Genomic DNA, 1153433 nt, shown 5'->3' with positions numbered 1-1153433 from the left:
TTATGTTATTATAGACTACATCACCATAATCAAATATTGGTAGTATTAGTCCTTGAATGAGCAGTTTCCTGGTTTTGACAGGTAGAAAATCTCTCAGTTTGTATAGTGAGTGTAATGAACCGAATACACGTTGACAAATTTTTGTTACGTGCTCTGACCAACTTAAATACTTATCAAAAATTATTCCAAGGTTCTTAATGGAGTCTTTCAGTGCTATAGGTGTTTCATTGATCTTGACAACCGGTACGTTGATGCTTTCTAACTTGGCATGCGCTTTTCTAGATCCTATTATGATGGCTTGCGATTTTAATGGGTTTACTTTCAGGCAGTGGCTACTAGTCCATTCGTTAATGTTAAATAAGTCTTTGTTTAATTTCATGGTTGCTTCTTGTATGTCATTCGGCTTGGTATGAATAAACAATTGGATATCGTCAGCGTATAAGTGATATTTACAGTTCGTCAGTTGTTCTGATAGGTCATTCATGTATAGGGAGAACAGAAGTGGTGATAACACCCCACCCTGTGCTACCCCCATCTCAGTATTTCGCCACCTAGACACATTGTCTCCCACTGACACACATTGTTTACGTCCACTGAGATAGGAACGTACCCAGCATAATACATTATTAGAAAATTTCATCATTTCTAATTTAGCTAGTAAAATGTCTTTATCTACGCAATCAAATGCCTTTGTAAGGTCGAGAAGAGTAAGAATTGTCATTTGTCCGTTATCCATTGCTAGCTGAATGTCGTTAGTTACTTTTACTAATGCTGTGCTGGTACTGTAGTTCGATCTAAACCCTGATTGATATCTGTCGAGTAAGTTATGATGTAAGAGATAGGCTGTCATTTGTTTGTGTACTAGTTTCTCCAGTACTTTTCCTAGTACAGGGAGAATACTAATAGGGCGGTAATCGTCAAGGGTTGTGGGGGTACTGTTTTTCTGCAAGGGTCGGATGATGGCATTTTTCCAGTTCCCAGGAAAGATTCCAGTCATAAGAGAGGTGTTAATAATATGCGTTATTGTAGGAAGAATGATGTCTAGAATTCTTCTTAAAAGGGACAGGTTTATTCCATCGTGCCCAGTAGACTTTGATTTTATGTCATTAAGGGCGCTCTTTACATCACCTGGAGTCACGTGAGAGAAGTAGAATGTTTCACCACCATGCTTTCCCTTTGAAAATATTCTGTCAATAGTGGCTCTCATGGTATTTCCGTTCGTCTGGACGTTTCTTGAGCTAAAATACTCATTCAGATCATCCAAAGGTACATTACAGTTACTGTCCTTTGTCTTCGTTTTACTTAGACCCATATCTCGGAGAGTCTTCCGTGCAACAGCAGAGTCATGTGTATTTAAAATTTCGCACGAGTAGCGTATTTTAGCGTTTCTTATCATCTGCGTGGTTTTATTTCGAAGTTTTTTATAATTCTCAAAATTTTCCTGCGCTGGATGTTTCACGTAGTAGCTATAGGCTGAGTCCCTATCTTTCATTTTATCACAAATTTCTTGATTGAGCTACGGGTTAGAGGGTCGCTTTACTCGAGCAGTACGTAATGGGGCATGTCTGTCGTATAAAGTTAAGAGAAGTTCGTTAAAATGAGATACTTTGTCGTCAATGTCCTTTATATACTGAATTGTGTGCCATGGTGTGCTCAGAGCGTCCTCAATGAGAGCTTCGTCGTTCAAATTTTTGAAATCCCTGTATTTGATTATCTTAGGCCTGTATTTTGGACATTTTAAAGAGTATGCAGCGTAAATCATGTCATGGCGGGAAAGGCCTGGTACAGGCATCTGTCCATGTGTCAATATACGGTCATTATTGTTTGCAATGATTAGGTCGAGGAGTGTGTGCGAGGTTGCAACATGGTGTGTGGGTTGTAAGGGCAGAATTGTCATATTAATTGATTCAAACATGCATGTCAGTCGCCTAGTCTCAGTGGTTTCATTTTTCAGGTCAGTGTTGAAGTCTCCCATTAAAATCATATGTTCATACCTGAATATTAAATCCTGTAGCGCTTCTTCTAAATCTGTGATGTTTCCAGTCTTCGGTGGGCGGTACACTACACCGAGTAAACACTTCGTACCACGAATTTCAATTTCTACAAACAAGAACTCCGCTCTGTGAGAGTATTCACTTGGCGATTTAAATATTACCTTGTATTTCAAATCATCGCGTATAAATATTCCGACTCCGCCTCCAGGCTTTCCCTCTCTGTCGTTCCTAATTAAAGTGTATCCACTCATTTTAACCAGCGCTGAAGGTATAGATTGACGCAGCCATGACTCTGAAATCATTATAGCATGGAGATTACAGGTTGAAAATATTTCGGAGAATTCTGAGAAATGTGGGACAATGCTCTGTGTATTGACATGTGCTATTTGTAGAGAAGTAGGGTAGGGCGCAAGAATGTCTTTGAGACGGTTAGCGGTATTCTGCGAGGGGGCTGGCACGACGGGGTAATGACCTGCCTGGGACAGTGGTGAAAGGAGGCTGAAATTAGAGACATTTGTTTCCTGGTTGCTAAATGTTGCTAACTTGAAAGTTAAATGATGACAACTGATAGTAAGAAGTACCTACTACAACTATAAGATTATCACCTAATCAAAACTACAACTATGTGGAAAATTAACTTAAGTGAACTAAAATAACTATGGCGGTCCTTATATTACACAGAGTCTGCTCGTGACTAGCGAATACTGTTCAAATCTGAACGATTAGTTATGGCTATTTTACGGTTCCCTTGTTTTGTGTATACGATCCCATCTCTAGACCATACGTTTTGGACGGTAAATTTTGCGACAGCGTCCTGAAGAAGTCAGAGTCTTGCTGGAGTTAGGTCCTCGCGGATGGTTTTATTCGTGCCCTTAAGTTTCTTTTTGTTCGTGAACATAGCGTTCCTCTTACGGTATGACACAAACTTGACGATTATAGGTCGCGGACGCCCATTCTGGTTTTTCCCAACCCTGTGAGACCTATCAATGTCATCCACAGAAAGACTGACCCCGATTTCTTTCGCAATGTCAAGAACTAAATTGTCAGTGTTCTCATCCGCAGGTTCCGGTATACCGAACACACGTAGGCACTGCCTTCTCTGATACTGTTCTAAACAGTCAGTTTTATCCTGCAGTTCAGTTTTTAAATCACTGATTGGTTTGTCCCGCTCCTCTAGAGCCCTCCTAAGTTCTTCAATTACACTCGTATTAAAATTGATAGTTTCTTTTAATTGGTCAACAACTGACTTTGTTACCTGGTCCTGGATAAGGTTGGCAAGCGTGCCAAGTGTCTCCTTGCTGCTCAGCGCTTCCTGTACGGCCTGCTTGACTATGGCTTCCATTGGCACTTGCTTCACCTTGCGTGGCATTTTTAATTTATTGGATTTCTTGCCTTTTACTTTCACCAATCACTTCACTAACACTCACTCAGAACCACTGCACTAGTAGAGATAATGTTATACACTCTGAGCTGCCACACTACGAATATTCACCTGCTAAATCCACGTTCGCCACGAGCCTCGTATTCTGCGTCTATGCACTGTCCGCCATTTGCATTCGGACACCTGGCTGAACATGACGTACAAGTTTGTTGCGCCCTCCATCGGTAATGCTGGAATTCAATATGGTGTTGCCCCACCCTTAACCTTGATGACAGCTTCCACTCTCGCAGGCATACGTTCAATCAGGTGCTGGAAGGTTGCTTGGGGAATGGCAGCCCTTTCTTCACGGAGCGCTGCACTGAGGAGAGGTAGCAATGTTGGTCGGTGAGGCCTGGCACAAAGTCGGTGTTCCAAAACATCCCAAAGGGGTTCTATAGGATTCAGGTCGGGACACTGTGCAGGCCAGTCCATGACAGGGATGTTATTGTCGTGTAACCACTTGGCCACAGGCCGTGCATTATGAACAGGTACTCGACCGTGTTGAAAGATGCAATCGCCATCCCCTAAGTGCTCTTCAAGAGTGGGAAGCAAGAATGTGCTTAAAACATCAATGTAGGCCTGTGCTGTGACAGGGCCATGCAAAACAACAAGGGGTGCAAGCCCTCTCCATGAAAAGCACGGCCACACCATAACACCACCGCCTGCGAATTTTACTGTTAGCACTACACATGCTGGCAGATGACGTTCACCGGGCATTTGCCATACCCATACCCTGCCATCGGATCGCCACATTGTGCACCATGATTCGTCACTCCACACAACGCATTTTCACTGTTCAATTGTCCAATGTTTACGCTCCTTACACCAAGCGAGGCGTTGTTTGGCACTGACCTGCGCAATGTGTGGCTTATGGGCAGCCGCTCGACCATGAAATCCAAGTTTTCTCACCTCCCGCCTAACTGTCATAGTACTAGGAGTGGATCCTGATGCAGTTTGGAATTCCTTCGTGATGGTCTGGATAGATGCCTGCCTATTACACTTTACTACCCTCTTCAACTGTCGGCGGTCTCTGTCAGTCAACAGACGAGGTCAGCCTGTACGCTTTTGTGCTGTACGTGTCCCTTCACGTTTCCACTTCACTATCACATCAGAAACAGTGGACCTAGGGATGTTTAGAAGTGTGGAAATCTCGTGTACAGACTTCTGACACAATTGACACCCAATAGCCTGACCACGTTCGAAGTCCATGAGTTCCGCGGAGCACCCCATTCTCTTCTCTCACAATGTCTAATGACTACTGAGGTCTCTGCTATGGAGTACCTGGCAGCACACTGCACCTAAGATGAAGAACGTATGTTTTTGGGGGTGTCCAGATACTTTTGATCACATAGTGTATCATCTTGAAAGGTTAAGGAGACAAGGTACTAGAAAATGTCCTGACTTAAAAGCTTCGTCAGTCAGTCAGTCAGTCAGTCAGTCAGTCAGTCAGTCAGTCAGTCAGTCAGTCAGTAACAAGCACGCAAGATGGTCATGACTTCTCATTTCAAAAATCCCATATGCATCAGTCACAGTCAGGATTCAAACTATGACCACCTTGATGAGAATCCAGTGACTATATGCCACTCTGTTAACATGCCCTCATTTCAACAAAATAATGAACATTCATTAAGTAGCAACCTTTGCCTGATGCTTCGAACACAAAGGTTTGTCTTGTACTGACTCTTACTACAGTCTGGAATTCTCTTGTAACAACTTCCAATTACATGTTGCACACCCAAAATCAAAGACTTTCTCAATACTGTAGTTATCTACACACAACAAGTATATACTATGTGTGTTCAAATAACAATAAATATATTTCTGTGGCTATTGCTAACCTAGTGCAACACTTGGAAGACAGATCCCTTGGTGATGGTGAACGATATCTGCCGTGTACGAGAAATTGCGTATTATTGTAGTGGAGGATAGTGAGCTGCAGGAATGTTGGGGACAACATGTGTGTGATATTTTTTTTCTGCGATCTGCTTTACGTTGCACCGACACAGGTATGTCTTATGGCGACGATGGGATAAGAGAGGCCTAGGAAGTGGAAGGAAGCGGCCGTGGCCTTAATTAAGGTACAGTCCCGGCACTTCCCTGGTGTGAAAATGGGAAATCACGGAAAACCATCTTCAGGGCTGCCGACAGTGGGGCTCGAACCCACTATCTCCCGATTACTGGATACTAGCCACACTTAAGTGACTGCAGCTATCGAGCTCGGTACATGTGTGTGATATATGAGCTGCAGGAACGTAGGAGACTGCACAAAAACCCAGTCCCCAAATTATGGGAATTAACCATTTAAGATTCCCTCAAGCATGCCACAAACTGAAACCAGGGCCCTAAGGAACGAAGATCAACATTCTGACCACTCAACCATGAAACTAGTCTGTGGGATCAAGTGACAACATGCTAAGAGTCAAATTTCCTTTTAATGAAAAAAAAAAAAAAAGTGTGTATAAGGAGGATAATAATAATAATACTTTATTAACGGTAATACAGTCAAACCTGTCCTAACGGACACCCTTATTCAGCGGACACCTGCCTATACGGACAATTTCCCTCGGAACCGATTTTATTTTACATAAGACAAGTGTTAAATTGGCCTCATTTAAGTGGACACCTCGAACTCCGGACAGCGGACATCGCCATTTGTCCCGTCCACTTGACTTAAGCGCACACTTTACACGTTGCACGACAATTTATTACGCCGGACCACATGTCATCCTTTCTTTCATAACCATTCTTCAGACATAAGGAAATCCCTTTTGAATGTTTGTACTATTTCGAGTGCGAGGGGAGAGAGTGTACATCGGAATGCAGTTCTACCTAGTGGTGTATAGGCCTATTCCGAGAATTCTAATTGCCCATAAATGCTTCCAGAGACTGTTGACTCACAAGTTACCTGGGGATTTTCGTCCCTTCTTGCATCATGCTATTCATAACTCGGATTGTCGCTGATAAGGTCGAGCTCAGGTAGTCAACTTGAGAAGGAAAAGACAGTACAGTACAGGCGCTAATTAGTGATACAGAAATACCGTAGCAGTTCAGTAGTTGTCTGTTAAACATGAGAAACAAGGGACGATCGTGTTTAGATCTAGAGGCAAGAAGAAATGTAATTATAGGAAAGTGGCAAGGGACTTTCAGTGAAAAAGCTTGCCGAAAAATTCAAATAAACACTATTGTGAAGAATAGAACTGAATATCGCAGTTAAGAAAACGTGTGCTAAATTTACACAGACGAAGCTTCACGATTACTTCACGAAGCTGTAATGGTTGTAAATGATGTAAAATCACTTATAATAACTCTCTATGAAATAAACACAGAAATGACTTAGAATAATAAAATTAAAGATATGTATGCTTATATTTAAGGTGGACGTTCTTTGCCGTTAAAATGTTCGATTATTTTTATAAACTTATTTTAGCGGACACCTCTCGTAACAGACATTTTTCCTCGGAACCGACGGTGTCCACCGAAGGGAGGTTCGACTGTACCATTTTACACAACAGTAGAGAAGAATAAACAAAACAAAACACACTAAAAAGAAAGTTCAATGGAGTATAAATAGAAAAATATGTACAGATATATACACAGGTTATATTACAAGTAATCACAGGAAAGTAATAGTCAATTCTGGAGATTATGTAAGTGATTTCTAAATTTTGACAATGAGCAGTTAAATATATCAATATCCACTTTGTTTAGAGATCTTAACATTCGTTCAATTGGCCCATTTAATGCGTAGTTAGTTCTATGCCAATTTGTAGACAATGTATTCTTGAACCTTGTGCATCTGTCTGGTACATGTACGTTAATTTTTGCAAGGAGTTGTGGACAATTCACCAAGGAATGAAGCAATTTAAAAATGAAGAGTGTATCCAATAATTCACGACGTTGTGATAGGCTATGCAGATTTAAGGACTGTTGTAGGGATATATAATCAACATTATCATATGAGAATCCTGCTCTAAATGAATATAAACGAAGAAATTTATATTGTACTGAATCTAATCTATGGATAGAGGTCTGATGGGAAGGGTTCCAAACAGGTGTACAGTATTCTAGTATAGGGCGTACCATAGACACATACGTCAATCGATAGGTAGCTAAGTTTGAAAATTCTCCAGAATATCCAGTAATGCAACCCAATCTTTGAAATGCTTTCTTACAAATATTTTCAATATGTTCATTAAACGATAGGTTATAACTGAATAAAACACCAAAGTCATTAACTTGTGAAACAGGAGTTAGATTGTTATTACTAAATTTGCACTGAAATGATATTTTCTTCTTGTTTTTAAAAAACGATATTATTTTACATTTCTCATGATTAAGTTTCAACCCATTTCGAATACAGTACTTTTCCAGATGATGTAAATCTTCTTGAAGTTTTAAACAATCAAGTGGACAATTAATTTGCATAAAAATGTTTGCATCGTCGACAAACTATTCTTAAGTATATTTTTAATGTCATTTATGTAGAGAGTAAAAAGTAAGGGTGCAAGGTGAGACCCTTGAGGACCTCCACTGGTAACAATAATAGGCGCAGTAAAATGATTCCTTATTATAACAATCTGCAGGCGATTTTTAAGATACGATTCAAACCATGAGAGGAGAGCCCCATTAATTCCGTAGCCTGTTAGTTTTTGCAGCAAGATATCGTGGTCGACAGTGTCAAAAGCTTTTTAGAAGTCTGTATAAATGCAGTCCACTTTGGAGTGGTTCTCTATTGCATCCAAGAGGAACTGATAGAATAAAAGAATATTGCTACAGGTTGACCGCCCTGAAAAGAATCCATGTTGCTCATCAATGATGATGTTTCTAAAGAGAGGTGTGATTTTGTCAAGAATTACTGAGTCAAAAATTTTGGAAATATGAGAAGAAATTATAACTGGTCTATATTGTTCTATGTCAGTTTTATCACAATTTTTGAAAACTGGACTAACAAATCCTTTCTTCCATTCCACTCGAAAAACGCCTTGGTTTAATGATAAGTTGAACAGATAAAAGAGTGCTTAACATAAAATAAATGAGCAGTACTTGAACAGGTAAGTTAAAACACCATCAGGTCCTACAGTTTTCTTTAATTCCAGAGATATCAGTTTGTTGTAAATTTCTGCCTTACTAATGTTTATAACTGATAGATTGACAGAGAAAGGATAATCATAGGACATACTACTACTATTCTGTTAAGAAGAATAAACAGATGAAAAGTGGTTAGCAAAAAGATTGGCAATATTTTCTCCAGTGTCTGTTATAACTTCATTAAGATGCATTGTTGAAGGAATATTATTACATGACATTTTAGAACTTAGATATTGCCAGAATTTCTGTGGATTGGAAATAATACTTCGTTCACAGTTGGAGACATACATTGTATAGCAAGATTTAGATTAAGACTTGCATTCATTTCTTAATTTCGAGAAATGCTGATAATCACTATTGAGACCTGTATCACTTGTGTGCTTTCTTCTTTTCAATAATCAGGGACTTCAATTTATGATTAAACCACTTTGGGAATTTGGGAGTCTTAAAATTTCGTATAGGGATGTAAAGTTCCATGCCATAATGTAGTACTGAATAGAAGGTTTCTACTGTTTTATCAATTCATACATTTTGAAACATCACCTTCCAGCTGAACTGTGACATAATAATTTATTCCATTATAGTCACCATTTAAAAAGTCAAAATAAAAACTATCAGCAGACAAGGAATTGTATAGCTCATCTATAGATAAAGAAATCTCTTATGATGGGTGGTGTCTATCGAAGGGGACAATGCTTTCATTACTAGATTTTACTTCAATGGAACTGGAGTTACTGAAAACCAAATCAAGAAAGTGATTCAGAAAATTTGGCATAGCATTAAACTGATTTAAACAGAGATAAGAAAAGTGTCTATAACTAAACTGGACTGCATAGTGTGGTTACCTACTAACATACGGCCAGAAGATGTTTCTTCATTTATTATCCAATTAAGATGTGGTAGATTGTAGTCACCAACAATGAGCAATAAATGGTTGTCAAGATTTGACATTATTTTTTCAACAGATATGTAGCAGATAAGTAGCAAATGATAGAAAGAGTACAACAAGCCTTATGTGTGGACTGAAAATGTTCAATTTTATTTTACAATGGCGATTTCTACTGAAACTTTTAATTATACAAATTATCAGAAAAGATCTGACATTTCCTTTTACGAGTAAAAATATATCTCTCCCAAAACTACTTTCATTTTAATTTAGGTTCAACCATAAGGTTGTGAATGAATGAATGAATGAACGAACGAACGAACGAAAACGAATGACCATGGTATTTTTTAATATGAGGAGCACAATAATGGTTAATAATGTGACAATGAAGACCCTGCTTGCAGAAAGGGATGACAAAAGGCAACAATACTGGTCGAGCAGCAATAATATGGGATAGCCATCAACGACCAAAAGAACAGTACTAGCGAATTGTTCAGGCTCATGACAAGAAAGTCCCTAGAAACAGCTGGTTAACAATGAAGAATGCATCCAGAATGCAGAATGATCTGGAAGTAAAACCACAAGAATCTTGTAAGAGAATACATAAAAAACAAATCCGACAAGAATGGGTCGATTTTGAATGAGTCAGTTTTGCCTCAATCAAGACTGAGTGACAAGTGGGTCCTGATTATGCAGCACATGATGAATTGTGAAGTGAACTGTTCAAGAACCATACTGCACTGCGAGAAACCGGATTGAAAATAATGAGTTCAGTGCGCTAGAGTGCAGTGTGATCGCCCAAGTATGTAAGAGAGTAAGTGATGTTAATAGGAAAACTCAATGTGAGTGAACTTGTAAATAATAGTTTAATAAACTTCATGGATTAGTAACACACACTGGCTCTCTGTGTAGTGATCTGCAGTTTTGAGGATCCTGATAATCAGCCACAATAATAAAACAATTGTTTTAGAAAAATATTTGCTGGTACTGTACCATACTACACACAGTTATTCTCCACACTAATCATTCAAAAAAAATTATGTCTGATAGGCCAAAATATGACTATCTGAAGTCATTGAAAAATATCTAAAATGATTTTTAATTTGTATATTCTAGTTTTCCATTTTCCTACAATATGCACTGTGATTTAAAAATAAAACAGTAGAATTCAATATAATTCTTTTACTTCCTTTTTGAGCAATAAAACACTAATAAAAATGACGCTGTGCAGTTAGGAGCGTGCAGCTGTGAGCTCGCATCCGGGAGATGGTAGATTCGAACCCCACTGTCAGCAGCCCTGAAGATGGTTTTCCGTGGTTTCCCATTTTCACACCAGGCAAATGCTGGGGCTGTACCTTAATTAAGGCAACGACCACTATTTCCCGATTACTGGATACTGGCCGCACTTAAGCGACTGCATCTATCGAGCTCGGTGTGTTCGATTATTTATTTGACGACATTGTATATCTACTTGTTAGTTGAGTCTGTAGTTGACTGTTGAAGGGAACAGACGTGTTTGTGCAGCAATGGGTATTTCCATATCAGCTTGGCGAGCAGCAATCGGGACATGGGTAAGTAGGCAGGGTGTTGCGGAGCGAGTACCGAAATGTGGATCTGCAGCATGCAATTACCTGGGAAGTGTCATATCATTGGCACTCATTACCACTTTACTTATAGGAGGCTTGGAGTTAAACTCAGCCCCTGTTCAAGCAGCTGCAGCTTCAGAAGAAGGCGGTGAATGTGAAGTGTATAGGATGTAAGAGGAACTTAAGATCTGGTGCTAAGTGTGATACGTGTGGAATGTGGTATCATTTCAAGTGTGGTAAGCTGCAAGCCCTGGACGGTGATAAGGAAAGGATGGCATGTAGCAAGTGTTTCATTAATGGGAATGTGACAAGCGACAAAGCAAAAATTGAAGAACTTCAGCGCAAACTAAATGAAGCAAATCTCGTAATTGTGGTGCTACAAAGGAAGTAGCAGGAAGTGTATTTGACAAATGTAGACAGTCATTCACCTGTGGAGAATATTAAACCAGTTAATTGTGTGGTAATAGGCGATTCTATTGTATGGCATATAGGACAGGAAAACAGGTCACTGAAAGTGATGTGCCAGCCAGGAATTTGAACGGAACAGTTGAACAGGAAAATAGAGGATGAATGCGTCGGAAATGAGGAAGCAGTAATTATCCACATAGGAACTAATGATTTTAAAAGGCAACGGACTGAATATATAATGGGGGACATTCATGATCTAGTGATCTCGGCTAAGAAAAAGTTCCAGAAGGTGAATGTTGTAATTAGTGGTATACTAAGGAGATCAGACGTATCATGGAAGAAGATTGGCAGGTTGAACAACTAGATTCAGTGGGTGGCAGAAAGTTCCGGATCACTCTTTATAGACGGCAATAGTTGGATCGACGACAGAGACTTCAGCAGAGATGGTCTTCATCTGAACCAGCAAGGAGTGGTGAGACTAGGTAAAAACTTTTCGAGGGCTACCGAGTCCTTTTCCACCCCACCAGATGATGGTGCCGAATGGGCAGTCGAATGACGAACAATGATGGGAGCAGATTCGATACAGCTACAGCGACAACGGGGCCACCAACAGGATGTAGTGAGAGACAGTGATACCGGATCGGGTATCTTAGATTGCTGCAAGCAAACTGTGGAAGCATTGGTAATAAAATCGCAAAATTCAAAAACTTCGTTGATGCGAGTGACCCTGATATAATTGTGGGAATGGAATGTTGGTTATCGGATAATATATATACTGATATAGATGTTGATTTCCTTAGGGAACTTAATATTTGTCCTGAATGAGTAAATTTATAAGACGAAACATTATAAATTTTCCAGCTAACTCATTCCTGGTTGCCAGCGTTTCGGCCCCTGTGTGCTAAGTTGGGCTCATCAGTTGGTAGATAGCACACCCACCAAGACACATGGCTAGTGCATACCGTGGAGGCCCCTGCGTAGGCTACTTGGAGCCACTGGCAGTGCCAATGCACTACTAGTCATGCATCTTGGTGGGTGAGCTATGTACCAACTGTTGAGCCCATCTTAGCACACGGGGGCGAAACCCTGGCAACCAGGAATGAGTTAGCTGGAAAACTTATAATGTCCAATAACGGACCATTTACAATGGTATCAATATGTATAATTCAGAAATACAGTGGTGGTCAAAATAATAGAGCCACCTGGCAAAGGTTTAGAATAAAGTGCAAATTTGTTACTAGACATGTGTGTACTATGATGGAAACAAAATTTTACGTTGTACAGGAACCATTACAACAGAGTCACATTGTACCACAGTCAGTTATATAGATAACACAACTGAAACTAATCAATAATATTCAAAATAATACCAGACCACAGGGTCAAAAAAATAGAGCCAATTGACACAAATATTTTGTACTTGATCTAAGTCTTATGAAATTTACAGGAACAGTCGTTTTTGCATAGGAGTGCATTAGTACGTCATGGTGTAACCCTTATTTTTGAGGATTTCCCTGCACCTCTTACCCATAGAGTCGACTAAACGCCTGCATTCGTCGCTGCTGATCGCATACAAGGCTCTCTGGATTTCTTCCCAAAGTTTATCTAAAGACGTAGCTTTTGAGCGGTCAATTCTCTTGTCTACGATGGATGATGTGTCAGGGGATTGAGGTGACCACTCTAATACTTCGATATGGTGATATTGAAAAAACTGCCTTATGATCCTTGCAGTATGCTTTGGATCGTTATCGTGCTGAAATTTCCATTTCAGCGGCATTTCCTCTTCAGCATAAGGCAGCATCACATTTGCTAAGATGTCGTTGTACATTTCTGCGTTCATTATGCTGTTGATACGGTGTATTGGACCAAGGCCATACCATGAAAAACATCCCCATACCGTAACACTTCCACCACATTCACAGTTTTTAAAGTGTACTTGGGATTAAATTCCTGATTTGGTGGGCGGCGCACAGACTTTTCCGTCTGAGGCAAACCTATTATACTTGGAATCATCGGACCAAAGGATGTTCCTCCATCAAATATTGGGTTTGTGTTCATTTCTCCGGGCGAAGGCCAACCTTTTCCGAACATCAGCTTTTGAAACATGTGGCTCCTGTCTCGCAATGCGCCCATTCAATTTTGCGGATCTCAGTCGTCTTTGAATCGTTGAAGTTGATGGTTGAACATCATTTTTGTCGCTAAACAAAATGGCTTTCAGTCGTGGTGGTGACAAAAATGGGTTTCTTTACTTCCCTAGTGATGAGTCTGTCTACGCGAGGAGTAGTTACACGAGGTCGCCCCCTGTTCCCCACCTGCGGCTTTGTTTGTTTTGCCAGTCTAATGGCGTTCTGGACTCGATTTCGCAAAACGTGTAAATCTTTGGCTATTTGATTCATGGATATCCCACTTTTGAACATCCGGAACATTACTATATGACCATCATCACTTGTATGCTCTGCTCTGCCCATCTAGAAGAATGTAAACAAAACCAAACGTCAGTTTACATACAAAATAATATTGAGTGGAGGTTTGTTGACAAATAATATCACTAGCCCCCAAAACAACTGCAAAAAATCAATTTGAACGGGACTTCTGTAAAACGGCTCGATTATTTTGACCCATAAGATTCTTACCTTTATGCCTCTTTTCGAACGTCTAGCTCAAACACTTCCTTTCGCACGACTACAGACAGCAGCGACGTCTTCCCTGATATTGTCTAAAAGGGACTGACAACACGGCACTCGTGGAGATTTTGCGAACTAATAGATATCCTAGTTCTTAATCTCGTCAATAGAGGTGGCTCTATTATTTTGACCGCCACTGTATTTAGTTCAAAATTTCTAACGTTTAGATGGGATAGATGGTCGAAAGGAGGGGGAATTTTCATTTGTGTTAGGTCAGAGCTAAGCGGTACGTTAAAATGGATTCTCGATGACTGCGAAATAATTGGAGTGGAGGTAAATAATGCACCCAATAAACAAAATATAGTCATTATTGGAGCTTATTGCCTGCCAAAATCAGGTTTAAACACGATCACTCGCCTTTCAGAATTGATGTGTGCTAATGTAAGCTAAGGGAAAAGAAATATAATTGCCAAGGATCTTAATCTGCCATCAGTAAACTGGATTGGGTCAACTACGGGGGGCCTATCGCAGGAAGCAGGTAGCTTATTAGTGCGGAATAATGGCTTTTCGCAAGTCGTTACAAAAAAACACACATAAACGAACACTTTTAGAGGTTATTCTGGTCAGACAGGATGACATTGTTATATCTTGTGATGTAATTCATGGGATTAGTGACCACAGTGCAGTGGTACTCGATCTCTCTTGGCGAACTTGTAATACGAGGCATGTGGGAATTTCAAAGACTATCTGGTGCTATGCAAGGGGAGAATCCATAGGTCTTCAAAACTATTTGAGGTTGTGCTATACTAATTGGTTAAAGGAGGGCAAGGGGATGGACGACATTTGGGAGAATTTCAAAACCATTTTAAATAAGGTACTGAATAAATTTGTTCCCAAAAAGATAATTAGGGAATATTCAGATCTACAGTAATACACCGCGACTATTAGGAAGCTTATACGTAAGACTAGGAGAGTGTTCAACAAGAGAAACAATGATGTGTGTAAGGCGGAGTATAGAAGTTTGGTGAAGCATTTGCTAGCAGAAAAGAAAGTGGCTGAAGAGAAATATCTTGACAATATCCTAAATGAAAATAGAAATCCCTGGAGCCCTTAATATATATATATATACGAAGATTGAAGGGAGAGAACACGTCAATTCCTTCTCTTTATATAAGAGGGGATTTACTGGCGACAACAGATATAAACCGGAAGCATTAAATAAGCACTATGGAAAAGTTTTTAATCCAGCGGCACAGTTATTCAGGGACAATTTTCCGAAAACGAATAATGATTTCCAAATTGAAGCTTCATTATTGCATAAAGATCTTTACAAACTTTAAAAAAAAAATCTTGTGGGCCAGATTCTCTTTCCGGAGAGGCACTTAAACTCGGGGGTGAAGCGATCCTACTGTACTTAATAATAATAATAATAATAATAATAATAATAATAATAATAATAATAATAATAATAATAATAATAATGAAGATTCACCCAATAGGCATAGGAGTACATTACAACTTATTCTAAACAGAATTATGTCAGTGATGCTGTTCTGTTGGTACATTTCACGACGTAATATTTTTCACACTTTTTCCCGCACAAACCGCAAATACACTCGTCCCTTGCCTCGTGAACGACTTTTCAGACTGCAAACTCGGTGGTGGAAACCATGCATTGCCAAACGTGTCACTAAGTGCCTCAGCTCGTATTCTGCTTCCATCCAGTTTTTGGTTTGCATAGTCGTGGTGATGTAGAATTCTTCATCTATGTTATTCTTTTTCGTATCACAGGTTATGAATTTCATTATGGTCTGTACTGACAATTGATCACTATCTAAGGGTAGAGAAGGGACCACCTATTCAATACCATTAGCTTGTATAGTGTCCTATATAAATGGGACTAGTTTCGACCACATATACACTGGGTCATCTTCAGCAACGATCCAATAAGGAAAACATATGCTCGCATACAACCAATAATAAAATAAACAGTCTGGATTGTCTCAATTTACAATCCAAATTTAAAACATTGATGAAGTCCAAACAACACATCCAACATTGAAATCAAATGACACCTCAAAACTCCTGCGGCTGGTGCCGAACTATGTCGTCGCTCCTACAGCAACTAATGAATCTGGTGCTGGTGTCCGTACCAAGTGCACACAATTTACGAGGAACATAGAGACATTCATTTCAAACCAAATGAAACAATAGATCACTACATCTGATGAAAAGGAATACTTGTTCAAGTTATGAATGTTCCCCTTCAAGAAACCATTACCCATATTACTATTGTACAAAACACAATTTATAAACCAAGTGGCTTGTCTATACAGATGGGGAATGCCAACTCCCAGATCAACTCAGGAAAGTTTGGTTGCTGTAGGAGTGACGACATTGTTTGGCACCAACCGCAGCAGTATTGAGGAGTCATTTGATTTCAATTTTGGATGTGATGTTTGGACGTCGCTAATGTTTTAAATTTTGATTGTAAATTGAGACAATCCAGACTGTTTACTTTACTATTGGTTGTACGTGAGCATATGTTATTCCAATTGGATCGTGGCTGAAGATAACCCAGTGTATGGGGTCGAAACAATTATATAGGACACTAAACAAGCTAATGGTATCGAATACGTGAACCCTTCTCTACCCTTTGATAGTATTCCTTTTCGTATGCAACTTTTCGTATGCAACTCTTGTAGGAGTCTGTATATGCAGCTGTATCTGACAAGAGCAATTGTAGCCTCAGGTCCTCTACTAGAAATGTTTGACTCGCCAGTACATAAGTGTAGCGAGACCGCATGTATTTTGAGAGATCTAGAACCTTTTTTAAGTATCTCGCTTTTAGGTTTTCAACCTCCCGTAATTGCTTCTTCGGTAGGTGTTCCCATATTTAATTCCAGTCCATAGCAATCTTGTTACTTTCATTGATCTGTCTCAGCTTTATCCTTGGCTTTGACAAAATGAAAGTGACTGAGGTATGAGTGATGCTAGTAATGCCATTCCTTCTGCAGCCAGTCCCTGCTATGAATGCTGTGAAAATATTGCTCACAGGGTCGGTTGGTGCATGCATTTCAGTGGGCTTGGCAGACATATGTAATAGCAACTTCTGGCTCGGTGAGGAAAGCAACGGAAAGCTACCTCACTCCTCATTTCCCTAGTACGCCTCTTCAGTGATGCCTAAGGCCATCTAAGACAGCTGATAGCAGAGCTGTTGAGGATCCAACCAGCCTTCGGGCTGAGGACTAAACATACATACACAAGCAAGCACTGGAATCACTTTCATTTCCAATAATTTTGTTGCCGTGGCTACGGACATTCTCGATATATATCTGATGTCGCTTATGGTTTTTATAGCAGCAGCTAGTCTTTCCCTTAAATAGATTGTGAAGGCTGATGCGGTTACTTGGATGGTGGTGCCCAGGTACCTAAAGTGATTCCTTGGAGTCAGCACTTGTCCTTTGCATGTTACAGCCTCTTTTCTGCGTAGCCTACCTCCTTTTCTAAAAGCTACAAATTCTGTCTTCCTTTCATTTATCACCAAGTCATTCTCTTCTGTCCACTTTGCAACGAGGTCCATCGCTTTCTGTAGATCTATGTTTTCTGAGGCAAGAGCCATATCATCTGCATAAATGTAGATGCTTGTGTTTGGTGCGCCTTCCTTGACTCTGGTGACTACTTTGCTCATGTAGATGTTGTTGAAGATGATGCTTGTTGTTTTTTAAGGGGCCTAACATCTAGGTCATCGGCCCCTAATGGTACGAAATGAGACTAATTGTCATGATAAATTAAAAATCCATAATCCTCCACTGACCAGAATTCGAAAACGTGAGGATGAAGAATGAATGGATGGATTTGAAGTTAAAACAATCAGTGGATCTGACCCGCAATGCTGCACATTCCCAGAAACTAGCGTTAAACAATAGTATTACTAACCAAGGGACTGCTTCTAAAGCACAATACTGATTCGATGATGCTTGCAGCCAAAAACTGGTCCAAAATCCAGGTCATCGGCCAATCATAATGGTACTTATTTGTCATGTTGTGGTACTTATCAAAAGTAGCGTAGACTCACGGTATTCCACACATTATGGTACAACTCGCACGTAATGAAATTCATACATGTAACACATACCTACGGTGTTCCGCACACTGCGGCACTCTGCGCTATTTACAGGCAACGCAAACCTATGGTGTTCCTCACATAAGTGGACTAACCACAGAGACCCGCACTATCCCGTGGTGTTCCTCACATAGTGGGTACTAAGCACAGGCAAGTCAGAATCATGGTGTCGCTCATCCCATGGTGTTGCTCATATAAGGGTACGAATCACAGGTACTGTAAAATGCATCTTGAGCCACACACTGTCGCTACTAATCACAAACCTATATTGTACCTAAAAGCAACCCATGGTGTTCCCTGCGTGATGGTACTAATTACAAGTAGTCTCATGGTTCTAATTTGATCATCCCTTTGTCGTCCCTTTTAGTTGCCACTTACGACTGGCACGGGATACCCGTGTAGATGTTAAACAATACTGGACTAAGTGGACCTCCCTGTAGCACACCAACCGGTTAACTTATCCAATTTGATTTTGATAGCCCATCGCACACATGTATTTGATTTTCAGCCAGTATATTTGTAATTAGTTTTGTCAGCTTGGATTGCCCTACTAGGTTCTCCATGTTTTTCCTTAAGCACACTCGTATTCACTGTGTCAAACGCTCTGTTGAGATTGAACATGGCGAACATCTTCTTATGGTGAGATGAGACACATGAAATTGTAGGTGTAAGGCTCATTTCTAAAGATAATAGGCAACTTGATATATTTGCAGTGTACAGATCGGGAAAGGGTAGCACTGATGCGGATTCGGAATTATTTGATAGGATAGTCAGCTATGTGGGAAACGACATGGAAAGAAATGTGATTGTAGCGGGAGATCTGAATTTGCCAGATGTCAATTGGGAAGGAAATGTGAACGACAGGAAGCATGACCAACAAATGGCAAATAAGTTAATATGGGAAGGACAGCTGATTCAGAAAGTGATGGAACCAACCAGAGGGAAAAATATCCTGGATGTGGTGCTGATAAAACCAGATGAGCTCTATAGAGAAACTGAAGTAACAGATGGTATTAGTGATCATGAAGCTGTTTTTGTGGTAGTTATAAATAAATGTGATAGAAAGGAAGGTCTTAAAAGTAGGACTGTTAGGCAGTACCATATGGCTGATAAAGCAGGTATGAGGCAGTTTCTAAAAAGTAACTATGATCGGTGGAAAACGCTAAATAAAAATGTAAACAGACTCTGGGATGGATTTAAAGAAATTGTTGAGAAATGCGAAAACAGGTTTGTACCTTTAAGGATGGTAAGGAATGGTAAAGACCCACCTTATTATAATAGAGAAATAAAGAGACTAAGAAGGAGGTGCAGACTGGAAAGAAATAGAGTTAGAAATGGCTGTGGAAGTAAGGAGAAATTGAAGGAACTTACTAGAAAATTGAATCTAGCAAAGAAGGCAGCTAAGGATAACATGATGGCAAGCATAATTGGCAGTCATACAAATTTTAGTGAAAAATGGAAGGGTATGTATAGGTATTTTAAGGCAGAAACAGGTTCCAAGAAGGACATTCCAGGAATAATTAATGAACAAGGGGAGTGTGTATGTGAGGATCTTCAAAAGGCAGAAGTCTTCAGTCAGCAGTATGTAAAGATTGTTGGTTACAAGGATAATGTCGAGATAGAGGAAGAGACTAAGGCCAAAGAAGTAATAAAATTTACGTATGATAACAATGACATTTACAATAAGATACAAAAGTTGAAAACTAGAAAAGCGGCTGGAATTGATCAGATTTCTGGGGATATACTAAAGACAATGGGTTGGGATATAGTACCATATCTGAAGTACTTATTTGATTATTGTTTGGCCGAAGGAGCTATACCAGATGAATGGAGAGTTGCTATAGTAGCCCCTGTGTATAAAGGAAAGGGTGATAGACATAAAGCTGAAAATTACAGGCCAGTAAGTTTGACATGCATTGTATGTAAGCTTTGGGAAGGCATTCTTTCTGATTATATTAGACATGTTTGTGAAATTAATAACTGGTTCGATAGAAGGCAGTTCGGTTTTAGGAAAGGTTATTCTACTGAAGCTCAACTTGTAGGATTCCAGCAAGATATAGCAGATATCTTGGATTCTGGAGGTCAAATGGACTGTATCGCGATTGACATGTCTAAAGCATTTGATAGGGTGGATCATGGGAGACTACTGGCAAAAATGAGTGCAATTGGACTAGACAAAAGAGTGACTGAATGGGTTGCTATATTTCTAGAAAATAGATCTCAGAGAGTTAGAGTAGGTGAAGCTTTGTCTGACCCTGTAATAGTTGAGAGGGGAGTTCCTCAGGGCAGTGTTATCGGACCTTTATGTTTTCTTATATATATAAATGATATGAGTAAAGGAGTGGAATCGGAGGTAAGGCTTTTTGCCGATGATGTTATTCTCTATAGAGTGATAAATAAGTTACAAGATTGTGAGCAACTGCAACGTGACCTCGAAAATATTGTGAGATGGACAGCAGGCAATGGTATGTTGATAAACGGGGCTAAAAGTCAGGTTGTGAGTTTCACAAATAGGAAAAGTCCTCTCAGTTTTAATTACTGCGTTGATGGGGTGAAAGTTCCTTTTGGGGATCATTGTAAGTATCTAGGTGTTAATATAAGGAAAGATCTTCACTGGGGTAATCACATAAATGGGATTGTAAATAAAGGGTACCGATCTCTGCACATGGTTATGAGGGTGTTTAGGGGTTGCAGTAAGGATGTAAAGGAGAGTGTATATAAGTCTCTGGTAAGACCCCAACTAGAGTATGGTTCCAGTGTATGGGACCCTCACCAGGATTACCTGATTCAAGAACTGGAAAAAATCCAAAGAAAAGCAGCTCGATTTGTTCTGGGTGATTTCCGACAAAAGAGTAGCGTTACAAAAATGTTGCAATGTTTGGGTTGGGAAGAATTGAGAGAAAGAAAAGAGCTGCTCGACTAAGTGGTATGTTCCGAGCTGTCAGCGGAGAGATGGCGTGGAATGACATTAGTAGACGAATAGGTTTGAATGGCGTCTATAAAAGTAGGAAAGATCACAATATGAAGATAAAGTTGGAATTCAAGAGGACAAACTGGTGCAAATATTCATTTATAGGAAGGGGAGTTAGGGATTGGAATAACTTACCAAGGGAGATGTTCAATAAATTTCCAATTTCTTTGAAATCATTTCGGAAAAGGCTAGGAAAGCAACAGATAGGGAATCTGCCACCTGGGCGACTGCCCTAAATGCAGATCAGTATTGATTGAACATGTTTAATCTTCTCCTGAATACCTGCAAGTAGGTTTCCAACGGCTATCAAGGTGGATCGACCATGTCTAAAACCAAATTGTTGTTCTGGTAGAAGCGGGTCCACTATGGTACTCAGCCTCTGAGTCGGCAGTCTTGTTAGCAGTTTAAAGGGCTCTGATTCTAGTACTATTCCTGTCTAGGAGCCCGGTTTGCTTGTGTTGCCTTTCCCTCTGTACAATAACTTGATGATCGATTTGCGCCAGTCAAGTGGCATGTGAACTCTTTTAACCTTTTCCAGCCTATGCCCGAGTTAACTCGGATGTCAACATGTCTCCCGCTGTCCCAAACACGAGTTAACTCGGGTTTCAAACAAAGCGCTGTTCATCACACGTTCTCTTCACACCACGGACGATTTATCAATCGTCTTACTGTATTTTGAAGAATATTTTTTTGAAAGATGATATTTGTTCGTGGCATTGACCTCTGTAGATCTTTTGCCGCTACTTGCACCATATGATATGAACCTGAGTGTAATTGTAATTGCGGAAGTGTAGAGTGTTGAATGTGAGGAAAGGAACGTTAAGGACGACACAAACACCCAGTCCCCAGGCCAGGGATATATTTTGACAATAGTTATGTGCCTTGTGTTTTTGTTTGACAGCTGTCTTCTGTCTAATGAAGGTAAGTTTGTATAAAGCTGTAGACATTCATCACAACATTGACAAGTTCTCGTGAAAGAAAAATGGAAATCCACAGCCTGTTTCCAGTCACTCGACCCGGTCAGGAATGAAATGAATGAAGCCCCCATCTTGCGGCGAGGACAGGAATTGCGCCAGCTGCCGAAGCCTGTCGCACTCCTCTCGGGCAATGATTAATGACTGACAGATGAAATGAAATTAATTGGAGAGTGTTGTTGGAATGGAAAATGACAGGGAAAACCTGATTACCCGGAGAAAAATCTGTCCTGCCTCCACAATGTCCAGCACAAATCTCACAAGGAGTCAGCGGGAATTGAACTGTGGAACCCAGCAGTGAGAGGCCGGTGCGCTGCCGTCTGAGCCACGGAGGTTACACCTGGCAAAAGAGCCAAGAGAAAACTATTTCTAATGTAGTCTCTCCATGACTGTGCAAATATAAGCTGTCTTTAGCCTCTTTCAGCCACTGTCGAAACTTCCAGAAAAATCTGGCATGGAATGTGCATAAGGCTGAAAAGAACTTGGGAGTGAAAAGGTTAACACACTCATTAAAGAGTTCTGTCCAGATGTTTTCCAGATAGGGCAATGATAGCTTTAAGGGTTCATTGCGGATCCCGTTTAGACCTGGTACCCTGCGCGGTTTACTTGCAGATGTTACCTTCCTTACTTCCACTGGTGTAAAGCGCGTGTCATCTTCCATTATAGGGGTATCATTGTCTCGTCTCCTTGGCGGTTAGGGCTCGCTTCACGTGCTCTTCCCATGTTGCCATCAGGATGTCTATTGGGAAGTGTGAATTTTCTTTTTGTCTAGGTGCTCAATATGGGTCGTCTTCTGCCTTAGCATGGTCTTGTACTTTCTTCTGGCTGCCTGGTATTTTAGCGGATCATCTTTGTCCATAGTTTGCCTTACTTGCTGCAGACATAACACTGTGGCTTTCCTCTGCTCATAGCATTCTCGGTCAAACCATTTCGGTGCTCAGCAAGAGTTTTGGGCTTCCACGATTGCACTAGTGATGAATTCCTCAATGCCTCTTATTGCTTCATCTAGTTTTCTGTCCTTGATGGTCTGGGGGATGTTTGCAGTCCTTTGCATGTTCTCCTGTAGCATCTTTGGGTTGAGTTTTCTCATCAATCTCTGATGTATCTACTGGTCTTTCATAATTTTACTTAAGTTCAATTCTGTTAGAACCTGGATAAGCTTTCTCAACATAGCCCCATCAATGTCCAGAAGGAGACCACGTTTGTGTACCTGAAATTCTCTTATAAAGGTAAGGGCGATTCCTGTGCCTCCATTGTGACAGATGTAGGTGAGTACAGTTTTGTTGTTCACTAAGGTCTTGCCTTCTTCCGCTATATATTCCAAGACTAAATCTGTTTTTGTGCTAGTTTTATCAATCAGGCCTTTGAATTCTCCAGATAAAATAATCCTTTCATTGTCTTGGCACAACGCTTACTGTTCTCTGTATACTATTACATCCATAGGGCTATAATCTGGTTTGAAGTAGACACTGATGATGGTCCCTATTCATATTTTCACTACCAGTTGGTCTTCTCTTAACAGAATTTTGAATGGAGACAGTTCTGATTTCATGAGGCATGTTACCCTTCCTGGCAGCCTTCCTCTAAAGCCTTTCTTAACTAACACATGAAAATTGTAGAATCCTTCAATGTCAATTCTTGAATCTGCAGTTATAAAAGTCTCTGTCAGCACACGTTACATCCCTTAACCCGTCGACATCCCAGTTCATTATTCTACTTCGAAGCTGTAGGGTTCCTCTTACAAGCTCAGTGTATGAAAAAACTGATACTGTATTTAATATGAATCAAGAATCTTAAATATACCATTGAACAATACGAAGGTTCCAGACGATTGGAAATAGATGATTGTAGTTCCTATTCACAAAGGGGGTTACAAGAGCGACTTGAATAACAACAGACCGGTATTAGCTTCATTATCCGTATTGATGATTCTAATAACCACAAATATAAAGATAGGAACTTTTGATCTAATCAAGACATTTATTCCTAATCTAAAAAATTATAGCAGCCTAAGCATTCTAGAAATAGAAGAATTGGCAGTCATACAAATTTTAGTGAAAAATGGAAGGCTATGTATAGGTACATTAAGGCAGAAATAGGTTCCAAGAAGGACATTCCAGGAATAATTAATGAACAAGGTGAGTGTGTATGTGAGGATTGTCAAAAGGCAGAAGTATTCAGTCAGCAGTATGTAAAGATTGTTGGTTACAAGGATAATGTCCAGATAGAGGAAGAGACTGATGCTAAAGATGTATTAAAATCTACATATGATAATAATGGCATTTACAATAAGATACAAAAGTTGAAAACTAGAAAAAAGGCCAGAATTGATAAGATTTCTGGGGATATACTAAAGACAATGGGTTGGGATATAGTACCATACCTGAAGTACTTATTTGATTATTGTTTGGTTGAAGGAGCTATACCAAATGAATGGAAAGTTGCTATAGTAGCCCCTGTGTATAAAGGAAAGGGTGATAGACATAAAGCTGATAATTATAGGTCAGTAAGTTTGACATGCATTGCATGTAAGCTTTGGGAAGGCATTCCTTCTGATTATATTAAACATGTTTACGAAATCAATAACTAGTTCGATAGAAGGCAGTTTGGTTTTAGGAAAGGTTATTCTACTGAAACTCAACTTGTGGGATTCCAGCAAGATATAGCAGATATCTTGGATTCAGGAGATCAAACAGACTGTATCGCGATTGACCTGCCTAAAACATTTGATAGGGTGGATCATGGGAGACTACCAGCAAAAATGAGTGCAATTGGACTTGACGAAAGAGTGACTGTATGGGTTGCTATATTTCTAGAAAATACATCTCGGAAAATTAGAGTAGGCGAAGCTTTATCTGACCCTGTAATAATTAAGAGGGGAATTCCTCAAGGCAGTATTATTGGACCTTTATGTTTTCTTATATATATAAATGATGTGAGTAAACAAGTGGAATCAGAGGTAAGGCTTTTTGTGGATGACATTATTCTGTATAGAGTAATAAATAAGTTACAAGATTGTGAGCAACTGCAACGCGGCCTCGATAATGTTGTGAGATGGACAGCAGGCAATGGTATGTTGATAAATGGGGTTAAAAGTCAGGTTGTGAGTTTCAAATAGGAAAAAGTCCTCTCAGTTTTAATTACTGCGTTGATGGGGTGAAAGTTCCTTTTGGGGATCATTGTTGGTATCTAGGTGTTAATATAAGGAAAGATCTTCATTGGGGTAATCACATAAATGGAATTGTAAATAAAGGGTAGAGATCTCTTCACATGGTTATGAGTGTGTTAAGGGGTTGTAGTAAGGATGTAAAGGAGAGGGGATATAAGTCTCTGGTAAGACCGCAACTAGAGTATGGTTCCAGTGTATGGGACCCTCACCAGGATTACCTGATTCAAGAACTGGAAATAATCCACAGAAAAGCAGCTAGATTTGTTCTGGGTGATTTCCGACAAAAGATTAGCGTTACAAAAAATGTTGCAAAGTTTGGGATGGAAAGAATTGGGAGAAAGAAGAAGAGTTGCTCGACTAGATGGTATGTTACATGTTACAAAAGTATTGAATAGGTGGATTATAAAACACCTTTATTGTTTTATGAACGATAAGTGGTATGTTCCGAGCTGTTAGCGGAGAGATGGCGTGGAATGACATTAGTAGATGTATAAGTTTGAGTGGCGTCTTTAAAAGTAGGAAAGACCACAATATGAAGATAAAGTTGGAATTCAATAGGACAAATTGGGGCAAATATTCATTTATAGGAAGGGGAGTTAGGGAGTGGAATAACTTAAGAAGGGAGATGTTCAATAAATTTCCAATTTCTTTGAAATCATTTAAGAAAAATCTAGGAAAACAACAGATAGGGAATCTGCTACCTGGGTGATTGCTCTAAATGCATATCAGTATTGATTGATTGATTGATTGATTGATTGATTGATAAATCTGCTAGAATTTGTCCTCAATAATAATTATTTCAGATTCCACGACACTATCTATAAACAACAGGTCTCACTATGGGGTCACCGGCCTCGGGAATATTAGGTGAGATTTATATAGTCCATCTAGAACATTCCGAGATGAGTAAATAGAGAATATTTTTGTTTTTAGACCATAGATCTACAGATGAGAATAACATACCAGAATAGATAATCAGACTGGACCCACACATAAAATTTACAATGGAAACCGAAAGAGATCACACTTTAAATTACCTAGACATATCTGTCACAAAGCATGAAGATAACCTAACGTATAAATACACAACAAACCTACTCATACATCTAATACAATAAAGCAATGCTGCACTCATCATAACACCCACAAAAAAAGCAGCCTGCTATAGCATGATATATAGAGCATTTAACATAACCTTCTCACGAAATAGCTAAGCATAACGGATATAAAAAAGATACGATCAATAAAATCATCCAAAAGAATAAAACATCAGCCGAAATCAAAAGTAATCAAGGAAAACAAATCAAAGAAAGACTATGATGATGATGCTTGTTGTTTAAAGGGGCCTAACATCGAGGTCATCGGCCACTAATGGTACGAAATGAAATAACAAAAAATTGAAATTCATCCACTGACTAAAATAAAATAAAAAATGTCATGAAGAATGAATGGATGGACATGAACCCTACAAAAAAACAAAAACAAACAAAAACAGTGGATCAGACTCAAAAAGAAGGTAGTTAATTAGATTATTACTGACCAAGGGAGCATTTATAAAGCACAATGATGCTTGATGTCTGAAGGGGTGCTAAATTCACATCTAAGGCCCCACAGAATGGTACATGTCGCGAGTAAAGTAGAACCATGGTATTTGTCATTTTGGGGTACTGATCAAAAGCAGCGAAGACCCACGGTGGTCCACACAAGATGGTACTACTCAGAAGTACTGCAATTCGTACAGGGAACGCAGACCTATGGTGTTTCTCACACAATGGTGCCACTCATAGCCAACGCAAACCGGTAAGGTTCCTCACCTAGGTGTACTAGTCACGGGCGCCGGTATTCCCATGGTGTTCCTCACATAGTGGGGTACCAATCACAGGCAACGCTGACCCACGGTGCCGCTCATATAGTGGTACAACTCACAGGCTACGCCCAGACCCGCGGTGTTGCTCACATGGGTACAACGCACGGGTACTGGAATCCACCAGGCCAGGCTTTTTACTGCAACTAATCACAAACCTATTTCGTACCAATTTAGTGATACTACTCACAAGTACATGCAACCCATGGTGTTCCCCGCATGATGGTACGAATCAAGAGTAGTTTCATGGTTCTAAGTCAATCAATCCTTGGTCACCCCTTGTAGTCGCCTCTTACGACAGGCAGGGGATACTGCGGGTGTATTCTACATGTGCGTCCCCCACCTGCAGGGGGTAGTGTGTTTGGTCCGCGAGAGGTATTTTATTTCCCTCAAGTCCGCCGCCAAGCCGGTTAGGAACCCCTATCCGCCACCTGGGACGCACCACGTGGGAGCATCACCTCTCCCCCTGCTACGCCAGCGTAGCAGGTTCGTGGGAAAGACTATGTGATCTTCACTTTTAATAAGGCCTATATGCACCCTATAACTAACATCTTTAAAAGACGCAATTTCAGAATAACCTATAAAACCTCGCGCAATAATGTTACTATCCTGCACAACACTAAATTTGTCAACAAAAGTAAGTACAGTCACTCAGGAGTATACCGAATGAAATGCAATAATTACGGGGCCAGTTGTCGGGCACACTGCCAGGAGCTTTTTTATCCGGTATAATATAACACGTCAACGCTATAAAACATGACCATTTTTCATTTTTCAGGACAACATATAGCAGATTATAAACATAAATTTTCTAATATTGAAAACGACATGGAAATTTTAAGTATAAATTCCAAGGGCTCCTTGCTCAATATATTGGAAGAATTCTATATCAATATGGATCAGTACGCCAATCCAAATTTTAATCTGAACAAGATCACGGAAAAAGCAAACTTCATATGAATGCCGCCATCCCTCCCTTAAAATACATTTATTTAAAGCGAGTTAACCAGTAAAAGCAAAAACGCACAACTGCACCTCCGAAAAACACGCCCCGACCTACACCAACCCCTCCCCAAGCTGTCTTCTTTGCCCCACCACCTCTATCCTCCAATGCTGCAATAGCCAATCCCTGGCATACACAAAGCAGTGTATGGCGTGCTCCCAACTAGCACACAAATGACAGGCTAAGACAGCAAGTAACACATATATTAAACTTTAAAACACATTCCACAGACATTCTCTAAAAGTAAAATTCTTTTCTTTTTCCACCTAAATCATCTGGCAAAGTCCAACAGAACGTAATTAAGAAGAGGGGAACATTCACACCTTAGTTAATGGAACATCAAACCCTACAACTTGACCCTGAGCTAAGCTTAAGAAGATCTTAAATTCACTGTTAAAAACACGCGACTCGCGCATATCACATCGCACATTATTATCCATTATCAAATCTCCTACTGATGCGGATTTTATAAAATACAGTACCATCTAACTCAACACTAAGACATTTTTAATTTAAAATAGGTATGTCAACATTATAATAATGGATTGACTGAATGAATGAGTATACATGTAAACATCAAGAACAGTGTCGTAACAAGCTGGTGAACATACTGGACTTTCACGCCTACTCTTTCAAGCACATTTTATTATCACAACACATCATTGTATTTTAGCATTAGTCATTCACTATTAGGATAAGTAATGTTTTATTAACTCAACATTAAGACGTTTTTAAATTAAAATAAGTGTGTCAACATTGCATAGTTATCAAGATCAGTGTCGTAACGAACTGGTGAACATTTTAGACTTTCGAAATTAAGATAGGTTAATAATAATTTTGTGTGGCTATTTCTGGCCGAGTGCAGCCCTTGTAAAGCAGACCCTCCGATGAGGGTGGGCGGCATCTGCCATGTGTAGGTAACTGCGTGTTATTGTGGTGGTGGAGGATAGTGTTATGTGTGGTGTGTGAGTTGCAGGGATGTTGGGGACAGCACAAATACCCAGCCCCCGGGCCATTGGAATTAACCAATGAAGGTTAAAATCCCCAACCCGGCCAGGAATCCAACCCGGGACCCTCTGAACCAAAGGCCAGTACGCTGACCATTCAGCCAACAAGTCGGACATTAAGATAGGTAATGTTTTAGTAATGTATGTTGTTATTATTAAGACAATAGATTCTTCAGCAGCTGAAGATGACCCACAAATAGGGTCAAAACCCGTACTGTTATACTAGAATGTCTTAAGTGCCTTATAAGGAATAAATGTATTGATTAGGTGGAAAGTTCCTACCTTTATATTTGCACTTAAGTTTGATGTTAATCGTATGCAAACAAATGGAGCAATTAATAGTGGATTATTTGAAGTTAAAATGGGACTCTTCTGGAATGATATTTAAGGGGCGGCATGGTTTTAGGGAAGGCTTCTCCTGCGAAAGCCAGCTCTGTTCTGTATGTCAAGATATATCGGATAAGCTCGACAATCGGTCAAGGATTGATGAAATAGTAATTCGATCTTGTGCCACATGACATCCTCCTTAACAAATTAGCATGAATGGACATCGACATCAGAGCGGTGAAATGGATACGAGAACACCTCAATGGAAGATCTCACAGGGTGCACGTGGGAGAAACACTATCTTCTCCAGTAAAAGTTACGTCTAGTGTAGCTCAGGGTAGCGTTATTGGGCCAATTCTTTTCATACTTTTAATGAACAATATGCATGATTTAATAAAACTGGAAGTGCACCCCTTTGTTGATGATTGTGACATATACCAGGAGATAAAGACAGAGGACGGAGAACTATTGCTTCAGCAGGATTTAGATACAATTGAAAAATGGATGCGTGAAAATCGAATGAACATCCACAGCAGAAGAAGCAAGAAATTGTGTTTCAGTAAAAGGAAAATGACAGGAAAGAAGGATTACGAACTTTGGGGGAGGGAATGTTGTTGAAGTTGATAGTTGTAAGTACTTAGGTGTTACTATTAGAAAAGACAAACTGGTCAGAGCAAGTGGAAAATATAGTTAAGAAATCCTGGAGATCGTTACATCTTTATTATGCAGAATCTCAAGAAAGCTCATTCTGGTGCCAAAAGTCAAGTTTATACAGTCAATGTTTGGTAAAACCGATTCTTGAATATGGGTCTGCGTGCTGGAATCCATACAGGGTAGGTTTAATAAATTCTGTAGAAAAAGTTCAAAGAAGAGCGATGCGTTTCGAAATGGGAATAGGAGAAATATCATTAATTGGGGAAGTCTTGAATCTAGAAGAACTAGAGCACGCCTGTGTGGTCTTTATAAGAGCTAGACGGGAGGGGCTGCCTGGAGTAGTATTAGGAATAGGTTGGAACCTCCCTCGAAAAATGATCACAACCATAAAATTAGGGCCAGAAACCAGCATACTGATGTGGGCAAGTTTTCCTTCGTAAACAGGATTATAAGGGATTGGTATAAATTACCTGCATCAGTCTTTGATAGATTCCCTTCCGGTATCAAATCGTTTAAGAAGGTGATTGGTGCTAGCGTAAAGTGAAAAGTAAAATCTATAAACGACAGACACTGAATTTGTGATTTTCTGCTTGATAGAAAGTTAAACTAGTAGTATTTCTTGAAATATTTTTCCTTCCATGGAATTGCTTGCTGTACTCTTGTTGCTGTAGTTGTAATGAATACTTTAGTTCGACTGAAAACATTCAACTATTCAGTCGATAGTTAGAAGGGACTATCACCCGTTTAGTCGATGGTGCTTTTCAGTCGATAGTGCCCATCTATAGTAGTTATGTTTTAACTTTAATATCACTTGTAGTGTTATGTTAATAGTAAGTTCAACCTATATTATTGTAAGCCGTAGTGTTAAGTACTGGAAATACTTGAGTTGTGTGTGAATTTGTATGTAACAATGCTGGATTTAGAAAATTAAACTATAGTATTTCTTGTAATATTTTCTGTCCATGGAATTGGTTGTTGTGCCCTTGTTGTTGATGTTGTCAGGTAATTACTTTAACTTTATTATTACATTACTGTTAGTGACCATTATCACCGAGATATTTCCCCTTTGTGATGTATTTGTTAATAATAATTATTTTACCGGAGGTATACCTTCTCTGTGCATTTGAAGTGGGCGCCTTTTAGAAGGCCATCTGTGATGTAAACCCTGAACTGTGTATTGGAGGTGGTTTGGAACTTTAATCTTCAGATGTCTCTACTGTCGACTTACGTGCCCCCTCTGGCGGGAGGATGGACAATTAATTTAAGGAAAAATTATATACAATGTGTTTCTTAACTTGAATTGTTCATACTTTTTTTTTATATGTGCTGAAGTGGTCAGCAAAGCAATACATGGCCTGCTCCTTCCTGAAGCCATTCAGAAATTTTGTACATATATTTGATAACCAATCAAAATTGTGGGTGTGTACAGGCCATCGGCCTAGGAGTTCTGGAACTTGCCCCTCTACTATAAAAGCTGGAAACTTTTGGGCCATGTTGTCTTCTTTGTCGCTCCAGTCTAGACAGCATACGTTAGTGGAAGCCGTGGAGTGCCTTGCCCGCCATCGGAAGGCCCAACAGCTCAAGGTAATGGCAGACATCTTTTAAGTATCTGATAGCTTCTGAAAGCTAACTTGAGGGAAGGTTTCAAAAAATTCTTTCTCAATGTAAATTTCTAAAGTTTAACATCATCTCATAAATGTAATTTTCAGGAAAGTCTACAGACTTTATTGAAATCCCTGCTGGAAAAGATGTAACTTAGTGAATAAGGAGTGTTCACCCTCTTTTAATTCCCATTCAACTTGGTATTGGGGTGACTACAATTTTCTAAAACTTTAACTCTATTTTTGGAACTTAATATTTGTTACCATCTAGTCACCCGCTGTAGTATAAGCTTAACCTCTGTAACTTCAGGCAATAAGCCCACATAGGGTTTTAAGTGTTCTCAAGTGTATTTCAAAAGGAGTGCAAGGGTTTCACCGCCTAGCATTTTGTGTACGACCGATTTCTTAAACCTTTTCTTTCTGACCACTAAGGCCATTTAAAATGAGCACTTATTGCCTGTGTAAAGTGTCATAAATTATAAACAATTGTGAATCAGGCTGTCGAGCAGAAAATACAGTAAAAACTGTTTCCAAAGTGATCTCATGTAAAATTTGGATTAGAAAGTTGTCTTTTGAGAGGCTGGAATATTGTAAATTTTGGAGCTCAGTCTCCTAGAGTGTAATTGAGTGGAGCAAAAGTGCTCTTTGAAATAGTGTAACTTTTGAGCTACAAAACTCATCTCTTTGAATTCATTGTGTTAAGAATTTTCTCTATGGTACCTGATTGTTTAAGGACTTCAAATCGTTATTGTTATAAGAGCTGATACCTCACTGTAATCCCATGTAACTGTCATTTGTGATTTATTAAGTCTAAAGTGAGAAAAAAAGGAAAGAAATAAAATTTCAAATTTTAATGTTTTAAATTATGCTCTCATCTTTTCTCTGTCCACCCATTCAAGCCTGCACCTTCTTACACTTCTGAGATCCACAGAAATTCTGTAACAATAATAGTTAACAGTTAACTGCATTTACAGTGTTGTTCTTGGACAGTAAACATCTGTGCCTTCACTAGTGACAAAACTCGCTCATTATTTATAGGCCACCTATTATCATGGGATGTCTGATGATAAACTTTAAATACTATTTTCAGAAACTCAATTAACAGGGAAAGTCAAATAGCATTACAACACTGCAAAATGAAATGTTTAACTTGTTGAAGTATGTAAATATAATACAAATGTATAATGCTTTACTGCATGAATATTAGGAATTTTACTATTCTTACTGGAAATTCTGTCATTCCTACCCAGGAAATTGTAAATTGTAGCCTGCATGCTTCAACAGCATATACCTGTACATTGTAAAATAAATCTTGTAATGTGTCAGTTTTCTTGAAATACTTAAATACAGAGAAATAAAACCATATATTGAGAGCAGTATAATCAAACCCAAATATTTTGAAAGGTCCCTTATTTTTTGCTATTATAGTCTCTTTTTAAATACTGCACTCCAATGAACATCTCACTGAATGGTGCTAAGAGAGCTCTGCAGTCACAATTGAACATCAATCCTGTAATAATTTTTATTCAAAATAATTTTTGAAGATGTCCACCTTTTTAATACAATTTATTTTTCTTTACAAGTAGAATCTTTACATTAACATCGATTCAGTTGTTAGGACATGTTTCGTTAACATAGTTTCGTATTGGTGTGCAGGGGACTGGCTAAGTAAATTAACATTTTCTCACATTGCTTCATTCTTGTGTGATTTTATCCTCTCTGCCGTTTATTAATCGAAATATTTTGTGTTGTTTACAAACTAAAGTCTTTGCTGATTGGAATTTAGATATATTCTTTCCTTGGCAATGCTTTTGGCACAGGAAGTGTGGTTTCATAACACTCAGTATCGCGTAACCGAGTGTATTGTTAGGTGTCAGCATGGCGCGCCGTAGCAAAGACAGCTTGAACAATGATGAAATATTTGGAGAACTGCATGCTGATAGAGTATCTGATGTCCCTAGTGATTGGAAAAGTGTAAGTATTAGTGATTGTGAAGATGTGTGTCCGTCAACATAAAAATATACGTGCGGAAGTGCAAGTGCGACATTCAGATGCCAGGGATAGTAGTGTCAGTGAGGTTGATCGATGGACAAATAAGGATGAAAAAAAGAGTCCTAGAACCATTTACAGGTTTTACAGGCCTCACTTATAGGCCAGTAATTCCACGAGTATCCCAGAGGTAGTAGATCAAATCTCTATTACAAACAAAATTCCGGGAGGTATAAAACCTCCCCCAAATCCCTGAAATGGCTTTAATAATTTCAATGGGCCAAGTTATAAAGGACACTACAAAGGACTACTGGAGAACAAATAAACTGACACGAACGCCTGGTTTTTCTAAAGTTATGAGCCGAAATCGTGTTGAACAGATCTGGAATTTTTTGCATTTCAGTGATAACTTGACTGGTGACCACGATTCGGACCGACTCTACAAAATTACTGTAGGCCTATTTTGGACTATTTACTGACTAAGTTTCAATCTATATATATATATATATATATAAAATAAAAGTTTTGTCTGTACATCGCTCAGATTTTAAAAAGGGTGGTATTTCTGTATCAGTCATATCCACAGCAACAAGGAAATGCACTTTTTAATTTTCCGTAATGTCTGTCTGTCTGTATGTATGTATACGCATCACGAGAAAACGGCTGAAGAGAATTTAATGAAAAACGCATGCATCTAGGCCATAAGTAATTGTATTCACGCTGAGTGAAATGGTAGTTTGGGGGAAGGACTAAAATTTAATTCTCAAATATTTATGTTATTAGTGGTCGTATTGGTAATACTACATAACAAGTTATATAGTATTAAATTTCCAATCATTTATGTCTTATATATTGTTACCGTACTGGCTATGATCACAGAGATATTCATGAAGTTGTATATTTGTTACAAAGTCCATATCAGCGCAGAGTCATGAGAAAATGGGTAAACAGAATTTCATGAAAATCGGTTTGTAAAGTCGGAGAATAAGAACTACAGTCTATACTATAAATAATTGTATAAGGCGCCCTAATATCACAGTCGAAAGAAAACTAAATGTAAAGGTCTACAATATAGAAAGTTCTTAAAATGGATCAACAATAACATTGCATTGACCATTGTTTGTTGTGATGTGCTTTGTGTCTTCTGTTGCCACTCATCTCCAACAGATAAGATTACTGCTGCATACCGAGTATTATTTTTTTTATTTGCTTCATGTCGCACCGACACAGATAGGTCTTATAGCGACGATGAGATAGAAAAGGGCTAGGAGTGTGAAGGAAGCAGCCTTGGCCTTAATTGAGGTACAGCCCCAGCATTTTCCTGGTGTAAAAATGGGGAACCACGGAATACCATCTTCAGGGCTGCCGATAGTCGGGTTCGAATCCACTATCCCCCGGATGTAAGCTTACAGCTGCGCGCCCCTAACAACACGGCCAACTCGCCCGGTCGTACCGAGTGTAACAGCCTGCCTGAATATTGGCGGGAAGTAGCTGAAGAGTTAGATAACTTTCTTCTTTAGCATGCTATTCCTCTGGTTCATAAATTTTCTGATACTGCTGGTACGTAACACACTGGTTCATCATAGCAATCCAGCTATTCAATCCCTACTCTGTGGCACCGATTGGAATGAGCAGTGTGCATATTTAACGGAACAATGGCAGAGGAGTGTTCACAGCTGTCTGCGGCCTGGTCATTCTAGCTCTGGAACTTTGGACTGTTAGATCGGCACCGTTGTACTGTTCGTTAAAAGTGAGAAAATGTGCGGTTTTTCATTTGATTGAGTATTTTATATGATAACATTGCTTTTTATCGCTACATTCCTACTGACGATTTTGTAGTGACCTATGTTGACTTCAGTTAGAAAAACTACAAAGTTAGTAATTCTGAGAATCCCGTTGCGAAGCATGGGTACATCAGCCAGTCTATCTATAAACCTATGCAGCAACTTTCTCTTGATGAATCCGTGATCCCATGGTGTGGCAGGCTTAGATTTAGGACCTACAATCCTGGAAAACTCACCAGATACGGTATATTAGTGAGGATGGTATGTGATGCCACGACTGGACACATTTGCAACATGGAAATTTATGCTGAAGAAGGGAAGAGATTAGAGAAAACCATATTTTCAGTTTTGGAACCTTACCTTGACTTATGGCACCATGTATACCAGGATAACTATTACAACAGCGTAGAAATTGCAGAAAACCTTCTTCAAAGGAAAATGAGATTGTGGGACTATTCAGGTGAATAGAGAATTCCCCAAGTATTGAAATCTTCCTCGAAAATACTGAAGAGAGGTGAAAATGTGTTTCGTCGAAAATGTGAAATTCTTCTACATGTATGGAAGAACAAGAGGGAAGTTCGAATGATAAGTACAATCCATAATGGCACAACATAGGAGGTTGTAAACAGATTTCGTGAAAAAATAGAAGTCAAAATCCATTCTTGAATACAATACATTCATGAAGCGGGTTGACAGGGCTGATCAGTATTTGGCCTACCATACATTTCTCAGGAAGGCAGTGAAATGGAGCAAGAAAGTCTTTCTTTGGCTCATAGATTGTGCACTTTTCAATGCTTTCTGGCTATATCAATTGCAGAATCCAGGATTGGCATAATATATAAGAAATTCTGGGAGGAGGTTGCAGATTACTGGGTAGAACAAGAGGAACATGGAGAAGAAAGAGAAGCAGAAGATGAGGATATGATGGAAGAAGTATCAAGACAAACTCCACATACTCCCAGAAGGGATCCTGCTGGAAGAATGTCTGAAGATCTGAAGCTTCATAAAATTGAAGCTATCATACATAGAAGGCAAAAGTATTCTCAGAAGCCCTGCAGAGTATGCACTGCACACAAGAAACGCAAGGACACAAGGTATATCTGCTCGGGTTGTCAAGTTCCTTTGTAAAAGGGCAGCTGCTCCATGCAATACCACACTAAAAGCAAGTACTAGAATCACTGGTAAGTGCTCTCACCAAGTTTCAATAATTTATTTCATGTCATGTAAAAGTTACATGTATTTATATTTCATGCTACTCCTCACGCTAGGTGTGCTTCTGTTGCTGGTGCACAGGAAAGAATGGAGTAGCGTGCACCCGGACAACAATGTGTTAAAGCAAATGAAATCAAGAGTAAGGAATTAAGTCCTTCTGTATAATGTATAATAGGACAAAGAATATGTCACGAGTATGCCGAGAGCAAAGAAGACTACAGTGAGAGGGAGAAAAGGAATGGCTCCTTCCAAGGTTGCGCTTGCACGTGCATAGGTGAAACCTCACGACCTGCGTCAGTCCACCTGTCCAGACCACATTTTCAAATAGTATGCACTCCTATGTGGCTGGAGTATGGTATAGACAGGTCGGCGTATGGCAATGTTGATATAGATGTTGATTCCCATAGGGAACCTGAAATATTTGTCCCGAATGAGTAAATTTATAATGCCAATATAAATGGTCCGTAATTGGACATTATAAATTTTCCAGCTAACTCATTCCTGGTTGCCAGCGAATTGCCCCAATGCGCAAAGTTGGGCTCGTCAGTTGGTAAATAGCACACCTACGAAGATGCATTGCTAGTGCATGCACTAGGAATGAGTTAGATGAAAAATTTATAATGTCCAATAACGGACCATTTATTTAGGTATTAGTACGGCAATGTGTCACAGCTCATCCTGCATGCCAATTAATACTGAAAATACTGAAATTTTTGAAATAATATACTATTTTCCAAATCATCATAATTTATTTTCATGCTGAAAAGCTATGGAATGATACAATCAGGGCAGATTGTAAAAAAAAAAAAAAATTCTTCAAAACTGCTCCAAACAAATCTTTTTCTTCTTTAGTCGTTTAATAATGCACTAGATCTCTGGCAATGATGGGAAGGGAAAGGGATAGGAATGGGAAGGAAACGGTCGTGGGTTTAACTGAGGTCAAACCCAGAACTTGCCTGGTGTGAAAATAGAAACCAAAACTATCTTTCAGGACTTAGATGGTGGGGTTCACACCTAAGAAAAGAACTGATATAAATCCGGAAGCATATGTAGAGAAATAAAGCCAAACAAATAGTTGTACAATTCAAAGAGAAATCCTGAGAGAATTTTAGGAATAGCTGGAGAGGATAGGTCAAGCAACAGGGAAATCTCTCCAGAGTGTAACAAAGAATCTTACAAGGGAACATCCACAATGGTGAAGTCGCCGATCGCGATGAAACTTAGCAAACACATTGAGGTACATGTAAAAACAATGCCAGCATCAATTTTAGGCGCCAACATTCATTAGCGCGTTAACTAAGGGGCCTAAAAGTTACGACATTTCAAGTTCCATGCGATCAGCGATGAATACCTGCTGGCCAACGCTAAGCCGGCACACACACTTCCCGTCTGGAGACACACCCTCTGCACCACCTTTTACCCTCCAAGTGGTTCTCCCCGGCACATTCCCCTCCCTTCTCCTCGCGCATGCGAGGAAAAATAAAACAAATAACTAAATGAAATGTTGTTATGTGTATATGTATTGACAGGAACAACGGAGAACACAACTGTTCGTTTAAAAACAACGAGTGTGTTATCGGTAATGAAATGAAATGCGGTATGGCTTTTAGTGCCGGGATATCCCAGGACGGGTTCGGCTCGTCAAGTGCAGGTCTTTCTATTTGACACCTGTAGGCGACCTGCGCGTCATGATGAGGATGAAATGATGATGAAGACAACACATACACCGAGCCCCCGTGCCGTAGGAATCAACCAATTAAGGTTACAATCTCTGACCCGGCCGGGAATCGAACCCGGGACCCTCTGAACCGAAGGCCAGTACGCTGACTGTTCAGCCAGCGAGTCGGACAGAGTTATCGGTATCAACATATCATAAACCTACAATTTCACATGCAGCGCAAAAGACCACGCTTCAATCTACGTTATTACGGCCTATGTCCGCAGTGTGACATCTCCCCGTGAGCGTCAAAACCTATTTGACAATAGTTGACTGCTTAACACTCACCCTCAATCGCGTCATAAAGCTGCAGCTCCCGAAAGTTCAGCGGACCTTCTTCACCGTGACTTCCGTGCTTTGCTTGAAGATGAAAAATAATTTCTGACACGCTCAGTGACATTGCCCTTAAGGACTCGTCGCAAACGTTTTCATAAATATTTCATAAAATGTAAACTGCCTATACAATGTGGAAATTCCAAGGGAGAGCTATGAGGAAAGCTGATAACATACGCAGTGTAACACAGGTTCTGTTCGACAGCTAAGCAGACGGCAGCGCGGAGAGAGGGAAACGAGTGGTGCTGAACCAGGCGGGGCGGAGGAGCAGAGGTGTGGCACAAAGGAGTGTTCCGGCTAAGCATTGGTCAGGAGGAATTCATCGCTGTTCGTGCGGAACTTGAAATGTCGTAACTTTTAGGCCCCTTAGTTAACGCGCTAATGAATGTTGGCGCCTAAAATTGATGCTGGCATTGTTTTTACATGTACCTTAATGTGTTTGCTAAGTTTCATCGCGATCGGCGACTTCACCATTGTGGATGTTCCCTTGTTAGAGAGGGAGAGACAAGTGAAATTAATATTTTAAGTAACTCGGGTGAACACATTCTGGATCCAAGGGAATCACTAAGACAGATGGAAGGAATATTTCGATAATCGTCTGAATGTAGAAGGAAAGCTTTTGAGTAAAGATACGTGAGGGGGAAGTTTATTTGGAGGACAACAAAGGTTGCAACGAAATCCCCTGGAGCTGATGATAAATAAAATATGGTGTAGTAAAACAGCAGTTACAGGTGAAATTTAATCTGAAATGGTGAAATACATGGGAAGACAGGGAAGAAATAACTTCATAGAGTAATAGGATTAGCAAGGAATTTGAGAGAGTTACCTTCTGAATGAACGAAAGCCATATTTGCACCAGTCTATAAGCAAGGCAACAGGAAGAACTGTAATACAACCTGTGACAAAGTTTGGTGAATGAAGCCAGAACGGTCAATCCGGCAACACTGGCAACACATAACGCTGCACCTGCGTAGCAGCAGGTTTTGACTACCTGCTCCCAACGTTGTTCAGTTGAGCATTGTGTGTGTGCCATGTAACACCTGTTTGACACAGTGCATGTTTAGTGCGTTGGTTCTGAACTGTGAACAGGAACATGAACGGCCAAAAGATCAATGTACAGTTTTGTTTTAAGCTTAGCAAGACAGCGAAAGAAACGCATGTGATGCTGGAACGTGTTTATGAAGATCAAGCACTGTCCCTGAAGTGTGTGTACGAGTGGTTCGCCTGTTTTCAAGGAGGCCGGGAAAGTGTTTCTGACAACCCCCGTAGTGGAATACCGGCGACCGCCGTCACTGACGAAAACATTGAGGTGAGGACATTAATCAAGAATGATCAGCGATTAATTGTGCGCATGATAGCAGATGAACTGCATATTAACCGTGAATCCGTGCGACAAATCGTTACCCAGAAGTTAGGGAAGAGGAAAACGTGTTCTCGTCTTATGCCACATCACTTGACTGACGATCAGAAGTAGGTACGTTTACAGGCTTCACAGGATTTTGTCGAAACGGCGGATGCGACACAAAATTTTTTGAACTGTATTGTCACCAAGGATGAAACCTGGTGTCTCAGATACGACCCTGAAACGAAGCTGCAAAGCATGGAATGACGTTCTCCAGGAACCCTCGTCGGAAAAATGTCAGAGCCGAAAAAGACTTCTTCCTATTCCTACGACTCAAACTCGCTTTGAAAGGAGAGAGATTTGACGATATTTCTGACACCCAACAAAACGTGACAAGGCTTTTGAACACCATCCCAAAGGAAGCCTTCTTACAAAGATTTCCAGGACATGTATCACCGATCTCAGCAGTGCATAGTTATGGGAGGGGACTATTTCGAAGAAAAGTAAGGTCACTGTCGTGCATTGTTCATCTATGTTGATAATACAGGACTATTCACTGAACTTTGTTGTCACATGCTGTAGAATTTAGGGATTTCTTTAATCAGTATGCCAAAAGTATTCACAGGCCTTTTAGAGAAGAGGGTGCAATCAATGGTGAGGAATACATTGAAAGAATACCAGTGCAGTTTCAGACCAAACAGTACAGTTTCACAAGACAAATGTGCTTATAGATCTAGAGAACACATATGACAGGGAATCAAGGGAAAAGATGCTGGCCATACTGTGGACTTGTTGAATCAGGGATAGGTTATCACAGAGAGTCAAGGATATTTATGCAGAAAATCAGGCTCCAGTGATAATTCATTGGAGTTCTGGTTAACACGGGTTAGACAAGGGTGTAATCTTTCACTATTTATTGTTCATAGTTTACAGAGACCATTTGAGGGATTCAGATGAAAAACATGATGACATCTTAGTGCTTTGGAGTTACCAGGAAGGCAAACATTCACAAAAATATAACTACACATTTAGAACAGTCAGCAATTTAATATTAGTCTTACTGTTTAATTGAACTTTGCATAAGGCAATGCAACTAATATCATACACAAAGTACTTTCTTATTTCACTCTTTGAAAAACACCAATATCAACCAGTACAAAACACTGAAAATGGTAAATACCATATTATACAGGCTTGTGGTATATACTTATCAGAACTACTATTTGCTTGCATCTACGGTACTGAGTTTCTTGCATAGAACTGGAAGTGTACACCCGAAGCCATTGAGGAACAGCACTTGTTGAATTCGTTGTTTTAATTATATAGGAGCCATTTCCACACTGTATGATTCTGATACATGCATTACTCCTGGATCTGAAGTTAAAAATTAAAGATTTCTGACTTGAAACTTCACTCCGGAAGATGTTGATGGAGTCTGATTAAAATTTCACCTGCATATGTGAAATCTTTAAGAACTCATCTATGGCCATTCAGTGCACAATCATTGGATTCCTTTTCTGACACTTGCCCAAAACATGTTCCCATTCTGTGGGTGAAAATACATATTCACAGGGACTTCGTACAGACTTTTCTTGGTGTCTAGTACTTGTATGCTACCATAAAGATAGACATTCTGAAAATCATAATTTCCCATATGCAAAAAGTTCTGAAAGAAGTCCCTTCTGTCGTCTTCACTAAATATCTGAAAGCATGCTTTCTTACAGTTACAGCCAGGACCCGGTTGATGACTTTCCGTCTCTTGCCTGTTTCCTCGTTTCTGCACGTAAGTTAGACCTTTGTGGCGATCTTCTCAACTTTAGTTGTTGCTGATTCAAACCCCCATTTCTTTTTCTGCCACATCTTTCTCCCCGAGTGTCCATGTCATCAGTGACAGGATCATCCATTAACCCAAGAACTGCAGACCATCTGTCTGACAGACGGTTGGGAAAATCGTCGTAGTTCATAAGAATCTCAAGAGATGGCAGAAGTGGTATGTTTGCCGGCTAGTTGGAAGGTTCATCTTTCTTTTGAAACTATATGTGAGTTGCAAATATCATTTGTTTGGAAGGCAGACACTATTTTATCTCTACACTTGAAGTTATCGATTAAGCAAAATGCCGTCTATTTATGTTGACGATAATAAAATTGAAAGACTTATTTATGATGATACGGAGAGTGGTGATGATGATTATTGTGTGGAGGATAATGTGGAGAGTTCATCAGATGACGAAATTGAACATGAAATTGTGAGTGCAGTGGGTAGATCTTCACAGGGCGTCCCAAAATCCAGTGACGTGTATGTTGATGAGCTTTCAGGTTCTACAAAGGTTTTCAGGCGACTGGTAATGTAAGTATTGAAGGCGTCAGTGTGAATTGGTGTGATGTGGAAACTCCAGAAAGTGAATTCCCCGGAAAAAGTGTCTCATTTACTGTTCACCACCCAGGACACAGAAATATGCCTCCCTGTTATGCAGCCCCAATCTTGTACTTCTTTCTGCTCTTTAACCTTGGGTTCTGGAGATTATTAGTGCAAGAGACTAATCGTTATGCCAGACAATACATTCATAAGTTAGGTGTCTCCAGAAGCACAGTCGATTTCGTCTATGGCCAGATGGTGGTATCGGGATGGCAGATATAAAACGTTTTATTGGCCTGGTCATAAATATGGGTCTTGAGAAGAAAAAGAACCCGTCAAGTTATTGGTCAACTCAGCACCCTAGTCAAGACACACCCTTCTTTAGAAAAGCGATGGCAAGGGATACCTTCTTACTGATAAACAGATTTTTCCATATCATGGACAACACATGCAGCAAGAAACCAGGTGACCCGGACTATGATCCCCTCTTCAAGGTTAGGCCAGCCATTGACCACTTCAATTCTTGTTTTAAAAATCACTATGTTCCAGGGAAAACACTCAGTATTGATGAGACATTAGTTGGTACAAAAAACTGAACACATCTGATTCAGTATCTGCCAAACAAGCATCTCCACCAGTAGGGAACTAAACTTTTCAAGGAGTGTGAACCAGTTTCCTCATATACAATGCAGTTCAGTATTTATTAACCTGTGAAGTCTGGAGGGTCTGCACCAAGTTGTAAAGGATCTGGGTATGATGTAGTTTTCAGTTTACTGAACAGTATTGGAAATATATTTGGGAAGGGGTACCATATTGTTGTAGACAACTGGTATACTTCTGTTGACATGGCATTACCTCTTTGGGAAAAGAACACTCCTTTTACTGGTACTGTTCGCAGTAATAGAAAAAATCTTCCTCCAGGAATAAACTCTTTAAAATTACAGCCTGAACAAACTGCATACAAAAGAAGTGGCCCTTTGCTGTTCACTGCATGGAGAGAGAAAAAAAAAATCACAGAAAAAAAATGTCAGTTCTCTCTACTGCATGCCCAGCTATCAACCACAAGGTGAAACGTAGCTCTTCGAAGGGGAGGGAAATTGTTATGCCAGTTGTAGTGACAGAATATATGAAGGGGATGAGGGACATTGATGTGTCTGATCAGAAAATTGATCAAGTTTCTGCTGAATAAGCTAGCCATAGGAATTGGTACAAACTTATTTTTCATACTGTTGACATGGCCATCCTCAATGCCTATATTCTATATACACAGAATACAGATGAAGATAAACTAATATCAAGGTATGAATTTATTGTGAACATTGTGGAATCTCTCTGTGGTGCTGAAGAAGTTCAAAACATGCCAGCTTCCGGCAACACCTCTCACACTATAGAGAAACTTCCCAATTATCGTCAACGCAGGTGTGTTGTATGCAATTCTCCCGGAAATAAAAAAGTGAAAAGGTCCAACTATGGCTGCTTTGGATGTGATGTTGGTGTATGTGTGAACTGTTACAAGGACTTGGATCACAACACCAAAAAGAGTAGGGTGTGAAGACTTTAGTCCACCATGATGGTATTTCTGAAAAATGTTGAGGTAAATCTTTTAATTTTTCAAAAGGGAAATAATGGCTTAATATTAATGTTATGGATCTCCATCATAAGCTTATAGTGCACAAATTACATAAATAATATTTTCATTCACATCAACCAATTATTTCAGTCACTTCTAGGCCAGGATTTTTAAACAATTTTGTAATTGGTAAAACTTTTTTATATATGTTTCACAGTATTACCCATTATTATTAATTTAATCTTTTTGTCTCTTGCACCAACATTTAGTGCTACTTCTAAGCTTTAAAATGGTATACAATACATTTGATGTATGTTATGACTTATTTGTGGCTACAAATATATTTTTTTTTAAATGTCTGTAATGCAGTAACTTTACCATCAGCATTTGAGGTAAAATCCTGCAGCAGTACTAGGGTTAAAAATAAATGAAACATTTATACACAACAAATTTATAATTAAAATATGTTTATTCAGAATTAAAACCTTAATTTCAAACCAGCACAAAATTTTATGCAATCTATCCTTTTTAGGAATGTAATATGGTCACACTGTGCAAGAATAACATGGTATCTACATAAGATATCCCCATATACTTACAAACTGGAAAAGTGAGGTTATAAAATCTTCTTACCTCATTTTGGATATGAACAGTTTTGTGTTCATTTCCATTTTCCTCTGTTTGATAGGCTAGGTCTTTATCAGAAACATCACAGTCTTAATCACTAACTAGCAGCTGTTCAAACATTGCAGCATTGCAGACTTCCTTTTCCCTATCAAACTCCAACTTCCTGCTAGCAGCCATTTCGTCTCACATACTATGTTTTACATGTACTGGTTTGGAGTTACCAGGAAAAATGAGTCTGTATACTGCTACCATCTGTTGAGATACCAAAAAACCTAACTGCTCCTTTCAAACCAGAAGGACAGTACCATGTTTTATGCTCAACATCTATATACTGCCGAAACTGTCACCACGTTTTACACACAAACCCCTCATTTACTGAAAGATATAAAATGGCAGGGAAGGTTTTGGGAATAAACTCTCTGAGCACTTCTCTAATGCTTCAACTGCGTTCTTCGACCTGTCACTGCTTGTCTTTCTTTTCCCACTTTCTTCAATTTCTCAAATTCATCCTTTACAACAATTTCTGAACTTGAGAGATCACTACTATATGAATAAACAGTTGACTGTGTATCAGAGAATTTTTTGTACGCCTTGTTAGGTTTCGAACTGTCTGTTATAAGCTCAAATTTGATGCTGTCGGGGATATTTAACTCTTCAACTTACATGTTTCAGTTTTAAATTGAAATTTATTGGCTACTAGCAAGATACCCGTGCTTCGCTACGGTATTATACTGAAATTTATAATTGAATGCTTATTGTTTTAGATATATAATCAGCCGAAATTCGCGATCTGACACGTTTTCAGCGAGAATCCACCAAAATTCCCGATCTGACTTGTTTTCTATTAGATTACGGCAAGTTTCCTCCCATTTTTCAATCTTCCTTACCAGCAATCGATTTCGTACTTCCCTGGCTAGGCTCAGGTATTCTTCCCGGTCAGTTGGGTCCGTAAATTTTTGCCATACCGTATTTTCCTATAATCATTTTTAATCTGGATAAAATCCTTCAGGAGATCCAGCGTGGTGTCATACTGGGTGCCTTGGCGGCACTGAACCCGCGGCCGGACTACATTCTTAGTCATTACCCGTCCAGGAGCCGTTTCCAGCGCGGTCCGCACATTTGACGACGGTCCGGAACATTATTATTATTATTATTATTATTATTATTACTATTATGTGTTGCTGGGATGAATGATGACAGGGAAAACCGGAGTATCCGGAGAAAAACCTGACCCGCCTCCGTTTTGTCCAGCACGAATGTCACATGGAGTGACCGGGATTTGAACCACGGAACCCAGCTGTGAGAGGCCGGCGCGCTGCCGCCTGACCAACGGAGGATCCTTATAAGTACATTAAGAACAGTAAAATCAATTGGTCTCACCTCCTTTTACACCCCACCGCTGTTAGTTTTTACTGCCAACCACCCCCCCAAAAAAAAATAAAAAGAAGGCGTGTTTCTTTATGTTTAAGGGAGATTTCCAACACCAATGTTCACGTCTATTACCTTCAGTTTTGAGATATAAGTATCCCCATAAATATAATTTACTTTTGTCACTTCATTTCAAACTACTCCCCCCCCCCCTAAGTGAATTTTCCCGCAAAAAATACTTGTTTCTTTAATAGTGAAGGATCTTCTAAATACCAATTATCACGACTCTAACTTCTTCACTTTTTGATTTATATGTCCTCATGAAAGGAATTCAACTCCTTTACACTCCCGCCCCCCAAGATGGTTTCCCCCCCAAAACGCGTTTTTCTTTGTTTTTAAAGGAGATCCGAATACGAATTTTCACGTCTGTAACAACTTTAGTTTTTATTAGATGTATATATTCTCATACAATTAAAGTCAATTAATTTTTCAGTTCTTTCACCCCCCTCCCCCCGCTTCATTGGATTTTCCGAGAATATGCGTTTCTTTACTTTTAAAGCAGATTGCAAATATCAAATTTCACGTCTGTAACATCTTCATTTTTAAAATATCAGTAGCCTAATTAAAAGAATTCAACACCATTTTCAGTCACTTTCACCCCCCGTCCACCCAAGTGGTATTTCCGAAAATTAAAAATACACGTTTCTTTATGTTTAATAGAGATAAAAATACCATTTTTCACTTCTGTAACATGTTAAGTTTTTTAGATATACTGTAAAAATTCTCATTTTAAAATTTCACCCCTTTTGGGTTCCCCTTAAGTGGAGTTTCCAAAAACAAATCACCTATGTTTCTTTACATTTACAGGAGATTCCAAACACCCACTTTCTACGTCTGTAACATTATACGTTTCCAAGATAATCTTTCAAAATTTCACCCCAATTTGTCACTTCTGTTTAACCGCCATTAATAGGATTTTCCAAAAACTAAAAAAAATACGTGTTTCTTTATTTTTAAAGGAAATCCCATATACAAATTTTCAGTTCTGTAATATCTTCCGTTTCTGAGATATATGTATCCTCATTAAAGGCATTCAACCCATTTTTCACCCTTTTACACCCCTCCTATTGGGATTTACAGGAAACAAAAAAATATGTGTTCCTTTATTTTTAGAGGAGATTCTAACTACCAATTTTTACATCTGTAAATTTTAAAGTTGTAAGATGTAGACACATTCATTTTAAAAAAATTCACCCCCCTTTTCACCCCTCAATATTTGGATTTTCCAAAAACGAAAAAATACGTGTTTCTTTACATTTAAAGTAGATCCCAGATACCAATTTTCAGGTCTGTAATATCTTCAGGTTCTGAAATATAAGTAGCCTCATTAAAGGCATTCAACCCATTATTCACCCTTTTACACCCTTCCTATTGGGATTTACGAAAACAAAAGAATACGTGTTTCTTTATTTTTAAAGGAGATTCTAAATACCAATTTTTACATCTATGAACTGTAACAGTTTTGAGATATAGATACACTCATTTTAAACCATCACCCCCTTTTCACCCACCCATTAATTGGATTTTCCAAAAATAAAAAAATACGTGTTTATTTTTATTTTTAAAGGAGATCCCAAACACCAATTTTCAGGTCTGTAATATCTTCAGTTTCTGAAATATATGTAGCCTCATCAAAGGTATTCAACCCCTTTTTCACCCCTCCTATTGCGATTTTCCGAAAACAAAAGATACATGTTTCTTTATGTTTAATGAAGATTCTAAATACCAATTTTTACATCTGCAAACTTTAAAAGTTTGGAGATATAGACACACTCATTTTAAAATTTCACCCCACTTTTCACCCCCTTAGCGAAGGAATATCCAAAAATCCTCTCTTAGCGAGCACCTACATCTTAATATGAATATATCCCCAAAATTTCATTTCTTTACGTCCAGTAGTTTTGGCTCTGCGATGATGAATCAGTCAGTCAGTCAGTCAGTCAGTCAGTCAGTCAGTCAGTCAGTCAGTCAGTCAGTCAGTCAGGACAAGTTATTTTATATATATAGATGTCATGAAATAGAACATTCATACTTATGATATCTGGTATAGAATTATATATTTGTTACTGTAAATAGAATTAACCATATCTGAAGGAAGCTTGCAAGTTCCTTACTTTATTTTCCGAAAGTCCCATGTACCGTACCAACATGTTTTGAAGTCTTTCTAGGTATCAACTAACTTAAAAGAAGAACACTAAATGGAATGGATTCAGGAGGCCAAATGGACTGTATTGCGATTGACCTATCTAAGGCATTTGATAGGACAGATCATGGAAGACTACTGGCAAAAAAGAGGGCTATTGGATTAGAAAAATGAGTGACTGAATGGGTGGCTATATTTCTAGAAAACAGAACTCAGAGAATTAGAGTAGGCGAAACTTTATCTGACCCTGTAATAATTAAGAGGGGAATTCCTCAAGGCAGTATTATTGGACCTTTATGTTTTTTTATATATATATCAATGATATCTGCAAAGAAGGGGAATCAGAGATAAGGCTGTTTGCAGATGTTATTTTGTACAGAGTAATAAATAAGTTACAAGATTGTGAGTGACTGCAGGGTGACCTCGATAATGTTGTGAGATGGACGGTGGGCAATGGTATGATGATAAACGGGGTTAAAAGTCAGGTTGTGAGTTTCACAAATAGGAAAAGTCCTCTCAGTTTTAATTACTGTGTTGATGGGGGTGACAGTTCCTTTTGGGTATCATTGTAAGTACCTAGGTGTTAATATAAGAAAAGACCTTCATTGGGGTAATCACATAAATATGATTGTTAATAAAGGGTACAGATCTCAGCACATGGTTATGAAGGTATTTAGGGATTGTAGTAAGGATGTAAAGGAGAGGACATAAGTCTCTGGTAAGACCCCAACTAGAGTATGGTTCCAGTGTATGGGACCCTCGCCAGGATTACTTGATTAAAGAACTGGGAAAAATCCAAAGAAAAGCAGCTCAATTTGTTCTGGGTGATTTCCAACAAAAGAGTAGCTTTACAAAAATGTTGCAAAGTTTGGGCTGGGAAGACTTGGGAGAAAGGAGATGAGCTGCTCGATTAAGTGGTATGTATGTCTCAAATATTATTACAATATTTATAAGTCCACCTGTTCAATACAATACAATACAATACAATACAATATAATCCACTATTTCATATGGTTAAAAATTTATACATAATACATAAAACATACATAAAATACATTTAAAAAATCTGCCACGTGGGCGACTGCCCTAAATGCAGATCAATAGTGATTGATAAGCTGGGTGGAAATGTAATAAGCAGTTTGACCTGAGCTGAAAACTTGGTCTTGATGGTTGTTTAGTTGAAAACTTGCAATTTAATATATGTAGCTAGAATTAAGGTGCAGTTAAGTTTAATAGCTGCCTCGTAATTGCGATCAACAGCATTCTATTCGAAAGAATACATCACTCAATATCCATACCAACACCGCTGTATGGGAGTAAATAATTATGTTTTTAAATCCATTTTATGTGAAAAGGTTTATTTTATTTTATTTTTTTGCCATTTGCTTTACGTCGCACCAACACAGATAGGTCTTATGGCGACGATGGGTTAGGAAAGGCCTAGGAATGAGAAGGAAGCGGCCGTGGCCTTAATTACGGTACAGCCCCAGCATTTGCCTGGTGTGAAAATGGGGAAAAAACAGAAAACCATCTTCAGGGCTGCCGACAGTGGGGTTCGTAAAATCACAATGGACGAATTAGAAACTGCTGTCAAACGAATGGAAGTGGAAAAGGCAGCAGCACTGGATGAATTGTGAGTGGGAATGATAAAGGAAGCAGGACGTGTTGGTCTACAATGGCTGTACAGGCTATTTAGATCTATCTGGAAAGAAAAATCAGTGCCAAATGACGGGAGTAAGAAAAAAATAATACATATATTTAAGAAGGGGAACAAGAAGATACGCGAAAATCATCATCAAGGAATCACACTCATATCTTGGGGAGGAGAAAATATTTGAAACTATACTAGAAAGGAAAATGAGAAGACAGGTGGAAGGACAAGTCCAAAAAGAGCGACATGGCTTTCAAAATGGAAGTTCAACACTAAACCCCAACTTCAGTATGAGGCAGTTAATCGTAAAACATTAGGAATATAGAAGGAATATGGTGATGACTGATAACTAAGGGACCGATAATGATAACCTAAAAAATCACTCAAAATGATCAATAAAATGCCTGTAAATTTATGATAAAATGCTGTAAAACAAGGAAAAAATGACTAAGATATTCGACCAAACTGAATTCCTACTCAGCAAGCTGGCCACGCGGTTAAGGAAGAGTAGCAACGAGCTTGCATTCGGGAGATGGTGGGTTTGAGTCCTGCTGTCGGCAGCCCCGGAAATTGTTTTCCCTAGTTTCTCATGTTCACACCAGGCAAAGGCTGGGGCTGTACCTTAATTACTCCCCTACGAACCACGTGGCCTTGCCACAGTGAGAAGCCTTGCGTGTCCCAATGAAGCAGATAGCCGAGCCGCAGGTGCAACCATATCGGATGGGTATCTTGTCGAGACCAGACTAACGAATGGTTCATCGAAAGGAGGGTAGCAGCCTTTCGGAAGTTGTAAGGGCGGCAGTCTAGATATGGCCTTGTAATAATACTCAACATGGCTTCGCTGTAATAACACTACTAAATGGCTGAAAGCAATGGGAAACTACAGCCGAAACTAACTCCCGAGGACATGCAGCTCTCTCTGTAGGAATGATGTAATGATGACGGTTTCCTCTCGAGTAAAATATTCCGGAGATAAACCAGTCCCCCATTCCGATCTATAGGGGGGGACAACACGAGAGGGGGCGATCATCAGGATGATGGATACTGACATTTTGCGAGTCGGAGGGTGGAATGTTAGAAGTTTGAATTGTTGTGGTAGGTTAGAGAATCTGAAAAGGGAGATGGATAGACTAAATTTAGATGTAGTTGGTACAAGTGAATTACATTGGCAGGAAGAACAGGATTTTTGGTCAGGCGGCTACAGAATTATCAACACAAAATCAAACAGGGGAAATGCAGGAGTTGGTTTAATAATGAATAAGAAAATAGGGCAGCGGGTAAGGTACTATGACCAGCAATGTGAAAGAATTATTGTTGTCAAGATAGACACCAAACCAATGCCCACCACAATAGTGCAGGTCTATATGCCTACTAGTTCAGCAGATGAGAAAATCAAAAGAATATATGAAGAGATAGAAGACTTGATACAATATTTAAAAGGTGACGAGAATCTAACTGTGATAGGAGATTGGAATGCAGTGGTAGGCCAAGGAAGATAAGGTAATACAGTAGGAGAATTCGGATTGGGACAAAGGAATGAAAGAGGAAGTCGGCTGGTTTAATTCTGCACCGATCATAATTTAGTACTTGCTAATACTTGGTTCAAACACCACAAACGACGGCTGTATACATGGGCGAGACCTGGAAATACTGGAAGGTATCAAATAGATTTTTCATTATGATTAGGCGGAGATTCAGAAACCAGGTGTTGGATTGCAAAACTTTCTCAGGAACAGATGTGGACTCTGACCACAACTTGTTGGTCATGAAATGCCATCTGAAGTTGAAGAAATTGAAGAAAGGAAGGAATGCAAGGAGATGGGATCTAGACAAGTTAGAAGAAAAAAGTGTGAGGGATTGTTTCAAAGAACATGTGGCACAAGGACTAAATGAAAAGGCCGAAGGAAACACAATAGAGGAAAAGTGAATAGTCATGAAAAATTAAGTCAGTATGGCTGCTGAAGAAATGTTAGGAAGGAAGAAGAGATCAGCTAAGAATTAGTGGACAACTCAGGAGATACTAGAACTGATTGATGAACGACGAAAATACAAGAATGCTAGAAATGAAGAGGACAGAAAAGAATACAGGCGATTAAAGAATGAAGTGGATAGAAAGTGCAAGGTAGCTAAGGAAGAATGGCTGAAGGAGAAGTGCAAGAATGTTGAAGGTTGTATGGTCCTGGGAAAGGTAGATGCTGCATACAAGAAAATCAAGGAAACCTTTGGAGAAAGGAAATCTAGGTGTATGAATATTAAGAGCCCAGATGGAAAGCCACTTCTAGGGAAAGAAGACAAAGCAGAAAGATGGCAAGAGCATATCCAACAGTTGTATCAAGGCAAAGGTGTAGATAATTCGGTTCTGGAACATGAAGAGGCTGTTGATGCTGATGAAATGGGAGACCCAATTTTGAGGTCAGAGTTTGACGGAGCTGTGAGTGACCTAAATAGGAACAAGGCACCTGGAATTAATGACATTCCCTCTGAATTACTGCCCGCCTTAGGAGAAACCAGCATGGCAAGGTTATTCCATTTAGTGTGTAGGATGTATCAGACAGGAGAAGTCCCATCCGATTTTAGGCAGAATATTGTTATACCTATTCCCAACAAAACCGGTGCTGACAAGTGTGAAAATTACCGCACCATTAGTTTAGTATCTAATGCCTACAAAATTTTAACACATATTATTTACACAAGAATGGAAAGACAATTTGAAGCTGAGTTGGGAGAAGATCAATTTGGTTTCAGAAGAAATGTAGGAACACATGAAGCAATACTGACTTTACGTCTGATCTTACAGGATCGAATTAAGCAGGACAAGCCCATGTACATGGCATTCGTAGATCTAGAAAAGGCATTCGATAATGTTGATTGGACCAAGCTATTTAAGATTCTGAAGGTGACTGGGATCAGATACAGAGAACGAAGAATTATCTACAATCTGTATAAAAATTAGTCTGCAGTCATAAGAATCGAGGGCTTTCAAAAAGAAGCAGCAATCCAGAAAGGAGTGAGGCAAGGCTGCAGTTTGTTCCCCCTCCCCCCTCCTTTTACAATGTTTACATATAACAGGCAGTAAAGGAGATCAAAGAGGAATTTGGAAAGGGAATCACAATCCACGGAGAGGATATCAAAACCTTGAGATATGCCGATGATATTATTTTATCTGCTATTTTTTTTTTTTTTTTTTTTTTTTGCTAGGGGCTTTATGTCGCACCGACACAGATAGGTCTGATGGCGACGATGGGATGGGAAAGGCCTAGGAGTTGGAAGGAAGTGGCCATGGCCTTAATTAAGGTACAGCCCCAGCATTTGCCTGGTGTGAAAATGGGAAACCACGGAAAACTATCTTCAGGGCTGCCGATAGTGGGATTCGAACCTACTATCTCCCGGATGCAAGCTCACAGCCGCGCGCCTCTACGCGCACGGCCAACTCGCCCGGTATTATTTTATCTGAGACTGCAGAAAATCTCGAGAAGTTGCTGAACGGTATGGACGAATTCTTGGGTAAGGAGTATATGATGAAAAAAAGTAAGTCGAAAAAAAAGGTAATGGAGTGCAGTCGAACGAAGGCATGTGATTCAGGAAATATTAGATTAGGAAATGAAGTCTTAAAGGAAGTAGATGAATATTGTTACCTGGGTAGTAAAATAACTAACGATGGCAGAAGTAAGGAGGACATAAAATGCAGACTAGCACAAGCAAGGAAGAGCTTTCTTAAGATTGGCATTGTTGGCTACAGTCTGTGAACAAAGGGTGTAGTGTATCAAGAAAATATAAATAAAAATCAGCCGATTCTTGTATTCCGATCATTTGTAGTTCTGAATAGGCAGTTAAAGTATCCGTAATTTATATTTCACACCCTCAATATTTCAGTATTTTATGACCGGTTAGCTAATAATCAAGTTCCTAATTCCAAATTGCAATTCAAGTCCCTGGCGTAGTTTAGACAGAAATACTTTTGAGAAATTATTGTAAACCACCTCGTATTCTTCAGCATTTAAGGACGCTTTTATTCTCCGTCCCGCGGAGTAGGGAAAATAATAGTAATCCACTATCTGTAAAGATCACATAACCGCATTTCAGTTGAGAATTGTAGTGTAGATACGGTATATTATATAGTATCTTGCCTGTTGTATTCGTGTGTATTTTTGTGCAAATGGCAGGGTTCATTTCTATTACAGCATAGTAGGACAAAGTAGTACTATTATTAATCTGTATACGTGTTTAACTTAGTTGGTAATCTTTGAGTACCTACCCGGTAGTTCTTGCGGATATCTAAATTTAGGCCTAATTGGAATTTATTTTCTATTTGTGCTTAGTAAGAAGCTAGGATACGTCAGAACGTAGTAGTTTTAACATTATTGTAGTGTAGTATAGTAACTTATTAGAAATCAGAGTGCCTATTCTATAATTTTGAGTAGTTTTGTGAATTTCGAACTTTAATGATAATTTTCTTTTCTGTTTTTGCTTGTTAATAACCTGTTGTAATTAGAATACGTCTGAACGTAGTTTAAAATTATTGTAGTGTATTATAACATCTTATTAGAAAGTAATGTGTTTATTACTGTGAAATATTTGTATAGTATAGTATAGTATAGTATAGTACAGTTTCTGTGGTACCTGTAGTAACTCGCTTACTAAAAATTCTGTTGTTGTAATTAGGGTAGACTTAAATGCAGTTAATAGTGCAATTCTTGTGTATTATTCTCTGTTTCCAGTAATTAACAGCAATTTTCATTGTGTTGGTGTATTGTAGGAATAAAAATAGTACAATTAAGTAGTGTTGTAGTGTAGTAGTAGCCTATAATAAATAACTTGCTGTCATGTGATCTTTGTGAAGTAACCTAGACAATATTTCTTTCCTTTCATTTTTATTTTGCACAGAATAAGTTATCTTACTTTTCCTTTCCTTTTCATTATTTAGTAAAAAATGACTAAGCAGTGCGAGTGTAGGAACTGTGGGTGTGGCCAGGCATTAAGGAGTAAGAGGGAGGAGTTGGAGAGCTTGAGAGAGATAATTAGGATTCTCTCGGAGGACAGGAAGGAAAGTAGGCCTCCAAACAATGTACAGAATACAGTAGGTGTAATAGAGGGATTGGAAGGAAAGGGCGGAACTGTGGAAGACAGGTGGTCTAATGTTTTAATGGGAAGAAGATTGCAGGCTAAGGGCTCCATTCAGGATCAAAATTCAGGACAGGTGTCAGTGAGAAATCGGTACGAGTCACTGCAGATAGAACAACCGAGGGAAGATGAGGAACAGGGAATTGTTGCCGAGAAGTTTGGAAGTAGGAGAAAGGGAAGAGGTAGGAAAGGGAAATGTAGAGTAGTGGATAAGAAAAGACAGATGGAACAGGGTCATGGGATGGAGAAAAGGGAGGAGGAAGTAGCTTCTGCAGCTGTCGGGGAAGACAGGACTGACCAGGAAGGGGAGGGGATCAAATAAGGTGGGTAGGGTTGAGCCTCTGGTCATGGGGGATTCTATCGTTAGACATGTTGGGAAAGTGTGTGGAGGAAAGGGTACCAGAGTAGAGTGTTATCCAGGAATTAGGTTAAGGCAGATGTTGAGGAAAGTAGAAGAGAAGGAGGAGGGAAAGGAGAAGGTGGTAGTGTTTCACGTTGGTACTAACAACGTAAGACAAGCAGGTATAAGTACCAACATAGTTGGGATGTGTGGGATCTGGTAAATGCAGTACGGGTGAAATTTAAGGAAACAGAGATTGTAATCAGTGGAATACTGTGTAGGAGGGATACTGACTGAAAGGTGATTGGGGATTTAAATGAGACTATGGAGTGGGTATGTGGGAAATTGGGAGTGAAATTTCTAGATCCTAATGGGTGGATAGGAGATACGGATCTGCACTCAGATGGCCTTCACTTAAACTGCAGTGGTACATTTAAGTTAGGAAATTTGTTTAGAAGGGTTATAGGGAGGTACATTCAGGGAAACAGGGTGGCCTAGGGAGCGGTGTTAAGGGAACAGGGAACTGGAAATCAAGTAGGGATGATATAAAACTGTTAGTGCTCAACTGTAGAAGTATTGTAAAGAAAGGAATAGAATTAAGTAATTTAATAGATATATACTTACCAGATATTGTAATAGGAGTTGGATCATGGCTGAGAAATTATATAATGGATGCAGAAATTTTCTCACGGAACTGGAGGGTGTATTGTAGAGATAGGATAGGAATGGTAAGAGGGGGAGTATTCATTCTGGTGAAAGAAGAATTTGTAAGCTACGAAAAAGTTAAAGATGACAAGCACGAAATTCTAGGGGAAAGGCTCATTTCTAAAGATAATAGGCAACTTGATGTCTTTGGAGTGTACAGACCAGGAAAGGGTAGCGCAGATGCTGATTCAGAATTATTTGATAAGATAATCAGCTATGTGGGAAACTATAATGAAAGGAACGTGATCGTAGCGGGTGATCTCAATTTACCAAATGTCAATTGGGAAGGTAATGCAAACGACAAGAAGCATGACCAACAAATGGCAAATAAGTTAATATGGGAAGGGCACCTGATTCAGAAAGTGATGGAACCAACTAGTGGGAAGAATATTCTGGATGTGGTGCTAGTAAAACCAGATGAGCTCTATACAGAAACTGAAGTAATAGATGGTATTATTGATCACGAAGCTGTTTTTGTGGTAATTAAAAATAAATGTGAAAGAAAGGAAGAGATTAAAATTAGGACTGTTAGGCAGTACCATATGGCTGATAAAACAGGCATGAGGGAGGTTTTGATAATTAACTATGATCGGTGAAAAACGGTAAACACAAATGTAAACAGACTCTGGGATGGGTTTAAAGCAATTGTTAAGGAATGTGAAAATAGGTTTGTACCTTTAAAGGTGGTAAGGAATGGTAAAGATCCACAATATTATAACAGAGAAGTAAGGAGACTAAGGAGGTGGTGCAGTCTGGAAAGAAAGAGTTAGAAATGGCTGTGGAAGTAAGGAGAAATTGAAGGAACTTACTAGGAAATTGAATCTAGCAAAGAAGTCAGCTAAGGATAACATGATGGCAAGCATAATTGGTGGCCACACTAATTTTAGTGAAAAATGGAAGAGTATGTACTGGTACTTTAAGGTAAAAACAGGTTCCAAGAAGGACATTCCAGGAATCATTGATGAACAAGGGGAGTGTGTATGCGAGGATCTTCAAAAGGCAGAAGTATTCAGTCAGCAGTATGTAAAGATTGTTGGTTACACGGATAATATCCAGATAGAGGAAGTGACTAATACTAAAGAAGTATTAAAATTTACCTATGACAGCAATGATATTCACAGTAAGATACAGAAGTTGAAAACTAGAAAAGCAGCTGGAATTGATAAGGTTTCGGGGGATATACTAAAGACAATGGGTTGGGTTATAGTACCATATCTGAAGTACTTGTCTGATTATTGTTTGCATGAAGGAACTTTACCAAATGAATGGAGAGTTGCTATAGTAGCCCCTGTATATAAAGGAAAGGGTGATAAACATAAAGCTGAAAATTACAGCCAGTCAGTTTGACATGCATTGTATGTAAGCTTTGGGAAAGCATTCTTTCTGATTACTTATGACATGTTTGCAAAATTAATAACTGGTTTGATAGAAGGCAGTTCGGGTTTAGGACAGGTTATGTCACTGAAGCCCAACTTGTAGGATTCCAGCAAGATATAGCAGATATCCTAGATTCAGGAGATCAACTGGACAGTATCGCGATTGACCTGTCTAAGGCATTTGATAGGGTAGATGATGGGAGACTACTGGCAAAAATGAGTGCAATTGGACGAAACAAAAGAGTGACTAAATGGGTTGGTATATATTTCTAGAAATTAGATCTCAGAGAATTACAGTAGGTGAAGCTTTATCTGACCCTGTAATAATTAAGAAGGGAATTCCTCAAGGCAGTATTATTGGACCTTTATGTTTTCTTATATATATCAATGATATGTGTAAAGAAGTGGAATCAGAGATAAGGCTTTTAGCAGATGATGTTATTCTGTACAGAGTAATAAATAAGTTAGAAGATTGTGAGCAACTGCAAAATGACCTCAATAATGTTGTGAGATGGAGAGTAGGCAATGGTACGATGATAAACGGGGATAAAAGTCAGGTTGTGAGTTTCACTAATAGGAAAAGTCCTCTCAGTATTAATTACTGTGTTGATGGGGTGAAAGTTCCCTTTGAGGATCATTGTAAATACCTAGGTATTAATATAAGGAAAGATCTTCATTGGGGTAATCACATAAATATGATTGTAAATAAAGGCTACAGATCTCTGCAGATGGTTATGAGAGTATTTAGGGGTTGTAGTAAGGATGTAAATGAGAGAGCATATTTGTCTCTGGTGAGACCCCAACTAGAGTACGGTTCCAGTGTATGGGACCCTTACCAGGATTACTTGATTCAGGAACTGGAAAAAATCCAAAGAAAAGCAGCTCAATTTGTTCTGGGCGATTTCTGACAAAAGAGTAGCGTTACAAAAATGTTGCAAGGTTTGGGCTGGGAAGACATGGGAGAAAGGAGACGAGCTGCTCGACTAAGCTCGACATACGTCAACTTCAATACGGAACCAAAATGAGAATAGTTACTTGTAAGTGGTATGTTCCGAGCTGTCAGTGGAGAGATGGCGTGGGAGGACATCAATAGATAAATAAGTTTGGATAGTGTCTTTAAAAGTAGGAAAGATCACAAAATGAAGATAAAGTTGGAATTCAAGAGGACAATTTGGGGCAAATATTCGTTTATAGGAAGGGGAGTTAGGGATTGGAACAACTTACCAAGGGAGATGTTCAATAAATTTCCAATTTCTTTGCAATCATTTAAGAAAAGGCTAGGAAAACAACAGATAGGGAATCTGCCACCTGGGCAACTGCCCTAAATGCAGATCAGTAGTGATTGTTTGAAGAAAAGAAATTTGCTCACTTCAAACAATGATATAAAATTAGAAAGATGTTTCTGAAGACTTGTCTGGAGCGTAGCATTGTATGGAAGTGAAATATGGATGATATCTAGCTCAGAAAGAAAGAGAATAGAAGCTTTTGAAATGTGGTGTTACAGAAGAATGCTGAAGGTGAGATGGATAGATCGAATCACGAATGAAGAGATACTGAATCGAATTGGTAAGAGGAGATCGATTTGGATGAATTTGACAAGAAGAAGAAATAGAATGATATAATGCAGTTCTCCATGCCACCCTATTCCGTGCGAACCTTTTCATTTCTATGTAACTGTTGCATCCTACATCTGCTCTAATCTGCTTCTAAGCCACCCAGGATTTGTTCAGTTGGTTTTTGAAGGAAGTGTAAGCAGTAGGAATGGTAGGGGTAGACCATGGTATGGATATGACAAGCAGATTAGAGCAGTTGTAGGATGCAACAGTTATATAGAAATGAAGAGGTTAGCACAGAATAGGGTGGCATGGAGTTCTGCACCAAAGCAGTCTCTGGACTGGTGTATCTTATTTATTTATTTATTTATTTATTTATTTATTTATTTATTTATTCACGAAGCACAAGATACAGCTACACTGAGCAAATTTCTACTTGCACTGTCAACAGACTATTTAACAAACGTAAACTTTCATAATAAAATATAACAAACATAACAAAATATAACAAGATCAGGTACACATCCTACTAATAACTGTCCAAATCGAAAACCATGAGAATGTCCATGTTCATAGCCAAGGCGTCGTGGGTCAAGATGGCGGTGTAATCCCTTCACATCAACTTATCTTTAAGATACTATTTACACACCTCTCAAATACACTTTTATTTGATGCTATATCAAGCTCTTGTCTCCTATTAATATTGTTAAAGAGTGTTGGGAGGCGGATTAGGAAAGATCGTTGAAGTATTAAATGCTGAGTGTGGGGAATGTGGAGAAGGTCTTTGGTTCTGGTGGAGCGGGAAGGAACGCGGAGAGAGAAGAGTGAGACAAGATGTTCCGAGCGGTAGTGTCCATTTAAGATCCCGTGGAGGAAACTCAGGTCAGCTATCTGTCGCCTGATATGGAGCGGTGACACATCAATTGCCATTAATACCTGCTGCGTAGACAGATTTCTGAGCTTGGGATTTCTGTTCCTTACAACTGCAGCAAAGAAGGACACTGCTCTGTCGAACTGCTTAGTATTGGAGGGGGCGGCTGTTGTCCAAATCGGACAGCAGTAGTTTAAGAGAGGTTGAATGATCGTGAAGAAGTGACGAAGAGCAATGGGGTCAGAAATTTCTGTGAAGCGATAGAGAATGCCTAGTAATTTCATAGCCTTGGTTGTATATGTTTCTACATGGGTCTTAAATTGTAATTTTGTATCGAATATTACACCTAGGTCACGCTGTTGCGTAACCACGGTGATGGGCTTGTCGAGTAGGTAATATGATGTCGGTAGAGGAGATTTACGTAGTGTTATGGTCATGTGGCTGCATTTTTGTGGATTGGGGATGTTGTATGTCCGGCGCTCCCTTCTCGCTCCGCCAGCCAGCTACACGCGCGCCAAGTGTCATTCTTCTAGCCTTGACGCGCAGCCCTCAGTGCACGTGCCTGAACCATCGTGTGTGTACTATAAAGAGGAACTCCCAGCCTGTCCAGATGCCCACTTGCCCCGGTGTCCAGCTCCAGAATACACCCTACGTCGAGCACGGAGGCTACTCCTCTTGAAAATGTGCTTCGGCCAGGTGGACTGAATTTCTGGCAGTACGAGGTCTCACCTCTGGTCACCGCTCCTCTAATTCCGCTACCCATATCCAGTCATACTATTACATACCGTCATATTTCCTTAATTAATGCAAGCTCCCTTAGTTTCGCTAAGTAAGAATTCTTCCAACATTGAACTTGCTTTTATGAACTCAGCAAGGAAGGACTTTCCAAAACATTTATGTCAGTACTTCGGATAGTTTTCGACTATCGACTTTCATATCAAGGACTATCTTTTCGAGATAGTAGTGGATGTAAATACTGCAAACTTGTATATAGTGTACAAAAGATAGACTCTTTCTCAAGATTCCTAATTCATTTTGCTTCAAGTTAAATTTCAGTTTTATTTGTGTAAATAGTGTATTTTGCATTTGAAGCGAATAATAAAGTTGTGTTTTGTAAATCTCAACCTTGGTTACAACAGGGGATAAGTTTCCAAGTACGGCACCAGTTCGAGAGGGCATTAAGTGAGAACTGTAGCAGAGCTGCTTCTGCTGGATTCCTGATCTCCCTAAATATCTTGCAGTCGTCAGCGAAGAGTAGGGTATTCGCTGTTTCATTGAGTTCGGACGGCAGATCGTCCATAAACAAAGAAAACAGCAAGGGGCCAAGAGTACTGCCTTGTGGGACACTGGAGGTGACTGGTAACCATGAGGATGAAGTGCCTGATATTACCACTCTCTGCCAACGGTTATGTAGGAAGCCAGCAAGAAGGGTCAGAAGACTGCCATGTATATTAAATCGTTCGGAGAGTTTATGGAACAGCCACCACCTTCCCAATCCTAACCCTTTCACGTCCTTGCATCGCCAAAAACCTTCTGTGTGTTAGTGCGACAGTAGCAATGGTCTTACAAGAAATAAATCCCTGTTCCATTCAATGCACAGCCCTTGTTTTTACAGAAATAATTATCTCCTAATTTAGGCCTACCTGGAAGTGTATGCAACATGGGCATCACTACAAATTCTTACATTTTATCCAAAACCGTATTTATAAGAAACACACCTTCCTAGCACAAAAGATAGGACTGGAACATTAAAAACTAAATAGAATAATGTATTTTAATTAAAGTAATTGTTAAGAAAATGAGAACTGAAACTGTGTAACACACTTTGCATATAAATACATTACTTGCCATAAAGGAACACCCCCCACAAAAGGCTTCAAGGTACTTGATCAAACTGAATTCTGGTGATGTCTTAATTTACCTGGAAGTGTATGTAACATGGGCATAACTAAAAACATTAGCTAAATTTTAAATTTTATCCAAAACCACATTCATATGAAGAACACTTTCCTACCACAAAAGATAGGATTGAAACCTAAATCACTAAATACAATAATGCCCATTTTAATTAATTTAATTGTTATTAAATTAGAACTGAAACTGTATAGCACTCTTTTACATATTAAATATTACTTGCCAGAATCTTCATGATGTTCATGCATGACTGGCTGACAGTAATCTTATTTTGCATTGGAGTAAACAACCATAATCATACGTAGACTATCCATCGTGAATAGTCAGCGGTTATGTGTCAGAACATGCCTGTACCTAGAGAAACTTCTCTCTACAGCTACAGATGTGAGAGGTGCAATTTTTAGGTTCACAAGGTCACTTGGGGAGAATTCTTCTTCAAAAACTCTAGTATCAAATTCTCCACCTTGTAAAATCTTGGAAAGCTTGCACATAGTATGGAATCCTTCATTTTCATCCAGGATTGATTTCATTTTGTAACTCACCACTTTACTTTTGTCCTTCAAAGTTCAGATCCTCCTCTGTCTTATGGATTTTCTTGATGACCCTCGTTGTTTTTCCATATAATTAATCATATGAGGAAGTGTAGCAAAACTGTATTTGAGATGTGCCTTAGATCCTGTGGTAAGTCAGGTTGTAGTGCAAGGGCAGGTCAGGAGCTTCTTGATGAAAACTCTGAACTCTCAATAGAGTAACCCTTTCAGACCTGGTGTGCAATATATTGGACACTAACTTTTATCCTATTTCAACCGCAGTGAACTGTCTCAACTCCCTTTCAAACCTCGTGACCATTATTCTGGACGTCTGGCTAGTGCAAGGCATCGAATATCTCCGCCCTCTGTTGATAGAGTTATGAAGTAAACATCAAAACAAGCAAGATGGCAGACTCATTGCTAGGACCATCCGGTAAGTCAGATTTCTGTATTAATTACTTGTGCAATATGCTTCATGTGACTTCAGAAAATCATGTGTGCGAAGGAGAGTAACATAAGTATCACTTTTATAATATAACTGAATAAACAAGTTTACTTGAGCTAACTAAGCGATCGAATTCAATGTCCAAAATTTTGGACGTCAGGTCACAATGGTTGTCCTTGCACCACAATCTCTGAACAACTTGTGAAGTACATGACATGGATGCTGATGAGAGTTCGCAACTTGTGAATCTTTTGCAAGGTATTACAGGCTTAAATTAGGCAATAATTCTTCCAAAATATATAATAATTAGGTTTTGCCCTTAAACATTAAAAATTTGAGGTTATTTTTTGTACAAATGTGATATTTTTGTTTTCTAGCATGCAGAAGAAAAAAAAAAATCAGTGTTCTGAATGAAACTCATGCCAAGGAGTTCCTGGACATGCTCGAAGCTGGAGATCTGTTTGATATTTTTATTTCAGATGAAAAGGATAATTCTGAAGATATTCCAGCTGCTGTTCGCCAAGGCGTCAGGATAAGACGTACAAAGTTTACCGTCAAGGAAGACATGAAAACCAAATGGGATTCACAGGACTGGCGGATGATAATTGGATGTGAACGTGTTGTGACAGATCAACTAATGGCAGAATGTTTACTTGTAAAGTTAGGAAGTAGTGAGACAGCTGTAACAAACAATGGCCACCTGTAGGATTATCTCGCTGAAAAAAAAAAAAAAGACACACAAAAAGCCTGAAATTCAATACAAGGATTGCTCTTTCTCTTCTTCCTTAATTCGTTTCCAACATGATTTCAGTGATGTTCAAGGTTCTGAAGAGAATCCTTTTGATTTCTTCATCAAGTATATCACAGATGATGATGATTTTGAAAATTTTTCAAAATACGCAAATATTTATGCCCTGCAGTCTGGTAAAACAAATTTCAACAGTGCCAATGCCGGTAAAATAAAAACATTGATCGGCCTACACATAACTGTAGGAAATAAGCCATTGATCTCCATAAAGGGAGCTGCAAAGTCCCTAGATCTGTAGGTCATGGCCATCCATCAGTACTTCACATCACAGCCTGCACAGTTGGTAGGTAACATCGCAATACACATTTTATTGAAAGACATATTTATCATCACTTGATTTTCCCAAAGAGAAATACCGGTAGCTCTTTTTTACAGTTGTACCTGCTGACAACTGGTTTAATTTCTAGGAAGAAATGTAAAAATGAGAAGTCAACCACATCATTTTGTTTCTTGGGAGTGTTTCTTTTGAAGTAGAAAGTCAGTCTAAATTATTTTATGATTTATTTATACAGATCATTGACATTAACACTGTATTACTCATATCCTGCAATAAAAACTATTTTTAAACCTGCATTTTAGTCACGTAAGATTTCATGGTCTTACAACCTCCCAGACCCAGTGTCCAATATATTGGACAAGAGAATATTTTTTGAAGCAATGGCAACAAAAATGTTTTTAAATCTAATACGACTTAAGAGAATCCCAAGGGGTCTGCTAAGCAGCAAAAAAATTTTTCGACGCCGGAAGATAATTCGGGACTGAAAGGGTTAAGGAAAAGTTTCGTTGTGTTGGCCACAAGCTTATCCACATCAGGAAAGTGTATTTTGACTTCTTCTGACACTCTATGGAAGACAGAGCAAGACACATTATATGCACCATTTTGGTAGTAAAATGCCTTGATGCTTTTTGCAACCTTCACCATATAAGGTGAACAAAAAGAAGAATTTTCTCATGTTTGACAACTTGGGAATAATTTACAAATTGTTGTGTAGTTAGTTTTCTCCAAGAAGTCTGTCGTTAAAAGGAATATCTTGCCAGGACCATCCGTTTCAAGTACACCCACAATAACATTAGCAACATAGTGTCACTCGGCATCGCTCGTTTTCATCAATGGACACAAATACAGGCTTATCTCCTGTTGATTTTTGACATCGTGTCTTCGTAACATTGAGTTAAATAGTTCTTGAGTAGGATAGATTCCTCTGGAATATTATGGCCAGTATGGTGGCCCAGTAAATCTCTTAACTTTTGTATTATATAACTTCTTCAGTTGAATATTCACACTAATCATCACCTCACATAGTTCCTCGAAAAACGCAGATGATTTGCTGGATTCAGTGTTAGCACTTTGTTACAGAAGAACCTGGGAATGCTTGTTGTTCTTCGCATTCGTTACAGCTTTATGATGTTTTTCCCATTTAATGTATTGCAGTACAACAAACTTCCTTTCTACACTCACTTTAACACTGCATAATTTACAAAGCAAAACATGCCCATCAGGCCAGTCAACATAAAAGCGCTAAAGCTTTTCAACGAAGATATAGTGTGGCATGACAAAGTCAAATACCTAGGAGTAGTCCTAGACAGAAAGCTCACCATGCTACACCACATCAATGATATTCAAAGAAAAGCACACATACGACTTAACCAGCTATATCCTATACTGAACAAAAAGTCCAGTATTAAAACGGAAGTAGCCATAAACATGTATAAGGCCTTAATCAGACCAATAATCATGTACGCAGCCCCAGCGTGGGGGTTCACTGCAATGACGAACCTGGATAAGCTGGAATTAATACAAAATAAATGCCTATGAGCAGCGGCCAGACTCCCTTTCGACACGCCAATACGCCAACTACGCAGTATTGCGAAAGTCAGCTCAATAAGGCACCAAATACGTAAACAGACACTAAACATGTACAGAAAGTCATGGAGTAATAAGATCAACCCGTTAATAAGCGGGATCGGACGCTACGACGTTGATCTGTACAAAAAGTATCCTACACCGAAGCACATTCTGTTCAGCCACAGGGTTGGGTGGGCGAGGGGCCGATAGCCAACCCACTCCCGCCAAGCTGACACCTATATACCACATACACCCACACACTGCAGACACCTATGTAAATATGTAAATATGTTTCAGCTGTCCTAGACCCAGGGACCAGGCGAGGAAGATTGACAAAAAGTACAACTTAAGAAGACGACGGCAACGCAGCCAGACGGCCAAGGACGTGTCAATCCACCCCCGCCCCCTACAGAGACATGGGAGCGGAACACCAGCCCGCGCCCTATAAACAGCACTAATATCTATCTGTTATCTCTTTCCTATCTAGGTTGTAAGCTGGACATGAGAGCAGGCAAACAGCCGGCACTCCAGTGAGAACTTGTATATACATATGTTATTAATAATCTTAGTTTTAGATCTGCAGTGACAAGTGTGTTCAAACAACACCGCATAGAGGGACATCGACAGGAGGAAGAAGATAGCCCCTTGCATGCAAGGCTTGGCTCTAATTCCCCCCTCTCCAAAAGGAGACTTGGCACCAGGGACTGCTGGCTGCTGGACAATGGGACGAACCTGTGGCCCAAAGCCCAGACGCTAGCAGACCCGAGCCGACCCGGCAGTGACAAGAAGGACTGATCCCCATAATAACAAAAATTGCAAGGAATTGGTTTATGTTTGTGCATGTTACCTGTTCCTAACTAACATAACCTCTGGTCTTTTTCCAGCCCACATCCTTGCATGTGCTATCAAAAGATGTCAGGTTTTACATGTAGGCTCTTTCTTCTTTCTGCCTACGTGGTTTTTCCCTGACCCTTCAATACCATACCTTAACACTATCCAACCAATACAAACTTTGCCGTGGTAGCGAGTCTGACTCGGAAACCGGCAGATACTCCTTGTATCACTTCCCACTCTTCCCTGCTATCTCTTTCTTCTTCTTAGAAATAATAGCATGTTGGAGGCCATGTAGATTGAGTCGTTGGTCACGCGGGGGGAGCGGGCTTCGGCCCCCCCCCCCCCCCGAAAAAAAAAAAAAATTACCAAATTAATTTACTAGCTCATTTAAGAATACACTTTGAGTCGATTTCATTTTTGGCATCTATCTTCCACGGGAGCTACAGTACACTCTTGGGAGGATAATTCTATACTAAAGCTATGACGAATAGACTAACAAGTGTGATGACTCAGCCGTTATAGCATGGTAGTTTGTGGACGCGCCACTGCAAGCGACGGTATCCAAACACGTGCTCCAGTAGTACCGGCAAGCCATGTGTATGAAAGTGCGGGAGACATTATTGTGCCAGAAATTTCAAGTCAATAAGTTGAATTTTCTTTGCTTTCAGTTCCTAAACTCAGTTCACTGCGTGTTGTGCACTTAAAGCGCGTGTGTTATGTGGCTTCGTTAAATTAATAGTTCAACGTGCCGTATGTTTCCAAGGAGTCCCTCGCCTGTCAAATGGGAGTGGGACCCTGTTACTCCCATAGGTCCGAGGCTTGCTTAAAATGTTCTGAGTTGGGTCGATTAATGAAGCAGGATGCTACCCTACTTGCAAAGAGTCCAAGTGAGGATCTCTCCTCTAACGGGTTATGGACCACCGGTAGATTGTATAGTCCTAGCCGCCTGAGCACAATGAGGGCCAGGACTCAGAATATGTCCGAGATGCCCACTCCTATTCCATAGCAACTGGTATCCCGACTCTCAGGACTACTTACTAGGCCACTCAGCCGTTGCCCATGGTTCACGAACTAAGACGTGACTACAGTAACCCACTTGCTGGACTTCTGTGCTAGTATGGGTTTAGCTGTTACGAATACATTCTTCAAGCATAAGGCTATTCACCGCGACACATGGCAGGCTAGGGGTACCAGATCCATAATAGACTATATCTTAACAGACTTCGAATTCAGGAAATCAGTTAGGAATGTACGAGTTTTCTGGCAATTTTTCGATGATACAGACCACTAACTGATCTGAAGTGAACTAAGTATCTCTAGGCCTAAGGTTGAGAAAGTGAAATCTGTCTGCAAACGAATAAGGGTAGAATATCTCCAGGACGAGGAAATTAGACAGAAGTACATGGATATGATTAGTGAGAAGTTTCGAACAGTAGACAGTAAGCAGGTTCAGGATATAGAAAGTGAATGGGTGGCATACAGGGATTCTGTAGTAGAAACAGCAAGGGAATGCCTAGGAACAACTGTGTGTAAAGATGGGAAAAGGCGAACATCTTGGTGGAATGATGAAGTTAGAGCAGCTTGTAAACGTAAAAAGAAGGCTTATCAGAAATGGCTCCAAACAAGGGCCGAGGCAGACAGGGAGTTGTATGTAGATGAAAGAAACAGAGCGAAACAAATAGTTGTTAAATCCAAAAAGAAGTCATGGGAAGATTTTGGTAATAACCTGGAAAGGCTAGGTCAAGCAGCAGGGAAACCTTTCTGGACAGTAATAAAGAATCTTAGGAAGGGAGGGAAAAAGGAAATGAACAGTGTTTTGAGTAATTCAGGTGAACTCGTAATAGATCCCAGGGAATCACTGGAGAGGTTGGAAGCGAATACTTTATATAGAAGGAAGAAGTGCTTGTTTATTTATGGAGTGCCTGAGGAGACGAGTGAAGTCAAAGTAATTACAACTTATAAAGTAGTGGACCTAATACAGGGAAAAATGAAAATAAATTTTAGTGAAGTGGATATTGACGATGTGCAGAGAGTGGGGAGAACTAGGGGCAATAGGCCTATAAAGGTTCAATTGTTTTCAACATTGATGGCGGATATTGTGTTAGCAAATGCGGGAAATGTCCAGAGGGATAAAATATGGATAAAGAGAGACGTGGGAAGTGACGCGATCAGAAATGAGAGGCTACTCAGAAAACACAAGATACTGGCTGTAAAACAGGGGCTGAGGGCAACTATCAGAGGTCAAAATCTAGTGGTGTCAGACAGAAACTGGAAGAGAATCTGGTCTGTGGATAGACTGATGGATTTAGAATCGAAGTTAAAACAAGAGGGAGAAAAGGAGAGTAGTGCAATAAACTGTAGGCAAGTGAGGCGAAATACAAATAACAGTGTGCTGAGGATGGACTTAGAGATGAAGTCAAAGCGGGCTGAAGAAAAAGGGAGTAGTGCAGCGATTAGTGGAGAGGATAGGCAAAATACAAGAAGTAACAGTGTACCGTGTGAAGAGAGGCATGGAGAGGTGTCAAGTGATAAAGTGACCAATAGCAGTGTTCAGAGTGAAGAAGTGCTGGCAGAGAGGCCAAGTGAGAATGTGACTATTTGCAGGGAAGAGAGAAGTAAGGGAAGTGTATGCAGTGAAGTAAAGGAAGAGCAGGGTAAAAAGGTAACGGCAAGGTTAAACTTGAGGAGTCTCAACCAGAGTTTGGCCGGATTCAGGAACAGAGATCTGACAGAAATGTGGGGTACAAGTGGACATGAGAGGGGGGGTAGTTACTAGAAGTAAAAAACAGTAGTAGGTGGTTCGGTTACGGAAAGTAGAGTTGAGAAGCAAGAATGGTATTTATTTGTGGAGGTTGAAATGTTGTGATGGAGAAGTGGTATATAAGTTATGATATGTTATAGGGTTGAAATGTGGTGTTGGAGAAGTGGTGGTATAAGTAGAGGTGGTATATGATGTGGAGTTGGTGTTGTATAGCTGAAATGTGGTGTTGGAAGTATCGAAGGCTTAGTATTTATGATTATGTGTTATGATTAATTTATGAGGTGTTATGTGGTGTGGGAGAAGTGGTGATATAAGATAGTGGAAGGCAGAAGGTGAGTGTAATTGTCGGAGAAGTAGAAGTGGTATATATAGAAATGAGGTGTTGGAAATGTGGATATGAGGTGACGTATGGTTTGGTATTGAGATGGTTTATTTACGGCTGGATTCGTGGGAGTTGGGAGGTGGTATTATTGTATTGGTGTCTGGTATGAGTATTGAATTTTTGGAGTTGGAGAGAGGTGATTTTATTATCAGTTTGTAAATTTTGGTTTGTTTGTATGGAGAGGACGAAGAAATGTGATGTTGGAGAGGTGTTGGTATATGCGTGATTGGTATTTGCTATTCATTGCCGAAATTTTTGGAGATGGAGAGGTAATTTTATTATGGAGTGTTATGACGGAATGAAATGAAATGAAGCAATGTTAACGCGGATTGGTAAAAGTTGTGGTATGGTGGATTGGAATGCAATGACGGAATATTGTTGTTATTATTTAGCCTTCTACTATAGGAGGTGGAATCTGAAAGACGGCTGGTTTGGTATGCAATCGTGTAATGTTGCTGTTGTAGCTTATTTTGGAGTAGGTCAGGGAACAATAAAGGTGATGAAAATGCTGAAGCAAGAAGGTTGCGTGATGAGTGGGTACGTGTGAGTGATAACAAGCAGAAAGTTGCCAACACCAGCAGTAGAATGTAAATACAGACCCGGCTGAGGAGGTAAGATGGAGTTGGTTTTGGTCTATAACTGTGGCGTTAGGTCTTTTTGTTTTATTGTTCATTTTATTTTGTATATGGTGGAGAGGTGTGGCTTAGGTTGGACTACGTTTATTAATTTTATTAGTTATTGATGTTTTAAGTGTGAATTTAGAATTAGACAGGGGAGTAGCTGGACGTGGCATGAAGAGACGGAGGATGACTACCGTGGTGACCTAACTTTTGAGGTCACGTTTCCGGAGTATCTGACAGGCTTCATGGCACGGCCAAGGTGTACAGTAGCAGTAGTTAGTATTTATTTATTTATTTATTTATTATTATTGTGAACATGTATTCGGGGCTGAACGCCTGTTATGTTCATTAATAAATACCTATTTGATACCTACCTATCACTGGAGAGGTGGAGGGAATATTTTGAACATCTTCTCAATGTAAAAGGAAATCATCCTGGTGGTGTTGTGAACAGCCAAGCTCATGGGGAGGAGGAAAATGATGTTGGTGAAATTATGCTTGAGGAAGTGGAAAGGATGGTAAATAAACTCCATTGTCATAAGGCAGCAGGAATAGATGAAATTAGACCTGAAATGGTGAAGTATAGTGGGAAGGCAGGGATGAAATGGCTTCACAGAGTAGTAAAATTAGCATGGTGTGTTGGTAAGGTACCTTCAGATTGGACGAAAGCAGTAATTGCACCTATCTATAAGCAAGGGAACAAGAAGGATTGCAACAACTATCGAGGTATCTCACTGATTAGTATACCAGGCAAAGTATTCACTTGCATCTTGGAAGGGAGGGTGCGATCAGTAGTTGAGAGGAAGCTGGATGAAAACCAGTATGGTTTCAGACCACAGAGAGGCTGTCAGGATCAGATTTTCAGTATGCGCCAGGTAATTGAAAAATGCTACGAGAGGAATAGGCAGCTGTGTTTACGTTTCGTAGATCTAGAGAAAGCATATGACAGGGTACCGAGGGAAAAGATGTTCGCCATACTGGGGGACTATGGAATTAAAGGCAGATTATTAAAAGCAATCAAAGGCATTTATGTTGACAATTGGGCTTCAGTGAGAATTGATGGTAGAATGAGTTCTTGGTTCAGGGTACTTACAGGGGTTAGACAAGGCTGTAATCTTTCACCTTTGCTGTTTGTAGTTTACATGGATCATCTGCTGGAAGGTATAAAATGGCAGGGAGGGATTCAGTTAGGTGGAAATGTAGTAAGCAGTCTGGCCTATGCTGACGACTTGGTCTTAATGGCAGATTGTGCCAGAAGCCTACAGTCTAATATCGTGGAACTTGAAAATAGGTGCAATGAGTATGGTATGAAAATTAGTCTCTCGAAGACTAAATTGATGTCAGTAGGTAAGAAATTCAACAGAATTGAATGTCAGATTGGTGATACAATGCTAGAACAGGTCGATAATTTCAAGTATTTAGGTTGTGTGTTCTCCCAGGATGGTAATATAGTAAGTGAGATTGAATCAAGGTGTCGTAAAGCTAAAGCAGTGAGCTTGCAGCTGCGATCAACAGTATTCTGTAAGAAGGAAGTCAGCTCCCAGACGAAACTATCTTTACATCGGTCTGTTTTCAGACAAACTTTGCTTTACGGGAGCGAAATGTGGGTGGATTCAGGACATCTTATTTATAAGTTAGAAGTAACAGACATGAAAGTAGCAAGAATGATTGCTGGTACAAACAGGTGGGAACAATAGCAGGAGGGTACTCGGAATGAGGAGATAAAGGCTAATTTAGGAATGAACTCGATGGATGAAGCTGTACGCATAAACCGGCTTCGGTGGTGGGGTTATGCGAGACGAATGGAGGAGGATAGGTTACCTAAGAGAATAATGGACTCTGCTATGGAGGGTAAGAGAAGTAGAGGTAGACCAAGACGAAGATGGTTAGACTCGGTTTCTAACGATTTAAAGATAAGAGGTATAGAACTAAACGAGGCCACAACACTAGTTGCAAATCGAGGATTGTGGCGACGTTTAGTAAATTCACAGAGGCTTGCAGACTGAACGCTGAAAGGCATAACAGTCTATAATGATAATGTATGTATGTATGTATGTATGTAACATGCCGTACTTTTTCGTGCCTGGCTGTAAGCCAGGCTATGGTAGAGTAGTTAATGGTATTAAGATTCTTTTCACCACCAAAGGATATAAATAAATTGGAAAAATGGGCCAGAGCTATTCCACGAAAGGATACTGTGTTAACGCGTAATAGTAGAATTTGTGAAGTTCACTTCTCTGATGATTTGATAGTAAAATCATATAATTTTATAGTGAATGGTGAAAAAGTGGTTATGTCTCGTGCGAGATGGAAATTACGTCCAGGAGCAGTGTCTCACATTTTCCGTAATTTGCTGAAATACCTTTCCAATGAGATTAAGTCCTGTGAAACTCCCAACAGGAAAATGAATCTAGACACCACTAGGAAAAGAAGAAAGAAGATTAAGACGGAAGTGCAGCAGCGAATGGAGAATTAAAAGGTCAGTCTAATGTTGATCAAAATTTGGGTTATTATTCTAGTGTGCTTTCTGATGCCGAAAAGACCTTTTCATCACCACTCGTTTTAGATTCTAGTCGATACTTTTTGAAGTTTTAATTTTAATTTGCATTTCGTTGCACCTCGTGCCATTAGGGGCCAATGACCTAGCTGTTAGCCCCTTTAAACAACAATCATCATCTTTCTAACATCTATATCAGTGTTTGAAGTGAGTAAATTTCTTTTCGTAAGAAAGCTCTTCCTTGCTCGTGCTAGTCTGCATGTTATTTTGTCCTTACTTCTGCCATCGTTAGTTATTATTTTACTACCCAAGTAACAATATTCATCTACTTCCTTTAAGGCTTCATTTCCTAATCAAATATTACCCACATCACCTGACTAGGTATGACTGCACTCCATTACTTTTGTTTTGGACTTTTTAAAAATCTTGTACTCCTTATCCAAAACTCCGTCCATACCATTCAGCAATTTATTAAGTGTTCGCCCTGTGCCCATTCTCTACGTAACAATAATCACAGTACATTTTCCGTTTTCTCCGAAATAACAGACCACGGTTCAAGCAATAATGAAGTGTTTTTAACACGCCCTTCGAAAAGTATATGTGACATTCTTTTCCAGGCCGAGAAAGTAATTCGTGAAAAACTGAACTCAAAATCGATGTGGGGCGAAATTCTTTTTGATTGTGTCGATTCTATAGACAAAATTTCAGTTGATCCTTCAGGAGCTGGCTGTTTGTCTTCAACATGTTATGGATATAATCCCCAGATTTGTTCATCATTATATGAAGGGCCGATTTTTCTTACGAATGAAAGAAATCCGGCGAGATTTACAATCTTGAACTTCCGCCAAATCTTCACGTAAGCTTTCGAAAGTCCAGTAACCAACAAATTGAGTTGGTAAGTAGTGCATTACCTTTAAAGTGTTCATTGGTGTTTGTTTTAATATGCTGGGAGTTACGTGTTATTTATGTATATGTACACTTGAGTAACTTGTGCTTTTCGCAACATGTGATGAAGGTCATAGCTCTTATTTCCGTGTATGATAATTTTCCATTGTTTTCTGCCGCGGTATTTTAATTGTAATCTCTCATTTTTTTAAAAAAGACAGTGTTTATACTTATCAGTTACGGAGTAATACGTTTCCTGTGTCACCATTCATAAGACCAGCTGATTGGTACTGTGGACCTACCACACTCTAGTGCTGCCTGGCGGAACGCACTTGAATTCGATGAGTCATCACACTTGGTTCTTCTATTCGTCACGCTAAAGCGGAAAGTTAAATCCCTTCTCCTTTACATTTGTTCTTGGTCTTGAGGTACGCAGGGGAAGGACCGGCTGTCGGGGCAGGTGTGAAGGCCGATGCATTCCCTGTGCTTGCGACATGTTAGGAAATACTTTCTCCTAATTATCAGAGTCCTATATTGTGTTCCTGCATTTATGTCGGTAACACAAGACTCACAGGTATAAATCCTTTTACTTACCCTTTATTAGTCATGAGCAACTGCTGGTAAGTTTGCTTGGCCATGGAAATTATAAAGATAAACTTCAAAATTATGGAGAGCTTCAAGTACTAGGGAAGCAAACTGATGCAGGTTTGGACATGGAGATCAGTAAAAGGATACAACGGGGAAAAGCATTCTACCAGTGTTAAAATGTTGGTGCGGAGGAAGCAAGTACCAATGAAGTGTAAAGAGGTGATATATAAGATGTACCACTGCCCAATATTGACATACGCTGCGTAGACCTGGACACTGACAAGAAGACAGAAAAATAAAATCAGAGCCAGAGTAAGAAATGAGAACACACGGAAGGAAATCAGAGTGAAAAAGCTTTACGACAGAATTAAGAGGGTAAACTTAATTTTATTCTTTTATTTTTTACATACCATAACACTGATGTAGCATGCTTGTGGTGCGTAAGATACAAAATTTGCAGGATATATAGGTACTTTAGTTGCCTTTTCAGCAAAGGAGACATAGAATTCCAGAGAAACCATTGACTCTGAACTTTCTCTGTGCCTCTGGATAAGAAAGTTTGTCCTCGGTCTTAACACTTGAATCATACTTTCCTGCTTAAATGTAGGGCCCTCCTTCCAGCGAGGGGTGTGCTCACCAAAGAAGGTAACACACACGGGGGAGATGTGCATTCCACACTGGCATACTCCCCTTTTCCATATGCTGCACATGTTCTCGTAATGTTCGTAAGACAGTCCAATGGGACACACCATTGTTGTGATTTTGCGAGTACGTCTGATGGGGGTCCTCTGCAGTAAGTTTTAAGATACGGTCCTCAGTGTGAAGACCACATCTAGGCCCACAAGCTTCACGCCTGGGCATGACATTTCCAGTGTCAGCTACTCTCTGTATAGCTGCTACAATACAACCTCTCACTAGAAGAGTCAACAATGAAGTGAAGCTACTGACCTAGAGGGGTCAGACTATGGACTAGGACAGACAACCTCTCACAAGAAGAGAGGAGAATGAAGCGAAGCGAAGCTTTTGACCTAAAGAGGTCAGACTATGGAGTAGGATAGAGATCCTCTCACTGGAAGTAACAAATGAAAGGCTGATAAAAAGTGGGCAAACAACGCCACTTTATTTCCTCTTTCAGTACTCCTTAGAACTAAACTATGTATGAAAGGTGAGAACATTCAGCCTGAGCAATTGTTGGGTAACATGGATGTCATTTACAGCCAGTCTGTCTGTCCTTTCAGTCCTACGTACACTTCCTATACCCTTCTGAAAAAAAGATTTTAAGATTAGCAGGAGGGCTGCAATGGAGGGGAGTGCCTAGAAATGGCTGCAAACTTTGGGTTGGGAAGACATAAGAATAAGGGAACGAGCTGCTCGAATAGGTGGTATGTTCTGAGCTGTTATTAGAGAGATGGCATGGAATAACGATAGTAAATGAATATGCTTGAATGGAATTTTTTAAGAAAGAAAATTCATAATAAAATAAAGTTGGAATTCAAAAGAGGACAGATTGGGGCAAATTTTTGTTTATGGGAAGAGGAATTTGGGATTGGAATAATTTACCAGGCGAGATATTCAATAAATTTTGAACTTCTTTGACAGCATTTAAGAAAAGTGTAGGTAAACAACTGAAGGGCAACCTGCCACCATGGCAACAGCCCTAAATGCAGAACTGTGGAAATCAATTGAATGATTGATATTAATGTAGGGAAGATCATAAAATGAAGATAAAGTTGGAATTCAAAAAAACAAATTGAGGCAAATACTCATTTTTAGGAAGAGGAATTAGGGACTGAAATAATTTATCAAGGGCGATGTTCGATAAATTCCCGCATCATTGAAATCAATTCAGAAGAGTACGTAAACAAATGATAGGAAATATGCCACCTGGGTGACAGCACGAAATGCAGATCAATGGTAACCGACTGACTGATTCGTGAGAGGACATGCCAACTTTATTTGCCATTGCCAGGACCTTTTTTCAAAAGGCTTCATGGTTGTCACCCGATTTGGTAATGCAGGGAACTTGCCAATACATAAGCTGGAAAGAATGTGAAGGTAAATACTGCCTACTGTCAAGCATCCAGTATGACCCCTATGTACCATACAGGCATCTCTTGTTTGTACGGAGAGGACACTCCACGGGTGTGCGCACGCACGCGCACACACGCACACACACACACACACACACACACACAAAACATTCTGCTTTTATCAGGAAAAAGGGATAAAAGTCATCCCATATTAGGACATCCCGATGTAAAGTCCTGATGCCAGTCCTATGGTTTCTGGGCGTTTGGTCTCTAGAAACGAAGCCTGAAACACTGCCATGCATGCACCCTCAGTGGTATTTAGAAAGCCTGCTATGAGGAATGGGATAGGACTCCCATGCCCATTGTCCAATGCAATTAACTACAATGGAAACTACAATGTAGGGTGATAGTCCATAATGCTGGTTAGTTAGAACACAATTAGTGGTAGCAGAATGCCATTTCATGAGATAAGAACTCTTAAAAAATCCTTTAGATATATCCTGAATAACCTTTTGCATAACCTGTTTAATCCATGTAGTTTGCGAGGTGAAAACATTCTAAACTTGCATGTAATCACATTTTTGTTGAGTACTTTAGAAAGAAAACTAATTTGAGTAATTGTATTACTAGCTCCAACAAATTCATCTACAAACTGCAATTTATTTCCAATTCAGTCCTAGAATTTGAAGATATGTTTATGCTGATGGAAGATAATTCAATTGCCAATTAAAGTAAAACCCTTTCATCACAAATGTCTGAATGCTAATCTTTTCAGTCACTTCTTATACAATTGAGTAACAAACCTTTTTAAACAAAAGAATTGACACACATACTGTGCGATTTGTTAAGAAGGAAGCCATGCGTCCTGTCTCGACTCAGTTAAATGTAACTTGAAAGCTTTCCAGTCTGTCGAACACACAAGTTAAATATATATATAACACTATAACATACCTTAAAAAAAAAAAAAAAAAAAAAAAAAAAAAAAAACACACATTATTAAACAAGGAATAAAAATACCCACTATTAAACAAAGAATGACATGTTTTGTTCTCGAAAGAACATCATCAGTTTCTATCAAGTCACACTCAAATATTTAGAATATTTATGTTACTTCCTGGAGCATGGAGAAGAGACAAGTGAGGTCATCATTAAGGTAAGTTCCAGATTTCAAGTTCCGAAGTATTAAACAGACAAACATAAATATCATAAATATTTGAGTGTGACTTGACAGAATGTTCCTTCAAGAACGAAACATGTCATTCCATGTTTAATAGTGTGCATTTTTACTCCTTGTTTAATTATGGTTGTTTTTTTTTTTTTTTTTTTTTACAGTTATGTTATAGTGTAATATTTATATTTAACTTGTGTGTTCTACAGACTGGAAAGCTTATAGGAGACATAATGTGGGAGAAACAAACTCCTTTCAATGTCAACAACCCAGTGCTATAATGAACATATATGCACTCTATACAACTAACATTACTTTGATTCACTGCCCAGGGCAGCAACTCACCATGTTTTAGGAGCTCCAAAATGGAGGAGATTTATGCTATACAAATCCATATCTTCAGTATGCCACGCAAATGTGGTCTTCCACATCCCAAAATAGAGATAGGCTGTATTCACCCCTTCAATCTTTATTCCATAATCATCATATACCAGGTCAAGGATGGTTCCCAATTTGTTTATATTCCACACCTGAAACAATGAACAGAAAATTAAAATAATAATGCAGAATTTAAGGTACTTTTAATTCCTATACATTTGAAAGACAACAGAGTGCTAGAATCACGCTAATGAACAAGAGTTCTTTAATGTGGATATAAACCCGATGATTCAAACCTGCAACCTGAAGTCCCCAACAGAAAGGGAGTGAGGAACAAACTAAGCTGGCCAAACAGAAGTAATGTGTATGAAAAATTCACTTCTATTTTGCAATTCAGACATTACAATAATGATGAGGATGATGATGCCTTTGTTGATAATCTATAGACTTGTTTGATGTAGCCCTTCATGCCACTTAGTCTCCTTTTAATGCCTTCATGCCTGCTATCTTGTGTTAACCTTTTCATGTCTATGTACGAATGCGGATCAAATATAAACGGGAATTTGAATGTACCGCTGCTGTTACTAATAATTCTGAGGTGGGGCTTTGCCAGGATTTTGGTGGCAGTGCCTGGAGAAAGGGTTTGCACGCGCAAACGACGGTGGAGAGCTGGGCTGCTTCAGTATGCTGTGAGTGAGCAAGAGGTGCACACGTCTGTTCTGCAACGCTTCATATTAAATTTCTAGCAAAGGAGGGCACAAAACCTACCAAAATTTTTAGGCGGCTCTGCACACAGTTTGGTGAAGAAGCACTTTCGCAGGCTCGAGTGTATAAGTGGGCTAAAAAATTTGTGACAGGAAGAGAAACCATGGAAAATGAACCTCAGGAAAGTAGACCGCGGACAAAAATCACTGCAGACAACATTGCTGCCATTCGTGACATTATTGGTGAAGATCAGTGAATAAAAATTCTGCAAATTGTTTTAGCCATAGGAATGTTACGCAAGTGTTAAACCATCATCCGAGATGAACTCCATTTCAGAAAATTGTCTGCAAGGTGGGTTCCTCGTCTCCTCAACCATGAACAGAAAACTTGACGCCAGGAAGTTTGTCAGAGACTCCTGCATCGCTACGAGGAGGAAGGAGAGGATTTTTTGCATTGTATTGTGACTTGTGATGAAACTTGGCTGCATCATTACACCCAAGAGTCAAAGCAAGCACGCATCAAGTGGCAGTGAAGAGATGAAGCAGGTCCGGTCAGGGCCAAAACACGCCCATCTGTTGGAAAGGTGCTTGCAACAGTTTTCTGGGAATCCACGGATATTTTGCTGGTGGATTTTCTTCACGAACAGAGGATAATTAATGCAGCCTATCACTGTCACCTTTTGGATGAAGCAAAAGCTGCATATCGCAACAACCGACACCGGCAACCGATCCGAAATGCCATTCCTTTCCATGACAGTGCAAGGCCGCATACTGCCGCTTTAATGCGAGAAAAACTGGCGGAAATTCACTGGACACATCTGGAACACCACCCTCCGTAGAGTCCAGATTTATCGCCCTGAGACTACCATGTGTTTGGACCATTTAAACAAGACCTAGGAGGACAGCTGTTCAGGATGATGCAAGTGTGCAAGAGTTCGTGCACAACTGGCTCCACACAAGTCCCTCTTCTTTCTATCAGGATACTATGTAGAAAAGTGATCTCTATAAATGTATTTTTTTTTGGTTGAAGCAATAAATTAAAGAAACTAGTTCCCATTTATATTTGATTCGCCCTCGTAACTATAGCATGCTATGCTACTCCGTACAATACGCGCAAATATTATTTCATATAGGGACGCATAATTAAATGAGTTCAACATCAAGTTTACATAACATGTGCAAAACAACAAGCATTTCAATCACTGTGTAGCAGGAAACTAAATAATTATTTTAAAGGCTATAAGCAATAAAGATGGTTCATGTTTGTGGGTTACTGTAGTCACGTCCTAGTTCGTGAACCATGGGCAATGGCTGAGTGGCCTAGTAAGTGGTCCTGAGAGTCGGGATACCAGTTGCTATGGAATGGGAGTGGGCATATCGGACATATTCCGAGTCATGGCCCTCCTTGCGCTCAGGCGGCTAGGGCTATAAAATTCACCGGTGGTATATAACCCGTTAGAGGAGATCCTGACTTGGACTACATGCAAGTAGGGTAGCATCCTGCTTCATGAATTTACCGAGCTCAGAACATTTTAAGCAAGCCCCGCACCTATGGGAGTAATGGAGTCCCACTCCCATTTGGCAGGCAAAATGGAATTCGATGGGGAGCTATCAATATTAGTGGGGCTTATGGAAGAAAGAAGGTAGAACTGGCTGAGTCAGCAAAGAGGATGCATCTGGATGTGCTAGGAGTAAGTGATATTCGGGTAAGGGGATATAACGAGGAAGAGATAGGAGATTATAAAGTGTACTCGACAGGTGTTAGAAAGGGAAGGGCAGAGTCTGGGATAGGGCTCTTTATCAGGAATACCACTGCACCCAACATAGTTTCTGTTAGGCACTTAAATGAGCAAATGATGTGGGTAGATTTGTCAGTTGGAGGAATTAGGACTAGAATTGTGTCCGTGTATTCACCATGTGAGGGTGCAGATGAGGATGAAGTTGACAAGTTTTATGAAGCATTGAGTGACATCGTGGTCAGGGTCAACAGCAAGGATAGAACAGTGCTAATGGGGGATTTCAATGCGAGAGTTGGGAATAGAACTTAAGGATACGAAAGGGTGACTGGTAAATGTGGGGAAGATATGGAAGCTAATGGGAATGGGAAGCGTTTGCTGGACTTCTGTGCTAGTATGGGTTTAGCTGTTATGAATACAGTCTTCAAGCATAAGGCTATTCACCGCGACACATGGCAGGCTAGGGGTACCAGATCCATAATAGACTATATCTTAACAGACTTCGAATTCAGGAAATCTGTTAGGAATGCAAGAGTTTTCGCGGATTTTTCGATGATACAGACCACTATCTGATCTGTAGTGAACTAAGTATCTCTAGGCCTAGCATAGAGAAAGTGAAATCTGTCTGCAAACGAATAAGGGTAGAAAATCTCCAGGATGAGGAAATTAGACAGAAGTACATGGATATGATTACAGAGAAGTTTCGAACAGTAGACAGTAAGCAGGTTCAGGATATAGAAAGTCAATGGATGGCATACAGAAATGCTGCAGAAGAAACAGCAAGGGAATGCCTAGGAACAACTGTGTGTAAAGATGGGAAAAGGTGAACATCTTGGTGGAATGATGAAGTGAGAGCAGCCTGTAAACGTAAAAAGAACGCTTATCAGAAATGGCTCCTGCTTGTTTTAGGGGGCCTAACATCGAAGGTCATCGGCCCAGAAATGGCTCCAAACAAGGGCCGAGGCAGACAGGGATTTGTATGTAGATGAAAGAAACAGAGCGAAACAAATGGTTGTTGAATCCAAAAAGAAGTCATGGGAAGATTTTGGTAATAACCTGGAAAGGCTAGGTCAAGCAGCAGGGAAACCTTTCTGGACAGTAATAAAGAATCTTAGGAAGGGAGGGAAAAAGGAAATGAACAGTGTTTTGAGTAATTCAGGTGAACTCATAATAGATCCCCAGGAATAACTGGAGAGGTGGTGGGAATATTTTGAACATCATCTCAATGTAAGAGGAAATCATCCTGGTGGTGTTGCGAACAGCCAAGCTCATGGGGAGGAGGAAAATGATGTTGGTGAAATTATGCTTGAGGAAGTGGAAAGGATGGTAAATAAATTCCATTGTCATAAGGCAGAAGGAATAGACGAAATTAGACCTGAAATGGTGAAATATAGTAGGAAGGCAGGGATGAAATGGCTTCATAGAGTAGTAAAATTAGCGTGGAGTGTTGGTAAGGTACCTTCAGATTGGACAAAAGCAGTAAATGCACCTATCTATAAGCAAGGGAACAGGAAGGATTGCAACAACTATTGAGGTATCTCATTGATTGATATACCAGGCAAAGTATTCACTGGCATCTTGAAAGGGAGGGTGCGATCAGTAGTTGAGAGGAAGTTGGATGAAAACCAGTGAGGTTTCAGACCACAGAGAGGCTGTCAGGATCAGATTTTCAGTATGTGCCAGGTAACTGAAAAATGCTACGAGAGGAATAGGCAGTTGTGTTTATGTTTCGTAGATCTAGAGAAAGCATATGACAGGGTATCGAGGGAAAAGATGTACACTATACTGGGGGACTATGGAATTAAAGGTAGATTATTCAAATCAATCAAAAGCATTTATATTGACAATTGGGCTTCAGTGAGAATTGATGTTAGAATGAGTTTTTGGTTCAGGGTACTTACAGGGGTTAGACAAGGCTGTAATTTTTCACCTTTGCTGTTCGTAGTTTACGTGGATCATCTGCTGAAAGGTATAAAATGGCAGGGAGGGATTCAAGTAGGTGGAAATGTAGTAAGCCGTTTGGCCTATGCTGACGACTTGGTCTTAATGGCTGACTGTGCTGAAAGCCTGCAGTCTAATATCTTGGAACTTGAAAATAGGTGCAATGAGTATGGTATGAAAATTAGCCTCTCGAAGACTAAATTGATGTCAGTAGGTAAGAAATTTAACAGAACTTAATGCCAGATTGATGATACAAAGCTAGAACAGGTTGATAATTTCAAGTATTTAGGTTGTGTGTTCTACCAGGATGGTAATATAGTAAGTGAGATTGAATCAAGGTGTAGTAAAGCTAATGCAGTGAGCTCACAGTTGCGATCAGAAGTATTCTGTAAGAAGGAAGTCAGCTCCCAGACGAAACTATCTTTACATCGCTCTGTTTTCAGACAAACTTTGCTTTACGGGAGCGAAAGCTGGGTGGACTCAGGATATCTTATTCATAAGTTAAAAGTAACAGACATGAAAGTAGCAAGAATGATTGCTGGTACAAACAGGTGGGAACGATGGCAGGACGTACTCGGAATGAGGAGATAAAGCCTAATTTAGGAATGAACTCGATGGATGAAGCTGTACGCATAAACCGGCTTCGGTGGTGGGGTCATGTGAGGTGAATGGAGGAGGATAGGTTACCTAGGAGAATAATGGACTCTGCTATGGAGGGTAAGAGAAGTAGAGGGAGACCAAGAAGACGATGGTTAGACTCGGTTTCTAACGATTTAAAGATAAGAAAGAGGTATAGAACTAAATGAGGCCACAACACTAGTTGCAAATCGAGGATTGTGGCGACGTTTAGTAAATTCACAGAGGCTTGCAGATTGAACGCTGAAAGGTATAACAGTCTATAATGATAATGTATGTATGGGATGTATGTATGTATGTATGTATGTATGTATGTATGCATGCAATAAAGAACAATGGCATTCTTTTAGGGACTAACACTATGCCGCTATGCTTCTGTAGCAAATCAACATGTTAAAAAATATAAAACAAAAGAAAATAGGCTACATTAAAAGCACCATCTCTTCAAGCAACCATGCCGACACAAAAGTACACAAATACAAAAAAAAAACCACCAATTACTGTGTCAATCCTTATGCCATAGCCTACGCGGCTGTATGATTTCACATGACACAACCATTACAACTTACCTCCTTTTAGCAATTATTGGCGTACTGTATGGTTGGACTCTTACAGCAGCCAAGTCTCGTAACTGATGTAGGTGGGAGTCTCATAATCGGGATCAGAACCTAGTCTTGTTCATTTGTGAAAAAACTTGCTCACACCTGTAAGTGCTTCCGAATATTACTATTATTTCTCCTACAAACATTTGGACTTTCGGAAAATGAGACGGGTCCAATTGTTAATAAAACTCGAGAAGCACCTGTTTTCGTATTGCTCCTTGAGCCATATGTCGCAGTGAAGATTTATGAGTTCTAGCTGTAAGCTGTGTGGTGCATCCTCTGACTGTACCTGAAATGTTACACTGAACAGTTGCATCTTCTGTCGAATACCATCAAGGTCTTTAAATCTATTATGAAACTCGCCTTGAAGCTAATCTACAAGATGAACTTATTTCTCTGGTTCAATATCAAAGTTAAAATATCCTAAACACTCATAATGGTAGAAATCCCCTTTACTAAATTGGTTGTTCCATACTGTTATTATATTGTAATTCCCTTGCAGCTGTAGATTTCGTTCATTTAAAATATCTGCCAGAAATGTCAAGTCACGGTCATGGATCTGAAGAATGTCTTTGCCCTTTTCAATCAAGAAATCAGAGATCTTGCCATTGATGCTTTCACGGCCCGTACTTATAGACATGATATAGACTTTTGGGCTTATGCCGTGTCAAGAGAATAAGGTGAAATTCTTTACGTTTCGCAGAGAACTTTGCTCTGCGTCATCAGAAGCAAATCTCGACTGTTCATGATAAAGGCTTCTCAAGGATTGAGGTTTGAATTTAGACGTTATAATAGAAGTGGCAGTGGTACGTTCATTCGTCACCAGATGGCTCACCAGATGCGATACAGTGCTAACGTTCAAAGCAGAAGCTGGCGGAACTATCAGAATCAGTCTGAGAGGGAGCCACATAACAACAGGAGTACACACATATGCAAGTGTGACATATATACAAGACTGGAATGAAATATCTGACAATGAGGAATGTATGAATTTGAAAATACTAAAACGAAATAACAATAGTGAAGCGACAGGGGAGGGGAACTACCTAAGTAAATCCCTAACGGCCAGTGTCCCTGTTGGAATCGTTAGGATTTCTATGTATTTCCACAGCTTCCCGTATACTCCTGGACCTGTAGTGTCTAATGTCGGTAAGAGCTCGAATATCTTGGAACATGACATCATGACCCGACAATAGAGCGTGCTCGGCAATTGCTGATATATCTGGCTGGTTGAGATGAATATTCTGTTCATGTTCCTTGATACAAGTACCAATGGACCGGCATGTTTGGCCAATGTCTACCTTGCCACAAGTACAGGGAATTTCGTATACCCTGGGATGAAAAAGTGGCGAAAATTTGTCCTTGGTTTTACCCAGACTGTGAGGAAGGACAAATCGTTCATGTAAGGACTTTTTATTTTGAATTTGTCATTTTTTTCCTTATTGAAATGCTGGTCTAGATGGATATATATATTTTCTAATTCTCTAGATGGATATAGATATTTTCTAATTCTGTCATTAATTTTCCCTTTTCTATCTTTTTGATGATTTTTAAGTCTTTCTCTATAGTTGTAAAATGGTGGCCGGATTCTCTCATGTGAACACTCATAGCAGAATGTTGGTGTTTTGCAGCATTAACATGTTCAAGGTATCTTGTGAAAAAGTTACGGCCAGTTTGGCCAACGTATGACAGTTTACATTCTACACGTTAGTGTATAGATACCAGAACTCAGATAAAGAGTTACTGCTTGAATTTATGCTATTGTGGTTGAAAAAAAATGTTTCGGTTTGTGTTTTGTGTCTAGAATGCTACATTAACACCTTATTTCTTAATAGAATTGGTATTCTTTGATAAATGGTTGGATCTGAAAGCTCTATAAATTAAAACTAACAAAACCCACCTGTTTATGTGATTTTGGGTGGAGTGAATCGTTTTTTTATTGTTCAAGGGTCAATACAACTACAAAATGCAAATTTGCACCCTAAATGGAGAATCAATAGAGAAAAAAACTGTTCCTCTTTTAGATTTAAATAATCCAAACATATATCAAGTTGCCAGTATTTTCAAAAAGTATAATGAATGAATAGCTTTTAAAAATAATAATAATAATAGGTTTTCTACTTTTTACAATACACCTACAATCAATCAAAGCGACAAATTTTCTCAATCAGGCATCTACAAACTACGATGTCAAGACTGCAAGACCTTATATGTAGGACAAACAGGTTGCAGTTTCTCAATAAGATAAATGTAACATGTTAATTCCGTTAGGTATAATCGGTTTTCGGCAATAGGACAACATATGGCAGATTCCAAGCATCTATCAACCAAGATCTAACCATTCTAAAAACAGAAAACAAAGGTCCAATGCTTAACATTTTGGGAAACCTTTACATTCATATTGAACAGTACCTCAATACTAATTACAATATTAATGAGAAACTTAATATTCTCTTTGATATAATTCTACTATTTATGTTAAACGAAAATGTAACAGAAGTACAACACTATGCCCTCCAATTCATATACCCCTCCCCTCTCCCCACCAACAAAAGCCATTCCTCTAATCCCACTGGCAGGTCATTTTTTTTTTTTTTTTTCCAAGTTGCTTTATGTCACACTGACACAGATAGGACTTAAGGTGGCGATGAGACAGGAAAGGGCTAGGACTGGGAAGGAAGTGGCCATAGCCTTAATTAACAATATAATAAATATAATCATAACAACTAAAAGATGGTGTGAAAATGGGAAACCATGGAAAACTATCTTCAGGGCTGGCGACAGTGGGGTTTGAACCCACTATCTCCCGAATACTGGATAATGGTGCCTGTTGCCATTTCTTGATGGATGCAGTGTTTTTGCATCCGTCTCTTGGCACAGGCCAGAGCAAAGTATAGCTTCCACCGAAGTCCCAGTCTCATCCATGGCTGTGACAATATGGAAGCTGCTGGGGTATGAGTGGTGCTGAGTAATGACATTTGGAGCACAAATAGTGTCCGAGTGTTATGAAAGGTGTTGCTCATAGGATCAGTCGTGATGCAGTGTCACCTTCTGGTCCAGTGAGGAAAGCAATGGCAAACTACCTCACTCCTCGTCTTGCCTAGCACACCTCATTTGGGCTCTGCCATTGGTTTTTGTGGTTTTCCTGTAACTGCGTAGCCTTTGGTGGTTGCTATCTGAGGATCCTACCAGCCTCTGGGCTGATGACCTAACAGACAGACACTGGATAATGGGCGCACTAAAGCGAGTGCAGCTATTGAGCTTGGTGCCGGTCAGTCTAGTGTTGGTTTAGTGAGTCCATAGACTGGTATATGAGGCACCTGGAGGTAGATCTCATACAATTTCATACTTCTCTTCTCCTTATTATTCAATTTCCCAATTAACAGTCCTTCACTTTCCGTTTCCCATAGTATACAAAATTGTAGATTGCTCGTGCTTATCAATAATTGCAACTTGAGAACCAAAGTTGTCCATCACATACAGTGTCACATAAAGGTCAAATTTTTAATACCAATGTTAATGCAAGATTAGAACCACAACAACAGAAATCATTACAAATATGTATATCAGAGGAACATTTTTATGTGTTATTTTTTAATTATTTTTTTTTGCTAGGGGCTTTACGTCGCGCCGACACAGATAGGTCTTATGGCGACGATGGGATAGGAAAGGCCTAGGAGTTGGAAGGAAGCGGTCATGGCCTTAATTAAGGTACAGCCCCAGCATTTGCCTGGTGTGAAAATGGGAAACCACAGAAAACCATTTTCAGGGCTGCTGATAGTGGGATTCGAACCTACTATCTCCCGGATGCAAGCTCACAGCCGTGCGCCTCTACGCGCACGGCCAACTCACCCGGTAATGTGTTATTTTAACCTCCCCCATTTTAACTGTGCAGTGTGTACATTATAACGTAATCTTTTAAATAAAGATGACATTTTTTTCTTACAAGGAAAAGTGATCCCAATAAATTTTAGATGCATGTGCAGGCAACATCAGAATAAACTGATATGCAACTACAAATATATGTCAATAAATAAGACATACCAACTGTACTATGTTAATGGTGATTGTAATTTGCATGTAATGTCTTTTCCATTTATGAATTAAGGCTGAAGATGACCCAATGCAATAGGGTCGAAACTACTCCCGATATGTAATAAATAATATCAACATAACGGCATAGCTGTCAACTTTACAAAACCAAAAATCAGGAGATTTGGATATGAAAATCAGGAAAAATAGGGAGGATACAATTGATCAAAAATGCTTATTCTACATGTCTTGGACGTTTTCTAGTCATTGTAAAATAAAATAATTTATTTGCTTCCTTGTTCACAAATTCTGTCTTAGTTAATGTACATGTTGTAAACTATGTAAATTTCACCTAAAAGACAACTTTGTAAGAAGCATACGACCATTGTATTTAGTATTAATTTAAGTTTAGTATTAAGTTCCAATGTTAATAGATTTAAGACTTGACCTTAAGATTAGTATTAGGCTAAAGATGCCCAAAACTAGGGCGAAACATGTCCCTAACTAGTGTTTATAATTCATGGAGAATTTAATCACTACAAAATATAAAATCATTGAATAGGTAGACACAGAAATTTTATTCAAGAAAGAATTTTACTTAGACTGATGTGAACGAACACGAACATAGTACGCGAGAACGATAGATTGACTATCGATATACGCGTCACGACATACAGGTTTCAATAAACATCACACATTTGCGCGCATTTCTCGTATTAATAAACGTCGATATTTCATTTGAAGCAGCAGTGAGTGAAAGACTTCTGGCCACTTGCGTACAAAGCTGAAATGGCAGCATTTGAAAACTAATTTTTAAAGTTCACCAAAAAAAAAAAGAGCTAAAATCGGGAGACATAATAGAACAATTGGGAGGCGGGAAAAACTGTCGAAAATCGGGAAAGTTGGTAGGTATGTAACGGTATTGAATAGGTATTGATTTCTTGTTGGTAGTGGCACAACAAATGTAGTCTGTTTTCATGCAATTTATCTAGGATTCACATAAAGCTAAACCAATTTTTCTGTCTGCATACAAAACACAATCCAACTTAGTGACGCCAGCTGAACATCTTTCTTTTCCATGATGTTTAGTTGAATTTCAGCCTCATTTGTAGTCTGACAACATTTTGTACCATTGAGTGCGACAGGATGGAAAATCTTTAATATGAAGTGGTCTACCATCTAGCGACCAGAGGGGACCATCGTTGTTCGCCAGTTTATATTACTTTGTGTGTGCACCTCTTCTATAGGTAGGTCCTCATTAGGAATCATAGATCGAAGATACGTAAACTGCATCAGTCGCGGTAGGTCCTTATTTTTAACTTTGAAAACAGAAGATATGACATCCGATTTTACAAAATAATGTTATTCCTGCAGCTATGAAAGAACATGCTGAAAGTGTTAAAACTACCACATAATTTGTTCAGCATCCCATGCAAACATAAAATTTTAACAAGGAATATGTACAGAAGAATTGGAAGATGAGTTAAAAGTGAATTGGAAGATAAACAGTTTGACTTCCTATGAAATGTAGGAACATGCAAAGCAATACCCATTCTTCATCTGATCGCAGAGGACCAAATAAAAAAGCGCAGGCCAACATAAATGTCATTTTTAGTTTGGGAGAAATTATTTAGTAAATTGGATTGGTCCAAGCTCTTCCAGAATCTCAAGGCAATTTGAATTAAGGACAAAGAAAGAAGGGTTTTCTATAACCAGTACAAAACTCAAACTGGAGTGAAAAAAATAGTAAAAATAGTAAATAAATCAAAAAGCACAGTAATTTGGGAAAGCTACAACATTTCAATGAAAGGAAATCAAAACTCTTTAAATGTACCACATTTTGGTTATTTCCTTTTTCAAATGAATAGTTCCTACCTAAATATGAGAGAGAGAGAGAGAGAGATAGAGATAGAGAGAGAGAGAGAGTGTGTGTGTGTGTGTGTGTGTGTGTGTGTGCGTGCAAAATACACCCCAAAACTACACAGGAAGTCACTATGAACATAAGCCGTGCAGTAAATTGATGATTTTGGAGGGAATTGTATGGGATAAGAATGACAGGGGAGTCCAAAAAACTAGTACATCATCAGATTGAGGATACAATAGTTAAGCAGAAATAAGTACAGAATAAGGCAGCAGCCAATACAAGAATGCTTACCGTTAAGTCTGGATCCGTGAGGGTACCGGATACATCAGCTCCATATATGGGTGATATGTACATTATTTTTTTCCAGTACATCCTCTCAAGATCATCAAAATCGAAGTGTTCTGGTGTCTTGTACCTAAATTCACAACAAAATATGAAAATACTAAATATTAGAATGTTTGCTACAGGAAGAACACCTACAAGTACTTTAGTTGACAACTTCTACATGACAAGCAATATAAACAACAATGGAATCAATTTTCATCAAATGACGAATCGAAGTAAAAGCACAAGTATATGTCACTAATTAGTTATTTTTGGCTATTGTTAAGATGGAAGCCATTATTTCCAGCAATGACTAACTCTTGAGGTTTTCAGTCTGTCGGACACAAAATACAAATTTATGAAAACTCTAGAACATACCTAGAAAAGAAAACATTTTATTAATAACAGAATGTGTGGTGTGAAAATGGAAAACCACACAACACCATGATCATGCACCACCATCAGCAGCCCTGAAGTATAATAAATCCCCAAGAGGAAAAATATCTCTTACTGTGAGGCAACAAACCGATCTTCCTTGCTTGTGAGCCAGGTAGACAAGCTGCTTACGCTGATTCTCAAGAAAGGATGTAGGCTCGGTGATGCAAGAGGGGATGCACAAGAAGGCTTATGTAATCACAAGGCATCACTCCGCCAAGCATAGACAGGGTGCTTCAAAGCACTTACACCGATAAGCTGAGACTCTCGCAAAGGGTACAGGCCTTTATTGACCTTTATAGCAGCTCTCAGATAGGGGGGAGGAGACTGTCTACCAGAGGCCAGAGGATCTCCAGGAGCATGGCAGATAATTCTTCTTGCAGCACTATACTGTTATTCTTATTATCAAAATCAAACAGTTGTATCATCACACAAGCATTCAGTTCAACCTGTTATTGGACACTAAGGTACATCTCATCAGTGATTAAAAAATTATTTTAAAAATATACCAACCCACATGGGTGTGTTGTGAAGAACAGCCCAGATGAAATAAACTGTAAAAAATAAAGAGGAAATGAATTTCGAATTTTTAGTGTTTATTTCATCCTAGGCCCATTTCATTCTTTCCTTTTCCCACTTAGATGTTCTATGTTTAAGCCACATCATTTAGACAGGCAGCACATCGCTCGGTGCCTTACGCTTACATACATATTCTGACATGTTAAGTTTATAATAACATCGTAGAATCGTCTTTCTTATCATTTTTATGGACTTCATTAATAGTCCATGGGTTTTACATTGTAGATGACCTGAGGCTGGCATAAAAGTGAACTTCTTTTGCTTAACCAACATTGGTACCATAGCAAGGAGGGCTCCACATTATGAATAGAAACGTAGTCATTTTTAACTTGACCTGAGAACTACACTGATCAGCCAGAACATTATGACCACCTACCCAATATAGATAAGAAATGTGTTTTTCCACCAATCAATACACAATTTATTTTAAATAGATTAAACTAGTACCGGTTTCGGCTCTTTAACGGCCATCATCAGCTAGTACATGATTTGTTTCCAGCCACTTGTTAAAATTTTTAGTTCATGTTACATAGATTCCATTCTTCTATCTTCTGTGTAGTTCCTTTGCTTCTATGTTATGTTGATTTTAGATGTGTGAGGTAATCTTCGAAAATGTTCTGAAGCTGGTATGCGTCATATTGATATGGACCTTTGTCATGAAGAAATATTATTGTGTTATATATTCCAACTTGTGATGTACTCTGGTAAGTTTTAATATAGTGAACATCAGGTCTTGAGTTTGAATTTAGAAGTAGTTGGTGGCAACACCTCTCTCGTCTACGTTTGTGGTTGTAGTTGTAGTTGTTGTGGAAGTCTTGTGCCGATGTGTTTGAAGTCTACCTATACATACCAAATTTTAATGTGTTAAAACTTTTTAAGTGTTTTATATTGTGGCCCATATGTTTTAGTATGTTCTACATACTCATGTTCTAACTTATTGTAACTTTTTACCTTGACTACTGATATTTTAATTTCATGCTACTGTATACATTTCCATCCCCCATTAGACATCCAGATGTCTAATACAATAACAACTTGTGAATTGTCTAATGGCTGGCAACAAATCATGTACTAGCTGATGATGGCCGTTAAAGAGCCGAAACCGGTACTAGTTTAATCTATTTAAAGTAAATTGTGTATTGATTGGTGGAAAAACACATTTCTTGTCTATACTTTGAATCTGTCAATACGGAAAATGAAATTTATAAATAATAACACCTACCCAATAGCCGGTATGTCAACCTGTGGCGCGGATAACAGCGGTGACGCCCCTTGGCGTGGAAGCAATAAGGCCTTGGTAGGTCGCTGGAGGGAGTTGGCACCACATCTGCACACACAAGTCGCCTAATTCCCGTAAATTCTGGGGAGGGGGGCGATGAGCTCCGACGCCATGTTCAATCACATCCCAGATATGTTTGATCGGTTTAAGATCTGGTAAGTTGGGTGGCCAGCACATCAATTGCAACTCGCCACTGTGTTCCTCAAACCACTCCATCACACTCCTGGCCTTGTGACAGTGCATTATCTAGCTGAAAAATGCCACTGCCATTGGGAAACATGATTGTCCTGAAGGGGTGTACATGATCTGCAACCAGTGTATGATACTTCTTGGCCATCATGGTGCCTTGCAAAATCTCCACTGGATCCATGGATGCCCACGTGAATGTTTCCCAGAGTATAATTGAGCCGCAGCCAGCCTGTCTCCATCCCGCAGTACAGGTGTCACGGACCTGTTCCACTGGAAGACGACGGACTCACACCCTCCCATCGGCATGATGAAGAAGGTATCAGGATTCATCAGACCATGCAACGCTCTGCCACTGTGACAACGTCCAGTGACGATGGTAACATGCCCATTTCAGTCGTAGTTGCCGATGTTGTGGTGTTAAGATCGGCACATGCATGCGTCGTCGGCTGCAGAAGTTCATCCTTAGGAGTGTTCGGTGCACTGTGTGTTCAGACATAATGTACTCTGCCCAGCATTACAGTCTGATGTTAGTTCCGCCACAGTTCGCCGCCTCTCCTGTTTTACCAGTCTGCCCAGCCTACGATGTCAGACATCTATTTCTTCTTCTTCTATTAGGCCTACGATGGACCACGTGGTTCTTAACTTTGGTGAGCTTTTTCCTTCCTCTTAGCCCAGTATTCCTTCATTCTAGCACTATGGACATCTTTTCTTTCTCGAGTCCATTTCACTCCTACTCCCGGACGCAGTGATTTAGCTGTTAGTGACTGGAGAGTCAGATGTCTTGATTAACTTTATGAACTTACCTCGGTTGTAAATGTCAATGTAATCAATGTTTAGATATTGTAGGTCTTTCCAAACTAAGTTCGTCATTTGGCTTTTATTGCTTTCCCTCCAGATACAGTGTTGAAGATTCTTGAAGTGAGTCTCTGGCTGTCCATCCCGGCTATATGACCTTCTCATCCTCATAGCTGTTGTAATGCTCTCTATTTTACTGTACAGTTCCTTGTTGTGCCTGATTCTGTATCCACCTCCTTCTTTAATGGGACTCATAATCCTTCTGAGGATCTTTCGCTCTTTCAGTTCTAGTTTTCTGAGTTGTCCTTTCCGGGTCATGTTTAGGCATACTGAGGCATACAGTACAGATGGTCTTACTACGGTGTTGTAGTGTCTAAGATTCAAGGAGAGGAATTTAGACTTGTATATGTTCTTACAAAGATGATAAGCTCTTTCTAATTTAGTGCACCTACTCTTCATTGCAAGGTCCTCACTGACATTTGGGGGTTATCCATTCTCCAAGATATTTGAATGAGTTGGCCTTGTGTATTATTTTGTCCCCCAAAGAAATGAAATTGGGTGCTTCTCTGATGTTGGTCAGAAATTCTGTTTTGTTGACAGCGATCTTCAACCCTATGCGTTTGAGGGAGGATAGCTGGTATGTAGCTTCTTCCATACTTGAAGCTGAGAGTGTGAGGTCATCTGCGAAGGCTAAGCAAGTGACCGTTAACTTGTCCTTTTTGTAGAAAATTTTTAATCCAGAGTTGCCAGCTAGTGTGATCGTCCATTCCCGAATGACCCTCTCCAGCAGACAGTTAAACAGGATGGGGGACAAACCATCTCCTTGTCTAACACCTGTTTTGATCTTTTTGATAATACCCCTCTGAATTTGACTTTGGACATTGTGTTCGTTAGAGCAGCCTTCACAAGATTCAGAGTCTTCTTATCCTGTCCCATTTCAGTTAACGTCTCACAGAGGGACTGTGTCTACCGAGTCGTAGGCCTTCTGGAATTCAACAAAAATTACTACATAGGGTGAGGTGCTGAGGTTTTTGTAGGTAAAGACAGTTTTGAGGTTCAGAATCTGCTCTGTGTATGACCTTGACTTCCTAAATCCAGCTTGGTACTCTCCTATGCAGGAGTCTAATTGTGCCTCCACTTTTTTAAGCAATGCTCTGGAGAAGATTTTGTAAGTCACTGATAGGAGAGAGATCTCTCTATAGTTGTTAGGGTCTAACTTGTCTCCTTTCTTGTGCAGTGGGTGGATGATAGTGTTTCCGTTGTCCAGATGTCAGTTATGATTCTGTGGATACTGTCAATTGACTCTTCATCTGCATGTTTCCATAATTCTGCAATGATGCCATGTTCGCCTGCTGCTCTGTTAGATTTCAGTTCAGAGATGATCTGTTTGATTTCTTCTTTAGTAGGAGGAAGGGAGTCAGGGTTAATAACATTCTTGGGTTGAATTTGTAGTTTTTCCTCGAGTTCTTCTGCATTAAGGAGGTCATTAAATATTTTGCAAGGGCTGTAGTACAATCTTCATTGTTCATTTTCAGTTCTCCGCCTGGTCCTCGAAGATAAAGTGCAGGGGCTGAGTAAGCGTTTGTCTGAGATTTTAGAATTTTGTATAAGTTACTGGTGTTGTTCCTTTGAAAGTCTTTCTCTGCCTGATCCATGATGTCATATTGCCTCTTAGCATTTCTGATGGTTTTGGCCGTGTTCTTTCTAACTGTTAGGAAGGCTGTAAGATTTTCCGTGTTTCTGTTGCAGTTCCATTTCACCCATGCCTGTCTTCTCTCCTCTGTTGCCTCATCACATGTTGGTGTCCACCATGGGTGCTTACTCCTTCTGGTTGCAAGGATGGTTTCTGGTGCTGCATCTATCAGTGCCTTCTGTTGGTTAGGCCAATCCATTTTATTCTGATTATTGCTTAGGACCTCAGTAAAGTACTTGTTGTCTTTTAACTGGGCTGGATTAAATTTCGAGATTCTGGACCTGGTGTAATTGTTACCTCTGCACTCCGTGAGTGGAATGAAATTTGCTTTGACCAAGATAGGTAGTGGTCTGAATCAATATTGGCACCTCTCATTACCTTAACGTTCATTATTTCCTTGCTATTCCTTCTATAGATGGCAACGTGAGCTAGCAGGTACTCTCCTAGCAAGGGATTGGGACACCTCCAGGTCTTGGCTTTTCGTACTGAATACTGTAGATTTAAAAACAAGGTTGTGATTCTTACACAGACTGATCAGCCTCTCACCATTACAATAGGTTCTCTTGTGGGCTGGGTATTCTCCGACTATGTTCTTGTACCTGCACTCCTTACCAGTCTGGGCGTTAAAGTCTCCCATCAAGATGATCACGTCATGTTCTGGAATCTTATCGATTGTCTGTTCCAGTTCTTCCCAATAAGTATTCAACACTTTCAATATCACTCTTATTAGTATCATTGGTAGGTGCATGGAAGTTAACAATCGTGTAGGCTTTGTTGAGACTTCTGAAGGCTATGGTGGACGTTCTCCCATTTGGTGATGAGAAGGAGATAATGGAGTTGATCATTTTGTTGTTGACTAGGAAGCCTGTACTCAGGCGAGGCATATTCTTCATCACTCTCTGACCTGGCTGTCCCTTGTAGATCCTGAAGCCTTGTGACTCAAAAGGTTCTTCGTCCGTAAATCTTGTCTCCAGTAAAGCCGGTATAAGGATGTTTTGTGTTTTGTTAGGACGTCCAACGTATGTTTCAGTTTTCCCGTTTGTAGGAGGGAATTAATGTTTATTGTTGCCAGATAGTTGATGTGTTTCTTCCTCTTACATGAAGAAGCAGGCTCCCCAGAATCCGATGGCCTGCTTGCCCCAATGTGAGAAGGGGTAGATTTCCAATTAGTCGTTTGCTCCATGTTTCCAGGGTTACGAAAAAGTTTAGTGGGGTTCACCAAAGGTAACATGGTGTTTAACCATCAAGATTGTAAGGCTTGAAGCCCCAGTACTGATCGGTTCACTGACCCAGCTTCCCGCTGGGATATCAGATATCTAATAAAATAAAGAGTCTTGTCTGTACATTGCTCAGAATTTAAAAACGATGGTACTTCTGTATCAGTCATGTCCACAATAACAAGGAAATGCACTTTTACATTTTCCATTATTTCTGTCTGTCTGCATGTATGTATCTACACGCATCACGAGAACGCAGCTGAAGAGAATTTAATGAAAATCGGTATACAAAGTCAGGGAATAAGTCTCTATTATCTAGGCTATAAACAATTGTATTCACGCTGAGTAAAATGGTATTTTAGGCAAAGGCCTAAAATTTAATTCTCAAATATATATGTTATTAGTGGACGTATTGATAAATAACAAAGTTATATTGTATTAAATTTAGAATCATTTATGTCTTATACATTGTTACCGTACCAGCTATCACAGAGATATTCATGAATTTGAATTTTTGTTACTAAGTCCATATCAGCGCCGAGTCACGACAAAATGGGTAACACTATTTAATAAAAATCGGTATGTAAATTTGGAGAATAAGGAACTTACAGTCTATGCTATAAATAATTTTATAAGACGCCCTAATATCACAGAGTCAAAAGAAAATTAAATGTGAAGGCCTACAATACAGAAAGCTCATAAAATTAACCAACAATAACATCACATTGACCAATGTTTGTTGTGATGTGCTTTGTGTCTTCTGTTGCCACTCATCTCCAACAGATAGGATCACTGCTGCGTACCGAGTATTTTTTTTAATTTGCTGTACGTTGCACCGACACAGATAGGTCTTATGACGACGATGGGATAGGAAAGCGCTAGGAGTGTGAAGGGAGCAGCCTTAGCCTTAATTAAGGTACAGCCCCAGCATGTGCCTGGTGTGAAAATGGGAAACCACGGAATACCATATTCAGGGTTGCCGACAGTGAGTTTGAATCCACTATCTCAAGGCTGCAAGCTCACAGCTGCACGCCCTAACCACATGGCAAACTCGCCTGGTCATAATGAGTGCAACAACCTGCCTGAATATTTGTGAGAAGTAGCTGGGGATAACTTTCTTCTTTAGCATGCCATTTCTCTGGTACATGAATTTTCTGATACTACTGGTACGTAACACACTGGCTCATCATAGCATTCGAGCTATTTAATCCCTACTCTGAGGCACTGATTGGAATGAGCAGTGTGCATATTTAATGGATTAAGGGCAGAGGAGTGTTCACAGCTGTCTGCGGCCTGCTCATTCCAGCTCTGGAATTTTGGACTGTTAGATCGGCACTGTAGTACTGTTTGTTAAAATTGAGAAAATGTACGGTTTTTCATTTGATCGAGTATTTTATACGATAACATTGCTTTTAGTCGCTACATTCCTACCGACGTTTTTGAATGACCTGTGTTGACTTCAGTTAGGAAAACCATAAAGTTAGTCTTTCTGAGAATCCTGTAAGCAAAGCACGGGTACATCAGCTAGTCTGTAAAGAGGGGTGGCCGCCCAACCTCTTGACGTCTGGACTGGTTTCACCTTGAATTTTGCCACTTGTTGAAGACACTCACCACAGCACTTCTCGAACACCTGACAAGTCATGCAGGTTCCGAAATCCTCGTGCTGAGCTTCCGGGTCATCACAATCTACCCTCGGTCCAACTCAGACAGTGAATCAATAGAAATTTACTGTTACTGATTCATTATTAATAGGATATGATACAGGAAATGAAGCTGCAAACTCAGATCGTGCGCCTTCCCCATTCTACACATGGACAACACGCTCACTGATACTAAATGCACCGTGCGTGCGTGACTAGCAGTCATTCCTCATTTGGTGACGTGGCTATCACCTGGGCGGGTTTATATTGATAGTACGTACGTGGTCATGATGGATCCTTAGACAAAGGATCTTCATGTCCCATTTAATCATACTGTAAACCGTAGTCCTTGTTGTCCTGGATGATTCAAGCTATTTTTAAATATTTTATCCATTTGAGTTGGTGGTTCGTGGTGTGGGCCCTAGTTCGTGAAACATGGGCAATGGCTGAGAGGCCTAGTAAGTAGTCCCGAGAGTCGGGATACAAGTTGCTATGGAATGAGAGTGGGCATCTCGGACATATTCAGAATCACAGCCCTCCTTGTGCTCAGGCGGCTAGGACTATACAATTTCCCGGTGGTCCATAACCCGTTAGAGGGGAGATCCTCACTTGGACTATGTGTAAGTAGGGTAGCATCCTGCTTCATGAATTTACCGAGCTCAGAACATTTTAAGCAAGTATCAGACCTATGGGAGTAACGGAGTCCCACTCCCATTTGACAGGCGAGGGACTCCTTGGAAACAAATTGGCGGACGAAATGGAATTCAATGGGGAGCTATCAATATTAGTGGGGCTTATGGAAAAAAGAAAGTAGAACTGGCTGAGTCAGCAAAGAGGATGCATCTGGATGTGCTTGGAGTAAGTGATATTCAGGTAAAGCAAGATAACGAGAAAGATAGGAGATTACAAAGTGTACTTGAAGGGTGCTAGAAAGGGAAGGGCAGAGTATGGAGTAGGGCTGTTTATCAGGAATACCAATGCACGCAACATAGTTAGGCACGTAAATGAGCGAATGATGTGGGTAGATTTAGCAGTTGGAGGAATTAGGACGAGAACTGTCTCAGTGTATTCACCATATGAGGTTGCAGATGAGGATGAAGTTGACAAGTTTTATGAAGCAGTGAGTGACATCGTTGTCAGGGACAACAGCAAGGACAGAATAGTTCTACTGGGTGATTTCAATGCGAGAGCTGGATATAGAAATGAAGGATACGAAAGGGTGATTGGTAAACGTGGGGAAGATATGGAAGCTAATGGGATTGGGAAGAGTTTGCAGGACTTCTATGCTAGTATGGATTTAGCAGTTACGAATTCGTTCTTCAAGCATAAAGCTATTGACTGTTACACATAGGAGGCTAGGGGTACCAGATCCATAATAAACTATATCTTAATCGACTTCAAATTCAGGAAATCTGTTAGGAATGTACAATTTTCCAGGGATTTCTCGATGATACAAACCACTATCTGATCTGTAGTAGGCCTAGGGTAGAGAAAGTGAAAGCTGTCTGCAAACGAATAAGGGTAGAAAATCTCCAGGACGAGGAAATTAGACAGAAGTACATGGATATGATTAGTGAGAAGTTTCATACAGTAGACAGTAAGCAGGTTCAGGATATAGAAAGAGAATGGGTGGCATACAGGGACACTGTAGTAGAAACAGCAAGGGAATACCTAGGAACAACTGTGTGTAAAGATGGGAAAAAGCAAACATCTTGGTGGAATGATGAAGTGAGAGCACCATGTAAACGTAAAGAGAAGGCTTATCATAAATGGCTCCAAACAAGGGCCGAGGCAGGCAGGGATTTGTACGTGGATGAAAGAAACAGAGCGAAACAAATAGTTGTTGAATCCAAAAAGAAGTCGTGGGAAGATTTCGGTAATAACCTGGAAGGGCTAGGTCAAGCAGCAGGGAAACCTTTCTGGACAGTAATAAAGAATCTTAGGAAGGGAGGGAAATAAATAAACAGTGTTTCAAGTAATTCGGGTGATTCATAATAGATCCCAGGGAATCACTGCAGAGGTGGAGGGAATATTTTGAAAAAATTCTCAACATAAAAGGAAATCTTCCTGGCGGTGTTGCAAACAGCCAAGCTCATGGGAGGAGGAAAATGATGTTGGTGAAATTACACTTAAGGAAGTGGAAAGGATGGTAAATAAACTCCATTGTCATAAAGCAGCAGGAATAGATGAAATTAGAACTGAAATGCTGAAGTACAGTGGGAAGGCAGGGATGAAATGGCTTCATAGAGTAGTAAAATTAGCATGGTGTGTTGGTAAGGTACCTTCAGATTGGATGAAAGCAGTAATTGCACCTATCTATAAGCAAGGGAACAGGAAGGATTGCAACAACTATCGAAGTATCTCACTGATTAGTATACCAGGCAAAGTATTCACTGGCATCTTGGAAGGGAGGGTGCGATCAGTAGTTGAGAGGAAGTTGGATGAAAGCCAGTCTGGTATCAGACCACAGAGAGGCTGTCAGGTTCAGATTTTCAGTATGCATCAGGTAATTGAAAAATGTTACGAGAGGAATAGGCAGTTGTGTTTGTTTCATAGATCTAGAGAAATCATTTGACAGGGTACCTTGGGAAAAGATGTTCGCCATACTGGGGGACTAAGGAATAAGAGATTGATTATTAAAATCAATCAAAGGCATTTATGTTGACAATTGGGCTTCAGTGAGAATTGATGGTAGAATGAGTTCTTGGTTCAGGGTACTTACAGGGGTTAGAAAAGGCTGTAATCTTTCACCTTTGCTTAATGGCAGACTGTGCTGAAAGCCTGCAGTCTAATATCTGGGAACTTGAAAATACATGCAATGAGTATGGTATGAAAATTAGCCTTTCGAAGACTAAATTGATGTCTGTAGGTAAGATATTCAACAGAATTGAATGTCAGATTGGCGATACAAAGCTAGAACAGGTCGATAATTTCAAGTATTTAGGTTGTGTGTTCTCCCAGGATAGTAATATAGTAAGTGAGATTGAATCAAGGTGTAGTGAAGCTAATGCAGTGAGCTCACAGTTGCGATCAGCAGTATTCTGAAAGAAGAAAGTCAGCTCCCAGGCGAAACTATCTTTACATCGCTTTGTTCTCAGACCAACTTTGCTTTACGGGAGCGAAAGCTGGGTGGACTCAGGATATCTTATTCATAAGTTAGAAGTAACAGACATGAAAGTAGCAAGAATGATTGCTGGTACAAACAGGTGGGAACGATGGCAGGACGTACTCGGAATGAGGAGATAAAGGCTAATTTAGGAATGAACTCGATGGATGAAACTGTACGCATAAACCAGCTTCGGTTGTGGGGTCATGTGAGGCGAATGGAGGAGGATAGGTTACCTAGGAGAACAATGGACTCTGTAGATGGTAAGAGAAGTAGAGGGAGACCAAGACGACGATGGTTTGACTCAGTTTCTAACGATTTAAAGATAAGAGGTATAGAACTAAAATGAGGCCACAGCACTAGTTGCAAACAGAGGATTGTGGGGACATTTAGTAAATTCACAGAGGCTTGCAGACTGAATGCTGATAGGCATAACAGTCTTTAATGATAATGTATGTATGTATGTATGTATGTATGTATGTATGTATGTATGTATGTATGTATGAATGAATGAGGTGGATACAAAAACAAGAATTTGTAACCATTATAAGTGGTGTGTTCCGAGCTGTCTGCAGAGAGATGGCGTGGAATGACATTAGTAGACGAATAAGTTTGAGTGGCGTCTTTAAAAGTAGGAAAGAATACAATATGAAGATAAAGTTGGAATTGAAGAGGACAAATTGGGGCAAATATTCATTTATAGGAAGGGGAGTTAGGGATTGGAATAACTTACAAAGGGAGATGTTCAATAAATTTCCAATTTGTTTGAAATCATTTAAGAAAAGGCTAGGAAAACAACAGATAGGGAATCTGCCACCAGGGCGACTGTCCTAAATGCAGATCAGTATTGATTGTTTGACGATGGGATAGGAAAGGCCTAGGAATGGGAAGGAAGCAGCCATGGCCTTAATTAAGGTACAGCCCCAGCATTTTCCTGGTGTGAAAATGGGAAACCACGAAAACCATCTTCAGGGCTGCTGACAGTGGGGTTCCAACCCGCTATCTCCCAAATGCAAGTTCACAGCTGCGTGCCCCTAACTGCACAGCCAACTCGCCCCGTGGGTGAGGTGGTTTGATACTTGTCATCCACTTGTCTATATCAATCGTTTCTTATATGTTCTACATTAACACGAAATTTAAAAATTGACTTTGCTTGTGATAACACCTTAGACTCAAACCATCCCATATTTTTCACTTAGAAGTAGCTGGGATTGAGATCATTATTGAATGCATGTTTTCAATTATACTACAAAATGAAATTTTCCAACTATTAATAAAATTATAAAATTTAATGTACGGTACCAGAAACCAGTAATGGCACACATGAATTGTTGAAGTCCCAGATAGTACCCACTGTGAATGTGCAAGTCCCAGAAGCACTGTTTACACATTGGTACAGACTGAGGGACTGGTATTTGATGAAAGTCGAACATTATGGTTTCTCAATATAACGTCCATAAATCAACGTGTAAAATACAAAGATCTGTCGTCGCAATGAATGTTACAACTTGTCGACAGTAGTCAAAGTAACATCCAGTTTGAGGTGGAGACAATGACACTAGTAATACATGTAAACTTCACGATAAGTGGCCAGATGGCTCAGTGAAATTGTGTTCAATCCAGAAACCTGAGGCCAAAATTCCGAACCTCATCATAGTTAACAATTTTTCCACAGTTCACTTCACTTACAATCATTCAATTGTACTATGAGTGACACTAGAAATAACACTTTTGTTCCTCTTTCGATGTGCATTCGCCGGCCCCGTGGTGTAAGGGAAGCGTGCCTGCCTCTTACCCGGAGGCCCTGGGTTCGACTCCTGGCCAGGTCAGGGATTTTTACCTGGATCTGAGGACTGGTTCTAAGTCCACTCATCCTACATGATTACAATTGATGAGTTATCTGACGGTGAGATGGCGACCCCAATCTAGAAAACTAAGAATAACGGCCGAGAGGATTCGTCGTGCTGACCAGATATCTCGTCATCTGAGCAGCGGTCGCTTGGTAGGCCATGGCTCTTCGAGGCTGTTGGGCCAAAGATTTTTTTTTTTTGGGAGAGGGTTTCCATATGCATTTGCACAAGTCATGATGATGGTGATGATACTGGTGTATTGTTGTTGGATGCGCTAGCGAGTGGTCGGCTGTTCCAAGTGCTTAGCATTATCCCGGCAGAGTCGGGAATTTTAACCATCATTGGTTAATTTACCTGGTACGGGGGTTGCGAGTATGTGTTGTCTTCATCATCATTTCATCCTCATCATGATGTGCAAGGCACCTACCGGCGTCAAATCAAAGGACCTGCACAAGGCGAGCCAAACCCGTACTGGGATCTCCCGGCACTAAAAGCCACAGGCCAGTTCAGTAGTACTGACTGAAATTCAGTCACAACAACATGAAAGTGCCCTAATATGCAGTATCCATAATGACGAAATTTTCAGGCAATAAACCTAAAGATTTTGATCATGACCACTTGATAGGGTTGTGCCAATATCCAGCGCATAATAGCCGCAATTTAAAGCAATGAGTTTGCAAAATTTATTCGTGTAATTTTACATAACTTATCTGGTTACGACTTACATTTTATCATTAGAGAATCTGGAGTTTCAGATGAACAAATAGATTTAATTCCTCAAAACAAAGAGCACTGTATTTACTTCACAAAATTTGCCAAAGTAGATGAGAAGTATACTTTATAATTGTGATTTCTTGACTCGTTTTGCTTCATGGTGAGAATGTCTTGAAGAATGTTCTGTACCATTAAAAGTCTTTTTACAGCGCACTCATTTAAGCTTAAATTAGTGATGAAGACTATTTACATGTGCAACATATTTGGAAGCAGTTTCACATTTAAACGCTAGGAGAATACTCTGACTTATATTTGAAAACAGATGAACTCTTGCTAGCAGATGTGTCTGAAAATTTTTGCTCTCTTTGCAAGAAAACATATAGCCTTCATAAGTGTGTCAGTATTATACAGCACCTGGGTTAATTTGGGATGCCATATTAAGGTACATTCGAGTGAATTTGGAACTGCTAACAGATACTGACATGGTGCACTTCATAAAATCATCATCCCAAAGTGGATAAATTACATCAATCTAGTGGTCAGTATTCTGAGACGAATAATAGTCCGGCCCCACGGTGTAGGGGGCAACGTGTCCACCTGTCACCCGGCGGCCCCGGGTTTGATTCTCGGCCAGGTCAGGGGTTTTTAATTGTAAATAATTAATATCCCTGACCTGGGGACTGGGTTTTGTGTCGTCCTTAGCATTCCTTTCCTCACATTCAACACTTTAGACTTCCGCCATTTACATAATACACGCAGGTTCCTCACATATTGTGTAAGTAGGAGCAAAAGATCTTCACAGGTCGACGCCCCGAAAAAATAGCATTTAAAAAAAAAAAGGCAAATAATAAGTACACGCCAAACGATGACCCTAGTCAACTGTCTCGATATATTGTTAACTTGACACTAACAACTAATATGTGTGGGCTGTGAGTCAGACGTAAGTTACACTTCCAAGTTATGGCCATTTATGAAACCATCTACACATACAGAGGATGGCCAAATTAATACAATCAAGGTGAAAAAAGTTAATAAGTACAGTTCCTCAATAAAATACTCTTCATTAAACATAATTAATGCTAATATTATTCACTTAACAATATCTTGGGTATATTTGGAAGGAATTTTTCTGTTATTTGGTTTGTTGTGGTAGCACTGCAGTCAGCTGGTGCTTCATCTTGTGGATTATGAAAATCAGCCTCTTTAGCGTGAAGCATTTTACTGTAAATATTAAATGAATTAGTGTGGTTTTTTTGGAAGTTAAATGCATCTAATAAATTAGAGAATTATTCTCTTCTGAGTTTTATATAAAGGAAACATTAAACAGACATTGTATTTTCAGATTTTAGTGTGAAGTTGTGTCACAAACCAAAAGTGAGGTTATGGGTAAGGCAAGCGATTTATCTCCTTGGAAAATAGCACAAGAAAAGACATGCTCGCAGAGGGCCATACCACAAACACTGACTATACCCCAAAAAAAATTTTTTTTTTTGCTTCATGTCGCACCGACACAAATACGTCTTATGGCGAGGATGGGATAGGGAAGGCCTACGAGTGGGAAGGAAGCGCCCGTGGCCTTACTTAAGGTACAGCCCCAGCATTTGCCTGGTGTGAAAATGGGAAACCACAAAAACCATCTCCAGGGCTGCCGACAGTGGTATTCCAACCCGCTATCTCCCGGATGCAAAGCTCACAGATGCACGAGACTAAATGCATGGCCAACTTGCCCAGTCAAAAATATGTTGGCAGAATAATGCCGCAGTGGAGAGGCTTGCAGATAGCTGAGCCGCAGGTGCAATCTTATTGGATGGGTATCTGTTGAGAGACCAGACTAAGGAATGGTTGCAGCCTTTCGGTAGTTCCAAGGGCGGCAGTCTATATGATTGACTGAAAGCAACGAGAAACTACAGCCGTAACTACCTCCCGAGGACATGCAGCTCTCTCTGTATGAACGATGTACTGATGTTGGCTTCCTCCCAAGTAAAATATTCTGGAGGTAAACTAGTCCCCCATTCGGATCTCCAGGTGGGGATTACACGAGAGGGGGCAATCATCAGGAAGATGGATACTGACATTCTGCGAGTCAGAGCGTGGAATGTTAGAAGTTTGAATCGTTGTGGTAGGTTACAGAATCTGAAAAGGGAGATGGATATACTAAAGTTAGATATAGTTGGTATAAGTGAAGTATGTTGGCAGGAAGAACAGGATTTTTGGTCAGGCGACTACCGAATTATCAACACAAAATCAAACAGGGGAAATGCAAGAGTTGGTTTCATAATAAGAAAATAGGGCAGCGGGTAAGCTACTATGACCAGCATAGTGAAAGAATTATTGTCGTCAAGACAGACAACAAACCAATGCCCACCACAATAGTGCACGTCTATATGCCTACTAGTTCAGCGGATGATGAGGAAATCGAAAAAAATATATGAAGAGATAGATAGAAGATGTAATACAATATGTAAAAGGTGACGAGAATCTAATTGTGATGGGAGACTGGAATGCAGTGGTAGGCCAAGGAAGAGAAGGTAATACTGTACGAGAATTTGGACTGGGTCAAAGGATCGGTAGAGGAAGTCAGCTGGTTGAATTATGCACTGATCATAATTTAGTCCTTGCCAATACTTGGTTCAAACACCACAAACGATGGCTGTATATGTGGATGAGACCTGGAGACACTAGAAGGTATCAAATAGACATCATTATGATTAGTCAGAGATTCAGAAATCAGGTGTTAGATTGCAAAACTTTCTCAGGAGCAGACATGGACTCTGACCACAATTTGTTGGTCATGAAATGCCATCTGAAGCTGAAGAAATTGAAGAAAGGAAAGAATGCAAAAAGATGGTATCTAGACAAGTTGAAAGAATAGAGTGTGAGGGATTGTTTTAAGGAACATGCTGCACAAGGGCTAAATGAAAAGGCTGAAGGAAACACAATAGAGGAAGAGTGAATAGTCATGAAAAGTGAAGTCAGTGGGGCTGCAGAAGAAATGTTAGGAAGGAAGAAAAGATCTACTAAGAATTAGCAGATAACTCAGGAGATACTAGACCTCATTGATGAACGACGAAAATACAAGAATGCTAGAAATGAAGAGGGCAGAAAAGAATACAGGCGATTAAAGAATGAAGTGGATAGAAAGTGCAAGGTAGCTAAGGAAGAATGGCTGAAGGAGAAGTGCAAGAATGTTGAAGGTTGTATGGTCCTGGGAAAGGTAGATGCTGCATACAAGAAAATCAAGGAAACCTTTGGAGAAAGGAAATCTAGGTGTATGAATATTAAGAGCTCAGATGGAAAGCCACTTCTAGGGAAAGAAGACAAAGCAGAAAGATGGCAAGAGCATATCCAACAGTTGTATCAAGGCAAAGGTGTAGATAATTCAGTTCTGGAACATGAAGAGGCTGTTGATGCTGATGAAATGGGAGACCCAATTTTGAGGTCAGAGTTTGACGGAGCTGTGAGTGACCTAAATAGGAACAAGGCACCTGGAATTAATGACATTCCCTCTGAATTACTGCCCGCCTTAGGAGAAACCAGCATGGCAAGGTTATTCCATTTAGTGTGTAAGATGTATGAGACAGGAGAAGTCCCATCCGATTTTAGGCAGAATATTGTTATACATATTCCCAAGAAAGCTGGTGCTGACAAGTGTGAAAATTTTTTTTTTTTTGCTAGGGGCTTTACGTCGCACCGACACAGATAGGTCTTATGGCGACGATGGGATGGGAAAGGCCTAGGAGTTGGAAGGAAGCGGCCGTGGCCTTAATTAAGGTACAGCCCCAGCATTTGCCTGGTGTGAAAATGGGAAACCACGGAAAACCATTTTCAGGGCTGCCGATAGTGGGATTCGAACCTACTATCTCCCGGATGCAAGCTCACAGCCGCGCGCCTCTACGCGCACGGCCAACTCGCCCGGTAGTGTGAAAATTACTGCACTATTAGTTTAGTATCTCATGCCTGCAAAATTTTAACACTTATTATTTACAGAAGAATGGAAAAACAAGTTGAAGCTGAGTTGGGAGATCAATTTGGCTTCAGAAGAAATGTAGGAACATGTGAAGCAATCCTGACTTTACGTCTGATCTTAGAGGATCGAATCAAGAAGGACAGGCCCACGTATATGGCAATCATAGATCTAGAAAAAGCATTCGATAATGTTGATTGGTTGTTTGTTTGTTTGTTGTTTAAAGGGGCCTAACAAATGTTGATTGGACCAAGCTATTTAGGATTCTGAAGGTGACTGGGATCAGATACAGAGAACGAAGAATTATCTACAATCTGTATAAAAATCAGTCTGCAGTGATAAGAATCGAGGGCTTTGAAAGAGAAGCAGCAATCCAGAGAGGAGTAAGGCAAGGCTGCGGTTTGTCCCACCTCCTTTTCAATGTTTACATAGAACAGGCAGTAAAGGAAATCAAAGAGGAATTTGGAAAGGGAATCACAATCCAAGGAGAGGAAATCAAAACCTTGAGATTTGCCAATGATATTGTTATTTTATCTGAGACTGCAGAAGATCTCTCGGTTGTTGTTTTAAGGGCCCTAACATTGAAGGTCATCGGCCTGCATAAGATCTCGAGAAGCAGCTGAATGGTACGGACGAAGTCTTGGGTAAGGAGTGTAAGATGAAAATAAATAAGTCCAAAACAAAAGTAATGGAGTGTAGTCGAACGAAGGCAGGTGATGCAGTAAATATTAGATTAGGAAATGAAGTCTTAAAGGAAGTAGATGAATATTGTTACTTATGTAGTAAAATTACTAACGATGGCAGAAGTAAGGAAGACATAGAATGCAGACTGGTACAAGCAAGGAAGAGCTTTCTTAAGAAAAGAAATTTGCTTACTTCAAACATTGATAAAGGAATTAGAAAGATGTTTTTGAAGTCTTTCGTGTGGAGCATGGCATTGTATGGAAGTGAAACATGGACGATAACTAGCTCCGAAAAAAAGAGAATGGAAGCTTTTGAAATGTGGTGTTACAGAAGAATGCTGAAGGTGAGATGGATAGATCGAATCATGAATGAAGAGATGCTGAATCGAACTGGGGGGAGGAGATCGATTTGGCTAAATTTGACGAGAAGAAGAGAGAGAATGATAGGACACATCTTAAGACATCCAGGACTTCTTCAGTTGGTTTTTGAAGGAAGTGTAGTAGGTAAGAACGGTAGGGGTAGGCCAAGGTATGAATATGACAAGCAGATTAGAGCAGATGTAGGATGCAATAGTTACGTAGAAATGAAAAGGTTAGCACAGGATAAGGTGGCATGGAGAGCTGCATCAAACCAGTCTATGGACTGATGACTCAAACAGCAGCACAAAACAAGTAAAAATCCCTAAAATTGTATTGAAGAAGAAATCAAAGTTCAGGATTTGGGAATTGGAGGAGGATAAAAGAATGGCATTCCAAGATTGTATAACAAGGAAGTTGCCTAACATGGAAATACGAAGTGGAGAAGAAGAGTGGGACAATTTAAGACAGTCATTTGTGGAAGCAGCGTTTGAGGTATGCTGGAAAACAAAAGCAAAGTTTAAGGAAAAGGAGACACGGTGGTGGACAGACAAAATAATGAGAAATGAGAATAAGATAGAAAGGTTACATGTGGAATACAAAAGATTGAAACTACATGTTAAAGAGGAGTATCAAGGAAGAAAAGGAGAAATGTTGGGGAGAGTTTACCAACAAAACTGAGCAAGATAGTCGAGGAAATCAGAATCTATCATACAGAGTAATAAAATCAAAAGGAATAAATCAAGAAAAAATCAAGGCATTAGGGAGAGAAGATGGATCCCTAGTATATTACATGTTATAAATGACGAAAATGGTCTTCAGAAGGTGATGGCAAAATATTTTGAAAAACTTTATAATGGGGATGACCACTCGGAGGAAGAAGGAGATAAGAAAATGGAAATAATAGATGGAGAAAAAGAAGACAACCCAATAACATTGTTGGAACTTGAAAGGGCAGAGAAAACAATGACCAAAGGTAAAGCAAGTGGAAAAGACGAATTCAATGCTGATATGATTAAGGCAGCAGGAAGCATTGGACTACAGTTGTTATACAGAGCCCTCAATGCCATATGGAAGGATAAAAGGATACCTGAAGATTGGCAACAAGGAAGCATTGTACCACTGTTCATAAAAGGAAATGGAAAAAAAATGTGAAAATTATAGAGATACAACCCTATTATCACATGGGCTAAAAATAATGGAGAAAGTCATAGACAAAAAACTGAGGGATATAATAGAAACAGAGAGGAAGAACAATATGGCTTTAGACTGAATAGATCAACAACAGACTTGATATTTACAGTGCGAACGATAATGGAAGAACATCTGGAAAGGAACAAGGAAATCATATTCGTATTTTTGGATTTGGAAAAAGCTTACGATGCAGTTAAGAGAAAACATGTAAGGGAATGCCTACTGAAAAGGAATGTACCAAAATCATTAATTACGAAGATAAAAATGTTGTATCACGAGAGTAAAAGCAGTGTACAAGTTGGGAGTGGTGACTCTGAAACATTTTATACAAAAAAAGGTCTCAAGCAGAGAAGTGCACTGTCGCCATTATTGTTCATAATATTGATTGATGAAATAATCATAAAACGTGTAAAACAGAGTATCAGTCGTGATGAAGTGAAATCCTTGGTATTTGCAGATGATGTGGTGATTTGGGGAAAGAGAGAAAAGGAAGTACAAAGGAGACTGGACATTTGGAATGAAAATCTGAAGCAATTTGGAATGGTTATTAGTAAAAAGAAAACTGAACACATGCACTGTGGAAAAGAGAAAAAGAGAAGCCAAATGAACATTGACGGAAACGGTTAGAGAATGTAGAACAGTTTTTTTTTTTTGTTCTTTTGCTATTGGCTTTATGTCGCACCGACACAGATATGTCTTATGGCGACGATGAGACAGGAAAGGGCTAGGATTGGGAAGGAGGCGGCCGTGGCCTTAATTAAGGTACAGCCCCAGCATTTGCCTGGTGTGAAAATGGGAAACCACGGAAAACCATCTTCAGGGCTGCCGACAGTGGGATTCGAACCTACTATCTCCCGAATACTGGATACTGGCCGCACTTCAGCGACTGCAGCTATTGAGCTCGGTGTAGAACAGTTTACACATCTGGGTAGCATTATTAATGGAAGTAATGAAATCAACCCTGAAATTAATAACAGACTAAGTAAAGGTACAACATTTCATCATCAAGTCAGAGAGCTTTTATGGGATGACAAAGTATCCAAGAGAATGAAATTAACATTATATAAACAGTATTTCATACCAATTGTAACATACGGACTAGAAACGCTGGTAACTAATAAGAGACAAGATAGTAAGATCCAAGCAGTAGAAATGAAATTTTTAAGAACATCGGTTAAAAAGACAAGAGATAGAATTCAAAATATAAAAATCAGAGAAGAGTTAAATATAGAATCGTTAGTACAGAAGATACAGAAAGCGAGACTGAGATGGTTCGGACATGTAAAAGGATTGGGAAAGGAATGGGTAGCAAGAAGGCAATTGGAAAGGGAGTTAAGGGAAAGAGACCAGTTGGATGACTGAGAAGAAGGTGGATGGAACAGATTTGGAAGGACATTAGAGAAGCTGGATTGCATGTCGCAGAAGTAATGGAACAGGAGAAGTGGATGGACAGAAAGGAGTGGAGGAAGCTTGTTAACCACACCCGGGTGGCTGGAGTGGGACATTGATGATGATGATGATGATAATGATGATGTGTTCAACGAAGTGTCAAAACACCCAACCTGTGTGATGGTTTAGGGAATGATGTCAGTGTGGGGCCCTGGAGATAATTATATTGTAGAGGGAACTATGAATCAGTTTCAGTACCTTAGGGTACTGAAAGAAGTACTACTGCTAAAAACAAATAGCTTGTTTCCAAATGTGGAATTTGTCATGATGCAGGATAGAGCTCCCTGTCACACGGCAAACGGCAAAGTCAGTGTTGAATTATTTGGCTTAGAAGGAGGTCAATGTTCTCCCCTGGCCAGGGAACTCACCGGATCTTAACCCTATTGAAAATCTCTGGGCTATAATTAAGATGAAACTGAAGAAGAGCAACATCACTACCAAGCAAGCCTTAATGGAGCGACTTACCGAGATCTGGCATCACGACCCAGAAATAAGAACAAATTTTGTAAATTTGGTAAATAGTATGCCTCAAAGACTCCAGCCTGTTATTAAACACAAAGGAATGCATATCAAGTACTGATATTTGTGTAGGATTAATTAATTATGTCATTTTATGCAAATAAGGACTGATGAGTTGCAAAACTGACTTCTAACAATTCGGCCACCCTCTGTAGGCAACACAGCTATGACAGCAGACAATGTAAGTTCACTTTTCCACGTAGTCCCCAAGACACTGTAAACATTTCTCGGAACATCAACCAATTTTCTATTCCGGATGCGTAGAAATCACCTATAGCACTATTAACCACCTGGGGACAGCAGCATTCACCTCCACATCGTTTCGGAATCGTCGCCCGACATCCTTTTTCAGTTCACAGATTACTTGACAATTCTATGGCGCTAAGTCTGAACTGTATGGAGGATGTTGCCATACCTCCCAGTTCAATTACTGCAGCAGTTCGGACTTTGGCGAGCCATGTGAGATGTTGTGTTATCGTGCGACAAAATCACACCGGCACTCAATTTCCCACGCCGCTTTTCTTTAATTGCCTCATGCAACCGGTAAGTTTGACAATACGAAGCAGAGTCGATTGTCACACCTTTCAGCATAAATTCCACGTGCATCACACCCTCCATGTCAGAGAACAATGCTACCATTACCTTTCCTGCAGAAGGTTGAACCTTGGCCATCTTTTATGGTGATGATGTACTGTGCACCCGTTCCATCGATGTTCTCTTTGCTTCGGAGTGAAATGGTGGACCCACGTTTCATCCCCTGTGATAATTCACTGGAGAAACTCATTGCCCTCCACAGAATACCGTTGCAAAAATGCCAGTGACGATTGGAAAAGCTGTCCCTTGTGAACATTAGTGAGCAGACATGGGACCCATCTTTGACATAGTTTACGAAATCGAAGGTGCTGGTCGAACAATGGAAAACACACTGCTGTATGGAATGTTCAGTATGCTGGCAATTTCCTGCAGTGTTGTGGGCCGATTCTCTATAATGGTCCCATCTTCACAGTCAACAATTGCAACGGTACTGGACGTTGCGGGCCTGCCTTCGCGACATTCATCTGTGGGAACCTTGCGTCTGGCCTCAAATTTCTTACACCACTTTACAATACCTGGGAGAGAAATTGCACGCTCACGATACACAGCAGTGATTTAACGATGAATATCCGTGCAACTGAGCCGCTTAGCCCATAGAAATCTGATCGTTGCACGCACCTTCAATTTGGAATGAACATCCAGTTGACTCGCCATTGAGCGTAGCCCGCTCTGAACACACAACACGACGGGACACCACACCAACCTTAATACTGAATGAATGTGTTACTGTAGCTTGCTCCACATTGGCCACAACACACAGCGTGCTCTCGTGGCGAACTAATGTAACTATTTGATTCGCCCTCGTAGCTTCTGCTGGCTGTCTTACTGTGAGATTAAAATTTAACAGCTGAACACCCTCAGCGATGAAGTTGTTAAAGGGTACATTTTTGAAGTCGACTTACATTATCCTAAACATTCACACACTTCTCATAACGACTTACCTTTTTGTCTTGAAAACATGAAGTTTACATCTACAACAAACATGCTCATTGCTAATGTGTATGATAAATTTAAGTATGTGATTCATCATCGAAATTTAAAACAGTGCTTGCAGAATGGTCTGGGGTTCATCGTGTACAAAAATTCCACCACTCACCGTGGCTAAAACCATACACTGACCTCAATAATAATTTAAGGATGCATGATGCTAACGACTTTGAGAAAGATTTTTATAAGCTCATGAATAACAGTGTGTTTGGTACAACAATGGAATATCTTGACAAACGGGTTGATGAAAAATTAATTATGAACTGGAAGAATATTGGAAATACATATGGTGCTATTAATTTAATAAGCAAGCCTGATTTCCATAACTGTACAATACTATATGAAAATTTAGTAATTATACACATGCATCATGTGATGACAGTGATAACATTTATTGACATTGAGAAGGCTTATGACTGTGTGCCCAGACAGTTGGTATGGGACACATTAAGGAAAAGACAAGTTAATAGACTGGAAGTGCAAATGATAAAAGCTATGTACAAAAAATTGTGTTAGTAGTGTGAAGACTAGTATAGGAAAAACAAAATGGTCTCTAACAGGGAAGTATACTATCCTCCATACTATTCATCATAGTCATGGATGAAATTCATAAGAACATTAAACAGAGATTGGAAAGACAGGCAATAAAAGCCATGTTGTTTGCAGATGTTATAGTGATATGGGGTGAGGATGAAACAGAAGTACAAGAACAAGTAGATGCAAGGAATCAAGAGATAGAAAAATTTGGGATGAAAGCAAGCACAGAGAAAAGTAAAACAATAGTGGTGACAAGGGGAAGGAAGGAAGGAAGGAAGGAAGGAAGGAAGGAAGGAAGGAAGAGGAAAGGTAAAACTGAATGGTAAAATTCTGGAAGTGGTTATAAGTTTCAAGTACTTGGGAAGTGTGATCACAGAAGATGGAAAGATGACCAAGGAAATTGGAAAACGAATACAACAAGCAAACAGCTTCTACCAGAGTGTAAGGGGTATTTTGTGGAACCACGATGCCCTGAAGAAATGTAAGAAAGTAGTATGTTCAACCTATTATGAACCTATGCTAACCTATGCAGCCGGATCGTGGACTACAACAAAACGAGAGGAGAGTAGAATACAGGTAGCAGAGATGAAATTCCTAAGAGATATCAAGGGCAAGACCAGAAAGGATAGAATTAGAAATGAAGAGATAAGGAAAAGGACAGGGATCTTGAAACTTCAAGACAGGATAGAAACAACAAAGGTAAAGTGGTATGGACATATGATGGGAATGGGAGAAGAGAGTGTGCCAACGAAGCTTTTTCAGAGAAGTTAACAGGAAAGAGACCACGAGGAAGACCCTGAAAAAGGTGGACAGATTCAGTGTGGGAGTGCATAGAGAAGAGGGGGGGAAAACCACAAGATGTATTTAAAAAAGGAGGAGAGTGGTGGAGAGACAGGCAGCAATGGAGGTCCTTGATTCACAACCCTACCCGGGAAGCTGGAAACGAGAAATGAAGATGAAGACACATGCATCATGTTAAAGTCAAGTACGACAAACCTAACTGTGTTGACTTTGTAGTACTTGAACTGGCTAAAATACTCATGTATGAATCCCACTACGAATTTATGCTAAAGTATTACGCTGATAATATTAAATTATTATATACCTATACTGATTCTTTTAATTACCAGATGAAGACTTATGACTATTATGATATTACACCTGACTAAGATTGGTTTGATACTAGTAACTATGCAGGAAACAATGCTTATAATCTTCCATTAGGTTACAAAAAAGTTATAACCAAAACGAAAAATGAATGAACTGGTAATATTATGGATACATTTGTAAGCAGTAAATCTGAAACTTATTGCATTCTAACTCTAAATGATCTAGACATAAAAAAATTGAAAGGTATTTTTTTTAAAGTTGTTATGAATGAATTAAGTGTAGAAAATTATGAAAACTGTATACATAATCATCCACAAATTTTACATAAGCAAATGGCTGTCATTAAAAGTAAAAAGCATCCATTGCATTAACAATTGATTAATAAAATAGCTATCAATCAGTCACTACCATACTGATCTGCATTTAGGACAGTCACCCAGGTAGCAGATTCCCTATCTAGTGTTTTCCTAGCCTTTTCTTAAATGATTGTACAGAAATTGGAAATTTATTGAACATCTCCCTTGGTAAATTATTCCAATTCCTAACTCCCCTTCCTATAACTGAATATTTTCCTCAATTTGTCCTCTTGAATTTCAACTTTATCTTCATACTGCAATCTTTCCTACTTTTATTTTTAATTTTTTTTTTTTTTTTTTTTGCTATTTGCTTTACGTCGCACCGACACATATGTCTTATGGCGACAACAGTGGGGTTCGAACCCACTATCTCCCGATTACTGGGTACTGGCCGCACTTAAGCGACTGCAGCTATCAAGCTCAGTTTTCCTACTTTCAAAGAAACCACTCAAACTTATTCGTCTACTGATGTCATTCCACGCCTTCTCTCCAATGACAGCTTGGAACATACCACTCATTACATGTAACTATTCTCATGTTTAGACCCGTATTGAAATTTGCTATATTTTGCATAGAAATATTTGCATACAAATTTTGTATTCAATTGTATTGAATAGGTGGAATAGAAAAATAAAAAATAAAAATTTGTATGCAAAACATACCACTTAGGGCCGGTTCTACCACCTACTGGTAAAGTAGCGCGTAATTTGCCCTCCGCGTAAAAGGATGTTTCCGTCCGACCACTCCCAGGTAGCGCTATCGGCAGCATAAATCGTCGTTACCCGGCGCGTAATTTCTCGGCCACTTCGAGGGCCCGATAAGACTTTACCTGCCGGGCAAGTTCTGAGAGCTGAACATTATTAGCTGTATTTCTGGTGATATGCAACTCAAATTAGCTTAGTATACTGAAAAAAGCAGTATACTGTAACAGTGATCGATATTGTATTGCAGGATTTTGAACATTAATGCTTCCCTTTAGTTGCAACGGTCACACCAGCCTCTCGCATCGGTAGAGCAGGGAACACATTTTATACGTCAAGCTTTCGTAAAGAAACTCTAAAAGGATGTAAAATCAAAATCTATTTGGAAATCATTTCAAATGGGCTTTAATTTTCTACTTTTTCAGTTTTCGGACACGAGATATATATTACTGTATGTATCCTACCTAACCCAAGCGTTTTCGTAGCGTAGTGGTCAACACGTACGCTTCGTAATACGAAGTGTGGAGTTTCGAGTCTCTATTATGACGAATCTTTTTTATTTCCATTATTAGCGTTGTGTTAATCTGTATGCCTATTTTCATACGTTCTTATCACAATATTATGTCTACTAGGAAAATTGCTTTATATGTATGCTACCTATAGCAAGTGATGTTATGATTAATAGCATATAGGACTGTCGCCCAGGTAGCAGATTCCCTATTAGTTGTTTACATAGGCTTGTAAATTATTTCGAAGAAATTGGAAACTATTCCATTCCCGAATTCCTCTTCCTATGAATGGATATTTATCCCGATTAGTTCTTTACATTTACAGTACCTTCCAACTTTATCTTCATAAAGTTAAAAATTAAAATGAAATGCTTTATCAATAAATGGAAGCATGTGGAACTAACGAGGTCACAGAACTAGTTGCAAATAGAGCATCGCGGAGATACTTAATCAATTCACAGAAGCCTGCAGATAGAATGCTCAAAGGTAATAAGTCCGTAAAGAAGATGTGTGTATATACGTATATGGAAGCGCGTAAAAGAGAGTTAAGAACAACGGCAGGGAACGAAAATACACTTTAAAATGTAAATTAGAAATACGATGAAAACCTGCGTACCTTCTATTACGGAGCGAGCGACTTGACCAGTCTACTACGAGAATACCTTTCAAAAACGCTGCCTTGCATGGCAGGTTATAACTGGCGTAAGAAAATGCAATCTCGAGATTTTAATCCCAATTAGGTATTGATATTGAAGATCATAGATTAAAATCACGAAAGCCTGACATGAATCGTTGTCCATAACTCTTAAGACTCCCCTTATTAGGCTTTTTGGTGATAATCAGCAGACGCAAGCGCAGGGAAATAAGACAATCGAAATGGGTTTCATGCATCTGACGATAGATAGCACCACACTCGAAAGCGAGAAATCGCTGAAAATCAGTCTAGCCAACTTCGTATATCGGTGTCTAGCTCCGGGTAGCTACCTAGCGCTTACGCGGAGGTGGTTGGACGCAAGCCAAAGTACCAGCCGATTTACACCTCCAGGTAGTTTACCTCCCGGGCAGCTGCCAGCCACTTTACCAGCAGATGGTAGAACCGGCCCTTAGTCGAGCAGCTCGTCTCCTTTCTCCCAAGTCTTCCCAGCCCAATATTTGCAACATTTTTGTAACGCTACTCATTTGTCGGAAATCACCCAGAACAAATTGAGCTGCTTTTCTTTGGATTTTTTCCAGTTCTTGAATCAAGTAATCCTGGTGAGGGTCCCATACACTGGAACCATACTATATTTGGGGTCTTACCAGAGACTTATATGCCCTCTCCTTTACATCCTTACTACAACCCCTAAATACCCTCATAACCATGTGCAGAGATCTGTACCCTTAAGTTGAACATACAAGTGACAATGTTAACATGACCTTAGTTATTACAAGATATTAGGATCATTCCATATTGAAGGTTTTCACTTTACAAAAGTAAAATTAAGTGTATCCTCCCAATTAAATAAAACGTCGTATTCACATGGACTCACACACAAAATGCTGTCAACTGTATACACTGTTTTATTTACAAATATATACACACTGATAGTTGCACATCAAATGAAACACCATCTTGAACTCAATCGACAACGGAATACTTGACAAGATCACATGTGGTACCAGCACAACATAACCACTTCAACGGTAAAACCACAACGCGAGTTCACATACCTAACTCGACTACCGAATCTCATTCAGAACTCAACTTGCAACCAAGACTGTACTTTTATATACCTTGCCCGGTGTGAAAATGGGAAACCACGGAAAACCATCTTCAGGGCTGCCGACAGTGGGGTTCAAACCCAATATCTATGCCAATAAGGACAATTATCTATCCATCCATCTATCTATCTCCCAAATACAAGCTGAAAGCTGTGCACCCCTAACTGCACGGGCAACACGCTCGGTAAGAAAACAAGTGTAATTCTACAAATTGAATTGGAATATTTCTTTTGTTAAAATATTATGAACTACAACTTGAAGAATATACTCTAATGTCATCTTAAGATCACATGTCCTTCAGTTATACATTCAAAAACATAGTCAAAAAATTACTAGTTGCACTCACCGTTCACTGTTAGCTAAATCCCGAAAGTCTTGCACTGTCATTGATTTCTTCTGTACGTTGATCTGAGTATATAACCCAGGCTTGCCATCCACAACTTGGCAAATGGGGTTGGGGATGGACATGTTAATTTCGTCTATGTTATAGCCCTCTTTTCGAGGTTTCCACTCCGGTGGGGGTATAACCTGAAAAATTACCACAAAAAAAGTTAAGCATGTTATTTTATATGTCACTTGAATAATGGATAGAAATACAAACAATAAAAAACAAACTGAATAACTGATTATGAATAATCACAAATATTAAAAGGAGAAACTATGGTGATTAAATATTTAAGGAAAGAAAAAGCCAATTAGAACTCCAACAACAAGACATCAAATTGTAGAGGTACTACACTAAAAGTTAAGGTAGCTAAAAAAGTTCATCAGAAATTTGCAATGATTTCAGGGATGAAAGGAAGAAAGAAGTGCAAGGGGAAGTGCAAAATGACTCCTGGTGGTGCCCTTCCGTCAATTCCTTTAAGTTTCAGCTTTGCAACCATACTTCCCCCTGAACCCAAAAGCTTTGGTTTCCCGGGAGCTGCCCGCCGAGTCATCGGAGGAACTTCGGCGGATCGCTAGCTGGCATCGTTTATGGTTAGAACTAGGGCGGTATCTGATCGCCTTCGAACCTCTAACTTTCGTTCTTGATTAATGAAAACATACTTGGCAAATGCTTTCACTTCGGTCCGTCTTGCGACGATCCAAGAATTTCACCTCTAACGTCGCAATACGAATGCCCCCGCCTGTCCCTATTAATCATTACCTCGGGTTCCGAAAACCAACAAAATAGAACCGAGGTCCTATTCCATTATTCCATGCACACAGTATTCAGGCGCAGCCAGCCTGCTTTAAGCACTTTAATTTGTTCAAAGTAAACGTGCCGGCCCACCTCGACACTCAATGAAGAGCACCGCGGTAGGATATCATCGGGGTCCGCCTACGGCGCTGTTTCAAGATATTATTATTATTATTATTATTATCATAATCATACAAGTAGTATTAGAAAAAAACGTAGTCAGTTTAATGTTGAAGTTTTATCTTAGCTTCAATTTCTGCCATCACAAAAAAAATGAATATAGGCATTTTCAGAGTATAATCTGGTTTTATCAGTTCCCTTCAAGCAGTACAGCCAGGCTGGGATAAATATAGCCCGCCTACAGTTTACTTTATTTTTCCACCTCTGACCACGATCCTGTTGCAGTCCAGGTACATCCACCAGCATCTGTGTAAAGTAAGCAAACTCGTGTCCTCACCCCGATGTGATGCAGCTCTTTTCAGGCACACCCCCAATGGAGGTGAGCTGCATGTACCATTTCAACCGCATACCAGCCCTCCTACCATTCTTAAATTTCTGGCAGTACCGGAAATCGAACCCGAGCCCCCTAGAACGGCAGCTAATAACACTAACAGTTATGCTACAGATACTCCTTGACATATATTCTGTTTCTTTTACACTTCCAAAATTTGTTATGGCTCTCTTTCATGATTCATCCATTTAATTTTTTGCTAGGGGCTTTACGTCGCACCAACACAGATAGGTCTTATGGCGACGATGGGATAGGAAAGGCCTAGGAGTTGGAAGGAAGCGGCCGTGGCCTTAATTAAGGTACAGCCCCAGCATTTGCCTGGTGTGAAAATGGGAAACCACGGAAAACCATTTTCAGGGCTGCCGATAGTGGGATTCGAACCTACTATCTCCCGGATGCAAGCTCACAGCCACGCGCCTCTACGCGCACTGCCAACTCGCCCGGTAATTCATCCATTTAAAAGACTGCAACTATATCAGTCTTATTTTCTTGTAACACTCAACTTTTCTACCTTTATTCTATACTGTTTCTCGTCATTGTTTACTTTCACTGTGCTTTGTGTCATATGCCACAGAATTTCTCTTTCTACAGCCAGTATTTAATTTGTATTCTTCCTCGTTATTTCCCGTGCCTAAGTTGCATACATCACAACAGACAGGTAGCCTTTATACACTATTTTTGTCTATACTGGTACATCAATGCTCAAAACTGTTCTTGAACCACCTCCTAATTCTTTCTCCAAAACACAGTATCAGTAACAGCTGCTTTTGCTTGCCCTCCAATCAGTCATTGCAATTCTCTCTCTCTCTCTCTCTCTCTCTGTTTTGCTCATGATTGAATATCGTGACCTCATACATGTTGTGTGTCAATCTGTTCTGGACATGAACTGCTGCTTACACTGTCGTCAAATTTCCTACCTCCCGCATGATCTTCCTCAATGGCATCTGGGTGACCTCCACCTGATCTACCAATCTGTTTGGTGCTCGTCCTCCCAACTATAAATAGTTAAAAGTGACAGTACGGTACCTTTCCTATCTAATTTTATACAGCATATAAATGTCTATTTAGCAGTGCATTGTATGTAATTTGATCACATATTAGTCTTACTTCTATTTATGGTCATGTACTTCAGCAATATTTTACGCGCAATAATTATCATGTAATTCCAACTGAATTTAAGTGTTTGAGATTTTTAAAAATACATTTTTCAGAATTTTCTAGATTGTAAATTTAGGGTCCATGAATATTGTCATTAGCCCAAATTTAACATTAATGTGAGAAAGGTCTCCATCTTGCTAACCATTTGGCACCCAACGCTGCACAATAAAAGTAACTTCCAATCAGTATGCTCTTACTAGGATAAGCTGTAGCTTTAAAGGGATGGATGTGGTTTGACAGTAATATAACTGAATTCAAAAGAACTCAAATAATTTAAAACCAGGATTAAGATGACTGTACCAGGACTTCCAGTATTAGCCCAACAATAACCAACCCAGACTGAGAAAAATCTAAAGGAAAACCACTATGAAGTTGGCCAATGTCATCACCAACATGGGAACCACAAAATCCTTGCAGTTCAAACTTACCAAATTGTCTGCTGGAGCAAATACAGTCTGCTTGATATTTACTTTACAACAGTTACAATAATATTAAGTTTTATGTCCCATTAACTTACTAATACAATTTTTGAGAGACAGCAAGGTACTGACATTTTGTCCTGCAGGAGTACATTTATGCACCAGTAAATCTACAGACACAAGGCTGGTGTATTTCTAACACCTTCAAGTACCACAAGACTAAGCTTGGGACAAACTTGGGATCAGAAGGCTTGAACAATTCTGTCAGAACAACTCAACCTGGCACTTACTTTACAGAAAGAATTTGGGGACTGATAATACAACTATTTCTCCCCTTCAAACAAATATCACCACTACTATTTGAGATATTTCAGCTGAATGTACATGGAATGTGGTCAAAAATTGTATCATGAACTTTTAAGGAAAGATTGATTGAACCATTTATCATATAGTGGACAAAGCACCCATTCCATCAAGGAATCATTCAGTTGTTGTTGTAAGACATCTACATTGTAATATACCAAATAAGAAAGTAGGTAATCTTACACTCTTTAACTTTCTTGCAATGACCTATGCAAGATATTGTTGCCTCCCATATGGGAATGGAGTGGGTCGAGTGAAAATGCAACTTTTTCCCCCACAATTTATTGCGGCCTATATTAACAACAGCTACCTATTACCTCATTTAGGAATTCTGTAAAATTTCATCATTAGTTTTTTTCTCTTGCAAGTGCTTTACATTGCACCGACACAGATAGGTCTTATGGCGATGATGGGACAGGGAAGGGATGGGAGTGGGAAGGAAGCAGCCCACTACCTCCCGAATACTAGCCCCACTTAAGCAGCTATCGAGATCGGTACTAGTCATCTTCAGGTAGTGCATCTCTCTAGAGAGAAAAACTGTTGGGTATTTTTGTCTTGAACTCAGGTAAGTCACGTCTCGATTTCAGACAATTTCTACTAAAGCCTTGCCTTTTCCCCAGAAAGTCATAGAAGCTTCCGTTACCAATCTTACATGTCATTCCACTGACTACAAATGACAAGGAAACTCAGCGATGTCCACCGTAACTCCTGTTTTAATAGTTTCTATCAGTTTTGTTCATAGCAATGTTTCTTACATGATAGTGCATGCACATAAATTTCTGTGAACTTAATTAAATTGAAATATTCTCCAGCATTAAAATCTACCCCTGGAACCTTAAACTTTTGTATCTTTGCAGGATAAGCATTTTTCTTAACTTCCAAAATTCAGAGTAAAGCCAGTTATCCGTTAACAAACAAGATGGTTTCATAACGTGAGAAGTAAAACAGTTTTTCTGAATCGTCTCCTCAGAAAGATAAAATGACGAAAGGAGTTGCCTTAGTTTCGAACTATGTTGGAGCGTATACTTTCCATCACATTTTCCACCAAAATTATAAATAATTCTGAGGATTTGTAGATGATTAATACAATATGATAAGGTTAGCCATCTAGTGTTCTGTTTTCCCCAGTTCTCAATTTACCAGATCTACTGGTAAATTACTTTCAGAAACAGCACAGCAAATTTTATATGGGTATTTCCGATCAGAGCTCAAGTCACTGTGAATGGAATAGAACAGAATATATTTGTCACCTACAGGATGTCCAAATTACAGATGATGTCATAGCAAACTAAATAATAATTTAAACAATATACCTAGTCTAGTCATAAATACTGTTACAACTTAAAAAGTTAAAAATGTAAATATTATGAGAAGTATTTTAATTTGTTGTATGTTGTTCCTACAGGCACTCTTTACACAAATCACCAATCACTTTTCGAAATGGTCACCTTTGGCACTTATACAGGCTCTGAGTCTTTGTGGCCACTCGTCTATGGCAGAACGGAGGACATCCAGGGGGAAATCCGCCACTGCTGACAAGAAACAACACTTTAAACTTCCAATGGTGGGGTGTCTCTTCTTGCAGACGATGCCCTCAAGCACTGACCACAGTCGGTAGTCCAAAGGGTTCAGGTCCGGACTGCTACTGGCCCAATCCTCAGTTGAAATGAAGTTGGGGGCATGGCGCTGAAGCAACCCTTGAGTTGACCTAGCCTTGTGGGCTGCAGCAGAATCCTGCTGGAAAGTCCAGGGTTGGTTTTGAAACAATGTGCCACTTATGTTCTTCATGAGACCAGTGGAATACAGGTAAACCCCATTATACGCAAATTCGTTATCCGCGATTTCGCATATACGCGATTTTGGTTTTAAGATTAGTGCAGTCGTCTGTTCACAGTGCGTGGAAGCTGATATAAAGGCGGATACAGAAATGCGTGACGAACTCTCTAACCTACAATACGCGCGCGCTAAAGTTAAACGGGGCAAGCGCATCTCTACGCGCATCTTCTGTCGTATTTGTCGAGTGAATCGTCAGTTCCGGTCAGTAGAGCTCAAGTTTCACTTGAGAGGTCTCGTATTTAAAATGCCGGGTAAAGGGAAAGAAAGTGTCAAAGGAAAGAAGAAACAAAGAAACAAAATTGGTTTTCGATCGCTATGAGAAAGGTGAGCGTATTGTTGACATTCAGCGTGCTTTGGGGCTCAGTGAATCCACTATGAGAAGTATTCAAGACAATGCAGAATCAATTCGAAAACTGCTCAATCTTCAACTAACTTAAGTGCGATTAGAGTGACGAAAACTCGCTCGGAAGGGATGGAAAGAATGGATTGGATTGAGCATTACAACCAACAAAACATGTCTCTCTCTGGAGCTGCCCTGCAGATTTTAATTTAATATTGTGTGTTTCAGTGTTAAATTTGTAAGTCTATAAAGTTTGCATTTTAATGCGTTTCAGAAACACGACAATGGTTATTTTTTTGTAAAAATACTAATAATCTCTCCTATTTTTAACTTCACGTGTGTGTAAACGGAAACCTAATCCTAAATTTTACATATGAAATGACTCTCGATTTACGCGAATTCGGTATGCGCGGCAATTTCGCGGAACGTAAGTATCGCGTATAACGAGATCTAGCTGTATGTCTCTTTCAAAGAAACATTTACAAGGTTGTGTAAAATATCATCTTGGATATGACCTGTGGAATATGTCCCTTTCAACGAAATGTTTACGCTATGGTGTAAAATATTACTGTAGAATATTTTATTCATATTCCTTTTATCTATCTAAATTTGGAAATGTAACTACTAAATTGTAAATTATTATTATTATTATTATTATTATCATCGACTGATATTTTGTAATGTTCTGGCAAGTTTCGTGACGCGGACTTTCGGAACAGGGTGTGTCTGCCGCTATCGATTCTAGAAGCATGGTTTTACTAATTTTGGAAGATGGAATGTTCGCGATTAGGGTTAGGTGATATTCTAGAATATTGTGAAAACATCGCAACTTGTTAAGGGTTTTTGATTGGAGGATCCGGGTGGCGGGAAGAGAACTTCTGTGGCCTGATTGGTTACTCTACGACTGCAACGGAGCCAGCCTTGCCTTCTTAAGAGAGCGAGGCAAGATTTCGTGGTCTTTTTCGTTTCTCGTCAGTCCTGCGATCAGACACGCGTTGACTATCCTCCTTCCCAGGATGAGTTGCCTTGGGGTAAGTGCTGTTGATTTCATTTCCAACTTAATTTATATTTAATGTATGCTTGTACTTTCACATAGGAGTTTACCCCTACTCGCATACATTCGCCACTCTATTACTCAAATGCTTAGCTTTTCAGCTGGGCCTGCCTGTTTGATTTTGGAAGCATTCCCCCTTTTCTTTTGACTTAGTAACGCTCATAATTAGTGGATTATTTTTATTTTCCCTCCAGTAAAGTTTAAGTATTTCTGCCTTCCCCTTGTTTCCGTTATGTGGCGCGATTGTCTGAAAGCGCCGTTAGCTTTCACTTAATGTGGTATTACCAATATCATGTGTTTCTTATTACCTTTAATCGTTGTATTATGGAAGTTGCATTACGTTGAAGTATCTCTGTACTTTAGTCTCTTGACTCAAAGGAATAGTTCTTGGTAAATTACACTAGGGCCCGGTTTCATCAACACATGTTAGTACTTAACAAGGTGTTAAATCATTTTAACATACGATTTACGAAAATTTACGTTTCATCAACAACTGTTAACATTAACAAATGTTAAACTGCGTATTAAAGTTAACATCAGCCATTTCCAATGTTAAATGGCTAACATTAGCATTTAGCAACCTGTTCCAAAATGGCTGCTGTGAATCTCGTTTTCGATGCGGAATTGCTCTATTTAGATCTTTTACAAAACAATCCTGATCGAAGAAGAGTTCAGCGACGTAATGACTTTTGAAAATTTGACGGATGCGGAATTTCTTCATAGATACAGGTTATCGAAAATAGTCGTTGCTAAGGTTGTTGACGAAATTCGATTGAGGTTAGAATATCCTACGAAGAGAAACTTAACCTCTTTCTCCAATGTTGCAGGTACTGATAATATTACGATTTTTTGCTACTGGTTATTTTCACATAATGGTCGGAGACAATGCTGGAATTTCTAAAGCCACTGTTAGTAGAGTTGTTTGACGAGTGTCTGCAGCAATAGCATCCATGAGGAGGAGGCATATAACATTACATTCCCTTCAGTAGAAGAGCGTCAGCAAATTATCCGCGACTTCTATGAAATAAGCCGTTTTCCTAGTGTTTGTTCTAGGTGCAATAGATTACACACATGTAAGAATCCAATCACCAGGAGGCAACTGGGCCGAAATATATCGTAATCGGAAGGGATATTTCTCTGTTAATGTTCAGGTGATTAATGAACCTCCAAATCAGGGATATACTTGCTAGGTGGTCTGCTTCTGCACACGACAATACAATATTTAATAACTCCCATATCGGAGCACAGTTTGAAGTTGGACAATTAACGAAGTGATTTTGTTAGGTGACAGTGGATACCCGCTAAAAAAAGTATGTGTTAACCCCATTGAAACCATCGCGGACTTTCTCCCACGCCTCGTCCTTTTCTTTTATCGTCAAGCCATCCGTGCGCTTGCACTCAATAACTTATATACATTTACTAACTAATTCAATTAACAACTCTCTTTCGAAGGAGGAAAAATTAGAACTACGATTCCGTTCCACTTCTCGCGCCATATTTTACAGCTGTACGCAAACAAAAGCGCATCGGAGCGCGCTGTAAAACAGCATGTTCGTACCACTGCCTCCTTGATTCGCACCAGTTCGCAATATTGCGAGAGTTAACAGTCGATTAGTTAACATTTCACAAGAAAAGTTTGAAGAAACGCAAGAAACCTAGCAAGATGTTAAAATTTTAACTCCGTATTAACTAACTACTTGTTAGTATATATTTAACATGTGTTGATAAAACCGGGCCTAAGTCTTGTTGATAAGTGTTATTTTGTAACGTTTTATTTTGGAATATAATATATCGCAGAACAAGGGATCACCGTTGATTTTTCTGAAACCCGCAACCTACATATCCCAATGCCCCTGGTAGGGTTTCCATGACCGCTCCACATCCTTTATTATAGTTGTCACGTTGGCCAACCTGATTGTTTAGACTTGATGCAGGATGTTGGGTTTGGTGCTACGGATGTTAAAGTGCCGTGTAATTTAATTTTTCTCTGCTATGTATTGTATAACCACTGAAACCCGGTTACATATTGGTAGCAGAGTGTGGTTGATTGCGGACGAAATAAAAGTGAACGGTGAACGTCATAACTAACCTAAAAAAGCTTAGTGTCTAAAATTCGTAAATCGCCTTGAAATTTGGTTTCGGCCTGTCCGGATGGCTCGTGCTGTTCCTAATCCTTTCCATTTGAGAAAGTTAGAATTATTTATGAACTTCGTAATCGTAAACTGAATTCCACACGCAATGTCAGAGATGACACGAGCCTGTTGAAACAGTCCCTTAATTGACTGGTAACCAACCCAGCGTTAAATGCACACAAATTGCGTGAGTCTTTGGCGGTGGTTAAAGACAAATTGGCAGAATTTAATGCCATTCATGTGTCTTTCTGTTCTTCGGAGCCCTCGCATGGCCAATTAGCATGGGTTAAAACCGTTGCCTACGTTATAATACAGGCCTGGAAATAGAGCCCGTAAAACGCTATGGAAGTGGTTACACTTAAGTTCAATGCCGGGCCGCTAGGATCGCTATCTTGCCCCCTGTCTACCAGGCTCGCGCCTTTAACACATTGGAGACCGTGTCTTAAGGTGGCATGTGGGCAGGCAGACCGCCATATTTTGAAGGTTTTTAAAAAATTGTAGAAAATAGTAGGTAGGTTGCAATTGTAACGCGTATATATCACGAAAAAATTAAAAGTGTCTATTCTGCAGATTAAAAAGTTGCATTAAGATCTACTGAGTACTTTTCACATTACACATTTTCCAACGGTATGCCTTTTGCAACAACAACAAAAAGTCTGACAACAAAGTCTTACAAATGATGAGCTTGAGTGCGGAATAGTTTGAAGCATTCAGGGACACAAAGTGCTAAAGAACACATTTGATACCGCCAGTATGTCTCTTTCCTCGTTACTTTCCAATTTTCCGCTTTTCCTTTATCTGCACGGGCGTTGCAAGTGCATCCATATCACCAAAAGTATCCGGCGAATGTGAATCACTCCCTGCCTCTGAATTATCATCGCTTGCGTCACTTCGTTCTAAATGAAAATCCAGTCGTATGAAGATCGTGAAACATTAGCTAAATAAACTACAAAGTGCAAAATCACACCTGGGTAGAATACGATAGAATAGGTTATATAAATAGCTTCATCACTAACATGAAGTTTGATATCAGGGTCTATATCTGAATCATCTACCTCTTCTTCTGAACCACTGTCATCAAAAATCTCTTCTAAAATCTCTACAATTCCACCTTCATTCAATGATCCAATAATTATAGCAGAAACAAAACGCAGTTTAAACACTTCGCACGATGTAAACAAAACTCTGAAAGTGCGCGCCTTGAGCAGCTGGAAGCATGGAGTGTAGAGGCGAACTCGAGCAAAAATAAGCTGCTATAAGTTCGAGAAAACAACGACAGGGGACACGAACGCACGGTATAGCTGTCATAAAAGTACTTTAAAGTGGTATGTATACTTTCCGAGCGAATCTCGTCCTGGCTGTGTTGACAATGTAACAAATACGCAGGCCCGAGTTAGCCTCGGGCGCGGTCAGTCTGAGCTGTTACCCGACCCCGATACACACTCGGGCTCGGTCTCCAATGTGTTAAACGTGTTCATTAACTGAGTTGGTTGTGAATGTATTATGTATTCGTCTGATGTTGAGCATTCGCAGTTCCAGTCATGGTTTATTCACGAGAAATTAAATGTAGTGGAATTTCGTTTCACAAGTCTCCAGTGAATGTTCGAAACATTATACAGAGGAAGTATTACGCATGAGATACGACTTCAAGCTGATCGAAGTAGGCCTCTGTTCCTAAGTTTTGATCCGAGTTACGTCATAAGAATCGGGCGATCCCAAAATTAGTCACTGGACTTTTTTTAAACTATGCTACCGTGACCGGCAATCATTTAAGAGGCATCTTCAAACTCAGAAATCTTAAATTAGGAAACCAACGAGGAAAATAATTTGCCCAACAAATTTCACGAAAATGAATGTAGCAAGAGCTGAAAATATTGTATTTTACCCTGAAACTATCTCTGGTTTGTAAAGTATGGAGGTGGTTTTGTCCCGAGAGCATAAAATACAGTTTAAAATAAGCCATTTGTTTTATGGAGCATTTTATAAAATTGTTCAATGCGCATAACGTCTGCAACACCTCACATGGGACATATTCAGGAACGAGAACAAACGAGCATCTTTTAACCGGGCGAGTTGGTCGTACGATTAGGGGCGCACGGCTGTGAGCTTGCATCTGGGAGATAGTGGGTTCGAATCCCACTGTCGGCAGCCCTGAAGGTGGTTTTCCGTGGTTTCCCATTTTGACACCAGGCAAATGCTGGGGCTGTACCTTAATTAAGGCCACGGCCGCTTTCTTCCAACTCCTAGGCCTTTCCTATCCCATCGTCGCCATAATACCTATCTGTGCCGGTGCGATGTAAAGTCACTAGCAAAAAAAAAAGCATCTTTTAGTACTGAAGATGAACTCCTCAGTTGGTTAATTAATAATTTCCTGTCATATATTAAGAAACTTAAAATGCATTCAGAGAAAGTAAAAAAGAATCATGAGAGAAATGTATCAGGCATAGATCTTGACTACCCAGTCCACTGTGGCCTGCGTAAAATACCTCATACGTATACATTTGCATGATGCATTGATGAGGAACCTAACGAAATATGACATCGAGCTCTTCTTCAGTTACCTAAGACGCCAAGGGGAGTTAGGGATTGGAATAACTTACCAAGGGATATGTTCAATAAATTTCCAATTTCTTTGCGATCATTTAAGAAAAGGCTAGGAAAACAACAGATAGGGAATCTGCAACCTGGGCGACTGCCCTAAATGCAGATCAGTACCAATTGTAATTGTAATTGTTTTCTGGCATTCTTGCTCTCTCTATTTGGTTTACAAGATAAATTTATATAATTATTGATCAGTCGATGTTCTGTTGCCGTGAAGATGACTTCAAAGAAAGACGCATGTACAACAGGAAAAGCACAGTAATAGCGAAATTCAAAGTTTGCCTGATGTTTCAGGTTCTGATTTCAGCAGTGATAGTGAGGGGGAAGTTCCATGTGACCCTGTGCACGTATTATCACACGATTTATCCAATAGTGAAAGCTATGTTAGCAAAGAGGATGAACAGCACAGAGTGGAACAGGATACATGAACAGAATATTCCAGTTATTAATACCTTTTCAGGAACTAGTAAAGTGTGCCCTACGAGTGAAATCTGTGAAAGTGTAAGTAAGAAATTCACAGGTATGCGAGTACTGATCTAGATTTTTTACTAACTTGCATGGAATATGTGATTATATTGCTGTTTGCATTCTAATGGGCTTAGTACGGAAGCCTACAATTCACAGTTACTGGTGCAAAGACATAACAGGTGTGTGTGTAAGTCTCTTCCATTTTCAATGAGAGATAGCGCCAGCGAACAGTACGCAGAGTATGAATTTATGATACAAGTCAGTTTGTTCGTCTGATATTAACCCACCAACACACACAAGTTGAGTCCGCCAAACACTAGCGTCTGTGTTGTATCCTTCAGTGATCATGTCGACATTTGTGCCTGAAAAAGAAATTTTACGGCATGCATTGCTTTTCTTGTTTAATCAAATGAAAAAGGCTGTGCAAAATCATAATTTGCTGGTAGAAACACATGGTGAACACACTCCATTGATTAGAACATGTGAGACATGGTTTTGGCAATTTAAACGTGGTGATTACGATGTGAAAGACAGTGCGCGCTTTGGTAGACCACAAGCGCAGAATTGTGTATTATGAACTCTTGAAGCCCAGCGAAACCGTTAATGCACAACACTATCGCCGACAAATGATAAATTTAAATCGCGCATTGCTCGAAAGACGGCCGGAATGGGCCAGAAGACATGATCTTGTTACACGACAACGTGCCGTCTCACACAGCAGAACCAGTGCAAGAAACCTTGAAATCGCTTGGATGGGACATCCTTCTGCACCTGCCATACTCCCCCAGCCTGTTGCCATCTATCACCTCTTCGCATCAATGGGACACGCACTCTCAGAGCAGCACTTCAGTAATTTAGAGGAAGTTGGAAAATGGGTCAACGAATGGTTTGCCACAAAAGACAAGAAGTTTTTCTGGCATGGTATTCATAACTTACCTGAAAGATAGGTGAAGTGTGTAGAAGCCGATGGCCAATATTTTGAATAAATAAAAGGTGAATTTCCCTTAAGTGTTGACACGTTGTATTTTAGAACTGTTATGCCTCATGCTAGGTTCCTCAAACTCATTAAATATTTACTTTATGGAAAATTTAAAATTTTATACGACTTGCTTCAACTTTTAATTCTACTTTTTGTTCAGTCAGTGTACTGGGATGAACCGTGGGGCATTTCTGAATATAAAACAGATCCTGAGATATCTGCAGTGGATTACCCACAGTACTGTTTCAAATGAAAACATGCAACACCAAGGCAGCATCTTGAAATATGGCAGATTCCTAACAATGTCCGTGTAGATGGCAGCTAGGTGTATATGGGTTAAGAAAATCTCGTAAATTCTTTTGAATTTTTGTGGTTGGATCATTCTAAATGATCTTAAAACTTTCTTCTTAAAAAAAAAATGCTTGTGTTTTACTAACATAGACCTTTCTGTCCATTAGTACTATTGCATTGCCCATATTGGTTATTCGATATTATAAGGGTATTGGTTTTAGTTTTATCCTTCAATTTCGAAATCTGTAGGTAGTACTTTTACTCCTGTTTTTTTTAGAACATTGATTATTGAGAATTTTTTTTGACCTGGAATTTGTAACATTAGATACTTTCAATATGAGTTTTTAAATCAGAGACACTTTGATAAATGTAAATAACAGGGCACTGAGGAATAATTTTCCAGAACCTTTGACTGTTACATAGCATATGATATTTTATTATAACTTTTTATCTGTATGTAACTGTATAATGATATCTTTTGCGTGTATAAAGTTTTCACCAAAGATCTCTCGGTGAATAATTTCTTAGAGTAATGTATTCCCCTCACTATAGTGTCCTACATTCAGGACATTCATGTTACTTGCCCACTTTATTTTCACCAGACAAAACCAGGGGGGATGGGACTTTGATGTCCGGATTTGATTCTCCAAAATTCTTCATCCATAAGATCTCCATCTGTGACATATTTGTGAAGCAGAATTTTATACTTAGTACTCTGTCGATGCTTGTGACAGGTAAAATATATCTTTCAGCTATGTCTGATTTATGTATTTATTTCCCATTTTGTGGAATTATCCAATTATTCTTGAAGTTTCAGTGTTGTTTATTTAATTTAGGCCCGGTTTCATCAACACATGTTAGTACTTAACAAGGTGTTAAATCATTTTAACATACGATTTAAGAAAATTTGCGTTTCATCAACAAATGTTAACATTAACAAATGTTAAACTGCGTATTAAAGTTAACATCAGCCTTTTCCAATGTTAAATGGCTAACATTAGCATTTAGCAACCTGTTCAAAAATGGCTGCTGTGAATCTCGCTTTCGAGGCGGAATTGCTCTATTTAGATCTTTTACAAAACAGTCCTGATCGAAGAAGAGTTCAGCGACGTAATGGCTTTGAAAATTTGACGGATCCGACATTTCTTCATAGATACAGGTTATCGAAAACAGTCGTTGCTAAGGTTGTTGACGAAATTCAAGTGAGGTTAGAATATCCTACGAAGAGAAACTTACCTCTTTCTCCAATGTTGCAGGTACTGATAATATTACGAGTTTTTGCTACTGGTTATTTTCACATAATGGCCGGAGACAATGCTGGAATTTCTAAAGCCACTGTTAACAGAGTTGTTTGTCGTGTGTCTGCAGCCATAGCATCCATGAGAAGGAGGTATATAACATTCCCTTCAGTAGAAGAGCGTCTGTAAATTATCCGCGACTTCTATGAAATAAGCCGTTTTACTGGTGTTTGTTCTACGTGCAATAGATTGCACACATGTAAGAATCCAATCACCTGGAGGCAATTGGGCCGAAATATATCGTAATCGAAAGGGATATTTCTCTGTTAATGTTCAGGTGATTAGTGAGCCTAACCTCCAAATCAGGGATATACTTGCTAGGTAGTCTGGTTCTGCACACGACAATACAATATTTAATAACTCCCATATCGGAGCACAGTTTGAAGTGGGACAATTAACGAAGTGATTTTGTTAGGTGACAGCGGATACCCGCTAAAAAAAAGTATCTGTTTGCCCCATTGAAAACCTCGCGGACTTTTCCCCCGCCTCGTCCTTTTCTTTTATCGTCAAGCCATCTGTGCGCTTGCACTCAATAACTTATATATATATTTACTAACTAATTCAATTAACAACTCTTCTTCGAAGGAGGAAAAATTAGAACTACGATTACGTTTCACTTCACGCGCCATATTTTACAGCTGTGCTCAAACAAAAGCGCATCGGAGCGCGCTGTAAAACAGCATGTTCGTACCACTGCCTCCTTGATTCGCACCAGTTCGCAATACTGGGAGAGTTAACAGTAGATTAGTTAACATTTCACAAGAAAAGTTTGATGAAACGCAAGAAACCTAACAAGATGTTAAATTTCTAACTCCGTATTAACTAACTACTTGTTAGTATATATTTAACATGTGTTGATGAAACCGGGCCTTAGTCTTCTAGAGAGAGCTAGATATTTTTTAAGTTTTCATTAAATTTAATGAATGAATTAATTAATTAATTGAGTAATTGTTTATGAACAGATACACAGTTCATATGTCAAGTTAATTTTAGTTAAATCTAAAAAGCAAAATGAAGGATAAAATAAAATGTTAAAATTTATGTCAGAATTGTTATTGTTGACGATGCATTTCAATCAGATTTTGTGGCAAGATTTAACTTCAATAATTATTTTCTCTGTTCATTTCAACTGAATTTAATATTAAACTTTGAATATTCTATCTTTTTCCAGATCCGTACACAAGTATTTGACCTCTACACACAAGCCTTCCTCAAATTGTTAAATTAATATAATAGAATTCAAAAAGAATGTTAATGCTTTTCTGTTAGAATGGGTAGGTTATATTTTATATGTACCACCCCTTTTGCTTGCGTTATTTCTACGTGACCTCAAGAGCAAGATTTAATTAAATGTTTACGTAACAATCATTTCCATCATCATAGCTAGGATGGTATCTCTTACTTTGAATAAATTACAAAGGGCACTAGGAAAGTTTTGCAATGTGAGTGAACGCTTTAGACTTTTTCAAAATAATTTCCACCACACTCAATACACTTCTCCATACGTCAAAACCAGTCACTGAACCAACTCTGCCACTTCTCTTCGGTTACATTTTCACACTCTTGATTCCACGCTCATCGGATGCAAAACGCCGCCCTTTCAGCTCCATCTTCACTTCTGGGTAGAGTATGAAGTCACATGGGGCAGGATCAGGACTGTAGAGAGGGTGATCAAGCACAGTCAATCCTGATCTGGCAAGAAAATCCATTGTTACATTAGCACGATGTGCTGGAGCTTTGTTGTGATGCAAGAGCCAAGTGGACGGAGCTGCTCGAGAGCCTGGATGACCCGAGGCAGACAAGTCTCACTGTACCACTTCACAGTAACTGTCTTTTGTGTTTCTAGCACAACCCGAGTCAGGATGCCCCGTTTAGTGAAGAATACTGCAATCATCCTTTTCTTCACTGACCTTGACTTTCACACAGTCACAGGAATACCCCCATCTTCAAACAGCCATACCTTGTTCTAAGATTTTGTTGGGACATCGTAATAATTAAGCCAAGTTTCGTCACCTGTAACGATGCTATTGACGTTACACTAAGTCCCATTTTCGAACTGTTTTAGCATTTTTCAGCACCATTTCACTCGATGTGCCCTTTGTTCCTCTGAAAGTGAATGGGGCACCCAAAGGGAACAAACCTTTCTAACATGCAGATGGTCATGTACAATTGAATGATTAGCTGCTGCAGGGATGAGGAGGGTCTTTCTACCTGCTGATATGTCAACCGCCTCTCTTGCTGCAACATTTTCCTCAGTCACTGTTTCAGACGGTCACCCAGAACGAGGATCGTCTTCAACCCCAAAATGTCCTCTCTGGAACTCTTTGTACCAGCGGAAAATTGTTGTCCGATGTGGACAGTCTTTCCCCAACACAGGAGTCATTTTCTCCAGGCACTGGTCAACAGTTAATCCACGAGCAAAATTGTAGCGGGTAATTGCGTGATATTCACCTTCAGACCACACTGACATCTTAACTTGCTTTCAATCCCACTGCTTGGTAACAACTGGTGTGACGGTCATGCCATGCTGTCTTCTAGACTGGTTTTCACCCCTCTTTTCATCCCTCACCATAACAGGGGTGTTCAGCCAACCGTGTTTGCATATTGCAAAACTATCCTAGTGCCCTTTGTATGTGGATATGTTGAAATTTATTACGCCCTTTTATTCGCCAAATCCTTTATTCTTCCCCAAGATTCACGTTAATTTAACCTTACGGTCAATCCTTACCGAGGACCCCTGGGGTGTCTCGTTGCTAGCCACTGACCTCTTTTTTTTTTTTTTTTGTTGCTATTTGCTTTACGTCGCACCGACACATAGGCTATGTCTTATGGCGACGATAGAATAGGAAAGGCCTAGGAAGTGGATGGAAGGAAGCGGCCGTGGCCTTAATTAAGGTACAGCCCCGGCATTTGCCTGGTGTGAAAATGGAAAACCACGGAAAACCATCTTCAGAGCTGCCGACAGTGGGGCTCGAACCCACTCTCCCAATTACTGGATACTGGCTGCACTTAAGCGTCTGCAGCTATTGAGCTCGGAGCCACTGACCTCGTCACGGGGACAATACTATCTCCTAAACCATCCATCAAATTAAGAAAAAGTTTGTGAATATTAGAAAGGGTTCTCTCAATTCAAATCTTTATAAAAAGAGGATCACCAGCTGAAAAAGTCTGAACCACTGGCTTACACAATAAAAAGAAAAGGCCATTCTTCAAAGTTTATGTTCCAATCAAACTTAGTTTCAGAAAAAAGCAAATAATGGGATCAAATGGAGAAATGAAAATGAAAGTGTTAACACTCACCTTTGCCAATCCCGCCTTATGAGCACCCACAGACTCCATGTAAGAAATATATTCTGTGAAATTTTTAAATTCATCATAAGATGGCCTGAAGACCATGATCTTAGGTGCACCTCGAGAGGTTTTATTATCTTCCATACTGGGATTGCCTAAAACCAACAGAGAAAAGTTTTCATTTTACTGTCATACAACATTTATTCAGCTTCCATAGACCTGCACAATTACATATTATAAAATATGCAAATAGCGTACGAATTGTCCAGTGATTTCTTAAAATTAACAATAATCTATGCATAATGATGAACACTTTCTAAATAAACAAATATGTTGACATTAGAAGAGCACATATTAATTAATAATAATAATAATGAATAATACGAATTATTGAAATAAACATCTATGAAGGAGGTATTAGCAGTAAGAACAGAACCAATGAGACACTACTGCCCTTTCTAAATCTATTTAGGCCTACAAGTTTTTCAGAATGTTTAAAATTTAATAATAGCACAATTATCAGTATTTACAGGAGATAAAATAGAAATTTATAAAGGAGGTATTAACAAGTACATAAATAGTGAGACATCAAGACATTTTTTAAAGCAATTTACAACATATTAAGGTTTACAAGATAATAACAGCATCATTACCAACATTTCTTCATGTATTCTTTAGTACTACAGAAACAGTTCCTCAATGGGTGACAACTGAAGAGACTAATATCCTTTACCTTATTTGGAAGCTTATTATATAATCCGATTCCAACTGAGTCTGCATGTCTCAAGGCAACTGTTTTACTCTTGTGGTCGATAAAGATATTATTCCTTGTTCACATCTGGTAATTGTGTTTGTCACAGTTCTTTCTGAAGCAATAAAAATTTTGTTTCACACTTAGAATGCTCTGCATGATGTATTCGCTTGGTGCAGCAAGTATCCATAGTCTCATAACCTTCATCCGCTTGCGCGGACGGCAGATTGGCTGTTTATAGTTATAAATTTCATTGGGTTTCGTACTGAAGTGGGATTACAGTGGGATATAGGTTGGCTGTATTTTTTCATTATGTCGCACATGTCCCGCTAGAGAGCTGAGAGAGGCCCGGGATGTCAAGGTATTCCTTAGTCTTTTTGCCACTAGCTGACATTAGATTTCTGCCTGTCCATCAATTCATTCCTCCCTGCAATCTCAGTTTAGTTCACATGGTGACAATGATGGCCAGGCTGCCGTCATGCGAGCGGAAGCGATAATTATTGCTTCATCTCTCAACAGAAGACATAAGTAAATATATACCTATTTCTGCTAGTACTTCTGAGCTACATTCATCTTTCTGTACACTCGTGTGCCATAAAAAATATTTCATGTTAACTCCTCCTTTGTTCAGGACTCAACGATACAGCGATCCTGAAGTCATTCCTTGAATTCTGGAGGAACTGCAGAGCAAAGAAAAGGAATGAGTAGTTCTTGATTCACACGATGAATGCATGGAAGGTGCCGATTCAGACGATCCGGACTTCGATCAAGAAGAAATTAAAGTGGAAAATTTCGAGAGTGATACAGATATTGACCTGGAATGTGGCGAAGAAGAGGGATTGACCGATTTGAGTTTCTACATAGGTAAGGATGAAGAGACAATTTGGGCAAGCAAACCAGTTACAGTGTTTTCGAAAATTAGGTCCAAAAATATAATAAAAATTCTTCCTGGCCCTAGGGGGCAAGCTCGTCACTGTACAACTCCAGTGGAATGTTTTTCGCAAATAATCACACCTGAAATGGTTGAAAATACTGTAAAGTATACAAACATATTTATTCAAATGAGAATGTTGGAATGAGAAGTCATTTCAGGAGGTGAGGTCCGAGCAAAAGACTATAGGCCGACAACAAAGGCAGAAATTTTATCTTTATTTGGTGCTTTGTTTCTCATTGGTATGAAAAGAGAAAATTATGCAGATATCAACAGCAGCCAGAGATCATTCAGTTTGGGAGAGTACACAACAAATGATGAAATGCTAGTTGCCTTTAGAGGACGCTGCTCTTTCATCCAGTACATGGCCCACAAACCTGCTAAATATGGGGTGAAAATCTATGCATTGTGCGATGCTTGTATCTTTTATATTTACGATTTGGAAGTATATTGCAGAAAACAAAAACTAGAGCCAAATTTGCTCTCACAAACTGTATGACGTTGTGGTGCGCTTGGTTGAGAGTATAAAAGGAACTGATTGAAATGTTACAACAGACAATTATTTCATAAGTTATCCATTGGCTGAATACTTACTCAGGAAGCGTATTACACTGTTGGGGGACTCTGAGAAAAAAATAAGAAGGAAACCCCCCTCCAAAATTGTGACCGTAAAGAAGAATGTTGTGGCAGGGAGTTAGATGTTCGGATGCCAAGACGACAAAACTTGGCTATCACTGATTACCAAAAAGAAGAAAGCTGTTGTAGTACCGTCAACCCTGCACAATACTGACATAGTTGATGATGTTACCAAGAAACTGATACAAGTCATAGATTATATTTCTACGAAGGGTAGGGTCAATATGGTCATCCTCATGTGTTCAAGAATTAGTACCTCAAGGAGACCACAAAGGTGGCCCCTGACTATATTCTTCCAATTAGTTGTCTGGGCAGGAATAAATTCATTTAGGATATTCCAATGCAACACTGCTCACGTCAAGGATATCAGGAGGAGAATGTACACAAACCAATTGGCATTGGATTTAATGAATGAAAACTTGAAATAACGAGGTCAACTGATACATCTTCCAAGAGATTTGACTATGTTCTTGGAAACATATAAGGAAGAGCAAGCAAACAGCAGTTCAGCTTATCAGCCAGTCCTAGCAACAGCCCAATCAGAGGAAGTATATGCTACATCTGTGGAGAAAGGAAGAACAATAGAATCCCAATGGAATGTAGGGAAAATGAATGCAAACAGCATTCAAGTGTTTCTGTTACATACATGTCAACAAACTCAAGGCAAAGACAGTGATATGCATGCAGACTGAATGGCGTAAAAGATCTCTAAAGAACGATTTTTGTTATTTAATTTGTACCTTCCCTCCAAAGTGTCCTTTTTTCACAAAAGTTCCCTTTTTGTGAGCTATTTTTTTCTACTTTTGTTCTAACCAGCCTTATTTGTTTTATTATTTTATATCATATAAATCTCCATTTCATTTTTGAGTGAAATTTTGAAGATGATAAAATAAACTAAATAGGCCTATGTGTTACAATATCAGCTACCATAAGATAAGAAGAAAATCTATTTTTAGGCTTTCTGTGATTTACAGACTGTAATCAATATTTTTGTGAATTATTTAACAAAGATTTTGGACAAAAATGAGCTTGTGAAGATTTGTCAGAGTTACAGTCCTAATTATTCTGAAAAGTTGTGGATGAAGTAGAGAAAAAGTAATGAAAATGATGATAAGTTATGGACGGCCAAATTGCGAGCGCGAACGTGACGCCAGGCCAGGTTAAATAATGGTCTGCAATGATCTAACGTGTTATGTCTTGATATCATTCTGACTGACCATTTCTGTATTCGAAATATGTCTGCATTTGCAACAACCCCAGAGACCAATAGTATAAGAGATGACTGAATGGTCATATCCAAAATTTGCTATTCTAACATATCCTTCACTACACCTATTAGATAGAATCCTTAAAGCAAAGCAAACAGAACTCAGAGATTTCCTTTTTTTTTTTTAAATGTAACAATCCCATCTAAATTTTTCATCTACATGGACACCTAAAAACGTTGTAGTCACTGTCTTTTCAAGTGCATTTGGATTTAATATAAGGTGGTAATTTTTAGCAGTTTTTCTGATAACTTAAAAGAAACAATGAATGCACCCATGGCAACTTTATGTGTAATGCGTCGGATGTGTATCACGCCACAGTTCTTTTTGGTGGGGATTTCGCCTTTAGTGGTCGCACTTAAGCAACTGATTGGCTTGAACTGCTGTGGGAGTCTTTAAAGGCAAACTACAGTTGCGCATTTTCTTGAGAACCTCAAGTTCACCGTAACCACCTTCAAAGTGTCTACTAAAACCGATCGATTTAAAATCATGCCCATCGGTTCTGGTAGCAACCAAGAACCTAGGGAAGCTGAATCCCTTACTAACATGCTGCATCTGTTCCCGGGGGGGTTGTCCCCCTGAGGAAATCGAAAGTTAAAGACTTCAGTGGCGGGCAGGCTGAAGACGTTTCAAAGCCACGCCCGAAATCATCCTCCCCGAATGCCACCCACTCCAATCAAGGACCTCTGTAGCCGAACCAAGCAGCCAAGGCAATGCCCATCTGGTCATAGAAGGTATTGCCCAGGGTCCAATGTTAGATGATGCCTAATATGGGATGACTGAGGCAGTGAGCATGAGGACTCCCTTTCTTAAATCACTTGCAATGGAAATTAATACAGATGTTGGCTATCATTGTAGCCGAGTTCGCAGTTACCCGAGTAGGTGTAAAAATTTAATGTTTTAAATTACAGCTTTGAAGAATATGCAACAGTTGTAATGTTGGCAGAAGGTTTTCTTCAGTGAAGTCTGTGCTGCTATTCCTACTGAAAATTATATTAAGAACTTCATCTAATTTTCTTAAGGAAGCCTCAACATCAGCATCCACTGAACGATACAAGCTTAGCAGAATTACTTTTTTTTTTTTACCACAAGGAAGCTTAAATTCTACACAAGTTAGTTCAAATTCTAATGCAGAATTACCCACTTCAAGATCCTTCCCTTGTTTGCAATCAATTCCGGGCCTAGCAGAAATACAAACACTCCCATGCTCTTTATTAACCAGACTGTTTGCCCGATAATATACCTTCGATATTAATCAGTTCAAGTTCATCATTATTACACCAAATGTTCAGCTAAACAGATAAACATAACATCCTGTATCAAATTTAAAATAACTTGCAATTGTAAGATTTTTATTTTTAAGTGCCTATTTCCACCCTCCAAGTCAAATCAATAAAAAATCAGCATCAAATGTGTAGTAATGAAAAAGCAAAGTCAGTCGATTATAGACAGCCTTTCTGTACAAATAAATGTATGTAAACTAATGATTTAGATACATCAGGGTAACAAAGAAAATTCTGACCATGCTGACAGTGCTGCCTCTAGGAATTTAACAAGAAACTTATGATAGCCACAACTGGAATGAAGGCTGTGTCATGAATGGAAGATGCCAAAGGATACCTAGAGAACATGAAAGACAAACTGCTGTGGCATTATTTTAAGAACAACAGCCATCACATGTCAGGAGTCCTTGGAAACAACTTGGTAAATGAACTAGAATTCGATAGGGCACTATGAATATCAATGGAACTTGTGGAAGAAAGAATGTGGAGTTATACGAGTTGTGTAACGGTATGTAACAAGATCTGTTAGACATTTGGAGATGAGGGGAAAAGGAAGAAGGTTTAAGAGAGGATAAGGTGTTTGTAACTGGTGTTGATAATTTTAAACATGACAGTCATATGCTCAGTTAAAATGCAAGATATAATTAGATAAGCTGAACAGCATTCCCTTCTCCAAGATATGACAATTTTTTCTTTTTCTCATAAGCCCCTCAAAAAAGCAGATCATTTTTATAGGGTCCCAAATGTAACTCAGTTGTTCTCATTATAATGCAAAACTGCAGTTACATTCCCCACAGTAATGTGGTAAGAAACCTAGGTGTGATTATGACAAACTTGATCGATCTGACCATATGACAAGTTTCTGTAAAAATACATTTGCAACCTTTAAAAAATGTAGGAAAGTTCTTCCCTATTGATGTGAAGACTGGACTTGAACAGTCACTGGCACTTCCAATCTTGAACTATTGTGACTATCACTGCTGAGGCAAAGGACAAACTTCAATGACCACTCAACTCTTGTATCAGATTCATTTATAACCTCCAATCGCACCATATCCTCTCTACTATCATGCTCTCATCTACATAAAGAAAGAAAAGAAAAAAAAAAACATCAAATGAGTTGGCCCACTTTGGGCTGTGTAGCTGATAGTTTGTAATTGGGAGATGGTGGCCTCAAAACCCACTATTGCGAGCCCTGAAGACAGTTCCTGGTTTTCTGAATTTCACACCAAGCAAATGCCAATTAAGGTCATGATTGCTTCTTTCCAAATTCTAGCTCTGCCCTATACCACCATGCTGTAAGACCTGTCTGAGTCGATGCTACATAAAACCAATAGAAAAAAGCTAAAATATACCACAGTTATCATATTTTTATATTGATGCATATTGATTACCTGAAGAAATGGTCTTTTGTTAACATAAGACGACACGGCAACTGATCATCTGCTAGCATACAATAATTCATCTCTTGATTTGGCATATCCAGTGCCAATGCCACAAACACCGCCAAACATTGGTCTGACACATAGTAAATACACTGCCGGAAAAAAAAAGAAAAAATTTAACATCCTCAAGGACTGTGTTCAGTGGCACCAGGTTGTGCATACCAAGGGGTTGTTGTGTTAGTGGTTCACTTGTCACGGACATCGGCAATCAGATGGCGCTCAGGAAGCACTCTGTTTCGACTCTGCAGGCAGTAATTTTGCTGACGCTAGAGGTGAACAGTGTTTGCAACATTCATTCCAGGGTAAAACCAAGTCTCAGCCATGAGCACATGGTCCTGTTGAACAACTACAGCCATTTGAAAGGGATCGCATTGTGGGCCTGCGGGTAGCTGGATGGATGTATCGATGAATTGCTGCACATGTTGGGCACAATGTATCGTTTGGGTGCGGCTGCTTTCAGCAGTGATCTGTGGAACATTCCCACACCCGCAGAACAGGCTCCGGACGTCCGCGTAGTACAGACGCAGGTCAAGATCAACGCACTGTGTGAGCAGCGGTGGCGAATGTGGCGGTCACATGTTGCACCTGCTGTGTCACCAGGGACCATTGGGAACAGTCTGCTTCCAGCAGGATTACGATCACATGTGCCTCTAGCCAGGCTACCAATGACATCACGACACCGTCAAGCACAGCTACTCTGGTGTCGTGGAGTAGAATAGAGAGGGGTACGGCACTCCGTTGTCTTCACCGACGAGAGTAGATTCCGTCTGCATGCAAGTGATGGACATACGCGTGTATGTGAGCGGCCTATTCCAGAGTGCATTCGCCCATGACACACAGGTCCCACCCCAGGTTTCATGGTGTGGTGGGCCATCAGTTACAACTCGCAGTCACAGTTGGTGTTTCTGCAGGGTAACGTAACCAGTGACCGTTACAGTGTACAGGTTGTTGTCCCTGTGATACTGCCATTTCTTCAACAGGAAGGTAATGTGTTTTTTCAGCAGGACAATCCACGTCCACATACAGCTAATGTGACGCAACGTGCTTTACAACAACTGCTCTGGCCAGCAAGATCACCACATCTTTTGCCAATTGAACAGACATGGAACATGATGAAGCGGAAACTTACACGTTGATATACAATAATAAAGTTTTATTATGAATCCACCTGTTCAATACATTATAATGTTGTCACATTTAAAATAACTTCATTAGTTAAAAAGTTATATATGGGACATGTTTCGCTCCCTTATAGAGCATCATCAGCCAAATCTGAATCTCGAATAATTGTTATTTACGTAAATAATGACTTAAGAACTATTAGAACATTTTTGACAAACTTAAAACTTACTCTATTAGAATATCATAAAATATAAAATCTTTGTATACATGGCTTAATTACATGTGCTTAATAGGAAGATACATTAAAATTATGGAAGAGAGAGTACTAAAATATTAAATAAAATAAAAATATATCACGTCCAAAATCTTAGAAGGACGTAAAAATCAATCTTAGGAGCTAAATTTGAGGATTTTCTTGGCAATGAGATCTGGTAAAAAAGTTATTTATCCCTTGTGGATAAGAGTCTATAAAGATTCAAATTTATTGTCAATTTGATGATTGAACTTGTAACAGGATAAATGTTGGTCTTCAAGAAATTTAAATGCTTGTTGTCACATGACCTCGGCGAATGCTGTTGAAAAGATATGTTCTGATAGATGTCAATGACCGTTCATTGAACTAATGGATTTGATAAGGATGATTGAAAGGGACGTAAATCAACGTTCGTATTTAAAAGCTGCTGCTTGGTTTATCTTGTTGAATGTCTGTAACAAGAAAAGGAATCTTGTAAGTAATCGGAATTTGTGTTGCTAGTTAAGAGTGTGCTTCTAGAAACTTCACTTACCCCTCCAATTGCTGTTTGTCGGTTTGGTGTTGTCCGAGGTTATGTGGTGACTGTCTGTTCTGTGTCTACTCCTTGTGTTGTAAGAGTGAGGTGGTTGGGGGTTGAGGGGAGGGAGTAGGGGTAGGAGGAGAAATGTTTGTGGGTGTGGTTTTGGAAGGGGAATGTCTAGTAGGAGCACAGGGAGGGGTTGAGTTCTTTAATCTTGGATGATTATTAGTTGTTTTGGGAATGAAAACTTTGGCAAAATTACTTTTTTCTAGATTAAGTGTCTTTAATAGTTTCGGTAATTGTTCGTGTAATGGATTTCTTATTTCAATTTAGTCATTTAAATTTTTTTCCTTATTGAAATACTGGTCTAAGTGGATATAAATATTTTCTAATTCTGTCATTAGTTTACCTTTTTCTATCTTCTTTATAATTTTTAGGTCTTTCTCTATGGTTGTAAATTGGTGGCCTGACTCTCTCATGTGAGCACTCATCGCAGAATGTTTGTTGTGCTTTGTAGCATTAACGTGTTCTAAGTATCTTGTGAGAATGTTACGGCCAGTTACGACATTTACATTCTACACATGTTAATCTATAGATGCCAGAACTTAGATAAGGGTTATTGTTAGAATTTATACCATTGTGGTTGAAAAAAATGTTTCTGTTTGTATTTTGAATGCTATATTCACATCTCGTTTTTTGATAGGATTAGTTATTTGAAAAATGGCTGGATTGGTGAATGTAAATGTTGCGAATTTGGACTGCTTAGTTTTTTCGGGAGTAAGATTAGTTACTAACTTTTGTTTTACTTTATTGATGATCCGATTGACTATATTTATTTTATATCCATTAATTGAGGCCAGATCTTTTATAAAATTGAGTTCCTTTTTAAAGTTACTCACTGAAAGCTCTATAAACTAAACTGTAAAAAGCTGCCTGTATGTGATTTTGGGTGAAGAGAATCATTTTTTATCGTTAGAGGAGCATATGATGGTTTTCTTAATATTTGAAATTCAAATCTATCTCTTATTCGCGTTACATTAATATCCAGGAAGTTTAATGAGTTGTTAGTTTCATCTTCTTTCGTGAATTTTATATTTGGGTCAATATTATTTAAGAAATTTAGGATTTTTTCACTATCATTTTTTTTGGCTATACCTGATCCAAAGGCAAAGTCCATTTATTTTTGTGTTTATTTTGTTTTGCTCCAAATGATCCATATATATGTCTGCCAGTATGCCCGACGTGGGGTCTCCCATTGCTAGGCATGTTTGATGGTAAATCTTTTTATTAAATGTGAAGTAATTATTGTTTAATACAAATTTCAGTAGGTTTACGAATTCATCTATTTCACATCTACTTAATTTACTGTATGTAAGGAGATTGTGTTTGATGATATTGATGGTTTCTTTAACCGGTATATTTGGATACATGTTGGTTACGTCGAATGAAACCATTTTATGTTGTGGTTGTAAATTGAATTTTCCTAGTTTATTACAAAATTCTATTGAATTTTTTTTTTTGATTGTCGATTCGTTATTAAATTTGTAATGTCTTTTGAGGAAATAGTGTATAAATTTGGATGTTTTATACGTGGGACTATTTCTACTGTTTATTATAGGACGTATGGGTACGTTGGGTTTATGTAATTTGGGCAATGCCCTAGCTGTTGGTAACTTTGGATTCATATTTATCATTTTTTGGTGTTCTTGTTCATTAAATAAAAAAGTAGAGTTCTTAAGGATAATTTTTAGATTCCGTTGAATCTTATTTATGGGGTCCTGGTTTACAACAGGAGCCGGCCCCGCGGTGTAGGGGTAGCGTGCCTGCCTCTTACCCGGAGGCCCCGGGTTCGATTCCCGGCCAGGTCAGGGATTTTTACCTGGACCTGAGGGCTGGTTCGAGGTTCACTCAGCCTACGTGATTAGAATTGAGGAGCTATCTGACGGTGAGATAGCGGCCCCGGTCTCGAAAGCCAAGAATAACGGCCGAGAGGATTCGTCGTGCTGACCACACGACACCTCGTAATCTGCAGGCCTTCGGGCTGAGCAGCGGTCGCTTGGTAGGCCAAGGCCCTTCAAGGGCTGTAGTGCCATGGGGGGGGGGGGGGTTTACAACAGTGAAGGTTTTGTCTGAAAAGAATTCTTCTGTTTTTTCAATATAGTCATTTTTATTTAAGAGGACTGTGGTTTCACCTTTGTCTGGAGTTCAAAATACTAAGTTATGTCTTGTTTGTGATAATAACACTAAAATAGAAGTCTTCCTCGTGAAATGTTGAGATATTCTTCTGAAGATGAGAAGCAAAGGTCTCTGCGAAACTTAAAGAATTTCACCTTGTTTTCTTGACACAACATAAGCCCAAATGCCTGTATCATGTCTACACTACAACAGTCAATTTTGCAGTTAATGTTTATCTGTCTGGTATTATTGGTAATGCCCTTAGGGGAATAAGTTGAAATTATATTATTCATCTTTTACATTGTATTCCCCGCCCAGTTACTCATTCTTGCCACCCGCCTGACGAACATTTCTTGGGAGAACAATGAACAACACGTTGTTATGGTTTAATCTTGCTGTTTTTTCTCATCAATCAAAATCAATCAATCACTATTGATCTGCATTTAGGGCAGTCGCCCACGTGCCAGATTCCCTATCTGTTGTTTTCCTAGCCTTTTCTTAAATGATCGCAAAGAAATCGGAAAATTATTGAACATTCCCTTGGTAAGTTACTCCAATCCCTAACACCCCTTCCTATAAACAAATATTTGCCCCAATTTGTCCTCATAAATTCCAACTTTATCTTCATATTGTGATCTTTACTACTTCTAAAGACACCACTCAAACTTATTCGTCTACTGATGTCCTCCCACGCCATCTCTCCACTGACAGCTCGGAACATACCACTTACAAGTTACAAGTAACTATTCTCATTTTTGTTCCGTATTGAAGTTGACGTATGTCTCAAATATTATTACAATATTTATAAGTCCACCTGTTGAATACCATATGAAATAGTGGATTATATTGTATTGTATTGAACAGGTGGACTTATAAATATTGTAATAATATTTGAGACATACATACCACTTAATCGAGCAGCTCATCTCCTTTCTCCCAAGTCTTCCCAGTCCAAACTTTGCAACATTTTTGTAAAGCTACTCTTTTGTTGGAAATCACCCAGAACAAATTGAGCTGCTTTTCTTTGGATTTTTTCCAGTTCTTTAATCAAGTAATCCTGGTGAGGGTCCCATACACTGGAACCATACTCTAGTTGGGGTCTTACCAGAGACTTACATGTCCTCTCCTTTACATCCTTACTACAATCCCTAAATACCCTCATAACCATGTGCTGAGATCTGTACCCTTTATTAACAATCATATTTATGTGATTACCCCAATGAAGGTCTTTTCTTATATTAACACCTAGGTACTTACAATGATACCCAAAAGGAACTTTCACCCCCATCAACACAGTAATTGAAACTGAGAGGACTTTTCCTATTTGTGAAACTCACAACCTGACTTTTAACCCCGTTTATCATCATACCATTGCCCACCGTCCATCTCACAACATTATCGAGGTCACCCTATAGTCACTCACAATCTTGTAACTTATTTATTACTCTGTACAAAATAACATCTGCAAACAGCCTTATCTCTGATTCCCCTTCTTTGCAGATATCATTGATATATATAAGAAAACATAAAGGTCCAATAATACTGCCTTGAGGAATTCCCCTCTTAATTATTACAGGGTCAGATAAAGTTTCGCCTACTCTAATTCTCTGAGTTCTACTATTTTCTAGAAATACAGCCACCCATTCAGTCACTCATTTTTCTAATCCAATAGCCCTCATTTTTGCCAGTAGTCTTCCATGATCTATCCTATCAAATGCCTTAGATAGGTCAATCGCAATACAGTCCATTTGGCCTCCTGAATCCATTCCATTTAGTGTTCTTCTTTTAAGTTAGTTGATACCTAGAAAGACTTCAAAACATGTTGGTACGGTACATGGCACTTTCGGAAAATAAAGTAAGGAACTTGCAAGCTTCCTTCAAATATGGTTAATTCTATTTACAGTAACAAATATATAATTCTATACCAGATATCATAAGTATGAATGTTCTATTTCATGACATAGCCAATAAATTACAATTTAAAACTGAAACATGTAAGTTGAAGAGTAAAATATCCTCGACAGCATCAAATTTGAGCTTATAACAGACAGTTCGAAACCTAACAAGGCGTACAAAAAATTCTCTGATACACAGTCAACTGTTTATTCATATAGTAGTGATCTCTCAAGTTCAGAAATTGTTGTAAAGGATGAATTTGAGAAACTGAAGAAAGTGGGAAAAGAAAGACAAGCAGTGACAGGTCGAAGAACGCAGTTGAAGCATTAGAGAAGTGCTCAGAGAGTTTATTCCCAAACATTCGAACACCGCTTCAAATATTAGGTGTCCTTCCCATAACAACTTGCAATTTTGTGCAAAGTTTTAGCTGTCTGCATTGACTGAAAACTTACTTGCACTGGACAATGAAAGAAGAGAGCTTGAATGTCCTGGAACATCTAGCTATTAACAGACATGATAATGTGAACCCTTACTCCATAATCAATTTTTTTGCAAGTTTACTAATGGCACTTGGAATCTTTCATGTTTCCACTCTTCACATGTGGACCTAATATGTTCATGGACATTATTAAAAATGAACCAAGTTTCTATAGACCAAGAAATGTAGCCAAATGCCTGTTCATCAAATGAAGATAGACCCTATGGTTGTGGATAAAATAAAGTGGACAACCTGACCTGGAAGGCCTTTCCTGCATTACCATGTACTTTGACCATCAGGCCTGTTTCATTATACATTTATGTTAAGTATTTTTATTATTTATATAACAACTTGACAATCAAACAGGTATGGTTTGTGGTGTGGGTTACTGCACTCACGTCCTAGTTCGTGAACCATAGGCAATGGCTGAGCGGCCTATAAAGTGGTTGAGAGTGTTGGGATACAAGTTACTATGGAAAGGGAGTGGGCATCTTGGACATACTGGTATTCTGAGTCATGGTCCTCCTTGTGCTCTGGAGGCTAGGACTATACAATCAACCCATCAGAGGAGAGATCCTCACCAGACTATGTGTAAGTAGGGTAGCATCCTGCTTCACAGAATTTTCACCAAACACTCTCAAAACATTTTAAGCAAGCCACAGACCCAAGGGAGTAATGAAGTCCCACTCCCATTTGACAATGAGGGACTCCTAGCAAAACCCTCGGCAAACAAAATGTAATTTGATGGGGAGCTATTAATATTAATATTAATGGGGCTTATGGAGGAAAGAAAGTAGCACTGGCTAACCCAGCAAACAGGATGCGTTTGGATGTGTTAGGAGTTAATGATATTCGGATCAGAGGAGATAACAAGGAAGAGATAGGAGATTATAAAGTGTTCTTGATGGGTGTTAAATAGGGAAGGGCAGAGTGTGGGGTAGGGCTGTTCATCAGGAATACTATTGCACGCAACATAGTTTCTATTAGGCACGTAAAATGAACGATGTGGGTAGATTTGGCAGCTGGAGGAATTAGGATGAGACTGTCTCAGTGTATTCACCATGCGAGCATGCAGATGAGGATGACGTTGACAAGTTTTATGACATCGTAGCCAGGGTCAACAGCAAGGATAGGATAGTGCTAACGGGTGATTTCAGTGCGGGAGTTTGAAATAGAACTGAGTGATACAACAGGGTGATTGGTAAATGCGGGGAAAATACGGAAGCTAATAGGAATGGGAAGCATTTGCTAGACTTCAGTGCTAGTACGGGTTTAGCAGCTACGAATACATTCTTCAAGAATATGGCTATTCACCGCTACACATGGGAGGACAGGGGCACCAGATCTAAAGTAGAATATAACATATATTATTATTATATAACAGATTTTTGTTTTACAATTTGTTTTACGTCGCACCGCCACAGATAGGTCTTATGGTGACGACCGACATTATGAACTTTGGACTTTCTTCTTTGCATGCGCATGGCTGGATCCAATTATTTTGAGTGCATTTTACACACTGCATATAGGACTGATACTTGAAAATGGTAGGCAAGGAGAGCTGAAGAAAAAGCAATGTTTGCAGAGCAAAAGCCCATAATTTATGGTTTTACATGCCTCCTTCTATCCACAAAATTCTAATTCATGGAGCAAGAGTAATACAAGCCACTATCTTGCCGAATGGAATGCTATCAGAAAAAGCTCTAGAAGCAAGATAGAAGCACTTACGAAAGTACAGTGAAAGCCATGAAAGAAAGTTCTTGCGAAAGTCTACCATACAGAATATTTTAAATCTCTTACTAGTAAGTTCTGACCCTCGAATTTTTCAGCTAATTGCAGTATCAAAGAGCAAGAAGAAGGAATCATTACCACTGGACGTCCGTTGTTTGCTGAAGGAACCTAGATGCCGCATCTGAGCAGGAACGTGACGTGCACAGTTATGACGAATGTGACGACAATGATGATGAACAACATGACCAGGTCAGGATGAGTAAGTTTATCATCTTACAAATGACTAGTGTCACAGATGTCTACCACAATTCCAATAGGTAAGTTTGGTTGCTTCAAAAATGTAACTTTCGTTTTATGGCTGACCACTGTGCTCAGGGGAATTGGTTGCTTTCCTTTCTCTTTCTATGAGTGATTTTAATGTTAATTTGTCTTATTTAATCACACCATACAATATTACGAAGGCGTGTTGTTTTTTTTTCAACCTCCAATCGCGCAGGTAAAGAGCCACACAAGCTGTGGGAACTGTTCGTGCATGGAAGGTGACTGCACAAGTCCTCCCCTCTACCTGTGGTCACAGCCAACTTCCTCACACCAGTGTGAGCCGAGATATTGCCACGGAAACATGGCCGCTACTACTGATGGTCCCGCCAAATGTGAGGGGTGTAGTGTGATACGTTTCCTTCAAGTAGAAGGGAATAGTGCAGCTGACATTCATCGACGAATGAGTCGAGTATACGGTCCAAACGTTATAAGTGATGGTGTTGTGCGTGAATGGTGCAGGAAATTCAAAGAAGGCCGGACTGATGTTCACGATGAATGGGGGGGCAAGGACGCAAGTCTGTCGCTACAGATGACATTGTTCGCGAAATTGACCAACAGGTTCGCAAGAACCGAAGGTTTACTGTAAGCGAGTTGTGTGAGAAATTTCCTGCAGTTTCAAGGTCATCTGTTTACAAGATCCTAACAGAACACCAGCGCTACAGGAAATTGTGCGCCCGATGGGTTCCGAAGATGTTGTCTGATGACCACAAAAGTCGCCAGATGGCAGCAGCGTTTATGTTTCTTACCTGTTATGAGGCTGAAGGTGGCGATTTGTTGAAGAAAATTGTGACTGGCGATGAGACTTGGGTTTCGTACATCACCACCGAAACAAAACAACAATCACGTCAATGGATGCACACGCACTCACCAAACAAACCGAAGAAGTTTAAGCAAACCTTCAATGACAGGAAGATGATGGCTACAGTCTTTTGGGACCAAAAAGTTGTGTTTCTTGTTGAGTTCATGGAACGGGGGTCTATGATCAATGCAGCTATTTATTGCCAGGCTTTACGACTGCGGAGGGCCATACAGAACAAATGACGAGGCATGCTGACATCTGGAACCCTCTTCATTCATGACAACGCATGCCCTCACAGTGCTCGTGTCACCCAACAACTTCTGCAGGAGGAATTTTGGTGGGACGTTTTTGACCACCCTCCGTACAGTCCCGATTTAGCGCCGAGTGACTTCCACCCCTTCCCGGGACCGAAAAAGTGGCTGGGAGGGCAGAGGTTCCAGGAGGATGAAGATCTTCAAACCAACATTCGAGCCTATCTGAACTCATTGGCGGCAACATACTGTGCAGAGGGGATCGAAAAGCTTGTCCACAGGTATGACAAATGCCTCAACCTTCATGGTGATTATGTTGAAAAGTAACAACATTTTTACTTAACATTTGGTAATAAAATAATTTACGTACACTTGTCTTTCATTTATAACCCTCCAGAGGTTGAAAAAAATAATACCGCCCTCGTAGATCATCATAGTGCATATTCAAACTGTATTTCATGCTAAGTAATTTAATCCTGCTAGAATCGCATTCTCAGCCACAGTGCAATAGTCTTGTCACTAGCCAGACATTTCTCATATTCTGTCACATTCTCGTCACTAGCCAATGGTCTTGTCGCTAACCTGACCTAAGATGGCAACCTTGTGTGGCATGCCATTACGTCACCATGCCATGTTGTATTCTTAACCTCTCTAATACATTGTTTCATAGCTACAAATAGCCCTGGATTCTCAACATAATGTTCATTTAATCGCATTACATAAAATTTGAACATAAAGCAAATTATATGAATATTGATTGATATAAATTTCAATGTCAGTTCTCACATACGATGATTTTCACACTGCTAACACCGTCCACTGATAAAGTGTGATAAACAGAGGCAATACTCCTTTGTATACAGGTCAACCGGAAATTGCATTGAAATAGTATTTAATCTTGGACCCCTACTCTTTGCTCTCTATATCAATAAAATAATTATTTGCGCTCAAAACAGTCAGCGTTTCCTCCTCCTATACGCCAATGGCCTGAAAATCCCAAGGCAAGAGACTATGGCTGATGATTGTCATGAATTACACAGAGTTCTTAACTTGTGTAGTGACTGGTTTAAGAAATGGAATCTTTCTCCCAATGTTAAGAAGTGTAACAAAATATCTTTTACCAGGCGAGTTGGCCATGCGGTTAGGGGCGCACAGCTGTGAGCTCGCATCCGGGATATAGTGGGTTCGAACCCCAATGTCGGCAGCCCCGAAGATGGTTTTCCGTGGTTTCCCTTTTTCACACCAGGCAAATGCTGGGGCTGTACCTTAATTAAGGCCACTGCCGTTTCCTTCCCATTCCTAGGCCTTTCCTGTCCTATCGCCATCATAAGACCTATCTGTGTCGGTGCGACGTAAAACAAATAACAAAAAAATATCTTTTTCATTGCTAAAACATGGAATGAACACTGTCCATACCATCCAGGGAAATACACTACAATCTGTTTCTCAGGAAGAGACCTAGGTGTTATAACTGACTGTTAACCAACCTTCTCTGCTCATATCGACTCAATAAAATCCCAAGCTATGCATAGCCTAGGCATTCTTTACAGGTTCATTGAAATGAATGACATCAACCCCTTAAAACTATACTTCATCTCCTATGTCCTCACCATTATTGACTTTTATTCCTTGGTCCTCATCTACTATCACAAACATATCTCAACAGAGGGCCGGTTCAACCATCGGCTGGTAAACTAGAGAGCAGCTATGCGGGAGGTATACTACCCAGGGGTGTAAATCAGCTGGTACTTTGGCTTGTGTGCTACCACATCCGCGTACGTGCTAGGTAGCTACCCGGAGCTAGATACCGATATACGGGGTTGGCTAGACTGATTTCCGGCGAATTCTTGCTTTCAAGTGAGGTGATATCTATTTGTTAGATGTATGAAGCTCATTATGATTGTCTTATTTTCCTGTGCTTGAATCTGCCTATTATCATCAAAAAGCCTTAATAAGCGGAGTCAGTAGAATTATGGATAGTGATTTTTGTCAAGTTTTTGTGAGGTTAATCTATGAGGTCCAAAATCAATACTTAATTGAGCTTAAAATCTCAAGATTTTAATGTTTGCATATTCTTATGCCAGTTATAAGTCATCATGTAAGGCAGAATTTCAGAAAACATTCCCGTAGTAGGTGCTCACTCCAAAATAGAAGGTACGCAGGTTCTCTTTGTCTTTTTTAAATTTAAATTTATTTTCGTTCCCTACCGTTTTTCTTGACTCTTTTACGTACTTCCATATACGTATATAACCACATCTTCGTTATGCACCTATTGCTTTTCAGCATTCTATCTGCAGGCTTCTGCATTTTGTAAGTATCTCCACGATCTTCTTTAGTTCCACATGCTTCCATTTACTGATAATATTTTTCATTCTAATGATTAACTTTATAAAGACAAAATTGGAAGATAAAGAACAATTTGGAGTACATATCAATTTGCAGGAAGAGGAATTCGAGAATGGAATAGTTTATGAAGGGAAATGTTCGACAAATTTCCAAGTTCTTTGAAATTTTTTACGAGAAGACTAGGTAAACATCTGATAGGGAATCTGCCACCTGGGTGACAGTCCTAAATGCGGATCAATGATGACTGGAATTAATCATAACATTTTCCGTAAGTAGCACACACACAACGCATTTTCCTAATAGATATAATACTGTGATTAAACATTTCAATGAAATATATTATCCAAAAAAAAGTATGAACACAGGCATGCAGTTGAATAAACATCTAATTATGAAAATTAAATACCTATTGGGCATAATGAGGACTTGAACCTTTGTACCTCATATTACGAAGCGAGCGCCTTAACCATTACGCTATGAAAACGCTTAGGGTTCATAAAAGCATGATACCGTAACATTGATCAATATTGTATTGCAGGATTTTGAAAATGAATGCTTCTCTTGAGTTCCAATGGTCACACCAACCTGTCGTATCTACAGCGTCGGAGACACATACCACATGTCAAGCTTTCGCAAAGAACCTCCACGATACAAATCAAAACCTATTTGGAAATCATCTTGAATGAGTTTTAATTTATACCAACGTTCATTTTTCAGTTTCCAGACACCACGTACTAGTATGTCGCCAAAAATACAGCTAATAATGCTCAGCTTTCAAAACTTGCCTGGCGGGTAAAGTCCTTTTTAATTACAACAAACAATGTTTGATTATAAACCACCTTTACAATACATCAAAATGTTATTACATTTAGAGTTTCCTCATTAATATGAAGTTATAAGCAGGACATGTTTCGCTCCTTTATAGAGCATCATCAGCCAATCTAGAATTTCAAAGGTTGGTTCATGTTCTTAACTAATGACGAAAACTATTTGTACATTTTACAATCTTAAACTTATTTTACTAAAATTATCACAGAAGGCAGAATCATTGGTAGCGTGCCTTATTAACAAGGATTTAATAGTGGAAAAGTTGATAAAAAACATTCATTTAAAATTCAGGTAGAATAAGTTTGCTCTCAAATATTTACAAACAATTAGTATGTCTAAAATCTTGAAGAATGACTTGTAATTCAATCTTAAGAACTAATAAATAGGTTATAGTCATTTGTAATTTGAAAATGAGATCGAGCTAAAAGTTTGTTATCCTTTGAGGACAAGGTAAGGTAAGGGTGTATTCTGCCCAAAGGCAGGTCCGAACCTCCGCAGAGGTGTGCCTGAGCCGGGGTTTACGTACGGTAGAGTGGCCAGTTCCTTTCCACTCCTCCATTCCCTTAGCCCCCACCAACAACGCGTGGCAACCCATCCACTTCTTGACCACGCCCAATGTTGCTTAACTTCGGAGATCTCATAGGATCTGGTGTGTCAACAAGGCTATGGCCATTGGCCTTTGAGGATAAGAATCTATAAAAATTCTAAGATCTCGTCATCTTGATAATTGGAACATGTGACAGGATAACCCTTAGTCTTCACTAAGTTTAAACTCTTGTTGTCATTTGACATTGGCAATGTTGTTGAATAAGTATGTACTTGTTGACATCAATGACCAAAGATTTGAAGCAATGAATTAAAATGAAGCGTAGTTGAAAGGGACGTAATTCGACGAACTGTGTAACTAAAAGTCGTAAAATAGGCTATCGCTTGTTGGCATGTCCCTCCAATTACTGCTTGTCTGTCTGGTGTTACCTAAGCTGCATCGTGAGATTATTATTGTTATTGTAGATGAGGTTAGTTACTTGCCGGTAAGTCCTATCGGGCCCTTGAAGTGGCCGATAAATTACATACCAGGCAGCTACGATGTATGCGGCCGATAGTGCTATGCGAGAGTGGTCGAACGGCAATATTCTTTTACGCAGAGGGCAAGTTATGCGCTACTTTACACGTGGGTGGTAGAACCGGTCCTAAATGGTATTTTTAACTTTTTCACTTTCATCGTAGACTCACAATCCTATTTTTAAGAACACAAATAAATACATCTTGAACTATGTGGGTATACTTCGTTACCAACATACATGGGAGCCCGCAGGACCTTTTTTCCGGAAGGGGGCACATTAACAATTTTCTTGAATATAAGAACCAATATAATGTCAGCAACATTAAATTGTTTACAGAAATTTCCGGTTATAACAGATGCTAGATGACCGTCAGTAAGTTCAGTTTATGAAATAATCTGGTATGATATTAAACAACTGAACATCAACCTTTTTTAGAATTCCAGGGGGGGGGAATCACATAATATAATCAATGACTATAACAAATGCAATACTCTTCCAATGTACTTCTCTATACATGTTCCCAACACGCAACTGCCATATTAATCACATGACCCATCCACATCTAACCTTACAACAATGCTCTATATTCCTCAGTCTCCCTACTCCTGGTAACTCACTACCAGATATTCATACCCTTTGCATCCTTCAAACACAAAATTAAAACACTTCTTTGAAGTCCTCTCCAGGTTTGCATTTTCTTCCGTCCATCCAACCCATGACCTTTCTTCTTCCTAGCTCTGTAACTAACCCATGGCAGTTATTGTTTCCATTCTTGTTACATTGCTATTGTTGTTAACTTACTGCTGATACTTTATATTATTGTATATCCCCTTTGTTATATTATTATAGTTATTTGAATTTGTTATACAAAGTGTAAAATGGCCTTCCATAGGCTGTATTTAATAAAATTAATAAAATAAATAAATGCCTATATGTATTAATGTTTAGCAGAATGGTGTAGGCTATCTCCCATGTTTTAGTTGCCTTGTGAACTTAATGTAGGCTTATTTTGCTTTTAATTTAATTAATAGCACAACTTGCTGTTGCACACGTACAATAGCCTATCAGGCGAACAAAACTACTCTTAAACGAAAGATTTTCACTTCAGTGGGACCTCATGCAATGTTTACCAACAAGCTAACTATCAAAATGCACACCAAAGGCCATCAACAAAACTCTACAAAAGTTCAATTACTGACGGAATAAACACAAAACATGAAATTAAATTAAGAAAAAATATACATATGTTTTTAAATGAACGGGATACTGATAGTCCAGGAAATAATCAACTGTCAAATACCTTGCATAGAATCACAATCACTCAATGTAGGTAGGGTGCATTTTCACCACGTAACTGATAATAAACAGAAACGTTTGCATTCTTCACTCAAATTACACCTTTGGCTTCAAATTCACCATAAAACCAGGGTTTAGAAGCATCATATGACGCTTGAATAATGGATCGATTAACACACAAACTCGAGAAAACGACAGTTTCACATTATCAACCAAAATAGAAGGAAAATATTTCATTAATAACGGCCACAGGTCCATATTATACCACTTTCAGATACAGCAACACAATTGCTTTCGTACGCACACTCTGTAACATACTCCAAAGTTAACAGACCGCACTCGATACACATTATTTGCTTCTTACTCCGACAATCAGCAAACCTGCAGCAAACCAACAGCGTTCTGCTCAAAGAGCACAAGTTCTGCCCTCTCTCTCCCTGTCTTCGTCAAAGAGTCTTACGCGAAGCGCGTCTGTGCGTTCCGTACAAGAACGGTATATTCCTTTGACACTTTGGCCGATTGCAGAAACGGTATTTAGACTATGTCTACGGTTAAACAATGCCTGAGTATGACTGCCGCATTTGCAGAGACGTTATTTATCACCTAGACACTGTCTAAAACCGATGTACAACTAGTCATCACAATCAAAGGTTATGTACCATGAAACATGTCATTTGTATTATCATATTGAGAATATTCCGAGAAGAAAGGTTAGTCCGACGGCCTCTCTGTGGTTCGCCCGCTGCTAAATCGCAAAAATTCGTTTCAGATGTACGGGGAGATAGATCTTAAAATAAGGTTTCGCTTTTCGAGACTTGTTTCTTGAGACTGACAAATGGATAGTCCGGTAATTGTCAACTTGAATACAATTATTGGCAACCGATATATTTTATTATATACATGGGGTAATTTCCATGGAATTATAGGTCACTTCGACTACATAATATCAAAATTATGTGTCCCGATCGTCAGAGGGCTGTCACATGCATCGACCGGGAGGGATTCACTAATATTTTTACTGCCAAGTAACCGCACATCATAGTGAAAACTAAAAAGTATGTTATATCGGTTATATATATATATACGTATACGTTTTCGGCAATTATCAGGTAGGAAAAGGCAAGTGGTGGTGATGATGGTGATATTTGTTTAAAGAGGACTGGGGAAGAAGAGCCGTGGCCATAATAACGGCCGTAGTATTTGCCTGGTGTAAAAATAGGGAAGCTACGGAAACAAATATTTAGGGCTGCCGATGATGCGTTTTGAACCTACGATCTCCAGAATTCAAGCTACATCTATATGGCCCGTACAACACACTCGGTTACACATCACTATTGCTTCATCTTCCCTTCGTCGAAGCTACCGTATTTAGGAGTAGATTACACTCACTGTAACAACGCTATAATCAAATCTACACTTCCCCGTACGGTAATGTGTCGCTTTATTGTCGATAGTATTATGAGATTTAATTTCTACCGAAAGCGATACTCCTATCTGTGGGCAAGTCATGCTCATGCTTAGCCATAGTAATGTGTAGCAAGACAAACAGCTGACTGGTGGTCGGCGCGCGCATCGACGAATTTCATTGGTTGCGACAAGCAAAGAGTTACATCAAAGATAATTCTATCTCCATTTTCTAACAAATATTGAAACATTAAGCGATGTCTGGTTAAACATCGACTGAACATTGTTTATGCAATGAAAAAACCGCTTGATGAATAACGACTAGCTAGTGGATGATAGACAGATTTGATAATTAATGAATGGTAGGTGTATAATTTTTGTAAAATGACCTAGAATGTAGGAGGTAGGCCTTTCGCAGCGAGTTTTTTTTCCATAGGAAATGTAAAGGGACAGAGTCATAGGCACTTTTTATATCCAGAAATATTGCAATTGTACTACTGTATGTTTAATATGCTTGGCGAGGAGAAGGTCTATAGTCAAAATATTGATTGAGTCGTGTGTACTTCGTCCTTTTAGGAATGCGTATTGGTATTTGGAAAGTAAATTGCAGTACTCCAGTGACCACATGTACGATTCCACGACCGTTCTCAGGTTCCGTTGGGAGTTTTTGTGGTATGAGAACAGGAATTAGGAAGAAGTCGTTTCACTGGATAGGTATATGGGTATTAATTAGGATATTGTTGTAGAGTAGAAGTAGAACTAATTGTGCGCGCGAAGGTAATAATCGGAGCATGTGATATGTGATGTAATCCGGACCGGAGGAAGATCTGGTTGTAGAACGGAGGGCAGATTGTACTTCACATAATTAGATGGGTTGTAGAAGGGTCGAATAGTGTGAGTGCGGAGTGTAGTTGGGAAGATCAAACATCGGCAACGCATAAACCGGGGTTAGTGAATTAAAAAAGGAAGTGAGGGTATCGCGTGGTATTACCTGTTGTGGTTTGTGTTGGGAGACATGCGACAACATCCGGATGGCGTTCCACAAATAAATTGGGGGGATATGAGAATTGAGTAAGGATAGAAACAATCTCCATGCTGCACGTCGTTTCTGATTGAAAATTTGTTTGGTCATGGCAATGTGGTGTTTCAGCCGTAAATAATTTGTGCGGGTTAAGGATTAACGATACGTGCGGAATAACAGTTTACGTGTCAGTATAAGTTGGGGGCACTCACTTTCCCACCAATGGATAAGTTGGAAAGGACGGGGGGCGGAAGTAACAAAGGGTTTGCGGGGATGGAAATTATCAATATATTGGTTTACAAGTGTTATAAGAGACTTATACGGGAAAGTGGGAGCCGATAATCGTCGAAGGTGATGCTGGAGATAGGAGTTACATGTCTGTTCATCAAAATGCCTTAGGGATCTAATATTACTTGCGGGCATAGGAGTATGGGGAGAGTGCAGGGGCTTGCTGACGCCATATGTTATCCAGATAGGATAATGGTCACTGGTGTATGTGTCCGATAACGTTCATCACATGATAATAGGAGTCAGAGCAGAACGGCCAAAGGTTAGATCCACAGCACTCGGTGGGGATCGAGGTAAAGAGAGTCTCGTAGGGGAGCCATCATTGAGGAGAAGGGTTAAATCGTGATGCTGGGAAGATAAGAGAAGGTGTTGCCACAATATGCTGTATGATGAAGGTTAAATCGCCTAAGAATAAGATATTCGACAAATGATCGAATTGATGGAAAAATTAGACCATTGCATGTTTGTGATATAAACATCGTACGGGAGGCAGTAAATATTAATAAGATGTAGATGATTATAGGTAATGCCGACAATGAAAGTACACTGACTGACAGAGCAAATACAACACCAAGAAGGAGTGGTCAGAACTTTATGCCAATTGCAGGGTAGACTGACGTCACTGAGGTATGCTCATGATATGAAATGCGCCGCTGTGCTGCGCACGTAGCGAACGATAAATGGGACACGGCGTTGGCGAATGGCCCACTTCGTACCGTGATTTCTCAGCCGACAGTCATTGTAGAACGTGTTGTCGTGTGCCACAGGACACGTGTATAGCTAAGAATGCCAGGCCGCCGTCAACGGAGGCATTTCCAGCAGACAGACGACTTTACGAGGGGTATGGTGATCGGGCTGAGAAGGGCAGGTTGGTCGCTTCGTCAAATCGCAGCCGATACCCATAGCGATGTGTCCACGGTGCAGCGCCTGTGGCGAAGATGGTTGGCGCAGGGACATGTGCCACGTGCGAGGGGTCCAGGCGCAGCCCGAGTGACGTCAGCAAGCGAGGATCGGCGCATCCGCCGCCAAGCGGTGGCAGCCCCGCACGCCACGTCAACCGCCATTCTTCAGCATGTGCAAGACACCCTGGCTATTCCAATATCGACCAGAACAATTTCCCGTCGATTGGTTGAAGGAGGCCTGCACTCCCGGCGTCCGCTCAGAAGACTACCATTGACTCCACGGCATAGACGTGCACGCCTGGCATGGTGCCGGGCTAGAGCGACTTGCATGAGGGAATGGCGGAACGTCGTGTTCTCCGATGAGTCACGCTTCTGTTCTGTCAGTGATAGTCACCGCAGACGAGTGTGGGGTCGGCGTGGAGAAAGGTCAAATCCGGCAGTAACTGTGGAGCGCCCTACCGCTAGATAACGCGGCATCATGGTTTGGGGCGCTATTGCGTATGATTCCACGTCACCTCTAGTGCGTATTCAAGGCACGTTAAATGCCCACCGCTACGTGCAGCATGTGCTGCGGCCGGTGGCACTCCCGTACCTTCAGGGGCTTCCCAATGCTCTGTTTCAGCAGGATAATGCCCGTCCACACACTGCTCGCATCTACCAACAGGCTCTACGAGGTGTACAGATGCTTCCGTGGCCAGCGTACTCTCCGGATCTCTCACCAATCGAACACGTGTGGGATCTCATTGGACGCCGTTTGCAAACTCTGCCCCAGCCTCGTACGGACGGCCAACTGTGGCAAATGGTTGACAGAGAATGGAGAACCATCCCTCAGGACACCATCCGCACTCTTATTGACTCTGTACCTCGACGTGTTTCTGCGTGCATCGCCGCTCGCGGTGGTCCTACATCCTACTGAGTCGATGCCGTGCGCATTGTGTAACCTGCATATCGGTTTAAAATAAACATCAATTATTCTTCCGTGACGACTCTGTTTTTTCCCCAACTTTCATCCCTTTCGAACCACTCCTCCTTGGTGTTGCATTTGCTCTGTCAGTCAGTGTATTTGGGATATAATAAGGAATGGGAAAGGTTTGGTAAATTATTGAGTGATGAATAAAAAGGGCAGCCCCACCATATCCTAGGCCGTCGTGACGATCATAAGTATATCCTGGTATAGAAAATTCGGTTTGGGCCATGAGCCATGTTTCCTACAAAGTAAGAATATGTGCAAAGGTTGCATTTATAATTAATTGGAGTTCGTATTTTTATTAAGTACGTTCCTGGCATTCCATTGACTATATTTACCATAAAAGTTTAAAATGCCACATAGACGGTCTCGTAATTGATATACAACGTGAGTTATTGATGGATTCTCTCCTAATGGAGTAGAAGTATGGTTTGTATTACTTTTTGAAGGTGCACCTTTTGACGGTGAACCGGGTGCTCGTTGTGTGATATCGGATCTCTATGACGAATAGCGACGGCAGTAGATGTAGATGGGTGCGGTTGTGGAGGAGGTGGAGCTGGAACTGCTATAGGCACAGGCGTTTTATGTGGAATATGTTGATCTCTGATAAGGGCCGCATAACCAGCTCTACCGAAACCAGGAGGGGGTGTTGGTCTAGGCGATTGCATAACGACTTGGTTTTTCAATGGGTGGGGAATATGATTCCCTGGGAGGGGAGGAAATTGCTGTGGATGTTTTTCAGGCAAAATATACCGTGGGGTGGGGGGAAACTTTTGATTTGGCTTCTGGAAAGGAAATGTGTTCGGTACTCATCATTTTTTGACTAATTGCTGGTGCTTATGTTCCGGGCATGTAAAGTGTCCCGTTGGATGTTCCCCTTTGCAGTGTGCACATTTCCGTATCTCTTCCGTGCACTGGTCTGAAGCATGCTGTACTGAACAGTTACCGTATCTATAGGCTTGCGCTTCACACTGTCATGCGGTATGTCCGTACCGCTGGCATTTCTTACAGATAATTGGGGTAAAGATGAATGGTTCCACGTCTAAATGGACGCTATAGAGTGATACATGTCTTGGTAGGTTTCGAGAGCGAAAAACCATCTTAATAGATCCTGTTGGTGTGTACTCAGTGGTTTCATTTTGGACAGCGCTACGGTGTAGCCTATGAACAGATTTAAAATTTTCAGTTGATTTAAGGTGCTTGAGAATGACCTCATCTGTCAGATGCTTATCCACTCCACGTATAATGCCAACACGAAATATATTGGAACTTGGTATGTAAGCTTTTGCGTTGATGGTTTCGAGTACGCTATTTCGTAAAAATTCGTTTGCCTGAACGGCATAGTTGAATTCAACCTGCAAGCGGTTCCTCCCTTTGCGAATGATTGACTTTACAGGAATGTCCTTATCATAAAAATCCGGCCTAAATCCATTGGATGCAGTTGTCCTACATTGATATACGGTAATTTAAGGATTCCACAAATATGATATTTGGCGCATGGTGTTCCCGGGTATAAAATTACTGTGTAGCGGGAGGTGGAGGCATTTGTCCAAGGTGAACATTTTGGTTATCAGTTGCTTGCTTCTGAGGTGACTGGTCGGCAGACTGGCTATCCAAAGTCTCATCGTCCATGTGCACTATGACCTCACTACCTACAGTCAACTGCGAATTATCTAATAGCACATCACGCCATCATTCGTATTGCACACTGCGGAAAGTATGAGATAAGTTAGACGCACTGGCTGTCAGAGCAAGACACACACTGATAAAACTACCCACACACGACACGACCTGATCGGTTCGCTGCGCTGTAGTAAACTTGAAGTTGTCCACATGAAATACCTTCTGATCAGTTAAAGGTATTACATAGTATCTTGCCTGTTATATTCGTGTGTATCTTTGTGTAAGGTAACTCCTTCTATACTTTAGCATTTAACTAAACGGCAGGTTTCATTTCTATTACAGCATAGTAGGATAAAGTAATATTAATAATAATCTGTCTACGGGTTTAACTTTGATCGTAATCCTGGAGTAGTACTTGCGAATTTCAAACTTTATGCCTAATTGCAATTTTCATTTCAATTTGTGCTTAGTAAAACTATTGTAATTAAGATTCGTCTGCCCGCAGTTTAAAAGCTATTGTAGTGTGTTGTAGTAACGTATTAGAAATTAGAGTGCACTTTCTACTATTTTTAGTAGTGTTGCGAATTTCAAACTTTAATTGTAATTTCCATTTCTGTTTGTGCTTTGTAATAACCTGTTGTAATTAGGTTACGTCCGAACGTAGTTTAAAATTATTCTGGTGTATTTTCGTATCTGAACGTGGTCTGAACGTAGTATAAAATTATTGTAGTGTACAGTAGCGTAGCCAGAATTTCAGTTTGGTGGGGGGCATTCATCCAGAATTTTATTTTGACAGGTGTCCAAAATTCCAGAATGTAGATGGTGTAGAATACCTAAAAAGGAAATGAGTGTCCTTGGATCCAAATAATAGTGGTGGATTCGTGCGGATCCCGGAAGCTAATAGTAATCTTCTTCTTCTTCTTCTTCTTCTTCTTCTTCTTCTTCTTCTTCTTCTTCTTCTTCCCCCACTTTTACATATCTGTGGGGTCGCGGGTGCGAACTGTGTCGCACATGTGGATTGGGCCCTGTTTTACGGCCGGATGTCTTCCCGACCAAATCAAACCCCATGGCACTACAGCCCTTGAAAGGCCTTGGCCTACCAAGCGACCGCCGCTGAGCCCAGAGGCCTGCAGATTACGAGGTGTTGTGTGGTCAGCACGACGAATCCTCTCGGCCGTTATTCTTGGCTTTTTAGACCGGGGCCGCTATCTCACCGTCAGATAGCTCCTCAATTCTAATCACGTAGGCTGAGTGGACCTCGAACCAGCCCTCAGGTCCAGGAAAAAATCCCTGACCTGGCCGGGAATCGAACCCGGGACCTCCGGGTAAGAAGCAGGCACGCTACCCCTACACCACGGGGCCGGCGCCGACGCCAACCCTATATGGAGGGATGTAATCACTGTTGTGTCTTTCTTTGGTGGTTGGTAGTGTAGTATGTTGTCTGAATATGAAGAGGAAAGTGTTGGGACAAACACCCAGTTCCAGAGACAGAAGAATTAATCAGACGCGATTAAAATCCTCGACTCGGCCGGGAATCGAACCCGGGACCCTCAGAACCGAAGGCCTCAACACTGATCATTCAGCCAATGAGTCGGATTCCGGAAGCTAATATTATTATACATTATATATAAAATACTTAATAAAAGGTCATTCGTTAAAAGTCTGGACTCCTTGGACGACAACTTCCCCCCCCCCCCGACTACCTCTGTTACTACCGTCCCAACATAAGTGCACCTTTTCATATATTCCGAGTACAAGTGAAATGAATGTAAGAATAAACAGTTGTTTGTGTAAAGATGCAATATTCTGGTTTAGAATAAATACGGTAATGTTATTATAATCATGGTCATGTGATAAGCAATAAAAAGTGACATTTTATACAAATAATGCCGCAAAGGAATACACACACACACACACACACACACACACACACACACACACATACACACACGTCGAATACGGGTTTCTCGCCTTTCTTGTCCATGGCTAGATGATGAAGCTAAAAGAATGATGGCCCACCGTGACTCGTTATTTCGACATTATAAACAAACCCTAGATGACACGGACTTCGAATCCTACCGCATCTTAAGAAATCGCACAAATCAGTTAATTAGAAATAAAAAAATGTATATATTTCCAGAATTTAGCTAAAATTACATTCTAATCGCGCATGGGACCACTTAGAGTTCTGGGAATAGGATACCGTCAACAGACACAGACAACTCCTGACATTCCACTTGACGAACTGAACGATTACTTTAGTAGAATAAATATTCAACCTACCCTAATTAACTGCACCGACTCACCACCCTCCCCTCCAGCAAATCCACAATTCACATGTCACAGTGTCACAGAAAATCAGGTTAAAAAGGCTTTGTACTCGATTAAATCAAAGACTACAGGTGTAGATGATATTCCTATTACTTTTATTCATAACATTATGGGTGCTGCCCTGCCTATACTGACGCATATACTGAAATACTGTTTGCTAAACGGAACTTTCCCTCCTGTCTGGAAAACAGCCAATATTATACCGGTACCTGAGTGTTTAGACCCACAATCACTTTTTGAACGTTCAGTATACGAGTAAGTTCTGGAATATCTAAATAAAAATGCTCTTTTTGACTCTTTGCTATCTGGATTTAAGAAGGGTCACAGTACCTCGACAGCACTTTTGAAGGTTACTGAAGACTTTAGGAACGCTATGGACAACCGACTGCCCACTATACTTATTCTTCTTGACTTCAGTAGCGCCTTTGACACTATACTAATTCCGACTATGATAAAGAAAATGGAACTGCTAAATTTCGACCTGGTTGCGCTTAAGGCTTTTAGTTCTTATTTGAGTAACCGTCAACAGCGTGTAACAGTAAACGACAAGGCCTCTAAATGGAAAATAAAACTTAGTGTTGCCCCAAAGGGCAGTATTCCAGGGGCCCTAATTTTCTGTATTTATATCAATGACATACCTTCTGTGACAAGAAATAACACACACCATCTCTATGCTGACGATCTTCAAATATTTCGACACTGTAAGATAAGATATTAACAATGACCACCGACGACTCAGTGTATAGCACAACGAAACTCTCTTATACTAAGCTGCACAAAATCTCAGGCAATCATAATTGGATCACGAAAATTACTGAGTTGCTCAATGTCGCAATCCCGCCAATCCTACTGAATGGTAACATTATTCCCAACAGTAAAACGGTCAAAAATCTCGGCGTAATGATGAATGAAACAGTTGATTGGTCTGATCACACGAAAGAAATATGTAAAAAGATTTTTGGAGTTCTTCCCCCTCTTAAACGGCAGAGGTATGTATTTCCATTTGAGATACGGGCCAAACAAATACAGACACTCATTCTCCCTATTCTTGATTATTGTGACGTCGTTTTAGTTCACATGTCGAAAGAAGAAACACTTAAACTTCAACGAGCACTGAATTCCTGCCTGCGATTTATTTGCAAGATAGGGTACGATGTTCATATCACCCCATACTATCAGGCTGTCTCATGGTGATGTCTGATAAACGTCGGCAGCTACACACTTTAACGATGGTGTATAGAGTGGTAGCTGAAAGTCAGCCAATGTATATTTCTTCTAAATTCATCTCTTTATCACTTACTTCACAACTTAAATACACGTTCAAGATTCATTCTTTCTATTCCGCTGCGCCGCACAAATAAAATTAATAGACCATTTGTGGTGACTGTCGCCAGATGATGGAATACCCTGCCAGCTCAGGTCACAGAAAATACTGTAGCTTTTTAAAAATCACGATTTAAGGTCACCTGCCGTGACTACCTGCTGAGGACAGCTGACTGAATGGTTGGAGTAAGAATGTGTGCGTGCATGAGGATTAGTCATTTTTAAGAGCTTTTAATATTAATTAGTTTTAATATTTAGTTAATAATTTATTTAAATTTATTTTCAATTATATTAATTTATGTAGTTTTTACTACTTTAGGTATCTCAGTATTTTATTTAAGATTCTGATTAGTATGTGCTTAAGTGTACGAGGGGCCTGGAGCCCTAACTTGGTCACTGTACAGATGGCACTAATAAATAAATAAATAAACTAATAAATAAATAAAGTATAGAATGTAAAGCGTATGGGTATAGATATTTTGTTAGTTGGTAAAGAAAAATACACATCACAACATATGCTAGGTAGGGTTTACCTTGCCCTATTAGTTTATCTCGCAGCTGTGAGCTTGCATCTGGGAGATAGTGGATTCGAACTCCACTGTCGGCAGCCCTGAAAATGGTTTCCCATGGTTTCCCATTTTCACACCAAGCAAATGCTGGGGCTGTACCTTAATTATTAAGGCCACGGCCGCTTCCTTCCCACCCCTAGGCATTTCCTATCCCACCGTCGCCATAAGACCTATCTGTGTCGGTGTGACTTAAAGCAAACTGTTAATTACTTTCCCTCGCAATCCTGGGATACACAATACAGTACCGTAGTATAAAGTTACAGTTTTTTGATGCTAATATTCGTATGTATAATTTTTATTAACGTGTCAGAAACCAAGGACACGGAGCGGTTGCCATTTCAACACCGTTTTAAGGGCCACCGACCCAAGACGGGATTTGAACCTGTGAACTCTGACTCAGAAAGACAGTGACTCAACCAACTGAGCCACATGAAAAGGAGGCGTTTGTGATTATTGTTATAAATAGATGCAGTTAGTATTTTAACAAGGGTTTTATGAGGAGCATTTATTAAGGCGTACGGTTTCCAACTGTCCTAAATGCACGAGGCTGGACAGAAGAACTAGCTGGAAGCTAAAGAGCTTTGCAAATGTGTCGCTTCCTTCTCTGTTCACTTTTCCAAACCGAACTCTATGGCGTAACAGCCCCGAAAGGCCATCACCTACCAAGCGACCGCTGTTCAGCCCGGAGGCCTGCAGATTACGAGGTGTCGTGTGGTCAGCACGACGAATCCTCTCTAATGTTATTCTTGGCTTTCTAGACCGGGGCCGCCATCTCGGCGTCAGATAGCTCCTCAATTATAAACACATGGGCTGAGTCTACCTCGAACCAGTCCTTTAGATCCAGGTAAAAATTCCTGACCTGGCCGGGAATCGAACCCGGGGCCTCCGGTAAGAGGCAGGTACGCCACCCCTACACCGCGGAGCCATCTGGTTACTTTTAGGTTTCCTTGTTTTAGAATTTGACTTAAGGCATCCTGCATTGGATTCCTGGCACTGACAATCACGAAAAACATGGGATGGGGAAGATACAACCTTTTTTTGGGTGCTGTAGAGTTGGCCTTGGGTCTCTCGTAATCGAAATATCTACGACCTGGAAGGTAGTCACCTTCACGGCGTGTAGTAACAAAGTTTTTCCTTTTTATAAGAAGACAAATTAAATAAGGATTCTATTTCCTCAAAAACGAAGAACGATATTACCATTTTTACGATCATTTTCAATAATGCAGCCGGTTTATGTTAAGAGTACAGAAGCTATGATTGTACATGGTAACAATCAAAACCATCATCAATATCTACTGAAGATCCGTCACCGCACTCGGTAGGACCGGCTTTCTTTTCATATCCACCGGGCGAGTTGGCCGTGCAGTTAGGGGCGCAGAGCTGTGTGCTTGCATCCGGGAGATAGTGTGTTCAAACCCCACTGTCGGCAGCCCTAAAGATGGTTTTCCGTGGTTTCCAATTTTCACACAAGGCAAATGCAGGGCTGTACCTTAATTAAGGCCACGGCCGCTTCCTTCCCGCTCTTAGCCCTTTCCTTTCCCATCGTCGCCATAAGACCTACGGTGTGACGTAAAGCAAATTCTAAATCAAAATTTAAACATCGTTTCACAACCCCTTTCAATGAAGTTGTATCCACGCTACCGACCTGGACTGAAATTATTTTGTGGGTACGCCACTGCATCCACTCACCATTTAAGGTACAAGGTAAGCCCGAGGAATGGTTGGATACTCAAAATACACCACCATAAATGAAAGGGTTATGACTCAAACGTATAAAGAAAGGTAAGGGACGGGATCTAATGCTTTAAGTAGAATCCGTTTTAATAGAACGTGACTTCCCATTTTAAAAATGTTTCATGCATCGACTGCGATTCAAGCCTGGGCCGTCCTGATGAGAAGATAGAACCACTGGAACTGAGTTATCACGCCCGCAAAATGCAAAGTAGTTTTGATGATAAAATTTGAGGTTCCAACCAGTTCCCGGGCATTTGACAAAATATATAGGCCTACCTATCGAACTTAGGCACGCATCCGCGATTGTCTTGCTACTGTTAGAATTTGAAAAAAAAAAAACTTTTTCATAACTTACCGAGGATGCACATAGTTTTGGCTTCTCAGTGACAAAACGGTCCCTCTTCAAAAAAAGTTACTTATATGGCACAAAATGAGGAACTAAATGCAGCTCATAATCCTGTCACAGTCTTCCCAACTCTGCAACTTAAACATAGCACATCTCTCAACCGTGGTACAATCCGAGAATCCCTAGGACATTGTTGTCTCCGGGAACTGATGTGCAAAAGCTGACACGATGTTGTAAGCTTGCAACTGTGTCTGGTCGTGGTCCCCGTTAACTCGATGATTACGTTCCGGCCCCCTACTGAGTAATCCGTTGCTAATTGTCCCTTTCCTCATGTCTTGACATTTGTCAACACCCTGTTACATCCCCAATACTGAAGCCTCTACAGGGAAATGTTCCCGCGCATCACAATCCTAAGTGTTTTCCTTTCATTCAAGCAGTACAAATATGAAGAATTATGTATGGCCCTATTGGGCCTTGCTACTAGATTCTTTGTCGCTACGTTAATGTAACATTTCGGCGTAAAATTTTTAGTTGTTCGTTCCGTACGTAAAACAACGGCTGATCCTCGCTCTAGTTTGGGGAAACATTTGGGGGGGGCGGCCCCCCTGGGCCCCCCTTGGCTACGCCAGTGGTAGTGTATTACACAAAGGGCACTAGGAAAGTTATGCAATACGCAAGAAAAATTGGCTGGACCCCCCTGTTATGGTGAGGGATAAAAAGAGAGGTTAAAACCGGTCTAGAAGATAGCAAGGCGCGTCCTTCACACCAGTTGTTACGAAGCAGTGGGATTGAAAGCAGGTTAAGATGTCAGTGTGGTCTAAAATTGAATATCGCGCAATTATGCGCTACAATTTTGCTCGTGGATTAACTGTTGACCAGTGCCTGGAGGAAATGACTCCTGCGCTGGGGAAAGACTGTCCACATCGGACAACAATTTTCCGCTATTACAGAGAGTTCGAGAGGGGAAATTTAGGGGTTGAAGACGATCCTCGTTCTGAGCGACCGTCTGAATCAGTGACTGAGCAAAACATTGAAGCTGTGAAGAAAATGTTGCAGCAAGAGAGGCGGTTGACATATCGGCAGGTATAAGAGACCCTCCGCATCCCTGCACCAGCTATTAATTCAATTTTACACGACCATCTCCATGTTAGAAAGGTTTGTTCCCTTTGGGTGCCCCATTCATATTCAGAGGAACGAAAGGCACATCGAGTGAAATGGTGCTGAAAAATGCTATAACCGTTTGAAAATGGGACTTAGGGTAACGTCAATAGCATCGTTACAGGTGACGAAACTTGGCTTTATTATTACGATATCCCAACAAAATCCCAGAACAAGGTGTGGCTGTTTGAAGATGAGGGTTACTCCTGTGACTGTACGAAAGTCAAGGTCAGTGAAGAAAAGGATGGTTGCAGTATTCTTCACTAAACGGGGCATCCTGACTCGGGTTGTGCTAGAAACACAAAGGACAGTTACTATGAAGTGGTACAGTGAGACTTGTCTGCCTCAGGTCATCCAGGCTCTCAAGCAGCTCCATCCAATGTCACGGCTCAACACTTGGCTCTTGTATCAAGAGAATGCTCCTGCACATTGTGCTAATGAAACAATGGATTTTCTTGCCAGATCAGGGTTGACTGTGCCTGACCACCCTCCATACAGTCCTGATCTTGCCCCATGTGACTTCGCACGGTTTCCAGAAGTGAAAATGAAACTGAAAGGGCGGCGTCTTGCATCCGACGAGGAGCGTCTGGCAACATGTTATCAAGAGTGTGAAAATGTAACCGAAGAAAAGTGGCAGAGTTGGTTCAATGACTGGTTTCGACGTATAGAATATTGTACTGAGTGTGGTGGAAATTATTTTGAAAAAGTCTAAAGCGTTCACTCATGTTGCAAAACTTTCCTAGTGCCCTTTGTAGTATCCCATTAGAAATCAGTGTGTTTATTCTATTACTGTGAAATATGTGTGTAGTATAGTATCGGTAGTAACTCTCTCACTAGAATTATGCTGTAGTATTTAGGGTAGAAGTAACTGCAGTTTAGAGTTGCGTAATTCTTCTGTATTACTTTCGGTTTTCAATAAGTCACAGCAATTTTCATTCTGTTATGGTGTTGTAGGAAAAAATGTCGTACAAGTAAGTAGTGTTGTAGAGTATTAGTAGCCTATATTAATTACCTTATTGTCGTATGATCTTTGTGAACTATCCTAGACAATATTTCTTTCGTTTCATTTTTATTTTGCACAGAATAACTTATTTTATTCTCCTTTCTTTTTCATTATTCCTTAAAGAATGGCCGAGGAGTGCAGGTATAGGAACTGTGGGTGTGGCCAGGCATTGAGGATTATGAGGGGGGAGTTGGGGAGTTTGAGCGAGAAGACTAGGATTCTCTCAGAAGACAGGAAGGAATGTAGGCCTCCGTCAAAAAATTAACAGCGTACAGTAGGTGTAAAAGAGGGATGGGAAGAAAAGGGGGAATTGTAGAAGAAAGGTGGTCTAATGTTTTATGGGGAAGGAGATTGCAGGCTAAGGGATCTATTCAGGATCAGAATTCAGGACAGGTATCTGAGAGAAATCGGTACGAGTCACTGCAGGTAGAACAACCGAGGGAAGATGATTAACAAGGAACTGTTGCTGAGAAGTGTGGAAGTAGGAGGAAGAGAAAAGGTAGGAAAGGGAAATGTGGAGAAGTGGATAAGAAAAGACAGGTGGAACTGGGTCATGGGAGGTAGAAAAGGGAGGAAGAAGCAGCTTCTGCAGCTGTCAGGAAAGATTGGGCTGACCAGGAGGAGAGGCCCTCAAATGAGGTGGGTAGGGTTGAGGCTCTGGTCATGGGATATTCTATTGTTAGACATGTGGGGAAAGTGTGTGGAGGAGAGGAGACCTGGGTAGAGTGTTATCCAGGAATTAGGTTGAGGCAGATATCGAGGAATGTAGAAGAGAAGGTGGAGGGAAAGGAGAAGGTGGTAGTGTTTCACGTTGGTACTAACAACGTAAGACAAGCAGGTATAAGTACCTACATAATTGGGGATGTGTGAGATCTGGTAATTGCAGCATGGGTGAGGTTTAAGGAAGCGGAGATTGTTATCAGTGGGATACTGTGTAGGAGGAATACTGACTGCATGGTGGTTGGGTATTTAAATTTGACTATGGAGTGGGTATGTGGGAAACTGGGAATGTGATTTCTAGTCCTAATGTGTGGGTAGGAGATATCGATCTGCACTCAGATGCCTTCACTTAAGCCGCAGTGGTGCATATAAATTAGGAAATGTGTTTAGAAGGGTTATAGGGAAACGGAGTGACCTAAGGAGCGGTGATAAGGGTACAAGAAACAGGAAGTCAACTAGGGATGACATAATATTTTGTTAGTGCTGAACTGCAGAAGTATTGTACAAGGAGGAAAAGTATTTAGTAATTTATTAAATATATACTTGCAAGATATTGTATGGCTGAGAAATGATATAATGGATGCAGAAATTTTCTCACGGAACTGGAGTGTGTATCGTAGAGATAATATAGGAATGGTAGGGGGAGGAGTAATAATTCTGGTGAAAGAAGAAATTGTAAGCTACGAAGAAGTTAAAGGTGACAAACATGAAATTGTAGGTGTTAAGGCTCATCTCTTAAGATAATAGGCAACTTGATATCTTTGAAGTGTACAGACCGGGAAAGGGTAGCGCTGACGCTGATTCAGAGTTATTTGATAAAATAATCATCTATGTGGGAAACGATATGGAAAGAAATGAGGTAGTAGCGGGTGATCTCAATTTTCCAAATGTCACTTGGAAAGGTAATGCGAACGACAGGAAACATGACCAACAAATGCAAATAAGTTATTATGATAAGGACAGCTGATTCATATAAGTGATGGAATCAAGAAGAGTGAAGAATATTCTGGATATGGTGCTGGTAAAACCAGATTATCTCTATAGAGAAACCGATGTAGTAGATGGTATTAGTGATCACGTTGTTTTTTGTTGTTGTTAAAAATAAATGTGATGGAAAATTAGGATAATTAGGCAGTATCATATGGCTGATAAAACAGGCGTGAGGGAGTTTTTAAATGTAACTATGATCGGTGGAAAAATATATAAAAAGTATAAGCGGACTCTGGGATGGTGTTACGATTGTGGGAGTATATTGAACCAAGCATGTACCTATATGCAGCAAAGTGCAGTGATTATTTAAAGAAACATTGACAAGCTACCCAATCAAAATCAGGCTGGGATTGATGAGAGGTCCGTAGAGGGAACAAGAAGAATAATAATAAAATTTAACCAAGACAATATATTTTTCCACTCGAATAATAACCAGAATAAAACTCAGCATTTCACGATATCGCAAAGTACAAGAACAATGTTTGAATAGAAATAACGTATTTACAAGAAAGCCCTAGACCATTTACAATTAGAATTTAATAGATATACATTTACAAGATATTGTAATAGGAGTTGAATCATGGCTCAGAAATGATATAATTGATGCAGAAATTTTCTCACGGAACTGGAGTGTGTATCGTAGAGGTAGGATAGGAATGGAGGGAGGGGAAGTATTCATTCTGGTGAAAGTAGAATTTGTGAGCTACGAAGAAGTTAAAGACGAGAAACATGAAATTCTAGGTGTAAGGCTCATCTCTAAAGATAATAGGCAATTTGATATCTTTGGAGTGTACAGACCGATAAAGGGTAGCGCTGACACGGATTCAGAATTATTTGATTAGATAATCAGCTACGTGGGCAACGACATGGAAAGGAATGTGATTGTAGCGGGAGATCCGATTTTACCAGAGGTCAATTGGGAACGAAATGCGAACGACAGGAGGCATGGCCAACAAATGGCAAATAAATTAATATGGGAAGGACATTTGATTCAGAAAGTGATGGAACCGACTAGAGGGGAAAATATCCTGGATGTGGTGCTCTAAAACCAGACGAGCTCTGTAGAGAAACCGAAGTAATCGATGGTATTAGTGATCATGAAGCTGTTTTTGTCGTAGTTAAAAATAAATGTGATAAAAAGGAAGGTCTTAAAAGTAGGACTATTAGACAGTACCATGTGGCAGATAAAGCAAGCATGAGGCAGTTTCTAAAAAGTAAATATGATCCGTTGAAACCCGTAAATAAAAATGTAAACAGACTCTGGGACGGGCTTAAAGCAATTCTTGAGGAATGTGAAAACAGGTTTGTATCTTTAAAGGTGGTAAGGAATGGTAAAGACCCACCTTATTATAATAGAGAAATAAAGAGACTAATAAGGAGGTGCAGATTGGAAAAAAACAGAGTTAGAAATGGCTGTGGAAGTACGGAGAAATTAAAGGAAATTTCTAGGAAATTGAATCTAGCAAAGAAGGCAGCGAAGGATAACATGATGGCAAGCATAATTGGCAGTCATACAAATTTTAGTGAAAATGGAAGGGTATGTATAGGCCTAGGTATTTTAAGGCAGAAACAGGTTCCAAGAAGGACATTCCAGGAATAACTAATGAACAAGGGGACTGTGTATGTGAGGATCTTCAAAAGGCAGAAGTATTCAGTCAGCAGTATGTAAAGATCGTTGGTTGCAAGGATAATGTCCAGATAGAGGAAGAGACTAATGCTAATTATGTATTAAAATTTGCATGTGATACCAATGATATTTACAATATGATACAAAAGTTGAAAACTAGAAAAGCGGCTGGAATTGATAAGATTTCTGGCGATATACTAAAGAAAATGGGTTGGGATATAGTACCATATCTGAAGTACAATTTGATTATTTCTTGGTTGAAGGAGCTGCACCTAGTGAATGGGGAGTGGCTATAGTAGCACCTGTGTATAAAGGAAAGGGTGATAGACATAAAGCTGAAAATTACAGGCCAGTAAGTTTGACATGCGTTGCATGTAAGCTTTTGGAAGCCATTCTTTCTGATTATATTGGATAGGTTGCGAAATTAATCACTGGTTCGATAGAAGGCAGTTCGTTTTTAGGAAATGATATTCCACCGAAGCTCAACTTGTAGGATTCCAGCAAGCTATAGCAGATGCCTTGGATGCAGGATGTTAAATTGACTGTATCGCGATTGACCTGTCTAAAGCTTTTGATGGCGTAGATCATGGGAGACTACTGGCAAAAATGAATGCAATTTGATTAGGCAGAAGAGTGACTGAATGGGTTTTGTTATATATATAAATGATAAGAGTAAACAAGTGGAATAGGAGGTAAGGCTTTTTGTGGATGATGTTATTCTGTATAGAGTAATAAATAAGTTACAAGATTGTGAACACCTTCAACGTGACCTCGATAATGTTGTGAGATGGACAGCAGGTAATGGTATGTTGATAAATGCCGTTAAATGTTAGTTGTGGGTTTCACAAATTGGAAAAGTCCTCTCGGTTTTTATTACTGTGTTGATGGGGTGAACGTTCCTTCTGCGGATCATTGTAGGTATCTAGGTGATAATATAAGGAAAGATCTTCTTTGGAGTAATCACATAAATGGGATTGTAAATAAAGGTTACAGATCACTGCGCATGGTTGTGAGGGTGTTTAAGGGTTGTAGTAAGGGTGTAAAGGAGAGGGCATATAAGTCTCTGGTAAGACCCCAACTAGAGTATGGTTTCAGTGTATGGGATCCTCAACAGGATTACCTGATTCAAGAAATGAAAATAATCCAAAGAAAACAGCTCGATTTCTTCTGGGTGATTTCCGACAAAAGAGTAGCGTTAAAAAATTGTTGCAAAGTTTGGGCTGGGGAGACTTAGGAGAAAGAAGACGAGCTGCTCGGCTAAGTGGTATGTTCCGAGCTATCAGCGGAGAGATGGCGTGGACTGACTGTAGTAGGCGAATAAGTTTGTGTGGCGTCTATAAAAGTAGGAAAGATCACAATATGAAGATAAAGTTGGAATTCAAGAGGACAAATTGGGGCACATATTCATTTATAGGAAGGGGAGTTAGGGATTGAATAACTTACCAAGGGATATGTGCAATAAATTTCCAATTTCTTTGAAATCATTTAAGAAAAGGCTAGGAAAACAACAGACAGGGAATCTGGCACCTGGGCGACTGTCCTAAATGCAGATCAGTGTTGATTGATTGATTTAATTTTTTTTGTTGAGGCAATTCGGAAGGATGTAGTGAACTTCAAGCCTCAGGCGAACGAGATTAATGAAAACAGTTTTAAAACTGAGAGAAGGAAAAGGAGGGCCAGAGGGAGGGAGCAGGACGGTATCACAACAGTGGGAGTCGCCCAAACACGTGAAGCTGTAGAGTACAACGTTATTTCATAGTATGCTTGCTAAGTCAAGGCCCCATATTCAATCATTCAAGCCTCTTGAGTCTATTTATTATCTTGTTGCCATTATTTTGTTAAAACACCCATGTAAACTGAAGTTTAAATTTAGGCCCTGATTGCCAAAATCCACTGGGCAAATAATAATAATAATAATAATAATAATAATAATAATAATAATAATAATAATAATAATAATAATAATAATAATAATAATAATAATAATAATAATAATAATACCCTCTTCTGTTCACCCAATCTGCAAGAAAATAAATATAGAGTTTCAAGCAAAATACTGGGGACTCTTTGGACCACCCTCCAACCTCACTCGGTGTCAGAACTGGACTCAAGACCGAGGGTTCGGGGGACGAATTTATAGGGCGGAAGAAAGTTCGTGAAGCGCACGTGGCTTCGATAAACAGCAGATAGTGACGTAGCGAGAGTCGTAACACAGTGGTAGTTCAGTACTCAGTGAGATGTCCAGCAGGTCGTGTGATACGAGAGGCAGCAGCGAGAGTACAAGGCCAAATACATGAGTGCTTATAGCGAGGTGTTGAGCAAGTCAAGCGGTGTGCGAGAGAACAGCGGCCGTACGGAGTCAAGTAGGTGAGTGGCCGTTACAATGTGTTTACAGCACTTGTTGAGGAATGTGAAAAATAGTTTTGTACTTTTAAAGGTGGTAAGGAATGGTAACGATCCACTATATTTTAACAGTGAAGTAAATGGACTAAGAAAGATGTGCAGGTTGGAAAGAAACAGAGATATAATTGGTTGTGGAAGTAATGAGAAATTGAAGGAGCTTACTAGGAAATTGCCAACGGCCGTAGCTGTGTTGAAACACCGGATCCCGTGAGATCTCCGAAGTTAAGCAACTTTGGGCGTGGTCAGGATTTGGATGGGTTGCCACGCGCTGTTGGTGGGGTTAACGGAATGGAGGAGCGGAAAGGAACTGGCCACCCTACCGCACGTAAACTCCGGCTCAGGAAAACCTCTGCGGAGGTTCGGACCTGCCTTCGGGCAGAACAACCCTTACCTACTAGGAAATTGAATCTAGCAAAGAAGTCAGCTAATGATAACATGATGGCAAGCATAATGGGCCGTCATACAAATTTTAGTGAAAAATGGAAGAGTATGTATAGGTACTTTAAAGGAACCGGGTAGTGTGGGATGACCTAAATCAGCAATTTTTTGTTTTGTCGTTCAAAAAATTCGCCATTCTTTCCCGATTACAACAATATATAACACATGGGTATATAAACCATATTTGAGGTCATTATTGATATTCTAATGTAACCATGCATACGTCAGTTACGTGTAACGATACGCCTTCTTTTCGTTTTCTGGGAATATTTCTTGATCTACATCGTGTAACTGGAATTGGGAAAGTTTGTTATCTTGGGAAATTTTTCTGTTCATCACATTGGCTAGCCTGAGCACGCATTAACGATTGTCAGTCGTTTTACCGCCTTTTAAATGTTTATATTAACCTGATGTTTACATTTTTATTGTTCTCGTATTCAAACTTCAACTTCATTTTTCTCAGAACACAATTGTTGATCAGTTATGTACACTTTCCTCGCGAACTAAAAACTACAATCCTGAAATTTCTACCATACACTGTGCAAGTACCAGTACATAGCCTGTAGCAGAATTCGTTTGAAACCATTAGTAGTTACTGAGATAATTTATGAAATATAACAAAAGAATGCTGTTACAAAATGCTCAAAAAGTTTGCTCGATTAGATTTTTGTTTAAAAATCAACCTTCAAACCCATCAATATAAATCAACTACAGGCTATTAACCACACATTTGCAAGTACATACTCCAGTACTCAAGGTATGAGTCTTCTAGATCACAAAAAATGGTACAAAAACAAAGCGGCCCCTTTTTCAAAACTTAACCTTACGCCACTGCTCATAGTTTTTTCAATCATCACAAAACTCAACTGATGTATACCCTTAAGCAAGTAAAGTAGAGACAATACGCGACACGGATTTAGCCTTGTTAAAATGGGAGACAATTGACGGTGGCGCTCCTAGTGACTTGACCTGAAAAGTCGCGCTAAATTCAAATATCAATGGAAATGTATATAAGAAAATGGATGAATAAATTACGTCTAGAAAGAAAGTAATATTGAGATATTAACTTCGAAGTCGCTAATGCAATTCTGAATAAATGAATGAAGAATTATTTAAAAGGTTATTATTTAAAGACTGAAATTAGACATATAAACAAGATGTGAAATGGACTGGTGTGAAATAGGTTGATCTTTCATTTATGCATTACTTTTTTGCTTTAGCAATTCCTGCCTGAACGTTTACGGTTAGATTTGTATTTTTTTCTCGTTTAAAAAACATTGTATCATCACATTAAGACACTTGTCAATAAAAATATCGGCACATTCCTTACACACATGATGCAATAAATTACATTTAAAAGCTGGACAATTTTCCTCTTAACATGAAGCCTACTAACAGAAAGAAAATCTATAAAATCCCGGCTTTAATCTGAGAAGAGGGATAAAAGAAAGAAAAGTATGAAAATGTTGTCGATGGTGACGATTTGAGGAATATTTACGCACAATTAGAGTAAAAATGTAACATACCCTTGGCGGTATAGTCGAGGATTTTTAAAGTCGCTGGCCTGGAAATGATCTGAACAGATCTTATATCTCTTATATAAGCTTAACGTCCCTTCTTTCTTGTACACATTATCCAGATCACTTCTGTGACATTTCAAAACCCACAAATCACACCTACAACAACACCTAGGTATTGAAGGTTAACTGCTGCACTATACAATAAAATATGCGTATTATACTTTAAGCCAGTTTAAATATGGGTCGAGCAGGTCAGAAGATTAGGAAGTAATATAAAAATCTCTTTGTCACTGGAAGAATATATATACAAACACAATATTACTTACATTTTCCTGTCACGAGGGTAGCGAAAGAAAGACCGCGCATTCTTCTCTACTTCGTAGTTACTGCAGCCAAACATAGCACATACCTTTCCCCTCATGTTGAGAGGAGATATCAAGGAATGACACACGCTACTATTTAATTATGTCAACTCACTGAAAACGCATAAATAACACCGAAACCTTCACACACAAATACACGTGCTCTTATGACAGAATCAGTAGTTCTCAGGTCTACCTGCTAGAGAGAGCTGAGTTTCGCGTATTGTCTCTACTGCATTTGCCTTAAGTTATTGTAACAATTATTCAAAACATCTCATAAATTAACTTTAGTAGTTTCGGAGGTATTCAAGATTCATTGGGAACTAACATTTACACTACCCGGTTCCCTTAAAGGCAGAAACAGGTTCCAAGAAGTACATTCCAGGAATCATTAATGAACAAGGGGAGTGTGTATGGGAGAATCTTCAAAAGGCGGAAGTATTCAGTCAGCAGTATGTAAAGATTGTTGGTTACAAGGATAATGTTCAGACAGAGGAGGTGACTAATACTAAAGAAGTATTAAAATGTACCTATGCTAACAATGACATTTACAGTAAGATACAAAAGTTGAAAAATAGAAAATTGGCTGTAATTGTTAAGATTTCTGGGGAGATACTAAAGATAATGGGTTGGTATATAGTACCATATCTGAAGTACTTATTTGATTTGATTATTGTTTGCATGAAGGAGCTATACGAAATGAATGGAGAGTTGCTATAGTAGCTGCTGTGTATAAAGGATAGGGTGACAGACATAAAGCTGAAAATTACAGGCCACTCAGTTTGACTTGCATTGTATGTAAGCTTTGGGAAACCATTATTTCTGATTATATTGGACATGTTTGCGAAATTAAAAACTGATTTGATAGAAGGCAGTTTAGGTTTAGGAAAGGTTATTCTACCGAAGCACAACTTGTAGGATTCCAGCAAGTTAGAGCATATATCCTGGATTTAGGATGTCAAATGGACTCTGTCGCAATTGACCTATCTAAGGCATTTGATAGGGTGAATTATGGGAGACTACTGGCAAAAATGGGTGCAATTGGATTAGAAAAAAGAGTGACTGAATGGGTGGCTGTATTTCTAGGAATTAGAACTCAGAGTATTAGAGTAGGCGAAGCTTTATCTGCCCCTGTAATAATTAAGAGTGGAATACCTCAAGGCAGTATTATTGGATATTTGTGTTTTCTTATATATATATGTATGATGCGTGAATGTAAGGGGAATCAGAGATAAGTCTTTTTGCAGACGATGTTATTCTGTACAGAGTAATAAATAAGTTACAATATTACAAGGCAGAGGGGTTAAAAGTTAGGTTGTGTGTTTCACAAATTGGAAAAGTCCTCTCAATTTTAATCACTGCGTTTATGCGGTGAAAGTCTCCTTTGGAGAGCATTTTAAGTACCTAGGTCTTAATATAAGGACATATCTTCATTGGGGTAATTACATAAATAAATAAATGGCACAGATCTCTGCAAGTGGTTATGATGGTATTTAGGGGTTGTAGTAAGGATGTAAAGGAGAGGGCATATAAGTTCTTGGTAAGACCACATTAAAGTATGATTCCAGTGTATGGGACCCTCACCAGGATTACTTGATTCAAGAACTGGAAGAAATCCAATGAAAAGCATCTTGATATGTTCTGGGCGATTGCCGACAAAAGACTAGCGTTACAAAAATGTTGCAAAATTTGGGCTGGGAAGACTTGAAAGAAAGGAGACGAGCTGCTCGAATAAGTGCTATGTTCCGAGCTGACAGCGGAGAGATGGCGTGGAATGACATCAGTAGACAAATAAGTTTGAGTCGCAGTTCAGCTTTAGCCACGGTCGAGAGCGGACGTATTGCGTGGAGGGTCCCGGGAGTGGGGAGAGAGAGTGTGGAGTGCTGGAAGGTTGTGTGGAGTTGTAACGACAATGATTGGAGTTGAACAATACAGAGCAACTAAAGGGAGATGGCAGGGGAGAAAGAAGAAAGAAGAAGCGAAATCAGGTGTGTGTAAAATGGATATGGAGATTAAAGGAGAATCATTGCTTGCAGCGGCGGTGGTTATGATGTTGCTATGGATTGGGGGGGGGGGGGTCGAGCTGAACCCAGGTCCGACATCTAGTAGAAATGAGGAATGGGCAGACTTTGAAGAATTCAGAAGCCTTGTAAAAGAAGTGGTTGAAGAAGCCTGCCCCTTTAGGCAACTGAAAAATTTGATACAAGAACAAACCAGGGAGTTCGAGAAAATGAAGGCATGGTTACGGGAAAGGACTGACGATATAACATCTCAAGTGAGGAGTAGCGCAGAAGAGGTGGCAACATTGAAAAAATAGGACGATTAGAAGAGGAGACGCAGAAACTGAAAGCAGAAGTGGAGGCTAACACTTTAAATCGAAGGAAGAAGTGCCTATTTATATATGGCGAGCCGGATGAGCGGAGAGAAGACAGAGTGCTTACAACCTATAAAGTAGTGGACTTAATACAGGGGAAAATGAAAGTTAATTTTAGTGAAGTGGACATTGACGATGTGCAGAGAGTGGGAAGAATTAGGGGCAACAGGCCTATCAAAGTTCAACTGTTTTCTACGCTGATGGCTGATGCTGTGATAGGCAATGCGGGTAATGTGCAGAGGGGAAAAATATGGATTAAGAGAGACGTGGGAAGAGAGGCAATTAGAAATGAAAAAAATACTTAGAAAGCACAGGATTCTAGCTATAAATCAGGGGAGAGCAACTATCAAAGGCCAAGAACTAGTGGTGTCAGGCAGCAACTGGAAGAGAATATGGACTGTGAATAGTTTGATGGGCTTAGAAAGAAAGATAAAACAAGACGAAGAAAAAGAGAGAAGTGCTGCGATCAGTGGGGAAGATAGGCAAAATATTAAAAGTAACAGTGTACTGTGGGATCACAAGCAGGGAGAGGTACCAAGTGAAAATGTGACCAGAAACAATGAAGAGGAAAGACAGCAAAGTAAGGGAAGAGCAGGGGAAAAAGGCAAGGTCAGAGGCAACCTGGGGGAGTCTTCATCTGAGTAGGAGCAGAGGGAGGAGCAGAAGCTTAAAGGACCTGAAGGGAGCTGAAGTTGGTGGCAAAGGAAGTCAACAGAGTGAAGATAGCGATGAAACGGCGGCCAAGAGAGGTGGTAAAGAAGCCGGAAGGAATAAAAAATCGACAGACATGAGGGGTACAGTCGGAAATGAAGGGGGTGTGATTACTCGAAGTAAAAAAACATTAGAGTATTGAATAGTGATGACAGAAGTTCTAATTGGATGTATAAAGTGTAGTTGGTGGAGGGTTATTTATTGATGAAATATGTGAGTGTTGAGAGGGAGTAGAGTTAGGATGGTGGAGGTTGAAATGTGGTGATGGAGAAGTGATGTTGTTATTGGATGTATAATGAGAAGTTGGTGGAGAGTTATTTATTGATGAAATATGTGAGTGTTGAGAGGGAGCAGAGTTATGAGTGTGGAGGTTGAAATGTGGTGATGGAGAAGTGATGGTATAGGGTTGTAGTATTAGAGATTGTTGAATGTTAGGTATCGAAGTATTATTCATTAGAGGCTGGACGTGGCATGAAGGCAGTGGGGATGGATACTGGGTGACCCTGTGGGGGTCATATATCCGGAGTATCCGATGAACTTCATGGCATGTCCAAGGAGTATAAATATGTGTGGGTATTGAATGGAGGATCGAGGAAGTGGCAAGTGAAGTTGGCTGGATGTTGAAAAGTGGTGTGGGAGAGGAAGTGTGTGTGCTATGAGAAAATGGGGTGTTAGAGAAGTAGGGTGAAGTGATGTTGTATGTATTGTTGTAATATGTAAACCTATCTATGATGGAATTGTGGAGATGGAGTGGTGTGTGGTGTATTCATTGCTATAATGAAATGTGTGAATGTGGAGAGGGAGTAGAGTTATGATTGTGGAGGTTGAAATGTGGTGATGGAGAAGTGATGGTATAGGGTTGTAGTATAGGATATTGATGAATATTAGGTATCTATGTATTATTCATTAGAGGCTGGGCGTGGGATGAAGGCAGTGGGGATGGCTACTGGGTGACCCTGTGGGGGTCATATATCCGGAGTATCCGATGAACTTCATGGCATGTCCAAGGAGTATGAATATGTGTGGGTATTGAATGAAGGATCGAGGAAGTGGCAAGTGAAGTTGGCTGGATGTTGAAAAGTGGTGTGGGAGATGAAGTGTGTGTGGTATGAGGAAATGGGGTGTTAGAGAAGAACGGTGAAGTGATGGTGTATGTATTGTTGTAATATGTAAATCTATCTGTGATGGAATTGTGGAGATGGAGGAGTGTGTGGTGTATTCATTGCTATAATGTGGAGTTGGTGAAATGATGGTAGAGGTATGTCTTTTAACTATATTGTATTTTACAGAAGTAGTACATAGGGGTCTATATGTATTTGTGAGAGTTGACAAATTGTGGTTTGGTGGACGAGATGGCAAATTTAATGTAGAGTCTGGCTTGGTACCGTATTGAATTAGATCAAGCATGGTTAAGCAAGGATGAAGCAAGAATGAAGTTTCAACAGGAGAAGAATAATGTAAACACAGACAAGGCTGGTGAGGTAAGGTTGTCCGGACTCAGCAATCCGGAGTATTTCAAGCAGAAAAACAATGGCGGTGATGGAATGTGCCGTGTCGGCAAGGACAGTTAGGTAGAAGGCGTAGTCTTGCTCCGGGATTGCATATGTGGTATTCTATGTTTACTTTTAAGTGGTAAGTGAAGTTGGCTGGGAATTTTATGCTGGAAGGTGGTGCAGGAGAAGTTTAGAGAAATGATGGTGTAGATGAAAAGAAAGAGGGACAAGGGTGAGGAGGACTCACCCGTAAGAAGTCGGGGTGGGGACGGGCCCGAGACAAATATACTTAGGCGGGACATGACATGAAAATACTGAGGATGACTACTGGGTGACCCTATCAGAGGGAGTCACATATCCGGAGTATCCGACGGACTTCATGGCATGTCCAAGGGGTACGTTTAGAAATGGAATGGTGAGAGGGAAAACATTGTCATCTGGTTAGATCTTGGGCCTTCAGGAGGTCTCTACGGGCAGGGCCGGTCTAGTCATCATCGGGAGGGCGGCCTTCTTCTCACCAGGGGTGGTGACTCGGCCGGACAGTAGGTTTTTATGTGGTGTTCTTTTCTTTTTGTCTTTGCCTATAATCTGTGGTGTTCTTTTCTTTCTTTGTATGTATATTAACTATGTCTGTTTGTTTTAAAGTTAGTAGAAGTTTGTGTGTGTGGCTAAAGTTGAACGCTGTTATTTTTCTCATTCAACGGATCAATTTGGTATTTGTTTACTGTGATCTAGAGAAAAATAATAATAAAGAATACAGAATATAATAAAGAATACAGAAATAAGTTTGAGTGGTGTCTTTAAAAGTATGAGAGATCACAATATGAAGATAAAGTTTGAATTCAAGAGGAAAAATTGGAGCAAATATTCGTTTATAGGAAGGGGAGTTAGGGATTGGAATAACTTACCATGGGAGATGTTCAGTACATTTTCAATTTCTTTGAAATCATTTAAGAAAAGGCTAGGAAAACAACAGATAGGGATTCTGCCACCTGGGCGACTGCCCTAAATGCAGATCAGTAGTGCCTGATGTGACCTGCGCGTCTGTAGAGATTGGGCCCTACCTAGGATGATGTCTAGTGCTTAAGACAACACACACACCCAGCTCATGAGCCATCAGAATTAACCAATTAAGTTTAAATTCGGTGACCGAAGTCCAGAATGCTGATCATTTAGCCATGGAGCCGGACGGTCAACAAACTCATGTACTTAGTGTGAATGAAATGAAGACAACCTCATCAGAAAAGTTAATGCTTTGAAATTAATTACGAGATATTTCATAGCAGGAAGGGAGAGGGTGGAATCCGATGCCGGCATAGCTTCAGCGTACTCCTGACGAATAGCAACAAGAGGGGTCCATTGAAGTCTCTTAACGTCTCCATCCGCAGGACGAATCACCATCAACAGCATCATATGCCTTCACTCCATATCATAGCCATTAGACGGACTAGTATTTTAATAAATAATAATAATATTATTAATAATAATAACAATAATAATAATAATAATAATAATAATAATAATAATAATAATAATATGATTGGGAAAGAAATGGTCGTTGTCATTATGATAGGTATACCCCATTCACAAGACGAGAACGCGTCTTGGTTGCTGGTTGAAGATATATATTATTTAATCCAGACCTCAAATAATGCTTCTAACTGAAAAATATCTTAAAATGCAGTGTCTATTTGGCTGTTATCATTAATTTTTAAAAGTTGACAACAATTTCTCGAGTTATTTGTAAAAATTAAACTGTCGTACCCACGTTCCCTGGTTTGCTCAAAGTGAAATCACAGTTTGATAAGGAGAATATCGCACATTTCTTTAAACATACGCCTGTAAGTAGTTCATTAGAGTTACCTCATAGAACTACAGGTGCGGGAAAGGACTAACTAACTAACCCCATGGTACTAAAGCCCTGAAGGGCCTTGGCCTAAAAAGCAACCGCTGCTCATCCCGAAGGCCTGCAGATTACGTGTCGTGTGGTCAGTACGGTGAATCTTCTCGGACGTTATTCTTGGCTTTCTAGACCGGGACCGCTATCTCACCGTCAATAGCTACTCAATTCTAATCACGTGGGCACAGTGGACCTCGAACCAGCCCACAGGTCCAGGCAAAAATCCCTGAGCTGGCCGGGAATCGAACCCGAGGCCTCCGGGTAAGAGGCAGGCACGCTACTTCTACACCACGGGGCCGGCTCGCAGGAAAGGACTACTTTACAATATTTGATCTCTACAAATTTACTTATTTAATTTATTAATCCCATTTCTTCGCCTCCACGAGTGTAGTGATTCATAAGTAGGAGGAAGTATAATAATAATAATAATAATAATAATAATAATAATAATAATAATAATAATAATAATAATAATAATAATAATAATAATAATAATAATAATAATAATAATAATAATAATAATAATAATCGTCATTATCATAAGTTAATGTTTATACAAAAACGTGTAATACAATATTCTTAGAAGTGCATACAAGTGTCTCCAATTATATTTAAAGAAGATTTGGTTACCAATTAAATAATTCATTTTATTTTCTATTTCTTTTTCTTTCTAGGGGTGGGGGGATGGGAATATTGGAAGGGATAGACAAGGAAGAGGGAAGGAAGCGGCCGTGGCCTTAAGTTAGGTGCGATTCCGGCATTTGCCCGGAGTAGAAGTGGGAAACCACGGAAAAACACTTCGAGGATGGCTGAGGTAAGAAAAGAACGCACCTCTACTCAGTTGACCTCCCGAGGCTGAGTGGACCCCGTTCCAGCCCTCGTGCCACTTTTCAAATTTCGCAACAGAGCCGTTAATCGAACCCGGGCCTCGAGGGTTGGCAACTAATCACACTAACCACTACACCACAGAGGCGGACCATTTTCTATCTCTATTAATATAAATAAATAAATAAATAAATAAATAAATAAATAAATAAATAAATAAATAAATAAATAAATAAATAAATAAATAAAAGAGAGATTAAAATTATAACCCTTACTTACTGCATGAGAAGTTACATTTTTCTTCTTCTTCTTCTTCTTCACATGTTTACCCTCCAGGGTTGGTTTTTCCTTCGGACTCAGCGAGGGATCCCACCTCTACCGCCTTAAGGACAGTGTCCTGGAACTTCAGATTTGGAGTCGGTTATACAACTGGGGAGAATGACCCAGTACCTCGCCCAGGCGGCCTCACCTGCTATGCTGAACAGGGGCCTTGTGGAGGGATGGGAAGATTGGATGGGGCAGGCAAGGAAGAGGGAAAGAAGCGGTAGTGGCCTTAAGTTAGGTACCATCCCGGCATTTGCCTGGAGAAGTGGGAAACCACGGAAAAACACTTCAAGGATGGCTGAGGTGGGATTCAAACCCACCTCTACTCAGTTGACCTCCCGAGGCTGAGTGGACCCCGTTCCAGCCCTCGTACCACTTTCCAAATTTCGTGGCAGAGACGGGAATCGAACCTGACCCTCCGGGGGTGGCAGCTAATCACGCTAACCACTACACCACAGAGGTGGACAGTTAACATTAACGAACTAAAATCAATAAGTCTATTTTGACCTAGCTAATTGCCGGTGGCCATATTGAAAATGTGGTATACTTGTATATTTTGTGCCTGCCCTTTCGTGTTATCATGAGTGCCTTCTCATTCAGAAGTTTCCTTTGCCCATGCCAGAACTCGGCCTTTAAACGATATCCATCTCTGTTTCGTGCACTATACTGTATATTTTGAGATGTTCTGGAACAATTGAGTTACTTTTATCAATCAATCTCGATCTGACAACTGACTCCGACAATATGAAAGTGACTTAGGTATGAGCAATTATACAGCAGTAACAACATTCCTTATCCAATATATCCCTATGAATTGGCGCGGATGTGTGGCTCCTATGATCAGGTGATGAATACATTCCAGTGGATTTGACAAACTGTTGTGTGATAGGTCTTTCTGGCTAAGTGAGTAATGCAATAAAAAATCCCTCACTCCTCATAGTATTTCAACAATTCGTGTTGAGGGTGCAAATAACCATCTAGTTGAGGATTCAACTTACACCCTGCCTTAATGTTTCTTGTTAATGCTACCAAGAACTGAGGAAAAGGCACGAACTGTTCCTGTGTTTGCGAGGATACAGACGTATGATGCAGGTTTTATGGGAAGGTCGCTGGTGGTCAAGCCCATGAACATTACTCAATATTGCTCTCGTTCATTAGTAACTCGGAGCCTGATTGCTGAAACACACCCACTAATATATATGTCCATATAAACAAGAGAAGAGTCTAGACATTTAACTCGCTGGGCTCACACTGCTGCCAACATCGCAAGTGTTGTGTTAGCAACAACACTGTCCCCGGTGCATAATCAGGAGATACACCCGCCTTTGTATACGTACAATTTGCTCCACAACAAAAGTGGGAAGCCATTCTCTCTTCGGCTATCCGTCTTGATAGGAGTAGGTTTTAGCCATTTAGAAAGGTTTTCAAGTAACTCTTCCGGTAGAATAGCCAATGGGAGATGTTGTGGAATAGCTGAGTCAATTAACAACTATCTGCGAAATGGGAGACATTTCTAAAATACAGTAACAATCACTCTTGTAGATCGTACCTTCATCTTTCAGTATGAAGCCATGTCTTACCCTTTGAGTTGCCGCTGTTCTTGGGTAAGCGTAAGCTAACGGTTCTGTAAGTACCAAGGAATGTGTCCTAATTTAGGGACAGGTTTCAAAAAGTGCATAAGACTCCACTTAAAAAGCTAATAGATAATAGGTCCTGACAATAAACAAGAATGACAAGAATTCTGTTTTCAAATATGTAAATTGTACTAAGGGGCTAATAAAATACTGTTCTAGTCCTTTCGATCACATTCGTAAATATAATCAATCGATCCTGTTAAGGGATTCTCTAGCAGCGAGTGCGTAGTGAGTAGGTCACCAATCATGTTGGAAGCCCATGCACGTACGTATGTCGAGTGCAACAACTTCGAGTAGAACAGGTAGTACCGGTACGTCCTCAAGATTGTCTGCGTATCTGTGACCTGTTAGTGTACCTTCCATGAAGAATGAACCGATCACAACGTCTCGCCTTATCCCACACACCACACTGACATTCCACTGCTTGTGGTGGTCCACCAGCCTCAGCCAGCGCGAGATCTCCGTAGCCTAGAAGTTCATGTTCCTCAAGTTTACGTAGCCATGCTTGTCGAACGTGGCTTCGTCGGTGAAAAGAACTCGCTGGAGAAATTATCTATTGTCTCGGTACTTGCAAACGAAAAGACCGACGTAATTCCACCCTCCTTTCATAATCACGATCATGCAGTACCATGTGGTACGGAGGGTACTTGTGCCGCTTCAAAGTATGAACGACACTTGGCTGGTTTATTCCTGCGCCTCTCGAAATGACCCCTTGTGCTCATCTTTAGATTGTGCACAACTATCGCAAGAACACTAAATTGTCGTTGCTTCGCCTGTTGCTTGTTTGTTTTTGCTTCATCGAGTTTCTATAAGATAACAATTCCCTACTCAATCTCCGAAGGATAACTTTAAAAACATATTTTAAATATCTGTAGGTTCGTTGGTATAATTACTTACAAGGGCAGATTTTCATAAGGAATTGTAACTCATTGTAACTCCCACCACAACTTTTCCTGTATTTCGTATAGATCTCTTTGGTATAGATATCCGTTCAAACAATCACGAATTTATTAAATTAACTAACACATGCCTATAAACTTCGATTTAAAAAGAAGTTAAAGAGAATACACTGTAATTTCACTGGATAATTACGGCACTTAACAGTTGTTGGAGATTGTTGACGATTGTCGCTACATGCACACGGTAGTTGTGTAAACAAATACAAAATCAGCCGATTACTTTATTCCGATAAATTGTAGTCTAAGTTCCCTGCATACCTTCCACCCTCGTTTATTCATCGAGTAAAGTTAATAATCAAATTCATATACCCCAATCATATTGCAGTTCAAGCCCCCGGCGTAGTTTTGACAGAAATTATTGTAGACAGACAACCTCTTATTTTTCAGAATTTAAGGACACTTTTATTCTCCATCTCGCGTAGTAGGGAAAATAATAGTAATCCACCAGCCGTGAAAATTCATATAACCACATTTCAGCTGAGAATTGTAGTGTAGATACGGTATATTTAGATAATACCGTATCTTGCCTGCTATATTCGTGTGTATCTTTGGAGCATAATCTTTGAGTATACTAGTTCTTGCAAATTTCAAACTTGCAATTTTCATTTATGTTTGTGCTTAGTAGTGACATACTGTAACAGTAAATGTGGTACTTCAGTGAGCAAGAGAAACGCAGGGCGTGTACCAATCTGTTGAATTGCATACAGAGGGAGAGGGTGTGTTTAGAAGAAAATCTTTCAAATTTTTTTCTGATTTTATTAATAAGTTCAAAACCATGTCACCTCTGTACAGCAGATATAGTAGAAGTATTCCCCGTCCTTGGGCTGGCGACGTCCTTGCATTCCGGCAGCTCCTCTCCCTTCCATACCAGTGGACCACCATTTGTCCCTCGATGGAAGTTCTAGAAGATCCATTCGACGACTAGAAGATCCATACGGTGCTGATCAAGGGCGTTGAGACAGACCACGTAAATGACGAACGTGAATGAACACCGTTAAGCCTTGGGGCGAGTTAATGCAAAAAACTGCTTCTGCACCGATGAGAGAAAGGTTTATCACTGGTTTTAACAAGGTTCATGACACGTGAGAATGTATGTTTGAAGGTCTATCACACGGCAGAAATATATCCCGTGTTAAATCCTCAGTTATTTGAAATGAAAAAGAAGGTCATTAAACTTGAATGAGTATATAAGTTTAACATTCATAAAATGAAAGTCCACTCGAAACTTATCGAATTTCAAAATAGTCGCTTAAAGTTTGTAGCACTTGGCATAATGTGAAGTTACGCCACACGACTTAGTTCTTAGTTTGAAGCATTGTTCAATGTAATCACTTGGATTGGGAAAAATAAGGGTGTTTCATTCGTGAATTCAGACTTGTTCACGCATTGGTAATGACATACAAAATTTAAACCAAATTAATCATGCATCAATAGTCCTCGGTTCGACTGTTCATAGAATCGAAACGCACAGCTGAATGTGCGTAGAATTGAAATGTACAGTTCTTAGTAGAATTGAAATGCGCAGTCTACAGTTCATTACCTACAAATATTTACACAGTTCATGAAATGGTAAATTAGTGACGTAGTCATGCTTGCAATTTGAGTAATTCTGAATTAAAGCACAGTCTCGTTAACTTGAAGTATTCAGTACTTTGTAAGGAGCAAACTGTTCCAAATCCTGTCCACAACATTAAACTTTAAATTAGGAGTACTTGAAAAATATTCACAAGTCTTAGACACTCGTGTAGAATAAACAGTCACTTGCTGATGTTCAGATGAAGCACAATTTATATTACGCCCCGTTGGAGCAGAAGTTTATCACTCACAGTTGAAAGAAACTCGTACAAGTTCATACTCGTCGCGATTGAGTTCAAGTCCACGGATTCGAAGTATGACGGCCGCTTCACGCTATATCGCGGTCCTCGCGAACCGACTGCACGAATTCCACTGCCATGTGTGCACATACACACGCTGGTCACACACTGCTCTGCTAAGCTTTTTGTTTTTGTCGGGGGGGCCCCGAAGTCCGCTCCCCCCGCGTGACCATCGACTCAATCTACATGGCCTCCGACATGCTATTATTTCTAAGAAGAAGAAAGAGATAGCAGGGAGGAGTGGGAGGTGATACAAGGAGTATCTGCCGGTTTCCGAGTGAGACTCGCTACCACGGCAAGAGTTTGTGTTAGGTATATGGTGTTGAAGTATGGTATTGAAGGGTCAGGGAAAAACCACATAGGCAGAAAGAAGAAAGAGCCTACATGTAAAACCTGACATCTTGTGATAGCACATGCAAGGATGTGGGCTGGATAAAGTCCAGAGGTTGTGTTAGTTAGGGATAGGTGTCATGCAATCATAACCATTTCCTTGCAATTTTTGTTATTATGGGGATCAGTCCTTCTTGTCACTGCCGGGTCGGCTCGGGTCTGCTAGCGTCTGGGCTTTGGGCCACAGGTTCGTCCCATTGTCCAGCAGCCAGCAGTCCCTGGTGCCAAGTCTCCTTTTGGAGAGGGGGGAATTGGAGCCAAGCCTTGGATGCAAGGGGCTATCTTCTCCCTCCTGTCGATGTCCCTCTATGCGGTGTTGTTGGAACACACTTGTCACTGCAGATCTAAAACTAAGGTTATTAATAACATATGTATATACAAGTTCTCATTGGAGTGCCGGCTGTTTGCCTGCTCTCGTGTCCAGCGTTCAACCTAGATAGGAGTGAGATAACTTATTAAACATATAGATATTAGTGCTGTTTATAGGGCGCGGGCTGGTGTTCCGCTCCCATGTCTCTGTCGGGAGGCGGGGGTGGATTGATACGTCTTTGGCCGTCTGGCTGCGTTGCCGTCGTCTTCTTAGGTTGTACTTTTTGTCAATCTTCCTCGCCTGGTCCCTGTGTCTAGGACAGCTGAAACATATTTACATATTTACATAGGTGTCTGCAGTGTGTGTGTTTATGTGGTATATAGGTGTCAGCTTGGCGGGAGGGGGTTGGCTATCGGCCCCTCGCCCACCCAACCCTGTGGCTGAACAGAATGTGCTTCGGTGTAGGATACTTTTTGTACAGATCGAAGTCGTAGCGTCCGATCCCGCTTATTAACGGGTTGATCTTATTACTCCATGACTTTCTGTACATGTTTAGTGTCTGTTTACGTATTTGGTGCCTTATTGAGCTGACTTTTGCAATACTGCGTAGTTGGCGTATTGGTGTGTCGTAAGGGAGTCTGGTCGCTGCTCGTAGGCATTTATTTTGTATTAATTCCAGCTTATCCAGGTTCGTCATTGCAGTGAACCCGCACGCTGGGGCTGCGTACATGATTATTGGTCTGATTAGGGCCTTATACATGTTTATGGCTACTTCCGTGTTAATACTGGACTTTTTGTTCAGTATAGGATATAGCTGGCTAAGTCGTATGTGTGCTTTTCTTTGGAAATCATTGATGTGGTGTAGCATGGTGAGTTTTCTGTCTAGGACTACTCCTAGGTATTTGACTTTGTCATGCCACACTATATCTTCGTTGAAAAGCTTTAGCGCTTTTATGTTGACTGGCCTGCGTGTGAGTCTGTTCTTCTTAGTGAACAGCACTGCTTGGCACTTGTCAACATTTACTTTGATGCGCCATTTCGTTAGCCAAGGCTCGAGAGTTCTTAGTGCTACTTGTAGCCTCTTTCGAGCGCACGCTAGCTGTGGATGTTGAACTGAGATAGCGGTGTCATCAGCGTAGAGGTGTGTGGTAGTGAGTTCTGTAGTAGGCATGTCGTTTGTATACAGGACGAAGAGGATTGGGCCGATAAGGGACCCTTGGGCTACACCCGCTCTAATCCTGCGTGTACTTGACATCTCTGCTAAGCGAAACAGTACTGTATTTATATCCGATCCGTGCCTTCACATCTCGTTCTATAACTTCGTTGTCTCATGTCGAATTTACGTGAAACTTTGCAGGAACGTAGATAAAGGATCTGGCTGCACGATGATATGGTTAAATTTGTCTAATTATTATTATGGAGAAAGGTATTATCCATAGAAGCTCGAGGAACATTCCACACCAGTCTAGGCTCTGTGTTGTGGTGAGGCATGCTGTGACGTCACCCGCTCTACGTCACACGCATACAGCTGTTGCTCGCCGTTCAATCAGTCTTTCGCTGCCGGTCTGGAGCGTAACGCGTACGTTTTTAAATTTTCATTACGGGGACTTAGTTTCCTACCGCCGTTACCGGTACAATACAGTACCGGTATTGTAATTAGGGTACGTCTGAACGTAGTTTAAAATTATTGTATTGTACTGTACAGTACTGTACGAGTATTATATTATTAGAATTTAGCGTGCTTATTTTATTGTTGTAAAACATTTGTGTGGTATAGTAGAGGTATCCGTATAAACCCTCTTACTAAAATTCTATTGTTGTAACTGTAGTGTAATTGTAATTAGGATAGGTTTAACTGCAGTTTAGAATTGTGTAATTCTTGTGTATTAATTTCGGTATTCAGTAATTAACAGCAGTTTTTATCCTGTTAGAGTGTTGTAGGATAAAAATAGAGTACGACTAAGTAGTATTGTAGTGTAGTCGTATAATTATTACCTTACTGTCGTGTGATCTTTGAGTACTATCCCAGACAATATTTCCCTCCGTTCATTTTTTGCACATAAGTTATTTTTATTTTCATTTTTTTCGTAAAGAATGGCTAAGGAGTACAAGTGAAGGGACTGCGGGTGTGGCGAGCCATTGAGGTGTGTGAGGGAGGATTTGGAGAGTTTGAGAGAGATAATTAGGATTCTCACAGAAGACAGGAAGGAAGATAGGTCTCCCTCATACAATGTACAGGTTACAGTAGGTGTAAAAGAGGGAGGGGAAGGAAAGTGGGAATGGTAGAAGACAGGTGGTCTAATGTTCTAAGGTGAAGCAGATTGCCGGCTAAGGGCTCCATTCAGGATCACAATTTAGGAGAGGTATCTGTGAGAAATCAGTACGAGTCACACCAGGAAGATGAGGAACAGGGAACTGTTGCTGAGATGTGTGGGAGTAGGAGGAAGGGAATGGTAGGAAAGGGAAATGAAGTGTAGAGGTTAGGAAAAGACAGGGGGAACAGGGACATGGGAAGGAGGAAAGGAAGGAGGAAGTAGCTTCTGCAGCTATGAGGAAAGATAGGGCTGACCAGGAGGGGAGGGGATCAAATGAGGTGGGTTGGGTTGAAGCTCTGGTCTTGGGGGATTCCATCGATAGGCATGTGGGGAAAGTGTGTGGAGGAAAAGGAACCGGGATAGAGTGTTATCCAGGAATTATATTGAGGCAGATGTTGAGGAGAGTAGAAGAGACGGAGGAGGGGAAGGAGATTGTGGTAGTGTTTCACGTTGGTACGAGCGACGTAGGGAAAGCTGGTATAAGTATCAACATAGTCGGAGATGTGTGGGATCTGGTAAATACAGCACGGGTGAAGTTTAAGGAAGCGGAGATTGTTATCAGTGGAATGCTGTGTAGGAGGGATACTGACTGGAGGGTGATTGGGGATTTAAATGAGACTATGGAGTGGGTATGTGGGAAACTAGGAGTGAAATTTCTAGATCCTAATGGGTGGGTAGGAGATAGCGATCTGCGCTCAGATGGCCTTCACTTATACCGCAGTGGTACATATAAGTTAGGAAATTTGTTTAGAAGGGTTATAGGGAGGTACATTCAGGGAAACAGGGTGGCCTAGGGAGCGGTGATTAGGGAACAGGGAACTGGAAATCAAGTAGGGATGACATAATAATGTTAGTGTTGAACTGTAGAAGTATTGTAAAGAAAGGAATAGAATAAAGTAATTTAATAGATACATATTTTCCAGATATTGTAATAGGAGTTGAATCATTACTGAGAAATGATATAATGGATGCAGAAATTTTCTCACGGAACTGGAGTATTTATCGTAGAGATAGGATAGGAATGGTGGTAGGGGGAGTATTCATTCTGGTGAAAGAAAAATTTGTATGCTACGAAAAAGTTAAAGGTTGACAAACATGAAATTCTAGGTGTAAGGCTCATTTCTAAAGAAATAGGCAACTTGGTATCTTTGGAGTGTACAGACATGGAAAGGGTAGTGCTGACACGGATTGAGAATTATTTGATAGGATAATCAGCTATGTGGGAAACGACATGAAAAGGAATATGATTGTATCCGGAGATCTGAATTTACCAGATAACAATTGGGAAGGAAATGCGAACGACAGGAAGCATGACCAACAAATGGCAAATAAGGTATTACGAGAAGGACAGCTGAGTCACAAGGTGATGTAACCAACTAGAGGGAATATATCCTGGATGTGGTGCTGGTAAAACCAGATGAGCTCTATAGAGAAACCGAAGTAATCGATGGTATTAGTGATCATGAAGCTGTTTTTGTTGTAGTTAAAAATAAGTATAAGAGAAAGGAAAGTCTTAAAAGTATGATTATTAGGCAGTACCATATGGCTGATAAAGCAGTCATGAGGCAGTTTTTAAAAAGTAACTATGATCGGTGGAAAACGATAAATAAAAATGTAAACAGAATCTGGGATGGGTTTAAAACAATTGTTGAGGAATGCGAAAACAGGTTTGTACACTTAAAGGTGGCAACCAATGGTAAAGACCCACTTTACTAAAATAGAGAAGTAAAGATGCTAAGAAGGAGGTGCCGATTGGAAAGAAATAGATTTAGAAATGGCTGTGGAAATAAGGATAAATTGAAGGAACTTACTAGGAAATTGAATTTAGCAAAGAAGTCAGTTAAGGATAACATGATGTCAAGCATAATTGGCGGTCATACAAATTTTAGTGAAAATGGAAGTGTATGTATACATATTTTAAGGGAGAAACTGGTTCCAAGAAGGACATTCCAGGAATAACTAATGAAAAAGGCGAATGTGTATGTGAGGATCTTCAAAAGGCAGAAGTATTCAGTCAGCAGTATGTAAAGATTGTTGGTTAAGAGGATGATGTCCAGATAGAGGAAGAGACTAATGCTAAAGATGTATTAAACTTTACTTATGATAACAATGACATTTAAAATAAGAGACAAAAGTTGAAAACTAGAAAAGCGGCTGGAATTGATAAGATTTCTGGGGAAATACTGAAGACGATGGGTTGGGATATTGTACCATATCTGAAGTACTTATTTCATTATTGTTTTGTTGAAGGAGCTGTACCAAATGAATTGAGAGTTGCTATAGTGGCCCCTGTGTATCTGAAAATTACAGGCCAGTAAGTTTGACATGCATTGTATGCTAGTTTTGGGAATTCATTCTTTCCGATTTTATTAGACATGTTTGCGAAATTAATAACTGGTTCGATAGAAGGCAATTCGGTTTTAGGAAAGGTTATTCCACTGAAGCTCAACTTGTAGGATTCCAGCAAGTTATAGCAGATGTCTTGGATTCAGGAGGTCAAACGGTCTGTATCGCGATTGTCCTGTCTAAAGCATTTGATAGGATAGATCACGGGAGACTACCGGCAAGAATGTGTGCAATTGGACTAGACAAAAGAGTGACTGAATGGGTTGCTATATTTCTAGAAAATAGATCTCAGAGAATCAGAGTAGGCGAAGCTTTATCTGACCTTGTATAATGAAGAGGGGAATTCCTCAAGGCAGTATTATTGACCCTATGGAGTCTTGGTTGTAAGCGGCTCCACATCGTTTCCGTAAATAAATCAGCCCTAATGGATAACAGGTTTATTTACACAGACATCACGTACAGTTTTACACTTTTGCGTATAAAATACATTGATTATACTGAGACACATAGAGACTTGATGCTCATGCTCATACGCAATCAACGCCGCCGAATGACGCTAGTTCAAGAAGCTACACCCTGATGAAATGTTGCGTCGTGCACAAGGGTGCGTTCTACCTACGGAGAGGGAAAGTTCACAAATCGTATGGGCGGGGAAAGCGAACTCTTCGTCCTGATCGTGCTGTGTACTTTCTGTGTGGTGATGACACATCAATTGAGTCAGGTGTAAAAGAAGTGCTAGGTAGATGTGTCAGTTGTGTTGGTGCGGGTAGGAACAGCAAGGTTTGTTTCTAGGTATGCAGGTTTCACCCGGTCTATACTCACTACTATTTCCTTGTTTCAAATCGTAAGTGTCAAAGTCTTCTCGTTATGTCTAACTCAGGGTAAGGGTCAGAGTATGGTGGCTGCTAAGGAGGCTTCGCATGGTCAGCTCTCAGGAAAACATGGGAGGCAGTTGCCAAGTCTTTGAAAACGAATTCTTTCTCTTGACTATGGCTGGAGGCAGGAACAGGTCTGAGTCGTCTCTACATCGTTTGAGTGGCGTCTTTAAAAGTAGGAAAGATCACTATACGAAGATAAAGTTGGAATTCAAGAGGACAAATTGGGGCAAATATTCATTTATTGGGAGGGGAGTTAGGGATTGGAATAACTTACCAAGGGAGATGTCCAATAAATTTCCAATTTCTTTGAAATCATTTAAGAAAAGGCTAGGAAGTTAAGAGATAGGGAATCTGCTACCTGGGTGACTGCCCTAAATGCAGATCAGTATTGATTGATTGACTGAATGATTGATTGATTGATTGATTGATTGAATCGTTGCTAACGGATGCTAACTGATGGACGCTGCCGCAACGGATGCCTCTCCGCGTACAGCGTTGCAACTGACGTCGCATTTCCTTTTGCCATAAATAAGTAGCATGTCCAATTCTTCTCTTTGCTCTGGTATATTTCCCTCCCCCCCGCTTCAGCAGTAGCGTACTTGGAACGTAACCGTACAATGGCGGCATATGTGGAATGCCATCCCTTATTTCTGCAATCGTTTCTTCCAATCCACCTCACCATGTATCCTAGTGGAAATATCTGAAACCAACTTACTGCATAGGATAAATATTAACTGCACTGTTTCAGTACTGTTGTACCTAAGAGAATTGAATTAATTTACGTATTAAAATTTAAAAATGAAAACAAAGTTCGCCCATTTAGTTTCTTGCGTATGTCTCTTCTAATTTTATTCTTGCGTGTTTGGCTGACAATGCGCAATTCAATCACAAAATGCTGTATATGGGTTAGGTTTGGTATGTTTGCTTATCAAGAGAGCGTGAATTGTGCAGGAGGACAATACACTGGACATCACAGCGAGGGGCACCTTTTTTTCTGTCTAATACCCACAAATACTAACCCCTTTAATATCTCCAAAAGTACTCGTGTGATTTGGAAAACAAGCGCACCAATGAATTTGTCGCTTGTTTCTTAATTGTTCTATTCTGTGAAATTAGTGTAGTCCCTCTGAAAAAACGAAGTTACTATCGGTTTCTCGGTAATTACGTATGTGATGGAGAGAAATAGGAGAGTAATTTATGAGCCCCTTAATACAAATTAAGAATTTGAAAATAATATCTATATCTTGAAAGGATCAGAAGACATTTTTGGTGGAGAACTTATCTGAGTCATCCTATATATTTGGATTCTACAGTGATTGCGATAGAAGCCTGAACCCCACATCCCTTCCTTTTACATTGTTACGAAGTAATACAAACAGATTGTTGGAGGCCAAGTGTGAAAAAATTACCTGCAGACTGCCACATTCAATGATGTGTCTCTCAACCTACTTGCATGGTTAGCAAACTTTGCTCTTGGTAGGTACTGGATTATCAGTTGGTTTATTAGTAGGGCTGCGAATTTCCTCTTTGATTATCGTATTCCTGTGTACAGGGACGAGGCTTTAAAGATATAAATCCGGTTTAGCCTATTTTTATCAAGAATTCATTGGTTTTAATGTGCCTATATATACCTAATTCAGAATTGCATACCAATTTGGAGTACCAATTGCCAATTTAATGCCTTTTGACAGTCTTTTAAAGACTACACTTTCTTCCAGTGCATTATTTTCCAGCTGGTGTCGTCAACAGAATTATTATCTCGTTTCTGTTAATATGTTTACCCCATTAACGACAAGGAGAATTCTCGGAAGTCTCTTGTTCATTTCCTCTTTTATCATTTATTGATAAATAGGCTAACTACGATCGCATTTCTTTAAAGCATTTATAGGCCTATTAATTTATGTGCAGTTCTATTTGAGCAAGCAACCAGAGTAGACGTGGCGAATGGTGAGTGCGGAGAAACATGGTAGGGATTGAGCAATACCGGGCGGCGATTGGGAGCTGGAAGCGAAGGCAGAAGGAGACGGCATGATATGCGGCGAACAAGGGAGTGCAGGGGAAGACGGGCGAGGCTATCATGGTAGCGGTGGTGATAACCATGCTACTAATTATAGGAGGACAGGGCGAGTTGGCGGTGCGGTTAAGGGCACGGAGCTGTGAGCTCGCACCCGCGAGATAGTGGGTTCGAATCCCACTGTCGGCAGCCCTGAAGATGGTTTTCCGTGGTTTCCCATTTTCACACCAGGCAAATTCTGGGGCTGTACCTTAATTAAGGCCACAGCCGCTTCCTTCCCATTTCTAAGCCTTTCCTGTCACATCGTCGCCATAAAACCTATCTGTGTCGGTGAGACGTATAGCAAATAGCAAAAAATTTATAGAATTATAGAAGGTGTGGAGATGAACCCGGGCCCAAACATGAGCTGGGAGGACTGGGAGAAGATTAAGGAGCTGATAGGGGATGCTGTTAAAGTAAATGAGGGAGACGGACTGGTAAAGGAAATGAGAAAGGAACAAGCTAAGGGATTTGAAGATATGAAGGTATGGTTCAAGGAACAGTGGGGAGCCACGGTAAAAAGTAGAAAGTAATGAAAGGCAACTGGAGTGCTAAGGGAGCAGGTAAAAAATGTGGAAAAGTAGGTGGTTTTTGAAGAAGGAGATAGACAACTTTAACCAAGAAAGGATGAAGAAATATATATATATATATATGGGTTGCAGGAAGAACGGAGTGAAAACAAAGTGAACCTTATATATAAAGTGGTGGACCTCATCCAAAATAAAATGAAAATTAATTTCAGTGAAGTTGACATTGACGATGTTGAAAGAGTAGGAAATGTGAAATGTCGAAAACCAATTAAAGTGAAGCTAATATCAAAAAATGATGGTGGAAATAGTGTTAGAAGCGCAAGGAACTTGTAAGGTGAAAGGATGTGGGTAAACAGAGACATGGGAAGAGAAGGGATCGAGAACATGAAAATCCTGAAGAAATATCTAGGTAGAGCTAGGCACCAGGGTCTTAGAGTGGCGAGTTTGGTCTGTGATAAAATTAAATGGCATGGAGGAAGAGGAACTAACGAAGCGGCTAAAAGGCAGGCAGGAGGATGAACAAGAGGAGAGAGGAAACGTGGTAACGTTGGCAGAAGTGTCGAGTCAAGAAATCAGTGTAGTGCAATGTAGTGAAAGTGAAAAATCAAGTCCGCAGGTTCAGGAAGTTCTGTCAGATAATGTTCTTAAAGAAAAATCGGATACAGTGAGCGTTGATCTGAGGGATGATAAGAAAGTGAGAGACTCTATGTTTAAGGGGAGAAGCAAGAGTCTGAAGGACCTGTGGGGGGAAAAATAAAGACTTAGAAAATAATGAAAGGAAAGATGGTAATAAAACGTCGAAGTATGATGGAATGGAGGCAGAAAAAGAGAGGGAGATAGTGACGAGAAACAAGATCAAGGATGGTAGTTGGAAAGGTAGGGGAAAAGGTTGTAACTAAACTGGAAGATAGGCTTTGTTAATATTGAAGGTTTATTGGGTAAAATAGGTAATAGAGAAGTGAAAATTTTAATAGAAAGTTTTGAGATAGTAGCACTTTTGGAAACATGGCTAGAGATAAGCAGGGAGATAACTTGGAGGGATTTACGGTAAGGCACAAGTCAAGAAAAAGATTAAATAAAAAAGGACCGATCGCACGGAAGAATAGCTGTGCTAGTTAAATCGAGTCGAATGAATTAATAGAGTATATTGAGAGAGACATTAAAGGGGTTATGTGGATAAGATTTAACATGGGTAGAGAGACAGGGAGAGTGAAGCACGTGTGCTTGGCTTTTACCTACTGTCACCCCAAAGGATCTCCATATGCAAACGATAAGTTCTTTGAGGGACTACTAGTAGAAACCAGTATCGTTAGAGGGAGGTATGAGGAGGACGGAGTATTATTACTTGGGTATTGGAATGCCAGAATAGGCGAGCGAAGTCCGAGCTTTAGGAAAGCAGACGAGTTGACAGTAGGGTTAGGAAGAAGAAGTAATGATAAGGTAAATAATAGCTACGGTGGAAAACTTCTAGAATTCTGTGAAGTTGGGAATTTTTTCATCTTGAACGGTTACTGGGAGGGGGACAGAGAAGGCGAAATGACCTATATTACTGAACAAGGGGAGTTTTATTGACATAGTAATGAGTTCGGAAGACATGTTAGAGGACATCAAATGTATAGGTGTGGAGGACTGTATTGAATCGCACCAAGCTCCGGTATGGGTTATATTAGTGAGAAGGAGAGAGGAATTTAAGGAGGAAGGCAGAGAAAGGTTTGTAGAGTGGGGTAGTGGCTATACTAAATATATATATGAACAGAGAACATAAAACGGAACTAGACCCACTTATGGATAATGAGATACAACTAATTAGAATTGGTTGGGAAAGGGCTCTGGAGAAAAATGATATAGACAGAGACTTGGAGTTAATAGAATATCCCATAAGGAGAGTGGCACGGGCAGCCCAAGGTAGTAGAAGGAAAAAAAAGAAAGGTGAAGGGTGGTATAGCAAGGAAAGTGAGGCTCGCAGAAAGCCAATGAAAAGAGCGTTAAAAGAATATGGAGTAAAAAGAGGGAGCAAATAACTAGAAGTATTTTGCAGGTTGAGGAAAGAGCACAAGAGTAAAATTGCGGAGAGGAAGAAGCAGTGGATGAAGGACCAATCACAGCTAATAAATAGGGAATGTAGGACGAATCAAATTGAGAGAATATGGGAGAGAATAAATATTATTAATAAAGGAGGGAACTGACTTAAAAAAATTAATACCGATTACGTTCAGTGGGTGAAATATTTTAGTGAGCTGTTAGGAGGAAGAGACGAATGGGAGTATAAGGAAAGGAAGCAGGTCATGTGGACTAATATGGACGTAAGTATACATGAACTGGATAAGGAATTCCAGAAGAAGTCCAGGGGATGATTGGTAAACTTAAAGATGAGATCGGTGGGGGGAGGAATGGTATCAGCAATGTATTTTGGAAATAAGTAAATACAGCCTGATGGGGGTGGGAATTGTAGAATTTTAACTGGATTTTAATGGAGTAATTTACCAAAGGAATGGGAATATGGGATTATTTTCCCAATATATAAAAAGAAAGGGAATAAAAACCTCCCTACCAACTACCGAGGAATAATTCTCTTAGATCAATTGAGTAAAATTGATATATGAGTCTTGGCAAATACACTAAGGGGTTGATCTGAAGAGAATGGTATAATATCCTAATTCAAAGGAGGATTCAGGAAAGGGAGGCAAACAATAGATAACATCATGATAGTGAAGTTCATAACAAAAATGCATGGCTCGGGAGAGAGGTAGCGTATTTCTTGCAGCGATCGATTTTGAGAAAGCTTTTGACACTGTGAGTAGAAGAGCGTTAATAGAAAAATTAGGGAGGTTGGGAGTTTCTAGGTAGATGATCCAAGCGATAGGTGCGTTGTATCAGAAGGTATATAGTAGTGCCAAACTAGAGGATAATTTAATTAGCAAGCCGATAGAATGCAAGCTGGGTCTATTACAAGGATGCAAATTATCTCCCATATTATTCTTATTATTTATAAATGATATACTGGATGGGCACGGAGGGGAAAATTGGGCTGTTCCGACGGTGAACAACATAGAAATACCAGACTTGATATTAGCAGACGAAATATTGTGAATGACTCTAACAAGGTGGGGGTGGGGGTGTTGCAGAAAAGTATGGATAAATTAGCGGAATATGCAAAGAAGTGGTCGTTAAAAATTAATTGTAACAAATTGAAGGTGATGATTATGAGTAAGAGGAAGAGGACAAAAATGTAAGGAAATGGATGATTGAGGGGTAAGAATAAAGGAAGTAGAGAGATTAGAATATCTAGGAGTGCTGCTAAATAGCAGAGGAGGGTGGGATGATCACATCAAGTTGTGTAAACTGAGAGTGCTTTCTGCTCTCGCTGCAATAAAAATTCTAGTTGCTAAATGCCCAGGGATAAGCTATAAAATAATGAGATTAGTACTAAAAACATTAGTTCTAAGCAGAGCTCTATATGGGATAGGATTATGGGGATTAGAAAAGAAAAGGGTTAGTTTGAACCAAATAATACACAAATTTAGTAAGACAGTTATGGTATTACCGCAATTTACAGCTAATGTGGGTGCATTAATAATATGCGGAGAGTTTATAGAGGTAGATTGCGTTAAAATAGTACTGAATAATTGGTCGAGACTTAGAAGGGGCGAAGGCGGTATTTTTCTGCAGGAAGCTTTTAAACAAGATTTGGAAGGAATGTATGATGATTGTTGGCTAGCAAAAATGAAAACCTATGTTGAAGATCTGGGTGTGGGATATATCTGTGGCTTGGTTCTAAAAGGGCCAATGCCATTTTTTAATTGAAATTGAGATATTAACTGATACAAACGCGTTTAATTCTGGCTTGCAACATGTTAAAAGGGCCAATGTCTCTCTTAAGTACTAAACGCACAGTTAAGGTTTAATTAAATAAGCCCTTGCCAATAATGTTAGATTACCAATAAAGATTAGAGATCTGGAAAATTTTAAAGAATACGATAGAAAAAATTAGCGTTTAATAAGGTGACTTCCACAAAGAAAGTATAAAGTTATTTAAAGTTAGTTGTTGAAAACAATAATTGGAAAACTATAAGCAAAACTTCAAATGCTCATAGGTCAAGAACACGTTTTTTGACATTGGCCCTTTTAGAACCAAGCCACAGATATTTGGTGGGAGAGATGGAAGGGAAAAGACAGCAGAACACAGAGGGCCGTGATAACGAGAATTAAGGATAAACAAATGCAAAAATGGTTAGAAAAAGGTAGGGAATGGCCTTCGCTCAGTCTATTTTATAAGATCTTCCAAATCTCTAAGTTAAACGTAAGATTCGGGGTAAGAATATTGAAAGGCGGGATAGTATCTTGGCTGATGGGGTTGTACAGAAATAAGGGATGGATTATAAGTGAAGAGAGCTCACAATGTATCCTATGTGAGGAAAGGACTGATGATTTGCACTTACTTTGTTCTCGTACAGAGACAGAAAAAAGCTGTGGGCAATGAATGTGCAGGCAAATTGATGAACGAAACTTTTAGTGTGGATAGCGAACAATTGAAAAATGAAGGTAGCTTGAATAAGTTTCTAAGTGCAGTAAGAAAGATATGCTTAAGGAGAGTGAGAGGTATTGTATGATGTAATTAAGCAAACACATAGGTGACCTGGAATGTAAGCAGTGGATTAGCCAGCATAAGTAAGTTAGCAGTTGATTGGTACTCAGCAAATTAAAATGTTATGATAACGTCAGCGTGTAGTGGTAAAAAGTAAACTTTGAGTCAGCATGGAGTGCGGATGAGCTGAGTTGAGCGCGGAGCAATGGGCAACACGTTGTCCCAATACAGGATAGCGATTGGTAGCTGTAAATGTGGAATGGAAAGTAGAAAGGAGAGAAGAGTGAAGCTAAATGGTGAAAAAATGGATGTTGGCTACTCTACTGGTGCGGCGGTGGTGGCGGTGCTGTTGATAATAGGAGGAGTGGAAGTTAATCCTGGTCCATGTCCAGTGGGTTCCATTGGATGGGAAGAGTTCGAAGCTATAAGAGAGATGATAAGAGAGGCATGTCAGACGGAGCAAATAAGAAAAATGTTTCGAGAGTTGTCTAAGGAGTTTAAGGACCTAAAGTTGAGTATTAAGGAAGATGTGAGGAAGATAATGGAGGAGGAGCGGTTTAATAAAGATGAGCTGGATCTGTTGAAGCAGAAGGTAAGAAGTTTAGAGCAGGACCTGAGAGAAACGAAGAGATTAGTAGAGAGGGGTGAGCAAGAAGGTGAGAGGAAGAATATTTTCATATATAATGTGCAAGAAGAGGGAAAAGGGACTAAAGTGGAACTAGTGTATAAAGTGGAGGAAATGGTTCAGAACTGGATGAAGAACAACTTTACTGAAGTTGATATAGACAATGTGCACCGTGTGGGGAAATTTAAGGGAAGTAGGCCCATCAGAGTGAAATTAATATCTACATTGATGGCGGACATTGTGATATGGAATGCGAGTAATTTAAAAGGCGAGAAAGTGTGGATAAGAAGGGAGATGAGCAGGGAAGCCATCGAGGAGAACAGAATCCTGAACAGGCATTTAAGGGGGTACGGAATGCCCTATGCTCCCAATGATAAAATTGACTGTTTATATTGTACCTTTTCTCTGAAACCACTGGAGGTAGACACTTCAAATTTTTGCAGCTTATAGTTGAATATCTTGGTCTTCTACTGAAACAAGCACAGTTTTTATAACGATCTACTTAAGGAGGATATTATTTTTTATTTTGAAACTAGATATTTTTAGTATTTTTAGAATATATTTTTGCTAATAAAATTTGTAATATTCAGACAAATTAAAAACTGTTGTTTCAGCAATTGAAAGAGGTATTTGTAAGTACGTCCTACAAATTTCAAGTTCATATATTCAAAACTGGCTGAGAAAATGCACCTCAAGTATTAAAAAAGTAAACTTACGGGAAACGGGCTTCAAAGTTAACACATCAATGCATGCCAGGTCCATAGCTTGGATTATCTTTGTCTTCTTCAAATTCCTCTTGTAGTCTCTTCTTGGCACCTCTCCTGTCCTTTTTGCCTTGAAAAGCTTTTCCTTTAAAGGGCATTTTCATCAGACCTTAGCCTTACCAGGTCTTTATGCAACATTGCATCAACAGTACGACACCCAACATTCAACCCTAACACCTTCAGAACTTTGCAACTTATGATGTTTCCTTCGTTAAAACTTGAAACAGCATCATATACACCAAAATGAAGAGTGCTGATACCCTCAAACACTGTTTTGGATAGGCGATTCCAGATGACACTATTGACACATTCCTTTGGCTTTTGTGTCCTGCCGTGCAGGCATTTTTTCAGGAGATTTTTGTCAAAAAGATCCCTGAAAATTGGTTTGATTTCATCCATAATAGCTGGTGGCAAACTATGAGGATGGTTATATTTCTCCCCTGTTACTTTGCTCCTGTTATATTTGCACCAGCTGTCTGCCGCAGAAAGACACAAGCCATGTACAGGATTTTCATTACTGGAATAAATGTTGAAATATGATACCCAGACAGCTTTCCTCATTGCTTCCACATTATCGGTATTTTTCCTGATGGTCAGATCACAGTAGTTATGGAGAGTATCAATGACTGAATCAGTCAATCTGTTCTTACCCTCTAATATTCTACCATCACTAAGTTTCTGTCCCTTTATGCTTGATTTTAGTCTTCTCAATCTTGTCCCCATACGTTTCTGAACGTGACCAACACATTCCAGTTTGGTTATATTTACATAATTTCCATAGGGCTCAGAATCCTGAATAACTTTGAAAGCCTTAGAGTCACCATCCCGTAAGTAATACAAATACCTATCATTGTACCACTGAATAGAACGTTGGTCAAGTGACTTGCAAGAGACCGTCATGTCTACTCACAGCAGAAATCTAGCGTGCATCATCATATAAATTATTTTAAAAAGCACACTTGTAGTTATCATATCATCATAATTCATACACCATTTTAAAGAGGGCGTTTGACATATTAAGAAATAACAATAATATAAAAATGACAAATTTTTGGCAAAATACCCATTCCGTATCCCCTTAAGGGAGGCAAAAAAACGAGGCCTAAGCATATATTAGAGGGCAGCAGCTGGTTGTTGGGGACGGCAGATGGACATGTATATTGGTGGTGGGCCGGCTAAAGAAATTAGAAGAAGAGCAGCAGAAGGAGACCCTGACGGCAGAGGGAGAAACGAGGAAGGGCACAAGGAGAAGTAGCAGTGACGTAGAGGAGAGTGATATTACAGAATTGAGCGAAGTCCACAGCACACCAAGAGCGGGAAGTAGAGAACTGCTGAATAGCAATGTCAGCAACCAGATGGATGGAATGCAGAGACCTTGAAGAGCCAGTACAACGCAGAGGTGGATGAAGCAAGCAATATGTCACGAGTGGTGCAGAGTGAGTGAGAGGGATGAGTGAAGGTAATAGGAGACAGGGTAATGATTCATCCTCACCGAGAAAAAGGAACACAGAAAGTAAAATGGAGAGGAGACAGGCGCTAAAGAAATTAAGGGAATAACAGGTAGAATGGTGAGAGCGAAAAGGGGGCAATAAAATAGGTGAAAGACAAGACAGGGATAAGAGGAAGGGAAGAAAGAAGGAGAAGAGAGGGCTGGAGTTATGTTTAGAAAAGGGATAGGAGAGGAGAGAAGCAGGCGGAGATGTGAGGAAGATAGGAGATAGACGAAATGGGGAGCCGAATAAGGAAATGAAGTAATCAGAGAAATGGGAAGTAAGATTTAGACGAAAGTGTTAGATTATATATAATGTAAATACAATAAGAAGAGATGTGTATATATTGGTAAAAGAATGTGTTATATTACAGATAATGTAGTTACAATAAGGAGAGGTTTGAAGATATTGGTAAAAGATGTATTAAGAGACGAGTAGGTAATTGCTAGATAGGGGTGAGGAAGGAAAACCTTGTTATAAAGAAATTATATAGGAGAAAGTAAGTTGATAGAGGAACTGTTAAGAGTTGGTATAAACATTGAGTTGGTACTGTTTAAAGAAACGTGCAATTAGTGAGTGGTTTTTAGACTAAGAGACGTAAATAAGGTGGAAGAACTGTATGATGATGCTGTATTAGTAGATAAGTAAGGAAACTGGAATTGTTTGCAAGTTCGGTGTTGTAAAAAGGTGTATAAATATTAACTGTATGACATAGTGGAAGAATATGAGCAATCAGTGTGTAAATTTTTGAGGATAAGATGTAAATAAGGTAGAGAAAAGGTAGGGTGTAAGTGAGAAAGAGCAGACGGAAAGATATGGGATAGGGAGTGGGAGGTATAGGAGGTGGAATGGTGGGGGTGGGACTGACCCACCCCAAGGTGAAAAGAATAAGCATGTCCGCACGTGGTGAAACAGGATAAGCAAGGATATGTGCTGGCAATGTGTAAGAAAGGCGACTCGTATACATCAGGCTGGACAGTAGATAAGAACGTGACGGGTCACTTGATGGACTGGCTTCCGCCTCATGTGATTCGCCACGCAAAGAATGGGAGGGAAACACATTGCCAACTAGGTGTCGGTGGGGAAAGGCATCTGACACTCGAGGCGTGGCTGGGAGTGGTATCACGGGCTGGACGGGCAGTTTTCCTTACCTAGGAGATGCCACGACCAGGCAGTTCTTTTAAATTAGATGTAGGCAGTAGAATAACTAGTTAGGACGTTAGAGTAGATGCAGGGGGTGCCCTAACATGCGGTTCGGTTATCCGCCCACGTTAGAGGCAGCTTAGTAGATTTAGTTAGGGGTTGTGCCGTGCATGGTGTCTGGTATCCCGCCCGTGCGGAGCGCAACCACGTTAGCTAGAGTGTAATTTAGGCATTGAAGATTTAGATTAAATTAGTTATAGATTTAGTTATAGTTTAGTAGTTAGTCCAGCCTTGTAATATTCCTTTTTACCGATGGTTTGTAACTATGGTGGGGTAATAAAGATGTTAAGATGATAAGATGTTAAGTGTAGTGGTAAATGTTACCAGACACGCTGACGGGGTAGGATGAATGTGCAGAAGTAGGTCTACACATGGTTGCACAATCTTTCCTACTTCACTATCTTTCGTCTTTGTAATTTGCCGTTTACCTTAGTTCAGATTTATCATTTATGTTACGTAACCTCAGCAGGATACATAACATTTCCTAGTCATCTGGTCAGCACCAGACCCTGATGAATAATCAGTAAGCACTACTGGTAGAAGGGGTTATTAATTTATTATCATTCTTATTACTTCATAATTATTATAGTCCCGTGAGCAGCCTCACGTTTGCCGGCAATTACCCCTGTTAGTTCAAAATCCATATTGTCTCGTGAGTAGCCTCACGTCTCTTGGCAAATATAGTACACCTGGTAATCACGGGACTCCTACGGACGATGATCATTGCGGGGCGGACCGACTATTATTGTTGTGAGTAGCCTCGCGACATTAAGCTCCACCGGGCAGTGATCACTGCGTGGCGGTCCAATACATTTGTCATAGCTTGTTTATTACTAATAACTATAGTTTAGTTCCTTTTTTCACAGGCCTAGCGGCTCTCCGGTAGCGAGTTGACCGTAAGCCATTTTGCTTGCAATTACTAATTGAACTATTATTGTCATTGTGCTTAATATTTGGTTCTTGCTTGGTTGTTATGGATTTGAATACTAATGGGCGAAGGCCTGTAAGGTTCAATAAATCCTGTATTAATCCTGTAATCCTATTAATTTAAGTATTGTGGCAAGTTGTTTCGTTGCAACGCTGTACATAGTGTAAAAATAAGGTACAGTCAAACTTTCAGGACACATACCCCATAAGTAGAAGAAAATAAGTTACATTAACATGGGCCGTTTTCTACAACTCTACATAGTACATTAATCTTGGGAAACACCCACGAACAGAAGGTACTAGCAGTGGCGTAGTCAGGGGTGGGCTCAGGGGGGCCGTACCCCCATAGATTTCCTGAAAATAGAGCAAGGATCAGCCGTTGTTTTACGTGCACTACGAACAAATTAAGAACTTACGCCGAAATATTAAATTAACGTAACGACAACGGATCTACTAGCAAGGTTCAGTAGGTCCGTACATAATTCTCCATATCTGTACTGCTTGAAAGAGCTTGAATTGAAGGAAAGCACCTAGCATTGTGATGCGCGACGATATTCTCCTGTAGAAGTCTCAGTATAGGAAGTATAACCGCGTGTTAACAAATGTCAAAAGATGAGAAGGGCAATTAGGAGGAGATTACACTGTAAGGGGCCGGAACGTGACCACCGAGATAACGAGGCGCCGCGGCCAGAAACTGTTGCAAGCTTAGAACCTCGTGCTTTTGTATAAACTCGGTTCCTGGAAACAACAATGTCACGTGGTCGCCATTGTCGTGTTGTACCGTGCATGCTGTATTTAACCTGCAGTGTTGGGAAGACTATGACGGGATCGTGAGCAGCACGTTAGTTCAGTTTGTGACATATTAGTGACATTTTTGAAGATGGACCGTTTTGTCATAAAGGAGCCAAACTATGGACATCCTCGTTAAGTGATTAAAAACTAATGTATTCTAACTGCAGCACTAACATGTAGTAGCAAGACATGATCGAGGATGTTTGCCTAAGTTCTATAGGTAGGCCTGTCTGTTTTGTCAGATGCCCGGGGACTGGTTGGAACTTAAAATAGCACTATTTCGTAATTGGCGGAATCGATAGCTTAGTTCCAATGGTTCTATATTCTCATCAAGACGGCCGAGATTTTAATCGCAGTCGATGCATGCAAAATTTTTGAAATGGGAAGTCACGTTCTGTTGATCTCAAGTCTACTTAAAACCGTAGATCCCGTCGCTAATGATTATAAGATTTAAAATACCACGAGCCCTAAGTTTGCTTAATTTTTAAGTACTTTCGGATTATTACGACATCATTTATGGTGGTGTATTTTGAGTATCCAGCCATTCTTCGGGCTTACCTTGTACTCTAAATGGTGAGTGGATGCAGTGGCGTACCCAGAAAATAATTTCAGTGGATGAGTGTAAGTCCAGGCCAATAGCGTGGATACGACTTTTCCTTGGAAGGGGATATGAAAAGAAAGCTGGTCCTGCCGAGTGAGGTGACGGATCTTCAATAAATGTTGGTGGTTCTGATTGTTACGTTGTAATTATTTCCAACAATCGAAATCATAGCTTCTGTGCTTTTAACATAAAGCGTCTGCATTTTTGATACTGATCTTAAAATTGATAATATCGTTCTTCTTTTGTGAGGAAATAGAATCTTCATTTAATTCATTTTTACTTTTAAAAAGGAACCACTTTGGTCTACGCCGCCCCCCCAAAATGCACCCATAAACAAGGTTGTATCTTCCCCATCCCTTTCCTTTCTTAACTCTCTCACTGCCGAGTATCGAATGCATGGTGCCTAAAGTCACATCCCTACAAGGTTCCTTAGCTTCCAGCTACCGGTCTCGTGCGTTTAGGACAGTTGGAAAATGTGCGTCTTAATAAATGCTCGTCATAAAACCTTTGTAAAATAATAACTGTACCTATTTATAACAATAATTACAAACGTCTCCTTTTGATGTGGCTGAGTTGGTTGAGTCTCTATTCTTCTGAGTGCGAGTTCACAGGTTCAAATTCAGGCTTGCGTCGGTGGCGCTTAAAAGGGTGTTGTAATTGCAACAGCTCCGTGTCATTGGCTTCTGGTACGTTAAAAACTCTCCTGCGGGGTAAACTTCCGAAGCTCCGTTGTCTGTTAAGAACTAGTATTTGGGATGAACTTTACACAAATAAAAATACTATGCCCCATAAATACACCGCTGACACAGACTACCGTATACTAGCACTGGCTCCAGGGTTACAAACCATCGAACGAGACTAATCTTGAGGGTTACACACCCACAGGGAATCAGTCTATCAAGCAGTCGCTCTACGTGTTGAAACATTACTCGATTTGGAATGTCTATTGCCAAAATATGCGGTTAAGAAAATTGTTTGTGACATTCTGAAGGCGATTGAATTTTACGAAAGCTATCTTAAAAATGCAAACAAAGACATTTTGGAGGCGGAGTGGCGTTTGTGGAAGCTGAAATGTAGAATATCATCAGAATGTCATTCAAAGACTGTGATTGAAGTTCTATTAGAAATCGGCGACCAAGGGATGATTGTATTAGAACCATGAAACTACTTGTGATTAGTACCATCACGCGGGGAACACCATGGGTCGATTTTACTTGCGTGTAGTACCACTATGTTAGGTTTTTTTAATCCGTGTGGCCATTTCTAGCCGAGTGCAGCCCTTGTAAGGCAGACTCTCCGACGAGGGTGGGCAGCATCTGCCATGCGTAGGTAACTGCGTGTTATTGTGGTGGAGGATAGTGTTATATGTGGTGTGTGAGTTGCACAGATGTTGGGGACAGCACAAATACCCAGCCCCTGGGCCACTGGAATTAACCAATGAAGGTTAAAATCCCCGACCCGGCCGGGAATCGAACCCGAGACCCTCTGAAACAAAGACCAGTACGCTGACCATTCAGCCAACGAGTCGGACACTATGTTAGGTATCAAATACTTTTGTGATTAGTAGCAACAGAGTGTGTTGCCGGATTTTACAGTACCTGTGATTAGTAACCCTTTAGAGCGACCCCATGGGTGAGCGATACCATGGTTCTGCCTGGCGTATGATTAGTACCCACTATACTAGGAACACCACGAATGTGATTAACACCATAGGTTTGTGTTGCCTGTAAATGGCGCCGCAATGTGCTAAGCACTATAGGTCTGTATTACATGTGCGAATTTCATTACCTGTGAGTAGTACCATAATGTGTATAATACCGTGAGTCTACTTTACTTTTGGTTAGTACCGCAACGTGACAAATACAATGGTTCTACTTTCCTAGCGATAAGTACCATTATGATGGGCTGATGACTTGGATTTTGGACTCTTTTAGATTACAAGGATCATCGTTCAGTATTCTGCTATAGAGCAGTCCCTTGGTCAGTAATACGTCAGTTCATGTGAATGTGAGGCATTGCAGGTCGGATCCACTGATTGTTTTAAATTCATATCCATCCATTCATTCTTCGTCCTAACGTTTAGAATTCTGGTCAGTGGAGGATTTTGGACTTTTAATTTGTTATTAAATTTCGTCGTATTTGTTACCATTGGGGGCCGATGACCTAGATGTTAGGCCCCTTTAAACAACAGGCATCATCATCTTTGTATAAAATGTTACTTCTTTGTAGCTTATCATATGACCATTATTACAATAAAATTATCGTATTTATTCTAGACCAGTGTATTGCATCTTTACTCAGACAATTTATTCTTACATTAATTTCACTTGTATTAGAGTATATGAAATGCTGCAGTTATGTTGGGAAGGGAATAATAGATGAAGACAAGGGCCTATCCAGAGGTGGGGATAGGGAGAGTGTCCAGAGAGTCCAGACACCCCAGGAACTTTAACAAATGTACTTTTACTAAGCATGTATATTATTAGTTTCCGCAATCCGCACGAATCCACCACTCTTACGAGGAACCAAGGACATTCATTTCCTTATACGTTATTCCATACGACCTAAACTCTCCGGAAGTTTGGACGCCCCTAAAATAAAATCCTGGATGAAGACCTACCGTAACGGGCCCCCAAACTGAAATTCTGGCTACGCTACTGGGTACCAGCATACCACACAAAAGTATTTCTTACACGAAATGTTCAACCCACCGTTGCAGGGATACATCAGCGGATCCGTTCTGTGTCAGTGCCCATCCGGTCTACTCCAGTGACGACATGCTGGTAACAAAGCAAGGAATGTGGTAATATTTCTCGCGCTGTTCAAAATGTATCTATTTACAATCGAGAGACAACTAATATATTACTACTGTCAGTTTATTATAATGCCATTCATATTATAATGACATTACTCATGCATTTATGACATGAATGCCTTATACATAAGCGTTACACGTCTAGGAGTTATATTCTGAAATTTTCTAGGACTTTTTCTGTGAGAATATGAGATATCCGAAAAAGTATGACGTGCAGTCAATCAAGTCATGAATATAAGAGCTAAGAAAAAGTGTTAAAACTATGATAAAAAGGAGTTACCGAAATCACATATAACATGTCCAGAAAAACGTTCTGGAATTTTATTTAAAAAGGCAGGTAGCACAAATCAGAACCATCAATAAATCACACACAAATGTAATCAGCCGAACAACTCAAGGGATATAGCAGAAGCGTTTGCAGCCTGTTTCCAAAGTGTGTATTTACCCTAGGTCCAAATATGTCATCCAAGCAGAAGGACCTTGTTCTAAAAGCTATTCTCTATTTCTGAATGATGTCAATGACAATGAATGTTAAATGGCCGCCAAACATCTACAGCCGAACTATTCAGTTGGTCTTCATGGTGCTCCACCATATTTAGTAAAGGGCTGTACTGATGTACTCAGGAAGCTACTGTGGCTCTTACTTAATCTGATACCGAAAACTCAAACTTATTCGTTCATTTGAAAAACTACTAGGATCTACCCAATTTTGAAATCTGTAGAAAAGAAGACAATTGATAATTATAGGCCCGTGTCAAATGTATGTGGACCCACAATGATATTTGAATTTATTCTGTACAATATACTATTTAGATATGTTCAGATCTACATAACGGATAAATACATTCGGCTTTTTCATAATTGATCGACCATTCCTAATTTAATAAATTTTGTGCAGCACTTAATGCATTACATGATAGCAGCCGTATCTCCTATTATATATTTACAGACTTCCCGAAATGCTCCGATAGATTAAATTATGATGTATTAATTAAAACTCTCTGATTATAATATCTCTGAACTGCTATTAAACTTGGTTTCATCATACTTGAACGGTAGGTTGGAAAATGTTCTTTATAATCAGTATGAATCCTATGAATTCATAGCTAAATCCGGAATTCCGCAAGGATCAAATTTAGATCCATTATTTATAACATTCATCATTAATTTACCGCAAAGAATAAAATTTTCAAAATGTAATACAGAATTTCAATTGTAGGCAGACGATTTTAAAGCCTGCAAAGTTATAAAAAATAAACAACACGTAATAAAGTTACATGAAGACATAGAAATTTTTTTATCTGAAGCAATAAAAATCAGCTGGCACTGAATATAATATTTTTATTTAAACATTTTCACAATCAATATCTTACTTAATCATACAGAGGTAGCAAAAGATACAGTGTGAATCCCACATAAGGTAAACTTGTGTGTGGGCTTCAAAAATAACAATAGCTAGATTATGTACATCATGGCAACAGGTGAATATCATTTACTCCATTATCAGTTTGGTGATATTTGACTACGGTAATTTTATGAACAGTTTTCCTTCATTTGGTGTAATAAACAGGAAGCTGGAAAGGTGGCATAGGTTAAGGAGAACGTTGGTTTCTTAGTAGATAGGAATAGTGTGCTAGTTGATTTAAATATTATAATGGAAAGTTATAAGTTGATCAACTTTGTAATAATTGTTAATGAGAGATGTGAATAGCCTTTTCTTCAGGGTATTCTGACTGCCACTGATCACGTCCACAGGTAAAGTATTGTATATCCGTGGCCCTAGACAACTTAGATTTCTTTTTCCAAGTGAAGTGTTCCGGCGTGGTATATTTATTCCAGTTCTGTCTTGCAACCTAGTGCAAATTTTCGACTTGTGTTCTTTGCAGAAGAGCTTTAAACTATTATGCATGTATAGGGTCAGTGACTGCACAAATAGCTGCCGTATGTTAAGTACCGTGCTTTGCTGGAACAATTCATATGTTGGAATCATCAGTGGCTTTTTGTACATGACTTTCAGTATGTAGTTCTGGCATGTATTTACCTGCGCTAAGTGTGAATCAAGTATTCTACCCCAACTGTTAAGTCCATATTGCAGTCGCGATTGAACTAAGGCAAAGTATACAGACTTCAAGGCTTTTGTTGAAATAACATTTATAATTCTGCAAAATATATAAACAGATTTCTGAAGTCTAATGATCAAATTTAATGCATGAAAATCCCATTTCAGATAACTATCAATAATAATCCCTAGGTATTGATTATAGGGCCAGAGCATGGGAAGGATCTCGGTTGTGTGCGGTTACTATTGGAGCAAGTACAGAGAATGGGTAATTTCGCAGGGCGAATAATAGATGGTAACTAACATTTTTGACAGTATTTATTGATATTCTCAAGTAAATCACCCTGCTGTTGATTTATCAAAATTACATTTTCAATCGATCTTTTCAGAATGCAAAAATGAAATAAATGCGCTAGTATACTCTGAAACATCCACTTGATGTTAATAATGTCCAAAATGAATACCAATTTTCAGAGATCTCAAACATCCTACAGTTCATCTAGGATCTCTTATATAGACTCAAATTCAAAATACTTTGTACATAGAAATTCATTTAACCACTTGTTGATTTACCAAATTTCTCATTTCGTAGAAATTAAGTCCATCACTTGTGGTGCAAACCTAAAGTTTTTCTAAGATTATTAAACATAACATTAACTCACACTTCCTTTAACAATCTGATAGTTCAAATAAATATTTTCAATCACTTCATCTAAACCAATTATATAAGACGGTAAAATAGTGCGCTTGTTTTATGGCAAGCTCTATAGTTCATCTAAGTGGAATGATTTCAATTTACACAAACTTTGAAGAGAAACCTACAGTTCAAAATAAGACCTGAAGTCTTCTACAATTATTATAAGCAGTAGGATTAGAATCCACATGAAGCACTTTTCATTTGACGAATGTAGCACTGTGTATGATTTGAGTGCTTTATTAAAAAGTCAGTTAGTGTCTAAGTGTAATTACTCACTCACAAATATATGAAATACACTTATATCACCTGTAATCTGTTCATAAGAATTGATAAAGTACTGTCCTGCGGCGTGGTGACTGGAACTTTCTGCAGCGTGCAGCCCGAACTCGAACTCGGCACCAGCAGCGTAACACGTTCCATCCCATGAAGACACCGCGTTATCATCCCTCGTAGAAACCACGATCAATCCCTCGCTGGATACCACGAATATCCCACGCTGGAGATGACGTTCTACATAGTGTAATATCACGACACTTCGCCAAAATTTCCGATGTTCTTTTAAAGATAAATTTTGAAACACGGAAGTTCAATTAGCACAATACAACGAGCTGTAGGACTCTTAATTATCATTAATGAGTTGCATTTTACACTGACGTAAGTCTTAATGCACAGTTTGTACTCGCACTTTTGTTCTACGATATGAAATCCGTGACTCAGAATATCACAGTCTATGCTACAGTTTGAACCATAAGTCAAGTCAATGCAGTCATGACCTGAGGTCGTTTTCAAAATGGAAAGCACGGTCCTTCACTCACAGTTTATAAAACGTGAATTGAATACTATCACAGTTCATAATAATCACTTTTTTTGCTAGGGGCTTTACGTCGCACCGACACAGATAGGTCTTTTGGCGACGACGGGATAGGAAAGGCCTAGGAGTTGGAAGGAAGCGGTCGTGGCCTTAATTAAGGTACAGCCCCAGCATTTGCCTGGTGTGAAAATGGGAAACCACGGAAAACCATTTTCAGGGCTGCCGATAGTGGGATTCGAACCTACTATCTCCCGGATGCAAGCTCACAGCCGCGCGCCTCTACGCGTACGGCCAACTCGCCCGGTATAATAATCACTGATTATGTCTTAAAATCAATCGTAGAATAACTATCACGGTCCGTGAAACACTCTAGAAAATGCAATTAACATCACTCCTATAACACTCTCGTGAATACTAATGTTCACAGCTTAAGAGGTTTTTGTGAATGAGTTTGCATGACACGAGTTCGTATGACCTAATATTGCAATAAAATATCCTTAACCTTCAGTGCGTTTCTTATGGTAATAATCGAAATTTCGAGAAAATACGTGAAAAATAGTCACATTTAGTCCTATTAATTATTGAATATTCGAGTGGAATGGTATTTCAAACAGTTAATAATCGTAACTGTATAAGAGAAATGCATCTCAAAATTAATGAAGTTGTCATAAAATGAAAGTTCAGTTTATCACGCACAATTTCCTAGTATGCTGTCACTGTCAATGATCACGACAAAGTTCAAAATATGAGAGACTAGCAAGATACCCGTGCTTCGCTACGGTATTATACTGAAATTTATAATTGCATGCTTAACGTTTTATATATAATCCACCGAAATTCGCGATCTGACTCGTTTTCTGAGAGATTACGGCGTAGAACCTCACATTTGTCAATCTTTCTTTCCAGCAATCGATTTCATACTTCCCGGGCTAGGTCCACGTATTCCACGCGGTCATTTGGGTCCCTAAACCTTTGCCATCTTTTCCTATAAGCATTTTTAGTATGGATCAAATCCAGAAGGAGATCCGGCGTGGTGTCGTCTTGGATGCCTTGGCGGTACTGAACCCGCGGCCGGACTGTACCCGTAGTCATTACCAGTCCAGGGCCCGTTCCAGCGCGGTTCGCACAATTTGACGACGGTCCAGAACATTATTATTATTATTATTATTATTATTATTATTATTATTATTATTATTATTATTATTATTATTATTATTATTATTACCCCACAGCATGATCCAAGACTGCTACTTGGCGGTAAATTAAATCTGCTACCATTGTAATTGTTGACAATGTGACCAGCACCATTGTCGCACGTAGGCAAGTGTGCGGGATTTCTGGCGATACAAATGAAATACTTCCGTGCATTATTGACCTTATTATAGAGGTGAACAATTTGACGGTCAATCTCATTCATATCGTTTATTTCAAATGTGTTAAATTTTTAATTTATATGCCAGAAGAGGCTACTGTAATCTTTGAACGTTTTCCGAAGGAAAAGGAAAAGATGGCTGTTGAAATCGAACCCAGGAAATGATCGGTTTATGATCAGAATAAGTACATCGAAAATCTACAGCCTGTTTCCAGTCATTCGACAGGGTCAGGGATGGAATGAATAAAGCCCCATTTAGCGGCGACAATAGGAATTGTGCCGCCAGCCGAAGCACTCCTCTGGGGCAATGATCGATGAATGACAAATGAAAAGAAATATTGGACAGTGTTGCTGGAAGGAATGATGACCTGGAAAACCGGAGTAAACGGAGAAAAACCTGTCCCGCCTCTGTTTTGTCCAGCACGAAAGTCACATGGAGTGACCGGTATTTGAACCACGGAACCCTGCTGTGAGAGGTCGGCGCACTGCCGCCTGAGCAACGGAGGCTCCTTATAACTACATTATGAACAGTAAAATCAATTGGTCTCTCCTCCTTTTACACCCCACCGTCGTTAAGTATATTTATCCCCCCCCAACAAAAAAATTAAAAGAAGGCGTGTTTCTTTATGTTTAAATAGATACTAAACACAAATGTTCACGTCTATTACCTTCAGTTTTGAGATATAAGTATCCCCATAAAAATAATTCAATTTGTTCTCTTCCTTTCACACTCTCCCCGCCCTCTAAGTGAATTTTCCGGCAAAAAATTACTTGTTTCTTTAATAGTAAAGGATCTTCTAAATACCAATTACCACGACTCTAAGTATTTCAGTTTAGATTTATGTGTCCTCGTGAAAGGAATTCAACTCCTTTTCACTCCCGCCCCGCAAGATGGTATCCCCGCCAAAACGCGTTTTTCTTTGTATTTAAAGCAAATCCAAATACCAATTTGCACGTCCGTAACAACTTTAGTTTTTATTAGATGTATGTATTCTCATACATTTAAATCAATTAATTTTTCAATTCTCCCCCCACCCCTTAATTAGATTTTCCGAAAATACGTGTTTCATTACTTTTAAAGCAGATTCCAAATATCAAATTTCATGTCTGTAACATCTTCATTTTTGAGATATCAGTAGCCTAATTAAAAGAAATCAACACCATTTTCAGTCACTCTTACCCCCCATCCACCCAAGTGGTATTTCCGGGAACTAAAAATACACGTTTCTTTATTTTTAATAGAGATAAAAATAACACATTTCACTTCTGTAACATGTTATGATTTTTGAGCTAACTGTAGAAATTCTCATTTTAAAATTTCACCCGTTTTTATTTCCCCTTAAGGGGAGTTTCCAAAAAGAAATCACCTATGTTTCTTTACATTTAGAGGAAATTCCAAATACCCACTTTTTACGTCTGTAATATTTTACGTTTCTCAGATATTCTGTAGATATAGTCTTTCGAAAAATTCACCCCAATTTGTCACTCCTGTTTGACCGCCGTTAATTGGATTTTCGAAAAACAAAAAAATAGGTGTTTCTCTATTTTTAAAGGAGATCCCATATACAAATTTTCAGTTCTGTAATATCTCCAGTTTCTGAGATATATGTATCCTCATTAAAGGCATTCAACCCATTATTCACCCTTTTACACCCCCTCCTGTTGGGATTTACAGGAAACAAAAAATACGTTTTCCTTAATTTTTAAAGGAGATTCTAAATACCAAATTTTAGATCTGTAAACTTTTAAAGTTTAAAGATGTAGACACACTCATTTAAAAAATTTACCCCCCTTTAACCCCCTATTATTTGGATTTTCGAAAAACATAAAATACCTGCTTCTTTAATCTTAAAGTAGATCCCCACATACCAATTTTCAGGTCTGTAATATCTTTAGGTTCTGAAATATAAGTAGCCTCATTAAAGGCATTCAACCCGTTTTTCCCCCTTTTCCACCCTTCCCATTGGGATTTTCCGAAAACAAAAATACGTGATTCTTTACTTTTAAATGACATTCTAAATACAAATTTTTACACCTATAAACTTTAAAAGTTTTGAGATATAGATACAATCATTTTCAAAAATTCAACCCCTTTCACCCCCCATTAATTCGATATTCAAAAAACACATGTTTCTTCATTTTTTAAGGAGATCCCAAACGCCAATTTTCAGGTCTGTAATATCTACAGGTTCTGAAATATAAATAGCCTCATTAAAGGCATTCAACCTATTTTTCACCCTTTTCCACCCTTACTATTGGAATTTTCCGGAGAAAAAGCGTGTTTCTGTATTTTTAACGGAGATTCTAAATATCAATTTTTACATCTATAAACTTTAAAAGTTTTGAGATGTAGATACATTCATTTTAAAAAATTTCACCTTTTCACCACCCCCCCCCAATAATTGGATTATCCAAAAACAAATAATACGTGTTTCGTTACTTTTAAAGGAGATCCCAAACACCAATTTTCAGGTCTGTAATATCTTAAGTTTCTGAGATATAAGTATCCTCATAAAAGGGATTCAACCCATTTTCACCCCCCTTTTCAGCCCTCCTATTGGGATTTTCCGAAAACAAAAAAATACGTGGTTCTTTATTTTTAAATGACATTCTAAATACCAATTCTTACATCTATAAACTTTAAAAGTTTTGAGATATAGATGCACTCATTTTAAAAATTCACCCCCTTTTCACCCTTCAATTAATTGGATTTTCCAAAAACAAAAAAATAAATATTTCTTTATTTTTAAAAGAGATCAATAGTACCTATTTTCAGGTCTGTAATATATTCAGTTTCTGAGATATAAGTATCCTCATTAAAGGCCTTCAAACCATTTTTCACCCCCTTTCCACCCCTCATATTGGGATTTTCTGAAAACCAAAAAATACGCCTTTCTTTATTTTTAATGAAGATTCTAAATACCAATTTTTACATGTGTAAACTTTAAAAGTTTTGAGATATAGATGCACTCATTTTAAAAAGTCACCCCCGTTTCACCCTCCTATTAATTGGATTTTCCTAAAATATAAAAATACGTGTTTCTTTGTTTTTAAAAGAGATCAAAAGTACCAATTTTCGGGTCTGTAATATCTTCAGTTTCTGATATATAAGTACCGGTATCCTGATTAAGGTCATTCAACCCCTTTTTCACCGTTTTTCACCCCTCCTATTGGGATTTTCTGAAAACAAAAAAATACGTGTTTCCTTATTTTTAAAGAAGATTCTAAATACCGAATTTTACATCTGTAAACTTTTAAAGTTTTGAGATATAGATACACTCATTTTAAAATTTCAACCCCCTTTTTCACCCCCTTAGCGATGGAATATCCAAAAATCCTCTCTTAGCGAGCACCTACATCTTAATGTGAATCTATGCCCAAAATTTCATTTCTTTATGTCCAGTAGTTTTGGCTCGGCGATGATGAATCAGTCAGTCAGTCAGTCAGTCAGTCAGTCAGGACAAGCTATTTTATATATATAGATTAACGAAGTCCACAGTACTGTCGAATGGTAAATTAAACGCTGGTATTCTCAATTATACTTCAATGCACAGTCTCTATCGTAAAATCACTTACTTAAGACACTCGTAAATCTTATACAACGAAAACTCAGTTTGAGAAAACTTAACAACAACTCACACGTCACGACGCGGTTGAAACTTCACTTACTACGACCTCGCACAAATTCGAAGTTCTAGAATATAACTTTCATATCTCTCGTGAAGCGCGAAGGAGCATAATGACGTCCAGTCATGATAGAGTCGGAGATTTCAAGACACACACTGACTATACCCTCGGGTCGTCGACCTATTTATATCCTGCTGGAAGCAAGGTCTCTGAGTCAGGCGACAGAGGGTGGTTATACATTCCAAATTTCAATTCGTCGTATCTTTTAAACCAGTAGGCGGATTAATCTCAAGTTTGCAACATCGTACACTTAAAATATGAGCTACAAGTTGGTGTTAGTTTCATATTTATAGGTCAAGTCGTTGAGAAGTACAATAATTATTTCCAGACGTTTCTACGGGGAGGTGAGATACCTGTGGTGCTGACGTCACTCGACCTTGCCCCCTCTCATGCTCTTTTCCTCACACAGAGCAAGGGAGATGAGAACGTTCCCTCGTACAGCTGTTCGGACATCGTAACTCAGCCGTTCTTTCATGAATAAAGATTTTATAACACATATGTGTCAGGGTCTATGCCTTCCTGGTACAGTATGAAACATTTATTGGATTCTTTCAGTATTTTTGCAAGTTGGTGTGCGGAGTTTTAGTTTTAGGTTGTCTGAGTGTTGCATTGTTTTATTATGCGAGAAGCAGAGGCAATACGTTTCATTTTCATTTAAAGTAAGTAGGTGGTAGTTTACCCATTTCTGAACTATGACTACGGCTTCTTGAGCTCTGTTGAAGGTGTCCTCCCACATTTCACCCGTGACTGTGACTAAATAATAAAAATATGAAGTGGCTTTACGCTTTAGCTAATCAACAAGTACTAGGATTAGCCGAAGCCACTTTCGAAGCGTGGCAACAAAATGTTGATCTACAGTTCGAAAATGATGTACCGAATCCAGATATCGTTATGTCTAACAAGCGAGGATATCCACATCAAAAACAAAGAATTGGTATACAATGTTCTGATAAACTTTATGGAAAAGGATGTGTACTAGCTCACGCACAGTACCCAAATAGCGCTAATTCACCTTTTGATATTCATATTGATCAAGACGAAAACTGGTACTTAAACAACTGAAGGAAAAAACTGAAGGTCAAACAAATCTTTATACTGTTTTATTACATGAAATAGGACATGCCCTAGGAATATCGCATTCAAATAATCCAGATGCCATCATGTACGTGTACAATAAAAATCAAATAGAACTTCATCAGGACGATATTCTCGGTATTCAGAGTTTATATAGCAACCCTTCCATCACCATCAAGTGATCCTATTTTATGTGAAATAACTGTAAATAAATTTGTAATTGTTAATAAGTTAATGTATATATGTTATAAGAAATGATTTTGGATCACAGACCTCGATAATTCTACATCTATAAAAATATTCAACCTCAACTTATTACGAATTGGTTAACATTCTTGCCTACACATTTTAAAAACATCACGGCTGTTTATCAAAAAACATCAGGTGAGATTGTTATGATAATCAATAATAACGTACATTAATTGAATATCCTAGTTTAATGCTTGTAAATGATTATCCAAAACTCTTTATCAATTTGGAAATTGAGATCTGAAACAAACATTCATACGGTAATAAATACTTATTCATGTTATACTTTTATTTTCTAAAATGACGCATTTTTTACAGAAATAGTTGAATGCACATTTAAACCTGAACTACATGGATTAATATCTAGAAGGTTTCCTGGTTTACCACCAATATTGGATTCATCGTTTAGATATATTAATGGGTTGCTTTAGCTCTTTATGTATAAGGTAGTATATGAATATAATGAACTTTTAAAATCTCTTGTTAAATAAGAAAATTTGATTTATCATTGTTTGGAATATATTGCCCGAAAAAGGCATCTTCCTTTATGGATATTATAAATAATTTGAAGAATATCATATCTCAGTTAGAACATTATTAATTACAGTAATTAATTATCCGTCTGTGTAATTATATACATTATTATCTGCAGTATATGTTGACGTAGATTATCAATTATCACTTTTATAGTACCGATACTCCGACACATTGGGCAAGAATCTTGGGCTTTTTACCATTCGTCAACGCATTCTTTAACAAATACATGATCACATCTTGTTTTTACAAACAGATAACTCTGTTCGATTAAACATATACAACATTGTAGTTATGAAGTGACATCTGATGGTAAAATGTTATAAGGAGATTTTATCTCTTGTATAAACTCGTCGGATAATTTTTACTTGCCAAAATCGACTTCCAATTAACTTTATCTTTAAATTCACGAATGAAACTTTCTGATAATTTTGATATATAGAAATATATTTCCAATTAACTTTATCTAGAAATTCTCTAACAAGATCTTCTGATAATTTATGAACTCCAGATATACAACTCCAATTAACTTTATCTTTAATTCTCTTATAAAATCTTCTGATAATTTCTGATATTCTGAAATATGACACCAGTCAAGTTCATCTTGAAATTTTCTCATAAATTCTTCTGACATTTTATTTTTACCAGAAATATATTTGTGATTGCGTCTTTATGTTTCATTTCTAACAACCTCTCGAAGCTGATGATCATCGTATAAATTTATCAGATTTTAGTCGTATATTTCTAACTAATTTTGCTGTCGACTCTACCATTTATTGGAGATGAACTTTTAAAAATTCTGCAATTTTTCATTACCTCTTAGGAGCGTCTAGCAAATACCCCCTTTCCTTTATCAATATAATTTTCAATTTATGTTGATAAAAATTTCATATATAAATTGGAGCTGAACTGAACCGATAAGGAGTCTCTGAATTACAAAACATTTGAAAACAGAAGAAATACAAAGGTTATTCTAAGTTGAGAAAGGATGAAATAATAATCTAATATTAAAAAATCTAAACAAACAGAGGAAACATTAAGGGATAAAAATAAGAGAATCAAGACGTTTAGGAAGTCAGTATAAAGTTAAAAATTACTATAATATGAAAGAAATTGATCCAGATAACTCATCAGAAGAAAAAATGAGAGAACTTCCACAAATATAACAAGAAGAAGGAGAAGAAAATGGACAAGAAGAAGTTCCAGAATTATGTAATACCTGTGGAAACAATGCCAAATAAGATAATAAATGTTATACCTGCGAACCGGATATAAAGAATAGTAAGCTTAATACTGTATGGTATAGACTAAATCGTTTTCTTAAAATTTTATTAAATTTAAGCAAAGATGCTAATAATAGAAATAAAACTGAACGCGTATGTCCTACTGTTATGAATAATTATAAAGGAAAATCAGTACCTTATAAATTTTTGATTAAAACTTTTGCTGATTATTTAAAAATACTCAAATTGAGGAAATTAAAAAAATACGAAAGTATGGAATGACTTTATACGTAATATTGAAATGGAAAGACGATTTCATGAAATCATTTTAAGGAAGATGAGACAGTTGTAAATTTGCAGGGTTTTAAGAAGTTCATTCTTAATAAATAGGTAACGATTTTGAATATTGTCAGATCTGTGGAAGCTCTAGAATATTAGATTATCGATGTTATAGTTGTTATCCTCCAACAGTAAATCTTCATAACAAATATAACTATAGACAGAAACGTTGTCATAATTACTTGTCAGAGTTAATAGATAATCCTTATGACACAATTAAAATTGAAGAAGTATTTGAAATTTTGCTTATAGAAGAAAGCTTTTTCCTTATAAATTTTTTATTGCAAAGATAGCTGATTTATTATATATTAAGCATAATATTAATGTAATTAACGTTCAAAGAAGTATTGATTTATGGAAAGATTTTTTGAGATGAAACCTTTAGAGATAACTGAAAATAAAACTGAATAAATAATATATTTTAAATCAGTTTAAGCTGGTATAAGATGGTTCTAAATTGGGACTGTTGAATTCTTGATAAAAATGGTTCTTTTCTCATAAATTTTAACCCCTAAAGGAGATGGCGTTTGCATTTCCATAAGTTTAAAGATTTTTTAAATTTTATAATGGAAAAATTAACATTTCTTAGATGTAGTGCCGAGAGACGTCCATAATACTGATGTAAAAATTGAATTTTCTAGAATTTTTAAAAAAAATTTTAAATGTTATAATGGAAAAATTTCCAGGATTTTAAAAAGTTCGTTCCTTATAAATGGAAGCTGAACTTCGAGAAAAGTACTCTAAATTTAGGAAAGTTCATTTGATAAAAATCATAATAGAAAATTCATTTTAGAAATGTAAAAAATGGATAAACAGCTTTACGAAAAATATATAAATGGCAATCTTAAATTTGCAAAAGCTGATATGATCGAATACATTTTAGATAAATTTGAAACAAGACAAATTTTTTGGAATATGATTTCGGTAATAGAAATACAAGAATTAGTAGAAAAGCAACAGCATTCGAATCAAGAGTACAAACATTTGAATTTAATAATGTTGATAATATTGTAGAAACAGGATCATTTTAAATCAAATTAAAGATATTGTTATTAATAAAATTAAAAATCTGTTAATACCCGAAAGATCTTTAAAACTTATATAGATTTTTGTAGTATTATAAGGCATGAAGAAATACAAGATTTTAAATTTAAAACAAAAACGATGTTATATTACTGATTTGGGAAAATATTATCAAATATCTGCGGACAAATTATTAATGGAAATGTAAAAATTTCAAGAAAAGCAATCTGGATGGGCTCTATATTCTATAAAGAATTTAGAATCATGTATTAATAAACACAACCCTATTTATTGTTCTACATATATGTATTTACCTTAAAAATTAAGGATAAAAATCTATAATGTTAAAAATATGTACAAAATGTTTTCTATTAGCAATAAATTCATATTTTTATCAACCAGAGCGTAATGCAGATAGGGCTAGTAATTATATAAATAAATTTCCAGAATTAGATGAAATTTATGAAAAATAAATATATGGGTTTCCTGTAGAAATAAATAATATAAGCAAATTTGTGAAGGAATCAAATATTTCAATCAATGTACACTGACTGACAGTGACAATGCAACACCATGGAGGAGTGGTTCGAAAGGGATGAAGGTTGGGGAAAAAACAGAGACGGCACGGATGAATAATTGATGTTTATTTCAAACCGATATGCAGGTTACACAATGCGCACGGCATCGACTCAGTAGGATGTAGGACCACCGCGAGCGGCGATGCACGCAGAAACACGTCGAGGTACAGAGTCAATAAGAGTGCGGATGGTGTCCTGAGGGATGGTTCTCCATTCTCTGTCAACCATTTGCCACAGTTGGTCGTCCGTACGAGGCTGGGGCAGAGTTTGCAAACGGCGTCCAATGAGATCCCACACGTGTTCGATTGGTGAGAGATTCGGAGAGTACGCTGGCCACGGAAGCATCTGTACACCTCGTAGAGCCTGTTGGGAGATGCGAGCAGTGTGTGGGCGGGCATTATCCTGCTGAAACAGAGCATTGGGCAGCCCCTGAATGTACGGGAGTGCCACCGGCCGCAGCACATGCTGCACGTAGCGGTGGGCATTTAACGTGCCTTGAATACGCACTAGAGGTGACGTGGAATCATACGCAATAGCGCCCCAAACCATGATGCCGCGTTGTCTAGCGGTAGGGCGCTCCACAGTTACTGCCGGATTTGACCTTTCTCCACGCCGACGCCACACTCGTCTGCGGTGACTATCACTGACAGAACAGAAGTGTGACTCATCGGAGAACACGACGTTCCGCCATTCCCTCATCCAAGTCGCTCTAGCCCGGCACCATGCCAGACGTGCACGTCTATGCTGTGGAGTCAATGGTAGTCTTCTGAGCGGACGCCGGGAGTGCAGGCCTCCTTCAACCAATCGACGGGAAATTGTTCTGGTCGATATTGGAACAGCCAGGGTGTCTTGCACATGCTGAAGAATGGCGGTTGACGTGGCGTGCGGGGCTGCCACCGCTTGGCGGCGGATGCGCCGATCCTCGCCTGGACCCCTCGCACGTGCCACATGTCCCTGCGCCAACCATCTTCGCCACAGGCGCTGCATCGTGGACACATCGCTATGGGTATCGGCTGCGATTTGACGAAGCGACCAACCTGCCCTTCTCAGCCCGATCACCATACCCCTCGTAAAGTCGTCTGTCTGCTGGAAATGCCTCCGTTGACGGCGGCCTGGCATTCTTAGCTATACACGTGTCCTGTGGCACACGACAACACGTTCTACAATGACTGTCGGCTGAGAAATCACGGTACGAAGTGGGCCATTCGCCAACGCCGTGTCCCATTTATCGTTCGCTACGTGCGCAGCACAGCGGCGCATTTCACATCATGAGCATACCTCAGTGACGTCAGTCTACCCTGCAATTGGCATAAAGTTCTGACCACTCCTTCTTGGTGTTGCATTTGCTCTGTCAGTCAGTGTATATACTTATGATGGAAATGGTAATTATATTTTATATCCACTTTATCATACTAAAAATAAACATGTAAAACATGTTAATTTGCTTTTGATTAAAAATGAAAACAACTAGCATTGTTGTTGGATCAAAGATTTATCTAGATTAGTTTCAAATCAAGCAAATATACAGAAATCTAAAATTTATACTTACGATAGATGTTTGAGATTTTATTATTCGCAAAAAAATTAGATCAACGTGAAAACTATTGCAAAGAACAAAAAGAAGTAAAAATAAATACGCATAAGAAAGATGAAAAATAAGATAGTAGGTAACTTTGGATGGGACTGGATCACCTCCGCCTCTGCGCCAGCTCGGGCTCCAGCGCCGGCCGCGAGCGCCTTTCACTGGCCAGGCTAGGCACGTGCGGAATGTAGCCCCTTGTGGGCGCCTTTTACTGGCAAGCCTATGAGTGTACAGAATGTAGGTCCTTGCAAGGGCATCTCACTGGCAAGGCTACACAAATGTGGAATGTTGCTCCTTGCGGACAGGCTCCTACTAACAAGCCTAGGTGTGTGTGTGTGTGTGTGTGTGTGTAATGGTTACTGAAGGTTGATGTGAGAGGAAGCACGCTAACCATGTTTTACTAACCTCACTCCCCCAGTAAGGATAAACTTTATTGAGTGGAAATAAATGTTCAGTTCATACAATTCTTTATTTACATACCTAAATTGTTTCTTCAACCTACTTACCTATACTCATTTATGATCTTGATTAGTTCTCATATTGTTCATGTTGGTGTCAGGACGGGCATCCAGCCGTAAATCTTCATGTTGGATAATCGCATTGTCCACGAACTTTCAATTATTTACAGTTATATATTTTTTTCTCTACTAACTTAACCTATGATCATTTTATGTGAATGATTATGATCTACGAAATATCACTGTAATACTTGTCACATATGGAATGTAATGATTTTGCTCAAATAAGTTCTGAAATCGGAGGTTGATTAAGAAATACTGTTGTTACTAGCGCGAATACACCATTATGTTACGTTCCGCTGCTTGCGCCGTATTTTGTTTGAAGTCCATAGTCGACACGCATAAATATGAGTGCAATGTCTGTGAATTCTTATTATCTTTGTCCGGATCTACAGCGCAGGTATTTTGTTGAAAGAAAAATTAGCATGATTTCTGGACTAATAAATCGTTTAATGAATCAGTTAGGGCACATGAAGTGCCAGCGCTTCAAATTATATCGAATTTATATGGCTAGCGCAGAAGAAAAATAGCATGATCCCTGGACGAATAAATCGTTTAATGAATCAGTTAGGGCACATGAAGTGACTGCTAGTCAAATTACATAGAATGAGAAATATCAATAAAACGACACCAAAGAACTTCAGTGAACAAAGACATCACACATGACAGTGTTCGACAAACAAAACACTTAAGGAAGCGTTGCGACGTAGCAGAAATAGTGGTTGTAAGGCAGTAAAGTATGTATTCTCTAAAATAAAATATTTCGTATCATTCCTTAATCAACCTCCGTTTTGAGAATTTGAGTAAAAGCTACAATTTGTTTTTTTACGTCGCACCGACACAGGTAGGTCTCTTGTCGATAGGAAAAACACAGTAAGGAAGTGAGGCTATAGATAAGGTAATGCTACAGCATTTGCCTGGTGAAAAAAATTACGTGTACGCATAAGGGGTAGGAAGGATTATTCAAGCTAGTCGAATAATATGTAGAACATCACATTGTTTTGTTTACTTGTTAGTTCAAATTACATTTCTAAAGTCCTTCTTACACTCTTCGCATTCCTTAATCATTGGATTCGGACCGTCAAAATCAACAGCATTATCTCCACGATGCTTATAGTGACGTATCCAGCGTCGACACAAAGCAACTTCGAGTAAAGCTTTTGTGTAGAATGGCAGTTTCTTCCATGCAAAATCCACGGTGCGAGCAGCATATGTTGAGAGAAACCCAGATAGTACGGTAAATAGTTAATTAGATGTTGTGGCATTCGAAGTAAACTGCCATGTGTATAGTATGATGATATGGCGTCACTTACTAGTGAGAAATATATAGTACGCAACGCGTCAGGTTTAATATTTGGCGTACAAACTTCACATTTACTTTGGTGATTAGTGTTAGCTTCTGGGTTTTTTCGCCATACTCATTCTTTATTTGTCGCTCCATGATCTTCAACAATTTTTAAACACACACTGATGCCAACGGTGACGATATATTCCTATTTATTCACACACTTTTTAATAGTAGGTTATAATTGATATTACGTCACACTGACATGTCTTATGGTGCGGATAGATGAAGAGACGCGGTTGTACAACCCTTAGCAATTGCCTGGTGCGAAAATAGGGAACTACAGAGAACTATTTTAGGACTAGCAACAGGGGGAGATAAAACTTAATCTCTCCTGGATGGCTAACCAAAGATGTGAGCGAATTCGCTCGTTATATATATATATATATATTGTACCAGGAAAGCCTATGTCCTGGCCCATATCAATCGAAAGAAACGTTATTCCAGCATAAAATATCCGTCCGACGTACGAACAACTGAGCAAAGGAATGTTCCAGCATGTGCCAGACTCCACGAGTGCACTAGGCGAAGTCAAGTGACGTCACCTGTCGCTCGAAGCTCACCTCCCCTAGAGATATTTCTCGAAAAGAATTATTCTTTTCGCAAGCTTTTCAACGCCTTAACCAATTTCAACGGGTCAAACGCTGACTTGTAGCGGACGTCATGAAAGTTAATCCCTGTGAATTTCGAATTAATCCATCCCATGGTTGTTGAGTTATAATAATTTAAATTCTAAGAAGATTATGCACTCACGGTCACATGACCAAGAGAACCACCCCTCCCAGCGCCGGTATATATGTCAAGGCTAACAAGCAGAGCAGAGCAGTACAAGGACGAGTACACAGATGTGTGTGTGAGTGAGACAGAGGGGAGACCGACCCTCGTACAGTATGTCCGCGCAGTCACGGTGAAAGTACTTGCCGTCGCGTTTCCGGAATACGAAGTTATATCGCCGACAAAATTATAAAAAACGTCGCACTGTATTTAGTATATCGCGTCGGGAGTACGGTCTAATTCTAAAGACATTTGAGAATATAATACGAGTGAACTTACTGAAGTGCAAATACCAAATATTTAACGTTCACAGAGTATATCATTACGTGTGGACTTAGTTTACCTCACATAATATTGAACTTCTACAATGAACAGAAATTAATGTGTAGAATTACCAGGACTCATTTCTTTTCGAGCATTGAACTGTGTTTCTTTATTCACGTAGTGTTCATATCATATTAGTGTACGACGTACAGTAGTAAACTGGGTGAATACTAAGAACTCTTTCTGAGGTAATATGACGTTATAATAACCAGATAATCAGAAAATAATCCTTAGTGATTTAATGACCGTGTTCAAAGACTGTGATTATAGACTGTGATTTGCCTTTTTCAAGTGTGAACTGTGTAATTATGGATATTCTCAGTAACGAGTTTAAATATTATTTCATACAGAAAAGACTGTGATTATTCATTTAACGTCTTAAAGTTCAATTACGCCATAAACTTTGTTCGACAGTAAATGACAGTTTCAGTGATAATTACTAGCACTAAGTGAATTTTCCGTGTGCGAAAAATCACCTTCACGAGCTGCAATTCTACACGATCCCGTTCCAGCAATCATCACCTCATCGAGGGACGTCAACATGGTGTGTTAATGGAACATCGCCGATCCTGATTCTCCACGGAACATTCCAGACGTCCGTCCTTCAACATTTGTAGCAACATTTCTTTCATTAAGTGAGTAGTAACAAACTGACTAAATTTTTTTCATTAATTTTGAACAGTGGAAACTTCAGTGCCGCGTGTGAACAAATATTTCAGAGTTCTCATAATTTCTCAGAAGTTCATCTTTTGTGATTAATTTAATTTACAAATTTAATTTTCATTTCTCATAGAAGAACTTTAGGCTTTTCAAGTGTGCTATACATCAAGGTTTACAAACTGAAAAACTGAAAAACTTTCAACAGAAATTTAAATTCCTATGTCTATTTGCAATTACAAGTGTGTGCTCATATTTAGAAAGACTTTAGGTGGAAATCTAATACCTCATATTCTCACATATGAAACACTTTGGAATCAATGATATTCATTTAATTTTCATGAACAGAAATCAAGAAGATTACGTTTAAGCTTTTAATTTCAATGCCAGATTTGAGTCCAATAATCATATTGCAGGGTGAAGAATCAATAAATTGTTTTTAATTTTTTTATAACCATCTATTATTCGCTCTGCGAGTCTATCCTACTCTGTATCGGCTCCAAAAAACCAAGTTCCACTCCCTGAGGTCCTACTCATTCCCTTTACCCAAGAACTTTTCCTGGTACAATATATATTTAATGCTAGGTGTGAGAAAATATTACTTAATATTACCAGACACGAGGTTGTTGAGTGTGAAAATATTATTTCGTACACAAATGATTAAATGGAACGCGCAGACAGTTCGCTTCGTCCCGAATATTAAACCGGATGTTACCTGCGAACAGCTTTCTCCTAAACCCGTTAAAGGTCTACCTCATTCGCGGTCACTTCTGGTCAGGGCCGAGTCTTGATCACGGTTCTATCCCCTCAGGCTACGAAATAGGAAATGTTAGTGGAGCAGTGAACTTAAGTTGACGCGGGACGCAGGTTAATAGCAAATGGTGAACCCAGCAGGTTATTTAGAAAGTAGTTTTTCAAATTACATGAGCCCGTTAGAACGGATATATATAGTGCGACTCGCTTGTTGAAAGTACGACAAAGTTTTGATCGCAGCACACGATGTCAAATCTCCAAAGTCGGAGGACTGTTGGGCTGGCGAGTGGATAGCTGTTCCAAGAGGTATGTATTATCTCAATGATAAAGTAGGTAATATTTGTAGAAATTTAGGAAATTTTGTGTGTGTGTGTGTGTGATACATTTAGTTCCACAAATATTGGTGTATAGTGTTTGTTTGTAGTAATCTGCGATTAGTGTTATTTATTTGCGATTTTCACACTGAATAGTTCCGTAAACGTTCGTTAGGTTACAACCTGCAATTTAGGACTGCGTGAAAGAAGAAATATCTCTTTCTTTTTAATATTATAATTAAAATATCAATAGGTTTGTTGATAAAATACTTACAAAGACGGAATATTATAAAGAGTCGTAACTTCGGCAGAGGTTATAGTCTATTGGTGCAGACAATTGTCAGGGTATTTCAAATAGCAGTTCAATGGTTCCACCTATCACGAAGGTAGTAACTTCTTTAAAGAACGCGATACTGTCGTAAATGTTGTTTAAAGAAAGGATTTCAACAGAATATACAGTATTTCATAGGAAAAACAGTTAACAGTCGTATTGTTATTGAATATTATCGCTCATCGTGTTCAAATATTGGCTTTTTTGGCTACAGTCGTGAACAAAGTGTGCGGTGTAAGAAGAAAATAAAAATAAAAATCAGCTGATTCGTGTGTTCCGATCATTTGTAATCTGAGTAGGCAGTTAGAGTATCCGTAATTTATATTTCACACCCTGGAGCTTTCAGTATTTATTAGCGGTTAGCTAATAATCAAGTTCCTACATCCCAATAACTGCAGTTCAAGTCCTTGGTGTAGTTTAGACAGAGATACTTTTGAGAAATTATTTTAAACAACCTCATATTTTTCAGCATTTAAGGACACCTTTATTCTCTGTCCCGCGAAATAGGAAAAATAATAGTAATCCACCATCTGTAATAATCACATAACCACACTTCAGTTGAGAATTGTAGTGTAGCTACGGTGCTGTATATTAGATAGTACCTTGCCATATATATTCGTGGGTATTTTTGTGCAAACGGCTGGTTTCATTTCTATTACATAGTAGGATTAAGCAGTACTAATGTTATTCTGTTTACGTGTTTAACTTTGTTGGTAATCCTTGAGTACCGGTAGTTCTTGAGAATATCTAAATTTAGGCCTGATTGGAATTTTCATTTCTATTTGTGCTTACATATTGTAATCAGAATATGTCAGAACGTAATTTAAATATTAGTGTAGTCCATTATAATAACTTATTAGAAATTAGAGTGCTTATTCTATTATGTAGAGTAGTCTTGCTAATTTCGAACTTTAATTGTAATTTCCTTTCTGTATGCGCTTAGTAATAATCTGTTGTAATTAGAATACGTCTGATCGTAGTTTAAAATTATTGCAGTGTATTTTAGTATCTGAACGTAGTTTAAAATTATTTTAGTGTATTATAGTATCTTATTAGAAAATAGTTTCCGACTCGTTGGCTGAACGGTCAGCGTACTGGCCTTCGGTTCAGAGGGTCCCGGGTTGCATTCCCGGCCGGGTCGGGGTTTTTAACCTTAATTGGTTAATTCCAATGGCACGGGGGCTGGGTGTATGTGTTGTCTTCATCATCATTTCATCCCCATCATGACGCGCAGGTCGCCTACTGGTGTCAAATAGAAAGACCTGCACCTGGCGAGCCGAACCCGTCCTGGGATATCCCGGCTCTAAAAGCCATAGACATTTCAATTAGAAAATAGTGTGTTTATTCTATTACTGTGGAATATTTGTATAGTAAAGTATCTGTGGTATCTGTAGTAACTCTCTTACCAGACTTCTGTTGTAGTAATTAGGAGTGACTTAACTGCAGTTTAGAATTGTGTAATTCTTGTGTATTATTCTCTGTTTCTAGTAATCAACAGTCATTTTCATCCTGTTAGGGTGTTGTAGGAATAAAACATCGTACAACTAAGAAGTATTGTACCTGTAGTGCAGTAGTAGCAGTCTATATTAATTACCATATTGTCGTGTGATCTTTATGAACTATCCTAGACAAAATTTCTTTCCTTTCATTTTGATTTTGCACAGAATAAGTTATTTAATTTCCCTTTTCTTTTCATCATTCAGTAAAGAATGGCTCAGGAGTGCAAGTGTAGGAACTGTGGGTGTGGTTAAGCTTAAGGAGTATGAGGGAAAAGTTGGAGAGTTTGAGGGAGATAATTAGGATTCTCTCAGAGGACAGGAAGACAAGTAGTCCTCCCTCAAGAAATGTACAGGATACAGTAGGTGTAAAAGAGGGATGGGAAGGAATATGGGAATTGTAGAAGACAGGTGGTCTAATATCTTAAGGGGAAGCAAATTACAAGCTAAAGGCTCCATCCAGGATAAGAATTCAGGACAGGTGTCTGTGAGAAACCGGTATGAGTCACTGCAGGTAGAACAACCGAGGGAAGATGAGGAGCAGGGAATGGTTGCTGATAAGTGTGGAAGTAGGATTAAAGGAAAAGGTAGGAAAGGGAAATGTGGAGTAGTGGATAGAAAAAGTCAGATGCAGCAGGGTCATGGGGCGGAGAAAAGGGAGGAGGAATTAGCTTCTGCAGCTGTCAGGAAAGATAGGGCTGACCAGGAGGGGATAAAATGAGGTGGGTAGGTTTGAGGCTCTGGTCATGGGGGATTCCGTTGTTAAACATGTCGGTAAAGTGTGTGGATGAAATGGTACCAGGGTAGAGTGTTATCCAGGAATTAGGATCAGGCAGATGTTGAGGAAAGTAGAAGAGAAGGAGGATGGAAAGGAGAAGGTGGTAGTGTTTCACGTTGGTACTAACAATGTAAGATAAGAAGGTATAAGCACTAACCGTTGGGGATGTGTGGGACTCGGTAAATGCAGCACGGGTGAAACTTAAGGAAGCAGAGGTTTTTATCAGTGGAATACTGTGTAGGAGGGATACTGACTTAAAGGTGATTGGGGATTTAAATGGAGACTACGGAGTGGGTATATGGGACACTGGGAGTGAAATTTCTAGATCCTAATGGGTGGGTAGGAGATAGGGATCTGCACTTAGATGGCCATCACTTAAACAGAAGTGCTTTATATAAGTTAGAAAATTTGTTTAGAAGGGTTATAGGAAGGTACATTCAGGGAAACGGTGTGGCCTAGGGAGCGGTGATAATGTAACAGGGAACCGGAAATCAAGTAGGGATGACATAAAAATGTTAGTGCACAACTGTAGAAGTATTGTTAAGAATGGAATGGAATTACGTAATTTAATAGATACATATTTTCCAGATATTGTAATAGGAGTTGAATCTTGGCTGAGAAATGATATAATGGATGCAGAAATTTTCTCACGGAACTGGAGTGTGTATAGTAGAGATAGGACAGGGATGGTGGGAGGGGGAATATTCATTCTGGTCAAAGTGGAATTTGTAAGCTACAAAAAAGTTAAAGACGACAAACATGAAATTCTAGGTGTAAGGCTCATTTCTAAAGATAATAGGCAACTTGATGCCTTTGGAGTGTACAGACCGGGAAAGGGTAGCACTGACGCGGATTCGGAATTATTTTATAGGATAGTCGGCTATGTGGGAAACGACATGGAAAGAAGTGTGATTGTAGCGGGAGGTCTGAATTTCCCAGATGTCAATTGGGAAGGAAATGCGAACGACAGGAAACATGACCAACAAATGGCAAATAAGTTAATATGGGAAGGACAGCTGATTCAGAAATTGATGTAACCAACTAGAGGGAAGAATACACTGGATGTGGTGCTGGTAAAACCAGACGAGCTTTATAGAGAAAACGAAGTAATAAATTGTATTAGTGAACACGAAGCTGTTTTTGTGGTAGCTAAAAATAAATATGAAAGAAAGGAAGGTATTAAAATTACGACTATTATGCAGTACCATATGGCTGATAAAACGGGCGTGAGGGAGTTTTTGAAAAGTAACTATGATCGGCGGAAAACGGTAAATAAAAATATAAACAGACTCTGGGATTGGTTTAAAGCAATTGTTGATGAATGTGAAAAGAGGTTTGTATCTTTAAAAGTGGTAAGGAATGGTAAAGATCGAATGTATTATTACGGAGAAGTAAAGGGACTAAGAAGGAGGTGCAGGTTGGAAAGAAACAGAGTTAGAAATGGCTGTGGAAGTAAGGAGAAATTGAAGGAACTTTCCAGGAAATTGAATCTAGCAAAGAAGTCAGCGAAGGATAACATGATGGCAAACACAATTGACGGTCATACAAATTTTAGTGAAAAATGGAAGTGTATGTATAGGTACTTTAAGGCAGAGACCGGTTCGAAGAAGGATATTCCAGGAATAATTAATGAACAAGGGGAGTGTATATGCGAGGATCTTCAAAAGGCAGAAGTATTCAGTCAGCAGTATGTAATAATTGTGAATTACAAGGATAGTGTCCAGAAAGAGGATGTGACTACTTCTAAAGAAGTATTAAAATTTACCTATATCAATAATGACATTTGCAGTCAGATACAAAAATTGAAAACTGGAAAAGCAGCTTGAATTCGTAAGGTTTCGTGGGATGTACTAAAGTCAATGGGTTGGGATATAGTATGATATCTGAAGTACTTATTTGATTATTGTTTGCATCGAGGAGCTATACTAAATCAGTGGATAGTTGCTATTGTAGCTACTGTGTGTAAAGGAAAGTGTGATAGACATAAAGATGAAAATTACACGCCAGTCTGTTTGACATGCATTGCATGTAGGCTTTGGGAAAGCATTCTTTCTGATTATATTAGACATGTTTGCGAAATTAATAACTCGTTTCATAGAAGGCAGTTTGGGTTTAGGAAAGGTTATTCCACTGAAGCTCAACTTGTAGGATTCCAGCAAGATATAGCAGATATCTTGGATACAGGAGGTCAATTGGACTGTATCGTGATTTACTTATCTAAGGCATTTGAAAGGGTAGATCATGGGAATCAACTGGCAAAAATGAGTGCAATTGGCCTTGACAAAAGAGTGACTGAATGGGTGGCTTTGTTTCTGGAAAATAGAACTCAGAGAACTAGAGTAGGCGAAGCTTTATCTGCCCCTGTAATACTTAAGAGAGATCAATCAATCAACCAATACTATATTCAATCAATCAATCAATCAATCAATCAATCAATCAATCAATCAATCAATCAATCAATCAATCAATCAATCAATCAATCAATCAATCAATCAATCAATCAATCAATCAATCAATCAATCAATCAATCAATCACTAGTGACCTGCCTTCGGGCAGAATAACCCTTACCTTACCTTACGCTTGGTAAGTTATTCCAATCACTAACTCCCCTTCCTATAAATGAATATTTGCCCCAGTTTTTCCTCTTGAATTCCAACTTTATCTTCATATTGTGATCTTTCCTACTTTTATAAACGCCACTCAAACTTATTCGTCTACTAATGTCATTCCACGCCATATCTCCGCTGACAGCTCGGAACATACCACTTAGTCGAGCAGCTCCTCTTCTTTCTCCCCATTCTTCCCAGCCCAAACTTTGCAATATTTTTGTAACGCTACTCTTTTGTCGGAAATCACCCAGAACTAAACGAGCTGCTTTTCTTTGGATTTTTTCCAGTTCTTGAATCAGGTAATCTGGTGAGGGTCCCATACACTGGAACCATACTCTAGTTGGTGTCTTACCAGAGACTTATATGCCCTTTCCTTTACATCTTTACTACAACCCCTAAACACCCTCATAACCATGTGCAGAGATCTGTACACTTTATTTACAATCCCATTTATGTGATTGCCCCAATGAAGATCTTTTCTTAAATTAACACCTAGATACTTACAATGATCCCCAAAAGGAACTTTCACCCCATCAATGCAGTAATTAAAACTGAGAGGCCTTTTCCTATTTGCTAAACTCACAACCTGACTTTTAACCCCGTTTATCAACATACCATTGCCTGCTGTCCATCTTACAACATTATCGACGTCACGTTGCAGTTGCTCACAATCTTGTAACTTAGTTATTACTCTATAGATAATAACATCATCCGCAAAAAGCCTTACCTCTGATTCCACTTCCTTACTCGTATCATTTATATATATATATATATAAGAAAACACAAAGGTCCGTTAATACGGCCTTGAGGAATTCCCCTCTTAATTAATACCGTGTCAGATAAAGCTTCAGCTACTCTAATTCTCTGAGATATACTTTCTAGAAATATAGCGACCCATTCAGTCACTCTTTTGTCTAGTCCAATGCACTCATTTTGGCCAGTAGTCTCCCATGATCCACCCTATCAAATGCTTTAGACAGGTCAATCGCGATACAGTCCATTTGACCTCCTGAATCAAAGATATCTGCTATATCTTGCTGGAATCCTACAAATTGAACTTCAGTAGAATAACCTTTCCTAAAACCGAAATGCCTTCTATCGAACCAGTTATTAATTTCACAAACATGTCTAATGTAATCAGAAAGAATACCTTCTCAAAGCTTACATACAATGCATTTCAAACTTACTGACCATTAATTTTCAGCTTTATGTCTATCACCCTTTCCTTTATACACAGGGGCTACTATAGCAACTCTCCATTCATCTGGTATAGCTCCTCCGACCAAACAATAATCAAATAAGTACTTCAGATATGGTAATATATCCCAACCCATTGTCTTTAGTATATCCCCAGAAATCTGATCAATTCCAGCCACTTTTCTAGTTTTCAACTTTGTATCTTATTGTAAATGTCATTGTTATCATATGTAAATTTTAATACTTCTTTGGCCTTTGTTTCCTCCTCTATCTGGACATTATCCTTGTAACCAACAATCTTAACAATCAAAATTACGTGTCCTGATCGTCAGAGAGCTGTCGCGTACATCAACCTGGAGGGATTCACTCATATTTACTGCCAAGTAAACACACATAATAGTGAAAACTAAAAAGTAGGTTGTATGGGGTTTATATATATATAATCGTATAAGTTTTCGGAAACTATCAGATAGGAAAAGGCTAAAGGCGGTGAATATCGTTTAAAGAGGACTGGGGAAGAAGAGGCGTGCCCATAATAACAGCCCTAGTATTTACCTTGTGTAAAAATAGGGAATTTACAGAAAACACTATTCACGGCTGCCGATGATGCGTTTCGAACCTACCATCTCAAGAATGCAAGCTACATCTAAATAGGCAGTACAACACACTCGGTTACACGTAACTATTGCTTCATCTTCCCTTCGTCGAAGGAAGCTACCGTATTTATGAGTAGATTACATTCATTGTAACAACGCTATAATGAAAGCAACGCTTCCCCGTACGGTGGCGTGTCGTTTTAGTGTCGATAATAATATGAGATTTAATTTCCACCGAAAGCGATACTCTTATCTGTGGGCAAGTCATGCTCAGCCACGTTTGAGTAATGTGTAGGAAGACAAACAGCTGACAGGCGTTCGCCGCGCGCACCGACGAATTTCATTGGTTGCGACAAGCAAAGAGTTGCATGGAAGGTAATTCTGTCTCCATTATCAAACCAAAATTGAAACTTAAAGTTATGCCTAGTTAAACATCGACCGAACATTGTTTATACAATGGAATATCATGCTTGATTTAGACGTTGTTTCGGTAGTCGATATCTAAGGCTTAAATCTAGTCATCGTTTCTGGAATCGACCCTAAATCTGCTTTATCTCCTACATTCATAATGTCCAAATTCTTGACGTTTTTTACCCATTGAAACCCGCTTTTCGGAAGAAACTGGTGCATAACGAATCCATGTAAATTGTCCACATCAAAGTGTATTATGTATGATTCTGGTTTAGACTTATCGTATGTTAACATGTACTTGTTATTTGCTACTGCATGCCGCGTAACGCATTGCACATAGCCACCGCGTATAGAGCGTACGAAAAACTGCAGCATGTCAACTTCTTGAAGTAATTCTAGCTGAACAGCGGTTATTTTTTCATAGCACTCCAGGCCATAGACGGTTCCGTGTAGAAATGTGTGGCATCAATACCATATGTCTCTTTTCCACTCAATCTAAAATTTTAATATACATCAGCCAAGAGCAAAGTATCGATTTTCAAGTAAAGATCGGAATATTCGCCCAATGATTTAAACTCATTACATATAAGGTGAGCAAACGCGTAGTTTTCTTCCGACACATTTTCGCCCTTTAAAGTGCTGAAGAATGAACTCCTTGGCGGCAAACTAGTGTCGTCTAACACCTCCATACTAGTAATATATTTGTATAGAAATATCTTATTCCGAGAAGCAAGTTTACTGTAAATCATCAGTGAAATACCGTCTCGTTACAAGCTTTGAGTCCTCACTAAGTAATAGTGTTATTTTGTCCAGCGAAAAAGGAATGAAGTTGTATTTGTCTATGAATCTTAGTTCAACACATTGTCTTTGGTTATAACGTATAAAGTTTTAAAATACCTTTTATCACTCCATGTTCACTGCTAATAGTTTAATGTTTCCTCCAAGATTTCCCATTCAGTTCTCTAATTATAAATTTACCATCACAGGCTGTCAAATTATGGAATGCTACCGGCAAGGTAGAAATTTTACGATACTGTAAGTTACACGATTTATGTGCTGATCCCCTATAGACACCCGTTAAATGACAATGATCGCCAACTTTAATTTCATTATCTGCGATTTTCTTTTCACATGTGTGACGTAATATAGACGGGAGGATTTTTTTCTTGCTCAACAGTTAATGGTAACATCGGTTTCGTTTCAAAATAATATGGTGCAAGCGTGTCTACTAAGTTATACATCTCATCTACGAACCATTTGACACAATCTCTACCTCGATAGAGTTTGAAAGAGCACAAATCTCTGTCAAAACTACAGTGTAAATAATATGTTAGGCTGTATGACACATGTTTGTGCATTTGAGTTAAATGCAATGTGTTATCATTTGGAAAACCAGTAAATACAGGTTTCAGTATACATTCTGTGTCAGCATACACAATAAAAGGAACTGTCTCTTTAAGCTTATACTCTTCAAAGAGAACTAATCGTTCCCTATCCGAAGGCATGATACTTCTTGCCACCGGAAGTTGTTTACAGTCATTACTGTGCAAATCTAATATTTCCTCATTACGAAAGTAAGACAAACATCGTGTGCAAATATCAGTTTTATTCTGACGCTTCGTAAGAGATGAGCGCACATGACGTGCAAGATTCTTAATTAAACAGAAGTGATACTTCTCACTGTCGCCAGTCTGAAGCATTTGTAGATCTGCTTTATTTTCACACGTTTTGTGTGAAACGTACAAAGGTACACGAGTAAACTCTATATTGATTTATTTCTGTCCTATGCACACCCAGTTGTTTTCATCGTACTGCGCTCCAAATACATTCACGGGGATTTCGTTTTGATCCTCAAATTTTATAATATATCTCATTTCCATTGGGAATGGTATGTCTTTTAAATTTAAAACTAAATTATAATGTGGATAAGAAGAAATGCGATTTACATTTTGTTTAGCTGGAACTAAGCCAGCAACTACACGCCATGCAAAGCAAGCATCCCGTGTGTTCTGCAGATTAATAACTGCTTTCTTGTTTCTAATTGCTGAAGACAATGTTTAGACTATTCTGCGACTTGCCCACGTCAAAACCAACATATTTATTAATGTTTATCCGCAGTTCACAAATTCGTAGCAGAGACCAACCCGAATCACGAGCATCGAACTCCGTCAATTTTTCAGAATCGGTTTAGTTACATGATCGTTGTACCAGTCTCTCAAATTCGTAAGTAGTATAATAGGCGGATTCGGCGGCCTCCTCCTCCTCCCGCAGGAAATTTGAATTTTGGCGGGAAATTTGAATTTTGGCGCGAGATTTGAATTTGTGAACAAAGCCACGTGCTTTTTGACAGCTGTCATCGACAACAACGCATCGCTAGCCTCACTGCTGCCATCTTGACGGGCCTAAACCTCAGTGGTACCAACTTAACCTAACTAGCGCGAGATTTGAATTTGTAAACAAATCCACGTGTTTTTTTACAGCCACGTGCTTTTTGACAGACAACAACGCATCGCTAACCTCAGTACTGCCATCTTGACGGGCCTAAACCTCAGTGGTACCAACTTAACTTAACTAGCGCGAGATTTGAATTTGTAAATAAAGCCACGTGCTTTTTGACAGCCACGTGCTTTTTGATAGACAACAACGCATCGCTAACCTCACTGCTGCCATCTTGACGGGCCTAAACCTCAGTAGTACCAACTTAACCTCACTAGCGCGAGATTTGAATCGGTAAACAACTCCACGTGCTTTTTGACAGCTGTCATTCGCCATCTCTAAACTACAGAGCACCGTGCTGCCCTCTTTATCGCAGTAGCTGCAAATTCGTCACCTGTCACAGGCAGTGCTGCCATCTTGGCCGGTCTAAACCTTAGTGGTACCAACTTAACCTAACTAGCGCGAGATAAACAAATCCACGTGCTTTTCTGACAGCTGTCATCCGCCATCTTCAATCTATAGAGCACAGTGCTGCCCTCTTTAGCTACTTACCTTTGAAATGTGGTGGCGGATAATTTGAAAAATGCTTTTTGACAGCAGCCATCTTTGAGCACCGTGCTGCCCTCTTTAGCTAGATACCTGTGGTGGCAGACAATTCCACGTGACAGCAGCCATCTTTGAGCACAGTGCTACCCTCTTTGTGGTGGCGGCAAATTCCACGTACTCTTGTTTGGAAACAAACACACGTGGTTTTTTCTGACAGCTGTCATCCGCCATCTTGCATCACAAACCTCAGTGCTGCACTCTTTAGCTAGATACCTTTGAAATGTGGTGGCGGCAAATTCTACATGCTCTTGTTTGGAAACAAACCTATGCGCTTTTTTGACAGCTATCATCCGCCATTTTTAATCCAGAGAGCACCGTGCTGCCCTCTTTAGCTACTTACCTTTGAAATGTGGTGGCGGCAAATTCTACGTGCTCTTGTTTGGAAACAAACCCATGTGCTTTTCTGACAGCTGTCATCCGCCATCTTTAATCCAGAGAGAACAGTGCTGCACTCTTTAGTTGAAATGTGGTGGCGGCAAATTCCACGTGCTCTTGTTTGGAAACAAATTCTACGTACTCTTCAGCTGTCATCCACCATCTTTAATCAAGAGAGCACCGTGCTCCCCTCTTTGTGGTGGCGGATAATTTGAAAAATTCTTTTTTTGACAAGCAGCCATCTTTAATCCAGAGAGAACAGTGCTGTCCTCTTTAGCTACTTACCTTTGAGGCGGTTAATTTGAAAAATTATATTTGACAAGCTGCCATCTTTAATGAAAAGAGCATCGTGCTGCTTTCTTGCGGGTAATTTTTACGTCACAGCTGTCATCCACCATCTTGCATTGCTAACCTTAGTGCTGCCCTCTTTAGCTACTTACCTTTGAGGCGGACTATTTGAAAAACATCTATTTGACAAGCTGTCACCCGCCATCTTGCATCGTAAACCTCAGTGCTCCACTCTTTAGTTGAAATGTGGTAGCGGATAATTTGAAAAAATTCTTTTTTGACAAGCAGCCATCTTTAAACTACAGAACACCGTGCTGCTATCTTTATCGTAGTAGCGAGCAATTTAAAATCTAGATGCTTTTTTCTAACAGCTGTCATCCGCCATCTCTAATCTAGAGAGCAAAGTGCTGCCCTCTTTGTAGTGGTAGTTAATTCCACGTGCTTTACAAACCCACGTGCTTTTTTGACAGCTGTCATCCGCCATCTTTAATCAAGAGAGCGCAGTGCCGCACTCTATGTAGTAGCGGATAATTTGAAAAATTCTTTTTGACAAACAGCCATCTTTATTCAACACAGTTACCGCTATCTTGCATCGCTTACCTCGGTGCAGCACTCTTTAGTTGAAATGTGGTGGCGGTAAATTCGAACAAGTTTAATCATACATCGCGGGAGCTAGAGTAAGCACGTGCTGCAGTGATGACGTCATCATGCATGTTTAGACTTGTCCGTTTTCTTAAGAGTAAGTCGGTGTAAAGGAATGTCGTGGCGGTAAATTCCAACAAGTTTAAACATGCATCGGGAAAGCTAGAGTAAACACGTGCTGCAGTGATGACGTCATTGTGCATGTTTAGACCTGATCGTTTTCTTAAGAGTAAGTCGGTGTAAAGCAATGCAATAAGTACAACATTTTTGAATGCGATCAAATATTTATTTACAAATGTACTACAACAGTGTTCGTTTTTGCTGCTGACAAGGTTGGTATGCTTCTTAACAACGTATGCTTCTGAAATGCCTCCTGCAACATTCAAATTAAACAAAACATTTAGAAATATATTATACTAAGTATGTTATACTTTACAGAGAAGATCATATACTTCTTACCTTGTTATTCCTTTTCGGAATCATCATTATCATCATCATGAGGTACTAGAGAAAGTTCATTCATACACTGTGTACAGTGTTCAATCCTCGGATTTGGTCCATCCCAATCATCATCACCATTTTCTCCTCGATGCTTGTAATGTCGTTGACAAGTTCTGCATAAAGCTACTTCGATCGACATCTTACTGTGTAGAGGAAGGATGCCCCAAAAATTATGTACGTAAGAGGCAGCGTACGTAGATAAAAATCCTGGTGGTAAGTATTGAATAAGATGTTTCGGCATCGACGATCTATGTTTATAGAACATCTTAATAGCCTCACTCACTCGTGTAAGATAAATAAGATGTTGCGTATGAGCATGCAAACAGCATGCACATTTGCAGTTTTGTTCCATAGCGTACGATGTCTAAGCACACACAAATGAAAATGATAAAGAGCTATTCTTATTTATAGTCTCGTAACAATATTCGTTAGCGGATGCTAGGTTACATCACTCATATGAATAATAAGACAATAGGCTGCTGTGTTAGGAGGAATGTTTTCAGATGTTTCAAATTCTAAACGAATATCAACTGGAGATTTCTTTATAGATTCTTCATGATGAGAGCAGTCTATAACTACAATCGGTGCTTGATTTTTAATTTCTTGTGGTGTAAATAGCGGACGATCTTCTTTCTGATAATACGATGATTGAAATTTACAAAACATGTCATAGAGCATCCCAAACTTATTTTTCTCAAAGTTAATGTCTATGTTTTCCTAGGGATACGTAATTCCGTTGAGATATAGTCTAACGTGTCTTAATTTACAGTGATCAAACAGTGAGCTATCTTTTTCGTGATTGAATTTACGATTAGTTTGAAATCCAAAAATAATGTAGAAGGGCTTCTCAGTAAAACGTGATGTTTTAACAGCCCAGCTATGCTTGTTTATAAGTGGTAACACAGGATATTCATGCAGCTCCCAACTTCTAAAACGTATAGGTAATGGTGTATCATTTTTTACAATCTTGAGCAATCGAAGTTTTTCACGATCAGATAAGGTTACATGTGGAATCCTCCACAGTATACGATGCAGTGTTATTTTCGATTCTACTGGTGTTTCTACTGCTTTAAGAGAATTGTAATCACTTCGATCACGGATTAGAATAAGCTCTTGTTTTGCGTTGATTATAATACGTGTAAAGTCTTCTGCGAATCTAAAAATATGTTTCAGTGATAACATACCCGTAAAAGTACCTTCCTCATTAATCATCCAGTTGTTAGTAGCTTTTGGACACCATCCAGCCATCCGCAAAAGATTACTTTCTTCATCACAGAAAGAAGGGTAGAGTTTCATTGCACTTGTAATACCAACATTCTTCGTTCGATCTATTTCAACATTATTTAATTCATATCGCGCTTCAGAAAAGAGAAAAGCTAGAGCATGGTTGTTTAGTTGTGAAGTGCTTGGTCCACTTCCATCCGACTTCTCTAGTCGTCCTTCAATATAGAGGTAGCTTTCGTGTGGTAAGGTGTATACATCTTGCTGATTAGTAATAAAATGAATTTCATCATTGTTATTTAATCCTAACGTAAAAGGTTGATAGGAATGAAGCTCACTTCGTACTACACCTTCACGACTTTCTACTGTTTTCGTAATGTCTAGCATTTATTCCATTCTGTTGTAGTAGTGTATATCCTAAATCTTGGAGTATCTGGTTGTGGGTATCAGTTAACTCGATGAGTCTCTGCACACATGTAGTATGTCTTCGGAATGTACACCGTGTTTTATAGATGGTATTCATACTGGTTTAGGATGTAGTTTGTAAGCTACGTACGCGTGCTGATCTAAATGAATAAGCTGATTATGTTTATTTACAAGTCTAAGATTAATGTTGCTAATGTGTTTTACAGACACAGGATGATAAAGAACTACTGCTGGTTTCTCACAAATAGTATATCCACGTTCCTCTGTAACAATAAAGTCGAGCAGGACGTGCGAAGGTTGTAGATTACTATTCAAGTCTGTAATAATATTACAAGTGATGTTCACATTATAATCATCGAAGAGTTTTATAGGTTGATCAGACTCGTAACGTACGTTCGGTAGGAGCTCCCTCAATGAAAATCCAAGCAGTGGTCCAATCGAATCAGGTTGTGATTTAAAGTCAATCTTAAATGATGATTCAGTAACACATTTATGTGTAATGTTGCTTATAGTGATTGAGAACTTGTAATTATGATTACTAGAACTATCTTCCCCAAACTGATCAATTAACGTACTTTCAATATAGTCGTGAATATCGTCTACTGTATAACTACCTGAGGGTAGTGTTAGCACATACTCATCGTAATAGAACTTGTTTACACAATCACGCACATTATAGATTTTATTGTAGCTTTCAAACGATACTAGTCCAAGACTATGCGGCTGATAACCAAGTTCCATTGGTGGATTAAAATAGACGGTTGTTTCAGGTCCTTCTCCACGTACAGCAAACGTTCTTTCACTGTTCGTCATCACGTAGACACTAATGCACTTTCTCTACTGCCTGGGTTTGATATAAGAACATAAGACATAATCGTCCGCACATGCGTGTATTAAAGTTTTGCACACGGTTTTTATTGTAAACAATGTCTGCACTGCTTCCGAAATAACGTAAGAGCTCAAAAGGAGGAGGTAAGTCTCCATAGCTATCAAAATACTATACTTTAGATTTACGTTTTACATAAGCAACGTAATGAGTTCCAGGTCCACGACTGTCGTCCAAGTTAATTACGGCACTTTCACGTTCACGTGGGCGCGCTGGTAGTTGATCGCACATATACACTCCTCGAAAATAATGAATTCCTAGTTGTTTAGCAAACGTAAAAACTTCATCATGCGTTAGAGCGCGATGTGGCAGTGCATTCAGTAGAGGTTTTTGGAGAAATGTAGATACCAAGCCGTTTCTTGTATGGCGCTAGCTTCATGTTCACACCTTTGCCTCGTAACGCAATTGCCTCCATCGTCTTGTTATGACGTTCACTCTCTTTCAACTGTTGTTTCGCTTCTTCTACAGCTTTGACAGTTCTCGCTACAGCACTAGCACCACCTAGCTGCTAAGCCATCAAACAGCGCAGGAAGAAATCCTCCTCGTTTTGGTACAGGAATAATTCGTGCACGTTTACTAAATATTGCTCTGCACTTTGGAGAAATTCTCGCTCTTGCTGCGCGTAACGCTTTAGTAATAGCTACACGAGGATTGTATTCCCCTCGAATAGCTTTTTGCGCAGCCTTTATAACATCTTTCCATCCAACAGTTTTTACTTTCTTCTTCTTCTTCATGTCGTTTGGATATCGTTGTTTCACCATGCTGTACACGACTTTACTAGTCAAGGGCAAATCATAAACTAACCGTTGCCTCTTGTTTCGTTTAATATATATATTACTATTACGTACTTTATGATTCAGTTATCATGAAGATTATAAAGCAACAAGACACACTACCTGTTACCGACATTGTAACACATCTCTTACCTAGTTCTAGTACAACTACAAGAAAACGTCATGGAACGTTGTTTCCTTTTACTGTTCGATGTATTATATCAGGTCCGTCGGGATGCGGGAAAACAAATCTTTTACTCACACTTATTACTTCTGTAAATGGTGTACGCTTCGAGAATATTTACGTTTTCGCAAAGTCACTCTATCAGCCACTATATACTATTCTACAAACTGTAATGCACGATCTAGTTAAAGATGGAATAAGATATTTTAAATTTAATTCGCATGAGCAAGTACCATCACCAGATGATGTGCTTCCTAATTCTCTTATGATCTTTGATGATGTCGCAACAGAACAGCAAAACGTTATTCGTGCATTCTTTAGTATGGGTCGGCATAAATATGTTGATTGCATCTATTTGTGCCAAACCTATTCTCGTGTGCCTAAGCAGTTGATACGCGACAACGCAAATGTTATTGTGCTTTTTCGGCAAGATGAGCGCAACATGCGACATGTGTATAACAATCATGTTAACACTGATATGACATTCGATGACTTTAAACGTATGTGTGCTAAATGTTGGTCATTACACCGTTACAGCTTTTTAGTTATTGATAAAGAAAGTGATGTACAGCATGGACGATATCGCATGGTTTTCGATCATTTTATATGCATTAACACAGAATTACAGTAACTACTTGATTAAAAACCATCATCATGTTAACATCTAGCAAGGAGATCACAAAACATATCATCCAAGCTCGAAACAATATTCGACGGAAATTTAAAGAGCTTAAACGTATTCAAGCAGACATTGATTTATTTTTAAAAACACAACTAAGTACACCACTCAAAGAAATTTTTAATTCTATTTCATTACCGCAGTCTACTTCAAGTTTTGCTTCTATGCAAACATCATATCATAAAGAGAAGCATGAAGAAGAAGAAGAAAAGCATGAACAAGATAAGGAAGAGAAGAAGCAGGATGTAGATCAAGAAGAGGAAGAGGAAGATAAGGAAGAAAAGAAGAAGAAGAACTTAATGATACATCACCATCTAAGCGTGTTGAGTTTTTAACTACAGATGTTATTGCTGAAACACCTACTACATCGACGCAAAATCTACCATCTTTGTCTGAGGTTATGATTACACCAGAGTATCGCAATCAGTTTAGAACTTTTATTCAAGATACCTATGGATCTCTGTTTGCACCTTATATAGAAAAACTTTTTACAGGACAAACTGACACTACCTACGGTATTCGCTACGAAGATGACTGTTACCGGATAGGAAATTCAAATGTTAAGATTAATAACAACAAACTCATTGTAAAAGGTGTTACCTATAAACCTACGAAAGGACTCTTAGAACTTCTTTTCTCACGAATACCTGACAAGAATATAATTTTACAAGATGATGTTAAAAAATATAAAGCAATACTTTTTGCTACTGACGCAACACGACGTAATTACAATAGAACAGATGCTGTAAGTGCGAATAAGAGTTACAAGTATCGTGAGTTTATTTCTAAGCTGTTTCCGACTGCACGTAGTCTTGATGTTATCTACAAGCCTTTGTTGCCGTATGTGGATGTAAGATACTGGAATGACCCAAACTTACTCGTTGAACGATTACAACTTTTAAGAGCATCGCAAGAGGCTGGTCACACTGGTCACGGATCAGAAATTCTAGAAATAGAAAGAGAACTACGTTATGCCGGTATTATTTTGTAATGGCTCGTCAAGAGAAGATCTCACCTGTAAAGGTAAACATCGCACATGAGTTACATAAACCAGCACGTCGCACCTGCTGTCGCAGACGCGTTATTACACGAGGAAAAGATGATCCCTGGCAAGCAGACTTAGTAGAAATGATTCCATATGCCTCTAGTAATAAGGGGTATAAGTATCTACTTACTGTTATCGATGTGTACTCGAAGTTCGCTTTTGCACAACACGTGCGTTCTAAAACAGCAGCTCAAGTTAAAGAAGCATTTAAACATATTGTTGAAGAATCGAAACGCTGCCCAAGGCTTCTTCAAACTGATCAAGGTAAAGAGTTTTACAACAAGGATTTTTCTTCTTACCTCAAGTTACTTGACATTCAACACTACTCTACGTTCAGCAATCTCAAGGCAAGTGTTGTAGAACGCTTTAATCGTACACTCAAAACAATGATGTGGCGAGAATTTACAGCGCAAGGTTCATATCGTTGGATTGATCTGCTACCTAGACTTTTATCTACCTACAACGATACACCTCATCGCACTATCGGAACAAAGCCACGTCTTGTTACAAAGAATACACCTCGTATAAATGCTATTCATCTTGTAATTAAAACAGCTGATCCACGTCGTCATCGCTTTAAAGAAGGTGATTTTGTTCGCATCAGCAAACACAAGTCTATCTTTGCGAAAGGATACACACCTAACTGGAGCACTGATTTTTTTCAAATCAGAAGTGTTAAGCTTACTAATCCAGTTACGTATTTACTTCGCGATCTCAGAGGACAGCCTATTGAAGGAGGATTCTACATCGAAGAACTGCAGAAAACAAAATATCCTGATCGCTATTTAGTTGAACGTGTTATTCGACGTCGTGGCAATAAACTGTATGTTAAATGGCTTGGTTTTAATAACAGCTTTAATTCATGGATTAATAAAGAGGATGTACTTTAAATCTTATGTGTGTTTTCTTTTAATCCTCTACGTTTCCTTTCTTCTAAGTCACTAGGACATGCTGTAGGATTAAACAACACCTGTAATATGTTTTGACAATTCATATTTATTTGAGAATATATATATATACATTTTTATCCTTTGTTTATTTTACGGTCTTTGTCACTCAGTTTTCGTTTTATTGCACCAACAACGATAAGTGCTGCTATCTTCTGAGCAGTTAAAGCACTAGGTAATAACACACACACACGCAGCATAACTGTACAAAGCAGATTTTAACAGCTACACGACATACTCTATGCAGGCAGCATGTAACTACGTGTCAGGCGAACGTGTTCTAGGGCCGCAGGGGAGATGAAGCACGAAGAAAAGTAGATCAATCACTCTATTGATGAGTCCACGCCCAACATGCTTCCTCATCTTTTCCCCAGCACGTTTCTTCACCTTTTCCTTGTTTACTCTCTCCACAGCCATGATAAGTTTTTATAAGCGAAGACAACTCGTTAGTTTTAGGTCCGTGATACAGTTTAATTAGTTGATACGTACGGCACTGTCTCACAGAAGGTCTTCTACCTAAACTCACGTGTTCATGATGTAAACTACACGTTTGAAGCTCTGACAAAACAGGATCTTGAGTCCACTCACGAGGCACCTTTTCCCAAATCTTCTTTACAGCATTCGCAGCTACCAACGAGCTAGAAAGAGGACTATAGAGTGGCTAACATGGCTGCTACAGCGCTCTGGGTGGTGCCAAGACGAAATAGCGACTCCATACTTTAAGCGCCTTTCTTCCGCTTACGATGCGTTACTTTTAATAGATTAGATCGAATAAATTATGCTCTCTACGTGTGTGGCAAGCTAATGCATAAATTGTAGGAAAAACACGACGAATGTAATCATATTTCAAATAAGATTTTTTTTTACTAAAGTACACAGTTATGGGCGATTAGCAGAATTACGTTGCCTGTGTAGCACAATCCAGCACGTGTAGGGTAGGCCTACTTTTATTTTCTTGTAGGAACTGACCAGACAGCCAGACATGATGAACTGTATCCTGCCTGGCTGAGTGACTCAGACGGTAGAGCGCTGGATTTCTGAGCTAAGTTGGCATATTTGGTATTTGAAGGTGCTCAGATACGTCACCCTTCTATCAGTAGATTTACTAGCACGTAAGGGAACTCCGGCGGGACATATGTCCGCCACTTCAACGTCTCCGAAAACCGTACTAAGTAGTTGGTAGGACGAAAAACTAATAACACTATTTATTATTACATTGTATCTTACAGAGCACATTTCCCCAGCATTTTGAAAAAGAAGTAATGTGAACAAAATACTTATTTTTCGTAAATTATTATTAGTTTTACGTCCTACTAACTACTTTTTCTGATAAGCCGAGTTGCCTGAATGTAGTCCCGCAGGAGTTCTTTTGCGTGCCAGTAAATCTACTGACACGAGGCTGAGGGATTTGAGCACCGTCAGATACAATCGTATTGAGCTAGGCTCGAACCTGCCAAGTTGCTTTGTGTCCGGCTCCTTGGCTGAATGATCAGCGTGCTGGCCTTTGGTTCAGAGGGTCCCGGATTCGACCGAGTTGAGGATTTTTACCGGGTAGTTGACAGTTAATTCCTCTGGATCGGCGACTGGTAAACCTTCTTCATCTACACACAACAGAACATACTACAAACCACCACAGAAACACGTAATAGTAAATACATCACTCCACCTAGGGTTGGCGTCGTCGTCCGGAAGGGTATCCGGTCGTAGGATCAGGCTAAATCCATACAAATGCCAAATCCAGGTAACTGGCAAAAAACCAGGATTTATTATTATTATTATTATTATTATTATTATTATTATTATTATTAAAGTTATAGTAGCCTCCGTGGCTCAGACGGCAGCGCGTCGGCCTCTCACCGCTGGATACCGTGGTTCAAATCCCGGTCACACCATGTGAGATTTGTGCTGGACAAAGCGGAGGCGGGACAGGTTTTTCTCCGGGTACTCCGGTTTTCCCTGTCATCTTTCATTCCAGCAACACTCTCCATTCTCATTTCATAGCATCCATCAGTCATTAGTAAATCACTTTGGGAGTGGCGACCCCATCGCACTAACAGCCTACATCTGGTTCATTCATTACATTCCTGACCCGGTCAATGACTGGAAAACAGGTTGTAGGTTTTCATTTTCATTAAAGTTATATGAATTATTTCTCGATGTTGTTATATTACTTTGTTCAAGGTTTTCTGTTTTATATTTTCATTCCCTGTATGTAGGTCTAAATTTGTTTAATGGCAATGTACTATTATGATATGTTTTGTAATTAGGGCTACCGTACTGGAAATGCACTAATTTTCTTTCTTTATACAATATGTAAGACGGAGCTCGATAGCTGCAGTCGCTTAAGTGCGGCCAGTATCCAGTATTCGGGTGATAGTGGGTTAGAACTCCACTATCGGCAGCCCTGAAGATGGTTTCCTGTGGTTTCCCATTTTCACACCAGGCAAATGCTGCGGCTGTACCTTAATTACGGCCACGGCCGATTCCTTCCTATTCGTAGCCCTTTCCTGCCCCATCGTCGCCATAAAACTCATCTGTGTCGATCGATGCGTCGTAAAGCCAATAGCAAAAAAAAATGTAAGTATGTAGTCTGTACCTTGTATTTTTAATGTCCTTTTAAACAGGCATTATGCATCTTTGAGTGCTTCTCTAATAAAGAAAACTGTGAAACTGTATTTATTCCCGCAGCTTCTGTACTTGCTTCATCACACGCCCACTCGATTTGATCGCTTACAATATGGTGGACGTGGCTTTCAAGTAGATTCAAATATGGCGGTCCAATAGCCACTCTATAGTCCTCTTTCTAGCTCGTTGGCAGCTACATTAACCAAAAATCCCTTTGGTAATGCATTTAACTCTTCTTCAGTAAAAGTGTTTAGTTTCTTTTTGCATGCATAAAACTTTACGATCGCCTTTTCAATTTCATTACACTTAGTATCTGTTAGAAATGACATGATGTCTTCACTCTACAAATGTTTCTTTTACACTAAGCTTATTTCGACACTGCAGTTTACATATGTTGTTCACTTCCCGGCATGCACTGCAACACAACCAATCAAAGAGCATGCATACATGTTGTAAAGACTGTTTACTTGTTTCTCTACTATGCTCTTTCGGAAGAGTTTTAAATGATGGGCACCCCAATTCAAGCATGTCGATAATTTCACACGATGATGGTAGAAAATCACGCAACCATTCTTTCTTTTCACAACCCTTTAAAAGAACAAGATCTGCTCTTGACAAATGTGCATTCATCATTAAAGGTAGAAAACGATAAGGTATTCCTTTTTCATCCCACTTCGAACCTAAACTGTTTTCAATCCACTGAGTCTGCTTTTTATCTTCATCTGTTTGCAAACAGTAAGGGAACGGTGGGCTAAATACTAAACTAACAAGTTTTGGTGCCCACAACACACTGCAATCTAACACAGCCACCTCTTTAAACACAAATTTGTTTCCGTTTACTTTAAAGCCTTGCATATCAACTATTAATGTTTTCGTCATGTTTGCACTCTACTCTCTATCACTGTTTCTCGAAGACTAAAGCTTTTAGTCAACGAACGGGTTTAAACATTTGCACCTACAATAACGTCATCGCTGCAGCACATGCAAACTCTTGTCTTTATGATGCATACTTATTGCATTCCTTTACACCGACTTACTCTTAAGAGAACGGACAAGTCTAAACATGCATAATGACGTCATCACTGCAGCACGTGCTTACTCTAGCTCCCCCGATGTATGAATAAACTTGTTCGAATTTACCGCCACCACATTTCAACTAAAGAGTGCAGCACCGAGGTAAGCGATGTAAGATAGCGGTAACTGTGTTGAATAAAGATGGCTGTTTGTCAAAAAGAATTTTTCAAATTATCCGCTACTACATAGAGTGCGGCACTGCGCTCTCTTGATTATAGATGGCGGATGACAGCTGTCAAAAAAGCACGTGGGTTTGTACATACATACATTTATTGAACATAACAGGCGACTTCGCCCCTATACATGCTCACATGCAGAGTAAAATAAATAATAAAGAATAATAATAATAATAATAATAATAATAATAATAAGGATAATAATAATAATAAGAATAATATCTAGCAGTCATTAGCTGTAGCAGTCCCTCACTCAATGTTCAAACATATTCATCCAGTGTCCTTATTGTGCTCTGTACTTGCGTCACATTATTGTTCCTGACCTACACCTAAACAACAACACTCAGCATTTCAGCACTTGCATTCCAGCTAAACTTAAACCATGCAATCCTCTATCATTACTCAACTCCACATAACTAATCACTCTATCCCTATATTCCCTGATACATTAGAATTTTATCATACTAACCCCTTCCCTTATATACATAACTATTCCACCCCCCTATTCCCCTGCCTACCCTCTAACTCACTCTCCTTCATTTTACTCTCGCATGCCTTTTTTGTCGCACATAAATACCTGTTCAATTCACCCCTTTTTCCCATTGTTTAATAATCCATCTCAGGATTGCGTTCTCATCCCCTCTCCCCAATATTTCCCGATGCTCGGCACTCAATAATCCATGTCTTAACCCCCTCGTTACCTCACAGTCTCTTAGCAAGTGAAAATCATCATTCACATCTCCGCAAAGTACACATCTTGTCTTATCCCTCCCCTGTATCCACCCTGTATTCCTTTGCAAACCTAAAAGCCACCACATCATCCCATACCTTTTTGACCTATCGACGTGTCTAATATTCAACCCTGCTATCTCCTCTATTTTCGTCAAAACCGTCAGCGAATTTCTTAGTCTACTTTCCCCCAATAATTTCTGCCTATGGATATCTCTAATTCTCCTTTCCAGTATATTCATCCTTCTCACTTCTGTCTTCGACCAAACCTCCCCCCACAGGTGTCCTAATCCTATCCTCTCCATATATCCCTTTATTTTTTCTAACCATCCACCCTTATACATGCTCTTAAATTGCTGTGCATACGCTGCCTGTACTACCCTCCCACCTTCCTGTCTTTTTAAATTCATCCAGTATCTAACTATTCTTTTCACACCCTCTGATTCCAAATCCTCCCCACACATTAATTCCGCCCCTACATTTGCTGTACACCTCGGTAAGCCCATTACTAACTTAGCAAAACTACTAACAATCCTTCTTAGTTCCTCTCTTTTCTCATCCAGCCCCCAAACTTCTGAGCCGTATAATACCCTCCCAACGATTACCGACCTGAACACAAGTCTCAGTGTTTTATAACTGATCCCCGGGTACTTGACTAGCAAATTTCTGACTGAGGCTAAGGCTGCCAATCCTCTATATTTCACCCTTTTGATCTGGTGACTCCAAGTTCCTTTATCATTAAAAATAACTCCTAGATATTCCAACTTCCTTACCTGTTCCAATCTTTCTCCCTGAATTACCCAATTACCTTCTATCTTTCTTCTTTTATCCACCTGTACTACTAATATTTTAGACTTATTTCCATTAATTCTCAATCCCCATTTCCTCGCAAATAGCGTCACTGACTTTAAGGCCCTATTCATCGCCCCTGGGGTTAGCGTCATCAATAACACATCATCCGCAAATATCAGTCCTGGTACTTCAAAACCATTAATTACTGGTACAGCCCAATTTCCTGCCCCAAACCCCTCTAAAATATCGTTGATAAATAAAATAAACAGTATTGGCGATAACTTGCATCCTTGTTTTAAACCCACCTTGGACTCTAATGGTCCACTCAGTCTCCCTTCTCCCAATTTTACACAAAACCTGACAACCCTATATATTCCTTCCACTGCCCTCAACATCTTCTCCGAAATCCCTAGCCTGCCTAATTTCTCTAATAGGGCCTCTCTATTCACCTTGTCAAAAGCTTTCTCAAAATCTATTGCTGCTACATAAACCGTACTCCTAGCCATATTCTTATACTTTTCTAAAATAGTCTTTACTATCATTATATTATCCACCGTTCTTTTCTTTTTCCTAAATCCCCCTTGGTAATCTGTCAAAATTTCATTTTCTTCCGCCCACCCGCTTATTCTGTTCGCTAACACACCAGTATATATTTTACTCAAAGAATCCAACAGAGATATACCTCTATAACTGTTCACATTGTTCCTACTAACCTTCCCCTTGTATATAGGGCATATAATTCCTGTTTCCCATTCCTTAGGGTAATTACCTCCCTCAAATATCCTATTGAATAGTTTAACCATGCCCTCTATCATTATCTCATTTTTACTAATTTCCTTCCAAAACTTGTTATTTATACCATTACACCCCCCGGCCGACTTCGCTCTGGCTCTGCTTATCACTCTCAGGATTTCCTCTCTTGTGATTTCTTTATCCAGGTCATAAATTGCCACTCTCCTATTCCTCCAAATTACTTCTTCTCCCAAACCTCTCCATCTTTCATCCCCATTTTTCCCTAGTAATTCATCAAAGTGCCTGACCCATTGCACTTCCTCAATACTCGTTCTCTCTATATTCCTTCCATCCTTAATAATTTTATTAATCTTATCCCAAACTCTCTCAAAATTATTTGTCTTGCAGTCATTATTTATGGCTTCCATTTGTTCCTCTAAACACGTCTTTTTTGTCTCACTAATTTTCTTTTTATACTCCTTCCTCAATCTACAGAAAAACTCCCTTTCTTGGCTCCCACCTTTCCTTCTATATTCTCCTAACGCGTCCATCACCTTCCTCCTCATTCCTTCACACTCCCTATTAAACCATTCTTCTCCCTCTTTCTTATTTCCCTTTCTAGCTTTCGCCTTCTGCGCTATCATCTTTATTGGATGTAGCAACAATTCCAGGGCTTTATCAGTATTATTCTCTTCTAACGCCCCTTCCCACCCATATTTCAGAAGATGTAACTCCTCTTTTACTACCCTATTCCAATCCCGGCCCACCTTCTCTGTCCATTTATACTTATTATAACCACTCCCTCGTTTATCATTTGTCTCATCTTCCTTCATTGTACACTTCTCTTCCTCCCTTATCAGCATAAACGTGGGTTTGTAAAGCACGTGGAATTTACTACCACTACAAAGAGGGCAGCACGGTGCTCTCTAGATTAAAGATGGCGGATGACAGCTGTTAGAAAAAAGCATCTAGATTTTAAATTGCTCGCTACTATGATAAAGATAGCAGCACGGTGTTCTGTAGTTTAAAGATGGCTGCTTGTCAAAATAGAATTTTTTCAAATTATCCGCTACCACATTTCAACTAAAGAGTGGAGCACTGAGGTTTGCGATGCAAGATGGCGGGTGACAGCTTGTAAAATAGATTTTTTCAAATAGTCCGCCTCAAAGGTAAGTAGCTAAAGAGGGCAGCACTACGGTTAGCAATGCAAGATGGTGGATGACAGCTGTGAAGTAAAAATTACCCGCAAGATAGCAGCACGATGCTCTTTTCATTAAAGATGGCAGCTTGTCAAATATAATTTTACAAATTAACCGCCTCAAAGGTAAGTAGCTAAAGAGGAGAGCACTGTTCTCTCTGCATTAAAGATGGCTGCTTATCAAAAAAAGAATTTTTCAAATTATCCGCCACCACAAAGAGGGCAGCACGGTGCTCTCTTGATTAAAGATGGTGGATGACAGCTGAAGAGTACGTAGAATTTGTTTCCAAACAAGAGCACGTGGAATTTGCCGCTACCACATTTCAATTAAGAGTGCAGCACTGTTCTCTCTGGATTAAAGATGGCGGATGACAGCTGTCAGAAAAGCACATGGGTTTGTTTCCAAACAAGAGCACATAGAATTTGCCGCCACCACATTTCAAAGGTAAGTAGCTAAAGAGGGCAGCACGGTGCTCTCTGGATTAAAAATGGCGGATGATAGCTGTCAAAAAAGCGCATAGGTTTGTTTCCAAACAAGAGCATGTAGAATTTGCCGCCACCACATTTCCAAGGTATCTAGCTAAAGAGTGCAGCACTGAGGTTTGTGATGCAAGATGGCGGATGACAGCTGTCAGAAAAAAGCACGTGAGTTTGTTTCCAAACAAGAGTACGTGGAATTTGCCGCCACCACAAAGAGGGTAGCACTGTGCTCAAAGATGGCTGCTGTCACGTGGAATTGTCTGCCACCACAGGTATCTAGCTAAAGAGGGCAGCACGGTGCTCAAAGATGGCTGCTGTCAAAAAGCATTTTTCAAATTATCCGCCACCACATTTCAAAGGTAAGTAGCTAAAGAGGGCAGCACTGTGCTCTATAGATTGAAGATGGCGTATGACAGCTGTCAGAAAAGCACGTGGATTTGTTTATCTCGCGCTAGTTAGGTTAAGTTGGTACCACTAAGGTTTAGACCCGCCAAGATGGCAGCACTGCCTATGACAGGTGACGAATTTGCAGCTACTGCGATAAAGAGGGCACCACGGTGCTCTGTAGTTTAGAGATGGCGGATGACAGCTGTCAAAAAGCACGTGGATTTGTTTACCGATTCAAATCTCCAGCTAGTGAGGTTAAGTTGGTACTACTGAGGTTTAGACCCGTCAAGATGGCAGCAGTGAGGTTAGCGATGCGTTGTTGTCGATGACAGCTGTCAAAAAGCACGTGGCTCTGTTTACAAATTCAAATCTCGCGCCAAAATTCAAATTTCCCGCCAAAATTCAAATTTCCCGCGGGAGGAGGCGGCCGCCGAATCCGCCTATTATACTACTTTCGTAACTTCGTTAATTTCTGCATTCCTTGTATGAAATTAATTGTTAGCGATTTTATCGTGAAGAATATGTTGTGTGCAGAGAACATTATTTACATATAATGCTTGTGTGTTAAGAGCTTTCTTCACATATTTATTAAACCACACGTAAGATTTATCTAGGAACTCTTCGGGAAGCAAAAAATCATTTTTATCATTTACCACCGCTAGTATGTACACTCTGCGACGAAAGGCTTCCTCAATTTGCTTACACTGGAAAGCAGACAGATCTTCTATCTGAAGAGTTAGCCATTAATATTCCGAGTGCGTAAATAAATTTCTAACATCCGATTACGCAATTCCTCGAGCTCGTTAAGATCTTAAATCAGCTTTAACTGAGCAGCTTCTCCTCGCTCCTCGCTAGGTTCGAACTTATATGACATTAATAGGGATCCATTTACCTCCCTCATAAACTCACGAATGCGTTCAAACGCTCTATAAAAATGAGCTTGCATTCTTCCCTCACCTTCATCCGTCTGTAAATTAATGTCTAATTTCCTACGTTTGCTCGAAGGAAACTCCATTACTAAAAATGTGGCCACAAATTACGATCTGGTGCTAAATGTTTCTGCGTTCTCAAGACAAGTCCAACAGTTGCTGTAGCAACAACGACTTATCAAGAATGTACAATCCGTCATCACACAGTATAACCATCGAGCCAGCTCACTTCCTACTACATCTAGTGAACAGTGAACAGCTTTGCTTGGAAACTCGTCCTGAAGCTTCTCTAACAATTTATACCGGTAATAGGAAATTTTAGTCGATTCTTGTGAAGAAAAGGAAAATTCAATTTAGTACATTTCTTCGAATGTGTTGTACCCAAAAACAGGAAAAAATGTTCATTAATTGAAAATTCGGATAGGAGAAAACGCCCTCCAACAACTGTCACCTCCTGCTGGCATTCATATGCTTTACTAAGGTTCGTCACATATACTGTAAAATTAAAGAGTGCACCCCCTCTGTTCCATAGTTCAATACAATTACCAGACAGTTCTTGCTGTTGTTCTCCGCTCAATTGTCCCGCTTCAACTTGATCATGCTGTGAACTTGCGACGACTTCCTCCTCTCGATGTACTTGCAATCGTTGACTCTGTATGATTGGATATGCTTGATTTTCGGATCCAGCCTTAATCTCCACTTTCTTCCTCTTAATCATAGCAATACGGACCTGAAATGGAGCAGCACATACTATTTTAAATTAACAAAACAATTATACAAATAAGGAAAAAAGAAGTTACATATAAGAAAGAAAAACCTTCTGCATACTTAGTTAAAATAATCGTCGTAACTCTCGGCATTCTACTTTAGGAAGCACACATGATGATACCCCTCTCCATGCCTTTATACTTCATTTTCGAGTTATTTTTAATACATTTATTTCTTCTAATTCTTCTGCAGAAAGTTTCACAAATTAAGCTGGTAGGAAAACACTCACGGTCTCTTCATCTTCACCCTCAATATCGGCTATTATTTTCCTTCCGAAAAGTGTTTCCACTGCTCTCAGTTCTTTAACCTTAAATGGATGGTTAATTTGCAACTCGCTTTATTTTCTGTTATGAAACTGCGGTGCCTTCGCTATCTTATTTAATTTTGGTAGCATATCCATTCTGTTGAATATGGTATTGCTTTTACAAACAACAAACTAAATAAAATTAAACTCACTTACTGAAGAGGAAAAAAGTACTAGAGAAGTTCTCTTCCATCTAGGTGATAGTTAGCATGTCGTGCTCTGCTCCTTAAATACTCCCTGCCACCACCTTCGCTCCTCACCAGTTGGGTGGAGTTGTCGCTGGTTCACCTTCACTCAAAATTACAATTTGCCATAAACATCCTCTTCACATTTCGTGGGGTAGATAACCTTCAGCAAGCTGCAAAGCAGATCTTGCCTATTAACAGCTGCACTGCAGCGCTCCTTATTTCTTCCCTTCACTTAAACAGCAGTGGTACGTATAAGTTAGGAAATTTGTTTGGAAGGGTAATAGGGAGGTACATTCAGGGAAACAGGGTGGCCTAGGGAGCGGTGATAAGGGAACACGGAACTGGAAATCAAGTGGGGATGACATAAAATTTTTTAGTGTTGAACTGGAGAACTATTGTAAAGAAAGGAATAGAATTAAGTAATTTAATAGATATATATATTTACCAGATATTGTAATAGGAGTTGAATCATGGCTGAGAAATGATATAATGGATGCAGAAATTTTCTGACGGCACTGGAGTGTGTATCGTAGAGATAGGATAGGAATGGTGGGAGGGGAGTATTCATTCTGGTGAAAGAATAATTTGTAGGCTACGAAAAAGTTAAAGATGAGACACATGAAATTCTAGGTGTAAGGCTCATTTCTAAAGATAATGGGCAACTTGATATATTTTGAGTGTACAGACCGGGAAAGGGTAGCACTGACGCGGATTCGGAATTAGTTTATAGGATAGTCGGCTATGTGGGAAACGACATGGAAAGAAGTGTGATTGTAGCGGGAGGTCTGAATTTGCCAGATGTCAATTGGGAAGGAAATGCGAACGACAGGAAGCATGACCAACAAATGGCAAATAAGTTAATATGGGAAGGACAGCTGATTCAGAAAGTGATGGAACCAACCAGAGGGAAAGATATCCTGGATGTGGTGCTGATAAAACCAGATGAGCTCTATATGGAAACTGAGGTAATAGATGGTATTAGTGATCATGAAGCTGTTTTGTCGTAGTCAAAAACAAATGTGATAGAAAGGAAGGTTTTAAAAGTAGGACTATTAGTCAGTACCATATGGCTGATAAAGCAGGCATGAGGCAGTTTCTAAAAAGTAGCTATGATTGGTGGAAAACGTAAATAAAAATGTAAAGAGACTCTGGGATGGGTTTAAAGAAATTGTTGTGGAATGAAAAAACAGGTTTGTACATTTAACCCCTCAGCGCCGACCTCTATACGTGGTATAGACCCCCTTTCCTTCCGTAGCCGCCGACCTCATACGTGGTATAGACCCATACATGGTTTCGCATTTACGGCAGTAGCGCGAAGAGTTTTGGTGTTATGGATATGCAAATTGTTTTGTTTCCAAGAATACATTTTCGGATTTATCAGTGTTCTAAATAAGAATTGAAAATCGTTAAAGTGTAGTTGCTTTTACAAGGATAATATTTGTCAATTATGTCTGAGCACCAATGCCTGCTTTTTTAATAGTCCGTTTGCTTCATTCTTTCCCACAGAATAAAATAAAGAAATGATGATCTGAGATGTTTCTCTTTTCGTGTGATGTTCTTTGCTCTAATTTTGTGTTAAGAGTGCGGTTTATTTATTATATTTGTCTTTATTTCTCAGCTTGTAGTCTTTTCGTAACTCTCCACGAGTGCTCTGTGTAGGCATCAGTTAGTGCTGCTTTCTGTCATACGACACGAGATGCGGTTGTGCATGGTATATATCTCGTTTGAAAGACGATGTATCGACCTTTTAATCTAAAATATGTATCGAGTTGGTTTGATTCGTCATAAATGTTATTCCCCTCATTCAGTTTCGTCTTACCGCTTTCGGTCCCGCTGCAGCTTCATCAGCTTGTGTGACGCACCGCGCTCAATGGCTAGCTCCTGCTGAGAGTAACGTGCTTGAAATATTATATAATTCAAATGAAAGTTTAGTCGGAAGTAGTAGTGGCAGTATTAGCAATAGTGATAATGAAATAGATGAGTTGGCTGTGGCCGATGCAGTGGTAAATGATGAGAGTGACGTTGAGGAGGAACCAGTACTTGGAAATTTCCTGTAGGAGACTATAGATACGCATACAGGTCAAAGGGAAGTTTTCAACAGTGAATTATGATTCCTAGATTCTCCAATATGATTTAGACAAGTCACAGGTACAAACATTGAGCAGTTATCTTATCAGTTTCAGCTGATGGAAGGTTTGTTTACGTAGTACCAAATACGCTTCTCGGGCGGGAAATGAAATATTCAAGGCCGGCGCGCATCAGATAATACAGTTCCAAGGTTGCAGGAAATACGTTTTATCAGGAAATTAGCACCCAAGAGTGAGAAATCCAAACCTCAGAGACGTTATATCGCGTGTTCAAAACACGGTGGAAAGAAGACATCGGTGTACTGCTGCCAGGAGTGTGCCTTGGGTCTCTGTCTCGAAGAGTGCTTCGAACTCTATCACACGGAACTAAATTACTAAGTAAATGTAAAACAATTATGTAATTATCTTCATGTACATAGTTCTACCATAAGGAATTCCACATTTCGTGAATATCGGGCTACTCTTATACTAGTAGTAACGCTTTAAGTGAATCAACGTATTTCAGACGCGCGAAGTAGAAATCTCATCCGGCCGCGGGGTAGGAAGCTCTTTAAACGGCTGCGACGCTGAGGGCTTAAGGGAGGTAAGGAATGGTAAAGACCCACCTTATTATAATAGAGAAATAAAGAGACTAAGAAGGAGGTGCAGACTGGAAAGAAAATAGATTTAGAAATGGCTGTGGAAGTAAGGAGAAATTGAAAGAACTTACTAGAAAATTGAATCTAGCAAAGAAGGCAACTAAGGATAACATGGTGGCAAGCATAATTGGCAGTCATACAAATTTTAGTAAAAAATGGAAGGGTATGTATAGGTATTTTAAGGCAGAAACAGGTTCCAAAAAGGACATTCCAGGAATAATTAATGAACAAGGGGAGTGTGTATGTGAGGATCTTCAAAAGGCAGAAGTATTCAGTCAGCAGTATGTAAAGATTGTTGGTTACAAGGAAAATGCCGAGATAGAGGAGGAGACTAAGGCCAATGAAGTATTAAAATTTACATATGATAACAATGACATTTACAATAAGATACAAAAGTTGAAAACTAGGAAAGCGGCTGGAATTGATCAGATTTCTGGGGATATACTAAAGACAATGGGTTGGGATATAGTACCATATCTGAGGTACTTATTTGATTATTGTTTGGTCAGAGGAGCTATACCAGATGAATGGAGAGTTGCTATAGTAGCCCCTGTGTATAAAGGAAAGGGTGATAGACATAAAGCTGAAAATTACAGGCCAGTAAGTTTGACATGCGTTGTATGTAAGCTTTGGGAAGGCATTCTTTATGATTATATTAGACATGTTTGTGAAATTAATAACTGGTTTGATAGAAGGCAGTTCGGTTTTAGGAAAGGTTATTCCACTGAAGCTCAACTTGTAGGATTCCAGCAAGATAAAGCGGATATCATGGATTCAGGAGGTCAAATGGACTGTATCGCGATTGACCTGTCTAAAGCATTTGATAGGGTGGATCATGGGAGACTACTGGCAAAAATGAGTGCAATTGGACTAGACAAAAGAGTGACTGAATGAGTTGCTATATTCCTAGAAAATAGATCTCAGAGAATTAGAGTAGGTGAAGCTTTATCTGACCTTGTAATAATTAAGAGGGGAATTCCTCAAGGCAGTATTATCGGACCTTTATGTTTTCTTATATGTATAAATGATATGAGTAAAGGAGTGGAATCGGAGGTAAGGCTTTTTGCGGATGATGTTATTCTGTATAGAGTAATAAATAATTTACAAGATTGTGAGCAACTGCAACGTGACCTCGATAATGTTGTGAGATGGACAGCATTCAATGGTATGTTGATAAACGGGGTTGAAAATCCGGTTGTGAGTTTCACAAATAGGAAAAGTCCTTCAGTTTTAATTACTGCGTTGATGTGGTGAAAGTTCCTGTTGGGGATCATTGTAAGTATCTAGGTGTTAATATAATGAGAGACCTTCATTGGGGTAATCACATAAATGGGTTATGAGGTTATGAGGGTGTTTAGGGGTTGTAGTAAGGATGTAAAGGAGAGGGCATATAAGTCTCTGGTAAGACCCCAACTAGAGTATGGTTCCAGTGTATGGGACCCTCACCAGGATTACCTGATTCAAGAATAGGAAAAAATCCAAAGGAAAGCAGCTCGATTTGTTCTGGGCGATTTCGGACAAAAGAGTAGTGTCAAAAAATGTTGCAAAATTTGGGTTGGGAAGAACTGAGAGAAAAAAGAAGAGCTGCTCGACTAAGTAGTATGTTCCGAGCTGTCAGCGGAGAGATGGCGTGGAATGACATTGGTAGACGAATAAGTTTGAGTGGCGTTTATAAAAGTAGGAAAGATCACAATATGAAGATAAAGTTGGAATTCAAGAGGACAAACTGAGGCAAATATTCATTTATAGCAAGGGGAGTTAGTGATTGGAATAACTTACCAAGGGAGACATTTAATAAATTTCCAATTTCTTTGAAATCATTTAGGAAAATGCTAGGAAAACATCAGATATGGTATCTGCCACCTGGGCGACTGCCCTAGATGCATATCAGTATTGATTTATTGATTGATTGATATTAATCATACTAACTGATGTTGATGCAAATAAATTAGGCCTAACAAGCAATTTAGGATAATTCCTTAGTTTTTCTAGAACTTCCTAATATGTTTAATAGTGCTGTAAGCTCCTCTGTCCCTTCGTTGTTGCCTTATAATTATGTTGCAGCTATGTGGACGTCCAAGTAACATAATTTCTGCTGAAGAAAAAATCGGAGATCTGGTGGTGTATTACTTAATGTCATCATGTACTCATTCTGTGGTATATTAAAAGTACAAACAAATATTTGGCAATGTGAAGATCTTATTGGCCATATCTTCATCGCGAATCTGTGCCTTCTACCACACTGAAATGACATTTCGGAACTTGTGATGACTTAAAATAAGACACATGCTTCAGTACTATTTTTCTGATTGTGACCGTTCTCTACTAATTATTGTGCTATTTTGTGAATTTCAATATAAGAAATTGAGATTTTTTCCTTTATATCTGTTGATTGAGAACATTTATATGTGAGTCTTTTGCCTATTATTGTGCTATGTTATCGAACAGTTAACTAGAAAAACTTTAAACTACTCATCTCTTCATTCAGATAACTCATGTCAGTCCCCTAGTGTTACATGCGTTCGAGTTTCGCGGGAGGGTAATGTGACATTACTATGGAACTTACATTATATTTGAATAATATTGAAATTCATGTCTATCGTTGTTTTACACTTTAATTTTAATTATTAATTTCCTTAAATCGCGAGGAGTTGCGACTGGTGTGCATTTGAATGCTGACAGCGGGACTCTTAACTAAACATTCATTCAGTTGGTGGGGCATACGTAACTGCGACAATGTGGAAAGTAATTGCTGTGCAAAATACAAAAAGCGTGATCTTTGTAATCAATCAACCAATCAATCAATCAATCAATACTGATCTGCATTAGGGCAGTCGCCCAAGTGGCAGATTTCCTATCTGTTGTTTTCCTAGCCTTTTCTTAAATGATTTCAAAGAAATTGGAAATTTATTGAACATCTCCCTTGACGAGTGATTGAAACACCTTTTCCTTGATTTTGTATTTTACATCTGGGAATTTATTTTCTAATACACTTACTGCTGCAAGCAATCCTGTTCTTTTTAATTTGGCCCTCCTACACTGTTCTTTCCACGATACCTTAATAGTTATTGTTAGTCCAAAATATTCTATTTTTCTACTGGTATAATTCCCTCATGATTCACCATCCAGACGTTCTTTCCCTTCCTATCTCTCCTTTTCCTACATACCATTATATGTGCCTTTCTCGCCTTTACTCTAAGAGACCATCTCCTGTTATAATCTACCACCTCATCTAGCCCTCTTTGCAAACCTCTTGCCGTCAGTACTAGGATCAATAAATCGTCTGCGAATAGCAAACACGGCACTTCTCTTTCTCCCCAATGGCTTTCTAATATGTTATTTATAAATAATACAAATAATACAGAGGATAGTTTACATCCTTGTTTCACACCTATCTTCGATTCAATACAATTATGCAACCCTCCTCCCAGTAATTTGATAATCAAAAATACCTTCTCATAAATTATTTCAATTGCACCTTTCAATTTCTTCCATAACCCTAGCTCCCTTAATCTCGTAAATAACGCCTCCCTGCTCACTGTATCAAAAGCGTTTTCCAAATCCACCGCCGCTATATATAATTTGTCCCCTGCTATCTTCATATATTTCGTAATCAACGTGTCTAGTATCCACACATTATCGACCGTATTCCTTCCTCTCCTAAATGCGTTCTGAAAATCCGATATCCTCCCATACTGCTCCGCCCATTTCTTTATACTATTAGCTAAGATCCCTGTATACACCTTAGACAATGCCTCTAACAACGTTTTCCCTCTATAATTATTCGGATCGCTTCTAACCCCTCTATTTTTTGTAAATTGGTCTCCCTATTTCTCCATTCCCACGGATATTATCAGTTTCAAACAACCTGTTAAAGAATATTACCATCGCCCTCAACATCGCTTCTTTGGCTCCTAATTCCCTCCAAACACTGTTAGTAATGCCATTCACACCACCCGCTGCTTTAGGTCTTGCATTATTTAATACCCTAATTACTTCCTGCCCTGTCATCTCCTCATCTAATATCTGATTTCCCATTTCTAATTCTCTTACAATGTATGTCTTCCCAATTTTTTTCCAGTTATCTTCCCCTCCTGAAATCCTCTTAAAATACTTCACCCAATCTTCCTCCCTTATGTTCTTACCCTTCCCCATTGGTCTCGCTCTCCTTATCTTATTTACAGAATTCAATATTTTCTCTATTCTATTTTCCTTACAGTATCCATTTATTCTTTCTGCCTCCACCTCCTTCCACCTCTATTTTCACTGAATACGCCCTTGTATTCTCTTCTTAATTTACAATATCCCTCTCCTTTCCATGATTCCCTAATTTCCTAAACTCCGCTAAAGCCTCTCTCTTCCTGCTACACTCCTCGTCAAACCACACAGACCCTCTATTATTTTTACAACTTCTCTCTCTTTCCTCTCCTACCCCCACTCCACACTGGCATTTGTATTAACTCTAACAACCCTTTTATGTCCTATTCCTCCAACGCCCCTTCAATTCCCGCTCCTAATATTCTCCCCTCTCCATAAGATCCAGTCTCAGTTTCCCTCTCGTTATGTCATTCCAATCATATTTCCGCCCCTCAGCCCTGCACCTCAGCCCATTTTCCTCTCTCCTCCATTCTCGTCCTCTAACTCTCTTCTCAATTTAATCTTTATTGGCTTACATTCTCTCACCCCACATTCTAAGACTTCAAAACTTATAACTATCTTCGAATTTATTAATATATCAACTACACTCCTCCCATTCGTTGTAATGTATGGAAATTCCCCATTGAAATCTCCCTCCATCCACCCACTTAACATATATAAATTTTCTAGTGCACATAACTCCAGCAGCCCTTCCCTATAACTATTTAAACCTTTACCTTTACTCCTCCTTCGGCAGCACTTATCTTCCGTGTCCTCTCTCCCATAGTCCAGCACTGTATTTCTAACTCTTGCATTCCAATCACCCATTAAAATCTTCCCATCTTCTGCATACAAGCCTTTAATCTTATTTATTTCCTCAACGAATTCCTCAAAAATATTTATTCGCATATAATGAGTGTTTCGGATGATTGTATAAAAGGGCCAAGCAAATTGCCTCATAATCCCCTCTTCCCATTTTTATTCTCAACCATACCACCCCGTCTCCCTCACTCTGGATTCTCTCTACACTCTCGACAACCTCGTTTCTTATTAATACTAGTATTCCCCCTGAGTTTCTCCCAATCTTCCCTTCATTTTTCTTATCACGTTTACAACTCTATATCCATACCATTCAACCTATACTCCCTGCCCTAACCACGACTCCATTAAGGCAATTATCTCGAAATTTTAAACTAATTCCACAATTTCTCTATCCCTCAACTACCGGGCGAGCTGGCCGTGCGTGTAGAGGCGCGCGGCTGTGAGCTTGCATCCGGGAGATAGTAGGTTCGAATCCCACTATCGGCAGCCCTGAAGATGGTTTTCCGTGGTTTCCCATTTTCACACCAGGCAAATGCTGGGGCTGTACCTTAATTAAGGCCACGGCCGCTTCCTTCCAACTCCTAGGCCTCTCCTATCCCATCGTCGCCATAAGACCTATCTGTGTCGGTGCGACGTAAAGCCCATAGCAAAAAAAAATATCCCTCAACTTCCCCACTAACACCTCAATATTCAGCACCCCTATCGACATATGTAGTTATTTATTTTCTACTCCCCCTCTCTATGCTAATTTGTTTCTCCACTGCGTGCATTTCTTCTCGTAATTCTCCGTTGTGAGTCCTCCTCCACCCTATTATCTCCGTTGTCTTTCTTGTCCCCTTGCTCCTTCCCATTTTGCGAAACGCGTTCCCTCATACCACCCCATAAATCTTTCATTCTTATCGATCTTATCTTACTCAACCCCTGATATCTCTCCACACTCCTAAGTGTATTCCCCATCATATTGGACTCGGGATACTTCCCTGACTAATTATGTCTCTCACTTCCACTGCAACTATTATCTCCTCACTCAGATCCGCTTGTGCCTCTTTTCTCGTTTCATTTACTCCTGTACTGCTTTGACTCACCAAGGTTTCTACATTCACCAAGAGCTGACTGCTGATGCTGCCATCTCTTCTGTCTCACTGCCTCCGATGCTGACGTCTTGTGATCGGTCTCTGCTACTCCTCTCTCCCCCGCCCATTTCCAGCTTCTGCAGTCTTTCCGGGGTCCAAGTTCGTGATCATTTCCGGTCCCCGGTCACCAGACACTTTCCTACTACCTTCGCGTAAGCCCTGTGCTCTCGCCTTCCACTTATTTCGTTCTAAAATTTCCATCTGATTCCTCGCTCCCTTGTCTATCTCTGCCTTCAAATATATGTTTGAACCTTTTAAATTAACTGCATTTCTTAGTAATATGTCCACCATCAAGGTTGAAATAAGACTCATTTTCACCGGCCTATTTCCATTATTCCTTCCTACTCTGTATAAATCATCAATAACCACTTCGGAGGAGTTCGCTTTCATTTCATTTGGTATTATATCAACCACGTCCTGCACCAACTCCACTTTGGATTCTTTCTTACCTTCTCGTGCCCTATACACAAAAACATTTTTCCTTGCTGACTCCTGCACCACCAGCCTTGTTCCTTTCTTTATTTCTGCCAATTCCTCTTCCAATGCACCCACCTTTTCCTTCAGAATTCCCACTTACTCCTCTAAGTACGCTATCTTATAATGTACACCACCAATTTCTTCTTTTATAAAAAATGTTAGGTCCTACATCTCTCTCATTTATGTGGATCTCTGCTCCTGCAACCTTTCTTTAATCTCTTCTCCATTATTTCCTTCCTTCAAACTCTCTTTATTTCTTCCAACTCCTCCCACCCTAATGGTCCCGAATTTGGACCTGGGTTCTTCTCTATTCTTTCCACCACCAGCAGCGCTGCTTTCAACACTGCACACAACATGATTTCTAACAGTCCCATTGTACTACTTTTGTCCCTCCTTCCTTCCACTCCAGACTTTCTCCAGCACCACCCTGTTCCTTCCCAAAATCCTATTCTTATCCTGTACTGCTACGCCGTTATTCCCATTACTCGTTTCTCTGACACGTCTGCACTCTTCGTTGTCTGTGTCACGACTGTGATATAATTATTTGTGAATTTTAAATCGAACATTTATGTATATCCATCCTTTGTTAGTTATATCGACGTGAAAACAATATTTGTACTCGGCATTAACGAACTGCCTCATTGAGAATCTTTTATAACATATTTTATAACCGTTATGACCACAGTTTTCATCTGTTAACGTTATTTTTTGTAACATTTGAAACTATGTTATGATTTCAATTAGTGGTTAAACTTTCTTCAACTTCTTACTACAGTATATGTGGGGTTAGGCCTAATACTAGATCTTCGGATACATTTCAACAGTACTTAAGTAATATTTACGTTGATGTAAACGAAAACTCAAAATTATTCGCTGACTTAATGCCGGTTAACCGTGTGTTGTGGGATGCCTTGTGCATTTACGTTTGTTTTCTAATACTGTCACTTATTTTAATTATGGATTGTTTTGTTTTTCGCTTATTTAAAGAGATTTTGTTTATTATGAATGATGATTAGCTAATTGCTACGAACGTGTGATCTTGAACTTTATTAACTTCGTCGTTATATCCTGAATCTTGGTTGAATTAATACTTGTTCATATATTATTTATTTGTCATTTCTAATTTCAGTACACAATTTTTTGGAATGAATTGAGGTTTTATTTTTCCATATCTTGCTCGACTTACCATATCAAGCAGTTTTCTAATTTGGGGGTTTCGTTATTAAGACCATTTTAATCCCCTTTAATAATTTAAATAATATACTTTCAAGAAGGTTTATGTAATTACTTAATTAACTTTTAAGAACTAGTTTTATTTAAATCAGGTAAACTGTGGCACCTCTTCCTAGTTTTATCATCCTTTAATTAATATTACCTATTATTTCAACGTTTCTTGTTTATCTCAAATCGTGTTCCTCATTTCATTTTATATTGGTAAGAGAGCCGAATTTGTAGTTTTTAAATTAGGTCCTGGCCTTTTGAATTTAGCCATAGTGTGGGTGTGTTGGCTCTGACTCCACATTTGATTATTGTCACTGTTAAGTAATTATAAATATTGTGACAATATTTACAGTATTTATGATTGTACAAAACAGAGCAAACAGAGAAACTGGAATAAAGGTTTGAAAACAACATTGGATTATAATCTAATGCCTTTGCTGTATTAATATAGGCAATTTGCACTTCATACTTATTGTTTTTGAGCTGCAATTTGCCAGTGGTAATAACGACTAATGTTATGACTTGAACTAAAAATGTACACACACATACACACATTACAATTCATGTGCTTTCTCCCAAACGACGGAACCAGAAGAAAGAAACACAGCTAATTATGATGCTAGCTTGCTACGTCTCTTAGGTCTGTATGGTATTTTTCCCCTTATTCACCGCTTTCTCACGATTACAACGCCGTTGTTCTCGATTGGTGTAATTTTAAGCGGAATATTTTTATGGGTGTCTCGACTGATAATTGATTGAGATTATTTATGTCGTTTATTATTATTATTGCTCCTCCAGTCCTTTCCTTTATACGAGCTGTAAATGTAGTCCCTGTTGTTGAGAGGGTCATTCCGAGATATTTGAATGTATTTGGAATCTTTAAAGCCGAACCTTCGTAACTGAATATATCCCTATAAGTTCGTTTCCTTCCCCGTCTGTTTATTCATTTACAAGTTGTATTACTTAAAGCATTCTGTCACGTTGAACAGTGCTTTTTGTAGTTCGTCTCGGTGTGAGTGCACAAGTACCGTATCATCCTCGTAGAGGTAAATTCTGGTATGATGCGTAGCGATTCCTTCTGTTTCACTACTTGTTAATATTTCGAAAAGAAGTGAACCAATAGGAACAATTTACCTTTCATAATAATTGAAACCTCCCCTACGAACCATGTGACCTTGCCGTGGTGGGGTGGCTTGCGCGTCCCAATGAAGCAGATAGCCGAGCCACAAGTGCAACCATATCGAATGTGTATCTGTTGAGGGACCAGACTAACAAATGTTTCATCGAAAAGGGGGTAGCAGCCTTTCGGAAGTTGCAAGGGCAGCAGTCTAGATGATTTACTGATATGACCTTGTAATAATACTCAACATGGCTTCGCTGTGTTGATACTGCTACACGGCTAAAAGCAACGGGAAACTTCAGCCGTAACTAACTCCCGAGGACTGATGATGGCTTCCTCACTGGTAAAATATTCCGGAGGTAAACTAGTCCCCCAATCGGATCTCCGGGTGGGGACTACACGAGAGGAGGATCACCAGCAACATAGATACTGACATTCTGCGAGCCGGAGCGTGGAATGTTAGAAGTTTGAATCGTTGGGGTAAGTTAGATAATCTGAAAAGTGAGATGGATAGACTAAATTTAGATGTAGTTGGTATTAGTGAAGTACGTTGGCAGGAAGAACAGGATTTTTGGTCAGGCGACTACATAATTACCAACACAAAATCAAACAGGGGAAATGCAGGGGTTGGTTTAATAATGAATAAGGAAATAGGACAGTGGGTAAGCTACTACGCCCATCACAGCGAAAGAATTATTGTCATCAAGATAAACACTAAACCAATGCTCACCACAACAGTGCAGGCCTATATGCCTAATAATTCAGCGGATGATGGGGATATCGAAAGAATATATGAAGAGACAAGATTTAATACAATATGTAAAAGGTGCTGGGAATCTAATTGTGATGGGAGATTGGAATGCAGTGGTATGCAAAGAAAGAGAATGTAATACAGGAGTAGTATCTGGATTGGGACAAATGAACGAATGAGGAAGTCGGCTGGTTGAATTCTGCACTGATCATTATTTAGTCCTTGCTAATACTTGCTTCAAACACCACAAACGACGGCTGTATACGTGGACGAGACCTGGAGACACTGCAAGGTATCAAATAGACTTCATTATGATTAGCCTGAGATTCAGAGAACGGGTGTTGGATTGCAAAACTTTCTCAGGAGCAGGTGTGGTCTCTGACCACAACTTGTTATTCATGAAATGCCATCTGAACTTGAAGAAATTGGAGATAGCAAGGATTGCAAGGAGATGGGATCTAGACAAATTGAAAGAAAAGTGTGTGAAGGATTGTTTCAAGGAACATGGTGCACAGGGGCTAACTGAAGAAGGCTGAAGGAAACACAATAGAGGAAGAGTGGATAAACGTGAAAAATGAAGTCAGTAGGCCCGCAGAAGAAATGCCATGAAGGAAGAAAAATCAACTAAGAATCAGTGGATAACTCAGGAGATACTAGACCTGATTGATGAACGACAAAAATACAAGAATGCTAGAAATGAACAGGGCAGAAAAGAATACAGGCGATTGAAGAATGAAGTGGATGGTAAGTGCAAGGTTGCTAAGGAAGAATGGCTGAATGTGAAGTGCAAGGATGTCGAAGGTTGTATGGTCCTTGGAAATGTAGATGCTGCCTACAGGAAAGTAAAGGACACCTTTTGAGAAAGATATATGTGTATGAATATTAGAGCTCATACGGAAAGCCACTTCTATGGAAGGAAGACAAAGCAGAAAGATGCTGGGAACATATCCGACAGTTGTATCTAGCTAAAGATGTATATGATTTGGTTCTGGAACAAGAAGAGGCTTTTAATGCTGATGAAATGGGAGACTCAATGTTGAGGTCAGAGTTTGACAGAGCTCTGAGAGATCTAAATAGGAACAAGACATCTGGAATTGATGGCAATCCCTCTGAATTAGTTAATGTCTTATGAGAAACCAGCATGGCAAGGTTATTCCATTTAGTGTGTAAGATGTATGAGCCAGGAGAAGTCCCATCCGATTTTCGACAGAGTGTTATTATACCTATTCCCAACAAAGCCGGTGCTAACAAGTATGAAAACTACCGCACCATTAGTTTAGTATCTCATGCCTGCACGTATTGTTTATAGAAGAGTGGAAAGTCACTTTGAAGCTGAGTTGGGAGAAGATCAATTTGGCTTGAGAATAAATGAAGGAACGCGTGAAGCAATCCTGAATTTACGTCTGATCTTAGAGGATCGAATTAAGAAGGACAAGCCCACGTACATGGCATTCGTAGATCTAGAAAAGGCATTCGATAATGTTGATTGGACCAAGTTATTTAAGATTCTGAAGGTGATTGGGTTCAGATGCCGAGAACGAAGAATTATCTACAATCCATATAAAAATCAGTCCGCAGTGATAAGAATCTAGAAATTTAAAAAAGAGGCAGCAATCCAGAAAGGAGTGAGGCAAGGCTGCAATCTGTCCCCCCTTCCTTTCATTGTTTACACAGAACAGGCAGTAAAGGAACTCAAAGAGGAATTTGGAAAGGGAACCACAATCCAAGGAGAGGAAATCCAAATCTTGTGATTTGCCTATGATATTTGTTATTTTAACTAGGACTGCAGAAGATCTCGAGAAGATGCTGAATGGTATGGACAAATTCTTGGGTAAGGAGTACAAGATGAAAATAAACAAATCCAAAACAAATGTATTGGAATGCAGTCGAACGAAGCCAGGTGATGCAAGAAATATTAGATTAGGAAATGAAGTCTTAAAGGAAGTAGATGAATATTGTTACTTGGGTAGTAAAGTAACTAACGATGGCAGAAGTAAGGAGGACATAAAATGCAGAATCACGAGGTATGACGTCAGAGCTCAGAATATAGGTGGCAAACCGAACTAGAATATTCTCACTTGCTTATCTGCTGGCTACGCGTGTTGCTCTGAAGCTCACTACGCAGGGAGGTCTTTGATAGACCTGGACAGCTGTTAATTGCACTACGAGGAGAACAGTGTCATTTCTTGGCAGTTTAACAGTCCATCTACAGTCATAGCAGACGTCAATAGTGTCTAGGAAGAAAGTACGTATCATTACATGTCAATTGTGAAACCACGAGTGAGGAATTTGTACTAACATTTTTGTGAAACTTTCAGTGCACATCAAGCAGTACCAGTTCTTTACCGGCCAAGACAATAAAGACCTACAGTAAGAAATTCGTGTGCCCCGCAGACATCACCCGGATCAGGATGCAGTACTAAAGGACAGGACCAATACCGACAGCGTCCTAATACCATGAATCCAGCCTAGAAGGAGAGCAGGGCCGTCAAGACATCCAAGTTAAGTCGACATTTCATTTATACTGCGTATTATCTGTTCTATGTATCAATCAATCAATCACTCAATCAATCAATCAATCAATCAATCAATCAATCAATCAATCAATCAATCAATCAATACTGATCTGCATTTAGGGCAGTCGCCCAGGTGGCAGATTCCCTATCTGTTGCTTTCCTAGCCTTTTCCTAAATGATTTCAAAGAAATTGGAAATTTATTGAACATCTCCCTTGGTGAGTTATTCCAATCCCTAACTCCCCTTCCTATAAATGAATATTTGCCCCAGTTTGTAGCGGTAATAAGTAGTTAACTTTCTTCTTGAAGGGATTATTGATTGAACAGTAGTTTGAGTAGATTTCTAATATCTTTCCCATGTCATTTTCTTGTGTTATACGACGTTGAATTTGTATTTTTTCTTAATATTCTAAAGTGCGTGATGACGGTATGTCAACCTCATCGACCACGCGGGTTTCAATAAGTCATGTCATCGGACAAGTATCTGGTTTAAATATCAGCCATCGGCTAATCTTGAAGGAATATTACGTTTCCATTCGATTACTATAATATTGAGGATTATGTGCGCGTGATATTTATATTCTTCGGAATGTATTTCTCTTACATTTTACCGAAAGTGTTTGCTACATTTTTCATGAGGGAGCAGGCTCATCTGACATATTAATGCTACGCTAACGATACGGATAGCTTTGTTTTGGATTCAATTTCATACTTTTAAGAGAGGACATTGTCTGATTATTATATTTACGTGTGGCTCCAGTCATTTATGAGAATTTTCCCGTGATATTTTGGACGGATGTGGCGAATTATTTTCGCTATTGTACCTCTCACGTTGTGCCGTGTGGAGAAATGTTGCATGGATTATGGTGATTTTATGTGCTATTTGGGGGCGATTCTTCGCGTCTCTATGATCAGAAGCACATGCTATCTATTTTCTGCGATATTGTGTGCAATCCTGTCTGGCCAGGTATATCCTGCTACGGTAATTGAGTAGGCCGTACAGCCAGCGTCTCAACGCCGAGTGTTGGGCGGCGGGAAATAACCCAGCCAACTGAGGGGACCAACGGCTTCGGGCAGAGGAGTCCTCTTAATAGAGCGATGAACCCTCAGTGGAGGAAATGCCACTGGAATTCATAACTGCAAGCGTCTGACCCATAGTGGGCGGCTTGTGAGCAGCGTCTGTTCTCCAGGCTAGGGGCGGATGTTAACCTGATGTGCAGAAGGCAACGGGAAACCACTGCACAAGAAAAATCCCAAGATCAGCAGTCATGGATAGAAGCTTGAGCGAAACTGTAAGTACTGATCATGGGCTTCGGAAGCCAAGATCCGGCAGGAGAGAGGATGGCTGCAAGGCCTCTCAGGTCGTCATCCAACGAAATCCTTGCAGGAAAGTGCGTAATAAATTCAATGTAGGAACTTGAAATTTGTAAACGTTGCTAAGAACAAGAAAACTAGAAGAAATCAAAATCGCAATGCAAGAAACAGCACTTGATATTTTAGGAATATGTGAAACAAGGTGGTCAGGAAACGGGGACTTCTATTCAGACTAATTTGGAATAATTTACAGTGGAAGTGAAAAGTCGGGAATGAACGGAGTGGCTATTATCTTGCGAAGAAAATGGTCCAGTCACGTGATCAACACATATCATGTAAGTGACAGATTGGTGATGATCAAAGTGAAAGCCACTCCAGTTGATCTAGTGATCATTCAGGTATACTGCCCAACTACTAACTGTTCCGATGAAGAGGTAGAGACAGTCTACGAGCTAATGGAAAGCTTGTTGGAACTCGTAGGAAATAAAGATAATGTGGTCATAATGGGCGATTTCAATGCCTCTGTTGGTTCACATAGCAACTTGAAGTATGCTGGTAAATTCGGACTAGGGAACATGAAAAAAAGAGTTCACAGGCTTTTAGAATTTTGTGAACAGCATGATATGGTAATAACAAACACATTCTTTGAAGTACCTGTCCGAAGAAGATACACATGGAAAGCACCTGGAGATAATGCACGATATCAGATTGATTATATATTAGTCAGACAGCGATATCGAAACCAGATTAAATCCAGCCACAGCTATCCAGGACCTGATGTGGACAGCGACCACAATCTTGTATTAGCCAAGTGTGACATTAAGCTAAAGAAGAATATGAAATTGACCCAGCACAAATGGAACACACAAAGTTTAAAGAACACTGGCATACAAAATGCATACAAAATGAAAACTAATCAGTTAGCAGAGACTTTTTATGACAGTGCAAAATGGGGGGATATAAGGAATGGTATAACTGAAGCTGCTGAGGAAGCGCTGGGAAGAAGACAGTTACAGCCGAGGAAGCCATGGATGACTGATGAAATCATAAACCTTATTCGCGAAAGGAATAAGGAGAAGAGAGTAGGGAATAAAGAACGGGACAAAGAAATTAGAAATCAGACCACAACAGAGTGTCGCGAAGCAAAGGAGAACTGGATGAAGGAGACAAGCGAGATTATAGAAAAGGACATGATCAGAGGACAGGTGGAAAAGGGATATTTCAGTATCAGAACCCTACAACACAAACCAAAAACCAGAAGCTCCATAGTCAGAGATAAAATGGGTAATCTCCTGTTGAACACCGAAGAAATCTGTGAACGTTGGAAAGAATACATTGAAGACCTGTACCAAGGAAACGATGTAAATAATACAACCAGCTACATTGAAAAAGAACACGAGATAGACGAATGCAGAAGGGGTCCCTCAATCACATCTTCGGAGTTTAATGCAGCACTACACAGTCTCCAGGAAAAGAAAGCACCCGGTCCAGATAACATTCCAGCAGAACTTCTGAAACACTTGGGTGACGATATGAAACGTTACCTTTTTCAGCTGGTGTCCCATTGCTATGAGAATGGCGTAGTTCCACCTGACTTTAGTAAAACCAGAACTGTTGCAATACCAAAAAAGAGGAATGCCACGGACTGTTCAGATTATCGAACTGTCACTCTCCTGTCTCATGCTTCAAAAATACTGCTTAACATCATCAAGAATAGAATTAAAGGGAAGTTAGAACACTAAATCGAAAATGACCAGTTGGGATTTCGATCAGGAAGGGGTACTAGGGAAGCAATTCTGGCATTACGTTTGATTCTGGAGAGAAGAATTGAGAAGAATAGGAAAGTATACGTGACCTTTGTCGACTTAGAGAAAGCTTTTGATCGAGTAGACTGGGAACAACTTTTCCTTACCATGAAAAAAGGCAGGAATTGATTGGAAGGAGAGACGCCTCATACTAAATTTATACAGAATGCAGAACACTGATTTAGAAATCAGTGGGACAAAGAAAAATGCCAAAATAAAAAGAGGAGTTAGGCAAGGATGTCCACTGTCTCCTTATCTCTTCAATATGTTCATCGAAGAAGCCATTGCAGTCATGAAGGAGAAAACAACGGGATCAAAATTAATGGCAAACAAGTACACTCTATAAGATTTGCTGATGATATTGCCATACTAGCAGAAACAGGTAAATGTATGCAGAGAATGATCAACATATTAGCAGAAACATTAGGCAAATGGAACCTCAAAATTAATACAAGGAAAACATAAACCATGACAATATGTAAAGACAAGGAAACACCTGTAACACACTTAAAAATTGGCCCTGATAAAATAGAACAAGTGAAACAGTTTTGCTACCTAGGAACCCTGATCACGAGTGATAATCGGAGCATATCAGAAGTCACGAAGAGGATAGCCATGGCAAAGAGAGCATTCCAAGATAAAAGGCATCTGCTGGCCAACAAATATATAGATATTCAAACTCGGAAGGCCTTTGCAAAAACCTTTGTATGGAGCGTGCTTCTGTATGGTTGCGAAACCTGGACATTAGCAATGCAAGAAAAGAAAAAAACTAGAGGCAGTTGAAATGTGGATCTGGAGAAGAATGCAGAGGATAAGTTGGACGGAAATGAAGAGCAATACCGAAGTCCTCAGAGAGATAAGAGAAGAACGGAGTCTGATAACCGAAATTGAAAAGGAAAATGAAATTTATTGGTCACATTCTGCGGCATGAGGAGTTCCTTTGTAATATCATTGAAGGAAACATTTCTGGAAAAAGAGGAAGAGGACGACCCAGAGTGTCTTACTTCAAGAACCTGCTTCTGAAGATGAAGTGCAAGACCTACGCTGAGTTGAAAAGACTGGCTCAAGATAGACAACTGTGGCTGCAGCGACAAGTGTTAGCATTTAGAATATGATGATGATTGTGTGCAATGATGAATGGATATTAAGGAATAATTTATCGTCATTTTGATGTATTTGCGAGTTGTTGTTTTCGTGAGAGAACCATAGGCGATAGCGTCTTCATAAAATATTATTGAACCACGGAGTAAACCACATGTCTTCCTACAAAATAAAATTGAGCGTATGAGATAGAGCATTTTTGTCATACTGGATGAGCGTCATTGCAATAATATCAAAATCGTAGCTGTATAATATTATTCAATTCCTCGATATTTGATAAATTTTGGTAACGTCCTGTGTTCGATGCAGATATTGACGATATTATTAGTCACCATCACCCAGACTATTTGTACCGGATGGATTACTTCTATGTGCAAACCATTATTTATGGGAGTCTTCCATCTCCATAAAATGCACGGATAACGTATGGACGTGTGTGTATATTTGTAAAATTGTATCCTTAGTTGTAGTTGGTTACAATTCTTTCCTTGGTGGTTGATGGTAAGGGGAGTCTTTTTACGTGCATATTTATTCTGTTTTTTCCACAGTTTGAGTGTTTTTATTTTTATTGTGAATTATTGATGTGTGTGTCACCATCGTTGTTTTGGGTTTCGGCGTTGTGTTAAGGTCATGACACATGGTTAAAGATTTAATTTAATTTTAAAAATTTTCTGCTTACTTTTATCACGCAATTCACGTGTATTCTGAGGTTACGATGAACAGATAATCACTGAAAAGTCGAGTTAAATTGGAGAAATAATAATGAAGTGAAATTAAATAACAAAAACATTATTATAATTTTTTTGTATTTTCATCATTTTGACCAGTCAGGTAACTTAAGCATTTAAAATCTTGTTCCAGATTTTCCGACATGATTTGACATCCGTATGAGCATCATTCTCTAAGCCAAATCAAATTTTACATTCAAATAATATTCGATAAAATATGACTTTTATGAAAACAAATTTTGTCAGAATTAATAAGAATTCAATAACATGTACCATCCCATTTGCTTTAATTTTTCGATGTACAGCAAGAGTTAACGTAAAATGAAAATTTTTAGTGATCATCTCACACAATCATAATTCTTAGAAGGACGGAATTATTTTGTAATAAATCATCCACTATTAATTTGTATTTCAATGGTTTATTATTTACTGATATCTGCCCATTTCCTTGATTTATACCATCTTTTTATGGAACATGTCAACCCCTTACTGAGCACCCCTGAGGGTGTCTCGTGTCTCTAATGTGTTAGTGTCGCTTAAACGGACAGAGTATGGACGTGAAACATGGACGATAACCATCTCAGAAAGAAAGAGAATAGAAGCTTTTGAGACGTGGTGTTACAGAGGAATGCTGAAGTTGAGATGGATAGATCGAATCACGAATGGTGAGATACTGAATCGAATTGGTGAGAGGAGATCGATTTGGCTAAATTTGAGGAGAAGAAGTAATAGAATGACAGGACACATCTTAAGACACACAGGACTTGTTCAGTTGGTTTTGAAGGAAGTGTAGGTGGTAAGAACGGTAGGGGTAGACCAAGGTATGAATATGACAAGCAGATTAGAGCAGATGTAAGCTGCAATAGTTACGTAGAAATGAAAAGTTTAGCTCGGGATAGGGTGGCATTTACAGCTGCACCAAATCAGTCTATGGACTGATGACTCAAACAACAAGAGTAATTGGAATGAAATGGTCGAAGCCAGGAGAATGAGGGCAGACGGATTGCTTATTCTCTACGTCAAGACGTGGCAAACGGCGACGCACGATTTTGAATAAGAGATTATGTTTTCATTGGTATAGTACGGAAGACAGTCCAGTCAAGATCACATCTTTCGAAATTTAATGGCAAATGGATTTGAATATTTTAAAGAACATGAACGTTATTTTATTGGATTATTTAAAAGAAGGAATTTCAGAGCAGTACAGAATTTTTAGTGAAGGTAAATCAACGATCACATATAAGACCACACATCAACGACTGTAGATGTTTCCCGGACTGGATCACCTTCCTCTTTCTAGATACACTGGCGAAAAAATATATCCAAGCACTTTGAAATATGGAATTCAGGATTCGGAAATTTTAGCAATCTATTTGCCGAGGTAACATATTTAATTGATTAAAGGTAAAATACTACAGGTCAATGACCGCGCGAGGAAAGCCATTGCAAATGTGCCATGCTGGTCCATTAATAACTGGTGTAATCGACTAACTGTTGAATGCAGGCATGCAAACGTGCATGCATTGTGTCGTACAGATGACGTATGTCATCTTGTGGGGGTAGAGATCGAAGCCTGCTGCACTTGGTCGTTCAATGCAGTGATGGTTAATACCGGTTGTTTACGACACTAGATTTTTTGAACAATGATGTGCATAAGTGCTCGATTGGGGACAGATCGGTGAATCGAGCAGTCCAACGTAACATGTCAACGCTCCGTAGAGCACGTTGCGTTACATCAGCGGGGGGGGGGTGCATTATCCTGTTGGAAAGCACCCGCGGGAATTCCGTTCATTAATGGTGGAACAACAGGTCGAATAACCAGACGGACGTACCCATTTGCAGTCAGGGTGCGTGGGATAGCCACGAGAGTGCTCCTGCCGTCATAGGAAACTGATCCCCAGAACAGAATTACTGGTGTAGATCCAGTGTGCCAACGCTGTAGGCAGGTGGAATGCAGGCGCTCTCCTGGCCTCCTTCTAGCCAACACACAGCCATCTCTTGCACCAAGGCAGAACCGTCTTTCATCGCAAAACACAACGGACTTCCACTCCATCCTCCACTGAGCTCTCGCTTGACACCATTGAAGTCACAGACGGCCTGGTTTGGGATAAATGGAATGCACGTCCCAGAGTTTCGGGCTTGGTGCTGTCCTGCAAGCAACCGATTTCGAACCGTTCGTTCCGTCACTGTAGTGCCAACTGCCGCTCAAACTGCTGCTGCAGACGCAGTCACCTGCGCCGCAGCCATACGCCGATACGGTGGCCCTCCCTCTTCGTGGTGTGACGGGGACGTCCGGAACACGGTCTTCTTGCGAGCGTACCTTCCCGTGACCACTGCTGCCAGCACGCATGCAAAGAGGAGAATTTACTGCCAAGTCCTTGTGCAATAGCGTGGAAGGGAAATCCACTTTCACGTTGCCTTTTTATACGGCCTCGTTCAAACTCAGAGAGCTGTTGATACTGGCCTCCTCGTCGTCGTAAAGACATTCTTGATCCCCTCACAGTCACTCCGTCCAATCTGACAGGCAACTAACGCTCTCGCACAGTACAACCCGTATTTAAAGCGAATCAGGTGTGCAAAGTCATGGGGCCGCTACTAGCACCACGCAAACTCGATTTGCGGTAAATTTGAAAAACGCCATATCTCAGATGTAAGAACATGCCTACCAACGTTCGTTAACCTAGCACAATCCCTTCTTGGAGTTAGGATATTTTCCATCCAGTTTATAACTCACTTGAAAATGCTGAAGGGTGCAGAGGTAAAATTACGTTGTGGAAGATTTCTTGAACCAATGCGTTAATGTGTATTTTTGAATGGAGCGCCTATCTGTATGTCTAAGCATTTTAATAGAGAGAGCAAGGAATTAACTCTTGATTATGAACGTGTTCCATTTGAATTACGTGAAGATATGATATGATGTTTGTGTTGGAAATTAATTAAACCAAATTATCATATGTAAAACAGAGCATCTAGTGCTGATGACGATGATGATGATCGTATTAAAGTATCCTCAAATGATGAAAGCTCTCCAGAATTTAGCATTCATAATAGCTTCGTCACTGGTTGTAATGATATCTTCAAGTTGGGCTTCCACAGGGTAGTTTGGACGGTGAAATGTGAAATATATTGCGCTAGGTATTGAATTGCACCACAGTCGCAGTCGGCATTCTGTGAAAACCCCATCTTTTGAGTGTAGCCTTAGTTCTAGACATTCCAGTTCTTATCCTATTCAGGGCCTTCAAAACAGCCCAAGCTTGCGAAGTATATGCTGTAGTTCCATCTGTTGGCCGATTTCTGTCGGATAGTCTGGACTGTTGCTGCCAGTAATCATTCCTAGGAACACTTGGTGTGTCTGGTTCTGACTTAATGTAATTAATGAGACTCCTCCAAGATTTGAGACGCTTTTTTCTACCTCATGGTCATACAGAGGATGTTTGTTGACCACCTCTTCTGTTTAGTAACAAGTGTTGAATGGTTTTTGTAAGTTTGAAGCTTCTCTCATTTTAAACAGCTTGTATATGAGAAATCGGTGGTTGATTATATAGTAAGCAGCAGTTAGTTTGACGAAAATAGCGACAGTTACAAGGCCCCTCTGAAGTCCATCCTTAATGTACTCAGTAAGGTTAAACACACGGTGTGCCCACGATCGTCCTGGTCTGAAGTCTACGGTACCTGTTGGTTAATCAGCTTACTGTCTACAAGAGAATTCATTCTGTTGAGTATAAGGGGTTCAAACGGTTTTAAAATGTGACCAAGGAGACAGAAAAATCTGAATTTCTTGGGGGTTTTTGTGTCCAACCTCGTTTTAAGAGTGCCACCACTTTTGCCTTAAGCTAGTTCTTTGGAATCATCTCAGAATCCATACAAAAATTTAAGAAATCAGTTAACCATTACCAGATTTTTACAAATATGCTTGATCTGTCCGTTCTTGATACAGTTTAAACCTGCAAACTTTTCTATTTTGATGTTTTGGATGGTGTATTGGACTTCCTCATGGTAAGAGGTATATCCAGACAAGAAGGTTGAGCAACTAATGGCTGGGTGAGACGTAGGAGTCTTTTCTGCATGGATTTACCCGGCTCACCGTTCATGATTAACTGATTGGGCACTTGAACTGGTGTAATATTATAGTGGCCTAATTTGTGTTGTTCATTGCCAGATAGTCGGTGAATTGTCCATGCTTTCCGGCTTTTCCTTGACATAAGAATATCAGAGATAGCCTACTGCCATTTTTCTCTCTTAATTTTACCTATTCGTTCACTGAACTTTCTGGATATACTGGTAACCCCTTCAGAGAAAGTGGTATGCAGTAGGTAGCATGAGGCACGATTAGTAGTGATTTCTCCGCCTTAATTAGCCCTGGAAAATACATTTTTCGTATGCCCCTAGGAATTGTCTTTTTGAGATGTCTCGTACAGCAGTAGTGAAGTCTTTGTGTCCTTCACAGTTAGTGAGAATACATTCAACAGAAGAGTCCGGGTGTAATTTGAACACATCCCAATCAGCCTTATTGAAATTGAAACGGCGTTGACTTGATGAGTACAGGGTATGAGTGCCAGATGTAATTTTGCTCATTATGGGCCGATATCATTTGTGTGCGAAGCAGTCAACAAAATTTGTGATACATCGAGTTCTTATAAATATGTATTCTGGATTAGTGTGATAGGGCCAGAAAATCATATTATGCGTAAGGCATCAAAGTAAAACAAACCAATCATGCATATTTACAAACTAACTTAATACAAGATGGGGCACAATCCGAATGATCTTATTTATCATGCAAAAAAATGTGGATCAAACTCAACCAACTTCTGCTTCATCGCTTGCGGCTCAATAGCCGGGACTCGTGTCTCGCTTAGCCCATCATATTGTTGGAGCCGTCTGGTCTGGAATGGTGGTCTTCAATCCCCGGGACGAACTGGATCACGTTCTGGGTTTCCTTTCTTGCACTAATACAGGAAGTTTTTCTTTCTTGAACATAGATAACAGGTACACCTGACTGGAACATGAACACAGTGATATAATTTGCCTATTGCGCACTGATCTTTACGAGATTGTTATACTCGGTCTCACATAATGGACTGGCTATCACTCGTAGTGCCCACGTTAATTAGAGACATTCGATTATAGTTTAGTTTATGAAGGCAATAATTTATCCGCAAACCGCACTTGAATTCCCTTTAACACGGCTTCCTTTATGTCTCCACCTATCACTGTTTCTCGGATGAGCTCCTAACACTCTGTAAATTAATGTCACAGTTTATTAATTAATTAACGAATCACAGTCTAATTTCTGCGTGAATGGATCAAATCTATGACGCTTATATAAATGTTCATCTTGAGTTGTTGCACGAAAGCACGCGGTCTTACATTATGAGGAGAGTTCGCGCGGCACACAGGATATCACACAATGGAAATACAAACGCGGCGCAACCGATCACTTCAACTGACCACGACAAGTAGCTACAGCCGACTCCCCGAGGTTCGCGGCTCTGTCCTCTTCTCAAATCAGGCTTGGGACGCCTCACCTATAAGTTCCGTTAGGTTCGTTTGAAACTTCTTTGTAGTATCACCGTTGCCTCTTCAACCGCTGCTTCGTTTGAATTTCATGATGCCTAAATTATTCGCATGATATCGAGGTGATATTTTATCAAAATCCTTAATTACCAGCAGGCAGCATCTGGTCAGATCGGCATTAACTATTGCTCCTAATTAAAAGAGTAGAACTAATGACAGTCTATCGGCCCTGGACCTCTCGTATTTCCGTGCCTTCTATTGGTCGTCTCTCTTCTACGTCATGACTTCCAAAGTTCCCTGCCTCATCCCCGCTATATTTTCTGTTTAACTAGCCTGGTTCAAAAGTTTGAACTTAACGTTCTCGGAGACGTTGGTCTACCACACCTATCTTGTACCGTTAGCCTGTACCTGCGTAGGTGGCACTCCCTAATTCACACAATGCAAGTCTTACCCAGGCTCTCTTCACTTTACAGGACGATGGAAACTGGTGGATTAAATGAAATATACTGTAGATCCCATTGGTCTTATAATAGGTATATTAATTGAACCGTGACCAGGTGATATGGTTCACTACTACTGTTTGTATGCGATATATTGTGGCACAGTTCTTACGAAGTTAGCGTATTTTACGCCATACTCCGCCCGAGTCAGGGTAGCCACTTCTAACTTTTTCTGGTACCCTATGCAAGGCATGTGCAAGACATGTCACATGTATCATTTTCGGGTATAGCATTTTAAGACCCTTGGCTGCCTTCGCCGTATACGCAGCAGCGTCAGGTACAAATAGAAAAGAGTGCTTCATGTTTTCTAATACCACCTCTCACTTCGGTTTCTCAATAGAGATCATCTGGTTTTACCAAGACCACGTCCAGAATATTCATCCCCTATGTTGGGAATGTATCTTCGAACACCATATTTATTAACATTCAACTGTTTGATATATGTACCAACACAAATATTTACAAGAAAAGGTAAAAATTTCCCAAACATACCGGCCACCAAAAGGCACTGGCCTTTTTAAGAAGGGAAGAAGAAAGATAATTCACTTCAGGAATAAACACATAATACAGATAGTCAGGGAGTTCATAAAGGTATAAATCACATCACTGTGTAACTCGAAACTTTTAGTATTCTTTCTCATTCTCAGGCAAAACACACAACTTCTTGATGGGTCGTTTTATGATACCAGAGTTTGTTCTCACAGTGGCGACCCGTACGAGGTTGTCTTCACCAGGATGAACAGACTCTATTATGCCCATTCGCCATTGCAGAGGTGGTAGGTTGTCATCTTTGATGAACACAAGATCTCCAATTCGAAGATTAGGATGTTTCTCAGTCCACTTGTGACGCTGCTGCAGAGTGTTAATATATTCCCTATGCCATTGTTTCCAGAAGTCCTGGGTCATCTTTTGAAGATGTTGCCATCTGGAAAGTCTGTTTATGGCACAGTGAACAAGGTCATGATCAGGAAGTGCAGTAATTTGTTCCCCAATTAGGAAATGAGATGGGGTTAAACAAAATAAGTCTGTAGGATCATCGCTGAGTCTTGTTAGAGGACGAGAATTCAGGCAGGCCTCTATTTGGGAAGAAAGGGTACTTAATTCTTCAAAGGTAAGCACCGTGCTACCCATAGTTCTTCGTAAATGGTACTTGAAAGATTTCACCATGGACTCCCAAACTCCGCCGAAATGCGGTGCTGATGGAGGGATGAAATGCCAGGCGATCCCCTTTGTGGTTGCAGCTTCGACAATATTTCTGTTTTGATCCGAATCTTGGAGAAATTCTTGCAGTTCTTTCAGCTCCCTTGCAGCACCGACGAAGTTAGTGCCATTGTCGCTATAGATATTTGATGGACATCCTCTGCGTGACGTGAAACGTCGCAGTGCGGCCATGAATGCATCCGTTGTAAGGTCTGAGACAACTTCCAAATGTACAGCTCTTGTGGCAAAGCAAGTGAAGATGGCAACGTAGGCCTTGCCCGTCCGTTTGCTTCGCAGTGTTCCAATTCTTATAAAAAATGGACCAGCATAGTCTACGCCCACGTTCAGGAATGGTCTTGCAGGGGTGATTCTTTCTTTGGGAAGATTTCCCATCTTCTGTTGATTTGTTGTCAATTTTAATTTGTAGCATGGCAAGCATGAATGAATGCTCCCTTTAACGACTTGTCGAATTCTTGGAATCCAATATCTCCAACGTAATGATGATATCAGGAGTTGGGGCCCAGCGTGCAGTAATCTTTGATGTTCACTTAAAATAATAAGTTTCGTGAGGTGATGCTTGGGAGGTAATATAAGTTGATGTTTAGCTTCGTAAGAGATGGATGATGCATTGTACAGTCTTCCACCAACACGAAGATAGCCATGTTGGTCCAGAGTCGGGCTTAAATTCCTAATTTTGCTAGCTGAGTGAATGTTCTTTCCTTGCTCGAGGCAACGAATTTCTTCACGATAGGATATTGCTTGAACAATCTTGATACATACATTGAGGGCATTACTTATTTCTTGAGGCCTTAACGGGGACATGTCGCGATCATCGGGGTTTCTCCTGCAGTTTGAAGCAAATCTGAGGCAATAGCTAATCGTCCTGAGTAGTCGGTTTAACGAAGAGAATGTGTTTAGAAATGAGTCGTTATGTTGCACAATAACAAGTGAAGTTAATATTCTTTTGTCTGGTATCTTGTTAGGGTCGGAGATAGTTTCTTGTTTCGGCCAAGCTGAGGGGTCTAAGCACAGCCAGGCTGGACCGTGCCACCACAGCATGTTGTTCTTCATGTCTGTTGGTTCAATGCCTCGCGAGACGAGATCTGCTGGGTTATCCTGTGATTTAACATGAGACCAGTGATTCGAGGGAGCAATTTCTTGAATTTCTGCAACCCTATTTGCTACGAACGTCTTCCATTTAGTGGGGCACGCATTTAACCATGCTAGTACAATTGTCGAGTCAGTCCAAAGCTGTATTTTAGTGAATGGCAGTTGTAGAGAGGCAAGTGTTTTCTTCAGGAGATGGGAAAGCAGTAAGGCACCACACAATTCTAGTCGGGGAATTGAGACTTGCTTTAAAGGTGCGACTCTCGATTTTGCGCATAACAGTCTGATAAGAACGTCACCCTTGTTGTTCACAGACCTCACGTAAATACAGGCGCCATAAGCGTGATGTGAAGCATCGCAGAAACCATGGATGTCTATGGACTTGGTTTTCCCTTCAGCGAGAACACACCTTGGGACCTTGATGCTATTAAGCGTGGAGATCTGATGATATAATTTCAACCAAATATCAAGTAAGTTTACTGGTAAAGGGTCATCCCATCCTGACCTTTCCTGCCAGAGACGTTGCATGAAAACCTTGAAGCTGATTACTACAGGGCTTATAAATCCAAGTGGGTCGAAAATTGAGGATATCGTTGATAGCACTATTCTCTTTGTGAACGTTGTATCACCCATTAATTCTTGAAAATTTACGTTACAGTTTATTTGAAACATGTCCGTGGAGGGATGCCAAGTCAACCCTAATGTCTTTACCATGTCACTTATGTTGTCAGTTAACGAGTGCTTAGTTTCTCGTAAGCTTTCTGGGATGGAGTTCAGTAATTCAGGGCTATTGGAACACCATTTTCGCAAAGGAAACCCTGCACGACCGAGAAGCTGTTGTAACTCGGTTCGCAGCTCCAGGGCTTCTTCTAAAGTATCTGCTCCAGAAAGACAGTCATCAACATAGAAGTCACGTTTGAGGATCGCGGCCGCTCTCGGGAATTCGGACGCTTCTTCGAGTGCTAATTGCTGGAGACATCTTGTGGACAGAAACGATGCTGCAGACGTGCCATATGTGACAGTGTTAAGAGCATAAGATTTTAGATTATCTTGAGGATGTTCTCTCCATAGGATGCACTGTAAGTGTCGATGTTTAGGATGAACCATTATCTGGCGGTACATCTTTTCAATATCAGCGGTGAAAGCAATGTTGTGAGTGCGGAATCTCATAACTATTGAGCAGAGATCTTCTTGAATTGTAGGTCCTACCATTAAGATATCGTTTAAGGCAGTACCGTTGTCAGTCCTTGCTGATCCATCAAATACGACTCTTGTTTTCGTAGTGCTGCTAGAATGCTTGACAACAGCGTGATGAGGCATATAATATCTTTCTCCTTCAACGGGTTCCGACTGAAGTTCCGTCATGTGTCCAAGGGTCTGGTACTCTCTCATGAAGGTGATGTAATTTTTACGAAGGTCGTCTTGAGTTTGTAGTTTCCGTTCTAATAGATGAAAACGTCGGCTGGCAGTCTGCATTGAGTTTCCAAGTTGCAACTCTCTCTTAAGGGGTAGCTCTACGATGAATCTCCCAGTTTCATCTCTTCTTGTGGTGTCCTTGAAATGGGCTTCACATTCCTTCTCTTCAGGTGAGTGTGTAACATGGTTCACTTCCTCGAGACTCCAGAACTTCTGAATTTGTATTTCTAAGTTGAGGTCAGATCTGATAAAGAGCGACTTGGTTGGTGTCTTCTCTTCCCTTTCTTGATTGAGTTGTGAATATTCTCCGCTGAGAATCCATCCTAGCTGTGTGTTCTGTAGGCATGGGTACCCTTGTCGGCTTTTTCTTCCGGGTTGCAGGAGCTGTAAGAAAAACTGTGCGCCAATCAGTAAATTGGTAGCCTGAGGGATGTGAAAGTCAGGATCAGCGAGGGTGATGTCTTGTGGAATGTTCCAGTCCTTGCAATTGATATGTGAGACAGGTATATTGCCAGTTATTCTGGGAAGAACAATACATTCCATGTTGAAGTGATAATCGTTGATTGTTGAGTGAACCTCAATATTCACTGCTGTGTTTGCTTGGGATGTGAGTTCACCAAAAGCTTGCAGTGTTATGGCTCTGGTCTTTTTCTTTTTCAGTCTCAGTTGTTGCACCATGTGTTCGGATATAAAGTTACTCTGCGAACCATTGTCGAGTATGGCACGAACTAAATGGAATCTTCCCTGACCGTCCTTGATCTTTACTAAAGCCGTACTCAGAAGTATCTGATTCTTGGATGTGCTTCTCAGAGAATGATAAGATGATTGTTGTGGATTGTTGTTTTGATTTGCAGGAGATGATATATGGTCAGTCTCATGATGCAACAACGTGTGGTGATATTTGTTACATAATCTGCATGATGTTTTTGATGTGCATGCCTTCCAAGTGTGAGATGAGCTCAGGCAATTGCTGCATAGATTTTTATCCTTTACTACTTTGAACCTTTCATCACAATCTAATTTAAGAAAGTCTGGGCACCTATAAAGCTGATGTTCATCTGAACAGATACAACATTGTCTTGACGTTGTAATGTATGACTGTTGAGCTGCGATTTTTGACCTTGAACTTGTCTGATGGTTTTGCGATAGACTGGGAGAGGGGTTAGAGGCACAAAGTTGCAATGTCTGACAACGTCTCTCCAAGAACTTAACAAGTTCTTTAAACTCTACAGCTTCTAGGTGAGAATGTTTATTTTCGAATTCTAATCTCAATTTCTTATCCACTCGCGATAGTAAAAGCTCGTTTAGGAGAAGATCTAGAATGCTTATCTTAGTATCGAGTGCGTTCAGCGCATCAATGCTACCTCGGAATTTATTTACGAGTTGACGTATCTCTGTTTCGGTTGAACATACTTTACCCGGTGATTCTAGGATCTGTTTAATGTATTCAGCAGCTATTAATTTTGGCGAGTGATACCTGCTCACGAGAAGGTCATAAGCTACAGTAAAATTGGAGTCTGAAATGCCAATATTCCTAATAGCATCCTTGGCTTCACCTTTAAGCGAGGATAACATATAATGAAACTTCTCAACATTTGATAGATCATTGTTATTAACTATCAGGTTCTGAAAGGTGTCCCGGAAGTGAAGCCAAGTTGTTAATGTACCGTCAAATGTAGGGAGCTTGATTTCTGGCAATTTTATTTGCCTTGCTACATCATTGGTTGAAAGAGAACGTACTTCGTCAGCTAAATGTGAAGTCTGGGAAATGATAGCCTTTCTAAGCTTAGCCTCCACAAGATCGCTCTTATTTTCGAATTCCTGGTGGTAATCGATATGTGAATCGATATTTTCGTCATCATTTAGCTCGAGTTCAGTTTGAATGTATTTGAAATCTTCCTTAAGAGAAAGTAGCCTATTCAGTTTTACTTCGATTAAAGTTGTGTCTGCCGTATCAAGTTCTGAGCTCACGAAGCTTTGTATGCGTGTTAAACCGGCTTTAAGAACGGTTCTTTTCTTCATTAGAGCTCTCTTTGTATCGGGATCCATGTTGCGTTTGTAGAGATTAATACGAATGACTGGTGTCGTCTTTACGTGTCAATTCCGTCTAATTTCCGCCTTCTAAATCATGTGGCACGAATGTAACCATGTTAGAATTTCCGTGCCATGGATATTAGTTCTCATAAGTCACACTAGATGACGCTACTTGTCATTATAACGATGTGCAATCCGTTGTTTTGTACAGGTGGCTTATTCTCTTTGGTACAGGTTAGTTTGTAAACACTACGGTAGATGTCGTAATCGAAATGTCCAAGGCAATGCGTTGAAACACTCAAAATCAACATGTTTCACGAAATTGATGCAGTAAGTAATAGTATTTCATTAGATTATATCCTTTGATACCTTGTAAATACCAAAACTTGCCAGGTTCATGGAGTTTGCCGTTGAAATCCATATCCAGGCCGGAGGACCAATGTTGGGAATGTATCTTCGAACACCATATTTATTAACATTCAACTGTTTGATATATGTACCAACACAAATATTTACAAGAAAAGGTAAAAATTTCCCAAACACCCTAGTTGGTTCCATCATTTTCTGAATCAGCTGTCCTTCCCATATCAACTTATTTGCCATTTGTTGGGTAATGTTTGCTGTCGTTGGCATTACCTTCCCAACTTGACATTTGCTAAATTGAGATCTCCCACGACAATCCCATTCATTTCCATGTCCTTTTCCACATAGCTGATTATGTTATCAAATATTTCTGAATCAGCGTTAGTGCTTCCCTTTCTCGGTCTGTACATTCCAAATACATCAAGTTGTCTATTATCTTTAGAAATGAGCCTTAAACCTAGAATTTCACGTTTGTCATCTTTTTTATTTTCGTGGCTTACAAATTCTTCTTTCACCAGAATGAAGAATCCCCCTCCTACCATTCCTATCCTATTTCTGCTATACACAATCCAGTTCCGTGAGAAAATTTCTGCATCCATTATATAATTTCTCAGCCATCGTTCAACTCCCATTACAATATCTTGTAAGTATATATCGATTAAATTACTTAATTATATTCTTTTATTACAATACTTCTACATTTCAACACTAACATTTTCAAGTCATCCCTACTGGTTTGGCAGATCCCTGTACCCTTAACACTGCTCCCTAGACCATCCCGTTCCCCTGAATGTACCTCCCTATAACCCTTCTATACAAATTTCCGAAATTATACGTACCACTGCGGTTTAAGTGAACGCCATCTGAGCACCGATCCTATCTCTTACCCACCCATTAGGATCTGGAAATCTCACTCCCAGTTTCTCACATACCCACTTCATAGTCTCATTTAAATCCCCCATTACCCTCCAGTTAGCGTAACTCCTACACAGTATCCAAATTATAACAATCTCCGATTCCTTGAACTTCACCCGTGCTGCATTTACCAGATCCCACACATCTCTAATTATGTTGGTACTTACACCTGCTTTCATTACGTTGTTCGTACCAACGTGAAACAATACCACCTCCTCTTTCCCCTTCTCCTTCTCTTCTCCTTTCCGCAACATCTGCCTCAACCAAATTCATTGTTAACCCTCTGCCCTGGTTCCCTTTCCTCTATCTACACACTTTCCACACATGTCTAACAATGGAAGAGATCTTGCGACAATCGTGAACACCGTGAATTATATGTCGAGGTTTCGAATAGTAGACATTGCCTATTTTCGAGAGTAGAATGTCTAGATACACAATTTTTATGTTTCGCAATATTATAGTATTGCAAGGTAGTTAGAGTAAGAGGTAGGGATCACGCGCAGGTCTCCCCACCACGCTTGGCCGTCGATGACGTCAACGTGAACCCTTAGCACCTTGTCTTCTGTATGAGGTAGGCTAATACACTGCTGTAAGCTATTCTGTTTTAGCCACAAGTTAGGGATAAGAGAACTTCATTGATATTTTAACATCACCTAAGAAAATGCATTCCACTTCACTATTACAGCAGAGTAATAATAGGGAATCAAATACAGTGTGCATCCAGCAGCATTTCTGAACTATTTCGATCTGTATGGAAGGTTGTAACAATGCTAAGACTGTGATCGCAGTGGAATGGCCATTCCATATGTTCATATTACCTATGATAACAATAACAAGGGGCTCTAATTGTTACAGACTCGAACATTAAAGCTTGATGACTGCAAGAAATATGTCTGTTGTTACAAGCAATATTGGGAAACTATATGCACTGTCAACAACACAAACAGCAAATGTTAGGAAACTGTCCACAACACAAACAGTACAGTAAATGTTCTCCTCCAAGTGCCAGGAAATGACAAATTCTACGTTAACATTAGATAGGCCATATTCATGAGCCTGTATATTAACATTCTTAGCACTGGTTTCATATACAACATAATAAATTGCATTTATAAAAAAATAACAGGTATGTTATACACAAAGAATAATGCTGATATAAAAAAAGAATATCAAACACACTTATCCATAGCATCAGTGGAATTTCTTTGTTTTTCTTCTTTCTTTATCGGTGTTGTATTAACTGAAACACTGTCTCTTCAGTGTCTTACTTTTGTTTAAAGCGTCCATTCGAATAAAAGAACTGCGTCTCACGAAGCAACTTGCAAGCTCATAAATTTCGGGGAATTTCTTTTTCAGGGTATCCGTAAGGTTTGTGATGATGTTAGAACCCTCTTTCAGTTCTTTCCCGTGGTAAAATTGAAACTACCGAGCTCTATAGCTGTAGTCGCTTAAGTTCGGCCAATATCCAGTATTCAGGAGATTGGGTTTGAACCCTAATGTCGGCAGATCTGAAGATGGTTTTCCGTGGTTTCCCATTTTCACACCAAGCAAATGCTGGAGCTGTATCTTAATAAAGGCCACGGACGCTTCCTTCCCACTCCTAGCCCTTTCCTGTCTCATCGTCTCCGTAAGACCTACCTGTGTCGGTGCGACGTAAAGCAACTTGCCAACAAAATTGGGACTCTTTTTGAAATTTAATTTCCACCCTTTGTAGTTTGACCTGTTTTCTCTGCGTAATTACTTTCTATATCGAGGTTCTTCTTCTTTATCCTAAAAGCTATATAGCCAGTGAAGTCTTCAAGCAGCTTCTTGGTTTCACGACTGTCCTCGAGCTGTTTTACTAGATCTTCAAGGGCTTTAACGAACCCTTGATCATCCTCCGATAAAAAATAGGATGTTGTGGGCTCAACGCTGGCCTTAGTCTGGCACACGATATCCGAGTTTTGATCGAGTTCATCAGTACATATTTGGGCGTAATTTTTCATAATCTTCCAGAGAACAGTTGGAATTTCTTATCGCCTCGGATGCATTGAGGCTAGAAGCAATGATTTCACCTTTCGCATCACAGCTGTCGGAAGAGGATCGTCATAAAGCCTTCCGAACCCTCGAAGCTGAGAAAGATAGCTTTCGATAATGTCTTGATTACTTCTGTCACCATTTATTTACGTCAATGGTTTTAGGAATACATGAAAGTGTATGTTTCGTTCCTTCGCGTGCATGCTATGATTTGTGCAGCCTGCAATGGCATGACAAAGCATACTGAAAAGTGTACACTGTTACTGCTTTTTACGTTTTATCTCATAAAATAAACACACACGGTTTCTTATACACCACAGATATGTTACTATCGTGTATTATTAGCACCTAGCTTCTGCGTGCACAGCGATTCTTATTCGAACTACCTCTACCTCATTCAGAGCAGATTCAACGCGAGGGTCCTGCGTGACGTCACAGCTCTGCTTTGCCACTGCGAATCTCTCTCGTGATCCCTACCTTGTATTCTACGTACCTTGATAGTATTGTAGCACAGTGAAGCGTTTTTAGGTAGTAACTTTTACCTCGCACAATTTACAGAATAATATAACATTATCCGTTTTGAATATGTTTTTACCGTACTCGCGAAAAATATTTCGCAATTACTCACGAAATGAGACTTTCCTTTTAGGCATATTGAAAGCAACTAAATGACTGAAGCTCCCTCAATATCCAAGGTTATTTTGTGTGTTGAATGGGGAAATCGGATGGGTGAAGGGGAAAGAGAGATATGAACAATGACAAATAACTGCAGAATTGCCACTGATTCCGTGTAAGCAATGGTCTGTTTTTCAGGAATTGTCCCAATCATCAAACAATAGCTCTGACCTGGTAGAAACATTCCATTCGCTAATTTTCAATGGTTCTTCAACAGACGTATATTCCAGTATATCATATCATATCATATCATATCATATCATATCATATCATATCATATCATATCATATCATATCATATCATATCATATCATATCATACCATATCATATCATATCATATCATATCATATCATATCATATCATATCATATCATATCATATCATATCATATCATATCATATCATATCATATCATATCATATCATATCATATCATATCATATCATATCATTTCATATCATATCTTTATTTCCTTCCACAACACTACAGATTTCTCCATCAGCTACGTAGAGGATATATAAACAAAAAACAAAGACATTTTACAAGTATCGAGTCTACAACCACCTGTTGTTAGGCGGGGTGGCCACTCAGCCAGCGATTCCCTTCCTTTCCTCCCTCACCCTTCTCCCTTCGAGGCGTTCTGTTATGAGTGAGGGGAAAACTCCCAGGCTTCCCCGTCGGAACACCAAACGCAGGAGCCTCCTATTGCAATTGCGTGTCTCCCCCCTCCGCCCTTCCTTTAAAATTCAGACCACACCTACCCTACTTGTGTTAGGTCACTGACCCTCCTAACCCTCACACTGACTCACCTCATATAGCTTTCCTTAGAAGTACCTTGCGGAGCTCCTTGACAAACAAATACAAAATGCATACCATAACACGTCCTTCTGTAACATATATGTACCCAAACACCACAACAAATCACACAATGCTCAATATTACCCAACATCGCAATCAATCTTAAGGACAAATGAGAACCCCTACGAAAGAATACGAAGATATAAAAAGACCCCTTAATTCGTTACCCCTGTTAAACCCTTCACTACTATAAATATTCCCTACACTTAAATTATTTATACATAAGTTTCTCACTGCACTTCAATATTTGCATACAGTACCTGCGCATTTCCATTCATTCACAAATAACACAATAATTTTTGTTCATTGCCAGTCTGACTAACATGTCTATCTGACTCTCACTCAATAACTTGTCTCTCAATCATTTTGTTTATTTACACTCAAATATCAGGTGGTAATCTACCCTCACTTCACCAAACAAAGTGCACAAGATTGTACCTTTTTCTAATCCACCCCTTGTTCTTATCCACACCCAGCAACAACCATAATAATCCATTTCTCACCGACCTGTCTACGTTCCTAATACTTATCCTCTTAATTGACTAATCCTATTAAATATGTCTGGTGTCGGTCATTTCCAGCATTCGTTCCTCCGAATATGCAGTTATGTATCCTTTACCTTCCTTATAAAAAATCCTCCATTGGCCTCTACAACTTATACTCCAGCCTTCGGGTCACATGTACCATAATCCCGGACCTTGTATAACACTTTTTTACCTTATTAGCCCAGCATTCTCTCCACATACTTTCAATCTGATACTGGAAAGTGGCTTGCAGCAATAAGCCACTTTCCCCTCTCCTTAATCTCCACCAATATCTCCGTACCCTCCTCAGAAAAAATAATTATGCATTTTGAAGAAAATTCAGCTTTTTGCACTTGAAAGGGTTTCTTAATTAGTTGGCTTCTCCTTCCTTAGAGAGAATAGGAACTTCTCTCCCTGATTATTTCATCCCTTTAACATAAAATTTCTCCTAATAAATCAGCTATGGTTTCAGACAGTTTCGTCTAAATACCAATAGAGATCAACCAGGCCACACCCAATTTCAGGAAAATCCAATGCAAAAACCTGCATTTCTCTGAACTTCATATTTTGTTCCAAATAAGACCACGACTTCATGCATAGCCAGCCAGATCTCTGTATGCACATGTTTTCCGGATCACAGCCAATTCTTTCATTCTGCAACCATTTTCGTGTTAGTGATTAATACATTAATACATTAATACATTCTCCTTTCAGTTATTCAGAATACTTTCGTTATTACTTACAGTGAGGTTCATACACAAGTATACACTGACTGAGCAAATGTCAAGGGATAGCGGAGCACTGATGCGCAGGTGTGTTGTCTGCGTACCACAGGCCCCCTATGCCAGCAGCAGTTGTATAGGAGACCTTGTGAGCAGTGGCTGTGCATGTGACAGGTGTAACATGGAACGTCGTCGTGAGCTGACACCGTTCGAAAGGGGTATGGTAGTCGGTGCCCGACGGATGGAAAGTGCGATTTCGGAAGTGGTGCGGAAATTCGGATTCTCACGATCAACCGTGTCCAGGGTGTATCGTGAATGGTTGAATGCGGGTGTCACCGTCCACAACAGACGAACGACCGGCCGTCCAGCCACCCTCGATGACCGTGACCGGCGACATCTGGGACGGATTGTCAATAGTGACAGACGGGCAACCGTGCAACAAATCACGGCTCAATTCAACACAGGCCGTACTAGACACGTCTCCCAGTGGACAATCCGTAGGAACATGGGTTCTATGGGGTATGAGAGCCGGCGCCGCACATGGGTGCCACTGTTAACCCAACGTCATCGGACACAACGACGCGCAATTGTCGCCAGTCACCAGGGATGGACACTGGAACAATGGCGTAACGTGATATGGTTCGACGAATCACGATTTCAACTGCACCATGCCGATGGGAGGCACCGTGTATGGCGCAGACCACATGAAGCGATTGATCCTGCCTGCCTATCCGCTATCATGCCCACGGTTAATCACCGATCGTTCGTGATTAATGTCCTCACCTTCTCAATATTTTCGTCACTGACGGCAGTCGCCGGTCTTTAGCTACGGGGGTTGTCAGAAACACTTTCCCGGCCTCCTCGAAGGTGTGGTCCAGGGCGCTGGTGTCTCTGTTATGGTCTGGGGTGCATTTTCCTGGTATGGAATGGGCTCCCTAGTTTTTCTGGAAGAGACTTCTAATGGTACGCGGTATGTTGAGCTGCTCGGAGACAATCACCACCCATTTTTAGCCTTCCAGCGCCCAGACGGTTCTGCGGTGTTTCAAGACAACGCGCCGCCACATCGCTCCCACGTCGCACGGGTTCCAGGAACAGGCAGCGGAGGTCCAACGACTGCCATGGCCACCCAGGAGCCCCGATATGAACCCTATACAATTATTGTATACACGTACCAGCACCGCATGCGTTTCTTTCGGTGTCTTACCAAGTACAGGATACAGTAGGTTTAAAGGAGGGCTGGGAAGGCAAAGGGTAAAGTAGGTGAAGCTTTGTCTGACCCTGTAATAGTTGAGAGGGGAGTTCCTCAGGGCAGTGTTATCGGACCTTTATGTTTTCTTATATATATAAATGATATGAGTAAAGGAGTGGAATCGGAGGTAAGGCTTTTTGCGGATGATGTTATTCTCTATAGAGTGATAAATAAGTTACAAGATTGTGAGCAACTGCAACGTGACCTCGAAAATATTGTGAGATGGACAGCAGGCAATGGTATGTTGATAAACGGGGTTAAAAGTCAGGTTGTGAGTCTCACAAATAGGAAAAGTCCTCTCAGTTTTAATTACTGCGTTGATGGGGTGGAAGTTCCTTTTGGGGATCATTTTAAGTATCTAGGTGTTAATATAAGGAAAGATCTTCACTGGGGTAATCACATAAATGGGATTGTAAATAAAGGGTACCGATCTCTGCACATGGTTATGAGGGTGTTTAGGGGTTGTAGTACGGATGTAAAGGAGAGTGCATATAAGTCTCTGGTAAGACCCCAACTAGAGTATGGTTCCAGTATATGGGACCCTCACCAGGATTACCTGATTCAAGAACTGGAAAAAATCCAAAGAAAAGCAGCTCGATTTGTTCTGGGTGATTTCCGACAAAAGAGTAGCGTTACAAAAATGTTGCAATGTTTGGGTTGGGGAGAACTGAGAGAAAGAAGAAGAGCTGCTCGACTAAGTGGTATGTTCCGAGCTGTCAGCGGAGAGATGGCGTGGAATGACATTAGTAGACGAATAGGTTTGAATGGCGTCTATAAAAGTAGGAAAGATCACAATATGAAGATAAAGTTGGAATTCAAGAGGACAAACTGGGTCAAATATTCATTTATAGGAAGGGGATTTAGGGATTGGAATAACTTACCAAGGGAGATGTTCAATAAATTTCTAATTTCTTTGAAATCATTTCGGAAAAGGCTAGGAAAGCAACAGATACGGAATCTGCCACCTGGGCGACTGCCCTAAATGCAGATCAGTATTTATTGATTGATGAAGGGGGAATTGTAGAAGACAGGTGGTCTAATGTTTTAAGGGGAAGGAGATTGCAGGCTAAGGGCTCTGTTCAGAATCAGAATTCAGAACAGGTGTCTGTGGGAAATCGGTACGGGTCACTGCAGGTAGAACAACCGAGGGAAGATGAGGAACAGGTAACTGTTGCTGAGATATGTGGAAGTAGGAGGAAGGGAATAGGTAGGAAAGGGAAATGTAATGTAGTGGAATAGAAACGACAGGTCGAACAGGGTCATGGGACGGAGGAAAAGGAGGTGGAACGGGGGAACCACTCATACACACACTTCAAGGACAGTAGCGTCCGCAGCAGTGAGTGAAGGTAGGGCTGACCAGGAGAGGATGGGATCAAATGAGGTGGGTAGGGTTGAGGCTATGGTCATGGGGGATTCCATCGTTAGACATGTGGTGAAAGTGTGTGGAGGAAAGGGAACCAGGGTAGAGTGTTATCCAGGAATTAGGTTGAGGCAGATGTTAAGGAAAGTAGAAGAGAATGAAGGGGGGAAAGGAGAAGGTGGTAGTGTTTCACGTTGGTACTAAAAACGTAAGGCAAGCAGGTATAAGTACCACCATACTTGGGGATGTGTGGGATCTAGTAAATGCAGCACGGATGAAGATTAAGGAAGCGGAGATTGTAATCAGTGGAATACTGTGTAGGAGGGATACTGACTGGAAGGTGACTGGGGATTTAAATGAGACTATGGAGTAGGTATGTGGAAAAATGGGAGTGAAATTTCTAGATCCTAATGGGTGGGTAGGAGATACGGATCTGCACTCAGATGGCCTTCACTTAAACTGCAGTGGTACATTTAAGTTAGGAAACTTGTTTAGAAGGGTTATAGGCAGGTTCATTCAGGGAAACGGGGTGGCCTAGGGAGCGGTGTTAAGCGAACAGGGAACTGGAAATCCAGTAGGGATGACATAAAAATGTTAGTGCTCAACTGTAGACGCATTGTAAACAAAGGAATAAAACTAAGTAATTTAATAGATATATATGAAAATGAAAACATATTTTCCAGTCATTGACCATGTCAGGGATGTAATGAATGAATCATATATAGGCTATTAGTAACGCGGGGTCGCCACTCCCAAAGTGATTTATGAATGACTGATAGATGCTATGAAATGAGAATGGAGAGTGTTGCTGGAATGAAAGATGACAGGGAAAATCGGAGTACCCGGAGAAAAATCTGTCCCGCATCCGCATTGTCCAGCTCAAACCTCACATGGAGTGACCGGGATTCGAACCACGGTATCCAGTGGTGAGAGGCCGACGCGCTGCCGTCTGAGCCACGGAAGCTCAATAGATATATACTTACCAGATATTGTAATAGGAGTTGAATAATGGCTGAGAAATGCTATAATGGATGCAGGAAAATTCTCACGGAACTGGAGGGTGTATCGTAGAGATACGATTGGAATGATAGAAGGGGGAGTATTCATTCTGGTGAAAGAAGAATTCGTAAGCTATGAAATTGTTAGAGATGACAAACATGAAATTCTAGGGCTAAGGCTCATCTCTAAAGATAATAGGCTAATTGATATCTTTGGAGTGTATAGACCAGTGAAGGGTAGGGCAGACGCTGATTCAGACTTATTTGGTAAGATAATAAGCTATGTGGGAAACGATAAGGAAAGGTACGTGATTGTAGGGGGCGATCTCAATTTACAAAATGTCAATTTGGAAGGTAATGCGAACGAATGGAAGCATGACCAACAAATGGCAAATAAGTTAATATAGGAAGCGCATCTGATTCAGAAAGTCATGGAACCAACTAGAGTGAATGTGCTGTTGGTAAATCCAGATGAGCTCTATAGAGAAACCGAAGTAATAGATGGTGTTAGTGATTACGAAGCTGTTTTTGTGGTAGTTAAAAATAATTGTGAAAGAAAGTAACATATTAAAATCATGTCTATTAGGCAGTACCATATGGCTGATAAAACAGGCATGAGGGAGTTTAAAAAAATATGATCGCTGAAAATAGGTAAATAAAAATGTAAACAGACTCTGGGATGGTTTTAAAGAAATTGTCGAGGAATATGAAAATAGGTTTGTACCTTTAAATGTGGTAAGGAATGGCAAAGATCCACTATATTATAACAGAGAAGTAAAGAGACTAAGAAGGAGGTGCAGGTTGGAACAAAATGAAGTTAGAAATGGTTGTGAAAGTAAGGAGAAATTGAAGGAACTTACCAGGAAATTAAATCTAGCAAAGAAGTCAGCTAAGGATAACATGATGAAAAGCATAATTGGCAGTCATACAAATTTTAGTGAAAAATGGAAGGGTATGTATAGGTACTTTAATAGAAAAACAGGTTCAAAGAACGACATTCCAGGAATCATTAATGAAAAAGGAGAGTGTGTATGCGAGGGTCTTCAAAAGGCAGAAGTATTGAGTCAGCAGTATGTAAAGATTGTTGGGTACAAGGATAATGTACAGACAGGGGAGGTGACTAATACTAAAGAAGTATTAAAATTTACCTATGATAACAATGACATTTACAGTAAGATACGAAAGTAGAAAACTAGGAAATTTGCTGGAGTCGATAAGATTTCTGGGGATATACTAAAGGCAATGGGTTGGGATATTGCACCATATCTGAAATACTTATTTGATTATTGTTTGTTTCAAGGATCTATGCCAAATGAATGGAGAGTTGCTATAGTAGCCGCTGTGTATAAAAGAAAGGGTGATAGACATAAAGCTGAAAATTACAGGCCAGTCAGTTTGACATGCATTGCATGTACGTTTTGGGAAAGATTTACTTCCTGATTATATTAGACAAGTTTGGGAAATTAATAACTGGTTTGACAGAAGGCAGTTTGAGTTTAGGAAAGGTTATTCCACTGAAGCTCAGCTTGAAGGATTTCAGCAAGATACAGCAGATATCTTGGATTCAAGAGGCCAAATGGACTGCATTGCGATTGACCTAACTAAGGCATTTGATAGGGTAGACTATGGAAGACTACTGACTAAAATGAGTGCTATTGGACTTGAAGAAAGAGTGACTGAATGGGTGGCTATATTTCTAGAAAATAGAACTCAGTGAATTAGAGTAGGCGAAGCTTTGTCTGACCCTGTAATATTTAAGAGGGGAATTCCTCAAGGCAGTATTATTGGACCTTTATGTTTTCTTATATATATATATCAATGATATGTGTAAAGAAGTGGAATCAGAGATAAGGCTGTTTGCAGATGATGTTATTCTGTACAGAGTAGTAAATATGTTACAAGATTGTGAGCGGCTGCAGGGTGACCTCGGTAGTGTTGTGGGGTGGACAGTAGGCAATGGTATGGTGATAAACGAGGTTAAAAGTCACGCTGTCAGATTCACAAATAGGAAACGTCCTCTCAGTTTCAATTACTGCGTTGATGGGGTGAAAGTTACCTTTGGGGGTCATTGTAAGTACCTAGGTGTGAATGTAAGGAAAGCCCTTCATTGGGGTAATAACATAAGTTTGATTGCTGGTAGAGGGTACAGATCTCTGCTCATGGTTATGAGGGTAATTAGGGGTTGTTGTAAGGATGTAAAGGAGAGGGCGTATAATGTATCTGGTAAGACACCAACTAGGGTATGGTTCCAGTGTATGGGACCCTCACGAGGATTACTTGAATCAAGAACTGAAAAAATCCAAAGAAAAGCAGCTCGATTTGTTCTGGGTGATTTCTGACAAAAGAGTAACGTTACAAAAATGTTGCAAATTTGGGCTGGGAAGACTTGGGAGAAAGGGGACGAGCTGGTCGATTAAGTGGTATGTTCCGAATTGTCTGTGGAGAGATGGCGTTGGAGGACATCAGTAAACGGATAAGTTTGGGAGGTGTCTTTAAAATTAGGAAAGATCACAATATGAAGATAAAGTTCGAATTCAAGGGGACAAATTGGGGCAAATATTCGTTTATAGGAAGGGGAGTTGTTCCATAATTTTCCAATTTCTTTGCGATCATTTAAGAAAAGGCTAGGAGAACAACAGATAGGGAATCTGCCACCTGGGCGACTGCCCTAAATGCAGATCAGTAGTGACTGATTGATTGATAACTGCACATTGATCTTTTGTCGGTTCATGTTCTTGTTCGCAATTCAGAACCAACGCACTAAACACGCACTGTGGCAAACAGGTCTTACACGGCACACACACGATGCTCAACTGAACAACGTTGGGAGCAGGTGGTCAAAACCAGCTGCTTCGCATATGCAATGTTGTATGTCGCCAGTGTTGCCGGATCGACCGTTCTGACTTCATTCACCGAACTTTATTGTCACAGGATATATTAACCCCTAGGTACTTACAGTGATCCTCAAAACGAACTTTCGCCTCATCAACGCAGTAATTAAAAATGAGAGGACTTTTCCTATTTGTGAAACTGTCAATATTTATACAAAACAGAACTCAGAGAATTTGAGTAGGTAAAGCGTTATCTGGTCCTGTAATGATTAAAATGGGTATCCGCAGGGCAGTATTATTGAAGCTTTATATTTTCATACATATACATATATACAGCGTGATTCATCAACCCCTTCCAATATCGGTTGCTGCAGCCCAATTAATGTGCACATGGTTATAGGGGTGCTATTTCCCTGCAGACGTACTGTGTGGCACCTCTCTTCAGTGAACACATTTTGCACAAGATTCTGAATATTAGCGAAATGTACTGTTATCGGTTCGAAAAACACGACGCCTTGAAATAATGTAGCGACGTCCTATTACCATATAAACATGTTAATGTGCTGTGGTCCGTGACCGGTTGTGACTAAACAATCAATCAATCAATCAATCAATCAATCAATCAATCAATCAATCAATCAATCAATCAATCAATCAATCAATCAATCAATCAATCAATCAATCTATCTATCTATCTATCTATCTATCTATCTATCTATCTATCTATCTATCTATCAATCAACCAATCAATCACTACCGATCTGCCTTTAGGGCAGTAGGCAAAGTGGCAAATTACCTATCTGTTGTTTTCCTCACTGCTGCCATCCTAACTACGTGGCGCGCGGAATTTAAACTCATGTCAAGATGACAGCTGCCATATTGACCCGTCCTAACCACGTTCACTTGTTGAGCAAGTGAACAAGTGAACGTCGCTAACCTTACTGCTGCTATCTTGACAGGTCCTAACTCACAGCCGTCAAATTTAAAAATCAATGTGCTTTTTGACAGCTTTCAAGATGACAGCTGCCATTTTGACTAGTCCTAACCACGTGGGACCCTGCAATTTTCAACAAGTGAACGTCGCTAACCTGACTGCTACCATCTTAACAGGGCTTTATATCACTGCTGCCATCATAACCACGTGGGAGCGCGGAATTTGAAATCGACGTGCTTTTGACACCTGCCATGATGACAGGTCCTAACCACGTGGGCGCGGATTGTGAACACGTGAACGTGGATAACCTCACTGCTACCATCATTACAGGGCTAACCTCACTGCTGCCAACCTAACTACGTAGAGGGCGCGGAATTTAAAAATCCACGTGATTTTTTGTCAGCTGTCGAGGTGATAGCTGCCATTTTGACAGGTCTTAACCACGGGGGCCGCGGATTTCTGGACAAGTGAACGTCGCTAATCCAACTGCTACCATCTTAACACGGAGCAACATCACTGCTTCCATCTCAACCACGTGGGGGCGGAATTTGAAATCCACGTGCTTTTTACAGCTGCCACGTGGGCGCGGGGTTTGAACAAGTGAATGTGGATAACCTCACAGCTACTATCCTAAACGGGACTAACATCACTGCTGCCATCCCAACGATGCAGAGGGTGCGGAATTTAAAAGGACGTGCGTTTGATAAGTGTCAACTGGACGGGTTCTAACACGTGGGCGCATGTAAAATTGACGGGCTCTAATCAGGAAGGTGTGGAATTGTGAACAAGTGAACGTCGCTAACCTCACTGCTACTAACTTGACAGGGCCTAACCTCACTGCTGCCACCTTAACTACGTGTTGGTGTGGAATTTGATATCCGCGTGCTTTTGACAGCTGACATCATAAATTGTCCTAACCACGTGGGCGTGGATTTTGAACAAATAAACGCGGATAAACTCACTGCTGCCATCTTAACAGGGCCTAACCTCACTACTGCGATCTTAACGACGTAGAGGGCACCGAATTCGACCAGCTGTTAAGATGACAGTTTTTACCTTGACGGGACCTAACCACGTGGGGCGCGGAATTGTGAAAGTCGCTGACCTCACTGCTACCATCTTAACACGGCCTAACCTCACTGCTGCCATCTTAACTATGTGGGCGCTGAATTTCAAAAAGTAACAGTTGTCAAGATGACAGCTGCTATCTTGTCAGGTCCTAACGACGTGCGGGTACGATCCTAACCTTACTGCTATTATTATCTTGAAGGGTTTTAGGCAGGGAGCGTCACTACAGAGGAATATAATTTTAAGACTAGCTGCCTTCTCCACACTGTCTTGGAGGGAGAGATTTATCCTCAGAGGATTAAAGTTTTAAGGCAAGCAGCCCTTCTCGACATGCCCCTTCCATTCACTATCTTAGAGCGGGCCGAAAGACCCTAGTTTTAAGGCTAGCTGCCCTTCTCCGTACCATCTTGAAGTGTCTAAGGACCGTAGTTTAAGGCATGCTGCCCTCCTCGACACCACTTTCGAGGGACATAAGAACGCTAGTTTAAGTCTAGCTGCCCTTCTCGACATACCGGAAGTCAGCTTTATCCCTCCTCCTCCTTACAGTTACAGAGGTTAGCTCAATCGTTCCTGCTCCTCCTCCTTACAGTTACAGAGGTCAGCTCAATCCCTCCTCCTCCTTCTTTTCTTCTCGTCGCTAAGGCTTTATGTCTCCATCCTACGTGTGACCTACCCTCCTGAACAAGATAAAGCATGTTCTTAATCGGAGAAAGCCAAACTTCACAGTCGCTAAAGAACAGGAGTGATAAAACATGTTGTTAATCGGAGGAAGCCATACTACACCGTCGCTATTGAACAGAAAAATCATGGATTCGAACCCCCGTTCTCTCTCTTATAGAATCGAACCCTGATCACTCTGATTAATATTAGAATAAAAATACCAACACATAACTACTATAAAAATCTCCTTCTATTACTGTAGTGGATTCGAACACTGAACACTCTGTTGAATGACAGATTAAAAAAGAAAATATCTAAAAAATCATGTATTTGAACCCCCGTTCTCTATGTTTATCGATATATTATTTAATGTTATACACAACCAACACTCTCTTTCGTAAAACAGAACACACGCAAAAATATGGACGAGCAAATGCTGTGAGGTAGCCCTTACACATATACATTTTACCACTACGCGCAAACACACACTTTATTTAGCAGTTACATTTTGATTATCTGAGATAGTTACATGTAAAAAGGAATGGAGATGGTAGTAACACATACCTTTCTTCTGTCGAATAACATTATGAGGTTAGGATAATGCTTTACGTCCCCACCTGACAAGCAGATGACTATGAAAAGCTTCCTTGCGCTGCAGAGAGGATTTTTTACACAGAGTGGTATATACTTACGGTGAATAGCTTGGGTTACGCTCTCCTTGTCGCAAAAGAAACCTGGTTCAATCCTGTTTTCAGCTGTGTGGGTAGACGGAGAGTGGGAAGAGAGACTGGAAATGTATTTAAATATTGTCTGTTGTTAACGTTCCTTGTTTATAAAATGATTTTAGTCACTACTTGCCTTAGGCAGTCGGATATCGAGAACACCGTGTAGCCAATTCGCTCGGTATAGATGTGTTGCAATCGCATTATCACATAATGCCACTGGAAATTTACAGTATAAAAAGATGATTATTAGTACACAAAATGCAAAGCTTACAGCTACACATCCCTAACTGCGTAGCCAATTCGCTCGGTATAGTTGTGTTGCAATGGCATTAACACATAATGCCAGTAGAAATTTACAGTATAAAATATGTTACTTATTACTCTACAGCTACACATCCCTAACCACGTAGCCAATTCGCTCCATATAGTAGTGATGCATTGGCATTAACACATAATGCTGCTAGAACTTTACAGTATATAAATACGTTTATTGTTTCTCTACAGCTACGCATCCTTAACCGCGTAGCCGATTCGCTCGGGGATACCGAAAATAATATCCGACCTGCCTATAAATTGAAAGGCACATATTATCTCTTTCGACTACACAATTACAAAGCTACTGAGCTTGAAAAAATATCTCAATCACAGAACCTTGAACAGCATTACTAACATTACTACGATCACAGAACACATTTTAATCGTAGATTATATTGAAGAAAGCATACATACACTTACCTTTGAAGAAAACAATAATAACTACTATTATTAATAGTGGACAGATGCAAGCTCGAATGATATACTTCCAGTAATCTGGCTAGGTATCGAACACAGCCTCACGAACTAGCTCAAAATAATGAACCATTCTGTTCATGGTCGAAAAATATTGATTTTATCATAAATAAAGGGAATTGCATGAGACCACCCAGAAAGCGCTGTGTATAGCATTCTTTATGTAAGAGTATCTTAGAGTGCGCATTTTTTCGTGGGAACGTGGCATCAAAAGCGAGGTGAAGTTTCTAGAGACTCATAATAAAGAATTTATTACCCAAGCGAAGCCTCTTCAAGGGTAGCGTCGGACGCACAACGCTTCGTGGAATCTCGCGGGCATTTTTACCTTGGAGGGAGGAGGAAATTAATTAATATTTTCCGCCAGATGAGGAAGGCACAGGAGTTGTTACAATCACTGCAACCAGGGTAAATTCATGAAAATTTTGATATGCTAGTGGTAATCATAAATGATAATTGAGGTGCTTGACACACAGATCGCGGGAAAAATTTCCATTCGCGGGCGCGCCCAGTTGAGGCCACCCACAACGAGCTAGGTAGTTAATGACGCGAGCCTGATTATAAATACCACCGCCAGGCAGGCGAGACTCATTCATCGGGTGTACCGCTGCTACAAGAAGGCTGTCACGCTGCCACTCGGCGAAGAGAAGATTGTCTTTATCTACGAGCCGCAGACTCAAAGATCAACCAAGTCTTGGGAAAAGTAAGTAACCACCACAGATAATTGAGATTAATTATGAAACAACAAGTGTTGATCTGCCTTACATGTGAAAATATTCTGCTGATAACAAATGCTGTTCATGACTAGTCACTTTACATAACTGGAGGTTCACATTGTACCAAACGAATGACACATGTTAGTGTAGGCTCAAAATATCGATTGGGTCATAAAGTTCGGTCGAATTGTGAGAACGATCAGGTGAAATATTATTATGTAGTGGGAAGTGAGTAACTCGAGTATCAGGTCTACACTCCGAAAGTGACTTGATATTACCAGACTTCATAGAAATTTATTGGGAGAGGAGACAGGCATCAAACGAAGGACAATGTGTAATGTGCGTTTTCTTACAGTTTTCCCCTACATCACAACTGGACGAGACACTGCTCATCTGTTATGGTGGAGCGGTAACTGGAACTGAAGCGGACAAGCAGTCCTCACAGCATCAAGAGACGACCCAGGGCCATAGGGAACGTCTACTCAGCACGACATCGAAGTGGCGATCATCCATCATCAGAACGAGCTGCAGGAAATACTACCATCAGCCAGGATGTCTCCAGGCGTCAAACCACGTGTGCCACCAGCATCTGAAGTCATCATGATGCAGTAATCTGAGACGTCAGCAGGAGAGCCGTTCCGATATGATCATAGACACAGGTCAGAGCTTTCCAATGTAATAAGCATGCAGCACCATAACCGATTCAGACAGTAGAGAGGTTTGACCTTCAGCCAACAGGTAAATAAGTTAGGGTAAATAGTCGTGTATATAGTATCTATGCCCCAGGACTCGAACTCGGTTAGGATAATATAAATTTGCATGTTGGTAGGTTTCTTTGTTTGTGTGGTTTTTCTTGTCTGCGGTATTGTCACGGTTCCATAGTTTACTTTACGTATTTCGAGTATCGGACCATTACGATCAACGCTATAACTAAGATAGGTCGTTCTATACATTTTTCCCAGGGCATGTGTCATACGTAAAAGTTTGTAATATCGCGCGTTTAAGATCTTCTATAATCTCTTAAACCCACTCGGGATGCTATATCAAGTAGAGGGAGTCAGATCCTCAGAGGTCTATGAAAATTGCGAAATAAGCTGATTGTGCTCGAAGAAGTAAATGGCGCCCTATCGCGTATTATAAATAAAGTATGTTTGTGAGGTGAGCACCTCGGAGATGGCCATATATGAATGTGGTGTTGATAGCGCCAAGCATAATTGATATATAAGCCTGTTACAGGTATCAGCGATATGATGTTGGGTTGGTAATATAATGAGCATTATGGCCTGTAGCCAGTATATGATAATTATAGCGATATGAGGGCCAGATTCAAGAGCGAGGAGGCTGAGAAGATATTCTCATCGCCTGTCTATGTTTACACTCCGTCAGCTGTGAGCCTTTTTTGTAACCTAGGGAAATGGCCACCCACTTGTTACTAACACGAGGTTTGAGAGGAGATGGGAAGTTTGTGACGTCATGACACGGATGTCTGTAAGTAAATTGCTAGCTGGTGTCTGTCAAATATAGTGGAGAACAACGACCTTTTATTACGGTCCCAGTAGAGATAGTGTGTTTCAGTTTATCACTGTCACTCATTGAGACCTGCACCTAGTTAAATATATGGGCACGACAGTATATTTATTCTGGTTATTTTGATATTATAAGTGTGTTGTTCTTAGAATGTCTAGGGATCGATACATCGACGAAGCTGTGTAAATAGCATGTTTGTTTGAGATATGTAGGATATTTTAGAGCACTGAGGCATAGATCAGTGTAGTTAGAAGGTAGTGAGTGGAAAACGTGACTTGCCTAGTGGGCACATTCGTATTCTAATATTCATTTATTTATACAGTATTGTATAGTTGTTGCAGCCCGGGAAGTTATAGGGTGACCACAACGAAGTCCTCCAGGCAAAGTCTATGAAGATGTGTATCATATCCCTCATATTTGCATTGGTCAATTTGTTAATTATATGATCATATTACTTTTGTAATAAACCAGATTGTTAAGACTGAATGCAGCTATATTTTATGTTATTCTGATCAGCGTTGTTCACACCTTGCAATTTTTCATTGGTAACCTCTTTATTTAAATTTATTTTGGTACCCTGTTTATACCCGAAACCCGTGATTCATGCTGTTTGTTCCGGAGCTGTGGAGGGGATACTCTTTGCTATGTGCCATGTATATTCACTTTGGGTGGATTTATTGTACACTATGATGCACTTGGTTCGATCTCGGCGATAGCCTGACGAGAAATAAGTCATTATAGGGCACAGTAAATACAAAGCAATTGCTAGGACTGTATCGATTATTATTTAGTCACTGCAGCGTAGTAATTAATGTGAATATTTATTAACGCCAACCCCCGACGCACTTAAGTTCAGAATCCCTATTGGATGCATTTTACTTACAGCAGGTGTTTAGTGTTTAGAATACAGAATCTTTGTTTGTAACATTTCAACATTGAACACTAGAGACATCTAATTGTCTACTCCAATGTTCACATCACTAGAATCGAACACTACAGTAAAGAGAAAGGGTTGCATACTTTTGAACATAATGTAAGGGATCTATCTCTTTCGAGTACACAATCACATAACAATTACAGAATAAAAAGTATTTTACTTACACAGTTTGCAACCGCGAGCTATTTACAACAACCACAGTCGTGTGCAAAAAAAATGGGTTAGCATGCTGACCTCTGAGTCATATAAGTCCCGGGTTCGATCCCCGACAGTGACTAGAATTATAACAAATGCATAACAAGTACTACGTTCAGAGAACACATTTTAATCGCAGATCATATTGCAGAAAACATACGTACACTTACCTTTGAAGAAAACAATAATCACTATTATTATTAATAGTATATAGATGTAAGCTCGAAGGATTTACTTCCGGTAACCTGGCTAGGAATCGAACCCAACCTCACGAACTAGCTCATAGTAAATGCCAAGCAGAGGCTAGGACTGTATCGTTTATTATTTTCGTCACTGTAGCGTAGTAGTTAATGTGAATGTCTATTATCCCTAGCCCCGACGCAAAAAAGTTCAGAGCCCCACCTGGATGCCTTTTAGTCGACACTTACAACATATTTTTAGTGTTTAGAACACTGATATTTTGATTTCAACATTTCAAGCTTATAGATTTGAACACCAGAGACATTTAATTGTCTACTGTAATGTTCACATCACTAGAATCGAACACTATAGTAAAAAGATAGGGACGCCGATTTGTAAGCATCCAACAATTTTGATCCTGTCTCCTGAGTAAAATGATTAGCGATGTTACTGACATGTCATATTCTAAGAATAAGGAAATGAAGAAGTACAGTTGTCTGATAACCTGGCTAGGAATCGAACCCGGCCGGTCTAGAAAATAACAGTTATACGGATTTATCATGCTGACCACACATTACCTCGTAATTTGCAGGCTTTCAAGGCTTTCGGGGCTGAGCATGTACACACTGAGCAGCGGTCGCTTCAGAGCTAGCGACAGACGGACTCGAACCTATTATCTCCTGGATAAGGACTACTCAGCCTACGTAATTACAATTAAAGAACGGTAAGATGCTGACCTCGGGTTAGTGAATAACAGTCGTAAGGATTTATAATAGTAACTACACATTACCTCGCAATCTGCAGGCCATCGGGGCTGAGCAGCAGTCACTTAGTATCTATGTCACTTCGGGGGCTGCAAGCCACACATAATAATGCCTGCCTCTTACGCGGCGAGGTTAACGATTTTTTGACAAAGTTGTCTGTACACATACACTTTTTGAGCCGTTGGCAGTGGGATTCAAACCTACTATTTTCCGAATGCAAGCTTACAAGCCGTAAGCTCCTAACCGCACGGCCAACTTTCCCGGTACTATGAAATTAATTGTCAATCGGCAATCAAGTTGCCCGTGCGATTATACACGTGTAGCGTGTCACTTTTATATTAGTCGATATAGCTGTGTGGTGCAGTCTTGCGGGACATGATTCTAACAATTCAGATAAAAATAATAATATTATTAAAATGCGAAACCACTTAAAACTACAGTGCTAACGACAGTGGGATTCGAACCTACTATCTCGTGGGTGAGCTGCACAACGGTAAACTATTTACGCACACATTGATTTGCATAACATCAATCTTCATACCACAAGTAAGCTGCCCTCACACACGTGCATTTCTATCACACGCTGCGCAGTACAACACTGATATTTTAATTACATACACGCATACACATTATTTACATTTATTAGCCAACCTGAGTTTACCAATACTTACATATAAAAATAAAGGTAATTAATCATGTTTAAAATTGATTTGATTTCAGTGCATGATGGGAGAGAGCTCTTCTCTTAGCACGATGTTTATTAGAAGAGGACCGAGACTCGCTGCGAAGTCTGCTTTCTGCAGCGAATCCGGATGTCGACTCAGCCTCATATGGACAATATCCTTGAATTATCTTTGCTATATACGTCAAGTCCTGCAGATTAGTAACCATATAACATTCTCTTTTATACTGTTGAAGTGAATTACATAATTAATTAGATATGATTTTAAAATGATGCACCGGCTATGTAGTGTAGGAAACAAGATTATTACCTAGACCCATCGGGGTCGATTCCCGGCCAGGTTAGAATTTTTTAACCTGCATCTAAGGGATTGATCCATGAGACGGCCTAAGCGCGATTGGGCAAGATGGCAACTATATCCAAATTCTTAGTGGTTAGGAATTTTCCTGAGTAGCCTCCTCCTCCAGGCAAATGCTCGGGGGATATTATCTAAGAAAACAGTCTGCATGTTGTAAAAGGTAACTAAAATGGAGAACAACTAAAGAATATGCACCATGTCCGCCTCTGTAGTGCTATAGCATAGATAGCGGCTATACATAGGCTCTTATAAGACCGCCTTGGGGCAATTGCGCTGGATGGGGACCATATGCAACTACCTAGTGGTTAGGAATTTTTCTGAGTAGTCTCCTCTTCTAGGCGAATGCTGTTGCAAATTCCCCCCGTAGCTCAGGCGGCAACACTTATACCGAGCGAATTGGCTACGCGGTTAGGGATGTGTAGCTGTACAGTAATAATAAGCATATTTTTATACTGTAAACTTCTAGTAGTATTATGTGTTAATGCCATTGCGACACAAATATACCGAGCGAATAAGCTACGGGGTTAGGAATGCGTAGCTGTCGAGTAATAATAATCATACTTTATACTGTAACGTTCTAGTAGCATTATATGTTAATGCCATTGCAACGCAACTATACCCAGCGAATCGCCTACGCAGTTAGAGATGCATATCAGTAGAGTAATAATAAAGATATTTCATATTGTAAAGTTGTAGTAGCATTATGTGTTAATGGTGTTGAAACACTACTATGCCGAGCGATTTGGCTACGTGGTTAGGGATGTTTATCTGTAGGGGAATAAAAATCATATTCTTATACTGTAAAGTACTAGTAGAATTGTGCTAATGCCATTGCAACACAACTATACCGAGCGAATTGGCTACGCGGTTAGGAATGCGTAGCTGTAGAGTAATAACAAACATATTTTACATTGTGAAGTTCTAGTAGAATTATGTCCATGCCATTGCAATACAACTACACCGAATGAATCGGCTACGCGGTTAGAGATGCATAGCTGTAGAGTATTAACAATTATATTTTTATACTGTAAAGTTCTAGTAGCATTACGTGTTAAGCCGGCCCCTTGGTGTAGGGATAGCGTGCCTACCTCTTACCCGGTAGTCCCGGGTACGATTCCCGGCCAGGTGATTGATTTTTACCTGGACGTGAGGGCTGGTTCGAGGTCCACTCGGCCTACGTGATTAGAATTGTGGAGCTATCTGACCGTGAGATAGCGGCCCCGGTTTAGAAAGCCAAGAATAACAGCCGAGAGGATTCGTCGTGCTGACCATACGACACCTCGTAATCTGCAGGCCTTCGTGCTGAGCAGCAGTCGCTGGAAAGGCCAAGGCCATTCAAGGGATGTCGTGCCATGGGTTTGGTTTGGTTTTGATTTAGCATTATGTGTTAATGCCATTGCAGCACAATTATATCGAGCGAATTGGCTACGCGGTTAGGGATGTGTTGCTGTAGAGTAATAATAATAATCATATTTTTATACTGTAAAGTTCTAGTAGCATTATGTGTTAATGCGATTGCAACACAACGATACCGAGCAAATCGGCTACGCGGATAGAGATGCATAGCTGTAGAGTAATAATAAACATATTCTTATGATGTAAAGTTCTAATAGCATTATATACTAATGCTATTGCAACACAAATATACCGAGCAAATTGGCTACGCGGTTAGGGATGCGTAGCTGTAGAGTAATAATCAGGGAACGGATTTATATGTACTAATAATTATTGAAATATATACATATATATTTCGTTATTTTTATTGAAATATAGAATTATGTGTGGACTTAAAATTACACATATAACCTTAATTTCTATTTAGTATCAAATTTCAAAGAAGCTAAACAAAGTAGATCTACATGCAACATAATGTTGCACTTCTCATTTTAATATATTTGTAGAACTCACAATCTTTTATTCTCTGTTACCAAAATAATGGATTACAAAATGTTATTTTAAGTGCTGGAAAGTGAATCTTATCCTATTACCTCTAATGACAGATTTCTATTGACTGAAACTGCGTTCACCATCGGAAGAGGTAATGGGGGCATAATTCAACTTCACAAAATCTGCTGGGGTTAAATCCAATGTTAATTTTACACTTAAATCTCCACGCAGCATTGCAGCAACCTTTGTCATTTATTCATATCCAGGCTTCGTTGAAAGTACAGTGGCCATCTTCATGTTTGCTACATCTGCAACTTTACAGTATCCACCGCGATTTAGTTGTTCCACAGTTTTATTCATAATTTCACAACTTTCAGAAAGTGAGAGATGCGAGTTTTGGAGTCTGTTCAGTGTTTTTGTGATGCATGAAAAATTGTGCTGAATGTAACATAAGTCATTCCTCACATTTATATCGCAGACAACTGTTTTCACAGCTTCAGTTGAGGCTGCATCTTCAGAGTCCACGGCATGCAGAACGTTCTTAATACAGTCTATATATTCAACATAATATTCAATCGCTTGCAGCCACGTACCCCACTCAGTTAGAATCGGATTAGGTGGCAATGGAATCTCTGGGTACATTTCTTTCAAAAGATGAACTCTTCTGTGGGTTTTGAGAAAAACTTTTTCACTGAGGAAATCAATAAATCTACTTTGGAGTAACTGCCTCTTATCACTTCTGCCACACGATGAAAGGCATGTGCTACACATGTTAAATGAGTCATCTTAGGATATACAACACATAATGCTTCTCCGGCTTCTATCATATAAGATGCGGCATCGCTAATAAAAAGTAACACTTTATTATACTTAACGCCCTGTGGCCAGACGATACTCATAGCCTCACTGAACAGTTTTGCTATAGTTTTGTTATTGTACTTTTCTAGAACACCATAGTGTAAGAGAATCCGTTGAAAATACCGTAATCTTCTCTTAACAAACCAATGATTACGTTGCCAATTAGCCTGCCTTCTTTGTCTGTTGTCCCATCAATGGAATCCCAAATTGGACCGTCTTTAATCTCTTGCCTTATCTTCCGAACAGTTTCATCGTATATGGCTGAACAGTACGTTTTTCTGAACGTTGACTCATCCGGGAAGGATCGTTAATATATTTCTCGAGGAATTCCCTGAAGCACTGATTATTCAGTTTGAAGAGAGGTATGTCAGCAGAGATGAGAGCACAGCAGAGATCGGTGTTGAACTCGGACGTTTCACTGGAAGTTGCCGGTTGTGTCAGAAACAACTGTCTCTGCTTGGAATCTCGTTTTTGTTACCCTGATGTTTACTGGTTGAAACGTGCTGCTTCACAAGGAACATTTGATTAGGTGTCACTGTACAATGACACAAATTACAAAATAATAGCTTACTGTCAGTTGATAAACCATCTTCTTTAATTCTGATACCGGTACATAACTTTTCAATTTTAAACTGGTTGACTGAGCTACTTTGGGCCTATTGTAACAACGTTAATGTCTTCAATGAATATCAATATACAACTGTACACACTGAACGCACAAGAACACAATGATCCGTCTCACTGCTAATTCAAACTGTGAATGATGGAGTTACGAAACAATCAAAGGGAATGCCCGAATTACGAACTAATCCGGGAACCACTAGCACATCGTCGATGAATGAGATTTCCCTAGTTACGAAATTATGGCACAGACACAGTCGATGTTATGTAACGCAGCTTATCAGTGCTGTAAGTGTGATTCAGATAGTCACGGTACTGACCGGTTGGTCTCCACCAATTCCGGGCTCAAACTCTCTCTTTCTTCGCACAGCTTATCAGCTTTTTTTATCAGCCCAGACGTGGACAGGCGTGATAATGACCTGCACACCAGTTAAAATGTTCATTTTTCGAATATAGATTTTAAATTTATTTCTCCATTATTGAGAGGACTGCTAATTTAATATAATTTAATACTTTTTAGCCGCAATATGCACGATATAGATTTTAATGACGAAGTATATGGAACATATGTGCTAAACTCCAAAACATGGGAAAAAATGGAAAATGAATACTCCATTTTTCAACTCCACACGTCATGACTCGTAAAGATAATGCAAAATACAATTAATTTTAACTTCCTAAAAGAGATATGTATTTACATATATATTCGTTCCCTGGTAATAATAATCATATTTTTAAACTGTAAAGTTCTAGTAGCATTGTGTATTTAAGGATACGGACACACTTGCGGGAATAAGACGCTGGAGTTTTGTTCGTGTTTAAAACTTAGGAGAATGTCAGACAGTGAACTGATAATTTTGGAGGTAGAAAGGTACCCGTGCCTTTACGACACAAAGGACAAAGACTTCAAAAACAGGGAAATGAAAAGAGATGCGTAGTTAGCAGTAACGGGCGCTGTTTTGGGGGAGACGTGGAATGAAATGGATGAAGAAAGGAAAACAGCTATCGGTAAGTAGACCTATTATGATTATAATAATAATAATTATTATTATTATTAGGAGCAGTAGTATTAAGTTATTTATTCTTATCCATGACGTATTTGATAGTGCGAGGGAGACTGTGTCTTTTCCAATATTTAATTTTAATTCACAAAGAAGTTCTGAATTACAAGGAGCTGTTGACCACTATGTACAAAACAACGAACTACAGTCGAACTTCGATACGTCGAGTTTTCGGTAACTGGAAGTAATTTTAGTTTTCCGACGACCGGGCGAGTTGGCCGTGCGGTTAGAAGCGCGCAGCTGTGAGCTTCCATCCGGGAGATAGTGGGTTCGAACCCCACTGCCGGCAGCCCTGAAGATGGTTTTCCGTGGTTTCCCACTTTCACACCAGGCTGTACCGTAATTAAGGCCACGGCCGCTTCCTTCCCACTCCTAGGCATTTCCTATCCCATCGTCGCCATAAAACCTATGTGTGTCGGTGTGACGTAAAGCAACTAGAAAAAAAAGTTTTCTGACGGTATCGTATCTATTTTATATGTTACATTTGTTGTATAATTCGAAGTTCTACTACTCGAATATTTCGACAACTCCAATAAACTGATAGACTTCCTTTCAAAGATTTGAATTTGTACGAACTGAAAAATGAAAATGAACTAGCAAGATAACTGTGTAGTAGTTATATAAAAATAGACACAATGCAGTAGAATCGATCGAAACTTGCACAGTATTAATACGATAGCATTAGACCCTAGCTGGTAGGCCCAAACATAATAAGGGTAGGCCCACTGGAATATTTCTAGTAACAATAATAATAGAAAGTAGCAATAGTTGACTATTCGTGTGTTTATAATACTGTAATGGTAACCGTTCTTTTTCTTTTTAAGTATTTTCTAATTGTATTATGATACACTGCGATATACTCGCATTCAAGTTTCAAGTATATATATGGGAAGTTTTCTTATAAAAGTTGCAGTTTAAAAGTTTATTTATAAAATGTTCAGAATTAGGCGAGTCAATGAAGTAGATCTGCATTCGTCTCTACAGCAAGAATTTTTTCTATGTGTTCAGTTCTGAATGATTTTTTTCTTAAATCAGTCAATAAAAGTTTCAATGATGAGAACGATCTTTCGACGTCAACTGACACGAGTAGTTCGGAAAATCCTCTGACGGTGCAGACTCGCCACGTAGCAACCTCTCCGAGTCCAACGCTGCACTCCAACCGGGGTTTCGAGCTAGCACGAATTCCAACTTTTGTTTCGCGGTTTTCCCAGTCTCTCCAAGCAACGAGTCGGCTTCTTGGACGACTCCTTGCATTGTAGCGACCACTTCAACCAACTCCATCCCTCGCGATTCCAACTTTAGGATGGCCTCAGGAATGTCGCTCATGTATGCCTTTATGAAGGTCAAGGATGACATCAAGCCCTTCATTTTAAAAGCAGTCTTAGCTTTCGCGATGTACTTGCTCTCCGCCTCATCAAACGTATTGATCACCTGGAAAAAGTAAAATTGAAAAACATTAGCCGAGGAGAATAACTGAGAAAATTACAAAATTAGGCACCGTATGATGGAGTAAACATAAAAGGTGTGAAAAGAATGATAGAGGAAACCTCGAAAATGAGAAGTAAACATTTCAAATAGTCTTATTCCTACCTCTTCAATTGCCATGTGATTTTCAGCGTAATACAAGGCAGCCAAGATCCAAGTTCCCCATCGCGTCAATATGGGCTCAGGAGGTAAAGGAAGTCCTGGATGCATCGTCTTGAAGACACGGATGCGAGAAGGAGACTTGACGATAATTTTCTTCGCTGAAGAAACGACGCTGTTGACGCTGAACGATTTTCGCGCAGCTCCTCAGCAACTCTGTGCATTGCATGGGCAAGACAAGTAACATGTAACATCTACGGGTAGAGAAGCTTGAGGATCTTCCCAGCCTTAATCAAGTAGAGAGCAGCGTCAGTCACCAATGCGAGTACTTTGTTTACCTCCTCATCTGAAAACGTTGGCCACAGCAAGCCTGAAACAGGAATGCATAAAATGAAGGGTGAACCGTTCAGTTAATGGGATTTTGACATGCCGTACTACTGTAAGAAATATTTAACTATCAGAACTATCAGAGTCTTCACTGAGCATACGTAGAATGCATTGAAATTATAGCCAGACTGTACTTATTCTTGTTTGGCAAAACGCTCGAGAAGTAAATTAACAAAAATATGCTTACACAGAGCTGCTTGCACTGTTCGCACAATGGTACCATGGTTTGTCACATCTAGCTCCTTGCACAGAATTAGGTGGCTCTTCCCCGGTTCACTGGGACTGAGTTTTCCAACAATAACGTTGGCCGTGCACCTTCCACAACTGTCTGTGGTCTCGTCGATAGATAACCAAATTGGGTGGCCGCCGATGTTGTTCCCGACTGCATGTAGAACCTGGCGAAAAAAGAACCTGAATGAATATTCTTCATGGAATGAAGGTATTATCGAGAGATTACCTTCATTACGACAGACCCAGATCCATGTTAAAATTACCTCTAAATTGTTTAAACGAGAATGCGGAATACCGCAATCGTGCATTAATTAATACAGTTTCATACTCTGAAGAAACTTAATTTTATAGGTAGGGTCGACTCATGATGCAACACTCTTCCTGCAATGTCTTTGAAGAGAGCTCTAACCTCAGCATGTTCGACCTTGTAGAGGGGTTAGCTGGCGCTTAAGAACGCCCTACAAACTCTGGAAGAGAACTCGTCCGAGTGCTGTTGCTGATCGAAGAAACAAGCGCTGATAAGCCAGGGTTCAATTTCCTTTTTTTTTTTTTTAATTCTTCGACTTTTGCTGAGTGCCCACTTGTGGCTTTATGTTGGGAAAATTGAAAACCCTTCGAAATCTTGATCTGAAAATAAATAGGTAGGTACGCATAAGTGAGAAAAGAACATTGAATGAACAAAAATAAAGCACTGTGAACCATGAAAATATTTTCAAATACTGCAGTAAAAATACGTTTTTTTTTGCTATTTGCTTTACGTCGCACTGACACAGATAGGTCTTATGGCGACGATAACATATTCATTCACACACAATTTGCATGAAAGGGGGTATTGAACTTACATTGCGTGTGGTACGTATTAAACAAATATTTCAAAAATTTGTAATATTCGCCTCGAACTTGAACCTCCCACCTCACATGCAAGCCCGTTCCGCCACGCCTTTCCTAACTACACTACGGCTCCGAACGGTACCCCGAGCAGCTTATAGCAAGTATTAGGTTTACTGCGGTCACAATATCAATTTAGTGTTTCGCAGGCGTGTCAGTTTCATATGATCTAGAAGGCACACGCATGTCTTCCAGTGTTTAATACGAGTATAACGTTACGGGGTCCTATCATGGTGAGGCGGTAAATGCCAAGATATCCGGTTGTGTTGTCTGAGCATACCGGCAGGGCAGATGTTTTCAGGACGAAATTAATATTTTAGGTTGCCTAAAACTGCATTGGAAGGGGCGGCTGAATAACGGTGTATAAATTATATGAATAAAGATCAGGAATCACAGATAAGGATATTTATGGATGACATTATAATGTATTGAATAGTAAATAAGTTGCAGGTTTCTGAACGACTGCAGAGGGGCTTAAACAATGCTGTGAGATGGACAGCAGACAATGGTATTTTGGTAAATGGGATGAAAGATCAAGTTGTATGTTTCACCAAGATGAAGAGTCCTATCAATTTGAATTATTGTGTTGAAGGGGGTATAGTGCCTTATGGGGAACAAAGAAAGTACATACAGTACGGTACGTATTAATATAAGGAATGATCTTCATCGGGGGAAACCATGTTAAAGAGGTAGTTAAGAAAGGTTACAGATCCCTACACATAGTTATGAGAGTATTTAGGGGTTATAGTATGGATGTAAAGGAGAGGGCGTGTAAGTCTCTGGTAAGACCGAATATAGAGTATGGCTCCATTTTATGGGACCATCATCAGGACTACTTGATACGAGGATTGGAAATCATTCAAAGGAAAGCAGCACGATTTGTTCTTGGTGATTTTTTAAATTTTACGTCTCACCTACACAGGTAAATCTTATGGTGACGACCGGAGGGAAATAGCCTAGAAATTGGAAGGAAGCGGCCATGGCCTTAATTAAGACACAGCCCCAGCATTTGCCTGGTTTGTTAATGGGAAACAACGGGAAAAGGGCTTCCTACAATGAGGTACGACCCCACTATCTCCCGAATGCAAGCTCACAGCTGCGCGTCCCTAACCGCACGGTCAAATAGCCTGGTTTCGTGGTGATTTCCTACAAAGGAGTAGTGTTATAAAATTTTTGCATACTTTTGGCTGGGAAGACTTGGGAGTAAGGGGACGAGATGCTCGAGTATGTGGTATGTTTCGAGATGTCGGTGATGAGATGACGTGGAATGACATAAGTAGAAGGATGAGCTTGAGTGGAGCTTTTAAATTTAGCAAAGATCATAAAATGAAAATATAGTTGGAATTCAAGAGGACGTATTGGAGCAAATATTCATTTATAGTGCAAGGAATAAGGGATTGGCATAAATTATCAAGGGATGCATAATAATAAATAAATTCCCAAGCTCGTTGAGAATATTTAAGAAAAAGCTAGGTAAACAATAACAAATAAAAACATGAGGTAAACAATTGATAGGTAGTTTGCCACCTGGGCGACCGCTCTAAATGCAGATCATTAGTGAATGATACAAACCGAGAGTATTATTAACTGAGCAGTAGTCTTAATCTGCGTAATAGAATCTACGTTATCATTATTTTCTTTCGTACTGATTATTGTTCACTTGATTCGTATTTTTGTCATTCACTTGTAATTAATTTGTTCGTTATAGTCACAGGTTATTTATTTTAATAAAGAGAAGAAAATGTGATCCTACCAAGTATATCAATATATATTTTGGATTGTTATTTAAAATTTAGTTAGTGCATTATCCCGCTTCATTCACATGATTAAATATGCGATGTTAGACGCATTTCAGTACACTCTAGATAGAATTCGAGAAATCAAATGCAGTTATTCTCACGCCCGTATAGTAACACGAACAATTTATGATTAAGTGAGCCCGCTTTTCCGAATCGTCATCGAGCTTCCAGATAGATTTATAGTGATACCGACGAGTAAGCAGCGCAGCAGTTTTCGAACTCAGAACATTTCCAAGACGGGTGCAATCTCCTTGAAGGACCCCTACATTCTGAAGAATTGGTTTCGACTTTACCAAATCGTCGCATATCCTCCCATAGTTTTCTGATCATATTTTTTCTCACTTTCGTATAACAGTTTTTCCTTATTATTTCATTGCGTTTCTAAAAGATCAAGCTCCTGCTTGTGGGGTCAAAAGCCTTGCGGATGTCAACAAACATATATTAAAGCGTTTCTTTCAGTGATTTGATTGCGTCTTGTATATCTCCAGTCAAACGAATTATTGCCAAAGCCGTTGACATGCCTCTCCCTACTCCAAATTAATCTTCCGGTATTTTGTCGTATACTTTTTTTGCTATTTGTTTTACGTCGCACCGCACAGATAAGTCTTATGGCGACGATGGGATAGGAGAGGCCTAGGAATGGGAAGGAAGCGGCCGTGGCCTTAATTAAGGTACAGCCCCAGCATTTGCCCGGTGTGAAAATGGGAAACCAGGGAAAACCATCTTCAGGGCTACCGACAGTGGTTTCGAACCCACTAACTCCCGGATGCAAGCTCACAGCTGCGCGCTCCTAACTGCACGGCCAACTCGCAAGGTTTTTGTCGTTTACTAGGTTCCTCAGTCGGCTTGTTAGCATCTCCGTGACCGGCCCCCAATATTTTGCAGGAAAAAAAATTCTGAATATTACAGACATAGAAATACGTAATTTACAAGTTTTTCGTTACTCTGCGAAATTTAGCTGAAGGGAACAAAATGATCGTTGCAAAATTATTCAGGTTACACATATGAAATTGATAGAAATTATTGTAGTAGTAGGGCTATACGGGTTGTGAGCCACCTCGTCAGCATTTTATGTGCTGAGTCAGCACCCGAGGCCATTGAGCCCATGACGTCATGGCTATTGTTTGTAAACAAAGCCACGTGCTTTTGACAGCTGTCATCATGACATACAGTAACCTCCTCACTTTTTAAACACGTGCGCGCGGCTAACCTCACTGCTGCCGTCTTCACAGGCCCTAACCTTACTTTTTGACCACGTGGGGGCACGAAATTTGAGCAAGTGAACGTGGCTAACCTAACAGCTGTCATCTTGACAGGTCCTAACCTCATGCATTTGTTTTGGTGTTGAATTTTGAATTAGTGTGTATCGCTAACTTCACTGCATTCATCTTGACAGGTCCTAACCACGTGCATTTGTTGAACAAGTGAACGTGGCTATCACACTGCTGCCATCTTGACAGGGCCTACCCTCACTGCTGCCATCTTAACTACGTGGGGCTCGGAATTTGAATAAGTGACAGCTGTCCAGATTATAGCTGCTATCTTGACAAGTCCTAACCACGTGCCCTTGTTTGACGCGGAATTCTGAAAAAGTAAACGATCCCTGTAACCTCACTGCTATCATCTTGACGGGACCTAGCCACGTGCAGGCGCGGAATTTTTTAAAAAGCAAACGATCCTAACCTTACTACTTTTATCTTGATAGGACATAGCCAGGGGGCTAACCACAGAGGATTATAGTTTTAAGGCTAGCTGCCATTCTCGACACCATCTTAGAGGGGCCTAACTTCAGAGGATTAAAGTTTTAAGACTAGCTACCCTTCTCGACATGCCCTTCCCGATACCAACTTGGAGGGGCCTAACCTCAGAGGATTTTAGTTTTAAGGCTAGCTGCTCTTCTCGACACCATCTTAGAGGGCCTAACATCAGAGGATTAAAGTTTTAAGGCTAGCTGCCCTTCTCGACATGCCCTTCCCGATACCATCTTGGAGGGGTCCTTACCTCAGAGGATTATAGTTTTAAGGCTATCTGTCCCTTCTCGACACCATCTTAACATATTGTTCAGGAGTCGTGCAGTTATCCTACATGTGACCACTTTCAGGAACTTGTAGAGGATTAAGGCTAGCTGCCCTTCCCAACATTACACCATCTTGGAGGGGCCTATCCTCAGAGGATTATAGTTTTGAGGCTAGCTGCCCTTCTCGACATGCCCTTCCCTGACACCACCTTGGAGTGGTCTAAACTTAATGGTTATAGTTTTAATGCAAGATGCCTTTCTCGACACTATCTTAGAGTGGGGGCCTAAGGACTCTAAGGCTAGCTGCCCTTCTCGACATTTTTACGTTACGGAGGTCAGCTCAATCCCTCTTCCCCACAGTTCTACCGTTATCTGACACAGTTTTCTACGGGCAGATGCCCTCCCCTCTACTATTTTTGGAGGAAGCCTAACTTCACCGTCGCTACGCCTTTATGTCTCTATGCGACTTGTCACCTCCCCTCCTGATCTTTGATGTTATGCGCACACAACACTCTCTATCGTAAAAACGAACACACGCAAATTATGGAATTGATTATAGGACAAGCAAATGCTGTGAGGTAGCCCTTACACACGTACATTTATCACAACACGCAGAACACACATACGAGTTTTAATTCTCTGCACACTTCATATAGCAATTTTAATTTTTAGTATTTAATTTGGATAACCTGACATACTTACGTGTGAAGAAGGACATGTTATAAGGCAGAGGGTAGTAACACATACCCCCCTTTTTTCTATCGAATAGCATTGTTAGGTTAACATAAGTCTTTACGTCCCCATCCAACAAACAAATAACTATGAACGGCGTCTTCTCGCTGCGGAGAAGATTTTTTTACACACACACACGTTTATTTTTATTTAGCGTACGGCTAGAGATACAGCTTCTATTGTTGTAAGATCTACACTATATACGTATCTCCAAATTGTTTATATAGTCTATAGCCTCTTGATTCCCAAAAGCAAAGTCACTAGCATTGCCATTGTATTTTCTAGTCCTACAGTCTTTGATGATGTGTTTTACTGTCTGTTGTGTAGCGCCACAGTCACACTCAGGCGCTGGGATTCTGTTCCACTTGTAGTGCAAGGCTGCACAGTTCCCGTGGTTTGTTCTGATCCTGTTCAGTGCGGATCATAGCCTACGAGGGAGGTTGAAACCAGGTGGCGGCGTCTTCTTTACAGAAGGCATTGTCGGGCAGTATTTGTCGTTGAGTCTCTTCTGCCATTCAGCGGAAATTTGGTAGTTGCTGTTCCACAAGTTCCTGGCATCTCTAGTTGGTGGTTTTCTCGAAAGCAGACGATTAATATTCGCATCGCCGATGTCATGATGTACCGGGAGCTCTGTGTTATTCACTATTTTACTGAATTCCCTTAGGAGAGCATCTTTACGTCTGAGATTTGTTTTGTAGTGCCACAGTCACACTCAGGCGTTGGGATTGTTTCATTTCTAGTGGAAAGCTGCACAGTTCCCGTGGTTTGATGATGTGTTTTACTGTACGTTTTAATGTAGTGTGGCAGTGTCTTGAGGTCCTCAGTCAGGATCTCTTCTGTTTCCTCAACTGTTTTGTCAGTGCCAGTGATGAGATGCATTGTAATGTTCAGCTGGGTATCTATGATGTTTGTGTGGGCATTATTTAGCCAAACAGCAGCGCAGTATTCAGCAGTCGAGTACACCAACCCTAAAGCTGAGCATCTCAGAGCTGCAGCTGTAGATCCCCATGTTGTAGCATACAGCTTATGAATTATATTGTTGCCAGTTCTTATTTCGGCAGAGACGTTCAGGAGATGTTGTTTATAAGACAGTGTTCTATCCAGTGTGACTCCTAGATATTTAGGGTACATATTATGTCTCAATTTCTGGTTCTCCATGTACACATTTAAATCTCTGTTAGCCATTTTATTGTTTAGGTGGAAGCAACAAACTTCAGTTTTGCTGATGATTGGTTGGAGTCTCCATATTTTAATGTAGTGTGCCAGTGTATTGAGGTCTTCAGTCAGGACCGCTTCTGTTTCCTCAACTGTTTTGTTCCTGATAGCAAGTGCCTAGTCATCTGCGTATCCGAATTTCCTTGAAAGTGTCTTCGGCATATCTGCAATATATAAACTAAACAGCAAAGGAGAGAGAACTGACCTCTGTGGTAGACCGTTGTTCAGCGATCTTTGGCTGCTTACAGCTGTCACATTGTACACACGAAATTGTCTTCGACTCAACATATTGTTCAGGAGTCGTGCAGTTATCCTACATGTGACCACTTTCAGGAACTTGCAGAGTAATCCATCTTTACAGACTGTCATAGGCTGTTGTCAAGTCTATGAATGCCACTGAAGTCCTGCGTTTTATTTGGAAGCCTGCTTCTATTTAGGTTGTAAGCAGTGGCGGCGCGTTACTTTCGTCACTGGGAGTTCAACAGAAGAAAAAATTGCACCCCCCTCCACCTCTCCCGTCGTGGGCCGTAACTTCCTAAAGTAAGATGATAGAAGTTTTGAAAATATGATCGAATACGAGAGAAGCAGACAATACATGCCGATATTTACCACATACAAAATAAGAAATATTTCACAATCGACTTACCCTATGCAGACAGCTTATACAAAAAATCCATCCTGCGCTCCTTGAGGGATGCAAATATATCTATAATTGCTTCGTTGAACTCCACAGAGTCTCGAACCAAGTCCTTTTCAATTGGCAGCATGGCAAGAGCATTAAGTCTATCCTCGGTCATTGTGCTGCGCAAGAAAGTCTTTATTCTCTTCAGGGTTGAGAAGCACCTTTCTGCTTCAGATGTCATCATGGGAATAGTAATAACTATATTTAAAAGTTTTATGCCTTCATCAAAGACACTCTGCAACTTATTTTCTAAAAGAAACTGCAACAAAGTCGTAGCCTCAGAAACAGTTCGAAAATCATTTCTCATGTATAATATTTCAAGTTCGGTTCTCAGTTTCGGTTTCTCGAGAAATGGGTAGGCCTCACACGCATTGTACAGAAGTGAGTGGGGAAACTGCTTCTCAAAGCTGCCGAAATTCTCAGCTTGAAACAAATTTGTTGCAAGAAGGTGGTTTGTGAATTGAAACCGTTCCTTTGCTTGAAGAATGACTGTGTCACAAACTTCTTTTGCCGCAACTCGTTTCGAGATACGCAGCGGCCCTCGTGATACCTTCACTGGCGGGGGCAGTATATCATGTCCGTCAGCGATGTGGTCAATTTTATTTTACCGAACCATTTTTATAGCAGCCTCGAAACCTGAAAGTGCGCCTTTGACTTCCAACGGATCTGAATTTCGCTTTTGTAGCTGACTGTATAAAATGTCCACATGAGGCATTATCTGATGGAAAACAGCCAACTAGAACTGAAATAACGGGTCCTCCAATTTTAAACGCAAACCTCTTGCTTGCGATATTGTGTAAGGCTGTCGAGAAGTATTTTCCAGTTGATCCAGACATTCGATGAGGGCATCTCTGTTCTCGTAAACTACTTCAACGGTCCTTGATTTAAAATTCGACCTTGAGTTTGAAGCATGAGGTACTCTTCTACCAAATACTTCGGTCAATATACCTGATCGCTGCGGGGAGTTATGAAAGAAGCTGGGGATTTCACTTGAATCCGCAAAAAATATACGGACATCCGTATTCTGGCTTGTCGCTTGTGCCATGACTAAGTTCAAAGAATGGGCATAACAGTGAACATAATGTGCGTGCTTAAAATCTTCCCTGGCGTGAGCTTGCACTCCTGAATGGCGACCACTCATTACATTTTCCCCACAACATCGCTCAAAGAAGATTTTAAACACTCTGCTATTGTATTAGCATCATGACTAGCGGGTGGGAGGAAACCCCAAAATCTTTCAACTGGCTTACCGTTGGGAAGAACGTAGCGCAGTACAATAACTATTTGTGCTGTAGTTGATATATCGGTGGTCTCGTGTGCGATTACCGAAATGAAGTACGCAGTTGTGATTTCCTTCTTTATTTTCTCGCGATAGATTTCAAACATGCACGAAAGCAATTCATTCTGAATGTCTTTCGAGGTGCCTTTGAAAATAGTAGCTTTGGACAGATGGTTCTTTAATGCAGCGTCAGTTTCAGAACTAAAATTAACGAGGCCTCGAAATATGCCAGTATTCGACGATTCACTTGTTTCGTCATGCCCGCGCAATGCCAACTCATACGCGCCACAGAACTTTACACAGTCGATAATTTTTGACAGCAAATAACGATTTTCCCGTACTTGATCGTTGTGTATTTCCACAGACTGCCTGTAAGCACAGTCAAGTTGCTGCCGGATATCGTGTCCTCCCAGAAGTTCGAATTCTAACTGGGCAAGCATATGAGATTTAGAACTTTCGTGTTTCTTTATTTTTTGGGGACAAATGTCCTAAAGCTACCACTCCGACTTTGGTCCAAGTCCCTTCGCTTTCATCACTCACGAAGCATAAACACGTAAAACAAAACAACCTGTTAATAACTTCGCACCCACAGATCTACTCGGTTCTTTTGTATATATCCGTTCTGAATTTACGCACGATTTCTTTACTTTTACTTTTAGTCTGCCTCGTTATATCAAGATCAGGCATTGGACGCCCGGCATTCTTAATCTCAAGTTTTCGCTCAAGAGGGAGACAAAAAACGTTTGTCTTAAGTATCTGGACACTGTTCAAACTCATTATGTAGCTCCTTACCTTTCCGGGGCACAAAGATTGTGGACGCAACTACAACGCACAAAAACACACACACACGCACACGGACAAGAGATTGTAACTTCTTTATATCCCAAAATTAAGTTTCTGAACGGCACAACAGTGCAGAAAAACACTCACACGCTTGCACAGCGTACAATAATATTACGAATTATGATAATTACTACGTACAAACATTTACAAACACTAGTTTCACACTTAAAAAACACGAGGAAACTATAGGAATGAATGTTCGCACTTTTCACAATGTTGGTAACTTAATTTTAAGAACTAGTGTGAGCTGGTCAATTAGCGTTTTCATTGGTATTACCTTCCCGCTACTGTTTTCCTCAATGATTTTTAAGCTTTCTTTCTCTCCAAAAAAGTAATTATTCCAAAGAAGGCAAATTAATAGATGTTTAGTAAGTATTGATATATTTGGGACAAGTATCAATTGGAATTTGGCAATTTAATATGACTTTTGGTAGTAATGATGCTGTTCAACACTAGCGCTAATTACGTGCACTATTCTATGCTGCCTGGTTAAATTCCTGTAAGGGCAACAGATGGCAGGCACATAATATTACAGTTTTCTTACCCCAACAACACGACTTGCGACAGACTTCAGAGAGTGGCATACTGCGCATGCCTAAAGCACGGATATTCTTTTCTGCGATATCCAGGTCTTGCCTTAATGCTGACAGACTTCACCCCGCACCTCACTGGTCCCTTCGCCTAGGTACGGACGGAGATTTCGCCTTGTATGGGGGTTCATTCCAGACGAGTCTCCAGCCACAGACTATGCGCAGCTCACATGAATTGAAAGCCAGTACGAGTATATTACGGACAGATGGGCTTAGCACGAGCTTTGAGAATGGCAAGGGAATCGTGAAAATTAAGTAGCTGAGTACAATTTGATATAAACTTAATAGATCCAACTTCGTTTGTAACAACAAAATCCATCTATAACCATATAATGAACCAGAATATTAAACCACCTCAAATACAGGCAAAGTATCCTTCGCGACACTGGAAACTAGTATGGAATAATATTGCTAATAAATGGATTCCTCTTCAGTGGAAAACAACTTTATACTTAACAATAAATGAAACTATACCAACAAAGGATAAGTTATTTCGACATGGACGGTCTGACTGCAATATCTGTGAACATTGTCAACAAAGAGATACATTAATACATCGTGTTAAGTCTTGTGTCAGTGCGGACATATGGGCGTGGTCTTTCGCGAAAATATGCAACATACTTCACATGACTAAAACTCCCATCTTAGAATATCGACTTCTCAACATAGAATATGCTTTCCTCCCGGCCACGGTCAACAACGCAGTTCTATGGCTCACTGCAGCAACCATTCACTTCATTATGGAACACCGACGGAAACCAAGACAACTGAACTTACGATCGTTTCAGCAATGCATACGGATGGAAAGATGGACATATAAATGCAATCAGAAGATGTCAACAGGTTTTGGTTCATTCTTATATCAGTTTTAATTCATGGCGTAACAGTGCTTGAATGTTTTAATTATTAGATCAGTATAAGGTGTTAATGTGCCACAGACTACTTAAGGAACCGACAAAAACAACCAAAGTTAAAATGTGATCAGTGTTTGACAACATTTGTTTAGCATTAAGGAACTAGGACAATTAACTTCAGACCGTGTATGTCATCAGGTTTTGCGTATACATTATACATGTTTATTGTAAAAGGTTAATAGAGTAATAAAAAGGTGTTTGATTAATAAAAAAACTGGAGGTGCATTGCTCAATTGCGCTATACAAGAAACCGCCACTGGTTGTAAGAGACATACATTGATCTCTCGTACTTCCCTGTGGTCTAAAGCCCGCCTGTTCCACTGTTTCACTTTGTCTGTCTGAATAGTTTGTCTTACCACCTTCAAGGATAGCAGTGTAGAATTTAGCCAGACAGGCACGAGCCTTTTCTCCACAGTGAGCAAAGAACTCTGGGTATATACCATCATCACCAGGGGCTTTACCTGATTTAATGTCACTGATAGCTGCTTTTCAGGAGTTTCAGTTCTTTCTTTAAGTTCTTAGTAAGTTTCTTGTTTCTCTTGCTTCTGGAAGTCATGACCAGATGAGGGGCGATCTTATTTGGATGGATTTCTGACGTCATTCGCCAGTTGCTTTTACGTCTCCAAAATTCTTTAGGAGAGACCATGCTTGATGACTCGATTTAGTGAAGTCTAGAGACCTAACTTTATCTTCCCATTTTTACCTCCTGGCTGCATCTAGGTTGTGAAGAAGCTGGCCTGCAATTTCATGGTCACTGCTCTCAATAAATTGTTGGTAAATGTTTTCGCTTTCTTCGTTCCATCCAGGAATGTATTCCCTGCGAAACCCTTCAGGGATATGTTTCTTTGCTGCTGACACCACAGCTCCTACGAATCTTTCATAAGCGTCATGGGTAGGTGGTATCCGATCTACGCATTTATCAAGTTCTTCTGCGAAGCCAGGCCAATCAGCCTTATTGAAATTCCAGCGTGGTCGAGGGCTAGATGTGATCAGAGGGATTTGGATGTAAATTTCGTATAACACAGGCCTGTGCTGGATATGAGGGAAGTCATTAAGCACTTTTCAAGTAGTTGGTAGAAGTTTGTTTCCTTTGTCTCTGAACACAAAGCACAGGTCAGGACAATACCCCCGTTTCCAGGCTGCTGATTTGAACGTGTCCCAGTCTTTGGCATCAAAGACGTGAAAGAGTTTGTTTCTATCCATCCGCTCCAGTACTGCTTCCCCATTATCTTCATTAGTTCTGTATTCCAGTTCTGGTAGCGACTGTTGAAATCACCAATGTAGACTGCTGGATGTGGTCGAATGTCTACAACATGGTTGGGCCACTTAGAATTCGGAGGTTTGTAGATGTTTGAGACCTCCGTGCCACCTATTCTGATGACAATGGAGTGGATATCCTCCTCGATGCTAGTAGATAGAAGGAGTCCAACGTTGCTCACGTCCGTATATTTAACCTGAAAGTACCCTACACGTGACCCCTGGGTGGTGCTAAGCGAGCAACGGTGAACAGGCAACTAGACGTAAAGTTTTACCTCCTGGTCTAGATAAGGCACATAATTACACACACACACACACACACACACACACACACACACACACACACACACACACACACACACACACACAGAGAATGGTATATACTTACTATGTTGCTCTGAATGGCTTGGACGGCGCCGGCCTTCTTGGTGATACTTACCATCTTCTAACGAATATTGATATAAGACAATAAATAAGGAGAATCGAAATAGCATCTTCTGCTGCACCATAGTAAATACCAAGCAAATGCCGCGATTGTATGTTATAAATCTTCTGTCGATATTCGTTTAGAATAAAACATCTCAAAATATTCTGGCAAAACACAACAGCCTATTGTCTTAATATTTATTTGTGTAATGATACTTTCCATCTTCTAACGAATATTGCTACAAGACAATCCCTGTTCTAACTGGGAATCGAACACATTAATACTATCTTACTTAGCTGTGCATCCACAACGCTGTAATCATTGACAGAAGGGCTGTGTGTAAGCTCGAACGTGAACACGCATCACAGTACTTACTTTAAAACGTAACTGAATGTCGTATTGTAAGAATAAAGAAACGGAGAAGTACAGTTGTACTTCCTCTTAGAACAATAATCACTACTATTAATGATAATAGAAGATGGATATATAGTTGTACTTCCGTCCGCGGTTTCACATTTTTACTCTAAGCAAATAGAAGTTACGAATGAACTGTCCCCCAACACACCCTTTTAGACGTTTCTTAAATCAGTTTTTTACACTGAATTTTTGATTAAAACATTCCGAGCTTATTGTGTTGAACACTATAGACTTGTATGTGTCTACTGTAATGTTCACATTACATTGAGTATATCGAAAAACCTTAGCTTCTGCCATGCGAAAATAACATACGCTTATATTGATATTATTAGTTCGGCTTAATGGCTAAATGGGTTAGCATGCTGGCCTTTAGCTATAGAAGTCCCGGGTTCGATTCCCGACAGTGTCTGGAATTTTAACAAAGGTACACTGCATTAGAAAATTACTATGAAGACAGAACACATTTTAATAGTAGATTATATTGAAGAAAATATACATACACTTACCTTTGAAGAAAACAATAATCACTATCACCATTAATAGTAGATAGATGTAAGCTCGAACGTGAACACGCATCACAGTACTCTAAAACGTAATTGAATATCATATTGTAAATATAAAGAATCGGAGAAGTACAGTTGTACTTTCTCTTAAACCATAATTACCACTTTTTTTTGCTAGTTGCTTTACGTCGCACCGACACAGATATGTCTTATGGCGACGATGGGACAGGAAAGGGCCAGGAGTGGGAAGGAAGCGGCCTTAATTAAGGTACAGTCCCAGAATTTTCCTGGTGTGAAAATGGGAAACCACTGAAAACCATTTTCAGGGCTGCCGACAGTGGGGTTCGAACCTACTATCTCCCGAATACTGGATACTGGCCACACTTAAGCGACTGCAGCTATCGAGCTCGGTAATTACTACTATTAATGATAATAGATGATGGATGTATAGTTGTACTTCCCTCCGTGGTTTCACATTTCCATTCTACGCAAATGGAAGTTACGAATGAACTATCCCCCAGCCAGAAATCATAATTACAATTTCGCCACTGCAAAAACAATAATCACTACCACCATTAATAGTAGATAGATGTAAGCTCGAACGTGAACACGCATCACAGTACTTACTTTAAAACGTAATTGAATGTCATATTGTAATAATAAAGAAACTGAGAAGTACAGTTGTACTTGCTCTTAAAATAATAATCACTAGTATTAATGATAATAGAAGATGGATGTATAGTTGTACTTCCGTCCGTGGTTTCACATTTTCACTCTACGAAAATGGAAGTTACAAATGAACTATCCCCCAGCGAAAGATCATAATTACAATTTCGCTACTGCAGATAAAAAATAAATTGATTTTTCCCTTCTAATCACTACTTACGACATGCAGGGGATACAATTTAAAAAATATCTAGCCTAGCTATAAATCGAATAAACGGACAATAAACGACGGCATGAGGACACAGATCAATTCACATTGTTATATGGCACTATAGCTCAGGCGGCACCCTTTTACATGCAACTTAATCAGTTTTTAAATTACTAGAACACTGAACTTTTGATTGAAATATTCCGAGCTTATTATGTTGAACACTAGAGACTTTTATGTGTCTACTGTAATGTTCACATTACATAGAGATTTTCGCCACTGCAGTGTAATAGTTAATGTGAATATCTGTTATCGCTAACCCCGACGCACTAAAGTTCAGAGCCCCTCCTAGATCTCTTTTAGTCGACTTCTGTTATGCGATAATAGCACACGCGTATATTGATATTATTAGTTCTGCTGATTGCCTAAATGGGTTAGGATGGTGGCCATTAGTTACAAAATTCACGGGTTCGATTCGCAGCAGTGTCTAGAATGATAACGAAGGCACACAGCATAAACAATTACTACAATCACAGAACACATTTTAATCGTAGATTATATTGAAAAAAAATATACATATACTTACCTTTGAAGATAACAGTAATCACTACCATCATTAATAGTCGATAGATGTAAGTTCGAACGTGAACACGCATCACAGTACTTACTTTAAAACGTAATTGAATGTCATATTGTAGGAATAAAGAAACGGAGAAGTACAGTTGTACTTCCTCTTAAAACAATAATCACTAGTATTAATGATAATAGAGCATATGGATGTAAAGTTGTACTTCCGTCCGTGGTTTTACATTTTCACTGTATGCAAATAGAAGTTACGAAGAAACTATCCCCCAGCCAGAAATCATAATGACAATTTCGCTATCATACGCACTAGCCCATAGTAAAAATTCAAAGCAAATGCTAGAACTGTATATAGATGTGTTGCAATGACATTAACACACAATGCTACTATAAAACGGAAATCATAAATTTAGTAATAACAATTGATGCACTAACTAATAGTACGTTGTTTGACATGCATGCAATCTAGATTGTGTCGAATAAGTGTACATGTATCAAAACGAATATTATTTTCGCCACTGCTGTGTAGTAGTTAATGTGAATATCTATTATCGCTAACCCCGACGCACTAAAGTTCGGAGCCCCTCCTAGACCTCTTTTAGTTGACTCTTACACAGGTGTTTAGTGTTCAGAACACTGAGAGCCTGTACTACGACTGTCAAGTAAACAGCCAGATACGAAGGCTGCAGTTTTGCAAACTAGAAGTTAAATATTATCTTGCGTACTACCGACGGATTTTAACGACGTTATTGCAATGCGGAAGATGTAGTAACATTTTTATTGGGTTGGTAATAAGGTTACTGAAAATATAGTGAAATTTAGCGCGGTGGTATACGTGTTCCCTTGTGATTTCGTCGGTTTAGCTCTATTACATTTTAAATTGTATTACTAGAACCAGTATCAGCAGTCACTTAAGTGCGGCCAGTGTCCACTATTCGGGAGATAGTAGGTTCGAACCCCACTGTCGGCAGCCCTGAAAATGGTTTTCCGTGGTTTCCCATTTTCACACCAGGCAAATGCTGGGACTGTACCTTAATTAAGGCCACGGCTGCTTCCTTCCCATTCCTAGCCCTTTCCTGTCCCATCGTCGCCATAAGACCTATCTGTGTCGGTGCGACGTACAGCAACTAGCAAAAAAATATCAATACAATGTGAGAATAGTAACTGGCAAGCATTTATCTCTTGTTATGAAGTCAAAGAAATATAACCTCCTTAACATCCTCATTCGACGGACGAATCACCATGAACAACGTCGTACACCCTTACTCCATATGTGCGTTGCGGATAGATTTGGAATAGATCCCACGCTTTTGACACGCATTCTAATGTTAGTAAATGTGTACTATCACCTCTAATACCCAACCGAATAACATTTAGAAGGTAAAAACCCCTTAGGATATTCGGACTCGAACCCACGACCTGCTGCATAGCACCAAATGACGTTGCCCTTACGACCACGGATATCCATTCAGCTTGCTGTTAATTTCCTTGTGTTTAACTGATATAGTCAGTAACAACAACTTGCTAGCTTTGGAAATCTTTAAGAATTCTGTGAAGCTGGACAGGAAGCATGACATACTTTATAAATATATATACATAGATTACATTGTGCCTCTGTGGTGTAGCGGTTAGTGTGATTAGCTGCCAACCCCGGAGGCCCGGGTTCGATTTCCGGCTCTGCCACGAAATTTGAAAAGTGGTACGAGGGCTGAAACGGGGTCCACTCAGCCTCGGGAGGTCAACTGATTAGAGCTGGGTTCGATTCCCACCTCAGCCATCCTGGAAGTCGTTTTCCGTGTTTTCCCACTTCTCCTCCAGGCAAATGCCGGGATGGTACCTAACTTAAGGCCACGGCCGATTCCCTCCCTACTCCTTGTCTATCCTTCCCAATCTTCACATCCCCCACTAAGGCCCCTGTTCAGCATAGCAGGTGAGGCCGCCTGGGCGAGGTACTGTTCACCCTCCCCAGCTGTATCCCCCGACCCAGAGTCTGAAGCGCTGTGAGCTCGCATCCGGGAGATAGTGGGTTCGAATCCCACTGTCGACAGCCCTGAAAATGGTTTTCCGTGGTTTCCCATTTTCACACCAGGCAAATGCTGGGGCTGTACCTTAACTAAGGCCACGGCCGCTTCCTTCCCATTCCTAGGCCTTTGCTGTTCCATCGTCGCCATAAGACCTATCTGTGTCGGTGCGACGTAAAGCAAAATAGGAAAAGAGTCTGAAGCTGCAGGACACTGCCCTTGAGGCGGTAGAGGTGGGATCCCTCGCTGAGTCTGATGGAAAAGCCAACCCTGGAGGGTAAACAGATTAAGAAGAAGAAGATGAAATTGTAACAACTTAATTTCTTATAGCATCATGCAGATGTAGGTTCATCTTGATGTGTAGCCATCTTGATTCTTACAGTAGCGTCTCCGATAGGAGCGAAGTCCCAGATAAAACTGCATCTACAACTTCGGCATAGCTAAACTCGAGAATATTCTCCCAGATTGCACATAAACGAAAGTCGTAGTACGCGTTCTCAACAGAACTTCCAGATAAATGTGCAAACTGCCACATAAATTTAAACCGCACTTTTATCTGGATGTCGTAGTACAGGCCCCGAATGTTTTATTGTAACATTTAGAGCATATAGGTATCAACAATAGAGCCTCTGACTAAGAGAAAAGGCTTGTATACTGTTATTCATAACTGATTTATAAAAGTTGGCTTTCCATGGTTTGACATTTTCGATCACAGAACAAAAAGGATGTTTACTTACGTAGCTTGTAAAACGGAAATCATAAATTTAGTAATTACAATTGATCCACTAACTAATAGTATGTTGTTTGACATGCATGCAATCTAGATTGTGCCGAATAAGTATACATGTGTCAAAACGATTATTATTTTCGCCACTGCAGTGTAGTAGTTAATGTGAATATCTATTATCGCTAACCCCGGCGCGCTTAAGTTCAGAGTCCCTCCTAGACACCTTTTAGTTGACTCTTACAACAGGTGTTTAGTGTTTAGAACACTGAATGTTTGATTGTAACAATTCGAGCACTAGGGCCCCTGACTAAGAGAAAAGGATTGTATACTGTTATTCATAACTGATTAATAAAGGTTGGCTTTCCGTGGTTTGACATTTTCACATCAGGCAAATGTTAGCTACCGAAAAATCTCGATTACAGAACAAAAAAGCATGTTTACTTACGTTGGTTGCCTCGGGGGTAGAAAAAAAAGAACCACATAGCCTCTGACTAAGAGAAAAGGATTGTATACTGTTATTGATGACTGATTAATAAAGTTGGCTTTGCCTGGTTTGATATTTTTACACCCGTCGAATCGAACCCGGGACCTGCTACGCATTGCACTACGTAGATTTTTTCTACTTGTGATACGAATGATAAAACATAGATATATTAAAACACAATACATTGCACACGCATTGCGTAACACTATCTTCTAATGTAGTGAAGACATACACTTGAATCGCATTTTTTAAATTGTATACTTGATCGCATTTTAATACATACCATATACTTACATGTAGAAAAAATATTCATGTTTTAAAATTATAAATGTAATCTCTACAGCAGGGCCTCTCAGAGCATGCACTGTGCACGGTGCAAAAGACGACTTTGCTTGGTTGACCAAGGTGCAGACCCCCACTCCTCAATTTGGAGCAATAGCACTGTCTCTCTCTTTTCCCATGCCTGTCTCGCACGCTCCGCCTGTCTCCCTCTTCCTCACTTGCTCCGTAGCGCTCCAAATCCAAGTCGAGTTGAGCCGGGTTGAGCCGAGTCAAGTGTTTTAGTCGTCTTTTGCACCGTGCACAGTGCATGCACCTGGTGCATGCACTCTGAGAGGCCCTGCTGTAGAGATTACATTTATAATTTTAAAACATGAATATTTTTCTACATGTAAGTATATGGTATGTATTAAAATGCGATCAAGTATACAATTTAAAAAATGCGATTCAAGTGTATGTCTTCCCTACATTAGAAGATAGTGTTACGCAAGGCGTGTGCAATGTGTTGTGTTTTAATATATCTATGTTTTATCATTCGTATTACAAGTAGAAAAAAGTCTACGTAGTGCAATGCGTAGCAGGTCTCAGATCAAAGACAAACGTATTTTATAACAATGTACTGTGTAGTTCTTATGATCTTACTGTATTAACTGAAACATGGCTCCATAATTCTATTTATGATTCCGAAGTGTTTGACGATAGGTATCATGTATTTCGCCAGGACAGAAATATACAACTCACTAGTAAGAGCAGAGGTGGAGGGGTGTTGATTGGTGTAAAGAATAGTATCATCACTGCAAGAATAAATATAGTTGAAGGAAATGCTGATTCACTACGCATTTCATTCCTTAGTAACAATGCAAGGTACATTATTTGCGTAGCCTATTTTCCACCAAATTCAGATCTGACAGACTATAGTTTCTTCTTTGAAAGTCTAATTCAAATCAAAGGTATATTTACATCAAATATTATTATAATGGGTGACTTTAAATTACCTGAAATAACAGGCAGCAATTATGATATGAGTCAAGGTAGCAACAGGGTTAAAGAAGTCCTAAAGTATTTACACTTGTTTAATTTAAAATCAATTAATTATGTACGGAGTAAAAATGGAAGAACCCTTGACCTTGTGCTTTCAAATATAGATACAGTAGATCTGAGCGAAGAATCAGAGATACTTATTCCCATTGATCAACACCATCCTCCTTTGTTAGCCTCTATCAAATATACAGAAAATAAAACAAGTAAAATCCACGGATGTGAAAATAGATTTAACTTTAAACGAGCAGATTTTTTACACCTTTATGTTCTGCTTAGGGAAGAAAAAATTTAATGATATTCTGAATTGTGATGATGTAAATCTAGCTGTAGATGTGTTTTACGATAAGTTGTATTCAATTTTTAGTAAATGCGTTCCAAAAACTAAGTCTTATAAACGGAGATATCCGGTCTGGTTCACTAAGGATTTGATACGTAAACTGAAGCTTAAAGAAAAAATTAGGAAAATAAAAGGAAAAAAATAATTTTAATTTGGTTATGTATAAAGAATTAAGAGCAAATATTAAGAAGGAAATGAATATTGCGTTCAAACAATACATCGAAGGTACTGAGTTAGAAATACCAACGAACATACATTCATTCTGGAATTTTATAAAAAACAAAAGAAAAAATGGAATAAAAGTACAGTGATGAAATTAGATGGTAAATTATTCGATAGTAATGAAAGTATTGGAAATTGTTATGCAGATTATTTTTCTAAAGTGTACTCAGAAAATACTGCATCATACAATCCGCTCTGTTCAAATGGTAACTCAAACGTGCAATTGGATTTGCTTCTCTTGGGTAGAATAACTATCTGTGAGATCGAGAAAGCAATAACGAAACTCAAGCCAACGAAATCGTCAGTCCAGATGGTATTCCTCCGTTTATTTTCAAGGGATGCAAAGATCAATTACTGTATCCATTGGCAATACTGTTCAATATGATTGCTAGCTCTTCGATTTTTCCTGATGCTTGGAAATATTCAAAAATTACTCCTATTCCCAAAACTGGTGACCTTAGCTTAATCAGTAATTATAGATCAGTAACTATATTGTCAACTCCTGCAAAGCTATTTGAAAGTATTCTTTTGCGTTCTACCACCACAAATTTAATCCAATTTTCAGAGTATATTTCAGAGCATTTGGATGAGAGCGGCCAAGTTGATGTTGTATTTACTGACTTTCAGAAAGCGTTTGACAAAGTAGATCATGATATACTTTTAAAGAAAATTGACTCCTTGAATTTCTCTCAGGGCTTTTACTCCTTGATAAGGTCTTACCTAGTTAACAGAAAACAATATGTGTGTTATAAAGGATATTCATCTCACAACTTTATAGCCAATTCAGGTGTACCACAGGGCTCAAATCTAGGACTTTTACTGTTTCTAATTTATGTTAATGATGTTGTAGATGTCGTGTCTAAGTCTAAAATATTACTCTTTGCCGATGATCTGAAGGTATTTTCTGCAATTAAATCCACTGATGACTGTAAGAATTTACAAAACGATCTAAATGCTATATCATTGTGGAGTAAAGAAAATGCCTGTCTCCACTGATGACTGTAAGAATTTACAAAACGATCTAAATGCTATATCATTGTGGAGTAAAGAAAATGCCTGTCTCGCACGCTCCGCCTGTCTCCCTCTTCCTCACTTGCTCCGTAGCGCTCCAAATCCAAGTCGAGTTGAGCCGGGTTGAGCCGAGTCAAGTGTTTTAGTCGTCTTTTGCACCGTGCACAGTGCATGCACCTGGTGCATGCACTCTGAGAGGCGCTGCTGTATATTCAATGTAAATAAATGTGTTAAAATGTCTTTCACAAGATGTCGCCAGCATATCGGGTATACTTACAACATCAACGGTTCCGTCTTGAAGGAAGTCGAACAAAAGATGGATTTAGGTATTCAGTTCAATATAGATTTGAAATTTGGAAGTCATATTGAATATATAGTTAATAAAGCCTATAGAAATTTGGGTTTCATATTTCGAAATTCCTTAAATTTTCAACGTACAACGTTATTTATTTTATACAAGTCTTTAATAAGACCGAAACTAGAATATGGTTCTATTATCTGGAGTCCTTCAGACACTAAGTACATCACATTAATTGATAAAGTACAAAAGCAATTCTTTAAGTATGTGTACCGGAAACAGTCACACGAGTACCCGACATTTCTGTCCTAATCCACAATGTTATCACACTTTGGTGTTAAAACTTTGGAACAAAGACGTAAAAAGTCCATGATGTTATTTTTGTATAAAATATTGAATAGTAAAATTGATGATGAAGAGTTACTTGGAAGGATACCATTTTACGTTCCTCGGAAGTCTGGCAGGTTCAACAATTTGTTTTACATTAATAAATGCCGCACAGAAGCCCATAAGAATTCTCCTCTTAATAAAATTCTGAAACTTTATAATACATTAAATACATATAATTTGGATATCTCTTTCATGAATCGAATCAACTTTGAATTGGCGTGTGATACTTTCCTATAATGCACATATTGTTGAATATTATCTCTGTTTTCTGTATATATTTTTTATTTCATTCTTCTAGTTGTTCTTTTATTTCTTTTCTATTTGAATTCACAGTTTTCAAATGACCTATAAATTAAACACTTTATTTCTCTTTTAGAATATTATTTTGGATAATGTGTCATGTGTCATGTTTAATACTAAGACTGTATAACTGAATGTGTTACTTTGTGTTAGGCACCACTGCAAAATAATAATTGTTAATGTAGTAACTGTATATTTTTATTGTATTACCAACTTTGTATTGTTTGGGTAGTTCATTGTATTCTTTGTATAGTCTTTTTTCATTTAATATTTAGTAGTGTAACTATTAATTTTACTGTATATTGTGAACATTGTAATTGGGCAAAGAGCCTGTTATGTTCATCACTGAATAAATAAATAAATAAATAAATAAATAAATAAATAAATAAATAAATAAATAAATAAATAAATATTGTTTGTCGTACTCAACAGCTGAAATGTAATAAAGGGCCGATGAACATCGAAACCAATTATACGATGTGAAACTTTAGGAAGGGAACCCAACATTCTCCGATTTGTTTGTATGGAAATTAAGTATCACTCCAGTGCTTACTTTGTAAATGTGTGATTTGTTCTACCATTAAATTCGATGTCGTAATTTCAGTAGTATGATTTGGTCATTTTTGTTGAGTGAGAAGTATTACATTTGAATAGAAGCTCAATTGTTATGACCTTTTTATTTGATTGAATATCACTTTTGTTTATAGGGTTTGTCTTATTTATTTCAGCTTTAGTAATTTTTATAGTGATGAGTATATACATGGTGATTTGACTATTAATCAATTTATTATCTTGGTATTGATATTTGTTTTGTCAATAATATTTTTAATTATTAGACCGAATTTAATTAGAATTTTATTAGGATGAGATGGGTTAGGTCTTGTTTCTTATTGTTTAGTTGAATGTTAAATCCTATAATGCGGGTTAATAACAGCACTATCTAATCGGATTGGGGATGTGGCGTTGCTAATAGCTATTGCGTGAATAATGGTGTATGGGTGTTGAAAGTATGTATATTACTAGGACTTTGGTAGGGATTCTTTTATTATAATATTGATTAGTACCATAGTGGTACTGGCTGCTATAACTAAGAGTGCTCAGATTCCCTTTTCTTCATGACTACCAGCGGTTATGGCTGCTCCGACACCCGTATCAGCTTTAGTACATTCGTGAACATTGGTTACAGCGGGGGTTTATCTATTGGTTCGTTTTAATAGAGCATTTGTTGATACTTGATTGTCTAAATTTTTACTATTTATAGCTGTTCTTACTATATTTATAGCAGGTTTAGGAGCCAATTCTGAATTTGATTTAAAAAAGATAATTGCTTTATCAACTCTAAGTCAATTGGGCTTGATAATACGAATTTTAACTATAGGATTTCCTAAGTTAGCTTTTTTCCATCTTTTAACACATGCATTATTTAAGGATCTTTTATTTATATGTGCTGGTTCATTGATTCATAATATAAAGGATTCTCAAGATATTCGGTTTATAGGAAATATTTGTAATCAAATACCACTAACGGCTGTATGTTTTAACATTTCTAATCTTGCGCTTTGTGATATACCTTTTTTGGCTGGTTTCTATTCTAAGGATTTGATTTTAGAGATTGTTGGGTTAACTTGTATTAATATATTTAATTTTTTCTATATTTTTTCTACAGGTTTAACTGTATGTTATTCTTTACGGTTAGTGTATAATTCGATGATAGGTCAATTCAATTCTACATCATTCCACCCGTTAAATGATGAAGGATTAATTATGTTGAAGAGAATACTAGTGTTGGTTATAATAGCAATTTTAGGGGACGTATATTTAGCTGAGTTATATTTCCATCACCCTCTATAATTTGTTTACCAATTGCTTTAAAATTATTTGCACTGATTGTAAGAGAATTAGAGGGTTGATTAGGATATGAGATTTCTAAATTTTCTTTATCTTATAATCTATTATCACTAAAGAGATTTATGATATCTAATTTCTTAGGATCAATATGATGTATACCTTTTATTAGAACTTATGGGTTAAGTTACCTGCCTTTATTTCTAGGGAAGCAAATTTTTAAGACTATGGATCAAGGTTGAGGTGAGGATTGGGGTGGTCAGATAATTTATAATCAATCTGTTCAATATTCTCGGGTAATTCAAAATTGACAAAATAATAATATTAAAATTTATTTAATTAGTTTTGTTTTATGAATGATTATACTGATTATGTTGATTTTGTACTTAAATAGCTTATATAGAGCACAACACTGAAGATGTTGGGGAAGTTTATTGACTTTTAAGTATTTATAAATATAATGATATATTATTGATACAATGAAAGTATATTGTTTTACTTAAACTATATAAATTAAGAAATGTTAATGGAATTAAACCATTAAAATAAAAAGTTAGCAGCTTTAATTTGATCAACACATTTCTTTAATTGGAAATAAATTGCAATAATATTATTAAGTAATATACCTCTACTTTGGTGTCAATTAACGTAAATAAGGATGTAATCATCTAAGATCAGGTCGAAACTGATTGCAATTTATCGCTTCTTTTTTAAGGTAGATTGATATATCAATACTTTTTGAGTGCAAATCAAATTTTATAGTTAACTACAACCCTAATATGTTCATTCCAAAGCACCATGATTTCATTCATGGTATAATCCTAACAATAAGATTAATAAAAATATTGTACTAATAATTGATCATGATATAATATTTGATCAACTTACGATAATAATGACAGGGAGGAGTAAGGCAATTTCTACATAAAAATATGGAAAATTACAGCAATTAGAAAGAATCGTAAGGAGAACGGAAGACGAGTTGAACTTTTAAGATCAAACCCACATTCAAAAGGAGAAGCTTTTTCTCGATCATTGATAGTTTTTTAGAGAGGATTGAAGCCAAGATTATGAAGATTTATGCTAAGATAATTGTGAATAATGAGACAATAAATATAATTCAGATTATTTATTTTGAATAAATCAATCTTTTTGATTGGAAGTCAAATGTACTTATATACTAAATAAATAAATTATCTTCCCCATCAGTAGATAGAAATATATAAAAATAATCATAATACGTCGACAAAGTGTCAATATCATGCGGCACCTTCGAATCCAAATCGATGGTTAATTGAAAAATGACACATTAAATGTCGTAATAGACAAGTCAGGAGGAATGTAGTTCTAATAATTACATGTAATCCATGAAATCCTGTTGCTATAAAGAAAGTTGATCCATATATAGCATCACTAATGGTAAAAGGGGCTTCAATATATTCATAGGCTTGTAGAATAGTAAAGTAAATACCTAATAGGATTGTAAAAATAATCTTTGGGTAGCTTGACTATAATTTCCTTCCATTAAGCTATGATGTGCTCAGGTAACGGTTACTCCTGAAGCAAGGAGAATGGTGGTATTAAGAAGAGGGATTTGAAGAGGGTTAAAAGATTGAATACCTGAAGGTGGTCAAAGTCTTCCTAATTCAATACTAGGTGAAATGCTTCTATGAAAAAAAGCCCAGAAGAAGGAGATAAAGAAAAATGCTTCAGAAATAATGAATAAAATGATACCTCATATTAATCTTTTACTTACTGGTAGGGTATGGAGGCCTCGGTACGTTCCCTCTCGTGTGATATCACGTCATCATTGAATTATGGTTAGAGTAATTAAAGCTTATCCTAAAAATAAAAGGGAATTATCATATTGGTGAAATCACTTAATTATTCCTATGGTAGTTGCTATAGCTCCAATGGCACCAGTTAGAGGTCAAGGTCTTGGGTTAACTAAATGATATTGGTGATTTGAATGTGTTACCATAGTTTACTTCTCTAAAATAAAGGGTGGGTACAATAGCAAAAACATATGATTGAATAATAGCTACAGCTGATTCTAATGTTATTAAAAGTATTTGAGCAATAAGTAGAATAGAATGTGTAGAGAGTACCAAAGAGGGTCCGGTGTTCAGTAGAAGAGTTAAAAAAGGTGACCTGCAATTATATATTGCACCCATAAGCTCATCGGCCTAATGGACGCATTAATTAAATTATTGAAATTCATATATGTGAATACTGCAGAGAGCAGGAAAGAGCTGGCAGTTTCACAAAGCACTACGCAGGCGCCACACTGGCTGGAAAAATATCCCCTAAAACCACTTTAGGTCACGTACAGGAAATAGATGGCTAAGAGCTTCCTCCAATATATTTTTATGACACCGCCCTGTGTGAAACTTTCTACAAAAATATTCTCACGGGAGAGGACACATTGGAATGCACCACTCCTAGTTCGTGCGACAGAGACAGAAATAATGCCTGCATCCCCTTGGCAAAAATGGTCTGGCCCATGCCAATGTTCGGCGGCAAAATTCTAGCCAATCAGAAATTCCGAAATTAAACTGTCCTACACCAGCGGGAATATTTATCCAGTATTTCGCGATTTGGTGTCGGAAGAAGTAGAGAAATACTGTGTCCTGATCTGCAAATAATATTTGAGGAATTATTTACGCGAATACGTGATTAGCAATTCCATAAATAATAAGTTTTCAACGTTGTGTGGAAGAGTGATTTCGCCCGAGAAGTTAACTGTCATGGCGGGAATATGTCGTGCTGCGAGTGTAAATAGGCCCTATGACGCATTTCAATTCATAAAATCATCTACGATCATTTCTGATAGCGCAGTGCGACATGTGAATCAAACCAAATTTTGGAATATCTGGAGTGCATTTTCTGAACATCTAACCTACGGACAAGTGGAAAAGTGATCCAAGGTGCAATATCACTACGCCACATCCCCTCCAGTGGGACTACTTTGAGGCGGGGGTGTGTGAATTTACAAAACCGGCAGCGACAGTGTGCCGATACCCCAGCCTTAGTTGAAATTTCAGTGTATACAGACGACTCTTCAGAAGGTGCAGCGCTGAGTGACGGCCATAGTTTTGAGTGAGTAAAGTCTTTGATCAGACAATGAACAGTTAGGGAGAAATTTTATAATAACATCAGGTCATAGGAAACATTCAAACACTTATTACAGTAGAAATGACGATGATGTTTATTTTTATAAAATACTTCCTAAATGAACACTTAAAGTGGTGAGCATGGCGGAGAACGCAGATGAACAATGGGACCTTTAAGAACATGTAGTTGTACAACATGTCCTTAGCTCACACGTAGCTTACGCACTAGAATTTGGGTGGAGAAATTATTATTTCCTGGAGGACTATATTTTCATAAAGTTTCTCTGTGACTTACATAGGAGCAATGCAATCAAATTTCCGCAGTTTATGAAAATTACTGTTTCATTGGAGACATTGGGAGCGAGCAGTAGTTGTGCTAATTACAGGGAGAAACTTGTTTACTACTGGGATATAACGGGACCAGGACTGCTCGTGAGGTGAATGACTGGTAAATCCCTTGTATAAACAAACTGAAAAGGGCGAGCTTGGGAGACACGTCGTGAAGGACACCAGGCCAGGTAGTTTTGTTCCTGACTAAGATCAACAACTCAACGGGTGTTAATTCGTATGCTGTGTAATTTATATTTTACTATAATTGCTAAGAGTGCATGTGTTGCGATAAATCTTACGTGTGCTACGCAAATATTAAACATGGATCCTAATCGTGTGCACGAAGTGTTAAATATTCTCAACAAGATGTGGAAGATGGAGTGGATCTATGTAAACAGGGGCTAAGGAGGACCCAGCCTGCCTTCCAGCACTAAGGTAATGACCATGTTATATTTTTGTAATATGTAATTGAGGACGACATGAACAATTCGTGGTCAAATTTTAGGTTTGTAAATTTATGTATTCTTGTACATAAAAATTTCACGTACTGCATGGTTTAGTTAGGTTTTAGCCGTCATTTACAGTAAAAGTTAGGAGGGAGACCACGACAATTACATCTGACGACTCGGGATGTAAATGTCATTATGTCAACATAATAATAATAATAATAATAATAATAATAATAATAATAATAATAATAATAATAATAATAATATGTGTTATGGTGATATTTTGATTCTCGTGGGTGTTGTCGAGCTATTTTTATTTAACTAGACACCATTACGGCACATCCAATTTTATTTATTCACTTGTGTGATCATATTTAGAGGACCGTTTTCTTCGGATTTCATATCCTTATTTTTGGTGGTGTAGCGTTTAATACGCGATTTTATTTTCTTTGGGAGTACGCGAAATCATGTTTTCAGTAGTCGTGTATTTTACAGGCAATCTTGTTGTTACCGTCATAACTAAAGAGGGAAATATTGCCGGTCAGCTCTGATAATTCATGGCAGCATGTGAATGTGAGATGAAAGATCAAAGTATGTGAACAAAGAGGTAGTAATGTCCCTGATGATAATAATCAAAGAAATGGAGAATAGAGGCTGGAGGACCATGTCGTATAACGGTGTCGTATTTATGAATATGTGAACGACCCAATGAATTAATAATGTATTAGCCCGTGTGGAAATGGGCGAGGCTACGTTGACAAGTAAATGCTACGTTGAGAGTAATGAGGTGAATATGAGAATTGAAAGATAATCACTTTAACTAATAGAGTTAAATATACGACGACAGACGTGGTAATTATAGGCGGAAGGCTTATATATTCAAATATTTCCAGGGACGACGTAATACTCGGAAATATGCAAATCAGATGCCGAGTTAAGACATGGAACAGAGCGAGCCAGCAATGTGTAATTTTGAAAGTCATTTGTGATCATGATGATGTGTAATTTTCTTAGCCATTATTCCTTAAAGCTGGGAAATATCATGTCCAGACATTTACGTCTGTTGTCAGGATATTGCCGCCAAATCCACCTCAGTTGTTACTTGAATTTCAGTTTGATAGCGATGTTCTGCAATTTTTGAGTTCGCGTGTTTTATTTAATTTTTGATAGGCAGTGATCACTTTTATTTTGAGATTTTCTTCCCTTTTTCCTTTTCTTTTGGGATATTTTTGTCACTGTGTTTTTTTAAAGTAGTGAGACTGAAGGTACGTGAATATTGTTGTGGTTACATGATTATAATAATATAGGTGTAGTTAGGTCATCTTTCAATTTATTTCTTTGGGAGCACTGTTGCTTCTCCAATGCCGTGTATATTTTGTAAATACTAATTTCAAGTGTTAGGTTAGTAAGACCACGGATTATCCATTAGTCAGAATCAAATTAAATATTTATGCTCAAAGGCATCGTAATCACTAAGCTGTTTGGACCCCACTCCAATTTAATTAGGAAAATGAATCGACTAATAATAAGAGTTATGTGATAAATGCGGCAAACTGAGTAAATAAGATGGAATCTGCCTCCATCAACAATGATATCATGCAATTTTGGTTATTCACAGTTCAAATCCAGACAGCGGCAAGCAAGCAAAAATTAATGTTGTAAAAGGGTCGAATTTATTTGATAAAGGTAAAACTAAGGCACTTGGCCTAATTTATTTATTTTAAGTGTCCAGACTATCACAGCTAATAATGAGTAAATTGACAAAATAACAGTGTGTTCATAATCAATGTTTGTTTAGTAAATTTTCTTTGTTCAGCCACCAGGTATCTATGTGATGGCAAGTTATACAAATAGTAATGAGATACCGTGTTCATGGAATTTCCTTATTGTTATCCAGGGTTATTTTACATAATCGTGGTTTGCAAGTTGGTAGTTGTAAAATTAACATGTACTTGAAATCAAAACTTGGGATACCCATTAATGAAATCAGTGTAATTAATTAATCAATTAATTAATAATTTATGCAAGTCCAGCTTAATTAAAATGACGGTTTAAATGTAATCCAAGAGGTGTTATTAATGAATGCTGAATCTTGGTTGATCTCTGGTCTGTTGTTGTTGTGTTATGGACATTAAAGACACGAGTTCGATGGTGGTGATCATTATTTAATTTTTGTTGACCTCAAGTCAAGTTCACTAAGGCAGGTGTTTGATTTTTTTGTTGAGAAGGCTCGAATTGTTTTATTTCCAATAATTTTATTTCATTTTATTTTAACTTCACTTCATTTAAATTTTCAATTTCATTACTTATTTTGCATATTTTGTTAATAAATTATTTTGCTTATTTTAAATTTAATTCAGTCTTGTGGGTACCGTTATTTGGTAGTTAGTTGACCCCCGTCTTTCACTCCCTCAAACCTGATCATGTGTGGCACAACAACTCCGAGGAAAGATGAAGGACGTAACCACACCCAAGAAGATAAGAGTCTTTGTGAGCGGTAGGTATTATTTGATGCCTTTATTCACAGGAGCAGCCGGCGCATCAATCAAGCAAGAAGAATACCTCAACGTCTGCCTTCAAAAGGGCACAATATGTATATATATTTGCTAGTTGCTTTACGTCGCACCGACACAGATAGGTCTTATGCCGACGATGGGACAGGGAAGGGCTAGGAGTGGGAAGGAAGCGGCGTGGCCTTAATTAAGGTGGAGCCCCAGCATTTGCCTGGTGTGAAAATGGGAAACCACGGAAAACCATCTTCAGGGCTGCCGACAGTGGGGTTCGAACCTACTATCTCCCGAATACTGGATACTGGCCGCACTTATGCGACTGCAGCTATCGAGCTCGGTGCAATTATATTAGCGGCTAGACGAACAGCTAACGTCCCTGTGCGAATGATATTTCTAATGGTTTCAATACAAACTATAAAAGGCATGAGGACTGGTGGTGTTCCATGGGGAACTATATGAGCAAATATATGAGTTGTATGGTTGATTCACCCGTATAATATGAAGGACAATCATAAAGGTAGTGCTAATGCGAGTGTTAATACTAAATGGCTGGAACTTGTAAAGATATAGGGAAATAATCCTTAAAAATATTCAATAAAATAACTGACAATAATGAAATAAAGATGAAAGTTATTCCGTTATGACTAGTCGGTCCAATTAAAGTTTTAAATTCCTCGTAAAGGGTATTTGTAATTGAAATTCAAGTAACAGTTACACGTGATGGGATTAATCAGTAAAGGAGGGGGAGTATTAGAAGCCCAAGTAACGTTCTTAATCAATTGAGTGATAGATTTACAATACTAGATGTGGGATCAAAAATAGAGAAGAGGTTATTTATAATTTTCAATTTAAGGAATTTGAGGTTAATGAAATTTTATTTGTTGGTGTGGGAATATTTTATACAAAAATATAATAGTTTATATGGGCAAATTAAATAAGGGTGGTTGAAAATGTAAAGAATAAAATTAATCAATTTATAGGTATTATCTGTGGGATAAAGAAATATTAAAGTATTTAATTATTTTAGCATGACATACTGATGTTATGAATTAACTAATTTCTTCATCAGAAGTAGGTGTTAATCACTATAAAATGGTTTAAGAGACCAGTAAGTAGTATAATTGGATGGTTCGGCCGCCACCGCCACCGCAGGCTCCCAGAGGCCACCTCCACCACCACCACAGCCAGAGGCCTCCCAGATGCCTCCTCCACCACCACCACAGCCAGAGGCCTCCCAGAGGCCTCCTCCACCACCACCACAGCCAGAGGCCTCCCAGAGGTCTCCTCCACTACCCGCGGGAAATTTGAATTTGTAAACAAAGCCACGTGCTTTTTGACAGCTATCATCGACAACAACGCATCGCTAACCTCAGTACTGCCATCTTGACGGGCCTAAACCTCAGTAGTACCAACTTAACCTAACTACCGCGAGGTAAACAAAGCCACGTGTTTTTGACAGCCACGTGCTTTTTGACAGACAACAACGCATCGCTAACCTCAGTACTGCCATCTTGACGGGCCTAAACCTCAGTAGTACCAACTTAACCTAACTAGCGTGAGATAAACAAAGCCACGTGCTTTCTTTGACAGCTGTAATCCGCCATCTTTAAACCACAGAGCACCGTGCTGCCCTCTTTATCGCAGTAGCTGCAAATTCGTCACCTGTCATCTGCAGTGCTGCCATCTTGGCGGGCCTAAACATTAGTGCTACCAACTTAACCTCACTAGGGTGAGATAAACAAATCCACGTGCTTTTTTGACAGCTGTCATCCGCCATCTTTAAGCCACAGAGCACTGCGCTGCCCTCTTTATCGCAGTAGCTGCAAATTCGTCACCTGTCATCCGCAGTGCTGCCATCTTAACGGGCCTAAACCTTAGTGCTACCAACTTAACCTCACTAGCGTGAGATTAGAATCGGTAAACAAATCCACGTGCATTTTTGACAGCTGTCATCCGCCATCTTTAGTCTATAGAGCACAGTGGTGCTCTCTTTAGCTACTTACCTTTGAAATGTGGTGGCGGATAATTTGAAAAATGCTTTTTGACAGCAGCCATCTTTAATCTAGAGAGCACCGTGCTGCCCTCTTTAGCTAGATACCTTTGAAATGTGGTGGCAGGCAATTCCACATGACAGCAGCCATCTTTCATCAAGAGAGCACCGTGCTGCCCTCTATGTGGTGGCGGCAATTTGAAAAATTCTACATGCTCTTGTTTGGAAAGAAACTCACGCGCTTTTTTGACAGCCGTCATCCGCCATCTTTCATCAACAGAGCACAGTGCTGCCCTCTTTAGCTAGATACCTTTGAAATGTGGTGGCGGCAAATTCCACGTGCTCTTGTCTGGAAACAAAGCCATGTGCTTTTTTGACAGCTGTCATCCGCCATCTTTAAACTACAGAGCACCGTGCTGCCCTCTTTATCGCAGTAGCTGCAAATTCGTCACCTGTCATCCGCAGTGCTGCCATCTTAACGGGCCTAAACGTTAGTGCTACCAACTTAACCTTACTAGCGCGAGATTTGAATCGGTAAACAAATCCACGTGCTTTTTTGACAGATGTCATCCACCATCTTTAATCCATAGAGCACAGTGGTGCCCTCTTTAGCTACTTACCTTTGAAATGTGGTGGCGGATAATTTGAAAAATGCTTTTTGATAGCAGCCATCTTTAATCCAGAGAGCACCGTGCTGCCCTCTTTAGCTAGATACCTGTGGTGGCAGGGAATTCCACGTGACAGCAGCCATCTTTAATCAAGAGGGCACCGTGCTGCCCTCTTTGTGGCGGTGGCAAATTCCACGTGCTTTACAAACTCACGTGCTTTTTTCTGACAGCTGTCATCCGCCATAGTGCTGCGCTCTTTAGCTAGTTACCTTTGAAATGTGGTGGCGGCAATTTGAAAAATTCTATGTGCTCTTGTTTGGAAACAAAGCCACGTGCTTTTTGACAGCTGTCATCAACCATCTTTAATCAATAGAAAACTGTGCTGCTATCATGCGGGCAATTTCGTCAGCTGTCATCCGCCATCTTTAATCTACAGAGCACCGTGCTGCCCTCTATGTAGTAGCGGGCAATTCGAAAAGTTCTGTTAGCTGTCATCCGCCATCTTTAATCAAGAGAGCACCGTGCTGCCATCTTTAGCTAGATACCTTTGAAATGAGGTGGCGGCAATTTGAAAAATTCTATGTGCTCTTGTTTAGTAAACAAAGCCCCGTGCTATTTTTTGACAGCTGTCATCCACCATCTTTAATCAATAGAGCACCGTGCTGCTCTCTGTAGTAGCGGGCAATTTGAAAAGTTCTGTTAGCTGTCATCCCCCATCTTTAATCAAGCGAGCACCGTGCTGCCATCTTTACCTAGATACCTTTGAAATGTGGTTGCGGCAAATTGAAAAATTCCACGTGCTCTTGTTTAGTAAACAAACTCACACGCTTTTTGTCAGCTGTCATCCGCCATCTTTAATCTATAGAGCTCAGTGCTACACTCTTTAGGTACATACCTTTGAAATATGGTGGCGGATAATTTAAAAAGAAAAATTCTACATCAGCCATCTCTCGACGCTAATTGCACAAGATGGTGGCTATACATGACTCCTTAAAGGTGCTTATGCAAGATGGCCGCTATACATAGGTCCTTATGGGATGCCCTTGGGATGCTTGCGCAAGATGGCGGTTATACAAGGCTCCTTACGAGACTCCCTAGAGATGCTTGCGCAAGATGGCGGTTGCTCTTATGAGGCGGCTTGAGGGTCCTTGCACAAGATGGCTAGAGATGCCCTAAGGATGCTTGCGCAAGATGGTGGCTATACACGACTCCTTATGAGACGCCTTAAGGGTGCTTGCGCAAGATGGCTGCTGCTCTTATGAAGAAAGCTAGCTTAGAGGCTAACGTGTCGTGCTAGTTCGATTCATTAAATTTGGGGCTTAAATGCATAATGTTAAATATCTCGAAAACGGTGCATCGTAGAGCAAAAAGGACAAAATTTTTCTACCCAATACCTCGGTTCACAGTATGGGGAACATGATATCATAAGAAAAACATAGTCTAATGATGAGATCAACGGTTCGGTTCTAACTTAGGCCCTTTGGCATTAGCTCTGTTTCAGCTTGTAATGAAGCAAGTCTTCATAACATGATCAGGTCTAGCTATAGTAGAGAGTATAACGTACCGTGCAGGTTCGATTCATTACATTTGGGGCTTAAATGCAAAATGTTAAATATCTCGAAAACGGACAAAATTTCTCCACCTGATACCTAGGTTTGCAGTATCAGGAACATGATACCATAAGAAAAACATAGTCTAATGATGAGATCGACGGTTCGATTCCTACTTAGGCCCTTTGGCATTGGCAGCTATCTATTTCTACAAGATGGCGGCTATACATAGCTTCTTATGAGCCTGCTGAAGAGCGCTTGCACAAGATGGCTGCTGCTCTTATGAGACGCCCTAGGGGTGCTTGCGGGAGGTAGCAGCGACAAGACGATGACTATACACAGCTGCTTATGATACGGCCTAGAGGTGCTTACACAAGATGGTGGCTGCTCTGATGAAGAAAGCTAGCTTTGCATCGTGCAGGTATTTTTACAGCACTAAACCTCATACCTTTGAAATGTGGTGGCGGGTAATTTGAAAAATTCGACGTGCTTTTTCATAAGCTGTTAAGGCCTCCTCTTATGTCAAGGCATAGCTCTATCGAACAAGTTTAAACCTGCATCGGAATAGCTAGAGTAAGCACGTGCTGCAGTGATGACGTCATTAAGCATGTTTAGACTTGCAAATCACAGAAGAAACGTAACAAGGCTGGAATCGAAAACTGCACTCTATGCCGTTAACTTTATCATGTGATCGGAACATTGATTGAAGTGTTTAGAACACTAAATAAGTAGAACCGAACACTGTACTCGATACAACATGTGTTTAGAACATGTCAGGGGATACCTTTGTTCTAAGAAGATTAGTTTACCGCACATTCCTTGTAGGGCTAATAGGCTAAGGGGCTAATGGGCAAAAGGGCTAAAGGGCTAAAGGGCTAAATGGCTAATGGGCTAAAGGGCTAAAGGAGCAACAACCTCATCGATCGCTATCAGCAAGAACGCTTGTACTTTGTTAAGTGTAGAAAATTAATCTTTATTTGTAAATGGTTTCATGTTCAGAACAAGGAATGGAACCTAGGGGTTACGTCTTACCTAATAAAATCGCCGAGGTGCGATGAGTTACGTTTTTCGAACTAGTGTTTGGAACACTGAACTTTTCAAGATGATAGCTGAGAGTTTAGCAATGTTCTGTTGTTGGATTATAAATTCCGCGCTACAACATGCATAAGGTGGCAGCCTTGAGGTTTACTGCCGTAAAGATGACAAGAGTGAGGTTAACAATGTTCCGTTGTTGGATTTTAAATTCCGCGCTATAACATGCATAAGGTGGCAGCCTTGAGGTTTACCGCTGTAAAGATGGCAGCAGTGAGGTTAGCGACGCTCTATTGTCCTTCAATGTGAGGTTAGGGTTCGTCAAGAAGGCAGGTGTCAAAAAAGCACGTGGCTATGTTTACCAAACAAGAGCACGTTTCTGTGACGTCACGGTCACGTAGTATGCTGCCTCAGCATGCAAAGTTCAATGTCTACACCTACGTAGTAAACATTCTGCTATGTTCGCATGATTTTTTACACATAACTATTCTTTATGCTGTAAGTTCATGCACATAGGCTATGCTAAGATAGCAGCACAAACACATGCGAACTTTGTACATTCTAATGGAATAAGTTTAGTACTGCGTGCATCAAAGATACATGATGTGTATACGCATTTAAACATGGCTATACTTAATGCTGCTGCTTTGTTTACAAGATTTTTATACATTGCTATTCTTTATGCTTTAAGTTCGTGCACACACAAGCGATAGTCGTACGCTCCTGCAGGAGAAGTTTAGTACGATATTCGATACATATATTATCGATAGGTGATGTGTACACGCTTTAGAACATAGCTCTTCTTTGTGCTTTAAGTTCGTGCACATGGGTTAGGGATACACAAAAGCGATTGCTACATGCTCTAGCGGAAGAAGTCTAGTACGATAGTCGATGCATGTAAAATCGATAGATTATGCTAAGATAGCAGCACACTTACACGATTTTAGCACAATCTAGTGGAAAAAGTTTAGTATGATAGTCGTTTCGTGCAAAATCATTGGGTAATGTGTACACGCTTTGAAACAAGGCTAATCTTTGTACTTTAAGTTCATGAGTACAGGTTATGCTAAGATAGCAGCCCAATCTAGCGCAAGAAGTTTAATACGATATTTGATGCATGGAAAATCGATAGGTGACGTGTACACGCTTTAAAACATGGTTATTCTTCGTACTTTAAGTTCATGCGTATAGGTTAGGCTAAGATAGCAGCACAGTCTAGTGTAAGAAGTTTAGTACGAGAGTCGATGAATGCAAAATCGATAGGTGATGTGTACACGCTTTGAAACATAGCTATTCTTTGTACTTTAAGTTCATGCGTCTTAGTTATGCTAAGATAGCAGCACAATCTACCTGAAGAAGTTTTGTACTAGAGTCGATACATGCAAAATCGATAGTTGATGCGTACACGCTTTGAAACATGACTATTCATTGTACTTTAAGTTCATGGGTATAGGTTATGCTAAGATAGCAGCACAATCGAGCGGAAGAAATTTAGTACGATATTTGTTGCATGCAAAATCAATAGGTGATGTGTGCACACTTTTGAGACATGGCTATTCTTTTTACTTTAAGGTCATGCGTATAGGTTATGCATAGATACCAGCACAACCTCGCGGAAGAAGTTTAGTACGATATTTGTTGCATGCAAAGTCGATAGGTAATGTGTACACGCTTTGAAACATGGCTATTCTTTGTACTTTTAAGTTCATGTGTATAAGTTATGCTAAGATACCAGCACAATCCAGCGGAAGAACTTCAGTACGAGATTCGATGAATGCAAAATCAATAAGTAATGTGTACACGCTTTGAAACATGGCTATTCTTTGTACTTTAACCCTTTCGCACACAGCGTGCCGATCTATCGGCGCGAGAGATTATGGCGAGAAAACTCACGGCGCCGATACATCGGCTCTGTCCTATTTACGGATTTTGGTCATTTGCGTGGCTGTTAAATCATAACAGTTGATCATGACGGTACCTTAATGCGTTGAATTTGCGTTTTACTCAACAGATATATCCACCAGCACTACGAAATATTTTTATTTACGACAAATGAAATCTGTTGACCGTGAATATTTATGTTGTGGTTATTTGAAGTTGTTATTGCGTGGATCTGTTTTGGTTGGCTTATGAATACAAGTTGATCTTGCTATGAGTTTTGTTTATAGTTTATTTCGTTCCTTTGGTATATCGTGTGTTCTATGTACTTCATAAACTACAATTTTACTCCTTTTCATAACTCCGTTGTTGCATGTGCTTGCGTCATCTTTTTATCGCAACGGCTAGGCCATATTCAAGTCCGAATGAAGCCGATATCCTTGAATTTTCAGATGATTCAGACAGTAATAATGACCTTCCTTTGCCGAAAGTGATTCCCGTTATGTGGGAAGTGACACGGTTGTAACTGCTCACTGTGCATCGGACCGCGAGGACCTGATATCGATGACCGTTACATGTACACTGAATAACTTCGTGCCATGCTTCATGAGTGAATTGCAGCACACACATCATATTGATATCAAATTATCCAGAATTAAATGTTCTTTCTTTCACGTATAACAGTAAAGAAGGAAGACGCAATAATGTCTGATTTTTCTGTCATTGGAAACCATAATTTATTTTTTAAATTTATTTTCGAAATTTAATAATTTGTTTGGACTTTACCAATAACAATACAACCTAGGTATATTCATTTCTGAAATGCTCATATTTTCCTGTATTAGTGTGATTTATTTTATTTTAATGTGTGTTAAATTGTTTACGTGTTGAATTTTTGTAATTTGGTTTGGAAAATCACAAAAATTAGTCTGAGTGTTTTCGAGCAAACCCCTGCATATAGGCTGAGTGCCAAAGAGTTAAGGTCATGCGTATAGGTTATGCTAAGATAGCAGCACAATCTAGCGGAAGAAGTTTAGTACGAGAGTCGATGCTTGCAAAATCGATAGGTAATGTGTACACGCTTTGAGACATAGCTATTCTTTGTACTTTAAGTTCATGCGTCTTAGTTATGCTAAGATAGCAGCACAATCTACCTGCAGAAGTTTAGTACGAGAGTCGATACCTGCAAATTCGATAGTTGATGTGTACACGCTTTGAAACATGACTATTCATTGTACTTTAAGTTCATGGGTATAGGTTATGCTAAGATAGCAGCACAATCTAGCGGAAGAAGTTCAGTACGAGATTCGATGAATGCAAAATCAATAAGTAATGTGTACACGCTTTGAAACAAGGCTATTCTTCGTACTTAAAGTTCATGTGTATAAGTTATGCTAAGATAGCAACACAACCTAGCGGAAAAAGTTTAGTACGATATTTGTTGCATGCAAAGTCGATAGGTAATGTGTACACGCTTTGAAACATGGCTATTCATTGTACTTTAAGGTCACGCGTATAGGTTATGCTAAGATAGCAGCACAATCTAGCGGAAGAAGTTTAGTACGAGGGTCGATGCATGCAAAATCGATAGGTAATGTGTACACGCTTTGAAACATGGCTATTCATTGTACTTTAATTTTATGGGTATAGGTTATGCTAAGATAGCAGCACGATCTAGCGGATGAAGTTTAGTTCGATGGTCGATGCATGTAAAATCGATAGGTGATGTGTACACGCTTTGAAACATGGCAATTCATACTGCTGCTCTGTTCCCAAGACTTTTAAGCATAGCTAATCCTAATGCTGCTCTTAACGACGTCGAGCTAAGGATTGATTACGTGACCGTGACGTCACAGCCACGTGCTCTTGTTTGGTAAACATAGCCACGTGCTTTTTTGACACCTGTCTTCTTGACGAACCCTAACCTCACTTTGAAGGACAAAGAGCGTCGCTAACCTCACTGCTGCCATCTTTACAGCGGTAAACCTCAAGGCTGCCACCTTATGCATGTTATAGCGCGGAATTTAAAATCCAACAACGGAACATTGTTAACCTCACTCTTGTCATCTTTACGGCAGTAAACCTCAAGGCTGCCACCTTATGCATGTTGTAGCGCGGAATTTATAATCCAACAACAGAACATTGCTAAACTCTCAGCTATCATCTTGAAAAGTTCAGTGTTCCAAACACTAGTTCGAAAAACGTAACTCATCGCACCTCGGGGATTTTATTAGGTAAGACGTAACCCCTAGGTTCCATTCCTTGTTCTGAACATGAAACCATTTACAAATAAAGATTAATTTTCTACACTTAACAAAGTACAAGCGTTCTTGCTGATAGCGATCGATGAGGTTGTTGCTCCTTTAGCCCTTTAGCCCATTAGCCCTTTAGCCCTTTAGCCCTTTTACCCATTAGCCCCTTAGCCCATTAGCCCTACAAGGAATGTGCGGTAAACTAATCTTCTTAGAACAAAGGTATCCCCTGGCATGTTCTAAACACATGTTGTATCGAGTACAGTGTTCGGTTCTACTTATTTAGTGTTCTAAACACTTCAATCAATGTTCCGATCACATGATAAAGTTAACGGCATAGAGTGCAGTTTTCGATTCCAGCCTTGTTACGTTTCTTCTGTGATTTGCAAGTCTAAACATGCTTAATGACGTCATCACTGCAGCACGTGCTTACTCTAGCTATTCCGATGCAGGTTTAAACTTGTTCGATAGAGCTATGCCTTGACATAAGAGGAGGCCTTAACAGCTTATGAAAAAGCACGTCGAATTTTTCAAATTACCCGCCACCACATTTCAAAGGTATGAGGTTTAGTGCTGTAAAAATACCTGCACGATGCAAAGCTAGCTTTCTTCATCAGAGCAGCCACCATCTTGTGTAAGCACCTCTAGGCCGTACCATAAGCAGCTGTTTATAGTCATCGTCTTGTCGCTGCTACCTCCCGCAAGCACCCCTAGGGCGTCTCATAAGAGCAGCAGCCATCTTGTGCAAGCGCTCTTCAGCTGTCTCAAAAGAAGCTATGTATAGCTGCCATCTTGTAGAAATAGATAGCTGCCAATGCCAAAGGGCCAGAGTAGGAATCGAACCGTCGATCTCATCTTTAGACTATGTTTTTCTTATGCTATCTTGATCCTGATACTGCAAACCTAGGTATCAGGTGGAAAATTTTTGTCCGTTTTCGAGATATATAACATTTTGCATTTAAGCCCCAAATGCAATGAATCGAACCTGCACGGTACGTTATACTCTCTACTATAGCTAGACCTGATCATGTTACGAAGACTTGCTTCATTACAAGCTGAAACAGAGCTAATACCAAAGGGCCTAAGTTAGAACCGAACCGTTGATCTCATCATTAGACTTTGTTTTTCTTATGATATCATGTTCCCCATACTGTGAACCGAGGTATTGGGTAGAAAAATTTTGTCCGTTTTGCTCTACAATGCACCGTTTTCGAGATATATAACACTATGCATTTAAGCCCCAAATTTAATGAATCGAACTAGCACGACACGTTAGCCTCTAAGCTAGCTTTCTTCATAAGAGCAGCAGCCATCTTGCGCAAGCACCCTTAAGGCGTCTCATAAGGAGTCGTGTATAGCCGCCATCTTGCGTCCGCCATCTTGCGCAAGCATCCTTAGGGCATCTCTAGCCATTTTGTGCAAGGACCCTTAAGCCGCCTCATAAGAGCAACCGCCATCTTGCGCAAGCATCCCAAGGGCATCTCATAAGAACCTATGTATAGCGACCATTTTGCATAAGCACCTTTAAGGAGTCATGTATAGCCACCATCTTGTGCAATTAGCGCCGAGAGATTGCTGATGTAGAATTTTCCTTTTTAAATTATCCGCCACCATATTTCAAAGGTATGTACCTAAAGAGTGTAGCACTGAGCTCTATAGATTAAAGATGGCGGATGACAGCTGACAAAAAGGACGTGAGTTTGTTTACTAAACAAGAGCACGTGGAATTTTTCAATTTGCCGCCACCACATTTCAAAGGTATCTAGCTAAAGATAGCAGCACGGTGCTCTCTTGATTAAAGATGGCGGATGACAGCTAACAGAAATTTCAAATTGCCCGCTACTACAGAGAGCAGCACGGTGCTCTGTAGATTAAGGATTTCGGATGACAGCTGACGAAATTGCCCGCATGATAGCAGCACAGTGCTCTATTGATTAAAGGTGGTGGATGACAGCTGTCAAAAAGCACGTGGCTTTGTTTCCAAACAAGAGCACATAGAATTTTTCAAATTGCCGCCACCACATTTCAAAGGTAACTAGCTAAAGAGTGCAGCACTGAGGTTTGTGATGCAAGATGGCGGATGACAGCTGTCAGAAAAAGCACGTGAATTTGTAAAGCACGTGGAATTTGCCACCGCCACAAAGCGGGCAGCACGGTGCCCTCTTGATTAAAGATGGCTGCTGTAACGTGGAATTGCCTGCCACCACAGGTATCCAGCTAAAGAGGGCAGCACGGTGCTCTCTGGATTAAAGATGGCTGCTATCAAAAAGCATTTTTTAAATTATCCGCCACCACATTTCAAAGGTAAGTAGCTAGAGAGGCCACCATTGTGCTCTATAGATTAAAGATGGTGGATGACAGCTGCACGTGGATTTGTTTACCGATTCAAATCTCGCGCTAGTAAGGTTAAGTTGGTAGCACTAAGGTTTAGGCCCGTTAAGTTGGCAGCACTGCGGATTACAGGTGACGAATTTGCAGCTACTGCGATAAAGAGGGCAGCACGGTGCTCTGTAGTTTGAAGATGGCGGATGACAGCTGTCAAAAAAGCACATGGCTTTGTTTCCAAACAAGAGCACGTGGAATTTGACGCCACCACATTTCAAAGGTATCTAGCTAAAGATGGCAGCACAGTGTTCTGTTGATTAAATATGGCGGATGACGGCTGTCAAAAAGCGCGTGAGTTTGTTTCCAAACAAGAGCATGTAGAATTTTTCAAATTGCCGCCACCACATAGAGGGCAGCACGGTGCTCTCTTGATTAAAGATGGCTGCTGTCATGTGGAATTGCCTGCCACCACATTTCAAAGGTATCTAGCTAAAGAGGGCAGCACGGTGCTCTCTGGATTAAAGATGGCTGCTATCAAAAAGCATTTTTCAAATTATCCGCCACCACATTTCAAAGGTAAGTAGCTAAAGAGGGCACCACTGTGCTCTATAGATTAAAGATGGTGGATGACAGCTGCACGTGGATTTGTTTACCGATTCAAATCTCGCGCTAGTAAGGTTAAGTTGGTAGCACTAAGGTTTCGGCCCGTTAAGATGGCAGCACTGCGGATGACAGGTGACGAATTTGCAGCTACTGCGATAAAGAGGGCAGCACGGTGCTCTGTAGTTTGAAGATGGCGGATGACAGCTGTCAAAAAAGCACATGGCTTTGTTTCCAAACAAGAGCACGTGGAATTTGCCGCCACCACATTTCAAAGGTATCTAGTTAAAGAGGGCAGCACTGTGCTCTGTTGATTAAAGATGGCGGATGACGGCTGTCAAAAAAGCGCGTGAGTTTGTTTCCAAACAAGAGCATGTAGAATTTTTCAAATTGCCGCCACCACATAGAGGGCAGCACGGTGCTCTCTTGATTAAAGATGGCTGCTGTCATGTGGAATTGCCTGCCACCACATTTCAAAGGTATCTAGCTAAAGAGGGCAGCACGGTGCTCTCTGGATTAAAGATGGCTGCTATCAAAAAGCATTTTTCAAATTATCCGCCACCACATTTCAAAGGTAAGTAGCTAAAGAGGGCACCACTGTGCTCTATAGATTAAAGATGGTGGATGACAGCTGCACGTGGATTTGTTTACCGATTCAAATCTCGCGCTAGTAAGGTTAAGTTGATAGCACTAAGGTTTAGGCCCGTTAAGATGGCAGCACTGCGGATGATAGGTGACGAATTTGCAGCTACTGCGATAAAGAGGGCAGCACTGTGCTCTGTGGTTTAAAGATGGCGGATGACAGCTGTCAAAAAAGCATGTGGATTTGTTTATCTCACGCTAGTGAGGTTAAGTTGGTAGCACTAATGTTTAGGCCCGTCAAGATGGCAGCACTGCTGATGACAGGTGACGAATTTGCAGCTACTGCGATAAAGAGGGCAGCACAGTGCTTGTCGTTTGAAGATGGCGGATGACAGCTGTCAAAAGAGCACGTGGCTTTGTTTACCACGCGCTAGTTAGGTTAAGTTGGTACTACTGAGGTTTAGGCCCGTCAAGATGGCTGTACTGAGGTTAGCGATGCGTTGTTATCTGTCAAAAAGCACGTGGCTGTGAAAAAACACGTGGCTTTGTTTACCTCGCGGTAGTTAGGTTAAGTCGGCACTACTGAGATTTAGGCCCGTCAAGATGGCAGTACTGATGTTAGCGATGCGTTGTTGTCGATGACAGCTGTCAGAAAGCACGTGGCTTTGTTTACAAATTCAAATTTCCCGCGGGTGGTGGAGGAGACCTCTGGGAGGCCTCTGGCTGTGGTGGTGGTGGAGGAGGCCTCTGGGAGCCTGCGGTGGCCGAACCATCCAATTATACTACACCAGTACTTACTTTCAGTCATCTGATGATGAATTTATTATGTTATTAATTCATTTAATAAATGAGTTATTATTAATTCTTTCGATTACAATAGGTATGAATATATGGTTGGTCCCACAGATTTCTGAACATTGGCCATAAAATAACCCAGATCGGTTTATAAAAACTTGTTTGATTTAATCGACCTGGAGTAGCATCAGCCTTTACCCCCAAGGTAGCGACTGTTCAAGAATAGAGGACATCAGCGGCGGTAACTGGTATTCGAATAAGTGTATTTATACGAAGAACAGTTCGATTTCTACATCTAATAACCGAAATCGTCTACAGGTATTTCGTTATAAGGGAGTATATATGAGTCAAATTCATAAGGAGTGGTAACGTCTGTATATTCATAACTTCAATATCATTGATGTCCGACAGTTCTTACTGTGATGAGTGGGTCTATTGATTCATCAAGATAAAGAAGTCGGAGAGAGGGTAGAGCGACGAAAATAAGTGTAATTGCAGGAAGAATTGTTCAAATTACTTCAATTGTTTGTCCTTCAAGTAAGTAACGATGTGTGAACTTATTAAATAATACATTTCTTATGATACACTGACTGACAGAGCAAATGCAACACCAAGAAGGAGTGGTTCGAAAGGGATGAAAGTTGGGGAAAAAACAGAGACGGCACGGACGATGTTTATTTAGTAGTAGTAGTAGTAGTATTTATTCATTCATCATGTCGTTTACATATTTACAGGACTCTGTTTTATATATACATAACTCTTCTAATAACATTATTACCTGAGAAATATTAATCTTATAACTAAACCACATATATTACAGAAGTAGTAGTATTATTATCAACATATTAATACTTAAAATAAATTGAACTTCTAACTATCTCTTGCACACATTAAATATATTATTATTATTATTATTATTATTATTATTATTATTATTATTATTATTATTATTATTATTATTATTATTATTATACAAAATCACACCAACCTCAACAGAGTCGAGTAGATATCAGTAAAATACCACGTAAGGTGAAACCTTGTGTGTGGTAATTTAGAATATTAATTACATAGTGAGAAATATATTTTAAATGATGCCTGAAATACGAGTATGGGTATGAGTGAATGACGGATATGATCAACAGCACATGGTGGAGCATTGAATAGAAATTGGATATGGTGACGTGATATTCTCATTTAGTTATTTCTTCCATAACAGTTTTATTATCCCTGACAAAGGATTTAAGACATTTCAGACTCATTTTCTGACCTAATAAAGTAGTTTGTAAAGAACCGGGAAGGACATTAAAGAATTTTGGAATGAAGTACAAGAAATTGCGCTTTGTTATGCTAAGTTTGGGTTTGTATAACATACAACGGTGGTTCATCTTACTGCGTGTTGAATATTCATGTTTAATGTTCTCAATTATATTTTTGTTTTTGTTAATATATTTGTATATTTCAAGGGCATAGAGCTGTTTTACATTAAATATATTTGCTTCAGCATATAATTGACTACTTGGGTATAATCTTCCTTTCTGGTACATTATTCGTAATATAAGGTTTTGAACAACCTGTATTTTATTGATTACATTTTTGTAGGCTCCTCCCCATGCCAAAATTCCGTAGCTAAGAATAGACTGAACTAAAGCGTAATAAACCTCTCTTAACAATTTTATACTGGATATGTATTTTAAGTTATGAAATATATAAACAGTTCTTCTGATTTTCTTTCTTAAATCGGTAATGTGACTTTTCCATTTCATGTTCGAATCAATTAATAATCCCAAATACTTAACATTATTTACTTTATAAATTTTGTAGCAGTTACAATTAAATTTACAGTTGATGTTGTGTACAATTAATTCATTAAAATCGTTTCGTGTATCTGTTACAGAAAAATTCATAAATTTTGTCTTTTTAATGTTTAGAAATAATTCATTATTATCTAACCATGCTTGAACTTTAAGCAGTGCTCGAGTTGCTCTCTGTCTGACGAGATTCCAGCTATCACCCTCAACATAAATGACTGTATCATCTGCATATGTTACGACGTGCGTATGTTCGGCATTTGCTATTGTTTTCTCTAGATCATTAATAAATATAATAAACAATAAAGGACCTAATACTGTGCCTTGTGGGACACCCTTTATTATCCTCATTGGTGTGCTTAGATGTTGATTAATTTTGACATACTGTACTCGATCTGTCAAGTAACTCTCAAGCAAATCCAGCACATTACCCCTAAAGCCGTATTTTTCCAATTTCTGGAGGAGCAAGCGGTGTGACACACTATCGAATGCCTTTTCAAGGTCGAGAAATATCCCTGTGGAGAGCAGAGAAGAATTAAGATTTTCGTATATTCTCTTTGTTAAGGCGGATATAGCATCAGTCGTTCCGAGATTTTTAATGAATCCAAACTGTCTGGGCGAAAGTATTTGGTGTTTAACTAAAAATTGGTAAATATTGTTCTTTAAGCATTTCTCGAATATTTTTGATATTGTTGTAGTTATCGAAATGGGTCTGTAATTTCTAATGTCACAAATATTTCCAGACTTGTGAAGAGGTTTTACTATTGTTGTTTTAAGGTGTTTTGGAAAGTAACCTAAGGTGAAGGAATCATTGATAATATTCAGCAACGGTTCCTTTAATGACTCTATATTTTCTTTAATAATTCGAGCCGAAATATTGTCTATTCCTACAGCTTTGTTTTCATGTACTTCACTCAAACATCTCTTCAGATCGTATTCTGTTACCGGTGCAAGGAAGCAAGTATGAGGGTTGCGAGCGATATTTAATGTGGAGTCGGAAATCTGTCTGTGATGCTTTGCTTTCTCAGTGGTTTCGTTAATGAAATAATTGTTAAATTTATTAGAAATATTTATGTCATCTTTCCAGATTTCACCTTTATATCTGATTTCCTTGATCTCTTCTTTTCTAACTGACCTTTGTGTTATTTCATTGACTATGCCCCAGACCTTACCCCGGTTATTTGAATTGCGATTGATCAGATTCCTATAGTACTCAGTTTTCGTTTTCATAATTAGATCATTTAGTTTGTTCCTATATTACCTGTACTGTTCTTTAATTTCCAAGTTATCCTTATTTTTTAAATATTGTTGATAAAGTCGGTCTCTTGTGTGAATAGATTTTACCAAACCGTGAGAAATCCATTCTGTTCTTTTGACTTCCTTTGATTTCAATTTAACAGTGGACAGGCTCATGCAGCTTTTAATTGTATTCACGAATTTATCAAGTTTGATATCTAAATCACTGCTGTTTAAGATGTCTCCCCAATTTATTTTACTTAAATGATTTTTAAGCTCAAAATGATCTATTTTAAAACAGTTACGTCGAAAATTTGGTATATTACTAGGGACCGAGGCATTTTGAATGTTGAGACTTACTATTATAGGATAATGATCTGAAATTTTACTTTGAGAGATGATAGACAGAATGTCGTCATTTCTCAACCTACTTTTAATCAAAGCATGATCAATACAGGATTTACTTGTACCAGATACTCTAGTAGGATTGTTTATTAAGGACTGAAAATTTCTTTCTTGTACCATGTTGAGATATTCGTCACAGTCGTGTTCATTTAAAAGGTCTATATTTGTGTCCCCTATTATCAGTTCGGTTTCAACATGGCATCTATCTTGGATATAATGATCTAACGCACTGAGAAACCGCTGTTTGTGATATTCATGTGACCGATATACTCCTGTAATAGCTACTTTCTTGTTGTCATAGTTAATTACTACTCTGAGAAATTTAAAGTCATCGTACTCAATAATTTCCATTTCGTGCTCCAAACCATTTTTTACCATTAATACAACACCATCACATTTGTTAACTGAACCCTCATTGTAATAAGATTTATACAAGGCATGGTTGCTTATATTTACATTACTCAGTGACCAACTTTCTGTTAAAATTACGACATCAAACCTCATATGCTTTCAAAGCAACGTCTAAAATGTTCTTATTTTTCCTTATGCTTCTAATATTAGTATGAAAAATTTGTAATGTACTTTTCCCTTCCGCATGCTTCTGCATTCTACTCGTGCAATCTTTGATGCCCCTTCTCGTCTCTGAAAGAGGTTGGTATGTTACATAATCATCTTCTAGACCTATTCTGACTATTTACAGGAAAAGGTTAAAGTCAGCTGTTAGTTATTACTAAGAAGGAAGTTACTGTAAGTACGGAGTTTGTACAGAGGGTTGGGACAAGGTCAGTGTCCAGTGGAGAACCGTAATTAACGAGCTAGTGAAGTTCAAGCAGGTAGACCAGGGTCTCTCAAACGCCCAAAATCTCACGCGTGCAGATAGATGCGCAAGAGCTCCGTGCACTGTGCATCGCTGCCGCTCGGCATGGCTCGGATCAACGCTTCGTCTCTGGGCTACTCGGCTAAGCTCGGCTCAACTCGCCTATGCTCGGCTCAAGTCAGCTTGGATTTGGAGCGCTACGGCGCAAGTGGGGCAGAGGGAGACAGGCGGAGCGAGCGAGACAGGCGTGAGGAAAGAGAGAGTAAGCGCTATTGCTCCAAATCGAGGAGTGGGGGGTCTGCACTCTGGTCAACCAAGCGAAGTCGTCTCTTGCACCGTGCACAGTGCATGCACCACGCGCATGCACCCTGAGAGGCCCTGAGGTAGACTATAGCCGTTCAGCCAAGCAGGGTGGAATGCAAGAGCAGTGAAGGAAGGGGAGAGAGAGAGAGAGAGAGAGAGAGAGAGAGAGAGAGAGGGAGAGAGAGATATGTGTCCTAGAAGAGGAAACAAAACTTAATACAAAGGGTTACCAACTTATGGGTTAGTAAACTAAACACAGGTTAGATATGAGTAAGCTCATGGAATGTCACTCATCTGCGTAGCGCGGTGCATGCTGCCATCAGCGGTCTTAAACAGGATAACTCCATCACTGGTCCAGACATTTCTGACGCCGAACTTGGAGATAGCCGCCTTCAGAACCGTCAGTCTGGCAGACGTAAGGTCCTCCCGGATCGTGACACGAGATCCTTTTAAATGCCTTTTCTTTGCGAATATCTCCTTCCTGCTGCGATAACTTGTCATCTTCACGATAATAGCCCGGGGTTTATTACCGATTTTAAGCCCGACTCTGTGGCTCCTGTCGATATCAGTCAATTTTATGTCGGCACCAATGTCACGTGCAACATTTAATACTAAATTGTCCGTGTCCTCATTCGACTCTTCCGGAATGCCAAATATGCGGAGGTTATTTCTACGCTGATATTGTTCCAAATTATCATAATTTGACTTCACTTCCGCTTTAAGTTCTGCGAGTTCCTTGTCTCTCTTGGCAATCTGATTCTTTAGGTCCTCACATGCATTTATATTGAACTGAACAGATTCCTCTAGTCTCTTTAACACACACTCCGTAATTTGGCCCACTATGGTACTCACAATTAATTCCACGAATACCTTAGACTGAAGTGTCTCTTCTATTATTTTCCTCACGGTGTCTTCTGTTGGGTTGGCACTCCTGCACTCGGGCTGCTGTTGATTCTTCTTCGTTCCTGGCGCCATTTCACTATTACACTAATTGCACGGCACTCGAACAAAGAACGAACTAATTGTTGATAGTACTTGATTCCACGATACAAATAGATGCACTGTGGCAAATTACAGCACTGTCGCAATTGTTTACACCTGCCAAAACACTTAAATTCCACGAGCTTAAACTCACGCGTGTTACTCGTATGGCATCTGAAAACTTCAAACCGATATGTATCTTCAAACCGATATGCAGGTTACACAATGCGCACGGCATCGACTCAGTTGGATGTAGGACCACCGCGAGCGGCGATGCACGCAGAAACACGTCGAGGTACAGAGTCAATAAGAGTGCGGATGGTGTCCTGAGGGATGGTTCTCCATTCTCTGTCAACCATTTGCCACAGTTGGTCGTCCGTACGAGGCTGGGGCAGAGTTTGCAAACGGCGTCCAATGAGATCCCACACGTGTTCGATTGGTGAGAGATCCGGAGAGTACGCTGGCCACGGAAGCATCTGTACACCTCGTAGAGCCTGTTGGGAGATGCGAGCAGTGTGTGGGCGGGCATTATCCTGCTGAAACAGAGCATTGGGCAGCCCCTGAATGTACGGGAGTGCCACCGGCCGCAGCACATGCTGCACGTAGCGGTGGGCATTTAACGTGCCTTGAATACGCACTAGAGGTGACGTGGAATCATACGCAATAGCGCCCCAAACCATGATGCCGCGTTGTCTAGCGGTAGGGCGCTCCACAGTTACTGGCGGATTTTACCTTTCTCCACGCCGACGCCACACTCGTCTGCGGTGACTATCACTGATAGAACAGAAGCGTGACTCATCGGAGAACACGACGTTCCGCCATTCCCTCATCCAAGTCGCTCTAGCCCGGCACCATGCCAGGCGTGCACGTCTATGCTGTGGAGTCAATGGTAGTCTTCTGAGCGGACGCCGGGAGTGCAGGCCTCCTTCAACCAATCGACGGGAAATTGTTCTGGTCGATATTGGAACAGCCAGGGTGTCTTGCACATGCTTAAGAATGGCGGTTGACGTGGCGTGCGGGGCTGCCACCGCTTGGCGGCGGATGCGCCGATCCTCGCGTGCTGACGTCACTCGGGCTGCGCCTGGACCCCTCGCACGTGCCACATGTCCCTGCGCCAACCATCTTCGGCACAGGCGCTGCACCGTGGACACATCCCTATGGGTATCGGCTGCGATTTGACGAAGCGACCAACCTGCCCTTCTCAGCCCGATCACCATACCCCTCGTAAAGTCGTCTGTCTGCTGGAAATGCCTCCGTTGACGGCGGCCTGGCATTCTTAGCTATACACGTGTCCTGTGGCACACGACAACACGTTCTACAATGACTGTCGGCTGAGAAATCACGGTACGAAGTGGGCCATTCGCCAACGCCGTGTCCCATTTATCGTTCGCTACGTGCGCAACACAGCGGCGCATTTCACATCATGAGCATACCTCAGTGACGTCAGTCTACCCTGCAATTGGCATAAAGTTCTGACCACTCCTTCTTGGTGTTGCATTTGCTCTGTCAGTCAGTGTATAAGGTACTAGCATGGTAATTATCAATAAAATAAAAAGTCTACGATCATGAAAAAATTAATTGTTCTATTAACGGGGAGGCACTATTTTGTAGATTTAAATTCGATCGGGTTGCCATGCTCTAATAAAAGGATAAACTTTATACGTAGAGCTTAAATCTACCGACTATTCTGCCATATTAGCAGTTAGTTAATATAGGTAACTCAAAATATGAACGTTCAGCAGGAGGATGGGATTGGAATCATTCTAATGAACTTACCATATTTACAGGAAATAATAAAGCTCGATTTGAAATTATACTTTCTCAAATAATGAAAATAAGGAAGATAATCCCAATAAATGTGATAGTCGATCGTAGTCTTGAAACAACATTTCAAGATGTATAACTGTCTGGGTAATCAGAATATCGACGTGGTATACCAGCTAATCCTAAAAAGTGTTGAGCGAAGAATGTTAAATTTACTCCTACAAATATAGTTGAAAATTGAATTTTTAATCATTTAGGATTTAATGTTAACCCTGTAAATAAAGTGTATCATTGAATAAATCCAGCTATAATTATAAATATTGCTCCTATAGATAGGACGTAGTGTAAATGGGCAACAACATAGTATGTATCATGTAAAATAATATAAATTGAGGAATTAGTTAATACTACTCCTGTTAATCCACCGATAGTGAAGAGGAAAACAAATCCTAATACTCAAAGCAAGGCTGGATTGTAAGTTAATTGGGTTCCATGTAGTGTGGCTAATAAGTTAAAAATTTTAATTCCTGTAGGAACAGCAATGATTATAGTGACGGAGGTAAAATAAGCTCGTGTGTCTTCATCTACTCCTAGAGTAAACATATGATGTACTCATACAATAAATCCTAAAAGACCAATTGCTATTATTGCATAAATTATACCTAGAGTACCAAAAGCTTCCTTTTCCCCCCTTTCTTCTCTAATAATATGTGAGACTATCCCAAATCCTGGAAGAATTAAAACATAAACTTCAGAGTGCCCAAAAAATCAAAAGAGGTGTTGATAGAGAATAGGATCCCCCCACCAGCAGGATCGAAAAATGAGGTATTTAATTTCCGATCAGTGAGTAGTATAGTAATAGCACCTGCTAGTACAGGTAAGAAGAGAAGGAGGAGAAGAGCAGTAATCGCTACAGCTCATACGAATAAAGGTGTTTGACCTAGTGATATTCCAGGAGCTCGTATATTAATAGTACTGGTGACGATGAGGATCGAAACTTTTACTTCAGTGACAGCACGGACCTGATACTGGTGACAATGAGGATCGAAACTTTTACTTCAGTGACAGCACGGACCTGATTTCCCTTTGCTTTGTTGAGTGTCAAATGTATTTCTTTAAAATTTAATCATCAAGGTTGTAGAAAGTATGTTGCAACGAGACCTAATTAAATCTTAGGAAATCTTTATTTGTGCCTATATTTGCCGATAGTAACATCCTGATCACTTCCGTTCATTTTATGCCTATAACTTAGATATAAGTTGGTTCTAGTACGTATCCGCGGACGCACCATGCCCTTGAGAGGCTTGTGCTCATGGAAGATGATGGGAAAAGTTCCATTTGGCTCCCAGCGTGTCCGTCATTTCCAGTAGGAATTTTTCGGCATTTTTATAGGCATTTTGGATTTTAATTTTGCGAAAACGGGCGCAAGGCATTGTAGTGCTATAGTTAAAATTTATAGGATTGGCCAATTATCATAAGGAACTAATTTAGTTCATATTACAGGATGCACATAATTGGACCAATAGAGGAATATGAATGACGAATTAAATGTTAAATTTAATTTTAAAGTTTTATGGCAAAGATATTAGTATGCCATGATTATAATAATAATAATTTATATTGTTTACAAAATTCTGCTTAATAATAATAATAATAATAATTATTATTATTATTATTATTATTATTATTATTATTATTATTATTATTATTATTATTATTATTATGTTGGCAACAGCCATGACGGTCATTCAAAGTAATTGACGTACCCAGAAATTAATTAAGGATTCAATTGAATCCGGGAAACAACAAAACGTTATTCCCGAATCTGAGGAAAAACGAATATCGATACTCTTCAGGTAATCATATTCATGGGTATTAGTCAGGAGGTACTACTTGCAATAGGCCTCATTACTGATAGTGAGTGTTTATTCATATAATGTGTGAGATTCTACGCGGTATAAAAGGTAACCTCAGACCCTTGAATATATTATGAAATAGCAATAAGATAGGATTCAAAATCAAAATTCCAAAATCAAATCAAAATCTCATTATTTGCAAATGAAGTGTCTACCTCGGTGGCAAATGGTACACTAAAATACATTATTGTCAAGCACAAAATTTTAAAGTAACAAGAGAAGAAGGAAATTTTTCTGGATACAATAATATACAATTTACGCTAACAATTTTTTCTATTAAACAAACAGATCATTCTTAATAAATTTATATTGTTTACAAAATTCTGCTTATATTATCTCCTATACTTACAAACATAGTCAACTCATACACAGTATGTGGAATTACTTCAAATAATACAATGCAACTGGTATAAGATTAAAATTTACATTGGATTTATTTACTTTTTTTACACATTTTGGAACCTAAGTAGCATAACGACCTGCTGCGTCTTAACCAGAGTCCCTTTCGCTACCACTTTTCAGAGTTCCTGAAGGGCCTTAACAGCTACCGTAGCGGTCCCAGGGCCCTCGAAGTCCCCACTGTACTTCACCCCTACAGGCAGTCCCCTACTTTGGCTGCCCAAACTCCTTAGACCAGGGGATGGAATTAATTTTTTCACACACATTTTTTATTTACAATAGCCTGCAATGGTTGAATGTTCTCTAACATTTCATTTATTTTCCCTTTTGCTGTTTATTCTCTTCTTGAATATCTGTACAGATTTTGGAAAAGGATAAAACACTACCCCTGCTAACTGTTCCACTCTTTCACGCCCTTCCCAATGAATGAAAATTTACCCCAATCTCTTCTGCTAAAATTCCTTCTAATTTTATACTTGTGGTCAGTCCTGCCGATATAATTATTTTCCAACTGAAGCCTCTCACGGATTTCTCCCCATGCTGCTTCTCCTGTATAGGCTCTATATAATCTTATAAGTCTAGTTTTCTCCCTTCTCTTACTTAAAGTTTCCCACCCAAGTTCCTCTAACATTTCTGATACACCACTGTTTCTCCTGAAATCCCCTGTTATAAACTTGCTGCTTTCCTCTGCACACTATCTTTTTCTTTTATTAGGTATTCTTGGTGAGGATCCCAAACACTGTTTGCATATTCCAATAATGGGCGAACCATATTTAAGTCACTTTTTCTTTTAATTCTTTGTTGCATCCTTTAAGTAGCCTCATTATGACATGTAACGATCTGTATGCTTTCCCAACAATGTCATCAACATGACCCTTCCAATTAAAATTACATTCAAATCTCACAACTAAGTATTTGCACTTGCCACCTTTTGGGATAACTACCTCATCCAAAGTATATTCAAATTCAGTTTTAAAGCTCCTGTTTGTAAATGTTGTAACAGTCGATTTGCCTCCATTAACCTTCATATTATTTTCTTCAACCCATTGTTGGATACTCTCAAGGTTCCTTTGTAATTCTGAACAATCCTCAATGTTATTTATTTCCGTATAAACAATTATATCATCTGCATACAATCTGATTTTTGATGTTATATTGTTCCCTAAATCATTTGTGTAAACTTATATTAAGAAAAGTAACGGACCGATTATACTACCCGTGCAATTCCATTCCAAACTTTCTCTTCCTGTGATATATTATTTCCTACTTTGACTTTCTGAGCCCTTGAATTAAAAATGTTCTTATCCAACGGAAAGCCTTGGGACGGTATTACCCATTGTATTAGGTTTATCTGCCTCAACGCTGGAAGGATGACCTAATTAAATGGCATATTCCACCTGTGTTGGGATTTTTAATTTGTGTGTCGTTAATCTATTCAATATTCATCGTTCATGGCAGAGGCTACGTTATTTATAATTTTGATCATGCTCTCGGTGTAACAGCGGCGTAAAATTCAGGCACCTTCGAGTTAGCTGTATTAAGGCAATGTTTTGGATTTAATTTTGTTTAATTGTGAAAATTTTCGAAGTTGAGTGGGGGGGAAAACCTTGGATGGAATTTGGTTTTGAGTTGATCGACCCTGGTACTAAGTTCGAGTTAAAGGGGGGCTCATTTAATGAAAATAGTTATTGTGATGGAATTAGAGCAGATTAAGGAGTGGATGCGGGAGATGCTTCGTGAAAATAGCGAACACATTAAGGAAAACATTAAGGAAAACGTTAAGGAAATGATTCGTGAAAATAGTGAGGTCATTCAAGAGAATATTAAGGAAAAGGTTAAAGAAATGATTTCTCAAAATAGTGAAAACATTCAGGAAAACGTAAAAGAAATGATTTCCCAAAATAGTGAGAACATTCAGGCAAACGTTAGGGAAATAATTATTCAGAATAATGAAAACATTAAATAAATGGTATATAAGGTACAGAAGGAATGTAGGGAAGGGAGAGAAGAGATTAACAAACAGCTAGGTAACTTTGATGTGCGGCTAGAGCAAACCATGGATCGGCAAAATGAATTAGTCGAACAACTTAAAGTCTATGGTGAACAATGTGTAAAGACTACCGAGCAATTAGGAAAGCGAGTAGACTGTTTGGAGGAAAAGCAGGAAGGATTCAATAAGAAGATCGGTACAGCCATTGAGCGTGTAGATTGTGTTGAGGCCCAAACCACGAGTATGGCGGAGCAATTAGGGGAACATATTAAAACGACAGTGGCGTATCAGGAAATAACGAGTAGGGAAATGGAAGCGACTGAAATGGAGATACGTCAAACTCAGGTTGGACTAAGTGAAGTTCAACATCAGACCATAACGTCGCATAAGTAATTCGCTGAGTCAGTAGAGAAGCAGATATCCGAAGTAAAAGAGATAACGTCGGAAGAAATCATCGCGATCCGAGAAGAAGTTCGTAACAGGGATGACAAAACATCAGATATGATCGAGGATTGGTCTCATAAAATCCAGGAGGTGAAAATTAAAGTCGATATCCACAAATACTATATTCAAGAAGTGAAAGAAGAGGTAAGAGAATTGAATCTATAAGATATAACGGAGGAAGACCGGTATCAATCATCCGAAGAACCGAACTGGTGACTACAGGAAGAGAAGAAGGAAAGTAATCAAGAAGATGTGAACAAAGAAATGAATGCTGAACCTAAGAGAGAGGAGAAGCAGTCGATCTCATCGAAGAAGTTGGGGAGAAACAAGAAACATAAGAAGTCGCATAGTAATATGAGAAGAGGTCGGTCAGGACCACGATTAGGTTCACGCCCGATGCCCAAGAGCGTAGGGGAGAGACACGATACGAAGCAAATATGAGCCGACTAACGATGCAGTGTTCTTAGTAGTATAATTGGATGGTTCGGCCGCCACCTCCCCCCCCCCCGGCTCCCAGAGGCCACCTCCACCACCACAGCCAGAGGCCTCCCAGAGGCCACCTCCACCACCACCACAGCCAGAGGCCTCCCAGATGCCTCCTCCACCACCACCACAGCCAGAGGCCTCCCAGATGCCTCCTCCACCACCACCACAGCCAGAGGCCTCCCAGAGGTCTCTCCACCACCCGCGGGAAATTTGAATTTGTAAACAAAGCCACGTGCTTTTTGACAGCTATCATCGACAACAACGCATCGCTAACCTCAGTACTGCCATCTTGACGGGCCTAAACCTCAGTAGTACCAACTTAACCTAACTAGCGCGAGGTAAACAAAGCCACGTGTTTTTTGGCAGCCACGTGCTTTTTGACAGACAACAACGCATCGCTAACCTCAGTACTGCCATCTTGACGGGCAAAAACCTCAGTAGTACCAACTTAACCTAACTAGCGCGTGGTAAACAAAGCCACGTGCTTTTTGACAGCGACGTGCTTTTTTGACAGCTGTTATCCGCTATCTTTAAACCACAGAGCACTGTGCTGCCCTCTTTATCATAGTAGATGTAAATTCGTCACCTGTCATCGGCAGTGCTGCCATCTTGGCGGGTCTAAACCTTAGTGCTACCAACTTAACCTCACTAGCGTGAGATAAACAAAGCCACGTGCAGCTGTCATCCACCATCTTTAAACTACAGAGCACAGTGCTGCCCTCTTTATCGCAGTAGCTGCAAATTCGTCACCTGTCATCGGCAGTGCTGCCATCTTGGCGTGCCTAAACCTTAGTGCTACCAACTTAACCTCACTAGCGCGAGATTAGAATCGGTAAACAAATCCACGTGCTTTTTTTGACAGCTGTCATCCATCATCTTTAATCCATAGAGCACAGTGCTGCCCTCTTTAGCTACTTTACTTTGAAATGTGGTGGCGGATAATTTGAAAAATGCTTTTTGACAGCAGCCATCTTTGAGCACCGTGCTGCACTCTTTAGCTAGATACCTTTGAAATGTGGTGGCAGGCAATTCCACGTGAGAGCAGCCATCTTTAATCAAGAGAGCACCGTGCTGCCCTCTATGCGGTGGCGGCAAATTCTACATGCTCTTGTTTGGAAACAAACTCACGCGCTTATTTGACAGCCGTCATCCGCCATCTTTAATCAACAGAGCACAGTGCTGCCCTCCTTAGCTAGATACCTTTGAAATGTGGTGGCGGCAAATTCCATGTGCTCGTGTTTGGAAACAAAGCTATGTGCTTTCTTGACAGCTGACATCCGCCATCTTTAATCTATAGAGCACAGTGCTGCCCTCTTTGGCTACTTACCTTTGAAATATGGTACGTCACAGCTGTCATCCGCAGTGCTGCCATCTTAACGGGCCTAAACCTTAGTGCTACCAAGTTTACCTTACTAGCGCGAGATTTGAATCGGTAAACAAATCCACGTGCTTTTTCGACAGCTGTCATCCACCATCTTTAATCCATAGAGCACAGTGGTGCCCTCTTTAGCTACTTACCTTTGAAATGTGGTGGCGGATAATTTGAAAAATGCTTTTTGATAGCAGCCATCTTTGAGCACCGTGCTGCCCTCTTTAGCTAGATACCTGTGGTGGCAGGCAATTCCACGTGACAGCAGCCATCTTTAATCAAGGGGGCACCGTGCTGCCCTCTTTGTGGCGGTGGCAAATTCCACGTGCTTTACAAATTCACGTGCTTTTTTCTGACAGCTGTCATCCGCCATCTTGCATCACAAACCTCAGTGCTGCGCTCTTTAGCTAGTTACCTTTGAAATGTGGTGACGGCAATTTGAAAAATTCTATGTGCTCTTGTTTGGAAACAAAGCCACGTGCTTTTTGACAGCTGTCATCCACCATCTTTAATCAATAGAGCACTGTGCTGCTATCATGCGGGCAATTTCGTCAGCTGTCATCCGCCATCTTTAATCTACAGAGCACCGTGCTGCCCTCTATATAGTAGCGGGCAATTTGAAAAGTTCTGTTAGCTGTCATCCGCCATCTTTAATCAAGAGAGCACCGTGCTGCCATCTTTAGCCAGATACCTTTGAAATGTGGTGGCGGCAATTTGAAAATTCTATGTGTTCTTGTTTAGTAAACAAAGCCACGTGCTATTTTTTGACAGCTGTCATCCACCATCTTTAATCAATAGAGCACCGTGCTGCTCTCTGTAGTAGCGGGCAATTTGAAAAGTTCTGTTAGCTGTCATCCGCCATCTTTAATCAAGAGAGCACCGTGCTGCCATCTTTAGCTAGATACCTTTGAAATGTGGTTGCGGCAAATTGAAAAATTCCACGTGCTCTTGTTTAGTAAACAAACTCACACGCTTTTTGTCAGCTGTCATCCGCCATCTTTAATCTATAGAGCTCAGTGCTACACTCTTTAGGTACATACCTTTGAAATATGGTGGCGGATAATTTAAAAAGAAAAATTCTACATCAGCCATCTCTCGACGCTAATTGCACAAGATGGTGGCTATACATGACTCCTTAAAGGTGCTTATGCAAGATGGTCGCTATACATAGGTTCTTATGAGATGCCCTTGGGATGCTTGCGCAAGATGGCGGTAGCTCTTATGAGGCGGCTTAAGGGTCCTTGCACAAGATGGCTAGAGATGCCCTAAGGACGCTTGCGCAAGATGGCGGAGGCAAGATGGCGGCTATACACGAATCCTTATGAGACGCCTTAAGGGTGCTTGCGCAAGATAGCTGCTGCTCTTATGAAGAAAGCTAGCTTAGAGGCTAACGTGTCGTGCTAGTTCGATTCATTAAATTTGGGGCTTAAATGCATAATGTCAAATATCTCGAAAACGGTGCATTGTAGAGCAAATCGGACAAAATTTTTCTACCCAATACCTCGGTTCGCAGTATGGGGAACATGATATCATAAGAGAAACATAGTCTAATGATGAGATCAACGGTTCGGTTCTGACTTAGGCCCTTTGGCATTAGCTCTGTTTCAGCTTGTAATGAAGCAAGTCTTCGTAACATGATCAGGTCTAGCTATGGTAGAGAATATAACGTACCGTGCAGGTTCGATTCATTACATTTGGGGCTTAAATGCAAAATGTTAAATATCTCGAAAACGGACAAAATTTTTCTACCTGATACCTAGGTTTACAGTATCAGGAACATGATAGCATAAGAAAAACATAGTCTAATGATGAGATCGACGGTTCGATTCCTACTTAGGCCCTTTGGCATTGGCAGCTATCTATTTCTACAAGATGGCGGCTATATATAGCTTCTTACGAGACAGCTTAAGAGCGCTTGCACAAGATGACTGCTGCTCTTATGAGACCCCCTAGGGGTGCTTGAGGGAGGTAGCAGCGACAAGACGATGACTATACACAGCTGCTTATTATACGGCCTAGAGGTGCTTACACAAGATGGTGGCTGCTCTGATGAAGAAAGCTAGCTTTGCATCGTGCAGGTATTTTACAGCACTAAACCTCATACCTTTGAAATGTGGTGGCGGGTAATTTGAAAAATTCGACGTGCTTTTTCATAAGCTGTTAAGGCCTCCTCTTATGTCAAGGCATAGCTCTATCGGACAAGTTTAAACCTGCATCGGAATAGCTAGAGTAAGCACGTGCTGCAGTGATGACGTCATTAAGCATGTTTAGACTTGCAAATCACAGAAGAAACGTAACAAGGCTGGAATCGAAAACTGCACTCTATGCCGTTAACTTTATCATGTGTTCGGAACATTGATTGAAGTGTTTAGAACACTAAATAAGTAGAACCGAACACTGTACTCGATACAACATGTGTTTAGAACATGTCAGGGGATACCTTTGTTCTAAGAAGATTAGTTTACCGCACATTCCTTGTAGGGCTAATAGGCTAAGGGGCTAATGGGTAAAAGGGCTAAAGGGCTAAAGGGCTAATGGGCTAATGGGCTAAAGGGCTAAAGGGCTAAAGGAGCAACAACCTCATCGATCGCTCTCAGCAAGAACGCTTGTACTTTGTTAAGTGTAGAAAATTAATCTTTATTTGTAAATGGTTTCATGTTCAGAACAGGGAATGGAACCTAGGGGTTACCTCTTAGCTAATAAAATCCCCGAGGTGCGATGAGTTACGTTTTTCGAACTAGTGTTTGGAACACTGAACTTTTCAAGATGATAGCAGAGAGTTTAGCAGTGTTCTGTTGTTGGATTATAAATTCCGCGCTACTACATGCATAAGGTGGCAGCCTTGAGGTTTACTGCCGTAAAGGTGACAACGGTGAGGTTAACAATGTTCCGTTGTTGGATTTTAAATTCCGCGCTATAACATGCATAAGGTGGCAGCCTTGAGGTTTACCGCCGTAAAGATGGCAGCAGTGAGGTTAGCGACGCCCTATTGTCCTTCAAAGTGAGGTTAATGTTCGTCAAGAAGACAGCTGTCAAAATAGCACGTGGCTATGTTTAGCGGAAGAAGTTTAGTACGATATTTGTTGCATGTAAAGTCGATAGGTAATGTGTACACGCTTTGAAACATGGCTATTCTTTGTACCTTAAGGTCATGCTAAGATAGCAGCACAATCTAGCTGAAGAAGTTTAGTACGAGAGTCGATGCTTGCAAAATCGATAGGTAATATGTGCACGCTTTGAGACATAGCTATTCTTTGTACTTTAAGTTCATGCGTCTTAGTTATGCTAAGATAACAGCACAATCTACCTGCAGAAGTTTAGTACGAGTGTCGATACATGCAAATTCGATAGTTGATGTGTACAGGCTTTGAAACATGACTATTCATTGTACTTTAAGTTCATGGGTATAGGTTATGCTAAGATAGCAGCACAATCTAGCGGAAGAAGTTCAGTACGAGATTCGATGAATGCAAAATCAATAAGTAATGTGTACACGCTTTGAAACATGGCTATTCTTCGTACTTTAAGTTCATGTGTATAAGTTATGCTAAGATAGCAGCACAACCTAGCGGAAGAAGTTTAGTACGATATTTGTTGCATGCAAAGTCGATAGGTAATGTGTACACGCTTTGAAACATGGCTATTCATTGTACTTTAAGGTCACGCGTATAGGTTATGCTAAGATAGCAGCACCATCAACCGGAAGAAGTTTAGTACGAGAGTCGATGCATGCAAAATCGATAGGTAATGTGTACACGCTTTGAAACATGGCTATTCATTGTACTTTAATTTTATGGGTATAGGTTATGCTAAGATAGCAGCACGATCTAGCGGATGAAGTTACGTTTGATGGTCGATGCTTGTAAAATCGATGGGTGATGTGTACACGCTTTGAAACATGGCTATTCATTGTACTTTAATTTTATGGGTATAGGTTATGCTAAGATAGCAGCACGATCTAGCGGATGAAGTTTAGTTCGATGGTCGATGCATGTAAAATCTATAGGTGATGTGTACACGCTTTGAAACATGGCAATTCATACTGCTGCTCTGTTCCCAAGACTTTTAAGCATAGCTAATCCTAGTGCTGCACTTAACGACGTCGTGCTAAGGATTGATTACCTGTCCGTGACGTCACAGCCACGTGCTCTTGTTTGGTAAACATAGCCACGTGGTTTTTGGACAGCTGTCTTCTTGACGAACCCTAACCTCTCTTAGAAGGACAATAGGGCGTCTCTAACCTCACTGCTGCCATCTTTACGGCGGTAAACCTCAAGGCTGCCACCTTATGCATGTTATAGCGCGGAATTTAAAATCCAACAACGGAACATTGTTAACCTCACCGTTGTCATTTTTACGGCAGTAAACCTCAAGGCTGCCACCTTATGCATGTTGTAGCGCGGAATTTATAATCCAACAACAGAACACTGCTAAACTCTCTGCTATCATCTTGAAAAGTTCAGTGTTCCAAACACTAGTTCGAAAAACGTAACTCATCGCACCTCGGGGATTTTATTAGGTAAGACGTAACCCCTAGGTTCCATTCCTTGTCTTAGCATAACCTATACCCATGAACTTAAAGTACAATGAATAGTCATGTTTCAAAGCCTGTACACATCAACTATCGAATTTGCATGTATCGACACTCGTACTAAACTTCTGCAGGTAGATTGTGCTGTTATCTTAGCATAACTAAGACGCATGAACTTAAAGTACAAAGAATAGCTATGTCTCAAAGCGTGCACATATTACCTATCGATTTTGCAAGCATCGACTCTCGTACTAAACTTCTTCAGCTAGATTGTGCTGCTATCTTAGCATGACCTTAAGGTACAAAGAATAGCCATGTTTCAAAGCGTGTACACATTACCTATCGACTTTACATGCAACAAATATCGTACTAAACTTCTTCCGCTAAACATAGCCACGTGCTATTTTGACAGCTGTCTTCTTGACGAACATTAACCTCACTTTGAAGGACAATAGGGCGTCGCTAACCTCACTGCTGCCATCTTTACGGCGGTAAACCTCAAGGCTGCCACCTTATGCATGTTATAGCGCGGAATTTAAAATCCAACAACGGAACATTGTTAACCTCACCGTTGTCACCTTTACGGCAGTAAACCTCAAGGCTGCCACCTTATGCATGTAGTAGCGCGGAATTTATAATCCAACAACAGAACACTGCTAAACTCTCTGCTATCATCTTGAAAAGTTCAGTGTTCCAAACACTAGTTCGAAAAACGTAACTCATCGCACCTCGGGGATTTTATTAGCTAAGAGGTAACCCCTAGGTTCCATTCCCTGTTCTGAACATGAAACCATTTACAAATAAAGATTAATTTTCTACACTTAACAAAGTACAAGCGTTCTTGCTGAGAGCGATCGATGAGGTTGTTACTCCTTTAGCCCTTTAGCCCATTAGCCCATTAGCCCTTTAGCCCTTTAGCCCTTTTACCCATTAGCCCCTTAGCCTATTAGCCCTACAAGGAATGTGCGGTAAACTAATCTTCTTAGAACAAAGGTATCCCCTGACATGTTCTAAACAAATGTTGTATCGAGTACAGTGTTCGGTTCTACTTATTTAGTGTTCTAAACACTTCAATCAATGTTCCGAACACATGATAAAGTTAACGGCATAGAGTGCAGTTTTCGATTCCAGCCTTGTTACGTTTCTTCTGTGATTTGCAAGTCTAAACATGCTTAATGACGTCATCACTGCAGCACGTGCTTACTCTAGCTATTCCGATGCAGGTTTAAACTTGTTCGATAGAGCTATGCCTTGACATAAGAGGAGGCCTTAACAGCTTATGAAAAAGCACGTCGAATTTTTCAAATTACCCGCCACCACATTTCAAAGGTATGAGGTTTAGTGCTGTAAAAATACCTGCACGATGCAAAGCTAGCTTTCTTCATCAGAGCAGCCACCATCTTGTGTAAGCACCTCTAGGCCGTATCATAAGCAGCTGTGTATAGTCATCGTCTTGTCGCTGCTACCTCCCGCAAGCATCCCTAGGGCGTCTCATAAGAGCAGCAGTCATCTTGTGCAAGCGCTCTTAAGCTGTATCATAAGAAGCTATGTATAGCCGCCATCTTGTAGAAATAGATAGCTGCCAATGCCAAAGGGCCTAAGTAGGAATCGAACCGTCGATCTCATCATTAGACTATGTTTTTCTTATGCTATCATGTTCCTGATACTGTAAACCTAGGTATCAGGTAGAAAAATTTTGTCCGTTTTCGAGATATTTAACATTTTGCATTTAAGCCCCAAATGTAATGAATCGAACCTGCACGGTACGTTATACTCTCTACCATAGCTAGACCTGATCATGTTACGAAGACTTGCTTCATTACAAGCTGAAACAGAGCTAATGCCAAAGGGCCTAAGTTAGAACCGAACCGTTGATCTCATCATTAGACTATGTTTTTCTTATGATATCATGTTCCCCATACTGCGAACCGAGGTATTAGGTAGAAATATTTTGTCCGTTTTGCTCTACAATGCACCGTTTTCGAGATATTTAACATTATGCATTTAAGCCCCAAATTTAATGAATCGAACTAGCACGACACGTTAGCCTCTAAGCTAGCTTTCTTCATAAGAACAGCAGCTACCTTGAGCAAGCACCCTTAAGGCGTCTCATAAGGAGTCGTGTATAGCCGCCATCTTGCCTCCGCCATCTTGCGCAAGCATCCTTAGGGCATCTCTAGCCATTTTGTGCAAGGACCCTTATGCCGCCTCATAAGAGCAACCGCCATCTTGCGCAAGCATCCCAAGGGCATCTCATAAGAACCTATGTATAGCGACCATCTTGCATAAGCACCTTTAAGGAGTCATGTATAGCCACCATCTTGTGCAATTAGCGTCGAGAGATGGCTGATGTAGAATTTTTCTTTTTAAATTATCCGCAACCATATTTCAAAGGTATGTACCTAAAGAGTGTAGCACTGAGCTCTATAGATTAAAGATGGCGAATGACAGCTGACAAAAAGCGTGTGAGTTTGTTTACTAAACAAGAGCACGTGGAATTTTTCAATTTGCCGCCACCACATTTCAAAGGTATCTAGCTAAAGATGGCAGCACGGTGCTCTCTTGATTAAAGATGGCGGATGACAGCTAACAGAACTTTTCAAATTGCCCGCTACTACAGAGAGCAGCACGGTGCTCTATTGATTAAAGATGGTGGATGACAGCTGTCAAAAAAAAGCACGTGGCTTTGTTTACTAAACAAGAGCACATAGAATTTTTCAAATTGCCGCCACCACATTTCAAAGGTATCTAGCTAAAGATGGCAGCACGGTGCTCTCTTGATTAAAGATGGCGGATGACAGCTAACAGAACTTTTCAAATTGCCCGCTACTACATAGAGGGCAGCACGGTGCTCTGTAGATTAAAGATGGCGGATGACAGCTGACGAAATTGCCCGCATGATAGCAGCACAGTGCTCTATTGATTAAAGATGGTGGATGACAGCTGTCAAAACGCACGTGGCTTTGTTTCCAAACAAGAGCACATAGAATTTTTCAAATTGCCGTCACCACATTTCAAAGGTAACTAGCTAAAGAGCGCAGCACTGAGGTTTGTGATGCAAGATGGCGGATGACAGCTGTCAGAAAAAAGCACGTGAGTTTGTAAAGCACGTGGAATTTGCCACCGCCACAAAGAGGGCAGCACGGTGCCCTCTTGATTAAAGATGGCTGCTGTCACGTGAATTCCCTGCCACCACAGGTATCTAGCTAAAGAGGGCAGCACGGTGCTCTCTGGATTAAAGATGGCTGCTATCAAAAAGCATTTTTCAAATTATCCGCCACCACATTTCAAAGTTAAGTAGCTAAAGAGGGCACCACTGTGCTCTATGGATTAAAGATGGTGGATGACAGCTGTCAAAAAAGCACGTGGATTTGTTTACCGATTCAAATCTCGCGCTAGTAAGGTAAAGTTGGTAGCACTAAGGTTTAGGCCCGTTAAGGAGGCAGCACTGCGGATGACAGCTGTGACGTACCACATTTCAAAGGTAAGTAGCTAAAGAGGGCAGCACTGTGCTCTATAGATTAAAGATGGCGGATGTCAGCTGTCAAAAAAGCACATAGCTTTGTTTCCTAACAAGAGCACGTGGAATTTGCCGCCACCACATTTCAAAGGTATCTAGCTAAAGAGGGCAGCACTGTGCTCTGTTGATTAAAGATGGCGGATGATGGCTGTCAAAAAAGCGCGTGAGTTTGTTTCCAAACAAGAGCATGTAGAATTTGCCGCCACCACATAGAGGGCAGCACGGTGCTCTCTTGATTAAAGATGGCTGCTGTCACGTGGAATTGTCTGCCACCACATTTCAAAAGTATCTAGCTAAAGAGGGCAGCACGGTGCTCAAAGATGGCTGCTGTCAAAAAGCATTTTTCAAATTATCCGCCACCACATTTCAATGGTAAGTAGCTAAAGAGGGCAGCACTGTGCTCTATAGATTAAAGAATGTGGAATGCAGCTGTCAAAAAAAAGCAAGTGGATTTGTTTACCGATTCTAATCTCGCGCTAGTGAGGTTAAGTTGGTAGCACTAAGGTTTAGGCCAGCCAAGATGGCAGCACTGCCGATGACAGGTGACGAATTTGCAGCTACTGCGATATAAAGAGTGCAGCACTGTGCTCTGTAGTCTAAAGATGGCGGATGACAGCTGCACGTGGCTTTGTTTATCTCACGCTAGTGAGGTTAAGTTGGTAGCACTAAGGTTTAGGCCCGCCAAGATGGCAGCACTGCCGATGACAGGTGACGAATTTACATCTACAACGATAAAGAGGGCAGCACAGTGCTCTGTGGTTTAAAGATGGCGGATGACAGCTGTCAAAAAAGTACGTGGCTGTCAAAAAGCACGTGGCTTTGTTTACCACGCGCTAGTTAGGTTAAGTTGGTACTACTGAGGTTTAGGCCCGTCAAGATGGCAGTACTGAGGTTAGCGATGCGTTGTTGTCTGTCAAAAAGCACGTGGCTGTCAAAAAACACGTGGCTTTGTTTACCTCGCGCTAGTTAGGTTAAGTTGGTACTACTGAGGTTTAGGCCCGTCAAGATGGCAGTACTGAGGTTAACGATGCGTTGTTGTCGATGATAGCTGTCAAAAAGCACGTGGCTTTGTTTACAAATTCAAATTTCCCGCGGGTGGTGGAGGAGACCTCTGGGAGGCCTCTGGCTGTGGTGGTGGTGGAGGAGGCATCTGGGAGGCCTCTGGCTGTGGTGGTGGTGGAGGGGGCATCTGGGAGGCCTCTGGCTGTGGTGGTGGTGGAGGTGGCCTCTGGGAGGCCTTTGGCTGTGGTGGTGGTGGAGGTGGCCTCTGGGCGCCGGTGGGGGTGGTGGCGGCCGAACCATCCAGTTATACTACTGTTCTTTCCGGAAACATAGATTACGGAACAAGAAATACCGATGTTATTGTCGAAATTCTGGCAAGAGAAGGGAAAAGAAAGACGAAAAGGTCGCACATTATGTTCAAAGAACGGGTACCTGGGATATAAAGATAAATCCCTACATCTTAAATTTTAATCCAAGATTGACAGAAACTGACTTGTTACGACTATTTAAAGTTACACCACCCACCAGGAAATATTGGGATAGATATGGTACCATCGGATGAGAATGCTGAGGAAGAAGAGGATGACCAGGACAGAGGTGATGATGATGATCTACTGGACGAGGAAGAGGACATAGCGGAGGATGCAGAGATCCACATGATGTCGACTGAAAAGCAAGAAGACCGAAACGACCAGTGATGTGAAGAATGTCAAGAACTGTATCAACGACGTGAAGACTTAGGATAAATCTGTTTTCTTCTCGAAAGAGAAAATTCCTGGTTGAAAATAGAATCTCAGAGACCAAGGACAGTTAGAGGAGATAGTTCTTAAAATGACATTATAGATCAAGAAATTGGAAACTCCGTTCCAAATTTCTTGAAACCAACGGAGGGGCACATGTGACCGTATCGTCAAATTGAATATTTATTCGGAAATATTTGTATGTGGGAAACATGTATGCCTGGAGCTTCTTTGTTAGTATGGGGGCTCTAATGCATCATGTTGCCTAACATCTTCGCCAGCCTGGCGACTATCGTGGCCTATAAAATCCCCGAACCGAGCGCGAGTGAACAGGGAAGACAAAAAATTACATAGTTCTGCTTTCTTCGCCCCTAAAACAAATGCCGACCCACAGTAGAGCCAACGTAAGGAGGTGATTTTAGAAGTTATTTCGGGATAATAACGCTTAAATTAATCATGAAGCATATGTCGAAGTCACAGCAAGAATAACGGATCATTAAAAGAACTATAAATAAAAATAAAAATATATTATTTATGAAATTACGTCTCAAAGGTATTACGTAAAATGCTCTAGCTTTATGACGCTAGCTGTGAACCAAACAACCAACAGGGGTTCCCCGTTAGGCTCTTGATTTAGACGACCGAATTACTATTAAACCACTGATAGTTTTGTGTTCCGCGTTACGTCTAGTGTTAGTGATTGGTGAGCCACACAATTTGCCGCATTGCTGATTTCCTGAAAATTAATGTATCTGGAGATCTCAAAATAATGGTTGGGAGGCGTTCCACTGTCCATCCCCCACTCTATGTGAGACCATATATGCTTGCAATTCCGAGGGTGGCTAGGGAGTCAACAGGCAGTCTATGAAGTGACCAGACGGTCGTTTTGTGAATGGATTTAGCTGTTCTTTGTATAGAAACTGTTGATATGAACGGGAGTGCAAATGTGTATAATTTCTCGTATGAAATGTCAGTAGAGAACTTAACTGAGCGATAGTGCCGTATGAATTACAGATCGATCGTGACGTGGCACGTAATTACGTGAATTACGTCGTATAATCGCGAAACTGTGACGCTATGATATGCCGAATATCGGACGGAGAACACTATTCTTCAATTAATCTCCCGCAGTAGAGAGAGAGTCCGTGAAGTGTGATAGTAATTTTGAAACTTTGTGAAGAATGAAATGTAAAAGAAAGGTAGCACGAATGTCCGTGTCATATAATATAAACAGAATTCCAGTACCAAGTTATCGTGCTGAATGACGGTGAAACTGTTGAAGTACATAGAAACAGACGTACGAGACGGGGTTTTGAAATAAATATAGGATCCCGATACCACGTTAATTCAGAACCATAAACTATTGCAGTGACGACACCGTGAGCTTCTGTACTAGGTTTGTTTGACTGAGAGGGTCTAGCTGCGTCCAGCCTAAAATTAATACATATGCAACTTTCTTTCTGTAAGAAATCGCAATCATACAAATAAAAGGGGAATTTTGACTGTGACGTGTGCAGAAGATGTCTGTGTGAAAATCAGAGTGAATATTATCTTGGGTTCATTACGTGTGTTCGAGCAGTTCATATCTTCTTCCTTATTCACTACGAGTTAAAAAAGATACTTTGCGTTATTTTTAAGGTCACCGAGCTCGATAGCTGCAGTAGCTTAAGTGCGGCCAGTATCCAGTAATCGGGAGATAGTGGGTTCGAGTCCCACTGTCGGCAGCCCTGAAGATGGTTTTCCGCGGTTTCCCATTTTCACAGCATGAAAATGCCGGGGCTGTACCTTAATTAAGGCCACGGCCGCTTCCTTCCACTTCCTAGAGCTTTCCTATCCCATCGTCGCCATAAGACCTATCTGTGTCGGTGCGACGTAAAGCAAATAGCGTTTTTAAAGGCCGATGACCATAAAACAGCAATTAGCATCATTATTATCACATTTAAAAACACAATAAAATGCTTGTTTTATACTCATCGCTACTGAAATAGAAACTATAAGTTAACATTTAACTCAAGAAGGTTGCCTATAGTGTTTTTTTAATTTACAAAAGGCAGTATAAAATTGCTTTTAGTGTAAGACAATCTGTATGATTTTGTTTTCTAAACTGTTGTCCTGTAAAATTTAACGTAGGTAAGTTTTTCTTGTGTCCGCCTCTGTTGTGTAGTGGTTAGTGTGATTAGCTGTCATCCCCGGAGGCCCGGTTTCGATTCCCGGCACTGCCACGAAATTTGAAAATAGTACGGGGGCTGGAACGGGGTCCACTCAGTCTCGGGAGATCAACTGAGTAGAGGTGGGTTCGATTCCCACCTCAGCCATCCTGGAAATGGTTTTCCGTGGTTTCCCACTTCTTCTCCAGGCAGAGGGTAAGCAGATTAAGAAAGAAAGAAAGAATGTTTTCTTGTACACAGGCGTTTTCGTGTACGTTAGAAAATCCGTGCTATTCTATTCGAGATACTCTTGTTACCGTCCACCTGTAATTACGGAGCCCCTACTATACGTTAGTTCATTCTTTTCTACAACAGAGTGTTACTATTACGACAGTAGTTCCTACGACAACGCCAGTCTTATGTCTGTGTCACTAATGTGAGCCTTGTTCGGCTATGTGCTGCTTGACTATGTGGCTCTCATTACCTTATTCTTCTTCCTCTTCTTATTATTCTAATTCTTCTACATGAGCCTTATGTCCTAACAAGTTTATTCTAACGGCATCATCGTAACACGCATTAGCGTAATCTGTTGCAATTTGTTATTAGCACCAGTAGTTAAAAGTACAGATTACTATGCGTAAGACGAGAACAAGGTAAAGCTCTTGGGGATGAGTCAGCTGTAACCTCGTATTGTGTTTTGCACGAGAGGACGAAGTGTAACAAAGAGGTTTTGTGTATAAACATCAAACATACACATCAACAAATCTGAGAAACATAAACAAGATTACACGTGAGAGACATGTAACACCATCATGGTAAAATGTAGGCTGCAGTTGCGGCGGAATCCTCTTAGATACGTTCGACATCTCTGAATTGTGTATAATTTGATAACTCATTTTGTACCCATGAAAGCGACCGTCGGCCTGGTGTTTAGGTTAAGAAATACATGTCTGTCACGTGTAACCTTGTGTATGTTTCTCAGATTTGTTGATCTGTATGTCTGATGTTTATACACAAAGACCTGTTTGTCACATTTCCTCCTCTCGTGCTAACCACTATACGAGGTTACAGCTGACTCATCCCCAAGAGCCTAAACGGCTTCTCGTCTTACGCATAATAATCTGTATTTTTAACTACTGCAACCGATGTTGCCTCACGTGACGTACATTTCATCTTATTTCCTCGTAAACAACGCGTATTTTACTATTTTCCTCCACGTCTTTCAGTTCTTAATGACTTGATAATAATAATATTAGTAATAATATTAATCTTTCTAATGATAGTTGCTTTACCTCCCACTAAGTACTTTTACGGTTTTCGGAGAATCTGAGGTGCCGGAGTTTAGTCTCGCAGGAGTTCATTCTATGTACCAGTATATCTACCGACACAAGGCTGACGTATTTGAGCACCTTCAAATACCACCGGACTGGGCCACGTTCGAACCTGCGAAGTTGGAGTCAATCGTCTGACATACTCAGCCCGGCAGGAAGCACGAAATGTGGGTGTGTTTCATTTATATAGTGGTATAAATGAAATGGCGTGTGGCTATTAGTGCCGGGAGTGTCCGAGGACATGTTCGGCTCGCCAGGTGCAGGTCTTTCGATTTGACACCCGTAGGTGACCTGCGCGTCGTGCTGAGGATGAAATGGTGATGAAGACGACACATACACCCAGCCCCAGTGCCAGCGAAATTAACCAATGAGGGTGAAAATTCCCTACCCTGCCGGGAATCGAACCCGGGACCCCTGTGACCAAAGGCCAGCACGCTAACCATTCAGCCATGGAGCCGGACTAGAGTTGTATAACATGTCCATTATTAGTTTGAAACAAAACTTTCGATGTGCTTCGATAACCCAATTCCGAGGCTACGCATTTGGACATCCTATCCCATGCATGCTTTCGGTGGCGTAAGGAACTGCCTTCTTTCTTCTCTTCTACCTTTAGGCAATGCACAACGGGTATCGTACCGTATTTCACGTCACGGCGCGCCCATCCCACCAATAATTATATCACACGGTCGTACAGGTCCCGCACCGACACAGGTTTTCAGGTCATTTCGATACTCACTAGACCACGGTGCTGATGATCACAGATATCTCAATCTTCTCAAGGGCGTAACAGCAAATTAACGCTGATAATTCGATACATCTCCAGGATCCGATACCGACGACAAGGGTTATCTGAAGCCCCTAATAAGGAAACTAAATACTAACAACAAACCAGTCTGGCGAGAATGTAACGTAACATGGCATACACTACTAGCAGCCTTCAGCTGTTATCGTAGTTCAGTTGCTCTTATATGTAAAACCAGTTTGGCAAGTGGCATTGCATTGGTAGCGTTCAGCTGTTACTGTAGTATATTTGTTCTTAAACATAAACAGAAACCCGTTTGGTGCGGATGGCGCGTAACTTGCCTGTTATCAAAGGAAAGCTATTCATTCACACAAACAATGCATATTACCTATTCTAAAAACATCGTATCCCTTTGCTCTCGAAAATAACTTCCTAGGATTACTAAAAGTTTGATATATAGCCTTTCGTCACATCGTTCTCTATTGCTACAAGAAATATCTGCACGTATATCCCTAACATTCTGTATATATGAGTAAATTTTCAATTTGGACAAGGAACACCTGTCTGATTTGCAGTGTTTTGTTTTACGAATGTAAGAATCAAAAAAGAAACATATGCAAGAAGGAGCTGCCATTTTGTTAGAGAAGTGTTCGAAAAGTTCGTTCAATCTCATTTTTGAAATTTCGTAATTGCCACTTGAGAACTCCAATGAATTAAGCATCTTGTGAGAGGTATTTTTCATGCTTGCGGTGTTTAAAAACATACTGCAGGAACACTATATCCCAGGAGTGGTTATTCTCTTTGCCATTTTCGCTATCTAAATGAGTACCGATGTTAATTTTTCAAAAGTAATGAATGACTTTTTTCGAAACGTAAGAGATGCCCTCATTTTGTGTAAAATTACGATGGAATCATTTATGATGAATGTTGAATAAGAAAAATGTCGTTTCTTGTCCTGGTTGGCTGTTTTATTATTACATTTACGGATAAAGAAAACGGTGAGTAAGAAACGTATTTGAATTATATCCACCTTTTAGTGCTCTTTGAATATTTTTGCTTTACACAGGTTCGATTTTTAAATTAAAGTTGAATAGAATATTAAACGAAAGATAGAGAATATTAGGAAAAATTTTGTCGTCTCAAAAGGCTCTCAAAATTCCCATGGATCTCCCTGTAATCCTTGCCACCCCAATGAAAATGCTGAAATTACGCCCATTATTTCCGCCACTTGTCCTGTATTTTTTCCTGTATGATGCATTGTTTCATGAGTTTTGCGACAGGCTTCTTCAGCGTCACCCAACTGTCTTTGAACAGTTCTTAAAATATGTGGTCTTGCCCCCTTGATTTTGTGTTTTTAATTTCACCGATAACGTATTCTAATTCGTGTTGTGGCATGGTGTACTGCTGCGTCCGCCGCGGCAATGTGCAACAACAGGAAGTACGAAAAGCTGGAATCTGGACGGCCCGCGGCGAGTATTCGACTTCGGGAAGACTCTGGAGGCGTGTTCCATCCGGAAGCAAAGAGATGGCGTGGGCCCAGGTATTGAAGTCAGGCGCGGCGTACGAAGTGCAGTTAGATTTATTTAGTTGCTGTAGTTCAGCCGGTGTGGGTTAGCGAAGGGTGCAGTCAGTAACAGCCTAGGCTGAGGTGTCAGTCTGTTGGAATATCTGTCTATTGGAGCCGAGGACACTTTCCTGTTTCCCTGACGTCTTGTATGTGAGTCTCTCGGGGCCGGCTGCTGTAGAAGAACCTTGCGTGTTATGGAGCAGCGAGAATGGAAAACTGGGTGCCGACGTATGTGGGCTGTGAGTGGAGATCTACGGACTGAGTGGACAGCAGATACTACCCCGAGCTGCGAGACTGACGTGTGGACTGCGGACCGTTATATCCATAACAGTGGCCATATTGGAGGGGCCTAACCTCACAGACGCCATTTTCGAGGGGACCCAGTTTTTGGGCCAGATGCCCTCCCCTCCTCATCTGAAAAAATCGCCATCTTGGAGGCGCCTAACCACACAGACGCCATCTTGGAGGGGCCCAGTTTTGCGGCCAGTTGCCCTTTCCTCCTCATCTGACAGAGTCGGGAAGGGCCTAACCTCAAAGACGCCATTTTGGAGGTGGCCTAGTTCTACAGTCATATACCCTCCCCGACCTAGTTTTTCGGCTAGGTGCCCTTCCCTCGTCGGGCCGAATTTTTACGGTCACAGACGCCATTTTGTTGGGCCCAGTTTTACGGTCAGATGCCCTTCTCACCTCATCTGACCTACTTATACATCTAGGTGCGCTTCCCCTCACATACGTTATTTCGTAGGGGCCTAATATCACGTAGTCCAGTTTAAAGTTCAGATGCCCTTCACTTCTAATCTGACCTAGTTTTACGGTTGGATGCCATTCCCTCTTCCTCATCTGGGACTAGTTTTAAGGCTAGACGCCCTTCCCCCTCACAGACGGCATTTTGGTGGGTGGCTCAGTTTTACGGTCAGATGCCCTTCCCTCGTCTGACAGAGTTTTACGGCTATATGCCCTTCCTCCTCACAGACGCCATCTTGGTGGGGCCTTGCCGCACAGGGCACAGTTTTACTGTCAGATGCCTTCCCTCTTCCTCATCTGCTATATTTTTACGGGTAGATATCCTTCCCTCTTCACAGATGGCATTTTGGATTGGGCTAACCACACAGGGCCCAGTTATACGGCCAGATGCCCTTCCCTCTTCTCCATCTTCCTAGTAGTATACTCCTAATGATCTAACCTAATTTTGCGGTCAGATGCCCTTCCCTCCTCATCTGACGTAGTTTTACGGCTAGATGCCCTTACCACCTCAACATCAACCTAGTACTTTACTCCTCCTAACTGGGCCCAGTTTTACGCTCAGATGCTCTTCCCTCCTCCTCATCTGGCCCAGCTTCACAGTCCGATGCCCTTCCTTCTCCTCATCCTAGTAGTGTCCTCCTCCTGACCTGACCCAGTTTTACGGTCAGATACACTTCCTCCTCTTCGTCATCCTAGTAGTGTCCTTCTCCTGATCTGACCCAGTTTTACGGTTAGATGTCATTCCCTCCACCTCATTTGGCCCTGCTTCCGGGTAAGTGGAATCATAATTTAATAAATTATCATAACATGATATCCTTAATTCCATGTCACCTATCACCCCAGTTTAGCAACAGAATTAGGTGATGAGTACAAGAAATATTAATTAAACTCATGGATAAAAAACAGTATGCCTTTCGCTCCTCTATTGTCCTCTTGATTTGGCCCAGTTTTACGTTCAGATTCCGTTCCCTCCTCATCTAGCCTAGATTTACGGCTTTAAAAATGTTGCGATATCCATTTATTCCGTGTCTTGTGGCCACAAGACATTGCCGCTAACCGGCGCTCACAAGTTGTAAGCGCCTACGTGCCCCCCTTTTTAGTCACCTCTTACGACATACAGGGGTTTCTGCGTATGCGACAGTAGACTTAACTGTAGATAAGTTCCTTGCGGTGTATGATTCGAATAAGACAGAGCAGAGGGTAAGAAAGTAGCGATTGTGGTCTTAATTTTACGTCACGTGCCTAACATTAGCCTGATTTGGAAATAATGGGAAACTATTTACAAGGAAGCGAATGATGAGATTCGAAGCTACTACCATCTCACTGTCATGCTGCTAACCCACGCTTCTAAGTTGTGAACCCCTGGGCGCCCCTTTTAGCGCGTGTGTTATTTTTCCGCACCCATGCTGCAACAGTCTCCGAAGGGAGAAAACCTACTAAGCGTCCGATGCTCAGCCCCCTTAGGTCACAGTTAGCTGTTCATTATTTTATATATTTTAATTACTGTTCTCTCTTCGCTGATATGTCCCCGTAGTTGGTTCGTGGTGCGTGAGTGTAGCGCTGTAGAAATGCTGCTATTGTTTAATTTAATATCGTTTGCTTCCACGCACCTCGCTCGCTGGATGTAAGGGGTATACAAATGTTGCAACTTGACAGGATTAATCTAATGAAAATTATTCACAGCAGATGGAAGTTTCATTCTAAAAACTATGTGTTTGTACCCTACTGTGAACGGTTATAATTATAATTTCGTATGCCAGCGGACACACAACTATGGTTCAGCTATCAGAGATAGCGGGTTCGAGCCCCATATCGGCAGCCCTGAATATAGTTTTACGCGGTGTCCCATTTTCACATCAGACAAATACTGGAGCTGTACCTTAATTAAGACCACGACCGCTTCCTTCTATTTCCTAGTCATTTCTTATCTATTCATCGCCCTATGACCTATCTGTGTCGGTGCGGCATAAAGTGACGAAGTCACTTATCGCCATCTTCCTGTTCACATGTCAATGGGAATTGATCCAGACACTCCCCGGTGGTTTTAGTCATAAAGATGGTTTTACGAGGTTTTCAATTTTCACATCAGGTAAATACTGGGGCTGTACCTTAATTATGACCACTGGGAATTGAACCATGCCCTCCCCCGCAGTTTCAACCCTGAAGATGGTTTTACGTGGTTTCCCATTTTCACACCAGGCAAATACTGGGTCTGTACCTTAATTAAGACCACGGACGCTTCCTTCTCATTGCTTGTCCTTTCTTATCCAACCGTCGCGATATGACCTATCTCTGTCGGTGTGACATAAAGCAAAAATGTTAATAATCTGATTAAAGTGATGAAGTCAGTTATCGCCGTCTTTCTGTTCACATGACAATGGCGATTAAACCAGACCCTCCCCGGTGGTTTCAATCCCTAAAAATCATTTTACGTGGTTTCCCATTTTCACACCAGGCAAGTAATGGAGCTGTACCTTAATTATGACCACGGCCGCTTCCTTCTCATTGCTAGACGTTTCTTATCCAATCGTCGCCGTATGACCGATACGTGTCGGAGTGACATAAAGCAAAATTTGTAATAAACTTATTAAAGTGACGAAGAGAGTTATCGCTGTCTTTCTGTTCATATGACAATGGGAATTGTACCAGGCCCTCCCGGGGGTTTCCTATTTTTTCATCAGGCAAATACTGGGGGCTGTACCATAATTAAGACCACGGCCGCTTCCTTCTCATTCTACGCCTTTCTTATCCAATCGTCGCCATATGACCAACACGAACACAATTCCTCTGTTGAAAACTTTTATGTGTTCTGTTCACCCCTGACTAAATTCCAGTGCGGCTTATCGTTCGTTGTGCCTGCAGCCAGTAGCATGAGGTCAGTTCCCTTTGTACTGTAGTGTGTATGTGTATGCCTGTTCTATTTCGAATTATTTAACACGTAGTAATGATAATTCGTTGATTATTTTCTCTTTTAAATTATCATTTACGGTTATCGACCACAGAAGTGAACAAACTTAAAATCTGTGTAATTCTTACATCCAGTGGCACATCGCTGTTTTTATAAATGCTGACGAAAGGTAAATTTTGAACAATAACGTGTGTATAGATATCAGCAAACGATCGAATCCCCCTCCTGTTCATCAAGCAGCTTGCTACAAGTTCACCTATATCACAGAAGGTAGGCAGTTACACATTTATGCGAAAGAATATTTATATTCATATTTAAATGTAAAATGAATTATAATATTTGTATAACTTTTTAGAAAATCAACATTATTGTCGACATCAACAGAGAATTTACTTGCTGCCCAGTCTCATCTTCAAATTTTGTGACTTGATTTCTGCAATCATCTGAAAAGTAAGTTGATTATAAATTACAAATAATATTACATATTATTATTCGATAATTTTTAATGATTTTGTTTTCCTTTAGGCATTAACATCATCTGTTAGAAGAAGACACAGAATATCAGAGTCGGAACGCTCTACGAAAACGTAGACTAATTGTGTATTTTTGGTTGTAACCACATCGCAGAAGTCGGCGCATACAACACCATTACCTTTTCAAGGTATGTAATATTCTTTTATATAGAAAAATCAGCACGATGTTGATATTTTCATTAGGCTAATTCAATACTAATTGTTTTCTTTAGAATGGAGGCAATTAACAAACTTGGTCGATTCGCAGGATATCCGACGCGCAGACTATCTGAACTTTCTGTTTGTTAATATCTATTCATTTTTAGCCCATAGAACCAGTTCAGGCAAACAAATTTTATGACATTCATCACACACATCTTTTATTGAGAACTGTTGCCCAGAACTACTAATCACACACAGCTCGCAGTTCAAAGAATGATAAAGGTAGACAAATCGACTCAATTTCTTCAAGGAATAATACACCTGAGTTGCCAACACATAAACTTAATGTAGATTTCTTACAACTAACACAAGATATGTATTACATTATTTATTTGCATGAGAAACTCACTGCATTCCAACACTGTTGATCAACCATTTCGTGTTATTTCACTACAAAGAATAAGAACAATATTAGGCGAGAGAACTTTATGTACATGTGAGGAATTTAAAGTGTTTTCACAAAATAGATGTAATGCACTTTCAGATTCAGAACTCGATAATATAAATCAACGTTCAATAACAATGTCATATAATGGTATAGAAAACAATACATGTATTGTTTGTTTTAACGATATTTAATTCATTATTATATCAATCACGTTAACCGCATCACACACATAGCATGAAATTAATTGTGAAATAAATCCGATAATACATGTTCTTTATTTTCATAAAATATTAATGATTTTTGATGACGTGGCTTCTAATTGGAAAACTATTAATACATGTTTTTCAACGCATATAATCAGTGGCATTATAATAATAGGTTTATCGCAGCCAATGGCCATAGAGAAACTTACATACTGTATATAAGTAGATGATTACAAATTAAAATTTCATTAAATAATTCTCTGTCTGCACAGTATTAACTCTCTTCCGAGCAGAATACCTTAAGCGACGTACGCCGGTTCTCACGAAATTGCACGACGTATCGATCGCAAAGCTTGCCACACAAGGAACACCTTAAGTCTTCACATGGTTCATGGAATCGATCCGTGCAACAGACTTTGCAGTGAAAGACGTGGATCGCAAACCTTGTCACAAGGCGCCTCAGTTCGTAGTTCGCTTCCTTCCAGTCATTTGTCATCATCGCGTCTGTGCTGTAGAAGTCAATACAGATGTCCTTCTTTTTTCCTCTGGTGTTCGGAGACTATATCTTCGTAAGCTGGCGTGGATGGCAGTCCAAGCTGTAGGAGGAGACCTTCCAAAAGCATCGTTTCGCTGCACAACTCGTAGATCAATCTGGATGGGGAAAATTTGGAGACGCCGAGGACTTGCTTCATATATGTGGCCTTAACTTTTTCGATGTCCTTCAAGTTCGCCTTTGTAACGCATTCCCAGATTAACTGTAACCCAAGCTTAGCTACGGGTATGACCTTAAATTTAAAGAGTTCCGTCGCTGTTCGGAGTGAAATCTTCCTGATATGTCTGATGTCATTTATTGCAATCAGAGATGCGGCCACTCTATCTTGAACATGTGCAGAAAATGTTCTCCCCTGTGCCTGAAGAGTTATTCCCAAATATTTGAATCTGTTTACATTGCTTAATGGTTGCTGGCCCAAGTATATTACGTCCTTTGCTGCTTGCCTCCCTCCTTTCTTGAAGGTCATTTTCACCGTCTTCAGCCTGTTAAGTTGGAGATCGTTGTCATTCGCCCAGTCCACTAGGCATTATAAAAATTTCAATGAATATTTTAGATAAAATTCGTTTTTAAAATTATGCTATGATGTGTTCAATGATAAAGTATTTTCTTTGCTACCTACACATTACGCACTTAAGCTGAATGCAGCATTAGAATATTCATCTATTATTTTAAAGATAATAATGAAATTCATGAGACCTTCTACATAACATCGAAAATGACAAAGCTGTTATGTTTAAATAATATTTCAGAATGATTTCGTGAGCACATTGTAGATGAATTGCTTACTAAATTTCAAAAGTTGAAGAGGGTGCAAGCAGTAAAGCACTACAAAGTATTTCACATCTTCAGTTTAATGTCTGTAATTTTGATACATTAAATTCAGGAATACGATATATCCCACTTCCGAAAGCCGTTGCAGATAAAAATCTCGTATCAATATTCGGAAAAATGATGATTATTGCTTTTTGTGGTGTATTCCAATGGCATTAAAACCAGTAGCACATAATCCATCCAGAATCTCACAGTATGAAGATATGTTCATTGAGTTACAACATACGCTAAATTTTGAAAATGTTACTTTTCCAATGTACATAACAAAGATTTCCAAATTTGAGAAAAACAATCCTGATTTTTCCTTTTTATGTATACGGTATATAGGAAGAGAGTATTGTAGAACCGATTTATACAGCTTATTCACCTAAACGATATCATATTCACCTTTTGTATGTTTATGATGAGAACACCAGCCACTACTGTCTTATAACAAAACTTTCACGTTTGCTAAGCTCACAACTTTCTTCACATGCAGAAAATAATTTTATATGTGACAGATGAATGCAATACTTTTCATTAGAATGCATCTTAGCTACACACTTAGTTGATTGTACAACACACACAGCTTATTCTTCCTAATAGTTAAAAAGCAGAAATGAAATTTGAGAATTATTTTCGGCAGGAACCTGTTCCATTTACGCTTTGTGCAGATTTCGCATGTTTTACATGTTTCTATCGTTGAAAACCAGATATGACAGAACGATATACTGATTATATTCAGAAGCATACACCGTTTTCTGTTGTATACAAAGCTGTTTGTTCATTCGATATATCATTATCACTTTTTAAGATGTATCGTAGAGAAATCTATACTGCATGGCCGTTAAATGTATTACGAGGGTTATCACATTGCGTTAATTTTCTTATATCATATCCAGTTCCTGTGAAAATAACATTTGATGATATGATTATGCATGATGAAACAGATGAATGCCATATGTTTAACAGCCTATTACATTCCCGGATATTAAGGTTAGAGATCACTATCACTTTACTTGAAAATATCGCGGACCTGCACAGGGTCACACAAGACAAGAAATTGTACAGAAAAACTAACGTTTATGAATTTGGGACTTACCTTAAATCACAATTCAGTTGTTGAATAAGTGAAAGGAGTAATGTGAATACACTTTGGTCTAAATTTAAAGGAATTATTTGGGAAGGAGAGAAGAGATTTCTATCTGTTAAGAAGGGTAAAATGACTTCAGACGCTGTTTATTATACAAGGGAAGTAAGAAAATTAAAAAGAAAATGTAGAATAGAAAACAGGAAAATCAAAGAGGGTAGGGAGAGTAGATAAACTAGAAAACAGCTAATGAGGGAACTGAATAGAGTGAAAAAGGAAGCAAAAGAGAATTATATGAATGGCATACGTCAAGAGGGTAATAACCACAAAGGGAAATGGAAAAATCTGTATCCATATATCAGGAATCAAAAAGGAAAAGAAATCCAAATTCCTACAATGGTGGGGAGAAGGGGGTGAACACTATTTAACAGATACTGTGAAAGCAAACCTATTTAATAGGGAATTCAGAGATTCAGTAGATGATTGTCAGGAGTAGGAAACCGAAACAGAAGATAGAGAGGGAGAGACAGAATGAAACAAGAAGCTTCTCATTCACAAATGAAGATATTTTCAGGGAAATTCAACTGCTTCAGCAAGGAAAAACAGCAGGAAGTGATCGAATTACTGGGGAGGTGATAAAGATAATGGGGTGGTACACAGTGCCTTATTTAAAATTCATCTTTGACTATGTCATAAATAATATTGTAATACCAAAGGAATGGAAGGAATCTACAATAATACCACTTTATAAAGGAAAGGGTGATAAAAGGAAACCAGAGAACTACAGACCAATCAGCCTGACCAGTATAGTTGTAAAATACTGGAGAATTTAATATCAAAGTACATCAGAGGGATATGTGATGATAAAAATTGGTTCATGAGGAGCCAGTATGGATTTAGAAAGAAATTTTCTTGTGAGGCACAACTGGTGGGATTTCAGCAGGACGTATCAGATCAATTGGATTCAGGAGGCCAGTTAGATTGCATAGCCATAGATGTTTCCAAAGCCTTCGATAGAGTGTAACATGGAATATTATTATAGAAATTGGAGGGAATTGGATTGGACGTACGGGTTAGACGTTGGATAAAACATTTCTAAATTCAAGGGTTCAGAAAGTCAAAGTAGGAAATAATGTATCACAGGAAGAGAAAGTTTGGAAGGGAATTGCACAGGGTAGTATAATCGGTCCGTTACTTTTCTTAATATACGTAAATGATTTAGGAAATAATACACTGACTGACAGAGCAAATGCAACACCAAGAAAGAGTAGTCAGAACTTTATGCCAATTGCAGGGTAGACTGACGTCACTGAGGTATGCTCATGATGTGAAATGCGCCGCTGTGCTGCGCACGTAGCGAACGATAAATGGGACACGGCGTTGGCGAATGGCCCACTTCGTACCGTGATTTCTCAGCCGACAGTCATTGTAGAACGTGTTGTCGTGTGCCACAGGACACGTGTACAGCTAAGTATGCCAGGCCGCCGTCAACGGAGGCATTTCCAGCAGACAGACGACTTTACGAGGGGTATGGTTATCGGGCTGAGAAGGGCAGGTTGGTCGCTTCGTCAAATCGCAGCCGATACCCATAGGGATGTGTCCACGGTGCAGCGCCTGTGGCGAAGATGGTTGGCGCAGGGACATGTGGCACGTGCGAGGGGTCCAGGCGCAGCCCGAGTGACGTCAGCACGCGAGGATCGGCGCATCCGCCGCCAAGCGGTGGCAGCCCCGCACGCCACGTCAACCGCCATTCTTCAGCATGTGCAAGACACCCTGGCTGTTCCAATATCGACCAGAACAATTTCCCGTCGATTGGTTGAAGGAGGCCTGCACTCCCGGCGTCCGCTCAGAAGACTACCATTGACTCCACAGCATAGACGTGCACGCCTGGCATGGTGCCGGGCTAGAGCGACTTGGATGAGGGAATGGCGGAACGTCGTGTTCTCCGATGAGTCACGCTTCTGTTCTGTCAGTGATAGCCACCGCAGACGAGTGTGGCGTCGGCGTGGAGAAAGGTCAAATCCGGCAGTAACTGTGGAGCGCCCTACCGCTAGACAACGCGGCATCATGGTTTGAGGCGCTATTGCGTATGATTCCACGTCACCTCTAGTGCGTATTCAAGGCACGTTAAATGCCCACCGCTACGTGCAGCATGTGCTGCGGCCGGTGGCACTCCCGTACCTTTAGGGGCTGCCCAATGCTCTGTTTCAGCAGGTTAATGCCCGCCCACACACTGCTCGCATCTCCCAACAGGCTCTACGAGGTGTACAGTTGCTCCCGTGGCCAGCGTACTCTCCGGATCTCTCACCAATCGAACACGTGTGGGATCTCATTGGACGCCGTTTGCAAACTCTGCCCCAGCCTCGTACGGACGACCAACTGTGGCAAATGCTTGACAGAGAATGGAGAACCATCCCTCAGGACACCATCCGCACTCTTATTGACTCTGTACCTCGACGTGTTTCTGCGTGCATCGCCGCTCGCGGTGGTCCTACATCCTACTGAGTCGATGCCGTGCGCATTGTGTAACCTGCATATCGTTTTGAAATAAACATCAATTATTCGTCCGTGCCGTCTCTGTTTTTTCCCCAACTTTCATCCCTTTCGAACCACTCCTTCTTGGTGTTGCATTTGCTCTGTCAGTCAGTGTATAACATCAAAAATCAGATTGTATGTAGATGACATAATTGTTTATAGGGAAATAGATTACATTGAGGATTGTTCAGAATTACAAAGGGACCTTGAGAGTATCCAGCAATGGATTGAAGAGAATAATATGAAGGTTAATGGAGGCAAATCAACTGTTACAACATTTACAAACAGGAGTTTTAGAACTGAATTTGAATATACTTTGGATGAAGTAGTTATCCCAAATGATGGCAAGTGCAAATACTTAGGTGTGAGATTTGAAAATAATTTTCACTGGAAGGGTCATGTGGATGACATTGTTGGGAAAGCATACAGATCGTTACATGTCATAATGAAGCTACTTAAAGGATGCAACAAAGAATTATAAGAGAAAAGTTACTTAAGTATGGTTCGTCCATTATTGGAATATGCAAACAGTGTTTGGGATCCTCACCAAGAATACCTAATAAAAGAAATAGATAGTGTGCAGAGGAAAGCAGCAAGATTTGTAACAGATGATCTCAGGAGAAACAGTAGTGTATCAGAAATGTTAAAAGAACTTGGGTGGGAAACTTTAAGTAAGAGAAGGGAGAAAACTAGACTTATAGGATTATATAGAGCCTATACAGGAGAAGAAGCATGGGGGATATTCGTGAGAGGCTTCATTTGGAAAATAATTATATCGGCAGGGCTGACCACAAATATAAAATTAGAAGGAATTTTAGCAGAAGCGATTGGGGTAAATTTTCATTCATTTGGAAATGTGTGAAGGAGTGGAAAGTTTACCAGTGGTAGTGTTTGATCCTTTTCCAAAATCTGTACAGATGTTCAAAAAGAGAATAAACAGCAACAGAGAAAATAAATGAAGTGTTAGAGGGCATTCGGCCAGTGCAGGTTATTGTAAATTAAAAATTTGTGTAAATAAATTAATTCCATCCCCTGGTCTAAGGAGTTTGGACAGCCAAAGTAGGGGACTGCCTGTAGGGGTGAAGTACAGTGGGGACTTCGAGGGCCCTGGGACCGCTACGGTAGCTGTGAAGGCCCTTCAGGAACTCAGAAATGTGGTGGTAAAAGGGGCTCTGGTTAAGACGCAGCAGGTCGTTATGCTACTTAGGTTCCAGAAGGGGTAAAGAAAAGAAAAAGTAAATAAATGCAATGTAAATTTTAATCTTATACCAGTTGTACAGTATCATTTGAAGTAATTCCACATACTGTATATCAGATGACTATATTTGTATGTAGTACAGGAGATATTATAAGTAGAATTTTGTAAACAATGTAAATTTATTAAGGATGAGCTGTGTGTTTAATAGAAAAAATCGTTAGCGTAAATTATATAATATTGTATTATTGGAAAATTTTATTCTCTTGTTAATTTAATATTTAGTGCTTGACAATAATGTATTTTAGTGTACCATTTGCCACCGAGGTAAACACCTCATTTGCAAATAAAGAGATTTTGATTTGATTTGATTTTTGAACAATTCTAACACATCAAGGATACTGCCGGATTGCCCTAGAGGAAGATCGGCACGTCAGTCAATGTGATGCATGAAACGATATACTGAACATGTTTTCGATTGATTTTGAAGTAAAGGAACTTGGTGCCTTCAATACTTTATTGAATTTAATACGTCTTGATTATGTGATATCACGTAATTTGATGACGAATCAGACTCTTACATGCCTAATAATTTTCAAAAATACGTATTCATCCGGCCATTCAGAAATTGTCTCAGAACCTGACATTATTAATTAATGAAAAAATTATAAATATTAAAATTTGAACTAACTATTGTAATATTATACCTAAAGTAACCGAGCTCGATAGCTGCAGTCGCTTAAGTGCGGCCAGTATCCAGTATTCGGGAGAGAGTGGGTTCGAATCCCACTGTCAGCAGCCCTGAAAATGTTTTTTTCCGTAGTTTCCCATTTTCACAGCAGGCAAATGGTGGGGCTGTACCTTAATTAAGGCTACGGCCGCTTCCTTCCCACTCCTAACTCTTTCCTGTCCCATCGTCGCCGTAAGACCTATCTGTGTCGGTGCGACGTAAAACAACTAGCAAAAAAAACACCTAAAGTAAAAATACTTCAATTATTTTTATCACATGCATTAATACAAAGCAGCTCACCGGCCTCTCATCGCTGGGTTCCGTGGTTCAAATCCCGATCACTTCATGTGAGATTTGTACTGGACAAAGAGGAGGTGGGACAGTTTTTTCTCCGGGTACTCCGGTTTTCCTTGTCATATTTCATTCCAGCAACATTCTCCGATATCATTTCATTTCATCTCATCATCATCATCACCATCATCATCATCATCATCATTTCCCTTTATCCAGCTGTAGCCGGGTAGGGGCAAATATGGTTCCTCTCCACTTTCTTCGGTCTTTCCACCACTCCTCCTCCAACACTTTATCCCAGTCCAGGTTTTTTCTATAATGCTTCTTTGGATGGTACCCTTCCATCTCAATCGTGGTCGTCCACGCCCTCTCCTTCCTTGGATTTTCATTTCCATAACCTTTTTTGGCATTCTTTCGTCACTCATCAGCTTTATGTGCCCAAACCATCTTAGTCGGCTCTTCTCTATTCTATCATTCATTTTTTCCACTCCAATTTCTTCCCGGATTTTCTCATTCCTTATTTTGTCTCTTCTACTCTTCTGTATCATACTCCTCAAAAACTTCATTTCGGCTGCCTGTATTCGACTCTCATCCTTCTTTTTCATTGTCCAAGTCTCTGCTCCGTAAGTTGTTATGGGTACATAATACATCTTGTACATAGTATCCTTTGCTTCCGTTGGCACATCTTCGTCCCATTACATGTTTCTTACACTATGATAGAAACAACTTCCAGCTTGAATCCTTTTACTAATCTCAGCATCCAGTCGAGTATTCTCCATTAATTCACTCCTCAGGTATTAAAGCGTTTCCACTACTTCCAGGGGCTTGTCTGCAAGTCTAATCTGACCTTTCCCTTCTTTCTCCCCTCTAGTCATAACAAGAGTTTTACTCTTTTCTACACTTATTTTCAATCCACATTCTTCGATCTTCCCATTCACCACATTCAACTGTTCTTGAACCTTCCTGTCGTCTTCTCCCCAAATCACAATATCATCTGCAAATAACATCATGTTCATTTCTCTTCCTCCATATGCCGCTTTTGCTGTTCTCATGATGTCATCCATTACTATTGTAAACAGGATTGGTGATAGAACACTTCCCTGTCTCAGCCCACTGGTTATTTTGAACCAACTTGCCCTGCCAACTTGTGTTTGCACGCAACTACAACATTCCTTATACAATGCCATGATCATTTTTATTAATCCCTGTCCAATTCCTTTTTGCTCCAGACTGTCCCAAACTTTCGTCCTGGGGACACTGTCATATGCCTTTTCAATGTCAATAAATGTCATCACCATATCATTCCCGTACTCCCAATGCGTTTCCATTAGTTGTCTAATAATGAAAATGTGCTCTATTGTTGACCTTCCACTTCTGAAACCAAACTGATTTTCCTGTATCAGATTCTCAACCCTCAACCTTATTCTACTTTTCAGTATCCTTTCCATTATCTTAGCAACATGGGATATTCCCCTGTAGTTCTTCAAACATTCTTATCACCTTTCTTTAAAACTGGGATGATTATTCCTTTTTGCCAATCCTCAGGGACCTCCTTATTCTCCCAGACATTCCTGAGAACCCGATATGTCCACTGCAGGCCTACAGCTCCAGCTGACTTTATCGTCTCCACTGAAATATCATCTATTCCAGCAGTTTTTCCATTCTTCATCTTTCTTACTGCCATTTCAATTTCTTTCATTGTAATTTCTTTATCCATTTCTTCATCAACTAATTGCCTTTCCTGGTCGTCCATTGAATGACTGTCATCCGTTCTTATGTTCAGCAGCTTCTGAAAATACTCTCTCCATCTATTTCTTATTTCTTCTGGCTTTGTTAAAATTATGCCACCTTCATACTTCACAAATCTGGTGTTTACTTGATCTCTCTTTTTGTTTCTTAAGTTACCATACAGTAATTTCTTGCTGCCCTGCGTATCATCTCTCAATTTCTGTGCGAATAAGGCCCAGCTTTTCCTCCTTTCTTCCTCCACTACTTTCTTGGCCAAATTCTTTGCCTCCACATATTGTCTTCTACTTTCTTCAGTCTTAGATATTTTCCATGCTTTCCATGCCATTTTTTTTCCTTCACTTTAATCTTTACCCTATCATTCCAACAGTGTGTTTCTTCGTCTTTCACATTTCCTGATGTTCTACCACATACCCTTTCTGCACATCCAACCAGTGCTTCCTTAAATCTTTTCCATTCCTATTCAACATTCCCCACCTCTGGCCTGGGTACCAAGGGTATTATTTCCTTTGAAATTCTTCTTGTATACTTTTCTCCTTCAACTTCCATACTTTAATTCTTTTCTCTCTCCTTAATTGGGGTTTTTCAATCTTTCCAACTTTCAATTTTCCTGTCACAACTCTATGATCTCCACCAAAGGCTTCTTCAGGCATGGCTGTTACATCTACAAGGTTCTTCCGGTGTTCTTTCTCTACGATTATATAATCAATCATGGTCTTTGTTCGTCTGTCTCCCCAACCATACCTTGTAATCTTCTGACTGTTCTTCTTCCTAAACCAGGTGTTTCCAACAATCATTTGATTCCTCATGCAAAAATCCACCAACAACTCGCCTTCTGGATTTACATTTCCATATCCAAAGGGCCCTACAACATCTTCCTTTCCTTGTCTTTCCATTCCAACTTGTGCATTTAGATCTCCCATCAATAGTACTTCCTTATCTTCTATCTGTCTCTCCACTTTCTCTAAGAAGTCCTCTAGATGTTCATCTATGCAACCAGTTTGTGGGGCATACAACTGAAATAGATCTTTCACGCCATTTTCAAACTGGAGTCTCATCATCATGATCCTATGGCTGACGTACTTTTTATATTCCATATATTCTTGGATTTCTCTTCTAAGTATGATGGCCACTCCATTTTTTGCTTCAGGCCTCCGCTGTAATACAGCCTGTATCCATCTCTCAGAGGGATCTCCCCTGTACCCGTCTTCTTGGTCTCGCACAGTCCAAGTATGGCTATATCTTTTTCTATCATGAAGTCAACCAGTTCTTCTGTCTTTCCCGTCAGTGTCAGTACATTTACTGTTGCAATTTTAATGTAGTTTGGTGCTGGTTGCCCATTTTTTACAGTTCCCCAAGCACCTGAAGAGCTGCTCGTCGCTTTTAGCAGGGGACGCCCTAACCTTTTCCGAGGCACCATATCTGCTTTGTCCATATAGGCTATTGTTACGATGGGCTCGCCACACCCAAAGGCATTTTATACCTACTGCCAGGTTCAAAATTAGGCCGCCCCTAACATGGAGACAGACGCCTTTCGTAGCCGCTCTTCTGGAGTACAGACGCTACGGGTATGCCCCTTCCGCCATCTAAGCCGTACCGAAGTTCACCTTCTCCGCCGTAGATGCCGTTGAGGTCTTCACTCGTAACCCTGAGCTGGGACCCATACCAGATGTTACACACCGGGTCAGTGTGCTCTGGGACTCACATAAGCAGGGGCGCCACTCCCAGGGTAGTGCTGCCTCCGAAGAGGGTCCCTACCTGCTACCTGTTCATTTCATCTATCAGTCATTAATTATTTCCCCAGAGGAGAACGACAGGCTTCGTCAGCAGACACAATTACTGTCCTCGCCACTAGATCGGGCTTCATTCATTCCATTCCTGACCCGCTTAAATGACTAGAAACAGGCTGTGGATTTCCATTTCATTTTCATTTTTATTTTTAGAGATATCACAGGAATTTTTTAATTCAGTTCTCTTTGTCATCCTTTTCCATGGGAAGGGGGCATATCTTCTTGATCCCTCGGGTCGAACGATGTGAACTCTTACCTCACCATCTCGTTCAGGGTGAACTTGAATAATCCTACGCCTAGGCCACTCTAGAGGAGGAATGTTGTCCTCAATTAACAGCACCAAAGAACCGACATCAATACGTCGATTGTTATCGTGCCACTTGACGCGTTTTTGCAATTCGTTCAAGTATTCTCACTGTCATCTCTGCCACACCCGCTTCCGAATTTTCTGCAGATACTGCCAGCGTAACAAGTGGTTATCGGGTTATCTCGACACATCTATTTGCACACATTACATGAACGAATCACTTAGAATAAAATGTACAGATGTTAGGACTTCTAAATGATTTGGATCATTTGGCAGTGGAGTAAGGGTACGTGAATTTAATACAGTCTCAGTATCACACAGAATAGTGTAGGTTTCCTTGAAGGTTAGCATACGACTCTGTTTCAGTTATCAAATGTCCTTTCATCATCCTTATTGCTGCCTCCGACAATCCCCCAAGTGGAGTGAAGGGGAAGGAATGAAACTCCACTCTATCTGCCCCTGAGCGAGTGAGGAGATAATGCTCGTTGACCCCATTTCCAAAAAGGAATGGATATCTTGTAGTGCGTTTTCAGTTCCAATGAATTTCTTCCCATTATCAAAGATAAGCTGCTTGCACAAACTTCTCGCCATAAACCGTTGCAGTGCAGCTAAGAAACTAAGAAAGCTCCGATACTAACTCCAAATGCAATGCCTTGGTACTGAAGCATGTAAATAAGGCTACGTAACTCTTGTAAGTATGAATGCAGCCACTTCTGTGGCTTTCTCTTACAGAAAATAATAATGGCGTATGGCTTCCGGAGAGGCCTGGTGAGGGTTTTTTCTCGTAGACGGCCTGTTAGACGACCTCCATGTATGTCAAGATGAGGGCCCTACCTAGTATGACTTCTAAAGCTGAATACGTCACACCACACCCAGCCTCCGATCCGTTGGAATTGAAGGGGTCGGGGCAAAAGGATGCCAAGTAACATTTATTACAAAACTGAGCTGTCGGTGCCATTTGTTGAGGATTATGATAAGCTACCAGCAAACACTAGAAACTTTCATAGAAACACATTCAAGTGGCACTGCATGTGACTTTCATCTAGTTGCTCCCAACAGTTCTTAGAAACACTCAGAGCAAAACAGTGTCAAGCAACCAGGAGATCCAGATTACCATGGATTGTAGGAGGAAGCTTGTGTCTTCGAGTGATTCTGAAGAATATCTCAGTGATCCCGATGTAGAACCTGACTATCTTCCTCACATAGCATGTGAAATTTCCGCTCAAAGTGGAAGTGAGGTAAGTGTTCTTGGCATTGTGTTGAACATAACTAAAGTTTCCGCCATTGTTGCTGGGGTTTAAGTCATTAGGTTATGTTTTAGGAACCGTTATAACGCACTCTTGGATCTATAGTAAGTGGCCTTTTCAGTTCAAAGTTTACTCTGGTTAGTTTATGGCTTTTGTTGACCAACATTCGCAAATATGCATTGTGTGGCTTGGCACTATATCCTTCCAATTTTAAATCTGTTGCTGTCAGTCATCATTTTTCTCAAGAAAGGTTACATTGTCACTTGCGACCAGATGTTTATACAAGTTAACAGAAAAACTAGTGCATAATTTTGCAGCACTCTTGTTAAAGTAATCGTTATTAGTTACATAACAGAGGATACATGATGGGTATTTCTCGTAATAAGACTTGGTGTTTTGCACTGTTTAGGATATCCTGCATCATTCAAGGACACCGCTACATTCGCCTAAGAAAGGCCCACATTTTACCAAGAGAAATAGACTCTTAAGAAGATACAGATGAATAAGAATAGGCGAAACGAAGGAAGAGAATATGTAGCGCGTAAGACCGGGAAAGTTGTTCCAGGAACAAAAGTTGGAGAGCTATGTCGGTGTCCCCTGAGATGTTTTGAACTTGAAGAACAACAGATATTGTCAATGTTTAATATTTTTTGGATCTCGCTGATTTTGATAAATAAAATGCTTATTTATTTGGATGTATTGAAGCTATTCCTGTGAAACAGAGATCCAGGACACCTGAAGGAGAGCCAAGCTACGGAAATTGTGGAAATACAATGTAGGCATTCATGACTGTGGTAAAGAGTTAGGGTGCGTGTTTTTGTGGGATGAGAGTATTGCAGGAAGAGGCAGTAACAAAATAGGTAGTGCAGTTTTGAAGAGTCTGAAAACAAACGCCGTCGATGCTAAAAATCTTGTGATTTTTTTCTGATAACTGCAGGGGCCAGAATAAAAACTGGAATATAATGGCACTCTGGCCTTATTTAATTCATACTAAACGATTTAATAGATCGAACACTGCTTTTTAACATCTGGCTACACATTCTTGCCATCAGATAGAGACTTTGGCAAAATTGAGAAGTACCAACGAAATCAACCGCAGTTGTACGACGCTGCCGACTAGAAACGTATCATTCAAGTATGTGGGAGAAAGAAGAAGTTCAGTATAACAGACATGAACCAAGACGACTTTTATGACCTGGCAGCACTAAACGTTGGACTCCTGAACACCAGTAAAAAACATGTGTAAGTGGCATGGAAATTAAATTCACAGACGTAACTTGATCAAATTTGAAGCAAGTAATCCATGGTTTATCAAACTAAAAACAAGAGTGAATATGGATTTTGAAGACTGTAGCATGCGAAAAAGAGGCAACACCACAACGTTGAGCTTGTAATGAAAGTACACTACTGTGCGAAATATAAAGAAAAACAAACTGCAAGATGTGTTGAAACTCCTGGACTATCTCCCACCTGTCCATCACCAGTTTTATCTCAGCTTGATTCCTGATTCTGAAGATACTAATGAAGTTGAAGAAGTGTAGGAAAGGAGCAGCTGATCTGTTAGTTTTAATGTTATGCATGTGCAGTTATAAGTTCCTAAATTCCATATTTTGAAAAGAACAACATAGTTAAAAGATACAAACAGACCTTTTTCCGTGACGGATTTATGTTGATTTATTTTAATTTTTTCATTTGCCAGTTCTACCCCGATTTCCACTGTTACCAATTTAAATATTATTGGTGGAAATGTTATTTTAATTAAAGATTGGTGTTAGTTTTCATTTCTGATTAAAATAGTTGAAATATCAGACATTGTTTCATTATCATAAAATAATATTCCTAAGATAAGTGTCACTCCCACTGCGGCAATAAAGTGCCAAGCTACAGTATTCTGTGCCGTGGTATTAAAAGTATTGACTTTTGACCCTACAAAAAGCAGTCCAAAAGAAATTATGCCTGCAAATCACATACAATGAATATTACTGAACCTTTCAAAGCTGTTAATACATCATTCCCGTGAATGGTAGATTTCACGATTTGAACAAACTTTCTAATCGCTCTCCCTTAAAATTAAGAAAATGTTGCCTGGCACTCTTTTGCCCTGACCCTTTCAATTAACCAATTAAGGTTAAAATCCAGGACCCGGCCGGAAATGGAACCCTGGACATCTGAACCGAAGGACAGTACGCTGACCATTCAGCCAACGAGTCGGACCTCTTACAGATATTGGACCTGCATAGCACACTTCTGTGGTAACAAATATTCGGACAACTGATCTGAACTTTCTTTTGGAAAATCTGCCATGCGTACCTTTAGAACTGTAGGATGATAACGAAAGCACTTTAAACACTTCTTGGCGACCATTTTCGCTTTTCTTCTGCCACTGATAGGTCAATAACGTTGTCGAGTGGCATGGATTATTTGCTCTGGGGGACAATGCTTCACAAGACGATGTTCATTTTCCAATATAATTCTGATGATGTAATGATTTTCTGGTAAAAGCACAGGATATTTTTGTTCTGATGTTAGCTCCGAAAAACGTAACCTTAAGCCGTCCTTCACTATTCATAAATGGACTGAGAAACTTTAGAGAACCCATCATTGGGAGGCCTTGATTACTAATTAAGCAATGTATTACTTGAGGGAATGCTTCTAATTATATCCATCTGGCTACCTGTTTCTCTGCTTTACAAGTTTCTTATATTTCTAATCAAACTTTTTCTCTTTCTGGAGGTTTCAGTTTGACAAATATAAATTAATCCTGATAATATCCTACTAAACGGCATAACTTCGAAAGTGATGAACATTTATTCAGTAGAATGCTGGTTGATGTTGCTGTCAATGTAACTGCTGTGACCTTCAGCTCCGGCAGTTCTTTTTCAAATTCCTCTGCACATTCTGGTTGTTGACGTCACGTGCGAAGCCAAGAAGGCCCGCTCAACCAAAATGGTTTGTCTTCTAGTTGTGCTGAAGTAATTCCTCTTGAGAGAAAATCAGCTGGATTTTCAGTCGAAGGAACATACTTCCAGGTGGCTGCCAATCGGTGGCTTCTTGAATTTTTGCGATCCTGTTTGCCACAAATGTCTTCAACCGCCGTGGCTCAGTGATGACCCATCCTAAGACAATGGTACTGTCACTCCACAATCTGATGTGACCATGTATTTCTTTCAAAACGCTCATTGGTTTTTTGACAAGTTATGCAAGAAAAAGTTCCGCTTCCAATTCAAGACTTGGCAACGAAATGTTTCTTAAAGCATCTACTTTCGCCTTCGCAAGAAGTAAATTGAAAATTTGTAGACAACTTCGCGTTTGACAAACGGTATAAATTCGGGCTCCAAAGGAATTCTGTGAAGCATCATTAAATCCAGAGAAATCAAAAACCAAGAACGTTTCCAGGATTTATGTTTCTCAAGATTCTGATATTGTTCAGTCTTTCTAATGACATATAGTACTCGTTTCAAATATGAAGGTGTTCTGGGGACAGTGGCTGACCCCATTCGAATCCACCTACCCGTAAGTGTTGCATCACCGACTTTCCTTGATCAGTACTGGACCCACGAGTCCTAGTGGATACAAAATCTGTGAGATTTTGAAGTCGACTTCTCTTTTGGATACTGGTGATTATTTTGCCACCTTGCGCACAGCTGTGAGCTTGCATCCGGGAGATAGTGGTCTCGAACCCCACTGTCGGCAGCTCTGAAGATGGTTTTCCGTGGTTTCCAATTTTCACACCAGGCAAATACGGGGGCTGTGCCTTAATTAAGTCCATGGCCGTTCCCTTCACACTCATAGGCTTTTCGTATACCATCCTCGCCGTAAGACCTATCTGTGTCGATGCGACCTAAAGCAAATTGTAAAAAATATATTTTGCCAGCTCAACTCGAAATTGAAGGCAATGTTGTGCTGAGTCCCAATGGAGTCCAAGAGTCTTACTAGCTTCATCTTTGTCTGAAACCAGTGAAGACCCTTCGTCGCTTTTACTCTCCAAATCCTGCAAGATCCGTTTGCTATTGTACCCTATTTCCTCGAATGCATTCCACCGCTCTTGAGAATATCTATTTTTTGCCGCTGTAACTCGATCATGTCTTCTAGAATGTTTTCTCTACTTAAGCAGTCATCCAAATAGAAATAATCGCGAATACCCCTTGCTGTATCTGGAAATTCTTTTTTGAAGTGTAGCCAATTCCTTTAGATATCTCATGGTATGACAAGGTGCTGATGTTGTTCCAAGTGTTACTGTATTCAACTGATAAATCCTCACAGGGGCTAAAGATTTCTCTTTCCACAAAATATACTGCAATTCTCGACCTGCGTGGTGGATGAGTTTTTGCCAAAACATCTTTTCCACATCTGATGACACGACGTTCGTTTGGCCGTGAAATCTAATCACAATGTGAAAAAGATCTCGCTGTGAATTAGGTCCTGACTTGTCATTGAGTGATGTGTCAAGTGATGTTTCGCCGAGGCATCAAACACCACTCTGACTTTTGTGGTGTCACTATCTTTCATACCATTGGTTGATGGGGTATGAAGAGTAAATTTGGTATATCTTGATTTTGGTTTGTTTCAGTCAGGCTCATATGCCTAGTTGTTTATACTCATCCATGAAATTTGCATAAGCAGTCTTGAATTCTGGGTGTCTGTTTAATCTCTTGATTAACGATGCTGGTCTGATTCGTGCGTGTTTTCTTGATTTTCCGAGGATGGCGTCCGGCTTGATCGGAAGCCTTACAATGAATATACCTGTTGTATCCCTCGAATGAATGTTCCTGAACTGTCATTCACATATTCTTTCCTCTGATGTGTGGTGGTGAATTTCTGAGATTGCCTCTTGTTTCCAGAAATTTTCCATCTGATCTGCAATTGCTGATTGCTAATTTCCATGCATGCAGTTGTTGATCTGTGTTTATTCATGAAATTTTACCGCCTATAATCCAGTCTAATCGGGTTGAGTTTCAGAGCTGGTTGTACTTCATCTTAATTTTTGGATGGACCTATGATTATTTTCCAATTAAGTCCAGCACCAATCAGTATCTCTATAACTCAAGGCTTGTTGAATGAAGGGTCTGCCAAGGGAATGTTCTTTGGAATAATAATCTTCTCCTTCTTGATCTCAAACTGTGCCAATCTTCCTGTTATAGTTGGCAAAACCAGATATTCTGCTTCCTCCTCACACCCGTCATTCTTTGAAGCTAGGTGCACTCTCGTAATCCTTTCTGTTTCCAGTTTGGTACAATCTACTCCGATGATTTGTGTGTTTCTCCTGGCATTCGGTAAACCAAGCATCTTCTACAGACCTTCTTATATTAGATTCGACTAAAATCACTGATCCAGTAAGGCTCGGCATATCGTACTTCTTCCATGATCATCTTTCGCGTCAATTTAAGCCGTTGACAAAAATATTTGCGATGTTATTTCCTTCGGCAAGCTCACATTGAGAGAAACAGGGGTAAGCTGAGATTCAACAAAAAGGGTTATGGGCAGTTGGTTTTCTTCAACACTTTATATGTGTTTGTCAATTCCTCAGCATGTACAAGTGTGTAATGTAGAAGTCCGCGTTTCTTGCATTTTGATCCTCTGCAATTTTTTGTGATATGTCCTGGCTTAAAACAGTTATGGCACTCTCGTTTCTCTTGGAGCAGTTCCCTTCTGTCTTCAACCGATTGCATAATTAACTCTTCACAATTCAGAATGGGATAACTTCAACCACACAGATTACAGCTTGCCTGAGTCGTCGTCATAACGACTTTCTTGATAATTTCCTTCTCCTTCGGGTTTGCCTTCGTGTTCATTGCCTTGGTTAGATTGTGATTTAACAGCATATATGACTGGAAACGTTCGGTTAAACATTTCAAGAAATCGTCCAACGTTGGCAACTTCTCTGGAGTGTTGCCTTTCTCCCTACCCTGCCAGTCTCTTTGCTCGTAGAAATCCAACTGCTTCATAACTAGATGAATAACCAGTATATCCCAATATTGTAGCGGTTCCTTCATTACTTTTAATGAAGCCATTTGAGTTTTAATGTGAAATTGTAATTGCTTGAGAGATTCAGATTTGTTGTTTAAAAACTGTAAGAAAGTTGAAAAGCTCATCTAGATGTTTTTCGATTATCATAATCTGATTATCATATGTGTCTACAAGAGAGTTCCAGGCACTTGTACAGTTTTCTTCTGAAATGTTAAAACATTGAGTGACTTTGCGTGCCTCGCCCGGCAGAAGACCGAACAGGTAATTGTATTTTTTAATACTTGTTTATTGAGTATCATTAAAAAAAGTTGATTCAGAACTGTTTTTAAAAAGCAACCATTTTGTGAATTCTCCGTTGAAATCCGGCAATTTAATTTCTGGTAAAATCTGTATTCTTCTGTTCTAATTTTGGGGAACTTCCTGTTGATGAATGGAGTTGTTTACGACCGAGTTCATTTGAGCTAACAAATTATATTGAATATCCTCTGCTTCATCTATTATTGTTTGGAATTGTGCAACTGCAGTGAAGTAAATAGATTCAAATAGCTCTCCCTCTTCCTCACATTCTTCTTGAAACTATTCTACAGCTGTTTCATCAGAGATCTCTGTTTTCTATATTGTAATATATACTTCGTCAAAAGAACTCAAGAGCTTTTCACATTTTTAAATACTAACTTTGCCTCTGATTTAGACATGTCAGTTGTAATTGACTTCATTGTACTTGTTCACGTGACTTTTACTCGACAACCCGATTGCTTCAATTTCGTTTATTGCGAAATATTGAAATTGAGGTTATGCTGCAAAAGTTGGAAGGTACTGCGCGAAGGTTTTATATAAATTCAAAGGAATTGCAATACTGAATTTTGGTTATATGATAACAGAAAGATCAATGGACTTCAATTATTATTTCGTTGATCAGTGCATGTTTATATTACGAAAATATTGTGAATTCTCCGTTGAATTCAGGTAATTTCATTTCTGGTAAAATCTGTATTCTTCTGTTCTGATTTTGTGAAACTTCCTGTTGATAAATGAGTTGTTTACGACCGAGTTCATTTGAGCTAGCAAATTATATTGAATATCCTCTGCTTCATCTATTATTGTTTGCAATTGTGTAACTGCAGTGAAGTAAATAGATTCAAATAGCTCTTGCTCTTCCTCACATTCTTCTTGAAATCATTGTGCAGCTGTTTCATCAGTGATCTCTGTTTCCTGTATTGTAATTTGTTCTTCTTCTAACGAATTTCATAGCTCTTCACATTTTTAAATTATAACTTTTCCTCTGATTCAGACATGTCTGCTGTAATTGACTTCATTATACTTGTTAACGTGCCTTTTACTCTACAATGCGATTGCTTCAATTTCGTTTATTGCGAAATATTGAAATTGAGGATATGCTGTAAAAGTTGGAAAGTACTGCGCGAAGGTTTTATATAAATTCAAAGGAATTGTAATACTGAATTGTGGTTATATGTTAACAGAGAGATCAATGGTCTTCAATTACTATTACGTTGATCAGCGCATGTTTACATTACGAAAATATATTTTAAAGGAAGGAGGATAGGATATAAGGGGGTGTATAGCAAAGATGGTAGATATGTCAAAGAGACTCACAGAGATTCTTGCATTGAGTGGTGAGAAGTCAACTTTGAAGTTTTGTCTTTACTTCCTTGTATGTACGTAGCCTTGAAGTCGAATCGTACTTGCCTGATAACTGATTTTTGCTGCACTCGGTTAAAGGCGTTGGCCTCAGCGGTCTGATTTTCATTGTGAACGAGAATGTAATATCCGTGAATGATTCCACGAATTCGAGATGTGTTGCTTTATACTTCGCTGCTTCAACTCAATGGCGACGCGCTGTTCTCACTTCTGCATTTCACATTTCATGATCTTGCGTGTATTGAACATCTCAGATTATTGAGAGTCGTGATCTTGGGCGTCAATATTAAAGATTGATTTTTGATTAAAGGAACTTGGTGCCTTCAATACTTTATGGATTTCATATATCATGCTTATGAGATTGAATTGAATTGAATTTGTTGATCGTGATTTACATGCCAATGAGGCTGAAAAGCCCCTTGATGTAGCGTCTTCTTATAATACAATACAGGCTTATGAACACAGTAACTACATTTTTATAATATTAAAGTATTAACCTAAACATGAAACTAAAAAAAATGAAAATACAGATACCAAATCCAGTAAGGTTAAGACATGCATTATATAATAAGTAAGAAAGTAAATCATTAAACCCTTCTGTTATTTTGGACTACATGGATTTAAAGAATATAAAACTAAAGCAGAGAAAAAATTTTCTTCGTAATATACATATTTCTGATTGTTCGACACATGAATGCCCGATCTCAGCCTCTTGCGTACTCCTCCAGAAAGATAGATGTTAAGAACTGCTTTAGTTGGGTACATTTAGTGTTATTTGCGAAACGGTGAAGATTAAAGACGTTAAAGATACGTGATGCCGTGCAAACAAAGGATTTGTTAAATTTAGTGGTACGTGAAGGGGAATTTGAAGGGTGGTTTTTGTAAACCTATTATCTCTGATATGTATTGACTCCATAGGTTTAAATGCATTATGAAGGTAGGATGGTATCTTCAGTTTGAGAATTTTCTGCGTAGCAACAGCTACTGAGATTTCCCGACTTTCATGGAGTTTCAACCATTGTAGCTGTATGTAATAGGGTGTTATGTGTCCATCACGCCTGGCATTTGTACCGTAACGAACACATGCGTTTTGTACCCTAGTAGGTATAAAAATGTGACTCTGGACAATAGGGAGTCTGGACCACGGGGAGTCTGGACAAGCGCTGCTTCTGCGCATGCGCGTTGGCTTCCCCCCCACCCCCTGCGGGCGACAATCACTTGCCAAGGCGCGTGTGGAATGTGAACTACATATACCCGGAGGTCTTTATGTAAGAGGTAATTATTTCTTGAAAGGTTACTGGTGTGAGCGAGGTGCTATGACTATGTGTCAACTGGATTTGCTTTAAAAGGTCACTTGCTGGTGAAAGGTGAACAGGATGTTAGTTTATGTAAAAATGAACCCTCCCTCCTCCTCCTACCCTACTATGGGTGAGGGGAAAACCCTAAGGAGTGGTACAGTGCAGCTGTTACTAGGCAAGATCTGCTTTGCAGCTTGTTGAAGGTTATCTCCATCACGAAATGTGAACAGGATGTGTATGGCAGGTTGTAATTTTGAGTGAAGGTGAACCAGCGACAAGTCCAGCCCACTAGTGAGGAGTGAAGGGGGTGGCAGGGACTATTTAAGGAGCAGAGCACGCCGTGAAAAACTATCATCTAGTTGGAAGAGAAATTCTCTACTACTACTTTTCTTTCCTCTTCAGTAAGTGAATGGATATGATAATAAAATTAAACAAGATAGCGAAGGCACCACAATTTAATAATAGAAATCTAAGTGAGTTGAAAATTAACCATACATTTAAGGTTAAAGCGCTGAGAGCGGTGGAAACACGTTTCGGGAGGAAAATAATCGTTGATATAGAAGGGGAAGATGAGGATACCGTGAATGTTTTCCTGCCGGCGCAATTCGCGAAACTTTCAGCAGAAGAAATGGAAGAAATAAATTAATTAAAAAACAACTTGAAAATGATCTACAAAGGCATGGAGAGGGGCTAACATAAAGTGTTCTTCCTACAGTAGAATGCCAACAGTAACGACACTTATTTTAACGAAGTAAGTATGCTGATAGTTTTTCGTTCTTATATATGTAACTTCTTTTCACCGTATTTGTATAATTGTTTTGTTAATTGAAAATAGTATGTGCTGCTTCTTTCCAGGTCCGTGGTGTTGCTATGATTAAGTGGAAGAAAGTTGAGATTAAGCCAGGAACTGAAAATCAAGCATATCCAAGCATACAGAGTCGACGTCTGCAAGTACATCGAGAGGAGGAAGTCGTCGCCAGTTCACGGCCCGTTCAAGATGAAGCGAGACAACTGAGCGCACAACAACAAGAAGAACTAAGTGTTAATTGTATTGAACTATGGAACAGAGGGTGTGCACTTTTTAATTTTACAGCATATGTGACGAACCTGAGTAAAGCATACGAAAGCCAGCTGGAGGTGACAGCTGCTGTAGTGCGATTTCTCTTGACTGAATTTTCAAGTAATGAACATTTTTTACTATTTGTTGGGTATAACACATTCGAAGAAATTTACAAGATTGAATTTTCCGTTTCTTCACAAGAATCGAATAAAATTTCCTACGACCGGAATACATTGTTATGGAAGCTTCAGGACGAGTTTCCAAGCGAAGCTGTTCACTGTTCACTAGATGTAGTAGGGAGTTAGCTAGCTCGATGGTTATACTGTGTGATGACGGATTGTACATTCTTGATAAGTCGTTGCTACAGCAACTGCTGGACTTGTCTTGAGAACGCAGAAAAATTTAGAACCAGAAAGTAATTTTTGGTTACTTTTTTTAGTCATGGAGATTCCTTCGAGCAAACGTAGAAAATTAGACATTAATTTAGAGACAGATGAAGATGAGGGAAGAATGCAAGCTCATTTTGATAGAGCGTTTGAACGCATTCGTGAGTTTATGAGGGAGGTAAATGGATCAATACTAATTTCATATCGGTTCGAACCTAGCGAGGAGCGAGAAGAAGAAGAAACTCAGTTCGAGCTGATTGAAAATCTTAACGAGCTAGAGGAAATGCGTAATCGGATATTAGAAATTTATTTACACGCTCGCACTGTTAATGGGCTAACTTTTCAGATAGAAGATCTGTCTGCTTTCCAGTGTAAACAAATCGAGGAAGCTTTTCGGCCCAGAGTGTACACACTAGCGGTGGTAAATGTTAACAATGATTTCTTACTTCCCGAAGAGTTCCTAGATAAATCTTACGTGTGGTTTAATAAATATGTGAAGAAAGCACTTAACACAAAAGCATTAAAAGTAAATACCGTTCTCTGCACACAACATGTTCTTCACGATAAAATCGATAACAAATATTTTCATTCAAGGAATGCTGAAATTACCGAAAGTACTAATTTAAGAGAATGGTACAACGAGCATGTAACTAAACCGATTCTGAAAAAATTAACAGAGTTCGAGGCTCTGATTCGGGTTGGTCTCTGCTACAAATTGGTGAATTGCGGATAAACATTAATAAAAATGTAGGTTTTCACGTGGGCAAGTCGCCAACTATTCTAACGTTGCCTACAGCAGTTAGAAACAAGAAAGCAATTATTAATCTGCAGAACACACGCGATGCTTGCTTTGTGTGGAGTGTAGTTGCTGGCTTAGTTCCAGCTAAACATCATGTGGATCGCATTTCTTCTTATCCACATTATAATTTAATTCTAAATTTAAAAGACACACCAATCCCGATGGAAATGAGATACATGAGAAAATTTGAGAACAAAACGAAATCACCGTGATTGTATTCTGAGCGCGGTATGACGAAAACAACTGGGTGTACATAGGACAGAAAGATGACAAAAAAGAGTTTTCTCTTGTACCTTTGTACATTTCACACAAAACGTGTGAAAAGAAGGTAGATCTTCTAATGCTTCAGATTGGCGACGGTTAGAAGTATCAGTTCTGTTTAATTAAGAATCTTCCACGTCTTGTGCGCTCATCTCTTACGAAGAGCCGGAATAGAATTTATATTTGCAGACGGTGTTTGTCTTACTTCCAAAATGAGGAAAAATTAGCTTAGCACATTAATGACTGTATACAATTTCAGGTGGGCAAATGTATAATGCCTTCGGATAGGGAACGGTTAATGTACTTTGCAGAGTATAAGGTTAAAGAGACAGTGCCTTTTATTGTGTATGCTGACACAGAATGCATACTGAAACCTGTGTCTACTTTTTTCCAAATGATAACACGTCGCATTCAACTCCAATTCACGAACATGTGCCATACAGCGTAACATATTATTTACACTGTAGTTTTGACAGAGATTTGTGCTCTTTCAAACTATCGAGGTAGTGATTGTGTTAAATGGTTCGTAGATGAGATGTATAACTCAGTGGACACGCTTGCGCCCTATTATTTTGAAACGAAACCGATGTTACCATTGACTGTTTAGCAAGAAAATAAATTTCTCTCGTCTACATTATGTCACATATGTGAGAAGGAAATCGCAGATAATGAAATTAAAGTTCGCGATCATTGTCATTTTACGGGTGTCTACAGGGGATCAGCACATCAATCGTGTAACTTACAGTATCGTAAAATTTCTATCTTGCCGGTAGCATTCCATAATTTGACAGCCTATGATGGACATTTTATAATTAGAGAACTGCATAGGAAGAGAGGGGATGTTGTGACAAATCTCAGAGCGACCATTAAACTATTACCAGTGAACATGGAGCTATACAAAGGATTTTCAAACTTCATACGTTATAACCAAAGACAATGTGTTGAACTTCATTCCTTTTTCGCTGGACAAAATGGCACTATTGCTTAGTGACGAGACAAAGCTTGTAACGAGACGATATTCCACCGATGATGTACAGTTTAAACTCGCTTCTCGGAAAGGGATAATTCCATACGAATATATCACTAGTAAGGAGGTGTTAGACGACAATAGTTTACCACCATGGAGTTTATTCTTTAGCTCTTTAAAGGGTGAAACTGTGTCGGAAGAAAACTAAGCGTTTGCTCAACTTATTTGGAATAAGTTTAACTGTAAATCGTTGGGTGAATATTCTGATCTTTACTTGAAAATCGATACTTTACTCTTGGCCGATGTATTTGAAAACTTTAGATTGAGTGGAAAAGAGACATATGGTATTGATGCCGCTCATTTCTACACGGTACCGTCTATGGCATGGAGTGCTATGAAAAAATAACAGCTGTCCAGGTAGAATTACTTCAAGATGTCGACATGCTGCAGTTTTTAGAACGCTCCATACGCGGTGGTAATGTGCAATGCGTTACGCGGCATGCAGTAGCAAATAACAAGTACATGTTAACATACGATGAGTCCAAACCGGATTCATACATAATGTACTTTGACGTGAACAATTTGTATGGATTCGCTTCCAACGGGTGGCTGTCAATGGGTAAAGAATATCGAGAATTTAGACATTATGTATGTAGGAGATGAAGCAGATGTTGGGTTTATGGTAGAGGATGATTTAATCTATCCCCAGAACTTCATGATAAACATGCCGTTTATCCATTGTGCCCTGAAAAATCTACGAAGGTAATGAGCACTCTTTACAACAACGAACGGTATGTTCTTCATTATAGGCTATTAAAACAGTGTGTAGAATTAGGTATGAAAGTAGCTCGCATTTACAGAGCGATTCAGTTTAATCAGAGCGCATGGTTAAAATGCTACATTGATTTGAACACCGAGAAACGAAAGTTAGCAAAAAATTAGTTCGAGAAATGTTTCTATAAATTAATGAGCAACGCAATTTTTGGTCGTTCATTAATAAACGTAAGGAAGCTGCGCGACATCAGATGGGTCACACAGCGGGAGGGTCGTTGTGGTGCACGTACTTTGATCTCAAGAGCAAACTTCAAACCTCGTATTATAGTGGACGATCAGTGTATGATTATCGAAATGAAGGAACTAAAAATTCTTCACAATCAACCGGTTTACCTCGGTGCTACAATTTTACATTTGTCAAAAATGAAAATGAAGGATTTTCACTACAACGTTATTTTGAGAATCACAGATTCAAACTCACAACTACTATACACTGACACCGACAGTTTGATATACAATTTTTCATTTGATATATACGAATTTGTGAAGGAAAATTCAGTTTTGTTTGACACAGGAAATTATGATGAAAACTATCCTTTCCAAATTGAAAGAAAAAATCATGTGAAATAGGTTTAATTAAGGATGAATACGGTGGAAGCATTGTTGAAGAATTTGTAGGTTTGCGACCAAAGACGTATGCTATTACGTTGTGTGAAAAAGAGAAACCTACGTGTAAAGCTAAGGGTGCCAAAAATGTTGTTTATCACCTTACAATTGATCAGTATAGACGTTGTCTGTATGAAGGTGAGCGAGTGACCAAACTACAAGTGTGCATCACTTCCACTTCTCATTCTCTGTTCACAGTTCGTCAATATAAACTAGCACTCACAGCTAATGATGACAAAGGTACATCACAGACAACAAAATTAATACATTACCATTTGGACATTACAGTCTTGCAGAGAAAAGAAGTATAACCAATGTATAGCTATCTTGCATAGTAGGTTTGCTTTTTTGTGAGCACCTCCTCCACTTCCTCATCGGTTTACCGTTCCGTACGTAAAAATAATGTAATTTACTCTGTAGGTGATTATTAAGTAATAGGAGGAGAAGCTCTTGTTTCTTCTGTGTTTACTTTAATCATTTTATTTTAGAAACTTTTGTTTCTTCTGTATTCGATTAAGAAAAAATTGTGATCTTATAGAATTTCAAACTAGATAAACATTTCACTCGCTGTTTCTTTTATTGAATGTATTGTACTGGATTTATACTTTCTCTTTTAAAGTGCACTGTATACTATTGTACTGTAAGTTAACTTTCTATATATATTAAAGTGCATTGTAAACCTTTATTTAATCTTTTTCTTTTTCGAAAAAATAAAATCCAAACTAGATGATCAAAAAGTTGTTAAAAAGTTTTTCTTTCATCTATCCTACACTGCTTCTCCTTTTATTCCTGGTACTCTAACTAAAGTAGGAATAGGAGAATTAAAAAAGAACATATTTCTTTTTACAATCAAATTTATTGAATGATACATTACAGAGTTTTTATATAAAATTTCGATTGAATCTTTGACTGCCACCACGAGGAAAGATCTGCAGAGACTGAATCTTTGACTGCCACCGCGAGGAGAGACCTGGAGAGGAAAAAAAGAAATTAAAATTAGTTGATAGCAGAATAAAATAGAAAAAGCAAGCAAGAAAAAGGAAAATAATATTTATTTTTTCTTTACCTTAATACTAGAGGAAATAGTAACTAATATCAAGCTCGGACGTTGTTGTTATTGTTGGCACCATGAGGAGAGACCTGCAGAGGAGAAAAAAGTAAATAAATTAGTTAGTAGCAAAATAAAACCGGAAAAGCAAGCAAGAAAAAAAAGGATGTCATTATATCTATTTTTAGTTCACCTTAATTGTTGAATTAGTAGCTGATATCAAGCTCGGACGTTGTTGTCGTTGTTAGCTCCTGAAGCCTGACAAGCATGGTGTAAGTTCGCCTTCAGATGAACTGGTAGATACTGCCAGAGCGCACTTAACTGATGTTGTTCGTAAATAGGTAATATGTTTTCAGGGAAGAAAGCCCACTCAAATTTATTGAATCTGCTCACACCTACATTCTTAAATTTGTTTATTACTGAACACACTATTCTCATCACACCATCTGACGATTTTAACCAACTATGAACTGCGTGAACGTTGAACATAGCACAGCTACCTGAATGTCTTGCAACATGTGGTAAATGACGCGGACAGTCAACAGGGAAACACTCGTTACGCATTGTTCTTAAATCGGGTACACCTTCTATAGTGTTCAAGTCAATTATGCATGTACGAGGATACTCTCACAGTGCTAATAGACGTAATTCATTAACGCTGTTGCACACAAACAGATATTGGTATTGTTGATCACTGAGAAGATTGAAAAACGACGTAAGCGTGAAATCTAAATTAAGTACACTCATACCTAATAGAGCTGTAGATAACACATTTGTAGACGAATCTACATTACAACAGCCTGTCTCGTAACCTCCAGTAGGTAACTTCTGAATGTCAACTATCACTCCTCTGGGTTTTGCACTCATGGTGTGCTCGATATCGAAGAACTGAAGCAGAGAATCCTCTCTCTCTCGTTTATATACACCATTAGGGAAAAAAGGAAGAAAACTCGCGCAAGATTATTGGAAGAAAAATACTTCATTCGTTAGTGGTTTATAATTTATTATGCGGTCACGAATAATAATGCAATGCAGAGTAGTGTTAGCTGGAATAGGTTCGCTTGTTTCAATTTCAACGCGAACATCTACAGAGGAAGATATCGTCTATTCTAGCTGTTCCATGCAATTAATAACAACAATAGGACAATGCGATTGAAATTCACTTCGTGATATATTCGGTTCGGAACGATTATCATCAAGCTGATAGTACGCATTACGAAACTTGATGAACATATCATACAATTCACTGCAGTCGCCATTGTTAAAATTAGCTACAGGCTTTTCATAGGGATAAAAGTTTGAATTTAAGAATAAGCCAACGGATCGAATATTACACTGATCGAACAGAGAAGAAGAAGCATTAATTTTCTTTCGATCGGTTTGGAAAGCAAGCATAAAAACTCTCGGTTTTTCTATTTGTGACGTAGTCATAACAGTCCAATTAAATTTCGTTGAATTTGGAATAGTAGGTAACTCGTGATAACTCTACGATCGAAATGCTACAGGAATAGAAGGATTTTTTGGATCAATTTTATGCGTTTAACTTCTTCCTCGTCGGACAGTATTAGAGTTGGTAGCTTTATATACATTTTGTGTACTTTGACCTTAGCTGTATCATTCACGTTGGCTAAAAACAGTGCACATTTGTCATCTCTAGAACAAATAAAGATAAATTCGGGTTTACAGTTTATAAATGGTTTCCCGTAGTCTTCAAATAAACTTCAAAGAACACCGAGTGGGGTGATTGTATGGAAAAGCTTTGTAGTTGCGTGGGAATATTAGCTTCTCTTGGTAGTGTAGAAATTGGAGTAAAATAACCGGCATTTTGCAGCGCTAGCATTTCATTCTTAGAATAAGAGGCGAAAGTTTTTATAGCGCTAGTACCTACACGCCGAGTTCTTTCAATTTACTTCCCATTCAATTCAACACGAATTTCATCGTAGAGATTTGCTGCAAAGTTTTGATCGGGAGCGGCTGTAGCTGAAGGTGTATTATCTGCGCTTGATCTAACTATTTCACCTTCGATGTGAACATCGGCTTCAGAGGGTAAAAAGACATGTCCTTGGTTGTGTACAGGAACTCGAATTTCATCGTTGTTTTCATATTTCGTGCCCGCATATGGATGATAGCTCCTTACTTCCAGCCTAGCTACGCTGTTGTCAAATATAACATCGTCCGTTACGTTGAACATATTTCTTCTTGATGTTACCGTGATTGTACACAAAAAGAGACTAAAGTAGTTTTTAGTAGAGAAATATAATTTATATTCTTTATCTTATAGTAGTCGGTAGCATTGTAAAAGAAATCTTTCCGTGTTCTTTCAATTTCCCTCGCATTTAATTTAATACGAATATCATCGGAAAGATTTGCTGCAGAAGTTTGATCGGGAACGGTTGAAGGTTCATTATCTGTGTTTGATTTAACAATACCACTTTCTATGTGAACATCGGCTTCAGAAAGTACGGGAACTCGAATTTCATTGTTGTTTTTGTATTTCGTGCTTGCATTTGAACGATAGCTTCTTACCTCCTGCCTGGCTACTCCATTATCAAATACAACTTTGTCTGATACATTAATCATATTTCTTGTTAATGTTACCTTGATTACACACGAAAAGAGACTAAAGTAGTTTCCGTAGGAAAAATAGAACTTATAGTAGTCGGTAGCCTAGCGATTGCAAAAAGTCTTTATTGTTTGCGGTTAATGTATTCTTGTAGCGTACACGATGAGATTTTTTTAGCTTGACTATATTTTACTACTCTGGCTACTTCCTCTTTTAATCCTCGGTTTTTTGACTGGTTGTTGTAAATTACTACCATGATGTTGTTGTTCAACCGTTCCTTACTCGAATGATAGTACATAAGTATACGCTTTACGTTATATACGATTACTGTATTTTCGCTGGACGAATAATTAAATCTACTGTTACACCCTCATTTTGTAAGTAGATTGGATATTTGAACTGATCTTCGAGTACAACGGATATATGTTGAATATCACTAGTGTTTACCGGTAAGAAGCTTATAGCTGAGGGTTGAACTACAATAGGATAGCCTGCTGGAACAAGCGGTTTAGAATTGTTTAACGAATGTGTTTCTTTACCGTTGAGGTAGGAACCGGAACCTAACACGCGATTACAACATGCGCGAATCGAGTTTACGTTATTAATTTTAATGATCTCCCCTGAAATATGTAATTTATTAGCTTCATATTTTTAACGTGAAAATCCTAACAAATCTGCAATTGAGTTGGAAACATCAAAGTCTACGTCTAGGTTTGAAGACATTTTACAGCGAAGATAGGTTTTTCATAAGTAATAGTAATTTTACTATCTCTCTCTAGAGGGTCATTTTCCTCTTCGAGAATAGGGAAGTTGTTAATTATTGCTTCTTGAACTAGAGCTCCTATTTCAGAAGAAGTGTAACTACCTTCAGGTAATGCGATTACAGTTGTTTTGTCTCCCTTCATTTTAATACCAATCTGGTTATTTGTGCTATTAACGCTCACGATACCTGTTTCATTCAGCTGTGATTCATGGTTAGCATATTTCGCAAATATATTTAACAGATAACCTAAGCTACTACCAACACTGTTTGGTACATTAAAATCAATGTCAAAGAGAGAATAACCTAAGCTACTACCAACACTGTTCGGTACATTAAAATCAATGTCAAAGAGAGAATGCATAGTAGGTTTGTTGTTAACAGTCGAGATTAAAAAACCAAGTTTTGGAGTGTACTCTTGCAGAAATAGTTTCACATTTTTAATAGTTAGCAAACTTTATATTTTTGCAACGAGATCATTCATAAATACCTTCTGCTACACTCAAAATAATTTTTTTACCATATATAGCAAACTTGTAATTTTTACTAGTGACATTTCGAATACTATTAGATGTAAATAGTGCGGCAAGTCCTATTTCATAGAAAGAAGCTCTATTCACATAAATCGGGGTTTCTAATACTACATCAATCTTCGAGCATCTACCCTCGAGTGTAATCCGTCTTTCATAAGGCATCGTACACACTGAACACAAATACTAAGGTCGTGCTTTATTTATACAGTATAAAAATAGTAATCACAGATGACCACAAAGTGATGAATTAAAAGTTTGATAAGAATGAAAATTATACCGAATGTAACAGTTTTTTAAATATTCTAATACCTCTTTAGTGGGACGCAAATTACCAGAACTATCAAAGTAGTACACATATACATCTCGTTTACTGAAAGCAACCCAGTGCGAACCAGATTTATTTATCGGATCTAAATTCAATACACAACTCTCATTTTACGAGAAATTTTCGGTAACGTATCTCGCATAAACAGACCTCTGAAGTAGGGAATTTTTAAACGAAATGCGTAACCATATAGATCTATGTTAGTTAATGCTCTGTTTGGCAGACCTTCCATTATCTTTTGTATGCTGGAGGATTTAAGTAAATGCCCTTTCCTTTGTTTCGAGTAGAAAGCCCTTTCCCACGCATCGCTTCTAGCATTCGATTGTGGCGCTTCATTTCTTTTAAATTTTACTGTGCGGCTTTCGCATTGTTTACAGCCGATGCTATGCCCGCAGCTCCACTTGCTAGACCGCCCAAGCCCGACAAGGCAGCAAATATCGGAAGGAGTGGAAGAAAACCACTTTTCTTTTTTTACAGCATGCGGTCTTTTTTTCGGTGTTACACGTTCTCTTCGATGTTTTGATTTCCTTATTCGTCTACCCCCACCTACTTTAGTTTTCGCTTTCATAATACCCGTAACTGCCAGTGCAGCTGCTCCATCTCCCAATGATGCGTCCTGAGAGTTTACACGAGACCAAGCCTTAGAGGCCAAGAGTTCATCTGCTTCTTTCCTTCTGTTCTGATCTTTGTATGTAGCATAAGCGATATCGTGTTCTTTACATGCCTTACCTATTAGATTTGTTCGTTGATCACCACGCTTAGGTCGTTTTTCTAACTTTGTCCCAGCTCCGCAGGATTCATAACCCGGTATGTGCAATTCTACTGGTAAATTATCTATAGCTTTATTAAGTACTTTGTCTATTATTCCTCCTTTCCCTACTCGTTTACATGGAGCTGCAACAACGTTGCGTCTTCGACGCAGCATACTGAATTAATTTCGTGGGAAAAATGACGATCCGTTAACAGAACACAGAAAATGGTCACCTTCGTGTCGGTATATGAGGGGTTGTGCAGTTGGTAACATATTATTAGATATCTATAACACGACAGCTGTTCCTGCACTTCTTAATACTAGGTGTAGTGTGATGCACGAACCATTTTGGAACTAGCTAAGTAAAACAGAAGGTAAAAAAGTTCGTGTTTATTTAGTTATCAACAATAACTTTGATAAAAAGAAATCTACTGTACGTGTTGTTCCTGTGCACTCGATCGTTGAAAATTAATATCATCAAAAGAGAGTGACGGTAAAGGCAATAAAACAATCGTTATCTTTATCTGTGACGAATCTGAACTACACAAAACGTTCAGTAAGAAAGAAAAATAAACATAGTAAACTATAGGCGGACACAATACGCGGTATCATATGCAGTCCATCGAATGCAGGGAAGACTAATGTTATGATTAATTTGTTATTGCAACCGAACGGGTTACGATTTGAGAATGTGTATGTTTACTCAAAATCATTGTCGCAGAAGAAATATATTGAGCTAGAGAAGCTTTTAAAATCTCTTAAAGAAATAAAATGTTAGTTTTACTCTGATCGTGAGCAACTAATACCGCCAGAAAAAGCTCTAATTCCGTTTTTATTTTTGACGATGTAGCAAGCGACAAACAGCAGCACGTGAAAGACTACTTTAGAAGAAGTCGACACCATATCGTGGAGGTTTTTTACTTATGTCAGACCCATTCCTGCATTCCCAAACATCTTATTAGAGACAACGCTAATTTCATTATTCTGTTTAAACAAGATGCAAGAAATCTTCGTCATGTTTACGATGATCACATGAACACCGATATGAGTTACAACCAGTTCACTGATTTATCTTATCGTTGTTGGTCGCAGTCGAAATTCAGCTTTCTCGTTATCGATAAGGATAGCGAAATAAGCAAAGGTCGATATCGAAATGGATTCGATATATTTTATGAGATATAAATACCACATAATCACGACATTATATTGCTACTAAATCATATGTGGACGAAAAATGTTAGTTAATACAAATTACGTAACATCAACATCTGACGGAAAATTAAGTATTCATGGTAAACGGTTAAAGAACGTTGGAATCCTATAAACATGGAAGATGCTTGTAATAAAAATAATGTGTTAAAGACCGTTAAGGACAGTATTAATAAAGAAGAAATACAACGTGACATTTTAGATCTTAAAAATGAAATACATGACATATGTGAACTAGAAGAGGATACAGTTGATTTTAAGAACAAAAGGCTGGAAGGAATAGCTCCAGCGATGAATTGAAACGAAGCAGTTTCGCTTGACACAATGAGTACGCACACTAACAATGTGCAGATAAATTTGGAGAAACGAGTTAACAATGTTTCAGCACGCATAGAATATGTTGACTCCCTTATACGTGATATTGTGGAAGATCACCTTCCTTTGACTGACAATAACCTCAACACGAACAAGAGAATATAGGGGTGTAGCAGATCCTGAAGAGGAACAAGATGCAATATCGCTTTTATTTTTGGAAAAGCATACAAAGGTAGACTACTACAACTGAATGACGATGAATCGATAGATTTGTAAAATAAACGAGTAACAAACATCGGCAAACCTATTCATTCGACGGATGCGATTAATAAAGCCTACCTGGAAAAACATTCAGCAGCGCAAGAAGAACTCGAAGAACTGAAGAATGAAATAAGCAATCAACAGAAACTAAACGTTGATGTGGGTGGCACGTTGAGTATGGAAAATTAGCGAATTACTAACGTACATAATCCGTTAAATGAGAAAGATGCTGCAAATAAAATCTTTGTAGAACAGTATGCAGCTGCGTGGAGAGAAGTTGACGAGTTAAAACTTGTCATATCTAAACTGCAGAAAAATGATCTACCAGTAGAATCTAACGGAGAATTAAATATGAAGAACAAACGAATTACAAATGTTGATTCACCTATCCACGAGGAAGATGTTGTTAACAAACAGTATTTAGAAACGTATGCTACTGCAAAAGAAGAGTTTTTTTGCTAGGGGCTTTACGTCGCATCGACAAAGATAGGTCTTATGAAAGAAGAGTTTGAAGTGATGAAAAAGGAACTGCACAATGAACCAAGGAAAGCCCTTTTTCAAATTAACAGTCTACCATCAAATCAGTCACCAATATATATGCTACAAAATTGTCGACTTATGTATAAGCTTCCCTACACGGGCACACTAACACCATTAACAGTTTCACGTAGTTCTCAGGTATATGTGATGATTAATCACGAGAACAATCCAATCGAATTAGAAGTAGGTGCACCAATTCCTGTGAAGGAAGGTAATGAAATTCAATTCCGCCTAAAAAATCCTGAACAATGGAATACTAACGATCTTCCGCTCCACATACTCTTTGAATATACTATATATGAGTAAAACAATAGACGTTACACTTCAGTTTAAAAAATGCAGGCGCATATAATGGAAAAAGTCGTGTAAAGAATAAACTGGCAAAATTAAGAAAACATGTAAAAAATATAACTCTCTTAAAGCAGATATGGCTTTAAACCAATTAAAGTTAGAAGAAACATTTAAACCAATAACTAAACCATTAAATAAACTGCAGCAGCTTACAGTTAACTCGAATGGATTTAATGCAAAGAAAAATCGAAAATTAAATAGTTATATAAGTGATGAAGAAGAATCAGAAGAAGAAGCTCTCGACAGAAAGGTTACGACTCTCCTGCAAAATTATCTTAACCCGCAATTAAGACACAAAGTTGATAATATACTTGGGGTTCGAGTAGTTCATGGAGAACACTATTTAGGGAGTACAAAAGTACTGTTTCGCGATAACAATCTCATAATTGACAATTTTAACTATCCTTTAACTGAAGGTCTCCTTGAATTACTATTTCAGAAAGATCCAGATGCACAGTTGTATGATGATAAGGATCTCTCAGCTTACAGTCATATATTAAATTACACTAACGTGCACAGGAAACAGTATGACGCTGGCAAGCAAATGAGAGGCACAAAATCGCTCAAATTTCAAAAAAATATCAAGCCATTAGTAGAAGATGCAAAAGTGAAAAAAGGAAGGAGCACACCAAAATTCGTGAGTGTAAACAAATGCAAACGTACAGGAAGAAGATCAAAAGTAGCTAAGTGGAAAAATGAACAAAGAAATAAGATCGAATTAGATCATTGGAATGATCCAAACAATCTAGTGGAGAGACTGAAATATTTAATAGCATCTAGAAGTGCAGGTCATTCTTCACACGGAAACGAAAACTTGTCAATCGAAGAAGAACTTCGAAAACTGAGGTTTATCGAATAAATGAACACTGCGCGGTGGGACGAACTTCTGTTCCCAAATATATTTAAAGCGGTTAGATTCTCTAAGGATATTTCAGTAATTGAATGTGAAGACAGAAGAAGCAACTGGCAACAACTGGCTATAGATCGACTTCGATTCAAGAAAAGAATAGACGACACAGAACGAATTATTTTACAACTACTTTATGAACAAAATCAGAGAAGAAATAGCGAAAGAACTCCACGCTCCAGTGCGAAAGAATTTTGAAATACGGAGCATTATTAGCCGGGCAAGGGATGAATTGCATCAGGCTGATCTTGTTGATATGTCTCTGTTTTCTAAAGTTAATAGTAGGTATAAATACACGTTAACTGTAATTGATGTTTATTCAAAGTATGCATGGGCAGTTCCACTTAAAACAAAAACAGGAAACGAAGTAGTGGAAAATATGGAACGCATCTATTCAAAATGTAAACGCTATCCAAAACATCTTCAAACTGACAGGGGAAAATAATTTTATAATAAGAGTTTTCATCAGTGGATTACAACCAGAAAAATTAAACACTATTCGACAGGGAGCAGCTTGAAGGCAAGCGTAGTTGAACGCTTCAATCGAATACTGAAGCAGTGGATGTGGAGCAAATTTTCGGCATGTGGATCATACCACAGGCTTCGTATGCTACCAAAACTATTAGATGAATATAATAATCGAAAACATCATACGATTGGTATGAAATTTATAGACGTCACAAATGATGCACAACAACTTGCAACTGTGTACCAATTACGAGAAATGAAGAAAAAGAAGTCTCCTTATCCACAAAATTTAAAGTACGTGACACAGTTCGAATAAGTAAAATTAAGCGATATTTTACAAAGGGCTACACTCCTAATTGGAGTAATGAATTATTTACTGTAAGAAAAGTAAAATAAACATTACCGAGAACTTACTTGCTTCACGACTATCAAAATAAACCAATATATGGAGCGTTTTATGAACAAGAACTGTAGAAGGCAAAATGTCCTAAAATATACCTAACTGATAAAATTTTACGCAGAAAGAACGGCAAGGTTTTAGTATCTTGGCTAGGTTTCGACGCCACGCATAATTCATGGATTCCGAAGGAATATGAATTCTAAAATAATGAATAGTAAGTACGCTAGTATAATATATAAGTAAATTTTTAATTTTTTACTCTAATGTCTAATAGATTTACCATCTTATAATGACCTCTCTCTATTGTAGCAGACTTCCCTTGCTCAAGAAACAGTGCTGTTTGTTTTGATGATGACAACGTTGGACATTACCTCAAGCAAGAAGATATTTTCGCCTCAACTATGCATAATTTATTCGAAACATTTATGTAACATGTATCTTAATAAATTATATTAAACAAAATTTAACTAAAGATAGCCTTATATATTTTTTGCCTAAAATTAGAACCCTTTCCTTCCTTCTTTCTTTCCTAAGAAAAAAAGAAACATATAAATATATATATAGCTACGGTTCATTTCTTCCTACTCCTTTACGTATCTGTGTTAGTGCGACGTAAAAAATTCTCTTAGATTAGTTTGTCTTCCTAAGAGCAGAAAAAACGAAAGCAAGAAAATAAAAAATATTCACACTCACCTATAACAGTTCAAATAAATTAAATTCTCCTCCTCCTCCAGGCTCTCCCACTTCTTATTCTTCTACTATATCGAAAGAAAAAGTTAATGTAAAATTAAAACTTTCCCGATCCTACAATAGACGATTTCTTGAAGTTAAAAAAGTTGAAAATCACCAATTATATCTTCGTCACTTCTATAAGAGTCTATCGATTCCCCCAGCTCTATTAATATAGTGCTGCAGGAAAAGAAGGAGAATCCGTGGAGAAAGAATAGTGGGAAGTGTGGACACTCGCGCTGAGAAATAACGTGAAAGTACAGACGAACGAAGAGCTGAAACTCTTCGTTGGTGAATTCTCTCATTCTATTTGCGTTCAAACGCGCCCTCCACTTCCCTAATATTATTTAACTCACACATTTCTTTTATCCTGATAAGTTCCTGCAGCGCTTCGAGTTTATCAAAAAGTTTTTTTTGCACTGCCGACATGTTGCAAAGCTTTTCAAAACTTTGACGCACTTACAGAATGCGCATCGCACTATATATACCCGTTCTAACGGCGACATGTAATTTGAAAAAAACTAGTTTCAAAAAACCTGCTTGTGTTCAACATCTGCAAGTAACCTGCGTGGCGTGTCGCACTTAAGTTTACGCATCCTTCTTAGTAGCCTGAGGGAGTTAAACCGTGGTCATAGCACGGCCATGATCACCAATGACCGCAAAAGAGGTAGGTCTTTAACCGGTTTAGGAGAAAGCTGTTTGCAGGAAACATCCGGTTTGATATTCACTACGAAGCGACGTTCTGCTTAAAACATATGTGTACGAAATAATATTTTTACACACAATAAAGTCGTGTCTGGTAATATGATGTAAGATTATATTACACCTAGCATTAAATTTTTTTTATAAAACAAGCGAATTCGCTCACATCTTTAGTTAGCTACCTAGAAGAGATCAAGTACGATCCTCCTCGTTGGCAATCATAAAATAATTATCTCTAGTTCGCTATTTTCACACTAGGCAACTGCTGAGGGAGGTGTACCTTAAAGCTAACTGCACTATACGACATGTCAGTGTGTCGTAATGTCAATTGTAGCATACTATTTAAAAAGTGTGTGAATAAATAGTAAGGTATTGTCATCGTTGGCAACAGTGTGTGTGTCAACTATCATGTAACGACAAGTAAAGAATGAGTTTGGTGAGAAAAAAACCGTGAAGCTAACAGTAACATCCAGTGTAATTGTGAAGTTTGTACATCAAATACTGAACCTGACGCGTTACGTACAATATATTTCTCACTAGTAAGTGAGGCTGTTACATCATTATATACACATGGCAGTTTACTTCGAGTGCCACAACATCTAATTAACTATTTACCATCTGGGTTTCTCTCAACGTATGCCGCTAAAGATTTAGGTGAGGCATGGGAGAAACTTCCCTGTTATACAAAAGCATTACTGGAAATAGCAGTTTGCAGGCGTTGTCTTAGACATTTTTGCCATAGGGGAGAAGATGAAGTTGATTTTGACGGTGCGAATCCAAAGATTAAGGACTGTAAGGCAGGTAAGAAACAATTTAAATATGTATTTTGAACTAACAGGTAAATAAAACAGTGTGATATTCCAATTATTATTCGAGTTGCTTGAATAATTCTTCCTAAACTATATATGCAGGCACATATTTTTTGTTTTTCACCAAGCAAATGATATACATACATACATATCTTTATTACCCACCCTAGTAAACACCATTGGCTTACAGGTAATAAAGGCAGAGCGAAACACAGAACAAACAAACAATAGGCACTACATCTCTCCTAAAACTACTTAACTAAATTATCTACCTCTACATCTACTCAGTGCCCTCCCACACGTACGCGGATAGCCAGCATACGTGCAGGAAACACCGGACTACAAACTACCCTATTCCCCTAATCCCACCTACCACCTGAAACAAAAGTTGTTAGTAGACTGGTCGCTGGTCAGCCCTGGTATGGAATACATGCCCACCAACCCGTTGATCGCAGCCACCAGCCTCGCCACGTGAGAACTGATCTCCTATCTCACCCACACTTGCTGACAATGTATTCCCTCCCTACCATGTGTGACAAGCCAGCTTGGCGGAAACCTGACCCAACACATGGCTTGCCTACTCAATTCCGCTATGTACGTCACACCCACTATGTTCATTATCAGCTCTCTATTTTCCCTCTCCTTTTTCTTCCCGTGCAGACGTGCTCCAGCCTAACTTCTTTGGTGTGGGTCAAGGCCCATACCCTCCCTCTCCCTTTGATACGTCACCTTCTCCTCTCTTGTACTATTCTCGTCCACTACATCTCACCATATTAAGCTTAAGACTTAAACATCAACTAACAACCATATTACATCCCTCACCATCGCACTTAAAACAATTTTACTTTTTTTCACTTACACACCAACAGTTTCCATTCCAAGTCCATTAGTCTTCTCAATCTACAGGACCACACTTACATCAAACTGTTAGACTTATCCCATTTCTTCCATCCTATTCAACTACGTACATAAACATCAAGAATCCCTCGATTTTACACCCCTCAACAAGGCATCTACACCATTTAACTTTTTTCATATGACCTACTTTCATAATTTCGATACTGCCAGCATTTTCTTCTTAACTACAGTCCCACTTAATCTATCTCAATTCTATTACATACACCTTCTTTATACTCCCTCCTCACACAAATATACTTAAACAATCCATTTTTTCACTAATTTACACACAAACAGACAGTGCTCCATTCCAAGTCCATTAGTTCACTCGGTCATCTCACTGTATATATATTTTTTTTGCTTCCACCTAAGCTTCATTTCAACTATCCACGATAAAATTAAACTATATACCAGCTTACTTTAAAACCATTTAACTTTTTTACACACAAACAGTTTCCATTCCAAGTCCATTAGTTCACTCAGTCTTCTCAATCTACAGGACCACACTTACGTCAGACTGTTAGACATATCTCATTTCTTCCATCCTATTAAACTTAGTACATTAAACATCAAAAATCCCTGAGTTTTACAACCCTCCTCAAGGCATCTACACCATTTAACATTTATTTGTTCATATGACCTACTTTCATAATTTCCATACTGCCAAAATTTTCTCCTTAACTTCAGTCCCACTTAATCTATCTGAATTCTATTACATACACCTTCTTTATACCCCCTCCTCCCACATATACACTTAAACAATCCATTTTTCTTTTCACTCCTCATTTACACACAAACAGACAGTGCTCCATTCCAAGTCCATTAGTTCACTCAGTCATCTCACTATATATATATACATATACATACATATATATATATATCTTTTTGCTTCCACCTAAGTTTAATTTCATCTATCCACGATAAACTTAAACTATATACCAGCTTCTTCAATTTACACTACCCTCAAGCCTACTCAACCTCCCCTTTTATCAACTCTTACCTAATTTTCTCAGGCTTTCCCTTGTTACCAACTCTTCTCATAAACACATCTACTCTCATATTCCTCAAGGCATTAATCAATCACCTCCTCCCATCCTACTACTTCTCTATCTACTTTCCAACAATTCGCCCCAGGCGGATCACCTTTCCACAGGGCAAAGTGTTCTCCCCCTTTCCCCTAACACTACAGCCCCCTCTTCTGATATCATGGTTACCATGATACCCTTCCCGCTTCTGCTCAGGGCGGATATCCCTTCCTCTAAGCAGAATGCCTACCCCTTCCTCCTTCGGCAAGCACCACATTATCTGCACAACCCCTGTTACTCCCTCAATTTCTTTATAAATATAGCTCTGGCCACATTTAAGAATTTCGCTATATTCGTTCATTTCTCCCACTCTCTACATAACCAAGATGTCATCTTATAGCTTTCCCCTACCATGTCCAGCTCCTTCTTACTTAGTAGGTTGATCTTTATCTCCGCCAAAGCTAGGCATTGATTAAAAATATGCAGGTCCCCCCACTTCTCTCCACATAACACACATCTATCCCTATTCTCACTCCCTACCCATCCCCTACTCCTCGGAACACCCAATATCCACCAATACAAAACTCTCTTATCCCTTCTACCTTCAAACTCCGTTTTCGGGTTTATTACTTCCACCAATTTGTTTAATACTGATAAAGAGACTCTCTCTCTACATTCCCTTATTAATCTCTGTCTTTCAATATCTAGTAGTCTTCCCTTTATCCTTTCCCATACCCATTTATTCCTACCCCCCCCCAGACGTCTCCATATACCACAATCCAATCTTTTGTAACCATTTTTTGCACTTATTCACCCAGTAAGCTTCATTCGTCATACCTTTCTGAAAACTAAACGTTTCTTGTACTAATGCCCTACCCTTCCCTTTCTCCAATCGAATCCAGTACTTGAACACCCTGTTAGCTATTTCAACCTCTATCGATTCTTTACAGACTAATCTGGCACCAGCATTGGTTGTACAATTTGGGAGGTCCATCATGATCTTACTAAATTTCGCCACCACCTGGTTTACTTCACCCCTGCCTTCCTCCATTCCCCATACTTCAACCCCAAATAGCATTTTGCCCATTACCAGTGAACACCGTTTTCTGAATTTTGTATTTAACGTCTGGAAATTTCTTTTCTAATACCCCTACTGCCGCAAGCGCTCCTCTTCCTTTAAATTTTGCCCTCTACACTGATTTTTCCAAGAAGCATTCTTACTAATTATTACACCTAGGTACACAGTTTTTCCCCCTGGTTTAATTTATTCCTGATCTAGCCTCCAAACGACCTTATTATTTCTTCCACCCCTTTTCCTACACACCATTATCTGAGTCTTTCTTACATTTACTCTGAGATACCATTTCCTAGTATACTCAACTACCTTGTCCAACCCTTTTTGCAACCCACTTGCTGTCAAAGCCAAAATCAATAAGTCATCCGCGAATAGCAACCCCGGAACCTCCATTTTCCCTATCCAAGGCCATGCGTCTCGACCATGCCCCTCTAAAATATTATTTATAAATAATATAAATAATATCGGGGATAGCCTACACCCCTGTCTCACCTCGCTTTTCGATTCAAAACACTTACTCAATCTTCCATCCTGCAATTTAATCATCACAAAAGCTTCCTCATAAATAGTTTCTATTGCCACCCTCATTTTCTTCGACATTCCAACCTCCCTTAATCTCAAAAATAGCGCCTCCCTACTGACCGTATCGAAGGCTTTTTCTAAGTCGATCGCTGCTATAAATAATTTACGCCCTTCTATCCTCACATACTTTGTAATCAAAGTGTCCAGAATCCAAACATTATCGACTGTATTCCTTCCTTTCCGAAATCCATTTTGGAACTCAGATATCCTACCGTACTGTTCCGCCCAATTTGTTATCCTATTCGCCAAAACCCCTGTGTACACCTTCGACAACGAGTCTAGGAGTGTAATTCCTCTATAGTTGTTAGGATCGGTACTAGGTCCTTTATTTTTATAAATAGGGCATAATACCCCCTTCCTCCATTCTCTAGGAAATTTTCCCGTTTCCAGCAACCTATTAAAGAATTTCACAATCCCTCTCAACATCGGTTCATTTTCCCCAACCTCCTTCCATACACCATTGGAAATACCATTCACACCTCCTGCAGCCTTGGGTCTAGCATTTTTTAATACTGTAATTACCTCTTGCCTTGTTATCTCCCCATCCAATATTGTTCTATAGCACATAACTCTAATAACCTTTCTCCATAACTATTTAGACCATTATCCTTACTTTTTCTTTGCAGTTCCCCGTTTACTTTTACTTCTTTCCCGTACACCGGTACCCTATTGCTCACTCTCGCATTCCAATCCCCCAATAAAATCATCCCATCTTCTACATACATCCTTTTAATTGTGTTTATTTCTTCAATCAGTTCGTCGAAAAAATGTTTATTTGCATAAACTGAATCGCTCGGATGGTTATAACACGTTAACTACTCTATAACTACTCTATAACCGGCCCATGTAATTTCAACCCCCTTCCCTAACCACGTCTCTACTAGAGCAATAATCTCAAAATCTTTCACTAAATCCACAATTTCCTTATTCCCTAACTTCCCCATCAACCTCTCAATATTCAGTACCCCTATCACCATATCTAGTTATTTATTTCCTCCCCCTCCCTCCCTATACTTCTGCATTTCACCACTTCCCCCTTACTTCTCGTGATTCTTCCTTTTGGCTCAACCCCATCTCTCTCCCCTTCCCTCTCTTTCTTCTCCCCCCATCCTTCCCCTTTTCCGTGCCAGAGCCTTTTCTCCACCCCATAGATCTTTTAAACTTAACGATCTCGCCTTATTCAACGCCTGCTTTCTCTCCAGGTTTCTTTCTGCAGTTCTCTTATTCGGGGAGGTTGAGTCACTACCCTGACTCCTTTCCCTTCCCGTCACCTCTTCACTACCTATATCCACTTCACTTCGGTCTAGTGTCCTACTTGTTGATTCACTCCTTCCTGGGTTGTTCTGACTCACCAAGGACTCTGCTGTCTCCGCTACCAGCCCGCTGACACCGCAGTCCCGTCTTCTTTCTACCTTCTCCGTACTCATGTCGCCCTGCTCTCGATTTCTGCAACTCATTTCCTCCTCACATTTTTCCATACTCAGCAGTTCCTCCTGTGTCCACGATGGCGACCAATTTCTGCCTGAAGTTACCAGACACCTCCCCACTATCTTCACTCGCAATCCCTGCGCTCTAGCACGCCACATATGCCGTTTATAGACATCCGACCGCATCCTGTCTTCTTTCTCTATCTCAGCCTTCAAATAAATGTTCGATCCTTTCAAATTTCCAGCATTCCTCAGAATTATATCAGCCATCAGGGTTGATATTAATCTTAACTTCACCGGCCTATGTCCCTTGTTCCTTCCCTCTCTATATATATCATCTATATCAACTTCAGAGAAGTTTATCTTCATTTTGTTCGAAATTATGTCCACCACTTTTAATACTAATTCCACTTTTGATTCTGTTCCTTCCTCAGGTACACCATACACAAACACATTTTTCCTTGCTGATTCGTTCCTCGCTAACCTCACTTCTCTCTTCATTGCTGTTTATTCCTCTTCCAGTACCACCACCTTCTTTTTCAAGCTCCCTACTTCATCTTCTATCTCCGCTAACTTGTCGTTTACACCTCCAATTTCTTCTTTTATAAAAATGTTTAAGTCCTTCATCTCCTTCATTTGGGTTGCCTGGTGTTCCTGCATCATTTCCTTTATTTCTTCTCCTTTGCTCGCTTCCTTCACCACTCTCTTCATCTCTTCAACCTCCTCCCAACCGAAGGGTCCCTGGTTTGGACCCGGCTTCTTTTCTATACCTCCTACCACCAGCAGCGTCGCAATAACCGTCGCACACAACATAATCTCCAACAGTCCTTTGTAACCACTAATTTCGCTTCCTCTCTCAGCTCCACCTTCCTTCCAACACCGCCTTGCACCATGCCATCTTCCAATTCTTAGCCTGCATTGCTGTAGCGTTATTCCCATATTGCGCACCTCAGCTCACTCACACGTCCGCACTTCTCGATGTCTCGCTCGTGACTGCAAATGCTATAGCCTCGATTCCTTCCACAGATTTTTTCTTTTTCCTATCATCAAAAGACCTACCTGTGTGGGTGTGACAAATTATAGCTTTTACTCACATAATGTCTCAAGTCAGAGGTTGATTAAGGAATAATTCGTAATATTTTATTTTAAAGAAGCGATGCTTTTCAGTTTTTCAACCAATATTTCTGCTACGTAGCAGCGCGTTCTTATGTTTTGTCGAACACTGTCGTGATTGATAACTTTGTTCACCGAAGTTCTTTGGTGTTGATTTTTATTGTATATTTCTTATTCTACGTCATTTAACTCGCAGTCAATTCATGTGCCCTAACTGATTCATTAAACGATTTATTATTTCTTCTTCCGTGCTAAACAAATATATTCGATATAATTTTTGATGAGATAGCACATCATGTGTCCGCCTAACTAATTTATTATTTCAGAAATCCTAATGCATGTTTTTCAACAAAATATTTGTGTTAGCCATCTTGGACAAAGATAATAAGAAATCACAGACATGACACTCCCATGTATGGGCTGTTTGACCTCGAAGAGTACAAACAGTTGACTACGTATCCAGCGAACTCTAGCAAAATGGTGACCTGTTCTTATTCCGTATGTAAAAATTCGTACTAGTATACCTCTTTTGTAACGATGGAATTTCTTAATCAACCTCCGATTTCAGACTTTATCCGAGTAAAATAATTATTTATTTGTTTTAACTAGTACAGTGATATTTCATGGATGACATTTATTCATATAAGGTTAGTATGGGTGAAAAAATTATATACATTTAGTAGACAATGCGTGTATCTAACGTAAATATTTACGGCTCGATGTGCTTCCTGTCACCAACATAAACGATTTGAGAGCTAATCAAGATCATAAATAATTATAGGTAAGTAGTTTACAAAAAAATATTATTTTATTTTATTAAACTAAGCACTTATGTCTCTACCTTCAATCCTCACCAGTAGGCTGGAGTTGATAGTGGTTTACCTTCACTCAAAATTACAACCTACCATGAACATCCTGTTCACCTTTCATGATAGAGATAACCTTCAACAAGCTACAAAGCAAATCTTGCCTAGTAACAGCTGCACTGAACCACTCCTCAGTTTTTTCCCTCACTCACACTAGGGGAGGTGGAGAGCTGGGATTCTTTTTCACACAAACTTACACCCTGTTCACCTTTCGCCAGCAAGTAACCTTTCAAAGCAATTCCAGTTGGCGCATAGTCACTGTACCTCTCCCACAACAGTAACCTTCAAGAAATAATTGCCTCCTACGTAAAGACCTCTCAGTGCGTAGTTATCATTTCACATGTGGCTGGCTTCCTTGACCAGTGAGAGGCACTCCAGTAAGTGACTTTTTGGAGCAAATCCACTCACTGCCCCATGGTCACTGCACCTTGCCCACACCTTTCAAGAAATATTTACCTCTTACATAAAGACCTCCGGGTATGTGTAGTTAACATTTCCCATATGCGCCCTAGCAAGCGAGAGGCCTCCCGAAAAGTATAAATTTAGTAGACAATGCGATTATCTAACATGATGATTTATGTCTGGATGTCCTTCCTGTCACCAACATAAACGATTTGAGAGCTAATCAAGATCATAAATAATTATAGGTAAGTAGGATAGAAAAATATTTTTGTGATTGAACTAAGCAGTTAATTACACTCAATAGAGTTTTTTTATCTCTACTAGGAGAGTAAGGTTAATAGTTAACTTGTTTTGCTCTTACAATATCCTTCAGTAAAGGATACTCAATCATGCAGCATAATAAGTGTTGTTACCCATCACACCCACCCACCTAGGCTTAGCAGTAGAAAGGTGCCGCAAGGAGCGACATTGCACAGTTTTGTGTAGCCTTGACAGCAAGAGGCCCTCCGTACAGGAGAGTACATTCCACACGCGCCTTGGCATGTGAGAGGCACCCGCAGGGGGGGGGGAAGCCCACGCGTATGCGCAGAGGCAGTGCTGGTCCAGACTACCTATGGTCCAGAGTCCACTTTTATACCTACTTACCCTCTGTAGTTTTATGTTCAAGGTTTCAGATAAGTCGTTGTTGAGATATCACATAACTTAATGACGAACATGACTGTTACATGCTTAAGAATTTTCAACAATACATAATCATCTGCAAATCATAAATTGTCTCGGAAACTGCCAATTTCAATTAATGAAATAAATTGATAAAAATTAAATGTCCTATCATAACTGCCTAGAATTTGATTTGCGTTCCCACATTCCGCGTGCGTGCTGTTGTACATTGTATATTTTCAGAATTATTTTTGTCTGCATAATACTTGCAGAGCTTTTATGAAAGTAGTTGTGTGTCTTCTTCATACCGAGTGGTCCACCAGCCCGTTGCCATCCAGTTTTATGCATCCCTTCACACTTACTACAATTCTGAAAGACATCGGTCCCTCTCCCTAAACCGGGGTAATATAACGATATGTGTGTTTACGGGCTAGAAGAGAGCAGATATCGTGAGCGCTACTATTAATTCTGTGTGGGTACCTGGAATGAACCATTAAAACGAGTACAAACACGCAGAACACGTACTTTAAAACAGGTGGTGGACGCACAGATCGGGAGCACGGTACTGTATAGGCTGCGAAGTGGACGCCGTAGGTCAAGTGCCGCAGTAGCCCACATGGCAAGCGGGCAGGGAGATATGTGATAGTGGACAGTGCTTTAGGTAGGAGGTTTGAATCCCACATAAGAATTTTTAACAGCCATTTGCCTGGGATGTAGCATGGTTGTATACTTAATACCGGTAGTTTTCACAGAGTGATTTGTTTATTTGGCCCTGGAAAAGGCCGTTGGTATGGAGCTGGGTTGATAGAGGCTAGGAAACATTTGACAGGATTTCAGTTATCTACGTCGTTTAACGCAGCACCTGCTCGAAGTGCTGATTTCCGTGGTCGATACAGAGCAGCGCGCGATGTTATAAGGACCGTCTGGCCCGTTGCAACATCTCTGGCGAAACGGATCGACATGCCTCGGTGATGGGCTGTCTAAGGTGACAAGGAGTGACCAGCTCCTGTGCATACACCAGTTGTTTTTCACGGCCCCACAGAAAAAATCCAGGGGCGTAAGGTCGGGCGATCTGGAGAATCAGGGGAGTGGTCCTCCCCTTCCTATCCGCTTGTCAGGAAACATCGCATGGAAATGGTTCCGAATGAGCACCACCACGTAGGGTTGAGCTCCGTCATGTTGAAACCACATCCTGCAGTGGTCAAGGAGAGGCACATGTTCCAAAAATGGTGGTAATTCATCTTGGAGAAACTGCAGATGTCGTTGGCTAGTCTGATAGCCCTCAAAGGAATGGAGGACCGATGAGGTGATCACCCATGATTCCACACCATAGTTTCACGCCCCACAGTAAATAAAAAGGTGTCTGTCGCACCCAGTGGGGATTATCCACAAACCAGCATGCATATTAAGTTGACTATCGGTTCCATTTTTGTGGAATCGTGATTCTTCCGTAAATAAGAGAGCCTATAGAAAAGCAGGATCAGTGTACACATGCTGTAGGATCCATTGACTGTCGAAAGCATGACCATGGATCTCCTGGTGTAAGTGTAGATGGTACGGAAGAAACTGGTGGGTATGCAATTTCCGCATAACAGACGCTCGACTGATGTTCATCTCCTGTGCAATTGCCCATGTGCTAGTATGAAGGTTACACCGGATAGTGTCAAACACTACCTCTTCATTGTCAGCAGACGTAACGGGATGTTCTCGAACAGGCTGCGGATTTACCAGAGATGCAGTATCCCGCAGGCTCATTTCCACACTCCGAAACGTCATGCTCGTCGGTTGTCGTCTATCCGGATAGCGTTCCTCGTACAGGCATTGTGCCTGGTATGCATTCTGCCTAGCTTCTCCATAGATAAGTAACATATTTACATACTCGTCGCTGAAATACAGCTAGAGGCAGTGAATAACTTTGTGTTGTGAATTGCTTCGAAGGAGTGGAGTTCACGCATCTACATAATTACCTGCCATCGCTTGTTGTTATCTTTCCAACGGGACATACTTTGCTCTATCTGTGGTCTACGATTCTTGGAACATTTATGACGTAGCTAACGGGACATACTTTGCTTTATCTGTGATCTACGATTCTTGGAACATTTATGACGTAGCTAACGGGCCACAGACCATCACCTCCTCATCTTGGTCCAACCCAGCACCATACCCAATGCAACGATATATACGATCTTTTACAGGGTCAAATAAACAAATCAGTCCCTGGAAGCTATCAGTATGCAACCTTACCATATCCCAGGCAACTAGCTGTAAAAAATTATTGTGTGGTATTCTAACCTCCTATCTCGAGCACAAGCCACTATCACATATCTCCCCGCCCGCTTGCATGTGACCTACCGCGACACCTGACCTACGACACCCACATCCTAGCCTATACAGTACCGTGCTCCCGGTCTGTGCGTCCACCTCCTGCTTTAAAGTACGTGTTCTGTGTATCTGTACTCGTTTAGGGTTCATTATACATCATGGCACCCAATACCACAAATGTCATGTGTAGTTCCTGCAAAGTGTCGCTCAAGGAGAACGAAAATAATGTACAGTGTGACGGGAAGTGTGATGAAAGGTTTCATTTGAGCTGTGCACAAGTTTCAAATGCTGTTCTTAAGGCAATGCTGGAAATCCAGAGGAGATATTCTGGCAGTGTAAAAAATGCAAACATAACCCTACTTCTGTTAAATCTCCTTCATACCCTTTTCAGGAGAATAAAATCAGTGCGGACAGTTCAATCCTATGTGAAGCTGTGAACAGCACACAGCAAATCATAACGGACGTCTGCAGCTCACTAGAGTTTCAGTCCAGAAAATTTGCTGAACTTCTAGAGGAAAACAGTGAAGTCAAAAAGTACATAGACTATCTAACGAGCGAAGTGAACAACAGCAAGGCTGAAAATAGTGCTCTCAATGTACAAAATAATCATTTGAAGGAGCAAATCAATGATCTTGAGCAATAATCTAAAAATTATAATTTGGAAATTGCCGGCATACCACTTTCTAAAGACAAGAATGTGTATGATATAGTGACTGAAGTTGCAGGTGCAGTTGGAGTGGAAATTCATTCTGGCCGGGACGTTGAGTAAGGCCACAGACTCCCAGCGGTTTCAGATAGGGACGGAAGGAAGAAGACTGCTCTCACAATTGCGAAATTCTTTTCGCGTAAAAAGTATTTATCATGGACAAAAACGAAACATGGTAAACTTCTCTGTGCAATATTAAAGTCAGTGGGGACACAGCAGTATATTTCAATGAACATCTAACAAAATGGAACCAAAATCTATAATGGCTAGCCAGAAATACGAACCAATTCACGAACTACAAATTCGCTTTGACCAAGAACGGGCAGATCTTCATGAGGAAAAATGAGGACAGCCGCATACTGCTAATCAAGACTGCAGCTGACCTACCAGAAGCTAGTACGATCCAGAGAGTTTGAGGATACAAGTTAGGGTATGTATACCTTAGCCAAGCGATTCATAAATATACGTATATTGAAGTTCTCTCTCGAGTGTGCACCAAGCAATTACAAATAGTAATACTAGGCAATAGGATATGGATAAGAAACCAGATCATGAGTTAGGCATTACTTCACAAGACAACAGCACTACAGGCATTGTAAACACCGCTCAAGACTTGAACAAATCAATCACCTACACTGCAGGAATGAGAATTATGCACCTGAACGTAAGTGGCATGATAACAAATGTTGAAAGCATGCTAGTTATATTAAATCAACTGTACCATAAACCAGACATTATAACACTCTATGAAACCCATCTCATTAGGGATATACCCTTCACTATTTTAGGATATAATGAATACTTCATACCCCCACAATATTCTACACATGACAGCTTATAGAAATACACACATGTAACCCTCATACAAAATGTTGCAATATCTACTGTGAAAACCCTGAAACCTGCAAAAGGTAACCAACTCAACTTTCAGAAACAGTAAATCACATAACTGCACTAATGGATAACTCAGCCAATGGCTATGACATCTCTAGTAAAACACTTCAGGCAATGAATTCGCATATTCTGAACACTCTACTAACACAAGACATGCAAGATCAAAATTCAGAAAGATACATTTTTAATCTATCACTAATGAAAGGACAATTACCAGACCCATTCAAAATTGCTATCATAGCCCCAATCTATAAATCTGGCCATAAGTGAGTGTTAAACAATTATCGCCCAATTTCTCTCACAACCCACCTTTCAAAATTACTAGAGAAATGCATTAAAAGCAGATTACTTAATTACCTGAATAAGTACAACATACTGTCACCAAATCAGTTTGGATTTATACCAAAAATTAGCGCTCAAGGTGCAATTTTCTCATTAACTGATTATTTGTATAAACCCATTGACAGCTCCGAAAGGACTATTTCCATATTTTTGGCTTTAACAAAGGCATTTTATACCGTAGACCACAATATACTCCTTAGAAAACTTGAAAAAATAGGCATTCGTGGAATTCTTCCAAATCTGATTAAAAGCCTTCTTTCTAACAGAATACAAAAGGTAATAATAAAGGATACCCTAAGTAAAAGTGCTCAAGTAAAAATCGGAGTACTCCAAGTAACAGTGTTAGGAGTAATTCATTTTCTGTTATATATCAATGATTTGTGTGAGTTAAGCCGTAATGCAAAAATTAACTCATTTGCTGATAACACGGTAGTCAGAGTCACGGGTGTAACTTGGAAGGACACCTTCAAAAGAGCTCAAGAAACTATATCCATAGTTCAGAAATGGCTAAAAAACCACCTACTTACTTTAAATGAAAATAAAGCAAATTTCCTCTGCTTCTGATAAAATAAATCTATGCAACCCTCAGACAACCTAACATTAATACACCACACACCAACTTGCAACAATGCTGAAAGATGCAACTGTTATACTTTACAGAAGTCAAAAAATGTTACACGTCTACTATAATTATAGATATCTAAAATGGAATTTTCATGCATTAAATTTTATCATTAAACTTCAGAAGCTTATTTATATATTTTACAGAATTAGAAATGCTATTTCAACAAAAGCGGATGTGATCAATGGCAACCAGAATATCCTGAAGAAAAGGCTATTCACATGGCTCATTAACAATTATTAAAAATTAAACCAACTTATACATTTGCATTATAATATTTAAATCAACTAGCACGCTATTTCTCTCTACTAAGAAACCAACTATCTCCTTAACCCATCCCTCTCATTTCCAGCTTCCTTCTTATTACACCAAATGCAGGAAAACAGTTGCACCCAAAATTCGAATGGAGTAAATGCTATACACTAGATGCCATGATATACATAATGTAGCTATTGTATTCTTGAAGCCCTTACACAAGTTTACCTTATGTGGGATTCACATTGTGTCTTTTACTACCTCTGTATGTATATGTATGATACTGACCGTGAATAGAAATGTTTACAATGTAGAAAAAAGTAGGGGCATTCACGATTCCTACTGTCTTCTAGCCGTAAACACGCTTCTCCTTATATTGTACTGGTTTAGGGTGAGGGACCGATGTCCTTCATAATTGTAGTATATGTGAAGGGATGCATAAAACTGGATCGCAATTGGCTGGTGGACCACTTCCACTCGGTATACTTAAAATGTATGGGTGTTTAAATCCGCCACATTAAGCTTAAATAATGGTTTACATGATTTCTGTAAAAAATCAGGACTTTCTTTTTATCAATGAAATAATTACTTTCTTTGTGATTTGGATTTATTTTACAATAATTGTTAGGCCAACGCTTTGTTAAAAACCATAGAAAATAATTAAATAATCTCTAAATATACTTGTTGCATAAGGAATGCGGCTCCAAATTCCGTGCGCGTCTAATTATGTCACGGTTAGTGGCGCGTGCTGAGAAAGGATTGGACATGTAAAAGAAAGCAGCACTCTCTTCTCAGAAATCTGGACGACTTACCTCAATCAGTGTCTTATCAAAGTGGAAATCCCAGAGAAATGGAGATTCTCCATATTTAGACCTCTTGATAAAGGGAAAGGCGAACCAGTGGGAACGAATTCATGTCGTGGCAGAGCCCTGGAGAATACAGGGTTGAAAACTCTGTCAAGCCTACTAGTCAAAATTCTAACGTCTCTTATAGATACATTTCACCCTGAAGAGCAATTTGGATTCTGAAAGGGAAGATGAACAACCCATGGCAACAACTGCCTGATGGCAATAATCAAAGACACCCTCAAATTTCCTAGAGGTTAATTATACGAACTCTCCACAAAAGATGCCAAAGCCTTCGATTCAATATACAGAATAATTACGATAAATAAATTGGAACTGTTTGCAGAAAGATACCACTGCCTCACCAGGATGATAGCCGTTTTACTAAGGAGAAATTACATGCACGCTGATTATAACCTTACAAGATCAGAAGCAATACTCAAGCAATAGGCGATCTTCAGTGGGAACCTCTGAGCAACCAAAGACGTCACTGAAGAGATAGCAAACGAGGATGTCTCTATCTACATACATATAAAAGTTTTGTCTGTACATTGCTTAGAATTTTAAAAGAATGTTATTTCTGTATCGGTCTTGTCCACAATAACAAGGAAATACTCTTTATCATTTTTCGTCATCTCTGTCTGTCTGTCTGTCTGTCTGTCTGTCTGTCTGTCTGTCTGTCTGTCTGTCTGTCTGTCTGTCTGTCTGTATGTCTGTCTATCTGTCTGTATGTCTGTCTGTCTATATGTATGTATGTATGTACGGGCATCACGAGGAAATGGCTGAAGAGAATTTAATGAAAATCGGTATGAGAAGTTGGGGAATGAGCCACTACAATCTGCGCTATAAGTAATTTTATTCGCGCTTTGTGAAATGGTAGTTTTAGGGAAATCCTAAAATTTAATTCTCAATTAATTATGTTGTAGTGGCGATAAATACTACAAAACAAAAGTTATACAGAATAACATTTTCAATCATTTATGTCTTATGCTTTTTTACCATAAGGGCGATGATAACAGAGATAGTCGTGAATTTCGATTATTGTTGGTACCGTAAGTCCATATCAACGCCGAGCAACGAGAAAAGGGGTAAACAAAATTTACTTAAAATCGGTATGTAAAGTCGGGGAATAAGAAACTACAGTCTAGACTATAGACAATAGTAGATATAAAAGAAGAATTCTGGACCAGCGCTGCGAGAGAAGAATTCTGGACCAGTGGCAGCCACTGCGCATGCCCGTGCGCTTCCTCTCCCCCTGCAGGGGCCTCTCACTTGCCAAGGCGTGTGTGGAATGTTAACTACACATACTGCAAGGTCTTTATGTGAGAGGTAATTAATTCTTGAAAGGTGTGGGGCAAGGTGCTGTGACTGGATTTGCTGGAGTAGCTTTCACTGGCTAAGGGGGTCAACCACATGTAGAATGAGGACAACACACTCAGAGGTCTTTATGTAAGAGGTAATTAATTTTCTTGAAAGGTTACTCTTGTGGGCAAGGTACAGTAACTATGTGGCAACGGGATTTGCTTTAATAGGTCACTTGCTGGTGAAAGCTGAACAGGATGTTAGTTTATGTGAAAAAAAATGATCCCTCACTCCTCTCTTACTGTGGGTGAGGGGGAAACACTAAGGAGTGCTACAGTGCAGCTGTTACTAGGCAAGATCCGCTTTCTAACTTGTTGAAGGTTATCTCTGTCACGAACAGGATGTTTATTGTAGGTTGTAATTTTGAGTGAAGGTGAACTAGTGACAAGTCCAGCCTACTGGTGAGGAGTGAAGGTGGTGGCAAGGAGTATTTAAGGAGCAGAGCGCAACATGAAAACTATCATCTAGTTGGAAGAGTTCTCTACTACTACTACTTTTCTTTCCTCTTCAGTAAGTGTAAGTTTATTTAGTTTGTTAATTTTAAAAAGATATAGCAGCTTCAACAGAATGGATATGTTAATGAAATTAAACAAAATTGCCAAGGCACCACAATTTCATAATAGAAAGTTAAGTGAGTTGCAACTTAACCATCCATTTAAGGTTAAAGCGCTGAGAGCGGTAGAAACAAGATTTGGGAGGAAAATAATCGTTGATATAGAAGGGGAAGATGAGGAGACTGTGAGTGTTTTCCTGCCGGCGCAATTCTCAAAACTTACAGCAGAAGAAATAGAAGAAATAAATTCTTTAAAAAACAACTTGAAAATGATGTACAGAGGCATGGAGAGGGGCTACCATCAAGTGTGCTTCCTACAGTAGAATGTCATCAGTTACGACATCTATTTTAACTAAGTAAGTATGCAGAGAGTATTTTCGTTCTTAATGTAACCTTTTTTTGCCGTATTCGCATAATTGTTTTGTTAATTGAAAATAGTATTTGGTGTTTCTTTTCAGGTCCGAGGTGGTAATATGATGAAGTGGAAGAAAGTTGAGATTAAACCAGGAACTGAACATCAAGCATATCCAAGCATACAGAGTCGTCGTCTCCAAGTACATCGAGAGGAGGATGTGGTCGCTACTTCACAGCCTGTTGAAGATGAAGCGGGACAACTGAGCGCACAACAAGAACAAGAAGTGAGTGCTAATTGTATTGAACTATGGAACAGAGGGGCTCCTCTTTTTAATTTTACAGTATATGTGACGAACCTGAGTAAAGCTTACGAAAGCCAGCAGGAAGTGACAGCTGCTGTAGTGCGATTTCTTTTGAGTGAACTTTCAAGTAATGAACATTTTTTACTATTTCTTGGGTATAATACGTTCGAAGAAATTTATAAAATTGACTTTTCCTTTTCTTCACAAGATTGCAATAACATTTCCTATTACCGTAATACGTTGTTAGGGAAGCTTCAGGACGACTTTCCTAGCGAAGCTGTACACTGTTCACGCGATGCAGAAGGTAGTGACCTAGCTCGATGGTTATACTGTGTAATGACGGATTGTACATTCTTGATAAGTCGTTGCTACAGCAACTGCTGGACTTGTCTTGAGATTGCTGAAAAATTTAGCACTAAATCGTAATTTTTTTGTAGTCATGGAGTTTCCTTCGAGCGAACGTAGAAAACTAGACATTAATTTACAGACAGATGAAGATGCGGGAAGAATGCAAACTCATTTTGATAGAGCGTTTGAACGCATTCGCGAATTTATGAGGGAGGTAAATAGATCAATACTAATTTCATATCGGTTCGAACCTAGCGACGAGCGAGAAGAAGCTCAGTTCAAGCTGATTGAAAATCTTAACGAGCTAGAGGAAATGCGTAATCAGATGTTAGAAATTTATTTTCACGCTCGCGCTGTTAATGGACTAACTTTTCAGATAGAAGATTTGTCTGCTTTCCAGTGTAAACAAATCGAGGAAGCTTTTCGGCGCAGAGTGTACACACTAGCGGTGGTAAATGTTAACAATGATTTCTTACTCCCCGAAGAGTTCCTAGATAAATCTTACGTGTGGTTTAATAAATACGTGAAGGAAGCACTCAAGACACAAGCATTAAAAGTAAATACCGTTCTCTGCACACAACATGTCCTTCACGATAAAATCGATAACAATTATTTTCATTCAAGGAACGCTGAAATTACTGAAGGTACTAATTTAAGAGAATGGTACAACGAACATGTAACGAAACCGATTCTGAAAAAATTATCAGAGTTCGAGGCTCGTGATTCGGGATGGTCTCTGCTACGAATTCGCGAATTGCGGATAAACATTAATAAAAATGTAGGTTTTCACGTGGGCAAGTCGCCAACTAGTCTAACGTTGCCTACAGCAATTCGAAACAAGAAAGCAGTTATTAATCTGCAGAACACACGAGATGCTTGCTTTGCGTGGTGTGTAGTTGCTGGCTTAGTTCCAGCTAAACATCATGTAGATCGCATTTCTTCTTATCCACATTATAATGCAATTTTAAATTTAAAAGACATACCAATCCCGATGGAAATGAGATACATGAGAAAATTTGAAGATCAAAACGAAATCTCCGTGAATGTATTCGGAGCGCAGTATGACGAGAACAACTGGGTGTGCATAGGACAGAATGATGACAAAAAAGAGTTTACTCTTGTACCTTTGTACATTTCACATAAAACGTGTGAAAAGATCGTAGATCTTCTAATGCTTCAGATTGGCGACAGTGAGAAGTATCACTTTTGTTTGATTAAGAATCTTCCACGTCTTGTGCGCTCATCTCTTACGAAGAACCATAATAGAATTTATATTTGCAGACGGTGTTTGTCTTACTTTTCTAATAAGGAAAAATTAGCTTTGCATACTAATAACTGTATACAATTTCCGGTGGGCAAATGTATAATGCCTTGGGATAGCGAACGGCTAGTGTACTTTACCGAGTATAAGGTTAAAGAGCCAGTGCCTTTTATTGTGTATGCTGACACAGAATGCATACTGAAACCTGTGTCTACTTGTTTTCCAAGTGATAACACCTCACATTCAACTCCAATTCACGAACATGTGCCATACAGCGTAGCATATTATTTACACTGTAGTTTTGACAGAGATTCGTGCTCTTTCAAACTCTATCTAGGTAGTGATTGTGTAAAATGGTTCGTAGATGAGATGTATAACTTGGTGGACACGCTTGCGCCCTATTATTTTGATACGAAACCAATGTTAGCATTAACTGTTGAGCAAGAAAATGAATTTCTTTCGTCTACATTATGTCACATATGTGAGAAGGAAATTGCAGATAATGAAATTAAAGTTCGCGATCATTGTCATTTAACGGGTGTTTACAGGGGATCAGCACATCAATTGTGTAACTTACAGTATCGTAAAATTTCTATCTTGCCGGTAGCATTCCATAATTTGACAGCCTATGATGGACATTTCATAATTAGAGAACTGCATAGGAAGGGAGGGGATGTTGTGACAAATCTCAGAACGAACATTAAACTATTAGCAGGGAACATGGAACGATACAAAGGATTTTCAAACTTTATACGTTATAACCAAAGACAGTGTGTTGAACTAAGATTTATAGACACTTACAACTTTATTCCTTTTTCGCTGGACAAAATGTCCCTATTACTTAGTGACGAGTCAAAGCTTGTAACGAGACGGTATTTCACCGATGATTTACAGTTTAAACTCGCTTCTCGGAAAGGGATATTTCCATACGAATATGTTACTAGTATGGAGGTGTTAGACGACACTAGTTTACCGTCAAGGAGTTCATTCTTTAGCTCTTTAAAGGGTGAAACTGTTTCGGAAGAAAACTACGCGTTTGCTCAACTTATTTGGAATAAGTTTAACTGTAAATCGTTGGGTGAATATTCTGATCTTTACTTGAAAATCGATACTTTACTCTTGGCCGATGTATTTGAAAACTTTAGATTGAGTGGAAAAGAGACATATGGAATTGATGCCGCTCATTTCTACACGGTACCGTCTATGGCATGGAGTACTATGAAGAAAATAACAGCTGTCCAGCTAGAATTACTTCAAGATATCGACATGCTGCAGTTTTTCGAACGCTCCATACGCGGTGGTAATGTGCAATGCGTTACGCGGCGTGCAGTAGCAAATAACAAGTACATGTTAACATACGATGAGTCCAAACCGGAATCATACATAATGTACTTTGACGTGAACAATTTGTATGGATTCGCTATGCAACAGTTTCTTCCAACGGGCGGCTTTCAATGGGTCGAAAACGTTGAGAATTTAGACATTATGAATGTAGGAGATGAAGCAGATGTTGGGTTTATGGCAGAAGTTGATTTAATCTACCCGCCAGAACTTCATGATAAGCATGCCGATTATCCATTGTGTCCTGAAAAATCTACGAAACTAATGAGCACTCTTTACAACAAGGAACGGTATGTTCTTCATTATAGGCTATTAAAACAGTGTGTAGAATTAGGTATGAAAGTAGCTCGCATTTACAGAGCGATTCAGTTTAATCAGAGCGCATGGTTAAAATGCTACATTGATTTGAACACAGAGAAACGAAAGTTAGCAAAAAATGAGTTCGAGAAAAGTTTCTATAAATTAATGAATAACGCAATTTTTGGTCGTTCATTAATGAACGTAAGGAAGCTGCGCGACGTCAGATGGGTCACACAGTGGAAGGGTCGTTCTGGTGCAGGTACGTTGATCTCAAGAGCAAACTTCAAACGTCGTATTATAGTAGACGAACAGTGTATGGTTATCGAAATGAAGAAACTTCAAATTTATCACAATCAACCGGTTTACCTCGGTGCTACAATTTTAGATTTGTCAAAAATGAAAATGAACGATTTTCACTACAACGTTATTTTGAGAAACACAGAATCAAACTCACAACTACTATACACTGACACCGACAGTTTGATATACAATTTTTCATTTGATATATACGAGTTCATGAAGGAAAATTCAGTTTTGTTTGATACAGGAAATTATGATGAAAATAATCCTTTCCAAATTGAAAGAAATATTCAGGTGAAATAGGTTTGATGAAGGATGAAAACGGTGGAAATATTGTTGAAGAATTTGTAGGTTTGCGACCAAAGATGTATGCTATTAAGTTGTGTGAAAAAGAGAAACCTACATGTAAAGCTAAGGGTGTCAAAAAAAATGTTGTCGATCACCTTACAATTGATCAGTATAGACGTTGTCTGTATGAAGGTGAACAAGTGACCAAACTACAAGTGTGCATTACTTCCAATTCTCATTCTGTGTTCACGGTTCGTCAATACAAACTAGCACTCACAGCTAATGATGACAAAAGGCACATCACAGATAACAAAATTAATACATTACCATTTGGACATTACAGTCTTGCAGAGAAAAGAAGTATAACTAATATATAGCTATCTTGCAAAGTAGGTTTGCTTTTTTTTGTGAACACCTCCTCCACTTTGTCATCAGTTTACCCTTCTGTATGTAAAATAATGTAATTTTCTCTGAAGGTGAATATTAAGTAATAAGAGGAGAAGCTCCTGTGATTGCTTTAATCATTTTTGTACCGGGCGGTACACCTCCACGCCGCTAATTTAAAATGTGCGCCAGTTGAAACTCCTCTGCTGGAGGAAGTCTGAACTTTATTGACGGTATTAATTTTCTACTTTCACAGAAGATGTCACTACCTGTAAATTTCGGAGTTTTAGAACTGTGTCATTTTTTATGTGTTTTTTGTTTTGCTTGAAGTAAGAAGTGTGAACTTTCTCTTCTAGAGGACACTACTGAAGAACTACAATAGTGCACCCTAGTGCGAAGAAAAATAACTGTTCTTTGGAGAAAATTTTATTTCAAAAGTTTGTTCTTTGTTAAATTTCTTTCTGTTATTGTTTAAGTTGGCTGTATACCCCTCTCTTTCCCCTTGTTTTGCATTTAACCAATCCCGAATTTCTGTTATTAATTTCTGACCAATCGTAGGTATCTTCCCCCAACTTGAATATGTTGCTGTATCCTACCCAATAAAAAGTTTGTGGGAGGGTGTTTTCATTCCCCTAACACCTAGAACCTTCCGCGAGAGTATATAAACTGCTGATTTTAGGGTCTCTGCGCCACTTCTGTTCCATCTTTCTGTGTGTAAAGTACATAGCAGGGGGCGGGAAGCGCCTCTTTCTTCGGCAGCGGTCAACATTAAGGTAATGGCCAATTAATAACTTCTTTCTTTGCTAGCTCAGCAGTTTAACTCTCGGGGCGGGTCCGAAGTTTTTCCATTATGTAACCTTCCGTAAAATGTAAAGAAACTGGTATCTATCCTATCTTTTAAACTGCATATCGGGATAGAGAGTGCTTAACCCTCTCGAGCTCCCAATCATATTGTTTTGAGGTGAACTTATTTTCTCAACCTATTCTTCGTTAACGTAAAACAAATTGTTCTTTTCTAAAGTCACCTCTGTAGTATGGGATTAGCCCTTGCATTAGTGGCCTAGAGCCGGATTAAGTTTTAAAAACTAGTGTATTAGGAGTGCAGATCGCCTCCTCTCAAATTGTTATTTTAGAGGTCATGTAATTACCCCTTTTCATTTAATAGACCTCAGTAGGTTGGGTATTTTACCCCTGTGTCTATGTCCAGTGAGGACAACTTGAAGGTGGAGTTCGGTGTGGCCTTTGAGAGGCTTAAAGTTGAGAGCGAGTGGCTCTTTTGTAAATTAAGTGTTGTATGCCTCGTGGAGGCTTTTCAGTGTAATTTGGAGCTAGGGCTCCTAGGCATGAATGGGGTTTTCTGCCCCTCTGTTGAAACTTGTGTTTGGGGTAAACTTGCGCTGGTTGCTCAAGAATTGTGTTTTCAGGGCTCGAAGCCCAAATCCTGTAAATATTGTAACTACCCTTTGGACTTGCTACTTTGTACCTGCCATGCTTGTTATTTCTTTGTTTTGAAAAGGAAATATAACCTTGTTAAATTTTACATTTAATTTTAATTCCGTAGTTGGAGACCTATTCACACCCGCACCTTCTTTCACGCATAACTACCACAAAAACACGGTAACAATTTTATTTTAGAGAAACTTTTGCTTCATTCTGTAATTAATTAAAGAAAGAAAAAAATGTAATCTTATAGAATTTCAAACTAGATAAACATTTCACTCGCTGTTTCTTTTATTCAATGTATTGTACTGTATTTGTACTTTTAAAGTACATTGTATACTATTGTACTAACTAGTATGGTACTGTAAGTTAATTTTCTATCATTTATATATTAAAGTGCATTGTAAACCTTTATTTAATCTTTTTTCTTTTTCGAAAAAATAAATACTCTACACTAGATGATCAAAAAGTTGATTTTCTTTCAAACTATCCTGCGCAGCCTCTCCTTTTATTCCTTGTACTCTAACTAAAGTAGAAGTAGGAGAATGAAAAAAAAGAGAGAACATATTTCCTTTTACAATCAAGTTTATTGAATAGGAAACTACAGAGGTTTTTCAAAATATAAACTTTTGACTGAATTTGTAACTGCAACCACGAGGAGAGATCTGCAGAGACTGAATCTTCGACCGCCACCAGAGGAGAGTCCTGCAGAGGGGGAAAAAAGAAAGAAAAATTAGTTGATAGCAGCATAAAACAGAAAAAGCAAGCAAGAAAAAAAGGAAATTAATTTTTTTCTTTACCTTAATAATTGATGAAATAGTAACTAATATCAAGCTCGGACGTTGTTGTTGGGCACTTAATATCAAGCTCGGACGTTGTTGTTGGCACTATGAGGAGAGACCTGCAGAGAAGAAAAAATAAATAAATTAGTTAGAAGCTGAATAAACCGAAAAAACAAGCAAGGAAAAAGGATGGTATTATATCTATTTTTTTCACCTTAATAATTGATGTATTAGTAGCTGACATCAAGCTCGGACGATGTCGTTGTTGTTAGCTCCTGAATCCTGACAAGCCTGGTGTAAGTTCGCCTTCAGATGATCTGGTAGATACTGCCAGAGCGCACTTAACTGATGTTGTTCGTAAATAGATAATATGTTTTCAGGGAAGAAAGACCACTCAAATTTATTGAATCTGCTCACACCTTCTTTCTTAAATTTGTTTATCACTGAACACACTATTCTCATCACACCATCTGACGATTTTAGCCAACTATGAACTGCGTGAACGTTGAACATAGCACAGCTGCCTGAATGTCTTGCAACATGTGGTAAATGGCGCGTACAGTCAACAGGGAAACACTCGTTACGCATTGTTCTTAAATCAGGTACACCTTCTATAGTGTTCAAGTCAATTATGCATGTACGAGGATACTCTCGCAGTGCTAATAGACGTAACTCATTAACACAGTTGCACACAACCAGATATTGGTATTGTTGTTCACTGAGAAGATTGAAAAACGACGTAAGCGTGAAATCTAAATTAGGTACACTCATACCTAATAGAGCAGTAGATAACACATTTGTAGACGAATCTATATTACAACAGGCTATCTCGTAACCTCCAGTAGGTAACTTCTGAATGTCAACTATCACTCCTCTGGGTTTTGAGCTCATGGTGTGCTTGATATCGAAGAACGGAAGCAGAGAATCTTCACTCTCTCGTTTATATACACTATTAGAATGAAAAAAAGGAAGAAAAACTCGCGCAAGATTATTGGAAGAAAAATACTTCATTCGTTAGTGGTTTATAATTTATTATGCGATCATGAATAATAATGCAATGCAGAGTAGTGTTGGCTGGAATAGGTTCGTTTGTTTCAATTTCAACGCGAACATCTACAGAGGAAGATTTTATCGATTCAACCTGTTCCATGCAATTAACAACAACAATAGGACAATGCGAATGAAATTCACTTCGTGATATGTTCGGTTCGGAACGATTATCATCAAGCTGATAATACGCATTACGAAACTTGATGAACATATCATACAATTCACTGTAGTCGCCATTGTTAAAATTAGCTACAGCCTTTTCATAGGGATAAAAGTTTGAATTTAAGAATACGCCAACGGATCGAATATTACAGTGATCGAACAGAGAAGAAGAAACATTAATTTTCTTACGATCGGTTTGGAAAGCAAGCATAAAAACTCTCGGTTTTTCTATTTGTGACGTAGTCATAACAGTCCAATTAATTTTCGTTGAATTTGGAATAGTAGGTAACTCGTGATAACTCCACGATCGAAATGCTACAGGAATAGAAGGATTTTTTTGGATGAACTTTATGCGTTTAACTTCTTCCTCGTCGGACAGTATTAGAGTTGGTAGCTTTATATACATTTTTCGTACTTTGACCTTAGCTGTATCTTGCGCATTGGCTGAAAACAGTGCACATTTGTCATCTCTAGAACGAATAAAGATAAATTAAAGTTTACAGTTTATGAATGGTTTCCTGTAGTCTTCAAATAATCCGCAAAGAAGACTCAGTGGGATAATTGCATGGAACAGCTTTGTAGTTGCGTGGGCAATATTAGCTTCGTTTGGTGGTGTAGAAATTGATGGAAAATAGCCAGCATTTTGCAGCGCTAACATTTCATTTTTAGAATAAGAGGCGAAAGTTTTTATAGCACTAGTCGTGCCTACACGTCGTGTTCTTTCAATCTCTTTCCCATTCAATTCAATACGCATTTCATCGAAGAGATTTGCTGCAAAGTTTTGATCGGGAGCGGCTGTAGCTGAAGGTGTATTATCTGCGCTTGATCTAACTATTTCACCTTCGATGTGAACATCAGCTTCAGAGGGTAAAAAGATATGTTCTTGGTTGTGTACAGGAACTCGAATTTCATCGTTGTTTTCATATTTCGTGCCAGCATATGGATGATAGCTCCTTACTTCCCGCCTGGCAACTCTGTTGTCAAATATAGCTTTGTCCGTTACGTTGAACATATTTTTCCTTGATGTTAGCGTGATTGTACACAAAAAGAGACTAAAGTAGTTTTTGGTAGAGAATTAGAATTTATATGCTTTATCCTGGGGGGCAGTCGGTAGCATTGTAAAGTGATTTCACACGAAAAGCGAGTAATTTACCTTGATTACGCACACGAAAAGAGAGTAAAGTAGTTTCTGTAGGAGAAATAGAACTTATAGTAGTCGGTAGCTTAGCGATTGTAAAAAGTCTTTATTGTTTGTGGTTAATTTTTTCTTGTCGCGTACACGATGTGATTGTTTTTTTAGTTTTACTCTATATTTTACTACTCTAGCTGCTTCCTCTTTTAATCCTCGGTTTTTGACTGGTTGTTGTAAATTACTACCATGATGTTGTTGTTCAACTGTTCCTTACTCGAATGATAGTACATAAGTGTACGCTTTATGTTATATATGATTACTGTATTTTTACTGGACGAATAATTAACTCTACTGTTACATCCTCATTTTGTAAGTCGATTGGGTTTTCGAACTGATCTTCGAGTACGACGGATATATGTTGAATAACACTAGTGTTTACCGGTAAGAAGCTTATAGTTGACGGTTGAACTACGATAGGATAGCCTGCTGGAACAAGCGGTTTAAAATTGTATAACGAATGTGTTTGTTTACCGTTGAGGTAGGAACCGGAACCTAACACGAGATTACAACATACACGAATTGCGTTCACGTTATTAATTTTAATAATCTCTCCTGAAATATGTAATTTATTAGCATCATATTTTCGACGTGAAAATCCTAACAAATCAGCAATTGAATCGGAAACATCAAAGTCTACGTCTAGGTTGGAGGACATTTTACAGCGAAGATAGGTCTTTTCGTAAGTAATAGTAATAAGTTTACTATCGCCATCTAGAGGGTCATTCTCCTCTTCGAGAATAGGAAAGTTGTTAATTATTGCTTCTTGAACTAGAGCTCCTATTTCCGATAAAGTGTAACTACCTTCCGGTAATGTGAGTACAGTTGTTTTGTCTCCCTTCATTTTAATACCAATCTGGTTATTTGTGCTATTAACGATTACGTTACCTATTTCATTCAGCTGTGATTCATGGTTAGCATATTTCTCATATACATTTAACAGATAACCTAATCTAGTACCAACACTGTTCGGTACATTGAAATCAATGTCAAACGGAGAATGCATAGTAGGTTTGTTGTTAATAGTCGAGATAAAAAACTAAGATTTGGAGTGTACTCCCGTAGAAATAGTTTCACATTTTTAAAAGTTAGCAAACTTTCTATTTTTGCAACAAGATCTTCGAATTCATAAATGCCTTCTGCTACACTCAAAAGAATTTTTTTACCATTCAAATATATAGCAAACTTATTATTTTTACTAGTGACATTTCGAATACTATTAGATGTAAATAGTGCGGCAAGACCTATTTCATAGAAAGAAGATCTATTCAAATAAATCAGAGTTTCTAATACTACATCAATCTTCGAGCCTCTACCCTCGAGTGTAATCCGTCTTCCATACGGCATCGTGCACACTGAACACAAATACTAAGGTCTTGTTTTATTTATACAGTATAAAAATAGTAAACACAGATGACCACAAATTGATGAATTCAAAGTTTGATAAGAATGAAAATTATATCGAATGTAACAGTTTCTTAAATATTCTAATACCTCTTTAGGGGGACGTAAATTACCAAAACTATCGAAGTAGTAGACATACGCACCTCGTTTACTGAACGCAACCCAGTGCGAACCAGATTTACTTATCGGATCTAAATTCAAAATACAACTCTCATTTTTACGAGAAATTTTCGGTAACGTATCTCGCATAAACACACCTCTGAAGTAGGGAATTTTTAAACGATATGCGTAACGATACAGATCTATGTTAGTTAATGCTCTATTCGGCAGACCTTCCATTATCTTTTGTATGCTGGAGGATTTAAGTAAATGCCCTTTCCTTTGTTTCGAGTAGAAAGCCCTTTCCCACGCATCGCTTCTAGCATTCGATTGTGGCGCTTCATTTCTTTTAATTCTTCCTGTGCGGCTTTCGCCTTGTTTACAGCCGATGCTATGCCCGCAGCTCCACTTGCTAGACCGCCCAAGCCCGACAAGGCTGCAAATATCGGAAGGAGTGGAAGAAAACCACCTTTCTTTTTTTTACAGCATGTTGTCTTTTTTTCGGTTTTACTCTTTCTCTTCGATGTTTTGATTTTCTTCTTCGTCTACCACCACCTACTTTAGTTTTCGCTTTCATAATACCCGTAACTGCTAGTGCAGCTGCTCTTTCTCCTAATGATGCGTCCTGAGAGTTTACACGAGACCAAGCCTTAGAGGCTAAGATTTCATCTGCTTCTTTCCTTCTGTTCTGGTCTTTGTATGTAGCGTAAGCGATATCGTGCTCTTTACATGCCTTATCTAATAGATTTATTCCTTGATCACCACGCTTAAGTCGTTTTTTTAACTTTGTCCCAGGTCCACAGAATTCATAACCAGGTATGTGCAATTCTACTGGTAAATTATCTATAGCTTTATTAAGAACTTTGCCTATTATTCCTCCTTTCCCTACTCGTTTACATGGAGCTGCTACAACGTTGCGTCTTCGGCGCAGCATACTCAAATAAGAGCTCCTGCTATCAAGTGTGTTATTATATACGAATTACATTTTTACACGATGTGCAACTGTTGAGTACTAAAAATGTATGTAAGTTTATTTTTTTATTTTTTTTGAAAGGTAGAAAGATATCAGAGAGATATTTTTCTGCTCTCCTCATTTAACAGCGACATGGCATACATACCTCGTCCGTTAAATTTAAAATCTGAGGTAGATCGGATAAGGACTTTCGCTAGATGGTGTGTACCGTGGATAGACCCCGTAAGTTTAGCTAAAGCTGTATTTTACATCACGGGATACCTAGACGCAGTTAAATGTATTTTTTGCGGAATCGAATTATTTTCGTGGGATAAAGATGACGATCCGTTAACAGAACATAGAAAATGGTCACCTTCTTGTCGGTATATGAGGGGTTGTGAAGTTGGCAATATATTATTAGATCCCTATAACATGACAGTTCTTCCAGCACTTCTTAATACTACGTGTAGTGTGATGCACGAACCATTTTGGAACTAGATAAGTAAAACAGAAGGTAAAAAAGTTCGTGTTTATTTAGTAATCAACAATAACTTTAAGAAAAAAGAAATCCACTGTGCACTCGATCGTTGAAAATTATTATCATCAAATGTAAGTGATAGTAAAGACAATAAAACAATCGATATCTTTACCTGTTGCAAATCTGAACGACACAAAACGTTCAGTAGGAAAGAAAAATAAACATAGTAAACTGTTGCCGGACACAATACGCGGTCTCATATGCGGACCATCGAATGCAGGGAAGACTAATGTAATGATTAATTTGTTATTGCAACCGAACGGGTTACGATTTGAGAATGTGTATGTTTACTCAAAAACATTGTCGCAGAAGAAATATATTGAGCTAGAGAAGTTTTTAAAATCTATTAAAGAAATAAAATGTGAGTTTTACTCTGATCGTGAGCAAGTAATACCGCCAGAAAAAGCTCAAAGAAATTCCGTTTTTATTTTTGACGATGTAGCAAGCGACAAACAGCAGCACATGAAAGACTACTTTAGTAGAGGTCGACACCATATCGTGGACGTTTTTTACTTATGTCAGACCTATTCCTGCATTCCCAAACAACTTATTAGAGACAACGCTAATTTCATTATTCTGTTTAAACAAGATGCAAGAAATCTTCGGCATGTCTACGACGATCACGTGAACACCGATATGAGTTACAACCAGTTCACTGATTTATGTTATCGTTGTTGGTCGCAGTCGAAATTGAGCTTTCTCGTTATCGATAAGGATAGCGAAATAAGCAAAGGTCGATATAGAAATGGATTCGATATATTTCATGTGATATAAATACGACAGTGTATACATTAACGAACTCATTTTCGAATTGTTGAGTAGAGAAAGAACATCACGATGGCACCAAACAACAGAACCAGTAACGTGTATGTAACGCAACCATCATCACGTCATGATATTGCTACTAAATCATATGTAGATGAAAAAATGGTGGTTAATACAAATTACGTAACATCAACATCTGACGGAAACTTAAGTATTCATGGTAAACGTTTAAAGAACGTCGGCAATCCTATAAACATGGAGGATGCTTGTAATAAAAATTATGTGTTAAAAACCGTTAAGGGCAGTATTAATAAAGAAGAAATACAACGTGATATTTTAGATCTTAAAAATGAAATACATGACATATGTGAACTAGAAGAGGATGCAGTTGATTTTAAGAACAAAAGGCTGAAAGGAATAGCTCCAGCGATGAATGGAAACGAAGCAGTTTCGCTTGACACAATGCGTACGCACACTAACCATGTGCAGAAAAATTTAGAGAAACGAGTAAACGACGTTTCTGCACGCATAGAATATGTTGATTCTCTTTTACGTGATATTGCGGATGATCACCTTCCTGTAACTGACAATAACCTCAACATGAACAACAAGAGAATATCGGGTGTGGCAGATCCTGAAGAGGAACAAGATGCAATTTCGCTTTTATTTTTAGAAAAGCATACAAAAGGTAGACTACTACAACTGAATGACGATGGATCGATAGATATGCAAAATAAACGAGTAACAAACATCGGCAAACCTATTCATTCGACGGATGCGATTAATAAAGCATACCTAGAAAAACATTCAGCAGCGCGTGAAGAACTCGAAAAACCGAAGAATGAAATAAGCAATCAACAGAAACTAAACGTTGATGTGGGTGGTACTTTGAGTATGGAAAATAAGCGAATTACTAACGTACATAATCCGTTAAATGAGAAAGATGTTGCAAATAAAATCTTTGTAGAACAGTATGCAGCTGCGCGGAGAGAAGTTGACGAGTTAAAACTTGTCATATCTAAACTTCAGAAAAATTCTCTACCAGTAGAATCTCACGGAGAATTAAATATGAAGAACAAACGAATTACAAATGTTGATTCACCTATCCACGAGCAAGATGTTGTTACCAAACAGTATTTAGAAACGTTTGCTACTGCAAATGAAGAGATTGAAGTGATGAAAAAGGAACTGCACAAAACCAAGAAAAGCTCTTTTTCAAATTAACAGTCTACCGTCAAATCAGTCACCAATATATATGCTACAAAATTGTCGCCTTATGTATAAGCTTCCCTACACGGGTACACTTACACCGTTAACAGTTTCACGTGGTTCTCTGGTATATGCGATGATTAATCACGTGAACAATCCAATCGAATTAGAAGTAGGTACACCAATTGATGTAAAGGAAGGTGATGAAATTCAATTCCGCCTAAAAGATCCAGAACAATGGAATACTAACGATCTTCCGCTCCATATACTCTTTGATTATACTATATATGAGTAAAACAATAGACGTTGCACTTCAGTTTAAAAAAATGCAGGCGAACATAGTGGAAAAAAGTCGTGTAAAGAATAAACTAGCAAAATTAAGAAAAGATGTAAAAAAAATATAACTCTCTTAAAGCAGATATGGCTTTAAACCAACTAAAGTTAGAAGAAACATTTAAACCAATAACTGCACCATTAAATAAACTACAGCAGCTTACAGTTAACTCGAATGGATTAAATGCAAAGAAAAATCGAAAATTAAATAGTTATATAAGTGATGAAGAAGAAGAAGAATCAGGAGAAGAAGAAACTCTGGACAGAAAGGTTACAGCTCTCCTGCAAAATTATCTTAACCCACAATTGAGACACAAAGTTGATAGAATATTCGGGGTTCGAGTAGTTCATGGAGAACACTATTTAGGGAGTAAAAAAGTACTGTTTCGCGATAACAATCTTATAATTGACAATTTTAACCATCCTTTAACTGAAGGTCTCCTTGAATTAATATTTCAGAAAGATCCGGACGCACAGTTGTATGATGATAAGGATCTGTCAGCTTACAGTCATATATTAAATTACACTAACGTGCACAGGAAACAGTATGACGCAGGCAAGCCCATGAGATGCACGAAATCGCTCAAATTTCAAAAAATTATCAAGCCATTAGTAGAAGATGCAAAAGTGAAAAAAGGAAGGAGCACACCAAAATTTGTAAGTGTACACAAATACAAACGTACAGGAAGAGGATCAAAAGTAGCCAAGTGGAAAAATGAACAAAGAAAGAAGATCGAATTAGTTCATTGGAATGATCCAAACAGTCTAGTGGAGAGACTGAAAAAGTTAATAGCATCTAGAAGTGCTGGTCATTCGTCACACGAAAATGAAATCTTGTCAATCGAAGAAGAACTTCGAAAGTCGAGGTACATCGAATAAATGAACACTGCGCGGTGGGACGAACTTCCGTTCGCAAATATATTTAAAGCGGTTAGATTCTCAAAGGATATTTCAGTAATCTATGAAATTGGATGTGAAGACAGAAGAAGCAACTGGCAACAACTGGCTATAGATCGACTGCGATTCAAGAAACGAATAGACGACACAGAACGAATTCTTTTACCTATACTTTATGAACAATATCAGAGAAGAAATAGCGAAAGAACTCCACGCTCCAGTGCGAAATAATTTTGAAAGACGGAGCGTTATTAGCCTCGGAAGAGATGATTTACATCAAGCGGATCTTGTTGATATGTCTCTGTTTTCGAAAGTTAATAGTGGATATAAATACATGTTAACTGTTATTGATGTTTATTCAAAGTATGCTTGGGCAGTTCCACTTAAAACAAAAACAGGAAACGAAGTAGTGGAGAATATGGAACGCATCTATTCAAAATGTAAACGCTATCCAAAACATCTGCAAACTGACAGGGGAAAAGAATTTTATAATAAGATTTTTCAACAGTGGATTACAATAAGAAAAATTAAGCACTATTCGACAGGGAGCAGCTTGAAGGCAAGCGTAGTTGAACGCTTCAATCGAACACTGAAGCAGTGGATGTGGAGGAAATTCTCGGCGTGCGGATCATACCACTGGCTTCGCATGCTACCAAAACTATTAGATGAATATAATAATCGAAAACATCGTACGATTGGTATGAAACCTATAGACGTCACAAACAATCTACAACAACTTGCTACTGTGTACAAATTACGGGAAATGAAGAAAAAGAAGTCACCTTATCCACCAAAATTTAAAGTAGGTGACACAGTACGAATAAGTAAAATTAAGCGATATTTTACAAAGGGCTATACTCCTAATTGGAGTAATGAATTATTTACTGTAAGAAAAGTAAAAGAAACATCACCGAGAACTTACTTGCTTCACGACTATCAAAATAAACCAATATTTGGTGCGATCTATGAACAAGAACTGCAGAAGACAAAACATCCTAAAATATACCACATTGATAAAATTTTAAGAAGGAAGAACGACAAAGTTTTCGTATCGTGGCTAGGATTCGACGCCACGCATAATTCATGGATTCCGAAGGAATATGTATTCTAAAAAACAAAAAATCAATAGTAAGTACGCTAGTATAATATATTTTTAATTTTTTTCTCTAATGTCTGATAGATTTACCATCTTATAGTGTCCTCTCTCTATTGTTGCAGACTTCCCTTGCTCAAGAAACTGTGCTGTTTGTTTTGTTGATGCCAACGTTGGACATTACCTCAAGCAAGAAGATATTTTCACCTCAACTCTGCATAATTAATTTGAAACATTTGTGTAACATGTATCTTAATAAATTATAATAAACAAAATTTAACCAAAGATAACCTCTTGTAATTTTTTTAATAAAAAATTAAACTCCCTCCTTTTTCCTACTCCTTTACGTATCTGTGTTAGTGCGACGTAAAAAAATTCTCTTTAATTAGATTATCTGTCTAAGAGCAGAAAAGAAAGCAAGATAAATAAAATATATTTTTGCACTCACCTATAACGGTTCAAATAAATTAAATTCTCCTCCTCCTCAAGGCTCACTTCTTATTCTTCTCCTATATAGAAAGAAAAAGTTAATGTAAAATTAAAGTCTTTCGCAATCCGACAATAGACGAAGTCTTGAAATTTTTAAAAAAAGTTAAAACTCACCAAAAATATCACCATCACTTCCGTGATCGTCCATTAACTCTCTTAGTTCAGCTAACATCACGTTGCAGGAAAAGAAACTAAATTTGTGAATAAACAATAAATGAAAGTTCGAACTTTCGCGTCGTAACAAAATACGAGTATGCAGACTAACGAGAAGCCGAAACTCTTCGTTAGTCAAATGACGTATTCTGTTTACAATCGCTCTTTCAAATGAGCCCTGTACTTCCACTATATTACTTATCTCACTCATTTCCATTAATCTAACTACTTCCCGCAGCGCTAGAAGCTTTTCAAAGAGAGTTTCTTGGACAGACGGCATTTCGATAGCTGTTTGAAACTGTAACGTACCTACAGCAAGCGATTCGCAGTATATATACCCGTTCTAACGGCGACATGTAATTTGAAAAAAAAACCACTAGTTTCAAAAAAACCTGCTTAGATACAACATCTGCTAGTAAGCTGCGTAGCGACCCCGACTTCAGTTTACGCGTCATTTTTTGTAGCCTTGACGAAACCGTGGTCAAAGCACGGCCATGACCAGCAATGACCGCGAAAGAAGTAAGGCGTTAACCGGTTTTTGCGAAAGCTGCTTGCAGGAAACATCCGGGATAGATATACACTACAAAGGAATGTTCTGCTTCAAACATATGTCTACAAAATAATAATTTTACACACAATAAAGTCGCGTCTGGTAATATAATGTGAGTAGAGGATCTAGAAGAAAGCTGGACCAGAGTTTCGATAGAAGAATTCTGGACCAGCGGCAGCCACTGCGCATGCCCCCGTGTGCTTCACTCCCTGAAGGGGCCTCTCACTTGGCAAGGCGTGTGTGGAATGTTAACTACACATACTGCAAGGTCTTAATGTAAGAGGTAATTAATTCTTGAAAGGTGTGGGGAGGCAAGGTGCTGTGACTGGATTTTGCTGGAGTAGCTTTCACTGCCTAAGGGGGTCAACCACATGTAGAATGAGGACAACACACTCAGAGGTCTTTATGTAAGAGGTAATTAATTTTCTTGAAAGGTTACTCTTGTGTCCAAGGTACAGTAACTATGTGGCAACTGGATTTGCTTTAATAGGTCACTTGCTGGTGAAAGCTGAACAGGATGTTAGTTTATGTAAAAAAAAATGATCCCTCACTCATCTCTTACTAGAGGGGTGAGGGGGAAACACTAAGGAGTGCTACAGTGCAGCTGATACTAGGCAAGATCCGCTTTCTAACTTGTTGAAGGTTATCTCTGTCATGAACAGGATGTTTTTTGTAGGTTATAATTTTGAGTGAAGGTGAACTAGTGACAAGTCCAGCCTACTGGTGAGGAGTGAAGGTGGTGGCAGGGAGTATTTAAGGAGCAGAGCGCAACATGAAAACTATCATCTAGTTGGAAGAGTTCTCTACTACTACTACTACTTTTCTTTCCTCTTCAGTAAGTGTAAGTTTATTTAGTTTGTTAATTTTAAAAAGATATAACAGTTTCAACAGAATGGATATGTTAATGAAATTAAACATAATTGCCAAGGCACCACAATATCATAATAGAAAGTTAAGTGAGTTGCAACTTAACCATCCATTTAAGGTTAAAGCGCTGAGAGCGGTAGAAACAAGATTTGGGAGGAAAATAATCGTTGATATAGAAGGGGAAGATGAGGAGACTGTGAGTGTTTTCCTGCCGGCGCAATTCTCAAAACTTACAGCAGAAGAAATAGAAGAAATAAATTCTTTAAAAAACAACTTGAAAATGATGTACAGAGGCATGGAGAGGGGCTACCATCAAGTGTGCTTCCTACAGTAGAATGTCATCAGTTACGACGTCTATTTTAACTAAGTAAGTATGCAGAGAGTATTTTCGTTCTTAATGTAAATTTTTTTTTTTCGCCGTATTCGCATAATTGTTTTGTTAATTGAAAATAGTATGTGGTGTTGTCTTTTCAGGTCCGAGGTGGTAATATGATGAAGTGGAAGAAAGTTGAGATTAAACCAGGAACTGAACATCAAGCATATCCAAGCATACAGAGTCGTCGTCTTCAAGTACATCGAGAGGAGGATGTGGTCGCTACTTCACAGCCCGTTGAAGATGAAGCGGGACAACTGAGCGCACAACAAGAACAAGAAGTGAGTGCTAATTGTATTGAACTATGGAACAGAGGGGGTTCTCTTTTCAGTTATACAGTATATGTGACGAACCTGAGTAAAGCTTACGAAAGCCAGCAGGAAGTGACAGCTGCTGTAGTGCGATTTCTTTTGAGTGAACTTTCAAGTAATGAACATTTTCTTTTATTTCTTGGCTATAATACATTCGAAGAAATTTATAAAATTGAATTTTCCTTTTCGTCACAAAATTCAAATAACATTTCCTATTACCGTAATACATTGCTAGGGAAGCTTCAGGAGGAGTTTCCTAGCGAAGCTGTACACTGTTCACGCGATGCAGAAGGTAGTGACCTAGCTCGATGGTTATACTGTGTAATGACGGATTGTACATTCTTGATAAGTCGTTGCTACAGCAACTGCTGGACTTGTCTTGAGATTGCTGAAAAATTTAGCACCAAATCGTAATTTTTTTTTGTAGTCATGGAGTCGAGCAGCAAACGTAGGAAACTAGACATTAATTTACAGACAGATGAAGATGCGGGTAGAATGCAAACTCATTTCGATAGAGCGTTTGAACGCATTCGCGCGTTTATGAGGGAGGTAAATGGATCAATACTAATTTCATATCGGTTCGAACCTAGCGACGAGCGAGAAGAAGCTCAGTTCAAGCTGATTGAAAATCTTAACGAGCTAGAGGAAATGCGTAATCAGATGTTAGAAATTTATTTTCACGCTCGCGCTGTTAATGGACTAACTTTTCAGATAGAAGATTTGTCTGCTTTCCAGTGTAAACAAATCGAGGAAGCTTTTCGGCGCAGAGTGTACACACTAGCGGTGGTAAACGTTAACAATGATTTCTTACTCCCCGAAGAGTTCCTAGATAAATCTTACGTGTGGTTTAATAAATACGTGAAGGAAGCACTCAAGACACAAGCATTAAAAGTAAATACCGTTCTCTGCACACAACATGTCCGTCACGAGAAAATCGATAACAATTATTTTCATACAAGGAACGCTGAAATTACTGACGGTACTAATTTAAGAGAATGGTACAACGAACATGTAACGAGACCGATTCTGAAAAAATTATCAGAGTTCGAGGCTCGTGATTCGGGATGGTCTCTGCTACGAATTCGCGAATTGCGGATAAACATTAATAAAAATGTAGGTTTTCACGTGGGCAAGTCGCCAACTAGTCTAACGTTGCCTACAGCAATTCGAAACAAGAAAGCAGTTATTAATCTGCGGAACACACGAGATGCTTGCTTTGCGTGGAGTGTAGTTGCTGGCTTAGTTCCAGCTAAACATCATGTAGATCGCATTTCTTCTTATCCACATTATAATGCAATTTTAAATTTAAAAGACATACCAATCCCGATGGAAATGAGATACATGAGAAAATTTGAAGATCAAAACGAAATCTCCGTGAATGTATTCGGAGCGCAGTATGACGAGAACAACTGGGTGTGCATAGGACGGAATGATGACAAAAAAGAGTTTACTCTTGTACCTTTGTACATTTCACATAAAACGTGTGAAAAGATCGTAGATCTTCTAATGCTTCAGATTGGCGACAGTGAGAAGTATCACTTTTGTTTGATTAAGAATCTTCCACGTCTTGTGCGCTCATCTCTTACGAAGAACCATAATAGAATTTATATTTGCAGACGGTGTTTGTCTTACTTTTCTAATAAGGAAAAATTAGCTTTGCATACTAATAACTGTATACAATTTCCGGTGGGCAAAAGTATAATGCCTTCGGATAGCGAACGGCTAGTGTACTTTACCGAGTATAAGGTTAAAGAGCCAGTGCCTTTTATTGTGTATGCTGACACAGAATGCATACTGAAACCTGTGTCTACTTGTTTTCCAAGTGATGTCACCTCACATTCAACTCCAATTCACGAACATGTGCCATACAGCGTAGCATATTATTTACACTGTAGTTTTGACAGAGATTTGTGCTCTTTCAAACTCTATCGAGGTAGTGATTGTGTTAAATGGTTCGTAGATGAGATGTATAACTTGGTGGACACGCTTGCGCCCTATTATTTTGATACGAAACCAATGTTAGCATTAACTGTTGAGCAAGAAAATGAATTTCTTTCGTCTACATTATGTCACATATGTGAGAAGGAAATTGCAGATAATGAAATTAAAGTTCGCGATCATTGTCATTTAACGGGTGTTTACAGGGGATCAGCACATCAATTGTGTAACTTACAGTATCGTAAAATTTCTATCTTGCCGGTAGCATTCCATAATTTGACAGCCTATGATGGTCATTTCATAATTAGAGAACTGCATAGGAAGGGAGGGGATGTTGTGACAAATCTCAGAACGAACATTAAACTATTAGCAGTGAACATGGAACGATACAAAGGATTTTCAAACTTTATACGTTATAACCAAAGACAGTGTGTTGAACTAAGATTTATAGACACTTACAACTTTATTCCTTTTTCGCTGGACAAAATGTCGCTATTACTTAGTGACGAGTCAAAGCTTGTAACGAGACGGTATTTCACCGATGATTTACAGTTTAAACTCGCTTCTCGGAAAGGGATATTTCCATACGAATATGTTACTAGTATGGAGGTGTTAGACGACACTAGTTTACCGTCAAGGAGTTCATTCTTTAGCTCTTTAAAGGGTGAAACTGTTTCGGAAGAAAACTACGCGTTTGCTCAGCTTATTTGGAATAAGTTTAACTGTAAATCGTTGGGTGAATATTCTGATCTTTACTTGAAAATCGATACTTTACTCTTGGCCGATGTATTTGAAAACTTTAGATTGAGTGGAAAAGAGACATATGGTATTGATGCCGCTCATTTCTACACGGTACCATCTATGGCATGGAGTGCTATGAAGAAAATAACAGCTGTCCAGCTAGAATTACTTCAGGATATCGACATGCTGCAGTTTTTCGAACGCTCCATACGCGGTGGTAATGTGCAATGCGTTACGCGGCATGCAGTAGCAAATAACAAGTACATGTTAACATACGATGAGTCCAAACCGGAATCATACATAATGTACTTTGACGTGAACAATTTGTATGGATTCGCTATGCAACAGTTTCTTCCAACGGGCGGCTTTCAATGGGTCGAAAACGTTGAGAATTTAGACATTATGAATGTAGGAGATGAAGCAGATGTTGGGTTTATGGTAGAAGTTGATTTAATCTACCCGCTAGAACTTCATGATAAACATGCCGATTATCCATTGTGTCCTGAAAAATCTACGAAACTAATGAGCACTCTTTACAACAAGGAACGGTATGTTCTTCATTATAGGCTATTAAAACAGTGTGTAGAGTTAGGTATGAAAGTAGCTCACATTTACAGAGCGATTCAGTTTAATCAGAGCGCATGGTTAAAATGCTACATTGATTTGAACACAGAGAAACGAAAGTTAGCAAAAAATGAGTTCGAGAAAAGTTTCTATAAATTAATGAATAACGCAATTTTTGGGCGTTCATTAATGAACGTAAGGAAGCTGCGCGACGTCAGATGGGTCACACAGTGGAAGGGACGTTATGGTGCTGGTACGTTGATCTCAAGAGCAAACTTCAAACGTCGTATTATAGTAGACGAACAGTGTATGGTTATCGAAATGAAGAAACTTCAAATTCATCACAATCAACCGGTTTACCTCGGTGCTACAATTTTAGATTTGTCAAAAATGAAAATGAACGATTTTCACTACAACGTTATTTTGAGAAACACAGAATCAAACTCACAACTACTCTACACTGACACCGACAGTTTAATATACAATTTTTCATTTGATATCTATGAGTTTATGAAGGAAAATTCAGTTTTGTTTGATACAGGAAATTATGATGAAAATAATCCTTTCCAAATTGAAAGAAAAAATTCAGGTGAAATAGGTTTGATGAAGGATGAAAACGGTGGAAGTATTGTTGAAGAATTTGTAGGTTTGAGACCAAAGATGTATGCTATTAAGTTGTGTGAAAAAGAGAAACCTACATGTAAAGCTAAGGGTGTCAAAAAAAATGTTGTCGATCACCTTACAATTGATCAGTATAGACGTTGTCTGTATGAAGGTGAACAAGTGACCAAACTACAAGTGTGCATTACTTCCAATTCTCATTCTGTGTTCACGGTTCGTCAATACAAACTAGCACTCACAGCTAATGATGACAAAAGGTACATCACAGATAACAAAATTAATACATTACCATTTGGACATTACAGTCTTGCAGAGAAAAGAAGTATAACTAATGTATAGCTATCTTATAAAGGAGGTTTGCTTTTTTTGTGAACACCTCCTCTACTTTGTCATCAGTTTACCCCCCACTGTATGTAAAATAATGTAATTTTCTCTGAAGGTGAATATTAAGTAATAAGAGGAGAAGCTCCTATGATTACTTTAATCATTTTTATTTTAGAGAAACTTTTGTTTCATTCCGTAATTAATTAAAGAAAAAAAAGTAATCTTATAGAATTTCAAACTAGATAAACATTTCACTCGCTGTTTCTTTTATTCAATGTATTGTACTGTATTTATACTTTTAAAGTACATTGCATACTATAATTATTTAATTATGAAAAAAAAAAAAAAAGGAATCTTATACAATTACACTCGCTGTTTAAGTACATTGTATACTATTGTACTAACTAGTATTGAACTGTAAGTTAATTTTCTATCATTTATATATTAAAGTGCATTGTAAACCTTTATTTAATCTTTTTTCTTTGTCGAAAAAAATAAAAAACTCTACACTAGATGATCAAAAAGTTGATTTTCTTTCAAACTATCCTGCGCAGCCTCTCCTTTTATTCCTTGTACTCTTAACTAAAGTAGGAGTAGGAGAATGAAAAAAAAGAGAACATATTTCTTTTTTACAATCAAGTTTATTGAATAGGAAACTACAGAGGTTTTTCAAAATATAAACTTCTGATTGAATTTGTAACTGCAACCACGAGGAGAGATCTGCAGAGACTGAATCTTCGACCGCTACCAGAGGAGAGCCCTGCAGAGGGGAAAAAAAGAAAGAACGATTAGTTGATAGCAGCATAAAACAGAAAAAGCAAGCAAGAAAGAAAAAAAAACTATTTTTTTTTCTTTACCTTAATAATTGATGAAATAGTATCTAATATCAAGCTCAGACGTTGTTGTTGTTGTTGTTGATCCCACTATGAGGAGACACCTGCAGAGGAGAAAAAATAAATAAATTAGTTAGAAGCAGAATAAAACCGAAAAAACAAGCAAGGAAAAAGGATGGTATTATATCTTTTTTTTTTCACCTTAATAATTGATGTATTAGTAGCCGATATCAAGCTCGCACGATGTCGTTGTTGTTAGCTCCTGAATCCTGACAAGCCTGGTGTAAGTTCGCCTTCAGATGATCTGGTAGATACTGCCAGAGCGCACTTAACTGATGTTGTTCGTAAATAGATAATATGTTTTCAGGGAAGAAAGTCCACTCAAATTTATTGAATCTGCTCACACCTTCTTTCTTAAATTTGTTTATCACTGAACACACTATTCTCATCACACCATCTGACGATTTTAGCCAACTATGAACTGCGTGAACGTTGAACATAGCACAGCTGCCTGAATGTCTTGCAACATGTGGTAAATGGCGCGGGCACTCAACAGGGAAACACTCGTTACGCATTGTTCTTAAATCAGGTACACCTTCTATAGTGTTCAAGTCAATTATGCATGTACGAGGATACTCTTGCAGTGCTAATAGACGTAACTCATTAACACAGTTGCACACAACCAGATATTGGTATTGTTGTTCACTGAGAAGATTGAAAAACGACGTAAGCGTGAAATCTAAATTAGGTACACTCATACCTAATAGAGCAGTAGATAACACATTTGTAGACGAATCTATATTACAACAGGCTATCTCGTAACCTCCAGTAGGTAACCTCTGAATGTCAACTATCACTCCTCTGGGTTTTGCACTCATGGTGTGCTTGATATCGAAGAACTGAAGCAGAGAATCTTCACTCTCTCGTTTATATACACTATTAGAAAGAAAAAAAAAGGAAGAAAAACTCGCGCAAGATTATTGGAAGAAAAATACTTCGTTCGTTAGTGGTTTATAATTTATTATGCGATCGTGAATAATAATGCAATGCAGAGTAGTGTTGGCTGGAATAGGTTCGTTTGTTTCAATTTCAACGCGAACATCTACAGAGGAAGATTTTATCGATTCAACCTGTTCCATGCAATTAACAACAACAATAGGACAATGCGAGTGAAATTCACTTCGTGATATGTTCGGTTCGGAACGATTATCATCAAGCTGATAGTACGCATTACGAAACTTGATGAACATATCATACAATTCACTGTAGTCGCCATTGTTAAAATTAGCTACAGCCTTTTCATAGGGATAAAAGTTTGAATTTAAGAATACACCAACGGATCGAATATTACAGTGATCGAACAGAGAAGAAGAAACATTAATTTTCTTACGATCGGTTTGGAAAGCAAGCATAAAAACTCTCGGTTTTTCTATTTGTGACGTAGTCATAACAGTCCAATTAATTTTCGTTGAATTTGGAATAGTAGGTAACTCGTGATAACTCCACGATCGAAATGCTACAGGAATAGAAGGATTTTTTTGGATTAACTTTATGCGTTTAACTTCTTCCTCGTCGGACAGTATTAGAGTTGGTAGCTTTATATACATTTTTCGTACTTTGACTTTAGCTGTATCTTCCGCGTTGGCTGAAAACAGTGCACATTTGTCATCTCTAGAACGAATAAAGATAAATTCAAGTTTACAGTTTATGAATGGTTTCCTGTAGTCTTCAAATAATCCGCAAAGAAGACTCAGTGGGATAATTGCATGGAACAGCTTTGTAGTCGCGTGGATAATATTAGCTTCGTTTGGTGGTGTAGAAATTGATGGAAAATAGCCAGCATTTTGCAGCGCTAACATTTCATTTTTAGAATAAGAGGCGAAAGTTTTTATAGCACTAGTCGTGCCTACACGTCGTGTTCTTTCAATCTCTTTCCCATTCAATTCAATACGCATTTCATCGAAGAGATTTGCTGCAAAGTTTTGATCGGGAACGGCTGTAGCTGAAGGTGTATTATCTGCGCTTGATCTAACTATTTCACCTTCGATGTGAACATCAGCTTCAGAGGGTAAAAATATATGTTCTTGGTTGTGTACAGGAACTCGAATTTCATCGTTGTTTTCATATTTCGTGCCAGCATATGGATGATAGCTCCTTACTTCCCGCCTAGCAACTCTGTTGTCAAATATAACTTTGTCCGTTACGTTGAACATATTTCTCCTTGATGTTAGCGTGATTGTACACAAAAAGAGACTAAAGTAGTTTTTCGTAGAGAATTAGAATTTATATGCTTTATCCTAGGGGGGGCAGTCGGTAGCATTGTAAAGTGATTTCACACAAAAAGAGAGTAATGTTACCTTGATTACGCACACGAAAAGAGAGTAAAGTAGTTTCTGTAGGAGAAATAGAACTTATAGTAGTCGGTAGCCTAGCGATTGTAAAAAGTCTTTATTGTTTGAGGTTAATTTTTTCTTGTCGCGTACACGATGAGATTGTTTTTTTAGCTTTACTCTATATTTTACTACTCTAGCTGCTGCCTCTTTTAATCCTCGGTTTTTTGACTGGTTGTTGTAAATTACTACCATGATGTTGATGATCAACTGTTCCTTACTCGAATGATAGTACATAAGTGTACGCTTTATGTTATATATGATTACTGTATTTTTACTGGACGAATAATTAACTCTACTGTTACATCCTCATTTTGTAAGTCGATTGGGTTTTCGAACTGATCTTCGAGTACGACAGATATATGTTGAATAACACTAGTGTTTACCGGTAAGAAGCTTATAGTTGACGGTTGAACTACGATAGGATAGCCTGCTGGAACAAGCGGTTTAAAATTGTATAACGAATGTGTTTGTTTACCGTTGAGGTAGGAACCGGAACCTAACACGAGATTACAACATACACGAATCGAGTTCACGTTATTAATTTTAATAATCTCTCCTGAAATATGTAATTTATTAGCATCATATTTTCGGCGTGAAAATCCTAACAAATCAACAATTGAATCGGAAACATCAAAGTCTACGTCTAGGTTGGAGGACATTTTACAGCGAAGATAGGTCTTTTCGTAAGTAATAGTAATAAGTTTACTATCTCCATCTAGAGGGTCATTCTCCTCTTCGAGAATAGGAAAGTTGTTAATTATTGCTTCTTGAACTAGAGCTCCTATTTCCGAAAAAGTGTAACTACCTTCCGGTAATGTGAGTACAGTTGTTTTGTCTCCCTTCATTTTAATACCAATCTGGTTATTTGTGCTATTAACGATTACGTTACCTATTTCATTCAGCTGTGATTCATGGTTAGCATATTTCTCATATACATTTAACAGATAACCTAAGCTAGTGCCAACACTGTTCGGTACATTGAAATCAATGTCAAACGGGGAATGCATAGTAGGTTTGTTGTTAATAGTCGAGATAAAAAAACTAAGTTTTGGAGTGTACTCCCGCAGAAATAGTTTCACATTTTTAATAGTTAGCAAACTTTCTATTTTTGCAACAAGATCTTCGAATTCATAAATGCCTTCTGCTACACTCAAAAGAATTTTTTTACCATTCAAATATATAGCAAACTTATTATTTTTACTAGTGACATTACGAATACTATTAGATGTAAATAGTGCGGCAAGACCTATTTCATAGAAAGAGGCTCTATTCAAATAAATCGGAGTTTCTAATACTACATCAATCTTCGAGCCTCTACCCTCGAGTGTAATCCGTCTTTCATACGGCATCGTGCACACTGAACACAAATACTAAGGTCTTGCTTTATTTATACAGTATAAAAATAGTAAACACAGATGACCACAAATTGATGAATTAAAAGTTTGATAAGAATGAAAATTATATCGAATGTAACAGTTTCTTAAATATTCTAATACCTCTTTTGGGGGACGTAAATTACCAAAACTATCGAAGTAGTAGACATACGCACCTCGTTTACTGAACGCAACCCAGTGCGAACCAGATTTACTTATCGGATCTAAATTCAAAATACAACTCTCATTTTTACGAGAAATTTTCGGTAACGTATCTCGCATAAACACACCTCTGAAGTAGGGAATTTTTAAACGATATGCGTAACGATACAGATCTATGTTAGTTAATGCTCTATTCGGCAGACCTTCCATTATGTTTTGTATGCTGGAGGATTTAAGTAAATGCCCTTTCCTTTGTTTCGAGTAGAAAGCCCTTTCCCACGCATCGCTTCTAGCATTCGATTGTGGCGCTTCATTTCTTTTAATTCTTCCTGTGCGGCTTTCGCCTTGTTTACAGCCGATGCTATGCCCGCAGCTCCACTTGCTAGACCGCCCAAGCCCGACAAGGCTGCAAATATCGGAAGGAGTGGAAGAAAACCACCTTTCTTTTTTTTTACAGCATGTTGTCTTTTTTTTGGTTTTACTCGTTCTCTTCGATGTTTTGATTTTCTTCTTCGTCTACCACCACCTACTTTAGTTTTCGCTTTCATAATTCCCGTAACTGCTAGTGCAGCTGCTCTTTCTCCTAATGATGCGTCCTGAGAGTTTACATGAGACCAAGCCTTAGAGGCTAAGATTTCATCTGCTTCTTTCCTTCTGTTCTGGTCTTTGTATGTAGCGTAAGCGATATCGTGTTCTTTACATGCCTTATCTAACGGATTTATTCCTTGATCACCACGCTTAAGTCGTTTTTCTAACTTTGTCCCAGGTCCACAGAATTCATAACCTGGTATGTGCAATTCTACTGGTAAATTATCTATAGCTTTATTAAGAACTTTGCCTATTATTCCTCCTTTCCCTACTCGTTTACATGGAGCTGCTACAACGTTGCGTCTTCGACGCAGCATACTCAAATAAGAGCTCCTGCTATCAAGTGTGATGTTATATACGAATTACATTTTTACACGATGTGCAACTGTTGAATACTAAAAATGTATGTAAGTTTATTTTTTTTTCTTTTTTTTCTGAAAGGTAGAAAGATATATATAAGAGAGATATTTTTCTGCTCTCCTCATTTTACAGCGACATGGCGTACATTCCTCGTCCGTTAAATTTAAAATCTGAGGTAGATCGGATAAGGACTTTCGCTAGATGGCGTGTACCGTGGATAGACCCCTTAAGTTTAGCTAAAGCTGGATTTTACTTCACGGGATACCTAGACGCAGTTAAATGTATTTTTTGCGGAATCGAATTATTTTCGTGGGATAAAGATGATGACCCGTTAACAGAACATAGAAAATGGTCGCCTTCTTGTCGGTATATGAGAGGTTGTGAAGTTGGCAACATAGTATTAGATCACTATAACAGGACAGCTCTTCCAGCACTTCTTAATACTACGTGTAGTGTGATGCACGAACCATTTTGGAACTAGATAAGTAAAAAGAAGGTAAAAAAAAGTTCGTGGTTATTTAGTAATCAACAATAACTTTGAGAAAAAAGAAATCCACTGTGCACTCGATCGTTGAAAATTATCAACATCAAAAGAAAGTGATGGTGAAGACAATAAAACAATCGATATCTTTACCTGTTGCAAATCTGAACGACACAAAACGTTCAGTAGGAAAGAAAAATAAACATAGTAAACTGTTGCCGGACACAATACGCTGTCTCATATGCGGACCATCGAATGCAGGGAAGACTAATGTAATGATTAATTTGTTATTGCAACCGAACGGGTTACGTTTTGAGAATGTGTATGTTTACTCAAAATCATTGTCGCAGAAGAAATATATTGAGCTAGAGAAGCTTTTAAAATCTATTAAAGAAATAAAATGCGAGTTTTACTCTGATCGTGAGCAAGTAATACCGCCAGAAAAAGCTCAAAGAAATTCCGTGTTTATTTTTGACGATGTAGCAAGCGACAAACAGCAGCACATGAAAGACTACTTTAGTAGAGGTCGACACCATATCGTGGATGTTTTTTACTTATGTCAGACCTATTCCTGCATTCCCAAACAACTTATTAGAGACAACGCTAATTTCATTATTCTGTTTAAACAAGATGCAAGAAATCTTCGGCATGTCTACGACGATCACGTGAACACCGATATGAGTTACAACCAGTTCACTGATTTATGTTATCGTTGTTGGTCACAGTCGAAATTCAGCTTTCTCGTTATCGATAAGGATAGCGAAATAAGCAAAGGTCGATATCGAAATGGATTCGATATATTTTATGTGATATAAATACGAGAGTGTATACATTAACGAACTCATTTTCGAATTGTTGAGTAGAGAAAGAACATCACGATGGCATCAAACAACAGAACCAGTAACGTGTATGTAACGCGACCATCATCACGTCATGATATTGCTACTAAATCATATGTAGATGAAAAAATGATGGTTAATACAAATTACGTAACATCAACATCTGACGGAAACTTAAGTATTCATGGTAAACGTTTAAAGAACGTCGGCAATCCTATAAACATGGAGGATGCTTGTAATAAAAATTATGTGTTAAAAACCGTTAAGGACAGTATTAATAAAGAAGAAATACAACGTGACATTTTAGATCTTAAAAATGAAATACATGACATATGTGAACTAGAAGAGGATGCAGTTGATTTTAAGAACAAAAGGCTGAAAGGAATAGCTCCTGCGATGAATGGAAACGAAGCAGTTTCGCTTGACACAATGCGTACGCACACTAACCATGTGCAGAGAAATTTAGAGAAACGAGTTAACGACGTTTCTGCACGCATAGAATATTTTGATTCTCTTTTACGTGATATTGTGGATGATCACCTTCCTGTAACTGACAATAACCTCAACATGAACAACAAGAGAATATCGGGTGTGGCAGATCCTGAAGAGGAACAAGATGCAATTTCGCTTTTATTTTTAGAAAAGCATACAAAAGGTAGACTACTACAAGTGAATGACGATGGATCGATAGATATGCAAAATAAACGAGTAACAAACATCGGTAAACCTATTCATTCGACGGATGCGATTAATAAAGCATACCTAGAAAAACATTCAGCAGCGCGTGAAGAACTCGAAAAACTGAAGAATGAAATATGCAATCAACAGAAACTAAACGTTGATGGGGGTGGTACTTTGAGTATGGAAAATAAGCGAATTACTAACGTACATAATCCGTTAAATGAGAAAGATGTTGCAAATAAAGTCTTTGTAGAACAGTATGCAGCTGCGCGGAGAGAAGTTGACGAGTTAAAACTTGTCGTATCTAAACTTCAGAAAAATTCTCTACCAGTAGAATCTAACGGAGAATTAAATATGAAGAACAAACGAATTACAAATGTTGATTCACCTATCCACGAGCAAGATGTTGTTAACAAACAGTATTTAGAAACGTTTGCTACTGCAAAAGAAGAGTTTGAAGTGATGAAAAAGGAACTGCACAAAAAACCAAGAAAAGCTCTTTTTCAAATTAACAGTCTACCGTCAAATCAGTCACCAATATATATGCTACAAAACTCTCGTCTTATGTATAAGCTTCCCTACACAGGTACACTTACACCGTTAACAAGTACACGTGGTTCTCTGGTATATGCGATGATTAATCACGTGAACAATCCAATCGAATTAGAAGTAGGTACACCAATTGCTGTAAAGGAAGGTGATGAAATACAATTCCGCCTAAAAGACCCAGAACAATGGAATACTAACGATCTTCCGCTCCATATACTCTTTGAATATACTATATATGAGTAAAACAATAGACGTTACGCTTCAGTTTAAAAAATGCAGGCGAACATAGTGGAAAAAAGTCGTGTAAAGGACAAACTAGCAAAATTAAGAAAAGATGTAAAAAAAAAATATAACTCTCTTAAAGCAGATATGGCTTTAAACCAACTAAAGTTAGAAGAAACATTTAAACCAATAACTGCACCATTAAATAAACTACAGCAGCTTACAGTTAACTCGAATGGATTAATTGCAAAGAAAAATCGAAAATTAAATAGTTATATAAGTGATGAGGAAGAAGAAGAATCAGAAGAAGAAGAAACTCTGGACAGAAAGGTTACAACTCTCCTGCAAAATTATCTTAACCCACAATTGAGACACAAAGTTGATAGAATATTCGGGGTTCGAGTAGTTCATGGAGAACACTATTTAGGGAGTAAAAAAGTACTGTTTCGCGATAACAATCTTATAATTGACAATTTTAACTATCCTTTAACTGAAGGTCTCCTTGAATTAATATTTCAGAAAGATCCGGACGCACAGTTGTATGATGATAAGGATCTGTCAGCTTACAGTCATATATTAAATTACACTAACGTGCACAGGAAACAGTATGACGCAGGCAAGCCAATGAGAGGCACGAAATCGCTCAAATTTCAAAAAATTATCAAGCCATTAGTAGAAGATGCAAAAGTGAAAAAAGGAAGGAGCACACCAAAATTTGTAAGTGTACACAAATACAAACGTACAGGAAGAGGATCAAAAGTAGCCAAGTGGAAAAATGAACAAAGAAAGAAGATCGAATTAGTTCACTGGAATGATCCAAACAGTCTAGTGGAGAGACTGAAAAAGTTAATAGCATCTAGAAGTGCTGGTCATTCGTCACACGAAAACGAAATCTTGTCAATCGAAGAAGAACTTCGAAAGTCGAGGTACATCGAATAAATGAACACTGCGCGGTGGGACGAACTTCCGTTCGCAAATATATTTAAAGCGGTTAGATTCTCAAAGGATATTTCAGTAATCTATGAAATTGGATGTGAAGACAGAAGAAGCAACTGGCAACAACTGGCTATAGATCGACTGCGATTCAAGAAACGAATAGACGACACAGAACGAATTCTTTTACCTATACTTTATGAACAATATCAGAGAAGAAATAGCGAAAGAACTCCACGCTCCAGTGCGAAAGAATTTTGAAAGACGGAGCGTTATTAGCCGGGGGAGAGATGATTTACATCAAGCGGATCTTGTTGATATGTCTCTGTTTTCGAAAGTTAATAGTGGATATAAATACATGTTAACTGTTATTGATGTTTATTCAAAGTATGCCTGGGCAGTTCCACTTAAAACAAAAACAGGAAACGAAGTAGTGGAGAATATGGAACGCATCTATTCAAAATGTAAACGCTATCCAAAACATCTGCAAACTGACAGGGGAAAAGAATTTTATAATAAGATTTTTCAACAGTGGATTACAATAAGAAAAATTAAGCACTATTCGACAGGGAGCAGCTTGAAGGCAAGCGTAGTTGAACGCTTCAATCGAACACTGAAGCAGTGGATGTGGAGGAAATTCTCGGCGTGCGGATCATACCACTGGCTTCGCATGCTACCAAAACTATTAGATGAATATAATAATCGAAAACATCGTACGATTGGTATGAAACCTATAGACGTCACAAACAATCTACAACAACTTGCTACTGTGTACAAATTACGGGAAATGAAGAAAAAGAAGTCACCTTATCCACCAAAATTTAAAGTAGGTGACACAGTACGAATAAGTAAAATTAAGCGATATTTTACAAAGGGCTATACTCCTAATTGGAGTAATGAATTATTTACTGTAAGAAAAGTAAAAGAAACATCACCGAGAACTTACTTGCTTCACGACTATCAAAATAAACCAATATTTGGTGCGTTCTATGAACAAGAACTGCAGAAGACAAAACATCCTAAAATATACCTCATTGATAAAATTTTAAAAAGAAAGAACGACAAAGTTTTCGTATCGTGGCTAGGATTCGACGCCACGCATAATTCATGGATTCCGAAGGAATATGTATTCTAAAAAACAAAAAATCAATAGTAAGTACGCTAGTATAATATATTTTTAATTTTTTACTCTAATGTGTGATAGATTTACCATCTTATAGTGTCCTCTCTCTATTGTTGCAGACTTCCCTTGCTCAAGAAACTGTGCTGTTTGTTTTGTTGATGACAACGTTGGACATTACCTCAAGCAAGAAGATATTTCTACCTCAACTCTGCATAATTAATTCGAAACATTTTGTGTAAATCATGTATCTTAATAAATTATAATAAACAAAATTTAACTAAAGATTAACTTCTTGTAATTTTTTAAATATTAAATTCCATCCTTTTTCCTACTCCTTTACGTATCTGTGTTAGTGCGACGTAAAAAAATTATATTTAATTAGTTTATCTTCCTAAGAGCAGAAAAGAAAGCAAGATAAATAAAATATATTTTTGCACTCACCTATAACAGTTCAAATAAATTAAATTCTCCTCCTCCTCTAGGCTCACTTCTTAATCTTCTCCTATATAGAAAGAAAAAGTTAATGTAAGATTAAAATCTTTCGCAATCCGACAATAGACGAAGTCTTGAAATTTAGAAAAAAGTTAAAACTCACCAAAAATATCGCCATCACTTCCGTGATCATCCATTAGCTCTCTTAGTTCTGCTAACATCGCGTTGCACGAAAAAAAACTAAATTTGTGGATAAATAATATATTGAAGTTCGGGCTTTCGCGCCGTAACAAAATACGTGTATGCAGCCTAACGAGAAGCCGAAACTCTTCGTTAGTCATATGCCGAATTCTGTTAACAATCGCTCTTTCAAATGAGCCTTGAACTTCTACTATATTATTTATCTCACTCATTTCCATTAGTCTAACTATTTCCCTCAACGCTAGAAGCTTTTCAAAGAGAGTTTCTTGGACGGACGGCATGTCGAAGGCAGTTTGAAACTGTAACGTACCTACAGCAAGCGATCGCTGTATATATACCTGTTCTAACGGTGATATGTAATTTGAAAAAAACAACTAGTTTCAAAAAACCTGCCAGGGTACAACATCTGCTAGTAAGCTGCGTAGCGAACCGCACTTGAGATCACGCATCCTCTTTTTTTGTAGCCTTGATGAAACCGTGGTCAAAGCACGACCATGACCAGCAATGACCGCGAAAGAAGTAAGGCGTTAACCGGTTTATGCGAAAGCTGCTTGCAGAAAACATCCGGGATAGATATACACTACAAAGGAATGTTCAAACATATGTCTACAAAATAATAATTTTACACACAATAAAGTTGCGTCTGGTAATATAATGTGAGATTATCTTACACCTAGCATTAAAATTTTTATATAAAGCAAGTGAATTCGCTCACATCTAGATGAGTACAAGTTCGATCCTCCTCGTTAGCAATCATAAAATTATTCTCTCTAGTTCGCTATTTTAACACTAGGTAACTGCTAAGAGAAGTGTACTTTAAAGCTAACTGGAGTATACACCATGTCAGTGTGACGTAACGTAAACTGTAGCACACTATTTAAAAAAGTGTGTGAATAAATATTAAGGTATTGTCTTTGTTGGCAACAGTGTGTGCGTGTCATCAGTCATGGAGCGACAAGTAAAGAATGAGTTTGGTGAGAAGAGAAACCGTAACATCCAGTGCAAATGTGAACTTTGTACACCAAGTATTAAACCTGATCCTTTACGTACAATATATTTCTCATTAGTAAGTGAGGCTATTACATCATACTATACACATGGCAGTTTACTTCAAATGCCACAACATCTAATTCGCTATTTACCATCTGGGTTTCTCTCAACATATGCCGCTAAAGATTTAGATGAAGCATGGGAGAAACTACCCTACTATGTAAAAGCAAAACTGGAAATAGCAGTCTGCAGCCCATGTGTCAGACATTTTTGCTACAGAGGACAGGATGAAGTTGATGGTTTTGACGGGGCGAATCCAATGATTAAAGACTGTGAAGCATGTAAGAAAGAATTTAATCATGTATTTTGAACTAACAGGTAAATAAAACAGTGTGATGTTCCACTTATTATTCGAGTTGCTTGAATAATTCATCCTAACCTATATATGCATACACATATTTTTGTTTTTTTTTTGTTTTTACACCATCCAAATGCTATAACCTTGAATCCTTTACCAGATTTTATTTGTTCTATCCTCAAATCACCAACCTGTGTAGGTGTGACAAATTATAGCTTTCACTCACACACTGTCTCAATTCAGAGGTTGATTAAGAAATAATTCGAAATATTTTATTTAAAAAGAAACCATGCTTTACAGTTTGTCAACCAATATTTCAGCTACGTGGCAGCACGTTCTTTTGTTTTGTTAAAACACTGTCGTGTTTGATGTCTTTGTTCACTGAAGTTCTTTTGCTGTTGTTCTTTGCGGTGAATTCACGCGCCCCTAACCGATTCATTAGACGATTTATTATTTCATCTTCCGTGCTAAACATATATATTCGATATAATTTTTGATGAGATAGCACATCATGTGTTTGCCTAACTAATTTATTAGTTCAGAGATCATAATGCATTTTTTTTTTGTGTTAGCCATCTTGGACAAAGATAATAAGAAATCACAGACATGACACTCTCATGTATGAGCTGTTTGACCTCGATGAGTATACACAGTTGCCGACGTATCCAACAAAAATGGCGAGATGTTTTTGTTTTATTCCGTATGTAAAAATTCATACTATCGCGTTCGTAACAACGGGATGTCTTAATCATCCTCTGATTTCAGACTTTATCCGAGTTTTTTTTTTAAATTTGTTTTTTACCTAGTACAATGATATTTCATAGATGACATTTATTGATGTAAGGTTAGTAAACAATGCGTGTATCTATCGTCAAGAATTACAGCTAGATGTGCATCCTGTTGAAAAATAATTAAAGGTAAGTAGTCATGAAAAATATTTTTATTATTTAATTAAACTAAGCACTTTTGTGTTGCCCTTCACTCATCACCAACCAGTTGGTTAGAGTTGTTACTCGCTAACCTTCAACAGACCAAAAAAAAATCTCATATCCTGTTCACCTTTTGGGCAGCAAGTAACCTTGTCAAGCAAATCCAGTTGCTGCAATTATTTAACATGTAGCTGTCTCACCTTGAGCAGTGAGAGGAACTCCAGCAAATAACTTTTAGAAGCAAATCTACTCACAGAACCTTGCCTTTCAAGAAATATTTACCTCTTACATAAAGACCTCTGGGTAAGTGTAGTTAACATTTCCTACATGCACCCTAACAAGTAAAAAGAACTCTGCAAAAAAAAAAAATATATAAATTTAGTACCATATCTAACATGATGATTTTTGTCAATATGTCTTTCCTGTCACCAACATAAACAATTCAAGAGGTAATCACATAGGCAAGTAGGGTAGAATATTTTTTTTTTTTTTTGATAATTGAGCTAAGCAGTTTTATTACACTCAATAGAGGATCTTTTTTTTTTTTTAAATCTCTACTAGAAGAGTGAGGTTAATAGTGAACTTGTTTTTGCTCTTACAATACCTTTCAGTAAAAAAGATACTCAATTACGCACCAAAACAAGTGATGTCACCTATCACGCCCACCCCACCCTAAGCATAGCATTAGTAAGCCACCGCAAGGAGCGACATTCCACACTTGTGTGTGTAGCCTTGACAGCGAGACGCGCCCCCCCGCACGTGCCTTGCCAAGTGAGAGGCCCCTTCAGGGAGTGAAGCGCACGGGGGCATGCGCAGTGGCTGCCGCTGGTCCAGAATTCTTCTATCGAAACTCTGGTCCAGCTTTCTTCTAGATCCTCTACTAATGTGAGATTATCTTACACCTAGCATTAAATTTTTTATATAAAGCAAGTGAATTCGCTCACATCTAGATGAGTACAAGTTCGATCCCCCTCGTTGGCAATCATAAAATTATTCTCTCTAGTTCGCTATTTTCACACTAGGCAACTGCTAAGAGAAGTATACCTTAAAGCTAACTGGAGTATACGCCATGTCAGTGTGACGTAACGTAAACTGTAGCACACTATTTAAAAAAGTGTGTGAATAAATATTAAGGTATTGTCCTTGTTGGCAACAGTGTGTGCGTGTCATCAGTCATGGAGCGACAAGTAAAGAATGAGTTTGGTGAGAAGAGAAACCGTAATATCCAGTGTAAATGTGAACTTTGTACACCAAATATTAAACCTGATCCTTTACGTACAATATATTTCTCACTAGTAAGTGAGGCTATTACATCATACTATACACATGGCAGTTTACTTCGAATGCCACAACATCTAATTCGCTATTTACCATCTGGGTTTCTCTCAACATATGCCGCTAAAAATTTAGATGAAGCATGGGAGAAACTACCCTACTATGTAAAAGCAAAACTGGAAATAGCAGTCTGCAGCCCATGTGTCAGACATTATTGCTACAGAGGACAGGACGTTGATGGTTTTGACGGACCGAATCCAATGATTAAAGACTGTGAAGCATGTAAGAAAGAATTTAATCATGTATTTTGAACTAACAGGTAAATAAAACAGTGTGATGTTTCACTTATTACTCGAGTTGCTTGAATAATTCATCCTAACCTATATATGCATACACATATTTTGATTTTTTGTTTTTACACCAACCAAATGCTATAACCTTGAATCCTTTACCAGATTTTATTTTTTCTATCATCAAATCACCAACCTGTGTAGGTGTGACAAATTATAGCTTTCACTTACACACTGTCTCAATTCAGAGGTTGATTAAGAAATAATTCGTAATATTTTGTTTTAAAAGAAACCATGCTTTACAGTTTTTCAACCAATATTTCGGCTACGTGGCAACACGTTCTTTTGTTTTGTTAAAACACTGTCGTGTTTGATGTCTTTGTTCACTGAAGTTCTTTGCTGTTGTTCTTTGCGGTGAATTCACGCGCCCCTAACTGATTCATTAGACGATTTATTATTTCATCTACCGTGCTAAACATATATATTCGATATAATTTTTGATGAGATAGCACATCATGTGTTAGCCTAACTAATTTATTCGTTCAGAGATCATAATGCATTTTTTTGTGTTAGCCATCTTGGACAAAGATAATAAGAAATCACAGACATGACACTCTCATGTATGGGCTGTTTGACCTCGATGAGTACAAACAGTTGCCGACGTATCCAACAAAAATGGCGAGATGTTTTTGTTTTATTCCGTATGTAAAAATTCATACTATCGCGTTCGTAACAACGGAATGTCTTAATCATCCTCAGATTTCAGACTTTATCCGAGTTTTTTAAATTTGTTTTTTACCTAGTACAATGATATTTCATAGATGACATTTATTGATGTAAGGTTAGTAAACAATGCGTGTATCGATCGTCAAGAATTACAGCTAGATGTGCATCCTGTCGAAAAATAATTAAAGGTAAGTAGTCGAGAAAAATATTTTTATTATTTAATTAAACTAAGCACTTTTGTGTTGTCCTTCACTCATCACCAGTTGGCTAGAGTCGTTAGTAGCTAACCTTCAACAGACCAGTAAGCAGGAGGAGAGGAGCGATTCTTTTTTACAAAAAAATCTCATATCCTGTTCACCTTTCGCCAGCAAGTAACCTTGTAAAGCAAATCCAGTTGCTGCAATTATTTAACATGTAGCTGTCTCACCTTGAGCAGTGAGAGGAACTCCAGCAAGTAACTTTTAGAAGCAAATCTACTCACAGGACCTTACCTTTCAAGAAATATTTACCTCTTACATAAAGACCTCTGGGTAAGTGTAGTTAACATTTCCTACATGCACCCTAACAAGTAAAAGAACTCAGCAAAAAAATTAGTACCATATCTAACATGATGATTGTTGTCTAAATGTCTTTCCTGTCACCAACATAATCAATTCAAGAGGTAATCACATGGACAAGTAGGGTAGATTTTTTTTTGCTAATTGAACTAAGCAGTTAATTACACTCAATAGAGGTTCTTTTTTTAAATCTCTACTAGAAGAGTAAGGTTAATAGTGAACGTGTTTTGCTCTTACAATACCTTTCAGTAAAAAGATACTCAATTACGCACCAAAACAAGTGATGTTACCTATCACGCCCACGCATAGCAGTAGAAAGCTACCGCAAGGAGCGACATTCCACAATTGTGTGTAGCCTTGACAGCGAGAGGCGCCCCCCCCCCCCGCACGTGCCTTGGCAAGTGAGAGGCCCCTTCAGGGGGAGAGGAAGCGCACGGGCATGCGCAGTGGCTGCCACTGGTCCAGAATTCTTCTCTCGCAGCGCTGGTCCAGAATTCTTCTTTTATATCTACTGACAATTTTATTCATGCTGGATGAAATGGTAGGTTAGGGAAAGGCACTTGAAATTTAATTTTTAAATACCAATATTACTTGTCCTAACGAATATCAAAAGTTATAGAGAATAAAATATCCGATCATTTTTACTACTCAGTTTTACCGTGTCGACTATGATAAGCGTGGTACTGGTGGTGATTATTATTTTAAGAATAAGTACAACTAGGCAACCATCATCTATATAATACTAATCAGAGAGAAAATTATGAAGGAGCCCGACACTTCGAAAAATGAAGGTATTGGTCTAAGAAAAAACAAGGGCTACGAAGGGCGTGAAAATAAAAGACTCCCAAGGCTTCCATACATAATATTGAAAAGAACAAGGGTTGATCAAGGGAGATCGGAAAGGAATGATATCATGAAGAATAAGACGAGAGGGAGGCATGAAAGAAAGGAAGAATTCCTTTACATTAGATGCCCTAATATTACAGAGTCTGAAGAAAACTAAATGCGGAGGCCTACAATATCGAAATTTCATAAAAATTATCAACAATAACATTACATTGACCATTGTTTATTTTGTTATGCTTTATCTCTTTTGTTACCACTCGTCTCAGATAGAAAGGATTACTGCTGCGTGCGGAGTATAATAGCCTGCCTGGAAATTGGTAGGAAGTAGCTGTGGAGTTACACAACTTTCTTCTTTAGCACGCTATTCCTCTGATTCATAAATTTTCCGATTCTACTGGTACACAACACACTAATTCATCATGGTATTCCACTTATTCGATCCCTACTCTGAGGAGCTGATTGGATTGAGCAGAGTCATAGGAGTGACGGTTGTCTGCGGCCTGGTCATTTCAGGTCGGGAAATTCGGTCTATTACATCGGCAGGAGAGTACTGGTCATTCAAAGTGAGAAAATGTGCGCTTTTTCACCTGATCGAGTATTTCATATGATGTCATTGCTTTTAATCGCTACGTTCCTACTTATTTCATTGTAATGACCTATGTTTATTTCAGTTTGGAAAACCACTAAGACAGTCTTTCTGAGGATGTATAAAGGCAGGTGGAGGGTGAGTATCTGCCATTATAATGAAAACTGCTCAACTCGATTGACTGGAAGTAGGCAAGTGGGTTTGCAATCATAATCAAAACTCCCCAAATTCATTGTGACCAATGTAGGCAAGAGGGCTTGCCATTAAAATGAAAATTTCCTAACCCAGTCTTCACATGAGAAAAGACATGTGGCGACTTTCCCGTCGCGTTTCTGGGGTAACGTTAAGAGCTATGCTACGTGTACACTACTAAACCCAGAATTCTATATACAATGTAGAATTCCGTAGTGAAGCACGGTTACATCAGCTAGTTTACATATATGCTGGTGTTATGTCTCTAGCATGATGCTCCCCACAAAGATTACAAGCGGTATTAGATAAACTTGTCATCTGGGCTGACAACGACTACATAACGCTAAACCCACAGAAAAATGTTTCACTGACCTTCAGGAATGGAGAAAAAATCGAGCAACAGTGAACATCCCTTACAGTGACATGACTATTTCCAGACTAAACAGTTATAAAAACCTAGGCGTAACCTTTCAAACAAATGGCTCCAAGCATATAAAGGACAGAAGCGATCACAGCAATGGATGAAATCAGAACTTTAAGCCGATTGTCCATGTAAACTGCAATACCGCTGTTTCACCTATCATAACATTTGCAATGAGAATCGTACGGGAACATCTGTCGATCTTGCAATGATTGAAATTTTCAAAGCAAAGTTACTTAAGAGAGCTCTGTGCCTAGGCAAGATTACGCCGTCAAGATAGGTGTATGAACACAGTCGAGTACTTTTCCACATAGAAAATCTACGACTGTTACTACCGCCTCTCTTTACATTTCAATATCAAGCAATCGCCGAAGAACTGCATTCAAAGAATGCAGCCATTTGGATTGACATTTACCAGAGGGACACCATATCATCTAATTGGAAGAACCCAGAATATGAGATATGACGTATTTTCACCGGCTTCGTTGGTGATGGTTTTCACGACAATATTTGCCATCGACAACAGTATCATATTCCTACAAAAACTGCATCTTTTTTATATGATCTATTCTGCGACCGTTATCATGCGAAACCATATGAGGAAAGAAGCAAATCATTGATTGGATTTTGTACATTAACATTTCATATTCTGAAGTATTCTGCACATTGTGCGTTATTCCTTTATTATTAATATGGCTGTGAAATTATATTATAGACGCAGAAATGTTCTCACGGATCTGGATTGTGTATAGTAGAGATAGGATAGGAATGGTAGGAGGGGGAGTGTTCATTCTGGTAAAAGAGGAATTTGTAAGCTGCGAAAAAGTTGAAGATGATACACACGAAATTCCAGGTGTAAGGCTCATCTCTAAAGATAATAGGCAAGCTGATGTCTTTGGAGTGTACAGACCGGAAAAGTGTAGCGCTGACGCTGATTCAGAATTATTTGATAAGATAATCAGCTATTTGGGTAACGATATGGAAAGGAACGTGCTTGTAGCAGGTGATCTCAGTTTACCAAATGTCAATTGGGAGGGTAATGTGAATGCCAGGAAGCATAACCAACAAATGGCAAACAAGTAAATATGGGAAGGGCAGCTGATTCAGAATGTGATGCAACCAACTAGAGAGAAGAATATTCTGGATGTGGTGCTAGTAAAACCAGGTGACCTCTATAGAGAAACCGAAGTAATAGATGGTATCAGTGATCACGAATCTGTTTGTGTCGTAGTTTAAAACAAATGTGAAAGAAAGGAAGAGATTAAAATTAGGGTTGTTAGGCAGTACCATATGTTTGATAAAACAGGCATGAGAGAGTTTTTAATAAGTAACTATGATCGGCGGAAAACGGTAAATAAAAATGTAAACAGACTCTGGGATTGGTTTAAAGCAATTGTTGAGGAATGTGAAAAAAGGTTTGTACCTTTAAAGATGGTAAGGAATGGCAAAGATCCACTATATTATAACAAAGAAGTAAAGAGACTTAGAAGGAGGTGTGGGTTGAAAAGAAATAGACTTAGAAATGACTGTGAAAGTAAGGAGCAATTGAAGGAACTTACCAGGAAATTGAATCTAGCAAAGAAGTCAGCTAAGGATAACATGAGGTGCCGATGACCTCAGATGTTATACCCCTATAAACAACAAGCATAATCATCATCAGGATAACATGATGGCAGGCATAACTGGCAGTCATACAAATTTTACTGAAAAATGGAAGTGTATGTATAGGTGCTTTAAGGCAGAAACAGAATCCGAGAAGGACATTCCAGGAATCATTAATGAACAAGGGGATTGTGTATTCGAGTATCTACAAAAGGCAGAAGTATTCAGTCCGCAATATGTAAAGATTGTTGGTAACAAAGATAATGTCCAGATAGAGGGGGTGACTAATACTAAAGAAGTATTAAAATTTACCTATGATAACAATGACATTTACAGTAAGGTATAAAATTTAAAAACAAGAAAAGCAGCTGGAATTGATAAGGTTTCGGGGGATATACTAAAGACAATGTGTTGGGAAATAATACCATATCTGAAGTACTTATTTAATTATTATTTGCATGAAGGAGCTATACCAAATGACTGGAGAGTTTTTATAGTAGCTTCTGTGTATAAAGGAAAGGGTGATAGACATAAAGCTGAAAATTACAGGCCAGTCAGTTTGACATGCATTGCATGTAAACTTTAGGAAAGCATTCTTTCTGATTATATTAGACATGTTTGTGAAATTAATAACTGGTTTGATAGAAGGCAGTTTGTGTTTAGGGAAGGTTATTCCACTGATGCTCAGTTTGTAGGATTCCAGCAAGATAAAGCAGATATCTTGGATTCAAAGAGCTCCTTCATGCAAACAATAATTAAATAAATAATAGCATTTATTAGGGTGGATCATGGGAGACTACTGGAAAAAATGAGTACAATTTGACTTGACAAAAGAGTGACTGAAAATAGATCTCAGAGAATGAAACGAAATGGCGTATGGCTTTTAGTGCCGGGAGTGTCCGAAGACATGTTCGGCTCGCCAGGTGCAGGTCTTTCGAGTTGACACCCGTAGGCGACCTGCGCGTCGTGATGAGGATGAAATGATGATGAAGACAACACATACACCCAGCCCTCGTGCCATTGGAATTAACCAATTAAGGTTAAAATCCCCGACCCGGCCGGGAATCGAACCCGGGACCCTCTGAACCGAAGGCCAGTACGCTGACCGTTCAGCTAGATTGGTTCCAGTGTATGGGACGCTCACCAGCGTTACTTGATTCGAGAACTGGAAAAAATCAAAGAAAAGCAGCTCGATTTGTTCTGGGTGATTTCCGACAAAGGAGTAGCGTTACAAGAATGTTGCAATGTTTGGGCTGGAAAGACTTGGGAGAAAGGGGACGAGCTGCTCGACTAAGTATTTATGTTGCGAGCTGTCAGTGGAGATGTGGCGTGGGATGACGTCAGTAATCGGATAAGTTTGGGTGGTGTCTTTTAAAATAGGATAGATCACAGTATGAAGATAAAGCTGGAATTCAAGAGGACAAATTTGGGTAAATATTCGTTTATAGGAAGGAGAGTTAGGGAATGGAATAACTTACCAAGGGAGATGTTCAATAAATTTCCAATTTCTTTGAAATCATTTAGGAAAAAGCTAGGAAAACAACATATAAGGAATCTGCCACCTACGCGACTGCCCTAAATGCAGGTCAGTAGTGATTGATTGATTGAATATAGAATCATGCGAGACTTTTGCCACACATGTTCTTCCAGCGTCTTTTTTTTTTTTTTTTTTTCGTTCCTGTACCATGTCTTCTTACTCTCGTTTTTCGACGTTCCCTGTCTGTCTTATTTCTTCTCTCATTTGAGACAGGTTTGTTCTCTCTATTTTGTCTCTTTTATCTTCCAGAAAAGGTTGATAATGCAGATTCATATTTCTTTTCGGGAACTCATTTCCTTTAATTAATCTTCCCTTGTCAGATTTTATTTTCGTAGCTCTATCGACTAGTTTTTATAGATTGCGGTATTATATTATCTGATCAGGCCTTGTGGTTTTTTGTTTATATAGAACTATACTGCATTTCTAGAAGCCCTTACTTTATTCTGTTCTAAATGGCGGTACTCCGTGACTTTAAGTTGTTAAAACATGGCGTCTGTGAGAAGAGGTTGTGGGAAGTTATGTCACTCTATTTGGCCTTCTGTGGTAAACCGCTAATAGCTAAGTTTAAGGTAATTGGGAGACAGAGGAGGTGTCTGATGTGCTATACATTGAGATTTTCTGTGTGTTGATTTACTTTACCAAGGGTAGCTCGTATTTTATAAAGGTATCCGCCATGTTACAGTGTTTGACGGCTGTTTTAGTTTTATTCGTGCAAGCTATGGCTCGTGTTAAGAGTGAGAAAAGTCAGTTTGGTATTTTACGTGGTGGACTATCTAATGTGTGTGTGTATTGCCCGCTTTTGTGTCCTTTCAAATTTGCCGTTCTTGGGAAGCGAATAATACGTCAACAACATGAGTGGTAGGCGTAACTTCGTGCGGCTTATACTTGTTTGTGTTTGTTTTCATACTCGTATGCCTGTCTGTATGTTACTCTGTGCCTTCGGCAGGTGTTCGGATGCATTTTGACGTATTCATGTTCTGCCGTTATTTTTTCACCATGGCTTTTAGTGCAAATTTCATGATACGAAGCTGTTATATTCCCGACTCTGTATGATAAATGGGTACATGTGCTACCTTGCTTGTGTTTTTTTTTTAGAACTTTTATTCTTTCCCTTTAATCACCTTACGCTGTCAGATGTAATCATTGTGAACAGGAAGGACAGTTTATTTTTTAAAGAAAACAGTACGAATTGTGCGAGTTCGTGTGATGTAGCTATGACAGTATTGAGGTGGTAATGTATTAGTGAACTGGTACCACAAACCGTTAACCTGATATTGTGGTGGAATCTGACAGTGATGTGCGCTCTTGCTGTCACAAGGAAAAATACTTTGACTAGTTCTCAGCGCTGGGGATATTCATAACACCATAAGTAAGTCTATTATTACAGTGATTGATGAATATTAAATATTTGTTTGGTAAGTTTTGATAAAACAGGAAGAAACCACTCGTACTGTATTTCGGTGGTGTGCTTTTAGTAGGAGTATAGATGGTGGTTTTTTGGTGGTGTGTCTTGTAGAGGTGAAAGGGTTAATGCTACTTTCAAAAAAGTTAGTATTCCTTGTTATTCTTTGAGAAGTTTTGATTTTACTCTGAAGAATTTTGGTTTTTACATGGCATTATGATTAGACTGACAGGGTGAAGAAAGTTGTCTTGTAAATGGAGGATATTATGGAGTTCATGCCTTTTGCTTGTCATGCACTGTCAAGTGTATATATAGAGCTGTTTTAATATTACAGTGAAGATGTAGCTATAAAGAATCAGTATCATAGTAGAACACAATTTTAGTTATGTTTTTCTGCACATATTTGCCTTGCACATCTCTTTAGCTCACAGTGTTATAACTTAATGCATTTACTTCCTTGTGTGCGAAAGACTCCTAAATTTGATGGTATGAACAATTTATTTTGTGATCTGCTGGATATGTAATGCTCTGTTGTGCGTTATAATAGTACTTTAATGGTGAACAGATGTAGTTTGTAGTCACCAGCATTTAACAATAGAACAGTGGTCCTTGCATTATCTTATTTTCACGTTTGTCAAGTTACTCATTTTAAAGATACTGTATACGTTCTTTTTCTTCAAGCGTGGTGTGATAAACTGGAGGGTGAAATGATTATGGACAGGAAAATATTGCTTATAATCGTTTATATGTGCCTCTTTTAACATAGTGGAACACTTTTACCTCAGTTACAGTTTATTTTTGTAACATTTATAATACATTGCACTGCGACGAGCATATTTATTACTGAAGCTATTTTCAGCATAAGTAAGATCTTTTGAAATTTTTTTTTTTTGTTTTTTTTTGTTTTTCCCCCTCATTGTGTCTAAAGTTTTCATACATTTGTGACAACCTCTCTCTAGGTCCCTATTACAACCACTTAGTCATTTCAGTAACTTCACAATTATTGTGAAATATCTTACTACAAATTGCATTTTTGCATGGACTAGGATGTTTGTTCTTGGAAAGACTAAGATTAGGTTTGTGAAGTGCATGAAGCTTGTGAAAGCCTCTTAAGTTAACACACTTGTATGTGACATAACATTATTAGGAAGCTTCGTTATTAGACCTGCTTCTTTGATGGACAGACACTAGAAAAGGAATCTCTTCAGCATCAGCAGAAACTCCAGCTAGGTAACTTGATTATTAGGTCTCTGTGTATTGCAGCCCCAGAACGTTACTTCGTTGAAGTACTGTTCAAGTGTAAAGATCAAATTGCCCTTTTCTTATTACACAGTAAGCTTGCTAGTAATTCATCTGGTGATAGATATTGCTGAAAACCACAGGTTTTTTCTGTGAAAATGTAGCCTATTGCTGTTCATTATTCAAAAGAATCTTGATTGCTGCTCTGCTGCTGGGTCTTAAACCCATTCGGTGTTACAGTACTTTAAATCCATGATAGAGGCAAAGAAGTTGCATGAAAATAAAAACTCAGGACGTAATTTGTCTAGCAAAATGCCCATTTTTTGTTTTTACCTTAATTTGAATATACTGTAGAATGTAATTGTAATTTCATTCCCTCACTTCTTGTTAAAGATGCAGTTGTTGATAAATTTTGTTACATGTGTGTATGGCCTTAATTAAGGCACAGCCCCAGCAAATGCCTGGTGTGAAAATGGGAAACCACGGAAAACAATTTTCAGGGCTGCCGTCAGTGGGGTTCAAACCCACTATCTTCCGGATGCAAGCTCACAGCTTCGTGTGTCTAACCACAGAGCCAACTCGCCCGGTGTAATAGTTGACAAGTGCATACAAATTGCCCAATGGTATGACTACCTCGTTCTTAAAAAGTTAACTGTGTCACTCATTTCCAATAGCGTACTCTACACATATAATAGCATATGGCAGTTGTGTGTTGTTTACAGATAATAGTTTTACATGTGTAACACTGTTCATGTTTTCCTGTTTGCACCAGAGGGGCAGTACCGATGTCTAGGCTAGGAAGTTTGTTTTTGGACTGAATGAAGGCTGTTCACAACTGCTCGGCATTTCATGTAATCGAGAAATATTTCTGCAGATAACTGTTTCAGAAATGAATTGTACAGTCAAGAATGGAATTAAGTCAAAATCAGCCATTTTCATTTTCTTGCCTCGCTCACCGTATATAACCAAGCCCTGTTGTTTGATAAAGGTAAGAACTAGGTCGGACATCAGTTTATGGACATCGTGTATATTCTGAAGAAACACACTAAGTCAGTTATGTAGTTCCTTCCTTCGCCACTTGCAATGCATGACATGACTTAGTTCCTTATCAGCTGAAACATTGACAAGGAATACTCCTCGTGCCAGAAAGATTTCATTTGCTCCTTCTTTTTTTAAGAAATACAGATACAGTGCAGATAAACCAGGATTTCTTGTAGCACTTCCTTTCATAAACAGTGTTGAGTAACCTATGTTTCATTTTGGGAAGGTAATTTTCACGAATTTTCCTTGCAATTAACGGCAGCATATCCAGAGGGAGAGGACCAATAAAATTGGAGAAGATAAAGAACTTAGGACAACAGTATGTGCAAATTTAGATGCTGTAACATTTTGTCATTATTTCACAGTCAGTCAATACTCGTTACGTTAACGATCCTGTATGCGAGAGCTATTTACGATCTTCTATTAAATGGTGAGGTAGCCACAGCTATTACACCGGGCGAGTTCTCCGTGTGGTTAGGGGCGCGCAGCTGTGAGCTTGCATCCGGAAGATAGTGGGCTTGAACCCGACTGTCGACAGTCCTGAAGATGGTGCTCCGTGGTTTCCCATTTTCACACCAGGCAAATGCTGGGGTCTTAAGGCCACGGCTACTTCCTTCCTGTTCATAGGCCTTTCCTATGCCATCATCGCTGTAAGACCTATATGTTACAAGTTGTTATTCTCATAATTGTTTCGTATTGAAAGTGACTTTATATCAAGAATATTCCAGGAATATGTATTGACCACCTATTCAATACATTCCACAATTTATGTGGTTAGATTTTTACATAGTACTACTGAGTTCTAAGGTACATGTTTCGTCCTTTGTTTAATGGTCATCATCAGCCGAACTCAATCTTAAAACAATTAGTTATGGAGCCTAGCTATTCTACAGTGTGATATTAGACTATTAGTGTTGTAACACTGTGGTGTCTTAAAACTAGCAACACATAACATCCAAAAATATAGAGACACTGAATTTGTTTAAAAGTATAACAATATAAAATTATCACCTAGTCGGTCTTAAAAACATATGTCTGAAACTACAACGGATATAGTTCATTCTATAGACTATTCCAATTTGTATGGCCTTCAGTACTCGAAGTTCAAGATATCTGAGGGAACATTCGACCCGCAAGCATACTAAAACTCTTGTAAAGTGAGAGATTCATGTCTGTTGTATTTACACATCATTATAAAACAGGAGTGGCTGTGCGGTGTGGTATTACCGCTAATGTTGTCAACAAGTCTTCAACTAAACGGAGCTTTAGTTGACATAAGTGAAAGTTATATGGTCAGATGTTATTTGGAACTGCTGCTAAACTTTAAAGATGATCAGCTGGACCATAAAGACGAACTTGAAAATACAATGTCCCTTGGAGAGTTATGCAATCAAGTGAGGAAATGTGAGTTATTCATTAGAGTGCAAGTTAGGTGCGTCTTATTGTTTCAGCAGTGTTAGCTTGTTCCCTCAGATACCTTGAATTTCGAGTACTGTCAGACACATAATGTTTTTAAGATAAGTGATAAATTTAGATTGTTATACTTTTAAACGCATTCAGTGTCTGTCTATATTTTTAGATGTTGTGTGTTGCTAGTTTTAAGACACCACAGTGTTACAACACTAATAGTCTAATATCACATTGTAGAATAGATAGGCTCCACTACTAACTGTTTTAAGATTGAGCTAGGCTGATGATGCCCATTAAACAAAGGGCGAAACATGTACCTTAAATCTCTGTAGTGCTATGTAAAAATATAACCACATAACTTGTGGAATGTATTGAATAGGGGTTCAATAAATATTCCTGTAATATTCTTTATGTAAAGACCCATCTGTCGGTGAGACGTAAAGCTAATTGTAAAAATAAAAAAAATAAAAAAAAGAAACGGCCCCGGGATGTAGGGGTAGCTTGCCTGCCTCTTGCCCGGAGGCCCCGGGTTCGATTTCTGGCCAGTTGAGGGAGTTTTACCTGAATCTGAGAGCTGGTTCGAGGTCCTCTCTGCCTACGTGATTAGAATTGAGGAGCTATCTGATGGTGAGATAGTAACCCCGATCTAGAAAGCCAAGAATAACGGCCGAGAGGATTTGTTGTGCTGACCACACAACACCTTGTAATCTGCAGGCCTTCAGTCTGAGCAGAGGTTGCTTGGTAGGCCAAGGCCCTTCAGGGCTGTAGTGTAATGGGGTTAATTTAAAAAAAAAATACAAACATCCATACTCTTAGTTCAGTAGTCTTTGATGTAATACTGCAGTTACTTGGTGCTTCTGTGTAATTTGGTAAATTGATTTGCCAACACATGCAGTGTTTAATTGAAGGTCAAGAAGGAAGGTGTTGAAAGCTACAGGAAATAAGGGTTGTACATAGGGGAGATATGAAGTAATTTTAACAGCTCAGGCGAAAATAACCCGTGAGCCAATCGTTGGTTAATTTAACCCTGCTGTTCCGTTCGGGTCTATATGACCCAAAATGAATATGCACGTTATTTTTCATTATTTAAATACCAATATATGTTTATATGAAATTTGGTGACTTTGTCTGAAAATGGAAGAGCAGTACGTGTTTTAAAAAGTTTTAAAATAGTTTAAGAAGTTTGGGCATAAACTGTAATAGTTACATATGTAATGTTCGGGTCATTATGACCAGACACAAATATGATTACTGTAATTCGGATTTATTTCTAAAAGATGGAAATGGTGAACTTTATTTTTGTTGCATTGTATGGGAATAGTAATTTTTATCATTCCAACTTACAACAATCAGCTAAGCCTCCATGCTTTTGCAACAATGGGCTTGTTTATTGCTTTCCTAGGAAATAATAATGGGCAGTTCTCAACAATTTGAATGCTTTGTTTCTGCTCAGTTTGAATTGTGACACCTTGGCGATTAGACCATTGACTGATGATGAGTTGGAAGAATTAGTAAATGCCTCAGCAGATGATCACTTTCTGACTTCAAGGATCATGCATCTGAAAGCGAGTGTTCCGATGACAGTTACGACAGTCCACAGCCTGTACAAAATAGTGTAGACTCTTCTTTCTAAAAATGGAAATATAGAATGGCAGTTGCATCCACCAGCACAACATGGTCACCTATCATCTTCGAACATCATCAAGAGGAGTTACCAGGTATGCAATCAGCAGAATATCTGATGTGAAATGTTCATTTGAAGCAGTATTTCATACAGCGCTTCAAAAGGAAATAATAGAGATGACAAATATTGAAGGGCAGCAAGTTTATGGTGAACAATGGACAGATATTGATGCTTCTGTTTTCCATGCATACTTAGGACTCTTATTCCTTGCGGGTGTATATCGATCTCACGGGGAGCCTACAAAAAGTTTGTGGGATAAGGATACTGGGCGAAACATATTACGAGCAACCATGTTCCTTGAAACGTTCGCGTATTCTGCGATTTGACAAGAAATCTACTAGAGAGGAAAGACGACGTACTGACAAACTTGCCGCAATTCGTAGTTTTGGGAGAAGTGGGTAGAAGTCCTTCCTAAACTGTATAATCCAGGAGAAAATGTTACTGTTGACGAGCAGTTAGTAGCATTTAGAGGTCGCTGTCCATTCAAGCAGTATATCCCAAGTAAACTGGCAAAATATGGACCCTGTGTGACAGCAAATCTTCATACGTACTGAAAGCCCAAATTTATAGAGGAAAGGTGAGAGGAGCAGCACCAGGAAGAAATCAGGGAATGAGGGTAGTTAGTATCTGATCTCACTTCTGAGTTACATGGTCAGAATATCACGTGTGACAACTTTTTTAAAAATATTCTATTTGCTTTACGTCGCACCGACACACATGTCTTACGGCGACGATGGGATAGGAAAGGCCTAGGAATTGGAAGGAAGTGGCCGTGGCCTTAATTAAGGTACAGCTCCGGCATTTGCCTGGTGTGAAAATGGGAAACCACGGAAAACCATCTTCAGGGCTGCCGACAGTGGGGCTCGAACCCACTATCTCCCGATTACTGTATACTGGCCGCACTTAAGCGACTGCAGCTATCGAGCTCGGTGACAACTTTTTTGTCATACAATTTGGGACAGCTGTTTCTGAAAAGGAAATTGACTATGTTGGGAACTATACGGAAAATAAGCCAGAGCTTCCACAAAAAAAGGCCAACAAGGAGGTACACAACTCTTCATTTTACTTCACAAGTGACACTACTGTGGTTAATTATATTCCTAAGAGAAACAAGAATGTTGTACTTACGAGCACTCTCCACCATGATGAGGAAATCAGTGGCAGGGCTGATAAGAAGCCAAAAATGTTTTGGACTATAATTCAACCAAAGGGGCTGTAGACACGCTTGATCAGCTATCAGGTACATATATATGCAAACGAAAAACAAATAGGTGGACAATGATAGTTTTCTACAATATTCTTGATGATTCTGCTTATAATGCATATGTTTTGTGGATTTCGATTGACCCTAATTGGAATGCAAGCAAATTGTGTAGAAGGAGAATATTCTTGGAGGAACTTGGAAAGCCACTGATAAGAGAACACATTCCATCAAGAACGCATTTCCCAAGATAAGATGATTCTTTGACAATAGTCAGAAGCATTCCAAAACCCTAAAGATGTGGCTGGTGTGTCAGAATCGGTAACAACAAGAAAATCTACGAAACGTGCACACTGTAAGTTCTGCCCATCAAGCAATGAAAATAAAACATGTTGTATGGAAAATGTAGTAAACATATTTGCAAGAAACTGCAAGCAGTAAGAAAAGAACTGTAGCATTTTCTAAGACTATTGTATTGAAAACTCTGTTGTTTCAGATTTATGTGAATACTTGTGCAATCAGAGAAGTATGAAAAATGTTGTAGTGCTTTCTAAGTTGGAATGTAATAAAAGAACTGTAGTGTGTTCTAAGTTGAAGATCTGTATTGAAAACTGTCTGTTGTTACAAATTTTTGTGAATACTTACGTGTAAACTGCCAACAGTAAGAATAGAAGTATGGAAAACCTGTAGTGCTTTCTAAGTTGAATGCCTGTAATGGAAACTGTCTGTTGTTTCAAATTTATGTAAATATTTAAATAAGAAATATCCCTTAATAAAGTTGTTTGTATTATTGCAATTATTATTACCAACAAGGTACTGGAATAGAACAACAATGTCGATACCGAACAACTGTACAAAAATTTGTTTGTATAAGAATTCTACTGTACAGCATTTTGATATGTTGGGTCATATTGACCTGAACAGTATATCCGTCAAGTAAAAGTGAACAGAACAGCAGGGTTAAATGAATTTCAATGAGTGGAGTGCAGATTGAAAAGTTACTATTTCAGGCTGCGTTTCTCTGTTATTGAGAAGAATTGGATGGAGAAGTATTTGATAGTATTAACCTGTTAGTTGATGTGAATGGTTTTGGGATAGGGAACTGCCTAGCGAGAACTTGTTCGGGTAGAACAATTCTGGTGGTTAATTTATTTAACATGCAAGTGTTTTGAATGGTAACTTGCTTCTCAGTTCCTAGTGTCATGGATTTTGATCTTATGGATTGTAATTATAATTCAACAGCTTTGAGAGACCTAAATAGGAGCAAGGCACCTGGAATTGATGTATGCTCGTAATTTCTGACTGCCTTAGGAGAAGCTGGTATGGGTGAGATTAGTTCATTTAGTGTGTAAGATGTGTGACACAGGGAAAGTGCCTTCTGATTTTAGACAGTATATTGCTATACCTATTCCGAAGAAAGCAGGTGCTTACATGTGTGAAAGCTGCCTCACCATTAAATTATTATCTCGGTGCGACGTAAAGCCCCTAGCAAAAAAAAAAAAAAAAAAAAAAAATTATCTCAGTACTTATTATTTACAGAGAAATGGAAAGACAAGTTGATGCGTGTCGGGAGAAGATCTGTTACACTTTACTAAGTAGTGAGCAATTTTAGGAAGGTGGAAACCATGCAAAAATAATTGGAAACTATACTCAGAGTAGAATGGTCTTGTCACTACTGGGACCTAACAAATCCAGACCAATGGTCTTGTCAGTAGGCGGACCTAAGTTAATAGGTTAACACCCTTGTGTTGCAGGCTGTGACATAATGTGAGCTGTGCTAAGTTGGATTCTCAGCCTCTTTTGCGCAAACTAGTTGGTAAAGTTTTAATGAGATGACCACTTTGGCTTCAGAAGAAATTAGTTACGTGAAGCAATCCTGACTTTACATGTGATCTTAGAGGATTTGATTAAGAAGAAGAAGAAGCCTATGTACACGGCATATGTAGGTCAAGAAAAGGCATTTAGTATGTTAATTGGACCGTTGACCTGGATATTGAACCCCTTTAGACAACAAGCATCATCGATTCAGGATTGTGCTTTGGAAGCAGTCACTTGGTCAGTAATGTTGTTTCTGGGAAGGTGATGCATTGTGGGTCGGATCCGCTGTTTGTTTTAAATTCATATTCATTCTTCGTCGTCATGTTTTGAATTCTGGTCAGTGGATGAATTTTGTGCTTTTAAATTGTCATTGCCTTTCTTCTCATTTCGTATCATGAGGGGTCGTTGACCTAGATGTTAGGCCCCTTTAAACAACAAGCATTGTCATCATCAACCATTGAAATGTTCTTGTATTGGTGTACTAATGTCTAACGCAAATCCACATTATTTACATTTCCCATTAATAGTCAGCCAGGCTTCCCACCAATCTACAATCAGAAATCAATTCACTAAATTATTAATGCCTTACTGAAACAGTACGCATTGGGGATATAAATGTGTTAAAGAGTTAGTCTTACCGACTGTGAATAAATATGAAGCTCGTGTGAACATCTACCGGCGGCAGCGAACGAATGTACGAGGTCTTGCTACTATGAGAGAGGAGTGCCTGTATGCTGGAGGGAGGGTAGTCTCATTATGTAGGTAGGGATAGAAGAGAGAATTCTGTGGCTTGGTTCTAAAAGGGCCAATGTCAAAAAACCTGTTTTTGAGCTAAGAGCATTTTAAGTTTTGCTTATAGTTTTCCAATTATTTTTTTCAACAACTAACTTTAAAGAACTTTATACTTTCTTTGTGGAAGTCACCTTATTAAACGCTAATTTTTTCTATCGTATTCTTTAAAAATTGCCAGGTCTCTAATCTTTATTGGTAATCTAACATTATTGGCAAGGGCTTATATAATTAAACGTTAACTGTTCGTTTAGTACTTAACAGAGACATTAGTCCTTTTAACATGTTGCAAGCCAGGATAAAACGCGTTTGTATCAGTTAATATCTCAATTTCGATAAAAAATGACATTGGTCCTTTTAGAACCAAGCCACAGAATTATTTTAGGAAACGTGGAATAGCAATAGAACGAAAGGTGAGTGAATGAATGAGTGGTAAGAGTATTTTGTAAGAAGGCTGGTGGAGGGATTAGAATAGAATCTTGAAACGTACTGAACTGAATAAAATGTAGATAACAATTTGTCACAAATATATATTGACTAGGCAGACCCATATAACATAGATTATTGTATTTTGTCAATACGGACCAATCGGCATATAAAAGTGGTCAAGATTATAAATCATGAAATATATATTCGAGAGACCACACGGAACTGTTATAGAGAACCTGCACTACTGTACGTATTACCACCAGTAAGTCTAATACAACGCACTTCAGGCATGTAAAGAATACCTCTAACCAGCCAACAAGTAGAAGGGTTAAAACTGGCTCTAAGCCATTCCAACATTATCATTTGCATTTGCGTGGGAGTTTGTGCTTAGTTTGAACTGCTGTGCTTTCTTATGGAGCCTAACATCAGTTAGCCAGTTGGAAACTCCCTTTTTTACTGAGAGAGGTGCATTTCTCAAACAGCTTACTGTGATGGATCAGGATACATTGTCGTGTTATGTTTCTTTCCCATTTCTGATGGATATGAATCCAAGCATGTTTGTGGTACTTTACCACTACCCTGTAGTGTATGCTAACTGTATGAAATGCCCCTGGATATATTCCATCACCTTGTTGAATGAATATCTCGCCAGGTGTACAGTTTTTTGGGCTAGAGGTGGTTCTACACTATATTAGGTAGCTGGTCATAATGTAATGGCTTATCGGTGCATATATGCTTATAATACTTGCATATAGGATTCAGCTACACTGCCGGCCAGAAAAAGCGTAACACGTGGATGTTTCCGAATAGGCTAATATGAATTTAAGGAACCCAAAATTAAGTTATAAAATACAATAAATCTTATTCTTCCACTGCCTGATAGGGAGCAAACATTGTTACAGAAGTGGTTTTGGCTTTGTTTTATGGCCAGAGGCCCTTCCTGACACCAACACTATGTGAAGGGATGTGTTGAGTATTGCATGTGTCTGTGGTTGTTGGTAGTGTGGTTTATTATTTGTATATAAAGAGGTGTGTATAGGGACAAACACAAGCATCCACTCCCCAAGTCAGAGGAGTTAGTCAGGAGTGGTTAAAATGCCCTACCAGGCTGGGAATAAAATCCAGGAACCCCTGAACCAAAGACAGCAGTGATGATCATTTCGCCAACGAGCCAGGCGTTAATTGTCATCAATATAAAAGTAATAAAAATTAAGTTATAATGAATGTAATTGTGTAATATACTTTGAAATTTCATTTTTTGTAAGTTTTTACACTTTCCTTTCGGCCAGCAGTGTATTTTATTGAACATGAAAATGTTCACAGTTACAGTAAATTATGCAAACTCGCCCCAAATTATACAAAATTACATTGGTTATTACATGCTTATTGTATTGTTCAAGGAAATTGACAAGCAAATATGCATAAATCTGCAGCCTGTTCGTACAGTTTTGTTTCCATCACATGGAATTGAGGCATCTGTGTACACCATCATCCGAGGTATTCATTCCTAATTTATCCACATTGATCTTGCAATTTTGCCAACATGGAAGGCACTCGGTAAAACATGTCAAAGAGTTCATTTAATATCAGTAGCTTTAAACTCGTGAAAGTAAAACCTATCATCATGGGGCATTTGAAAACCCTGCTAGTTCCGTGCTGTGGAAGAAAAGTTCTTGTAAGGACGTTTGGATTTCAACTCTGAATGTAACAAATACCGTAGTTAAAAAATGAGCATCTTGTTTGATAATTATAGACAAATATTTCTACACATGCTAAATTAAATGCAAGGATTATGATGTTATATATAAATTCATGGTGGGCATACCTTAGAAGTTTAATTCGGTGTGGTAGATTTTTAAGCAGGAAGCTAACAGAAACCCGGCTGCATAAGAAAATTTGAATTAGTTTTTAGTAATTTTTATAGAGAGCAGTTGAAGTCTTAACGTGGGTTTCCCGTGCACCCTGGAAAAGACCTACATCAAAAATACATTAGATCAAGATTATATACTAAATGAAAGACGGAAGATTTCTCCCACCAGATGGCGGTACACAAAATGAATTGATGTAGTTTGTTCTTGCTCAAAATCAGAGTCGATAAAATTTGATCAGAACATAGACCCATTTAATTCTAAAAAGCGAATATCATGCTCTAAATAATTTATCTTTTATAGGCGTTGTATAAAATAAAGGAGCTTTCTTTTCTATTTAAAAAATTAAATTCAAAAGGTGACTCTTATACAACAAGGAAAAGTTAGATACAGTAGAAGATTTATGTGAGCAGTGCACATCTCTCCACATTGGTGCATAGTTTAGTTGGGTGGGCAGTGCACAGCACTCCTCGCTGACGGGTTAAATACCTGGTTTTATATTGATTGCATGTGTACTTTCAGAAACTTGCCTTGTCGATAAGAGTGACTGCCATGCTGTAGTGAACCCCATAACTTCCTTTGTTGTGTCTGTATCAATCTATCATCATAGATCTGCATTTACGGGCGTTGCCCAGGTGTAAAATTCCCTATCACTTGTTTACCTAATATTTTCCTTGATGATTTCAAGGAACTTGGAAATTTATCAAATATTCCTCTATACATTTTTCCAACCCCTAGTTCCTGTTCCTATAAATGAATATTTGTCCCAATTTGTCCTCTTTAATTCCAATTTTATCTTCATATTATGATCACTCCTACTTTTTATTAAAGTTCCACTCATTATTCATTTACTAATGTCATTCCACTGACAACTCGGAACATACCATTTCGTTGAGCAGCTCGTCTCCTTACTCCCAAGTCTTCCCAGCACAAAGTGTGAAACACTTTTGTACCTCCACTCTTTTGTTTGAAATCACCCACAACAAATCGCACTTGACTGTGACTGCGTGCATATTCCCATTTATTGCCCTCTCGGTGACAATGGTGAACTTTCAGAAATCGGAAGATTTTTTTTTTTTTTCAATTTGCTTAACGTCGCACCGGCACAGATAGGTGTTATGGCAACGATAGGGCAGGAAAGGCCTAGGGATTGGGAAGCGACCGTGGCCTTAAGGTAGGGCCTACCTGCCTGGTGTGAAAATGGGAAAATTTCGCTGTGGATGTAGGCCATCTGTATGAAGAAACCGCCATCAGTTTTAATTTTTCCCGCGTGTCCATGACTTTCTGCTTTGCTTCCGTCTTTGCTTTTAAGTCCTTCTACAGAATCTTAACTTGCTTTTCACTGCGTTTTCCGTCACTCGAAGCTTTGAATTCTTTCGCCACGACTTTCCATGAATTTCCTTTCTTATCCAGCATCTTTATGTTGTGTTTCTTACACCTTATATCCTTTGCATAGATGGTCATTATCTCTATTAACAAGCATTTATCTTTTTCGCTTACGCTTTCCCCCCGTTTCCTATCGCACATAACCTTATCTATTTGGATTTCTTTAAAGAAGATACACGAACACAGCACTACTCCGCGAGTAACGAACGCTACTTCTGTAGTAGTAACTAAAAGAGTAAATTGTACTTCAACTCTCCGACGTTACTTCCGGAGTAAATAACTCCCGTAGTAATTTACTTCTGTAGTATGGACTTCTTTAGTAAACGCTACTTCCGTAGTAATTTACTCCAAGATGGTGCACGCCACCCTAGCTGTCTTTAATGACGAGACCAGATGGACCGTAGATGGCGATTTAACTTATATAACACAAGTTATCCTTGCTGCTGCTGAGGAGTCCGTTCTGTCCTCCTCAGGGACTCCTTGCCGAAAACTCGGTTCCTTTGTGGAACAAAGAAATAGCTGCAGCTATCAAAGAACGCCATCGTGCTCATAAACGTTATTGTAGGCAGCCTACTGTGGCCAACTTGGTAACATTTAAAAAAATTCTGCGCTAAGGCGCGAGTTGTTATTCGCCAAAGTAAGAAAGCTTTGTGGAAGAGAGATGTGTCGCGTATGACGTAACGTACTCCATCTCAACTGTGGACTAAACTTCGACGTATTTCGGGTAGCCAAGGATCATCTTCTGTACCAGGAATTTCCATTGCAGGCATTATAGTCACTGAACCACTTTCGATTGCTAACCATCATTTTGAGGATGTGTCTGGCTCCGGGAATTACCATCGTGATTTCCTCGCTCTGAAGCGGGAGGCAGAACGTCATCACCTTAGTTTTGCCGCTCAAGCTTCTGAGTACTATAATGTGCCCTTTACGGAGTGGAAACTCTGCAACGTGTTGGCGCTTTGCAAGGATACGTCCCCTGGCCCAGACAATTTCCATAACCAGATGTTGAAACACCTTAGTGAGGATAGTCTATTATATCTCCGAGTGTTCAGCTGAATCTGGATAGAAGGTGAGTTTCCGTCTCCGTGGTGAGAGGGCATTGTCATTCGTGCCCTCAAGCCTGACAAAAATCCTAAGTATGCAGGAAGCTATATACCTATTTCTCACTAACTGCTTGCGTAAGCCATTTGAGAGGATGGTGAGTCGCCGACTTGTGTGATGTCTGGACAAACAAGGACTCTTGTCTAAGTATCAATGTGGTTTTCAAGCCGCTCGCTTGAGTACTGACCACCTGGTACGCCTGGAGAGTTCTATCCAGGATGCATTTCTCTGCAAACAGCATTTGGTGGCTGTTTTCTTTGACTTAGAAAAGGCGTGGTGATTATGTATTCTTTCAGTCTTGCATCAATGGAGATTCCGAGGTAACTTGCTGGTATTTGTTGCGAATTTTTTTGTCCCTCCGTCTATTCTGTGTCAGAGTTGGGAGGGCATATTCGCAATACCACGTTCAAAAAATGGAGTCCCACAGGGATCGGTTCTTAGTGTGACTCTGTTTGCGATTGCCGTAAACAGTATTGTCGCTGCTGCTGGTTCAGCAGTAATACCGTTGCTATATGTGGACAATTTTGCTTGCATAGTATGGCACTTGCAGAGTGACAATTACAGCAAGCTCTTAGGAGAGTGGAACAGTGGACCTTAGGACATGGCTTTCGGTTTTCCACCGCAAAGACCTCTGTTGTCCACTTTTGTCGGCAATGCACTCTTCACCCGCAACCTGAGCTTTATTTACGAAAGGATTCTCTTCCCTTAGTTGACACCGATTTCTTGGGCTCCTTTTCGATGGCACATTATCGTGCGAATCACACGTGCAGCAGTTAAAAGTGCAATGCACCAAGAAGCTGAATATCTTTAATTTTCTTAGCAGCACTAATTGGGGAGCTGACCGCATGGACCTCCTACGATTCTATAGGGCACATATTTTATCCAGGTTAGACTACGGCAGTGCAGCATATGGCTCAGCGAGACCAGGCGTCTTTGCGACACTGAACAGCATCCACCACAGCGGGGTTAATTTGACGACGGGAACTTTTTGAACAAGCCGCATTACTAGCCTGCTCGCTGAATCTGGTGTGCCGCCTTTACACCTGAGGCGCCAGCAAGTGCTTCTGTCGTATGCTGCAAATTTGCAACAGATGCCACTTCACCCAAACTATCCTTGCGTATTCTACAATGGACACCATCGGCTGTACGCTGCTTGTCCTCGAGCAACGCAGCCGGTTGGTATATGCTCGGATAGCAGTCGCAGATTGTTTGATGTACCTTCGGTTCCGTGCCTTGTCAGACAAATATTGTGGGGTACCTCCGTGGATAATATGACGCCCTGAAATAATCTTGGATCTGCACACTGGCCCGAAGGAAAACACGGGCTCTTCCTGTCCGTTGTTGGCCGGTATCCAGATTCAGTCATTGTTTACACGGTTGGTTCGAGGACAGGCACGAAAGTGGGCTCTGCGTTCGTTGTTGGCACCGATAGGTTTCTTTTTGCTCTCCTGGAAACCTGTAGTGTGTACACAGCAGAGCTCTTTGCTATCTGTGAAGCTCTGCGGTACGCACTGTCCGATGAGCGCCGACACTTTCTTCTGTGTACTGACTCTTTGAGCTTACTACAGTCTATCGATACCTGTTTCCCTCAGCACCCTCTGGTGCAGCGGATCCAGGACCTGCTGGCCAGGTGTTCAGATGCCAGCACCAGAATCATGTTTATGTGGCTCCGAAGCCACATGGGTATAGAGAGAAACGAGTTAGCAGATAAGGAAGGAGGCAGTTACACCACCCCTTGTCTTACAAGGTTCCAGCAAGTGATATTCGCTCTCAGCTGAGACATTTGGTTATGTCCCGTTGGGAGATGGAGTGGCAGGCCCCTCCACTTCCCAATAAGCTGAGAGCGATAAAAGGTACAACGGAGGTATAACGGACATCTCTTCAGGCTTCTCGGAGGGAAGCAGTGGTATTATGTCGTCTTCAGATCGGTCACGGTATACTAACACACTCCCATTCATTGAAAGGCGAACCCCATCCGGTGTTTACTTGCGGCGATCATCTTACCATGGTACACATCCTTACGGAGTGCGTGGACCTGGTCGATCTGCACCGTTGGCTAACACTCCTGAGTACCATCTCCTTCATCCTGCGAGATGACGAGCAGTCAGCAGACCTCGTCATCTGTTTTATGAGGGATAGTGGTGTTTATCACGTGTAATCATGTCCTTTGTCTTAGTGTATTTGTGTTAACTACGTTTTTATCCCTTTGACGCTATTTTAGTTCATGTTTGCGTATTTTAATGAGTTATTTTAACTACTAACATGAATTATACATACATATCTGTACTTCCATACTTTTATTAGAAAATAAGGCACTGCGAATTAGATCCAATGATTGTTTTAATCTCATAATGAATTTTCATCACCATTTATTTTAAACTCTAGTCAGTGGATACATTTTAATATTTTAATTATCATCTCATGTCGTCCATCTCATACCATTGGGGGTCGATAACCTTAGATGTTAGGCCCCTTTAAACAAGCATCATCAAATGTGTTTGAAAGAGGGCGCATTGTTGGCATAGGAGAACATGATGCATCCTTCGGGAAATTGCTGCTCGTGTGAAAAGAAGTTTTTCGACAGTGCAATGGGTCAACGGGTGGGTACAGAATGGTTCACAGAAGGCCGTAGAACACGGCGAGATGGGTCTGGTCTGGTCCCCCACCCGAAGATAGACACCTCATCCGAATGGCATTGCAGGACAGATCTGCGTCCTCGGCTCTGGTGCTACAGTGGAACAGTGGTAACAAATTGTACACTATCAAGAGTGACCGTCCGTCGCCGTTCATTACGATCTGGGTTACCGGCGCTTTGTTCACTTCTCCGCCTACCATTGACTAATGTGCGTAAACATGCTAGACTGCAATGGTATATGGAATGACGTCACTGGGGACAGGAATGGCAGCAGGTTGTGTTCTTCGACGAATCCAGGTTCTGTTTGTTTGAAAATGATGACCGCATTTTGGTTCGCCGCAGACAGGGAGAGAGGAATCACATTGGCTGCATTCGCACAAGACGTACAGCACCAACTCAAGGCCTTATGGTGTGGGGTGGTATTGGACACAACCACAAATCACAGTTGGTGCGTGTCCAGGCACTGTGACCAGTTTGACCTGCGATCCTTAGCTATACCGTTTCTGCAAGACATCCCAGACGCCATATTTGAGCAGGACAATGCGTGATTACATGTTGCTGCACGAACACGTGCCTTCTTGTTGTCACAGCATGTCAGACTGTTGTCCTGGCCGCCTGACCACCGGACTTGTCGCCAGTCGAAGATGTGTGGGATGTGGTGAAACTACGGATGCGGCGCTGTGACCCAATGCCAACCACCAAAGATGAACCGTGCAACCAGGTGAATGCAGCATGGATGGCTATACCCCAGGGCACCATTTGCGCCTTATACGCGTCGATGCCATCACGCATAACACAAGTTATCAGTGCCCATGGAGGACCCAATGCATACTAGGCAACAGGACACATGCTCAACCTAGGTGACTGAAATTATAATTATTTCTGCAGGACATACTAATGAATATGTCCTGTGAATATGAACTTCCTATCTCTAGTATTTGAAGGTATACTGTTTTTTATGAACATGAGTGTATAAAACATACCATTTAGGTTCAAGATATGCCACAAAACTTTTTAAAAAAGCCTAAATATTCATGTATATGCCCAATAAAACCTGTTTAATTTTGATTATCATGCTTGGATACACATTGAAAATATGATGTAATGTTAAGGAAAAAAGTAACTTTTCATAGAAATCCGCACCCTAATGATAACATTTAACACCGAATTAGTGAGATGTTGTTTTCAGTAATGAATGAGCCACTTTGTAGTTTGGCTTAGGATCTTGTGACTGATGCAGTGTATTCCAGGAATATTACAGAAACAATCATGCAATGCATTAAAACATAAAGATTCTTCCATCAGTTGCCATGGAGGTAAGAATACTCTCAGGAAAGTACTGTAGTACATCAGGGAGGGGATCCCACAAAACATTTCATTGAACTAATGAAAACAAGTTGGCTTCCATTCTTAAGTTGCATGACAATTTCAGTAGGTGATATTACTGCATGGCTGAATCTGTCTGCTAATATAATAATAATAATTTATTAGTCTTCGTTGCAAAATTTCACCAGTGATTCTGATCGCTGTTTACAATTTAAAACATGGTACCTAGTACAGTGTGCACCACATCTTAAACATACACAGTTCAAACCTGGTTCATGATAACGCTTTATATTACACAGTTTATAATGGAACCCATGAACGGAGAACCTTGTCAGCAGGTGTCGCAGTTCATATCCACCTTGAACCCACTCGCGATTTAGCATGGCATCGGTAGAGTAGAAATCTTCCCAGATGTCAGCCTTCTTCGATCGTAGGTCTCGAAGCAGATGTATATAGGGTGTTGTTGCTGGAAGTAACAACTGTAACCTTAGCTCTTCCACATAAAATCCCTCTCTGGATAGCTCATACACGAGCCGGGAAGGAGAATATTTGGAGAGGCACAGAGCCCGTTTCAAGTAGATTGCCTTCAACTTCTCGATTTTATCTAACTGTTTCATACTCAAATGTTCCCAAATGTTTTCCAAGCCATATGTTGCTATAGGGCTGATTTTTAGATGAAAGAGTTTTATGGCCGTTTCTAAAGACAAGTTTCTCAGGTGCTTAATGTCAGATATTGCTTTCATAGATGCATTTAGACAGTCTATGAGATGGAGGGTGAAAACATTACCTTGGGTTTGAAAAATTACACCCAAGTACTTAAAATGCTTTACGGACTTAAGTTCTTGGTCTTCATAATAGAAGATTCCATGAGGTCCCCCTCTTCTAAACGTCATGGACACTGTTTTTTCTACATTCAGTTTGAGCTCATTTTTCTTTATCCAGCCTACTATTTGGTTGAATGATTCCTGGAGTTCCTTCTCTGACGTTGATGTTAAGACCATATCATCAGCGTACATTAATAGTTTGACGCTTTCCTGGTTTACCAAATCTACTATGTCTGCTGTCGCAATGATGAATAATAATGGACTTAACGGGTCTCCCTGTAATACTCCGGTTGTTTGTTCCAAAATAATAGATTTGGTAATGCCATAATCTACTTCTATTGAATTGTTGAGCAGTAAGTTCCTAATCAGCGGTATAAGGTAGTTCGTACTACCAATGAAACTCTCCACTTTTTCTAACAGTATGGTTCTGCTTATGGTGTCAAAAGCTTTCGAATAATCTATAAAGATGGCATGCAATTTACCCCCTGGTTTCTTTAAGGCTTTTTCTATGTCATTCTGGAGACAGCGGATAGCTAAAGTCGTTGATTTCCCTTTTCTAAATCCGAATTGAGACTCCGGTAGGTTATTTTCCACCAGTTTAATGAGACGTTTACCCACTAATGAAGTTAAAGTCTTTAGTAGAGTACACTCTAGCGCTATTCCTCTATATGAGTTGGGATCTGCGGTATCACCTTTGCCTTTATATAGCATTTTAATAGTAGATTTTCTCCAGTTGTCTGGTATCCTACCTTGCCGCAAGCATTCATTCATTAGGCGAGTGATGGATCCATCCAATTTTGGGAGAGCAGCTTTAAGATGTTCATTAAAAATGTGATCTGGGCCACATGCCTTGTTATCTTTAGATGCTGTAATAGTTGATACCTCATTAATTAAAAATTCGTCAATTTCAGGGATTATTTGAAAAACTGGCACGAAATAATTAGGTCGTGTGTCTCTCTCTTGAAGCACTGCACTCAAGTGCTTTTCCCAAACTTCCATTGGTAAGTTCCTGGAGAACTTCGGTTGTCTAGGCTTCAGAGCCAGGTAAGGATCTAGACTGGCACGTTCTATAAGTTTCTTTTCTTCTTCCTCTCTATAATGATTTTTGGCTTCTTTTAGTAGTAGTTTGTTTGCTCTCCTTTTACTGGCATATATTTCAAGGAATTCTCTTGTTTTCTCTCTTCGGGCTGTATGTAATGCTTCCAGCACATCTCTACGACATTTATAGCATTCATTGGTGAACCAGGGTTGAGATTTCCTGACCACAGGTATTGTTGGTAGAGTAGCATTCTGGAGCAGCACTTCTAGATATAATGCAGCCTCATTAAGATTACCCTCTCGTAATAGGTTAAGTATCGTTTGATTATCTTCACCACAGATAAGAGACGGATTACTTTTTCTACTTATTTTTGTACGGTCTCTAACTGTATCAAGCGTACTAGGCCTATTCTCCAGCTGTAAGGAAGTTGCAACTGGTAGGTGTTTCCGTTGCGCCTCGAGAATAACCTCCTGCTTGATCGACACAAACTTAGAGTTTATAAACACCAGATCTATTGTGCTAGCACCATTATGAGACATTTAGGTATTCATGTCAGAGGCATTCACCAACCGAAGACTTTCCTCTTCTAAGAAGTCCAAAACTTCTGTTGATTTTCGATGTTCTGCATCGATGCGACAATTTAGGTCTCCGGCAAGGATAATGGCATCATCCCTAGTAGTCACAGTTAAAGCTTTACTAACTTCCTCAATAATCTCAGTTGATGAGAAATCTGGCTGGAAATGTACACATACACAAACACACGGCTTGGTTCGAACTACTAAAACGTTCGTAGATCTGTATTGTACACTAAATGGTGAGAACTGATCAGTGTACAGACATGCAATGCCTCCTTTGGGCCTCCCTACTGGAGGTTTTTCTGCCATGACGAATGTTGAATAATGTCTACTAGTTTGCCACGCATGCGTTAAAAATGTTTCCACTAGGATTATTACATCAAATTCCTGTATCATCTCTTCTAGTGTGTTTGTCATGCTCAGCAGTCCTTCAATATTCCATAATAGTAGCTTAATCTTTGATGTAGGCAAAACGTTGTCGTCCTTATCGGGATTTGGTTGAGAGCATTGTACCCGAGTCGTTATGGGGTCGAAAATTGTACCTCCTCACCAAAATCCTCCCTGGCCAGAATTCTGGGTTATTTACTTTTTCTAGGTGGTCAAATCCAATACAAATTCGGAACGCCTTCTTTGTACCTTTTGTGTCTAATTGGTCACAAATAATGTCATCAGATATATTGTTATCTCGAAGGAATTTAATAATATCCTCCCTCTCCGTGTTTTGATGAAGTTTGCCTATGTACAACCAGGCTGTTCTATTAGCCGCTCTTATGTTGCTAGTTTCATCAGCCTTTCTCAAACCTATGATTACCTGTCTACGGTGCCGGTTTCGCTTCACAACCTCCGTCCAAGTCCCCTCTTCGGTGTTATCAGATGACGTTTCTTTGTCTTCAATTACTCGAATGTTCTGTTCGTGGCTATTTGACTCCACTTTTGGTGGTTTCGGGGCCAATCATTTCTTGGCAGTGATTTGAGGATGCTGAACTATAACAGAAGTACTGGTTCCTTTAGAACTGTTCTTATGTTCTTCATTTTGTCTAGGCATCGCTTTATTTATCTCTTCCGCAACCGTTTGTTTGATGCTTTCCTTAAGACTTCTTATTTCTTCCCATATTGCTTTTAATTCTTCTTTTCCATGTCTTAACATAATTAAATCATCTTTGCATATCTTGCACATCCATAGCAATGTAGTGCTAGGCTTTTTGAGAGTCGCGAAATCACCCGCATTAACTTCGGAACACTCCTTGTGAAACCACTTACGACAGTTTCCATCACAGCCCACAGCAGCACTGGTCTCTGTTATCTGTTTTCCACATTCTCCGCACGGAGTGTTGTCTCCTGTGCTCTCGGTATCGTCCTTCCCTGGCATTAGGAACACACCCTCGAAGACGTTGCAGAGCAGAGCAATATGGCTACCACACTAAAAGAATTTTGAAGTGCTCGTTTGGCTGATATTTACTCCACTACACAAATAGACTCGAAGATAACACTTATTCAGATAGAAGTTCACTATAGAAAATAAACTTTACCGTATCTGGATACACTGGATCAGTTTTGATATCTGGTAGGCCGTGATTTCAAATAGTAAACTGTCACTATCGATATACTTGTTTAAATCAACAATCGCGCTCGCTCACGCAGTCTTTAATGCAAGGATATTCGCACTAAGTCGTACGCACTTATCACGAGTAAATAATATAATGCCTAAAATTAGTTTATCCTCATATCTACAAAACTGAAACACTCGAATAAGATGTAATTCTCTTGTGGTTTCCAAATGTTCACTTTATCAGATGAAACACACACTCAGATTGATGGATAATCACAAGTCACATTAAATTTAAATTGATATAGGCCCTATGTTTTCCAGAAAATTGAGTACGTCTCTATCACATACACCAGTCACAAATTTTACACTGCTCTTGCACAATTATATCCCCACATTATAATTAACAGACTATATACAACACTGAACACTATGATAACACGACGGGGTATTCAGTTCCAATACGTTAAGAATGAGACACTCGGCTTTAGAGTTGAACAACCGCTCTCTCAAAAAATCGCTAATATAATAATAATATTGGTTTTATAATATAATAATATAATAATAATAATAATAATAATATTGGTTTTACGTCGCACTAACTACTGTTGATGGGTTTTGGAGATGCTGGGGTGGCAGCATTTTCTCTCTCGGGGGTTCTTTTATGTGCCAGTGAATCTACCGATACGAGGCTAACATATTTGAGTGCCTTCAAATACCACCGGACTGACCTAAGATCGAACCTGCCAAGTTGGGATCAGAAAGCCAGTACCTCAACCGTGTAAGCCTCGCAGTCCAGCAAATCTGTCTGCACCCGTGCCAAAGGTGGCTGCAGGCAGTTGGGTAGATTTCAAAGGGTAGAGGAAGTGAAAAGGCATCTGGAGTTCAGGAGTTTGGTATCCCTTTCAATGACCTTGTTTCATCTTCCAGTGTGAAGGTGGGCAGGTGCTGAGCTCTCAGGTAAGGTTATCTTTATTAAGAACGTTTATTAGCTTGATTCTTTCTGTATGCATAAATTTTCTTACTATGCATTGAATTCTGAATATTATTTTCAGTCAAGTTAAACTGTAGTCCCTTCTGATGCTACCTGAAGTGGGTTTTTTTGTGTGTGTGTTCTTGTTGTTTCAGGTAAATAAAGGGGGTCTCATGCAAGTCCTGAAAAAGATTACACACAGATTCAAAGTTTACTATGTGGCAAAATGACGATGCTATTACTTCGATAACAGGAAGGCAGCTGCCCCAACACACTGTGACATACGCAGCGGGCACATGGACAACAACAAAAAACATGATGAAAGCAAAATCCAAGCAGCAGAGATGAAATTCCATAGAGTAATAATTGAGAAGACACGAAGGGGTAAAATCAGAAACATAGAAATCTGAGAGAGAATTGGATTCCCCAAACTGCAAGACAAAATAGACCAGTAAGTTGAAATGGTATGGACACATGATGAGAATGGAGGAGGATAGAGTTCCAAAATTAATATTTATGGAGAAAATAATAGGAGGAAGACAATGGGGAAATCCCAAAGAGAGGTGGATGGATACGGTTTAGGAGAGTATAGAGAAGAGAGGAGTAGATGTAGAAGAGAGGACTGGAGAGAGAGAGAGAGAGAGAGAGAGAACTTTGGAGGTCCTTGATTCACAACCTGATCCAGAAGACTGGAAACGGGAAATGAGACCTGATAACTTTAGGGGCTACATTAATTTATCCCTGTGCTGTAGCTGAGGTGATAAGCATGGAAAATTGGCAAGCTGAATTATTCAGGGATTTGATCTTTGAATCCTAATTCTGACTAGCCATCCTGTGTATGGCTTTGGCATGCTGAAACCAGGCTGTCTACTTCTAGAATGGAAGTATTTAAGTTTTAAGCACAGTTACACTAACACACACACACACACACACACACACACCCCTCACTTGGTCATGGAATCTGATATAGAAAGACATTAGTTGTACTAGTCATAGCAAACACCTTCAAGTCGTATTCTTTTCCAAACTCTTGAGTGTTGAACATTTTTGTATCAAGTTCTGAAAAATTGCCAAAGTTAGTGGTTGTGAAAGATTTTACTTAATGTTAGGTTTGACGTTTTAAATGTAAAATGTACCTTAATTAAGGCCACGGTCGCTTCCTTCCAACTCCTAGACATTTCCTATCCCATCGTCGCCATAAGACCTATCTGTGTATGTGCAGCGTAAAGCCACTAGGGGGGAAAAATCTCTAAATACTGAAGTTTCGAGCCTGTTTATAACTCTTGGCAGTCGGTGAAGCTAAGTAGGCCTACGATGGATGGTTGAGTTGTAAATAACAGTAAATTATTTGGTCCTCGGAACGAGATTATTTCTTAATACTGCGATGGTCAGCATGCTTTGGTTACTGTAATTTGAATACACGTTTCTTGTGTGTGTGTGTTCATACACTATAAGTGTATTACTTTTAATTCCTTCGAATTTGAAAACTAAATTGTGTACTACGAAATAAACTTGTAACTTTCCTTATCAGGAAACGAGGGGCCCATTTTCCATTCGTGGGGGGGTGGGGGAGCTTCTTAGCGCGGCTACTGATACAGGTAACATAAAAAATGAGGAAAGCAAGTTAATAAAATACAGGTACTGTATTTGGACATTTATGCAATCCTCATACTATACATTGAGGCATCATAATATTGCAACCACTAAATATACAATTAAATAAAAGCACGATTTTTATGCCGTATCTTTACATCTCATCTCATAATAATTAAAAACCGTTAAGGTTGGTTATCTTATTGCAAATTTATTAAGATTGTAAGTGAATATTATGGCGATTACCTGCATTTTCAGCTAAATACAATCTATTTCAAAGAATGTGTAATTTGTCATTATTTAGAATTAGACTTATTGAGAATTTACTATACATACGACATGGTTGGAAACTTGGTGTACATTCCCTGTTTACCATATGTAAATTTTATAGTCAATTTATGGAAAGTAGGTAATATCTTAATCATCTCCTTTTTCCAGATTTCTTCAAGTATGATATGAAGATCATCAGTGATTTTTGGTTGAGATCATTTTATAAGTTAAGCTGTAATGGAGTAGCTTTTTTTAAACATTTTTTATAAGGGTTATAATTGTTTTCTTCTTGTAAGTTTTCATGAATCTCTGGAAATTCTGACTTGTGGCTTGGTTCTTCACAGTTCAGAAGTTTATCAAATGTTTTGATAGTATTTCACAGTCCTTGATATTGGTTAGACCCACTCTGCAATTTTCATCTCTGAAGCAAATACTTGGATATTGATAGCCCATCAGGTTGTTTGTAACAGTTCGATAGAAATTCCGTGAACTTTTTTTTTTGCAAAGTTATCCTGTATGTCCACAAGTTGTGACTTTTCAAAACATTGTTTAGTACTCCTTATTATTCTTGCTATTTCTTTTCTTTGCTGCTTAAATTGCTCAAATGGTTCTTTCTTTGCAGACCATTTCCATTTTTTTCATAGTTTTGTTCTTTCTGTTAGCACTTCTTCATGTTTCATTCCACCATACTTTTTTTGTTTTTGCTGACCCAAACAAGATCTTTGCTGCACTGTTGATTTCTTTATATAATTCTTGCCCGTTACCATGTTGAGTTGATTGAATTTCTCCTTGAAAATGTTTTATTGTTTGTGTGATGTTGAGTCTGTTATCTCATTAATTTCTTTTGTCTTCTTTTTATGAGGGAGGAATTTGAGTTTAACTTTAGATAAGTAGTGATCAGAGTCAAATTCTCTATTTCTTACCACTTTTACATTCATAATTTCTTTAATAATCCTTTGAGAAATAGCCACATGATCCAACTGGATCCAACTACCTCTTCTTGGTAGTTTTCTGAAGAAAGTAGACGTTAATTTCAACTGGAAGGTTTTACACAGATTAATTAGTCTCATTCCATTCCATTTTTGTTCGTTCTTTTATGGGCTGAGTATTCCCTCACTGTTTTTTGAAAAGCCTTTTCTCTCCCTATTTGTGCATTAATATTCCCCAGTAGTATCACAACATTTAATTTTGGGATTTTAGATATTTCCTCTTCCAGAAGTTCCCAGAATTCCTCTACTTCACTGGGGTTTTTCTTTATCTTCATTTATTGGTGCATGGCAATCTACAAAGGTATACTGTTCATTTCTGCATTTAATTGTGAGATGAGATATTTTTTTCTGAACTAGATTTGTATTCTGTTACATTATCTATTACATTTTTATGAATATAAAAAGCAGTACCTAGTAGTGGCATTCCTTTTGTAATTTTGATTGCTGGTTTACCCTTTAAAATTCTATGGGTCTTGGTGTCTATTACGTTTTCATACAAAAATCATGTTCCTTGTACTGCTAGAATTTGTATTTCATGTTTGTGAAAGAATTTCCAGTTCTTTCTGTTTACAAATTTTTAATAAGGAATTTACATTCAAATTACCTGCAAAAATTTCTTCTTAAACTTGAGCCTGGGAGGTTACCAAGGATGCTCCAGTTCATCCCTATTGCAGATGTTGGGACTCCCCAGAACCCTAGGTCCTGATACATTGCATAATACAATGGTGGATTCCTCTTCCGAGCTACCACCTGGAGTAGTGCATTCTTTCAGCAGACTTTCCATTCTGCAATTTAAATTGTACATAGTACAGGGTACAAAATAAATTCCAAGATAAGATTGGATTGTTAGTCCAAAATTTTGATATCTCTCTACGTAGTTTACTCCACTAGGTTCTTCTACTCTCACTACTGTTCGGAATCTGAGATTCCTCTTCCGCCTTTGAGACTGTTGACCGGGTTTCACCTGTAGCCTTAGGCAAGGGGCCCTTACAGGGTGCTACCATCTGGAGCCAGATGCACCCATGTTTTTTTAACGAGGTGTAACTCCCCTTCCCCTACCTCTTCCTCATCACTTGCAAAATGATGCCCCGGGCTTGGGACCCTCAGTGGTGGAGTTGTTGTTGTTGTTGTTATTATTATTATTATTATTATTATTATTATTATTATTATTATTATTGGCCGGCTCATTGTCTGAATGGTCAGCGTACTGGCTTTCGGTTCAGAGGGTCCTGGGTTCGATTCACGGCCGGGTCGGGCTTGTAATCGCTTCTGATTATTGCTTCTGGCTCCGGGACTGGGTGTATTTGTCCGTCCCAACACTCTCCTCATCATATTCAGACAACATACCACACTACCAACCACCACAGAAACACTCAGTAGTGATTATATCCCTCCATATAGGGTTATTGTCAGGAAGAGCATCCGGCCGTAAAACAGGGCCAAATCCACATGTGCGACGCAGTTCGCACCCGCGACCCTACAGGTGTGGGAAAAAGCAGTAGCAAAAGGAGGAGATTATTATTATTATTATTATTATTATTATTATTATTATTATTATTATTATTATTATTATTATTATTATTATTATTATTATTGGCCCGCCTGGTGGCCATGATCGTTAAGGTGCTGAAGTCTAAAAACGGTCTAACACCGAGGTTAGCCGGTTCGAGTCCCGTTGGTCGAAAAAATTTTCACCATCAGAATGTTCGCCGGCAGGGTAGGGGAGGTGGTGGTATACAATTTCTAATCACTAGATTGCGTGCCAAAAGCCTGGATTAAATTCCAAACCTCTCCGCAGTGCTCATATGGAGTGAGGGCATATGACGCTGTTGATGGTGATTCGTCCGTCGGATGGGGACGTTAAGCCTTGAGCAGACCCCTTGGTGCTATTCGACAGGAGTAGGCTATGTGCCGGCACCGGGTTTCACCCTCTCCCTACTATCATATATCACGTCATTCATTTCATCTCTCATTAACTCCTCTGATGAGGTTGACGTCAGGAAGGGCATCCGGTCATAAAAAACCGCCACGACAGATTCATCTCACCTCATACCCGACCCCGTAGGGAAACGGGACAAGGGTTGGACAAACATTATTATTATTATTATTATTATTATTATTATTATTATTATTATTATTATTATTATTATTATTATTATTATTATTATTGCTGCTGTTGTATGAATGTCTCACTGGGGTGGAATTTTATTTCAGTTGTAATTATTTTGATTGTGTTTAATTGTGCTTTGTTGTTGTTTGAGTCATCAGTCTATAGACTGGCTTGATGCAGCTCTCCATCCCACCCTATCCTATTCTAACCTTTTCCATTCTACGTAACTACTGCATCCTACATCTGCTCTAATCTGTTTGTCATATTCATACCTTGGTCTACCCCTACCGTTCTTACCATCTACACTTCCTTCAAAAACCAACTGAATAAGTCTTGGGTGTCTTAACATGTGTCCTGTCATTCTATCTCTTCTTGTCAAATTTAGCCAAATTGATCTCCTCTCGGCAATTTGATTCAGTATCTCTTCATTTGTGATTTGATCTATCCACATGACCTTCAGCATTCTTCTGTAACACCGCATTTCAAAAGCTTCTATTCTCTTTCTTTCTGAGCTAGTTATTGCCCATGTTTCACTTCCATACATTGCCACGCTCCACACGAAAGTCTTCAAGAACATCTTTCTAATTCCAATATCAATGTTTGAAGTGAGCAAATTTCTTTTCTTAAGAAAGCTCTTCCTTGCTTGTCCTAATCTGCATTTTATGTCCTCCTTACCTCTGCATCCTTAGTTATTTTAGTACCCAAGTAACAATATTCGTCTCCTTCCTTTAAGACTTCATTTTTAATATTTCCTGCATCACCTGCCTTCGTTCGACTGCACTCAATTACTTTTGTTTTGGACTTATTTATTTTTTTCTTGTACTCCTTACCCAAGACTTCATCCATACCATTCAGCAGCTTCTCGAGATCTCCTGCAGTAAACTGTATATAGGATAATATCTTTTGTTTATTTCCACCTATTCAGTACATTCCAAGAAGTTGGCATTTACTTTAAAACATTATTCAGATGAGACATGTTTCGCCTCTCACTGTGAGGCATCTTCAGTCATTATCAAAAACCTTATTATTTTACCAGGCATCTGGTTAAAGATATTCAAAAATGTGTTTGATGATTATAAGAGAGGTAAGATTTACGTTAGTTATAAACATGTTCATGAAGTAACTAAAAATCAAATATATTGATAAAAACATATGTAGTTCTTTGTTGAATAGGACTTGTTTGATTCTACTATAGTAAGAGAAGGTGGCTTGAAGCCGTAGTCGTTAATAGATGTCTAATAGATAGTGGAAGGCATAAAATATCAGTTCTATGAGAATATACATTACATTCAAATGATACTAAAAACTAGTGGATTCAAAGGTAGTACATATAAAATGTTCAATGAAATAACTATAGATCTAATAAAATGATAAACACATATGTAGTTCTTTGTTAATTAGGACGTCGTAAGATTGTACGGCTTAAAGCCGTAGTCATTAATAGATGTCTAATACATAGTGGAAGGCATATGAAATCAGTTCAATGAGAATATATAATACAAACAATTGATACATAAAAACTGGTAGAATTCATAAGAGGTACATTTAAAAATGAAGGCGTCATGTGACTATAAAAGACAGTTGATGGCTTAAAGCCGTAGTCAAAGTTTGAAATGTAGGTCAAATAACTGCTAAATATATGGTAAAAAGATATAAATTAAAATATACAGCTTAGTATAAAAAATATGAAGTAAAAACATTCCAAATGCTTGACAAAAGTTACTTGACGTTGGCATGCGTATGTCCGTGATATTTATTGGTCAACATTTCGTAGGTTATTTTAGATTTATTCGGCAAGATTGCATTGACAAGAAGTTCACCAGATGTTTATAGTTGGCCTAGAGGCGAAACATGTCTCATCTGAATAATGTTTTAAAGTAAATGCCAACTTCTTGTAATGTATTGAATAGGTGGAAATAAACAAAAGATATTATCCTATATACAGTTTATGAAACTTTCAATACGGACGAAAAATGATTTTCATCACTTGTAATCTCCTGCAGTGTCAGATAAAATAATATCATCGGCAAATCTCAAGGTTTTGATTTCCTCTCCTGGGATTGTGATTCCCTTTCCAAATTCCTCTTTGATTTCCTTTACTGCCTGTTCTTTGTAAACATTGAAAAGGAGGAGGGACAAACTGCAGCCTTGCCTCACTCTTTTCTGGATTGCTGCTACTTTTTCGATTCTTATCACTGCAGACTGATTTTTATACAGATCGTAGATAATTCTTTGTTCTCGGTATCTGATCCCAATCACCTTCAGAATCTTAAATAGCTTGTTCCAGTCAACATTACCGAATGCCTTTTCTAGATCTACGAATGCCATGTACGTGGGCTTGTCCTTCTTGATTCGATCCTCTAAGATCAGACGTAAATTCAGGATTGCTTCACGTGTTCCTACATTTCTTCTGAAGCCAAATTGATCTTCTCCCAACTCAGCTTCAAATTGTGTTTCCATTCTTATGTAAACAATACGTGTTAAAATTTTACAGGTATGAGATACTAAACTAATGGTGCGGTAGTTTTCACACCTGTCAGCACCGGCTTTCTTGGGAATAGGTATAACAACATTCTGCTGAAAATCGGATGGGACTTCTCCTGTCTCATACATCTTACACATTAAATGGAATAACCTTGCCATGCTGGTCTCTCCTAAGGCACTCGGTAATTCAGAGGGAATGTCATAAATTTCAGGTGCCTTGTTCCTATTTAGGTCGCTCACAGCTCCGTCAAACTCTGACCTCAAAATTGGGTCTCCCATTTCATCAGCATCAACAGACTCTTCTTGTTCCAGAACCAAATTATCTACATCTTCGCCTTGATACAACTGTTGGATATGTTCGTGCCATCTTTCTGCTTTGTATTCTTTTCCTAGAAGTGGCTTTCCATCTGAGCTCTTTATATTCATACACCTAGATTTCCTTTCTCCAAAGGTTTCCTTGATTTTCCTGTATGCAGCATCTACCTTTCCTAGGACCATACAACCTTCGACATCCTTGCTCTTCAACATAAGAATAATAATGAAGCCTCCACCTTATCAATACATTTATTTATATACTGTTAGTTACAGTAATCACAGTACCAGTTTCGACCCCTCGAGGGTCATCCTCAGCTGTCATATAAAAATATAGTTATAAAACATCATATAAGGTGTTGTACATACATGAAAATTGACCAATTTGACAGGTTGTTTAAAATAAATTAATGTTAAAATGGTAAAATGAGTCCTTTCTTCATCAATTATAAAAAGATTATGTAATGTAAAAGACAAGTCCTTATAATGTTCTTGTTGATTTGATAAGCGTAAATTGAGATTTGTACTATTGTGTATGCACTAATGTTCTTAAAGTGATCACTATTTTACGTTAAATATTATAATTAATTATTAAAAACATTTCAAAATTTTATTCTTCTGGTGATTATGTTGCTTATTTCACGATGTCCTTCAGTTGGTAGTATGTGTATCTTGAAGTGATCTGGATACTTTCTATGAGGAAATAGGTCGTAGTTTAATGTTCGGTTCGATGCATTGTCTATGTACTATATTCATAGTATATACTAAATGCTGAGTTAATAGTAATGCATATTGTAAGTTAAAAATTTGTTTGGTTTGCGACGTGCACCTTAATATGACGTTATATACTATGTCAAGTGTCAAATGGTTTACATTTTTTAATGTCTTAAATGATAGTGTGTGGGCTTCTTTCTATATGTTGTAGGCTGTGGTATCTGTAAGTAGAAATGAAATATATAAGAAACGGCGTTTAATGGATTTGTAAAGAGTAAAGTTGTGTGTATTGTACTTACTCTGGGTGTTGACACTATGTGCGTTGCACGGCAGCACGTCGAGTTCTGTTGCGTGTTAGTCTGTGGCTGCTGCTCGCGGCTGTAGAGGGGAAGTTAGGAGGGGTAGGAGGAGCGGCTGTTGGGGGAGTGGGATTAGAGTGGGAGGTGTCTTTGGGCGGTTCTTTTATATGTATCGGATGTTGTTTCTTAACTCTTTTTAGATAATTACTTTTTAGGAGGGGAATAACTGCGTCAAAAAGGATGTTGGTTTTTTCTGTAATTTCATTCAAGTTAAAATTTAGATTGACGTATTGGTCTAGGTCTATGTAAAATTCTTCCATGATACTGAGTAAGGGGCTCTTGGGGTTGGTACTTAGGATTTGCATGTCATTTTCAATATTTGTAAATTTGTGTTTATGGTCTTTGATATGTTGTCCTATGGCTGAAAAATGTATATGTTTTATTGCATTTATGTGTTCGTTGTATCGTATTTAGAAGTTCCTCCCAGTATGTCCTATGTAACTGGCCTCGCAGTCGTTACATTTCATGCGATAGACTCCTGAGTGGTTGTATCGATTTATATTGTTAACAGATTTAGAATTATGTAAGATATTGGCATTGCTGCGTATGGTTTTATAACATATAATTTATTTTAAACGACCTGTCAAATTGGTCAATTTTCATGTATGTACAACACCTTCTTATATGATGTTTTATAACTATATTTGTATATGACAGCTGAGGATGACCCTCGAGGGGTCGAAACCGGTACTGTGATTACTGTAACTAATAGTATATAAATAAATGTATTGATATGGTGGAGGCTTCATTATTGTTCTTATGTTGTAGCTACAATCAATACGGAAATGAAGCTTATAGATTATGATCCTTGCTCTTCTCCTTCAGCCAGTCTTCCGTAGCTACCTTGCACTTTCTATCCACCTCATTCTTTAATCACCGGTATTCTTTTCTGCCCTCTTCATTTCTAGCATTCTTGTATTTTCGTCGCTCATCAATCAGGTCTAGTATTTTCTGAGTTATCCACTGATTCTTAGTTGATCTTTTCTTCAGTCCTAACATTTCTTCAGCAGCCCTGCTGACTTCATTTTTCATGACTATCCACTCTTCCTCTATTGTTTCCTTCAGACTTTTCATTTAGTCCTTTCGCAGCATGTTCCTTGAAACAGTTTCTCACAGTCTTTTCTTTCAAATTATCTAGATCCTATCCTTTTTCCATTCTTTCCTTTCTTCAATTTCTTCAGCTTCAGATGGCATTTCATGACCAACAAGTTGTGGTCAGAGTCCGCGTCTGCTCCTGGGAAAGTTTTCCAATCCAACACCTGGTTTCTGAATCTCTGCCTAATCGTAATGAAGTCTATTGGATACCTTCCAGTGTCTCCAGGACTTGTCCACGTATAAAGCCGTCGTTTGTGGTGTTTGAACTAAGTATTGGCAAGGACTAAATTATGATCAGTGTGGAATTCAACCAGCCGACTTCCTCTTTCGTTCCTTTGTCCCAATCCGAATTCTCTTAGTCAACATCCATCTTCCTGATAATCGCCCCCTCTTGTGTAGTCCCCACCCGGAGATCCGAATGGGGGACTAGTTTACCTCCGGAATATTTTACCCGGGAGGAAGCCATTATCAGTACATCATTCATACAGAGAGAGCTGCATGTCCTCGGGAGTTAATTACGACTGTAGTTTCCCATTGCTTTCAGCCGTGTAGCAGTATCAACACAGCTAAGCCATGTTGAGTATTATTACAAGGCCATATCAGTCAATCATCCAGACTGCCGCCCTTACAACTTCCAAAAGGCTGCTACCCCCCTTTCGATGAACCATTCCTTAGTCTGGTGTCTCAACAAATAACCATCCGATATGGTTGAACCTGCGGCTCGGCTATCTGCTTCATTGGAACACGCAAGCCTCCCCACCGTGGCAAGGTCACATGGTTCGCAGGGAAGGAATTGTGCTTTATGTAGTATTAATTACAGTAGTTATAATTATGACTCTGTGTACTAATCGGTTTAGTGTACGCCAATAAAGACGTTTATCTATCTGCGTTTTGGGCTGTTGCCCAGGTATCTGATTGCCTGTCAGTTGTTTACCTAGCGCATACCTGCCAACTTTGCCGATATAGGCGGGTGACTCCCGATTATATGATATAGATGTTGATTCCCATAGGGAATTGTCGACAGTTTTTCCCGCCTCCCGATTATTCTATTATTTCTCCCAATTTTAGCATATTTTTTGGTGAACTTCAAACGTTAGCTTTCAAATCCCGCTATTTCGGCATTGTACGGCAGTGGCCGGAAGTCCTTCGCTCATTGGCCACTTTCATATGAAATATAGACGTTTATTAATACGAGAAATGAGTGCAAATGTGCAATGTTTGTTGAAACCTGTATATCGCAACGCGTACATCGATTGTCAATCTCTCGTTCTCGCATGCTATGTTCGTGTTCGTTCAAATCAGTCTGGTCGATTTTAGAGACTAGTCGCCAGAGTTGGAGTATTTTCTTAGTAATTCAGTGACAGAATTTAAAAGATAGTCACTATTGACTTTTCTAGAGATTTTGGGAGTCATTTGGAGACAATTCTGGCAAATTTTAATTCATTACTTCATTACAATGGCATTGTGGTTAGCATAATCGTGCAGGCACGTGATGCAATATATTAATCTATGTATTTGCTAAGTAATGGCATCTAGGTGCGTGACTGATTCACACATGTGGAGCAAGCCATTTTGACCAATTGTATCTCCTGATTTTTCCTTTTCTTAAATAATTTCAAAGAACTTGAAATTTATCGAACATTTCCCTTGAAAAATTTCTCCAGTCCCTTACTCCTCATCCTATAAGTAAATAATCACCCGAATATTTCCTCTTGAATTCCAACATTATTTTCATATTCTGATCTTTCCTACTTTTAAATGCTCTGTTCAAGTTTGTCTACTAATGTCATTCCACGCCATCTCTCCATGACAGCTTGCAATGTACCACTTAGTCAAGCATCTCGTTTCCTTATTCCCAAGCTTTCCCAGTCCAGAGCTTGCAACATTTACACAATACTATTCCTTTGTCAGAAATAACCCATAACAAATTGTACTGCTTTCCTGTGGATCTTTTCCAGTCCACATATCAAGTAGTCCTGGTGTGGGTCTCATAGACTGGAACGATACTCTAATTGTGATTTTACTAGAGACTTATATGCCCTCTCCTGTACATCCTTACTACAACACCCAAAAACCCTCGCAGCCATGTGAAAATATCTCTTAACCTTTCTTTACAACCCTGTTAATGTGATCACCCTAATGAGGATCATTCCTTATGCAGTATTAACACCTGGGTACTTACAGTGATCCCCATGACATACTATCACCCCATCAACACAGTAATTAAAACTGAGAGGACTGTTCCTCTTGGTGAGACAACTTGTTTACCCTCATACTAATGTCCTGTGTCCATCTCACAACATTGTGTAGGTCCCTATGCAGTCACTCACAAACTTGCAAATTATTTACTACTCTACACAGTATAACCATCTGCAGATAGCCTTATCTGTGATCCCAGTTCTTTACTCATATCATTTAATTATTGCAGGATCAGATAACACTTTACCTACTCTAATTCTCCGAGTTTTAATTGCTAGAAATGTAGCTGCCCATTCAGCTACTCCTTGGTCTAGTGCAATAGCCCTTATTTTCGTCAGTAATCTTCCATGATCTACCCTATCAAAAGTCTTGGATTGGTCAATGGTAATACAGTTCATTTGAACTCCTGAAACTAAAACATCTGCTATACCATGCTGGAATCCTACAAGTTGAGCCTCATTGGAATGAACTTTCCTAAACACAAACTGTCTTCTATCAAACCCATTAGTAATTTTGCAAACATGTCTAATATGATTACAAAGAATGCTTTCCCAGAGCTTACAAACAAGTCAGGTTGACTGGCCTGTAATTATCGGTTTTATGTGTGTCACCCTTTCCCTTGTATACTGGGGCTACTGTTACAACTCTCCATTCATTTGGTATCAAATTAATCAAATAAGTATTTCATATATAGCACTATATCACAACCCATTGCCTTTAACATATCTTCAGAGATCTTTTCAATGCATTATGTGGAAATGTGGCTATGGACGAAGATGACAAGAACTAGCTGGATTGAGAAGAAAACTAATGAAGCAGTGCTTTGAAAAATAAACACCCAGAGACATTTAATAACGATAAAAAGGAGAAAAGCGTCAGTTTTTTGTCACATTCTCCGGCATAATGACTTCATAAAGGACTTGTTCGAAGGCAAGGTGATGGGAAAGAAAGGTAGAGGGAAACCACGGAAGAAGTTCATTGAAGAGGTAGTTGAGATGATGGGATGCCAAGGTTATGGAGAGATGAAAAGGATCGCAGAGAGAAGAGATCAATGGTTGCAGCGACAGGGCAAAGACTTTAGTTGATGATGATGATGATTCTTTAATAGCTTTCAGCTTTTGTGTCTATTTGTAAATGTCTTTATTTTCATAGATAATAATTTTCAATAATTTGCCAGGATTAGTGTTTTCCTCTAAGACTTTTTTCTTACATAAAACTACCTTTACATACTGCTGACTAAATACTTCTTACTTTTGTATTTTCTCACATCTGAGGGGGTACCCAAAAATAACCGGAATAACGTTGCCGTGAGCGAAGCTTGTGTAGTACACATTTCTGCTGCTGGGCGTGTATAGCGCAACTCATTGCCAGTTCAGTGCCACCTGTAGTGTCAACCTGGCTTGTTCTGTTCATCTGCAGTGGTTGTTTTTTCTGGTGCTGTTTTGTTCTTGTTTCAGGTTTTATGATGAAAAGTTTAAGTGAACAACATGAAAACTTTTTATTGGGTAGTTTAAGAAGATTGCGTAACGGTGCTTGTCAAAAACGACCCGATTTGTGGCAGACAGGAGACGGGTTCGTCCAACACAACTACGCACCTGTACACACAGCCATTTCTGTTAGATAATTTTTGGCTAAAAATTGCATGGTTCTGCTGCCCTACACCTGACCTGGCTCTGTGGAACTTTTTTCTTATTTCCACGCATGACAAGGGGACAAGGGGCATGAAAGGACACTGATTTGACAACATTGAAGAGGTCAAGATAAATAACGAGGGAGGAGCCGTCAGCCATTTCTAAAGATGACTACAAAAAATGTTTCGAACAGTGGGAGCACCGGTGGGTCAAATGTATTAGTTGTAATGGAGATAATTTTTGAGCAGATAAGGTTGTTTTGTAAAAAAAAAAAAAAAAAAAAATGAAAATATACATCTTTTTAAAAAAAATCGATTTTTTTGGGTACCTCCTCGTATACACTGCCCTTGTTTATTAATGATCCCTGGAATATCCTTCCTGGAACCTGTTTCTGCCTTATATGTTTGCCATCATGTTATCCTTAACTGACTTTTTTTTTAATATTCAATTTTTTTAGTAAGCTCCTTCAATCTCTCCTTACTCCTGCAACAAATCCTAACTGTGTTTCTTTCTCATCTGCATATCCTTCTTAATCCCTTTATTTCCCTGTTATGAGTCCTTACCATTCCTTACCACAAGGTACATATGTCCCTTTTTCCATTGATCATAATTTTTTTTTTTTTTTTTTTTATGTTCCCCGCGCCTTTCTTATCAACCATATCGTATTGCCTAATAGTCCTACTTTTATAACATTCCAAACGCGTTTTTTTTGAACTGTGACAGAGAAATCTTTGTGATCACTTGTACGATCTGTCACTTCTGTTTCTTTATAGAGGTCATCTGGTTTTTTCAGCACCACGTCTAGAATTTTTTCAGTCTAGTTGGTTCTGTTACTTTTTGTTTAAGCTTTCCTTCTGAGTTGACATTTGGTAAGTTCAGATCACTGCAAGAAATCAGCTTCATTTCCCTTATCAAATCCTATTTACAATGAATCAATAACAGTATTATATTATATCAATAACAGTATGATTGATTGACTTGCTTAATGCAAATATAAGTATCAAAAAGATGGAAATTTACTGTTATTGATTCATTACAAGTTCAGATCAGCTGCTACAATAATGTTCCTTTCTGTTTTGTTTCCCATATAGCTGATACCTTATCAAATGGTGTATACACAGGAGGGTTATACATGGTTCATTAGTAACAAATTGCAAATAAATGGTGTATAAACCTGATACAGAAGTTACACACCGTTCAGTAGTAAGACAGTAGAAGTACTGTAAAGAAAGGAATAGAATTAAGTAATATAATATATTTATCTTTGCCATATATAGTAATAGGAATTGAATAATGGCTGAGAAGTGATATTATGGATGTTTATCATACAGACAGGTGACCAGAGGCTCAACCCCAAATTCCATATTCAATCTCCTCCTCTCCTGGTCCCCCTTAACTTCCAAGGCTCCTGGAGAACCTACATCCTCCTCCCTTCCGTCCCTCTCACTACCCAGATCCACCTCCCTCTTCCTGTCCTCTACTCTGTTTCCCTTTCCTGCCATTCCCTTTGCTCTTACCTTGCACCTCCTCTGTAACACTTCCCTGATCACCATCTTTTCTCTGCTGATTTAGCTGAAGTGACTCATACAGATTCCTCACCAATACCTCTTCTGGGCCCTCTCCCTGAGGAAAATGTGTACTACACAAAGATTTCTCGACAGTAATGCAAACAAGAAACTGATAAAATAACCGCATTAAAATTATTCTACTTAGATGTATCCTAATTATATAATATACTAGGAATAAGAGACTAACTATAGAAATGTGTAGGTTCATTAAATACGTATAAAGGACAGATTATTATTGTTGTTACTACTACTGGCAAACAGAAAAAAGCAAGATATAGTTGGGGACAAATCATAACGACCTCGCCTCACACCACTACTTTCCAGCGGCAGCTCGGTGTCTTTTAGTGACTAACAGGATTTACTACCGCTGCTGCAGCCATAGATGCCAAATCGGCTACTGCACTCTACACGAAGAAAGGGTAAATGCTACAGAGAGTGAGGAAGAAAGTGGTTTGGCAGCCTCTCCAAAACAAACAAGGATCACTTAGAGCTCATTAACTCAGCAGGGTGCAAGGTGGGATTTACAGGTGGCTTCCAGCTCGCTTCTAGGAACTGAGGTCGTCATGTTTTGTCCTCAACTATACTGTCTAATAAGAATAGTTACACAAAATTTCAAACTGCAATTAAACCTATTTTAATTACAGTAGGATTCTAGACTGGATAATAAGCTCTTGGGCTATTGCTGTGCCAGAAAAAGACATGAAATTCTGTACATTTTGCAGAGAACAATATAAAAACAGTGTTTGGGCACCGTCACAAAAACTGCTCACGGTTTAGGTGAAAACAAGGACAACATATCCCTACTAATACACCCTGGGGTGTACAAAATTCCCTATACTTGCGGCAAGGTGTACATTGGCCAAATTGGCGGTCCATTGGTATCGAGGTTCACCAAGAAAATATCTATCTCAACCAGGCAGATAAGTCAGCAACAGCTGAGCATGTCCTATCAATGGACCATAATATCGTGTTCCAAGATGTTCGAGCTCTTAACCATACTAAACACTGGAGGTGTGCAGAATACCATTGACCATGGTTTGCCTGATGAAAAAAGTAATGCTCTTGTCAAAAGGAGTTCCATTTATGGAAAGAAAAAAGCGCTCGGAAAAAACTGGTGGATGTACAAAAACTGGTTGAAAATGATCCTAAAGGCGATGCTTCCCAGGGATGTCAAGAGATCATGTCCTGTCTGTTAAAATTTATAAACAGTTTGCTACCTACCATCATGCATCTGACTGCACTTAGTGACTATACAGGACAAAACAAAGGATGAACCATGGACATTGTTCTGTAAATGTAACATTAAACAAAGATATGGAACTCTTCAATATACAAGATTAAAGCTAAAGCAGTTGGAAGAGATGTTCGGACATTGCCATCGCTTACTCGCAGGTCAACGTTGCCAAAAATTAATGGAAATAAGTATCAAGATTTCCTTCTACCATTCGTTCCTCCTGTACATCACAGATTATACAGACAACTGAGTGCCTAAGTCAGTCCACAAGAGCATAGAGACATTCGAAGCTTGTGGGGGGAAAAACAGAACAGAAACGAACCAGTTACAGGTCTTGGAACCAACATGTGCAGCAGGAGTTGAACACATTTTCCCATAGAACTGTTACTCAGACAATGCAATTGACAATATGTTTGACAGTGTTTCAGATTAAATGAAATCCATCAAGAAATTTAGAGTTGATCATATTTTCTGTATTTTTTTAAGTTCATTAATCTGAAGAGATAATTTTCAGAAATTTACAGTTCATTTTATAAATTTTAAGACACAATTGTTCTATATTTAATTTTGGTTCATATTATACAAGTAGATTTGCAAATTCATATAAAATTTTATTCACCTCCTACCTTTTCAGTTCTCACTTGGAAGCCAAGGGGTACAAGTGACACCTTTTATCACAGTATCAATGATTACTGTCGACTGATGGAAACTTTTGCTACAGTAACAATAGGCATGGACACACAAAACACTCTCTTAACGTGATATATGAATAATATTTCCATATGTATGTCCTAGAATTAAATATCCAATCTAAACTTTAACCTCGATTTTCTCAAAAGTAACTTTGTCACTTGTACCCCTTGGCCTCTCACCCCCTCAAATGAAAAAATAAAGTGCAACGAAAGACTGACAAGGTAGAAGAAAAAACAGAGTTGAAGATGGAAAGAAAAGTGTGTAGCAGGAAAAACGAGAAAAGGGTGCGAGTCAGGGAGGGGAGGCCGAAAGAATGACGTTCTACAATGTTGAAGATACGTAACTGAAAAGAAGAAAGAATAATACCATAACAGGTGTATACAGGTTATGAAAAGTATGAAACATCTAGCGATGAGGAGAGTACGAATTTAGAAAACACCGAAATGAAATAACAATAGTAAAAGGACATATGTACATCTTTAATGGCTGGGAACCATGTATTGCTTAACTGATAGCCTGTGTCCCTGTTGAAACTGTTAGGATTTTTACGTATTTCCACAGCCTTTAGGATAATTTTCAACCAGTTTTTGTACATCCACCAGTTTTTTCCGAGCGCTTTTTTCTTTCCATAAATGGAACTCCTTTTGACAAGACCATTACTTTTTTCGTCAGGCAAACGATGGTCAATGGTATTTTTCAGCTTGGTTGGCTTGTCGCACGTGCCTGTATGTGGCCTATAGAAGCTGAGATTAAAGGATGTGTTAAAAATATGTCGGTAAAAGCTTTCCCGTACTGGTTCAGTTTGCTTCCCTTCACAAGATTCCTTATAAATCTGATACATTCTCTTAAGATTTAGGTTAGCAGCAAGATATTTCTTGTTAGGTGCTTTCTGGCATGAATAATGGCTACTGTACTTTGGGAAGTTTCCAATGTGTTCCTTTACTAGGGCTACTTTAACTTCTTCACTCTTATTTCCATCATTTTGGTATATAAAAAAAAGATATGAATATATGTATGAATGAAAGGAAGAAAGGCAGTACAGTTCCTTTATTCACTTATAAGCACCACAAATTTTCACTTCAAAACAGGAACACTGTATGCATTAATAAGCAGACATTGATGGCCAGGTCACATATAGTCACATATAGTCACATACACCTCTTGGCCTCCAAAGAAAACAGATAATTTACTTAAGCAGTTTTTCTTTCACTCACCAGATCACAGTACCAGATGGAGGTGCACTTGTATCTCTTGGCCACAATAATTTTACATATATTAGGTATCCATTTCCGCACTTAACTCCTTTTTTTCAAAAATATCACTTATACTCCTTGGTCTCTCACCCCCTCATTTTATTTCATTTACATCTCCTACCACATTCGTGCCTGATTTGTCTGATGACCTTGCTGTTTACTTTGCGCGCACATACGTTGGAACAAGAAACCCCTTAATTGTAGCTAAGATGGTGATGTCACCTCCCACTCGTAAGGCTAGTGCACAGTGAGCCACCCATCTAGTGGCGAATGAGAGTACCACTTACTATAGACCAATGATAAAGCATTCTTAAAATCAAACCTTCCTTATTAGAGAAGTCTTGCTCGTGAACAGACAGGATTTTCTTCTGAAGACTCGGAGCAAGTTCTCTGTGAAGCATAAAGAATTTCACCTTGTTTTCTGACATGGCAAAAGCTGTAAAGCTTATTATCATGTACAATTTGAGGAAAATAAATAATAATATAATAATGGGCCGTGAAAGGATCAATATAAATAATACGATTCTAATAATAGCTAAATTTCTAGAGAGGTTTTTCTCCTGCCACACAATTATTTTGCAATAATAAAATAAGCATGCTAATTTCTAATAAAATAACTAAACTTCAGTAATTTTAAACTGTGTTTAGACATATTTTAATTAGAATTGCAATTGGTTATGGCGACACTCCTGAGATAAACATACTTTTACTGAATGCATGGATTTTCATGAAACTTTGTGAAAATGTCACCTACATAAAAGTAGAGATATCATGAACATTTCTTGCATATAGGTTACAGTTAAGAGATTTTCCAAAAAAAAAAAAAAATTTTAATCCCATTTTTTTTCATGAAATTTTATTAAGATGTAATTGGTACTCTGGTTCACCACTAGATAGCTAGCTCACTGTGCACTAGCCTTAAGAGTGGGAGGTGGCAACACCATCTTAGCTACAATTAAGGGTCTTTTTGTTCCATCGTATGTGCATGCAAAGTAAACAGCAAGGTCTCCAGGCGAATCAGGGACAAATGTGGTAGAAGAAATAAATTAAATAAAATGAAAAAATAAAGTGCAACGAAAGACTGACAAGATAGAAGAAAGAACATAGCACAAAATGACTAGGATGCTTGGTATACTAAACAACATGTTAGAGACGTTCATGCTAAAAATAAACACAAAGAAAACGTAAATGATGGTCGTTCAAAAGAAGACTGAATTGAAAACAAACATTAGGCTGTGAAAAACTAGATCAGGTTAAAGAATTTTTTTATATGGGTAGTGTTATTACCAATGCTAATCAGTGCCTGACAGAAGTCTAAAGAAGAATTGCTATGGCAAAACAAGTGTTTCAAAGAAGGAAAAATCTATTGTTAAGTAAGCACATAGGAATTGAAAACAGGAAGAAATTTGTTAAAACCTTTGTTTGGAGTGTGCTAACTTACGGTTGTGAGACCTGGACTTTGGGAAAACAAGCACAATCAATACTAGAAGCTGTGGAAATGTGGTTCTGGAGAAGACTGACAGGGATGAGTTGGACAGAGAAAAAGACTAATATCCAAATCTTGAATGACGTTAATGAGAAACGGACCTTAATTTTATTTATAGAGCAGAGGAAAGCTAAATTTCTTGGACACGTCCTACAACATGACACCTTTCTTCAGAATGTCTTCAAAGGAAAGGTCTTAGGGAAGAAGTCGAGAGGAAGACCACTTCTCATATCTTAGGAACAAAATCACTCAGCTGGGTTTTGCTTCCTATGTCACGATGAAAAGTACTGCTGAAGACCGTGGGATGTGGCTGCAGCGACAAGGCTTAGCCTTTAGATAATGGATGGATGGTTAATGGGAATTTGTAATTAGGTAGATAAGACTTCTTCAAAAAGCACTACGAGTCGCTTAAATGCGGCCAGTATTCGGGAGATAGTGGGTTCGAACTCCACTGTCGGCAGCCCTGAAGATGGTTTTCCGTGGTTTCCCATTTTCACACCAGGCAAATGCTGGAGCTGTACCTCAATTAAGGCCACGGCTGCTTCCTTCCCAGTCCTAGCCCTTTCCTGTCCCATCGTTGCCGTAAGACCTATCTGTCGGTGCGACGTAAAGCCAATAGCAATAAAAAAAGCACAACGAATCGATTTTTCTGTACATGTTAAAAATTAAATAACTGGAGGTTCAACCTGTTCAATACTCAAAAGAAAGAAACGTAGCAATCACATTTCTATTTAAATGGGACCGGTTTCGACCTTAGTCTAGGTCATCATCAGCCATAAAAAACATGTAAAATGTTTAAGAATGTTGGAGGTCAGTTTTTCACTGTTAGGCACAAAGACACGACATCACATTCTGTTCTGCACAAAGTCACAACATTAACAATCAAATTGCGAAGATCAAAAAGGCTTGAATTCGCAGACGAACAGATCTGTAGAAGAAAGCCGCCAGCTCCCGGTGACTACGTGGCACACTCAAGGTCACGCGCTGCGGCCAAACACCAAAGTAGAGTGGAGAAAGTTTCGAAGGTCCAGAACCTGTCACGGCTGCGGGAAGCCAAGTACGTATATAAAAGTATACGATGCCAATTAGTATAACCGAATGAGCACCCGTACTCCAGCTAAGATCTTGGTACATAATTTATATAAGGACTAAAGTTTGTGTAATTTGTATGTTCTAAAATTTTGGACTTAAAAATCCCTACTACTTGTAAAAATTCTGCAATAAAATATTCCATATGCAGGTTTCCTGTTATAGCTGTGATACATATACCATACAAATTTTGTTACATTTGGTGGAATATTATGGGAGAAAAATGGGACTTAAATGTAAAATTACAATTGGCAGGAAAATTAAAGCAAAGTTCAAGTGAAGTTTTCTTCCTGATTCATTACCTAAAAGTCACCAGAACCGTATGTTTTTCCTTCCTTTTTTTTTTCTTAGCAGCTTCCGTACAAATAGTGGTAACTCTGGAAGCTTGTCTCTTCTTCTACGTCTCCAAAGAACGGAAAATGATTCACCTGCATTTTGTTTTCCACAATGCAACTTTTCCTGAGTCGAAGTTATGGGGATTGTAGTTTCTGTCATGTCACGATTGTTGGCTATAGGTGCAGGACTTAACATGTCTTGAAGTTGATGCGACACTTTCCTGATGAGAACAATCTTATTCCGATAACATTTCATGACCTTTTGTCCCTGTTTTCTTCAATGGAGGCTCCTGTTCGGTAATAGCTGATCCCCATCATTTTCCTATCAAAAGTTCAGCAACTCATTGCTTAGCTAAGGCTGATTTATGTTTATACATATTGTTTATTCCCTTGGATACAAGCTGTCAATTATTACAGCGCACTATCTTTCAGTAATAATGGTATCTTGATACACAACTACAAGAAAGATTACTTGCATGCTTACTTCACAAAAGTAAACAGACTGGCTACCCCTACAGAACTCAAAGATTAAATATACAAGAATAACAAAACTTACAGTTCTGAGCATTATTGTAGTACCATCAGAAATACCAATACAAGCATACAATGTTACTCAATGACAGTAGAGTACTGAAATACTAGTCTGTAACAGGCTTTATGAATTCATTCAGAAATATGACAGATCTTACATTTGGATTCTTTATAAGGGTACGTTTATGCTGCAGCTTCGCTGCTGGCACATCGCCAAGCCTCGCTGCTGGATGTTAGGCGATGATGAAACAAACCAATGGATCTCAATCGGTGCTTTTACCCTGTAAGCCGGGCGCTGCTGGCTGCTATCCTCGCCTCATCCATTGTCTCAAACACGTTTGATTTTCGAGCCTGGCACATCGCTGGCCATCCTGTAACTTGGACTGTGACTGGTTCTTTCAAGGTCACCCGCTCTCCCACTCTTCCTATCTTCGCACTCTATACACATGTTCACTGATCACTTATAGAGCTCGGAATGGTAGGAGCGGAGCAGTTGTTTTCGCTCTTCCTCTGGAGACCTCCGGTAGTCCTCCGATTGAATTCACTGGCAGAACATTCAAATGCTTGAATGTGGGCAATGTTGTAACGGTGATCTTGGGTGGAATTACAATTTAGGTTTCAGTACTAATTTCACAGATGCATGTGTTTTCCTACATTTGTCATTCAAATGCTGCAGTCGTTCCAAGATTGCCGCATTACAGTATTTCTTACGCTATGAATAACAGATTTTGATCTGTTGAAATTCAGTTTGCTATAGGTGCAGGTGGATAGAATAATGCAGATTGAATATTGCCATATATATTATACCCTTGCAAATACATTTACAATATTATTAATAGTAAAAATGTTAAAGTAATAATTATATTCCATAACATGTAAACATGCACTATATACTATATGCTCTTACATGAATTATACTCGTAGCTCATTTGTTACTGAAGAGTAAGAACTCATTGGAATTTTGTATATGCTGTACCGGGCTCAGTAGAGCGTTGGCCTTCTGAGCACAAGTTTGCGGTTTCAATTCCGACTTTGCTTGGTGATACTTGAAGGTGCTAAAAAAGGACAGCCTCATGTCAGCAGGTTTACCGGCACATTAATGGACTCCTGCGAGACAAAATTGCCACCACTTCGACATCGCAGAAAACCACAGAAGCGGTTAATGGGATGTGCAACAACAACAACAGATAATAATCTTTCTTTCCATTTACCCTCCAGGGTTGGTTTTACCTTTGGACTCAGCGAGGGATTCCACCACTACCCCCTCAAGGGCATTGTCCTGGAGCACGAGACTTTGGGTCGGGGGATACTTATTTATTCTTATTTGTGTACAATTTGTTTTACGTCGCACCAACGCAGATAGGTCTTAATGGTGAGATGGGATAGGAAAGGCCTGGGAGTGGGAAGGGAGTGGCCTTAATTAAGATACAGACCCAGCATTTCCGTGGTGTGAAAATGAGAAAACCACCTTCAGGGCTGCTGACAGTGGGGTTCAAACCCACTATCTCCCAGATGCAAGCTCATAGCTGTTCTCCCCTAACCGCACGGCCAACTCGCTCGGTGATCGGGGAGGAAGACAGGACCTCGCCCAGGCAGCCTCACTTGCTATGCTCAACAAGGGTCTTGTGGGGGGATGGGACGATGGGAATAGATAGACAAGGATGAGAGAAGGAAGCGGCCGTGGTCTTACGTTAAGTACCATCCCGGCATTTGCCTGGAGGAGAAGTGGGGAAACCACGGAAAATCACTTCGAGGATGGCTGAAGAGGGAATTGAACCCCCCTCCACTCAGTTGACCTCCCGAGGCTGAGTGGAATCCGTTCCAGCCATCATACCACTTTTCAAATTTTGTGGCAGAGCCGGGAGTCGAACTGGGCCTCCACGGGTGGCAGCTGATCACACTAACCACTACACCACAGAGGTAGACAATAATAATAATTATAACAATAATAATAAACACTAACGATAAATGAGAGTGTATGTATTTCATATATTCGCCTTCTTCATACTTATAAAGCAGTAAGTTATTTACTACGTCACTAGCACATCTGTTGCGCACAACTACAAGAACTGCAAGAGAGCACACTTTCAGTATGCCGGGCTGAGTGGCTCAGACGGTTAAGACGCTGGCCTTCTAACCCCAACTTGGCAGGTTCGATCCTGGCTCAGTCCGGTGGTATTTGAAGGTGCTCAAATACGACAGCCCCGTGTCGGTAGATTTACTGGCACGTAAAAGAACTTCTGCGGGACTAAACTCCGGCACCTCAGCGTCTCCGAAGACCGTAAAAGTAGTTAGCGGGACGTAAAACAAATAGTATTATTATTATTATTATTATTATTATTATTATTATTATTATTATTATTATTATTATTATTATTATTATTATTACACTTTCAGTACTGTTCCTCTGTCCTGCACTCGCCCTCCGAAGCACCGATTGGTTTCTAAGCAACAGTTTACTACCGGAGAACACAGGATTGAGCGCTGCACTCGCACTACAGATTGCAATTTTATGAGCAACTGCTCCATTCCCAGCTCTACCACTTGCTCACTTGCTATCTGAACCTGTCTTCGAACACAATGTGATGTGGAACCGCCGACATGCAGATCATCATAAGAAGTTCATAAGGGATAAAAGGAGCAACGGTATGACGATTGGCCAGTTGACCTGGTTCTCCATTTTATGAGGGGAAAGTGGCCTGTTTTATCTTGTTTAAAAATGAAGTTTGTTTGTTTTTAAATTTTCTTTTATTATTAACTATTATTTTATTCTATCGACTATGTGTGTATCTATCTTTGTGTATTTTTAATTTGAATTAAATTTGTTATTTTACTTCACTGTCAGTGCCTTTTCAATTTTATTACATTTTAATCTTTTTAATTGTAGAGGGAAATATGGTATTGCGAATTAGATCCACTGCTTACTTTAAATTCATAATAATTTTCCTCATCATTCTTCTAATCCTAGTCAGTGGGTTAATTATAAATTTTAATCCATTTTGTCTCGTCTCATACCATCAGGGGCCGATGACCTAGGTGTTAGCCCACTTTAAACAACAAGCATCATCATCATCATCATCATCATCATCATCATCATCATCATCATCAAACTCTGGAATGAAGTGGCAAAGGAATGCTGAATGATAACGTCAACTTTGTTTTTTTATTCCTGCTCTTTAGAGGATCTTCATCATTAAGCAGGTGCTTTATATGAAGTACCTTGTTTTTCATGGAAAGTTCAACAGCTATTTTTTCAAACTGTAAATACATTTTGTTTAGGAGACCTGACTTCGTGATAACCCTAAAATAGTTGAATTACGCAGTTAATGTTCACCTGTCTGATATTTAGATTTACCACCTATCCCGTATTTGAGGTGTAAATTTTCCTTCCCATATTATCAACTGAAAGCGAGCGTTTGTCTTTTTTTTTGGTTTCTAAATATTTTAAAATCCTTATTTGATTTGAGTGCCATTGAAGTTAAAAATTGGTTCGCTCCATTTTTTTTTTCTCTCTCTCTTTGGAGCCCTCACAACAAAGAAATCTCTCAATGTCTCGCCATTTGCTGATAAAGCTGAGCATGCTGGGTTATTTACCTAATCTTCTGCCGCGTACTTACTTAGGTCTTCCATTCCAATTTCCAACGTGGTTGCTCATGCTGTTTGAGACTAAATCTACGTAAATTGTGAAGTTATCAAAGCTCATCAAAGACATCAGTGTTAAGATGTCAGATTCTGATGGAAGTTCAGTCAATACAACTCCTAAGAAGAAAGTTCAACAAGTAACGTCATCAAAATAGCTGGCAGTCGTCGTACATGTGGGTGAAACCTGTTATTGGAGACAATGCCACAAGGTCCCACGTTCCATCTCTGCACTTGAATTCTCTATATTTCATGGCGGTGAGTCATATCTTAAGCAACATGCTAGAACTGAAATCCATAAAACAAATACAAGATCACATAGTAAAACGAAAAATCTGAATTCATATTTTTCTAATCATGTGACCTCTTAAACACAGCAAGATAAAGTGACAACAACAGAATTAACTCTTGTGTTTCACACTGTAAAACATAACCTTAGTTACACCAGCGTAGATTATTTGAATCACCTAATATCTCATATTTTTTGGAATTCCAGTGTTGCTAACTGTTTTGTGTGGAAGAACAAAAGGAGAAAGTTTGGTGCAAGATATATTGGCTACAAAGTCTCTAAAAGATGTTGTGACAGAACTTGTTTCTAAAAACAGTTTCTTTTTAATTGCTACAAATGCCAGCAATAAAGGTAATAATAACAAAAGAAGTTTCTGGAAACCGCAAGTTCAATTTATGAGTGTGTAATTTAGGTAGTTCATGAAAATGGCTTGCCTTAAGAAAACACTAAATGTCAATTACGGTAAGCACAATTCTGTTTTTAAGCTACTTCATGATGCACATCGCAGAATTTTGAAGTAAAATTGCTCACCTCACGTTGTCCACAATACAATGAGGCATACAACGGATTGCCTTGGTATAGACATAGAAAATGTTATTCTGAAAATACATAGTCATTTTTTCATGTCTGCAAAGCGCTGTGAAGACCTGAATAAATTTTTTAGTTTTTAGACGTTGAATGAATAGAGATGTTGATACACGTTTCAGCTCGCTGGCTTTCTTTAGAATGTGCAGTAGAAAGATTAATCCACAACTGGCCTCCCATCTAAAACTACTTCAAATCACTGGGAGAGGACTGTTCCAAAATTCTGAAGAAATACTTTGATCCAGAACTTAAGGATATATTTGCTAGAAATAACGTTTACTATTATTCAGCAATTTAGCTAAGATTTCTGTTCAGTGCATCAAGATCATAGAAAGATACACTATTTGCATGGTTGAAGCTTATGATACCATGTGGTTACTGAAGAGAAAACTGGAACAAAGGAAAGATAATAATTTCTTCGGAATTGTGGTTAAGATGCCATGGATGCTCTGTCTTCTTCAGAAAGAACCAAACCGGGGAAAAGTTTTATGCAGTTCTATCAATAAGCCTTAAACTACTTTAAAAAATCATACAATTTCTTGGAGGAGAACGTTGCAGCGAAGGTACAAGTTTTTAAACGGAAGCACAGATTCTTCTTCTCTGGAAGCTGCAGTGAAATCCCTCCAGTTAACTAAAATAATTGATGTGAAGGAACTGTATGAAGAGTTATGTCCTGTTGGGAACATTCCTGCCAGTATTTTGGAGAGTACAGATGGTGCCTCAAACAAGTGGTTGTCGGTGTTTACTGGTCATAAAGGACAACAGAAACTAGTAGAATTAGAAAAACTTGTGTCTTTTGTAATGAGTGTTCCTGGGTTAAATATATTTATTGAATGCATTTTCTCCTTAATATCTAAGAACTGGTCAGACAGGAGAAACAGGTATTCAAAAGTGAACTGCTAATTACTGTAAACATGAACATGTCTTGTAGAGAGTTCTGCATGATACAGTTAGACAGCGCAATTTTAAAGTCAGGTAAATCAAATGTAAAAGAACAGATGGAGAAAATAAGGTAGTTCTAATAATGTTTTTTCTACATGTTTTGTCATACCTAATGCATTGTACTGTTAAGAGGGTATAAGTTAGTTTCTTTTACAAATTTCAATAATTATCTTATTCTGTTAATGAAACTAATTATAATATAATTGAAATTGGTACCTAATGTTTGATTTTCAAGTATTTATGATCTGTTCCTTATTTTTCTAAACAATCCTGTATTTTTAGGTAAATGTCCCCTATTTCTTATATCAAAAAGTAGCAACTCTACTGATATTACAATTAATTCCCTGAAGGGGATAAATTGAAATTTTGTATTCCTTTTTTACGTTGTATTCCCCACCCGGCTACTCATTCCTACCACATGGCCGATGAAACATTCTGGGTAGAACACTGGATCTGACCATAGGAGGCTCTTATCTCGATTGACGCGTCCGCCTGGTACCGTGCTTTCCAGGTTACTTTCTACAGCTGTAATAGAATAGTTGAAAACTCGTCAGTACTCAGCCTATGAGAGGCATCATTGCAATTTGAATATGGTAAAAATCAAGGAATTTCACCAAATTTGTTATGCTAATTATTAGAAATCATTTACCTTCAGCACGAAAAATCCGGTTTTCAGCATGATCTGAATCACTGCTTTCCGAGGGATCATTTGATTGACAGTAATCTTTGTCTGCAGCTTCTCATCTTAGGTCCTCTATATCTGGACCACACTCGACATCAGATATATCTTCTTGAATGTTATGCAATAGACTTGGCAAAGCTTCATAGGTGAGAGATGGTGGCCAACGAGACATGTTTACTGTGTCAAGCTGACAAATGAAAAATTATATGGTAGATGCAGAGGAAACAATGCTCCTTCTGTTTGTATTATATCAGAATTCCATTTTTATGTTTATATATTTTTGATAGAATAATTTTGAGCAGATGATTATATCTCGATGAGAACCTCAGACGTGTTATAATACATTTTATTGCGATAATTAATACAGTGGTCAAAACGACTGCTTCGGCAGTTATATGTATACTCATTAGGAACGCCCTACTATGATACAAAATTAATCACTGATATATTTAATATGGGTGATCCTGACCAAGCCTCTGTGGCTCAGGCAGAAGCACGCTGGCCTTTCACTGCTGGGTTCTGTGGTTCAAATTCCTGTCACTCCAGGTGAGATTTGTGCTGGACATAGCTGAGGCGTGACCACTGATAGACAAGGCCACAGCATACGAGTGTGACATCACAGGTGGTTACGTGGACACCATTCTGCTGCTAGCCAACATGAAGTTCCTTTATAGCTATTAATAAAAAGCGTTGTACTTGCACATGTTCTTAATTATGCTATGTTTTCATTTAAAATTCAGCAGCTAAATAAACCTAACAAAATATCTTCGAAATATCGTCTGCAGAGAACCTAAATAAAACATGATTTCCAGTATATATTCAAATCAAGATTTCTTATGCAAAATTATGTAGGGTAAACTTCAGCCGAATTTCTGCAATAAACAAATAAATAAATGATAACTAAAAGTAAAACATGTTCCCTTGATTCTCTAATATATTCATAATAGTTGTTAGACACAGTCAAGAAAGTATTGCATATGAGACAGTTTATTGATGAATCAAACAGTAATGAGCTCACATGCTAGCAATTTATGGTTTACTTACCAGTACAAATCATTTAAGTAGAAGGTCCATTATACTTTCAAAAAATCTGAATACATACGGTCCAGTATTTCTTGGGAATATTCACCCTGTAAGGAATTTACATACTCTACATAGTTTTATTACAGAAAAATGTCATCCAAAGAGATATTCTGTATTGTTGTGATAGCTATAAAATACATTGTGTACTTTATATAAACCAAATATCCAAGAGTACAGCATTTTAAGTTTGGTATTTCGACAAATTCCTGCAAGCTCGCTTCTTCAGGATTACTGAATATGGGGGAAGGATCTTGGAGATGGCCATAGGTATAGTGTATAGTTTGCAATAAATACTGTCACTTTATTACAGGAGAATTCTATAATTATGTCAAGAAAATTATTTTCTCAAATTATTTTTTACCAAATAAGCACAAACAATTCAAATTTAGACCTTCAGGTGCATTACAAGTACCTGAACTATCTGAAATGAACGTACCATAAGCAAACTAAATATTGGTGTTAGGTTATCCACTCAGTAATGATACATTCACACATATTCATGATAAATTTTTAGGCTTCCAGTGTTCAATCTGCAAGCCTCTTTGAACTCCCTAAACTCTGCCACAATCGTCTATTTGTAACAAGCCTTGTGGCCTTGTTTAGTTCCATACATCTGATCTTTAAATAATTAGAAACCAAGGCTAACCAGCATCGTCAAGGTCTACTTTTCTTACCTTCTATGACCAAGTCCATTATTCTCCTAGGTAACATATCCTCCTCCATTCACTTCACATGACCCCACCACTGAAGCCGGTTTATGCATACCGCTTCACCAATAAAGTTCATCTCCTCATTCAGAGTACCCTCCTGCCACTGTTCCCACCCATTTGTAGCAGTGATCATTCTCGCTACTTTCATGCCTGTTACTTCTAAGTTACGAATAAGATATCCTGAGCCCATCCAGTTTTCACTCCCGTAAAGCAAAGTTACTCTGAAACAGACTGGTGTAAAGATAGTTTTGTCTGGGAACTGACTTCTTTCTTAAAGAATATTGTTCATCACACAGCAAGTTCACTGAATTAGCTTTGCTGCACCTTGATTCAATCTTGCTTACTATACTACCATCCTGGGAGAACACGCATCCTAAATACTTGATGTGATATACTTGTTCTGCTTTTGTATTCTCAACTATTAATTCAGTTCTCTTAAGCTTCTTACCTACCGACATCAATTTAGCCTTGGAAGGGCTAATTTTCATATCACACTCATTGCACCTATTTTCAAGTTCCATGATATTGGACTGCAGGCTTTCAGCACAGTCTGTCAACAAGACCAAGTCATTGGCATAGGCCAACTTGCTTACTAAATTTCAACCTAACTGAATCCCTCCCTGCCATTTTATACCTTTCAACAGATGATCCATGCAAACTATGAACAACAAAGATGAAAGTTTACAGCCTTGTCTAACACCTGTAAATACCTTGAACCGAGAACTCATTCTAACATTAATTCTCACCGCAGCACAATTCTCAAAATAAATGCCTTTGATTGCTTTTAATAATCTAGCCTTAGTCGCATAATCCCCCGGTATGCTTAACATGTTTCCCTCAGTACTCTGTCACATGCCTTCTGCGGGTCTACGAAACAAACATAACTATATACTCTCTCGTAGCATTCTTCAATTACCTGGCACTACTGAAATTCCGATCCTGACAGCCCCTCTGTGGTCTGAAATCACACTAGTTTTCTTACAAGTTACTCTCAACCACTGATCGCACCCTCCTTTCCATAATGCCAGTGAACAACTTCTTTGTTATACTGATAAGTGAAATAATTCGCTTTCATCCAATATTGTATCTTAATCTTGTTACTCTGTGGAGCCATTTCATCCCTTCCCACTATATTTCACCATTTCAGGTCTAATTTCATATATTCCTGCCGCTTTGACAATGGAGCTCATTTACCATCCTCTGCACTTCCTCAAGTGTAATTTCACCACCGTCATTGTTCGGCTCCACATGAGCCTGGTTGTTTGTGATGTTACCAGAAAGATTTCCTTTTACGATGAGAAGATTATCAAAATATTCCTTCCACCTGACCAGTGATTTCCTGTGATCTTTTATGAGTTACCTGATTTACCCAAAATACAATTCATTTCCTTCTTCCCTCCCTTTCTAAGATTCTTCATTCCTGCCCAGAAAGGTTCCCTGCAACTTAACCGAGCCTTTCCAGGTTATTACCAAAATCTCCCCAAGACTTCTTGGATTTAACAATTATTTTCATTGTCTAGAAATATTCCAACTACATTAATTTATCTAAACGTCGTTGGAAAACATCTCATTGAGATTCAGCCGTGCTAACTTATGATGCTGGTTACCATTGTTATTCTGTTTTAAGGATGCTAAAGTGTCAAAACTGTTCTGGAAACTTAGTAGTGGATAAGAAACTGGTGTGTGGTAAAGAGCACGAATTAATTGCAGATAGGGCAGGATTCAAATATCCTCAGGAATTGGCAGTAATGATTCTTGTATAGAGGCTACATGTGTGTTCATGCAAAAGCTGTTAAGAGAATGTTGGAAACATTCCAAAACTAAAAATTCTATAGCCATCTGCCTTCAGCTAAAAGTCTGTAACTTGCATTTAATTCCTGAAGCAACACTTTCGGAATTGACCTTCTCTGTGCTGTAATTATTTAACAAAATATTTACAGCCAAAAACACAATCATTTTCAGAATTGTTTCAGATTCATGACCATTTGGGCAACAGACACCTAAACCTATCTCTTCACTCTCCAATAAATTCATCATTACAGAAGCTGCAATATTTTTGTGACCTTTAGCCTTCCAAAACTTACGTCAGAATCTAAACACAACTTAGGAACAGCGATGAAAGCGTACATTATATGCTCTGCCACAGGGGAAGGAATCAAAAGTTGACCTCTTTTTTTTTTTTTTTTTTTTTTTTTTTTGCTAGGGGCTTTACGTCGCACCGACACAGACAGGTCTTATGGCGACGATGGGATAGGAAAGGCCTAGGAGTTGGAAGGAAGCGGCCGTGGCCTTAATTAAGGTACAGCCCCGGCATTTGCCTGGTGTGAAAATGGGAAACCACGGAAAACCATCTTCAGGGCTGCCGATAGTGGGATTCGAACCTACTATCTCCCGGATGCAAGCTCACAGCCGCGCGCCTCTACGCGCACGGCCAACTCGCCCGGAAAGTTGACCTCTATCAAGGTTCATTGTAAGTCGTATGGCATCAGTGTCTGCTTCATTGCAATCTCTGTCAATTTGCAATACAGATCTACAATCAACACAGTTTAGTTTTTTCATAACAGAGTAAACTGTATAACCTCCAACATGCACAATATTACAGGTATCTTCTCTTTGGCTTGCTGAATGTCAGCATCATCAGTGATATTGGGAAATCATTACATGATTCTAAATTTTCTTTTATTAAAGTGAAATCGGTATCAGTGGACATATCCTTGATGTTTAAAGGTCCAGTCTTTGTTTGCAAGAAGAAACTAACAGTTGACTGCATTCTCAAATTTTTTTTCAGTCACATACATTTGTCGAAGCGAAACATGATATTGGCCGCCTGATAACTATCTATATAAGCTAAATCTACTTTCCAATTGATCTATCTGAAATTTTCCTGGTAGAATATAACTGAAGCCAAGTTCATTTTGATTTTGACAGTAGGATACAATTTCTGTAATAGCATATGTTGTTTGCTTCAAAGCAGTGTGTGTTTCTTTTGAATACCTACCAGTATCACAGTTCATTTTCTCCCATGTATCTAGCCAGTCAAGAAACTTGTTCAAAAAACAAATTTAACATCATCTTCAGAATTAGTGAGAGGATATTTGTGAACACCATTCAGATGAGCACCCTTGTACTTTGACTTAACATTTCTAATACTAATCTTGATGAAGGCAGCAGTTCCTGTGAAGTTCGGTATGTTATATTTAGGACCAAGTTCCAAAAGAGCTTCAATAACAAAATTAAATACTTTTAAAACAAGATTAACATTCTCTCTTTCTAAATTTGAGGGGGAAAGTGACTTGATCGTTAATGAATAACTAAACTTCACAATTAACAAGTTTCCTCAATGCTGACAGAGAAGCTATTTGAAATGTATTTGTACTTCTCTCACATTTATCGGGAAACTCGGGAAAATACATGGATTTTTAAAAAAAATTTTTTTTAGCCAGTTATTTCTTATACTTTTCAGCAAGTGCACAGGGTCAATTACATAAAATAATGGTCCCCAATGATGATCATTCCTTATATAAACAGTAGGTACGTACAGTGTTCTGCATGGGTACTATCACCCCATCAACACAGAAATTAAAACTGAGAGGACTTTTTCTCTTGGTGAAACAACTTGACCTTTCATCCCATTTACCATAATACCATTGTCTGCTGCCTATAGGATCCCTGCAGTCTCTCACAATCCTGCAACTCATTTACTGCTCTGAACATTATAACATTACCCACAAATAGCCTTAACTGTGATTCCAGTTCTTTATTTGAATGATGTATACATTAAAGTCCAGTAATACTGCCCTGCGGGTACTCCCCTCTTAATTATTAGAGGATCAGATTTTTTTTTACACTTTGTTTTATATCGCACCAACACAGATAGGTCTTATGGCGACGATGGGATAGAAGAGGCCTAGGAGTGGGAAGGAAGTGGCCGTGGCCTTAATTAAGGTACTTGGTAAGAATAATCCTTTCACTATGCTGGTTGTAGTAGCCTTCCCGCTGTCCTATTTTATTATTTGTTAGTAAACCAACTCCTGCATTTACCTTGTTTGATTTTGTGTTGATAATTCTGTAGTCGCCTGCCAACGTACTTCACTTATCCCAACTGTTGTATACAAGGAACTTGGTATACAAGGCACAACATAAAAGTTTATTGCTTCAACACATTTATACAGTATGTACATGAAATAGAACTAAACTTTTCTTGAAGCTTGTTGAGTTGCACACGTTTAATGTTAATATAAGGCAGTAGGCTGAGGGCCTGAATACTATTACATTTGTACAATTGAGATTCCTATATACATTCAATCTTGTCTTGATGAGACAGTCTGTTCAAATGAAAGAATGTTCTTGATAGTCGAAACTATCGGTCATGTATAATAACAAGTGGAACTTGTAGAGAGAGTTCGTATTAGCAGAATTCTAACAGGAGGTGTATAACTTGCAAGGAACTTGCGTCTAATGTTCATATATAGCAGAATGCTATGATTGGAATCGGAGCACTGTAGGGGACTTGAGTGAGTAGCAGAATGCTTGGATGGGTGCTCGACGTGGCTACGGGATGCAGGATGAATGAGGCAATGTCCAGAGGTGAAACCTCACGGCCAGGAATCAGTCCACCTGTTCAGAACACATTTTTAATAGGGTACCTCCGTGTCTGACTTGCGGTGTAGTCTGGACATGGGACACTGTGGGAGTCCTGGAGAGGCGAGAAACGTTGCTCCTTTTATAGCGCTGGCTGACGTCACCGACGATCACCTCAGCGCACTGCAGTCTGCCTCGTGGTCTCTGGAAACGTCCATGTTCGGCGGGCTGCGGAACTTGTAGGCACGGAGGACACACACAACACCAACTGCATATAACTTTATTCTATCCATCTACCTTTTCAGATTCTCAAACCTACCACAACAAATCAGACTTCTAAAATTCCACGCGCCGACTTTCAGAATGTCAGTATCCAACTTCCTGATGATTGCTCGCTGTCATGTAGTCCCTACCCGGAGATCCAACTAAGGGACTATGTGACCTCCGGAATATTTTACCTGGGGAGAAGCCATCATCAGTACATCATTCATACAGAGAGAGTGGCATGTCCTCGGGAATTAGTTGTGGCAGAAGTTTCTTGTTGCTTTCAGCTGTGTAGCAGTATCAACACAGCTAAGCCATGTCAAGTATTCTTACAAGGCCATATCAGTCAGCCATCTAGGCTGTTGCCCTTGCAGCTTCCGAACTGCTATCCCACTTTAGATGAACCATTCGTTAGTGTGGTCTCTCGACAGATACCTATCCGATATGGTTGCACCTGCAGCTCGGCTATCTGCTTTACTGGGACGCAAGAGCATCTCCACATAGCAAGGTCACATGGTTTGAAGGATGGGATTTTTTTTTTAAACCAACCTATAATTAACCATTATATTTGTAATGGTTAACTACTATATTTCATTTTCATTAAAATTGCCACGTAGTTGCATCAAGTAAGTTCTGTTCATTATTAATGTTACAATGTAATGCATTACTGATTAATTCAATTACAGTCTGCCCAACTCTGCTTCCTCTGGATGAATAAGATATTGTTACGTGCCAGCCTTGTGGTAGCCCTTTTCGGTACTTCCAGGAAGGGGCTGGGGACTCAGACGACCTGGAATCTCTTAGCCGGCTTGTGGAATGGGGCCGGCCTTTCCGTGTATTGTTCTCGTCGGCCGGCTTACCTGTGAGTTCCTTGGAGATTCAACGGGAATGTTCTGCTTCTAATGACATCGTGAAATTTCTGGATGAGATCACGCTAGCTATAAAAAGGGAGGCAAGCCGCGGACATTCAGTCAAGTGTTGGACTCGGAGTGACAGTTGGGCTAAGAGGTGGAGCCAGTGTGTCACTCAATGAGTTGGGGTTCAGTGGCTGGGCTGAGGGTGACAGAGGTATTGGCTGTCGCTAGTGTCCTGCCGAGGTCTGAACCAGGAGCTGTTGTTGTGACGGAGAGACCAGTGAGTGTATAACTGGAGACGACAGAACTGTACTGTGTGTGGACTGAGGATCGCCATGAGCCAGTGAGGAAACTCTCTATCATGAGTGCGAGGGTAAATGGACCTGTGTTAATGTTCGCCGTTGTGAGTATCATCCCGCTGTTGAATACTGTTGAGCTGTTCAGTTGTTCACTGCATGGGACTGTGAAAAGTACTAGACTATCATTGGAGTCGAACTGACGAACAGTCGTCGTGTGTTGTATAGCCAGGGGCATTGTGTTCAAATCCAGCTGTCTATGCACAGTGGCTGTAGGAGTGGATTGGACTTGGGGGTTGGGGGAAAGTGAAGGTAATGGTAAAGGAACGGGCTGGACCCTTGCTGCGCCATAAGGTAGAGAGATTTGTAAATAGACTGGTAATTAGTAGTGTGGACATTCATAACTGGTTAGAATTGCTTGTATTTAAATATGTGTGCGTATATTAGGCCATCCTGAAATAAATGAAGAGTAATGAAACAGATGGAGATTTTTCATTACAATATCCTTAGTCCAGTGAGCTTTCACTCGCACACCGGGCGAGTTGGCCGTGCACGTAGAGGCGCGCGGCTGTGAGCTTGCATCCGGGAGATAGTATGTTCGAATCCCACTCTCGGCAGCCCTGAAGATGGTTTTCCGTGGTTTCCCATTTTCACACCAGGCAAATGCTGGGGCTGTACCTTAATTAAGGCCACGGCTGCTTCCTTCCAACTCCTAGGCCTTTCCTATCCCATCGTCGCCATAAGACCTATCTGTGTCGGTGCGACGTAAAGCCACTAGAAAAAAAAAATTCACTCGCATACCTTAGATTAAAGTCGGCCTGAAATCAAAGGAACAAGGATAATTTCATCAGAGATCTTACTTTCTTAGAGAATACTCGTGGTTGCAAGTGTGAACACATTTGCTATTAGCCACCATAATTCAGTTTAATTTACTGCTACCATCCTGGGTGAATGCACATTGCTGGGCTGAATAGCTAAGACAGTTGAGGCTCCGCACGGTGGTCTAAACACCAATTCTAGCCGGCAAAAAATCGATAAAATCAAAGTCAAGCAATCGCTGAAAAAAGTTTGGGAACTCATTCTAGACACCCCCAGGTACCTCATACCTGCCCTACATAATGTGCTTGGAGTGTGTAAGTGGCAGGGAATGAAGCACAAACATGACAATTTTAAAAACTTGGAAAAAATTAAACATTCATATCTTATTGGGACCAACCAGGATATTGGAGGGTATTTGTTGAGTAAATTCACAAGGATAAGTCCTTCTGCATGCGCTAAAAAGATTGTATCAACCATTTAACTTCTCCATATTTTATATTTCACTGTACTCTGATTTTACGGCGTTTTCACGGCCGGAAACCGAAGTTATAGGTAGTTACGTGTCACTGATTGATTTAATCGATATTATACACTATACTAAAGATTTTCCACCAAAAATCAACTGCCACTTCTTGCAACTTTTTCTTGCTGGCAGTATTTGCTTATAAGCAAGCCGAAAAAAAAAATCACCACACTACTTTTTCTTAGGTCATTCCTCCCTCCCATCCTGTACCCGCAACGCAACACCCACTGTCTGTGACTCATGGCCTACCACTCTCCGAACCTTTCTATACCATGGATCTCACTGTATTTCTGTACAGTGAAATTTTTTGTTTATTTAAAACTAGTTTACGAAACACCACGAATGAACAAATGCAAGATGTCAGAGATCAAAAATCCACCATTCAGGAGGCTTAGTGGAAAGGGCTGGGCCTGAAAGTTGACAGGGTTGTTCAAGGGACTGGGACCTCGAACACCGGCAACATGTCAAAAAGGTTCTTTCACAAGCCGAAAAAGGCATCAGAAGCAACCGGAGTCAGTGATGAATTAATCATTAGATTTGCTGTTATATTGCAGGTACAACAACAAAACGCAATTCAATTATATTTGGACTTGGTTCCTTTGCTTCACGATATTTATACTTTTCTCTGGGTTTTAGGTTTTGTCCAATGGTCATCAGGTGAACGATGAGGCTTCAGCGCGTATGCTTTAGACACTGCACAATTGTACGTGTCCTTATATAATTGGTATCCCGTGCCTCCGACTGTCCACGAAGTCTTAATTCATGGTGCTCAGGCGATCAGATACGCCCTACTGCCATCGGAAAGCTGTCCGAGGTGGCCCAAGAATCCCGAAACAAGGATTACAGGTTTTTCCGGGAGCACCAAACCCGGAAGACCTCCAGAAAGGACACAATAACAGATATTAATGCGTAGTCTCCTGTTTTCGTTGGACCCAGTAGTTACAAGGCACCTCATCAAAGCTGAAATTCATTGGAATGAACTACCCCCTGAAGTACATGCTTTGCTCGTGTTCGATGAGGACACAGATGAAGAGAATGCTTCGGATGAAGAGACTTCCAAAGCAGAAGAAGAGTGCGTTGAAATGTCAAATACAGATAGTGAACCCAAGGCATGTCTTGTAACTAGTCTTACTAATAAGTAACATGGCACTAAAAAATCAAAACATTTCAAATGTAACACAATATATTCTTATTCCTTTTCAGGTCACCTTCCTCGCCAAACTGGCCTAATTTTTACAATCGTTGATATGTTTTACATCATGGATTTAGATGACCAATTCTTATGAAAATAAAATCATGACATTTGTCAAGGATTCCATATATTTTTCTTTCTGAACCCTGTTCATAATTTCATAAAAGAGTTAACGGGAGCGTAGCGCGCCATTTACCATGAATCCATTCGCAGAATGCTAAATTTTGTCCGGCTACCTTAAGTTTTGCAAGTTAGATGACGCGTAGGGGATCCGCTACTCCGTTAATCGAAAATCTGTCAACGGATTCGTAATCAGAGACCTCGAAAACCCCCGAGTATGAATTTTCGTCGGCTTTTGTCAACCCAGAAAGATGGTACGATTTATTGCTGGCTAGAATCGGTGATGGTTCATCGGCTAGATGGCTGAATATTACGGTAGTCACAACGCCTCAGTCATGAGGCAAAACGAAGAAGAGGAATCGGTGTTTAGACCACTGTGCGCCGTTCTTTAGACCTCAACTTATCAGGTTTGATTCTGGCTCAGTCTGCTGGGATTTGAAGGGGCTGAAATACATTGGCCCCATGTTGATAGATTTACTTACACATGAATGAACTCCTATGGGACTAAATTCTGCCACTTTGTCATCTCCGAAAACTGCAAAAGTAATTAGTGGGGCATAAAACCAATAACACTGTGCAGAAAACCTTTAACTTGTTTTCCAGTCATTGACCGGATCAGGGATGGAATGAATGAAGCCCCCATCTTGCGGTGAGGATAGGAATCGTGCTGGCTGCCGAGGCCTGTCGCACTCCTGGGACAATGATTAATGACAAGACCAGTAACACTATTATTTATTAACATAATGCGCATCCTAATTGCTTGAAATGATCCATGGGATTGTGTTTCCTGCATGACATCCTATTAGGTAGCTTCCTAGCTGCCATCATTTTAGTGTTGGAATTGCATTTTCAAATTGGACTTGCTCCTTTTCTTTTCAAGTTCAGTGATAGCTGTCTGCTATTAAGGCTATTAAGACAAAGTCATCAGCTTAAACAAGACTACTTACATTTCCACCCAACAGAATTCTTCCCTGCCAGTAAATGATCACTGTAAACTATGAACAATTAGGATGAAAAATTATATCCTTGTCTGGTCTCTGTATCTACTTTGAACCAATAATTCTCTTTGTCATAAATTCTTGCTGCAGTGTGATTGTCTGCATAAGACCCTTTTATTACCTACAATAACCTAACCCCGATCCCATAACCGCTCAGAATGGTCAACGTCTTTTTCCCTTGGTGCTCTGTTACATGCCTTCTGTAGTTCTACAAATCATAAATATAACTGTCTGATATTAAATTACTTGATACGTATGAAAATCTGTTCATAGCAGTCTATCTATGGTCAGAACCTGTTCTGGTTTTCATCCAGTTTACTCTCCAACAATGTTTGCATCCTCTTCTCTGAAAAGCCCATGAACACTTTGCCTGATGTCCTGATCAGAGAACCTCTGTAGTTGTCGCAATCCTTATAGAGAGCAGCAGTTATGTCATTTATTCAATGTGAAAACACTGTACTCAGTTTCCTTGTTAATCCTGTTACTCTCCAAAACCATTTCATCCCAAGGTTTCCACTGTATTTCACCATTTCAAGTCTAATTTGCATGTTTTAATACCGTATTTACACATGTATAGGCCAAACTTTTTTTCACATAAAATTGTTGGGGGAAAATGCGATGCAACTTATATTTGTATAGGCTTGACATTAAAAGATTTATTCTTAATTAACGCTATATTTCTTCATGTCTTCAGACTGGGGGCTTGTTCAGTCCTGATATAGTACCACCGAAGTTTGTGTGGTTATAAGGAAAAATCAAAAACTGATGGCAGCAACATAATATGTACTAGATGATATTTAATTTAATTTCGTGTGGCTATTTCTAGCCGAGTGCTGCCCTTGTAAGGCAGACCCTCCGATAAGGGTGGGCAGCATCTGCCATGTGTAGGTAACTGCGTGTTATTGTGATGGAGGATAGTGTTATGTGTGGTAAGTGAGTGGCAGGGATGTTGGGGACAGCACAAACACCCAGCCCCCGGGCCATTGGAATTAACCAAGGAAGGTTAAAATCTCCGACCTGGCCGGGAATCGAACCCTGGACCCTCTGAACTGAAGGCCAGTATGCTGACCATTCAGCCAATGAGTCGGACACTAGATGATATGATGGTGTGAAGTAATTCGCCATTGCTGTACCAGTGCAATTGCAGAATCACTAGTCATGCTCTGAATGTCAGTACATAGGACCACCCATACCTCAACAGGTAGCATACTGCCACAGTCGTAAATGAGACCGGGACATCAGTGGAACCTACATATTTATCTAGCTCATGCCAAGAGACAGAAAAAAAAATGTAGCCACCAAGAAATAGCCACAGATGGTAAGGCTGCATACTTGTAAAATATGTAATCAATGAATTCCCTTGTGTAAGCATACTGGCAACTTTTACTGTTTGTCACTGGACTCATCATTTTCCTCAACATTCTCAGATGATGATAGCTTTCACTGCATCATCTTCAGTCCTGTCCATCATATCTGAAATGGATTTAACTTTGAAGCTTTTGGGGACCATTTCTTCTGATATGAGGTTTCTGTGCAGCCGCGATTCACTTACACATTTGCAACAGCGAGGGTTTTTCTTCAGTCATCCAGGAGATAGTGAGTTTGAACCCCACTGTCGGCAGGCCGGAAGATGGTTTTCCGTGGTTTCCATTTTCATACCAGGCAAATGCTGGGGCTATACCTTAATTAAGGCCACGGCCGCTTCCTTCCCACTCCTAGCCCTTTCCTTTCACCATAAGACCTATCTGTGTCGATGCGACGTAAAGCATCTAGCAAAAAAAAATCGTCCGTCATCCTGCAGGCTTCATTTCCTTCCATCATCTCCAATCGTGAGAGATGCTGCACGTGAACCTTGAAAGGCTGACTGATAGAGGCGTCGGTTGGTTGTAACGTACCAGTCATTCCTCTGGTGTCACAACCATGTCACACTTCTCTCACCCGACCTTCTCTTCCACGTTGTCCATCAGATATTTTCAGAAACTGTCTTATCACCTGCATTGATAGCCAGTTTAGGAGTGCATCTGGATGCTGAAATCCCACTGACTTCAATTTGCGTAGAAGGTTTTCTTTCATCCACACTTCATCTTGCAGTCTTACCTAAATTCCTCGGGGCAGTTTCCCTTGGCATTGATTCTTGTTTTAAAATGACATATGGTGGTAGTTTGTATCCAACAGTTATACAACTCTTGTTTTGAGAAGTTGGTTGTTTCTTCCCTTATATGTATTTAACTGAACAGCACAGCAGACCTGCTGTTGAGCAATAAATTCACATGGGCTTGCTCGCTCACTGATGAATAAGGATAAGTTTGGACTACAGGGTGCTAGAGAAGAGGCCCGCCGAAAAGACTGGAGAGTTCGCAGGTGAGTTTTGCATGCCTGAGGCCGCAGTGCAGTCGCAAGCGGTACTTTGTGGGATACCGCTGCTTTTCTGCTCCTGCAGTTTGCACTTGTACCTTCTTATTGTCTGCCTTAAGCACCATAGTTTCACCTCGCATGTTGAAGAAAATGGGAGTTTCAGTTGCATTTCCAGTTGCGCCCATGTTATAGTCGTATATCCTCTGTAACTCAAGGACATCTCTGAAATGCAAGCGGTTTCTCGTGGTATGTATCAGGAAGTCGCTGTACTATTGATGTTCATCTTGAACAGCCGTGTCTTACCCTTAAATTCACTACAAAGGATATGCACGATGTCTGCTGTCGTGAGGCCTTCACACTGTAACATTTCCACAGATACCGAAAGCTCATCAATTCATATTTTATGTACATTTTCCTGAAGATAGGTCTTCAGCTCAGGATATTTCACCTTCTTACACCACAAATATTGTCTGTTTCGAGACTGTTTTTGATTGATCTTTTTTCCCCCAACAATTTCAATATTTCTTCCTGCTGCTCCTAATTCCATTCTCTTGCATATTACATGCCACTTCTAATGTAAACTTTGAAATATAACTCGGTCTTATGCAAGCCATGTCTCAGCAACAGTCCCCAGTTAACACTAGAACGCCCAAGGCGGTCATTTTGACCGTTAGCCAATTTCAGGGTATTCCCACGCTCGTACTTTTTACGCACGAGGTTGTGCTTTTGTGATTTTAAATCTTTTAGGGTTATGTACATTCACACCAAAAATTACATCCGTAGGTGATGAGGGAACACCGATATTGTCCGTTATACCTAGGAGAGCTCTATTCTGCTCACTGCTTGCTTCCTGTGATATATGTACAAGTGGCGCTATAGGTGCGTATTATGTAACTAAATAGTATGCCTCTAGCTGTGGTTGTGAGTGGTCGAGTTAGTGCCTGTTCCTTGTGTAGTATAGTGCGTAATAATTGCTCGGCCGCAAAAACTTACTCATGTTCATTTATTAGAAGAACTTGAAAAGCTAGGAGAAGACGAATCAGGTGACGAAGATGCAATGAGTGACGAGGATTTTATACCTCAACAGTGTGGTAATATGTTAGTGATTCAGCTAATGAAGCTATGCCCACAGTGGTCTTCGCACCTACGATAGGCGCAACCAACCTTCAACCAGCCGTGAGTACCAGGGGATCAGTTATGTGGTAAGAATGGAACAACTATTTGAACTGTTATCGACAGTAGTGGGAACCCCCTTGGAAGGATGGCTGCTCGGAATGTACTGAAAGAGGCAACAGGGCCTACTTCTCATGCTATGCGTAACGTAGAGACTAATAGCAATGGATTATAATTGGTCTATTTCTTAGGAAGAATTAGATGCTTTTATTACTTTGTTATTTGCCCGTGGAGCTTATAAACTTGATAGTCTAGCCGTAGATCATATGGGGTCCCCCTGTTTTCACTAACACTATGGCAAGAAAGAGGTTCAAAAAAATTCTAAGGTATTTGCGTTTTGATCTCCGTTAAACTAGATCCATTCGTTTGCATACAGATAAATTTGCTTTGGCGTCTGATATTTGGAATAGATTTATTGAGAATTGTTATGCGTGATATAAACCAGGAGCAAATGTCACAGCTAATGAAGAACTCTTCCCCAGCAAAGCTCTGTGCAGGTTCACACAGTATATGGCCAACAAGCCAGAAAAATTTGGCATAAACTTCTGGCTACTGGTAGACATTCATTCTAAGTATGTGTGCAATGGGTTTTCTTATCTTAGGAATGACAAAAGGTCACCTGCCATTGAGTCACTGCCTGAAAATGTCATGAAACTTTGGACCCATACCTCATGAAAGGACATAACGTCACCACTGATAACTTCTTTATATCGGTAACGTTGGCTGAGAGACTGAAAGAGAAGAAAACTAGTATTGTTGGATCAATCAATCGAGTGAGGAAGGAAATCCCAGAGTCAATCAAAGCACTACTTATGAATCTGTACGAGACTGTCGTACTTAAGAAGGAAGATACTCTCACAGTATATCAAGGAAAAGTGAACAAGAATATGCTTCTGCTAAGCATTCTACACCTGAGCGTTCAAGTCAGTGAAGACAACAAGAAGCTCCATAGTACTACTGAATTTCATAACGGAACGAAGTATCACTTTACAAATAAAAGTATTTATAAAATCCTTCTTAACAATACAAATCAACTCACCTGTTATTTGTAAAGTGACAACCGTCAATACGGAATGAGATTTATAACTTGCAATGGAACGAAGTATGGTGTGGATGTAGGTGATCAAGTGGCACGTAAATACACCACTAGGGCTTGATGTCGAAGCTGGCCTGTGCATGTAACGTACTTGACCTAGCAGCAATAAATTCATGGATAGTCTACAAGGAAGTTACGGGACAGAGAATCTCTCGACATGATTATATTCTTGAAGTAATACAAGAAGTAAGGTCAGATTTTCTGAAGACAAGATCCCGGTTGATTGAACTCCCTACACTTCAGCCTGAGCCTCAGACTCAGGTCCATTGTGCCAGTCATAAGCGACGACAATTTCAAGTGAGTTCCAATTGTAAACAGAACAAAACCTCTGAAACGTGTTCTTCTTGCAACAAAGTAGTCTGTGGAAAATGCTTGTGTAAGATAATCACTTGTATAAATTGCCTGGCAAGTGCCTGAATAGGCTTGTAATCAAATAGATACAGTTATTTTTATCATGAGTTTACACAAATGCATTCAATAGCATGTCCACTAAAATATTTCACTGTTACCTATTAGAAGTGGGAGAATATGAGCAATTATTGATATTTAACAATGGATTGATCTGTATACAATACATCCCAATGATTAAGTATGTTGTTTTAAAATAAATTATTGAACATTCACATGTTTCCCATATCATGTATGCTAAATATATATCAGTAAGCGGCAGCAGTCAAAATGACCGCCTGGGGCCTTTATAGGTATGAGGAAAGTTCGGCCGTTCTAGTGTTAACTCGAATGCTGATGGAGAAAGGCATGTTATTCTGTTCTTCAAGTCGTATGTTCAGTTTGGTACTGTTAGATCTCTTGGTCTTGGTTATTTTGCAAGCTTCGAAATTTGCGTTCTGTTTCAGCTTTCATCATGTGAAATTTCAAGAAATTTTTCCTCTCAAACAGGAGCGTACACTCAATGGGTTAGTTCTTTTGAACATTCACAGAGACATAATTATAAAACCAACAGATCTCTTGAATCTGTTTCCTAAGAAGCCTCAAAAGTTGGATTTTAGATTGTAATCTGAACATACCATTCACTGCAAAACTGTTGATCATAATCTTCTTGCTCTGTATTTTAGTGAAATATTTTGTAGTGTACCAGTACTGCAATCCGAATATCAACATAATTCACTAGTATCAATATCCTTGTAAAGAGTAACATGCATGCAAGCATGCATTGTACACACACAAGCACCATCATTATGTTCTATCATTTTCTAACTATTAACACCCCGCCACCGGTCGATCCTGTCTACACTACTGCTCTCAGATTTGACTTCTTGGAAATAATGGTGCGTACAGTATATGCACGTGGCCTCTACTCACAAAAGTACGGTAGTTGTTAGAGAGACCGAGTCTGTTTTTCTTTAACTGTTCTTGCAACAACCTTTCTCATTGATGATTACAAGAAGTGATGAGAACATCTTCCCAAAAGTGGATAGGTTACAAGACTTTCTAAAAACCGGGTGTGTTGGCCATGAGGTTAGAGGCATGCAGCTGTGAGCTTGCATCTGGGAGATAGAGGGTTTGAACCTCACTGTTGGCAGCCTTGAAGATAGATTTCCTTGGTTTCCCATTTTCACACCAGGCAAATGCTGGGGCTATACCTTAATTAAGCCCACAGCCGCTTCCTTCCCACTCCTAGCCCTTTTCTGTCCTATAGTCGCCAAAAGACCAATCTGTGTTGGTGCGTTGTAAAGCAAATTGTAAAAACAAGAAAAGAAAGGCTTTCTAAACTGGCTACAAACTATGATTGAAAGGTCTTGTGTAGATTTGATGCTCAAGGTAGCCTACTTAATTCTCAGCAATAAAGTTCATTGCTGTATCTTCACTTTCATATGTTGTTCACTAAGATATAGGGAACGTTAGGTACCGCATTTTTCGGACCATGAGACATACTTTTTACCTACGAAATACAGCCTTAAATTTTCCTGTATCTTACAGTTGGAAGGTCTACTATCTTGGGAAAAGTATAAACACCCGAGTTTATACATTAATAAAAAGTTTATCCTTTGTCTTGCATAGAAAGAAGCTACACCAAAATTTAACTTGTTTTATTCAAATTTTAATTATGTGTAGTAGAAATTATTTATTGTACCCAGTGAAAATCTTAACGCAGTTTGAATGAAAAGAGTGCCGGTATTTTTTTCCATTTCCAGTGGAGCGCTCACTTTGAAAATTCATAACTTTAAATGTATTGATCTGATCCTGACCAAACTTTAATAGGTCTTAAAGCAGCTTATTGTTGAACTGTATACCAAGTTTTTATTCAATCTAATGTTTGTGAAAAAAGTAGTTGTATATTTTGTGAAACTACATTTTCTCATTACTGGGTGATCATAGCTGTAAACAGTTCGGCTTGTTATGAAGCTCATGGGAATGTCATGCTAAAACTGAAACTATTTCTTTCCTGCATGCAATTGTTTATTTTATATTGATTTATATTAACTGAGTGGTTTTGAGAGAAGAAAGCAGCATATCAGCCAAGCAATGTTGCCCAGTTGGTATTTGCTGTGCCATCTGAACTCTGTCACTGCTCTGTATCAGCTTTGAGTCATGTAGAACTACTTTGCGATGAATGCATTGTGTTGTGGGGTGAGAAAATGGAATAAGGGGATAACATATTAGATGAAAAAAAGTTGTATTTCCCCTCATCACCCGGAACTTAAAATACATGACATTTCAAAAGTTGAATGCATCCCACCATTACTACTGATACCTTGAAGTGAGGATACACTTCGAATAAGCCCTATCACCTAGCTCCGAGTGAAGATAAATTTCAATGAGGTGGCCCATAATCGAACCTGGGACCCTTGTATCCAAAAACCAAAAAAAGTAGAGAAAACACGGTTTTCGACCTGTACCATATTGAATTACACACGTGCGATGAGATATCACTGTGCAGCGAATGCTACTGTGCTCCGTGCGCTCAGCTGACTGGAGTTGTTAGCGACAGTGTAATCCGTACGCTCTTATAAATGTTCACATAGAAATGGGACATTTTGGAGAAACAATGACTTCTTCCCAACTTCTAAGGAAACTAAGTTTTCAAATAATTCTGCGAAGTATGCTGATGCATTAATCATTAACGAAACAAAGAGGTCCTTTTCTTAAGTCAGAATTTACAGCAGAATAAAAGATACACTACGTAAATCTATCATTGATATATCGACCGCTAGTCCAATAAAGGTTTTAAACAACTGACGAAACAGCAAACATCCACTTATTGTACAGCAGGGAACGCCCAGTATGTTTAACCTGGCAATGTCGCTAGGGATTCCAGGGCCAAATGCATTGTTTTCGCTGGCTGGCTTTCTTCTCACACAACCACCCAGTTAAATATAAATCAGTATAAAATCAACAATTGCATGCAGGCAAAAAGCAGTTTTAATTTTAGCGTGACGTTCTCATGAGCTTCATAACAAGCCGAATTGTTTACGGCTATGATTACCTTAGAATGAGAAAATGTTGTTTCACAAAATTTACAGCAACTTTTTTCACAAATATCAGATTAAATAAAAACTTGGTATACAGATCGAGTTGCTTTAGGACCTATTAAAGTTTGGTAACAAACAGATCAATACTTTTAAAGTTACGAATTTTGAAAGTAAGCGCTTCATTGGAAATGAAAAAAATACCGGCACTTTTTTCGTTCACCCTGCGTTAAAATTTTGACTGGGTACACTACAAGTTTCTACTACACATTATTAAATGTAGAATAAAATAAGCTAAACTTTGGTGTTGCTTGTTTCTATGTGGGACAAAGGATAAACGTTTTATTAACAAATAAACTCGGGTGTCTAAACTTTTTTTCGTGACAGTATGAAAATTTGTCACTGATTATACAGAAATTCATTTGTTATATATAATACCATGGCCTTGAACAAGCTACCCAATGGTAAATAGGGGTAGGGGTTGTGACCATCAAGGTGCGTGGGAGGGAGGGAGAGAGAGAGAGAGAGAGAGAGAGAGAGAGAGAGGAATGTTTTGTGGTGTCGGCTATAATGTTGGGCCACAGAGAAGAACAGTGTTGTAATCTATTTTGAAAAGTTACACAACGTTAAATTAGAAGTTGTAGAATATGCAAAAGAACATGGCAATTAGACGATGTTTCATGAGTGGCAAAAACGAAAGAATTGTCTATTAAAACTTGAGAAAAATCAACATTTTCACATGCATACTGCAAAACGGCTCTACATAGAACCAAACGTAAAGCAGTGGGTGACAAATCACAGAAATAATTGTATTTCTGTTCTACTGAAAATGATCTTGTGCAAGGCAAGGAGAAGGGCAGGCCCACACACGTCACAGATTTCAAGGAAACGTCTGCTTGGTGCTATCATTTTATGAAGAGGTATGGACTTTTCCATGTGCACTTGAACAAAAATTGCTCAAGAATGTCCGTTGAATTTGAAGCAAAGAGAGTGGACTTTCATAGATGTGTGATCAGTGCATGAAAAATGACTCTAAATTCAGTCTACTTGGAGATATGGATGAAGTTACTCCCACTGTCAACATACCATTGGTCAGAACTATACATATTAGAGACAAAAAGACAATCACAATTAAGACACCTTGGATAAAGAAAGAACCAGTACCTCGCTGTTTTGTCATGGTATGCAGCTAGCACAAAACTCATCCCTATGGTCATGTTTAAGAGAGAAAAGGTTCCTAAATATAACATTTCACAAGGAATTGTTTATCACATTTATGAAGAAGGATGGATGAACTAAAGGGTAATGAAGGTGTGGTTGGAGAAAGTGTAAGTGTGTGTATGACCAGTTCATATCACACGTAACAGAAAGAGCTAAGAGGAGGATAAAGGATGTCAGTTGGCAATCATACTTGGGGGATTTATAAGTCAGTTCTAGCCATTGGATATATCTGCTAACAAGTCATTTAAAGTCTTCGTGCTTGTGGAATGAACAAAATGGATGGATACAGCCCACCATGATCTGACAACAAGTAGAATGAAAAGTCTGACAATAGGATAACTGTGCAAATGGGTGAAGATGTCTTGGGAATCTAGGGAACAAGAAATCATTGTGAAATCATTCAAGAAGTGCAATATTAGCTACACACTTCACGTTACTGAGGACAGCTTTTTTTTTTTTTTTTTAAGAATCTTAAGTTGTTAATGGAAGTAAAAATTCAGATAACATTGAGTGACGGTGAATATGAACATTTTGAGGACTAAAATTGAGTGCCTGTGATTTCATTTTAGTATGGGATTTTGTGTGTCTGCTTCAAGTATTATGTTCCTTGATAAAATCAAGGTGCATGTTACGGTTAAAAAAAAAAAAAAAGGTAATCTCTTCTGTACATGCAACTTCTGTTTCAATTTTGGATGCATATGTTAGCTCTTTTAAAGAAATTGTGAAATCTGGATGCTGATGGGTTGGATCATTTAATCTTGCTCCAATTTTTGTTGCAGGTTGTAGTTCTATCGAAATGTAATTTATTTGTCCTATTGAGAATGTGTTGTCTACCTTAGACATTAGTTGCTCTGAAATATCTTCCTATTGGCAAAGTTTTCTCTTCTTCCTTTTCCTCCTCCTCAAAAATGTTGTCATTACAGGTGTTGGGTACTTTTCCTCTAAATCTGAGTCTTAGTCTAGAATAGCCCCTTACTTTCTTGGACATAGACTGTAAGATATACCAAATTGTCTTACAGATCACACTGGATGTCGACAAGATGGTAGCTAGGTAATAGTGAGTACCATATAAGGAAACAAATTATTTATGCAGATCTTTTTAGGTTTCAGATACAAATTGTGAATTTCATGGGGGCTTTTGTTTTTATATGTTTGTATGTTTTTATATCGCTGGTAATTTTTATTTTACTGTACAAGTAGATTTATTATCAGTTTCATTACGTAGTCAAGGTAGTTGGGAGTTTGGAATAATGTTGTGACCAGCTGAATAGTTCCAAGTTTTCAAGAATGTAGGATCTAAAGGTATTTGCCTAAGTAGATTGCTGTGATGTACAGTTTTAGGTCAGACCCCATCTGGTTGATTTCTTTAAGTATCCTTTTGCCTTTGCTGGCAGGACCTAGTGTTTACAGTGCACTATGTCTTCTGGTATGGGCTAGAGTCATTTTGTTACTTTCATTGATCTGTCTCTGTCTTGGCTTTGACAATATGAAAGTGACTGAGATATGAGCGATGCTAGTAATGCCATTCCTTCTGCAACCAGTCCCTGCTATGAATGGTGTGAAAATGTTGCTCATAGGGTCGGTTGGTGCATGCATTTCAATGGACTTGGCAGACTGATATGTAATAGCAACTTCTGGCTCTGTGAGGAAAGCAACGGGAAACTATCTCACTCCTCATATCCCTAAGTACCCCTCTTCAGTGATGCCTAGGCCATCTATGACAGCTGATGGTGGAGCTTTTGAGGATCCAACCAACCTAAGGGCTGAAGACTGTACATACATACATACATACATACATACATACATACATACATACATACATACATAAGTATCCTTGCTTCGTTCTGTGTGGTTAATTTTTTGTAAGCTATGATTTTCATAGTGACCCAAATTGAAAGACAGTTTTTATTGAATAAGAGGAACACTTTCTTTTCTCTATTTGAATTTGCTTAATTCTTATCAATTTCAATTTCTTTTATAGATTTGCCAGTTCATAATTGGCCATTTGAATGGACATTTTTTTCTTTCAGTAATGATTGGTATTATACCTGTTGACTTCAAATCAAATCAAAATCTCTTTATTTGCAAATGAGGTGTCTACCTCGGTGGCAAATGGTACACTAAAATACATTATTGTCAAGCACTAAATTTTAAATTAACAAGAGAAGAAAAAAATATTTTTCTAGAATACAATAATATACAACTTATGCTAACAATTTTTTTCTATTAAACAAACAGATCATCCTTAATAAATTTATATTGTTTACAAAATTCTACTTATAATATCTCCTATACTTACATAGTCAACTCTTATACAGTATGTGGAATTACTTCAGATAATACTATGCAACTGGTATACATACATACATACATACATACATACATACATACATACATACATACATACATACATACATTCATTATCATTATAGACTGTTATGCCTTTCAGCGTTCAGTCTGCAAGCCTCTGAGAATTTACTAAACGTCGCCACAATCCTCGATTTGCAACTAGTGTTGTGGCCTCATTTAGTTCTATACCTCTTATCTTTAAATCGTTAGAAACAGAGTCTAACCATCGTCGTCTTCGTCTCCCTCTACTTCTCTTACCCTCCATAACAGAGTCCATTATTCTCCTAGGTAACCTATCCTCCTCCATTCGCCTCACATGACCCCACCACCGAAGCCGGTTTATGCGTACAGCTTCATCCATTGAGTTCATTCCTAAATTAGCCTTTATCTCCTCATTCCGAGTACCCTCCTGCCATTGTTCCCACCTGTTTGTACCAGCAATCATTCTCGCTACTTTCATGTCTGTTACTTCTAACTTATGAATAAGATATGCTGAGTCCACCCAGCTTTCGCTCCCATAAAGCAAAGTTGGTCTGAAAACAGACCGATGTAAAGATAGTTTCATCTGGGAGCTGACTTCCTTCTTACAGAATACTGCTGATCGCAACTGCGAGCTCACTGCATTAGCTTTACTACACCTTGATTCAATCTCACTTACTATATTACCATCCTGGGAAAACACACAACCTAAATACTTGAAATTATAGACCTGTTCTAGCTTTGTATCACCAATCTGACATTCAGTTCTGTTGGATTTCTTACGTACCGACATCAATTTAGTCTTCGAGAGGCTAATTTTCATACCATACTCATTGCACCTATTTTCAAGTTCCAAGATGTTAGACTGCAGGCTTTCGGCACAGTCTGCCATTAAGACCAAGTCGTCAGCATAGGCCAGGCTGCTTACTACATTTCCACCTAACTGAATCCCTCCCTGCCATTTTATACCTTTCAGTATATGATCCATGTAAACTACAAACACCACAGGTGAAAGATTACAGCCTTGTCTAACTCCTGTAAGTACCCTGACCCAAGAACTCATTCTACCATCAATTCTCACTGAAGCCCAATTGTCAACATAAATGCCTTTGATTGATTTTAATAATCTACCTTTAATTCCACAGTCCCCCAGTATAGCGAACATCTTTTCCCTCGGTACCCTGTCATATGCTTTGTCTAGATCTACGAAACATAAACACAACTGCCTATTCCTCTCGTAGCATTTTTCAATTACCTGGCGCATACTGAAAATCTGATCCTGACAGCCTCTCTGTGGTCTGAAACCACACTGGTTTTCATCCAACTTCCTCTCAACGACTGATCGCACCCTCCCTTCCAAGATGCCTGTGAATACTTTGCCTGGTATACTAATCAATGAGATACCTCGATAGTTGTTGCAATCCTTCCTGTTCCCTTGCTTATAGATAGGTGCAATTACTGCTTTTGTCCAATCTGAAGGTACCTTACCAACACTCCACGCTAATTTGACTACTCTGTGAAGCCATTTCATCCCTGCCTTCCCACTATACTTCACCATTTCAGTTCTAATTTAATCTATTCCTGCTGCCTTATGACAATGGAGTTTATTTACTATCCTTTCCACTTCCTCAAGCATAATTTCACTAACATAATTTTCCTCCTCCCCATGAGCTTGACTGTTTGCAACACCACCATGATGATTTCCTTTTACATTGAGAAGATGTTCAAAATATTCCCTCCACCTCTCCAGTGATTCCCTGGGATCTGTTATGAGTTCACCTGAATTACTCAAAACACTGTTCATTTCCTTTTTCCCTCCCTTCCTAAGATTCTTTATTACTGTCCAGAAAGGTTTCCTTGCTGCTTGACCTAGCCTTTCCAGGTTATTACCAAAATCTTCCCATGACTTCTTTTTGGATTCAACAACTATTTGTTTTGCTCTGTTTCTTTCATCTACGTACAAATCCCTGTCTGCCTCGGCCCTTGTTTGGAGCCATTTCTGATAAGCCTTCTTTTTACGTTTACAGGCTGCTCTCACTTCATCATTCCACCAAGATGTTCGCCTTTTCCCATCTTTACACACAGTTGTTCCTAGGCATTCCCTTGCTGTTTCTACTACAGCATCCCTGTATGCCACCCATTCACTTTTTATATCCTGAACCTGCTTACTGTCTACTGTTCGAAACTTCTCACTAATCATATCCATGTACTTCTGTCTAATTTCCTCGTCCTGGAGATTTTCTACCCTTATTCGTTTGCAGACAGATTTCACTTTCTCTACCCTAGGCCTAGAGATACTTAGTTCACTACAGATCAGATAGCGGTCTGTATCATCGAAAAATCCCCGAAAAACTCGTACATTCCTAAAAGATTTCCTGAATTCAAAGTCTGTTAAGATATAGTCTATTATGGATCTGGTACCCCTAGCCTCCCATGTGTACCGGTGAATAGCCTTATGCTTGAAGAATGTATTCGTAACAGCTAAACCCATACCAGCACAGAAGTCCAGCAAACGCTTCCCATTCCCATTAGCTTCCATATCTTCCCCACATTTACCAATCACCCTTTCGTATCCTTCAGTTCTATTCCCAACTCTCGCATTGAAATCGCCCATTAGCACTATTCTATCCTTGCTGTTAACCCTGACCATGATGTCACTCGATGCTTCATAAAACTTGTCATCTTCATCCTCATCTGCACCCTCACATGGTGAATACACAGACACAATTCTTGTCCTAATTCCTCTCACTGACAAATCTACCCACATCATTCGCTCATTTACGTGCCTAACAGAAACTATGTTGCGTGCGATGGTATTCCTGATAAAGAGCCCTATCCCAGACTCTGCCCTTCCCTTTCTAACACCCGTCAAGTACACTTTATAATCTCCTATCTCTTCGTCCTTATCTCCCCTTACCCGAACATCACTTACTCCTAGCACATCCAGATGCATCCTCTTTGCTGACTCAGCCAGTTCTACCTTCTTTCTTAAAATTTACATTGCATTTATTTACTTTTTTTTTTTTTTAAAACCCATTTTGGAACATAAGTAGCATAACGACCTGCTGCATCTTAACCAGAGCCCCCTTTTGCCACCACTTTTCAGAGTTCCTGAAGGGCCTTCACAGCTGCCGTAGCGGTCCCAGGGCCCTCGAAGTCCCCACTGTACTTCACCCCTACAGGCAGTCCCCTACTTTGGCTGTCCAAACTCCTTAGACCAGGGGATGGAATTAATTTATTCACACACATTTTTTTTAAATTTACAATAACCTGCACTGGTCGAATGCCCTCTAACACTTCATTTATTTTCTGTGTTGCTGTTTATTCTCTTCTTGAATATCTGTACAGATTTTGGAAAAGGATCAAACACTACCCCTGGTAAACTGTTCCACTCCTTCACACCCTTCCCAATGAATGTGAAAATTTACCCCAATTGCTTCTGGTAAAATTCCTTCTAATTTTATATTTGTGGTCAGTTCTGCCAATATAATTATTTTCCAACTGAAGCCTCTCACGATATCTCCCCATGCTGCTTCTCTTATGTAGGCTCTATATAATCCTATGTCTAGTTTTCTCCCTTCTCTTACTTAAAGTTTCCCACCCAAGTTCCTCTAACATTTCTGATACATTACTGTTTCTCCTGAAATCCCCTGTTACAAATCTTGCTGCTTTCCTCTGCACACTATCTATCTCTTTTATTAGGTATTCTTGGTGAGGATCCCAAACACTGTTTGCATATTCCAATAATGGACGAACCATACTTAAGTAACTTTTTTCTTTTAATTCTTTGTTGCATCCTTTAAGTAGCCTCATTATGACATGTAACGATCTGTATGCTTTCCCAACAATGTCATCAACATGTCCCTTCCAGTGCAAATTACCTTCAAATCTCACACCTAAGTATTTGCACTTGCCATCTTTTGGGATAACTACCTCATCCAAAGTATATTCAAATTCAGTTTTAAAGCTCCTGTTTGTAAATGTTGTAACAGTCGATTTGCCTCCATTAACCTTCATATTATTTTCTTCAACCCACTGTTGGATACTTTCAAGGTCCCTTTGTAATTCTGAACAATCCTCAATGTAATTTATTTCCCTATAAACAATTATATCATCTGCATACAATCTTATTTTTGATGTTATATTGTTCCCTAAATCATTTGTGTATATTAAGAAAAGTAACGGACCGATTATACTACCCTGTGCGATTCCTTTCCAAGCTTTCTCTTCCTGTGATATATTATTTCTTACTTTGACTTTCTGAACCCTTGCATTTAGAAATGTTCTTATCCAACGTATAACCCTTACGTCCAATCCTATTCCCTCCAATTTCTTTAATAATATTCCATGTTCCACTCTATCAAAGGCTGTGGAAAGATCTATGGCTAAGCAATCTAACTGGCCTCCTGAGTCCAACTGATCTGATACGTCCTGCTGAAATCCCACCAGTTGTGCCTCGCAAGAAAATTTCTTTCTAAATCCATACTGGCTCCTCATGAACCAATTTTTATCATCACATATCCCTCTGATATACTTTGCTATTAAACTCTCCAGTATTTTACAAACTATACTGGTCAGGCTGATTGGTCTGTAGTTCTCTGGTTTCCTTTTATCACCCTTTCCTTTATAAATTGGTATTATTATAGATGCCTTCCATTCTTTTGGTATTACACTATTATTTATGACATAGTAAAAGAGAAATTTTAAATAAGGCACTATGTACCACCCCATTGTCTTTAATACCTCCCCAGTAATTTGATCACTTCCTGCTGCTTTTTCTTGCTGAAGCAGTTGGATTTCTCTGAAAATATCTTCATTTGTGAATGAGAAGCTTCTTGTTTCCCTATGTGTCTCTCCCTGTCTATCTTCTGTTACTGTTTCCAACTCCTGACAGTCTTCTACTGAATCTCTGAATTCCCTACTAAATAGATTTGCTTTCTCAGTATCTGTTGAATAGTGTTCACCCCCTTCTCCCGCCATTGTAGGAATTTGGATTACTTTTCCTTTTTGATTCCTAATATATGAATACATCTTTTTCCATTTCCCTTTGTGGTCATTACCCTCTTGAAGTATGCCATTCATATATTTCTCTTTTGCTTCCTTTTTCACTCTATTCAGTTCCCTCATTAGCTGTTTTCTAGTTTCTCTATTCTCCCTGCCCTCTTTGATTTTCCTGTTTACTATTCTACATTTTCTTTTTAATTTCCTTATTTCCCTTGTATAATAAACAGGGTCTGAGGTCATTTTACCCTTCTTAACAGGTACAAATCTCTTCTCTCCTTCCCAAATGATTCCTTTAAATTTAGCCCAAAGTGTATCCATATTACTCCCTTCACTTATCCAACAACTGAATTGTGATTTAAGGTAAGTCCCAAATTCATCAACTTTAGTTTTTCTGTATAATTTCTTGTCTTGTGTGACCCTCTTATTAAGCATTTTTGGTACAAGTCCTACATCCATTATTACAGCCTTATGGTCACCTATTTCTTTAATTACCTCAGTTTTATCAACAATTTCCCATGGTTTAACCAAGAATACATCTAGCAAGTTGTTGAGACAAGTCGGTTCTTGTACTACTTGTGTAAATCCTCCCTCCCAAATTAACTTATTTGCCAGTTTCTGTTCATGGGCTTCACTTGCAGCTCCATTCCATTCAACTTCAGGCAAGTTTAGATTTCCCCCAATTATTACCATATCATTATTATTGTTTTTATGAGTATAATCTATTATTTTCTCAAATATTTCCATGTCTCTTTCCTCTCTTCCAGGCCTATATGTTCCTATAATTCCCACCTCCTTCATATTATCACAAACTAATTTTATCCCTAATATTTCATCCCTTTCATCGGTAAACCATTCATGTGAACAATAAGTTTCCTTCACCAGAATAAACACCCCCCACCCTTTTTGTCTCCTCGATCTCTACGATAGACTGTATACTCTTCTGGAAATACTTCTCTATTACCCACCCCTTCTCTCAACCATGATTCTACTCCTATCACCACATCAGTCTCATAAGATTCCATCAGTGTACTGAATTTTATTTGTTTATTTACTACACTCTGACAGTTTACCAAGAGCAACCTCAGAACCCCTTCCTCCCTAAAACTTGACTGATGTAATTGGGTAACATTTGACTCATGAGTTGAGAACGTCCCTCTAACCCAGATCTTTGTACATAGATCTTGATTTAAGGATCTGGATTTTCTGGCAAGTTTCCCTGTAAATGCCAATTTAGTGGTATGGGTTTTCTTAAGTGCATATTAGTTTGCAAATGTCTGTTGATAATTGTAGCAATTTGTCTACAGAGAGTTGCTTTTCCATTACCATTCAGATGTAACCCATGCCTAGTGAACATTTGCCTGCCCAGACCTAAAGTATCTACTACATAGACATTTCTAAAACTCTTACTTGATCTCTTGATTTTTATATTTACATCATGTACAGCTTTGTTCACACACGAGTCTTCTATAAGGTCATACCTGGGTGGCACATTAACCACAATTATTTTTGAGTCAGTTAGTTTCGAAATCTTACCTCTGAGGGTCGTAATTAGTTCCTCACCTTCATTTGCAGCAATGTCATTCGTACCACTCACAATCACCACGTAGTTGTCCTTCTCTAACACACGATCACAACTTGAAAGGACGTCTTCAGTTTTGGCGCCTGGTTTTATTAGTCCTAAAACCTCAGTTTCTGGATTATGCAGCTCATCCTTGATGCCTTCTGCCATACCCCGCCCTTGACTGTCTGCGTAGAGATGAATTTTTGGCGATCTTGACTTCCGGTTGGTTTTCTTTTTCTGTAGGTTACTTCCACTGGATTTAAAATTATTCGGAAAACTTGATGTGTCTTCTGGAATTGTTGCAATGACTGAAATCTATTTTGGCACTGCAAAGAGTTTTTTTCCCGGTTTTAAGTTGTATGTAGTTTCTCCCATATGTTTAACATTAGGCCTAAAATGGCTACGCGTCACTTCCGTCCACGGCGATCTTTCTTCTCCACTGTCTTCTTTATCTTCCAGTTTCTTTATTCTGTCCTTTAAGCTTTCATTTTCAAGTTTCAGAGCACATAAGTCTTCTTGTAGCACTCCTAAAATCTTAAGCATAGATTTGTACGTCTCTCTTTCTTGTTGTTCTACCTCACTATCAGTTTGTTAACACTTGTTTACACTCGGGCAACATGTTTGTTACTTAAATAGAATATTGTTTTGTAGCTGAACAGTTTTCTGTAATGGTGAAACTATTTTTTCATAGCATTGAATAGTTTTAAAAAATCCTTCTGTGGAAATGGAACTTCAGCACTAATTGAAGTCTCAAAACTAATACCCTCAAGAAAAGTTAGGTTCTACAGCCCTATTAAAACAGCTCGCAGTATGTGGCACTGAGCAAAGGTGCAGGAGTACTGTGATGCCACATATTCTGGCTGGTGTTACTACCATCAAAATCAACCCCTCTCGCTCTGCACTAGGTGCTGTACAGGAATCATGAAAGTGTTAACATAATATTAAATATTGTTAATATTATGTAGGTGGTTTGAAAAGTTCTCGGAATGTACTAGAATTAAGTATCTTACCTCGGTGGAACTGCTTTTATTTTTCAACATAGTCTCCCTGTAGACTAATACATTTGGTCCAGCGATGTTTCAATGCCTTGGTCCCATCTCGAAAATGAGATTCCTCCAGGCCTGCAAAATACCTCTCCAATTCGGCTGTCAGTTCTTCCCTTGTAGAAAATCTCTGCCCACCAAGGAAAATTTTCAGCTTGGGGAATAGATGAGTCTGATGGTGCCAAATCAGGTGAATAAGGTGGATGTGGCAACAATTTGTACCCCAGTTCATGAAGTTTTGCCATGGCAATAACACTTGTATGCGGCGGAGCTTTGTCCTCATGAAAGATGACCTTTTTCCTTGCCAAACCAGGCCTTGTCTCACATATCTTTTCCTGTAGTTGGTCTAGGAGGTTTGCATAGTATTGCCCCGTAATTGTTTGGCCAGTAGGAAGATAATCTATCAGCAGAATGCCTTTTGCATCCCAGAAAACTGAGGCCATGACCTTTCCGGCCGAAAGCACTGCCTTTGCTTTCTTTGGTGGTGGTGAATCAGCATGTTTCCACTGCTTTGACTGCTGTTTTGTCTCTGGGGTATAGTAGTGGACCCAAGTTTCATCTGTAGTCACAAACCGGCGCAAAAAATCTTGTTGGTTGCACTGAAAACGGGCCAGACTTTGTTCGGACATTTCCAATCTGGTGCGTTTAATGTCCAATGCCAACAGCTGCGGCACCCATCTTGCGGATAATTTTTTCATACCCAATTCTTCGGTTAAAATATACCCGTTCATAAGACATCCCTACAGCTTCAGCAATCTCCCGCACTTTCAGTCAACGATCCTCCGTGACCATTTTATGCACTTTTGCGATAAATTCTGGGGTTGTAACACTTTTTGGCCGTCCACTACGCGGATCATCATCCAAGCTCTCCCGACCAAATTTAAACTCGCTGGTCCACTTGGCAATAGTTGAAAATGAAGGAGCAGAGTCTCCCAGTGTTTTCTGAAAGTCGGCATGAATTTTCTTTGCTTTCATACCTTTCTTTACAAAGTATTTAATCACTGCTCGAATCTCAATTTTTTTCCATTGTTACAAATCACTACGCGGGAACAACAAAGAGTCGTCACTACCACACTCCTGCAGCTAGAGCACTGACGCGCCACGTGTTCACTCACAAAGGATGTGTGATTATTGTGCGGGAACCTCGTTTGCTCTAGCACTGACATCTAGCGGTGATTCCGAGAACTTTTCAAACCGTCCTCGTATTCGAAGGTGGCTCAGCAGTAATTTTATCAGCTCAAATATTATAAGACATACTCCTCATTCCCCTTCCTCTCAGGCTTTTATCAGTCTATCTCTGGATGATTGGTTTCCATTTTTTAGGTAGATTTCACCAGCAGAAAGGCACATTTAAAAGTACGACCTGTCTTTATGTTATATTTATATTATCGTGAAAATGGCCGTTGACATTATTGCCAATAGTACAAAGGGCACTAGGAAAGTTTTTTAATGTGAGTGAACGCTTTAGACTTTCTCAAAATAATTTCCACCACACTCAATACACTTCTCCATACGTCAAAACCAGTCACTGAACCAACTCTGCCACTTTTCTTTGGTTACATTTTCACACTCTTGATCGTGCTCAAACGACAATTTTACTTCATTCATTGCTGCACTGTCATCTGCTGGAAAACGTGCACGAAAATTATAGCGCCATCCATGTGACCATCATCTGCTGAGAAAACAATGGACTATGCTACTGCACAAGAATTGCAATGATATGTCATTTTGTTCCAAATATATTGACTATCAAAGAGTGGATGAATTTAATGCTTCGATCAGGCAGTTTAAATCACTTGTGAAGTTTTCCATTGTTTCACTGTCTTCTAAACCCTCTGAATGAATACCCCAATGAAATTCTATACCATTAGCGACAGATCTACTAAATAGTTTAAATGCCAGCCTTACATTCATTTGTTGAAACGAATTAGGATCCAGATGGGCAGAGGTGAGTTTATAGCTAACTTTCAATCTGGAAAGTTCTGGGGATGTATCACATTCATGAACTTCCCTGTAAAATGAATAATCAACAATATCACCATTGTATTTAACATGTACTTTGTCACGGAAATGATTTCTTATACACTTAAATTTATGTGGCATTTCTGAAAATGCCCACACTTTTCTGCTAGAGTCTGCTGGATTGGAAATTGAACACTTTAGGAATATCCGGCAACTTTAAGAATCTAATCATTTCCAAAATTTTTATTCGGCTGGCTACCATCTGACATGAAACAAAAGATTCCTACACCTGCTTGCTCTAATTTTATGAGAATTTTTGCAGTTATATCACCAGGGGCGGCATTCTGACTAGCGCATATTCCTATGGGTTGGATCCAGTAGTACAGAAAGGGAACAAACATGAAAACTAGAGTATGATTTGCCAGCTGATCCTTGCTTCCTCTGAAGTAAGTGTTCCTAAAGCAATCAATACTGATTTCACTTGAAACGAATCAGAGTTAAAGCAAATATTTTCTCTTGTCAAATCATAGCATCCGTAGGTGTTCGTGCTCATTCTTCCCACTAAAAAATGAAGCTATGGCAGCAGTAGCATTATCATTTATGCCATACGAACATTTTATTTTTTTATTTTTTTATTTTTTTTTTATTTTTTTTTTTATTTTTTTTTTTTAAAGAAGAGAATCCAAGAGAAATTCATCACTATATCTCGTTCCTTTCCCATTTTTCACTTGACATTTATTTATCATTTAATCAAGCATAATTTTCTGGTTTTTGCTGAGGGTTGTGAATTGTTTTGATTTTATGAAACTGCTCTTTGAGTTAATATCTGAAATTTTTTTTAAGCAAATGTAATTTAGCTTTAGCGACATTGTTTATTCGCTGTTCTAATGAAAGTATGTTTCGGATTCTTCACTCTCCTCTTTAACAAAGCAGTTGTTTTCCTAGCATTTGTGGCATCAGGACTATTTTCAACTGTTATGCATATGGGCTGATCGCTGACATTTATGTTCTTATTAGTTCTTCTAATAGTGACATCTGTTTGCGCGGATTGCCTCTTTATGGGACAGTTACGTTTCTTAACTGTCATGGAGAGATACTTGGTCAGATTAGGAAATATATGGGGGAATGCTTCTAGTTTTAATTTCCACCGCTGTCGTGGTATCTCTACTCCTCCTTCATTCACCGTAAATGAGTCTACTTTTATTAAAAAGTTATTGCAAAATCACACACTGAGCAGTTGAATCAGTTTTCTTTCTTTTCTTTGGACAGCCTTCTCCCGTTTTAGGAAAACAATTCTTTCTGTAGGGGTCTAAAGAAATGTCTACCTGAAGACGATCGGTCATATCCAGATTACCGTAACAGCCGGGTATGAAATATGTTGGCATGTTGCATCAGTATTTCCTGCACTGAAACACACTGTTATCAAGCAGAATAGTGATGTAAACTACTGTTTATAATACATTACACAACCTGCACTATTCACTAATAAATACACCAATAGTGCAAACCTCTGAACATTGATGATGGAGAGCAATATAAATTCCAATAACTGAAGACAAATGTAACGCGCACTAATGACATGTCACGTCTGCTGCTGGCAAACGGCGATTGTGCTGCCGCTCGTGGAAGGACCACCACTCTCTTCAGTCCGCTTATGGGTGATGGGAGAAGAACGCACACTTTTCCTTCTATACTCTGATTCTGGGTTCAAATCCAGGTGAGGATGAGAGAAGTATCTAAGAGCATGCTTTTCTATGGATGAAAAGTGAAATCAGTCTGACTCTGCCGTAGGTGTGGGCACAATTTAAGATGAAGTTACCCATCAGTTTAATCCTGTCCTTCAACTTGTTTTGCATGACTTTTAATCTCGCGATCATAAGTCATGTTTTTTTGAAATCCAAAGCATAGTGCTAAGTTCTTCCTGGTCTTGATAACCTGTCATGTGATGGTTTGAGTACATTCTTTCCCTCTTTCCCCTCTTCTTCTCCTCAAGACTCCTTTCTTTCTTTCTTTCTTTCTTTCTTTCTTTCTTTCTTTCTTTCTTTCTTTCTTTCTTCCTTTCTTTCTAATTGCTGTAGCCTGACTATCCTTAAAGCTGTTGTGTTTGTTCTACAACTTTACTAACATCTATCACTAGGCCTCTTATTTCCCTTTTCAGCCTCAAAACATTCCCATAAGGCACACACCATTTATTGAGCTTGACCCCAAATAATGAATCCATGTCTCCCCTTTAAGCTTGCCTTTTATTAAAGTGAATGAATTCTTGGTCGCCCTCTTCATTAAGCGTCACTTTGAACTATTTACAGCATATTGTGGTTCAATAAATGATGAGGATTAAGTTAATTATTATGCTGTGCTACACGATACTAAAATTTACACTACACTAAAATGATATACACTGTCTTGATAATGCTACACTTATTAACACACAAATTGCTGGTTTCAAAAGCACATAAAACAATTGATGTTATCACTCAAAGCAACCAATTAGCCAAGGCCTATGAATTAGCCCTGTGGGACTCGGGCTGGCCACATGAGGAAGCTTTAAGACAGGAAGATTAGGGGAAGGGAGAGGGCGTGACTACCTGGAATAGGCTTAATCGAGAGACGTGTACTGTTGCCATAGTGACTGTCAACTGGAACTAACACACTATGAGCTGTCAGATCATGCACATTGTTTTAGCAGGACTGTAGGTGTAATCATTAAGCAGATGTGTCTGTTGAGTCAAGTCAGGGTGCATATTTTTTTGTTTGTGACATGTGCACTTCTTGAATCTTGAATCAGTAAGACGGGAAATTTTAAATTTCAGTTCATTTTTGTATATAATGAGCTCATATTGACAAAGGGATTAAAATTAACCCCCCCCCCACCCCCCTCCTATTTGTCCTTTCAGCTATAAGCAATAATCCAGTTCTCACTATGGAGAGGTAACTGTGCTTTCATTATAACTCATCTCTGCTTATGTTTTGATAGCAGAATCTGGCATCTTTTCAAAAAGAGCAAGGTTTGTCCTGAACTGGACTGTTGCATATATGTAGGAGTCTCTTTTCATGACCTCACTATGTTTTCATCTGTTGCTAGTCTTGAAATTGATGATCTACTTAATGTCATTATCAGTTATTTATTTGATGACAGGTGGTTTGTTTTCCTTTGAGTATCGGAATGGGTTTTATAAAACGTATGATGTGGATCTTCAGTTCTCTCTGGAGAATGACTGTGTTCCCTTCAGTATGATTATTTACATAATATTTTTTGGTGTATAGCGAATCTATAAGTCTGCTGAATACATTTGCTTCATTAATCATTCCAGGTACTGAGTTGAATTGCTGAGTACATAAGCTGAGATGCCCAGTTCTCTAACTGCACAGGTCTCTTCTGAGTTAAAGCCATAAAGAAGTAACATACAACTCCTTCATGAACAAACACGTAAGTACTACAAATATATGTTTAGAGAAAGTTGTCTTACAAGCCTTTTGTTCTTAATTCCAGCAGTTAATCCCAAGTAAGCTCCAGTAAGTGTGCTCATTCATCATTGCCAGTAATTCCTGCTGATATGCCAGAGGTGAATGTTTTCACCTTGCCAAATTCACTACAGTTACTGATGAACTGTTTTCCTTGTTGATAACTCTGTGTGCTGATGACAAATAATTACCATTAATCTCAAGTCCATCATTAGAACAAACAAAAGCAAACTATGCAACATTAAAAAGTTGTCATTACCATGACAAACTAATGAATGTTCTGCAAAGCTGTTTTTTAAAGGAAGGTTTTTGATTGGTGGTTCACTGCTGTGGGTGGATTCATGCCCATATTAGCACAACTGTAGTATCTTATTAACTGAATTCAGAAATATAATCTTTCTTTCCAGGCCTTTTTCTTAATGAACTAGTGTGGCGCTAATATGGATTAACCCTATGTGAAGAAATGTTTTTACTACTGTGTGAATCTACGGTGGTTGGTAGTATGGTATTTTGTATGTAGATGTGTATGAAGGTTATCACATACATCCTGCCCTCGAGCTGGAGGATTTGCAAAATGCGGCTAAAATCCCCGTCCCTGCCGGGAATTGAAACATTCGTTTAGCTATATCTGCCCGTATACTCATCTCTTCGCAAATCATTCCCACTTCACTGTTTGCAGGACAGCTCGACAGTCCCAGTATTATTTTAGCAGAGTTAATTAAGACTACATCCACTGTTACAATTCCATCATCTATTCCCCAAATTTCTGTTCCATGCACTAACTTTGCTTTAACTACTGAATTAAATCTATTTTTCTGAACTTCATATTTGATAGTTTGCATCTACTTTTTTTATGCTAGCCAAATTGCTTACTCCTTACTTGTAGAATGCTATATTGTAGCTGAACAGTTTCCTCTAATGGTGAAATTAAATTTCAAAGCCTTGAGTTGTCACTTTTCTAAAATATTCCTCCTTTTCTGTAAAAATCAGTTAGTGGCATTATGGAAACTAACTTTGCTCCATTGATCAGTACAGTATTACTTGAAATGTTGAAACTAATACCCTCAAGAAATATTATGTTAGTGAAGTCATTGAGCAGATAGGTCTGTTGAGTCAAGTAAGGGTGCATATTTTTTCATTTGTGACAGTTGCACTTTTAGAATCTTGATCGTTCTAATCTATCTGTTCTGTCCACGTGCCATTGCTGCTTATCATCACCCCTAGGTATTATTTCTGTTACAACATATTTTTATCTTACCCATCCACCTCAGTTAACTTTTTGAAAGTTTGTCACACCTTTCACACACCATAATTCATAGTTTTCTGTGGATTACTATTTGGATCCCACTCATCATAGTTTTGTATCTCCGTAATACTATTGTACTGCTTGAGAGGTATATATGAGACTAGAAGAATTTCATATGTTAATATAAAGTCTGGAATCTCTTGGTTCTTGAAACATGGAGGAGATCCATTCTCAAAGCCTTCTGATTGGAAGATATAATTATTAGACATTAAAATAATATTGGTGACAGTTCACAACTACGTTCAAAATCCTGTTTCGAAAAATATATCTTCCATCACTACTAATCCATCATTATCTTTGGTAGAATATTTACATTCCAAATATGTGTTTTCAGTAGTTCTTGATATTCCGATATTCCAAATCTTACAAATGCCGGGCTGAGTAGCTGGCCTTCTGAGACAAACTTGGCCGCTTTCATCCTGGCTTGGTCCGATGGAGAAGGTGCCCAAATACATCGACCTTGTGTTGGTGGATTTAGTGCCACATAACTGAACTCCTGTGGGATAAAATTCTGGCATCTCGGTATCTCTGAAAACCATAAAGGTAGGTTAGTGGAACGTAGAAAATAGTAACATTAATAACTTACAGAACGAATCAAAGGCATTCTCTAAATTGGTTGCCTTCGTCGCCATAATACCTATTTGTGTCGGTGCGACGTAAAGCAAAAAAAAAAAGAATAATAATAATTTGGTTGCCATGATGTATAATTTGCCTCTTTTCCTCTTTATGTATCTATTATTGTTTTTACTACTACTATATTATCACTTGTACCAACTTCTTTTCTGAATCCTGATAGTACTCTCATCAGGATTGAGCACCCCTCAGTCCAGTTCACTAGTATTTTTACCAATAACATCCTGTATATCTTGCTTAGTGAATTTCACTGTGTTCTCTCTCTATAGTTACTGGATTTGATGTTATTCCCCATTGGCTGATTCCAGAGAATAGTCCACCCAAGTAGGAAAAAGTAAAGATTAAAATAAAACTCAACAGTGTGTTTTTATAATAAAATGAAATGGCGTATGGCTTTTAGTGCCAGGAGATCCCAGGACGGGTTCGGCTCGCCAGGTGCAGGTCTTTTGATTTGACACCCGTAGGTGGCCTGCGCATCATGATGAGGATGAAATGGTGATGAAGACAACATACACCCAGCCCCCGTGCCAGGGAAATTAACCAATGATGGTTAAAATTCCCGACCCTGCCGGGAATCGACCCTGGGACCCCTCTGACCAAAGGCCAGCACGCTAACCATTTGGCCATGGAGCCGGACATTTTTATGATAGATAAAACATGGAAAATTCTAAGTTCCCATGGAGGGAATTAGATATTTTTTACCAATAGAGCATGTCAGAAACTGATCAGATGTAAGGCTTTTCAGGCGTTTGCTCTATTAATGAGCGTTTTGTCGTAGGTCTGACACTAGACTCATCAGAGTGGGATGTGTCAGACCCTACCCACTGACACTGGGGTGTATGCAGGTGAACTTATCAGAAGCCCATTAGAAGAGGCACAGTCTGATAACTGCATACGTACAGTGGGTAGGGTCTGACACATCCCACTCTGATGAGTCTAGTATCAGACCTAAGACAAAACTCTGGTTAATAGATCAAATGCCTGAAAAGCCTTACATCTGATAAGATAAAACATGACATTAATTTTATGATATATATTAATTTATTGATATCTTTCAGTTTTTAATTGTGTGCTTAATTGAACCTTTATGTAGGGGCTAAATTCATTTTATATTTCTCAATAGTTTTAGGAATTCCTGTTTATTATGATGAAAAGTTATGAAAATAATTATAGTAAATGTTAATTCTAATGCTCTTTCTCTTCACAGTAAAGTACTTACTTAGGTTATTAACAGGTTATATCAGGTATAATAAAGCAACAAATTTATTGCTGCAGACCGTGTAAATGCGCAATGAGAAAGGTATAAAAGTTACTGTGGACAAAAACGGCGTGACTCGTTTTGAATAAAACTTAGTATGCAAAGCCAATACTGCACACCCTTTCATTCGTTTAAAATTTCGAATGGATTCATATGAAGCTGATAGTAAAATACGTCGCATGTTTACGGCATTCTTGCGAGCAGGCGACTGGGAAGTTCCCCGCTGCCGCAACATGCTGCCCACAGGATTAAATTTCTGCATCACGCTCACTTGTAAAGGATGTATTTTAGAATAGCAATCAACGTTCACACTGAGGTGATATTTAATATTGCTGCTTACTCACAAGGAACATTGTAAACGGTATCATGGGAAGAAAGATGACTCCTGCCCAGTTACGCGTACACTGCCAACAGGTACGAGAATCGGTGAAGAAACACAGAGCTCAGATAAAACTTCAGAGCTTATCAACAGTTACTTCCTGTTTTACAAGTCCAACAGCACAACCATCAACATCGATTGCAGAGCCAAGTACGCCATCGTCTGGTTATAAATGCAAACAAACATTGGGGAAAGCTGTAAAGTGTTCGGAGCATGCTTTACCAGTGAGTCCGCGGAAGAAACGGCAAGTTGTTTCTACGCTGGGTGTAAAATTTGGTGTAAGTTCATCTACCTACGGCAAGCGCTTTGAGTCCAAATCAAGAAGTTCTTATATTTCCTATCCGGATGATATCGGTTGGCCATCTCCGTAAAGGACAGTTCTGGACAAAAATTAAAAAAACAAACGATTCTTGTGCGTCACAATGCAAGACACATACAAAGTTTTTAAACAAGAATACCCACACCACACAATCAGCCCGTTGACTTTGATCAAAGTACATTTCTGTGCACTACCAGGAAAACATGATATTCATTAGGTGGGGCCATTCAGATATATAGCTCAGGCAAGAAAATATTATTCTGAAACTACTACCATACACACTCTCTACATCCAGACTACAAAATCTAAGTAGATGACAAAAATCCACACTGTGATACGCTTTTGAAGTGGATGAGTTCGTACTTAAAAAAATACAGCGAAAGAAACATTCAAAATATTATGTTTGTACTATAACTGAAAGTAATGGCGATATGTATTTTGTAACCAATTCTCGCAAGTGCAACGATGAAGCTGAACTGTTTTATGAACCACTGACGAAAGACGAGTGCTTTTTAAATGTAGTGAAATCGAAAGAAAATTACTGGTGACTAGTTTCAATCGTGGGAAATGGTATTTTGATGAGTCTACCAGAAGCAGAACGAAGAATTTCTTTTTTATTTCTTCATTTTATTATAATTTTTTCTGACCAAGCTTTCATTCAAACTGTAGGCTACTTAAGCGTTGGATGTTCAGTTATTTTTAAGTATTTCAGTTCATTTTACATTCACTGTCATTAGTGTTAAATGTGTGACAGTTCATAAAAACACTTTATTAAGTAGGCTATATGTCAGTACCAGTATCTGTAGTTATATACATTATTATTATTATTATTATTATTATTATTATTATTAGAAGGAATGAAGCTTGTAGTTTTATGTGATCGATAATCTCAGTATCATAAGCCACGGGACCTAATATTTTACTCAAAATCCAAACCACCAGATGTGACTTTCACATTGAAAGTCACACGTGCATTAATCGGGACTCCAGCCCAGTCCGTCTTGATGGTTCCAAGCAGCTTGACCACTTCGCCATCACACCCCTTCTTTATTACTTACTGCGATATTAAATATACGTTTTATCATTCAATGATCATATTTGATGAAGAGTTTAAGATTTATTAGCCCCTCGTGCCAACTCACCATACCACTGATTCACATGTGTAATCCTGCGACACTGTCAAGTAAGCACACAAAGATCGCCTTTAACTATATTACGCAGACATTACACAACTTACACATTTGGTTTTTTTCTGCAAAATGTACCTTTGTCCTTCTTGTAAATAATATCTTGACATTACCAATAAAAGTTGCCACAATTCGTAGAATTTAGAAAAAAACATAAATTAATGTAAAGTCAAAAGTCCGTTCCATGTAAACACCGATTGCTACGTTTAAAATTATATAAAATTGCGTACATCAGGTTTACAACAATGAAATTTGTAGAGGTTAAGTATCATCTACACATTATTATGCATAAATTTCAATTTATCGCATACATCAGGTTTACAACAATAAAATTTGCGGAGGTTGTTTAGTATCATCTAGACATTATTATGCATAATACTCAATTTGTTTAGATGGTAAGTTTCATACATATGTTAAAAAAAAATGTACAAATGTAAACACGCGACGCCTGGAATTGGCCCATTTCTTGTGTATAGGCGAGATGACCCTACCATGTTTTACAGAATCTCATTTCGTCGAAAATGATCTTGAATGTTTTCAATCTGCTTTCAAGGAAATAGTTATTCTTACCTACTTCCTTCCAGAATTCATTGTTGATACCTGAAGTTGCCTTCAATTTTCCCTTGTGCCTTTCCTATAATAATTCTTTTAATTCAAATGAAATTTTCTCACCTCAGGTTGGCAGGGTGCAATCTAAACTCCTCAAGATCTCGGCCTTTCTATAATGACCGGCCAAAGAAAGTGGGCCATTTCAAATTTTTTAAAAAACATTTACTGTTTATGCCGTACATAATATATTTTATTATTATTTTATTCAGTACACCACGAACCTACTACGCTGGCGTAGCAGGAGGAGAGGTGATACTTCCACGTGGCGCGTCCCAGGTGGCGAATAGGGGGGTCCTAACCGGCTTGCCGGCGGACTTGAGGGAAATAAAATACCTCTCGCGGACGAAATACACAACCCCTGTGGGTGGGAGACGCAGACGGAAAATGCACTCACGGTATCCCCTGTCTGTCATAAGAGGCGACTAAAAGGTGCGACCAAGGGATGATGGTCTTAGAACCATGAAACTACTTGCGATTAGTACCACCATGCGGGGAACACCACGGGTCGCTTTTACTTGCGCGTAGTACCACTATATTAGGTACCAAATAGGTTTGTGATTAGTAGCACACAGGAGCAACGTGCAGTCGGCTTTTGCAGTACCTGTGATTAGTACCACCGTATGAGCAGGACCATGGGATGATAGCTACCATGGTTCTGCCTTGCCTATGATTAGTACCCACTATATGAGGAACACCACGGGATAGTAGGTCCCTGTGGTTAGTACTCTTGTGATGAACACCATAGGTTTGCGTTGCCTGTAAATGGCGCCGCAATGTGAGAAACACCATAGGTCTGTATTATATGTTGAATATCATAACCTGTGAGTAGTACCGTAATGTGTGGAATACCGCGAGTCTCTGCTACTTTTGATTAGTACCGCAACATGACGAATACCATGGTTCTGCTTTCCTAGCAATAAGTACCGTTATGAGGGGCCGATAACTTTGGATTTTGGACCCCCTTTAGACTGCAAGCATCATCGATTCAGTGTAATGCTATAGCAGCCATCCCTTGGTCAGTAATACTATTGTTTTACGTCATTTTCTGTGAATGTAAGGCATTGCGGGTCGCATCCACTGATTGTTTTAAATTCATATCCATCTAATTCATTCTTCGTCCTCACGTTTTGAATTCTGGCCAGTGGAGGATTTTGGACTTTTAATTTGTCATTCCATTTCGTCTCATTTCGTACCATTAGGGGCCGATGACCTCTATGTTAGGCCCCTTTAAACAACAATCATCATCATCATCATCTATTCAGTACACAACTCATTGCATTGACTCTGCCCTGTGCATACTATTCTCATCATCAAAGGTCAGTATTAATCATTTTACAGTATTTTATGATGTTTCTCAAAAAGTTGCAATTTTTGCATTTTCACTGAATAGAATTTAAGGAATACTGGTTCATCTTAATTCACGATCTTGCAACTGAACATTTTCTTGCTGTCACTAGTCACTTTTGTTACACTAGTAGTAATGTGTGTTCTCACCCTGGCGATGACAGACTCTCAAGGTCTTCATTTGTTTCATGGGGGATACGCTTGCACTTATCCAATAGTACTGGTTGTTATTTCATTCAGGGTGATGAAATTTTGATGCCAGACGTTTTACCCAAGTATATCCGTTGCTGCTCAGTGGAATTGAGTTCTGGGCTATATACTGGCCAGCTCAGGCTTTGTATCTTGACGTCACGAAGAAGCGAAGTTGTTGGGTGAGCGTTGGTGCCTCAGTCTAAATGACTTAATGCCTCAAAGCTGATACCACCCAAAACCATGATGGAGCCACCTGCAAGCAGTGTCATCTTGAGGATATTGCAGGGTGAACATTGCGCCACATTCATTCTTCATACCTTCTACCATCAGGTGACTGCAGACAAAATCACAATTCAGTCTGTGAAGATCACCAGTCACCATTGACCACTGGTCAACAGTCCAGTTCCAGTATTTTCTCATACCAATTGTCATAAAATTCCTATTCTTGTATTGTAAAGGTCCACCCACTATATGCCGTTTACCCAGTATATACTAATTTATAGTCCAGTTCCTGTAAATATTGAACATTCACAAAAACATATTTGCATAGAACATGTTTTGATCCATTCGGGTTATCTTTAGGAACATATTATTAATATTAAAGTGTACAAATTATTTCAATTATGACAACAATTAACAAATTTGTACTTAAAACCAAAATGCAGAGTTTAAAATTAGAATATGAGAACTCAAGTCCTATATTTCTGTTAATAAAAACAGTCTTCTCATTCACATGTAGAATAATGAAATTCAGATTGAAAGGTTCCGTTTTTTAAATCTTTAAAATAACTGGGGAACATATTGATAAATGTGTGTTTAATAATTCTATTTCATGTTATTGAAACCTTGTTCAGGAACATATTGAAGGCCTGATGTTAACATGGAAGGTTAAGTTGTATTCAGATCATGATGGTAGTCAAATGTATACTAATTATCTGAACCAGAAGATTTCATACATTACATACATACATTATCATTATAGACTGTTATGCCTTTCAGCGTTCAGTCTGCAAGCCTCTGAGAATTTACTAAACGTCGCCACAATCCTCGATTTGCAACTAGTGTTGTGGCCTCATTTAGTTCTATACCTCTTATCTTTAAATCGTTAGAAACCGAGTCTAACCATCGTCGTCTTGGTCTCTCTCTACTTCTCTTACCCTCCATAACAGAGTCCATTATTCTCCTAGGTAACCTATCCTCCTCCATTCGCCTCACATGACCCCACCACCGAAGCCGGTTCATGCGTACAGCTTCATCCATCGAGTTCATTCCTAAATTAGCCTTTATCTCCTCATTCCGAGTACCCTCCTGCCATTGTTCCCACCTCTTTGTACCAACAATCATTCTTGCTACTTTCATGTCTGTTACTTTTAACTTACGAATAAGATATCCTGAGTCCACCCAACGTTCGCTCCCGTAAAGCAAAGTTGGTCTGAAAACAGACCGATGTAAAGATAGTTTCGTCTGGGAGCTGACTTCCTTCATACAGAATACTGCTGATCGCAACTGCGAATTCGCTGCATTAGCTTTACTACACCTTGATTCAATCTCACTTACTATATTACCATCCTGGGAGAACACACAACCTAAATACTTGAACTTATCGACCTGTTCTAGCTTTGTATCACCAATCTGACGTTCAATTCTGTTGAATTTCTTACCTACTGACATCAATTTAGTCTTCGAGAGGCTAATTTTCATACCATACTCATTGCATCTATTTTCAAGTTCCAAGATATTAGACTGCAGGCTTTCGGCACAGTCTGCCATTAAGACCAAGTCGTCAGCATAGGCCAAACTGCTTACTACATTTCCACCTAACTGAATCCCTCCCTGCCATTTTATACCTTTCAGCATATGATCCATGTAAACTACGAACAGCAAAGGTGAAGGATTGCAGCCTTGTCTAACCCCTGTAAGTACCCTGAACCAAGAACTCATTCTACCATCAATTCTCATTGAAGTCCAATTGTCAACATAAATGCTTCTGATTGATTTTAATAATCTACCTTTAATTCCACAGTCCCCCAGTATGGCGAACATCTTTTCCCTTGGTACCCTGTCATATGCTTTGTCTAGATCTACGAAACATAAACACAACTGCCTATTCCTCTCGTAGCATTTTTCAATTACCTGGCGCATACTGAAAATCTGATCCTGACAGCCTCTCTGTGGTCTGAAACCTCACTGGTTTTCATCCAACTTCCTCTCAACGACTGATTGCACCTTCCCTTTCAAGATGCCAGTATTCTAGAAAAAAATATATAGAGGGGAAAATCACACTTTTTTTTTTTAAACTCCCCATTGGCCTCACTCTGTTATTCACTGTCCGCTGGCCAAGCGACATTAAACTAGAAGTTCGGTTGATTGCTATGGAATGCTGCTGCTGTTGAGGGGGAGGGGAGGCAAGGGAGTAGGAGGAGGAGCTGGAGGGGGAAATATAGTAAGTGTATTGTATGTTGTAGGTAAAATAATGATGTGTTGCTTGCTATTAAGATTTATTTCATTATATAGTATATTGACTCTTATCTGTGATTTCATTCACAGAGATGCCAGCCTTCAAAGGTAGTCATAAGTAGTGCGAATCTCAGATGAGATGGTGGAGAACGCAACATCTCGGGCAAGTTATAATATGCAATTTCAAATAATATCAACATGTTTTTCTATTCATATGAGTTAAAAAGCAAAAGAATAACACACAAACATAACTGAGTTACTTTTTTTGCAACATCTTCACAGTTGCTGCTTTTGTCTCCTCATAAAACTGCTTTTGATACCAGATGTGATAACATTTTTCTTATTTTTTTTTTTCACCAGATCATTGAGTCCTTGTACTCGTATTTGGTCGAAAAGAGTGATTCCTGCAAAAAATACTAAATTTTTACTTACTTAAAGCTTTGCTGTGTGCTATCACTATAACGGCAAGCATCACTTATTTCCAGAAGCATCTTTCAGCTTCAGACTTTTAGCCCGTGGTATGTACATCCATAGTTTAACAGTTTGAAATGTCTTCATTTAATGAATCTGCGTGGTAGGAAGCAAATTCCACTTTCAGTTTGTCCTCGTCAGTGTTGCCAATTATATCTTGAAACAATTCAGCAAAGAAAAGCACTGATGAAAATGAAGTAGTTGCTCTCAATCGAACATCCACTACTTCTGCATGCTGCACCACAAAGTCATGGAAATGGAGTTTGTCGAAAATGTAGTTGTAAGCTATAGTGAAGAAATTCCTACGAATTTTAAGAACTGCCTCATGTCCTCTCCAGATATACTGCCAGCCTCACTTTCGTGCTTAACTTGTTGATGAGTGCACCAATGGACATTCAGTAGAGGGAGCAGGTCATTTGTCGTTTTAGGCTAGTACTGAGAACTTAAGTGTTTACTGACATAATATGACATCCTGTGGTGTTTTTTGGAACTTCTTCAGTTATTTGAATAGTGTCTCTGTACAAATTCTAGTTCTGTATGTGGTGGTCTCTGACGGGAATGCGTACCCTCACTACAGTGTACGTGGTAGTGTCGGCCTCCGGATCCCAAGATAGCGGGTTGAAACCTGGCAGAGGTAGTCGGATTTTTGAAGGGCGGAAAAAAGTCCATTCGACACTCCATGTCGTACGATGTCGGCATGTAAAAGATCTCTGGTGACACATTTGGTGTTTACCCGACAAAATTCATTAAATCTCAGCCACAGACGCCCAAGAGAGTTTCGGTTTACTTGGTCTGCCATCTAGTGGGCCTAGAGTAAAAACGGAACGTCGAAATTGACGAGCAGACAGCCAGATGGCGTCAACTTGAAATGTCTGCACATGGTAGCTGAGGCCATACGATTATTATTATTATTATTATTATTATTATTATTATTATTATTATTATTATTAGCCTATACATTACAGCCTAGTGTTACAATTTCCACTGATGTGGATAGTTGTTTGTTTGCTCTTCGTAGCTGTAAATATTTTTGGTTTTTGTAAATGTAACTGTGAATACTTGTTCTTTTGTAAATTACAAGTGATGCTATGGAGTTTCTGGACACACATGATGATATAGATGCACTAAGAGTGTTCTGCTTGTGAGGTCGCTCTCTGCATACATTCTTGCTTTGAACAGTATCGTACATTTTTAAAGTTTTGAAATGATGGTGTTCCGCGATCCAAAATGTTTTCATGTCTCTCAAAGTTGTAATAAATAAGTTTACTGTAAAAAAAAAAAAATGGCCTTACCCCCCAGAGGTTGTTTACCGGTCAAATACGTACTGGGATGCGGCCGTCATTATTGGACGGCATATGTCCTGTCTTGTAATTCCAATTACAAGATCATAGTCATTTGGAGCTCCTCAAGAAAGAAATACATGTCTACTAACAATGTCTCCACATTTGACTTGCTTCCTATGTTTTAGTGGCCTTCTGGATGTGGACAGCTATGTAAAGTAGGTGAGAGATACAGCCTCATATGACCATTGAAGTATTCTGGATTCTGCTGTTTCAAAAATGCTGACACACCCTTAAATTTACCTACCATTTTGTTTGCATTGTCCCAACCAAACGCTAAACAGCTTTCCCATCTCAGCATCTTGATCTTTATTTCTCTATCCATCACCTGAATTATTCCTTCCACAGTCTTATCACATTCCACCAATGCAAGCAGTAGAGAAACATTCTGTTCTTTTTTCTCATAGTGAATAAGTAAACACCAATGGATACAATTAGCAGTTATTGTTGTTATTCCTGCCATCAGTAGACAATGAGTAAGGTGCAATTTGAAAACTGTTGACTATTTCATATATTATTGACTCAGACATGCTCCTTAATATTGAAGTTGTCTTGGTTCTGCCATTCCCACACTACTTAGCAACTTCCGAGTTGGAAACATGGCATTGAATGATGGTCAGGCATGGTCTGCTGCAGATTAGGGAAGGTTATGTTCAAACAAAAATACATTATGACCAAAATATGGCTTCCGATTGAGATAGCTAAAAATAAAATTCAGGAAACTCAATCGTAAAAGAAATACCAGTGTTTCGCCCAGAGTGCGGCATAGGCTCATCATTTGGATACCGCACATTTTCCAAGACACTGGCCGGCTAGCACGCCGGTAGTGACACCACTGCAAGCCATACATGTGATAAGCACAATGCAGTGCCGACGTACTAGGGTAGAATTGCATCTCCACTTGCTATATTGCCCTCCCGGGCTAGCATGACCAAAATATGACTTCCGATTGAGATAGCTAAAAATAAAATTCAGGAAACTCAATCGTCAAAAATTACCAGTGTTCCACCCGGGGGGGGGGAGGGCAAATAGCAAGTGGGGATGCAATTCTCCCCTAGTACGTCGGCACTGCATAGTGCTTATCACAATTATGGCTTGCAGTGGTGTCGCTACCGGTGTGCTAGCCGGCCATTGTCTTGGAAAAGGTGCGGTATTCAACTGAAGAGCCCATGCCGCACTCTGGGCGAAGCACAGGTAATTTTTAGACGATTGCGTTTCCTGAATTGTATTAAAAAATACACTAGTGTCACTTCTTGAAGTGCAACGTAAAAAATACAAGCATCTTGCATATCCCTTTGATGGGCCCGTACTAAAAAAAAAAAAAAAAGACGAGCATCTTGCATATTGCTTTGATGGGCCTGTATTCTTCATGTTTCTTTAGATTTCACATGACATCGACAGTCATCACGTCATCCATGTTCAACTGCTACCGGGCGAGTTGGCCGTGCGCGTAGAGGCGCGCGGCTGTGAGCTTGCATCCGGGTGATAGTAGGTTCGAATCCCACTATCGGCAGCACTGAAGATGGTTTTCCGTGGTTTCCCATTTTCACACCAGGCAAATGCTGGGGCTGTACCTTAATTAAGGCCACGGCCGCTTCCTTCCAACTCCTAGGCCTTTCCTATCCCATCGTCGCCATAAGACCTATCTGTGTCGGTGCGACGTAAAGCCCCTAGCAAAAAAAAAATTTAAAAAAATAGCAACTGCAAATTCACACTTGCATGTTTCATGAAATACTTGGTTCGGTGAAAGATAAGATGGTCCTAGGCATGGAAACTCCTCTGTATATTGCTTCCAGTAATGTTGATTTGCCACTGATCGTTTTTGTCTATTCAGAATATCTTGTTATTTCAACACAGAAATAGGCTTGCACTATGCGACATCATCATTACAAGGGGGACGAATGTTGTTGAAATGTCATCGTTTTTCCCTTTGGGTGAGGATGTTGCTCAGTAGTACAGGAATTCATTCTGTGATGTAACAAATTGTAATAATCAAGTAGCAAATATTTAGGAATATATATTTTGGTGGTCTGTCTAAGGGACATCATCAGATAGAATATTTCACAAAATACATCTGATATAAAATCACATTAATAGATTGGTAAGACACGAGTTTAAATACACTGTCATATACAAGGACATTTAAAATAATACAATTGCAGACTTGACTAAAGTTCCAAATCATGTTGTAGTCAATAATATCGGTGGGAATTGTTCATAAGATTCTTGATGGAATCTGTAGAAACTAACAGGTGCAGTAAAAAGCATCGTGGAATGACCATTGATGTTGAGTAAAGTCCTTGAATTACAATATTTCATAACAAAGGATCCTTGTGGTCTTTGGAAGTAGTTCCTTAAAATTACATTGCAGAAGGAGTTGCTTCTGAATTCTAAGTCAGAATGGGCCCAGAGTGTTAAAGTTGGTTGTAGAATTTAATATGTTAGGTCTGAAGTTAATAGAAAACTAAGTGTAAGTGGAGAGATATTCAAATTGCGTTACTTACTTACTTGTTATTGGCCCGATATGACGAAGAGAACTCACCTTTGCTGAGGTATGTGTCTAACTGAATCCAAGATAGTAGCAGCTACATTGAGGGGGGAGTGGGGAGGGGAAGTGGGAGGGCATGTTATAGGTGGGGGAATAACCTGAGAGTCACTGAGCGTGACGTGTTAAAAGTTTGATGTTTCTTTCTGTCATTTTAAACAATTCCTTATAGAAGGCATTAATCTTCTCAGAAAGATTGTTTATATTACATGTCGGAATGTACTTCTGGTGATATAGATGTTGAGTAAATAATTATTAAAAATTTACTTATTTGGGACAAATATTTCAGGTTCCCTGTGGGAATGAACATCTATATCTGATGGCCAGGCAGGCAACAATTTTTGGTAATGAGACTAAGTCCCTCATAGTGCATTGGCACTGCCTGTGGCTTCAAGTAGCCTACGCAGTGGCCTCCACAGTATGCACTGGCCATGCGTCTGAGTGGGTGTGCTATTTACCAACAGATGAGCCCAACTTAGCCCACAGGGGTCAAACGCTGGCAACCAGGAATGAGTTAGCTGGAAAATTTATAATGTCCAATAACGGACCATTTATGTACCTTTGGTCTAGATGAATAATTTCTTTGTCCTTGTATATCCCTTACGCTTCTAGTATCAGAGGTCCATTAAATTCACACTTTTACCTCTGGCCACTGTTTCCTTGCTCATGTCCCCTGCTCCTACATTGGACTCTAGTCAGCTCAGCTACTCAGACGTTCACCACTTCTGCAAGTTGAGCTGCTTGTCTACTTTCATTCTCCAGTTTGAAGTGCATTGACCCCCTCTGTCAGGTGGTGGTGCACAAGCGAAGTCCTTGCTATTAACACCCTCGCACATTCCTTGGTCTATCGTATGAGCATGCATTTTTGACGTTGGTGAACTCTGCAAGTTATCAGTTTCCTTTAGCTGAGCTAGAGTCCAAGATTGCGACCAATTTCAGTCACCTAATATAAGACACTTATCTTTTATGTACACCTTAAGTCTTGAATTCCTTGCTTTTCTTTTACTCCTCAGCGTTGAGCTCTGTTCGTGGTACAGACCTTGTTCTCTTCTCTAGGCACCGTATTCTGTACGTTACATAGACCTATACATTATTGGACATTTGCTGCTCTCATTTGAAGAGTTTTGGAATTACAGATAGGCAAATGGTTTTTCTTTAAAGATGAAGCATAGTGCTGCAAGAATATAGAAGTATGAAAGTGCTTTTCTGGAATTTACTTGTCTGGCCATGTTTTAGCAACAGTTCTTAACATATTTAATCTGTTATTAAATCAATTGTGTTAATATTTGAATTAACGAAAGATGTATTCCATCAACAAAATAAAATTTTCCTGAGCTAAGTATAAACATCCCCGTGATAAATGCCTAAATATTTAATAACTGTTCCAAAATGGCTGTTTTGAATTGTTCTTTGGTGGATGTGCAGTAGAAGTCTGCTATAGCAAGTACGGCATATAACGAGAACTACGTTATAACGACTTTTTTTTGCTGTCCCTTTGAAATTGCTATATTAAACTGTTCAGTTGCAACGAGAGCCCTATCACTGACACATCCGTTATTACGAGTGATTATGCACGCGCAATTTTTTTCCGTTAGCGGTATTTATGCACCCCAGCGATTATGTTGCATGTGATCGATTACCTTCGGTATCGTTTCCTCGCCATTTTCACTAGCGAGTTCTCTTGTTGACATTTGAGGGCAATGTTGGAGTAGATTAGTAATACCTGTCGACTGCTGTTCCGTAACAAAAATTCGAAATGAAAGAAGACATATTTCATAATAAATGGGTAAATAACGTGTCCGATTACAGTTATTTTGTTTAAAATAATGGCTGACTAAACGATTGCTTAATTTTAATGCAAAATACTGCAATTAAGAATGGGATACACCTCGAGATATGGCAGAGTGCAAAATTGATTTCAGAGGTTAGTTTATATTTTCTCGCGTCTGCTTAAATTACGGAAAGGCTATTATCGTATAAATTTATAGCGAGAAGATTATAATTTCTCTACTGGGGCTTGAAGTGTTTTTTCACCATTACGTATAGTACGGTTAAGTTAGGATAGGTGGCGCTGTACGGTACGGTATAGTTTTCTCACTGTGCTCTTTTTTTGCTTTACGTCTCACCGACACAGATAGGTCTTATGGCGATGATGGTACAGGAAAGACCTAGGAATGGGAAGGAAGCGGCCGTGACCTTAATTAAGGTACAGTCCCAGCATTTGCCTGGTGTGAAAATGGGAAACCATGGAAAACTCTCTTCAGGGTTGCCGACAGTGGGATTCCAAACTACGCTCTCCCTAATGCGAGCTCACAGCTGCGCGCCCTCTGTGTGCATTTGCGAGCTCTCTCGTAGACATTTGAAGGCGATGCTAGAGTCGATTAGTAATACCCGTCAACTGCTGTTCTCTAAAGAAAATTCAACATGAAAGAGAATAACACGTTTTTGTAATAAATGCGTAAATAATGTGGCCGATAGTAGTTGTCAACTCATTAAAAATAAAGGCTGAACTAAACCATCGCTTAATTTTAATGTTATATACTGAATTAGGTAAGAATGTGATACACCTCAAGATATGGCAGAGTACATCACTCATTTCAGAGGATAGTTCATATTTTCTCGCATCTACTTAGATTTTGGAAAGGCTATTAACATGTAAATTTTAGCGAGGAAGTTATCATTTCTGTACATGCGTTTCAAATATGTTTTCATGATACATACATGGTTAGGTTAGGTGACGCCGTGTGAAGAAGAAAACTGAAATGTTTGCCACAGAAGCCTCTGGAATGATACCGTATTTTTCCGAATCCAAAACGACGTTTTTTTCTCAGAATCTCATGTGAAAAAATCAAGGGTTGTCTTGAATTCGCAGCCTAATAGTAGCGAATACCACTGGCAACTACTGCGGTAACCACGCTGCTGCTTTTTAAGCGCGCGCGCGCGCACACACACAAAACTCGTTGAGAAAAAATGATCGCCTCTTTATTATACATCGCTACCCGTGAAGAGAGAATGATGTTCTATTAGCGTCTTCAAAAATGTTTCTCAGATCTGCAGAATGGCATCAAAACGTTTGAGCCTTTGAATTCGTAGAAAGGCCAGGGCTACTCACGAGGGAACACATACATGTTTTTCACTCGGATTCGGTTGAAATTTGGTAGGAATATTTGTGGGAGGCAGTAGAATGCTAAGGTGAAAACTGCATGTCCCCAGCGCAAGTTTAAACTCCAAAATAGAACAAATAAATCGTCGTAAAATCAGAAGTGCCGCGGGAGTATCTGGGTGCAGCGGAGAGGGATTGAGGAGCGAAGCAGCGGACGTGAGCAGCGTATAGTCGGGCTGCTCGCTTGAGTCGAATGAATGACCACCCACCCCTACCCTCCCGGCCACTTTTCTTTACTACACCTCACTTCGCACATACCTCGTATTTTCCCGATTAGAAACGTCAAAGCAGATCAAGAGGTGCATGTTGATTAGTCGTCCGAGGAGACAACATTCTTACAATGACAGGTAAAATCTGACGTTCTTATAGTCATTTTTATGAATGGTGACTGTATACTTACTTTAACCATGTATGGTAATAATTGATTTTTTACACCTAGATACAAAAAAACGCTCACTACAGAAGTCATTCAATCCGTGGAATGTAGTAGTGTGCCTTCAGAATTGTTTTGCAGAGTGTGACAAAAAAGACACCCCGTTTTCTGAAGATGAAAGGAATTTGGGATTGGAATTATATCGTAAGTAGATCAATGTATTTATATATATTTACTTTTACGAGAAAAACAAGCGTTCACAGGAATTGCGTTCTTGTTTCCGTTTTACAGGTCTAATTGCCGACAGGGTTTTGGATACCGATATGACAGTGGAACTGGATGGCACATTGGATATTTCAGATGATGACTTCGATTTCGAGGAAGACAATATTGAAACACCGTTACTTGACGTCGTCTCCAAAACTGTTGCTCCCAACCCTGCATCCACAACAACGCCTGAACGATGCCTAATCCCAATAACTTATAAGAAGGTCGTCGAATATTGGCACAAAGGTGGGAAACAGAGGAGCTTCGCATCAGTGAAACACAGGTTTTGTAAATTAAAGTTCTGGCAAGAGCTTTACAGGTGGGAGCAACAACTGGAAAACGATGGCACAATGGGAGAAAAAATAAATTTGTTACGAAGAAGACTTATCGAAAGTTCAAAGAAAGTAGACAACGAAACAAAATTGTTCACGGTATAAATATTAAAAAATGGGCCGTAAAGTACGCTTGTCTAGTTAACAGCACGTTTCGAGCGTCTCATTCCTGGGTAATGAGTTTTAAAAAGAAATTCAAAATTGGATCAAGAAAAATGGGCAAATTCGTATCTAAAAAGTACCCATTTGAACAATAAGATACTAATTGTAACGCGACACTGTTTGTTGAAGAAGTGTCGCAATTAATAGAAGGTCATGGCCCAGAGTGCGTGTTTAATACTGATCAGTCGGGTTTTCATGAAGAGTTCCATTCTGGCAGGACCCATAATGAACGAGGAGAAAAAGTCGTATTAGCGGAAGCACAATCTATGAATTCACTAACTCATAGCTACACAATACAGCCAATAATTTTGGCAGATGGACAACTCCTGCCAAAGTTGCTAGTGGTGTTAAAAGCAAAAATGGCAAATTTGGTCCTAATATAGAAAAAAAAAACTATTCACCGCACCAAATGTGTACACTTTGCTTTCAAATTCTGGAAAACTGACCAAAGAACTTGTACAGAAATGGTTACGGGATGTTTATTGTGAGCTAGTACCAGAGTACAGTGTTTTAGTTTTCGTTTCGTGGACCGGACAGAAAGAAGAAAATATTTTAAATGCTAAAATTGGGAGTAAGAAAATCATTAATATTCAAACAATTCCGAAAGGAGCCACTGGACTTACCCAGCCGTTAGATGTTTTGGGCTTCCTCATTTGGAAGCAATTTATACGTATTTTGCACGATTTAATTTTGTTAAACTTGTTAGACATCAAGCTACATTTAAGGAACAACATTTTAAAAGTGCAATCTTTGACGCACAACCAGTTCTCCTCTCCGCGTTTTCGTTGCATGTGGCAGTACAGTTGATACAAATGTGGCTATGTTAACAAGAAGCCTTCACAATTTGTTAATCCAGTCGATTATTGTTTCAAAGAAGAGCCTTCCTATAATCAACACAACCTTGTACACTTTTTTGTAAACAATCACTATTGCACTAATTACAATGAGTAACAAGAACTCGGGCGTGAATTCTTCAAACCTTATTGGCATCGTTGTTCAAACATCGTCCTTTGTACACTTGTTTCATGTGCTGTTTTCATATTTACGTTTTGCACATCTAATCGGGAAGTTAAGGGGAACGCGCTAAATATACGCTGCCTGGCTTCTGGCGCAGCTCGTTACAGCCTGGTTGGTTCACGTCCGCTGCTTCGGTCCCCCTTCCCTCTCTGCCGCACCCAGATACTCCCGCGGCACTTCTAATTTTACGACTATTTATTTCTTCTATTTTGGCGCTTAAACTTGCTCTGGAGACATGCAGTTTTCACCTTAGCATTCTACTGCCTCCCACGAATATTCCTACCACATTTCAACCGAATCCGAGTGAAACACTTGTATGTGTTCCCTCGTCAGTGGCAGATTTATAACGTGTCTACTGTACCTGACGCTTAGTAAAATTAAGTTTTTTAGACAGCAGGAACATTTTCGTGATGGATAGTCATATTGTAAAGATACGTGGAACAGGTATTGCCGGTAAATTATCAACGGGTTCTCGTCGATATTATGATGCCAATTTTAAGTTAATGGTTATTAAACACTTGGAAATGTAGAATAATTGTGTAGCCGTAAGAAAATACGGCATAGGCCTAACTAAAGCCAATATTTGACGTTAGCGTGAAGACAAAGATAAGAAATGCTTACTGTACAAAAAATGCATTCAGTATTCCGCAACAAGGACGCTTTAAAGAAGTCGAAGATGAAATTGTGAGGTATGTGCACGAAAAGCTCAAGGGCAGAATGGCCATACCGTGGTGCAATAAACTCGTTCGTTTACCTTCAATGTCCATGATTAGGCCTTTACATCGCCAGCCTTTGAAGTTGGCTGAACTAAAGGTGTAGAAATTGTACTTCAGGCTTGCCTGCTCCAAGCTGCTCTGCAACAAGCAAAGCAGCTTAGCTTGAGCGTCAGCGAAGCAAGAGTGCACGCGTACTGAGTGCGCTAGTCATAGCAAACTAAAACCTGGGTTTCCCTAAGCCTGACAAGTTGCCTGGAACCCGTTCGGACTGCCGGACTTGACAAGAGTGAACGTGAAGTTTGCTATCAATGCAACGTGAATGTGCCGTTATATGTTGGTGTAGCTATGTATTGCGTCGAGTGCAGCTCTGTAGTAGTTAGAGGTGCAGCCAGCAGGAAAATGAACAAATCAACCTTAAAGGAAATCGAAGAAAAATTAAAAAGTGGTGAATTTATTCTAGCAATAAAACAGGGCTCAAGTCTAGCATGGGAAAAATTTTCATTTGTTTATGAACAGGTATCCAGTAAGTGAGTAGGTTACTCGCAATGCAATTTTTGCAAAAAGCTACTTGGCACCCATTCAGGGACCTCGAAGATGTTGCGACGTCTGCAAATTTGACCCAAATTTTCCACAGTCTAAAAATATTTTGAAAGAAGACAAGGACTTCATGACTGACAAGTGCGTGGAAATGTGCGCCAAGGACTTGAGACTGTTTACAACTATTGAGGGTGAAGGATTTTCAAATTAAGGACAAACGCAGGACATACGCTGATAGAAATGGGCAAAAAGTATGGCTCGGTTGATATTAAAAATATTATACCCTCTCGAGTCACAGTTGCTAGGAAGGTACAAACCTTTGCGGACAAAGTGTGCAGCAAAATGCTTCCCGATATAGTACATGCCATTAAATCTGGTATCTGTGCGAGTACCACTGACTTGTGGACAGATAATTACAAGGGTGTTCACTATATGTCTGTCATAATGCACTATGTAAACGCAGATTGGTCTCTCATTAAGTATGTATTAATGTGTTTGGCCTTCCCTGACTGTCCAAAAACTGGTGAAAATATTCGCAGTGAATTGGAAGATCGTTTGAAAGGACATGGCGTTTCTCATGAATATATTTGCAAAATTACATTTGTAACAGATCAGGGAAGCAATATTGTTAAGGCCCTCAGCATATGCGAGCGTCTTCCATGCATGGCTCATATTATTAATACGGTCTTGAAGCATGTTCTGTGCGAACCCTTTTTGAAAGAAAGTGTTCCTAATGTGTTAGCTGTTATCCATTCGGTGAAATCTCTGGTTTAGTACTTTAAGAGAAGAGGCCTATGTGAGAGGTTACAATCATCTTTGAAACCGTATGTTTCCACTCGGTGGGACAGTTATTTTGACATGCTGAAATCAGTTCACTCCCAGATAGATGCTGTGAGAACTATTTAAGAGGAGGAGGGTGCCTCTGATAAAATGCTCGGTTATGATCAGGACATTACTGGCCTGCTTATAACATTTTTAAAGCCATTTAAGGAAGCTACAATAGATCTTGAGGGTGATGAGCCTACTTTACATCTGGTCCTTCCGTGGTTTTATGCCTTAAAAGTGCATCGTACTCCACAGGATTACGATGAACAGGTAATATTACATTTCTTCTAAATTTTAATGTGAGTCACCTGATATTTAAATGTACAAATGTTTTCATACTAAATGAATTTTCAGTACTTGAAGCAGTTAAAACAAACTGGTGGTGTCTTCCTGGAGAAGAAAATGGAAGTCACTATGTTACACAAGATTGCAACATTTTTGGTGCCTAAATATCGCACATTAAAGAAACTAAATGCAGGGGAACAAATGTCTGTTTTTTAGGCAGCTCGACAAATATGTGCTGAAGGTAAGGTTCTGTGGTTATTTCTCCTTCATTATTATTATTATTATTATCATTATTATTATTATTATCATTATTATTATTATTATTATTATTATTATTATACCTGTGCAAATGAGATATTTTTAATATTCTATCATTAGCATAAAATATCATTAACTTGGGCATATATATTTTCAGAGCAGCTACCCAATCAAAATAGACAAGAAGTCCCATCTTCTTCAAATGAAGAAAATTCAGTGCAACGTAAGAAAGCGAAATTTGAGGATTCAGCAGAAAATTCGCCAGTGAAACACGATGAGATCAGTAGGTACTTGCAAGAAGGGTTTATTAGTGAGGAAAGTATACTGCGGTGGTGGAAAAATATTTCGCACAGGCTGCCCCGACTTGCCTGTGTAGCGAAAAAGTGCTTAACATATCCGCTACGAGTGCCTCCAGTGAGAGGGTCTTCAGCTGCTCGGGAAATTTAATCAGCGAAAAATGTTCCCGTCTTGATGCGCAAAGACTTAATAACCTCATAGTAATACACACAGGCGATAATGTGTCCGTGCATTAAATATTGGTATGCAGTATGCACAGTATGAGGCGACACAAACTAAGAGAGCAAGTGGTGAAATTACAGTTCTAAACTGATTAGTATAAGTATTTCTTTTGGTTTTGTGGGGAAGGGGTACCTAAATTATTAAATGTATTTCAAAAAAGTTACCTATAAAATTAATCTTTTTAAAGATAATTATGACCTGGACTTACATTATGTATATCTTTGCTCCTAATTTTCTCGAATAATAAATAATACATTATATTTATGGTCATATTTCCATCAACTGTCTTTTATGTTTATTTAAATATTCAAATATTTTGTTCAGAGAACCTACTATTTATTAAGTAACTATGTTTGACAGAGAGAAATATGATTTGTTAATTAGTTACATAAGACGTCTGAATTACAAAATAAATTTAAACATAACTTTGTAATGATTAACATAATACTAAATAACCATATAAAATAATATTTGTGTTGACGAATCCTATATAAATTCTGGTATGTAACAACCCCTTTCCTGTCTGCATTCACGAGAGTCTCATATCAGCACAATGAACGAGCAAACATGGATTAACGCAGCAGGAAGAAGAAAGCAAGCAAGCAAGCAAGCAAGCAAGCAAACTAACCTTTAGCCTGCCCAAGTTGGGCTGAGCTTGACCTGGCCAGGAGTACAGCAGCCTGCCTCTACTGTTGTTAACGTGCGGCTAGCTTGCTTGCCTGCTGTCCAGGCAAGCATGGGCAAGTTAAATGCGGAGTTTGTACACCTCTAGGCCGAACCCGCAAGCGAGACGTGCGTGTAGCAGTAGCCGTTTATATCTGACGCTGAGTAAAAGTAACGGTTTTATAGACAGCAAAAATATTTCCCTGATGGATCGTCGTATTGTAGAGACGCATGGAATAGGTATTGCTGGCAAATTTTCAGCGGGTTCTTTTTGGTATTATGATGACAATTATAAGTTAGTGGTCATTAAACCCGCGGAAATAAAGAATAATTGCACAGCCGCGAAAAAAGAAAACACGGCATAACGAAAGCCAATCTTCGGCGTCCAAAAATGCGTACTGTACATCAAAGGCATTCGTATGATTTTACAAAGCACTTTCGAGCTTGATTTAAATTTTTTGAAGGAAAAAGTAGTGTTCGTCTTAGATTCGGAGAAATATGGTACTATAATTTTTTCAGAATAAAATTAAATACACACTTCCACAAAAAAACAACAAACAAGTAATCCATAGTGTGGATATCACCCGTGGAAACACAAGTTTTGAACAAAATGATTGCCGCTTTATACCGATTTTAATGTGTATGGGGGTTTTTCAGACTTTCATACAAAAATCTGGCATAACGACAATCAGCTACAGTGAGTAAATTTTTTGCTGTTATGAATTTTCGCTATAACGGACTTCTACTGTATTTAGATCTTCTGAAAAATATTCCTGGTAGAGGAAGGGTTTTTGGAAGTAATGATTTTAAATAATTGTCAGATGCAGAATTTATACTAAGACACAGATCGTAAGTAAATACAAACAAGTTGTCTGATCTGATTATTTTCCACACTCCATATTATCCTTTCCTCCATGTCCTGATTAGTTCTGTAACAAGTAGTAGTTATAGTTTCAGGATGTAAGAATGGGATTGAAAGATACTAGGATATCCATTAACAACACCTACCAGGATCGCTTTGTTAAATGTGCACTGACATATGAGTTATCATACTATCATGTGCAGAACCTGTCATCTAGCAACGACATCCCCAATATGGAGGTTAGGATCACTAATTCTTCGAGCAATAATAGAAAAGTACCTCTGCTAACTACAGTATATTTAACCTATATTGCCGTCAGGGAATTGGATGGTTACATAGCCATTTTGGTGTTCAGATCACTGAGAGAATTCCCAGTACCTGTCATCAGACTTTGCATACCTTCCTTCTTTTCACCAGCATAATACACGCTCTGTTACTACCCTTGCCATACCCTTTAACAGGTCAACTGACTATAATCACTCATTTATTGCAACTGGAACTAGATTATGGAACTCTGTTCCAAATAATATCTGCAGCAGTAACTCTTAAGTCATTCAAGTTTTCCTACAGAAAGTACCTCTTAGTTGCATGAAACATTGGTGTGAATCTTGATATTATATATACGTGTGTTTGTGATTTAGTTATTATTCATTACGTTAATTTGAACTTAATTTTTATTATATTTTATCTAGTAGTTTGACAAATATGTACATATTGGTATAATTATTATGTTGAATTTATTTTGAATTTATATTCCAAATTATTTTCTTTTAAAACATTTAATATCCTCCGTAATTTTACTCTACAATGGTGTGGTTAAGTGTAAGAGAGGACCACGAGACCTAACTTAACCACTACTAAAGACAAGAAGAAGAAAAACCCGCCCCCTCTCAAAAAAAAAAAAAAAAAAAAAAATATCTGATACAGGGTCATGACGTTACCTCAAGGACGTCTAGAGCAATAATAACCCAATGACACAAAAGGAGCAAGCTCACCTGACACCCAAAGGAGGTTACATACAATAGGAAGATTTTAAAAAATGGGGAAAGCTGGGAGATGTCACCATGGACCAAGCAAATTTATGCAGATGACATCTTTATATTAACAATCCGTGGTTGTCCCGGAGTATTACGAACCTCGGTTACAGTTTTAAATATTTTTATAATCTCAAAACAAAATGAAAATATTGAGATGTGCCCAAAAATCAAACTGGTTTAACATAAATTAATGCTGAATAAATAATATTACATGTAATTTGAATAACATAATAGGGCTTACATCAAGATAGGGAACCAAGGTCCCGGTACATAACATAATATACTTAACAATAGCCCATCTGATACTGAAAGGACACACAAAGAATAACGGAAGCTATCAGACTCTGAAACACCCAGTTATACATAGTGAGGTTAAAATTAAGGAAATAATTTCCTGACGTACCTTGTTATACAGTGTCTTTTAATTAAATGAAAATGGCACATCAGTATCTTGCTCTTAAGACCTACAGATTCATTACACACTGTGTTACATTTCAACTAAGTTTCAAACAAATTAAAAACAGTTCCCAGATATAAGATGTTAGTACCTTCTAAGTCAAACATTTAATCAGCAATTGATTCTAGACAATGCATATGTCTACGATGGTGATTGCATATTGTACCACGTGAACAGTTACAGACTGTTCCAAGTATGTAAGTCACGGAGAGAATGTTATGACACACAAGTTAAATGAACGTTTTCTTGAAAACTAAACAAACTAATCAGAACACAAAAATTCTTTTTAGTTCTGACGTCACTGTCTTTCTTTTGATAATAAGGTAACTTAAGGTACTTATTTAAATGCGGGGGCAGAAAACATACATGGTGTGTATACCACATCGGTAATTGCCCCAAGCTAGTCAGTAGATCCCAGGCATCCTCAGTTCGAACTTCAGTAAAAATATTTAATTTATACTACACCTAGAATTGTGGACAAGACAAGGAAAAATATAGCTATAAATGATAGTAGGCTGGAGGAAATATTAATTTTATAAAAATTAAGCAATATGTTAAAAAGAAACACTTCAACAAATGACATGAATAATAGGTATTTTAACTCAGGTTGCAAAATAGATTTCTTCTTGAGGTTAAATAAACAAAAAAGTAGCAACTATGCACTGACATGCATTTAAAATTTAATTGCTTTTTTAACTGGGCTTTTGTGGTTGCACTACACTTCTGGCTTGCTTTGTTTGTTTATTCAACCTTCAGATCGGGTACATCTCGTTCTTGCGCACTTGACATTGCAGTGGAGATTCCAGCCTTACACATTATATAATTTGCTTCAAGGAAATTCCTACCCTAACTTTACACACACAAATACCTGAATGGGAGGTTTATCCTATTATGTACAACTCTCGCTGGAGTAACAAACAAGAAATGAATGAAATCGTGGATCAAAACTACACTCTATAAATCGTATCAAATAAAATACACAAGGAAGTTAAAGAACATTCACATGTTGTCGTATTTTCCACCAAAAAAAAATAGGCATGCAACATTCATGCTGGTTCTCTCACACAATTCCAATAGAAAGAGATTAAATAATATTTCCTGTAACGAACGTACGTTGCACAAGAATCATCCCACCTTTTAACCAACTCGCTCCCTATTTAACGTAGATGTCCTGGAAATAATCACATGGCACATACAAATAGTGAACCTTAAAAATCAATCATTAATTCAACATTGGTTCCTGAAAAATGATCATACGGCACAAGTATAAATCACACCTGATTTCACACCAGTACAGACTACTCAAGTAGAAAACTCGCACTGTTAAATCTCTGAAGAAATAACACTTAATAATAACGTGGGGAAAAAAAAAAAATGGCTCTGTTTCACAAGAACTCTCCTTGGTAGACAAAAATTACCCTCACTGGACATAGACGGAATAACACACAAATGGATATCCATGCTCCTAATGCAGCAAAATTTTCTGGGTTTCCAAGCACCCAAAGTAACATAACACCTGCTGCGCACAATATCTACCCAAGGCAAGTCACATTAATAAAACCAATGACGCAGGCCTTTACTAAGAAGCACACTTCCCATAAATTCAACATTACAGTAAAATAGTTCTACATCCTAAGTTTATATAAATCTACATTTAATAGATGACTGGATGATAGGATAGGATCCTTTCTCAGTTCAATACGGACAAAAATGAAATTCCTAGGTTTAAATAATAGATGACTGTCGTTCCATACAGTTTTGGTCGAACCCTCTCAAAATCATACTTGCCCAAGTCCAATTATTCCAATTAATTAAATTTAAACAAATAATTGGCTTTACTTTAATTCAAGTTGAAGACCGAAATTTATCCACAATTTACTCAAGTTTACACATTAATCATGAATTTTACTGAACTATCTCATATTACACACCAAACGATTAGTAGTAGTAGTAGTAGTAGTAGTAGTAGTAGTAGTTGTTGCAATAAAAATATTTTCCAAAGATGTCTGAACTCATATTATTTGATTAATCCTCTCACATGAAATTATAATTCAACTAGTTGACAATCATCCCTTTTTAGAAATCTGACAACATGATAACTGGTCTGGATCAAAGCCCCACAAACGTTCATCACCATTCACGCTGTCATTCACGTGCATAGGCAAATTTGACCATGTGTTTGCCCTTCAAATCCCTTTAATCTGACTGGTATTAACTATTAATGATTTTAATCTTACTTCCCTTAAACTTCCCCTTTTATTCTGAGATGTACAAATCATCTCAATACAATCAAAATAAAAAATATGACAGAAAACACCAATAAAAGAATGAAATAGGCCTACTTATAAATTATGCTAACCCACTCTGCTACATGTAAATGAAAAGGAAAACTATGACTCCATGTACTAGTCGTCATTCGCTGTACAATATTTACAAGTTTTCAGAAAAATCTACCCTACATTTTCAAGAAAGTGAACTTGGGACATCGTCCCATGAAGTATTATCCTATCAAACTAACATATCATAGTTAACCTGTCCCTTCAGTGAATTAGATGATAGAAATCATCCAAAGCTTGTACTCATCTTTTGTTGATTCACCACATCCTCCTGGACCAGGCGCCCCCCATTAATTTAGTAACCGGACATCATCACTTGGGCTCAGTAATCTAGAAGTTGAAGTCGTGAGTCTCCCTCCATAGCAGCAGTCCTGGATCCAAATTGGAGTCTCCTTTCCTGCACCTCCACCACTGGACTACACAGATTTTATAAAGTTTGAGAGCTAACACTGGAATTCATGACTCGGGAGACATTTAATATTGGCATGCTGCCGCCCTTGACCTAGTAAAACCAGTTTGCGCTCGCGTTCTTTACGTGACCAATGCTTACATAATTTAAGTCCAGCTACATTCTTTATCTATAAGTTCAAGTTCACAACTATTCGCCTTCTCTCTCCAACAGATGTGCTCACCCTCCCCAATGTTTATACAGGTTCAGTTTGTAGATTACAAGTTACTTCCCATATCTAACATTGCTTGTAACTAAACAGTGCAGACTGTCTATATGTTTCCACTGCCTGCTACACAATGCGGTCTTTGCTGTCTATGGCACAGATTCTCTCCTGAACTGATGTTCTTGTTAAATGTTTAACCAGTTTGTTACTATCTTAATTTGAGAATATTGCATTTCCACTATTCTCGGACACCCTGTCCCATAACACATTCTGCACGCAACAGTCCCATTTCATTAAGTTCCTATAGGACCCAAGCCTGTGAAATATTATAAAGCCAACTTCACCTACTGGACAATAAACTCACGACTGAGACAACGATTGGTCCGGGCCATCGTTTCACTTAGTTTCTCGTGATCCCAAAATACTACTCTGCCGAGGTCACCTAAACAATTGGCCAACGGATACCGTTCCTTTTTCTTTAACAGGAGACAAAGCCTTGTTGATCTATCCTGCCAGACAACTAGCGCCATGCGTTTCCGTTCATGTTTCAACCTGTCCCACAGAGGGGAATGAAGTTACAAGGACTCCCAAATATATATATATTCATGATATTTCCATTAGATATGTATATTAATTTCCATGAGTATTTCACTTTCATATATACTGTTGGTAACACCCACAACTATTAAAAATGGTTTGTGGAGTTGACTTCACATTATCCCTTGGTCAAAACCCACGTCTTTGTAGTTGTCCTTGATCCTAACAGATCTTAGCAAACAGTTCGGTAGCCAAGCAGTCTTGTCTCCTTCACTCCTCGCGAGCGACTGCCATGAGTTTTGCTTCCCTTTCACTCGGGAAGTGCACACAGACAACACCTTCTAAGAATACCGGGCCAGTTGGCCGTGCAGTTAGGGGCACACGGATGTGAGCTTGAATCCGGGAGATAGTGGGTTCGAACCCCACTGTCAGCAGTCCTGAAGATGGTTTTCCGTCGTTTCCCATTTTCACACCAGGCAAATGCTGGGTCTATACCTTAATTAAGGCCACGGCCGCTTCCTTCCCAATCCCTTTGTTGCCATAAGACCTATCTGTGTTGATGCGACGTAAAGCCAAATGAAAGAAAACCTAATACAGGCCACAAAGTACAGTACTATGCAGCGGAACAGCCCCACCATAACACAAACTGTAAGGTACATAGTTGAAGCTCAATGAAATTGAAAATCCACAGCCTGTTTCCAGTCATTCGACCGGGTCAGGAATGGAATGAATGAAACCCCCATCTACCGAGCTCGATAGCTGCAGTTGCTTAAGTGCGGCCAGTATCCAGTATTCGGGATAGTAGGTTCGAACCCCACTGTCAGCAGCCCTGAAAATGGTTTTCCGTGGTTTCCCATTTTCACACCAGGCAAATGCTGGGGCTGTACCTTAATTAAGGCCACAGCCGCTTCCTTCCCACTCCTAGCCCCTTCCTGTCCCATCGTCGCCATAAGACCTATCTGTGTCGGTGCGACGTAAAGCAACTGGCAAAAAAAAAAAAAAAAAAAAAAAAAAAAACCCCACCCATCTAGCGGCGAGGATAGGAATTGTGTCGGCTGCCGAAGCCTGTCACACTCCTCTTGGGCAATGATTAATTAATGACAGATGAAACAAAATTATATTGGATAGTGTTGCTGGATTGAAAGATGACAGGGAAAACCGGAGTACCCGGAGAAAAATCTGTCCCACCTCCGTTTTGTTCAGCACAAATCTCACACGGAGTGACCTGGATTTGAACCATGGAACCCAGTGGTGAGAGGCTGGCGTGCTGCCACCTGAGCCACAGAGGCTCTTGAAGCTCATTGTTGGCATATAATTTAAATATCTGTACGGAAGATAATAAAATATTAATCCACCACATAGAGAGGTAGTCCAGTCGGTAATTAACTAAGAAAGTCCCCTGCTTCAAGTCAGTTGAATGAATTTATGTTAAAAATAATGCTTGACTCACAGATTGGAGGTCTTCTATGTTCTGGATGAAAGGTGATTTGTTGGCCTGTAAAATTGAGACGTGACGGAATCTTAGTTGATGTCAAATGACCTATTTGCTGCCTGCTTGTTGTTAGTCTAATTGGGAAACACTCGTGTTTAAAACATTGAACTGCTTCAAAATATTACGTTGTTAAAAACGTGAAGAGCTATAAATGTTTTAATGTTGGTTGAAATGAAAATGTCTCGTTAGCACCTACTGTGCTATACATGTCTCTTGATTCTTGAGGGAACATCCGTTGTGGTTACTATTATCTGCAAAGTCGAGGTAGACAGTTGTTATGTTGGAAGTAGATATCTCATTGCAATAAGTGGCTATTGTGTGGGCTTTAATGTGAGAAGAATGGAATGTTCCCTTATTTCTTGACCTCGTGACCATGTTGCTAGTTGTGTCAGATGTGCCCTGTTTGCTTTGTTATATTTTTCAAAACTTGACAGCTAAATTAGCTAATATAACCATTCAATAAAAAAGTTATTGTCCTGTTCAATACATCAAGTTGTTCATATTTACTTCTGTAGGTGTTTCAACCCTTTTGGCTCATCTTCAGTAGAAATAGATTGAATGTAATATTGATTAAAAGCATTTAAAGTAAGAATGGTTGTGTGATCTACATCTAATGTATAAACCTTGTCTTGATGAATTGATGATTTGAAAAAGGTTACAAGGTCCACAAGGCTGGCACTCCCATTAGACCAATAATCAATTTCAGAAAAAGCCCCACCTATAAACTTTCCCATTTTATACAGAAATTTCTTAAGACTCATTATCATTTTCAAGCTTAGACTTCCATTAAAATTGCGTTAAAACTATGTGTCCGAATTAAAAATTTGAACATTTTACCACACTACACCATTCATTCCTTCGATATAGTTAGCATGTATTTGAACATACTCATCAAGAATATGATTAAATTAATGAAAACTAATTTAAACAAATATAGCAGACTAAGTAAACAAGAAATAGAAAACATTTTTCAGATCCTAGAATTCATCTAGATAACTGCTTTGTATTTAACAACCCTATCACCAAAAAAGCCTACCATGTTTTTAACAACCCTATTAGCAAAAAGGCCTACCAATGGTGGCGCCGGCTTCGGGGGTCATAGCGGAGATATATTTATACTATCTCAAAAGAAAATTATTAAATGTGTCGTATATTGGACACGTTTTGTGGATGATGTTTTTACCATTATTGATCAATACCTAATAGTAGTGATGATGCACTCAACTATCTCAACGAAATAGATCCATACACAAAATTTACAAAAGAATCTCAAATCGAGGGATCTCTCAGTTACTTAGACTTCACTATCACCTGTAATAATAATAATAATAATAATAATAATAATAATAATAATAATAATTGTTACCGAGTTTTGGTGGTAGGTAGAGGTGTAAGAAGGTGCGGGCGTGAATGGGTCTCAAACTACGGAATCAAAGTTAATGTAAAAGTTAACAAGGTTATATTTCCTTTTCAATATTAAGTAATAACAAAGACAGGTACTTAGTAGCCGAAAAACAATTTGAAATGCACAATTACAGGGATTACAGAGTTTGGGCTTCGAGCCCTGAGTTCACAATTTTTGAGCAACTAGCCCAACTTTCCGATATACAAATTTTAACAAAGGGGCAGAAGACCCCAATCAAACCCTGGAGCACTTGCTCCAAATTACACAGTAAAGCCTCCTCGAGGCATACAACACTCCGTTTCCAAAAGAGCCACACGCTCTTTAATTTAAGCCTTTCCTAGGCCACACCAAACTCCACCTTCAAGTTGTCCTCAACGGACAATAGACACAGGGGTAAAATACCCAATCTACTGAGGTCTATTAAATGAAAAGCAGGTTAATTGAATGACCTCTAAAACAATTTGAGAGGAGGCGAACTTGCACTCCTAATACACTTTGATTTTAAAACCTACTTTGGCACTAGGCCGTTACTACAAGGGCTAATCCCATACTACAGAGGTGACTTAATAGCAATTTACATTACATTACGGAAGAATTGGTTGAGAGAATAAGTTCACCTCAAGACGATGTGAGTGGGAGCTCGAGAGGGTTAAGCACTCTCTATCCCGATATGTCGTTTTAAAACAGAATAGATACCAGTTGTTTTTACATTTTAGGAAAAGGTTACATGGTTGAACGCTTAGAACCCGCCCCGAAAGTTAAACTGCTGAGCAAGAAAAGAAAGAATTTATTAATCGGCCATTACCTTATTGTTGACCGCCGCCGAGGAAAGAGGCGCTTCCCGCCTCCTGCTATGTACTTAATACACTGAAAGATGGAACAGAAGTGGCCCGGAGACCCTAAAATCAGCAGTTTATATACTCTCGCGGAAGTTTCTAGGCGTTAGGGGAATGAAAACACCCGCCCACAATGTTTTTATTGGATAGGACCCCGCAACAGATACAAGTTGGGGGAAGATACACCAGATTGGTCAGAAATTACTAAAAGAAATTCGGGATTGGATAAATCTAAAACAAGGGGAAAAAGAGGGGTATTCAGCCAACTTAAACAATAACAGAAAGAAATTTAACAAGAAACAAACTTTTGAAATAAAAATTTCTCCAACAAAATAGTTCTTTGACTCCGCACTAGGGTGCGCTATTGTTGATCTTCAGTAGTGTCCTCTAGAAGAGAAAGTTCACACTTCTTACTTCAAGCGAAACAAAAACACATCAAAAGTGACACAGTTCAAAAACTCAAAATTTTCCACGTGGTGACATCTTCTGAGAAAGTAGAGAATTAATAGAGTAGATAAAGTTCAACCTTCCTCCAGAAGAGGAGTTTCGACTGGCGCAACTTTTAAATAAACGGTGTAGAGGTGTACCGCCCGGTACAATAATAATAATAATAATAATAATAATAATAATAATAATAATTTATCCTTTAAGGTTTATAGGAAGCCCATTATTGTTGTTTGAGTCATCAGTCCGTAGACTGGTTTGATGCAGCTCTCCATGCCACCCTATCCTGTCCTAACCTTTTCATTTCTACGTAACTATTGCATCCTACATCTGTTCTACTCTGCTTGTCATATTCATACCTTGGTCTATCCCTACCGTTTTTACCATCTACACTTCCTTCAAAAACCAACTGAATAAGTCCTGGGTGTCTTAACATGTGTCCTATCATTCTATTTCTTCTTCTTGTCAAATTTAGCCAAATCAATCTCCTCTTGGCAATTCGATTCAGTATCTCTTCATTTGTGAATTGATCTATCCATCTGACCTTCAGCATTCTTCTGTAACACCACATTTCAAAAGCTTCTATTCTCTTTCTTTCTGAGCTAATTATTGTCCATAGTTTCACTTCCGTACATTGCCACACTCCACACGAAAGTCTTCAAGAACATCTTTCTAATTCCAATATCAATGTTTGAAGTGAACAAATTTCTTTTCTTAAGAAAGCTCTTCCTTGCTTGTGCTAGTCTGCATTTTATGTCCTCCTTACTTCTGCCATTGTTAGTTATTTTACTACCCAAGTAACAATATTCAATACCAAACTATCTGTAGCCATAAACAGAGCTCACAGGAAAAATGACCAAGAAAGAAGCAATGGTAATATCTGGAGACCTTGCCTTCATAAGTATAGGTGAAGGGGAGTACTCAAAAGTGTGTGAAAAAAATTTACCATGCAACAATTACCAAGATCAACAACCATATGATAGATGACAGTTATTGTAAGAATAATAGGGAATAGTGAATGAGTGAAAATGGTATCACAGTAGCAAACCGAAATAGCCAAAATTCAAGGAAAACCCAACTTCACATTAATAACTTTGTAAACCATAACAAGCACAGGTGCATCACCAAGACCATCAGTAGCACTTTGTGGAGAAGATCTTACATTTTTATTCAATTTTAGTCAGCTGCAACTAGTAATTTTAAGAATTATAGAAATATAAGCAATTTGTACAAGCCCTCTTGTCTTATCAGGTAATTCTTTCATTTATTTTTGTTAATTATTAACAAAATTATTAGTGGATATACGCACAAAATATCATTCGTTTCGGCTAACTGATCTGCATAGCTCCACAGCAAGAAGCGGAGACGTGCGATGCAGCGCATACCATGTGTTATAGGAAGGGTAGCAGGGGTATATTTTTTTTTGCCAAGATCATGGACACTGAGGTAGGATTCACCCGCTTGTTGCACATATTTGTGAGTCTAGCAGTCTCTTTAGTGCCAGCGAGTTTCGTGTGTAGTCACATACTAAATGATTTTTGATTACATAATCACACCGCAAGTCCATTTAATTTTAATACATGTGTAATATTGTTCCTTTGGTGAAAATTTCATTGCATGGTATTGAATCAAAATCTCAAGAAACTATTATTACTGCACTTCAGTTGGTAAACTGTCAACCTTTACACCTCTGTCGAAATTTGCTCAGAAAGCATTAAAAACTTACAATTCGTAGCTTTTAAAAAAAAGTTTTGATGTATATACTTCCACCGCCCCCACCCTGCAAACCCGGGTACTTTTTGTTGTTTATAAAATCCTCCCCCCCCCCACTTCCAATTCCCAGTCGCCGCTACTGAAGACCATCAAGTGTTCAAGAGAACCTCTGGAAAACCCAGGACTAATAATATGGTAGCATAAAGACAGTCCACCATATGTGATTATGCCAATCTACATAGATACCCTTCCAGCCAGTCGGAATTCACAGGATATAATAAGACATAAACGATGCAGAAATGGTACATAACACGATAACAAAGCTCAGGAGTTGATGAATTTTCAATCAATCATTTGTGTCCCATACACCAAAGACTGATAAGGAACCTTTGCAACTGACCAGGAACTGTTGCAAATGATCCCATACTCATTAGAATAGTACCCAGAATAGTTAGATTATAACCCAAATTCAATGTAAAATTGCAGATATAAGCAGGGTTGAGCTAGCAACAACAGGATTACAGAAGTCTAGACATTTAAACCAGATGAGGAACAGACCAAAGCATGAAATGAGGAATAGGTAATGTAAATAAGTTTGATCGGATGAGGTTAGGGTAGAGTTAGGTTAACTGGTCCAATTTTTGTTTTCAATATTTTTACTTTGAGTTGTTGCTAGAGGAGTTTATAAAGCAGTTTTGTATAGAGTGATGAATGTTGAATATAATTTTAAAACATAAGCCATCTCTTCAAACTATACATCAGGACTGAAAGCAAAGAAAATGAACCTGTGTCATAATGGTTCAGTTAACAGGGGTTAACTGAACCACTGCATGGGGTTATATGAGCCACGAGGTCATTGAAGGAATTAACAGCAAGTAGTATGATTTAGCAAACAGAAATAAATGAAACTCATACAGAGCAATCAACATTTTATGTTTTGTGTACTGGAAACTTTACAAAAACTGAAGAAATGGATCAGCTATCAAATTATAAAGAATTATCATCAACATCAAAGAAAGAAATAAAAATGTCAAATATTGCATATTGAATATATCTTCAGATTAAGAACTTCTCCCTGAAAAGTGAATAAAATTTTAACACACAAGATTCCTTTGTGTCACTGTCAGATTTAACAGTTGATATTTGAAAGGATCTGCCTGCGAAAACAAAGCACTTTATACACTGTAAAGTCACTGAAGTGATAATTAACGTGCTGAACTTGAATGAACAGGATTGGGCAACATCAAAACAACATCAGTCTCTGGCACAAAGCAAATTTCGTCAGTTGGTATAAATTTCATCATTCCACTTAAACGTTTAAAAAATAATATTTTAACTTCATCATTTACAACCTCTTCAACTGTACAGACGTAATGCCGAAATGTCGAACAATGTTTTCCGAACACAGTCACAAGTAAGAAATTTCCAGAGGAAGCCACCACATCATCTTCAGAACTAAAACTTTCTAAAGATGAATCATCACAGTTGACAGATACTGATGAATCGTCAGGCTCATTCATATCAAATAATCTCCTGTTTGGCTGTTTACTTTTCTTCTTCTTAGGATCCCCTTCTCCTAATTTGGCTGGTATTCTCTTCTTCATCTCTTCACTTAATGCGGCTACTTCTCCGAGATGGCTTTTCACTGTTGTGTTTGTCAACATCATAGAGGTGACTTTCTTTACTTGTCTGGTCTTCACATTCACAGTTTTTGGAAAAGGCCTTATTTGATCAGGTGTTGCTGATTTTTTTCACACTCATTTTGTGGGTTTGTTGAAACCCTGGGCTCTATATTTGGCGTAGAAGTTGATGATAATTTTTTGAATCGTTCTGATACAATGGGCATGGTCCGATTGGTGACACTGTTCAGTAGAAAATCTTCAGGTCCAAATATATCTCTGTTCAGTTTCTCTATACCAGTAGCTCTAAAGCCACTGTAGATGTTCTTTGCAGTACATGAAAGAGGAAATGCTAGTCTCACCCATGCACCGACATCATAAATTGTGAAAGATTTGCCACTTCTTGCCATAGTCATTGCAAGCGTTGTTATAGAATTTCTTGAAAGAAGAGAATACCCCCACAGCAAGAGGCTGTAATTAGTGGCTGGAATGGGGAGGAAGAGTTAATAAAATCACTCCATTATCTTTAGCATAGGTGATTGCAGCAATGCTGGTGTGACTTTTGGTTATCCAAAATTAATAGTTTAGAATGTTTCTTTGTTGGCCTCTCATGCTTAACAAAGTGCTGCAGGACCGGTAGAATCAGTTTGCTGTTCATCCACCCTGAATTACTGGCACCACTACTGGAGCCAGCTGGGACATTAATCATCATATGATCCTTAAAATGAACTCTGGGAAATATAAGGAATGGTGGCACAGCTTTCTCTGTTGCACTCACAGTTGCAACCACAGTCACGAGAGTACCCCTCTTAGCAGATCTGGCCTGACTCACAGCTCTGGAACCAGTCTGGGTGAATACTTTTGGTGGTTTTCATACTGTGGTAGCAGCTGGTTTGTCCAGGTTGTAAATATCCTGTGCTTCCAGGTTATATTTTTCTCTCAGAAAGATGAGATTATCAAATAATACGTTTACATTAGCCTCGGTAAAACTGGTGGCTCGAGCAATGCTGGTCTGTTCAGGAGTGCGTAACGAAAGTCCGTTCCTCTTCATAAAGGCTCTAAATCACTCCAATCTAGCCATGTGTTCCACATCCCAGTTTTTTGGAACATATTTACCATTGCTTTTAGCATACTCATATGCTAGATTTCGAGCTGTTATAGCAGTTAGTCCATAATGAATGTTGCATACTGTTTTGATGTAATCAGCCAGCAAGTTTTCTTCAACCGGTGTGAAAATCCTTAAATAATCATTTGAGGGTTTAAAATTCACACTGTCAATACCTTGGGTTAAAGCTTTTAACATATCTCTTTATGGTTGCTTGTGGGATACCTGTATCCTTTTGCAGTTTCCTCAAAGGAATCTTCTTAAATGCTGAACTACAGCAGATTACAGTAGTTCTACTGGATAACCTCGATGATTTGTGGTCCGTAATCTGACTCTGGGCATGCTGAATCCTGTAGACAAAAGCGGAAAAGTGGAAGTGAATTAAATTGCAAGCATGTGGTTAACTGAGCCACTGTTCACTTAACCCCACTACATGTGGCTCACTTAACACCTAATGCTCATGCAGTTCTAATTTTGAAAGTAACTTGTAACAAAAGACCAAGTAAATTATATATAAAATGAATGCTTAAAATGCAGACTTTCAGATAATGTAATAGTATATTGATCAAAGATGACAGTTTACAAGTTAATAAAAAAACATAAAAACAGAAATAAATTACTCTTACCTTTGTTATTTAAACAACACACTAGAACTCCACCATATGATCTTCTGGTGCCAAAACAAGAGAGGGGAAGGTACAGAATGACCAGCCTTTGGTGACAAAGTACTTCATAAATGAAATTTCCCTTCAAGTGATTTTTAAGATGGAGTGGTTCAGTTAACCTCAACAATCAGTTAACCTAACCCTACCCTACATATAAACAGCCCTAGGGCACAAAGGAAAACTTCACAGTACATATATTTTTCATAATAATACCAGATCACATGCAACATCTGACACACAGATATCATTTAAAAGAATCATAAGCTCTCATATCAGAAGATATCAAATGAAGAAGTGACAGAAGCCAATGTACATCCATAAAATGATGAGAAATGCTCAAAAGGGCCTCAGAATAATCCTGGGCTAATAATAAGGTGAACTACATCACCTTATACTGACTTGCAACAATCTTGCCTACCTCTAGGATTCCAAGGTTAAATAAAATATACCATCCAAGACATGGACATAACAATAACAGGTTGGTACAAGGTAATACTAGAGAAGATTTCATATCGATCTCGAAGACTCCATAACCAACCAGAAATATAACATTACACACCTGCCTGACAACATTCACAAGATACACTCCCATAATCCATTGGAAAATTAGCAGCTAGGAAAGAATTAATGTAACGGTCAATATTAGAACAGATACCACAGTTATTAGGTAATGAAATGTATCGACTACCTGACAGTTAACGAGCCCCACAACAAAATCCCAGAAGGAAAACACAGTAAGAACGAAGGATATTTTCAGCATTAAGCCAGCCGTGCTCCATACTAGAATTCAGAAATGAGCCTACACAACAACCAGGAAGCACCAGCAACAGAATACAGCAATAGCAATAACAGTTAAGAATGACCAAGAATCAATACGTGCAGCGACCAGCCAGCACTAGTAATGAAAAATCGGAAAGAATGAGAAATACATTCAAGCACATGGCCAAAACTGACATCTATCAACCAGAACAAGATTATCATGTTACATGCATGACACTAGTCACCCCTCATAAGTAACAGAGAATAAAATCCCAGAGAAGGAATTTAGTACACTCAAGAGCATATATGTAGGTGGTGGTAGTGGTAATTATTGTTTTAAGAGGAAGTACAACTGGGCAAACATCCTCTATATAACACTGATCGGAGGGGGAGTATGGAAGGGATCCGACGACACTTCAAAAAATGAAGATATCGGTCAAAGAAAGAAAAAGGCTACAAAAGGCGTGAAAATGAAAGACTCCCTAGTCCTCGGAAACTCAATCAATCAATCAATCAATCAATCAATCAATCAGTCACTACTGATCTGCATTTAGGGCAGTCGCCCAGGTGGCAGATTCCCTATCTGTTGTTTTCCTAGCCTTTTCTTAAATGATAGCAAAGAAATTGGAAAATTATTGAACATTTCCCTTGGTAAGTTATTCCAATCCCTAACTCCCCTTCCTATAAACAAATATTTGCCCCAATTCGTCCTCTTGAATTCCAACTTTATCTTCATATTGTGATCTTTCCTGCTTTTAAAGACGCCACTCAAACTTATTCGTCTACTGATGTCCTCCCACGCCATCTCTCCTCTGACAGCTTGGAACATACCATTTATTACATGTAATAAATATCATTTTTGGTCCGTATTGATGATATTTGATTGAAATAATAACATTAAGTTATTTATTAGACCACCTAATCAATACAAAATCGTCTTGGATGATTTACAAATTTATGTAACCACTATTAGCTAACAAATTTATGTAAACCACTATTAGCTAACAAATTTATGTAAATCATCCAAGACGATTTTGTATTGATTAGGTGGTCTAATAAATAACTTAATGTTATTATTTCAATCACATACCATTTAATCGAGCAGCTCGTCTCCTTTCTCCCGAATCTTCCCAGCCCAAACTTTGCAACATTTTTGTAATGCTACTCTTTTGTCGGAAATCACCCAGAACAAATCGAGCTGCTTTTCTTTGGATTTTTTTCCAGTTCTTGAATCAAGTAATCCCGATGAGGGTCCCATACACTGGAACCATACTCTAGTTGCGGTCTTACCAGACACTTATATGCCCTCTCCTTTACATCCTTACTACAACCTCTAAATACCTTCATAACCATGTGCAGAGATCTGTACCCTTTATTAACAATCATATTTATGTGATTACCACAATGAAGGTCTTTTCTTATACAGTATTAACACCTAGGTACTTACAATGATCCCCGAAAGGAACTTTCACCCCATCAATGCAGTAATTAAAACTGAGAGGACTTTTCCTATTTGAGAAATGCACAACCTGACTTTTAACACCGTTTATCATCATACCATTGTCCAGCGTCCATCTCACAACACTATCGAGGTCACCCTGCAGCCGCTCACTATCTTGTAACTTATTTATTACTCTGTACAGAATAACATCATCTGCAAACAGCCTTATCTCTAATTCCACTTCTTTACACATCTCATTGATGTATGTATGTATGTATGTATGTATGTATGTATGTATGTATGTATGTATGTTCAGTCTTCAGCCCTAAGGCTGGTTGGATCCTCAACAGCTCTGCCATCAGCTGTCATAGATGGCCTAGGCAGCACTGATGAGGCGTCCTAGGGAAATGAGGAGTGAGGTAGTTTCCCGTTGCTTTCCTCACCGAGCCAAAAGTTGCCATTACAGATCAGTCTGCCAAGCCCACTGAAATGCATGCACCAACCGACCCTGTGAGCAACATTTTCACACCATTTATAGCTGGGACTGGCTGCACAAGGAATGGCATTACTAGCATCGCTCGTACCTCAGTCACTTCCATATTGTCAAAGCCAAGGATAAGACAGAGAGATCAGTGAAAGTAACAAAATTGCTCTAGCCCATACCAGAAGACATAGTGCACTGTAAACACTCGGTCCTGCCAGCAAAGGCATATCTCATTGATATATATATATAAGAAAACATAAAGGTCCAATAATACTGCCTTGAGGAATTCCCCTCTTAATTATTACAGGGTCAGATAAAGCTTCGCCTACTCTAATTCTCTGAGTTCTATTTTCTAGAAATATAGCGTTGGGGTCGGAAAAGAACAAGAGCTGATCAAGGGAGGTCCGATAGGATAGATAAAAGTGAGGAGCCGGGCACAAGTAAGTGGAAGCAATGCCAGGACACAGCTAAGGGCCCCGTAGTCGCCATCCCACGCTCAAAAGTTCAGAGCCCCTGGGGCCCCATTTAGTTGCCTCTTACGACAGGCTGGGGATACCGTGGGTGTTATTCTACCATCCCCACTCACAGGGCATATACGTAGGGGGAATAAGCTTACTAACAAATGACTACAATTAACAAGTTCAAGGAAACCATAGGTGTTGAGAAGAAATCATTGAGAAATTAAGACCTCACCTTATTACAACTTGACCACATAAGTGAAGCACATGCACAATGCGCAAGGAGACAAATGAAAAGAAAGTAAGTAAAACCAAGACAGAATCAGACATGATTAACATCACCAGCAGAAATTCATAATTACATAAGAGAACTGACTGAACTACCTGACATGGACACATCAAATCAAAAACATACCATAGTCTCAGATGAGCCATACAGCCATAGGCTATCACCATTCAGTCAGGAGGGAAAATTTAGAGTACGTGACAGACCACTGCCCAAAGCTGCAGTAGTGGAATCAAACACCACACAGATCCATGTGAAATTCTCATCAATACACCACAATTACATTACATATTCATCTGTGATTTCAGTATAATGCCATAACACATTACCAACAGTGGAACGTGCACAAGACCTCATAAGTCAAAATAGGAAGAAACTCCCCAGCACATGTCCCAGATGTGTATCAAAATACACAACTTACATCCATTATCAAAATGAGAACTCACTATATCAAATAAATCTCAATACCAACACATGACATGTAGTAACCAGGGCAAACCAGAACAGCAGACAATAACAAACTGACAAGGAGGATCATCATGGCTTAAGATTATAAACAAATTTCACATATTCAGTCCAAACAGCAAGGTGGGTAAACAGTCACTGGAAGAGAAAATACAATCATAACACCAGTTTATAACAATCGATCTGGACCACAAGCGAAGCTGGAATAAGGACAAATTTTATAGGTTAAGTAAGAATTATAACAGTAGTTATCACACGACACGAGTTCCCCAAATAGTTTTCATTAAGGAAAAGCATTAAAAAATTCCACAATAACTTGAGTATTATAAGAAGATCCTGATCATAAGATCAAAAAAAACCTCAATTTATTAAAGTAAAATGTAGAAGAAAATTTAAATTAAATTTGAAACCAGATCAAGTAAATAAATCATTTGAATACATTCATCAATAGAAATAAAATAATGGTAATCGACTCACCCAGGGATACTGGTACAGAATAAGTAGAAACAAAGATTCTAACTAGATTCCATGAACACCATACAGAATCATTAAAACAATAACAAGCTTCAAGTCCACTGATGGTGAACCCAACCATAAAATACTTCTAAGCCAAGAGGATAGCGATAAAGGAAGTCTCAACCACACATGAACCAAACCTAAAAAACAAAAGTACTTAGATACGCTTCAGTTTTACAATGTTTAGGTTTACAAGGCTTATCTTATTTGATAACTAGAAACATTCACTCAAGCAACTTGTCAAGTTCATCAACACAAATTAAATCTACAACAACAAACACAACTTGTGCAAAACAACCACAGCGGTACTACCAATGCTTACTGCAACAGCCCAAGGACACTCTAAGCGAACACGGTCCAAACAACCGAATACAACAAAGAGAAACAAATGCTACTTACCTTGGGTACAGTAAGCTACATAAATAAAATGTGGAAGGGACCCTTAAATTAATTGTAAAAGGCCATAATCATAAACAAAAATTTACACTTGACAAATCACTAATGGCACTAACTATACCAAATAAGACAAGACCTTCTTAAGGTGGAAACAGAATATTTAATTAATAAATAAATTTAACTTACAATCAATTAAAACTGGAAGCAAGTTGAAAAACTTATACTTTTTACCAAAGATTAAAGAAAATAATAATTGATAGATAACAGAAACAATTCTTAAATAAATTTAAAATACTGGCCAGTAACTATAGTTTCCTTTTGATAATTAAATTTAAGTTAATTGGATCCAATCAATCTACTTAAAATTGAAATTTGTTTCAACCTAATTGACCCTCGCTATCAAATGTTAAAACAATAATCATGGAACACAGTCACATTACTTCTGTAACGCAAAATGCGTCCAGAATTGAAATTAATATCAAACCAATTAAATTATCAAATTAAATGATTAGATATAAAATCATAGTAAAATATTCCCCGATACAATCACAAAATTTTAAGGGAAAATATGAGCGTTTCACCAAAACTACAGAACAAAATCACACACAAACTGTAATGCTGCTTCTCAAGCCAAGCTACAATTAACAAGCAAGGCCTCCATAACTAAAACTTACACAAATGAGAAATTACGCAAGTAATAATGAAAGGAATAAGACAAAACACAGATGTGGATAGTTCAGGTGAGCGTTTAAGAAAAGAAAATTTAAGAATTATGAGAATCTAATTTCAACTCCCTACTAACCGTGGTGATACAGATAACAAAAATAATAATAATTATGTTAGATGGTATGATCTAAATTTCATTGGATATAAACATTAAAATTTAAGAGAGGGCAAAATCGTGGTTATCGAGTTTAATGTGAGGTGGCCTCGGAAGCGGCATGATGCCCATATGAGGTAGAATTTAAACACCCAAACACAGAAGAAGAAGAAAAAGAAGAAAGATCCTGTTACGAGGAAACAGACAACACAGGGCAAATTCAGAATAAAATAGAGATCACATTACAAGCATGGGAAAATATTGATAGAATAAAATACACCTTAATGATAAGAAGAGAGCCTCCGTGGCTCAGGCGGCAGCGCATTGGCTTCTCACCACTGGATACAGTGGTTCAAATCCCGGTCATACATGTGCAATTTGTGCTGGACAAAGCGGAGGCGGGACAGGTTTTTCTTTGGGTACTCCGGTTTTCCCTGTCATCTTTCATTCCAGCGACGCACTCCATTCTCATTTCATAGCATCTATCAGTCATTAATAAATCACTTCGGGAGTGGCGACCCCATCGTTCTAATAGCCTATATCTGCTTCATTCATTCGATCCCTGACCCGGTCAATGACTGGAAAACAGGTTGTAGGTTTTCATTTCTCAATAAGAAGAAGATTCTACCCCACCCCCCAAAATCAGGAGTAAATATCAAACACAAGCAAGAATCCCAAATAAATAGAAAAAACTCATATATCGCGATTCCAAATTACCTTGGTTATCCCATTATTAATATAATTACTTTCACATAACTTGGTTTCAGAATAGTTTTTTAACAAACAGAGGTTTAATTCATACTGAACAATGTTTCGGTTGGTGAAAAATATTCAGACAATATCAGGTGCAGAAAATAGTTGCCGAAAGGTCCCCTGTTAGGTAGGTACATATTAACTTTACTTCCTTCCCACGGCGTCATAAATTACTTGAATAGATGCCATAACAGTTTTCTTTGTTGAATCTATTTAAGGTAATATCTTCTGAAATAAACCAACGGATGGTAGAATTCCAGTTCCAAATGTTTTAAAATTTGAGATTACGTACATCAGCCACGATGAATATTAGGAAAGGTAATCCAAACCTTCACATAGCCCTCGCTTGAAGACCGGCACACAGCCACCTGTAAATTTTAACTCGCATCGCTACTATCCACACCGAAGAAAAATGAAGAAAATCAAATTATTAAAAGGTGTTTTAAACTACATGTAGAAATTAAGGCATGGCCTTAAACATTATTGAAATTAGCCTGGAGTATCACACTCCATTCCGCTGACTAGTGAACTTGTCCTCTTGGACACGAGAGTGCACACATCCATCTTGGTTCCCAGACAGACGACGAATGCTGGGAGGAACATACACTCAATGAAGAAGACTTGTTCACCGCATGCGCGCCAGTACTGATTTTCCAAGGGAAGCCAATAGCGTTCATCTCAGCCAATAATTACATATCACACATTTAAATAATTAGAACGGCAGAATGCACCAATAAAACAGGCGCACCAAACAATGGACAATAAAACGGAAATAATATCCCAGTACACAAGTAAAATATGTTCCAATAAATAAGAGTTTAACTTACTCATGTTACAGAACTTATTAAATCTTTCCTGGAATGCTCCCATAATCTATATCGTTTTCTGCCCTCTGTGTTGTTGTTCATTCACTCACACATTTGCCACTAACCCCTCCTCACTAGTGTAACTCTTACCGCTCACATCTGCCATGGCTTCATACTAACACTCGGCTGCGACCATATGCATTCCAACACTTGATTTCAACAATTAATAGGAAGGAATATAGCTATTAACCTGCACAAATAACATTATGCAATATAGCTACAAAAATGAAAATTCACTTTTAAGAAGGAAATTGTGCTGCGCTTGGTCACATAATGCTTTAAATTAAAGGAATGAGTACTCCAAATTCAGCTACTAGCGTGGTAATGACAGCAAACTGTAAAAAGTCTGTATTATACTATCAATCAATCAATCAATCAATCAATCAATACTGATCTGCATTTAGGGCAGTCGCCCAGGTGGCAGATTCCCTATCTGTTGTTTTCCTAGCCTTTTCCTAAATGATTTCAAAGAAGTTGGAAATTTATTGAACATTTCCCTTGGTAAGTTATTCCAATCCCTAACTCCCCTTCCTATAAATGAATATTTGCCCCAGTTTGTCCTCTTGAATTCCAACTGTATCTTCATATTGTGATCTTTCCTACGTTTATAAACGCCACTCATAGTTATTCGTCTACTAATGTCATTCCACGCCATCTCTCCGCTGACAGCTCGGAACGTACAACTTAGTCAAGCAGCTCCTCTTCTTTCTTCCAATTCTTCCCAGCCCAAACTTTGCAACATTTTTGTAACACTACTCTTTTGTCAGAAAACACCCAGAACAAATCGAGCTGCTTTTCTTTGGATTTTTTCCAGTTCTTGAATCAGGTAATCCTGGTGAGGGTCCCATACACTGGAACCATACTGTAGTTGTGGGGTCTTACCAGAGACTTATATGCCCTCTCCTTTACATCCTTACTACAACCCCTAAACGCCCTCATAACCATGTGCAGAGATCTGTACCTTTTCTTTACAATCCCATTTATGTGATTACTAGAGACGAGAATTATAGGCACTAAAAACAGTTAAAATAGGCAGGCATATAGGCTCTTAAATTAGCCAAAATAGGCATGTAAATAGGCACTAATGTGTAAAATAGGCAACAAAATAGGCATGAAAAAGTACTCATAATTTAATAACACAATAACTATAAAAGGAATTTACAACAAGCAACTTTTCAATATTTTCCGGTAACAACCTTGTTCTCCTTTCGGGCAGAATGTGTTGTACTGAGAGAAAGATCTCTCAGCATCACAGGAAGTGATTGGACAAAACTTCAATGAAGCCACTTCATCTGATTTTAGTTCAACTGCTTCATCTAACTCACCTCGTAGCACCCTGGCTACTTTTACCGTCGCTTTCCATAATGGATTCTGCTGTAGGACTCTTATAAAACTTTTTGCTGAAGTACAAAACTTTAAAGTAGGAACAAGAGAATTCATAATTTACACGAATATATGTCTTCAAAAATGTTCAGTTGTAATCTGGCAGTTTCCTGTCGAGTTCACCGGGTGAAAAAATAATAAAAATGACGTGAAATGATACCTGAGTAGCGGAGAGGAGAGATCCTTCCTATATGCTTGCCAGGGAACCAAACTCCCCCTAGCAGTATTCTTACTTATATAGAAGATTTAAAACGGAGGCACTATAAATCTCCGATTTGTGAACATTTCTTATGTAACTATTCGCCGGCTTTGGTCAGCCGAGTCAGCTGTCATGAAAACTATTTTCTGTTGCCTGCAATAGATCCTGCATCGTGTGTGTCCATTGGGCTGCAACCCTCGTTGAAAATTAGAAAACCGCGTGATTTGAAATTGTGGTGACATTCGCCCATAACCTTACTTTTTGTCACACTTTAGCAAGATTCTAGACGGGATGCTAGAGCTTACGCACCCCAGACTCTCTTTGCTTGCCCTCCTCCCCACAGCACAACGGTTACTAACCGGACCTCACCAATCAAGACCAACGGTTTTTTCACTGGCCTGGTCTTGTAAAGATAGTCTTTGGAGTCTTGCCGAACGTGCTGTGACATCGTCCTAGGTGCACCACTTTTGATCTTCAACCCATGTTTCGCGAAGGCTTAGCGGAAGCGTAATAGAGTTCACTAGAGCCTACACGTACCGCTGGTGAAAGTTACTCACGATTTTTTAAGTGACATTTCAGTTGTAGTCCGCTTCTGTGGTGTAGTAGTTAGCGTGATTAGCCGCCACCCACGGAGGCTCGGGTTCGATTCCCGACTCTGCCTTAAATTTGAAAAGTGGCGCAAGGGCTGGAACGGGGTCCACTCAGCCTTGGGAGGTCAACTGAGTAGAGGTGGGTTCGATTCCCACCTCAGCCATCCTCAAAGTGGTTTTCTGTGGTTTCCCACTTCCTTCCCTCTTCTTTGCCTGTCCCTTCCGATCTTCCTATGCCTTCACAAGGCCCCTTTTCAGCAGAGAAGGTGACGCTGTCTGGGTGAGGTACTTGTCCTCCTACCCAGTTTTATTCCCCGACCCAAAGTCCAGGACACTGCTCTTGAGACGGAAGAGGTGGGATCCTTTGCTGAGTCCGAGTGAAAAACCTACCCTGGATGGTAAAGAGATTAAGAAAGAAAGAAAGAAAAAAAAAAGAAAATATTTCAGTTGTAAATCTCAATTTTCACAGGAAATGAATCAGAGTTCAAAATACAGATTTTTAATTTTCATGCATTCTGTGACAAGAGAACACCGGCATTCTAACTCCTCGTTCAGTAATTAAATGATTATTTGCATTTTAGCAATATAAATTATTGAAAATTCACGTCTAATACAGCATTGCCACAAAACAACTTTCCATGATATGTTAATGAATAGGCCTATAAATGCTACAATGAAATGCGATCGTAGTTCAGTCACAAAGAAAAAAAAAATAAAAAATAATAATAATAATAATAGTAATAATAATAATAATAATAGGAAGCGAAGAATACTCTTCCATCCATAGTGAAACTGGGATCCCCTGTGACCCACCACTTCAGCCAGTAGGACGATGATTTTTCTTTGCAATAACTTTTTTTTTATGTCACGCCGACACAGATAGGTCTTATGGTGACGATGGAATGGGAAAGGCCTAGGAGTGGGAAGAAAGCGACTGTGGCCTTAATTAAGGTACATCCTGGTGTGAAAATGGGAAATCACGGTAAACCATCTGTAGGGCTGCCGACGGTGAGGCTCGAACCCACAATATCCCAGATGCAAGGTCACAGCTGCGCGCCCCTAAGCGCACAGCCAACTCACCCAGTAATTTTTCTTTGGGCATAGCCACAGACAAACTTCTTCTTCACAATAAATCGCAACATGTCCTGATGATAAAGCATACGCGTACAACAGTTCACATCGAGAAAGAGGTATAAGTGATATGGGTTGTGCAACGTACTTCATAGTACTCGCATATGTCTTAGAAGGTTGGAGGGGTTGAAGGCTTCCAGGTCATATTGTTCGTTGTTTCTCCTGACGGAAATCTCCCAAGAACTATTTCTGGGGACTTTTGAGAATTCCCATTTTTGTTCGTGGGGTCAACAGGTCTTGAGAAATTAGAAGAGCACATCAGTTACAATATAATTGCCAGGAAGAAAATCGGCTTCTTTAAAATAGATTCAAAAGGCATCAAATAGGCAATTATACTCCAAATAGGCACAAACCCCTGAAATAGGCATTTATAGGCAAATTAAAACCAACGAAATCTAGCTTAAAGAACCCTAAAACGGATTTATATCTCAAAAGCCTACGTTTTTGAACACAGGAACAAAATAGGCAAATTCCTGTCTCTAGTGATAACCCCAATGAAGATCTTTTCTTATATTGACACCTAGATACTTACAATGATCCCCAAAAGGAACTTTCACCCCATCAACGCAGTAATTAAAACTGAGAGGACTTTTCCTATTGGTGAAACTCACAACCTGACTTTTAACCCCGTTTATCAACATACCATTGCTTGCTGTCCATCTCACAACATTATTGAGGTCACGTTGCAGTTGCTCACAATCTTGTAACTTATTTATTACTCTATAGAGAATAACATCATCCACAAAAAGCCTTACCTCTGATTCCACTTCTTTACTCATATCATTTATGTATATAAGAAAACATAAAGGTCCGATAATACTGTCTTAAGGAATTCCCCTTTTAATTATTACAGGGTCAGATAAAGCTTCACCTACTCTAATTCTATCTATAGATTCATAGATTGTCCTTTGAATGTCGTCATTGGGCACCTTTCAATAGTCTCTTTAGAGTTGCTTTAATGTATAATTAATTGATTAAATATACCAAATAATGTTTAATCCTCCAAAGGAACCTCGAGTCATGCTGTATTACTTTCATACCTATCGAAAAGTGGTGTAATTTCTTGAATTTTTCTATTGCATAGTGGTAGAAAATTTCAAAAGACTTACTACACTTCACTATTTAGTGCCGTATGATCACCTTCATTATGTTAGAAAGCGTTAAAAAGTCACTATAAATATGTATATAGGGTATAACAATGTGGTACGAACAAACTTTCAGGACACATTCCTCACAAATAGAAGGAAATATGCTGTGTGGGCGTGGGTCCTGAAACACTTTGTTTCCAAGTTAGAACTCATTTTCTACAACGCTACATAGTACATTACTTTACAAAAGCCCATAATGAAGAGGTCTACCTTATGAGAACCACGAACTCTAAGGCTATGTTTCTACTGAGGTAGTATAAGCGTAAGCATGGTGTGGACTTGCCCCGCTGACTTATCTTTCCTGCTCCCTTTACTTCATATCCTGCATCCTCAGTGGTGCAGAGACAGTATATAAAACTTAAGGGCTCATGGCTTATAGTAGCAAAATTTTAAAAAAATCTAAACTTGCTTTTGAATTGTGTCTAATGCTTGCCCTTCATGTTCTCTGTATATTTGTTCTACTCAGGATAAATTTTCAGATTTTATTCTGAGTAGCCCATTGTTTATACACCAGTTGGGCCATGGAATTATGAATTCCCAATTTAAATGTTCTGCTAATGTGGCAGGTGGATTTTGTAGTGAAATAAGGTTGCAATTGTTTTTATACCTTATATAAAATGCACTGGCAGGCATAAAGTAGTGGATCACTTTGTACAGATTGAATGGGGAACAAATAACCACTAACATACAGAGTTGGCTTCCATTTAAAGAGGTTTTATGCACCAAAAAACAGGTTTTCAACCATTTTGGTGACAATAATAGATCATAAGTGCCACTCCATGAACTGCTTTTCTACCCTAACGTGGCAAGTGCAGATTTTATTGCACCCAAGGGCATTAACACTTTTTAAGGTTAAGTTAAATTTGTAATGTTTCTTATTTCTGTTAAGACATCATTTAGTAGCCATGGATATTACAGTCCTCAGCTTTGTGTTCTAACAAAGATGAATAATCAAATAACCTCTGTTTTTGTGTGTTCAAGTTTTTTTTTTCACTTCAGAAAAACTCGTAAAAGTTATGATGGTATTGTCGTTGACCTAAAAAAAAAAAAAAAAATTCTTCCGTAAAATGCAGGCAAGACAGATCAAGAAGAATTGTTCAAAGTGTCCATCCCAGACTAAATATTTCCTAGCATAATGTAAAAGTCTTCTGCTTACTGTGCAACCTCATATAATTGTTGGCAGTGGCAGCTACCTGAAGTTCATTTATGTCTTCTAGATAATTTAATATTTGGCTGTCGATATATGAAAACGTCCAAAGAGGTGAAACTCAACAATCATACTCGCAAAGAAATGGACTTGATCCACTTTTCTCCACATGGAGACCTAACTATGAATCTTGCTGCTACCGAGCTCGATAGCTGCAGTCGCTTAAGTGCGGCTAGTATCCAGTATTCAGTATTCGGGAGATAGTGAGTTCGAACCCCACTGTCGGCAGCCCTGAAGATGGTTTTCCGTGGTTTCCCATTTTCACACCAGGCAGATGCTGGGGCTGTACCTTAATTAAGGCCACGGCCGCTTCCTTCACAGTCCTAGCCCTTTCCTGTCCCATCGTCGCCATAAGACCTATCTGTGTCCATGCGAACTAAAGCAACAAGCGAATCTTGCTGCTAAACTTTTGACATGATGCCTCAATATGTTGCATCCATATTATTGGTCAGGTAACAAGGAGGATATCATCTAGAAAGCAGGATGTACAGTGGCTGAAAGAAGAGTGAGTGCACACTTGTTAACTGTTTTGGCAATTCTTTACTATGTGTTTACACAAGAACCTTGGCTGTGGTGCCAGGGATTAATTATAAGTAGAGCCTGGAAGTTCAGGCATTTATTTTTGCTGGTAAATAAGCATTTAACATGTAGGAAATGGGCAGTAAAATAATAAAAATTGGCATTTATAATGACAAAAATGCCACTAAAATAATACAGATGCTTTAACGTAAGCTACGTTACACACATCTGCATCACATTTCAGTACTTAATTTTACATAACCTTGTGGGTTGGTATGATAGAATGTCAATGCTATCCCCTGCCTGTCGTAAGAAGGGGCGTCTAAAAGGGGATCAGGGCCACTCAACCTGGGAGTGTGGGTTGGTGACCACTGTTCCCCCCATTTGAGTCTCGCGTTGCTTCCACTTATTTGTGTCAGGTTTCTCTCTCTTACCTTTCCTGTCTGGCATTCGTCATCTCTTGTTCTTTTCTGACTCTGATGGTATTAGATTTGCAAGGCCTAGGGAGGCTTTCATTTTCACGCTGTTGTTCTTCCTTGTAAAACAATAATCACCACCAGCACTTAATTTTACGCAGCAAGGACGGAACCTGGCAACCCTCTTGACTGGCTTGTGGAATTTTCAGTAGAGATTTGTGTAATATGTAAATATTGTTTAACCTAAATGTTATGTTTTACTTGTCAAGTTAAAATGAAGCTTCAAAAAAATGATTAATACAGTACATTAGAAATATATATTTTTGTTTTTCCATTGATTCATTTTAATACATAAATAACAGCAGAAAATATTCACAACTTAAAACGGCAGAAAAAGGCATTAAACTATCAGATAGTCTACGGAAGCTAAAATAGGCAAAAAAGGCAACATAATAACGCACCCTACATTCCCAAACGTACGGAAACCTGTTTGTCTCTATGTGACACTTCAATATCGTACCAGGAAAAATGTCTGTCTTTGAGGCGCTGACACAAGCTTGAAGAGCATGGACTATTTCTGAAGGTGTGGCATGAAAACATTGGAGTTGGTACAGAGAGGGGTATTAGTTCATTGAACTTAGATTTTTTGGATAATTTGATTTTATTGTTCATTGAAGACAAATTATCACCTTTCATACAAGTTGAGTTGAAGCGTCGTAGCAGGCTGGAATCTCCGGACTCTGGGATGGTTGCTGGGCACGGCCTGGACAGGAACCACACCCGTCCTGGATTTGAAGTTCTCGACGTTCTGAAATTTCTCGAAGTTCTCGATTCTCCAGGCGCACACATTGTGGGATTCGATCTCCCGCGACAGTGTTGATGCAAGGTGAGGCGTGATTCACACACAGGTTCCCCGTATAGCATTCAACTTACTTGTAGCACTGTTAAGTAGATTGACCTTTAAATTATTGCGTTCACTCATTGCAAATGAAATATGGCAAGTGTTACTAAAATCTTGATTCAAACACCTCGCTGAATTGTAAATGTTCATAAATTGTCACTTGAAAATAAGACGATTGAACTGAATATCTGACCTTGTGTTAGACATTAGTCGAATTGATACTTGAGAAAATAATGTGTAATTTATAATGTCAAGTTCCTGACATGAGCTTGTTAACATTGGCATGGCAGACTAGAATGTTCTATTGGGTCACTAATCATTGTCATCATAGTTCTTAATTCACCGATCTCGTCAGTTCATGATTAGAGCACAATATTAAGCACAAGGTGCACAGTTTATGCAAGTTCAGGACACATTGGCATGTTTGTAATAAATTAAGTAAATTAAACGGTACTCGGAAATGTCCTATTCCGTCGATAAACGAATTTAAGTGATCATTAAAATAAAACTGCACTTGGAAAGAGTCTAACACCGTCCATGAAAAATGATTACGAAGCATGAATTGTAAGTTCAATTATGACACTGAAAAGTTCTATGTTCCCTCGGAACATCACGAGAGGAAAGCACAAACTCAGATATGGCATGGGTACTCTATGTTTTCACAGTCTGTTACGATGACAAAAGTCCAGATGCGGCACTCGAAAAATATTTCATGTTTCCACAATCTGTTATGAAACATAAGTTTGAACGTATTACTCTAAGTTTCCACAGTTTGTCATGAAACAAAAGTTCAATGTGGTACTTGGAAAATTGTAACATTCACACGAAAAGTTTTATGTTTCCACACCTTGTCGCAAAACACAAGTCCAAATTAGACACTCGGAAAATTTCTATGTTCCCAAAGTCTGTTTACGAAAATACAAGTTCAAATGTAGTACTTGTAAAAGTTACGACAGCAGGGCTGAGTGGCTTAGACGGTTAAGGCGCTGGCCTTCTGACCCCCACTTGGCAGATTCGATCCTGGCTCAGTCCAGTGGTATTTGAAGGTGCTCAAATACGTCAGCCTCTTGCCGGTAGATTTACTGGCACGTAAAAGAATTCTGCGAGACCTCGGCGTCTCCAAAAACCGTAAAAGAGTGGGACGTAAAACAAATAACTATTATTATTATTATTATTATTATTATTATTATTATTATTATTATTATTATTAAAGTTACGACACTCACAAAAGAAATTCTAAGTTCCTTCAGTTAGTCACTGAAACACAAGTCCTAACATGGCACTTGAAGAAAATAATAAAGTTCCAACTCCGCTGGAACCGAACACTCGAAATGCAAAGACTTATCCGACCATAGGTTCGGTCCGCACTCGTAGCGCTCCACCCGTCACCTGTGTCGCAGAGATGGTTAAGTAACATACACTGAATCTGTAGTCCGGATTGCCCTCCTTTTATCCCAGATTGTGGCGAAGCATCTAGAACGTGGGTGTAATCCACCCCTGTAACTCCTAAAGTACACGGTGGATTTTCCTAATAATTTGACAGGTTGCGTCTATTACGATGGCCTCCACGATGGCAGTGTCAAAATAACAACATTTAAACGCTAAATAAACTTTTGCACATGGGCCGGGACATTACCATATATGGTCATGCTTGGCCATGTAGAGCTCACTCGAAGTGCCTACGTCACGGCTGAGTACGTCAGCGAGTTTGGCGGGCTGCCTATCTTCCACCTCGCGCGAAGTTCAACACACATACTTCGAACTTCTTTCCCGTAGCAGTGTTTCCGGTACAATATATACACCCAGATTAAAAAGGCATTTTGCCTAACTTTTGGTCCCGGATGTTGATGCCGTAAAAAGCAAAAAACATGCACTAAAAATGTTCAAAAATGACTTTAATAAATGACAAAAGTTCAAACAATACACTATAAAATGGAGGAAAAGATCTTATAATAATACATTCATAAATATTTCAAAAATGACATCTTAAGCTCAAACTGAAAAGTCAATCAAAATAGATTTCTAGCACTAAACAAACGGTTCATGTTCACTTTAATCCGAGTTGCATTGCACTACAAATGCCATGCTGATGTCAAATGTAAATGATCTGCGGTTATCAGCCAACAAGTTTTTATATCTCGAAAAGCTGCATTCATTATCAACTGATGTGATCGGAGCGGCGTGAGGAAGGTCGTTTGCTGCTAAATCCTCCTCAGTCCCATCTATGCAGTAGTTTTCACCAGAAAGAATGCCCGAGATTTTGCATAAGGTTTTATACCCGGTGTTTTTGTCCATCAATTTTTTCAGTTTTAATGCAATACCCGCAGCAATTTCGCCATGATTGTTGCTAAGACTAGTTCCCACCCGGTTGATTAAGGAAATGGAATCAACCATTTCTCCGCCCATTTTCTTCAACGATGTGAATGATACTGTCAATAATGCGAAATTTCATTTTATGAATGCCAAACTACCTTCGATGTTTGGTTCAGATAGCATGTGCTTGGCAATTTTTATTGCTGCACCTTCTTCACAGTCAAAACTGCACTATTTCCTTCACTAAGTTTTCGCAATAATACACATGTTTAACCACGTGCCCCAGCGTGTTATGATAGATTGTGGAGGTATGCAATGTCTGGAGTTTCAGCTCTGAAACTTGCAACTTGAGAGAGTGCATTTAAGAAAACTTTCTCAATGTTCATTATAAGCCTGTCTACACTGGGGTAAAGAACCCTTACTTCTTCACAAACTCTGTGCAGTCCATGCGCAAGGCATGTAATATGGAGCATTTTAGATTAGAGTGCCTTCAATCAATTAGCTGCTCGTACCATATACGATGCAACATCATTTAAAATTAAAAGTACATCGCCATGTTTGATGCCCTCAGGCCACAGGAGAATAATAGCACTATCAAACAGTTTTGATATGGTAGGATAAAATGTCTTTCTAACACTTCGGTAGCCAATAAAAATATTTCACATGGTGCATGCACTTCTAAATTTCCGATCACAACGTTGACTATATAACGCCCTATAGCATCTGAAGTTTCATCGATTGACACTGCACCGTTCCCGCGTCCAGGTGGGGATACATGAGTTCCAGACTAGCTCTTAATAACGATTCCATCTACCTAATATTGCTGGGTTGTGAGTTCCACGTGAGAAAGTACACCGATGGCCTATGGTAAATCTCAACCTACGTAGAAGGACGTCTCCAACACGCTATCAGTCGGATACCATACTTGCATGTTGCCGAAATTTTATCTCAAAATCCAGGTTATTATGGCTTTTCAAGAAATTCGTGCATGTCATCATCAAAATCACAATCAGAAATAGTCATTATAGGCTTATATCTAGCACTTATTCTAAGTAGGCATTAAAAGAATTTTAATATTTTCACTACTCAGTTTTTATTGACAAATTAGTTTAAGTATGATTTGAAAATCACGTAGAGTTTCGTGAGAAATTATCTTATGCAATGTAACTGGTTTCATACGCAATCAGCATCTTTAAGTGCCGTAGTTATGTTGCATTGAAAGTAAACAGGTTTGGAAAACCTTTAACAAATAAATGGAAATCAGGCCTCATTCATCGATACGCTAATCCTGGCCTGTCGAAAAATTATATTATAATTAAATAATATCCGTGAAAATTAAATGAAAAGGAAAAATTAAATTATATATAATCAAGTGAAAAATTATTCAATATAGTTGTAATAATCAGATGCATCCAATTGGTTTAAGTAAAACAAAACTATACTCCCTACTATATACAATATTTCAAATTGGGGTTTCAATTAAGAATGTGAAAATGCAATGAAGGTGGCCAATAATTAATCAATTAATTAATTAAGATCTGGAATCTTTCCTTATTGAGCTGGATTGCTCCTCAAAATTACCAAAAATTCAATCATTTGAACCTAAATTCACATGTGACTATAGAAATGCATATCACTTGGCTAAAAACTTCACATCAATGTCCATGCACAGTAGGAAAATCGTGTGAGAAAATAATGTTTGTTCTTTAAGGATTTCCACTAGTTTAAGTTTCAAGTTTTTATAATGTTTCATATTCCATGTTAACTGACCTCCATATAAGCAAATTCAAGTCCACTTTAAGTCGTAAGTAATCTCAAATTAATTCCATCATAAGGCTTATGTGGCTAAATCATTCAATTATTATTTTAATTCATGGTTGGAATTCAATTAAAGTGCGTATTTGGCTGAATATAGCATTGCCAAGTGTATTTAACTACCTTCCAACAAATAATACCATAGGTGGAAAAATTGACACATTAGAAGACTCTACCTTCATCTAAAAGTCCATATATGAAAGACTAAGTTACCAGTGATGTGTCAAACTGCTCTCATAAAACCATAAATTAAGTTGCCGTATGTGAGAATATATGAAAACGATCGTAGATATGTCAGTGAAGGCCTAAATATTGACGTTATTGGTCTCTCGGCTCTTCTGATGATCCTACATACTCAATTAATTCTATACTGTTGGCATTGAGATTGTATCCTAATCTGTATTATATATATTAGGGAATAAAAATAGCAATTGAAAACAGTACGTTTCAACATATACCTTAGCATGTGCACTTTACACATACTATCATCTCTCGAAGAATACTATGACCAACTTTCTAAATAACAATAACTATCACCATCATAATCTACTATCAACTCATATCATTATTTCATTCACCATTTATCACTTCAATTATCACGTAGCATTCATATTAGTGCGTCTCAAAGCACTCGTTTCATCAAATATGCAGCATATGTGCCATAACCTACACATATAAAACTATTATTATTACTGTCATAGTATCAAAGAACAGCACATCACAACATTAAACTGTGCTACAATATTTTGTCGTAAACATTCCCTAAATACGATCTCTACGCTTGTTATTTTGTTAAAGCCATCACGCATGTATATTAACCTCCACTTAATACTCTAACACTTCACTGACTACGATTAAAAAAAAAAAAATCAATCACTTCTCTAACACCATATTGATAAACTTGCGAACGGCATTCACCGGTATTTTACACCTATGTATGGGATTATCGGTAACTTCAGATGAATACCTATTTCCTTGTAATGACACTTGAATATTAACTACGCACACACAATGTCATAATGCACATCACATATAGCCAAAAGAATAAAGGTTTCTACTTACGAAACGACTCGTAGGGGACTTAACTTTGCTTATTGGGTAGTGACTTCCATCTCGCTGTTGTTCATCGGGAATGGTAGGCCTCGCTCCATGGTTCGGCTTAGGTAATCGGGTCCATCTCGTCCTCTCAGCTGATTACCACCCTCCTGGGTCGTCAATCTCGTGAAGCGCCACCATAGCCGGAGTAGTCTCTGCCTCAGCCTCTTAGAACATCATAGTGGTCTTCATTACGTCAGGGACAGAATAACACAAGGCATTAATTGATTTATACATGCTGTAATCTGTTTCGTAGTGCTAATGATAAAAGAATATATGTATTCTGGTCCGTCTAATTTGCATATAACAGCTCTAAATGTCCTCTTATTGTCAACTGCCTTGCTCGCCGAACAGATGTATATTTTATGTGCTTTTAGAATTGCACTTTATATCCCGTTGAATTCCGCTCTCTCCACGTTGTGCAGTATCGGGCAAAATATAATGTTTCCGAGCCCAACCGTGACGTAGTACTGAACCAACTTGACGTTTCCTTATTGCTGGTCTATAATTTCACCTATATATGTCAACCTACAGCTGACGTTAAGCGGGCTGTCGCGGATTTAATCTCTTCTTCAATAATTGACTATAGAATCCGATAAGTAACTGGTTTCTTTACACGACTCCGTCCTTTCTTCGATGCAATGCTGGATTGAGTTTTTGTTCCAATGGAAGTCTTTTTTCAATAATCAGTTTAAATAATCCGCTCCTGTCTTTCTTTCTCACCGCCTTCTAAGAGTGGTTCTTTCCGTGATTGCCGGTTGAAATTATTATCTTTTCGGCTCGTACCACTGTTAATTGCTTTTATATTGATCCATTAATAGCTGGAACACCATTTTTGTTCCTAATACTGCAACTATAGAACGGTGAAATGGCACAACACCCATATCTTCTTCCCGCGAGTTTCGGATCTTATTTTAATGTGTCTTCGTAACACTGCAGTAAATAATTCTTGCGTAAAGGTGATTCGTTTTGCATTTCTTGATCCGTATGTTTTTCCAAAAATCCACGTAATTTCGGGCTGTTGAGGTTATACAGCGGAATGTTTGCAGATACAAATACATCACACAATTCTTTACGGAACTGTGAGAACTTGCCGGAAGTAGAAGCAACTGAAGGCAGTAAGCCCTGAGTTTCAGGTTTATTTGAAACACGTTGAAGAGCACGAATGTGTTTATCGCGACCAATATGTTGTGTTACAGTAAATCTTCTTTCAGCAGCTACTTTAGTTCCACACAATTTGCAAAACAATATGCTTCCATCAGTAGAAAACACATTGCCACCAAATTCAGATACTACTTGTTTTAAATGCAATGACGCACTCGGTTTTATTTTAGGCATTTTGAAAGCTGCAATGAACTAATTATCTCTCGCCGATAACTATGCAGAACTGAGACAAGAATATTCACCCCTTCACCTTTCTACCCCGCCACAGCTGACCTTTGTCAACAGAGCAGGTAACATTCCTTTCCGCTAATAACTGGTTTGCGACTAAAACAAGAGCATCTGTATACCTACCCCCATAAACTTCTGCGTCCAAGATATATATTTTACTACTAATAGCAATACTGACATATTTTATTTCAATAATTTAAATTATCTTGTATAAGATACTAGCTTGTTCTTAACTCTGAGAGACGTAACTCCATAGCTCAAACTAATTTGCAAACGAGTGGAATGAACTTTGAAGGACATAACTAAATTTAAAAAAAATTACCTTAAAAGACCGATTTCTCTAAAATATGACCAAAAATCTACCAAATGCTCTTATAATAGAAAAATAGCAAAAAATGCAAGAAGATGCAAAATAAAAATGACATATTTGAAGACGGGGTGGCCCAGCTGGAGTTTTTTATGTACTTCAGCATTGTTTTAGACAGCTCATTAAAAAGATGATATGTCATCAACATCTGGGCCCTAATTATAAGTATGTTTTAGAATGGAATACTCTCATCCCAGCTCAGCTGACCTTTTTGATTTTATTGCCATCTCGGCAGTTATGAAGTCCCCTTCATTTACTTTTTTCATATGCTGACTGGTTATTTCGAGATGCAGATTGTGCTTCTGGTTCATCCTCCTGTCCCCCCATACCATCAACACTTCGCCGATTGTCATCAGAGTTGTCATGCAGATTAGGTGGGTTTGGGGTCAGCTCACGTGAACTTGAAGAATCACCAGACTCCACATTAGTGACACTCTTCCCTGCTTGCACTACCCTCTTGGATTTCTTATTATTGGCGTTATAGTCGTCTGTCCCATAACGAAGGGTTTTCAACAGCCCAACAAAAGAACCTTCCAACTCAGCTCCAATGGCTCTGGTGTTCTGGAGGTCATCATGTGGAATTTGATTCAGCACCTTCATGTGATTTATTGGCATGATTCCTGTCTTTTTCAAACCCAGCCTTAATAATTCTTGGATCTGTTTCTTGTACTCTGGCTAGTAAGCGTTTGAGCATGACTCGAAACCTGTCCTTTGGAATTGTTCCATGGTTGCCTTTAGCTTCCAGTCAAACAGAATCACACACCAGTGACATTAAAATGGCGGAAAGAAATATCTAGTGGTTGACAGAGGTGGGTTGAGTTCTTCCTCAGCAGAATGAACCGTGTATCATTGGCCTGACATTCCTCTGACAGATGCTGGTAACACTATGCGCCCGGCGGTAGTAATATTACTACCACGCGGCGTGCTCTTGAGTGTCGCTCTTAGTAATACTACTACCACGAATTTTGAAATTCAGTCACTCGAAAGCTTTTCATGTTATCGAATTCATTTTTGTTTTAACGTGTTGTTGATTTCCTTTACTGTTGATAGGTGGTGTTATCGATCGATAGTGATTGGTGGTGCAGCCTTGGGACAAAGTTTCTTAGGCATATGCGCTCGGCTAGATCTTACCTAATTGCTGTCATACGTACTCCTCACACGCTCTGGTTCGATAAGCTCAGATTCATGCGCACGTGTTCTAATGATGGATTATATGACTTCACAGATTTACAATGGAAGTCTAATGAGTCAGCAGTCTGGAGTCACCTCTCAAGTAGTCAATTTATACTGTATATTGATATATGGATCCCAGACCTAGTACAAGTAAAGGAAATCCTAGGCGTGCATACAGCCCACGGATAACTGAACAGATTATTATGGTTCTTGTAAACAATTCAGAATCTGATTTGTATGAATGTGATTGTGAAGAAGAAAATGAAAATCTACTACAGGCCCCTCAATCACCAGAAGAACCAGTCGCAAAAAGATGAAGGGAGGTGAGAAGAACGGGAACACAAGGGAAACAAGATATTGTTCCTATGAACAGGCCCATTTTTCATCCGCTATCAAAATTGCGTGAACGTTTGGCGGATGATTTGGTGAGTAGTGTTGCTGCTGAAGTTACTGGAGAATCACGAGCATCATCTGCGGGAAGGCTAGTAGGTAGAGATTATTTTCCGCCCAGAATAACTGCGGTGGGCGTGAAGAAGGAAGGACACTTGCAGCGTACGTGCAGGGTTTGCTACGACAAGTCCAAACACAACACCAACCCTGCTGTGAAGAAAATGATGACCATATATTGCCGTAAATACGACGTAGGTCTTTGCTTACGAGAATGTTTTGAGTGTTACCATACCAAAGCTAGGTATTGGGAATAACAATGTGTAATTCTGTTGTTCAGCGACTGAAAACTATCGAACTTTCCTGAGTGAATTAGAAATTCAAGTGCGTGAACAAGGATAACAGATTGTACACTGACTGACAGAGCAAATGCAATACCAAGAAGGAGTGGTCAGAACTTTATGCCAATTGCAGGGTAGACTGACGTCACTGAGGTATGCTCATGATGTGAAATGCGCCGCTGTGCTGCGCACGTAGTGAACGATAAATGGGACACGGCGTTGGCGAATGGCCCACTTCGTACCGTGATTTCTCAGCCGACAGTCATTGTAGAACGTGTTGTCGTGTGCCACAGGACACGTGTATAGCTAAGAATGCCAGGCCGCCGTCAACGGAGGCATTTCCAGCAGACAGACGACTTTACGAGGGGTATGGTGATCGGGCTGAGAAGGGCAGGTTGGTCGCTTCGTCAAATCGCAGCCGATACTCATAGGGATGTGTCCACAGTGCAGCGCCTGTGGCGAAGATGGTTGGCGCAGGGACATGTGGCACGTGCGAGGGGTCCAGGCGCAGCCCGAGTGACGTCAGCACGCGAGGATCGGCGCATCCGCCGCCAAGCGGTGGCAGCCCCGCAGCCCACGTCAACCGCCATACTTCAGCATGTGCAAGACACCCTGGCTGTTCCAATATCGACCAGAACAATTTCCCGTCGATTGGTTGAAGGAGGCCTGCACTCCCGGCGTCCGCTCAGAAGACTACCATTGACTCCACAGCTTAGGCGTGCACGCCTGGCATGGTGCCGGGCTAGAGCGACTTGGATGAGGGAATGGCGGAACGTCGTGTTCTCCGATGAGTCACGCTTCTGTTCTGTCAGTGATAGTCACCGCAGACGAGTGTGGCGTCGGCGTGGAGAAAGGTCAAATCCGGCAGTAACTGTGGAGCGCCCTACCGCTAGACAACGCGGCATCATGGTTTGGGGCGCTATTGCGTATGATTCCACGTCACCTCTAGTGCGTATTCAAGGCATGTTAAATGCCCACCGCTACGTGCAGCATGTGCTGCGGCCGGTGGCACTCCCGTACCTTCAGGGGCTGCCCAATGCTCTGTTTCAGCAGGATAATGCCCGCCCACACACTGCTCGCATCTCCCAACAGGCTCTACGAGGTGTACAGATGCTTCCGTGGCCAGCGTACTCTCCGGATCTCTCACCAATCGAACACGTGTGTGATCTCATTGGACGCCGTTTGCAGATCTGCCCCAGCCTCGTACGGACGACCAACTGTGGCAAATGGTTGACAGAGAATGGAGAACCATCCCTCAGGACACCATCCGCACTCTTATTGACTCTGTACCTCGACGTGTTTCTGCGTGCATCGCCGCTCGTGGTGGTCCTACATCCTACTGAGTCGATGCCGTGCGCATTGTGTAACCTGCATGTCGGTTTGAAATAAACATCAATTATTCTTCCGTGCCAACTCTGTTTTTTCCCCAACTTTCATCCCTTTTGAACCACTCCTCCTTGGTGTTGCATTTGCTCTGTCAGTCAGTGTACTAATATTGTAGCCTGATTTCATTTTTATTTCCAATGCTTCAGGCATGCATTTTTGAATTGATTTCATGTGATAGTCCACTTTTTCTAGCATATGTATATAAATTTGCTTATTTATACTGCAAAAACTGACAAAACTGTGATTTTTCTCTGATAGTTTAAATCAAGCTGGCATAGGGTAGGGACGCTATCTTGACTCGTCCGGGCTCATAGTGTTAAGTGACAGGAGAGGTTATCACCTATGATGGCTTGTAGTGCAGCCTTGGTTTTCAGATATGGCAGTGCAATTGTACGGAACCATTCCTTAGAAGTCCTTTGGTCAATCCTTCCTGATTTGGTGTTTGCGTAATGTGTTCCCTTTGGACTTCCATTTGTCCAAGAAACTCAGAAATGCACAGAATGGTAGGTAGCAAATGGAGGCAACAATGTTCTATCTGCTCCAGAAGCCATCATTATAGATGCCTTAGAATAGTTCATAACCAGCTCCCGTTGCTTGCACCCTCATTTGAACACTACCACACGCTTTCTACCTGGATCATCTGACAAGTTCGTCTCTTCATAGTTGATGATGCTTCCTAGTTTAACTCTGTCATTTCCAAGTGATCGAAGTATGTATTAAGTATGGCAGGCGACAGTGAGGCACAGCCGCATTTAATGTTCTCAGCAAGTTTTACAGTCACTATTTGTCCATTTCGAACAAGAAAAATTTAACCCAACCTTATTCTGGTACATTGTTTTTAAACTGCTTGACCACACGACATTGTAGCCCTTCACCAACAATCTAATATCATACGACTTAAAAGTGGAAATACCCATTCACTTGCAGTTACCAGGTTTTTTGTCAAACTTTCCTCTTCTTCTGCAGAAAGAACTGTCTAACCGCTTACTGTTTTAGCGTGTTTGCCATGCAGACTGTGGTAAAGCTTTATTTTATCAATTTCATACTTCAGAGAAGCTGCATGTATTTTTAACTTTGAAGATTGGATCTCATACAAAGCTTTTTCCAAGTTTTCTAGACAGCTTGTGGCTTAAGGTCGCCCGTTAGGAATTTTCCTTTAATTAATAGTCATCGTGGTGAACACCAATATGGTAACCTGTGCAAAAGAACATCCTGTGTGAATTAGGCTATCATGAACTAAAATTTGTGTGTTAGCATATAGCTAAGTGATACGCACATGCTTAATGTATCTGTGATGATTCCAACTCTGATAGTAAGCATGCCCTATAAACTGAGTTCACATTCTTGTATCAAGTTGCCCCAAGTTGGACAATATTTAAAATTTTGTTATACCAGATTTCAAGCTTTCATTTCTTCTTATTCTAATGGTGGTGGTGGTGGTGGTGGTGATTATTGTTTTAAGAGGAAGTACAATTAGGCAACCATCCTCTCTTATTCTAATGTCTGATTTTATTAGCATAAATATATGGAGATACTTGCCAGTTAATCTCAAATCTGTCCCGATTTCTGTAAATATTATTCTTAGGCCTATACAAATGTTTTTGAACTAGAAAATGACAAGAATTTTACAATGTTAGTAAACAATGTACTGTAATGCCACCTGGTGGAATATTGTAGAAACATTTGTAACAGTTGAATAGGCCAACTGTATGGTTGCCAACCTTCATATGAAATTGTTTCAAGGAGATCACAATCATAGTGAAAAAATGCAAAATAATGTGAAGCTACAAAATGTATCAAGTCACCCTGGTGTATCAGGTCACCCTGTATCACAGTATAAGTTGTTCGCACACTGAAGGATCAATACATGCACTAGAAGTTCTGCAAAACTTCTGTGTGTTATCATTTTCCAGTTTGCTACAAAATCCACTATTTTATGCAACATTCGCCATTGCTAAGTCCAAATCCACTATGCAAGAAAATAAGTTACAAATTCCCCTATACGATTTTATCATTAATTATTGTGTTCAAAATATTATTACTACCTATGAGTACTATGGTCACTTGAGTTCAGTTTAGGATGATGTAATGTTTTCATAAGTTTTGTGTTTATAAAAGCATTATACCATAACATGTTTTGCCTTCTCCTGTAAAATTTGAAAATCCTGCCATAGAGGGGTTTGGATCTAGATTATTCAGTTAACATCAGTCTCGACAAATAAAACAAACCAGAAACAAGGGTAATACTCGCTCGAAGCTGATTGGGTACAAAAGCATTAAGGGACTGAAAGAATGCCTCTGTAAGCGCCAGTTCTTCCCAAGAGATGAACACCATTATCCATCACTCTCGCTTGGAGCTCAGGTGATGACGTTCCCACAGAGTCCTCCAGACATACTCAGTGAGTTTCAGGTCATGACAATTCAGATGCCAAAGTAGCACCTCAGTCCTTGACTGCGAAGCAGACCATTGCTGAGCTGCTTTTCAGGTATGAACTGGGTGATTATACTACTGGAAGGTAAATGCTGATCTTTTGGAGAAATTATCTCCAATGCGGAAATCAACCAGGTACTTAAAAGCTGTTCGTAAATCTCTGCATTGAGTGTTCCTGGAATTCTCAAAAACATTTACTGGCACGTTAAAGAACTCCTGCGGGACTAAATTCCGGCACCTCAGCGTCTCCGAAGACCTTAAAAAGTAGTTAGTGGGACGTAAAGCAAATAACATTATTATTATTAAAAACATCCCGGCAGCGTGAGAGGTGACAACATATTTGGCAGTGTACGCTGTGAGTTCGGAGTGTGTAGATCTGCCCCAAATATTCGCAGGAAAACGTAACTTCATCACTGAAGACTACGTATTCCCACATGAACTTCAGCAATCTCGTGGCATATGCGATGCAATTGATTAGTCCTGGGTCAAATGGACCTTCCTAGTGGTGACATAATTTTGGGGTCCTTCACCCCAAATTTGTATGTGTGCAGTCTGCATCGCAACTAAGCAAAAGAAAATACTGGAATTGTCTTTACAATGTATGAAAATGGCGTGAGACATGTTAAAAAATCACATATTAGGTTAAAATAATATTGCTTGTAATGAATGTTCAGACTCTGTTCTTTCTCTAAGACACCCTCCAATTAATCTTCACCATGAACCCGACATGGGTGATGTTTCCCTCTGTATGACTTCTGTTACTGGATAGTTTGTATGCTCTTCATATTTTGGAGCTGTTCTTCCTTGTTGAAACTCTGCAAACCAGGCATAAACTGAAGTCTGTTGAGGAGGAGAGTCCAGAGGTGCTCCCTGTAATCTTCGCAGACATTCATGTTGAATGTATCCTATTCTAAAGTTGTGAAGTATTATAGCACAGAAATATTTTCTTGTCACTTCAAAAGGCAGAAGTATTCAGTCAGCAGTATGTAAAGATTGTTGGTTATAAGGATAATGTCCAGGTAGAGGAGGTGACTAATACTAAAGAAGTATTAAAAGTATGATAACATTTATAATAAGATACAAAAGTTGATAACTAGAAAAGCGGCTGGAATTGATAATATTTCTGAGGATATACTAAAGACAATGAGTTGGGATATAGTACCATATGTGAAGTACTTATTTGATAATTGTATGCACGAAGGAGTGATATCAAATGAATGGAGAGTTGCTATAGTATAAAGGAAAGGTTGATAGATATAAAGCTGTAAATTACAGGCCAGTCACTTTGACATGCATTGCATGTAAGCTTTGGGAAAACATTTTTTAATGATATGATAGGCGTGTTTTGTGAAATTAATAACTAGTTCGATAGAAGGCAGTTCAAGTTTAGGAAAGATTATTCCACTGTAGCTGAACTTCTAGGTTTCCAGCAAGATATAGCAGATATCTTCGATTGAGGAGGTCAAATGGATTGTATTGCGATTGACCTGTCTATGGTACTTGATAGGGTGGATCATGGGAGACTACTGTCAAAAATAAGTGCAGTTAGACTAGACAAAAGTGTGACTGAATGGGTGGCTATATTTCTAGAACATAGATCTCAGGGAATTAGAGCATGGAAAGCTTTATATGACCCTATAATAATTAAGAGGGAAATTCCTCAAGGCAGTATTATTGGACGTTCGTTTCTTATATACATAAATGATCTGAGTAAAGAAGTGGAGTCAGAGATGCGGCTTTTTGCGGATGATGTTATTCTGTATAGAGTAATAAATAAGTTAAAGGATTGTGTTCGACTGCAAAATGACCTCGATAATGTTGTGAGATGGATAGTACGCAACGGCATGATGAAAAAGGGGTTAAAAATCAGGTATGAGTTTCACAAATTTGGAAAGTCCCCTCAGTTTTAATTACTGTGTTGATGGGGTGAGTGTTCCTATGGGAATCATTGTAAGTATCTAGGTGTTAATATAAGGAAAGGCCTTCATTGGGGTAATCACACAAATGGGATTGTAAATAAAGGGTACAGATCTCCTGCACGTGTTTCTGAGGGTGTTTATTGGTTGTAGTAAGGATGTAATGGATCCCCTGTGGGTGGGGGACGCAGACGAAGAATACACCCACGGTATCCACTGCTTGTAAAAGGTGACTAAATGGGCCGACCAAGGGATGATTGTATTAGAACCATGAACCTACTTGTTATTAGTACCATCACGCTGGGAACACCATGGGTTGCTTTTACTTGCACATAGTACCACTATGTTGGGTACCAAATAGGTTCGTGATTAGTAGCAAACAAGAGCGCCACGTCTTTTACAGTACCTGTGATTAGTAGCACTGTATGAGCGACACCATGGGATGAGGGAACCCATGGTTCTGGCTTGCCTATGATTATTACCCTCTATATGAGGAACACCACGGGATAGTACGAGTCCCTGTGGTTAGTACCCTTATGTGATGAAGACCATAGGTTTGCGTTGCCTGTAAATGGCGCCACAATGTGCGAAACAGTGTAGGTCTGTAATACATGTGCGAATTTCATTACCTGTGAGTAGTACCATAATGTGTGGAATACCGCGAGTCTACGCTACTCTTAATTAGTACCGCAACATGACAAATACCATAGTTCTACTTTCCTAGTACCATTGTGAGGGGCCGCTGACTTGGATCTTGGACCCCTTTCGACTACAAGTATCATTGATTCAGTATTGTGCTATAGAAGCAGTTAGTAATACTATTGTTCTACGCCAGCTTCTGTGCATGTGAGGCACTGTGGGTCGGTTCCACTGATCATTTTAAATTCATATCCATTCTTCCATTCATTCTTCGTCCTCATGTTTTGAATTGTGGTCAGGTGTCTTGGGGCTTTTAATTTATCATTTTATTTTGTCTCATTTCGTATCATTAGGGGCCGATGACCTAGATGTTAGGCCCCTTTAAACTACAAGCATCATCATCAAGGATGTGAAGGAGAGGGTATATAAGTCTCCAGTAAGACTCCAACTAGAGTATGGTTCCAGTGTATGGGTCCCTCACCAGGATTCCTTGATTCAACAAGTGGAAGGAGTTAGGGATTGGAATAAGTTACCAAGGGAGATGTTCGATAAATTTCTCATTTCCTTGAAATCATTTAAGAAAAAGCTAGGAAAACAACAGATAGGGAATCAGCCACCTGGGCAACTGCCCTAAATGCAGATCGGTAGTGATTTATTGAAATTATGTGTGATGAAACCATACAATAACACAACAGTGCTTCAACTGGAAACATGCAATCTGATACCTAGGGTATATTTCTGGAATTGGATTCTGCAGACATAGACAGTGAATAGATTCATAGATGATTGTCTTTTCTGTTAAATTTGGTTCAATCTGAGGGTAATAAACTTCACAAAACAATTGGTATTTGTCAGCAGTGATCCTTAGATTAAAACACATTTCCTCTTAATGATGTAAAATTTGCCATACAGTGTGCTGTTCATGAAAGTTGGATTATGAGGCCAATCTTCTTCCCTTCCATAGGTACATTTTGTTCAAGACTTGACAGAGGGAAGGCATACACTTGATTTCAACAAGATTATGGGGTGGCACATGCGACACAGGAATCTAAGGCAGTTTTGGATGATGGTTTTGATGACAGAGTTCTTATTGGTATATGTGGCCACCTGGTTTCCCCAACCTCACCCCATATGACTTTAATCTGTGGGGAGAGGTGAAAGATGCAGTATACGTTCAAACCTTCACACTGAGGATGAACGAAAACAAAGCATTTTTCTTGCAAATTCAGTAATTTGTGGAAATTAACTGCATTGAATAAATACAAATACACTATGTTATCAAAAGTATCCGGACACCTGGCGGAACATGATGTACATGTTCTTGGCGGCCTCCATCGGTAATGCTGGAATTCAGTATGGTGTTGGCCCACCCTTAGCCTTGATGACAGCTTCCACTCTCGCAGGCATACGTTCAATCAGGTGCTGGAAGGTTGCTTGGGGAATGGCAGCCCTTTCTTCACGGAGCGCTGCACTGAGGAGAGGTAGTGATGTCGGTCGGTGAGGCCTGGCACGAAGTTGGCGTTCCAAGACATCCCTAAGGTGTTCTATAGGATTCAGTTCGGGACTCTGTGCAGGCCAGTCCATGACAGGGATGTTATTGTTGTGTAACCACTCCGCCACAGGCCGTGCATTATGAACAGGTGCTCAATCGTGTTGAAAGATGCAATCGCCACCCCCTAAACGCTCTTCAAGAGTGGGAAGCAAGAAGGTGGTTGAAACATCAATGTAGGCTTGTGCTGTGATAACGCCACGCAAAACAACAAGGGGTGCAAGCCCCCTCCATGAAAAGCACGACCACCCCATAACACCACCACCTCCAAATTTTACTGTTGGCACTACACACGCTGGCAGATAATGTTCACCGGGCATTCGCCATACCCACACCCTGCCATCGGATCACCACATTGTGTACCGTGATTCGTCACTCCACACAACGTTTTTCCTCTGTTCAGTCGTCCAATGTCTATGCTCCTTACACCGAGCGAGGCGTCGTTTGTCATTGACCTGCATGATGTGTAGCATATGGGCAGCTGGTCGACCATGAAATCCAAGTTTTCTCGCCGGGCTGAGTGGCTCAGACGGTTGAGGCACTGGCCTTCTGACCCCAACTTGGTAGGTTCGATCCTGGCTCAGTTCGGTGGTATTTGAAGGTACTCAAATATGTCAGACTCGTGTCGGTAGATTTACTGGCATGTAGAAGAACTCCTGCGGGACTAAATTCCGGCACCTTGGCGTCTCTGAAGACCGAAAAAGTAGTTAGTGGGACGTAAAGCAAATAGCATTATTATTATTATTATTATTATTATTATTATTATTATTATTATTATTATTATTATTATTATTTTATTATTACAAGTTTTCTCACCTCCCGCCGAACTGTCATAGTACTTGGAGTGGATCCTGATACAGTTTGGAATTCATGTGTGATGGTCTGGATAGATGCCTGCTTATTACACTTTATGACCCTCTTCAACTGTCGGCGGTCTCTTGTCAGTCAACAGACGAGGTCGGCCAGTACGCTTTCGTGCTGTACGTGTCCCTTCACGTTTCCACTTCACTATCGCATCAGAAACAGTGGACCAAGGGATGTTTGGGAGAGAGGAAATCTCGCGTACAGACTTCTGACACAAGTGACACCCAATCACCTGACCACGTTTGAGGTCCGTGTTTTCCGCGGAGCGCCCCATTCTGCTCTCTCACGATGTCTAATGTCTACTGAGGTCTCTGCTATGGAGTACCTCCACCTAAGATGAAAAACGTATGTTTGTGGGGGGTGTCCGGATACTTTTGACCACATAGTGTAAATTGGAAGTTCATACTAGCAATGGACCGCACCTCCATCTTCTATAAGAATTAAGATCTGTATATTTAATCATGATGTGATGTCTTTCTTTCTTTCTTTCTTTCTTTCTTTCTTTCTTTCTTTCTTTCCACTCGACTTGCTCAGAGCCAGCAACATGCAACAAGTAGCCTGGCTTTGAGAGAGAGAGAGAGAGAGAGAGAGAGAGAGAGAGAGAGAGAGAGAGAGAGAGAGAGTGTGCATGTGTGTACGCACATCTTGGGCTGTGTTTCTTGCTCATTCAAGTTTGAATATTGCTGTCAGTTTTCTTATTTCTGTGTCTTTGTAGGTCTTTTGAAGCAGCTGGGGAAAATTTGAATTCCTGTTGCAGGCATAACAAGTTTTGCTGGTATTAACTCGAGACCCATGTATCAGTGGATGGTGTACTAAGGTTGTGTTAAATCTGCAAGTTAGTTGCAATGTGTGATGACCGAAAGCCAGCCAGTCCCCATGATGAAGGGTGTACACAATCAACTCCTTTTACTGTCATTCAAAAAGTAAGTATTTAAAAAAAACTTTTTATTGATTGAATTTCCTATAGTATTACCCAGAGTTGCAGTGTATCTTGAGAAACTTGGCCTGTAAATTTCTGTGGTATGCCAAGTAACTTCTGATATTTTCAGGTATTGTTTCCAATAGTTGTAACGATGCTGCCTTGAAATTTAATGTTAGAACTTTATTCTTTGTTAAATTAGGTTTCGCATGTATATATGGTATCAAACCAATTCTCAGAAATTGTTGAAATATTAATTTAAAATTGATTTGTTAGCTTATAGTCTGTGGAGCTGTTATTAGCACTAAGAAGGTGTGCTGTTATTCATTTTTGTTTTGCTTTGTGTAAGTAATTCTTTTTTGTGCATTTAGTAGTAGTTTGAAAGCTGGAGCCTCTTTATGTCTTGAGTTTCCTGTATCCTGAAAGATGGTTTTCCAGACAACTTCCTCATTTAGTTTGAAGAAATTTGAGGAAGTTAGCTCGATTAGAAATATTTAGTTACCATTGTAAACTTTCTTAACTGCTGATTTTAAAACATATTTGCTGTTTCAACAAAATCTGAAATATTATGTTAAATACTCATATTTTTTTCACAAGGAACCGTATGAAGGATTTATTTTATTTTATGAAATTTGTTGTGTAATACACTGAATGTTGTCTTATAATTTACATATAGTATATCAGTTGAGGTATGATAAAATATCAGAATAAGGATTAGGTTGGAAAAATCTCATCTGGAAGAGATACGTCAAGAAATATTCAGAAAATTTATTTTCTCCACAACAGTTGGAAATTGAGTGTGTGATATTAAAAAAATGCTACTTTTAAAGTATTTCTGGAGAATCGCCTTTCAGTATAAACCTAGGTATCGCGAGCATTGGTAAGTAAGACCTTGAAAAATGTTTTTCCCAACTAGTGAATGATATACATCTACAATATTTTTCATTACATTCAACAGGTAAGTGCCTCATTGTTTTCGTTCTGTAATTGAAGAGCCGAGTTAGGTTCGTGCTTTTAGTGTACTTCATAAATGCTTCATTTCATTTATTGGTACTCAGTTTAGAAATTTTGTGGAATTTTTTCTAGGAATTGTTACTTTGTAGTCGTTGATATATCCTGCAGTTTAAAGGTTATCACAAGCTACTTCACTCTTTGACACTTAGAAGCTAGGAAAAGGGTTATAGCAGATGAGGACTCTGACAGGAGTCTGTGTCCACAGGAAATTTATTTGAACTGTTGCATGTTTTACGATAACTGTACTCCAATTTTAAATCCTTGTTCTGCAGTTAACGTAAGAGATGTTGAAGTATGAAGCTGTGTTCATGTTTAAATGCAACTGCATAAATTAGTCAAATTTTAAATATCTCTCAAAGAGAACTGTGGTTTAAATCCTGGCTAATGCATGTGGATTGGATTTACCTAATCACGATATCAGCAGTCAAGTAAAACTGCAAGCATGTTTTAGCTTTTGTAAATGAGATATCCTATGAAATATATCGGCATTTCCCACATTTCATCTGACAGTTTGTGTATGATGGAGAATTTCTTGAATAATTCAAATTTATAATCTGAAGGCTTCTGTAAATATTGAGTGTACAGAGTTTTAACAGCTATTCAGATAGGAGAGTACATATAAACTGTTCAAGCAGGTTTGGTTGGTAGGATGAGTCGGTACATCTCATCCTCATGAGTACGATTCCTTGTCTCATTTATTTATAATATGTACACTTCACTCTGTCATCAATTTTGTATTATAAACGTGTTAACAAATTTCAACTCACCTTAAATAAACTCCAGTTCTTGCTATTTAGTAGGGAGCCAGAGTTTTGCTATTTCTAATGACATTAATTTTAAATCAAAATACAAACCTAGCCACCCGTTATTCTCAAACTGACACAGTCTAAAGCAATTTATGCTTCAAATAGTGGTAAACAGGGTCTTTTAGAGATACACTGTTGAAACTCTGTGCTAATCTCTCCCTCCCTCTCTCTCTCTCTCTCTCCCTCCCCCACTTTTTCTCTGATTACTGCCCACAAATGTGGTTCGTTTTCCAAAATCTCTTTGATTGTAGTTGCCTGTGCTTGCAAAAGACAATGCCAGAGATCTTCTCAACTGTTGATAGGAGATAATTATGCCTTATGGTTGAGTTCATCCCACAACTCCATGGCAGATAAATTGGGTTACTGAGTGGGTCAGGTCATTGAAGAACTATGGGGGATTCTTCTTTTTCTTACATACTGTACTTCTTGCACATCTTTGATGTGTGGTTCAGGTCCTTGCCTTGCTGCAAAACAAATCCTCTTCCAATAAGTTGACTACTACCTAACGCTACCACCCCTATACTTAACATTTGGTGTTAGGCAGACTTCTAGTATCCTTTCTCCTGTATGACAGCTGATATACTGGTGACAATTTCATCCAAAATTTTCAAACTTTGACTCACTGTATAATATGTTTCTACTGGTCATTGGTCCAATCCTTATGTTGTCTGGCCCACTGAAGTTGTAACTGTACAAAATCTTAACCCCATATGAAGAAATCAGTTTTGTAATTATGGCATTATTTACACCAAATTAGAGGTTGTATATCTATTACTGCATTATAAGCATTGTATATTACATTGTAAGAACGCCATGTCATATTTGTGACATTCTGTTTGATCAGGAGTTGGGAATCTGTATTAGGCAAGAGAGCTAAATATAAAGAAAGTTGGGTAAGAGGTTGGTTTGTCAAACATGACATATATCACCCAACAGTTTTCAGGGTGTCAGTATGCCAATATTTAGCATCAGTATTTTGAAAATAGCGTGTCACATGTGACGAGAATGCAATGTGGTGATTAGCCCAGACGGAGAAAACTGCAAGGGTAGGAGGTGATGACTGGTTGAAGAACTATGTGACTTGGAAAGTTTATTTAATGGCTGGTTCACGGGGAGGGCTATTGTGTTTGAGAATTGTGGCTTGTACTGTCTTGCCTGGGACATCTGACTGACTGATTACAGCGACGTCTACTGAATTGTGCTGTGAAGTGCTAACTTAACTTCATACTGTGAGCATGTATTTGCTGTTGTCTCCTACCATGAACTTGAAATTCAAGTAAGTGTTTGCTACATTATCGTCAGATGTGGTAAGGCATAAGGGTACCTAACCTCAAATTCGAGTGGCATATATGAGTGCACTCATGAGTTTGGAGATAAATTGCCAGCTTCAGGCTACCTGGGGAAGTGTAAATTCAACATATTAGGATTGATATGTACAGTTATTCGACCAAATGGTCATGAAACATTGCGAGATTAAGGTTATCAATGCTTTATGCAGGGTTTTATTCCTGTGTGCTGTAGTAGGTTATGTGGTGGCAGTTACTGATCCAACCATTTCTCACTAGCCAGATTGTGTACATATTAGTGTCAAAAAGAAAGCAACTTACTTTGTCAAACATGTACAGTGTAATTTTGTGTGTGTGTTCTGTGAAAAGCAAGGGACGGTAAAAATGCGAATGTGATACTTTCGTAGCAGGGTCGTCGCACCAGCTAGTTTAATTCAGTGATTATTTTGTATAGTGAGGGAATAGTGTGTGTTTCAAATGATTTGTTTTATGTTATGGAAGTGGATATTGGTGGCATATTCCATCCATATACATGTGATCAGTGATTATTTTGTATAATGAGGGAAAAATGTGTTTTAAATGTTGCCTCATGTTAGGAAGGTGTATGTTGTTGGCATGTTACGTGTAAATTTATGTGATGATTAATTTTAAGAGTATATCTATATATTTTAATACGGTGTATCATTTTAGGAGAGAGCATAATCCAGCCAATATATCCTTATACCACTTCAGTTCAACAGGTAGTCAGGTTAGGCAAGCAAGTCGGAATATCGTCAGCCTATGACCCACCCGGGTAGATATATTAGTCACATGCTACGTTTATGTTGTTTGTTATCAAATGCACTTGCACCCAATCAGTTATTTTAAATTTTATTCCATAGTATTGTGTTGATCAAGTAAATGTAAATGCATTGGGGAGGCTTCAAAGCCCGTAGATAACGCTTGGGTGATACGGCCACTTAAAATTCCTGTTAATGATACCAATAGAGTTGGTCCCTTATTGGACATTATAAATTTTCCAGCTAACTCATTCCTGGTTGTCAGTGTTTCGCCCCAGTGTGCTAAATTGGGCTCATCATTTAGTAAATAGCACACCTTTGATATTAAGAAATTTCATGATCCGTATTGAAGTGGGATTACAATAATTTAAATTAAGAGGGTTCCTCCTATTCAATACAAAGATATTTATTAACGTGAATTAGTCGCATATCGTTCACATGAGGTACTAGTTTCAGCACTAAACTTGTGCCATCATCAGCCAATAAGTCAAATCGGGCAAACACAATATAACTTGAAAACAACTTTAAAACACACTATAACACCTGCACAGATGAACATGAAGTAAAATATGGTAAATGATGATGTTGCATTTCAGTTTAAAATCCATTAAAATGACGATTCCTCCGTTGTTGTAGACACATGGTGGTTTGTCCAGCTTGTATGTGTCTTTAGTTTTTTAAAATCTGTTAAAATTGTGCTGCGGAGTTTAATGTCATACGAAGTTAACACTGTGTGTGTTCTGTAGTTTGGTTCCGAGAAATAAACATGTATATGATGAACTTGGTTAGATCCAAAGAATGAATTCCCACTTCAATATGGGTTTTGGAACCTGGGGAAGAATCGAATTAGGCAAAAGATAGGAAGGAAAAATTAAAAAGAAAAGTCTAGAAAAGACTAGAGACGACTAGAAATGAACTCGCCTTGAGCAGCCTGAGTGATCGACGGACGGAGCTGGACTGATGGATGCGATCATGAGGTTAAGGGGCGAGGCGGAGTGGAGGAGAGGGAAGGGGTAGAGACAGAGCAACTGTCACGGAGCTAAGGTGGAGTGGAAGGATGTGGTAGTGGGGATAAATGATGTGGATATATACTGCGTATGGTTTGAAAGATGGTAAATGAATGGTCGCGGTTTTTTCAGTTTCTGTGTTATAATTCGACTGATAGTCGACACTACAGTGACGAGGCATTTTCACATATCTGTAAATAAATAGGATATTAATGTAATTTCTCTAAATCCATAGCACTGAAGTTGTAACTTATCCAACTTTTTAGAAACTTATGTATCGCAGCTTAACATTGCTGAATGAAGAGAACGTTGAGGTTAAGAACACATTTTTGTTGATAAATATTTACTTACACTTCCATACACAATACTGCCAATGTAAGGAACTGTCGCACAACACCCATATATTCTGCATAAACACAAAATCTCTGTAACTTACCTCCATAATTCACAATAAACTAGCAGTAACACCGCAAGAACATAATATGTGCTAACTGGCTTTACTCTAATCGCGTGACTTTACCGGGCCGTGGCCTGTCTTTCTTCACTCCAATCCCTAACTCCCCTTCCTATAAACTAATATTTGCCCCAATTTGTCCTTTTGAATTCCAACTTCATCTTCATATTGTGATCTTTCCTACTTGTAAAAACACCACTCAAACTTATTTGTCTACTGATGTTATTCCACGCCATCTCTCCACTGACGGCTCGGAACATACCACTTGTTACAAGTAATAAATTTCATCTTGGTCCATGGTGGAGTTAGAATATATAACAAATTCTGACTTGTACGTTTGGGAATTTCTACCTTTCAACCTTTTCCCCAAATTTGCAACATTTTTGTAACGCTACATTTTTGTCAGAAATCATCCAGAACAAATCGAGCTGCTTTCCTTTGGATTTTTTTCCAGTTCTTGAATCAACTAATCCTGGCAAGGTTCCAATACACTGGGGCCATACTCATACTCACTCCACCCCCTGTGGGTGGGGGGCGCACATGTAGAATACACCCGCGGTATGCCCTGCCTGTTGTAAGAAGCGACTAGAAGGGGCGACCTAGGTGCGGACATGCATTGTGGTTTGGTATAATGTGTTGGACCTCCTGTGGATGGGAGGGGCTGAATTCATTCACTGGTAATCCCTGCCTGTCATAGAAGGCGACTTAAAGGGTCGTGTAGCCATGGTCCCCTCTTTACTTTTTTTTTGAGGGTTAGTTGTAGACCACTTCAAAATTTTCGATGTGCGTGCTGCTCGGAGAGGGAGCTCCTACGTGTGCGACTATGCTCGAAAGTCCGTGTCAGTAACCACCCAGGAAGTGGCGGGTGGGAGTTTCATGTACCCGAGCAGTAGTATGCGCCTGACAACACAGGTCCCCGCACAGCCGAATGCCAGAAGGACATATTCGTATTAATTATTTTTATTTATTTCCCCTATATTTAGTGCTCTGTATACGCGATGGGGTACATGCTACTGCGGGTGACTGGAGGAAGCGAGTCCTCAATCTCATTGCCTCAGTCCTCCCGTATTAGGCATTGGCCAACATCGGACCCCGGGCAGTACCGGCTATGAACAGATGGGTATTGCCCTGGCTGCTTGGTTTGGCTACAGAGACCCCTGATCGGAGTGGGTGGCATTTGGGGAGGATGATTTCGGGCATGGCGTCGAAACTACTACTGCCTGCCACCTCGGGTAGTTCGCTACCCAAGTCTTTAACATTTGATTCCCTAAGGGAATTCCCTTGGGAACAAGCACAGCGTATTAGTCTCGGTTCCAACTTCCCCAGATTCCTGGTTGCTACCAGAACCGATGGGCAAGGTTTTAAGCTGGTTAAATTGATTCTTTTTAGTCGTTACATCGAAGGTGTGTACGGTGAACTTGAGGATCTTAAGAAAATGCGCAATGGTGGTTTGCTTCTAAAGATGAGCACTGCGCTCCAAGCAGATCAGTTGCTTAAGTGCGACCACTTTGGTGACATCCCCGTCAAAGTGGAAGAGCACAAAACCTTGAATCTGGTTCCTGGAGTTATTTTCCACCGTGATCTCGTTCTGAACACTGACGATGAATTGATGGAAGACATGAAGCACCATGGCGTGACACATGTCCGGCGCATTACGCGCAAAGTCAACAGTGAAGACATTGCCACGGGTGCGTTCATAGTCTCCTTCAAATTGTCAGTGTTGCCAGAGAAAGTCAAGGTAACAACATATCTTTGCAATGTGAGGCCGTACATCCCACCTCCTATGCGGTGCTATCAATGCCAGAGATTTGGACACATGGTATCTCATTCGAATCAGTCTGTGTGTGGTACATGTGGGAAAGTAGCTCACGGCACGGAGAAGTGCACACCTCCGTACAAGTGCACTAACTGCTCTGGTCTTCATTCTCCTCGAGATCGGAACTGTCTGACCTATCTGAGTGAGAAGATGATCCAGGAGATCAAGACCCTGGATGGTCTTTCCTACCAGGAAGCGTGCCGAAAGTTTAATTCTCTGAATGCACCGGCCAAGACACTTGACTTCAGCATGATAGCACAGTCGCTCCCAGGTTTCCTCATTTTCAACTGGAACACCTTCCCAGAAGATCGCTACACCCAAGGCGATGGTTGCTCCTGTGAACAACGCTGCAAAGAGAACGAGCTCGAAGGTGGGTCAATCCCGGCCTTCGACCGCCACTAAGCCTGTGCCGGCTAAGAAACCTACCCCGGCACAGAAGAGGAAGAAGACAACGTCTCCTTCCCCCACGAGGTTGGCAAAAGCCGCCCCTAAGCCGGCGGAGGCGGCATCATCGACCGGGGCTGGGAAATCATCTCGCAGCCTGTCTAAACAAGAATCGACGCAAGGAAGAAGAGCGCCTTTACCAGGCGTTCCTCCACTTCTCCTACAACTGGGGCCTCGCCCTCCACCTGGAGGGCCTGATTCTGCACCAGCGGGTCTTCCTCCTGGAAAACCTGCGTGCTCCCCTCGTAGGACTACGTTGAAGAAATTCAAGGCATACATTACCTCGTCTGGTGAAGTGGTGATGCACATGGAGCATTTATCTCCATCTTCCGATGGGGATGTGAGTGTAGATTAGGTTAGGTAGCATAACGCTGCTCCTAACCTAAACCTCAGAAGTCTGTTACAATGGAATTGTAATGGTTATGATAAGCTTTTTGCTGAGCTGCGCCAGCTCATTAGCAAGTATTCGGTGAGTGTAGCCTGTATTCAGGAAACAAATTTCGTACCAGGTCATCATACGATCTTGAGAAATTTTCGACCAGTGTTCTCCCCAGGACCTTTTTAATGGGCGCACCGCCCGGCTGTTTTTCTGACCGCCCGGCTAATATAACCTAGATGTGTGCTAGTTACATTATTTGAACACATAGTTGAGTCATTGGTTGTTTCGAATTAAAATATAAATACTGTGAAACTGTTTATTTAAATGAAAAAAATTCATTGTTGTCAGCGTAATTACATTGGAGTTTAAGTGTTTTGCTTCACTATAACGTAGCGTTGTGCGTGAGCGGCTCTTGGATCAGCGTAGAATCCCTTGCGAGCACTCGTCTCGATTCCGTATGACGTCACAAACCCGCATGGCACTCCACAGCAACGGAGTGGCCAAGCACGATGATACACGATTATGAACGAGCGGTAGAACACCAGAAGATCAAAATTCTCTGTCAATACTTGAATTAATATCGATTATAACAAATTCCATGCAATACAAATGGAAGAAATACACCATATAATATTGGCCAGGATCGTTAGAGACCATTATAAGAATGAGATGGTGATTGTGGTAATATATTAGTAGCGTTCTAAAACACAAAATTCTCTCAATATAGAAATACATTTACGAATCAATTGGAGAGGATTATCTGTTGCAGCATTATTAAAGTCATGCATCCCAATGTGATGCTTGGTACCGGCATCCTCCCAGTCACCTTGGTGAATTCATTAACAGTGTTATACTGATAATAATAATAATAATAATAATAATAATAATAATAATAATAATAATAATAATAATAATAATGTTGTCTTTACGTACCAGTCACTACTTTGGACGGTTTTCAGAGACGCCTAGGTGCCGGAACTGTGTCCCGCAAGAGTTCTTTTACGTGCCAGTAAATCTACCGAGGCTGACATTTTTGAGCACATTCAAGTACTACCGGACTGAACCAGGATCGAACCTGCCAAGTTGGGGTCAGAAGGCCAGCTCCACAACAGTCTGAGCCGCTCAGCCGGGCAACAATATCACTAGCAGCTACACAGAAATTACTGACATTCAGTCCTTCCATACTTAATTTCATGAAGTGGTAACGCGAATACCACGCTAATATTTGAGATTATCCTAAGTTAAGATTTAACCGAGTTTGGGGTTTTGTTCATTATTTTATTCTTGATTTGAAATGTATGTACTTCACATATATTGAACCATATCATTGTCTTGGAGTCATTAAGTGTTATTTTACACACACTTCCTTCGTTACATCACGATTTCATTCCCACTCGTTTCGTTGTTACAAGTAATTTTACGAACGGTCAGAGATACCGATGCGTATTCCCATGGACTCTATTCCGGCGCAGTGTCCATTTCCAGGCTTAGAACTCAACTCGAGACAGACTTTCTCGACTCCACTCCATCGCTAGCTTATCACAACATTTTACCAAATACTTCAATACAATATTTGGTGTTGCGCACTTGCTATGGCAGCCATTTTGACGGAAAATATCGATCTACAATCGAATATGAAACATACGAATCGATAGAGTATGTGTTAGTGTTCAGTGTCACCAACTTAGTTGTTTTCGAAGCAAATCTGTTTGTTCGGTGTTCTTTTGGTTTCTTTAACACTTACTACTGCTAAGAATGGACTTCAGTTGAATTATAGTTCCGATTTAATTACATTTTAACTATTGTTCTCAGTGTTTTCCATTTGTGCTTTCTAATTCATCACGAATATTGGTATTATTTTCAATCTCTTGGCGGGAATTACCTAAATGAACTGCCCGTTTCATTTCTTCGTGTTTTTGACGCCGAATTCTGTGTTCTCAAAATGAGCAGGAAATCTCGTCAAACATCTACTCTTCTAAGTTTCTTTAAGAAAGAACCTAGTAAAAGTAATAATTCAACACCAGGAGAGATTTCCGAAAAGGACATTGCTGAGGCCGGCTCATCTGGTGAAATGGAAAGTATTCAAAATGAAAAACCACAAGTGAAACATTCTTCTAAACACCGCTTATCGGGCATCAGCAATGACTGGTTTAAGCAATTTACGAGGTTAATTGTGAAAGAAAATGGTATGTTTTGTTCCACATGTATTAAATATTCATTGAAGAAACCGACAAAGAAGGAAGTGACTTGGGTGACTGTACCGTGTGCAAGACTTCGAAAGGAGAGTTTAGTTGACCACGAACAAAGCAAGCTGCATTCCGATTCTTGTTCAAACTTAAGTGAAAGACATGCATTCGAAGAAACTGGATTTGGGCAAATAGAAAAATTTGTTTTAATTTTAAACAATTTACAGAAAGATGCTTTTCTCAGAGCCCTAAGATCAATGTATTGGTTGGCAAAAAATGAGCTACCACACACTACATTATACGGAAAATTGCTCAAACACTGTGAGGCTATGGGTTGTACATATCTAAAGCATCTTAATATTGGTGATAATGCTAATTATACTTCAGAAAGAATAATGCAGGAGTTACTTGATGTTATAGCTTCAGAAATTAGATGTGAAATATTAAAGAACATACATTCAGCTGATTATTTCAGTGTTCTGTGTGATGAAACTACAGATATTTCTGTACTGAATCAACTTATTGTGTACATAAAATAAGTCAACCAACTTGAAAAAGAGTTTAAGTTTTGTGTCAACCTGCAACATCATTGGTGGTAAAGCTGAGACCATAACAAATAAACTAACTGAAATACTTGAAAATTTAGGGTTAAAAACTTGTAATTTGGTAGTTCTAGGATCTGATGGGGCAGCTGTCATGATTGGTAAGCAAAAGGGAGTAGCAACACTGCTAAGAGATAATGACTTAACAGAAATTGAGCCAATCCTAGAAGCCACAAAACAGCGTCTTACAATTGAAAGACACTACAGGAAATCATTTTCATAGTCTCAGTCACCATCTTGCTGGTGAATGGTCAGATTTCCACATCACTTATTCAGATGTCGATGTTGTGACCTTCAAGACAGCAATTTATAACAAGTACAGAGATACTGTTATCCAACATCTAGAACACAGATTTCCAGATATGCCCATCATTTCCTACTTTTCAAGAGTGTTTAATGCAAAAAGTCAAGATCAGATCAGAATGAAGCTTCTGAGTTACTTCTTGATTTCTACTCTAAAATGGGAAGCCCTCCAGTCATAAATTACAATAGCACTAAACTGGAATGGTCTTTTCCAAGGAGAGTCCTACATTGGATTGAGACCTAAACAAATAATGATGAAGTTTGCATGCAACAGCATGCGAGCTTAAGGAATCTTTTCCAAATTTAGCAACATTAGCTGCTATTGGACTGTCCATACCTGTGAGCACAGCTGAATGTGAAAGGGAATTTTCGGCTTTGAAAAGAGTTAAAACCGCTTTGAGGAATCGTATGAAGCAGCGCACACTCAACAATTTGATGCCGATTTCACTAGAGGGACCAGACTCAACAGAATTCAATTATGTAAGAGCTGCAGGCAACTGGGCCTCAAAGAAGAAAAGAAGAATCAACATATAAAATGTCATGCTAAAAGTAAATTTCAATTTTTTTTTATTGGTAGAAAAATATATTATATATATATATATATATAATGCAAAAAGTCAAGATCAGATCAGAATGAAGCTTCTGAGTTACTTCTTGATTTCTACTCTAAAATGGGAAGCCCTCCAGTCACAGCCTCCACTATCGGCAGCCCTGAAGATGGTTTTCCGTGGTTTCCCATTTTCACACCGGGCAAATGCTGGGGCTGTACCTTAATTAAGGCCACGGCCGCTTCCTTCCAACTCCTAGGCCTGTCCTATCCCATCGTCGCCATAAGACCTATCTGTGTTGGTGCGACGTAAAGCCCCTAGCAAAAAAAAAAAAGTAAATTTCAATTTTTTTATTGGTAGAAAAATATATTATATATTGTTTTGTCTTGTTGGTGATAACAGTGAAATCAATTTTTCAGTTTATGTTTACCACTCTGATATTATTGTTAATCCAAGCATGTGCCCCACCTATATCAACCAGAGGGGAATAAACAATTTATTTATTGAAATTTTATCACTCATTTTTGAAGTAGTATTCCCCCACCTGGCTACTTATTCCTGCCACCCGGCTGACAAAAATTTCTGGGGGGAACACTGTCGACAGAACGACATTTTGCTCACTGGACTTCTGGTTGGCATTGGCATTCTTGTCCGTTCTGATACCTACAGTGAAGAGGTTCCATTAAGAACCCCGCTGGAGGCTGTAGCTGTTTGCGTGCCACTGCCTGTCATAGCAACAGTGTGTAATGTTTATTTTCTACCAGGCCAGCCTCTTAACATAAATGATGTCACTGATCTTCTAGATCAGCTCCCACCTCCCTTCCTCTTGTTCGGGAATTTTAATGCCCATCATCCCATCTGGGGCTCTGAGATGCCTTGCCCCCGGGGAAGAGAGCTGGAAACATTAGTAACAGAGCTGGATTTATGTATTTTGAACACAGGGGAACCAACTCACTTTAGTGTACATTACTCAACATATTCTTGCATGGACATAAGTCTATGCAGCCAAACATTGGTTCCGCTGTTTCGGTGGAACACACATGATGATCTTTGTGACAGTGACCATTTTCCCATCATCCTTACTTTGATGAAACAACAATCCGTCGAGTCTCCTCCTCGATGGATTCTTAAACATGCTGATTTGCCAAAGTTCACATCCCTAGCTGTCTTTAATGGCGATACCACACGGACCGTAGACAGCGAAATAACTTCCATAACACAAGTTATCCTTGCTGCTGCTGAGGAGTCCATTCCTTCCTTCTCAGGGCATCCTCGCCGAAAACCCGTTCCTTGGTGGAACGAAGAAATAGCAGCAGCTATCAAAGATCGCCGTTGCGCTCATAAACGTTACCATCGACAGCCTACTGTGGCCAACTTGGTAATATTTAAGTAACTCCACGCTAAGGCACGTGTTCTTATTCGTCAAAGTAAGAAGGCTTCAGGGAAGAGATATGTGTCGTCTGACGTCACATACTCCATCATCTCAAGTGTTGACTAAGCTTCGACGTATTTCGGGTATCCAAGGATCATCTTCTGTACCAGGAATTTCCAGTGCAGGCAATGTCGTTACTGATCCACCCTCGATTGCTAACCATCTAGCTAGCCATTTTGCGGATGTGTCCGGCTCCGGGAATTCCTATCGTGATTTCCTCGCTCTGAAGCGAGAGGCAGAACGTAATCACCTCAGTTTTGCCACTCAAGCTTCAGAGGACTATAACGTGCCCTTTACGGAGTGGGAACTCCACAGCGCCTTAGCGCTTTGCAAGGACACGTCTCCTGGACCAGACAACATCCGTAACCAGATGTTGAAACACCTTAGTGAGGACAGTCTTCTATATCTCCTTCGTGTGTTCAACCAAATGTGGATGGAGGATGATTTTCCGTCTCAGTGGCAAGAGGGCATAGTATTCCTGTCCTCAAGCCTGCCAAAGATCCTAAGTATGCAGGAAGTTACAGACAGATTTGTCTTACAAACTGCCTACGTAAGCTATTTGAGAGGATGGTAAATCGCCGACTTGTGTGGTGTCTGGAGAAGCAAGGACTCTTGTCCGAGTACCAGTGTGGTTTTCAAGCTGCTCGTTCAACCACTGACCACCTGGTACGCCTGGAGAGCTCTATCCAGGATGCGTTTCTCCGCAAACAGCATTTGGTAACTGTTTTCTTTGACTTATGAGAAGGCATACGACACTACATGGCGATATGGTATCCTTATTACAAGTGATGAAAATCATTTTTCGTCCGTATTGAAAGTTTCATAAACTGTATATAGGATAATATTTTTTTGTTTATTTCCACCTATTCAATACATTACAAGATGTTGGCATTTACTTTAAAACATTATTCAGATGAGACATGTTTCGCCTCCTACTGTGAGGCATCCTCAGTCATTATCAAAAACCTTATTATTTTACCAGGCATCTGGTTAAAGATATTCAAAAATGTGTTTGATGATTATAAGAGAGGTAAGATTTACGTTTGTTATAAACATGTTCATGAAGTAACTAAAAATCTAATATATTGATAAAAACATATGTAGTTCTTTGTTGAATAGGACTTGTTTGATTGTACTATAGTAAAAGAAGGTGGCTTGAAGCCGTAGTCATTAATAGATGTCTAATACATAGTGGAAGGCATAAAATATCAGTTCTATGAGAATATACATTACATTCAATTGATACTAAAAACTAGTGGATTCATAGGTAGTACATATAAAATGTTCAATGAAATGACTAAAGATCTAATAAAATGATAAACACATATGTAGTTCTTTGTTGATTAGGACGTCGTATGATTGTACGGCTTAAAGCCGTAGTCATTAATAGATGTCTAATACATAGTGGAAGGCATATGAAATCAGTTCAATGAGAATATATAATACAATCAATTGATACATAAAAACTGGTAGATTCATAAGCAGTACATTTAAAAATGAAGGCGTCATGTGACTATAAATGACAGTTGATGGCTTAAAGCCGTAGTCAAAGTTTAAAGTATAGGTCAATAACTGCTAATATATGGTAAAAAGATATAAGTTAAAATATAAAGCTTAGTATAAAAAATATGAAGGAAAAACATTCCAATTGTTTGACAAAAGTTACTTGACGTTGGCATGCATTTGTCCGTGATATTTATTGGTCAACAGTTCGTAGGTTATTTTAGATTTATTCGGCAAGATTGCGTTGACAAGAACTTCACCAGATGTTTATAGTTGGCCTAATTTGTATTAAGTCATCAAGAAAGTTGCAGGGTTGATGATGGGTGGAAATTCTCAACGTTGATTTGGTTTTTTGACGTGAAGGTTGGAGAGCTGTTGTGTTCTTCTTCGATGACAATATATTTTATAAAACGTTGATTTTAATAATTTATACTATTGAAGAGTATTATGGAAGTTTGATGAGGCTGTTGAATTATTGTTGTTATAGATTGGTTCTATGGCGTTTGACAAGCTGTGTGAGGCGCTATTAGGATAATAATCAATAATCTTACCTCTCTTATAATCATCAAACACATTTTTGAATATCTTTAACCAGATGCCTGGTAAAATAATAAGGTTTTTGATAATGACTGAGGATGCCTCACAGTAGGAGGCGAAACATGTCTCATCTGAATAATGTTTTAAAGTAAATGCCAACATCTTGTAATGATATGGTATCCTTTCAAGTCCTGCATCAATGGAGATTCTGAGGTAACTTGCCGGTATTTATTGCAAATTTTTTGTCCCTCCGTCTATTCCGTGTCCAAGTAGGGAGGACAAGTTTGCAATACCACGTTCAAGAAAATTGAGTCCCACAGGGATCGGTTGTTAGTGTCACTGTGTTTAAGATTGCCATAAACGGTATTGTCGCTGCTGCTGGTTCAGCAGTCATACCGTTGCTATATTTGGACGATTTTGCTCTGCACTATAGCTCGCGTAATACGGCAGTCGCAGAGCGACAATTACAGCAAGCTATTAGGAGAGTGGAACAGTGGGTTTTACAACATGGCTCTCGGTTTTCCACCGTGAAGTCCTCTGTTGTCCACTTTTGTGGGTTCCGTACTCTTCATCCACAACTTGAGCTTTATTTAGGAAATGTCGTTCTTCCAGTTGTTGACACTTACCGATTTCTTGAGCTCCTTTTTGATAGCAAATTATCGTGGGAGCCACATGTGCGGCAGTTAAAAGTGCAATGCAGTAGGAAGCTGAATATAATGAAGTTTCTTAGCAGCGCTAATTGGGGTGCTGACCGCACTGTGCTCCTGCGATTCTATAGGGCACATATTTTATCCCGGTTAGACTATGGCAGTGCAGCATATGGCTCAGCAAGATCCAGCATTCTTGCGAAGCTGAACAGCATCCACCAGAGCGGATTTTAGGTTGGCGACAGGATCTTTTGTTACAAGCCCAGTTGCCAGCCTGCTCGCCGAGTCTGGTGTGCCGCCTTTACACCTGAGGCGTCTGCAGCTCCTACTTTCGTATGCCGCAAATTTGCGACAGATCTCACTTCACCCAAGCTATCTTTGCATGTTCAACAATGGCAACCGTTAGCTGTACGCTGCTTGTCCTCGAGCAACGCGGCCGGTTGGAATACGCTTGGATAGCAGTTACAGATTGTTTAACGTACCTTCGGTTCCTTGCCTGTCAGACAACCAAGTGGGGTACCTCCGTGGGTAGTATGACGACCTGAAATAATCCTGGATCTGCACACTGGCCCGAAAGACTACACAGACCCTTTGATTTATCGGAGGCTCTTCCTGTCCATTGTCAGCCGGTATCCAGGTTCAGTTGTCGTCTACATGGATGGTTCAAGGACAGAAACGAAGGTGGGCTTTGCGTTCGTTGTCGACAATGATAGGTTTCTTCTTGCTCTTCCGGAAACCTGTAGTGTGTACCGCAGAGCTTCACACATAGCATAGAGCTCTGCTGTGTACACATTGTCCAATAAGTGCCGACACTTTCTTCTGTGTACTGACTCCTTGAGCTCGCTACAATCTGTTGATACTTGTTTCCCTCGACACCCTCTGGTGCAGCGGGTCCAGGACCTGCTGGCTGGGTGTTCGGATGCCGGCACCAGAATCACATTTATGTGGCTCCCTAGCCACATGGGTGTAGAGGGAAATGAATTAGCAGATAAGGCTGCCAAGGACGCAGTTACACTGCCCCCGTTGCCTTTTAAGGTTCCAGCAAGTGATATTCGCACTCAGCTGAGGCATCTGGTTATGTCCTATTGGGAGATGGAGTGACTGGCCATTCCACTTCCAAATAAGCTGAGAGCGATAAAAGGAACAACAAAGGTATGGAGGACTTCCCTTCGGGCTTCACGGAGGGGAGCCATGGTATTACGTCGTCTTCGGATCGGCCATGGTATCCTGACTCACTCTCATCTTTTGAAAGGAGAACCCCCTCCGGTGTGTACCTGCGGCGATCATCCTCCCGTTGTACACATTCTTACAGAGTGTATGGACCTGGTCGATCTTCGCCGTAGTCTTAACCTTCCGTGTACAATCTCCCTTATCTTGCGAGATGACGAGCAGTCAGCAGACCTCGTCATCCGCTTTATGAGGGATAGCGGTCCATTTTATCGTGTGTAATGATGTCCTTTGTGCTAGTGTATTTGTGTCAATTGCGCCTTTATCCTACAGACTTCATTTTAGCTTGTGTTGCGTATTTTAATGTGTTATCTTAACGTCTAACGTTAATTATGTATATATATCTGTATTACCAGGCAATGCCTTATTCCTTGTTTTGTCCCTGTATTTTCTCTTATTTTAGTAGAAAATAAGGCATTGTGAATTAGATCCACTGATTGTTTAATCTCATACTCATTTTTCATCACCATTTAAAAAAAACTCTTTTCAGTGGATACTCACAGGTACTCACAGTGAATCCCCATAAGGAACATTCACCCCATCAATGCAGTAATTATAACTGAGAGGACTTTTCCTCTAAACCCGAACTGCCTTCTGTCAAACCACTTATTCATTTCACAAACACGTCTAATATAATAAGAAATAATGTTTCCCAAAGCTTACATGTAACACATGTCAAAGGCTGTTTTTTTTTTTTTTTAATCACCCTTTCCTTTATACACAGGGGCTACTAACTTCTAGCAACTCTCCATTCATTTTGTATAGTTCCATCATGCAAACGGTAATCAAATAAGTACTTATGGCATGGTACTATATCCCAACCCATTTTCTTCAGTATATCCCCAGAAATCTTACCAATTCCAGCTGCTTTTCTAGTTTTCAACTTTTGTATCTTACTGTAAATGTCTTTATCATAGGTACATTTTAATACAGTACTTCATTAGTGTTAGTCACCTCTTCTATCTGGACATTTTCCTTTTAACCAACAATCTTTACATACTGCTGACTGAATACTTCACCTTCTGTATATCCTCCTATACACACCCCTGTAGTTCATTAACACGTTGACGACCAGCTCCTCGGCGGGTGATTTAAACCTCCAGCCAAGCCATTAAATTGCCTCATCTCTATAGTGCACTGTTTTACATTAAATGTTACTGTATGAAAACAATTGTACATACAATATCGAAAATTTCAGCGTACCTTGAGGATGATTACTACGTAGGTGGATCAAAAGGTTAGTTGCACTAACACGCCATAGCAGCACACTGTGTGTCTCAAACGTGGGCACAGCGGAGAAAGGGACAGACTCTGCCCACACGTCTCTTACGCAGGTCGCTGTGGTGTCTCGTCTAGTATTGTGTGAATAGCGGCCAAATGCAATGGCGCATCAACCGGACGTTCACTCCAAATATGAGGTGCGTGCGACAATCCAATTCCTATGGGCCAAAGAGAAGAATTGCGCGGACATTCATCGTGAAATTAGTGCTGTGTATGGGGAGCGGGCCATTTCCCAGCAAGGTATCGTAAAGTGGTGTCAGCAAATTGAAGCCGGACGCACGGATATCACGGACAACCATTGCGAAGGCAGGCCCGCAACGTCCAGGACCCTGCAGAGGTCAACAGTGTGAATGCGATCATTAGACAGAACCGGTGCATTAAACTGAGAAAAATCATGACGCAGCTGAACATGTTTTATGGCAATGTGTTCGCCATTGTTCACAAGGACCTTGGATATCGTAAGCTGTGTCAAAGATGGGTCCCACGTCTTCTCACTGATGAGCACAAGGGACAACGTTTTCAATCCTGCCTGGCATTTTTGCAATGCTATGCCGCAGACTGTAACGGGTTTCTGCGGCGAATCGCCACAGGCGACGAAACGTGGGTCCACTACTTCACCCCTGAAACGAAGCGAACATCAATGGAATGGGTGCACCCCTCATCACCACAACGAAAGAAGGCCAAGGTTCAACCTTCAGCCGGTAAGGTTATGGCGACAAGTGTTCTTTGTCATGGAGGGTTTGCTGCACGTGGAATTCATGCCGAAAGGAACGACGATCAACGCGTCGTATTGTCAAACGTTGCACCGGTTGCGTAAAGCGATTAAAGAAAAGCGCCGGGGGAAATTGAGCGCCAGTGTGATTTTGTTGCACTATAACTCAACACCTCGCAAGGCCCGCCAAACGAGAGAACTGCTGCAGCGTTTCAAGTGGCAGGTCTGGCAACATCCACCCTATAGTCCCGACTTAGCGCCATGTGACTTTCATCTGTTCGGTATGCTCAAAATGGATCTCGGTGGTCGACGTTTCCAGACCGATGAGGAGGTGAAGGCTGCTGCCTCCGAATGGTTGCAGAACGCTGGAGGAAATTTCTATGTATCCGGCATTGACAAGTTGGTTGTGCGTTCGCAGAAATGTTTGGAGTCTCTTGGAAACTATGTGGAAAAGTGACATTACAGTGTATGTCGTTATAGTCTTGTTGCTGTTGTATAGATGTTGTATAAATGGCCATAACTGGGAAGTGCAACTTATTTTCTGATCTGCCATCGTAATAGTACTTGACGTTATGGTACCGGATTTGACATTTACCTGGGTGGAGAGGCACTCCACACTTCCGACAGAACCACCTGGTTTCATGCCGGATGTTACTTTTTGCGCACACTCCGAGCAGTCTGGTTGGGAAATAGTCTGATTTAATGCCTGGGATTTTATGAAGGACATGCTCTTTTATTTTCCCATCAAGATGAAATGTTGGAACATTAACTGGAGTTTACTGGTGGACTACACGGAGATGCCGGGGACCAGCAACACAGGAATATTTGTGGCTTCTGATGGTTCTTCATGTTCACTGTCTTGTAAGAAGTTTCTACATACTGTCTACATGAATATCAGGAAAGTTATTTTTTGAGTTACTGGATTTTTTGGAAAAGCCTGAATGCATTAAAAAATGTACACTGCAAAATGTAGAAAAACTTTTTTTCTGGCCACTTCACTTATTTTCGCATAAATTGATACATTGCCAAATACTGGTCGACTGTATCCACTCCGCGCATAAACTGATTATAATCAGTAACGCTTACAGGTTTCATTTTTATTTTTCCAAACCTGTTTGGTATTTCAGCCATTTCTGCAGAATATACAGCTGGAACCATTGTAATTACTCTTTTGTCCTTCCATGAATATAGCAATACTTCATTGTCCCTATCGAAAGTCATTTCTCCTGTTTTCAACTTCTTCTGCCGTTCACTGACTTCCTTAGGAAGTCCCCTATTCTGTCTTATTGTCCCACATACAGCCATTTCTCATTCACAGAGTTCCTTGGCCAAGCCTACACTACTGTAAAAATTGTCCCATGTATATTGTATACCGCTGGCCAAGGTAGGGATCTAATACGTCAAATGGGGCCGATGACCTTCGATGTTAGGCCCCTTGAAACAACAGGCATCATCATCATCATCCTCATCATCGTTTCAGACTTACCAATACTTGCTACATGCATTTAACCTCAATTTTTACATCCACGTTACTTCAATCTTATCACACAGAATATTTGAGATTATTAATCCTTGTTAAGCGGATTACGTTTATGGTTGTTCGCTTAATTAATTCTAGTGATTTTATTGTTATTTAAAAAAAATACAAACACACTGAAAATTTAAGTACTCGAGCATAAATAAGCCATTCATACCTAATTATCAGAATAGCTCCGAAAACCATCAAAGTATTCAGTGGGACGCAAAAGCAATAACACCAGGATGTATTGCAGGCATCCATTTATTATGGAAGAAATAAATACTCGACTGCCTATTTTTGTGCAAAAGTGTTACAAGGCATGCCACAAACTACTTTTGACTAACGTCAGAAAACATTTATTCTACGTCCACAAAACTTGGTTGTAATTCACTTTCTTGCCTACTTCATAATTCATAATCACTAATACTACAGTATAATTATTGAAATTCTAAAATTCATTAATAGATATGCACAGTACACTATGTGTTGAAATGGGAAGCAAATTGAAACTTTGTTATAAAGTAGAATTGTTTGCAGTCCTGGATCCTGATTTTGTAACTTCATAGCATTCAACGATTTCCTTATCACTATGATCGACTTTCTGTCAAATTCTTATGCTTAATTCGGCCAGTAATACGTAGGTGATCAGCGTCTGAATCTGTCCTCTCACTTCCACCAGTTTCACCGTTTTCACTTTTTCAAGTATTATCGCTTGGAGAGGATCAACACTATCTAGTAATTACAGTATAACCCTATTTAAGACTCATTTTGAATTCTTTTTCTGGATATAATGTCTACAATAGCAGAAACACAAACAATTGCTATGTCAACACATTTTAGAAAAGAACACCATGGAAATCACGCTTGGCTGCAAAACTTTTTTTTAAAAATTTCAAATCCCTGTGTTAAGCCTAACTAAGGGCCCTGTGTATCCATTCCTGACATCTATTGTCTAATATTACAAACATAATCTAAAACATACAATCACAAAGGCGCATAATTTAAAATTCCAGATAAAGACTTCATTCGCTCTCGTGGGAGCAGAAGAGTTCCAGGTAAGTAAGCCAACTGATTTTAATCATAGATATTTATTATAAAAATCAACTGATTTAAATCATCACACCCTGTCAGCTGTGGCATATGAATTGGAACTGCCCCGGCATGTGCATGGAAGTGCAAATGGGGAAACCACAGAAAACCATTTTAAGGACAGCTGATGGTGGGCTTCCATTTGTCTCCGGAATGGCTCCCATAGCCATAGTATGTTAACATGCGCAGACACACTGCTCGGTTGAACTGTTACACATGTCTATTATTATTTAGGTGTTACGTATGTATCTGGAAAGTGATACTAGTGATGTAATCTTCAGCCTGTGTGAACAAAATGTCAGTCTGGATTTTATTATATTGCTATACCAAAGCTTTTACAGATCTTAAGATTTTTGTCTTTTGTTGAAATCGTCTATTGTTAGCTGTAATCGAAACTACTTTCCCCTCCTTCTTGAATGTCTCTGTTGATTTGTAGTGTTTGCCAACATTGACCTGTCTTCAGTATTGCTGCAAGTTTTTAAAGGATAGAGACTCACTGTAGAAATGGGGTAAAAAAAGCTAGGATAAGTCAAGAAAAGTGTTCTATGACATGTATCTGCAAGATGATGGGTCAAACTAGCAATTTACTACAAAATTAAGGATTTCTGAGTTTGGCGTTCACTCTGCATTGAAGCAAAGACAAAAGACAGGCACTCATAAAGACAGACTACGTAGTGGACATCCGAGAAGAACATCTGTTCCTGAAGATAACCACATTGTGATCGTATGCAAGAATAACAGAAGGCCTACAGCTGTGGATGTCTGTGCTGAAATCAGAACTAGAGAAGAACCGAATCAATGTCTACTATGAAATATTGTTTACGTAATGTTGGGTTGTGTAGACTTGTGTTAGCCGAAAAGTCTCTTTTAACATGCAGAGATAAATCTGAGACTTCACTGGGTGAAACAACACAGGGATTGGGCCATTGACCAGTGGAAACTTGTCCTCTGTACTGATCAGTCAAAATTTGAGAATTTTAAGTCAAATAGTCGTCAGCAGGGCCAGGATTTTCATGGCCTAAAAAATGTTTTAAAAATAAGTATAAAGTGATGGGCAGAAGTCCAATAAGGTGATCAAAAAACATTTTAAAAATCCAGTAAAATGATCCAAAGAACTTTTTTGGCATATACATTTTTGATGAAATTTTACAATCAATTTACCTATTGAGTTTGTATAGCCTATAATTCCATTGTTTCATACTGCAAATTCAGTTTTTCTGTCAAGAATTTTCTTCTGTTGTGTGGTTCATTAAGTCGGTAGCATAAGAAGAAGAAGAAGAAGAAGAAGAAACACTAAAATGTTTCCATTAGCTAATCTAATGCATTATCAGATTAGAGCATACATGAAAACTATGCACTTAAATTGTGATATACTGTCCTACCTCATTCCGCATTATAGTAGATGATGGTGACCATTCGCAGATTCTCACAGGGAAAAGAATGTCTGTTGTCAGTCAGCACGTCCTTGTACGTTGAGAAGCTCCTTTCAATGTCTACAGATGTGATGGGAGCATACTTGAGGAGCGCTAAGTCCCTGCATAAGTTCCTGTTCAAATCCAGTGATGCTAAAATCTTCACCGGTCAACACCCATCAGATGGAGCACAAAATATTCAAGCCCGAATTCTTGTCTAGAACATGTTTCAGTTTGTCTGACACTGTCATACCAGAATCACCATGAACACATTTTAATTGGTCTGCGAGTGTTCTGACTAAACTGATCATTATTTAAGAGCCACGCCTCTCCTGAAGACGTCGACGACAAGGAACAGAAATTCGCCTTGATGTTTGCTAGTTTTCCATCTATTTGCGTATCTGAAACAATTCTTGGGCAATCTGAATGGCCTTGGCATCTTGCTTGTTGATAGAATCTATTACGTTTCACTGGCTGCAACTTGTCACAGTAGTAAACAAAGGCCTAAATCCACATTCCCCACCGTGTGATGCAAGGCTGCAGTTGTAGTGGAATGTCGAGTGCTTGGGATTTAAAAAGTTCCCTGCATGATGGAACCTTAAGAAATACCTTTTTGGTCTGTGACACAAGCTTGTTAACTTAGGCTACTCTGTGGAATGCGTGAGCTAGGCAGGTTACTTGTACCATTCTTGAGTAAAATGCTTTGATAGCATTAGCAGCTTTAAATATGTAAGGTGCTGCATCAGAGCAAAACACAGTTATGTCTTACACTCTCAGGTCACATTAGTGTCATCAGTTTATCAAAGAGGAGACATATTGCTGAGTGGTTCACAGAGTGCAAAATCTTGGCCATTAGCAAAAATATTTTTTCAGGTCTATCTACTTCCAACGTACCTATGATAACATCGGCAATGTAACAGCCCTCAACTTGGCTCGTTCACCGATAGAGGCAAATATTTTTTTTACAAGTTATGAATCACTTTTTTTTCCCCTGCAGACTCGTGCTCTTTTTGCTTATAGTGCTCTCATAGCAGTGGGATACATAGTTCTTTCTCAAAGTAGACTGGTCTGAAATTGAGTGGCCCATGTACTTTTCTAAGAAATCTCTGAATTTAATATAGTTCACTTTCCAGATGGGAATGTTTGCAGAAACCAAAGCCTCTCATAAGTCTTTGAAAAACACGGAGAGGGTGAGGTCACTGGAGGATGTTTTCTGTGTGAGTAACATCTGAGAAACTCTTAGTCTGCTGTTATTTCGGATTCCACGTATGTGTTTCTCTCAACCAATATGTTGCTGAACGGTAAATCTCCTATCGCCTGCCACTTTCACTTCACATATTTTGCAGAAAAGAATTTCACAATCGGTAGAAAAAGTATCCTTCCTGAATTCCAAAATTATTTGTTTGAAATTAGCAGCCCTATGTGGCTTTAATTGTGGCATTTTACATATGTACACTATAAACAAAAATGGAATCGGTAACAAAAGTTAACTCCACACATGTATGGTTACAATGAGACATGTAACCATACTGGCATTTCTTGGCCAAATGTAATTTGTCCTCCTACCCTCACTTTCAACATCCCTCTCAGATTAGTTACAACTGCAGATGCCTCTTCTGGAATGTGGACATTTCCAAAAAGTACGGGGTAAGCAAAGTTTCTTTAGTCCACAGATTGACAAAGCGTTGTGAAGATTCTAAAGTCTCTGTATTAATCCTCACTTAAAGTTGCAATAATACCAAACACCACATGTGTAAATGCTTCAGAATCCTTAAACATAAAAGAAAATGAGGAAAATTGACAAAAAAATGACCTAATAAATTAGCATTTCTACAATGTGGAAACAATGATCAGGATTTCTGTACAAGTTAGCAATGTGTGTTGTGAACCAATTAAAAAGATGACGTGTCATCAAAATCCTAGCCGTAGTCATCAGTATGTCCGCCACCATCCAGGAGAAGGCTGCCAACACAGACTGTGAAGCACGGGGGTGGTAGTGTTGTGGTTTGGGGTTGTTTTGGTAACAGGAAGGTGGGAGACTTTGTGAGAGTGGATGGCACCTTCAAGGAGCAGTACCTTGGCATTCTGTTGAGCAATGCAGTACCATTTGGAACTCAACTTACTGGAAGAGGATTTGTTCTGCTGCAGAACGATGACCCGAAACACATGTCAAATGCTGTACAAGAAATACAGTTTGTAAGAAAGAGTCATCAGGAGTTATATAAGTAAAAGGCTGGCCCCCTCACTAACCAGATTCATCATCCATAGAGTGTGGGATGACTGTAAGGCAAAACAATCTCTTATCAAGGGTTGTACCTTTTGCAAGCATGGGAAGCTATAACCGCACAACAATGGAAAATCTAACCAGAAGAATGCCACACATTTGTTCAGCATTAATAAGTGCACAAGGGGACTTAAAAGAGCGCAAAGTCTGAACAGTGTAGCTTTTGAAGACATTGTTTTCCATTATTTAAAGCATAAATTGCTTTATAATGTGTCATTTTGAGTATAATGGGTACCTATGTTTTGTTTTTTTTAATTTAAAATATACATAATTTTAAATATCGCGACTGTCCTGCCTAATAAATAACAAGAACTGGAGGGTTCTTACGGTGAGTTGAAATTTTTTACCCTAGAGTATGTGATCTTAATTCTCACATCACAAAACCATGACATATTTTGAAGAATCAAGTAGTTCGAGAAAACAGGCACGTGCAATCGTTCCCCCCCCCCCCCCCCGAACTTAATTGAAGTTTATGCTTATGATTCGTTCATAGCCATTAATTTGATGAGAAAATACGTGCTTATTCTTCATTTGTAACTTAGACTAGTAAATACGAGAAAATGACAACAAGCATGATGATTGACTCGCTCAGCATCCTCTACCATAACCTTTGCTACTAGGCTTGTACCCACAAAAACTTTGCATACAAAATATACAGAAAGGAAATATTTGAGTAAGAATACAATTTTAACTGAGAAAGATAAAAATTTGGAGCAATAAATTGAACAATTGAGTTAAAGTTCACACTTCATAATGTTAAATTCCTTTACTGCGCAAAACCTTGGCACTTTCATGTCATTGTCAGGACCTTCATTAATAAAAGAATCAAGGTGTCTCAAATTTTTTCATTTATACTTTGTCACTGTTTATAAATTTAGAATTTAGGTTCCTTTGTTGTCTTTCACTGTTGGTTAACTAATGTATTTTTGAATAAATATTCTTTGCTGGAGAAGGAATCTGAGACTCTTTCAGGCTGGTATTAAATGGGCAAACATTAGTAGGTTGATGATCATAAGACCAGTATGTAGGTCTTCTAGAATTTGGTCTTAGATGGAAATAGCAACAGACTGTATTTTTGAAAGCATAAATTTGGAAGTGCTGCCTTCTTAAGTGGTGGTGGTTTAAGTCATGTACACTAACTTAGCAAATGTCATGGGATAGTCACCTAATAGCGTGTGGGGCTTCCTCTGGCCCTGCGAACTGCAGTGAGCTGCCATGGAAGTGAGTCGACAAGTCCCTGGTAGTCCTCTGGACGCAACTGACACCAAATCGCTTGCAGAGCGCCCGCCAATGCTGGTCTGTTCGTGGATGCAGGATCCATGGCACGGAGCCTGCTTTCCAGGACATCCCAGATATGCTCAATAGGGTTCATATCGGGGCTCCTGGGTGGCCATGGCAGTCGTTGGACCTCCGCTGCATGTTCTTGGAACCATTCCCGGGTGACGTGGGAGTGATGTGGCGGCACGTTATCTTGAAACACCGCAGAACCGTCTGGGTGTTGGAAGGCCAAAAATGGGTGGAGATGGTCTCCGAGCAGCTCAACATACCGCGTACCATTCAAAGTCTCTTCCAGAACAACTAGGGGGCCCATTCCATACCAGGAAAATGCACCCCAGACCATAACAGAGACACCAGCGCCCTGGACCACACCTTCGAGGCAGGCGGGATCCATAGCTTCATGTGGTCTGCACCATACATGGCACCTCCCATCGGCATGGTGCAGTTGAAATCGTGATTCGTCCAACCATATCACGTTACGCCATTGTTCCAGTGACCATCCCGGGTGACTGGCGACAAATGCGCGCCGTGCCCGATGACGTTGGGTTAACAGTGGCACCCGTGTGCGGCGCCGGCTCCCATACCTCATAGAACCCATGTTCCTATGGATTGTCCACTGGGAGACGTGTCTAGCACGGCCTGTGTTGAATTGAGCCATGATTTGTTGCACGGTTGCCTGTCTGTCACTGTTGACAATCCGTCTCGGATGTCACTGGTCACGGTCATCGAGGGTGGCTGGACGGCCGGTCATTCGTCTGTTGTGGACGGTGACACCCGCATTCAACCATTCACGATACACCCTGGACACGGTTGATCATGTGAAACCGAATTCCCGCACCACATCCAAAATCGCACTTCCCATCCGTCGGGCACCGACCACCATACCCCGTTCGAACCAGTGTCAGCTCATGTCCACGTTCCATGTTACACCTGTCACATGCACAGCCACTGCTCACAAGGTCTCCTATACAACTGCGGCTGGCACAGGGGGTGTGTGGTGCGCAGACAACACACCTGCGCATCAGTGCTCTGCTATCCTATGACATTTGCTCAGTCAGTGTATATTTGTGTATGAACCTCACTTTGGATTACTAGTGTTTAAGAAGACCTATCATCTGTAGTATATCGTAACTATAAGTAATAACTAAAGTATTCTGAATAACAGAAAGGAACCAAATATAGTTTTTGTTATGAGAATGTATTAATCACTAATACGAAAATGGTTGCAGAATGGAAGAATTAGCTGTGATCCTGAGATATAACCTGAAAATGTGTGCATACAGAGATCTGACTGGCTTTGCATGAAGTGGTGGTCTTATTTGGAACAAAATATGAAGTTCAGAGAAATGCAGGCTTTTGCATTGGATTTTCCTGAAATTGGGTGTGGCCTGGTTGATCTCTGTTGATATTTAGTCGAAACTGTCTGAAACAATAGCTGATTTATTAGGAGAAATTTTATATTAAAGGGATGAAATAATCAAGGAGAGAAGTTCCTATTCTCTCTAAGGAAGGAGAAGCCAACTAATTAAGAAACCCTATCAAGTGCAGAAAGTTGAATTTTCTTCAAAATACATAATAATTTTTTCTTTCAGCATAGCAAAATGTAGCAGTTAGTATGGACTTGATACGTTTTATCTGGGGGGGGGGAAATTCCTTTTTGCGTTCTTCTTGACAATTATTATTTTTGTTCCTTTTAAATTATTTGTAAATTTTTAAGCAGCTCTTGTGAAATTAATGTATGGAATATAAACTAAACCTGCCCCAGAAGATATCTCATAGACTTGATATTAATCCAGTGCCAAAGAGGTAAGTGCATTTTTTCATATATATATTTCTTTCTTTCTTGTTGCAGCATGTTGACTAGACTGTCGATCTCTTAGAATGCATGCTCCCCCTCAGATATTTGTGATTTGGCATGTTTGGAAATTTGTAATTATTTTACACTGTCTGGTTGCTTTTGTTGTAATTTCTGTTCCTCAAAGAAGAAAAGGTACTAATAAGGAAAACAAATTCAATTGCAGATCTCTGATGGGTTGGAGTTTGAGGTAGATCTGGATAATTGAATGTTAAATCTGAATAATTGTCTTGTGTACTGAAATACCTGGGCAAGTACCGAGGCAGCTGTTGTCTGCAAATTACAGTTTGCTTATTCAGAGCTGTGTAGACCTTGAAAGAGGAAAATAATTACATTAAATATGTTTTGAGTTCTAAATATTGAAAGAGAAGTATAGAGGACAAATTTATATAGATATATGCCATTGCAAAAGGAAGCTTGTGTAATATCATTTGTGACTGTTCTGCTGTGTGATGTTTATGGAATATTAGCGGTAACATTTATTCTGTCTCTGTTCATTGGCAGCTGTAATTACTCTGGAGAAAATCTAGTATGTTTCGGGAGCTGTCACTTTGTACTCCTGTGTATTTCCTTTTTTCAGGAGCAAATTGTTGTTGTTGTTGTTGCCTGTGTTTGCCTGTGTTTGCCTTCACTGCATACATTTTTTGTTGCCTTTTGGGCTGAACTTTAAGCAGGACTCTGCTATATTTGGCCTAACATTATAAGCGATTGCAAGCTAAACTCCAGTGCTCACTGTTGGTGAGTATAGGAAGTGGCAATCTAGTGGTGTCGTGAATTGGGTTGAAACTCTTTTTCTAGTATCCTTGGGGCATCTTTCTTGATTTTTCCATCTCTTCTTTTGCGTTCCCAACAGTCTTTTCTCTCTCTCTCCCCCCCCCTCTCTCTCTCTCTCTCTCTCTCTCTTCAGTATTATGATAGACTGCTGGAAGATGCATAGTCAAATGTTATGGCTTAGTGACTTTTTATTAACTACTCTTCTTAGTTTCTGGATCACCATTAGCAGCAGCAACAGCAGAACTGGTTATATAGCAGTTAATATACAATGCTGTAATGTCCTCTTTATTCCCTGAGACCTGAATCTTCTTTGTAACATTCACCACCATTTCTATGGCCTGGAAAGTAGCTTTTAAGAAAGCTGAGGGTGTAAATCTTTATAGTGATGCAATGTGGAGTGGGATGAGCACATTGCTCCTGTAAGCAAGTATTCACTGGATAACAGCATTTTTAGATACTCAACTGTAACAGGGCGGTAGGTTTAGGGTAAGAAAGCAAAGGGCCATAGGTCTGGATGAGTAAGTGCAAAATGGATAACATTGCACATGTAGGTCAATGTATATTTATTTTCTCACACTTCCCTTGTTTTTATTAAGTTTTGCAATAAATAAATAAGTAATAAATAAATAAATGAACATAAATATTAATAAAGATACTGGGGTTGAATATCATTAATAAAAAAAATAGTACAGTAATGATGATGATAAATTTAAAGATGGGAGGTAAATGAGACCAATACCAGACTATAATAAAGATAGGCTGATAAACCAAATTGAAAGGCTTGAAGAGAAAAGCTTCTAAATCCCCACCTGAAATAATACACATGGGAGTACAACCTGTATCGGCACACAAGCTCCGTATGATCAAGTTCACCTGACCCTGTAATAATTAAGAGGGGAATTCCTCAAGGCAGTATTATCGGACCTTTATGTTTTCTTATATATATAAATGATACGAGTAAAGGAGTGGAATCGGAGGTAAGGCTTTTTGCGGATGATGTTATTCTCTATAGAGTGATAAATAAGTTACAAGATTGTGAGCAACTGCAACGTGACCTCGAAAATGTTGTGAGATGGACAGCAGGCAATGGTATGTTGATAAACGGGGTTAAAAGTCAGGTTGTGAGTTTCACAAATAGGAAAAGTCCTCTCAGTTTTAATTACTGCATTGATGGGGTGAAAGTTCCTTTTGGGGATCATTGTAAGTATCTAGGTGTTAATATAAGGAAAGATCTTCATTGGGGTAATCACATCAATGGGATTGTAAATAAAGGGTACAGATCTCTGCACATGGTTATGAGGGTGTTTAGGGGTTGTCGTAAGGATGTAAAGGAGAGGGCATATAAGTCTCTGGTAAGACACCAACTAGAGTATGGTTCCAGTGTATGGGACCCTCACCAGGATTACCTGATTCAAGAACTGGAAAAAAATCCAAAGAAAAGCAGCTCGATTTGTTCTGGGTGATTTCCGACAAAAGAGTAGCGTTACAAAAATGTTGCAATATTTGGGTTGGGAAGAATTGAGAGAAAGAAGAAGAACTGCTCGACTAAGTGGTATGTTGCAAGTGATAAAAATCATTGTTATCCATATTGAAGATACTGAATGTAGGATGTTAAAAGGTTTGTTTTGTCACCTATTCAATACATATCAATTGTACAGTTTAGGAATTTATTATTGATTCCACTTGAGACATGTTTCGCCCTTCATTGAGGGCATCATCAGTCAAATTATCTCCTCAAGGCAAAAATCAGGTACCTGGTTAGTATTTGACATGCACAAATTAATACATATTATTAATATACATTACAAAAATTAAGTATGAGAAACAGTTGTACAATAGTGATGGTTGAACATATATGTTTATAGAATAAGAAGTTAGCACCAATGCGTACAATTAAAATGGTAGAGTTTGGCAGTGGTGCTCTGGACAACAGTTGACGCAGTCATAGGAAAATACAAAGTTTTAAAAATATTTACATTATAACAATCAAGGGAGAAAGGGTGTAGTGCTCGGCGTCAATGTTTGTAACCAAAAATTAATGTCAATGGTTGGTAACTATACAGTATTTACATTGTCCAATTGAACAGTTGAGAATAAGGTTTTAAAAATAGTTACATTATAACAATCAGGGGAGAAAGGTTGTAGTGCTCAGCATCAATGTTTGTAGGCAAAGATATCAAGGATAATTTAATAAAAAACCACCTATTCAGTACTTTCCACGTTTAATGTTGTTATTATCTACATGATTTTATGTAGATTTATTTGGTCAGGTACATGTTTCACCCGTTATTTTGGGTGAAACATGTACCTGACCAAATTGAATAGGTGGTTTTTTATTAAATTATCCTTGATATCTTTGCCTAACGTCATCTTCAATACGGAACAATAATGAGAGTTGTTACTTGTAAATCAATGTTTGTAGCCAAAAATTAATGTCAATGGTTGGTAACTATACAGTATTTACATTGTCCAATTGAACAGTTGAGAATTTTACTATTTATGTACATATTTACACAAGAGCAGCTTGGTGAGCAAGGATAAAAAAAAATCTAGTACCAAGTGCATCCTGTTGTTTTAAAGGTTGGAAGAAGAATGTAGCATTGGCATTTCAGAAATATGCAGAGTGGTTTATCTTAGTTAAAATCACCGGGGGTAGGGAAATATTCCATCGCCAAATGAGGTTTTATATGCATCAAGCTGAAAGTTGTCTGGTTGCAGCACCGAGATTGGTACGGAGACTGGTCAGTGTGGATGGAGACTCATGAGTATTCAGTGCGTTTGAATGGCAACAATGATGACAGTTATTTGTAGGTAATTGCTTATTAGGAATATGTTGCGGGTTGAAACTTTCGCTTATTCTTTTAGTTGACTTCTGTAGCTTCGAATGTTATGTGAAGACATCGGTGTGAGATGCCGGTGAGACTAAATTGATATTATGATGTAGATGTTGATTCCCATAGGGAACCGAAAAATATTTGTCCCGAATGAGTAAATTTATAATACCAATAACGGACCATTATATTGATATTATAAATTGATATTATTCCGTGGAAAAAGTATGATGGACCTCGGGATGAAGTTATTGTTTTTTGTTGCTGGTCTGGTTAAATAGAATAGAGTTGCTTGTGTTGTGAACTGCAGTGGAGAGATTAGAATGTATACGGTAACTGCAGAGTCAGAGTGTTGTAGCTGGGATGAGGCATCTTCTCATTCTGACTGCGAAGAGGAGCCGTAGTGGCACGCCATATTCGTGCCGATGTGCGCTGGGTTCTGGCGTGTTGTTGAAAGTTTTATTGTATGAAGTGGAAGTTATCTGTAATTGAGATGTTAATAGTATTTACATAACATTTACGCTTCATTACTTACCATAAACCTTTCTTACACACCAACTAATAAATTGTAAAATTCTCAACTGTTCTATTGGACAATGTAAATACTGTATAGTTACCAACCATTGACATTCATTTTTGGTTACAAACATTGACACTGAGCACTACACCCTTTCTCCCTTGATTGTTATAATGTAAATATTTTTAAAACTTTATATTTTCCTATGACTGCGTCAGCTGTTCTCCAGAGCACCACTGCTGAACTCTACAATTTTAATTTTACGCATTGGTGCTGACTTCTTATTCTATAAACCTATATGTTCAACCATCACTATTGTACAACTGTTTCTCATACTTAATTTTTGTAATGTGTATTAATAATATGTATTGATTTGTGCATGTCAACTACTAACCAGGTACCTGATTTTTGCCTTGAGGAGATAATTTGACTGATGATGCCCTCAATGAAGGGCGAAACATGTCTCAAGTGGAATCAATAATAAATTCCTAAATTGTAAAATTTATATGTATTGAATAGGTGACAAAACAAACCTTTTAACATCCTACATTAAGTGGTATGTTCCGAGCTGTCAGCGGAGAGATGGCGTGGAATGACATTAGTAGACGAATAAGTTTGAATGGCGTTTATAAAAGTAGGAAAGATCACAATATGAAGATAAAGTTGGAATTCAAGAGGACAAACTGGGGCAAATATTCATTTATAGGAAGGGGAGATAGGGATTGGAATAACTTACCAAGGGAGATGTTCTATAAATTTCCAATTTCTTTGAAATCATTTAAGAAAAGGCTAGGAAAGCAACAGATAGGGAATCTGCCACCTGGGCGACTGCCCTAAATGCAGATCAGTATTGATTGATTGATTGATTGATTGATTGTTTGATTGAACAGGAAACGAGTAATTCATTAACATAGCAAGAATGTTTATTTCACTTGATTACCTTAAACCAACAAAAATGGGGAGCCATAACAGAATGAATCCTAATTGGATATATCTGCCTCAACATTCAGGAGCTAATTTCATGCTGAAAGGGCAGTCAGCAAGAAATATTACAAGAGAAAGGTATATATAAATTTAGAAATGGCCGTAAACCAGAAGAGGTAGTGGATTCAAAAAACTGTATCCAATCCTGTAAGGATAAATAAGGTGACAACATCCTGCAAGGGCACAACTGCACATCGTAGGTTGCGACTGATGAGAAGGAAAGTTTCAGTTCAAAAATGTAGGAGTATAAATTTAGAAAAACCGAATTGCAGTGATTAAAATGATGAAGACGATTCTGAGGGAAACACAATCGAACATCCCCATGACATCTGAAAAATGCAAGCGAGGTAGATTGCAAAGTTAGTCCTGCATGATAATACAAAGAATGCCAGAAATTCACTAACATGTACCCTAGCAATCACTCGAGAAAAAACTATTGAATTTACTTACTTCAATTGACTGCGAAGCAGAACAGAGAGAAATCACAGAACCTAAAAGTTACATTGCTTAAACCAAGGCTCACCGGGCGAGTTGGCCGTGTGCGTAGAGGCGTGTGGCTGGGAGCTTGCATCCGGGAGATAGTAGGTTCGAATCCCACTATCGGCAGCCCTGAAAATGGTTTTCCGTGGTTTCCCATTTTCATACCAGGCAAATGCTGGGGCTGTACCTTAATTAAGGCCACGGCCGCTTCCTTCCAACTCCTAGGCCTTTCCTATCCCATCGTCGCCATAAGACCTATCTGTGTCGGTGCGACGTAAAGCCCCTAGCAAAAAAAAAAAAACAAAAAAAAAACAAGGCTCCACATCACTACCTGAACGGTAGTGTGTGACTAGGAATGAGATGATGATGTGTATACAGTCATCTTGAGGGTATTCCTCAGCTCGCCGAGGAATTTGTAGTATGAATTCATGCATTAACATACATTATACATGCTTGGAAAATCCTGCTGAGGTTATTTTTATTCTTACAGCATGGAATAATACAGTAAGAACAGATGTTAAATACATTAGAAATAAAATTTCAATAAGGTGTCACAAGAGGAAGCAGAAGATGTGTTCGGGAATTCTTGTCAGTTTGTAAACCAAAATTAGTCTAACTAATTTTAAAATCAAATACCATGAAGAAATTCATTATATAGAGCAATAATCCAGGGGTCTGACATTGTAAAAGTGGACTATGAAGTGTTTGGACGGGTCGTGCAAAAGCAGCATAGTTTGTTGTCATTCCCTACAGTACAGAAATGATGTCCACTTCATCACAACTAAGCTTGTTTTTCACTACTCTACAATTTGCCGTAGACTGTTATCACCACAGCATTGCTTAGATTCAAGCAATTTCTGCTGGATAAAAAAGAGAAAAGCTGAGAGAGAGAGAGAGACGGAGAGAGAGAGAGAGAGAGAGAGAGAGAGTGTGTGTGTGTGTACTTTGTATGTTTAGTAATCCTTTTTCTTAAAACCATTCTGCAGACATACGGATATTCCTCTTGAATGTTTGTACATAGCAATGCTGCAGTAGCCATGAGGTTAATTGAATAGCCCAGATCAAATAAGTGCTTAAGTGACACTTCTTTACAAATTGCGTTAAGATAGCCATTTCGTCCTGTTGGTAGATATAGATGGGCATGATATCATGCCAAGATATGCCCAAGTTTGAGTGGATAGACCACATTTGTAAGGCATTGAAAATTAGTCTCAAGGCATAACTGACCCTGTACATGACTGTAGGGTGTTTCTTTCATGTTATAAACCTCATGGGTGTTTCTTGCCATCAGGTTGGCGACCGTGTTTGAAACTAGCTGTTACCGGCTGATGAACACTCTAGATGTAATAGCTTCTATGTGAAGCATTTCTTGACAATATTAAGCAAGGTACCTTTTTACGTAATAAAATCTTTAGATCCTGTTCGATGTTATATTAATTATGTTCAAAATCAGCCATGTGTTGTCCCATAGCAGAGAAACAGTTGTGTTTTAATGTGTTAGTATGCTCAAGGTAGTGAGTATTAAAACATCTACTCGTTTCTGCTATATAACTGGATTTGCAATAGGAACAATTTAATCTATAAATACCTGAATAGTTCGTATTTGTTAGGCATTTTGATTGATTTAGAATTGTGAAAAATGGAGTAATTATTATTGGATGTTTTCAATGCTATTTTTAGATTATTGTTCTTAAATAAGTTAGGGATAAGATGGGTAATATTGTTAGGAGTGAATGTTGAGAAATCGTTTTTAGATTTTGCCTCTAACTGAGCTTGACTTTGCTTCCTGTTTAACTTTGGAGATTATTTTATTCACAAATTCTTCATTGTAGCTGTTATTTCCACCTATTGCATGGAGGATGTTCCACTCTTTATTAAAGTTTTCAAGGGAAATTGTCAACCAACCAACCAAACTACCTACCTACCTCACGGGCATTTGGCAATACGAGCAATAACATGACGCACAATACAAAACAAACTGAGGAAAGCAACCAGTACTCAGTTACTTTGAATAAACTTACCCTTCATTTGAAGTGGCATTCTTGAAATGCCTGGAGATAGATCTGACACAACCAGCCTCAGATTGGAATGAAGGTGCTCATTAGTGGTCCGTGAACGTAATTTTATCACCCTTATTCTTGGAAATGTTTGTTCCCTCATTTTAAGGAAGCTGGAAACTTTTCATTATTAAACACCTTTTAAAAGTCGGATAGATTTCCCTCAGCAAACTTGTTATTTAACCCTAGACAGGTTGCGCTCGTTCCAGTGTGAGAGGTGGCGTGGGGTACTTCCTGACAACTATGATTGTACTTGCTTTAGTAACCAAATTACTCACTTTTATGTATCAGATATTGATATACGTATTAGGTTGTATGAAGTCAGTAGCATGATATGTTACCAAAAAATAAATGTGTATATAAAATACTGATTAGCTTCACAGCATATGTATGTTATAAAAGTAAAAGCTTGTCACGCACAGGAATAATATTTCTTAAACACCTTATCTTGATTCAGCTGACAGGCTCAGATTCTGCTAACTACGTAATATTCCTGCAGTATATCCTGTTGTGGTGGAGAGGGGTCCTTCCAAAATAATTACGCTACTGGAAATAATTATCCTCTTCGTGACAATCCATAAATCGTCAGGTTATAAATTTCATTTTTGATTGATCCGTATTGGACTAAAATCATTATGATTCATTTGCAAGTATAATTTCCCCTCTCTCGTTCAGTTTCAAGGTTTGTACAGTTTACAATGAGTTCCAACATATCATTCATGAAAAAAAATCCCTCGAGCTGCTTCAGGCAATGATGCACTTCTTGCTACAAATATCACACCCGGTAAATGAGTGCAATATTGTGGGTTCGAGTATGAGAGTTTTTAGGAGGAGGAATTTTTAAAATTAACCTCTAAAATTATTAGAGGTTCAGATGAATTGCATCTTTGAGTTCTGCTGTTTTTTTAAATTTCTTTTATTTTTATTTTTTTATTTTTTAAATTTTTTTTTTGCTAGTTGCTTTACGTCGCACCGACACAGATAGGTCTTATGGCGACGATGGGACAGGGAAGGGCTAGGAGTGGGAAGGAAGCAGCCGTGGCCTTAGTTAAGGTACAGCCCCAGCATTTGCCTGGTGTGAAAATGGGAAACCACGGAAAACCATTTTCAGGGCTGCCGACAGTGGGGTTCGAACCTACTATCTCCTGAATACTGGATACTGGCCGCACTTAAGTGACTGCAGCTATCGAGCTCGGTTCTGCTGTTTTGTGAGGGTGAATATTATACTGTGTGCCCTTTAAAACTTACCCTGTAGTAAGAGTCGCAAGGTATTAAATTCAAAATCTCTTTATTTGCAAATGAGGTGTCTACCTCGGTGGCAAATGCTGCACTAAAATACATTATTGTCAAGCACTAAATATGAAATTAACAAGAGAAGAAAATTTTCCTATAATAAAATATTATACCATTTACGCTAACAATTTTTTCTATTAAACACACAGCTCATCCTTAATAAATTTATATTGTTTACAAAATTCTACTTATAATATCTCCTGTACTACTTGGAAATATAATCAACTGATATACAGTATGTGGAATTACTTCAAATGATACTATAAACTAGTATAAGATTAAACTTTACATTGCATTTATTTACTTACTTATTTCTTCTTTCTTCGTTATGCCCATTCATAGAGCGCGTTTGAACTTGTTAGTTGGTTTGATGGTTTGTGTCTTCTTATCCTCCCAAAATCTCTTCATGAATGCATTGTGTTGCATCTTGCGTTCTGTCGACCACTTCCTACCAGTTGTCTTTTTTGGTTTCTCCCTAAATTTATGACTGGCTACTTTTATTCTAAAAGCTCCACGATTTTCCATGATGTCCTGTGTGATATTTATTTCTTGGAGGTCCGCCTTAGTTTCTTCTAGCCATTTTATTTTGATCTTGAGTCGATTACTTTGAATAATCTTTTAGTTAGTCTGTTGCTGTTCATTCTGTAGATATGGCCATAGAAATTAAGGCGCCTTTTCTGTACGGCATCAGTAAACCTGTCGGTGAAGGAGTAGAGGTCCGCTGTTCTCCTCTTAATCCACATTCCATTTTCTCTCGTAGGACCATAAATTTTCCTGAGAATTTTCCGCTCCTGCTTTTCAATTTCTGTAATTTTAGAGTGACCACCTAAGCATATGGTTTCTGAGGCATATAAAGCTTCGGGCAATACAACTGTCTTGTAATGTCGTAATTTTGCATTACGCGATATGACTCTTTTGTTGTAGTAATTCCACGTCAGTCTGTATGACTTATGTAGTTTGTTGTTTCTTTCTACATTGACACTACTGTCTAATCCTGATGGTAGTATAACTTCTCCAAGGTATTTCAAGGAGGGCACCTGTGAAATTGTGCCGTTTTCCATCTCTAGTGGCGTTCTTTTGCTATTTTGACGTAGATTTTCGATGTACTTGGTTTTCTCGTAGGATATCTGGAGGCCTGCCTTCGATGCTATATTGTGTAGTCTCTGTATGGCATACCTTGTTTCATCCTTGGTCTTAGTAATGATTGCGAGATCATCAGCAAATGCTAAACATTTCACATTGACCTTGCTTCCCAAATTTCGTATGTTCACACCCTTGATATCCTTTTCCCACTCTCTAATAACTTTGTCTAGAACTAAGTTAAACAGAATAAGGGAGGTGCTGTCACCTTGACGAACGCCCGTACATATTTCAAAAGGCTCAGAGATTTCTCCAAGGAATTTCACTTTAGAAGTCGTGTTTGTGAGGGTCTGCTGGATAAGTGCTCTGGTCTTCTTGTCCACTCTGAGTTCTTCTAGAGTATCAAATACTGTCTGTCTGTCCACAGAGTCATACGCCTTCTTAAAATCCACAAAGGTGACGATCGTGCTGGCATTTCGGCGAATCCCTAATATCGTCTTCAAGTTCCATATTTGTTCTGCACATGATCGACCTTTCCTGAAACCCGCTTGGTACTCGCCAATCAGGTGATCTGTCTGTTTTTCTAACCGGTTCAAGAGAGCTTTGGAAAGAATTTTGTATGCGATTGGCAGTAGAGATATGCCTGTATAGTTGTTTGGATCTGCCTTGTCACCTTTCTTGTGCAATGGGTGTATTAATGCACACTTCCAATCCTGTGGAATCATTTCCGTTTCCCATATTTCTACTAGGATTGCATGAATTTTGCTTACAAGATCATCTCCAAGTTTACACATCTCCGCAGTGATGCCGTCCTCTCCAGGAGCTTTATTATTTTTAAGTGATCGTATGATCTCTGCTGTTTCCTCTATTGTCGGTGGCTGTGAATCGGGGTTGGGCATGGGCTTTTCAAAGTTCAGTCTTTCCTTTTTAGGATCACAATTGAGGTGGTCTCGGAAATAGTCGGCTAGAATGGTGGAGTTCTCTTTGGTGTTCGTTTCTAATGTTCCATTTGCTCGACGGAAACATAAAGATGGTGGTTGATAACTAGATAAATTCGCACGGAAGGTCTTGTAGAAATTCCTGGAGTTGTTTCTAAGGAAAATCTTGTTCGATTTCTATGAGTCTATTTTTGTCATAGGCTCGTTTCTCCCTGCGGATTATTTTTGAGGAGATTTTCTGAACTTTTAGGAATGTCTCCCATCTCTTAGTTGTTTGATGTCCATTCCACTGATTCCATGCTTTCATCCGTTCATCAATGGCTTTATCACAGGTCGTGTTCCACCACCTATGTTTGCATTTCCTTGGAGGCTGTCCTAATTTCATGGCTGATGTCTGAAGTGTTTTACGAAGGCCTGGCCAGTCCTTGGGGTCCTGCTCTCGTATGTCTTGTAGAAAGGTTGTGGCGTTCTGTCGAAGACATTCTGGATCAACTCTTAGAGATTTTTTGTGTTTAGGTCTGCATCTGTTGGGTTGGAATCTCACTTTGATTTGTGTTAGGTAGTGGTCCGAGTCGACAACCCCCTTCCGTACTCTAACATTTTGGATCTCACACATATTCTTTCTGGAGATTGCGACGTGATCGATCTGGAATTTGCCCAATAACGGGTTTGGTGATTTCCACGTTTTCTTATGTGGGGGTCTCGCAAAATGCGTAGACATTAGTTTTAAGACAAAGGTTTTACAGAAGTCTATAAGATGTTCTCCGTTCTTATTCGTTCTCCAATGTGCCGAGTGATGACCAACAATCCATTTGTGTTTCCTCTCTCTGCCAACCTGTGCGTTAAAATCACTTACTAAGATTTTCACGTGATGCTTTGGAATCTTGCTAGTGGTTTCTTCTAAGAGTTCCCAGAAGGCTTCCACTTTCTCTGGGTTTTTCTTATTGTCAGTGTTTGTGGGAGCGTGGGCATTGACCAAGGAGTAAGCTTTATTGCCAGATTTCACAGTAAGTACTGAGATTCTTTCAGATGCGGATGTAAAGTCAAGTACAGAACTGATGATAGTTTTTCGTACCGCAAAAGCTGTTCCAAGTTGTGTTAATTTCCCATGGATTCTTATGGCAGGTTTACCCTTAAATATCCTGTACTCTTCAGAGTCAAAATGGTTTTCATCCTGGTAGCGTGTTTCCTGGAGTGCTATGATTTGAATATCGAACTTATCCAGGGTGTCCGTTAGCTGTTTAAGCTTGCCTGTTTTCAGTAGGGTGTTAACATTAATTGTACCTAAGAAGGTATTTTTCTTGGGACGAAGAGATTTTGAGAAGCTCCGACTCTTCTCTGCATGATGTTCTCGATCCCCCAGAATCCGATGATCGGGAGAAACCGGACTAGGTGTGTCCAGAGCCTGGGGTAGTTGCTGTGATAACATGTTGTCCATCATGCCAATGTTGCAAGTTGAAGATACATCCAGGGGGTGATCATACTGGTATGATCACAAGGTTATAACTCGATGGTTAAGATCGAGAGGTGCCTCTTGATGTCTTCCGGCTAAATTATCATTTACAATTGATTAGGAGTCCGTGGTTAGAACTTCGGTTGTAAGCCGAAGAGCCAGTTCTTCCGCTCTCTCAGCCGTTGGGAAATATCCTCTTCCGCCGTCGAGACCGTTGACTGCAGTCCTTTTTGCCTCAGTTGATCCGCGGGTGCTTATTTGGCTTGGCCTTATTCACACCTGTCCTGCGTATCTACAGGAACATCCCCTATCAGCCATATGGGACGCGCCGTGTCGGGGTTGAGGCCCCCCACCCCAGATTTACTTCTTCTTCTTATTATTATTATTATTATTATTTTTTTTTTTTTTTTTTTTTTTTAACCCATTCTGAGAGCCCCATTTGCCACCACCTTTCAGAGTTCCTGAAGGGCCTTCACAGCTACCGTAGTGGTCCCAGGGCCCTCGAAGTCCCCACTGTACTTCACCCCTACAGGCAGTCCCCTACTTTAGCTGTCCAAACTCCTTAGACCAGGGGATGGAATTAATTTATTCACACACATTTTTTTAAAATTTACAATAACCTGCACTGGTCGAATGCCCTCTAACACTTCATTTATTTTCTGTGTTGCTGTTTATTCTCTTCTTGAATATCTGTACAGATTTTGGAAAAGGATCAAACACTACCCCTGGTAAACTGTTCCACTCCTTCACACCCTTCCCAATGAATGAAAATTTACCCCAATCGCTTCTGGTAAAATTCCTTCTAATTTTATATTTGTGGTCAGTTCTGCCAATATAATTATTTTCCAACTGAAGCCTCTCACGGATATCTCCCCATGCTGCTTCTCTTATGTAGGCTCTATATAATCCTATAAGTCTAGTTTTCTCCCTTCTCTTACTTAAAGTTTCCCACCAAAGTTCCTTTAACATTTCTGATACACTACTCTTTCTCCTCAAATCCCCTGTTACAAATCTTGCTGCTTTCCTTTGCACACTATTTCTTTTATTAGGTATTCTTGGTGAGGATCCCAAACACTGTTTGCATATTCCAGTAATGGACGAACCATACTTAAGTAACTTTTTTTTAAAATTCTTGATTGCATCCTTTAAGTAGCCTCATTATGACATGTAACGATCTGTATGCTTTCCCAACGACGTCATCAACATGACCCTTCCAGTGCAAATTACTTTCAAATCTCACACCTAAGTATTTGCACTTGCCATCTTTTGGGATAACTACCTCATCCAAAGTATATTCAAATTCAGTTTTAAAGCTCCTGTTTGTAAGAGTTGTAACAGTTGATTTGCCTCCATTAACCTTCATATTATTTTCTTCAACCCATTGTTGGATATTTTCAAGGTCCCTTAGTAATTCTGAACAATCCTCAATGTTATTTATTTCCCTATAAACAATTATGTCATATGCATTTCCCTCTGTGGGGGCAACGCCCAGGGAACTAGCGCAGCGTGAGAGTTTGGCATGCAGCATCCTGAGGTTCCTGGTTGCTACCAGAACAGATGGACAAGGCTTCAAGCTGATTAAATGGATTCTGTTCAGTAAACACATCCAAGGTGTAAACGGTGAACTTGATCAGGAAGAAATGTGTAGCGTTAGTTTGCTCCTCAAGACAAGCACTGCACTCCAAGCAGATCGGTTGCTCAAGTATTACCACTTTGTGCTAAAATTCCCGTCAAGGTGGAAGAGGGGGGAAAAAAAACTTGAATCTGGTTCGTGGCATCATCTTCCACCTCAACTTGATGCTGAACGCTGACAGTGAGCTGATGAAAAGACATAAAGAACCGTGGTGCGACATGTCCGCCACATTACACGCAGCTAACACTGAAGACTTTGCCACCAGTGCTTTCATCATCTCCTTCAAGGTGTCAGTGTTACCAGAGAAAGTCAAGATAACAACCTATTGTTGCGATGTGAAGCTGTGTAATCCGCCTCCAATGCGGTGCTATCAATGTCTAAGGTTCGGACACATGGTATCTCGTTCAGATGAATCTGTGTGTAGTACATGCGGAAAAGAAGCTCGTGGCACAGAACAGTGCACCTCCCAACAGGTGCACTAAGTGCCTTGGGCTTCATTTTCCTCAAAACAAACTCTCCAGTCTATCTCAGTCAGATGATGATCCAGAGATCAAGACCCTGGTTGACACCTTGTGGGTGGGGGACACAGATGTAGAATACACCACCAGTATCCCCTGCCTGTTGTGAGAGGCGACTAAAAGGGGCGGTCAAGGGATGATGACATTAGAATCACGAGAATACTTGTGATTAGTACGGTTTTGTGTGGAACACCATGGGTCGATGTTAATTGTGACTAGTACCACCTTGCAAGGAAAACCCTTGGTCTACGTTACATAGGAGCAGTACCACTATGCGAGAAACACTATGGGGCTTTGTGATAATGGCCATCGTGTGTATTCCACCGGTTGGTTCCACTGTGTTCAGAATGGGTCTGTGTTACCTACGAGTAGTACCACTTTTTGAGAAACACCCTGGGTCTGCGTTACCTGTAATTAGTGCCACTAAGTGAGAAACAGCACGGATTTGGCTGGCACCTGTGATTAATACCACTATGCGAGTAAAACCATAGGTCTGCATTGCGTAAGGGCAGTAGTACCATTGTGTGAGGAACACCATAGGTTCGGGTTGCCTGTGGGCTTTGCCATAATATGTGATACACAATGGGTCTACATTACCTATGATTAATATCTCTATGTGAGCAACACCATGAGTATACGTGTCCTGTGATTAGTTCCACTAAGTGTGGAACACCAAGGGAATACCAGCGCCCGCGATTATTCCCACTATGTGAGGAACACCATGGGTCTGCATTGCTTGTGAATAGTACCTTTACCGGGCGAGTTGGCCATGCACTTGGGGACGCGCAGCTCTGAGCTTGCATCTGGGAGATAGTGGGTTCGAACCCCACTGTCGGCAGCCCTTGAAGATGGTTTTCCGTGGTTTCCCATTATTACACTAGGCAAATGCTGGGGCTGATCCTTAATTAAGGCCACGGCCGCTTCCTTCCCACTCCTAGCCCTTTCCTATCCCATTCATCCTCAGAATCAGGAATTTCCATTGCAGACAGTATCATCACTGATCTGCCCGCAGTTGCTAACAATCTAACAAGTCATTTTGCAGACGTGTCTGGTTCCAGGAATTACCATCCTGATTTGCTGGCTCTGAAGTGGAATGCAGAACAGTGTCTTGTTAGTTTTGCCATTCAAGCTTCAGAGGACTACAACATGCCCTTGACTGAATGGAAACTGCGCTGCGCCTTGGCGTTTTGCAGGGACATGGCTCGTGGACCAGGTAATGTCCATAACCAGATGTTGAAACACCTCAGTGAGAATAGTTTCGTATCTTCTTGGGATGCTCAACCAAATTTGGATAGAGGGTGAGGGAATAGTAATACCTCTCCTTAAGCCTGAAAATGATCGTAAGTATGCAGGATGTTACAGACCTATTTGTCTCACTCTGTGTAAACCATTTGAGAGGATGGTAAATTGCTGACTTCTGTGGTGCTTGGAGAAAACAGGACTATTGTCCGAGTTCCAGTGTGGTTTTACGAGCTGCCCGCTCCACCACTAACCACTCGGTACTCCAGGAGAGTTGTGTCCAGGGCGCGTTTCTCCGGAAACATCATTTGGTAGCTGTTTTCTTCGATTTAGGAAAGGTCTACGACACCACATGTTGATACAGCATCCTTTCAGTCCTGCATCAATGGAAATTCCGAGGTAACTTGCATGTTTTTATTGTGAAGTCCTTGTCCCTCAGTTTAGTCAGTGTCCAAGTTGGGAGGGCGTATTGACAATATCATGTTCAGGAAAATAGAGTCCCACAGGGATCGGTTCTCAGTGTCACTCTGTTCACAATGCTCATAAATGGTATTGTCACTCTGCTGGTTCAGCAGTAGTGCAGTCACTATATGTAGACTATTTTGCTCTGCATTATAGCTCACAAAACTATTAGGAGATTGGAACAGTGGACCTCTCTGAACATGGTTTTCGGTTTTTAGTACAAAAACCTCTGTTGTTCACTTCTACTGAAAGCACACTCTTCACCCTCCATCCTGAGCTTTATTTGCAGGGGGGGCGTTCTTCCTATAGTTGTCACATACCGATTTCTTGCTCTTCTTTTTTAATAAGAAATCGTGGGAGTTACATGTGAGCCAGTTAAAAATGAAACGCGCTAAGAAACTGAATATTTTGAAGTTCATTAGCAGCACTACATGGGGGCATACTGCACGGTGCTCTTACGATTTTATCCAGGTTAGACTATGGCAGTACAGCATATGGATTAGCAAGGCAAAGTGTCCTAGTGAAACTGAATAGTATTCACTGTAGCGAAGGTAGGTTGGCAATGGGCACATTCCATACAAGCCCCATTGCTAGCCTGCTTGCTGGATCTGGTATGCGACCTCGGCATCTGAGGTTTTAGCAAATACAATAGTATTGTGTGTTATGTAAAAGTGATACCTAGTGAGAGCCTTGATAGTGACCATAGACTCCTCATTGCAGACCTAAGAGTCACCAAACCTATTATTAAAGTAAACCATGAATTAAAGACTGGAAATTGAAAGATCTGGAAGTCAAACAGCAGTTTTAAGAGGAAATCAGAGCTAAAATACCAATAACAGACACAAAGAAAGGTAATGAAGAATGGAATTATTTTAAGGCAAGTCTGATTTGTAGTGCAGATAAAATATGTGGGAGAACAAGCAGAAGAGTTAGAGATAAAAGGACATCTTGGTGGAATGATAAAGTGAAAGAAGCCATAATGAAAAGGAACAAAGCCAAAAAAGTTCTTGATGTGGCTAAGACTGACAGAAGAATCAACAGTGACCGAATAGACAACAATAAATAGGAAGAGATGGCAAAAGAATATGATACAGGAAGTTGGAAATCAAGAGAATTGTACGGGAAGAAAAAGGGAAAAGTTGGAAAGAATTTACAACTAAACTAGAAGAAGATAGTAAAAGGAATATGAAAATGATATATGGAATATTAAAAAGTAAAAGATCAGATAAAGAAACAATTACAGCTCTGGAGACAGCAGATGGGAATATAGTTCACAATATGAAAGATATCACGGATACAATTGGACAGTATTTTGACAAGCTCCTAAATGGCCCTAATGAGATCTCTGTCAAGGATGTAGGACAGGAAACAATATAGGAAAATATCCCAATTACATGGACAGAAGTAGAGCGAGCTCTCCCTAGGATGAGAAGTGGTAAGTCAACAGGAGCTGATGAAGTTACAGCTGACGAAGTTACAGCTAACATGATTAAAGCTGCTGGTCTGCCAGGAATACAGTGGCTGTATAGAGTTCTCAGAAAAGTATGGAAGGATAACAAAATACTTGAAGATTGGACAAAAGGGGTGATGGTTTCCTATCTTTAAGAAAGGAAGTAGAAGGAAAAGTGAAAATTACAGAGGCATTATGCTCTTATCACACAGGCTTAAAATTATGGAGAAGATCATCAGAGTTGGAGTAAGGGATATAGTAGAGCCTATCTTGGAAGAGGAACAACATGGCTTCAGGGCTGGAAGAAGCACAACAGATCTGATATTTGCTTTGAGGATGTTGGCAGAGAAACACTGGGAAAGAGGAAAAGACCTAATCAGAGGTGCCAACTATTACGGATTGTCCGTAATAATTACGGATTTTTCCTCACGATTACGGAATTACGGTCAAAGGGGAAATTATTACGGAAAAGCAGACATTATCACGAAAAAATAATTTTGAACGGTAAAAATAAGAGCAGGAAAAATTTTCAATCCTTTCGAGCCTTTCTCCTAAATTGTCCTCGTTTCAATGCTTGTGAGTTGGCAATGATACTTATTCGATCGTGACTTCCTTTGCTACCCACAAGCGCTGTAAAATTAATTGTGAATGAAGGAGCTCAGGCGCTGCCCTTCTCCATTATAAATCCTTCAGTAATGTCGTATTTGCTGTGTTAAGTGTACCTGGAAAGAACTAAAGCCTACATTAAGCACATCAGCACCGGAATCGCTTATGGTTCAGAGGATGAAAATGCCATCACAGTGGGAAGGATGCTTCAAGAAAAACTACACTGAAAAGCAGCTGCTGCGTGAGAAACAAGCTTCAATTAATGTTTTATCACAGAACTGACAGGTTATGTGCAAATGTTATTATGTAATATGGTATACTTTCGAATAGATTGCTAGAGGGAAGGGCCAAGGGGGTGTCATTATCGACACGAAGGAGCATGCTTTGGTCTTGACTCGAAATTCTTCTCGGGGGCGGAGGGCGATTACTGATAATCTACTTCAAAGGTTGGCACCTCTGCCTAATTATTGTGTTTATGGACCTTGAAAGGGCGTATGATAATATTCCTAGATCAACTATTTAGAAAAGTCTTAGAAAACTTGGTGTAACGGAGTACCTTACTGGGAAGATCCAAATGCTATATACTAACTGCAAAAGCTGTGTCAATATTGGAGATGGTCACTCTGAATGGTTCAATACAACCAAAGGAGTAAACAGGGAAATGCCTTATCACCTCTTCTATTCATAGCAGTTATGCATACCATTTTAAAGGAACTAAAAGGAAAAGGTAATAAAGATCTTCAGGCTCTGGTGTTTGCAGACAATGTGGCAATATAGGATGAAACAGAGGAGGGAGTGCAAAATAATCTGAATGCATGGTGTAAGAAGTTTGATGATTATGGAATGAAATTGAACCCGTTAAAAACAGTAGTATTGAAAATCAGCAGACATAATAGAGAATGCAACATAAAAATACAGGACCACCAAGTTGAAGTAGTACACCAATTCAGATATTTAGGAAGCGTAATGGCTAGTAATAATAGAGCTGAGATAGAAATAACAAACAGAGTAACCAAAGGCTCTAACTTTTACAGTATCGTTAGACGCCTAGTATGGGATGAGAAGGTCCCACAAAGAACAGAAATGACCCTGTACAAGTCATATTTCATTTCCATCCTTACGTATTCTCTGGAAACCTGCACAGTAACATCAAAGGATTGTAGTAGGTTTCAAGCCTGTGAATTGAAATTTCTTAGAACTGCCCTCCAAAAGACACGACTTGATCACGTGAAAAATGACGAGATCTGATCTAACCTAGGTCTGCATGAATTAATGGAGGAAAGACTTAGGTCATCTAGACTTAAATGGTTTAGGCATGTTAAATGAATGAATAGCACAAGGTTACCATGTGCTTATTTGAAAAAGAGAATAACAAGTAGAAGACCACCTGGAAGACCAAGAAGAAGATAGATGGACCAACTGAGGGAAGATATGGAGTGAAGAGGATGGAATTGGGAATCTCTCATGGACAACAAAATCTTTTTGAATAGCCAACTTTGGAAAACGCCTGTTTTCAAACACCCTACCCGGCTCGCTGGAAGGGCAAACCGATGATGATGATGATGATGATGATGATGATGATGATGACAATGCTACTGTCCTATGTTGCAATTTTGTGACAGATGCCACTTCACCCTAGCTATTCCTGCGTATTCCATAATGCAAACCGTCGGCTTTATGATGCCTATCCACGAGTAACGCAGCCGGTTGGTATATGCTTGGATATGAAGACAAATAAGGGATTATGCATTGCTTGTTATCATAGTGGTAGGTTTGCTACATAACCTTCCCATAATAGTAATGAATAGAAATTTGAAATTATATCTTCAAGAGAAATGAAAGTGTATTCTACCTGCCCTGCACAGTATTGGCGAAGACGAAAATGAGGAGGAATGACATGTTAAGATGTTAAGTTGAATTCCTGGTGCACATTTATTGTTGAGGCATAAAGTCTTTCTGGTCTGACATTGTTGTTAGCTGGTTTGAGTCCCATTGGCAGAAGGAATTTTCACTATCAGAATGTAGCTTAGCAGGCAGGATATGAGATGTGGTTATATACAATCAATCAATCAATCAATCAATCAATCAATCAATCAATCAATCAATCGCTACTTACCTGCATTTAGGGCAGTCGCCCAGGTGGCAGATTCTCTATCTCTTTTCTTAAATGATTGCAAAGAAATTGGAAATTTATTGAAAATCTTCCTTGGTAAGTTATTCCAATCCCTAACCCCCTTTCATATAAACAAATATTTGTCCCAATTTGTTGTCTTGAATTCTAACTTTCTCTTCGTATTGTGATCCTTCCTACTTTTAAAGACACCACTCAAACTTATTCGTCTACTGATCTCATTCCACGCTATCTCTCCACTGGCAGCTCGGAACATACCACTTAGAAACACATGATTTGTATTGATTGGGTGGACCAAAACCCAACATTGTTCTTAGTTCTTAGTATCAATACGGATCTATACGATGAAGTTCGTAAATTGTACGTACCACTTAGTCGAGCAGCTCATCTCCTTATTCCCAAGTCTTCCCAGTCCAAACTTTGCAACATTTTTGTAACGCTACTCTTTTGTTGGAAATCACCCAGAACAAATCGAGCTGGTTTTCTTTGGATTTTTTCCTGTTCTTGAATCAAGTAATCTTGGTAAGGGTCCCATACACTGGAACCATACTCTAGTTGGGGTCTTACCAGAAACTTACATGCCCTCTCCTTTACATTCTTACTACAACCCCTAAATATCCTTATAACTATTTACAGAGATCTGTACCCTTTATTTACAATCATATTTATGTGTCTACCCCAATGAAGATCTTTGCTTATATTAACACTTAGGTACTTCCAATGATCCCCAAAAGGAATTTCACGCCATCAATGCAGTAATTAAAACTGAGAGGTCTATTCTTTTTTGTGAAACTCACAACCTGACTTTTAACCCCGTTTATAGTCGTACCATTGCTTACTGTCCCATCTCACAACATTGAGGTCATTTTGCAGTTGCTCACAATCTTTGTAACTTATTACTTTGTACAAAATATCATCTGCAAAGAGCCGTATCGCTGATTCCACTTCTTTACTCATAGCATTGATATATATATAAGAAAACTTAAAGGTCCAGTAATACTGCCTTGAGGAATTCCCCTCTTAATTATTACAGGGTCAGATACAGATTCACCTACTCTAATTTTCTGAGTTGTATTTTCTAGAAATATAGCCACCCATTCAGTCACTCTTTTGTCTAGTCCAATTGCACTCATTTTTGCCAGTATCTCGGATATTTTTGTACAGGGTAGGTGTCTTCTCATACTCGAGGCTAGGCCATAGCTCCTTCCAAGATCTCCACAGGAAGTTCACACTTGTATTTTGCCATGATTCAGCAACCTAGTAAATAACTTCTTTTATTGTAACTCTCTTCAGCTTCTCAAAGGTAGGCTATTGTTTGAGCCTTTGTCTCATTTGTTTTCATTCTTTTCTTCATTGGGTTTTAACACATTTTTTGGCATCAATTATGTAAATAACTTGAACCTATTTTTCGCTGTAGATGTCTCAAGTGAGTTGATTATTACTCCATCTAATGATGAAAATGTGTATATATTGAATTGTTTTAATTCCGTCATTTCTCTTCTGTTTTTCATTCTTTTCTTTATTATGTTTTAACACATTTTCTTATAACAGACCATTTATATTGGTATTACATTTTATAGCATCCATTATGTAAATAACTTTTAACCTTTTTTCACTGAAGATCGCTCAAACGAGTTGAAACTTGTTTGACTTTTATTACTCCATCTAATGATGGAGATGTGTATGTATTGATTAGAAGGACTTATTAAATGTCCTTTGTAAAGTGAAAACCATTAATACGGAATGATTCTAATATCTTGTAATAAAACACCTACCCTTACACCTGTAACACAAGACTGTAACACGGAGCTCCATCTTGTTCAGTAAGCAGCAGGTTGTGAGGATGCTGGAGAAGGTTGTCCTGAGGAGTGGGCAGCAGTTAATCTTAATGAAGAATGCAGCGAACATGAAATAGTGAGTCTAGTCCAAAGTCAACAAGACTTCAATATAGGTAGTGACAGTGACGAAGAAAAAATTTTGGCAGACAGTGTGACTTATACTTATGCTGCCTCTGCTCTTGACATTGCATTGCACTTCATGGAACGACACGCAGCAGCCACGCCAAATGATGTCATGTTCATGCGACACTGACGCGCAATTGCCTGTGCGGGATGGTTTTTGTCTCTTCAACAATTGAAAATAATTGTATTCAAATGAAAGATTAAGTGATATATTGTGTATTTTTATTATTTCATTGTTTTTACAAAGTGATTAACCTAAAGAATTTCGATAACCAACTTCTCAATCCTGGATGACGTAAGTACTGTACGCAGGCATATTTACGCTTTGTTAGGTATGCTAACTGTATTTCTTCATTCATTTTTCAGCTAATTATGTGAAATAATATTATAATGTAGAATATAGAATTGTTTTATGACTAAATATGTTTCTGCTTTTTGTGTGTGCTTTTCACACATAAATTTGTTGAAAAATACTCATTCGGATTTTGGATATCCAGGTTCGGATTCGAGGTGTTTCACTATATTTGCTAATCAATTGCCTAAGTCCATACCAGTTCTTCTATCCTCAAATAACTGAATGGACACTATTACTAGGCATAAGGATATCTACAAGTTCAAAACTAATTAATAATTAATGTTATTTGTTTTACGTCCCACTAACTACTTTTTACGGTTTTCGGAGATGCCGAGGTTTTGGAATTTAGTCCTGCAGGAGTTCTTTTACGTGCCAGTAAATCTACCGACACGGGGCTGACGTATTTGAGCTCCTTCAAATACCACCGGACTGAGCCAGGATCGAACCTGCCAAGTTGGGGTCAGAAGGCCAGCGCCTCAACCGTCTGAGCCACTCAGCCCGGCAAGTACAAAACTACTGTGAAACGTTCAAAGTTCCATGTTGTTTCTAGAAACTGATTCAAGATCAAAAAGTGTTGGGAAATACAGTAGACTTAACTTATCTACTTTCTCTTTGCAATCTGCTTTTCATCGCACTGATCCAGATAGGTCTTGTGGCTACGGCAGAATAGGAAAGGGCTAGGAGTGCGAAGAAAGCAGGCGTGGCTGTAATGAAGATACAGCCCCAGCATTCACCGGGTGATAATGGGAAACCACGGAAAACGAACTTCAGGGCTGTCGATAGTGGGGTTCGAACCCGCTATCTCCCAAATTCATGCTCACAGCTGCACGATCCTAACTGCACGGCCACTTATTCGGTTGACTTGCCTATCTCGAGTACACAACTGTTACTAGCAATGCATTCAAAGTTCTGTATTTCTTGTGGAAACTGGGTTAAGCTTGTGAAAATATAAATGCTGTAAACGTGACCTGTTCTCAGAGCACGTGATCATAACCGACAACATATTCAAAGCTCCGTACGGCTTTTAGCACGCGTTCATAACTGGGAGAGCACCTGCGTTTTTTGGCATGTAATGTCTTGTATGAGATGACGACCGTGACACAGTTGGCGCACTGAGTTGTAAACTTTTGCACAGGTTTTTAAATTCGCCCTGCATGCGGAAATAATTTATTCGCTACTGACGACTCAAATATTTAAGGATGCGTACGGTTTCATATGGAGTGAAGTCGTATGGCACTGTTGATCATGATTCGGCCAACAGATTGGGAGGGACAAATGCCCTCGAGCAGACCCCTTGGTGTTGTTTGACAGGAATAGGCTAAATGCCAACTTCATGTTTTACCCTCTCCCTAAATAATAATAATAATAATAATAATAATAATAATAATAATAATAATAATAATAATCTCGCATTCAAATGTGCAGGTTCCCCATGGGCATCAAATAGAAAAACGTGCCACCAAGCCTCTGTTGAGGCTACATGCAATCGTCAATCAGACTATGCATTAATTAGATTCTTTATTTCCACAATAAAAAATCTAATCATTAATATAACACACTGTTATTAAATAGTGCAGTATGAACTCCTACAGAAATGCAGCCCCGACTGGTTCAGATGGAAATGATGACAAGGCAGTCATGTTTATATTAGATATACAAAATTGGTGTCTGTCTGGTTTCTTGGTTGTTTGTGTGAACATTACGAGAAAGTGGCATGACAGAATTTCTCCAAACTCTGTATTGAAGTTAATGGATATCAGGAGAGTGCGCTTCGCTATGCAGTGGCACACAGAAATATTTTCCGCGATTAATCATCCAAATTACATGGTCCAGCAAGCATTCTAATATAATTAATGGCGTTTGACCTCCGGAGAGGCCTGGTGAAGGTCTTTCGAATTGATGCCTGAAAGGCCACCTGCGCGTCTGTGAGAATTGGGCCCTATCTATGATGTATTCTAATGCTGAAGACAGTACACACACCCAGCCCCTCAAACCATCAGAATGAACCAATGAAGGTTAAAATCTCCGCCCCAGCCGGAAATCGAATCCGGGACCCCTTGTATCAAACGTCGGTATGCTAACCATTTAGCCATGGAGCCAAACAGCATTCCAATTAAATCATGTTTTAAAAATCCTGCATTAACCATTCCTCGAAGAAATGCTTTTCTACATCAGCCGTCCAGAAATTTCAGTCATGCTTAATCCTCCATCAAGCGTTTTTCAAGAAACAGTATCTTACGAAAGGACGGGTATGACATACATATGGGTCTTCACGTATATGCCCTGTCATTGCAGTAATTAGGGAAACTAAGAGCAGTGGCCGTGCATGTTAATGTGCTACGGCTGTGGGGCCAAGCTCTGCATTTGAGTGGGTTCAAAATGAAATGAAATGGCGTATGGCTTTTAGTGCCGGGAGTGTCCGAGGACAAGTTTGGCTCGCCAGATGCAGGACTTTTGATTTGACTCCCGTAGGTGACCTGCGCGTCATGATGAGGATGAAATGATGATGAAGACTACACATACACCCAGCCCCCATGCCAGCGAAATTAACCAATTAAGGTTAAAATTCCCGACCCTGTCGGGAATCGAACCCGGGACCCCTGTTGCCAAAAGCCAGCACGCCAACCATTTAGCCATGGAGCCGGACAGTGGGTTCAAAAATGTTCATACTTATAAAAGAAAACTACGGTACATTGTCCAGTGTTAGAAGTTTGTTTTTGACAGACTTTCTACAATTGTATTGAAGAGCGGGTTTTCGGCACTTGTCTGAGAGCAGTAGTCACTGGGCTTTCAGACAGGAATTGAACTTTCTCCTTTCTAACGTGAGTGTAGTTTTTTTAATACGGGTGGATACCTTGCATGATCTTACTTACAAAGCATTCTGTGCCTGGCTAACAATGAAGCTGCACCTGGGGCCTATTCCACAAAAGTATGGTCTTTTACATTATAAGTTACTAGTGTGGGTTCTTGTAATGTATGGAGTTGTACATTTCTGTTCCACAAAAGATTGAAAGTCCCTTGTATATTACCAGTGAATTGTTACAAGTTTTACTACAAGTGACAACATATCAATGAACATACTACATCATAGCATGAATCAGCTGTTTATCTTCGTATTCCATTCGTTGAATTAGGTTGTGCTTGCCTCATTTATCGTAATATTGTATTTTAAGGTATGTTATGCAGCAAAGATTCAAATAATAATATTTCTGTGAATTTCTTAATGCTACAATGTTATTTTTCAGTTTATTTCTTTGATGATAGAAAATTACTCCATTATTATCACCCATTCTGTTCTTTGCGATCCTCGCATATGTTCTACGATAGTCTGACATACCTTGGCCTGTCATTAGGAATCAGATGCCGCTAATAACGATATTCGGTCACCAAACTTAATTGTTACAAAATTGCAAACTCTGCATGAATTGTTAAAATGGTGTCAAGAGAAACGAAGTTACTCATTTTGAAGGAAATAGAAAAAAGGAAAGATATTCATTTTGGTGCATTCAGCGAGAGTCTGAAAATACAAGACAAAATAAATGGTTGGATGGAAATATTGGACTTGGGAAAAGCTCATGGAGCTTTTGAGGGGAAAATTTTGACTTACGGTATGTAAGAGATATTCTGCTCATTAATGATTTCAGGAATGTCCTTCTTGGAACATGTTTGTTCAGTATTTCAGGCCAACGAACAATTTGAGGAAATTTTATGTCATTTATTGCAGCTACCACAGAATGTATTCCTACAGACCGAAGATTTTGCCATTCCATGCATACCTGGAATACCATGGTACTGACCACCATTTCCTAGCCAATTTAGTGTTGTTAGTAACTGTTGTTTAACAGAGAGAGATTTATTTCTGGTCTTAGAATGTTTTAACCTATGCTCAATATCTATCAAAAGTACTTGCACTTGTATTGTGCTTAACCAAAAACGCTCATTGTATTCGAATACAGTGTTAAACTGGAAGTTTATTCTTTCCCTATACAGGCGGTAGTTTTAATTTTCATCACTATCACTTATCACGACTGCTAGACCACATATTTATCCAAATGTATCTGAAATAAGTATATTTAAATAGCACTAGTACATTTATATATTATTGTCCTTTCACTGGTAGAGAATACTTCTCAATTCACTAGTAAGTTACAAGTACTAGTACTTTCGTGGAACACACCCGTAAAAACTCGCTGGTAATTTGTAAATATGGAGTAGTAAAGTACAACTGTAGAAAATCCTTCTGTGGAACAGAAACACTGGTATTTGTACTAGTTACTAGAGAATTTACTTGTAATGTACAAGACCATACTTTTGTGGAATAGGCCCCTGCTTGCGCTTTGTATTTACGAGCTTTCTGCTGAATGTCTTGTTTAGTTGGCTGTGTTGCTAGCTGGAGAATACTTGCACTTCACACAGTAGTGTTCCATTATTATTGGCATATGGCAACAAGTTAGGTACAGATATACAAGTACACAATATTTACAAATGTACACAGATGTGAAACATGTTCCTTGGGAGCAAGATTTAGTTACAATAGAATGTCCAGTTGGGTGATCCACTGTATGGCTTCATCTGCTGGTTCCAAAAAGTCACTTGGGCTACCTGTGTAGGAACGTCGTACACATTCATGTACAGTATGGCAGATCATTTGCGGAGAGGCACCACAGTCGTACTCTGGTGACAAAATATATTTCCACTTATAAAGGGCATCCCTGCATCATCCATGATTCGTTCTCATCCGATTCAGAGTGAGCCGAAGCTTATACGGTAGATAATGTTCACCAGAAAATATGTTGTGTACGGAACTGTCTGTGGCAACTTTCCAGCAACTTCTCCATTCTTCTAAAGGGTGAAAATTCCCATCAGCCAATGTGACAGCATCACTCAAAGATGGATGACGTAGATTGAACCTCGTCTTGAGAGCGCGAATATCGTCCAAAACAGGCAGTTGAGGGTTCATTTCAATCTTCTCATACTCTCGAGAGTATTTGATAGTCTTAAATTGCACGGCATTATACCTGACAGAATTGGGAGCCAATAAAGGGTTGTGGACTGGTTAGTACCAGATATTAACCGCATGCTAGCATTCAGTTGAGTATCGGTGAATCTTGTATATGGACTATTCAGCCAAACTGGTGCACAGTACTCAGCTTAGAAGAAAACTAGTCCCAAAGCAGATCATCTTCAAGTCTTTGCTGAGGAACGCCAACTTGAGCCACACAATTTCTGAAGGATGTAATTACATGTTTTGAGCTTTTTGGACAGATTCATAAGGTGTTGTTTTTAAGATAGTGTGCGATCAAGTGTAATGACCAAATATTTTGGATACCAATTGTGCCGAAATTTACATGACAAAAACGAATGTGAAGTTTAATGCCAGCTTTGCGATTATTCAGATGAAAACATGACACTTCTGTTTTGTTAGGGTTAGGATTCAGTTGCCATTTCTTAAAGTACGTTTCAAGTGAAATCGGGTGTCTTTGTAGCACCACTTCTGTCACACTAAGGTCTCGATGTTCAGTGTCTAGTGTTATATCATCAGCCTAACAGATTTTTCATGATGTTGTTTCTAGGAGATCGGAGATATACAAATTGAACAGTAGGGGAGACAGTACAGTGTTTCAATTTGCTTATGATAGAATGACGCGACCTGTAAAGCATATGAAAACCCTGCAAGCAAAACGTCAGATTAAAGAGGAAGTCGAAAGAAATCCAACTGAATAGAAAGTTGAAATTGTGAAGTGGTTAGGATTACCTGCTTTTTTGATGAATGCCATAAGAGGGAAAACAAGAGTTAAATGAACAGATACAAACATTTGGGACATCTGCAAAGAAGGGAAGAACTGGGAAGGAATCAAAGTATTCTGATACGGAAGCAGTCCTCTTTTCTTGGTATCAGCAAGCTTGGGAATTGAGAATTTTGGTGGATGGTAGTATCTTGAGAAAACTCCACTCAGGCATATTCATCTACAAATGTCATTCCATGCCATCACTCCACTGACAGCTCGGAACATACCTCTCATAATACCAATATAAAGGTCCGTTATTGGACATTATAAATTTTCCAGCTAACTCATTCTTGGATGCCTGTGTTTCGCCCTCATGTGCTAAGTTGGTCTCATCAGTTGGTCCTTAACACACCTACCAAGACACAAGGCTAGTGCATACCGTGGAGGCCACTGCATAGGCTACTTGAAGCCATCAGCAGTGCCAATGCACTATGAGAGACTATGTCTCACTTCCAAAAATTGATGCCTGCCAGGCCATCAGATGATATAGATGTTGATTGCCATAGGGAACATGTAATATTTGTCCTGAATGAGTATGTAATATTTGTCCTGAATGAGTAAATTTATAATACCAATATAATATTATTTATATAAATATTATATAAATAATATTATAACAACATCTATATCACATACCACTTAGTCGAGCAGTTATTCTCCTTACTCTCAGGTCTTCCCAGCTGAACGTTTGCAACATTTTTGTAACACTACTCTTATGTTGGAAATTACTCAGAACACAAGTTTCCTAATTTTCAACAGTATCTGAAATTAAATAGCAAATAATAAACCTGTTTGCTTTTGGTTATAGTGGAAGCCATTTATTTCCAGTTCTGAGTTAGTTTATAACTGTTACGTTCCTTGGTCTGTTAGATGATTTGCTCTTGTGTATTTTATACATTTTATTTATTCATAAATTAGATTCGACAGACTGAAGAACCTAACAGTTATATAATAAACTTGTTTACATATACAGTATTTTTATTAAAAATATTTAAATTCATGGGGTTTATTTTATTGTGTAGTTGTTAAATGACTTGATTTGCCAATAGTAGCGGAACAGCGTACCCATGGGAAAGTGTGAGCCAGGTTCCGTTTTAATCTAGTTTCCTTATTTTGGCATCTGTCGTGGGGCTTCTTGTGCTGCCGTTCACATAGCCTAAAGATGGCCACCAGCAGATTGATCTAAACTTTCCTTGGAAAATGAGAGCACTGAATATATAGTATTTCTCAGTGAATTACATACTTCCTCTGTATTCCAATACCAAACATAAAATTACTGGGAGGTAGAAAAAATTGAAAGTGAGTATAGCTGTAGTAAGAGAGTTGGAAGACTGTGCTTGTAGTGGTGGTGGTGGTGGTGGTGGTGGTTAATACTTTTAACCAAAGGACATTACAGATAGTTCAGTTGGAAAATGCACTGAGTGAATCCTGAAGACAGTGTTTTCTTTGTTTACTCTAATGACGCCCCATTTAAACTTATTTATAATGTTGATTGACATAACTGTTTGTACTTGATCGTAGTAGTAATGGAATAGCAAACTGCTAGTCTACGAGGAAAAACATGTTCTCCCTTGCAGAAGGAGATTAGAGATCATGTTTTCGAAGCAAATGTAACATATTCCACCACCTTAAATGTTTTACCTTCAGCAGAAGGCTGTACCATGCTGATCCTAGAAGGGCCCTCAATATAACTTTTTCTTGCGGGTGAATTAAATGAAAAGGAAGTGTGAAATATCAACTACAATATCCTGTGTCTTAATGCAATTGGACTTACACCTGTGACGTATCTAAATAAACAGTGAGTATATAGCACAAAGTCGTTAACAGTGCAGGACATCAGACATTATTCTGGTATTGGCTGGGCTGATATTCTGCTATAAGCTCTACATGCAGAATATGCATTGTTCTGGTGCACATTGTGAGTACTGCATTGTTTTTAACTCGTCAGCTTGAACATTTGTAACTTCAATCAAGGTTGTAAGATCATGGCATCCATCTGTTTCACTAGTTAAAATACATGCCAGGTATTTTATTAAAGACATGCTGTAGGAACAAGGGAGAGATGTATGTAATTTTTGTTTACAACTTGTAATCTCTAATAAAAATGTGTAAATATGCTTACATATGATATACAAATAAAAAAGTATTATTTATTTGGAAAAATTAATATTATAAAGACCTGAGCCGCAGTGAATATTTTGGAAGTCATTCGCATAATCACAAGGCTTGTTTGACATGTTAGGTAGTTTAATGTTCACCTGCAAATAATTGAAGATATTAATTTCACAACTTCATTGCTCACATAGTTGCTTAAATTTGAAGTTCTGATGGAAACTCTGATGAAATTCCAGGATTTTGGGGGTGTTAATTCTGTTATGCTGTTAGATTTTGAAGAAATCATTCATAATTTACATTAGGATTCCCTGTTTTCTGGCATTTCTGAAACCATTGCTGTCTCATTTTCTTTAACCACTACCACAACATTCTGGTGGGGTCACAGGAATAAACTGTGTCACACAGTTATATTAATCCCTGGTGCCCTACCTGACACTTGGTCATCTCATGGAGGTCTGACGTTGCTTCGAGGACTTCTGGGAACTTTGAACTTTATAAAGTTTACACTCTTAGTTGGTGTCAAATTCAGGGCATTCCAGATGTCCACCAAATTCTCCTAACTCTACATTTTTCCCCATCCTAATTACCTAGGACCTGAGATTACAGTATGTATGCTAACTTACTGATTTTATTATGCCTCAGAAGTTTGTTTGCAGATTCTTGGATGTTAAAATTCTATCACTACCAAATCTGTCCACCTGTTAGATGCAGAATGCTCTATAGACAGCTTATAAGCACTAAGACGCTTTTTGCAATGCCTTCTAGTTGGAATATTCATCGAAACAAATCTTTGACCAAATCCACCACCACCATCACCACCCAATTTGTCCCATTACAGATACTATGCGTATGAGGAGACTGGGATTCTTTGGACATATCATGAGGATGCAGGATTTGAGGCTTCTGAAACAACTACAGTAATACAACACAATCTTGTCTCAAAAAATACCACAACAGGATGTAAATGAATCGGAGAAGTAAGAGTGGATCTGAAGGAAACAGGCCTTGCAACAGAAGACACCACAAATAAGATAAAATTGAATACTAAACTCAAGAATACAAACCTCTGCTTTAACCTTACATGAAACAAACCAACAACTCTCATATTTTTAACCAAGGAAAGGGCACAAAGATTGGAGCATCTGAAGAAGTACTGGGAGGACCGCGAAGCCCGAACAATCCCTTCAAAGAGACCTGAACGATGGACTGACTAAAGTGATCCTATGTGGTCATAAAAGAGAAGAAGAAGAAGACACTAGAGTCATGTTCAAGGTGTCATTTTAAAGAGGAACATTTAGAGGATGAATTAAGGCACAAAAAAAAAAAAAAAAAAAAAAAACATGAATTTGATTTTCATTTTTCCACTCAAAATCAGATTCCATTTCCCCTTTAAGGGGTAGGACATTGATGTGCTCTTCTCTTCAGTGTCCTCAGAGCCTGACACATCGCATAGTGGAGTTAACATCTATAAGTCTAAAGAAATTTGTATAGATATATCAGAATCTTTCAGTTTAAGGAGAGACCTCCCTGACAATCACCTTCTGTGTCCTCTGAATGTTTCAGCAGCTGCTGTTGACAAAGGAGAGCTAGATGAAGAGTAGGAAAATTTTCTCTTTTCAGTCTCTGTCACTTCTTTAAAAGTTCTCAGAACACAAATGACCTGTTGAGCAAGATCTTGGTTGAAGTCTTCCATTATACTGTAGATCCCTTCTTTTCACTGGCTGGTAAAATTTGTATATCGTCGTATTGATCATTAAGGGACTCCAGCATTTCAGTACAACTTTGTCCTGGAAAATTTGTAGATTTTGACGACAAATATGTGTTCCATAAAACTTTTGAACTGATAGATAAAAACCTGGCATATTTGTCAAATTGAAAATTACGATATAGTGTTATGAAACAGATATGTCATTAGTTTTTGACATATTTACAAATTTGTAGAATTGTCGTTGTGGAGGTGTAGCATATAATATACATGTAACTATGGAGTTGATTTTTGCAAATGATTTGTAATTAATCTCTTGTAGATAATGAACTGTTAGTAACAGCAGTAGTAGCTCTTTTTGAAATGAGTCAGTAGCCAGGCATCTCTCTAAGGCTCCCATAATCTAGTTGATCTCTTTTCTTCTTTGGTTCAAATATGTGCTTTAGAATGGTTTTGATGTGGTGGGCAGAATAGGCTAGCCTTCTGTAATTGTAGTGTGCTGATTTAATATTTGCCCTCTGGTTTGAGACAAAGGTTAGATTCTCTAGTTCATTCTTATGAATATTGAGCCCTGTCATGTTCATTTCTAAATCCTCGCTAATATTTAACCCAATTGTCTTGAGGAAGTTTAACCTTGAAAAGTACATTATTTTGGAAGGACCAGTTGACATTTACATGGTGGGATGTAACTGTCAGATAATTAGACTGTAGTTATCAGTCCACAATGTCATAAAAGAGCTCTGTTTGTTAATAACAGCCTCCTTTACTCGAGGTGAAATTTTGCCCTTAACTTGGTCAGAAAAGTTGTGCATTTGATACAAAATTGTAGTTTTTGATGGTAATATGTCCTCAGCAGCTACTACTCCATACATGGCTCCCAGTGTGAGTAGGTCATTTACCAAATTAATGAAGCCTTTACCTTCGTCAATTTCAAAGCATCTTAAATCAAGAGGACAGAAATGTAAATATGCCTTCAAAATGTTGTCCTTGGCTTCCTTCGGTACTGTCTTAGGTCTGGATTTGACACAACTATGTCTTCTGAGGGACAAAGTGGAGCTGCTTTTGCATGTTAATGTGGAAAAACGCTGAGCTTGATAGCTGCGGTCGCTTAAGTGTGGCCAGTATTCGGGAGATAGTGGGCTCGAACTCTACTGTCGGCAGCCTTGAAGATGGTTTTCATGGTTTCCCATTTTCACACCAGGCAAATGCTGGGGCTGTAACTTAATAAAGGCCACAGCCGCTTCCTTCCCACTCCTAGATCTTTCCTGTCCCATCGTCACCATAAGACCTATCTTTGTCGTTGCGACGTAAAGCAGCTTGAAGAAAAAGATATATGGAAAAACATTGCAGATGTTGAACATAACTAATGCACTTATTTATCAGAGGGTCCACCATTTTGGAAAATTCTGTTCAAACTAAACTTGAACTATTTGAAACATTTCTTAAAATATAAATATGTTCATTTAGTTTTGCTTTCACCTGTCCCTTGTTTTCCACTGCCATTTGTTGACCTTGCAAAATTCCCTTTGCACAGCTCACTTTTGGAACAGGATTACTAATGTTTCATATCCACTGACAAGATATACACGGGCTGGTCGGGAGAGCCACTCCCATCTTCAAGGTAACCCAGCTCGAAAGTACCGGCATAGCAGTGTTGCATAACAATTCCGGCACATTGAACAGTGAAGCGTGAAGCTCTCGCATATGTAGAATGAGCTTGTGCTTCGGGTAAAGTCGCCTGGCCCGTTGCCAATCTCAAGAGAGAGAGGGGGGGGGATGACAGGATAGGAAATACCTGGGACTGGAAAGGAAGCAGCTGTGGCCTTAATTATGGTACAGAGTTTGCCTGATGTGAAAATTGGAAACCGCAGAAGGCTATCTTCAGGGCTGCCCACTGTGGGGTTTGAACCCTCCACCTCTGAGATGCATGCTTCCAGCTACACAGCCTGAACAGTGTAGCTAACTTGCTTGGTGGAAAAAGTGTGCTCCTCTCTGAACTCAATTTGTGATTTTAGCAGAGGCTCAATGAACTTCTATAACAGTATAGGAAATGGCTTATTCTCTCGGGTGTTCTTTTATCTAACATGATGTTAGTTTGTATGTTTTGGCTACCATTTTGGAGTGGCTAATTTCATGGTCAAATTGTTTAAACATATTATTCCAGTTGTTCAACTTCTCACATTAACTATTTACTATCATCCTATGTTGTGTCGTCTGCGAGAGCTACAGTGTAAAAATTCTTCTTGTAATACAGTTGTTTAACTCTCTTCATTGTTTCATCCATTACAGTAAGAGAGAGAGGTACAGTGCACTTCCTTGTTTTGCACTACATCTTGTCTCAAGTTATTCTTAAGGATCCATCACCTTTGTGGTCAGAACCATGACATTTGTTCATTCAAAATATTCAACTTACTCATTAACGATTGTGGTGAATTTGTACTTGCAAGGCATTCCCATCATTTATTACTCCATGTACTATAATAAGACCTTTTTATATCCAGAAAAATTGACATCTGCTTCTTTTTCCTGGTGTTTCTTTAACCATCTGAAGATGCAATTGATAATGGTCACCTAAGGTAGGTAGAGACCAGGAGTTTTTCTGATTCTTCTCCTACCACCAAGCTGATTAGAAAAACCACTCTCCCCTGAGCTATCGGAAACTTTCCCTCATCTGTGTGGACCTCCGGGAAAGCCTTCAGAAACAATGGCTGCCATAAGTTCAAATTGATTTCTTGAACTGATTTTCTATATCCTTTGAAGTAGTTCAGCCAACTTCTGGCTGAAACAAGGGAGACTTGGATATACGAAGGGGGTTTGAAAAGTCCGTGCAAAGTCCGAGAGATGGCACCACCGGCGTGTATTGAGGTCATGTTTAGTTAGTAGCATCTCTTGAATGAATGCACACCATGTTTCAGCCATATTGGTCTATTTCTTTGTGTTTGGCATTCGTGTGAATGAAGGAAGTCGAGTGAGTTTCAAGAAATGGACGAAAAAGAATTTTGTGTGATGATTAAACATTACTTTATGAAAGACAAAATGCCTCAGGAGACTAAAGAGAAACTTGATAAACATTATAGTGACTCTGCACCTTCGATTAGAACAGTTTGTAAGTGGTTTCAAAATTTTCAGACTGGCCATATGGGCACAAGTGACGCTGAACGTTCTGGATAGCCTGTGGAGGTTACGAATCCAGAAATCATTGATCAAATCCATGATATGGTGATGGATGACAGAAGAGTTAAGGTGCCTGAGATTGCTAGTGCTGTGGGCATCTCGACTGAATGGGTACATAATATTTTGCATAAACGTTTGGACATCAGAAAGCTATCCGCAAGATGGGTGCCGCGATTGCTCACGCTTGACTAAAAACGGAATCATGTGAAGTGTTGCAAGGATGGTTTGCAGCTGTTCCAGAAGAATTCAGAGGAGTTTAAGCGTTGTTTTGTCACTGTGGATGAATCATGGATACATTACTGTACTCCTGAGACCAAACAACTATCTAAACAATGGGTTACGAAGGGGCAATCTGCACCAAAAAAAGGTGAAGACCGTTCCTTCGGCCGGAAAGGTTATGGCGACTGTCTTTTGGAATTCGCAAGGGATAATCCTCATCGACTATCTGGAAAAGGGTAAAACTATTACAGGTGCATATTATTCATCGTTATTGGACCGTTTGAAAACTGAGCTGCAAGGAAAACGCCCGCGATTATCCCAGAAGAAATTCCTTTTCCATCACGACAACGCACCAGCACACACCTCAGCAGTTGTGGTCGCAAAATTAATGGAAATAGGATTCCAACTCATTTCACATCCCCCCTATTCTCCAGACTTGGCTCCCTCGGACTACTATTTGTTCCCCAATTTGAAGAAACGGCTGGTGGGACAAAGATTTTATTCAAACGAGGAGGTGATTGTAAACACTAATGGATATTCTGCAGACTTGAACAAGTCCTATTATTCGGAAGGGATCAACAAATTTGAACATCGTTGGACGAAGTGTATAAGCCTAAAAGGAGACTATGTTGAAAAGTAAAAAAGGTTTACCCCAAACACGTAAGTAGTTTTTATTAATCAGCATTTGTGGCAGCAGCCTAAGTCTCTGCAAATTCTTTAGGAGTCTGGATAATTGTCTGAAAAGACTCGCCTCACTTCAGAGCCAATGTAACTAGCTTTCTGTTCTTTCCTCTTACCTTAAAGCAATTATTTTGATCATAAAGTTGATCACTCCCTTTGCTAGCATCCCTGGAGCTGTTGGAGCCTGGAGCCTGACAGTAGAGAAGCTTTTGTAACTAGTCTCCTTTATTTTGAAGTTGATACTCTATTCAACCTTAGAATATAGTCTCTGGCCTGTAGTAATCTTCAAATGTCGATCTTTTATTGGTGCGTGTGACAGGCTGCACTTACGTTTCCAAATTACTGTAATTCACTATGTGCCCCATTTGTAGCTCGGCATACATCGAAACGGTAATTAGCCTCTTGTAATGTCCTGCCTTTTGTGCACCAATTTATGAACAGTCTATTATGGTATCCTCAGCTTAAGACTGCATCATGACAATGAATTTTTAGGGCTTAGTAGACATGAAGTGCAGATTTTTTCGACATTCACTTTAGACACATGCGGCCTACCTGGCAATATTTGTTTCTAAACACTTCCAGTTTCTTCAAAAGCATGAAGCCATTTACGAATTGTTTTGTTCATAGGCACATCACCACCATAACCGCAACAAATGTTCTGCTGTATAGTAATAACTGATCCACTTTCTATAAGCTGCATAACACAATGAGGCTTCTGTCATGGCATCGCCATTGCACTGAAAGTGACAGGCCTCTGAGTTTAATGCTGCTGCTCGGTATGATCAATGATCATCCGTTCTGTAGCAACCATCACCCCAGACATGCTTGGAAGGATGTGGCAAGAGGTTGATTATTGTTTGGGTGTATGCTATGTCCCAAATGTGGCACATATTGGATAGCACTAAATTGTAAAACAAAAAACAAAACAAAAAAAAAACTTTACAAAATTACCTTTCGAACCATGTATAACACATTATCCTTCATGTTTGATTTCATTAAAATATTTAACTTCAAAATCCTGGAATTCTTTTATGGATACACTGTATATACTGTATGAGATTTTTGACTATATGTGGAAGTTTTGATCCTTGGGAGTTGGCCTCTCATCATCACTATGTGCATACTTGTAACAGTCATGTTTAAATCACTGTAACATGGTACTGTTCGGAGAAAATTACTGCATTTGACTTTCAGTATTTCTTTGTATGTTTTCATGAAAGATCCTTAAGTTTTAGGCAACTGACCTTGATGCAGTGTAGTTATATTTTTTTTTTTTTTTAATGTATCACTGTTTAACTTACTGAATGGCACCCATAAGTGGCCATGGCTGGAAATGCACCAAGATAAGTAAATTGCTTTTTTTGCTAAAGTTATGGCCCTCTACTTTATTGATGGTCATAGGAAGAACAAAACGTAACAAGAATTACCTCCTGTTACATTTTAAAGTTAGGGATCACCTAAGTCACATTTCATAGAGCCATTTACAGGGGTCAAAAAAATAAATAAATATATATATATCAAAAACTATTTTAGGCAAACGAAGGGCTGATTAAAATATTATTTCTCTAACAATCCTGAGTTACCTTCTTATTGATATATAGCACATGATATTATGTTTTTTCTTAATTGTGTTACACATTCAACTTACGTATGCCCACTTTGTATGGCTGGACATGTGGGCATTATCTTTATTTTATCACATGAGTTAGGGAGTTAAGATTCCAGAAACCAAAAATTTTTCTTGAAGGATACAATTTTGTTTTTGTTTGGTATGTTAACATTCAAAATATTGTGGTGGATACTCTGAAGGCCAAACCATGTGGAGACCTAACCTACTCACTCCAACCAGTTTTGAACTGCTGCCAGCTCTGTTGTAAGGATGACGAATTATTTCAGTTAAAGAAAAAAAAAAAAAAAAAAAAAAAAACTGCCTCTTGAACATCAGTGAAAACAGTTTTGATTATTAATTTCTTGTGGCTGTTGCTAGCCTGGTGTAGCTCTTGTAAGGCAGACCCTCCAATGAGGGTGGGTGCCATCTGCCCTGTATGGAAAAACTGCATATTATTGTGGAAGGTGATGGTGTTGTGTGTAGTATACAGGTCTCAGGGATATGGAGGATGGCACGAACAACCAGTCCCAGTCATTTAATATTAAAATCCCTGACTCAGCCAGGAATCAAGCCTGGAATACTCTGAACTGAAGTCCACTATGCTGACCATTCATCCAAAGAACTAAATTCATAGAAAATCATGAATTTATTTATCAGAACAGTCACAGTGATATCAGTATTATCTTAAATTGTTGTTAGTTTTTCTATATATAGATGACTGACATTTTGATTACATTTCAACTGCATTAAGATTCTTCTTATAATTTAAATATTTATGATCCATAAATGGACAGTTTTTTCCCTGAGTGAGTGAAATCCATAGGGTTTCGAGTTTCAGGTTGTTAAGAATTACCGTTGTGGAGGATAGCCATATATCTTAGCCCCCTGTACTTCTCTTTTCCAGGCTGACTTCCAAACACCTATTCTACCATTACTTAATGACTGATACTGTGTTCTGTAGTTGTAAATTATTACACAGAATTTTAAAATCATGAATGTTAATTAATTATGCCCCTTGGTGTCAAATATATAGTTCGTAATGGGTTTGAGGAAGAATAGTGGTAATTTTTTTAAAAGTTGCATAACAGGTTTATTGATTGAAGGCACGCTAATGATTTGTTAGTCATTTTCATGCTTCCTAATGGTGAGAGAATGTACATAGAAGTAATATTTCTGTTACATATGAATAATTTTGAGGTTATTGATTCAATATGGCAGTGAGTGAATAATTAAGTGTGCTGAAAGTAGTGGTTTGAAGTTTATTGTGAAATGGTAAGTAGAATTGTATTTTTCAGATATGTCATTGAGGAGGTAGGTATAAATATTGAAATACATGTTAGCTATGAAGAGGAATTGCTTAACTATGTTTGTTACTTTATTGCATTGAGGGAATTTCTAAACTCTAATTGCTGACTGGGAGAGGAATCACCTTTCTTGCCATTATCAATGTAGAAATCAGGAAGTTAAGTGGGATTATTAAAAATGATCTTAATTTGATGAAGGTAGAATAAGTTTGTCCTTATCAGAGAAACATTGGTGTTATGTAATACTTGTATGTATTTCATTCTCCTGTAATCACATTTTTTGAATGTCTAGGTGGTCGATAGCTTCATACCAGAGTTAGTATTTGCACCGTTGTGGCACTAAGATTCTTTTCCATGAGTTCATGCAAGATGACACCTTACACATTGACTCTTTTCGAAGGACTTCCTGCTACCAGTAATTTGAAGCTACTGTGCTCATGAAGATTTACATCTAAAATACTTCACTTATAACTAATTGTGGTTCTAGGATTCTTACATTTGTTCATACTGTTTCATATTACTTAAATATGCTGCTATGTTCACTGCAGCAAATGAAGAAGTATTTGAACTGGTAGCAGCCTGAGACTTAACAACAAGGAATTATCACAACATACACTTGGAATGAGAGAGGAAGACTAGTGAAATCTTCCTCAGGATTGTCAGCCTGGTGATCAAACCTGTGGTCTCCAGAAGAGCAGTCGGGGAAAAGAATGCTGCAGCTAAGTTGGATTCAATGCTGGAGAAACTGTCCTTTCTCAGTTAGGTTCTAGAGGGTGAGTTGTGAACACTTCCAGCATATGTCACGTTAGTAAATGTTACTCAGTTTGACTTCATTCCTGTCGTCCCACATGATGTGAAACATTACATACAAGAATATCCTCACTAGCAGGTTGACGTTATTAGATAAGAAAGAATCTAATAAAAAAGGACAGTACGTATGACATACTATTTTTGGGTGTTCAGGATGTCTGCTTGTGAAATTGGCATGTTATAGCATGTTTACTATGAACTATATTTTTAAATTTACTTTCAGAACATACTGTTTTGTTATTGACATCTCCTATTATCTACACCTTACGATCCTTGTTTCTTTGGCATTTAATTTTGTAAAACTTCCTGTAGCATATTGTAATAAGAATTAAGCTGAATATTTACATGTTCAGCTTGATAATTTGCTTTTATACTGCTTTTGTTTAACTACCTTGTTATTTTGAATTATGTATGGTAGCATTAACTGATCTGAAAACATTTTTTTTTTGGTATCAAGTGTGAATTTCTACTTAAAAATCCATAACCATGACTGATATTTCAGTAATATCATTTAAATAGAGTTAGGATGTTGTAGGGTAGAGAAAATGCCTGCAGTTAGGATAATGAAATTTTAAAAAAATATAAATCACAGAAAATCTAATTTGCAGTTATAATGTGTTCATACATTATATTAAAGAGAGCGCTTTAGACAAGGTTATTATTAGTGAAAAGTAATGAGAGAAAAATATAACTTGATATGTTTGCATAATGATTATAATTTAGGATAAGTTTAATATTTGTTGTTAGGTATGTTGTATATACAGGGTCTTCATTTATGCCAAGTCCTTGCCAAGCATAAATAAAGACCATGTATAAAGCTTATTTTACATTGTGCATTTTACAAATGGACCTTAATTATGGTAGCATGTAATTACAAAACATATCGACTTCAAATCCTGTGTAGGTTTATGAAAATTGTCTTTTTTATGAAGGGGGGACTACATGAATGTCATTGCCTTTTCCTTCTTTATAAATAATTGCATGCAATCAAACAGGTAGTTAAATCATCTAACTATAGCTCAGCAAATAGAGTAGAAGTGGGAAGACTTACAACTCTCAGTTTGTAATTAAGTAAACCCATTATTTCCCTTCCTAGATAAAGTTTTGCAGATTGAAATTTCTTTTTGAATTATTTTACAAGTTTTTACTTTTAATGGATTGAGAAGAAAATGTTCAATTTGTTTTATAGTCACAACCCTGGCTAGTTCACAAAAATTATGGAATGGTACCCCTAGTTCCTACTGGAGCATGTGTCTTACATTAACAAAATAACAATGATAATAATTACTATAAGTTACCTGTAAAACAGAAATTTTATGTGATGAGGGCACTTCATTGTAATGTAGCTGAAAAACACAATGTTCAGTGCACAGTTTATCACACCATGAAAGCATTTTCATTGCATGAAAATTAATTAGAAAATTAGAACATCAGAATAACTAAGGCAAGAAGCAGTTGGTATAAAACCTGTGAAGCATTGGTTGATATGTGGATGATATCTGATAATAAATGAGAGTACATATTGAAGATGAAAATTCTGCTGTGAGGATTTTGTTACCCTGAAGTGCCCTTATCACATTAAATTTATTTTTTACAAGTAATGTATTATTATGGTTGTTATTTATTTATTTTGTTCGAATATGATGCACATTCCGATATGAAATGAGCTAAGATATCATTTAATTGTAATTTCTGTCTTATGTTTTACCAAATGGCACTTTGAGATAGACTAACAACTGGGAGGAGTTCAAAGTTTTCCTTACAGTCACTCAATGTAGAAAGAACTCTTAAAAACCTACTATACGGATGTTACCTTTACCTCAATTCATGCATTATCACTAAATTTCATAACAGTCAGAAGAAGGGAAGTCGCAGGGTTTTCTTGTAAGATGAATGGATACTTGGTTGTTTTATTGATATGGTATAACTCTGCGACAGTACGGAGAGAAAGATCTCTTGTCCATATTGATAATATTAATGTGCAGTAAGGGCTCTGATTAAAAATAGGTTCTGGTATTAAAATAAGCTTGTAACATTTCACTTTTATTATTCATAGTTAACATGAGTTATTTACTAAAAGGCAAACATTAGCATAGGAGAATTTGGTTGTGAAATGTTAACAGTTAGGCTTGTACTGGTGACTTGGTGGTAACAGCAGATAGTGTTGAAAATTTGCAGTGTAATAGATTAGACATAAAAAGAAGTGCAGCAAGTGTTATTTTGAAAGCAGTTTCTGCAAAATTATATCAGGAGGCCTGTTTCAGCCAGGCGGTGTTTGAATTTGCTCAGATATGTTAGCTTTGTTTTGATAGATTTACTGGCGTGTAAAGGAACTCCTGTGTGACAAATTTCTAGCACGTTTCCTCCAAAACCCTTAAAAGTAACAAGTTGGATGTAAAACCAGTGTAATTGTCAGGTGGATCATTTCAAGTACTTACGGTTGGTATTAAATGCAGAATGGCAATAAAAATTGTAGAAATTAAATAAAGATGTAGCAAAGCTAACATTTACGGTTGCATACCACAAAATGCCATTCAAGATCGACTTTACTGTATAGGCATGAAAGTTGGGTGGACTCTGGGTGTGTTGTGTTCAAGTCGGAGATAACAGATGTGAAAGTGGCAAGATTGATTGCTGGTAAGTGGCAACAGTTGCAGCGAGTTATTCATAAGGAAGAAGTAAATGCTAAATGCACCGCTATGGTGTATAGGAGCAGAGAAAGGGCTTCTGGATAACGGATAGACTTGATGTTTTACGATAGTCAAAGAAGCTAATGAGGCTGTTTTCATATTTTGCACATGTGGAATTTTAGAGGTACTTTATTCATTTCTTGAGAATTGCAGACTCTTAATAACTGTTGGGTTCTTCAGTCTGCAAAAACTATTTTTGATAGATAGTTTATAAACTAGCTGGAAAAGAAAACGTTTGGTAACAGAATAGTACTGTATATGGTAACAAAATAAAGTTTTTCTGTGCTGGTGCCAATCAAACACTAGCCCCACAAGATGATCACAAACTTCCTAGGACTCATGAACTTTTAAACCAGATATATTCAGGGTAACACTCTTAAATTTATTATTATTATTATTATTATTATTATTATTATTATTATTATTATTATTATTAATCTTAAACTGCCATAACAACCAAGTGGCTTCTACAGGCTTCTCGTTTCCCCAATATATTTACATTTATTTATTTATTTATTTATTTATTTAATTTACTTAATTAACACAGTACTGAGGAATACAATTTTAAATGACTGATTGAGTGCCAGTGTACATGATAATTACACAGTATAAACATAGCACAAGTTTATCTACCATGCTGGGTCATAGACTGATGATATCCTGACTTGCTTACTTAACCTGACCGCCTGTTGAACTGAAAAGATACGAGGATATACTGGCTAGGTTATATTCTCTCCTCAAATGACACACAGAAAATGAAGAAATAAGTGACACACTCCAGGAAACGATACCTTAAGTTACGTGTCAAAATTTTACACTATGAATGAAAAAGGTGGGAAAGGCAACAAATGTCTATTTCTACATTTGAGTGCCATCTGTTAGCCTGATCCATTATTATTATTGTTATTAAAGCGTCTTTATTGTGGCGAAGTTAGGGCTCCCGGCCCTTTCTTACACTTAACCACTTCATGTATATACAATGTAATTTTTACATAAAATTTAAATATATGAAATTTTTACAACCTAAAGTATAACTAAAGCAACTAAAGTATCACTAACTAAACTAAGGTGAGTAAAGTATAACTAAATTATATACAGGAACACATTGCAATAAACAACCATATTCACTCTCATTCATGCATCCCATTCACACTCAAGAAAGACTGGAAGTGCTTAAAAGATGACGCTGGCAAAGGATTTTAAATTTTGTCTTAGATTTAGCTTCTCTGATGTCATTGGGGAGTTCATTCCACCAGCTCATGGCGGTGATCGTGAAGGATCTGTTGTAGGTTGCGGTTCGATGCACAGGAATTTCTAGCGTACAGCCTGACCGGGTATTGAACAGGTGTAGGGAACTAAGGTAGTGAAATCTGGTGGATAGGTAAGGAGGAGTGTGTTCAGAAAGCACTTGATACACCAAAGTAGTTGCATGGAGTCTACGTCTGCCATTCAGTCGTAACCAAGATAATTGTGTATAGAATGGGGATACATGGGCGTATGGCTGTATGTCGAATGCACACCTGATGCATGCATTTTGGGCACGTTGCAGTCTCATGCTTTGCTCGTTATTGATATCAATAAAAACTGTATCACAGTATTCAAGAATTGGAAACAAGAGTGATTGAATGAGCTTTATTTTCAAGGACCAAGGAAATATATTTTTAAACCGCTTCAGAGGATGCAGGCTTTGATATAACTTTTGGCACACTTTCGTCGCATGTGTACATGATGAAAGGAGTGACAGTGATGTGACCATGTGGAAAAGTCTTCAAATTAACCATGGAAACATGCTGTGTAGTCCAACAAAACCATACCACAAGTCGCAATGGGAATTCAGCATTGGCGACTTAACACATTCACGCCCATCATCTGAGCTGTCTCCTTGGGAGAAAGGAGACGAGCTGCTCGACTAAATGGTATGTATATCACAAATATTATTATAATATTTATAGATCCACCTTTTCAATACAATACAATACACTCCACTATTTCATGGGGTTAAAATTCATACATAATACATAAAAGTCATAGGTACATGTTTCACCCCCCCTTTTTTTTTCTTTCTTATTTTGCGGGCATCATCAGCCTATATCAATCTTAAAAATTTATGGATACGTGACCTTTCTAATCTTATAAAGTATAGAGTAAAATGTTGGACAGTGATCTCATAAAATGTTGTACTATAACATCTAAAATAGGGATATTGCACAGAAAGTATGTTAAAAAAAATACTGTGAATTAACAGTTTTTGAAGATTATAACGTAGTTAATCATGAATATTTGAGCGTTTGATACCAAAATGGATCCTCTTCCTGTACATGATTAGGACTGAGACGACCTTGAGTGTAAAAGCACAATCATCCAAGGGGAGATGCTTACTCCATTTCCATAGCATGAGTTTAAGTTTATAGTAAATTAAATGTCAGTTATTTAAAACAGAAGTGTGTACGTATCAAATGTATTAAAATATGTATGGTTGATTTATCAGAAAGTTATAGAAAAGAAGATGGGACTTCTTGTGGAGACCTTGCTAATGATAGAATGTTGTGTCAAAGCTAGCTGATGTGAGTGTTTAGTTACAGTATGTTAGTACGATAATCAATTGGATCCAAAAGACGGTCAAGTGGGTGTTATTAACCCTGTTGAAACATTCGTTCGAAGAAACGATTGAGTTTTACTCGTACAATGCGTGCTATGTACGTCGGGCTATGGTCATGCGCTATAGGCAATAACTTGGATACGGGCGTGAATGTGTTACGGTGTGGTTTCTTAAATGAAGTTCCTGCATTGTCTTCTTGTAGCAAAATATGAAACAACAAGTTTGTACATCAAGATACGAGGACGGTTTCAAAAGTTCTCGGAATCACCGCTAGATGTCAGTGCTAGAGCAACAAGGTTCCCGCGCAATAATCGCACATCCTTTGTGAGTGAACACGTGGCGCGTCAGTGCTCTAGCTGCAGGAGTGTGGTAGTGACGACTCTTTGTTGTTGTTCCCGCGTAGTGATTTGTGACAATGGAAAAAACTGAGATTCGAGCAGTGATTAAATACTTTGTAAAGAAAGGTATGAAAGCAAAGGAAATTCATGCCCACTTTCAGAACACACTGGGGGACTCTGCTCCTTCATTTTCAACTGTTGCCAAGTGGACCAGCAAGTTTAAATTTGGTCGGGAGAGCTTGGATGATGGTCCGCATAGTAGACGGCCAAAAAGTGTTACGACCCCAGAATTTATCGCAAAAGTGCATAAAATGGTCATGGAGGATCATTGACTGGAAGTGCGGGAGATTGCTGAAGCTGTAGGGATGTCTTCTGAATGGGTATATTATATTTTAACCGAAGAATTAGGTATGAAAAATTTTTCCACAAGATGGGTGCCGTGGCTCTTGACATTGGACAATGAAGGCACCAGATTGGAAATGTCCGAACAAAGTCTGGTCCGTTTTCAGTGCAACCAACAAGATTTTTTGTGCCGGTTTGTAACTACAGATGAAACTTGGGTCCACTACTATACCCCAGAGACAGAACAGCAGTCAAAGCAGTGGAAACATGCTGATTCACCACCACCAAAGAAAGCAAAGGCAGTGCGTTCGGCCGGAAAGGTCATGGCCTCAGTTTTCTGGGATGCAAAAGGTATTCTGCTGATAGATTATTCGGCTGGAAGCAACTTGATTTACATGTTGGAGAGAAGGTTAATGGAAATTAGTAGCCGCTTGAGATGACATTGAAACTTTCTTGTTGAAAAGTCGTGATATTTAACTGTAGTATGGTGCTATGTAGATTATAAAGTTGGATCCAACTAACCCATTAGTCTCGTTATTTACGTAGTGGGTTCGCGGTCTCCGTAATCTTGTTGAAGGAGTTATAAAGAGCTCATAATTGAATGTTGCCATATAGATCTTTGTTAACTTGTATACTGATAGTTGAATAGGAACATTCTTACTTGTTCTTGGCTGTACTTTTGAATATAGACTAACTATTGAAGAATATATGGTGAAGAATATTCTCGATTTTTGCAGTATGAACTGGTTATCTGTATGGTCTTGGAACGAGTAAGATTTGAATGTCTTCCAGCCGAATTTCACTCGAACTTTGATACGGCAACTTTAGCCATAGTCCTTCTTATTATGTGGTTAAGGCCTAGTTTGTCTAATTTATAAAATCATTTTTTAAATTACTAGTGTAATATCATACCAACTTCAAATTTTTTCTTCACAAACATTTTAAATGAAGTTTTAATTGTAAATTATTATTTAAGAACTCATAACAATTTCTCACATTGCATAATTTCACTCTAATCATATATTCTCATTCTATATTTTTTTACCATGACAATCAGGATCCTGATTTTTATCTTTAAGTATGAGTGTAAAAAGGCTGATGATGCCCTTTTAACGGGCGAAACATGTCCCTTCAAATTTTAATTTAATAGGATGTAAGTCCTAATTTTGTAAATTCTATTGTATTGAATAGGTTGATCCTAATAAATTTTACTAATATCTTAAATCAGCATTGAGATTTACGGACATTTGGCAAACGCGCTGGATTAGAGGAGGACAGCGCTAATCGCAAACGTGGGAGAAGGAAAGAGAGACGAACAGTTTGAATGCCAAAAGAGAAATGGGGCTTTTACGTTTTTCGTGGCATTTTTCCAATTCTTCTCTTCGTAAAAACCTTACTCGGACTTCGATGAATATTTGAAAAGAAGAATTAGCCGAATTGGTCCAGCCATTCCCGAGTTTTGCGCTTAGCAACTCATTTAGCAATTCATTTTTATTCATATAGATGTAGATTCGTTAAACTGGAGTGAAATTCATCTATTAGTTTCAGGTATGAAAATTGAAGTAGCCACAAAGACTCGCTCAAAATGCTGTCAGTTGGTACACTTATTTATTTAGAACTATTTATCTACACATTACACCTTTCAATGAAAATCTCGCATATAACCTAACTAACTGCTGTCACAAACAAAATACTCACATCGGGAACATCAGCAAACCACCATTTTAACAACTGCCGATCACTAAACACATGCCACATGGAGATTGCAACCTTACAACGATTGAGTGCTGTCTGCTTACAAACATGTCTGCCTAAACACAACACAAGATCACAAATATACTCCTGTTAAACCATAACTCTTACTGAACAGTAACTCCTCGCTACCATCAAGACCACCTCCTTATATATGTGCCTGGAAAGATATGTTACAAAATACCTTCTCGTAAATTCTAGAGTGCTTAAAACCCAGATATAATGTAAAGAATATTCTCCATAGATCTCGTCTATCTAGTGCCATTCTGGATGTTAACCCTTAATCGGGCGCGTAGCGGTCTAAACGACCAACCTCTAAAAGTTTTGGTCAGGGAATCCGTCTGAAGGTCAGCTATGCTCCCCCCCTCCTCCAGACTATCTCTCCCAAGGGATCATCTAGCCACCTGATAGGGTGGCCCCTCCTCAGACACCCTGTAGACAGGAAGGTAGATGTTCGAGTCAGTCTGCGGTCTTTTACACCGATGCGCCCGTTAGTGTAACTTGAGTCTCGGTCATTGTGACCAGTACGCGCCCGGCTGTTTTACTAGATTCGTTTAGTTTCGTGTGCATATACATCTCAATATGGATCCTGCTGAAGAGGAAAGGATCCGATTATTGATAGAGAGTGTTGAAAAGGAAGAAAGTGACAGAGACAAAGCAGTAGGACGCCTATTGGAAGAAGTTGATGAGGCAGCAGAAGATACTCTTAGACAGCAGCCACAAAGTGATGATGAAAGTGAAATTGACAATTTTCAGGTTACTGACCATGATACAAATAGTGAGCTATCTGGTGAAAACGGATGCGGTGCTGGTGTTTTTGAAGTGAATTTGACAGGCAAGGATGGTAAGACAGAATGGCGTGCGCACCCAACATTCGCAAGGACTGGTCGTGGACCAGGTCATAATATTGTAACACCTTACAGGGTCTAAAGGTTTAGCCAGGAATGTTTCAACTCCAATTGAAACCTGGGAGCTATTTTTTCCAGACGAAATTGTACAAAAGATTGTCTACTATACCAATATTTGGTTAAAACAATGACAATAATTCTTCAGTGTGTTTAGTGCAAAATTGAACTTGAATATGAGCTCAAATATACGTAAAATATTGTATAATTCTCTCATATACATGTTCTTCACAAAGGTGGTTGTTATGCTGTAAAATTAGAAGTTTTTGTCATTTGAAATGCAAATATTTCTAAAAAAACGGTGTTTTAATTTATGATTACTTATGCCAGAAATATTACAGTGACAATGGATGAAGGGTAGGATAAATATATATCTAGTTCAAACAGCTTCCATTTTACAAACCAGAAAAAAATAAATACAACGGGAAGTTATTTTTCAAAGCTTTCAAAATTTATTTGATAATCAACTCAATTTTCAACAAGTTTTTATTTTTTCTAATGCGGTCATTGAGTACGTAAAAATATTTTAATTATTATCTAAATAAAAGTAAACTTACTTGCAACAGTATTAAACTTCATTTTTATTAGATTCCAAGGCCGTACAATAAATTATGAAAATAATCGCTGCGGTCTAAAAGACCGCGCGCGCCCGAGAGTGTTCGTCGGAAGAGCGCGCCCAATTGAGGGTTAAAGTGTGTTACACAATACTGTAGTGGATTACAAATCCACAAGTGGATCAATACACTGTATTAATCTGTATTAACATCCAGTTATATCAGTTTATCACACTTAGGTCAAAATTAAGATTAATACAGTATATTGATCCACTGTTCCACATAAAAACAGAGTCCCTGTGATCTGTGATGTGCTGCCATTTATCATGCGTATGGCAGAGCAACTCGTTTTAATCAGTGTGAACAGCAAAGGCTCGTTCGAATATACGTTTTTCAATTTATGGGTATTGGAATATTTCTCACTCACAAAATATTTAGCAATTGACCAAGGTGACATGTTTACCAGGCATGGTATAATCTGTTCAGGGAGTTTTATAATAATAATAATAATAATAATTGTTATTGGATTGTTGTCCCACTAACAATGTTTATGGCTTTCTGAGATACGAAGTTGCTAGAATGTTGTTCCACAGGAGTTCCTGTATGTGCTGATGACTCGGTCATGAGGCCTGTGTATTTGAGTACCTTCAAATACCAGCAGACTGGGATTGAACCCGGCAACTAGGGCTTGGAGGTCCATTACTTCTACCATCTGAGCCACTTAGCCTGGTGCAGGGAGACCTCCTGAATAGCTAACTTATAAAAATTAAGAAATGATTAATCAAATTGGTGAATTTCTGCGGCCGTATTATCTTTAAAATCTTATTCAGAATTCTTATTGATATTGCTGCTTAATGTACAAGACTTGAGATATCTGGGTCATTGTGTGTACTTGGTTATGTAAAGCATGTCTAATAACCCATGTTGTGGTGTATGTACTAGTGGGTTAATTTTGCGGTTGCTACCAACAAGATTCTGAATCTTGTACAGCTGTTGTGTTTGCCTATACAGCTATAAATGTTCTGTCTGCCATTTCATTCTAAACATATTTTATTAAGCTAATTATTAAGGGGTTACATACAATATTTGAAACTTGTATTCATTAGAACTACAGTGTGATAGTATACTGTCAGATTAGGGTCTTTGTTTATATTGTGTTAACGGCTTATCTTTCTTAAAATATATCTGCAGTTAAATTACGGTTTGTGTTATCAGAAATTGGATGGTTGCAATGTGTCGTCTTCTGAAGGCGCAGATAGTAACTAGTCTTGTACAATACTTGAGCTCAACCTCAGAGAGGCTAAAACCAATCATTAGGATGATGACTAAGCTGATCATCACCAAAAGTATGTCCTTGATCCATGTGGCAGATGTCCCGTGGTGTTACATTGCTTAGTTTGCCTGTTATTTATACTGGTATTTGATTGACCTCCTTCCTTTTTTGTTCTTTTTCTTTGCCTTATCTGTATTGTTATTTTTCTTTGTTTTAATATTTACATTTGTATGTAATCCATTTTAAACTTACGTAAATGTAACATGATTTTGTTAAATTTTTCTATAATTAAAAGTTTTGAAAAATGATATTATAATTTTTTTCCTCTTCCCTTCCCATCACGTGATGTACAATAAGAAGGGTGGGTGGGTGAGTTAGTGCATGTATATAGTTGAAGTTGTAAGGGGAAGTCTGAAATCAGTTGACACAGCTAGTAAGTTTACTATATAACCATTATTAAAAAAATTATGTTCCCAGAAGGAAATAATTTAATTTCATCGATTGCAAATGCTAAATACATTTAAGCTCATTAGGCTGTTACAATTGTGAAATTAGCAGCATTCCGCCCCAGTGTACACTGACTTAGCAAATGTCATGGGATAGTCACCTAATAGCGTGTAGATCCCCCTCTGGCCCTGCGAACTGCAGTGAGACGCAGTGGAAGTGAGTCAACAAGTCCCTGGTAGTCCTCTGGACGCAGCTGACACCAAATTGTTTGCGGAGCGGCCTCCAATGCTGGTCTGTTCGTGGGTGCAGGATCCATGGCACGGAGCCTGCGTTCCAGGACATCCCAGATATGCTCGATAGGGTTCATATCGGGGCTCCTGGGTGGGCATGTCAGTCGTTGGACCTCCTCTGCATGTTCCTGGAACCATTCCTGGGTGACGTGGGAGCGATGTGGCGGCGCGTTATCTTGAAACACTGCAGAACCATCTGGGCGCTGGAAGGCCAAAAATGGGTGGAGATGGTCTCCGAGCAGCTTAACATACCGCGTACCATTCAAAGTCTCTTCCAGAACAACTAGGGGGCCCATTCCATACCAGGAAAATGCACCCCAGACCATAACAGACACACCAGCCCCCTGGACCACACCTTCAAGGCAGGCAGGATCCATCGTTTCATGTGGTCTGCGTCATGCTCGGTGCCTCCCTTCGGCATGGTGCAGTTGAAATCGTGATTCGTCCGACCATATCACGTTACGCCATTGTTCCAGTGTCCATCCCAGGTGACTGACGACAAATGCGCGTCGTTGTGCCCGATGATGTTGGGTTAACAGTGGCACCCGTGTGCGGTGCCGGCTCCCATAGCCCATAGAACCCATGTTCCTACGGATTGTCCAGTGGGAGACGTGTCTAGCATGGCCTGTGTTGAATTGAGCTGTGATTTGTTGCACGGTTGCCCATCTGTCACTATTGACAATTCGTCTCAGATGTCTCCGGTCACAGTCATCGAGGGTGGTTGGATGGCCGGTCGTTCATCTGTTGTGGACCCACATTCAACCATTCAGTATACACCCTGGACACGGTTGATCGTTTGAAGCCCTTTTCCCGCACCCCTTCCGAAATCGCACTTCCCATCCGTCGGGCACCGACCACCATACCCCGTTCGAACGGTGTCAGCTCATGTCCACGTTCCATGTTACACCTGTCACATGCACAGCCACTGCTCACAAGGTCTCCTAATCAACTGCTGCTGGCACAGGGGGCGTGTGGTGCGCAGACAACACACCTGTGCATCAGTGCTCCGCTATCACATGACATTTGCTCAGTGAGTATAGTATGGGCTCATCAGTTAGATTGCTGCACCTTTCCAAGACTCTGGTAGGTAGTGCGCCGTTAAGACACCACTACAGGCCTCATGTAGGACAGTGCAGTGACCATACAACCATTATTTTTATATTGTAAAGTAGTCATGTTGGTGTGGTTGTGTACTGGAAGATTTTGATTTTATAAGGCAATTTTACTGGACTCATACTCCTAATGAGTCGTGCTAACTTACGCATGTATATACATTCCTGTTGCTCTCTGCTTCAGTTCATCAGTGAGAGTTAAATTTTAAAGTGTCTGTGTTACGGGAGACTTACTCTAAAGAATTTTAATGCACTGTTTCATTATTTTGATCATTCACTTCCTTACGGTAATTTGAGACTGCTGCTATTGATTTTATTATAATGCTAGACAAATTCTTTTTGAGGTTTGTTTGTACATGGAGAATTTACTTTACTGGTGTGGAAATTTATTTCGCTGACAGTATAGACTTGCTGTTTGAAATTTTTTAAATCTGTGGTTACTCTGTCATAGTTCTACTAACATATTCCTTTATTAATACTTTTTTAGAGAAGACATTTTGACACACAACCTCAATTTGCTTGTTTATTGGTTAGTCATAATCATATACAAATTTGTTGAAACTTATTTTGCCCGAATCATTAATGCATTTTTTTAGATACTTGCCTTTATTTTTGTTATTAAGATATTGCAGCTCACACCAGGCAAATGCTGGGGCTGTACCTTATTTAAGGCCACGGCTGCTTCCTTCCCACTCCTAGCCCTTTCCTACCTCAGCGTCGCCATAATACCTATTGCACTCCTCTTTATTGAATCAATCTTAGTTGTTCTAAGTCTCCCTCTCGCTCTCATTCCCTCGAACTTCATCTCCATACTCTGTTTTGATCATCTTTTTACCTCCATCCTCTTTACATGTCCAAACCATCTTAGTTTACTCCTATCACTTCTCTCATTTAGGTTTTCATTTCCAACATCCTTTCTTCCATCTTATTTTTTCAGCCTATCATTCTTGTCTTTCATGTCATACTTCTGCGGTATTACATTTCAATGACTTGAATTCTGCTCTCCTCCCTACTTGTAATTGTCTAGGTCTCAGCCACGTAGGTCACTGTGGGTGCGTAATATGTTTTGTACATTATACACACTTCAAAAAAATTAGGGGAACATGTTTTGTAACGTCTGGTATGTGAACGTTAATTTGGTAGATGGTGTTCCAGTGGTCGTACAGCATACTTGAGAACTTAGCTACTCAGGGTATGTCAAATTGAAGTTATACTCCCAATGTTTGTAAGCGGTCAGCAGACACAAAATACTGTCAGTTGGTACACTTATTTATTTAGAACTGTTTATCTACACATTACACATTCGATGAAAATCTCGCATATAACCTAACTAACTGCTGTCGCAAACAAAATACTCACATTGGAAACCTCAACAAACAACCATTTTAACACTATCACTAAACACATGCCACATGGAGATTTCCATGCATTAAACTGTCAGGTGACCCCTCAAAACAAAGTGAATAGCAGTGCATCCGTGTGTCGTTGTGAGGTACACAGACTACTGCGGTCATTTGAGCACGTTGTACATCAACAAGCACATCCCTTGAGACATCTTAACGAGGTTCAAGTCACAAGGGCTGTAACTTTGATCCAGGAAGGATGGACTTTTCGTCGTGTTGCTGTGGATCTCGGTGTCTCTCCGTCAGTTACTCAATGCTTGTGGAATCACTACATTGAGACAGGCCAGTTCACAAGGAGGGTTGGACAAGGTTGTGGACGCATGACAACCCCACATGATGATCAATATCTGATATCAGCAACTGCCAGAGAACTGCAACAAGACCTCAGGAGCGTCACTGTCTGACCAGACAGTAAGGAAGGGGTTAAGAGAAGTGTCCTTATGACCCAGACGCCCTGTTTGATTGCCCCGTGTAATGCAGCAACATCGCGCAGCTGGCCTTCTGTTTGCCCATACCCATGTCAACTGGCAACTTCTCCAATGGAGACCTGTGTTGTTCACAGACGAGTCCAGATTCCCCCTCACACAGCATGATGGACGTCGACGTGTATTGAGATGCCGTGGTGAGCAGTACATGCCAAATGTTGTCCAGGAAGGCAACCGATTCGAACAAGGTCTGTTATGGTGTGGGGTGGCATCAGTATTGATGGCCGTACGGATCTTGTCGTCGTCCATGGTAATCTTACCGCTATGGGGTACATCGAGCAGATACTGCTACAGCATGTGTTGGTCCTGAATTCATACTCGTGCACGATAATGCCAGGGGTCATGTAGTGCGCACCACCAGTGCTGTCTTGCTAGAACTGGACTTTGAAGAGATGGAATGGCCAGCAGTGAGTCCCAACCTTATTCCTATCGAGCATGTGTGGGATATGCTTAGTGGAAGAGTTCGTGGTCGTCCTGTTCCACTACACCCTCTCCAAAACCTCAAACAGGCTCTCATTGAAGAATGGGACCTGATACCGCAACATGACCTCCTTCGACTTATACGGAGCATGCCACATAGGAGCCAAGCTGTGATAAATGCTCCTGGAGGACATACACCATACTGAAGCTCTCCAGCTGTGATAAAAATCCACTCTGGAGGACTGTTATCACTTTGTTTTTGCCCCTATTTGGACATTTCCGTTTGTGTTCTGAAAATGAACATGAATCCATCGATTTTCTTTTGTATTATTCAATGGTAAAGAATACAGGTTTAGTTGGTAATATACCTGGGTCTGAGGTATTGTTTTGTGGAGTATGGTATACGTTCAGAAACATGTTCCCCTATTTTTTGAACTGTGTATCATTTTGTTGTTTAAAGGGGCCTAACGTATCTTTACATTTCCTTGATACTTCGTTATTCCAGAGAAGGCTTTCTACACTTCGGTAGAATGTATTGCCCTGTTGCACCCTCTTGCTAATCCCCATTCCAGTCTTGTATTCTGCATTAACCCCTTAACTGGAGAATAGTTTCATAACGTCAACCACCAGTGGGTAATTATTCAGCGAAACATGCACTTTTGGAATGAGTACAGTAGCGTGCGGCAGATGTAAATACTCAACAGAAAAATGTATTTTACTTACCCTAAAGCCAATGGCCGTAGCCATGTTGAAACACCGGATCCCGTGAGATCTCCGAAGTTAAGCAACATTGGGCGTGGTCAGGAGTTGGATGGGTTGCCACGCGCTGTTGGTTGGGGGGTAAGGGAATGGAGGAGCGGAAACGAACTGGCCACCCTACCGCACGTAAACTCCGGCTCAGGAACGCCTCTGCGGAGGTTCGGACCTGCCTTCGGGCAGAATAACCCTTACCTTACTTACCCTAACTTTAGGTAGGCTTATTTTGAAAAAAGAAATGCCAACTTTGATGCAAAAACCGCATCCCAATTTCGTGCCTCAAATTTTTTAAAAAATGTGCGGGTATTATTCGCGTAAATACAGGTATTTACACGAATAATCCCCACCACCGTATTTACGCGAATAATACCCGCCACCGAATAATCCCGCACCCTAAATTTAGGAAGGCTGATTTTGAAAAAAAAAAGTGCCAAGATTGATGCAAATAAAACCCGCACCCCAATTTCGTGCCCCAAATTTTAAAAAAAATGTGCGGGTATTATTCGCGTAAATACGGTATTAGTGATATAGTAGAAATTCAGTAGCATATTATTATTATTATTATTATTATTATTATTATTATTATTATTATTATTATTATTATTATTATTATTACTACTACTACTACATTCCAGTACTATATGTATACCTGCATCTCCAATGAAAGGAAATCTAGACCTAGGCTTACTTGGAATGTCAGTTCATACAGTGTGACTTTCCACCACTTCTTCTTCAGGATCATCGCGTTCTGTGTCACTTTGCCCATCAGTGGACACGTCACTGTTAGTGTCAGTATCTTGTAATAAATGTTCCACTATTTCATCGTCACCGATATAATTCAACGTCTTTCCTAACCAAGCCATGTTCGCGTCACGCGGAACAGTTTATCACCATACACAAACCAATTTACAGAAAGTTATCAGAACATGGAAAATGGAGTTCACAGAACAACTGTATCGTAACAACATCAACAATGACAACAACTTGCAAATTTAGTAATTTCAGTGTACATATACACAAATTCTTTACGAAGAATTTGCCACGAACCGCACGAGGCAACACGAAACAGCTGTCGGACTGCTGCCTAGGCGCAAACTACCCGACTGGTGTGAGACCGGACAAAAATTAATAGGACAGCAATAATCACATCTAATATAAATATAATTAGTTTTAAATTATGATAGTAGATGGCACAAGTGATTAAGAATAGCCAGACGCCTATAGGCAGCTAATCCAATGTAAGAACACAATACTCGTGCGACAGTCAGTTAAGGGGTTAATTCACCCTGTGTATTTGAAACTTCCAACAATTTTAAGGCTTCGACCACCAATTTTCACAATACTCTTCCCTAGTCTTTGATATCACCATTTTCTTGCTTTTCACTGCACTGATTTTCATACCATAGTTTTCAATTTTCTAGTTCAGCACATCAAGTTGTTCCTGTACTTTTTTTGTTGTTGTTCGTTCCCCAGTCCACATTGTTGTCTGCAAATAGTAATAACTTCATCTCCCATTCCTATATGCTTCCTTTGTTTCCTTTTATAATTTTGTCTGTAACCTTTAGAAACAAAAGAGGTGACATAACACACCCCTGTCTTCGTTCAGTTTCATTTCAAAACCATTCCCCCTTTCCAACAGGAGTCTCTACATTACTGATGCAGTTGTGGTACATTGCATGCACCATTTGTACAGTTTGTGTATCCAGTCTCTTTTTGACGATGGTTTCCTAATCCTTCTCGCTGGGAAAAGCCGGACTGAGTGGCTCAGACCCCAACTTGGGAGGTTCGATCCTGGCTCAGTGCGGTGATGTTTGAAGGTGCTGAAATGCGTCAGCGTCGTGTCTGTAGATTTACTGGCACATACAAGAACTCCTTCGGTACTACATTCTGGCACCTCAGTATCTCCAAAAAATGTAAAAGTAGTTTGTGGGACGTAAAAACCAATAACATTATTATTCTCCCGGGGAACACTGTCATATTCCTTTGTTAGATCTATAAATATCATGACCAGATCCTTTCCATATTCCCAGTTCTTTTCCATTAATTCTGTCATGTTGAAGATAGGGTCCACTCTAGCTTTTCCACTTCTAAAACCATACTGTTCTTTCCATTTTTGTCTCTAATATCCTTTCAAGTATTTTTGCCACTTGTGATAAGAATGTGATTCCTCTATAGTTGTCATTCACTTTTTGGTTCCCCTTTTTTTCTCCAGTCTTCTGGCACGCGTTTCTGTTTCCATATACGCTTTTACGATGTGTACAGCCATTGTAGCCCAACAGCCTTTATCAATTCCACACTAATTTCATCCATCCATTGTGCCTTCCCTCTTTTCATTTTACAGAGTGCTAATTCCATCTCTAACATCATTTATATCATCATCTGCTGTTGAGTCATCATGCCGTGTAAGTATAGTCTCCTCTGCACAATTTCTCACATTCAGCATTTTATCAAAATACTCCTCCTACCTTCTCTTTATTTCCTCTGAATGTTATCAATTCTCCACCTTCCTCTTTCATCAGCTTTGCATAAACTCTTTCTTTCCTATTACTTCATATAATTCCATACAGCATCCTTTTACTGCTAGCTCCATCCGTTTCCATCTCTTGTGTAAATTCTTTCCAACTTTTCTTCTCTTACCAATTTCTTATATATTCTTCTATTATCAAGATACTTCCTTTAGCTTTCTTATTTTTTATCTCTGTTCCATTTTTGCCATGCATTTTTCTTTTCCTTAAATGCTTCTCTTTCATTTTGGTTGATGTTCTACCACAGGCACACTCTGTCCCAATTGCAAATGCCATTTTGAATTTGAACAACAAATCTTCCACATTTCCTACTTCAGTAACTAGAATTTGTTTTTTGTCTCTCCAGAAATTCTTCCTGTACATTCTTATTTTTCAAATTCTACACTTTTATTTTTCTATTTCTTATCTCTTTTAATTTTTCCATTTTTCCCCACTCATTTTTGCTATCACACTTCTATGATCTTCATTGAATGTTTCTCTTGGTAAAGATGTTACATCCATGAACTGTCTGCAATTGGTCCTATCCACTAGAAAGTAATTCTTCTGTCATCCCAGCCATATCTTGTAATTATTGTGCTGTTTTTCTTCTGAAACCATGTATTGCCCACATTCATTTCATTCCTCTCAGAAAACTCATTTAGTTTCTCTCCTTCATTCCTTTTCCCATATCTACATGGTCCAGTTGCTGCTTTCTTTCCTCTTCTATCATTTCCCACCTGTGCTTTTAAGTCTCCCGTGATAATCACTTCCACATTAGTTATCTCCTTTCCTAGTTTCTCCTGGAATTCCTGAATATCCTCCTCTTTCTTTCCTGTCTGTGGGACATACACTTGTATGTAGTACTTCACTTCATTCCTCATTCTCAGTCTACCGAGGAAATGGCTGTGTGATTTGGGTTACGTAGATATCAGCTTGCATTCAGGGTTCAAACCCCACTGTCAGCAGCCCTGAAGATCGTTTTGTGTGGTTTCCCATTTTCACACCAGGCAATTGTTGGGGCTGTACCTTAATTAAGGCTACAGCTGCTTCCTACCCACACGTAACCTCTTCCTATCTCATAAAACCTATCTCTTTTGGTGCGATGTAAAGCAAATTGTAAAAAATAAAATCTCAGTCAAATTTTTTAATTCTGTCATTCATGTATTCTACCATATCCACATATTCCTCCATATGTTTTTAAATTATTAGGCCTAGTCTATTTTTTGTGTCTCTGCCACCACTTCAGTATAGTGTACATACTTTCCTCGTTCTCTTCTTTCCTTTTCCATTCCATAGAACTTTGCTCAACCCCACCATTTCTATACTCTATTTTACCATAAAATACAGCACTTCTGCCTTTCCTATCAGGGTCATGAGGTTGGTAATGTCCACCTTCGTGATGTTGGCTACTGGTCCCCCATTTTCACAGTTCCCCAGTACCCAAGGAACTGTGTGTCACGTGCAGGGTACACACTAACCTTTTCTGAGGCATGTATACGTGTATCGTACTCATATTGCGGCTATTATTGCGGTGGGCTCGCCACTGCCAGAGGCATTTTATACCTACTGCCAAGTGTAACTTTAGGCCGCTCCTCAGGATACAGACTCCTTTTGTAACTGCTTCACTGAAGTACAGACATTGCTAACGGGAATGTTCTTCCTTTTTATCGGCCGTTGGAACTGGGTTTCTCTTTCGCCATTGAAACTGTTGACCCTGTTCTCCTTTCTGGTGAATTTGTGTGCCATTTCCTACACAAAGGCTTCACCTGCCATCCAAAGAGAGGACTCTTCCGCCCATAGCCATCGGTCTCCCCTTTGCATGTCAAGTTTGGTAATGGCCACTTCACTCTCGGCCAGTCACTCACCCTCATTTATATAATTATCTTCCTGATAAGTATTTGACTAAATGCTTATTGAAAACTATATGGTAGAAATTATAATTGTCATGGTAGAGAAGTGAAATTATTTGTACCCTTGCAGTGTAATTTAAACTGCTTTTACTTTATATTCTAATTATTTAACTTCTTTCCCATCTGTTGTATGGTCAGAGCTAGTTTCATGTATGTGCATGTATCCATTTTTCGGAAGTGCCTTGCTGAATGAACTTAAGTACGTATCTTCGCTGAAATGAAGGTAGAACCTCTGGAAACTAATCCCTCTGGGTAACTGCCTTTGTTATCTTTCAAACTTATTGACTATTGCTTCTTCTACTGTGCATGATTTTGTAGACATTATATTTGTATGGTACTCTGTTGTTGTGTGTTATGTTGTTTGGACTGTAGCCATGACATATTAATGCTGTCGGGCTTAGTGGCTTTAATAATAGTTGTAGTAATAATAGTTGTAGTAATAATAGTTGTAGTAATAATAATAGCGTGTGTCCTGTGGAGGGGCCTGGTGCTCATCTTTTGAGTTGATGCCGTGTAAGCAACCCTCACATCTGCAGTGATGTGGCTCTACTGGAGATGAATTATGTTGAAGGTAGCACAAACACACAGCCCATAAGTCATGACTCAAATGATCAAATATGAGAAAATAAGTGGAATAGTGGCTCATGCCAATGGCATTTTTGGTGTGTTCAATTGCTATCGTTGCACATTGGTAATTTTTCTGGCATATGTAGGCATTCCTATGGAATAATATTCATTTTTACTCTAAACCTTTGGCAGGTATTGAGATGCTAAATACCTGCCATTATAATTAAAATTCATGTAAGAAGTTGTGCTAGGTATTAATATTCCACATTTGATGTTATATTGGCTTAAGTACTGTACGAGAACATTGTTCGTTGTTCTAAGGATAAACTTTGTGACAGAAGGTGTAAGATTTTCTGTATTGTGTGTTCATGTTTGTGTGTGTATAGTCATGGCTGCTTAGTGCAAGACTACCAGTAGAAGCATTTTATAAATGATATATTTTCAGTATTACCTACTATCATAATACACTAGACATGGGAAATGTGTATTGCTACAAATGTTTGAAGTTCAGGTACGTATTCACAACTGTAGTCTTCGAAGGTTTTGTCTTACAGGAACTGTAAATTTTGCAGTTCTTTAAATATATTGCTGTGCATTTGGTAATAGTCACAGACTCTTGAATTGCTAGTCTCATTGATCCTTGTTGATGTTTTAATTTGCATGAATATGTTCATGTGCATTGTTCCCAGACATATGCTACGTAGATGTTGAAGACTCATCATTAATTTTTACATGTATGATTTATGGCAGTATGTTTATGGCATATATCTTCCTATTGTTTGCAGTAGGACTTTTCACTATTGGAAATGCAAGTAACTTCATGGACTATTTGCAGACATTCCCAATGACAGCTTGATTATATTATAAGTAACTTGCAGCAAGGTTTTGTACTTGCAGAATAAACAGTAACAATTGCAGTGAATCACAATGATGGTAGATGTCAAATTGGTGTGATTTATATGGATCCTGTCGTTTCATTTGCTGTGATTGTGATGCTTTCTCAGAAGAGTGTTGTGTGTGAATTTTTCTTTGAAATAGTGAAATTATTTACATTGTCTGCCGTGCCTGTATTAATTTATATGCTGCAAGGGCTGTGAAATCTTCCTTGAGCTATGCATAGTTTGGTATGCGTTATCAATTTTACCTTACCTCTACATTATTATCCTTACGAAGTTGTTATTCCTACATACAGTATTTTGCTATTTAAGATGTAAAATTTTAAAAAGTCTGACTTGCCAGGCATGCGGCAAAAAAGATATCAAACTAATTAAATTAAACCACATTAATATTATATACTGTATGATGTTCTAAGATTCAATAGAACTTAATTTGTGAGGTACCGATAATTCTTTACACTAAATGGTACACACACCTTTTGTTTCAGTTAGTGTGTGTGAAGTGATATGTTCTATCTTTAACGGGTTTCTGAACAATGAAACAATCTCAGAAGGTTAAAAGTCTATTGAAATAATCTGATATATGAATAAAATAAAAATCCATTAGAATTGAGTTATCTTGTGGAGAACTAACACTTATTCCTTGGTAACTCTTAAACTCTGTTTAAAAGTAATTACCATGGCTCTGGAGGCTGAAAGTCTTTTGATACAGAAGCTGTTCTGTGAACATTGATGACTCTCAGAATATATAGAGCTATGAGATCTAATGAGTGGCCTAGATGCATAACAGTTCATGACCCTTAAAGAAGGAAGGAAGAAAAAAAAAAAAAAGAGGATGTAGCAACCTGGAATAGTAGAGTATGACATTTTACACATGCCTGAAATGGTATTTACTCTCATAACTGCCCATATCCTACGAAAATCAGCTTACGAATGTGTGGTTGGATGTAAAACCGTCCAGGTCCATAAGTAAAGGAGATGCAAAGCTTGCCTTGTCCCCTTATACCAGTCACAATGAAGACTTAAGTCAATTGACTCTAATGCAAGATGGCAGCAGTATGGATGTACTTTTGTCTCTTTTGCAGTTTATTCTTATAAAGTTACACACTCTTTTCATCAAAATAAATGTGGAATATGTAAATAATAGTATTCAAGGCGTGACAGAAATATCACCCGACTATTCTAGGAAGCAGATGCACTGTGAAGTAGGAAGCATCGGACCAGTGGAAATGAAAAATGGTAAAATTTAACAGGTATGTATTTTGTATTTATATCATACAGATAATAGTGAAAAATTCTGAGCATTGCAATAACATTTCAGCTTGTTAAGAAATGCACACCCTATTAAACATATTTGTGTGAAAGTAATAAATGCGTGTGTCTACTTTTAAATACATGTATCTACTATTATCTCTGACATAACCGAATATGGATCTATGAATAACGAATATTTGTTTGTGTGTGTGATTTCAGATATTCGACAAAAGGACTTCTAGAGTATCCGAAATGTGATCGTTGAACCGGATGGGATTGTGCCAGCCTGCCAATGGCTGATATTAGATTTTTTTCATCCCAGCTTTTATTCAGAGTCTGATAAATTTTACCAAGGTAACTTAATTTTGAAACACTCGAGTATCATGATGCCTTGGAGATCTTGTTGCGGGGGAGATAGAAAAATCAGCACAGGACAGATATGCTCTTATTTTGTATGGAAGTAAGTACCAGGTGGGTCAGTGAAAGTATGCTGTTGAACATTTCTGAATTTTCTTTGTTTGTAAAGCAAGGGTGCAAAACATTGCACATCATTACAACAAAACTAGAGATAAAGCTAGAGAGAAGAGATGATTATTGCCAGAGGATGTAGAATGATTCCGAATGACAGGAAGTAATTGCTCACAAATATAGATATGTTCCATGCGAATCACATTATTGAAGGGAGAAAAGCTGCGGCAAGTATTTACCTGAGACTCTCAACATTAAAAAACAGGTGGCGACACTACAATGCCAAGGTTATTCTTGAAAAGCTAGTCATGGACAATTTTTTTCAAACTGTATTTAATACAAAATTCAACATGGAATTTGGTGCCCCAAAAACAGGCAGTTATTCAATTTGGCCATTGTAATGGGTTCTTCTAAGTCAAGGTTAACCACTAATAATGTCTTCATGTACACTTCGCTTCAAAATTAAAGTAAGAAGGGGTCAAATGAAATATCTTCACCACTGTACCAATGTTTGTGCCATATAGACATGCACAATGTAAAGGCTTTTGAGATTAATTGCTGAAGAATGCTCTGGCCAAAATAAGAACAATAGTTGTCTTAAGTGCTGTGACACTGGATGTAGAAGCTTGCACGATGCTTAAACAAATTAGAAGTTATTTATCCCATAACTGGACATTCATTCATGCTTTGCAATGAGAGTTTTAGGGCTCATTGATAGGCAACTGCGGAAACGAAAAACAATAAATCAGCCATCAAAGTACCGTTGCACCTTGAAAGAGTATGGTAACTTTCACGAACTAGGAAGAGACTGGGGAGATAGCTGACTAGAAAGGAGACATTCAAAACATCACAAAACCTGCGTCATCATTCCCCTTTCAGATAACAAAAGTAAAACTGGTTGTCGTCATCTGTGTCCCTCAGAATGTTCCAAAGTTCCAAGGGGAGCCTAATTATAAGTCTGAAATCAACTACCATAGGTGTATACTAATGTGGAAAACACTATGGACAGATAAACCCGAGCTGTATACCAAACGTGGCTGTGCCTATTATTGGGAGAAAACTGGAAGAAGTTTCAAAACTCTTTGAAACACTACGGTGAGTCCTGGAGGAAGCATAATTCCCTGTCATCGTGCTTGATATTAATGGCTTTCAGCAGGGCAGGGGCATCAGTTGAAGAAGAAGAAGAATGCCTTGCAGGAGAGGATGAAGACATTGTTCTAGGTATGATGTACTACGTGCATGGCAGATTGTCAGTTGTTACACCATGTACCTTATGAAAAAAAAATTAATATTGAATACAGATTTATGTTCATCTGATATCCCCTTCTCGTGTAGTACCTAGTCTGTTTGAAAACTGTCCAAGTCGATGTTTTAGTTGCATGCAAATCTAGCCATCTGCAAAATGAGAAGCAAAACTGTCCAAGTACATTTTTATTTTGCGTATATCTTGCATGCATTGAGTTCATGGTTTTATCTCCATAACTCAAACGGTTTTGTTCTAATCCATACTTACTTCAGTGACCCGGTAAAAACTGGTTGTCATCATCCGTGTCCCTCAGAATGTTACAAAGCTCGATAGCTGCAGTCGCTTAAGTGTGGCCAGTATCCAGTATTCGGGAGATAGGTGGGTTCGAACCCCACTGTCGGCAGCCCAGAAGTTGGTTTTCCGTGGTTTCCCATTTTTACACCAGGCAGATGCTGGGGCTGTACCTTAAGACTACTGTTGTAACCAAGGTTGAAATTTACAAAACACAACTTTTATTGCTTCACTTTATGATATTTACACAAATAACTGAAATTTATTTTGAAGCAAAAAGGAATATTGAATCTTGAGAAAAGTCTGTCTTTATACAATATGTACAGATTTACAGTCTTTATATACACTCCTATCTTGAAAAGATAGTCTTTGTGAATTGACACGTTGATAGTCGAGAACTATCTGGCACACTAACATAAATGTCTTTGAGAGTCCTTGTTTGTTGAAGTGCCTGAATTCCTAAAAAGCAAGTTCAATTGATTGAAGAAATTCCACCTAGCGAAACTAAGGGAGCTTGCGTAAATTAGGGAATGAAAATGGCTTGTAAAAGAATTACGGAACATAGGCAGCGAAACAGGTAAGGGAACGGTGACCAGAGGTGAAACCTCGTACTGCCAGAAATTCAGTCCACCTGGTCGAAGCACATTTTCAAGAGGAGTAGCCTCCGTGCTCGACGTAGGGTGTATTCTGGAGCTGGACACCGGGCAAGTGGGCAAGTGAGCAGGCAGGGAGCTCCTATTTATAGTACACTCGATGGTCAGGCACGCGCACTGAGGGCTGCGCGTCGAAGCTAGCAGAATGATACACAGGCGCGCGTGCAGCTGGCTGGCGGAGCGAGAAGGGAGCGCCGGACATACAACACCCTCCCCTCCTAAATACGCCGGTACGGCGTGAAACGGCGGCGGCGCTGGCGGCGACTGCGATGCTGGGGCGGAGCTGCTGATGTTTCTGTTGTATTGTCCGGAGCTGGAACTGGGCGGAGTGGCGCTGTCTCGTCCTGAAAGGAACCCATTGTTATTAAATGATCTAAAGCTCGTTCAGCAATAGATTTATCTGGTTTAGCAATAGCATCAATAGCTGGACAGGGGCGGTAGCGCAGACGTATCTGATCTTGATGGCGGCAGATACGTTTCTCCGTAGTCTGTATCTCGTATAGACGATGACCCAAAGATCTGCAGATGACTCCAGGTATCCAGAGTGGGTTGGATTTGAATGTCCTGGTGTAGACCTTGTCGTTGAGGGAGAACTTCGTTGGTGATGTCTTATGCTGGGCCGGAAGAGGCTGTAACAGAGAAAGTAAAGTTCTGTGAGGTCGTCCATGGAGCTTCTGTGCAGGAGTGATATTATCAGCGCCGGGTAGAGTTCTGTAGTTGTTTAAGAGTTGGAGCAAGGCTTGGTCTTTAGTTAAGCCTGAAGAGACAGCTTTCTTCATACTTCTTTTAAATGTTTGTACGAAGCGTTCAGCTTCACCATTAGATTGAGGGTGAAAAGGTGGTGCAAGGATATGACGAATGCCATTATGTGTACAAAAGTTCTGAAAAGCAGTAGCTGTAAATTGAGGTCCGTTGTCCGAAATGAGTACTTGCGGTAAACCTTCTGTAGTAAAGATTTTCTGGAGAGCACGAATGGTAGCGTCGGTTGTAGTAGTCGAATGCATATCCACTACATATGGAAAGTTTGACAGTGAATCGATGACTATTAACCACATGGAATTGAGGAAAGGACCTGCGAAATCGATGTGAACTCGTTCCCATGGAGTAGTAGCAGGAGGCCATGAAGCAAGATCAGAAGACGGGGCGTTCTGATTCGTTTGACAGTGCTCACAATGACGTATTAGCTTTTCGATGGCGGCATCAATACCGGGCCAGTAGCAGTGTTGACGGGCGAGTTGCTTTGTTCTGGAGATACCCCAATGGCTTTGGTGTAATAATTCGAGAACTTGTTTCTGTAGGCTAAGTGGGATAACCACTCGGAAGATGGTGCCTGCTTCTAGTAATACAACTCCGGCACGAGTCGTGAGACGATGCTGCATACGATGATAAGGTGCCAGGTGGGCAGGAAGTGTGCTCTGAAGAGGCCAACCGTTGCGGATGTAAGTACGTACAGTAGCAAGTGTACTGTCCTTATCCGTAGCTTTAGCTATGCAGGTAGCATCAATAGGAAAACTGGATACAGTATCTTCAAGTTCTATGTCCAACTGAAGACATTCAGATTCTTGAGAATCGAAGGCAGTATCAGGACCAATGGGTAAGTGGGAGAGGGCATCAGCATTACAATGCTGGGATGTGGCTCGATATACAATCTGATAGGAATAATCAGAAAGGAACATGGACCATCTTTGAAGCTTTCTGAGGGAATTCTCTGGGATCTTATTACCAGGATGGAATAAGTGCACGAGAGGCTTATGATCGGTAATGATCAGGAAATGGTTGCCATAGAGATATTCATTGAAACGGCGAATACCAAAGATGATGGCTAAAGCTTCTTTCTCTATCTGTGAGTATCGACGTTGATGGTCATTAAGTGTTTTCGAAGCGAAGGCGATGGGGCGTTCTTGTCCATGACGATCCTTCTGGGAGAGAACGGCACCGACACCGTAGTCTGAAGCGTCAGTAGCTAGCGTGATGATCTTGTCGGGCTGAAAATGAGTGAGTTGTATAGCTTGAATTAAGGCGTTGTTGATTGTTTTCCATGCCTGTTGGCATTGCGGAGTCCACTGAAACTTAACACCTTTTTTACGTAGAGCGTTTAATGGAGCTGCCACTGTAGCGAAGCGTGGAATGAACTTATTATAATAGTTCGCTTTGCCTATGAAGGACTGAAGCTGCTTGAGGTTCTGAGGTGCTGGCATGTTTACTATCGCTGAGACATTCTGTGTACTAGGACGAATTCCATTCTTATCAAGTATATGTCCTAGGTAGTGAACTTGAGGCTGAAAGAAGGTACATTTAGCGAGATTCGCTCGTAGGCCATTGTCTTTCAATTTCTGGAGAAGAAGGCGGAGATTGGTTAGATGGTCCTGATGATCTTTTCCAGTAACAATAATATCATCCAGGTAGTTAGCACAACCGGGAATGGAGGCGGTGAGTTGAGCCAAATAGCGCTGAAAAATAGCCGCTGAGGATGAAACACCGAATGGGAGCCGCTGGAGCTGGAGCAGTCCGAGAGGAGTGTTGAGTGTGAGAAATTTCTTAGATTCTTCGTCTAAAAGTAGCTGGAGATATGCTTCTTTAAGATCAACTCGAGAGAAGAATTGTCCACCAGAGAGACGACGGAATAAGTCTTCTGGACGTGGAATGGGAAAGATATCTGTGTCGAGTTGTGCGTTGACTGTAGATCGAAAATCGCCACAAAGTCGAACATTACCATCAGGTTTCTTGATCACCACGAGTGGAGTAGCCCATTGACTAGAAGTAACTGGTACAACAATTCCAGTTTGTATCCATCTTTCTAATTCTTTCGTGACCTGGTCTTGAAGTGCTAGGGGTACTGGACGTGCCTTGAGGAAGCGAGGCTTAGCTCCGGATTTCAGCTGTATGTGAGCTGTATAGTCTTTGGCTGTTCCGAGCTGAGAGTCGAAGACTTCAGGAAACTGCGCTAGGAGAGCGGTAACGTCAGAAGTAGGATGCAATGTAGATACGACGTTAATGTTGTCATGTATCTGGAAACCAAATAAGTTAAATAGATCCATGCCCATAATGTTTGATGCAGTGTAGTTGTTAACTACGAGAAGAGGAATGGCCTTCTGAATTCCTTTATAACTAGCCTGAAGCTGGATTTGACCTTTGATGTCAATTTTCTTCTTGTTAAATGTCACGAGCTGGATGTCAGCTGGAGAGCATGAAGGTGAACCTAAGTCGTGGTAAGTAGTCAGGTTAATAATAGAGACAGGTGATCCAGTATCTAATTGAAAATCGACAGATCGATCAGAGAATGAGAGAGGAATGATGATTTTGTGAGAATCCTTTGTGGGAAGAATAAGATTGATCTGATCAACTTCCATGTCTTGGCGGGGCTGTATATGCTTCCGGCGTGCTGCAGTAGTCTTAGCAGGGCGGAGCGAACTTTGACAGACAGTCTTAATGTGTCCCAGTTTATTACATCGTTCACAAGTAGCTTTGAAAAAACGACAGTCACGACGTTCATGATGCTTGAAACAACCTCGGCAGGAAGGCAGGAGTTTCGAGGTGCTTTTAGAAGTGGGCTTCCGTGTAGCATTACGAGAGGGAACCTGGCGAGAATGCTTGGTGGAGAGCGCCTTATCCGTACGGTTCACTGTAGCAGAGGACTTGCGGGCCTGAGGCGAGACTTGTGCAACTTCGTGTGGAGAAGCTATGGCTGCGGCAGTCTTGGTAGTAAGCTCATAAACCGTAGCAATACGCTGGACGTCTTCTAAAGAAGGGTTACTCTGCTTGACAGCGTCAAAACGTATTTTGTCTTCAGGAGTATGTAAAATTATCATGTCCCGAATGAGAGAATCAGTGTAGGATGAACCACAACCGTCCTTGGAGCAGATGAACTGGCAGGGTTTAGCTAGACCACGCAATTCAGTTATCCATTCAGTATGTGTCTGATGGGGTTGCTTTCTGCACTGAAAAAATTTATAGCGAGCAGCCACTATGTGAGGAGCTTTGGCATAGTGTTCCGTGAGACGGGCCAAGAGCTGCGTGAAGGGTACCTCAGATAAGTGTTCTTCCGGACTTAATTTACGTAGTAATTCACACGTAGCATTGCCAACCGAACTAAGAAATAGTGCGCGGCGGCGTTGATCATCCGTGACAGAATGGCAGATGAAATGCTGTTGTAAACGGGCTAAATAAACTGACCATTCTTCCTTAGCCGGATCAAAAGCAGAGAACGGAGGAATAGCTGATGGCTGTGTAGAGACAGAAATAGCTTGAATAGCCTGAATTAATGCGGCCTGTTGTTGTTGCAGAAACTGTTGTTGTTGCTGCTGTAAGGCTTGGAAGACCGTAGCTAGTTGTTCCGCAGTAGCCATTGCGAGATGCGTGCAAGAAAAAGTAAGGGAAGCTGTGTGTCAGAACTGGTGGGAGTGTCGTTGTTGTTTAGCACGTCGCCGTAGAGTTGACAACTGGGCCTGTTGAATTGTAGTGTCGTGTTTACCTCGTTGCTATAGAGTTGGCGATTGGGGCTGATGACGTGTAGTTTGTTGCTTTTTTACCTCGTCACTATAGAGTTGGCAACTGGGGTCGAAGAATTATAGAGTTGCTTTTTTACCTCGTCGCCATAGAGTTGTGTTGTAACCAAGGTTGAAATTTACAAAACACAACTTTTATTGCTTCACTTTATGATATTTACACAAATAACTGAAATTTATTTTGAAGCAAAAAGGAATATTGAATCTTGAGAAAAGTCTGTCTTTATACAATATGTACAGATTTACAGTCTTTATATACACTCCTATCTTGAAAAGATAGTCTTTGTGAATTGACACGTTGATAGTCGAGAACTATCTGGCACACTAACATAAATGTCTTTGAGAGTCCTTGTTTGTTGAAGTGCCTGAATTCCTAAAAAGCAAGTTCAATTGATTGAAGAAATTCCACCTAGCGAAACTAAGGGAGCTTGCGTAAATTAGGGAATGAAAATGGCTTGTAAAAGAATTACGGAACATAGGCAGCGAAACAGGTAAGGGAACGGTGACCAGAGGTGAAACCTCGTACTGCCAGAAATTCAGTCCACCTGGTCGAAGCACATTTTCAAGAGGAGTAGCCTCCGTGCTCGACGTAGGGTGTATTCTGGAGCTGGACACCGGGCAAGTGGGCAAGTGAGCAGGCAGGGAGCTCCTATTTATAGTACACTCGATGGTCAGGCACGCGCACTGAGGGCTGCGCGTCGAAGCTAGCAGAATGATACACAGGCGCGCGTGCAGCTGGCTGGCGGAGCGAGAAGGGAGCGCCGGACATACAACAACTACGGCTGCTTCCTTCCCACTCCTAGCCCTTTCCTGTCCCATTGTCACCATAGGACCTATCTGTGTTGGTGCGACAGAAAAACAACTTGTTAAAAAGAAAAGGCTTTTTTCCACTGTTTCTCAAAACTAGTTATGAGGACACTGCCAGGTATTCTATTTTATTCCTGCTTTGCCAATATTCAAATCATTTAGAATCTGTTGATATATTATACGACAAATAGTCAGGGACACAACGTAAGCTCGATTGTTCTGAAGAAGGGCATATTGGACACGAGCTCCATAATATTTCTTTTAGTGGTTTTGTAGCTAGGCTGCTCAGTCAAGTGTTTGTTAACCAAACTGTTAAATGTGAAGTTCAATACATCTGCGTCAGTAAAGCTCACAGCATTTGTTGCAATTTTTCTTCCCACTATACTGATCAAGTATTGGATTTGAACTTCCATTTAACATCCTAGAGCCTTGACGTTTCACTGCCATTATCCCTGTGAAACATGCTTGCATTATAGACATTCAGAATACTTTTACTATATTTTAATGAAAATTGATATTACTTTCTAGTTTTATTGAGAAAATAATGAAGACATGGCTTATATGTGTATAGTAGTTGACATACTAAATGTTCTATTTTTAAAAAATGTCTCGCACACATACTTTGTCAGATGCAATGTAACCCGCTGTGGTTGGCGGACGTAGATGAAGAATACATAACCTGTGATAATCGCACGAGGAAAACCGTGGCTTGACTTTACTTGCGATTAGTACCACTATGTGAGGAACACAATAGGTTTCTGATTAGTAGCACCGGGGTGGATCATAATGGGGTTATAGTACCCGTGATTAGTACCACTATATGTGGAACACCATGGGTTTATGTTGCCTGTGATAAGTATCACTATGTGAGGAACACCATGGGTCTGTGTTACCTGTGAATAGTACCATTACGTGTGAGAATCACCATGGGTCTGGACTTTACCTATGATTAGTACCACTATGAGCGACACTGTGGGTCCACATTGCCTATGATTAGTACCACTATGTGAGGAACGCCCTGGGTCTAAGTTATCTGTGAGTGGCCCCATTATGTGAGGAACACCGTGAGTCTACATTACTTGTAGTACCGCTGCACGAAGAACCATGGTTCTACTTCACCGGCATTTGATACCATTACGAGCAGCCGGTGACTGGGATTTATGACCACTTTAGACATTAAGTCTCATAGATTTAAGATATTGCTTTGGAAACAGTCCCTCGTTCAGTTTATACCATTGTTTTTAGTTATTTTATGGGAAGGTGAGGCATTGCGGGTTAGATCCATTGATTCTTCTAAGTTCATAATAGTTGTTAAATGTAGTCTTCTTGAATTGTAGTCAGTGGATGGATTTTGGAATTATTTTAACTTGTAAGTATTGTGAGATGGATCTGCTGATTATTTTAAATTCATATACACATACCTGCCAACCCTTCCGATTTACCCGGAAACTTTCCGTTTTTTTAACCCGTCTTCCGATTTATCTTTACTTCCTATTTTTGACCAATATAACTTCCAGTATGGCCAATACTTTCTCCTAGCTGTAGTCGCTTAAGTGCGGCCAGTATCCAGTATTCGGGAGATAGTAGGTTCGAACCCCACTGTCGGCAGCCCTGAAGGTGGTTTTCCATTTTCACACCAGGCAAATGCTAGGGCTGTACCTTAATTAAGGCCACGGCCGCTTCCTTCCCACTCCTAGCCCTTCCCTGTCCCATCGTCGCCATAAGGCCTATCTGTGTCGGTGCGACGTAAAGCAACTAGCAAAAAAAAACTACTTTCTCCCTAGGATAAATTCTTACGTGCTTGTGTAATTTATGAAACCTCATTTTCAAGTGTATTTATTTGATGCTTTATATCGCGAGTGTTTCGTCCTTCGCCTTTGTGTATCGTGTTTCCCGCTCACCACAGCAGCGTGTGCGCTTTAGGGCCGGTATTATAATGAAGGTTTTGAAGATTGAGTTAAACTGTAACTTGAGTTTAAACCATTGTTGAGTCTTATAATGACAGGGAAGTTAAACTGAAGTGAAGAAGGAAATATACGATCTTGGTAGCAGTGGGATGCGAGAAAAGATGTCTGTCGATAATGTCTTGCAGTGACTTGCAAAAAAAGATGACTATCGATAATGTTTTGTTTACTTCTTGTAGGTAAAATGGTGGATAAAAGCATAAATGTTGTCCTAATTTTACTTGTAAGGAAATAGAATTCTTTGTGCAATTAGTACAGAAATATTTATATAGTCCGTGAAACAGTGGCCTTATGAATTCCTCCGAAATCTCCCATTTAAATAAACATAGTATGGGAGGCATAAAACCACAATGATATTAGTAGCTGACTGAGGGGTTCTACAGCATGATTTTTGAAATAGAAGGAAATTACTTTATTTTCTAAAATTTACACTGTTGACATCTAAACAGTTCGAGAAATCATTTTTACATTCTTACCTTTTCATTGCATGTTTTATTCTAGTGCCAATTTGCTGAAATAGGGTCATGACAGTCTGTTTTGTAAGACTAAACCTATTTAAAATCTATTTTTCATTCCATATATGAAAGTGATGTCCCCTTACTCGGAAAACTCGTAGTGCCCGTGGTCATTCAATAATTTGAACCACTTCTTCGTCATCGCTTAGTATTTCTTAAAACATCTCGGATCCATTTGTTCTGCCATGTTGTAAAGTTACGTATTCTTAATCTTCAGTTTAAACGGTAGATGAGTGGCAGTAAAATTATTCTCTAGTTAAACTGAAGATTAAGTTTTATAATACACGACTAACACATAAAACGAAGTTTAAACTGAACCAACAGTTTAAACCTTTATTATAATACCAGCCCTTATACAGCTGGAGAATGGGGACGGCAATCGTCCTGCAAGCAAGAGAGACTAGTGCGCGCTAGCGATTCAGTTAATCGGGATGAAAAAATGAGTTCCTTATTGTGTTTTTCGCGCGTTGTTGACATAGTTTCTGTTTGTAGTTTCGTTGGAGTTGTAGGCCACGTGTTTTTCCTTGCGCTTCTATATTTTCCCTCTCTGTCAAAGTCGTATGTTAATAATGCATGGCACGTAAAAGAACTCCTGCGGGACTAAATTCCGGCTCCTCGACGTCTCCGAAGACCTAAAAATGTAGTTAGTGGGACGTAAAACAAATAACATTATTATTATTAATAATATATGGGACATATTGAATTGTTTTGTATGTGGTAGTTTCACGTATTTAAGTGCATAATTTTAATGAGTTGAACTTTATAAAGAGGGTTTTGTCGGTATTTTTTTTTCTCACTATGACCAAAAAATATAACAAACATTACCTCCAAGTATTCATTGATATCTCAATCTTTTGGGGCCCAAAGTGGAGAAAAAGAAATGTTCACGTATTTGACGCACCCACAACTTCGAACATCCATCACACAGCTTCGGTTGCATTTCGAAATACAGATGTCAACTACTCAGGTAGCAGCCTTCCTATTGCAAAAGTGGGCATTCCAGATACAGGGCAACGTGCTGTTATTAGCCGGCATTAAATCCCACTGCAGTAGTTCAGTGAGAGAATCGGCCCAGAAGTGACTGGTGACGCTCTATTCCAGTCTGATACAAACATATTTTAAGAGTGTTTCGGGTACGGGACATTCTGTGATCTCAAAATTGTTAGTACACAGTATTCGAGTAATACTGCATCAAACAAACTCGCGGTGATCAGTTATGCCGAAACATGCAGGATTAGGGCAGCAGGCAGGAAGTATTCAACGTCCAAATGCAACGTGCGCTACCGCGGTAACAGAAGTGCATTTCAAGCGACCAGCAAATCTCTCAAAGCATGTCGCGGACCAAAAAGCAGCAAGTTTCCATGTAGAGGAGGATCTGCTTAAATATATGATTTAGTTATGCAACGTTGGATAAGCCATTTCTCATGAAATGCTGTATGTTAAAGAACGAGAAATAGCCGCTGCACGTAGAATGAGTGTATCGATTTGAAGGTTAGCCGAGGCTTGATTAATTATGTGAAGAGCACCGCCGTCTCAGTCTCTATATACTGCCTGCTCTGTGCAGCGATAATTGCGTTTACAGCGACATTGCAGATGGCAGCACTTACCACACCCAGAGAACATGTTGGTTAAATGAGAGTTGGTCCGTAACACCAGTATAAATTAAAAAATAATCCTTAACATGTCACTATTTGAGAAGAGAATGCACATACGGAAACTGACATTTCACGTTTGAGCTTGACTTAAGATATAGAAAAGTAAAATATATAAAATCTTACTAGTTACAGTAGGTATATTAGCATCATCCCACTGCTGCATGGTACATACAAATTTCAGAATGTTCTTGACACGAGTAACGAAGCACCTTTTCAGTCCTTTTCTTGCTGTTATTTACCAGCAGTGGACGCAAAAAAAAATTCTATCACTTTTTCGCTGACCCTTTGTTCATGACAAGTTTTCAGGATACGTTTTATAGCATATAATGCAGTGCGTGCGTTCGTCATGTCATTAAATCCACCGCACATTCTCACTGAACTAAAAAGAGCTTCTATTGCGTCTCCAAAAAATCATCTAGTGAGAACATAAAATAACTGATTTTGTAACAGGTAAGACACACATTCCACTGTAGACTTCACAGTTAGCGAGACAGCATCTGCCATCTCATTAGTCAGACACTTCAGTTTTTCACGTTTTGATTCCAACCGAATTATTTTAATGTAATCGATGAAATCATCATTCAGCCATTGTAAGTATTTTATCAGCTGGTGAATAGAAATGCACACAATCTGGATTGTTTTGCCGAAAGGCACTACAGTAATAATTTCTGAACTAAAAGGGATACATCGGAGACTTCTAAGCCTTTAACGAGGAAGTAGGCAGCAGGACTAGAGAACTTCTTTCAAAGTCAAATTACAAGAAAACACAACAGTTTATTCACGAGAGCAGGAGATTTTACAATCTCAACATTGAGCACGCAAACAAACTTGTCACTGGTTCGGTCTTAGAGGAGCCGTACCGTACCTGATTAGCCATTTAATCGGCAATCACTGTTACACTAATCTCTGTTGGTCTGAGAGTTTTACGTTCAGCTCTAAGTCTTTCCTTCACTAGCTGCGAAATCCCGACAAACACTATCAACATTTTCTATTTAGGTTACCTGACCAGAGTACGTTGTTATGGAGCTGACACTAGACCAGGAGTCCTGCCATATAGGTAAATGTTTGGGATAATATTCCCCACGCCACATAGTACCGCGTGATTTGTTCTGACTGCCCGGATTTTGCCTTGTGAAAATTATGGATTTATTTTAAAAAACGGTCTTTTTCCTTTATATTTGGCTGCTTCCTTTAATTTATCCAGACGATCAATTTCTGGGTTGTCTTCGAATTGTCTCTGTAGTCTTTTAACTTCCTTATGGTTAGTCATCACCTGTTATCGCAGTCGGAACCTCTAATGTCTGATTTTCTGATCACTGCTGTCATTCTTGTATGTGTATGTTGGGTGTTCAGCCCAAAGGCTGGTTTGATCCTCTGCAGCTCCGCCAACATCTGTCATAAATAGCTTAGGCGTCACTGAAGAGGCGTACTAGGGAAATGAGGAGTGTGGTAGTTTCCCGTTGCTTTCCTCACCGAGCCAGCCGTTGCTATTACATATCAGTCTGCCAAGCCCACTGAAATGCATGCACCAACCGACCCTATGAGCGATATTTTCACACCATTCATAACAGGGACTGGCTGCATAAGCAATGGTATTACTAGCATCACTCATACCTCAGTCACTTTCATATTGTCAAAGCCAAGGATGAGACTGAGACAGGTCAATGAAAGTAACAAATTTGATATAGCCCATACCAGAAGACATAGTGAACTGTAAACACTACATCTCGCCAGCAAAGGCATCTGTCATTCTTACTCTTTGGAATATTGCCTTGGATTGGTACATCGTTGTTCAAATTAATTTCATATTCATTATCCAATTCATTAGCTGTGGTTGAAGAGCTTGTTTCATCACAGAATTCTTCCGAAGAAATATGTTGTCTCTGTCTGGTCTTTCGTGGAGGCATTTTTCTGGTTTGAAGGTGGTGTTGTTTGAGTCGTCAGTCCATAGACTGGTTTGATGCAGCTCTCCATGACACCCTATCCTGTGCTAACCTTTTCATTTCTACGTAACTATTGCATCCTACATCTGCTCTAATCTGCTTGTCATATTCATACCTTGGTCTACCCCTACCATTCTTACCACCTACATTTCCTTCAAAAACCAATTGAATAAGTCCTGGATGTCTTAAGATGTGTCCTATCATTCTATCTCTTCTTCTCGTCAAATTTAACCAAATCTATCTCCTCTCACCAATTCGATTCCGTATCTCTTCATTCGTGATTCTATCTATCCATCTCACCTTCAGCATTCTTCTGTAACACCACATTTCAAAAGCTTCTATTCTCTTTCTTTCTGAGCTAGTTATCATCCATGTTTCACTTGCATACAATGCCATGCTCCACATGAAAGTCTTCAAAAACATCTTTCTAATTCGGATATCAATGTTTGAAGTGAGCAAATTTCTTTTCTTAAGAAAGCTCTTCCTTGCTTGTGCTTGTCTGCATTTTATGTCCTCTTTACTTCAGCCATCGTTAGTTATTTTACTACCCAAGTAACAATATTCATCTACTTTCTTTAAGACTTCATTTCCTAATCTAATATTTCCTACATCACCTGCCTTCGTTCGACTGCACTCCATTACTTTTGTTTTGGACTTATATATTTTTATCTTGTACTCCTTACCCAAGACTTCATCCATACCATTCAGCAACTTCTCGAGATCTTCTGCAGTCTCAGATAAAATAACAATATCATCGGCAAATCTCAAGGTTTTGATTTCCTCTCCTTGGACTGTGATTCCCTTTCCAAATTCCTCTTTGATTTCCTTTACTGCCTGTTCTATGTAAACATTGAAAAGGAGAGGGGACAAACTGCAGCCTTGCCTCACTCCTTTCTGGATTGCTGCTTCTTTTTCAAAGTCCTCGATTCTTATCACTGCAGACTGATTTTTATACAGATTGTAGATAATTCTTCGTTCTCGGTATCTGATCCCTATCATCTTCAGAATCATAAATAGCTTGGTCCAATCAGCATTATCGAATGCCTTTTCTAAATCTACGAATGCCATGTACGTGGGCTTGTCCTCCTTGTTTCGATCCTCTAAGATCAGATGTAAAGTCAGGATTGCTTCACGTGTTCCTACATTTCTTCTGAAGCCAAATTGATCTTCTCCCAACTCAGCTTCAACTTGTTTTCCCATTCTTCTGTAAATAATACGTGTTAAAATTTTGGTGGCATGAGATACTAAACTAATGGTGCGGTAGTTTTTACACCTGTCAGCACCGGCTTTCTTGGGAATAGGTATAACAACATTCTGCCGAAAATCGGATGGGACTTCTCCTGTCTCATACATCTTGCACACTATACGAAATAACCATGCCATGCTGGTTTCTCCTAAGGCAGTCAGTAATTCAGAGGGAATGTCATCAATTCCAGGTGCCTTGTTCCTATTGAGGTCACTCACAGCTCTGTCAAAATCTGACCTCAAAATTGGGTCTCCCGTTTCATCGTCGTCAACAGCCTCTTCATGTTCCAGAACCAAATTATCTACATCTTTACCTTGATACAACTGTTGGATATGCTCCTACCATCTTTCTGCTTTGTCTTCTTTCCCTAGAAGTGGCTTTCCATCTGAGCTCTTAATATTCATACACCTAGATTTCCTTTCTCCAAAGGTTTCCTTGATTTTCCTGTATGCAGCATCTACCTTTCCCAGGACCATACAGCCTTCAACATCCTTGCACTTCTCCTTCAGCCATTCTTCCGTAGCTACCTTGCACTTTCTATCCACTTGATTCTTTAACCGCCTGTATTCTTTTCTGCCCTCTTCATTTCTAGCATTTTTTTATTTTCGTCGTTCATCAATCAGGTCTGGTATCTCCTGAGTTATCCACTGATTCTTAGTTGATCTTTTCTTCCTTCCTAACATTTCTTCAGCAGCCCTACTGACTTCATTTTTCATTACTCTCCACTCTTCCTCTGTAGTGTTTCCTTCAGCCTTTTCATTTAGTCCTTGTGCAACATGTTCCTTGAAACAATCCCTTACACTCTTTTCTTTCAACTTGTCTAGATCCCGTCTTTTTGCATTCTTCCCTTTCTTCAATTTCTTCCACTTCAGATGGCATTTCATGACCAACAAGTTGTGGTCAGAGTCCACGTCTGCTCGTGGGAAAGTTTTGCAATCCAGCACCTGGTTTCTGAATCTCTGCCTAATCATAATAAAGTCTATTTGATACCTTCCAGTGTCTCCAGGTCTCGTCCACGTATACAGCCGTCGTTTGTGGTGTTTGAACCAAGTATTGGCAAGGACTAAATTATGATCAGCGCAGAATTCAACCAGCTGACTTCCTCTTTCGTTCCTTTGTCCCAATCCAAATTCTCCTACTGTACTACCTTCTCTTCCTTGGCCTACCACTGCATTCCAGTCTCCCATCACAATTAGATTCTCGTCACCGTTTACATATTGTATTATATCTTCTATCTCCTCATATATTCTTTCGATTTCCTCATCATCTGCTGAACTAGTAGGCATATAGACCTGCACTACTGTGGTGGGCATTGGTTTGGTGTCTATCTTGAAGACAATAATTCTTTCACTATGCTGGTTGTAGTAGCTTACCTGCTGCCCTATTTTCTTATTCATTATTAAACCAACTCCTGCATTTCCCCTGTTTGATTTTTTGTTGATAATTCGGTAGTCGCCTGACCAAAAATCTCATTCTTCCTGCCAACGTACTTCACTTATACCAACTACATCTAACTTCAGCCTATCCATCTCCTGTTTCAGATTCTCTAACCTACCACAACGATTCAAACTTCTAACATTCCACGCTCCGACTCGCAGAATGTCAGTATCCATCTTCCTGATGATCGCCCCCCCTCTCGTGTAGTCCCCACCCGGAGATCCGAATGGGGGACTAGTTTACCTCCGGAATATTTTACCCGGGAGGAAGCCATCATCAGTACATCATTCATACAGAGAGAGCTGCATGTCCTCGGGAGGTAGTTACGGGTGTAGTTTCCCATTGCTTTCAGCCGTGTAGCAGTATCAACACAGCTAAACCATGTTGAGTATTATTACAAGGCCGTATCCTTCAATCATCTAGACTGCCGCCCTTGCAACTACCGAAAGGCTGCTACCCCCCTTTTGATGAACCATTCGTTAGTCTGGTCTCTCAACAGATACCCATCCGATATGGTTGCACCTGCAGCTCGGCTATCTGCATCATTGGAACACGCAAGCTTCCCCACCACAGCAAGGTCACATGGTTCGCAGAGGAGGGTTTGAAGGTGGTGGGGATAATTCTAAGACCGACTAGGCACGCTCTCTGGCTTCAATATATTTTTCCTGTTGTTTTATCTTTTATCTCCTTGTGTAAAATTCAGGCTACAAACACGAGAATAATTGGATGGAATCCATTGATTACCCTTGGTTGATCCTTGCCTTGATATAGCATTAAGGCAATTTTCCCAAAGTTCTTTGCTTGGGGCCAGCCCCCCATGTTGTAGGGGTAGCGTGCCTGCCTCTCACCCAGAGGCCTCGTGTTCAATTCCCAGCCAGGTCAGGGATTTTTCTCTCAACCTGAGGGCTGGTTCGAGATCCACTCAGCCTACGTGATTAGAATTGAGGAGCAATCTGACGGCGAGATGGCGGCCCCGGTCTCGAAAGCCCAAAATAACGGCCGAGAGGATGAGGCGTGCTGACCACACGACCCGTCGTAATCTGCAGGCCTTCGGGCTGAGCAGTGGTCACTGGGCAGGACAAGGCCCTTTCAAGGGCGTTAAGTGCCGTGGGGTTTGGTTTTTTGGTTTTTTTCTTTACTTGGGGGGGATAACAGGAATCTTCATACCTGAAGAATTTGGATTTCCTGCTTTGATATGCAGGGAGGAACACAACAGTCATTTTACAACCAGAGAGACACACATAAATGCTCGATGCAAAAACACTGGAACACAATAACGTGTGTACGGAGATAAGTTGGGTGCGTTAGCTGGCGCCCCTAGCGGAGGTTCGCGACACTAAGAGCTCACGCTGAGTAGCATGTTAAACGCATAGCATAGAGCAGGCAGTATATAGGATTGAGATAGCGGTGATGAAGAGAAATGGACTTTCTCTTCGACGAAGAACAACATTATGCCAAAAAATGACGAATGATTTCCACCATTTTCATCGCTTTGTGATTGAGAAGAGTAAAGTGATCTCCCAAATAGGAACCGCAGGTCAGACGCCGATCGCTTTCCATATGCCACAAAGTCGAACAGTCTAAAGAAAGGAACCCATCGAGTGTTATCGTACACACTACCGGAAGCGAAAAACAACGATGTACTGCTATGCTTGCTGTAACAGATGATGGCAGAAAGCTTGCACCTTACCTTGTTCTAAAACGATACCTAAACCAAACTTTCCGCGAGTGATCCACATTCTTATTCAAGAAAAGGGGTGGATGGACACGTCACTCGTACGGGATTGGATACGAACGGTTTGGGGTAATATCGCAGGGTCCCTCCTTCGATGCCCGACCCTCCTCATGTTGGTCGTTTTTTTTTTTTGCTGGTACCGGTATGTCATTGTTATTACATTACATGAATTGTACCGTTATTAGTTCATGTTTATTTCACTTCAGGTCATATTGTCAGCTCGTAACGGAAGAATATTTTCCAGTGTCGGCACTTCAAACCCACGCGTCTAACTTATCTGATGTGCCCTTATTTGACTTTTCAGAAAAAGTCTCGCGCCGGAATTTTACGCCAAATGACGATAATGATATTATATTTGGTGTATCTTTTAAATGTAAATGAATTGTAAATAATCTTTAAATACCTGAATTCCTTGAATAATTTACGCATCCAAAGTTTTCGCCTGTATTTTTTCGTCAAAAAAGTGCGTTAATTACGTGAGAAAATACAGTATTATGCATTTTATTGCATCTGTCAGTGTGACATAAATATTATTAATCGTATGTGTCATACATGAGAATGATAGGCACATTTCTTGTAACCATTTTTGTTTTCTTAGTTTTAAATTTTAAATTTAATGTTCAATTTGCATTGGAACTGTAGATATATATGCCTTTTATCCTGACCTTTTTTCACCTAGACTGTGGTGGAATATATGTGATGAAATCCAAGAATTAAAAAATCTTCCTATTTTTGGTTTCTAAAAGTTGGCAGGTATGATATTCGTTCATTCATTCATTCTTCATCATCATCCTGTTTTGAATTCTGGTAAGTGGATGAATTTTGGAATTTTAATTGTCATTATATTTGATCTTTGCTCGTACTATTAGAGGCCGATGTTCTAGATGTTAGTCCCCTTTAAGCAGCAAGCATCATCGTCATCAGATGTAATATGTTTGAACATTATATAACTTCAAAGCTATGCCCGAGGCTATATCACAGAAACAAATTGTCAGGAAACATAGGCACAATACAAAGCAACAGAACAATCCTCTGGACGTGTCATAAATACTATAACAAAATTTTGAACTGTACTATACAACCAGTTTTCGTTACAATAGTTATCTTTCTCTGTCAACAGTCACCTTTGGTATTGAGAGCCCAGGTATAGAAGTGAGTGGTTGGTTTTCTAAAGTGTTTATGATGGAATGCAGAGAGTATAAGAGCTGTGTGGCTGTAATAGTCATTCTGAAGGTAGGGAAATCATCTTTTGATGTTCTCAAGACATTAAGAACATTGAAAATGATTAGAATGTGCATGTACCGGACTATCAAACGATTCCTCAATACCGGGACTCTTGCTGACCAGTCAAGATCAGAATGACCTCACTCCATGAGGACTGCAGCACTTGTGAAAGCAGTGGTAGCTCGTATTTGCACAAATGCGGTGTGGAGACAATCAACCGTGTCTCGTGAGCTAAATGTCTTGGCGAGGGGAAGCATGTCCCGTGTGTTACGTAGTGACCTTGTGTTGATAGCTTACCAGCAAAACACAGAACATTTTCTCACAGCCCAGCTGAAGAGGCAGAGGAAGCTAAAGTAAAAGCGCCTCCTGCAGAGGTACACTAAAGATGGGCACAGGAGAATTTTTACGGATGAAAACATTTTCACTGTTGAAGAAACTTTTAATATCCAAAATGACAAGGTGTATGCCTCATCATCTCGTGAAACCTGTGCCATAGCTCCGAGGATCCAGCGAGGCCGTGTTCCTGCTTTTGGTGGCATGTGAGCTATTCTGGTCCCACCGAGCTCCATTTCTGCAAGCAAGGGGTGAAAACTTTGGCGAAGGTATACAAAGAGACAGTGTTACAGCCTGTCATAAAGCCCTTAAGCAACACAGACTTGAAAAATCAAGAATGGAGTTTCCATCAAGGTTCAGTGCCAGCACGCAAAGCCAAGACCACCCAGGAATGGCCTCAAACCAGTGTTCCCGACTTTGCATCTCCAGCTGATTGACCTTTCTCCAGCCTTGAGCTCAGTCCCTTGGATTACAGACTCTGCTCTGTACTTGAGGAGATGGTCTGAGAGAAGACACACCAATATAGACAGCCTGAAGCATTCCCTGCTGAAAGCAGTGGCGGATTTACCTTTGGATATTGTGCGTGCTGCCATACATGACTGGCCTAAAAGACTTGCTGCCTGTGTAAAGGTATACGATGACCATTTTGAGAAATAATTGGTGTTATTTGTTCAGATAGGTGTAATTATAAATATATTACAATGAGAATATATTTTCAACTGCATTTATGTTTTTCTTTAAAAGCCTTGGAATGACAATACTAGGTATATCTGGGCATGCTGTATAGTTAGCACTATCAAAAGAAGAAACTTAATTTTTTTTTCAAAGTTGTGCTGCGTGACAAACTTACAATTTCTTGCGAGTTTGGCTGCCTTTGGTTGTGTGTAGGTATGAACCTTAGAATTGCAACACTTCACTTAGCAACACATTCCATACTCTTGACCAAGTGCGATAATGAAATCAGAATAACTTCTAAGGTGACTTGGTACCACCCTTGATTGCTGTGCAAATGGTATGAAATGTCTCTTCTTAGATTTCTGCCAATATAAAATATTTTTGCTCACATAGTTGTAGCACTATATCGATAGCTTAATGGGTGAATAGGATCAAAACAAGTTGGACATCACGAAATTTTTAAAATACCTCAGTGTTGAGAGACAAACTTTTGCCATTTCATCAACCTTGTTGTCATAATCAATGATACGCATTTAGAGCTGTCGCCTAGGTGGTAGATTCCGTATTAGTTGTTTAACTAGCCTTTTCTAAAATATTTTCAAAGATCTCAGAAATTATCGAACATTTCTCTTGGTAATTTATTCCAATCCTTTAATCCTCGTACTACAAATGAATATTTCCAACATTTTCTTCCTATAATCTTTCCTGCTTTTAAAAGCTCTATTCAGACTTATTCGTGTACTAATGTCATTCCACAGCATCTCTTCATTGAAAGCTCAGAACATACCACTTATTCAAGCAGCTTGTCTCCTTCCTCCCGTTTCTTCCCAGCCCAAAGTTAAGTTTGCACCGAGCTCGATAGCTGCAGTTGCTTAAGAGTGGCCAGTATCCATATTCAGGAGATAGTGTGTTCAAACTCTACTCTCGACAGCCCTGAAAATGGTTTTCCATGGTTTCTCATTATGCCCTGAAGAAAAACGATCCCAAATAAAAGTTTTTTTTCCTTCCTTGTTAGTAGGAACCCATTCCCTCTTTCTGCTTCTTTTCATTTCAGCTGTTCCTCTACTAGCTTGTATTGACTGCTGACCATACAGATTAGTTTGTTCTGCAATAAATTCGCACAGTTCATCATCAGTGGAATGCTGAAATATTTTGTCCAGTTCTGTTTTATGTAAAAGTTGGCCCTGAATTCCACTTTGGTATGTAGTTGGAAATCAGGCTCCCCTACAGCTCCTTACATCCCAATCACTAGGTGGAATAGGAGGCAAATGTCTCTCACTTTCTGACTCGCTACTCTCATCAGAGCTCGAACTCGGCACCTGTCCACAGCATCTAGACACCAGACTTGCTCAGACAGAAGCACTCATGCTTGGAGCATCTAACAGCGGGATAGTTTCACCATTACTATCTAAACTAGTATCACTGCAACTATATTCCTTACTGAGTTCGAGAATATCCTGTATATCATCACTCAGAACACCCACAATTCTTTTGGACATGTTCACAACAAGTAGGAAATCCTACATGTAGAATTAAAACAATAAATCAAAAGAAATTTTTACACACCAAGAAAATAACTTATGAGAGCTGAAAACATTCACACTAAGTCACGCAATACTACGCTGTACGCAGCACACTGACTGAGATTCTCACACCAGCAATAGCCAAGTGCCACATAGGTTGTTCTTGCGCTATGCAGCTATGTAGCGGGAACTGCTTAGATACACGAAGGTGAAAAAAATTCTGTCAAATGGCAGCAAGTCTCAGAAAATACTTAGGAAGTTTCAAACCTACCGCTTCTTGTGTAACGGAAATAAAAAATAAAAACTTTAGCGCTTTACACGACGCGCGCCCACCAGCGGGCTCACTCCAACTGCGTCACCTGAAGCGAGCCCCACTCCGGGTGTAAACCTGTGCGTTTGTAAATTGTAACACAAAAATTGTAATGCGTTAGTTTTCTTTCTCTCTGCTAGTGGCTTTATGTTGCACCGAAAAATGGGAAACCACAAAAACCATATTCAGGGCTCCCAAGAGTGGGATTCGAACCCACTATCTCTCGGATACAAGCTCACAGCTGCGCGCCTCTAACTGCACAGCCAACTCGCCCGGTGTTGGTTTTCCTTGAATGTATAAGAAAATAAAACTAATTATCTTGAGCACAGTATAAATCAGATTGGAATATCTTGAAAAGTCAGTTTTCTCTCTATTATAGCATTTGTTTTTACATACAGTACGCCAGTCAGCATTTTGCTGAGTAGTATAGGAGAGCTTCATAATCACAATCTAATTTCACTGTTCCCTTCCCTGCGAAGAGTTTTCGCTCTCTCGCTTCACTGTGACGTATGCTTGCTATTTAAGCTACCCGCATTTACGCCGGGCCAGCCCAGCCACACTGAGCTAGCCTTAACGGGTGCCCAGCTGAGCACCTATTCTATATACAGTATATCATGTGAATATATGATTTCAGTTCTTTACTCATCATTTATATATTTTTAATTAGTTATTTAAGCCCACTTGGGAGCGATTATGACTAGTTCTTTTTGTATGCTCGCTTTCATTTCCAATACCACTTCAGGCCTGCTGTTAGTTTTTCCTTCCTGTCCTGTGAAAGAGGTTTGCAAGATTTAACAATCCTTGGTAGAGTAGACCACAAGTTGACCATTTTACAAAATTTGGGTTACTTTTTTTTATTGAGCCCTGCCATTGTCCATTCTCAGAACGTGCCCCGTAAAACTTCAGCTGTCTACGTTGCATTTCTCTGCGTTAGAAGTGTACTAGCTGATTCCAAATAATAATTATGATGGTAAATTCCCTTTATGCAGCTGTAACCAGGCAGGGGCAAATATGGTTCTTCTCCACTTTTTTCAGTCTTAAGTCCACTACACCACCTCCAACACTGTGTAACAGTCTGGGTTACTTTCTATAATACTGCATTGGATTGTGTCCTTCCATCTCAATCATGGTCATCCATGGCCTCTCCTTCTTTGCATTTGCATCACTTTTTTTTTGCATTCTTTCATCACTCCTTAGCTTTATGTGCCCAAACCATCTTAGTTGGCTCTTCTCTATTCTATCATTCATTTTTTCCACTCCAATTTCTTCCCAGATTTTCTCATTCCTTATTTTGTCTCTTCTACTCTTCTGTATCATACTCCTCAAGAACTTCATTTCGGGTGCCTGTATTCGACTCTCATCATTCTTTGTCAATGTCCAAGTTTCTGCTCCGTAAGTTGTCATGGGTATATAATACATCTTGTACATAGTTTCCTTTGCTTCCATTGGCACATCTTTGTCCCATAACATGTTTCTTATACTACGACAGAAACAGCTTCCAGCATCCAGTCGAGCATTCTCCATTAATTCACTCCCCAGGTATTTGAATGTCTCCATTACTTCGAGGGCCTTGTCGGCAAGTCTGATATGACCTTTCCTGTCTTTCTCCCCTATAGTCATAACAAGAGTTTTACACTTTTCTACACTTACTTTCAATCCACATTCTTCTATCTTCCCATTCACCATATCCAACTATTCTTGAACCTTCATGTCCTCTTTTCCCCAAATCAGAATATCATCTGCAAATAACATGCTCATTTCTGTTCCTCCATATGTTGCTTTTGCTGTTCTCATGGTGTCATCCATTACTATTGTAAAGAGGATTGGGGATAGAACACTTCCCTGTCTCAGCCCACTAGTGATTTTGAACCAACTTGTGTTTGCATGCAACTACAACATTCCTTGTACATTGCCATGATCATTTTTATTAATCCCTGTCCAATTCAATTTTGCACCAGACTGTCCCAAACTGGTTTTTTTTTTTTTTTTTTTTTTTTTTTTTTTTTTTTTTTTTTTTTTTTTTTTTTTTTGCTAGGGGCTTTACGTCGCACCGACACAGATAGGTCTTATGGCGACGATGGGATAGGAAAGGCCTAGGAGTTGGAAGGAAGCGGCCGTGGCCTTAATTAAGGTACAGCCCCAGCATTTGCCTGGTGTGAAAATGGGAAACCACGGAAAACCATCTTCAGGGCTGCCGATAGTGGGATTCGAACCTACTATCTCCCGGATGCAAGCTCACAGCCGCGCGCCTCTACACGCACGGCCAGCTCGCCAGTCCCAAACTGTAGTCCTGGGGACACTGTCATATGCCTTTTCAGTATCAATGAATGTCATCACCATATCATTCCCATTGCTTTTTCATTAGTTGTCTCATATTGAAAATGGGCTCTGTTGTTGACCTTCCACTTCTGAAACCAAAGTGATTTTCCTGTATCTGATTTTCAACCCTCAACCTTATGCTACTTCCCAGTATCCTCTCCATTATCTTAGCAACATGGGATATCAGAGTAATTCCCCTGTAGTTCTTCAATACTTTCTTATCGCCTGTAACCTTTTTGATGATAATAATAAATAAAATCATGAATAAAAATATATAAATAAAATTACTCAAAAACTTAATAAAATTAATAAGCATAATTAACCGAAATGTCCGTAGTATGGGCGCCAGAGTTCACCAGAATGGATCCCTCGAATTTAGAAAAGAGCATGATAGACTTTATATCCCAGGGCGTGTACATAATGCTGCGTACTGGTACATCTGCTGCAGGCCTTACCTAACCTCCTGAAAACGACTAATTAGGTAGGAACTGCACCTAGGTTCATCAATAACACTGATTCTAAAATAGCTAACTATATTCTGAACAAATTCCGTGCATGAGCACCTCATCAACATACAACATTATACATATAATACACACATAAAATATTGCTGGAAGACTCCATATTTACAACAACAACAATAATAATGAAAGTCATGGGAAAACGAAAGCGAGAACTAAGCTACCATTTGTATATAGTCCGATGAACAATGTACATGTATGAAGATAAATACCCTTCACTGTCTCTATATCAGTTCGACTTACCGATTCTCATAATCGACAGTTATCACATCACACAGATACAGTACCTTGTACTACTGTGTTCACATATTTTAACACTTGTTGTAAAGATATATACACACGTCTGTCGATCCTCAACATAAATTTATGGAAAGTCTGAGATAGCTTTCACCAACATATAATGCTAGGCCGCCACAAGTGCTACCATACTTAATGCACAAGCACTCTCCACAATCAGTCACTTTCCACGAACATAACAAGACTATGCTCCACGAACGTTTGAAGTCCAGTCCATTGCAGCCGTGTCACTCCAGTACCGTGTATCAGCACCACTTCCTTCCCGTACAGTGCGTCAGTTGTAGTTGTAGTTATCTTCCTTCTCGTTCCTTTACAATCACCTCTACAATCACCCTTACAATGTTTCTTACAATGTCCCTGGTTGCCGCCGTATGATCAACCTTTATAGACATCAACATCCCCCTCCTCTCAGATGATACGTCTGGATTGGTGCTTGCCAGCCAATCATGGGTGGTCCTCTTCTCAAGCCCAAGCCCTGAACTACTTCTTCCTCCCAAGAGTATATTCCATGAGTCACTAAATTTTCCTAATACAACAACAAGCTCATCTCATCAGGCTGGGATATATACATGACTCATGAATTTCCCGACACAAGTACATCCCAACAAACACTGGGGTAGCCATATGACTCATTCAAATTACCAGTTATTAAAGCAATGTTTTCCCACTCGTGCAAAACAAATTACTCATACCTACATATGTGGATATCTTCCAGCTTACCAATATAAATGACAAAATATACAAATGAAATACTGATAATATAATAATAATAATAATAATAATAATAATAATAATAAATCGAATACTGACAATAATATCTATAACTTCTACATATAATTCGGGGATGTGATATATGTACTATCACACGCCTTTCTTGAAAATTGGAATGATTATTCCTTTTTACCAATCCTCAGGGACCTCCTTATTCTCCCAGACAATCCTGAGAACTCGATATGTCCACTGCAGGCCTACAGTTCCAGCTGCCTTTATCATCTCCACTGAAATTTCATATATTCCAGCAGTTTTTCCATTCATCATCTTTCTTACTGCCACTTCAATGTCATTCATTGTAATTTCTTTATCCATTTCTCATCACCTAATTGCCTTTCCTGGTTGTCCATTGAATGACTGTCATTAGTTCTGATGTTCAGCAACTTCTGAAAATACTCTCTCCATTCGTTTCTTATTTCTTCTGGCCTTGTTAATATTATGCTGCCTCCATACTTCACAAATCTAGTTTTTACTTGATCTCTCTTTTTGTTTATTAACCTCTTAACTGGGTATTATTGATATGCTTGCTGTAACCTGCCCTGTGTATTTTTTTCAGCAGATTTTTGTTACATGGCAGGATAGGCAGAAAAGTTAGTAATATCATTCATCTGTGGTACAAAAAGTAAAATAAAGGAATTTTAATTAATCAATTTTAATGTTAGAGAAATTTTTAACCATTTTTACATTAACTGCATGGTAATTTACCTGGTTGGAATTTGAGAGTTTGGCCCATATTTTGCAGCCAAAAGTAGAAACAAATAAAAGCAAATGGGTATTTATTTATATCATACATGTGACATTCTGAACCATTTTTTATTAACTGCAAGGTCATTTACCTGGTTGACACTTGAGTGTTTTGTTCATATTTTAGCACCTAAAATTAAAACAAATAAAAGAAAGGAATATTTACGAATTACACATCATGCTAGTGACATTGTGAAAGATTTTACAACTTCGCGGTCAGTCACGTCATTTACCTCACTAGAACTGCAGTGATTTGTCTCAGAGATAATTTTCGAAAAGTAAGGGGTTGCGATACTTTCCTGTTTTAAGAAGTACATACTGCTTTCTGGCTTATTAACTATCCCCTGCAGCATTAGAAGTCCAATTAGAGTTTTTATCTCAGTTGGATTTGTATCCACCCAATCTCTCATTCGTGACCGTGGTTTCGAGTTTGGATGGGCTTCTAAAAACTGTCAGCATACACATTGGTCTGTTCGGCAATAAGTTGAAACATATCATCACCCATGAACTGTTCAAAATATTCTAACACATTGGATTCATCATCGAAGTCCACATTTACACTACTAGCACCAGAAAATACAAATTTCTGTCATGAAACACAATGCAGCAGGGAAGGTTGAAACATGTCTAGCACTTCCGCTTCATCCGATTCGTCATGTTGTTTATCTTGTTCTTCATTTTCATTCTCTGAACCACTTTCACTATCAGACTCACCTTCATCTGTATCAAACCACTCATTTTGGGATTTCTGGGAAGATAAATAGTCACAATCATTCTCTAGGTCTTGAATAATCTTGTCTTCTTCGAGCGTTTCAAACTTACACTTTGAACTAGATGCTGCCATATTTGGCCTACTGCGGACAAGTAGCATCGCACAGTTGTAAAATAAAAACAAATAAGCTTCAAGAAGCATGACGTGGGATTTGCTGCCATCATGTGGGGAAAAACATCAATTAAGACGACAATACATTACGCGGCAAAGTAGCTCGTCATACACAGGAGATATTCGCGGTAAAAGACTAGTACTTATATATTCGTCATGCCCATTACCCTGTAACATTCAGCGTACGAGTATATACGTCATGCCCAGTTAAGATGTTAAAATACCATACAGTAATTTCTTGCTGTCCTGCATATCATCTCTCAATTTCTGTGTGAATAAGGCCCAGCTTTTCCTCTTTTCTTCTTCCACTACTTTCTTGGTCAAATTCTTTGCCTCCACATATTTTCTTCTACTTCCTTCAGTCTTAGATGTTTTCCATGCTTTCCATGCCATTTTCTTTTCCTTCACTTTAATCTTTACCCTATCATTCCACCAGTGTGTCTCTTTGTCTTTCACATTTCCTGATGTTCTACCACATACCTTTTCTGCACATCCAACCAGTGCTTCCTTAAATCTTTCCCATTCATCTTCAACATTCCCCATCTCCATCCTGGGTACCAAGAGTATTATTTCCCTTTGAAATTCTTCTTGTATGCTTTTCTCCTTCAACTTCCATACTATTTTCTCTCTTAATGGGGGTTTTTCAATCTTTCCCACTTTCAGTTTTCCTATCACAACTCTATGATCTCCACCAAAGGTTTCTTCAGGCATGGCTGTAACATCTAAAAGGTTCTTCTGGTGTTCTTTTTCTATGATTATATAATCAATCATGTCTTTGTTTGTCTGTCTCCCCAGCCATACCTTGTAATCTTCTGACTGTTCTTCTTCCTAAACCAGGTGTTTCTAACAATCATTTGGTTCCTCATGCAAAAATCCACCAACTCACCTTCTGGATTTACATTTCCATATCCAAAGGACCCTACATCATCTTCGTTTCCTTGTCTTTCCATTCCAACTCGTGCGTTTAGATCTCCCATCAATAGCACTTTCTTATCTTCTGTCACCACTTTCTCTAAAAAGTACTCTAGATGTTCATCTGTGCAACACGTTTGTGGGGCATACAACTGAAATAGACCTTTCATGACATTTTCAAACTGGAGTCTCATCACCATCAACCTATTGCTGATGCATTTCGTATATTCCGCATATTCTTGGATTTCTTTTCTAAGTATCATGGCCACTCCATTTTTTGCCTCAGATCCTCCACTGTAATACAGCCTACATCCTTCCTTCAGAGGAATCTCTTCCGTACCCCTCTTCTTAGTCTCACACAGTCCAAGTATGGCTATATCTTTTTCTTTCATGAAGTCAACCAGTTCTTCTGTCTTTCCCGTCAGTGTCAGGACATTTACGTTCGCAATCTTGATGTAGATTATGATTCCAAATGATGTTTGATAAATTGATCATCATTGCTATTACATACATTATCATTATAGACTGTTATGCCTTTCAGCATTCAGTCTGCTAGCCTCTGAGAATTTACTAAACGTCGCCACAATCCTCGATTTGCAACTAGTGTTGTGGCCTCATTTAGTTCTATACCTCTTATCTTTAAATCGTTAGAAACCGAGTCTAACCATCGTCGTCTTGGTCTCCCTCTACTTCTCTTACCCTCCATAGCGGAGTCCATTATTCTCCTAGGTAACCTATCCTCCTCCATTTGCCTCACATGACCCCACCACCGAAGCCGGTTTATGCGTACAGCTTCATCCATCGAGTTCATTCCTAAATTAGCTTTTATCTCCTCATTCCGAGTACCCTCCTGCCATTGTTCCCACCTGTTTGTACCAGCAATCATTTTTGCTACTTTCATGTATGTTACTTCTAACTTATGAATAAGATATCCTGAGTCCACCCAGCTTTCGCTCCCGTAAAACAAAGTTGGTCTGAAAACAGACCGATGTTAAGATAGTTTCATCTGGGAGCTGACTTCCTTCTTACAGAATACTGCTGATCGCAACTGCAAGCTCACTGCATTACCTTTACTACACCTTGATTCAATCTCACTTACTATATTACCATCCTAGGGGAACACACAACCTAAATACTTAAAATTATTGACCTGTTCTAGCTTTGTATCACCAATCTGACATTCAATTCTGTTGAATTTCTTACCTACTGACATCAATTTAGTTTTCGAGAGGCTTATTTTCATACCATACTCATTGCACCTATTTTCAAGTTCCAAGATATTAGACTGCAGGCTTTCGGCACAATCTGCCATTAAGACCAAGTCGTCAGCATAGGCCAAACTGCTTACTACATTTCCACCTAACTGAATCCCTCCCTGCCATTTTATACCTTTCAGCAGATGATCCATGTAAACTACGAACAGCAAAGGTGAAAGATTACAGCCTTGTCTAACCCCTGTAAGTACTCTGAACCAAGAACTCATTCTACCATCAATTCTCACTGAAGCCCAATTGTCAACATAAATGCCTTTGATTGATTTTAGTTATCTACCTTTAATTCCATAGTCCCCCAGTATAGTGAACATTTTTTCCCTCGGTACCCTGTCATATGCTTTCTCTAGATCTACGAAACATAAACACAACTGCCTATTCCTCTCGTAGCGTTTCTCAATTACCTGGCGCATACTGAAAATCTGATCCTGACAGCCTCTCTGTGGTCTGAAACCACACTGGTTTTCATCCAACTTCTTCTCAACCACTGATCGCACCCTCCCTTCCAAGATGCCAGTGAATACTTTGCCTGGTATACTAATCAAAGAGATACCTCGATAGTTGTTGCAGTCCTTCCTGTTCCCTTGCTTATACTGTAGATAGGTGCAATTACTGCTTGATAATAATGTTGTTTATTTTGGAGGGAAAGTTTCTTTCTTGACATAGATAGTATATTGCTGTTCTGACTTGCTTCATTCATTTCATGATCTGCACTGTCATTTTCTCCAAATCCTGCTTTCATGAAACACTTGGTCACAGTCTCAGCTTTTGTTTGTCTTGTAGTCTACCCAGTCTTGAGCACTGCATCCGGACCGACACAGACCTTGCCAGTGCATAAGCACTATTGGCAGTGTCCATAGGAACAATCAAAGATTGCATTAAACCTAGTCTGTAATGTAACTGAAATTAAATGTAAAAAAGTAACACTCATATCCATTAGTTGTAAAGCACTTTTTGTATCAGATGGGAACCAGGCCAGTTAAAAACTTTTGAGAGCACAATTATTGAGTGGTAGATGGCATTGTCAAGGGAGAAAAAAAAATTTCAGTTTTCCTTTTTTCATTTCTGCATTGAATACATTTAACCACTCCTGCTTTAAAAGAAGCAGTCAACCAAGCATTGTTATTGTTTTGCTGTGCCACAGAAAGATCGATTTTTAGGTACTTGATGCATGTTTTTTTTCTCCCACCATATTCTCACAAAATAAAACTCTTTCCTTTTCTCAGTTTTCTCCCTTAACCTTGTCTGACTTCATTGATAATGCCCAAAAAACAAACCAGATTACTTTGCATCAAAAACGACTTTGTATTCATAGTAATAAATCTTAGTAATTGGTTTTGTTTTCCATTTATCTGCTAATTTACATTCTTGGATTCCCCACAATATTCATTCCACACAATATTGTCTCTCTTCTCAAAACGTTCAAACTATCCTGTAGGTGCCCTGAACTGATCTTTTCCAGGAGATCTGGCAATTGCGAGACTTTCACTTTGGATTACAGGCATGTTTTTTGATCTTGCATGGCAGAACCACTCCCATGCTACCTTGTTAAATTCCTCATTACTGGTTATTTTTGCCGTCCTCTTCATATGACATTTCCTTGGAGCTGCCTGCTTATTATTTTGTTCCTATGTTTAAGCATCTTGCAAATATGTATTTTGCTGAACTTTAACTGCAACATAATTTCCTGTACCAAGAGTTTGTTTACTTATATTCAGCAAGTTTCATTTTTTCATTTAGCAATAATGGTCACATCATTTTTAGCCCAGTTACTTGCTTTTAGGTTTAAATCAATGAACTGACTAGAAGAAAAAGAAGAGGAGCAAGAATCCCTTACCACACATTCCATATCTTCTTATGTGATCTGAGAAATTCATTAATATCTAGGCTAATACTTCTACAGTATATCTGGAACTCTGTAGTTTAAACCTGTTTTCTTAGGAGGAGGATTACTGGACTTCACTAAAGGTAGGTATAGTGCATAGTTGGTGTTGGTATATGAAGTTTTATTTGTCTAAGTCTGTTACAAACAAAATGATAAACAACAGGAATATACAAAAATAGAACTATTCTTCATTTTTTCTGCATCATACACAAATATATTGACAAATTCGTTAGTTTTTTTTGTTTCTTAATTGGACAGATTCTGCAGTGTACAAAACAAATAGCATTGTAACACCAATTCTATCTACCAAGACTGGAGAATCTGTCTGAATTGTACACATTTTGATCTTATACACGGTCCGCCTAGTGTAAGTTTCTCTGTGGTATTATTTATTTACCTTAATTCTGAATAGAAATAAGATGCAGACTCTGTCAGCCAAGGCAGTAGCCATGATGATGGTGTCTGCTGCTCGCTTGTGGCATCAGGAGTTCATTATGTTTATTTTTCTTCCTACACTAACTTATATGACAAGTCACATAACTTCCTTCCTTTTATCATACCATTATTGGCATATAGTGGGCTTATTTCTGGCTCTGAAAACAGCCATAGGGTGGTCCTCCCAGTAAAAATACCTCACACCCCTGTTGTACATGACCTCATCTGGTCGTGTGACCTTGGTATTGATTAGGGCAGGAGTGTGTGTATTGTCACCTGGCACCTTGTCCCAGGCTGCGCTGACAACATTCCAGAGAGTATAGATCATATTTGGCACAGGATCGGCCAAGGACTCCACCATTACTCTTTTCTCCTACCACATGATCTGAAAGGGAACTTTTAAACTTCATTGTTGAGTACCTGTACGTATTGACTATATTCAGTTTAAATTTAGAGAATTCCACCTTTCAATACATATATATTATTTTCTCTTATCAAGAAAACACTTATTTGGTCACAAGTACATGTTTTATACCTTATTTACGGGAAATCTCTAGATGAGAAGATAAATTACATATAAATTGACATTAGACATATTTAAAATAAAATTGATAGCATTTTTGAAAGTTCTAAAAATGAACACTACCGGTCAAAAGTTTTCGAGCACCTATGCACAAAACTAGATACTTTATTTCAATGTACAAACACATCGTAAAACCTAAATAGACCAACAAAATATATATTTTCTCTATCATTAAGTAGAATACAGTATGGTTTATATTTTAGCTTCTTCAAACTATTCACCCTTTGCCCTCTGAACAGCTGCATAAACTCTTGGTATTCTGGAAATGAGATTTTGTAGTGTTTTTTTAGATATTGCAGTCCAACAGCTCTGTAAATTATTCCATAGCTCTTCAACATTAGTTGACCTCAGTTTTTGGACCTCCCTGTCAAGTTCATCCCATAACAGTTCAATGGGATTTAAGTCTGGTGACTGACTTGGCCAAATCATATTTTTCAGTTCCCCACATCTCTCTTTTCTATTGACATACCCTCTACACAATTTAGAAGAATGTTTGGGGTCATTGTCCTGCTGCAGAACAAACACACGACCAATAAGCCTCTTGCCAGATGGAACTGCATTGTAGATCAGTATCCTGTGATATACTTCCTTCTCTAATGTTCCATTAATTTGCACTAGATCACCGACTTTATCACCCACAAAACATCCCCACACCGTAACCGACCCTCCACCATGCTTCACCTTAGGTGTCACACCGTGACTCTTCGTACATTCTCCACGAAGTCGACGAACAAACATTTGACTTTGGCTCCCAAATACTTCAAACTTTGATTCATCCGTGAATAACACCTTGGACCATTGCTGCACGCTCCAGTTATTATGTTGCTGTGCCCAATGCATTCTTTTCACCTTATTTTGTGTCCGTAATAAAGGTTTTTTTTTGGCCGCTATGCACCCCTTTAAACCTCGTTCACGAAGATGGCGTTGCACTGTTGAGACAGAGATTGGAGCAGCTCACATATTATTGACTTCCTCGCGAATTTCAGGTGCCGTACGAGTTATCTGACGTTTACTCTTTACACATATGAACTGATCTTCCCTGTATGATGTTACACTGGGTCTTCCAGATCGTGAAACACTTGCATTGGCACCGGTTTGCTTGAACCGCTGCAATGTATACACCACTGTAGATTCGGCTACGCCAACTTTTGTTGCTTTTGTCCTACTAGAATACCCTTTGTGATGCAGGGCTACAATTACAGCATGTTTTACAGTTCCAAACTCCTGCTTCCGTCCCATTTGGAGGTAATATGGTATGCACCTGATCAGATACACAAACACACTGCTAGCCGCATACAGTGTACTGTAAACTAATGTGAACTGCTTGCTACACAGACAGCTGAAGGAATGAGGCCTATTCGAGTGGACACATCTTGGGTAAAGACACGTCAGTTTTGTTGTGGTTACTCATCAGCGACCCTCTATGCGGAGAACCGGTCAAATACACAACAGAGTCGTTCCGTTTTTACATGTTTATGCTTGTTTTATTTTCAGAACAGGGCTATGATAGATTATTTAAAACTACATCTCTTTTTTAAGCACAAATCCATTGTTGTGATAAGTGATCGAAAACTTTTGACCGGTAGTGTATATCACAGTTATTGTCTTCTTTCCTCTTCATACAGTTGAGTACTTTATCCTGCTGGTAATGTTTTTCTGTCTTGCATGTTATTTTGTTTCCTTAAGTTAATGATTTATGATTAAAGTTAAAAAATCCTCATTAAGCTGTCTAAACGTATTTGATTTTAATAGTAAAGGGATTGTAAGCCGAGCTGGGGATACTCTTCTAGATTATAATTATTATAGACCAATACAGATGTAGAATCTTGAGTCCGACAGTGTGGATTGATGTTAATTTATCATGACTTGTGAATTGGAGATGTCCTTCTGAAAAAGACCATAATCTATAAACTATGCCCATATTGCCTGGCGATGAGATGTTGCTAGATGCAACGTTCCAATCCCACGAGAGCTCATTCCAACCCTAGTACGCAACAGGCAACAGATACATGGCTAGAGGGCTAATGCTAGCCACATGTTGGATTGTGTTGGGTGACGAAAGGGCGAAAGACCCGTACCGGCCCATTGTTCATCTAAGAAAACTTGCTCTCAGTGGAAAAAATGACATTCAACCAATCGCGTAACACGTTCACGGCAAGCACAAGGCAGTATGCCTTCTGCTCATTATTTTTGTAAGCTGCTTGCTGGAACTTTAGCCTTGCCTCATTCAGGCATCTTAAAGCCATCCTTGAAATGCCAAGTAAACAGGCACAAGCTGCACAGAATTCATAAACGGGTTGAATGGGCCTTAGTGATCAGCACGCTGTTCCCATTTCGAGGCCAACCATGAGCTTGACCCAGCCTGTCTGCTTATATCTCCCGATTCTCGGAAACGTCTTAACAGATTGCAATAATCTGTGGGATGCTACAGCATCCATATTCCAGCCTCTGTTGTGGATAATTTCCTTGAGGAACTACTTGTTCAGAGGTGTGACAACCCTGGTGTGCTGTAGTTGCCAGTAGAATGACCTACCTCTGTAATAATTGCTGCTGGCAGAGTGAATTATTTTCACTTGTCATTCTCCTCACCATCTTTCCTATCCGATCCCCCTTAAACAACTCTTATTCTTTTCTGACTCCAAGGATTCTTTTCGAGCCCTAGCGAGTTCATCTTTTTCACGCACTCCGTGGTTCATCACTTTCTTTTGTTGACATCTTCATTTTTTGGAGCATTGAACCTTTTCTGTTTTTCCCAGCGTTGGACCATTTCTATTTTTCCCTCTTATTAGTGTTAGTAGGGGATGGTTGCCTAGATGTATATTCTCTTAAAACAACAATCATGCAGGAAGAGCGGGATTTTTGGTGAGGCGACTACAGAATTATCAATGCAAAATGAAGTGGGGAATGTAGGTATTTGTTCAATAATGAATAAGAAAATAGGACAGGGGCTAAGCTACTATGACCAGCATTGTGAAAGCATTGTTTTTGTCAAAATTGACACCAAGCTAATGCCCACCAAAATAGTGCAGGTGAATATGCCTACTAATTCAGCAGATGAAGAAATTGAAAGAATATACAAAGAGATAGAAGATTTAATACAATACGTAAAAAGGTGATGAGAATCTAATTGTAATGGGATACTGGAATGCAGTGGTAGGTCAAGGAAGAGAAGGTAATGCAGTAGGAGACTTCTGACTGGGACAAAGGAGTGAAAGAGGAAGTCGGCTGGTTTAATTCTCCACCAATTACAATTTAGTCCTTGCTAAATACTTGGTTCAAGCACCACAAACGATGGCTGTATACGTGGCGACACTGAAAGGCATCAAATAGACTTCATTACGATTAAGCAGAGATTCAGAAAACAGGTATTTGATTGCAAGACTTTCCCAGGAGCAGAGGTGGACTCTGACCATACTTGTTGGTCATGAAATGCCATCTGAAGTTCAAATTGAAGAAAGGAAGGAATGCAAGAAGATGGATTTAGACAAGAAAAGAGTGTGAAGGATTGCTTCGAGGAATGTGTCCCACAAGCACCAAATGATAATGCGGAAGGAATCACAATAGACGAAGAATGGACAGTCGTGAAGAATAAGATATGTAGGGCTGCTGAAGAATGGTTAAGAAAAAAGGAAAGATTAAGCAAGAATTAGTGGATAGCTCAGCAGATACTAGACCTGATTAACAAATGGTAAAAGTACAATAATGCAAAAAATTAGGAGGGCAGAAAAGAATACAGGCGATTGAAGAATGTAATAGACAGAAATTGCAGGACAGCTAAGGAAGGATGGCTGAATAAGAAGTCCAAGGATGTTGAATGTTTTAATGTCATAGGAAAGGTGGATACCGAGCGAGTTGGCCGTGCAGTTAGGTGCGTGCAGCTGTGAGCTGGCATCTGGGAGATAGTGGGTTCGAACCCCACTGTTGGCCGCCCTGAAGATGGTTTTCCGTGATTTCCCATTTTCACACGGGGCAAATGCTGGGGCTGTACTTTAATTAAGGCTACGGCTGCTTCCTTCCCATTCCTAGGCCTTTCCTGTCCCATTGTCACCATAAGACCTATCTGTGTCAGTGCAACGTAAAACAAATAGCAAAAAGAAATAGAAAAGAAAAGAAAAGGTAAGATGCTGCATACAGGCAAATCAAGGGAGTCTTTAGAGAAAGGGAAACTAGGTATACGAATATTAAAAGCTCAGATTGAAAACCATTTCTAGGAAAAGAAGACACCTCCACCTTCACATTTAATAAAGAGATCCATAAAATCACAAACATTTTTAAGAAACACAATGTAAAAATAGCCTGTAAAACAAATAATAAAAATTCAGATATCTTATACAATTCCACATCAGTTAATAGAATTAATAGTTTCTCAAAATCAGGAGTTGACAGAATCAAGTGTAATAATTGCAATTTTTCGTATGTTGGACAGACTGGGAGAAGTTTCAACACAAGATATTCAGAACATATTAATGCCCTAAGATATAACAAATTCTTACTAACATAGAGCAAGATATGGAAATCCTTAAGATATTAAACAAAGGCTCGACAGCTGTAGTCGCTTAAGTGCGGCCAGTATGCAGTATTCGGGAGATAGTGGGCTCGAACCCCACTGTCGGCAGCCCTGAAGATGGTTTTCCATGGTTTCCCCTTTTCACACCAGACAAATGCTGGGGCTGTACCTTAATTAAGGCCACGGCCGCTTCCTTCCCACTCCTAGATCTTCCCTATCCTATCGTCGCCATAAGACCTATCTGTGTCGAATCTAATGGAAACGAGAGAGGTCCACCTATTCAATACCATATAATGTTATAAAAAAAATTATAACATTTTATTATACTCGGTACCAGTTTCGATGCTGGTGTGCATCATCATCAGCCAAAAATAAGATAAATATACATAGACAAAGTTACAATAAACAATGCATAAAGTACATACAAATTTTACAAAACTGGCAAGACCTAATTATAAACGGGATCCACTCTTCCCTAACGTCTAATAACACATAATATATACGCTCCCAGAGGTCCTGGTTTGAACCGAGAACAATACCCTGGAAAATTTTTCATTAAAAAGATCTTGTTATCTAATACTTAAAGAAGCGGCTAAGTTAGAGAAGACATATGTTTTATCACGCAAAATAGGAAGTTTCGTCTTTTGACTGGTTGTGTTATTTTAATGACAGCCATTTTTACCAATAGAAAAATGATTTCTTAATTCTTGCACCGGTTACTCTAATACTCTGTGAATGTTTAGCAAGAAAACCTTTTACACATATGTTCTTACAAAATTAAAATTATGCTCTTGGACTTTTATGATAGTGAAACATTGGTTTTTGTCCGCACATGGTTTAATGTTTTTAGATTCAGAGGACTTTAATCAAGAGGACGTATATTCATAGTTTTAAGACAGTTGGTGCTATTTTTTAAGTTTAGGTCATAGGTTAATGTTTATGGATCCCGTTTTTAATTAGGTCTTGCCAGTTTTGTAAAATTTGTATCTACTTTATGCATTGTTTATTGTAACTTTGTCTATGTATATTTTTCTTATTTTTGGCTGATGATGATGCACACCAGCATCGAAACAGGTACCGAGTATAATAAAATGTTATCATTTTTCTTATAACATTATATGGTATTGAATAGGTGGACCTCTCTTGTTTCCATTAGATTCTCGATTCAGTACGGAATAAACATGAAGTTTTTAAACTTGAACTATCTGTGTCGATGCGACGTAAAGCAACTAGCAAAAAAACAAAAATCAAAGGCCACCTACTTGATATACGGAAAACTGTTTTATACATTTAGGTCGGTATTTCAACTCAAACTACAACCTTAATGGCATTTCAGAGAAATCAAACATTCTGCAGGGAGAATAATTTAAGAGTTCAGACTTCTGCTCGCATGCCATGGGAATTCCCGAGCGAGCGCCATATGGCTTGTGTCAACGCTGGCGAGATAAGAAGTGTTCTCTGCCAGTGCGCAGCTGTTTAGCACTCTCTCCCTCAGTTTGCTGGAAACGATTGTACTTTTAAGGTGTGTTGTGAGGTTATCATCACGATGGTTAAATAAACTATAGAGCAAAGAATATTTTTGGTCGAGTGTTATTTGCACAAGAAGAAGAAACCAGTTAAAAGGTGACTTCGAAAATTCCATAGACAACTTAGGCACAAGGCTATGGGCCTGAATTAAAGCATCAATCAAATGAATTGCATCACCGAGGTTCGCCATGTCCACAGAAATTTCGACAAGTACCCAGTTGGGTGAAACTTGTGCTGATTGTGGCATACGACTACGAGGGTGTTATGCTTACAAATGCTCTGCCTCAGGGACAAACCATCAAGAGTTAATACTATTGCCGATTTCTGGAGCGACATTTGCGTCCGGATATGCAGCGCAAATGTCCACGTTTATTGCAAAACTATTTCGCTATCGTGCTGCATGACAACACCTGCTGTCATGTCGCAAACAATGTCAAGCTGTTATTGAAATAGTTGCATTGGGAAGTCTTGGAACACCCTTCGTAATCAAACATGAGACATAGCAATTTCAACTGCCTAAGTCTATGTTATTCATCTGAGAGTGGTAAATTTCAGTGGCGTGCACTGAACCCCGTCTACCCCAGCGCTGCTGGGGTAAATAACTTTGTATTAACACTTTCTTATTATTCCTTAGAACGCTTTTTATAACGTTTAAAAGACTGCGTACATCTAAGCCAAGCCAGGTACAGCTGTCTCGACAATACGCTCACACTACCGCAGTTCAGCTTCTCCATCGAGCTGGGTTTCCTTGCTGGCACGAAAGAGAGCTACCCCAGTGAAATTTAAGTTGCTTGGATGACTTACGCACTTGAAGCTTCCTTGTCCTGGGAGCAGGGTGGGGCTGTGGGCTATAGGCTACAAGAAAAATATCAACAAGTTAATAGTATAGCCACTAGCACAGCATCTTGCTAATAAAAATAGAGCCAGTTTATGAAATTAATTGTAATACAGAAGAATACATATTATTTTTGGATTTCGGAATGTATAAAGTTTTTTCGAGCAATTCATTGATGGCACATGTAGAATATATTTCCCGATAGCCACAGAAAAATATTTCGGTTGCCCAGTATGAACACAGAGTTAAGCGCAAAGTAAAATAATGAAGTATTTGGTTGTCTGCGATGGTGGTATAAAGTGAATTTTTGTAGTGTTCCTCTTGGATTATAAGTGAAGGTTTTGCAAATTCTGTGGCATTCTTTATTAATATAACGTGTGTTATATGTCATGACAAATATTTTCCCTCATTTGTTGTTGATGTGCTTACACTCAGTAAGAGAGTGAAAGTATAAAACTTCAGCGACGGTAAAATACCAGTTAAATTTTGCTGATTCAGTTTAGGTTAGACTTTTAAAGTTAAAAACAGATAGTCCCCAGCATATTTCTGTGAAAACCATGACTGTACTATCACAAAAAGTCACCGGGTGGAACTGTAAGTACATTGTTTAAAATCTGCTATATATCAAGTTATGATGGTGTCATCACTGCCGTGAATATCAGTTTGGAAATGTGTGTGGGGGGGTTTAAAATATTCTTTAAGACCTCTCTCAGGTAGATCTTTCCACAAAAATGCAGCCGTATAAAATGGTAATGTTGACTTTACAAAATGTAGTGGGGCTACGATTGCTTACATAAAAAAAAACATTTTTGCAGCTGGGGTAACGAATGTGTTCACCGCAAGCCACTGATAAATCTATGCCCTTTACTGTTAAAATGTGAAATTTCAACAAACTGGGATCATTTATCTAGATGTGATCTAAACCAGTCATTAATAATTCCTCTAACCCCAATCTGATATAATTTATGGAACAATATTTTGTTATCAACAGTATCACATGCCTTTGAAAAGTATAGAAATAGACTTATCTCAGTTTCATCATTATCAAGAGCATTTATGACTGAGTAAATTGTGACAAAGCAGACGAAGTACTTCTGCCAGCTCTGAACCTGTGCTGTGCATTATTTAGCAAATTATATTTTTGAAGTAACAACAAATATTGATATCAGTCTCTAATTATGTACAAGTATATCATATAAGTTTCCACTTTTAATGACTGGGTTAACTTCAGCTTATTTTAGGAGGTTAAGGAAGAGAGCACTTGAAATTTATTCGTAGATAAGTAAGTTATTGGCTGAGTCAGATCAGGAGATGGGAATTGCATCTACACCCATCTAAGTTTTATTTTTCAAAGACTGTACGATATTAAGATCTTCTAATTCTGTTTCTGGAGTTAATTGCATAGAATTTCGCATGCGGGTTTGGAGTTCTGGTAATATAGCTGATCTATATGCATTTGGAGTGTGTATGGTGAAGATACAAAGACATCATTTATATAATTGGCCAAGTATTGAGGATCATTCATTAGCAATCCCTGATCTGCAAATAACAAATTCTGTGGAATCCAATTTTATCCAATCAACCAAATCCTATTTTGATCTTTATGATAACAACTTTTATTTCTAAATGTGTATCTGTTGGTTTCTCTCCTGATTACATTCTGTATGGTTTGTGATTTATTGCACGATTTTTAAAATTTCTTGTTATTGTGCATTATCTTAGCAGCTCTAAAGACTCTTCAGTAGATTGATTTGTAGTTTTTAACATATTCACAAAATTCTAGCTCACAACTGTGCTGCACTAATCTACTTAGTAATTTACATTTTTGGATTGAAATCTGTATACCCTTTGTGATCCAAGGCTTTCTGGAGTTTTCATTAATTATTGTCAGTTTCTTGGAAAACTTAATTCAAAATGTGTTAAAAAAATACTTTATAAAAGGTTCTATACGTATCGTCAGTTCTATGACCAAATTTTGTTGCGGCCCAGGTCTGAAGTTCAAGACTTTCAGTGAAGCTGCTGCATGCAGCTGCAGAGAAAATACGAGTGAATTTTGTCAGCTTAATTTTGGTTGGATGCTTGTTTACATTCTCAATTTCTAGATGCAAAATTTATGCATTTATTTTGAATGCTTGCATTTTAGAACAGTGGACATAAATACAGATGATGTCAATCGTTGTAACATTGTCTGACCAGGACATTCCGCTATGGTAATCAAGTAGACCATATAGCCAGCAGCTCAACGCTACGCTGAGTGTTGGGCAGCCAACGGTGCCAAGGCTTCTGGCAGATGGGGTCCTTTAGGTGGGGAGATGGCCCCTTTAGTGGAGGAAATGCCACTGGAAGTCATCTTTCCATGTCCCATGCAGTTGCTTTGAAAGGATCAAAGTGAGAGGTCCATGGGACTGCTGACTGGCCAGTATCAGCAGGACTGGTGGCGAATGAACTCGATAGTAGAATCATTGGAAGCGTCCAAGTCTATCTTCAAGACTAATCTAGCTTGGCATCAGGCAGCATCTGGCTGTAAATCATTTTGCAAAACCGTACTGACCAAGAGAGTAAGACATATTTGTGGAAAGATAATCGTTAGGTTGCCTCCCCACAAACGTGAGGCAAAAGCTAGGACAGCTGCCGCTGGGCAGAAAGCAGGAAATATTTTGCGAAAGTTGAGTATCAGCACATGGATTGTTGGCACTCCTACCAAAAGAACTTCCAAACTAGCAGACATTCTAGAAAGGCGCTTAGTGGATATCACAGCTGTTCAGGAGACAAAGTGGAGTGGAGGAAAAGTCAGAAACATTGGCCATTGCTATAAGCTCTAAAAAATTGGTGACACCAATGAAAGAAATGTCGTAAGAATCATCCTTGCCAACCATCTTATCAGAAAGGTGATTTCAGTCACACAGATCAGCGATCATCTACTGGCATGTAATAAGCTTTAATAGCCTCATTTTATCAATTTGTCTTTCTAATCTAATAATGTAATTTTTGTATTCTGATATATTATTGTAGATTACTCTAGCTGATGATGTCCCTTAGAGGATGAAACATGTGCTAGATGTAATAAATTACGTATGTACTGAGTAGGCGGACCACTTAAATATAATATTTATATTAATCTTAAATATTCGCTACTTAATTCATCTAATGGCAGTAAAACTAGACATGGATTATGCTGTCCGCCTGAATGTAATCTCTGCATACGCGCCTCAGGCTGGCTGTGATGGAATCGCGAAACAAAAAATATGGGAGGACTGCGATCATCTACTCCAGCAAATGCCGCCTGAAGAGAACTGTATTGTGTTGGGTGACCTTAATGGTCATGTTGGACGGACTGGCGAGGATTATTCCGAATGTCATGGAGGCTTTGGCTTAGGAATGCGGAATGACCAGGGTGAAGAGATCCTCCAGTTTGCCTCCTCATACAATCTAGCTTTAGTCAACACATACTTTCAGAAAAAAGGAAGAGCACCTTATCGCATCACCTGATCACCTGATCAGTGGTGCAAGACCGAGTAGAAGAGGGAGGCATATGTATGCAAATTGACTACAGTCTCTGCAACTGTGATCTGCTGAGATTGCAAGGTCTTCTCAGGAGATCCTGTGACATCTCATCATAGGCTCTTGATCAGAGAGCTTTTGCTATTGTGTCCGTTAAACAACAATCGGAACAATTAAGAAGATTAAGTGGTTTAAGCTGCAAGGTAAAGAGACAGCACAACCACTCATTGATGACATCAGGTCTTGTATCGTCCAGGACATGAAGAAGAATGACGATGACACCCCAGATCAAATGTGGAAGAGATTCCAGAAGTACTGTACCAGCAGGACAAAGCATCACTTTGGAGTTTCTAATGACAGATTGAAAATAGACAAGGAAACCTGTTGGTGGAAAAATAACATCCAGGAGGCACTGAAGAGGAAAAGGACTGTGGCTTGGTGAAAATGGAAAAACCTGAAGGAAGAATTTAAGGCCATCAAAAAGAAAGCCTAGGGAGTTGTAGCAATAGCTAATTGTGAAGCACTGCAAGCCTTTACGTTGACTCCGACTCGGAGACACCAGAGGGTGTGCAGTAAATCTACAAGGTCACAGCTCAGCGCAAAAGATAATCCAGGGATATTGTCACCACCAGACATATCCATAATTATCGGGGAACTAACTGACTTATGATGAAGCCATTAACATCCACTGGAAGAGGTATATCTAAGGGTTATTAAATGAAGAGTTTCCAAGGTACAGAGCAGCTTTGCAGTGTCCAATTGAGGTTCTTGTTCCTGAAGCCACTCCTAATATTTCAATAGCTCTGTCAAAGATGAAGAACAGCAAAGTGGTTGGCCCTGATGATATTCCAGCTGAACTATGGAAAGTCCTAGGCACCGAAGGAAATGAGTGATACATGAAATTGTTCAAGAAAATCCTCACTGGATTTCCAATGCCAGAACAGTTCTGTCGAGGTTTCCTTATGCCCATCTACAAGCAAATGGGCGATTGTCATAGAATGTTTGAATTACCGAGGAATCAAACTCACTTCACACACATTCAAAATCTGGGAGCACGTCATAGGAGACCACATGCACCGGAACCAGTGTTGTTTCACATCAGATACATCAACAAGTGATGCAATTCAGACTCTGTGGATCTTGATGGAGAAACATCGTGAGCTACGTAAAGACCTCCATATGGTTCCTATGATCTGGAGAAAGCTTTCAATCGCTTCCAAGAGATATTGGGCCGATTGCAGAAACGATGACTAGTTTTAACCCTTAGACATCGTCTACCTAAACAACGTCTAAATCGTTCACGACCTTCCATTGCATAAACAATGTTCAGTTGATGTTTAATTAGACATCCCTTAAAGTGTCAATTGACCACGGCTCTTCTTCCCCAGTCCTCTTTAAACGATAATCACCACTACTTTCCTTTTCCTATCTGATAGTTGCCGAAAACTTATACGATTATATGTATAAAAATCCCTCTAATACATTGGAAATTTGGCACATTGTTTTAAATCCTCTATTTTTCCTGAACAAATTTTGATATTTGACTTTTAACAGTCCCTATACCTGCGAAGCTGGGAGTGAATCTAATTTATTTTCAACAGCGCGCACTTCCTTCACTGTTTCGACATTAGTAGACAAATAAGTTTGCGTGGTGTCTTTAAAAGTAGGAAAGATCACAATATGAAGATCAAGTTGGAATAAAAGAGGACAAATTGGGGCAAATATTCATTTATAGGAAGGGGGTTAGGGATTGGAATAACTTACCAAGGGAGATGTTCAATAAATTTCCAGTGTCAAAGAAAAGGCTAGGAAAACAACAGGTAGGGAATCTGCCACCTTGGCGACTGCCCTAAATGCTGATCAGTATTGATTGATTGATTGTTTGTTTCGGACAACAGGTTAGTGGATTTTTCAAGTATGTCCATAGATTTACGCAAGATGCTTAGATTGGCAGATATAAACACCCAATCAGTTTTTCAAAGAGCTGTCTTTTAGTATTTTTTGAAGAATCTCGATTGATGACTCGTCGTTTTTATCTAGTGCATTCACAACGGATGCAAAACTTTCAAAATTGTTTGCGTAGTATACCACAGCGCTAAGCTAGGTACCCCACCGTGTAACAATAGGCAGAGGAGGAAGCGCAAGATCCAGGTTTTTCTCTTTAAACAGATCGATTCTTAAGGGTGCTTTTACAAAGACTTCTTTGTCATTAGACACTAATTTATCCACTTGAGGATACTGAGCCCGCATATTTTCACATAACCTGTGTAGAGCATGAACAACGCAAGTTATGTGTATCATTTTCAGAAAGCTCACAGGAAGGCCTTCGGCTGCCTTTTTTCATGTAAGCTGCAGTATCAGTAAGGAAAAGCGATACATGGTCGTATTTTATACCATTGGCCAAAGTAAGTGCATAGCTTCATTGAATAACCTAGCTACAGTGACATGGTTTGCAGCAAGCATTTCTTTACACTCTAGCAAATACGAATGTCCACGAGCAGTTTTGTCATTTTCAACACACCAACTACAATATTTCTGTCACTTGAATCAGTGGTTTCGTCAATGCTCACCCACAGTTTTTCGCTATCACATACTGCCCGAATTCTCTGTAAAGTTTCTTCGTAACATTTTGGGAGATAGTTTTTCCTTAATTTGAATTCGTCTGGAGGCTCAAAATTAATGTACTTTGTTAGGAAATTTCTCAGTCCTGGATTATTTATTTTGCTAAGAGGAATGTCGGCGCAAACAAATGCTCTGCACACATCTAAATATTTAGATGGGTCTGCATTTGAAGTAGCTGGTTCAGCTGTTGGTAATTGTCGCGAATGCTCACGCGAAGCAGCCGCAGTATGCTTATTTCCAGACAATTGCTGGGTTACTTGAGAATATTGATCTGCACTTACTGTTTTACCACACGGTTGGCAAAATGCTACTTTTCCATCGGTAGTGAAAATTCTACTACCTATTGTTGAAGACGCGACCTTATACTCGACTTATCTTTTGGCATTATTTTGCAGGTTACAGCACACGCATTTACGGAGAATCACGGTTTCAATAAAAAGAATAGAGGCAGACACTGAAGGAAATATTTCTAAGAAATCCATACAAAATCACACGACCACAGGAATGATATATGGACCCGAACAGCTAACCTTACTCTTAGGAGCGATGAAATCCCACTACCTAATGGTGGGGCAATATTCTTCCCAGTCTTCCATGTCGTAACAGTATTACGTGACCTCCTTCGTGATTGCCTTTCGCTGATATTCTATAAACAAAACCCGAGCAGGCTGACTCATAAAAGCGAGTTGGAATGACATCATTCAAGGAAACATCTTGTGCAGCAAATCAAATCGCTGTCCAAGTGTAACAACGTAGCCAGTGGCCAGCAAGTTTTAGAACTTCTGGAGGGAAGTATATAAATAGCTGAAACAATCAGATACATGGTGTTAAATACACTGTTAAAAACAATACCGTAATTGTAAGATGAAAATATGAGCATTATTTTATAACACAGAACCATTTTAAATTTTATTGATTAACAAATTAATTATTATAGATTTTCTTAAAATATGTATTTACATTTTAAAAATGTGACAATATGTGTTTTTAGGCTAAATAAGATTAAGTTTTTACACTTGGGGATGCTCAATAGGAATAATGAACTTTGTAACTTGCGTTAAAACTTACGCAAAAAAAAATATATGTAATTACATAAAAATCCGCTCCCTAATGATAACCTTCCATACTTTCACTGGGGATTATCTTCATATTCATGACGTATCTTCCCCATTCTTGGTCTGTTATTACAGAATTGATGAGTGTTCCATACTGTCCATCCCAACTATATTGGCTGATCTTATGGCTACTCTTCTTCATAAACCATGTATTCTTTATCATCAGGTTATTTGTGATACAAAAGTCCAACAGTTTCTCTCCATCATCATTTCTATTGCCATACCCATGTGGGCCCAAAACATTCTCATATCCTATTCTATCAGTTCCCACATTAAGCATTCAGATCTCCCATTATCATGATCCCATCGCCAACAATATGTGTTTCCAGTTCATTGAGGAAATCTTTTTCTTCCGCGCTATATCCTGTGTGTGGAGCATACACCTGTACTATCTTTCTTAGTTCTTGGTTTATATATGTATGTGCATTATTATAATTCTTTCATTTAGATACTCAGCTTGAGCTATTGGTTCAACATTCTGATTCACTATAAATCCCACTCCATTTCTTTTCTCTTTATTGTTACCCATCCAGTACAAGGTGTACCCCTTTCTTAGTTTATTCATTCCTTTCCCTTTCCACTTTAATTCACTTAATCCCCGGATGTTGAGTTTTTCTCTCTCCATCAGGTCAATCAATTCATTTTCCTTCACATTCATGGTCAAAATATTTATTGTTCCAAATTGGGTTTTGTTCTCTAACACTTGCACAAACATCAGCATCACCATCATACTGTGCAACTGTAGCTAGAGACTTGTCAATTAGATTTCCATTTTTAAACTTCCATCCAAGGCTTGTATTATAGTTGAAAGCAAATACAACTTAACTCTTCTGCTGACCTGCTAAGCCTAACACATTTGAGGATTTTCTTTCGAGGTTTACACCCTTAGCCTTTGAAAATCCCTCTTCTCCACAAGGCAGTGGTTTCCTCTTCTAATTTTCCCCAGAGAGGATGGGTTGCATCATCCACCATCTTCGCCATTCCGAAGGTCTCCTCTGCCTAAGATGCTGTTAATGTCTTCACCCATGACCCTGGGCATGGGTTTCACATTATACCCCATGAGACTGGGTCCCTGCCTGAACTTAGCTCTCCTTCACACCAGCCTACTGATGTGGAGGATACCCACCCCCACAACATGGATGCGCCAGACAAGAATTGCTCAAGTGAAACTAAAGCTAATGTATAACTGTAAGATTCTTCAGTCTGCTGAAACTAATTTTGAAATAAATAAATGTATAAACTCTCTGAAAAATAAACCATATGTAACAGAATTGTAACTGACAAAGAAACAACTTAAAATTCTGTTACCATGTTTTCTTTATAAGATAGCTCATACATTTATTTATTCAAAATTGGTTTTGGCAGACTGAAGAACCTAACACTTATATAAAAGGAGAGTGTTATGAAAATGTTGCAAACTTTGGGATGGGAGGACTTCGGAGTAAGGAGACAAGGTCGTAGACTGTGGTATGTTTCGAGCCGTAAGTGAAAAAAGAAGCCATAGAATTACATTTGTGGACTGTTAATTTTTAAAAGTAGGGAAGATAAGGAGATAAAGTTGTAATTCAAGGGGACAAATTGGGGCAAATATTCATATATAGGAAGAGGCGTAGCCTACATCGATGTTCGATATGTAATGTAAATATAAGGAAATTTGAATTCATTTCATCATGTTACAAAATTTCTTACCAGGCATTGAAATACATAAACATCGCTAATATTAGTGTGTAGAAAATGAACAACCTGTTTTTCAATCTTTGACCAGGTCAGGGATGTAATGAATGAACCATGTATAGGCTATTAGTACTGTGGGGTCGCCACTCCCAAAGTGATGAATGACTGATAAATGCTATGAAATGATAATGGAGTGTGTTGCTGGAATGAAAGATGACAGGGAAAACTGGAGTACCCAGAGGAAAACCTGTACGCCTCCATTTTGTCCAGCATAAATCTCACACGGAGTGACCGGTATTTGAACCACGGTATCCAGTGGTGAGAGGCCGACGCGCTGCCGTCTGAGCCACGGAGGCTTATTAGTGCGTAGAATTCAGTGGAAAAAAAACCAAACAGATATTCTCTATCAGGATATCAATAAAAAAGAGAGATCCTAAAATTCTTGTATTATGCAAATAAATGAAAATATGAAAATAATTTTATCACATATAAAAAATATTGCCAGTCTTAAAGATTGTCGGAATACATAATATTATGACGTACTGTATGGAAAATTTACTACCATGGTGGAGGTTGGGGTCAGTTTGAAATTGTATTGGATGCTTTGTATACTTTTAACGAAACCAGACTGGCACTGCATTCAGTGTGATAAAATTTACAATCGCCTATATCATCTCAGACCTCAGAAAAGTTTATTTTGCTGGCAAGTCATTTACAGTCACCTATTAAAGCATTTTCTTGCAGATCTTACGGGGTGTCAAAATTTAGTGAAATGTAATAAAAATCATGATATTAAAGGAAATGATGAAGCTGCTGTGAAAAATCCATACCTGATACGGGATAACGGAAAGCAAATTTGTAATCAGCACACCTAAGTTAGGCAAGATCACCTATTAAACTTTTTACCGGAGGAAAAAATGGGTTATTTTGCAGGCTAGTGATATCAGGGGAAATGTTTGCCAAATTTCCAAGTTCCTTGAAAACATTTAAGAAAAACATAGGTAAACAATTGATAGGGAATCTGCCACCTGGCTAACAGCCCTAAATGCAGATCATTGATAATCGATGAACACCAGTCTTAATTTTAGGCGTATAGCTCAGTGAAAGCTATTTGCTACAGAAATAATAGACAGGTAAAACTGTTCCAGTATTATTTGCAATACATATTGTATGAGTTGTGTGAAGCTGCTCTTTTCCGTGTGCTGGTCAAGGTCTGTGATAAGTAGTACGTTAAGATTATCTTATTTCAGCCCTTCATTCATTAAAATATAGATGATGTCATGACTGCCTTAAAAATCATCTGTTCCTTATATTCTCAGTCAGTTGCATTTCTCTTTTCTAAAACTGTTTTATGTCTCTGTGGATCACAGTTTCCCACTACCTTCAACATATTCATTGAAACAAACAAGAGTGAAGTTGTTTTTTTTTTTTATTGGCAACCCTATGATCTGCTATATTGATAAACAGGTTTACTGTACTACTGATCTTTGTTAGACCAAATGTGTTGGCTGCGCAGTTTGGGCCCTGTAGTTGTTAGCGTGCATTCGTGAGATAATGGGTTTGAAACACATTCTGATGTTGATTTTCTGTTTTTTCCCATTTTCATACCAGGCGAATGCTGAGGCTATACCTTAAGACCACGGCTGCTTCCCTCCCACTCCAGCTCTTCCCTTTCCTGTCTTGTAAAGAATAATACAGTAAAAGTCCACTATAGCGAGTATGGCATATAACGAGAACTCCGATATAGCGACGACTCTTTTCTGTCCCTTCAAAATTCCTATATTAAACTGTGTATCGTCCTTCAGTTACAGCGAGAACACTATCACTGGCGCATCCGTTATTGTGAGCGATTAAGCGCGCGCAATTTTTTCCGTTAACGATATTTATGCACCCCAGCAATGATATTGCATGCGATCGATTGCCTTCGGGGTTGTTTCCTCGCTATGTGCACTAGCGATTTCTCTCGTCGACATTCGAAGGCGATGTCGGAGTCGATTAGTAATACCCGTCGACAGCTGTCGCCCAGGTCGCAGATTCCCTATCTGTTGCTTTTCTAGCCTTTTCCTAAATGATTTCAAAGAAATTGGAAATTTATTGAACATCTCCCTTCGTAAGTTATTCCAATCCCTAACTCCCCTATCAAATGCTTTAGACAGGTCAATCGCGATACAGTCCATTTGACCTACAGAATCCAAGATATCTGCTATATCTTGCTGGAATCCTACAAGTTGAGCTTCAGTGGAATAACCTTTCCTAAAACCAAATTGCCTTCTATCGAACCAGTTATTAATTTCACAAACATGTCTAATATAATCAGAAAGAATGCCTTCCCAAAGCTTACATACAATGCATGTCAAACTTACTGGCCTGTAATTTTCAGCTTTATGTCTATCACCCTTTCCTTTATACACAGGGGCTACTATAGCAACTCTCCATTCATCTGGTATAGCTCCTCCGACCAAACAATAATCAAATAAGTACTTCAGATATGGTACTATATCCCAACCCATTGTCTTTAGTATATCCCCAGAAATCTTATCAATTCCAGCCACTTTTCTAGTTTTCAACTTTTGTATCTTACTGTAAATGTCATTGTTATCACATGTAAATTTTAATACTTCTTTAGCTGTAGTATTCTCCTCTATCTGGGCATTATCCTTGTAACCAAGAGTCTTTACATACTGCTGACTGAATACTTCTGCGTTTTGAAAATCTTCACATACACATTCGCCTTGTTCATTAATTATTCCTGGAATATCCTTCTTGGAACCTGTTTCTGCCTTAAAATACCTATACATACCCGTCCATTTTTCACTAAAATTTGTATGACAGCCAATTATGCTTACCATCATGTTATCCTTAGCTGCCTTCTTTGGTAGATTCAATTTTCTAGTAAGTTGCTTCAATTTCTCCTTACTTCCACAGCCATTTCTAACTCTATTTCTTTCCAGTCTGCACCTCCTTCTTAGTCTCTTTATTTCTGTATTATAATAAGGAGGGTCTTTACCATTCCTTACCACCCTAAATGGTACAAACCTGTTTTCGCATTCCCCAACAATTTCTTTAAACCGATCCCTGAGTCTGTTTACATTTTTATTTACCGTTTTCCACCTATCATAGTTACTTTTTAGAAACTGCCTCATGCCTGCTTTATCAGCCATATGGTACTGCCTAACAGTCCTACTTTTAAGACCTTCCTTTCTATCACATTTATTTTTAACAACCACAAAAACAGCTTCATGATCACTAATACCATCTATTACTTCAGTTTCTCTATACAGCTTATCTGGTTTTATCAGCACCACATCCAGGATATTTTTCCCTTGGGTTGGTTCCATCACTTCCTGCATCAACTGTCCTTCCCATATTAACCTATTTGCCATTTGTTGGTCATGCTTCCTGTCGTTCGCATTTCCTTCCCAATTGACATCTGGCAAATTCAGATCTCCCGCTACAATCAAATTTCTTTCCATGTCGTTTCCCACATAGCTGACTATCCTATCAAATAATTCTGAATCCGCGTCAGTGCTACCCTTTCCCGATCTGTACACTCCAAATATATCAAGTTGCCTATTATCTTTAGAAATGAGCCTTACAGCTAGAATTTCATGTGTCTCATCTTTAACTTTTTCGTAGCTTACAAATTCTCCTTTCACCAGAATGAACTCTCCCCCTCCCACCCTTCCGATCTCTACGATACACACTCCAGTGTCGTGAGAAAATTTCTGCATCCATTATATCATTTCTCAGCCATGATTCAACTCCTATTACAATATCTGGTAAATATATATCTATTAAATTACTTAATTCTATTCCTTTCCTTACAATACTTCTACAGTTCAACACTACAATTTTATGCCATCCCTACTTGATTTCCAGTTCCCTGTTCCCTTATCACCGCTCCCTAGGCCATCCCGTTTCCCTGAATGTACCTCCCTGTTACCCTTCCAAACAAATTTCCTAACTTATACGTACCACTGCGGTTTAAATGAAGGCCATCTGAGCGCAGATCCCTATCTCCTACCCACCCTCGAGATATGGCAGAGTGCTTAATTGATTTCAAAGGTTAGTTTATATTTTGTCGCGTCTGGTTGAATTACGGAAAGGCTATTATGAAAATTTATAGCGAGAAAGTTATAATTCCTCTCTACTGGCGCTTGAAGTGTTTTTTCATCATACGTATAGTACGGTTAAGTTAGGATACCGTACGTGACGCTGTTTGAATAAGAAAACTGAAACGTTCGCAACAAAATTCGATCAGCATCTTCGGTACAGTATAGTTTTCTCACTTTGTGCATTTGCGAGCTCTCTCGTTGACATTCAAAGGCGATGTTGGAGTTGATTAGTAATACCCATCGACTGCTGTTCTCTAAAGAAAATTCGAAATGAAAGAGGATAACACGTTTTCCGTAATAAATGCGTAAATAACGTGGCCGATAGCAGTTGTTAACTCGCTAAAAGTAAAGACTGAAGTAAACGATATGTTAATTTTAATGTTATATACGGAAATTAAGTAAGAATGTGATACACCTCAAGATATGGCAGAGTACATCACTGATTTCAGAGGATATTTCATATCTTCTCGCGTCTAGTTACGGCTATTTACATGTAAATTTTTCGCGAGGAGGTTATTTCTCTACATGCTTTTCAAATATTTTTTCATGATAGGCTACATATACATTTAGGTTAGGTGACGCTGTTTGAAGAAGATAGCTGAGGTGTTTACCACAGAAATCTCTAGAGTGATGCCGTATTTCTCGGTATTTTTTCTTTCTTTTTTTTCTTTTTCTTTGAGAATCTTATGCGAAAACTCAAGGTTTGTTGCATTCGCGGCCTAACAGTAAGTTAATGGATACCACTGGCAACTACCGCGGTAACCATGCTGCTTCTTTTCACACGCGCACAGAACTCGTTGACAATAAACGACCGCCTCTTTACCACACATCAATAGCCGGGACAACCGGTTGTATAGTGCCTGTGTGTTTCTCACATCTGCAGAATGGCATCATGCGACCCTTCGAATTCTTAGAAAAGCCATGGCTACTCACTGGCAGAGCCATAACGCGTCTATTGTACTTGACGCTTATAGTAAAATTAAGGTTTATAGATAGCAGGAATATTTTCGTGATGGATAGTCGTATTGTAAAGATACGTGGAAAAGGTATTCTCGGCAAATATTCAACGGGTTCTAGTCGATATTATGTTGACAATTTTAAGTTAATGTTTATTAAACATTCGGAAATGTAGAATAATTGTGCAGCCGCAAGAAAATACGGCATAGGCCTAACTAAAGCTAATATTTGGCGTTAGCGTGAAGACAAAGAACTAAAAAAATGCGTACTGCACAAAAAATGCATTCAGTGGTCCGCAACAAGGACGCTTTAAAGAAGTCGAAGATGAAATTGTGAGGTATGTGCACGAAAAACGCAAGGGCGGAATGGCCATACCGTGGCGCATTAAACTCGTTCGTTGACTTTCAACGTTCGCGATTAGGCCTATACATCGCTAGCCGCTGAATTTGGCCGATCCCGACAAGCGAGACGTGCGTGTAGCGGCAGCCGGTTATATCTGACGCTGCGTAAAAGTAACAGTTTTATAGACAGCAAGAATAATTTCCTGATGGATGGTTGTATTGTAGACACATGGAATAGGTATTGCTGGAAAATTTTCAACGAGTTCTTTTCGGTATTATGATGCCAATGTTAAGTTAACGGTCCTTAAACCCGCGGAAATAAAGAATAATTGTGCAGCCGCGAAAAAAAAAAAAATACGGCGTGACGAAAGTCAATTTTCGGCGTCCAAAAATAGTCTAAAAATGCGTAGGCATACTATACAAAATGCATTCAAATGATTTTACAGACTTCTTTTTGAGTCTGATATAAATTTTTTGAAGGAAAAAGTGGGGTTCATCTTGGATTCGGAGAAATACGGTACTATTTTTTTTTTCAGAATGAAATTAAACATATACTTGCGCGTAGTATCGGATTACAAAAAATAACAAACAAGTAAGCCGTAGTGGGGATATCATCTGCGGAAATGCAAGTATTGAACAAACTGATAGCCATTTCATACCGATCTTAATGTGCATGAAGGGTTTTCCGACTTTTATACAAAATCGGATATAGCGACAATCCGTTATAGCGAGTAAATGTTTCACTGCTGTGAATTCTCGCTATAACGGACTTCTACTGTAATTATTTAAAAATCCAAATTGGTGTGATGAAAACTCTGTTAGTGAGAGCTTGGCATACAGCATTCAACTATTAGCAAGTACAGCATAGCTACTTGGTATTAGTAGTTGGCTACACTTAACCATTTCCTATTTTCTACATTTTTTAAACAACTGAAATATTAAAATTATTACTATAAACACTCATTTAAATTGTACTATTGGTCACCCATTTTCAACATACTATGTGGCAGTCATAGCTGCTGTGTTACGGAGGCAGACTCCAGCAAAAATGTTTACACATGCCTAGGATAACTTTCCAAATATATGTGGATATTTGAAATCATCCTCTCAGTAGGATTTGTATAAAATTGCCTAAGAGATTGTGTTGGTATCCTGCTTAATTAGTTCTTGGTATCTCTAACGTCATACAAATGTGGGATATTTGTTCACCTGTCATAAGGTGTAATTTCATTCATGTATATTTGGTTTTCCTGTTACACATTAATGTGTGATGTTCATGTGTGGTTGTGATTCTGATAAGGACCGAGAAGACACTTCCCTTTCAAAAAAATGAATTTGAAATTTAACGCTTTTTGTGTTCCTGCATGGGTTAACTGTCTGAGAGGTACTGTGTTCGCTGTGTCATCAATTGTGGAATAATTATTTCCCTGCCTGTGTTGACTACATGAAAATGTGTTCGTCTTGATTTGATTTCATTTGCTAAAATGTGGCACTGGTAGATATTCAACAAATTGCTGTTATATTTGCTACATTGATAATAAAATTATAATATGGTATACATTTTAGAACTAGTAAAATCTAGTCATTCCATGTAAGAATTAGTGAAATTGTTTTGTTTTAGGGTTTGGAGGCCACACTTATGGACTCCAAGAAAATATACGATGCCAAAGTAACTGCTTTATTTTCTGCGTGGGAGCACATAATGGCGATTTTTACAACTACCTCGCAGGATTCTGAATGCACTATGATCGAGTGGGTACTTCGGTAAGTGATAGCTCTGTAGATGTTACCTTTGTGCCTGAATTTCATTTCCACCATTTGTTAACACAGTTATTGAATTCCTACTCAAGATCAATTAACTGTTTTAATGTTCTTTCATGAACAAGAATCAAAGTGTTATATTCTCTCCATGCTTGGTGTTCCAGTTGCTTAGTGATAAGTGGAAGTGTCTCCAGGCCCCAGCTTAACTTTATCCCCGTCTTCCACGAAGAACAGTAACTTAAGTGTCATAGAAAATTCTTCCATGCCCCTACTTCCAGTTGCTTAAAGAAAAGTGAATGTCGGACACCGTAATTTTCGACTTTCCAAGTACAACCAGTTTGACTTTCTCCCCCTCCCGCACACAGGACCATAACTTGTAGTTGACATGTAATAGTTTAGTTTTGTGCTTTCCGTGCTACTTTTGATCGTGTGACTTCCTGCACAGCTCTGAAGATGGAGAGTGCTTTGGTGGTGATTGTTGTTAAAAAGGGGCAAAAGAATCTCAATATTTTATTTCATGGCAGTGACATTCCTTATAGGTACACATTATTTTACATGGTAATGCACCTGTTATGCTTCTTTTGTATTCCTTCTGCAGATGTCATAATGCACTCTTCCATTTTCTTTTGTGTGATTTGTGTTGGTCTTTTTTGTGTTTGAAGTGATAATATTAAGCATAGAGGTGCTAAAGTGTCCTTCTTTCCAATTTTTAATTAGTTTTTTATAGGCTTTTTTTTTTGAGAGATGGTTTTCTTCTTTATGTAGTTACTGTGTTGGCAACCTTGACGTGATGCCCTAAAACCTTAGCAGTTAGTGTATTTCTCTACCTAGCATCCTAGATCCATATGACCTCACTTCCACGTTGTTATTGGGTACGAGTGAAAGTACTGCATTGTCATACGAGGGGGTATCCAAAATAATTGAATTATTTTTTAAAAGCTATATATTTTCAACTTTTTAACAAAGCAACCTTATCCCCTTCAAAATACTCTCCATTACAACTAACACAATTGTCCCACCAGTTCTTCCACTATTCGAAATATTTTTTGTAGTCATCTTTAGAAATGGCCGACAGCACCTCCCTCGTTTTTTTCCTTGACCTCTTCATTGTTGTCAAATTGGTGTGTCTTCATGCGTGGAAATAAGAAAAAGTCACACAGAGCCAGGTCAGGCGTGGGGCAGCGGAACCATGCCATTTTTAGCCAAAAACTCTCAAACAGAGATGGCTGTGTGCATGTGCGTTGTCGTGGTGGATGATGGATGATCCAGTCTCCTGTCTGCCACAAATCTCAGCGTTTTTTTTTTTTTTTTTTTTGACAGACACTGTTGCACAATCTTCTTAAAACTTCCCAATAAAAGGTTTGTACGTTGTTCGCTTATATTTGCCATAAAAAAAAAAAACAAAACAAAAAAACCTGCACTAGCAAAAACAATCGCTGCAGATGAACAGAACAACACAGGTGACACTGAACTGGCAATGAGTTGCACTATACACGCCTAGTGGCAGAAATACGTACTACACAAGCTTCGTCCACGTCAGTGCTATTCCGGTTACTTTTGGGTACCCCCTCGTATATTGATATTGGCAAACGGAAAGTAGCTGAATGTGCATGTTTATTCTTAAGTTCAGGTTAAAAGAAATGCTAAGAAATTTACTCAAACACATTTGCTATCATGTAATAGATGGGTGATTTAAATGCCTGTGCTAGCTGTTTAAATGCTAGTCCTGTTTTAGTTATTTTCTGAACATCGAAGGATATTTTTGATAGCCACTCTTAAAGTTACAAACATAGAAATCAAAAACCTGGTATAGTGAAAACTGTACACATCAGAATTATATGGCACAACATTCTTTTTCTGTTGCGTACAGGTTTTCACTAAGAACAGGTGAATGTAATATAAGGGTACCATGTAATTGAACTCATTCTACTTCCATGTGAATAGGTAAATGCAGAAAGGGAACATGTCCACTTTTTCAGGAAACTATTTTTAACCGGAAATGGCATCTTTGGACCTAGCTGCTTCGTTCTCTATAGAAAGGGAATCTCTTACATAAGTAGACATGTATGAAATAAGCATGAGGAATATGCATTTGATGCAGAAAGAGAACATGTCCTGTACATGTTTCCTTTCTACAGAGAACAGTTTTGTACGATTGGTAGACCTGTCATATCTACAGCTCCTTCTGATAAAACAAAAGAAGGTTTATTTGATTTATGGAAAATGGCTACTTCAAGTGAGCATGGCATGTGTAGTCCTCCAGACAGAAAGAGAAAGAAAGGTGTAAGGAATCCCGATCCTTATAAGAGAAATGTAACTCGAGTTGCTAGGTTGAAGGGTGAGCCTTACATGAACTGGGCAGGCAAAAATGTTCCTGGAAGAAATAAATATATTGGATGTGGGTATGTATAACCTAAAACTGTTTCTCCATATTATTCCAAGTCCTGTTGTTGGAAATATTGTTGTCGTATGTTAAAGCTGACTCCTAAGTTATTGAACTCTTTCAACAGATGTCGACGCCGCTGTTTGGTTGACGTTACGGACGAAGAAATGCTGCAAATCATGTAAACATTCAATGGAATGAACACACAAGATGAGCAGGATATACACCTACGACGACTCATAGAAATGGAAGAAGTGAGACGGAAACGTTCTAGGGAAGATTCTAAAATAAAAAAAACCAAGATCTCTGTCTGCAAAGTATCACATGCTTTGTGGATCGCGCTGTGTTCGAGTTTGCAAAACTGCATTTCAGCAAGCTCATGGTGTAACACCTAAGAGGGTTTATTGTTCGGTGACACTTCTAAAACAGGGAAAATCACCCAGTGATTTACGTGTTAAATCATCAAATGCAAATGTTATTTCTGGAAATATGTGCCGTCAAATTCATGATTATATATCGTCTTTTCCCACAGAGTCTTCACATTATGCGGGAACAGAAATAAAATATTTAGAGGCAAGATTATCTGTCAAGGAGATGTATGAAATGTTTAAGGTACTGTATCCTGATTCTAAGGTAAAGTACCAGTTTTACTGGAAGTATTTTAAACAGAACTTTTATCTGCGGTTTGGCAGACCTGAAAAGGATACCTGCAATACTTGTGAAGAACTCGCTTTTAAAATCAAGAATACGTTTCTGTGTGATAGTGCCAAAAGAGTTGCTTCGTTGCCACGTATTCCTGTGCAAGACATATACTATTACAGGCAGTTATGTGTGAATACGTTTGGCATACATAATTTGAGAACGCACAATATGAAATGTTATGTGTATCATGAAGGGATAGCAAAAAAATCACCAGATGAATTGTGTAGTTTCCTGAAAGGCTACATTGACAATGAAGTAAGCCCAAGCATATCAGAACTTCACTTGTTCAGTGATAACTGTCCTGGACAAAATAAAAACAGTACTTTAATAAGAATGTTGATGGATTTAGCTGAAACAGGCCGGTTCAGGGTAATAAAACAGTACTTTCCCCAGAGGGGCCACTCATTTCTGCCCTGTGATAGGGACTTCGGTCTCATTAAGAAAATATTTCGTAAGGCAGATAGAATATACACAGTTAAACAATACTGTGAACTCGTACAAAGAGCATCTATCAAGAAGAAAAAGTTCAATGTTTTTGAAGTTAATCAAGACAGTATTATTAACTGAAAAGCATGGTGGCCATGTTTGTTTAAGAAAACTTGTTACTCAGATTTTTCAATGGGAAATAATGTTCCAAGTCAGAACAAGAAATCGTTTGGTGTTTCCAAGTACTTCTATTTTGAACATTGTTCCACCAAACCAGAGTATGTGATGACTAGCGATTTCATTGGTGGCTTAATAAGCCACCTGAAGCAGAAGAGAGAAGATCTACGGATATGTGAACAGTACATTCCAGACACAACGTTTTCTGGAGAGAGTTGTTTGATTGGCCAACAGACTAGTGTAACATCATACACCATGACGTCATGACAGTGACATACAAGAGAACACTTCCCTAACCTCTGGTCTGGCGTAATGGCATATAACATTTCTTAAATGTAACATAATGTGAAATCAAGTGTATTTTATGCATAATTAAATAATCACATAAACTAAATCCATGCTTTTTGTACTCCCCGGCCAGTATAATTAAATATACTTAAAAAGTGATATTGTTAAGTACAGAAAGGGAACATGTCCCAAAACTTCTAGTGATGATTCTGAGTGTTTGTTATGGTGGATGTCTAAAAATCCATGTAAAACCATTCCGATAATATGCCTTTAATCTCCCATTAGCACAAAGATAATACTAAGTACCGTATGGACATAATATTGTTTTTAGTCATTTCCCTAAAATTTGTCATACTGGACATGTTCCCTTTCTGTATTTAGCCACTCATGTGTAGATTTCACATCACATGCAAATGCTATAATACCATATATCACAGATGCACACCCTCCAAGTGTCCTGGTTTTTCCATAAAATGTACGGATTTTGAGTGTGTTTTACGGTTGTACGGATTTTGATTATTCACGCTTGCTTTTGCTTTCTGCGGTCAAATCTGATTTGTGTGGCTTTCGATAGTAGCCGATAATAAAAGCTGCAGTGTTTGAAATTTGACCGGTAAATGTATCGATAATCACATTATCGACTATCACCGTGCTTTTGTCACCTGTTCGACCTCGACTGTTACTTCATTCATTGAGATGTTCCTAAACAAGTAGCTGACTGTGATTTTGAGGAAAGGAAATCAGTGAAAAGTAGCAGGCTGTGAATTTATATAACAACTTTAGTAACTGCAATGTGCTTTGTAGCAACTGAAAGGCTTGCTTTGTGTGTGGATGTGAGTAACCTTGGCGGTAGTTCTGAAACTCGCGGGATTGTGTGACGAATTTGAAAGCGATTTGGTATTTTTAGTGGTGTTCGTAATGAGTTCAACTAAGAAACGATATCAGTCTTTTCGGGAGGCATATTCTGCTGAATTTCCTTGTTTTATATGTTCACGGAAAGGCGAAATATTCACATTCTGTTCTGTGTGCTCGTGTGATAAAATCATTTCTCACGGAAGAAGAACAGAATTAGTAAATCATGTTAAATCTGTTAAACAAGTCTCCAGTACAAAATTTAAGGATGGCAGTCAGAAAATTAATTAGTTTTTTACCTCTTGTGGAGTGGACCTTGATATAGTAAGAGCGGAGTGCTTGTTCACTTCATTTTTAATTCAACATAATATCCCGTTAGCTGCTGGTGATTATGCTGGTGCTCTGTTTAGAAAAATGTTTCCACGTTCAGAAATTGCAAAAAAATATTGCTGTGGTCGTACGAAAACCACACACATTTTGAAAGAAATGGCTACGGATTCAAGAAGTGAACTCATTGGTTACATGCAGCGTGAAGCGTTTTCTCTAGCTACGGATGGGAGCAATAATAGTAATGCTAAGCTTTACCTATTGTTGTCACCTGTTTTGTGGCAAAGAAGGAAAAGTTAGTTAGCTCAGTGTTGTCTGTCCCAGCCTTGGTGGGTGATTCAATGGGATGTAATATTGGTAATTTGGTAATTTCACAGTTAGTGTGTTACAAAATACCAATTCAAAATTGTGTAGCGTAGAATGGAGTTGCTGCTGTTTTAAGGGAAGCACAGTCATCTGTCTTCGTACTGGGTTTCTCATGCCATTTAATTAACTTGGCTGCTGAGAAAGTTGGAACCAGTTTGTGTGTTGAAGTTGATGAACTATTAGTCGACAGCTTCTATTAATTAGAAAAGAGTTGTAAGACGAAGGAATGCCTTAAGAAATTCCAAGAGCTTCACAACAAGGAAACAAAGAAAATAATAAAACATGTTTGCACAAGATGGCTGTCATTAGGAAGGTGTCTGCAGAGGCTGTTAGAGCAATGGGATCCACTACTTGGTTTCTTTAAAGATGAGGTGCTTGTTAATGTTCAATTTGCATCAACTACTAGCTTAACATTATTTACGATCCCAAAAGCCGAGCCTGGTAGTTCCAAATACCATGAAGGGAGGAAAGCTACTGAGTCGTCAGAATTGGTCGCTTCCAAAAGATTTGCATGTGTCTCAAAATCTGACACTCCTGTGCTAAAGAATAACAATGATTCAAAATTGTGAATAATTTTTTTTAAATGGTTCTGTCATCAGGCTTAAATAACATACTGTGCCTTCCTGTATGCTGTCATTCCTTTTTCTACACTTCAAAGTGCTTCCCCTGACATTCATAAACCACTAGATCTAATGATGAACTTGTTAAAGCAGCTGCTTTCCATATTTGTTAAACCAGCAGTGATCAAAAGTTCCCTTTTATTAAAAGTTCCATAACATTCTATTGAGAATCTGAGAGACAATTATGAGCTAGTCATTGGCGTTGAGACAATTAACTTTGTGAAGAAACTTAATGATAGAGATAAATCAACATTCTTTGTATCTGCCAGGGGTTACTTCTGCACAGCATGTGATTATATTACTAACAACTTCCCTCCCAAGGATGAAGTACTTGAAACGTGCAAAGGTTGCAGATGCCCAGTCTTCTTCTGTACAGTTCTTTATAGAAAGATTTCCATCATTGTTGCCGAGGAAGGACACTGAGTCGGTTGAGGATGCAATGAATGTGCTTCAGAACCAATTTGTAGCTCTTCAGATTGACGACTGTGCTACTGTTGAGAGTGTGAATCTGACAGATGACACCGAATGGGCTCACGTGATGAACATCAAAATCAAATCAAATCAAAATCAAAATCTCTTATTTTGCAAATGAGGTATCTACCTTGGTGGCAAATGGTACACTAAAACACATTATTGTCAAGCACCAATATCAAATCGACAAGAGAAGAAAATTTTCCTATAATACAACATTATACAATTTACGCTAACAATGTTTTCTATTAAACACACAACTCATCCTTAATAAATTTATATTGTTTACAAAATTCTACTTATAATATCTCGTGTACTACTTACAAATATAGTCAACTGATATACAGTATGTGGAATTACTTCAAATGATACTATACAACTGGTATAAGATTAATATTTACATTGCATTTTTTTTTTTTTTTACCCGTTCTGGATCCCAAGTAGCATAACGACCTGCTGCGTCTTAACCAGAGCCCCTTTTGCCACCACTTTTCAGAGTGAAGCTGGAAAGCAGCTGATGGTGTTGATAGGATATCCAGGCTAATGCTTTCTGTTCTGACTATCGCACAGCAATGCTGAGTTTGAACGTGTGTTCAGCTTGGCGGAAAGAACCAATATCAGTTCTCGTGCATTATAGAAACACACAACATACATGCATGCAGTAACGTTGACGGATCGTACTCGAGGACGGATTTTTAATACTTAAATACATGTTAAGTATTTAATTTCAGGGGTGATCATAACATGTATTTGACTTGTATTAGTATTGTTTATAAACTCTCCCCACCCCCTTTGCCGTCCTTTTTCACCATGTCTCAAGATTTTGCGACGCATCCGTGTGCTGTTAAAATTTTTGTGCTTTAGGATCTTCTGGATTTCTGTTTTTGAAAGTTGGCAGGTATGACAACAATGTACAGTAGCATTGGCCAACCTTCAGCATCATCGGAAATGCTCATGCATTATAGAAACACACAACATACATGCATGCAGTAACGTTAAATGGCTGTCTTCCTTTCTGACCCAGTGTGTAGCATCTGGTAAGGGTCCCAGCTCAGGGTTACGAGTGAAGCCCTCAACGGAATGTACAGCAGAAAAGATGGACTTCTGAATGGTGGAGATTGCGGAAGAGGCAGCCCAGTGCTTAGGGAATAATATAAGTACGCTTGGCAGTAGCAGCGTCTGTTTCCCATGTCAGGGGTGCCTGCAAGGGCGTCTGTTCCCCATGTAAGGGGCGGCCGAAATAATTGCTGGCAGTAGCTCTAAAATGCCTTTGGGAGTGGCGACCCCATTGTAATCAACACTCCTGAATAAGATTCGGAATGGCCAACCCTGAAGGTGTTTGGTCTTCACCCCTAGTAAATTTCTTTACTAGTTCGCATACGATGGTAAACAACGACGCAGATGTCACTACCCCAGGGAGTATCCAATCTCCCGTCACCAATGGTGGCGCATTCAGGCCTTCGGATTCTGGGGAGCCTGACCTCATCGTGCGGGGAAAGTCGGAGTTCCCCAATATTACCAACCTATTGAGACCCAAAACTGTCATACACTTTGGAACCATCAATATTCAAACCCTCTGCAAGTCCGGAAAACTCAAGCAATTGACCGACATCCTGCATAAGCGCAAAATTGCAATAACAGCAGTCCAAGAAACCCGATTTACTGATGATGTGGCTTTTGAGTCAGAAGGTTATAGAGTAATCAAGGGGAAACCAGTGTCTAAGAACACACATGGCTCCAGCGTTTTTGGTACAGGTTTTTTAGTACATGATATAATGGATTCTGTCATCGGATTTGCATCAGCTAGCGAACGCATCTCTGTGTTATCTCTAAGATGTGGCAACAAGGGATACTCTATTGTAAATGCACATGCTCCAGTTAATGATGACAATAAGAAGAACCCTGAAAAGGTCCAAAGTTTCTGACAGATGCTAGAAGACGAGATCGGTAAGATCCCCGGTCACCATGTCAAAATACTCGTAGGTGACTTCAACACTCAACTGGGAAAAGAACGACAGTACCAAGATATACTGGGGCCTTACACAGCACCTAGACGAACAAACACCAACGGCAAGCGCTTAATTGAACTGTGTAGATTATATCAGTTGAAGATCATGTCCACAGTTTTCCCCAGAAAGGCAAAATACCAGACCACCTAGCAATCACCGAACGCAGCTATAGGATCATTTCAAATCGATCATGTTGCAATCAGTGTAAAATGCAGGAAGGAGATCATGAATGTCAGAGTTCGTAAAGGTTGGAATGTTGATTCTGACCATTTCTTCACACAAATAAAGATCAGATTACTGCCCAAATGAATACCTTCTACCACAGTTCCACCAAGGATTGATCCCCAATTCCTGTCGGAGAATAAAGAACGTTTTGCAACTGACATCTTGCAAAAAGATATGAAAGACTGGAACCAACTGAAGTCCACCCTATGCGAAACGACCAGTAACCTCGGACAACCTCGAAGGAAGAGACGACATAGATAGTGGAATACTGAGTGCGATCTTGCAGTTGATGAGCGCGCCGCAGCGTGGACGAAGTGGTACTCGACTAAACGAAAGGAAGACTGGGAAAATTTCAGAATGATGCGGAAACTGTCGAGTAAGACCATCAGACGTGTGAAAAGATCTTACGATCGGTCAAGACTGGAGAAGTTAGATGAAGAATTCAAAATGTACAACACCAGAAACTTTTATCGGGCTTACAAAGAGGAATTCTTGGGTTATAAACCACAATGTCTTCACTTTAAGAATACTGACGGGGAGTTGGTCACCTGTAACCGCCGGAACGTGGAACTTTTGGCAAACTACTTTGAGCAGGTGCTCAATTGCGAAGAGCCCACGGAAAGATTACCTGTTGAAGATCCTCCAGAGATACACCTCCCATCTAACCCACCAACAATGCAGCAAGTTGCTAATGCCATCAGACATCTTAAGAACTGCAAGGCACCCGGGGAAGATGGCATCATTGCGGAAGCTCTAAAAGCAGGTGGAAATACAATCACAGAGGCCATACACCAGATCTTGATCGACTGCTGGGAGACTGGCAGGATCCCTGATGACTGGAAATCAGCTATCAATCACCCTTTACATAAAAAAGGTGTCCGCAGTGATGTCAACAATTACCGAGGGATATCTCTGCTGTCAGTAGCATACGAAGTGCTGTCAAGGATTTTACTGGACAATGTAGAAAGCCAATGTGATCGAACGATTGGTGAATATCAAGGAGGATTTCGGCGGGGACGGTCCTGTACCGAGCAGATCTTCAATCTAAAAACCATTCTCCAACTAAAACAAGTAAGGAGTATGAACATCGCTGTGGTTTTCGTCGACTTCAAAAAAGCTTATGATTCCATCGACCGCCAGACACTCTTCTCCGTACTGCAAGAACGAGGTGTTAATTACAACACACACACCCTCATCCAACAGACTCTTACGAATACAACATCTAAGGTGAAGTTCAGGGGAGAACTATCTCGGAGTTTCAAGATAAAAACTGGAGTACGACAGGGTGATGGCCTCTCACCCATTCTGTTTAACCCAGTGCTTGATAAAGTCATCAAGAACTGGGAATGTACACTGAGGAATCTAGAAATCAAACCAGTTGCCATTGGAGCTGGGACCCGAAAGATTGAGATCAGGTGCCTAGCATTCGCTGATGACATTGCAATCCTAACCAACAACTCTAAGGATGCTGTCATTGCTATCAAAGCCCTGCATGAGATAGCGGTGAAGGCAGGATTACACATATCGTACGACAAAACTAAGTACTTTGAGACTCGGCATCCTGGAAACCCCCCTTTGACGACCATACGTGGAATGATTGGGAGAGTCAGTCGCTTCCGCTATCTTGGTGAATGGGTCCACCCCAATGGTAGAGACGGTACATCCATCCTAGAAAGGTGTAACAAACTCAATGCAACGTACCAACTATCCTACAACCATTATAATAAGAGGTGCATTTCAAGAAATGCTAAGATGTGTCATTACAAAACTCTTGTCAGACCACAGTTTTTGTATGCCTCAGAGACCCTCCTGATGAACAAAAAAGGTACCATGGATGATGTAGAGAAAGCCGAAGAACGTATCCTCAGGAAAATTCATGGACCGAGATTGCTCCCAGATGGAGCCTACAGAGTTAAATCGAACTCTGAGCTGTATCGACAGTTAGAATTGGCCAATACCAGCATGCGACGTAGGAGGCTTAAGTTCTACGGACACCTACGACAAATGGACAGCAACAGGCTTACCAAGAAGATCTTCTCTTTGGTTAAAAGCTACAAGACTGGAAGCTTGTGGCTTAATGAAGTACAGAAGGACTTGGATTTGGCTGGGATTTCAGACATTGATATAGAAGATCGTTCCAAATTTTGTGCTATGGTACAGTCTTGGACCCCACCACCTAGAGTTCCTAGAAGTCGGAAGCCCCTTTCGCAGGAGAGAAAGGAAAAATTATCAACAGGGCTCAAGAGATATTGGGAACAAAGAAGAGCATCGAGGAAGAACTAGTCATCAGCGCTCCTTAGTGAGCTTAAATTAATAATAATAGGTTGTTATGCCTTTCAGCAATCACTATACAAGCTTCTGTGTATTTACTAACCACTGCCACAGTCCTCTATTTGTTACTAGTTCTCAGGCCTCATTTAGGTATTTTTAAACTATTAGAAACTCAGTCTAACCATTGTTGTCTCCCTCTATTCATTTCACCCTCCATAAGAGTCCTTTATTCTCCTAGGTAAACTGTCTTCCCCCATTTACCTCGCATGACTTCACCACTGAAGCTGCTTTATGCGTACAGGTTCATTCATAGAGTTAATTCCTAACTGATCCTTCATCTCCTCATTCCGAGTGCCGTCCTGCCATTGTTCCCACCTGTTTGTACCAGCAGTCATTCTCGCTACTTTCTTGTCTGTTACTTTTGACTTATAAGCAAGACATCTCGAGTGCACCCGGTTATCTCTCCCATAAAGCAAATTTGGTTTGTAAAGATAGTTTGTCCAGGACTAGACCTCTTTCTTTCTGTACATCACATTGGCGGAGATAGTTCTTATGGCGACAATGCAATACGTAAGGGCTAGGAGTGGAAGGGAAATGGCTGTAACTAAGGTATAGCTCCAGCATTTGCTTGGTGTGAAAATGGGAAACCATTGGAAATCATTTGTAGGGGCTGCTGATAGTGGGATTCAGCCCACTATCTCCTTCATACAAGCTTACAGCTCTGTACCCCTATCTGCACGGCTGACTCTCGGTGACTTTCTTCTTACAGAATACTGTTTATCACAACTGCAAACTCACCACATTAGCTTTGCTGCAGCTTGATTCAATCTCTCTCACTATATTACCATCCTGGGAGAACACACATCATAAGCACTTGAAATTGTCTACAAGTTCCAGGTTTGTATCCCCAGTCGGACATATACTGTAATTCTCTTGGATTTCTTACCTTCCAACTTCAATTTTGTCTTGGAAAGACCAGTTTCCATACCATACTCACTGAACCTATTTTCATGTTCCAAGACTGCAGGCTTTCAGCACAATCTGCCATAAAGACCAAGTTGTCAGCATAGGCCAGACTGCTTACAACATTTCCACTGAAGTGAATCCCTCCCTGCCACTTTATACCTTTCAGGATATGATCTATGTACACTATCATGAACAAAGGTAAAAGATTACAGCCTTTTCTAAACCCCTGTTTGCCAGGCTGAGTGGCTCAGAAGGTTAAGGCGCTGGCCTTCTAACCCCAACTTGGCAGGTTCGATCCTGGCTCAGTCCGGTGGTATTTGAAGGGGCTCAAATACGACAGCCCCGTGTCGGTAGATTTACTGGCACGTAAAAGAACTCCTGCAGGACTAAATTCCGGCACCTCGGCGTCTCCGAAGACCTTAAAAAGTAGTTAGTGGGACGTAAAGCAAATAACATTATTATTAAAACCCCTGTAAGTACTTTGAACCAAGAACTCGTTTGACCATCAATTCTCACTGCAGCCCAATTGTCAACATAAATGCCCTTCATTGATTTTTATAATCTATCCTTAATCCAATCCCCGTTTGGTAAATTATTCCAACCCCTAACTCCTCTTCCTATAAATGAATATTTGTCCCAATTTGTTCTATTGAATTTCAATTTTAACTTCATATTGTGATCTTTCCTATTTTTAAAAACACCACTCACCACGTCATCTCTCCACTGACGGCTCCAAATATACCACTCAGTTCAGTAGCTTGCGTCCTTTCTCCCAAGTCTTCCCAGCCCAAACATTGCAAAATTTTCATAACGTTACACTCGATGGAAGTCACCCAGAAGAAATCAAACTGCTTTTCCTTGGAATTATTCCTTTTTTCGATACAAGTAAACCTGGTAAGTGTCCCATACACTGGAACGTACTCTAGTTGGGGTCTTACAAGAGACTTACGGAACATGCCGCTTCCTTTACATCCTTACTACAACCCATAAATACCCTCATAACCGTGTGCAGGGATCTGTACCCTTCATTTACAATCCCATTTATGTGATTACTCCAATGGAGATCTTTCCTTATATTAACACCTACGTACTTAGAGATCCCTATAAGGAAACTTCACCCCATCAACGCCGTAATTAAATCTGAGAGGACTTTTCCTGTAAGTGAAACTCGCAACCTGTCTTTTAACGCCATTTATCATCATGCCATTGCCTGCTGCCCATCTCACAACATTGTCAAAGTCTTTTTATAGTTGCTCACAATGTTGTAACTTATATATTACTTTATACAGTGTAATATCGTCTTCAAAATATAATCTCTCATTTATTGCTTTACTCCTATCATCTGTGTAATATATATAAAAAAATATAAACATTAAATAATGGAGTCCCCCAGTACGGCAAACATCTTTTCCCTTTGTACTCTCATATACCTTCTCTAGATCTATGAAACATACAGTCATTTTACTGTCTAGTCCTCTTGTAGCATTTTTCAGTTATCTGGTGCAAACTAAAAATCTGATCCTCACAGCCACTTGTCTCAAACCACACTGGTTTTCGTCCCGCTTCTTCTCAACCACTCATAGCACCCTTTCTTCCAAAATCCCTGTGAATACCTTGCCTGATATACTGATCTGTGAGATGTACCCTTGCTTATAGCTAGGTGTAATTACTGCTTTCGTCCTTTCAGAATGAGAATGCTTCAACAAATTCTGGTGTTAAACAGTTGAGACAGATAACTGTAAATTATATGACAGCACTTCCTCATAAAAGGGAGATCTTTTAAAAGTTCAGCTCGTCATTTGATTCATTCATTAATTAATTCATTCATTCATTCATTCATTATCATTATAGACTGTTATGCCTTTCAGCGTTCAGTCTGCAAGCCTCTGTGAATTTACTAAACGTCGCCACAATCCTCAATTTGCAACTAGTGTTGTGGCCTCATTTAGTTCTATACCTCTTATCTTTAGATCGTTAGAAACCGAGTCTTACCATCTTTGTCTTGGTCTCCCTCTACTTCTCTTACCCTCCATAGCAGAGTCCATTATTCTCCTAGGTAACCTATCCTCCTCCATTCGCCTCACATGACCCCACCACCGAAGCCGGTTTATGCGTACAGCTTCATCCATCGACTTCATTCGTAAATTAGCCTTTATCTCCCCTTTCTGAGTGCCCTCCTGCCATTGTTCCCACCTCTTTGTACCAGCAATCATTCTCGCTACTTTCATGTCTGTTACTTCTAATTTACGAATAAGATATCCAGAGTCCACCAGCTTTCGCTCCCGTAAAGCGAAGTTGGTCTGAAAACAGACCTATGTAAAGATAGTTTTGTCTGGTAGCCGACTTCCTTCTTACAGAATACTGCTGATCACGACTGCAAGCTCCCTGCATTAGCTTTACTACACCTTGATTCAATCTCACTTACTATATTACCATCCTGGGAGAACACACAACCTAAATACTTCAAATTATCAACCTGTTCTAGTTTTGTATTACCGATCTGACATTCAATTCTGTTGAATTTCATACCTACTGACATCAATTTAGTTTTCGAGAGGCTAATTTTCATACCATACTTAATGCACCTATTTTCAAGTTCCAAGACTGCAGGCTTTCGGCACAGTCAGCCATTAAGACCAAGTCGTTAGCATAGGCCAAACTGCTTACTACATTCCCACCTAACTGAATCCCTCCCTGCCATTTTATACCTTTCAGCAGATGATCCATGTAAACTACGAACAGCAAAGGTGAAAGATTATAGCCTTGTCTAACCCCTGTAAGTACCCTGAACCAAGAACTCATTCTACCATCAATTCTCACTGAAGCCCAATTGTCAACATAACTGCCTTTGATTGATTTTAATAATCTACCTTTAATTCCATAGTCCCCCAGTATGGTAAACATCCTTTCCCTCGGTACCCTGTCATATGCTTTCTTTAGATTTACGAAACATAAACACAACTGCCTATTCCTCTCGTAGCATTTTTTAATTACCTGGCGTATACTGAAAATCTGATCCTGACAGCCTCTCTGTGATCTGAAACCACACTGGTTTTCATCCAACTTCCTCTCAACGACTGATCGCACTCTCCCTTCCAAGATGCCAGTGAATATTTTGCCTGGTATACTAATCAATGAGATACCTCGATAGTTGTTGCAATCCTTCCTGTTACCTTGCTTATAGATAGGTGCAATTACTGCTTTTGTCCAATCTGAAGGTACCTTACCAACACTCCATGCTAATTTTACTACTCTGTGAAGCCATCTCATCCCTGCCTTCCCACTATACGTCACCATTTCAGGTCGAATTTCATCTATTCCTGCTGCTTTATGACAATGGAGTTTATTTACCATCCTTTCCACTTCCCCTAGCATAATGTCACCAACATCATTTTCCTCCTCCTCATGAGCTTGGCTGTTCGCAACACCACCAGGATGATTTCCTTTTACATTGAGATGATGTTCAAAATATTCCCTCCACCTCTCCGGTGATTCCCTGGGATCTATTATTTGTTCACCTGATTTACTCAAAACACTGTTCATTTCCATTTTCCCTCCCTTCCTAAGATTCTTTATTACTGTCCAGAAAGGTTTCCCTGCTGCTTGACCTAGCCTTTCCAGGTTGTTACCAAAATCTTCCCATGACTTCTTTTTGGATTCAACAACTATTTGTCTCACTCTGTTTCTTTCATCTGTGTACAAATCCCTGTCTGCCTCGGCCCTTGTTTGGAGCCATTTCTGATAAGCCTTCTTTTTACGTTTACAAGCCGCTCTCACTTCATCATTCCACCAAGATGTTCGCCTTTTCCCATCTTTACGCACAGTTGTTCCTAGGCATTGCTGATTCTACTACAGCATACCTGTATGCCACCCATTCACTTTCTATATCCTGAACCTGCTTACTGTCTACTGTTTGAAACTTCTCACTAATCATATCCATGTACTTCTGTCTAATTTCCTCGTCCTGGAGATTTTGTACCCTTATTCGTTTGCAGACAGATTTCACTTTCTCTACCCTAGGCCTAGAGACACTTAGTTCACTACAGATCAGATAGTTGTCTGTATCATCGAAAAATCCGCGGAAAACTCATACATTCCTAACAGATTTCCTGAATTTGAAGCCTGCTAAGATATAGTCTATTATGGATCTGGTACCCCTAGCCTCCCATGTGTAGCGGTGAATAGCCTTATGCTTGAAGAATGTATTCGTAACAGCTAAATCCATACTAGCACAGAAGTCCAGCAAACACTTCCCATTCCCATTAGCTTCCATATCTTCCCCACATTTACCAATCACCCTTTCGTATCCTTCAGTTCTATTCCCAACTCTCGCATTGAAATCGCCCATTAGCACTATTCTATCCTTGCTGTTGACCCTGACCACAATGTCACTCAATGCTTCATAAAACTTGTCAACTTCATCCTTGTCTGCACTCTCACATGGTGAATACACGGACACAATTCTAGTCCTAATTCCTGCAACTGACAAATCTACCCACATCATTCGCTCATTTACGTGTGTAACAGAAACTATGTTGCGTGCAATGGTATTCCTGATAAGGAGCCCTACCCCAGACTCTGCCCTTCTCTTTCTAACACCCGTCGAGTATACTTTATAATCTCCTATCTCTTCCTCGTTATCTCCCCTTACCCAAATATCACTTACGCCAAGCACATCCAGATGTCCTCTTTGCAGACTCAGCCAGTTCTGCTTTCTTTCTTCCATAAGCCCCATTAATATTGATAGCTCTCCATCAAATTCCATTTCGTTCGCCAAGTTGTTTCCAAGGAGTCCCTGGCCTGTCAAATGGGAGTGGGACTTTGTTACTCCCATAGGTCCGAGGCTTGCTTAAAATGTTCTGAGCTCGGTAAATTCATGAAGCAGGATGCTACCCTACTTGCACATAGTCCAAGTGAGGATCTCTCCTCTAACGGGTTATGGACCACCGGTGAATTGTATAGTCCTAGCCGCCTGAGCACAAGGAGGGCCATGACTCAGAATATGTCCGAGATGCCCACTCCCATTCCATAGCAACTGGTATCCCGACTCTCAGGACTACTTACTAGGCCACTCAGATGTTGCCCATGGTTCACGAACTAGGACGTGACCACAGTAACCCACAAACATGAACCATCTTCGTTTGATTTTACGCGATAATCCTCCTCAGAATTTTGACATGGGCCTATGTTCTTTTTTAGGTATATCCTCTCCTTCATTTGGATTTCCTCCTCTCGCCCCCTCTGGTGAGCAAGGGCCAGGCATTCAGTGTAGGGGCAGTATTTGGCTTACCATGAGATCGATCTGGACTAATGGACTAATAAGTGAATTTACAGAGTTTAGCCTGATGTTTCAGAGCTTATTTCTCTGATGCATTAAAGGAAATGATCTTCCCAAGGTACTTTGATTTTTTTATATTTGGTATCGAGCAATGCAGTGCGAGACATCATTACTTCAGTTTCTCAAAAGATATCTGGAGATCTACAGCTTAAGCTATTTCTTATAATGTTTCAACCCGATCATGGGTGATGTTTAGGTCATCTGCCATTAGGACTAGATTATCTGCGGAAGCAAGGCAAACAATGTTCACTGCTGTGGATCCATTGCTCAAACTAATGTCATTATTGAGTAGCTTGATTCTCCACTCACAGATGACCTTTCCAAGAAAACAGTTTGGAAGAACAGGTGAGAACCCATCACCCTGGCAAACCCAATGATATGATGGTAAATTGGATGAAAAGTCAAGTCTTAAGTATCACCTAAAGAAAAGTCCTCCTAGTTTTAATCAGTCACTACTGATCTACATACCACTTAGTCGAGCAGCTCTTCATCTTTCTCTCAGTTCTTCCCAGCCCAAACTTTGCAACATTTTTGTAACGTTACTCTTTTGTCGGAAATCACCCAGGGCAGTTCCTGAATCAGGTAATCCTAGTGAGGGTCCCATACACTGTACCATACTCAAGTTGGGGGTCTTACCAGAGACTTATATGCCCTCTCCTTTACATCCGTACTACAACCCCTAAACACCCTCATAACCATGTGCAGAGATCTGTACCATTTATTTACAATCCCATTTATGTGATTACCCCAATGAAGATCTTTCCTTATAATAACCCCTAGATACTTACAATGATCCCCAAAAGGAACATTCACCCCATCAACGCAGTAATTAAAACTGAGAGGACTTTTCCTATTTGTGAAACTCACAACCTGACTTTTAACCCCGTTTATCAACATACCATTGCCTGCTGTCCATCTCACAACATTTTCGAGGTCACATTGCAGTTGCTCACAGTCTTGTAACTTATTTATTACTCTATAGAGAATAACATCATCCACAAAAAGCCTTACCTCTGATTCCACTCCTTTACTCATATCATTTATATATATAAGAAAACATAAAGGTTTGATAATACTGCCTTGAGTAATTCCCCTCTTAATTATTACATGGTCAGATAAAGCTTCACCTACTCTAATTCTCTGAGATCTGTTTTCTAGAAATATAGCAACCCATTCAGTCACTCTTTTGTCTAGTCCAATTGCACTCATTTTTGCCAGTAGTCTCCCATGATCCACCCTAATAAATGCTTTAGACAGGTCAATTGCGATACAGTCCATTTGACCTCCAGAATCCAAGATATCTTGCTGGAATCCTACAAGTTGAGCTTCAGTGGAATAACCTTTCATAAAACTGAACTGCCTTCTATTGAACTAGTTATTAATTTCACAAACATGTCTAATATAATCAGAAAGAATGCCTTCCCAAAGCTTACATACAATACAATGCATGTCAAACTTACTGGCCTGTAATTTTCAGCTTTATGTCTGTCACACTTTCCTTTATACACAGGGGCTACTATAGCAACTTGCCATTCATCTTGTATAGCTCCTCCGACCAAACAATAATCAAATAAGTACTTCAGATATGGTACTATATCCCAACCCATTGTCTTTAGTATATCCCCAGAAATCTTATCAATTCCAGCCACTTTTCTAGTTTTCAACTTTTGTATCTTACTGTAAATGTCATTGTTATCACATGTAAATTTTAATACTTCTTTAGCCATAGTATTCTCCTCTATCTGGACATTATCCTTGTAACCAAGAGTCTTTACATACTGCTGACTGAATACTTCTGCCTTTTGAAAATCTTCACATACACATTCGCCTTGTTCATTAATTATTCCTGGAATGTCCTTGGAACCTGTTTCTGCCTTAAAATACCTATACATACCCGTCCATTTTTCACTAAAATTTGTATGACAGCCAATTATGCTTACCATCATGTTATCCTTAGCTGCCTTCTTTGGTAGATTCAATTTTCTAGTAAGTTCCTTCAATTTCTCCTTACTTCCACAGCCATTTCTAACTCTATTTCTTTCCAGTCTGCACCTCCTTCTTAGTCTCTTTATTTCTGTATTTAATAAGGTGGGTCTTTACCATTTCTTATCTCCCTTAAAGGTACAATCCTGTTTTCGCATTCCTCAACAATTTCTTTAAACCCATCCCAGAGTCTGTTTACATTTTTATTTACCGTTTTCCACCGATCATAGTTACTTTTAAGAATCTGCCTCATGCCTGCTTTATCAGCCATGTGGTACTGCCTAATAGTCCTACTTTTAAGACCTTCCTTTCTATCACATTTATTTTTAATTACGACAAAAACAGCTTCATGATCACTAATACCATCTATTACTTCAGTTTCTCTATACAGCTTATCTGGTTTTATCAGCACCACATCCAGGATATTTTTCCCTCTGGTTGGTTCCATCACTTTCTGAATCAGCTGTCCTTCCCATATTAACTTATTTGCCATTTGTTGGTTATGCTTCCTGTCATTTGCATTTCCTTCCCAATTGACATCTGGTAAATTCAGATCTCCCGCTACAATCACATTTCTTTCCATGTCGTTTCCTACATAGCTGATTATCTTATCAAATAATTCTGAATCCATGTCAGTGCTACCCTTTCGCGGTCTGTACACTCCAAATATATCAAGTTGCTTATTATCTTTAGAAATGAGCCTTACACCTAGAATTTCATGTGTCTCATCTTTAACTGTTTCGTAGCTTACAAATTCTTCTTTCACCAGAATGAATACTCCCCCTCCCACTATTCCTATCCTATCTCTACGATACACACTCCAGTTCCGTGAGAAAATTTCTGCATCCATTATATCATTTCTCAGCCATGATTCAACTCCTATTACAATATCTGGTAAATATATATCTATTAAATTACTCAATTCTATTCCTTTCTTTACCATACTTCTACAGTTCAACACTAACAATTTTATGTCATCCCTACTTGATTTCCAGTTCCCTGTTCCCTTATCACTGCTCCCTAGGCCACCCAGTTTCCCTGAGTGTACCTCCTTATTACCCTTCCAAACAAATTTCCTAACTTATACGTACCACTGTGGTTTCAGTGAAGGCCATCGGAGCGCAGATCCCTATCTCCTACCCACCCATTATGATATAGAAATTTCACTCCCAGTTTCCCACATACCCACTCCATAGTCTCATTTAAATCCCCAATCACCCTCCAGTCAGTATCCCTCCTACACAATATTCCACTAATAACAATCTCCGCTTTCTTAAACTTCACCCGTGCTGCATTTACCAGATCCCACACATCTCCAACTACAGTATGTTGGTACTTATATCAGCTTGCCTTACGTTGTTGGTACCAACGTGAAACACTACCACCTTCTCCTTCCCCTCCTCCTTCTCTTCTACTTTCCTCAACATCTGCCTCAACCTAATTCCTGGATAACATTCTACCCTGGTTCCCTTTCCTCCACACACTTTCCCCACGTGTCTAACGATGGAATCCCCCATGACCAGAGCCTCAACCCTACCCACCTCATTTGATCCCCTCCCCTCCTGGTCAGCCCTATCTTTCCTGATAGCTGTAGAAGCTACTTCCTCCTACCTTTTCTCCTTCCCATGACCCTGTTCCACCTGTCTTTTCCTATCCTCTACTGTACATTTCCCTTTCCTACCTTTTCCCTTCCTCCTACTTCCACACATCTCAGCAACAGTTCCCTGTCCCTCATCTTCCCTCTCTTGTTCTACCTGGAGTGACTCGTACCGATTTCACACTGACACCTGTCCTGAATTCTGATCCTGAATAGAACCCTTAGCTTGCAGTCTCCTTCCCCTTAGAACATTAGACCACCTGTCTTCTACAACTCCCCCCCCCTTTCCTTCCCCTCCCTCTTGTACACCTACTGTAACCTGTACATTGTTTGAGGGAGTCCTATCTTCCTTCCTGTCTTCTGTGAGAATCCTAATTATCTCCCTCAAACTCTCCAACTCCTCCCTCATACCCCTCAATGCCTCGCCACACCCACAGTACATACACTCGCGCTCCTTAGCCATTCTTTACGGAAAACATGAAAATAAAAATAAAAACAACTTATTTACAAAAAGTAAATGAACGGAGGGATATATTGTCTGGGATAGTACTCAAAGATCACACCAGGTAATTTATATACGACTACACTACAATACTACTTAGTCGTACTCTATTTTTATCCTACAACCCCTAACAGGATAAAAACTGCTGTTAATTACTGAATATCTAAAGGAATACCTACACAAGAACTACACAATTCCAAACTGCAATTAAGCCTATCCTAATTACAACAACAGAATTTTAGTAAGGGTTCTTAGGATACCTCTACTACACCAGTACTACACAAATAATTTACAATAATAAAATAAGCACACTACACTTTTGTGTATGTGGGGCTATGCCCCATTCTCCATTCACCATCCCTAAATTGTAACTACAATTAGTGGAAAATAAATAATAAATAATAAAAAATTCTGATAGGATATTACTCGTATACTACTGTACAGTACACTACAGTAATTTTTAAACTACTTTCAGATGTATCCTAATTACAATACCGGTACCGTATGTCACTACTAAGCACAAACAGAAATGAAATTTGCAAGAACTACTGTACTCAAAAGATTACCAAAAAAGCTAAATGTTTAGACAAATTATTATTAGTACTATGCTCTAATAGATACATACAAAAGATGACACACGAATATAGCAGGCAAGATACGGCACTATCTAAATATACTGTATCTACACTACAATGTATCTACACAACAATTTTCAGCTCAAGTGTGGTTATATGAACTTTTACCGCTGGTGGATTAGTATTATTTTCCCTACTACACGAGACGGAGAATAGAAGTGTCCTTAAATGCTGAGAATAAGAGGTTGTCTACTGTAATTTCTGTCAAAACCACGCTGGGGGCTTGAAGTGCAATATTATTGGGATATAGGAATTTGATTATTAACTTTTACTTGATGAATAAACGAAGGTGGAAGTTACAAAGTATGCAGGGAACTAAGACTACAAATTATCGGAATAATGAATCAGGCGACTTTGTATTTATTTACACAACTATCATGTGCATGTAGCAACACAATCTGCAAACAGCCTTATCTCCGATTTCACTTCTTTACACATATCATAGATATATATATAAGAGCTCGATAGCTGCAGTCGCTTAAGTTTGGCCAGTATCCAGTATTCGGGAGATGGTGGGTTCGAACCCCACTGTCGGCAGCCCTGAAGATGGTTTCCAGTGGTTTCCCATTTTCACACAAGACAAATGCTGGGGCTATACCCTAATTGAGGCCGCGGCTGCTTCCTTCCCACTCCGAGCCCATTCCTGTCCCATCTTCCTTATAAGACCTATCTGTGTCGGTGCGACGTAAAGCAACTTGTAAAACAAAAAAGGGAATTCCCCCCTTAATTATTACAGGGTCAGATAAAGCTTCGCCTACTCTAATTCTCTGAGTTCTAGTGAGTATTGATGGAGTGATAGTACCTCATGGGAAATGCTGTAAGTATGTAGGTGTTTAATGTAATGAATGGTCTTCATTGGGGTGATCATACTAATGTGGTTGTTAAGAAAGTGTTCAGATCTCTTCACATGGTTATGAGTAGAGCCCAGAAGTTCCGGCATTTATTTTTTGCTAAAATAGGCAGGCAAATAACCACTTAACATTTACGAACTAGGCAGTAAAATAATTAAGATAGGCATTTATAGTGACAAAAATGGGCACTAAAATAATAAAGATGCTGTAATGGAAGCTACATAACACATATCTGCATCACATTTTAGTACTTAATTGTACTTTCCCTTGTGGGTAGGAATGACAGAATAACATTAGCGGTATCCCCTGTCTGTCGTAAGGGGCGACTATAAGTGGGACCAGGGCCTCTCAACTTGGGAGTGTGCGTTGGCGACCACGGTTCCCCTAGCTGAGTTTGCTTCCACTTTTGTCAGGTTTCTTGCTCTTACCTTTCCTGTCTGACATCCCTTTGTCAACTCTTTTTCTTTTCCTCCCCGACGGTAGTAGATTTGCAAGACTTATGTGGACTTTAATTTTCACGCTCTTCATGGGCCTTGCCTTTCTTTTGCCGATACCTTCATTTTTTGAAGTATCGGACCTCTTCCATTTTCCTTCTGATTAGTGTTAATGGATTATGGTAATGAAGTGTTTCTTCCTCTTAAAACTATAATCACCACCAGCACTAAATTTTACGTAGCAAGAACAGGACCTGGCAACCATCTTGGCCATTTGGCTCATGGATTTTTCAGTAGAGATTTGTGTGATATGAAAATATCGTTTGTGTAAATGTTATTTTTTTGTGTATTAAATTAAAATTAGTTTTTCTTTATTATTAAAACAGTACGTTGGAATTCTATTCTTTTTCTTTTCATTGATCAATTTTAATACATAAATAACAGTAGAAAATATCCACAACTTAGAAAAGGCACAAAGAAAAAAGGGCATTAAACTATCAAATAGGTACATCATCATTTCCCGTTTTCAGTTTCCCAGGTCGGGTTGTGAATCAAGGACCTCCATCATTGCCAGTCTTTCCACCACTCTTCTCCTTTTTTAAGTACATCTTCTGGTTTTCCTCCCCTCTCTATGCACTCCACACTGAATCTGTCCACCTTTTTTGGGGTCTTCCTCGTGCTCTCTTTCCTGTTAACTTCTCTGAAAAAGCCTTTTTTTTTGGCACACTCTTTTTTCCCATACTCATCATTTGCCCATACCACTTTAGCTTTGTTGTTTCTGTCCTGTCTTGAAGATTCCTGTCCTTTCCCTTATCTCTTCATTTCTAATTTTATCTTTTCTGGTCTTGTCCTTGATACATCCTAGGAATTTCATCTTCGCTACCTGCATTATACTCTCCTCATGTTTTGTTGTAGTCCACGATCTGATTCAAATGAGTGCGAGTGAATCAAGTAGGTTACGGAACCTAAAAAAGGCAAGATAATAACTGGTCTTACCGTTCCCAAACGTACGGAAACATGTTAGTTTCTATGTGATACTTCGATATATACACCCGGACAAGAAGAGGCATTTTGCCTAACTTCTGGGTTGTAGTTCTGAGAGTATTTAGGAGTTGTAGTAAGGATGTAAATGATAGGGCATATAAGTCTCTGGCAAGACCCCAATTGGAGTATGGTTCCAGTGTATAGGACCCACACTATGACAGCTTGATATGAGAACTGGAAAAGATGCTTAGCAAAGCAGCACATTTTGTTCTGGGATATTTCTGACAAAGGAGTAATGTGAAGTTTTTTAAATGTCTGAAGCCATCTCTTTTCAGTTCCAGGCTCAGCTAATGTATAACTATTAGGTTCTTCAAGCTGTCAAAACTACAGGTAATGCACCAAAAAATTGGGATACTTTGCACCTGTGGTGTAATTTGCACAAAAATTGGGAAAAGATCTATCGTACTGTCATCTGCGTGGGTCTCATTGAAACTATGAAATATCAAGTTTATTTGTTAGGTTGGCTATCCTGGATGTTCCTTGGCATGTACTGTCACCTGTTTACTTCATGAACCATATGTTTGGCGTGGATAATTCAAAGCGTGCAGGAGTGATCCATTTGTTGTTCCAGAAAAATCTGTCTTGAATATTATATCATGATCAATTCGACCAGGTAAGCGACCATTCCATTATGTTCTAAAATGATTTGGCAATCGACTTTCTTAATTCATTCATACTTAAAATCATCTGGAAAAAAGTTACTTACAATTTAGTGGTGTGGGATAATTTTGCACTACTTATGGGGGTACTTTGCACCAACATGAAAAGATGTCAAAATCAATGAATAAACACACCTTGTTCATAAAAAAAATACTTGTATTTGATTTCCTGATGTTACAGTATCTCTTTGTTACAGTATGTTACAGGATGCCAAGGTCATACAAATGAAAGTTGGGTGCTCGATCCTATACGAGCTACCCTGAAGATAAAGTGAGTGCCTAAATGCAATCCACAGTGGTTCGTTAACACAAAGGGATGCTTGCAAAATGTATGGAATCCCCAGAAGAACCATAAACTATGAATTAAAGAGAAAACATTTGTCAACTCCCGGAAGACCAACAGTTTTTTCTATAGAAGAATCATCTTGCTTTGTGCAGTGCATTATAAAACTCAGTGAGTTTGGTTTCCCAGTTGATTTTTTTTAACCTTAAGATCATAATTAGATCATATTTATCTAGAATTGGAAGATGTTTGCCTGTTCAAAGAAAATTAACCAGGGCGAGACTGGGTTTGCTCATTCATGCAGAGACACTCTGAGCTGACTGTACGGTTCGCTTCAAACATTAAAAGAAGCCACTCAGCTCTCACACTGCAAATTTTGATGCCTTTCATTGACAATTTCAAGGTGGTGTTGATAGGAGTTGAGCCACATAACACATGGAATTTTGATTAATCTAATCTCACCGATGACCCTCGTAACAAAAAGGTGTTAACTAAAAGGGGCACCAAATACCCTGAAAAGATAAGAAATTTCTCCAAGACTAGCATCTCTGTAATGTTTGCAAGGAATGCAGTCGGTGAGCTACTACCCCCTTCTGTTGTCTATAAGCAGACTTGTCTGTGGAATACTTGGACGGAAAATGGTCCACAAGGAGCCCGCTACAACAATACACCTAGTGGATAGTTCGACTCCCAGACATTTGACGACTGGTTTGAATACATGTTACTCCCCAGGCTGAAGAAGAGTGAAGGCAAAAAAGTCGTAATTTGTGGACAACTTGTCCTCACATTTATGAGCAAATGTCCTCAGGCTTTGTCAGTACAATAACATACAGCTTTGTGTGTTTATCTAGCAATAGAACGGATCTCATACAACCATTGGATGTTGCTGTGTTTACACCTCTTAATGGCATCTGGAGGAACATTTTAGGACAGTGAAGCTAGGAGAAGAAGCACTGTGCTCTCAAAACAGGAGTTTCCACTTCTCTTGGAGAGACTTATAGATGAATCACAGCCCACCATGAGGTAAAATCCTATTTCTGGACTCCGAAAATGCACCATCTATCCTACTAACATTAGAGGAATTACTTTCCAGGCTTCCATCACCAAATACAGATCTCAATAATAGTGCTATTGATGATTCATTTTTGGAGCGTCTCGAAAATCAGAGGTTGCGGTGCACTGAGGTCCGAAGAGTTGTTTGCAGGAAGAAAGGCTGTGTTGAACCAGGAAGAAGTATAACCAATGAGAAGATAGTTTTTGCAGAGCCTCAAGCAACCACTTCAAGTCAAAGGAAGAAGACTGAAGGAAGGCGAAAGCAGAGAACAACAGGTTCCAGTGAAGAAGAAGTTGATGATGATCCGGTGCCTCTAAGTTCTTCTGATGACGAATGCACTCTAGAAACATACACTCAGCTATTGTTGGAAGATGCACAGGAAGAAGGAGAGGCAGGGTTTTTGATTGATGGTAAAAAATCTGAGACAGGCATTCTCAACCTACCTGCTGTCCAGAGGGTTGTAGGAGAACATGTTATTTTTAAATATGAAGGGGAATTATTCACAGGAAAATTAATGCAATTGTATTGTAAGGAAGTTGTAATAACTGTTGTGTTAAAATCAGTCAAGTCATGGAAGTGGCCTGCTCAACCAGACATATCAAACTAAGACTGGGATTCTCTCACTCTTATAAATAAAAGAGTATTGTACCGTGTTCCAGAACTGGAAAAGTTGGGATGGCTGTAATTTCATACCGGTTATGTATTTTTTTAATCTTTCTAATGGGTTATTTTCAGCATTTGTCTAATTGTGCCTGTTGTATGATGTAATAGTGTTATTCTTTGGTTTGATTTCACCTATTATTACCATCTAATATTCATATAAGGTTTTTTTTTTTTTACATTATTTGTTGTAACGACTGTACCAGTGGAAGTGACCACTGAATATCAGTCCTAAAATATATGGTACATAATTTGTGCCAACATGTGTTTTGTATGGATAACATTGCACCTTTGACTTCCATCTGTTATTTAAGGTAAAATTATTGTGGTGGTGCAAATTTACCCGCTCACTGGGGTAACTTTGCATGGAATTGGATGAATTTTTAAATGAACAATAGGTAATTCACTTGATCAAATTCTGAATTGAATAGCAACCAAAAAGAGTCAGGAACAAAAGTACTTGGTTTTGTGTCTTTGAAGTCCTTTAAACAGTAGTTGCGGTTAATAATGTAGAAGAAACCGGAAAATATGATCCAAAGTAACCCCATTTTACAGTATATCTGTTAGGTCTTTCAGTCTGCCAAAACTAATTTTACAATAATTACTGTAAATGTATAATTTCTCTGAAAAAGAAACCATATGTAACAGAATTATACCTGACAAAGAAACAACTTAAAATTCTGTTACCATGTTTTTTTTTATCAAATAGCTTGTAAATTTATTTATTCAAAATTGGTTTTGGCAGGTTGAAGACCTTAACATTTACATGAAAGGAGTATTGTTATGAAAATGTTGCAAACTTTGGGATGGGTGGAGTTGGGAGTAAGGTGACGAGATCATAGACTATGTGGTATGTTTCGAGCTGTAAGTGGAAAAATGCCATGGAATTACATTCATGGCCTGTTAAACTTGAGCAGAAATTTTAAAAGTAGGAAAGATAAGGAGATAAAGTTGGAATTCAAGGGGACAAATTGGGGCAAATATTCATTTATAGGAAGAGGAGTAGCCTACATCGATGTTCGATGTTTAATGTAAATTAAAGGAAATTTGAATTCATTTCTAACACCCGTCAAGTACACTTCACAATCTCCTATCCCTTCCTCATTATTTCACTTCCTGAATGTCATGAACTTCTAACACATCCAGATGCATTCTCTTTGCTGACTCGGCCAATTCTACTTTTTTCTTACAAATCTATATTATATTTTTCCCCATCAAATTCCATTTCGTTTGCCATGTTGTTTCCAAGGAGTCCCTCGCCTATCTAATGGGAGTGGGACTCTGTTACTGCCATAGGTCCGAGGCTTGATGAAAATATTCTGAGCATGCTCAGTGAAAAATTCTGTAAAGGCGGGACGCTACCCTTACTTACACATAGTCCCAGTGAGAATCTGCCTTTTAACGGGTTAGGGACCACGGTTGATTGTACAGTTCTAGTCACCCGACCACAAGGAGGACATGACTCAGAATATGTCCAAGATGCCCTCTCCCATTCCATAGCAACTGGTATTCCAACTCTCAGGACTTCTTAGTAATAGTGATGGACAGAAAAATGCCCGACTGTTTGGAGTTAACAGTTTTCGAGTGGAAAACGAACAATTTTTAAAAGTTACACCAAACAGTTTTTCCTTCAATAAAGTCCACAGTTTGTCTTTCACTGTCCGCTAGTGAGTAGACACTGACGTAACCTTGAATTGAACCTACCCGCACTTTCGGAGGTATTCGGCTAAAATGTGCATTTTTCGGTATTTAACCACTCCCGTTCCCTCGCTGTCAAATTGACTGTTTGTCTCGTATTTAGCAGCAGTGAGCCAAGAGCTGTTTGAAAAAAAAAGAAGTTTTTAGCCGAACAGTTCATCAACTTTTTTGCTTATTGCTGGTTGCAGGTGATACACCGGTATTTTCAAAACACTTTTAGAACGGAACGGTGTTATGTTTGCCGAGTGCTGAGGGAGACAAGTTGTTTTATAGCATGTCAAAACGAAGCAAGGTGTGGAATTATTTCATGAAAAGTGAAAATGATAAAGTGCTTTGCACCATCTTTACGCAACGTATTTCTTACAAGTCAACTATTACCAATTTGAAAGGATATTTGCAAAGAAAACATATAACAATATATACTGGTGTACCGTGTCATAGTGTTAAGGAAATACTGTCAGTGCAAAAATGACCAAGTAGGCCTACAGAGGATAGAGAGGAACCTAGTACTAGCACTAGCAGGCCTGGTAGCGAAACCTCGAAGGCTGATTCATGTGTCGCGCCTAAAAGACAAAGATTAATTAGGTCGTACGTCACCAAAAATGTTTCATCTGCCCAAAAGAAATTAATTGATTGTAACTTATTTGATTTATTTATTTTATTCTCAGCCCTTAAGGATTGTTGAGGATAGAGGGTTTTCTAAACTTACGAAGTGGATTACTTGGTAAAAAAAAATGGCATATGGTTTTTAGTGCCGGGATGTGTCCCAAGGATTTCGGCTTGCCCGGTGCAGGTCTTTTTGATTTGACTCCCGTAGGCAACCTGCGCGTCGTGACGAGGATGAAATGTTGATGAAGATGATACGTACACCCAGTCCTCGTGCCAGGGGAATTAAACAATTGTGGTTAAAATTCCCGACCCTGCCGGGAATTGAACCCTGTGGCCAAAGGCCAGCATGCTGACCATTTAGCCATGAAGCCGTACAATTACCTGGTAGAAATACTATTTCAAATGTGATGATTCAAGTACTCTATCATCAACAGTTTACTTTAAGAAGACACACAGTGACCGATGCAGCTGAGAGAGAGAGAGAGAGAGAGAGAGAGAGAGAGAGAGAGAGAGAGAGTGTGTGTCAACCGATTTGTGGACATCGTTAGTTGCAGAGAGTTACATTGCTGTAACAGTGCATTACATTACAAAGGAGTTTTCCTTCAAAACTGTTTTATTGAAGTGTTCTAGTTTTTCTAGAGGCCATTCGTCTATTGCGTTGGCAAACAAAATTAAGTGCATACTAACCGATTGGAAGCTGAATGACGAAGTGAATTTTTCCATTTCTGATAACGCTAGTAATATAACAAAGGCATTAGAGGAAATTCTGAAGTAGGAACACTAGGGCTGTTTTGTTCTCAACTTGAATTTGATTGGCCAGGGTTCTTCTCAGGAAATGCAAGTCACCATTGAGGAAATAAAAAAAAGTCAGCTACTTCAGGAGAAGTTCACTAGCAAGCAAAAAACTACTGAAGTACCAGATATCAAGTGGACATTGCAGTATCTGAACGCCTTTCCCAAGACGTCACGACACGCTGGAATCAAACTTTTTATATGCTGTGTCGATTTCTTGAACTCTAAGAAGCTATCAGTGCCACTCTTAGATAAACATCTGCCCGTAATAACTGGCGAAGAGTGGCAAGGTGGTTGTCAAATTTGCAGTTTACCGGGCGAGTTGGCCGTGCGCGTAGAGGCGCGCGGCTGTGAGCTTGCATCCGGGAGATAGTAGGTTCGAATCCCACTATCGGCAGCCCTGAAAATGGTTTTCCGTGGTTTCCCATTTTCACACCAGGCAAATGCTGGGGCTGTACCTTAATTAAGGCCACGGCCGCTTCCTTCCAACTCCCAGGTCTTTCCCATCCCATCGTCGCCATAAGACCTATCTGTGTCGGTGCGACGTAAAGCCCCTAGCAAAAAAAAAAAAAAAAAAAAAAAAAAAAAAAAAAAAAAAAAAAAAAAATTTGCAGTTTGGTAGCTCCGTTTGAAGAAATGACTAATTCGCTGAGTGGAGAAACATATATGACTGTAAGTTCTGTGATTGTTGTCGTCAGGTGCCTAAAAGGTATTTGCCAAAAACTCGGGCGATGAGGCGAGTACACAGAAGGAGTGAGAGCCATAATTGCTAGCCTTATTAGGGGGTTAGGAGAAAGGTTCAGGAACGTTGAACACAACAGCACATTCGCCTTATGCACTCTGTTAGATCCACGCTGTAAAGACCACATTTTTCAAGACCCTGCGGCACTAGATATAATCAAAAAGAGGGTGCGTAATTTAGTAGTGGACCTAATAGATAGGAACGCCCAGACCAGCGAGAAGCAGAATAGTGACATTCCGTCCTCCTCACTTCCATCTACAACTGGTGCATTTCAGCCCTCTTGTCCAACAAGCGCTTGGAGCATTTTCAACGACATTATTGGAGATAAATGTTCTCAAACCAGCCCTCTTTCACGAGCCATCAAGGAACTGGATTTTTATTTGAAGGAGGACATTTTACCTCATGTAAATGAAGCAGGAGAATCCAATTGTCCATTAGACTGGTGGAAAAATCGCCAACATGTGTATCCCAGTTTAGCACAAATATTCATAAAAAGGTGCAACATAGTGGCCACATCGGTGCAGTGTGAAAGACTCTATTCCCGAACTGGACTGATTGTTAATGAAAGGAGAACGAGGCGGTCATCAAGAAGGGTCGAAATGTAGATGTTCCTCAATGTAAATACGAAGAATTCGTGCTTGAGTGTTTTTCATAACGGGTATCATGTGAACAAGATAATAAAGTGTAGCATAGTGATCACATCAGTGCCATGTCGAAGACCTATTTTCCCAAATTGGAGAGAGAGAGAGAGACTGACTTTATAGTCATTTTATTATTGGCCGTATTAGAAATTGTAGAAATTAGAGGATTTTGATAATGTTTAGTAATTTTACAGAGGCTTGCAGACTGAAAGCTAAAATGCATAACAGTCTATAATGATGGTGTATGTTGTATGTTAGAAATTCCAACAAGATAAACTAAATTTGTCCCTGTATCAGATGACATGTGAAACCTAAAACTCGTATTAATTAAGGCGACACTCCAGAGATAAAAATCGATATTTTGGTCATTTTGGCAATTTTTTTTAATGACTGAAATTCAAAGGATTGAGTTTCTTCTTTCTTGTTACAAAGTTGTTCTGTTGAATTCAAACAATTTATCACTTTAATAATGCTATGTGCCAGTCTGCACACAGCAGAAATTGGTGTGGCATCTGCTGATCTGCTTTGTTAGGTAACGTCATTGTCATGTTTCCATAAATTTTCTCACGGCACTGGAGTGTGTATCGTAGAGATAGGATAGGAAAGGTGGGAGGGGGAGTTTTCATTCTGGTGAAAGAAGAATTTGTAAGCTACGAAAAAGTTAAAGATGAGACACATGAAATTCTAGGTGTAAGGCTCATTTCTAAAGATAATAGGCAACTTGATATATTTGGAGTGTACAGATCGGGAAAGGGTAGCACTGACGCGGATTCAGAATTATTTGATAGGATAGTCAGCTATGTGGGAAACAACATGGAAAGAAATGTGATTGTAGTGAGAGATCTGAATTTGCCAGATGTAAATTGGGAAGGAAATGCGAACGACAGGAAGCATGACCAACAAATGGCAAATAAGTTAATATGGGAAGGACAGCTGATTCAGAAAGTGATGGAACCAACCAGAGGGAAAAATATCCTGGATGTGGTGCTGATAAAACCAGATGAGCTCTATAGGGAAACTGAAGTAATAGATGGTATTAGTGATCATGAAGCTGTTTTTGTGGTAGTTAAAAATAAATGCGATAGAAAGGAAGGTCTTAAAAGTAGGACTGTTAGGCAGTACCATATGGCTGATAAAGCAGGCATGAGGCAGTTTCTAAAAAGTAACTATGATCGGTGGAAAATGGTAAATAAAAATGTAAACAGACTCTGGGATGGGTTTAAAGAAATTGTTGAGGAATGCGAAAACAGGTTTGTACCTTAAAGGGTGGTAAGGAATGGTAAAGACCCACCTTATTATAATAGAGAAATAAAGAGACTAAGAAGGAGGTGCAGACTGGAAAGAAATAGTTAGAAATGGCTGTGGAAGTAAGGAGAAATTGAAGGAACTTACTAGAAAATTGAATCTAGCAAAGAAGGCAGGTAAGGATAACATGATGGCAAGCATAATTGGCAGTCATAAAAATTTTAGTGAAAAATGGAAGGGTATGTATAGGTATTTTAAGGCAGAAACAGGTTCCAAGAAGGACATTCCAGGAATAATTAATGAACAAGGGGAGTGTGTATGTGAGGATCTTCAAAAGGCAGAAGTATTCAGTCAGCAGTATGTAAAGATTGTTGGTTACAAGGATAATGTCGAGATAGAGGAAGAGACTAAGGCCAAAGAAGTAATAAAATTTACATATGATAACAATGACATTTACAATAAGATACAAAAGTTGAAAACTAGAAAAGCGGCTGGAATTGATCAGATTTCTGGGGATATACTAAAGACAATGGGTTGGGATATAGTACCATATCTGAAGTACTTATTTGATTATTGTTTGGTCGAAGGAGCTATACCAGATGAATGGAGAGTTGCTACAGTAGCCCCTGTGTATAAAGGAAAGGGTGATAGACATAAAGCTGAAAATTACAGGCCAGTAAGTTTGACATGCATTGTATGTAAGCTTTGGGAAGGCATTCTTTCTGATTATATTAGACATGTTTGTGAAACTAATAACTGGTTCGATAGAAGGCAATTTGGTTTTAGGAAAGGTTATTCCACTGAAGCTCAACTTGTAGGATTCCAGCAAGATATAGCAGATATCTTGGATTCTGGAGGTCAAATGGACTGTATCGCGATTGACATGTCTAAAGCATTTGATAGGGTGGATCATGGGAGACTACTGGCAAAAATGAGTGCAATTGGACTAGACAAAAGAGTGACTGAATGGGTTGCTATATTTCTAGAAAATAGATCTCAGAGAGTTAGAGTAGGTGAAGCTTTGTCTGACCCTGTAATAGTTGAGAGGGGGAGAGTAGGTGAAGCTTTGTCTGACCCTGTAATAGTTGAGAGGGGAGTTCCTCAGGGCAGTGTTATCGGACCTTTGTTTTCTTATATATATAAATGATATGAGTAAAGGAGTGGAATCGGAGGTAAGGCTTTTTGCGGATGATGTTATTCTCTATACAGTGATAAATAAGTTACAAGATTGTGAGCAACTGCAACGTGACCTCGAAAAAGTTGTGAGATGGACAGCAGGCAATGGTATGTTGATAAACGGGGCTAAAAGTCAGGTTGTGAGTTTCACAAATAGGAAAAGTCCTCTCAGTTTTAATTACTGCGTTGATGGGGTGAAAGTTCCTTTTGGGGATCATTGTAAGTATCTAGGTGTTAATATAAGGAAAGATCTTCACTGGGGTAATCACATAAATGGGATTATAAATAAAGGGTACCGATCTCTGCACATGGTTATGAGGGTGTTTAGGGGTTGTAGTACGGATGTAAAGGAGAGTGCATATAAGTCTCTGGTAAGACCCCAACTAGAGTATGGTAACAGTGTATGGGACCCTCACCAGGATTACCTGATTCAAGAACCGGAAAAAAATCCAAAGAAAAGCAGCTCGATTTGTTCTGGGTGATTTCCGACAAAAGAGTAGCGTTACAAAACTGTTGCTATGTTTGGGTTGGAAAGAATTGAGAGAAAGAAGAAGAGCTGCTCGGCTAAGTGGTGTGTTCCGAGCTGTCAGCGGAGAGATGGCGTGGAATGACATTAGTAGACGAATAAAGTTGGAATTCAAGAGGACAAACTGGGGCAAATATTCATTTATAGGAAGGGGAGTTAGGGATTGGAATAACTTACCAAGGGAGATGTTCAATAAATTTCCAATTTCTTTGAAATCATTTCGGAAAAGGCTAGGAAAGCAACAGATAGGGAATCTGCCACCTGGGCGACTGCCCTAAATGCAGATCAGTATTGATTGATTGATTGATTGATTGATATAGTTATACAGAATTTAGCTGTAAGATCTACCATATTTCTGAATAAAGCCTGGTACGAACTAATATTTCAGTACTCGACTGTCATTGAGCAACATTGTATGCTTGTATTGGTATTCCTGATGGTACTACAATAGTGTCGACAGCTATTAGTGTTGTTATTCTTGTATGTTTAATCTTTTCTGTGAGTTGTGTGGTGGTAGCCAGTCTGTTTACTTTTGTGAATTACGCGCGCAGGTAACCTCTTGTAGTTACGTATCAGGATACTATTATTATTAAAAGATAGTGTGCTGTAATAATTGATAGCTTGTAACCAAAGGATCCCACCAATCGTCTCCTTGTGTAAACAAAGCGACATCACTTTCTTACACAAGTTCCTCACAGGGGCCATTCACCTTTCACCATTCCCTCGACTCTCCTTATCTTACAGCTCCGTCTGTACAGGCAAAGGGGTATGTCTTATACCCCCCTTTGCGCGAACTGAGTCCTACAAACTAGGTTTCTTTGCTCGTTCAGCGCGGCTTTGGAATGATCTACCCGCCGACATTAAATGTAGAAATGTAAATATAGTTAAATGTTATGTTAGGAAGCACATACGGTAAGAAAATGTATGTGAATATGTGGAAGAATGAACGAGGGAGTGAAAGGTTGTATAAATGAGAAATATGTATATATTAGGCTATAGGCTCCGTGCGCTGCTGGGAAAAATGCACCGCTGCGCTGCAAGTGGCGAACATTGTAAGTTAATGCGATCACTGCGCATATATCTCTGTCGTTTCACAGCGTGTTGCCATGGCCGACTAAATAATAACAGTGGGATTTCAGAGTGTTTTATGCAACAACAATCGGCCAAATTATTCCAAACTTAAAAAAAGTGGTCATGTATTAAATTTACAAGAAAAACTGTTCGCAGGAAATAGCAACAGAGGAAATAACTGCAAATATGATGAGAGAAAAAGGTTGGTTCACTAGAAACTCTACCATTTCACGATAGAGCCAACATAGTAATTTATGTATTATTTGTGGTGAAAAGGAGATTAATTTTCATGTACACATTCAACAATGCTGTCTTCAGAAAAATATATTTGGCCTATCTCTAATATGATATCATGTTAGCATAGGTTAATGTTGCGAGGGAGGCCTTGGTAAGAGAATAAAAATATTTCCATGAAATGTAAGCATATTTCTGATGTTATTTATACAGTTTACTCAGAACATGTCACGTCGCATACTGATCAACCCTGTGAATAGTCTGGACCTCGCATCTGAAAAGCGGGGAAAGAGAAATACAACAAGGAGAGAAGCTTATAGAGGAACTTTTTCTGATAAAAAGGCACAAGTTTGATGTTGGACCAATTGAAATTATCAGAATATCTTAACGTTGCCAATAAATTATTATGTCTGTATTTATAATATGATCGCGGCCACCTCTGTAATATAACGGTTAGCGCTACTAGTTTCCTTCTTCGGGGGCCCGGGCTTGATTCCCGATACAGACAGAAATTTAAGATTGACATGAGGGTACATGCAGCTCATGTTCATTAGGGGAGCTTGAAAAGATTTGCACTACCTCGGGGCGAAAACAGAACTTTACATATGTAAAATGCGGTATTTCTGTGAGCTATTGATATTGTGTAATGGAGGCCTATTTCTATAATTAGCCTATATTTGTCCACTGCCTTTTAACTCCATTTCATGAGGTTGTGACAGAATACTATAAAATTTCACTTTGTGGTTGTAGTACGGTGATATTATTATTATTATTATTATTATTATTATTATTATTATTATTATTATTATTATTATTATTATTATTATTATTATTATTATTATTATTATTATTATTATTATTCATTTTGCACACTTTTGTGGTAATGATATTCAAGCAACTGTACAGATTTTAGGAAATCAAAGTAGTATAAACCTTAATTTACACTACAGTTTTATGTAGAATTTGAACCCATAACCCATAAATTTCCGTACAGTTCCAGTCGTGGCAATGACCACCGTCTTCTGCATGGTCTTGTAGGTGTTGGTGTTGACATCCAACTTCTTCATTATTATTATTATTATTATTATTATTATTATTATTATTATTATTATTATTATTATTATTATTATTATTATTATTATTATTATTAAGACTATGTTAATACAATGTATCTGTTACAGTATGAATTGTGTGCTTTAAAAAAGATGGCCTATTGTAGCTTTGAAATTTAACGTTGCTATAATAATTTGTTTGTAATATAACCTTTACATTGTGTAAAGAGTTATTGTGTATTAAATACTGTAAATGTACAAATCCGGAATCACTTCCTGCGATTTACTGCTAAGATCCACGTCTTTTCAAATCCATTTCGTGAGGGCGTGAATGAAAGCTCTGTATTACAGTATCTATTAATGCAGCCAAGAACAAGCACATCATTCTGTCGGAACGTTGCGACATTAAAAAATTATCATCTGAAGACAGCACTGTAACATAATTGAATAAATGCATGTAAACGGCACACATATTCCAGCTTCTTATGGCGAGCTGTTGGTGAAGATGACTCGTGAGTAGTTCTCATAGTATCCACTCACAGCAGCACAGTGCTATACGCACGGAGCCTATACTTTGTTACTTTACCTGTAAATAGTGTATATGACTGTTTTGCTTTAGGATTTAGGTAATTATTTCAAAGGTCAGGGGGCACTACGTGTAGGGGGCTTGTCCTTTCCCCTGGCCTTCCATAGATATTGTAAAGGTTTATGGTAAATAAATAAATAATGAATGAATGAATGAATATGCGTAAACATAAATCAGCCTTAGCTAAGCAACAAATTACTGATATTTGATAGGAAAGAGATGGGGATCAGCTATTACCGAACAGGAGTGTCCATTGAAGAAACCAGGGACAAAAGGCTATGAAATGTTATCGGAATCAGATTGTTCACATCAGGAAAGTGTTGCATCAACATCAAGCCATGTCAGTCCTGCTCCTATAGCCAACAATCATGACATGACAGGAACTACAATCCTCGTAACTTTGACTCAGGAAAATTTGCGTTGTGAAGAACAAAATGCTGGTGAATCATTTTCAGTCCTTGGGAGAAGGAGAAGAGACAAGCTTCCAGAGTTACCAGTATTCGTACAGAAGCTGCTAAGAAAGAAAAGGAAGGAAAAACATACGGTTCTGGTGACTTTTAGGTAATGAATCAGGAGAAGAACGTCATTTGAACTTTGCTTTAATTTTCACACCAATTGTAATTTTACATTTAAATTCCATTTTTCTCCCATAATATTCTGCCAAGCCTTTGGGAGTGGCGAACCCATCGTAATAAAAGCCTATATGATAAGTGTACTGAAGCCTCGGAAAATGCTAGGGCGTTCCCCACAAGTGACGTGCAGTTCTTGTGATACTGGGAGAAATGTGAGAAATGGGCGACTAGCGTACAAATACATCAAGATAGCGACAATCAGTGTAGTGACACTAACAGGGAAAGTGGAAGTAGTTGTAGATCTTATGGTTGACAAAGATATAGCATTGCTGGTAATGAGTGAGACCATTTGGAAAGGAAAAGGTGAGAGGAAACTAAAGATGATGATGATGATGATGATGATGCTTGTTGTTTAAAGGGGCCTAACATCTAAGGTCATCGGCCCCTGGAAACTAAAGAAAGGATACACCTTATACTATAATGAAGGAAGAGAAGCCAAAAATGGTGTAGGTCTCATAATTAGAAAAGACCTAGAGGAATACCTAGAATTGGTGGAAAACATACATGACAGGTTGATTAAGGTCAGATTGAGACTTGAAACTGGTGTTACAGATATAATTCAAGGGTATGCTCCACGAACAGGAAATACATATACAGATCTAGAGGAATACCTTGAATATCTGGAAGGCCATATACATGACAAACTAGTCGTGATCATAGGAGACATGAATGCCCAAGTAGGCCAGGAAAGAAAAGGAGATGAAGAGATTATACGACCATTTGGATATGGGAAGAGAAACAAGGCTGGAGATATTTTGGTAGACTTTTGTTGAAGAAATGACCTGATCATTGGTAACACATGGTTTCAAAAGAAAAAACAGTCAGAAGATAACAAGATCTAGTTGGGATATCAAAATCAAAACTCTGATAGATTACATTTTAGTCAAGAAAGGTAACAGGAAAATGTTGGTAGATGTAACAGCCCTCCCAAGTGAATCTTTTGAAGGAGATCACAGAGTTGTGATAGCTAAGTTAAAGATGGGAAAGATACAAAAGATGATTGAGATTAGGCAGAGAAAACTAAGGGTGTGAAAAATGCAGGAGAAGGAAATAAATCAAGAGTTCCAGACACACATTAAAACAAGTATACCTAAGGAAGACATCGGAAGGGTTGAAGAAGAATGGGCGTATTTTAAAACAGTCATGGTGGAGTCTGCAGAAAAGACTTGTGGAAGAGTATCAGGAAGGAAGAAGGATCAAGATATGCCCTGGTGGAATGACAGGGTAAAAGATATAGTTAAACGAATTTAACAAGCTTGGAAAAGATGGCTGAGAAACAAAATGACAGAACGCAAAATGGAATACAGGCACTGCAAGAAGGAGTTCTCCAAGGTGGTTCAAGAAGAGAAAAAGAAATGTTGGCAAAAATTTCACTGAATCTCTGCAAGAAGATACAACTGGAAGCAAAAAGATTATATTCCAGTGGGTAAAAAAAGAAAAACCCAGGTGAAGATGCTGACTTCATTAAAAATTAACAGTAGGAAGTGATGACACAGAAGCAGGATATATTGCAGAGGTGGGGAAAATGCTTTAAACAGCTTTACAACATGTAAAATACCTTGGAACAAGGAGAAATTGAAGAACCAGATTTAGTACAGTTGGATAAGGAAAATGAGGTGTCCATGGCAGAGATTGAGTGGGCCAATTAAAAAATGAAACAAGGCAAGGCAGCTGGAATTGATGAGGTCACCATAAAAATGGTAATAGCAGCAGCAGCAGTTGGTCTACAGTTGTTATACAGACTCTTCAGAGTGATATAGAGAGAAAAGACTGTTCCAAAAGAGTGGACAGAAGGGGTCATTATACCAATTTTCAAGAAAGGAGACAAGAAGCAATGTGTAGTGACACTGATACCTCATACAGCTAAGATCCTTCAAAGAATCCTGGATAAATGAATAAGAGATAAAGTAGAGGAAAAACTGGCAGAACACCAGTATGGATTCAGAAGAGACATGTCCACATTTGACCCAATATTTACATTGCATCATGATGGGTAAGTATTGGGAATATGGAAAGGACATGGTAGTAATGTTCATAGATATTGAAAAGGCATATGACTGTGTCCCAAGGCACACATTGGGAATGAAACAATGCAGATTGTAATAGCATTGTATCAAACTTATGAAAGCTGTGTTAAAACCAAGTGGGTCAAACTGAATGGTTCAGAGTTGAGACAGGCTTAATACAGAGTAGTGTATTGTCTCTCTTACTGTTCATTATTGTCATTGATAGAATTCTACATAATATCAAAAAGAAGAAGAAGGTGATGGGTGAGCAAGTAAAGCCTATGCTCTTTTGTTGATGACATTGTAGTTTGGGAAGATAATGAAGAGGAAGTACAGACACAAGTTGATTTATGGAATGAGGAGATAAGAAATTTTGGAATGAAGATTAGTACTGTGAAAAGCAAGACTTTGATCATGACGGAGGTAACAGAAAATCGAGGGGAGCGATAAAAATAGGAAATGAACCTCTTGAAGTAGTGAAAATTTTTAAATATTTGGGCAGCATGATGTCACAAGATTGAAATTTAATGGAGAAATTTATTTAAGAATACAGCAGTCTGCAAGTTTCTACCCATGTGTGAGAGACATTGTATGGAACAAAGATGTGCCAATGAAGTGCAAGGTTTTATACCCGTCTTATTACAAACCTATACAGATCTATGCTTCAGCAGCCTGGACATTGACTAAGCGGAACCAAAATAAGATTCAGGCAGTTGAAATGAGGTTCTTGAGAAGCATGTAAGAAATGACAAGATGAGATAGAATACGTAATGAGGAAATGTGGAGAAGCTTGGGAGTGTGTAAACTAGAATACGTAATGAGGAAATGCGGAGAAGCTTAGGAGTGTGTAAACTTCAGGAAGAGATTGATATTGCAAAGCTAAAATGGTTTGGACACGTGATGAGAGTGCCAGGAGAGAGAATACCAAAGGGAACATTCATGGATACAGAGACTGTAAAGAGGCGTAGGGGACGGCCTAGAATGAGATGGAGGAGCTCTGTTGTGGATTGTATTGCAAATAGAGGAGTCGATAGCAATAGTGTACTAGAAGAGGAATGGTGGAAAGATAGAGTAAGGTGGAGGGCTTTGGTACACTACACTACCCAGTGAGAATCTAGAAAAGGGAATAGATGAAGAAGAATATTCTGCCAAATGTAACATGAACAGATCAGGACTTTTTTTCATTTCAGTGCTTATGCAACTTGCAATCGTGATTCGGACATACTCTACATAATAAGGCCTATTTTGGACTATTTACTGACTAAGTTTCACTTTCTCTAAACCTGTGAAGCAACTTTCTTTTGACAAATTTATAATCCCATGGCGTGGCAAGCTTAGAATTAGGATCTACACCCTGGAAAACTTTCCAGGTAGAGTATGTTAGTGTAGATGGTATGTGAGGCCACTACAGGATATATTTGCTACATGGAGATTTATACTGGAGAAGGTAAGAAATTACAGGATACCATATTTTCTGTCTTGGAATCTTACCTTGACTTACATCACGGTGTGTACCGGGATAATTATTACAATAGCGTAGAAATTGCAGAAAACTTCTCCAAAGGAAAATTAAGAGTCTATGGAACTATTTGGGTGAATATGGGTATTCTCCAAGTATTGAAATCTCCATCAATACTGAAGAGGAGTGAAAACGTGTTCCATGGGAAATGTGAAGTTCTTCCCCATGTGTGAAAGGACAAGAGGGACGTTCACATGATCAGTACAATCCATAATAGCACAACGGGGGAGGTTGTAAACAGATTTGGGAAAAAAATAGAGAAGCTAAAATCCATTACTGACAAGGGAATGGATTTTGGTGTAAAATTCTAATCTGGTTGAAACTTAGTACACAATATTCCTACGAAGTTCTACAATGATGTACTGAAAACCGCACGGGCTTCTTTCAGTTTTCAACGCCAATACTGGACGCCGAAAATCTGTCGGGGGTCAGCATTAGCGAGTAGATGGTAGGAAGTAATCTGACCTTTAATCCTAGCAGCACGCGATCTCTTGCGCCTGCCGTGCCACGTTGTATTCCCCACCTTCCACCTTCCCCTCATCCCTTCACTCTCTTATTAGCTTGGTAGGGCTGTGCAAAACATATGTGATTTTTCGAATGAACAGGTCCCTAATCGTTCCGTCATCAAGCCATTGTAAGTGTGACAGTTTTATTTCATCTGTGTTTTTTTTTAAATTATACTGGCACAGACAACAATTAATATTAAAAACTTTAATTTACAGTCAGATTATTTACAAATTTACAAATATCAGAAATTGACAGCACGATGTTCAATTGAACACCTTCCACATTTTAATCATTGGAATGTGGTAGTTTGTCTACGAAGCTGCTTTGTTGAAAGCGATTGTTATGAAAGCCAAATAACACCTGATGAAGGAAAATCGGGTTTTGAATTGGACCTTAAGTAAAAACTTTGTTTATATTTTGTCATGGGAAAAGCAGATGTGCGCCAAGACTGAATCATGATCCTTGTTTACAGGCGTTATTGCAGAAAAGGTTGATGATGTGCAGGTCACCCTGAGGAGACGTTAGTTTTGCCTGACAATAACAGTGTTATTAAAAACAATTAATTTGTAATATCCGACACTAACAGTGAGAAAGATGCTACCACAACACCTGCAATAAGACAGTATCGCATATTTAAAAAAAAAAAAAAAAAGGGCGGTTGAGTATTGGCTGAACAAGGGAGGGGAATAAAAGGTCATTTAAAGTTCTTCAGCACCAATTTAAAAAGCTACGGCACCAGTCAGATTTTTCTAGATGGAAGAATCAGATGGCACAGAGGCTGAAAAATTGAAATTTATCACCAAAGAAACACTTGAAGAATTTAAAAATGCGAGGCTGAACAACAGAAAAAACGTCCATGTCGTACACATTAGAAAATAGGCTCTGAAGAATGCTTAGCGTGTTCATGACTATATCTTTCACACTTCAACTTTCTGGGTACGAAAGTTTAAAAATAAATTCAATATTGGTTCCCGGGAAGTTACAAAATTTGTAACCAGAAGTTACACGGCCGATCAGCTTGACCTTGCGTCAAACAACCATTTTTTTAAGAAAAGTATCCGAATTAATAAACACTCACTCCCAAAAGTACGTTTTTAACACAGACCAAAGTGGGTTCAACGAAGAGTTCCGTGCTGAACATATGCTACATTTAAAGGGAGAGAATTATTTTTTTCTTCATGCACAATATCATTAACTCACAGCTATACAATTCAGCTTGTAATTTCTGCCAATGGAGAACGGTTACCTAAACTGTTAGTTGTGTTAAAAGAAAAGGATGGTGAATTTGGCCCTGTTTACCGAGCTCGATAGCTGCAGTCGCTTAAGTGCGGCCAGTATCCACTAATCGGGAGATAGTAGGTTCGAACCCCACTGTCGGCAGCCCTGAAAATGGTTTTCCGTGGTTTCCCATTTTCACACCACGCAAATGCTGGGGCTGTACCTTAATTAAGGCCACGGCCGCTTCCTTCCCACTCCTAGCCCTTCCCTCTCCTATCGTCGCCATAAGACCTATCTGTGTCGGTGTGACTTAAAGCAACTAGCAAAAAAAAAAAAATTTGGCCCTATTGTTAAAAGGAATGTTTGTTTACAGGAGATAATTTATTTGCTTTGCCTTCACCGTCCAGGAAGTTAACTAAAAAGTTACTTCGAAAGTGGTTACAAGATGTTTATTTTCAAAATGTACCAGACGACAGTGTTTTTCTCTGTGATTTGTGGACAGCACAAAGTGAAGCAAATATGTTAGCATCAAAACCCTACAACAAAACCATTATTGTTAAAACTGTTACCCAGGGAACTAATGGAATGATTCAGCTGTTGGATGTGCTTGGTTTCCAGATATGGAAACAATTTGTTCGTTTTTTTAATGACCTGATTGTATTATACAATTTTGATATTAACATTCATTTGTGCAACAGTATTTTAAAAACCCAGTCACTGACCCACTTCTCTGTTGTTTCGTAACATATGGATGTATAGTTGGTACAAATCAGGTTATGTTGAATCACAACATGCTTGCTTTGTGAACCCTGTTCAGTTTTGTTTCAAGGATGGCGTTATCCGAAATACTTGCGATACTTGTGATATGTGTACAAAAGAAACCTTTGCAAGGTGTGCATGGTACAAGCAGTCTCTTTCCATTTACCACTTTTTTGTAAGCATCCACTATTGCAAGGATTACAAAGAGTAAAATAGGGGGGAAGGTAGGAAGAAAGGTCGGTTTGTTTATTTATTTACAGTATGGCCAAGTGCAAAACACAAATTATGTTGCATGTTATTCCCTAATCAAGAGGGTAGAAGAGTGAGGGGAAAGTTTAAGGTGGGGAATGCAACGCAGCATGGCAGGCGCATGCTGCTAGGATTCAAGGTCAGCTTTATCTCTTCCCACCTCCTCACTAATGACGTCGCCCAGCAGCTTTTTGGCTTCCAGTATTGGCGTTGATAATTGAAAGTTGCCAATGTGGTTTTCACTACGTCATTGTACAACTTAGTAGGAATGTTGTGTACTAAATTTCAAGCAGATGAAATTTTTACACCGAAATCCATTCCTTAGTGAGTATAAAAAATTCATGAAGGGGGTCGACAGGGCTGATCAGTACTTGGCCTACTATACATTTCTCAGGAAGGCAATGAAATTGAGCCCCAAAAAAATCTTCCTTTGGCTGATGAATTTTGTACTTATCAAGTACCTGGAAGGAAAAAATTCCTGCAGAAGCCCTGCAGAATATGCGCTGCACACAAGAAACGCTAGGACACAAGATACATCTGGTTGCCTTGTCAAGTTCCTTTGCACAAGGGCATCTGTTTCATGCAATACCACAAAGAGCAAGTACTAGAATCACTGGTAAGTGCTCTCACCAAATTTCAATCATTTATACCCCCTGTGGGTGGGGGACGCAGGGATGATTGTGTTAGAACCATGAAACTACTTGCGTGTAGTACCACTGTGTTAGGTACCAAATAGGTTTGTGATTAGTAGCACGCAGGAGCACCGTGCGATCAGCCCCCCATTTAGAGTGCACTGTCGGCTTTTACAGTACCTGTGATTAGTACCACTACACGAGTGACACCATGGGTGTGCATGGTTTCCAAAATGCTCATGCCGAGCCTCCGGGCCATCACAATCTGCCCTCAGTCTAAATCGGATAGATCACGTGCTTTCTCCATTCTACACACGGACAGCACGCTCCCTATCTACTGCTTTGTTTACATTGCCTGCTTTCTACAAGAAGTCAGTGCTTGTTCCCTTTCCATTCCTTTGTTTACATGGCATGCCTGCTTCCTCTAGCAAGTCAGTGCTTGTTCTACATCAGGCATTTGAGGTGAGTCTCATGAATAAATTTTCTCCTTTTTAATTTCTTTTCTGTATGTTAATTCATTCCTAATTCTGGCTATCATTTCCAGATTTACTTCTTTACCTGAGGTCCTAAGTGAACTTACAGACATCAAATTTTGACAAGATGATCATAACCATAATTTTTGTTATTATATGTATGTTAATGTTATAATTATTCTTGCAGCATCATCTTTGTCTGGTATATATATGTTTTAGTTATCACATAATCTGTTTAATTTTATTTGGCTGAAGATGGCCACTAAGTGGCTGAAACTAGTCCCAAGACTGATGTAATATTATTTACTTGATGTATTGTATTGAAAGGGTGGACCCTCATGTCAATTTATTTCTTATAATTCGTACTGTAGAGCCTATTGTATTTTTCCTCTTGTTGGCTTGGGTTAATGTTTATTTTTGTTAGGTTTGTAATTAAAAAGAAATTTCGCAGCACCGTGGATCATTCGCTCGCGGATAATCGGGGCTTTACTGAATCCCCTTTTAAAAGGAAAAGGTTGTTATGCTCAAGTCGCATCATGCTTTAGGTAAAAAACTTCAGTCGTACTCACGCAAGTTTTATAAGGAGGTGATGTAGAATAAAGCATGCAAAACTTACGTGGAATTCCTTTTAGAGAAGAAATATGTCTGTTGCCATGGCCAGGGATCCACCAACCCACCCCAAAAAGTATATTTACTTTTATAACCTAACGAAGAGTAGCGCACGTCATTTTCCATTGCTGGAATGGCTACGCACGTTGCTATTGGCTGTCGTGAAATGCGTTGTTACATCATTGCCAATAGTGATTAGAAGCATAAAGCGTTGCCAACCCTAACCAGTGCAGACCAATGGTGTTTTCTCAGGTAACTAGTGGCCTATGCTCACTGATGGTCTAGTTCCTAAGTAGAGTGGTTGGTAGCGTTGTGCTTCACTGGATCACGTCGTCTGCAAGAAATAAACATAGGATGATCATACCGCGCGTAGATGTTGGCGATGCAAGCGGTAACCATGGTACTAATGTTGCGTGAGCACAACTGAAGTTTTAATCATGCTTTAAGTTTGAGAAATGAGTACTTCAAATTTGGTGTTTTATTGAGTAATCTCAACAAGCTGCTGCATGTATGGGTTCTTTTGTAGAATTTTATAAACTCTGAAGAAGGAAAAAGTATATATATACAAGGAAAGCGAATTGCAAATCTGTTGTTTTGGATATAATATTTATTTGTAATGGCAATAAACTAAACCCCATGGTACTACAGCCCTTGAAGGGCCTTGGCCTACCAAGCGACCGCTGCTCAGCCCGAAGGCCTGCAGATTACAAGGTGGTGTGTGGTCAGCACCACGAATCCTCTCGGCCGTTATTCTTTGCTTTCTAGACCGGGGCCGCTATCTCACCGTCAGATAGCTCCTCAATTCTAATCATGTAGGCTGAGTGGACCTCTAACCAGCCCTCAGGTCCAGGTAAAAATCCCTGACCTGGCCGGGAATCGAACCCGGGGCCTCCGGGTAAGAGGCAGGCACGCTACCCCTACACCACGGGGGCCGGCAATTGTAATGGCAATAGGTTCATAAAAATATCCCCCATTGCACTTCAGAAATGTTTACAGTTTCTCTTAAAAGTGCTAGATAGGAAATAGAAACAAAAGGATTTTACTGGTTTCTAGACTAACATGGTTCCTTTTCAGTGATGCATTATTTCCTGCTATAGAAAATGTCTTTGTGGAACTTGCCAGTAAAGTTTAAATGTAATTGCCCAACAACAATAATGAAAATGAAAACAAAAATAAAACAACTACAACAAGAGTACAACAAAGAATTCCATGGAAAGAAAATATTACAAGAAATACTACTAATGTAGTTCAACATTCTATGTGCATGCCAATGCTGCATATCACTGGGTAATTTCCCTGTGACCTTACACCAGTTGAAGTTCTGTAGAATATTTGTTGAGTTGTGAAGAAACGTTCTTATTATGTGCTGGCTGCTAAAACAAATATCCCAGGGCCATGTTGATAACAGCATTCACATCTTGGTTTCTAATTCACTGGTGGCTCGCCTGCTACAGACATACTTCCAAACTTTTTCCTTCGAAATGAGCAACACACCACTGAGGTCCTTATATTGTGGAACAAGAAAGGATACGATAATTTGAAGATGAAGCTCTGTTTGTCATTCCCCGTGAAATCCAGGCATTTTTTCAGTTCCTCGCCAGTAAGCATTTTTAACTGAACTGCTATCTTGAAATCATCAGACTGAAGCTTCATATGGTTTTGAATAACTTGGGTGTAGTGCGCATTGGTATCACCTAAATATCACTATAAAATTTGTCACAAATGGAACATAATAATTACTTTTACACATATCAAGTGAAAAATCCCTGGCAAATTAAGAAATATGTTTTTTGGAAAATATTAATACGTACTTCCCAGCTTTGCAAGTACATTTGGTGTTGCGCTCATAGTGACACACGTATGTCTTTTGTCTTACGCTTTGAACAATTCCGTGTGTGATATCTGTGTTCACTGAAGTTCTTTGCTTTCGTTTCATTCTTCACTTGTCAATGACATCATTTCATGAATTGTATCGCGATATGCTATATTTAATAGGCGACAAAATGGTATGGCCAATGTACATAAGAAAAATTCAGTGGACTAGTGATTTATTGGTCCAGGGATCGTGCTATTTTTCTTTTGACCTCCATTTTGCTGTTTGTACTGGCCAAAGATAATGAGAATCTACAGACATAGCACTCCCATTCCACGGTGCTAGCCCTGGACCTGAAGAAAATAACAAAAGACGGCACCAGCAGCGTAGTACGACATAAACCAGTCCTGTCTACAAGCCTTAAGTATGTTTTCAAATTTCTCAAATAACGACGGTATTTCTTAATTTGCCAGGGATTTTTCACTTGATATGTGTAAAAGCAATTATTATGTTCCATTTGTGACAAATTTTATAGTGATATTTGGGTGATACCTTTGCGCATCATACCCAATAACTTAAAATTATTTGTACAATGAACACCAGGTCGTCGCCATAAGACCTATCTGTGTCAGTGCGACGTAAAGCAAAAAAAAAAAGATCACCAGGGAGTGTGTATCACCACACAAAATGGTTGTGGCCATCTGGAGAGGTTTAAGCAATATCACTGGCTTTTTGGTTTCTTCCCGTTTCTTCATTGTAGTTTTGAGGTTTGTAGCAATACATGCTGCAAGCTCCATAGTGTAGAGGTAGCGTGCCTGCATCTTACTCGGAGGCCCCAGGTTCGATTCCTGGCCAGGACAAGGATTTTTACATGGATCTGAGAGCTGGTTCGAGGTCCACTGTGCCTAGATAATGCTATTATAATGCTATTTGCTTTACGTCCCACAAACTACTTTTTCGGTTTTCGGAGACTCCAAGGTGTTGGAAATTGGTCTCAATGGCTTTCTGTTATGTGCCAGTTTGGAAGGGTTATAGGGAGGTACATTCAGGGAAACAGGGTAGTCAAGGGAGCGGTGATAACGGTACAGGGATCTGGAAGTCAGGTAGGGATGACATAAAAATATTAGTGTTGAACTGTAGAAGTATTGTAAACAAAGGAATAGAATTAAGTAATTTAATAGATATATATTACCAGATTTTGTAATAGGAGTTGAATTATGGCTGAGAAATAATATAATGGATGCGGAAATTTTCTCATGGAACTGGAGGGTGTATCGAAGAGATAGGATAGGAATGATTCGAGGGCGAGTATTCATTTTGGTGAAAGAAGAATTGGTAAGCTACGAAAAAGTTAAAGGTGACAAACATGAAATTCTAGGTGTAAGGCTCATTTCTAAAGATAATAGGTACTGAGCTCGATAGCTGCAGTCGCTTACGTGCGGCCAGTATCCAGTATTTGGGAGATAGTGGGTTCGAACCCCACTGTCGGCAGCCCTGAAGATGGTTTTCCGTGGTTTTCCATTTTCACACCAGGCAAATGCTCGGGCTGTACCTTAATTAAGGCCATGGCGGCTTCCTTCCCAGTGTTAGACCTTTCCGCTCCCTTCATCGCCATAAGACCTATCTGTGTCAGTGCGACGTAAAGCCAATAGCAACAACAACAAGATGATAGGCAACTTGATGTCCTTGGAGTGTACAGACATGGAAAGGATAGCACTGACATGGTTTCAGAATTATTTGATAAGATAATCAGCTATGTGGAAAACGACATGGAAAGGAATGTGATTATAGCGGGAGATCTGAATTTACCAGATGTCAATTGGGAAGGAAATGCGAACGACAGGAAGCATGACCAACAAATGGCAAGTAAGCTAATACGGGAAGGACAGCTGATTCAGAAAGTGATGGAACCACGTAGAGGGAAAAATATCCTGGGTGTGGTGCTGGTAAAACTGGATGAGCACTATAGAGAAACCTAAGTAAGAGATGGTATTAGTGATCATGAAGCTGTTTTTTCCATGGTTAAAAATAAATGTTCCATGTTCTGTGGTTTCCCATTTTCACACCAGGCAAATGCTGGGGCTGTACCTTAATTAAGGCCACGACCGCTTCCTTCCCACTCCTAGCCCTTCCTTGTCCCATCGTCGCCATAAGACCTATCTGTGTCGGTGTGACATAAAGCAACTTGCAAAGCAAAAAAAAGTGATAGAAAGAAAGGTAATAAGGGTACAGGGAGTACCATATGGCTGATAAAGCAGACATGAGGGAGTTTTTAAAAAGTAACTATGATCGGTGGCAAACGGTAAATAAAAATGTAAACAGACTCTGGGATGGGTTTAAAGCAATTGTTGAGGAATGTGAAAACAGGCTTATACCTTCAAAGGTGGTAAAGACCCACCTTATTATAATAGAGAAATAAAGAGAATAAGGAGGAGGTGCCGATTGGAAAGAAATAGAGTTGGAAATGGCTGTGGAAGTAAGGAGAAATTGAAATAACTTACTAGGAAATTGAATCTAGCAAAGAAGTCAGCTAAGGGTAACATGATGGCAAGCAAAATTGGCATACATACATACATACATACATACATACATACATACATACATACATACATTATCATAATAGACTGTTATGCCTTTCAGCGTTCAGTCTGCAAGCCTCTGTGAATTTACCAAACGTCGCCACAATCCTCGATTTTCAGCTAGTGTTGTGGCCTCATTTAGTTCTATACCTCTTATCTTTAAATCGTTAGAAACCGAGTCTAACCATCGTCGTCTTGGTCTACCTCTACTTCTCTTACCCTCCATAGCAGAGTCCATTATTCTCCTAGGTAACCTATCCTCCTCCATTCACCTCACATGATCCCACCACCGAAGCCAGTTTATGCGTACAGCTTCATCCATCGAGTTCATTCCTAAATTAGCCTTTATCTCCTCATTCTGAGTACCATCCTGCCATTGTCTCCACCTGTTTGTACCAGCAATCATTCTTGCTACTTTCATGTCTGTTACTTCTAACTTATGAATAAGATATCCTGAGTCCACCCAGCTTTCGCTCCCGTAAGGCAAAGTTGGTCTGAAAACAGACCGATGTAACGATAGTTTCGTCTATGAGCTGACTTCCTTCTTACTGAATACTGTTGATCGCAACTGCGAGCTCACTGCATTAGCTTTACGACACCTTGATTCAATCTCACTTACTGTATTACCATCCTGGGAGAATACACAACCTAAATACTTGAAATTATCGATCTGTTCTAGCTTTGTATCACCAATCTGACATTCAATTCTGTTGAGTTTCTTACCTACTGACATCAATTTAGTCTTCGAGAGGCTATTTTTCATACCATACTCATTGCACCTATTTTCAAGTTCCAAGATATTACACTGCAGGCTTTCAGCACAATCTGCCATTAAGACCAAGTCGTCAGCATAGGCCAGACTGCTCATTACATTTCCAGCTAACTGAATCCCTCCCTGCCATTTTATACCTTTCAGCAGATGATCCATGTAAACTACGAACAGCAAAGGTGAAAGATTACAGCCTTGTCTAACTCCTGTAAGTACCCTGAACCAAGAACTCATTCTACCATCAATTCTCACTGAAGCCCAATTGTCAACTTAAATACCTTTGATTGATTTTAATAATCTACCTTTAATTCCATAGTCCCCCAGTATAGCGAACATCTTCTCCCTTGGTACCCTGTCGTATGCTTTCTCTAGATCTACGAAACATAAACACAACTGCCTATTCCTCTCGTAGCATTTTTCAATTACCTAGCGCATAGTGAAAATCTGATCCTGACGGCCTCTCTGTGGTCTGAAACCACACTGGGTTTCATCCAACTTCCTCTCAACTACTGATCGCACCCTCGCTTCCAAGATGCCAGTGAATACTTTGCCTGGTATACTAATCAATGAGATACCTCGATAGTTGTTGCAATCCTTCCTGTTCCCTTGCTTATAGATAAGTGCAATTACTGCTTTTGTCCAATCTGAAGGTACCTTACCAACACTCCATGCTAATTTTACTACTCTATGAAGCCATTTCATCCCTGCCTTCCCACTATACTTCACCATTTCAGGTCTAATTTCATCTATTCCTGCTGCTTTATGACAATGGAGTTTATTGACCATCCTTTCCACTTCCTCTAGCATAATGTCACCAACATCATTTTCCTCCTCCTCATGAGCTTGGCTGTTCGCAATTCCCTACACCTCTCCAGTGATTCCCTGGGATCTATTATGAGTTCACTTGAATTACTCAAAACACTGTTCATTTCCTTTTTCCCTCCCTTCCTAAGATTCTTTATTGCCGTCCAGAAAGGTTTCCCTGCTGCTTGACCTAGCCTTTCCAGGTTGTTACCAAATCTTCCCATGACTTCTTTTTGGATTCAACAACTATTTGTTTCACTCTGTTTCTTTCATCTGTGTACAAATCCCTGTCTGCCTCGGCCCTTGTTTGGAGCCATTTCTGATAAGCCTTGTTTTTACGTTTACAAGCTGCTCTCACTTCGTCATTCCACCAAGATGTTCGCCTTTTCCCATCTTTACACACAGTTGTTCCTGGGCATTCCCTTGCTGTTTCTTCTACAGCATTCCTGTATGCCACCCATTCACTTTCTATATCCTGAACCTGCTTACTGTCTACTGTTTGAAACTTCTCACTAATCATATCCATGTACTTCTGTCTAATTTCCTCGTCCTGAAGATTTTCTACCCTTATTCGTTTGCAGACAGATTTCACTTTCTCTACCCTAGGCCTAGAGATATTTAGTTCACTACAGATCAGATAGTGGTCTGTATCATCGAAAAATCTGCGGAAAATTCGTACATTCCTAACAGATTTCCTGAATTTGAAGTCTGTTAAGATATAGTCTATTATGGATCTGGTACCCCTAGCCTCCCATGTGTAGCGGTGAATAGCCTTATGCTTGAAGAATGTATTCGTAACAGCTAAGCCCATACTAGCACAGAAGTCCAGCAAACGCTTCCCATTCCCATTAGCTTCCATATCTTCCCCACATTTACCAATCACTCTTTCGTATCCTTCAGTTCTATTCCCAACTCTCGCATTGAAATCGCCCATTAGCACTATTCTATCCTTGCTGTTGACCCTGACCACAATGTCACTCAATGCTTCATAAAACTTGTCCACTTCATCCTCATCTGCACCCTCACAAGGTGAATACACGGACACAATTCTAGTCCTAATTCCTGCAACTGACAAATCTACCCACATCATTCGCTCATTTACGTGTGTAACAGAAACTATGTTGCGTGCAATGGTATTCCTGATAAAGAGCCCTACCCCAGACTCTGCCCTTCCCTTTCTAACACCTGTCAAGTACACTTTATAATCTCCTATCTCTTCCTCATTATCTCACCTTACCTGAATATCACTTACTCCTAGCACATCCAAATGCATCCTCTTTGCTGACTCAGCCAATTCTACTTTCTTTCTTCCATAAGCCCCATTAATATTGATAACTCCCCATCCAATTCCATTTCGTTCGCCAGGTTGTTTCCAAGGAGTCCCTCGCCTGTCAAATGGGAGTTTGACTCAGATACTCCCATAGGTCCGAGGCTTGCTTAAAGTGTTCTGAGCTCGGTAAATTCATGAAGCAGGATGCTACCCTACTTGCACATAGTCCACGTGAGGATCTCTCCTCTAACGGGTTATGAACCACCGGTGAATTGTATAGTCCTAGCCGCCTGAGCACAAGGAGGGCCACGACTCAGAATATGTCCGAGATGCCCACTCCCATTCCATAGCAACTGGTATCCCGACTCTCAGGACCACTTACTAGGCCACTCAGCCGTTGCCCATGGTTCACGAACTAGGACGTGACTACAGTAATCCACAAACATGAACCATTGCAAAATTGGCATTCATACAAATTTTAGTTATACATGGAAGGGTATTTATAGGTACTTTAAGGCAGAAACAGGTTCCAAGAAGGACTTTCCAGGAATCATTAATGAAGAAGGGGAGCATATATGTGAGGATCTTCAAAAGGCAGAAGTATTCGGTCAGCAGTATGTAAAGATTGTTGGTTACAAGGATAATGTACAGATAGAGGAGGTGACTAATGCTAAATAAGTATTTAAATTTTACATTTGATAACAATGACATGTACAATAAGATACAAAAGTTGAAAACTTAAAAAGCGGCTGGACTTCGTAAGATTTCTGGGGATATACTAGAGACAATGGCTTGGGATATAGTACCATATCTGAAGTACTTACTTGATTATTGTTTGGTCGGAGGAGCTATACCAGATGGATGGAGAGTTGCTATAGTAGCCCCTGTGTATAAAGGAAAGGGTGATAGACATAAAGCTGAAAATTACAGGCCAGTAAGTTTCACATGCATTGTATGTAAGCTTTGGGAAGGCATTCTTTCTGATTATATTAGACATGTTGTGAAATGAGTAACTGGTTCGATAGAAGGCAGTTTGGGTTTAGGAAAGGTTATTCCACTGAAGCTCAACTTGAAGGATTTCAGTAAGATATAGCAGATATCTTTGATTCAGGAGGTCAAATGGACTTTATTGCGATAGATCTGTCCAAAGCATTTGGTACGGTGGCTCATGGGAGACTCCTGGCAAAAATGTGTGCAGGTGGACTAGACAAAAGAGTAACTGAATGGGCGGCTATATTTCTAAAATTGGCTAAAGATGAAAAAGACAGTTCATTAAACTTCCTGGACGTTAACATAACACGCACAAATTCTAAATTCAATTTTCAAATATTCAGAAAGCCCACACATACTTCAGTAAGAATAAGACATGATTCGCTTCACCCGAAATCCCACAAACAGGCAACCGTTTTTAGCATGGTTTACAGAGCTTTAAAAATACCCTTATCACCCGCGAATTCAACGAAGGAACTAAATTACATAAAAGAAGTAGCACTAGTCAATGGATACAAAATAGAGATGGTAAATTGAATCATCAATAAAGTAAAACTCAAGTTAGCCACAAACTTACCCCGGAAAAGACTAAAAAATCAAAATACACAACGTTTACTTACACCAGTCCAGCGATTCATCAAATAGCAAACCCATTGGAAAAACAGAGTATACAAATAGCTTTCAAGACACACAACACCAATGAAAACTTATTCTGTAATCACAACATAATAAACTCCAATAATAACAAATATCAAGGTTCTGGGATATACAGACTATCATGCACACAGTGTAATTTTTCGTATGTTGGCCAAACTGACCGCAGCTTTCTTACCAGATACATGGAACACTCTAATGCTTTAAAGCACAACAAATATTCCGCAATGAGTAACCACATGAAAGAAACCGGCCATGAATATACCACAGTAGACAGAGACCTCAGAATAATCAAAAGGATTGAAAAAGGGAAGTTAATGACAGAGTTTAAGAATATTTATATTCATATGGACCAATATTTTAATATGGAAAAAACCTAAATAATGCAATTGAAATAAAGAGTCCGTTAATAGAGCAATTGCCAATATTACTACAAACTTTCAAACCAGATAATAGTAAATTCTTTAAGACATTTCATCTGAAAACTCCTACAAACTACTACAAAAATTGACACAAACACTACTTCGATAACACATAAAGACTCCCCTCCACACAATATGCCAATGTCCAACACCCCGCCTACCGTTTCCTCCCCTACTCCCACCTTGACAACGCATAAAGATTCCTCGCTACACGATACGCCAACGTTCAACACCCCACCTAGTGTTTCTTCCCTTAAATCCCCTACTTGCCCTTCACAACAGCTTCTTCATATGTATAACACAAGATGTAGGAACACAAAAGCAAGCAGTCACCATAATGTAACAAGCACCGCGGAGCATTGTAGTAGCAGTCAAAGGGGTAAGTGACGCATACCAATACGATCACTGTGAAAGCATAATAACACACAACATTATCACGTAATTTCCTTTGTTACAGACGCACCATCATTTAAATATTGTGAAAAAGGAAAACATATCAACATTTCAAGATTCTCAGATTGATGTCCATTTTGACCAAGTTCTCATAGAAATGAACTACTTCCAATGTAAAATCTGCTCATCAAATCAAGACCAGTTCGTGGAAACTGCCAATAAGCTGCATTTTACTGTTTACGACAAATAAATTACAGAAGCATGCCTCAGACCAATACATGACGCAGAATATTTCCAGCCTCTTTAACATGCTTTAGCTTTAGACACTATAGAGTTTTAACAGAATTTATGACTCAAATTTTTACACAATAAGTCAACTAACAATTGTTTAAAAAAAAAAAAAAGTACTTGAGAATTTTAGCCAAATCTCATTCTTGTGAAGATATTACTGTGTTTTGGACATCAGTGTTATTAGAATCAGTGTATATCCCAATTTTAGCACTGTCATTTTAAATTGTTTAACTGTTCATTGCGTTTACAAATAACTATGTTCACGTATTTTACCACTTAATTTTTAGAATCATAAGTAAGTACAAATTAGTTACAAGCATATTAACAATGACAGGTCTTAACCTTGAGATAAGTTACAAAGGCTGAGGATGCTCGAAACCGAGCGAAACATGTCCCTTTTAATGTAGTGTTGTAGTAATATGCATTTCTAACAACACAAAATCAATTGTATTGAATAGGTGGAATAAGAAAATAAAAATATGTATGCAAATTATAAGTGGTATATTCCGAGCTGTCATCGGAGAGATAGCATGGAATGACATTAGTAGACGAATAAGTTTGGTTGGTGTCTTTAAAAGCAGGAAAAATCATGATAAAGTTGGAATTCAAGAGGACAAACTGGGGCAAATATTCATTTATAGGAAGGGGATTTCGGGATTGGAATAACTTACCAAGGGAGATGTTCAATAAATATTCAATTTCTTGGAAGTCATTTAAGAAAAGGCTAGGAAAACAACAGATAGGGAATCTGCCACCTTGGCGACTGTCCTAAATGCAGATCAGGATTGATTGATTGATTGATTGATTGATTGATTGATTGATTGATTGATTGATTGATCTACCAACACGATGCCGATGTATTTGAGTACCTTTAAATACCACCGGACTAAGCCAGGATCGAGCCTGTCAAGTTAGGGTCAGAAGGCTAGCGCCTCAACCGTCTGAGCCACTCAGCCCAGCAGTGTTTGTAGTTTTCTTTGAGAGATTATTATTATTATCATCATCATCATCATCATCATCATCATCTTAAGTCACTTGGTAAGCTAGTTCCAATTTTCTTGCTCTTGATATGTTTCCTTCGTTATTGTGTCCATTAATCTGAATTATTTCAACCAGGTTTTTAAATTTAACCTTATTGATTTTTCCCTACTCTGTTTTTGGTGCTGTGGTTCAATCTCTAATATTGGTCATGAATTGAGTCTTCTCAAAAGATATCAGAAGGCCCACTCTTCCTGCTATGTCTTTCAGAAGGTTGATTTGTTAGAAGGCAGTCTCTATGCTTCCAGAGAGGATTACTATGTCATCAGTGAAGGTCAAACAGTTTACACCAACCCTTTTGCGCCTTAAACCTTATCTTATCTGATGATGGAGTCCACTATTTTTTTTTTTCTTTCCATACTCTTATTACTTTTTTCAGGTTGCTTTTGAAAAGAATCAGGGAAAGACCACCTCCCTGCCTGACACCAGTTTTAATTTCGAATTCATCTGAGATCTCTCCTGTAAATTTCACCGTGGGCTTTGTTTCAGTGAGTCTGGCTAATTATGTTGATTGATTTTGTGTCAACCCCAAATTCCTCTGAAATGTTGAGTAGCAAAACTCTGTCCACAGAATCATATGGTTTTTTGAAGTCCACAAAGACTAATACATAGTTTTTGTTCTTTGTAACATTGTCTCACTTTTCAGGTTTAAAAGCTTTTCTGCACAAAATCTGCCTTTTCTGAACCCACCTTCTTACTCTCTGATTTGTATGTCTGTTATTGGTTCAATTCTATTATGATGAGCTTTTGACAGTATGTTTGATGTGACTGCTAACTGGGAGATTCCTCAGATTGTTCACATCTTTTTTGTCACCGTTCTTTTGTAACAGGTGTATCAATGTGTTCCCCCAGTCATCGGGCATTTTCTCCATTCGTCAAATTTCTTGCATTAGGTTTGCAAGTTCCTGTCTTGCTTGACTGCCTGCTTTTTTCCAAATTTCTGCAACAATCAAATCTTCCCCAACAGCCTTATTGTTTTTCAGACTCCTGAATGATGTATATTTCTTTCACATTGGGTGGGTCGTCTCTTTTTCTTTTTGTCTGAATTCTAATCTTTCTTTATGTTCTTTGAAGTTCCGTAGTTTTTCAAAATAACATACCAAAGTTTTGCAATTGTATTTGCATTTTAGTCTGACTTTTCATCTTTAAGAAGTGTCTGGGTGTTTGATGATTTATTGTTTCCTCTTCGAATGTTTTGTAAAAGTTTTTTGTATTATTATGTGCGTGAGTCAACTTCTTACTTTCTTGTTACATTTCTTTTAGATGTTTGTTTCCGCACTGTCTTGGAAGACTGGAAATTCCCATCAGTTTTAGAGGAAGGCCATCTTCTCCAGACTGTCAGTCTCTCATTTATTGCCACTTCACATTCTGCATTCCACCATCTATGCTTCTTTTCCCTCTTCAGAGGACATAGTTCTTGTGCAGCTTTGGTTATTTTTGTTATGAGATCCTCCTAGTTATTCTCACTGTCCTTTTCTAATTTCTCTTTTAATTTTTCGTTTACGTCCAGGTTGTTTCTTAACATTTCAGCATCAAATATAGTTCTCTTTTGGTTCCCTTGTGCTGTCTATTTTGAGGGATGAATTTCATTTTTATGTTAGTGATATAATGGTCACTCTCAATGTTGGCTCTTTTTTTTTTTTTAACTTAACATTTTGGATCTCCTTTTTTCCTCTTGGCGGAAAAAGCTACGTGGTCAAGCTGGAATTTCCCAAAGTGTGGGTTTGGGGATTGCCTAGTTTTTTTGTTTTCTCCTCAGCCTCTTAAGCTAAGTAGACACCAGTTTGAGATTGAAGGCCTTGCATAGTTCGACAAGATTTTTTCCATTTCTATTTGTTCTTTTGTGCACTGGGAATTCTTGTACGATCTTCTTATAAACCCCTTCTCTTCTGATACATGCATTGAAGTCTCCAAGTAATACTTTGTCTTGATCTGTAGGAATTTTGTGGATTGTGTTTTCGAAGAGTTCCCAATACTCTTTCACTATATCAGGATTTTTCCTGTTATTGCCATTTATAGGAACATGAGCATTTATTAGTATATTATTTATGTTTCTGCATCTTATGGTTAGAGGGACAGTCTCTCCAAGGGTGAATAAAAGTTCTGGACTGATTGCCCTATGCTCTTGTGAACTACGAAAGTAGTTCCGATGATGGGGGCGTTCTTCGTTCCTCTCTTTCCCAGTTTTCCTTTGTATATTCTGTCATTTTCTGAGTCTTAACATATTACTCTCTGTATCTCTCATTTCCTGAAGAGCATCTATTAAGATTTTGTGGTCATCTAGTGTTTCAATAAGTTGTTTTAGTATTTCAACTTTAAGACGTGTTAATATTTCGCGTACCAAAGAAATATTTAAGTTTTCTTTCTCAGTTTGCTCTTAGTTGATGGGTCACCAGTAGAAGGCTCAGACTCCTTCTGGGTCCAGTTGCACTGGGTATTGCCATGGGGGATTGACGTTTACCACCTGGAGTAGTTATCCCGTAAGTGCGTCGTGCATAGGTTACTTGACTTCCTTGGGGAACAGTCTGTGGACCATTCCAAGATTAAAACTACGATTGTAAACTGTAGAGTTTATTTCTCAGCTGCACATCACCTGGTGTACAGACTCTGACCACACTACCACTCATTGCAGGAACAGCCATGTGTGCATTTAAGTTTTAAAGGCAGTTTTTCACTTCCTGTGACATTGGGATTTGTGGACCTCCTTTGCCATTGGGGCTGTTGACTGTCTTCAGGTTCTCAAACACTGATCAGCTCGCAAACTCCATTTGCCTGGAGCCTGGAGCCAGTAAGGTTGATTCCCATATATATATATATATATATATAATAGATTTAGCCATATATTATTGTTTTTATTATAATCTTATTAATAAGAAGTTGTAAGAGATTTCAAGGCTTAGAAAGAGCGACAGGTATGGCAAATAAAATCGAAATACCGTGGGCTCTGGTTAATTTGACATTGAATAATTCGGAAATTGGATAATTCGAATAAAATTTTATTCCCCTTGAAATTCATATTCCAGTTAACATAAGAAATTTCATTTTTGTCTGTATTGAACTGAGAATTACAATAAATAAACTTTTAATGTCCACCTATTCAATACAATAATGATAATGTAATATAGATATAATTACAACATACTAATTATATACAGTACTAGTTTCAACACATTTTTTGCGTCATCTTCAGCTGTACAAAGAACCGGAAAATAGGCAAAATATAAAACTCATGATATACCTTAAATTGTGCGTAATATAAAACCCTATGAAATCTACAATAAAAACAATCACACATAATAAAAACTTACTGAACAAGTAGAAGACTTTCGAGTCAAACATATACTGAACAGTTCTCAAGTTGATTGATGTCTCTGTGGACATACAGTAGTAAGTTCATTAAGTTTGATGTGCGGTTTACATTAATAAAACATTTTGTGTCCATTCAACTACGGTTCATAAACTGCAGTCATCTTAAAAATCTTGAATATTGCTGGATAAAATTCAGGTATGATGGAATTCTTCTATATCTAAGGCCTATGAGGTGGAAACATATGAATGGCTCCTTAAGGTGTATATAAGATCTATGTTTCTCAGTTCAAATGTGGAACCGGTGAAAAATAAGTAAAAACCACTGTTAACGATTCGAAGCGGAAAGTGTTAAGGCTCTAATCAATAATATAAATGTATGCAAGACACCTCATATGGCCGTAGAATGATCGTATTGCAAGTAACGTGCAGTAAACAATGAACAGCTTGAGTCAGGTATGCATATCTGGACGGAACAAGGGAGGGGCGATAGGGGTAGGCCAAAGCAGGGCATGTGGAGGGGATCTGGTGGGCGTGGACTACGAAATGAATATTGGGAAAACTTGTTGTGTATAATACGTAAAATTAAATTCTTGCTTGGAATTTGAACATTTTTGAAAAATGCTATAAGGAAATCTAAGAGAACTTTCGGTGTCTCGGATATATCATTTAGGTTGAGATTTGCATTGAAATACTGGTTTTTATTTATTTTTCACAGGTTCCACATTTGAACTGAGAAACATCGATCTTAAATACACCTTAAGGAGCCATTCATATATTTCCACCTCATAGGCCTTAGATATAGAAGAATTCCGTCATACTTGAATTTTATCCAGCAATATTCATGATTTTTAAGATGACTCTGCAGTTTATGAACCGTAGTTGAATGGACACAAAATGTTTTATTAATGTAAACCGCACATCAAACTTAATGAACTTACTACTGTATGTCCACAGAGACATCAATCAACTTGAGAACTGTTCCGTATATGTTTGACTCGCAAGTATTCTACTTGTTCAATAAGTTTTTATTATGTGCGATTGTTTTTATTGTAGATTTCATAGGGTTTTATATTACGCACAATTTAAGGTATATCATGAGTATTATATTTTGCCTATTCTCCGGTTCTTTGTACAGCTGAAGATGACGCAAAAAATGTGTCAAAACTAGTACTGTATATAATTAGTATGTTGTAATTATATCTATATTACATTATCATTATTGTATTGAATAGGTGGACATTAAAAGTTTATTTATTGGAATTCATATTACAATTGATTCAAAAAAAAAAGTATTTAATTAGAATATTCGAAGCGTATATTTGGATAATTCAAAGTCAGGATTTTATTGCAAGTTAATTTTGTAACGGTCCCACAAATTGAAGCCTTCAGATAATTCTCAGGATGTTTTAAAGCTGTTAAAAGTCTTCTGGTACAGTACAAGGCTAACAAAAAAGCCTGGATGACTAGTGAACTTTTTTGAAAATTTCCTTGTAGCGCTAGACAAAAGAATGTTTGAGGCTAACGGGAAAATGTTACTATTTATTGATAGCTGTACAGGTCATAACAAGACTCCAAAACTCTAGAGCATTAGGTCCCAATATGATGTCAGTGGTGCAGCCAATGGGTCAAGGCATAATACACAATTTAAAACAATTTTGTCAACATTAGGTTGTTATTAAAATCCTGAACAGTGACATGAAGCAAACTAAATTTGGTCTGTTAGATACTACTCAAATGTTAACCCTCTACTGCATGAATTATTTTTCGTTTCCGTTTGATGAAGAAAATTTCAAGCTTTAATGTTCAACATACGCTCAGTGGTTTGGATATACCAGCAATTCTTAACTGGGCCTAATAGCTTAACACTCGTATGTGATGTGGATTGCCATATTGGAATATATATACAATTTTCCACGATTTTACGCTAAGCTTTTAACATTCAAAGACCGAACATTACTGCCTACTGGCCATGGGTACGTATTGCAGGGCGCAAAGTGCTACAAAATTCCAATCCATCCAATAATAAAGAGGAGAGCCGTCATTACATCATTGAAGAACCCGTACCGACCATGTCTGGAGCTTTCAAAATGGTGCGAAGTTCAAGATGATTTGTTGAAGCTCAGTCAAATGTTAATGATGACACGTTTCAAGCTTTAGATGAAATTGAAGATTTTTGTCTATGATGTGAAACTAAACAAACCCAAACAAACATCTCATTTTTTTAAGTGAGCAGAGAAATTACTGTATTGTTACATGCGCTAAATTTTGTGTAAATCCTGTAAATGGTGTTGTTTTACTAGTGTTTATGCAGCATATTTTTGTCTGTAAAGATTCATCTACAGTACAGGTCAACAAAGCAGCTGTTAAGGTACAGTAGAAAGCATAATACTGCAATAATTATTCATTACAATGAATTCATTTTAAGTATTTATACGGTACTCTACTGCACTATATTCTTGTTAAAATAGTCATTCTTGGTTAATTTGAATTTTTATAATTCATTTTTTTGTTTCTGATTCCCCTTAGAGTTTGAATTTAAGAAAGTCTGCTGTATATATACTGTAGATTCTAAGGCTGCAGATCATTCTATTTATATTATATACTTGAAGATTCAAGCCGTTATTGTTAAGTCTACAAGAAAACATTAGAAAGCCAAAGCTATTTATGCTTAAGTAGCAAAACTCGAACAATGAAAATAATGAATTCTGGATTGAAATCATTCAGTAGTCTTTGGCATAATGAAGTTCTTTGATAAGAAATAAGAAAAACCTCACTGGATCATGTCACCATGCATATCAATGGAAAAATTACATTTTATGCTATCAAGGAAAAGGAAAATAGGAAAACTTCTCTCAGGTTTAATTACTGCATTCATGGGGTGAAAGTTCCTTATGGGGATCACTGTAAGTACCTAGGTGTTAATGTAAGGAAAGATCTTCATTGGGGTAATCATATAAATGGTATTATAAATAAAGGGTATGGATCTCTGCTCATCGTTATGAGGATGTTTAGGGTTTGTAGTAAGAATGTAAACGAGAGGGCATATAAGTCTCTGGTAAGACCCCAACTAGAGTATGGTTCCAGTGTACGGGGGACCCTCACCAAGATTACTTGATTCGAGAACTGTAAAAAATCCCAAGAAAAGCAGCTCGATTTGTTCTGGATGATTTCAGACAAAAGAGTAGCGTTGCAAATATGCTGCAAAGTTTGAGCTGGGAAGACTTGGGAGAAAGGACACAAGCTGCTTGACTAAATGGTATGTTCCGAACTGTCAGTGGAGAAATGGCATGGAATGACATTAGTAGACAAATAAGTTTGAATGTGTGTTTTTGAAGGTAGGATAGATCACAATATGAAGAGTAAGTTGGAATTCAAGAAGACAAATTGGTGAAAATATTCGTTTGTAGGAAGAGGAGTTAGAGATTGGTGAAACTGTGTAATTTGAAAATGGGATTGTAATAATTTTGCAAACGTAGTCCTGTTCCATCATATTGGAATAATTTACCAAGGGAGATGCTCAATAAATTTCCAAATTCTTTGCAAGTATTTAAGAAAAGACTAGGTAAAAAACAGATTGATACAGAGCAAGTTGGCCATGTGGTTAGAGGTGTGCAACTGAGAGCTTGCATTCGGGAGATATTGGGTTTGAACACCGCTCTCAGCAGCCCTGAAGATGGTTTTGTGTGGTTTCCCATTTTCACCCATTTTCACACCAGGCAAATGCTGGGGCTGTACCTTAATTAAAGCCATGGCCGCTTACTTCCCACTCCTCGCCCTTTCCTGTCCCATCGTTGCCATAAGACCTATCTGTGTCAGCGCAACGTAACGCATTTTGTAAAAATAAATACATCTCTGCCATCTCAGGGTCAAAGGTGGTGCCACACGCTACTAGCCAGGTATCTCTTATTCAATGTCTCATCAGAGTAATTTTGTTCTTTAGTAATAGTAATTGAGAATTGATTATAAATTACAGTTTGTTCTGTTTCATTCACTGTGTTGACACTTGTGCACATTCCTGGCTTTCTGTATTTAATGTTACTCATTACTTTTGTAATTCCTTTCCATTACTCATATTTGTTCTGTTTGCTATTGTGTGACAGGCACACAATGCATATTATGCTTCACGGGGAGTGGCCCAAACTTGCTGCAGCTACAAAGATTCATCTGAGTGTTACTCTTCAACGATGTGTGGAGATGGACTCTATCAAGCGTTCCATTGCTGCCAAATGCCAAAGGTTGATCAGTTTAGTGAATGGACCCTGGGATGATCCAGTACTTACAAGCGTTGGCTATGGAGATGGTCGTGCTGAATTTGAAGAAGGTGATTACATTCACATAATATCTCTGTGAATTTTTTTCTGTAGAGAATTTTATTTTATTTTACTATTATATTTTACTTGCTTGATATATGTTACAAGTTATAAACTTAATATGTTGTCCATTACCTCGACCTTAATGGGCTTATTAATAGCAGGAAAGTCCTGCCTTTACAATACAAGTTCAAAAGTGTTTATTTCATGTCTCACAGGTACATGTTTTGTTCTTTATTAGAGCATCATCAGCTTGAACTCAATCATGAAAACTGTTAGAACCAAGGTGTCATTGTAGGCAAAAATGTACATAGTTAAAATATTCTAAAATTACATTTATGGTGATAAATGAAATGATTTAAAATATTAAAACAGCATCTTAAAAACTGACGATGTTTAATCGTAGGAGCAAATGATGTGGTGTGAAGAAAGTTCTCCTGTTCAGAACTGCACACTTTGTTTTAAAAACTTGTACAGATATGTGTTAAACTAGAGTTCATATTACATTTTATGTAATGTTATGCATTAATATACCATTAATCTGACCCTATATTAGCTGTTGTTGAATATCACTAGAAGTGGGACTTTTCTTGTGGTTGCAAATTAAGGCCAGACTGGTATTGTGTGATGTAATATGTGAAAAACGTGCAAATGGACAGAAATAGATCTCATTACTCGGGTAAACCCAGTCGGTGTGCGCGAGATCCCAAGGGGGAATGTTCGTTCACCGGCTGACCTTATTTCAGAGCCATTTTAAAGAAATAAGATTGACGGCCAAACAAAAGAATAAATTCAAACAACATTTCTGACATTTATTATGTATAAGCACTCGTAAAACAAACAAAATCTTCTTGCTGTTACATCAATATTTTTCACGAAGTTGATTTTTGATCAGACTGTGCAGAAATTAAATTTGATCTTCATCTGCGTAGGCAAAGGTTACGTTCTGAAAAACAATAAATAAATAAAAATTAGGCCTTCACTGGCTTCAAAATTGAAAATTAAATGGAACTGTGCCTTCCCTAACTCATTCTAATATTTACATAATAGCTGGCAAAAGACCATTTCCTACTTTCAATAAAAAATAAATTCAAAATTTCCAATTATCCACGTGGTAATTATATGATTAACCCTGGAAGCGGCAAGCGGTTTACCTTCAAGCGGCAAGCATTTACACGAGTTTTGCAAGCAACTTCAAAAAAAATTCATGATAATGTTGCTTTTCAATTTATTTTCATGTATAACATGTCATTTTATTCAGAAAAGGACGAAGAGTACTATAGTAGGAAATTAAACTTACTAATTTAGTATCCTGAAGCAGTATTGGCGAAGTACTCAACACACGCTAAGTATTCCAAAATTATCCGAAAGTTCTGGGTAACGTGTATGTAAAAAGTAACATTATAGATTTTACTATATACAAATTTTGCACAATTTTATGCTGATTAAAAATATGTAGAATGGTTTCACTACATTGAAGTATTGTAAAGAAAAATAGAACTGAAATAACACAAGCACACCGCACCAAAACATGAGTCTACTTAGTCAGATTCATCCTCGCTACCTTCGGGGTGGCTCCTCTTTCTTCCTGCTTTCATAGGCCTCCAAAAATGTTTTAATTTATGGTAGTACTGTTTATGGACACTATAATTACATCCTGGGCACCAGAAGTGAGTACGTGACTTTTCTCTGCAGTTTCTTCCCTGGGAGGCATACCAGTTGATGTCCCATTTCTCCTGAAGGTCCAGGTAGAATGTTTTGAAGAGTTTCTTCATCTACAAGACCTTCGACAATACTAACCATAAATTCCTCATGTTCAAGGGGTTTGTCGGTGTTCAAACTATAGAGTATGTAGGCATTAAAAATTACCATTACCAACATGTTATAGAATATTTCTTTCCAGTCAAAACGTTTTAGTGACATGACTTTAGAAAAATATGGAAATATTTGCGATTTTGAAATGCACCACTATTTTTCAATATTGTTATTAGGGTTCAGACCCATATTTATAACTAGAGAAATTAATTTTTTGATTTTAGATACTGTAACGTCAACCCATCTTTGCAGACGAAAATACGGACCCATATTTCTGGAATTCATTTTATTTCGAATAATTTCCTGTGCATATTTATTAGTTTCAGTCACTAAATGATTCCAGATAGCATTGGAGAAAAACAAATAGAAATATGTTAGAGGAGGACTGTTTCCCGGAGGGCAATTTCGTACACCCGCATTTTGAACCTTGAACTTCTCTTCTACTTTCATTTTTGGCTCTGGAGGATAAACTCTTGTCCACTTCGGTTCTATTTGGTCAACTGCATTACCGTCATTATCATTATCATCATCATCAGTGGCTGGTTCATGTTGTTCCACATCGTCAATATCAGTGTCGAAATCACTTAGCCTAGGCTCATATAACTCACTACTACCTGACGAATTATTGTCAAAATCATCGTCGATTCCTTCTCAAAATACGTCCCTATCACCTTCGCTGTCCAGATCAAACAAACATTTACGAATTTAACTACTTCGTGACAATTCAATAATTTTGCGCCACGAAAGGAAATGCACATCGGACAACCACAGCAAGCACAACAGAATGACAGTCTGCAAAGCGTTCTCGTTTTTCCACGTGTATACCGCACACACTCTCACACTAAACTATTACAGAATTGTGCTGTATTTATAGAGTAGAGTTTTCTCTTCAACATGATGCAAGATATGTCTTAAAGAAGTTGAATGTCAAGGCGCTATCTCGAAATTAGTCAGCGCTGGCGTAATGAATCTCTATAGCGACTCTGCCGGTTGAGTAACAGTGAAATGAGTCGCGATCGCGACGACTGCCGGTTCCAGGGTTAACACCCCTCTTAATGATCCTTTATGCCATTTTATATAATCACACAATCGTGTTGCTCTAATTATTTAATTATTAATTAGTTATGACTTCTTTAAATGAATTAATGAGTTATCAATTATTATCGCCTTGAGTTGCTTATTAGGTATTTAATCTACATTGATCATTGAATATTCATCCTAATCACAGATTAATTTTAACTGCTAGTTATTTTATATCTTTGCCTTTGCTTTTAAACTGAATGATCTTATTCATCTGAATTAAATTCAAAGAAAAAGAAGGCCTAAATCTTGATGTTACGTTATTATAATTTCAATAGTATTTCATTAAACACTTCCACAGAACCAAAAAATCGAAAAAGGCAACGCCAAAATAATCTGGATCACTGAGGTGAACCCATGACCAGATTAAAACACAATATGCACAATTGTCATTAGAAAACCTCGCTAACTACCACATTCACACAATACATTCACACCATGGTTACACAAAAATTTATATACATTATTTACAATTGAATCCTGGGCATATTATTATCATTACATGATTGTTATTCTTCGTCAGGTCAGTGTAATCGCATGAATGAACAGTGGTTAATTACACACTCAACTTTGCATGTGGTATGTGATCGAATTTAGAGTATCACTTTTATAGAGTGAATTATTCACATACGACGATGATTAGTCGTAAATTAAGAGAATTATTCAAAGCTCTGGTATAAAACAGTAATCACTACCATCAGGTGGGTCATCTTAAATTACTAGCACATGGTCCATAAGCCTCAATTATTTTTATTTTTACACATAAGAACTGTGCCCAAAACGTGCTCAAAATTCCACTAACCTGCTGTGTTCTCCAGACACAAGCTTAAACACATTATAATCTTACCCATGGGGTTACCAATATTCCAGGCAAATTCATAAATAGAGCACATTAAATAACTTATTCAAAAATAATCTATCACTTTTATAGCTTACGACCATTAAGTCACTGTTTAACCCGATCTTGTAATTTAAAAATTATTATTATTATTATTATTATTAATGATGATTACGTCTATCAGCTATCTCGAAATTAACTTGAAAGCAGATGACACAATTCAAAAGAATCATCGGACTATGCACAGATGAAGCTCAATTCAACTCTAATCACTAGAACCACATTTAATTCCATCTCACACTACCTCCAAATATCACAATTGTAGTCAAACTCGAATATTAAGCATGAGGTCAATTATTTTTAAGTATAGATCTGCAATTGAAAAATCATTCAGAAGATAAACTACATTCAAGTACTCTAATAGGGTTCAAAATCTTGTTCACACATGTAAGTAGTCTACCTTGCCACCATCAAGAATGGAAGTGTGGAAAATATATCTAAATATTGCAAATTTTAATAGAACTACTCGCTAGAGAAGAAAGATCATCTAGTTTCTACACAGATGGATAGATATATTACAATGAAATGTACTCAAATTTGATGATGAGGTTCGATTCCTGGTCGGCGTGTTCTTCATTGCAGATATCTTGGATTCTGGAGGTCAAATGGACTGTATCGCGATTGATCTGTCTAAAGCATTTGATAGGGTAGATCATGGGCGACTACTGGCAAAAATGAGTGCATTTGGACTAGACAAAAGAGTGACTAAATGGGTTGCTATATTTCTAGAAAATAGATCTCAGAGAGTTAGAGTAGGTGAAGCTTTGTCTGACCCTGTAATAGTTGAGAGGGGAGTTCCTCAGGGCAGTGTTATCGGACCTTTATGTTTTCTTATATATATAAATGATATGCCCGTGCGGGGATTTACCGGTTACCTCCACCGGGCGCGCCCCATTGGAATTGGGGAAGCTCGCTGGCTCTGCCGCCAGCAGAGTCAGAGGGTAGTAGGGAAATAAAATACCACCGTGAAAAAAAAACTGGTCCCTTGCCAGGGTTACGGCGAAGACTGGTAAATGACCAGAAGCCAGAAAACATCTTGAGGCAACCTCTAGGGCTAACAACCCTAGTTGTAATAGGATGGGTACCCGTCCAAAGCAAAGTCAAGTCAAAAAGCATGATGGCACAACATTTCAAGAAACATACCCCAGGGGGTAAATCTTCGGATAAATCCCTCGTCGTGAAGGCCACGGCGCACGAGTCTCGTTCGGATTCTGGAGGAGACTGGACATCATGCAAGAGACGAGTTGGAGCGTCTCGGTGTACCCCGAAGAGTCAAAAACTCAGGCCAACATCTAAAACCTTTCTAGCAACTTTCAACATAAATTCACTTACACAAACTGGCAAGCTGAAAACCCTCACCAAAGCTCTTCACGAAAATCAGATATCCATAATGGCCCTACAGGAAACAAGGCACCCAGTTGAAGAGATTTTTGAATCTGAAGGCTACCGATTTTTCAAGAGCAAAGCGCAAATAGGAATTCTCAATGGAGTTGTGATGCTTGGAACCGCGTTTGCTGTTAGAACCAAGATCCTTAGATCGGTTGCAAATTTCGAACCAGTGAATGACAGATTGTCTATACTCACAATTAAATGCGCGAACAAAACCTACGCCCTAGTTAACTCACATGTTCCTACAAACGATAAGAACAAGTCTGATCCAGACGAAGTTGATAATTTCTGGGACCTACTAGATGAAAAATCAAACAAAATCCCCAAACACCATGTCAAGCTTCTTTTGGGTGACTTCAATGCCCAACTAGGTCATGAACAGAAGTACAAGAAAGTTATAGGAAATTACCCTGCTCACAAAAGAACCAATCCCAACGGCAAAAGACTGGTGTCCATTTGCGAAAATCACAACCTGTAGGTCATGTCGACCCACTTTCGCCATCTACCTAGAAAGCAAATGACTTGGCGTTCTCCCATCCAAGCTCTCGGAGAGTTCCAAATTGATCACGTTGCAATCTCCAGGAGAAACAGCCCTGAGATTATGAATGTGAAGGTAAAGAAAGGCATCAATGTGGCCTCAGATCATTATATGTCTCTTATCAAATTCAAACCAGTTCCCTCAAACACAAGGAAGACAACCAAACAGGTCACACGCTTCGACAATGATAAACTTCGGCAAAGGGTCGAGGAGTTCCAGGAGAAGGCTAGACCAAATGACTGTGACTTTAACAACGCCAAAAGTCTCCTTGTTGAGGCCGCCAAAGACGTTGCAGAAATCAAGCAAAAAGCATGCCTGGTGGAATGGTACCTGCGAATCAGTCCTCCAAGAAAGACTCAATGCATGGAAACAGTACTACTCTACGAAATCAGAAAATGATTGGGAAACCTACAAAACCCAACGTGCCCAAGCAGCTAGGGTGTTCAGAACTGAGAAACGTAAATACGAAAAATTTCTCATTGAAAAGATAGAACAAAACTTTAGGAAGAATGAAAGCAAAGAGTACTACAGAGCCTTCAAACGCAAACTCACTGGCTATAAACCACCATCTCTATGCTTTGAGCGAAAGGACGGCACACTGGCGACGTCAGATGAAGAAAATTGCAGCATTCTGGCAGATTACTTCAAGAATTTACTTAATTGCTTTAAACCGCAAAGCGCCATTGAGACCAAGGAACCCTTACTCAGGTACCCAGATTCCAGACCACCCGACAGAGATGAAATCAAGTGCCACATTGCCCGTCTCAAAAATAACGAAGCGCCGGGTGAAGACTCAGTAGTAGCAGAACTATGGAAATATGCCCCAGAGGAATCACTTGATATCTTGCAAAAGCAAATAGAAGAAATTTGGAACAAGGAGACCCTACCCGAAGATTGGAAAATAGCTTTGATCCATCCACTACACTAAAAAGGCAGCATGAAGAACATCAACAACTACAGAGGAATATCTTTGCTACCCGTGACTTACAAAATTCTATCACTTGCCATCCTGGAGCGTTTGGAAGCACAAGTCGAACATCAAATAGGTGAATACCAAGGAGGGTTCAGAAAAGGTCGCTCAACAGCTGAACAGATCCAAAATCTCAAAACGATCATCAGATATTGTACACTTAAGGTCCAAGCAGTATGTGTCTGTCTTTGTGGACTTTAAGAAAGCGTACGACTCCATTGACCGGGAAGTCCTGCTAAACATCTTAAATGAATTTGGAGTTGATTGGAAACTGCTGGCATTAATTAGAGCCACTCTGACCGATACAGAATCCAAGGTGAAGTTCCACGGATGTCTCTCGCATTCCTTTGACATCAAAACAGGAGTCCGACAAGGTGATGGGCTATCCCCGATACTCTTCAACTGTGTTCTTGAAAAGATCATCAGAACCTTGGCGGGTGAGATTACAGGAAACCAACTACAGTCCATTGAGAATAGGAACCAGATCCAAGGGGATCGCAACAGACTGCTTAGCATTTGCCGATGATATTGCTGTTCTCTCAAAGGACATAGAAACCGCTAGAGCTCAAGTTGAAATTTTAAAGGAAACTGCCGAACAAACTGGCTTGCAGATATCGTTTGAGAAAACAGAAGTAATGACTAACATCAAAGAGGCTCCACCAAAACTCCATACAGAATACGGGGACATCAGCCAAGTAGACAAATTCAAATACCTGGCTGAGATCATCATGAAAAATGGACTGGACAAAGAAGCACTTCAGGAGCGAGTACGCAAACTGGAAATAGCCTACCAAACATCCCGCACAATCTACAACAAAAAATGTCTTTCCCAAAACACCAAGATACGTCACTATGAAACAGTTCTGAAGCCAGTAGTTCTATATGCAGCCGAAATCCTGTCTCTAAATGCCAACAAAGTACTTCTTGAAGAACTGGAGAAAAGAGAACGCAAAATTGTGAGAGGAATCTTGGGATCAAAGTACAAAAATGGAATCCGTCAAAAGAGATCCAACAAGGAAGTCTACAGCAAATTAGAGAAAATTACCGACACAATCAGAAAAAGACGGGCACGATTTTACGGTCATCTGAAAAGAATGGACGGAAGAAAGTTAACTAAAGAAATCTTTCACTTTTTTGATTCAAACCACAACTCCCTGGTTTAGAATTACCAAAGAAGACCTGCAAATGCTACATATCTCAGCTGAAGACGCTCTTAACAGAGATCTCTTCTGCAAGAAAATATTGACGAACGGGCTAAACCGAGATGAGCAACCGAAGAGAAGACACTGTGCCCTTTGGACAGAGGAGCGTAAGCAGGCCCACTCACAAAGAATGAGGGAAATTTGGGCTCTAAAGAAGGCCAAGTTCATTGTCAAATGCAACAAGACTTAACGTGGTCCTTGATGGCCCCAGCGATTTTTATATATATATAAAAATGATATGAGTAAAGGAGTGGAATCGGAGGTAAGGCTTTTTGCGGATGATGTTATTCTCTATAGAGTGATAAATAAATTACAAGATTGTCAGCAACTGCAATGTGACCTCGAAAATGTTGTGAGATGGACAGCAGGCAATGGTATGTTGATAAACGGGGTTAACAGTCAGGTTGTGAATTTCACAAATAGGAAAAGTCCTCTCAGTTTTAATTACTGCGTTGATGGGGTGAAATTTCCTTTTGGGGATCATTGTAAGTATCTAGGTGTTAATATAAGGAAAGATCTTCATTGGGGTAATCACATAAATGGGATTGTAAATAAAGGGTACCGATCTCTGCACATGGTTATGAGGGTGTTTAGGGGTTGTAGTAAGGATGTAAAGGAGAGTGCATATAAGTCTGTGGTAAGACCCCAACTAGAGTATGGTTCCAGTGTATGGGACCCTCACCAGGATTACCTGATCCAAGAACTGGAAAAAATCCAAAGAAAAGCAGCTTGATTTGTTCTGAGTGATTTCCGACAAAAAAGTAGCGTTACAAAAATGTTGCAATGTTTGGGTTGGGAAGAACTGAGAGAAAGAAGAAGAGCTGCTCGACTAAGTGGTATGTAATACCAATATAATACCAATATAAATGGTCCGTTATTGGACATTATAAATTTTCCAACTAACTCATTCCTGGTTGCCAGCGTTCCGCCCTCGTGTGCTATGCTGGGCTCATCAGTTGGTACGTAGCACACCTACCAAGACGCTGGCTAGTGCATACCGTGGAGGCCACTGCATAAGCCAATTGTAGCCACCGGCAGTGCCAATGCACTATGAGTTAGGCTCTGTAATCTAGGCTATAAATAATTTACTAGTAGTTTCTGGGAAGGTCTAAAATTCAATTCTCAAATGTCTATGTTATTAGTGGTGGTATCGTTAAATTACATAACTGAAGTTATTTAGCATTAATTTTCCTATCACTTATATCTTGTACATTTTCATTGTACCAGCTATAATGACAGAGGTATTCAATGAATTTCGATTTTTATTGCTAAGTCCTTATCAACGCCGGACCATGAGAAAATGGGTGAACAGAATTTAATGATAATCGGTATGTAAAGTCAGGGAATAAGGCACTACACTCTAGGCTATAAATAAGTGTGTTCACGTTGTATGAAATGGTACTTTATTTGAAGGCGCCTAAAATACCTATGTTATTGGTCCTATCAAAAAGTACTACATAACAAAAGTGATACAGAGTACAATTTCCGATCTGTTATTTATTTATTTATTTATTTATTTATTTATTTATTTATTTATTTATTTATTTATTTGATAATACGAAGGTACACAGGGTAAGCCCAGTTACGTTCCTTCATGACATACAGACTTTAAAGTGTAAATACATCAACCAAAAATAATAACAATAGTAAAGATAATAGAAAGAAGTACAGCAGAAAACTAATAAGCAGGACACATTTTAAAATTATTACTACAATTGAAAAACATAATAATATAGGCTATACGTCAGCCATAGAAAATTACTAAACAAGTTGAAAAAGAACACAAACAAAAACTTATGAGTACCTAGCATTCCAGCAAAAAGGAATTTAATAATGATTTAGTAAAAAAATGGCCTTTATTTGCTTATTGAACAACCTAGTGCCAGCAAATAAATCAACTTGTGCACTAATTGAATTATAAACTGACAATGTTTTGACTAGTGGTGAATTAGAGTGATGAACGCTTCTAGATCTTGGGATGTGAAATAATACTTGCTGTCGTGATGTTACTTGTGGTACATGAAATGGAATGAAGGTAAGTAATTCTTGACAGTCAATATTTCCATTCAAAATTTTCCTCAATATATGTAACGAAATTAATGTTCTCCTGTTTTCAAAGACGTGAAATTGAATAAACTTCTTAAATAGTGGGTTGAAATGTCAAATGGACAAAATACATTGAAAGTTTTATAATACAAATATCTTAGAAATTTATTTTGTACAATCTCAATGTGATGTGTTTGGGCCTTATAAAGGGGGTCCCAGATTACCGACGAATATTCTAACTTGCTTCGTACTAAACTTGTATACAACTTAATAATAACTTCAGGTTGAGTAAATAATTTGGAATTTCTAATAATAAAACCAAGCATCTTGTTAGACTGACCTATTACTTTTGCAATATGGCTATTAAAAGTTAACTTGCTGTCGAAAGTAATTCCTAGATCATTAATAGACGTTACAATTTCAAGTGTTGTTTCACCAATATAATATGTCGGATTTATATATTCCTTTTTCCTGGTAAATACTAGAACTTTACATGTCTTAACATTTAGGAATAATTTGTTGCTATCACACCATAATATAATATTATTAATATCCTGTTGCAAATCATTCACGTCACTGCATTTATATATGGTCTTATATAACTTAATGTCGTCAGCAAATAACAAACAATCAGAGGAACGAACCATTCCAGGCAAATCATTAACCATAATGAGAAATAGGAGAGGACCAAGATTGGAACCTTGTGGCACACCTGAAGAACTTACAAAATTATGTGAAATTTCACTTTTAAAATAAACAGATTGCTGCCTATATTTTAAATAGGAACTTAATAGTTGAAGTAATGATTTACAAACTCCAAACTGATGCAGCTTTATCAAAAGAATTTTGTGGTCCACCTTATCAAAGGCCTTTTCTAGATCCATGTATATTACATCGGTTCTTCTATTTGTGTCTAATGCATTGTAAATCTTTTGAGTAAAACCTAGCAAGTTAGTAATGACAGATCTGCCGGGCATAAAGCCATGCTGACATTGTGATAGCTCTACTTTAATATGGTCGTAAATCCTAAAGTTCAGTATGTGCTCATATATCTTCGCTATAGCATTAATTACTGAAACAGGGCGATAGTTTGCTATCATCTCTGAGTTCCCTCCCTTTAGGATTGGAGTAATTTTTGCCATTTTCCACTTTTCCGGGAAGCAGGATGTCTTTAAAGAAAGATTGAACAAGAAGGTTAATTGAGCAACCAGTATGTCAGCACAGCCCTTGATTATGTATGGTGGAATGCCATCAGGTCTGCTGGATTTCTTAGGTTTTAATTTTTTATTAATGACTGTTCTTACTTTATCTACCAGTATATGAGTGATGTTCAATTTATCAACCCTGGGAAGAACAAAAACTTCATTCAAAGAAAGATGTTCCACATTATAAGTAAAATCCGTGTTCACATACACCGATGAAAAATACTCAGCAAACCCGTTTGCAATGTTTCCAGGTCTATAACAATTTTCATTCAGTAGAAATGTATTGTCACATGAACGTGATTCCCGCTTACTTTTGACATATGTCCAAAACTGACTAATATTATTCTTAACTCCATTTTCTAAATTATGAATATAAACAGCATAAGCCACATGTAATTTCATTTTCAATTCCGACCGAATCTGTCTAAATCTCGTATCGTAATATTTCGAAAATCTCTTTTTTATAGCACATTTCTTCTTTATTTTTATGGACTGAATAATATCACGCGTGAACCAAACTGGATATTTGGATTTTCAAATTACTTTCTGCTTTGGAACGCAGTTTTTGAAACATTTGTACAGCGATGTATAAAAGAAATCAACAGCAAGATCAATATTTTTGAAAGAATACAATAAACTCCAGTCGAAGTCTCATATGTTACAATACAGCCGCAAAAAAATCAGCCTTTTTAAAGTTGTAATATTCGCGATTAATTATCGGAGGCAATGGAACTTTTTTAATGGGCGGTAAAACTAAACAAAGTGCAGGGTGATGTAAGTCTTCAGATACTAATGTGAATTCGTCATGCTTCAGTTCAACTTGAATATTACCTAATACTAAATCTAATGTCCTGAAATTACAATTTTGAATATTGTTATGTGATGTTAATCCAAGATATGAGATGAACTGAAATAGACGACGACTAGTCATTGATCCTTCATTAAAGTTATAACTGGCATTAACAACTTCAGGTATGTTGAAATCACCGACAATAAGGCAGTCAGATGTTATAAGACCCTCTATGTTTCCAACGTAATTGAAGTATCCTTCATATACAGACAGTTTAGAAGAGGGAGTAATGTACACAGCATTTATGAATAACTTACGAGTATGACCCTGAATGTAAAGAGTTATTGACTTGCACCGTTGATCATTATATTTAGAACAAAGTTTGGATTTGTACTCCTTTTTGACAGCTACTAAAACTCCACCACCTCTAGTCTTCCCACATAAAAACAGATCCCTGTCATTTCTGAACACTATATAGCGATCATCGCAGAACTCACTAGCCATGATATCCTGACCCAAAAAACTCTGTCAGTACAATTACATCATAATCACTACATATAAGATTTTTAAGAAATACAGCAGTTTTTGTTCTTAGGCCACGAACATTTTGATAATAAATTGTTAATTCATTCTCAGGCATCATCAGATATTAGTAGAAAATAATAAATATTAAAAAATAGAAGCAAATATTTACACACAAATAATTAAATAATTTCAAAGAAAAAATAAATAAATGTATAAGGAAAAGCATGGAGATTAGAGCTTACTCAGGTCCTCATTATTACTGATGACATGTATAGGACTACCGTCTACCTTCCTAATCATGATCTTTCCACTTCTACTAACCCAGAGGTATTTATAGTCCTTTTCACGTTGCAACTGCTTTGCCTTTGCAAATAAAACTCTTCTAGCTGGGGCAAGTGATTGATTAATATAGATTGGGTTGGGAGTTGACATGCCGAGCTGAGTTGTGGATAAGGTTCGCTTGACCTTGCGCCTGGCGAGTAATTGCTCTTTATGGGTCCTTCTAACAAATTTAAATATAATTCCAGAAGTTGGACGATTAGAGACCTTTTTTAATCGATGACAAGCATCAATCATGTCCTCCTTCAAATCTAAGTCTAAAGCCTTGCCTATATTGATGACAGTCTGCACTACATCCTCATTAGGAGATTCGGGAACACCAAATATTTCAACAGTGTTAGACCTTGAATATTGCTCAAGGTCATCACACCTCATGGCAAGATTGTTTACCATGTTCGCCAGTCGCCTATTTTCGGTGACCAAATTGTCTATAATAGTTTGTTGCCTGTCTATTATTTCCTGTTGTTTACTAATAAGTTTACTGTTTTCATCCAGTCTCTCATGACAAACATTAATTGAATTGCCTAGTTGTCGCTCGATGTCAGTAGTAGACTTGTTTACACTGTCCAACTTCTCTTGCATAGTTAGCAATAATTTATAAATATCACCCACAGATGGCACCACTGTCGCATCACTATGTAAACTCATACGCCTCTTGTTAGAACACTGTTTACACCTCCACACCTGACCCTGTGACATCATATACTCCACATCCGTTTCCTTAAGATAAACACACTTGCTATGGAACCAATTACTACAGTCATTGCACTGAATCTTTGCCGTTACGTCTTGCCTAGGCACGGCCTTTGTACATTCCAGGCAGGTACTCATCGCTACACTCTTTCGATATATCGACTTGACTTGACAAAAGAGCGTGACAGTGAGGATACTCAGACACTTCAAGTTAATTAGGTTGGCAACACTGGTGTTTTAATGTTTACATACACATTACGACTATAAAACTATAAAACTGCACGATTAGGCAATTATATGAATATCTACCAATTTAATTTATATATTGAATATTCCTATGCAACTTACTGCAGCAGTAGAAACATGTTTTAGGCGTCTTAACTTCAATATACACCAGGAAATAACACAATTAATACGGAGCACGAACCGACACGACCTCAGCCAAGCATGACGTCACGATAACGATGTCTTATACAGTTTTTCCATACCAACTATGATAACAGAATTCATGAATTTAGACTTTCTTTGCTTAGTCCATATCAACGTCGAGCATTGCTAACTTGGAAATATTGTTCAAGCATGCTAAATGGTGATGGTTTTTGTCAGGTTGTCTTAAGGTGTAAAATCCTGTGTAAAATTGTGAAGATGATTATAAAAAATGAGAACAAAATCGTGAAGGAACAATTGCTTGAAGAATAAGGCAAGGAGGAGTCATGAAAGAAGGAAGGACTCCCTTTACGTTAGATGCCCTAATATCGCAGTCAAAAGAAAACTATATTTTAAGGCCTACGATATTGAAACCTTTTATAAGGGAATAAAGACATCAAATCAAGGTCAGCAATGATACAAAACAATATTAAACTGCAAAGGGCCACAGAGAGATAGGAAGAGAGTATGCCACAACAAGCTGCTGACAGGGAGAGGCATGTCCACTTACCGTATGTGCCTCAGAATCTGGGGAACAAGATGTAGGCGTGGGGGAGTTCTAAGTAATTATCCCATTAACAACGGTTACTTCTTCTAGTATTATTATAAAATGGTGATGGTTCTCGGTACTTTTGATACCTCGATATCTTAGATCAGTGCTTTGTTTCTTTCTGTGGTGGTACGCAACAGTACTCAGTACCGGCACCTTTTTCTCTAAAGAAACAAAATAATTGATGGAATATTATTTGGAATATTCCTATCACATTTCCTATGAAGTGTTTGCTTGTGGCTGTAAATCTAGCTTGTTCGTCTGCTTTTGTTACATTTCCATATATGATGCGTACGAGCACATGATTGAAGTTTCTGTAAACTACTGTTCTAAAATTATCATTCTTGTCCTATTAACCATTTTGTGTCATCAGCTCGGAGTTAAAGAAAATGAAAATCTTTTCCTTGCTCTTTCTTATCCTTCCACTATTTTGGCTAATGGAATACAAGAGAGTAGGGGGTTGGTTTTTCACACCTTGCATCAGAAAAGCTATTCTGATGAAGGACAATCTAATAGTATCCGTACTGCACCAAGTGCCATTAATACCACCGTAGTAGCAATCGACTAGTAAATAGCTAACTGTCAAAGTTAATCTGGGGTTAATATATGTTAAAATTTAACTGCTTTCATTGTTTTTAAATACTGTAATCCGAAAAGTATAAAACACTCGCTTTGTGCTCCCACAGCAAGAGAGTTCATAGTTCTTTTATTAGGAGCAAAGTGTACATGTGGTTCACATGTTACAGAAGAGCCTAACGATTCTTTAGAAGTATCTTCTGAACCTGTGAAAATTGAATCAAGTGAATGTGTAGAAAGGATCACAAGTACTGATAGACTTTCTGCAGTTCAAGAGGGAAACCATTCTGGTGGCTTAGTGCGTGCGGCGCACGCACACACACACTCTCTCTCTCTCTCTTTCCATCTCTCTCTCTCTGGAAAGAGTTTAGGAGAAGAAAAACACATGGAAGCGAATATGTCTTCAGAATGGGCCAGTAGTAAAATAAGTACCACTGAACAAGTTGGCTGTGCACTTAGAGGCACGCAGTTTTATGTCCATGTAAGAGACCGCTTTTATCAAGTGGAGTGATTTCTCCAATGTAGGGTGTTCTCTTCTGCAGTAATAGAAATAAATATGCCTACTGATAGCATCTTGTTGAAAATAATTCAATTCTGTAACTGTCTTAGACCTATTTTTTATTCTTCCCAGGATGATCCTGCTGCTTCTTCATCAGCAAAGTAGTTTTGTTTCCCAATCTTAATTACGGTACTCCTGTTGACTTTTGTGGCTTGAGCTGTTCTCTGAACCACATGAGCAACAGGTAAGAAGGGTGTCCCCGGTATCTTTCCCCTCTCAAAATATTCCCTCACAGAGCACAAGATTGGCTGCTGAGAGGTGTCCCATGACTAAAGCCTTCTTTTTCTTGAGAACTGCACTCTTAGCCGCAGATGTCTGCATGATGAAATAATTGCACTTGGAGGGCGCTAAAGATAACCTAAAGACAATTAAATAAATACTAAACTAAAACTATGTATTACATATTTAAATTAAGCACTATTGTATGTTACACTACTCTTAAATGTACTACACACTCTATGTTCTTTAACTGTTAAGTTCTCCTGTATGCTGAAACTAATTTTGAGTAATATTGACTTCCCTTCGTGCTTCTCAGAGGGAAGCAGTTGTATTATTCTTATTATTGACCACGGCATAGCAACGCACTCCTGCTTATTGAAGGACGAAGGCCCCACCCCGGTGTGTACTTGCAGCGGTCATTTTACCATGGTACAAATCCTCACGGAGTGCGTGGACCTGTCCGGTCTGTGCTGTAGTCTAAAACTTCCGAGTACCATCTCCCTCATTCTACGAGATGACACGCAGTCAACAGACCTCATCATCCATTTTATGAGGGATAGTGTCCTGTTTTATCGTGTTTAAAAGTATACTTTCTATTAGTTATTATTAGGGCCCGGATTTTTAGGTGGCTTAAACCTTCACTTTATAGGTTTCTTGTATTCTTATAATAGGTTATTTTAGGTTTTGCCTCCAGAATCAATACAGGCAGCAATAATTTTCTGTTTTCATAGTTCTTTAAAATTTATGTACTTATTTCACAAAAGATTACATTGTCATATATTCATAAAAACACACAAACCCACACACTTAACTGTTTCCTTTGTAAGTTATTTTTTGGCATTGCAGTAAATAACAACGTACATACCCAAATTGTCTGGCATAAATGATTTCCTCTTGTCACATACACATTCTTATATGACGAAAAAGTTCTTTCAACGGAACATGACGTCATTGGAGCGTAGTACATGGATGTTAATGCAGCAGGTTGTAGGGGTAATTTTCCTGAATATTTTCTCCCTGTAATACAGAATTGATGACTTTCATATCTTCAAAACCAGGATTGCGTGGAGAATCTTCTACAGCTTCGAAGAACATGCCATTCCCAATGGCCTAGGTATTTCTCTTCTGGAAACATTGCCAATGATATCCAGGGAATCTTTGAGTGGCAAGGTTGCACTTTCCAACTGGAGAATAGCTTTTGGTATAAAACAAAAATGTCTTAATATATGCTAGGGAAGCGACGAGAGTCGGGCACTCAGGCGATTTCTTGGCCTTGGCGATGCAGGAAGCTTCTGTTTTGTCAAAGTCATTGACGACATTTTTAATTCCTTCTAGGTGCAGACAGCCAAGTTCCGTAGCGGGTATGTATTGGCTCAGGTGGAAGAAGTGTTGCCGGTAGTTTCTCTTTGAACAACTGTATACATGTTCCGGCTTTTAAGAAAACTTTCTTGACTGAAGAAACCACGTTGTTCACAAGGCGGTGCAGGCCGTGGGCCAAGCACGTAACGTGTAGCATACTTGGGTAGAAGGACTGTATAACCTGCCCTGCCTTCAACATGTAGGCAGCTCTTTCTGTCACTAACAGAAGGAACTTACTATTTTGATTCTCTGCTGGCCACAATATACGTAAAGCATCCCTCACTGCGCAGGCTATTGTGCTGTTGTTAGTTCGTTCTACTTCTTTACAAAGGATTAGATGAGGGTTACCTGGTTCATTTTGATCCAGCTATCCTACTACTGTACCACATTCACAATGAAGCAACCGCAAATGTCAGATGTTTAATCGACAGAACACCAAATATAGTGATCGCCTATATCTTCTCTTGTTTCACCTAATGTCTTCTGGTAAATAGGATGCAAATCATTCTTCCTTAAAATGGATTCTTATTTCACCTAATGTCTTCTGGTAAATAGGATGCAAATATTTCTTCCTTGGAAGTGGATTCATTAGGTATAGTGCAGCCACTGATGTCTCCCAGGAATGTTTTCATGGTCAGGTTACTTAGTATGTTCCATGGGAAGTTTGCAGACACCAACCCCTGACATAGGTGAAACTCAAAGTTATCTTCAGGCCTGCCAAGTGTGGAAGAAATAAACGTTTGCTTACTGTTGCTGATGGACATATTTCTCCTCGCTACGCTAGCCATGTGAGCAACTGCAGATTTATGCTGCTGAAGGTGGGATTTCTGCTCACATTTAACCTGAAATGAAGAATCCAAATCCTAAGTACTCTTCAGTAAGCGAGCTAGGGTATTGCAATGCAGGTTTTAGGTCAGTTACGGGAAACTTACTTCTTTGGATCGTCGCCATAAGACCTATCTGTGTTAGTGCGACGTAAAGCAATTAGAAAAAAAAAAAACTACTTTGGAGCATCAATCAATCAATCACTCACTACTGATCTGCATTTAGGGCAGTCGCCCAGGTGGCAGATTCCCTATCTGTTGTTTTCCTAGCCTTTTCTTAAATGATTCCAAAGAAATTGGAAATTTATTGAACATCTCCCATGGTAAGTTATTCCAGTCCCTAACTCTCCTTCCTATAAAGAAATATTTGCCCCATATGCCTGACAGAAGGCTAACTCGACCATCCGTAGTGAAGTGTCTATCTGTAGCCGTCCATTTTCTCAATAAGTGTGATTTACTATACAAAGGTAAAATTATCAAAATCTCTTTATTTGCAAATGAGGTGTCTACCTCGGTGGCAAATGGTACACTAAAATACATTGTCAAGCACTAAATTTTAAATTAACAAGAGAAGAAAAATTTTTTTCTAGAATACAGTAACATACAATTTATGCTAACAGTTTTTTTCTATTAAACAAACAGATCATCCTTAATAAATTTATATTGTTTACAAAATTCTACTTATAATATCTCCTATACTTACAAACATAGTCAACTCATATACAGCATGTGGAATTACTTCAAATAATACTATGCAACTGGTATAAGATTAAAATTTACATTGCATTTATTTACTTTTTTTTACCCATTTTGGAACCTACGTAGCATAACGATCTGCTGCGTCTTAACCAGAGCCCCCTTTTGCCACCACTTTTCAGAGTTCCTGAAGGGCCTCTACAGCTACCGTAGCGGTCCCAGGCCCCTCGAAGTCTCCACTGTACTCCACCCCTACAGGCAGTCCCCTACTTTGGCTGTCCAAACTCTATGGACCAGGGGATGGAATTAAATTTTTTTTTTTTTTAACACTCATTTTTTATTTTTTTTATTTACAATAGCCTGCACTGGTCGAATGCCCTCTAACATTTCATTTATTTTCCCTGTTGCTGTTTATTCTCTTCTTGAATACCTGCACAGATTTTGGAAAAGGATCAAACACTACCCCTGGTAAACTGTTCCACTCCTTCACGCCCTTCCCAATGAATGAAAATTTACCCCAGTCGCTTCTGCTAAAATTCCTTCTAATTTATACTTGTGGTCAGTTCTGCCAATATAATTATTTTCCAACTGAAGCCTCTCACAGATTTCTCCCCATGCTGCTTCTCCTGTAAGGGCTCTATATAATCCTATAAGTCTAGTTTTCTCCCTTCTCTTACTTAAAGTTTCCCACCCAAGTTCCTCTAACATTTCTGATACACTACTGTTTCTCCTGAAATCCCCTGTTACAAATCTTGCTGCTTTCCTCTGCACACTATCTATTTCTTTTATTAGGTATTCTTGGTGAGGATCCCAAACACTGTTTGCATATTCCAATAATGGACGAACCATACTTAAGTAACTTTTTTCATTTAATTCTTTGTTGCATCCTTTAAGTAGCCTCATTACGACATGTAACGATCTGTATGCTTTCCCAACAATGTCATCAACATGACCCTTCCAGTGCAAATTACTTTAAAATCTCGCACCTAAGTATTTGCACTAGCAATCTTTTGGGATAACTACCTCATCCAAGGTATATTCAAATACAGTTTTAAAGCTCCTATTGGTAAATGTTGTAACAGTTGATTTGCCTCCATTAACCTTCATATTATTTTCTTCAACCCACTGTTGGATACTTTCAAGGTCCCTTTGTAATTCTGAACAATCCTCGATGTTATTTATTTCCCTATAAACAATTATATCATCGGCATACAATCTTATTTTTGATGTTATATTGCTCCCTAAATCATTTGTGTATATTAAGAAAAGTAACGGACCGATTATACAACCCTGTGCGATTCCCTTCCAAGCTTTCTCTTCCTGTGATATATTATTTCCCACTTTGACTTTCTGAACCCTTGAATATAGAAATGTTTTTATCCAATGTATAACCCTTACGTCCAATCCTATTCCCTCCAATTTCTGTAATAATATTCCATGTTCCACTCTATCAAAGGCTTCGGAAAGATCTATGGCTATGCAATCTAACTGGCCTCCTGAATTCAACTGATCTGATATGTCCTGCTGAAATCCCACCAGTTGTGCCTCACGAGAAAATTTCTTTCTAAATCCATACTGGCTCCTCATGAACCAATTTTTATCATCACATATCCCTCTGATGTACTTTGCTATTAAACTCTCCAGTATTTTGCAAACTATACTGGTCAGGCTGATTGGTCTGTAGTTCTCTGGTTTCCCTTTATCACCCTTTCCTTTATAAATTGGTATTATTATAGATGCCTTCCATTCTTTTGGTATTACACTATTATTTATGACATAGTCAAAGAGAAATTTTAAATAAGGCACTATGTACCACCCCATTGTCTTTAATACCTCCCCAGTAATTTGATCACTTCATGCTGCTTTTTCTTGCTGAAGCAGTTGGATTTCTCTGAAAATATCTTCATTTGTGAATGAGAAGCTTCTTGTTTCCCTATGTGTCTCTTCCTCTCTATCTTCTGTTACTGTTTCCAACTCCTGACAATCTTTTACTGAATCTCTGAATTCCCTACTAAATAGATTTGCTTTCTCAGTATCTGTTGAATAGTGTTCACCCCCTTCTCCCACCATTGTAGGAATTTGGATTCCTTTTCCTTTTTGATTCCTAATATATAAATACATCTTTTTCCATTTCCCTTTGTGGTCATTACCCTCATGAAGTATGCCATTCATATAATTCTCTTTTGCTTCCTTTTTCACTCTATTCAGTTCCCTCAATAGCTGTTTTCTAGTTTCTCTATTCTCCCTACCCTCTTTGATTTCCCTGTTTACTATTCTACATTTTCTTTTTAATTTCCTTATTTCCCTTTCATAATAAACAGGGTCTGAGGTCATTTTACCCTTCTTAACAGGTACAAATCTCTTCTCTCCTTCCCAAATGATTCCTTTAAATTTAGCCCAAAGTGTATCCACATTACTCCCTTCACTTATCCAACAACTGAATTGTGATTTAAGGTAAGTCCCAAATTCATCAACTTTAGTTTTTCTGTATAATTTCTTGTCTTGTGTGACCCTCTTATTAAGCATTTTTGGTACAAGTCCTACATCCATTATTACAGCCTTATGGTCACCTATTCCTTCAATTACCTCAGTTTTATCAACAATTTCCCATGGTTTAACCAAGAATACATCTAGCAAGTTGTTGAGACGAGTTGGTTCTTGTACTACTTGTGTAAATCCTCCCTCCCAAATTAACTTATTTGCCAGTTTCTGTTCATGGGCTTCACTTGCAGCTCCATTCCATTCAACTTCAGGCAAGTTTAGATCTCCCGCAATTATTACCATATCATTATTATTGTTTTAATGAGTATAATCTATTATTTTCTCAGATATTTCCATGTCTCTTTCCTCTCTTCCAGGCCTATATGTTCCTATAATTCCCACCTCCTTCATATTATCACAAACTAATTTTATCCCTAATATTTCATCCCTTTCATCGGTAAACCATTCATGTGAACAATAAGTTTCCTTCACCAGAATAAACACCCCCCACCCTTTTTGTCTCCTCGATCTCTACGATAGACTGTATACTCTTCTGGAAATACTTCTCTATTACCCACCCCTTCTCTCAACCATGATTCTACTCCTATCACCACATCAGTCTCATAAGATTCCGTCAATGTACTGAATTTTATTTGTTTATTTACTACACTCTGACAGTTTACCAAGAGCAACCTCAGACCCCCTTTCTCCCTAAAACTTGACTGTTGTAATTGGGTAACATTTGACTCATGAGTTGAGAACGTCCCTGGAACCCAGATCTTTTGTACATAGATCTTGATTTAAGGATCTGGGTTTTCTGGCAAGTTTCCCTGTATGTGCCAATTTAGTGGTATGGGTTTTCTTAAGTGCATATTAGTTTGCAAATGTCTGTTGATAATTGTAGCAATTTGTCTACAGAGAGTTGCTTTTCCATTACCATTCAGATGTAACCCATGCCTAGTGAACATTTGCCTGCCAAGACCTAAAGTATCTACTACATAGACATTTCTAAAACTCTTGCTTAATTTCTTGATTTTTATATTTACATCATGTACAGCTTTGTTCACACACGAGTCTTCTATAAGGTCATACCTGGGTGGCACATTAACTACAATTACTTTTGAGTCAGGTAGTTTCGAAATCTTACCTCTGAGGGTCGTATAGTATAGTAAGTGTATAGTCCTAATTCAATACATCATGTAATTCCATCATTAGATGGAGTAATCAAATTCAAACATGTTTCAGCTCATTTGAGCCATCTTCAGTGAAAAAAGGGGAGGGGTTGAACTAATTTACATAATACAGTAGAGTCTCGATTATGCGACCTAAACGGGACCTGGAGTATGTCGGATCACCAAAAATGTCGGATAATACAGAATAACTTCGAGAATGAAGTGAAACAAACAGGAAGGCTATAATCTAGTACTAAAACAATGACATGTTTTACGGTACTCTATTTATTGAATTATCAATTCAATTGTACAGTACATGCAGTATTGAACGATAACATTCCAAATGTCTTACAAAGAGAAACTTATCAACAATGTCTGCTTGCCTGCTGATCCACGTTTACTTGCTGCGAGATCCCACCATTGATGAGAAAACACCTCCGTTGCGCTTGCTTCCGTCTGTTGCTCAGCGTAGGTTAAGGCCATTTCCAATGCACTTAATCCTTCACTCTGAATCGTCGTTTTCTCCTTTTGCTCTGCAATGCCTCATTATTCTTGTTCATCATTCTCATTTTCATTAGCTTTCACAAAATCAATAATATCGGAGTCAGTTAGTTCAAGCAGCTTATCTTGTGCCCACCACCTACTCACATCTTCAGTTGTAGCATCCTCACAGCCCAGTGGCGGCGCGTGACTTTCATCACTGGGGGTTCAAAAGAAGAAAAAATTGCCTCCCCACCCAACCTCTCCTCTCCCCATCTCCGCCAGCTTCTCTTCCATCGTGGGCCGTAACCTCCTAAACTAAGATGACATAAGATCTAGAAATGTGATCAAATACGAGAGGAGCAGAAAATACGGTAGGCCTACATGCCGAGTTTTACCACATGCAAAATAAGAAATAACTGCTTCATTGAAGTCCGCAGAGTCTCGAACAAAGTTCCTTTCAATTGACAACATAGCAAGAGCAATAGGTCTATCCTCGGTCATTGTGCTGCGCTAGAAAGTCTTTATTCTCTTCAGGGTAGAGAAACACCTTTCTGCTTCCGATGTCATAGGAATAGTAACAACTATATTAAAAAGTTTTCATTGGTATTACCTCGCCGCTATTCTTTGCCTTAATGATTTTTGAGTTAAGTTTCTCTCCAAAATGTAATTATTCCAAAGAAGGCAAATTAATAGGTATTTAGTAAGTAATGATATATTTGGGACAAGATATTAATTGGAATTTGACAGTTTAATGTGACTTTTGGTAGTAACGATGCTTTTCAACACTAGCACTAGTTACGTGCACTATTCTCTGTTGCCTAGTCAAATTCCCATAAGGCCAACAGATGGCAGGCACATACCCCAACCCCAACACCACGACTAGCTAGTCTTGAGACAGTGACCTATTGCGCATGCGTAAAGAACAGAGATCCGTTTCTGCGATATCCTGGTCTTGCTTTAGTGCTGCCTTTCGTCCCCCTGCACCTCGCCACTCCCTTCGCCTATGTACGGACGGAGAGATCGCCTTTGCAAGGGGGTTCATTCCAGACAAGTATCCAGCCACAGACCTTGCGCAGCTCGCATGAATTGAAAGCCAGTACGAGTATATTACGGATAGAGGGACTTAGCAAGAGCTTCGAGATTGACAAGGGGGTTATGAAAATTACGTAGTTGAGTACAATTTGATATAAACTGGAGGTTCATTGCTCCATTGCGCTATACCAGAAACCGCCACTGTCACAGCCAGGAATGCAATTCAGTAAGGGCACAATATTTTCCATGTCTTCTTGTACCACCTCCTCTCTATGTTCAACCTCACTCAACAATTTGTTCTAAGACTTTGCTAATGTCGTTGTTTCATCTTCTTCCCAATACTGTGGTATCCAGTCGATTCGTTTCAACTTTTGTATCATGTTGCCATTTTCCATTTCATGTATCAGGAATGAAAGGAGTTCCCGGCGATATTTCCTCTTCAATGTTCCCAGCACACCTTGGTTCATTGGCTGGCATAAAGACGTCACATTAGGAGGGAGAAACATGACTTTTCTAGGGAGATTGTTCGAAGCTAGATATTTTTTTACATCTGGGAAAAACTGTGTAAAAAACCAGTCTTTAAAGATATCAGCAGACATCCAGGCAGCCTTCTGATTCGTGTAATGGACTGGAAGAACATTAACAGAAATGTTTTTATAGGCCTTATGCTTCTTTGCTTTTCCGATCATAAGCAATTACGCTTTTACATTCCCAGTAACATTACTACAGGCAAGAACAGTAACTATTTCCTTACTATGCTTGTAGCCAGGTGCAGACGTCTCGGCTTCGGCTGCGAGAGTTTTTGATGGCAGCACCTTGAAATTTAGCCCAGTCTCATGACAATTAAAAATCTGATCACCGGTTAATCCTTCAGCAAGAATTATTTCCTGAAATTCCGTTTTTAAATTTCACAACCTCATCAGATTTAGCTGACAGTTTTTCTCCACAGATATTAAGCTGCCTAATGCCGTACCGTTTTTTCCACCGATCATGCCACCCAGCACTAGCAGTAAAATTGGGGTCCCGTTCACTGAACTACTTCTGGAAATACACAGCCTTTTCATGCAGAATGGGGCCAGATATTGGCAGGCACTTTTCCCGGTGTTGAGTGAAACAAATAAATAGTGCTTCACCTACTTTTTCGCACTCACATTTCTTCATTGCTTTCTCTGCTCTGGTAGAGAACCACTTTTCAGTTTTTTCCCTCTTTTTTTCCAGTCTCCCACTGTAACACGTCCAGCACCATAATCTGAAGCCACTTTTTAAAGAGTTTACCCTTTGTCCAGTCACTGTAAAGCACTAAAATTGTCTTCCATAGAAACAATCACTTTCTCCCATTTACTCGCCATACAGAGGATATGAAAACTATAACATCCGCATCCAACCAATACTACAATGAACAATGACTGAAACCTCACTGCACCTGTCCTTGAGGAAAAAACCGGTCCTACCACCAGCGGTCAGGCCAGTGCTTGTCCCACGGTCGCACCTTTCACACCGGGTCTCCCTGAGTTTAGTCTCCACCAAAAGTTCAAATTAAGTCTACCAGTGTCGGATAACACGGAATGTCGGATAAGCGAAGGTCGGATGAGCGGGACTCTACTGTACAAGCTAAAAATGTACCAAAAAACATAATGCCATTCGATGTGATGGTGTTTCTACATAGACAGACTTTCGACCTGAGTTTTCGACACTGATTTTATCTTGTTTTGAATTGTTTTAAAACCAAATTTTGTAAACTAAGAGGTCCGCAACCTTGCTATGTGCACGTTTTGTTTGTTTCTATCTGCATCATTTGTTTTCATTTCTTTTCTTCTTAGGTAACACAGCTGTTAGATTCAATTATGTTTTGTATTAACCACTGTTTTCACTGAATTTTAACGCAGCAAGTTGTTTTTAGCTCCACATGATGTAAATATTGTATATTGGGTTGTTTTTATTTCCGTCATGTCTCTCTTTTGTTTTTCATTTGTTCTTTCATTAGGTTTTTGGGCACATTTTTAGCTTGTATTATGTAAATTAGTTCAAACCCCCCCTCCTTTTTTTTTTTTACTGAAGATGGCTCCTCAAACAAGCCGAAACATGTTTGAATTTGATTACTGCATCTAATGATGGAATTATATGATGTATTGAATTAGGAGGATACACTTAATTTTACCTTTGTAGAGTGAAAACCATCAATACGGAATGATTCTAATACCTTGTAATAAGTGCAATTTAGGCTTTGTTTTGCTCTACAAAAGTAATGGTTAGAAAATACTGCAGGAACCATTCACTACACACTCTGCGTGATGTACTCTATGTGGATGACTGGAGGCGAAACTGTTTACGTTCCTCCTGACCTTCTATGAGGTGCATCAAGGAGCCACCAGATGTCACATGTGTAGTGGGAAGCATGGGGCATGCTGCATTTAATGGTAGTAATCTAAAATTTCTCCATCCTACTGCTTGTAATCGCGGTGGAAATAATTTTACAATGCAATGGGGAAATAACATTCTTTATTTGAAAAAGGTAAAGCAGCTATTTAGGTTATTTTATGTGTCAACCCCTCATTTAGGGTTTTTTTGTTAGGTGCAATGAAATTCTTTAACTTCTAACATGAATGAAATACACTGTTGTGCACAACTTAAGGGCAAAAGTAACTTTTGCATGTTGTGTCACTGCCAAGTAACATATCTCGATTAAACTTGAACAATACACAGGAAGAACTGCTACAGTATGGAACAATAGGCAACTGAAAGTAATATGCGATGAGACAAACAGAAATAACACTTTTATACAGAGACAAATTACACGTAAGTCACTGCGACTCATGATGATCCCTTGGACATCACAAAAGAAGGGATATGGTTCTTGTAAAAGGGTGTGCGATCACCACGGACAGTGGGCGATGCATGCTCTACAACGTGTTCCCATGCTGGCCACAAAATTGGTAAGGAGTTCTTGTAGTAGGGCGTTCCATTCCTCCACCAGCACTGTTGACAACTGCTGGATGGTCGTTGAAACATTTGGATGTGTTGCAATACGTCTGACCAACTTGTCCCACACGTGGCCGATGGGATTAAAGTCGGGGGAACAGGCAGGCCCGTCCTTTTGCCGAATATCTCCTCTATCTGTGCTGTTCGATGCGGTCGTCCATTGTCATCCATAAAAATGAAGTCAGGGCTGAATGCACCCCTGGAAAGATGCTCATGGGGAAGGAGTACTCTGTCACAATAACACTGATCGGTTAGTGTGCCCCATTCAAAAATTTGGAGGTCTGTACTCCTATGCAACATTATGCCTCCCCACACCACAACATTTGGACCACCAAAATGATCATCTTCGACAATATTTCTGGGTGAATTATATGTTCCCACCTCTTGCCAGATAAGGGGTTGCATCTAGAATCACTAAATCACTACTCACACTGAATCTGCTCTCATCTGAGAAGAATACGCGACCCCATTCCTCATCAGTCCAGACCTGATGCTCTTGGCACCTTCGCAAACTGCTGCCGTTGTGTGGGTGTGGACGGAACACAACATAATGGTCGTTGGGCAAACAGACCACCCTCATGCAGTCGCCATGCCACTGTGGAGCATGAGATTGAGTGTCTTGCAGTTAAATGGGGTTGCAGTTGCACCCACTGTTTTTGATGTGAGCCTCTTGTTGCCTCTTGCACTATGTAGGGGTCATCTGCTGGTGTAGATGACCGCAGTCGACCCCCTCTTCTCCTTAAGGCAACACTGTCTGCGGTTCGGAATGCTCTCCGTACACATGAAACAATGCTATGAGTAATACCAAACTCCTGGGCTACACTTGTCGCACTTCGTCCTTCTTCCAATTTCCCTTGTGAAGTTGTCCAAAGGTTGTCTCTGGGCCAAGTTGTAATGAATAACACCACCACAGTGCACCATAACAGCTCACTGATGAATTCACTCTGTCTTGTCCCATTCCTTAAACTGCCTAATTTTGTGAGGCCAGACCCATTTGGCGCAGTAGTCGCGCTGACCTCACGCCAGGTTTCTATGTACATGTGGGAAACCTCTGGCAACATGTTACCGCACTCATTAATTTCTACCGAGTACTTGATATATTATGTTGCTTTATCTATATCGTTCTTAAGTTTTGCACAGCAGTGTATATTTATTGTACTTCAGGGCAATGCCTTATTCCATTGTAATCTATATTTTCTATCATTTTATCAGAAAATAAGGCATTGTGAATTAGATATACTGATTATTTTAATTCTATAATCATTTTTCATCATCATTTGTTTTAAATTCTAGTAAGTGGATACATTTTAAAATTTCAAGTATCAGAACATCTTGGTCTATCTCATTCATTAGCTGCCAGTGACCTAGATGTTAGGTCCCTTTAAACAAGCATCATCATCATTTAGTTAGTAAATTTATAAACTACCTGCGAAAGAAAACATAAGGTAACTGTATTATAGTTGAAGAAGAAAAGAAAAAACTTAATAAAATAAAATGACACATTTTGTTTTTATAGAACATCATCAGATTCTAAAAAATCACTCTCAAATATTTAGAAATTTACAAACATTTATGTTTATTTCTGTTTAAATACTTGAAATTTGGAATTTACCTTAATGACTTCTCCTTTTCTCTCCTTCCAAGCATAGATTGCAATGTGCCGATAAACTGTTACTCTGTCCTTGGCTCGACTCCAGCTAGTTATCTGGTTCGTTGACCTTTCGCTATGCCATTACTCCCTCCCTGGCTAGGTCAGTGACGCACTGTATTTTTATTTTTTAGGTGCTTTATTTTTAGTGTTCCCCTTAATGTTGTTGGTCCTGCTGTTATTATTATTATTATTATTATTATTATTATTATTATTATTATTATTATTATTATCATCTTCATATCATAATTCTCTTGTAAACTATGCAAGGGTTCTTAATGAGCATCTAAATGGGCTGCCTATTATACCGGTAATTTTCTGTTATGTCACTTTCCCTGACTTCAACTCTTTTTGGAAAAATATTTGCATTTTTAATTTTTTTTTTAATTCTAGCATGGAACTTCAATTTTTGCTTGGCTTATATATGTGGCATTGCAGTTTACTTGGCCTTTGAATTCATTCAATAAGCTATCATTTTCATTAATGTTATTGTTGTAATTTGATTAGTTTTTTAACATTATTTTGGGATTGTCTAATGAGATTTTGATGGGCTGGGTAGTTTTCCTACAATTTTCCATTACGTAATTAAGGCTTACGTGAACGGCTTTCGTGGAACTATATAGTTTATTATTATTATTATTATTATTATTATTATTATTATTATTATTATTATTATTATTATTATTGTCATTGATGGTGTATCTGCTGCTGTCATTGTTGCTTTGGTATTTGGGATTAAATTTATGTTAATGATTTGATTGAGCAATGTATGAAATGAATTACAGTAAAGTGTATCTTGTAAGACATTGTTTTTATTGGTAAGTGATATCTTGAGTGGTCAAGACACTGCGTAAATTAAGAGAATTTACTACAAGTAAGAATATCCTAAACCAAATGAGTTGGCCGTGCGGTTAGGGGCACACAGCTGTGAGCTTGCGTTTGGGCGATTGTGGGGTCGAACCCCACTGTCGGTAGCCCTGAAGATGGTTTTTCATGGTTTCCCATTTTCACACCACGCTTTACATTAAGGCCACCGCCGCTTCCTTCCCAATCCTAACCCTTTCCTATCCTATCGTCGCCATAAAAGCTATCTGCATCGATACGACGTATAGCAGATTGTAAAAAGGAATATTCTAACCCACATTCCAGATTTTCAAGTCAGAGTAACCTTCAGTGGTGTTCATTATGTTCTATTGCAGTTAGTGTGGAATGTTGATCAGACATTAGGTATTGCAAATAGGCGTGAATTTTTTAATTGTGTGTGGTCATTGAGGTTGGTTTGGTTACTTCTTTTTGTTTACATAAATTTTTATACCTTCCTTAACATTCAGTGATTTGCTTTTATTATCTATGTGTAAAATTTTTAGATCTGTGTTGATATCTGAAGTGTGTGTGTGTTTTTTTATGTGTTCATCAAATGCTGAGTGTCTGTTGAACCTAATTGCATTTTTGTATTGTGTACCTGGTGTGGAAATTGTTTTTTGTCTGACGGATGTATGTGGCATTACAGTTTGGTTCTTGGCATTTGAGCACATAAGTTCCTGATTCAGGAAAATTGTTCTTTTTTATTCATATTACATTTACCAGTTTGTTTCTGTAATATGTTGTTTGTTCTGAATGCTATTTTAAACCCTTTTTCAAACACATTAGCTGTTTTGTACATACTTTATTCAGGAAATTAAGAACCACGTATTTATCGTTTTTGGGTAGGGGTTTATGTTTTTCATTGCTTTTTTTTTTACTAACCAGTCTATTGTGTTGGGAAGATAATTTTTTTCTATCATGATTTGTTATTTTATATCATTCTGTTGTAAAAGTCTGTTTTGCTCATTGGTATGGTTGTTGCTCTGTTTACAATTGCATTCTGTCCTGCTAACTTGTGTGAGGTTGGGTGATTAGAATCATAGTCTGTTGTGTGTAATGTTTGAGTTGGTTTCCTATGTATCTATTAAGATAGTTTGTCATTACTTTTACTGATCATGGTGTCCAAGAAGATGATCTTCCCATTTGTTTCTGGTTCCATTGTGGCTTTAATTGTATTGCATAAAGTTACTATAATCTATTAGTTTCATGATCCGTATTGATAGTTCAAGTACAAGTATGAAGGATGAGTTCTCCACCTAATCAATACTTTATTTTACATAATGTCAATAATTTACATAAAAACAGTCCTGGTTTCAACCCATAAATAGGTCATCTTCAGCTGTTAGAGAACTTCCTTAATAGCGATTGTACAAAATAAACAATTAAGTAATTTTAGAATAGTGGTATCATGTTTATTTAATGGGATTCTTGTTTAGTTTTAATTTTAGTATTGTTTATTTTGTACAATCGCTATTAAGTAAGTTCTCTAACAGCTGAAGATGACCTATTTACGGGTCGAAACCGGTACTGTTTTTATGTAAGTTATTGACACTATGTAAAATACACTATTGATTAGGTGGAGAACTCATCCTTCATACTTGTACTTGCATAAAGTTTTTAATGTGACTAGTAAATGTTCTGCATTTATGATGTCATTATCATACGCACACATTGTCATCCTCTTATCTTCTCCAGTGTGTTATTCCTTCGGCATGTTGATCAGTTAGAGAGTTTATTCTCAATGCTATTTAAAAATATGTTCACTATTATTCCTAATAATGGTGAATCTATGCCTAATCTTTCTTTTTGGGAATGTATTTTGTTGTTAAACATTAACATGTTTTAGTTTAAGGCTGTTTTTAAGAGATCGATTATTTTTTCTGTTTCTCATGTTGAATTGCTTTCTTTTAGACATTTTTCTATCCTTTTAATCTACTCCTCTATTGGTATGCTGGTGTATATATTATGTCAACAACAAAAAGCCTATGAATATAGTTCCATAAAGTCGTTCACGTAAACTTAAATTACATAACCGAAAATTAAAGGAAAACTAGCCAGCCCATTAAAAGCTCATTAGACAACCCCTAAATAATGTTCAAAAACAATTCAAATTAACAATTAAAATAATTGCTTAATAAATGAATTTGTCAAGTAACAAACTCAAGAACTAAAGTTCCGTGTCAAAGAAAATTAAAAAAATTGCAAATACTCTTCCAATGAGAGTTGAAGTACGTGAAAGTGACTTAATAGTAATTTACCGGTATAAAAGGCATCCCATTAGATGCTCATTAAGAATTCATGCATAGTTTACAAATTAATTATAATATGAAGATATAATAATAATAACAGTGATGATAATGACAGCAGCAACAAGAATAATAATATTAATAATAACTTAATAATAAGAATAATAATAATAATAATAATAATGTGAGCACTAAAAATGAAGCATCTATAAAGTAAAAATACAGTGTGTCAAAGACGTAGCCAGTGAGGGGGGGCCATGGGATAGCGGAAGGTCAATGAACTAGATAACTAGCTGGAATTGAGCCGAGGACAGAGGAACAGTTTATCAGCACATCGTAGTCTATGCTTGGAAGGGGTGAAAAGACGAATGTTTATACATTTCTAGATATTTGATAGTGATTTTGATAGAATCTGATGATCTTTTAAGAACAGAACATTCTATTTTATTTTATGTTGTTTCTTTTCTTTTAAAGGTATAATGCTGTTACTGTAAGTTTTCTTTTGCAGGTAATTTATACATTTTTTACTCAAAATTAGTTTGTGCAGACTGAAGAACCCAAGAGTTATGAATTAATTGAGTCAAAACTTAAAAGAAATTACTTCAGATAATAAAAAAGTAAAGAAAACACACTATATTGTAGCTAAACAATAATAAGAATGCTGTTAAATAAAAATGCAAAGAACACCACAAAAACGGTGGACAATAAACACAGCTAGTAGCACGTGGGTACTGGGCGAGTTGGCTGTGCGGGTAGGGCCGCGCAGCTGTGAGCTTGCATCTGACAGATATTGGGTTCGAGCCCCACTCTCGGCAAACCTGAAGATGGTTTTCCATGGTTTCCCATTTTCACACCAGGCAGTTGCTGGGGCTGTACCTTAAGGCCATGGTCACTCCCTTCCCACTCCTAGCCCTTTCCTATCCCATCATCCCCATAAGACCTATCTGTGTCGGTGCAACATAAAGCCAATTGTAAAAATTTTTAAAAAGCATATGGTGACTGAAAATAGCAACTGACGAAAGCCAGGCAACACTGGATAGACAATCTCCTCTGCACATGCGAATGGCTGTCTGCCAATGGCTAGTCGCTAATTCGCACTTTCTACACCAGTCTGTAGCACTCAAACGTCAAGTCAAAACATAAAATGCACATACTGTAACATAAAACACGATTTTGATTTTAGATCACTGTTTTAAAAACTCAAGCCAGTTGTTATTTTGAAGTGACTGAAGGTGGTGCATTTCATAATCTACTGCTTTTGGGTAATGCAAGTGAAGCATAGAACTACTTCCAATTGGATCCTTACCAGGTGAGTTGGCCACGTGGTTAGGGGCGTGCAGCTGTGAGCTTGCATCCGTGAGATAGTGGGTTCGAACCCCACTGTCGGCAGCCCTGAAGATGGTTTTTCATGGTTTCCCATTTTCACACCAGGTAGATGCTCAGGCTGTACCTTAATTAAGGCCACAGCCGCTTCCTTCCCATTCCTAGGCCATTCCTATCCCATTGTCGCCATAAAACCTATCTGCATACCTGCCAACCCTTCCGATTTACCCGGAAACTTTCCGTTTTTTAACTCGTCTTCCGATTTTCCGATTTATTTTTACTTCTTCCTAGTTTTGACCAATATAACCTCCAGTATGGTCAATACTCTTCCCTTAGAATATATTATTGTGTGTTTGTGTAATCTACGCAATGTTACATTCAAGTGTATTTATTTGATGCTTTATTTGGCGAGTGTATCGTCCGTCGCAGTTATAGGCTACGTGTTTTTTCTTGCAGTTCTCTTATTTTTCCCCTGTCGAATAATGTACGAGTCATATTGATCTGTTTTGTATGTGGTAGTTTTGCGTATTACAGAGCAGTTTTGTTCATTCTTAGTTTATGATTTTAATTACTTCGAATGTATTTCAAAAAGCTGTGTCGATGACAGTTTCTAGTATTTTCTCTTCACACTATGGCCACAAAACTTAACAAACGTTATCTCCAAGTGTTCTACCTATAAAACTGAATTTCCGTTCATGTTAGTCTAATAAAGGAAACTATTATGCATTTTGTTCCATGTTTGTTACATTTTCTTGTAATCATTTTTGTGTTTTCTTAGTTTAATATTTTAAATGTAATGGTCAATTCACCTTGTAACTGTAGATATGGATGATTTTTATGTTGTCGTCTTTTCATCGAGACCGTGGCGCAATATACGTGATGAAATCCAAGAATTTTAAAAATCTTCCTATTTTTGATTTCTGAAAGTTGGCAGGTATGTATCTGTAATGGTGCGACTTAAAGCAAAAAAAAAATAGCAATTGGATCCTTTCGGTGGTAACTGTGCTATTGCGACATTTGTAGAAAGAGTTTCTTGCTAGGTGGAGAATCGCACAACACTAGCAACCTGAAGAAACATGGCACCTCAGTTCATGAACTTGTTTTTACTGAAGATGAATATCCTAACAGAAATATTTGAATCATTGAAAGTGTAGCAAGTGAAGAAATGGCAGTGGAACAGCCTGTGCCTGTTAATATCATTTCAAAATCATAGTCCTCCTTATCGTTGTAAGCATCATCACAGTACTTGAATACTAGCCAGCCTACTCTCACATCTGTTCTGAACAGTATATCTGAATTTAAATTGGGAGATAATTGCCAGGAAAATAGTTAACATGATATGCAAAGACAACCAGCCGTTTAGCATTGCAGAACATGTAGTAAGCAGTTGAATCAGTACCTTGAACCTACATTCGTAACCATCTATCAAATGACATCCTCCCAGAACTGTATCAATAAGTAAAAACAGGAGTAAAATACGAACACCGAAATCCAGATAGCATAGCTGTAATGTCTGATTAGTGGACATTAACGGGAACTCACGACTACATAAGTATCACCGTTCATTTTGTAGATCAGGACTACAAATTTCAGCATATATGAATTGAAGTGATACCATTTGAAGGAGAGAGAGACACAGAGATGAAGACATTGCAAATTTCTTGGAAGACATTAGATACTTGGGTTTAATGCATAAAATAGTGGCTGTGATTCACTGAGAAAAACCGTTGTGTAGCAATTGCCATTACTTCATGAAAACTTCCCTTTTATCATGTATAGCTCATACACTAAAACCTGTTGTGAAAGATGGACTTTTCAATTCAAAGAATATTAAGAATCTCATTGAGTTATATAGAAAAGTATTAGTATGTTTCAAACATTCATCATAATCCACAAAGATTCTCAAAGCTGATGAGAAACATATTTCTCTACCAAAACACTGCGTAAGTCAGTATAAACATGCACAATGGAATTCAACTCTGCATATGCTAAAAAGTCTTCGATAACAGAAGAGAGGCATTGTGTTCCCATCTGCTGATCTCACCCTTCCACTGAATATTATAGTATCTTGATGGGAACATATTTCATTTATCGATACATTAAACCTTTTTGATAAGGCAACACTTGTCGTAAGTGCTTCTCCTGTGACAGTGACCAAAACATTCCCCATTGTGAACAGTGTCATACCTCATCTTCAGAAGCAGTCACTCGGAACAGGAATTATGACAGTAAGACGGTCATTGCTGGATACAATTAATATGTGGCGCAAAGACATTAAAGAAAATTAAACATGTTCGACTGCAACTCTGTTGGAACCCCTGTTGTTACCAAAAAGACGCACACACACAATGCTGTCAGTTGTGTACACTATTTTATTTACAAATTATATATGCATATTCTACACATGCACTAATAAACTGCCATCTTGAACACTTGACTACAATGCTCTTGAACAAAACACTGGCATGAAGAATAAGAAGAAGACTGCCACAATAGCATGTCAACGTACTACCAATCGCAACTTGAATTCACATATATTTAATATTAAAACTTCATATTTGCTCTGTATTGGAAGGAGACTAAGATACAATAAAGGAGAGTACAAATAATCCACCTTATATCAATACAAAATATGTTGCGAATACAAGATCACAACATTTTTATTAGGGACTGGTTTCGATGTCTTTGGACACCATCATCAAGCACAATAGGTCAACTGAACAAAGATATATATATATAATAATACAAATATAGACCATTAGTAATAAAATGACATTAATTGGTTGAAATATACAAAGTGATGGTGCTTAAAAGTCATTCTTACAAAATTTACAAGTTAGGGACTTCATGGTCGAATAATAAAATAGAAGTGAAAAAATATTAACAAATGGTTTAAAAAGTCTTTGTCACTGTGTAATGCCTAAAAGTCTTGAGCATGGCATGAATAAACACTGGATGAATATTGAATGTTGACATCTAAAAGGTGACGTAAAACATTGTTTCTCTGTTGATAATATGTAACTTGGTAGTGGCTTGTATTATCAGTTTTCATAACGTAAACCATAAATTATGAAGTAATTAAGCAAGTGGATCGTGTTAACAACATTGGCAGAAGTATTGTTGTGAAACCAGAAAGTTCTCGATCCAATGCGGAACCTGAAGTGTGAGAAAGAAAAAATTTCGAATTAAAATAAGTTGATGGAAAAGAGGGCATTAAATTAAAAGTTTTTAAAGTAAGGGGCTTACCTTGATGGGCCTGTTTGTACAGAGAACAGAGAGGAACTGAAGGCTGGAGCTTACTGGGAGCATAGCACAGTGTTAAGGGAGGGAGAGGGGTGGATTAGGAAGGTGGGGAAGAGGGGCGATGGAAGGGGCGGAGTCAGGCCGGCATGGTAGGGAAGGATAGCGCGATAATTTGTTACGTAAAATCTGAAAGAACAAACTGTTTTTGGGAAGTTTGACAGTATTAAAGACTGAAATGAGGACATCAAATAAGATTCTGGGCTTTCCAGAAATGTCATTCCGGTTCAGATTAGGGTTGAAATATTGATCCAGATGTATATAGCAGACCTCCGTGGTGTCTAGCAAGGGACCTTTGCTCAATGTATCTAATATTGTTAAGTCCTGATCTATTCCATTAAATTTGTGTTTATAATCATGAATGTGCTGACCTACTGTGGAAAACCTGTTGTATTTCATTGCATTAAGATATTCTGCATATCTAATCTTAAAGTTCTTACCAGTTTGCCCGATATAAGTAAGAGCAGTGGCAGTCATTGCACCTAAACCTGTAAAAATGTTCTTCTGGCTTCTGGAGATCATAATAGTGAATGCCTTCCTACTCTTCAAAGAAGGTAACAATGGAATCACCCATCTGAAGTTCAGGAAAAACTTGGTAAGGCAACTCATAGGAAATGTGCGAAATACACATAGCAGGAAAAGGGGAAGACCTTCTTCAACAGATGGAGAAGTGAGGTTGAATGGCAAGCTACACCTGCTGTACCCCCATCCTGAAGAAAAAACTAAGGTTTGCAGTGGCAGGAAAGTTGTTGGAGGGAGGAGAGAGACAGTCCACTTCTGTAAAACCTGTGAGAAGCAACCAGGGCTCCATCCAGGCATTTGCTTTGAATGCTTCCACACACTGAAGGCATACCGTTAAGAAAGTGAAAAACATCATTTTGTGCATTGTAAATACCATAAATTAATTTTGTAGTTCCTTCCTGTATATATTGTTACAACCAGTACTTAATACAAGGTTTTAAAATATGAAGAATGCTGACAGAAATAAGTACGAGTGGGGAGAAATCAGGACTTACAAATAATTCAAGTGGAAAGGGTTAATATTCCAGATTGTATTTGTGATTTAGTAAGTAAGCTGATACGCTTATAGACTACTTTTATCAGTGTGTGCTATTTCATTTTAAATAAATGTAATGTTTAAGTTTAGCTGTGTGTTGTATTGAATAAAAATAAAACATGTTAAAATTATCAGTGTACATTTAAAACATTAAAATAAAAGCAAAAACAAAACATACTAAATTAATGATTTTATAAGAGAAATACAGATGTTAGGTTCCACCTAACAACGCGAGTGATCGTGTGACTTGCCGATGCGCGAGTGATCCTGGGTTAACAAACTTATGAATGTATTTGAGTTATACTGGCTATTTTCGTTGGAAGGCAGTATTTCTAAATGTAAAAAGACAATAAATGATGAACACTACTTTTAGGCCTACATAAAAAGTAAATTTAGTCTGTTTTAGGTACTCATATCATATCATTTTAAATAAATATCATATCATTTCATCTCATCAATTCCTCTGATTGGGTTGATGTTAGGAAGGGCATACGATTGTAAAAACTCGCTACGAAAATTCGTCTCACTTCATACTCAACCCCGTAGAGAAAAGGATAAGGGTATCATATTATTCAATATTGATAGAAAAGAACTAATGTGGTTCCAGCTAACATCGACAAGAGGAGTAAGTTTGTCCACTTTTATGCGGTAAACACTTTCACTTTACAATTATTATTATATTGGGCTCTACATTCATCATTCTAAATTCCTTTTTTCTCTATTCAGTTACAGACAACTCGTAATTCCTCCCAAGGTTGAACAATGCACCAATGGGAACGTTAATCGACAAGAATGGCACAATTTTCCAAAAAAAATTATCATATGAGCACTAATGAACAATACCAACATACATGCTTCAACCTATTAAACATTACCATCCAACCATATTTCTTTCTAAAAGAATATTCAAATCCAACATGATTAACCATGGTTCCGGTTTTGTAACAATATACTTATGATAGTGACCATAACCACCTTTGAACGAACAAGCTGTAAAACCTTCAACCTAATGTTCATCCATAAAGTTGGAAAAGCCCCAATTCACGCTGTGATCAATCTCTAGTCAGTACAGTTGGAGAAACCCCAATTCATGCTGTGATCAATCTCTAGGCAATATGTACACATTTGCATAAACTTTCATCCATACAATAGGATAAATCTGATCTACACTTTGGATGTTTTCTAGTCATTGTAAAATAAAATAATTTATTTGCTTCCTTGTTCACAAATTCTGGCTTTTAGTTAAAACACAACTTTGTAATAAGGATAAGACCATTGTATTTAGTATTTGGTATTAATTTAAGTTAATGTTAATAGATTTAAGACTTGACCTTAAGATTAGTATTAGGCTGAAGATGCCCAAAACTAGGGCGAAACATGTCCCTAACTAGTGTTTATAATTCGTGTAGAATTTAATCACTACAGAATATAATTGTATTAAATAGGTGGACACAGTAATTTTATTCAAGAAAGAATTTTACTTGCCCTTCCTGATGTCAACCTCATCAGAGGAATTAATGAGATAAAATGAATGACATGATAGGAGTAATATGGATTTTATTTACTTAATATGTAGGCCTAAAAGTTGTGTTCACCATTTATTGACCTTTTTATATTGATTTAGAAATACTGCCTTCCAATGAAAATAGCCAGTATAACTCAAATACATTCATAAGTTCGTTAAAGAACAGTGTAGAATGTACAATTTATAGCTCTTTATAGTCATGCATTCACTGCACAAAATTTGAGGTTATTGCATATTGGACCCCTCTTTACTTTTTTTTGGCTGTAAAGTTGGGGAGAAAAGGGGTCCAATACGGGAGTAAATATGGTAATGTTATGTAACTCTTAAGAGCTAGAGCGTAATCCGTATGTGTAGATAGTGTTTTTTCTAAGTTTGGTGGTGTTCATTCAAAGTTAAGAAACAGATTTGTTGTAGACAGAGCTCCCAAGGTAGTGTTTTTGTATAACCTCTTAAATTAGTTTTGACTGGAGGTGAACTAGTTTAACCCTAGACTGGGCGCGCTGGTTGTTTTTGTCAACCAGCGCGCTATTTTACGCCGTAATTCCTAGAACTGTCAGTCTTCCACCACCTAGCAACTAATACCTTTGCTCTCACTCTTGACCTTCAGTTCAGTCGAGTTTCAACAACAGTGGAAGCGATACGTGTGTAATTATTTCGAGCGAACTCTTGGAACCCGAAGCTGGTTGACAAAGTCAACCACGTGCCTGGTCATGTAAGTAAAATTTATTTCTTTAAAATTTCCTTTCCTCTGTACTTTTCGGGTAATTAGGCAAAGTCAGACGTAATTACATGTAGTATATTTCTATTTTAGGTCTAGTTTTGTCAATGATGAAGACTTTTCTGACATTTTGAGCCAGTTGTCCGATGAAATAGAGGACTCTGCCTCGGATTTTTCAGATGGGGAGGAGGAAGTTATAAACGTATCGGAACGTGAGATCTATGAAGACGATAACGAAAGGGAATTTATCTTCGGGAGAGTTGGAGGAAAAATGTGGTCCACAACGGACTTTTCAAAACTTACTTCGAGGGTAAAAGCAAGGAATATTGTAAATACACTGCCAGGACTGGAAGGGGAGCCGAGGAAGGTATCAAATTGACTGTTTCATGCAGTTGATAAACGCTGAGGTAGTTGATTAACTATTATACTGGACTAATTTGTACATTTCTAGGAAGCGGGAGGAAGTGAATTACAGCCGTGAGCGCGATTCTATATTTGCGAACCGCAGTGAAATTATGGCATTGCTCGGGGGATAAGATGTGAAAGATTTCTTGGACATGGCAACAAAGTTTATTTTCCATCCAATCATTTTTTGCTATTATATTTTATCATTTCATTGTGTAATTGCGCAAATATGACCATTATTTTAATTTAATTATGTATCTACTGCTTAACTCACTTTAAATAGGTGCAGTATTCATGTCCCTATCAGAATTGGTTCATGTGTTCATGATTATGCATTTTAAGTACATTCATATTAATCACTAATACAAGTTTTTGATTTCATTTGGAGAATAACATTGAAACAAAAGATAAAACCACGTTAAATGAAATGTTTATGCTATTGAAAGCCTGTAAACGACTGAAAACATAACTGGTTGACAAAGTAAACCGCGCGCCCGGTAGTGTGACAGAAATTCGCACGCCCAGTCTAGGGTTAAAAACTGGTTTGGTATAAAGAATAGTTTGTAGTTCATGTTTTATTTAGAAGAATAAGTGACGAGACAGAAAAACTGGTTTAAAAATATATTTTCGTATATCATACCCCAATTCAAAATATTGTTAAAACACACAATTTAGATTGATACTTCATTATTCATCTTAGGTACTTAAACAATGACGCATACCAAACCATACCCCATGGCGCAACAACCCGGAAGGGCTGTGGTCTACCTAGCGGCCGCTGCTCAGTGCGAAGGCCTGCAGATTATGAGGTATGTGGTCACCACGACAAATTCCCTCGGCCTTCTTGGTCTTCTAGACTGGGGCCACCATCTCACTGTCAGATAGCTCCTCAATTGTAATCACATAGGCTGTGTGGACCTTGACCCAGCCCTCGGATCCAGGTAAAAAATCCCTGACCTGGCTGGGAATCGAACCCAGGACCTCCGGTTAAGAGGCAGACATGCTACCCCTACACCAGGGGGCCGACAATGATGCATACTCAAATCTGAAAATAATATCAAATAAATAGTAAAAATGTAAAATTGAAAAATCTGATTTAAATCAAATTAATTTGATTTAAATAAAAAACTGATTTTGATTTTAAAAGTTAAAATCATGATTTTTTTTTTTTTACACCCTCCTTCCTGACCCAATATACTGTGAAACAGCATGACCTGGATCAAATGTTTGAAATATCAGTTGAAGATAGTGAAAAATCTTTAAAGTGAAGTCAGACTCTTCCCCTAAGACCAAATGAAGTTTTAATATGAACTCTGAAATGAATGCAGCTATCTAAAGTCATTGCTGCATTAATGATGTGGATGATGAAATGGAATGTGGTTCCAGATGGAATTCTAGAAGCTAAAACCATGCTAATCTGAAAAGAAAAAGGCAATAAAAGTCACCCTTCAAACTAGCATCCATTTTCTATCCGTTTACTGATACAGTGTCTCACTTACAGTCCTACATGATAATCAGAAGGGATTTGTGAATCAACCAGGCAGATGTATTAATGTTTCACTGATTGATGGATGTTTAAGAAGAGCAAAGGAGAATAAGGGTAATAATACAATAGTAACGTTGCCAGGCCTGTCCAGTTCACTACGGTAATAGAGTAGAATGTACAGGCAGCGACACCACTGAGAGTGTTGGGTTGTGAGAAATAACTGCAACCCCTTAGAGAACGAACGGCTTTGGGTGGATAAGTTCTCTTAGGTGGTATGATGGTCCACTCAGCGTAGGAAATGACACTGGAACCCATCAAGCAGCGTCTGTCCTCAGGTTAGGGGTGGCTGCAGATGGCGTCCGTACTCCATGTTGGAAGTGGCCTCATCACCTTCTGCTGGTAGCTCTAAAATGTCTTTGTGAGTAGCAAACCGATTATGATAACAGCCTGAAAATGAGTGCAAGTATGGTGCGACCTCAAAATATGCTGGTGACACAGTTCTTCAAATACCGAGGATCTGACAAGTGGGTGAACAGTATCACAGCATATCCGGATTGGTACAATCAACATCCTGACCCTGACAGACAAGACCGAAGAGTTCATGAAGGAGAAGAACATAGCCATTCTTGGTTTTAGTGAAACACAATGAAGAGGAGGAGGGGAAAGAAAACTGAAGGAATAGTATAGGCTCTTTTACAGTAGAGGACAGGATGCAGTAAACAGAGAAGGAATGATCATTAGAAAGGATGCCCTGAAATATGTGGAGGAGGTAAAGAATATCAGTGACATAATGATCATAGCAAGGATACAGTTTGCGGCAGGAATTCAAGATCTGTTCCAAGTATATACTCCACATACTGAAAATAAGGAGGAGAATACAGAGCTGTTCCTTGAAGAAATGGTGAAATACATTGAAGACAAGGGAGTAACTACGATGGGAGATTTGAATGCACAAGTGAGAAGAGAGAGACTAGGAAGAGAAGAGATTCTGTGGCCGTATGGATATGGCAACAAGAATCAAGAAGAGGATGTGTTAATGGATTTCTGCCAGAGGAACCAACTAATAACAGGAAACACATGGTTCAGGAAGAAAAATACTCAGAAGATTACCATGTATGGATGATGAGAGAGCAGAATGAAAATGTTGATTACCTATTAGTGGAAGACACCAGATAGATCTTATGGATGTTACAGCTATGCTTGAGGAAGCTCTGAGGGTGACCGTAAAGCAGTGATAGCAAAGTTGATAGGCAATGTTACAAAACTACAAAAGAAGTAAAAAGAGAGAGAACACAAGATTAGGGTTTGGAGATTAAAGTAAAAGGAGGTTCAGAAAAGAATTACAAAAACTGGTACCAAGGACAGATATTAGTCATGTTGAACAGGAATGGGATAATTTTAAGAGTGCATATGCAAGGTGTGCAGAGAAAACATGAGGCAGAACATCCAGAAAAGCAAGAGAGAAAGAGACAACATAGTGGCATGTTAGTGTGAAAGATAAAGTAAAGAAGAAAACTTGTAAGAAATGGAAAACGCAAAAGACTTAAGAGAGTAGAGCTAGATACGTAGAAGCAAAAAGTGTTTGCAAAAAAGTAGTAGCCAAAGAAAAGTTGGGAAACATTTACCCAAGAAGTAAAGATTTGAACTGTGGGGGAAAAATTTTGAATTCTGGAACTGTAGGAATAAAATGGTGAACAAAGGATTTGTGAAGAATAAACGAGTAATGCTGACAAGACCAGAAGAGATAATAAACAGATAGAAAGAAAATTCCAGTGAACTGTTGAACGTGAGAAACCAGACAAGTGGAGAAGGTATCCAGGCCGCAGGAATAAAAGAAGTAACAGAGAAGGAATCAAGACATTACAGGGACAGAAATGAAGATGGGAACAGCTGTGATAATCTGTTTCATTACTCTAACTTAATTCAGGATTGCCTAATAAATGCACACACCATATTTAAACACAAACAATTCTAACCAGTTATGAATGCCCATACTAGTTAGTAGTCTATTTACAAATCTCTCTTCTGTACACACACCCAGGAGTCCCCGCCGGTTGCTACCTGGGAACGTCTATAATTCTTACTTCACAACAGCAAACATTAAGACGGGTCCATTTATCCTCGCACTCACAATAGCGCGTTTCCTCGCTGGCTCATGGCGATCCTCAGTCCACAAAATTACACAAACACGCCGTACAGTCTTTCATTCTGTCACCTGCACCTACACACTGGTCTCTGCGACACCACAACAGCTCCCCGTTCAGACCTCGGTGGGACACTGGCGACAGCCAACACCTAACAATAGAAATGATCAAGGCTACAAGACCAGCAGGATTCCAGTAAACTTATAGACTACTAAAGTGTGTATGAAGAGAAAAAACTTGCCCAAGGATAGGGGAAATTGCATTTTAAGAAAGGAGATACCAAGGTAATCCTGAAAATAAGGTCTCCTATTTTTTTTTATGAATACATAGACCTGTTTATTTCTACAGTGGTTTACATCATTTTACAGCTTGAAGATTTAGCTATTTTTCTACATAATCATCATTTTGGTCGATGCATTTTTGTAGATGCTGTGACAGTTTTTGTATGCCCATGTCATATCAGCTCGCTGCCATGCTGTTCAGGAAGTTGTGAACCCCATCTTTCACCTCGTCGTCGGTGCTGGCACCCATCTTGCTCACACCTCCTGGTATTTCAACTTTTCTGTTAAAATTCAGTGAGCCGCACTTCGGGAAATCTCAGAAACCAAAGTGCAGAGATCATCCAGGGTGATCCGCCGATCTTCATGCATGATTTGTGTACGGAAATTGACGGTCTCCCGCTCCTTTGTTCGTTGTAAATTTCAGTCCAACCGGCTGCAAACTCTCTACACCACTTATGAACGTTTTTGACACCCATGCACTTGGCAGTAACATCCAACGAGAGCTCCATTCTCAACAGCTGCCAAGCCAAGACTGAGTGCCTCAGTGCGGCGTGCGCACCCTCGTAAGATGATGTACATTAACTACCTAGGAATCACCATCCTCTCCCATGTTGCCAAGATAATGGAAAGGATATTGGAAAGAAGATTAGAGAAAATGTGGAAAGTCAATTACAAGGGGAACAATGTGAATTCAAAAGTGGAAGGTCAACAGTAGAACAAGTTGCGCAGCCAGAATCGACCGGTGGGGGAGGGGGGTTTGTATAGTTACAAAATGATGACGGAACATAATGAAGGGGCTTGTGTGTGAGTGGTGCGCGAATGTGAGTGTGTCGTTATAAGGACATTGAGACAAGTAAATGATGATGATGATGATGAAGATAATGATATTCGGATAGCAGTATTGGTACACTACAAAATTTTGCATTAAAATACAGAACAAAAGCAATATGATCAAGGTGAATAGTTTTATGGTAAATGGTATGTTCAGATTACAATCTAAAATCCAACTTTTAAGGCTTCTTAGGAAATAGATTCAAGAAATCTCTTGGTTTTACAATTATGTCTCAGTGAATGTTCAAAGAAGTCAAACCACTGAATCAACTGTCATTTGTTTGTCAGTTTCTCTTTATTTTATAAAAATTCTATCTGGAGAGCGGTGTTCTAACCCCGCTACGCCCCTGAGTAGAAACCATTTTCATTCTGAGACAATTACGGAAAATAGCTGGGAATATGGGAAGAATATAGAAATCACTTTTGTAGACCTAGAAAAGGCATAGGACAGCATCCGCTGATCAAATATTTGGGAAATACTGACACACAGGGGAATTGGCTAGGAACTTTTTTTTTTTTGCTAGGGGCTTTATGTCGCACCGACACAGATAGGTCTTATGGCGACGATGGGATAGGAAAGGCCTAGGAGTTGGAAGGAAGCGGCCGTGGCCTTAATTAAGGTACAGCCCCAGCATTTGCCTGGTGTGAAAATGGGAAACCACGGAAAACCATCTTCAGGGCTGCCGATAGTGGGATTCGAACCTACTATCTCCCGGATGCAAGCTCACAGCCGCGCGCCTCTACGCGCACGGCCAACTCGCCCGGTGGCTAGGAACTTAAGATTATAGAGGGAAAAGAATGAATGTCCTGATGTTTGCACAGAAGATGATGTGACCTGGGGAAAAAGTTAGGAGGAGTTACAACAACAGTAGCAGAATGTTCTAAATAGGAGGATTCAAGAATGGGGATCGATGACCAACATTGAGAAGATATAATACTGGGGATATACTAAAGACAATAGGTTGGGATATAGTACCTTATCTGAAGTATTGTCATAAGTGGGGTTTCTTTGTGACAGTTTTTAGTGTTTCTTGAAAATAAAAGCATATATATATACACGCATACATACATTTGCACTCTTTCAGTGGTACACTTCCAAAACCAGAACCTTTATCTTTAATCAAGAAAATTATGGTTGCATTTTCTTGCATGCATTACAAAATGTTTTCAAAATAAAATGTCACAAAGTTACCCTGACCCATGGAAAACATTGAGGTACAGTCTCCCTATCACAAAGTTAAATCTCATTGGACCAATAGATCTCCATACAACAACAAAATAAATTGTATTAAAACAATATTGTTGCCCAAAATTACTAACACAATAATTGTAAAAATACAGTCACATGAAAGAAAAAGATAACTTGCTTCTCAGTTTGTTATAGTGCCTACCCCCTGTAGGTGGGGGACGCAGATGAAGAATTCTCCCACGGTATCCCTTGCCTGTCGTAAGAGGTGACTAAAAGGGGCGACCAAGGGATGATCAAATTAGAACCATGAAACTTGTGATTAGTACCACCATGCGGGGAACACCATGGGTCTTTTTTACTTGCGCATAGTACCACTATGTTCGGTACCAAATAAGTTTCTGATTAGTAGCAAACGAGAACGCGGCGGCTTTTACAGTACCTGTGATTATTAGCACTCTATGAGCGACACCATGGGATGAGGGAACCCATAGTTCTGGTTTGCCTATTATTAGTACCCACTATATGAGAAACACCATGGGATAGTATGAGTCCTGGTGGTTAATACACTTATGTGATGAACACCATAGGTTTGCGTTGCCTGTAACTGGTGCTGCAATGTGCGAAACACTGAAGGTCTGTAATACATGTGCGAATTTCGTTACCTGTGGGTAATACCGTAATGTGTGGAATATCGCGAGTCTACACTACTCTTGATTAGTACCCCACAGTGGCGGCGCATGACTTTTACAGTAAGGGAAGCACATATGATTAGCTAAGGTATATAAAGTAAAATAAATATAATAACTCACATTGTCTTGTGCTATTTGAATGTTAATTCCATCCACCTCTCCTTCTTGACGAAAGTTACTAATACGTGGCAGCATATGCTATATGTTAGAAATACAGTTGAACCTCACCTATACGTATATCAAGGGGAAGAGAAAAAAACTACTTGTAACTCAGAATTACTTAGAAATCAAACTTACACAATACATTACATATTTACTAAAAAAACAATGGAATAGACCTACATGTGTAAATCCTTGCAGATAATAAATACATTAAGACAGAAAATATTATTTTGAACTTGGCCCAGCCTTAAAGAAATCAGATAGTTTTTCTTGCTCCACTTTTCCTGCATTAAGGCCCAGTTTCTTCAACGAATGTTAAGTGTTAACACTGCTGTTAAGGAGACTTAACACACAATTTAACAAAATGGTCGTCTCATCAAGAATTGTTAACTCTAACAATTGTTAAATCTTGTGTTAAATTAACCTAGCAGCACCCCTGTGTTAAACCTCTTAACAGTTGCTAAAATTTCAAAATGGAGACATGTAGAAGACGTAAGTTTGAAGCTTTACTGCTGTATGAGGACTATTTATAAACTGAAGAAGGCAACGGACGACCCATACTAAGAAATAACGACCTTTTAGAGTTGTCAGAAGAAAGATTTCTAATTACCGAAGCCATAATGAACAAGGTACCTACTAGACGATATAGGTTAGAGTTTCCAACAGATTGCTGCTTACAAATCTCTCCAGTGCAGCAGTTGCTTATAGATTTTACAAGGATGGGTCAGACCCTGCGTCCAATCGATTTCAACTAGCTTAATATACCTACTGGGGGATATTCAACAGTAACTCGTGTAGAAGGGTTTGGGTCAATACCGTACAGTTTCGTTTTCGAAATAAATGAGGACAAATGTCATGAGGCAGGATCCGCTTCGGACCACGTGGAGGGGATAGAACACTAAAATGCGAACACATTCAACTTGTTAGGTCCGCAACCTAATAATTTCCGAAAAAATTACGAATTCCCGATTGTAAAGCACCGCGTATATACTTGAAAAGTTGCACACTAGTTAATTCTAACAGTGGCTGAGTGGTCATCATACTTGTCTGCGAACCACGACGATGAGAGTTCGAGTCCCTCATTAGATTACTTTTTTTTTTAAATACAAATTTAATTAATTATTTCAGGGAATGTGAAGGTAAAAGTGCAAATAAAAGTAATGATCAAATTGCAGTGGAACTTTATTTCCTACCTCAAATTAATATAGTCCGCCTCTGTGGTGTAGTGGTTAGTACCCCCGGAGGTCCGGGTTCGATTCCTGGCTCTGCCACGAAATTTGAAAAGTGGTATGAGGGCTGGAACGGGGTCCACTCAGCCTCGGGAGGTCAACCGAGTAGAGGAGGGTTTGATTCCCACCTCAGCCATCCTCGAAGTGGTTTTCCATGGGTTCCCACTTCTCCAGGCAAATGCCGGGATGGTACCTAACTTAAGGCCACGGCCGCTTCCTTCCCTGTCCCATCCAATCTTCTTTCCATCCCTCCACAAGGCCCCTGTTCAGCCTAGCAGGTGAGGCCGCCTGGGGGGGGGGGGGTACTGATCATTCTCCCCAATTGTATCCCCCGACCCAAAGTCTGAAGCTCCAGGACACTGCCCTTGAGGCGGTAGAGGTGGGATCCCTCGCTGAGTTCGAGGGAAAAACCGACCCTGGAGGATAAACAGATTAAGAAGATATCCAGCAGTAACTGTGAGAACGTTTAGACCTATATTAATTTCAGGTAGAAAACAAAGTGTACCTGTACTGCAATTTGCGTAATATTTTTGTTCCAATTTTTAAATAACGTTTCCTGAAACGAGACTCGAACTCACGTCTACGACGCTCGCAGACAAGTACGATGACCACTATGCCACAACTCCTAAATATATACGCCTTGCATTGGAATCGGGGTTTCATCAATTTTTCAGAAGATATTAGGTTGCGGACCTGACATGTTTAAGTAAAAAATTTTCGCCTCTAGTGTTATATCACCTCCACTTCGTCCGAAGCGGAGGTTTGTAATGACATCTGACCTCGAGACACTTTCCATGTAGGCCTAATTGTAGGGGCAAAAGATCTTCGTAGGTCGACGTCCCGAACAAATAGTATTTTTTTTAAAAGAAAAAAGGCCTAATTGTAGGCGACTATGTTCACGAGGGCAAGAAAAGAGTGTGTAGAATTCTACAAAGAATTCTTGCTGCCATAGCAGCATTAACAAGGTACTACATTATTTTCCCCGCAATAAAAGAATGCCCAAAAATCATTCAAAACATATCAATTATCACATTTTCCCGGTGATGTAGGAACCTTAGATTGCACTCCTACAAGAATAGGCTATATAGAATGTTGTGATATAACAGTCCGTTATTTCATTTTTTAAGCACACTCGCATAATTTTAAATTAAAACTATAACAACACTTGTCTCGCATTCATCATAATAATGCTGTTGTTGCCTCTTACTTGACATGTTTACTTCTTAGCGGTCTCCGCTAACCATAACCTATAATAATGTCAACCATGTGTCTGTGTGATAAAATACTATTTCAACACGCCACTAGGAGCGCTATATGTAAAGAAACAAAAGACGCTCACTGCCAAACGCGTTCAGAAATCTTACGGAAATGTGTTAATTTGTCTTTAACAATTGTTTCGTAACAAATGTTGGAAATGTGTTCGTGAAACAGGGAACTTTTGAACGAACTGTGAAATTAATAACAATTGTTAGTTAACATTTGTTAAGCAAAATTTAACATAGAGTTGAAGAAACCGGGCCTAAGAGTATAAACCTCCTTTTGCAAACATAGTAATGAATTCAAAGCATTTTCATTACAACTTTTTGCACTGATGTAACACCTACACACATAGACTGCACTTAACACTTCACTCAGTTCAGGTGTTTAAGAATTCAAGTCGTTATCTCAATCTCCATCACTGTCACTATCGCTTGTAGCTGGTCATCACCACTGCGTTGTTGGCATACGTCAGCAATAATATCTTCATCCGGTTGTTGTCCACATACAGCCAGATTATCATCGAAATGCACAAAAGTATCGAATTCTACACACTCTGGTAGCTTTAGCTCATTGCCAGACAAAACTTTGTCCCCATAATCATCATTAGAGGCAGCCTCATGTAGTAAGACAGCAGCTTTGTGGAAACAGTTACTGATTGTGGAGGATGACACCTGCTTCCAGGCAGCAGAAATAAGGTCCATTGCTCGTAGCAAATTAATGGAGAGGGGTTCATTTCCTGCGTCACTCAGTGTTATTAAATGTTGAACCACCATTTTTCTATAATGCACTTTGAAATTTGCAGTGATGCCCAAATCAAGCGGTTGTAGAACACTGGTACAGTTAAGAGGGATACATTCCACTCGGACATTCTCCAGAACGATTTGAGGTGGATGTGCTGCACATCGATCCATAATAAGAAGGATCTTCTTCTGTTTCTTTTTTTATTTTAATGTCAAGTTTTTCAACCACTGTTCCATTAAAAGCATAGTCATCTGAGAATTTCTGTTGGATTCATATTCCGTAGGTTTTGTTTTCGCACCCTTAAAACACCTCTGATCCTTCGATTTTCCTATCACAAGTGGAGGAAGTTTGTCAGATCCATCTGCATTAGTGGCGAGAAGGACTGTTACACGAATTTTACTTTTCTTCCCTTCATGGCATGGGTCACCTTTTTCAGCTAATATTTTATTAGGAAGGAGATTGTAGAAGAGGCCGGTCTCATCACAATTATAGTTGTTTGGAGGCTGGTAATCGCTTACGATACCCGGCAGAACCTCTTCTTTCCAGTGTTGCACCATGATATCGTCCACAGCTTTTGAGAGTCACTGCAAATTGTTCTCCCTGTGATTTCATGATGATCTTAAAATCCTTGCAACCACCTGATGAAGCCTTGAAATCAGCAGTGATACTCATCATTTTAGCTAAATCTATCGCCTTTGCCTTCAGCATGTCGCCACTAATTGGTAGAGCTACAGCCCACTTATGCTGGAACAATGTGAAAAGTACTTTCTCCAAATCTACGTACCTTCCGTGGTATAAGCAATTCCTAAGTCTGAAGCAATTTCAGTTTTTGTTTGGTGTGGATTAGCGTCCACTTCTCGTATACATTTTTCTTTTTCATCTAGGGTATAACTTTTCCTGTTCTCCATGGCTAATCAAAAGCAACTGAATGACAAAACGACTGTTCAACAGTAAACACCAGATACCGGCAACGTGGACAGTTTTGTTCCCACGAAAGAAATTCTCATATTCAAACAAATTTACTGTATTTTCTTTTGTTTCTGCACCGAAACCGCCCACTTTGCTTGTAATGTATCCTAATCTTTGGCGGCAGTGTGAAGGTCAAAAACGGCGAAGGTAGAGGAGGAGCGAGATTGAGAGCGAATAGGAATCGCTCGGTTGGCCTTTGTTAAGCCGCCAGTAAGTGAGGGTCAACAATGTTACTCGGCGAAACTCTTTTGTGTTCTGTTTCAGCAACGAAACCCGACCGCTCTACTTCCGCCTACGCCGTCCAAGTCGAAACGTCACAAATACAGTCGTTTCTTTAAAAAAAAGCACGTGCTCATTACAATTACGCAAAACTCAGTTATATTTCACTGACACTTAATAAGTATAACGGCGAATTACGTATAAACGGATTACGTATAAATAAGGTTTAATTAACACGCTTTTAAATTACATTTTGCCGTGACCTAAAGGAAGATACATACAAATGCGAATTACGCAGAACAGAGTTACGTATAAAGCAGGTTCATCTGTATTGGCAAATGTTGCCTGGAAGACATTGTGCCAACCTATGAAATTAAAATATATGTGGTGATGTCTCACTGTCACAAAGTAATACTTCAGTCACAAAGTAATACCACTTTACTTACTTGATTATTGATTCCTGCTTTCTTCTAGCTCGTAAACACACATCTGGTTTAGGGAGAGGTACCGATGTCTTTCAGAATTGTAGTAAATTTGAAGGGATGCATAAAACTGGATCACAAGGGGCTGGTGGACCACCTGGTATACAGTATATATAACTGATGGTCAGTTGTTAAAGATGGCATCTTCCTGAATCTTGTATATAGGCAAAGGGAAATGAAGATGCCATTAAATATTTGGGAGTAACGTTCAAAGATGAAATTAGTTTCGACTCAGGAAGGATTATATCACTTAGTGAAGACTTTGAAAACCTGACATCAATACCAATGCTACATGCCGATCACAAACTAAATTATGTTAACTTGTATATATTGCTGAAACTAACATACCCCTTATAGATGGTACTGTTGCACCAATTACCACATGCTTTTTTTTTTTTTTTTAGAGGATGTAGACAAGCTTAATTCACAGTTAAAGTGATTCTTTTCTTACCAATTGATATCCCCAACAGTATGTTTTTTTCGGGGAGAAAAGTCAGATGGCTAAGGGCTGGTTCGACCATCTGCTGGTAAACTGGCTGGCAGCTGCATGAGAGGTAAACTACCTGCAGGTGTAAATCAGCTGGTACTTTGGCTTGCGTGCAACCACCTCCTCGTTCGTGCTAGGTAACTACCCAGAGCTAGACACCGATATGCGGGATTGACTAGACTGGTTTTCAGCTATTTCTCGCTTTCGAGTGAGGTGCTATCTGTCACTAGTAGTATGAAAGCGACGTAAAGCCCCTAGCAAAAAAAAAAAAAAAAAAAAGTAGTATGAAGCTCATTTTGATTGTCTTATTTTCCTATGTTGCATCTGCTGATTATCATCAAAAGTTATGGACATCGATTTATGTGAAGTTTTCGCTACGAGGTTCAAAAGCAATACCTAATGGGGATTAAAATCTCGAGATTATATTTTCTTACGCCAGTTGCAACCTGTCATGTAAGGCAGCGCTTTGGAAAGTACAAGTATTCTCGTAGTAGATTGGTCAAGTTGCTCGCTCCGTGATAGAAGGTACGCACTACGCAGGTTCTTTACGTCTTTCTAAAGTACATTTTAAAATTTATTTTCGTTACCTGCCGTTCAACATTAATAACTTCATATCTGGTCCGTATTGAAGGGAGATACCATACAATAGAGGGAAATTTGATTGATCCACCTTTTTTCAATACATAATACGTTACTATGACCACAACATTCTTTATTCAGTACCAATATCGGTGTCTATGGACACCATCATCAGCTGAAACAGGTCATATGAACAGAGATATACAAGTATGTAGTACATATAATAGACCCTTAGTAATAAGTGACATTAACAGGATGAGGTAAAAATACAATGCTTAAAAGAATATAAACAAGTTATGTGCTTGTTGGTCAAAATATAAAATGAAAGTGAAGATATTGACAAATGTTTAAAGACTTGATCACTTTGGAATGGTTAAAAAGTCTCAAGCATAGCACTGCTAAATACTGGGTGAAAATAAAACATGGCCATCCAAAAACTGACGTAGTATGCCGTCCTTCCAAAGAGTATTGATATTAATGTAACATAAGTAAGTTTGATGGTGGCTTGTAATATCAACTCATAATAAAAAGCTGTCAGTTATGAGGTACTCAAAGAAGTGGATCATATTGCAGGGAAAGGGAAAGTAGATATATGGCCATAAATTTCTCAATCCAATTCGGAACCTGAGGTATGAAGAGAAGAGTTAAAATGAAATATTGGAAATAGGGCAAAACACTATAAAGTTAAGTAGGAGACTCACCTTAAACGGCCTAATGTATACGTGGAGAGCGACAAGGAGCAAGTGCTAGAGTTTACTGGAAGCATAGAACATCGTTAAGGGGAGGAAAGGGGTGGGTCAGGAAGGGGGTGAGGAGGGGTGATGGAGGGGACTGTCAGGTTGGCATGGTAGGGAAGGATAGCATGATAACATGTGACGTATAATCTGAAAAATCAAGCTGTTTTTAGGGAGTTTAACACTGTTGAGAACTGAAAAGAGAGAATCAAATAAAATTTTCGGAAATGTCGTTCAAGTTGAGATTAGGATTGAACTATTGGTCTAGATGTATGTAACAGGCTTCTGTGATTTCTAGTAGGGGGCCTTTGTTCAACGTGTCTAATATTGTTAAATCTTGATCTAATCCATTACATTTGTGTTTATAATCTTATATATGCTGACCAACTGCAGAAAACCTATTGTATTTAATTGCATTGAGATGTTCGGCATATCTAATCTTGAAGCTCCTGCCAGTTTGTCCTATATATGAACTGTTACAGTCACTGCACTGAAACCTGTAAACTCCTGTATTAGTGAAAGGGTCCAAATTGTTGACCAGGTTGGAATTGTGGTGAATATCCATAGCGTATTTCTGTTGTTGGTGCGGAAAGCAATATTGACGTTATGTTTCTTGAATAGGTTGGTAACGCTGTAGATATTTTGATTGAATATAAAAGTCGAGAATAACTTAGCCCTGTGATTATCTTTTATTAAGTTAGATTTAGAGCAATGTCTGAATTTGTTGATAATACGTTCGATGAAACTGTCATTATAACCATTAAACCTGGCTGTAGCACGTATAGAATTAAGTTCTTCATTTAGGTCTGCTTTCGACATTGGAATTTTGAACTTGCAATCAACTATGCTATTGTAAGTAGCACATTTGTGGGAATAGGGATGCATGGAATCTTGTTTTATTTTTGAGGCTGTATGGGTAGTTTTTCTGTATATTTTATAAGAGAATAAAGGAAGGAGTCTGGTGATCGTTATATCTAAAAAGTTGATGGAAATATTGTCAAATGCAAAATAATTATTATCCAATAATAATTTTAAAACAGACATAAAATCAGAGATTTCATGTTTACTCAATTGAGGATTAGAATTCAGATTATTCTCAATGATGGAAAAAAGTTTGCTCATTTTTATGCTTGGATACATATAAATGATATCGAAAGAATGCAGTGTGTGGTGCGGTTGCAAGTTAAATTTATCTAGTTTCTTAATAAGTTCTGCAATATTTTAAATGGATTTTTGAGCAGCAAAAGTGAAATGTTTTATAAGAAACTGTTGAATAAACTGAGCAAGTTTTTATAAAGAGCTTGGCCTATAGTTTATTTTGCAAACTTGCTCAGTTTATTCAATGCGGCCAGTATCCAGTATTCGGGAGATAGTGGGTTCGAACCCCACTGTCGGGAGCCCTGAAGATGGTTTTGCCGTGGTTTCCCATCTTCACACCAGGCTGTACCTTAATTAAGGCCAGGGCCGCTTCCTTCCCAGCCCTAGCCCTTTCCTGTCCCATCGTCGCCGTAAGACCTATTTATGTCGATGCGACATAAAGCCAATAGCATAAAGTATATTCAACAGCTTCTTATTAAAACATTTCACTTTTGCTGCTCAAAAATCCATTAAAAATACTGCAGAACATATTAAGAAACTAGATAAATTTAACTTGCAACCACACCACATAATAATAATAATAATTTCGTGTGGCTATTTCTAGCCGAGTGCAGCCCTTGTAAGGCAGACCCTCCGATGAGGGTGGGCGGCATCTGCCATGTGTAGGTAAATGCGTGTTATTGTGGTGGAGTATAGTGTTATGTGTGGTGTGTGAGTTGCAGGGATGTTGGGAACAGCACAAACACCCAGCCCCCGGACCATTGGAATTAACCAATGAAGGTTAAAATCCCGGACCCGGCCGGGAATCAAACCTGGGACCCTCTGAACCGAAGGCCAGTACGCTGACCATTCAGCCAACTAATCAGACTACCGCACCGCACATTGCATTCTTTCAATATTATTAATATGTATCCAAGCATAAAAACGAGCAAACTTTATTCCATCATTAAGAATAATCTGAATTCTAATCCTCAATTGAGTAAACTTGAAATCTCTGATTTTGTGTCTGTTTTAAAATTATTATTGGATAATAATTATTTTACATTTGACAAGGTTATTTATAAGCAAAACAGCTTGGCTATGGGATCACCGGCCTCTGGCATCTCGGCAGAAATAGACTTTCTGGAACACATTGCCATTGAAAGGAATGATAAGTTTAGTAATACTAAGTTCTGGGCCAGATTTGTAGATGACAAGTTTGTCATCATCAATGAGCATTCTGTCGATGCACTGAATACCCTCTCAAACCTCAGCAACATAGACCCTGATATCAAATTCACATTGGATTCAGAAACTAATGCTTCTATCAATTTTTAGATATAACGATCACCAGACTCACTTCTTCATTCTCTTATAAAATATACAGAAAACCTACCCATACAGCCTCAACAATAAAACAAGATTCCATGCATCCCTATTCCCACAAATGTGCTACTTACAATAGCATAGTTGATTGCAAGTTCAAAATTCCAATGTCGAAAGCAGACCTAAATGAAGAACTTAATTCTATACGTGCTACAGCCAGGTTTAATGGTTATAATGACAGTTTCATCGAACGTATTATCAACAAATTCAGACATTGCTCTAAATCTAACTTAATAAAAGATAATCACAGGGCTAAGTTATTCTCGACTTTTATATTCAATCAAAATATCTACAGCGTTACCAACCTATTCAAGAAACATAACGTCAATATTGCTTTCCGCACCAACAACAGAAATACGCTATGGATATTCACCACAATTCCAACCTGGTCAACAATTTGGACCCTTTCACTAATACAGGAGTTTGCAGGTTTCAGTGCAGTGACTGTAACAGTTCATATATAGGACAAACTGGCAGGAGCTTCAAGATTAGATATGCCGAACATCTCAATGCAATTAAATGCAATAGGTTTTCTGCAGTTGGTCAGCATATATAAGATTATAAACACAAATGTAATGGATTAGATCAAGATTTAACAATATTAGACACGTTGAACAAAGGCCCCCTACTAGAAATCACGGAAGCCTGTTACATACATCTAGACCAATAGTTCAATCCTAATCTCAACTTGAACGACATTTCCGAAAATTTTATTTGATTCTCTCTTTTCAGTTCTCAACAGTGTTAAACTCCCTAAAAACAGCTTGATTTTTCAGATTATACGTCACACGTTATCATGCTATCCTTCCCTACCACGCCAACCTCACTCTGCCTCCTCCATCACCCCTCCTCTCCCCCTTCCTGACCCACCCCTTTCCTCCCTTTAACGATGTTCTGTGCTTCCAGCAAACTCTAGCACTTGCTCCTTGTCACTCTCCACGTATACATTAGGCCGTTCGAGGTGAATCTCCTACTTAACTTTATAGTGTTTTGCCCTATTTCCAATATTTCATTTTAACTCTTCTCTTCATACCTCAGGTTCTGAATCGGATCGAGAAATTTATGGCCATATATCTACTTTCTCTTTGCCTGCAATATGATAGACTTCTTTGAGTACCTTATAACTGACAGCTTCTTTTTGAGTTGATATTACAAGCCACCATCAAACTTACTTACGTTACATTAATATCAATATTCTTTGGAAGGACGGCATACTACGTCAGTTTTTGGATGGCCATGTTTTATTTTCACGCAGTGTTTAGCAGTGCTACGTTTGAGGCTTTTTAACCATTCCAAAGTGGTTAAGTCTTTAAATATTTGTCAATATCTTCACTTTCATTTTATACTTTGACCAACAAGCACATAACTTGTTTATATTCTTTTAAGCATTGTATTTTTACTTCATCCTATTAATGTCACTTATTACTAAGGGTCTATTATATGTACTACATACTCGTATATCTTTGTTCATACGACCTGTTTCAGCTGATGATGGTGTCATAGACACCGAAACTGGTACTGAATAAAAAATGTTGTGATCATACTAACAACATATTATGTATTATGTATTGTATGTTTTCTGCCATTGTTCTTAACTCTCTTTTACGCGCTTCCATATACGTATATACACATGCACCTTCCTTATGGACTTATTGCCTTTGAGCATTCTACCTGCAGGCTTCTGTGAATTGATTAAGTATCTCCATGATCCTCTGTTTGCAACTAGCTCTCTGACCTCGTTTAGTTCCACATGCTTTCATTTATTGATAATGCACTTCATTCTAATGTTTAACTTTATGAAGTTGGAAGATACTGTAAATGTAAAGAACTAATCCGGTTAAGTATACATTCATAGGAAGAGGAATTCAGGAAGTGAATATTTTCCAATTTCTTTGAAATCATTTACGAGAAGACTAGATAAACAACTGCTACCTGGGCAACAGTCCTATATGCTGTGTGCTAATACTTCCATAATGATGATTGGAATTTATCATAATATCACTTTCTATAAGCAGCACACATATAAAGCAATTTCCTAGTAGACATAATACTGTGATTAAACATTTCAATGAAATATAGTATTAACACAAGAACGTATGAAAAGAGGCATGCAGATGAATACAACACTAATAATGAAAATAAAAAATATTCGACAGGATGAAGACTCGAACCTGCACACCTCATATTACGAAGTGAGGACGTTAGCCATTACGCTACGAGAATGCTTGGAGCAGTTGAGATACATATCCTAACTTCACCTGGTGTCTGAAAACTGAAAAATTAAAATTAGAAAATAAAAGCCCATTTGAGGTTTTGATTTTATATCCTTGTAGAGTTTCTTTGCGAAAGCCTTGACGTATAAAATGTGTCCCCGATGCTGTCGATGCGAGAGGCTGGCGTGACCGTTGCAACTCAAGGGAAGCATTAATGCACAAAATCCTGCATTACAATATCGACCACTGTTACGGTACCATGCTTTTATCAATATACTAAGCATATTTAAGCTGTATGTCACCCAGAATACAGCTAATAATATTCAGCTCTCAAAACTTGCCCTGCAGGTAAAGTCTTATTGGGCCCTCGAAGTGGCCAAAAAATTACGCGCCGGGTAACTACGATGCTGCTGACAGCGCTACTTGGGAGTTGTCGAACGGAAATATTCTTTTACGCGGAGGGCAAATTACACACTACTTTACCTGTAGGTGGTAGAACCAGCCCTAAATTTAATTCTAGCTATATGGGAACCCAACCTCCAGCATTGTAATGTCTGTATAGCGTTAATGAGAGCTGATAACGCACATGTTACGATTTTGCATGATGATTTAAGTACTTCATGTGATTGCCTTAACTTTCCTCCACCGTTGAAAATGACAGATTTGTCAGTGGCCAATTCCGGGAAGGATTGCGTAGCTGCTCGTTTGAAACAAGATCGTCTGTGTCTGGAAAAAGTAAGGAGGTAGCAGTGCAGTGCTCAAGTATAGCAAGCAGTTTGTAACTTTTTTTATAATAATAAATAAAATCATGAATAAAAATATATAAATAAAATTACTCAAAAACTTAATAAAATTAATAAACATAATGAACCAAAATGTCCGTAGTATGGGCGCCAGAGTTCACCAGAATGGATCCCTCGAATTTAGATAAGAGCATGATAAACTGTATATCCCAGGGCGTGTACATAATGCTGCGTATTGGTACATCTGCTGCAGGCCTTACCTAACCTCCTGAAAACGATTAAATAGGTAGGAACTGCACCTAGGTTCATCAATAACTTCACTGATTCTAAAATAGCTAACTATATTCTTAACAAAATCCGTGCATGAGCACCTCATCAACACACAAAATTATACATATAATACACACACAAAATATTGCTGGAAGACTCCATATTTACAACAACAACAATAATGAAAACCGTGGGAAAACGAAAGCGAGAACTAAGCTACCATTTGTAGATAGTCCGATGAACAATGTACATGTATGAAGATAAATACCCTTCACTGTCTCTATATCAATTCGACTTACCGATTCTCATAATCGGCAGTTATCACATCACACAGATACTGTACCTTGTAATACTGTGTTCACATATTTTAACACTTGTTGTAAAGATATATACACACGTCTATCGATCCTAAACATAAATTATGGAATGTCTGAGATAGCTTTCACCAACATATAATGCCAGGCCGCCACACGCCACAAGTGCTACAATACTTAATGCGCAAGCACTCTCCACAATCAGCCACTTTCCACGAACATAACAAGACTACGCTCCACGAACGTTTGAAGTTCAGTCCATTGCAGCCGTGTCACTCCAGTACCGTGTACCAGCACCACTTCCTTCCCGTACAGTGCGTCAGTTGTAGTTGTAGTTATCTTCCTTCTCGTTCCTTTACAATCACCTCTACAATCACCCTTACAATGTTCCTGGTTGCCGCCGTATGATCAACCTTTATAGACATCAACATTCCCCTCCTCTCAGATGATACGTCTGGATTGGTGCTTGCCCACCAATCATGAGTGATCTCAAGTCAAGACCACGCCCTGAACTACTTCTTCCTCCCAAGACAATAACAAACTCTGGGGTATATTCCATGAGTCACCAAATTTTCCTAATACAGTAACAAGCTCATCTCATCAGGCTGGGATATATACATGACTCATGAATTTCCCGACACAAGTACATCACAACAAACACTGGGGTAGCCATATGACTCATTCAAATTACCAGAGTTATTAAAGCAATGTTTTCCCACTCGTGCAAAACAAATTACTCATACCTACATATGTGGATATCTTCCAGCTTACCAATATAAATGGCAAAATATACAAATGAAATACTGATAATAATAATGATAATAATAATAATAATAATAATAATAATAATAATAAATCGAATACTGACAATAATATCTCTAACTTCTACATATAATTCTGGGGTGTGATATATGTACTATCACAGGTTAACTAACAAGAGCGTGTTATCTGCTTCGGAGTGGGTCACATGTTTAAAGATCAATGAAAATGTTGCTGCATTTTAAGCCTTTCATGTTTGGTTCTTAGACGGTACCTGGTGCAGAAATTGCTTCTCAGAGACTGAAACCCTGGCTCACGTCTTGGGACAGTGTAACCATGGAGTACTTGTTCAGAACTCACCTTGCCACATTGTAAGGTCAAAGATAGCTGACACCCTGAGGAAGAAAGCTGGACACTGGTGATATTTCCTATCTTGCTGTGAATGGATCAAGTTTGAGGATTGACATAATGATGTACTCTACTGATACAAAACGAGTGTAATTGTGGATACCACAGTAAGGTTCGAGTTGGGAAATGAATAGCATACAGAGGTCACCAAGGGAAGAAGCATATTTATGAATTGACAGTAAATTTCTTCAAAGATAAGTATCGCTTGCAGTCAGTCAACTTTATGATCTTTTCCTTGGAGCTTGAGGTGCCAAACCAAGGTTTTTCGAAGATTTTAGGAAGAGATTTAACTTACCATCCTGTCTTAGAGATGAGATTGTAATGACTGTGCTGAAGATATCCTCCCAAATCATAAATCACCAACTCAGTCCAAATAATTTAGTACAATTTCTTACAGCTGTTATATAAAATTCAATAGTTTACTGAGCCCTGTGGGGGCTACCTTCATTGAAAGGCAGCTTTGTAAGATAAAAACAAACAACAGTGGTCTACATCTTGGGGGCTCCAATTGTAAAATTAATTACTAATTTTAGATAATTGTATAAAATGAATGTTACCGTACTACTACTAGTTACATGTAATTAATCTCATTATTAGACCCGTATTGAACTATGCTATGATATACTAACAATTTGTTGGTTATTTTGATCCACCTTTTCAATACAAAGGTGGATCAAAATAACCAACAAATTGTTAGTATATCACTACTACTAGTTGTCGTCGGCTGCTACTCATTTCGAAGTATACGAATTCTCCTGCTACAATTCACTACTTCTCAGTTCTGTTTGTGCTTGTATTTTTGATGGTTAGACAAGCCAATTGTACCATGAAAAGTATGCTCACAGATTTCATTCGATGGATGGGAGAAGACAAGACTGCATGTGACGGAGTTTGCATAACTGCTGTTTACCCTCTGCATGCCTGTGACTCTCTTGCTCAAACAGTCCAACTCCAGATGTGGTTTGGCGCCTCGAGCGATCATTGGCACTTGTGTCCCTGGGTTGAGGGTTGATGTTTAAGACCTTCATGGTTTAAGCTGGTATTTGTAATGCTTCAGAGGGGCATCACGGGGTCTTGTACCTGTGGAAAGTTCATCATAAAGGAATTGGGAAGGAAGCCTGGTGTTACGCATGTGGCGCACATGCCCAGTCCACCAAGACTTATGGCCAATAAGAGAGGCTCCTACATTATCCATGCATCCTTTCTCATGAACTGCAAGATTGGAGACATGGTTCTCGCATTTCATATTTAAGATTGAATGAAGTTTCTGCTGACGAAAACATTGCAAGTTTCTTGATGTCACGGCGGTACAGAGTCCAGGTTTTACATCCATAGAGTAATGATGTGATAATGACTGCTTGATTCAGCATGGGTTTGGTATGAACTGTTAGGTCTTAATGACCTGCTTGGATAGCCGACCAGATGCCAAATGAGCAGCATGGAGTCTGTTTTCCACTTCCTCTTCTGAGGTGCTTCGTTTATAAAAGATGCTGCAAGGCTAGATCCTGGGGCAGGTTGGGCAAAGTTTTTGGTTGGTTGTGCGTTGATGATGAGGCCTAAATGATCTATGCTACACAAGTATGAAGGATGAGAGTTTTCCATCTAATCAATACTAAATAGGTCATAGTCGGCTGTTGATGAACCTACTTATTCAATAGTGATTGTGTAGAATAAAACTTTACTAAGATTAAACAAGAATGCCGTTATTCTAATAAAATGTAATGCTTATTGCCTAAATATATACTTATGGTACAGTTTTTTGAAGTCAAAAGGCTTTAACTTCCTGGAGTCCCATGAATGCCACGTATTCCAAAAAAAAATTATATTATGCTATATAATGTTAAAAATAGGAAACAATTCTTGAAGTTTAAAGAGTCACTGATATCATTGTGTCAAGTTCAAATATCTTATGCTGCAAAGCCAGCATTATGTCCAACGGTTGTGCAGGGTAGATACAAAAGTGCATTGTTGGGACAGAAATAAGTGGGGAACATTATGTTAAGTAGAATGTTTGGTTCTGTACTTGTTTTACAGGCACTATATGCTCTTCTCAGTCCATATCATTGCTGATAAACATGCTAATTTATACTAAGACATCTTGTGAGGCATAAGTTGCTCTGTATGATGTATTGAAATCGGTAAAAGTGTGAGCTCTCCCCTCTTCATACTTGTATTCCACCCAGGTAAAGTCAAAAAAATCTGAGAAATAAGAGCAGGAAGGTAGAAATTAGAATATAACAAATAGAGAGTTGTGAACTATTGTGTGTGTGTGTGTGTGTGTGTGTGTGCATTTTTTTTTTTTTTTTTTTTTTTTTTTTTTTACATGCGAGCTGGATATGTCATTGAGCATGGTTGGGAGCGTGCTGCAAACTATTGCGTGTACGTCGTGTAGCTGTTGTAACATTAAGATTGAGAGGTAGTGGGGAGGGGGAAGCAGCTTGAGGAGCGGGTAGGGTGGGGTGTGTCTTTGGGGGTGTGTGTGGATTTGTGTTTGCTGATTCTTTTTAGATATGTTTCTTCTGGAATGGGAATGGCTGTGTTGTAAAGAATGTTTGTTTTATCTGTGATTTCGTTTAAGTTGAAGTTAGGATTAGCGTACTGGTCCTTACTGATGTAGAAATCTTCCATTATATTGAGCAAAGGGCCTGCGGGGTTCATATTTAGAATTTCCATGTCCTCGATATTAGTGAACTTATGCCTATGATCCTCGATATGTTGCCCTATGGATGAAAAATGATTATATTTAGTGGCATTGATATGTTCGTTGTAGTGAACGGAAAAACATCTACCGGTGCACCCCTTCACAATCATTGCATTTTATGTGGTATACTCCTGAGTGGCTATATTTATTGTTTTCATTGATAGTTTTAGTGTTATGTAAAATGGAAGCATTATTACATATGGTTTTGTAAGCTGTTCTTAGATTGTGTCCTTTGAAAATATTAGTTATGGGGTGGATGTGGGTGTTGTTAAAGGTAAAAAGTGCATAGTCTGTCTTAGGTTTGCTGTTTCAACTTAATTTGGATTTTGGTTGATGTTTTATTTTGTGAATGATTTTGTTTATCATATTTCTATTGTAACCATTATGCTTTGCTCATTCGTGAATTAGGTTTAGTTCTTTTTTTAATTCTTCCTGAGATAGGGGTATGTTGAAAGCTCTGTATATCATACTATAGTATGCCGCCTTATTGTGTGCATTAGGGTGAGTGGAGTCTATTTTTATTGTATTGGATGTTTGTTTAGTTTTCTATAGATTTTGTATGTTAAGTGGTCTTCAGTTTTAGTGACAGATGTATCTCGATAATTCAGTGTCTGATCTTTTTCAGTTTCCATTGTAAATTTTATATGTGGATCTATTTTGTTTAGCTGTTCAAGTATGTTGTTCTTGTTTGTAAAGCTGCAGTCTATAACAACAAAGATGTTGTCTATAAATCTGCACCAAAACGATATATTTTTAATTTTGCTGATTTCTGAGTGTTCTAAATGGTCTCTATAGATCTCTTGAAACCATTGAGTAATGCTGCAGGTCCTCAGAAGTAAGAGCATGTGATGCATTATCATCAGCAAACTGCAGTTCAGTTATTCTGGTCACATGAATTAAGCGATGTGAACAAAGTCTCATCAAGCTGAAGAGAATTCCATCAAGACTATACCTTAAATCAATGGCAGAGGTGGTAATACATGATGAATTACAAAGCATAGCAGCCATGTACCAAGCAAAGAGTGTTGAGGCAAGTGCACACCCTTGTGTAAGTCCATATGTGATACAAAAAGCATCAGAGATGTTTTTCTGATGGAGAACCTGACCAGGCATACCATCATGGAATGCTCAAATCAAGCCATTAAAGCTTTCAGGGCAACCCAAGTGTCTCAACACTGCCCGCATAGCAGGCCTCAGGACAGAGATAGAGGCCTTTCAAAGATTGTAAAACACTAAGTAGAGAAGTTGCTGTTGTTCTCTGCATTTCCCTTTGAATACCCTTGCACAGAAGATCATGTCAGTTGTGCCTTTAAGGGCACAGAAATCACACTGAGACTCGGGGAGAATCTTCTCAGAGACAACCTTGAGATGGCTAAGTGGAATCCTTGCAAAAATTTCGCTGGCTATGGACAACAGAGATATACTGCTGCTGTTGCCACATATACTGGGATCATTCTTCACGTTGTAGGTACTTGCCGAGTTTCCCAGTTTAAAAGTATTAGTGTGAAGAGACCCATATTTATTGATAAGCCTCCCCCTTCAATATACTACTCACTGCGATATGCGGAAAAGAAAGAAATCGGGTTCTCCAGATATGAGTAGATGGAAATTTTATTTGTAGATAAATTTGAGACAAAGTCTTTCAGAACAATCCGCATACAGTTGATTTGGAGAATAAAAAAAATAACAGAAGACAAATTAAGACATGTATCACAGAATTCCCTTTAAAAATGCCAGGTGTGCATAACCTAAAATGGAAAGAATTTTCACCCACTTCAATGACATTAAGGCAAGAAAAGAAAATTTCTTGCTTGCTTTTTGTTTCTTTCCAATTTTTTTGTGATAATGAGGCTATTTCCTAATTCCTTCTTGTTGAAAATAATGGCAGCTGTCTCCAGTGAGAATTACCGGTAGGATTCTGGGGGAATACAGCCTGTCCTTTCTGTCAGCTCGCTCTGCATGCCTCAATCAATAAATCAGTCATTCAGTCACATCCTAATTGATCTACATTTAGAGCTGTCACCCAGGTGGGAGATTCCCTACCGATTGTTTACCCAGTCTTCACTCTTGTTTTGGGTCACTGTTCTATCAGTCTAGAAGTTTAGTTTAGGATCCTAGGACTCGTACCTAACCCTCGTATCACTGCATCTTAGTTCTTGCATTTGTTGTAACCATACTTTCCTCTTCAGTAGATGTTTCTTCTTTATAATCTTCAGGCATGTTGTCTTTACCTGCCCATTCCAGGCATCTTTTTAATTTTCTGTTGCCAGGATGATGTATCTTCTCTCTCTAACCTGAATCACACTGGCTGGTTGAGTAGTGCAGTATACTGGGTGTTCGAGAAATAAGTTTAAAGACAAATTAATATAAATCCCTCTCTCTTTCTCTCTTAAGTGCACCCACTTAACCCACCCTTTCCCTACGGTCCTTCCATAAAGGATGGAGCCTTGAGTGTGTATAACAGAAAAATGTAATAATTAAAAATTAAAACTTTTGAACCTTGAAAGTTGGATGATTATGGAGTTTGCATATTATTGAATGATGTGCAGCCAAAGGTTACCTGCATAAATTTACTGCAGTGTTTAAAATTTTGTTACATTCATTCCAGAGTGAATTATCGTGTATGTGTGCAAGGAAATACCTTTGTGTGAATGCACCTTTGAATGAGTAGGTACTCTGCTACCTGTAATGAATTAATGAATTACTAAAAGCTTTTCTGTATACTGCACAGGCATATGGCTTGACACCTGACTGAAATGAGATGCTCAACTCTTATCCCCCAAATTGAGGGATCAGTATTTCCTTTTACAAGTTTGATTTTCGATTCTGTGGTAACGGTGCTCAAATGAGTTCAGATACCATAACTATTTAGTTAAAACTTATATGCAGTAAGTACACAAGGCAGATGTGAACCGAGCAAGTTCGCCGTGCAGTTAGGGGAGCTGTAAGCTTGCATTTGGGTGATAGTGGGTTTGAACCCCACTATCAATAGCCCTGAAGATGGTTTCCCTCTTTACACCAGGCAAATGCTGGGGCTGTACGTTAATTAAGGCTACGGCCACTTCCTTCCCATTCCTAGCCCTTCCCTATCCCATCATTGCCGTAAGGCCTATCTGTGTCGGTGGGGCGTAAAGCAGATTGTAAAACAAATGTTCTGGATGTGAAGTAAGCTTCTTAATAATATTCCTTCAGTGCATAGGTATTCTGAAACATAACTAAATTTTTGAGATTTTGCGTAATTAATTAGACTTGACGAGAGACTGCACATCGTCTTAACATCTGCTAGGAATGGCTGGCTGTATTGTCATGGCATGTTGTTACACTGTTTTGCAGATTATATGTAATTGTATGGACTTTTAAAGGGATGCATGTGATATAATTAATGAAGTTGTCTTTATTTTTATACTTATGAGTAAAAATGTGATGTTTCTTGTTTCGTAAGTGTTTGGATCTCGCTCACTGACTAGCTGACTGACTGACTGACTGACTGAGTTTATAATGTTTTCTTTCCCTTTGCTAGTTCTCAACTTGATGCGCTCTGAATTGGGAACTGTAATGGCCGTACGAGTGGAGATCCTTTGTGAAAAAAGAAACTATGGTGTGGCCTTCAACTTGGTGGAAACTGTTGTCCGGTTTCTTGATGTGGAGAGTTATCAGTTTAAGGCACAATGTACAGAAGATGAGATTGGTTTCTTTGTTGATGTTTACCTTTGTCTTCTGTATAGGAAGCAACGAATGCAAGATGTCATCAGTTATGTAAGTGTTGCTTAATTTTCATAATTTTTAAGAATTGAGGTAAACTTCATTTTTCAAATTCTTGTTTTAAAAATGCTGTCACTAGTATATGGTCTGTTTTATTGCATGATTGGTGGAATGTTTCTCTTTAGTTCTGTTGGTTGCATAGGTCAGTTCTGTCATAGTTGAATAGCATTAGTATTTAAGAGTGTCGAAAATGTGGGATACTGTTAGCAGATTCATAGGCAGGATAATGAATCCTTTTTAGACCAAAGTTATGGCTATCATGCATCTGTTAAGACCATCAATAGTTGTATACACCATTATCATTAAAATCAGTATTCTGCCAGTTATTTTTTTTCTACAGATGCACATTAATGACACACAATGTAAACCATGGTGGGTAGTTTAGGTAATAAATCTTTTCATATGGTACTTAATGTTACTGAGGGCCTGTACTACGACAGCCAGATAAAAGTGCGGTTTAAATTTATGCCACAGTTTGTCCATTTATTTGGAAGTTCTGTTGAAAACTCATACTGCGACTTTTGTTTATGTACAGTCTGGGAGAATATTCTCTAGTTTAGCTATGCCGAAGTTAGAGAGGCAGTTAGCGCTCTTATCTGGAAATTCGTACATATCTGGGACTCTGCTGTAAGAATCAAGATGGCTGCACATTGTGATGAATCCGCATCTGCTTGATGATTTTTTAAAAATTTACAGTCTGATTTACATTGCACCGACACAGATAGGTATTATGGCGACGATGGAATAGGAGAGGGCTACGAGTAGGAAGGAAGTGACCTTGGCCTTAATTGAGGTACAGCCTGCCTGGTGTGAAAATGGGGAAACCACAGAAAACAACCATCTTCAGAGCTGCTGACAGTGGAGTTCACACCCACTATCTTCTGAATGCAAGCTGTTAGCTATGTGACCCAAACCACACAGCTACTTGCTCGGTGCATGATGCTATACGATAAATAACTTTCTATAATGCAATCTATTTATATTTTTATAAAATATATCATGGTTCCTCTCCAGCTATCGCAGAATTTTCAGACACTTCCCGAGCTAGCAAGTTGTTGCCCATAACTATATTGAGTTGCATGCAAGCAATGTAATGGCAAACTTCCTTTGTAGCCATAGTCGTTACAGCGTCACCACTTGATACTGCTGCACTGTTATTTGCCTGTTTGAATCCCATTAATTGAATGGGTTTTTTTTTTTTTTTACGTTCTAAACTTTAGTCGGCAGGGTACTAGAGGTGGTGGTATACATTTTCTAATCACTAGAGTGCGTGCCAAAAGCTTGGGTTCTATTCTAAAACTCTCCAAAACGCTCACATGGGTGTAAAGGTATATTACGTTGTTCGTGGTGATTCATCCATCAAATGCCATGAACCTCCTACGCTGCCGTAGCAGGGGGAGAGGTGATACTCCCACATGGCGCGTCCCAGGCGGCGGATAGGGGGGGGTCTTAACCGGCTTGCCGGCGGACTTGAAGGAAATAAAATACCTCTTGTGGACCAAACACACACAACCCCCTGTGGGTGGGGGACGCAGGTGAAGAATACACTCATGGTATCCTCTGCCTGTCGTAAGAGGCGACTAAAAGGGGCGACCAAGGGATGATTGGATTAGAACCATGAAACTACTTGTGATTAGTACCACCATGCCGGGAACACCATGGGTCGCTGTTACTTGCGCGTAGTACCACTATGTTGGGTACCAAATAGGTTTGTAATTAGTAGCACGCAGGAGCACTGCGCTATCAGGCTTTTACCGTACCTGTGATTAGTAGCACTATATGAGCGACACCAGGGTTCTGGTTGCCTGTGATTAGTACCCACTATATAAGGAACACCACGGGATAGTACGAGTCCCTGTGGTTAGTACACTTATGTGATGAAAACCGTAGGTTTGCGTTGCCTATAAATGGCGCCGCAATGTGCGGAACACCATAGGTCTGTATTACATGTGCGAGTTTCATAACCTGTGAGTAGTACCATAATGTGTGGAATACCGCGAGTCTATGATGCTTTTGATTATTACCGCATCATGACAAATACCATGGTTCTACTTTCCAAGCGATAAGTACCATTATAAGAGGCCAATAACCTATATTTTGGACCCTTTTAGCTTGCAAGCATCACCGATTCAGTATTGAGCTATAGAAGCAGTCCCTTGGTCAGTATTACTATTGTTTTCCGTCAGTTTCTGAGACTGAGGCATTGCGGGTCGGCTCCACTGATCGTTTTAAATTCATATCCATCCGTTCATTTTTGTCCTCACGCTTTGAATTCTGGTCAGTGGAGGATTTTTTATTTTATTCTTTCATTGCATTTCGTCTCATTTCGTACCATCAGGGGCTGATGACCTAGATGTTAGGCCCTTTAAAACAACAAGCATCATCATCCATCGATTGAGGATGTTAAGGTGGTTATATTTCTTTGACTTCATAACTTACCATTAAGTATATATACTAAAGTGAGTTAAATGCTTTCCAGTCACTGTTCTAACATTGTTTTGGAAAAAAAAAAAATTAAGTAACTACGTACATTGTTCTTCTGGGTTGAATCGTGTTGTTGTTTTCTGTACATTTTGTACAGTTTGCAGACATTTTAAATACATTGCAGTATTCTTTGTTAAGGCGAATGAAATATCCCTACTCGATCTGAGGTAATCAATCTTCCAGGTGTTAATCAACTATGTATTAGTTATTGTTCTGGCCTTTAAATATCCTTCTCTCTATGGCTGATGTAAGCCCCTTGCAGTCTCTTGATTCTGGAATGTATGAGTCACAGCCAGGTAGCTGGGAATTGCTAGTGCTGCTATATAACCGAGGTTTGTCCTGTATGTTTATGTTGTGGCTGGCAGCTTTTAATCTGTGTAAAACAATCATCCAAGAATTGCTGATTTCATATCCTTCCTCTAAATTCTTATTCTAGTGTTTCTTAATTTCGATAGCTTCACAGATTTTCCTTTCAAGACTCCAGGGAATAGCTACCAAGATCTTGGTTCTGTCAAATGAAATTTTGTGTCCTGTTTCTTAGAAATGCTTGACAACAGCTGGTTACACCAAGAATAAAGACACGGATATTTCAGCTGTAATAAAGGTATGACATTTGCCTCTAACTCCCCTGATGCTGGTAAAATATGTAGCAGCCAAGTTAATGCATGATACTGTGTGGCATTCCACACCATCCTCCCCATCCTGCCTGGTGTTTGATCACTATGATGCTGGAAGGTACATATGGAAGGATACTGCTAACCTCATACCAGGCATATGCTGGGGCTGTACATTAATTATGGCACTCCTAGCCCTTTCTTATCCCATTGTCGCCATAAGACCTATCTGTGTCGGCACGATGTAAAGCCAATTTAACAAATAATAATCCACTCACCACACTATCATGCATATATGGCCTTCATTGTACTCCATGTTAAAGTAGGTCTCTCAAAGACACAGGGTGTTTCAGTCTGCATGCCACTGTGTGCATGTTTTTTTTTCTCTCCACGAATCCATTGTAGTCTGAGATATTGATGGTCTAGGGACAAGGGAACCCACTGTAAAGGAATGCATGCAACTAGTCCTCTTTGAAGCGGACATCAACGGAGAGTGCAAGCAGACATTGCCACAGCTGTTGGAGTGCTATACGATTTTTGATTGCCATAAGGACAAGATGTCCATCTTGTGATGTTGTCGTGGTTTGTAATCTCACTGGTGGGTATTCGATCTGTCCAGTTCTCTTTGGTCAGCTTCCTTAATGCTCATGTTGCTTATAATAATGATGATAATATTTTATTTATATCCCACTAACTACTTTTATGGTAGTCACAGATGTTGGGATGCCAGAATTTTGTCCCACCAGAGTTGTTTTGCATGCTGGTAAATCTATCGACATGAGGGTGGCATATTTGAGCACCTTCAGATATAACCGAATTGAGCCAGGAACAAACCTGCCAACGTGGGTTCAAAAGGTCAGTGCTTCTTGCGTCAGTGGCACGTGGACAGTTCAATACAGAAATTGTTGAACTTTCTTGCTGTACAATTTAGTGTGTTATTAATAACCTCATGAGTTAATCAAGAACAATGACCTCACAATCCTCAGCCCTCGCTCATATTATTAAATTGAATCTACTGGGCGAGTTGGCTGTGCAGTTAGGAGCGCGCAGCTGTGAGCTTGCATCCGGGAGATAGGGGGTTCGAATCCCACTGTCGGCAGCCCTGAAGATGGTTTTCCGTGGTTTCCCATTTTCACACCAGCTGTACCTTAATTAAGGCCACGGCCACTTCCTTCCCATTCCTAGGTCTTTCCTATCCCATCGTCGCCATAAGACCTATCTGTGTCGGTGCGACATAAAGCAATATAGCAACAACAAAAAAATAATAAATTGCAACTAACCTGTGAAGGAGCCCATTTTTACTCAATGTACCCTCATTCTTAGAATTCAGAAATGTTTGTGTAATTGGGACGATAGGTAAATAATGTGATGACTACAGAAAAATATTGGTGTGAAAATTTTGATCATTAACTTCAAACTATTCATACAGTGCAACTCAACAAAAAAAATAAAAAAATAATCCGTACATGATGCCAGGGCCACCAGAAGTCTGGTTCATCCTAGTTGATTGCTTGGACCTTCTGCTAGTGAAGACGTTTATGGTTGCAGATGATGAACAGTTTATTGAAGAGGTGAATACAAGGATTAGTACAACCTGGATGAAGTGACGAATGACATTGAATGTAAGATCACCTGAAATGAAATATCTATTGCACCATCATATGTCATGTAACAATTTTTTTTAATTTTTGTTGTATGTTCTAGTGATGTCCTATGGCAGCTATGGGGTCGGACAGGGCTAGGACTTAGAAGGAAACAACAGTGGCCTTAATATAGGTAGCTCCAGAATTTGCATGGTGTGATATCTGGAAACCATAGAAAACCATCTTTTGGACTCCTGGTGATGAGGTTTTGAACCCACTTTCTTTCAAATGCAAGGAAACAGCTACATGCCTCAAAAAGCATAACCAATTTGCTGGGTTCCTTCAACTCTCCATAGTACCAGACGTTTGCTGTCTGTGAAAGAGAGAGAGAGAGAACACCAGCTAAGTTATATGGAGGCTAAGATGCTGAGATGATCAGGCATCACTAGATTGGATTGTGCTTGCAATGTGGACATAAGGAAACACTTTCGCATTTCACTGATCCTGGAGAATATACATTAAAATAGACTACAATGGTCTGGACAAGTTGCTGCAAGCAGAAGCAGCAGATACAGTTGTAAAGATGAAGTAGTTCCAAGGAATGACCTAAGCAGTTTTGAGTTGATACACTAAACAGTGACCTAGAGAGAGTAAATTTACATTCTTAACTGTGTCATGGCATACTGTTCGCTAGTTGTGTGAACCTCTTTCAAGCATGAAGCCATTTGAAATGAGCATTTTTGCATTGTGCAGGCCGCTTATAAGCATAAAACCTTTTCTGAATCTTTCTGCCATCTATTGAGTGTTGATTGTACTTTTTGCTGACCACTGAATTCAAGTGGGAGGGAAAGGAAATTGCCTTCAGTATCTTCAACTTTCCTTCCCACAGCTCACTGCTCTTGCAACTAGTAGGCAATGCTATCAGCAGAGTAACTTGCAGTGTTTCTGGAGGCAAAAAACAAATCAAAGGATTTAGAGGTAAATGATATAACCAAGACCGACTACAATATATCAGACCTTAATACTACTATCGATTGGGAGGAAAATGGCACTTGTGTGGGCGAACGTTTGAGACATGTGGTTGATTCATGGCTTTGTTTACATTGTGTTAATGTTATTTTGATCAAGTAATTGAAGTATAAAGTATATATTTGGTGAAATAGTAATCTATAACAGTTTATTAGTAAGGTGCATTGTTAGGAATGTATATAATGGTATTGTTAGTATATAATTGTGTATATATTGCCGTACTGTAACATTTCATGAAATGGGTTGTTCCTGCTGTGTTCCTCGTTGTAGATCGAACTATACCATTGCGGATACTTCAACATTTAAATTCCCTAAATATAGAGCTTTACGGGGAAAATGGATAAGGAATATTCATCAGCAAAATTTGGATGTCAAGGACCAAACTGTTGTATGTATGAAACATTTCAAACCAAAATTTGTGGTTAGGGAAGATCTCTTTCCTACTGAAAATGGTGAGCCTGTTCGTATCCCTCGTAAAATTCCCAAATCAACCTTCTTACCATAGAATTAGATTCCCCAAAGGCAGGAGAAATCCAGAAGAATGATTACAGCAAGTGATCAACAGTGAGGAGAAGAATTTTGCTAAGTGGTGTGAGCAGGATTTAATACCATCTTTTGAAGACTTCAGAAGAATTCTCGACAGCAAACAGGTGGTTCCGTTCACAGTAATTATGATTAAAAGTCGTGTTCTTTTTATAAAGATAGATGATGGTGGTAAATTTAACGATGTACTATCAATGAATGTGTGTTTCAAAGTATCGAGTTCCTTAGATGTAAAGGTATTTTATAAGAATATGTGTGTGCCTACTGAGAAGTTTGTCGATACTGCAAGTGTGAAGGAAACAGTGACCTGAAGTGTAAGAGGTGGAGTAAGCTGGAAAATTTGGTGTGTTATCTTTCAAATTACAATGATGAACATGTTTCCACATCTGATAGAATTTCTGTCCTAGTGAATTTTTTAAAGGAGGCCTTGGTTCTTGACAGTGATCTGGATATAGTAAGACGCAGACAAATTAAATTTGCTCTAGAACAGTTGGAATTGTCTGTAGTAAGTCATTTACAGTATTTGTCAGATTTTCTTATATGGGCAGCCACAATTTCTTACTCATATCCAGAAGCCTATCAGTCCATTCGTAAAACTAACCTTATGACTCTACCTCACCATGTACATCTTTGTCAATTATTAGGTAGGATAGGTCCAAAAGGTTGTGGTATTGGAACTTCTCAAAAATCTTTCCTAATGGAGAAGTGTAAACTTTTAAATAATGAGGATAAAGTAGTTACAGTCATGATGGATGAAATTCTTGTTAATGCCAAGCTGACATATAAAGCAGGAAAGATAATAGGGATTGCTGAAAATGGGCCTGAGTCTGAGGCAGCCACCACTATGCAGGTTTTTGTGTGTTCATCCTTACATTCGAAGTACAGGGATGTCATAGGTCTCTTCCCAGTGAAAAACCTGAATGCTGAGACACTACTGGAACTAACAGTAGATGTTCTCAAAGTATTGTGAATGAACTTAACTTTGATGTAGTGTGCTTAGTCTCTGACAATCATCAAGCAAATAGGAAAATGTTTGAGCTATTAAGCGGCGTGATCGTAAAAACTTTTGCCCCTAATCCAGCTGATCCTTCCAAGTCTCTGTTTCTTCTCTTTGACAACGTGCATTTATCGAAGTGTATTTGGAATAAATGGCTAAACAGGTCCAGCGAATCATTTGTTATCCCAGATGTTAAACAGACATTCACTGTCATTGAGAACATGTTGAACATTCCTGAAGGTAAGGTTGCATTGTTGGATGCGCTTGAGAACGGTTGGCTGTTGAGAGAGCTCTTGCATTATTGTAGTGATAAAGTAGTGAAAACCTATTGAAATAGCTTAATTTTGTGTATATCTGATTCATTTAGTGCTGTTTATATAGTGGTGTTTAGTGCTTGTTGGTAGAAATTGGGAGTAGTAATAATTATTTAAATTTTGTAACAAGTAATTCAGTTGGTCTTCAGTACATTTCGTTTTCTAGGTTAAGTAGGCTAGCTAGGTGCACCTTGTTTCGAATTTAGGTTTAGGTAATACTTTAGGTAACAATATTAACTTTAAAAATATTTGTAAATATCTGTAGGTTCGTTGGTTGTACTTACAAAGGCAGATTATCATAAGGAATAGTACCGTAACTTCTGCAGCAACTTCTCCGGTATTTCGTATAGATATACGCTCAAACTATCGCGAAGGTAATAATTTACTACATTAAAAAACACGATACGCCTGTAAACTTCCATTTAAAAAGAAGTTAAAGAGATTACACGGTAATAGTTAACAGTCTTATTGTTATTGATTATTGTCGCTCCTCATATTCAAATATTGCATTGTTGGCTACAGTCGTGAACAAAGGGTGTAGTGTAGTCAAGTAAATATAAATAAAAATCAGCTGACCTTGTATTCCATTCATTTGTACTTCTGAGTAGGTTTAGTATCCGTAATTTATATTTCGCTCCCTCGATCTTTCAGTATTTATGAGCGGTTAGCTAATAATAATAAAGTTCATATATCCCAGTAATTGCAGTTGAAGTCCCTGGAGGAGGAGTAGTAGTAGTAGTTTTGATAGAAATATTTGAGAAATTATTGTAGACAACCTCGTATTTTTCAGTAGGCCTAATTAAGGACACTTTTCTTTCTCCGTCCCGTGGAGTAGGGAAAATAATAGTAATCCACCAGCTGTAAAAATCACATAACCACATTTCAGTAGAATTGTAGTGAAGATAAGGTATAATATATTAGATAGTATCTTGCCAGTTATATTCGTGTTTTTCTTCGTGTACGGCAATCCTTTTGATACTTAAGCATTTAACCAAACGCAGTGTAGTGTAGTGTAGATACATTGTAGTATAGATACAGTACATTTAGATAGTGCCGTATCTTGCCTGCTATATTCGTGTGTTATCTTTCGTGTATATCTATTAGACCGTAATACTAATAATAATTTGTCTAAGCATTTAGCTTCGTTGGTAATCTTTGAGTACAGTAGTTCTTGCACATTTCATTTCTGTTGTGCTTAGTAGTGACATACGGTACGGTACCGGTATCGTAATTAGGATACGTCTGAAAGTAGTTTAAAAATTACTGTAGTGTACTGTACAGTAGTATACGAGTAATATCCTATTAGAATTTAGTGTGCTTATTTTATTATTGTAAAATATTTGTGTAGTACTGGTGTAATAGAGGTATCCGTAGAAACTCTTACTAAAATATTGTTGAAACTAGGACAGGCTTAATTGCAGTTTGGAATTGTGTAGTTCTTGTGTATTACTTTCGATATTCAGTAATTAACAGCAGCTTTTATCCTGTTAGGGGTTGTAGGATTAAAAAAAAAATAGAGCACGACTAAGTAGTATTGTAGTGTAGTCGTATATTAATTACCTTACTATCCCAGACAATATATCGCTCCGTTCATTTATTTTTTTTGCAAATAAGTTATTTTATTTTTTAATTTAAAATTTGTCCCCCGTAAAGAATGGCTAAGGAGCGCGAGTGTACTTATTGTGGGTGTGGTGAGGCATTGAGGGGTATGAGGGAGGAGTTGGAAAGTTTGAGGGAGATAATTAGGATTCTCACAGAAGACAGGAAGGAAGATAGGACTCCCTCAAACAATGTACAGGTTACAGTAGGTGTACAAGAGGGAGGGGAAGGAAAGGGAGGAGTTGTAGAAGACAGGTGGTCTAATGTTCTAAGGGGAAGGAGATTGCAGGCCAAGGGCTCTATTCAGGATCAGAATTCAGGACAGGTGTCTGTGCGAAATCGGTACGAGTCACTCCAGGTAGAACAACAGAGGGAAGATGAGGGACAGGGAACTGTTGCTGAGATGCGTGGAAGTAGGAGGAAGGGAAAAGGTAGGAAAGGGAAATGTAGAGTAGAGGATAGGAAAAGACAGCTGGAACAGGGTCGTGGGAAGGAGAAAAGGGAGGAGGAAGTAGCTTCTACAGCTATCAGGAAAGATAGGGCTGACCAGGAGGGGAGGGGATCAAATGAGGTGGGTAGGGTTGAGGCTCTGGTCATGGGGGATTCCATCGTTAGACACGTGGGGAAAGTGTGTGGAGGAAAGGGAACCAGGGTAGAATGTTATCCAGGAATTAGGTTGAGGCAGATGTTGAGGAAAGTAGAAGAGAGGGAGGAGGGGAAGGAGAAGGTGGTAGTGTTTCACGTTGGTACCAACAACGTAAGGCAAGCTGATATAAGTACCAACATAGTTGGAGATGTGTGGGATCTTGTAAATGCAGCACGGGTGAAGTTTAAGAAAGCGGAGATTGTTATTAGTGGAATACTGTGTAGGAGGGATACTGACTGGAGGGTGATTGGGGATTTAAATCAGACTATGGAGTGGGTATGTGGGAAACTGGGAGTGAAATTTCTAGATCCTAATGGGTGGGTAGGAGATAGGGATCTGCGCTCGGATGGCCTTCATTAGAACCGCAGTGGTACGTATAAGTTAGGAAATTTGTTTGGAAGGGTAATAGGGAGGTACATTCAGGGAAACGGGATGACCTAGGGAGCGGTGATAAGGGAACAGGGAACTGGAAATCAAGCAGGGATGACATAAAATTGTTAGTGCTGAACTGTAGAAGTATTGTAAAGAAAGGAATAGAATTAAGTAATTTAATAGATATATATTTACCAGATATTGTAATAGGAGTTGAATCATGGCTGAGAAATGATATAATGGATGCAGAAATTTTCTCACGGCACTGGAGTGTGTATCGTAGAGATAGGATAGGAAAGGTGGGAGGGGGAGTTTTCATTCTGGTGAAAGAAGAATTTGTAAGCTACGAAAAAGTTAAAGATGAGACACATGAAATTCTAGGTGTAAGGCTCATTTCTAAAGATAATAGGCAACTTGATATATTTGGAGTGTACAGATCGGGAAAGGGTAGCACTGATGCGGATTCGGAATTATTTGATAGGATAGTCAGCTATGTGGGAAACGACATGGAAAGAAATGTGATTGTAGCGGGAGATCTGAATTTGCCAGATGTCAATTGGGAAGGAAATGCGAACGACAGGAAGCATGACCAACAAATGGCAAATAAGTTAATATGGGAAGGACAGCTGATTCAGAAAGTGATGGAACCAACCAGAGGGAAGAATATTTTGGATGTGGTGCTGATAAAACCAGATGAGCTCTATAGGGAAACTGAAGTAATAGATGGTATTAGTGATCATGAAGCTGTTTTTGTGGTAGTTAAAAATAAATGTGATAGAAAGGAAGGTCTTAAAAGTAGGACTGTTAGGCAGTACCATATGGCTGATAAAGCAGGTATGAGGCATTTTCTAAAAAGTAACTATGATCGGTGGAAAACGGTAAATAAAAATGTAAACAGACTCTGGGATGGGTTTAAAGAAATTGTTGAGGAATGCGAAAACAGGTTTGTACCTTTAAGGGTGGTAAGGAATGGTAAAGACCCACCTTATTATAATAGAGAAATAAAGAGACTAAGAAGGAGGTGCAGACTGGAAAGAAATAGAGTTAGAAATGGCTGTGGAAGTAAGGAGAAATTGAAGGAACTTACTAGAAAATTGAATCTAGCAAAGAAAGCAGCTAAGGATAACATGATGGCAAGCATAATTGGCAGTCATACAAATTTTAGTGAAAAATGGAAGGGTATGTATAGGTATTTTAAGGCAGAAACAGGTTCCAAGAAGGACATTCCAGGAATAATTAATGAACAAGGGGAGTGTGTATGTGAGGATCTTCAAAAGGCAGAAGTATTCAGTCAGCAGTATGTAAAGATTGTTGGTTACAAGGATAATGTCAAGATAGAGGAAGAGACTAAGGCCAAAGAAGTAATAAAATTTACGTATGATAACTATGACATATACAATAAGATACAAAAGTTGAAAACTAGAAAAGCGGCTGGAATTGATCAGATTTCTGGGGATATACTAAAGACAATGGGTTGGGATATAGTACCATATCTGAAGTACTTATTTGATTATTGTTTGGCCGAAGGAGCTATACCAGATGAATGGAGAGTTGCTATAGTAGCCCCTGTGTATAAAGGAAAGGGTGATAGACATAAAGCTGAAAATTACAGGCCAGTAAGTTTGACATGCATTGTATGTAAGCTTTGGGAAGGCATTCTTTCTGATTATATTAGACATGTTTGTGAAATTAATAACTGGTTCGATAGAAGGCAATTCGGTTTTAGGAAAGGTTATTCCACTGAAGCTCAACTTGTAGGATTCCAGCAAGATATAGCAGATATCTTGGATTCTGGAGGTCAAATGGACTGTATCGCGATTGACATGTCTAAAGCATTTGATAGGGTGGATCATGGGAGACTACTGGCAAAAATGAGTGCAATTGGACTAGACAAAAGAGTGACTGAATGGGTTGCTATATTTCTAGAAAATAGATCTCAGAGAGTTAGAGTAGGTGAAGCTTTGTCTGACCCTGTAATAGTCGAGAGGGGAGTTCCTCAGGGCAGTGTTATCGGACCTTTATGTTTTCTTATATATATAAATGATATGAGTAAAGGAGTGGAATCGGAGGTAAGGCTTTTTGCGGATGATGTTATTCTCTATAGAGTGATAAATAAGTTACAAGATTGTGAGCAACTGCAACGTGACCTCGAAAATATTGTGAGATGGACAGCAGGCAATGGTATGTTGATAAACGGGGCTAAAAGTCAGGTTGTGAGTTTCACGAATAGGAAAAGTCCTCTCAGTTTTAATTACTGCGTTGATGGGGTGAAAGTTCCTTTTGGGGATCATTGTAAGTATCTAGGTGTTAATATAAGGAAAGATCTTCACTGGGGTAATCACATAAATGGGATTGTAAATAAAGGGTACCGATCTCTGCACATGGTTATGAGGGTGTTTAGGGGTTGTAGTAAGGATGTAAAGGAGAGTGCATATAAGTCTCTGGTAAGACCCCAACTAGAGTATGGTTCCAGTGTATGGGACCCTCACCAGGATTACCTGATTCAAGAACTGGAAAAAATCCAAAGAAAAGCAGCTCGATTTGTTCTGGGTGATTTCCGACAAAAGAGTAGCGTTACAAAAATGTTGCAATGTTTGGGTTGGGAAGAATTGAGAGAAAGAAGAAGAGCTGCTCGACTAAGTGGTATGTTCCGAGCTGTCAGCGGAGAGATGGCGTGGAATGATATTAGTAGACGAATAAGTTTGAATGGCGTCTATAAAAGTAGGAAAGATCACAATATGAAGATAAAGTTGGAATTCAAGAGGACAAACTGGGGCAAATATTCATTTATAGGAAGGGGAGTTAGGGATTGGAATAACTTACCAAGGGAGATGTTCAATAAATTTCCAATTTCTTTGAAATCATTTCGGAAAAGGCTAGGAAAACAACAGATAGGGAATCTGCCACCTGGGCGACTGCCCTAAATGCAGATCAGTATTGATTGATTGATTGATTGATTGAAATGCCAATTCACAACCTTACAGGCTAATTTTTCAGAAATGAGAGACCTATTTCATTCTGAAAAGAGGATGTTATTAAAGCTGGCTCCAAATTTGACCAAGAAGGCTTTGTATCCCATGGCTATTGAGAGTTAGAACGTTGCTCTAGCTATATGAGTATTTTTGACCCTAAAAGTATTGTGGCCTTAGAGATGCTACGAAATAAGGGTATGGTTATCTCTGAGGGTACCATTCAATTTTTATAGTTAATCTCTAAATGGTGGAACATTGTTGATGTTCAGCATGTTATGAAGGGAACATGCACCTTAAATAAGGATGCAAACCCAATTTATGGGGCCAGTGACACCAAACTCTTCTTTTTGCAAACTTTGAAAAGTTATTGATATCTGGCACATGTTGCAATCAGAAGGGAAACTCACTGATGACACATACACAGCTCTAACTCATGCACGCCTCGCAATTGTTGATCTATGTAAATACATTTTTGGTAAGTACAATTACGACTATATACTCACATCCAAGCTACAGGCAGCTTATAGGAGACTGACTGGCTGCATGTACAATGCATCTGTTGAACAGATACTTGAATCTGATCGAAGACTCGAAGTCCTACGTTTGCTGAAGTTAAAGTCTGCTGAGTTAGGAGAGTTTACCTTAAAGGATCTAGTTGTAACATTCACCCAGAGGAAAGTAGATGAAAACTTGGAAGTTTTGGAACCTGCTATTGATGAGTCTCGCTGTTCAACTATTCCTTTTGAAACTCGGAGAATTTTAGTATGTATTGCTAGTTATATGAGCATGACCGTCCTGGAGAAAATAAGGAAAAGAGAGAAGTGATGGAATGTAAAGTTATGATACAGTCTGATGAACAGCTACTTCTTGATTGTGATAATATGGAACTGAATATACTTCACTCAGCTAAACAGAGGTGGATTGAAGCATCCTTCAGCTTTCCTTCTATCCCTTACTATTGATGTGTATTGCCTTCTCCAAACCCTTATCAGTGTTGAATATGAACCACATTTTTTTGAAATTAGACAAAGACATGCTGTAGTGAAACTAGTCTCCAAATGGCTGAAAATACCTTAAGTAATGCTGACTATATCTGCAAGTGTTGCATGCCATTAATAAAATTTATGAAGAAGTGCATTAAAGTCCTGGCCAACATTTGTGTCAAAAACTACTCAGAACGTCTGCATGACAAAAATGTCTCCAAGGACATTGCTAAAAAGATTCACATTCAACAGATGAAGAGGAGCAATACTGTGGACTTAGGAGCGAAGCAGAAAATCCGCAAGGGTCTTCAGCTCAACAGCGTGTAAACTTACTAGGTAAACTGCTATTTACATAACATTACTTTCTATTTTCTGCCTACTGGCACGTAAAAGAACTCCTGCGGGACTAAATTCCGGCGCCTCGGCGTCTCCGAAGACCGTAAAAGTAGTTAGTGGGACGTAAAGCAGATAACATTATTATTATTTTCTACCTGTTCTCTCTTAATAGTCTTGTTACTATTTATTTAGGCAAAGTTGTTCATCAGAAAGAAGCCTATTGCATGTGGTATTTATTTACTTGCATATTTCTGTATGTCAGCATTGTTTTAGTCATAATGTACCTGATGCTAAAGGAATTGATTTGACATAACTACATGTATGTGTGTATTTATCTTCAATAGCCTCTTTAATGTACTTAATTTCAATTATTTTCTTCTAAGTAAGTACGTTTTAACATTAATTTTGAAATGAAGGTGTTCAAATACGTCAGTTTTGTATCGGTAGTTTTACGTGGGACAAAATCCTGGCATCCTCGGAAACGTGACCAGTAGTTAGTGGGATGTAAAAGAACATTATTATTATTATTATTATTATTATTATTATTATTATTATTATTATTATTATTAATATTATTATTATTTTGCAGCGGTTTATCATTGAAACAAAGTTATTACGTCCTACCTAACCTTCATCAGTCGGCACCTGCTGCGCCCACGACGCCCACCATTTTGATTTCGATATTACGGTCTGATATATTGTAGTCGGTCTTGATATAACACATATGTTGTTAGATTCAGAAGACAATGATACTGATAGTGATAGTTATTTCAGTTGTTCGAGAGATGGCAGTAATGCTGTAAATGGCATAGGAGACAGCGACATTGTGGACATTCAGACAGAGCCAGCAGAGATTGCAGTTGCGTGTGAATGGTTATTTATTTACTGCCAATGCTGGTTTGCATGTACACTTTGAGGATAACTGTGAACCTATAGATTTTTTCAGGCATTTCTTTTCTGATGAACTAGCAGAACTGATAGTGCAGGAAAGAAGCATATATGCCAAGCAAATGATAAGAAAATAAAGGCTTATTGGGTTTGCTCAAACACAGGAGCAGGGATCATGAATGGGTGGAAATAAATGCTGGCGAGATAAAACTTCTAATAGGCCTCTTGATTTTGCAAGGTATAGTTCAGTTTGGAAAGGTGGAGATTGCAGAAGAGGCAGCTGAGTAGTAGTACGAGTACACTATTCATCAGCAGCATTTGTTTCCCAAGTTACGGGCAGCTTCAAGTGCATCTGTTCCCCATTTAACGGGCAGCCTGAGCAATTGCTGGCAATAGCTCTAAAATGCCTTTGTGAGTGGTGGTAATTATTTGCCTCGGAAAACAGTGGGGCTTACCCTGCTAAAAGTGATGCACAGTTCTTGTGCTGGGGAAGCTGTGATAAGTGGTTAACCAGCCGTTCATTTTATGAAGTTGGGGAATAATAAATATATTGATCCTGACAGGAAAATTAGAGGAGTTGATTGATTGTTTGGAAAAGGAGAACAAGTGAAGGGGAAAAGGAGTGAAGAGAATGAGTAGTGTGTACAGCCTATATTAGAGTGCAGGAGGTGAAGCAAAGAATGGAGTAGGAGGGATTGTTAACAAAATCCTGGATGGAAATGTGGATGGACTACATTAGTGATAGAATAATCAGAGTGCAACAGAGGACAAACAAAGGAGTGAAACTGGAAACAGTGAGGAAAATGTAGAGAAATTCTTGGAGACACTCGAGGAAATAATCACCAGTATGAAAGTGATAGGCATGGGAGACCTCAATGCTCAGGTTGGAAATAATAGAATTGGTAAAGAAGTGATTGGTCCATTTGGATATGGAGAAAGAAACAGTGAGGGAGATAAGTTGATTGATTTTTGTGAGAGAAATGGAATGATTGTGGATAACATTTGGTTTAGAAAGAAGAATAGTAGGAAGTTCACTAGATATGGCTGGGGTGAAAGAAAGATAAAAATAGTTATTATTTTTCTGGTTGAGAAATTAAATTATGAACAGTTAATGGATGTTAACAGTACTACCAGAGGAGGCGTTTGCTGGAGACCACAGAGTAGTAGTTGCAAAATTCAAAATAGGTGAGAGTAAAAGAAATCAGACAGAAGAAAATAAAAGTATGGAAATTAAAAGATAAAAGAACTCAGGAGGAATTAAAACATCACATCCCTATATCAGAAATAGAAAGTGTGGAAGAAGAATGGATCAAATTTAAAAACACATTTGTAAGCTGTGCAGTAAAATTTGTGGCAAAATTTTGGCGAGAGTGAGGTCCACCTTGGTGGAATACAAAGGTGAAGAAGGTTGTTAAACAAAGGAAGAAAGCATGGCAAGAATAGAATAGAGATAGCTAAGAGGGAAGTAAGATTAAGTATTAGGAAATTAAAAGTATAAAAATGTGGTAAATAAAAAGAAAAAATATTGGGAGAGATTCACAAGAGAGTTGGAAAAGGATGTAAACGGTGGAGAAAGGATGGTGTATGGATTGATAAAAAATAACAGAAAAGAAAAATTCTACACAAGTGAAGGAATGGAGTGGAAATATAACAGACCCAGGGGAGATAAAGAATAGGTCGAAAAATTATTCCAATAAAATCCTGATTGTTAGAAATGATGCAGAAGATAGTGTGGTGGTAGATATGGATATTCCAGAAATGGGGAGTCCATGGACTGGTTTGATGCAGCGCTCCATGTCACGCTATCCTATGCTAAACTTTTCATTTCTTCATAACTATTGCATCCTACATCTGCTCTAATCTGCTTGGTAGAGGTGGAAATGTCTGTTAACAAATGAAAATGGGAAAAGGAGCAGGGATGGATGAAAAATGTATGGAAATGATAAAGGCAGCTGGACTTCTTGTTCTACATTGGTTATATAGGCTGCTAAGGTGTATTTGAAGGAAAAAGCAAGTACCTGTTGATAGGTGTAAACGTGTAATAATACTAGTATTTAAGAAAGGTGACAGGAAGGTATGTGACAATTATCGAGGAATTACACTGCTGTCTCAAGTAGCCAAAATGTTGGATAGAAGAAAGGAGTTGTTGTTTGAGTCATCTGTCCATGGACTGGTTTGATGCAGCTCTCCATGCCACCCTATCCTGTGCTAAACTTTTCATTTCTACATAACTATTGCATCCTACATCTGCTCTAATCTGCTTGTCATATTCATTACCTTGGTCTACCCCTACCGTTTTTACCACCCACACTTCCTTCAAAAACCAACTGAACAAATCCTGGCTGTCTTAAGATGTGTCCTATCATTCTATCTCTTCTTCTCTTCAAATTTAGCCAAATCGATCTCCTCTTTGACAGCAAGAAATGAGAGTAAAATTCAGGCCAATGAGATGAAGTTCCTGAGGAGTGTGGTAGGGAAGACAAGGAGAGAGAGAGAGAGAGAGAGAGAAATATTGAGGTCAGAAAAGAGATAAGTGTAGAAAAACTGAGTGATAGGATGGAGAATAAATTGAGAGGAAAGGTGGAAAGAAGTTTAGAAGAGCAGAATGGATTTTAACAGGACAAGTCAACGATAGACCCTATATTTACCACGAGATTTGTGATGGAAAACAGTGGGAATATGGAAAACATCTGGTGAAGGTATTCCTTGATCTAGAGAAGTCATACGATAGTGTTAATAGAGAAAAGGTGTTGGAAACCTTAGAAAGAAAAGGATGTGGGTGGCAATCAAGGAAACTAGTGAAAGCTATGTATAAGAATTGTTCCAGTTGTGTCCAGACACCAATGGGAAGAACAGATTGGTTTAGAAACGAAACTGGACTAAGACATTTAAGTCTGTTGTTTCCACTTATGTTTGTAATGGTTGTGGATAAAATGAAAGGAAACAAATTCAACGTATGGAGGGGGATATGAAAATGTTGTTTGCTGATGACATAGTGATCTGGGGAGTTAACAATACAAAGTGCAAATCCAACTAGAGGTTTTAAATGACAATATTTAGAAATACCATGTGAAAATCAGTGTGAAGAAGAGCAAAACATCGGTGACGCCAAGAGGAGAAAGGGAAGGAAAAGGAATCAGGATCAGGGGACAAAATCTTGAGATTGTTGAATACTACAAATATTTGGGAACTGAAACAATGCAAAGTTGTATATGGTGATCAGCAGAAGTGTACAAGCAGGAAATATATTCTACCAGAATGTTGGGAACGTGGTGTGAAACAGAAGTTCCTATGAAATGTACAGAGATAATTTACAAGATGTACTATACCCTATATTAACGTATGCATCAGAGACTTTGACAGCAAGAAATGAGAGTAAAATTCAGGCCAGTGAGATGAAGTTCCTGAGGAGTGTGGTAGGGATGACAAGGAGAGAGGGAAAAAGAAATATTGAGGTCAGAAAAGAGATGTATAAAAACTGAGTGATAGGATGGAGAATAAATTGAAATGGTTTGGACATGTTATGAAGATGTAGGAGGGAAGGATACCAAAGTAAGTGTTGGAGACTTAAGATAGAAGGAAAGAGGGCAGGAGGGAGGCCAAGAGCAAGATGGATGGACTCTCTCAAGAAGAAGAAGAAGAAGAAGAAGAAGAAGAAGAACAAAATTGCTGAAGAGGAGTGATGGAAGGAGAGGCAACGGTGGAGAATTGCCATCAACACCCCAACCTGGCAGGAGCTGGACAAAGGGAAATGAAAATGATCATGAGGAGCAGGTGGAAAGACTTCAATAGCCCCACTATAAGTCTTCTTTTTTTTTTTTTTCAACAAGAAAAAATGTATTGACACATCATTCTTCAGAACTGTTATGACTGATCACAGATTCCATTTAATTATTAGATGCCTTCATTTCAATGACTATAGCAAATTTGATAGTAATGTAGACTGAAATTCAAAACTTTGGTAAATTTTAGACAACTTACACTCCTGAAGATGAAAGGTTACTCTTTTGAAAAGGTAGGTAGTTTTGGATAGTAGCTGCAGTCGCTTAAGTGTGGCCAGTGTCCAGTATTCGGGAGATAGGTGGTTCGAACCCCACTGTCGGCAGCCCTGAAGATGGTTTTCCGTGGTTTCCCATTTTCACACCAGGCAAATGCTGGGGCTATACCTTAATTAAGGCCACGGCCGCTTCCTTCCCAGTGCTAGCCCTTTTCCTATCCCATCGTCGCCATAAGACCTATCTGTGTCGATGGTGCGACGTAAAGTCAATAGCAAAAAAAAATATAGTTTTGGATAGAAAGTATACGTCCGAAGGAAGAGAGCACATTTTACAGCGGATTCATACCAGATGTGTGAATCTTCATCTGGCTATGTTTACAGTATGGTAGTGTATGCCACTACCTATCTTTCGCCTAGCTAATTTCTCAAGGCAGGCCGGTCTGACTGAGGATATCGAAATCTAACTAAAATGATTATGAATGCGGTAGTGCGAGGATACATAGTTACTGAAAGAGGAAATCGATGATCAAGGAATAACTACTTTATCAAACGAAAGAAAACATAGTCTGTTCTGCAACAAACACTGAATATTATTTTTAAACATCAAAGAAATATGAGGGATAACATACCCAAAATCCGTTCAGTATGGTGGTCCAAAAACCACGCGAGTTACTGGTTAACCGAATACTTACACTAAGAATACTCCCTGTACCTCGGGCTTGACGATTACATTATCAATACCAACTATTAGTTTTCTCCTACGAAAATAACAGATTTGACCATGGTATAAATACCACACACAACCCCTCAGGAATGGAACCCGAGAACAAACTGACTCTCAACTTTGCAGGCATCTCAGACGAGGGACAGAACACACGACAATGACGAACACATACAGAGAAATACACATAAAAGGAAAATACAGGGATCACTTGATGACGAATATGAAATAAAATACAAGTAACATAATATAAATGCTTCACATAGGCAGTATTTATCGAACCGAAGTGCTGGCCACAGGCAAACCTGAAACCCCTAATCATTCACTTTAGAAGTTATTACTGGAACAGAGTGACTCAATTTCTTCTCCATAGGGCACCTCTTAGGTTCATGAAATAACTTGGCCTTGCTCTTTGAACACTTTATTGTGCAGTCTAATATTGAATGGTATCCCTCTCAGCCCCAGCTGACTTCACATACATTTTCCTGATAGGCCCAAAAGTAGCAATACACAAATCCTGCCTTCTCCAACTATGCATTGGGTTTTTGCCCTTCGAATGCATCACCTAAATCACTTTCGTCATGGCCAGTTGATACGGAACTAACATAAGAATTCAAATCATCTATCATAACAACTCATGACCTTGACCTCTGGGCTACACAAGGAAACATTTCAGCCGTCAGTACCACACGTAATATCCTAATACATTATGCCTACAGAACTTTACCCACAAAGAATAACCACTATATATGTACCTGTCCCGGGCATCGACAGAGTACTAATTATAAAATCTTGCTTCACAAATATGTCACGGATAGAAATCGTATGGGTGAAGAACTTCGGAGAATCAAACCCGGGCATCGAAGTCCCATTCTCCCTACTTTCGTTCAGAGCATATGGGTTATGATTCTGTCTGGTAAAAATAAAATGGGCAAGTAACTTAAATTTCTTGAAAGTAGGGCACTATAGTAAGAGTAATACATTAATCTAAGAAATAATAAGAATGGATATTTACCAAATTCAAAACACAATTTTATTCACTGAGAGATCATTGGTGAAAATCTGTATACACACGAGAGATGCCACATAATTGCCTGCGTGTCATTTTTTTAGAAATAATGCACTTGCTTTGTCACATTGGTAATGACATTTAATGTCTTTACGAGTTCATTATACACTCTTGAATCGCATTCTGACATTCCCAAGCCAAAATCACTCAACATTGCATATATTACACTTTTACTTCCAAATAGTAAGGACCTTTTCCTTTCACCTTGATACTAATATCATTTGGATATCCACTATATTGTGACATGATAACATAAATTACATGAAGACGATGCCATCCCTGGGGAGTTTTTGTTATATAGTATAATAGTCACCGTGGTGTTTAAAGCATCTAACAAGTACGTCCCATCTACACCAACAAATTACCTAGCCATGAAAATCATGTCATCGCCTATCACTAATGTTTCCTATAATATCACATTAAACATTACCACACTACCGAATATGCATGTCTCTCCGGGGGGGACAAACTTATTACTAATATTTACAATGCGGACATTACAACATTTGTGCACCTGTAACTCCAGAATGAATCAACATACAATTACACAAGGCACAAACAATAAAACACATAATATAGTGGAGCATTATCCCTGTAAACAAACAATAAATACACTTCAGTACTCTCCAGAATTTGTGCCCCTTAAGGGTCTTCTAGTATCGATCCAAGGACTTACATACTAGTCTTGACTTCGAGGTGCTATCTGAAATTCCCTAACTTTGACTTTATTTAGATACCCTGATTGAAGAGAATGTGTCAACTACCGGCTCATTAAACACAAAGCCTTGCGATGGTAAAAACGAACTATTAGGCAGTTGATTATTGTAAATAATTTGTTTGTAATGGGCGAGCCTATCTCTGCAGGTTAGTGGCACAGAGGCTTGCGGACACACCTTTAAAGAGAGAGACAACTGAGGGTCTAGAATCTCTTTCTTTCACCATCCACTATGAGGCCACAAATCACTCGTCTAGAGGTCATGCCGTAGCTACAAACAGCTGAGCAGATACACACAATTTTGTCCAGACTAAACGATTAATTCTTAAATCATCTATCGCATTTTCCCCGGGCACATTACCCTCCATGGGCATTATTCAAATATCAGTCACTTAATTCAATGCCTCATCAAATTTCATAACTGTCCTATCTATTGTTATAATTGTTATTATTATTTCTTCTGTCCTGCACATCTTCATATATGAGTCGTCTATTTGCAAAACTGGCCATCTCCAAATGGTAAAACTTTCAGGAGACTGAAATAACTTATAAAATCTAAATAAAGAGATTTAGAATTATTTGTATTTGCTACATCACTTATAAATAGCATTGTAATGAATGTTACATAATTCCAGTGTTTTATTCATATAATTATTTGAAGTATTTAAAGTTCAAATTTGGAGATGGCCGGGTTTGCACCAAACTAAAGAAACTGAAGGAATGAAAATGTACAAAAAATGCTTTATTTAAAAGTCAACTTAAAAAATCAATGCAGTATAAAAAGCCAATGTATTTACACAAAGTGAACCAGAATTAAATTTTCAAAAATTAAACGTTAAAAAACATTAAACATTAAATTAAACATTGTCATTGTCTACACTGTGCTCACATGCATCTCCCTCATCTTCTGGGTTGTTTTGTGGAAGGTTATTGTTGTCAATGAGTTCTTTGTAAAACTTAAGCATTTCAACATTTCTCCTCTGAGTCCCAAAATGTTTAGTCAGTAGGGATTCAACATCTTTTGCCTTTAAATTCTTTACTACTTTACCAGTATGTATAACTTTTGGATTCATCATCAAAATATTTTTGCCTTTCTTACAAACGCCTAATTTTGTTCCAACGTCTGTTCTGTAGTTGGTTTCACCTTGATTTAACACTGAATTGCCTCCTTTTGGTTTGGTCAAAATAACCCTTTTCGCAGCAAAAAATTTGAAGTGCCATTTCCCTGTAGGCTTGAAAATAGAAGTACATTCTGTTTTCCGGTCAGTCGGCAACATTGTCATCTTTTCCTAGATGAAATAATTTACCATACTGAGAAAGAACATTATGAAATTCCTCATGTTGTATTAAAGTTTCTATTTTCATTTTTTGTTTTTCGGCGAGCCCGAAAACTCTATCCAATAGTAAAAATGAATGGCCTGTCAGAGGGAAAATGAACTCAATTTCCTGAATGCTTTTAGGTGCCTTTGTAACAAACCAAAAGAAGAGTATTGATATCATAACAGAATTTTTGTTGTGCCCCCCACATCCATCAGCAAAACACCTTATAAAATGAAACATTGGGTATATTAGTATTATTTAGCTTATGATAAAGCACTGATGCTATTTCATTGCCTTTTTCTGGCCCTTTCAGGTGTTACTTCATCAACCGTCGTGTCCATTTTTTCCAATATAATTATAATAGCTACACAGTTCTATGATAAAAACTACAACTTTCCTTACAACAGAACTATAACACCTACAATAGTCTCCATGAATACTCTGTTCTTTCCCACACAGTTGCTGCGATTCCTCTGCCCTCTAGCGTTAGAGGAGATGGCCGGTATTGCAACTCATAACCATACGCGGACAGCCGTGTTTGCAACTAACTCCAATTTCTTATGAAGTAAATAAACTGGTTGGAGGCTGAGCTTGCAGCTAATAGTTTGTTGCCTTGTGTAAAAGTGGACATAGAAAACATTCTGCACAAAAAGTGGATTTCAGTTTTTTTGGGAGATGGCCGGATTTGCAAATAGACGACTCATATTATCTCTATTGCCGTCAGTTTCAAATACATGTACTTAATATCCACACTATTCAAATATCTTCTAGAATATATTTAGATCACTCTTACAAACAGGGAATTAAAGTATAATATTTCCACACTCGCGTATCTTTCTAGTTCATTTGTTTGCACCTCAACCCTTCGTTTTTTTGTTGTTTTTTTTTTTCATTTATCAGCATCCTTAAACTAAAGGGCAGTGTCTATAGTCATGCAAAATTTAAATTGTGAAACACCTGACAATTAATGATCGGAACTTAAGAAGATCCTACCAGCTGATTTAAATTGGAAATATTACGGAAGTCAGCAGAATTATTTAAATCCACCCACCTACAAGTGCTTCACTAAACACACATAACAACTTATAGGGCAGTATTCACTAATTCATGCATATTGCTGGGGATAACTTTGGTGATTAATCACTAATCACCCAGAAGACAAGGAAAATAGAGCTAATTTAAAAGAACTGTACCCATTTTGAGTCTCGCATATCCTGCTACTTACACATTATGCATGAAATCAAAATACATGCTGCTGAATTTATCTACGAAGTTAAACTATCATATTAATGCGACCATTGATAAATTTTCATGCTAAGATATCATTGTAATGTACTTATCATTTCACTGTGTAACCTGCTTTCATTTGGCGATACCCATATGGATTTGGTTATTCATGGCCACCATCTCACTGGTAGGAGGTCCTGGGTTCATCTGACTCAATGATGTACTGGAAACTGCTACCTCCAAGCCGTTGAAAGTCCCATTTTATTCTTCCACTCAGGAATACCGCTGGCACATAGACACGATCTGGTAGGTGTAAGTACTAGGTTTGCAGGGCACTCACAAACATGCGAACATACATAGAAGTTGATTTATTTGCAGCAATGTTTATCTGACTTAAAGATAATGCGAGAATGGTAGTGGCCACTCATAATCTAAGATGGACTACCACAAGTAGTGATTAATGTCCTTGAAGCTCGCCACTCGTGCCCTGTTCATTACAGATAGCGATACTCACTAATTTGTCCATTCCCAACTGAGCGTCACTCTTCACTTACAGTACTCATTCCAGGCTAATCTGACTTCACTTATTTGATTGCATTTATTGCCTTTGATAACTGCACATGAGCTAATTATAGCACAACCTTCCTTTGTTCTCCATGCCCAATATCTCACTTCGCACTGACGATTACAGATAGCGTAACCTGGTTTTTAAAAGAGATTCATTTATATAGTCTATATAATATCACTTATATTCACTCCCTCACTGAGTACTGATGTGGGTATCACACACACCTATCACACAATGTCCGGCTCCATGGCTAAATGGTTAGCGTCCAATTTAAACATCGTTCATCAACCTTCAACTATAACTTCGTATTTTTTCATCAAAGTGAACCACAACTTCACCATATGCCATTGACTTTCGACTTTTATCTCGTGTAAACAAATTATTACAGGTCACTTGACCATCCTTCAACATTATTTTATTCAACATTATTTTTTGAATAAATACGATTTTGATCGTCATTGTCTAATTGTAACCGCTGGTCGGTCAACATAATTTTATAGCAATCTTACCACTTGTTTGTAACAGACTGCTGCTTTGTTCATTTTAATTATAATAGTAGCCTTCTAATGTCAATATTGCAAATACTTTCACCAATTGTAAACTCCTCACTCCTTGCAATATCTTTAAAACCAACATTGTACAAGTCTTTTACTATATGTTAATTTTAGTTCAAGTCTCTCGAATGCTTTTTAAAAAATTAATTTCACTTTATTTATATGTACATCAGGTGCCTGATTTTATTTCAAACCGAGCTCGATAGCTGCAGTCGTTTAAGTGCGGCCAGTATCCAGTATTCGGGAGATAGTAGGTTCGAACCCCACTATCGGCAGCCCTGAAAATGGTTTTCCGTGGTTTCCCATTTTCACACCAGGCAAATGCTGGGGCTGTACCTTAATTAAGGCCACGGCCGCTTCCTTCCCACTCCTAGGCCTTTCCTATCCCATCGTCGCCATTAGACCTATCTGTGTCGGTGCGACGTAAAGCAAATAGAAAAAAAAAAAAATTATTTCAAGGTTAAGGCAATGGCTGATGATGCCTATATACAAGGCGAAACATGTACCATTTTAGTTAACATGTCAATGTAAATCAACAAAGACAAGACTTATTGTATTGATTAGGTGGTCAAATTAATAAATTAACTTATTGTTATTATTCCAATCAAATATCATCAATACGGTTCAAAAATTATATTTATCACATGTAACATCATAGTATTCGACATCATACATGGAGTACTTTTATCAAAATTCACTTTTTATATTGTGATTTGAATTCCATTTAATTTGAAGAATGTTGCCAGGGAATAGACAGGAGCAAGCTAGGGTGACCCCGCCTGAGCAGTCATTTTATACACTTACAATACGTTATTAGATCCTCCTATTCAATACAAAGTTTTATTGTAGGATATGTATTGTTTGTATTGAATAAGAGGATCTAATAAGGTCTTATAAGTGTATGATTCAGTACTGTCAATACGGATATGAAATGATATATTATGATATTATGTCAGAGGATATAAACTTCATGGGTTTGATCTGTACTGAATTGTGATCACAATAATAATTATAAAATTAATGTCATAATGGTCCACCTTTTCAATACTATAATATGCAATATTTTTTAATTACATTAATAACGAGGGACTCGTTTCGGCCTTGGCTGGCCATCATCAGCCGTAATGTAATACATCTAATAACTAAACAAATGAACGAACATACAATTGAGATTAAAGGCGGAAACTTGTCCCTAGTTTAGTAATGTGAATCAAAAATATTGCATATTATAGTATTGAAAAGGTGGACCATTACAACATTAATTTTATAATTATTATTGTGATATTACGTAATGAGCAGTTGACATCACTACAAATTATTGGCCCCACACCGATTGTCCGTGAAGCTAACAACTCAGGTTGAAGCTTCTGGCCAATACTGGAAACCTCAAGGCAATTAGGAGCCGAGAGTGTTGTGGTTGTATCCAGCTTTACCGGTCGAGTTGGCTGTGCGGTAAGGAGCGCGCAGCTGTGAGCTCGCATCCGGGAAATCGTGGGTTCGAACCCCACTGTCGGGAAGATAGTTGGTTTCCCATTTTCACACTAAGCAAATGCTGGGGCTGTACGTTAATTAAGGCCACGGCTGCTTCCTTCCCATTCCCAGGCCTTTCCTGTCCCATCGTCGCCATAAGACCTATCTGTGTCGTTGCGACGTAAAGAAAAATTAACAATAGAATCCAGCTTCTACACTGTTCACGAAATGCTAGGTGCATAAAAGCCAGACAGGTGGCCATTAGGGCTTAGTTTGAAGCTTTGTTCAGTGCTGTATATGAGTGTACTTCTGTGCCGTACTGTGACTGTACAGCAGAGGGAAATACTGCCTACCAGTACTGACAGGTGGGGGTGTGTGCGCGCGCGTGCGCGTGTTGCTGCGGATTAGAGTAAGTGTTCCATCCGTTGAGCAGTTCAGTCTCTCATTCTGCCGTGTAGTGCCATGGAGTTCGATCTTTCATGTCTGGCTGTGGTAGTGAGCATTGTGTGTGTGTACGCGCGCGGTACGAGAATTCGGCGAGGATCGGCAAGAGACATTGAATGAGGACTGTTAGACTGTATGACTGACAAAGTGTGCTGGTGGCCATTCAGACGGACAATGCACGACGTGAGGTATTAGGAAACTGTGCCGTGCATGACTGGAACTAGTTTGATATTGTTTTTATTAGTAAACAATGGAATGCACGAACTGTATAACCAACAGGTTAAATCCTGGCTCAGTCCGGTAGTGTTCGAAGGTGCTCAGATACATCAGCCTCATGCCTGTAGATTTACTGGCACTTAAAAGAACTTTTGCGTGACAAAGTTTCACCACCCCGGTATCTCTAATAAGCTTAAAACTAGTTATGGGACATAAAGCCAATAAGATGATGATTGTTAAATGCCAGCCCTGTGGTAGCCCCTTTCAGTCCTTTCAGTAAATTTACTGAAAGGGGCCAATGAGTCAGGCGATTGGGGATCTTCCAGCCGTCCTATAGGGCAGGGCCGGCCTTTCGGTGTATTTTTCTCGTTGGCTGGTTTGCCTGTGAGTTTCTGGGAGATGCAGCGAGAATGCTCCATCTCTAGCCACATCGCAGATATTCTGGTACGTATCACCCGAGTTATAAACAGGTGGCTTGCCTCGGACAGTCAGTCGGATTTGGACTCCGTGTTAGTCAGTGTGGTACTTGGAATTGGAGTCAATGTGAGTTGGAGTTGGAGTCAGTGTGAGACTCAGTGTGTTGGGGTTCGGTGGCTGTGCTGAGGGCAATACAGGTGTTGACTATCGCTAGTCTCCCACTGAGGTCTGAATGAGGAGTTGTTGTTGCATCAGAGTTTTGAGCAAGTAGCTGGACTGAACAGAAGGCTTTGTACTGCCTTGAGTACACACACACACACACACACACACACACACACACACACACACTCTCTCTCTCTCTCTCTCTCTCTCTCTCTCTCAGTAGCCCTGTGTTTCAATCTAGCTGTCTGCACACAGTTGCTGTTTGGGGTGACTGGACTTGGAGAACTAAAAGAAATACCTGTCAATCAGGATTAAATCTCTCTCAGGTAGTAATGAGGCAGACTGCGTACTATGTGAGAAGAGCAGAGAATTATAGACAAAAACTAAGTGTGGCCATTCATGGTTGAATGTAATTCTGCGTACACGCATGCATTTATTGGGTCATTCTGAAATAAATTAGTGTAAAAATAAGACAGTGATTTATTTGTAACAGTGTTGTTGTTGTTGTTATTATAATAGAGCACAATCTGTGAATTTGTGTATCAGTGTAGTGTATAAGCAATTGGTAATTTAGAATAAATTTTAGTCATAGAATTAAATGCCAACACTTGTTTTGTTTATCACTCCTATCACATTAGAGTATCAATCAAAATGACCATTCCGGTATTATGCTCATCCAGATCAACTGTGTCATTGCAGGAATAATTTTCTTTTCTTTCACGTTACATGATCTTGCGAGCCATCCTTTCCATGTACTATTCCAGCATTCATGAAGTTCTTATTAGTTGTTTCGTTTCTGATATTACAACCCCTGTTCTGAGAACCCAGATGCAGCCTTGTTGTGTCAGTCATTTAATATTGCCTCCTTCCATCCATTCATATCAGTAGAGCTTTAAACTGTTGATGAAATGTAACTTGTAGAAGTTATAAAGCTGAAGTAAGCTACAATTATTACCATGAGAACTGTGTTAAATTTGGATTCATTGCGCTCCTGCTCAGCTAAATTGCTCCAACAATCCAGAATCGGAGTAGCTCATGATTTCATCCACTACCTTGCCATATCTGCTGTCAGTCAGCCTTTCTTTTGAAGTCTGATAATACCATCAGAAAGAGAGCACTTTGACAGTTATTTTATTTAGAAATAACAGAAAGTGTAAAATTTTAACTATATGTCTTCACTACATATATTACAGTGCAGTTGGCTAGTGTGTGTATACTTCAAAACACTGAACCGGCACAATCAGCTGTCTCGATGCCGCAACACACCACCACTTCACGCTCTCGAAGCAATAAGATTGTTTCGTGTGTCATGTCACATGAACAGAAACTCCAGCCATTCCATACATGTCAACGACATTGATGCTTTGAAACAGTGATTGTGCTTTGTTTATCATCTTGCCTCAATAGGAACACTCCATGTGACATTTCCCTGAAGACTCTTCATATTCCGAACAGCGAGTCTGCTTATTAGAACAGTGTACTCTGCAATGTAAGGTCTTTGTTTTACAAAGAAAAAGGACATAATTGTTCTCAGAGCATGGTCATAATATAACAGAAAGATGCTCCTGTTTGTCAAGTGCAAATGTTTAGGAAATTATGTTTTTAAACTTCAATTTGAAGTAGATTTTTAAAGTGGACTAGGTCAAGTCTGTTACTGCACATACAATACCTACATGGTCTCTTCTTAGATTTGATTATTTATTTTATAATCAAAGCAGGTGCAGCCATATTGGATGGGTATCTGTTGAGAGACCAGACTAACGAATGGTTCATCGAAAGGGGGGTAGCAGCCTTTCGGAAGTTGCAAGGGCGGCAGTCTAGATGATAGACTGAAATGGCCTGGTAATAATACTCAACATGGCTTAGCTGCATTGATCCTGCTACACGGCTGAAAGCAACGGGAAACTACAGCCGTAACCAACTCCTGGGAACATGCAGCTCTCTCTGTATGAATGATGTACTGATGATGGCTTCCTCCCGGGTAAAATATTCTGGAGATAAACTAGTTCCCCATTTTCGGATCACCGGGTGGGGACTACACGAGAGGGGGCGATCATCAGGAAGATGGATACTAACATTCTGCGAGTCGGAGCGTGGAATGTTAGAAGTTTGAATCCTTGTGGTAGGTTAGAGAATCTGAAAAGGGAGATGGATAGACTTAAGTTAGATGTAGTTGGTATAGGTGAAGTACGTTAGCAGGAAAAACAGGATTTTTCGTCAGGTGACTACAGAATTATCAACACAAAATCAAACAGGGGAAATGCAGGAGTAGGCTTAATAACGAATGAGAAAATAGGGCATGGGGTAAGCTGCTACGACCAGCATAGTGAAAGAATTATTGTCGCGTCAAGGTAGATGCCAAACCAATGCTGTTGCGGCGAGGTAATGTGTACTCTGATTTAGGGTCATTCCATGAAAACAGGGACATAGATACAGAATACTTTTTTAATATTTTCTGGTAGATACTGGGTGAAATTAGGTTGGCGAAACTTCAAAATACAATGGGAAAGTATCAGAATTCGATACATCGCGTATGTTTTTGTTATATTTGCGCCAAAAATTGTCGCATGCTTATGAGATCTGAGATGGCTAAATAGTGCTGTGATCTTATGCCACTTTTTATACTGAAACAAGGAATCGCATGTTGAGAAACCATATCTTTTTAGAAAAGCGTATTCTGGTAAGCAGTTTGCGACAGTAATATTCTTGTTTGCTTCTTGTATAATCGCTGAAAATGATAATCTCTATATAATGAAACTGATTGTAACGTGAGTCACGAAAACATGGAAAAGTTTTCCTGTAGCTAGATGCAACGATGTTGTTTCGTTTAAACTCGTTTTTCTTCTTCCCATGGCACTATCTGGGAACACTTATAATAAAACAATATTCATTTTTTGCCTCTAATGCATTAAAATACGAAAAATAAACGTGTAACGTGAGTCACGAATTTTGGCCTACGACACGGCGGCGTCGCGAAATATTCCGCGGCAAATGAATGACACTTCAAACTGATGTTCACATTGCATATTTACAAAACTGCTAGCAATACCCTTTCTTAACAAACAAAATGTATTATACTTCAGGCTAACTGCACAGTAGTACACAGCAATTCATGAGTTTAGTTTAAATCTGTCACATTCCCTGCACTCGCTTTAGACAACTTTCAGGTTATGATTGACAAAATCTAATTCATGGCTAACGAAACAACTTCATATTTAAAGTAAATTGTAGATATTAACAAGTATTTTACATAACTTGCTACCTTATTTTTCCTTAACCTCACTTTTTAGGTTTACAAGACGATTTGAGGATGCCTATGACAGCAGCAGAACGCCAAAGGAGAAGAAGAGAAAAGTTAAAAAAGGAAGGGAAATACGATGAATACAGATTAAAACATCAAGAGGAAGCAAAGAAACACAGAATGAAGATGCGTGAAAATTTGAAGAAGCTGCCAAGAGTAACAAGGGACAACGTACAGAAAAGAAAGAGGGAAGAGGTACGACGGAGAGTGGCAAAACACAGATCACTAAAGAAAAAATCTTTAGAAAAGGTTCAGAGTGCTGAAACTGAACAGCCTGCATATCGAAGTGCCCAAGCCTTAGGTAAAGCAGTATCACGAGCAACGAAAGCACTTCCATCATCACCTCGCCGCCGCTGTACCGTTGTCAGGAAACTTTTTGGTGACAACTGTGAAGAGAAAATTTTGAATCCTAGACTCCTAAATCAAGAAGTCAGGCATGGCAATTCTCTTGATCAGGAAGTGATCCTCATGATTAAAAACTTTTATTGTCAGGATGATATAAGTAGAATGGCTCCTGGACGTAAGGATGCTATCAAAGTAGTTGACAGTGATGGTTCAAAGTCAAAAATGCAAGTGCGACATCTGATGTTTACCATTTCTGAAGCTTTCCAGATGTTTCAAGAACAGTATCCCCATGTATTAGTTGGTCGTAGCAAGTTCGCAAAGCTTCGGCCACCGTATGTCCTTCTCAGTAACAAACTGCCACATAATGTATGTCTGTGCAAGTACCACGAGAACTTTAATCTTGCATGGGAAGGTCTTCATAATGCTGACAAAAATGTCCCGTTGTTTAAAAACAATCTCTTAGATAGTATTATCTGTGAAAATAGCACTGAGAATTGTTGGCTCAACAAATGCTCTGTATGCTCTGAAGGAAAAGGATTTTTAAAATTCATTGGAGATAGAGAAGAAAGAGAGGCAACATGGTGTGTATGGAAAAATAATGGTGAAGATCGCATCCAGAAAGTTGTGGAAGAAGGAAGCACAACTGAACTTGTTGAGCATATCTGTAGTATAGTACCTCAGTTCCTTGAACACAGCTACGTTAAGATGAAACAAGCTGAAAGCTATCGGCAGATGAGGGCAGAAGCTGAGACAGAAACCTTCGAGTCCAAGGCATTAATTCAGGTGGACTTCGCAGAGAACTACACCTGTGTCTCACAAGATGAAATTCAGAGTGCCCACTGTATTATGTGATATGCAGTGATAATCTAACTCACTCAAAGGACACCATTCTAGCATACGTAGACATTTTACTCGGAACTTTACCCAAGGAAACAAAACAAGTGTTTATCTGGTCAGATGGTCCCGCTTCGCAATTTAAAAACAAATACATTGCAGCATTTCTTCCTGAACTGTGCAAGAAGCACGGAATCAACCTGCAGTGGAATTTCTTTGCAACGTCGCATGGGAAGGGCCCGGTTGACGGAATTGGTGGTGCTGTCAAGAGGAAGGTATGGAACTCCGTTCGCCAGCGTAAATGTACTGTTACATGCGCTTCTGAATTTGCAAAGGCATATGTGGATGGGCATGTGAAAGTGTTACCAGTATCATCCACGGACATCCTGGAAAGGAATACAGCTCTGCATTTCAAGGATATTGTAACAAATGTAAAACCAGTTGCTGGCATTTCAAAACTACATTCCTTTGCAGCAAATGAATCATCACTTTCAACAGCATTCATAACTGAAAAAGGGTTTAATGAAATTGGCTGTGAAGTGAATCCTGGTGACTGGTACATGGTACAGTATGATGGGAAGTGTTACCCTGGTGAGGTACTGAAGTAATAAACAATGAGTACCTTATCAGTACAATGGAGCAGGCTGGAAGTTACTGGAAGTGGCCGTCTAGTCCAGATGAAATCTACTACACTTCCACACAATTAATCAAAAAGTTAAATGCTCCTACAGTTGTAAATGCCAGAGGACACTGGAAATTTGAGTAGGAAAGTGATGTAACATGAGTTATTCTGTTGAATAATGTATGTACCAAAATTGTAACCAATCCATTACATAGCTGTTCTTACACTGTAGTGTTTTCCTTTATATGATATTTTATATTACTTGTAGTACACTATGTCCACAAATGATCTTGAAATCATTAACAGACCAGAGTTTAGCAAAAAGCAGAAATACTATTTGATGTGTCATCTCCACAAAAAATGAATCAGGAAACTTCAAAAAGATGCAGAAAAACTTAAAGTATATATATATATATACTTTAAGAATGCACTAATACAGAGTTAACCAAAAAGTTAAATGCACCTACAATTGTAAATACCAGAGGACACTGGAAGGTTGAATAGGTATAGCAGTGGTGTAACGTGAGTCACGCTCATTAGTAACATGAGTCACGATTACTAATCGAACAATAATATAGTTGTTCTCAAAATATATGTTTTTTCTTTATATGACATTGTATACTAATGTCTATAGTACACTATGTTCAGAAATGATCATCATGAAATCATTAACAGAGCAGAGTTTAGCGAAAAATCAGAAATACTGCTTGATGGTGTGTCATTTCCATGTAACATGAGTCACACAACTTTAAAAAATCATAGAAAATTTTTAAAAATACATATTTTTCTTAAAGTGCTTGAAAACAAGTAAGCAACCTATAGGGTACTTAATAACCACAGAATCAAAGTTACACAGTTACTTGTTTGTGTACTATGTGAATTTAATTTAGAGTATAAGCTCTCCAAATGTAACGTGAGTCACGTGGAATGACCCTTTAGCAAATGTCGTGGGATAGTCACCTAATAGCGTGTGGGGCCTCCTCTGGTCCTGCGAACTGCAGTGAGACGCCGTGGAAGTGAGTCAGCATGTCCCTGTTAGTCCTCTGGACGCAGCTGACACCAAATCGTTTGCAGAGTGGCCACCAATGCTGGTCTGTTCGTGGGTGCAAGATCCATGCCACGGATCCTGCGTTCCAGGACATCCCAGATATGCTCGATAGGGTTCATATCAGGGCTCCTGGGTGGCCATGGTAGTTGTTGGACCTCCGCTGCATGTTCCTGGAACCATTCCCGGGCAACGTGGGAGCAATGTGGCGGCGTGTTATCATCTTGAAACACCGCAGAGCCGTCAGGGCGCTGGAAGGCCAAAAATGGGTGGAGATGGTCTCCGAGCAGCTCAACATACCGCGTATCATTGGAAGTCTCTTCCAGAACAACTAGGGGGCCCATTCCATACCAGGAAAATGCACCCCAGACCATAACAGACACACCAGCGCCCTGGACCACACCTTCGAGGCAGGCAGGATCCATCGCTTCATGTGGTCTGCACCATACACGGTGCCTCCCATCGGCATGGTGCAGTTGAAATCATGATTCGTCTGACCATATCATAATTAAAAATAGGAGAGGATTTCCACCAATCAATACTTATTTATTGTATATATTAAATTACAGGACCGGTTTCGACCTCATATTCAAGGTCATCTTCAGCTGAACCATACATACATATTTATATAATGAAGCTTTGATTAAGATTGTGGTGTTGAAGGAATGCCATATGATGATGATGTACATTTAGTTACATACAAATGGGGCACGTCTTAGCGTGAACTGGCGTATATGTCATTCTGTACAATATTGCAACTGTATGTCTAAAATGTTGAAGGTCTTAAAACTAGTGTATAAAACACGTCTTTTCCTAAACGAACTTATATATATGTACAAGATAAAAACAATATATAAAAACACTTCATGCATATGAACATTCGTTCTTGCTTGGTGGTCAATACATCGACTAACTTCCGTATTTAAGTCTTATTCACAGTTGTGCACTTCAGCTGCTATTCTTAGAGTTTGTAAAATTGCATGGATAAAAGTTTTATCTTCCTGTGCGTATGTGAGATAAAACACTTTCAATTTAAAATAGGTGCCAAATGTATGGATGAAATTCAAGTAAAATATGTTCAGCTCTGCTGTGTGTGTTGCCCTTTTATTAGAACCAATTCATGTTGTCTTTTTGGCGTCCGTAAATTTGGATGACATTGGTTTCAAAGTAGTGGCTCCTTTCCCATTTGTAGCTGTGCAATGATGTTATGTTTATAACATCACATCATAAACATAACATCATTGCACAGCTACAAATGGGAAAGGAGCCACTACTTTGAAACCAATGTCATCCAAATTTACGGACGCCAAAAAGACAACATGAATTGGTTCTAATAAAAGGGCAACACACACAGCAGAGCTGAACATATTTTACTTGAATTTCATCCATACATTTGGCACCTATTTTAAATTGAAAGTGTTTTATCTCACATACGCACAGGAAGACAAAACTTTTATCCATGCAATTTTACAAACTCTAAGAATAGCAGCTGAAGTGCACAACTGTGAATAAGACTTAAATACGGAAGTTAGTCGATGTATTGACCACCAAGCAAGAACGAATGTTCATATGCATGAAGTGTTTTTATATATTGTTTTTATCTTGTACATATATATAAGTTCGTTTAGGAAAAGACGTGTTTTATACACTAGTTTTAAGACCTTCAACATTTTAGACATACAGTTGCAATATTGTACAGAATGACATATACGCCAGTTCACGCTAAGACGTGCCCCATTTGTATGTAACTAAATGTACATCATCATCATATGGCATTCCTTCAACACCACAATCTTAATCAAAGCTTCATTATATAAATATGTATGTATGGCTCAGCTGAAGATGACCTTGAATATGAGGTCGAAACCGGTCCTGTAATTTAATATATACAATAAATAAGTATTGATTGGTGGAAATCCTCTCCTATTTTTAATTGTGCAATTGTCAATACGGAAATGAAAATTATAGATTATGACCATATCATGTCACGCCATTGTTCCAGTGTCCATCCCTGGTGACTGGTGACAAATGCGCGTTATCATGCCTGATGACGTTGGGTTAACTGTGGCACCCGTGTGCGGCGCCGGCTCCCATACCCCATAAAACCCATGTTCCTATGGATTGTCCACTGGGAGATGTGTCTAGCATGGCCTGTGTTGAATTGAGCCGTGATTTGTTGCACGGTTGCCCGTCTGTCACTGTTGTCAATCCGTCTCAGATGTCGCCAGTCACAGTCATCAAGGGTGGCTGGACGGCCAGTCGTTCGTCTGTTGTGGACGGTGACACCCGCATTCATCCATTCACGATTCACCCTGGACACGGTTGATCATGTGAAGCCGAATTCCCGCACCACTTCCGAAATCGCACTTCCCATCCACTGGGCACCGACCACCATACCCCGTTCGAACGGTGTCAGCTCACGACAACGTTCCATGTTACACCTGTCACATGCACAACCACTGCTCACAAGGTCTCCTATACAACTGCCGCTGGCACAGGGGGCGTGTGGTGCGCAGACAACACACTTGCGCATCAGTGCTCCGCTATCCTATGACATTTGCTCAGTCGGTGTATATCTTCGAAATGAATATGACTTATTCAGTGTGGAATGCAGCGTGAGACAAAGGCTGCCAAACCGATCAAGTCAGTCAAATAGTTACCATAAATGTAAAAGGCCTTTTGTTTTCAAGTATTTTAAAGGAAGTCAATAATAGCAACGGCAGTGCTGGGAACCGAGAGGATTCCGTGGTATGTACAAGGTAGTAAATAATTTTATGGGAACCATTAAGTAAAGAAAATACCAGGAGGACAGGCGAATTGTAACAAAATAAGTTTAATGCATATATTTTGATCTGAGAAAACATTTTCAACTATGAGAGAATAGTAATACAATAACAGTGACTAGAGTGCATAATGAGGTTTTTTACAAACTTGGCCACAAAGATTGAAAGATTAGGGCCACAATTAAATTACACCTCCAGGGTGTTTAAAAACATTCTTCAAGTGGAAACATAGAATAAAGGAGATTGTCCTCAAGAAACCGACAGGAAAGGAAGGGGAGAGGCGGGGGGAAAAGGAGATCAAATCCGGCATAAAAGTAACTGCATTAAAAATAAGAGAAAGCATAAGAACGCAGTGCACAGATTTAAATTGGGCGAATTTGAATAGAATGTAACTTTTTGACCACATCTTGTCGTAAAGTAGTGTTACATGAAGTTAACTTTAGAATAATCGGAGTAAGTTCTCACTCTGAGAAAGCAAACGCAATCAGCAAAAGAGGAAAATTGAATGTTTTTGTAGAAGCCTGAAGGGCGATAGGGATTTCAAAGTCCCTGCATAGAAAGTTAAATGAACATGAGTTTGTTAGCTCACCCAGTCCTCACACATGATGAATTTTTCCAGTTGGACGGAAAAATAAAAGAGTACGTGTATAGAACATGGACTTCAGGCGTAGTCCCTCCACACCAAACCACAATCGAAGCTGGACTGATTTGTCAGGGCAATATTTGGCCCATTTATAGGAGGACAGAAGGAATGTCCTCAAACAGAAGCAAGCATCAAGAAAGTTCAATGATTTCATAGGTTACGTGGTGAAGAAACAGCTGGAAGCACAGCCAGCTCAGTATGTAGCGGGAATGTGATGATGGCTGTGCACGAGGCAGACGAGCAGGTACAAAACAATTGCTTGTCGATTTTCATTAATTTGAAAGGGCACGTTACAATGCCCACCACAGTAGTGCAGGTCTATATGCCTACTAGTTCAGTGAAGGATGAGAAAATTGAAAGAATATATGAAGAGATAGAAGATTTAATGCAATATGTAAAAGGTGACAAGGATCTAATTGTGATGGGAGACTAGAGTGCAGTGGTAGTCCAAGGAAGAGAAGGTAATACAGTAAGAGAATTCGGATTGGGACAAAGGAACGAAAGAGGAAGTCGGCTGGTTGAATTCTGTACTGATCATAATTTAGTCCTTGCTAATACTTGGTTCAAACACCACAAACGACGGCTGTATACGTGGATGAGACACTGGAAGGTATCAAATAGACTTCATTCTGATTATGCAGAGATTCAGAAACCAGGTGTCAGATTGCAAAACTTTCCCAGGAGCAGACGTGGACTCTGACCACAACTTGCTGGTTATGAAATGCTATCTGAAGGTGAAGAAATTGAAGAAAGGAAGAAACGTGAGGGGATGGGATCTAGACAAGTTGAGAGAAAAGAGTGTGAGGGACTGTTTCAAGGAACATGTTGCACAAAAACTAAATGAAGGAAACACAATAGAAAAAGAATGGACAGTCGTGAAGAAACATTAGAAGAAAGGAAAGATCAACTAAGAATCAGTGGATAACTCAGGATATACTAGACCTGATAGATGACGAAAGTTCAAGAATGCAAAAAATTAAGAGGCCAGAAAGGAACACAGGTGATTAAAGAATGAAGTGGGTAGGAAGTGCAGGACAGCTAAGGAAGAATGGCTGAAGGAGAAGTGCAAGGATGTTGAAGATGGTATGGTCCCTAGGAAAGGTAGATGCTGCAAACAGGAAAATAAAGGAAACCTTCGAAGAAAGGAAAAGTATGCATATGAATATTAAGAGCTCAGATGGAAAGCCACTTCTAGAGAAAGAAGACAAGGCAGAAAGATGGCAGGAACCTATCCAACAGTTTTATCAATGTAAAGAAGTAGAAGATATGGTTCTGGAACAAGAAGATTCTGATGAAATGGGAGAACCAATTTTGAGGTCAGAATTTGACAGAGCTTTGAGAGACCTAAATAGGAACAAGGCACATGGAATTGATGACATTCCCTTTGAATTACTGACTGCTGTAGGAGAAACCAGCATGGCAAGGTCATTGCATTTGGTGTGCAAGATGTATGAAACGGGAGAAGTGCCATCTGAATTTAGGCAGAATGTTGTTATACCTATTCTCAAAAATGCCGGTGCTGACAAGTGTGAAAACTCAATTAAAAATAGGAAAGAATTTCCACCAATCAATACTTATTTTTTTATTGCTTATATTAAGCTACAGGACCGGTTTCGACCCCATATACAAGGTCATCTTCAGCTGAACCATGAATACATATTTATATGATGAAGCTTTGATTAAATTGCATTGTCAAAGGAATGTTATATGATGATGTGCATTTAGTCACATACAAATGGGGCATGTCTTATCGTGAATTGGCATATATGTCAGTATGTACAATATTGCAACTGTATGTCTAAAATATTATGTTGAGGTCCTAAAATTAGTGTATAAAACATATCTCCATTTAAACTAACTTATATATATATGTACAGGATAAAATACAATATATAAAAAACATTTCGTGCATATGAACATTCGTATTTAAGTCCCATTTACATTTGTACACTCAGCTGCTGTTCTTGGAGTTTAAAAGATACGGTTGTAAAATTGCATGAGTAAAAGATTAGTCTTCATGTGGGATAAAACACTTTCCAATTTTAAAAAAGGTTGCCAGATGTATGGATAAAATTCGGCTAAAATATGTTCAGCTCTGCTATGTATGTTGCCTTATGTTAGAATCAAATCTTGTTGTCCTGTGGCGTCTGTAAAATTGGGTTCAAAGTAATAGCTCCTTTCCCATTTGTAGCTGTGCAATGGTGTTATGTTTATCTGTGGAAGATAAGATTGAGCTATGAGAGATATTATGTTGGAGGAATGTCTAAAGGTTATGTGTGTAAATTTGAATATGTACTTACTATTGTTGGTGTAGCCGAGTTGCGTTTGACGTGCGAGCTTGTAGTGTACTACTTCGTGTTCTTCTTGGGCTCATACTAGCTGCTGTGAGGGGAAGGGAAGGAGGGGTAGGGAGAGTTGTTGTTCTGGGGGTAGGGGTGGAGCTGGGTGTGTTGTTTGATGTTTTTCTGTTACGTGTCGCGTTCTGTTTGTCAATTAACTTAAGGTAAGAGTTTTTTGGAGCGGGGATAACTGTATTGAAGATGATGTTAGTTTTTTCTGTGATTTCATTTATGTTGTAATTTGGATTGGTGTACTGATCTAGAGTAATGTAAAATTCTTCTGTTATGTTGAGCAGGGGGCCTTTGGGGTTTATGTTTAGGATTTGCATATCGTTATCGATGTTTGTAAAACTGTGTTTATAGTCTGCGACATGTTGTCCTATTGAGGAAATATGATTGTGTTTTACCGCATTTATGTGTTCGTTATATCGGGTTAGGAAGTTTCTACTGGTGTGTCCGACATAGCTTGTCTCGCAATTATTACATTTGATACGGTATACCCCTGAGTGGTTGTATTTGTTGTTGCTATTGATTGTTCTGACGTTGTGTATGATGTTGGTACTATTGTGTGTAGTTCTGAAAGCTATTCTTAGGTTATGTTTTTTTAAAATGTTGTTTGTTATGGGGTATATGTGTGCATTATTGAAGGTGAATAGTGTGTAATCTTTCTTGGATTCGTCTACTTTTGTTAGTTTGGTTTTGGGTTGGGATTTTATTTTGTGAATGATTTTGTTAACCATTTCTTTCTTGTATCCATTGTTCGTAGCTATGTCATGAATTAGTTGTAATTCTTTGTTTAGATCTTCTTTTGTTATATGGAAATGAAGATTATAGATTACGAAGTGTGAAAACTACCGCACCATCAGTTTAGTATCTCACGTCTGCAAAATTTTAACACACATTATATACAGAGGAATGGAAAGACAAATTAAAACTGAGTTGGGAGAAGACCAGTTTGGTTTCAGAAGAAATGTAGGAACACGTGAAGCAATCGTGACTTTACATCTGATCCTAGATGATCGAATTAAGAAGGACAAGCCCACATACATGGTATTCATTGTTCTTGAAAAGGCATTTGATAATGTTGATTGGACCAAGCTCTTTGGGATTCTGAGGTTGATCAGAATCAGGTACCAAGAATGAAGAATCTGTATAAAAATCAGTCTGCTGTGATAAGAATTGAGGGCGTTGGTTAAGAAGCAGCAGCAATCCATCAAGGAGTGAGGCAAGGCTGCAGTCTGTCCCCCCTCCTTTTCAGTGTTTACATAGAACAGGCAGTAAAGGAAATCAAAGAGGAATTTAGAAAAGGTCAAAGAGGAATTTAGAAAAGGAATCACAGTCCAAGGAGAGGAAATCAAAACCTTGAGATTTGCCGATGATAATATTTTGTCTGAGACTGCAGAAGATTTCAAAGTTGCTAAATGGTATGGACGAAGTCTTGGGTAAGTAGTACGATGAAAATAAATAAGTCCAAAACAAAAGTAATGGAGTGTAGTCGAACGAAGGCAGGTGATGGAGGAAATATTAGATTAGGAAATGAAGTCTTAAAGGAAGTAGATGAATATTGTTACATGGGTAGTAAAATAATTAAGTGTCATAAGTAAAAAGAACATAAAATGCAGAGTAGCACGAGCAGGAAAGAGCTTTTAAGAAAAGAAATTTGCTCACCTCAGACATTATGTTTCTGAAGACTTTGCATTGTATGGAAGTGAAATATGGACGATAACCAGCTCAGAAAGAAAGAGAATAGAAACTTTTGAAATGTGGTGTTACAGAAGAATGCTGATCGAATCATGAATGAGGAGATACTGAATTGAATTGGTGAGAGATCAATTTGGCTGAATTTGACGAGAAGGAGGGATAGAATGATAGGACATATGTTAAGACGCCCAGGACTTGTTTAGTCTGTTTTTGAAGGAAGTGTAGGCAGTAAGAACGGTAGGGGTAGACCAAGGTATGAATATGACAAGCAGATTAGGGCAGATGTAGGATGCTATAGTTACGTAGAAATGAAAAGGTTAACACATGTTAGGGTGGCATGGAGATCTGCATCAAACCAGTCTATGGACTGATGAGTCAAGCAGCAGCAGCAACAACAACAATCAAAGTACAGTTCGTTTAGTTTTTTAACCATCTTATTATGCTTTTGTAACTAGTTTAGGTTGTTAATGTACGTAAAATTCAGATTTCGGACTCTCTGTAGATTTTATTAGTCATTTTGTAATTATTCAAGTAAGTTACTGTTTTAGTGTATGTTTAACTGTAAAACTGATCCCTTTTTGGTATCGTTGCAAGTGCGTAGTGAAGGAGAAAACTGAGTTTATTACTATATACTGGTACTTATTATACTGTACATCTATTTATCACACTGTATTTGGTACATTTGCACATTAAATATTTTATGAACCTCGTATTTTATCATCAGGTCGTGGAACATTTTATTCAGTGAATTGAGCTTAGATATGAAGCGTGGTTCAGAAGTGCGCCGTGTGTCGATACACTGCTTCACCACGTCATCGCGAAACACGGTCCAATTCAAAAATATAAAGGTTTTATGTTTCCACCTAATCGTCGGGTGTTACTCATTTCTGAGAATACGTTTTTATCCTGCAGTTCCTCTTAAAGTCTGTTGGCTCTGTGGAGATGTCGCTGATGGCTGATCAAGCCAATCTTTGCATGAAACATGCGGTCACACAAGTCTCATCTAAAGGTGGGTGGAAGACGTTGTTGGGTCTGATGTATTTTCCGCTCTTCATGTGTTTCAATTTCTTGTCTGCGACGTGCCTGTTCAAACAGTGAGACACTTCTTCAGTAGCTTTGCACCAGAGAACACGGTTTTGTGCATTTGTTGCCCGAGAGTTAGCATTTATGTTGGTGCTATTCATAGTCTTCTTAAGCGGTTCTTCATAGCGTTTCAAAGGAGCACCTTTAGGCCTTTTGCCATGACCAATCTCATCGTTGCGAAGTTGTTTAGGCAGTCTGCTATCATTCATACGCTAGATGTGACCAGCCCATCTAAGCTGATGCGTGATGATGAATGCTTCTATGCTGTTCATATGCACCTTGTCAAGAACTGCTGCATTGCTTATGTTGCTATCCCATTTTACTTTTATGGTGGATCTCAGTTTCTGCTGATGGAAGAGTTCCAGTTTCTTTATGTCACAACGATAAAGTGTCCAGCTTTCACATCCATATAGTAATGTTGTTATTTATTTATTTATTTTATTTATTTGGGAAACCAAAACAGCGAGAAGCCGAATTACAGAGTTCCGCAAAGGAAAAATATATTTACAGTGGTGTAGCACAAGGCAAACATAAAAAAATAAGTGGAAGAACAATCAGGAAATAACGTCTAATAGTAAAAACATACATACATACATACATACATACATACATACATACATACATACATACATACATACATACATTATCATTATAGACTGTTATGCCTTTCAGCGTTCAGTCTGCAAGCCTCTGAGAATTTACTAAACGTCGCCACAATCCTCGATTTGCAACTAGTGTTGTGGCCTCATTTAGTTCTATACCTCTTATCTTTAAATCGTTAGAAACCGAGTCTAACCACCGTCGTCTTGGTCTCCCTCTACTTCTCTTACCCTCCATAAGAGTCCATTATTCTCCTAGGTAACCTATCCTCCTCCATTCGTCTCACATGACCCCACCACCGAAGCTGGTTTATGCGTACAGCTTCATCCATTGAGTTCATTCCTAAATTAGCCTTTATCTCCTCATTCCGAGTACCCTCCTGCCATTGTTCCCACCTGTTTGTACCAGCAATCATTCTCGCTACTTTCATGTCTGTTACTTCTAACTTATGAATAAGATATCCTGTGTCCACCCAGCTTTCGCTCCCGTAAAGCAAAGTTGGTCTGAAAACAGACCGATGTAAACATAGTTTCATCTGGGAGCTGATTTCCTTCTTACAGAATAATGCTGATCGCAACTGCGAGCTCACTGCATTAGATTTACTACACCTTGATTCAATCTCACTTACTATATTACCATCCTGGGAGAACACACAACCTAAATACTTGAAACTATCGACCTGTTCTAGCTTTGTATCACCAATCTGACATTCGGTTCTGTTGAATTTCTTACCTACTGACATCAATTTAGTATTCAAAAGGCTAATTTTCACACCATACTCATTGCACCTATTTTCAAGTTCCAAGATATTAGACTGCAGGCTTTCGGCACAGTCTGCCATTAAGACCAAGTTGTCAGCATAGGCCAAACTGCTTACTACATTTCCACCTAACTGAATCCCTCCCTGCCATTTTATACCTTTCAGCAGATGATCCATGTAAACTGCGAACAGCAAAGGTGAAAGATTACTCCTGTAAGTACCCTGAACCAAGAACTCATTCTACCATGAATTCTCACTGAAGCCCAATTGTCAACATAAATGCCTTTGATTGATTTTTATAATCTACCTTTAATTCCATAGTCTCACAGTATGGCGAACATCTTTTCCCTCGGTACCCTGTCATATGCTTTCTCTAGCTCTACGAAACATAAACACAACTGCCTATTCCTCTCGTAGCATTTTTCCATTACCTGGCGCATACTGAAAATCTGATCCTGACAGCCTCTCTGTGGTCTGAAACCACACTGGTTTTCATCCAACTTCCTCTCAACGACTGATCGCACCCTCCCTTCCAGGATGCCAGTGAATACTTTACCTGGTATACTAATCAATGAGATATACCTCGATAGTTGTTGCAATCCTTCCTGTTCCCTTGCTTATAGATAGGTGCAATTACTGCTTTTGTCCAATCTGAAGGTACCTTACCAACACTCCACGCTAATTTTACTACTCTGTGAAGCCATTTCATCCCTGCCTTCCCACTGTACTTCACCATTTCAGGTCTAATTTCATCTACTATCCTTTCCACTTCCTCAAGCATAATTTCACCAACATCCTTTTCCTCCTCCCCATGAGCTTGGCTGTTTGCAACACCACCATGATGATTTCCTTTTACATTGAGAAGATGTTCAAAATATTCCCTCCACCTCTCCAGTGATTACCTGGGATCTATTATGAGTTCACCTGAATTACTCAAAATACTGTTCATTTCCTTTTTCCCTCCCTTCCTAAGATTCTTTATTACTGTCCAGAAAGGTTTCCCTGCTGCTTGACCTAGCCTTTCCAGGTTATTACCAAAATCTTCCCATGACTTCTTTTTGGATTCAACAACTATTTGTTTCGCTCTGTTTCTTTCACCTACGTACCAGTCCCTGTCTGCCTTGGCCCTTGTTTGGAGCCATTTCTGATAAGCCTTCTTTTTACTTTTACAGGCTGCTCTAACTTCATCATTCCACCAAGATGTTCGCCTTTTCCCATTTTTACACACAGTTGTTCCTAGGCATTCCCTTGCTGTTTTGTATTACAGCATCCCTGTATGCCACCCATTCACTTTCTATATCCTGAACCTGCTTACTGTCTACTTTTCGAAACTTTTCACTAATCATATCCATGTACTTCTAATTTTCTCGTCCTGGAGATTTTCTACTTTATTCGTTTGCAGACAGATTTCACTTTCTCTGCCCTAGGCCTAGAGATACTTAGTTCACTATAGATCAGATAGTTGTCTGTATCATCGAAAAACTCGTACATTCCTAACAGATTTCCTAAATTCAAAGTCTGTTAAGATATAGTCTATTATGGATCTGGTACCCCTAGCCTCCCATGTGTAGCGGTGAATAGCCTTATGCTTGAAGAATGTATTCGTAACAGCTAAACCCATACTAGCACAGAAGTCCAGCAAACGCTTCCCATTCCCATTAGCTTCCATATCTTCCCCACATTTACCAATCACCCTTTCGTATCCTTCAGTTCTATTCCCAACTCTCGCATTGAAATCGCCCATTAGCACTATTCTATCCTTGCTGTTGACCCTGACCACGATGTCACTCAATGCTTCATAAAACTTGTCAACTTCATCCCCATCTGTACCATCACATGGTGAATACACGGACACAATTCTTGTCCTAATTCCTCCCACTGACAAATCTACCCACATCATTCGCTCATTTACGTGCCTAACAGAAACTATGTTGCGTGCAGTGGTATTCCTGATAAAGAGCCCTACCCCAGACTCTGCCCTTCCCGTTCTAACACCCGTCAAGTACACTTTATAATCTCCTATCTCTTCCTCATTATCTCCCCTTACCCGAATATCACTTACTCCTAGCACATCCAGATGCATCCTCTTTGCTGACTCAGCCAGTTCTACCTTCTTTCTTCCATAAGCCCCATTAATATTGATAGCTCCCCATCGAATTCCATTTCGTTCGCCAAGTTGTTTCCAAGGAGTCCCTCGCCTGTCAAATGGGAGTGGGACTCCATTACTCCCATAGGTCCGAGGCTTGCTTAATGTGTTCTGAGCTCGGTAAATTCATGAAGCCGGATGCTGCCCTACTTGCACATAATCCAAGTGAGGATCTCTCCTCTAACGGGTTATGGACCACCGATGAATTGTATAGTCCTAGCCGCCTGAGCACAAGGAGGGCCACGACTCAGAATATGTCCGAGATGCCCACTCCCATTCCGTAGCAACTGGTATCCCGACTCTCTGGACCACTTACTAGGAAAAAATAGAGGAAAAAATTCAAAACTAACAAAATAACTGTAGAGAGACAACAATTAAGAACAAAAAAAAAGGCAAAAGAAACGAGGAAAATTGAAGATTGAATGTGAAACGAAGAGAAGAACTTATAGCTAGGCACAGTAAGATAAATACAGATATAACACATAAGTAATGGTATAGTACAGTAAAAAAAATCAATATTTCATTATGTACAAAAGAGAAGACAGCAATGCGAAGAGAAAAAAGGAACATCAAGAAAAAGAACTAGGTTAAGTTAAGGAAGAATTGTTTAAAGGAGGCATGCGAAGAAAAAACTTCCAAGTTCCTGTCAGAAGATAATGAGTTAAGGAGGGTTGGTATGCGGATAAATAAACTTCTTTGAACGAGAGAGAGGCGGGAATACGGAATATGAAGGTGCAGATTAATCCTGGTTTTGCGAGTTGGAACATGTAAGGAAAAGAAGGATGCAGGTTCGAGGGAACGAAATAAACCGTTAACAGCGTTATATAGGAATCTAAGGTCGGCTACTTTCCTGCGACTAGATAACGGGCGAAGGTTTAACTTATCCAGTATCTGATTACTGCTCAAGTTTCGACAATCAGATACTCTGGCTCTAACAATGGCACAGAAGAATGACTGCACGCGGTCAATGTGATTCAGATTAGTGGGTGAAGAGGTAGACCAGATAGGAGATGCGAATTCAATAATCGGTAGGATGCAAGATACATAGTAGGCTCGGAGGGCTTGGATATCGGTGATGTCAGAAAATCTATACAACAAACCGAGAAGTGACATTGCTCGTGAGGTTATCTTTTGTACATGGGGGACAAATAACAATTTGCTGTCAAACAACACTCCTAAGTCATTTTGTTCTGTTAGAGTTGGGAACGGGTTACCGAGGAGGGAGTATTTACTGAGAATAGGGGATTTACGAAGCGTGATCGAAATAGAGGAACACTTGGGAGGATTAGGCTTAATATGCCATGTGGAGCACCATTCAGAGAGTGAGTTAAGCCCACTCTATAAGGAGTTTGTCTGATAATGAATCGATTTGTTAGAAATATTTTACAGTCATCTGCAAATAGTAGAATTTCACAAGAAACAGAGGATATGGTATTAATGAGATCGTCAATAAATAAGACATGAAGAAGCGGACGCCAGAATGTACCATAACAAGAGTCGAACTGAACCCATCAAGAACCACACGCTGAGATCTGGTATTGAGGAAGCTCTGCAGGGGAGTTACGAAGTGATCATGGATATTAAAACATTCTGAGAGTTTATAGGAAAGAAGTGCTTGGTCTACGGTATCAAAAGCCTTTGTAATATCAATGTAGCACACGTCCAGCTGAGAACCGGCATTAAGAGCAGATGTTGCACGATGGAGAAGAACAGACAGATTAGTTAGGCAGGAGCTACCAGGAAGAAAACCATGCTGCTGGGATGATATATAAGGAAATGTGAAAGAAAGAAGATGCTGGTGGATAATCTTTTCACAGATGAGTGACAGGGTGGGTAATATAGAAATCGGACGATAGTTTCTGACATCAGACCTCTTTCCACTTTTAAAAACCAGAGTGATGTTAGTGATTTTCCAGTTGTCAGGAAAGTAGCCGGCTACGAAACAACGGTTAAATATAACAGCGATGGGATGGGCAAGAGTCGTAGCAGTATTTTTAAGGAAGATAGGACTGAGACCATCCGGACCAGTCGGTTTATTTTCTGGCAGGGAGGAAAGTAAAGAATAGACTTCTGACTCAGAGGTGGAAAGATTACTGTGACTGTGAGAAGGAACAGAATCAATACACGGAAAATCTGGGAACTGAACAGGTGAAACAAAATTAGACGTAAAGTAATCGTTGAAAATTTCTGGTCTATTACTACCACTGGCTAAATTATCACCCCATGTCACTGTGTCTGGCACACGCTTTGTATTTTTCCTGCTGTTTATCAGAGACCAGAATCTTTTACTATTGCTTCTCACTTCTAGGCAGGCAGAGTTTATGTAGTCCTGGTAATCCCGTTTTAGAAGCTGTCTATGGTGTCTGCGAAAGTCAGAAAAAGTTTTATAGCTGGCTTCAGAAAGTGACATTTTCCAGTCTTTCCAGGTTTTCGTTTTATTAATTTCTGCAATTTTTGTGTCGCCCTTCTTCCAAGGTGGGCATCTGGCGGATGTTTTACGAGTGGGAACAAGGTCACGGATCACAGCGTGGGTCCAGTCGTAAAACAGGTCCACTGCATCTTGGACTTCACCAACTTACAGCAAGTGCCAGGGTAGAAGAGAGAGGGTGTGATTGACAGCCTGCCAATCATCCTTTCGCCACATGGGTACACAGTTCCTGCTCGATGACATTTCGGGGGGCGGGGAGGGGCAATAGAGAATGTTGCCTCTACAGACTTGTGGTTCGATTTTAAAATATTTCGTCCTACAGAAATAACTGAAGGCTCAACGGAGCAGAGCAGGTAGACAAGAAGACTATCCCCATGGGTATTCCGAAGGATGTTCTGTTGGAGGCCTAGGCCCGTAATATAATGGTCAAGATACCACTTGTCAAGGCTATTAGCAGGGACACCTTGCGCAGGGGAATTCCAAGATATTGAGAGGTTAAAGTCGCCCAGTATAATTACATTAGGATTCATATTAATGGCTTTCATTACAGAAGAGAGAAAATTTTCAGAATAATTGATGGTTGATCGAGGTGGTCTGTAAAAACAGGCAAATAGATATTTGGAATGCAGAAATGTCACTTCTACCCAAATGGCTTCACAGTCGCTACTTAAATCACGTAGGTTAGCCTGCCATTTGGACTTAATGGCCAGGAGAACACCCCCGCCCCGAGATCCACGGTCCGTTCTGAAAATGGAAAACTCTTTGGAAAGAGGTATTTCCATTTCTGAAACGAAGTCAGTTAAACAACTCTCAGAGAAGGCGACAATATCGAAAGAAGATAGTTCTTGTAGGTAGAGCTCACAGTCAGTAATTTTGTTTTTAAGAGAGCAGATATTCTGATGGTAAACTGAGATCACACTATCCTCCGCGGGTCCTGGGCTTATCTCCACATCTCCAGCTAACAGTAGGAATGTCAACAACAAACTTAAAGTAGACCTAGTAGAAAACCGAGATAATTTACTGGAGGTTGGAATCGAAACTGGTGCTACACGAATGCAGTGGAGGTTTACAGTCGGCAGTGAAGGAAAATGAAACTCACGAACGGCAGTCAACCAATTTCCAACCTGAGGTATAATCAATCTAGAGACGTCGAGTCGTGTACTCCCGGCAAGGGAGGCTTGGGTACGCCAGCAGCCGCCGTAGCACGTGGAATAAAAACAAAGCCATATAAATTGAAAATAATTACTTCCGAACATTTCACATCACAAGGAATCACTGGCTGGATCGTCTAGATCAGGCCCTCTCAAACGCTCAAAATCTCACGCGTGCATATCGAGGCGCAGAGACTCCGTGCACTGTGCATCGTTCCGTCTCGGCTCAACTCGGCTTGACTCGGATGGTGTAATGCGCTGAGAGCAACGAAGCGTTCAGTAATAGACGGCTTGTTTATCAGTGAAATAGATAAGAGCAAGACAGTAACATAATAATGGAGCAACCTGTTTCAAAGAAAGCAAAGACTTCCAAAAGTCCACTTCAATCGAACTGGGAACTTTCATATTTCTTTGTTAGTCGTGACGATAAAGCCAAATGCTTATTCCGTGGGACAATAATTATGTGATAAGTTAATCAAAAAGATTTTCCAATAAAAGGCTTAGCTCAAATTCTACGAGAATTTGTCGAAGGAAGATTTTCCTAAGCTGCATCGAGAAGCAGCTAAGATTATTTGTATATTTGGTTCCACATGCATATGTGAAAGATATTTTTTCCTGCTTTTACTTGTACGAAAACTAGATTGCGTGCGAGTAGGCCTATTTCTGATTGTAATTTAAAGAAGGCTCTCAAATTGCTGTCAGCCGGTCCCTTGTTCCAGGCATAACTGGTATCATTGCAAAGATAAAGGACAAGAAGAGCTAGAGAAGATCAATTGTCTGCTCAAACCAAATTGAAAGAAGAGTGTTTTAACACTGGTAACATTGTCCCATACAACAGTGTCCCCGCTCACCGCACATAAACATTTCGCAGTGAGGGGAGGATCAGCGGGGAAGGTGGAGAAGGCGAAGACAAGCCAAACGGGTGAGACAGGTGTAGGGGAAGTGGAGTGGGAGTTTGCACTCTGGTCAACCTAGTGAAGTAGTCTCCTGCACCTTGCGCCCGTGCACTGCACGGCGCATGCACCCTGAGAGGCCCTGGTCTAGATGAACATAACTATATTCTTTTGCGCACACTACTTGTTTTGACACCAAAACTCCTAAAAGAACACAGAAGAAAAAGATACAGTTGCTCTCACTCGCTGCCAGCTTAGTTTGGTATATATTTTGAGATCCTTATTCAAGAAAACTCAGTGGGAGAGGTGGCTGTAAGCTGCCTGGGCAGAGCGTATTCTATTTTCCACATCCTTTTCTGAGTTGCAGTGTGTAGTGAGAATACTACCAAGGTAGGTGAATTGGTCTACTTGTTCAAGACATGTTCCTGCTATGGTGACATTTAGTCAGGGACAGTACCACCTGGTGCCGGCTGTGCAAGTACTTTAGTCACGTGGGTGTTGATGGGCGGACCAAATCGCTCATAATAAAACAATTGATGGATGTTTGAAGCTCCTCAAGTGTATGGGCAGATGTTGCATTGTCATCAGCATATTGAAGCTCCATTATCAGAGTATTATGAGTCAATTTCTGAGAATGGAGCCTGGTTAGCTTGAACAATCTGCCATCATACCGAAACTTAATATCCACACCTACATGGTCAATAGTAAAAGTCTCGTGAAGCATGGCTTCCAAGTACAGGGCGAAAAGGGTGGGGGCAAGCACGCAGCCTTGCTTAAGCCCATTTGTGATAGGAAATTCTTCTGATAGCTCATTCTGGTGAAGAGCTTGTCCAACCATTCCATCATGAAGACCCTGGGTTAAGCCTACAAAACGGTCAGGCCAGCCAAAGCGCCGTAGTATCATCCACACAGCTTCTCTAGGGACAGAATCAAAGGCATATTCCAGATTGTGAAATACTAAAAGAAGCAGGATTTGTTGTTCTCTCCATTTCTCTTGGATTTGTCTGGCACAGAAGATCATGTCAATTGTACTTCTTGAGGCCCGAAACCCAGATTGAGACTCAAGGAGTACCATTTCAGAAACAGTCTCTGAAGACGGTTCAACAAAATCCTTGCCAGAACTCTTCCTGCTATGGATAGCAGTGAAATGCCATGATAATTGCCACAGATACCTCGATCACCTTTCTTGGAAATGGTTACTATGGAGGCATTTTTATTTATTTATTTTATTGATAAATAGGGTTTCCCACGAACCTGCTATGCAGGCGTAGCAGGGGGGGAGGTGGTTCTCCCACGTGGCGCGTCCCAGGTGGGGGATAGGGGGGTCCTAACCGGCTTGCCGGCGGACTTGAGGGAAATAAAATACCTCTCGCGGACCAAACACACACCCCCTGTAGGTGGGGGTGGCAGACGAATAATACACCTGCGGTATCCCCTGCCTGTCGTGAGAGTCGACTAAAAGGGGCGACCAAGGGCTGATTGTATGAGAACTTTGAAACTACTTTTGATTAGTACCATCATGCGCGGAACACCATGGGTCGCTTTTACTTGCGAGTAGTACCACTCTGTTAGGTACTAAATAGTTTTGTGATTCGTAGCACTCAAGCGGGGTTCAGTGTGGGGTTTTTTTTTTTTTTTACGTCGCACTGACACAGATAGGTCTTATGGCGGCAATGGGATAGGATAGGCCTAGGAATTGGAAGGAAGCAGCCGTGGCCTTAATTAAGACACAGCCCCGGCATTTGCCTGGTGTGAAAATGGGAAACCACGGAAAACCATCTTCAGGGCTGCCGACAGTGGGGATCGAACCCACTACCTCCCGATTACTGGATACTGGCCACTTAAGCAAGTGCAGCTATCGAGCTCGGTGGGTGTGGGTTTCCAGTACCCGTGAATCGTACCCATGTGAGAAACACCACGAGTCTGGGCATTGCCTGTGAGTTGTACCACTATGTGAGCGACACCGTAGATCTGCGTTGCCTGTGATTAGTACCCACTATGTGAGGAACACCACGGGAATGTTGGCGCCCGTGATAGTACACCTAGGTGAGGAACCTCATCAGTTTGTGTTGGCTTTGAGTGGCGCCATTGTGTGAGAAACACCATAGGTCTGCGTTACCTTTACGACGTACAATACTTGTGAGTAGTACCTTAATGTTTGGAACACCGTGAGTTTATGCTACCTTTGATTAGTACCTCAGCTTGAGAAATATCATGGTTCTCCTTTACTACCGATAAGTGCCGTTATGCGAGATCGTTGACATAGATATTGACCCATTCAGACAAGCATCATCGATTCAGGATTGGGCTTTGGAAGGAGTCCCTTGGTCAGTAACTTTTTTTTTCTTCTGGGAATGTGAGGCATTGCGCGTCTTATCCACTGCTTGTTTTAAATTCATATTCATCAATTCATTCCTCATCATCACATTTTGAATTCGGGTCAGTGGATGAATGTTGTATTTTTAAATTGTAATCCCATTTCATCTCATTTCATACCATCTGGCAAGCTGAACTTGTCCTTGGACACTCCCGGCACTAAAAAAGCCATACGCCATTCCATTTACTCCCTTAGTGCCAAATCTTGTTGTATAATTTTAAAAAACATGTAATTTACGTTTGCTTTGTCTTATATGAATGGATGTCAGTGACTTTAGGAAATTCAGAGTTGGTGAACATTTTATTATGCAAGATTTTATGAATAAGAAGTGATGCATTTAATGAGATTAATTTCTTAAGTGATAATATATTGGTTTTAGACTATATTTTATTTCGAGAATATAGTTGGTGGAATCCATACATAAATCTAATAACCCTGTTTTGTAAGACCTGTAAAGTACAGAAGTTATTTAGGGTTGCTTTGCCCCAAATGAAACATTCTGAAATAAATTAGAAGAAGAGTGTCAATTGTTAGTAGGTACTTAATCTTGCCAATGATACCAACCAAGACAGAGATTTTATTTTTTTATTTTAATATATATATGAGGTGTCCAGGAGAGAGCACTATCAATTTTTAGTCCAGTTCTTTAACCCATTGCATTTTCGAGGTGCCAAATAATATATTTGTAATTGCATTTAGGCCATTTTGTGATTTATGGAACATCATACAGACAGTTTTTGAGTAATTGGCTGTTAGGAGATTTTTACTCAGCCATTCATCTAAGATATGACAGTCATGCTGGATATCTGCAACTATTTCATCTTCAGAATTTGATGAATAGAACAGTGAAGTATCATCTGCCAGAAGTGATATTTTACCCTTAAAAGAGCACAGGGCTATGTCATTAATATATATGAGAAACAAAATTGGAACCAATATGGAACCTTGTGGTACACCAAAAGAGATCTTTTGTAGTTCACTTTTTATCATGCCAGTCTGAACATACTGTTGTTGATTTGATAAGAAATCCTTAAACCAGAGCAATGAGGGACCTCTCACACCTGCCTTTTCCAGTTTGTATATCATAAGTTCATGGCTGATAGTATCAAAAGCCTTTTTTAAATCAGTAAACAACCCAGCAGTCTTGTAAATTATATCAGTATAATTTTGAAGTTCAGTTATAATATCCATTATAGCGGATTCACCCCAGATTTTTCTCTGAAGCCATATTGAAGTCTGGAAAAATAATTGCATTTTTTCGAGGTAACTAATAAGCCTAACTTTGACAACAGATTCTAAGATTTTAGATAATTCAGGTGGTACTGAGATGGGTCGATAGTTTCCTGGGTCGGATCTATAATTCTCTTTGTGTGTAGGAACCGCTCCAGAGATCTTTAGTGAATCAGGGACAATGCCTTTTGCCAAAGAGCAGTTGATAAGTACAGATATTGGACCAGTGAGTGCTTGAAAACAGATTTTGAGAAGTTTACTGGAAATACCATCGCTAGCAACTGAGTGAGCATGTTTGAGAGAATTGATGATTGCAGACACTTTTTCTGGAGAACATGGTTCTAAGAAAAGGGAATTAGGACGATTGTTAATTGTAGCAGTACATTCACGATGTGGAACAATATTTGAGGATAGTGTGGCAGGGACTGATAAAATAATTACTCAGGGCATTGCAAATGTCACTTTTATCTTCAAAACATTCATTCCCCAGCTTGATACGAGCAATATTGATTGTTGATTTTGAAGGTTTACCAAAAAGTTCATTTATGAGTTGCCAGGTGTGTTCAGTGTTGTGTAGATTGTTTTTAAATTGATTATCATAATACGTCTCTTTGAGAGTCCTTTTCAGGGTTTTTAAGTCTATTGCAGTAACTTTTATATTCTTCTTTAACTACGCCATTGTGTGGGTGTTTTTTATATTTCCATTGTGTGGGTGGTTTTTTTCAATTTACTGTAGAGAAGTGCTTTATGCCTGCAGAGTGATGCTAGTTCTGGTGTGCACCATGCATTCAGAATGGTATTTGTATTTCAATGATGAAATTTTCTAACTGTTGATGCATAGTCAAGACCACTTGTAATGTATCTGGTTGAAGCAGCATATGAAGCATTTATGTTCCCACCATCTACCCATTGGAATTGGTGTTTCTCAAAATAAGATCTAGCCCTTTCATAATCTATATGTTTATATGAGTGTAGTTTTGCCTGACTGGAAGTATAAATAGATGTCTTTGAAATACCCATAACAAAAGAGCAAGAGATCATGGTCACTCATATCATCAATTATGTTATCTACAGACCAGTTATTAAGATTTTGCTGCATAGAAAATGGTCAATTAGTGAATTGTTCGAACTCAGTCTGGCAGGGTATATTGTGTTAGTTTTTAAGGCCTTAGCTCTGCATGAACATTTTATATTCATTAGTTAATATTGCATTTGAGAGTAAATTTATATTAAAGTCACCAACAACAATGATATTCCTGTGATTTATTTTGTTTAGTATTATTTCTGTGTCGTCTGTGTGATTAGCTGCCACCCCCGGAGGCCCGGGTTTGATTCCCGGCTCTGCCACGAAATTTGAAAAGTGGTACAAGGGCTGAAACGGGGTCCACTCAACCTCGGGAGGTCAACTGAGTTGAGGTGGGTTCGATTCCCACTTCAGCCATCCTGGAAGTGGTTTTCCATGGTTTCCCACTTCTCCTCCAGGCAAATGCCGGGATGGTACCTAACTTAAGGCCACAGTCTCTTCCTTCCCTCTTCCTTGTCTATCCCTTCCAATATTCCCTTTCCCCACCAAGGCCCCTGTTCAGCATAACAGGTGAGGCCGTCTGGGCGAGGTACTGGTCATCCTCCCCAGTTGTATTCCCCGACCCAGAGTCTGAAGTCCAGGACACTGCCCTTGAGGTGGTAGAGGTGGAATCCCTCACTCACTGGGTCCGAGGGAAAAGCCAACCCTGGAGGGTAAGCAGATTAAGAAGAAGAAGAAGAAGATTATTTCTGTGTCATCACATAGCTGTGTCCAGTTTGAAGTGAATGGGTTGTAAATAGCCATAATAAAAAAACTCCACCCTAACTTAGAAATCTCCAAAACCAGAATATTGTGATTCTTTTGGACGTTATAGATGATATTACATTACCAAGATTTCTTTTTAGCGTAAATTGATACTCCCCCGCCCATGAGTAATTTTTCAGAAGGAATTCTAAATGAATGAAATGCTTCATAACTTGTGATATTGTAGAAGTTAGACTCATCACCATCTACAGATAACCATGTTCGAAAACAACTATAAATTCCTTATGGGAATCAACATTGTATCATCTGATGGCCAGGCAGGCATCAATTTTTGGTAATGAGACAAAGTCTCTTAAAGTGGATTGGCCCTGCCGGTGGCTCCCACTAGCCTATACAGTGGCCTACACGGTAATGCACTAGCCATGCGTCTTGGTGGGTGTGCTATTTACCAACTGATGAGCCCAACTTAGCACACTGGGGCGAAAAGTTGGCAACCAGGAATGAGTTAGCTGGAAAATTTATAATATCCAATAACGGACCATTTATATTGGTATTATAAAATCAATATTCTGAATTAACTTTATGCGATCGGCGATCATCTCTAACTTACCATTTCGTATGCTACGAGAATTGAAATACATTATTCTCACAGATGGAGCAATTGTTCCAAAAGAGGTAACCAAGTCACTATATTGAAACTATGAGTTCTATTTTCTTTCTGTCGTTAGTGTAGTTTAAAAGAAGAGGAAGATAAACAAACATAAATATAAAACATAAAAGGAAACAAGAGGAGATTGTGAAGGTTGACAGCTCATTTAGGCCTAGATGCTGCTAGCCTAATCAATTTTTCAATATCGTCCTCACATTTTATTGTAAACACTTCAAGGGAGGTGGCAGAGATTTTTGCCAGAATCCTCCCTTGTCTCACAGGTGCACGTTCAATTCCCTTTGTCCTAGCATCATGAGCCTTTTTGAAGAGAGTTTCATTGTAGGGCGTAACTTGTTCGTTCAAGTATATATTCACTTTTGGACCACAAAGGCCTAGAAGAGAAGTGGTTAGGATCTTCTGGCGTCTTGCTGATTTCAAAAGGGCATCCTTTTTTGAACGTTGGACAAATCTTACGATTATGGGCTTCACACTGTTTTTGTTGAAAGAAGAAACACTGTGAACAGCATCGATGCTGTGTGGATATTGGTACATCCAGGATGTCTCCAATTTTCTGGACAAGTTCAGTCAAGTTTTCTTCTGAATGGTATGGAATCCCGGTTATTTTCATATTATGTGCTCTCGAGTATTGTTTTAGTTTCAGCTGTGTCACTTCTCCAGAAAGGGTACAGTTATTTGCTTTTAAGTCTTGTACCATGGTGTTAAATACTATCAGTTCAGATTGCATTCTGCCCACCTCAATACTAAAATCATCAAATTTGTCACTGGCAAATTGGACAGAAGTCTTTAGTTCCTTATACACTGAGTCTAGTTCACCAAGTTTGCTTAATATTACGTTGAATTTTGTGGAAATGGATTCTTGTACATTTGAGCCTGTTGGAATGTTAAGCTCAGATTCGAGTGACGCTGAGTTGCAGGTCAAACATATCCAATCCCTATCCTTTTTTGGAAGACTAACCATGCGACCTATTTCATGTTTGGTTGACCTCATGCATTCTTCCTTCATGTGAAACAACTTCAGGCACCTTTTACACTTTACCTTCGTATTATTATCTTTAAATTTTTCGGAGCACTTCACACATCTATCCGCCATGTTGAATTCACACTCACGTATGTCGGTAGGCACCTTCTGTGTTTCCCAAATTGCTAGAATTTGGGAGAACTAAAAATACATCACAGGACTAGTTTTGATCTATATAGATCATCATCAGCTGATACATCATATTACTGATAACTAAAATAGCAATTCACTGCTGTTAAAATGTCACCCTTCTTGTATTGAATACTGTAGTAAATTCACAATGTAAATCCTTCTGTTGTTCTAAATCAATGTTGTGGTAAAATATGTTACCAAAACTATTTGCACCATTCAAACACGTATAAAGCACAATTATTCTATGTTAGGTCTAGTTGTGGAGCAATGTGTGATAGCCCACCTGCTAGTTGTTGTTGTTGCTTTTTGAGTAGTTTTGGCTAGGAGGGAACATCTCGGATTTTGTTGATCGGTTTTCTATAGCTTGTGCAGATGTGAACCGTAGAATAACAAGTTATATGTATTGCAAGTAATATGGTAGGTACATGATGTCTGAGAAAGAAAACTGAAAATAGTATTGAATAATGCTCCGTCAAGTGTAAACGTGAGTGAAAAGAGTACTAGTTTCTGTGACTTACTCCTTCGAGTCCTCACGGGCTTGCTTCATTCGGTATTGTTAGTGGTGTACTGCGTGCTGTCTCGCTTTTGGTGAGCTATTGCTTGGAGTATGGGAAGGGAGGTTAAAGAGGGTAGAAGGAGAAGGAGGGGGTGTGGTCTGGAATACAGGAAAATTAAACTGAAACAGTGTCCAGGTACTCCGTATAGGAACGCTGTTTCTTTTACAGTCCAAGACGGAGGTGCGCTCTGTGTCGACACACTGCTTCAAATTACAAGTAACAACTCTCAATTGGATGGTGTTCTGCATCAATTGACCAAGCGCCAAAATGGTTCTTTTTAGATTATTGCACCATCTGGTAGCTAAAGGTGTATACATAGGTTATTGTTTGGACTTTTATTTTCGATATGATTTTGCGGTAAATGAATTTTGACCAAACGCCAACCTCTCAATCATTAAATTGAAGTTTTGCATCAAGTGACCAACCACCATTTCTGAATCTGAATTTCGCATCAAATGACCACACGACAAGCTTGCAGTCACTTGGTCATGTGATGCTAAATGTAGATTCCCGCATAGAAGTTTCCCGCACAGGTTTCTTCCCTGTGGCATACGCCCAGAACCTAAAATCCTCCGATATGGAAAAATCAAAGTTGGATGAAAAACTGGAAACGTTTTGTTTTGACCTTGAAAATACACTGCCATTGTTCCGTATTTCCACAAATGTGTTTTTTCACAAGTGCCAGTTGTGATTATATAACTTACGGATTCATAGTGGGAAAGATAATAAAGGTCATTGTTATGTCTGGTTGGAAGGAAAAGCAGGACGAGGGGCGCAGGAGGTTGGATCCTGCTTGTACAAGCATCTCATGGAAAACATGCACAATGCCAAAGAAGTCGTACTGTGGTCAGATTCTTGCGGAGGCCAGAATCGTAATATGAAGATTGTTCTACTTCTGAAAACAGTTTTGGAACAACACCCTACCATTGAAAAAAAAGATTGCACAAATATTTTTATTTCCAGGCCATAGCTTCCTCCCTAACGACAGTGACTTTGGAGATGTAGAACGTGCTTTCAAATTTCAGCAGCGCCTCTATACCACCGAAGACTACATAAATGTAATGAAGATGTGCCGAAAGAAGAACCTGCTTGTTGTGGACAGGTCAATGACCGGACCATATTTTCATAGTACAGTTCATCTGGAGAAGCCCATTGTAAACAGGAAGCAGGCACAAACAGTGAGGAGGTAAACTGGCTGCATGTGAGAGAAATACAGTTGAAGAAAGATAAAACTTTTAGCATTTTCTTCAAAATGCATTTTGATGCAGAACGCGCTATTGAAGTGAACATGAAGAAATCTTCAGTTGGTCGCGGCTTCAGAATGAAAATGGATCAGCTCTACATGGTCTGCTCACTCTGTTATGGCCAAACGGAAAACAAGTTTCAGAAGCGAAACTGAACGACCTGCGCTCTCTCATGGAGCTAATTCCCAATGATGCTAAGCCTTTCTATAAGGGCTTGTTTAGTGATCCTGGAATAGATGATGATATAGATGGATTTGATTGTGGAAATATGGATTTTGAACTCAAAAATTCTTAAAATCTTGCATTATATTACACTTGGAGTAACTGTGTGTTTATGATGCCTCAATACTATGACCTAGCATTGTAATATCAATACTACTGTATATTCTAAAATTCATGTTTTTTCTATGTCATGTTGTATGCTGTTATGTATAATTTAATCCTGTACTTAAATAAGCAATAAAATTAGTTAACAAGTAGCATATTTTACACTGCACTGAATTTTTAAAGGTCAAATCGATCACTAAATGACAATTTTATTTGTTGGTTAAGTGATGTAAAACAAAAGCTAATGTAACCGCAATAATGCATCAAGTGACCAAGCACCATTATCTCAGATTACGACGATATACTTCAAATATCCCTAAATTGAATACATTAAGAAGAAAGTCTATGTTTTTATCTTCATTTTGGTATATAATACCTCACATTTAACAAGAAATATGAATTAATACAAAGGATTTTGCGTTTGTGTCAGTATCTCAAAATCTACTTTTGGCGCCTGGTCAAGTGATGCATAATACCATCCAATTATCCTTGAGATTTTACACTGCTTCAAAGCCATTCATTGTGCCTTATCAAATGTTTTGAAACAGTCAGCAGTGTCACTTCGCCCATCTCTAGTAGAGAGAAGTTTCATCTAATGTGCTGAACCTCCTTTAAGTGTACTATCCTCCTCCAGAATGTGTAAATAAATGTTCCACTGTGTGTTAGCATTTCCAGTTCAAGATAACAAAAAATAATCATCTGGTGTAAGTTGGATCACAAAGTATTGAAATTCTGTTATACTGTTTAATTACATGATGATAATGTTATTTGCTTTCACAGACCAAATCCACATTTCCAAGAAATTGCTTGAATCATACACTTGTATGACCATACCCTTTCCTGTTTCGGTTTCTTTAATTTCTTTGACATTTCATGTGTTACAGTTTCTTTTCTATTCCACAGCATAATCCAGTCGTTCATGGTCAGCATCAGAACTAATAGCACACTTTGAGCCAAAAATGATTGCTATGTGAACTTTATTTATAGAATAGTTAGATTATAGTGCTATTTTTTTCTTTTCTTCAAAGAATTGATAACCTGAAGTTTTCGTATTTCAAGTCATTAAATGACTTTGTTCTGGAATGAATTTTAAAAAGAAACTAACTTTTAGGCAAAATTGAAACACAAAATGGATAATCTGTAACTAGTATAAAATATAAATGATGAAATTAGCCACCACCTGCAAAAGATTTACAGGAATAATTGACTCTGTAGAGGAGAGATGTTCACACTAAGCATTTCCTTCCACAGGCGCATAGCACTGTAAGCGGGCGGGCGGGGCTGCGATGAGCGTATGCTATAAACCACAGTGAGGTTGTGGTTATGACACAGGCCGTGAAGGTTGGGTGAAGTTCTCCCAGTCACTTTGATCACTGCGGCGATACACGAGTTTGAAAAGGAGGTAGAAAATGATGAAAGAAAGAGGGTAGAATTCCACATCATTTTCAGTTTACATTGTAAGAAAGAAGTTATTTATGTTCATTGCAATTTATCTGGATACGATAAAGAGTTAGGCGTATCACCTCAAATATTTTTGTCCTGTACGTAATGAATTACAGTTTTCACTATTATATTTCAAGAGGTGCTTTAGAAATATTCCTAATATAACACAGAGTTAAGGTGGATAAGCTGTGGTTTGTGGTTGTGTGGGTTTAAATTATCTGATAAATTTGCCAACAATCCTGTCATGTTTACCAGGAATAACATCACTTAGGTTAATTATTTGAAGACATACTGTGTTATTTGGTAGATGGATTTACATTGCTGTACTTCAATCTTGGCTAGTAAATATCTCTGTCCTCACTCATGATGAAACTCCTTCGCCATTTAGAGGCTAGCTATTTATCATTGGACACCTGATAAGTTTTAAATACTACACTCCGGGAAAATGAAAAAAAGAACACCGTGAATTAGTCGGCCCAGCAGAGGGAAATTTTATTGACACTCTCTTGAGGATACGATCACACTGACAGATCCATATGCATCTGAGTACAGCTGACAGGGTGGGTGCAATTCTCTCAAGTAGATGATCGTAGAGGTGACTAATGTAGTCTTGTGGAATGGCCTGCCATGCACTTTCCACCTGGTCCCTCAGTTGGGCCAGATCTCCTACCAGTCATGCGGACTGCACAAGATGCCGTTTCATCCGGTCCCAAGTATGCTCAATAGGGGACAGATGTGGGGATCGTGCTGGCCAGGGTAGTTGGCGTACACATTGGAGAGCACATTGGGTGGCATGAGATACATGTGGACATGCATTGTCCTGTTGGAAAAGCTGGACATGCATTGTCCTGTTGGAAAAGCACATCACCTTGTTGGTGCATGAACTGTAGCATGACGGGTCTAATGATGATTTGGATCTACTGTGCATGTTCAATGTTCCCTCGACAATCGCCAAAGAGAACGGCCAATGTAGGGTATGACTCCCCACGCCATGATGCCGGGAGTTGACCCTGTTTGCTTGTGTCGTATACACTCCAGACGTTGGCGCTCACCTGCACGACGCCACACATGCATAGGACCATCATTTGCACCAAACCAGAAGTGACTCTCATCACTGAAGAAGACACGTCTCAATTCGTCCTTCCATAAGCGCATAATCACAACACCACTTGAGGCGGGCTGCACGATGTTGAGGCATAATCTGAAGGTGCGCTAACAGCTCACTGAATCATAGCCTGCTTCACGGAGATGGTTGCGAATGGTCCTCACTGATGCCCCCAGAGCAACAGTTCCTAATTTGTTGTGAAGTTGCAGTGCAGTCCTATACGGCACTTTGTACGATGGGACAGTCTTGATGTGCATCTGTGCATTGCCACAGTCCAGACGCAGGCTGACATGCATGTGCATCTTCTGCTGACCACTGGCGACAACATCGATGCACTGTGGGGACCTCTCGCCCCACATGTTGTGCAATTGTGTGATATGACCACCCAGTTTCCTTCAGGCCCATTATACGCCCTCGCTCAGACTCCGTCAGTTGCACAAACGGTTCACGTACACACTGTCGCAGCAAGCTGACAATGTTGCAGACTCAGATGGAGCTCCATATGCCACAGTAAACTGGCTGCTAATGGCACTGGCAGTGACCAACTGTTGCGCAGCTTGCAACATTCCACGCCTGATAACACGGTTCCTGTTGTGTGACTGCGCATTTAATCATCACTTGTACTACCCTCTCGTAGTGTCCTGTGCAAATATGGCAGGCCTTATTCACTTGCATAAAGGTGTACTTTTTTCATTTTCTTGAAGTGTATTTTCAGAAAATCACTAAACAGGGGAAGTCGCATAACATTACAAAACCGTGCAAAATCAAGCAGTAAGCTTGTTGAATTATATAAATATGTTTTGCTGAATGAATAACAGGAATTTTCGCTTTTTTAGATTGGAAATACTGTCATTTCCATCTAAGGAATTGTCAGTCATAGCTTGTGGGCTTAAAACCTGTATCTTTATAAATTATAACACAAAATAATAATGTGTCTGTTTTCTTTGAATGTAATAAACATAAGGAAATAAAATTAACTGTTTATCTCGAGCGCAGTATAAATCAAACCAGAATATCTTGGAAAGCTTGGTTTTCTTGCAATTATGAAGTTCTTTTTTAAAAAAATATTGTACCCCAATCACCGTTTTGCTGACTGGGCTAGCGACTATTACAAGATATTAGAATCATTCCGTATTGACGGTTTTCACTTTACAAAGGTGAAAAATGGGAGTATCCTCCTAATTCAATACAATAAATATTCCGTCATTAGACGGAGTAAACAAATTCAAACATGTTTCGGCTCGTTTGAGCCATCTTCAGTGAAAAATGAGGGGGTTTTGAGATAATTTACATAATATAAGTTGAAAAAATGCTAAAGAACATAATGAAGGAGCAAATGAAAAAACAAACAAAAGAGAGCCTAGACGGAAACAAAATTAGCACAAATATACAATATTTACATCAATATGTGGAGCAAAAAACAACTCACTGTGACAAAATTCAGTGAAAAGGTGTTAATTTAAAGTAATGATTGAAAGTAAAAACTGTGTTAACCTAAGAAAACAAAGGAATGAAAAAACAAATGATGCAGATGGAAATGAACAATAGTAGCACATGGTGAGGTTGTGGACCTCATAGTTTACAAAATATTGTTTAGTATCAATTCTACTTGAAACATTCCATCCATATATTTGTCAGAATTTCCATAACACAAACAAACCCCACCTCCTTCTCTCCAACTCACCACCACTCCCCCCTCCTCACACCAGCCCTGGACCACCCCTTCCCCCTCCCCTCCTTCCATCCTAGCAAACACAGTCGAACCAACAATAGACTCGATCACGCGAACGAGACAGTTACTTTGAGAAGTAATTCGAGAGGACAACCACCTGCTAAACACCGTAAGTTTAAGCTTTCTTCACACCCATTCTACACTTTTTACTTATCACCCCACGTTTCTCACACAACCTCATTTTTCCAGATTAGAACTTCATTGACGGTTTCCACTAGATCACTCACAGTTTACTATGCATCTGTCTTCTACATAACACAACTTCTCAATTTTATATCGCGGTCCTTCCGACCCTTTATAATAAGGCACGACACCAGCCAACATTTTGAAACAATAATTAAGAAAGGGGCCGCTAGTTTGAGAAGATATTGAGAATGCTGCTGTTTCTAAAGCTTTAAATTTCATTGGTGTTTTTTCCTTGTCACAGGCTTTTTGCCTGCACGTTATATCAGGCTTGGTTTCTCAAAAATGTTTGCTCCCACTCCCCTCCTGACCAATTTAATGTGATGGGTTTCTACAAGGATGATTTTCAACAGTGATTTCAACCTGTTTTATTATTGATACTAAACAATATTTTGTTAACTATGAGGTCCACAACCTCACCATGTGCTACTATTGTTCATTTCCATCTGCATCATTTGTTTTTTCATTCCTTTGTTTTCTTAGGTTAACACAGTTTTTACTTTCAATCATTACTTTAAATTAATACCTTTTCACTGAATTTTGTCACAGTGAGTTGTTTTTTGCTCCGCATATTGATGTAAATATTGTATATTTGTGCTAATTTTGTTTCCGTCTAGGCTCTCTTTTGTTTGTTTTTTCATTTGCTCCTTCATTATGTTTTTTAGCATTTTTTTCAACTTATATTATGTAAATTATTTCGAACTCCCCTCATTTTTCACTGAAGATGGCTCAAACGAGCCGAAACATGTTTGAATTTGTTTACTCCATCTAATGGCGGAATATTTATTGTATTGAATTAGGAGGATACTCTCATTTTTCACCTTTGTTAAGTGGGCTAGCCACAACGGGTGCCCAGCTGAGCACCTCTGCTGTAGAGCATGAATGAACTTTGTGACGGTCATCAGGCTGATGAGGGTCCAAACTTGCTTCATTACCTTACCTGCTAATATTTAACTCTGAAAATAAAGCATTTACCTTAAGTTTATTACATGAATTTACTCCGGAAACATAATAAAACAAACCCCAACAAGAATTGTCACATGATGAGACCAACTTGTTTCGCCACTGACAAAAGTAAACATCCACAAACTGTATCTACTATCTACACCAGAAATATACATAGTTCTGGAGGCCATGCTTAAGATTGATGATTTCATACAGATATTTATTTATTTATTTATTTATTTATTTATTTATTTATTTATTTATTTATTTATTTATTTATTTATTTATTTATTTATTTATTTATTTATTTATTTATTAATTAATTAAATATCCTGACAGAGCCCTATTGTACATGAGTATATTAGGTTTATAGTTTTGATCAGTTTTTAAAATTATTGGTCCTTGACACAAAATTAGGAACTAAATTATTGAAGATGTGGTGAAGGAACTGTTTGTTTCACATTACAATTGTTTAGGCGACACTCAAGTTCGAATCTTGTCCTTCCAGACGTGGCACAGCCGAACAATAAATGGTCCACCGTTATCAATCAGTCAGTCAATGCTGATTTGCATTTAGGGCAGTCGCCCAGGTGGCAGATTCCCTATCTGTTGTTTTCCTAGCCTTTTCTTAAATGATTGCAAAGAAATTGGAAATTTATTGAACATCTCCCTTGGTAAGTTATTCCAGTCCCTAACTCCCCTTCCTATGAATAAATATTTGCCCCATAGTGAAGATCCACAAAAGCACAGGTAAATCGCCTGCAATGTTAATTTTGAAGCGTTCAAAGTAGCACTTAAACTTTCCATGGCTGGAGAGAAACTGAGTGAGAATGAATTCAGGCACTAATGTTTTGAACTGGAGTGGGCTATATACGGATAAGACAGCTTCCCATTCTTAACCTCAAATACATGAACAAAATAGCATCACCATGGAATCAATTTACCACGGGTTATAACTGTATGAGATAAACAATCTCTGTTACCTGAGTATACTCTGCTAATACTACTTCACAATGTAAAAAGGCTGGTGTCGAACAGATGGATGACGAATGCCATGTTGAATCAATCAAAGAATGACCAAGCACTGGACACTTGGCCTCCTATTTCATCTAGCGTTAATCAGTTCAGTACACAATAACACATTAGCTCCAGATCACACATATAAACCACCACACACACACTGTGCATTTTCTCGCAGAGGAATAATCCAGAGTATGAGTGACAAATGAACACTATGTAGCGTCTTCCACAGAATACACACCGGGAATGAAATTTTATTAACCTTGTAATACACTTGTAATGATTCCGTAATGCCTTCATAGTCTGCTTCGTAATGGTACAGTAATGACTCCACTATTAAGGTTCTTCAACACTACTAACTTCGTAGTGGATAGAGAATTCGTCACACACGCATACAGGTATATAGAGGCTTGCTCCTCATGGCTGTAGCATAGCCAGAAGTCCACTGGTAGCAATGCTCGTAACTGAAACATCTTCATATGTGTCTCAGTCAACACAGCCTTGTTCAAAATCGGAGATTTCAGATTGGTTATCGACCGGCCGGTACGAAAGTATGAAAGTTAGTGATCTCTCGTGTTCATTCACATTGATGACTTACCATCTTCAGCGTATACTTCCCAGCTGTACCCCATGTTTCCAAGCCTTTTGTTGCAACACTTCCAACAGACTTCAACTGTCTTTACCAATATAGTCATTGTCTCTCATGGTGCACAATCTTCGCTGCTACGCCATGTGTACGGACTCTTACCCAAATTAAAAGTTAAACAGATATAAGGATATACATATTCATTATTCCCTAACTACAAATCCTTCTTATAATTTCATCTTAATTTTACAAACTCACATGATATTCAGTACTTTATATCACAAATTATTTTACAAAAATTTCCAAACCTAAAGTTGGGAGATCATAATTAACAAACGTTTCCTAACCTGAAATCGGGAGGTCATACTTGTGTACAGTTACAAAACGCATCATACTATTACAAACATTTATATTGTAATATGTAGGAGGGTAGAAAGTAAAATAACACACAACTGGTTGTGTTTACTCTAGGATTTATTAACTAACTGATGATTGCTTATACAACTTCACAGGCACACAATTATGCTAGTTTGTGATCTCTCTCTGTTCAGTCACACTAGTTATTCACATTGACACAAATTTACACTACACGCGCTTTTGCAACTGTCACGTGGACTCTTGCAGTGCACAATGAAACTCACTGTACAGGTATTGCGGTCTCACAGTTTGTGCACACGCAACACAGTCTCGTAATTCTGTATGTGATACAAAGTACATAATCCCACTGTGGTCTTTCTTCACTGTCCCTCATTGCTCATGTGCACTGTTCTGCATTTGCTGTCAATTCACACACACGCAGCACTAACAGTACTGGGTTGACTCTGTCAGTGACTGATCCAGTACTCCACAGCTGCACCTAGAACTGAACCATCTCACCCTTTAGCAGAAGTCAACCCAAGCTGAACCACTGAAGTTAGTCAGGCCTGCCTTATATAGTGAGGCCAGCCCTTCCAGATACTGTGCAAGAGTAGTAGTCCCCATAATCAGAGAGCCCTGCATTCACCTTCTTGTCATTGCTCTCGCAGTCAGGGAAGCTTGCATCGAGATAATGGTTACAACGATATCATTGGTGGCAGAGAGGCCTGGCCTTTCACACTTGGCTGTTCCTGAACTTGTTGTTACAGAGACAAATAGGCAGGGCCTACTCGGTTATGTTACTCAGTTGGAGCCAGGCTAACTTGCTCCTCCAAAGGTCTCACAATAAAAATGGTAGACACCACCCTATTGCACCCTTCTTAAGGCTGCTCATCCACGTTATGGCGCCAGGTGATCCAGATGGAGTACCATCGTCTTACCTTGGCCAGGCTGCCAGATCCTGTAGACAATGTCATTGAACCTAGTACGGGCCCTCCCATGCCGATGGAAGCTTCGATGATTACCGTTTTGTCTGCACTGGATGGTACAGCCAAACGTGGTCACCTTCCTGGAAGCATGCAGAGTTGACCAACATGTCATAGCAGAGTTTCATCCTGTTGCTAGGTACCCTCAGATGTTGTTGGGCTTAGCTGTGGATGTCATTTAGCTCGCCCACCAGCTCCCACACCTAGTCGTCACTAGCTGCTCTTCATCTGGTGCCGATCCAAACATCAGGCCACATGGCAAGCATAGTTCCCTCCCAAATGTTGGCAGGTGTAATGCCGGTCGTCTCGTGGATGGACACACTGTAGGCCATCAAGAAGAATGGGACCTTCTTGTCCCAGTCCCTCTGCTGCACCGGAACCTCATTCCTGAGGTGCTCCTTGAGAGCCTTTATGCTGTCCATCCGAAGGTGAAGGGGCATTGTACGGGTCTTCCTAACTCCTAGACATTGCAAAATCTCCTGCATTAGGCTAGACTCTTTTGTGCCCTGGACACTGTGCAGTTCCCTCAGTACACCAAAGCGACAGAAGAAGTTTTTCACCAAGAAGTCAGCTGCTGTCGATGCCCTATAGTTAGGGATAGCTTCGACCTCTGGCCACTTGGTAAAGTAGTCCATGGCCAGGAGCAGATAACGATTACCAGCTTCTGATACAGGGAATGGCCAGCAATATTGATGACGATCCTCTTAAAATGTATCCCAATGTTGTGCTGTATCATCTAGCCCCTACTCTTGGTACACGGGCCTCAGCTAGCAGCACAAAGTGGCCACATGAAACTCTGTCGCCACTGCCTTCTTCATACTCCTAGGGATTACCAGCTGGGCAATCTGCTTCCTGCCCTTGGTGGACTTCTGCATGTGGGCTAGCAACCCATCGTCGACCTTCAGAGATATCCACCGGGTGCAGTATGCCTGGTAGTTTGGATTGCGTTCGGCAATGTCCTTCCAGAATCTGACCTGCAGAATCTGCTTGATGTAGATGTCCACCAGCTACTCCCTCCTCAGTGCGGCTCGATCCCAACATTCAGTGGCATTGGCCCTCATGATCCAGATGTCCATGGCGCCTGCCTGCCTCTCCACATTCTGGCCGTGTGCACAGTGCTTAGGGCGAGGCCTTCTCGACAGAGCATGGGCGTTACAATGTCTTCTTCCTTGTTGATGTTCAGCAGGAAGTTGTACTCTTGGAGGCATTGTGTCCAATGAGCCATCTGTCCCTCCAGATTTTAGAAGCTGAGAAGTCACATCTGGCAGAGTGGACTGTGCACATATAGAATTGCTGCCCATACAGGTACTTGTGGAAGTGCTCCAAGGTCTTCTCGGTGGCCAGTAGTTGCAGACTCCTCATGCTGTAATTCTGCTCTGTTTTAGACAGCGTTTTACTGTGTAGTAGGCAGTCACCTCCTCCCGGCTGTCCTGCAGCTGCGATAGCACCTCACCAATACCCATGTTGCTGGCATCAGTGTCCACATTGACCTTCTCCCAAGGCTTGTGGTATCCCAGGACGAGAGCTGTACACAGAGACTCCTTCGTTGTACAGAAGGCAAGCCTCTGCCTTTAATCTGATCTGATCTGATCTGAACTCTTAGCGACCCCCCTGTATGGGTTGATGAATGATGGGACCACTGACCCTTAAGGTCTTATGTCCCATATTTACTGTTTGGTACTTTCTATTTTCGATGTCCATTACTTTGTAGATGTAGTATATAACATCATTACGACATGTGCCCTAATTTCCAGTATTTCAGAAAAGGTAGGAGTGTTGGACAATGTGGAGGAATTGAAATGTTGTGTTGGCGACTTGACTTGCCGATGATCGGCGGGTCTAAAAGAGTATGAGACTACTTGTGATTACAGAAGGTGCCTGCCATCTGCCGGGCTCGCCTTTGAGGTCTACAAGGAGATTAAATATGGTGTGTGGTATTTCCAGGATGGGCATAACAGTATTTCTGGGTTGGAGTAGGTCTTGGATTTTGGGGTACATGAACTTAGGCTGTGCTTCTTAGGAAGGAGAGAAGACATTTTAGAAGCTCTATCGTAGGAAGACTTTGTGATATGTGGTTTATTGAATTAGGAGTGGCAGTGGGGTTGAGATTGAGTTTTAATAGAGACAGAAGCTGTTGACTTGATGGTAGAGAATGTTGGAGGTGTTTGCTAACAGTGTAGTGAGCTTTGTGTTTTTGTTTAAAGAATGGGCAGCCTGGGTATGAGGCAGCTTGTTTGCCTTGACAGTTGGCACACTGTGCCTGTCCTCGCAGGACTGGGAGGCAGTGTGATGGTGATGACCGCCACATCTGTTACAGCGGGTCTCATTTGGGCAGTTTGCTGCAGAATAATTTAGCTGTAGGCAATTGTAGCACATGAAAATCAGTGAAGATCGTGTGCGAGGTTTCTTGGTGCGGGATCGATTCTTGGTAATTGCAGATTCGGAGGTGGGGAAAAGGGATGTCTATGGTTGCACCGAAGATATGTTTGTGGATATGTTTCTGGTGTTGGAATTTCAGTTTGGGTAGGTTGTGAGACTGTGGGTTGGATTATTGTCCTGTCAGTTTGATTTCCTTTTGTTTGGTTTCGATAGGTTTACTTCTGGTTGCTTTAGTTTGCGTGTAGGCTGGGCGGGTTGGTAGAACTGAGGTTGGAGTGCTGGTGTCCACTAAGGACAGCAGTGAGGTAGTTTGAGTGCCACAGTCAAATAATTCAGGAGCATAGTGTAGTGATTCTTCTTCTTCTGGTTCTGGGTCATGGTGAGGATTTAAAATACGAATAATTATATGTTGATATCTGTAAATGAGGCTAGTCTCTCTGGAATATCTTCCATGTGAATTTTTCGAATGGGAGTAATCATCAGCATATTATTATGCGTTTCATCGATCAGCACAATGTGGGTTGGTATGAGATCTGTGATGGCTGCAAGTATTGTGCACGGATTCGTAGGCATGGATCCTGAGATGCCAATAGGAAACATGAGTATGCTACACTTTGGGGAAACTGGGAAAGTGGAGTTATTCATAAAATATCTGAATGGTTATTTGAAATTGTAGTCCTCTATTTCAGAGTAGAAGTGATTTGTTGAGGTTGATTTATGAGAAAGTGCTGATGACAGAGATTGAATGGAGTTGGTGGGGGGGGGGGGGAATGACTTGGGAAGAAGAGTATCTGGCTTACTGTCCTAGAAATTTCATCATTGGCAGAAAGGTCAATGTTTGGGGCATGAACTTGGACCTGGCTACTCGATCCACCGGGTTTGTTCTGCTATCTGGGCTTATTTAGCATTTTGGGATTTTTTCTTGGCAGGAATTAGTTGGGAAGAAAGTGGGAGGACTGCAAAGAAATACTGGAGATCAAACACACTTGAAGACCTGGCTAAGTATGTCCAACTCTTTGCCTGAGTCATGTCAGGCTAGTTTTGTAATAGAATTATGCCACGTTCAAGGCACGAACTCAGGACACCAAGCTGATATGACAAATGCTCTGGTGCCACTAGGCTGGCTCGTAGCTGCAGACTCATAGTAAGAGTGTAGTATAGCTTTCCGTTGACTGTATAGAGCTAACAGCTGCTAGTGCCAAAGCTGTATTCTTGGCGGGCGGTGAACTGGATGTGTGGGATTCCAGGACTGGGCTTCGGGGCGTGATCTCTGCGATGTTCACTCTGGCGTTGCTGCATTGCAAAAGGTGATGACCATTGGAATGGCATTATCTCCTTGATGAGCCACTTAAGTGGCTTCAGGATGTCCACGAAGCCAGCTATAAACATGTGATAATAGGTGCAAAGGCCAAGGAAGCTTCTGAGGTCCCTCTTGTGCTTCAGCACCGGCCAGTTCCTGAGAGCTTCTAACTTTTCTGGATCCATGACTACTCCTTTTATCAACATGATGTGGCCCAAGTAGCGCACCTCCCTATGGAACAGCTGATAATTTCCAGGATTCAGCATTGTAGGAAAGCCTGTCCAAGATTCTTGATCACTCCTCACAGGGTTTTTTATGTGTTCTCTGAATGTACGCCGTGGTATGATGACGATGTCCACTTACACAAGTCAGGCATTGTTTGTTAAACCTGTTGGTACTAACTCCCGTCAGCTGCTCGAAGGTCGCTGGTGCGCATTGTAGAGATGGACAGAGTGGAGCCTCCGTGGCTCAGACGGCAGCGTGTCGGCCTCTCACCGCTGGATACCGTGGTTGTTCCATGTGAGATTTGTGCTGGACAAAGCGGAGGCGGGACAGGTTTTTCTCCGGGTACTCCGGTTTTCCCTGTCATCTTTCATTCCAGCAACACTCTCCATTCTCATTTCCTAGCATCTGAAAAAAAAAAAAAAAATGAAAACCTACAACCTGTTTTCCAGTCATTGACCGGGTCAGGGATGTATGAATGAAGCAGATATAGGCTGTTAGTACGATGGGGTCGCCACTCCCAAAGTGATTTATTAATGAATGATAGATGCTATGAAATGAGGATGGAGAGTGTTGCTGGAATGAAAGATGACAGGGAAAACCGGAGTACCTGGAGAAAAACCTGTCCCGCCTCTGCTTTGTCCAGCACAAATCTCACATGGTGTTACCGGGATTTGAACCACAGTATCCAGCGGTGAGAGGCCGACGCGCTGCCGTCTGAGCCACAGAGGCTCGTTTCATAGCATCTATCAGTCATTAATAAATCACTTTGGGAGTGGCGACCCCATCGTACTAATAGCCTATATCTGCTTCATTCATTCCATCCCTGAACCGGTCAAAGACTGGAAAACAGATTGTAGGTTTTCATTCATTCATTCATTCATTCATTCATTCATTCATCCAGACAGTGTGTCCAGTGTGTCATCTATCCAGGATAACAGGAAGCAGTCCTTCTTAGTGAAATCATTCATCTTGCGATAATTGCCACAAAAACAGAAATCACCATTCTTCTTCAGCAGGACTGCTGGTGAGGACCACAGACTGTTAAGACTCCTTCATGACTCCCCACTGCTTTATGTCATTCAGCATCTGATTGGTTTTCACCTTCTTCGCCAGGGTTACCCTACGGGATTGCTACCGGATTAGAGTTTCGTCTTTGATGTTGATGCGATGGTACACAATGCCCGTACTTCTGTAGGCCCTTCCTGTAGCAGTGAAGATATTCTGAAACTTGAGGATTAATTCCATTAGCTCTCTGAGCTGCCCAGCCTCTGGGCTTTTCTGGGGATCTGAACATTCATCTGCTTCGGGGGTCTGTGCAGATTCATCGCCCATTGGCATGACTCGCATCACTGGCTCACACGTCCCAATGCTCAGTCCCACTGGGTATTCTGTGACCCTGCAAGTTCGAATTCTGTATCAGTCACTACTGATCTGCGTTTAGGGCAGTCGCCCAGGTGGCAGGTCCCCTGTCTGTTGGTTTCCTAGCCTTTTCTTAAATGATTGCAAAGGAATTGGAAATTTCTTGAACATCTCCCTTGGTAACTTCCTCCAATCCCTAACTCCCTTTCCTATATACTAATATTTGCCACAATTTGTCGTCTTGAATTCCAGCTTTATCTTCATATTGTGATCTTTCTTACTTTAAAAGACACCATTCAAACTTACTCGTCTACTGATGTCATTCCACGCCATCTCTCCACTGACAGCTCGGAACATACCACTTAATTCTAAAATATCACACATAAATTTATCAAAATTCACCTATTAAATACATTACCAAATTGTTACAATTAGAAATTATACCTTATTATAAATAATTATTGGGACATGTTTCGCCCACTAGCTGGGCATCATCAGCCATCAATTTATGCCTCTTAATCAGAATCAGGATCCTGATTTTGTTCACATTGTTACGTTATAGAAATGTTAACAAGTCCATTTTCTTTTAACAGCTTGAAGTTCATGAATTATAAAAACATAAAACACAGATTGGTTGAAGTTAAAAATGACTGATGATGAGATTGTATGAATAAGAATGACAGTTTATTGATAAATGACCAGTTCTTCAGCGTGGTTGAATGTCGACGAATAAAAAAACTCATTCCATGCATTAAAATTTGCTAAGATGCACTGGAAGGCAGTGCTCAAATCCTGAACGCAGAGTAGAAATTCTGGTTGTAAACTTTTTATCGAAGTAATGGTCGTGACAAACCCTAGCCTTTACAATATTTATAACATTGATTATTTCCAAATTGTGGATGTTAAACTATCTCTTATGATTGTCCTTTAACTAGGGTGTGCCATTATTGATAGTTGCTTTGATGATTAAAAAACAGTATATTGAAGTTATTATTATTACTACATATAAATTTTGAGTCCAGCGTCCTTAGCGAATTCCATGGTGAAGTAAACAACAGATTTTTTCTAGCGAAGTTATTTGATTCCCTAAGTTCGAGGTCGGTGTGATGCCTCTTGTTATGTTTCTATTCGAAAGGGGACACTCTGTCATGAAGTAAGGTGATGCGTAATGTTGCTTCTTATTGCAGTAATACATGTCGATGGTGTCTGCAACAAGAGGAAAAGTATGTTTGAAATTGGGACTGTGTTGGTGACTGAAAATGAAAGACCGCATAATATGCTTATCACTTACCCCCTCGTCTGTTGTAAGGTCGACTAGTTACACTGGCAGTGCCGGACTGAGTGACTGTCAGTATGCTTGTCCTTCTTGTGTTGTATCTGTGTGAGGGTAGGGGTGGGGGTTTAGCGCGGAAGGAGGGATGGGCGGGGCATTATGTATGCGTGCTGTCAGGGACGGGAGGTTCGTGGGGGCAGATTGGGAGGAAGTTGTGTTAATTGGGTTGGTGGATGTTTTTAATAATGATGGTTTAAATATGGTTTGTAGGCTATTGTCTTTCAAATTCAATATTTGTTACCAAAAAAAAATTGTTTCATAGAGGGGATTTTGAACTTCAATTATATCATTGAGATTCTGGCTTTTGTTGTAATATTGGTCTAGGTAGATGTAAAAATTTTCAAATTCATTCATTACTTTACCTTTGTTTACTTTTTTAATGATTTTTAGACCCTGCTCTCTTGTCGTAAAGCAGTGTCCTGTATCTTGCATATGTGAACTCATTGCTGAGAACTTATTGTGCTTATTGACATTAAAATGCTCTTAGTATCTAGTGTAAAAACTTCGGCCAGTTTGCCCGATATATGAGACGTTTCACTGTGAGCAAGTAAGCCTGTACATACCAGAACCTGAATAATGATTTTTTGTTTCAGTTAACTGTGTTGTGGTTGAAAAATATGTTCTTGTTGGTGTTTTGTGTCCTAAATGCAATGTTGTTGATGTGCTTTTTTAAGGGGTTCGAAGCCTGATAGGTGGTCAGATTATTATAAGTGAAGGTAGCGAAATCTGACTTCTTAGGTCTGTCTGGGATGAGGTTGGTTGACAGTTTAAGTTTCACTTTATTAATAATTCGGTTGATCATTTTTATTTTGAACCCATTGAGTTTAGCTAACTCCTTTATATAATTGAGTTCTATTTTTAGATTTTTGGGCTTGAGAGGGATTTTAAATGCTTTATATATTAAACTGTAGAAAACTGCCTTTATATGTGAATTGGGGAGTAGAGAATTATTTTTTATTGTTATTGGGGAGTGGGTGGGTTTTCTGTAAATTTGGAATTCAAAACTATTATTGGAGCATGTTGCGGTGATGTCGAGGAAGTTTATAGAACCATTTAACTCATCCTCTTTTATGAACTTAATTTTCTGATCAAATTTATTTAAGTAGTCAAGAATTTTATCGCTGTTATTAAGTTCTTTGTCAATTATTACGAATGCGTCGTCTACTTATCGGACCCATAGGCTAAGTCCATGTATATATTTAATAGGATTCCTGATAAGGGGTTACCCATAGCTAGACCATTTTAATGATGAGTTGGCTGTGCGGTTAGGGGCACGCAGCTGTAAGCTTGCATCCGGGAAATAATGGGTTTGAACTCACTGTCGGCAGCCCTGAAGATGGTTTTCTGTGGTTTGCCTTTTTTTTTTTTTACATTAGGCAAATGCGGGGCTGTGCCTTAATTAAGGCCACGCCCACTTCCTTCCCACTCTGAGACTTTTCCTATCCCATCGTCGCCATAAGACCTATCTGTGTCGGAGTGACGTATAGCAAATAATATTAATAATAAACAAAGTTCATCTACAATGTCAATTGAACTTAGCAGCAGACATTTTTCACACCTTGACTGCTTGCTTTCACCTGAGTTTTGATCACACCTGAGGTATAAACTCTGTAAATTCAGTCTGTACAGGTACTGACTTCCTATGCAGTGCGTTCAAAACAAATTTAAGATTTTCATGGTAAATGCACGTACGTACATAATGCAGGATGTCACGCTGAAGATACATGTGAGGAGGGCGCAATTTAGCAAACTGTGAAAATGACTGGCATTTTTTCATAGTCTTGTGTAAATAAAGCGTGAGCTTCCTTTAATGATAATGATAATCCACAGCCTGTTTCCAGTCATTCGACCGGGTCAGGAATGGAATGAATTAAGCCCCTATCTAGCAGCAAGGAGAGGATTTGTGCTGGTTGCCGAAGCCTGTCACACTCCTCTGGGGCAATGATTAATAACTGACAGATGAAATGAAGTGATATTGGAGAATGATGCTGGAATGAAAGATGATAGGGAAAACTGGAGTACCCTGAGAAAAACCTGTTCCTCGTCTGCTTTGTCCAGCATAAATATCACACGGAGTGATGGGGATTTGAACCCTGGAACCCAGCGGTGAGAGGCCAGCGTTCTGCCACCTGAGCCATGGAGGCTCCTCAGTTTCCTTTAATGTTACCATTAAATATCTGATCAGAACTTCTTTGATCTCACCACTAACTAGGCACACATTTTCTTGCCTTGCTAATCCCTATACCTTCTCCGTATGCTTGGTGCAAGTGTGATAAACAGATATAACTTGAAAACAATATTCTCTCACTCATGGATAAATAATGCAAGTGTCGAGCTCAAATTATTATTATTATTATTATTATTATTATTATTATTATTATTATTATTATTATTATTATTATTATTATTATTATTATTATTATTTGAAATGTACGGCTATGAAGTGTTACATCCAGTTAGTATTTATATTGTTATTACATCATATGTACATGCAATAAGATTGCGTTGTTTGTGAGGTTATGTGATGAAACATGCTCTGTATATAGACATTTGTATCAGTTCAGTTAATGTAAGAACCTGTATATAATTTATTCTTACCTATATATAATTTGTAATCCATTACAAAATTGTGAAACACACTGTAACTTCCAGAATGGTACTGGGTAGACGAGAATGATGGAGAATATTCTGTACACTGTATATATGTATTAAGCACTCTAGAATTTTCGAGAAGGTATTTTTTTGTAACGTATCTTTCTAGAAGCCTTGCCAGGCACATATATAAGGAGGCGATCTTGACGGTAGAGACGAGTTATTGCTCACTAGAGTTAGGAGTTAACAGGTTATAATTGTGACCACGTGTTGTGACATGTTTTTAAGCAGTCATCTGTTTCAACTGTGTTTTAAGGTTGCAATCTCCATGTGCAGTGATAGGCATTGTCAAAATTGCAGTTTGTGATGCAAGTGCTTTGTTTGTGACTGCAGTGATTAAGGTTGTGTGTGTGTTTGATTTGTAAATAGATGTGAATAAATAACTGTACCAACTGACAGCATTTCATGCGCGTCTTTGTGGATACATTACGCTAAATTCACAAGTTCTTTTATTTTTCATGGTGAAAATGCTTCTTTTCGATGTTTTCTGCATTGATATAATGCTGCCTACTCCTGAATTCTGTGTCAGGCATCGCAAATTGGCATGATTGTTAACTTCCTCTACTGTTGCCAACTTGTCCCTTTTTCTTTTGAGCTTGTTTATGTGTTCTCTTCTGTAATTTTAGTCTCTCCTTTCCTGGTTTAGTTAGTTTTGCCTTAGACCTTCCTTTCCTTATTGCTGTCTCCACATTTTCTTGCCATTCTTTATACTGAGCCCATCCCGCGTCCAGGTACGACACAGCTATCACTCCGACTAGTCAGATGTAGTCTCAGGGTATCATCAAGTAAGAAAGAAATTTTTCTATAGGTTAGGTTTTACGTGAATTCCAAGAAAGACGCAACGACAGTACGCGATACTTTCCAATGAACATCTCCATCTTACCGCATAAAATCGTAAATTCATCATCGTCCACAATTTCTTATCGCAAATCATACGAAAATCACCTTACAAACTAAGTCAATCTACTAACTACTACTATAAATTATCACTCACTGAATTATGAAATAATGAAGAAACATATTTATTAAACTAATAAATTGTTGAAAGAAATAAGAATTAGTATTATTATGAACTTCCAGAATTGTTGTTTCAAATAAATAATATTCCGTGAAATCCAAAATCTAAGTCAGCGCTGGCTTATTAATAAAATATTATGATATTATGAATCAGTCTTTCTGAAATGAGATCAAATTATCTTTAATTATCCTTGAAAAATTAAATTAATCATTCACATGTATCAATGTGACACAATTACATTAGCATTAGGAACATTTAGAATTCCTCCTCATAATTTATACACTTACAGTATATGCATTGAAATCTGAATTCGTTAACGTAGAATATCATTCTGAAGAAGTATGTTATGACGACTGACGTGCTAAGGTTTTCGACCCTACTGCCTATTAAATCACGGCTCCTAACTTACTATCTTCATATTTAAAATTCTATCATAAATTATAAAACAATACTCAACATGTACAATAATCTATTTCCCTATTCTGTCTACATAATTCTTAATATATTGCAATTTGACTCGATATGCCTTCATGCGTTATGTTTAACTCAAATATATCGCGTGTGCAAGTAATTTCAACAAGTATCTGCGGTATAACATCTCAATACTATATTTATAGGTCGGCTTCACTGTATATAATGCCATGCCTACCTCACATTTCATATATTTTGAGAATAAGTCACCAAGCTCATATGTCTATATATTAACAGCTGTATTTATTACTACACCACTTCCTAAATCTCAAACATATACGAGTATTCACCATTCATACCTTATTTCAAGTCACTCCCGTGGCGTATTTCCTTTCCAGTACTTGCATCGTCTAACTGATTCAATACCATTCATATTTAACGTCTATCATTGATATATATATGTCTCATAATTACTACGACGCACATTATAATACTCAAATTAACTCACATAACTTCTTATTATCTTATGCAACCTTCAATTATTTCCATCTCAATTTTCTCAATATCTATTCTCATCACTCATAACCTTCGTCATATTATTTGCAAATACTGAGGCATAACATTCTTATGCACGTAAATATTCCTTTACGTTGATCATTTCTCTTCTAAAAATTACGATGCATAACAACCTTAAAATACCGTACTTTACAAGGAATAACTCGATTTTAACTAATCACTTCTCGCGCGCGATCCACCTGTGACGTAATCTTTGACTGAATGGCTTCGCGAGATTCGTAGATATTCTTCATCACATGACAATCTTTGCAAACAGCTGTTATATTACTTTCCTTCCTAATCATATTCTCAACTACCTCGTTGAATCACCTGTTCATACATAATCATACTTCACGAGATATCTATCTAATTCTACACTGACTTAACTACCTTCCGTAGGTGCCATTTTGGAATACGTCCGAAAATGCAACGGGCACAATACCGATTTTTCTCCTTCAGATGCTGTTTACATTCTCATTGTCTTTCTGCTGGCGATTTCCCTATATTACTGTTTCACTACCACAGTTCACTTGTAACTTCACCAGTGTCTCAAAGGCAAGTGACTGGACTGTGATGAGGTGTGGAAAGCATTGTGTGTGCAATGTCAGTCATGGTGCCTTAGCAAGAAACTGATTCGCTGTAGAAGAAAATTTTCAAATATGTTTTTGTTGATGTCATTGAGGTGACATAGGATTCTGCAGGAAATTTTATTCCATCGATTATAATTATTGTGCTGTGTCGATGACTTTTCCTATGTTTATTATGACTGACTGACTGCAAATAGTGTCCTTTCAAACTACATAGAGAATTAGGAAAATTATACCTTATAACAATGTATGTACAGGAAAGACACATTTTTACATATAAAAAGGTGAGCTTGAAGAAAACAAAATTATTTGTAAATATCAGGGTATGGAAAATACATGTTACTTGGTGTATTTCTCAGTTTGCTCAATGTCACAAGATTTGAAGTAAGATGTGGGCTGTTCCAAAATGGTTTTGCGATGCATCCTTCTGTAATAAGAGATTTTAAACTATATATAAACATGATTCTTGGACCAAAAAACTAACCTCAATTTGGTAAATTATGCCTCGGTATGACATTTTTGTGGAATCATTCTATATGATTCTTACAATACAGATTCCAAGTGATGGAATTTATTATAGTCAGACTATCTAGGAGACAGAGGTTAAATTCTTTTTAGCCATAAGTAGAGTTCAGCGATTTATGAGCTAAGAAGTGAAAAATATGCCAGCAGATATGCCCTCATAAAATCATGTAAGCTATACTTACTGGCATCAAAATAGCTGTACTTCAATTCCTTACGAACACTGGAATTTAGAATAAATGTGTCTCCTGCATGATACGAATCCATCATTTTATGTTAAAATATTGTGGTACGGACTACTTTAGTTGTCTTATAATGGAAAAGAACTATTTCTTAACAACGAGTTGGCCGTGTGGTTAGGGGCACGCAGCTATGAGCTTGTATTCAGGGGATAGAAGGTTCGAACCCCACTGTCTGCAACCCTGAAGATGATTTTCCGTGGTTTCCCATTTTCACACCAGGCAAATGCTGAGGCTGTACGTTAATTAAGGCCAAGTCCGCTTCCTTCCAACTGCTAGCCTTTCCTGTCCCATCATCGCCATAAGACCTATCTGTGTCAGTGTGACATAAAACCAATTGTTTAAAGAAAAAAAAAAATTGAGTGAATTAAGCTAGAGATAAGGGTGTAACCTGCAACACCAATAATGGCATCCAGACATTCACCCATGCTCCCAATTAATGCTGCAATATCCTCTTGCAGAATCGTCTCCCATTCTTCCAGGAGGGTTGGAGGGGTAGTGCTCACAGACCCTTCTCTCCAGCTGATCCCATAGTTGCTCAATAGGATTCAAAGTGGGGCTTCAAAACAGGTCAAATCATAACATGAAATCCACTTCATCGACGAAAGTTTGCACACATCTCGCAACATGTGGGCGTTCACCAATAAATTGAGTGAACGGCACAAGCATTTTTTCATATACCGACATGCTGTAAGGCTTTTATACTCCACGAAGACCAAATCTGTCCTTGCATTCATATTGATTCCTGCCCACACCATCAGAGAACCACCGTAAAAAGACATTCTGGATGTGAATGTGCGAGGTTATTACCTTTCTCCAGAAGTCTCCTAAGCCTTACTGTACTGTTAGGTGATCGCAGGTCAAATCGCGACTGATCAGTAAACAACATTTGCTCTCATTGTTGTAATATCCAGCCACGATGTTGCCTTGCAAGATACAGTAGAGCTGCGGGGTGCTATTCTGTGAGTTCTGATGATTGGCTGCTTCTCCAGTCTTCTTCAGACAGTTCTGTCACTAACATTCTCTCCTTACACTTCGTAGAGTTGACCTTGTGCTTCAGTGGGAGTGGTGTAACAGTTGCGAAGAACTTGAAGTTGTATGAAATGATCATCTCTTGCCAATGTTGCTGTTCTTTGGCCTTGTCCTGGTCTCCTTGAATTGCCTTCAATTTTCCTGTACCTTCTTACAGTTCTGGAAATTGTGGAAGATGTAATTCTCAACACTTTTGCATGTACTGCATCCTTTGACCATCTTCAGGACGTACTGGAATGTTTACTCCAGAAAACTAAATATGGTAGTGATCGAAACATCTTACAAACATATTTGATTGAAAGAGGTACAATACAACACTACAACAATAAGTGGTTGAAGAACGGTTAAACATTATTGCCTCATGTCCAGTGATGTGTTTTTCCAGGTTACGTAAGAAGGAAAAAAAGGGAGGATAGTGCAATAAACAATCTACACTTCATTGTTTGCTCACAAAACAATGCCAGCAACTCCACCATATAGAGATATAGGATAAAATGCTGAATATTGATTAAATAGATAATTGCTCAGCATTTCTGCAGCATTTATTACGTGTTGCGTTTTTCATGCTGGTGAGTGCAATAAGTTATATTGATGACTTTTCTAAGAATAATTGGTGACATACTAATGTCTTATTAACAGAGGCTTGATTTATAAGAAAAATGCATATTCTTTATCACACATTTATGGCTAAGCTGAAAGATTATACAACCTATGTCAGAAGAGTTCCAGGACTGAGGTCCTGTCGAAGTAGTCCCCTTGGCTATCTATACACAATTGCCACCATTTCTGGAGGTTGGAAACAAGCAGGGAAGTTGTCAACTCTGATGCTTGTAAGCTCATATGTCACAGCCTGTTGGATGTCTGCAATATCTTGATGAAGCTTTCCTTTCAGTCACAATTTCACTCACAGAAACAAGAAAAAATTATTATGTGAGAGGTCGGGCAAATATGGTGGATGTGGTACAACAGTGACGGAATGTCTGGCCAGATACTCTGTAACATATAAAGCAGTGTGAGGTCTTGCATTGTCGTGCAGTAAGAACCAGTCCTGCAACTGCCACAAATCAAGGCAGTGATGTCAAATTGCTTATTCACACCAATTATAATAAGAAGTATTTCTTGTCCACCACCTCTGTCACACAAATACAATACTAGAAGCCGCACTGGCAGACAAGTTAGCAACTCCGAATCAGCAGGACAGATCTTTCTTTACAGATCTCACTATGTGTATAAATTGGCCGGAGGTCAAGCACGACGTTCTATACCTCGCAAATTTGTGCAACATAACTTACTACCTACATTTGTAAACAAGTTGATCAGCATTTTCAACTAGAACCCATATTTGACTCCTGCTCATATTCTGCGTCCTGTCTTATATTTAAAGCAATATGGATTATTGTGTTTTCACAATTCAACTTGTGGGTCCTGTCTGTTATGTTTAAGCAATATGGATTATTGTGTTTTCACAATTCAACGTGTGGGCACTCTATTTTAACACACATTCTGGACACACCACGTCACATAAGTTGCATTTTATTTTCGTTTTTACGGAAGATTGGTATTCACCTTGGTGCTTTTTTATAGAAAGAAATTTACTACTGTTCTTAAGACATTCAATAATATTTTCAGACACAAAGTTTTAAATTGGCATTGTGATAGTTTTAATTGTTCATGTTATCACGTCTTTAAGAAGAGCTTTAATGTTGTGTTTTTTAGGTGTAATGTAATTTGGTTTTTAGACTACTGTAATTTTAATATTGACTATTGACTTTTTAAAATGTTTACAACTGTTCAAGATTAAGGCTGAAGATGCTCTTGATAAAGAGCGAAACATGTCCCTCGGAGAAATTAATTGTATGAAAGTGTAAACACCAAAAGGGTGATTTGTATTGAACAGGCGGACAAGAAATACTTCTTATTATAATTGCTGTGAATAACATCATTCAGTACGGAGTAACCATGAGGATAATGACCTGTAATAGTCAAATTGCTTGTCGGAAACTTTTCAAGACTTTGATGTAAAGAGTTCGGGTCACTGTTTTACCTGGTGGAATGTACTCAAGGTGAACTAATCCTTTACTGTCAAAGAATGCAATCAACATTGTCTTTGTTCTCGAAGGTTGACATTCGGATTTTTTCGAGGCTGGTGATCCAGAACTCCGCCATTCTGCAGTTTTATGATAGATGTAAGAAATTTATTTCTCTTCCACCTATTCAATACAACTCAATATGTTAAAGTTTGAGTTAAATTCTCATTAAAGTAAGAATTGGGACGTGTTTTGCCCTTTCCTATGGGACATCCATCAGCCATATCATTACCTCAAACCATATCAGCGGGCAGTATCCAGTATTCGGGAGATAGTAGGTTCGAACCCCACTGTCGGCAGCCCTGAAAATGGTTTTCCGTGATTTCCCATTTTCACACCAGGCAAATGCTGGGGCTGTACCTTAATTAAGGCCACGGCCGCTTCCTTCCAACTCCTAGCCCTTCCCTGTCCCATCGTCGCCATAAGACCTATCTGTGTCGGTGCGACGTAAAGCAAAAAAAAAAAAAAATCAGGTACTTGGTTAAAATTGATCTAAAATCTACTACAAAATTGAACACATTAAAATACTTCCTACCATGTTGGGTACCTGGTTAAAAATGATCTTAAATCTACTACAAAATTGAATACATTAAAAGACTTCACTTAAAAGTCTGTCATTATATGAGTAATTTCATTTAGGTACAAGTCAACAATTAACAATATTGATGGCCTTGAGCCATGGTCAATGTTGAATATGAATGAAAGTTTAAAAATATTGTACAGAATGATGAAAGTGAGTATGAACAATTTATTAGAGACCAGCTTAATGAGACTGTTGAAATGTTATTATTAGACCATGAATGAAACTCATATCAATATAAATTACAGATTATACTAGACAAAAAAAAAAAAAAAAACTTTAGACCATAAGCTAGCGTGCCTAAAGGAAGAGAAAGCTAGATCATTGAACCAAAACAGAAACACAAAAACGCCCATCTCCTTATGGAACAATACTCCATCCACAATCAATTTATCCGACACTACATTTTCGGATAATGAAATACATTTGTTCAACCAAGGCCTAAAATACAACTAGCCTAACCCACAGAAAGCCGAGGACATAATTACCACAATAGCTGAAGTCGAGTCAAACATAAGCAAGCAAATCCCCTTAGATAGATCAATGACACTTCAGCAGTCCTCATCAAGTTGTTAATTAACTATCCAACATAGGTTCTCGAGTAGAATTACGATGTGAAAGCAATGTCTTTCTGTGCTAGGCACACTATCAACCCAAAATATTGCTCAACGGAGGAAGATGGTCTAATAACATTTCAACAGCCTCATTAAGTGGGTCTCAAATAAATTGTTCATACCCACTTTCATCATTTTGACCAATATTTTAAAACTTTCATTCATATTCAACATTGACCATGGCTCAAGGCCATCAATATTGTTAATTTTTCACTTGTATTTAAATCAAGTTACTCACATAATGACGGCTTTTTAAGTGAAGTTTTTTAATGTATTCAATTTTGTAGTAGATTTTATATGAATTTTAACCAGGTACCTGATGTGGTTTGAGATAATGATACAGCTGATGATGCCCCATAGGAAAGGGCGAAACATGTCCCAATTCTTATTTTAATGAGGATTTAACTCTAATTTCAACATATTGAGTTGTATTGAATAGGTGGAAGAGAAATAAATTTCTTACTTTTATCATAAGATTACTTTCAATATGGATTCGGAGTGATTTCCATTACTTGTAATTCTGCACTTTGATGCTTAGTGTGGGGGTTATACTGGTAACACCAACTTTCATCCCCAGCAATAGTCTTCTTTGGAAATGTGCGATCATGTCTGGCTCTATTCAGTAGTTCCGCAGAAATTCTTCCTCTTTCTAGTCGCGTGTTAGGGTGTGCGGGACGAGTTATGCAATTGGTTTCCGTTACCATAAATTGTTGGATAAAATCTTATGACACACGTCACGATTCAAATTAATCTCTTCTTGCAATAACTACGTTACATGCTCCACATTTGCATCAGAATGTGCTGTAGATGGGCAGCCAGTTCTAGGATTGTCTTGCACTGAATCTCTGCCTTCCCAAAACCTTTTGTGCCACTCGAACACAATGACACATATGCTTATGTAATCATCGTCCACGCTTCACTAGGTGTTTTCCCGAGCTTAACGCAAAACTTTATGTTCACTCTTTATTCACAATCAGCATCTATTGTGTCACCATCACAAACCAAACAGTGTGTTGCTAAGCACAATCCTGCCACCTAGTGCGTGTGCTTGGATACATGGCCAAGTCCATCTCAAAATGTACAGATACCAGGTAACATTGTTTGCATTGCAACCTCAGAAATACAACACTTGACTTGGGACTTTTCTGACAAAGGGTGTACTTTGTAAGACTCACCTTGATAAACAGTGAAACATTTTTGGTAGTGCTCATAAATGTTAAAAGCTAGAAAATCAGCTGGGATTGAAAAGATTCCTGGGGAAGCATTTAAGGCAATGGGTTGGGATACAGTACCATATCTGAAGTACTGTACTTATTCTATTACTGTTTGTAAGGAGGAGCTGTAGCAAATGAATAGTGTGTTGCAATAGTAGCCTCTGTGTATAAAAGATAGGGTGATAAATATACAGGCCAGTCAGCTTCACACGTGTTGCATGCAAGCTTTGAGAAAGCATTCTTTTTTTTTATATTAGACATGTTTGCAAATTACTAACTGGTTTGATAGAAGACAGTTCGGGTTTAGGAAAGAATCCTGTGAGACTCAGCTTGTAGGATTCCAACAAAGTACACTAGATATTTTAGATTCAGGAGGTCAAAAGGCTTTTGATAGGTGGATCATGGGAGACAAATAATAGAAATGAGTGCAATTGGACTAGTCAAAAGTGTGACTGAATGGGTGGCTATATTTCCAGAAAATAGAACTCTGAGAATTAGACTAGGTGAAGCATTATCTGGTCCTGTAATGATTAAGAGGGGGATCCCACAGTTCACTATTATTGGTCCTTTATGTTCCCTTACATATAAATGATACGGGTTAATGAAATGAAATGGCGTAAAGCTTTTAGTACCGGGAGTATCCGAGGACATGTTCGGCTCACCAGGTGCAGGTTTTTGATTTGACGCCCGTAGGCTACCTGTGTGTCATGATGAGGATGAAATGATGATGAAGACAACACATACACCCAGTTCCCGTGCCAGCGAAATTAACCAATGATGGTTAAAATTCCCAGGAATCGAACCCGGGATCCCTGTGACCAAAAGCCTGCACGCTAACCATTTAGAGATGGAGCCGGACATACGACTAAACAACTGGAATCACAGATACGGCTATTTGCAGATGATGTTATACTCAAAGTAGTAAAATAAGTTACAAGATTGTGAGTAACTACAAAAGACCTAGGCAGTGTTGTGAAATGGACAGCAGACAGTGTTATGTTGGTAAACAGGATGAAAAGCCAGGTTGTAAGTTAACAAAATATCCTCTCAGTTTTAATTAATGTGTTGATGAGGTGATAGTCCATCATGTTAATGTTAGATGTTAATATAAGGAATGATCTTCATTGGGATAATAACATTAATGAGGTTGTAGAGAAAGGTTACAGGTCTCTTCACATGGTTATGAGAGTACTGAAGGTTTGTAGCAAGGATGTAAAGGAGAGGGTGTGTAAGTCTCTGGTAAGACCCCAATTGGATTATGGTTCCAGTGTATTGGACCCACACCTGGACTACTTGTTACAAGAACTGGTAAAGACACAAAGGGAAGCAGCACAATTTGTTCTTGGTGGTTTCCGACAAAAGAGTGGTGTTACGAAAATTTTTCAAACTTTGGGCTTCACGTAAGGAGATGAGATGCTTGGCTAAGTGGTACATTCTGAGCTGTCAGTGGAGAGATGATATAGAATGACATTAGTAGACAATCAAGCTTGGGTGGAGCTTTTAAAATTAGGAAAGGTCATAATATTGAGATAAAGTTGGAATTCAAGAGGACAAATTGGGGCAAATGTTAGTTTATAGGACGAGGAATTAGAGATCGGAATAATTTATTGAGGAAAATGTTCTGTAAATTTTCAAGTTCTTTGAAAATAATTAAGAAAAGTTTAGGTAAACAATCTGCTACTGGGGCGACATCCCTAAATGCAGATCATTAATAATTTATGTTGAAGAAGTAAAGCTAGGTTGTGAGTGCAAATGGGCAAAGCTCCCAGATGTTGTGAAATAATACCGCGTAGTTAAAATTGGGAGATAACACTCGCTCACAGCTGTAGGCCTGCAGTTTATTAGTTGTACATCATGCGTCGCTTCAGTAAAGAGTGTGCTATCGGTGCTATAGTTATGTTTAAGGAGTGCCACCTACAAAATCCTCTCAATCACACAAATACATAACCAGGTTAGGTATTGAAATTTTCACTGCGGATGGCAAAGTCTTTACTTTCTTTGGTGTGTGAAAAATGTGGTTCTGCAAAGAAAATATGACAATATGTATATAGTAATACAACTTGGTGTAAGGAGAGCATTAAGAATAAATCTTCATTTAAATCAGCTACTAAATACATGCAGTGTAGGTGAATAATCAAGTTTAAGTGATACATTGTTTCAAAAACCTGAGCTCTGACATTCCATTTTGAAAATTAAATAATGGGCAGTTTTGGGAATTTTGAGAAAAATACACAAACAGGAGGATGCCGGACGAATGTACCTTGCGCAGAAACTTTATCTGTGTCTTCAAGATGTAATTTGTAATATTCTGTATTAACTGAAACACGAAACAATATAGATTTCTGTTGATGAAATAGCAGATGTACTAGGACAGTGCATGTGTAGTGCAGTAGTGTGTGTTATGAAACTAGATAATTTCTTAATATACAAATACTTGAGTGAATAAATCATTCCATTGTTGCAATAGTGTTCAATGACTAGTTAACTTTCTTGAGGCAGGAAGAGGTGCAGTATGACAATACATTGTTATTGTCAGTGGTGCTGCTCCGTATGTTGTGAATGCGGGAGTTGGTTTAAAAGTTCTTTACCTTGAGTTACCAGGTACTATGGATTTTCCGTAGTTTCTACGATTTTCTCTTTTATACCACGGCAATACAGAAACGGAGCCGATTATTATTACTGATTTCATGAAATTGAATGCTATTTATAAAAAGTTTCATACGTTGGAGACTTGGTGTTAGAAATCAGTTGATGAAAACCTGACAAAATAGGAACATTTGCACCTTTAACAGCCGACATAACCTCTTGTAAATTCCCAGCATATATGCTTGGATTCTCTTTATCTGTGATTCAGTACGGAGTTGCCTGCACTGTTTATATTTTCTTTTACGTGCTTTTGCTGCAAATTTATATCATTTAGTACAAGCATTCATTTTGGTAAAGTCAAGAACAACATAAACCAAAATAATGAGTTGTTTAAACATAAGAACAGTGAAGAGCCGAATGATCTTCGAGAAAGACCATCTGGTGCAAATCACTATTACGGAAAGCAGTACACAGAAGAGTTTTCATGCCTAGGACCATCGAACATTTCACCAGAACACGTGTTCTGTGGAACATGCAAATGCGATTTTTCAATTAAACGTGGAAAACATTAGGGCTGTCCATGCCATGGGATATTAAAAGGGGAAAAAAAACGTATGGGCAGTGCAAGATGCTGTCATCTCGGTTTTTTTTAATGGCAAAAGATAACAGTAATCATGTTATATGGGTGAATGTTTTCTCACATGTTTCGGGTAAGGGGAGATAACGAGGAAGAGATAGGAGATTATAAACTGTGGTGTTAGAAAGGGAAGGGCAGAGTATGGGGTAGGGCTGTTTATCAGGAATACCATTGCACGCAACATCGTTTCTGGTAGGCTCATACATGAGCAAATGATGAGGGTAGATTTGGCAGTTGGAGGAATTAGGACGAGAATTGTCTCAGTGTATTCACCATGTGAGGGTCCAGATGAGGATGAAGTTGACAAGTTTTATGAAGCATCGAGTGACATCGTGGTCAGGGTCAACAGCAAGGATAGAATAGTGCTAATGGGGGATTTCGATGCGAGAGTTGGAATTAGAACTGAAGGATACGAAAGAGTGATTGGTAAATGAGGGGAAGATATGGAAGCTAGTGAGATTGGGAAGCATTTGCTGTGCTAGTATGGGTTTAGCTGTTACGAATACATTCTTCAAGCATAAAGCTATTCACCACCACACACAGGAAGCTAGGGGTACCAGATCCATAATAGACTATATCATAACCGACTTCGAATTCAGGAAATCTGTTAGGAATGTATGAGCTTTCCAGGGATTTTTCGATGATGCAGACTACTATCTGATCAGTAGTGAACCAAGTATCTCCAGTCCTAGGGTAGTGAAAGTGAAATCTGTCTGCGAACCAATGAGGGTAGAAAATCTCCAGGACGAGGAAATTAGACAGAAGTGCTTGGATATCATTAGTGAGAAGTTTCAAATAGCAGACAGTAAGCAGGTTCAGCAGGATGCTGTAGTAGAAACACCAAGGGAATGCCTAGGATGGGAAAAGACGAACATCTTGGTGGAATGCTGAATTGAGAGCAGCTTGTACACGTAAAAAGAAGGCTTATCAGAAATGGCTCCAAACAAGGGCCGGTGCAGACAGGGAATTGTACATAAATGAAAGAAACGGAGTGAAACAAATAGTTGTTGAATCTTAAAAGAAGTCGTGGGAAGATTTTGGTAATAACCTGGAAAGGCTAGGTCAAGCAGCAGGGAAACCTTTCTGGACAGTAATAAATAATCTTAGGAAGGGAGGGGAAAAAGGAAATGAACAGTGTTTTGAGTAATTCAGGTGAACTCATAATAGATCCCATGGAATCACTGGAGAGGTCTAGGGAATATTTTCAACATCTTCTCAGTGTGGTGTTGCGAACAGCCAAGCTCATGGGGAGGAGGAAAATGATGTTGGTGAAATTATGCTTGAGGAAGTGCAAAGGATGGTAAATAAACTCCATTGTCATAAAGCAGCAGGAATAGATGAAATTAGACCTGAAATGGTGAAGTATAGTGGGAAGGCAGGGATGAAATGGCATCATAGAGTAGTAAGATTAGCATGGAGTGTTGGTAAGGTACCTTCAGATTGGACAAAAGCAGTAATTGCACCTATCTATAAGCAAGTTGAACTGAAAGGATTGTAACAGTTATCGAGGTATCTCATTGATTAGTATACCAGGCAAAGTATTCACTGACATATTGTAAGGGAGGGTGCGATCAGTAGTTGAGAGGAAGTTGGATGAAAACCAGTGTGGTTTCAGACCACAAAGGGGCTGTCAGGATCAGATTTTCAGTATGCGCTAGGTAATTCAAAAATGCTACGAGAGGAATAGGCAGTTGTGTTTATGTTTTGTAGATCTAGAGAAAGCATATGACAGGGTACTGAGGGAAAAGATGTTCGCCATACAGGGGATTATGGAATTAAAGGTAGATTATTAAAATCAATCAGAGGCATTTATGTTGACAATTGGGCTTCAGTGAGAATTGATGATAGAATGAGTTCTTGGTTCAGGGTACTTACAGGTGTTTAGACAAGGCTGTAATCTTTCACCTTTGCTGTTCGTAGTTTACATGGATCATCTGCTGAGAGGTATAAGGTGGCAGGGAGGGATTCAGTTAGGTGGAAATGTAGTAAGCAGTCTGGCCTATGCTGACGACTTGGTCTTAATGGCAGATTGTGCCGAAAGCCTGCAGTCTAATATATTGGAACTTGTAAATAGGTGCAGCGAGTATGGTATGAAAATTAGCCTTTTGAATACTAAATTGATGTCAGTAGGTAAGAAATTCAATAGAATTGAATGTCAGGTTGGTGATACAAAGGTGGAACTGGTAGATAATTTCAAGTATTTAGGGTGTGTGTTCTCCCAGGATGGTAATATAGTAAGTGAGATTGAATCAAGGTGTAGTAAAGGTAATGCAGTGAGCTCGCAGTTGCGATCAACAGTATTCTGTAAGAAGGAAGTCGGCTCCCAGATGAAACTATCTTTACATCGATATGTTTCCAGACCAACTTTGCTTTACAGGAACGAAAGCCAAGACAACGATGGTTAGACTTGGTTTCTAACGATTTAAAGATAAGAGGTATAGAACTAAATGAGGCCACAGCACTAGTTGCAAATAGAGGATTGTGGTGACGTTTAGTATATTCTGAGAGGCTTGCAGACTAAACACTGAAAGGCATAACAGTCTTTAATGATTATGTATGTATGTATGTTTTTGTTTGAACGTAACCTTCTCTTATCTGCAGAAGACCATGCCACTACAGACAGCCACCTGGAAGGTTGGCATTTCTGTTTACCTGACCTGGCTTGCTCGCTTTTTTCATCATTTCGATGAAACTGTTAGAAGCCAATATAAAGACGTAGATCTTCCTTGTCTCCAGAATGGAGAAAGTATTTGTAAAAGCGCCAATTAAAATTAAAATTTTTTGTGACATCCTTCTGGTATACCAAGCTTGTGGCTGTGCGGTTTGGGTCACCTAGCTATCCGCTTGCATCCGGAAGAGGATTGGTTCAAACCCCTCTGTCGCCAGCCCTGAAGATGGTTTTTTGCGGTTTCCCATTTTCATCCCAGGCAAATACTGGGACTGTACCTTAATTAAGGCCATGCTCGCTTCCTTCCCACTCCTAGCCCTCTTCTGTCCCATCATTGCCTTAAGATCTATCTGTGTTGGTTGAAATTATAAAAAGAAATTAAAAACATCTCGCTCCAAATTTATCTTTTCCACCTCAGCCTGTTTAAACTCAGTGGGTTTGTGGTCACAGCTGTTTCATACTACGCAAATATTTCGGTCAACTGGAAACGTTGTTGTATTAAATACAGCAGCAGCAGCAGCCAGGAATATTTTGCTGAAAACGGCACCCAAGAAAATATATGGTGCATGCATAACTGTTTCTCTAAAATACCTGCTATTATAACACTGTTTAAAGTCCAAAATGATTCCTTGGAATATTCACTTTCTCTGATAGACGAAATTTCAGCAACATTGCCTTCAGAAAGACATGGTGTAGCTAAAATTGCATTCAACAAGCTCAGTAAGGTATTGCTGAAAAATTCTTGTTACAAAACTGTGTTAAATTTCTAATAAGCTTCATGGTGAAGGTACGGACATTGAAGAGGAATTCACCAAAAAGAACTGTAGTGTTTTCTGCATGAGCCTGTGATGTTGTATGTAGTTGAAAGAAAATGTTCTGTACCAGTTTATTTTTCACTGACAGATGCCAAAGCCTCACACAAGAAAATCTCAGAATGATCTCCCTTATATACTGTATTGTAAAGAAAGGAATAGAATTAAGTAATTTAATAGATATATATTTATCAGATATTGTATTAGGCATTGAATCATGGCTGAGAAATGATATTACGGATGCAGAAATTTTCTCACGGAACTGGAAAGTGTTGCAAGTGACTAATCTCATGTTGTTATCCGTATTGAAATCTGTTGATATACAATAATAAGGTTTTATTATGAATCCACCTGTTCAATACATTATAATGTGGTCACATTTAAAATAACTTCATTAGTTAAAAAGTTATATATGGGACATGTTTCACTCCCTTATAGAGCATCATCAGCCAAATCTGAATCTCAAATAATTGTTATTTACTTAAATAATGACTTAAGAACTATTAGAACATTTTTGACAAACTTAAAACTTACTCTATTAGAATATCATAAAATATAAAATCTTTGTATACATGGCTTAATTACATGTGCTTAATAGGAAGATGCATTAAAATTATGGAAGAGAGAGTACTAAAATATTAAATAAAATAAAAATGTATATATCATGTCCAAAATCTTCGAAAGACGTGAAAATCAATCTTAGGAGCTAAACTTAAGGATATTCTTGGCAATGAGATCTGGTAAAAAAGTTATTTATACCTTGTGGATAAGAGTCTATAAAGATTCAAATTTATCGTCAATTTGATGATTGAACTTGTGACAGGATAAATGTTGGTCTTCAAGAAATTTAAATGCTTGTTGTCATATGACCTCGGCGAATGCTGTTGAAAAGATACGTTCTTATAGATGTCAATGACCGTTCGTTGAACTAATGCATTTGATAAGGATGATTGAAAGGGACGTAAATCAACGTTCGTATTGAAAGGTGCTGCTTGGTTTATCTTGTTGAATGTCCCTCCAATTGCTGTTTGTCGGTTTGGTGTTGTCCGAGGTTATGTGGTGACTGTCTGTTCTGTGTCTGTAGACGATAAATTTGAATCTTTATAGACTCTTATCCACAAGGGATAAATAACTTTTTTACCAGATCTCATTGCCAAGAAAATCCTTGAGTTTAGCTCCTAAGATTGATTTTCACGTCTTTCTAAGTTTCTGGACATGATATATATATTTTTATTTTATTTAATATTTTAGTACTCTCTCTTCCATAATTTTAATGTATCTTCCTATTAAGCACATGTAATTAAGCCATGTATACAAAGATTTTATATTTTATGATATTCTAATAGAGTAAGTTTTAAGTTTGTCAAAAATGTTCTAATAGTTCTTAAGTCATTATTTACGTAAATAACAATTATTCGAGATTCAGATTTGGCTGATGATGCTCTATAAGGGAGCGAAACATGTCCCGTATATAATTTTTTAACTAATGAAGTTATTTTAAATGTGAGCACATTATAATGTATTGAACAGGTGGATTCATAATAAAACTTTATTATTGTATACTGGAAAGTGTATCGTAGAGATAGGATAGGAATGGTGGGAGGGAAGTATTCATTCTAGTGAAAGAAGAATTTGTAAGCTACAAAAAAGTTAAAGATGAGAAACATGAAATTCTAGGTGTAAGGCTCACTTCTGAAGATAATAGGCAACTTGATGTCTTTGGAGTGTACAGACTGGGAAAGGGTAGCTCTGACACGGATTCAGAATTATTTGATAAGATAATCAGCTATGTGGCAGACAACATGGAAAGGAATGTGATTGTATCGGAGGATCTGAATTTACCTAATGTCAATTGGGAAGGAAATGCGAATGACAGGAAGCATGACCAACAAATGGCAAACAAGCTAATATGGGAAGGACAGCTGATTCAGAAAGTGATGGAACCAACTAGAGGGAAAAATATCCTGGATGTGGTGCTGGTAAAACCAGATGAACTCTATAGAGAAACCGAAGTAATAGATGTCATTAGTGATCATGAAGCTGTTTTAGTCATAGTTAAAAATAAATGTGTTAGAAAGGAAGGTCTTAAAAGTAGGACTATTAAGCATTACCATATGGTTGATAAAGCAGGCATGAGGCAGTTTTTAGAAAGTAACTATTATAATAATAATAATAATAATAATAATAATAATAATAATACCTGAAGCAGAATTCCAACATATTCTAGATTTTAATCTTCAGACACCAATAAGTTTTAACAAATATTACGACTCAAATTCTAACACAAGTAGTCAAGCAATTGTTTTTAATAAACTGAAATTTTAGCCAAATTTTCAACATTATGAAGATTTTACTGTGTTTTGGACGACAATGTCTTTCGAATTAACAAATATTCCAATTTCAGTATTGTCTTTAATATTGTTAAACTGTCAGTTTGTTCACAAATTCCTATGCATATGTATTTTACTACTTAATTTTAGAATTATATTTAAGCACAAATTTGTCAAAACAAATTAACAATGAAAGTTCTTAACCTTGAGATGATGTCCCTATAAAACAGAGTTGTAGCAATGTGAATTTCCAAGAACATAAAATTAATTGAATAGCTTGTTGAAAGGCACTATGTCCAATTTTTAAGGTTTTGAGATAAACACAAAAAACTATTTTTCCGCTCTTCTATTGTAATATGAGATATAATTGTTTGTACAATGTAAAGTGCACACACACGCCCTTATAATAAAGTAGAAATTGTATTGTTCCGTATGCTACTATAACTTGTACTGACAAAATACGTAACTGGACTTAGTTCCTTTCAACATGGAACGAACAGAATCTGTAAGCGAGCAATAACATTTACGTTCTTGGTTTATTTCCTTTATTTCTAAATGAATATACGTATATGCAAGCATGAAAGTAAAAGGTAACTTAAATGGAATAACTGTTATTTCCTTCAAACAACACACGGAATTGTTTATTATTTTGTTATGCGGTATGGTTATATAAACCCATTATTAATAAAACAGCTGCACTGTAGTCACAGATATCGAGGAACAAAAGCATATTAGTAAAACAAGTAATACTGTTAGAAAAGACAGGTAAACCTTTTTCACTGATACGGCCATTCTAGTAATTCATCAAAGAATGGTTTACTCGCCTCAGAAGTCGTGACATAACGATGAACCTTCTTGAGATCTTGATTTGATTGGTATTCTTCCTTTCTCATAGGCCTTCATCAACTGATTCATAAGAGGACCATTTCTTGGCCCAGGCTGAGACAAATGAAATGTGTGATGGACTATGCTCCCAATGAAGGGACTCTGCCAGGATGATCTGCAGAATACTGGAACTCTGAAAACGATGGAGCAAACACCACCTTCGCACATATAGGAACGTCCTTTCCTGTTGATTCATCGCTTAGAGTTGTTTTCCTATAATGCTTAGGCCACCACGCATCCACATCAATGATGTCAGTTCCTTCAACCATTTTTATTGTAACATCCTTTTTTTGCGTTAGCAATGATTGTACAGTATTCTTTTGGAGTGTAGATTCTGTCGCAGTGCATAATTTTGTTTCTTGAAAACACCAAACTCCCTATCGCAAGGCAGGAAGGAATGACCTCTAATAGGGAAGCAGTGAATAATTTCCTCGAATCCTTTATCTTCCACCAAGCACATGCAGAAACAAATAAATGAATAATTCCTATTTTGGCCTGGACACGCATCCGAGTACAAGTTTCTTCGTGCCAGGTTTAATCTCGTTGGTGAGATAGTCCAATATGAATGTGCACACTTCATTGGCCCCTTTCTTGGCCTGCCCCTCATGATACATTTATACTTAGGAACTATTGTCTTGGAGGTTGTGTACTGTAAATACATGTACCCATAGCTGCCATAGGTAGAATATTTCCTGAACAGGTATATGAGGTACAGGTAAATTTTGCATGTAGTCAAAGGCAACACAGGTTGTATCATCAGACTGGCAGGATTCTGAGCATGATTTCATAGAATAAAAGAATTTGTGACTTCTGCACTTGTGAATATTTAGCTCACTTGCTGCTGCTGATTTAACATATTATGATAAGTGCGGAGACTTATTATGACTTGAAGTTTTTCGCAGATACTGCACACATCTATTTGGGGTCTACCGAATCTGTAACCTCAGTTCTTATTGAAATAATCAACATAAAATGTATATTTTACTTCAAGATTAGGATGTTCCTCACAAAACAAATCGTGCACTTTTTTAAGGTTCAGCCTTGCATCCAAATAGTTTACTTCGTTACCCCCATAATGAGAAGATTTGACTGGAAACTTGAGAATGTTGCCCCGAATTTCAGTGCAGATTTCACGTGGTATAGCATGCGTCTTCTTACTGAATTCTCTCTTATCCACTGGGCTTTCGCCTTTCGCCAACAGCTTAGCAATCCTGAATACACGCTTCTGTTTTACTCCGTGTAAACTAATGAATGCATTCCTAAAGACCTGCAGACACTCCTGATTTCAAAGAACAAAATATATATATGCTGATTCACGTTCCACTTTTGATCGTTCTCCGTCTTGATTAACAGCCCTAGGTCCCTGCCGTTTAATGGGATGCCATTCAATCAGTTTCTGTAAGTGGATATCCTGTTCATTTTTGGTTTCATAATCGTAAAAAGCACTAAATATCTGCAGCCTCTCTTCTTCTTGCAATATATTGAAGCAGTGACGCTTGCACCTAAAACAAACAAGTTCATCATCATCATCATCATCATCATCATCATTTCCCTTTATCCAACTGTAGCCGGTTAGGGGCAAATATGGTTCCTCTCCACTTTCTTCGGTCTTTCCACCACTCCTCCTCCAACACTGTGTCCCAGTCCAGGTTTCTTTCTATAATGCTGCGTTGGATGGTATCCTTCCATCTCAATCATGGTCGTTCACGGCCTCTCCTTCCTTGGATTTGCATTTCCATCACCTTTTTTGGCATTCTTTCGTCGCTCATTCGCTTTATGTGCCCAAACCATCTTAGTCGGCTCTTCTCTATTTTATCATTTAATTTTTCCACTCCAATTTCTTCCCGGATTTTCTCATTCCTTATTTTGTCTCTTCTACTCTTCTGTATCATACTCCTCAAGAACTTCATTTCGGCTGCCTGTATTCGACTCTCATCCTTCTTTGTCATTGTCCAAGTTTCTGCTCCGTAAGTTGTTATGGGTACGTAATACATCTTGTACATAGTATCCTTTGCTTCCGTTGGCACATCTTTGTCCCATAACATGTTTCTTACACTATGATAGAAACAACTTCCAGCTTGAATCCTTTTACTAATCTCAGCATCCAGTCGAGCATTCTCCATTAATTCACTCCCCAGGTATTTAAAAGTTTCCACTACTTCCAGGGGCTTGTCTGCAAGTCTAATCTGACCTTTCCCTTCTTTCTCCCCTCTAGTCATAACAAGAGTTTTACTCTTTTCTACACTTATTTTCAATCCACATTCTTCGATCTTCCCATTCACCACATTCAACTGTTCTTGAACCTTCCTGTCGTCTTCTCCCCAAATCACAATATCATCTGCAAATAACATCATGTTCATTTCTCTTCCTCCATATGCTGCTTTTGCTGTTCTCATGATGTCATCCATTACTATTGTAAACAGGATTGGTGATAGAACACTTCCCTGTCTCAGCCCACTAGTTATTTTGAACCAACTTGTCCTGCCAACTTGTGTTTGCGCGCAACTACAACATTCCTTATACAATGCCATGATCATTTTTATTAATCCCTGTCCAATTACTTTTTGCACCAGACTGTCCCAAACTTTCGTCCTGGGGACACTGTCATATGCCTTTTTAATGTCAATGAATGTCATCACCATATCATTCCCGTACTCCCAATGCTTTTCCATTAATTGTCTCATAATGAAAATGGGCTCTATTGTTGACCTTCCACTTCTGAAACCAAACAGATTTTCCTGTATCAGATTCTCAACCCTCAACCTTATTCTACTTTCCAGTATCCTTTCCATTATCTTAGCAATGTGGGATATTAGAGTAATTCCCCTGTAGTTCTTCAAAACTTCCTTATCACCTTTCTTGAAAATTGGGATGATTATTCCTTTTCGCCGATCAGGGACCTCCTTATTCTCCCAGACATTCCTGAGAACCCGATATGTCCACTGCAGGCCTACAGCTCCAGCTGCCTTTATCATCTCCACTGAAATTTCATCTATTCCAGCAGTTTTTCCATTCTTCATCTTTCTTACTGCCATTTCAATTTCATTCATTGTAATTTCTTTATCCATTTCTTCATCAACTAATTGCCTTTCCTGGTTGTCCATTGAATGACTGTCATCCGTTCTTATGTTCAGCAGCTTCTGAAAATACTCTCTCCGTCTATTTCTTATTTCTCCTGGCTTTGTTAAAATTATGCCACCTTCATCCTTCACAAATCTGGTGTTTACTTGATCTCTCTTTTTGTTTCTTAAGATACCATACAGTAATTTCTTGCTGCCCTGCGTATCATCTCTCAATTTCTGTGTGAATAAGGCCCTGCTTTTCCTCTTTTCTTCCTCCACTACTTTCTTGGCCAAATTCTTTGCCTCCACATATTTTCTTCTACTTTCCTCAGTCTTAGATGTTTTCCATGCTTTCCATGCCATTTTCTTTTCCTTCACTTTAATCTTTACCCTATCATTCCACCAGTGTGTTTCTTTGTCTTTCACATTTCCTGGTGTTCTACCACACACCTTTTCTGCACATCCAACCAGCGCTTCCTTAAATCTTTTCCATTCCTCTTCAACATTCCCCACCTCTGTCCTGGGTACCAAGGGTATTATTTCCCTTTGAAATTCTTCTTGTATGATTTTCTCCCTCAACTTCCACACTTTAATTATTTTCTCTCTTCTTAATTGGGGTTTTTCAATCTTTCCAACTTTTAATTTTCCTATCACAACTCTATGATCACCACCAAAGGCTTCTTCAGGCATGGCTGTTACATCTACAAGGTTCTTCCGGTGTTCTTTCTCTATGATTATATAATCAATCATGGTCTTTGTTCGTCTGTCTCCCCAACCATACCTTGTAATCTTCTGACTGTTCTTCTTCCTAAACCAGGTGTTTCCAACAATCATTTGATTCCTCATGCAAAAATCCACCAACAACTCGCCTTCTGGATTTACATTTCCATTCCAACTTGTGCATTTAGATCTCCCATCAATAGTACTTTCTTATCTTCTATCTGTCTCTCCACTTCCTCTAAGAAGTCCTCTAGATGTTCATCTATGCAACCAGTTTGTGGGGCATACAACTGAAATAGATCTTTCACGCCATTTTCAAACTGGAGTCTCATCATCATCATAATCATCATCCTATCGCTAACGTACTTTGTATATTCCACATATTCTTGGATTTCTCTTCTAAGTATGATGACCACACCATTTTTTGCTTCAGGTCCTCTGCTGTAATACAGCCTGTATCCTTCTCTCAGAGGGATCTCCCCTGTACCCCTCTTCTTGGTCTCGCACAGTCCAAGTATGGCTATATCTTTTTCTATCATGAAGTCAACCAGTCCTTCTGTCTTTCCCGTCAGTGTCAGTACATTTACTGTTGCAATTTTGATGTAGTTTTGTGCTGGTTGCCCATTTTTCACAGTTCCTCCAGTACCTGAAGAGCTGCACGTCGCTTTTAGCAGGAGACGCCCTAACCTTTTCCGAGGCACCATATCTGCTTTGTCCATATAGGCTATTGTTACAATGGGCTCGCCACACCCAAAGGCATTTTATACCTACTTCCAGGTTCAAAATTAGGCTGCCCCTAACATGGACACAGACGCCTTTCGTAGCCGACCCTCTGGAGTACAGACGCTACGGGTATGCCCCTTCCGCCATCTCCGCCGTACCGAAGTCCACCCTCTCCGCCGTAGATGCCGTTGAGGTCTTCACTCGCAATCCCGAGCCGGGACCCATACCAGATGTTACACACCGGGTCAGTTTGCTCTGGGACTCGCATAGGCAGGGGCGCCACTCCCTGGGTAGGGCTGCCTGCGAAGAGGGTCCCTACCTGCTACCTAAAAAACAAACAAGTTATCTAGGTAAATTCTTTGTCAGACATCCATTAAGTACGGTAATCATAAATTCAGTACCAATAATCGTTCGAATCTCTTTTATGGAAGTGAAATGGTTGAACAGATACTATTTAGGTAAAAATGATAATTTCCATCATACCTGCAGGAAGGTCCAATACTTTTCTGAGGAACTGCCTTTCCTGCATAGCCTATATATGCAGTACTCTTTACCCTTGATCACTTTACTTTATTCCTGGCATAATTTTCTTCCTTGCGTTTACGTTTCTTTCCTGCTGTAACTTCGTTGTCCATGATGAAAAATATCTTTAAGAACACAGCAAGAAGAAGATTAATAAAATGCAGAGCACAACAACCACGTAGGATATATTGTCAATGACAACATTCAACATCTATATAAACAAATGAAACAAGCGTGCCAATCTTGATATCCGAGGCACAGCTGCGCTCTCTGCCTAGGTTGGTTGGCGCCGGTAGACATTCCGTGTTGAAACGCACTAACTGCAGGACTAAGTTCCTTTCAACACGGAATAACTAACCTGATGGCTGTGGTAATGGCACAAGCGCTGCCAGGAAATGGTTCCTTTCAGCACAAAAATGTGCATCTTGCTTCTTAGAACGCAAAATTGCTGTAAGACGAATTTGTCAAAAATGTGGACTTCGTGCCTTTCAACAATGAACGATTCATTGTATTGAAAAGGTGGAATAAAACATACAAAATTGTAAGCATATTAAGTGGTATGTTCCGAGCTGTCAGCGGGGAGATGGCATGGAATGACATTAATAGAAGAATAAGTTTGAGTGGCATCTTCAAAAGTAGGAAAGATCACAATATGAAGATAAAGTTGGAATTCAAGAGGACAAATGGGGCAAATATTCATTTATAGGAAGGGGAGTTAGGGATTGGAATAAATTACCAAGGGAGATGTTCAATACATTTCCTATTTGTTTGAAATCATTTAAGAAAATTCTAGGAAAACAACAGATAGGGAATCTGCCACCTGGGCGACTGCCCTAAATGCAGATCAGTAGGCCTATTGATTGATTGATTGATTGATTGATTGATTGATTGATTGATATTGATTAACAGCAGTCAACAAGGAAAAACTCTAAAAAACAAGTCATTTTTCAGATTTTGTTTTATTTCTTATTTTGGTGCCTATTTTTTCCATTTTTTGTGTATATTACCTTGCTTATTTTACTGTTTGTGCTTTTAAATCTTGGCTTTGTTTATCAATAATACCTTTAATCTCACAATGTTATCTCTCTATATTCATTTCTTACACATCCATAAAAATGATTTTCTTATAATTTCGTTATAGAATGTCATGAAACCTTGGTAGCAAGCAACATATTTTCCTTCTTCGGTACTCTCTCCGCTGGGTAATAACTACTTCTGTTCACATGTCTTCTTCTTGGTCAAGGAAACACAAAATATCTTATGTATAATTTTTAATAACTTCTGACTGCCACTGCAGGTTTCAGAATATTTAATTATAACCAAGACTTGGAAAACATTCAAGCTTTAGCTGCATTGTACTAAAGTAATTGTTGTGTTGAGCAGGCTAATGACTTGCGCTGTTCTTATGTTTTGCCGCAATGCAGTGTTGACGTATATTAAATTGTTTCCTTGCTGTTACTTTCATTTCATTTCACCCACATTACATGAAAGGTTTTCTCCATTGGTACTAAAATATTCCTCTCCAAACTTAAGGTAAGTAGGTAACTTATTAATTTGGCTACACCTAACAGGTTGTTGTTCAAGAAAACAATGTAAGCGTAACTTTGAAGCTTCGCAAATTGGCTATTTTGAAATGTGTACGAAGCTGCAATGGACCACTGTCTGAACTGCCTAAGAGTGAAGAGAACAGTAGGCAATACCATTATGAATAGTTTGGATTGCTAGCTAGATGAATGTACTGTGAAAGGTGGCATTCAATTTAGTTAGATGAAAATATTAGTACAGTAAGATATTCTCTATGTTAAGTTACCCTCAAACTGGCTGCCATAGCGTAGTCAAAGAGCAGATTAACAAGATCCTGCATGGAGAACAAACTTTTGAATGTTGGTGCTTCTAATACACTGTATAAAGGTTGGCGCATAGGCCATCATGATCTTGCCCCCAATATACTAAGTCTGGCTATAAATACTGTTACAAACTACCTGCCAAATTCTTCTCTTTTTCCTGTAACACTATTAGGTGACATACGGGAGAATCTGTTCAGTAAACAGTCTGCATTAACATAAAATGTCATTTTTATCCATCCATTGTACTTTAATCATAGAATAGGGTGATTATGAGCATCATATGATAGAGATGTTGATTCCCATAGGGAATCTGAAATATTTGTCCCGAATGAGTAAATTTATAATACCAATATAAATGGTCCGTTATTGGACATTATAAATTTTCCAGCTAACTCATTCCTGGTTGCCAGCGTTTAGCCCCCGTGTGCTAGGTTGGGCTCATCAGTTGGTACCTAGCACACCCACCAAGACGCATGGCTAGTGCGTACCGTGAAGGCCACTGCGTAAGCTAATTCGAGCCACCGACAGTGCCAATGCACTATGAGAGACTTTGTCTCACTACCAAAAATTGATGCCTGCTTGGCCATCAGATGATATAGAGTTGATTCCCATAGGGAATCTGAAATATTTGCCCTGAATGAGTAAATTTATAATACCAATATAAAGGGTCCGTTATTGGACATTATAAATTTTCCAGCTAACTCATTCCTGGTTGCCAGCGTTTCGCCGCCGTGTGCTTACGCAGTGGCCTCCACGGTATGCACTAGCCATGCGTCGTGGTGGGTGTGCGAGGTACCAACTGATGAGCCCAACCTAGCACACGGGGGCAAAACGCTGGCAACCAAAAATGAGTTAGCTGGAAAATTTATAATGTCCAATAACGGACCATTATATTGGCATTATGAACATCATGTCGTGATATTTGTGACAGCTTTCAGATGTGTGATATTCTTAACCCATTGAAGTCACAGTGAATGGCCACATTGTTAACTCTGGGATCAGATTTAATTTGGCCGCCAGTACTTGAAACATACCTCTCTCACATAAACATGCATAAAATACTAACTATTGAAGATAATTCACTCAGATTTTGCATACATGCCATTGAAGGCATTTATTTCCTGAATGACTGCTGGGTGTGTGTATTTATTTTCATTTGAAATAATTTCATAAAGAGCAAATCCATGTACTCCAAGAACATCGCAAATATAGACAGATCGGACCCTAACTTTTGTGTAAGTATTTGTGAAACACCGCTGTATCCACAAAATGGATATATATCAGGATTATTGCATTTATTCTCCATTTCCAATCACTATGGTTCTTTTGTGTCATGGGCCGTGCGCATTTCACGCTTTCACTCTAATTTCTTCCGAGGTCTTCACACTCGAGTAACTTTTACTCTCGCTATCACTACCCTTGAACCCGGATTCATTTCCAAAATGTCATTATTGCCATAGTCACCATTTAAATTGCTGTCTACAAGTGCTTTCGAACTCTCACCTTCATTACTACTATGCCACTTCTACTGCTTAATGAATACTGATGGCAATGAAAATAAACTGTTGTTTAACAATCCCAGTGTCACACAGGAATACAAACTGTATTGTTTACCTATAGTACTTGCCTCTAGTTTCTGAGAGTATGTATTGTGACAACGTATATTCCAAAGGGAATGTAATATACAAAGATAAGCGAGACATTGCAAGCTGAGTTCGTCATTTGATTCATGCACCAAAACACTGCACTCTACCACAGCTCGTCAAATGATGCGCATGGGCTGAGAAGCTTGGTATTGTCAGAGCATTCATCTGTCAAACTATCAAACCCTTAGATTAGACCCAAAGTATTTCTGACCACCTTAGTTCCTGCTGTCCGAGGTCTGCTAGGACGCCACAGCTCATCAGTGCTCTGAAACAAATAATTCACTGTAATCTTATTTTTAAAAAAGATTATAGCAAGAGAGGTGAATGTTTCAAGATGAACGATGCCCAGGGTGCTTAGTTTTAAAGCATTCTGTCGCAGCGTTGGCACTCAGTTTAAAAATTTGAAGCAGAGACTGGTCGAATTCATATGCAATACACGTAAAACGGTTGTCAGAAAATTCTCTTTTACTGATCGAAATGTTTTCACTATTGAAGATTACTTGACTATTAAAATGATCATGCCTAAGCCCTGTGCCCTGATTCAGTCACAATTCATTACATAATTCTGAGAATCCAGAGAGCTCATCATCTGGTATCACTGATTGTTTGGTGGGAAGTGTCTTACAATGGAGTTTTGAACATTCGCCTTTGTGAGAAAGTTGATAAAATATCCAGTAAGGTTTGCCAATGACAAAGTGGTGTGTTTTGTTGTAAAGCTCTAAATAAAATTTCTTTGAGGAGATGGAATTGGAGTTTTTAACAGGATTCTTCTGCAGCAAACAAGGCCAAGACCACTTAATGATTGCAGACTCAGAGATCACCTCATTCCTCTCATTTCAGTCCCCCCTTCCTTCACTTCCTCAGCCCGCATAGGTAACAAGATGCAAATCGGTCTGTTTTTGTGCGCATGTTCACTTGCATGACCACCATGATTCCAGCTGAAACAAGTTTCCCAACAGGCCACAGTGGCCACTGTTGTCTGCCTTAATTTATTTTAATTTTTATGTTGTTGTTCAGATAAATGCAGTATATATTTCTGATCCACACAGGAAATTTTCAAACTTTTGCTTGGTGCTGAACATGTTTACTTTTGAACTTTAGTGGTAACATATTCAGAAATCTAGAATGAGATCAGCTTCCAACGCTGACTGTTATTGAAGGGTTGTTAGACTTTTAATTTTCTCAAGACCAAACAATGAAAGCTATATGGCTCTCAAAAAAATGTCTTTATGCTGTGGATGGATGAATGGATGGATTTCTAAAAAATGGTTCCTTTATTTATAGATCAAGCGATGGACATTGGAGGATGGCTTATCGATAATAAAGAGTTACTCGCAGAGGGAAGAGAACATCAGACTTTGGAGATTCTGTCCTCAGTTGGCAGTGCTTGTTGCCCAGTACTTCATAGCTAAGGCTATGATGAAACCTTTTCCAGAACCAGATAGTTTATTCAAAGAAATGGTAGCAGAATGGGGAACTCTGCAAAGTGCAACATCTGATTTTCCTGAGACTATGCCTGATGTTATTCGTAGGCTTACTATGGCTGCCATATCTTCCAGACATATTTATGCAATTTGTGAGGTACTTGTGAAGAAGGTGAGTGTGTACATCTTCTCTTTTTAAAATTCATGTTTATAAGTACGATGTTCGTATTAACTGTACCTCCACCCGTTTGCTTTGTGTGCAGTTTGACCTCTATAAGTGTATTTACTAACTTCTGTGTTCTGTGGAAACTTTTATGATATATATGCAATAATTAAAATCTGATATGTGAAGGGCCTAGTCAAACATAGCCATAAGCCACACACAGTCAGTGTTGAGATAACAGCGATTGAAGTTTAACAAGATTTTAAAAGTAAGTACAGTATATCCATTTTGAAATATCTCTTTTGGTAAAGTTCACGACTCCTAGATATTGTTTTATTGTTATGGATGTATCAAACATTTATTTTACATTTTTGTATGCTTTTTTTGTTTCTAAAAGTAAGTTAAGTGTCAGTATGGGCTTATTTATGGCTATATTTATCTCAAAGTGTGTGTGTCTTGGATAGTTAATTACTGGTAATGATGTATGTATATTTTATATAATTCAGCGTGAAAATTTTTCACTAACATCGAAATATGTGTCCTTGACTTTCTTCATGATAATTCAACATCCATCATAAGTTCTGGTTCAACAACAAGGGCTTCAAAGGGGTTTCTTAATTCTATCTGGAATTATTTCCTTTTACTTTCATCTTGCAATTTACCTGAATCAAATTTCTTGTTTCGCCTTTCAAATTTCCTTCTACTTGCCACAATTTTCATTCTAAACTCTGCAACTACCAGGTGATGATCACTTCCAATATCTGCCCCTCTTTTATTTCTAACATCAGTCAGTGATCTTCTTAAACTTTCTACTTGTGGCGATGTGGTCTCTCTGGTTTTCTGTAACCTGATCTGGCGACACCCATGTAATCTTATGGCATTGTTTATGAGGGAATAAAGTGCCACCCACTACCAAATCATGGCTAGCACAGAAATCAATGAAAAGCTCCCCATTTTTGTTACAGTCACCAACTCCAAGCACTCCCATAATTTGTTTCAGTCCCTCATTGTTAGAACTAATCTTTGCATTTAAATCCCCCATCACAATAATAATATCTCTCTTTCCCACTTTCTTAATAGTCTCATTTAGTTGGCAGTAGAATTCTTCCTTTTTTTTCAGTCACTGACATTTCTGTGGGAGCATAACACTGGATCACAGTCGCATTGTGAACCCGGGTCTTGAATCGAGCTGTCATCAGTCTTTCTGAGATGGGTTTCCAATCAACAAGGCTCCTCTTTGCAGTTTCATTCAATAGCAATCCTACACCTTCTATATGTTCTGCATCCTCCCCCATTTGCCCAGAATAGAGGAATGTGCACCTATTAAGAGTGTATTTCTCCGAAGTCTGGCCACCGTACTTCACTTAATCCAAGGATATCCAGCCCGTATTCCTCCATCACTGTAGCCACTTGCTTCAGTTAACTGCTCTCTCTCAGGGTTCTGACATTCCAAAAATTTATTCTCGTTTTCCGTTTCATGCCAAAAGTCGTCAACTTATTATCCATCCGGTTGTGTTTCACTTCGGTTTCTTTAATAGTTTATATTTAAGTCTGTGCGAGTTATTAGCCCACCGCAACCTGAGCTTGGTGGTGGGACTGCCACCTAAGCCTCCAAGCCTGCTGTTTTCTGTGGGGGTTGTCTCCCTTAGCCTTTGAAGATCCCTCTTCACCACAAGGCAGTGGTTCCCCTTGTTTCTTTAAACCGCACGGGAAGAGGGTTGCCTCGTCTGCCAGATTTGCCATTCCAAAAGTATCTTTTTCCGCTGCATCTGCCATTGAGGACTTCACCAGAGCCCCGTTGGCCATCACTTTTCAGGGTTCCTGTAGGGCCTTCACAGCTACCGTAGCGGTCATGGGGCACACACAGTCCCCGCTGTACATCACCCCTGCAGGCAATCCCTTACTACTTCATGCCGTTGCCTACCTCCCACGACGTGGACGAGGGGTTGGACTTATGGGAGGCTCATTTATGTGCAATCTGGAAGAATATTCTCGAGATTAGCTATGCCGAAGTTGTACAGGCAGTTAACTCACTTATCTGGGCTTTTGCTCCTATCGGGGACGCTACTTTAAGACTCAAGATGGCTACACATCAAAATAAATCTACATCTGCATGATGTACGAAATTTAAGTTGTTACAATGTAATCTATGTATATATTTATAAAGTTTGTCATGCTTCCTGTCCAGCTATCGCAGAATTCTTAAAAAGATTTCCCAATCTAACAAATTGTTGCTACTGACCATATGAGTTGCACACAAGCAAGTCAACAGCAAGCTTCATGGGTAGCCGTGGCCGTTAACCTCAAGATCTAATATATTGACTTCAAAGCTCGCAGCAGGAGTGCTCAAGACCGTCGCATTGCTTATGATCTCCACAAAAAAAAAAAAATTATCTTTGTGAAAAAGTGTTACATTTTACTTGTATTCTTCAGTTCTTTTAATATTCACAGCAGGAGTGTAAAAACTATATGTACTTCAATTGATCACTTCTTCATGAAAGTGTTAAATGTGTTACAGTTATCCTTTAATGTGTTTGGCTATAAGTTGTCTTGGATTATTTTAATGGTTTCTTCTGTAGGAACGTGAGAATACATATTAGAAATGTCGAAAGAAGATAAAATGTGGTTCGGTGTAACCTTGAACTGTTGTAATTCATCACAGAATTCTAGAGTCTTTTATTGGAGCACTGTTATTGAAGCGATAATGTGTTTGAGGAAATTATGTACGTATTGAGAAGTCCTGTATGTAGCACTGTTTCTAAAATTAATGACTGGTCTGATGGGGACTCTGGCCTTACGTAGCTTAGTTAGAGCTCTGTCCATAGGTAAGTCACGGTTCATATTAATCAACTTTTTAGATTCTTGCTCGTTCAGCAAGAATGTTGTGTTCTTTAAAAGAGACTTAAGATTTCGCTGTATGCGGGTTGTAGGATCTTTTTCTATTATTAAAAAAGTATTGTCACTAAAAAACGCTTTTGTCTTGGAGATTTAGTCTTTTTTGTCGATGACTGTAGTGTGACTTTTATCGGCTTTGGTGACTGTTATCACGTGACTATCGCGTCGCTCTGTTTAATTTTGTTTTTAAAATCCTTACTGTATCTGGCAATGTTACATGAAGGTATAGCTTTGACTTTGTTTTTTGATTTTGATCTCATGCCTCAGATCATTCTGCTGTTCTCTAGAAAGTTTCAACAAGTTAGATTCTGTTTCGGCTATAGTCGTAATGATTTCATTGTCTTTGTGAGAATTGGGCCAATTAAACTTAGGACATTTGTCGAGAATATCTAACTCTACTTCCCGGAAGCGGACTTTGGGCAGGTTAATTGTCAAGGGAACTTAGTTTACAAATGTCTCTGCTTTGCTTTTGTTAGGAGTAAGAGCCTTGTTTTTGTGAGAAGGTCATTTGAGGTGCGCTAACTTCCTGTCTAACACCCTTTGTGTATTAGTCAAGATGGTTTCAGTTTTATTTCGAATGTGGATCTAAATAAAGAGATTTAGAATATTTTTATTCGCTTAATAGATTATAAATAGCATTGTAATGAATGTTACAGAATACCAATGTTTTATTTGTATAATTTCAAATTTGGAGATGGCTGGGTTTGCACCAAACGAAAGAAACTTAACTCCTATGTGGCCTTAAGCGGACTGATATGCGCTTGAGCGGCTGGGCCAGAACTCCACAAGCGGCCTGATATGCCGGGGTGCAAGGTCGCATATTGGAGACGTTTGTGAAATCTGTTGGCTTTTTTTGGAAACATTTCTACTTAAAATCTGTTCTTGGTGTTTCAAAGTGTCACCAGAGTGCTCTGGTATGCTTCTTTGGCAAAGAGAATTGATTAAAATATCGATCGAGGAATCGGTATTCTGTTGTTGACAAGATGCCTGCGAAGGAAGTTGCTTGCTCACGCGATATGCTCAGCAATAGCGAAATTCAAAGCTTACTTGATGTTTTAGGCTTTAATTTCAGCAGTGATAGTGCAGAAGAAGTTATTAGTGATCCTGTGCGTGAATGAACACGAAATGTATCACCTGAGATCTTTCGCATAGTAATAGTAATGCAGAATGGACTTTCTCATGCCCCTCAAGATCCGTTTATGACTGCCTGATTTAAACGTACGATCTTGGTACCTGGATGCGAACACTTTACCACTGATCCTCAGACTGAATCTTAATAATAATAATAATAATAATAATACCGGAACTTAAATACCCCATTTTTCGATCCCGCTGGAGGTGGAGACCCTATTCTTTACCAACACCTATTTTAATTCTTTGGACACCCTGAAGTATACATTTTAATTCTTCTGGGATTTGGGATAGTCTCACATATTATTAATCAGGAAAGAGTACTTAAGGTATAATTTATGCAATAATAGCAATTGGTCTTTTAGGGTTTGTTGTATGAGCACACCATATATTTACTGTAGGAATAGATGCAGACACACAGGCCTATTTTACTTCTGCCACTATGATTATTGCCGTTTCTACAGGAATTAAAATTTTTAGTTGACTTTCCACCCTACACGCCCGACCATTGTCGTGCAAAATGATGGGTGGATTATGCAGGAAGTGTTGCCGCTTCTTTCTCAAAGCTGGTCGCAGGTGGTGCTCCAAAAACGAACAGTAATACTGTGCATTGACGGTCTGCCATGGAGGAATGTAATGCGTTAGGATAGCACCATCACAGTCGTACACGAGGATCACCATAACTTTCACTGTACTGGGGTTCTGACAAACTTTCGACTTTCGTGGTGACCCATAATGACGGAATGGCGTTTCAGTTTTGGCTCGTACGATTTGGCCCATGTCTCATCCAGGGTTATGATACGGCGTAAGAAAGTTTCTCCTTCACGCTCATAGTACTCCAAGTGCGTCTTGGCAGTGTTGTAACACAACCATTTGTGCATTTCCGTCAAATCATGCGGAACCCATCGTGATGCAATGTTTCGCATGCCCAGGCGTTCCTTCAGGATGTGAAGCACAGTCGTATGCGCTAACCCGGTTTCTTGGGCGAGCTCACAAATCGTCTGGTTTCGATCACTGTCCAGTAATGCGGCAAGAGCATGCACTTCTTCTTCACTGACGCTCGTAGGACAACCTGCCCGATGAATGTCCACCACAGTTTGCTGACCATCGTTGAAGGCTTTTAACCAATGTGCCACTGTTCTGTAAGGCAATGGAGATTCCCCGCAAGCCTCTTTAAGACCTTGATGACCCTCGTGCTGTACGACCTCTGGCACATTCAATCTTGATCCAGCACCGTTGTTCCTGTTCGAAAATATAGTGACAATGTTACGTTAGACTGCTAGCTCACAAGTGACTGTGTTTCTCTCGCTTGTGCGCACGCAGATGATGTGAGAAAGGCGAGCCCATTTGCTCCGAGGTAAGGTAGGTATGTAACCAACGTGTGCTATCAGCGACAATATTAGATTCCGTTGCATAGCATCTCCACAGCAGTGTTGCAACTATTTAAGTTCCAACCCTCATATTTACACAAAATGAACCAGAATTAAACGTTAATTAATTCCATTGTCTACATTGTTCTCACATGCATGTTCCCCATCTACTGTGTTATTTTGTGGAAGGTTGTTATTATCAATGTGTTCTTTGTAAAACTTCAGCACTTCTACATTTCACCACTGAGTCCAAAAATTTTAGTCAATAGAGATTCAGCATCTTTTGCGTAACTCCAATTTTCAATGAAGTAAATAAGTCAGCCAGAGGCAGAGTTTGCAGCTAATACCGGGTGTCCACAATTAAAGTTATGATATTCAGCGTGGTATAGCACAGGCTGTAATGTTCGTAGGAGTCTGAAATTTCGTAGACATGCTAACTAAGCAATGTGCTTGCGAATTATGCCACAAACATTATTAGTTCCAAGTTTTGCCAACAAATATGGCACTGTAAGCAGTGGTAGGAGTCACAGAAAAAAAAGGCAGGAAAGATCAAACATATGATAACAGTGGTTCTGGGAAGTTTATCATCATTTATGGTTACAAATACTGTTCAATATGGCCTCCAAACTCAGCAAAATGCTGCATCCATAACACGGCATGGTCAACAGTTGCCCGTAGCATATTGGGTGAAATCAGAGCGACATGTCATCGTATGCTAGCCTTTAGATCAGGCAGAGACCAAACATGTCCCTGATAAGACACGATCTTTTCAATATCCCCACAACCAGAAGTTGCATGGATTTAGGTTGGGGTACCTCGAAGGCCACGCACCTGGAAAATGCCTAGAGATAATGCGGTCGTTACTGAAGGTTTCTCGAAGCAATTCTTTCACCTGGCGAGCAATATGTGGTGTTGCCTCATCTTGCATGAAAATAACAGTTTAGTCTCAGTTGCGTTCCTGCAAAGCTGGAATCACATGTTGCATAAGGATGTCCCTATAACGTGCAGATGTCACTCCTAACAGGCCCATGAGGGCTCATCTCCTCAAAGAAAAAACTGACCGAGAATGAAGAAACTTGTAAAACCACACCAAACAGTCACGTAAGCTGAATGCAATGATTGTTCCTGCGGAATGTTTGGAGAAGTTGAACCCCGTATGCGACAGTTCTGTGTATTCACTGCACCCTCAGAGTAAAATGCTATCTGTGAGCATAATTTGGAATTTCTTTTACTAATGTGATAGAGGGAAGTTTGAAAAATACTGTGTGACAAATAACGAAAAATGTGAAAAATTGTGGCTTATGACTTTATCTGACTGACCCCTTCATTTGTATATTTCCAGCTGTTTTCTTGGAGTGTGTATTTCAACAAATTTTCCATGCTTATATCAGTTAATAAAAGAGACCTTTTTTTTTTGTTACCGTGAATAGGGGCTCCTTTCCCAGTATATTGCAGTCAGTTTTGACCTTGTCTTTGATGATTATATCTTTATTAATTGAAATCATGGATGCTAATAGAGTAAAGAAAGTGATTTATTACTTGCATCTTCGACTCGGACACATATTAAGTACTGATGCATCCATTTGGCTTCTAAGAGTGCTTTGGTGCTAAAGATGTTGAACTAAAGATCTAAAGATATTGAACCCCTTTTCAAGAATAAGTTACAGCATTCCATCGTACCTTCAGACTGGTAAAAATCAAAGTAGTGTGATGTTGTTGTTGTAGTAGTAGTAGTAGTAGTAGTAGTTGTTGTTGTTGTTGTTGTTCAGTTGTGTTGTCCTCGGTATTGTAGTGGTAGTCTGCCTCATGCTGAGAGTTCTTTTGACCAAAAATATGGCTTCCGATTGAGATGGCTAAATAAATTTCAGGAAACTCAACTGTAAAAAAATTACCAGTGTTTCACCCCAGTGCAGCATAGGCTCATCAGTTGGATACCACACCTCCCCAAGACACTGGCCGGCTAGCACGCCAGTAGCGACACTACTGCAAACTGGAAAATACCTAGAGATAAGCACAATGCAGTGCCGATGTACTAGGGGTGAATTGCATCTCCACTTGCTATAAATGGCCTCCTGGGCTAGCATGCTATGAGTGATCAGAAGATTCTTAATAACAGCCTACCCCAGGGTTTAGTTCTGACTCCTCTACGATTTAGCCTGTACGTGGTGGATAACCCGGACACACAATCCAGGAAGTATGAATGTGCAAACGATTGGCCAATAGTAACACAACACAAATACTTTGAGGTCTTTGAAAAAATACTAACACAAGATGCAACTTAAGTGGCACAGGTTTTTCTTTTTGTTAATAGGGACTGCGACTAAACCGTAATAAAAGTGAAGTTACATGTTTCCAGCTGAGCAGTATATTGGCCAACTGCTAACTGGATGCTGCACCTCCTGAGTCGCATTTCGCCACATCATCTGGGAAGGAAAAATGCTGTAGTGAAGGAACACGAGGTCATCAACAACCATTGGTTACCAATGCACGAGGACTTTATTGGCACTGAAATCAGTTGGCTCTCTTCCAGATGTCCTCCACTCGAAACAGCTTGCATTTTGGTAAAACAAAACTGTAAGAATGGCATAATAGTCACCACACTTCCTAATTTTGTGTGTCCTAGTAAAAAACCATGGGAACTAGATCTTGCCAATAGGATGTGGTCGACACTTGATAGAATATGTACAAGTCATGGCAGATGTGCTGATCTATTTCAGAAGTGGGGAAAGGTGCCTTCTGCAGAATGTAGCTGCAGTTTACCAAGACCTATAGTCTGGGATATTGCTGAAGAGTGCCCTCTGAGCACTTATGCTGGAAAGTTCAGAGATTTCCTGGGTGTTACACTGGAGGCTATAGGCTAAAATAAGTTATCTGTTCATTTGTGGATATTTTCTTGTACAGTATAGTTCTCATTATTTTCTTATGATTAAATAATATATAATAGTGATGTATAGTGTCATGCCATAGGAAATTCCTGATTGCTGAGAAAGACTCCGATGAGATTTTCTGAGGGAATATTCTAGGCATTGCCCAATGACATCGGGGACTACTTCTGTGAGCACTGTGCTTCATCTTCTTTGCTTTTTATCTTGAACACTTCCCATTTCCCGAAATTTATGAATTGCAGTATGACTTGGAGCTCGGCCATCGGCATCCTGACCCCACTAACTGATTCTATACACCATAGGAACTGTAAATAAACACTTGTTTTGGAATAGAATACTTAGGTATTAGCAATAGCTTTCCTAGCACATTACTGTACATGTGGTTTCAGCCGTTGTTTACCTAAGACTAATAATGCATTCACAGTTCCCAAGAAATTAGGGATTCCTGGCTTGTCAACTGTGGCCTTGGCTGACTTCACAGCTGGACTGGACTCACCATGCCCATGGGCAACTAACATTGTGCTCACCCAGTATTTAAATCAAAATGTAGTTTACTTGCTATGTGTGCTGAATAGTATCAGATGTACATCCACTGTAAATGATGCTGCTAACAGCAAAAATACCAAAAATAAAGAAACAAATAAGTTTGCAGTTTTATATGACTATTTAATCTAGTTATCAATCAAATCCAGTGAAATCCAGTCCTTGGGGACATGACAAAGGAGGATAATTCTGCCTGAGATTGGAAGCTCTATGAATGTGTAGATATAAGTAGGTAAGTAGTGAGACACTAAAATATGCTTACATAACCATGGATACAAAATTGTTGTGATGGGAACCATGAAACTCTGATGATTGTTCAGTGTAGGGACCCATAGTAGACCTTTGGTTGCTATCCACTATATGATATTCCTGTGCTCACATTTGGTATATACTGGAATGGTACCTTAAATTTTGAATGTCATTCCTAGCTTCTAATTAATTAAAAATTACTCACCTTACTGTGGACACCACTGGATCACACATTAACAGGTAGTATAACCACAAATGGACACACAAGACTGATAATCTCTCTAGATCAAGAAATGTAGTTTAATGTGTGTAATGCAACAATTGAAATTAAAATCATTCTAGTGATGTTAGAAATTTATTATTGCAACAATGAAAGGAATTAGGTTTATACTTCATGTTTGCTGTGTGAAGGAATGAAGTTCTACCTTCTCATGAAGTTTTACCACAAATTTTTCCTATTACAATTGCCACAAATTGTTTAAAATCTGTTAGGAGTAAAAAATGAAGAATTTGTGTTGAGATCAAAATTTATATACCATTGTCTTAATACTTTGTTACATTTCATATTTAGTTGTAGAATGACAGAAGAAACTTGCTGAAACTTCTACAATGTTTTAATCATATTTTTAGTAATGTCAGTTTTTCTTTTTTCAGTTTGGAGATCTTTCTCGGCCTATTTGCACAGAGCTGTACATTAGATTTCTTACTAATGACATGAATGAATGGGAGCAACAAAAAGCGAAAGGTGATAAGAAGAAGATTCATGAAATGGAAAAACAGCTGTCCGATGGATTCTTGGGATTGGCTGAAACTCTCAAAGATCATGTTGGTGTAAGTCGAGAGTGTCTCCTGACTGCATTTAGTTTGACTCCTACTTGTGCAATTTACGAAAGAGTGGTTGAGGCAGCAATTGCTTCAGGAAAGTACAAGCCCGACAACAACAGGGAGTGTGATATGAAGGTCCCATCTAGTAATTGTGCAGTTAATGTAGACAGGAGTGAATTAGTTTCTGAAGATAAGTCAATTGAAAATACTCTTAGTAGGTGTACAATACAAGTAGACACTAGCCAGCCACCTAACATGACTACTTCTTCAAACAGCAAATTAAGAAGAATATTAACAAGAACGGATCCGTGTGTTGAACAAGATCATAATGAACAGAGTGGATCTAGAACTAGTTTTCCTTTGTATAGGACAGTTGCATCTTCAGATATGTTTCAGCTTTCTGATTCAGAATTGGATTCCAGAACTGGTGATGAAAGCCTCCTTTCTGGTTTACCAAAAGTGAGGAATGGTTACAAATCTATTGATACCTCAAGGCCATTTTGTATATGTGCTCCAAAATCATCATCTGCTTTTAGATATAGTGTAACTTCCCAAAGTTTTGATAGTGGACCTGGTGACCTTTGTCCTGAGTGTGGTGGATTTACTGAAACTGAATCGGGTCATAGTGATTATGAAAAGGAGAAAAAGGAGAGGACTCTTGATGCATTAATATCTATTACAGGGGAGGGTCTTACGCAGTCATCAAATTATGATGCTCTAAGGGCTCCAAACCAAGTGCTTGATGCAGGATCTTTAGGATTAACTCAACAATTGTGCGATGATCTTGCAGTTGTTCTCAGTGGTCCTCGTTTTCATAGACTTTCATGGTGTATGGAATGGAGTGCTTTACGTGCAATGTGTGAAAAGTGTTTATATGACAATGAAGGTGTGCGAAATGCAACAAAAGAGCTGAAGTACCTTAATATTGATTATAACCTGTTCAAGGATTGGAAGGGTGATGAAAATAAGGATGAGTGTGGTGGTATAGAAAAAGGTTATGAGCAAGATTTGACTAGTGATAGTGACAGTGAATATGTTCCATCCTACCAAAATTATTCAAGAAGATCATGTTCAGATACAGATTCATATGATTCAAATAAACATAATTCAAGGAGGAAGAGCGGCAGAAGCAGAAAAGTATCGAAGTCACTGGCCTCAGATTCAGAAAGTAGGTCACGAGGAACTCGAAAGATATGTCGCTCAGAGTCTTCTGAAACAGAATACAGGGATAGAGGGAAAAGATCCACGAGATCCGGATGTTCTGAATCTGAATGTGAGGAAGAAAGAAATAGAAAGTCAGGCCAATACAGATCCCTTGCATCAAAGAAACATGACGATATGTTCAGAGTAAGTATCAATGAAGGCAGTAGTTTAGTTATCACCAGTTACTCTGAATCTGATGTGGAGCAAAGGGAGAACGCCTTTTCAAGATTGTTAAGAAAGTGTGGAATACCATCAGCAAGACATTTTCAGGAATGTAGTCAACCAGGATATAATCCTACGAGGAATGTAAAAGGCCATAAACGAGAACGTACGAGACCACAGAACTTCCCTTCTGAGTCAGAATATGAAGATGAAAGGAATAGAAGAAGATGCCAAATGTCACCCGATTCAGACATAGAAGTGAATAAAAAGCGAAAAGTGGTTAGGTTATCATCACCTGAATCTTACTACTCTCCAGAAAAGAGCAGGTCCCAGGAGTTAATACCACATGGAACAACCAACCAGTCAAGAGGCAACACCAAATTAGATGAAATGTCGTCTGATCCTGAATATGGTTCAGGAAAGGGGAGAGAAATGTCTAAGTTTATGTTGGACTATAGAATAAATGCTAGAAAATCTCAGAAACCTTTCCATAGAACTAAAGCTACGCAGCCAGTTTCAGGGACAGACACAGATACTCAAGATAGTTTAAATGACTGCTTTAATGACAGTAGTGTTTGTAAGGTACCCAATCTTGGAAGAAGGGACGGCAGCCGTATGTCTAAAACTTCCAGGATCAGAAACTCGAAAAGTGGTTCTCACTTTCGTCGTATTGCGAGCGATTTAAGTGGTAACACAAGTGACTCTTGTAGTGAAATGTTACCTATTTTTAATAAAACTGAAAAAAATACCAAAGCCATGAACCCTAGGTATGCACAGAATGTCAATATATCTATGAAGGATGAGGTGATCTGTTCGGCTCTCAGTCCAGACAAAAGATCGAGTGACCCCACAGTCTTAAAATCTTTGAGAATGTTCAGACCAAATAATTCCAAGAAAACTGGGATTGATAATATGGCACACATTCTGAAAGGTAATCATTCTAATGAGAAAGTTGAAAATCCAAGACAAGAAGAGAGAACAAGTTCCACAAATTTTGCTCCTTTGCTGAGCACTCTAAATTTAAATCCACGCATAGTGCTAACTCGTGCTGATGTAAATCTTTCAGATACCAAGACTTGTAAGCAACCATTATCCAGTAATTCAATAGACTCTAGTGGTCCAGCTTCCCCAGATATACTTTGTGTGACTAAAAACATTACTTCTCAGTTTCCAATTTCCTTTCCAGTTGCAAGTGACATAAAAAGACTTAGCTTTGATATGGCTGCTCAAGCTATGGTTGACACAAAACTTTTAGCAAAGTCAGTTCCAGGTTTGAATTCCTTGGAAATGATCATTCCTCAATTATCTGAGCCTACTGTACAAGTAGTTCAGTTCCCAAGAAATCCTTCATCTCCTAGCTCGAGTAATCCTAATCCTTCTGAAACATCTACATCAAAAGTAGAATCTTCTAGTAACTCCACAACGAATTCCACGGGCTGTTTATTACCTGGTGCTGGTGCTAACCGTCAAGAAGCACTGCAGACTCCTCAATCTTCTCAGTCAAGAACTGAGGAAACTAGTGAACTGTACCAGTCTGTGTCATCCCAATCTAGTACAACCAACTCAGAAGATCAACAAAAACAGAAATCTAATTCTCGAATGGATGTGAAATATCTTACCAAAGCCAGTGAAGTCAATGAGATTTTGCGTAGCTCTCTGAGAGGAAGTATTTCTCAAGTACAGGCCAGGTCAATAGTGAAATCCCAAATGCCATCTTTGGGACAGTCCAAGAAACTGGTAATAGAACCAGAAGTTGATAATATAACAATAACTAGTGGAGTTCCAGAGTTGCTTAGGACTTCATTGATGGAAAACACTCAGGTTAACCAAGTTGGTTCATTCTCTCAGTCTGTCACAGATGAGAAACGCAAATTCTGCAGAAATTCAGGTACAACCAATGAGGTCAATGTAGCTATGAGTACCCCAGTAACAGCTCATATCCAAAAGATAGGTCAGCCTCCTGGTGAATCTGTATTGAATGCTACCAGTACTTCTTCTGCTCCATCTCATCATTCTACCCAAGTTGTTTCATGTACAGCCTTTACAAATAAGTCAGTGGATCTCGGTATCCTGGCCAGTTTGATATCCTCAGCAAGCAACAGTAATTTTGAGTCTGTTGAGAGAAATCAGTCCGCGAACAGTGAATCCCGCATCATGCAACTGTTTCATAAGAAAGTTAAACCCATAACAAGTACCCAGAATAGTACTAGGAATTCACAGACAGATAAGGATAATGGCTCAGCAGCTTGTAATGAGACTACTAACAATGATCAGGCATCTCATTCAAACGAACACATTTCTTCGCAACCTTTGTATGGTGAAAATGTCTGTAAGTACTCATTAAATGTTGCTAAATGTAAATTATCTCCAGAGGAAAAGTCTTCACGAATTGCCACTTTGCCAAAATTTCAGCAGGCCTTTGGCAAAAACATATATAATCAAGGAAATTCTAGTTCGAGTACTGATAATAGTGTTAATGCTCAATCAAATTCACAGGAAACGTGTGAAAATCCATCAAGCTCTTCCGTTAGTAACAGTTCCTGTGATACAGTGAAACAAGACGATCTTGTTGTAACCTCTGCTTCTTCAAGTACTGTGCTCTCTAAAGCTGTTCAGACAACGGCAGTTAATATTTCTTCACAGTCCCAGGTGGAAACAAGTGATAATATCAGTATTCTTCTCAGCCCTGCCATACCAGGAAACACTGTTGTTTCACTTGCGCAGAGCTCAGTGGCTAGATCTGTGACCAATACTTTCAAAAGATCTAGTAAGTTGCCTGCTCAGGAAGTCTCCACAGTTGCATCTAATGATTTACATCGAATGTCTTCTGGTGTTGAGAATTCTTCTGTATCAACTTCAAGCATGGGCTTCAGTCTTTCATCTCAATCAAATCAACCAGCACAAACTTCTCAGGCCTCAGACATGTCTCAGAATTCGCAAGAATCTGTAGTAGGTTCTGTTTCTTTGCCTGTCACAGGGACAACTTCACAAGTTACAGTCACTAGCAAAGACAGTGTGTCAAGGAGTAATATGACAGCACTACTAGCTGCAGCTCTACGAGGATCATCTCCACAGCACCACACTACTGTAAGTACCAGTGCTTCACTGAACACAAGGAGTTCACTGTCTGATTCTGACATATGTATTGTTGACAGTTCATCTTCAGATGAAGAAGGTACCGATGCTGCTACACAAACATTAATTTCATCTGTACCACTTTCTCAGAGAATAGCTGTTCCTGTATTACAAAAGAATGCTAATAGATCAAGAATTAAACCTGTGTTGCACATTCCTGGAGGTGGTTTGATATCCCGCAGTCGTGCAACTGCCGCTGTAACAACTTCAAATTCTGTTACTACATCTATTAGGCAGAGGCAAGTTGTTTCCTCTGTATCAACTTCTACTACTACCAATGCAAACCTTAGCAGTAGAATATCTTCTCAGACAGTTGAGGCTTCCAGTACATTAATAAATCAGGGGCCTATGGAGCCATCTGTTAGCTCAACAACTTTGGAACAATTGCGTGAATTTGAATCTGTTTTGGAACAGGTTACTAATACATCTCAGATGAAGGAAAGAGGCTCCGTTCAGCCTCGAGTACAGACAGAGTCTGTAAACCTCCTAACTCGAGCAAATACTCCATCTGATCGAAGCAGTGAATTTGTAACCAGTGAGACAGATACAGTGTCTACTTTTTCTCCACAGTTCACATCAATTACTGCAACACCACGGGTGGGTGTGGCGTATGTTACTCAAGCGCCAACATTACGGACATCAAATATTGTTCCGGGATCAACTGGTAAAACATCATCTCCAGTTGTAGTTGTGACAACATATTGTCAACCTGTCGCATCACCAGCCCTGAGCATTACATCCCAGAGTTCTTCTAGCCCCTCCATTACACCCGCACCATCGTCATCTGCATCTGCAGGTAAAACCCCTCCAAAGTCATCCAAATCATCTAAGTCAAAATCTGTCAAATCAACATCTTCAAGTACAGCTTCAAAATCATCCCCAGTTCCCAAACCACAACAGAAACCTCAGGAAGATGAACAGACTGCGCAGAGAATTTATGCAATTTTAGACGAGTATGCTGAACAGTTACGCAACTCGCCAGATCTTAATAATAAGCCGGCACCACGCCGACGTTCCAATCCACCTACTAATCCCAGCCAGTCGTCAAAGCGAAAAAAATCAGGTCAAACAAAAGTGAAACTATTAGGCCATCAAAATTCTTCCTCCACTGTTGAAATGAGTCCAGGAACAGATGATCCAAGGACCATGGGAAGTGAAGACAGTTCGAGTGGAATTATGCAACTATCAAACATTCAAGATTCTCCTGCTTCCTCAGCACAGACTGCTGATGAAGTTCCAAGTTTGAGAACCACTCCTTCTTTGGATACAACACCAGAACCAGTAAATTCTAGGACCGATACTGGAGATGTTCAAGAATGCCGTCAGCAGCCTCGATTTATCCTTACAGATGCTAGTGGGATTCAGGGAAGAACTGTGATAGTACAAGATCCTGCACAGCAGTCGTGTGATGTTTCTGTGTCTAATAATGCAGCTGTAGTAGCTGGAAAACCTTTGATGGTAGGAAGTACAACATTGCCATTGTATGTGCCACGTCTCGGTTTTTTGCCCAGTTTAACGGCATCGGTTCAGGGTCGCCCTGTTGTTATGTCAAAGGGATCTACCAAAGTAATTCGTGTTCATCAGGTCGCTGTTCCGACTAGTAACATGCGAAGTGCTGCTTTAGTTGTTCACCCCGTGTGTGTAAGCAAACCATCAGTTTTGGGACACTCCACTGTTAAACCTGTAAAATTGCCTGTAGGTAGCATTTCATCACAAGCACTAACAGGTGTGACTGCACAGCCCCCTGTTGTTCTTCCATCTGCATTGACTCATGCATTTTCTTTTACGGATTCTGATGTTATCCAAGATGGTGCAAGTAGAAGTGAAACAGCTGAAATTAGTGCAGAAGAAGTAACTCTAAATGCAACATCTGCTGGAAATCTGATACACAGAGGAGTGCAGAGTTCTTTCCGTGATCAGGCTCCAGTCTCACTTGCTACATCTGTTCCTGTAGGAAAAATTGCTCACCGTTCTTCAACCCAAGTATCTCCGAACAGCCTTAAATCAGGAAATGCTGATGTGTTAAATACTCAAAATGTGGGTGTTATAGCTGATGATATTGGTTGCAATACATGTAGTGATCAGACACTGTCCAGTAGTAATCATTCTGTACTCTCAGTAGCTCATCCATCTTTATCATTAGTGTCCGGTAGGCAGTCTGATTCGTCTTCAAGTATCAGCACATCGCAACCATCACTCACAACTTTCCATTTGAGCATTGGATTTTCAAGGCCATCAGGAGTTTCACTAAGGGAAGGTAATAGTTTTCAGGAATGCATGACTGAAAGTGGTGCCAAATCTGGGATGATGATTTTACCAACATGTCCAGAAAATGAATCTCAAGTGACAGAGGACCCCCTCCATGGATCTGATATTTGTAATAGAAGTGAATCTACTCCTGAGACTGCAAGTAGACGATTGGATTCTAGTCTGAGTGCAAAACAGTCGGGCACGCTAGGTGATGTGAGTGAAATGTCAAGGCCAGTTTCTTTGGAGAAACTAGCCTCTGCACAACTTCCAGATTCCCTTCCTCACTCTGGTGTTCAAAGTGAAAGACTGGCCTTTACAAACAACTGCTCAAGCCCAGGTAAGTTCTGTCTATTCATAGAGTTTCATGTTCTCATAAATTGAATTGTAACATTTGAGAAAATGCATAATTGTACAATTAAGTTTTCAGGTTTGCAGAGTGAATTGAAGCTGGTAATGTTACAGTATGCAAAGTTTTTAAATTTAAAAAAAAAACTCCATTCCTTAGAACATTTGTATGCATGTAAATGAATTGTAACTGGAGGATCATGGAGCAATTAGTTGTGGAGGGTAAAATAGCCTGTGAGAGGGAGTTGAAGTACTTCTTCAGTTTATCCTATGCAAATAAATTATTACAAGACTTGAAGATTATGGGAAGATATGAAGATAGCTGTATATACTGAACATTCTGTTGTATTTCTCATTTCTGCACCCCACTTTTGGGATTTTAAAGAGGAGGATAATGCACTTCCTTGTTTGATGAGTTATTGCCGACTACCCTCTCTGGAGTTCATGGTTTTTTGCTTTAGGTATTTGTAGTACTCCTGATAAGTTGTCATTGATATTGCATGGTCTGTTATGTAACCTGCGTTACATACTGGTATGAACACTTCATATCTGTTACATCTGCTGACCTTGTGGAGTCATCTTGATTAGTGCAGCACATGAGCTTTTATGCTTCATGTACGGGATGAATCACCAAAACTTGCACCCCAAATATTTCTGAAATGGAAGCTGCTTTGATGTGCTGTTTTCACAGAAATGAATTGTAACCAAGGGCTCATAATTGTAGCCCATACACAGATATTAATGATACTTATTAGAATGAGTATTATTTTAGAAGGTTACATTTTTCCAATAGAACAATGCCTATTAACATTAAATTAGAATGTCAATAGTGATTTTTCTCGGGATTATAGAACAAGTAGTTTATAAACTATCATAACTTGAAATTGTAAATACAGACAGTTGTCTGCTCCATTTAACTGCATTGCAACTTCCTGTTCTGTTTATTTGTTATGGTTCAAGAAGTGGTGGAAGATGGTAGTTACCAATGCTGAAAAAGCTGACATGCTAATGGAGTATAAAGAAAGTTGGGAGAATGCTGTTTAATCTTTTGCTCTGTACACAGAATGATATCCCAATAGATGTCATCCATCTCGACACTTGTTTGTGAACCTCTTCAGCCAGTTACATGAAACTGGAAGTGTAACACCTAGAAAAGAACAGAAACAGACAAGTAACTGGAGAAGAGGGTGTTTTTTTAAGTATTATTTTTGGATTTGCAATATGGAAGTGAAATGAAAAAGTTTGTGATGAAATTTACATTATTATATAACACATTTAAAGAAACCTGACAATAGAAGTAAAATTGAAAATTCAGATTCAACTTATCAACATTATATCACATCACATGATTTCCTTCAGGCAACAAACACAAAGTTGAAATTTGCAGGCGAGTGTTATTTGTGAACCTCCTCAATGAGTTCAGTGAAATTGGAAGTGTAACACCTAGAAAACATCAGAGAATCAAACGAGTGACCGGAGAAGAGGGTGAAATTAATGTTCTAGCTGCTGTTGCTATAGATCTGAATGTTAGTTTCTGTGCAATCGCACAAGGAAGTGGCATGAGTCAGACAAGTGTAGCACATGTTCTCCACCATCATAAGTTCTATCCATATCACGTCTCGTCTTTTTCCATCTATAGCTCCATGAAAACGATTCTGAAAATCATATCAACTTTTGTTGATGGGCATTAAGACAAGGTACACCAGATTCATCATGTATCTTGTTTAGTGATGCAACAACATTTAGAAATCGTGGCCAAGTAAACCTTCGTAACATGCACTATTGGTCCGTGAACACTCCCCATTGGGCTGGGCTGAGTGGCTCAGGCGGTTGAGGCGCTGACCTTCTGATCCCAACTTGGCAGGTTTGATCCTGGTTCAGTCCAGTGGTATTTAAATGTGGTCAAATACGTCAGCCTCGTGTCGGTAGGTTTACTGGCATGTGAAAGAACTCCTGCGGGACAAAATTCTGGCACCTTGGCATTTCCGAAAACCATAAATGTAGTTAGTGGACATAAGGCAAATAACATTACTCCCCATTGGCTTAGTTAGGTCAACAGCATTTAAGGAGTTTAAATGTGTGGTGTGGCATAGTGAACCATCAGCTCATAGGCCCCTTTTTCATAGAAGGAACACTAGATTCTCAAAAGTATCTCAACCTCCTAACAGACCAACTTCCACGGTGTTCGAAGATGTTCCACTGCAGACTAGGAGGAACATGTGGTATTAGCATGATGGCGGTCCAATGCTTAATACACAGTGTACTACAGCTTATCTTCACCGATTGTTTCCAGATCATTGTATTGGACGAAGGGCACAAGTACCTTGTCCCGTTGACCAGATTTGACCCATTTTGATTTTTTTTTCCCCTCTTTGAAAAGCTAAAAGAAACTGTTTTCAAAGACATACCGACTATACCTGATGATATAAAATGACATATTGTTCCTGTCTGTGTTGATGTTTTTGATAGGAGGACATCAGTAGATGAATAAGTTTGAGTGGTGTCTTTAAGAGTAGGAAAGATCACAGTATAAAGTTGGAATTCAAGAGGACAAATTGGGGCAAATATTCGTTTATAGGAAGGGGAGTTAGGGATTGGAATGACTTACCAAGGGATGTGTTCAATAAATTTCCAATTTCCTTGCAATCATTTAAGAAAAGGCTAAGAAAACAACAGATAGGGAATCTGCCACCTGGGGGACTGCCCTAAATGCAGATCAGTAGTGATTGATTGGTTGATTGATTGATTGATTGATTGATTGATTGATTGATTGATTGATTGATTGATTGATTGATTGATTGATTGATTGATTGATTGATTGATTGATTGATTGATTGATTGATCAGAACATGTGCACCAATCTATATGTGACTGACTGGAAGCTTGTATTGAAGCTGATGGTCGTCACTTGGAACACAACCTTTTGAAGGCCAGTTCGCCAAAGAATTTGTTTAATCACTTTTTTTGTAAGTTAATGCTGACACATGGATCAGACAACTGCGAGTAACTACAATAGCTCCTAAACTACTTGTAGGCCGATGACCTTAGATGTCAGGCCCTTTCGAACAAAAAGCATCATCATCAAACTACCTGTACTAGAATCCTGAAAGCCGGGCTGAGTGGCTCAGACGGTTAAGGCGCTGGCCTTCTAACCCCAACTTGGCAGGTTCGATCCTGGCTCAGTCCGGTGGTATTTGAAGGTGCTCAAATACGACAGCCCCGTGTCGGTAGATTTACTGGCACGTAAGAGAACTCCTGCGGGACTAAATTCCGGCACCTCGGCGTCTCCGAAGACCTTAAAAAGTAGTTAGTGGGACGTAAAGCAAATAACATTATTTATATTATTATTATAATCCTGAAAGAAAAAAAACACCACCATTGACATTCCGATTTATTCTAGTTTTATTTTGTTGATGTTAATAAGCATTGTTCTGTTCAAAAAATGCAACTTCCTAAAATAAACGCACACTCTAATAATATTTACAATCTGTGTGTGGGCTACAATTATGAGCCCTTGGTTGCACTTACTTTCTGTGAAAACAGCACATCATTAGCACCTTCCATTTCAGAACGATTTGGAGTGTAAGTTTCAAGTGATTCACCCTTTATAGTAATTTTTAATATATTTTTGTTATTACATTTGTCCCTGTTTGGAATTGGACTTGCAAGGTTACTGGCTCTCACTCACTGTACTGTTAAATACAACTCAGTAATAATACGAGGGCTGTTTCATATTATCACACACATTTCTACCTTCTTCCTGCACGTTGCTTGTAATTTGGTTTGAGTTACGCCTAATCCCAAACCTCGAGCATTTCCTTCCGAGACTTATTAAGGAGGGTGGCCTGCAAATTATGAGTATTCAAACAAGAAAGGCTGTTAAAGTGAACATGCATGTATGGTTAATGCTACACACTTGTTTCACTCTTATTTTTATGTGTCTCAAACTTTTTGGGTCAAATTGAAACAGGTGATAGTGGATTATATTGAGATAGGGAACCAATGGTCGGAAATGCATGTTTATTGTGTTAGGGACATACACAGCATACACTGCAAAACAACGCTGTAGCTCATAGTAATTGTTCAAAGTGATGACAGTCAGTCTCAATGCATGTATTGCAACAGCGCAAGCAGTTCTGTCACACTCTCGCAAAGATCCCTGTCACACTCTCATAAAGATGCCAGGTGTCTGTTGTACACTGGAACTCACAGCGGGTGATAAACAGCGTGCAACCCTGACCACCAAACAGATGTATGTACACAACTTAGCTCATAGCACGTGTCACAAGACGACAGCATTAGTGCATTAACCTGTGCCACACGCACACCACTATCCATTGTGTAGTTATCCTCTGTATCAGACAGCTTGTGATATGTCCATGGTTAGGTGTGTTGTTGTGTACAGTGCATGGCGCATAGTCAAAGATGGAATGTTACTCGTCACGAGAATTAACAGATATGCCTTTAATGTACGGTGCAGCGGGATGTAGTGCCTGTAAAGCAGCACAAATCTACAGAGAACGCTTTCCTAGCGGGCATCATCCTAATTGGAAGAAGTTTATCTCCGTAGATACCAACTTACAGCGAGCCCGTCAAGGTTCCCACCAAAAACCTGTCTGAACACCAGACTTTGAGAAGATGGTGTTACATCGTGTGGCCGACCACCCAGCAATAAGCCCCCATCAACTTGCACATGAAACGCTCACTTCGAAGGATACAGCGTGGAGAGTACTGGCGGAACAGGTATTACACCCCTATCATAAAGAATGTGTGTAAGCACCGGGACCAACGGATTTTCAGCCCCACGGACCAATGGATTTTCAGCCCCACGTTCACTTCTGTCAATGGATTATCCACCGCAGTGCTGTACAGTTTGAATTGTTCACGGATTAGGCCTCATTCACCCATAATGGTGTTTTCAATAGCTGCATCAGCCATGTCTGGAGTGAGGGCAATCCCCACACCACCCACATCGGTGGCTACTAGTAACGATTCTCTGTGAACGTATAGGCGGGCATTGTCCAAAATCACGTAATAGGACCTTATTTTCTGCCTCCCCGTTTGACTAGTCCGTATTACCTGGTCACAAGTATAAAGATTGTACTTTCCACCTAATCAATACTATTATTTATTATATGGTACTTAAAAACTTTTACGTTACAGTACTGGTTTTGGCCCTATGTATGGGTCATCGTCAGCTGCTGAAGAACCTTGGATCTTTTTAAAAAAATAGCGTAAAATGTTAAAACACTACTTATTCTAACTTCAGATGACTAATCTTAAGTTACATTGATACATTATAGTGTTAAAATGTGCTTGGATGAGAAATGTAAAAGTCTAAAATTGTTCAACAGTTCATTGTGATGTCACTGATCTTGATGTTCAGTCACACACATATTCTTTTGTTTTCTGTGTTACATTGTCAAATACTCTTGTTTTAAGTTTTTAAAATGTCTTATTTCTAATTTAAATGGTACTATGTTTTTATAAAACTTGCGTTAGTAGGAAGTCTATGTTTTCTAAAAGTTTAATAATAAAGTATCACTTGTCTTGATGTTTTTAACTTCTACAATAAAACAGGTGCGAGTTGTGATTTAAAGGGGTGAATAAGTTTGAAATCTTCATGTAATTTGCTCGAGGTCAAGTTGTGTAAGTTTAATGCCTCATTATCTGAAGTGGGATGGTGAAAGTGATCCCTTCTTCATAATTGCGATCTGTAGGAGAAGTGTGCTGTGTCGGATTATTTTCTTGCCGTCTCTAGCCTGTCACGTGCATACTTGTCGGGAGTGTGCTGTGCACAGCAAACATATTTTCAGGCAGAATTGCAGCACTCGGGCATCCCTTGAGATCAGTAGTAGTTGAATGAAATGAAAATCCACAGCCTGTTCCAGCCATTCGGCCAGGTCAGGAATGGAATGAATGAAGCTCCCATCTAGCGCTGAGGATAGGAATTGTGCCGGCTGCCAAAGCCTGTCGCCCTCCTCTGGGGCAATGATTAATGCCTGAAAGATGAAATTATAGTGGAGAGTGTTGCTGGAATGAAATATGACAGGGAAAACCTGAGTACCCGGAGAAAAACCTGTCCCACCTCTGCTTTGTCCAGCACAAATATCACATGGAGTGACCGGGATTTGAACCACGGAACCCAGCGGTGAGAGGCCAGCGCGCTGCTGCTCGAGCCACAGAGGCTCTAGTAGTTGAATAGGCTTTATTATTATTATTATTATTATTATTATTATTATTATTATTATTATTATTATTATTATTATTATTATTATTATTATTTTAATTATTACACTCCCATTTGACAGGCAAGAGACTTCTTGGAAACAACTAGGTGAACAAAATGGTATTTGATGGGGAGCTATCAAAATTAATGGGGCTTATGGAAGAAAGAATAAATAATTGGCTGAGTCAGCAAAGAGGCTGCATCTGGATATGCTTAGGAGTAAATGATATTTGGGTAAGGGGAGATAGCGAGGAAGAGATAGGAGTTTATCAAGTGTACTTCACGGGTATTAAAAAGGGAAGGGCAGAGTCTGGAGTAGGGCTGTTAATCAGGAATACTATTGCATGCAACATAGTTTCTGTTAGGCACGATGTAAAAAACAGTTCACCTCATAATATCTGTGTTTCTCGTTGCGCAGTGAAACCTGGCTAGTAGGAGGTGAAGGAGGGGGGAATGGATGAGGTAGGAGAAGAAATCCTGCTAGCAGGAGGGACACTAAGGAAGATTTGCCTGTTGGCTGTAGGCTTAATTTATTAATACCTAATAAATCTAAGGCATACTACATTAAACTGCCCTTATTAACTTTTTTAATGATGGCTAAATCCTGGCTAACACAGTAGTTGTATAAGAATGCCCTAAGAATGCCCCCTTTTTTTTTTCATATGTGGGCACAAGTGAGTCTGTAAATACCTGAACCTGAGAATCGTTCCTTATTATAATTCATATTGTTATGATTTTAAAATATTGTTCGATTGTTATTATTTTTTGAAAAAGGAACTTGAAAATCATATTTTTGAACAGATTTATTTGAAAAATCTGGGGATTATTAAAAGTAAGAAGTAGAAAATTTTAATTTTTTTTAATGTGCCCAACGTGAAGTCTCTTGCATTGGACAAACAGGGCAGAATTTTATGACTAGATATTTGCAGCATGTCAGTGCCAATAGACACCAGAATTTTCTTCTGTGAGTATACACATGGGAGAAACTTTTGCTAATGGCTTTACATCTCACCGACACAGATAGGTCTTATGGCGACGATGGGATAGGAAAGGCCTAGGAGTTGGAAGGAAGCGCCGTCGCCTTAATTAAGGTACAGCCCCAGCCTTTGCCGTGTGAAAATGAGAAACCATGGAAAAGCATCTTCAGGGCTGCCGACAGTGGGATTCAAACCCACTATCTCCTGGACGCAAGCTCAAAGCCGCGCACCCCTAACCACCCGGTCAACTCGCCCGGTTTTATAACTATTAGCCAGGATCTAGCCATCCTTAAAGTTTTTTGCTTTACGTCGCACCGACACAGATAGGTCTTATGGCGACGATGGGATAGGGAATGGCTAGGAGTGGGAAGGAAGTGGCCGTGGCCTTAATTAAGGTACAGCCCCAGCATTTGCCTGGTGTGAAAATGGGAAACCACTGAAAACCATTTTCAGGGCTGCCGATAGTGGGGTTCGAACCTACTATCTCCCGAATACTGGATACTGGCCGCACTTAAGCGACTGCAGCTATCGAGCTCGGTTCCTTAAAGTTTATAAGGGAAGTTTAGTGAATGTATACGGAAACATATATATTCGAATAGATCGGTTCTTTAATAAAAACAACAATTTAAATGGACGTGCTGGGAAATAAAAATCTGCTTTATGATCAAATACCTTGCACCTTAGATTTATTAGGGATTAATAAATTAAGCCTACAGCCAATAAGTCAATCTTCCTTCGCTAGTGTCCCTCCCGTTAGCAAGATTTCTTCTCTTTCCCCCTCTGTTCTCCCTCCTTCACCTCCTACTAGCCAGATTCCACAATGCAACAAGAAACACAGATGTTATATGAGGTGAACAGCAGCGGCCAACAAGTCAGGTGAAGTCACTTAAGGTAGTCGGCTGTGCGCAGGAAGAGAGGGACGAGTCCAGTTTCTTTCCTCGTAACAACATGCCACAAGAATCTATAGTAGTAGTAGTAGTAGTAGTAGTAGTACATTTTCTTCTTCATCTTTTTCTTCTTCCAAGCTTTTATAAAATCTTAACACCATATATCTAGTGTGATTGTTAAATAATGGTATACTAGGTACGTGTTAGTTTACAATACACCTTGAGAAATCCCCTCTTCCCTACAGCTTGCAATAAGACTACAGCAAAAACATCAGTTGTACATTCAGCAAATATTAAAGAGTTGCTTATAAAAATGTGTCCAATTTTACGTAAACTCAAGTCCAGTTTTTAACAAGATGAAATAAGTGTTTTTGATTAAACTGTATATGTATAGTTAACATTGTTTTTAAGATGGTAGTAAGTGAGAAGACCGGGTAAGTTGGCTGTACGGTTAGGGGCGCGCAGCTGTGAGCTTGCATCCGGGAGATAGTGGATTCGAACCTCACTGTCGGCAGCCCTGAAGATTGTTTTCCATGGTTTCCCATTTTCACAACAGGCAAATGCTGGGGCTGTACCTTAATTAAGGCCACGGTCGCTTCCTTCCAACTCCTAGGCCTTTCCTATCCCAGCATCACCATAAGACCTATCTGTGTCGGTGCAATGTAAAGCCACCAGCAAAAAAAAAAAAAAAAAGTGGGAAGGACATTTTCCGTAGAGAAAAACTCTAACGGGAAGATTGAAAACAAATATTATTATATATGTGTGTATATATATATATTTCGTGTGGCTATTTCTAGCCGAGTGCAGCCCTTATAAGGCATACCCTCTGATGAGGGTGGGCGGCATCAGCCATGTGTAGGTAACTGCGTGTTATTGTGGTGGAGGATAGTGTTACGTGTGGTGTGTGAGTTGCAGGGATGTTGGGGACAGCACAAACACCCAGACCCCGAGCCAATGGAATTAACCAATGAAGGTTAAAATCCCCGACCCGGCCGGGAATCGAACCCTGGACCCTCTGAACCGAAGGCCAGAACGCTGACCATTCAGCCAACGAGTCGGACATTGTATGTATAATAAGAACATACTCGGTGGTCAGTCTAGTATTCTATTTTAATTTTAATTATTTTTTACGGCTGAGGATGTCTTAAAGACAAGACGAAACATGTCCTATGTTTTAATACGAAGAAAATAAAGTATGTGCAATCTATAAGATTATAAGTTGTATTGAATAGGTGGAACCTCGGGGTATCTGGTGAACAATTTTTTTCAAGTGACAAATTGTTATTGAGCAGAAAATGCCCACTGCACGTTATGGTTGTAGATTTATTGCAAATTATTTTATCAAACTTGTCTTATATTTTACTGAATGTGTTGGAAAAAATACTTATATTGACATACTAATAAAATGTATTTGTATCTTACCTTTACACGTTGAGTTCTTAGTACGGTATACCTTGAAATGGGGTTGAAGCAAATGGGTACATTTCTGCAAGCAACGCACGTTGTTGTTTCATCTTTCCTAACACCATTTTTTTCTTTTCTGATACAACACACATCAACCAGTTAGCATATTTTTTTCTTGTCTTTAGTTGGGATCTTGGAGATGAAATTTCTCTATTTTATTCTGATGGGTGAAGGCTTCATTGATGTTTTTACCCCCTGTATGGATGGGCGTAGCACATGCTGCTGTTCCATCAGGCCACTTGCTATCGCAAGACAGGAAACGAGAAGTGTCATTTACTTCCCCTCAGTTACGTCAGTCAGTCATCAATTATCTACATTTAGGGCTATCATTCAGATGGCAAATTCATTATTGGTTGCTTAATCATTTTTGAGGAACTTGGAAATAAGGGTCTCTACAAATGGCCAGACTGTTGTAAATAGCTACATGCACCATGTGGAGGAACACTTTCTTATACCACTTCACAGTCTTCCTCATAGATGGATATGCATGTGTCACTCGATCAACTAAATTACTCCCCGCCATATTCTGTTAATAATCATCAACGAAGTCTGGTTTGAAAATTGCTAATTTCTTGATAGGATCTCTCTTCCCTAGAGTGAAATATAAAACAGACACCTGTTTTCTATCAACCCATAACACATATGTAAGAGGGAGTGGTTGCCTTACTTCCATTTCTCCCCTCTGTAGCCTTTTTGGCCTTTCAGGTTTAAGTAGCCCAACCCTGTTAGTTCAAGCAGTTCCATTTGCCTTAGTTTCTGTATTATGGAGAACTGTATACCAATTGTCCAGATACACTGTTCTGACCTGGTTTAGTAGTGGGTCTACTACATGCTGTACTATTGAACTCGAAAGCCGTAAGTCCTGCTTTCCGGTGTTCTCTGTACTTTTCACAGAGTAAATACTGCTATTGTAAGGATATCCAATCCCACTCTTGCATAAATCAAAATTTTTGATTCGTCCTTATGTACTGCTTCTACCTCAATCTCCCATCTAATGTTGACTTTTTTACAGGGCTAAAAACTGACTAAATTTATGTATGAAGTTTGTAAACACAGTTTTGATTGTGCGCAGTTTGTCATTATTTGGTGTGTCAACACTGGTAAAGTGGAGAAATCAAAGTATTGATTAATAATAATAATGTTACTGATTTTACGTCCCACTAACTACTTTTACGGTTTTCGGAGATGCAGAGGTGCTGGAATTTTGTCCACATGAATTCTTTTAGGTGCCAGTAAATCTGCTGACACGAGGCAGACACATTCGACCACCTTCAAATACCACTAGAACGAGCCAGGATCGAACCTGCCGAGTTGGGCTCAGGAGTCCAGCGCTCTACCATCTGAGCTATTCAGCCCAGCCAATGTATTGAAGAGAACCTATTTTCTGGCATACATTTCCCAAAGAAAGGCATAGAAAGCATTTTGTCATTTGACAAGTCTATTTCCGTTTATGGTTTCTTGACAATACCCATCAATATAATTAGTGATAGAAACTTATCACCACCATCTACCCATTTGTGAATGTCCCTTTTCAGAGTTAATTTTCCTTTGAGATTAGTTTTTCCCTCCTGATATAAATTTGTTTCTGTAACTATCAAATGGATTTGTTCATCATCAAAAAAATGTTCACTGTCAACAGTGAGTTTGGTATGTGTTCAGACACCCACCATTCCATCGGTGTAATAATGAGGTTTTATGTTTGGGCCATTGTTGTCTGCACTCCACATATCTGACTCCTCCCTTGACCCTACATGAACGTATTCATCTTCGCTTTCACCAGTTGAACCAACAGCTTCTCCGATACTGTTTTCTAAATCACTGTCATTGTCTAGTATATCTTCAACAAAGTGTCATAATTTCTGCGCCACTGACACTCATTGGGGCCTACATGAAATGATATTTATATTAAAGGCTGTATTGTCGACCTAATACAGTATGCGCCAAAATATACAGTACTGGAAATTGTGTTAGTCTTATTGTCATTACCTTACTTAATGAGATGAGAGTGTAAATGTTCAAAATGTGCTCCATTGCGCAGTAGGCAGTGTTCATAAGGATCACGCAGATTTTCTAACATATTCTGGAATGTAGGTTGCTACAGAGTCCCGAAGAACGAGATGATCTTCTGACGTAATGCAAGCACAGTTTTGGGTGGATGTGGACAATAGAAAATTTGCTCCTTTAACATTCCCCACACGTAAGCATCAGGTGGTATGAGATCGGGGGAATGTGATGGGTAGGGGAACTCAGCCTCGTGGAAAATTACTCGTCCTGGAAAGGTTTCTTGCAGCATAGTCATAGTCTGTCGAGCGGTGTGGCAGGTCACCCCGTCTTGTTGGAATCGCTGTCTATTCATCTGCATGCTCCTGGCACGACAAAACCTTCTTAGATCATGAATAAATTGCCTGATCACCATGTTCCTATAGCGTTCCTGGTTAACAGTAAGAGGTGCACACTAAATCGTCACACGCACACTATGTCGCAGTTTCTGGACTGTAGTGTCTGGCCTCTCGAAACCAAGAAAAAGAGTTGTTTGGCGATTGATAAAACCGTCCAAGTGAATGTGACTTTCATTGCGGAACCACACGTTGAACAAGAAATCTGGATCCTCGTACACCCTGGCCAAAAATCGTACACAATATTTCACCCTGACATGTTTATCGTGCTCCGTCAATCGTTGCCCAGCCTATATTTGATACGGAAATCCACCTATGTCTTTTAACAATCGTCGAAGTGACGTAGGGCTGATGTTTAATTTCAGGGCTGTTAGCCGAAGACTTCTCTTTGGAGACTGCAACACCTGATTGAAGACACGTCCATGATTTTCATTTGTGGACACAGTTACTGGCCTACCAGACCTTCCCTTGCATTGACACAATACGCTACCCTTACGACGAAATTTTTCAACAATAGATAGCGTAACTGTGTTGCTAGGTGCTGGCTTATTGAAGTGTTCACAATATTGTTCCGCCACTAACTTTAAACTCGGCCATCTTGATATCCGTTTCCGTACGAGCGAAAATAATACTCCACTATAAACACTTTTTCCTCTATTGTGAGACCCATTGTCACTTCCAGTCACAGAGCACAACATTCTTTCCATAACTAACAATTCATCATGGTGCTGTAATAACACGCAGACGCTCAGGCGTGCTCATGCGCACTGCGCGAAAATGAGTACTGTATATTTTGGCGCTTACCGTACAAGTAGTATGGTTCTTTGAGAAAATTCCACCTGTAGAATGCTACGTTTATTTAATTCCATTCAGAATAATAGCAGAGATGAAACATATACCATTAATCCATTAATGTTATTAATTTGAATGGAATAAAATAAACATTGTATTGTAAAGCTGGAATTTCCTCAAAGAACTGTAATACTTCCAGTAACACTCGCTAAATGTTGTGAACTGCTCGACATGCCTCTACTTGTTCAAGCCGTAGTTATGAGTGATCTGACTCAGATCTGATTCAGAGCATATTACTTGTATAACTTCTCCTGTGCTATTTATAGGGCTGTATCTTAATTGTTAATTGCAAGATATGCAGATGTGTTAGACTGCAGCTGCCTGCTTTCATAATACATAGCGAGATGCTAGCCAGCACATCTAATACTGAGCATGAGGAAATGATCTTGCTGACATCGAACTCTATATGGGTTTCTCTCATAACACAAGTGGAAATGTCTGGCTGCATAGATTGTACAGTCTGACCACAAATTGTTAACAACTGTTAGCATTTTCTTGCAACCAACTTTAAAAAAAAGAAACTTCTGATATTAAACTATAGATATGATACTTTGAATAATAAGTCTGTAACTTTCTAAGCTGCAGTCGCTTAAGTGTTGCCAGTATCCAGTATTCGGGAGATAGTGGGTTCGAACCCCACTGTCAGCAGCCCTGAAGATGGTTTTCCGTGGTTTCCCATTTTCACACCAGGCTGGGGCTGTACCTTAATTAAGGCCACGGCCGTTTCCTTCCCAGTCCTAGCCCTTTCCTGTCCCATCGTCGCCATAAGACCTATCTGTGTCGGTGCGACGTAAAGCCAATACCAAAAGAAAGTTTTGGTTTTATAAAAATATCACAGAATTGACCAAAGATACAAATTTTTTGCAATTAAATATGCAAAGTGAAATCATATGGCCTATTGGACAATGTGCTAACACCAGCAGGAGATTTAAAAGGCCACCATTGAATGGATTGTAATCAGATTTTTGATCTGACATTTAGCTGAATTTCTAAAGCATGCATTAAATTCTTGTTACCACAGATTTTACAAGATTATTAGAATTATGTTGATCTAGTATAACATTGGAATTTTTCCCAAAAGGGGAGGGGGGGGGGGTTCAATCTCCAGTAGCATCAAGTAGTTTTTCTAGGTGTTGCTCTTTTTTCTTTAGTAGCTTCAGATTATGTTCAATAAGCCCTCCAGTGTTTTCCAGTGTAAAGGAATTTTACTGTTGTACTTACTAGTATCTTGCTGGATCATTTAGAAAAAACTCTAGAATAAATGTTTTACGAAGGGTGGTGCCCCATACGGGCCAGTCCCTCTGTGGATCAGTGGTAGAGTGTAGGCTTGCGAATCCCAAAACCGCTGGTTCAGACCTAGCACAGGTAGTCAGATTTTTGTAGGGTGGTAAATAATGTTCACATTTAAAAGATCTCGGTTGACACATTTGGTTTATACCCAACAAAATAAATTAATGCTGACAAACATAGGCCACCGAACAGTGTTCTGGTTTCTATACCGTCTAGTAGAAAAAACCAGAACATCAGAATTCTACTCGGCCGTATACTCAGTAGTTAAGGCCATATTATTATGATATTATTATTATTAATAATAATGTTATTTGTTTTACGTCCCACTAACTACTTTTACGGTCTTCGGGGACGCCGAGGTGCCAGAATTTAGTCCCGCAGGAGTTCTTTTACGTGCCAGTAAATCTACTGACACGGGGCTGTCGTATTTGAGCACCTTCAAATACCACCGGACTGAGCCAGGATCGAACCTGCCAAGTTGGGGTTAGAAGGCCAGCGCCTTAACCATCTGAGCCACTCAGCCCGGCTATTATTATTATTATTGTTATTATAAGTGGGGAAATAAAGCTTTGATATATTTTTAAATAGGTGTGTGTGTGTGTGTGTGTGTGTGTGTGTGTGTGTGTGTGTGTGTGTGTGTGTGTGTGTGTGTGTGTGCGCGCGCGCGCGCGCATAATATAGAGGTTTGTTCAGCTAAGTAGTCCACCTCAGATATCTTCTGATCCATTAAAGATATACAGTAGTGTTCAAATTTTTAAGTTGTATTACAGGGCTCATGAAGCACTGTCCAAGTCTCCATCTCATACGTAATTACTGAGAAACAAGTAACAGCTTGTTATTATTATTTATTTTTTTCAAGTGGGACTACAGTAATATCACCTAATAGAACAACTAAGAATTGAGGGACAAGTTAAGTTATGTGCTTATTTTGCAAATTCGATAGTTCTTTTGGAGATAATAAACAGTGTGTAGGCATTACACAGAAAACGATATGCTACTCACTGTGATGTAGAGCGCATGCTGCGTGACTCGCACCTTATTGATAAACACATACCTCGACTTCATCTCGAGCGGGCCCAGAGAAACAAGAGTATGATATACAGCATTTCAGAGTTACGATTTACTGGGTGAGTTGGCCGTGTGGCTAGGGGCGCGCAGCTGTGAGCTTGAATCTGGGAGATGGTGGGTTCGAGCCAGACTGTCACCAGCCCTCAAGATGGTTTTCCGTGGTTTCTCATTTTCACACCAGACAAATGCTGGGGCTATACCTTAATTAAGACCATGGCCACTTCCTACCCACTCCTAGGCCTTTCCTATCCCAGGTTTGAAAATGGAAAACCATGGAAAACCATCTTCAGGGCTGCCGACAGTGGAGTTCGAACCCAGTATCTCCCGGATGCAAGCTCAGAGCTGCGCGCCCCTAACCGCTCAGCCAACTTGCCCGGTTTCTCCCTTCTTACTGTCATATATCACGTCATTCATTTCATCTCATTAACTCCTCTGATGAAGTTGACGTCAGGAAGAGCGTCCAGTCATAAAAACTCGCTATGAAGATTCATCTTACTTTATACCCGACCCCGCCGAAAAACTGGGGGAAGGGTTTGTTCAGGGCACACGTCTGTTTTGTGTTACATGTTTAGAGTTGTACATTCTTGTTTAATGGGACATTTTGGTGTAACTCTGTAACCTACCACCAGGTGGCAGGATGGTAGTACTTTTAAAATGACAATGTGTGTGCGTGGGGGGGGGGACTGCCACTTGGTCACAAACAGTAATGTGATCAGTGATGTTGACTAACAGTATTCAAGACTCGACATGCCATCAGCATGGCACCTTACAGAAATAAGCATAATTTGTACAATATAGTATTTTGTAAATATTTTACTGGATATGTTCATTAAACATGTTTTGGACATTACTACTACATCTGTGTGATTGAATTCAAGCCTATGATATTCATAAACAATTTGGTCCATCACAGGTGCAGGTGGTATTGATTTTGGAAGATACAAATGCCTTGTGCTCACATATTAATTCATTCTTATTCGTGGCATCATTACTCTTCTAAGGACAGTGCTTGTGAAGTGATGTATCATCTCAACTCTCAACAAGGGTTGAATATGCAACGTTTGTACAACAAATTGCAGCAGCAGGCAGCATGTGGATAATACACATAAAATAGGTCAGATCAACTCCTTTCCTTTTTGATAACCTTCCTATTCCAGTTGTGTTTAGATGAAAGTCAGATAAGTAAGCTCAATAGGGAGTGTAGAAGTATAAAATGTAGAATCACAAGAATTAAAAACTATGTTGATGCATTCAGTAAGGTACTTTGCAGGAATTGAAGGTTAAGTATGATGCAGTAATAAAGCTCAAATCGAAGTATGACGCAATTCAAACTCAAAGTGCAAGACACTAATTCAGATCATACATGAGATAGGGAAGAAGTAGAAACAACCTTGTATTCATTAAGAGTGAAATGTCAAGAGTTATTGATCCCTGATCAAAGCACTACTCCACTGAGTTCAAAGGCTAATAGGTTCAGTGAGGTCACTAATATCAAATTACCAGCTATCAAACTCCTTACATTCAGTGGGAATTACAAAGATTGGATTCCATTTGCAGATAATTACAAATTGCTTGTACACAACAACGGTATAGCCTAGGTAATATTCAACATTTTCATTATCTTCTCAGCTCAGTTCACTAATACAATATCTGCCAACTACAGAAAACAATTACAATGTAGCTTGGGAATTGTTTTGCAGTATATGTTAAAATTAAAAAATTATAGCCTCAAAGTATGTCAAGGACATATTGAATATTAAGCCTGTGCTAGTTGAATCTGCCAGTGAACTTAAAGGAATTATTAATAGCTTTAGTAATAACCTACAAGCTCTCAAAGAATTATCCTTAGATCAGCCTTTAGAAGAAATCATTCTAACACAACATCTATTCGATATAATTGACACTAACACCAGGAGATGTTGGGAATTAGTGACAAGTCCAACAGAAATTTCTTCAGTTTCAACAGTTACTCAAATTCTTACAACAGAAATGTATGGCACCTGAAAACATTCAAACCAGCATAAGGCTCAAAACAAATCACAGGCTAGTCTACAGCTAGGAACAAGGCCTTATTCCTTAACATGTGTTGAAGTCCAGCAGACCGGGCAGTTAGGGACGCACAGCTGTGAGCTTGCATCTGGGGGATAGTGGGTTCGAACCGCACTGTCGGCAGCCCTGAAGATCGTTTTCCATGGTTTCCCATTTTCACCACTCCTAAGCCATTCCTATCCCATCATCGCCATAAGACCTATTTGTGTCTGTGCGACGTAAAGCAAATAGCAAAAGAAAAAAAAAAAGAAAAAAGTCCAGCAGTGTGCATGTTGCAAACAAGAGCATAAACCTAGATTGATTGCATGCCCAAGATTTCAAGAATTAAGCCCTCAACAAAAATCTCAATTTGTGCGAGAAAACAGTCTTTGTTTCAATTGCCTAAAGCCAGGACACACTGTCGAGAAATGTACATCGAGCAAATGTCGACTGTATATATTCCCTGCATGATGGAAGTGATTGAAAAGAGGGAGAATGAAACAGTGCTCTAAAAATGCGTGAACCATTTTGTCTAAATAGCAGTATATGCTAGCATACCAGTGGTAATTTATTCCCAACTCGACCATTTCCTTTTGCTAAGGTACGTCGATCTTACATGTTGGCTTTAATTTAAGAAGGACCAAAGAGCGCAACAATAACGTTCTCTGTTAATTTTCCATTCTTTCCAATGACCATGTCATTCACTGGATTTTGATGTTGTCGATTTCATTTGATGAACTGTGCACTCATGAGAAGGACAATAAAGCACTCGAAGTATTTACTCTTTCACTGTGTTATCTCATCTCTTTACGATTCAGCATCAATGAAATAAAAGCTTTGTAACTCCAAAACGCTGTACATCATACTGTTGTTTCTCCAGGCCCGCTCGAAATAAAGGTGAGGTGTGTGTTTATCAACAAGGCATGAGTCATGTAGCATGCGCTCATATTCATAGCGAGTGGTGCATCGTTTACTGTGTGATGCCTGCACATATGAAATCCTTTAATATCTCCAAAAGAACTTGTTGGATTTGTAAATTAAACACATCACTGAACTTGTCATTCAATTCTTTGTTGTTCTATCAGGTGAAATTCTGAAGTCCATTTAAGAAAGAATGTTGTTACCAGTTTCTCAGTAATTATGAATGTGATGGTGAGGAAATGGACAATGTTTTATGAACCCCATAATATAATTTAAGAATTTGAAAACGGAATGTCTATATTTTAACATATCAGAGGATATTTGAGGTGGACTAGTTAGCTGAATAACCCTGTACATATTTTACTGTTAAATACAAAAGTGTTCCTTTATATAGAAGATTGTGGTTCTTTTTCACATAAATATGATGAATGTTGTTGCATTTCTGTTTTTGATTGTATTAATTACTTTCAGGTGCTACAAATGAGAAGATGGCTCACCATGGAACTTCAAGTAGAGGCCTTTTAACCAAGGACGAGGAGTATGGTCATGTAGACAGCAGCCATATGGAGACGTTACATGTTGCTAGCCCTTCAATGCAAGTAATTTCTGAAAAGGAAGTGCAGCACAGGATACAGCCAAACTTCTGTCCATCCGGTGACAATGGAAACAGTTCCTCTAGTGATAAAGATGTAGACCTTCATGGAAATTCTGACAATGTGCACATCCAGAGGAGTAACTCTACAAATCAGGCCATTTGTCATCAGTCGGTGACTGATGATGTAAATCAGTCTAAATCGGGAGCAGTATTCAGTGATGATCCTCAGTTGGAGTTTAGTGCCGATGTTGGTTACTCAACTTCCACAAAACTATCAACTCAACTTAATTTTACTAGTGATATGACATACCAGTTGCCAAATAAAGTTTCAGCAGAGAGCCATGAAACTCCATGGCGATATGTTACTATGCCCTCCATTAAACGAGTGCACGTGAGACATCCAATGGTGACTCGCAGGGGATATACAGAAAGATCTGGTGAACAGTTCATAGACAACAGTTCAGAAGTGGAAGACGTATCTCATGAAAGACGTTCATATGTATCGGACGCTAAATTAGAAGCTGTTGAGAGGAAGGCTGGTGTCAGTACAGCTACAGTTCTTAATGCTTTTCATAAAATAGATGGATCAGCACAGCATATTGATAAACAGGTTTGTGAAAGATTAGAGCCAATTCAACCCAAAATAACTCGAATAGATAAAGAATTGAGACTTCAGAAAAGCTTGTCTGAAGAATGTGAGGATTTGGGTGTTGATGAACCAAGTACAAGTGATCTCTTCCCAGAGGCTGAACTTTTGTTAGATACCAATTCATCTCCCTCCTTTGAGCAAGTTATGCGAGATACATCCTGTAGTCAGAGTGTAGAATCTTCTGAACATTATTCTTGCACAAACTTTAGGCCTCTTGAATACTCTTCTAGCAGTCAGGAGGGTTCTCACCAAGGCAGCCCTCCTCCAGATTGTAAATCTAGTGATTGTTTAGGATCTCATCAAAGCAGGAAGCGAACATTACAAACAAAGACCTTGCAGTATGAATGGAAGTATCGTGCAATAGGTAAAGATCGTACCAGGCGCGCTGTGCGAACTAGTATAATTCACCAAGAGGATGATCCTAAAGTTTGCTCTGCGGGTCAAGGGAGTTCAACAAATGGCAGCTCTAAAGATCCATCTCCTAACTTAATAGATGAATTTTCAAATGGTGGTTCTAAAGATATTTTTTCTGAAAGCCCTTCTAGCACTCCATTCCAGGAATCTTGTCTTCCAGATCCTAACAAAGTTTTGACTGAACAGGCTCAACTGACTGATAGTTTACAGCATGAAAACAGAAAATTATGTGAAAAGAATTTACAAAAACAGTTCATTGTACGCAGTAAGGAAGATAGTTTAGAGCTATCTCAGAGTAGCAGTTCAAAGCAGGTATTGTCTGAAAATACTCCTGGTAATAGGAAACAGTTTTCATCAAAAACAATCTTGTCTTCAAGCTCTAGAGTAAATCCATTTACTGGGTCATCCAGCGAAGACATTGTGACAATGCTGGATTCCTATGCATCAAATGTAATTCTCTCATCACTGGATGTCACAATTCCATCACCAGTTCCCACCATACCTGCTACGATTACTCAGTCGTCGGAATCTATTAACGCTCAGGATCCCCTTCCTTCTCTTACTGCTGCTCAAAAATTTTCCAATACTTACAGAAAAAGGCAAATTACTGGTCGCCAAGATGTAGACAGAGTTATTAAAAGGGCTAGACTGAACAGACCAAACCAGTATTTCAATGATCATGTTGTGGATTCACAAGAGACGTGGGATTCATCCAGTTCGCAGGAGAAGACATGTGTGGATGATGACGATTCTGGTTCCCAGAGTAGGACAGAAGGATGTAGTTCTACGCAAGATCAGCCTAATTCAGATATAGATGTTGTTGATATAAGTAATGATGCTTTTCCATCATCAGCAGCCAGCTTTTCACCTGTTTCTTCTCCAAAAAGTGGTCTCTCCAAAGGTGATATTGTAGATAGTTCTGTTAAATCATTCAATTTGAATGGAATTGACATTAAAGACAGTATTTTATTATCTAGTAAATGTGATTTGTCAGAAGATAAAAAGTTTGCTAATAATAGGAGGGCAACTAGAAAAAGTATCTCTCTGTTAACTGTAGATAAGTGTGAGACAGACTCAGGCTCAATTATAGATAAACCGAAAAGAAATAAAAGAACTAGTCGAAGCAGTGGCAGGCAGATGCCTGAAGTGAAGGTTATTTCAAATTCATCCAAATGTGTGCCAATGAAACAGTCGCCTTCATTCAGTACTTACTCTGAAAGTAGGAAGTTAATAGTACGTGCGCGTAAAGTGGAAGAATGTGGTTTTAATGTGTTGCCAGTGCCGAGTTTCATGAAGACTTCATCCCCAACTTTGATAACTAGTCATGATGATGGTGATAGTTCAGTTCCATCAAAATCACAAACACTTGACAAAGACAGTACATGTTCCATTGACAGTGAATGTGAAATCCAAATGAATACAAGCGTGTCACGGCGGTCATCCCTTCGAGGACACATAAAAAAGGGATGTACTTGCTGTAGTACTTCCCCACAGCCATCAAAAAAGAAGAAGGAATTGCTGAAAATTGAAAAACCTTCTAAGAAGGGACTACTTAAGGGAAATAATATTAAGAAAAGGTAGTTGTGTAACTGAGGAAGTAGAAAATGTGTTCCTTAAAGAATAATAAAAACTGTGTAGGCAATTCTGGATAAAACGAGAAAGTGAAAAAGTCCAAACCTTATCACTGCTTAATTGTGAGAATAATTCTTTTACCCTTGCAATATTTGGAAATAACTGAAAGCATATACTCACAGTCTGATTATAAAAGCTTGCAGTTTTTAGTCTTGGAATCCAAGTTAAAGTCAGATGTTTTGAGATAAATGGGGTGTAAGAATCTTGTTTACATTTATCTGTGTGGACAAATGCAAGTTATGGTTTGGATGATGTTAAAATGAAGTTTAATTTCTCGTAAGTGGACATATCCATGTACTGACTTGTTAATATATTAATGTTACCTCAGAATATTGAATAAAACTTACTGGGGTCAGACATGTTTCATGGAGTTATACGTTGTTTTTTTTTTCAATGAAGTTGCCTCGGTTCTCCATCTAGTCACATGATTGTTTTCTGGCTGAGGTGTAAGATACGGATGACATGACCCCACTGGACTGACTGCACTTTAGTACAAATATATATATAAATATATGTATATATAAATACACTTCACATCATATTTTATATATTTATACGTATACATTGTGTCCCTCAAATAAGTACTGTAAATTGAAGGTGCTGAATGGACCGAAACTTGCATTAAACTGTTCCATTAGATGCATTGGGAAGGGCTTTGCTGACAGGTTAAGGCTTTTTCAATTTTTTATTTTTGTATATATATATATATATATATATTTTTTTTTTAATTTTATAATTTTTTTTTTTTTTTTTTTTTTTTTCAGTTTTAGAATAGTGCGACTCTGAAAGAAGTCCATAGTAGTAAGACTTCTTAGACTGAAAGCATTGGGGAAGACATTGTAAATAGAAATACAGCTGATGGGAAGTAGCAACTCTTCCAAATACATAGGAAGCACGTATCCACTGATGATTTCAGACTAAGCATTTATCATGGGTGAAAGAGTACTTAAGTCAAGCAGCTTGAGGAAATCCATTGTTGCTATTTGTGAAGGATAGTCGATTAGAAGGCAGATGATTAAATATGCATATACAGTCCTGTTATAATGGTGACTGATATTATGGAGTGTTCAGAAGCTTGAAAATGGTTATTGATTAAATTGCAGTTCAGAAGAGGTTACTGACAAGCATGTGTTTGGTATTCATTGTATGAGCTTGACTGGACTTTCTTCAATGTAATCAGTTAGTAATAGCAAAACCATCTTAACCCTCTTGCACTCAGCGCGCCAATCTATCAGCACGAGAGGTTATGGCGAGAAAACTCGTGGCGCTGATACATCGGCTCTGTCCAATTTAAGGATTTTGGTCATTTTACTCGAGAGAGATATCCACCAACCGTACAAAATATTTTTATTTTCAACAAATGAAATCTGTTGACCATGAATGTTTATGTTGTGGTTGTTCGAAGTTGTTATTGCATGGATATGTTTTTGGGTGGCTTATGAATACAACAATTTGATCTTGCTATCAGTTTAGTTTAGAGTTCGTTTAGTTTCTTTGATATATTGTGTGTTCGCTGTTGTTTTTTTTTTTTTTTTTTTTTTTTTTGTTTTTTTTTTTTTTTTTTTTTTTTTGTTTTTTTTTTTGTTTTTTTTAATATGCTATTTGTTCGGGGCGTCGACCTGTGAAGATCTTTTGCCCCTACTCGCACCATATGTGAGGAACCTGCGTTTATTATGTAAATGGCGGAAGTGTAAAGTGTTGAATGTGAGTAAAGGAACGTTAAGGACGACACAAATGCCCAGTCCCCAGCCCAAGGATATTAATCATTTACAATTAAAAACCCCTGACCCAGCCGGGAATCGAACTCGGGGCCACCGGGTGACAGGCAGACGCGTTGCCCCCTACACCGCGGGACTCGACTGTGTTCGCTGTACGTCCCGAACTATATTTTTACATTTTCTCATTACTCCGTTGTTACATGTAGTTGCATAGTCTTTTGTTTGTAATAGCTAGGCCATATTCAAGGCCGAAAGAGTCTGATATTGTTGAATTTTCAGATGATTTAGACATGAATAGTGACTTTTTTTGTCGAAAGTGATTCCCGTTATGTGGGAAGTGACGATTTTACCCCTGAAGATTTCCGCACAGTCATAGCTGCTCACCATGCATCGGACCGCGACAACCTGACATTGATGACAGTTATATGTACAATGAAAAATTTTGTGCCATACTGCGTGAGTGAATTGCAGCCCACCCATCATATTGATATCAAATTATTCAGAATTGAATGTTCTTTCTTTCAGGTTTAAGAGCGATTGTATCGCAATTGACCTGTCTAAAGCATTTGATAGAGTGAATCATGGGAGACTACTGACAAAAATGAGTAGAATGGGACTAGACAAAAGAGTGACGGAATCGGTTTCTATATTTCTAGAAAATAGATCTCAGAGAATTTGAGTAGGCGAAGCTTTATCTGACCCTGTAATAATTAAGGGGGGGAATACCTCAAGGCAGTATTATTGGACGTTTGTTTTCTTATATATAGGGCTATGCAAAATGGTGGACCGGATTTCATAAATGTATACTATGAAATCTAATGAACATATCATACTGTGAGATATGTGCAAAGAAAGGCAAACTTTCAAAGTTTAGTTGAGTTTAGATTTCATCCCACGTGATTTCATTTTCAGCCGTTACGAGCGCGCTGGAAGCGAGTGAAGAAAATGGCTGTGGCTGGAGAGTAGAAGGCGTTCAGTGTGCTTGATTACCATAAAGTCTGTGATTAGTTTTCAACGGCATTTCCGTACCAGGTATGGAAGAGACCCACCTAATGGAAAAGCCATTTGTGCATGGTATGCAAAATTCAGAGACACGAGCTGCATCTGTAAGTGAAAGTCTATTGGTCGTCCTTCGACCAGGGAAGAGACAGTGGAACGTGTTCGCACCAGTTTCATGTGGAGTCCGCAGGAGTCCATCTACCGGGCAGCGAGGCAACTTGAACTTCCACAGGCAACTGTTTGGCGCATTCTGCGGAAACGTTTATGAATGAAATCATACCGCTTGCAACTGGTGCAGGCCTTTTTTTTTTTTTTTTTTTTTTCTAGGGGCTTTACGTCTCACCGACACAGATAGGTCTTATGGCGACGATGGGATAGGAAAGGCCTAGGAGTTGGAAGGAAGCGGCCGTGGCCTTAATTAAGGTACAGCCTCAGCATTTGCCTGCTGTGAAAATGGGAAACCACGGAAAACCATTTTCAGGGCTACCGATAGTGGGATTCGAACCTACTATCTCCCGGATGCAAGCTCACAGCCGCGCGCCTCTACGCGCACGGCCAACTCGGGTGCAGGCCTTAAAAGACACTGATTATGCTGCTCGAGCGTTCTTCTGTGCTGAGTTTCTCGCATTAATGGAAGAGGATGGGTTTTCCGAAAGGATAATTTTTTGTGATAAAGCGACTTTTCACCTTCCCGGAACTGTGAATAGACACAACGTAAGGATCTGGGGAATTTCTAATCCCCATCAAGTTGTGGAACACTAACACGATTCTCCCAAGGAGATTTTGATGTGTTTTGTGCCATTTCCCATATGAAGGTTTATGGACCCTTTTTCTTCATTGAACCTCATTGATATGCTGCAACAATGCCTCCTGCCACATCTCGAAGAGGATAGTGCAGATTTCACCCTTCAACTGGTTGATGCTCCTCCGCATTACCATGGCAACGTTCGGAGCCATTTCGACGAGACATTGGCACAACGCTGGATAGGTCGTGCATCTCAGGAGGATTGAACTTTCATTCGTTAGCCACCACGTTCCCCGACTTAACCCCATGTGATTTCTTCTTGTAGGGTTTCGTAAAAGATCATGTTTACGTACTTCTACTAACATTGGACGACCTTCGTGCCCGCATCACAGCAGCCATCGCAGAGATTGACCGCAACACACTACACAAGGTTTGGCAGGAGATACACTATCGGCTTGATGTATGTCGTGTTACGCGAGGTGCTCACATAGAACACTTGTGATATGACTGAAAAAACTTTGAGAGTTTACCGTTCTTAGCACATGTCTCACATTACGATATGTTTATTAGATTTCACAGAATAAATATATGAAATTGGATCTGTCATTTTGATTTGCCCTGTATATCATTGATACGAGTAAAGAAGTGGAAGCAAAGATAAGGCTTTTTGCAGATGATGTTATTCTGTATAGAGTTCTTTGGGGTAATCACATAAATGGGATTGTAAATAAAGGGCACAGATCTCTGCACACTGTTATGAGGGTGTTTAGGGGTTGTAGTAAGGATGTAAAGGAGAGGGCATATATGTCTCTGGTAAGACCCCAACTAGAGTATGGTTCCAATGTATGCGACCCTTACCAGGATTACTTGAATCAAGAGCTGGAAAAAATGCATATTAAAACAGCTCAATTTGTTCTGGGTGATTTCCAAGAATAGAGTAGCATTACAAAAATGTTGCAAAGATTGGGCTGGAAAGACTTGGGAGAAAGAAGACGAGCTGCTCGACAAAGTGGTATCTACATTGAATCAATAACAGTAAATTTCCACCATTTTGATACTTACATTTGCTTTTAGCGAGTCAATCATTTACAGTACATGTTTCGTTCCATTTGGAACATCTTCTGCTATATTACAATGCTTTGGTGAAATTACAAAGTATATTTATCTTCTTAAAAACATCTTTATAATTTCACATAGATTTTAAATATAAGGTACTTATTAAGTTAAAATAATTAAAATCAGTGTGGATGGTTGAATGGCTCGGTGGAGTGGGAATGAAAATGGATTTACTTATTTTAACCTATTTTAACAGATGTTAAAAAAAAAAAAATTTGTTCCAAGCACTTTCTTCACTCTGATGTATGATTTTCTAGTTGTCTACTAATAAAATGTTTTAAAAAATGATTTTCCTTTGTCATTGTTCTATTTTTACAAGGATGTTATCTTCATTTGCTCTTTCCAAGGTGAATGTTGTTTATTTTGAATACAGTTAATGCAGGATCCCTGAAGCAGATTGCTGTCATATTACTATTAAAAAAGCTTCCCCAAAATCTGAAATAAAATAAAATGGGGGATTGCTTTTAGTAATAGCGTGTTTTAAATCTGCACAAGGAAACCTAGTGTATAAAAGAGTAGTTTCATACCTTGTTGTTGATGACAAACCTACTGTGTCCTTGGAGGAGCAACGGCTGATGCAGCCTTCTGTCTTGTGAAGCAATGATGTGTGTGTTCTGAAGCTTGCTCCACTTTCGGGGGAGGCAAGGTTTTGGAGTGGGGAGGAGGCGTGTCACTTATGGTCACGGTTTCGGCTTCAGAAGAGGGGGTAGGGGGGATAGATATATGGGAGGACGAAAGTTTGATCAATTTCTTTCTACCGGGCGAGTTGGCCGTGCGTTTAGGGGAGTGCAGCTGTGAGCTCGCATCCGGGAGATAGTGGGTTCCAACTGCAAGGCCTTACCTAAGTTACACAAAGAAGGAATACCAGTAAGACCCGTTATAAAATTCCGTTGCAGTCCTACTTACAAAACATCCAAATACATACATTTTTAAGTAATCATTACGTTTTTCACAACAAGACAACAATAAGAAATTCAGTAGACTTCTGTAAAGTACTTAAGAATGTTAAGTTAACACCGCATCATATAACATGTTGTTTTGATATCAAAGACATGTACACAAATATTCCAGTGATGAAACAATAAAAATCATTAGGAAGACTTTAATAGAACACAAACAACTTAGCCTACCAGAAATAGAAGACATCATTAACATACTTAAATTTGTTTTGGAACACAGTTACTTCACATTTAATAAGAAGGTATACAGACGGGAAGGCCTCCCTTTGGGAGCTCCCGCTTCTAGCATTTTAGCCAACAATTATCTGGATCATCTTGAACAGGCCAAAATAATAGGACAAATAGAAGGTCTTAACCTACGGATACACTTTGTAGACGGTACCTTTATAGTCATAAATCAACGACTGAACAATAGTACTAACATCCTCAATATTTTAAATTCATTAGATTCCAGAGTAAAGTTTACTATAGAAGAAGAAAAAGAAGGTTCTATAAAAAAAAAAAATTAGACATAAATATGACAGGATAAGGAGGAGTTTACTTTTGAGATACATAGAAAGCCCACTTTTACTCCTACTGCGATAAAGAACCGCTCATTACATCCAGAATCATAAGAAAAGGTCAGCTTACTATAGTCGTGTATACAGAGCATTCAATATACCTCTCTCCTGCGTAGAATGAGAAAAAGGAACTGCTCTGTATCTGTATAAAAGTACAATATAATGGTTTAGGACTTAATATGATAAATAAAATAATCAGAAAATTCAAACAGAAGTTTATAACTAATCTAACACCGGAGATAATGAAGATAAATATGCCAGGTTTACTTTTAACAATCATAATATATATGCAGTAACGAATCTGTTCAGAAAACTTAACTATAAGATTGCGTACTCAACTAGTAATAATATTAAGCAATAATTTTTTAACTACAATAGCGTTAATTTCCTGGGGAAAGACAAACATCTAGATTCAGGGGTTTACAAATTCAAATGTCATCAGTGCGAAAAATCTTATGTAGGACAAACAGGATGCAGTTTTACGGTAAGATATCTTGAGCACGTCAACATCGAGAGGCATAAAAAAATTTCCTCGATGGGCCGACACATGAGTGCAACTGGTCGTCAGTTCCCTACTATAGAGCAATATTTGACAATATTATGTAAGGTAAGTAACGGTAGTCTACTAAATACACTAGGAAATATATACATTTATTTAGATCAACAAAGTAATCAGGATAATCATCTGAATGATATAATTGATAATAGGAACCCTTTATATAAAGGGATATTACCACATCTGAAAGCATTAGGCATAAAAAATAATACAGACAATAAAAGAAAGAAATTGATCAAACTTTCATCCTCCCACATATCTATTCCCCCTACCCCCTATTCTGAAGCCAAAACAGTGACCGTGACACCCCAACTCCACACCCTTGCCTCCCCCAACAGTGGAGCAAGCTTCAGAACACACACATCATTACTTCACAAGACGGAAGGCTGTGTCAGTCGTTGCTCCTCCAAGGACACAGTACGTTTGTCGTCAACAAGAAGGTATGAAACCACTCTTTTATACACTAGCTTTCCTTGTGCAAATTTAAAACACATTATTACAAAAAGCAATCCCCCATTTTATTTTATTTCAGATTTTGGGGAAGTTATTTTAATAATATGACAGCAATCAGCTTCAGGGATCCTGCATTAAATGTACTCAGTAGACACTTTTATGAAATTAAAAAAACAAACAACAGCCTTGGAAAGAGCAAATGAAGACAATATCCTTGTAAAAAATAGAACATTGACAAAGGAAAATTATTTGTCAATAACTGTTTATTAGTAGACAACTAGAAAATCATACATCATAGTGAAAAAAGTGCTGGGAAGAAAAACATGTTTTAACATCTGTTCAAATGAATAAATATAGTTTTAAAATAGGTGAAAATAAGTAAATCCATTTTCATTCCCATTCCACTGCCCCATTTAAACATCCACATTGATTTTAATTATTTTAACTTAATAAGTACCTTATGCTTAAAATCTATGTGAAATTATATAGATGTTTTTAAGGAGATAAATATACTTTGTAATTTCACCTAAACATTGTTATATAGCTGAAGATGTTCCAAAAGGAACGAAACATATACTGTAAATGATTAATTGATTTGCTAAAAGCAAACATAAGTATCAAAAAGATGGAATATACTGTTATTGATTCAAAGTAAATGAAGCTGATTTCTTGCAATAAGTGGTATGTTCAGAGCTGTCAGCGGAGAGATGGCGTGGAATGACATTAATAGACGAATAAGTTTGAGTGGTGTGTTTAAAAGTAGGGAAGTTGGAATTCAAGAGGACAAATTGGGCCAAATATTTGTTTATAGGAAAGGGAGTAAGAGATTGGAATAACTTACCAAGGGAGATGTTCAATAAATTTCTAATTTCTTTGAAATCATTTAAGAAAAGGCTATGAAAACAACAGATAGGGAATCTGCCACTGGGGCGACTGCCCTAAATGCAGATCAGTATTATTATTGATTGATTGATTGATTGATTGATTGATTGATTGATTGATTGATTGATTGATTGATTGATTGATTGATTGATTGAACAAAGAATTATGCAATAATGTCTGATTTTTCTGTCGTTGAAAACAATTATTTATTTTTCAAAAATGATATTCAAAGTTTCATCATTTTTATCGGCTTTACTAATAATAATACGTCCAAGGTATATTCATTTTTGAAATGCTCATAGTTTCCTATATTACAGTAGTGTGACTTATTTTAATACACGTTAAATTGTTTACGTGTTGATTTTTTATAATTTGGTTGCAAAATCAGAAAAATTCGTTTGAGATGCTTCGAGCAATGCACTGTACGTAGGCTGAGTGCAAGAGGGTTAATTACAAAATAATAGTGACATTGCTACAGACTGTAAATGAAGTGCTAGTAGAACAGTGTTGTTACAAATATCATTGTGATACACTGGGGACGTGTATAGACCACCTCATCGACTAATGAGAAACATTTAAATATTATTTGCCAAGTAACAGTTACAGAGAGAAAATTTGAAAAGACCTATTCCCCTTCATTAACAATCAAAAGTATATATATATTTAGGAATCCACTAGCTGATGTACCCGTGCTTCGTAACGGAACTGTACATTGTATACAGAATTCTAGGTTAGGTAGTGTACACGTTGTGAGCAATATTGTATTAAATTGCATAGCTCTTAACGTTACCCTAGAAACACGACAGGGAAGTCACCAAACGTCTTTCCTCGTATGAAGGCTGGGTTAGGGAATGTTCATTGTAATGGTAGGCCCACTTGCCTACCACCAGTCACAGTCAGGTTGGAGAGTTTTCATCATAATGGCAGACACTCGCTCTCTACCTGCCCTTTTACATCCTCAGAAAGACTGTCTTAGTGGTTTTCCCAACTGAGATGAACATAGGTCATTACAATGACGTCAGTAGGAACGGCGCAATTAAAGGCAATGCTATCATATGAAATACTCGATCGAATGAAAATCCACACATTTTCTCACTTTTAATGAACAGTACTACACTGCTGATATAACAGTCCAAAATTGCAGGTCTGGAATGTCCAAGCCGCAGACAGCCGTGATCTGTGAACGCTCTTCATCTTTTTTTTTTCGGTGGCGGACGAGGGTGGTCGAATAGTTGAGAGTCCCAGGGCAAAAACTATGCCCGTTTACTAATCTTTTTCCTAAGAGTACCCGATGAGACTGAAAACCTCAATTCTCTACACTGGTAGCGGAAAAATCTATCTGACTTGGAGGCAAATTTTTCCTCCAAGCCAGAGGATAAACCCCCTCTTCAAACTGCTTATCTGGAATAAAATTAATGTAGAATTTTAAAAAAGTGATAGGAAGAACCTTTTCTTAGTAAACGGCTCTTTTCAGGGTTGAATCTTGAGTTATTTAGTGAATTGTGGTGCTATAATTTGGAATAGGCCTGAATTGTAATTATATACCAGGTCATACTACTACTAAGTGAGCCTCTGCCTTAAGATTGCGCACTGTTCATTCAAAACAGTGGGTCAGGGTATGGATCGAATAGGTAGCTGGAATACTATGATGAACCAGTCTTTTACGTACAAGCAGTATCAGTAAATGTTTGAACGAGAGGAATGGCCTGCTAAGGAAGAAAGTTTTCTAACTCCCCAGCTACTTGCTGCCAATATTCAGTTAGGCTGTTATACTCAGTATGCAGCAATAATCCCATCTATTGGAGTTGAGTGGCAGCATAAGAGACAAAGAACATCACAACAAACAATGGTCAATGTAATGTTATGCACTTTCGATATTGTAGGCCTTCACATTTAGTTTCCTTTCGACTCTGAATTACCACTCTTATAATCGGTACGTTAAAACTGAATAAAACTTAAATGATCAGAAATTGTACTCTCTATAACTTTTTTTTTTAATATAGTACTTTTCGATAGGGCCAATAACATAGGTATTTAAAAATTAAATTTTAGGCGCCTTCCCCTAAACTACAATTTCATCCAGGGTGAATAAAATTGTATATAGCTTAGACTGTAGTTTCTTATTTCCCGGCTCTATATACCGATTTTCATTAAATTCCGTTAACCCATTTTTTCATGGCTCGGTGTTGATATGGAGTTAGCTACAAAAAAAAAAAAAAAAAAAAATCATGAATATCTCTATTATCATAGCTGGTATGGTACAAATGTATAAGACATAAATGATCGGAAATTTAATTCTGGATAACTTTAGTTATGTAGTATTTATCGATAGGACCACTAATAATATAAATATTTGAGAATTAAATTTTAGGCCTTTCCCTAAACAACCATTTCACTCAGCGTGAATAAAATGATTTATAGCCTAGATTGTAGTGGCTCACCCCCCCGACTTTACATACCGATTTTCACTAAATTCTCTTCAGCCGTTTTCTCGTGATGCGTGTACATACATACATACAGACAGACAGACAGACAGACAGACAGATAGACAGGAATTACAGGAAAGTAAAAAGTTCATTTCCTTGTTACTGTGGACATGACTGATACACAAATACCATTCTTTACAAATTCTGAGCAATGTACAGACAATACTCTCATTTTATATATATATTATGATTCTGGGTAATTGAATATCAGGGAGAGTCTTGTGAATTCCTTCTTTCCAGATGTACATTTGATCCATTCTACCTTCCTGTTTTTTCTTCAGTTTAAGGCACAAATGATCTGGATTATAACGTCTTGAAGTCCATATTACAGAACAGATTTATTTGATGTTGTAACCACTACAAAAGCTAATTTATTTTTCTTCTTAAGAAATCATGTGGTTCAATGCCACGCAGCAAGCTTGACAGCCAGACAATATCTCCCAGAATTCAATACCCAAATATAACATGTCCCACGAGTTTGACTAACAGTTGTATTCTTGCAAGTTCGTATATTCTGTGGAAAGGTGTTATAAAGGTTGCTTTGCAGTATTGCATAACTTACATCCTCAGCTCCTGGTCAGGTGGTGTAATTGGTTAGGTACCCACTTCCTCTCCTCAGAGCTTCACAATTGGTTGACATTCAAGAGTTCTTAAATATGAGAGTTCTATTTTTGTAAATTTAGTACTGGTAACATATTAATGAATCTCTTTTCAAGGCAAAATTCAGCATTCTCTTGTCTGTTAAGATTGATAGTAATTATCCCAGTATTTGCATATAGTAGAAAGCCAATATCTTCACTTACAATGTGTATCAACAGTTACTTGGCTCAGGTACATTGGTTAAGTAGTTAGTTACCTATGATGTAGTGTATGAATTTGCCTGTACCATCATATGAAACTAAGGAAACTCTCCATAATGTTCAGTTGCTGTCATCACCCTTGAAGTAGTTCGCTTCCCAGTGGTTCATTCTGAGATAAGTCTGAAGTTAGTGCCTATATTTTTCTCTATCTTCTTCTTCTTTTCCTGCCGCTTTTCCCACACCTGTGGGGTCGCGGGTGCGAACTGTGTCGCACATGTGGATTTGGCCCTGTTTTACGGCCGGATGCCCTTCCTGACGCCAACCCTCTATGGAGGGATGTAAGCACTATTGCGTGTTTCTGTGGTGGTTGGTAGTGTAGTATGTTGTGTGAATATGATGAGGAGAGTGTTGGGACGGACATATACACCCAGTCCCCGAGCCAGAAGAATTAATCAGAAGAGATTAAAATCCCCGACCCGGCCGGGAATCGAACCCGTGACCCTCTGAACCGAAGGCCAGTACGCTGACCATTCAGCCAACGAGTCGGACCTATATTTTTCTCTATACCTACTATAATTTTGAAATATATATAGACTCCATACAGAATCCTAATGTATCTCTACAGTTTTTTGTCAAATCATTATGCATTCTTGCTGTAGATATATGACAGTACTGTCAGGTACCCTATTGTGTCATCATAGGATGCAAGTGTTACCATTGATAAATTTTTCAAGGGTCCTGGTAGGTTGATTTCCTGAAATGTTTAATTGAGACTTAAATAATAATTAATTAATTAATGTGAATATCTGTAAAGACCTTTTTTTTTTTTTTTTTTTTTTTTTTTTTTCTTCCACTTGATCATTTCTACTATGCATGTCCAGTGTTTAGAAAATAAACACTTTTCTTAACTTGGCAATTATGGATGTTGTAACTTGATGCAGTTCTTACTTTCCACAATTCTCTGTTAAATTTCTGGCTATAACCCTTTAGCATGTCTCTTCCATGTTCCCAATGTTAAACAAGTCTATAATCAGCTGCTTTTTAAAAATATATATCTCTGAAAATGTCTTCGTTGCAGTGCTACCAATGCGTCACTGTATTGGCTAAATTGCTGCGAAAGGTATGTTCAAATGTGAATGTTGCATCAGTCATCATTGATCTCTATTTTAGGGCTGTTGCCCAAGTTGCAGATTCCCTATCAGTTGTTTACCTAGTCTTCTCTTAAATAAACTTGGAAATTTATCGAACATTTCCCCATCTTAAAATATTCCAATCCCTAATTCCTCATCCTATAAATGAATATTTGCCTCAATTTGCCCTCTTGAATTCCAACTTTATCTTCTTATTATGATCTTTCCTACCTTTCAAAGCTTCTCTCAAGCTTGTTCATATGCCAATGTCATTCCACGCCATCTCTCCACTGACAGCTCTGAACATACTGCTTAGTCCAGCAGCTTGTCTCCCTACTCTGAAGTTTTTCTTTTTTTCCCAGCCCAAAGTACATTAACAGCATAATGTGGCATAAATGTTGGAAAGAAATGTACTTGTGTCATAACAAACACATTTCTTCTTACCAGCCAGCTGAGTTCCATTGCTGGATAATACTCACCTGCTTTGCTCAGAGTTGTGGGATTGAATCCAGACACAGACACCTGACATCTAGTGCTCAAGTCTTCCTCTAATCATGAATAACCATAGTATCATAGGAGGGAAACAGCAGTAAGAAAATTGCTTCATGGCTGCACATTCATACATACACATTACAGTGTTTATTTTAAATATCTGTTATGTACAGAATAAAGACCATCATTTGTATTTCTGAAACAAATGGCAGGCTTTCTGAAGTAGCTACTCACATATATATAGATGATACCTGTCGATTATTTACTGACTGGTACTGAATATTTAAAAATGAATTATATTCTGCACATTGTGATAGAACCATACCAGAACTTGATTGCCCTTCTGAGTGAGAATAGGGATATTTCATTGGTCAGATGGTCTTACCCTAGCTTGAGTTCATGAATAACTGTTAAAAAAAAAGGCTATCTCAGTTTCTGGAATAGGTGGGGAAAAGAGTAACAAGGTGAGGACCCTGACAATCTTCGACAGTATTTTATCTCTCTGGTGAAAACAAATTTCCTGGTGCCTGTGTCTGATGTCACCCTGTTTTTTCTTTTTCCAAATGTTTGTTATGTGATTATTGTTATTTAGTGGAAAAACACTTTTCTTATCTATACCATGTGATTATTAAGCGAGTTGCTACTTACCATCTGCCTCTGAAAATTTTTCTGTGGTTCATTAACCTTAAGTCTGTCTCGTATGTAAGTGTTTTCAGTAAAGCGATTCTTTTATACTGTTGCTAAGTATATTTTTGAATGGCTGTATTAATAAAATGTGTGCATATGAAACTTTTTTTAATGTACTGATCCAAAATATATACAATTTGCCACTCTTATTTCAGGGATACACTGTTCATTAAAAAGATGCTTTGATCGGTCTTTCATAAATGCTTTTCAAATGTACAGTTATGTGACTGAAAGGATATGCATAAATATCTGAACTTAGGCATTATTAATTATCAGTTAGGTGAAAATTATTAGATAAATACCTGCTACTTTTTGGTATCTTAATGACCAATTTATCAACTGTCAGAGCAACTATATTCAGTGAAACAATTAATAACTGTTCATATTGTTACTACATTACAGTCTTGATGTATACTAGATATTTTTTGCTACACTTCAATCTAGTTTATACAATTCTCTGTATGATTGATTATAAGTAATCTTGTAGCCATATTTTGCAGTAGTTCAGTATGAAAGTTGGCAGTGTCTTAAAAGTTTTTCTTGTAATAATTTCTTTAATATTCAGACTTGTTAATTAAAATGCAGTTCCACATAATGTGTACAGTGATTTAATTTTCAAGGATCTTGTGTAAATCAAATATAAATTTGCAGATTTATACATCATACAGTGTAAATATATTATAGAGCGGATTAGCTTGGATCATCAAGAGTAACGTCAGTTACTATCATTCTGGATAATTACATGATGTGGCCTATGGTAGTTCACTTCTCATTTCCTGTATTCTTCTCTAATGTCCATTCATAGCTACATGCAGAATTAAAGCACAATTCTAGATGTGCACAAGGCTGTGTTTAGTAGAGCTCTTGATTTGTTTATTTTTGCTGTGTTGAGAATCTATAATACATCTGATGTATCTTCCCTCAAGAAATGTTCAATACTCCAAGAAATACTATGGTTTATTTCTGTGTTCCCCAGTTTTCCTGATTTGTTTCAGTGCATACAAAGATTTACAGTTAAGAAGAATGTTGAAATTTCTTCGTAAACATAGTAAATTTAAATACCTCCTTCCAAAAGTTATTTGATTACTTTGTTTTGAAATTATTTTGAAACTTCATTACTATGCCACATTCTATTCAGAAAAGAAATATTTTGTTTGTTGCCTGATGTTAAAACCCATTGTTGTTGGCTTTCTGATGTCATGTCATCCACACTGTCTTATTTTTACGGGTGAGTTTAATGTAAGATTATGTCTCTATTGTTATGTATGATAAGTTTTTCCTGATAAGAAAAGATTCTTTTAAATGACATACAATTAAAGAAACCATTAAATGAATATAATACCCCAAAACATTCCTAGTCCTTTTAAGTTAAGAGAATCCATTTACAGTTGGTGAGCTGGAGAAATTCTGCAGAAGTGCCCGTCTTTTTGATTGCATGTATTTGTTTATTGGTAAAACACGAGTCTCCTTTTTTTAAAACAGAAAGCAAAACTTTTTTTTTTTACATGTCTGATGCTACCTGTAGTTTGTCTTCCACAGTTCCTGACAACTGTTCGAATGAATTATGCTTACAGTGTGATTATTGTATATTTTTGATGCATCATCCACTTAATAAATAGCACAACTGTCCTTTGGAATTATTGAACAGTAAAAAGCATAGCAAAATTGATGCAGATGGAAGTATTTTTGTTTTGCACCAAGGAAGGTTATATACAGAGGAAACTATCCAGCTCTGAATATACCATATAATCCTGAATACCACCCACACTTTTTTACAGAAATATTTCTCCTTAAATTCGGGTGCACGTCATATTTAAGTCTTTCATATTGTGGTCTTGTAATACATTGTTCTGAAGACATGGCAACAGCTGTTTCATGTCGCATGACTTTGCAGTGGCTAAAATCTCGCTCCGTCGCTCACTTCCACATTACATGGTGTGATAGTTGATTAATACTTTGTGTTCTGAGTGAGGAAGCATCAGTGATAACAAATGATGAATTCAAAAAAGCGTTTGTGGTCATTAACTGTTAGTGAGAAGCTTAAAGTTGTAACGGAGGCTGAAACTATTTGAAATTGTGCCGCCAGCAGAAAATATATTGATGAATCATGTATACCCGACTGGGGGAATAAGAAGAAGTGGAAGAAAATGTCATTAAAAGTAACTGTGATTGTAGAGCTTTCCGAGGGCAGAGTGCACAGTTTACTGAAATTGAAGACTAGCTTTATAAATGCATGACTGAAAGGCGTCAACTAGGTTATGGTATATCGACTGAAATATGTCAACTAAAATCATTAGAGATCGCAAAGGAACTTAAAAAGGAGGGTTTTACTGCAAGCTGTACGTGGATATTGACCTATCAAAGAAACAGGTTTTGTATGCGAAGATGTACAGACTGGCGTAAGCCAGGTCGGTTTCTATCTTTATAGTTGTGGAATATGTATTTTAGTATGAAAGGACCAAATATTTAAAATAATTTTTATTTGAGATGATAAATATTAACATTACTTTGGCAGAGAAGTGCATTGGAAAGTTGAAGGCCTTTCGTCGTCGCCATGTTATTTATTTTCAGAAACAAAATTCCTAATTGCTTTCTGAAATTGGGAATGCTGATCAGACGCCTATTGCCACTAGACAATGCGGTTCACATTAAGAGCTCCAAACTAGTGTTGGCTACTGAATGCATGATTCGAAGCAGTGTATCGATTCAATCAAGTGTCCGAGTGAATCGATTCACAGGAACGGCGAGCTCACGGCACACATTCAGCTTACTCCCAGCGGACAGTGCTGAGTGGCGCACTCACTGGGCGCTGACGGGGAGCCGAGCTTCCTCTGCAGCGAGATAGTGAATCATGGCACATCGAAAGAATCGTGAACGAGCACGGCTCAGTGAGACAAAAGATACACACGGCTCTTTATCAGCACAGTGGACACTGGCGGATAGCAGAGCTTCCGCTGCAGCGAGACATACAGTGAGCCATGGCACACCGAAAGAATCGTACACAGTCGCAGATCAGTGAGACACACACACGGTTCATTATCAGTACACTGGACATTTGTGGGGAGCCGAACTTTCTCTGAAGCAATACATACAGAGCCATGGTACACTAAAAGAATCGTATGCTATAATGGACTCTCAAGCTCAGCTCATTTGAAAATAATATCCACTTGCATTCACTGTCCTCTTCTTACAGGGAGGTTTAAATAATAGATGGATTTATATGCAGTGTTAAAAAGGTAGTCAAAACATAATTCTGAAGTAGCTAGTAAGTAGGTAGGCCATTAGGTTATACTATTTATTAGTTTAATGAATCTTAGTATTATAACTTAGTTGACATTTGACAATTAAACTCAACTCTAGCCTGCCATATGACTATGAGTCATGCTCATGACCACTTAAAAGTACCTGTTTTATATTGGGAAGAACGGCTCAGTATTCTCTCAGTTCATATGTCACATCGTTGCACAAGACTTCAATCATATGTGGGCAGTAAGTGAGCCGACTGACACAATAACTTAACCAACAGTATGTTGAATCAGAAAACCAGCGGGCTACTGTACATCTCGGGTAGCCTATACAAAATATGACAATTTTAAAAAAATCCTCAGCTGATAGAAAAATACATATTTTCAAAAATGACTCAGTGAGTTGGTCATGCGGTTGGTATCGCGTAGCTATGCGCTTGCATTCAGGGGATGGCGGGTTTGAATCCCACCGTTGGCAGCCATTAAGATGGTTTTCCGTAGTTTCCCCATTTTCACACCAGGAAATGCTGGGAATGTACCTTAATTAAGGCCATAGCTTCTACCTTCCTAATCCTAGACCTTTCCCATCCTGCGTCACCAGAAACCTTCGATGTATTAGAGTGACTAGCATTTTTTTCTAAGAAAGGATTTCATAGTATGAAGCCCAGACGGCAGCAGCGAGCACTGAATGCTGTTGCTGCTGTCTTACCAGTACATATTACACAGATGCAGTAGGAGCGGTGACTAATGTGCTGTGAATTGGATCACTTATCGATTCAGTAATGTGAATGGAATCAAATGAATCGATTCAGTAAAATGAATCGAATGTCCCATCACTACTCCAAACGCGTTACAATCAGGACGGGTGGTAACAAAAAGGAACGCTGCACGGCAATGTTACGCATGTTAGCTGATTGAACCAAACTTCCTCCGAATGTGGTTCTGAAAAGAAAAACACTTCAGAAAGGAAATTTGCCATCTGGTATTTCCTTTCGAACCCAAGAATCCGGCTGGATAGACAGTGAGCTAATTGAGGACTGGGTGAAGTGTGTTTGGCAATGTCACCCGGGAACTTAATTGCAGAAGAAGAGCCTGCTTGTGCTCGACAGTTATCACGGGCATACTACAGATGCTGTAAAAGAATTGATAAGTAAAGGAAAAACTGATTGGCAATAATTCCAGGAGGGTTGACCTCTATTCTACAGCCATTGGATATTTGTGTTAGCCGGCCTTTGAAAGCTGCATTGAAACAGCTGTACACAGAGTGAATGGCGTCTGCCGGCAGTGACACCAACTGGATGACTGAAACGACCCGAAGTGGAACTTCTATGCAAATGGTTAAAGACTGAATGGGATCGCATCTCAAACATCTTGGTGAGGAAAAGTTTCAAGAAATATGGAATTTCAAATTTTATTGATGTTAGTCAGGACAACTTTGTATGGGAATGTGACACTGATCAAAGTTCTGATGATGTTGAATCGTGACTGCTTTGTATATTGAACTAGTTTTATTTCTCATTGTGGTGTTTTTAGTGTTTTTATTACTTGGAAAGTGTTTTAAATTAGCAATTTTGTGACACATTCGCAGGAATTACAAAAATGATAAGTAAACGTGTCATTTCTTTTTTTCCAAATTTTGTCATTAGAAATTCAGGTGTGCAGGTCTTATTCGGTGGTGTGTGGTATTTGGGATTATATGGTATTTGAATTTAGTGATGTGAAGCACTTGAAGAAATATTTCAAAACTCTTTCAAAGAGCAGTCCAGTCTAAAATAACTTGTGTGTAATTACCTAAAGAGATTTTAAGAAAAAAAAAGAATAAAAGTGGAAGAAAAATTGACAAGGGTGCTAGGTTTTTCCGGAATTCAATGCGGTTAGGAGAAGTGAAAATACAGAGCTTGATAAAATGTGTGATGTCACTTACTGCACTTGCTGTCAGCCAAACACATTGTTGATGCATTTAACTGTACATTTGAATGTTACCCAGTAAAGCTGGTGATATGCATATACGTAAACGTATATCTAATTCCACTAATTCTACTATTATGTGCATAGTAGTTGTTATTTACTCGGCTTTCTGAACAAACAGCAACTTAAGCCAATAGAACGTCATCAGCAGCCTTAAATCCTTCACAAATTCAGTCAGATTCAGATTCACAAGTTACAACCAATTAATCCAGCTTACAAACTGTTAATATGCTACAAATCTTTGTAAGTTCTTTTTTATCCACGCCTTTTCTATATTGTAAATTTTGTGAATTGATTTGCCTCAACCCATTCATGAACATCACTGACTTGATTCAGAACTGACATTGAAATTGTGCGTTTCAACCACTCTTGCATAAAATCTTCTGGGAAAAGGACATCATCTATATATTCAAAACACTAGGCTGTCTTTTGTACCACGAGATTGAGAGAACGGTTGAACCGATTGACATCGTAAAGCATTCTTATGAAAGCTGTAGATTTGCAGTGTGCCTTTAAAAGCATAAAAATTCCTTGCCGTATATTTTAAATCGAAGAATAATGTACCATTCTGATTGGCTAAAGCGCTGACCAGTACCTCAAGGCCGCCTGAACCGTGAGAGCACTGAGGCATGCTGCTCGATAAAGGATGTGGAACAGGGTAAGCACGCACTGTTACCATATATTATTCATTTCCAGGTAGTTTATAAATTTATTGCTCAAAATTAGTTTCGGTAGACTGAAGAACCTAACAGTTTAAATAAAAAATCATGTTGTTCTCCCTATATTTACTAGATTGAAGTGATTTTTGGATAAATTTAAACGTTTCCTTCTCCATGTCATCTCGCCATGTATTTGTTAGCTTGGTTGATTGCAAAGAAATTTTTACTTTTTCCATGTTCAAACGCTGTGAACTTCTTTTATTCTGGTAATTAGTAGTGGTAGTCCCATACTAATGTGGTAATTTTCAATTTTGATTTGGCCGACATAGTACTCATAACAAACAAGGAACAACTTTCAATTATTTATGAAATCATCGACGTGCTCCAACAAGACTGTCAAGAGTGCATTTTCACTGATGGTCCTGGGGGCAATAAAAAACCACACCAGGCGAGTTGGCCATGCAGTTAGGGGCGTGTAGCTGTGAGCTTGCATCTTGGATATAGTGGGTTCGAACCCCACTGTCGGCAGCCCTGAAGGTGGTTTCCCATTTTCACACCAGGCAAATGCGGAGCTGTACTTTAATTAAGCCCACGGCCGCTTTCTTCCCCTTCCTAGGCCTTTCCTATCCCATCGTCGCTATAAGACCTATCTGTGTCGGTGCGACGTAAAGCAAATAGCAAAAAAAGAAAAGAAATATAGAAAAACATTTAGGATAAGTAATACAAAATACTTCAATATAGGGTTTCATATTATATCAGTAACGTGGACAGGAAAAGCTGCTGTTTTGTTATCCAGTAACTGAACAGTGCACTTTACATTCAAAATTCCTCTAAATTTAAATGACAGTTCGATGGCTGGATTGATATTAAATTCCAAAGCAGCTGACGATATCAGCTCAATATGGGATAAAGCACCAGTGACGAATAGTCGTTCATTAATGTGTGTGAATCGTCTTCTAAAATACATTATAGGTAACGATATTGATTGAAATAATAACATTAAGTTATTTATTAGACCACCTAATCAATACAAAATCGTCTTGGATGATTTACATAAATTTGTTAGCTAATAGTGGGACATGTTTCGCCTTCCCTGAAGGCATCATCAGCCATAGTCTTAACCTTAAATTAAAAATGAGCGTCTAAATAACATGTATTAATGAAATGAATTTTAAAAATCTTGAAGAGATTTGAAGTAAAATAACATTAAAAATAACAATGATCTCTTCAAGATTTTTAAAATTCATTTCATTAATACATGTTATTTAGACGCTCATTTTTAATTTAATTTAAGGTTAAGACTATGGCTGATGATGCCTTCAGGGAAGGCGAAACATGTCCCACTATTAGCTAACAAATTTATGTAAATCATCCAAGACGATTTTGTATTGATTAGGTGGTCTAATAAATAACTTAATGTTATTATTTCAATCTAATATCATCAATACGGACCAAAAATGATATTTATTACATGTAATGTAAGGTAACGATATTCCGTTCCTTCTGGTGGGAAAATTATTGTTCTTGGGAAAAATTTCATAAAGGTTTTGCCTGGTTTGCCTAATACTTATTGCCAAACAATTATTTATTTGTGATTGTGCTAAATACTCTCCTCTTTGACCTGTCTTCAAAATATGCCACTTACATAAAAATATGCAGGCAAAGCCACAACAAAGTGGAATTGGCTGATTTTTTGCAAGAAATCAGTAACGGTGGCTACCCCTCTGCAGATGGTGATGGATCAAATGTTTTTGAACTATCAGCCAGAATTGTAGGACATAATGATATCGTGATTGAAATTTATAGCAAAATGTTAACTTCTGCGAAAGATGTCAGTGAATCAATACTGAAGACAAAAGCTAGCTACTTCAGTTTTGTAAAATTGGAGCAATAATTTATTAGCTTCATGTCCCGTACTGATGATTCCAATGATCACAATTATAAGGCTGGGTTTTCCCACCTAATCAATACTTTTATTGATATTAAAGTACTTAAAACATTTTTTAAGTACTGGTTTCGGCTTTTATAATAGGCCATCTTCAGCTGCTGAAGAACCTTGATTTTTGTTAAAATAGCATACAGTGTTAAACACTACTTATTCTAAATTTAGGACAACTTATTTTTAAGCTTAAGTGGTACATTGTTGTGATAAAACATGCGTGTATGAGAATTGTACAAGTCTAAAATTATCTGATAATTCGTTGTGAAGTGTCACTGGTCTTATAGTTTTTATTAACAGACTTTTATGATTTCTATTTTGAAGCTGGTACATATTGTATGTTTAAAGTGCCAATTTTTGGTGGAGCGAATAAATTGAGTTGAAATCTTCGCATAGTTTGAGCACTGCTAGAGGTGAGGTTGTCTTAAATTTAATACCCCATGTTTTGTAGTAATATGGTGAGTGTGTTCCTTCCTTTGTAAAATGTGGTCTGTTGGAAATTGTATTAGCTTTGTCCGAATATCTAAATGGAAGAAAGAAAGAAAAAGGTTTTCTGTTAGAGAATGTCTATGTTATGTATTGTGAAATACACTGTAAGTGTATTTTACTTACTTTTCTGTTGTCTCTAGTTGATCGCTTATGTGTTTATCGGATCTTGCTGTTTACTACCTCCATTTTACTTTTCTGTTGTCTCTAGTTGATCGCTTACGTGTTTATCGGATCTTGCTGTTTACTACCTCCATTTTACTTTTCTGTTGTCTCTAGTTGATCGCTTACGTGTTTATCGGATCGTGCTGTTTACTGCCTCAATCGCTGCCATTCCCCTCTTAAAGAATATTTATTTAAAGAAAGTTAATAAACAGAAGCAAAAACACACACAACTAAGATTCCACGGGACACACCCCCTCCTACCCCAGCCCCTTCTCAAGCCCTCCCCTCTGCTCCACCCACTTTCCCCTCCGCTGCCACTAAAACCACCCTCCGTCATACAAGAGGCAGTACACAGTACACACCCGACAAACACGTAAGCGATCAGCTAGAGACAACAGTAAAGTAAGTAAAATACACTTGCAGTATATTTCACAACACATATCGTAGACATTCTCTAACAGAAAACCTTCTTCTTTCTTCCATTTAGATATTATGACACAGCTATCACAATTTCCAACAGATCACAAATTATGAAGGAAGGAACACTCTCACCATATTTCTCCAAAACATGGGGCATTAAATTTAAGACAACCTGACTTCGAGCAGTGCTCAAACCATGCAATGATTTCAACTCAATTTATTCGTTCCACCAAAATTGGCACTTTTAAACATACAATATGTACCAGCTTTAATATAGAGATCATAAAAGTGTGTTAATAAAACATCAAGACTTCACAAACAAACTTTTAGATAATTTTAGACTTTCTATTAATGCAAGTTTTACCACAAACTTGTATTATTAAAATTAGAAATAAGCCATCTTAAACCTAGAATAAGTAGTGTCTAATATTGTAATATAGAAATCAAAAGAGTGTTAAAGGAACATCAAGACCAGTGACACTTCACAACGAACTATTAGGTTATTTTAGACTTTTACAATTCTCATTGACGCATGTTTTTTCACAACAATGTATCATTTAAGCTTAGAAATAAGTCATCCTAAACCTAGAATAAATAGTGTTTAAGATTGTATGTTATTTTAACAAAAATCAAGGTTCTTCAGCAGCTGAAGGCCAAAACCGGTACTGAAAAAATGTTTTAAGTACTTTAATATCAATAAAAGTATTGATTAGGTGGGAAAATCCAGCCGTTTAATTGTCAAATTAGAGCCATGGTTATGCTCCTTAGAAATCTGAACGTTTCGCAACTGCTCCTGAACGGAACCAGATTAGGGCCTAATTGTAAGAAACATGTACGAAAATTGTTTAGATTTTAAAATAATAAGTGGAGATAAAGCTGGACAGAGAGCTCTAATCAGTCGTATTGACTCAACAATATCTGACAAAATACATTTTCTTTAAAGAGGCATAATTTCCAATTTCGTTGACATTTTATATCGTGATCAGTAAACCTGAAAGGACGTGAAGGTCTCTATTTATCTCAGCCAGTTTTCATCCATAGCCAGTTAAATGTTGCATTGTCAAGAGAGAGACATTTTAAAGTTGCAATGATGCCAAAAGGTAATTGTACAAGAAATGCACAGAGCAAATGGCTGCGCGGTTTGGGTCACGTAACTGTCAACTTGCATTCGGGAGACAGTGGGTTCGAACCCCACTTTCGGCAGCACTGAAGATGATTTTCTGTGGTTTCCCATTTTCACACTAGGCAAATGCTGGGGCTGTACCTTAATTAAGGCCATGGTTACTTCTAGCAATTTCCTATCCCATCATCGCTGTAAGACCTAACTATGTTGGTATGACATAAAGATAATTGTAAGAAAATGAAATAGAAGGAAATCCTTCAATAAATATATATACCATTGACCATTATGTCTTAATGGGTTTCAGATAGTTAATAATAATAATAAATATTATTATTATTATTTATTACAGATAATGACTTTCCAACTCATTTACACTTAGCTGAATTTACCACAAATATCTGCAGTCACACCTGCAATGTGGAACGTTTATATGAGACAGGGTTAACATAACCACTGCAGTAAAGTTACAGAATGGACATAGAATGCAACTGAAACATCTACGGAGGTGGATTATAAACTGATGATAACCAGACTGCTTGATCTTACGTGGGTACCTGCTGAAATGCAAATATGGCAGGAAATCATGGCAAGGTTGCACATTACTCAGAAGAAATATAATCTCACTTTCTCTGAATAACCTTACATATTGTGACAAATCAACACAATGGTAACATAATTAACATACCTTGTATTTCTCTACAATTCTACATAATAATTTGAAGTTTGTTGGTTCGATGACCTCAAGTAGAATACATGAAATGGGGCTTTGAAAACTTGCCATCATCACTGTAACACTCTTGTCAGGAATAACAATTTATTATGCAACACATAACGTGGACGTCTGCTGAATTGGTGGCTCATGTGTTGCTCACTTTCCACATAACTGTTGTTTGTGACAGTTGAATCTTTCCTGTTTCGAATTAGTTAATTTATAACTGTTAAGTTCTTCTGTTTGCCGAAATTTACTTTTATTACGCACATAGATGATATTCACTATGACATCACATAACAAAGCTAAGTTTCATTATTGCTGCACGACATTAACTTTCTCACAACATATAAAGTCAATAAATGCGGAAGTAAGAAACGAGTCTGTAGGACTAAGTCTCAGTATCAACATGAGAATGAGTATCACAGTTAGAATATACTGTATGTCAACATGACTGTCACGTGTGTCCAAGTGTCTGTCCTTGGGAGCTTTCTATATACTGGGTGGTCCACCAGCCCGTACAATCCAGTTTTATACAACCTGCCACATGTACTACAATTCTGAAATACATCGATTCATCACTCTAAACAGTGATAATATAACAAAATGTGTGGTTATGGGCTAGAAGGCAGCAGGAATCATGAGTGCCACTATTAATTCTTTATGTGTACAACGAATGAACCTGTAAAATAAGCACAGGTGCGAAGAACACTTACCTTAGAACAGGTGGTGCACGTGCAGACCAAGAACAAGTATTGTATAGGCAGGGAACTGCCCGCTGTATGACAAGCCTTGCAATAGTTCAATTGGCAGGGATGTGGTTGGATATATGAAAGTGGAGAGTGCTCAAGGGTACAAAGGTTCAAATCCCATGAAAGTTATTTTATCACCAACAAGTGCCAGAGATGTGGCAATATTGCTAAGTTAATAGTTTCCACAGAGTGATTTATTTGGTGCTGTAAAGGGCCGATGGTATCATGGCATAGGGTATGGAGCTGGGTTGTACAGAGATGAGGAAGCGATGGTCTGCAGGTAGGACACACGCAACCAGTTAGCTACGTCGTACGTGTTCCAAGCTTCGTAGGGCAAAGTGTGCCCCATTGGAACGTTAACAGCATGCGATGGCAGGCAGGTATGTAGCTGCGCGAACTTGCTTCCTGCAAGACAAGTCACAACACAAAGGTTATTAACTGCCTTGTGATGTATTCCAGCGACGAGTACATGGATATGTACTTATCTACGAAGAAGCTAGACAATGCCTGTATCAAGAATGCTGTCTGAATAGACAACTAATATGCATAACATTTTGGAGTGTGGAGTCTGCGGGCTACTGCATTCTTGGGAAGGACACAGCTTGTTCGAGATCAGGCCGTGATGTCTGCTCACAATGAAGAGGTTTGTTTTGGATTCTATCCGGCATAACCCTCACACTAGCACAGGGGCCATTGCACAGTAGACAAACATCAGCCGGGCTTCTGTTATGCGGATATTGCATACCCAGTGGTTTCACCCGTACTGTCTGTACTTACACAGGAGCTCCATGGTCATGATTTTGGAGCCTAGGTGGCGTTCTGTCAGTGGACTCGACAGCATGTAGACACAGATCCAGCCTTTTTAGAAACCATCTTATTTACAAAGCACTGTTCCACTTCAATGGAAGCGTTAATGCCCATAAAATGCACTTCTGGAATGTGGATAATCTCCATTGGGTACGAAAGGCAGCTTTTCAAATACTGTGGGGCATGAACATATGGTGTGGCATCATGGGTGATTACTTCATTTGTCCCCATTTGTTTGAGGACCGTATGACGGGAGAATGCTATCTGCAGTTTCTCCAAGGTGAGCTACCCCCGCTGTTGGAACATGCCACTCCTCGACCGCTGCAGAATGTGGTTTCAACACAAAAGAGCTCCACCACACATGGCGGTGGTCATCCGGAATCATCTCCATGCGACATATCCTGATAGATAGGAAGGGGAGGACCAGGCCCACGAGATTGCCCAACCTAATGCCCCTGGATTTTTTTTCTCTAGGGCTATGTAAAACAACTGGTATATGCACAGGAGCCAGCCATTCCTGGTCACCTTAGCTCATCAACAAGGCATGCTGATCTGTTATATGGAGATGTTGCAAAGTGCTAGATGATCCTTACAACATCACTCACAGCTCTGTATCATCCATGGAGGTCGTTAGTTCGGGTAAGTGCTGCGTTAAACGGTGTAGGTAACTGAAATCCTGTCACAAATTTGCTAGCCTCTTCCAACCCAGCTCCATACCATATGCTACGATACCAGCAGCCATTTGCAGGGCCAACCTTGTCAACCTTGCCACATCCCAGACAATTGGCGCTAAAAATAAAATTACTGGCCTGTGATTTGATCCTCCGTACCCTTGAGCACTGTCTACTATCACGTCTCCGATTGCGCCTCTGGCAGGTTAGCTACTGTAAGGCTTCACGTGTCGCGGGCAGTTCCCAGCAAATACAATACCTATTCCTGCTCTTTGTGTGTACCTCCCGTTTCAACCGTATTACAGTGAGTCAGAGTGAAGTCTCCACAGTCAGGAAAAAGTTCATACCTACCTGCCATCTCATGTTATTGTTCCAATGTGGTACACTTTGCCCTACTTGTGTCTTAACGAAGTTTGGAACACGTACGATGTAGCTAACTGGTTGTCAGTGTCCTAGCCACATGCCATCACCACCTCATCTGCATCCAACCCAGCTCCATACCTTATGCAGATTGTCAGAATTAATTTTATAGCAATTACAAATGCAAATTTTTACACTTGGGGTTCGGTTTCTGCACCATTACAATCCTCCCCTTGATTCGTAAAGAGTACAATTACATTGAATGAAATCACAATTTAGTTGGAGTACAGACATAGACCTAGTATTGAACCGTCCCAAGGCCTCTCAAATTACAACCTACATACTGTATACATGCAGAAGAACCACCTTGACCTTTGATATCTCGCCTTGCATATCTCTTGAGATTCTGAATGTTGAGTGAGCCATCATTTCACCTTGATTGTTAAGCAGGTTATAAGCTCAGTTGCCAACTTATAGTGTAAGGCCCCTGAAAAGGCTTCAAGAAATTTGTGAATTTCTCTATTTTCTGCACAGGAAATGATAGAACCTTCAGTAACACTTCCTCCCCTACTTCAAAATTGCCCCCAAGGTGCCTCCCCTGCTGTTTAATTCTCCTATCAGCTGACTTAAGTTCTGCCTCACATCCAAGCAATTGCCAACCTTCTTACCAACTATTACTAACCGGTTCATGTACTGACATACACACTTCTCTATAATCCCATCCAGTAACATTTCCTGTATTAGGACATCTACTGCTTCTGTATGCACTTGGGGTATCTGATACCGATCGCTGTCAATCAATCATTCAATATTGATCTGCATTTAGGGCAGTTGCCCAGGTGGCAGATTTCCTATCTGTTGTTTTCCTAGCCTTTTCTTAAATGATTTCAAAGAAATTGGAAATTTATTGGACATCTCCCTTGGTAAGTGTTATTCCAATCCTTAACTCCCCTTCGTATAAATGAATATTTGCCCCAATTTGTCCTCTTGAATTCCAACTTTATCTTCATTTTGTGATCTTTCCTACTTTTAAAGACGCCACTCAAACTTATTCATATATTAATGTCATTCCACGCCATCTCTCCGCTGACAGCTCGGAACATACCACGTAGCAAGCAGCTCGTCTTCTTTCTCCCAATTCTTCCCAGCCCAAACTTTGCAACATTTTTGTAACGCTACTCTTTTGTCGGAAATCACCCAGAACAAATCGAGCTGCTTTTCTTTGGATTTTTTCCAGTTCTTGAATCAGGTAATCCTGGTGAGGGTCCCATACACTGGAACCATACTCTAGTTGGGATCTTACCAGAGACCTGTATGCCCTCTCCTTTACATCATTACTACAACCCCTAAACACCCTCATAACCATGTGCAGAGATCTGTAGCCTACCCTTTATTTACAATACCATTTATGTGATTACCCCAATGAAGATCTTTCCTTATATTAACACCTAGATGCTTACAATGATTCCCAAAAGGAACTTTCACCCCATCAAGGCAGTAATTAAAACTGAGAGGACTTTTCCTATTTGTGAAACTCACAACCTGACTTTTAACCCCGTTTATCAACATACCATTGCCTGCTGTCCATCTCACAACAGCATCGAGGTCACGTTGCAGTTGCTCACAATCTTGCAACTTATTTATTACACTGTACAGAATAACATCATCTGCAAAAAGCCTTAGCTCTGATTTCACTTCTGTACTCATCATTTATATATATATGAAAACATAAAGGTCCAATAATACTGCCCTGAGGAATTCCCCTCTTAATTATTACAGGGTCAGATAAAACTTCCCCTACTCTAATTCTCTGAGATTATTTTCTAGGAATATAGCAACCCATTCAGTCACTCTTTTGTCTAGTCCAATTACACTCATTTTTGCCAGTAGTCTCCCATGATCCACCCTATCAAATGCTTTAGACAGGTCAATCGCAATACAGTCCATTTAACCTCCCGAATCCAAGATATCCGCTATATCTTGCTGAAATCCTACAAGTTGAGCTTCAGTGGAATAACCTTTCCTAAAACCGAACTGCCTTCTATCGAACCAGTTATTAATTTCACAAACATGTCTAATATAATCAGAAAGAATGCTTTCCCAAAGCTTACATGCAACGCATGTCAAACTTACTGGCCTGTAATTTTCAGCTTTATGTCTAGCACCCTTTCCTTTATACACAGGGGCTACTATAGTAACTCTCCATTCACAGCTCCTTCAAGCAAATAATAATCAAATAAGTACTTCAGATATGGTACTATATCCCAACCCATTGTCTTTACTACATCCCCAGAAATCTTATCAATTCCAGCTGCTTTTCTAGTTTTCAACTTTTGTATCTTATTGTCAAAACTTGACCTAACAGTAATGTTGAACGAGTGTAGACAAATTTTTCATTCAGGTTTTTCAGAGAACACTTCCTTAGAGTCCACCAACAACTCAAACAATTTAGATTTCTGGTCTTTTTCTAGACCAGGACCTCTCAGCTTGCATTGCGCAGTGCAAGATGCGAAAGATAACTTTGCTGGGTTGACAAGAGTGCAAATCTCCAGTCCTCGATTTGGAGCCGTAGCGCTGTCTGTCTCCCTCTTCCTCACCTTCCCCAGTGTTTTCCTCACTGCAAAGTGTGATGCTCAGTTTGATATGTACCATGCAAAAAAAATTTAAATGAACAAAACAAAAAATTAAAACTCTTCTGTAAATTTGGTTTGAACAGACAGTTCATTCTCTCTATCTTGCCTTTCCTTTTTCTTTTCAATTATGCTAGTAATATGTGGAACAAGGGATCAACTGACTGAAAGCGTTTTTTAAATTACAATCAGAAATACTTACGTGCTATCTAGTTTTTGTACAAGTCGATACAGAAAAAACTTCCATGTATGTAGAACCAAACATAGATAATAATTTTGGCTGCCTTTACAAATTCTGGCAGAATTTGAGCAAACTTATTGTATTTTAAAATGGAACTTATTGTTAATCATCATTCTGCAAATCTATTAATTCAAAATGCAAATCAGGAGGCACACTTTCAACTGCTATCAAAAGGGACTTTACCAACATACCAGGTATTGGCTGCAGGTCAGTAATATCCTATAAAAAAATAAAATAAAAGTGTAATTAATAAAAGTTACATTTTTGATATATAAAATTGCTTTGAAATACTTAAAACAGATATGTTTTCATTAACAGGTATTGTGGACTAATGTTTTCTAATTTAATGTTACTGTTGTACACTTAAAAAAATCCCTCTTTTTTTCTTTCTTTTTTATTTTTTTTATTTTTAGTTATATACTGGTCCTTTACCTGGAATCGGTCACTAAACTCCTTTTCTGGGAATTGCAGCATCTCAACGTCCTTTTCGAAGTGTGCTCCTTCCCACACAGGTTTTGTCGAACAAAACTAAATTTTGAATAAAGCCCTTTTTAAAAACCTAGGGACCCCCTGTCGGTGGGGTACGCAGACGAAGAATACACCCACAGTATCCCCTGCCTGTCGTAAGGGGCGACCGAGGGATGATAAAATTAGAACCATGATACTACTTGTAATTAGAACCACCACGCGGGGGATCACCATGGGTCACTTATACATGCGCATAGTATCACTATGTTAGGTACACAATAGGTTTGTGATTAGTAGCAAGAGAGTGCGTTGGCAGCTTTTACAGTACCTGTGATCCGTACCCCTATATGAGCAACACCGTGGAATTAGCGACACCATGGTTCTGCCTTGCCTATGCTTAGTACCCACTCTGTGAGGAACACCACGGGATAGTGCGGGTCCCTGTGTTTAGTCCACTTATGTGAGGAATGCCGTAGGTTTGTGTTGCCTGTAAGTAGCGCTGCAGTGTGTGAAACACCATAGGTCTGTGTTACGTGTGTGAATTTCATTACCTGTGCATAGTACCATACTGTGAGTCTACACTACTTTTGATTAGTACCGCAACATGACACATAGCATGGTTCTATTTTCCTAGCGATAAGTACCATTATGAGATGCCAATGACCTGGATTTTGGACCCGTTTCGACTACAAGCATCATCGAGTCAGTATTGTACTTTAGAAGCTGTCCCTTGGTCAGTAATACTATAGTTTAACGCTAAGTTTCTGGGAATGTAGGGCATTGCGGGTCGGATCCACTGATTGTTTTAACTTCATATCCATCCATTCATTCTTCGTCCTCACGTTTTCAAATTCTGGCAGTGGAGGATTATGGATTTTTAAATTGCCATACCATTTCATCTCATTTCATACCATTAGGGGCCGATGACCTAGATATTAGGCCCCTTTAAACAACAATTATCATCAAGCATCAAAAACCTAGGGGTCTTATTAAAGGTTATAATTTTTACACCATTTATATAGCTTAGGAAAGTGTTGTGTTGTGTTGTGTTTGAGTAGTTGAAGCCTTTATTTTGCTGACCACGTCATTGATGGACCTTTATGTTTTCTTATATATATCAATGATATGTGTAAAGAAGTGGAATCGGAGATAAGGCTTTTCGCAGATGTTATTCTGTACAGAGTAATAAATAAGTTACAAGATTGTGAGCGATTGCAAAATGACCTCGATAATGTTGCGAGGTGGACAGTAAGCAATGGTATGATGATAAACGGGGATAAAAGTCAGGTTGTGAGTTTCACAAATAGGAAAAGTCCTCTCAGTTTTAATTACTGCGTTGATGGGGTGAAAGTTCCCTTTGGGGATCATTGTAAATACCTAGGTATTAATATAAGGAAAGATCTTCATTGGGGGTAATCACATAAATATCATTGTAAATAAAGGGTAGGCTACAGATCTCTTTTTTTGCTAGGGGCTTTACGTCGCACCGACACAGATAGGTCTTATGGCGACGATGGGATTGGAAAGGCCTAGGAGTTGGAAGGAAGCGGCCGTAATTAAGGTACAGCCCCAGCATTTGCCTGGTGTGAAAATGGGAAACCACGGAAAACCATCTTCAGGGCTGCCGATAGTGGGATTCGAACCTACTATCTCCCGGATGCAAGCTCACAGCCGCGCGCCTCTACGCGCACGGCCAACTTGCCCGGTACAGATCTCTGCACATGGTTATGAGAGTATTTAGGGGTTGTAGTAAGGATCTAAAGGAGAGAGCATATTTGTCTCTGGTGAAACCCCAACTAGAGTATGGTTCCAGTGTGTGGGACCCTTACCAGGATTACTTGATTCAGGAACTGGAAAAAATCCAAAGAAAAGCAGCTCGATTTGTTGTGGGCGATTTCCAACAAAAGAGTAGCGTTTCAAAAATGTTGCAAAGTTTGGGCTGGGAAGACTTGGGAGAAAGGAGACGAGCTGCTCGACTGAGTGGTATGTTCCGAGCTGTCAGTGGAGAGATGGCATGGGATTACATCAGTAGACGAATAAGTTTGGATGGTGTCTTTAAAAGTAGGAAAGATCACAATATGAAGATAAAGTTGGAATTCAAGAGGACAAATTGGGGCAAATATTTGTTTATAGGAAGGGGAGTTAGGGATTGGAATAACTTACCAAGGGAGATGTCCAATAAATTTCCAATTTCTTTGCAATCATTTAAGAAAAGGCTAGGAAAACAACAGATAGTGAATCTTCCACCTGGGCGACTGCCCTAAATGCAGATCGGTAGTGATTGATTGATTGAGATGTTTTTCATTTTGGAGCTGCAGACTTGGGTTATTTAGGAGAGCCATAATGTCTGCTAATAATGCTAAATGGGGCTGATGACCTCGATGTTTGGCCCCTTTAAACAACAAGCATCATCAGTAATGCTAAATTGGCTACTCATTCAGATTCATGTAAATGTGGCTCCAGATGTATTTTTCTTTTCCAAAAGCTAAGCAACAGCGTAGCATATTTAAAAAATTCAGATAATCACGTTTCCCTTGCTTAACCTTGGTATGATAGGGGATATCAGGATATACTCTTCTTCATATGAAATAAAAAATTCTTTGAAGTGATAAATTTGGCATATTAAGCTTTTTCTGCAGTGAGTTAATAAACTAACCTCTGTGGGTGGGGTACGCAGATGAAAAATACACCCACAGTATCCCCCACCTGTCATAAGAGATGACTAAAAGGGGCGACGAAGAGATGATGTTCTAAGAACCATGAGACTTCTTGTAATTCCATTACGTGAGGAATACCTTGTGTTGACATTACTTGTGATTCGTACCACATATGAGTAACACTATGGGTCTACGTTACCTAGGAGCAGCACCATTATGTGTGGAACACCACGGGTCTGCATTGCCTGTAATTAGTACCACTATGTGAGGAACACCATGGGTCTGCATTGCCTGAGAGTAGTACCATTATGTGAGGAACGACATGGGCCTGTGTTGCATGTGGGTAGTACCATAATCTGTGATGCACTGTGTGTCTGCATTGCCTATGATTAGTACCACGATGTGAGCGACACCATGGGTATACGTAGCCTGTGATTAGTTACGCCATGTGAGAAATACCTCCGCCCATGGTCATTTTTCATCATTTTTTTTAGATTCTAGTCAGTGGATACATTTTGAAGTTTTAATTATCGTGTCATCTTGCTGCACGTCATACGATTAGGGGCTGATGACCTAGCTGTTAAGTCCCTTTGAACAACAAATATCATAACCAGTTAATAAACTCTTTTCTCAAGCGAGTCCTATTCCTCCAGGAGATCTTCCGTTACATGTAGGTCATCATCTATGCCACACACACAAAAAATGGCTGAATGAGCTGTGTTGCAAATATCCATTGACTCATCAGGTGTGGTGGGGTATGCTAAGAAGTTTTCAATTTTTCCTGCCAATTGTTCATGCAAATTTCCAGCAATATCTCTGAGTCGTCAAGTTATTGTCATACTGTACCGTGGTATTCTGAGGTATGCTGAAGCTAATATAGAATTCATTGTCTACTACATCCAACAGGATTCTCTTTATTAGTGGCCCTTCCATAAACAGCTTCCCAGCTCTTGCTAAACGTAGAGCAACTTTATAACTAGCTCTAAGAGTAGTGTCAAAACACCTAAATTAGAAATAAAGTGTTTTAGGAATAACAAAAGCAAGAAACAACAACAAATACACATTGGACAAATGTGAACAGAATAAAGTTCTTTTTGCAGGACCCACAACCAAAATAAAAATGCTAGAGTACTGGTAGAAATGTCATTTGTGAATAAAGAATGCTCTTCTTAGAGATTTATAACTTCCGTAATTCTTCTTCTTTGGCATCCCCAATGATTTCGTCATATTTTTCTGAATGTGCTCCGTTTCAGTATCTTTGAATAGACTGTTTTCTTACGCACATAATTATTGTCCCGCGTTGGCATTGATTTTATCATCACGACTGTCAAAAGGAAAATCTTCCCTACTTTGATTTAAAAATGGACTTTCGGGTGTCATAGCTTTCTTCAAAACACGTAGCTCCGTTATTATTTAGTTCTCTTGCGCTTATCGCTTTCACTGATAAACAAGCTGTGGACAGAGATATAACGGTCTAGGACTACCAAAACAATCAAGGTGGCAACCACACAGTGGGGCTCGAACACACTATCTCCCTAATTCAAGCCTTTTTGTGTAATGGGTGAATTAGAGCCACTTGCCAATCCTCTGGGATCTTTTCTGTTTCCTAAATTTCTTCCAAATTATTTGTAGATCTTCTATAATTTTTGGTTCAGCCCATTTTAAAAGTTCAGCTGTTATGAAGCCTTCCCCACTAACTTTGTTATGTTTAAGATTTTTAAATACTTCCTTAATTTATTCCGCTGTTGAAGCTTCTAGATTTTCGTGAATTTCTGAAAATTTTAATTTATGATTTGGATTAGGGCAGTTCAGCAGGTGTTCGAAATATTTTGCCAGAATCTCACAATTCTCAGCATTGCTATGGCCAATTTTACCATTTGCATCTCTGAAGCAAATACTCGGGGATTGATAACCTTTCAGGTTGTTCTTAAAGGTCTGATAGAAATTTTGGGAGTTATTTCTTACAAAATTATTCTCAATTTCTACTAGCTGCGATTTTTCAAAAGATCTTGTAACCTGCCTTATTATTCTTGTTGTTTCTTTTCTTTGTAGTTTAAATAGCTCATGGTGTTCATTCTTTCCGGAACATTTCCATTTTTTCCACTTTTTCGTTCTTTCTATTAGTACTTCCTTACATACGTTATTCCACCATACTTTCTTTAGTGATCGGAGTCAAACTCCCCACTTCTTATTACTTTAACATTCATAATTTCCTTATTACGTTTTTGAGAAATAGCACATGGTCCAATTGAAACTCGCCTAACATCGGGTTTGGAGACACCCATGTTTTAGCCTTTCTTGGAAGTGTCTTAAAGAAGGTCGACATTAATTTTAGGTGAAAAGATTTACAGAGATTAATTAGTCTTATGCCATTTTTGTTTGTTCTTTCGTGTGCCAGATATGCCCCTACTGTTTTTCTGAAAACGTTTTCTTTGCCCTGGTACATTAAAATCGCCCAGTAGAATAGTAACATTTGATTTTGGAATTTTTGATATTTCATCATCTAGAAGACTCCAGAATTCTTCAGTTTTACTTCGGTTCTTCCTATTATCTTAATTTATTGGTGCATGATAGTTAAGAAATGTATACTTTTTGTTCTTGCATTTAAGTGTGAGAAGAGATAACCTTTCTGAACTAGATTTGAATTCCGTAACATTATCATTTTGATTGCTGGTTTAGGTACCTTTAAAGATTACATAATCTTTGGTTTCTGTTACATTCTCATCAATAAACCATGTCTCTTGAGCTGCTAAGATCTGGATTTCATGTCTATCTAAGAAAATTTCCAGTTCTTTCTGTTTGCCGGTTTTTAGGAAGGAATTTACATTAAGAGTGTCTGCAAAGAATTTCGTGTTAAATTTAAGTGTGAAAGGATTCCAAGGATGCTCCGATTCACCCTTATTGCAGATGTTGGGACTCCCCAGAGCCCTAGGTCCCGATGCATTGCATAACGCAATGGTGGATATCTCTTCCGAGCTACCACCTGGGGTAGTGCTTTCATTCAGCGGACTTTCCATTCTGCAATTGAAATTGTACATTGTACAAGGTAGGAAATTAATTCCAAGATAAGATCGGATTGTTAGTCCGAAATGACTTTTTATTCGTGCTTTACTCCACTAGGTTCTTCCGCTCTCTCCGCCGTTGGGACATTAAATTCCTCATTCAATTCCTGACCCGGTCGAATGACTGGAAACAGGCTGTGGATTTTCATTTTCACTCCCTCCTCAACCTAAAAACATTTCCCCCTCTTCCCTCCCCCCGTACTTCCTAAACGTTCTTAGCACCCTCATGACTTCTTTCCTCAATTCCTTGCACTCCCTATTATACGGTACTAACCCTCTGCCTCTTCTTTCTTTTTCCTCTGGTTTTTTGTTGAAACACCGGATCCCGTGAGATCTCCGAAGTTAAGCAGCATTGGGCGTGGTCAGGAGTTGGATGGGTTGCCACGCGCTGTTGGTTGGGGTAAGGGAATGGAGGAGCGGAAAGGAACTGGCCACCCTACCGCACGTAAACTCCGGCTCAGGAACACCTCTGCGGAGGTTCGGACCTGCCTTCGGGCAGAATAACCCTTACCTTACCTTTTTACCTCTGCTACCCTCTTAATGGGGTCTTCTGGTACCTCTGCAGCCCTATCCACATTATTACATCTCAAGGCTGCTTCACACCCTACCTTAATAATTTGAAAATCCTTTCCTAAATAATTATCTACTTTCATTTTTACCTCATCTATTTATATTTAGTAAGTTTCATACCTTTTTCTCTACCCCTCCTTGTCCCACCCCATCGCCATACTCCATTCTCCTCAGGTTTATAAATACCGAGGCATGGTGAGATTGAGCCCAGTCCACAACCTCAGTCTTATTTATTCTTGCCAACACGTCCTCTGAGCTGATTACCAAATCAGTAACACTCTCTCCTTGTCTCGTAATCTAAGTCAACTTCCCCTCCCTATCCCCAGTCCACCATCCATTCAGAATGTATGGATTACCTGCCGAGCATAGTTCCAGCAGTTTCTGCCCATAACCATTTCTCCCTATATCTTCACTATGTCTCTCACCCCTCATTATTTCCTTGCCCTCTTTGTTATATATTGGACATAAACCTCATATGCTTGTATTCCAGTCTCCCATCAGTATCATCCCATCTTCTTCATAATTCTCACTGATCCTGCTAATTTCCTCTATCAGCTCCTCGAAAAATATGTTGTTGTTTGAGTCATCAGTCCATAGACTGGTTTGATGCAGCTTTCCATGCCACCCTGTCATGTGCTAACCTTTTCATTTCTATGTAACTATTGCATCCTACATCTGCTCTAATCTGCTTGTCATATTCATACCTTGGTCTACCCCTACCGTTCTTACCACCTAAACTTCCTTCAAAAACCAACTGAACAAGTCCTGGGTGTCTTAAGATGTGTCCTACCATTCTATCTCTTCATTCGGGATTCGATCTATCCATCTCACCTTCAGCATTCTTCTGTAACACCACATTTCAAAAACTTCTATTCTCTTTCTTTCTGAGCTAGTTATCGTCCATGTTTCACTTCCATACAATGCCACGCTCCATACGAAAGTCTTCAAGAACATATTTCTAATTCCTATATCAATGTTTGAAGTGAGCAAATTTCTCTTCTTAAGAAGCTCTTCCTTGCTTGTGCTAGTCTGCATTTTATGTCCTTCTTACTTCTGCCATCATTAGTTATTTTACTACCCAAGTAACAATATTCATCTACTTCCTTTAAGACTTCATTTTCTAATCTAATATTTCCTGCATCACCTGCCTTCGTTCGAATGCACTTCATTAATTTTGTTTTGGACGTATTTATTTTCATCTTGTACTCCTTACCCAAGACTTCGTCCATACCATTCAGCAACTTCTCGTCCGACTCGTTGGGCGAACGGTCAGCGTACTGGCCTTCGGTTCAGAGGGTCCCGGGTTCGATTCCCGGCCGGGTCGGGGATTTTAACCTTAATTGGTTAATTCCAATGGTCCGGGGGCTGGGTGTTTGTGCTGTCCCCAACATCCCTGCAACTCACACACCACACATAACACTATCCTCCACCACAATAACACGCAGTTACCTACAAATGGCAGATGCCGCCCACCCTCATCGGAGGGTCTGCCTTACAAGGGTTGCACTCGGCTAGAAATAGCCACACGAAATTATTATAGCAACTTCTCGAAATCTTCTGCAGTCTAAGATAAAATAACAATATCATCGGCAAATCTCAAGGTTTTGATTTCCTCTCCTTGGATTGTGATTCCCTTTCCAAATTTCTCTTTGATTTCCTTTACTGCCTGTTCTACGTAAACATTGAAAAGGAGGGGGACAAACTGCAGCCTTGCCTCACTCCTTTCTGGATTGCTGCTTCTTTTTCAGAGCCCTCGATTCTTATCGCTGCAAACTGATTTTTATACAGATTGTAGATAATTCTTAGTTCTCGGTATCTGATCCTTATCATCTTCAGAATCTTAAATAGCTTGGTCCAATCAACATTATCGAATGGCTTTCCTAGATCTACGAATGCCCGTGGGCTTGTCCTTCTTGATTCGATCCTCTAAGATCAGACGTAAAGTCAGGATTGCTTCACGTGTTCCTACATTTCTTCTGAAGCCAAATTGATCTTCTCCCAACTCAGCTTCAACTTGTTTTTCCATTCTTCTGTAAATAATACATGTTAAAATTTTGCAGGCATGAGATACTAAACTAATGGTGCGGTAGTTTTCACACCTGTCAACACCGGCTTTCTTGGGAATAGGTATAACAACATTCTGCTGAAAATCGGATGGGACTTCTCCTGGCTCATACATCTTGCACACTAAATGGAATAACCTTGCCATGCTGGTTTCTCCTAAGGCAGTCAGTAATTCAGAGGGAATGTCATCAATTCCAGGTGCCTTGTTCCTATTTAGGTCACTCACAGCTCTCTCAAACTCTGACCTCAAAATTGGGTCTCCCATTTCATCAGCATCAACAGCCTCTTCATGTTCCAGAACCAAATTATCTACATCTTTACCTTGATACAACTGTTAGATATGTTCTTGCCATCTTTCTGCTTTCCCTAGAAGGGGCTTTCCACCTGAGCTCTTAATATTCATACACCTTGATTTCCTTTCTCCAAAGGTTTCCTTGATTTTCCTGTATGCAGCATCTACCTTTGCCAGGACCATACAGCCTTCGACATCCTTGCACTTCTCCTTCAGCCATTCTTCCTTAGCTTCCTTGCACTTTCTGTCCACTTGATTCTTTAATCGTCTGTATTCTTTTCTGCCCTCTTCATTTCTAGTATTCTTGTATTTCCGTCGTTCATCAATCAGGTCTAGTATCTCCTGAGTTATCCACTGATACTTAGTTGATCTTTTCTTCCTTCTTCCTTCTTCCTTCTTCCTTCCTTCCTCTTCAGCAGCCCTACTGACTTCATTTTTCATGACTATCCACTCTTCCTCTATTGTGTTTCCTTCAGCCTTTTTATTTAACCCTTGTGCAACATGTTCGTTGAAACAATCCCTCACACTATTTTCTTTCAACTTGTCTAGATCCCATCTTTTTGCATTCTTTCCTTTCTTCAATTTCTTCAACTTCAGATGGCATTTCATGACCAACAAGTTGTGGTCAGAGTCCACGTCTGCTCGTGGAAAAGTTTTGCAATCCAACACCTGGTTTCTGAATCTCTGCCTAATCATAATGAAGTCTATTTGATACCTTCCAGTGTCTCCAGGTCTCGTCCACGTATACACCCGTCGTTTGTGGTGTTTGAACCAAGTATTGGCAAGGACAAAATTATGATCAGTGCAGAATTCAACCAGCCGACTCCCTCTTTCGTTCCTTTGTCCCAATCCAAATTCTTCTACTGTATTACCTTTTCTTCCTTGGCCTACCACTGCATTCCAGTCTCCCATCACAATTAGATTCTCGTCACCTTTTACATATTGTATTAAATCTTCTATCTCCTCATATATTCTTTCAATTTCTTCATCATCCGCTGAACTAGTAGGCATATAGACCTGCACTATTGTGGTGGGCATTGGTTTGGTGTCTATCTTGACGACAATAATTCTTTCACTATGCTGGTCGTAGTAGCTTACCCGCTGCCATATTTTCTTATTGATTATTAAACCAACTCCTGCATTTCCCCTGTTTGATTTTGTGTTGATAATTCGGTAGTCGCCTGGCCAAAAATCCTGTTCTTCCTGCCAACGTAACTCACTTATACCAACTACATCTAACTTTAGCCTATCCATCTCCCTTTTCAGATTCTCTAACCTACCACAACGATTCAAACTTCTAACATTCCACGCTCTGACTCGCAGAATGTCAGTATCCATCTTCCTGATGATCGCCCCCTCTCGTGTAGTCCCCACCCGGAGATCCGAATGGGGGACTAGTTTACCTCCGGAATCAGTACATCATTCATACAGAGAGAGCTGCATGTCCTCGGGAGGTAGTTACGGCTGTAGTTTCCCGTTGCTTTCAGCCGTGTAGCAGTATCAACACAGCTAAGACATGTTGAGTATTATTACAAGGCCGTATCAGTCAATCATCTAGACTGCCGCCCTTGCAACTACCGAAAGGCTGCTATCCCCATTCGATGAACCATTCGTTAGTCTGGTCTCTCAATAGATACCTATCCGATATGGTTGCACCTGCGGCTCGGCTATCTGCTTCATTGGGACAAGCAAGCCTCCCCACCGCGGCAAGGTCACATGGTTCGCAGAGGAGGCATCATTCGCATATGCTGATCCTCTAGGGTGGTTATACAGGGTGAACAAAAATTGCCACGCCTGGAGGTCGGCATGCGGTTCATCGTCAAAATTCACGACAAAAATGTATCTTGCAAAACCTAGTTCCATCAATAGGTTTAATAGAAATGCGACTTAAGAAACGAGGCTCTGGCAACACTGTAACAGCGTGCAGCGTGGCGAAGCACAGGTCGCATGAACTCGGCGCTCTGCCAGAGCTGTCTCATTTGCTCAGTGAGACGAGGTAATGCCATAAATGCCGGTTGTGCGGACGCACCGATGTTCGAGTCGTGTTCGCGCTTTTTTCAGTTAATGTATCAAATTATATCCAATATACACCTCCACTATGCAATACACTATTCTGTCTTACCGTTAGAGTTACCTTTATTTAAACATTCAAACATAACATGAACTTCTTACAGTCGTAAACGACCAATGTGTTTCGTCCATGGCACAAATAAAGCCAATGCGTAGAACATAATAGTGGATACAGTAACATCGTCTCTATCCAATTTGGTACAAGGAAACACAGTACAGTAGTGGGGCTACACTAGATTGCCCATTATGTTACGCACAATAATTACATAGTGTACGTGTGACGTCCAGTCATATCTTCACAGAGCCGGTACGTACACTTACGAGCAACGTTCACTTCACAGCAGATGTTCAAAGCGACCACCTTGCATTTGCAAACACTTCGCCACTTTCTGGAGCATACTTTGTCGGACCCTACGCAACACACCTGCATCCACCGTTGCCGTTGCAGCATGTCCGCGAGCTATTAGGTCTTGTACATCCATGGGTAGAGTACTATAAACATGTTCCTTTAAGTGTCCCAAGAAATAAAAATCTAGTGGATTATGGTCCGGTGAACGTGGAGGCCAGAACATGGACTTCCACAACCAATCCATTTCCCTGGAAACGCTTCATTTAACCAGTTACTCACAGTCATTCCAAAGTGTGGCGGTGCACCATCATGCTGAATCCATAGCTGTCGCCGAACACCAAGTGGAACGTTTTCTAAAGCGTCAGGCAAAGTATTGCCCAGAAACGTACGATAGCGGGGCGCATTCATCTTGTCCGGCAATAGGTAATGGCCTAAAAGCACTCCTCCTACGATTCCAGCCCACAGGTTTATACCAAAGCGCGCCTGAAAGCCACGTTCATGGGTGACTTGTGTGTTGTGGTCAGACCAATAATGGCTGTTGTGATGGTTAAAAATACCTTCCCGAGTGAAGCTACATTCGCCACTCTAATATCACAATCTTTATAAAATCTTCGTTATCCTCAACTTGTTGCAAAAGCCATTCACAGAACTGTACTCGTTGAATGCGGTCTTCTGGCCGCTGGTGTTGAGTTAACATGTAATGGTATGGATGCAGTTTTTCGTCGTTTAACATGTGGAGTACGTCTAGTCCTTGGACAACCTCTGTCCACTACTTGTGGACGAAGATTATCGGTTTCCCGCAGGCGTTGCTCAAGGCGACGAAGAACATTCTTATCGAGATGGCGCGTATGAGGGTACCGTGCTGCATACTCACGAGCAGGAGCATGGTTATCAGATGCACCCAACGCTGAAAGCATATCGACGAATTCGCCGTTTGTGTACTCCATCAGGAAGCCGCCCTTCATGCACTTGACAGGACCAGTTATGGTTGTGCACTGCGCGGTTAGTCGTCTCATGCATTCAGTTGAATGGATCACACTGTCATTTGTTCGACTATTGTCATGTGACAACAAGATGTCATGCTTACAAACGCAGTTACACGACGAGAACTACGGACCTGACGTCACACACACACAAAAGAAAAAACAACCTGACGTAGATTCGAGCCGTAGCTCCATGGTGCATGTGGGTTTGATAACCCAGCCGTCTACTCAGTGAGCTGCGATGGCGGGTACGGTAGAGCGGGATGATGCACGTTTCTCTATTATATTCCGATGCGCTGCACGATGTGAGAGTGTTGCCAGCTTCTCGTTTTCGACGTGTTTTCCAACAGCACCAAATCCGATTTGGCAATAGAAACTTTTGTCTTGCAATGGATTGAGGAATCGCATGCCGACCTCCAAGTGCGGCATTTTTTGTTCACCCTGGATTAAAAAAGGCATACCTCTTTTGCCTCCCCACCACCTATCTTAAACCTAATCCAAATCACCTCCTCTATCTCATTTTCTATTACTTCAATCAAATCGCATATTTCTTCCTTTATTAATAGTGTTATTCCACCTGGATTTCTTCCCCTCCTCTCCTGTTTTCTTTTCGTTATGTTCCTTACCCCAAACCCCTTTCACGATGGACTCTCCCTACTTCTAATTATGTCTCCAAAAGGGCCACAGTATCAAAACTCTCGACTAATTTTACCACCTTCCCGTTACCCCATTTGCTTATCACCCCTTCAATATGTACAAAACCTATCTTCCAACATAGTTATTTATTCCCCGCTCCGTCCTCTCCCCACCCTCCCTTATACTTGTTTCCATCTGTTACATTGGTCGCTTTACTTCATGTTACCCTCGCTCCTTCTCTTTCGGCTCCCATTTCTTCCTCTCTGACAATTTTACCACTCTCTTTACCCCCTTCTCGTCGTCCCCTTTGTTTTTTTACCCCACATGTCTTTTAAACTTAGGCTTCCTCCCTATCCAGTCCTTCTCGTTGTTTTCTTTCTTCTCCTTCCAATGCTCCACTTGTGTACGTCGGCTCCAAACCCTCCTCACTCGGTGTTCTCCCCGTTACCCCCTTCCTCCTCTGTGCACTGGACTTCGCTCACTTCGTCACTGCTATTCACTGTTCCGTCATCACAGTCTGCACTTGTCTTGACCTTCCTTTCACTTTCACTAGCCGAGTGGTCGCCAACCTGCTGATGTTGGCCATCCATTTCTTGTAGCTTGTCCACGGACCACACACATAACCATCTTCTGTTCCCAACTACCAGCTGCCGACCTCTAAATTATGCTCTGAGGCTCTTTCTTCAATGTTAAATGTTACAAGAAAATTCCATACGAGTTCAAGTTTTAAACGTTCTGATGTGGATTTAGTACCAATCCTATTTCCGAGGCCAGAATTTCAATTTCCCCAGTCAACACACTGAAACTACCAGATTCCAACAATGCTTGCAACATTTCAAGTAAGGCCGTTCATATTTAACATTGAAGAAAGATTGTTTGCAAGAAGTGTTAAACTACCGTACCTTATTAAATAATGTCTTCAATGTTTTCTCAACAGTTCATAAAGGAACTTCCGTTTAAAATTACAGACAGCAACAATGGACATTGTATTCCGTACGAGACGTTACGGCTGGCATGTCATATTTCAGGTAATATTTCAATTTTAACATTGAAGATAACAAAAGTTTTTGCGAGAGGTCTCAGGTAGTACGGTCTACTGTCGCATGCGGTAGCAGGATGTACTCCCACTCCATTTCTTGACTCCCGAGTCATTTGCAGACCAGTATAGTTTATAGTCTAGACGGAGGTGCCTTATTCCTGTTGCCTTCCATTTGGTTTCACTCATCCGCACGATAAGAAGTTTCGTCATTTCCATCATATCAACTATTTCTTCAGTTTTGTTTGTCAGTGTTAGAATATTCAAGGTTCCAATCCGGCAACTAGGTCTTTATTTGGGTTTCGTAGCTGGTGAAGCTTCAGTCTGTAAGCCGTCATACGCACCTACCTGAGTTCTTCTATCCGACGCTCATATTTGTCTTGAAAGCGATAGCAATTACTCTCCAACTGACTTGCTAGGCCTAACGTTAGAGAAGAATTTCTGTCAGGGTTATCTCTCTTAGCCTTAGCTGTCCTCTGCCACATCTGCAAGGCAGCAGCTTCCTGTTGAATTTATGTGTCATTTCCTACACAAAGGCTTCAGCAACCCCCCTAAGGGTGAACTCCTCTGCCCATAGCCATTGGTTCTCCCTTAGTTTGTCAGGTTTGGTAACGGCCGCCCAACACTCGGCCAGACAGTCTCAGGTAGTACGGTCTACTGTCGCATGCGGTAGCAGGATGTACCTGACCTGACCCTGGGATAGTCTAAGAGTTTTTCTTTTCGTTCCGTATTAGGCTACGTTTACATGAATAGCTTTCATAGAACTATATTCATAGTTATTATTATTATTAAGGGATAGTCACGAGCTTTTATCGGATTGTTTAGTTTACCTTTAATTTTCTGCTCTGTAATTTATTTTTACGTGAACTGTTTTGTGGAACTATATTCCTACTTTTTTTTTGTTTCTGTAGAGACCCTGCGAGATTTTTGTTTTAGTGATATACGATAATCTATTTAAAGATCGTCTCGTGTGGCAAGGACAGTGCGTAAGTTTTGGAGAACTTACTGTTGCCTGCAACTCGCTTGGAAGAGAGTTAGAATTACTATTAATGCTTATTGTCAAGCTGAAGGGTGAACGCTCCCGCGGTGTGAACTTGCGGCAGTCATCTAACTGTGGCACACATCCTTACGGACTTCGTGGACCTGGCAGATCTCCGCTGTAGTATACAACTCCCAAGTGACATTTCCCTCATCTTGCGAGATGACAAGCAGTCAGCAGCTCTCGTCATATCCGTTTTATGAGGGATAGTGGTCTGTTTCATCGTGTATAATAATGTCTTTTGTACACTGACTGACAGAGCAAATGCAACACCAAGAAGGAGTGGTCAGAACTTTATGCCAATTGCAGGGTAGACTGACGTCACTGAGGTATGCTCATGATGTGAAATGCGCCGCTGTGCTGCGCACGTAGCGAACGATAAATGGGACACAGCGTTGGCGAATGGCCCACTTCGTACCGTGATTTCTCAGCCGACAGTCATTGTAGAACGTGTTGTCGTGTGCCACAGGACACGTGTATAGCTAAGAATGCCAGGCCGCCGTCAACGGAGGCATTTCCAGCAGACAGACGACTTTACGAGGGGTATGGTGATCGGGCTGAGAAGGGCAGGTTGGTCGCTTCGTCAAATCGCAGCCGATACCCATAGGGATGTGTCCACGGTGCAGCGCCTGTGGCGAAGATGGTTGGCGCAGGGACATGTGGCACGTGCGAGGGGTCCAGGCGCAGCCCGAGTGACGTCAGCACGCGAGGATCGGCGCATCCGCCGCCAAGCGGTGGCAGCCTCGCACGCCACGTCAACCGCCATTCTTCAGCATGTGCAAGACACCCTGGCTGTTCCAATATCGACCAGAACAATTTCCCGTCGATTGGTTGAAGGAGGCCTGCACTCCCGGCGTCCGCTCAGAAGACTACTATTGACTCCACAGCATAGACGTGCACGCCTGAAATGGTGCCGGGCTAGAGCGACTTGGATGAGGGAATGGCGGAACGTCGTGTTCTCCGATGAGTCACGCTTCTGTTCTGTCAGTGATAGTCACCGCAAACGAGTGTGGCGTCGGCGTGGAGAAAGGTCAAATCCGGCAGTAACTGTGGAGCGCCCTACCGCTAGACAACGCGGCATCATGGTTTGGGGCGCTATTGCGTATGATTCCACGTCACCTCTAATGCGTATTCAAGACACGTTAAATGCCCATCGCTACGTGCAGCATGTGCGGCGGCCGGTGGCACTCCCGTACCTTCAGGGGCTGCCCAATGCTCTGTTTCAGCAGGATAATGCCCGCCCACACACTGCTCGCATCTCCCAACAGGCTCTACGAGGTGTACAGATGCTTCAGTGGCCAGCGTACTCTCCGGATCTCTTACCAATCGAACACGTGTGGGATCTCATTGGACGCCGTTTGCAAACTCTGCCCCAGCCTCGTACGGACGACCAACTGTGGCAAATGGTTGACAGAGAATGGAGAACCATCCCTCAGGACACCATCCGCACTCTTATTGACTCTGTACCTCGACGTGTTTCTGCGTGCATCGCCGCTCGCGGTGGTCCTACATCCTACTGAGTCGATGCCGTGCGCATTGTGTAACCTGCATATCGGTTTGAAATAAACATCAATTATTCGTCCGTGCCGTCTCTGTTTTTTCCCCAACTTTCATCCCTTTCGAACCACTCCTCCTTGGTGTTGCATTTGCTCTGTCAGTCAGTGTATTAGTGTATTTTTGTTAACTACGCTTTTATCCCATTGACTCTATTTTAGTTCGTGTTTGCTTATTTTAATGAGTTATTTTAACTTCTGACTTGAATTATGTATATCTCTGTACTTTAAGGCAATGTCTTATTCCATTGTTACCTATATTTTCTATAACTTTGTTAGAGAATGAGGCATTGTGAATTAGATCCACTGATTGCTTTAATCTCATAATCATTTTTCACCATCATTTATCTTAAATTCTAGTCAATGGATATATTTTAAAATTTTAATTATCAAGTTCTTTTGTTCCTTCTCGTACCATTAGGGGCCGATGGCCTAGCTGTTCATCATCATCATTATCTAAAGAATTTGCCTTGTCGCTGCAACCATTGATCTCTTCTCTTTTCGATCCTGTTCATCTCTCTATAGCCTTGGCATCCCATCTTCTCAACTACCTCTTCAATGATCTTCTTCCGTGGTTTCCCTCTGCCTTTCCTTCCTGTTACATTGCCTTCGAACAAGTTCTTTATGAAGTCATTATGCCGGAGAATGTGACCAAAAACTGACGCTTTTCTCCTTTTTATCGTTGTTATTAAATGTCTCTGGGCCCCTTTAAACAACAAACATCATCATCATCACCACCATCATTGTCGAGCTACTGCATATTTAATACATTGCCATACCAAGAATGTAATTCAGTAACTATAACTACAGCAGATCATCAGTAATAAAGTCACCTTTAGATATTATCATTGACACATGGCTAGTTCCTTTCCTTAGAACATAATTATAGAGATTTCTCCAACTGTGTATCTTTCATGTACTGTGTATTTTCTATGTCACTGCATAGAAAAAATGAAGAAAACATTAGGCGTCCTACCAGCAATCGTCCTGTAATATGCATAATTTTTATTGATAGGAATACCTGAAACTGTTTATTGAATATTACTCTGCTATGTCACTATTTCATGTGCTTTAAATTGTAGTGTTTTGTGTGAAACACCATATCCGTCAATTTGTAAACTATTTTACATAGTGAAATTCATTTTCAACCTCGAGAAACATTCCAATGTTGGCCCCTGGAATGCTTTTCTAAATTTGTTGGTATTTTCAAGAGCTACATTCTATTTTCGCCAGTAGTGTGCATTAAACATTGTCACATTAAACTCTTGCCTCATGACGCTATTACTGTGTTTCTCTGCTAACTGAATCACGTGAATTATAAAACTTACTATAAAACTAGAATGCTTCTCCATAAAACGTCTATAAACAAAGCCATGTTGGAAAACAAATTACGGTATCGTTGTACGGTGGACTCAATGGGCCGATTGCAGAAAACAGTCAGTCAGTCAATCAATCAGTCACTACTGAGCTGCATTTAGGGCAGTCGCCCAGGTGGCAGATTCCCTATATGTTGTTTTCCTAGACTTTTCTGAAATGATCGCAAAGAAATTGGAAAATTACTGAACATATCCCTTAATAAGTTATTCCAATCCCTAACTCCCCTTCCTATAAACGAATATTTGCCCCAATTTGTCCTCTTGAATTCCAACTTTATCTTCACATTGTGATCTTTCCTACTTTTAAAGACACCACTCAAACTTATTCGTCTACCGATGTCCTCCACCGACAGCTCGGAACATACCACTTAATTTAGCAGTTCGTCTCCTTTGTCCCAAGTCTTTCCAGCACAAACTTTTCGACAATTTTGTAACGCTACTCTTTTGTCGGAAATCACCCAGAACAAATTGAGCTGCTTTTCTTTGGATTTTTTCCAGTTCTTGAATCAAGTAATCCTGGTGATGGTCCCATACACTGGAACCATACTCCAGTTGAGGTCTTACCAGACACTTATATGCCCTCTCCTTTACATCCTTACTACAACCCCTAAATACCCTCATAACCATGTGCAGAGATCTGTACCCTTTATTAATCATATTTATGTGATTACCCCAATGAAGGTCTTTTCTTATATTTACACCTAGGTACTTACAATGATCCCCGAAAGGAACTTTCACCCCATAAAGGCAGTAATTAAAACTGAGAGGACTTCTCCTATTTGTGAAACACACAACGTGACTTTTAACACCGTTTATCATCATTCCATTGCCCACCGTCCATCTCACAACACTATCGAAGTCACCCTCCAGCCGCTCACAATCTTGTAATTTATTTATTACTCTGTACAGAAGAGCATCATCTGCAAACAGCCTTATCTCTGATTCCACTTCTTTACACATATCATTTATATATATAAGAAAACATAAAGGTCCAATAATACTGCCTTGAGGAATCCCCCTCGTAATTATTACAGGGTCAGATAAAGCTTCGCCTACTCTAATTCTCTGAGTTCTATTTTCTAGAAATATAGCAACCCATTCAGTCACTCTTTTTTTCTAGTCCAATAGCACTCATTTTTGCCAGTAGTCTTCCATGATCTACGCTATCAAATGCCTTAGATAGGTCAATCGCAATACAGTCCATTTGGCCTCCTGAATCCAGGATATCTGCTATATCTTGCTGAAATCCTACAATCTGAGTTTCAGTGGAATAACCTTTCCCAAACCCAAACTGCCTTCTGTCAAACCAGTTATTAATTCCGCAAACATGTCTAATGTAATCCGAAAGAATGCTTTCCCAAAGCTTACATGCAATGCCTGTCAAACTGACTGGCCTGTAATTATCAGCTTTATGTCTATCACCCTTTCCTTTATACACATGGGCTACTATAGCAACTCGCCATTCATCTGGTATAGCTCCTTCAACCAAAAAATTATCAAATAAGTATTTCAGATATGGTACTATATACCAACCCATTGCCTTTAGTATATACCCAGAAATCTAATCAATTCCAGCTGCTTTTCTAGTTTTTAACTTTTGTATCTTACTGTAAATGTCATTGTTATCATAGGTAAATGTTAATACTTCTTTAGTATTACTCACATCCCCTATCTGGACATTATCCTTGTAACCAACAATCTTTACATACTGCTGACTGAATACTTCTGCCTTTTGAAGATCCTCGCATACACACTCCCCTCGTTCATTAATGATTCCTGAAATGTCCTTCTTTGAACCTGTTTCTGTCTTAAAGTACCTATACATACCCTTCCATTTTTCACTAAAATCTGTATGACCACCAATTATGCTTGCCATCATGTTATCCTTAGCTGACTAGATTCAGTGTCCTAGTAAGTTCCTTCAATTTCTCTTTACTTCCATAACCATTTCTAACTCTATTTCTTTCCAACCTGCACCTCCTTCTTAGTCTCTTTACATCTCTGTTATAATATAGTGGATCTTTACCATTCCTTACCACCTTTAAAGGTACAAACCTATTTTCACATTCCTCAACAATTGTTTTAAACCCATCCCAGTATCTGTTTACATATTTATTTACCATTTTCCAGCGATCATAGTTACTTTTTAAATACACTCTCATGCCTGTTTTATCAACCATATGGTACTTCCTAATAGTCCTAATTTTAATACCTTCCTTTCTTTCACATTTATTTTTAACGACGACAAAAACAGCTTCGTGATCACTAATACCACCTACTACTTCGGTTTCTCTATAGAGCTCATCTGGTTTTATCAGCACCACATCCAAAATATTCTTCCCTCTAGTTGGTTCCATCACTTTCTGAATCTGGTGCCCTTCCCATATTAACTTATTTGCCATTTGTTGTTCATGTTTCCGGTCGTTTGCATCACCGTACCTTCCCAATTGGCATTTGGTAAATTGAAATCACCCGCTACAATCACGTTCCTTTCCTTATCGTTTCCCAAATAGCTGATTATCTTATCAAATAATTCTGAATCAGCGTCAGCGCTACCCTTTCCCGGTCTGTACACTCCAAAGACATCAAGTTGCCTATTATCTTTAGAGATGAGCCTAAGGCCGCATGCACACCGAGCGCGCTTCGCATGGTGTGTAGCGTGAAATGCTATGCATAGCGCAAGGCGTGCTGGCTGTTCACACCGAAAACTCTACGCCGTGCTCTCAGCTTAGTTTGGCGCGAGGCGTTTTAGGGTCGTCACAAACTAATGCCGTTATCCAGGTACACTAGAAACAGTTTACTGATGGAAAACAGTTACCTAAAGTTAAAAATTGGAAAGAAGAATCGAAAGTGGATTCATGAATTTAATGAAGAACGAATTACTTTCGGAGAATTCCATCGTTTGTACAGAGATGCAAGACTTTATCGCGATAAATTTTATGATTACTTGAGAATGACAAAAAAATACCTTTGACCTTCCAAACCCTACAACTGTAATGTGGCGACAAGTAGCAGAGAAATATTGGGAGAAATTCAATTTTCCCAATGTCCAGGAGCACCGTGCAGCAAACACGTGGAAATTAAATTTCCGGCTAAATCAGGCTCTTTGTATGATAATTATAATAGTATTTTACAATACTGTTACAATTAGCATACACAATTTAGGCTATCATCGTAACAAAAGTGAAGTAAATGTGTGACAAATATTATATTTACTTCCAAGCCCACTCCTAGCCTGCAGAGTGATATTCTTCATGTTACCACCCTCCATTTGCAAAATTATAGATTCTATCCACTTTGTCACAAAGTGTCCGGCTACATGGCTAAATGGTTACCGTACTGGCCTTTGGTCACAGGAGTCACGGGTTCGATTCCCGGCAGAGTCGGGAATTGTAATCATAATTAGTAAATTCCATTGGCACGGGGGCTGGGTGTATGTGTGTATTCATAATAATTTCATCCTCATCACGATGCAGGTCACCTACGGGTGTCAATTCAAAAGACCTGCTGATACCGGGCGAGTTGGCCGTGCGCGTAGAGGCGCGCGGCTGTGAGCTTGCATCCGGGAGATAGTAGGTTCGAATCCCACTATCGGCAACCCTGAAGATGGTTTTCCGTGGTTTCCCATTTTCACACCAGGCAAATACTGGGGCTGTACCTTAATTAAGGCCACGGCCGCTTCCTTCCAACTCCTAGGGCTTTCCTATCCCATCGTCGCCATAAGACCTATCTGTGTCGGTGCGACGTAAAGCCCCTAGCAAAAAAAGAAAAAGACCTGCACCTGGCAAGCCGAACTTCTCCTCGGACACTTCCGACACTAAAATCCATACGCAATTTCATCCTGTCACAATGTTAAGCCCAGTAAAGTGTTACAGTAGAAGTAATATTACTGTATATGTTTACTGTAGGAATGCGATAAAACTGTTGTAGATACGTAAGTCCACGTATTTTGCAAAACAGTTACATTTTTAAAGTTGTTGTGTCCTGGGTTCCATATTTCTTCTCTTTGAAACACTGCATGAATAATTTCTTCTTCCATAGCTTCAGAACAAGCTAGGTAACGCTAAGCAATTAACCAACACTGCGCGTTGTCTGGCGCTTCGCTTAGCTGTAAGATAGGCGTTCAGCACAGCAGAGCGCGGACGGTGTGAACACCTAGCTTAGGAAGAAAGCACTGGTTATGCTTAGCGTGACGCTTAGCGTTGAGCAACACGCGACACACTATGCGAAGCGCGCTCGGTGTGCACGCGGCCTTACACCCAGAATTTCAGGGTTTTCATCCTTAACATTTTCGTAGCTTACAAATTCTCTTTTCACCAGAATGAATACTCCCCCTCCTCCCATTCATATCCCATCTCTACGACACACACTCCAGTTCCGCGAGACTACTTCTGCATCCATGATATCGTTTCTCAGCCGTGACTCAACTCCTATTACAATATCTGGTAAGTATATATCTATTAAATTACTTGATTCTATTCCTTTCTTCACAATACTTCTACAGTTCAACACTACATTTTTATTTCATCCCTACTTGATTTCCACATCCCTGTACCCTTAAAACCGCTCCATAGTCCTCCCATTTCCCTCAATGTACCTGCTTATAACACTTCTAAACAAGTTTCCTAACGTACATGTACCACTGCGATTAATGTGAAGGCCATCTTAGCTCGGATACCTGTCTCCTAGCCACCCATTAGGATCTAGAAATCTCACTCCCAGTTTCCCACATACCCACTCCATAGTCTCATTTAAATCCCCAATCACCTTCCAGTTAGTATCTCTCCTACACAGTATTTCACTGATAACAATCTCCGCTTCCTTAAACTTCATCCGTGTTGCATTTACCAGATCCCACTCATCCCCAACTATGTTGGTACTTATACCTGCTTTTCTTACGTTGTTAGTACCAACGTGAAACACTACCACCTTCTCCTTTCCCTCTTCCTTCTCGTCTACTTTCCTCAACATCTGCCTCAACCTGATTCCTGGATTACACTCTACCCTGGTTCCCTTTCCTCCACACACTTTCCCCACAACGATGGAATCCCCCATAACCAGAGCCTCATTCCTACCCACCTCATTTGAACCCCTCCCCTCCTGGTCAGCCTTATCTTCTTTCACTGCTCCAGAATCTACTTCCTCCTCCATTTTCTCCCTCCCATGACCCTGTTCCACCTGTCTTTTCCTTTCCACTACACTACATTTCCCTTTCATACCTTTTCCCTTCCTCCTACTTCCACACATATCAGCAACAGTTCCCTGTTCCTCATCTTCCCTAGGTTGTTCTACCTGCAGTGACTCGTACCGGTTTCTCACAGACACATGTCCTGAATTCTGATCCTGAACAGAGCCCTTAGCTTGCAATCTCCTGTCCCTTAAATCATTAGACCACCTGTCTTCTACAATTCCCACATTTCCCTCCTTTACACCTACTGTATCCTGTACATTATTTGAGGGAGGCCTACTTTCCTCAGCCAACAACTGTGTTTAGACGATGTCCACAGTTCTACAATGTCTAAGTGTGGCTGCCGCGTTGCAGATACATTATTTATCACTTACACACTGTCTAAAGCCGATGTTCAAACACCGCTGAGAACACTGTTTAACTCCAAATATGGGGAGTGAATCACAATCAAAGGTCATGTACTATGAAACATAGTTTGCATTATCATGTTCAGACGATTCCGGGAAAGAAGGATAATCCGGCGGCCTCTCTGTGGGTCGTTTGTTGTAAAATCGCAGCATTTCATATGAATTGTACGGGGAGGTCAGCTTAAAATACGATTTCGCTTTTCAAGACACTTGTTTCTTGAGACTGACAAAGGGACGGACCGGTAACTGTCAACTTGACTACAATTCTTGGCATCCGATAAATTTTATTAAACATGGAATAATTTCAATGGAATTAAAGGTCACATCGACTACGTACATATCAGAATTACTTGTCCCAATCGTCAGAGGGCTGCCACATAAGTAGTATAATAGGGGGATTCTGCCGCCGCCTCCTCCTCCTCCCGCGGCGCGGGAAATTTGAATTCTGGCGATAAATTTGAATTTTGGCGGGAGATTTGAATTTGTAAACAAAGCCACGTACTTTTTGACAGCTGTCATCGACAACAACGCATCGCTAACCTCACTGCTGCCATCTAGACGGGCCTAAACCTCAGTAGTGCCAACTTAACCTAACTAGCGTGAGGTAAACAAAGCCACGTGTTTTTTGACAGCCACGTGCTTTTTGACAGACAACAACGCATCGCTATCCTCAGTACTACCATCTTGACGGGCCTAAACCTCAGTAGTGCCAACTTAACCTAACTAGCGCGAGGTAAACAAAGCCACGTGCTTTTTGACAGCCACGTGCATTTTGACAGCTGTCACTTAACCTAACTAGCGCGAGGTAAACAAAGCCACGTGTTTTTTGACAGCCACGTGCTTTTTGACAGACAACAACGCATCGCTAACCTCAGTACTGCCATCTTGACGGGCCTAAACCTCAGTAGTGCCAACTTAACCTAACTAGCTTGTGGTAAACAAAGCCACGTGCTTTTTGACGGCCACGTGCTTTTCTGACAGCTGTCATCCGCCATCTTTAAACCACAGAGCACTGTGCTGCCCTCTTTATCGTAGTAGATGTAAAATTCGTCACCTGTCATCGGCAGTGCTGCCATCTTGGCGGGTCTAAACCTTAGTGCTACCAACTTAACCTCACTAGCTCGAGATAAACAAAGCCACGTGCAGCTCTCATCCGCCATCTTTAATCCAGAGAGCATCGTGCTGCCCTCTTTAGCTACTTACCTTTGAAATGTGGTGGCGGATAATTTGAAAAATGCTTTTTGACAGCAGCCATCTTTGAGCACCGTGCTGCCCTCTTTAGCTACTTACCTTTGAAATGTGGTGGCGGTAAATTCCACGTGCTTTACAAACCTATATGCTTTTCTGACAGCTGTCATCCGCCATCGTTAATCCAGAGAGAACAGTGCTGCCCGGTGGCGGCAAATTCCACGTGGTTTACAAATCAACATGCTTTTCTGACAGCTGTCAACCGCCATCTTTAATCACCGTGCTGCCCTCTTTAGCTACTTACCTTTGAAATGTGGTGGCGGTAAATTCCACGTGCTTTACAAACCTATATGCTTTTCTGACAGCTGTCATCCGCCATCTTTAATCCAGAGAGAACAGTGCTGCCCTCTATGTGGTGGCGGCAAATTCCACGTGCTCTTGTTTGGAAACAAAGCCATGTGCTTTTTTGACAGCTGTCATCCGCCATCTTTAATCAACAGAGCACCGTGCTGCGGGCAATTTCGTCAGTTGTCATCCGCCATCTTTAATCCACAGAACACCGTGCTGCCCTCTTTATGGCTACTACCTTAAGCACGTAGTAGCGGGCAATTTGAAAAGTTCTGTTAGCTATCATCCGCCATCTTTAATCAAGAGAGCACCGTGCTGCCATCTTTAGCTAGATACCTTTGAAATGTGGCGGCGGATAATTTGAAAAATGCTTTTTGACAGCAGCTATCTTTGAGCACCGTGCTACCCTCTATGTGGTGGCGGCAAATTCTACATGCTCTTGTTTGGAAACAAACCCACGCGCTTTTTTTGACAGCCATCATCCGCCATCTTTAAGCAACAGAGTACAGTGCTGCCCTCTTTGTTGTGGCGGCAAATTCCACGTGCTCTTGTTTGGAAACAAAGCCACATGCTCTTTTGACAGCTGTCACCCGCCATCTTTAACCAACAGAGCACTATGCTGCTATCATGCGGGCAATTTCGTTAGCTGTCATCCGACATCTTTAATGAACAGAGCACCGTGCTGCCCTCATGCGGGGCAATTTCGTTAGCTGTCATCCGCCATCTTTTAATGAACAGAGCTAGATGCTCGCCGGATGCCCTTCCTGACGGCATAAGTTGCCAGGATTTGAATCGCGGTATCCATCATTGTGTCTGACTTGCAAGCTCACGCATATTTTTTTTTTGCTGAGATATCATGCTACTTCCGTTCGCTAGCTAGAGCGGAAACTCGCAGTACTGCGTCTATTTCATCTTACAACTTGGAGGAGACAACATGTGTACATATAATTTATGATCTTTCACCCCCAATATTTTTTTTAACATGTAAGTATGTAGTATCTCGCAACATTCTTATCCGTGTGTGTATCAGTGTTGCAATTACTAAGCGAGTGACCCGAGCGAGTTGGCTACGCAGTGTGCTTTCTTGATTTTCGTATGAGTGTATTCACAATTACTAAGCGTCTTAGCAGTGCGATGAACGAGTTAGCTACCCGGTATAGATTTTTTATTTTCGTACTAAGCAAATCATTTGAAGTGTTAGCTATGCGATATGTGCACAGTGTGTTTTTTTATTTGAGATAGCTATGCGATATGTGCACAGTGCGTGTTTTACACTAGGTAAATCATTGAAGTTGTACTGAACACATCAAACAATGTTCTTACAGTGTTCGATTCTAGGCTTGCTATGTTTCAATCTAATTTTCTTAGAACAAAGATATCCCCTAACATGTTGTATCGGATCACATGTTAAGGTTAACGACATCGAGTGCAGTGTTCGATTCTAGTCTTGTTAGTTTCAATCTTTCTTAGAACAAAGGTATCCCCTAACATGTTGTACAGTGTTCGGTTCTTAGGACAAAGATATCCCCTAACATGTTGTATCGGATCACATGTTAAGGTTAACGACATCGAGTGCAGTGTTCGATTCTAGTCTTGTTAGTTTCAATCTAATTTTCTTAGAACAAAGGTATCCCCTAACATGTTGTACAGTGTTCGGTTCTTAGGACAAAGGTATCCCCTAACATGTTGTATCGGATCACATGTTAAGGTTAACGACATCGAGTGCAGTGTTCGATTCTAGTCTTGTTAGTTTCAATCTAATTTTCTTAGAACAAAGGTATCCCCTAACATGTTGTACAGTGTTCGGTTCTTAGGACAAAGGTATCCCCTAACATGTTGTATCGGATCACATGTTAAGGTTAACGACATCGAGTGCAGTGTTCGATTCTAGTCTTGTTAGTTTCAATCTAATTTTCTTAGAACAAAGGTATCCCCTAACATGTTGTACAGTGTTCGGTTCTACTTGTTTAGTGATCTGAACACATCAATCAATGTTCTGATTACATGTTGCATCGAGTGCAGTGTTCAATTCTAGTCTTGTTATGTTTCAATCTGATCTTCTTAGAACAAAGGTATCCCCTAACATGTTGTACAGTGTTCGGTTCTACTTGTTTAGTGATCTGAACACATCAATCAATGTCCTGATTACATGTCGTATCGAGTGCTGTGTTCAATTCTAGTCTTGTTATGTTTCAATCTGATCTTCTTAGAACAAAGGTATCCCCTAACATGTTGTACAGTGTTCGGTTCTACTTGTTTAGTGATCTGAACACATCAATCAATGTTCTGATTACATGTTGTATCGAGTGCTGTTTTCAATTCTAGTCTTGTTATGTTTCAATCTGATCATCTTAGAACAAAGGTATCCCCTAACATGTTGTACAGTGTTCGGTTCTACTTGTTTAGTGATCTGAACACATCAATCATTGTTCTGATCATATGTAACGACATCGAGTTCAGTGTTCAATTCTAGTCTTGTTATGTTTCAATCTGATCTTCTTAGAACAAAGGTATCCCCTAACATGTTGTACAGCGTTCGATTCTACTTATGTAGTGTTCTGAACACACCAGACAATGTTTTAATCACATGTTGAAGTTAACGACATCGAGTACAGTGTTCGATTCTACTTATTTTGTGTTCTGAACACATCAATCAATGTTCTGATCACATGTTGTATCGAGTACTGGCTGTCTCATAAGGAGCTATGTATAGCCGCCATCTTGCATCCGCCATCTTGCGCAAGCATCCTTAGGGAGTCTCTAGCCAAGGATCCGTAAGCCACCTCATAAGAGCAACCACCATCTCGCGCAAGCATCCCTAGGGTGTCTCATAAGGAGCCTTGTATAACCGCCATCTTGCGCAAGCATCCCAAGGGCGTCTATGTATAGCGATCATCTTGCATAAGCACCTTTAAGGAGTCATGTATAGCCACCATCTTGTGCAATTAGCGTCGAGAGATGGCTGCTGTAGAATTTTTCTTTTTAAATTATCCACCACCATTTTTCAACTAAAGAGTGTAGCACTGAGGTTTGCGATGTAAGATGGCGGATGACAGCTGCGCGTGAGTTTGTAAAGCACGTGGAATTTGCCGCCACCACATAGATAGCAGCACGGTGCTCAAAGATGGCGGATGACAGCTAACAGAACTTTTCAAATTACCCGCTACTACAGAGAGCAGCACGGTGCTCTGTTCATTAAAAGATGGCGGGTGACAGCTAACGAAATTGCCCCGCATGAGGGCAGCACGGTGCTCTATTCATTAAAGATGTCGGATGACAGCTAACGAAATTGCCCGCATGATAGCAGCATAGTGCTCTGTTGGTTAAAGATGGCGGGTGACAGCTGTCAAAAGAGCATGTGGCTTTGTTTCCAAACAAGAGCACGTGGAATTTGCCGCCACAACAAAGAGGGCAGCACTGTACTCTGTTGCTTAAAGATGGCGGATGATGGCTGTCAAAAAAAAGCGCGTGGGTTTGTTTCCAAACAAGAGCATGTAGAATTTGCCGCCACCACATAGAGGGTAGCACGGTGCTCAAAGATAGCTGCTGTCAAAAAGCATTTTTCAAATTATCCGCCGCCACATTTCAAAGGTATCTAGCTAAAGATGGCAGCACGGTGCTCTCTTGATTAAAGATGGCGGATGATAGCTAACAGAACTTTTCAAATTGCCCGCTACTACGTGCTTAAGGTAGTAGCCATAAAGAGGGCAGCACGGTGTTCTGTGGATTAAAGATGGCGGATGACAACTGACGAAATTGCCCGCAGCACGGTGCTCTGTTGATTAAAGATGGCGGATGACAGCTGTCAAAAAAGCACATGGCTTTGTTTCCAAACAAGAGCACGTGGAATTTGCCGCCACCACATAGAGGGCAGCACTGTTCTCTCTGGATTAAAGATGGCGGATGACAGCTGTCAGAAAAGCATATAGGTTTGTAAAGCACGTGGAATTTACCGCCACCACATTTCAAAGGTAAGTAGCTAAAGAGGGCAGCACGGTGATTAAAGATGGCGGTTGACAGCTGTCAAAAAAGCATGTTGATTTGTAAAGCACGTGGAATTTGCCGCCACCGGGCAGCACTGTTCTCTCTGGATTAAAGATGGCGGATGACAGCTGTCAGAAAAGCATATAGGTTTGTAAAGCACATGGAATTTACCGCCACCACATTTCAAAGGTAAGTAGCTAAAGAGGGCAGCACGGTGCTCAAAGATGGCTGCTGTCAAAAAGCATTTTTCAAATTATCCGCCACCACATTTCAAAGGTAAGTAGCTAAAGAGGGCAGCACGATGCTCTCTGGATTAAAGATGGCGGATGAGAGCTGCACGTGGCTTTGTTTATCTCGAGCTAGTGAGGTTAAGTTGGTAGCACTAAGGTTTAGACCCGCCAAGATGGCAGCACTGCCGATGACAGGTGACGAATTTTACATCTACTACGATAAAGAGGGCAGCACAGTGCTCTGTGGTTTAAAGATGGCGGATGACAGCTGTCAAAAAAGCACGTGGCCGTCAAAAAGCACGTGGCTTTGTTTACCACACGCTAGTTAGGTTAAGTTGGCACTACTGAGGTTTAGGCCCGTCAAGATGGCAGTACTGAGGTTAGCGATGCGTTGTTGTCTGTCAAAAAGCACGTGGCTGTCAAAAACACGTGGCTTTGTTTACCTCGCGCTAGTTAGGTTAAGTGACAGCTGTCAAAAAGCACGTGGCTGTCAAAAAGCACGTGGCTTTGTTTACCTCGCGCTAGTTAGGTTAAGTTGGCACTACTGAGGTTTAGGCTCGTCAAGATGGTAGTACTGAGGTTAGCGATGCGTTGTTGTCTGTCAAAAAGCACGTGGCTGTCAAAAAACACGTGGCTTTGTTTACCTCACGCTAGTTAGGTTAAGTTGGCACTACTGAGGTTTAGGCCCGTCAAGATGGCAGCAGTGAGGTTAGCGATGCGTTGTTGTCGATGACAGCTGTCAAAAAGCACGTGGCTTTGTTTACAAATTCAAATCTCCCTGCAAAATTCAAATCTCCCGCCAAAATTCAAATTTCCTGTCAGAATTCAAATTTCCCGCGCCGCGGGAGGAGGAGGAGGCGGCAGAATCCCCCTATTATACTACTCACATACATCAACCAGGAGGGATTCACTTATATTATATTTACTGCTAAGTGAGCACACATAATAGTGACAACTAAAAAGTAGATTGTGTGTTTTTTATTTTTATAATCGTTGCGCTAATTCAATAATTTTTCGGCAACTAGGAGATAGGAAAAGGGAAGGACTGGTAAAGAAGAGCCGTGGACATAATAACAGCCCTAGTATTTGCCTAGTGTAAGATAGGGAAACTACGGAAAACAATCTTCAGGCTGCCAATGATGCGTTTCGAACCTATGATCTTCAGAATGCAAGCTATATCTGGCCTGTACAACTGATTCGGTTACACAGTACTATTGTTTCATCTTCCCTTCGCCGAAGCTATTTAGATTACACTAACCATAACAACACTGTTATCAAAGCTACACTTCCTCGTACGGTGGCGTGTCACTTTAGTGTCGATAATATTATAAGATTTAATTTACACCAAAAGCGATATTCTTTTCTGTGGGCAAGTCATGTTCATGCTGAGCCAAATTTGAGTAATGTATTAGGAAGACGACAGCTGACTAACGTTTGGCGCGCACACCGACGAATTTCATTGGTTGCGACAAGCAAAGTGTTGCATAAAAGATACTTCTATCTCCATTTTCGAACCAATATTGAAACTTTAAATGATATCTAGTTAAACACCGGCTGAACATTGTTTATGGAATGGAAGACCGTGCCCAACTTAGACGTTGTTTAGGAAAACGTTGTCTAAGGCTTAAAAGTAGTCATCATTTCTGCAATTGGCCCAATGTCTCACACATGCTGTATAATGGTATGCTGAAATTGCCACTTCGACAATGTCACACACTATCTAGCTCATTAGGGCAGGGAATACTCTTAGATATGGAGAATATTGATGTATCCATCTGCGTTTCACCAAACAAGGGGAGGAAGAGCTGCTGCAATTAATTGTGAGATAAGGGGAGGATTATGGGAGAAAGTTTGACCTTGAGCTGAGAGCAGGCATGCATGTCGTAGGGTGTGCATTATCGTATTTATACCGACACATGAAGAAAAACAGATGAGATATAAGCTCACCGGACAAAAATTGAATCACCCGTGGAGAAATCACTACAAGCATCATTTAATGCCGTGTAACTCTGCCTCTGGACTTGATAACTGCCTGGATCAGTTAGGAAATGAGTCCACGTGGTTGTGTAGGTACGTCGCATCCAGTTGAAGCCACTCGCTGAGGATTTGATCGTGCAATTCCACCAAATTTCGGGGATTATGATGTCGGCGTTTTACCTGCTGTTCCAACATGTTCCACTGTTTTTCAATGGGGTTCAAATCAGGTGATTTTGCAAGCCAATCGAGATGTAATAGGGTGAGGGAGGACCAGTCACATATGTGTCCAGCCCGATGAACTTTGCTGTTGTCATCTTGAAAAATGTTGACAGAAAAGCAACACCTGATCATCCAGAATGTTTAAATAAACATGATGATTCATGTTAGTGGTCACCTCAGTGAACGGGCCCAATCCATGATACGAAAAACACCCTCAAAATATCACAGACCCACCTTCGGCTTGAACCTGACCTTGCACACGTCCAGAATGAAATGCTTCATTTGTCCTTCGGTGCACTCGACAACGTGCATCATTGGAATAAAGGCAAAAATTTGATTCATCGGACCACATTACGTTCCAACAGTCCAGCTACTGTCCATGTGCGATGATTTCTAGTCCATTGAGGACGCGCAGCTTTATGGGCCTGTGTGAGCAATGGCCTCTTGCGAGATGCCCGACTCCAAATGTTCACTACATGCAGTTCTCTCGGTAACAGGTTGAGATGGGCCTTCATTCACTGACTGCAGCAATTCCTGTCGGGTTTGGTAGCGATTTTGATTCACAAGCCGTGAAACGCGTCTCCGGTCCCTCTCAGTTCTGACGTCGTGTTTTGTGGCCACGTGTAGTTTACCATTGCTTGTAGACACGTTGAACAGTCCGCTGTGAAACACCAACAAATCCAGCAACATCATGCACCGTATGGCCATTGGCACGGCCAAACACGTTTGCCCCTTTTTGCCACTCTGTCACGTCCTTACATCTACCCATGTTGACGTACACTGTCCACTTGTAACATCAATGTCTCACTGCTCAGTGGTGCCTTATGCTCACGAAGAAGCAGTGCGTGTGTGGTCGAGCACGGGACTACTTCACTGCACAATCTGTACAGGCTTAACGATCCATCTGTGCGTGCGCACTAGGGTGACTAACTATTTGTCTGGTGAGCGTTTAAGCGGTGTTATTTTTCTCCCTTAATTCCATATTAAAAGTCAGAGTGCAAGATATACGCAAGGAAAATATGTTATTTATCATGAGGAGCTTTCTTTTCGGAAGCAAGTTCTTTTGACAGTTCATGAAATCTTTTCACATGTTCTGAAATAAAGTGTCTTTCCTTACATTTCTTTTAAAGGCTCCTGACTTTCCTGTTAAAGAAATCTGGATCTGGTTGCTTTCTTAATCATTTATAAGGCACAACTTGTTGAAAAGCCCTGTTCAAATGAAAATCCACAGCCTGCTTCAAGTCATTCGAAGGGGTCAGGGATGGAATGAATGAAGCCACAATAACAGCAGCGAGGATAGGAATTGTGCCAGCTGCTGTAGCCTGTCACACTCCTCTGGGGCAATTACTGACAGATGAATTGAAATGATATTGGGAGTGTTGCTGGAATGAATGATGACAGGGGAAACTGGAGTACTTGGAGGAAAACCAGTCCGCTCCACTTTGACCAGCACAAATCTCACATGGAGTGACCCGGATTTGAACCACGGAACCTAGCGGTGAGAGGCCGGCGTGCTGCCTCCTGAGCCATGGAGGCTCTCGTGTTCAAATATTTATTAAATTATCCGTACTTCTCCTTTGCTCTATGGCCCTCAGATAGCCTTGGCCTCCTCCTTGTTTGTCCTGATGCTTTCCTTCTCCAATTTCTAACTTTCAGCTTTCTCAGGTATTGTTTCACATCCTCCATCCATCTGTCTTCCTGTTTTTCTTCTTCTGAATTCATCATCCAACAATAGGAATTGGTGTCATCCATTCTTCTAAAATGGTCAGGCCATTGTAACCTTCCTTCAGAATATCTGCCTTTGTGTTTTGATCTTTGTACAAAATTTGTAGCTCATTATTAGTTGTTATTCTCCAAATTCTATCCTCCAAAACCGCTCAGGAGAAGAATCGAAATATCTTCCTTTCCCAGATATTCATGATCATCATACCCATTTGAATATTGGCTTGTCTTATATATTTTAATTTTGACACTTTTGCTCACTGGTCTGGATTTAAAAATATGACTTCGACTATAACAGCATCTACTGCCAGCAGAAATCCTTGCTTCAATTTCATTCTTTACTTCATTCTTTGAAGTTATCGAGGATCCCAGGTACTTAAAACAGTTAATTCTACGAAACACGTACCACAGATATTGATAAGAGCCCGAGAGGAGAGTTACGCGAGGAATGTGGCCAGGAACTCACCAACCCTCTCTTCTCCCCTCGCATCCCTGATGTGGGCTCCACATGCAAGTCAATTTTGTACTTTTCAGGTGGATAGCATTTGTCTTCTAATGGACTACTTCTTTCTTTCTTTCTTTCTTTCTTTCTTTCTTAGTTCGTTTACCCTCCAAGTTTAGTTTTTCCCTTGGATTCAATGACGGATCCCACCTCTGCTGCCTCAAGGGCAGTGTCCTGGAGCTCGAGACTTTGGGTCGGGGATACAAATTGGGAGGAGTACCAGTACCTCGCCCAGACGGCCTCACCTGCTATGCTGAACAGGGGCCTTGTGAGGGGATGGGAAGACTGGAAGGGATAGACAACGAAGAGGGAAGGAAGCGGCCGTGGCCTTAAGTTAGGTACCATCCCGGCATTTGCCTGGAGGAGAAGTGGGAAACCACTTCGAGGATGGCTGAGGAGGGAATCGAACCCCCCTCTACTCAGTTGACCTCCCGAGGCTGAGTGGACCCCGTTCCAGCCCTCGTACCACTTTTCAAATTTCGTAGCAGAGCCCCCTCTGGGGGTGGCAGCTAATCACTAGTGATGGGCAACGCTCTCGCTCGAGACTCTTGAGACTGACGTCGCAGATCTTGAGACTCTCGCGAGAATCCCGAGACCGATCCTCCTGTAGCGCAAGCTGTGCGACGTACCAGTAACTACGACTGTAAACTTGATAGTGCATCATTGGCAGTTATTGCGTGAAATAACGTTCTCTTATGAAAACGTGTGAGCCAATACATTCACATTTAACAATACATTTTGTCAAAATCCTGGAAAAGTAATGCATGTTCAACTATGAACCCCTTAATACCATTAACGAAAGTGAAAACAGAATGTCAGTATCTTAAACTGTTCACGACTTATTTGAGGTGGACATCTTAGGTGAATAACAATGCATAATTTGTGAATAACTGTAGATAGGATGTACACGTACTTGAATACTGGAGGCGTGCATTATTCGAACCTGAGACGGGGAAGATGTGCTTTGCTACATACGCAACCCCCATTACACATGAGTGGAACGTGTAACAGGGGTGATGGGCAACTCTCTCGAGACCGATTCTCGTGTGCTGCGAGCTGTGCGACATTACATTAACTACGAGTGTAAGCTTGACAGTTATCATCAGCAGTTCTCACATGGAAACGTGTGTGACAATTTTTTGTCATAATCCTATGAAAGCACTGCATGTTGAACCATGAGCTCCTTACCATTAACGAAAGTGAATACAGAATGCCAGTACTTAAACTGTTCACGAGTTATGTCAGGTGGACGTCTTAGCTGAATAACCCGTATAATTTGTTAATAATAGTTATTAGGATGTAATCCTACCTGGATGCCTCACAATCGTTGTCGGCAGGGTAGTTTCTTGTGATTCAGACCGGGCCGGAGGTGTTCTGTGACTATTCCTCTTCATTGATATTATGGGCCGATTGCAGAAAAGATGACTAGTTTTAAGCCTTAGGCATCGTCTACCTAAACAACGTCTAAATCATTCACGATCTTCCATTGCATAAACAATGTTCAGTCGATGTTTAACTAGACATCCCTTAAAGTTTCAATTTTGGTTTGAAAATGGAGACTGAAGTATCTTTCATGTAACTCTTTGCTTGTCGCAACCAATGAAATTCGTCGGTGCGCGCGCCGAACGCCAGTCAGCTGTTTGTCTTCCTACACATTACTCAAACGTGGCTGAGCATGACTTGCCCACAGATAAGAGTATCGCTTTCGGTGCAAATTAAATCTCATAATATTATCGACACTAAAGCGACACGCCACCGTACGGGGAAGTGTAGCTTTCATTATAATGTTGTTACAGTGAGTGTAATCTACTCATAAATACGGTAGCTTCGACGAAGGGAAGATGAAGCAATAGTAATGTGTAACCGAGTGTGTTGTACGGGCCATATAGATGTAGCTTGCATTCTGGAGATCGTAGATTCGAAACGCATCATCGACAGCCGTGAAGATTGTTTTCCGTAGTTTCCCCATTTTTACACCAGGCAAATACTAGGGCTATTATGGCCACGGCTCTTCTTCCCCAGTCCTCTTTAAACGATAATCACCACCACTTGCCTTTTCCTATCTTATAGTTACCGAAAACCTATGCGATTATATATGTAAAAATCCCATACAACCTACTTTTTAGTTTTCACTATTATGTGTGTTTACTTGGCAGTAAATATAAGTGAATCTCTCCCGGTTGATGTATGTGACAGCCCTCAGACGATCGGGACACGTAATTCTGATATGTATGTAGTCGAAGTGACCTATAATTCCATGGAAATTACCCCATGTATATAATAAAATATATCGATTGCCAAGAATTGTATTCAAGTTGACAGTTACCGGCCTGTCACTTTGTCAGTCTCAAGAAACAAGTCTCTCGTAAAGCGGAACCTTATTTTTTTATTATCTCCCCGTGCATGTCAAACGAATTGCTGCGATTTAGCAGCGGGCGATCCACAGAGAGGCCGTCGGACTAATCTTTCTTCCCGGAATCGTCTCAACATGATAATACAAATTACATATTTCACGGTACATAACCTCTGATTGTAATTCACTCCTGTCATTTGAGGTTAAACAGTGCTCTCGGCAGTGTTTAAACATGACCTGTTGAACATCGGTTTTAGACAGTGTCTAAATGATAAATAACGTCCCTGCAATGCGGCAGCCATACTTAGGCATTGTTTAACCGTAGACATCGTCTAAATGCCGTTTTTCCAATCGGGCCTATGCGTTTGTAAGTGCCGGATCATCCCAGAAGTATTTGTGCCGATGTATTTTACTTCTTTTGAATAAGCAATACAGTGGGCTGTGCTATGTGACATCTCTTAAAAATAACCGACATCCACGACTTACGCTGCGTTTCGGACATAGTCTTCAAGTTGTCGCGTACAATTCGACACAGTTCACATTGCACCGTCGTATATCGAAGTACCTACCTAATTATGACGCGAATACTCTATAGCAATTTAGACTGCACATTCCACTAATGCGTAATGGTGGTTGCATACGCAGCAAGGCGCATCCTGCCTCGTCTCGAGTTCGAATAATGCACGCCTCTAGTATCCAGGTACGTGTACCTACAGTAGCCGTCAGGTTCTGTACTTAAACCACTCATTCGTGTACCTACCAGTGCATACAATGCCTGAATGCGTATCCATTATAATTATGTTATACTGCGTCAAAATAGATCTCGGTATAAATGAACCCCCTAGTCACTTGTTGACACGTATTTACGAAATGGAGAAGACCCGTGATTGGCTATTCGCATATTCGGAACAAACAACATTCAGCTCCGACTACGTGCAGGCTTACGACACGCTGCTCGCCGCACATTGTGGGGACAACGCTCTTGAGATTTCTCGAAATTTCTCGCGAGAAATAATGCCTGCGCTAGTCTAGAGAAATCCCGAGAAATCTCGACACCTCGTCTCAGACTGCCCATCACTACTAATCACATAACCACTACACCACAGAGGCGGACGGATTACATCTGACTAGCGAAACATTAAGGTAAGGCAGTTTACAACTAATAGTAGCTTTGAAAGCCATACATTCTTGTATTCTTTGTTATTTCCACTGGCTCTGGGACTGACACTGGACGTTTGTGCCATCTTCAATATTAGATTTCATCCCAGGTAGGGACAAATCGAAGGAGCTTCTGTTATTTATTTTGTTTTATTATATTTCAAATGCAGCAAGTTACAGGAAGTGAGCTTCAGGCAGGTCAGTTTCGTGCATCTGGCTGAGTTACGAATACATTCTCTCACACACGTCTCGGCGTGTTCGTTATCTGTGATCAGCTGTTAATGGTTGTATGTGTGAATGCAGAATAGAGCTTCGGTATCTGAAGTTATCAACAGATCTTCTTTTCTTCC

General features: G+C 39.2%; 2 protein-coding genes and 1 pseudogene across 12 annotated transcripts in view; 2 read left to right on the top strand and 1 right to left on the bottom strand.

Annotated features, from left to right (window-relative positions):
* Positions 1-157270, bottom strand: part of LOC136864113 (uncharacterized) — a 929406-nt gene extending 772136 nt beyond the window's left edge. For all 11 annotated transcript variants that reach the window (XR_010859273.2, XR_010859274.2, XM_067140697.2 and 8 more), the window contains exons 1-5: positions 156880-157270; positions 135494-135639; positions 117910-118091; positions 89313-89436; positions 77474-77658 (exon numbers count right to left, since the gene is read on the bottom strand). Coding sequence is in view for 9 of the 11 variants with exons in the window: in XM_067140697.2 (XP_066996798.2) it covers positions 77474-77658; positions 89313-89436; positions 117910-118091; positions 135494-135639; positions 156880-156886 (644 nt within the window). In the remaining 2 variants the exon portion in view is untranslated. The remainder of the gene's footprint in view (positions 1-77473; positions 77659-89312; positions 89437-117909; positions 118092-135493; positions 135640-156879) is intronic.
* A 167704-nt stretch (positions 157271-324974) lies between these two features.
* Positions 324975-347727, top strand: LOC137498457 (NADH-ubiquinone oxidoreductase chain 5-like; annotated as a pseudogene).
* Positions 347728-502260: 154533 nt separating this feature from the next.
* On the top strand, positions 502261-1086283 carry LOC136863534 (serine-rich adhesin for platelets). The gene is made up of 10 exons (XM_067139919.2): positions 502261-502320; positions 502905-503120; positions 590042-590157; positions 661635-661800; positions 808828-808970; positions 873499-873719; positions 940514-940749; positions 1047197-1047508; positions 1057227-1064484; positions 1083076-1086283. Exons 4-10 carry the CDS (start codon positions 661723-661725, stop codon positions 1085841-1085843), a joined length of 11016 nt encoding a protein of 3671 aa, XP_066996020.2. The 5' UTR covers positions 502261-502320; positions 502905-503120; positions 590042-590157; positions 661635-661722; the 3' UTR covers positions 1085844-1086283.
* The last annotated feature ends 67150 nt before the right edge of the window (positions 1086284-1153433 follow it).

This window comes from Anabrus simplex, chromosome 2, assembly GCF_040414725.1.
Source record: "Anabrus simplex isolate iqAnaSimp1 chromosome 2, ASM4041472v1, whole genome shotgun sequence".
Lineage (NCBI taxonomy): Eukaryota > Metazoa > Arthropoda > Insecta > Orthoptera > Tettigoniidae > Anabrus > Anabrus simplex.
Note: the sequence above shows the minus strand (reverse complement) of the source record. Positions and strands in the feature narration are given on the sequence as shown.

Bases quoted from the DNA above. Each gene is read 5' to 3' on its own strand.
- LOC136863534 (XM_067139919.2), top strand. From the start codon at position 661,723: ATGTGTGATGACCGAAAGCCAGCCAGTCCCCATGATGAAGGGTGTACA. The intron at 940,750-1,047,196 runs GTAAGTGTTGCT...CTTTATTTATAG, and splicing joins TGCAAGATGTCATCAGTTAT to ATCAAGCGATGGACATTGGA. The intron at 1,047,509-1,057,226 runs GTGAGTGTGTAC...TTCTTTTTTCAG, and splicing joins GTGAGGTACTTGTGAAGAAG to TTTGGAGATCTTTCTCGGCC.